This window comes from Hemicordylus capensis, chromosome 1, assembly GCF_027244095.1.
Source record: "Hemicordylus capensis ecotype Gifberg chromosome 1, rHemCap1.1.pri, whole genome shotgun sequence".
Lineage (NCBI taxonomy): Eukaryota > Metazoa > Chordata > Lepidosauria > Squamata > Cordylidae > Hemicordylus > Hemicordylus capensis.
The window spans coordinates 34,381,695-35,342,934 of record NC_069657.1 but is presented as its reverse complement, the minus strand read 5'-3'; the positions used below and the strand labels follow the sequence as shown (position 1 = coordinate 35,342,934).

General features: G+C 43.6%; 10 protein-coding genes and 4 long non-coding RNA genes across 70 annotated transcripts; 5 read left to right on the top strand and 9 right to left on the bottom strand.

Moving 5' to 3' along the window:
• Window positions 1-5,409: 5,409 nt before the first annotated feature.
• On the top strand, window positions 5,410-17,798 carry LOC128333735 (uncharacterized). The gene is made up of 5 exons (XR_008311062.1): window positions 5,410-5,602; window positions 10,230-10,400; window positions 15,562-15,678; window positions 16,504-16,641; window positions 17,479-17,798. It is a non-coding gene; the product is annotated as an uncharacterized LOC128333735 (long non-coding RNA).
• A 6,196-nt stretch (window positions 17,799-23,994) lies between these two features.
• Window positions 23,995-82,409, bottom strand: PPP4R3A (protein phosphatase 4 regulatory subunit 3A). Of its 9 annotated transcripts, none has more exons than XR_008311051.1 (17): window positions 81,049-82,409; window positions 74,017-74,072; window positions 63,661-63,759; window positions 61,440-62,057; window positions 50,828-50,905; window positions 50,602-50,718; window positions 50,183-50,299; window positions 48,725-48,856; window positions 48,507-48,609; window positions 43,984-44,142; window positions 41,946-42,115; window positions 32,107-32,249; window positions 30,839-31,029; window positions 29,812-30,038; window positions 27,303-27,381; window positions 25,368-25,433; window positions 25,042-25,104 (listed from the first exon to the last, which is right to left on the bottom strand). XR_008311051.1 is itself a non-coding variant. In XM_053269583.1 (16 exons), the coding sequence occupies exons 1-15, from the start codon at window positions 81,188-81,190 to the stop codon at window positions 25,413-25,415; spliced, it is 2,373 nt and encodes a 790-aa protein (XP_053125558.1). In that variant the 5' UTR covers window positions 81,191-82,409; the 3' UTR covers window positions 23,995-25,104; window positions 25,368-25,412. The 9 variants fall into 9 exon arrangements, 5 of the variants coding, with proteins under 5 accessions (XP_053125558.1, XP_053125588.1, XP_053125552.1 ...); XR_008311053.1 differs by having other exon boundaries at window positions 25,043-25,104; window positions 27,303-27,378; XR_008311050.1 differs by lacking the exon at window positions 25,368-25,433 and having other exon boundaries at window positions 23,995-25,104.
• Window positions 82,410-105,241: 22,832 nt separating this feature from the next.
• On the bottom strand, window positions 105,242-283,256 carry LOC128334054 (cation channel sperm-associated auxiliary subunit beta-like). 13 transcript variants are annotated; one of them, XM_053270302.1, is made up of 27 exons: window positions 282,985-283,256; window positions 277,167-277,251; window positions 264,911-265,005; window positions 263,117-263,269; window positions 261,941-262,001; window positions 252,775-252,870; window positions 248,363-248,509; window positions 226,870-226,962; window positions 218,817-218,935; window positions 199,374-199,406; window positions 198,071-198,137; window positions 195,494-195,540; window positions 191,186-191,338; window positions 185,457-185,609; window positions 183,948-184,092; window positions 172,882-173,033; window positions 170,987-171,138; window positions 166,719-166,915; window positions 154,538-154,864; window positions 152,114-152,253; window positions 143,642-143,851; window positions 126,837-126,947; window positions 112,249-112,359; window positions 111,654-111,792; window positions 107,659-107,759; window positions 106,900-106,974; window positions 105,242-105,822 (listed from the first exon to the last, which is right to left on the bottom strand). In XM_053270302.1, exons 2-27 carry the CDS (start codon window positions 277,249-277,251, stop codon window positions 105,589-105,591), a joined length of 3,396 nt encoding a protein of 1,131 aa, XP_053126277.1. In that variant the 5' UTR covers window positions 282,985-283,256; the 3' UTR covers window positions 105,242-105,588. The 13 variants fall into 13 exon arrangements, with proteins under 13 accessions (XP_053126277.1, XP_053126299.1, XP_053126318.1 ...); XM_053270324.1 differs by having other exon boundaries at window positions 152,192-152,253; XM_053270343.1 differs by having other exon boundaries at window positions 154,814-154,864.
• Window positions 268,421-317,271, top strand: LOC128334118 (uncharacterized). Its single transcript, XR_008311181.1, has 4 exons — window positions 268,421-268,543; window positions 271,295-271,527; window positions 313,683-313,891; window positions 314,877-317,271. It is a non-coding gene; the product is annotated as an uncharacterized LOC128334118 (long non-coding RNA).
• Window positions 308,327-524,402, bottom strand: LOC128334016 (cation channel sperm-associated auxiliary subunit beta-like). Of its 9 annotated transcripts, none has more exons than XM_053270222.1 (28): window positions 524,143-524,402; window positions 520,638-520,722; window positions 502,813-502,907; window positions 501,002-501,154; window positions 499,842-499,902; window positions 476,984-477,079; window positions 473,180-473,326; window positions 450,584-450,676; window positions 444,499-444,617; window positions 437,694-437,726; window positions 436,965-437,147; window positions 436,610-436,676; window positions 424,095-424,141; window positions 418,099-418,251; window positions 405,845-405,997; window positions 404,468-404,612; window positions 382,520-382,671; window positions 380,147-380,298; window positions 360,975-361,171; window positions 352,858-353,184; window positions 349,391-349,530; window positions 346,313-346,522; window positions 339,023-339,133; window positions 324,176-324,286; window positions 323,581-323,719; window positions 317,173-317,273; window positions 316,412-316,486; window positions 308,327-308,890 (listed from the first exon to the last, which is right to left on the bottom strand). In XM_053270222.1, exons 2-28 carry the CDS (start codon window positions 520,720-520,722, stop codon window positions 308,663-308,665), a joined length of 3,573 nt encoding a protein of 1,190 aa, XP_053126197.1. In that variant the 5' UTR covers window positions 524,143-524,402; the 3' UTR covers window positions 308,327-308,662. The 9 variants fall into 9 exon arrangements, with proteins under 9 accessions (XP_053126197.1, XP_053126204.1, XP_053126264.1 ...); XM_053270229.1 differs by lacking the exon at window positions 524,143-524,402 and adding an exon at window positions 523,811-524,136; XM_053270289.1 differs by lacking the exon at window positions 352,858-353,184.
• Window positions 524,403-524,470: 68 nt separating this feature from the next.
• Window positions 524,471-536,331, top strand: LOC128324045 (uncharacterized). 2 transcript variants are annotated; one of them, XR_008306601.1, is made up of 3 exons: window positions 524,471-524,687; window positions 528,085-528,145; window positions 535,957-536,331. It is a non-coding gene; the product is annotated as an uncharacterized LOC128324045 (long non-coding RNA). The 2 variants fall into 2 exon arrangements; XR_008306602.1 differs by having other exon boundaries at window positions 524,471-525,986.
• Window positions 531,344-533,837, bottom strand: LOC128324028 (fatty acid-binding protein 5-like). The gene has a single exon (XM_053248116.1). It carries the CDS (start codon window positions 532,025-532,027, stop codon window positions 531,509-531,511), a length of 519 nt encoding a protein of 172 aa, XP_053104091.1. The 5' UTR covers window positions 532,028-533,837; the 3' UTR covers window positions 531,344-531,508.
• Window positions 536,332-546,050: 9,719 nt separating the features above from the next.
• On the bottom strand, window positions 546,051-622,624 carry TC2N (tandem C2 domains, nuclear). 5 transcript variants are annotated; one of them, XM_053248045.1, is made up of 12 exons: window positions 622,556-622,624; window positions 575,555-575,680; window positions 572,449-572,679; window positions 568,392-568,571; window positions 566,515-566,606; window positions 564,271-564,361; window positions 560,871-560,971; window positions 558,648-558,764; window positions 556,653-556,844; window positions 553,455-553,569; window positions 551,100-551,299; window positions 546,051-548,217 (listed from the first exon to the last, which is right to left on the bottom strand). In XM_053248045.1, the coding sequence occupies exons 2-12, from the start codon at window positions 575,619-575,621 to the stop codon at window positions 548,107-548,109; spliced, it is 1,497 nt and encodes a 498-aa protein (XP_053104020.1). In that variant the 5' UTR covers window positions 575,622-575,680; window positions 622,556-622,624; the 3' UTR covers window positions 546,051-548,106. The 5 variants fall into 5 exon arrangements, with proteins under 5 accessions (XP_053104020.1, XP_053104035.1, XP_053104013.1 ...); XM_053248060.1 differs by lacking the exon at window positions 622,556-622,624 and adding an exon at window positions 621,578-621,975 and having other exon boundaries at window positions 564,289-564,361; XM_053248038.1 differs by lacking the exon at window positions 622,556-622,624 and adding an exon at window positions 621,578-621,974.
• Window positions 621,255-639,021, top strand: LOC128324033 (uncharacterized). 6 transcript variants are annotated; one of them, XR_008306588.1, is made up of 7 exons: window positions 621,255-622,402; window positions 623,939-624,041; window positions 626,214-626,304; window positions 627,255-627,445; window positions 628,536-628,651; window positions 633,397-633,480; window positions 638,518-639,021. It is a non-coding gene; the product is annotated as an uncharacterized LOC128324033 (long non-coding RNA). The 6 variants fall into 6 exon arrangements; XR_008306586.1 differs by lacking the exon at window positions 638,518-639,021 and adding an exon at window positions 634,647-635,328 and having other exon boundaries at window positions 621,439-622,402; window positions 627,222-627,445; XR_008306581.1 differs by having other exon boundaries at window positions 621,440-622,402; window positions 627,222-627,445.
• Window positions 637,308-736,437, bottom strand: FBLN5 (fibulin 5). Of its 4 annotated transcripts, none has more exons than XM_053248080.1 (12): window positions 736,316-736,437; window positions 728,223-728,247; window positions 724,490-724,544; window positions 719,988-720,039; window positions 715,412-715,651; window positions 670,682-670,804; window positions 658,942-659,058; window positions 655,093-655,212; window positions 649,390-649,512; window positions 646,729-646,855; window positions 644,833-645,025; window positions 637,308-642,097 (listed from the first exon to the last, which is right to left on the bottom strand). In XM_053248080.1, the coding sequence occupies exons 1-12, from the start codon at window positions 736,320-736,322 to the stop codon at window positions 641,936-641,938; spliced, it is 1,344 nt and encodes a 447-aa protein (XP_053104055.1). In that variant the 5' UTR covers window positions 736,323-736,437; the 3' UTR covers window positions 637,308-641,935. The 4 variants fall into 4 exon arrangements, with proteins under 4 accessions (XP_053104055.1, XP_053104075.1, XP_053104064.1 ...); XM_053248100.1 differs by lacking the exon at window positions 736,316-736,437 and adding an exon at window positions 729,068-729,175; XM_053248089.1 differs by lacking the exon at window positions 736,316-736,437 and adding an exon at window positions 728,513-728,605.
• Window positions 736,438-752,094: 15,657 nt separating this feature from the next.
• Window positions 752,095-838,254, bottom strand: TRIP11 (thyroid hormone receptor interactor 11). 5 transcript variants are annotated; one of them, XM_053252909.1, is made up of 20 exons: window positions 837,758-838,254; window positions 827,300-827,376; window positions 826,943-827,053; window positions 821,629-821,907; window positions 820,131-820,199; window positions 813,512-813,677; window positions 797,605-797,949; window positions 794,519-794,559; window positions 788,212-788,418; window positions 783,250-786,282; window positions 780,408-780,548; window positions 780,130-780,323; window positions 776,735-776,898; window positions 776,450-776,553; window positions 775,971-776,070; window positions 760,194-760,275; window positions 759,600-759,714; window positions 758,922-759,047; window positions 757,232-757,376; window positions 752,095-753,735 (listed from the first exon to the last, which is right to left on the bottom strand). In XM_053252909.1, the coding sequence occupies exons 1-20, from the start codon at window positions 837,897-837,899 to the stop codon at window positions 753,515-753,517; spliced, it is 5,862 nt and encodes a 1,953-aa protein (XP_053108884.1). In that variant the 5' UTR covers window positions 837,900-838,254; the 3' UTR covers window positions 752,095-753,514. The 5 variants fall into 5 exon arrangements, 4 of the variants coding, with proteins under 4 accessions (XP_053108884.1, XP_053108885.1, XP_053108896.1 ...); XM_053252910.1 differs by having other exon boundaries at window positions 752,095-753,726; XM_053252921.1 differs by having other exon boundaries at window positions 797,605-797,883.
• Window positions 838,255-840,634: 2,380 nt separating this feature from the next.
• On the bottom strand, window positions 840,635-876,440 carry ATXN3 (ataxin 3). Of its 10 annotated transcripts, none has more exons than XM_053252993.1 (11): window positions 875,784-876,440; window positions 863,767-863,931; window positions 862,824-862,934; window positions 861,131-861,216; window positions 860,563-860,629; window positions 858,481-858,568; window positions 857,958-858,090; window positions 849,667-849,842; window positions 848,696-848,819; window positions 846,571-846,656; window positions 840,635-845,255 (listed from the first exon to the last, which is right to left on the bottom strand). In XM_053252993.1, exons 3-11 carry the CDS (start codon window positions 862,851-862,853, stop codon window positions 845,161-845,163), a joined length of 885 nt encoding a protein of 294 aa, XP_053108968.1. In that variant the 5' UTR covers window positions 862,854-862,934; window positions 863,767-863,931; window positions 875,784-876,440; the 3' UTR covers window positions 840,635-845,160. The 10 variants fall into 10 exon arrangements, with proteins under 10 accessions (XP_053108968.1, XP_053108949.1, XP_053108940.1 ...); XM_053252974.1 differs by having other exon boundaries at window positions 862,824-862,868; XM_053252965.1 differs by lacking the exon at window positions 875,784-876,440 and adding an exon at window positions 871,704-871,860 and having other exon boundaries at window positions 862,824-862,865.
• A 151-nt stretch (window positions 876,441-876,591) lies between these two features.
• On the bottom strand, window positions 876,592-882,587 carry NDUFB1 (NADH:ubiquinone oxidoreductase subunit B1). Of its 3 annotated transcripts, XM_053253071.1 has the most exons (4): window positions 882,348-882,587; window positions 879,526-879,761; window positions 879,276-879,420; window positions 876,592-876,679 (listed from the first exon to the last, which is right to left on the bottom strand). In XM_053253071.1, exons 3-4 carry the CDS (start codon window positions 879,413-879,415, stop codon window positions 876,643-876,645), a joined length of 177 nt encoding a protein of 58 aa, XP_053109046.1. In that variant the 5' UTR covers window positions 879,416-879,420; window positions 879,526-879,761; window positions 882,348-882,587; the 3' UTR covers window positions 876,592-876,642. The 3 variants fall into 3 exon arrangements, with proteins under 3 accessions (XP_053109046.1, XP_053109037.1, XP_053109032.1); XM_053253062.1 differs by lacking the exon at window positions 879,526-879,761; XM_053253057.1 differs by lacking the exons at window positions 879,526-879,761; window positions 882,348-882,587 and adding an exon at window positions 882,215-882,322.
• Window positions 882,588-882,734: 147 nt separating this feature from the next.
• CPSF2 (cleavage and polyadenylation specific factor 2) lies at window positions 882,735-918,410 on the top strand. Its single transcript, XM_053252943.1, has 15 exons — window positions 882,735-882,866; window positions 891,273-891,458; window positions 892,429-892,588; window positions 892,700-892,805; window positions 894,983-895,112; window positions 902,537-902,652; window positions 904,895-905,082; window positions 905,407-905,697; window positions 906,611-906,711; window positions 907,736-907,936; window positions 909,034-909,186; window positions 909,691-909,916; window positions 914,808-915,110; window positions 916,343-916,477; window positions 916,585-918,410. The coding sequence occupies exons 2-15, from the start codon at window positions 891,310-891,312 to the stop codon at window positions 916,675-916,677; spliced, it is 2,352 nt and encodes a 783-aa protein (XP_053108918.1). The 5' UTR covers window positions 882,735-882,866; window positions 891,273-891,309; the 3' UTR covers window positions 916,678-918,410.
• The last annotated feature ends 42,830 nt before the right edge of the window (window positions 918,411-961,240 follow it).

Below are 961,240 nucleotides of genomic sequence, written 5' to 3'. Positions count from 1 at the left end.
CTCTGCACGCCTTTACATGGGAGTAACTCCCGTTGCAACCAGTGGGGCTTACCTCCGGCTAAATATGCATAGACTCGAGACGGGATCTTCTCTGAGGGAGATACCTGTCTCTGCTTAAAGACTGACTAGCGGCTGTAACCACTAGCCCCCGCCCCGTCCTCTGGACTCAAGGTCTGTCTGGAAGCATCTGGCCCCGCAGAAGGTGGGGTGGAGTGGAGGGCATTTGACCCATCCAAACGATCTGATGGGAATCAGGGTGGGGGCGTTGGGGAAAGAGGACTTGTATTACTAGCTGTCTGCTGAACTTGGCAACGTGGTGGGGAAGGACTCGGAACAAAACAATGTCATCCGATGAAGGCCCCCAGAAGAAGGGAGGACTCGGTTCCCCTCTTTTGAGCTACAGGATGTTTTTCTTCTGTGCTAATGGCTTTTGCTAGCATGTCTCCAGCATTAGGCTTGCCTATTGTGTTTAAACATGAACTCATGCCAAAAACTTCCGAAGCACAAAGGGAATTGGGCAAGTGACCATTTAGATATACACAGGATTTAACTCCAGAGTCCTGGGAATAAGAGGGGCAGATGACACAGATAAATGCAACTCCTACAGAAATTGCAATTTGTTATTTTGGACGAGCCTTCTTCTCTGGTTGTGCTCGTGGAGTTCAGGCTGTGGCTCTCATAGCACATCAGATCAATTGTGCTAAACGGTATTTAAAAATAAATGGTAAGTATGTATATGTCAGAGTCAAAAGGTTAGAAGGCCAAGTTATTCTCCACAACTAACAGCAGATGCTCTCAATTTTTTCAGTGAAAAGGTGTCTATATCACTTGGATTCAGCACTCAACCAATAATTTGAATGCAATGCACTGCTGTAGGGGTACCACTAGCCCCAGTGCAGCTTGACAGGACCTCTGAGTCTTATGTTTGACCCCCACACTACAGAGTGTTCAATGCACTTTACATACTTTCTTGCTTATTTGTTCAACAATCCCCTAGGAGCAAGAGTTCTCAAACATCGGTCCCCTGCAGTATTCCCCCCCCGCAAGGTGTGCACACTCACAAGTTTTTTGTATGTCCATTCAGTTCATTTTAGTTCCCACTCAAGATGAATCAGGAAGGCCCCATTCTGAATGCACATGTGCACTCCTCCCCTTAACTAAGCAGGGTCTGCCCTGGTTGCATATGAATGGGAGACTTGATGTGTGAGCACTGTAAGATATCCCCCTTAGGGGATGGAGCTGCTCTGGGAAGAGCAGAAAGTTCCAAGTTCCCTCCCTGTCATCTCCAAGATAGGACTGAGAGAGATTCCTGCCTGCAACCTTGGAGAAGCTGCTGCCAGTCTGTGTAGACAATACTGAGCTAGATAGACTAATGGTGTGACTCAGTATATGGCAGCTTCCTATGTTCCACACACTGCCTTGATATTTCCACTCAGAATGAAACTCATTCCACACACAGATGATGAAAAAGATTAGAGGGAACACTGGGCCCCAGCTGTAGTTGGACTACATCTCCCATCAGCATCAGCCCCAGCCACCAAGGGCTAGAGATGACTGGGAGCTGTAGTCCAACATCATCTGGGGACCCACATTTGAGAATCCATGCTCTAATCTGATTGAGATGGGACCCTTTGTGCAGGTGGGAGGAGGGGACTGATAAATTGTAGCTTCTCTAAGGCCACAATGAATTCACTGAGGCAAATAAGGCTTTGTTAGGACTAACCAAATTGACCCAGAGTTGTGCTGTAGCCAGTTGGTGGCATGGTGTGTACCTGACTTTTTCCACTGAACATTTTATGATTTCTGCAATTCCACCCCCCCCCCGCCAATTTTGAGGCTGGTTACAGGCCTGGTGCATAGCAACTTGCCAACAGCAGGCTTGGGGGCTCTGTCACTATGCCCAACCTTTTCCTCCCCCCTGCCCCCCACTTTATTTGCCTTACCATTCAGTTTGATGAGAAGAGAACTCAGAAATCTTGCTGTTTACATCTTGGCGTCATTTTGGTTGGTCCCAATAAACTATATTCCGCTTTTCAACAAAAGTTCTCAAAGCAGTTTACATAGAAAAATAAATAAAGATGGTTCCTTGGCCCCAAAAGGCTCACAATCTAAAAAGAAATATAAGATAGACACAGAAGTGCTCTTTCCCCTGGACTTCTGGGCCAAAGTCCTGGGCCTCCATACCCTTGGGGCCTCTATACCCTTGGGGCCCCCCACTTCCTCTGTAGTCTATCCCAGGGGGTGTGGTCACTGCGCTGGGCAGCTGAGCGTGACCTCTGCTTTAGAGGCGGGGGTGGGGAAAGAAATATGTGGGATGGGAATATGTTTGTTGCATGTTGAAATGTTTCTGCTAATGCATATTTGCATAAGTATACCTGTTTTATATTCTTACATTCTTGTGAATTCAGTTGCTGTCTGTGCCCTCAAGGACTCGTGTTAAAAATATTACATGTGTCACAGGGTGTGTGTGTATGTAGGGAGATGATGCTTAACCTGCAGCAAGGCTAGGGTGGATGGGCTCCAAAGGCCTTTAAGTCCAGGCTCCAAAAGGACCTAGGTGCACCTCTGGGTAGACACCAGCAGAAGCCACTAGAACAGGGCTGCTCAACTTCGGCCCTCCTGCAGATGTTGGCCTACAATCCCCATAATCCCTGGCTATTGGCCACTGTGGCTGGAGATTATGGGAATTGTAGATCATAAACAGCTGGGGGGGCTTAAGTTGAGCAGGCCTGCACCAGAATGATGCTGTGCTGGGGTTAGGAAGAGACTGTTGCTGCCTGCCCCCTCAATATATTAAGAAGGTACCTCCTTGCTCAGTTGGACGTCACAGCACACTGTGAGTGTTCCCCCAAGTACTGTTAATGAGCAGCAAGGACTTTCTGCCCATTCTCCTCCATAGTGGACATTCAACCTGTGTAGACATATCAAGAGCACATATAAATCTGGGGAAGTGCTACTAGATACAATATGTTTAAGACAGATGGGAGAGAATTTGCTTTGTTCGCTGCAATTTAAAAAATATATATTTCCCCCCATGTAGTTTATTTAATACTTTTATACAGCAATGCAAAAGAATTCAACATACGAATTGTAGTATAATAGACATGTAGAGCTGGCAGGGACCTCAGAGGTCTTCCAGCCCCCTGCTCATGGCAGGAAGCCACTTCTGCTTCTCTGATCGATGGCTGTCCAGTCTGCTTGAAAATCCCCAGCGAGAGAGAACCTGTCACTGCAGGAGACAGACGGATCTACTGCTGAACAACTCCTACACATAGGAGATTCTTCCCAGCTATCGAGCCTGAATCTGCTTCCTTGGAATCTCAACCCATTAGTTCTAGTCCTGCCCTCAGGAGTAAAAGAATAAAATCTGTTCCTTCTTTTAGGTGACAGTCCTTCAGATATTTGAAGACAGCCATCATATCTCACCTTATTTGTCTCTTCTCCAAACTAAACATACCCAGCTCGGTTTCCTCATGGGACTTGGGTTTGCTCCTTGATATCTTTGTTGCCGTCTTCTAAACCTATTCCAGTTTATCAATGTGCTTCTTAAAATACAGCGCCCCAAACTGGACATAATATTCCACATGAGGTTGGATCAGTGCAGAATACAGGGAAATGGATCACTTCTCATGATCTAGACACAGTGCTTCTCTTAATGGAGCTCAGTATTGTATGTGTTTTTTTAGCAGCTGCATCACACTGTTGGCTCATGTTTATCTTGTGGCCTACTAAGTGTCTGCTGTCTTATACAAGTGCATTTGATTTTTCTTACCCAGAAATACAGGACTTTCCTTTTGTCTCTGTTGAATTTTGTCATCAAGTTGGTTTTGGCTCAACATTAAAACCTGCCCAAATAATTTTGAATCTTGATTCTGTTTCTAGCTTTGACTTGCCTGCAAATCTGATAAGCATACCCTCTATTCCCACGATCAAGGCATTTATAAAAATGTTGAACAGCACAGGGCCTAGAACACAGTCCTATGGTACTTCACTCCCTCCAGGTTTGACATGGAACCATTAACTAACACATATTGGGTACGGTTGTTAAATCATTCATTCATTCATTTGATTTCTATACTGCCCTTCCAAAAATGGCTCAGGGCAGTTTACACAGTTAAATAAAAAAATAAATAAGATGGATCCCTGTCCCCAAAGGGCTCACAGTCTAAAAAGAAACATCAGATAGACACCAGCAACAGTCACTGGAGGTACTGTGCTGGGGGTGGATAGGGACAGTTACTCTCCCCCTGCTAAATAAAGAGAATCATCACGTTAAAAGGTGCCTCTTTACCAAGTTAGCAAGGGTATGAATCCACCTAACCGTAGCATAATCTAGCCCACGTTTTACCAATTTATCAACAAGGATATTGTTGATATGCTTTCCTGAAATAAAGATACATTATGTCCATGGCATTGCCATGATCTACACACTAGCAGTGCTATCAAACAGGAAATAAGATTAGTCAGGTGCAACTTGTTCTCAGTAAATCCATGCTGGATCCTAATAATCACCACATTCTTTTCTAAGTACTCAAAGGCTGAGAGGCTTCTAACTGGTAACAGGATCTTGCTAGGTATCAACATCAAGTCAAGCTGTCTGTAGTTTCCCAGAAGCCATTTTGTAGTTTTACTTCAAGTAACATGGGGTAGGGAGAGAGAGAATGAGAACACGAGAGAACAAAGGTACATTGCTTCCAATTAGAAAGACAATTGTGTGGGAAGGGAATTCTGTATAGCAACTAAACATTCAAATAAAATCTAAATCCAGAGTCAAACATTATGGTAGACAAAGATAAGTTCCGCAACAGACATTCAGGTGCCATCACCTGCTGGCATACATTTGAATTGTTTTCAGTGACAAATAATGGGGTGCAAAAGAATTACTGCTCCCGAAAGTTCTAAGTTCTGAGTTCTTAGTACATATTTTATCAATTAGCTTTTATCTAGCTCTGTCAGACTGCTGCTGAATAGTGGGTTGTTTTTTGCATAATAAAATGACAGCTAAAAGTCACAGTGTGACTAGTCACAGTGCAATGTGAAAAGCAAAAATAGCAGCCTGTATATCCATAACTTGTATGCAGTTATCCAGCCATGAAATTTTTTATATAAGCCAAAATAACATCTACTAAAGTATGACTGACATCTCCTTTCCTCAACTGCAGTACCTATTTATTTTAGTACAACAGTATTTATGCTAGTGGAACATAGGAAGCTGCCATATACTGAGTCAGACCATAGGTCCATCTAGCTTACTATTGTCTACACAGACTAGCAGTGGGTTCTCCAAAGTTGCAGGCAGGAATCTCTCTCAGCCCTACCTTTCAACATACTGTATGCTTTGCTAGTTTGTTGGTTCAATAAAAAATCTTGTCCTATAAAAAAAAAATCTTGTCCTACCTTTCAGCCAAGGAGGGAACTTGGAACTTCTGCCCTTCCCGGAGAGGTTCCATCTCTTAAGGAGAAATCTTAAGAGTGCTGCTCACACATCAAGTCTCCTATTCATATGCAACCAGGACAGACCCTGCTTAGCTACAGGGAGAAGTCACGCTTGCTACCACAAGACCAGCTCTCCTGCACAACTAGCTTGAAGGCTACCGCTCAGGTATGAGATTACTAAGTCCAGCAAGTCTTTAATGTATGCTGCTTTTGCATGGAGAAACATTTTGTTTCTCCATGCGTGGTGAAATGTGGCAATTCTCTTTACTGAGCAGGGGGAGAGTATCTGGCCCTCTCCACCCCCAGCACAATACCTCCAGTGACTGTTGCTGGTGTCTATCTTGTTTCTTTTTAGATTGTGAGCCCTTTGGGGACAGGGATCCATCTTATTTATTTACTATTTCTCTGTGTAAACTGCCCTGAGCCCTAATTAATTATTAATTATTATTAAAATACGTGAATACTAAGCTTCACTATAGTTTTAATGTTTTAAGTTTTAGAGTTTTTAATCTGTATTTATCCGTACTGTATTTTAAATTGCTTTAACTATGTTAATTTTTAAAAATTTTTAGATTGTGAATCACCCAGGGACTTACGTATGGAGTGGTATACAAGTGTGTTAGTTAAACAAACAAACAAACAAACAAACAAACAAACAAACAAACAAACAAACAAAACAAAACAAGCTTTTCTCTGACAAGACTTTTTTTCCTTAACACTAATGTGAAGACTGTATATGAGTAGGTGGGAGATTTATTACTGAGACAACAGGAGAGTATCATTTGTCAATCTCTTGAAGACTACATCAGCTAAGTGGGAAATCACCTCCTGTTTATATAGTCCTGGCTCTGTACACACTTCACTAAGTCAGCACTGCTGGAGATATGAATCTCTGCCATTTCCCATTGTTAATAACTTTACTGTTTTGTTCAACTCAAGATGAGCCAGACTTTTAGCATTTCCGACACACAGCCCTACTTTTAAATGCCTGAGGAAAACATTATACTCTGGAATTATTAAATGTACACAAACTTCAAAATTAAAGCGTACCTTAACCTCATATGGTTAGGTGTTTTTCTTCTTCAAGTAAATGACGATGAATATTTATATACCGCTTTTCAACTATAGTTCCCAAAGCAGTTTACATAGAGAAATAAATATAAAGAAAGATGGATCCCTATCTGCGAAAGGCTCACAATCTAAAAAGAAACATAAGATAGACACCAGCAACAGCCACTGGAGGGATGCTGTGCCTGGGATGGATAGGGCCACTTGCTCTCCCCCTGCTAAATAAAGATCATCATGACTTTAAAAGGGTGCCTCCTTGCTCAGTCGGCAGGGGGAGTAAATAGTTAATTGCTAGTACTCTCATTTCCAAAGTTCTGCACAATTTGATTGGATAAACTCTTTGAAAGCGATAGGGGAAAGCGATAATTCAATATATTTAATTAATCTTCTATAAATTTATGAGAAGCAGTCAAGAGGAGCGTTGGGAGTTTTTAACATGTTAAATGAATAGTTGCTTTACCTTTATTGAGCAGGGGGGAGAGCAGTTGGCTCTATCGATCCCCAGCACAGCATTCCTCCAGTGGCTGTTGCAGATGTCTAGGTTATGTTCCTTTTTTAGAATATGAACCCTTTGGGGACAGGGAGCCATTTTATACACACACACACACACACTTATATAAGTATACTTATAAATTAATACACACACACGCTTTGGGAACTTTTGTTGAAAAGCGGTATATAAGTATTTACCATACCCATATACTGTCACTTCCTGCTGACTATTGGTATTTCATATTCTTTAACACTTAAGAGTGTGCTACCTCTTCACAGCCCAGTCCATAAGCCGCTTATACCAAAGAACTTGGACTTAAGGTGATGCTGTTTCAATGGGACTAAGACAAATTTCATGCACACTTATCTGAGAGGAGTCCTGTTGAACTCAGTAAGAAAATGTCTGATACAATATGAATACAGCTTGTTTAAACTGCAGCCCACTACATATCATACTTGTGCAGCACTAGTTAGGAGATACACTACTCAGGATATTCTTAAAGTGTGCTGTCGGTGCTGACTCTTGGCAACCACAGAGCCCTGTGGTTGTCTTTGGTAGAATACAGGAGGGGTTTACCATTGCCATCTCCCGCACAGAATGAGTTGATGCCTTTCAGCATCTTCCTATATTGCTGCTGCCTGATGTGTGTTGCCCATAGTCTGGGAAACATACCAGCGGGGATTTGAACTGGCAACCTCTGGCTTGCTAGTCAAGTCATTTCCCACAGCACCATTAGGTGGCTAATTACTTGTATGTTATCAGCAAGTTCACAGCTGCTGCGGGGAGACGGCACAAGGCATGGCTTCAAAAATGGTTTCCCTTTCCCTGCATTCTTTGACTATGGGTGTTTTGCTTGTCTTACACCTACGTATAAGATGCTTTCTCACGATTGTAAACAGGATAGGATGAGGGCTTAGCTGGGGAAGGAGAGCTGGGCACACTCCTGATAAGTGGCCGTGTAAACCCAAACATCAGCCACCTAATGGCTCCGTGGGAAATGACTTGCCTAGCACGCATGAGGCTGCCAGTTTGAATCCCCACTGGTAGCAGCGATATAGGAACATGCTGACAGGCATCATATCATACTGTGTGGGAGGAGGCAATGGTAAATCCCCTCTGTATTCTACCAAAGACAACCACAGGGCTTTGTGGTCGCCAGGAGTCAACACCGACTTGATGGCACACTTTACCTTTAAACCCAAACATCAAGGCAGGAGAGGGGATCATGTGGGTGCCGAAAGCTGGGAAGGATGGTTTTCCATCCACCTTCCATAAAATGCTGGGACAGAATGTGGGTTGGGCATGCCTGTCCTACCCAGATCACTCTTTCCTCCTCCTCCCCTGATGTTTGGGTTTACATGTCCACCAGCCTTTCTACCCTGGCTGGACACCTCTACCCTGTTTAGGGTTATGAGAACCAGCCCATACTCCCATGGAAAAGTGTGCAATTATATAGCATGTTGACATTTCAGAAAAGACATGCACTAATGCAAAAAATTAACATACCACATGTTGCCATTGCTATTAACACACCACCAAATGCCACCATCACACTTAACAGGAATGCATATTCTTGTGCTTTCTCCTAGACAACATTGAGAGGAAAGGCAGAAGCAAGTATCTCAGCTCACACACAAACCATCATGATGGCCAAGTATGAAAACACGCAGCACAAACCTTTGCTCCTTTCCCCAGAGTACAGTTTGAGCCAGACAAACAACTTTGTATTAGTGGTGCCCTGTTCCAAATACTCCACCTTGCAATTTATTTCCTATTTTGATTTGGACTATCTGTGTCTTCTCAGTACATGTAATGGTACTGAATAGCTATGAGGAGTGCTGTAGTCTGTGTGTGTAGTTTATACAGAAAGGCTGGTAGTGTGAGACTGAATACTAATTCCTGACTCAAGGAAGATTACATGTGCGAGTCTGTCACCTTTAGGCGTGTATGACATTGCAGTTTCGGAATGTTTGCACCACCTAGTGGCTAAAAAACACCATGTAGGCAAAAAAGGCCAGTAACCACGATACATGGGAATTTTAACACAGCGACACAGACAGGTACCACAAGCAATGCTGAAACCACGGCAGTAGCAGCACTGAAGAACAGGCCCCTCTCTGAAATTACTCTCTCTGAAGAACAGGCCCCTCTCTAAAATGTAAATACATCTTATTCCATAGAAAGGCTGATAAACACCAAGTGTAAGACAAGAGTCTTATCTTCCCTTCAAAGAGAAAAGGGGCAGATACACAGCCGTTAAAGCTGCTGAGAAAAGTCTTAGCCAGCATCCTACTGAGAGACGATTTCTACAGTCTTCCTCATCTGCTATCTCCAGTACTGGATGCAGGCATTTAGGGGTGCTTATTGACTAATACTTTAGAGGAAAGAAGTAGGCTTGTTAATTTAAGAACAAGACCAGACAGAGTACATAGCAAGTTAACAATGCCAGAGAAGAAAACCCACTTCCATGTCAGAAGATATGTGGAGCAGTGTGTTTAAAGCAACGCAAGGCTTAATTCTGCTATTTTTACCTGTGGGAACATGGAATTATGTACTGCCTCTCTGTATTTACTTCTAATAACAATCACCCCATTACTATTACTCATATTTGTATAAATGTATTACTCATATACACATTTTTATCCTATCCATCCAAGATGCTCAGGAGAGCATACATGGTTCTCTTTCACCCATGCTTTGCAAGGTGGGAGGGAGGGGAGAGAGAGAAGGTGGGAGTTTGGCCTGAGATTACCGTGTGAGGTTTATGGCTGATGCAGATGAGGCTGTAGCTCAATGGTAGAGTATCTACTTTGCACGCATGAGGTCCCAGGTTCAGTCCCTGGCAGCATCTCCAGGTAGGGCTGGGACAGGCCTCGGAACCTCGGAAAGCTACTACCTCGGCAAACCTCGGAAAGCTACTACCAGGCAAACAATGTAACTAGACAGTGTTGAGCTGGGCCAATAGCCTGACTTGGTGTAAGGCAGCTTCCTATCTTAAGTTCCTAGTCCATCTAGTTCTGTGTGGCCAAGATAGCATTCTACATAAGCGTCCATTCAGTAGTGCAGTTTGGACAGTCTCCAAATTACACCTACACAGCTACCGTGCTCCTGCAGTGCAACAATGGATGCTGAACTGTGATGTCATGATTGGGTAGTCCAAATCCTAACAGAAGCCATCAGCTGAAGATGGATGCTTCCAATAGCCAGACTATGCTCTCTCCTCTTCCCTCAGGATGATGGGAATACTCCTGGGGCAGAACACCAGGATCTAAGAAGACTCTGCTCAATTAGATATAGCAGCGAAACATCATGCAGCATCCATCCACAAATAATAGAACTATACAACGGAGACCATGTGAGCCACTGACCGCAGATGCGGGTAACTCAGCTCCCCAGTATAAAGGTACCGACACAGATCAAGAGGACAAAACATTCCACTTTTGCTAGGGTATCTACCAGTGCTAGCTGGACCACAAAACTGGGCTAGGTTCAAGTCTGAGAGCCCCCTGGGTTGGCCTATATGGAACCTGATCTTTTGCAAATGTATGCAGAAATAAGTCCCATTTTGTTAAATGGAACTTACTTTCAAGTAAGCGTGCATAGAATTACAGTCTTAATTTTGTACATCTGTCTATTTTGATGAAAGCTGGCATCAAGAGGGGGGGAAAAATCAGCAGAGCTCTCTTATTTTTAAAAATCCTTAGATCTTTGTAAAAGGTGCAGGGAGGGGGTGGGTACTCTCTCATGTAAGATCCAGCAGAGCCGTTTTTAACTCAAAACAATAGATATGTTGATGCTGCTATTTTCTCAGGCATCTTGTTGCCGTTTTACAACAGCTCTTAAATAATACCAACTGGGGGAGGAAGGGGATTTCCTAAGTGAAGGCATTTTCAAATATACTTTACACCAACTGTAAACAGCATGATTCAGCTCCCTCCAACCATCTCCTAGCAACAGTTCAACAAAGCCTCTTCATTCAAGTATTTGCTCCTGAAGGATAGGAATAGCCTTTATATGATGACACGACAGAGAAGGTCGAAGGGACAGGACAAATATATCACATTTTGTCAGTGTTCAGAAGCATTATGAAAAATTGTGTTACTTGGCTATTTATAAGGAGGAACTATATGTTCAATTGATTTTAAAATTTATGACTGTCACTAGAGCAGCTCTGCAAAACAATTCATATCCTTGATTGTGCAGGCCAGAGTGCAATTTTACTATTTAAGTTAGAAGACTATTACAATTCAAGTATGAGTCTGTGTATTTAAACAATGGAGATTCTCCTAGTCCATGAGCCAGGCCCACAAAATTTCAGCCATCAGTATCATTTCAGGAGACAAATGCTCATAGTGATTTTATTTGATTTATATACCATCTTTCAAAAAATAATAATGGCTGAGTGGTTTCCATTTTGGCAATGTCTACCCCAGACCTGCTCAATGTAGCCCCCCCACCAGCTGTTTTTGAACTACAACTCCCATAATCCCCAGACATAGTGGCCAATAGCCAGGGATTATGGGAATTGAAGGCCAACATCTGCAGGAAGACCGAAGTTGAGCAGTCCTGATCTACTCCATCCCCTGCTAAAGACAGAAAATAAGTAGTGGCATTGTTGCCCTTACAGCTTTATGTGTATCATCACCCCTTCTTTTGCAGTCATCTTTGCACAAAGGAAAGCCTTAGAGTTAGGGTAACAACAAACACATTATTGTACAGTATTCTCTCCATGAAGCCATATTTGGAGGATGTGCCTGCCAATTTTCGTTTCCATTCCTCTGATGACATTGTTACAGTGTTATAATAGTTTTTGTGTTTTAAAAACTTTTAACACACCACTTGGCGATTGCAGGTCCAATAGTGAGGACAATAAAAGCATGACGACACATGGAAAATTGAAACTATTGCGGTGCTATGATCTATTTTCCATCTCTAGGGATGTAGCCCTGGTCAAAAATCACAAATGAGCATTCCCCCCGCCCATGGTACTCACCACCCCAGCTGGCTTCCTGGAATGTCAATTTTTAAGCAGCAGGTGGTTGGTCCATATGATGATTAAGCAATAACTTACCATGCATGGTGTACATGTAACTATTTCATATCTGGTTAGCAGTACTCTCCTGCCAAGAGGCCAGGAAAATCTGATCACACTTCTTGACTTTATAGAGATTGGGTGGTAACACACAGCCATTTTATCACTAATTTAACCTGACATCTGCACCTTCTGTGTGGCAAAATTTCCCCTCACAACTTGGTAAGATGATGCAGGTGACAAGCTAACCCCTAGGTGAGATAGCTCCACCTTGAGGTAGTTTGGTAAGATTCTACCATTTGGCAAGTTAGTACTGGCAATCAGTTTATTGAATGGCTACATGTACATAATTATTTCATAGAGGGGAAACTTGGTTAAATGCTTGCACGATGGATCCAAACCGCAGAAGAAAACTGATAAAGTTTTGCTTATTTCCCCCATCCTTCCATCAAACCAAAAGTCTATAAATAGGATAGCTCTGCAAGAAACATGCACTTGAGTTCTCATGCAAAACTTGTGCCATCGTTATACAAACTAGGTTAGGAACATAATTAGGTTGCTTCCCTAATATTGAGAATACTTTTGCAGTTGTTATATTTCAGCAGGATTCTCATTGGCATGAAACCATCCTTTGAAGCCAAGCTGCTTAGCTTTCTGTTTGGACAGATAAGAATCAGTGGCCGACATCTTACTGCAGTGCTTGTGCAAGAACAGTACACTAGCACAAGGCTGTTGCACCAAGTCTGGAGATGGCATTCCAGACTAGTGTTGTATTAGTGCAAACTTCTGCACTTGCACCACAAGGTGAACAACCCATGGCATGCCTCTTGTCTTGTAGATAACTTTTGCACAATAGCACAGTTACAAATATTCCCATGATTTCATGCAGCTACGTAATCTTGCACAAGCACAATTTTTTAAATTGTGCAACTTATTGATGCACATTCCCCTCAGCGATAGTAAGAGGCAAGATTACATAGCGGCATGAAATCATGGGAATACTTGTAACTGTGCTATTGTGCAAAAGTTCTCTACAGGACAAGAAAAATTCAGCTAAGAATCCCACAGTTATCACATGCTAGTCAATACATGTTACGAATACGAAGAATATATTTATATACTGCTTTTCAACCAAAGTTCCCAAAGCAGTTTACACAGAAATAAATAAAATGGCTCCCTGTCCCCGAAGGGCTCACAATCTAAAACAGAAAGGTAAGAAAGAGACCAGCAACAGCCACTGGAGGAATGCTGTGCTGGGGATTGATAGAGGCAGTTGCTCTCGCCCTGCTAAATAAAGAGAATCACCACTTTAAAAAGGTGCCTCTTTGCTCAGTTAGCAGGGTTCACTTTTATCCCAGGATGGACATAAACCCTTGAATGCTAGATAGTTTTTAAGTAAGATGGATTCCGTTCCAAAAAAATATTGTGCAACTTAGGAGCTGATAAAACACATATGACTTGGCCCCCCACAGCAGACATACTAACAGTTCACATCTCTCATGTGAAGTTTGACCTAAATCCTATTTATCATGGACTCCAAAGTAATCAACACCATCTATTCCCATCAGAGGCGTATCTAGGGAAAACAGCACCTAGGGCAAGCACTGAAATTGCTCCCCCTGTCCAAACATCTGACACCCATCTTTCAGATAACTTTACCATAATATCAGCTGAAAAATACAAGTCAAGCTCATTCATCTTTTAATATTTCAAAAACTATTTAGCAGTGGACATAGCCAGACCAAAAAATGCTGGAAAACTACAAGTTTCAGTATGCTGTGGCTCATAAAATACCCAAATACTATGGGGGGGGGGTATCTGCAAAGGTTCCCCCTGCCCCCGCTGGCCTCTTAATTCACTGCTGCAGCCCATCCCGGGCTGAGGGCCTCGCACCCATCATTTGAGCATGTGCAGTGTCCATTTTTTAAAAAATGTTTTTTTTAAATGGCTGCCTTAAACAAAATGGCCACCACACATGCTCAATTGGCCTCTGCGGGGCCTGGCATAGCCTAGGGCCTTGTAGAGGCCATTTGAGCATGCACAATGGCCATTTTGTTTTCGGTGGCCTTTAAAATTTTTGTTTCCATTTTAAAAAATGGCGCACCCCTTTCAAGTGGCGCCCGGGGCATGTGCCCTGCCTGCCCTACCCTAGATACGCCCCTGATTCCCATTATCTACCTTAATCCAGGTCACTCACTGTATACTCCACAGATGCCAGCCTCCCTCTATCTGAAAAGAAAAATTATTCAGTTACAACTCTTGGCAGTTGGCAGAATGATACCTCAGTTAGGAAGTTTTCCCGTCTACCCTTTTTACATTACCAAATCATTATATGCAATACTGGAACTTTTACTGGCACCAATTGGAGAAAGACATTACAAAAGTCTAGTGATGTGTCATCCAACAGAAAGTATGCACTTGAACCTTGAAAAGCTAGTTGGAAAGTGTTTTTCAGATATTAACTCACCGAGTGTACTACAGCCCAGTGACAGGCCGTTACATACAACAAGCCTATGCATTAGTTTTGAAACCTATAGATGTTGCAATTCCCTCCAAAACAGAGTTCCATGAAGTGCTATAAGCTATAATTAAACAGGATCAGACAGATGCTGTGTAGTAACAAATAAAAAATGTTTCTAGTGGCACAGAGAGCACAGTAGTAAACTTACAAACCCTTCTGTACAAATCGCAGCATAGACAGCCAATGCAATGCCAACTGCAGAAAGTTTGACATTATAATGAGTGTTTGTCTTGCAATACATTTATACATGTATAATTGAGAGGAAATGTTTTAATATACATTAAACACTGTAGAACAACTGGGGATCGTCAGGTTGCTTGCCTCTGGTTCTTCTAGTGGTCATCTATGCTCTTACATGTTTAGGCTTTGCGCCTGCACAGAAGCCATGTTGGGAACTTTCCATTTCCTCCTCAGCTTTTGGGTGAGAGCCTCAGCTTTTAGCTGATTGGAGAAATCATCTTCGATGTTATCATCCCAGTTGTCCTCCCACACATATGCATCTGCATCTAAACCAGTCCAGTATTCTGCCAGGAAGTCTTCAAACCCATTGTCGTCCAGAAGCTCCAAATTGATGGGCTTCTTCTCTGATATGGGTGAAAAACCACCTCCTTTGGGTAATATCAAATAGGTGGCATCTACTCTCAGGGCTGAGCTCACTAACTGTGGGCCAGAATGATGGGTATGAGGGAGACAAGGTAGGCAACATCAGATGTGAAAGTACTAGGGAAAGATCCCAGGCTGGTGCCATGATGGGGTTGTCTGGATGGAGATGCATTAGCCCTTTCATAAACTGTTTGACAATTGGGTGTTGAAACCAAGAAACATTGGGGGCATGAGCCACTATGGCAGCCAGATGCACTTCAAGCGAGGATGTCTTCAAACCTGATTCCTTAAGGTGCAGCAAATAGGCAAAGACCTCTTTAGGAGTCATTGTCATCAGATTGAAGTCTTTTGATTCTGTGAATACCAATAACTGTTTCCATTCATGACCATATGATTTCCACATTGCAGGTTTCCTGGCCGCTATGAGGACTTCCTGCAGTGCTGGTGGGGAGTCTGTATCCTCCATGCTGCAAGGCATAGGCTGTTCACATCCAGATGGAGGTCCTTTCCCAAAGCCCAAGAGAAGTTGAGTGTGTGACATTAAGTACAGTAAATGGCCGACATTCGACAAAGACGAGGAAATCATGGTCTTTGGGCCAACATGGTGTCACTATAATGTGATCAGCTCCATCTTGTTGTGTTTTGAAAATTCTGGGAATTGGGGATGAGTGGAAAGAAATAGTAGAATGGGATGAGTGGAAAGAAATAGTAGAATGTCTCTCCCCAATGTAGGGAGAATGTGTACTCAATGAGTTCCTTCCTGCTCCAGCCCTGGAACAGAATAGGTGGCATTGTCTGTTGTGAGGGGATGCAAAGAGGTCTGTTTTGGGGGTGCCCCATTTTCAGAAGATCAGTAGAAGGGCAGACCGGATCAGCTACCATTTGTGAGAGTCTGTCTGTGATCTGCTGAGGATGGCTGCCCTTGTGTTGGAGCAATCTTGGATATGGACCACAATGGGGGTGATGTGGTGGGCAATGCATCAATGTCAGATGTCCATTGAGAAATTTAAGAGGGTCCTGGAGCTGGTACCCCCCTTGCCTGTTTATATAGGCTTTGGTCGTTGTATTGTCTGTTTTAACAAGCACTACAGAGTTTTGCAGGGCAGGAAAATAGTTTAAGTGGTGGCAAGTCCAGCAACCTTTGAGATGTAGATTGCCCATACCACTTTCCAAAGCATCCATGGTTACAATGTGTTGGGCATTGAGGAATGGGTGTCCCATAGAAAGATGTTGAACATGTGTCCAACAGCAGATAATCTGACTTACCACTTCCAGGAGATGTAGATAGATGTTTTGGAGGTCCCTTTGTGGGTTGAACTTGCTAAGAAATCAACTCTGCATTGATCACAGCTGTAGGCTTGCGTGTGGTACGACATGAGTCATGGAGGCCATATAAACCGAGAAGCTGCTTGATTGTTTCGGCTGTGTGCTGTCTTCTCACTGCTACCTACCTGGCTAAGTAGGCGAGCGTCCCGATTCTTCTCTGAGGTAAATAAACCTTGGCATGAGTTGAATGAAACAAGAGGTCCATGAATTCTATGCATCTTGTGGGGTGGGGTGGGGGGTGAGGTCTGATTTCTTGTAGTTGATTTGGAGACCTAGATGTTCTAGCAAGCCTACTGTAGTTTGGATGGCATCTGTGGTGATGGCGGGGGTGGGGGGGAGCACGTGTCTTTCCAGCTATCAGCCAGTTGTCCAGTTATGGGAAGATTTGTACTCCTGTCTGCTGGAGAAAAGCCATGACTGGAGCCATGCATTTGGTGAAGACTCTGGGTGCAGAGGCAAGTGCGAATGGAAGGGATTTGAACTAATAAGTGTCTGTCCCTAATTTGAAGTGGAAGAATTTTCGGTTTAGGGGCCATATGGTGATGCAATAGTATGCATCTTTTAGGTCTAAGGCTGCAAACCACATTCCCCTCTGGAGTAGTAAGAGAATGACAGGGATTGTGATCATAGGAAAATGCCTGTAAGTGACACAACAATTTAATTCCCCAAGGTTCAGGATGGGCCAGAGGCCACCACTGTACTTGGGTATGGTGAAGTATGGGGAGTAGAAACCCTGTTGCTGATTTTGGAACCTTTTCTATGGCATCTTTGTCCAAAAGAGAGGCTACTTCTTCCCTCATGACTGGGGTGGATTTGGTGGTAAACATATGGGAGAGAGGGAGCCTGCAAGCAAACTCCAGGGCATAACCTATTCATATAATAATAAGAACCCAGAAGTCTGTGGTAATCAGTTTCCATGCTTCTAGAAATGGTGACAGGCAGGTTGTTGCATGAGCCATGACGTTGCAGTCATTGCTTTCTTCTTCTTCTTTTTTAAAGGATGAGATCTTACATGCAGAAGATTCCAAGTTCCCTCCCGGGCATTTCCAAGATAGGGCTAAGAGAGACTCCTTCCTGCAACCTTGGAAAAACTGCTTCCAGTCTGTGTAGACAATACTGAGCTAGATGGACCAATGGCCTGACTTGCTATATGGCAGTTGCCTATGTTCCTATGTTCCAAACTGCCTTTGCTTCGGAGCTGAAGGCTCTGAGAATGGTGTCTATCCCATTCTCAGTGGTGCTCATCATAAAGATCCACCCTGGAGTGGTGATATGTCAAATTAGAGTGTGGGTAATGAGCATCTCTTGGCTGGAAGTGAGATTCCTCGGGTTCAAAGTAGAGGGTGTCTTCAGTTTCAGAGTGAGTTTCCTTGGGTCTGAAGAGAGGTTCTTTTGGTTCTTACGGGTCCAATAAAGAGCATTTTGACAATGGCGAATGCAGTTCTAGGGGGCTATGTATCAGGGAGCCCACACCATCAGATTTCTCTAAACCTGGTAGATCCTCATGCTCTACTGAAGTTGATGCAATCTGGCTTGGGGTGGGTTATGATGGTGGAAGTGGTTGCTGTTTTCTGTGTCATCCTTTTCTTTTTTGGTTTAGGTGGGGCCATAGGGTCTACAGTCTGACTCCTTTTCTTGGGGTACCACAGTTGGTTTTGAGTGCCTCTTGGTGAATTTAAGACAGTGAGTCTCTCAGAGACAAAATAGGCAGTGGCTGTGCCAGTTGGTGGAGGGCAGATTGGTCCCACACCTTGTACACTTATTAAATGTGACCCTGCCGGGCATGTGCTAGTTGAAACTAGCTCTTCTGATTTCGTACTGGGAAGGGGAGGGGGTTGCGGGGAAAAGAAAAACACAAAATGCAAATAATGAGGTATGAGTGGGAAAAATAAAAGTAAAGTTAGCAAGAACAGAAACGTAGAGGGAATAAGACTTTTTTTTGGAGAAAACTCAGTGTTCTGCATGAAGCCAATCTGTTGGTGGACAAAGAAAGATTGAAAGAGGGAAGGTAGAGGAGCTAAACATCACCGGGGGGGGGGGCTACTGCCAAAAAGCTGAGAGGGAAATGGAAGCTTGGAAAGTTCCCAATGTGGCCTCTTTGCAGGCGCAAAGACCAATTGTGTAAAGCACAGAGACCACGTCAAAGAAATACAGGTTGCTTACCTGTAACTTATGATCTGGAGGTGATCCATTGTCAGTCATGAGAAATGAGTTACTGTGCCTGCGCAGGGACATCACGGAAGGATTAACTAGCCCCTCATTGGCACCCTTCCCAGCCGTGCACTTGCTCCGTGCCTTGCTTTTCTCGGCAGTTGGATGCCATTTTGTCTCAGTTTCTTGGAGATCCGTCTGATGATAGACATTCCATACAGTGTGGGATTCATTGATCAAAGGCAAGGCAGTCTTGAGCTGAAATGCTGCAGCAGGGAGGTATGGGTGGATCTCATGACAGACAACAGATCACCCCCAGATCATAAGTTACAGTTTAGCAACCTGTCTATCTGGAAGTGATCCGTTGTCATGAGAAATGGATGACTAGCTAGCTTTTCCCCCCGCAGTGGAGGGTGCAGCCATTTCACCCACTACTGAAGGATCCTTTTGAGTACTTCCAAAGTTGGCCTCCGCAGCCAATCTCGAGTCCACAGCATAATGTTGATGAAAGGTGGGTGCGAGGACCAGGTGGCCGCAGCATAGATATCCTTGAAGCAAAGGCTGGATAAATGTGCAGAAGCAGCATACGCCCTCATGGAATGTGCTTTGACAAGTCTGGAAGGTTGTTGATTTTGTAACTTGTATGTTAAGAAAATGAGCTCCATCAACCAGTGGGAAAGCCGCTGCCTAGAGATGGGGAGACCTTTATTCTTGCCTTTGAACAAGATGAAGAGCATCTTATCTGCTGTACGTTTCAGGTAATAGAGCAGACATCGTCTAACATCGAAGGAATGCAACGCTCTGTCCAATCGAGACTCAGGATTCTGAAAGGAGAGAAGAACAATGTTCTGTTCTAAGTGGAAGTCTGTGACAACTTTAGGGTCAGTATGCATTATGACTTTAGGATAGAATTGTGTGAATGATGCATCTGCGCGCAAGGCAGTCAATTTGCTTAAGTGCCTGGTGGTAGTAATTGCTATTAGAAAGGCAGTCTTAAGCATCAGGTAGTGCAGGCTGGGTTCATGAAGAGGTTCAAAAAGCACTTCCATCATGGAGGCCAGAACTAAGGAAAGGCTCCATTGCTCCGTTGGAGCACGGATCGGGGTGTGTGTGTGTAAAGATTATTAACACCCCTCAAAAACCTTTTGCACATTGGGTGCGATAAGACAGAATGGCCTTGCCAGCTGGCATAGAACGCTAAGCCTCCTATGGCGAATCTCAGGAATTTGAAATGATTGTCCTGGATCTCGATATGGAAATACACATCCTTGAGATCTAATGTGGCAAGCCACTCCTTGTTGGCCAGGAGCAGAAGGATACCCTGCAATGTTGTCATATAGAATTTCCATGTATCCACATAGCGGTTTAGGTCACAGAGATCCATAATTGCTCCGATTCCCCTGTCCTTCTTGGGGACGAGGAAATAGTAGCAATAAAACCCCCATAGGCAATCTGTCCACCGCACCGGGACTACTGCAACTTTCTGCAGCAGGGCATGTACCTCTTGCCAGAGGGCCAGAGTTGGAGGGGTGGACTTGATACCCTCGAAACTCAGCAAAGCTATGAACTTGATCGCATAGCCAGTGTTGATAATTCGTAGGACCCAGTGGTCTGATGTTATCTGGTGCCATACCGAAGCATGACTGGCTAGTCTGATGATGTTGGGTGGCAAATGAGTCGATATCAAGGGCATGCCACAAAGGGCCAGTGGAATGGTGTTTAAGGCATCAGCCGGCAATGATGGTGCAAGTGGTGGACAGTCTCCCAGATCGAAGAGACTGCTTGGAGCTGTCCTTGGTGACCTTGATTTTTGGAACATTGGCCATAACTTTTCTTATAGTAGGGCTTAAAGAGCATGCAATAGTCCTTTCTGTCTTGATATTTAAGCCCACATTGGTGATTATATAATCTCTAGCGGGTACAGCCCTATGAAGATGTGGCTGCAGCTGAGAAGCTTTTAGCAGTAAATTTGGAATTTTTTTTTTTTTTTTACAGTCTCCATAGTTGTGTCAGTAGACTCGCTGAAAAGACCCTTCGCATCCAAGGGAAGGTGTTCCATATGGTCTTTCATGTCTGAGTTAAGAGTAGTGGACCTTAGCCAAGTGTAGCGTTGAAGAGAAACTGCCGTCGTCATGGTCCTGTACTCAGTTTCAGCCAAGTGCTTATATGTGCTTAACTGCTGATGAGTGAGAGATGAGATGAGCACACTTCATGAGCATGTCATCAAATTTATTGATGAGGCCTTCCACATTAGAAGTGGTCAGTTCGTTACAGAACGAGTCCCAAAGAATGTAATTAGAGTGGGCCATGCAGGCTGCGTAGTTCGCTATGTGAATGGAGAGACTGGCAGTAGAATAAATACGCCATCCAAAAACATCAAGTTTCCTACCCTCCTTGACAGAGGGGGTAGTGTGGCGGTGGCCAGGTTTAGAAGAGGCACAATCAATTACTAAAGAATTGGGGCCGGGTGTTTAAGTAAGTAGAGGTTGTCCTCTTCTTGCACATGATAAAGTGTCTCCAAACGCTTCAGTGTAGGGATTGATGTTTGCAAGCAGTCCCAGGAAATTTTAGCCACCTTGGTTATAGCATAGGCAGTGCAATCAGTTCTGTGGATTGCATGGTCACCAACATTTTATAGACAGAGTCCTGTAGGTCAGCAGCATGACCTTTGATCTCGAGTTCAAGCATCTCTGCCATTTGCTGAATCATCTTAGTGTATGATTTCAGTTCCTCGCTGGGAGATGTGGAAAGCATCTCCGAATGGCACATCTGAAGGCAGATCAGAAGGATGTCTTGGTGTGGCACTGTCATGCTGTGTCAGTGTCAGAGGAATCATAGGAATCTTCCTCAGAAGATTCCATGGGCTCAACTCGGGCAGGTGACGCCTGAGGATGGGCAGGTGTGGGCAGATCTGGAACAGGCCCAACAGGGGCAACTGGCAGCTGAGGAGGTAGTTCTGTCTGCAACACGAGGTGTTAAGTGGCACTGGTGTTGTCTGAACATACTGGCTCATGAGTAAAGGTGGTACAGGTGGTTTAGAAAGCAGCGTTGCCAGAGGATGGACAAGTGGCACACGTTGAGGTGCAAGAAGCGTAGGTTGACGCAGCAGCATGCCCTGCAGCAACCACTGAGTCTTCCATAATTGGAACTCTGCCCAATCCAACTGTGTGGATGGAGAAATAGTGTGCCTAAACCCACAGGCATGAGTGGGGCTCTTTGGAGGCACTAAAGGAGGTGGCATAAAGGAAGGCATTGGTTTCAAGAGCGAAGCAGTGGCAAGTGGGATGACCATCAGCATCGAATAGGTGGAAGACCTGGCCCCAATCCGAAGGGGAGACATCAAAGGCATCTTCGGAATAGGTATATCCTCATCAACATTGACTTTCTTTGGTATCCAAATCAGGAGTGAAGAATCCCTGGAAAGTGTAACCCGAGGGGGTAGTCATGCCAGAGTCCAAAGCATTAGACAGGGACTTCACAGTGCCTTCATCTAATAAGGCATCATCTGTGGTATCGAAAAGCGTGAGGTGATTTCAAGGGTGTCCTCGCAGGCAAGAGAGGCAACGGTTTATGCTGCTGAGGAATAACAGCAGCTGTCAGAGAGGACAGATTAGCACGGCGCTGGATGCACGCATCGGTATTGACTGTCGACATCGAGGAAGTCGAAGGGAAGACCGAAGTAGTCAGAATCGGGAAGACCAGCGTTTACATCAATGTTGAGATGGCAGTTGTTGTCGAGATCGATGGGATGGTCAGAAGTACCGAACATGATGGCATCAAGTGGCACAAAAAGACCAGCCCCTGCATCACAGACTCGACAACGGTATCGGTGGTTGATATTGGACTGTTGATGGCGAGGGGGTCCTCGACCTCAAAGAGTGAGCCGACTTCAACTTATGCTTTTTTGGAGGCGGCGAGTCGCTATCAGAGGCCACATGACGTTATTTGCACTTCTTATGCCTATGGTCAGAAGACTTGGGCTTCTTGAAGACAATCTCCTCGAGATTATCCCGCAGGGTTTGAGACTGTGCGCACACAGACTCCAGGGAAGACATCGAAAAAGGGCCTGTCAACGTCAATGTCCAAAGGAAAGACAAAGAATAGTTGAGGTTACAGTCCGAGTTAGCACCAGAAATCTGTCCGAAGTAACACCTTTTCTAAAACTGAGGAGCAATGAACCGAAGGTCCAAACGCATCAGCAGTAGAAAAGAAACAGACAAAATGGCGTCTGACTGTCAAGAAAAGCAAGGCACGGAACACATGCACGGCAGGGAGGGGTGCCAATGAGGAGCTAGTTAATCCTTCTGTGAGGTCCCTGTGCAGGCACAGTAACCCATTTCTCATGATGACAATTGATCACTTCCAGATCTGCATGTTATAAGAGGCAAGGTAACATCCAGTGAAGTGAGCAATTAAGTCAGTTTTCAAAATTGACCTCTCTGGGTTTAAGTGATGCAAGCTGCCTTACAGAATTTAAGTGTCATAAAATGGATTGTTCTGTAGCATAAATAAGCAGAACTGAAGTAACTAAACTGCTACTAGACAAGTTGCTCTTAATAGTCAATTGCTGAATGGTAGGATTAATGAATTACACAGAAGATCTCATTTGTTGCTTCCCAAGGGAAAAGCTCAACGTCAAGAGCATTCTTCTCCCTCAACCTAAAGAGCAACTAGCAAGTAATCTAGGCTATAATGCACTACTTAAAGATAGCATTCTAAATACCTGATATTTCTTGCAAATGTTGGATGTTTTGTTTGGAAGATGAAAACATTCAAATACATGCATCACAAGCCTACTTCACTCATTATTTTCTCTCTGCACACCAATCTTGTACTGAGCTGAGGTTTCACCCTAGAAATTAATCGTGATGAGAACCTGGTCTATTTCTCCATATATTTCCCAGAAAATGTCAAGTAACTATTTCTGACAAATGGATACTACCAGTTCTTGTGCTTACAGAACTCAAATTAGTAATGTTTGCAGGGAGGATAGATACTCTGTTTCACAAAAACTAATTTCGCCCTTAAGAACTAGAATAGATTAACACAGCTCTCATAAATATTCCATAACCCCAAAATAATCTGACACAGTAAAACTGGTATTCCAAAGGGAATCAGAATTTTTTTTAAAAAAAAAAATACCACTAATGCAGTAATTCTTTTGTTTTAAATTATTCTTTTTTATTTTCAGAACTCAAATGTGTCAGTATATTTTTTCTATTAAATAACCACATTAAATTTGATTTAAACGTACCAGCATAGTTCCCAGTTAAGAAATTTCAAAATCTCTTTGGAATACTAATTTCATATTTATAGGTTTCTTCAAAGTACTTTTAAAAAAAAAATCCAACCTATTTCCCTGAATTGTTTCAAGACAGTTGATGATGTAAAGTTTAATATAAAATATTTAGTCACAAAATAGTATTGCTTTTGTATGCACATTGTGGCAAGGTTAATTTGCTCTTTTTTTTAAATAAAAACTATACCATCTCCCATAAAATCCTAAACAAATTAAGAATTGTGATGTAGAACAGAATTACACAGGTGAAACAGGTACCAGCACAACAGCAAGATTTATATTACATCAAAAAAATTTTAATGGTCCCAAATATATACTCAACAACTAAGTATACACTCAGGGGTGTGTGTGGGGCAAAATAAAAATAAAATTATGACACAAAGTGACCACATCTAGAATTCCATTCAATCTTTAATCAAGGGATAAACAAATCCCCCACCTCCAAACAAAATTCTGCAGTTTAAAGGGCAAAAGGGAACAGATTTTTTTTTTTTAAAAAAGAGGAAACTTATGTTCAACCCTCCCCCAAAGAGTTCTTTTTAAAACCTGTGGTGGCTTGACTAAAATGTTCAGAATGTATGGTTTCAAAAGGCAGGTCTCTTTATACAAAGAAACTGCTGGCATTCTCAGCTAGTGAAGAATTATGGCAGAAAAGCCTTTTTCTTCAAAGTTCCATATATGGTCAAGAAAGCATATTCTGATTGTAGCAACTGAACAGCCAATCCAGAGTTCCACTACCAAAACTCCTGCCCTGTTGGCTTTTTTATATATATATATATATATATATATATATATATATATATATATATATATATATATATATATTTCCATTTCCTTCCCTGAGAAAAGGGCAATATTATGTGGTCCAAGCTGGAGAGGTCAAAGGCATGTCTTTTCCATTAAACGTAGCATTTCCTCTTCTTCTGCTCCTTCAAATTGGCACTTGATTAGCAGAAATCCATGTTTTAAAGATGATCTGTGTTATACACAGTAGTTAGAGATTGCAGCGTTCAATTATGGACTTTTTTCTCCTCTAGAGGGCTAGTTTATACCCCAACTGATCTTCAGAGCTGTCATTATGATGACTCTAGCTTTGTTTTCTGTGACAAAGGTAGACTTTCTTCATCATCCTCGTCATCATCATCTGGATAATCTACAAGGCCCACCAGGCCTCCCTAAAGAAGTAAATAACATTGCAAACAATGTTAGTTTCTCCAAGGTCCAAAAGCAAAGCTACCACCAAATTACTATGCTCTAACAGACAGGCAATCTGAAGTTGTATTAAAAACTGCCATCTTCACATATGTGAAAATCTTTCAAGATTGCAAATACACATCTAAAACAGATTAAGTAATGCTACTACTGGGGATAGTTTGGGTTCAAATGAAAAGAGATGACAATGTTTGGCTATCTGTACAAACATGGAAATGTCTTTTACCTAGAAAAGCTGGCAGGACTGCAGCAATGAACGATCTGGCGTACTTCAGAGACAGTATGGAACATCCTTCAAATTGAATTATCAATTAGGATAATTTAATGATATGGTCTCTTTCATTTAAAACTATAGTAATCTGATATACATGCAAAACACCCATTTGAATGTATTGTTCACAAGTTATAAGACTTAAGAAAAATGACAAAAAACACACCCCATCATTAATGGCCATCTAGCAACATTAACTCCTGTACTGTGCAGAAGGCTGTCACCTAAATCTCTATTTCTAGCAGCCAAGGTGACTGTGTCTATAATTAAAGGGTGTTCTGTTCAGAGATGATGAGTTGCTACAACTATTCCATATTCCATCCCCTATGAATTTTCATCAAGAGCCAAGACGAGAGCTGTGCTTACTCAACACATATGAAGGAACATGCTGGCACAAGTGTTACCCGAGCAGAGAATGAATTAGTAATGTTGACAACCATAAATACAATGGTCTTTTTAAAATGCAAAAAAGAAAAAAAATCAATTGAATGTCATGCTGTATTCTACACACATGTATTCTACACACACACACACACACACACACACACACACACACACACACACACCATTTGGATAAAGCACAGTGAGATATTACTTCACATTTAATGGGCTGAAGTTATCACAAGATTTTCATAGATGATCATAAGTGATTATAATGATCTTTGAGGATGTGAAGCACAAAAGTAAATTTGCACAACTTGAGAGCAGTCACAGTGAAACACAAACATCTATTGGTTGAATGCTGAAAAACTAAGGCTGGTGCCATGATCTTACTACCTAATCAGTAATTATTGGTTCCCTTTCCAGAACATTTCTTCTATGAACACAGCCAATAGGCTCAAGAATGCTCATTTCTCCTATCACCTTTTATAATGCTTGAGGCAAATGCCCTGTTTTTTAAAAACAACTGATGTCCAATTTAAGTATGCTGCTAGAGAAGAGATAGGCATTATGTAGCTCAGAAGCCACTGGAAGCAACCAGGCTTATCTGAAGTAGCTTTCCAGGCATTTGGACTTGCTTCTCCCTCCCTTCTTGCTGACATTGCAAATCTGATTGGCTGGCTGACGGGGGTGGGTTTAGGGTCACACGATTTTAACTCTCTCCCTTTCTTTGAGTGCTCAGGTTTACTTTCACCTTCTTCCTAATAATTCCTCTCCAGTTTTAACCCCTACAAAGCAACGCCTCTTGCTCTCCTGTCCTGCAGTACAATTATTCTGAAATTCAACAGTTCTGATGTGGAACTCCCTTATTCTGTGGAAAATTTTTTTGTACAAGCTGCCATTTTGTGACTGGCTCTACCTCCCTTTAGCAAGCAAGCCAAAAAAAAAGGCAGCTCCCAGATGCCTTAAGTGTGCCCACCTCCGTGCTAGCTGCCAGAAAAACCAGCCCTTAGAAGGCTGCTTCTGTATCTCTCTGCACAGACATACACATGAGATTTGAGAGAACAGCTGCTGTTTTGTGGCTTTTGCATCCTCAAGCTGCTTTTAGCAATAGGTCTATTAAAGTGCAAAACTCTTTTCAACTATCATTCTGAGATAAAAAAAGGTTTTAGCCCTTAACTTCTTGCCTATGACTGTGGAAAATCAAAGTTAGATATAAAAAGAAGTCCAGGGGCCTTTCTTGTAAGAGAAGGAAGGCGCTGGTTTCATAAATGCAATGGCTCTGGAGAAAGTGCTGGCAGACTGGTGTCATCATGGGGAAGGGGAAATATGGTAACTGGCGAGAGAAAAGTGGTTTTAGAGGCTCTCCCTCTCTCAGGCCTCAGCTTCCAGGGAGTCAACTTCATTATGCACTGAACCACAGCTTGCCCTTTTTTCTTTTTCTTTTTAAAAGCTCCAGGATGTTTCTCAGAAAAATACATCTGTGATTTAATTTTGGAGAAGACTGACCTGTTATGTTTGACAGAGACCTGACTGGATATAGCTGGAGGACCTATGTAGGCCCAGCTGTTGTCAGTTAGGTACTCTGCTGAGGAAAAACACAGGGTAAGTAAGCAGGGAGGCTGTGTTTCTATAATCCATAAAGGATACCACCACTCTTACCAGACACTTTGACTGGGATATAACCCATATTCACAGGATGTGAACTTGGTTTTGGGCACACAGGATAGAATGGTGATTCTGCTAGCATACAAACCAGCCCACTAAGATTTGCTGAGCTGACCCAGGTGGTCACAGATTATGTCTCCCAGATTTAGCATGCTAGGGTATCACAGCTGCCTTGACAACCATGAGGTGATCCCAGTGTATTTGGATCCACCCACCCACACACTGCTGATTACATCCTAGATTTAGTCTTTTACAAGGAAGTTATGGGTGATCCATTGATAGGAGTGCCAGCATCATGGATGGATCAGTATTTGAGTAAGATTGAGTTTACAGACTGAATAGTTTCTTCAGGGGTAATGGGCCTATTAAGACGGTCTGAATCCAGAGGTTTACTGATCTAATTTGGTTGCCAGGCAGCCACTGGCAATTCTTTGGCAAGTTTGGCCAACTAATTTGTCAAAGCCCTAGTTAACTCCTACAATTAAGAGCTGACACAGGCTGTGGACACAACAGCTTCTGGTGTCTCCCTGATGGCATAACCTAGGCCTCTTCATGGTTCAATAGGTAGTTACTGACAATGTGGCTGCAGGGAAAAACTATAGCCAATCTGACAAAACATAGCTTAAAAACCAAGACCTACACTTATTTTTCTAACATCTTTTACAGTTTCCCCAACACAGCTTCTCCTCACCCACCTTGGCTCTTTTTCAGTCAAAGGTTTCGAACCCTCATTAGCCTCTGACAGTTCTGAAGAGTTCTCTTTCAAAAGCATTGCTCCACTTTTACTTGAGTCCATGGTGGAGGTATCCTTGTCAGTCTGAATGAATTTCAATTGCTGATGCCCAAAGATGTGAACAGGATCAGCAACTGCTGATGCCCAAGGACGGGACAGCATAGCTGCTGGACCCTTTCCCATCAGGGATAGTTTTGACAAGTAGGTAAGCCAGTGGCTTGTTTGTTAATTAAAACAAACATCCCACTGAAAAAGGACGTGGTTTCACTTAGTCTCAAAGAAACAGTCTCAAGGCTTTTAATCAAGCAGCCCTTCCTTAAGCCCCATGACCTAGGGAATTAGTAGCCACATAGTCTACCTACCCCCCCCCCCCCGCCCCCACAAGTTGTGGAATCCTGCAGGGCTTATATAAGTTTCTAGAAGAAACATTTGGAGTGGGTTGTCCATTAATACACTGATGCTCACCAGTGTTCCCTGTAACAGGGATTCCCAGATGTTAACCACAACTCTCATAATCCCCAGACAAAGGCCATTACAGCTGGCCACCCAACTTTTTTCTTTTCTATCTGAACAGGTGTGACAGTTTCATTCTTAAAATAACTACCTGACATTGGTACTGGGCTGTAGGGCTGTAATAAGTTGAAGCTTCATACAGAGAAGAGTGAGTTGCTCATGGTGTATGATACTAGTTCTGGGGAAATAGTGGAATCTCTGCCTTCGATGAGGTCACACACCCCTTAAGAGACCAAGTTCACAATCTAGGCATGCTCTGGGGTGGAAAAGTGCATTTTATCAGCTTTGGCTTACATCATTTATGCTCCTTCTGGAATCAGGGAGAACTCACTACTGTTGTGCAGGTTTTTGTAACCTTGATTGGACAACAACAGTTTGCTTCATGTAATTCTGCCTTTGGAGATAGTTCAGAAACTTCCACTGGTCTAGCATACATCAGTCAGTTTAACTGCTAGTGTAAACCAGAGGAAGCATGTAACTCAATACTACAGATGCTCCACTGGACCAATCTGTTTCTGGATTAAATTCAAAATGCCACTTCTTACCTTTAAAATTCTATATGGCCTAGGTCTGGCATAGTTGAGGAAGCACCTTCTCCCATATCTACAGCCCTTCAGGTATTTGAGGTACAATATCTACCACCTTTATCTGATATTAGCCCACAGGGACATGTTTTTGAGAGGCATGGAGGGCTGCAGAGGCATGGAGGGGGATCAGCAAAAAATGCCCTTCCCCTGTGGCGTGTGTGAAATGTTATTCCAAGTGTTTATTCCATTAGTCTGGATGGTGGCTACTGTGTGTCTAAGGGAGGATGTAATATGCCCAAACAGACCGAAATTAGAAGTGAATGGGGTAGAACTATAACAATAGCTTTATTAACTCTTTCAATTCTTTTCCTCATAATAACTAGACGAAATCTTCAACTGAATATGAACATAGCTCCTAAACTGGCATTATTTTAAGGTCTCTTCCCCAGTAGCAAGGACCAGTTTATAGAAGAAACACACTATGAACTTGAACTTTGACTCATATGAATGACAAACTTAGGGACTCGTACACAGTTGTGATATAACAAGCATGATTTGAACTGGGTGAAAACAGTACCTTGGTAGTTATAGCTGCCATCTGAGATGTGCTTTTAGAAACTGATCCAGGCGATCCCGGTGACCCAGGAGATCCCGGTGACCCTGGAGACCCAGGTAAATTACTGGCAGATGACTGGCTGGTGAGGTTAGCCTTTGTACCACTAGAGAAGGAAAGTTTAAAACTTGGGCTCTGACGACCTGAAAGATTCGTTTTCAGAAGGACCTCCTTTTCTTCACTTTCTTTAACTGGAATATAAAACAATACAATTGTAACAGACGTTCTACCACAAAATGCAATAGGTTTATGACACACAAAAACCAACTTTCACTCATACTGTCATATTCCTGTATATCCTAGTTACATGTTATCATTGCTTTCCAGTAAGTGTGAAAAAGTGGCTCTTGTGACTTGATTAGTTGTGGCATGCAACATGCCTGTCCAAATCTTTGAATACACTAAGAAAAAGAGAGACCAAATCTAAAAATAAAAAATGCCCATACAGAAACTCATGTGCAAGGCACATCCAGTTGCTGAACTGTTCTTGCACAACCTTCTGCTGTTCTTACAGTTTTCATAATGTAATTATAAACATAGCTATTTCTTGAAGGCTCAAAAAGAATGACAAGGATGTTCAATTACACCTTTAATTGTTTTAGTCTTGACAGGGTTTCTTCACATAACTGCTTTTTAAGGAAACTGACAAGTGTTCAAAAGAAACCATTCATCATTTTAATGGGTTTGCTGTTTAAAGAGGTTTTGTAAATAGCTTCAAACCCCGTTTGCAAAATCTGGTTAACAGCAAACCCGAGGTGCACATTAACTCTAAGTCCAGTGCCGATATAAGCTGTAACAAAGGTAATCGGCAGAAGGACAAGAAGGAATTTGTGCCGAAGAGGTGAGAACACTCCAGATCCCTGGGTCTACTCCTTTAACAATGGTAACAAATTGTGCTATGCTGAACAGGACTTTGGAGTAAAAACCAGTTTTTTCACTATAGGCTTCATATTATTTAAAGCAGAAATGTGTTGATCTTTCAACTGCTTACATTTTTTTCTTTCCATAAATTTACTTATAGGATCCATAATATCTTCATCATTTTTACTTTTGTCAGATGGTGGCACCACTGTCTCTCCATCTTCCATGTCATCTTCGTCAGTGTTGAACCACATTTCTTCCTCGTCCTCCAGGGTCCTTGCATCTCTCCGGTATCTATGGTTTCTCAAGATGGAACGCATGCTATGGGGGAAAAAGTTTTTTCCCCCAGAGTGAGGTATAAGTTTATGCAAACACACTAAAAGTATGAACTCAAAAATAAACTAAGCTTACTTGAATCCATGCAGTTCTCACACAATTCCCCAAGGAAATGTTTAGGAACATAGGAAGCTACCTTATACCGAATTAGACCATTGGTCCATGTAGCTTAGTACTGTCTACACTGACTGGCAGCAGCTACCCAAGGTTTCAGGCAGGGGTCTTTCCAAGCCCTACCTGGAGATACCAGGGAGTAAACCTGGGACCTTCTGCATGCAAACCAGATGCTCTAACACTGAGCGGTGGCCTGATCCCCTTAGGGGAATATCTTATAGCACTCACATGTAGTCACCCATCCAAATGCAAACCAGGGCAGACCCTGCTTAGCAAAGGGGACAATTCATGCTTGCTAACACAAGACCAGCTCTCCTCCCAGTATGTTTAGAATGAAACAAACTAATTATAATATAAGTGGATATGTTAATCATCAAGATGAAATTATCAATGATGTGCTTGTGTGACATTGCTTTCATGTCTTTTGTGTGTCTCATATATATATATATATATATATATATATATATATATATATATATATATATAAAATATATAATATAATATAATATAATATAATATAATATAATATAAATAAACTTTCCTGATATCACTGAACTGAATTACAATAGTAGGTTTCAGGGGTTCATGGCCTTTTTTGGTGTTGGGAAATATGCATTATAGATATTCATTAAGAGCTATTCTTTCCATCAACTGTATGGAAGTGTGCATTTTCATTATAATTCATCCATATTAAATGATATATACATATATAATTAAAAGTTTCCTCCCAACACAATTCAATTACTATTACAGCCTCATTTATGCTCTTCATTTTAAAATGAAATGTCAGCCAAATGGCCACTAAAAGCAGACACTTGAGCAACTTTGAATCAGTACTGAACTATTCTGCTCAAATGTTTTTGGGTGGTTTTTTTTAAAAACTCTTGTTTCTCCTCAACAGGAAGGTCTGTTATGAAGAATCTAATAAAGATTTCAGTGTACACTAACCTGTCAAGTTTGGGATTATCTTGTCTTTCCCTTTGTTGTTCATAACGCAATTTCAAACCTTTGAATGTCTGCACATAATCTACATCTTCTAGTGCTTTCCAGTAATTCTCAATTACATGAGCGGTTAAGGATTTTATGTCTTCCTAGAAAATAAAGTTTTTTTCCCCCAATTAAAAATGTTAAAAAAGTAAAATATAGAAAAGCCATGAAGATTACTCTCAAAATGCTGTGAGGGATTTATTCTAGTTTGTTCAGTTAGTCTTTCATCCATACAACAATTCAACAGCAGAAGTTAAATATGCCTGTCACCACAGAATATGTAGCAAAGGTTTGCAGCAAATCAAATTATAACCCTATAACAAAAGCAGCTCCAGAAAGAGGCATGTTTCTATCACTCTGTGATATACTGTTGGCAATAGAAAATTGTATCCATGAGTACAGAATAGTAAACAAATGGGGAGGGGGGGATTAATGGGAGTGCAATGGCACTCACAAAATCCATCTTCCTTGAACCACCTTCTCTAGGGCAGTTCCTTGAGTAGGCTGCTCCTGAAGGTCAATGGACCCTCTGAAACTGTTGTATGGAGCACAGTAGTGTGAAATCACCATAAACAGGGCACAAGCACCTTCCATAAGCGGAGTTCAACAGGTTGGAGGTACCTTTCCACAGTTTCCCTGTAGGCTAAACTGAGACTGAATTACAGATCATGCTTGAGGAAGTTTTGCAACTATTTCCCTGTATCTATACAGGGTGTCCAGATCTTGTAAGATTCGATGGAGCCAATCAAAACCAGTGTTAGAACAGAACACCATTCAGAAAAGTCTGCTGCTGACTCAGGCCGTCCCTTAGGGAGGAAGGGAAGGAGATTGAATGAACATGTAGAGGAAATTCTAGAAAAACAGGTTGCTTACCTGTAACTGATGATCTGGAGGTGATCCGTTGTATTCATAACATTGGGTTCTGTGCCTGAGCAGTGACCTCACGGACCGATTAGCTAGCTTCTCGTGCCGCCTCCAACTGCCATGCATGAGATTGTGCTCTCCTTATCCCTTGCAGTTGGGGCGTGTCTTACTCAGTTTCTGGCAGACCGTCAGTTGCCTTTTTTGACATTCTTAATACAATTTGTCCTGCTCTTACATTGTGGGGAGGTTCAAGTGAGTCTTATGAATACAACGGATCACCTCCAGACCATCAGTTACAGGTAAGCAACCTGTTTATCTGGATCGTGATCCATTGCATTCATAACACTGAGTGAGTAGTCAGCTGTTACCCTGGTGGTGGGTAGTAACTACTTGTTCATGGCAGCACCTGTTTTAGAACTCCATGCCCAAACTCTCCTTCTTTAATTTGTCACAAATCTATTGCATAATGCTATATGAAGGGTTGGCTTGAAGACCAGGTTGCTGTCTTACAGATATCAGTCATTGAAACTCCTGCCAAGTTCGCCGCCGAGAAAGCATAAGCCCTCATAGCATGTGCAGTAACGGTTCCTGGCGGGATTTTGCCCTGACCAGCATAGGCAAGCTTTATGGTCTGCACAATCCATTGTGCCAACCTCTGCCTTGAAACAGAGTGCCCCTTAGAGTTCCCTTTATACAGGACGAACAGTTAGTTTGTGCACCAAATACGTTTTGTAGCATCTAAGTAGTATAGAAGTGCCCTCCAAGTATGCATGGCCTTTTCTAGGCTCGACTCAGGGATTTGAAATAAAGTTGGCAGTATTATATCCGCATTGATGCGAAAATCAGTTGTCACCTTGGGGCGGAAACGCAGATCCAGGCGGAGGATAACTTTGTGCAGATAAATCTGTATGAAAGGGCGATCTGCCCTGAGGGCCGCCAGTTCACTTAGTCTCCTCGCCGTCGTGATTGCTATCAAGAAGGCAGTCTTCAAAGTCTTTAAGCATAAGGAAGCCCTAGCCATTGGTTCGAACGCTTGTTGCAGTAACGCCTGCAGCACTAATGACAAGTCCCATTGTTGCTGCGGCCGCCGTATTGGTGGAAAAAAATTATTCAGACCCTTGATGAACTTTTTGCAATCTGGATGGGAAAATCCAGGCCAATCTCCAATCTCCCTTGGTTGGGCAAGGTGATTGAGAGGGTGGTGGCCGACCAGCTCCAGGCAGTCTTGGAGAAAACTGATTATCTAGACCAGGGATTCTGAAACTTGGGTCCTCAGGTGTTATTGGACTTCAACTCCCATAATCCCCAGCCTCAGTGGCCTTTGGTTGGGGATTATGGGAGTTGAAGTCCAATAACACCTGAGGACCCAAGTTTGAGAATCACTGATCTAGACCCATTTCAAACTGGCTTTAGAGATGGCTATGGGGTTGAGACAGCCTTGGTCGGCCTTATAGATGACCTTTACCGGGGAATCGACAGAAGGAGTGTGACTCTGCTGGTTCTTCTGGATCTCTCGGCGGCATTCGATACCATCGACCATGGTATCCTTCTGGATCGCCTGGGGGAGTTGGGGATAGGGGGCACTGCTTTGCAGTGGTTCCGTTCCTATCTCTCGGGTAGATTCCAGATGGTGGAGCTTGGTGACAGTTGCTCCTCAAAACAGGAGCTGTTATATGGAGTCCCTCAGGGCTCCATTCTGTCACCAATGCTTTTTAACATCTACATGAAACCGCTGGGTGAGGTCATCAGGAGGTTTGGTGCTGGGTGTTATCAGTATGCTGATGACACCCAAATCTACTTCTCCTTTTCATCTTCAGGTAATGGCACTCATTCTCTAAACGCCTGCCTGAAGGCAGTAATGGGCTGGATGAGGCATAACAAATTGAAGCTGAATCCAAGCAAGACGGAGGTGCTCATTGTGGGGGCTCAGAATCTGAGGGGTGAGTTAGATCTTCCTGTGCTGGATGGGGTTACACTCCCCCAGAAGGAGCAGGTGCGCAGCTTGGGAGTACTCCTGGACCCAGGCCTCACCCTGGTATCTCAGGTGGAGGCCATGGCCAGGAGTGCTTTCTATCAGCTTCGGCTGATTCGACAGCTGCGCCCATTCCTTGAAGAGGATGACCTCAGAACAGTGGTGCATCAGCTGGTAACCTCCCGGCTTGACTATTGCAATGCGCTCTACGTGGGGCTGCCTTTCTACGTAGTCCGGAAACTTCAGTTAGTTCAGAATGCGGTAGCCAGGTTGCTCTGGGGCAACCCGGAGAGACCATACGATGCCTGTTTTGAAACAGCTACACTGGCTGCCGATATGTTTCCGGGCAAAATACAAAGTGCTGGTTATTACCTTTAAATCCCTGAACAGCTTGGGTCTGAGATATCTTAGAGAGCGCCTTCTTTTACATGATCCCCACTGCACGTTAAGGTCATCTGGGGAGGTCCGTCTCCAGTTACCACCGGTTCGTCTGGTGGCGACTCAGAGGCGGGCCTTCTCTGTGGCTGCTCCTGGACTGTGGAATGCACTCCTGGCAGAAATTCGTAATCTTAATTCTTTGCTGTCCTTCAAGAGAGCCCTTAAAACCTATCTGTTTGGCCTGGCCTTTCAGGGTTTTTAATTTAGTTTTAACTGTTTTAATCTTAACCTGGTTTTCAAGGTTTTAATTGTTTTGATAGTTTGTTTTTTAAGATGTTTTTAAATTTGATGTTTATATTTGTATTTCTATTTTAATTGTTTTTAATGATTTCTGTTTTTTAATTGTAAACCACCCTGAGCCAGCTTGGAAGGGCAGTATAAAAATCAATCAAACAAATAAATAAATAAATACTGTTGTATCTCCCCATCCCCCATGCTCTGAAGAGATTGCTGCCAAATGCACTCTCAAAGTTGTATTTGCTAGGCCCACCATTTTAAGGGTTGTCATATACAACAACGCTTGACCGTAGCCTTCTTAGGAAAGAATCTATGCTGTTTGGCATGCACTTTTAAACGCCTCTATTTGCTGTTATAATTTAGGCGTGTTGACCTTTTCCTATTATTTAACAGTATTTTATTTAATAAGCTATGCGCTATGCCGTCAGCCTCAGCGTTTCCAACTGGGGGTGGTGAATTGCGCCGTGGCTCTGCAACAACAAGTCCGGTTGGTTGGGAAATCTGTGGTAGACCCCACCTGACAGATGCAACACCGTCGAGAACCACTGTTGTCTGGGCCACCATGGTGTTATCAAGATGCCCCTTGTGGCGTCCCTAAGCAAATGCGAGACAACCCGTTATCAGTGGCTGTGGTGGGAACAGATAGAACAGTCTCTCGGTTCATCTGAATTGAAATGCATCTCCTAGTGATTCCTTGCCTATCCCTGCACGTGAGCAATAAGCTGGACATTTTGCGTTTGCAGCAGTCACAAACAGATCCACATACGACGAACCCCAGTCGCTGAACAGGGCTCTTAGATCGATCATGTTCAACTCCCATTCGTGGTGTTGGTTGCGTAGCAGTGATCGGCTGAGGTCATCCGCCTGAACATTGTCCACTCCTCTTATATGCAATGCCATCAGGGTTATGGTCTGAGCTATGCACCACTCCCAGATGTTTTGACTCAGTAGGCATAGTGACCGCGACACTGTCCCTCCCTGCATGTTTAGGTACGCCAGCGCCATGGTGTTGTCCAGGTGAACCTGCACAACCCTTCCCCGCAGTAGCGGCTGAAAAGCTCTCAGGGCTAGAAACACAGCAAGGAGTTCCAGATAATATATGTGCTTCTTTCTCTTATGACTGGACCATCGCCCCTGTATCTGATGGTTTAGGCAATGTGCGCCCCAGCCCTGTAGGGAAGCGTCCATTGTCAAACTGCATGTGGGGGTGAGCGGCTGGAAAGGCACGCCTGTCAGCAAATTGGAAGGAATCATCCACCAATCCAACGATTTCAATACTACTAGCGTTAGCGTAGGCCACTTCTGCTGATTGTCGTGATCTGGGCAGAAGTTCCTGAGATACCAAATCTGAAGTGTGCACATATGTAAGTGAGTGTTGCAAACTGTCACACTGCACGACGCGATAAGACCAAGGAGCCTCTGAACTGACACCGCCGGTTGCCTTGGCTGTCGTTGGAACAAGTGTATAAGCTCCTTGATCTGTACATACCTGGACTCTGGCAGGTAAGCCTTCTTCTCCTGCATGTCCAACTCCGTACCTATGTAACTTACTCTTCTCTGGTGTTCCAAGCTTGATTTTTTAAAGCTCACTTTGATTCCTAAATACTTCAGGAGACTGAGCACATACTGGACTTGCGAAAGCAACTCTTCTTTTTTGTCACTGACCAAAAGCCAGTCGTCTAAGTAAGGATAAATTACTATCCCCCTTGTTCTTAAGTATGCTACGACAGTTGCCATTGCTTTGGTGAATACTCGTGGCGCTGTGGATAGGCCGAATGGCAAAATCACATACTGGTACGCTGTATTTCCTACGGTGAAACGCAGGTACTTGTGATGGCTTTTGCGAATGCCTATATGAAAATAAGCATCCTTCAGGTCCATCCTTCACGGCCCACTCCTCCCAAACCAGAAGATGTAGAATACCCTGAAGCGTAATCATCCTGAATTTCCTCGTGTCTACATAAAAGTTTAAGTCTCTTAGGTCCATAATCACTCTTAATCCCCCATCCTTCTTGGAAAGTAATGGGAATAAAATCCCTCCATTCTGTCCATCCACTTCACTGGAACAACTGCTCATTTCTCCAACAACAACTGTACTTCGTCCATCAGCACTTGGGTCGGTCTGGTATACGTTATACCTTGGAAAGATGGCAAAGTTTTGAACTCTATCGCACAGCCAGACCTTATGATCTTCAAGACCCACTGATCTGATGTTATATTGTGCCATGCTTGGGCATGGCTTGCCAGCTTGATGGATGTGCTGACATGCACAAGACTGATGTTGCGGGCCTTGGGTATTGTTAGTTGAAGTGGATGGACCTTCCCATCAAAGAGACTGCTTTTGCTGGTCCTTGCTTTGTTTCTGACCCCTCTGACCTTGGGTATAGGGCTTGTTGCGTTGGAAAAGCTTATACCGCCTCCTATAATCCCTTTTTTCCTGTCTGTACGCTGAGCAACCTTGTTGCCTTCCGTACATCCGGTTCCGTGACGCCTGGCCTCCCGTGGTAGCCATGAACGTCTTTGCTGTGAATTTCGACTGCTTCCAGGACTGCATGGTTGAATCCGTAGTTTCAGCAAAGAGCCCTTTGCCATCAAAAAGTAAGTGTTCCACCTTATCTCGCATTTCTTGCTGAAAATTGGTTGAACACAACCATGCATGGCGTGGCAGGGTTATTGCAGCGGTCATTGCTCGAGACTGTCTCCGCTGCATGCTTAAATGTGCTTAGTAGATGGCTTGTCACAACCGTAGCCTTCTCATAAGTCTTTTTAAAGTTATCCTGAAATTCCTCTGGCAACGTTGTTGCAGAGTCCTGAAAAAGCACATCCCAAATGTGGTGTCCATATTGTGCCAAGCAGGCAGAATAGTTAGCTATTTTAATCGCCAAACTCGATGTGGCATAGACCTTCCGGCCCAACACATCTAGCTTTCTGCCCTCCTTGTCATTAGGCGTAGAGTGACGCTGACTGCCCTTCGTAGAGGCACTTTCTATAACTAAAGAGTTCGGTATTGGATGCTTCATGAGGTAACCGTTGTCCTCCTCCTGCACCTGATACAGCCCCTCCAGTTTACGTGAGGTAGCTGTAGATGTTTGCAAAACTTCCCAGGCAGCCTGCACAGCCTTTGTTATTGTAGGCAGCATGGGTAAAGACACTGGATGGGCAACTTTAGCCCGCGCCATCATATTGTAAACTGAGTCTTAAGTCCAGCTCTGGCTGTTTCATTTCAAGGCCCAGAGCCTCCGCCATCTCATGAATTTGGATGTGATAAGCCTTCAGCTCTTCAATCGGTGAAACTAAAGTATGTGGGGGCACATCAGCTGGGAGCTCTGGATCCAACGGCTCCTCAGGAATCATAGGGTCCTCCTCGTCAGTATCTGATGTATTAGAGGAATCAGCATCCCCTGAATCTGACACCTCAATAGGTGTAACTGGCACATCCTGTCCTCGCCTAACCGATGTTGTAGGTGCCTTGGACACTTTGGGCACAGTTATAGGTACAGTGGAATAGTGTTGGCTAGTCCTGTTTCCCCATGTCAGGGAATTGTGAAGTAGCCTGTTCTGGTATAGCTCTTGGCTGCAGCTGCAGAGACGGCTGCACAAGGCCAGCCTCCTGCTGCGCTTTCCAAATTTTATAGTCGGCATAATCCACCAGGTAAACCACAGGTGGGGCATGTGAGAAACCACACAAGTGCGTCATCTGAGATGAGGAAGGACAGGCAAAATAAGGCTAAGGTGGGCGCACAAATAATGGAGACGGTCCAGTCAGTGTCACCCTATCCGTCATTGGAGGTTTCTGGACCTGCACTAGGCTTGTGGCAGTCGAAATTAGTTGAATGGGTCTCGGTAAAGCAGGCAGATGCAGTTGCGACATCGATGGGGTCTTTGGTGCTGGCTGCACAGTTGGTGTCTTCAGTACCGACAAGTGCCTGGTACCATGTTCGACTTCGATACCAGAGAAGCCATGAAACGTTGACCCAGTTGGTGTGCTATCTGTAGAGTCCAGAAGAGCCATCAAGTCAGTTCTCGCCCTAGAATCCACCAATATTTCTTTCTCCACGGCATCCTCTCCAAAATCAAGGTAGTCCTCTATTCGATATTCCTGCCTTGGAATCACAGAAGGTGATACAAGCGGGGTGTTTGCAGGAGTAAGCTCCATCGCTCCACAACGCTGTAGAAGCACCTTTGATCCCAAAGTGTCAAACATTCCCGATGTTGAAGTGTCCTGTGCCCTCAACACCGAGCCTGGCATCGACATCAATTCTGAAGCAGTTTGCGCTACTACGCCCGATCCCGATGGAGTCATCATCGATCCCGATGGCGGTGGCAAGTTTGGGCTCCCCATCGAAACCGTGACTCACTGTGTCGAAGTGCCTGTCCCCGCGGAGTCCCGGTCCTCATAGTCTGATTGCAGCGCAGTAGGTGATGGGGTTTGGCTATGGACGCAAGTCTTTTTTGTCCTTTTCCGAGGCGGAGAACTCTCTGGCTCCTCTTCCATGGAAGATTTGTGTTTGTGACGCTTGTGCCGGTGGCGTTTTCCCTCCACCTCCTCGGGCCGTTTGAATTCCTGTGCCGCGGGGGCTTTAGACTGCTGCTTAACAGGGTCCACCACAGGAACATCAGGGCCCAGTATCGAGGCGTCGAGCCCTGATCTCGATGTTGAGGGCCTCCATGTCGGTGGGCGCAGCGCGTCATCATAAAGGGCCGCCCGTAATCTCAGTGCTCGGTTCTTCAGTGTTTGCTTTGAAATACACAAGCAGATCCTACAACTTGCTGGGTTATGCTGCTCTCCCAGACATAACAAACAGAAGTCATGCGTATTTCTTGATGGCAACTTTGCCCTGCATTCAGAGCAGCGCTTAAAAGTTGTTTTGGGCTTGTCCTTGGCAGACATAGCCTCAGACATTCCCTTTGACCAGCGAGAATGAATCGTTTCTAAACTTTCCAGTTATAAGGTTTTCCCAATAAGCAAGATCCGATAAATACAGTCCAATGTCCAAAATCCTTTCATTAGTTGTAATCCATTCCGAGTCTTTACCAAAAATATCCAAAATATCCGAGCTTAGCAATCTGAGGTGTTGACACAACGGCGGTCAAACAGAAACTGAGTAAGACATGCCTCAACTGCAAGGGATAAGGAGAGCATGATCTCGTGCATGGCAGTTGGAGGAAGCACGAGGAGCTAGCTAATCGGTCCGTGAGGTCACTGCGCAGGCGCAGAACCCAATGTTATGAATGCAACGAATCATGATCCAGATCTTATAGTTTGCAAAACAAACAGAGAGAGCCATCCTGTTCAGCATGTTCTCTAAATAACTAGAAGTCTTGTGAGTTCCTTTGTTTCAGTTGGTGCTTCTTTCCTACATACAGGGAGTGGGACTTAACATGATATGGACTGTAACTGGCAGCAGGAGAGAGGGACAAGCACCATAGCAGGGACACTGAGATCTCAAGAACTATGGGAGCCAGTGCTGCTGAAAGGGGATTTACAGGTCCCAGAACCAATATGCATAAATGAGTTAGGTCTCCAGTTTTCAGAGTGTACAGAAGAAATGACATTAAACCCAAGGAACAAAAGAACCGTCTAAAGGGTTCTAAACTATACATGCCATTCATGTACATATAGTTGTCCGACTAAAGGGCATTTGCCACACCCTGTATAGATACATACATGCCATACATCTGGCTATAAATACAGATCAGGAATCCAGAAAAGAAAGGAGCTAAAATGAAGCGACAAAGTAGCTAAAGGGCATCACTCAGTTTTCCTTTTACCCCCTTCCAAAACAGAGATGACCTTTCAGGATGGGGAGGGAGTCTATAGCCCTATTCAGGCATTCAAAAGAATGCCGCTCAGCAGGCCTACGAATGCCCCAGGCTGCCAATCACAGAAGTGCCTGCCATCACAGTTACAGCGCTTCCCTCTTCATACAAACATTGCTGTTTCCATGAGCAGCACCAGAAGGGAGATGAGTGGCATGCTGGGGCGATTTCAGCACTTGTAAGCATGTTGAGTGGCACTCTTGAATACCTGAACAGGGTTTGGGTTATAAGATTATACTGGGCCCAGAGAAATGATACTTGAGCACTGCCTCAAACCCAATGTGTCCAAGCACAGCCCAACTGCTGCTTCCCCTAATGTTGCTTCTTTTTTGCTCATTCTCTATTCTACTCAAGGGGATCCTTAGATATGAGAACACCTTTCATGTCCCCCTCACAGATTTAACACTTCAACATCTGCATCACAGTTAGCATCCAACTTTTCTCTCTCTCTCTCTAAAGAGGTACTCACCACTCTGATAAATTCAAACATCTCTATAATAGCAGAATTCATCAGATTATAGCGGGATCCATTGTTGAGAAATGCTTTGACCACTGGTTCAAACAAAAAACTTTTCATTATATAGCGATTGTAGAATTCATCCTTCAACCCAATTATTTTTCTTTTAAAACGAAGAGCACCTAACAAAAAGACAAGTTTTTAAAAAGTTATTTTTACATTTTTTGGGGGGAGGGGAACCCTCAAGGTTTCAACAGAGCAGCCCATAGATTAAGTAATCAGACATTATCTCTGAATATCCTTGCAACTCATTTCTGAGAGCAAGTAGTAAGTAAAGTGAAAACAACATAGCAAAGAAGAAATTAGCACTCTGAAGGGAAATCAATATATATTGTAGATTGATTTCCCGTGATTTTAGCCCAAGTTATTGCTCTGTGAATGGAAGTAGCTTACATACAGGGAAGGGCACAGAGGACACAACCCAAAGAATGATTATGGATGCAGTCATCAAAAGTGAAGTCACTGTGTTGCAAGACACATTACAAAGACGTAATCAGACATATGTGGTTGGTTCAGGTATGCCGCAACTGCTTGTGGGCTCAGTCACCAGGCCTATCTCATCTTATTTATTTGTTATTTTCTCTGTGTAAACCGCCCTGAGCCGTTTTTGGAAGGGCGGTATAGAAATCGAATGAATGAATGAATGTGGAGGTGGTGTGCGCAGGCACCAGAACCTCTGTGTCTATATGTGAATAATCAAATTCCTTCACACTTCTGGAAATGCTCACAGCATCCAATCTTCTATATCTGCAGTGGAATTTCTTGAAGGATGTCTTGCTTAAAGCAATATCAAGGCATGGTATAATCTGTCCCTTCAGGGATGTGAGGAAGGACAATGGCCTGAAAATAGTTAGAAGATCTAAGATGTTAATCCTTTCCTGAGAAGACCGTTGTTTTTGAGGGAACTGTTGCATGCTCCCCAGCCACATACGGCTACATCCAACATTACTGCTCTGCTTGGATCTTTGGGCTGAAAGGGAACCCCTTCATAGAGTCCTGGATGTGTATCACAGCAGATTTGACTGATTGATTGAGTAAGTGCCCTCAGATATTTAAATAAAATTACTGAACGTGTAGGAGTTTGGACTGATTTTATTTTAGAGTTCTGAAAGTTATTGGGAATCACATTTGAAGCGGGCATTTGCAGAAGTTACTGAACACTGCAAATACTGCGACTTTTGCTGCTGAGCCCAAGCCTCAGCTATAGATTGTACAGTGGACTTCAAAGATTTAGGGTACTACAATGTCTGGTTTCCCCCCTGTGCAAGTTCATTGGAACTAACAGTCCCATACCTGAAGCTTGCAAGTCTGTTTCCCTTTGAGACACTGCCCACTGTAACTGCTTCAAGTCTCAAGACATCTGTTCATTGTCACCAGAAGCCGAGAAGTGGAAATTGTATGAAGACTGGAATTAGTAGACACTTTTATGGAGAGGATGCTCTACAAGCCTTGAGAACTTCCAAGATCTGTTCTGCCCACACAGAACTGTACCACATACAACTGTGCAACCAAGAACTATAAAAGGCTCCAAGTTTTATGGTGTATTTGTTAGTATTTCAATCACTATTTTAATCTATTAGCTATCTTTCAATATTGCTCTGCTTTATTTTGGCAGAGCAATATTATTGAAAGGTAGCCGATACAAATTTATCTCAATTCTTGGGTATCATTTGCTGCATTGGTAGAGTGAGAGAGTGAGAATTAAAGTAAACAAAAGCCTTAAGTCAAAAGTGATTTAAGACTGTTTTTGGGCAGACTCTCTGTGTAACTTCCACTGGAAACATTCCACTTTGCAGAATGTCAGCCATACAACACAAATAGTGGGCTATTGCAGTGACTTTACTACATTTTGTATGGTAACATCAAAACATCATTTTATAGTCAGTAATCCAAGCTCTTCTAGGTCTTCTTTCATCTCATCATCATCATCATCAAGTAAATAATTAGGTCTAAAATAATTATCAAACATCTTGAGACTTTCACCACTTACATAGTGCCAAGAAAGCATGTTTTGAAGCCATCAGAACTAGCACTCTTCGGAGGATATCCTTGTTAATGATGTAGTTCTTTATATGGTATGTATGATGTTCTACACAGAAAGTTAACAATTCCAATATCAAGGCCAATAATTGGGCTATCTGGAAGTCATCTAAAACAAAGAACAAAAACACTAAACAACATATTTGCTACTGCAAAAAGGAAAAAAAATCTACGTATCTAATTCTCTAAAGGCATACCTGTGGCTAATCCCATGTGTGGCAGCTCTCAAGAGAGTTTGGAGAGCTGCTAGATAGCCACGGGACAGGTGGGAGGGAGGAAAATGATGGCTGCGGCTGGCAAAGAAAACTGGCCAGAAAGTGGGGTGGTGGTGAGAAACCATGGGCGGGGGGGGGGGGGGGAGCCAGCCTGCCTGGCAGAAAGCAGGGGGTGGGAGAAGAAGCCAGTACACAGCTGGCCAGAAAGAGGGGGCACGGCAGGAGGGAGAAGAAGCTGGCTCGCCCACATGTGGAGTGGGAGAAGAAGCTGGTTCCTGGCCAGAAAGTGGTGGGTGGGCCAGCGGGGGGGGGGGGGAAATGGCGGGAGGGACAAGAAGCCCGCCCACCCAAAAGTGGGGGAGGGGGGAGAGAAGAAGTCAGCCCCGGCCAGCCAGAAAGCAGGCCGGTGGGGGAAGGCGGCGGTGGAGATGCTCTGCACGCAGCCCAGTGAGTATACTTATATTACTTTTAATAAATATAAAAAAGACAAAATTTCTTTCCCCACCAATTTATTTCCTCCAGTGAAGCATCCACGAGAAGTTAAGCTTGTCTATGTTCTCCCTCTCATTTATTGAGCATGTAAAAGCAAACCTAACAACAGAATCTACCACCAAAGCAGACAGTTTGACAATTTCCCCCTACATCTTGTTTTTTAACTAATGGAGAAGGCTTTTCTTTGTAGTGTCTTAAAATACATGCAGATGGAAAACTCTAGCCCCATTTGCACAAATGGAGGACAAGCTACACAGTTGTGCCACAGGCCAGAGTGCAGCAAGATACACATCATCCAAATATCCCTGCTAACTTGGCAAAGAGGCACCTTTTAGTGTCGTGATTCTCTTTATTTAGCAGGGGGAGAGTAACTGGCCCTATCCACCCCCAGCACAGTACCTCCAGTGATTGTTGCTGGTGTCTATCTTATGTTTTGTTTTAGATTGTGAGCCCTTTGGGGACAGGGATCCATTTTGTTTATCTCATTTGTTATTTCTCTGTGTGAACTGCCCTCAGCAATTTTTGGAAGGGCGGTATAGAAATCGAATGAATGAATAAATAAATAGCTTCCCATTCAGGCATCCAGCACCTTTTACCAGTCCTTGTGTAAGCCACATTTGTAAACAGCACACAAAGGATCCAGGTGGCTGCAAAGGCTGGAACCATGTGCAGAGAAATGAGGATGATTCTCAAGCCCCCGTCCACATATCCAAGGCATATACAGTCTGTGTTCAGTCTATGCATGCACAGGTATTCACACATACAGTAGTACACTTATCTGTACTATATAGTACAGATATACATCTGAGGTACCTGTACCCCGTTCACTTAAAACAAACCCATGTATTCACACAAACACATGTACATGTGTACAGACACCTGAATACAACATAAAGTCTAACTAGGGTTTCAGTGGCTTGAGTAAGAGTTATGAGCAGGTTAATCCCCAATCCCTATTACACCCCTAAGTATAGTCATCCCTTGACAACTGTGGTTTTGAGTTTCCACGACCGGGAAATTGCTACCTGTCTTGTCAACCACAACCTGAGTATGCTGTTTTCCTTCGCTGCGAGGTGAAAAGTGAGAGAAAGGTGATGTGTTCTGCACAGCAGGCTCAAGGGTGTTTTCTTCTTTTTAGGGAGAGGGTTCAGAAAATGGGTTCAAAGCACGCAAGCAAGGGAAAAGAAGGTGCTGTGGCCAAGAGCCAAAAAAATCAAAGTCCTTGACTGCCTGAGAGGGCCAAAGCAAAAGTGTGGTTTGGAAGATTGTTCGGGGTAATCAAATGGACCATCCACATTAAGAAGAATGAGGCAATGTTGTCAGTGGGACCCAGTCCTCCCTTTAATGTCTCCTACATGCTGCCAGACCCCAACACTGAGAAGATGGAGAATGCCCTGAACATATGGATGGAGGACCAGACACAGAAAAAAGTTCCTCTCAACACCAGCACGATCTGCATCAAGGCGCAGAAAATCTACAGGCACCTGGTGAAGAGATCTGGAGAGGGAGACTGAGAAGTTTCAAGCCAGCAAGGGCTGGTTTGAGAATTTCAAGAAGTGCTTCAGCCTACACAATGTGAAGTTGTTGGGGAGATTGCCTCTGCAGACCAGGAGGCTGCAGCTGCTTTTCCCGCTAAGCTGATCAAGAAGAAGGGCTATGTGCCTGATCAGGTGTTCAACACAGATGATACTGGACTCTTCTGGAAGAGGATGCCTGATCACACCTTCATTGCCAAGGAGGAGAGAAGGGCTCCAAGATTCAAGGCTGCAAAGGACAGGCTGACTCTTCTGCTGTTCCAATGGCTCAGGGGCCTGATGGTGAAGCCCATGCTTGTCTACAGGTCCCTGAATCCAAGGGCACTGAAAGGAAAAAAACATGAACCACCTCTGGAAAAAATACACAAAGGCCTGAGTAATGCACACCATCTTCATGTCCTAGTTCAATGACTGCTTTGTCCATGAGGTAGAGTGCTACTTAAGAAAGAAGAACCAGATTTTCAAGGTGCTGCTGCTGTTGGACAATGCCCTGGGATATCCTCAGAACCCGATGCTTGCCCACCCCAATGTTGAAGCAGTGTTCATGCCTCCCAACACTACGTCACTCATCCAGCCTCTGGACCAAGGTATCATCCAGGCCCTCAAGAGCTATTGCACCAGGAGCAACTTTGAACACATTGCAACCCTGACCTAACTTTGAAGAAAACCTGGAAGGGCTACAACACTGCCCATGCCATGACCATCATCAAGGAGGCAACTGATGAGAAGAAGAGCAGCACCCTGAATGTCTGTTGGAGGAAGCTGTGGAAGGAGGTGTGAAAGACAAAACAGTTCTGAGCCAGGTGCAGAGAAAGAGGTTGGGAGGACAGTAGCTTCTGCCAGGCAATTGGCAGCGAGAGTTTTGATGACATTCAGCTGGCTGAAGTTGCTGAGCTCCTGGAATCACACACTGAAGAGCTCACCGAGCAAGACTTGGAGGCTCTGATCAAATCCTCCTGTGATCAGGAAGCTGGTGAAGAAGAGGAAGACTGCAGGGCCACAGCAAAGCTGACCCTGGAAAAGAGCAACAGGTTCCTCAACCATGCCTCAGAGCTGGCAGATGAAGCAGTGGACATAGACCCCTTCATGAAACACAGCCTGACATTCAGGTGAGGACTGAATGAACTGATTTGGCCCTACGCAGAGGTCCAAAAAAAAAGAAAGAAAGAAAAGGAAAAAACCCTGGAGGAAGAAGATGGCACAGCCAATCCTCTTGGACTTTTTCATGAGAGCACAGCCTGGCACTTTGGGGAGCAGCTGTTAACTGCCTGCAACAGAGGACACATCGTCATCACTGGAGAAGGGCGGCACTGGCACCCCCTCTTCCTCATAAAAATCCCCCAAGCCACCCCACCCACAGCTCCCTTCCCATCCCACCCACCGCATCCCTCCTACCCCTCCTCCTCAGCTTCATGACCATCTGCATGGCTGTCAGGCAGGAAAAGCTTCTCATTAAGATTTCTTGTGTTTTTGTGTGTACCGTATGTGGTTTTTAAAGCGCATTTAAGTGATTTTGAGGGGTTCAAACATTTTCCAGGGGCTCAATCTACTCATTCCTCTTGGTAGCTTTTGCTAATTCTTGGTGACTCCAGGTGATATTTAGTTAGTTTTGGTGATTTACAGCATTTTTTTTAGCATTTCCCCCTTGATTTGTAGATGTTTTTGTAGTCACGGTTCCCCTAACCCTGTGTCCCATTGGTTTCAATGCCTCATGAACCGCGAATTTGCCAACCATGGGGTTTTGCAAGAACATAAGCCTTGCGGTTAGTGAGGGATGACTGTACACCATTTTCCCCATGTGACATAGCCATTAGGCTGGTTCAAATGATATGTTTGTGGCCACACCATATCACATGGAAAGAAGTGTGGGTGTATACATCTTTCCCCATTGTGCTCCCTGCCACTGCATAATCTCATGGGGGTCAATTTGTCTGAACAGCCTATCAATACAAAAATTACATATTTATCTAAGGAAGTGAGAGAGAAGTGTGCACATTCATGCTTTTCACACATGTAATGTAAAGAGGTCAGTGGGTATACTGTTCAGACCATTCAACTGCCACTCACTAGGATGCTGCAATAGTGTTGTGGTAAAAGAAAAACCTACCATTCACCCCGACAGTGGATAGCCTAGATTTTACCAATAGGAGTTGGACAGGAAATTTACCCCACAGATATCCTTGTAATACACAAGCCCTCCTTGTGACAAAAAGGCATAACTCGAGACTCACCTTTGCTAGGTTTTTCCTCTGTGGTATTGGCCAATAAAGGTGCTGTGAGGACATGCATACAGTGTTTGTAAAAGAACCCCAAGAACTCTGTTTTTTCTGTTTTCTGTGAAATAAAGTGATAAATCAATTCACACATACTGCATATCAATAAGTAGGTTTTTAAGAACAGCAGAGAACATACATGATAGCTATGTGAAAACACCTAGATATTTGCTTACATTGGCAGTAGCTAGCATATTTTCTGGATCCACTAAGGTACGCAATAGACCCATCAGTTGGACTGCTCCTCCAAGTTCAGGATCTGTATCACAAATCATGTGTTCTATGATGAGGTTAATGAGTAAGATATCCTGGTTTAAAAAATAAAATTAAATACCAAAGAAGGTTAGTCACAACTAAGATGCAAAACAAGACAGTCAACAGGCAAATCCAGATAAAGGCCTGGATCCATGGACTTGTCTTTCTCATACAGCAGTTTATTATGCTGTATGGCAAACTGATTTTGAAACAGAGAAGTTTCAAAAATATGGAAAATCTACAGGACAATCTGATGTTTGAAGTGGAGGGAAAAACAATACTGCACAACCATACCACAAGCAGCTCTGGGGATGTTGCGCAGAAATTTTAAGATGGGGTCATAACTGATTTTGTGAAGTTTCATACTGGCAAGAATTTGACTTCTTTCATAATTACATCACTAGTTAAGGGACTGTCAAAATGTTACCTACTTTTGGAGAAAGATGACAGGGTGTGTGGGAGCTGTGCTAAGTACCAAGTTGCTCTATATTTTCTTCAAGAATCAAAGCCAGAAAAGGCAGAGATATTCTACACCAGTCTGTAACCAACAACTATAAAATAGCAAGATGCTCCCTCCCTCTTTACAACTTGTACAAGCACCACCAGCTCATCTTGAAGCTTCCTCATTTTCTTGCTTTCAGAGAGATAGCCCATAGTCCCTTATCTAACTGCAGAACTCAAGCCATGCATAGAAGCTTTTTCTAAACATACAAAACAGATGGAAATATCATGGGGAAAGCCTAGGAAAAAAACCCTGTGCCGAATTCACCTGGATTGGTATTGCATGATTTCTAGTTACAAATGCTGTGAACAAGGGCAGACATTAGCAGTTTCAGGACTGTTTCACTCTACCATTTTTGTCATATTTTCTCCACACAAATTGCTCCCAGAGTGTTTTTTGCAGTGATTTCTACAACTTCAGAGGCTTCCAAAGATTATTACATAAAGAAATATTGGTGGGAAATAAGCACTGAGAACCAGTCCTAAGATAATGACCTAACAAATTTAATACTGGTTTCCTTCAGCCTTCTCACTCCTTTGGTGCAATTCCTTTTCCCTTGCAGGCTTTAATCATGTTTTAGTGTTACATCTGTACTAATGCTAACCATGGTTAATGGCACGGAGAGTCTCCAACTTAACTAGGATTTAAAAGCAAGGGTGTCATCAAGAAACCTGGTTAGCATCAGTGCATGTATAACATTGAACATGGTTAAAGCTGGCAAGGGAAATGTATCACTTTATACACAACTATACAAACATCAGTAAAATAATATATGAACTTCTCTCTAAACTGTAAACACTAAAAACAGAATTTTGCCAAGTCATGCATTATCAATGGAAACATAGTGTTTAAAAACAATTAAGGGCCACCTACTTACATCATCATTTTGCTGAGCTTCTTGCATGACAAATTCTCGTACCATAGATGGGTTATATTCAACCAAATAGGAGAATATATCAGTAGCTGCGCTTCGCACCTGTGCATCATCCATTCCCTGATAGGTTAAACAAGAAAAGACTATGCAGTTATAACGGGAAGGCACAATCTAAAAAGTATATTTTGTTGCTTTATTTGGCTAATCATTGTCACACACACACACAGCCTTTAACTAGTTGGAGCATAGTAGGACAGAATATAAGTCAAAATAGTATGTTCTGCAGCAAAAATACTAACCAAATATGACTTTTAAAAGCTGCTTGGAAAGATTTAATCATCATGACAGTATACAGACACAGAGCACTTCCAGGTGGCTGAAAAATAAGGTACAATTTTTTGAAACAAACTTTGGAAACTTACTAGGATGACTTCTAGTGCTGGAAGAATGCCCATATTAGACAATGTTTTGAAAAAAGCATCTCTGTTTTGAGGTTGCAATGTTTGAGAAAATGCACAAAACTCTTTAAGAAAATTTACCTGAAACACAGAAAATAATGCCTTATGTATCAAACAAATGAAGTTATCATCATCATCAAGGAACAGAATGCAGTGACTGCCTTACCAAGGGCATTTTAAATGTTCTTACCAATTCTTGCCTTTTCTCCTCATCTGTAGCTTCATCTGTAAGTTGTGCAAACAGGTCTGTCAAAAATTTTTCATCTTCCTACAAAAATAATCAAGGTTATATTCAGTAACACAAATTAAAGCTAAACCTCTAATATATTCTCTACCCAACACAGATATGAGTAACAATGGTAGGAACAAACATGTACATTGTTATGCACTCCATTTAATAGTGAAATGAACCAGATCTTGTCCACTAATTTTAGGAGACCAGGGATATCATCTATAATCTAATTTCAATGGTAAAAAGTGAATGCTTGCAAACATGTATTCTTTCAGAAAACCCAAACATAACTTTAAAAAACTGCTTTGATGGTTCGAAGATCCACAGACCCCAAAGTTCAGCAGCAAATATGACATTTCCAAACTTCTCAGACTGTTTTTACCACCTAACACTACCATCTCCATTGTTTTTAGACCAGGTTATAGGTTCACTGAGTTCTATCTATATTGAATTAAAAGCAGAGAAAGCCAGAGAAAAATGGCTGCTTACATTTAATCTGCTCCTATTCTACATAGATTGGCTACCCTGTATAACAACTCTTATGGGCCTATACACATGTATCTAAATCTGCGTAGTATTCACATGCAACCGAGAAGGGGAATTACCTCCATTCCTCCTATGTCCTTACACTAGAATGAGGTGCATAGTATTGTAGACTATGCATATAGGCTTTCATATATGCTTAGATCCTATTTCAATTTAGGATACAACACACAGAGACCAAGCAAGCCAGAAAGCAAGGTCAGCAGTCCCAGCAATGTAAAATCCTGTATGCACCCCCCCCGCCCCCGCAAATATATGTGAATTACATTCATGCTGCTTCACGCATTACATCTTTCATACACAGAATGTGCACTGCCTGTTGAGATCACTCGGGGAACAGGCGCTAGTTAATCTGGCAGTGACTTGGGGCCAGACCTTCTCTGTAACCTCCCTGGGACTATGGAACATGCTCCCGATGGAGTAAAAGCCTTTCCATTTCTGTCAGCCCTTAAAAATGGATTTGAGAAGCATCTTTTTAATCAAGCTTTTAGTTGCTTCTTATACTGATTTTATATTTTGTATTGTTTCCAGAGGTTTATATTGTTTTAATTTTGTGCTTTTTAATTGTGTGAACTGTCTAGAGACTTTAATTTTTGGTGGTATATAAATGTGTAAAATGGACATTCAAAAATACAAATAAATGGGTGAAGAAGCCCCAAGATCTAGCATATTAGCACTGCTCTGTTGTCCATTAGGACAACATAAAAGTAATATTGGGCTCAACCATAATGGGAAGAGAGCGGGTCTTGTGGTAGCAAACATGACTTGTCCCCTTAAGTTAAGCAGGTTCCGCCCTGGTTGCATACCAAAGGGAGACTAGAAGTGTGAGTGCTGTAAGATATTCCCCTTAGGGAATGGAGCCACTCTGGGAAGAGCATCTAGGCTCCAAGTTCCTTCCCTGGCATCTCCAAGATAGGGCTGAGAGAGATTCCTGCCTGCAACCTTGGAGAAGCCGCTGCCAGTCTGTGTAGGCAATACTGAGCGAGATGGACCTATGGTCTGACTCAGTATATGGCAGCTTCCTATGTTCCTATGTAATAGTTTGCTGAGTGCATCTATCACTGTGAAAGTTTTAAGAGTCTATTGTATTCTTTATTTCAAGCACCCAAGCATTCAAGTAGTCTAGGTGACAAAGCCCTGTATAAACCACAGGAATTGTATCTGATTTCTCTTCCATTTTTACTGCAGTCATTTTATTGTTATTTTCTTCTTATTCATCTCTTTTAGATTTAGTATCCAGTACCTCAAGCTCTGTTATATGCACTATGTAGTTTCCATCCTCCGCCCGACTCACTGCAAATATTTAAGCATGTTTATTTTTTCCAGCTCCATCAACAGTCACTGGCAACTATGAAGTGCTCACCACTGTGGTGTTCACATCTAGACCACTAGCACTGTCCCTGTGGTTGAAAGCAAGCCTATTCAGAAGTGTATTCAAATCATACCAAAAACTGTTTGCTACGCAGATTAGCTTTGGCAAGCACCAAAATGGAAAAGGAACTGCCAGTATTACACATGCACTACCTCAGAAAGCAACTTTATAACATATGTTCAGGGATCTAGTAATCAGTTTATTCTCCAATTTTCTTCATATATATTCAAAATCTGTCAATACGTTTCCTTTGATCCTACTTCTGTAGTATAGTTACACTCAACTTTCAGCATATGACCTGCCTTTCAGATTTGTCTTCAGTAGGCCCCTTCTGCCTAGTTCTTGGGAATCATCCACACATGATCTGCACTATTCCAAATGCAGTCCTGTCAGTCCCATGTATCACAAGCCATGAGCATGATGTTCCTATTAATATGGCCTAAAATGGCTTTGCCTCTTTTATGCAATAGAAGCATATAGCTGACATTTAAAATATTTGTACCAGCTTTTCTTGAACACGCACACGCATTATACCAGCATATCGCTTTTCTTTCCCATTTAGAACAGGTGTGTCTTAAAGACCCTTGTTTCTCAAGCTTTTAATTAAAATTAATTTAAAACTGTTTAAATGTTTTTATCTTGTGAAATTATTTTGTTTCATTTTGTGAGTTGCTTTTATTCTGTGCAATTTTTTTTGTTTTTATAATGTAATTTGGATTGTATACACAACCTAGAGATGTATATTTTAGGCAGTATATAAATATGATAAAATAAAAATAATAATAAATTTAAAAAAACCTTTACACCAGACCTTTTAAAGTTGTACTTTATTTGATGAACTATCGAGCTCCAGGCCATTCTGACTATCTGATTCTTTGAAATGTTTGCTGTAACTTGTTTTTATATTATCAGTGGATATCTTTGCCTACAACATATTTTATTTATAATAGTTTATACTCCACTATTTTTTAAATTACAACCCACACGAATAATCGCTAACATATATTCCCATTGATAAAATATTTGAAGGAAAGGAAACACACACTTGTCCTCAAAGAAAATGGTTCTTTTGAAACTGGAGTGTGGGAATGGTGCTCAAGTCGTCTGTTAACATTTCAGTTATGGCCTGTTGCAACATTATAACATTTTACTCTGATGGGATGAAATTTAAAAACAAGTTTAGAAAAGGCAAAATACCTCTTAATAATACAAAATCTATATCCTTAATACATTTAGTACTCTAATAACTGAGCAAAGAGGCACCTTTTAAATGTGGTGATTCTCTTTATTTAGCAGGGGGAGAGCCCTATCCATCCCCAGCACAGCATTCTTCCAGTGGCTGTTGCTGGTGTCAATCGTATGTTTCTATTTTAGATTGTGAACCCTTTGGGGACAAGGAGCCATTCATATATATATATATATATATACATATATATACATACATACACACACACACACACCACTTTGGGAACTTTTGTTGAGAAGCAGTATTTAAATATATCCGTTGTATTCTTCAATCCCAAAATACAAAGGGGTTTTCAACAGTAATAATAATTTTCAATATATAGTGTGAGGTTATTTTCTGAGGCTTTCTAATATAACTACTTGTAGCTTACTTGCAACATGGCTATGCTCCACTTGCTGGGCAAACCTTCTGCAAGGTGAAATCCTAGTGACGTCCCCACATTGCTTCTGGGACTTCACCCCCAAGTTTGTGCTAAGCAGAGCTAACTTCATTCAGGCAGAAAAATGCAACTGGGGTGGGCAGGGAGGAAATCGCCTACATGGAGGACACCCAAAACCCCTGGTCTGCTCCCAGTCCCTTAACCCTAGTTAACAGCCAACATTACATTTGCACATGCTCAGTTGTAATTGTTATATTTTCAACTGCCAACAATGCAAAAACAAAAAACAACCCCACCCCCACATACGTGTTACCCAAGAGCAGGGCTGCACAACTTTGGTCTTCCAGCTGCTGGACTACAACTTCTATCATCCCCGACTATAGGCCACTGTTGCTTGTGATGATGGGAGCTGCAGTCCAACAACAGCTGGAGGGCTGAAGTTGCACAGCCTTAGAACTAAAAGATATTGTTTATTCTCTCTTCACTTCAGCCTCATATTTACAACCACTATCCCCTCCAAGACTGGCTAGTTTTTACTTATTGGGTTACTTCAAACCTAACTAGAAACCAGCTTTGCACTATATGACCAAGCCCTGAAGAGCCACAGGCTCTTCTCCCCTGCTTGCATGGCCAGGAATCCTGGTTTGCTTAATCACAGCTTGTGCAAAGCTGGGAACTGTGATTCAATTCTGGTCAGAATGTGAAACCAGACATTTGTTCCACATCACAACTTATTAACCAGGTCTCAGTTGAGTTCACAGCTTCACACAAGCCATGGTTTAAACAAGGCAGAATTCCCGGTGGCACAGGCAGAGGAGATAAGGGCTGGGAAACACATGAACCCCAGTGCTCGTTCACATAGCATGGAAACCACGATTTCCTGTTCCGTCTGAATCTGCCTGTAGGTTACAATCTGCTTATAAATACACTCGTAAGCGTGGAAGCACTTCTGCTTGCTCATGAGTTTTTGAGTGTGCCAATCATTCCCCACCAGCTGCAGTCCCTTCCCCACATTACATTCCACTCCAGAGGGCTCCATGAACTTCTGGAGCAGCTCTTCAGAGAGCATGAGACGCTAAAGTCAGGAAGAAACCTTGTGAGTTTCTTCATTCAATATAAGTTCGAGTGCAGTATGGACAATTTTTACACATATCCAAGATAAACTGAATGAAACTGACTCTTTAATAGGGAATATCTGAAAGGTTAAGGAGCCAGTTTGGATGAGACACCAGCTGCACACGTGAGGAAGATAGGGTCACACTCAGAGCATGCCCGCCCTGAGGACAATGTCCCAAATGTGCTCTCAGGGCATCCTTTAATAACATGAGGGGGTGTTCATCTGAATCAGCCCTTTCCACACAAATACTTGTTTAAATTGGTACTAATACCCAATGTTTTTTCTTTAATGTTTATCACTCCAGATGACCACAACAATTGGTTAAAAAGCTTGCATTATTTAAGCCCCTTGATGATTACACATGTGAAGGGCAGAATACAGAGGTCTTTGTGTATATAAATAGTCCAACATATAAACTGCTTACATCTGTATCCAGCTCCCAAGATCTACATGCATAAATAATATGTTGCACCACTGCCATCCCACCAATCTAGCTGCATCACACCACACCAGATCACGGGGAGAGAGAGAGAGAGAGAGAGAGAGAGGTTTTCCAATACCGTGTACATTTTTCTTCCTTTCTAAACTGGGAGAAATAATGTGGGAGCCTACTAAAGCAGAAAGTCACCTTAAGTGGCACAGTGGGAAAACAAGCAGAAGGTTGCTGGTTCAAGTCCCCACTGATACTATATCAGGCAGCAGTGATATAGGAAGATGCTGAAAGGCATCATCTCATACTACACAGGGGGAGGCAATGGTAAACCCTTCCTGTATTCTACCAAAGAAAACCACAGGGCTCTGTGGGTGCCAGGAGTCAAAATCGACTTGACGGCACACTTTACCTTTACTTTACTAAAGCAGAGCACTAGTGACCATTGGGCCCCCTACTGGCTTGATTCCAAGACTACCAATCTGACTGCCTCTATCCTAGTGATTACATGGAGTCCACAAGAAACTGCAGAGACCATCTACTATTGGGGTGCCCCTTAATAATCTCCCTGTGCATGGGCCAGTGCACAAGGGAGATGGATTTTGGCAACCACCTCCTCCTTACAAGTGCTCTGCGCAACACAAAAATATGTCCCCGAGGGTCGTGCAACCTCCTCAGGATACCAAAATCCCTGGCAAACTCTAGTGCTGTGCAAATAGAGAAGCCATTGGGAGTGCCACTGCTTCTGCTGTAGCACTGGCACTTCCTTAGTCTGGATGTCAATTACTAGAACAAACCAACAAATCTAAAACTAGACTCTACAGCAACTCTGAAAGTTGCCTTTCAGATTCTTGGGCCCAAGAGTCCTCACCTGTGTAGTGGATGACTCATTCATAATGACTGACATCCTGACTAACAAAGCACCAGTGCTTCTGAAGAGTTCCAGACCAACACTGCACTGAAATTTCAACAACCTCCCCTGGAAACGCTCGGTGTCACCTGAAGATATGTCCCAAGGGCTGCGCAATCCTCAGGGACAATTTTTCAGATGATACAGAGCACTTCCTTGAGATGGGATGGCCATCAAAATTTACCTGCACTGCTGGACCAGTAGCAGAGCTGAGTTAGTTCAACTTTTCAGAAGCACTAGTTCTTCTCCCTCTGCTCCAGTGTTTTATTGGTCAGGATATTAGCCAATGCTACTATTACTTTCCTTGTTACACTTTGGCAGGTTTGTGCTTGTTAACATACATATAATGTATGTTACATACATATAATGTTAACATACATATAATGGTAAACAATTAAGAACCATAGGTCTTTAAGACCTGTAACAAGTTAGCTTCATATCGGTGTGAGTCATGTATAGTGAGATCAGTTTTCCCAGATGAAAGCCATGAAGCCCACTCTACACAGCCACATGCCTAGGAACATGGGAAGGCATACAAGAGAATACAGCATAGTTTAGCTTTAATACATGGTGTTTAATGGATGGCTAATTTTAGCATGGCTAATGGTTAATTAGCAAAGCTATGCTAATAGTTGAGAGAGGAAAGTAAAGTATGCAGAGCCTTGGAAATATCATTTGTGGGGGTACTTGGAAACTCTTGTAACAAAGAAGATGCCACTGCGTGATACATTTGTAAGTTGTGTCATGCAAAAAAGTGGAGTTTAGAATAATGGTACTTAGGGAGCCAGAGTGGTGTAGTGGTTAGAGTGCTGGACTAGGACCAGGGAGACCCGAGTTCAAATCCCCATTCAGCCATGATACTAGCTGGGTGACTCTGGGCCAGTCACTTCTCTCTCAGCCTAACCTACTTCACAGGGTTGTTGTGAGGAGAAACTCAAGTACGTACGGTAGTACACCGCTCTGGGCTTCTTGGAGGAAGAGCAGGATATAAATGTAAAAAATAATAATTATTTATTTATTTATTTATTTATTTATTTATTTGATTTATATACCGCCCTTCCGAAATGGCTCAGGGCGGTTCACAATTAAAACAACTTATAAAACAGTAAAAAGCTAAAACAAATTAAAACAATAAAACAGCTAACAATTTAAAACATTTTAAACAAAAATAAAACATTATCCCCAGACCCCAGCTCAAGAAAACATAGACTCAGTATAGAGGAAAAGGGCCACAACTTTGTTAACTATTACACACAGCATGGCAGACTGGAACACCAGGTGATTAATCACCCTTAAAGAACAGTGCGGGCCAATAGAAGCAGGTCAGAACTCTGAAATCCTACCCAGCACCCTACTGGGGGGGAGACACCCTGGCTCGGGAATGGGCAGGTACATCCCACCCAATTCCTTCAAAGCCAACCCCCCCTTCTGTAAGAGAGGGTCTGGATACTTCTAGGCATTCGTCCACCCCGGACCGCACAGCCCAAAGGTTAGAGAAGTCCTGAAGCAGGGTTCATGGCAATCATTCTCCCCGTGCCGCACAGGCTACAAAGGAGCGATTAACCAAACACCCCTTTTACATATCCAAGGGTGCTCACCGATGTTCTAACCCTCAAATTGCCACCCCGCCCGCACTGTTCCTGCCATTGTGGTTGACCTAACTCTAAATACGCACCCAGGACACAGAACGGAGTAGGCGAAAAAACCCCCAACAGTGGCCAATGCGTTGGGAGCAAAAAATTCCTACTCGGCCCCGTCAGGCGGCCAGTCGCTAGACCCGCTCTGCACCGGGGAGGGAGGGAGGGGAAAGCCGCTTCTCCTGTGGTTGCCCGACCCCAACTGAAGAGAGAATGGAAAATGGAGGATGGGGCCGGGATCGGTCAATCCTGGCCGAAGCCCGGCCCTTGACCAAAGAGGTCAAACGGAACCCTTCCTGGGCTTCGCGCAGGACAGGCTGTGACAAACTCCCTCCCATCTGCACAAGGCGGGGGGGGGGGGTTATTAAGTCATTAAAAACACTAAATCAAGTTAAAAATTAAAAAATTAAAAGATTAAAATATATATATATACATACATATACATACATACACACAAACACACATACACATATATATACATATATATATATATACACACACACATATACATATATATATATACACATATACACATACACACATATATACATTTTAAAAGCCCTGAAAGGCCAGGCCAAACAAATATGTTTTAAGGGCCCTCCTGAAGGCCAACAGAGAACTCGAATTACGGATTTCCGCAGGGAGCGCATTCCACAGCTCCGGAGCAGCCACAGAGAAGGCCCGCCTCCGAGTCGCCACCAGACGAGCCGGTGGCAACTGGAGACGAACCTCCCCAGATGACCTTAATGTGCGGTGGGAATCGTGCAGAAGAAGGCGCTCTCCAAGGTAACTTGGACCTAAGCCGTTCAGAGCCTTAAAGGTAATCACCAGCACTTTGTACCTTGCCCGGAAACATATCGGCAGCCAGTGTAATTGTTTCAAAATAGGTGTAATATGGTCTCTCCGGGTTACCCCAGAGACCAATCTGGCTGCCGCATTCTGAACTAACTGAAGTTTCCGAACAACGTACAAAGGCAGCCCCACGTAGAGCGCATTGCAATAGTCAAGCCGGGAGGTTACCAGCTGGTGCACCACTGTTTTGAGGTCATCCTCCTCAAGGAATGGACGCAGCTGTCGAATCAGCCGAAGCTGATAGAAAGCACCCCTGGCCACGGCCTCCACCTGAGAGACCAGGGTGAGGCCTGGGTCCAGGAGTACTCCCAAGCTGCGCACCTGCTCCCTTCGGGGGAGTGTAACCCCATCCAGCACAGGGAGATCTAACTCACTCCTCAGATTCTGAGCCCCCACAATGAGCACCTCCGTCTTGCTTGGATTCAGCTTCAATTTGTTCTCCCTCATCCAGCCCATTACTGCCTGTAGGCAGGCATTTAAAGACTGAGTGCCATTTCCTGAAGATGAAAAGGAGAAGTAGATTTGGGTGTCATCAGCATACTGATAACACCCAGCACCAAATCCCCTGATGACTTCACCCAGCGGTTTCATGTAGATATTAAAAAGCATTGGTGACAGAATGGAGCCCTGAGGGACTCCATATAACAGCTCCTGCTTTGAGGAGCGACTGTCACCAAGCTCCACCATCTGGGATCTGCCCGAGAGATAGGAACGGAACCACCGCAAAGCGGTGCCCCCTATTCCCAACCCCTCCAGGCGACCCAGAAGGATACCATGGTCGATGGTATCGAACGCCGCCGAAAGATCCAGGAGGACCAACAGAGTCACACTCCCTCTGTCGATTCCCCGGTAAAGGTCATCCATCAGGCCGACCAAGGCTGACTCAACCCCATAGCCCGTTCTAAAGCCAGTTTGAAATGGGTCCAGATAATCAGATTCCTCCAAAACCGCCTGGAGCTGGTTAGCCACCACCCTCTCGATTACCTTGCCCAGCCAGGGGAGATTGGAGATTGGCCTATAACTATCCATCACTGAGGGATCCAGGGTAGGCTTCTTAAGAAGAGGTCTAACTATTGCCTCCTTCAAACAAGAAGGCACCCTCCCCTCCCCCAGAGATGCATTTATGATATTAACCAGGCCATCTCCAACAATCTCTCCGCTAGATCGAAGCAGCCAGGTCGGGCAAGGATCCAGAGAACAAGTGGTAGGCCGCACCGCTCCAAGCAGTCTGTCCACGTCATCAAGAGTCACAGATTGAAACTGATCCATCCTAACACTGCAAGAGGGATTGCTAGATACCTCCCTCCCGGACCCTGCAGAAATAGTGGAGTCCAAGTCGGCCCGAATACAGGATATTTTATTTGCAAAGAACCCACTAAAGGCGTCACAGCAGAGTGTCTCCGGGAACTGATTTGAGGCAGAAGGAGCAGAAATTATACTCCTCACCACCCGGGATAATTCTGCCGTACGTGAGCCCGCAGACGCAATTCGCGCCGACCAAAATTGTTTTTTTGCCACACGCACCGCCATTGCATAGGTCTTCAAATGGGTTCTATGCTGCATCCTGTCAGATTCGAGCCGAGTTCTCCTCCACCTGCGTTCCAGTCGCCTACCAAGCCGCTTCATCCCCCGCAACTCTTCTGTATACCAGGGGGCCATCTTAGAAGCAGGCCTGGAGGGACGCTTAGGAGCAATAATATCTACTGCCCTGGTGAGTTCTCTGTTCCATGTTCCCACCATGGCCTCGATAGAATCACCGGCCGCACCAACATCGAAACCCTCCAAGGCCTTTTGGAAACCTGCTGGGTCCAGGTTTCCAAAATAATAATAAAATAATAGTAGATGGAATGAGGCAGGGAAAACACAGAGCAAAATATCAAGTAGGCTGGTAAATGTCAGTCAGCCCCTGTAAAGAAATTTTTGGCAGAAATGTATAGAAAACCATAAGCTAGGTAACTGACCAGATAAACCTCTATTTGAAGCCACAATCACTTATGACCCAGTATCCCAAACTTCATACCTTTTCCAGACACATGAAACATTCAACGAGCATCCTGTATTATAGAAAGAAATCCCAGACTTACCTGTAGCATACCAACTATTTCTACTTTATTAAAAAAGATGAACGAGTGAAGCGTTGATAACATATTTTCCTCAAATACCGAAGGAGTAGGTAGAACCATGTCTTGAATATACTGTACTCTGTATGTCTGGTGTATTTTTTGTTTCAACTCTGGGTCAGATATTGGAATAACTTCTTTAAATTTTGCAGTTTTTGTCAGAAATTCCCTGTGTTTTCGTGACTGTGATAAAGAAGGATCATATTCTAGGCATCCAATTACATCCATTATACATTCCTCAGAAAACATGACTTCAAAAAGAGCAGTTCTGTTCAAAAGGAAGATTCCCTTAATAATTTCATACAAATGGTGTAGTCCTTCAATGTTCTCCAAGTCCTCACACACATGAAAAATTTCTAAGAGCTTCTTAATATAGCCTTCATTTTCCAGTGCTAAAGCAAGTTTTTCACGACGAAGTGGGGAAGGCAGTGAAGATGCCACAAGTTCCGCTATTTCTTCTAGTCGACTTAATTCACAAGATGGCAATTCTAGACCTGGTGATGACATATCATCAAAGCGTTCCTCTTCAGATTCATCCACCAGGTCTTGAGTAATGTCCACTGAAGGGTCTTTCCCTTGAACCTATTAAAAGCAAGAAAATGACTAGAAGCTAACTTTCCAATTGCCACATACCTTCTAATACACACAGAAGTGTGGCCATAAAGAAATCCAAGCATGTTTATTGTAAATTTATCTTAAATGCCATATGAAACAGGAATTGCATTAGTTCATGGGAAATAGGAAGGCTCAAATATTAAGTCTGCTAATAAATATATTAGCAGGTGTAGGATAATTTGCAAGAGTCGGTCTGGGTGGGGTGTTCAGCTACAGACCAACAATGGCAGCAAATACGTACAATGCAGGAAGTGCAAGGATTGTCTTCAAACATTATTAGCCCATACTAAATGAAACTCGCACTCCAAATACATGGTGCAGTCACTAACAAATACTATGGAAATCTGGTAAAGAAAACTTCCATACATTCACTGTATACTATTCCAATGTCCTACAAATTAGGGACTGGAAACATTTGCAGACATGTTGCCTCTGGTACCATCCCAGACAGTAGTTGTTGTCTAAGCTTTGATTAGGAGTTTCAATACAAATTGAACAGAGCCATCTTGCCAGTCCATCAATATGTTTAAATGGCTAAACAATCTAGTGATTCAAAACCAACCAGTGTACGCTTTAACTATTTTTAACTTGACAATGTGACCCCCTTAAGGACAGTGGACCATTTTTAGCCGACTTTCCTTAAGGAAAGTAAGCTTATGAGATCACCCAGGGTCAGGGGGAGGGGAGAGTCCCTATTTGGTACCAAAATTTGGTACAGTTGTAGGGACACAAAGGGACCAGGGATGTGCACGGAACCAGTTCAGAGGCCCTTTATGGGCCTCCGAACCAGTTCGACAGTGGGCAGTGTCTAACTTTAAGAGCAGGGGAGGGTGCACTTACCCCTCCTGCTGCCAGCAGCTGTTTCCCCCCAAGCCCATCAGAGCGGCAGCATACCTCCCTGCTGCCCTGTCGCCCAGATATGACCAGAAGTCTCCGATGTGCTGGTGCACGCAGGCGCGGAGACTTCCAGGCAATTGGGTGGCAGGGAGGTATGCTGCCACCCTGATGGGCTTGGGAAAAAAGGATGCCGGCAGGGGGAAAGTGGCAAATGAATCCTCCCCTACTCTTACATGAGCACACCCGCTGGCTACGAGCCTCCCCATCGTGGTTCTGTGCACATCCCTAAAAGGGAAACCTCTATGTTACAGTTTATGATGAAGTCATGCACCCTGACTCAAGATGGCAGACGTGTAAAGATCTGAGGCACAAGTGGACTAACTTGTGGACCGCCTAACCAAATTCGCTACAGCTGTAGGCTCTCAACGGTGGTGTTTGTGATAGTGAATGCTGATTCAAGGTATTGGATGTGTGAAAATTTAAGGCTGAAGTGGGCTAACTTGTGAGGATGGTAAATATCAATTAAGATTATAGTGAAAGATAATTCTTATCAGGAGTCCTGTTTTTATATTGCCTGCAAACAAGTGTTTTAGATGTTCTCTTCTCTTCTCAAAATCAGAGGATGCACTATGCAAAGTGTTTAAATAAGATTAAAGCCTCCAAGGAATGTGGCAATACTTTAGTGTTGTAACTGGCATGAATGATGTTTAAACATTCAAGAGAGAAAACTTACCTGACATATTTTTTCCCATATTTCATCACATCCAGCTTTTTCTTGAAAGCTAAGTGCCAGGTCATAATTCTCCGCTTCAGACCACACAATTAGTGTGTCCTTGAAAGATGAAAAAGCATGTTTAATTGAGCTATATTTAACTGTTTAGAATGTTTTCTAATAAAATTCTAAAATATCCAATTCAGGGCTATGGCCTGAAGGCATGCAAAGCAACAACCTTGCTGAAACTAAGCAGATCTGGGTCTGAACAGTGTCTGGTTAAAACACCTCCCGGGAAACCCATGTATGATGCCTCAAGTTTCAGCATGAAAAAAAGTGGAATAGAAATGTAAACATCATACCTGAGGTATGAAGGATAGAATATAACCTAAGAATTCTCATACTTGATAGCAAGCTAGGTGGCGCAGGAAGGTTTATATGGCACAATGGCAGCATGTATACAATGCTGGTCTTTAGCACCTGCAATACAGTTGCTATTGATCCATCTATGGCTTATGCATCCAAACTTTTTTTAAAAAGCCATTTTTACTAATGCTATCAAAAATCCTGCAAGCAAGTTGTTAAATTACGAAGGATAACTGTATAAGGTATGTGATGTGTGAAACTGTAGTACACTATGATTGTTATATCTGCCTCTCCATAACAAATTGATAATTGTTTTTAATCTTCATTTCAGAGTCTGTGGGTACTTCTGGACCCCAACCTCCCCCTGATTTCTCAGGCTGAAGAAATGGCCAGGAGTGCTTTCTATCAGGTTTGTACGATTTGCCAGCTATGTCCATTTCTGGAGATAAAAGATCTCCAAACAGTGGCGCACATGCTGGTAACATCCAGTCTTGACTATTGCAATGCGTTCTAAGTTTATTTTATATATTTAAAATATTTCTATATCACTCAAAACTTGTGTCGCTGGGTGGTTTACAATTAAAATCATTTAAAACATTAAATCAATTAACAAGTAAAATCATTTAAAAGATTATAAACATTTAAAACCCAGTATTAAAATTATTTAAAACTATAAATCTAATTAAAAGCCTGGGTGAATAAATGTGTCTTCAGTATCTTTTTAGAAGTTGCCAGAGATAAGGAGGCTCTTATTTCAACAGGGAGTGCATTCCAAAGTCCAGGGGCTACAACGGGTACTGTTTCCTGAGTAGCCGCCAAACAAGTAGGTGGCAGCCACAAGTGAACCTCTCCAGATGATCTTAGCAGGCAGTGGGGCTCATGGCGAAGAAGACATTCTCTTAAATACCCAAGGCCTAAGCTGTTTAGGGCTTTACAAGTAATGACCAGCACCTTGTATTTTGCCCGGAAATGTATTGGCAAGCAGTGCAATTTCTTCAACACATGAGTAATATGGTCTCTTCTAGATGACCCAGAGACCAACCTGGCTGCCGCATTCTGAACCAACTGCAGTTTCTGAACTACGTACAAAGGCAGCCCTACACAGAGCGCATTGCAGCAATCCAGCCTAGAGGTTACCAGCAGATGTACCATCATTTTGAGATCGTTCATCTCAAGAAATGGACACAGCTGGCGTATCAGCCAAAGCTGATAAAAAGCACCTCTGGCCGCTTCCTCAACCTGGGACACCAGAGAGTTCAGAATCCAGAAGCACCCCCCAGACTGTGTACCTGTTCCTTCTGGGGGAGCATGACCCCTTCTAGAACCAGCAGATCAAAATCATCTCCCGAGTTTCAACCCCACATAATAAGTACCTCCGTCTTATCTGGATTCAGCCTCAGTTTGTTACAGGTTGAGTATCCCTTATCTGGACTGCTTTGGACCAGAAGTGTTCCAGATTTTTCCAGATTTTGGAATATTTGCATAATGAGATATCTTAGGCATGGGATCCAGAGTGCCAAAACAGACGCCAACAGAGCAGGCTTCAAACTGGGCATGGAGTGGAGGAGGGGGGCTTTCCCTTTTCCCTCTAGCACCAAAGTGAGAACATCAAAAACATTTAAAAGCTTCACAATAAAAACAGAGCCGCAACTAGAGAGAATTACAGACAAAAACCCTGTCACTAACAGCCTTCTGAAATAAGTAAGTTTTGACTGCATGTTTAAAAGCAGCGAAATTGGGAATCTGTGAGCGAGTGAGCTGAGGCTTTTTTTGTTTTTTTATGACGCGGTGTCCGGATTTTTGAGCATCCTGGATGTCCAGATAAGGGATATTCAACCTGTATCCTTCATCCAGCCCATTACTGCCTCCAGGTAGGTATATAGGGAAGTTATGCCTTCTCCTGATGATGTTGACATGGAGAAATAGATTTGGGTGTCATCAGCATACTGATAGCACCCTGTACCAAATCTCCTCATGATCTCTCCCAGTGGTTTCATGTAGATATTAAACAACATCGGAGACAATACAGAGCCCTGAGGGACACCATACAAAAGTTCAGATTTTGAAGAACAACAGTCTCCAAGAGACACCATCTGGAATCTGCCCATAAGGTAGGAGCGGAACCACTGCAAAGCAGTGCCTCCCACCCCCAATCCTCTCAGATGTTCCAGAAGGATACTATGGTCAATAGTATCGAAAGCCACCGAGAGATCCAAAAGGACCAACAGAGTCACACTCCATTAATTTCCAATTGGAGATCATCCATCAGGCCGACCAAGGCAGTCTCCACCCCATAGCCCGCCCAAAAGCCATTCTGAAATGGGTCTAGATAATCAGTTTCCTCCATGACCATCTGGAGCTGGGAGGCCACCACTTTCTCAATCACCTTGCCCAACCATGGAAAGTTGGAGACAGGCCTGTATTTATTTAACTATGAGGGATCCAAGGCAGGCTTCTTCAAAAGCGTTCTAACGATTGCCTCCTTAAGAGCCAGCGTGGTGTAGTGGTTAGCGTGCTGGACTAGGACCGGGGAGACTCAAGTTCAAATCCCCATTCAGCCATGATACTTGTTGGGTGACTTCTCTCTCAGCCTAACCTACTTCACAGGGTTGTTGTGAGGAGAAACTTAAGTATATAGTACAACGCTCTTGGCTCTTTGGAGGAAGAGTGGATATAAAATGAAAGAATAAAAATAAAAACAAAAACATTAAAAAAAAAAATACAAGGAGGCATCCTGCCCTTCCTCAGTGAAGGATTTATAATCTCTACCAGGCCCTCTACAACAGCCTCCCTGCCAGATAGTATAAGCCATGTCAGGCAAGGATCAAGAAGCAGGTGGTAGGCCGCACCATTCCAAGCAACCCGTCCACATCCTCAGGAGTCACGAACTGAAACTGATCCAGGGTCATCACATAAGCGGAGCTGCTAGACACCTCGGCATCAGACTCTGTAACAATTGTGGAGTTTGAATCCAAGTTGGCACGAATAAGTGAGATTATGTCCACAAAGAACTCATTAAAAACCTCACAACAAGTAATTGTTGGTTCTGATTCAAGGGGGAAGGGGCACACATTAGCTCCTTCACGAACCTGAGTAACTCCACCAGACGTGAACTTGCGGTCACAATACGGGAGGAAAAGAATTTTTTCTTTGCCACACGTATCACCTAAGCATAGATCTTCAAATGCTCTCTATGTAATAATCTGTGGGATTAGAGTCGAGTCTCCGTCAGGCAGCAGGGTGATTGGTACACCAACAAAAGTCCCAGTCTATCTCTGGTTCCTAAACTTAGGTATACATATTCAATATGGTCAGACACTTTGACAGGGATCCTGGCAAGGGAGATGGTGTTCTTGTAGACCACAGCCACTCCACCTCCCTGCCCACTTCCCCTCCCCTGCTCCTCAATGGAGTACCCCGGAGGAAGAAGCCGGGACCAGACTGGGCCACGAGCCTCCACCAACAAAGTCGCCGTAATACATACCAGATCAGCCCCTTCATCCAGAATCAAATTATGGATGATTTCAGGTTTATTCTGGACTGACCTAGGATTACAAAGGAGCAAGACGAGGCTCTGTGGGTGGTTAGCATTGCTTTCCAACGTCAAAGAGCTGACAGGACAGACAGAAGGGGATACAGCAATTACATTTCTGATTCCCCTTCCCCAGCAATAGCCTGCTGACCTGTCAATGTTACTACTTCTGTTCTCCACCACCACTGGAAAAGCTGCCCCATAATCAGCAGACACACCCCGTCTCCCCATCTCCAGACACACCCAGACACATTAACTCAATTCACCCAGGATTTCAAAAAGAAGTCGAGTTCAAAATACGCACCCACCTCTACACACCCATGAGGGACCTTGGGCCAAACAGCCTGGACCTCGCCCTACCCTGGAGTGGGTCCCCAAAAGGGGTGACCCCCTTTGGTGCCCGCCACCACAGGCAGCACTCCTATAAAAGCCCAAAGCTGGGCAGGTGACCCCAGGAACTACTGAGTCACCCAGGAGCTGGTCCCAGTCCTGAACGCACTTTCTCCACAAATGTTACATAGAGGCAGCAGGCCACAACCCCACAGGGGAAGTAGGAGCCGGTAGATAACAGCAGAAGGAACCAACAGCACCCACCTGGCCTCTCACCCCAGGCAGCACTGAAGGGGGAAGCAGCTGGACGCTTTTTTACCTCTGCTAGGCTTCTAGCAAACTGAGGACACAGGTAGCACTCCTATAAAAGCCCAAAGCTGGGCAGGTGACCCCAGGAATTACTGAGTCACTCAGGAGCTGGTCCCGGTCCTGCACACACTCCCCAAAGATGTTACACAGAGGCAGCAGGCCACAGCCCCACAGGGGAAGCAGGAACAGGCAGGTAATCGTGGGTGGAAGGAACCAACCGCACCTACCTGGCCTCCCACCCAGGGACTCTACGTTGGGCTGCCTGTGTACCTAGTTCAGCAACTGCAGTTAGTACAGAATGCAGCAGCCAGGTTGGTCTCTGGGATGACCCGAAGAGATCATATTACACCCATTTTGAAAGAACAACACTGACTACCGATAAGTTTCCAGGCAACATACGAGGTGCTGGTTATTACTTATAAAGCCCTTAACGGCTTGGGTACAAAGTATTTAAGAGAATGATTTCTTCATCAACCCCACCACCTCTCAAGATCATCTGGGGAGGTCTGGTTGAGGATGCCACCAGCTCTGTTGGCGGTGACCCGAAATCAGGCCTTTTCTAGAGTTGCCCCAGGATTCTGGAACTCGCTTCCTAATGAAAAGGAACATTGGGTCTTACCCATGAAGGGTCCTTTTTCACCGTAATCAGAGCCCATCCTTTAGATAGGGTATTTCCTTCATGCTATCAGAATCGACAGGAAGTTATCACAGCAGAGTTTTCCTGGAGGGTAGGTTGATCGCTAATCCCCAGTTCTGACTGTCGTGCTGAAGGATGCTGTGAAAAACTAGTGGAGAGAGAGCTCTGTTTTGAGGTTAGCAATACGAATGATTTTTTCTAAGGTTGGGAATGGATTAGGTTTACCCCTGCCAACGGATAAGCCCATCCGTGTGACGTCGTCCTTTGGCTCTTAACCAACTCAGACCCCCCTTAATGACTATATTCTGGTTGTTCTTGAGCGTTGATATCTACTAATATCTACTAATTTTTACTAACCGTTGTAACCCCAACGCATCTATATAGTACACACATATACACACGAACTAACCCAGCTGATCATAGATTCAGTGTTGACCCCCAACTATGATTATTATTATTCAATATTAAATCTGCTTCCGCGGGCCAGGGTGGATGGGCTCCGATTACGGTGAAAAAGGACCCTTCACAGGTAAGACCCAATGTTCCTTTTCCCACCGTAATCGGATCCCATCCTTTAGATAGGGACATACCCAAGCCGGATGAACAGTAGCAATACCTGGGTGGGTTGCAGAAGTCGCGAAAGTGTGCTAGACAACTTGCTGGAGAACAGTTCGGCCAAAAGCCGTCTGCTCCTCATGGAAGGCTGAGATCTTGTAGTGTTTTATGAACGGAGTGACTGAGGCCCACGTTGCTGCCTAGCAGATAGTCTGAAGTGATGTTCTGGTTGAGAAGGCTGCTGAAGTGGAGTGTGTTGTAATGCCTCTTGGGACCAGAATCTCAAGAGTGTTGTAGGCCAGTATGATGGTCTCTCGTATCCATCTCGCCAAGGTGGCCTTTGACACCTTATTTCCCATAGTTGAGGGATTGTAAGAGACAAAAAGGGACTCCGTCCTGCAGAAGGTCCTTGTCCTCCTGATGTATGTGCGCAGAGCCCTCCTGACATCCAGGGAATGCCAGGATTTCTCCCTTGGGTGTGATGGTTTTGGGCAGATGTAGGGGAGTATTACTGGCTGTGACCTGTGAAAAATTTACTTTAATTTACTTTAAAGAAATTTACTTTAAAGCAACTTTACCCAAAGTTTACTTTGGGTAAGAAGGTAGGATCTAGGTATAGGGTCACTGCCTCCTCCTGAAAAGCGCACAGTTCCTTTCGAACTGATAGGGCACTAAGTTCGGACACCCTGCGCGCAGAAGTGATAGCCACCAGGAATAGCAGCTTGCCTGTGAGTATTCTGAGGGAAGACTCCTTTAGTGGTTCGAACGGAGATCTTGTAAGTGCGTTGAGGACTTTGTTCAGGTCCCACGACGGAAATCTTGGCCATGGCGGTGGAGCCAAGTTTGATGTGCCTCTCAGAAAATGCCTGATGTGGGGGTGAAGAAGTATTGAGCCTTTTGAATTTAGCTCGAGTATGGAGGCCAGAGCTGAAGTTTGCCTTCAGAGGGTGCTAGCCCGCAGTACCTGGTCCAGTCTGTCTTGTAAGAACAAGAGTACGTCCTGAACCTTTGCCGTAGTAGGTGAAATCTCCTTTCTTCCGCACCATAGCGAAAAAGCCCTCCAAGTGGTCTGGTAAATTCTGTTGGTGGATGCCCTCCTGGAAGCCAAGATTGTTGTCTGTACCGTGTTGTCGTATCCTAGGCCCGCTAATACTTCCCGCTCAACGTCCAGGCATAGAATTGGAGCCAATCTGGATCGGGGTGTAGGACAGGACCCTGGGATAGTAGGTCTGGTCGTTCTGGGAGGGGCCAGGGTGGTTGTACTGACCTGTACTGACCAGGTAGGTCGACGAACCACGGCCAGTGTGGCCACCGGGGAGTGATTAGGATGCTGTATCCTAATGCTCCTGCTGTATCTTCTGGATCACTCTGGTTATTATCGCCGTGGGGGGAAAGCATAGAGTAGGCTCTCCGGCCAGCTGGTAGTCAGGGCGTCCGTTCCTTCTGCCTGTGGGTGATAGAAACGTGTCATGAAGCGTGGTACCTTCCTGTTTTCTCTGTTGGCAAACAGAGCCACCTCTGGATGGCCTAAGATGCTGGTCATCCTCTCGAAGATCTCCTGGTTCAGTGACCATTCTGCCGCATCTACCTGTCTCCTGCTGAGCCAGTCCACCCTGTGGTTTGCAGCGCTGCTGAGGTGTTCGGCTGTTATGGACAGGTTGTTTCTCTCTGCCCATGCAAAGAGTCTGGCTGATTCCTGCATAAGTTGCCTGGATCTCACTCCACCCTGGTTGTTGACATGGGACTTTGCCGTGGTGTTGTCCGTGCGAATGTGAACATGCCGGTGTCTGGTATGCTGTCAAAAATGGAGTAGCACCAACCATATTGCTCTGAGTTCCAGCAGGTTGACTGATCTTTTGCTTTCCCATGCCACCTCCCCTGTACAAAGAGATGTCCCAGGTGTGCTCCCCACCCTTCCAGACTTGCATCTGTTGTTATAGTTATTCTGTTTGGGATGTTGAACGGGTGGCCCCTGGATAGTGCCCTGGATCTCCACCAATGTAGTGATACCTGTACTGTGAGTGGGATCCGGATAAGCATTTGAGAGCGCACTGCGATGTCGTCCTGGCGAGGAAGCAGTAACCACTGTAGACTGCGGGAGCGCCACCTGGCCCAAGGGGTGCACTCTATGTAGGCTATCATGGAGCCCAGTAGTGCTGCCAGTGTCCTGATCTGGCAGGCATCCGCTTCCAGTACTGAGGATATGAGCTGGCAGATCTTCTCCTTCCTTTCTGGGGCTAGGTCATGTCAAAGACTGCCCCCAGGAAAACTCTGCTGTGATAACTTCCTGTTGATTGATAGCATGAAGGAAATACCCTATCTAAAGGATGGGTTCCAATTACAGTGGGAAAAGAGAGTTTCCCCTTCTCTCAGTGTTTTTAAGGAACTAAAAACATACCTGTTTAGTCAGGTTTTTAGTTTATAGTTTTAAAGTTTTGGTTTTTAGTTTTTATTGTATTTTAAATTGTTTTAATTATGTTAATGTTTTAATGGTTTTTATATTGTGAACCACCCAGGGACTTTTTGTATAGAGCGGTATATAAATGCACTAAATAAAATAAATAATTTGCTGTTCCATGTCACTCATAACTTTAAAAAGCCCCTAAAGTTGTCTTTTTGTTTCAGCTTCTATTCATAAGATGACCCTTACCTGTGATTGTTTTATCTGCCTTTTCTAAATATTCTTCTGCAGTTCTACAATATGCTTTCATACAGGAACATAGATAGACCCATACATAATACTACAAATCTGGATTACAGAATTAGATAATGGCAGTATATACTTACTGCTACAATATGCCATTTTATTTTCAACCACTTCTTTGTAACTATGTTCAATTTTCCCCAGTTCTGTCACACATTAAAAATCTGAAACAAGAGTTGTTTGACTTTGCTCATTATCTATTTATACCCATTTCTCTGTCTCTTAATCAGTTTAAGGTAAAGTGTGCCATCAAGTGAATTTCGACTCCTGGCACCCACAGAGCCCTGTGGCTTTCTTTGGTAGAATACAGGAGGGGTTTACCATTGCCTCCTCCCACGCAGTATGAGATTATGCCTTTCAGCGTCTTCCTATATCGCTGCTGCCCGATATAGGGGTTCCCCAGAGTCTGGGAAACATACCAGGGGGGATTCAAAGAGGCAACCTTCTGCTTGTTAGTCAAGCATTTCCATGCTGCTCCACATCAGTTACCAACCCATAAATTAGCCTAGATTCTCTCTCAATTGCTATGTTTTATACTACAGACTAACCAAGAGACTGTCAAACTATTTTGAAAATTTAGGTATCCTCACAACCATACTGTGATTGGTTAGATAGAAAAGAGACTTCTAAAAGTCACCCAGTGGGCTTTGTAGCAGTATTAGGATTTGAACACAGGTCTCCTAAATCCTAGTTTGACACTCTAACCACTACACTACAGTTCCTTAAGAACCCATGGGAGATCAGAACTGAATCCGATTCTACAGACTTGTAACGATTTAGTTTATCTATCACTTCTAGAAGTTCTGTCACGTCTACTTGATGAAGAGTTTCCAATATATTACCGTGACAAAATCTGGCAAAGATATGGGGTTCTGTACAACACGTTTAAGACCAAAAGATGCAAAGCTAACCTAAGTTCTCTTTAATGCTGCGGGTTGTTGTTGTTTTTTAATACTAGAGCAGACAGTCAAAAATGCAGAACTTCTTGTAAAATACTGGATGGTTCCCAAAGTCACGACTGGATAACTGCACTGAAGGGTTTCTCTAAAGTTTTTCCTAGCACTAAGTGGTCACCTAATCCTACATCTAATGTAAGACTATCTAAACTAATCTGTCATCTAATGTAAGACTATCATAAAAGAGTAGACGCTGATAAGAAAAGCAACATTGCAAGCATTACCAATAGACTAATTAAAATAATTACAATATTTTAAAATATAATTTATTTGTTATGCTGTAAAAATTAACTAACAGTATTGTAGTTGTTTTATTTACATGGCAGTGCATCTAACTCAAAGAACTGAGGTGAGAGAATCCCTCAGAGATGAACAGGGACCAGATCAGGAGAACAGTATCTCTATCACTCTTCACATTAAGGTGTGCAAAGTTCACAAGCAAAGAATGGCCCAAGGCTTGAGTGTTCCTTTGGCAAAGATGACAATTTACCATGTGAGAGAGGATGAGGATGGAAATGTACCTGGTGTTTGAAAATTACTGAAAAAGTGTAATTATCTAATTTTTTCACCATCTTACATAAAAGACCTTCATATTACAGTATTATTAGAAAGCATTTTGAGATAATAAATGGTAGGTAGTGATACTATTTCAAAACCATGCATTGAAAATCATTTTACACATCATTCTAGAAGAGAAAATGTTTAATAAGGGCCTCCCCCCATGTTTCCAAAGTTTCCAGTTTTTCCATTTCTGGCCTTCCTGGGGCAGGGGCGGGGAGAAAGGGAGGGTTTTCTCCTTTAAGTTCTTTTGAGTTATTTTCAGGCCTTCACATCTTTACCCCTAGGTCATGGCAGAAGTCCACAACCCAGGTTGCAATACTAATAGCACTTGGAATTGCTGTATTCAATAGGAGGAAGGTCAGGAATTTTCAATATCCAGTCAAAATTATTTCTTATGCAAGAAAAAGATAACTGACTAGATTGTTACCTGTTGCTTCTGGTATGCAGTATTTGGATTGATTTTGGACTCCAGAAGAAGAGAACCTGAAAAGGGAGAAAACACTGCATTTTAGAGAGAAATAAAGTGATACTGTATGTACACTATAACAAGAAACCTTCGTGAGAGGTGCATGCATGTGCATGTGTATATACACACGAGGGGGGGAAATCATTACTGATAATATAAATATTTATTAAATGCTAGCTATTCTCAGATAATGAAATATTTAAATAAGTAATCAGTTAAATGCAAGACATCCATTAAAATCAAGAAGGTTCTATTTTTCTAAGAGCAGATTATATAAAAAAAACACTTTCCTAGGTTAATACTAGGCATGTGCAAACGTTTTGAGCTTGAAACAGGCCATTTCAAGCTCAAAACAAAACACGCTTAAAATAAAGGGCCTGTTTCGAGCTTGAAACAGAACGACCCCTTTTTGAACTGAAGCATTTTGAGTGCCATTTTGGAGGGCACACTTTCTGGGAAGAGGTGGTCTACCAATTGGGGTTAGTGGGTAGACCAGTCCTCTGCTCTGGACTTAAAAGCATCAGCCTCTGCCCCAAACTTAGTACGTTGGCTAAGCCTGGGGCAGATCCTTAGTCTACCTGCCGACTCCAACCAGTGGACCAGCTGTCCCTGGAAAAAATGGCACTTAAAACGTTTTGAGTTTGTTTCATTGAAACAGCCAGCTTGGCTGTTTTGACAAAATGTTTTGAGCATTTTGTGTTTTGTTTTGAGCTTTAAATGAAATGCAAAATCCATTTCATGCACACCCCTAGTTAATACCACGAATGTTTTGTTTTTTCAAAGGGTTTTCAAGGTATTAAAAGCTGTGAAATAAACATCCCAGATGGCAACACATCAACCATCTGTAAAGTCTCCAAGAGGGATCAGAAAGGAGTGAGAGAAGTAGGAACTATCCTCCGTTAGAGATAAGCCACTGCAACTTTCATAAAATGGGACCTTAGGACATCACACTACACTCTTTTTGTACTGGACACTAGGGCTGGCAAAGTATTTCTAGGAACCAGCACCTACCCTGCACTCCAAGCTGAGTTATTTTACATTTCTAGGTGCCATCTCAAAATTTCAATGCAACTTAACTGGCCAGGCACTGAAGTTTTGTCATCCCTTCAGAAGGCACTGAATTGGACTAATTTGGCCCATTTAGAAGTGAAACAGAGTACTTGTGTGAGAACGGAATCTAGCATAAAGAGATGCTCATGTCTTTAGATGATCATACCAGCAGGTCAAAAGTAATGAACCAGAGTGTTTGGAAATTAGGAAGAAGTGCTGTCTAGATCAAGTTGGGGAAACATACTTCCAAGGACAAGTGGGGGCGGGGGGGATGGTTTAAGATTAAACCATCTTCTTGAAACTCTCCTCCTCTATACCCAACTGGTTGGCCATGCTGAAACTCAGTGTATCCCTCCCATAAGCCTGACAAGCTTCAGAAAATTAGCACTGAGTACTTCTAAGAAAACTTGTCCCATTAATTTCAATAAGAATACTCATGAATAACTTAGTGTGGATGTAAGGCAGTGACTGGAGTAGCCCAACTAATAACTGTAATATTTAAATTTGTGTGTGTGTGTGTGTGTGTGTGTGTGTGTACGTACACACATGTACCAATGGAAATAATCTCTTTTTAAAGGAAACGTATTTTCTGCACTTATATACTTCATTGTGTAAAGGGTCAGAAAAAATGCCTTACGTTTAACAATAATTCCAAATAATGTAGGAATAACATTTTATACTCCCTTTGCAATATCTGGTTCTGGTCAATTTCAGTCATATATACAAAATACAGGCTATTGGGTTGATCTGATATGGCTAGTGACATACTATTTGTATGGTTAGTTTTAAAGTCCACCAAGCCTGTGGCTAACAGTTGAATGAAAAACCTTTCTTTTCCTTTCCATAACCTCACCTTGTACCTTACTCCATACTAGCAGTTAGGGAATCAATTCAACGCTGAGATTCCATGCTGATGGAAAGTGTCTGACATTCCAACCATATAGCTATATCCAGTGACGTGGGTCTCTCTGAACTGACTGGCACCATCTCTGAGAAGTGTCAAATGGGTGAATCAACCTATGGAATTAATTCTACCCACACAGCTGGAACATTCATACATACTCCTCAGAAGTGTGAGATTGCATTATGCTGAAGTGGCTTCCACACTACTGGGTATGGTTTTGCAGTTCCTTGACACCTCAAGATCCTTGCGGTTCCTGAAGCAGTTCCTTGACACCACAAGATCCTTGTCTCAAATGGCAAGACCATCTTAATGCTTTTTGCCCCCTAAATCGATGTCCTACTGAAAAACCTTCGAGCTTCAACCAGTGTTCCCTCTTAGAGGGATTCTCATATGTTATTGACTACAATTCCCAGAATCCCCAACTACAATGGCTTTTGCTTGCGGATTATGGGAGTTGTAGTCAACAACATCTGGGAATCCCTGTTAGAAGGAACACTGGCTTCAACATAAAATCCATAAGTTTCTTAGGCAGAACAGAATCACTGTTGCAAAAACAATTTGTTCCTGGATGCTAAATCTCAAGTGATAGTCCAAAGTAAAGGGATAAATATCACATGGGGATATGGATATGGATATGGATATGGATATATATATATATGTATGAAGTTTCTAAATACAGAAAAGTATGACAGTATATTTATTCAAACATTGAAAGCCAGCTAGTTGAACAACTAACATCACTTGAACAACTTATTTTGTGGTATACTGCTGTTTACCCCTTAAAAGAGGAGATGCTAGGACCAAAGACTCCAATATAATTATAAAACTTATTCATCACCTTCATGTCACTCAAGGAGACATAAAATAAGATAGGCTAAAAAAAATTAAAACAGCAACACAAAGTATAAAGCAAATCTGAATAAGAAATTCTAGGAAGAATCAGAAAATAAAATATCTCTATCTTGGAAAGCTCTCTCTACCTGATCTAGAGCAGACATCTTTGATGTGGCTATTCCAGAGCACCAACATCAAGGACAGTATTCATGACTTACGTGCACAACTTCTGACCTACCAAGTAAATTCAAGCTTCACCAGCTACACTGGTTGCCTATTCACTTACAGGCTCCATTTAAACTTCGAAGTGCTGATGTTGATCTTTAAAGCCCTAAACAGCATGCCTACTCTTGTTTGTTTATTATTTTTATTTATTAAACATATTTTTATACCGCCCAAAACTTACACGTCTCGGGGCAGTTTACAACCAGATAAAAACAAAGATAAAACATTAGTTAAAAACAAAACAAAATATAAAACACAGCAATTTTAAAACAATTTTTAAAAATGATATTCTAAAAACATTAAAACAATTAAAACAATATCAGTTAAAAGCCTGGTTGAACAGATGTGTCTTTAAAGACTTTTTAAAAATTGTCAGAGATGATGATGCTCCTATTTCATTCCAAAGCCTCAGGGCAGCAAAGGAGAAGGCCCGTGCCTGAGTAGCCGCCAGACAAGCCGGTAGCAAAAGCAAACAGACCTCTCCTGATGATCTCAATGGGCGGTGGGGTTCATGATGAAGAAGACGTTCTCTTAAATACCCAGGGCTCAAGCTGTTTAGGGCTTTATAGGTTATGACCAGCACCTTGTATTTTGCCCGGAAACATATCGGCAGCGAGTGTAACTCCTTCAATACGGGAGTAATATGGTCTCTCCTAGATGATGATGATGATTAATTTGATTTCTATACCACCCTTCCAAAAATGGCTCAGGGCGGTTTACACAGAGAAATAATAAATAAATAAGATGGATCCCTGTCCCCAAAGGGCTCACATTCTAAAAAGAAACACAAGATAAACACCAGCAACAGTCACTGGAGGTACTGTGCTGGGGGTGGATGACCCAGAGACGAGCCTTGCTGCCGCATTCTGGACCAACTGTAGTTTCTGGACTACATACAAGGGCAGCCCCACATAGAGCGCATTGCAGTAATCCAGTCTAGAAGTTACCAGCAAATGTACCACTGTTTTGAGGTCATCTATCTCAACTAACAGGTGCAGCTGGCGTATCAACTGAAGCTGACAGAAGGCACTTCTGGCCACAGCCTCAAGCTGGGATGCCAGAGAAAGACTTGGATCCAGAAGCACCCCTAGACTGTGTACCTGTTCCTTCTGGGGAAGTGTGACCCCATCCAGAACAGGCAGATCAAAATCTTATATGAACCTGCCTGAGCCTCAGATCAGCTTTAGAGGTCCTGCAATCTATTCTGCCTCTGTCTGATATATGGTGGGCACCACAAACAGCGTCTTTTGAGTGGCAGTGCTATATTAGTGGAATCCCCCCCCCCAAGGGAGATACGTCAGACATTATCTCCCTTGCTGCTTTCAAACAGCAGCTGAAAACTAATTTCTTGTCATGTCTTTGAATTATAATCGTATTAGACCACTGAAACTATTATTCTTTTTATGTTGCTGTTGCTTCATTGTTTTTGTAATTGTATTTTATTTTTAATTGTTCTTTGTAAGTTAACTAGTGCTTGCTTTAATGTGGAAAGGTGAAGTAGAAAATAAACCACCACCATGTATGGCATCCCACCAGGGTTGTGATAAAAGCCCTGATTCTGCTGCCTGCCTGGGATTATAAAAGGCGGGGGTGGGTGGGTTGTCAAGCACCTAACAGTCCAAAACAAAGGTGATGGATCTGTAGTGGGTCAAAAGACCTGATTTGTGTGTCATCAGTAAAACTGACAACACAGGATGTTTTGAATAAATATTTACATTTCATTGTCTACAGAAGTACAGCAACAAGTCTGAAGTGCTATAAGTAATTTGAAATAATATAATTGGAATTTTGCTACATTTTAAGAGTTTAGTACTCTTAAGTGGCACAGTGGCGAAATACTTTACCAACAAGCAGAAGATTGCCAGTTCAAATCCAACTGGAACTACATTGGGCAGCAGCGATATAAGAAGATGCTGAAAGGCATCATCTCATACTGCACGGGAGGAGGCAATGGTAAACCCCTCCTGCATTATACCAAAGAAAACCACAGGGCTCTGTGGGTGCCAGGAGTCGAAATTGAATTGGTGGCACACTTGACCTTTACGTGGTCTCACAAATGCAGAGAATTACAAGTATACTTTTGGTCATTTTTCTATTAAATATGTTTAGATACTCTCAGGTAACAGTCAAACATGCAGACTTAAGAAGGACTAACCACATGAGCCTACGCATGTTCACTTGGAAGTAAATAAAGGAGGTTTTGGTTACAGATTATGTTTGGGATGAGGCTGATAGACTGACATCTGATGTACAAATATTTAGAACCATCCCATTGGACTCAGTGGGATATACAGCTTGATCCTATGCTTATTTAGTTGAGAGCAACTAAATATGCATGGGATCAAACTGCAGATCAGCTCAACTGATTTGTTGTTTTAGTCTTGTGTCACCCAGCCCATTAACTTTTCTTTATATTTCATTTTAGAAAGGGGAAATGAGTCTTTAGAAAGCAACCTAAGTGGACCATTTTCAACACTTAAAAACAATACTGGCAATAGAAAGGAGAGGAGATAATAGAATAAGTAGTTATATGGTTAAACATCACAGAATAACCCTGACAAACAGACGTCACTAACTGTACAATTCAGAGAACCACATGGCAGCGTTCAAAGTTTAACTGCAGTAACCAAAGCAACTCACTGACTTCATATAGTAATATCTCACTGTAGCAAAACAATCAGGAGGGAACAAGTTTTACACCTGAACAAAACTAGGTGCTTGTATACTTGTAATTTTGGAAATCCATAGTTCATGTTTTTAAAAAGATACTATGGATTCCTTCAAGAATGAGGGAGAAGGGAGATGCAGAAACAAGTTAGAGAGGTGAATAAACAACCTCCACCATGCTCACCACCTGTTAAAATATGAGCATCACTGAGAAAATCCAAAGATTAATTTTACTGGATAACAAATATTCATTACAACTAGTAGGCCCGGGCACAGAGCATCTGCGCCTCTGCCATCTCACCCCAGGAGACCAGAGCCAGGCCGTCCTGCCACCGCCTCCCTGTCCTCCTGCTCGGGGTGGCGAGGCTTTGCCCACTGCCTGTCCTCCTTCTGCCGCCCATCTTCTTCTCATCTGCTGCCCCAACTGTCTCCTGGAGTGCGCTCCTCCCTCCTGCCCTTGCACGTGTTGCCCCCTCTGGGCCCGCGATTGGTTGTGGCAGCAGTGGGGGCAGAGTTTGCCACATCCCCACGCATCCCCTCTACAGGAATTAATTAGATATTAATAATTATATAGAAAGATAATGGAAGTTTTGCAATCATCTTCTGTGAGAACCACACACGCTTGCCTGGGACTAAGTTCTACTTAAATCAACAGACTTCCCTGAAGACATGCACAGGATGTCTTCAGTTTGTTCACATTTACAGGATGTCTTCCCTGAAGACATGCAAAGAACGTTTTCACGTTACTTAAAACAGTTTGTAGCAAGCTGGAAGTCCAACACACAAAGGAGTTGAAGAAATCCTGAGATATTTTCTTCATTTGGTTTTGTCACCTACATTTTAATGCTCAAAATTAAAATGTAACACCTAATGCTATACAACTAATTTGGTCAGTGAAGTCATCTGAATAACATTAGTAGGATAAGTCCTAAAAGCAAACAATTAAATAGATTTTAGGTACAAAAATGCTAAGAGAATACTGTTTCAGTTTGCATATTTATTCCAAAGAGTCTGTGATCAAAACAAAAAGCACCCTATGAATTAATATGTTACTTGAACAAGAGTAACAATATAATACCGATATTGTTGTTATTATGTACCTAAAGCAGAGTTTAACATCAACACATGGTGGGAATCTTCTGTCACTATACTCAACAGGTTAGAAGATAATCTTTACTCAGTATCATACTTTTGTATAAGTTATGTGAGATAGAAATTGAGTCCCAAAAAGTAGCTACCACCGCACATCCTGTAAGGCAAGTAAAAAGATTAATACCTTTGATGTACACTTGTTCAAGTAGTCAGACACTTACCATCACTCTCAGCCCTGACTAGCAGGGACATACCCTTCAGCCTTTCCACATAGCCAGAGGACACATGCCCAGTGCCACGATCATCCCACTGCCGGTCTTCATTCAGAGTATAAACCTTCACCCTCCTCCGGGTATCAGTCATCCTGCCTCTTGCCACACCACAAAGGCCTATTTTACTTGATCAGAATAAGGTGTGTGTGGGGGGCTTTGCCCCCCTCAGTAAAGGAGAGCAGGAAAAAGAAGAAGAGCCCAACACAATACTTCAAACAATTCTCGTTCTGACCGCTGCTAAAGTAGCTGCCTCATCATCCCCAAAAGGGGGCAAAGCAAAATGGGAGGCAACAGTACTATGGGAAGTGCAGGACTCCTTCCGTGAAGCTGTAGCAGTTTGCAGAATGTGAGAGAGAACAGGAAGTAGCTAGAGTTGAGAGGAAGCAGCAGAGAACAAGGAGGCTCTGAAAATAATTGTTTAAAAATAGGAAAGATGATCTAGAAAGGAGCCAACGTTACACAGGTGACAAAAAGCACTTTGAAAGGACGGCAGACATTGCCTAGGGGGAAAGATTGGCACTAGTTAAGGGAGCAGATCTGAGGTGGTCCAGTTGACAGAACGGAGGCAGCGGGGTCAGAATACTGAGGAGAGAGAAAGCAGCAGGTCACTGACGGGGAAGGTGAGTGGGAAAGATGAGCGAGCCACACCCCGCCCCCACCCCAAGAAGCAGCCAGGTGAATGGGGAGGAAGAAAACGTGGGATGATCAAGGGGCGCAATTGGGAGGAGAGGCGACAGGATGGGGTGACAGAAGCGAAAGGGGGGCGCGTAGAGGAAGGGGGGGTCAGCTCGCCCTCCAGCCGCCCCTATTGTGCAAGGCGCTCCCAGGCCCGAAGCCCCTTCTCTGGCTCTCCGTTGGTCAGCTCAGGGGACCGAGGCGGAGCCGCCCCTTCTTCGCAGAAAAGGCCGCGGCCTAAGGTGGGGGCGGGGGACGCTGCTTGCCTGCTTGGAGGAGGGCGGGGAGAGGAAGGAGGCCGTGTGGGCCGGGCGCGCGGGCGGGCTCAGCGTCCCGTCACCCGCAGGAGCTCCCCTCACGAGCAGCGACGGCTGCACTCCTAGCTCGACGCTGCCGCCGCCGCCGCCATGTTCTCCCTGCTCCCGCTGCTCTCGCTGCTGTTAAGGCCGAGGCCGAGCTCCCCCGCGCACTCCGCACAGCTCTTTCCTTTCCGGGCACCCAGCAAGGAAACGAGCCCCCTCGGCGAACGGGTTGAGTGGTTTGAGGCGCTGCCTGTTGGTGTCCTTCTGTCTCAGTCACTGCGCAGCCGCCATCTTGGTTTCACCTCTCACTGTATGTGCGGGGTTTCCTAGCCACAGGCTGCACGGGTCGGCCGCGAACATTTAAAGGGCCAGCAGCCTCGACGAGACTCGGTGGGATGACAGCCAACGTGGAGGCGCGCACCGAGAATAGGCTCTGCTTCTCCCCCCACCCCCGACCTCTCACAAGTTTCCTTCCAGAGAGAACGGACGGAAAGCGTTTCTGTTGGTAAAATAAATACTTCTCACTTGGGGGGGGGGGAGTGTCTGAAGAAGCCTACAGAGAACCTGAGTTCCATGAAGGGGACAGAGAACATCGCCTCAGCAAGCATTGATTTTCCACGCAGCTGTCAGGACCACTTCACACACATTTTTGGGTACATAGGAGCAGGTACACTGTCCTGTGGAAATCACAGGTGGGCCTATTTTATTGTATGCCCATGCATGATTCATGCACTGCAGTCTCTCCCTGCCAGTTACGCCTGCCCCCAAAAGCCTATTCACAGTGGTATATATGAAATTACATACGGTATCTATTGAATAATGCAAGCCCCATACCGACAACTAAGGTCTGCTTTAGTAAAGTAAAGGTAAAGAGTGCTGTCAAGTCAATTTCAACTCCTGGTGCCCACAGGGCCCTGTGGTTGTCTGGTAGAATACAGGAGGGGTTTACCATTGCCTCCTCCCGTGCAGTATGAGATGACTCCTTTCAGCATCTTCCTATATAGCTGCTGTCCGATATAGTAACTTTGGGGATTCAAACCGGCAACCTTCTGCTTGTTAAGCATTTCCCTGCTGCGCCCCTTAAGGTGACTTACTGATAACCAGGGGTGTAACTACCATTAGGCAAGGGGAGGCAGTTGACTGGGGCCCCCCACGCCTCGAGGGGGCCCCCAGAGGCAGGCCACATGTGAAGTGAGTGTGTGTGTATCAGCGAGGGCCCATTTTAAAATTTTGTCTCTGGGCCCACTCCAGCCTCGTTACGCCCCTGCTGATCACTATTTCCATATAAATTCACTGAGGTTGGTTTCCATCAACAGGTAGGCCTTTTTCAGCCTGTGCCAGTCCTGGCTGACTTTTAGCCCCAACATTGTTACAGGAGGATCAGGTCATGCGAAAACCCCAGCACAAGCTCACTTCAACACAGATTAGATATTGGCAATCAGTCACAACAACTCTAAAAACTGTCATTATCACCTTGCAACAGAGTGCCTGACAAAGCTCAGTGAGTTCAGTTCAGCAGGCCAGAATGGGTCTTTGCTTTCACATAATGAGCACACAACCTTCAGCACTTCAACTAAAGGTTATGCTCAGTTGAGTTAAAACTGTTACCTTAACCAGTGGTTAAAACAGTCATCTTAATCAAGCCCAGGTTCTGCACACAGTATGGCCTGGTTCACACAATCAGTTGAATCTAGGTTGAATGTGAGTTATTGACATTAGTGTGTTTGTGTGAATGCACACCAAGGCAGGAATTGCTGATTCATGTTAGCCTATAAACCACCTTGACATGGATTCGCATAACCACACTAATGTTGGTAACCCACATTAAACCTAGATTCAAATAATTGGGTAAACCAGGCTTAAACCTAAACTTTCCAAAGAGAAAAGTGCTTATGAGATCACCATCTTCATGTGTTTGCCCATCTTACAGAATCCAAATCAGAATTTTAGATTTGGAAGTGACCATGGAGGACTTCAGCCCCCAGCTCAGGGGAGGAAGTTGCTACAGTATCCCTGACAGATGGTTATTTATTTATTTATTTAAACATTTTTATACGCCAAAAACTCACGTCTCTGGGCGGTTCACAACAGAATAAAAACAAAGTAAAACATTCCTTAAGACAAAAATGGGGGGACGGGGACGACACACACACATTACAACAATTTTAAAATTTTAAAATAATATTTTAAAACAGCATTAAAACCATTAAATCAACATTAATTAAAAGCCTGGGTGAAGACATGTGTTTTTAAAGACTTTTAAAAAGCTGTCAGAGATGGGGAGGCTCTTATTTCACTAGGGAGCGTATTCCAAAGCCTCGGGGCAGCAGCGGAGAAGGCCCGTCCCTGAGTGGCCACCAGACGAGCTGGTGGCAGCTGCAGACAGACCTCTCCAGCAGATCTCAGTGGGAGGTGGAGTTCATGCCGAAGAAGGCGTTCCCTTAAATACCCAGGGCCCAAACTGTTTAGGGCATTATAGGTTATAACCAGCACCTTGTATTTTGCCCGGAACCATATCGGCAGCCAGTGTAGCTCCTTCAATACAGGAGTTATATGGTCTCTCCGAGATGACCCAGAGACCAGCCTGGCTGCCCCATTCTGGACCAGTTGTAGTTTCCGGACTACATACAAGGGAAGCCCCACATAGAGCGCATTACAGTAATCCAGTCTGGAGGTTACCAGCAGATGTACCACTGTTTTGAGGTCATTCACCTCAAGAAACGGACGCAGCTGGTGTTTCAGCTGAAGCTGATAGAAGGCACTTCTGGCCACCGCCTCAACCTGGGACACCAAGCAGAGGCTCAGATCCAGAAGTACCCCTAGACTGCGTACCTGTTCCTTCTGGGGAAGTGTGACCCCATCCAGAACAGGCAGATCAAAATCATCTCTCGAGTTCCGACCCCGCACAATGAGTACCTCCGTCTTATCAAGCCTCTGTTTGAAAAACTGCAGTGAAAGAGAGTCTACCCGCTCCTCCGTTGAAGAGCTCTTATGGTTAGGAAATTCCTCCAAACGTGTAGCCTAAATCTCCTTCCTTGGAATTTCAACCCATTGTCTCTGGTCCTGCCCTCAGGAGCAACAGAGAACAAGACTGCTCCTTCCATATGGCAGCCCTTCAGATGTTTGATGATGACTATCATATCTCCCCTTAGTCTTCCATTCTGCAGCTCCTTCTACCAACTCCTTCTACCATTCCTCAAAGGACTTACATTTCCAGGCCTATCAACATTTTTGTTGCTCTCCTCTAAGCTCATTCCAGTTTATCAACGTCCTTCTTAAAATATAGGGTTCAGAATTGGACACAAGGACCAATTACTTCTCATAATCTGGACTTTATGCCCCTGTAAACGAAGCCTGTGATGGCATTAGCTTTTTTAGCAGCGGCATCATACTACTGGCTTATGTTCAACTTGTTCACTAACATTGCTAGGTCCCTTTTACAGGCACCACTGCCAAGCCAGGTCCCCCCCATCCTTTAACTTTTATTTTATAGTGGCAAGATGGCAGCCACTCAAAGTATAAGCACCACTCCTGTAGACAGAGGTGCACCTAGGTAATTTTCGATCCTGGACCTAAAGGCCTTTGGAGGGCCCCCCTCCCCTACAAATTAAGTATCATCATGTTTGGCCAGGCAATCACACCACCCGGGACAGACTAAAGATGATTTGGGGGCCCCCAGGGGCTGTGGAGGCCCTGAACATCGGCGCGGAAGTCCAGGGGAAGGTCAGCTCTGCTTGTAGAACTCATTTTACAGCCAGATGCAAAGCAAACTTACAGTACAATGGAGTCCTAAGGTATCCTGATGGCAGTATTTTTATTGTGATCCAGCATCTTGAAACAAGATGAAATCCACTCAGCACAACCCTTTTAGAACTCACATGTTTGTACTCCAATACAAATCTGACTTTGATACTGAAAGAAGCGAAATCTAGGCTCCATTAGTTCTACTTAGAACCACTTCCTTTTCTTTATATCTGTGTGGAGGGCAGTCAGAGAATCACCTCAGGTGGCAAAAACTGTACTTATTACACTTAAACCAAGTCAGACGTTTGGTCCATCTAGCTCAGTATTGTCTACACTGACTGGCAACAGCTCTCCAGGGTTTCAGACAACCCTACCTGAAATCTAGATGCCATGGATTGAACCTAGGACCTTCTGCATGCAAAGCAGATGCTCTGCCACTAAGCTACGGCCCCAACCAACCAGAAATTCCAGAATAGTCACACGGAACATCATTGATTAGATTACGTCAAAGTAAGGAGTTTGTTCTGAAGCATCACACTCAGTCCTTTATCTTTGTCCTATCTCCACACTTCCTTTTCCATACTTCCATACAGTGGTACCAATTAAATCAAAGTGTCTGACACAATTCACTTTCTGCAAAGTGCGGTGCACGAAATTCTCCCCCCATCCCCCACCAGGCTGGCATTCTGTGTATAGGTAGTAGATGGCAACAAACCAAAGCAATCATCTGATCTCAGAAGCTAAGGAGGGTCAGACCTGATTATTACTTGGATGGGAAACTATCTCAGAACACCAGGTTCTGTAGGCTTGTAGATTCCCTCATTGGCTGGGGGTTAGACTAGATGATCTCCGTGATCCCTTCCAAACCATGAGATTCTGTTATTCTAGCTCTAAAGAGGAAATCTTCATATAGGTCCAACAAAACCAGACATCTAAAGAATGGGACCATAGCAGTGTTTGTAACTGTAAGAATAGTCATTTTCCATTTTTATATGCAGCAGGTTTTGCTTTCTGGATTAAGTCAGTGGCTGGCAACCAATCAGTTCAGCTGCAATTCTTGGAACTATTGGTTTTAAATGTCATCTCTGCACAGAGACTAGGTCAAAGAATCAGGGAGATTGGGGCTGGGTTGTACTTAAGGGGACAATGCTTAATTAATTCATTGTGCCTTAATTTACAAGTGCAACTTAAGGAAGGGGAAATTCCATTCATGTTCTCCAAATTTCAGTTTTGCATGGTGAAAATCTCAGGATCAATTTAAAAATTGCAATGTTGAAATGTATTCCAAATACCATTTCAGTTCTGTTAAACAGTGTATTTTGCAATATGATTTTTTTAAAAAAAGAGTTGGAGCATATGCTGTAGCACCAAACCCAACGTGAGTACCAGAGAATGGTTTGCAGTCCCTGTGTGATCTACCAGTTCATATTGGCACTGAATAACATAACTCAGGCCATTCAGAGGCCCATTGGGCATGCACAGCTGCCTCCAAAATGGCCGCTGTGACAGGGGTGAGGCCCAGAATGGGCCGAAGACTACCTGGACAGGGCGACTGGCAGCATAACTGAGACCGGAGGGGGGGGAACCTCCAGTGAGCCCCCCACGGCCTTGGAGAAGCTTCCCAGAGGGGATAAGTACTAATTTTTTTTTTAAAAAAAAAATAAAATAAAATAAAACCTTGTTCATGAACCACTACCCGCGGACCGGACCCGGGGGGGGTCAAGGGGGTGCTGGACCAAACTAGCCAGGTCCAGTTCGGGTCCAATTCAGACCCAAATTGAACCGGGCCAGCCAGTTTTGTGCACACCCCTAGCCTGAAAGGGGAAGGCAAATAAAAATTCAAAGTGCTCAGCCTCTGGACTTGGCTGATCAATGCCAGCTGCCCTCAGCCTCTTTTAGATTGCACAGCCCCTGGAGTCTCTGTCATAGCTGAGAAAGGTAACCACCCTAGAAGCCCTAAGAAGCACCTTTCCTTCTGCCAAACCACAGTGAAAGTGGGCAGGAATTGATATATACAGAGTACCAGGAAAAATATTTAAGAGTTCAAGGGAAAAAATCTACCGACACTCCTCATTGTGCTTAGAATACCAGTATAACTTCGGGAGAGTGCAAGAAAAATAATCAATTTTCAACACCATTGCCACACACACTCCATAATCTCAACCAAGGAGCAGTAGAGGCGGTTAGGAATAAGGTGTGCCAAAGATATAAACAGGAATCTGACAAATCATTTTTGAGAGCCCAAACAAAAAATACATCCAAATAATGAGTGACAGCTAATTTAGGCTTGAGCAGAGCTTGTGACTGACCAGTGCAATTTAAGAAGGAGCTTCTTTCCTTGCCTGCGAGTTTTTATACGTACCAGATTTTGCTTTCTGGATTACGTCAGTGGTTGGCAACCAATCAGCACAGTTACAGTTCTTGAAGATATTGATTATAGATGTCATCCCTGCACAGAGACTGTTTCTCATACAGTTTGTTCTGCATGTAGTTTGTTCTCTCAACACAGCGAAAGATGAAATGAATCTACTACAGATTGACATGTTGGGCATCAGTGAATTAAAATGGACTGGAAAGGGACACTTTCATTCAGAAAACCATACTGTTTACTACTCAGGACACGAAAACCAAAGAAGGAATGGTGTTGCTTCCATAGTCAGGAAGGATATAGCAGTGACAGTACTTGGGTACAATGCAGTCAGTGACCGACTAATATCAATTAGATTTCATGGACAACCCTTTAACATGACAGTTTTTCAAGTCTATGCCCCAACTGATGCAGAAGAAGAGGAAGCTGATGAGTTTTATGCTCAAGTCCAGTCTAAAATTGACAGAACATGCAAGCAAGATGTGATGCTGGTGGCTGGAGACTGGAATGTCAAAGTTGGAAAAGGTAAGGAGGAAAACACAGTCGGCCTATATGGCCAAGGAAACAGAAACGAAGCAAGAGAACGACTTATTAGTTTCTGCCAAGCCAATTATCTTTTCATTGCTAACACGTTCTTCAAACAACCAAAGCAGCGCCTATACACATGGGCATCACCAGATGGAGTACATAGAAATCAAATTGATTACATTATTGGTGCAAGGAGATGAAAGAGCTCAGTTATAACAGCAAAGACGTGGCCAGGGGCCGATTGTAGAACAGATCACAAACTGCTCATGTGCAAGTTCCAAGTCAAGCTAAAGTGGAAAAACAAAGCTATCCAGCTCCCATGATATGGTCTTGAAAATGTAGTCACCATTTTCAAGGAGAACATCAAGAACCGCTTTGAAGTTCTGAACTTCATTGTTAGGGAACCAGAGAGATTGTGGAATTAAATCAAAGAAGTTGTTATGGATAAATGCAGGGGTGTAACTATAATAGGCCAAGGGGAGATAGTTGTCTGGGGCCCACTGCCTTGGGGGGCCCCTCAGAGGCAAGTCACATGACTGACTCCCCCAGCTGCGCACCCGCCCGGGCTTCCTTCATTTGTATTCATCCTTTGAAATTGATGTGAGTGTTAAGACCTGGCGCTACCAGAACATCATGTCTTTCTCTAGTACCATTAAATGACTTGCACCATCCACAATTTACAAAACCTTTAAAAAAATAATTTAGGATGATGTTCTATTGTGGCACATAGGTTACACACACAGAGATATAGATATAGATATTGTTTACTATGCTTTTTGTTACCACTATTCAGCCTCATTTAAGATTTCTTTACTTCATGAGCTGAGCTTCAGTGGTGGGGGGGCCCATTTTAAAATCTTGTCTCTGGACCCACTCCAACCTTGCTATGCCCCTGGATGAATGTGAAAAGAGACTGCCAAAGACCAAGAAAAAGAAGAAAGCAAAATGGAAGTCAGAATAGGCGATGGAAATTGCCAAGAAGAGGAGAGAAGCCAAAGTCAAGAAAGATAAAGACCTCAGGAAGGAACTTAATAGGGAATTTAAGAAAGCTGTTAGAAGAGACAAGGCACATACAACCCTCTCTAACACCTTCGCTAAAAAAGGGAGGTTGGAGATCGGCCTATAGTTGTCAAGGACCTCAGGGTCCAGGGAGGGTTTCTTCAAGTGAGGGCGAACTATCGCCTCTTTAAGGGCTGCTGAGGTAAGAACGTTTCACAGATGTTCCAGTGTATCATCCCTGCTATCTTGTCATGCCTTTGTAGGCAGTCTGTGTGATCTTTTTACAACAGCTGACTAGGTGGTCCACTGTTTCATCTGTTTCTTTACAAAGGCTTGCTGTTTACAAAGGCTTACACTTGCTGTTTGTTGATTATTCCTCTACTTTTGCTCATTGCATTTGTTCTTAGTGCCTGTTCTTGTGCAGCCAGTATTAAACCCTCTGTTTCTTTCTTCAAGTTGCCATTCTTAAGCCACTGCCAGGTCTTGGTGATGTTTGATTTTCCGGTTATATTGTGCAAATATTGACCATGCAGTGGCTTATTTTTCCATTTTTCTGCTCGGTTCTTGACTTGTTCTTTCTTGTAGGCCTCTTTGTTTCATTGGTGTTGAATAGTTTCTCGTTATTGACCATTTGAAGTGCATCTTCTTCACTGTCCTTGATATATTCTTCAAGGCCTCTTTTCTCCTCCTCGACTGTTTGATGGACTTGCAGCATTCCTCTTCCACCTGAGCTGTGAGGGAGGTATAGCCTACTTGCATCACTGCAGGGGTGCAGAGCATGATTGATGGTCATTATTTTCCTGGTCTTACAATCTAGCGTCTCTAGCTCTGCCTGGGTCCAGTCTATTATTCCTGCAGTGTATCTGATAATAGGTATAGCCCAGGTATTTATGGCTTGTATGGTGTTCCCACCATTGAGTTTAGACTTTAGAATTTTTCTGTCTCTTCTGATGTATTCACTTCCAATTTTTCTTTTAACTTCAGTGTGTGCCATGTTATCAGCCTGGAGAATGCCCAAGTATTTGCAGTGTTCTTTCTCTTCCAGGTTCTTGATGTTGCTTCCATTGGGCAGTTCTATTCCTTCCGTTTTTGTTATTTTTCCTCTATTCCTTATTAATGCAGCACACTTGTCTAGTCCAAACTCCATTGCTATATCACTACTGAATATATGGACAGTGTTTAGCAGTGATTCGATTTCTGACTGGGACTTTCCATACAACTTCAGATCGTCCATGTACAGCAGATGGTTTATTTTGCTTGATGTTTTAGATGTTTGATATCTGAAGCCTGTTTTGTTTAGTATTTGTGAAAGTGGAGTCATGGCGATTACAAACAACAAAGGGGATAGAGAGTCCTCTTGGAAAATACCTCTTCTAATGCTAACCTGTCCAAGTGTCTCACCACTGGTTGTTAACTGTGTATTCCACATGCTCATTTCTTTAAATAAATAAATAAATAAATAAATATGAATGTTTTTGCTGACACCAGTTGTTTCTAAACATTTTAGTATCCATGTGTGAGGCAATGAATCGAAGGCTTTCTTGTAGTCAATCCATGCAACACTTAGATTTGTTTTTCTTCTCTTGCAGTTTTCTAAAATCATTTTGTCAATCAGCAGCTTGTCTTTTGTGCCTCTGGTGTTCAGGCAATTTCCTTTCTGTTCAGCTGGAAGCTGCTTATTCGTTAATAAGTGTTGCATCACTTCATCTGCTATTATTCCAGTTAATAATTTGAACATGGTTGGCAGGCAGGTTATCGGTCTATAATTACTTGGAACTGCACCTTTTGTTGGGTCTTTCATTATGAGATGGGTTTTCCCAGTTGTTAGCCATTGTTCAATATCACCTCCTTGCAAAATGTGATTGAACTGTTTTGATAGTTGTTTATGAAGGCTTGTTAGGTGTTTAAGCCAAAAGCCATGCAGTTCATCGTTGCCTGGTACAGTCCAATTTTTAATTTTCTTTGCTCTTTCACTTATTAATTCTGGTGTTATTATTAGATCTTGCATTTGCTGGTTACATTTTTCGACCTCTTTTACCCAGCCTGCTTTTTTATTATAATCTATTGGATTGTCTCATAATTCTTTCCAGAATCGCACTGTTTCTTCTTTATTTGGTGTTTCTAGGTTTCTTGCAGTTTCTCCTTCTATGCTTTGGTAGAAACATTTCTGATTCAACTGGAATTGGAGATTCTGCCTGTGTTGTGTAATTCTGGCTTCACAACTGCTAATATTCTTTGACATTGCTGTTATTTGCTGCTTTATTATTTCCAGGATTTCTCTAATTTTCCTTGAATCTAGATGGTATTTTTGGATCAGATACCGTTTGGTGTTTTCATTCTTCAGCTTCTTGTCTTTCATATCTTTCAATTTACTAGCATCTGATCTAAGCCTGGCGATTTTATTTTCTAATCTAATCTTCCGTTTAGGTGAAGTACTACTTTCTTTTTTAACAGGTCCACTGATCTTATATCCGAGCACTTGTGTTGTTATTATTGATGCACTGTACATTAGTTGGTTTGTTTCTTGCAAATTATTGGTTGTTATTTCTGCAAGTGCAGCATTTACATCTCTTAATGCCTGAGCAAGTTGTTTTTTGGCAACTGTTTTTAGAGCTATAAGTCGAACCCTGGTGTTTGTTTGGTACATGTGCTCAGTTATTTTTTGCTTTAGTTCTTGTTGTTTTTCTGTTAAATGGCATTCAGGTTTTTGAGATGAAGGCAAAGTGGAGGTTGCCTGGTTTTGAATTTGAAACAGTTCAGCAACAGTGGCATCCTCTATTGCCAACACCTCCCCACCTGCACCTGAACAACTTCTTCAGTTGTTGGTAATTATTCTTCCATATCTTGAGCTTGTGTTGCTCTTTGCAGTTCTTCCAGCTCAACTTCTGTGTATAGTTTATTTCTTATTATGAATCTTCTTTGGTCTGCTAGCCTTTGTTCTGTTATTTCTGTATCTGGATACTTCTCTTTCCAAATTTGGTACATTCTTTTAAAAAAAACACCTCTTCTAGTTGGACTAGACTTGTAATAGCAAACCATTATTTTGTTGGTGTTTTTTGTATATTTTTTCCGGTTAAGCAATGTTTCTTCCAGTAACCCTGCAGTTTCCAGTCCTGGTTGCTCAACTGAAGATCCTGAGTCCTGTAGCCCACTTTCCACCAGATGTCCAGGGACTCCAGCACCTGGTGTGGTCCTTGTTGAACCAGGCAATGACCGATCCGGTATAGATTTATTAAAGTTATATCTCACCATATTGTTTATGAGAGAGGCACTCTTCATTTGGCTCTTCTGATGAGACCTGTCCAGTATGGTTGAACCTCTGGCATAGCTCTCACATTCCTCAAAGCATGCAAGCCCCACAACCACGCCAAGGTAGTACCTAGCCGGGGGATTATTTATTTATTTATTCGATTTCTATACCACCCTTCCAAAAATGGCTCAGGGCAGTTTAAACAGAGAAATAATAAAAAAATAAGATGGATCCCTGTCCCCAAAGGGCTCACAATCTAAAAGAAACATCAGATAGACACCGGCAACAGTCACTGGAGGTACGGTGCTGGGGGTGGATAGGGCCAGTTACTCTCCCCGTGCTAAATAAAGAGAATCACCACATTAAAAGGTGCCTCTTTGTTTGCCAAGTTAGCATGGGTATATAAATTGTATGTATGTACGTACATATTTATAAATAAATAAATACATACATACATACATACATACATAAGCAGGCAGGCCCAGAGTTGGCTAGTCTGGGCAGGTGTTACTCAGGAACTGCTGATTCACCCTGGGCCCCAGTTCTGTACAAATTCCCCGCAGCAGCAACAGTCCCACAGGTGGTCACCCCCAAGACAGGTAGCAAGCAAGCAGTGGGCATCAGATGGGCAACACATAGGCAGGCAGGCAGGCAGCAGACAGACAGCAAGGCAGGCTCTCACCCTGGGCCATCTGGGAAGCAGATGTTCTCTTCCTCTCCTGCATAGCTTCTGGAGAAAGTTTTAAGACTGTTTTGTCACAAAATGAAATGTCTTCTCTGAGAAGCTCTTTTCTTTTGGCACTCATTTCAAAATAAAAATAGATATCAATGAGAAATTCATGTGGGTCAAATGAAAGATGCTTAGTCCATGTTTTGCTGCTAGATGTACTAAGTAGTATGGGCAGTCAACACCATAAATCTTTCCATCAGTTTGTTTCTTCTGTAGAAGCCTCAGGACGCCATTGTGCTTCCCAATCATTACAGAGGTATTGTCTGAAGCAAAAGCAGCACAGGTTTCTAAGCTGAGGCTGAAGCAAAGAGACATTTTTCAATGGTTACTGTAATCATTTTAGCACCTGCATGGTTTACTGTGCACATATCAAGAAAGTGAGTTTTAACTAAGCCCTTTGAATCCTCAAAGGTGATGAGTACTGGAAAGAACTTGTCATCCTTGTCAGAACTGCCAGGGGAAAGTATTTCTTTAATTTGTTAGTACTTGATTATCATTGCTTTTGGATGGCACCTATGCTCTCCTTTCCAATGCAGTGGATAAAAAGTTTTGACTGGCTTTTGTCCATCTGCTGCATATCTCTGGGCTATTTCACTATCTGGAAACATTCTGCATACCAGTTTACTGGGACTTTCTTTCACAGCAAACAGCAACTTATGTTGTAGTAAAAACCCCTGGAAAAGTAGTTCTGTCTTCACTGCCTCATCTTTCACTGGGTTGAGTGAATTGGGCCAAGTGCTTGGGAGAGCTTTATGCTCTTTTGACTTTCTACATTTGTCCTGTCCTTCACAGTTGCTATATGCTGTTTTACATTGTGAATCCCACCATGGGATACCGAGAAGTCACAGGCACATATTGAACAGAAAGCATAGGTCTTCTAGTTGTCTTTATGAATCCCCTGCCATTTGAAGAATATGAGGAACTGAATGTGGTTTCACGATGTTTTTGCTTTCATTTCTTCTTTGGCGTTTGGGGGACTTAAACATAAACTTGAAGAGTGGTTTTCAAAGCAATGAGGCTAAAGCTCCCTAGTAAAATACCTCCCCTATTGCAGGGATACAGGGAAAGTCAGTGCTCTTTTAAAACCTCCAGACTTGACTATTGCAATGTGCTCTACGTGGGGCTGCCTTTGTATGTAGTTCGGAAACTTCAGTTAATTCAAAATGTGGCAGCCAGATTGTTCTCTGGAGTAACCCGGAGAGACCATATTATGCCTGTTCTCAAACAGTTGCATTGGCTGCCAATATGTTTCTGGGCAAAGTACAAAGTGCTGGTTATCACCTTTAAAACCCTAAATGGCTTAGGTCTGGGTTACCTTCGAGAGGGCCTTTTTCTGTATGATCTCCATCACATGTTGAGGTCATTCAGAGCAGTCCATCTCCTGTTATCACCGGCACGTCTGGTGGTGACTCAGAACCGGGCCTTCTCTGGAGCTGCTTCTGGCCTGTGGAATGCGCTCCTGGCAGATATCCGTAGTTTGGGCTCATTGTTGGCCTTCAAGAGAGCCCTAAAAACATACTTGTTAGGCCTGTAAATTGTTTTAAAGTATTTTTAATTGGTTTTAAACCACTTTGAATGGTTTTAAATTTGTTTTTATATTGTTTTCACATGTTTGTTTTAAATGGCATTTGTTCTTGTATTTTACTTGTTGTGTGTCTTTGGATGGGGCGGTATAGAATTGTAATAAAAATAAATAAATAAATGAAATAGGATCCTATTATTTAGGGATCATAATAAGAACTGGGGAAACAGCCTTGAAAGGAAAAGCCCACAATCTGAAACCAGATCCTATTCTGTGAGTATATTGATGATATGAACTGGGGAAACAGCCCTGAAAGGCAAAGCCCACGCTCTGAAACCAGACCTTATTCTGTAGGGACTACAATATAAATTGAATAGTTCTGAAGCAAAGTCAATGCTCTCTCTTGTAAAATCAGACCCTGTAGGGATTATAGTATAAACTTGAGAATAGCTTTGAAAAGCAAATGCTCTCTCAAATGAAATCAGACCCTATTCTGCAGGGAATATAAACTGGAGAAATAGCTCTGAAAAGCAAAGTCTGTGAAATCAGACTCTATAGGGACTAAACTGGAGAAGAGACAGCTCTGAAAAATGTGCTGTCAAATAAAATCAGACCCTATTCTGCAGGCGATATAGGAGAAATAACCCTGAAAAGCAAGGTCAGCACTCTCTCAAAAGAAACCATGCCCAGAAAACAGAAGACATCAAGCAACAGCTTTCTCCCTCTGAGTCTTTGCATGCTCAAAGGCAGCATGCCTTGTCGGCAGGGGTTTTATAGGGCCAGATCTGACCACCTTTGGGAGGAGGCTCTGGGCTGCCTATTGCCAGAGCCGCCGCCTCCTCCTTCTCCAGCTCTGTCTGAGGCTGAGATCCTAGATCTCGGCAGAAGTCACACAAGAAGGGACTTTAGAGTCTCGTGAGGCTTCCAATGAGATCCGGGATCTTGTCGGCAGATGGAGCCATTGAGTGGGGGAGGAGGAGGCAGTGGCCTGGCTGGGGAGAAGTGGGGGGAGGAGGTAGTGGTGGGAGAATGGGATTTTTTGTGGGATTCCCTGTGAGGCCAGGAACCAAAACAAAAATGGATGTCCCAGGGGAAACAGGGAAGTTGGCAGATCTCTCCCTCCCCCCCCTCTCTCTTTCTCTCTTTCACACACACACACACACACACACACACACACACACACACACACACACACACACACTGCTGCTTGAGGCAGCTAAAAAAAAATAATTCTGAGAATATCACGTAGTAGATCTTTGAAGTAGTGGGTGTTTACAAAGATGAGCAAGAATGCAACTGGTGCTGAACATGTAAATATTAGCTCTCCTGTTTGATTGGGAACATTCTTTCTTAATGAAAAAAGCAGCTGTGGAAGCCTGTAATTGAATCAGGACCATAGAAAGATTGATCTTTTCTCCTGTTCCACACACAGACACACCCTTTTTTTGTTTTGTTAAGAAAGAAATGTGCATAATCATAAGCACTCTATTTTAAAGTACATTTAACGGGACATGTAGTTTTACCCTTAAGAAACAAACTCACGAATCTTTCCATAGCTTGCTTGGTGCCTGGTCATATTGTTAAATAGTGCTAACAGTTTGTGGAGAAATTGTTAGCCCTACGGATATGCTGAAATTTTAATAACTACAGTCAATGTTGGTCAGGAGGCCTACTAGGATGCATGTCATGATGGCTCTCAGCATCTACTAGACTTTAAAGTTGGCGTATTTCTGATGTAATGGTGCCCCTTAGAGGTCATAGATATGGAATCATAGCTGCTGTGTAACCCATGTCATGTTTAACATTTAGTTTTGGCATAAAAGAAGAAAAGATCTTATGTAGTGCTCTAAAACTCACAACTTCATGGTTTTATCTTCTTTTTAAATACTCTCATTCTTAGCCAAATAAGGTTGAGTGCACCCTGCTTATGCTTAGTGTGCCTGGAGTGTCAGCAATGTGTTTCTGATTTTACAGAGGAGTTCTGAAGCATGGGGAGTGCTCCAAACTCTAAGCCCTCTTCCTCTGCTTTGCATGTTGCGTCCCCAAAGGGGCTCAAAGGACACACACTTCATTAGTCAGGATTTCAGCCCGTATTCCAAATGTGGCTTTACCTTGAATTTACCATTTGTATAAAAATATTATAATATTAGCAGATTTATTTTCAATCCTCTTACTAATGATCCCCTAGTGTGAGTCCCATTTGCCCAGATTATTCCTGCAAATAAATCAAGAATTTAGGCTGCACATCGTTCTCTCCCTCTCCCCCTCTCTCTGTTTCTCCCCCTCTCACACACACACCCCTAACCATGACCATGTGAAGAAAGTGGATAGAGAGAAATTCTTCATAAAACGAGAACCAGGGGGTCATCCCATGAAATTGATTGCCAGGAAATTTAGGACCAACAAACAGAGGTACTTTTTCACACAACGCATAATACATTTGTGGAATTGTCTGCCACCAGATGTGGAGACAGCCAACAACCTGGGTGGCTTTAAGATAAGTTTGGATAACTTCATGGAGGAGAGGTCTGTCAACGGCTACTAGTTGGGGGCTGTGGGCCACCTCCAGCCTCAAAGGCAGGATGCCTCTGAGTACCAGTTGCAGGGGAGTAACAGCAGGAGAGAGGGCATGCCCCCAACTCTTGCCTGTAGGCTTCCAGCAGCATCTGGTGGGCCACCGTGTGAAACAAGATGCTGGACTAGATGGGCCTTGGGCCTGATCCAGCAGGGCTGTTCTTACGTTCTTTTGACCACTATAAAGGTTTCTGACCCTCGCCATGTATGGAGGAGAGGTCCCTCAATCTAAGCCCCCATCTGGCAGGATGAGGCTGGTTTTTTTCCAAAAACCATAGGAATACGAAGACAAAACCATACGAATAGCCACCTCAGGGAGTAGCAGTCATGAAGGATACAACAGAAAGCAAGTGATTGCAGGAGGATTTCCATCTGCAGAAGCCACTAGGACTCCCAGGCTGACAGCCCTACAGCAGAGGAAGCCTTCCAAGCATCAGAGGCTCTGGCCAGGGGGCATGATCCTTCTCTGCATCAGGACATTTTCCAGATTACACACTGTAGTAGTTTTTCAGATTACACACCGCAACATACTCACAATATATCTGCTAAGTGCCACTCCATATTGCCTGTGTCTCCACATCCTTGTCGCTGCATTGTCAGCAGGATGCCGTTCACATTTCCCATGCCTTGATTCGAATTTTAATGATGCATTATTGCCCTGCAACATTATAAATGTGCTGCAGGAAAGTGGCTGTATTTTTCTGTTGGAAGGCATCTCCCCACATTTTATGCATTGTATCATTAAGCAATATGGACAGTTCTTTGCCCCACCCCACTTGCTCCCTCTGCCATAGGGAGAGAAACAGGCGGGGAGAAAAACTGGATTTCCGCTCCTTTCCTCCCCACAGATTCCAAACCACATACCTCCTCCCTCCTCCTCCTCCTCCTCCTCCTCCTCCTCCTCTTCCGCTTGCTTCCAACATAACTTGAGCTTGTCAACACAGAAGGGGAGAGGAGAGCAGCTGAGCAGATTTATGAATCCACCCCTTTCTCATGCACTTTTTACTGAAGAGGAAGCCCATTTAACTAAATCATTTACTTCTATTCAATCCACTTGCTTAAGAGCCTCCCCATCTCTTACAACTTTTAAAAAGGCAGTCAAGACATATTTGTTCACCCAGGCTTTTAATTAGACACTATTTTAATTGTTTGATGATTTTTAATAGTTTTAACATTTTGAATTGTTGTAATGTTTTAACCTTTTTATTTGTTGTTTTTATTGTTTTGTTGTAAACTGCCCAGAGATTTGCGTTTTGGGTGGTATGCAAATATGCTAAATAAATAAATAATGAATATTACAAAGCAAAGGGCAGGGAGAGAGAACAGTCACTTACTTAAAGGAAGCCCATTGAACTGAATTATGATTCATTTACTTCTGTGCAATCCCACAGCACTCTCTGAAGGAGTGCTCTACTCCCCTCCACCTCTTCCCTCTTATCTATCTATCTATCTATCTATCTGGAGGTGCGTCGCTGCCATCCTCTCTCCTCAGGAGAAGGCCCAGCAGGAGGGAAGCAGCGAGGGCTATGGCGGAGAGGAGAAAGGTGGTTCACTCTTGTTGCAAGGCTCCCTGGCCCTAGCGAGGCTCTGCCTGGGGCACCACCAACTGAGGAAGAGTGGTGGAGGCTGCTGCTGCTGCTGCTGCTAGGGCTGCCCCCAGCTTAGCCTACTTTCCAGGGATCGCGCCTAATTCCCCCTCCCCTAAATGAGGTTAATGGAGTGAGCACTCCATTAGCCTCATTTGGTTGCTCGTGTCTCACCACGGCGGGGGGCCTGGGGGGCTGCTGGCCGACACTGCCATGGAAGAGAGCTCCCACCTGGGCACCCCAGTTCCTCTCTTTCCCCCTTCCAGGCTCGCCACAGGATTCCCTTTCACTCACGACTCCATTGGCCGAAATGCAGCAGGAGGAGGGGCAGACAAATGCGTTTCAATGAGAATATGGACACTCCTGCTTGAAAAATATGTTTCAGTGGACGGAAAATATGAATGGCCACCAGTTTACACGAAGCATTAAACTTTACCCTTTACTCTTGTTTTGAAACCATTGCACTATTCCATCACAGTTTGCAACGCATTAACCATTGCAAAACTCGTGGTCCGGAAAACGCCCTGGAGGAGGGAACCCAACCCCAGGAGCCAGGGGAAAACCTGCTCCGGAAGGGCATTGCCTCCCATTGCCTTAATATTCCCTCTACTCTGCACTCTCATGAGAGTCTGCTTAATCCCTGCTCTCATGAGATTTCTAATGTATCCCCCATTGCTATTCATCTGATTGCCCTGGCAACCTGTTTTGCACAGCCAGATGTGCACTGTTGCTTCTGGTTCTGTCGGCGCCTCACCAGCTATGAGACATGCAGGTTCCTTTGCTGCAGCTACTCTGGGCCCAACAGAGGATGAGGTTAGATAAAGATAAAATATAAGTAAGTAAAACTTTATTTCAGTCGTAGACCAGCAATACAACAATATTAAAATAATAATGATAATGATAATGATGATGATGATAATAATAATAATAATAATAATAATAATAATAATAATAATAATATGATAATATAAAATCAGACTACATTTATACGCATTTGGCATATTATATAACAATATTTGGCCACAATATGAATAACATCCGAATTAGGATTAGTGAGCAAATAGTTTAAATAAAAATCCTTACCTTGACTTTGGGAGAGGGGTGCCATCAGGGGTTGGGATCCACAACAGTAGGGGATCCACACTTAGGTTTGAGCCGATACTGAACTATGGACCTTGCAGTGAAAAATACTGTTCTATGCTATGGCCAAAGCAAAGCCTCTAAAGTTAGATGTAATCTGTGAGGGGGAACCAGCACCAAAAGGCTATGCAAACAGACAGCCATTATATTTCTACACGTTTGCTCAAGCTCTTTTGAAATAAGCTCTGTGTAATTTAAAAGTATAAAAACCTCATCTCTCCCCCCGTTTGGGTTCCTTCTTTAAATTTTTAATTTCAGAATTTTAAAAGAAATATGCATTTTCTAACATTTAAGGACAAGAGTGGGGTTTACCCCCACCTGCAAAATGGGGTTTTAAAAGTGCATGCATTTGGTAGATGGGCTACCAAGAGGTGGTTGTTCAGGGTTTTTCCTGTATGTGTGTGTTTTTTTGTGTGGGGAAGGGTAAGCTACGGTAGTAACATTTGTGAAAATCAGCAAAGCTGTAATATGACAGATTTCCAGTTCCAGTTCAATTCCATGTGCAATTAAAGCAGCTGGTTATCACCTCTAAAGCCCTAAACCAGGGATGACCGACCTGAGGCTCTACAGCTGTGGGAATACAACTTCCATCATCCACATCCACAATGGCCAACAGCCAGGCATGATGGGAACAACAGCTAATGGGCATCAGGTTCACCAACCCTGCCCTAAATGGCTTACTTAGCACCGCAAATATCAACTTTGCCCTTATTATTCACCTTACCTGCTAAGCTGATCTGGTCTAGTTCTTTTGCACATCCTACCATTTTATGAAGTACAATTGCCAGGATTGTATGAGAGGGATTTTTCTGTAGTGGCACCTAGAATGCGGATTTCTCTGCCCCAGGAAATTAGTTTGGCTCCATTTTTGCCAGCATTATGCAGATGACTGAAAATGGTATTGAGCAAACTTTTGATTTATCTGATGCTTAGTCATGTTGATCAATTTGTTTTTATTGAATTTTGAGTGTTTATATTGCATAATTTGGCCCCCGTTATGGAAGTTGCCTTGAGTGTTTTCCTTTTGGAATTGAAAACAGGAGCCAAAAATGTTCTAATAAATAAATAAGTTGTAGCAATTCAGTTCAAACACAGGCTTCTTGGAACCCTATTGGATCCAATAACCTTCCCAGGCGGACCATTCTAATGGGCCCCTTACCCCTGCGAAGGTGGATGTGACTGTGAGTCCAACCTTAACCAGATGGTGGTCCATCCATGATAATGGGGAAATCACAGGAGTGATTTCAGCTAATAGATTTCTGACTTCCCTTCCCCTGTAATGACATGCTGACCTACCAACTTTTCTTCCTCTATTCCCCACCACCACCGGAATAGCCACCCCCAGTCAGTGGACACCCCCACCATCTCCCCATCCCCTGACACATCTGAAACACCCAGGATCCAAAAACAACAGAAGCCAAAATATATCACCAGGACCTTGGCCTTGTTGCCCACCGAGGTGGCTCCCCCAAAGGGGCAATCTCCTTTGGTGTCGCCCCTTCGGTAGCAACCTCGGCAGTGGTAGGCCCACCACCACAGGCCAGAAGTCCTTTTATAAGCCCAGAAAGATGGCTAATCTGGGCAGCTGACCTTCAAGAACTGCTGACTCACCACCTCTGGTTCCGATCCCACACAGACTCACCTGCAGGGCAACATTCTCAGCCCCACACATTAGGGGGCACTCAGGCTGGCAAGCTGACAACAGCAGACAACAACTACACAGGCTTTCACCACTGGGAAGCCGCTGTCTCTTGGAAGCAGATGTTAAAGCCTTCTCCTCCCTACAAGGCTTCTGGCAACTGAGGCAAGACTCCTGTGATTTCCCCATTGTCATGGACAGACCACCATCTGGTTAAGGTTGGACTCACAGTCACACCCCACCTTCACAGGGGCAAGGGGCCTATTAGAATGGTCTGCCCAAGAAGGTTATTGGATCCAATAGGGTTCCAAGAAGCCTTGGAGGGATTTAGTGTTGGCTCTGCCGGTGATCCTGTTGATGCCTTGGTGGAGAACTGGAACAGTAAGCTCACCAGGGCAGTAGACATGATCGCACCTAAGCGTACTCTCTGACCTACTTCAAAATTGGCCCCTTGGTATACAGAAAAGCTACGGGGGCTGGAACGGCAGGGTAGATGACTGGAGCACAAGTAGAAGAAGACTCAACTTGAATCTGACAGATTATAACATAGAGCATATTTGAAGATCTATGCTCTGGCTGTACGGGTGGGAAAGAAACGATTCTTTTTGGCCCGTATTGCATCCGCAAGTTCACATCCGGTGGAGTTGTTCAGGGTTGTGAGAGGGCTAGTGGGTGCCTCTCCTCCCTTGAATCAGAATTTGGAACCATCTATTACCTGCTGTGACGTGTTTAATGATTTTTGTGTGGATAAAATCTCTCTTATTCGAGCGACTTGGATTTAGACCCCCAAATTACTGCAGTGTCTGAATCGGAGATGTTCAGTCACTCTTCCTATGTGGTTAGGCTGGATCAGTTTCAGTTTGTGGCTCGTGAGGATGTGGACAAGCTGCTTGGAGTGATGCGGTCTACCAACTGTTCTCTTGACCCTTGCCCGACGTGGCTAATACTATCTGGCAGGGAGGTTGTCGTAGAAGGCCTGGTAGAGATCATAAATGCTTCTCTGAGGGAGGGCAGGATGCCTCCTTGCCTTGAGGAGGCAATTATTAGACCACTTCTGAAGAAGCCTGCCTTGGATTCCTCAGAGTTGAGTAACTATAGGCCTGTCTCAAACCTTCCATGGCTGGGCAAGGTAATTGAGAGGGTAGTGGCCTCCCAACTCCAGGCAGTCTTGGATGAAACTGATTATCTAGACCCATTTTAGGCCGGCTTTCAGGTGGGCTATGGGGTGGAGACTGCCTTGGTCGGCCTGATGGATCTCCAATTGGCATTTGACAGAGGGAATGTGACTCTGTTGGTCCTTTTGGACCTCTCGGCGGCTTTCGATACTATAGACCGTAGTATCCTTCTGGAGCGTCTGAGGGGGTTGGGGGTGGGAGGCACTGCTTTGCAGTGGTTCCACCCTTAGCTTGAGCACATTCCAGATGGTGTCCCTTGGGGACTGTTTTTCTTCAAAAACTGAACTTCGGTATGGTTTCTCTCAGGGCTCCGTATTGTCTCCGATGTTGTTTAACATCTACATCAAACCGCTGGGAGAGAGCATCAGGAGATTTGGTGCAGGATGTTGTCAGTATGCTGATGATACCCAAATCTATTTCTCCATGTCATCATCATCAGGAGAAGGCATAACCACCCTAAATGCCTGCCTGGAGGGAGTGATGGGCTGGATGAGAGGTAACAAGCTGCGGTTGAATCCAGATAAGACGGTGGTACTTATTGTGTGGGGCGGGAACTTGGGAGGTCATTTTGATCTGCCTTTTCTGGATGGGGTCACACTTCCCCAGAAGGAACAGTTACGCTGTCTGGGGGTGCTTCTGGACACAAAACCTGGTGTGCCAGGTTGAGGCAGTGGACAGAAGTGCCTTTTATCAGCTTTGGCTGATACGCCAGCTGTGTCCATTTCTTGAGATAAATGACCTCAGAACAGTCACCTCTAGACTTGACTACCGCAATGCGCACTATGTGGAGCTGCCTTTGTATGTAGTCTGGAAACTGCAGCTAATCCAGAATGTGGTGGCCAGATTGGTCTCTGGGTCATCTCAGAGATATCATATCACTCCTATCTTAAAAGTTCTACACTGGCTGCCAGTAAGTTTCCGGGCAGAGTACAAGGTTTGGGATATAACCTATAAAGCCCTAAACAGCTTGGGCCCTGGGTATTTAAGAGAACGTCTTCTTCACTATGAACCACACCACCCATTGAGATCATCTGTAGAGGTTTGTCTGCAGTTGCCACTGGCCCGTCTGGTGGCTACTTAGGGATGGGCCTTCTCCATTGCTGCGCCAAGGCTTTGGAACACACTTCCTGCTGAAATAAGAGGCTCCCCATCTCTTACAACTTTAAAAAAGGCAGTCAAGACGCATTTGTTCACCCAGTCTTCCAATTAGACATTGTTTTAACTGTGTTTTAATAGTTTTATCATTTTAAATTTTAATGTGCTCATCTTTTTATTGGTTTCTATTGTCTTGTAAATCGCCCAGAGAACCCATGTTTTCAGCGGTATAAAATGTAATAAATAAATAAATACATACATACATACATAAATAAATAACTACAAAAATCTCACGATCTGTGCTCAGTTTTCAGCAATATTACTTTTAGAAGGGCATTCATTTTTGTTGGAAATTCTCTGTGGTGAGAGAATCGCTTTCTCATTATAGCAGAGTGCACAGAGGCACAACACAGCGGATTTAGTTAAGCATGCGTGTATGCTGAGAGTAAAGTAACTTGGAGCCAATTCATAGTTTCAAATCAATATAAAAGGCATTTATTAAGGAACTCCATTCTAAATAGGAAAGTGAGGAGTTAGGATATCTAATCTATCTATCCAGCTGTATGCAGATGGATTCTGCATCTTCTCTGCACATATGGTGCAGGGAGAGAGGCTTGCCATGTTGCAAGGTAGAAGGGCAGGTAGGAAGAGAGAGAGAGAGGAAGTAGGAAGTTAGTCCCTAAGAGTAGCAATCTACATATCAAAGGGATAGCATCAGAGCAGTGGAGAAGTGATGACCAATGTCTTGACCCTCTAGCCCTCTGACTTACTAGTCTGTCCTCCACTGTCTGAGACAAAGAGATAGCGCAAAGTCCTTTAACTTCCAACAATTTTTGCATTGTCTTTATTTATGACAAGTTGTTGCTATTGTTTTGCTGCATTTGCTACAGAACATTTAATCAAGAAGTAACTGGTACATAAAAAATATAGAGGTACAAATAGGTATATTTTCCATAATGCTTTAGGCCTCCCACTCCAATGAAATTCTACTTAACATAACTAAGAATGACTGAAATAATCTCATACTAAATTAATAAAAAACTCCCCCCAAATACTTGTTCTTACCAAAAATGCTGGAGCTCTTTAATGACCAAGCTAAGATTAAAGGATATATTTGTATATTAAATTATTGATAACTAAAAGTTTAGAACATGGGACATAGTTACTGCTGTGACTTTTTACTACTTTCTTCAGAAGCAGTTGAAGCACTAGAGAGAGTGGATTTTGATGATACTTTGTTTCTTCTTAGTAGTTTCCTCTGCAAAACATTTCCTAATTGAATTTCATACATTTGTATAACAAATCCCACAAAGATAGTAGCTCCTATTGAAATCATTGAAATTGAGATGACAAGATATTGTCCTGGGAAAGCCAATGGAGCATCATCAACATAAATCTGCAACAAAAATATTATTATATTTCCAAGAGTTGATGGCCTTCAAAGACAGAGTACTAACTTATGATTGTTAAATATTATTATCAGGATACTGGAAATGTTGTCAGTAATAACAGGAGGACGCAAATATAAGTGGTGGGGTATTTTCCAAACCCTGGAAGAGCCAATGTAGTGCAAAATCTGAGGCTGCAATCCCATAAACATTTACTTGGGAATATGCCTCATTGAATTTAATGGGACATTTATCTGAATAAATACACATAGGATTGAACTCTGAATTGCACATAGATCACAGTCTTCTCTTGTACTTGTAGTTTGTGGCAGACAATTACATTATTATGTAGCTCATTACATAAAATACTTTCTTCAGAGATAAACTCATTTTACTTGTGTACAACGTGTTTGGCAGATGCCTGCTGAACTTAATCAAGAGGGCTTTAAACTAATTCCTGGAGAAAAAGACAAGAATCTGAAGGTTTCTTCAGATAAGTACTAAATAGATAAGTACTAAAGTCAGTGACTTGTGTGCTATAGGAGCAATTTGAGGAGCTGAGGGTTTGCCTAGCAAATTCCATAATAAAACAACAGGAGATATATTGGAGTATAATATCCATGATGTTCAAACTTCAATGTTGATACATTTACAAACAGAATATAAGAAATAAACCTCTTAAGACAGGAAGGTTAACACGACCTGATAGTTAACAAAGACTTGGACGGATGAAACCCAGAACTGGATTGTCTTAAAAAATACATAGATGCAACAGAAAGGAAGGAAGAATAGCATTATATATCAAATGGAGAAATAAATAAAATGGGGCCAGAGTCTACTAAAATTGCCATACTAAGGAGATGATATGGATGATGTTTTCCTGAAATCTATTCGATAAGTTTCAAGAAAACAAGAATTAGTACTAACAGGGGACTTTAACTACCCTGATATGTGTTGAGAGACAAATCTTGCTAATCACAAAATCTCTGCAGATTCTCTACATGCCTTGATGAGACACCTTTTTTATGGTTGTTACATGGTGCTATGCTATGGCATTACTAAAATAAATTTTATATATATTATACCTGAAATTCATCAAATAAGTTACAAAAGGAGACTGCAGGAACAGTTGATACCCGGAAATGGAAAAGCTCAGATCCCTGTTGAAAAGGAAATAACTAATCATGTATAGTAACATTATTGTCATTCAAGAAATACAGTTTACATCCTTGGAAATTAATAGGATCTAGTAGCTTTTTCCTGTATGAATTGAATGGAAACTTAGGAATGGAAAGGTAATTGCGTAAAAGGCAATTTTGAGTTTGGCATAATACAGCCTAGATGCTGCAGCAGCAGCAGCATAATGCACTTAATATTTTAAAACTCCTGGATCTGATAACTTATCTGAAGGGAATCCATTTATGTCATGGATGTCAAAAAAGGAAATATCACCTCAGTGATGCCAGCCCTCAGCAGAATGACTCTCCTTGCTGTTTCCCTCAATCTGAAGTTACAATTTACATGAGGTTTGGGGGTGGGGGAAATGGCATAATTGAATGCTCTTTCATATAAAAATTTCCTGCACACAGAAAATTAAATGTCAAGGAGAGAAGATCTAGCCTCACCTGGGATGCTCGTTTTCCTATACATTTGATTTTTGTTTCACCCCAATGTATCTTATACATGTGTAACTACGGAATGGCCATGCCAAATATGAGATAATGGATTGTATATATTTGAACTGAATAATACTTAAAAAAAATGTTTACAGAGTATTAGTTCAGAGGAGTTTTGGTACGCATGTTTTGGTGTTGTCTAAAATATGTATTTTATATGAAACTTACATGTATACTTATAGTGAGACCATCTGGATTATACAACGTTGTGTTGAGTTTATGTGCCAAATATTCTCTCATTTTTATCACACTTGATGTTACATCGGAACCTGAAAAATAAGTAGCACAGTCCTTCAGTGGTACTTGCATATTTCTCCAATCTCAACATTTCAGTGAGGACTGAATCCTATAAAGTCCTCTTTATAGGAGTCTAGTGACCCCTGCTAACTGAGCAAAGAGATGCCTATTAAAGTGGTGATTCTCTTAATTTTAGCAGGAGGAGAGCACCCAGCCCTATCCAGCCCCAGCACAGCATCCCTCTAGTGGCTGATGCTGGTATCTGCCTTGTTTCTTTTTAGATTGTGAGCCCTTTGGGAACAGGGGACCATCTTATTTATGTATTATTTATTTTTCTGTGTAAACCGCTTTGAGAACTTTGGTCGAAGAAAGGTATATAAATATTCATAGTAGCAGTAGTAGTAAAGCAAGGATGGATCATCCAAGCAGATGTCACAATAGGGTATACTTTAGCTCAGATCTGAGATGGATCGCAGACATGTCATCATGAACTAGAGTTGCATAGGCTCAGTTCAGTTTATTTATAGTCATTGACCAGGGAAATATATACATAGAGCTCAAACAGTAACAATAGCAAATCCAGCTATTTGTAGACCTTATGGAGTCGAGCTATACAGATACACTCTTCAAATTCTAATGGCAATGAGACAGAACTTATCAACAGCATAAGTAATTTTGTCATCGCTATTAGATGAAAGATAGCTATCATAGTATTCATCCAGGCATCCAGGGTAATTTGCTAGGAGGGGCACTATTAGTTCATAGTGAGTGTCCCTATAGTAGCACATTTGGTAGTGTCTCAATAACACCTCTTGCAAGGACAAAACCGCTGCACGTAAGGGACTTGTTTTGATCCTGCCTTCAAACACAGCAGAAGGTAAAACATGCTAGTGTGAAGGTCCTGCAGTATTTTGCTACTGTAAGCTTATCTAAGTTTTTAGCAGGTTTCATATTCAATAGTTCGTTACCCACCATTAATCTCCTTGATATAAAACTTCTCTCGGATTGCCATGGTACGTCACAGATTCTTGCTTGATCAAGTGCTTGATCGAGATTCATAGCCAACAATGACTGTGGAGCAAACCCATAGTTTTTAATGGGTTTTATGGCCTTCTTTGTCATGGACCCTGCCACCTGTTACGATCTTCTGGAGAGGTCCGGTTATGGTTTCCTCCGGCTTGTCTGGTGGCGACCCTCGAACGGGCTTTCTCTGTGGCTGCCCCAGGGCTTTGGAATATGCTTCCCATTGAAAGAAGAGCATCTCCTTCTCTGTTTGTTTTCAGGAAGTCGCTCAAGACTCACCTGTTCTCACAGGCTTTTAATTAGAATTAATTTTAATAATTTGTTTAGTAACTGTCTTATTGTGTTTTGTAGATTTTAATCAGTGACTTTTACATTGTTTTAAACATTGTACACCACCTAGAGATGTACATATCAGGTGGCATTAAAATATGATAAATAAATAATAAATAGGAAAACAATTTCCTTTATAAGTTCCAATTTGGAAGTGAATTTATCTGCTAACATGATCAGTAACAATCCAGTAGGATTAAGATTGTGAATAAAAATTTAAATATTAAAAGCCAGATTTTAGACTCAACATTTATCAGACTTGCCTCCACTCTCAGAGCTGCATTAGAGATGCTTCGTGGTACTTGAAATAGCTTTCTAAGAAATTTAGATTGGACAGCTTCTGTGGCTTGGATGTTAGGATAAAGGCTGAGGTGTGCTACATAGAGCAAATAAGTTGTTGTTGTTGTTGTTATTATTATTATGTATTTTATTTCCATACCGCCCTTCCAAAAATGGCTCAGGGCGGTTTACACAGAGAAATAATAAATAAGATAAGATGGATCCCTGTCCCCAAAGGGCTCACAATCTAAAAGAAACATAAGATAGATACCAGCAACAGTCACTGGAGGTACAGTGCTGGGGGTGGATAGGGCTAGTTACTCTCCCCTTGCTAAAGAAAGAGAATCACCGCATTAAAAGGAGCCTCTTTGCCAAGTTAGCAAGGCTGAGCTGTGAACCATAGAGCAAATTAATTAACACCTGACCTCAAAGTCTTATGACTGCTGGGATAAAAAATCCTCTTCAAGAGTAGAAAAATGCCACTATTGCCAGTGATGACCTTTGAGTATTTTGTATTACATATTCCTGATGCATTCGATGACTAACGGGGAATGAAATACAATACCTAAGTACTTATAATAACTGACCTGCTAAGTACTTATAATAACTGACCTGCTTATAATAACTGACCTGCTTATGCCCTTCAATAGACCAACACAAGAATTTGGGGCACTTAGCAAACCTCATAATCTGTGTTTTAGAGTAATTAATCAGCACAGCCAAATCTTTACAGTAAGAAGTGAGGGAATTAAGCGCTCTTCTCAGGCCAGTAGGAGTCTGCGATAGTATTACAGTATCATCTATGTACAAAAGCATTTCTAAGGGTTTAGAAGCTAATATTGGAGAATGAAAGTCTGAATGAGTCAGAGAGGCAAACATAGATTTTATATAAAAATTAAATAACAGAGCCAGTATACATCCTTGCTTCACGCCTCTGTTTGATGGAATGTCTTTAGAGAGATAACCTGCTGCATTGCACCTAACTTTCAAATAGGTGTTCTGATGCTATTTATATACTAACAAAAGTAAGTGGCGATCAATAGTGGATGCTTGAAGTTTAGAACACAGCTTCTCCCTAGATACTGAATCAAATGCAGATTGAAGGTCAGTGTAAAGGGCCCTTTTTGGCTTATTTAGGATATTTTGCTATCAGATACTGTAGAATCAAGAGCTGAGACAGTGGTGAATAACCAGGCCTAAAACCAGCCTGTTCTGGTGCTAGAATATTTTCAGAGTCTATCCAATCTAGCAATCTTTCACATAAATGCCTAGGATAGATCTTACTTATTATGCTCAAAAGGCTTATCGGTCGATAAGTGGCAGGAACATCTCTTTCCCTTTTTTTTGTAAATGGTGACAATGATAGCAATACTCCAGTTGATGCTGACGGATCAATAAAAGTGAATAGTGATGCCAAAACAGGGACCCACCATTCAATATTATTTTTAATAAACTCTGAGAGAATACGATTATAGCCTGGGACCTTTCCCGGCTTCAGCTGTTTTACCAAATTTGAAATCTTGGCTGTTGTTACTGGAGGCCATTCTGAAAGCAAGTCAGCAGTTAGATCTAAACTAAAAAGGTGATTTCCCTCTCTTTGGGTGTCATCTTGGTGCCCTTGGTGCTGTTTCAAACAGAAATGTCAAATATATGGAAATAGTTTTTAAAGATTCAGGAAGCTGTGCAATCTTTGAGCCCCTCACCCCGCCACAGCTCAGGGAAGCTCCTTCGTCTTGTATTTATTAGTACATTAGGAACAAGGGAGCTATGTGATACCTGAGCCTGTCTGAAAAAGCTACGGCTAAGGCAGAGTGATTCCCTTTGTAAACCCCTTCCCACAGCCCATACAAGTATAGGCAGGGAAGTAGGGCATTGTTACTGATTATATATGCTGGGGAAAGGATTACAGAGAGCATGCAAAGGAATTTTGCCTGAACTTCATCAAACTCGGAGCAGAGTTCCCTTGCTCCTAAAACCTGAGAGCTTCCTGAGTGTGCCCTGTGAGCTAGCCTGTGAAGGTATTGGCACAGTTCTTTCTAGTGATCAGGACTTGGAAGAAAAATAAGCAAAATTTAAAGGGGAATTGAAACGTATGGGGGGATATGAAAGTGCTTTTCAACAATAATCCAAGTGAAAATGAAAGTCGTTGTTTCTCAGCTTTAAAATACCATCTTCCTTTTTAAGTGAATATAAGGCAAGGTGGTGGTGGGGGAATCCCCCCAAAATACAAATAAAATCCAAAATAATTCCTCAGGAGGAATACTTCTGAATCGCAACATTATTCTGGCCCCTACCTGAAATTTCCCAGTTTGTTCTATTGTTGACTTCTATGACTGTGATATAATAAGGAGTTGATAGGTTTGTAGATCCACTTTCATCTTGCACAGTGAAACTGAGGGGAAGTTTTGATACTGGAAATTTCATTCGTAGAACCTAAAGATAAAAGTTATATAGAGATGTTTCATATTACAATAATGATGCTCATTGCAGGTATAACTTCGATTCTGCAAGTTTTCAAATGGGACTACTTGTCTTTGCACCATCTGTGTTAGTCCACACTAAATGGGTTACACATCTGATCTGAGGCAACTTAGAGTAAAAAGTAGAAGTACTGACTGACAAGATTTTCAACCTACCACTTCCATAACTATCCACTACAGGGATCTTGTGGACTTCAAAGGAAGCTCCGACACTGCCCTGAACCAGCCAGCGTTTCAGTGAATACTTCTACTTTTTATCCAAAACAGATCTCCAATTTCATTGCCACTCTGCAGATGGCAAAAATAGTTTCGCCCCCCAACTCCCACCAAATTCAAAGCTACAGTTCTATACAGCTGAATTTTCAATTCACCATTAATTATGTATCATCTTGTGGCATGTGACCCTTACCTTTTCCTTACAATCTGAAAAAGCAACAGAAAATGACAGCTTCATATTGTCCGTACATCCACATTCGCTCCTATTTCTCTTGTTAGCACATTGTTTGTATCGTCCTGAAGTCTGCAGAAACAGAATAGTGAAGCTGAAAATAATTCTGGACTCTGGCCTAGGCAGCAGCTATTAAAACATCATTGTTACAACAGAGACTTATGGGTGGTGGGATGGGATGTTAAGAGTCCTCTGCATGCAAATTTGGTGGGGAAAGACAGTTTGAATAGACACTATATTTCTAAAAGTGAGGACAGGGTAAAATATGGAAGAGATTTGGCCTTTTGGCAAGGAGACAGCATGATATGGAGCTGGATGAGAGAAAGCATTCTCCTGAGTGAGCTACAAAGGAGTTGATGGGATATTGAGACTCCTGAGTGAAAGCGAAGATAGGAGCAAGGGATTTTGGCAACGGAGCTTTCTTCCTGTTTTGTGGTCTTTCCCTTTGCCCTCCTCCCATCATTTCTGTCTGTTTTATATTGTAGACTTCAAGACTATTTTTTAAAATATATTTGAAAAGTGGTGAAGTACAAATAATCAGCATTTTTTCTCATCAACCCCAAACACTACTTCTAAATGCTTTACTATCATTAGCAACTGCATGCTCCGAGTAAAAGATACCTAATTTAATTACACTTACAGTAAATATATACTGCTTTTCAACAAGAACAAAAATGTCAGAGCAGTTTACGTAGCAAAATAAAAATAAAATAAAAAGATGGCTTCCTGACTGCAAGGGGCTCACAATCTAAAATGAGACACAAGAGAGACACCAGAAACAGCCAAGGAGACAGGCTGTGCTGGGGTTGTATAGGGTCAGTTGCTCTTCCCATGCTAAATGTAAGGGAGCCACCACTTTAAAAAGGTGTTTCTTTGTCCAGCCAGCAAGAGATAACTTCTTGAGGCTATTGATGGCTTACCTTAGAGAGCGCCTTCTTTGGTATGATCCCAATCGCTCGTTGAGGTCATCTGGAGAGGTCCGTCTCCAGTTGCCACCGGTACATCTGGTGGTGACTCGTAATCGGGCCTTTTCTGCAGCTGCTCTGGCAGATATCTGCAGTTTAGGCTCGCTGTCGGCCTTTAAGAGAGTCCTAAAAACCTATTTATTTGGCCTGGCCTTCCAAGGCTTATAAAGTGTTGTTTTTTAAAGTATTTTAATTGGTTTTAAATAGTTTTAATAATTTTTGAAGTGTTTTAACATTGTTTTAATTGTGGCTTTTATGTCTTTTTAAAAGTTATTGTACACCGCCCAGAGCCTCTGGATGGGGCGGTTTATAAATGTAATAAATAAATTAATAAATAAATATTTTCATGATCGGCTAAAATCGAGCTAGGGGAGCCTAGCCTGATTTTAGCAGACCGTGAGAGCTGTTGCCTCAAAGCGGATCATCTGCTTCAGAAGCCCTCCCCTTAGCCCAGGTTAGCAGAGCGAGTGCTCCGCTAACCAGTGTTCTTTTGTTGTCTGTTGCCATGGTGTGGCTCTGTGCCGCGGCAACACATGAGTAGACCCCCGCTGGGAGGTTGCAAGCAGCCCCCGGGGCTCAGGGGTCGCTCCAGGATGCCGTGCACACTAGCGCGGGGCATCCTGGAACTTCTGGGGGCCACGGGGCCCCGATCCCCACAGCCCCTGCTGGCTCCATGATGGAGCCGGCAGTCGTGCGGGTGGTCGATCTGACCACCCAGGCCTGCCTGGGGATTGTCTGTGAGGAGAGCGGGCTAAGTCCTGCTCTCCTCGCTAACCCACTCCGGCGAGTCTCACCAATCGTGAGACTCGCCTCCTTATCTTTCCAAATGGATGCAAAAAGAGAATGTAAGCACTGGCTGATATGGTAAAGAAAATTACTCAAAGTAGTCCCGTTGAAATTAAAATGACAAGTTACTAATTTGAGTAATCTTCTTCATCAAGTTAGCTACTAACTACCATTAAATGACTGTATCCAAGTAATGTTCTGTGTCACCATAGGCACAACTATACCACTCAGGACTTTAAAATAACTAGTTTGGGGGTGGCAAGTAACATTATTAGGAGAGCAAAGATTTTGCTATACAGTACATTAAATACTTATAGAAAGAAGTAAAGTAATTTGTGTCATTAAATTTGTATACTGCCTAATAAGAGTCTCCCCATCTCTAACAACTTTGAAAAGGCAGTCAAGACGCATTTGTTCACCCAGGCTTTTAATTAGATATTGCTTTAATTGTGTTTTCAATAGTTTTAACATTTTAAATTGTTGTAATGTTTTAATCTTTTTATCTGTTGTTTTTATTGTTTTGTTGTAAACTGCCCAGAGACTTGCTTTTTGGGCGGTATACAAATGTGCTTGCTAAACAAATAAATAAATAATAATGGAAAAAAATTCAAATATCTCTAGCAAGTTGCGTTAATAGGTATTTAACTTATTGATGTGTTTGTTGTGCCCAGAAGCAAATTTATCTACAACTTTCTTCAGATTAAGCTACTTTTGACAACTCCCTCCCACCAATACTCATGATAACAAGTTCCTTAACCAGTCATTTGTCATGTGATTCTTCAAACAATTTTTTACTTGTCAAAGGTATGCAGACATTACTTCACATGTGTTAGAAGTGAAGGACTCTGCGCTGTCTCATGTCTCAATAACAGAGGGGGACAGATTAGTGAATCAGAGGGCTAGAGGAGTCAAGACATTAGTCATCCCTTCTCTACTGCTCTGACACTATCCCTTTGATATGTAGATTGCTACTCTCAGGGACTTCCATTCTTCCTGCTGCTTCCTCTTTCCCTTTCTTCTCCCTTGCAACACCCGCGTTCCTCTCTCCCTGCACCATGTGTGCAGAGATACAGAAACCATCCCTCTGCATCCAGATAGCTAGCTAGATTGGAGATCCTATCTCTCCACTTTACCATCTAGAATGGAGTTCACCAATAAAGACTCCTTATATTGATTTGAAACTATGAACTGGCTCCAAGTTTCTTTTACTCTCAACATACATGCATGCCTAGGCAGACTCCGCTGTGTTGTGCCTCAGTGCACTCTGCTGTAATAGAAGGGTATCTCTTACCAGAGAGAATTCCCAACAACATGCAACCCTTCATGTAAGAATACTCACACCAATCACATATAATTTGTGTAGTTATCCTGTCTAAGATCTTGTGGCAATAAAAACTGGGTGGGAAGAGATATCAGTACCAGGCCAGCTGCAAGGGAGATGACCCTACACACATAGTCTCACTCCTCCCAGTTCCTGGCAAGTCAGTCCTCCCAGTTCCTGGCAAGGTTACCAGCCTACCTGGCTGCTTCTGCTGCTTATTGTGGGGTATAGTTGTAAGTGAATGAGGTGTCTTTAAAAATGGAGGCCTTTTAAAATAATTAATTCAAGCTACAGAAAAACAGGTTGCTTACCTTTAACAGGTGATCTGGTAGTGATCCACTAACATTCATAAAAGTGGGTGCTGTGCCTTTTATGTGCGTAACACTTCGGGTAGAAGTTGTTTGCTGCTCACAGTGGCGATCAACCGCCTACTGTGTGCTTTGCGCCTGCTCATAGCGGCGGTTTGGCGCCTCGCAGTTCAGTTGCTTGTTGGCCGCTCCAGTGCAGCCATTAGCTGAATCTTATGCAGATAGACTAAATGTTTGCAGTAGCTGTTGCGGGGACAGATGGGAGGGTTTTATGAATTTTATTGGATCACTACCAAATCACCTGTTACAAGTAAGCAACCTGTTTATCTGGATCATGATCAGGTAACATCCATAAAAGTGGGTGACTCATGAGCTTCACTACTCCTGGAGGTGGGAGCAGCCAGTTATTGCAAAACGCGCTTTAGTACATCCCTCCCCAAATTTGCTGCCTCTGTAGAGTGGAGGTCCACCAAATATTGTTTCACAAACGTCTCTTCCAAGCCCATGTTGCAGCCACGCATATGTCCTTGAAATTTATTCCTGATAAATGTGCTGCTGAGGACACAGATGCCCTTGTAGAGTGCGCCTTCACAGCTTTAGGAGGATCCACCTTCTGCACCTTGTAAGCCAGGTAGATCATCTCATGGAGAGGAGAGCTGGTCTTGTGGTAGCAAGCATGACTTGTCCCCATAGCTAAGCAGGGTCTGCCCTGGTTACATCTGAATGGGAGACTAGAAGTGTGAGCATTGTAAGACATTCCCCTCAGGGGATGAAGCTGCTCTGGGAAGAGCAGAAGGTTTCAAGTTCCCTCCCTGGCTTCTCCAAGATAGGGCTGAGAGAGATTCCTGCCTGCAACCTTGGTGAAGCTGCTGCCAGTCTGTGAAGACAATACTGAGCTAGATAGACCAATGGTCTGATTCAGTATATGGCAGTTTCCTATGTTCCTATGTTCCTACTAGCCAATGAGAGTGTCTTTGTCTTGAAACAGGATGTTCCTCATCCTTTTGTTTATAAGTGACTAATAGTCATCTTGTCCTCCTTATCAATGCAGATGTTCTAATGCAGATGTTGAAATGCAGATGTTCAAACATAGCGAATGCAGATGTTCACTACGTGGGGCTGCTTTTGTACATAGTTTGGAAGCTTCAGTTAGTTCAAAATGCGGCAGCCAGATTGGTCTCTGGGGCAACTCGGAGAGACCATATTATGCCTGTTTTGAAACAGTTACATTGGCTGCCAATATGTTCCCAGGCAAAATACAAAGTGCTGGTTATTACCTCTAAAGCTCTGAATGGTTTAGGTCCAGGTTACCTTATAGAGCTCCCTCTTCTGCATGATCCCCGCCACATGTCATCTGAGGAGATCCATCTCCAGTTACCACTGGTACGTCTGGTGGTGACTTAGAGGTGGGGCTTCTCTGTATCTGCTCCTGGGCTGTGGAATGCACTCCCTAAAGAAATACATTATCTGAATTCATTATTGGCCTTCAGGAGAGTCCTCAAATCTGTTTGGCCTGGCCTTCCAGGGTTTTTTAATTGTTGTAAATGTTTTGAATCTGCTGTAACTTGGTTTTCCAGGGTTTTTAAACTGTGTTGAATGTTTTGTTAATTGTTTTATGGTGTTTTATAGTCTCTGTTTTTAACTGTTAATTGATTTTAATTGTTTTGTTTTAATCTAAACCACCCTGAGCCATTTTTGGAAGGGTGGTATAGAAATCAAATAACTAACTAACTAACTAACTAATTAACTAACTAAATAAATAAATAAAACAGAAGATCATTTTGCACATCCAGGCTCTGCATTGCCCACTCCAGAGGGGTTTCTGGATATTGGAAAAATTGTGGTTAACACAGTGAAGCTCTTCTCATGATCAGTGAGAAGAGCTTTGGGGCTAACTGCAGGGAGAGCAAGCTTAGCCCACTCTCCCAGCAGCCGAGCAGCCGCTCGTAGCTGGGCAGCCAGATTGGCTGCTCACAGAGCCGGCAGGGGCGGCAGGGACCGGCGGCCGCATGGCCCCCGGAAGTTCCAGGATGCCCTGCGTGAGTGTGTGGGGCATTCTGGAGAGACCCCCGGTTGGGTGGTCCACTCGTGTGTTGCCACATGCCACGGCAACACATGAGCAAAAAGCTGTGGTTAATGGAGCGCTTGCTCCATTAACCTCATCTTAGGGGAGGAGTAGTTAGGCGGGCTAGCCACCTTGGGAGCACCGGGCTTGCCTGTGAGCCAGGTGTTTCCCACGATCCCTGGAAAGTGGGCTATGCTCCCTTAGCCCTCTTTTCAGTGATCGTGAGAATAGCTTCAGTATCTTGGTTCATGTAAAAATCTGAGACAACCTTAGTCCTGAACTCTGGGTCTAACTGCATCACAACCTTGTCATCATGGATCTTAGTGTACGGTTAGTGTATCGCTAACATTTTGTTTCCAGTCAAGAACAAGCACATCTGCCATCTCAGCGATTTGGAGATGATTAGATTTCATTTCCTCCATCTAGGATATAGAAGCTTCTGCCGGAACATCATCTTTAGGGTCTGAGTTACAACACATTGATTCCATGACTGAGTCAGATTCGTAGTCGTCCTCTGAGGATACAGGATCTGCAGAATATGCACCAGGCTTTCCCAAAGATGATGAGCGGGAGCTGGAACCAACACCCTTACTGGGTCTCGAGCCCGTAGCAGCCTTGGATGTTGTTTAAGATTATGTTCATGTACTTCCAGTACAAACTGTTCTGTTTGTATCACATTCTGTACAAATCTGTGTTGACATTGAAGTCTTTTGCAGTAGCTTCAGAGTCAACAGCTGGACAGCTGTCTGCACACTTGTGTCCTGAATCAGATGGGACACTCTTATAGACTGTTGTTCAACAGGTCCTGGAATAGAAGTTTTCACTGCAGCATCCTGGTTCACAACCCTCAGGGGTGACATTTGAGTGGCAGTCTGTACTGTACTAGCTGATTCAGCAAATGGCAGAGACGTATCTAGGGAAAACACTGCCTAGGGCAAGCACTGAAATTGTGCCCCCTGTCCAAACATCTGACACCCATCTTTCAGATAACTTTACCATAATATCAGCTGAAAAATGCAAGTCAAGCTTGTTAATCTTTTAATATTTCAAAAACTATTTAGCCGTGGACGTAGCCAGAACAAAAATTCTGGAAAACTACAAATTTCAGTATGCTGGGGCTCATGAAATACCCAAAAACTCTGTGGAGGTGTACTTGGAAAACTAAACAGAAGTGCCTGTCTAATTCTCTGCTATGCATTGTAGCATCACTATTACATAAGTTTTAGAAATAAATGGCGAATTTGACTTTTCCCAGATACTCTGAAAATAATTAAAGGATATGCAGAATAAACTGTGTCACTGCTTGGAATATACTCTAGTATTTCAGAAAGACAGTTAAAATGAGAGAAAGAGAGCAAGAAACTCCCAGTGGGTCTTAATACTAAGGATTTCACACTGATTCAAAGACAAACTCACCATTCCCCCTCCCACCACGCCTCTTAATTCACCACCGCAGCCCATCCTGGGCTGATTTTTGGGCCTGTTTGGGCCTGCAAAGATCGGCGTGGTGGCCATTTTGGAGGCTGCAATGCATGCTCAAATGACCTCTGTGAGATCTGGCAAGGCCTAGAGCCTCGCAGGGACCATTTGAGCATGTGCTGTGGCCATTTTTAAAATAGATATATTCTTTTAAATGGCCACTAAAAACAAAATGGCCACCACACAAGCTCAAATGGTCTCTGCAAGGCCTGGCATGGCCTAAGGCCTCGCAGAGGCCATTTGAGCATGCGCAGTGGACATTTTGTTTTCGGTGGCCTTAAAAAAAAATATTAAGAAATGGCGGCCCCTTTCAAGTGGCGCCTGGGGCACGTGCCCTGCCTGCCCCACCCTAGATATGCCCCTGGCAAATGGCACCTTGAAGTAAAGCAGCTTTCACTGCTTCTCCTCCCACGGCTCTATTTTTGACCTTTAGACAGCAAGTCTAGGTCACAGAAGAGGGGTGCTGAGACGCCTAATTGCCGGGGCTGCTTTTTGAGGTACTTGGGATCTCTGAAGATTCTGGGGAGTCTCGGAGCAAACCCAGAAGAGGCAACTATGCTCCAAGCTCCCATGGGTGATCTGGAGCTGTGGAAGTGTTTACAGAGGCTGCCGCTGTAAGTTAAGAACTCTTTAAACTTAACTGCAATTAATTATTGGCTTCAGTTTTTTCTCTATTTCATCATTCAGGACTTAATTACCTGTAGAACATAGAGTTTAAAGCTCAAAGCCTTCTCTCTTTCTTTTTATTTTGGACTCACCCCATTTTAATCTTCACTTTCTTTTTAATAAAGAAACAAACATCATGTCCTTGAAAGTTTTGTTTTTGGACATTCCCTCTAAACAAAGATTATCAGAGCCTATTAGAAACTACTTGTGAGAGGCTATTTATGTGATTTATGGTTTTACTGCCTGGTTAAATTCCATACTCGGCTGCAACTCTGGGAAAGAGCACTCTTTCTCCCTTTTGCTTTCTGTACTTTGTGGAGTGATCATATCCAGTTTTTCTTTTCTTTTCTTTTTTTAACTTTGAAATTTGACGAGTAGATTACAAATGGGAGAATTTATGGACTAAATCTATGGATTAAAAAGAGTGGAATGCAGCCAGAAAAGCCTGGTTGAGTTGAAGGCTGAGGTGGATTATAAATTACTAAATGAAGTTCTTGGCTTTGAATGTTTGGCTTTCTGTGTTTGAGCTTTCAACCACTGGAACAATCTTAGTAAACAGTTTTGCCAGAGGGTGTAGGAATCTGCCTCTTCACTTAGTTTGACAGAAGTGTCGAATGTCAGTTTTTCACATCTGGAACTTCTTTGTTTTTGTTTTGTACACACATGGCTGGAGTATTTTTGTAATGAGTGGCTGCCACAAGAGGGAGTCTGGAGATCACTCTCTCTTTGAGGAATCTATATTCCTGAGTGCTTCCGAACATTGGCTGGAATATCCACGAGGGGGAGTTTCAAGATTTCCTTTGCGAGGACTGAAGATTTGAGATGAACATTGAAGCAAGGTTTTGGAATGAAGGTCATATCTTTAGTGCTTAGCCTCTGATTTTATTCCATCCCATTTTGTGTTTTATGTTCCATATAATTGATTGACATGTGGAATTATCTCCAGATAGCCCTTTTCTTTTGTTGTTTTTTCTTTCTTTAAGTGGACAGATAAATTTTTGAGAGAGAATTCTTATCCATCTGCATCAAAGCTTTCTGTGTAACCTGATGTTTTAAATTTGGGAAATTAGGAAAAATTATTAAATTAGGGAATTTAATGCAGAATTCTTGTACAAATATTTTTTTCTTTCTATATCTTTTTAGGATTAGCACTTGATTAACTTGGCTGTTCCTGATATTGGAATAGTGGCAACTTAATATAATATAGAGGTTAATTTTTTTTTAATGTTGTTCCTATAAATGCCTAGTGAAATTAGCTTTTACCACTGAGTTTTTCAGGTATTTTCTCTTTTAATGAGAAAATATTTGAGCAGAAGCGTACCTGTTCCATATACCAGGAAAATGGGTAAGAAAAAGACAGGGAAAAGAGATGACAAAGGAGATGATGATTCTGAAGGTGCCGAAGGTTAAAATCAACAAGAAGGCTTACAGGCTCCTTGAGATACGATTTCGCTTTCACAATTACGAGAAATCTTTGCCACGGAATTACACAGTGCAATTCAGAAGATTGAGAAAACTACCCAGCAAATTGAACGGAAATTAGATTCCTTTCAGTCAGAAGTTAAGTCTAGATTTGACATGGTAGAAAAGAAAATAGTCAATCATGATCAATGTTTAGACACGATGGCAGAGACTCAGAAGGAATTTGTAATCAAAACGACTGCACGAGAATTCGAATGTAAAAGACTTGATCATTGAGTTCAGATTTTAAAACTTCAATCTCATTCCTGTAATTTGAAATTCCATGGTGTGGGCAAAGAGCTGGGAAAGGAGAATCTAGAAAAAGAGATCCAAGTTCTTCTATTGCAATCTTTGGAACTTGATTCAGAAGACTCCCTTGATATCTGAGAGATTTATAGAGTGAATTCTAGATACACTCAAGAAAAGAATTTACCAAGAGACATAGTGATAAAATTTGCAAATAAAAGGACCAAGGAAACAATCTTTCATACGCATAGAGATTCCCTGTTGAAACTTGAAGGTAAACAGTTTGAAATTTTACCAGATGTTCCTGCTGATATTTTAAGAAAACTTCAGGAATTAAAATTTTTGACAGTTGTTTTCCAGGAACGAGGGATTAAATATAGATGGGCAGTACCTTTTTGTCTGGAGGTTTTTATGGATCAAGGGAAGGTGCAGATATATACGACAGAGGATGCTAAGTGTCTACTGGTTTCTCTGAATGTGACAAATACTTTGACTGTGCCAGCAAAAATCCAAAAGGGACCAATCCAACCAATCTGAAGACCTAAAATGGGATCAAGCCTCAGCTTTTTAGAAAGAAAGACAAAGAAAAAGTCAAAACTATAATAATTACTTAGAATGATGGGTGAATTAAAAATATTTAATGTAAATGTTAATGGCTTGAATAGCCAGTTTAAAAGGGGAAACAATCTTTTTGAAATAAATAAATAACAACAACAACAACATTTTATATCCCGCTCTTCCTCCAAGGAGCCCAGAGCGGTGCACTACATACTTAAGTTTCTCTTTCACAACAACGCTGTGAAGTAGGTTAGGCTGAGAGAGAAGTGACTGGCCCAGAGTCACCCAGCTAGTATAATGGCTGAATGGGGATTTGAACTCGGGTCTCACCGGTCCTATTCCAGCACTCTAGCCACTACACCACGCTGGCTCACAAACTGAAAATTGAAAAAAGAAAAAGCAGATATCATTTCCCTTCAAGAAACACACATTAAGACTAGTAATGCCAATTTACTGGACTGTAAATTTCTTGGTCAAAGTTATGTAGCCACCAGGGATAAGAAACAAAATGGAGTGGCAATTTATATTAAGAATTTGTCATGGCTCTTGGAAGAACAAATTCAAGATAAAGCTGGCAGATATATTATTCTGAAGTTCCAAACCCAACAACAAAAAACCCCCATGATTGCCTCAATTTATGAGCCAAATGACAATAAAATTGGATTTTTTGAGTAATTTTTTCAGTCACTGCTTGAGATAGCTGAAGGAAAAATCTTAGTGATGGGAGATTGGAATGCAGTTTTCTCACCAGCTCTTGACAAAACAGGAGGATACAAGAAGAATTCTGGCAAATTGCCAAAAAATGTGTTTGATTATATGGCACTCCTGTCTTTAGAAGATGTATGGTGATATAAACATCCCTTGGAGAAGGGCTATACATTTTCCCCTCAACTACATCAAACATATTTGAGAATCGATATGTGTTTGACTTCAAAATCTGCATTATCGAGACTGATTGAAGTGGAGGTCGCACGGTTAACATATGCAGATCACAATCCATTGATCATTATGTTTAATAAGGAACCTACCAGTCCAAGATGATGGAGACTGAATAATCTTCTGTTACTGCAGGAAGAGGTTACCCATCCCCATTTTCCCCCAACCAACAACTGCAGTAATCACTGCCACTTGATTTAATGTGAATGCCTGAGTGTACTCTCCCTTCTTCCTAATACCTTCCTCTCCTTTACAGCAGCAATAGCTGCTGTGTAACACACATACCCTTCTCTAGATCCTTGGTGCTGAGCTGATAATGCAGAGGAAGCAGAAGCAGAAATAAGGAAAAGGCATTTGAGTATTGTAAACATTCTATAGAGTTCCTACAGCACTCCGTGTTAAGAGCATAAAGTACTGTAGACACTCTATAGAACATCTACAGTATTCTGATGCACTTCCCTCATTTCTTCTTCAGTTCCTTATTATCATTATTACTGCTAGGGGAGGAGGCAGTAGCAACAGAAAGAAAAAGGAGGAGGTGGTAGTCTGGAGGGAGGGACCAAGTGGTTGCAAAAAATGGTTTGGATGGGGTAGTGGTGGCAGAGGACGTCAGATGAGCCAGTGGGGGGGGGCACCCCAATAATTCACCACTTGAAATGGCCATGAGAGAACTGGTTCCATTCGGCAAATAAAATATAGCATTTTAACTGTTGTATTAACACCGCAGCAATAACAAAGTCCTGATCACCCTGTAAAGCAGACAGGTATCTGCATTTGTATTTTATTTATTTTTATTTATTTTATTTAATATTTATTTAATACATTTCTATACTGCCAAAAACACAAGTTCTCTAGGCGGTTTACAAAACAGTAAAAACAGTCAATAAAATATTCAAATATTTCAACAATTAAAATTAAAAAGTTAAAACTATTAAAACACAATTAAAACAGTATCTAATTAAAGGCCTGGGTGAACAAATGCATCTTGACTGCCCTTTAAAAAGTTGTAAGAGATGGGGAGAACCTTATTTCAGCAGGAAGTGTGTTACAAAGCCTCAGGGCAGCAATGGAGAAGGCCCTTCCCCGGGTAGCCACCAGACGAGCTGGTGGCAATTGCAGACAAACCTCTCCAGTTGATCTCAATGGGTGGTGTGGTTCATAGCGAAGAAGACATTCTCTTAAATACCCAGGGCCCAAGCTGTTTAGGGCTATATAGGTTATAACCCAAACCTTGTACTCTGCCTGGAAACTTACCGGCAGCCAGTGTAGATGTTTTAAGATAGGAGTCATATGGTCTCTCCGAGATGACCCAGAGACAAATCTGGCCACTGCATTCTGGACGAACTGCAGTTTCTGGACTATGTACAAATGCAGCCCAACATAGAGCTCATTGCAGTAGTCAAGTCTGGAGGTGACCAGCTGATGTACTACTGTTCTGAGGTCATTTATCTCAAGAAATGGACACAGCTGGCGTATCAGCCGAAGCTGATAAAAGGCACCTCTGTCCACTGCCTCAACCTCGGAAACCAGGGAGAGTTTTGTGTCCAGAAGTATCCCTAGACTGTGTACCTGTTCCTTCTGGGGAAGTATGACCACATCCAGAAATGGCAGATCAAAATCACCTCCCAAGTTCCAACTCTGCACAATAAATACCTCTGTCTTATCTGGATTCAGTCTCAGCTTGTTACCTCTCATCCAGCCCATCACTCCCTCCAGGCAGGCATTTAGAGAGGTTATGCCTTCTCCTGATGATGCTGACATGGAGAAATAGATTTGGGTGTCATCAACTTACTGACAACACCCTGCACCAAATCTCCTGATGATCTCTCCCAGCGGTTTCTTGGAGATGTTAAACAACATTGGAGACAATATGGAGCCCTGAGGTACACCATATTGAAGTTCAGTTTTTGAAGAAAAACAGTCCCCAAGGGACACCATCTGGAATGTGCTCAAGATAAGGGTGGAACCACTGCAAAGCAGTGCCTCCCACCCCCAACCCCCTCAGACGCTCCAGAAGGATACTACGGTCTATAGTATCGAAAGCCACCGAGAGGTCCAAAAGGACCAACAGAGTCACATTCCCTCTGTCAAATGCCAATTGGAGATCCATCAGGCCGACCAAGGCAGTCTCCACCCCATAGCCCACCTGAAAGCCGGCCTAAAATGGGTCTAGATAATCAGTTTCATCCAAGACTGCCTGGAGTTGGGAGGCCACTACCCTCTCAATTACCTTGCCCAGCCATGGAAGGTTTGAGACAGGCCTATAGTTACTCAACTCTGAGGAATCCAAGGCAGGCTTCTTCAGAAGTGGTCTAATAATTGCCTCCTCAAGGCAAGGAGGCATCCTGCCCTCCCTCAGAGAAGCATTTATGATCTCTACCAGGCCTTCTACGACAACCTCCCTGCCAGATAGTATTAGCCACGTCGGGCAAGGGTCAAGAGAACAGGTGGTAGACCGCATCACTCCAAGCAGCTTGTCCACATCCTCACGAGCCACAAACTGAAACTGATCCAGCCTAACCACATAGGAAGAGTGACTGAACATCTCCGATTCACACTGCAGTAATTGTGGTGTCTAAATCTAAGTCGGCCAGAATACGAGAGATTTTATCCACAAAGAAATCATTAAACACATCACAGCAGGTAATAGATGGTTCCAAATTCTGATTCAAGGGAGGAGGGGCACTCACTAGCCCTCTCACAACCCTGGGCAACTCCACTGGACGTGAACTTGCAGATGCAATACGGGCCAAAAAGAATCGCTTCTTTGCTGCCTGTATTGCCAGAGCATAGATCTTCAAATGTGCTCTATGTTATAATCTGTCAGATTCGAGTCGAGTCTTCCTCCACTTGTGCTCTAGTCATCTACCTCGCTGCTTCAGCCCCCGTAGTTTTTCTGTATACCAAGGGGCCGATTTTGAAGCGGGTCGGAGAGGACGCTTAGGTGCGATCATATCTACTGCCCTGGTGAGCTTACTGTTCCAGTTCTCCACCAAGGCATCAACAGGATCACCGGCAGAGCCAACACTAAATCCCTCCAAGGCTTCTTGGAACCCTATTGGATCCAATAACCTTCTTGAGCGGACCATTCTAATAGGCCCCTTGCCCCTGTGAAGGTGGGGTGTGACTGTGAGTCCAACATTAACCAGATGGTGGTCCGTCCATGACAATGGAGTCCCCACCCATGGAACCCCACCCTGATCACAGTGAAATACCAGATCAAGCGTGCGACCTGCAATGTGTGTCAGTCCGAGACTCTTTGGGATAGGCTCATGGTTGTCATGGCCTCTATGAACTCCTGAGCCGCCCCAGACAAATTGGTCTCATAGTGGACATTGAAGTCCCCCAGCACCACAAGCCTGGGAGACTCCAACGCTAAACCCGAGACCAAGTCCGTCAGCTTTGTTAGGGACTCCATTGGTCAGTGGGGTGATCAGTACCAGAGAGAAGTCTCAGTCTACCCCTGGTCCCAGTCTATCCCTGGGACCAGGGATATGTATGAGGCTAACAAAGGCTGAGTCTTTAAAAAGGTGTGAGAAGAATGTCTGCACTCTGGACCCAATTGTGTTGAGGAGTGTACACACAAGCTTTGGGGCTAAAGAGAACATCAGATGTATAACAATACTATCTTCCTTATATAGCATTGTTTTTGTTTAAGATTAATGAGCATATTTGACTGCAAGGTACAGAAAAGTGATAGCAGTTTTTAAAAAGTGGATGTCCTCCAAAGTTCTATGGGATCAGCTATCAAGACTTACTTTTGATCTTCGAAAATAATCTCTCATTCTAGGTTTGCTAGGGTCAGCATTATAAAAGTTTTCTGTGAGTGGGACAGAAATTCCCAATGCAGATGGTGGCCTGTAGTTCACCTGTGCAAGAACAAACAAAGACAACAGGCAGCCACTCAATACCATCACCCTTTTGCTCATCACTAGTTCCACTGATTACATGCCCCACGATTGGACAGGCACATCAGGGAGATTCGCAGACTACTCCTATAAATATACTTGACCTACAGCCGGGCACCTAGGAAATTACTACCAGATCTCATTAGCAACCTATGTCCCTTACAAGAAAGCTCTTCCATTTGCTAGCATAAACCTTTCCCTAGACTCCTACTTTCAGGAAGATGTGGTACCTTTCTGACATTTTAACAGCTGTGGGCATTCTCTTGCCATTGCATTGAACAGCATCTTCATGCTGAAATCTAGATGTTTACACTTGGTTCTGTGAGTTCTAGCAGTTCTGAGCATCTACAGTTGGGTGGGTCTTCTGGGCTTCTCTGAGGTCCTAGAGCTTAATGCAGCATCTAGAAATATCTTGCTTCAACTTTTTTTTTAAAGGACCTATAAACAAGGAATTTTTTCTGTGTCTCTAACTCAGATACCTTCTGTGGCTGCCAGGATTCTAGGTCGTGTTCCCTAGGTCTAGCTTCTGCCTCCTTCCTCACCCAACCCCACTTCTTCAGATGTGTATGTCTGGGTCTATGCACATTTGTAGGTCCAGGAAAAATGACCAGATATTTGCCAAGGGAGTGAGTGTTGCTTCTACAAAGAGTGATGGGGCTCACTTGGTAGTGGTCCCATGAGGTTCAGGTCTTTATCCTCTCTGTACAACATGACTGGCCAGTGCAGTCTCTGTGGATTATCTTGGGCTCCGCTCCAAATGTGTCAGAGCCACATCATGCCTCAACCTATGCCGCTCTCCCCTATATGACAATCCACTGCTTGATACTTTTTATCCATCTACCTGCCTGCCTACCTACCTACCTACCTACGTTTATATACTGCCCAAAACTTACATCTCTGGATTGTTTTTGGAGGTTTAGAATATTTTTCTCAGAATAAAGTGTTATGCCAATGAGCATTGTTACCACTATTTTCAAAACTGCCTTTAAAGATAATGTGTATATAATCTGCATTTTCGTTTGCGACTTCATTGATCTATGATGCCCTAACTTTGTGTCTGCACAGGCCTTTACATTTTTTTATTAGAGTACTGATACTGACTTCATGCAATTTTATGCTTTAACCACTTACCTGTCCCAAGCCTTCTGAATCTTGCTCCTGCCCTACAGACATCTCCACACACCCCACTGAAACTTGATGCAGCACAGAGCAGAGGCAGCTAGCAAGTAAGGCATTGCTCTGCCTTAGTAGCCTCTCATAACCCTTTAGGGGCCCAAGATCCATAATTCCCAGTGAGCCAGGGCATAGAAGGAGCCCTGGTGGATCAGACTGAAGGATAAGAACATAAGAACAGCCCTACTGGATCAAGTGCAAGGCACATATAGTCCAGCATCCTGTTTCACACAGTGGCCCACCAGATGCCACTGGAAGCCTACAGACAGGAGTTGAGGGCATGCCCTCTCTCCTGCTGTTACTCCCCTGCAACTGGTACTCAGAGGCATCCTGCCTTTGAGGCTGGAGGTGGTCTATAGCCCTCCTGCTATTAGTCATTGATAGATCCTCTGGTTCAGTATCCTGCTTCCCACGGTGAGCAACCAGAGACCTCTGAGAAGTCCAGTGGCAAGGCATGAAGGCAATAGCACTTCTATGCTATTGTATTGTCCCCAAGCAACTGGTATTCAGTGGCATGTTGCCTGTGAACATGGAAGTTCCACTTAACTCTCTGGGCCCATTGCCACTGATAGATTCGTGCACTTATCTAACCATTTTTAAAGCCATCTAGCCTACTGGCCATCATCTAACCACATATGTGGCAGTCATTTCCATTGGATTATTATCCTGAATTTCTTGCCAATCCATTTTTATTGGACAAGCCCAAGTTCTAGCATTATGAGAGAGGGACCTTCCAGTTGTCCTCCATAAAGGAAGGGTGGCATCATGTCTTTGAACTCCAGGTGCTATGGAAAAAACCTGAAGATTTGCCCTTTCCCCACTTGCAGGCTTCTCAAATGCATCTCGTTGACTACTGCTTGAAAGAGGATGCTGGACTAAATGGATCTTTGGCCTGATCCAGCAGGGCTTTTATTATGTTCTTAGGGTAATTTGGTGGTATCTCTCCATCATGTGTGACTAGATCATTTAATTGGCCACTATAAAGAAATTAGTAAATTATTGTAGGAGGTTGCCCATTGTATCTCTGCGTGAGTCACTGTTCTTCTTTATTTCCAATCAGGATGCACACTCAGAGCAATGACTCGTGCAGTCACACAAGGGATGAGCTCATCTGATGTAGGGTAATGTTTTCTCTCACACTTTCTTTCTTGGAAGTTATGTGAAAAGTGTTTCCAGTTTTAAGTTAGGGGAAAACCACTTGCACCTTCACAATCAGAAGTTCAGAAAACACTGCCATAGAACATCCAATATGACTTACGACATAAAAGAAAAAAGGTAGGGGATCCTTGAAGCTGCTATCTTCTGAACAAATGATATGAAAATCTCTCCTGCCTTGAGAATCGCCTGTAAAATAAGACCCTTGAGGAACCCAAGCGGTGTCCAAGGGGTCAGGGAACAAGTTTGTTCCCTCGAGACCAAGGTGGCGGCTCTGGAGAAGCTCAGAGAGACAGAGAGGCATGCAGAAGAGACCTTCAGGGATGTGGTAGTGGCATCCCACTCCAGGGCTGATAGATCTGCTCTCAGGGATGATGAAGGTCTCGGGGAAGGAGTACATTGGTCTGAGGAAGAGCAAAATGCTTCTTTGGAAGGGACCCCTTCTGTGGATGATGAGCCCATATCCTCTTGCACAGGGGATACTCTTCCGGGGGGTGAGGGCGTCCTTGTAGTGGGTGATTCGATCATTAGAGGTATACAGAGATGCATCTGTGACTCACGTGTTGACTGCACGGTGACTTGCCTGCCTGGTGCGAAGGTTGCAGACATCATGCAGCATCTAGATAGGCTGTTAGGCAGTGCTGGGGAGGAAACAGCTGTTGTGGTGCATGTCGGCACCAACAATGTGGGGAAATGTAGTCCGGAGGTCCTGGAAGCCAAATTTAGGCTGATAGGTAGTGTATTGAAGTCCAGGACCCTCAAGGTAGCATTCTCGGAAATGCTATCTATTCCACTTGCAGGTACAGTGAGACAGGCAGAGCTGAGGTGTTTCAATGCGTGGATGAGATGTTGGTGCCTGGAGGAGAAGTTTAGATTTGTTAGGCACTGGGATACATTTTAGGGCCAGCAAAGCCTGTACAAAGAGGATGGGCTGCACTTGAACCAAGATGGAACCAGACTGCTGGTGCTTAAAATAAAAAAGGTTGCAGAGGACCTTTTAAGATGATGCCTAGGGAATAGTTGACAGGAGCTGGGCAGTATCCGGTTTGGCAAATGCCATCCTTTAAAGTGTGAGGGTGTAAAGGATTCAGATAAAACAGAAGGGGACAGAGCAGAACCACATGAAGAACAGACAGAAGGCTGTAGAAAGATAGCATACACCAGGTAAGAGATTCAGTGTATAGGTGCTTATATGACCGGTGCTTTTTAATTTCTTTATAAATGATCTAGAAGCAGGGGTAAGCAGCGATGTGGCCAAATTTGCAGATGATACCAAACTCTTCCAAGATGATCAGGGGCCTAGAGCACCTTTCTTATGAGGCAAGACTACAACACCTGGGGCTTTTTAGTTTAGAAAAAAGACGTCTGTGGGGAGACATGATAGAGGTCTATAAAATCATGCATGGCATGGAGAAAGTGGAGAGAGAGATATTCTTTTCCCTCTCACACAACACTAGAACCAGGGGTCACTCCATGAAATTGATTGCCAGGAGGTCTAGGACCAACAAACGGAAGTACTTTTTCACACAACACGTGATCCACTTGTGGAACTCTCTGCCACAGGATGTGGTGACAGCCAACAACCTGGATGGCTTTAAGAGGGGTTTGGATGACTTCATGGAGGAGAGGTCTATCAATGGCTACTAGTCAGAGGGCTGTGGGCCACCTCCAGCCTCAAAGGCAGGGTGCCTCTGAGTACCAGTTGCGGGGGAGTAATGGCAGGAGACAGGGCACACCCTCAACTGCTGTCTGTGGCCTCCAGCGGCATCTGGTGGGCCACTGTGTGAAACAGGATGCTGGACTAGATGGGCCTTGGGCCTGATCCAGCAGGGTTGTTCTTATGTTTTTATGTATATGCCATTGCCAGAAGCCTCTGAGGCACGATGGGTGAGCTGGAGTGCTTGGTTGCTAATTCAGAAATAGATATAGTGGGCATAACAGAAGCATGGTGAAACAGTGAGAACCAGTGAGACACTTTTATCCCTGTATATAAACTCTATAGAAAGGACAGGGAAGGGCACCTTGGAGTTGGAGTAGCACTGTATGTTAAAGAAGGGATAGAATCTAACAAGGTAGAAAACCTAGGTGGACCAGAGTCCTCCACAGAAACCCTGTGGATGAAAATACAAAGCTTGAAAGGAAATGTGCTACTGGGGATGTGCTATCGCCCTCCGGATCAAAACGCTGACAGCAACTGGGAGTTGCAGGAGGAAATCAGGGAGGCTTCAAGGAGAGGCAGGGCAGTAATAATGGGTGGCTTCAATTAACCACACATATACCAGTTAAATTCACAGGTAATGACAAAGAGGTCCAGTTTCTAGATACGCTGAATGACTGTGCCCTAGAAGATTTGGTCTTGGAACCAACCAGAGAGAAGGTGATCTTGGACTTAATCCTGAGTGGCACCCAGGACCTGGTGCATGATGTCAGTCATAAACCCTTTAGGGAACAGTGACCATAGTGTGATCAAATTCAGCATACATGTGGGGAGAGAATCACTGAAGAAGTCTAACACATACAATTTGAATTTCAGAAGAGGAAGCTTCTCCAAAATGAGGAGTATGGTGAAAAGAAAGCTGAAAGGGAAAATCAGAAGAGTCACTTCGCTCCAGAATGCATGGGGTTTACTCAAAACCACAATACTAGAAGTCCAGTTAGATTGTATATCCAAAAGGAGGAAAGGTACCACTAAGTCCAGGAGAATGACAGCATGGCTAACAGGTAAAGTCAAGGAAGCCATAAAAGGGAAGAAGACTTTCTTTGATTTTTAAAAACAAACATTTTTTTTGAACTTTATTGAAACATAAAGCAAGAAAAAAAGAAAAACAGTGTCATGATATTTCTTTAAGCAAGTACTAGAAAGAAAACATTCTGAATATATTAACAGTTCTATGAAAATTCAGCAGCAGTGATCAACATCTGGTCAACACTGGGTTGCATAAAGCGGGGTACATAAAACTTCACAAATCAAATCCGGACAATGGAAACAAATGATGTCCTTGTCGGATATTAAAGTTTATAAAGGGATCCCAAGTTGACATAAATGACTCATGTGAGACTTCATTCATATAAACTGAAACTTTAGAAATTGAGGCATAATCCCATAGTTTCAAAAACCAATCATTTAAAGAGGGGAATTCAGAAACACGCCAATTATGCGCATATAAAATCCTGGCTGCAGTAATCATGTATAAAGACAGCTCATTACATTTAGAAGGAATATAAGGATTTGTCATACTTAAAAGAAAGATTTCTGGTAAAAAAGGAAATTTAATCACTAAAATTTGTTCCAATTTCTCATGAATTTACTTCCAATACAATTGAGCCTTATTACAGGTCCACCACATATGGAAAAATGACCCTGATTGATAATTACATTTCCAACAGTTTTTTGAGAATGAATTATCTATCTTATTGATTATCAGGGGGGTCATGTACCATCTGAAAAACATCTTATACCAGTTCTCCCTTAGGTTATATTGCATTGTAAATTTCACGTTTCTTTTCCACCGGTATTCTCAGTCAGAAAAATCAATTGTCCTGTTGAAATTCTGCATCCACTTTATCATGCACTCTTTAACCTGCTCCGTCTCTGTCTCATATTTCAGCAACAGATTATATATTTTCCCCAACAAATGGTCCTTATTTTGACTAATTAAGTCTTCAAAGTCAGTCAATTCTCTCGGTTTTCCACCTTGTATTTGTAACTCGTCCCGTACTATCGAATTAATCTGGACCTGTTGAAACCAAGGTGGTTGTTGAGATTCAGAATCTGACTTGCTCTGCATTAAGTCTTGAGTTAAACTTTTTAAAGTATATGAATTGTCTTTCCAAAATGTGTACTTATAAGAAGATTCTTCTTCATAAAAGTAAACATTCAAAATTGACGCCAAAAGAGATAATCTTGGACTTATTCTTTTTTGGAATTTATCCCAAACACAAAAAAGACTTTGTCTGATAGCATGTTGTTGGATCTCCAGATCTATCTATCTATTCATTCATTCATTTGATTTCTATACCGCCCTTCCAAAAATGGCTCAGGGCGGTTTGCACAGAGATATAATAAATAAATAAGATGGGTCTCTGTCCCCAAAGGGCTCATAATCTACAAATAAACACAAGATAGACACCAGCAAAAGTCACTGAAGGTACTGTGCTGGGTGTGGATAGGGCCAGTTACTCTCCCCCTTTTCTCATACTGGTTACCCACAGAAAGTTATGCAGTCCTCTCAAAAGACCAGAGCTCTCTATACTGGCAAAATGACCATAAGGGGTTGAAATCCAATTGGAAATCCAGGTCAGGCAGCTGGCGTGATAATAAAGCCTCAAATTGGGAATGTCTACCCCTCCTCTCTCTTTTAGATCCTGCATAACTTTGAATCGAATTCTAGGTTTTTTGTAATTCCAAATAAATGAATTTAGCTGACTCTGCCACTTATTCAAAGTCTTGTCATCGATCTTTATAGGAATCATTTGGAAAAGAAAGTTTATTCTTGGTGATATATTCATTTTTATTGCAGAAATCCTACCAAGCCATGAAAGAGTTAGCTTTTTCCATCTATCCAAATCAGCAGTGATTAGTTTTCATATTTGTAAATAATTGTTTTCAAGCAAATCTTTATTATTCCTTGTTAATTTAATTCCCAAGTATTTAATTGGCTTTTTCGTTATTTGAAATCCTGAAACATTATGAAAATGTTCCATTTCCACCTTTGTAAGATACCAGGTCAAAATCTGTGTTTTGTCATTATTAATCTTGTAACCAGAGACAGAGCTGTACCTATGTATCTGTGTCATCAATGTGCCAAAAGAGTCTTTAACCTGAGTAATTGTAAGAAGGACATCATCTGTGTATAATTTTATTTTATGTTCTTGGTTCCCCATATTGATACCCCGGATTCGTTGCTCCTGTAGAATTTTAATTGCCAGGGGTTCTAGAGTGAGTATAAATAGCAGTGGGGAAAGCAGGCAACCTTGTCTTGTACCTGTACTTATAATGCAATTTTGAGAAAGAGACCAATTTATTATTATTTTGGCTTATTGTTGGTAATATATACTATGAATCCAAGAGAGAAAATTTGAACCACAATTCATTTTTTCCAAAACAGCAAACAAGAAAGACCAGTCCAAATTATCAAAAGCTTTTTCTGCATTGAGAAAAATCATTGCTGCTTTTGTGTCTGTAGTGGTTATTTTTTTGATTGCATTCAAAGCATATCTTATATTGTCTTTCATAAGTCGTTTGGGGACAAATCCAGTCTGGTCTGTATGGATTATCTCAGACAGAAATCCTCTCAGTCTCGCCACCAGAATTGAAGTAAATATTTTATAATCAACATTCAGCAGAGAAATAGGTCGATATGATTCATGATGAGTAGGACCTTTCCCTTTTTTATGAATTAAAGAAATAAATGCCTCTTGCCAAGAGACAGGTAAGGCATAATGGGATAATATCGCATTCATTACTTCTGTTAATGGGCCAATCAGCTTCTCTTGAAATTTTCTGTAGAACATCGACGATAGCTCATCAGGGTCTGGTGAATTATTCTTAAGATTCCTTATTGCAATTTCTGTTTCCTCCAAGGAAATAGGTTTATTCAGGCAGTTCTGTTCGTCTGAAGTCGTATGGGTCAAGGTGCAGAATTTCATGAATAATCTGTAGGAAAACTGCAGAACCTATATAACCACACTGCCTCTTTTTATTTACTATTTTAATTTACTATTTTAATAGTTTGTACATAAACCTGGCACTTTAATAAGTTTGGACCTCAGTTCCTAGAAAAGGCTGGTGATACATGTGAGTTTAGGATAAACTCTTTTTAGTCTGCGTTTAATCTGTTATGCTCTTACTTGCATGTAAACTACATATCTGAAGTGCTTAAAATGAAACCTTTAGACCTGTACAGTTTCTAGCAAAGTATCTTAATAGACTTCGTATGGAAGTAAAACTTGAATAAAGTTCCAGTTTTCAAAAGAGCTGCATCAAACTATTAAGAGTTGACTTTTCAGCTTACATCTTTTTAACAATTGAGTACATCAACGATAGCCCATCAGGGCCTGGTGAATTATTCTTAAGATTCCTTATTGCAATTTCTGTTTCCTCCAAGGAAATAGGTTTATTCAGGCAGTTCTTCTGTTCATCTGAAAATCACTTTATTTGTATCTCCTCTAAAAAGTGTCTAATTTTTTCAGGGTCTTTCTTTTCTTCTTTATAAAGCATAGAGTAGTATTCCACGAATTTAAATTATATAAATTACTTCCCTCAGGGGAATCATATAAAGTATTCAGCTCATTTTCAACTTCCTTTGACCACTTGATTTTACACTCCAACTTAGCTAGTCTTTGCTCAAACTTCCTTTGACCACTTGATTTTACACTCCAACTTAGCTAGTCTTTGCTCAAACAAACAAGGGAAAGGGGTGTCCCCCCTCACCCGAGGTAGATCCAAACAGGTGAGTATCGGGAGATGGTCACTAAAAGTTTGCTCGCCTGCCTCAAAGGATGTAACCTGAGGGAGCGGGAAACCATAACACAGTCAACTACACTACTCCCCCGCGAAGAAAGAAATGTATATTCGCCTGGAATATCTGGTGATATAGTACCATTTAATAATACCAGCTCAAATATTCTAGCTAAGCAGATCAGTTGGACTCCGGACTTATTGATAACTTTATCTTTTGATAGCTGATTCGGTACAGGAAATCCCTCAGTGCAATCCCCCCAGAATGATGAGAAGCCATTAAAGCGTTGTCACCTGTACCGCATCTAGAATTGAAATCACCCATAAGGAGAGCCAGCGTGGTGTAGTGGTTAGAGTGCTGGACTAGGACCGAGGAGACCAGAGTTCAAATCCCCATTCAGCCTTGAAACTAGCTGGGTGACTCTGGGCCAGTCACTTCTCTCTCAGCCTAACCTACTTCACAAGGTTGTTGTGAAAGAGAAACTCAAGTATGTAGTACACCGCTCTGGGCTCCTTGGAGGAAGAGCGGGATATAAATGTATCCCAGATTATGACCGGAGCATGTGGATACTTTAGTATTGCTTCCATTATATATAAATCTAATTGTTGCCAAATGTTAGTGGATAAACTGGAGATTGAACTGGGAGAGATATATACATTGAACAGGGGTATATCCCCACTTAAAGCTTTAAGCAGAATAGTCATAGCATATGGAGGTAGAGCAGGCAAATGAATAGATTCAACATTAAGGGCTAGTGATACACAACAAGCCAAGCCCGCCTTAGACCCACCCCTGTTGCTATCTGAATGGGCTTTCAATGTATGTACAATATAACCACTATATTCAGGTCTTCTTTGGACCAAGTCTCTTGAAACGTTAAAATGTCCCATTGTTGCAAGAATGTGATAAACTCTATATCAGACCTTTTCCCAGCCCACCCAGCTATGTTCCAACTAAGAATTTTCCAGTCAGATTGCCTACAATTTGCATTGCGTCCCTCCATTTCAGCGCAGGAATATAAATCAGGTGAAGCCTCTATAGGTAGAGATCTAGAGCTGCTTCCTAGCCTAGATGTAGCCAGTGGGGGATTCATTGCTGCAAGACTGGAAACTCCAACATCAAATGAGATAGAATCAAAATTTAGATTGTTAAATCCCCGGCTTAAGAGAACCTGACAGAAGATGTCACTTCTGCACAGGAGAATTTAAGAATAAATTGATTGATTGTATTCCACGAATCATTCAGTAATTTCATCATTAGTCAAAACAAATTCTTCGCCATTCCAGATTGAGGTTATAGTTCTTTTTTCTTGTTCTTTTCTTAATTGGTAAGCCAGTAACTTATCCGGTTTGTTGCCTTTCTCAAAATATCTTTGTTTCACATATGTCATTTTCCTATATGTCTTTTTTGATTCTATAACGTCCATTTGTTTTCGGAGTTCTCAGGTTTGTCTTATGGAGTGCCTCTAAACAGGTTAATTCATTAAGTATCCGATCCCTTTGCTTTTGTAAATCCTTCTTCCTCTTAGAAGATTAAAATTCCCCCCATAAAGGCCTTACTTGAATCCCAAACAGAGAAAGTAGAGACATCAGAGGTCTTGTTTCTTTGAAAAAGCAACAACAATTCTTCATTGCATTTTGAAACCACCTTTTCTTGTTGTAAAAGAAAGTTATTTAATCTCCATCTCTTCAAACCAATATTAAAGTTTTGGAACTTTACTATCAATGGATTATGATCAGCATAAGTAAGTGGTGCTATTTCCACGTCATATACTCTTGGTAACAGTCATTTTGAGACCATACACATATCGATTCTTGAATATGTTTGATGAGGTTGGGAGAAAAAAGTAAAGTCTCTTTCTAAAGGATGTTTCAGTCTCCATGCATCTTAAATTGTTAATATTTTCATATAACCAAATACATCTCTAGGCAGCTTCCCAGAGTTCTTTTTGTTTTGGACAGATTTATCCATCAATGGAGAAATAACAGCATTCCAATCCCCTACAATAAGCAGATCCTCTTCAGCAACATCTAACAATGACTGGAAAAAATCTTGAAAAAATTGAACTTTATTATCATTTGGAGCATAAATAGACACTATGGTAACTTTTGTTTGTTGAGGAGTACAAAATTTAAGTATAATAAATCACCCGAAATAATCCTGCAATTGTTCTTCCAAGGTCCAATTCAAGTTCTTAATGTAGATTACTACTCAATTTTTCTTCTTAGGACCAGAAGGAACATAACAGTGACCAAGTGCTTTACAAGTCAATAAATTGACATTAGTAGATTTAATGCTTGTTTCTTGGAGACAAATTATATCTGCTTTTTCTTTCTTCAATTTCAAAAAGGTTTTCCTGCACTTAAACAGATTGTTTAGGCCGTTAATGTTGATTGAAATTAATTTCTTCGGATAGGCCATTGTCTGTTATTAAACATTGAAGGCAGAAGCCTGGTCACCTTTTTGTTCCTCTGGCAAGTCTTCTCCAGTTGATTGGTTCAAAGCAGTAGTATCTGAAATATGTAAAGATTCTAAAAGATAAGCAGTGTCTGAAGGTGTAAATATCTGTGCTTTCCTGCTATCCAAGAAGACCTCCGGACAAAATGGTATACACCACCTATATCTTATTTCAATTCACACCACTTACATAGAATATTGAAAGGAACGTCAGGAAGAATTTGTAGACGATTATTATTATGCTCTACGGGAGTCCTTCTTTGGGTTTGGGGAATTTCATTCTTAATGTTTTTGCTTTGAAATTTAATCAAAATATCTCTTGGAACCTTTCTCTCCTGGGCATATCTGGAATTTACTCTATAGATCTCTTGAATATGCAAAGAGCTTTCTGAATCATGTCCTAAATATTCCAAAAGTAAAGCTTCAATGGCATTCCAAAGATTGTCCTTCCCAAATTGTTCTGTCAATCCATGAATTTTTAAGTTATGAGATTCGAAGATTTCAATTTGGTTTTCTAAACATTTTAAATCTGCTTTTCGAGATGATTTCTCCTCTGTCAGCTCCTCTTTAATCTGAAGTACTTGAGAGGAAAGTTGGTCACGTTGAGCCAGTTTTTGCGAAAAAGTGTCAAGTTTTGATGTAATCTCCATCCGGAAAGTATCAAACTTAATGTCTAAACCCTGGATTTGAGATGTAATTCCTTGAGAAAAGTCTCTTGAAATTTAGAAAAAGAAGCTAAGCCTTCTAAAGGCTCAGAGTTATCTGTTTCATCACCAGAATCTCTCTTAGCCCTAGTTGTTTTTTCTTTCTTGCTATGCATTGTTCTTAAGGATTTTGTGCTAAAGTATTTATTCATGAAGCAATATCAGAACAAGAAAATTGGCATCAGCTTCCATAATGAGGTTATGATCCTTAGCTATTAATCAAGGGAATAATATTCCATTCTTTTCCCCAAAAGATAAACGTATGTATATGAGTACTAATATATATCAAATAGATTTCCCTATTCCCAATTGGATCATATACAGCTTTTAAAAATACAGGGAATAAATGAGTTACACCTCTATTTAAACTGATCTAATATCAATAGTCTAATATCAGTAACCCAATAATCCAGTATGCAAGAGGAAAAATAGAAAAACCTTAGCAAGATAAAAAATATGTGTATATTCGTATATCTCTCAGAGTGTATAAATTTCCCTATTCCTATAGGGTTTATCAAGGCAATTGCAATAACAGGGAATAATATCAGAAAATAATACCTGTATCAATAAACCAATGCTAGTACACACAATAGATTGACACTATAATAACTATAGCTCCCTATTCCTATAGTATTTATCAAAGCAATTTCAATAACAGGGAATAATATCAGAAAATAATATCTGTATCAATAAACCAATGCTAGTACACACAATAGATTGACACTATAATAACTATAGCTCCCTATTCCTATAGTATTTATCAAAGCAATTTCAATAACAGGGAATAATATCAGAAAATAATATCTGTATCAATAAACCAATGCTAGTACACACAATAGATTGACACTATAGTAACAAAATAATTGAATTGAATTAGATTCAATAAATCTCCGTGGGACTAGCTAACTCTTCAGCCCATCAAATTAAAGTTTCAGATTCTCAGGGCTTAATGGTTTCTGGTTCAATCTTGTGGTGAACAGGCAACAGGCAAAGTTAAATAATAAATTAAATAATAAATTATTATGCCGTGGGAATTTGAAATCTTCCACCGCTTTCATTCTGTAGACTGAACAAAAGTTTCTTCTCAAAGTTCCTTCATCCAATCATCCCTCCAGAAGAAATAAAGTATAATAAATCCTAGGTTGTAAATAATCCAATTAATAACCCGATTACTCGTAGCAGAGCAGAGCAAAATTATATATTGCAGCCAGAGATAAGGAAACATCAGTCAGATCTCCATCAGCGTTAAAGTGAAACCAAAAAAGTAATCCCCTAAGTGAAAATTAATTTGCCTGAGGGTAAAGTCTCTAATGTATTAATCAAATATTTGTAATCCACATTGGTAATCCAGTCAGAAACAGGTAATCCAGTCAGGGAGTGAAACTTAAAATTGAAGCAAATAGAAGTTATTCAGTGCAGGAACAAGAAAACAACAACAACCAACGGAGACCAAATGAAGACCATAAACCAGTAATAAATCGCGCTGAGTTTTAAAACTGCCAGGAAAGAATTTCAGTAAGACAGGTGAGCGTAAAATGCCATAAATCAGTCCAATTAAGAAAAGAAAAAATAAATGTAATGTAATAAATGTAATTGGCAAGCTTAGATAAGCAGTCTTAACTCTGAGAGAAAAGAAAAAAGAGTTTACTTAAGGTTCTACAACAGCCAGAAATATATAATATAACTAGTTCACTTCTAAAAGAAAAACAATTAGAAAATAACTAAAATATGAGAGATAAAAATAAAAAAAAATGGGGGGGGGAGGGGGATGGCAAACCGTTATTTCGTTCCAAGAACATCGTCTTCCCTAGTTGAGCCTACAGGCGGATGAAAAGCCAAAGAAATGATTCCTAGGTGGCGTATGCTGCTCCAACCAGCCCCCTGGTAAGAGTGCAGGTAGTTGCAGAAGTTCCTCCACCTTCTGGAGAATCAAGCTTCTTGCTTCTGTTCCAGCTTCTCTGAGTTGGTTAATTAAAAAAGCCTGAGAGACGTGAGAGCAGATGAAATGCTCTGCACCGGAGCTATGATGACCCTCCTTTCCTCTTCCTTAGAAATTGGAAGGCCTGCTCAAATGAGGAGAACAGAAAGGAACACAAACTCTGGCAAAAGAAATGCAAGGTGACAATAAGTGAGGCAAAAAGAGAGTTTAAGGAACATTTAGCTAAAAGCGTCAAGGGGAATAACAAAAAACTTCTTTAAATACATCAGAAGCAGGAAACCTGCCAGGGAGGCATTTGGACCGTTGGATAATGAGGGAGTGAAAGGGATTATTAAGGAGGATATGGAGGTTGCAGATAAGCTAAATGAGTTATTTGCGTCTGTCTTTATGGCAGAGGATACTGAGCATATACCTGTTCCTGAAACAGGCTTTTCAGGGATGGAGGCTAAAGAACTCAGTCAAAACTGAAAACTAGCAAGTCGCCAGGGCCAGATGGCATCCATCCAAGAGTCCTCAAAGAACTCAAATATGAAATTGCCAACCTCCTTGCTAAAATATATAACTCATCCCTGCAATCAGGCTCTGTACCAGAGGACTGGAAAGTAGCCAATGTAACACCAATTTTCAAAAAGAGATCCAGGGGCGATCCGGGAAATTACAGGCCAGTTAGCTTAACATCCGTTCCAGGCAAATTGATGGAAAGCCTCTTCAAGGATAAAATTGTAAAGCACCTAGGACAACAGGCATTGCTGGGGGAGAAACAGCATGGCTTCTGCAAAGGTAAATCTTGCCTCACAAACCTTTTGGAGTTCTTTGAGAGTGTCAACAAGTGTGTGGATCAACATGATCCAGTTGACATAGTATATCTGGACTTCCAAAAAGCTTTCGACAAAATTACTCCTCAAAGACTCCTGAGAAAACTTGGGATAGGGGGACAAGTACATGTGTGGATTTCTAACTGGTTGAAGGACAGGAAACAGAGGGTAGGTATAAATGGAGAGTTTTCACAATGGAGGGAAGTTAGAAGTGGGGTCCCCCAGGGATCTGTACTGGGACTGGTGCTTTTTAATTTATTCAAAAATGATCTAGAAGTTAGGGTAAGCAACGAGGTGGCCAGATTTGCAGATGATACCAAACTCTTTCGGGTAGTGAAATCCAAAATGGATTGTGAGGAGCTCCAAAAGGATCTCTCCAAACTGGGGGAGTAGGCAACAAAATGGCAAATGTGGTTCAATGTTGGCAAGTGTAAAGTGATGCACATTGGGACGAAAAACCGCAACTTCAAGTATACGCTGATGGGATCTCAGCTGTTGGTGACTGACCAGGAGAGGGATCTTGGGGTCATGGTGGACAGCTCGTTGAAAGTATCAACTCAATGTGTGGCAGCTGTGAAAAAGGCCAATTCCATGCTAGGGATCATTAGGAAGGGGACTGAAAATAAAACTGCTCATATTATAATGCCCTTGTACAAAATGATGGTGCGGTCACACCTGGAGTACTGCATACAATTCTGGTCACCACATCTAAAAAAGGACATGGTAGAACTGGAAAAGGTGCAGAAGAGGGCAACCAAGATCATCAGGGGCCTGGAGCACCTTTCTTATGAGGCAAGGCTACAACACCTGGGGCCATTTAGTTTAGAAAAAAGACTGCGGGGAAGACTGCGGGGAGACATGATAGAGGTCTATAAAATCATGCATGGTGTGGAGAAAGTGGACTGAGAGAAATTCTTCTCCCTCTCAAATAACACTAGAACAGGCACTGCTGGGGGACAAACAGCATGGCTTCTGCAAAGGTAAATCTTGCCTCACAAACCTTCTGGAGTTCTTTAAGAGTGTCAACAAGTATGTGGATCAAGGTGATCCAGTTGACATAGTATATCTGGACTTCCAAAAGGATTTCGGCAATTTTATGGGATGACAATCCCAATTTTATGGGATGCTTTTTAATTTATTCATAAATGTTCTAGAAGTAGGGGTAAGCAGCAAGGTGGCCAATTTTGCAGATGATACCAAACTCTTTCGGGTAGTGAAATCCAAAACGGATTGTGATGAGCTCCAAAAGGATCCCTCCAAACTGGGGGAGTGGGCGACAACATGCATCCCATTTATGGGTCATCCTATGAAATTGATTGCCAGGAAATTTAGGACCAGCAAATGGAAGTATTTTTTCACACAACGCATAATCAACTTGTGGAATTCTCTGCCACAAGATGTGGTGACAGCCAACAACCTGGATGGCTTTAAGTGTATAAATCAAATAAAATAAATAAATAAATAAATAAATAAATAAATAAATAAGTGGGGTTTGGATAACTTCATGGAGGAGAGGTCTATCAACGGCTACTAGTTGGAGGGCTATAGGCCATCTCCAGCCTCTAAGACAGGATGCCTCTGAGTATCAGTTGCAGGGGAGTAACAGCAGGAGAGAGAGCATGCCCTCAACTCTTGCTGTAAGCTTCCAGTGGCATCTGGTGGGACACTGTGTGAAACAGGATGTTGGACTAGATGGGCCTTGGGCCTGATCCAGCAGGGCTGTTCTCATGTGCACTGATGCCCCCAGTACTTCTCTTTCTTTCACAGACCACACTTGAGTTAGCCTGACTCTCATGTACTGTCACTGGGCTCTGGAACCAAACATCCTGTAATTTTTATAAGAAGATAAACACATATCATTCTCTGTCTCTTTCTGGAGCTTTTAAGAGAAGGGCAGGAAACAAGTCTAAACAGAATAAATGAATAATCTTTCAGACCTTAGAATTCTTACCGGCAGGTTCTTTAAGAGGTGGGAAACAGCAGAGACATTATGCTTAGTCTGGTCTTCTCCAGAAAGCCAGTCTGAAGCAGAGACTGGAACATGTAGAACATAATGCATTGTTTTAAGGTAGGAGCAGGAATTCTTCAGTGTCAAGATAATGGTTGTGACATCACAAACGAGGGATGCTTGTGTTACTATAACAGCTAGAGAGGTTTTACCCTAGGGATATTGATAAAAAATGCAGTTTTAATATTTTTCTAAGATAAATGAATAATTAGCTTCCCATCATAGGGTCTTCTCCATGAAATATAGCCATTAAAATAACACATTCACATTTGTACTGCCTGCATAGTGCATACTGGGGGAAATTCCAGAAGCTGTCCTTAATCCAAGTGGTTCTAGAAAACCTATTTGACAACTACCTCTTCCATATGTGGTGTAGGACCGGGGTGATCAGAGCTCAAATTCCTGTTCAATCATGCAGCTCAGTGGGTGACTCTGGGACCGTCACCTATCTCTCAGCAAAACCTACTTCAGAGGGTTGTTGCTGCTGCTACACCCCTCCCTTTTACAAGGGGGCTGAAGAGCAGGAAGCCTGCTCTCACCTTAGCCAACAGAGGCTAACTCAATTCGATCCAGAGATCATGAGCGATCGGGAGAGAGGGGGAAAGGAAGGCACACCTAAACACAGACCACAGTTTAAAAGCTTTATTAACTATTATTACAACCAAGCAATTAGCATACAATCAGATCAATCAGATGTTTCCTAGCATAGGGTTCTCAGTGACAGTTAAAATCATTCAGCCTCAGTAGAGATAGCTAACAGCTAAAGGCAATTTCTTTCACTGAGTACAGTGGAAACACATTCCTATCTAGTCCAGCCTAGTGGCCAAAACTCAGTTTCTGTGTGTGAAGTGTGGCTTATCTCTCTGTCGCTTAGTAACAAACCAAAACAATCTCACAGCTCAGTTCCACCAGCAAAAGGCATTCCCTCCTAATTTTGCAGGCAGTATATTGAATACAAGCAGTTTTTAAGATCATCTTTCCCCCTCTTTAATGCAGCTAAATGAAGCCTAGCAATGTTAGTTATCTCCAGTTTGTTCCCAAATATCCCAAGGTTGCTTAGACAGAGAGCAGAAATCCATGCATAATCTGTGAGCCTTGAAGTCAAGTTCGAGAGGGGAGGGGGAAGCTAAGAGCCCATCACGGATGTTATGATTGTGTGCCAAAAGCAGAGAGAGAGAGGTGGAGGGATTGTGGTGGGGGGAGGAAAGATGGTGATGTAGAGTGCAGGTGGAGGCAAAATGCTGTTAGGCCAGCTAACGGGGTGAGAGCAGCCCTCCTGGGAGGCAGATAAGACAGAGATTGAAAGGAGAGGAGACAGGATGAGAAAGGTATGTTAGTTCTGAAAAGGGCTGGACTGAAGGCTTCTAGTAGATAAGCAATTTACTGCTCAGTTGGTTGTAGTCTCAGGAGGCCTTGAGGAAAACGCCGGGAGGTTGCAGGCTGTCCAAGCAGCTTAGGTGGAAGTCCAGGCATGGCTAAGAAGCACAGGCAGGCTTCCCATCTCAACCCAAGGGGCAGAGGATGTTTCTCCCTTGTTCAGGGCAGACCTCCAGCTCCCTGGAGTCTGACCTGCTTCCCTTCCCGTGCTAGTTCTACATTGCTCTGTTCTTTCTGCCAATGTTTCTCTCTCCTGTCCAATTCTATCTGTCTTGTGAAGGAGAGGCAGGTCAGTTTTATCTCCTGAGCCTCCTTGTCATAACTCAAATAAAAAACAGCCACATGATATCTCTCTAAGTCTCCATCCTTAATGTAAACAATCCCTGTCTCCCATCATTGGCATAGTGGGTCCCAGGCCTGACTTGTTTACTGAATTCCTATGGAGACAATCCTGTTTATGGATGGCTTGACTGGTCTGGGGTCAGTTCTCAAAGCCTAATTGGCGCCTTTTAGTCCCAGAAATTGTTATTCAAAGAGAAAAAAGTGTCACTCAAAGAGATAACATTCAAGAGTGTCAGCATTATGTTAATTTAATATGCTCCTCATAAACACATAGGCATTTCTTTATCTGAATATGCGGTTTCTAAATATAATTCTCAGCATTTAATATAAATATAACTCAGTAATATGATTCTCAGCATTTAAGGACGTAGCTCAAACTAAGCTTCTTTCTTGTCACTTGATGAACACAGTGAAAAAACAAGTTTTAGGACCTTGACTAAGAAAAACAATTGGCTATAGAGAAAACAATTCCATTCAGTTACTATAGTTCAACAGAATCAGAGTACACATTATAGTTTTCTCTTGCAAAAGCAGACTCCCAGACACAGGCCTCAATTGGCTTTTGGGTTCAGAGAGCAGACCCCAAAATTAAAGAGGGGTTTGCCAGCTTGTTCATATCATTTTGAGGATAACCATGGCCATGAATAGTAGGGTTGCATGTTTTGTATTTTTTCTGTTTCAATTTGTACCAAATCCGAATCAACCCCATTTTGTTTTTTGTCTGAAATTAAGTCTTCCGAATCACCCCCGTTTTGTTTTGTATCCGAATTAATCCGAATCTGAATCCGAATTAATTCAGATTTTAAAATGGGTCACATGGTCAAAAGAGTGGCTGCGGGTTATAGTGCCCAATGAGTGGAAGCTACCGCAGAAATTTCAAAGGAATTGGGCAAACTGCTGATTTTTGGTGAATTTTTGAAGTTTGTGCATCTTTCAGATTTCCCCCATAGGGTATGATGGAGGTTTCAGGAAAAGTATAGCTTCATGTGGGCGGGGGGTGAGAGGGGTGGCCCAGAGTGGAGTGTGGTTGGTGGTAGTGCCCAGTTGGTACAAGGAAGCTACCACAATTTTTTTCAGAGGAATTTGGCAAAGGGCTGATTTTTAAAGAATTAATGAAGTTACGTGTCTTTCAGATTTTCCTCGTAGGGTATAATGGAGGTTACTGCAGTCCCACAACTCCACTTGAGGGGTACTGGGGTGGCCCAGAGCAAGTGGCAGTGCAGTGCAAATAGGGTGCCACCCACCCACATGGGTTGCCAACCCATGAAGTACAGGGTTTTGTTGTTCTAGAGGTGTTCTGAGAGTAGATTTTCTAGTAGCATATGAGAGTGGATTCATGGTTTTTCATTAGAAATCTCATTTGCTACGAGAGAATCTAAACGCAACACCTCAGAAACAACAAAGCCCAGTACCGCAATGGGTTAGCAATCCAGGGGGGTGGTTGGCACCCTCTGTGCACTACACCACCACTCGCTTTGGGCCATCCCAGTGCCACCCATGTGGAGTTATGGGGCTGCTGAAACCTCCATTATTCCCTATGGGGGAAAAATCTTAAAGACGCGTAAACCTCAAAAATTCCTAAGAAATCAGCCCTTTGCCCTATTTGGAATCTGGGTGCACCACCCTTGGGGCACTGCCACCCAACCCACTGTTTTGCCCCTGAAGCCCCACATAAACAAGTTGAAAGAGTGAAGAGAATGTTGAACAACAATGACGCTTAATTTTTTGGCACAGTTATTTGAGAATTTTGCAGCAGGTGGGAGCCTGTCCCTTTGGCACTAGCACAGCAGCACAACCCATTTGTGGATTCAAGCAATCTTTCAATAAAAACACTCCCTCCCCATGGAACTGTGACCACAGGTCATTTGAGATAGCAAGATAGACCAATGAGCCAGTGAGGTGTAGTGGTTAGAGTGCTGGGCTAGGACTGGGGAGACCCGAGTTCAAATCCCCATTCAGCCATGATACTAGCTGGGTGATTCTGGGCCAGTCACTTCTCTCAGCCTAACCTACTTCACAGGGTTGTTGTGAGGAGAAACCTAAGTATGTAGTACACTGCTCTGGGCTCCTTAGAGGAGGAGCAGGATATAAAATGTAAAATAAAATGTAAAAAAATAAAATAAAAATAAAAAATAAAACTGCCTTGGTACTATGGAACAGCTTCAAATGTTCATTTAACTGAAGTGGAGTGAGCCATAGCCCAAACAAATCAGCCTACTGTTCAGAATTGTTGAGATTTATCATCACTGCATTTAAGAAAGTGCAAAACCATGGATCATGGTTACAAGAAAGAGAGAAGCAACTAAGATTCCTGGGGATGTCAATAAATTGACGGGGATATTCCCCACCCCCCTCCTTTTGTCTCCTGTAGTCCTATGTGGATGACCTGTCCCTGCAATGGCAAAAGTTGTGAACCACTGGCTTAGACATCATGTCCCACCAAATTACATTGTGGCCTAAATTACATTAGACTGCTCAACTTGGGCAACAAAACTTAGACACCACTATAACTATATATAAAACTTAAGACACCACTATAACACCACTATAAAATCAGAAGAAAAACAAAATAGCTCTTCAAAAGACCCCTGAACGAGTCAAGAGATTCTTTCTAAACCTTTGGAAAGAAACACCTGTGTAATTTCAGAACTTTCCTAACCAGCTTCTCGAAAAGCTTCTCCACACAATTTATACCATGGCTTTTAGCAAGAGCTTTGGATTTGCATTGAGCTCTCAAAGATTTGGGTATTTCTGTCTCAAAATGCTGTCTTCCAAATCCCTTTGCAAGTTCAGATTGCATTTCAATCACACTGAATACAACACATATTTAACTAAACCATTCAAGCTCAACAGCTTTTTGCATATCTTATCTTCTGCTAATCACTCAGTGCCTCAGCTGGAGTGGAGAGAGTCAGAGAAGTCAATTTGAATTGCAATGCTTTTCTGAAGAACAAAGCATTCTGTCTGAAACAGTCATTTCGATTTGGAAACAAAAATCTCTGTTTTTTAATTCTTGATTTTGTTTTGGTTACAAAACCTCTGAAATTGCTATTTTCGGGCACAAAATGTTTTGTACCTGAATCGAAATGCACAAGCCTAATGAATAGTGCCTTGGGCACCTTGGAAGAAGACTGGGATATAAATGTAAACAAACAAATATTCTTAATACTATTAATCTAAGGCAGGGGAAAACATGTGACAAACAAGACAGTGGCCCTGTCCAAGTTAGCCTTAACTTAATGTCCCATAGGGAACAATAGAACAACTTAGTCACAAATTGTTGGTATGTGTCTCATTGCTTTCATAATGTGCAATATTCACAGTTCAATGGGATTAACTCCCAACATCGTGTGCACAGGATTGCAGCTCAAGTCATAATTCACTTTAGCTGGATCAGGGCCTGCATGTCCACACATTTTTAAAGCTCACGAGATCACTGTGTTTCAAGCTTATCTGAGAGTTGTGTAAATAAACAATTGAAGACAACAAGAAAGATCTTTCTACACTGAAACATAAGCTAAGAAGAACTGTGGAGCATCTGTATACTTCAGTATAGGAATTGCATTGGCGTAATGTAGAGTTTTTTATACTTACTTTCCTGACAGCAGCAGGTGCCCATGATAGCATTCTGGCACACTTAATGTATCACATCCTTTCTTCTATGGTTCCCACAGAGACCAAAGTAGTCCACTGAGGCTCAGGTCTATCCCATTATTAAAAGGCTACATACAGTTCGCTACTGAGAAACACATCACTCTTATTCATGGCCAAGATCCATCCACTTCTTACTGCAGGCTGCACAATATGTGACCTACCAAGCTGAATGAATCCAACCAGCCACGTACTGTGGCCTGTTAGAGACTGCATATACCTTCTGACTTTGTTGCCTGCCCAGAACTTGAAAAACAGGGGAGTTGTCAGGCGGCCAAGAAGCCGCAGTCTATTTTCTGATGGACTGCCTTTGGCTTGGCAGGTCATACTTTGTGCAGATCTTACTTATTATTTCAACACATAGTCCCTGTAATTCTGTTATTGTGGATGTTAATTAATCAGTGAGTAAGTGCTTCAGCCACTTCCTCCTTTTCCATCAGTCCAAGAATGAATGGGAGAGAAGAGTTATGCTCCCTGGGATTGAAACACTGCACTGGCATGTCAATAGTTCCTGTGTTTGCCCCTGCATATGTGTAAGGAATAAAAAGATTTTGTCAGCTGGTGAGAGGCCTGATCAACAGCTGGTGAGAGGCCTGAGCTGAGCCTGTTGTGCAATAGCTGACTTTATAGTCCAGGGACATTATTTAATAGACAGAGTTGTATGTACTCTATGTCCTATGTATGTAACTCCATTTTAAGGCAAAGGGAGATCTGATTTTTGCACACCAGTAACCCAAATTTTGTACTATAAAAGATAAATTCTGTCATGTGACATTCAATTATGTACATCAGACTTCCCATTGGCTTGGTTGGAGGGGACATATAAAAAGATACCTTATCGTAGGCCTGCTCAACTTCGGTCCCCCAGCTGTTTTTTTATTACAACTCCCATAATCCCCAGCCACAGTGGACAATAGATGGGGATTTTTAGGCCAACATCTGTAGGAGGGCCGAAGTTGAGCAGACCTGCCCTATCACCTGCACAATCAAATGAAGGGTCAGATGAAGTTGAAAATTTGGCTCATATTCTACTCTATTGTAGATTTTATAGCATTCCACATAGCAAATTGATTTTACCTCTTTTAGAGAACTTACAGGGAAGATCAATGCATTTTAATGTAAGCTATCTTATTTCAGATAAGAGTATGTATGTTCCTCTTGTGTTGCCAAATGTTGTGCCATTTCACACAAGATTCATCAAGTAATGCTGAGGGCTCCCCCAATCAGTTAGTTAAGGATGTGTTCCTGGTCTGGGTAAACTTTTATCTAAATGTAACCATGACAACTGACAGACTGTACCAACTGCATTGAATGTAAATTTTTACTATAATGTTGAAAACTGGTCAAGTACCACAATGAAGATATTCATTTATTCACATCAAACTTTGCCACATATGTATGGTAGTTTTTGTCTGCATTTGCAAGTCATGTTGTATCTGTTGTACAATCTGTTGAATTGTTTTTATGGCTGTTTTTATATGTTTTTAGCTTGATGTTTTTTATTGCTTTTTTATTATATGTTTTAATTTTTGTAAACCGCCTTGGGGTTGTTTTTTAACGAAAGGCGGTATAGAAATGTATAAATAAATAAATAAATAAATAAATAAATGGGGCGATGTGCTCTTCAGGGTTCTAAAGCCTCATTTTCTGGTTATTGGAAGTCCTACTGACTGAGCTACCTTCAGAGATCTAATCAGGCTGTCCATCTTGAGGTTCATTGTTGCACTAAAGAAAACTAAATTGTTTTCTTGCACTTGCTAATAGGACAAGATGCAATTTAGAATTGCTTTCTTGGAGGTAAAGATTCTGAGAAGAAAAAGCATCTGATGTTTAGGACAACCAAATGAATATCAGAACAAATGGTGACATTTCACAGATATTTTGATATCCCCTGGATTTCTGAGATACATAAGTGAAAGAACAGAATTCTATTTGAAGGTAATACTAAATAAGGATATTTCAGTAGATAAGATGTCAGAACCCACTTAGACTCTGACCCTCTCAATGTAGGAGAATGAGCATGCCCCATCCAAGACCCCCAACCCTAACAAAAGCCCCCTACAGCCAACAGACCTGGAGCAGCCAGAGTGCATTGCCCCTCAAAGGATCTCTAGGGACCTGGTGCCCACCCCCCAGTGAGGCTCCTACCCCATCCTTAGAACCCCCTCTGTCATACCCAAGTCCCCAACAGTGGAGGCAGTGCTATGTCAGGGCTGATCTTCAGCTTCAAAGACAGAGTGCTTGCTTGACCATTCAGGATTTCTTCCAATGGGCCTAACTAGGAGATGGGCATTGGGTGGGGAGCTCAGGTGTCTCCTCTAGAGCAGGGCTGGTTTGAAGATCTTGGAAGAAGTGGGACTATTTCTAGTTCTATAACAGCTTCAGTTGGCACCAGCCTTGTGTGAGTTCAACAACCCCCTTTGTGAGTTTGTAGTGACACCTGTCTAGCTAGAACTGTGTGAGGTTATAAGGGCAAGAAGAATTATTGCAAAATATAAAACAATAAAGCCTCTGGTCCCTGGCAGAATTTGGGGGGATGCTATATATATTTTAGGGAAATCTTGCCACCCCCACCCCCATATGAACTCAATTTCAAATTCTGATAGGAATAAATTACCAGAATAAGGCACATACAATTCTTATACCAATATATACCTAGCCTCTCAGGAATAATACAGACCTATCTTTCTTTTGGGTGTCAACTATAAGATAATAGCACCCATATTGGTAAATCATTTCAAATATGGTTGTAGGTTATTCATGCAAGTATAAGAAAACAGTTATGCTAGCGAGAAGATTGAGAAGCAATGCAAGGAAACTAATTAACATGATACTACCTACAAAATGTAAGCATGATTAGCCTTTCTTGATACTTAGGAAGTATTTGATTGTTGGAATGATTGTATGGTTTAAAACACATATAAATTTATAGCGTGGTACAGATATATTTGAGAGAACAGCAATAGCATAACATTCTGAAGTCAGAATTATTAAACTTGTGTGTGCTTTATTAAGAAATCCTGAATAAATCTGGTATACTGTTACCTGTTCAAAAAATTTACTATGGACCATGATTTCCATTATATAACTATCAGTGTTGTCCCAGTGATTTTCTGTACTCACATCCAGTAGAGAGGGCCTCCCAACTGCTATCATCATTAGGGGCATATGAAATACTGGATAGGCTGTGAAATGAAACAGCAATGGAGATAATGCTTAATGTTGTGGGGGAACCTCACACAGGACAAGACAAAGCCCCTTACTGAGTCAGAACAACATTGATTGAGCATTTCGGCTACACCCAGTGTAATTTCTTTTTTATACACAGCCTGTGCAAGAATACACATAAAAATATGTTGGAATGAAAACACCACATTTATTTTTAGAAAAGATGCAACAATAAGGCGCCCACAGGATACCTTGTTCATTCTAAAATCTATGTGAATTGTTCATTCTGAATTAACCCTTCTTCCTTTATACTGGTATGGAAGAAAAATACCAGGTCAGCAAGTGTGGAGGGTCAGCAACTGCTGGAATTAGCTGGAGAGATCTCATCACCAACATTAGCATTATGTCTGGGACTTCATGAAGAACTGTTTGTCTCAGAAAGCTGGACCAGGGCACATATAGTACCTATAAGTACTTGTATATTTTCAAAATGGAAGGAAGATTCAGAAAAATCAAAGATCAGTTAGTTACCCTGATGTATAATTCATCGGGGAAAATCGTAACGCTAAACAAGGTATTAATTGGGGCTGTGCTAATCACTGGAAATAGTAGAGGCTAGTTTTATCTGTTTGTTATAGACTGTAGATACACACGAGGCCAAAGGCACTCAATTCATAAAATAGCTAATAGTGATTAATCTTTACGTATGGTGGGAGACTGGGATCATGCTGGCTCAGCTATCCCAGGTAACATAACCCACCACTGCCTGACATTTCTTAGACTTCACATGTGCATAAAGATTTATTTGCATAAGGACTTGTATGAATAGGTTATTGAATGTCATGCTATTTTGATAATTTTAATTTTGTAAACTGCTTTGGTTCTTTTCTTAGAGGTGAGGTAAAAGTATTCTTAAATATATGAAACAAGGCTTACATCTGCAGAGCCTACCATAAAAGGCCCAATCAGTGCACCAGAACATAGACGCATCCTCTGATGGCTGAGGGTACACACCATTGGGGCAGAGCAGGCCAAATCAACCCCAATCCCCACCATGACTATGGATTAAATGTATGCACGAGGCCTGTGTATATAAGGCCCAATTTATCTAAAGCTAGTAATCATTACATCTCATAGAAAGCAGTGGAACAAGCTAGTTGTGACTAATGTTCTATTGCTTTCAATGGGACTTAGGATGGACTTTAATTGAACGGCAACCATGGAATGCATAGTCCTTGCCTCATGCTGGCTTTAAAGTCTTGGAGTAAAGTAAAACCACTTTCAAAGCTCTAATGTGAATGTCCACTCCAAATGTGAAGTCTAGGACATTTGTTCAATTTCCCCTCCAAATTATTTCCTTCATTAACAGAATTGATATGCAATGCAAAAGCATGAAAGAAGTTAAAATGCACATTTAAGAGTACGTACAAAAATGCCCTACATCTGTGAGAGTTACGGCAGCATGGCTCTTAATCTTCTTAATCTTAATCTATGTTTCAACTTACTTTGCAACTATGTTTCAACTTACTTTGACTAAAGAATGGCTAATAATTATTCAAAGCAAACGTTGGGGGCGGGGCGGGGAGTCACTTTGAACAACTAGTAAAGAAGTGGTTAGATTTAGTATAGTACTATTAAGTTCTGTATCCCCTTTTCCAGTTAGGAAATGGCTCCCAAATTTCCATGGTCATAGGAAATGGACTACCCATGTAAAAGGTCAAGATTATGGCCTGGTACACAATTAACACATAAGATTGAGTCTACATATGAAGGCCAGATTTTGCTGAAAAATCTGTAAAAGTAAAATAGTTTCTCTACATGTCAAAGACTGTGGTAGACATCTTATAGAGCATTGTCAGAGTTTGTGCTGCATGGCCATCTCAGTGTTTTTTACCTTTGTCCTAGAGGACCTCAGTAGGGAGGGGAAGGGGTTACGTATCACCTCTTCCTCTGGAGGTGATTCTCCTGTCTCGCCTATGGCACTGTCCTGTCCAGTTTTAAAGAGTTCAACACAAGAGCAACAGCCTTATGAGAACTCCTGGTCTTTTCAAAATGTTGCCCAAGTCTCACAAGGTCTCCTCAGGCTGCTTTTGCAATGGCATTTATTGATCCCAACCAGCTTTTCCTACACTTCTGCCTGCTTCTGCTCCGCCCCTCAACCCGATCCAGTGGTGCCAGTTAAGAACTGGCCACTTGTGCTCCTTTCAGAGCCTGCCCACCATGCTGGTGTTACAAATCCTGACTATGGAGAGTGGGAAGCTATGTCTATGGCTTCAATATGCAGCAATCCAAAGGCCTCACCTATATTTACTGGAGTTACTCTGAACTTAAAATGCAGTTTTGATCCAAGATCCAAGTATCTAATGGCATTGAGTGTTAGTTCGTCAGGCTGTTGTATCGTATATCTACATCTGTCAACAAGAATGCTCCAATGTCTTTTATTCTGAGTGCCAAAGTCATACAAGAACCATGTCCCGCTTTCAAAGACTTTGTTTACAGGTACTATAATAGGCATAGTGGCATCTCCTAAAGCATTGAGATCATTCACAATCGCAACAATGAGGAAACTGCTAGCACCTGGAATCACCACAGTTTTCTCACGATCAGATGCTTTAAATATATTAGGCCCTGGGGAAAAAAAAATTCTTGTCAGCTAATACATGAGAATATAGAAGATGTTTACTGCTTACAGAGGACATCAGTTAAGACAGACAATTATAATTTCTATGCTTTTTAGGCACTTCAGTCCATTTGTAAGTGCTGAGTCTCCTAAGCAGAAGGTTTTTTAAATCCCAGAACTGGGTATCAATGAGTTGATTAGAGTATATCTGTGTGTATCCTCAGATCAACTTTTTGTGAACACAGTTCAAGTGATCCCACTAAGAAAGCAAAAATGTCTGTTTCTGACTATGTGAGCTGTACATTAAAGCTGTAATTTTTTTCAAATACAAAAATATGTTCATATACTTCTTTAATCACTTTTCACATTGTGAAAAAAATCTGCACAGGTCTCTGAATCAGGCAAAGCTGGTTTCAACTCACCACAGCTCTGAAATGAACTTAACTCCCCACCAGTTTTCTTAAGGTATTTTAAGGGTTTCCTCCTGTTCTGGATGGGGTTGCACCTCCTCTGAAAGAGCAGGTTCACAACTTGGGATCTAGCACTGCTCTTAGAGAATCAGGTGGAAGCAGAGCCAGAAGTGCCTTGGTACAACTCTGGCTGTTGTGCCAGCTATGCCCTTTCCTTTAGAAGGCTGGTCTAGCCTCTATCACCTATGCCTTAGTCCCATCACATTTAGATAATTGCAATGCACTCTATGGGAGGACTGCCCTTGAAAGGTATCCTGCACCATACAGATGGTGCACAATGCAGCAACCAGATGGCTAGCTGGAGCTGCCTCATAGTACATCTATCTTGAAGATACTGCACTGGCTGTCAATCAGTTTCTGGATACAATTCAAGTTGCTGGTTATCTATCTATATGATTCTCTAAGGCATACCTGTGGCTAATCCCATGCGTGGCAACTCTCACGAGAGTTCGCCAGCAGAAGCACCATGGTGATTGGGCAGTGGAGATTCCATATGCAGATAGGGAGGAGGAGCCTCTGATGTTGAAGGTCAGTTGGAATGCAACTGTTACTGGTCAGAAGATGTTCTTGATTGTAGAGGAGTAGATAGATAGATAGATAGATAGTAGGGGTCTGCGAAGACAGGAGTCATGAGGGAGAAAAGAGCCCCTTCAGGAGGAGGAGGCTGCCATTGTGTGAATTAGATGAGGAAACAAGATGAATAAGATCTGTTAACTCAGGAAGGGAGAAGGAGAGAGAGAAAGAGAGGAAGGGGGGAAAAAGAAGGAGGGGAAGAGAGAAAAAAGGAAGAGTGAGGAATGGACCCAAGCCTGTCAGTGGCCTGAGAGGTAAGAGCAGCCATGACAGTGCCTATTGGCAGCAAGGAAGGACCCAGTGCTTCTTCTGGGGACACTGCTGCTGTTTGGGGTTACTGAGGCCATTGGCGGAGGCAGGCAGGTAGGCAAGGGATAGGCCTAGGCCTGTCAGCAGCCTGACGGGAATGAACAACCATGGCTGTGGCAGCAGTGAGGAAGGGCCCAGTCAACCGGTGCTGCTGCTGCTGCTACTACTCCTATGGAGGAGGAAGAGCAGGAGTGCAGCTCAGGTGAGGGTGGAGAGATCTCTGAGGTAAAGGGGGCTGTGGCAGGGGGTGAGGGGAGCAATCAAGGACTAGCATACGGATGCTCTGTGCAGATTAAGCTAGTTACCTTTGAAGCACTAAATTACTTGGGCACTCAGTAATTACCTTAAGGACTGCCTTCTTCCAGCTGAATCAATCCACCTGACTAGCTTTGCCAAGAGGGTTCTGCTACATTTGCTAGCAATTCTAAAGATCTGTATGGCTCCCTCACACCCAATCTTTCAAAGGAAACTGAAGACTGCCCTTTTTATTCAGGCCTACTCACTGGCAAATGAGTAGTTGTTCTCCGATTCCCTTTTAGTTTGTTATAGCTGTGTTCGTTGATTTTTTTAATGCATTTAACAAAATTTTATCATCGTTTTATTAGTTTGTTGGTTTTAATTTGTTGTTCACTGCCTGGGTTCTCAGGGCATAATAATACATAATACAAATACTATATATGTACATACATACATACATGTTGATTGTCCATTAGCTAAGCAGCCATCCATTACTAAGCTATTGCAGAATCTAGTGAGAGTAACATCTCTCTATGTTGCATAATATAATATTTTGGCTTATAGTAATATAGCCCAGGAATTCTCAAGCTATGTTCTGCAAGAGAACCGCTAGTGTACTATGAGGAATAAAAGAGTATATAAAAGCCTCTTATGAGCCCAAAGTGCCCACTAGGGATTGCCTGCTGTGTCTCTGCATGATTCATTGCTTTGGTTTTGCCTCCTGCTGTATTGGATGGGATTGCGTGAGTCAATGAAAAGATGTAGAAGCATTAAGAACCTCAGAAGAAGCAATTTTTCGTATCTCTTCATGAATCGCTCTTTGGGGCTTGCCTCTTCAGTCAGAAAGCACATTCAGAAACACAGAGGGGCCAAGTTCAGATGTAACACCAAACCGGAGTTAAACAGGGCAGAGGTTGGAACTCCAGTATGTGCAAATGCATGAAACTGCTGTTTCAGGCCAAAAGCGACCTGAGGTTTGCCTCACCAAACTCCAATTTGAACCTTTGATTTGCACAAAGGCTTGCTGCCGAGACCTCTGGTTTGGCCGAAGGGTTATGTCTGAACCCAGGCGCTGCCATAACCATGGTTTTGTGCTGATTTTGAAACTGTGATAATAGAGGCAACGGTGCAGATGTGCCCGGAATCACACATGCTCCATGCCTGTGGTGCATCTCACTGGCTGCCTCTCCGAGCACCTGCCCTGCCCTTCCTATCACCTATCCTGCTATGGAGCTGCCAGGCAACAGGGGTGCTGCCATGTCCCATCACAGGCTTGTCAGCCTGTCAAGCCGCACAGCCGCACAGGGGCATTTCCTCTTCCCACTCTGTCCCTTGTTACCCCCATCTGGCAAGCAGGAGAGAAAGGGAGTGAGATGACAGGGTGGGCACTAAGTGCTTTGCTCCCCGAGAAGGAAGCAACAATGATGTATGTCCACAAGCACAAACACTCCACGTGGTTACATAAGCAGGGAACCTCCATCACAGCAGGGACATCTGGCAGGGTATGTGTGCCCAGGGTCAGGCTTAAAAGGCAGCCCCAGGCAGGGATTCTCTGGCAGCCAAGTTTTTTTTTTAAAGAAAGGTTGGCGAAGTGGGGGCAGCCCCTTCCCGGGGGTGCGGTTTAGGTTCACTCCCTAGACTCACTCATGAGCAGAGGCAATCACCTGGGTCAGCTGTGTTCCACTTGGAGTGCGGTATAAACAGCAGTGGGACCAAAGGAGCATGCTGACCCAAGCTCAAGAGAGTGCCAGGTCATGGGGACACTCCCTTACAACTCATGAGAAGGACCATCAGAGGGGAGGGGAGAGAACTGCTGAGAAAAATCTCTACTGATGCTAGATGGCAAAATATACCCTTCTCCCATGGACCACTCTCTCACAAGAGTGCCAGGTCATTGAGGCTCTATATCAAGCCAGGTTGCTCTATGGAGGAAAACCACAGGGACAGGTACCCCAATGAATACTCTCTTTGTCTTGATAACTGCTGCCAAGCTGCTGTCAAAGCATCCCCTCTGCCAGCCCATCTGCCCATGTGGTCATGTGCACCCTTGCTTAAGTCCCCAAACAGCTACCCTGCTCTCTATCAAGGTTGCTGGAAAATGGGGCTCCCCTCTCCTGTGAATCCCCACACTGGCAGATCTGCATATGGCGCAATGCAAGACCAGACTCAGGAGTTTTGAATGGGTTTAAAGATCTGTCCACACACACAGTCAGGCTCCAACACATAGAGCGTCAAAATCTCCTTTGGGTGTGTGCAAGGTTTCACATGGAAGCGGGAGGGGTTTGCAGTACCTCTATCTTTTACCACTGAGAGTTGGGGGCCCCACACAAGCAGGACCCATTTTTGAGGGAGTAGTTCCACTTGTGAGCATGTGGTCCAAAGGGAGACCTAAGGCTCACACACTTTTGGTCCTCCCCAGTAACCTGGCCCTCTCACGAGCAGCCCACCGGCAGCAAGCTGCCAGTGCAGCTGGAGTACGGTTTGGTCTGCATGGACTGCTTTGCCAGGGTGATCCCTTGACCCCACAGGATCCTTAGCCCTCCCTTGTCTACATATCACCTTCTAGGAAGTCATCATGTTTCCCTCTCTATTCCGAGTAACAGGGTAATCATGGCCCCTCACCCTGAAATCGCGCTTACACCGATGTATGTGGATACAGGGCTCTTTGGGGGGCAGCAGTGCCATCATTTTCAGAAAAGGCACTGGAATGGCATGGCATTGAAGAGATTTAAATGCCCTTTCCATGCCAAGGGTGGGCAGAGTGCTCAAAAATGCATGATTGCGCTCATCACGTCCCCTTCAAGATCATTGCCAATCCTGGCTGCTCTGCTGACATGGTGACTCTTTGCCCACAGTCTGGCCATGGAGCTTGCTGGGATAGGCCTCAGTGGCTGGGCAATCAGGAGGGGCTCCCCTCTCCTGGAACTGGAGGTTGGTGGGCTACAGTTTGACAAATGTCTGCAATGCGATTTACAGTTTAAAACTGAAGTCGCAAGTTCTCTAACCTCTGGTTTTGTGTTGCGTCTGAACTCGCCCAGAAAGTCTGTTACTTAGAAGCTGCTTCTTTGCCCAAAAGTGGTGTAGTAGCTCACATATTAACAAAACATTTGATGGGAGAAGCAGGGAGGGAGCGAGATTCAATAAAATGAATAGTAAAAGACAAAACCACAGCAGCAAGCAATAGAACAGCTGTAGGGGCAGCTTAATAACGAAATGTATCTCCCAATGCCTGCCTAAATAAAACATTCTGCCTGAAGGCAGGCAAGGAGATAGCAGGGTTTCAGAAATGTTTCTAAAGTGTGGAGAATTGAGGCAGTCAGGACATAATAATGAATGTTGTCCAACCTCTCATTAAGGAGCAGGCTAGCATTGAAGTTATGAGCAGAGGAAGGACATTCCTCTTGCCCTGCTGCTCCCTACCCACCTATTCCAGTGGTGACTAGACAGGCCCCTGCTACTCCTTTCACTTGCAATTGGAGGGAGAGCATGAGAGAGAGAAATACAAAACCTTATTGGATGCAGCAAGATATTGGAATATTAACAGAGAATCCAATTACTACCGTATTTTACGGACTATAAGACGCATTTTTTCACTCGAAAAATAGCCACCAAAATTCAGGTGCGTCTTTTACTCGCAAGCCTGCCCGAGGGGGGGGGAGTATCCCCCAGCAAACAATGCTAAACGATGCTATTAACTCTGTGCAGCCTGGGGACTGCTGCTCCAGCTCACCCTCCGCCGCTAGGCCTGTGGACTCCCCGATCGTGCAATTACATCACCACCAGCAACACCATTGTTTTCAGCTTTCTGTTTTACTTTCTGCAAGCATATTCAGCTGAAGAAAGTGTAAAGAATTAAGAAAGCCGAAGTGGTAGCCGCTCCCTCCTCTGGTATGTGCATACTGATGAGAACCGGAGCGCTGGAAAACGAAAGAGGGTGGTGTTTTTTTTTAAAATAGAGTCAGAAGCAGGTTGAAGAGAAAACAAGGAGTGGAGTACCAACAATTGAAAGAGGACTTATCTGAGGCGAGGAGAACAAACTGAAGCAAGGCTGAAAGTCCTTTCCTGGAGCTAGCAGGAGTGAAGAAAGTGAAAAGAATTAAGAAAGCAGAGCTCCCTCATCTGGTATGTGCATACTGGTGAGGAGCGGAGAGCTGGGAAACGAAAGAGGTGTTGTTGTTTTTTAATAGAGTCAGAAGCAGGTTGAAGAGAAAACAAGGAGTGGAGTAGCAGCAATTGAAAGAGGACTTATCTGAGGCAAGAAGAAAGGCTGAGAGTCCTTTCCTGGCGCTACCGGTAGCAGGACTTTTCGGTACAGTTGATAACAGTTTAATATGTTAAAACCCTGAAAAACTGGATTAAAATTAAGGTGCGTCCTATAGTCTGTAGCGTCTTATAGTCCGTAAAATACGGTAGATGTTTCGGTTTTAACATAATACTAATATTTTATGTTTTAGACACAAACATAACAATATTTATGTTTTAATATAATCCCTGCTAACCGAGCAAAGAGGCACCTTTTAAAGTGGTGATTCTCTTCTATTTAGCAGGGGGAGAGCAATTTGCCCTATCCAACCCAGCACAGCATCCCTCCAGTGGTTGTTTCTGCTGTCAACCTTATGTTTCATTCTAGATTATTTATTTATTTATTTATTTATTTATTTGCTTGCTTGCTTGCTTGCTTGCTTGTTTATTTAACATATTTTTATACTGCCCCAAACTTACGTCTCTGGCGTTGTGAGCCCTTTGGGGACAGGGGACCATCTTATTTATGTATTATTTATTTTTCTGTGTAACCCGCTTTGAGAACTTTGGCTGAAGAGCAGTATAGTAAAAATTCATAGCAGCAGTAGTAGTAATGAAAGTACGTATTTGAAAACTATCCTAGCTACATAAATAGGCTGTTCTCAAGTGCACCCTAACCTAGGCTAGGGAAGCCCAGCCTGGGTTAGGCTGTGCATGAGAACTGCCGGTAAAGGGCCCGATCCCAGTGGGGCAGTGCTGCTTAGCCCAGCTTTTCATCACAGCTCTTTGCCTTGGTTAAAAGCTTGAGTGAACCCTTAACCTGGGCTACAGGATTGAATTTGCTGGGGCTACATTCAGCCCCAGCAGGCACAGAGATGGGCTGCTAGAGCACCTGTCTTCTGGAAGAATCCCCCAATGCACTGTGAATGTTGTGTGGTGAATCATGGGATATCCGGAGGCCAGGACATGTTGTCCTAGCCTCCAGAGTGCCGTGCTGCTCCACACAGCGCAGGTCATCTGGGAGCGCATTCTGCGCACACAGCAACATTCAAGTGATCATCTGGGGGGAAGGTGAGTTGAACCAGCCTCGCTCCCTGCCCACTTGGTCATGTGAATGGCCCCCCAAAAATCTATCAATAAAATATATCAATGTATCACAACAAGGTTCATGAAAAATTAACAATAAGTCCTCATAATAGTAATCACTGAATGCCCAATTAAGAGAATTAGATCTGATTATTCATTTTCAAAGAATCAGATTGCCAATGGATGGGAGAAGTGTATACAAATATTCCAGTGTGACTGAGAGATGAAATATTCAGTCCGTCTTGTAATATTGCCGGACATTGAAGACTAACTTCAGTCTTCTTCAGTGGCAATCTTCCATATGTTAATTGGAAATATATTATTATTATTATTTACATTTATATCCTGCTCTTCCTCCAAGGAGCCGAGAGCGGTGTACTACATACTTGAGTTTCTCTTTCACAACAACCCTGTGAAGTAGGCTAGGCTGAGAGAGAAGTGACTGGCCCAGAGTCACCTAGCTAGTTTCATGGCTGAATGGGGATTTGAACTCGGGTCTCCCCGGTCCTAGTCCAGCACTCTAACCACTACACCACGCGTTGTATTATTTAGTATATTAGCTTCTATTAAGATACATAATCTTGTATAGTCTGTCTAATTTTATATTGGCTTTTAAAAACAAACAAACATACACAGGTTTGAGGAAATCCACTAGCCTACTAGTCTGTGACAAATGAAAAATGATGCATGATGAGTGAAAAATGTTCTGATGAGTAATGTACCAACATAGCTTAAGCAACCATCTGAGTAAAATATTGTGTCTGGCTAATAAACTGAGCCAACATTTCTTTATAATATGATATTCTCTCAAGTTTTTCACTGAAGAAGACTGAGGTTAGTCAAAACATGTTTGGCAATATTACAAGATGGACTGGATTTTTCATCTCTCAATCAATATGTGATACTGCAATCACAGGAATATTTGTCTATACTTCTCCCATCTATTGGCAGTAAGGTACTTTGGAAATGCATCATTTCTCTTAGTTGGACATATAGTGATCACTATTATCAATCAATCAATCAACTTTTATTACGGTCAGAGACCAGCATAAAATTATATAATTTAAAATTTGTCTGTTGAAAGTATGGGAGAATAAAGGTGACTTCAAATAAGATACATATAGAAGGGCTAAGATTAGACTAATTGTGATTTAAAAACAGATTAAGATAAAATGATTACTTACATACACATTAATAATAATAGAACTAAAACTACTAAGAATAAGAAAATAAAATGGTATATTTCTGTTATTAAAAAGTGCAAAAAAGATATAAATGATTAAAAGAGCATAATACTGTTTCTATTATAAGAAAGCATAAAATGGTAATAATAATAGCATAAGATGGTAATCATACTGGGCAAGACATTACAAGAAGCAATAATAGCAATAAAAGTTAAAATTATAAAAGACAGTAATAAAAAATGCAACAATAAAATTCAAAGTAAAAAGAGACGAGGGCAAATATGAAGTCTAGTCACCAGAAATCAAATTATGACTAAGGGGGCTTGCAGTCCGTCGGTTTCCGGTAGATGCTGATTGCCGCTGCACAAAACCTGGCAACACTGTTTAGAGTTAGAGAGTAGCAAAAAGGTATAAAATTGGCTTGGACGGCCTGGAAACTTGTTCAACAATGGGAGGATAAGCGAGGTCCGGGTGTCTTTATAGAATGAGCAGTATAAAAGGAAATGCTCAGTAGTTTCAATCTGTCCTGAGCCACAGGGGCATAATCTCTCTGAAAAAGGAATCTTTCTGTAGTGGCCTTCTAGCACTGCTGAGGGGAGGCCATGGTAGTGAGCCAAAGTAAATGCCCTTCTATGGTTTGGGGCCTCCAGTTGATTAAGATATGATGCAGGAGAAGCAGAATATCTGAGCCTGAGATCACTATTATAAGATCTTATTTTTCACGAACCTTGTGATATATTTTATTAACTTTGATTAACTATATGTTATGCAGCTAGGATAGTTTTCAAATATATAGTTTCATTACAGGTGAAACTCGGAAAATTAGAATATCGTGCAAAAGTCCATTAATTTCAGTAATGCAAATTAAAAGGTGAAACTGATATATGAGACAGATGCATTACATGCAAAGCGAGATAAGTCAAGCTTTAATTTGTTATAATTGTGATGATCATGGCGTACAGCTCATGAAAACCCCAAATCCACAATCTCAGAAAATTAGAATATTACATGGAACCAAGAAGACAAGGATTGTAGAATAGAACAATATCAGACCTCTGAAAAGTATACAGTGTACTGTGCTTGATTGGCCAGCAAACTCGCCTGACCTGACCCCATAGAGAATTGATGGGGCATTGCCAAGAGAAGGATGAGAGACATGAGACCAAACAATGCAGAATTGCTGAAGGCCGCTAATGAAGCATCCTGGTCTTCCATAATACCTCATCAGTGCCACAGGCTGATAGCATCCATGCCACACCGCATTGAGGCAGTAATTGCTGCAAAAGGGGCCCAAACCAAGTACTGAATACATATGCATGCTTATACTTTTCAGAGGTCCGATACTGTTCTATTCTTCAATCCTTGTCTTCTTGGTTCCATGTAATATTCTAATTTGATATTCTAATTTTTGATATTCTATTGATATTCTATGATATCAATTCTGAGATTGTGGATTTGGGGTTTTCATGAGCTGTACACTATGATCATCACAATTATAACAAATTAAGGCTTGACTTATCTCGCTTTGCATGTAATGCGTCTGTCTCATATATCAGTTTCACCTTTTAATTTGCATTACTGAAATTAATGGACTTTTGCACGATATTCTAATTTCCCGAGTTTCACCTGTATATTAAAACATTTAGTATTTGGATTCTCTGTTGATATTGTGAGGGAGGGCATGTCAGCCACTAAGGTCAGAAGATATGTTCCCTCCTCCAGCAAGTGAAGAAGTTGAGGCATAGGGCAACAGACTGAGGGGAGCAGGGCAAATCTACTGCCCTCAAATCTGCTACCCAAGATGACCAACTCAACTGGCTTCATGATAGGGCAGCCTTTGGGGACTGGGAAACAACAACAGAGGTGGAGGAGAAGGGGGAGCAGAGTGTATATCTGTTTCTCCCCCTCCCCTGAACTGTTGCCATTAAAGACACAGCTCAGTTTTTCTGAGGCATTTATTCATACTCTGAGGATGAAGGGAGGAGAACTGGTCTTGTGGTAGCAAGCCTGAATTGTCCCCTTTGCTAAGCAGGGTCCACCCTGGTTTGCATTTGAATACAACTGGAAGCTCACTTACCTCTCCTCTGAACCAAAATTCATTCATTCATTCATTCTCTCTCTCTCTCATATCTATATCTATATCTATATCTATATCAGCACAGCTGGGCTCTCTTTCCACACCTAAGCTAGAAAGAACAGACTGCACAACTACCTTATCAATTTGTCAATCCTTCTTAACTACACAATTTGAATGGATGTCTTTTTAAAAATTAATTGTCCCTGTGGGGGCTCAGCCCCCACTGGCCCATCTTTGGTTGGGCACTACCACCCCTCCCCCCATGTTTCAAGAGCCCCTGACTGAGAATCTGATGGATCTCACTAGAGAGGGAGTTCAACAGCAGTGGAGCCACCACTGAAAAGGCCCTTTGTCTAGCACTTGCCAAACATACAGCCAACACTGACAGGATTCTGCTTGAAAGCAGAATCTCTAAAGTCAACCAAAGGAATTGGGCAGGCTCATAAAGGTGAAGGCAGTCCTTAAGGAAATCTGATCCTAGACCATCAAGACCAGCACCTTAAATTGGGCCTGGAAATGAATGAGCAACCAGTGCTGTTGTGTCAAGGGTTCACCTGGAATGCCATTCAGGGAAAGAAGGGTATTCCATCCCAGCCTGAGTCCCCACCCCTGGTGAGAACTCTCTGGAACTATCAGAACCCGGAGCAACTGCAGCGGGACCTGTGCATCAGAAACATTGATTCCAACAAAAATGTACAATCCTCTCCCCAGTGTTGCACAGGGATGCTGGGAATGTGCATGAGGATTTCAGGAAGGTGCAAGGGGACATCTGGGAACAGTAGATCTTTCCAGTGCTTTCCTATGACACCCCTGCCTTCCCAGCGTCCCTACATGCCTCTGGCATGTAGGTAAAAAGCCCCCAGCAACTGAAAATGGCAGGTACTGTGCAGAGCTGGCCATGCTGGGAGCATCCATTTCCACACAGCATTAGGGGATGGCACATTTTTGTCAAAATGTGAAATTCCTAACCAGAAGCAGCCATGCCCTCAAATACATCCTGCAGCATGGAGGACCACTTGGTGCCCCCTGGTGCAGTTCTGGCTTCTGCCCCAGAGCCACCTCCATTGCCTCTTGAGTCCCCACAAGCAGAGGCAACACTGGGCCAGGACTGAATTCCAGCTCTTAAGGTGATGGGTCCCCTTGGGAGGAGGAGGAAACCAGCTTGGGTACCTCCTTAGGAGCAGAGATTCCTTAGGAGTCCAGGAAGGGGTGGGAGCCCCAGCAAGCCATAAACCTTCAGTTATCTCCAGTTTTTTGCTGGTTCAATAAGCTCCCTCTTAGAGATTATGCTTCCGGCCTAGCTTGCATGATCTGGATTCGGACATTGTGGCACAGAATCAAGGTAACTGATTCTGTTTGATAAGCACCAACCACCATTCCAGCCACTGCAATTTTGCAGGATTTGCAGGATCTAAGCCATCTTCAGACAGCCTCACATAGACAGCATTGAAATAGTCCAATCCAGATATAACTAAGGCACATGTGTAACTACATTACCTTTACACACTTTCCAAAAAGGCCATGTTGAATGTCAAGAGTAGCATGCCTCCAATTTTATGCCTTGCTATCCAGAGTTTGAAAAACAGTGAGATCTAACAAGGAAGGTTCAGTTATACACCAGAGTGACATGCATAAGCTTATGATTTCCATCCCCAAATGATCTTTTGCTAAATGATCTACATACCTGTAGTACTAAGCTGAAGCCTATATGCGTTAGTGCCTTGTGCACGTTCCAAAATTGTTAAAGTATTTAAGATGCAAGGGCTAATAGTGCTAGATTCAGTAGGATACCGCTCCAGAATATCTACAAGGACAGACGATAAAAATCCTGGAGGATTCCCATGTGTGAAAATTTTGGTGATCATACCTGATCCGCCTGGCCTAAATTAAAAGGAAGCATACATTTATTTAACTTCGTGACAATATCAAACTACACTTTAAATAAATTTAAGCATAGCATGGTCACATTTTACCACCTTTGTCAAACTTGACATTTACCAATCTAATATTGCACAAATTGTAAAGAATGTGATTGGTCATATATCTCATTGCACTTTCAATATATATTATTATTATTTATTTACACAGTCAGACAGGTGTTATTGACTGGTTTGTTTTATCCAGACATCGAGTCCTTCCCAAGGACCTGGGATGGCTGAATTTTATTATCAATGTTGTTGCTGTTGTTATAGATATCGCCGCAGAATATAGGCTGTTCCCAGTAAAGTTGATTTTTGTAATTGGCTGATGGTGATTTCTGTGGCCCCTGTGGTGTTGAGGTGCTCTTCCAGGTATTATTAATAATAATAATAATAATAATGATAATAATAATAATTATTATTAATTCAATTTCTATAACGCCCTTCCAAAAATGGCTCAGGGCGGTTTACACAGAGAAATAATAAATAAATAAAATGGATCCCTGTCCCCAAAGGGCTCACAATCTAAAAAGAAACATAAGTCACTGGAAGTACTGTGCTGGGGAGGGATAGGGCCAGTTACTCTCCCCCTGCTAAATAAAGAGATAAATATAGCCAGAGATACTGAATGTTTTAATTGAGTTTGCTGTTCCAAATCAACAAGCTTAACCCAAATTAATCTAGACAAGGAGAAGGAAACAAGACTACTGTGATTTTGCTGTGAACCAGGAACTAGGGGTGTGCACAGAACTGGCTGGTGCAGTTTGGTTTGAGTCCAAACTGGACCTGAACCAGACCAGGCCAATTTGGTCTGGCACCCCCTCATCCCCCCCCCCCGGTTTGGTCTGGTCCGGGGGGGTGGATTGCAAGCTTTTAAAATGTTTTTTTTATTTTTACACTTACTTCCTGGGGGGGGTCTCTGAGGTGGTTGTGGGGGGCTGCAGAGGTTCCCCCTCCTCCCACCGGCCTCCCATCCATCAAAAACCATCCCATTTGGCTGTTCTTTGGCCCGTTCATGCCTTTCTCCCGGGCGTGGTGGCCATTTTGGAGGCCGCTGCACCTGTGCTATGGGCCTCAGAGTGGCTTGGTAAGGACCTCCCCCACCGCCTTGGAGAATCCCCCCCTCCCGAGGGGGTAAGTCTTTTTAAAAAAAATTTAAAAACCTCATGAACCCCCCGGGATGGGTGGGTGGGTGGTTCAGTCCGGGGTTGGACCAAACAGCAAATAGCACCTTCAGGGAAAATTGGTATAAAATGTATTTTTGCTTGTATATTACTCCCATGATGATAGCAAAGCTGGATAGTAATTAATCTGGAGATTGTTGGAAGTGTAAGAGCCATGCAGGGACATTTTATCATATATGGTGGACATGTAGCAAAGCGCAACAATTCTGGGGAAAAATTCACCGTTAAGATGCAAGAAATTTTAAACATAAATTTCCCTTATTCTCCAGAGGGTTTTTGTTGTTGTTGTTAAATATGAATAAATCCTATATTCCTACCAAGTATACCAAGTTGTCTTTTTATATGATTACTGCAGCCAGGACCTTGTATGCTGCTAAATGGAGACAACAAATAATCCCGACTGTAGATGAGCGGTTATTAAAGCTATGGGAATATGCCTCTATGGGCTAAGGTTACTGCTTATTTATGGAATACTTCAGAGAAAACATTTATTTCTATTTAGAAACTTTTCATAATTTACAATTTAGCACAGGGTCAACACCGTCATCCACAATTTGGTTTTTATTTCTAGAATAGAAGGCCAATTAAAGTGTTATCTCTGTGTTTTTGGTTTTTTTCTTTACAATTTTTGGCAAGGATGTGTGTGTGTGTTTTTGGAAGGTGGAGAACAGAGGGCTGCTGAACCCCCGATTGATGTATGCAATTATGAGATGTCCAAGAGATGTTAACTGTAAAGTTACTTTTATTTTTCTTCTTTTTCTATGTTTCTTTCCTATTCCTGTTATCTTGTTAGAAAAATAATAATTTTTTTTTTTTAAAGAAAAGCATGGTTTTTGTTTGGACTGCATTTTTGTTTGCATTTTGGACTGTTTGTGTTTGAACCTTATGCCCAAATTGTCCAGAAGTGTTGGCATATATTGCAAGTCTTGTTGCAGCTGGATTGGTGAATGTGTTGTCAGCAACCAATTGTCCAGTTATGAGAAGAGGTGAATGCCCATAGGTAGACAACTATGACAGCCATACATTTGATGAACACCCTTGAGACGGTAGAAACGCCAAAGAGAATCACCTTGTGTTGGTATACACTGTTCTCCACAGTGAATGATAGCAATTGTCTATGAACTGGACGTACCCTTATGTGGAAGTATGCGTCTTTCAAGTCTATGGCTGCAAACCATCTGTTCCCTATCAAAAGGGTCAGTATGGCCTGTATTGATATTCTGAATTTGTCATTTGGATAAAGTCATTCAAAGCTCTTAGGTCCAGGATTGGCCGTATACGTCCATCTTTTTTTCAGTATCTCAAAGTATCTGGAATAGAATACCCCTATCTGTTGTAGCGGTGGAACTATTTCAATGGCATCCTTCTCTAAGAGTACCACTATTTCCTCTAATAAGGTTGGAATTAGTTCGGTATATTTGATACCCCGAAAAATTGGTCTTCTGTAGAATTCTCTTGCATAGCCATTCTTGACACTGGAAAGTACCCACTTGTCTGATGTTATCTGTCCCCAGATTGAATAATGTTCTGTTAGAAATGAAATCTGAGATAGGTGTATCTTCTGGAGATGAGCTGAGACATCAAAGGCTTTGTTTAGTGCTGTTGCTTTGTTTCTGGCAGAATATATTTTGCTTTGTTATGGGTACATATGTCCTATTCTGTGTTCTTTCTGATTTTCTTTACTCTCTTGTACTCTTGCCTGTATCTTCTATAGGGTTGGTTGGAAAAGTAGGGTTGTTAGTTTTATTTGAATAATTTTGATAGGTGGTTAGAACTGCAAAGGCTTTCATTGTTAGTTTTGATTTTTTTTTTTAAATCAAAAAATGTCTTATCCATTTCTTTACTAAACAGGCCCTTTCCCTCAAATGGAAGATCTATTTTAATCAATTCTTATATTGCAATGTGGAGGAGTGAAGCCAAACATGGCTGTGCAGTGCTAATGCTCCTGGCAGATTTTTGGACTTGCAGTCCATCAAATGTCTAACTCTGCTGACAAGTTGCTTTGTAATGTCTGCTGATTTGAGTTTTAACTCCTCCTTTTTATTATCACATCTAAGATAAACAGGTTGCTTATTGATAAGTAGTGATCCTTGAGTGATCTGGGGATATTCACACAACCCACCCATCCTCCCTACTACAGGTGGGACAAAAGATGGTTTACAATATAAAGCATACTTTAGTAATCTCTCAGTTACCTTTTAAAGTTTCATATAGGATGATTGCTTGACCTGCAGCAGTCATCCCAGAATAGAAATCAACAATGCCACCTCTAACAGAAGAGCATGAGTCCAGGGTGGAGCAAGAGTGTTGCACAAAACTTTGAAAGTCCTACTGATGGTGTCTCCTGCGCATGTGCATTACCCAGTTGTGTAAATACAACCAGAACAACATTATTGCATTGGAAATTTTCTCACAATTAGTTTTCATTACATTTACAGCTACCTGTAGTTATCATAAATTCAATGCTTATTTGTTTTTATACTTTAAATAAAACCTAAAAAAAAATACAGTGTACAGTAACCTTTTGTGTTTAGACTTGGATCCCATGCCCAAGATATCTCATTACAGTATGCAAATATTCCAAAATCCGGAAAAGTCCAAAATCCGGAGCACTTCTGGTCCCAAGCAGTTCGGATACAGAATACTCAACCTGTACTGGGCAGATTGTGTGCCTGGTCTGCAAACATTGGTCAGGTACTTCATGGGTGTTTCCCCTTAAAATGGAATTTTAAAACTGAAGTGACTGCTCATTCTTACCTATGAAGCAGACTTTTAAACTGAAGAACCCTTGAAACAACTGGATATTTTTTCAGATAGTTCTTAAAACTTTTAAAGTTATTGATATTTACCCATATACTAACGCTTTGTCTACATGAAGATTATAGAACCTTGACTTTGTGGCAGCTACCCCTGGATTCAATGGTTCATGACTATAGAAAACCATTTGTTGTTCAGTGATATACTGTGGAGACAAAACACCATCGAAACCCAAGTCATCTGCCTGGAACAAAGCAATCAATCAATCAATCAATCAATCATCTCATTTCTTCATCACGTCATCATCATAAATCCTGCTAAACTAGTTTAAGAAACAGTAGTAAGGCATAGCAATAAATCAGGGCCCACTGAAGAAGGCTTTTTAAAATGGTATTATTGCATGGTACGTAGAATTTTTAAACCCAATAAATAGTAATATTAATGTTCTTCAGCATCTCCTACCATTTTTATGCCTACAAGGCCCTGTTTTTCTGTATTTGCTCAAGGACTTCATATAGTGGGTATGAACCAGTCAAAGTGAAGTACCTTTTCCTGGTTTTGCTGGGAGAGTTTTGGCCATAGGATTCTGGCCAAAGAGATCTATGGCCATTTAAAATAAAGATGAATGTGTAGCAACAGGAGTTTTCATTTGCAAGACCCTTCATCTGATGTTATTACTTATAATGCTTCATGGTACAATAAATTAGTCAGGGTACAACAAAAGCATGTTTACTTGGCGATATATATCTCCAATTTAATTGGATATAACATATATACAGGAAATATGGTTAAGACAGGGATGTTTGTCTTTAAGGAATTACAGCGCTCTCTCTCTTCTTACTCTAAGTAATATGCTAGTCTTCTCAGAACTAGTTAGTATGCTAACAACACACACACACACACACACACACACACACACACACACACACACTCTTCCTAGAATTAAACCTACTGTGTTGGGATATATTGGCAGGTGTAAGAAGTCAAGAAGCAATAATCCTAGTACAAACTTCCTGCTTTGATGATCTGGAAGGGTGAATTCACCCTCATTTAACAATAATTAAAATTTCATAAACAAACTGCTCTAAAAAGATCGAGGATTGTATCTTATTTACAGTAGGTTTGTGCATTTTGATTCAGGTACAAAATGTTTTTGTAAAAATGGTGATTTCCTGAAAATGGCAATTTCTGAGGTTTTGTAACCAAAACAAAATCAAGAATTAAAAAACAGAGATTTTTGTTTCCAAATCGAAATGACTGTTTCAGACAGAATGCTTTGTTCTTCAGAAAAACATTGCAATTCAAATTAACTTCTCTGACTCTCTCCACTCCAGCTGAGGCACTGAGTGATTAGCAGAAGATAAGATATGCAAAAAGCTGTTGAGCATGGATGGTTTAGTTAAGTATGTGTTATATTCAGTGTGATAGAAATGCAAACTGACCTTGGCAAAGGGATTTGGAAGACAGCATTTTGAGACAGAAATATCCAGATATCTTTGGGAGCTCAATGCAATGCCAAAGCTCTTGCTAAAAGCCATGGTATAAATTGTGTGGAGAAGCTTTTCAAGAAGCTGGTTAGGAAAGTTCTGAAATTACATAGGTGTTTCTTTCCAAAGGTTTAGAAAGAATCTCTTGACTCGTTCAGGGGCCTTTTGAAGAGCTATTTTGTTTTTCTTCTGATTTTTATGAGTTATAGTGGTGTCTAAGTTTTGTTGCCCAAGTTGAGCAGTCTAATGTAATTTAGGCCACAATGTAATTTGGTGGGACATGATGTCTAAGCCAGTGGTTCACAACTTTTGCCATTGCAGGGACAGGTCATCCACATAGGACTACAGGAGACAAAAGGAGGGGAGTGGGGGAATATCCCTGTCAATCTATTGACATCCCCAGGAATCTTAGTTGCTTCTCTCTTTCTTGTAACCATGATCCATGGTTTTGCACTTTCTTAAATGCAGTGATGATAAATCTCAACAAAAGTATATTAAACCTGTAATAAAGTGTTCACATCCATTACAGGAACTGCCATTCTGTCAGCTGATGTTGCATTCATACTAAGCTGATATAAAATTCCCAGATGGTCAAAGTACATGCTGAAAAAATCTTGGTTCACAGTTGTAAGCCTGGCATATCTGAATAAACCTACAGGAAAGAACACAAGAAAACACACATGTGCCATATCTTGCTAGAATATGAAGTAAAACTATTGTAAAAAGGTGACATTCAAGTGGATTTTTAGTAAGGTTGTCATCTCTTCTGAACAACTTGTAGGGAACCTGTAGGGAATTAGATTGTTTGGAACAGGAGGAATGGTAGTTCATTATAGGAAATGATGAAGTCTCCCTTCCTTTCTCATTTCGTTTAATTCAGTAACCAGATTTTCCTCCAAAATTGGGAAGAAATCAGACAATTTTCAAAGCCAACAAGGCATGGAAAGGCAGGTTGCTTATCCGTAACTGCAGCTCTTATTCTGGTCTTCTGTGCTGATGGATTCACGCATGCACAGAGACCTCACATTGGAACCTTCTAGAGACAGAAACATTTTTGGCGGTAGCCCCATCCCCAGGTATTGCATGAACTGCATGTAATCTGCCTTTTTACATCAGTCTGAGCTGCTTCTGGAGTGATATTATGAGAAAGGAACAGTAACAGTGCTGAAGCAGGGAGGTGGGTGGGTTGTATGAATGCAGAGAAAACTACAAGTAGAACTAAAGTTACGGGTAAGCAACCTGCCTTTCTTCTGAGTGATCTCTGTGCATCATGTTGATGAGATGGTAGCAATCACTTACCTGGACGAGGGTGCACCGGAACTACTGGGTAATAGATATAGGACAATTCTCCCAAAATTAATCCTCTCTCCTAGCCCAGAGATCTAAGGCCTCTGATAGTGTCTGATGAATTTATTATTATTTCTTATTTACACAGTCAGACAGGTGTTATTGACTGGTTTGTTTGATCCAGACATTGAGTCCTTCCCAAGGACCTGAGATGGCTGAATTTTATTGTCAATGTTGTTGCTGTTGTTATAGATATCGTCGCAGAATATAGGCTGTTCCCAGTAAAGCTGCTTTTTGTAATTGGCTGATGGTGATTTCTGTGGCCCCTCTATGGTGTTGAGGTGCTCTTCAAGGTGTTTTGGAACTGCACCCAGGGCGCCAATTACCACTGGGATTATTTTGGTCTTTTTCTGCCACAGCCTTTCAATTTCAATTTGGAGAACTTTGTATTTTGTGATTTTTTTCTATTTCTTTTTCTTCTATTCTGCTATCCCCTGGTATTGCTACATCGATTATTTTAACTTGTTTTTCTTTCTTCTTGACTACAGTGATATCTTGTGTATTGTGTGGCAGATGTTTGTCTGTTTGTAGTTGGAAGTCCCATAATATTTTTACATCTTCACTTTCTTCAACTTTTTCAATTTTATGGTCCCACCAATTTTTGGCTACAGGTAGCTTGTATTTTTTGCAGATGTTCCAGTGTATCATCCCTGCTACCTTGTCATGCTTTTGTTTGTAGTCAGTCTGTGTGCTCTTTTTACAACAGCTGATTAGGTGGTCTACTGTTTCATCTGCTTTTTTACAAAGGCGGCACTTGCTGTTTGTTGTTGATTTTTCGACTTTTGCTCTTATTGCATTTGTTCTTAGTGCCTGTTCTTGTGCAGCCAGTATTAAACCCTCAGTTTCTTTCTTCAAGTTGCCATTCTTAAGCCATTGCCAGGTAAGAACATAAGGACAGCCCTGCTGGATCAGGCCCAAGGCCCATCTAGTCCAGCATCCTGTTTCGCACAGTGGCCCACCAGATGCCGCTGGAAGCCTTGGTGATGTCTGATTTTCCACTTATATTGTGCAAATATTGACCACGCAGGGGCTTCTTTTTCCATTTTTCTGCTCGGTTCTTGACTTGTTTTTTGTAGGCCTGCTTTGTTTCATTCAAGTTTAATAGTTTCTTGTTCTTGACCATTTGAAGTGCATCTTCTTCACTGTCCTTGATATATTCTTCAAGGCCTCTTTTCTCCTCCTCTACTGTTTGATGGACTTGCAGCATTCCTCTTCCACCTGAGCTGCGAAGGAGGTTTAGCCAAATACATCACTGCGGGGGTGCAGAGCATGATTGATGGTCATGATTTTCCTGGTCTTACGATCTAGTGTCTCTAGCTCTGCCTGGGTCCAGTCTATTATTCCTGCAGTGTATATGATAACAGGTATAGTCCAGGTGTTTATGGCTTGTATGGTGTTCCCGCCATTGAGTTTGGACTTGAGGATTTTTCTAACTCTGCTGATGTATTCACTTCCAATTTTTCTTTTAACTTCAGTGTGTGCAATGTTATCAGCCTGGAGAATGCCCAAGTCTTTGTAATGTTCTTTCTCTTCCAGGTTCTAGATCTTGCTTCCACTGGGCAGTTCTATTCCTTCTGTTTTTGTTATTTTCCCTCTGTTCATTATTAATGCAGCACACTTGTCTAGTCCAAACTCCATTGCTATATCGCTACTGAATATACGGACAGTGTTTAGCAGTGATTCGATTTCTGACTGGGACTTTCCATACAACTTCAGATTGTCCATGTACAGCAGATGTTTTATTTTACTTGATGTTTTAGATTTTCGATATCTGAGGCCTGTTTTGTTTAGTATTTGTGAAAGTGGGGTCATGGCGATTACAAACAACAGAGGGGATAGTGAGTCCCCTTGGAAAATGCTTCTTCTAATGCTAACCTGTCCAAGTGTCTCGCCATTGATTGTTAACTGTGTACTCCACATGCTCATTGCTTTTTAAATAAATATCTGAATGTTTTTGCTGACACCAGTTGTTTCTAAACATTTTAGTATCCATATGTGAGGCAATGAATCGAAGGCTTTCTTGTAGTCAATCCATGCAACACTTAGATTGGTTTTTCTTCTCTTGCAATTTTCTAAAATCATTTTGTCAATCAGCAGCTGGTCTTTTGTGCCTCTGGTGTTCGGGCAATTTCCTTTCTGTTCAACTGGAAGCTGTTTGTTAGTTAATAAGTGTTGCATCACTTCATCTGCTATTATTCCAGTTAATAATTTGAACATGGTTGGCAGGCAGGTTATCGGTCTATAATTACTTGGAACTGCACCTTTTGCTGGGTCTTTCATGATGAGATGAGTTTTCCCAGTTGTTAGCCATTGTTCAATATCACCTCCTTGCAAAATGTAATTGAACTGTTTTGATAGTTGTTTATGAAGGCTTGTTAGGTGTTTAAGCCAAAAGCCATGCAGTTCATCGTCGCCTGGTGCAGTCCAATTTATTTTTCTTTGCTCTTTCACTTATTAATTCTGGTGTTATTATTAGATCTTGCATTTGATGGTTACGTTTTTTGACCTCTTTCACCCAGCCTGCTTTCTTATTATAATCTATTGGATTGTCCCATAATTTCCCCCAGAATTGCATTGTTTCTTCTTTATTTGGTGTTTCTACGTTTCTTGCATTTTCTCCTTCTATGCTTTGGTAGAAACGTCTCTGATTCGACTGGAATTGGAGATTCTGCCTGTGTTGTGTAATTCTGGCTTCATATCTGCTAATCTTCTTTGACACTGCTGTTATTTGCTGCTTTATTATTTCCAGGACTTCTCTAATTTTCCTTGAATCTAGGCGGTATTTTTATTATTAATAATTCAATTTCTATACCGCCTTTCCAAAAATGGCTCAGGGCAGTTTACACAGAGAAATAATAAATAAATAAGATGGCTCCCTGTCCCCAAAGGGCTCACATTCTAAAAAGAAACACAAGATAGACACCAGCAACAGTCACTGGAGGTACTGTGCTGGGGGTGGATAGGGCCAGTTACTCTCCCCCTGCTAAATAAAGAGAAGCACCACGTTAAAAGGTGCCTCTTTGCCCAGTTAGCAGGGGTCTAGTGGATTGCCTCCAAATGGCAGCTTTCCAGATAGCATTTAGAGAGAGTCCTCCAAAGAAGGCTGTAGATGCGGCTACTGATTTTGTAGAGTGCACATTCATCTGAGGGCAGTGGAGGTTAGTGAGTGTGGCGCTGGTGAGAGATACCTTTAAAAAGTTATTTCCTGCAATACAGCCAGTTCCTTGACCTGATGCAAGCAGCTGTGGCTGCAGCAGCTCTGGCACTCACCTGGCTTCTCACTGCCCCCACAGCGCTGCCCTCACTGGCTGCCACTGTCTGAGTGGGTAACAATTTGCCTGCTAGGTCATAGGCTAACTTAATGGCAGAAGAAATCCAGGCACTGGGTCCTTTGTATGTAAAATGAAAGGGTTCTACAAAGGGCAATAGAATGCGAAATCCTCTCCTCTGGAGTTGAAGGACACGGGTAAAAATATGCAAAACAGGACTTCCGGTGGGCTCTTCCGGTCAACATGCTGGCATTTCTGCGCGCTCCGTGGGGCCCCCTGCCTGCATCCAACAAAATCCGGCCCCTAAAACCCCTCCTTAATAACCGGAGACCCTGCAAATGAGAGCTTGTAGTTGCAGCTCCCTGCTTAATCCTTCAAATTGCTGTGGGCGTGATGGCTCCTGAAATACCTCTCCTCGACGCTGAAGGACTGAGAGACTGAGCAGCTGTAGCCTCCTCACTTCCCCCTTCCTTTTCACCCCGTTGGAATGGAGACCAGAGTTTCTGAAGCTACTGGAGAAGATTGGTTAACTTTAATAACTGCCCGAGAGAGTGGGGGAGGAATAGGAGGGGGCAGAGCCACATAGCATAGGAGTTACAAGGAAAAGAAACAGCAACTGAGAGAAATCAAATAAACTCCCACAATTAGAACAAAACAGATTGCTGGTATCCCCCCTCTGAATTCAAGAAAATCCAGCCCTGCAAGTCCCTCCTTCACTGAAACTGAATACTGAAACTGAGCTACCTCCCAGTCACTTTTCTGCCCAGAAGATACTGCTGCTTGGGTGTGCTTCACTGGTCCCCTTGCCTCCCCTCCCTCATCTGGAGTTGAGTAGAGCAAAGCTTAATCCCAATCTAGCTACCTGAAGAGGAAGGGGAAGACAAGAAGGCAATGTGTACTTGGTAAAGTGTAAAGTGAGCAACACACATGGAGGAGGTGATGGCCAAAACCACAAATATAAACATAAGTAAAGTAGACTACAGTAAGGCAACAGCGACCCCCTCTGATTAACTCTAATAACAGCACAGGATAGGGAGGTGGAGAAGCTTGGATAGTAACCTGGCTATGAGGGGCAAACAGAGGAAAGCTTCTAAACGGGGAGCTGAGGCAGACCCCAAAATGCCAAGAATAGACAGCAAAACCGAAGATGGGGTAGATATCAAAGCCCTCCTCTCACTCCTTAGGGAAGTGGCGAGTGACACCAAAAGCCTGAAATTGGGACAAGAGATGATTAAGTCAGAGATAGGCAAAGTTCGGGCTTCCATGGAATAGCTCATATCCAGAGTACAAGAAGCGGAGGGGCGCATCTCGACACCAGAGAACAGGACTTCCAATACAGAAACTTATTTAGAACAGACCAATCATGAATTAGCAATCCTTAGGGATAAACTAACAGACCTGGAGGGCTGTAACTGGAGGAACAACTTGCGTTTAGTGGGGGTGAACGAAGGTACTACTGGAGAATGTGATATGATAAAATTAGTGTCCACCATACTGCAGTAGCCTTTGAGCCTCCCCGGGGACTATGACTTTGAAACTGAGAGGGCACACAGAGCCCTGGGATCATGCCCAGCAGTAGATACTCCTCCTTGGGCCATCGTTTTCAAGTTGTTGAGATTTACAACCAAGGAAGATCTCTTGGCGAGGGCCAGAGAGAAAGGCCGACTACGGTGGAGCCCACGTAACAGTCGGATCTTTCTGTTTCAAGATTTCCCAAAGGCAGTTGTAGATCAAAGAAAGAAATTTCAACTCTGCAGGACCATGGTAAGAGAAAAGAAAGTAACCTGCTTTTTCAAATATCCTGCTATTCTCTGCTGCATCCATGACGGCAGAATGCATCACTTTAGCAACCTGGTCCAGGCTGAATCTTTCCTGCAGCGATTGCAAGCAAATGGCTGATTTTTGTTTGTATAGAGCTGTTTTGGATTGATTTTCTCTTTATATAAGGCATGGGATGTACTACATTTCTCCTCTAGGTATTGGTGCGGGATTCTTTTCCTTTTAGGCTTAAAGTGTTAAAGTAGAAGCCTAGCCAGGTGCATGGTGGAAGCTCCAAGGGAGCATATGATATGAAATGTTAAGTAGGCCACAGACTGCTAACGATCCAGGAGCGGACAACTTATATAACGCTCTGGGCACAGTGCTCTTTCTAATTCGCTTCTCCGTCCCTGGGTGGGGTGAATTTGTTCTGAGTGGAGGTGTAGCCTGCTTTAGAAGACACCCCCTCTTGATAGCAGCAGAGAGCTGCAGTAAATTAGGGGTGTACAATTTGGATTTTCGGTGTTTTGATTCTGATCCGAATTGAAACACCCCCAATTTGTTTTTGGGTCTGAATCTGACCCATCCGAATCACCCCAGATTTGATTCGGATCAGAATTAATCCAAATCCAAATTGATTTGGATTAAAAAAACTGGGTCCCAGGGCCAAAAGGATGGGGTAGTACTGCCTAATGGGTGGAGGCAACCACCCAAATTGCAGAGGAATTGGGCAAAGGGCTGATTTTTAATGAGTTGTTGAAGTTTGTGTGTCTTTGGGGCAGATTTGGGGCATAAAGTGGGATCTGGGGCAGAAGATTGGGGTGGGGTGGTAGTGTCTAATGGGTGGAGGCTACCAACCATATTGCAGAGGGATTGGGCAAAGGGCTGATTTTTGGTGAATTGTTGAAGTTTACGTGTCTAAGGTTTTCCCCCATAAGGTATAATGGAAGTGTATTGCTTCACGTTGCGGGGAAGGGGGTGGCCTAGAGTGGTGTGGGGTTGGTGGTAGTGCCCAAGGGTGGCAAGGAAGCTACCAGAATTTTTCCAAAGGATTTTTTCAACCAGAGGGCTGATTTTTGATGATTTGTTGAAGTTTATGCGTCTTTAAGGGTTTCCCCCATAAGGTGTAATGGAGGTTTCAGAAGCCCCATAACTGTACTTGGAGGGCGCTGGGGTGGCCCAGAGCGAGTGGTGGTGTAGTGCACATAGAGTGCCAGCCACCCCCATGGGTTGCTAACCCATGGAGTACAGGGTTCTGTTGTTTCTGAGGTGTTCTGAGTGTAGATTCTCTGGTAGCAAATGAGATTTTCAGTACAAACCATGAATCCACTCTCATTTGCTACCAGAGAATCTATACTCAGAACACCTCAGAAACAACAGAACCTAGTACCCCATGAGTTAGCAACCCATGGGGTGGCTGGCATCCTATGTGCTCTACAACAGCATTCACTCCCGGACACCCCAGTGCCCCCCAGGTGGAGTTATGGGTCTGCTGAATCCTCCATTATTCCCTAGAGGGGAAAACCTTAAACTTCAACAATTCCTAAGAAATCAGTCCTTTGCCCTATTCCTTTGGAATCTGGATTGTGGCAGGCACCCCTTGGGGCACTGCCACCCAACCCACTGTTTTGCCCCTCAGGCCCCCTTTCTGTCCTGAATCTGCCCCAAATACATGTAAACTTCAGAAGTTCTTTAAAAATCATCTCCTTTCCCATTTCCTTTTGAATCTAGGTGGCAGCAGGCACCCATTGGGGAACTACCACTTGACCCACTCTTCTGCCCCCAAAGCCCCCTTTCTGCCCTGAATCCACCCCAAATTACATGAACATCACACATCAACAACAACAGCAGAACTTTGCAAATAACTAGGCAGATTTCCAAAGGTCATGCACATCCACATCCCCCCTCCCCCGAAATGAATTTGATCTACACACAACAGTGTGAAACAACAACAATGAAATGCACACTGCCCCACACAGTGTGCACACTGCCCCACTGGCCAATCAGGGTAAATTTTACCCTTAAATTTCCTTAAAAGGAATAAGGAGGCAATTGCCAGCAGATCAGCCCATGATTTCGCTGGCCAATCTGCAGGCTGGAAGGGCTGGAAATTCAAACAGATGTCAAAACTCAAAATGGAGATTGAAGAAGAAAGACTTTTTGTGATTGCAAAATGGAGTTCTGAAACAGCCGAAACAACAAAACATTTTGTATCCTAACAGGGGCGTGTTATTTCACCTACCAATTTTTCTGTTTTGAGCATTGGGTGTTTTGTTTCGGCTACAAAACAGCCGAAATGGCCTTCTGGGGGCAGAAAACCTTTTGTATCCGAAACGAAATGCACACCCTACTCCCGTTGGTTCCCCCCCCCCCTCTAAAGAAACCTTCAACTTACTGTGGAAGTTTATTTTCTTCCGGGGGTGGGGAAGGCTATCTAGGAGTGGGTTATTCTTCTCACTTGCTTCCGCTTTGAGTTTGATTCCAGTGGAAGGATCCCCAACTCCTGACTGTTTTTGTTTTGCTTTGCCTTGTGTTTCAGCCAGCACAACACTTTTGAAAAGCAAGGTCATCTACATTGATTCCATTGATCCCATATCAGAACTATTCTCACTTGTGTTTCCTTTTAGTTTGCTTTTTGTTGCCTCCAGTTGTGCCCAGTGTCAGGAATCTGTCAGCAATAGAACTGATGCTGACATAACCCAAGGCAAGTGACCACACTTCACAGACAGCATTACTACAACATTTTGTCTGTGAAGTGTGGTCACCTGCCCTGGGTTATGTTAGCATCAACTTTCCAACTTTCAGCTTCTAGCCTGGTTTTCCTAGTCCACCACTAGTGCCTTTGAGGGTCATTCATCCTCCACCTCTTTATTTGTTGCAGAGTTGGACTGCTGAGACAGATGGAATCACAGTGACAGGTTGGGGATATCTTGGATGGACAGTTCTGCAGCTGCATATATTTATCAGGTCTCCCAATAAGTTTAGAGCAGCTAAATGAAATAACTGGACCCTTGGTAGGACAGTTGAGCCAATGATTCTGAACCATCCTTAAAGGCAGCCCCATGTAGAACATCTATGGTTCAATTTGGATGTGAACAATGCATGTAACAATATAAGTGTAGTCAGTCTTCTCCAAGTAGAGTTGCAACTAGCTGAAGTTGAGGAAAAACACCCATAGCAATTAATAGTCTCTATTAGTACAGCCAATGGCCAGAATTACAAGAATAAAATCATTTAGAATTAACAACTTCATTCTGAATAACACCACAAATATAGCAAAATTTAGCAACATTGAATAAATTTTCCTCTTTACAATCCTTTAAAATTAAATTTAAATAGTCCATTTCAGTTAATCCTGGAAACAGGATAAGTTGAAGAGAAATATATTTCTTCCTAATGTCACTATAAAATTCACAATACAAAAGGACATGAGCCATTGTCTCAATTTCTCCCAATCCACACGGACAAACATGACAATGATAAAGAATATTTTGGAATCTCCCTTTGCAGCACAGCTGTATTCATGGCGTTACAACGGGCTAAAGGTAAAGCCCTATGAAATTTAGGTACAGTAAGAAGAGATAAATATCTAGCTGGAGAATAGCTTACAGTTTCAACATTCAGGAAAACACCCCTAGGAATTAGACTCCTGTCAATCTGAGATTCTCCATCCAGAATCCTTTCCTTAAGTCTGCCCCTAGCCGCCTCAAAAGGCAAACTAAGAATGGCATCAGGCGAAAATCTGTAATACTGCAATCTCCCTTCAATAGCTTCCAACCAAGCTGAACGATATGTAACTTGAAAAATCAATGAGACAATACCAATAGGCCTAAACATCAATTTGAGCCAATAACTCAAAAATGAAAAACCATGCCCAAACTTCAACCTTAATCAATCCTGCTTCAAGGCGTAGAACTACTCTCGGTACACAACCAGGTACTTGGAAGATGTTTTTCAGAAAGGTTGTATTGCCTCAACCTTCTCAAAATTGGAGTACAGCCCCAATTGAACACCATACAGTAGCTGAGCCCTTACCTTTGCATTAAATAATTTGATAACTGCTGGAACATACTGAGCACCTCTAGAGTGGAAGAAGGATCAGATCAAATTGGCACTTCTTCTTCTGCTCTGGAGAACATAATCTCTGTGCAATAGTCGTGATCCAGTAGCAGAAAAAACAATCCCGAGATATTTGAAATGTTTCACTTGTTCAAGTTGGACTCCATTAAGGAACCAGTGGTGTAAACTAGGGCGCCTCGCAAATAACACAATTTTGGTTTGGGAACAGTTAACTTCCAACAAATTCAGCTTACAATAATCATCAAGGGCACACATAGCTCTCTTTAAACCCACTTGAGTTCTAGATAGAATGACTGCATCATCAGCATAATGGCCCTGAGCCATTTTTGGAAGGGCAGTATAGAAATTGAATGAATGAATGAATGAAGCAAAACTTGATCCTAACTTCGGAGGGTGATGATGCAGTTGATTCAAGTGAGCGATCAAAGAATTAATATAAAGGTTAAACAGCAAGGGAGCCAGGATGCATCCCTGTCTAACTCCTCTGGATACCAATACTTCCTTAGTAAGATGCCCAGATCTAGAAAAACGAACTCTAATCCGAGAATTATCATGAAGCTTACGAATGAGGCATAAAAGGTGACGATCAATTGTGGATTCCCACAGCTTAGACATAATTTATCATGTGGGATCAAAACAAATGCAGCCTTAAAATCGATAGCAATTGACATTACCTAATCATCCAGAGATAGTTAGTGCTGGGTTCAGGAGCACTCCCAGACGGTGGAGCTGATCTTCCAGGGGGAATGCAACCCCATCCAATACAGGTTGAATACCACTATCCAGGTCAGTGGAATTTCCAGCCATCAGTACTGCTATGATATCTGGATGATGTTTCAGTGGAGTGTCTCCTTTAGACCAGAACAATCTCCAGACACTCCTTTAAATGTTCCAATACAACCCAGGATTCATTGATGGGAATGAAAGGTAGAGGTGGATATCATCAGAGTATTGATAACACCTCAGCACAAACTTCTAGATGGACTCTTCCAGCTATGTCATGTAACTATCAAAAAGCATGAAGGACAAGCTGGAACTGTGTGGCACCCCATACACCAATGGCTTCAGGCTACAGATGTCTGCAGAAGGTTCTAATTCTTTAATGTTCTTACCTGCTTTTGTGTAGAAAATGTTCCCCTTGTCAGTCACAAATACAATGGCCTGGTTGTAAACACATGCATCTGTTTCTGTAACAGTCTCATTGTCTAGTTTAATTAACAATATAAATGTGTTGCCTCCATCAGTAGAAAGCCACACCTAAGGGGAAAAGGCAAAACTGAATATGGTAGAGATAAGAATTTAAAATATAAGTGCGATTACAGTATATTGTACAAGCTGACCATATTTATGGCAAACAAACCAAGGTCAGTGATTACTCCTAATATAGTAGCAAAATTACTCTACAGTAATGGAGACTCAACTAGTAACAGGCAGTAAAGGTAAAGGTAAAGTGTGACGTCAAGTTGATTTTGACTCCTGGTGCCAAAAGAGCCCTGTGCTTTCCTTTGGTAGAATTCAGGAGGGGTTTACCATTGCCTCTTCCTGCGCAGTATGAGATGATGCTTTTCAGCATCTACCTACGTATATAGCTGCTGCCTGATATAGTAGCAGCAGGGATTCGAACTGGCAAACTTCTGCTTGTTAGTCAAGCATTTCCCCGCTAATAACTTGGTCCAGTACAGATGTGCTCTTAATTATGACTCTGATTATGACAGGGCTGTAGGATCACATGTTCCTTCCCATCACCTGCCTTCTAAGAGTAAACCCTTTCTAATGCCTTAATTTTGATTAAGTGGGTTAAAGCTAGCCAGGGTTCTTGAATATTCAGGATTTCAAATCAGTTTTAAGCCTGCATATCAAATCTTGGTCAAATGCAAATCTTAATTACAGCTATAGCTGTCCTGCCCACACATTCTTGCCATGGGTGGTCGTGGTGCTCTGTGGAGGCAAAAATCCTACAGAGGTGAGAAGAAGGAACTGAGGCAGCCATTAATAGTTTGCTTGTATTTTGCAGCTGCAATGGGAGATTGCTTGTATTGCAAAAGATTGTGTGTATGCACCCAAGTGCTGAAGTATGGCAGCACAGAACACACATTTTAATATTAAAAAGAAAAATACAGAAACCTGAAAACCTGGGTGATCTGGAGATACATATAGCAGCTTGCCATTAGGGTCAGACAATAGGCGCGTTCACAGACTGTTGAAAACAATCCATACTACTCACATACTGAAACAAAAGTGCAAGTTGGGGAAAATCCCCCCCCTCAAAAATCAATAGTATTGGTTTTTGTTTGGAAAATAGCAGTTTTGCACTGCATTTTAACATGCCAGGCTACTGTTCATTATTATGTACCATACTACTGCTGGTATATTCTGTTTTTAATTTTCTTTTAATTCTTGTATGTTTTCTGTATGGCCTATGGCCGCAATAAATTGATTAATACCCTTGTCTTGCAGCACTCATGGAGGCTGAAATTTCAAGTCTCCTCCTTTCAGCAAAAAGAAACTTGTTTTTCAAAAGTAGTTCAGTTCTTATTGAGTAGTAAGACCCTCAATAATTCATGTCATAATCATCATTACATTACATATCAGTTTTAATAGCCTTTTCCATTGACACACACCTGATTTCCATAAACATATAGAAAGTGACTGTTTGGGTGGAAAAACATTCCAAATGGCACAAAATCCCGTTCTGGAAACCGATATGCTGGAAATTTGTGTTGTGCATGGAGTCTGTGATCTGTTAACTTGTTTACCCATACTAGTACATCCTTCTAAAATAAAAAAAGGAAAGAAACATAAAACAGAATTAACTACTGTACAGAATGTGCTATGCTAACAGAGAGACTGCTCTAACAGAAAGTGTGTGTGTGTCAGACCAGGCCAGCAATCTACCTAAAAACCCTATTTACAGTATTTTTTATTTACTACATTGTTTATCCAGACTTTTTGGCCATATTTGATGCCCAAGATTGCTATGTCCACTGCCTCTTTCCCCACTCTTTGTGTTTCCTTTCCTTGGGCTTTGCATTTTCCTTAGAAACATCTCCCACTTAGAAATTGGGGCACTTCTGAGGCAATTAAATCCTTAATATCTGTGTTTGCTAGGCTCTTGACACACACTGTTAAATGAGAATACACCTGGTAATCCAACTTGTTCACATGACCTTCAGCTGCTGCTCCAAAGGGCTGTGGGGAACGCAGGAGCTTGCTTGCCTTCCCCGGCAGATGGGCAGTGGCCATCTGTTCCTCTGCTGTGCTGCACACCCACATGAGTGGTGGCATGACAAAGGCCAGTGATAGGAGTGGGAGGACTTGCCCTTGCTGCACCCCGGAGTGCCCTGCACCATGAGCACAGCTGCTGTTCTCATTAGAGCAGTTGCTGTATTTGGCCCGGCCACTCTTTTCCTCCGGCTCACTGCTGGAAATGGCCGTGGGCCTGGGGGGAAGCCTTTTAGCCCTGCAGCAATTTTTGTCATGATCGCCTGTTGAGGTTAAATGAACTTCTGGGTTAAAAAGTCGGGCCAGCGAGGGTGGAAACTCTGGGATCAGGAGTGATCCTGGCACTCCACCCTAGCAGCCTGACCTAGACTGGGCTGCCCTAGCCTGGGTTGGACTGCTTGTGCGAATAGCCTTGTGGTCTTTTTTGGGAATCAGGAGATCTTTCGGGTATGTGAAAATCCTGATGCGCTGGAGTCAGAGGTTTGCCACTAGGGCTGCCAGGACTTTGGCGAAGATCCTGGGGGCCAAAGAGAGGCCAAACCAAAGCACTGTGTATTGGTAGTGTTGGTTGTCATAGGTGAAGCAAAGGAGGTGCCGGGAGTCCTGGTGGATAGGGACATGGAACAGTGTTCCTTCTAACAGGGATTCTCAGATGTTGTTGACTACAACTCCCATAATCCCTAAGCAAAAGCCATTGCAGCAGGGGATTCTGTGAATTGTAGTCAACAACATCTGGGAATCCCTGTTAGAGGGAACACTTACGTGGAGGTATGCCTCGGTGAGGTCGATGGATGCCAGGTAATGTGTGTGGTGGAGTGCCTCTGCTATGGAGTGTAGGGCTTCCATGAGAAACATCCTGCACTTCACCCACTTGTTGAGATACTTTGGAACATAGGAAGCTGCTATATACTGAGTCAGACCCTTGGTCTATCTAGCTCAGTATTGTCTTCACAGACTGGCAGCAGCTTCTCCAAGGTTGCAGGCAGGAATCTCTCTCAGCCCTATCTTGGAGATGCTGCCAGGGAGGAAACTTGGAACCTAGATGCTTTTCCCAGAGCAGCTCCATCCCCTGAGGGGAATATCTTGCAGTGCTCACATTTCTAGTCTCCCATCCATATGCAACCAGGGCAGACCCTGCTTAGCTAAAGGGACAAGTCATGCTTGCTACCACCAGACCAGCTCTCCTCTCTACTTTAGGTCTAGGACTGTCCTGGATGATCCATCTTTTTTGGGAATGGTGAACAAGAGTGAGTAGATGCCCCGTCACTCTTGGTGTTTCTGAACAGGTTGTATGGCTGAGATGGCAAGTGGTTGATGTATTGCCTCCTTTAGTGCCATGTGCTTGTGAGGGGATTTTCCCCCCTTATCCTTTATTTGGAAGCAGTGAAAGTGACTGTTGAAAGATTTTGGCATGAAGTGGCATCTCTGTTTGGTCTACAGCTGCAATAAAAGAAAAGAAAAGAAAAGAAAAGAAAAGAAAAGAAATGGCATCTACTTGCCAGTGCTTCAGCCATAGCGTGCATCTGGCTACCATGTTGTTGACTGCAGCCGAAGCTCCGAAGCATAATGCATCCAATGTCTCAGTGTAACATCCATGATGAAAGCTTGGGCTTTTTGAATCTTCAGTAGGATCTGCCTCTGCCTGGGTGGATCTGGTGGCAGAGATTGAAGGAGCTCGTCTGTCCACAGGAGGGATACTCTGGAAATGATGGATGCGGCTATGGAGGCTCGGATGCATAGAGCGACTGAGTTATTATTCGTTCTGAGGTGAAATTCCAGTTTTTTCTCTGTAGGGTCCTTGAGAACCGATTCACCATCACAAGGTAGAATTGCTCCTGACATGAGTGCTGCCACTGGTGCATCAACAGGGGGCATCTGAAACAAGGCTGCTGCTGAGCAAACAAAACTATAATGTTTGTTAGCCAGCATAGGCAGCATTATTTTGCATTGACAGGGCTTCCCATTCTTGTCTCACTAGTTCCATGAAGATCTCAGGGAGAGGAAATAGGAGGTTTTGAGAAGAGGTTGTAGGGAGCACCAGAGACTCCACTGAAGGTGCTGAAGCTCCCTGTAGGTTCTCTATTTGGAGACCTAGGATATGCAATGCATTAACAAATAAGCTAGAGACGTCCTCAGATAGGAAAAGCTTTGTGAGTGGGCTGAGGGCTCAACCTGTTGGACCATTCTCTCTCCTCTTTAGGCTCAGGTTCGGGGTCTGGGTTGATTGAAGAGTTTTTGGGGGGCAATGGCAGGTTCCAGGGAGAGCAGGGGGTCTGCTGGTCTCTATGAGTGAGGGTCTGGAGAATCATAATCCAAAATGCTGGATGAATGAACAGAGGACTGCTTCCTATGCTTGTGTATAGATTTTTTTGATCTCTTAATCTTATGCTTGGATTTGTAGGTTGATTTATGCTTTTGGCTCTTTCCTCTCTTTTTAGGAGAGGAATCAGATTAGGAAGAAGAGGAGTCAGAGTCCTGGGAAGAAGAGAAGGACTGATCACAGGGTCGGTGGTGCCTTTTGGTGGATCTTTTGGAATTAAGTTGTTCAAGGCTCTGGTTCAGCACAGAGGAGAACCAGGTTCACAATGACTCAGGGGCCTCCCCAGGGAAGGGAGGAGGAGGAGGAGGCATCAATGGATTGGTGGGTTTCAGGGGCACCCTAGGAGTAGGGAGTACAATCGGGACCACGGGACCAGCAGTGTGAGGACTCACCGGAACTGGTGTAGATGGGGTGATCAGTGAGGAAGTACCTTTGGCGGGTCTTTCTCTTTGGGGGGCAGCATGTTGTCAGGTGCTGGAGCATTTGGATTCCCTCTATCTCCCAGAAGCCTCTGGGAGTTCACTACATCAGTCCCCAGCGGAATATCTGGTTCTATTGGGATGGGATGGCCTGCTGGAGCATTTTTCTTCTTATTTTTGTTCGGTACTTGTTCTTCTCCTGGCAATGGCATCGGAATCAGCTGGGGCATGTCCACAGGCCTGTGCCCCTTATTAGAGGGCTGCGCGGGAGGAACAGGGCGCTCAGAAATCTCTTCCATGAGAACGACGATACCGGGTCTTTCTGGGCATTGAGGGAAATGGAGCAATCATGCTTCCTAGTGCATTGGATGGCTGTGCGGGGGGCTCCTAAATGACCCTCAGTGGGGTTCTGTCCCTTCTCCCCCCCCCGCTCCTGAAAAGGATGCAGTCATCTGTGGTGGGGTGCTTACCAGGCTGAAAGGAGGCCAGTGAGTTCTTCCCCTTTGGCATTAGGACATTCAAGATGCCCGGCCTCTGAGGCTCCATTGGCAGGAGGGAGGAGGGGTAAAAGAAAAGGCAGTCAGAAGGCAAGGTGGGGAAGGAGAAAAGAGGTTTTTCAGGGTTGATTTTTTTTAAGTCAGAAGAAGCAAAGACTGTGGCGAGAGAAGGCAAAAGGCTTGGAGAATGAGATGAGAGTCAGAATAAGGGAGAATAAGCTAGATGCCAGACAAAGTTGACGGCTCTGGAGCTCCTGCAGGATAAACGAAACTGGGAAGGGCTATCCTCCAGGGCTTCTTAAAGGCTTTGCTAATTAGTTTTGTCCTGCCCTTTGGAGCATGCTGGGAGGATAACCCATGTGAGATGTCATCACCCAGAAGCCAAGAAAAATGCCACTCCTCTCCTTTTTTGGTGTGTTATGAAGCTCAAATACAGACACCCACATGACCCTACTGTCTATGAGCAGAATGAGCAAGCCAGGGAGAAGAAGATAATCCTCTCCCCTTCAGTGTCATATCAAGCTGTTGGACCCTTTTTGCAGTCCAAGGTACTTCCTAATAATAAATTTTTGAGCTGCTCCAAACTGGAGTAAAGTGTAAGAATGAAAGCAATAAAAGCTGGAATGCCACCTCTAAAAGTTTCCCTTTTCAAACAAAATGTATATAGCTCTGAGAGAAAAATATACATGTCAGAATGAAGCTGGAAGGGAACAGAAAGCTATCTAATCCTCAGTCCCTGCTACGAAGCCGTGCCATCCATGCATATTATGCAATATTATTGATATGATGCTATGATAAAACAGGAACAATGGATGCTTTGAAGAAAGATGTTCAAAAACCAAGTAGATCTACTAAAGTGCATTTTGACAACAACGCATAGGTGATTAAAGCAGCTATAGAAGTCCATGTTGACAATAGCTCAACTGGGAAAATGGGGGCGGGGGGGACAGGGAGAGTAGAGTGAAGAATCCAAGATTTCTTCAATCTATGGTTGTTTGGGCACTGTTAGAAAAAACCTGGCCAGGATATTGATTCCCCCATCACCTCCTTATGTGCTTCCAAACTTTCTTTTCTGGAGGAAGGTTGTTAATTGGTGGTTGTTCAACAGCTTGAAGTCCACCTGAATAGTGTCAGCTCTTCAGACCATGACCAGTCTTGTTTCAGTGTGGGCATTGCAATGAAGCTGCTCTTATGGCTTTGATTGCCCTCTGCAGACTGATTAGGGGCAACTGAACCACTCTGAGACATTTTTGGAAGGGCGGTATATAAATCTAATAAATAAATAAAATCTAATAAATCTAATAAAAATAAATAAACTGAACCCTACTGATTTTGTTTCGTCTTTTGTGGTCTTTGATACCACTGAGCATGAAGTGCTGACAATGTAACTATGGAATCATTCTGGGGTTACTAGGATTGCTCTTGGGCCAATTTGTTTCTAGCAGAGGAAACAAATGGTTTCCTCTGATGAGCATCTTGCTCAGTGTCTTCTCATGACTTTCCTTGTAATGATTAGAAGGATTCACATTGCCCCATTTCCTATACAACAGGTAGAGACACTGGATAAATTAATATGGAGTGAAGCTGATGACATAAACAATGCTATTCTTTCCCATCAGAACCAATTCCTGCACTCATAGTCCTTGCTTAGCGTCTGGCAATTGTGACAGGCTGTATGGGTCAAGCTGGGGTCTGGGGAGCTTGAATTGCAAAATGTAAGTAATGATGGTTAAAATGCCCTGCGACCTAAGTGAAGTTGAGACTCCCTTATACCAGATAATTTAGTGTTTGAACTTTTACAATGACATAACAAAGCAGATAATCCATTCTAAATAACAATCTAATGACATATAAGCAAATCAACTGCAGTGGTGTCCTTTTGCATACTGTACCTGTTGAGATAAAACAGCTATGCCAGTATTCTGTTGAGCATCAACAAGAAAAGAAACAACTCGTCGAGAAACCAGCTTTTCGCCTTTTGCTCTTTGAGGCAAGCAACTGTACCATTTTGTAAATGGATCATTGCTATAGAAACAGGTAGATTCCTATTAAAAAGATTTCTCAAATTAAAAAGAAGATAATAGACTGGTAGTATCAACAAATGTAGGGATACATAATAGTTTTGACTCTAAAAAGGATTGCCAAAGAATCTGGTCAGTATTATTAATGTATCAGAAAAACTTCAATTTAAGATGCAAGTTAATTAAGTTGCTTACAATTTTACTAGTGCTTTAAAAAGCATGGAAACTGCAAATAAAAGTGGTTACCTTAATTTCCATGCCATGTTATCAGTCAAGACATTGTACAGTCTGGTATATTATATTTGCCTAACAGATTAGGCTCCATGTGCCCACACTTTGTCTTGGTTTGGGGAGGGATGCCTCTAGGTAGATGTTCAACAGGTGCAGATTCCAAAATACCTTGCTAGAGGCACACCTGATGACTTTCTGCCTGATGCATTGCTACAAGACACAGTGCTTCCCCAAAATGTCCAGGCAGAAACTCAACAGGCCCACAGTCGATCCACAATCACATATTTTGCACATTTCACACATTTGCTGTAGCACTAGCTACAGATGCAGCTGAAGGATTTGTGCCAGATGTATTGTGACATCATCCACAGCATCCCACGAATGGCAAGTTCTGTGAAGAGAATTTGCCATCAGCACCATGCAGTACATCTGCATTCTTACAGCTGTAGTCCTCAAATAGTGTGCACTGGATTCAAGAGGTACTTTTTGCTTTGGAAAATCATTTAGTTTGACAATTGCTCACACAGCCAAAAGTGGCATCAGCAGTCGGATGAATTGTAGCAAGCTAGATCAACTCTTTAATTCCCCCTAAGCTTTTATGAGCAACGTCTTGCAAAACTAAAAAATCATAAATGATGTCTGCAAATAGAATAGATTCCATTATTATAACCATTTATACTCCCCCCCCCAAAAAAAGCTTTCACCTTTTTTGGAGTAAACTTCTCAAAAACAGGAGGACTGGTGTAAAAGAAACATAAAGGGGAAATCAAGAGGGCCATATCTCTCCAAATGTGTGGAGGTTATGTAAAACCATTAATTAATAATAACAATAATCAAACAACAAAACTGCTTCTCAATGAAAATGTTCTCAAAGTGGTTTACACAGAAAAAAGAATAGGATGGCTCCCTGTCCCAAAGGGCTCACAATCTAAAACAATCATAACAGAAGGGTAGAAAAGCTCATCATCAAGTTCAAGATGATGCAAATGGAAATTTATTTATTTATTAAAACTTTTATACCGCCCTTCCAAAAGGCTCAGGGCGGTTTACATTAAAACACCATTAAAATCAGCCCTATTATAGTTACGCCCCTGATGACAAAGGATGCTTACTTCGTATGCATCTGTTTTTACTACTGGTGATATAGGGCAGTTACCTATACTTTCTGAGTGGATGTTCTAGGAAAGGGCATGTAAAGAACAAAGTCCAGACAACATCTACCTGAGAGGTTTTAAGGGAATTCAAATGTGGAATCACTGGATTTCAAACAAAAAAAAATTGTAACTTGTTCCTAAAATTAGACTCTGTCCCAGAGGACTAGAAGGTAGCTCATATAATGCCTGCTTTTAAAGAAGAGATCCAGGGGGACTCAAGAAGTCACAGGCTGGTTACCTTAATATCTGTTCCAGATAAATTGCTGGAAAGCATACTAAAGTTAGTATATACTTAAATTATTGGGCTTATAGAATAATTGGTTAATGAAGTGAAAGTGGTGGTAACCCTGGGGGAAAGTGACCATTGTCACCTTGGAATTTATATCAAGGGGAGGGAACAGTGAAAGAATTCTTAAAGGTGAAAAAAGAGTCCGAGAGGGATGGAAGATTCTAAACGTAAAATACTGAAAGTACATTTGCAAAAAATTCCCATGAGAAGGTGTCAGAAACCCACCCTGATGCCTCCCAAGTCCAGGGATGTGCTTTGTTTTATGAAATTTTATATCAATTGTGTCAACACGTTCATGTAATTTCAAGGGTTATTACTTGCTTTTGCTGCCACCATATGATTATGTTTATCACCCTGCTCTCAGTAAATAACTTCTTGGTTATGTAGACTCGCGAGTGCAGGATAGGTATGTGTATTCAGTGCATATAGTGAGACAAAGAATAACAAGTTTATTATTATCACCCAGACTTTTAATTAGATTAATCGTTTTACATTTTTAATGTTGGTTTGGAATGATTTTAATGTTATTAATTTTAATGTTTACATGATTTTAAGTGTTGAGTTGATTTAGTTTTGATCTTAATTGTTAACTGATTTTAATTTGTTTTGATGTAAGCCATTTTTGGAAGGGTGGTATAGAAATCAAATAAATAAATAAATAATAATAATAATCATTATTATTTACTTAAGATGTAAATAAGTATCTCTGCATAGCAGGGCACATAGACTTCATTACAACGTTGCTAAATCAATCAGCTGTTAGACACCACACAGAAAGTTTGGATCTTCTTTCTGAGTGCAATTCTTTTGTATGTTGCATAACTTAAGACAGGTGTTTTCTACTGTATCTGTGATTCTTGGTGTAACAACCTAGACCTCTTGTCTGTTTAACCAGGAGTTTTGCCTCTGGGCACCTTTCTCTCTCACGATTCCCCCTCAGGCTTTTTACTCCAAACCCCAGAATATTGTTCCAGTGCTCTACTGACTTATTACAGTCTCTGAACATCAAATAACCAAAAATTCATACAATTTCCCTTGTTCAGTCACCCACACAGAAACTGAGCTCTGCTCTCCTGTCCTACGCAGTCAATAACTCCTAACCAACGCTACAACTGTCACCAACTGACTCCTAGTCAATCTTCCTCTCAACATTCCATGAAGCTCTTCCCACGACCAAGTGGGAAGGGCTACCCTGTTATGTGGGGAGGAAGCCCGAAAGTGTTTGCCTCCCCACAGACGATCACATGGAACTCCCTGGGTGGGCGGATTGCCTGACCAGACGAGCGGCTGCTTTGCTTGGGCGATCCTGCGCCTGGCCGCGGCTCATCCGGCAGCTCCAGGAGTCGGGTGAAGGGAAGTGCTGCTGTGCGCTGCCCAGCTCCCTGGAGCCTCAGTAATGCACCGTGCAAGTGTGGATTTCTGGGGTGGATTTCTGGGGGCTCCCTCCCCTCTCCCCTAGTGTGTCCGCCGTGGCTGCAATAGTTGTGGCAGACACACGACCGAAAAAACAGGGTCAATGGAGTGCTTGCTCCGTTAACCTTGTTTAAAGGGGAGGGCATTTAGGTGGGCTTGCCACCGGGAGTCGCACAATTCCCGTCACTGTACACGAGCAGCAGAAACCGGGCTGGGTTCCCTTAGCCTGGTTTCTGCTGCTTGTGTAAATCGTCTCCATGTGTGGTTGCTATGGCAACTCTCTCTCTCTCTTTCCAGCACTCTGCAGGTACATTTCTTCACAGAAGGAAATATGGGCAACTTCTGAAGAAACTAGTGTGGATGTGCAACTGTTGAGAAACTCTCTCAACAGCTAAGAAGCAAAGAGGGCAGGGTCCTAGAACCAAGGAAGGAACCTTTTTCCACAAAAGAGTGGTCTGAACCTGTAGAGATGGTGTCAGAAACACAAAAGCTCAGAATGAGCTGAAGCTTGTGTGTTGGTGGGGATATAAAAAAACAACCAAAAGTGCAGGTTTCTTACCTGTAACTGGATTTCTGCTGGTGATCCTCTGTGCATTCACACTTCTGGGTTTTAGCACCTGTGCAAGACCCAATTCAGAACCTTCTAGAGCTTTATATTAAGCTCTTTTTTTGGCTCAAGCCATGTCCCTTAAGCATCACTCATGCAATATAAGAGTGCCTCACACCCAGTTACAGGTACCCTTCTTCTTTGTAATCTCTGTGCAATCACACTGCTGGGAGAATAGGAAGTTTACTTACCAGGATGAAACTCTTTAGGCCCGTTCCGACAACACACAGAACCATGGTGAAAACCTGGCTCCGAACGATGTCCCAGGGTCTTGGAAACATGCATTGCCCCCTCCCCAGCCCACATCAGTATCTATTTCCAATTTAGGTTAGAATAAACCAAGATCACTCATGTCATCTTATGTTATGAACTGTTATGAAGTAGAGTTCTGTGTTACCTTTCAGATTCTGTGCTGAGCACATACACTGAATCCTCCCGACTCTACTCAGCTAAGCCTCATTAAGCCCTATCATTATTTATCTTACCTGGCTCAATGTTTTATCTTTGTTGAATGACAGACTAATATAGTCCACTGGAAGAGAAGGATAGAAGGATAATTCAGTGTCTGTATTCTTAGAACAGAGTTTACAATATGTATCCAACCATCTAGTTTGATTGTGGAGGCTTGCAAAAGAGATTAGGGCCAGATTTTATGCACTTCAAAATATATGGTCATATGCAAGATTGACTGTCATAGAATTTTGTTTGTAATTCTTTTCCACAAATTGATAGCCTCCTCAACAAATAAATCTATAAATTAACAGTTATTAGCCATGATAGCTAAATTGAACCTTTTACAGCAAGGGTGGGCAAACCTGGCCCTCCAGATATTGTCGAACTACAACTCCCAGCATCCCCAGCCACAATAGGTTCTGGATGGGGTGCTGGGAGTTGTAGTTAAACAACATCTGGAGGGCTAAATTTGCCCACCTCTGGTTTAGAGCAAGGATCTCCTCAGTGTTCAATGCTGGGGATAAACAACAGGGGAAGGTTGTTTCCTAAGTTCCTTGCTTGTACACTTCCTAGAAGCACCTGTTGTTGAAAACAGGATACTAGGCCAGATTAGGGATGTGCACGGAATGGGATTTGCATTCCGTTCCTAGCTCAGATCCCCAGAACATTCCATCAGAACAAGCAGTCCAGATCTTTCTTAAGAAGAAAGATCTTTCTTAATAAGCCTTATTCACATGTTATGTTCAATGCATGTACAATCTGTGAACTGTATGTGCATGTACAGATCTGTATGACTATGCACGTAAATTTGCACATACAAACTGTATGCTTGTACAATTACAAATTCTCTTCAGAGCACATACATCTGTACACTGGATTTGAAGGGGACTTTATCTAGGCTCACTTTTGAAATGAACACATGTACAGTCATTTACACAAAACATGCACATGTATAAAGGTAAAGTGTGCCATCGAGTAGGTGTCGACTCCTGGCGACCACAGAGCCCTGTAGTTGTCTTTGGTAGAATACAGGAGGGGCTTAACGTTGCCATCTCCTGCACAGTATAAGATGATGCCATTCAGTATCTTCCTGTATCACTGCTGCCCGATCTAGGTGTTTCCCATAGTCTGGGAAACATACCAGCGGGGATTCAAACCAGCAACTTCTGGCTTGCTAGTCAAGTCATTTCCCACTGCACCATTAGGTGGCTACAGACAGCTATATGTACACAATGTAATGTTTTAATAGGGGTTCCGGGTTTTAGCATTCTCTTGTTCACATGGAAGGGCCTCCCATTACATGCACAAGAAAGAGGCCTTGTGTGGAAATCACTTCCCACATAAAAGAGTACTTTTCTACATTGCTGATACCTCTCCAGATACAGGACTGCTATATGAATACAATTAACTGTTGGGTTGATGAAGCTGAAGCATAATGGGAATATTTATACCAAATTTCGTGTATCAAAAAAGCAATCCAGGCTTTAATTCTTACCTCCAAGATGCAACTCTGCACACATTTACTCCTGAATGAGTAATTGTTTTGTCATTAGTGAGATAACCTTATTTTTCTTTAGTTTTCTTCTTTAAAAAATGTTGGCCTGCGAGTGCAGAATGGAAAGGAAATAGCCTCTGGCCTCTGCTCTGGCCAAAGGAGTAAGGGCCACTGGATCACTGCAGACTCCGACTCCCAGGAAGATCACAGCAAGAGCAGAAGTGGCTTGCCTTAAGGAGCCGGGGGGGGGCACAGCTGGCTCTAGTTCCTGGCAGCTCCAGTTGTGCCTCTTTTGTTAATGGCTGCCTGCAGGCTGGCCATTTATCAGGTAGAGCTATGCAGGCTGGCTGATCATTGATCAGCCCTCACAGCACTACCTGATGACTGGCTAGCCTACCGGCAACGTGTCTTTTGTTAAAACTGGGGAGAGGCAGAATGGGAAAAAGAGCTGCAACTGGAGCTGCCAGGAACCAGAGGAACCTTCTGCACCTTATCTGGCACTCTCCCCCCTGCTCATTAGGGTGAGCCTAACTGAGCAAGAGAAGGACCAACCTGGGCTGATCCACTGGCTAGAAAAGGATGGCTAGAGCCAGCAAGGCATAGTGGTTTGACTAGGACCGGAAAGACCCAAGTTCAAATCCCCATTTGGTTATGAAACTCACTGGGTGACTCTGGGCCAGCCATGTATCTCTCAGCCTAACCTACCTCACAGGGTTGTTGTGAGGATAAACATAACCACGTACACCACTCTGGGCTCCTTGGAAGAGGAGTGGGATAGAAACTTAAAATAAAAATTTAAAAAGGAGTAGTTGGAGGGGGATTGCTTCTGCATTCTCTGCCCATAAAGAACTGTTGCAGTTGCCAGTTGCCTTGGGACTGGAGAACTGAAAGAAGCACATTGTGGCCTCTGCCATCAGCCAATGGACTAAGGGCTGCTGGGTTGTGTATGCATATATATGTGGGGATTATTGTTGTTGCTGCTTGCCGTAAATTGCCTTGAGGATAATGCAACTGAAACGTGGGGTAAATGTCTTCAAAATAAATACATAAATAAAATTTCAGTATCTCAGCTACCTAATTACATTGGTATTGCTTGGAAATTTGCTTTTCTAACCTTCATAGTCTTCTTTGTTAGCTAAACATTGAATGTTATACCATATTTTTGCTTTCAAGTAATCATCCTGTGAGAAACAGAAAGTGAAATCAGTCATTAATATACCAACTGGAAGGTTCTACTATACCACCACCCTTACTTTCTGATTTGTCAACCAGACTAAACTAGTTATCAGTAGTCTCACTGAAATTAATTGGACAAGCTAGTCATGACTGACGTGTCCAATTAATTTCAATAGAAGTATTCAAGAGTAATTTAGTCTGGATCTCAGCCACTGTCCTGAATCCTTTCTTGAGATGAGAGAGAGGATCAATAGGGTTGTCAAACATCAGAGAAAACAGGAGAGAGCACTTGCTTTTTTGGTTCTTGGTTTTGGGGGCACTAGCATTGAAATTAGGAGTGGTAACTAAGGAGTCTTTGCTGAGGGAGGCCATCAGCTTGACGGCATCATGCAGGACAAAGGAAGGAAGGAAGGAAGGACAGGAAGCTGCGACCTGAGTGAAGGAAAGAAGTTGAGAGAAGGAAGTAGTGGTTGGCAACCGAAAATAAATATGAAGAGCCCACTTCATAGGAAGAAGGTAACCTGGAGGACTTGGGTTAGAGTTATTAAACTTGGGTTAGATGTATTAAAAATTATTATAGATGTAAAGAACAAAGGCTATTTTTTTTATTGGTTTGCACAAACAGCACTTATTATTCTTTCACATTTTTCAAGACACATTCTGTGACTAGATCGCCACCTTGAAAGGCACACACAGAATGCTCGGAAGTGTTGAGCTCTTTGGGGAAAGTGCTGGGAAGAGCTACACTTCCAAGCGCTCCGTGCATGCCTTCCAAGATGGTGGTGGGGCTCAAGAGGGCTCAATTTTCCTTTAAAGAACTCCATCGGGGCTGAGCAAAATGGTAATGGTCACCACCATGCAGTGCCATGGGGGCAGTGCAGAGTCTTCAGCCTTGGCCAAAGCTTTGCACAGGCCTAACAAACAATTACTCAGGGAGCCCAGCTTAGGATCAGTGGGAGCTGCCTCTGGCTCCTAAGCCTTGCAATAACCAACACTGGACTAGATTTTCTAGTCACAAGTTTCACATTTTACAAGTCACATGCTTGTACGTTGAGTTAGACTATGTTTACTGTAAGCAATGATTGCAGGGATGCTTGTGTGTCAAGAAGGGCAATCAAATGAAATCCAGAAGAGAAGCCCTGGGGTTCTTAAGAGTTTGAGGTGATTCTAATTGTTCAGGTATTCTACATGAAGCAATATACAATTAGAAACAGCAAATGAAACACTTAGACATTTCTCACCATTTCAAAGCCACAGAAGTCTGATCTGGTAAACTAGAAGAAAATAAGATGATAAAATAAGATATTAAAATATGTGATAAAACATGGCATGAGTTGTTATTTTCTCCCACACAGTTCTCATAAAGCACTTTCACAAATACATTACTTTTCATCAGGGGTCAGCAATCTTCTTGTAGCAGCATGCCACCTCCTGAAGCTACGTCCGGAGGCTACCAGTCATGCCCTCTGACCGTCGGCCATACCCTTTATGCTGCCATCAGGGGTGGGGCAAGGCTGCCTCCTTCCCACATGCTTCCTCAGCTTCTCCCAGCTGGCTTGCAGCCGGTTCACTAGCTGGGAGTCTTGTTTTAATCCAGAAAGCCAGTCCCCCAGCTAGTGGATTGGCTGCAAGTCAGCAGAGGAAGGAAGTGTGCCGGAAGGAGGTGGACATGCCCCACTACTGATGTTGGCATGTGAGGGGCTGCTCCACCTCTTTCCCATGTGCTTCCTCCTCAGCATCTTTCCGCAGCAGCTAGTTGGAGTGCTATGGAGAATTGCTTTGCCTGTCACTCTTGGTATTGAGTGCCAGGGATTAGGAACATACATAAGAACATAAGAATAGCCCTGCTGGATCAGACCCAAGGCCCATCTAGTCCCGCATCCTGTTTCGCACAGCGGCCCACCAGATGCCGCTGGAAGCCACAGGCAGGAGATGAGGGCATGCCCTCTCTCCTGCTGTTACTCCCCTGCGTAGGGGACGTAGGAAGCTGCCTTATACTGGCAGTGAGTCTCCAAGGTTTCAGGCAGGAGGGCTCTCTCCCAGTCCTACCTAGAGACATCAGGGAGTGAAGCTGGGACCTTCAGCATCGATGTTCTACTACTGAACATCTGGTGTTCTAACAACAGGCAGCGCTTGCACGTAGTCACTCATCCAAATGCACACCAAGGTGGATTCTGCTTAACAAAGGGGATAATTCATGCTTCTTACTACAAGAGCAGTTTTTTTGGTCTCCCCCCACCCCTTTTAGAGCAGGCTTTCTGACTGACCCCTGCTTTACATGTTAACTTAATGCTTTTAAAGAGAGACCTGATTGGATAAGGTGGCGAGAGCAGTTGCTCACTCAGCTCCTTCTGCAAAGTTTCAGGATATTTCAGCAACCTTGCCTACAGAGCTGGGGAAGTGATGCTGCGGAGATCTATCATGGTATGATCCCTCTATAAGGTGCCTGTCTAATCCAGCTTCTGGGCTTTTAGGGTCTACTAGCTGACCGGGCGCATAGCATCTGCGCCCCTAGTTCTCCCTGGCTACTCCCCCTTCAGCCCCTTCTCCCTAACTCTTCCCCCAGGTGTCTCTAACCACCGCCCACCCTCTCGCTTCTCTCCCCGCTTGTGGTTTCTGACCGGATTGCTGGCCCGTTTGCTCCTGCTGCCGCTTCCTCACACTGGCAGCACGCAGTGCCCGCCACGGCTGATCCCGCCGCCGTCCGCCCACCCGTCCGCCATTTCCCTGGGCAGCAGCTCAACAGTCTCATGAATCCTGCCGCGCGTGAACTCCACCGCCCAGCCAATCCGGTGCCTTGGCTTCCCAGCCAATCCGCTGGGTTGCCGGAACGCATCCCCACAGAGGCACGTCTACGGGGATTAATAATATAGATTCCTGAAGTTGTGTGCTCAAGTTCTGTGATCATCTCATTAATAGATAGATATTCTGTTAATGTACTGTGCACGTCTGTTAATGTGCTGTGCACACTGCTGTCTCCTGGTCTCTGACCAAGGTGATCTGAGTATTGGTCACCAGGCTGATAATTCTGGGGGACATCCATGTCCACGGCAAGACCCTTGCCTTGGGAATGGCTCAGGACTTATTGAATGATCACCATGACAAACATGGGCTTGTCTCAAATAATATTGGTGCCCATACATACATACAGGAGGACATGTTCCAGACCTGGTTTTTGTTGTTAGAAAAGAAGCAAATGATCTGGTAGAGGAGGATATTAACACCAGCCCTTTGTCATGGTCAGATCATTACCTGGTAGTGTTTAGACTAATTTGGACTCCTAACCTTGCAAGAGTGGGCGACCTATTAGGATGGTCTATCCCAGAAGTTCATGGATCCGGCTGTATTCCTTACACTCTGTAAGATTTTCCAGTTAATATGGCTGGCAATTCTGCCAAGTCTGCAATGGACAAATGAGTATGTCCTGGGCCATCAACATGATTGCTTCTAACCATAGAGCCACTTCTAGTAGGCCTCTACTACCATCTAGTGGCAAAGTCAGGTAAGACACTGAATTCATTTTAACGTGCCACTTAAGCAGCGGTTCCCAATGTTTTAGGGGACAACTGTACTCCTTCTATCACAAACCTTTAGCTTAGGTACCTCAAAGAGATTTTATATAAACAGACACATGTAAATGCTACAGTTATGAGACAGGCTACTCCAGTCATCAGCTCACATTCAGACTAAGTTCCTCATGGGTACTCCCACTTAAATTAATGGTACAAGTAAACTTATATCCTATTAATTTCATTAAGGATGCTTTTGATTAACTTAATCATCTGGGTATAAGCCAGAGACTGGAGTAGCCCATCTATATCTCATAACTGTAACGTTTAAATGTGTATGTGTATGTATACCGATAAAAACACAAAGTTAAGTGTTACAGTCAGGGAGACAGGCACTGGCATGATGTCAATGGTTCACATCCACACTAAGTTAATCATAAGCATTCTTCCTGAAATTTATGGGACAAGTTCCCTTGCCACTTTAATTTCAATGGGAGTAAGGTAAAGGAAACTCATACTCTGTAAAGGTAAAAAGAACTTGTGCTGCCGAGTTGGTGTCGACTCCTGGTGACCACAGAGCCCTGTGGTTGTCTTTGGTAGAATACAGGAGGGGTTTACCATTGCCTCCTCCTGCGCAGGATGAGATGCCTTTCAGCATCTTCCTATATCGCTATATCGCTGCTGCCTGATATAGGTGTTTCAAATAGTCTGGGAAACATACCAGCGGGGAGTCGAACTGCCAACCTCTGGTTTGGTAGTCAAGCCATTTCCCCACTGCACCATTAGGTGGCTTCAATGGGAGTACTCAGTGCTAATTTTCTGAAGCCTGCCAGATTGAGATTCGTAAATCTCAAAGGGAAAGAAAGAGTCAAATCTCTCCAAAATGCTTGGAGGTTATTTGAAACCAGCCGCGGAGCCAGCCAAACGGTAGCCTGGGTCTGGCCCTGCTCAGCGGCCCCCTCCAAATACGCCTGTGCGCGTGATGTCGCATGCATGGGAGCGTGGCTCAGGCTCCAGAGGAGCCCAGAGCAAACTCCCACCTGGGCTACTGAGAGCCAGGGCGATCTCTCTTTCAGTTATTTCAGACAGTGCCGGCTGCCCAATAGGACGTTTTTCCAGAGAGGGAGAGAAAGGGGGAAATGTCCTATCAGGGCAGGGGCGAGTTGACTCTGGGCTCCTCTGGAGCCCGATTCACGGGGCTTCGGCGGCCCTTTTCATTGGCGGCCCAGGTTCTTTGAACCCATTGGCACAATGGTGGCTACATCCCTGTTTGAAACCACACCAACAGAAGCTCTGCTAGAAAGTATACCACAAATTAGGAAAGGTACAAACAAGTTCAAGAGGATGCCAGCATGGTTATTTAGCAGAGTCGAGGAAGCTATAAGAGGGCAAGAAGGCTTCCTTTGGAAAATGGAAGTCTTGTGCAAATGAGAAGAACAAAAAGAAGTTCAATCTCTGGCAAAGAAATTTAAGGTGACAATAAGGAATGTGCAAAAACAATTCCTGCAGCATATTGCAAAAAAAAAAAAAAAAAAAAATTAAGACGAAGAACAAATAGTTCACTAAATATACAGGAAGCAGGAAACTGACTAGGGATATGGCTGAACTGTTGGACAACATAGGAGTGAAAGATGTGCTAAAGGAGGGCAGAAAAATTGCGGAGAGGCTGAATAAATCATTTGTATCTGTTTTTACTGCAGAAGATGCAGGGCAGATAGATACTCATGCCTAATCTGCCTTTTTTAGGGAGGGAGTACATGAGCATAGTAAAACAGAGATGACGAGAACTGAAGTTCTCTAGGTAGCTGACAAACTAAAAATTAAGAAATTAGAGTCTAGATGCTATGTAGATGGCAAATCAACAGGCTGAGATGCCATGCATGCGCAGAGGCCATGTGCATGCTGCTGCCGCCATGCAAGGGCTGCTGGGGGTACACCACCGGTGTGTGCGCGTCGCTGCTGTGGTGGGGGAGGTGCCACCACAACTGGAAGCTGCATGGAGCGGAGATGGAGCAGGTAAGGACCTGCTGTCTTCACTTTTGAAGCTGCTTGCCCCCCGCCACTGCCACACTCCACCAGTTGAACTGGTTTGGCAAACCCATGAACCAGTTCAGCTTTGAATGAGTATACAAACTTCAGTTCGTGCACATCCCTACTAGATGGCATTCGCTCAAGAGTAGATATAGACAAATAGCACAGGAGGACCTAGCTATTTGCGGATCCCACACTCGTGGTTTTGTGTATCCTTGGTCGGGTAATTAGCACCCAACTTTGGTATATGCGGGGGGTAGATGGATGAAAAACAGGGTTAAACCCAGGAATCTGCAAGTCAGGGGTGGCTGGAAATGACCTTGGAGATATTGGGAGCCATTTTATGGCTCAAAATGGAGGCAAAAATGTGATTTTGGGTTGACATTTGACCCCGTGGGCAAGGATACAGCACAGTAGGGTATGGTAGAGCACCTTAAGGACCATTTGGGGATGATTGGGGGGAGAAACAGGGCAAAACCCACCATTTTTGGCTGATTTTCGGTGTCTGGAAACCTAATCCCCCGATTCCCAATGCCCTAATGCCCCGCTATTCATGGATCCACTATCTGCGGGGGTGGGGCAAAGAACAGAAGCCCCATGAATAATAGGCTATCCCTCAAACCAGCCTCTGTAAAAGAAGACTGGGAAGTAGTCAATGCAGTCAAAAGAATCTAGCAGGGATCCAGGAACATACAGGACAGTTAGCTTAATGTCTATTCCAGGTAAACTGGTGGAAAGCATTATTACAAATAAAATTATCAGGCAGATGGAAGAACAAGTGTTGCTTAAGGTGAATTAGCATGGTTTCTCCAGCAGTAAGTCTTGCTTCTCTATTGTTTTAGACTGTCAACAAGCATGTGGATTCAGGTAATCCAGTAGACACTGTATACTTGGATATGCAAATGGCTTTTGATAAAGCTTTTCACCAAAGTTTCTTGAGCAAAGTTAGCAGTCATGGGATAAGAAGGCAAGTATTTTTACAGATTGGTAACTAGTTAAACAACAGGAAGTAGAGATTAGGAATATTTATCTATATATTTAATTCTCTAAGACGTACCTGTGGCTAATCCCATGCGTGGCAACTCTTGCAAGGGTTCGGAGAGCTGCCAGATAGCCACGGGTATGGGCGGGAGGGAAGAAATTAGTGGATGTGGTATTGGTTGGTGGCCGGCCAGAAAGTAGCGGGTGGGGGGGAAGCGGGCCGGCCAACTGGCCAGCCAGCCTAAAAGCGGTGGTGGCGAAGAAGCAGGTGGAGAAGCAGAGAAGTTTGGAGAGGGAGAAGTGGGCCAGCCAGCTGGCCTGCCCGCCAGCCTAAAAGCCACACGGGGCGGGGGGGAGTAGGCCAGCCAGCCAAAAAGTGGCGGGGGTGGCCAGAAAGTGGCGGAGGGGGAGAAAAAGGTGGTGGTGGCAGCGGGTGGGCGGGCTGGAGGCACAGATGCTCTGTGCCCGGCCCAGCTAGTTTTTATTTATTTCTTTAGCATATTTGTATACCGCTCAAAACTCACATCTCTGGGTGGTTTACAATAAAGCAACAAAGATTAAACAAAATAAATGGACAAGAAGGAGGGTAATAATAAGTAGGACCCTCAAAGATCTGTATTTTCACCAGTGGTGTTTTTTTAAAAAAATTTAAATTTCTTCATAAATGATCAGGAATTAGGTATAATGAATGAAGTATCCCAGTTTATGGATGCACCAGATTATTCAGGATAAAGAAAAGCCAGACTGCAAAGAGCTCTAAAAAGGATATTTTCAAAATGATTGAATGGGCAACAAAATGGCAAATGTGGTTCAATGTAAGTGTAAAGTGAGGTGCACTGGAGCAAAAAATGCTAACTTTACATATGTACTGAAGGGATTTGAGCTCCTGGCAATTAACCAGGGAGGTATGAAAAGGGAGGATTCCATTTTGGAAAAGGACAGAAAATAAAGCTGCTAATATCATCATGCCTTTATGAAACCTATGGTGCAGCAATATTTGGAATATTATGCATAGTTCTGGTTGCCTTATATCAGAACTGATATTACAGAGGTGCAGAAGAGGGCAACCAAAATGATCAGGTGGCTGAAGCATCTTCCTATGAGCAAAAGAGTCAGACTATGTTTGGGACTTTTTAGATTTAAAAAAGAGCCTAAAGGAGGACATGACAGCCATTTATAAAATTGTACATGAGGAAGAGAAAGTGAATAGAGACACTGGTCTCCCCCCCGCCCCGCCCCCCCACTAGAAAATGAGATCATCTAATGCAGTTGACTGGCAGAGGATTCAGGATAGGAAAAAGGAGTACTTCTTCACACAGTGCATAATTAATTGAAAAAATTCATTGCCACAAGAGGTGATGATGGCCATTAACCTAGACAGTTCCAAAAGGGGATTAGATAAACTCATGGAAGACTATCCTATGTCTACTAATCATGACAGATACACGCTCACTCCAGACCCAAAGACAGTATGCTTCTGAAAGCCAGTTGTTGCAAAGCAACAGCAAGGAAATTCTGTCTGTCCACATTGTCAGCTTCTGGACTTCCCAGAGCATCTTGTTGACTCCTATGAGCCAACGAAAAAGGGAAAGAGACCAAATCTTAAGATGCTTGTAATCTTTAATAAGTCCAATGTGTTTTAGCCAACAGCCTTCCTCAGGGGCAAATGCATTGGGCTTATTAAAGATTATGGGCACTTGAGACTTGGTCTCTTTCTTGTTGGCACACAGTGGATGCTTCCTGGAGGCTTTACACACAGGGCTTCTGCTCCGAATCTCCTTCAGAAGAGAGTATGTGCATTCACACACCAGCCATACTTACCTCGAAGTCCCTTTGAGATTTTTGGACCCACTCCACACACAAATCGGGATTTGTGATGCAAATTCTAGCTTATCTCAACATATGTCTGGGTTTTATAAATGCTGGTTTTAAGCTACTGTTTCTGAAAATTGCACTGATGTAGAATCATTAGCATGATAAGAGGCATGTTCTCTTCAGAAATGCAGATCTATCTCTGAAGGGGCGCTCTCTCTCTCTCTCTCCCCTCCCCCACCCATTGGCTAGAAGGAAAACACAGAGCATGCCATGTGGACTTGTTTCAAAACAAAACTGAGAGCAGAGGGGAGGGGCTGCTTCCCTCAATACCACAAATGTATTCCGAAGTGGCTTCGCTCAACATTTACCCTGAAGCCAAGTGTGAATAACTCCCTTGGGGCAGGGGCAGGGGGTTCTGTTGTGTTTTTCTAGCCCCTATGGGAACCAGGATGCTGGGCTAGATTGACTTTGGGTCTGATCCAATAGGGCTCTTCTTATGTTTTTGTATAGCAGACTAGAGCCCTTCCCATTAATGGATTTCCCTGGAAAGAAGGGCAGTGGCCTGATGGCCACCCAATCAATTTGCAGCCCTTCTCAACCAGCAGATGTACTTACAAGGAGGAAAGTTCTAGTTATATGCTATGCTGCTTAGATAGCAGGCTGCAGTCCTCCAACTTGTGAGTAGGTGTGCTTGTGGTTAATATTCCTCAGGATGCTTATCCAAGACATTCTAAAGAACACCACAGGGTAAGTTAGTAATGGATTCTGGGAACAGTAGTCATTTCCCCCCGAAGGAACTTTTACTGAGAAAAACCTGAAAAGTAGAGCCTTAATAAGATTAAAGATTGGAGATTGAAGAGGGTGAAGAAAGGAGAGGGCTAGATTCTGTCAGCTCCCTGAGCTCTCCTGATGAACAACAGCCATCTCACCCTGCCTGCACATTCCTGTCTCAGCTGAGGAGGGTTTTTTTACAGCCCCAGATAGGGGCGTAACTACCATTAGGCAAGGGGAGGCGGCTGCCTGGGGGCCCCCACGCCTCGAGGGCCCCCCCTGAGGCAAGTCACTTGTGAAGTGAGTGTGTTTGTATCAGCGAGGGGCCCATTTTAAAATTTTGTCTCTGGGCCCACTCCAGCCTTGTTACGCCCCTGGCCCCAGACCTTCTGAAGGACCGGCTTGGGGCAGCTGATTGCTGCCCTATTCTGCCTGTGCCTTCTGTCTGAGTGCTTGACTTGCTCCACCTGTCCCCAAGGACCAGAGATCTCTCATGAGAGGAGAGATTCCTGGAGTCCTTGGCAGCATATATTGGAGGGAGGCATGCTGGAGGCCCGCCTGCAGGCAGCTGGCCTTTGGTGTCGGACTGGGGTTTGGTGCAGAGTTATAAGGTGGGGTTGGAGGTCTGGGTTGAATGTTGTTAGTCCTCCCTTTTATTGGGCTGTGCCAGGCCTTTTGTTGTCATGTGTTTGGGCTTTCTTGGGCAGAATGATGCTGGGTGTGTGTCTTTTGGTTCAATATCCATTGTGAGCCTGACTTTCTGGTGCAGCTCAGGAATTCATAGTGGCCATGACAACTATGGGCCTATCCCAATTAGTTTCAGGACCAACTCATGTTGCCGGCCACACACTTGATTTGGTCTTTTGTTCGGATCAGGGGGGTGTTCCGTGGTTGCAGGATCCTGTGGTTTCCCCATTGTCATGGATGGATCACTACCTGGTTAAGGTTGGTTTCACAGCCACAACCTAGCCCTGCAGAGGTGGAGGACCTATTAAGATGATCTGCCCGAGATGGCTGTTGGATCCAGTAGGATTCCAAAAAGCCTTGGAGGGTTTTGATGCTGGTCCTGCCAGTGATTCTGTCAATGCCCTAGTGGGAACCTGGAATAGGGAACTCACCAGGGCAGTAGACACGATCGCTCCTAAGTGTCCCTTCCGATCTGCTTTAAAAGTGGCTCCATGGTATACAGAGGAGTTACGGGATCTGAAGCAGCAAGGTAGGCAACTGGAGCGCAAGTGGAGGAGAACCCGGCTTGAATGTAATAGGACACAGCATAGAGCCCATTTGAAGGTTTATTCGGAGGTGGTGCGTGTGGCAAAAAAACAATTTCGGTCTGTGCGCATTGCTTCTGTGGGTTCGCATACAGCAGAGCTGTCCTAGGTTGAGAGAAGTTTGATTCAGGCTCCTTCCAATCCAGTCCAAACCCCGGGGACTTTATTCTGCTGTGATGCTTTTAATGGGTTCTTTGCGGACAAAATCTCCTGTGTACAGGCCGACTTGGAGTCCACCGTTTCTGCAGAGTCTATGAAGGTGGTGTCCAGCACTCCCTCTTGCAGTAGTAGATTGAATCAGTTTCAATCTGTGATGCCTGATGATGTAGACAAGCTGTTTGGAGCAGTGCAGCCTACCACTTGTTCTTTGGATCCTTGCCCAACTTGGCTGTTTTTCTCTAGTAGGGAGATTGTTGGTGATGGCTTAATTAATATCATTAACTCATCTCTGAGAGAGGGTAGGATACCTCCTTGTTTGAAGAAGGCAATGATTAGACCACTCCTTAAGAAGCCTTCCCTGGACCCCTTAGCGATGGATAGTTATAGGCCAGACTCCAATCTCCCATTGTTGGGCAAGGTGATTGAGAGAGTGGTGGCTAACCAGCTCCCGGCGGTTTTGGAGGAAACTGATTATCTAGACCCATTTCAAACTGGCTTTAGAGTGGGCTATGGGGTTGAGTCTGCCTTGGTCGGCCTGATGGATGACCTCTACCCAGGAATCGACAGAGGGAGTGTAACTCTGTTGGTTCTTTTGGATCTCTCAGCAGCGTTCAGTACCATCAACCATGGTATCCTTCTAGATCGCCTGGGGGAGTTGGGGATAAGAGGCACTGCTTTGCAATAATTCCGCTCCTATCTCTCAGGCAGATTCCAGATGGTGGAGCTTGGTGACAGTTCCTTTTAAAAACGGGAGCTATTATATGGAGTCCCTCAGGGCTCCATTCTGCCACCAATGCTTTTTAATATTTACATGAAACCGATGGGTGAGGTCATCAGGAGATTTGGTGCAGGATGTTATCAGTATGCTGATAACACCCAAATCTATTTCTCCTCTTCCTCCTCCTCTTCCTCCTCCTCCTCATCATCACCAGGAAATAGAACTCCCTAAATGCCTGCCTACAGGCAGTAATGGGCTGGATGAGGGATAAGAAATTGAAGCTGAATCCAAGCAAGATGAAGGGGGGGGATTGGAATTTAGGGGTTGAGTCAGATCTTCCTGTGCTGGATGGGGTCACACTCCCCCAGAAGGAACAGGTACGCAGCTTGGGAGTGCTCTTGGATCCAGGCCTCACCATGCTATCTCAGATGGAGGCTATGGCCAGGAGCGCTTTCTATCACCTTCAGCTAATTTGACAGCTGTGTCCATTCCTTGAAGAGAACGATCTCAAAGCAGTGGTGCATCAGCTGGTAACCTCCAGGTTTGACTACTGCAATGCACTCTATGTGGGGCTGCCTTTGTACATAGTTTGGAAATTTCAGTTAGTTCAAAATGCGGCACCCAGATTGGTCTCTGGGGTAGCCCAGAGAGACTATATTATGTCTGTCTTAAAACAGCTGCACTGGCTGCTGATATGTTTCCGGGCGAAATACAAAGTGCTAGTTATTACCTTTAAAGCTCTGAATGGCTTGGGTCCAGGTTACCTTAGTGAGCGCCTTCTTTGGTATGAATCCCATCGCTTGTTGAGGTCATCTGGAGAGGTCCGTCTCCAGTTACCACTCGTACGTCTGGTGGTAACTCGGAACCGGGCCTTTTCTGTAGCTGCTCCTGGTCTATGGAATGCACTCCCGGCAGATATGCGCAGTTTAGGCTCGTTGTCAGCCTTTAAGAGAGCCCTAAAAAATTATTTGTTTGTCCTGGCCTTCCAAGACTTGTAAAGGCATGGACAGGGGCTGCCAGTGTTCTTGCTATGCCACTGGGTCTGTTCTTTGTTTGATATGATGAAGATCAGTAGCTTACCGTAACATCTGATTAACATCTGAGCAACACAGAGGCTGGGTGGGTGTTGTGAATGATCCTGGATCACTTAAAGATCAGCTGTTACAGGTAAGCAACCCATTTATCTTCATGGTGATCCAGGATCCTCTTCACAACTTGGGTGATTAACAAGCTCACCATGAAGGTGGTAGGGTGTGTGGAAGTTATTAAAACACCTTTTTCAAAACTGCCCATCCCAAGTTAGCCTCTACTGCTGGGTGGATATCTATAGCATAATGATTAATAAAAGGTAAGTTGGAGGACCAAGTGGTCACTTTACAAAGGAGTCCCTCAGGGCTCCATTCTGTCACCAATGCTTTTTAACATCTACATGAAACCGCTGGGTGAGGTCATCAGGAGGTTTGGTGCTGGGTGTTATCAGTATGCTGATGACACCCAAATCTACTTCTCCTTTTCATCTTCAGGAAATGGCACTCATTCTCTAAATGCCTGACTACAGGCAGTAATGGGCTGGATGAGGCATAACAAACTGAAGCTAAATCCAAGCAAGATGGAGGTGCTCATTGTGGGGGCTCAGAATCTGAGGGGTGAGTTAGATCTTCCTGTGCTGGATGGGGTTACACTCCCCCAGAAGGAGCAGGTGCGCAGCTTGGGAGTACTCCTGGACTCAGGCCTCACGCTGGTATCTCAGGTGGAGGCCATGGCCAGGAGTACTTTCTATCAGCTCCGGCTGATTCGACAGCTGCGCCCATTCCCCGAAGAGGATGACCTCAAAACAGTGGTGCATCAGCTGGTAACCTCCTGGCTTGACTATTGCAATGCGCTCTATGTGGGGCTGCCTTTGTACGTAGTCCAGGAACTTCAGTTAGTTCAGAATGCGGCAGCCAGATTGGTCTCTGGGGCAACCCGGAGAGACCATATTATGCCTGTCTTGAAACAATTATACTGGCTGCCGATATGTTTCCAGGCAAAATACAAAGTGCTGGTTATTACCTTTAAATCCCTGAACTGCTTGGGTCCAAGATATCTTAGAGAGTGCCTTCTTTTACATGATCTCCACTGCACGTTAAGGTCATCTGAGGAAGTCCATCTCCAGTTACCACCGGTTCGTTTGGTGGCAACTCAAAGGCGGGCCTTCTCTGTGGCTGCTCCCAGGCTGTGGAATGCACTCCCAGCAGAAATTCGTAATCTTGATTCTTTACTGTCCTTCAAGACAGTGTTCCATAAGAATACCATTTCCCTTACCAGGGCCCCTGTGAGACATCTGACTTATATTGAGTGCATATTTTTGAGGCTGGGAACTAGGGATAGATTGGGGATTCTGTTGGTGTACCGTCCACCCCGCTGCCCAACTGACTCCCTAACTGAGCTGACGGAGCTGGTTGCGGAGTTGATGTTGGAGTCTCCTAGACTTTTGGTGCTGGGGGACTTCAATATCCACTTTGGGGCTGGCTTGTCTGGTGCGGCTTAGGAGTTCATAGCAGCCATGACAACTATGGGCCTATCTCAACTAGTTTCTGAACCGACTCACGTTGCTGGGCATGTACTCAATTTGGTCTTCTGTTCGGATCAGGGGGGTGTTCCGTGGGTGGGGAATCCAGTGGTTTCCCCATTGTCATGGACGGACCACTACCTGGTTAAGGTTGGTCTCACAGCCGCAATCCACCCCTGCAGGGGTGGTGGACCTATTAGGATGGTCTGTCCGAAAAGGCTGCTGGACCCAGGATTTCAAAAGGCCTTGGAGGATTTTGATGTTGGTGCGGCCGGTGATTCTGTCGATGCCCTGGTGGGAACCTGGAACAGGGAACTCAACAGGGCAGTAGACACAATTGCTCCTAAGCGTCCCTTCCGACCTGCTGCAAAAAGGGCCCCTTGGTATACTGAGGAGCTGTGGGGGCTGAAGTGGTTGGGTAGGCTACTAGAGCGCAAGTGGAGGAGAACTCGGTTCGAATCTGACAGGATTCAGCACGTGACCCATTTGAAGGCTTAGGCTGTGGCAGTGCGCGCAGCGAAAAAGAGATTCTGGTCTGCGCGTATTGCAGCTGCAGGTTCACGCTCGGCGGAGCTATCCCGGGTTGTGAGGAGTTTGGTTTCTCCTCCTTCTACTTCCAATCAGTCCCTGGGGTTGCTCTGCTGTGATGCCTTTAATGGGTTCTTTGCGAATAAGATCTCCTGTATTCGGGCTGACTTGGACTCCACTATTTCTGCAAGGTCTATGGAGGAGGTGTCCAGCAATCCTTCTTGCAGTATTAGATTGGATCAGTTTCAATCTGTGACTCCTGAGGATGTGGACAAGCTGCTTGGGGAGGTGCGGCCTACCACCTGTTCTCTGGATCCTTGCCCAACTTGGCTGCTTCTATCTAGCAGGGAGATTGTTGGAGATGGCCTAATTAATATCATAAATGCATTGCTGAGGGAGGGTAGGGTGCCCCCCTGCCTGAAGGAGGCAATGATTAGACCACTCTTAAAGAAGCCTTCCCTGGACCCCTTAGCGATGGACAGCTACAGGCCAATCTCCAATCTCCCTTGGTTGGGCAAGGTGATTGAGAGGGTGGTGGCTGACCAGCTCCAGGCAGTCTTGGAGGAAGCTGATTATCTAGACCCATTTCAAACTGGCTTTAGAACGGGCTATGGAGTTGAGACAAGCTTGGTCGGCCTGATGGATGACCTTTACCGGGGAATCGACAGAAGGCGTGTGACTCTGCTGGTTCTTCTGGATCTCTCGGCGGCATTCGATACCATCGACCATGGTATCCTTCTGGATCGCCTGGGGGAGTTGGGGATAGGGGGCACTGCTTTGCAGTGGTTCCGTTCCTATCTCTCGGGTAGATTCCAGATGGTGGAGCTTGGTGACAGTTGCTCCTCAAAACGGGAGCTGTTATATGGAGTCCCTCAGGGCTCCATTCTGCCACCAATGCTTTTTAACATCTACATGAAACCGCTGGGTGAGGTCATCAGGAGGTTTGGTGCTGGGTGTTATCAGTATGCTGATGACACCCAAATCTACTTCTCCTTTTCATCCTCAGGAAATGGCACTCATTCTCTAAATGCCTGCCTACAGGCAGTAATGGGCTGGATGAGGGAGAACAAATTGAGGCTGAATCCAAGCAAGACGGAGGTGCTCATTGTGGGGGCTCAGAATCTGAGGTGTGAGTTAGATCTTCCTGTGCTGGATGGGGTTACACTCCCCCAGAAGGAGCAGGTGCATAGTTTGGGAGTACTCCTGGACCCAGGCCTCACGCTGGTATCTCAGGTGGAGGCCATGGCCAGGAGTGCTTTCTATCAGCTCCGGCTGATTCGACAGCTGCGCCCATTCCTCGAAGAGGTTGACCTCAAAACAGTGGTGCATCAGCTGGTAACCTCCCGGCTTGACTATTGAAATGCGCTCTACGTGGGGCTGCCTTTGTACGTAGTCTGGAAACTTCAGTTAGTTCAGAATGCGGCAGCCAGATTGGTCTCTGGGGCAACCCGGAGAGACCATATGATGCCTGTTTTAAAACAGTTACACTGGCTGCCAATATGTTTCTGGGCAAAATACAAAGTGCTGGTTATTACCTTTAAAGCCCTGAACGGCTTGGGTCCAAGATATCTTAGAGAGCGCCTTCTTTTACATGATCCCCACCGCACGTTAAGGTCATCTGGGGAGGTCCGTCTCCAGTTGTCTCCGGTTCGTTTGGTGACGACTCAGAGGCGGGCCTTCTCTGTAGCTGCTCCTGGACTGTGGAATGCACTCCCAGCGGAAATTCGTAATCTTGATTCTTTGCTGTCCTTCAAGAGAGCCCTTAAAGCCTATCTGTTTGGCCTGGCCTTTCAGGGTTTTTAATTAGTTTTAATTGTTTTAATACCTGGTTTTCAGGGTTTTAATTGTTTTGATAGTTTGTTTTTAAAGTTGTTTTAAATTGGTATTTATATTTGTATCTCTGTTTTAATTGTTTTTAATGTTTTCTGTTTTAATTGTAAACCGCCCTGAGCCATTTCGGAAGGGCGGTATATAAATCAAATAAATAAATAAATAAATAAATAAATACATACATAAATGAGAGCCCTAAAAACCCATCTGTTTGGCCTGGCCTTTAGGAGTTTTATTTAGTTTTAATTGTTTTAATGCCAACCTGATTTTCAGGGTTTTAATTGTTATGCTAGTTTAATTGTTTTTTAAGATGTTTTTTAATTGGTATTAATATTTATATCTCTGTTTTAATTGTTATTGTTTTTAATGGTTTCTGTTTTTAATTGTAAACCACCCTGAGCCTTTTCGGAAGGGCAGTATAAAAATCGAATAAATAAATAAATAAACAAACTGCTTTATTTTAATTATTTTTCAGCCTTAAAAAAACCAAAAACTTAAGTAAGCTTATGAGATTGTGTGTGTGAGTGTGTCTGTCTGTCTGCCCACCCACCCCATTTCACAATGCCTGGACCAATATGAACGAAATCTGGTAGAGTTGTAGGGACACATAGGGAAATATCAAAGTCATAGTTTGTAGTGCTGTCATCCACCCTGATTCAAGATGGTGGACACATGGTGGACACATGGTATGAACATTTTGTTGAAGATGGAGTTCCAGTGCATTGACCTTTTGCACCAACTATCCTAATGACCACTGGGGCATTGGGAGTAGAGGTAGTTAGTGAAAGCCTCCTTACCTGTCCCTGCTTGCCTCTACTCTATGTCCCCTGCCTTGACACCTCAGGTACTTCCTGTAGTGAGTCAGTCCTCTTCCTTTCTTCCCATAGAGAAATGGAAAGATCTCCCTCTCTCTACCTATTCATTATGGAGCTGATAGATAGGATAGGTCTTTCCTGGCTGCTTCAACTGCTTGCCTCCAACTACAACATCCCCTCACGCACCACCTTCAGCAGGCGAGTGGTGTCCTCCCTGTACTGGACATGCAGAGCGGCCATGTCAGGGTTGCTGAGCACAGCCACACCTGACACCAGTGTGCACTTAACAGTTGATCTGTGGGACAATACCAGTGAGAGGTACTTGTATCGGTATCAATATCAGCATCAGGGTCGTAATCGAATAAAGTTCTGTAGTGATGATGGGCACCTCTGGGAAAGAGGAAGGAGATCTAGATACAGTAGGTGTTGAAAATTGAACCATGCAAGGAAAAGAGGTGTGATCTTGATCCCTTGGACCCTGAGCTCAATGTCAATGGTTGAATCAACATTGAAGATGGAGAAGCTAGCTGTGTGTCTCCAACGGTCACTGATGTTGAATGCTGGGCTGTCTCCAATTTTGAAGGAGACATTTGTGATATCAAAATAGAATAGGAGGTTTTGTGATGTTTGGAAGCTAAGCGAGACGGAGAATTTTCTTCTTGGTGTTTCCATTTAATTGATTAATTCAGCCATTTATTTAATTAATTTCTGTATGTAAACCACGTTGGGAACTTGGGCTGAAAAGTGGTATATAAATACTTGTATTCATATTCATTTCCGTTTTTATGTTGTTTGTGATGTTTTCTTTAGAGACATTGCGGGGCTTCTTAAAAACCTCTTTTGAGGGTTCCAAGTCAACATGTAAAGTATGGGAGGCTCTTTCAGATGAACACCTAGATGCCTTGACACCAACTTTGACTTCGAGCACTGATGGTCAGGCGAAATCAAGGTTGAGGATGTCGACAGTATCAGGTAGAGTTGTGCTTTTCCCCCCTTTCTGTTTTGCTTTTGGCCCGAATCCAAAACACCCCTATTTTGTTCTTTGTTCAAAATCAACCAATCTGAAACACTCCAATTTTGTTCTTTGTTTAAAATTGCAAAATCCAAATCTGAAATGTTTTAGCTTTTAAAAAATGGCCCTGGGGCAAAACTAGTGGGTGGGGGTGGTAGTGCCCAATGGGTGGAATTTCAGAGGAATTGGGCAAAGGGCTGATTTTTGGTGAATTTTTGAAGTTTAAGATTTTAAGAGAGGAGAGCTGGTCTTGTGGTAGCAAGCATGACTTGTCCCCATAGCTAAGCAGGGTCTGCCCTGGTTGCATATTAATGGGAGATGATGTGTGAGCACTGCAAGATATTCTCCTCAGGGGATGAAGCCGCTCTGGGAAGAGCAGAAGGTTTCAAGTTCCCTCCCTGGCATCTCCAAGATAGGGCTGAGATTCCTGCTTGCAACCTTGGAGAAGCCACTGCCAGTCTGTGAAGACAATACTGAGCTAGATAGACCAATAGTCTGACTCAGTATATGGCAGTTTCCTATGTCCCTATGTTCCCATAGGGAATAATGGAGGCTTCAGAAAAAGTATAGTTTCACGTCGGGGGGAAAGGGGTGGTTCAGAGCAGAGTAGAGTGGGTTGTAGTGCCCAGTGGGGGCAAAGAAGCTGCAGAATTATTTCAAAGGAATTGGGCAGAGGGCTGATTTTTAAAGATTTAATGGACTTTATGTGTCTTTAAAGTTCTTCCCCATAGAGAATGGAAGTTTCAGCAGCCCCATAACTGCACTTGGAGGGCACCGGGGTGGCCCAGAGCGAGTGGTGGTGTAGACCACATAGGGTGCCAACTACCCACATGGGTTGCTAACCCATGGGCTACTGGGTTCTGTTGTTTCTGAGATGTTTTGAGTGTAGATTCTCTGGTAGCATATGAGAGTGGATTCATGGTTTGTCGTTGAAAATCTCATATGCTACCAGAGAATCTACACTCAGAACATCTCAGAAACAACAGAACCCAGCACCCCATCGGTTAGCACCCTATGTGCTCTACACCACCACTTGTTCCCAGCCACCCCAGTGCCCCCCAGGTGGAGTTATGGGTCTGCTGAAACCTCCATTATTCCTGGGGGGGGGGGGAAGAACCTTAAAGACACGTAAACTTCAACAATTCCTAAGAAATCAGTCCTTTGCCCTATTCCTTTGGAATCTGGGTTGTGGCAGGCACCCCTTGAGGCACTGCCATCCAACCCACTGTTTTGCCCCTCAAGCCCCCTTTCTGCCTCAAATCTGGCCCAAAGACATGTAAACTTCAGAAGTTGTTTAAAATTCAGCCCTTTAACCAATTCCTTTGGAATCTAGGTGGCAGCAGGCACCCATTGGGGCACTACCACCTGACCCATTCTTCTGTCCCCAAAGCCCCCTTTCTGCTCCAAATCCACCCCAAATTACATCAACATCATACATCAACAACAACAGCAGAGTTTTGCAAAGAACCAGGCAGATTTCCAAAGGTCATGCACATCCACATCCCCCCCAGAAATGCAATTGATCTACACACAACAGTGTGAAACAACAATGAAATGCACACTGCCCCACGCAGTGTGCACACCGCCCCACTGGCCAAACAGGATAAATTTTACCCTTAAATTTCCTTAAAAGGAATAAGGAGGCAATTGCCAGCAGATCAGCCCAAACAGATGTCAAAACTCAAAATGGAGACTGAAGGAGAAAGACTTTTTGCGATTGCAAAATGGAGTTCTGAAACAGCTGAAACAACAAATCATTTTGTATCTGAAACAGGGATGTTTTGTTTCGGCTACCAAATTTTCTGTTTTGAGCACTGGGTGTTTTGTTCTGGCTACAAAACAGCCGAAATGGCCTGTTTGAGGCACAAAACGTTTTGTATCCAAAACGAAACGCACCCCCCTAGTAACAGGGACTGCAGCATTGGTGTCAAGGGTCATAATGCTTTTTTGTATAGAGCAGCCATGAGATGTAATTCTCTACTTTTGATTTGTTTTGAAAAGGAGAGACAGATCTTACAAGAATGAACTATGTGATCTCCTTCTAGGTACAGCAAACAACGATTGTGTTTGTCTGAAGAGGGGTGAGTACCATCAGAAGAAGAGCACTTCTTAAAGGTTTTGCGAACTTTTATTAGGTCAAAGTCCAAAATGACAGAAAAATGTGAACAATCCATGGTCAAAGCCAGTGTGGTGTAGTGGTTAGAGTGCTAAACTAGGATCGGGGAGACCCGAGTTCAAATCCCATTCAGCCATAATACTTGCTGGGTGATTCTGAACCAGTCATTTCTCTCTCAGCCTAACCTAGTTCACAGGGTTGTTTTGAGGAGAAACCTAAGTATGTAGTACACCGCTCTGGGCTCCTTGGTGGAAGAGCGGGATATAAAATGTTAAATAAATAAAATCCAAATGATTTTTTCCTAATTTTAACAGTAACTGATCCCAACTAAGGAGCGAATCATTGATGAGGTACATGCAACAGCATTAAAGACGGAACTGAGCAGCAGGTGCTCTGCTGCCAAAAGTACTGAGCATGCTTTGAGCATAGAAGTCGGAGCTACAAAGTGCCTCGAGGAGCTAAGAAATCCTTCCGCAGGGGATTCTGCGCAAGGACAGAACTCAAGTTGCGAAGGATCTCAGATCACCATAAAGATCAACAGATTAGTGTTTTTGTATTCAAAAGTATGCTTGCTTACTTTAATCTGTTCTGTAGCTGGATCACACAGATCTTGACTGATAAATAGTCCCAGTGAGGAAAGGATGATTAAATGAGTATTTGTTAAAATGACATTCATAAGTGAGAGATCAGCACAATCTGTGGAAGAGAAAAAGCATTCTATTACTTTCTATTGACATTGGAAATTACAAAATGGAGCTTCAGCTCCATTCTGTCACCAATGCTTTTAACAATATGAAACCATTTTTAACATCTACATGAAACCGCTGGGTGAGGTCATTAGGGGATTTGGGGCTGGGTGTTATCAATACACTGATGATACCAAAATCTTTCTCCCCATGTCATCATTATCAGGAAATTGAATTATCTCCCTTAATAAGAACATAAGATTAGCCTTGCTGGATCAGGCCCAAGATCCATCTAGTCCAGCATCCTGTTTCACACAGTGGCCCACCAGATGCCGCTGGAAGCCACAGGCAAGAGTTGAGGGCATGCCCTCTCTCCTGCTGTTACTCCTCTGCAACTGGTACTCAAAGGCATCCTGCCTTTGAGGCTGGAGGTGGCCTATAGCCCTCCAACTAGGAGCCAATGATAGACCTCTCCTCCAGGCCTGCTACAGGCAGTAATGGGTTGGATGATTCATAAAAATAGAAGCTGAATCCAAGCAAGACAGAGGTGATCATTGTGGGAGGCCATAATCTGGAGGACGAGATAGAATCTCCTGTTCCGGATGGGGTTACACACAGAGACACCCAGAAACATCAAGTAAGTGGTTTGGGGAGTGCTCTTGGATCCTGGTGTCTCAGGTTGAGGGTATGGCTAAGAATGCTTTTCACCAACTTTGGCTGATACGGCAGCTTCACCTGTTCCTTGAAGAGAATGACCTCAGAACTGTTTCACAAAACAGTAGTGAATATACTGGTAAGCTCCACACTTGAATCCTGCAATGCACTCTATGTGAGGCTGCCTTTGTGCATACTATATAAATTGCAACTGGTACAATACACGGAAGCCAGGTTGGTCTCTTGTTCATCTTGAAGAGACCACATCACTCCTATATTAAAGGAACAGTAACTTTTCCACATTACTCCTATATTAAAATATTGGCTACCAATATTTTTCTGGGCAAAATACAAAGTACAATATACCCCAGCTCATCTGGTAGCGACTCAGGGTCGAGCATTTTCTGTTCCTGCCCCGAGTCTTTGGAATGAATTCCCTAATGTTGTAAGAGCTTCCTGATCTCAAAAGTAAGATAAAGTGTGCCGTCGAATCGGTGTCAACTCCTGGTGAACATAGAGCCCTGTGCTTGTCTTTGGTAGAATACAGGAGGGGGGTTACCATTGCCATCTCCCACACAGTATGCGATGAAGCCTTTCAGCAGCTTCCTATATCACTACTGTCCAATACAGGTGTTTCCCATAGTCTGGGAAACATACCAGCAGGGATTCGAACTGGAAACCTCTGGCTTGCTAGTCAAGTCATTTCCCTCCTGCGCCATTAGGTGGCTTGCTCTCTCTAGCAGGTTTTAAAAAATGCTCAAGATGCATTTAATTAATCAAGCCTTTCATCAGCTGTAAGTTGGTTTTTATTGTTCTGCTGTTTTAAATTGATTTAAATTTGTAACTGTTTTAATGTTTGCTTTTAATTCTGGTTTTATCACTTATTTTGTAAACTGCCATGAGACAATGGTAGGAGGCAGCATAGAAATATAATAAATAAGTAAATAAGTAAATAAATAAAGATGTGCTGGTCATAACCTATAAATCCCTAAACAGCTTAGGCCCAGGATATTGAAGAGGACATCTTGTTTGTTATGAGCCCCGCCACCCATTGAGATGATCCAGAGAGGTCCATCTACAGTTGCCATCAGTTCCTCTGGTGGTTATTCGAGAACAGGCTTTCTCTGTTGCTGTCCTAGGCTTTGGAATGTGCTCCCTGCCAAAATAAAAGCCTCCCCATCTCTGACCGTTTTTTAAAAGACTCTTAAGATGCATTTATTCACTCAAGCTTTTAAAGTAGAATTGTGGTATTACATTGTTTTAATATCTATTTTAATTTGTTTTATGTTTGTTGTAAACTGCTCAGAGATGGGAATTTGAGGCGGTATACAAATATACTAAATAAATAAATAAAACAGTGGTGCATCAGCTAATAACCTCCAGGCTGGAGTACTGTAATGTAGGGTTGTGCGTTTTGGTTTTTTTCCTGTTTTGTTTTTGGCCTGAATCCGAAACACCCCCATTTTGTTCTTTGTTCGAAATTACAAAATCCGAAGCCAAAATGTTTTGGATTTTAAAAAATGGCCCTGGGGCAAGACCTACTGGGTGAGGGTTGTAGTGCCCAATGGGTGGAAGCTACCACCGAAATTTCAGAGGAACTGGGCAAAGGGCTGATATCCGGTGAATTTTTGAAGTTTAAGATTGAGGAATTGGCCAGAGGGCTGGTTTTTAAAGATTTAATGGAATTTATGTGTATTTAAGGTTCTTCCCCATAGGGAATGGAATGATGAGGTTTCAGCAGCCCCATAACTGCACTTGGGGGGCACCATGGTGGCCCAGAGCGAGTGGTGGTGTAGAGCACATACGGTGCCAACCACCCACATGGGTTGCTAACTCATGGGGTACTGGGTTCTGTTGTTTCTGAGATGTTTTGAGTGTAGATTCTCTGGTAGCATATGAGAGTGGATTCATGGTTGTTAAAAAATATCATATGCTACCAGAGAATCAACACCTCAGAAACAACAGAACCCAGCACCCCATGGGTTAGCAACCCATGGGGTGGTTAGCACCCTATGTGCACTACACCACCACTCGCTCTGGGCCACCCTGGTGCCCCCAAGTGGAGTTATGGGCTGCTGAAACCTCCATTATTTCCTATGGGGGAAAAAATCTTAAAGATGCATAAACTTCAACAAATCACAAATAATCAGCCCTTTGCCCAATTCCTTTGGAATCTAGGTTGTAGCAGCCTGGCAGGCACCCATTGGGGCACTACCACCCAACCCACTCTTCTGCCCCTGAATCCATTCCCAGGCGGGCATGCAGTAACCACAGCAGGCTAGCAGGCTCGGCTCAGGCTGGCAACAAAGCAGGCATAGGCAATGGCATGGCATCCTCGCAACTTGAGGCATGCAATGCTGCAAACTAGTTCTCTCTCTCTCTCTCTCTCTCTCTCTCTCTCTCTCTCTCTCCAATGAGGCAGAAAGGCAGAATGGCGACTACTAACTTGCTGAATGAATTGAAAACCTCTCCTTGAACTCACCCCACCCTTGCCCCTTCTTCGACCCTTTCCCTGGCCAATGTGGGGTCAGTAAAGAGTGGCAGGAGGCAAAAGAGCCAATGAGGAATAAGGAGGGAATTGTCAGCAGGTCAGCCCATGCTTTAGGTCACCGATCGTAAGGCTGGAAGGGTGGGAAATTCAAAGAGATGTCATACACAAAATGGAGACTGACTCAGGGATTGCCAGAAAATGGAGGTCCAAAACTTTTTTGTTTTGTAATGTTTTGTAGCCGAAACAGGGATGTTTTGTTTTGTAGACAAAACTTTGTATCTGGAAAATGGGTGTTAGTTTTGTCTACAAAACACCAAAAATGGGCTGTTATGGGAACAAAACGTTTTGTATCTGAAACGTTTTGCGCATCCCTGCTGTAATGCACTCTATGTAGGACCTTTGTATGTAGTTCAGAATCTTCAGTTAGTCCAAAATGTGGCAGCCAGATTGGTCTCCAGAGCAACTCGGAGAGACCACATTATGCCTGTTTTAAACAGTTGCACTGGCTGCTGGTATGTTTCTGCAAGAAATATAAAATGCTTATCACCTTTAAAGCCCTGAACAGCTTAGGCCCGGTTTACCCCAGAGAGCGCCTTTTCCTGCAAGATCTCCACTACTTATTAAGATAATCAGGAGAGGTCCATCTTGGAGTGCCACCAGTTCATTTGGCAACCCCATCTCTTGGGGTCGGACCTTCTCAGTTGTCACTCCTAGATTGTGGATTGTGCTCCCCATGGGCATAAAAGGTTTATCATCTTTGGAGACTTTCGAAAGAGTCATAAGACCCATTTTTTCAGCCTGGCTTTTAATAATATTTAACTGGTTTATGAGTTTTGTGTTAATACTGTAACTGCTTTTATTTTATGTTTTATGTTAAAATTTTAAACAGTTTGAATGTTTAATATAAACCTCCCTGAGCCGCTTTAAGGTGGGTGGTATATGAAAGAAAGAAAGAAAGAAAGAAAGAAAGAAAGAAAGAAAGAAAGAAAGAAAGAAAGAAAGATTTCAAATATTTCACTTAACATCTATCCTGTTCTTGGCCAAGCCAAGGTCTCTACTGAGAAAGGGATTTGAAAGGGACACAGATATCAGACAGCTTCAAGGGAAAGGGATCAGAACCTTGGTTAACTCCAGGCAGGAACACACAAGAGTTGGATAAGAGGGATACTGTTCCAGTGGCTTGGAGCAAACTGTTGATTTTTATAGCTGCTGTCCAGCTACAGTGATTTGGCCCGACCCCTTCCCTAGGGAAGGCTCTATTACTTAGAAGGGTCTTGCCTGATTTTCTAAGCTCTGGTCCAGTGGTGCTGGGTGATCTCTGCTAGGGCTGACAGGTCCTTCAGGGAACCCTTCCGAGTCCCCAATCATTAAAATGAATAAAACCACTAATCTGAACATCCCTGGTCTATCAACCTCCCACATAAACATACAGCCTTTCACAGCTAATCTATACCATTCTGTACACACAGGAGTTCTCAGATGTGGGTCCCCAGACCCACAATGCCATTTGGGAGATATATCTATATATCCACACAGTGCTTTACCAAGCGGAGGTAACAGAGCAGAAGCACTATGGTGATTGGGGGTGGAGAGAGAGAGAGAGAGAGAGAGAGAGAGAGAGAGAAAGAAAGAAAGAAGTGAGTAGAGGAGAGAGAAAAAGAAGAGAGGGAAAGAGAGAAAGAAGAAATGGCAAGGGACAGGCCTAGGCCTGTCAGCGGCCTGAGGGCAATGAGTGGCCATGGCGGCAGCAGTGGCAGTGAGGAAGGGCCCAGTCAACCGCCACTGCTGCTCAGGGCTACCAAGGCCATTGGCATCCTGAAGGTGTAAGATCTAGTTGAGGACATCTTTGTATTAGATAAGTATTAGATAAGTTAGCCATAATATGTTAGATAAATGCTTGACATGAGACCATTTGCTTGATACAGTTTAGGCCTTGGCCTTGGCATGAACTCATGGGCGAATGCTGTCATATAGGTGAATTTCCAAATCCCCCGCACTATGTTCAAATTAGATATCCTTTTACGATCGAACACACACTCCCACCTTGGGTGCATCCCAAATCTCTTACTTACGTCCAGATTAGATATCCTCCTTCCTGACTGACCATACAAAACTCATCATCCCCCGAGTGAGCAATTTTCCACCCATTGTTCGAGATAGCCCCCACCTAAGCTTTTGTCTAAATTTAGAGAATCAGCCTGTCAGCTCAGGTGAACTTCCCCATTTTCACTGTCTAAAAATGAGCGTACGTCAAGCTCAGTGTTCCACTTGAAGGGTCGCTCGCCCATGTTTTCACCCATATTCCACTTCCGCATACTTCTGTCATATTTTTCTGGCCAATGATATGTATGTATGTATGTATGTATGTATATATATATAATATATTTCTATACTGCCCCAAACCAAAGTCTCGGGGCGGTACACAATAATAAAACAATACAAAAACACAAAACATTAAAATCAATTAAAATGCCAAAAAGCAGCCTAAAGACAAAAACAATTTACAGTAGTTAAAATTACAAAAGTTAAAAGGTTAAAAGGCCTGGTTAAAAAGATGAGTCTTCAGAGCTCTTTTAAAAACCGCTAGGGATGGGGAGAGTCTTATGTCAGTGGGAAGCTCATTCCAAAGATATTAAATGTCAAAGGGAGCAGGTTTAACCGTAGGTCATTGATGGTCAAGACCCCTTCTTTATCCAATCGTTGTTAATGCGTAGGTGACCAGAAAAGGGTATAAAAACCCCAGTCTGGGGTTAGGTAAAAAGAGAGGAAGGGAATCGATCAATCAATTTGACAACGCCCAGCATCTAGCAAAAAGAGGAAACACAAGGTTCTTTTTGTATGTCCCAGGGGAATTGAGGAACCACAAGAGGGGAGAGGTTCTGACAATTTTTTTTAAAAAGGTGTTAGCTAAAACTGCTTGATTGCTTAGGAGAAAGAGAAGTATTTCTTGTTGCGTGTTGTATGCTGAGATTTGCCTAAGATCTGGTGAGAAATAAATCCTTTTGATCGTTTTACCCCTTTATTCTACTCGTGTTTTCTTGGATCCTGAGAGTCTTGACAGCCAAGACCACTGAAAAGAACTCACAGGTCTTGTTAATGTGAGGATTCTGGGATCCCCATTTATTCCTAACTATAAAGGGGTTTTGGGCATCTCAAATCTCTTACAAAGGGAACGAGTGGCCATGGCAGCAGCGGCAAGGAAGGGCCCATTCAAACACTGTTGCTGCTGTCGCTCCTGCTGGGAAGAGCAGGAGTGGGGTTGGGGAGGTCTCTGGGGTTAGGGGGCTGCGGCTTCTCCAATCAGCACCAGCAATGCCACAGCTCCGACCAAGAGGGATGAGGGGGATGGAGCAATGGGATGGAGGAGCAATCAAGAGGGGTGAGGGGGTGGAAGCAACGGGATGATGGAGGAGGAGGAGGAGGAGGAGGAGGAGGAGGAGGAGGAGGAGGAGGATGGCTCAGGTGAGGGTGGGGAGATCTCTGAAGTGAGGGAGCCGTGGCGGGGGCTGGGTAAGGGGAATAATCAAGTACTAGCATGCAGCTGCTCTACCTGGGTTAAGCTTTAATTTACTTATTTATCTATTTATCTATTTGGAAGAACTTCTGACAGTGCTAAGAAATTTAGAAAGGGGACATTAAAACATCCTTGTAGGAAAGAATTAGATGTTAGAGACAAGTAAAACATATCAAGAGATTAACTCTTGTGTGCACATGCACACATACACACTACACGGTCCCATGACACAGTTTATTATTTATTTTATTATTTATTTATTTATTCAATTTCGCCTTTCCAAAAATGGCTCAGGCAGTTTACACAGAGAAATAATAAACAAATAAGATGGCTCCCTGTCCCCAAAGGACTCACAATCTAAAACGAAACACAAGATAGACACCAGCAACAGTCACTGGAGGTACTGTGCTGGAGGTGGATAGGGCCATATACTGTCACCCTGCTAAATAAAGAGAATCACCATGTTAAAAGGTGCCTCTTTGCCAAGTTAGCAGTTCTTTCCTTTTTATTTATTTATTATTTTATTTATTTAACACATTTGTATATCGCCCAAAACGCAAGTCTCTGGGTGGTTTAGAACAAAACAATGAACACAATAGATAAAAAGATTAAAACATTACAACAATTTGAAATTTAAAACATCAAAACTATTAAAAACACAATTAAAACAATATCTAATTAAAAGCCTGGGTGAACAAATGTATCTTGACTGCCTTTTTAAAAGTTGTAAGAGATGGGGAGGCTCTTATTTCAGCAGGAAATGTGCTCCAAAGCCTCGGGGCAGCAATGGAGAAGGCCCATCCCTGAGTAGCAACCAGATGAGCTGGTGGCAACTGCAGACGAGGAGAGGTTCGTCTGCAGTTGCCGCCAGCTCATCTGGTTGCTACTCAGGGATGGGCCTTCTCCATCAAGACAAATATTCCAATTAACCTACCTCACAGGGTTGTTGTGAGGAGAAACATTATTTATTTATTTATTTATTTTTGAATGTATATACCACCTTTCATTAAAAACAATTCCAAGACGGTTTACAAAAATTAAAAAACATACAATAAAATGACAATAAAAATATTAAGCAAAAATATAAAACAAATCTAATTTAAAATACATGGGTATGTACCCCACTCTGGGCTCCTTAGAGGAAGAGTGGAATATATATAGAGGAAGAACGGAATCTCTCCTTAGAGAAACTATGTACCCCACTCTGGGCTCCTTAGAGGAAGAGCGGAATATAAATGTAAAAAAAATTAAATTAATTAAAGTGTTGAGAATAAGAAATCATTACCGTCATTCAGAGTAGCACAAATGTTGGCAGTCATGTTATACCACTTCGTATTCCGGCGCATAAACCCAAACTTAGTGACTCCCAGAAATATTCCTATAAGTTGAAAAGCAAAATATAAATAAAAGCAGAACAACAGAAAACCAGGTTCTAGCATTACACATAAAATCTATTTTGTAATTTGAAAAGGGAATGGGAAAAGAAAAGAAAAGAAAAGAAAAGAAAAGAAAGAGGAGATTACTGCAGTTTGGTTTCCTTCATCCAGGTAATGAAATTATTAATTTTTTCTCTCCTCTGAGAATACCCTTTTGCATTTCCAATGGACAATTACTGTTGATGGTACCTGCGTGGCATCCTGGGAAGACCCCTGAGACTGGGAGGCTTGTTTTAGCCTCCCTGCGGGCATCTCCTCACAAGTTGCTGCGGCATGGAGACTCATGATCACCCAAATGCAGTTAGTGGAGCGCTTGCTCTGCTAACCTCATTTAAGGGGCGGGATACTTTGATGGGCCAGCCGCCAGAGAACCACCCGGTGGTTCTCACAATGGGGGAAACCCAGGCTGGGCTCCTTTAGCCCGTTTTCCCCCCATAGTGAGAATAGCCTCACTATCTCTTCCAGTCCTCTCCTCACTGGGGCAACTTTGACAGAGATGTTAGCATCCCAGCAGGCCAGTCATACTGCCACTAAATGGCAGGCCAGTGAATAGCAAAACAAATACTATCTGAGATGGAATCCTGGGTGAGCCTGCTGATCAGGCATGTAAATGGAGACCTGACAGGACAAGGGAAAATGTGTAATCCTCTCTCAGCTCTGTCCTCCAGGTGCAGCACCAACCTTGATTTGATGGGCAAGGAGAAAGGTAGCTATAGTACATAAAGATTCCACTTCCCTGATCAGGCACCCCATCCACAATTCACCAGATTTCAAGTGTTGGGCTCATGAAGCAGAACTGAGATTCTACTGGTGTACCACCTATTCCACTGCCTAACAGTCTCCCTTGCCTCACCTGGGGACTCCAGGGTTATTAGATTTGAGGAAATGCAACATTCACATCAAGGCTGTCTTAAAAGAAATATCTCAGGACTGCATGAACACAATGTTCAGTGGCTGCTGTGCCTGTGCCAGTAGGTAGCAAAGGACACCTCTATGTGTATTCAGTCCCACACTTATGAAGCAAAATCTTATAGCCTATTTGGTCTCTCAGAATGATAAATTAGGAATATTCTATTTGATCAGCTGTTATCCAGAAGGTCACCAGGAGATTTGGACTTTGGTGTCACCAAATTGTTGATGATTCTCACAACAAATTCAGTATCAAAAATAGTTCAAAAATTTGAAACTTAATCCAGGCAAGACAGAAGTGCTCCTCGTCAGTAAGACTAAGCCAGCAGCAGGCATTCACCTTCTTTTGGACAGAATAGCGCTCTCCTTGAAAAATCAGGTGTGCAGCTTTGAAGTGCTCCTGGACCCAGCTTTGCTCCTGGATTGCAGGCTGTAAACAGTAAAGTGTTTGCCCAGCTGAGCCTGGTGTACCAGCTGCATCTGTTTCTGGAGAAGTCACACATGGCTATGCTGACAATGCCTTAGCTACTGTACATCTAGGTTGGATCACTGTAATGTACTCTACTTGAGGCTGTGTTTGAAGCCTATCCAGAAGTTTTGGTCATTCCAACTGGGCCTTTATATGCTACCTGAGGTCTGAATTTGAGTTCCCAGATACCAAAAATTTTATTCTGGTTTTGGATAATGTATTTTTATAGTATTGTGATCTGGGGGTTGTTATTGTACTGGCACAGTGTTTTCAACATTACGCCATTATAAGCCCTGAACACTGAATGAATGAATGAATGTTTATTACGGTCAATGACCCATAACAGAAACAACACAATACAGCTCATTTCACATATCCAAGAATATATATGTATATGTATGTATATATATATATATGTGTGTGTGTATGTGTATATATATATATATATATATATATATATATATATATATATATCCCATAAAATTGTGCACACATCAACTGGGGAACAAGAGATACCACTCCTCCGAATTTGATACAAATCTGTTGCAAAATGTCTGAGATACAGGAGTTTTTGTTTTTAACTCCTAAAAAGAGGTTTCAAAGTATTGGTGACCTTTTTTCACCACAGATAATGTATATTTTTAAATTGTTTGATGTCTTTTTAGTATTCCCTCAAAATTCAGGTCCATACTGGATGGGTGTATTTTGCTGGTTTGAAAAACATCAATCTAGTGGTTTTAGAGTAATTACTATTCAAAGTCCCCATAGTAACGGAAAATAATGAAGGAAAGTTAGTCAAGAGCATAACTGAGTCTGCCCATTGAGAATTCTGAAGCCAAAGTTGGGAGGGGCAAGTCCTGGCAATTTCTAGCGAGTGACTTCCTGGTTCTGAACATTGGTGCCTGATAAGGACAGTTTGTGAGCACTCTGGCACTTGTATAGTTAAACAACCATTCCTCACCCTCCCTTTCCTTAAAAAAAAAATAGATTTTTTTATTTTTAAAATAAAGAAAGAATAAAAGATGAATACATCATGAATTTCCAGAATACAAAGGATATATCACATTACTAATTATCAGCATGAAAAAAAAGGAGAACAACAAAAAGGGAACCTCTTCCCTTACCAACCCTCACAAGTAGTTAAGTAACAAAGAAAAAAGCATCAATACACCTCACGAATAGAAATGAGACTAAACACAAACAGTGTTTACACTATAAAAAATTGCCAAATTAACAGCAAAAAGGTAAAAGTAAGCCCTATATATCTATCCATAACTGTTCGTTAATTTTTTTTAAATTGCTGATATGACACCCATCTCAGAAAATATTTTAAAAACCCATCAGAACAGTTTCAAAGAGGAAAAAGCCAAACTAGTGAGTTATAAGTATGCAAAAAGTATAAAAGAAATATATATATGAATAATAAAAATATATAAGAATCATAAAAAATAGCTAGAAGCAGATCCTAAATTAACTGTAATCTCAGTGTATATCCAAGAATTAAAATATCCAAAACTGTCTCTACCATAGAGAAAAATTCATATTTTCTTAGTATTAATCAATCATATATATATATATATCAGCAACAAAACAAAAAGTTTTAAGTATGTTGTAATTGAAAGTTTCTTATCGCCATGGTAACTAAAAGTTAATCTGTACTTTTCTTGTGTAAATAATTGTAATTTATTTTGTTATCATCATTTTACGGCATATAAAATGTATATGTATACCTCCCTTTCCTTTAATGGGCATTTGTTTTCTCCCTTTGCCCGCTTTCTCTCACCCACACCTAAAAGGTAAGTCCATTGATTCAACTAGGGCTTACTTATGTGGAAACACACAGGAATCGGGACCAGCAGAGATCCTAGGCAAGAATGTGGGTTCCTTCCCCCCTTTCCTCCCAGCCCCTCAGCAAAGCATAGAAGAGGGGAACCTGGCTGAGGTTCCATTTATTTCTCTGGGCCTACTTCAGAGTAAAAATGTATAGAACCAAGCAGAGGCGTATCTAGGGGAAATAGCGCCTAGGGCAAGCACTGAAATTGCGCCCCTTGTCCAAACATCTGACACCCATCTTTCAGATAACTTTACTATAATATCAGGTGAAAAATATAAGTCAAGCTCATTAATCTTTTAAAATTTCAAAAACTATTTAGCAGTAGACGTAGCCAGACCAAAAAATGCTAGAAAACTACAAATTTCAGTATGCTGGGGCTCACGAAATACCCAAATACTATGTGGAGGTGTACTTGGAAAACTAAACAGAAGTGCCTGTCTAATTCTCTACTATGCATCTACTAGCATCACTATTACATACGTTTTAAAAATAAATGGAGAATTTGACTTTTCCCAGATACTCTGAAAATAATTAATGGATATGCAGAGTAAACTGTGTCACTGCTTGGAATATATTCTAGTATTTCAGAAAGACAGTTAAAATGAGAGAAAGAGAGCAAGAAACTCCCAGCGCGCCTTAATACTAAGGATTTCACACTGATTCAAAGACAAACTCACCATTAATAACCATATTTTTAAGATACCACATTTAACTCACTTATCATAAGAAGCAAAGTAAGAGCAAATGAATACAATCCTAGCTCATAAGCTTCAGCTCAGTAGTCACAAGCCCTGATTCTCTGTACATAGTGCCAAACTGAATATGTGTACAGTGACTTATATTATATTAAATTATTTTTTTTAACCTGTAGCCCCTTCGGGGTGCTTCCTATAGGCTGGGGGGGGGGTGTCTGCAAAGGTTACCCCTCCCACTGCTGGCCTCTAGGGCCTCGCAGAGACCATTTGAGCATGTGCAGTGGCCATTTTTAAAAATAATTGTGTTTTTTTTAATGGCCACTGAAAACAAAATGGCCACCATGCATGCTCAAATGGCCTCTGCGAGGCCTGGCATAGCCTAGGGCCTCACAGGGGCCATTTGAGCATGTGCAGTGGCCATTTTGTTTTTGGTGGCCATTTTTTTAAAAAAAAAACAATTGTAAGAATTTGCGCCCCCCTTCAAGTGGCGCCCAGGGCACGTGCCCTGCCTGCCCTACCCTAGATACGCCCCCGGAACCAAGGACCCCATGCTAGGAAGTTCCGAAGATGGAACCTCAAGGAAATCCTAAAAACCATTCCCACCCAGCAACAAGAAACCATCATTCTGGTGTATACTGCTCTTGAACATGGAGGTTCTGCATCAGAGCCAAACTGCCAGTGAATATGGAAGCTTCATATTCATAATATGGCCATACTTAAGAAATGAGGTTTCCATATTCACAGATGGTTTGGCTCTTGTGTAGAACCTCCATGTTCAAGGGCAGTCTACACCACAATAATAGCTTGCCTTGATCAGAGATGCATCAGGCAGAAATTCATCAGGGGAATCTCTAGGAAGTTATTAGTGAAGCTGCACTTGTTAAATGTCTGCCTGGATGTATCCCTTTCCAGCCCAATGTCCAAATGAAAGACCAAGGCAGTGTGGATGCATGGAGCCTCATTTCTAAAGCCATCATAGGGAGGAGAGCTGGTTTTGTGGGAGCAAGCATTACTTGTCTCCTTAGCTAAGCAGGGTCTGCCCTGGTTAAATATGAATGGGAGACTAGATGTGTGAGCACTGTAAGATATTTCCCTCAGGGGATGGGGCTGCTCTGGGAAGAGCATGTGTTTTAACTTTTGTAAACCACCTTGGGGTTGTTTTTAGCGAAAGGAGGTATAGAAATCTAACAATAAATAAATAAAATAAAATCTGCATGCAGAAGGTTCCAAGTTCCTTCCCTGGCATCTCCAAGATAGGGCTGAGAGAGATTCCTGCCTGCAACCCTGGAGAAGCCGCTGCCAGTCTGTGTAGACAATACTGAACTAGATGGACCAATGGTCTAACTCGGTATAAGGCAGCTTCCCATGTTCCTATGTACCAGACTGTACAAAGGCTTTATGGTGTGGAAGTTAAGATGGGCACCTTAACTTGCACCCACACTTCTTTTTTAGAGCACAAATGAAAATGTAAAGCATCTTACCTCTCCTCTTAAACTGAAGGCTTTTTCATTACTGAATTGTTTTAGTTATTTTGAGACCATTGTGGTTTATTGGGAACTACCTTACATTGGGGCAGCAAGGTGGGATAAAAGGTCTTGAAATAAATACATACAGTTATCAGTGTCTCTGCTTATTCTGTTAGTAATCCAAGCTTGGAACAGTCACCATAGTTGGGTACCTAGCAGGGCCCACATCCCAGAAGGGAAAACATCACTGATCACTGACTAACTCACCTGCCTCTGCAGTGAATTGGGCTGGAATAAAGGAACTGGGAAATACCTGTATCATCTCCCTAACCTACAGTTTCCCCAACCAACTCTTCCTTTCTCTACAGCAACACACACACACACACACACACACACACTGACAGAGGGTGCTAGATAGCCAGCAGAGGGTGGCAAGGAGGAGGAACTTCAGCTATCTCACAGTGTAGCCTGGGCACAGAGGAAGTGAGTGGTCTTGGCTACTGTTCCTTCTCCCCTTGGCCTATAAATGAAAAATTTCAAGAAATTTTAAAGCTATCGGGGGAGGGGGTATTTTTTTCTTAGGGGGAAATGGAAACCTTGGGGGAAATGGAAACATATGCAATATTTATTTTCTCACTAATTCTAAACTTCTTTTATTATTATAAGAGCATAGAGTACAATAGGCAGCATCCAGACTAGTTAGTCACAACTAAACACAGCTGAAATCAATTGGGAAGTTAATTGTGACTAACTTAATGTTTTAGTGGGACTTTGTCATAACTAACTTAATCTGGATGCTACCCAATATGTATATCATAACACAAGAAATGTACTGTTTGGTGCAGTTAGGAAACTGGAAAGTATAAATGCCTCAGCTTTATTCAAACAGCACAAATACCTCCAATATTAGAGATGGACCAGAAAACTGCTGCCGCTGAAGAAACCTAAACATTTTAATTTCTAACTGATTATCTAGACCCATTTCAAACTGACCTTTGGGTAGGCTATGGGGTCTATCTTTGGGAGTCCCCATGTGTGAAAGATGGGGGACAAGTAGGTCATGGATAGATTCCACTCATGAGCATCTGAGTGGTGCAATGTGCGACTCAGTGTGCTGGTTTCCACATTGTCCACCCCTTTGATGTGAATTGCTATGTAGTGGACATTGTGTTGAATGCACCAATCCCATAATTTCAATGCCAGGCTGCACAGGGGACGTGACACAGTACTGCTGTGGTTGTTCATATATGCCATAGCTGTCGTGTTGTCCATCACGAGCTGGACCACTTTCCTCTATAGCAAAGGCCTGAAGGCTTTCATTCCCAGAAAACACGCCAATAGTTCTAGCACATTTATGTGTAATTGTTTCTGAGTTTTTGTACAAGATCCATTGATGCGGTAAGTCAGGCAATGTGCTTCCCAGTCTTTGCTGGAAGTGTCCGAGGTCATGATCACCTGTGGGAAGCGTGGTTGAAATGAAATCCCGCGGGCCAGATGTGCTTGAAAAGACCATTGCAGGAGGGAATATCATATATTTTGTAGTAGATGCATAATCTGCATCGGTGAGCCGTGCAGGAGGTTGAAGTTCTTCAAGAACCAGAGTTGCAGATGATGCATGTGAAGTATCACAGGGGTGACTGAGCAAGTACAAGAGGCCATTAGACCTAAAATAACTTGTATCTGGTATGCTGTTCTCACTGGAGAAGTTATAGCTAAATTCACATGGTGGCTCAGTTTGAGGAAGCACTCCTCCAGGAGGAAAACTCTCTGGCAGTCTGCATCTAGTAAAGCCCCTATGAATAGGAGAGACTTCAAAGGAGTCATTTTGGATTTTTTTGTAGTTGACATGTATGCCTAAATCTTTGAGGGTGAGCATGAGTGTCTGCAAGTCCTGCTCCAGTTTGTCCTTTGATTGGGCTGTCAAAATCCAATCGTCCAAGTATGGGTATACTTCTATTCCAAGGCAATGGAGATGAGCTACTACTATAGCCATCACCTTCATAAATACCCTTGGGGCAGTGGAGATCCCAAAGGGTAGGACTTTGTACTGGTAAACTTGAGGGCCGACCATAAAACGAAGGTATTTCCTGTGTGCTGGACATATTCTGATATGAAAATAAGCATCTTTTAGGTTGGTGGCGACAAACCACCTGTCTCCTATCAAGAACTGAATTAGGGATGCAAATGAGATCATGCAGAATTTGGTTGTTTGTATAAATCTTTTAAGTGCCCTTAGGCCCAAAATGGGCCGGATCCCTCCCCCCCCCTTCGGCACTTGGAATGATCTGGAATAGAACCTGTCCAGGTGGTGAGATGGCAAGAAGGATTCTATCACATACTTTTGCAGAAGTAAAATGACCTCCTCCAAAAGGATGGGGGTTAGAGCACTGGACCTTATGCCCATAAACCAGGGAAGTGTATGGAATTGTATGGCATACCCTATTTGAACTATCAAGAAAACCCATCTGTCCATCTATTAACTTCCAATTTGCCAGGTGATCCACTATCTTGGAGATCAGGGGAGGATGGTCCAAGGCATCAAAGGTTCTGTTTTGAGTCCTCGCATTGCTTGAGGAGAACTCAATTGAATCAAATTGAGCTCACCTTCAATTTTTTTGTGACTGGTAGACGTCGAAGAAGGGAAAGTAAGTTGCTTCTTATCAGGCTTAGGCGTTCCCATTTTGGCCTCTTTCGAGGTCACGGTACTGGCCTTAGGAGTGGCATGTTTCTCCTTCAGTGTTGGTGTCGAAGAGAATTCAGCCTCGAGGCTCAGGGTTGCATGTCTAGATGCTGGAGTCATCTGAGCCCTGGAGTCCTTTGAAGGCTTAGCAGATGGGGCCAATTTGAATGCTGAAGGTTCAGTCAGCTTCAACACCAAGGTGGATTTTGAGCTCGACATTGAGAGTTGCAGTTTTAGCGCCAAATTGTAAAGTGCATCTTCCAACCCCCAAACCCTAATTTTCTTAGTCTGTTTAGAAAACTCCTGACACATCTTACAGATTTCTGTATTATGTTCTTCTCCTAGGCAGAGAAGGCACAATGAGTGTCTTTCAGAAAAAGAGAAGGCAGTCTTACAGCTTCTGCACCTCTTAAAAATATTTTTCTTTCTCTCAGTTATTAAAATTGTCCAGTTAACAAGAAAAATGTTTCCCTCACACTTATCTGTGTCCTGAGGCGACAAACCTCAGACCAAGCAGAAGAACCTTCTGAGACGTCCATATTCGTTGGCAGTTGGAAAGGAAAAACAGGTTGCTTACCTGTAACTTTTGATCTGGAGGTGATCCGTTGGCTTCATTAGAATAATGGGTTCCGTGCCTGTGCATGAACCTCTTGGGTTGACTAGATAGCTCCTCGCGCTCGCCCAACCATCCGCTTGTGCTGATTTTCTGTTTATTTGAGAAGGTTGGGCGCTCATTAGTCAGTTTCTTGCCGACCACCAGTTAGTGACGATCCAACGTTGAGTTTGTTTCTCTTTCTTTCTTTCTTTCATTTTAGTGCAGATGGCTAACGCTGTGGGGTTGGTTTGGGAGGGTCTAATTAATTCAACGGATCACCTCCAGATCAATAGTTACAGGTAAGCAAACTGTTTATCTGGATAGTGATCCTTTGGCTCATTAGAATAATGGGTGATTAGTTAGCTTTCCTCATGGTGGTGGGAGCAGCAGCCGTCCTGCTATGTTAATACCCTTTTAAAAACTGCCCGCCCGAACTCCGCTTCCCTGTTGTTGTTGGTTATGAGCCAATCGTTCAAGTAAGGGTATACCGACAGGCCTTGTGTCCTCAGATAAGACACCACTGCAGCCATCACCTTGGTGAAAATTTGTGGGGCAGTTGAAAGTCTGAAAGGCAGGACTGCATATTGGTATACTGCACTTCCCACTGTAAACTGGATATTTCCGGTAATTCTCCTGGATTCCTACATGAAAGCAGGCATCCTTTAAATCTAACGTTGCTGCCTACTCGTCCTGTGCTAGGAAGGGTAGGATTGCCTGCAGCGTTGTCATTCTGAATTTCCACGTCCAAATAAACTTGTTGAGGCCTTGAAGGTCCATGATGGCTCAGATCCCTCCGTCCCACTTCGGTATTTGCAAATAGCGGGAGTAGAACCCCATCAGTCTGCTTGTCCACCGCACTGGTACAATCACCTGGTTTTTTTTAATAGCACTTGCACCACCTCCAAGAGTATTGGAGTCGCCCTGGTAAACCTCAGTCCTGAGAATGGGGGTGTTGCATTGAATTCTATTGCATACCCTGTTTCCACAATCCTGAGTATCCAGCGATCTGATGTTATATTGTGCCATGCTTGAGCATGGCTTGCCAGCTTGATGGAGTTGCTGGCAACTACAAGGCCGATGTTGTGGGCCTTTGGAATTTGCAAGTTGATGGGGCTGCTGGCTATTACCGGACCGATGTTGTGGGTCTTGGGAAGTGTATCTATGTGCAGTGGATGGACCAAGCAGTCAAAAACCCTGCTTTGCGGAGTCCTTGTTGGCTCGGGTGTTTTGAGCCTTATTTCTTTGATTGTATCCCTTATTTTTCTGGAAAGATCTGAATGGGTGTTTGAATTCCTTCTTATATAGGTATTTGTTGTTGTAATGTTGTGGGACAAATCGGTTTCTTGTGTTTGCTATGTATGTAGAGGATGTTGTCATAAAAGTCTTTGCCGTATATTTTGATTTTTTGAGGGACTCCATTGTAGAGTCGGTGGTGTCATTAAATAGGCCCTTTCCGTCAAAAGGTAAGTTTTCTACTCTGTAACACATATCTTGTTGGAGTGTAGTAGATCTGAGTCAGGCATACCCACGCATTGCAACAGCCATTACCATGGCTCTTTATTCAGTTTCAGCTAGATGTTTAAAAGCAATAGGTTGTTGTCTGGTGATGCTGGTTGCTTTATTATATTCCTCAGTGAATTTGTCCTGTAATTCCTGTGGAGACAAAGAGGACGAGTCCTGGAAAAGATTTCCCCAAAGTACATGATTGTAGTGGGCCATGCAGGCTGCGTAGTTAGCAATTCTGATGGCAAGACTGGATATAGAGTAGACTCTGTGTCCAAGCACATCAATCTTCCTTCCTTTGCCGAGCAGGCACAGTCCACTACCAAGGAATTTGGAACAGGGTGGTTTATCAGGTAAGTATTATCTGCCTCCTGTACTTTATACAGGTTTTCAAGCCTCTTAGGAGTAGGAGTAGACACTGTTAATGTTTCCCAAGCAGTCTGTGCTGCCTTGGTAATAACTGGTATCATTGGTAGCGCAGCAGAATACGACGACCTAGCCCCTGCCATCATATTGTACACTGGGTCTGGCAGATCAGCCTCTGATTTTCTTAGGTCCATACCCAGAGATTCTGCCATTTCCCTAATGAGGGTATGATATGCCTTCAGTTCCTCAGTTGGGGTTACAGAGATCACTATAGAAGGTGGGTCAGAATGACAGCTGTCTACCTCTGAGTCAGTGTCCTCTGAATCCGTGGAACATTGTACTAATTCTGGTGAAGATGGTGGACTCTCACTCATTTCCTTTCCATGCCCTGCAGACTGCCTTGTCGCATTTGGCTTCTTGTAATTCTGTTTATTCTGTTCTTCAAGTGTAGGTGGGCGAGTTCCTGAGAGCTGCTGTATTTTCCACTGAAGGTATTCAACATAATCTGCAGGTAGATGCGCTGATTGTGCAGTAGGTGGAGCTATTGCTTCAGAAACTACTTGTCCAGGCAGTGCTTGAATAGGCATAGCTCGTCCTTGGAAAGGAGTGTGGTGTGGTGTATCCTTTGTCGGTGATATCGATGGAGTCTTAGGAGGTGGAATTACAAGTCCTTCTTCCCCTGGATCTTCTCCCTGGAAACCTTGAAAGGTAGAGTTGGTATGTGGGCTTGAGGAGTTTAAGAGTTCTAGCAGAGTATTTGTCTCATCTTCTCCCTTTATAGTAAAAAAATATAAAGCCTGGCACTTTATACAGTGCTTGAACGTTGTCTTTGTCTCCATTTCCGGAGCTGATAAGCTCACTTTGAGGCTCTGTTTATACAAACGCCTCTGTTGAGCGATATTTTATTGTCTCTGATAAGCATTATTTAGAAATCTTATTGCTTCGTACGAAAAGATACTCTGTTCCTCTTTATTTCTCTTGTAGAAAGATATGTTGTTGTTTTCTCTGACACGAGGAGCCTAACTGAGGTCTAAGCGCTGTGGTGGTCAAAAGGAAACTGACTAACGAGCACCCAACGGTTGCATATAGACAGAAAATCAGCACCAGCGGACAGTTGGGCTAGTGCGAGGAGCTATCTAGTTGACCCGAGAGGTTCATGAGCAGGCGCTGAACCCATTATTCTAATGAGCCAACGGATCACTATCCAGATCTGAGGATGGCAATGCTCTGGCTGCCCCTTCTGATGTGGGTGGAGCCAGGAGCATCACGCAAAGCTTTTAGAATCTTCCCGAACAGGCTCATGCGCAGGTGCGTATCCCAGTGATGTGAATACACGGGAATCACATCAAGGATCTATAACTGGTACAGAATGTGGCAGACAGACTGGTCTCTGGGATAACACAAAGGGATCATATAAGTCCTTTCATTTTAAAATTTTAAAACAATTTTAAAAGAATTGAACTGGCTGCCAATATGTTTTCGAGTGAAATATGAAGTGCTGGTTATTACCTATAAAGCCCTGAATGTCTTAGGCCCAGGGTACTTAAGAGACTGCCTCCTTTGTCATGAACCCTGCTGCCTATTAAGATCATTTAGGGAGGTTTGGTTACAGTTGCAGTCAGTGGTCAGTTCATTATATCAAAATTTCAAACTGCCCAGCAAAATAAAATTATCATTGCCTCTATTTATGTTCCAAATGATAATAAAGCCCAATTTTATCAATAATTCTTTCAGCTTTTGTTGGACACTGAGGAAGGTGAATTGTTAATCTCGGGTGATTGGAATGCTGTTCTTTCCCCATTAATGGACAATTCGGGTCAATATAAGAGGAACTCTGGAAAGCTGCCTAAGAATGTATTGGAATATATGAGAATTGTATTGATTGAAGATGCATGGAGAAATAAACACCCATTGGAGAGAGATTTTACTTTTCCCCCCTCAACCTCATCAAACACACTCTAGAACTGACATGTGTATGGTTTCAAAGTCATTGCTATCTAGAATATATGACGTTGAAATTGTACCTTCAACATATGCCAACCACAATCCACTGATAGTAAAATTCTAATACTTGGATACTGGACAGAAGAGATGGAGATTAAATAACTTTCTTTTACAACAAAAGAAAATTCTTTTGAAATACAATGATGAACTGTTACATTCCCCCCCCCCCCAAGAAATAAGACACCTGATGTTTCTATTTTTTCCCGTTTGGGACTCCAGCAAGGCTTTTATGAGAGGAATCTTTATTTCTGAATCTTCCAAAAGGAAGAAAGAATTACAAATACAAAAAGATCGGATATTTAATGGATTATCCTGTTTAGAAGCTCTTCACAAGATTAATCCTTCCCAAGATATTTGGCAAAATATTAGAGAACTTCATAAGCAAATGGATCTTATAGAATCCAAAGAGACATTTAGGAACATGACTTATGTGAAACAGAGATATTTTGAGAAAGGTAATAAGCCAGATAAGTTGTTAGCATATCAGTTAAGAAAAGAACAGGAAAAGAGAATTATAACATCGGTTTGGAATGGCAAGGAATTTGTTATGTCAAATCATGAAATGTCTGAACAATTCGTACATTATTATTCTAAACCATATAAAGAAGACAAGAAAGATCCTGAGAAAATCAAACAATCCTTAGAGGAAATACAATTGAAGTCATTCTCAGAAGAACAGAGGAGCTGTTTAAATAAACCTATTTCTAGGGATGAAACCAGGGGGCAATAAAAAATCTTAAAAATAATTTGCTGGGTTCAGATGGATTATCTTCATTGTATTCCAAAGCGTTTCAGGACAAATTAATTGGACCTTTAACAGAAGTAATGAATGCGATATAATCTCATTACACCTTACCAAGTGTAAGAAGCATTCATTTCACTAATTCATAAAGAAGGGAAAGACCCAACACGACCAAAATCATATAGACCGATATCCCTTTTAAATGTGGATTACAAAATTTTTACTTCAATCTTGGCGGCGAGATTAAGAAATTTCCTGTCTCAAATAGCCCATACTGACCAATCTGGTTTTATCCTGAAAAGACTCATGAAAGAGAATATAAGATATGTCTTGAATGCAATTGATAAAATAACCATGACACGTACAAAAGCAGCTGTGATATTTCTAGATGCCGAAAAAGCTTTTGACAATTTGGAATGGCCCTTCTTGTTCTCAGTGTTGAAGAAAATGAACTGTGGCCCTCATTTTTTATCCTGGATTCATAGTATATATCAACAGCAATCGGCAAAAATTATTGTCAGTGGATCCTTGTCTTCAAAATGTATCATCAATAAAGGTACTAGACAAGGATGTCCGCTCTCTCCGTTTCTGTTCATACTTCCTCTTGAACCTTTGGCAGCTAAAATTAGACAAAAGCAGCGGATTCAAGGTATCAAAATAGGTGATTGTGAACATAAAATAAAACGATATGCTGATGATGCATTGCTTACTGTCACGCAAGTCAAAGACTCCTTGGATACATTAATGACACAGATACATCAGAACGGTTCAGTTTCTGGCTATAAGATCAACAGAGATAAAACTCAGATCATACCACGGAATCTTTCAGAAGAAGAGATAGAATATTTCTCTAAAGTTTTAGGGTTACAAGTAACGAAGAAGCCAATAAAATATTTGGGGATTTACCTTACGAAGAGCAATAAAGATCCATTTAAAAATAATTACGCTCCAATTTAGAAATCAATTGTGGTTGATCTGGATAGCTGGAAGAGGCTGACTCTATCTTGATTTGGAAGAATCTCTGCAGTGAACATGAACTTATCACCTAAGATGAACTTTCTTTTTCAAATGATCCCTATAAAGATAGATGACAAGATATTGAATAAATGGCAGAGTCAGCTCAATTCATTCATTTGGAATTATAAAAAACCCAGGATTCGATTTAAGGTGATGCAAGATTCCAAAGAAAGAGGTGGTCTTGGAGTTCCTAACTTGAAACTTTACTATCATGCTAGTAGCTTGACTTGGATTTCAAATTGGATTTTATTCCCTTACAGAAGTTTTGCTCGAATGGAAGAACTTGGTCTTACTAAAGGATTGCATAATTACTTATGGATTTCTGGTTCGAGGAAAGATCCGGAGATACAACAACATACTATTCAATATAGTATTTTTTATGTCTGGGATAAATACCAGAAAAGAATAAGTCCTAGATTATCACTTTTGGCGTCAATACTGAATGTTTATTTTCATGAAGAAGAATTTTCTCCTAAGTATAATTTTTGGCGAGGCAGTCTATACTCCCTACAAAGTTTGGCCCAATATTTAGCTCTGGACAAATCAGTTTCTTCTGGGCAAACAACTCAACAAACATTCTGGCTCCAACAAGCTCAGATCAGCTCAATAGTTTGGAATGAGTTACAGTTACAGCGTGGGAAACTTAGAGATCTGACTGAATTTGAAGAATTAATCACCTGAAACACTGATAATTTATTAGGCAGAATTTATAAGCTATTACTGAAGTATGAAACAGAGACTGAGCAGATAAAAGAATGTATGATAAAATGGATGCAGAACTTTAATAGATAGATAGATCTCTCTGACTGGGAATACCAATGGGAAAAGAATGTGAAAATTACTTTGTGTACCAATCTAAGGGAAAATTGGTATAAGATGTTCTTCAGATGGTATATCACTCCTTTGACTATTAACAACAGAGATTATTCTTTCTCTAAGAAATGTTTGAAATATAATTCACATTCAGGTTCATTCTACCATATGTGGTGGAGTTGCAATAAAGCTCAGCAGTTTTGGAAACAAATTCATATGAAAATTGAACAAATCTTAGAAGTTAAGATTCCCTTTCTTCCAGAAATTTTTCTTTCAGGTATGATAAAACCTTATATTCCTGCCAAGTCAAACGAATTGTGATTATATATGATTACAGCGGCTAGGATTATATATGCATCTAATTGGCATAGTTTGGAAATCCCTTCCTTAAACGATTGGTTTTTGAAAGTGTGGGATTATGCTTCAATTTCGAAAGTCTCGGCTTATGTACATAGTATGTCTACCGAATCATTTATGTCTGTTTGGGAACCCTTTATAAATTATAATATCCGTTATGGTCAAACTTTGTTCCCATTTTCTGGATTTGACTGATAGTGTTTTTGATATGTAATTTACAAGAAGTTGATCAGATTAGATTTTACAATTTTAAGAGTCTGAATTTCTTTTGTTTTATCTTGTTCTAGATATTTTTCCCTTACTGATGTAATTAATTAGAAAAATGAGGTTTTTCATCATGAAAAATGATTGGTTTGAAATTGTTTTTATGATGATTTGTCTTTGATTCGATTTCTATACCGCCCTTCCAAAAATGGCTCAGGGAGGTTTACAAAGAGAAATAATACACCCATATAGATTGGTGCCAAAATTATTGGACCTGGGGCTTCCACCGTGCTTATGCAGGTGGATACTGAATTTTCTATCAGATCGTTCTCAACGGGTCAGGATGGGCTCTCATGTCTCGACGGATCTCAGTATAAATACAGGGATGCCGCAGGGGTGCGTGTTGAGTCCACTTTTGTACATGCTTTACACATACGATTGTGTTCCCAATTACCTCAGCAATAGGATTATTAAGTTTGCAGACGACACAACTGTGGTTGGTCTGATTACGGCTGGAGAAGGGGAGTCGGCCTATAGGAAGGAGGTGGAGAGGCTGACAGAGTGGTGTAGGGAGAATAAGTTATTCCTCAATTTAAAGAAAACAAAGGAGATCATTGTGGATTTCAGGAAATGCAAATTGGATTTCCAGCCACTCATTATTGAAGGGATTTGTGTGGAACGGGTTTCGGTGTTTAGATTTCTGGGAATAGAGCTGAGAGATGACCTGACACGGGGAGCAAACACCAAAGATCTGGTGAAGAGAGCACAGCAGAGATTATACTTCTTGAGAGTTCTCTGGAGGACTAATCTCTCAAGTAATCTATTGTTGGTGTTTTATCGCTGTGCTATAAAGAGTGTGTTGACTTATGGGATCTGTGTGTGGTTTGGGAGTTGTACAGCCAGAGAAAGAACACTGCTGTCCAAGGTTGTTAAGACTGCAGAGAAAATAATTGGGTGTACTCTTCCTACCTTAGATCAAATTTATGCCACTAGGTGTTATAATAAAGCTGTAGAGATAGCGCAGGATCCCACGCACACTGGAAATGATCTTTTTCAGCTTCTGCCTTCGAGAAGGAGGTATAGGGTCTTAAAGACCAGGACCAGCCGCTTGAGGAGTAGCTTCTACCCAAAAGCGGTCTCAGCTTTGAACGCAGCAAAACACAGCTTCTGAGGGGGTTTTTGTATTTAGTTTTAAGAGTTTTTTAGTGGGTTTTTAGTGGGTTGATGGGAGGGGGGCGTATGGGTATATGTTTAGATTATTCTTGTTAAGTCCTGTAGTAGTGGTTGTAGATTCTTTTCAATCATGTTGTTCTGCACAGGACAATGAGAATAAAGATCTATCTATCTATCTATCTATCTATCAAATAAATAAATAAATAAATAAATAAATAAATAAATTTCCCTGTCCCCAAAGGGCTCACAATCTAAAAATAAACAAAAGACAGACACCAGCAACAGTCACTGGAAGTACTGTGCTGGGGGTGGATAGGGCCATTTACTCTCCCACTGCTAAATAAAGAGAATCATCACGTTAAAAGGTGCCACTTTGCCACTTTAGCAGGGGACATGCTAACATGGCAAAGGGGACATGCTAACATGGCAAAGAAATATATAGTCAGTTGTAAAAATGGGGGGCAGGATTACAATCTAGAATAGAAACCATCCACCATGCAGTAAACAAAATGAAGTTTTCATTTATCAGGACACAGACAGTTTTGGCCTTATCCAACCCCAGAACAGCATCTCTCCCATGGCTGTTGCTGGTGTTTGCCTTGTGTTTCTTTTTAGATTGTAAGCCCTTTGGGGACAGGGGGCCATCTTATTTATGTATTTATTTTTCTATGTAAACCGCTTTGAAAATTTTGTTGAAGAGCGGTATATAAATATTCATAGCAGTAGTAGTAGTAGCAGCAATTTTCTCTCTGTGATAGATAATATTCATATTATCCAGAAACAGGAGAAAAAAACACTAAAACCTGCAATGAACTGTTTGCTTGAGAACAGTAGGATGAGGATACACAAGCAACAACCCTTCTTTTAACTTCTTACAGCAGCATGTGGGTGGGTGGGAAGAACCTAGCGTCTGCCTCCAATATAACAGACTACAGATAGATCTTAGTCCACTCCACAGTAAGGACTGTCATTAAATCTTGATATTTAAATTACTTTCTACCACCACTGAACATTTCAATAATACAGGACAAGTGGCTGACATTAAATCTTGATATTATCTGTCTTTATGTTTCAACAGTTTATTATTTTATTTGACCAAGTTTGCTTTCATGTAAAGCTTTTGTACTTTGTGTTTTGCCGGTCAAATGACCGTAACAATAAAGATTTGATTTTGATATTATCTATCAGTAAACCTTGATATTTAAATTACTTTCTACCATGACTGAACATTATCAGTAATACAGGACAAGTGGCTGACATACCACACAAGGGTACATCCACCCAGTAAAATTGCATGTATGCAAGCTGTGCAAATTGCACCAATGCAAAAGCGGCAAGTCTCACAAGAGTAAGACTATTGAAAATAATGGGCCTGCTCTTGTGCAACATCATATGCATAATCATTGCATCTGTGCAACTTGCGTGCATGTAATGTTACTGAGCTGATGTACCCGTGCGTGGTATGTCAACCAGTATCTCCTTGCATACAGAGCAATACAAACATGCTAAACACAGTATTACAAAATTAATCTGTGCAGAGCAGTAGTCTTCCCTGTAAGGTCCGGTGGCCAGTAGTGGCCCCCATCAACCCTAAGTGGATGGGGTTGCACTCCCCTTGAAGGAGCAAGTACACAGCTTAGGGGTACTACTGGACCTGGCTTTGCTTTTGGAAGCTCAGGTGGAGGTGGTGGCCAGGGGTGCCTTTGCATGGCTTCAGCTAGTGCGCCAGCTACGTCCCTTTCTTGAGAAGGCAGATCTGGCCACAGTTACCCATACCTTAGTCACGTCACGGCTGGATTACTGTAACATGCTCTACATCGGGCTGCCCTTGAAGAATATCCGGAAACTACAGCTAGTGCAAAACCGGGCAGCTAGGGTTTTATCTGGAGCTGCCCAGTGGGAGCACATCACACCCATTCTGAAAGAGTTGCAGTGGCTGAGAGTTCATTTCCAGGTCCAATTCAAGGTGCTGGTTTTGACCTTTAAAGCCCTTAATGGTTTGGGCCTGGGATACCTGAGGGACCGCCCAAGGGTTGCTGCCCGCTTGACGAGGTCATCTGAGGGGGCTCTGCTCCGGGTGCCAACAATGAGGGAGGCTAGGTTGTCGTGCACTTGGGACAGGGCCTTCTCTGTTGCTGCCCCCAGACTCTAGAATGCTCTCCCGGTGGGTATCCACTCCTCAGTCTCCATCACAGTTTTTAGAAAGCATGTCAAATCGTGGCTTTTTACCCAGGCTTTTATATGATTGTCTCCACTGCTGCTTCTTGTATTTTGTACTGTTTTTATGCTTGTATTTTCATTATTTTTTTTAAAAAAAAATCAGATTTGTTTTTATATTTTTTAGCTCAATATTTTAATGTGTCTTTTTTATAATCTTGTTTTTAAATTTTATTGTGAGCCGCCTTGGGATTTTCTTAATGAAAGGTGCGGTATAAATTTAACTATAGATAGATAGATAGACAGATAGATAGATAGATAGATAGATAGATAAATGCCCCCTGCCCCAACTAATTGTTTATTGGACTTGTGTGAATCTTTAGCAAAAGCTGAATATTCTGCAGAGACTTTTCTTGTTGGCACGATGCAAAGACAACTTTTCTCTCTATGCGGTGATGGTAGTTCCTTTAAAGGAAACTGGGCCTCTGAGCCCCTGCATCATTTTGGAAGGCGTGGGAGTGCTGGGAAGCTCAGGCTCTGGAAGAGCCCCAAGAGAACTCCCCATGCCCGCACTACGGACAGTCCTGAGCGAGCGCTCCTGTCCTTTTCAGATAGCATTTGCTCCAGCAAGGGAGCATTCTCTCCAACGAGGGAGAGGAAGGGAAACAGATGCTTTCAGGTAGCAAGCGCTGCCTGAAATGAAAAGGGAGAACTCGCCCAGGCTTTCCGGAACTCAAGGCCATGCCCCCTTTGCACGTGATGTCACAAAGGAATGCTGGAGGGAGAGAAAGGGAAATAGATGCTTTCAGGGAGCAAGTGCTGCCTGAAAAGGACAGGGGAGTGCTCATTCAAGGCCGAGGTATGGGCAGGGGGAGTTGCCTTGGGGCTCTTCCGCAGCCCAAGCCACACCCCACTGCAGGCTTCGGCAGCCCTTTCTATTGGTGGCCAGGGTTCTTTAAACCCATTCGCACAATGGTGGCTCCACCCCTGGCTCCGTTTCTCTTAAAGAACCTTCTCAGCACTGAGTAAAGCACAGTGCTGTGCAGAAGTCAGCACAGTGGGAGATGGCTCTCACATTGAAGGTTGTTGGTTTTTTGCCAAAGTCGCCCCTGCTTGAAAATAGAAAAGATCACTGGTGTAGAGGCACTTTTCTCCAAGAAGGATTTGAACCCTCCTATGGGAAAGCTTCTAGGTTCTCATGCAGATCTCCTACATAAAGCACCATGGCAGCTGAAACAGGGGGAGGTATTGTGGTCCCTTTTTGTTTGCCTAGATATGCATTGGGTGCAGAGCATGTTTGTGCACTAGGCTGGCAACGTCATGGGCTGCACAATTATTCTGTGCTTGAGTAAAGTGGACATATTGTTGGTGAGGAACACCGTCATTGATGGGTGGTGGTGAGGTCACCAGGGACACTTCAGGAGCTGCAGTTGATATTGCTATGGAAATTTTTATTTCTACAGCTATTGTTGTACTGTTGATTTGATATAGGAACATGACCAGATTACACTGGTATTAAGCCTGGCACAGCAGCTGCCCATTGTATTAGAACCATAGGCTCTCACTAGCTGAAACGGAAAGTACCAGCATTCCTCAACTTAACAGCATTCCGACTTCAGACAAACGATACTTAAGATGTTTGTAAATAGTCACCTTATTTCAACTTTACAACTCTGTTTCACTTTAAAACACTCACTGCTGGCGCATGAGTTAGAGGAGGAGGAGGAGGTAGGGGTGGCAATGGTGGCTAAGACTCGCACTGTTATTGAGACTGGCAGTCCTGGTGGCAGAGGCAACTGTGGCTGAGGAGGAATGGGTTGACTTACCTGTCCAAAATGTCATTCCTGTCCCCCTTCACCCCGTCCTGTTGCTTCAATTTCTCCTTCCCCAGGCTCTACTGCTGCAATGTGACGGCTAAAGGGAGAGAGCCTGGCCTGTTTCCTGCCCATGCCTCTTCCTTCCCTATCTAACCACCCTTTGTTAAGGAGATGGAGGCAAGCCACTTTTTCCTTCTATGGAAAAATGAGAAAGATCCAGAAAAGGACTCAGAAGGGAGTGAGTGGCAAGGGTGAGCAACTTCTGATTCTTCATCATCAACTTCTCCCAGCACATCTGCACATCACCACTGGCTCTGAGAGTAGCAGAAAAGAAACAGGATATTCAACCTTGATTCAGGAACCAAATCTCTATTTATAATAGTTTCCTATGGAAAAAAGGTTCCAAGTTAAGACATTTCAACTTAAGATTTAGATTTCAGGAACCAACTGTATTGTAAGTCTGAGGATTTCCTATATTCACTTTGGAGAGTACTGATCACACTCATCTATTGAAATACACTCATAAAGGTATTTCACTTACCATTTATTTTTCCATCAAGAATGAGACCTAAAATTGCCACATCACTTGCACAAGGGCTTTTTGTTCCCTTGGTATTTCTCACAAAAGGTATTAGATTGATAATGTCTATTTCATCACCAAAGTAGTCTTCCCACTGAAGTACAGGTTCTGTGGAACAGAAAATTTTCCCAAGGATTAATATTGAAGAAAGCAAGAGCATACTCTTCTTTTACATAAGTAATTAATAGATAATATAATTTAGTATTGAGTGATTGTAGTACTTGGCTCTTACCACTGAAATGTGTGAGGCTGGGTTATATCTGATAGCTATTTTTGAAAATCAGAAAATCAAGAGTGGAGTGGATGAAAAGTGGGTGGACTGGAAGTTCAAGGTAGCTTGATATGGTAGTCAATACACTACATATTCAACAGTACAGTTTATGGAAATTGAATGAATGTGTGGCTGAACACGTTGAGTCAACAGATCCTTTCATTTTGAAGCCAAAAAGCAGATTAGTGTTTGTTTGTTTTCAAGGTTCACTGTATCAAGCAGGCAGATGATGCCAACTTGAGTTTGCATTTTTAAACTGAAAGAAAGAAAAGGTGGCCTGCAAATAATGGATTTTTAAGAGTAAAGCTGAATCTCAGAGAGTTCCTACATGATGTAACTGTTCCGCTGAAGTTGTAGTCTGACAGCCAGTCAGGGGCGTAGCAAGGTTGGAGGGGGCCCAGAGACAAGATTTTAAAATGGGCCCCTCACTGATATACACATACAAACACATTTCACAATATATAGTGCACTCACACTCACATCCCCATTATGAATACGGTAAATATCTAGTTCACATTGAATCTAGTTTTTTTACTCTCTGCTCCTGCCGATCTCCAAGAGACTCAACATAATTCATAGGGGGTGCAACATGGGCGGGTGGGGAGTCATGTGATGTGCCTCTGGGAGGCCCCTCGAGGCAGTGGGGCCCCAAGACAACTGCCTCCCCTTGCCTAATGGTAGTTACGCCCCTGCAGCCAGTGATATAATTGGGTGGACAATCCAAATTCATAAACAAACATTTGCCAAAACAAAAAACAAAAAACCAACCATATTATCACCCCCCATTAACTTCATGGAACCTGGTGCCCCTCCTCAAAGTTGAAAGCTATGGAGACTATTTGAGACATACCACAACCAGGAAGAAGGAAAGTCAAAAATACAGATGCACTCTTCCAAATTACATAAGGGCATTTGAATAGGCTTACCTCTCACACAAATACCATAAGGATCTGTTCTGCCTAAGATCAGTACCACAAGAGTTCATGAGGCTCCACATGCTCATATTTCTCCAACAGATGTTGCATGTAAACAGTAATTCAAAAAACCCAAGCATGCTCTATTAACTCAGGTTTCAAAAAAATGGACATGAGTGTGTGGGTGGGTTTGTACAACTGCCTCTAAGTACTTAAAAAGTAGGTGTGGGAGGATGAGATGTCTGAACTCACCCACCTTCGGTTCCCAATCCCAGTTACCCACTTGCACCTTAGCTGTTACTGACTGTGTCAAGCCCACTTCAATGCCTGATTTCAAGGGGATGCAGAAAGTTGGTAAAATCTAAGGTGGAAGTCAGTGACTAAAAGTGGGTGGATTCAGACATCATGCCTGTTGGGAGCGTGATAAAGTAGTGAATCAAACTCTGTTCCATTCATACCTACTTTGTAAGTACTTACAGGTGGTCATGTGAATGCACCCTATAGTCTAATGCAAATGGAGCCAGTGGAGGGGCCTTGACTTGATTTTGCTGTCACCAAGGCACCAGGAGAAGTCTCATCCACCAGCTAGCTAAAACGTTCCTGAGAAGCCACCTGCATCAGTTATAGAACTGCCAGATCCTCCAACTGAGGCTTGAGGACCAATCAGAGGCTTGAGGACCAATCAGAGCACCAGAGAAGCTCAGCTGATTTTGAGGTACAAAATAATAAGGGGTGGTGGACTTGTCCACTGCTCCCACAATTTTTAATTTTGCAGTTTAAGGAAGCCTTCATTTTCTGGGTTATTCTTTCTCTGTTTTTCATATTTGCCTCCTCTTTCTTTTATAAGCTATATAGTATACCTTTTGTTTTCTTGACTCTCATATAGATTGTCTCACACAAGAAAAGAAATGTTCCTAATTTTCCTTCTGTCTAGTGGTAATCATTCTGGAATTTATGTATTTAGTCTCACTTTCAGCTTGGACTACTTTGTCAAGAAATTTTTCTTCCCCATATAAGGAATTTCTCTTATTTTCTTCTGATCATTTTATAAGTATCCAGACTGGCCTTGTGCTAGTGTTAATGCTGTGGTACCAGTGTAAGATGTAGTACATATTTGTTGCGTGAAAAAAATTCACCTCTCTTCCAGACTGGTTCTTGCACTAGTACAATATATTCCGCTATTTCCTGCACAATTTCTTGCACAAGCCCATCCATGTGAAAATAAGAAACTCCTTGCACAGTATACATTCGTGTGGTTCCTCTTCCACTATCAGTTCAACTTTGTGGAGCATCACAAAAAACGTCCTTTTGTGAGCATCACTGTGGATGCTATCCATAGTACATTGTGGTGAATTTATATTATATTTTATTATATTTTATTTTTTAATTATTATTACTGTCTTATTGCATTTTTAAAATCTATATTTTAGGGTTTGGGGGTATTTATGGGGTTCTTTGTTGACAAGGGACAGGCACACTTCCCAAATTCCAAATATTCTAGATGCCTTTAGAAATCTATCTGGATACTTAATACCCACAGAAAACAAGCACATGCTGTATATGACAGAACATGAACACATTCCCAACACCACTAATACACAACACTTCACAAACCTTTCTTCTCATATTGAACAGTTGCTAAATATTTTAGCAATAACTTACTCCAAATTGTTCAAAGTCCAATTTGACCTACTTTCTCTTATTCCCCTCAGCCAAATTACCTCAGGATCAGAATATCTATGTATTCTCTGGCCTATTCTAATGTGGCACTGTATCTGCATACCTCCTGTAACCATTTATCGTGTTTAGACTACATTCATCTCCCTCACTAATTCTCAAAGGATTACTTTCCTTCTTTTTGATAGGTGTGTGCAAAATGTAAAAGCAGTCCGAAACAGTGGCCAAAGACACTTGACTCCTGCATGGCTTGATCTTGATTCACTCACACTGATCCTTTTACACTCTCCACACCTGAAAGAACATTCGAAAAGATGTCTTGTCTACCAGAAAACATGTCATCCATTAATGGGTCTGCACATCTTTGACTTCCTTTGAGTAGAAGTCTCAGATGGCATCCAAGTGCAAAGACAATTATCAGCGTCGGCTTATATTCTACACAGTGAGCCGCCATTTCAGGGAAAAGGCGAGCTCGCTGCTTCCATGGCACTTTAAATCATCTTGGTGCTCTTTCCGTAGATGGGGAGGTTTCATGCTTACTAAGCAGTGTGTCACTTCACTTTCTATGATATTCCCACCACACCGCCTAGAGATGTTTAAATCAGGCAGTATAGAAATATGATAGATAAATAAATAAGTAAATAAATTCCTAATGGGAGTACCATTGGAAGCGTAATGACACACTCCTTAGTAAGCAAAAAGCCTCCCCATTTTAGGGAAAAAAAAAATCATCACTAGTTAAAGTGCCATGGAAGAAGCAAAATCGCTTCTTCCCTGGATTGGCAGCTCACTGCATAGAATTTAAGTCTTTAAGAAGGCTTTGCACTGAGTGTATATGCTGCAATTCATTCATTCATTCAATTTATATATTATGGCTCAGGAATATAAGGTGGCTCAGGGTGGTTTACATTAAAATCAAAAACACAGAATACAACAATTAAAATAAAAATCTCATCGAAATTAAGGTTAAAACTATCTATATGTTTATTTCTCTAAGACGTACCCGTGGCTACTCCCATGCATGGCAGCTCTCGCAAGAGTTCACGAACAGCTTCCACATAGCCACGGGTACGGAGAGAGAAAATGGTGGCCGCCACTGGGCTGGCTGGTGAGGGAAAGCGCCTGCCGCTTGGCCAGCTGGCGAGAGAAAGTGCCCACTGCTGGGCCGGCCGGCAGGGAGGGAGCGTGCCAGCCACCGGGCTGGCGGGTGGGGAAGGAGAGCCGGCCAGCGGGGAAGGAGACCACCCACCACTAGGCCAGCCAGTGAGGAAGAACAACAGGAAGAACTAGGGGCACAGATGCTCTGCGCCAGGTCAGCTATTATATATTAAAGGCCAGGCTGAAGAGATGGGTCTTTAAGGCTCTCCTGAAGGCCTCCAAGGAAGACAACCCTCTTATATCCATGGGGAGCGAGTTCCACAACCTAGGGGTGGAAACTGAGAAGGTCCAATCCCAGGTTGCCACCAGATTAACTTTTAAAAAACCCTCAGTCTATACAAGCTATGACTTACCTCGAATATGATCCAGTAATGTTCCATCACTAGTAAACATATCTAATCCATGATGCATAGTAAATTGTACAAACCATTGCTCTACTGGAGCAACATCTGTTTCAACCGAATGGGTGGGGGGAAGGAGAAAGAGAGAGAAGTCATATAAACAAGCAAGGATTAAGTCTACATGCTCTTTTCATATTTGATCCACTACGGTATGTAGTAGACTCTTCTGCAATGAATGCTCCTGCATATTTTTTTGATTAACAAGGAAGCAAACCTCCTTACTCTCCCCCCACCTCCGCTGAATTTAGTAGATATTTCTTCCTGGGCACCTCGGTGTGGACCAAAGATCTAAAAGTTTGTTGTTATCACCTAATAGTTACTGAAACAAGGTAATATTGTTACACAGGTTCATTTTTTGTCTTTCTGTAAACAGTAGCAAGAAGGGAGCGGAGAAAGTCATGTGTACAAGGAACTCAAGTACAGGTATTCCACCATTTTGGGGGTGTGCAGAAGAACCTCAGCACCCTAAAACTGACTTTCCATATAATTCCTTTGAGCCTTTTTGCCTACAGACCAGGTCCCCATTGCCCCTTGTCCTAGTGACGCATCTGGTTGCATTCTCTCCTGTATTCCTTCATTAAGCATTAAAGCCATCAAGTTATCTCCTCCGGAATCTCTTAATGCCAAGGGCTAACAGAGTGGCATCCCCACAAATAAGTTTTGCTTATTTCACTATCAAGATAAACTTATCTCCTCTCTGGCTCATGTAATTGGCATATCCCCCCACCCCCTTTGGTTAAACCTTTCGGCCCATTGTCCCAACTCGGACCTTATGATCTTCTTCAGAGGCCCTCCTCCGAATACTCCTGCCAAACAAGGTGAAGCAAGTGGCTACTAGGGAGAGGGCCTTTTCAGTGTTTGCACCCCTTTTATGGAAAAGCATTCCCAGTGAGCTTTGCCTGGTTTCACCACTTGTTCTTTTAGACGCCAAGTGAAGACCTTTTTGTTCACTCAGGCCTTTTAAATTTTATTCTGATTTTAACTGATTTTTTAAAAAATGTCTTTTTAATTGTTTTGTTTTGTATTGTATTGTATTTTGTATTTTCTCCCCCCACCCTTTGGGGGGGTGTCTGTTATGATTTAATATGTTGTGTGTTTTTATTTCATGTTTTAATATTGTGTTGCAAGCTGCACAGAGAACAATTTGTTATGGGGCAGCTAACAAATAAAGTTTATTATTTATTTGTTGTGAACCACCCAGAGACGTAAGTTTTGAGTGGTATAAACATATGTTAAATAAAATAAATACATTATTATTGTTCTACCACCAGGTGCTCTGTGAGTTACTTGAAACCCCAAGCACATGTTTTAAGCTTATAAAAAGGGGCTTCCTAGACCCCTCGCACTCCCTCGTACTGCCTGCAAAGCTCGCTTTTTCAGTCACAAACTATGCTCTCAATCACAATTGCATCCCACCTGAATATGGGAGGCACAACCCACTTACCTTCTGTTACCAGCCACACTTAGTCTACCCAGCTCTCAGAAGCCTCCCTGTTTGCAGTTGCATCTCCAGGCCTGGAGATTGCACTTTGTATATGCTCAGAAGCTACACCGCAATATGAGCTCTCCGTTTATGGTACTCATGGGGACAAGTCACTTGGTAGTGGGCTAGTCGCCCCTGGATTTAGTTGCAAACAAAGCAAATATTGGAATGGGGATAAGATGTACCCCCTCTCCTCAGGTGGGAGTTTCAGACTTGAACTCAAATAGACTTGAGAATTAACTATATCGAGGACACCCTGTTCTTAAAATGAACCACCTCACTCCCCTCCTTTCACAGGAGATAACACCCATTAATGAACCAATTGTGCTAGCAGGAAGAGAGGAGAAGATAAGGTGGTGAAATAACAATCTCCTCAATACAGAGGAGATGAGTCAGTGACGTTGGCTCAAAGGTGTACCCATTGAACTATTGATAGGATCATTGGAGAGCCTGTCCCGACACAGATATTCTTTCATGCACCTACATACTCTGATTTTCATCACAAACGGCCTGACTTGCAAAAGGCACACCCCCATTGTCACACCCAGGAAGAACCATCAGTAACAATGCATTCTGAACCATTCCGTCCAGGCTCCCTGATTTAGCAAAGTATGACAGTAGGAATGTGCCCCCAAGGCACGTTTTGGGATATAAATATCTCCAGCTCCATGACCCAGTGTGCTTGCTCACATATTACACTCGGGACTCGACTGCAACAGTGTTCTCCCTTGTGCCTCTCACTTGGGACTCCATCGGACACTCCAACAAACCATCTATAACAAACCACCCATGCTATACAATGGAGACTCCAAAGATCCCAGCAAACAATCTCCATGCTCCCTTGTGCTTCACACTTGGGACTCCATCGGATGCTCTCTACAGTCTTTGTGCTCCCCTGTGCCTCTCACCGGGGACTCCACTGCAACAAGCACTCCCTTGTGCTCCACTCGGGATTCCATCCAGCCCCCTTTGTGCTCCCTCCTGTGCTATACTTGGGACCCCACTGAGCATTCTATACGCTCTCTTGCAACCTACAAAGAGCTTGAAATCACTATTATTTGGATCGGTCCTTGTGCCAATCCACCCAGCTTACCTCCCACCTATAGGACGCTGGACCCATGGAGAAGCCATTCTTGTGGGCATCCCTCCTCATACTAATCCATGCAACCCTCCTGCGCTCCAACTTGCTGTCCCCGAAGGACATGAGTCTCCAGCTGCTCGAAGCCCCACTGCCTAGAGACAGGTGCAGTATGGCAGTTGTCCGGCTCTCAGGATCCCAATCTATAACTTCTTTCCAAACTTCCCTCTTCCCCCTCTCTTAGCTTCTTTCTCTTGTCCGTCTGGGAAACTGACACAATTAGACCTTAAGTTGGAACGCCTCATTGCAGTTGCTTTTTTGGAAACACACTTTATTGCTCTTTAAGTTAGAAATGCCTAATTGTAGCTAAATTGCTTAGTACATTTTTATTGCTCTAATCACACCATTCCTTTCTGGTATTCCTCCTTAATTTTAATAAATTCTTCTTTTGATTTTGAAACTATCGCAACCAGATTTAGCACATGCCAGAGATAGGTCTAATCTCCAAGCCTCCTTCTTAAGAGTGTCATGAGACAGCCGGTTTTAGACACAAGCAATAGGGTAAAGTGGTGCCAGCGTGGTGTAGTGGTTAGAGTGCTGGACTAGGACTGAGGAGACCCGAGTTCAAATCCCCATTCAGCCATGAAACTAGCTGGGTGACTCTGGGACAGTCACTTCTCTCTCAGCCTAACCTACTTCACAGGGTTGTTGTGAAAGAGAAACTCAAGTATGTCGTACACCACTCTGGGCTCCTTGGAGGAAGAGTGGGATATAAATGTAATAATAATAATACTAATAATAATAATAACAACAACAACAACAGGACTCGATGTCTGGATAAAACAAACCAGTCAATAACACCTGTCTGACTGTGTAAATAAATAATAATAAAAAGAAATAGAAAAAACAACAAAATACAAAGGTCTACAAATTGAAATTGAAAGGCTGTGGCAGAAAAAGACCAAAATAATCCCAGTGATAATTGGCGCCCTGGATGCAGTTCCAAAAGACCTTGAAGAGCATCTCAACACCATAGGGGCCACAGAAATCACCATCAGCCAATTACAAAAAGCAACTTTACTGGGAACAGCCTATATTGTGCGACGATAGCTGTAACAACAGCAACAACATTGACAATAAAATTCAGACATCCCAGGTCCTTGGGAAGGACTCGATGTCTGGATAAAACAAACCAGTCAATAACACCTGTCTGTGTAAACAAATAAATAATAAAAGTTAAAGTTGCCATCAGGTCAGTGTCGACTCCTGGCAACCACAGAGCCCTGTGCTTGTCTTTGGTAGAATACAGGAGGGTTTTACCATTACCATCTCCCATGCAATATGAGATGATGCCTTTCAGCATCTTCCTATATCACTGCTGCCTGATATAGCTGTTTCTCATAGTCTGGGAAACATACCACCAGGGATTCAATCCGGCAACCTCTGGCTTGCTAGTCATTTCCACACTGTGCCATGCCCTTATACAAATCTATGGTGATGCCACATCTGGAGTACAGATTTGGTCACCGTATCTAAAGAAGGATATTGTAGAACTGGAAAAGGTTGAAGGCAGAAGAGGGCAACCAAGATTGTCAGAGGTCCGGAGCACCTTCCTTATGAAATTAGGCTACATCATCTGGGACTCTTTACCTTGGAAAAGAGGCAACTAAAGGGAGACATGTTCGAGGTGTATAAAATTAAGCATGGAGTGGAGAGGGTGGACAGAGCGAAATTTTTCTCACGACACTAGAACCAAGTGTTATCCCATGAAACTGAAGGGTGGGACATGTAAGACTGACAAGACGAAGTACTTTTTCACACAATGCATAATTGATCTATGGAATTCTTTGCCATGGGATGTGGTGATGACCACCAGCTTGGATGGCTTTAAAAGGGGCTTAGACAAATTCATGGAGGACAGATCTATCAATGGCTACTCATCTGGTGGCTGTGGGCCACCTCCAGCCTTAGAGGCATGATGCCTCTCAATACCCATTGCAGGGGAGCAACAGCAAGAGAGGGCATGCACAAACCTCTTGCCTGTGGGCTCCCCAGAGGCATCTGGTGGGACACTGTGTGAATCGGGATGCTGGACTAAACGGGCCTTGTGCCTGATCCAGCAGGGCTGTTATGTTCTTATGCTCCTGATCCAGCAGGGCTGTTCTTCTATTCTTATGTACAGGTCTATCAATGGCTGCTAGTCTGGTAGCTATAGGCCACTTCCAGGCCAGCCTCAGAGGCAAGATGCCTCTAAAGCCCAGTTGCAGGGGAGCAACAGCAAGAGAGGGCATGCCCTCACCTCTTGCCTGTGGGCTTCTCAGAGGCATCTGTGGGCCACTGTGTGAAACAGGATGCTAGACCAGATAGGCCTTGAGCCTAATCCAGCAGAGCTGTTCTTATGAAGGCATACAAAACCAGGGACCATTGACAAATTGAACTATTTGACCCAGATTACATTCCCCAGATGGAACACATTGTGATAATCAAGACAACTGTCTTCCTGGTGGTGTTCAATCACAGCAACCCTCATTCCAAGGTGCATAGCATCATTATCTAATAAAGGTTATGGTCTTAATACAGACAAGTACTTTATGTCCAGATAGGTTCACTAGCAGATTTAATGTATTAATAGAATTTAATGTTGGCTGAATTGTACTCAATATTTTTAAAAAGCTATAAATATCCAATGAGTACAGAGGAGTTGAGAGATACCTGCTGTTCAGAAATGCAAAATATAGGATCACCATATGTTGGGAAGAGGGAACATCTTGGGCAAGGCAGTGACTGTGTTTGGGCTTCTGCCCCACCTTTTCTCCAGGTGTGTGCCATCTACCCTCAGCCTCTGCTGCTTTAAAGCTGGGGCTGGGTCAGGGACTGAGGAAGGGAAGAGGGAACATCTTGGGCAAGGCAGTGACTGTGTTTGGGCTTCTGCCCCACCTTTTCTCCAGGTGTGCGCCATCTACCCTCTTGGCGTGAGCCGAAGGGCGAGGGCACAAGGGCTCTCGTCCTTGTGGATCTCAGCCGTGGGGCGAGCTGCCTGGGGCCCTGAAGACCTTTTCCTCCTGCCTTGAAGATCCGTCTTCCTCCAAGCAAGAAGTCAACAGAGACTGTATAAGTCTGGTCTTGGTTTTAAATTAAGCCAAGAAGCTGTGGTCGGTTAGTCTGGGGGGATTTGTCTGGGAGAGCGAAAAAGTGGGTCTGGAGTGGGGGCAGCAATATCATGGGTAGCGGGCAGAGGGAGATATGGCGGTGGGAGTTGGGCAGGCCGTTACAGGGGAAATCGGTCCAGGCAATTGAGGACTGTTCCTTTTTCCGGCCCCTCTCCCAACCGTCTGACCCTAGGGAGCTCTGTGGACACTCCTTCGAGGATTAGGGTGCTGCTGCTGAATGCCAGGTCAGTTAACGCAAAAACATCTCTCATCCACGATTTGATTGTGGATGAGCGTGCTGACCTGGTATGCGTGACGGAGACCTGGTTGGATGCGCTGGGCGGGGTTGGTCTCTCTCAGCTTTGTCCTCCAGGTTTCCAGATCGTGCAGCAGCCCCGCCTCGAGGGTCGGGGAGGAGGCGTTGCGGTCATCTTTCGAGAGACCCTCCCCGTTTCCAGGTGCCCGGTCAGGCAATCTCAGAATTTCGAGTGTTTTTCCTTGAGGGTGGGCCTCCGAGATAGGCTGGGGATTCTGTTGGTGTACCAACCAACCCGCTGCACTTCAGTCTCCCTACCTGAGCTGGCGGGGGTGGTCTCAGAGGTGGCCTTGGGTTCCCCCAGGCTTATTGTCTTGGGGGATTTCAATGTCCACGCTGAGGCCCCCCTTGTGGGTGCAGCTCAGGATTTCATGGCCTCCATGGCAATCAAGGGCCTGTCTCAATTGGTATCGGGCCCTACCCACGTGGCGGGACACACTCTGGATCTGGTTTTTGCCGACCGGGAAATAAATGATCTGGAGGTGGGGGAATTTGAGACCACTCCCTTGTCATGGACAGATCATCACCTGGTGGGGTTTAGTTTGACTGCTCCGTCTGCCCTCTGCAGGGGTGGTGGGCCGATTAAGATGGTCCGCCCCCGGAGGCTTATGGATCCGCTTGGATTTCAGACGGCCCTCGGGGAGTTTCCAGTGTCCAGAGCTGGTGACCCTGTTGAGGCCTTGGTTGATCTCTGGAATGGAGAGATGGCCCGGGCTGTTGACACGGTTGCCCCCAAGCGTCCTCTCTAGCTTGGTGGAGCCCGTTCTGCTCCTTGGTTTTCCTCGGAGCTTAGGGCGATGAAGCAACTCGGACGACGGCTAGAACAACGCTGGAGGAAGAGTCGTTACGAATCCAACCGAACACGGGCTAGAGCCCATTTTAGGGACTACTCCGTGGCGGTGGGGGCGGCGAAGAAATGCTTTTTCTCCGCCTCCATTGCGTCTGCTCAGTGCAGACAAACAGAGCTGTTTCGTGTGGTGAAAACCTTGCTCCACACATCCCCCCAGACAATGGGGGAGGAGCCATCTACAGCTCTTTGTGATTGGTTTGCCTGTCGCTTTGCAGATAAAGTCACATGCATCTGTGCTGACCTGGACTCCAGAGTTTTGGCAGTTCCGGCAGACGTGCCTTTGGTACCATCTGGTCCCGTTGTGTTGGATTCTTTTCAGTTGGTGTGGCCTGAGGATGTGGACAAGATCCTGGGCAGTGTGCGGGCGACTTCGTGCGCTCTTGACCCTTGCCCTTCATGGCTAATAAAAGCTGCCAGGGAGGGGACAGGTAGATGGCTGGAGGTGATTGTTAATGCTTCTTTAAGGGAGGGCAGGATGCCATCGTGTCTTAAGGAGGCGGTGGTAAGACCTCTATTTAAAAAGCCCTCCCTTGATCCCTCCAACCTGGACAACTATAGACCTGTGTCTAACCTCCCCTTTTTAGGCAAGGTGATAGAGCGTGTGGTGGCGTCCCAGCTGCAGAGGGTCTTGGATGATTTGGATTATCTGGACCCTTTTCAATCTGGCTTCCCCCCCGGGGTATGGGACTGAGACTGCCTTGGTCGCTGTAGTGGATGACCTACGCCGGGAACTAGACAGGGGGCAGATGACCTACGCCGGGAACTAGACGCCGGGAACTAGACGCCGGGAACTAGACAGGGGGAGTGCGTCCCTGTTGGTTCTGCTGGACCTCTCGTTCGATACCATCGACCATGGTATCCTTCTGGGCCGCCTCTCGAGTATGGGAATCGGAGGCACTGCGTTGCAGTGGTTCCGGTCCTTTCTTGAGGGGAGGGTTCAGAAGGTGGTGCTGGGGGACTACTGCTCGGCCCCGTGGCCGTTGGCCTGTGGGGTCCCGCAGGGATCGGTCTTGTCCCCCATGCTGTTTAACATCTACATGAAGCCGCTGGGAGAGGTCATCCGGAGATTTGGACTGAGTTGTCAGCAATATGCGGATGACACTCAGCTCTATCTCTCCTTGTCATCTGATCCTAGGGAGGCGGTGGATGTCCTTAATTGGGGGCTGGAGGCCGTGATGGGTTCGATGTGGGCTAACAAACTGAAATTGAATCCGGATAAGACGGAGGTACTGTTGGTCAGTAGGAGAGCCAATCGGGATGAGGAGATATTACCGGTTCTGGATGGGGTTGCACTCCCCTTGAAGGAGCAAGTACGCAGCTTGGGGGTACTACTGGACCCGGCTCTGCTTTTGGAAGCTCAGGTGGAGGCAGTGGCCAGGGGTGCCTTTGCACGGCTTCGGCTGGTGCGCCAGCTGCGTCCCTTTCTCGAGAAGGCAGATCTGGCCACGGTTACCCACGCCTTAGTCACGTCATGGCTGGATTACTGTAACGCGCTCTACATGGGGCTGCCCTTGAAGAATATCCGGAAACTGCAGCTAGTGCAAAACGCGGCAGCGAGGGTTTTATCCGGAGCTGCCCGTTGGGAACATATCACCCCCATTTTGAAAGAGCTGCACTGGCTGCCGGTTCATTTCCGGGTCCAATTCAAGGTGCTGGTTTTGACCTTTAAAGCCCTAAACAGTTTGGGCCTGGGGTATTTGAGGGACCGCCTGCTCCCAAGGGTTGCTGCCCGCTTGACAAGGACATCTGAGGGGGCCCTGCTCCGGGTGCCGACATTGAGGGAGGCCCGGCTGTCGTGCACTAGGGACAGGGCCTTCTCTGTTGCTGCCCCCAGACTCTGGGATGCTCTCCCAGTGGCCATTCGTTCCTCGGACTCCATCACGGCTTTTAGAAAGCTTTTAAAGACTTGGCTTTTTACCCAGGCTTTTACATGATCGTTTTCTACTGCGGCTTCTCTGTGTTTTTATTTGTTGTATTTGTTGTATTGTTTTTATGCCTGTTTTTATATGTTTTTATACTTTTAACATGATGTTTTTATTGTCTTTTTATTCTATGTTTTTAACTTTTGTAAACCGCCTTGGGGTTATCTTTTGAATTAAAGGCGGTATATAAATGCAAAAATAAAATAAATAAATAAATAAATAAATAAATGTTAAAAATGATAACCACATTGTGGCGCTGTCATTAACCAAGGATACATCAGTATAGGTTGAAATATCTGACAATTATAACTTTCTCTCACCTGTATTAAATGTAATCATCTCTCGAGGGATATCAATTGACCACGTTTCCAAACCTTCTCCCTTTGGATTAAAACACAATATTGTCAGTCTTCAATTTTTTGAGTTGCATACATAGTAAACTACTATGAATTTGATTTTTTATATATATACTTTGTAAGAGCTAGTACTGGTACAGTTCAAAGAGACACCTCTGGAGGCGGGTCTCATTGATCATGCAACCCGCCTCACAGTCTAAATTCCCGCCACTTGCCAGATAAGTTATTAACAACATTACTTCACATTTATATATGTTTAAAGCACTTTATATGTATTATGTTCTTGTAATTTCTTCCTTACAACAACCCTGTAAGGCAGGTCAGTATTATTATATCCATACTTTAATGTCAGTTGAGGGTGACAGAACAATCATTTGCCTAAAGCTACCTAAATGAGTTTTTGTTAGAGATCTGTTTTGTAAAAAGCCACTGAAAATGGAGGATTTTTTAAAAGCTAGACATACTTTGGGCTAAGCCAGAATGTGCAGCCAAGTTTTTTGGGGAAACAGAGTCATATCTGCACTGGTCCCTGATAGACTGTAGCAACTTCGGGGTAAATGCAGCTAATATGTGGACTGGCAAACTCTGTTCTGGAGGAGATTCGAAGTAAAAGCTATGTGTGTAAAGCCTCTTGGAGGCATCCAGAACAGAAAATGCTACATGAAAGCTTTTTTAAAAAATGCCTTCCTTTTAGGCAGCAAATGACTTGCACTGGTGTGAATAGGCATGCAGGATAACATGTGGCCATATTCACAAGGCGGCTTGCAATCTGATGCCTGTCAGGAGTGGCTGATAAGCTGGATGTGAGCAAGGGCAGGGCAGCCTTGAGAGCTCAGCTTGTGCTTGAGCAACCAGCTAGGCCAGAATCAACAGCTTCAACTGTAATCCTGTTGGCCACCTCAATGACCTGAGCCCTGCGAAACTGAGAGCTCTAATACCCAACAGAGTCTATTCATTTGCTGTGATGCTTTTGAAAGGCAGGACAGAGCAGGCAGCAATTCCCTCCTCTATCAAGTTACAGCAGTGATGCTGGAGTAAGCTGTCCGGATTTTGCTCCTAAAGGAAATGCTTAGAGTGAGTCCCCCAACATTCTACAGTATTGTAGGGGGGAACTTGATATGTCATGCTGAAATGATTTACCAGGGTCATTTTGAAGTAGAAGACTTTTGAGAAGGTACTGTTGAAAATCATTATGCTGGGAGCAAGACCTGCTGAAGTATAGAGCAGAAGATTCTTCCTTCTGTTTTCCTTGTTGTCATCCTTACTAATGTCATACAAATGACAGTTGATATTCTTTGAAAATGGGAATAAAAGGTGCAAGCATTAGCAACTGAATTATAGATCCATGACATCTTGCACTATCAGCGTTAAATGACAATCTGGTACATTTGATGAATTATGCGATTCCCTAGTAGAACTCAAGCCACAATAAATGCCAAGTCGTTAAGGTGTCATAAATCTTATCACTGTTTTGGCTGCAATAGACTTACACAGGCTGCATTCCCATGACCAAGGCAAGCACGTTTAAAGAATTAACCACAATCTCTGAGTATTCCCTGTGTGTTCACTGCAGTTAAACCACATTTCATTGGGATAGCCAACTAGGATCTTAGTTATCTATCTCTATTAAATGTGGTTTAACCACAGCGGTTTGACCGGGATTGCACAAAATTATCACGTAGACTCTGTGTGAGCGTGCATAACTCAGAGCTCATGGTTAACCGTACTTGCTGTGGTCATGAGAACGTGGCCACAATTACTCTTCTAGGATTAAATACTAGTTTTCACAATTGGCTTTCTCCACTGCCAATGGTATTTTAGTTTAAGCAAAATTTTGTTAGAATGAGAGAAAGAGGGAATTTGCTATAACAAAAAGGAGAAAATCTCAGGAAAGCAAATGCAAGCAGATAGAAGCTTGTATTTATCTTTTTCAAGTTAACTGTAATTCCTATTTCTGTATTTATGTTGTAATGGCTACAAAATGAAGGCCAGACTAGAGGCAATAGTCCTCTGCAAGACGTGTAACTACTCCCTCCATCTTATCTCTAGCTGTGGCTGAGACTGACCGAGATTACACAGTAGAAGTTGATACAGAAATTGAAATTGAAATCAGTGTTTTCAGACGGCTTTTGTGCACTAGTTTGGCAACGGTAATGGGGAGCTCAGCATTGGGGTCAGAGGGTGAAAAGCCTGCTTGTACAACGCAGCCCTCAAATGACGTTCTCGGCTCCTTTTGGTTTGGCATGAGAAAGACACACAAATTTTACAAGTGCTTGTACTGCGGTCTTCTCCCAACCAAATCATACAAAAATCATGCTGATCAGTTATTGGCCATTTTGCCCCACACCTAATGCATTTTAAAACAATTTCTTAGTGTCCATAGGGAAAAGAAAAACTGAAAGGCAGTCCAAGCCTAAAAACCATAAACCTGAGTCTGATTAAACCTTTCGAAAAATGTTAAACTTAAGAATGTCCAAGTCCAGACCAAGTTGAAGAAGCAGAAATGACCAACAATTTGTTGGAGATGGAGTTTCTCTCACTTGTCTTACTAAGAAACTAAACCAAATTGAGAAACATAAGCCTGACGAGGACTATACCATGGTGGTCGGAAAGGATCTGAAGACTGGGCGCTCCAGTTACCAAAATAACTGCCGCACTGTACACATGCAGCAGAATGTGAGCACCTTGAAGAGCTAGAGAAGTCCTTCTGCAAGGTTACTGCACAGACACACAGCCCATTATTGTGATGGTACATTGGATCATGACAAAGATGCTGTATTTATAAAAGGGGGTCATCTTAAATGAAAAGTCTGCTTAAATCTTTAGCTATATACAAATAGTGTGCTATATGCAGCTGCATGCATTAACACACTGTGTGTTTCTCAATATGTTTAAATATAACTTGCGACTAGAAAATTATAATTAGAGACTTACCAAGCTGGTCCTATAAAGAAGCAATTTTATTGTGACTTCCTTGCTATCCTCATGGTAAAAACCAGAGCGGCAGGCGAAACTTGAATTAGCCACCGCTGAAAGAGGAAACAAATACTTTTAATTCAATCTGAAAATGTCAGCTTGTTTGAGAAACATGAATTATAATAAAATATAAAACACAAAAGCATACTTTGGAACAGAGAGTACAAAATCCAATCACTTATTTATACGGAAAAATATTGGCCCACATATTCCATAGTGTCATGCCATTGTTTCCAATAGGCCCACGATGCTACAGGTGATTAAGCAACTTTCAGTGGTCTTGTGCCAGAGTGCAAGTGCACAAATACTAAATTTTGCACCCAAATCTCAGGAGCGCAATTTACATTGGAAACAATGACCAGGGCTGGGGCTAGGGCTTTTGGTGACCTAGGTGAAGAATGAATTTAACACCCCACCCACTAAGACAGTGTATCAGCATGATTGCAAGATGAGAAACCATGCATGCAGGGTTGGCCCAAGCCACCTTGCTGCATAAGATGAAGTATAATTCCATGCCCTGTCCCAGTGTCATCTAAACTAATCAAGTTGCAAATTTTTTCCTAGTCTCCACCACCAAAATGCTTCCTCATCTAACAACACTGGGACTGGTTGCTGATTTGTGGGGAGTCTGTGCAGGACTGGTGCCCAGGGGTGACTCAGCAGCTCTTGAACTCCACCTGCTCGGAGTAGCCAACTCTGTGTCTTTTTAGGGATGCTGCCTGTGGCGGCGGGATTGCCATTGAAGGGGAGACACCAAAGGGGATTGCCCCTCAGGGGATCCACTTCAAGAGTTCACGATGGCTCGAACCAGTCCTGCACAGACTCTGTTTTTGGCTTCTGTTTTAAGTCCTGGGTGAGATTGGTTTCTATTTGTGTCTGGGTTTCTCTGGAGATGGGGAGACAGGGGTTGTATTCTCAGATTATGGGCAGCTATTCCAGTGGTGGTGGGGAATAGAAGTAGTAATGTTGGCAAGTCTACAGACCGTTACAGGAGAAGAGAAATCAGAAATTTAATAATTGTTGCCCCTTCTGGCTGAACTGCCAGCTCTTTGACCTCAGGGAGCAGTGCCACAGAGCTTCATCTTGCTCCTGTGTAATGCCAGGTTAGTCCAGAATAAATCAAAAATCACCCATGAACCAATTCTGAGTGAAGGGGCCAACCTGGTATGCATCACAGAAACTTGGTTGGGGAAGGCTGGTGGCCCAATCTGGTCCCAGCTTCTCCCTCCAGGGTACTCTATTGAGCAGGTGAGGGGATGTGGATGGGGAGGCTGAGTGGCTGTGGTCTATAAGGACATCATCTCCCTTGCCAGGATCCCTGTCAAAGTGTCCGACGATATCAAATGTGTGTACTTAAGTTTAGGAACAGGGATAGACTGGGACTTCTGTTCGTGTACCGATCAACCCACTGCCCAACAGAGTGCCTAACTGAGCTGATGGACTTGGGTTTGGCGTTGAAGTCCCCCAGGTTTGTGGGGGGGACGGGGACTTCAATGTTCACTTTGGTACCAATTTGTCCAGGGCGGCTCAGAGTTTATAGCGGCCATGACAACTATGGGCCTATCCCAAGTGGTCTCAGGACTGACATATGTTGCTGGTCACACACTTGATCTGGTCTTTTACTCTGATCAGGGTGGTGTTCTGTGGGTGGGGTCTCCTGTGATTTCCCCATTGTCATGAATGGAACAACATCTGGTTAAGGTGGCACTCACAATCTCGCCACTCCTCCACAGGGGTGAGGGGCCTATTAGAATGGTCTGCCCGAGAAGGTTATTGGATCCAATAGGATTCCAAGAAGCATTGGAAGGATTTAGTGTTGGCTCTGCCAGTGATCCTGTTGATGCCCTGGTGTAGATTTGGAACAGTAAATTCACCAGGGGAGTAGACATGATCGTTCCTAAGTGTCCTCTTCGACCTGTTTTGAAACTGGCCCCTTGGTGTATGGAAGATCTATGGGGGCTGAAGTGGCAAGGTAGATGACTGGAGTGCAAGTGGAGGAAGACTCGACTCAAATCCAGCAGATTACAACATTGAGTGCATTTGAACATCTAAGCTCAGGCAATACGTGCAGCAAAGAAGCTATTCTTTTCTGCCCGTATTTATTTATTTATTGTATTTCTTTACCACCTGATATAGAAATCTCCAGGCAGTGTACAAATTAAAACATAAAACAATAAAAAAACAGTTAAAATTCATAAAACATATATAATCTCAATAAATAAAAAGACATCAAAATTTAGATTTCAATTGCATTTGCAAGCTCACACCCAGTAGAGTTATTCGGGGTTGTAAGAGGACTAATGTGTGCCCCTCCTCCCCGAATCAGAACTTGGAATCATCAGTTACCCGCTGTGATGTTTTAAATGAGTTATTTGTGGATAAAATATGTTGTATTCAGGCCAACTTAGATCCAGATCCCACAATTACTGCAGTGTCTGATGCAGAAGTGTCTAGCCACTCCTCTTATGTGGTTAGGCTGGATTAGTTTCAGTTTGTGACTCCTGAAGATGTGGACAAGCTGACTGGAACAGTGCAGCCTACCACTTGTTCCTTGACCCTTGTCCAACTTGGCTTATACTATCAGCCAGGGGAGTTGTCGTAGAAGGCCTGGTAGAGAGTAAAACAGGTTGCTTACCTGTAACAGATGATCTGGTAGTGGTTCCATACATTCATAAGTAGTGGGTTCTGCACCTGCGCAGATCAGCTTCAGGAAGAATTTGTTAGCTCTTCACGACGCCGGCAACCTCCCGTTGCACGTGACTGCAATACCCTCTAGCGGCGGTTGGGCATCTCTGTATTCAGTTTCTTGATGGCCAACATGGCAGCAAGGCATTTTTATGTTGCTTTTTAGAATGTGAGCCCTTTGGGGACAGGGTTCCATCTTATTTGTTTGTTATTTCTCTGTGTAAACCGCCCTGAGCCATTTTTGGAAGGGCGGTATAGAATTCGAATTATTATTATTATTATTAGATGGTACAGTGGCCCTTGCATGGTGGTTCAGTGGCTTGCTATTCCAGCAGCAGGGATGGACGGGTGGGTGTTATGAATGTATGGAACCACTACCAGATCATCTGTTACAGGTAAGCGACCTGTTTATCTGGGTAGTGGTTCCATTATTCATAAGTAGTGGGTGAATTATGAGCTACCCAGTAGGAAGCGGGTATGCATTGCAAGTCACTGCAACACCCTCTTTAGGACTGACTGTCCAAACTCTGCAGCCTTAGCTATACGCAGATCTATGGTTTTATAAACTTCTGATAGAACGACCATGTAGCTGCAGTGCAGATATCTGCGAATCGTATACCTGCCAGATGCACTGCGGACGTGGCGTAAGCCCTAGTGGAGTGTGCCTTTATTGCGGCTGGTGGACTGACTCCTTGTTGGTCGTACGCCATCTTAATCAACTCTACTACCCAGAAAGACAGCTTTTGGCAAGTAGGTGACAACCCTTTGAACTTCCCTTGCAGGTCCAGAAACAACTGAGGTGTCCTACGAATACTTTTTGTGGCCTTCAAATAGAAGAGAAGGGCTCGTTGAATGTCTAGCGAATGCATTGTCCGTTCGAGAGCAGAGGAAGGCTCCCTGAAAATGGTAGGCAACACAATCTCAGTATTTAGGTGAAACTCTGTAACAATCTTAGTCCGGAAGTCGGGATTCAAGCGCATGACGACCTGTTCTGGATAAATCTTTGTGTATGGCTCATCTATACGGAGTGCACGTAGCTCACTTATAGGTCTGGCCGTGGTGATTGCTACCAGAAAAAGTGTCCTTAGAGTCAAGAGTTTCATTGACGTAGTTGCTAATGGTTCAAATGGCGGCTCTGTCAGCGACAAGAGCACCAAGGAGAGACTCCACTTTTCAGCTGGCAGCCTTACAGGTGGGTTATAGGTTATTGATGCCTCTCAAAAAGTCTTTACACCTTGGGTGGGTGAAGACCATTTTCCCATCCCACCCATCATGGTGTGCTGATATTGCTGCCATATGCACCTTAAATGATACATTTGCTGAGATGACTGAGATTGCATAACGACCTGGACACCGTTCCACCCTGCTTGTTTACATAAGCAATGGCCGTTGTATTGTCCATCTGTAGTTGCACAGTCTGTCCCACGAGTTGCTCTTGAAAGGCGACTATGGCCTTGAACACCGCCAGCAGTTCCAGAAAGTTGATATGTTGATTTCTTTCCTTGGCGTCCACTGCCCCTGCACCCTGTGCCATTGCAGGTGGGCTCCCCAGCCATGCATGGAAGCATCGGAGGTCACCGTTGTCGGTGGTATCAGTGTTCAGAACTGCATGCCATTGAGCATGTTCAATTCCTTCATCCACCAATTCAATGAATCCACTATTTTTCTTGGAAGCATCACTTGTTTTGATTGAGTCTCGACTCTTGGCTTGTAGGCTCTTAGAGTTGTAGCCTGCACATCCGTAATTTTGCATATAAGACTGTAGTGGTGCAGGATGCCATCAGGCCCAGTATCACCTGTATCGTCCTTGCTTTCTGCACGAGACTCCACTGACACAAGTGAACAAGTATCCACAGGCATAAAAATCGCTGCCTCAAGAGATAAGCTTTTTCGGCCGTCATATCTAATATCACGCCAATATATGGCAGGCGGTTTGCTGGTTGTAGGAAGGACTTCTCCCACTTGATCTTTATGCCCAGATTGTCCAACAGGGTTGTTACCATGTGTATGTGTTCCGGCAGTTGTTCCCGTGTTTTGGCCATCAAAAGCCAGTCGTCCAAATAAGCGTATATGGAGAGTCCTTTCATCCTGAGATAGGCGATTATCACTGCCACACACTTTGTGAATACCCTTGGGGTGGTGACTAGGTTGAAGGGTAACACATTGTATTGATAAATTTCGTTCCCCATGTTGAAGCAGAGATATTTGTGATGGTTCTCCTGAATACCTATATGGAAGTACGCATCCTTCAGATTGAGCGTAGCAATCCAATTCTCTCCATGGAGGAGTGGAAGGATGGCTTGCAATGTTGTCATCCTGAATTTTTGTACTTCGATGAACTGGTTTAGGCCATGAAGATCCATTATAGGCCTTATGCCCCCATCGCGTTTGGGGATTTGGAAATACCAGGAATAAAATCCCATCTGGCTGAGAGCCCACTGCACTGGTGATATCGCTTCCTTCATCAAAAGCTTCTGTACCTCCTCTCTCAGTACTGGTGTCTTGGGAGTGAACCTCACACCCTGGAATGGAGGGTATTCCTTGAACTCCAGCACATAGCCCGTCGATACTATACGCAAGACCCATTGTTCCGATGTTATATGGTGCCATGCTTGGGCATGGCTTGCCAGTTTGATGGTAATTTTGGCGGAGTTCAAGGAGAGGGTGTTCCTTGCTTTGATGTTGTTTAAGTTGTGTTGAAGAGGCATGTTGCATGTTGCTAGTGGGCTCTGACCCTGATCAAAGCTGCTGCTTTGCTTGTGGTGTTCTCTTATTTTGGCCAGACTGATTCGTCTTGTTCTTAGGATAGAAGGGGTGCCTGTTATTGCTGTAGCGCTGGTAGAGGCACCTGAAGTCTCTTTTATTGGATTGCTGATAAGAACCTTGATGTCTCTGGTATTGGTTGAACTGGTATTGGTTGAACTGGTTATACGGATGGTATCTGTTGGGATACCATTGATTAGTAAAAAGAACGTGCGGTAATCTGTGACTTTTTCCATTGTTCCATGCTTCCGTCGGTCTTGTCCGAGAACAGTCCCGCACCATTGAAGGGTAGAGTCTCAATACAGTCTTTCATATCCTGTTGCAGCCCTGTAGCCCACAACCAGCCATGTCTCCTCAAAATGATGGAGGTTGTTAATGCCCGGGATTTGCCAATTGCTGGCGGTTGGCTGCAGTAGTCTTTGCAAAAACAGTTTCAAATCGTTTTACGAACTCCCCTGGTTCCAGTATAGAACATTGATCGAATAACGTCTCCCAGAGCGCATGTGTGTATCTCGCCTGACATGCCACATAATTTGCAATTTTGATCGACAAACATGCTGTCAAGTAAGTGCATCTTCCTTGCACGTCCAATTTGCAGCCCTCCTTGTCTGCTGGTGTCATATGCCATTTGCCACCCTTAGATGTTGTTGCAAAATCTACCACCAATGAATTAGGAGCAGGGTGGTGTATAAGGTAAGTATTATATTCCTCTTGTATATGATATAAAGCTTCCAAACATTTGGAAGTGGGTGCTGAAGTCTGGAGCACCTCCCATGCTGATTTCGCCGCTCTGGAGATATGAGGCAGCATAGGTAAGTAAATGGGCTGTAAACCAGAAGCTGATCTCATCATATTATACACAGGGTCTTCTAAGTCTGTGGTTTTCTCTTTCAGGGGCAGACCTAAAACTTGAGCCATTTCCGCCACTTGCTGATGATAGCCCTTCATCTCCTCATTGGGCGAAGTAGAAGGAAAAACGGCCACATCCGAATCTGGATCCGGGAGAACAGGAGTCTCAAGGTCTTCTGAATCAGCTACAGTCAAGGCTGAGGTGCAGTCATCCTCTATATCATCATCATCATCATCATCATCATCATCATCATCATCATCTCCATCTGATGACACCGGTGAGTTGCCTATGGCTGTAGAAGCCATACGTACTGGTACGTGAGTATGGGTTGTTTGAGTTGCTGCCTGGTGTTGAGTGGACAGCATTGGCAGAGATGGCTTGTGTGGTATGTTTGCTTGAAGTGAGACAGAAAGTTGATGTGGTAAAGGCATTGAGGCTTGCACAGCCGTTTCCGTACATTGTATAGGAATTGCAGTAGTCTTCACGGCCATCTCTTTCTTCTGAAGATGCACTATGGGTGCTCGTTCTCTTAACCACTCAGTGAATAGGGAGTATTCATCTCTTGGAACCATAACAGAATCACCCCACCCTCCACTGGGTAGGAGAACCATGACTGGTGTCTCTCTAGCTGAAAGACAGGGTGTCTTGGGTATAGCCTCAGGCTGGTAGTCTGCATCCCGAAATCCTGCAAAGGTACCGGTTGAGGGTGTATTTTCTTCGGAATGTAGCATGCGGTCTAGATGCCTAGCAGCCTGGTCACACATCCCCCCAGGTGTCATTGGGGATGTTTGTGTATTAGTCTGTACTAGATGAACCCGAGTGCCGCCACCGCAGCCGGGCTGAGTGCCGCTGCCGCGGCCGGGCCCGCCACCACCACCACCGTGCTGCTGGGCCAGGCCGCCCCCGCCCCACCATCACCGCGCTGTCGGGCCGGGCCGGGCTGCCCCCGCCGCCTCACATCTGCGGCCGGGCTGGGGCCCGCCGCCGCCTGGCCCGCACCGCCACCTGGCCTCCGCAGCCGCCCAGCCAGGCCATGGCTGCCACTGTTCTCCTGGGTGCGCCTTACCCAATCAGGCGCCCCCGCAGCCCAGCCAATCAGCTGGGCTGCCGGGATGCACGTTCTAAAGGCACACCCAGGAGAATTATATATATAGATAGGAACCAGTTCTATTTCAGCGATAGGATCCATATAAGCTGTATCCTCCTCAATGTTGGCCTTGATGTCGGGTTCGGCGTCGAGCTCTGTATTTAATATAATGGCAACTGTCCAGGTCGATGCGTGAGAAACGGGTTTCTTCTCTGCTTCAAACGCCATCGTGTGATGCTGATGTCGAGCAGTTGAAGTCAATGGCACCAATGTGTGATCTCTAGGCTCCAATCTGGTCTTCTTCGATGTCGTCTGGTCTCGATGTTGAGAATGTCGATGTCGAGCAGTATCTGTCTAGGGCCCAGGAGTCAGCGGTGACTGATGTGGTGTTGGAGCCGGAGATAAGGAAGCCGCTCAGTGTTGAGGGATCACAAATTCTTGTAGCCCCAAAGGCGATGAGGTATGCCCCACACCTTGTTCACGGTGTTTAAGTTTCTTATGCGGTGGCTCCTGTGTCGAAGCCTTATCTTTGTATCTTTTGTGCTTTATCTTAGGGCTAGACCGTAGATCTTCAGGCTGTTTAAATGAGGCCGAGCCCGATGTCGTAGCGCTCGATGTCGTGGCCCTCGATGCCAAAGCAGACGTTGCAGACTGTGACGTCGAGGTATTCAAGGTCGAGGTTTTACTCAATCTCTCCAGGACTTTAGACTGCACTTTCAATGTAGGACCCGCTGTCGTAGCTTTCGAAGCAGTCTTAGGCAACACAGTCTCTTCTAGCAAGTACACTTTTAGATGTGCTGCACGATTCTTTAACGTCTGCTTATTGAAAGTAATGCAGACCGAGCAGGCTTTTGTATCATGCTTCTCCCCTAAGCAGAATAAACAGAGGGCATGGCCCTCTGTTGAGGGGATTTTACAGCGGCAATTGGTACATCTCTTGAAAGTAGTTTTGTCCTTACCATGCTTGCCGGAGTTGCTCACCTTAACAGGCTTGCCTGAGCCTGAGCCATCGTTGAGAGGATAAGAGTAGTTGTCCGTTAAGGTAAGAGTGGTCGTTCAGTCCGTAATCAAAGGGAGAGGCCGAGACCGAGTCAAATCCGTAGGAGTAAGAAAAGAGTCGTCAAGGTCCATGTCCAGAAGTTTCAAAACAGTTGCAAAACTGAGGGAATTCTGAAAAAATCGTCAGAGTCCGTTTCCAGAAGTCAAAAAACCTTTTATACAAATAACAAACTTCCTTCGAGGAGCAAACTATCTCCGAGGACTGATCACTATGGAGGTCAGAAAGAAACTGAATACAGAGATGCCCAACTGCCACTAAAGGGTACTGCAGTCACGTGCAACGGGCGGTTGCCAGCGTCGTGAGGAGCTAACGAATTCTTCCTGAAGCTGATCTGTGCAGGCGCAGAACCCACTACTTATGAATGATGGAACCACTACCCAGATTAAATGCTTCTCTGAGGGAGGGCAGGATGACTCCTTGTCTCAAGGAGAGGAGAGCTGGTCTTATGGTAGCAAGCATGACTTGTGTACTTAGCTAAGCAGCGTCTGCCCTGGTTGCATATCCCCCTTCAGGGGATGAAGCGCTCTGGGAAGAGCAGAAGGTTTCAGGTTCCCTCTCTGGCTTCTCCAAGATAGGGCTGAGAGAGATGCCTTCCTGCAACCTTGGAGAAGCCTCTGCTAGTCTGTGAAGACAATACTGAGCTAGATAGACCAACAGTCTGACTCAGTACATGACAACTTCCTATGTTCCTATATTCAAGGAGGCAATGATCTCTTCTGAAGAAGCCTGTGTTGGATCCTGCAGAGTTAAGCAACTATAGGCCTGTCTCCAGCCTTCCATGGCTAGGCAAGGTAATTGAGAGTGTGGTGGCTTCCCAGCTCCAGGAAAGTGATTATCTAGACTCATTTCAAACAGGCTTTTAGGCAGGCTATGGGTGGAGACTGCCTGGCCTGGCCTGATAGATGATCTCCAGTTGGGAATTGACAAGAGGAGGTAAAACACTGTGGGTCCTTTTGGATTTCTCGGTGGCTTTCAATACTATTAACCATAGTATCCTTATGGAACGTCAAAGGAGGTTGTGGGTGGGAGGCACTGCCTTGCATTGGTTCCGGTCCTATCTCTCAGGCACATTCCAGATGGTATCCCTTGGAGACTGTTGCTCTTCATAACCTGAACTTCCGTATGGTGTCTCCCAGGGCTCCATATTGTCTAACATCTACATGAAACCACTGGGAGAGATAATCAGGAGATTTGGTGCAGGGTGTTACCAGTATGCTGAATACACTCAAATCTATTTCTCCATATCAGCACCATCAGGAGAAGGCATAACCCCCCTAAATGCCTGCCTGGAGGAAATACCTGCCTAGAAGTTAAAACCACGCCTGGTGCAGCTACCAAGGGTTCAGCAGTATGCAAGATGTATTCTATTGGTGAATTTTGGCCACTACTCTGCCCAGCAGAGGATAAAAAGGAAATATGTAAAATAATCTGTTCCTTCAGCAATTCTGGAATGCATCCCCTTTTGATTGTTTTCCTTGACCTGCTCTGGAGTAATAGCTGGGGAACTTCTAATTCTGTTCTCTTGCAAACAGAGCCAATGTCTGTGTCCCACAACAGTTGGATATGCTGTTATGTACTTCTGCAGAATTTCCCATTCATTCAATTTATATACCACTCTTCCTAAAACGGTTCAGGGCAGTTCACATTAAAATCAAAAACACATAATGAAACCATCAAAACCAAACAACATTTAAACCAGATGAAAATTGAAACTAGATACTATTAAAAGGCAGACTAAAAATATGGGTCTTAAGGCTCTCCTGAAGACCACCAAGGAAGATAATTCTCTTATAGCCACAGAGAGCAGGTTCCACAACCCAGGGATGACAACGGAGAAGGCCCGATCCCAGGTCGTCACCAGATGAACTGGTGGCACACAAAGACGGCTTGTGGTAGCAAGCATGATTTGTCCCCTTTGCTAAGCAGGGTCTGCCAGTGATGGTTGCTGGTGTCTATCAGTATCTCCAGTGATGGTTGCTGGTGTCTATCTTATTTTTCTTTTTAGATTGTGAGCCATTTGGGGACAGGGATCTATCTTATTTATTTATTATTTCTCTGTGTAAACCACCCTGAGACATTTTTGGAAGGGTGGTATAGAAATCAAATAAATAAATAAAAATAAATAAATACATGTGAGCACTGTAAGATATTCACCTTAGGGGATGGAGCCGCTCTGGGAAGAGCATCTGAGGTTCCAAGTTCCCTCCCTGGCATCTCCAAGATAAGGCTGAGAGAAATTCCTGCCTGCAACCTTGGAGAAGCTGCTGCCAGTCTGTGTAGACAATACTGAGCTAGATGGACAAATGGTCTGACTCAGTAGAAGGCACCTTCTTATGTTCCTATCTTAATGAGCAGTGGGGAACTTGAAGAGAAAGGCACTCTCTCAGGTAACCCAAGCCATTTAGGAGGGCGCTTCACACAAGCAGTGTGAAGCGCCGGGAGGAGGTTTGCGGGGACAGCAGCTTTGATACTCTCGCCCCACAGACAATCACGTACCTGTCACTGGGCGGGCAGATCTCCCGCCCAGACTAGTGGTGGCTGGACTCTGGCACTCCTGCCTTGCTGTGCCTCACCCGGCAGCTCCGGGGGTTGGGTGAAGGAAAGCATCACCATGTGGCGCCCTGCACCCCTTAGCCCCAGTAATGCATCATGCGAGTGCACGCACGGTACATTCCTGGGGTCCCTGCTCCTCCCTCCCTCACGCCCTATATGTGTCCGCTGTGGCTGCAAGCAGTTGTGGCAGACACACAACCAAAAAAAACCAAGTTTAACGGAGCACTCACTCTGTTAGCCTTGCTTAAGAGGGTGTCTACACAAGCAGGCTTGCCACCGTGGAGCCACCAGATGCACCCTCAAGCCTGTTGGTTCTCACGAGCTGCAAAAATCAGACTGGGCTCCCTTAGCCCGGTTCCTGCTGGTCATGAGAATAGCTTCAGGGTATTAAAAAGTAATGACCAGATGGTTCTCTTCTATAGTTCAGGGAGAGATCAACTGTTCCTATCCAGTCCCAGTGCAGCATCTCTCCAGCAGCTATTGCCATTACAGGCTGATATAGACTATCAAAAGTGGTATATAAATATTAATAGTAATATGTAAGTTTACTCACAAGTAAATCCCAGAGAGTTCAATGGGACTTGCTCTTAAGTAAGAGATACATGGGTTGCAGCCTTAGAGGCATTTCAAGTATGCAGGAAAAGCACCTGTGTTTTATATTCTCTTGATTAATCTTCAACAAATAGCATAGAGCTTTGCGTTATCTTATAGTATTTCATAAGCAACTATATTAACCATAGCATATTTACTAATCCTTTAGTTTCCTACCAGTCTCTATCCCCGAGTCTCAGTCTGTGCTGCTACTTCCTATCTCTGATGCTACTTCCTGTCTCTGCTGCACAGACTGATGGGATCTGTAGTACTGCAGGAAACTATGTAAGCAGCTACACTACACTTAGTACAGTTCTTCCTGTAGAATATAATATGTTCCTTGGGGATTCCAAATCAAGCTAAGGAACACTGAAATACACATAGTCCTAAAAATTGAGTTTACCTGTCACACCCTCTACTGATGCATCACTTTTGACAAAATAAAATACTTCTACTGCATGGAATCAATTGCAAATTATAGCAAATGCAAAACGTATAGCCACAACTTCTATTTTGAGCAAAGAGCAATGCACTAATTAACCAGAAAGCAAAAAGCATCTAGAATTCAATACTCATCATCTGGGGAGTGGTTTAAGAAATGGATATAATGGAATTCCCAACTTGCCTTTTTCATTGTAGGTAATTCCTGAAGCACGTTTTGGTATTTTTAAAATGGCTCCAAGCACCACATAAAGCCACAGTGACGTCATCTGTATAATAACAAACACAAATGTACTCTTTAAACTATATGTAAAGCCTATTCTCAACATTCCATTCTGCTCTCCCAACGTTCAGTCACACTACAGAATGAGCAAGAAACAGGATACGAAGACTATGTAGGCTTGGTTCCCAAGGGCTCTCCCTAAATTCTATGGAGGCAGAGTTGCCATGCCCCACAGAATTCCAGGTTTTGCCTGGATTTCAAACATCTCACCCAGATTGCTTATGGATTTGCACCTGGATTTGCCCGGATTTCAGCTTTCATTAACAACAACAACAACAACAACAACAACAAGCTAAGCTCTAGCCATTGTAGAAGTGGAGTTATGGAGCAAACCGGGCAGTCACTATTCTGCTCAACTGCTGGACTTGGATTAAGAGAGGAAGAGCACAGGATGCTACGTGGGAAGGTTTCACGTTTACAACTACAGTAATCCCCTGAGGAATGTTACTTTGTTTGTTTGTTTGTTTGTTTGTTATCAGCAAGGATCTCTTTTGGGCAGTTGAGAGGATAGCTTGCTTTTGATGTGAATCACTACCTGCCTACCAGGCTGTGTATTGTAACATTTAAGGACTTGCTTGGCTTTATGTTCAGTGCATGCCTACTTAGAAGTAAGCACCATTGGTTTCAATCAAATCTTCTCTCAAATAAGTGCATACAGAATTGCAGCCTTAATTAAAAGGCTGTGCTTCTTTTGGGGGATGGGTTCTATTGATGCTGTTAATATGTCAAGGAAAATGGTCAGGCAAAGATACCTTCCCCAACTATTGTTGGTAGATATCCAGAGCAAATACAGATCAACGTGAAAGTGCAGCTGCTAATTTGCATATGCAAAATTATTCCCAAGCCAATTTACATAGTATGCTATACCTACTGAACACATGGAGTTGATCTTATATATGATTACTGCTGCCAGGATTCTCTGTGCTGCAGCACAGAGGTCACAGGCAAACCCGACCTTGGATGAATGGCTACTAAAGTTATGGGAATATGCCTTGATGGCTAAGATCACTGCTTATTTGCAGAATACCTCAGATGAAATATTTGCATTAACCTGGGAAACTTTCATAAATTACAATTTAGCACAGGGTCAACATCCACACCCAATATTTTTTTAAAAAAATATTGAGGGCTGATTATATTTATATTTATTTATTTATTTATTTGATTTCTCTACTGCCCTTCCAAAAATGGCTCGGGGCAGATTAACACATTACTTATATATTTCTGTAATATTTTATGTGAGGGGGAAGGTTGGCAAAGGGTGGAAGTGGGATATGACAATCCCAGATTGTCATATGTAACTGTTTGAAGTTCAAGAGATGATAATGTAATCATGTTATTTCTTTTTATTTTCTTATCTTATAAAATAAATAAAAAAATTTAAATTTTTTTTACATAATGTGCAAATTAGGCTCCCAGATTTGGAAAGCCAGAATATGGCAACCTTATACGGAGGCTGCAATTTGGGACATTTGAGCAGAAGCAAATCCTGCTCCATTGTAGCTCCTGGAATTATCTGGCATAGGCAGGACCAGCCCAAGGGATTTTGGCACCTTAGGTGAAGTATGACTTCCTCCACCCATTCAAAGAATTATGAATTTGCAATACCACGGCTCATGGTGGAGGATTCCCAGATTGTAGTGGAGGGTTAGTGTCCCTCACAGCCCTGCCCCAGATTATGAGCTGTGCTTGGGAGAGGAAGGAAGGAAGGAAGGAAGGAATACTGGAGCTGAGTGTGTTTTGAGGAAACAATGTAAAAGGCTAGGTTTCAAATATCGGGAATGTATGCACCTTTGCTGTTCTTCCTGAGGCAAATGTCTCAAAGAGGCAGCAGGCAGTTGGGGGAAAGGTTGCCAGAGGAGGGAAAGTATAGGACTGGGTTTGAGCTACGTCTAGAGCTCTCCTTCACGTAAATTGGTGACACTGAAGGCTGTCTTTAATTTAACTGGCTGCAAGGAAGAGCAGCTGGATATTAATTATCAGAAAACCAAAATCTTGGCCTTCTCCAAAAGGAAAATATATATGTAAATGGAGGACTGACAATCACGATATAGAGCAGGTTAAATGTTTTAAGTATTCGGTGGTCGTATTTCAGGAGTCTGGGACGAAGACCACTGAAATCAGTGATGCTGCTGCTCAGGCACAGAGAAGTACGTCAGCAACTCTCAGCTTTCACAGGCGGCAAGGAGGAATGTTCATTCTGGGTGCCATCAACTTATTCAAGGGAAAGTCGATGGCTCAGATGTTATATGGGGCACAGCTGGGACCCTATGCCTACTATTCTCTCCTGGAGCAGGTCCAAGCCAGGTTCTTAACATTATATCTGACACCCAAAAGTATTTCTAATGCCACTTTGAGATTGGAATCGGGTCTTATCTCGATAGAAGCCAGAGCTTGGTATCTAATACTAATAAACTGGGCGAGAATCAACTTATTGCCCTCTGGTCTCCTTCCCTTGTTATTATTGGACAGGCACTGCTCGAGGTGGTGGGAGAACCGTGTCAGGAAACTCTGTACCTATGGTCTTTCACCTGAGGCAATCCTCTCTGTGGGTTTGGTCAGGGCCAAAACCAAAGGATCTGGGATATTGAGTTTCAGAAAGACCTGTTGAGGACATCTAGGTCATTCCACCTGCTCAGTGGTGGGATGAGAACTTGCCCAGTGGATTATCTATTCCTCCTTACTTTCCCTAAACATAGATGGGCCTTCTCGAGGGCCCATATTAATGCCATCCCTTCAGAACTTTTGGCTGGTAGATATTGTAGAATTCAAATTGAGCAGAGATATTGCTCCTGTAACTCTGATGAGATTGAATCAGTTTCCTCCAAAGGTTTTAAAAACTTAAAACAACAACAACAGTTAACAACAGGCGGATTGATCTCCTTGAACATCTACACATTTAATGCTATCATCATGTAGGAACTCGATGTGAGATTTCAGGGCTTTCTGCCAGCCATTCGGGGGATATTAATATTATTAGTTTCCCATTGATCCCTATGGGGAATTTATGATTTAAACTAGAAATCCGCCCAGAGACGTAAGTTTTGGGTGGTATAAAAATATGTTAAGCAAGCAAGCAAGCAAGCAAACAAACAAATGTGGGTACTAGTCCCCCTAGTGGCAGTTTGTGTTCATTGCATGTTTCCTCAATCACATTTGCTCACCCCTGAATGTAACTCTGTTATATTTCCTCATAAATACTGTCTCAGATTTGACCTCAGAGCAAGAGCTGTTATTCCTATCTCTGAGGTTTATTTCACAGACTTATTTGTACTGTGCTCTGAGAGAACGCAAGGTTCAAAATCATTTATACATGCACAACTGTTTCTCTTTTTTCCTTGCCTGTCCTTATGCTATTATTTTCTATGAGCCAAACTGTCAGACATTGTGCCATATATTCAAAATCGAAGGCATTGTGCCATGTACACAGAATAGGACTGGAAATCTATTATTTCTTTACTAGTATGTTTAAGCCCGTTATAATAACGGGCGCTAGCTTTTACCCTCCCTTTATTTATTTTTCCTTTTTTTGGTTTAATCTTTCTGTCTGTTTCTTTATCTCTTTGTCTCTTACTCTCTTTACTGTTTTCCTGTATCCCCCCCCCCTTTTTTGTGTTTTGCTATTTCTTCTCCCTTGCGTTGTTCTAACATATTCATGAATTTTTATTTTTATTTTTGGTTTAAGTAATTTTGTGTATTTCTCCCCCCTCTGCCCTCATAGTATTTATTTATACACCACTGTGAGTGGAAAAGGAACTGTGAGTGGAAAGGAACTCTCTCTGCTTGTGAGGGCTCCCCTGTCGGCTGGTGTGCTGTCTCCCCTCAGGGAGTTGTGACTGCAGCCTGATATCATGGTTCTCGTTAGTAAATTTTGACAATGTGGTGACAGTCATCATCAACGTGCTGTGCTCTGTTAAGCTTGCTAAATAAAAGATCAAAGTTTGCTCCACTGTGAGTGGAGAAGCACTTTCTCTGGTTCTGAGGGCTTCCCTGCCGGTTGGTGTGCTGACTCCCTTCAGGGAGTTTAGACTCCTGGCAGTATTTGGTTGTAAATCACTAATAGAAAGCCACTCCTGGATGTTATGAGCTAATTTTGGCAATGAAGAGCCAGAAATAAGCGTCCTGTTTTGCTCTCGGAATAATCTCCTCTAACGGTGAAGTGGAGACCGTTAGTGAACTCGGCTGCTGCGTGCGGCCATTATTTCTGCAGGCTGTTTTCCCGCCCTTAGTTGGAAGGGGTGGGGGGGAATTTCGCAATATGTGATTGGTTGGCCGGGGAAAGGGTGACGAAATGGCGGCTGCACTCCACTCCATGAGCTGGGCTTACTGTGTACTTTTGTTTGTGCTTGTGCAACTGTGTGTTATGGCAGCCCGCCCTCCCAAGTCCTCCTTTCCACCACCCCCTGACACGGACGGCCATTTTCTTTTAAATATTATCAAGAATGACTAAAAGGGCTAAAATGCCCCATTAAAATGCCCCCGCGGCTGCCGCAGCCAACCAGCCACCCCCCCTCCAAGCAAAAACCCACACTCCCACGTTTTAGGGCCAAAACGGCCCATGAGCATTCCCCCGGGGCTCCCGCTGCCGAACTACCGCCAGCCCTCCCAGCTGCCCAGACCTCTCCTCCCCGGGAGCACGTCCTAAAATCGCTTGCATGACCAATGTAGAGAAGGAGAGAGGAGCGCTCGTGCAGAGCTCCTCACTCCTTAAAGCCTCTTCCTGCACTGCCGCTTTGGCCGAAAAGGATGCAATAGGCGTCCTTTTCGGCCAAAGCGGCAGTGCAGGAAGAGGCTTTAAGGAGGGAGCTGCTCTGCACGCGAGCTCCTCTCTCCTTCTCTACGTTGGTCATGCAAGCGATTTTAGGATGTGCTCCCGGGGAGGAGAGTTGTGTTGGTAAGCAGGTTTCGGCAGCTGGGAGGGTGGGCGGGCGGTTGGCGGCGATAGCCACGTGGGCATTCGGGGGCATTTTCAAGGGCCATTTTGGTCCTTAAACGTGGGGGTGGGGGTTTAAAGCTTGGAGAGGGGGGCGGACGGTTGGCGGCGACAGCCGCGGGGGTATTTTAATGGGGCATTTTAGGCCTTTTAGTCGTCCTTCGCAATATTTAAAAGAAGATGGCCGGCCGTGTCTGGGCGGCCGTGTCTTTTTGGGCCGTTCTGAGCATGCGCTCCGCGCATGCTCAGAACAGCCCAAAAAGACACGGGCAGCACGGCCGCACGCCCAAGCATTTTATGGTATAGGATTATACTTATGATCCTGGCATAGTATGCTGTTTTATAGTTTTTGTTTTAACTGTTAATTGATTTTAATGGTTTTATTTTAATTGTAAACGGCCCTGAGCCATTTTGGGAGGGCGGTATAACAATTGAATAAATAAATAAATATTACCTCAGAAATATGGCCTCAAGTTTTACTTGAACAGGTTGAACTTAAGGGTGTATTTATCTTAACTGGTTTTCTTATAGCAAGCAAATCACAGCCTCTTTGAGAGCGATCATTCCTGTCAGAATTATTTGTGGGCAAGAGTTGATTTGAACAGTGCTCTGGGAGAGAGAGCAGGATTGAAACAATTCTATACATTTGTATAGAAAATCTCTTGAAGGGTGTCCTCTTTTTTGTTCTTTGTCCTCAGATTGTTCTTTTACCATTTGCTGAAAGCAAGACTGTTGTAACTGTAGAAAGGATATATGTTCAGTTGTCTCTTAGCCAGCCCTTCTCACCTGGTTTTAACACCACACCTCTGGGGCAATTTCATCCACTTCCACCCGAGCCAGTCAACCGTTCTGTGTCTTGGGTTCCACAGATGGCAGTTAGGAGGTTTCAACGGTTTCCTCAGAGACAGGTCAACATCAGGTCCATTTCATAACCCTCATAATCCAGTCAAGTTTCGGGACTGCTTGTTGGCAAGTCCTAGTGATTTTCACAGGGTGGGAAATCATGGGGCAGACTACATGAGCCGTTCCCTTACCAGTGTCCCTCACCAGGGTTCCCTCTAAGAGGGATTCCCAAATGTTGTTGACTACAACTCCCAGAATCCCCAGCTGCAATAGCTTTTGCCTGGGGATTCTGGGAGTTGTAGTCAACATCATCTGGGAATCCCTCTTAGAGGGAACACTGTCCCTCACCTGTATGTACATGGGGCTAGTGAAACTGATGTAGGATGGACACAAGAAATCTGCCCTCTTGTGTCATTTCCCTCAATTCATATATTGCTGAAGCAACGTGAGATGCAGGCAAGAGAAGTGGTACCCCTTTTCATCACACACAGAACTGGGCTTCAGAACACACAGGTTTGTGATGCTAAAGTCAAAGTCAGAAGTGGTTAGTGCAATCCATACCAAAGTCAGTCCAATCCATACCTGAAAGACAGCTACCCTCTTTCTAAGGCAGAAAATACATTCCTTAATAATATAATCCTATGCATATTCCTATGCACAATCTATGTGGAACCGATCAGTTAGGGACTCAGTTGAGCAGTGAGATGATCGGTACACCAACTTAATTCCCAGTCTATCTCTGGTCCCCAGACCTAAGTGAAAACATTCAATATGGTCAGACACTTTGGCAGGGATCCTGCTAAGGGAGATGTTATTCTTATAGACCACAGCTCCTCCACCTCCCTGGGAAACAGCTAGTAGATTTCTGATTTCCCTTCCTCTGTGACAGTCTGCTGACTTGCCAATGTTACTTCTTCTATTCCTCACCTCCCAGAATCAGGGGCAGATTAATATTTTTGCTACCCATAGGCAGCCAAAGATTTGCCACCCCAGGGACAAGAGTAAGGGGGCTGGGGGGCATTGGGAGGGAAACTTAATTTAGGGATGTGCGGTTCGGTTCGGATCCGGACCGGTTCGTCCGAACCGGTCCGGATCCGGCGGCTCGATCCCGGACCGAATCGGGCCCTCCCGGGGACCGAGCCGGACCGAATTCGAGCCGGTTCGGTACCGAACCGGCTCGGGTTTCCCGAACCGGTTCGGGAATGAAATTGAGTCTCACTCAGTGTCTCTTTAAAGTGTGTCCTCCATTTTGTGTCTCCTTCCCGAAACTTTTGCTCCTCCTTGCATCCATTTTGTGATGCTATTTCCAGGCATTGTATTGGCTGCGCTATTGATCCTTGATTGGCCAGAATGAGTCCTTTGGTCTGGTAGGCTGCTTGGCTGTTGCACTGTTGAGAGCTGGCACCCTGTTGGCCGTGGGGGGAGTGCAAAGGTGGGGGCTCCCAAAGGAGGGAATTTCAAACCTATATAAACCCAAGCCTCTTCTCTGGAAACTTCTCTTGGCTGCAGTTGTGGGATCATCTCTGAGACCTGCTTGCCCTTTGCTGGCTGCTCTGGTGTCTCTGTGAGTCCTGACTGTGTCCTGTGTCTCTCTGTGTGTGCTCTGTCTAATCCTTTGTCCACCTGCCCTTTGTGACTCTCTGTGTGTCTCCTCTCTCTGTCTGTCTCTTGTCTGTATACTGTGTGTTACTTCACTTTACTTTCTTCTTAATTTCCCCCAATTTTCCCTGTTCCTTGTCTGTCTGCTTTTCTCCCCCCTCCCCCCCCTTTCCCTTCTCATCCTTTGGGCCTACCCTCCCCCTCCCCCACTCCCACCCACTGCATCCTCATTGCTTTAAATCTTCTTCCATTAATTATTGCTCTTTGTCCTGCCTTGTTGTTGTCCAACTTTTTGATTTTCACATTGCATTCCATTGGTTTCAGTTATATATTGCTTGCTGGTTTTGCTTAAATTGTACCATTTTGTTTGTTTCTGCTGACTGCTGCTGCCCTGCGAGTTGGTTCCCTGAATCCCTCCCCCCCACCCCCAGAGGATTCTGTTGTTGTTTCTTGTTGTCCCATATAATCAGTTTTGGTTCCCTGCTCCAAACTTGCCCCTCCAAGTCCAACCACACCCCACCCCAACCCCACCCCATCCAGCCTTCTCCCAAGTTTGCTGCTGCCAAACCGAGTCCAGTTTTCTTTGCTTGGTTCCACTTATTCATTTGCTATTATTAATTTGCAGCAATTGTGGTTTCATTGTCTCTGTTCACTTAGTGGCCCCCCTCAGAGTCTGTGTTTGGTTCCCCCTCCCCACACCCCCACCCCCAAGTTTTTTCTGCTGGTTATAGTCTTTCTTTTAATTTTTTTTTTAAACTTCTGGCTTGTGTTCTCTTGATATATATTGCTTTATATATTTTGCTACCCTCCTCCTCCTCCTCCCCCCCCTGCCTGCCCCCCCCACCCTCCCTCCTCCCAGACCCTACCCTAGCCCAGGCCCAGCTCCTCCCCCAACCACCCCATCCAGCCTAATCGCTGCTGCTGCCCGAGTTGTTCCAGTTTCTCCTTTGCTGTTTGTTGTTGCCCCCTCCCCTTCCCCCCAACACCCCTCTGCCACACACTAGCCCCCAACCACACACACCCTCTCTGCTCCCCCCACCCCACCTCTTTTTCTCCTTGCCCCTGACTCTCTCCACTCACCCCAGGCCCCCTGCCACACACTAGCCCCCAACCACACACACCCTCTCTGCTCCCCCCACCCCACCTCTTTTCCTCCTTGCCCCTGACTCTCTCCACTTACCCCAGGCCCCCTGCCACACACTAGCCCCAACCACACACACCCTCTCTGCTCCCCCCACCCCACCTCTTTTTCTCCTTGCCCCCGACTCTCTCCACTTACCCCAGGCCCCCTGCCACACACTAGCCCCCAACCACACACAGCCTCTCTGCTCCCCCCACCCCACCTCTTTTCCTCCTTGCCCCCGACTCTCTCCACTTACCCCAGGCCCCCTGCCACACACTAGCCCCAACCACACACACCCTCTCTGCTCCCCCCACCCCACCTCTTTTTCTCCTTGCCCCTGACTCTCTCCACTCACCCCAGGCCCCCTGCCACACACTAGCCCCCAACCACACACACCCTCTCTGCTCCCCCCACCCCACCTCTTTTCCTCCTTGCCCCTGACTCTCTCCACTTACCCCAGGCCCCCTGCCACACACTAGCCCCAACCACACACACCCTCTCTGCTCCCCCCACCCCACCTCTTTTTCTCCTTGCCCCCGACTCTCTCCACTTACCCCAGGCCCCCTGCCACACACTAGCCCCCAACCACACACAGCCTCTCTGCTCCCCCCACCCCACCTCTTTTCCTCCTTGCCCCCGACTCTCTCCACTTACCCCAGGCCCCCTGCCACACACTAGCCCCAACCACACACACCCTCTCTGCTCCCCCCACCCCACCTCTTTTTCTCCTTGCCCCCGACTCTCTCCACTTACCCCAGGCCCCCTGCCACACACTAGCCCCCAACCACACACACCCTCTCTGCTCCCCCCACCCCACCTCTTTTTCTCCTTGCCCCCGACTCTCTCCACTTACCCCAGGCCCCCTGCCACACACTAGCCCCCAACCACACACAGCCTCTCTGCTCCCCCCACCCCACATCTTTTCCTCCTTGCCCCCGACTCTCTCCACTTACCCCAGGCCCCCTGCCACACACTAGCCCCAACCACACACACCCTCTCTGCTCCCCCCACCCCACCTCTTTTTCTCCTTGCCCCCGACTCTCTCCACTTACCCCAGGCCCCCTGCCACACACTAGCCCCCAACCACACACACCCTCTCTGCTCCCCCCACCTCTTTGGACCGCTGCTACTGCTGTGTCCTCCCCCCACACCTGAATCCCCCCTCCCTGCTGCGCTGCGCTTCTCCTCTCTCCTCTTTCTCTCTATCATCTCTCTTTCTCCTCTCTCTCTCTTTCTTTTCTCTCTCTCTCCTCTCTTTCTCTTTGTCCCTGCCCCCCCCTCTTTTCTCTCTCTCTTAGTCTTTTCTCTCTCTGCTCCCCTTCACTTTCCACCTCCTCTCCCACAGCTGCAGCCGCACACAGTAGCCTACCCACCTGGCGGCTGCCATCGGTTTTTTTTTCTTTTTATAGTTTTTGGTTGATTTTGTCTCTGCTTGGGGGTGAGTTGAGCGACACAAATAGTGTTGTCTCCTCACTTCTGCCCCTCCATCGTTGTTGAACTACCCCGGTTGCCTGTGTGCCTCGTGCGGCCGCCCTGCTGTGTCTCAGCCCAGGGTGGCTGGCTGGCGGCGGCGAATCCGTGACCAGCAGTGAGTGGCAGGAGAAGGACCGGAAGAAGAGGGGTTAGTGCGTGTGCGATTGTGCACCTTTTGTTGCCCCTTTCTCTCCCTAGCTGGCGGTTTTAAATAGGGACACCCCTATTCTGAAATGCATTTGGGTGTGGGGAGGAGGGAGGGAACCTTGGAGAGGAGATGTACTGTTGTAAAACTTGTGTCTTCATGCCCATGCCCAGTAAAGAAATTGCTGCTGTGTGTTGCGTTGCATTGCATGCGTCTTGCAGGTGGTTTTTGAACAGGTGCCTTCCAGAGTGCTTCCTTGCCTCTGGGGCAGTCTGAGTGGGGTCCAGGGTTCTGATGCGATGCTGCCACTACATGCTGGGCCCATGCCATGCCAGAGTGCTTCCTTGCCTCTGGGGCAGTCTGAGTGGGGTCCTGGCTGGGCTCTGATGCTGCCACTACATGCTGGGCCCATGCCATGCCAGAGTGCTTCCTTGCCTCTGGGGCAGTCTGAGTGGGGTCCTGGCTGGGCTCTGATGCTGCCACTACATGCTGGGCCAATACACACGTATGATGATGATCATGATGTTCAATCCATGAGGCTGCCATCAAGTGTTTGCTGCTGCTTGCTTGCCATGGCATTGGGCAGGCAGAGTCACAGAGTGGGTGGGTTCAACCTCTGTGTTGGTGTGACTGGGTTCTGGTTTTGGTTGTGTGCAATTTAGAGTCACTAAATAGGCTGCATTGAGTTTGATGCTCCCCCCACAGGAGCATTACTTGAGAACCACCCCCCAGAACCCACACTTTGTGTTCCAGTTCACTAAATAAGGGTTTCCTCCTTTGATCTGCAGGTTCCCAAGCGTTGACTGCATCCCTCCCCCACCCCCGGTAGGTGCTGTGCCCTCCCCCCATCCACTCTCCCCCCCCCAAAAAGCTAAAAACTTGCCACCCACACCACAACTACTCCACCCAACTGCCCGTGCCACCCTCCCACACCGGGGTTCCACCCTTTAACCCCCTATTTTTCTAAAAAAAACCCTCCCAGGCCCATCTCCCCAATTGGCTTGGTGGTTGACTCCCAAATTCAAAAAGGACACCCTCCCCCTCACTTCGATTGGCTTCCCCCCCCATATCAAAAAGTCTTCCTTTCCCCCCAATTGGCTTCCTTTTTTGAAAACAAACTCCCCCCCCGCCGCCTCCAAATCAGCTGCCTTTTTTTTGGCCCCTAAGCCCCTCCAAATTATTTTTTTGACCCTGTCTGGCCTTCCTCCTAAAGTCTCCCTCCTTCTGACCTAGCAGCATGTCTGAGCGCCGTGTGGCGGGCAGGGCTCGCTCAAGGCTGGCAGGCAGAGGTGGGAGAGGCCAGGTGCGGGGTGCGCCTGCGGCACGGGGAGGGAGAGGACGCGGGGAGCCTGAGGACACCCCAGTTCTCCCCATTGGAGAATTCTTTGCTCCGGCCCCATCTTTGGTGCGCAGGATTCAGTTCCCCACGCCTGCTGCCGCCAATCGCGGCAGAGGCAGAGGCACTGTTAGGGCTGTGGCGGGTCCCTCCTCGCCGGCGGCACCAGGTGCTGCTGAGCTACCGCCAGTTGTTGAGGTGGAGGAGACTGTGGAGTTGGAAGAGCAGGTAGAGGGCGGTGAGGACCGTGCGGCTGGCAGTGATGCAGCCAGGTTCTCCCTCCCTCTGGGGCCCCTTCCCCCTATCCTTTCGCCGCTCAGTGGGCCCCCCCCCTCGTGAAGCCCGACACTCTGGTGGGGAGCGGTCTGGTGAGGTGGTGGAGGAGAGGCCTGCCTCTCCGATGCCAGTTGAGCCGGGCCCTTCCTCCGCTGTGGAGGGCGGAAGGGGCGGGTTGGGTGGCAGCAGTGGGCAGGCAGCGGCGGCCGCCCCCCCCAGGACTGCAGCCACCCTGCGAGAAACGGCCTAGGACGGCGCCCAGGGCGCAGGAGGCCAAGGGCAGTGGTGCATGGGTGCATTTTGAGGTCCCTCAAGATGCCCCATTCCACGCCCGCTGTGTCCACTGCAGGATGCTTGTCAGCCGTGGAAGGGACCCTGCGCACCTGGGTACGACGCCTATGTGGAGACACCTAGAGCGTCACCACCCAGGTCTCAGGGGACAGGCTGGCAGCGCTAGTGCGCCTTGTGCATCTGCCACTAGGGCGGGCAGCGGCAGTGTGCCAGCCAGCAGGCAGGCTACACTGCCCGTCCAGCGGTGGACGCAGTCCTCGGGCAGCCAGCGTATTGTTCGCGTGGACCATCATCACCTCACCCGCCTCATAGGGGAGATGATTTCCACCGATGACCAGCCGTTTCAGGTGGTCGAGAACAACGGCTTCCGCCGTATTCTCCAATACCTGGCTCCCGAATACGTCATCCCCTCAAGGACGACGTTCAGCCGGAACGTGGTCCCCTCCCTGTACCGCCGGTGCAGGGAGCTCGTGTTGGCCGAGCTGCGTGCAGCTCCGGCCGGGACAAGCGTGCATTTCACGACTGACCTCTGGACCAGTGTCAGTGGGATGCACGCTTCTTTCCTGGCCCTCACTGCCCACTGGTGGGGACCGGAGAGTGAGGGGACCTCCGCGGGCGATGCTTCCGGGTCCGGCGCGGCTCCCGATGCACTACGGCACAGGTGGGCCGTCCTGCACGTGGAGACGATGGACACGAGGCACACCGCGGAGGAGGTGGCGGCCGTACTCGACCGCCAGATAGAGGAGTGGATTGGCGGGTGTCCACACCTCTCCCGCGGCTTCATTGTCACCGACAATGGAGCCAACGTTACCGCCGCTGTCGAGACAGTCATGGACTGTGTGAACATACGGTGTATGGCACACACGCTCCATCTGACCGTCAGGGACGCCCTTGGCCTTAAGGAGCTGAGGGCGTCCCAGCTGGTCTTCCTTAAGGTGAACCTCCCCCTGTTGGGCTACCCCAAGCTGCAGTTTGAGACGGGCGAGTGATTACCGTGGGTTGCCCCATGGTTGGTCACCTGCCTGGCTCGAACTCTGTGCTTATCCCTACCCTCCCCCCTTCCACCTCTAGCTGAGCTGACGTGACAGATGCTGAGCCGTGCCAGCCAGTCGCAGCGTGTAGTGTGCCCACACAGAGATGCAGTTGTAGTAGTAGTTGTAGTGCTGCGACTGGCCAGATGTTTACAATGCCCACGCCCACCTAAAAAGAAACCCAATGCTGACCAGCACAGGCCCTTTATCTATCCACCTGTCAGCATTTGGGGACCTGGCGTGGGCACGGCACACCCCCCCAAAGTAGCACAGCCCACGGAGTACTAGACTTAGCGGCAGCGGCGGGTATACGTTCAAAAATGCAGTGTAGATATGTAAATACTGTATGTAAATAAACATGTAAATAATTTTTTCTTTAAAAACCCCATGTCAAAATCAAGCCTCAAAATTATGCAAAAGAAAGAAAAAAAGGTGACAAAGGGAGAACAAAATGATGAATGCCAAATGAATTGATTTTATTGAAAATGTCACCAGAAATCATGTGTGGGGGGCTTGGTTTACATGGAGAAGATGATTGGGTGATTTTTTGAAATGAAACGAATGAATTATTATCATCTTATGTTCATCTTGATTGTGGTCACTGTTGATGTTGGCTGATGGCAAAAAACCCAAAACCATCAGAATAGCAATGAACTGGCTGCCAACACAACATATTGATTGATAACTGTGCAGGGGGGGAATTGGGTCTGTGTGTGTGTGTGTGGTGCAGGCTCAGTCTGTCTCTTCCTGTTGTGTGTCTGTCTGTCTGTCTGTCTGTCTGTGTGAATGGATGCCTAGCACTGTCTCTGTGTGTGGATGCTTTCTGTGTGTAGTGTGGTGTGTGTCTGTCTACATGTTTTTTTTCCTCCCCCCCATGCCTCCCTCCATCCTTCCCCTCTCATCCTCTCCCCTTCCTCTTCACCACCTTCCATCCTCCCTCCCTTCCAGCCCACCACCGCCTCACCTGCCCCCAACCCTGGTCTGGCAGATGATGAGAGTCTGGTCTCTCCCACCGAAGCACACACGTGAGCACGTGTGTGCACAAATATGTGGCTGACCAACTCTGAGCCGGACCCTCCCCCCTTCAATCCCCTCTACATCCCTCTCCCCCTCCCCTTTCCTCCCCCCTGCCTCCCAGCCTCCCTCCCTGCCTCCCTCCCCCCTCCTAGCTAGCAGCGCACACATACACACACAAAACACCTGTGGTGGCAAACACCACCAGCACACATGCACTCACACTGGTGCCACCACCTCTGCCTTGGGCCTCTGTGTCCTTGAGCAGATATGTGGTGGTGGACCAGAGAAGCATTTCTTTCCAGCAAGGCAAAAGGCATGCACTCACTGCACACACACACACACACACACACACACACGAAGAGGTGAAGACGAGAAGAGGCAACTTCTAGAACCAGCAGCAGCAGGTGAGTGTCGTGTAATTGTGTTGCTTCCCAAGGCCACTGCCCATGCTCAATGCTCAGTCTGCTGAAACTAAAGAACTAGCTACAATCACCCTTCCTCACATGCAGCTCAGCTCAGCTCAGCTCAGCTGCACAGCACACTGACTAACTAGACACTACAGCTGGTGGTAGAAAAAACAGAAGTCTAGATTCTAGAAGATGTCCTGGTGGATTTTAAACTTTCAAATCTGTGCTAGGATTGCCTCGCCCGCCTCCTCCTCCTCCTCCTCCTCCTCCTGCCTGTAATTGTGCCCTCTCCCCTTGCAGTTGCGCCGTCGTGATGGGTTGGTGATGTGCGTGCGCCGTCTACTTGTTAGCTCTCTCCTCCTCATGTTGGCTGGGCTTGCCAGGCACTGGCTGGCAGCAGCTGTTGGCTGTGTGCTAGGCTCAGGCTGTGGCGCGCGTGACTGGACTGGGAATGTTATTGTAGCGGCAACACTGGTTGTGGTGGTAGCAGTAGTAGCTGTTGTTGTTGCTGGGCTGGTGGCTGCTGGCCTGTGCTGACTCTGCGCACTTGGTCTGGTCTGGTCTGAGGTGTTCTGAGTGAGTGTGGATTCTGTGATAGCAAATGAGAGTGGATTCATGGTGTCTCATTGGAAATCTCATAAGCTATCATAGAATCTACACTCAGAATACCTCAGAAAAACAACAGAACCATCACTCCTATCTCTACGGGGATTGCTGGGAGGGACTGAGGGCATTTTTGCCATGGCCCCGGACCCACTTTGGGGGTGCTGCCACCCCACAGAGGTGGGTCTGGGGCAGCCCCGAACCCCCATTCTAGCCAATGGGGAAAAAAATTTTCTTCAGAAATTCACCAATAATACTAGGAGCCACCAATTGCCTTGGGATTTTTGGGGTGGAGGACACCCATGGGTGGCTACCACCCACCCCAGCTTTTTTGCCCCTAAGGGCTCCACATTGTGAGTTATGGGCAAAAATTTATTTTTTGAAAAAAATTTGTAAAAAATCAGAGGAAGGTCCAATCGACTTGAAATTTGGGTGGCAGGTAGAACACAATGTCCCCTTCAAAACCAGCCACTTTTTGTGATCCGAACCGGTTCGGTTCGGATCCGAACCGGTTCGAAACCGAACCGGACCGGGGGGGTGGTCTGGCAAAACCAAAACCGAACCACCCCGGTCCGGTCCGGACCCGGTTCGGACCCGAACCGAACCGGGAGAACCGGTTTTATGCACATCCCTAACTTAATTCTTTTTTTTACCTTTAAAAATGTTGCTGTGTAGCAGCGGAGGCTCCGCCCACCTCCTAAACCATCACAGGAGGTGAGGTCGGGCACTGGAGGACAGCGGCAAAAGAGGTCCTCACTCAACCCGGGCTTACTCACAAATGACACGGAGCAGGCGATTTCGGGCCTCTGCGCGTGTGAAATTGCCTGCTCAGTGTCATTTGCAAGTAAGCTGGGCTTGAGTGGGGACCTCTTTTGCTGCCATCCTCCAGTGCCCAACCTCACCTCCTGTGATGGTTTAGGTCTTTAGGAGGTGGGCAGAGCCTTTGCCGCTACACAGCGGCATTTTTAAAGGTGTGCGGGCGGGGGGGGGGGATTAAGTCTTCTTCCAAGATGCCGCTCCCCAAGATTTGCCGCCATGGGCAGCTACCTACACTGCCTATGCGGCAATCCGTCATTGACAGGAATAGCTGTCCCATAATCAATGGATATGCCCCCTGTCTCCCCAATTCTAGACAAACCCCACACATTATAAACCAATCTTACCCAAGACTTAAAACAACATAAGCAAAAATATAAAATACCCATCAATACCATACATATGTGAGTTCCTGGGTCAGAAGGCCTGGCCCTCACCCTTGTCGTCCCCCAAAGGGGCTCACCCCTTTGGCGTCGCCCCTTAGGTGGTGACCCCACCACCACAGGCAGCATTCCTATAGTCCATTCTTGACTACTGCAATGAGCTCTATGTGGAGCTGCCTTTATACATAGTCCAGAAACTGCAGTTGGTCCAGAATGAGGCAGCCAGGTTGGTCTCTAGGTCATCTCGGACAAACCATATTACTCCTGTGCTGAAAGAGCTACACTGGTTGCCAATAGGTTTCCGGGTAAAATAAGGTTCTGGTTATAACCTATAAACCCCTAAATGGCTTAGGCCCTGGGTGTTTAAGAGAACATCTTCTTCACCATGACTCCCACTGCCCTTTGATATCATATGGAGAGGTTTGTCTGCAGTTGCCACTGGCTTGTCTGGTGCCTACTCAGGGATGAGCCTTCTCTGTTGATACCATGAGGCTTTGGAATGCGCTTCCTGTTGAAATAATAACTTGCCCATCTCTGACTACTTTTTAAAAGTCAGTTAGGACACATTTGTTTGCCCAGGCTTTTAATTAGATTTACAGTTTTAAAATAGTTTTGAACAGTTTTAACATTGTGTTAAATTGTAAATTGTTTTAATTTTTTAATTTGTACTGTTTTTATTGTAAACCGTCCAGAGACTTAAGTTTTGGGCAGTATATAAATTGTATGTATGTATGTATAAATAAATAAATAAGCAGGCAGGTCCAGAATTGGCTAGTCTGGGCAGGTGCTACTGGGGATGTGCGGTTTGGGGGTTTAAGTTAGAACCAAACACCCTCGATCTGGCCAGACCAAACCAAACCTCCCCTCCCGAATTCATGATTTTTTAAAAGTTTTTTTTAACCTGTAGCCCCTTTTGGGGTCTTTCCAAAGGCCGTGGGGGGGGGGTGTCTGCAAAGGTTCCCTCCCCCCCCCCCGGGCCTCTTAAGTCACCGCCACAGCCCGTCCTGGGCTGATTTTTGGCCAATTTGGGCCTGCAAAAATTGGCACAGTGGCCATTTTGGAGGCCACCCTGCATGCTCAAATGGCCTCTGCAAGGCCTGGCAAGGCCTAGGGCCTTACAGGGACCATTTGAGCATGCACAGTGGCCATTTAAAAAAATATTTTTTTTAATGGCCGCCCAAAACAAAATGGCTGCCACGCATGCTCAAATGGCCTCTGTGAGGCCCTAGCCCATGCCAGGCCTCACAGAGGCCATTTGAGCATGCTTTGTGGCCATTTTGTTTTTGGCAGCCATTAAAAAAAATATTTTAAAAAATGGCCACCGTGCATGCTCAAATGGTCCCTGTGAGGGCCTAGGCCTTGCCAGGCCTCACAGAAGCCATTTGAGCATGCGCAGCGGCCTCCAAAATGGCGACCGCCAAAAATCAGCCCAGGATGGGCTGTGGTGGAAACTTAAGAGGCCAGTGGGGGAGGTGGAACCTTTGAAGACGCCCCCCCTGATTGGCCTTTAGGAAGCCCCACAAAGGGGGCTAAAGGTTAAAAAAATTTTTTTTTTGTTAAAAAAGAATTTGCAACCCTCCCCCCCTGGACCGAACCAAACCAGGGCGGGTTCGGTGGTGTGTGTGCCAGAACGAACTAGGCCGGTCAGGTTCGGGTACAGTTCGTACCCAAACCAAGCCAGGCCAGCTGGTTCTGTGCACACCCCTAGGTGTTACTCAGGAACTGCTGACCCACCCTGGGCCCCAGTCCTGCACAAATGTCCTGCAGCAGCAGCAACAGTCCCACAGGTGGTCACCCCCAAGACAGGCAGCAAGCAAGCAGTGGGCATCAAATGGGTAACAAATAGGCAGGCAGGCAGCAGATAGACAGCAACGCAGGCTCTCACCCTGGGCCATCTGGGAAGCAGATGTTCTCTTCCTCTCCTGCATCACTTCTGGAAAAAGTTTTAAGACTCTTCTGACTGTTTTGTCACAAAATGAAATGTCTTCTCTGAGAAGCTCTTTTCTTTTAGCACTCATTTCAATATGAAAATAGATATCAATGAGAAATTCATGTAGGTCAAATGAAAGATGCTTAGTCCATGTTTTGCTGCTAGATGTGCTACATAGCATGGGCAGTCAACACCTGCTAACTTGGCAAAGAGGCACCTTTTAACATGGTGATCCTATTTTATTTAGGAGGGGGGAGAGTAACTGGCCCTATCCATCCCCAGCACAGTACCTCTAGTGACTGTTGCTGTATCTATCTTATGTTTCTTTTTAGTTTGTAAGCCCTTTGGGGACAGGGCTCCATCTTATTTATTTATTATTTCTCTGTGTAAACCGCTCTGAGCCATTTTTAGAAGAGCGTTATAGAAATTGAATAAATAATAAAAATAATAATATAACTCTTTCCATCAGTTTGTTTCTTCTGTAGAAGCCTCAGGACAACATTGTGCTTCCCAATCATTACAGAGACATTGGACCAGGTCTCACGATCTGTGAGACCCAGTTTGGGGCAGTAAGCAGGAAGAGCGGGCTAAGCCTGCTCTCCCCACTCACGAGTGGGGAGGGAGCCCTGGGCAGCCGGATTGGCTGCCCACATGATTGCCGGCTCCGAGACGGAGCCGGCAGGGGCTGGGGAGCTCGGGGGCCGCGTGGCCCCTGGAACCCCCAGTATGCCCTGTGAGAGCATGCAGGGCATACTGGGGAGTCCCCCAGAGCTGGGAGGCAGCTTTTCACCTCCCCTCCAGGAGTCTACTCATGAGTAAGCATGGCACGAAGCCGCGCCATGGCTACTCACAATTTAGAAAACCAGGTTTGTGGCGCGCTCGCTCTGCAAACCTGGTTTTGGGGCAGGGGTTCTTGAGCAGGTTACCTTGCTTGCAGCCGAGCCCGGTGGTTCTGACGATCGGGAAAAATCGGGCTAGGCTTTCCTATCCCAATTTTTCCCAATCGTGGGAATAGCCCCATTGTCTGAAGCAAAAGCAGCACAGGTTTCTAAGCTGAGGCTGAAGCAAAGGGACATTTTTCAATGGCTGTTGCAATCGCTTTAGCACCTGTATGGTTTACTGTGCACATATCAAGAAAGTGAGTTTTAACTAAGCCCTCTGAATCTTCAAAGGTGACAAATAGTGGAAAGAACTTGTCATCCTTGTCAGAACTGCCAAGGAAAGGTATTTCTTTAATTCATTAGTACTTGATGATCATTGCTTTTGGATGGCAGCTATGCTCTCCTTTCCAATGCAGTGGATAAAAAGTTTTGACTGGCTTTTGTCTGTCCACTGCATATCTCCGGGCTATTTCACTATCTGGAAACATTGTGCCTAACAGTTTACTGGGACTGTCTTTCACAGCAAATGGCAACTTTGTTGGAAGTGAAGGACTTTGCGCTGTCTCTTGTCTCAATGACATAGGAGGACAGACTAGTGAGTCAGAGGGCTAGAGGGTCAAGACACTGGTCATCCCTTCTCTATTGCTCTGACACTATCCCTTTGGAATGTAGTTTGCTACTCTCAGGGACACTTCCTTTCTTCCTGCCTTGTCACTTCCTCTCTCCCTTCTCTTCCCTTCCTTCTACCTTGCAACATGCAAGCTCCTCTCCCCTGCACCATGTGTGCAGAGATGCAGAATCCATCTGCATCCAGCTAGCTAGCTAGATTAGAGATTCTGCCTCCTCACTTTCCTATCTGGAATGGAGTTATCTAATAAATACCACTTATATTGATTTGAAACTATGAACTGGCTCCAAGTTACTTTACTCTCAGCATTCACGCATGCCTAACTAAATTCCGCTGTATTGTGCCTCTGTGAACTCTGCTATAATGAAAAAGGGTTTCTCTTACCAGAGAGAATTCCCAACAAACTTATGTTGCAGTAAAAAAAAACCCGGGAAAGTAGTTCCATCTTCACTGCCTTGTCTGTCACTGGATTGAGTGGATTGGGCCCAGAGGCGTATCTAGGGAAAATAGCGCCTAGGGCAAGCACTGAAATTGCGCCCCTTGGCCAAACATCTGACACCCATCTTTCAGATAACTTTACCTTAATAACAGCTGTAAAATACAAGCCAAGCTCGTTAATCTTTTAATATTTCAAAAACTATTTAGCAGTGGATGTAGCCAGACCAAAAAATGCTGGAAAACTACAAATTTCAGTATGCTGGGGCTCATGAAATACCCAAATACTATGTGGAGGTGTACTTGGAAAACTAAACAGAAGTGCCTGTCTAATTCTCTACTATGCATTGTAGCATCACTACAATGTTACTACAAGGAGAATTTGACTTTCCCCAGATACTCTGAAAATAATTAAAGGATGTGCAGAGTAAACTGTGTCACTGCTTGGAATATATTCTAGTATTTCATAAAGACAGTTAAAATGAGAGAAAGAGAGCAAGCAACTCCCAGTGGGCCTTAATACTAAGGATTTCACACTGATTCAAAGACAAACTCACCATTAATAGCCATATTATTAAGACATCACATTTAACTCACTTATCACAAGAAGCAAAGTAAGAGCAAATCCTAGGTCCTAGATACAATCCTAGCTCATATGTTTCAGCTCAGTATTCACAAGCCCTGATTCTCTGTACATAGTGCCAAACTAAATATGTGTACAGTGACTTATATTATATTAAATTATTATTTTTTACCTGTAGCCCCTTCAGGGGGTTTCCTAAAGGCCATGGGGGTGTCTGCAAAGGTCCCACCCCCCACTGGCCTCTAGGGCCTCACAGGGACCATTTGAGCATGTGCGGTGGCCAATTTTTAATTTTTTTTTAAAAAAAATGGCGACTGAAAACAAAATGGCCACCGTGCATGCTCAAATAGCCTCTGCGTGTCCTGGCATGGCCTGGGCAGGCCATTTGAGCATGTGCGGTGGCCATTTTGTTTTCAGCAGCCATTTAATTTTTTTTTTAATTTTAGAAAATGGCGCCCCCCCCCTTCAAGTGGCGCCCGGGGCACGTGCCCTGCCTACCCTACCCTAGATATGCCCCTGATTGGGCCAAGTGCTTGGGAGAGCTTTATGCTCTTTTGACTTTCTGCATTTGTCCTGTGCTTCACAATTGCTATATGCTGTTTTACATTGTGAATCCCACAATGGGATACTGAGAAGTCACAGGCACATATTGAACAGAAAGCATAGGTCTTCTCTTTCCTAGTTGCCTTTATGAATCCCCTGCTATTTGAAGAATATGAAGAACTAAATGTGGTTTCATGATGTTTTTGCTTTCATTTCTTCTTTGGCGTTTGGGGGACTTAAACATAAACTTGAAGAGTGGTTTTCAAAGCAATGGGGCTAAAGCTCCCTAGTAAAATACCTCCCCTATTGTAGGGATACAGGGAAAGTCAGTGCTCTTTCAAAACCTCCAGGCTTGACTATTGCAATGTGCTCTACATGGGGCTGCCTTTGTACGTAATTCGGAAACTTCAGTTAGTTCCAAATGTGGCAGCCAGACTGTTCTCTGAGTTAATCTGGAGAGACCGTATTATGCCTGTTCTCAAACAGTTGCATTAGCTGCCAATATGTTTCTGGGCAAAATACAAAGTGCTGGTTATCACCTTTAAAACCCTAAATGGCTTAGGTCTGGGTTACCTTCAAGAGGGCATTCTTCTGTATGATCTCCATCGCATGTTGAGGTCATCCAGAGTGGTCCATCTCCTGTTATCACCTGCATGTCTGGCGGTGACTCGGAACTGGGCCTTCTCTGCAGCTGCTTCTGGCCTGTGGAATGCGCTCCTGGCAGATATCTGTAGTTTGGGCTCATTGTTGGCCTTCAAGAGAGCCCTAAAGACTTACTTGTTTGGCCTGTAAATTGTTTGTACATTATTTTAAAGTATTTTTAATTGGTTTTAAACCACTTTGAACTGTTTTAAATTTGGTTTTTTATTGTTTTCACGTGTTTGTTTTAAATGGCATTTGTTCTTGTATTTTACTTGTTGTGTACTGCCCAGAGCCTTTGGATGGGGCAGTATAGAAATGTAATATAAATAGATAGATAGATAGATAGATAGATAGATAGATAGATAGATAGATAGATAGATAGATTAAAAAAAATGACCCTATTATGTAGGGATCATAATAAGAACTGGGGAAACAGCCTTGAAAGGAAAAGCCCACAATCTGAAACCAGACCCTATTCTGTGAGTATATTCATGATATGAACTGGGGAAACAGCCCTGAAAGGCAAAGCCCACGCTCTGAAACCAGACCCTATTCTGCAGGGTACAATATAAATTGAAGGAATAGTTCTAATCTGAAGCAAAGTCAGTGCTCTCTCTTGTGAAATCAGACCCTGTAGGGATTATAATATAAATCTGAGAATAGCTTTGAAAAGCAAATGCTCTCTCAAATGAAATCAGACCCTATTCTGCAGGGAATATAAACTGGAGAAATAGCTCTGAAAAGCAAAGTCTGTGAAATCAGACCCTATAGGGACTAAACTGGAGAAGAAACAGCTCTGAAAAACAACTGTGCTATCAAATGAAATCAGCCCCTATTCTGCAGGCAATATAGGAGAAATAACCCTGAAAAGCAAGGTCAGCACTCTCTCGAAAGAAACCAGGCCCAGAAAACTGAAGACATCAAGCAACAGCTTTCTCCCTCTCAGAGTCTTTGCATGCTCAAATGCAGCATGCCTTGTCGGCAGGGGTTTTATAGGGCCAGATCTGACTACCTTTGGGAGGAGGCTCTAGGCTGCGTATTGCCGGAGCTGCCTCCTCTTCCTCCCTCCAGCTCTCTCTGAGGCTGAGATCCCACATCTCAGAAGAAGTCACACAAGAGGGGACTTCAGAGTCTTGTGAGGCTTCCAATGAGATCCAGGATCTTGTCGGCAGATGGAGCCATCGGGGGAAGAAGGAGGAGGCAGTGGCCCAGCTGGGGGCGGGAGGCAGCAGCAGGGGGAGAATGGGATTTTTGTGGGCCTCCCTGTGAGGCCAGGGACCAAAACAAAAACGGCTAACCCAGGAGAAACGGGGAAGTTGGCAGATGTAGCTCTCTCTCTCTCTCTCTCTCTCTCATATATATACAATACTGCTTGGGGCAGATCGAAAAAATAATTTTGAGAATATCATATAATAGATCTTTGAAGTAGTGGGTATTTACAAAGATGATCAAGAATGCAACTTGTGCTGAACATGTAAATATTAGCTGAGTTGATCGCAATGAAGAGTTGATCCTTTCTCCTATACCACACACACACACACACACACACACACCCTTGTTTTTGTTAAGAAAGAAATGTATATGTATAATCATAAGCACTCTATTTAAAAGTGCATTTAACAGAACATGTCGTTTTACCCTTGAGAACCAAACTCACGAATCTTTCCATAGCTTGCTTGGTGCCTGGTCGTATTGTTAAATAGTGCTAACAGTTTGTGGAGAAATTGTTAGCCCTACGGATATGCTGAAATTTTAATAACTACAGTCAATGTTGGTCAGGAGGCCTACTAGGATGCATGTCATGATGGCTTTCAGCATCTACAAGTCTCTAAAGTTGGGGTAATTCTGATGTAATGGTGCCCCTTATTATTATTTTACACAGTCAGACAGGTGTTATTGACTGGTTTGTTTTATCCAGACATCGAGTCCTTCCCAAGGACCTGGGATGGCTGAATTTTATTGTCACTGTTGTTGCTGTTGTTATAGATATCGTCGCACAATATAGGCTGTTCCCAGTAAAGCTGCTTTTTGTAATTGGCTGATGGTGATTTCTGTGGCTCCTGTGGTGTTCAGGTGCTCTTCAAGGTGTTTTGGAACTGCACCCAGGGTGCCAATTACCACTGGGATTATTTTGGTCTTTTTCTGCCACAGCCTTTCAATTTCAATTTGGAGATCTTTGTATTTTGTGATTTTTTCTGTTTCTTTTTCTTCTATTCTGCTATCCCCTGTATTGCTATGTCGATTATTTTGACTTGTTTTTCTTTCTTCTCGACTACAGTTATATCTGGTGTATTGTGTGGCAGATGTTTGTCTGTTTGTAGTCGGAAGTCCCATAATATTTTTACATCTTCATTTTCTACAACTTTTTCAATTTTATGGTCCCACCAATTTTTGGCTACAGGTAGCTTGTATTTTTTGCAGATGTTCCAGTGTATCATCCCTGCTACTTTGTCATGCCTTTGTTTGTAGTCAGTCTGTGCGATCTTTTTACAACAGCTGATTAGGTGGTCCACGGTTTCATCTGCTTCTTTACAAAGGCGGCACTTGCTGTTTGTTGTGGATTTTTCTACTTTTGCTCTTATTTCATTTGTTCTTAGTGCCTGTTCCTGTGCAGCCAGTATTAAACCCTCTGTTTCTTTCTTCAAGTTGCCATTCTTAAGCCATTGCCAGGTCTTGGTGATGTCTGATTTTCCACTTATATTGTGCAAATATTGACCATGCAGTGGCTTATTTTTCTGCTCGGTTCTTTACTTGTTCTTTCTTGTAGGCCTGTTTTTTTTCATTGGTGTTGAATAGTTTCGCATTATTGACCATTTGAAGTGCATCTTCTTCACTGTCCTTGATATATTCTTCAAGGCCTCTTTTCTCCTCCTCGACTGTTTGATGGACTTGCAGCATATCTCTTCCACCTGAGCTGTGAGGGAGGTATACCCTATCGACATCACTGCGGGGGTGCAGAGCATGATTGATGGTCATGGTTTTCCTGGTCTTACGATCTAGCGTCTCTAGCTCTGCCTGGGTCCAGTCTATTATTCCTGCAGTGTATCTGATAACAGGTATAGCCCAGGTGTTTATGGCTTGTATGGTGTTCCCGCCATTGAGTTTGGACTTGAGGATTTTTCTAACTCTCCTGAAATATTCACTTCGAATTTTTCTTTTAACTTCAGTGTGTGCGATGTTATCAGCCTGGAGAATGCCCAAGTATTTGTAAGGTTCTTTCTCTTCCAGGTTCTTGATCTTGCTTCCATTGGCCAGTTCTATTCCTTCTGTTTTTCTTATTTTCCCTCTGTTCATTATTAATGCAGCACACTTGTCTAGTCCAAACTCCATTGCTATATCGCTACTGAATATACGGACAGTGTTTAGCTGTGATTCGATTTCCGACTGGGACTTTCCATACAACTTCAGATCAACCATGTACAGCAGATGGTTGATGTTTTAGATGTTTGGTATCCGAGGCCTGTTTTGTTTAGTATTTGTGAAAGTGGGGTCATGGCGATTACAAACAACAGAGGGGATAGTGAGTCCCCTTGGAAAATGCCTCTTCTAATGCTAACCTGTCCAAGTGCCTCGCCGTTGATTGTTAACTGTGTACTCCACATGCTCATTGCTTTTTAAAATAAATATCTGAATGTTTTTGGTGACACTGGTTGTTTCTAAACATTTTAGTATCCATGTGTGAGGCAATGAATCGAAGGCTTTCTTGTAGTCAATCCATGCAACCCTTAGATTGGTTTTTCTTCTCTTGCAATTTTCTAAAATCATTTTGTCAATCAGCAGCTGGTCTTTTGTGCCTCTGGTGTTCGGGCAATTTCCTTTCTGTTCAACTGGAAGCTGTTTGTTAGTTAATAAGTGTTGCATCACTTCATCTGCTATTATTCCAGTTAATAATTTGAACATGGTTGGCAGACAGTTTATCGGTCTATAATTACTTGGAACTGCACCTTTTGCTGGGTCTTTCATGATGAGATGAGTTTTCCCAGTTGTTAGCCATTGTTCAATATCACCTCCTTGTAAAATGTGATTGAACTGTTCTGATAGCTGTTTATGAAGGCTTGTTAGGTGTTTAAGCCAAAAGCCATGCAGTTCATTGTCGCCTGGAGCAGTCCAATTTTTAATTTTCTTTGCTCTTTCACTTATTAATTCTGGTGTTATTATTAGATCTTGCATTTGTTGGTTACATTTTTTGACTTCTTTCATCTAGCCTGCTTTTTTTATTATAATCTATTGGATTGTCCCATAATTTCCTCCAGAATTGCACTGTTTCTTCTTTATTTGGTGTTTCTAGGTTTCTTGCAGTTTCTCCTTCTATGCTTTGGTAGAAACATCTCTGATTCGACTGGAATTGGAGATTCTGCCTGTGTTGTGTAGTTCTGGCTTCATATCTGCTAATCTTTTTTGACACTGCTGTTATTTGCTGCTTTATTATTTCCAGGACTTCTCTAATTTTCTTTGAATCTAGATGGTATTTTTGGATCAGGTACTGTTTGGTGTTTTCATTCTTCAGCTTCTTGACTTTCATATCTTTCAATTTACTAGCATCTGATCTAAGCCTGGAGATTTTATTTTCTAATCGAATCTTCCATTTAGGTGATGTACTACTTTCTTTTTTTACAGATCCATTGATTTTATATCCGAGCTCTTGTGTTGTTATTGTTGCTGCACTGTACATTAGTTGGTTTGTTTCTTGCAAATTATTGGTTGTTATTTCTGTAAGTGCAGCATTGACATCGTTTAATACCTGAGCAAGTTGTTTTTTGGCAACTGTTTTTAGAGCTGGAAGTCGAACCCTGCTGGTTGTTTGGTTCATGTGCTGAGTTATTTTTTGCTTTAGTTCTTGTTGCTTTTCTGTTAAAAGGCAATTGGGTTTTTGAGGTGAAGGCAAAGGGGAGGTTGCCTGGTTCTGATTTTGTAACAGTTCAGCAACAGTGGCATCCTCTATTTCCAACACCTCCTCCACCTGCGCCTGAGCAACTTCTTCAGTTGGTGGTAATTCTTCTTCCATATCTTGAGCCTGTGTTGCTTTTTGCAGTTCTTCTAGCTCAACTCCTGTGAATACTTTATTTCTTATTATAAATCTTCTCTGGTCTGCTAGCCTTTGTTCTGTTATTTCTGTATCTGGATACTTCTCTTTCCAAATTTGGTACATTCTTTTTAAATAACCTCTTCTAGTTGGACTAGACTTGTAATAGCAGATCATTATTTCCTTGTTGGCATTTTTCGTATATTTTTTCCGGTTAAGCGACGTTTCTTCCAGTAACTTTGCTGTCTTCAGCCCTAGTTGCTCAACTGAAGATCCTGAGTCCTGTTGCCCACTTGCCACCAGATGTCCAGGGACTCCAGCAACTGGCGCGGTCCTTGTTGACCCAGGCGACGACCGATCCGGTATAGATTTATTAAAGTTACATCTCACCATATTATTGATGGGAGAGGCACTCTTTGTCTGGCTCCTCTGGTGAGACCTGTCCAGTATGGTTGGACCTCTGGCATAGCTCTCACCTTCCTCAGAGCACGCAAGCCCCACAACCACGCCAAGGTAGTACCTCACTGGGGGTTGTTGTTGTTGTTGTTATTATTATTATTACATTTATATCCCACTCTTCCTCCAAGGAGCCCAGAGCGGTGTACTACATACTTGAGTTTCTCTTTCACAACAACCCTGTGAAGTAGGTTAGGCTGAGAGAGAAGTGACTGGCCCAGATTCACCCATCTAGTTTCATGGCTGAATGGGGATTTGAACTCAGGTCTCCCCGGTCCTAGTCCAGCACTCTAACTACTATGGAATCACAGCTGCTGTGTAACCCATGTCATGTTTAACATTAAGTTTTGGCATAAAAGAAGAAAAAATCTTATGTAGTGCTCTAAAACTCAACTTCATGGTTTTATCTTCTTTTTAAATACTCTCATTCTGAGCTGAACAAGATTGAGTGCACCCTCCTTATGCTTAGTGTGCCTGGAGTGTCAGCAATGTGTTCCCGATTTTACAGAGGAGTTCTGAAGCATGGGGAGTGCTCCCGACTCTAAGCCCTCTTCCTCTGCTTTCCATGTTGCGTACCCACAGGGGCTCAAAGGACACACACTTCATTAGTCAGGATTTCAGCCCGTATTTCAAATGTGGCTTTACCTTGAATTTACCATTTGTATAAAAACATAATATTAGCAGATTTATTTTCAATCCTCTTACTAATGATCCCCTAGATTGAGTCCCATTTGCCCAGATTATTCCTACAAATAAATCAGGAATTTAGGCTGTACATAGTTCTTCCCCTCTCCCCCCCTCTCTCTGTCTCTTTTCCCCTCACACACACACCTAACCATGACCATGTGGAGAAAGTGGATAGACAGAAATTCTTCATAACACTAGAACCAGGGGTCATCCCATGAAATTGATTGCCAGGAAATTTAGGACCAACAAATGGAGGTACTTTTTCACACAACGCATAATCCACTTGTGGAATTCTCTGCCACAAAATGTGGTGACAGCCAACAACCTGGATGGCTTTAAGAGGGGTTTGGATAACTTCATGGAAGAAAGGTCTATCAATGGCTACTAGTCAGAGGGCTATAGGCCACCTCCAGCCTCAAAGGCAGGATGCCTCTGAGTACCAGTTGCAGAGGAGTAACAGCAGGAGAGAGGGCATGCCCTCAACTCTTGCCTGCAGGCTTCCAGCAGCATCTGGTGGGCCACTGTGTGAAACAAGATGCTGGACTAGATGGGCCTTGGGCCTGATCTAGCAGGGCTGTTCTTATGTTCTTTTGACCACTATAAAGTTTCTGACCTTCACCGTGTATCAAGGAGAGGTCTCTCAGTCTAAGCTCCCATCTGGCAGGATGGGACTGGTTTTTTCTGTTTGTTTTAAGACAAAAGCATATGAATAGCCACCTCAGGGAGTAGCAGTCATGAAGGAGATAATAGAAAGCAAGTGATTGCAGGAGGATTTCCATCTGCAGAAGCCACTAGGACTCCCAGGCTGACAGCCCTACAGCAGAGGAAGCCTTCCAAACAGCAGAGGCTCTGGCCAGGGGGCATAATCCTTCTCTGCATCAGGACATTTTCCAGATTACACACTGCAACATACTCACAATATATCTAAGTGCCACTCCATATTGCCTGTGTCTCCAAATCCTTGTCGCTGCGTTGTCAGCAGGATGCCGTTCACATTACCCATGCCTTGATTCAAATTTTAATGATGCATTCTTGCCCTGCAATGTTATAAATGCACTGCAGGAAAGTGGCTGTATTTTTCTGTTGTAGGGAGCATTTCCCTGCATTTTATGCATTGTATCATTAAGCAATATAGACAGTTCTTTGCCCCCCACCTGCTCCCTCCACCACGGGGAGAGAAACAGGCAGGGAGAAATTTCGGCTTTCCTCTCCTTTCCTCCCCACAGAGCCCAAACCACACACCTCCCTCCTCCTCTGCTTGTTTCCAACATAACTTGAGCTTGTTGCTCTGGTAGATGACCTTCTTCGGGACCTTGATGAGGGTAGTGTTCCTCTCTTGGGCCTTTCACATCTCTCTGTGGCTTTTGACACTATTGATCATGCTATCCTTCTTGACCGCCTGCATAGGTTGGGTATCGGGAGAACTGTTTTACAGTGGTTCCATTCTTACCTTAGCGGGTGTGTCCAGTCGGTATGCATTGAGGACAGATGCTCTGACCCATGGCCACTCCTTTATGGAGTTCCCCAGGGTTCAGTTCTTACCCCTGTCCTCTTTAACATCTATATGAAGACACTGGGTCAGGTCATTTCCCAGTTTGGGGTGAAATTTCATCAATACGCTGATGATACTCAGCTGTATATTGCCATCCCAGACCATTCTGGGGATGCTGTTTCTGTGCTTACTCGATGTCTGGAAGCTGTTAAGGTCTGGATGAATCAAAACAAGACTGAATCCCACTAAGACTGAACTACTTTTATTCAGCCCTCGTACTGGCCCACAACTGGATGTGAACCTTGTTTTCGATGGGGTGGCACTGCCCCCAAAGAAGCTTGTTCATGATTTGAGGGTCCTTTTAGACTCACACTTCCTGCTTGAACAACAGGTGGAGGCTGTGGCCAGAAGTGCTTTTACCCAGCTTCATTTGATTTACCAATTACACCCTTACCTTGACTGGCAGGCATTAATGACAGTGACCCACTGTCATTATCTTCATGTTATCTCCTGCTTAGATTATTGTAACATTCACTATCTAGGGTTACCTTTGAGGACGATTGGCAAGTTACAATGGGTCCAGAATGCAGCAGCTCTCCTACTCATGGATGCCAGAAAATATGACCTCTCCTGTAGTCATTGCACTGGTTGCCTATTCGCTGCTGAGTTCAATTTAATTTTTGACCTTCAAAGCCTTGCGGGGCTTGGCGCCTGTCTACCTACAGACCCGCCTCTCCCATCCAGTTACATCCCATCTGATTAGATCATCTCAGATGGCCCTTTTGTCGGCCCCTGATTTCCGAGAGGTTTGGGGTGCTAGGACCCCTGAAAGGGCCTTTTTGGTTGCTGCCCCACTTCTTTGGAACTCTCTTCCCCTTCAGATTCATTTAGCCCCTTCCTTACTAATTTTCAAATCTCTATTGAAGACTTTTCTTTTTCGCCAGGCTTTTGCCCTGTAATTTACCTATTTGGTTTTTTCTTCTTTTTTGTGAGTGACTTTAGCTTATAACCTATAAAGCCCTAAACAGCTTGGGCCCTGGGTATTTAAGAGAACATCTTCTTCGCTATGAACCACACCACCCATTGAGATCATCTGGAGAGGTTTGTCTGCAGTTGCCACCGGCCCGTCTGGTGGCTACTTAGGGATGGGCCTTCTCCATTGCTGCCCCAAGGCTTTGGAACACACTTCCTGCTGAAATAAGAGGCTCCCCATTTCTTACAACTTTTTAAAAGGCAGTCCAGACGCATTTGTTCACCCAGTCTTTTAATTAGACATTGTTTTGATTGTGTTTTAATTGTGTTTTAATAGTTTTATCATTTTAAATTTTAATGTGCTCATCTTTTTATTGGTTTTTATTGGAAATCGCCCAGAGAACTCGTGTTTTGGGTGGTATAAAAATGTAATACATGAATAAATAAATAAATAACTACAAAAAATCTCATGATCTGTGCTCAGTTTTCAGCAATATTACTTTTAGAAGGGCATTCATTTTTGCATTGTCTTTATTTATGACAAGTTGTTGCTATTGTTTTGCTGCATTTGCTACAGAACATTTAATCAAGAAGTAACTGGTACATTAAAAATACAGAGGTACAAATAGGTATATTTTCCATAATGCTTTAGCCCTCCCACTCCAATGAAATTCTACTTAACATAACTAAGAATGACTGAAATAATCTCATACTAAATTAATAAAAAACTCCCCCCAAATACTTGTTCTTACCAAAAATGCTGTAGCTCTTTCATGACCAAGCTAAAATCAAAGGATATATTTGTATATTAAATTATTGATAACTAAAAGTTTAGAACATGGGATATAGCTACTGCTGTGACTTTTTACTACTTTCTTCAGAAGAAGCACTAGAGAGTGTAGATTTTGATGATACTTTGTTTCTTCTTAGTAGTTTCCTCTGCAAAACATTCCCTAATTGAATTTCATACATTTGTATAACAAATCCCACAAAGATAATAGCTCCTATTGCAATCATTGAAATTCCGGTGAGAAGAGTTTGTCCTGGGAAAGCCAATGGAGCATCATCAACGTAAATCTGCAACAAAAATATTATAATATTTCCAAGAGTTGATAGCCTTCAAAGACAGAGTATTAACTTATGATTGTTAAATATTATCATCAGGATACTGGAAATGTTGTCAGTAATAACAGGAGGATGCAAATATAAGTGGTGGGGTATTTTCCAAACCCTGGAAAAGCCAATGTAGTGCAAAATCTGAGGCTGCAATCCCATAAACATTTACTTGGGAATATGCCCCATTGATTATAATGGGACATTTATCTGAATAACTATGCATAGGACTGAACTCTGAATTGCACATAGATCACAGTCTTCTCTTGTACTTGTAGTTTGTGGCAGACAATTACATTATTATGTAGCTCATTACATAAAATACTTTCTTCAGAGATAAACTCATTTTACTTGTGTACAACGTGTTTGGCAGATGCCTGCTGAACATGATCAAGAGGGCTTTAAACTAATTCCTGGAGAAAGAGACAAGAATCTGAAGGTTTCTTCAGATAAGTACTAAAAAACAGGTTGCTTACCCGTAACGGATGATCTGGTAGTGGTTCCATCATTCATAAATAGTGGGTTCTGCGCCTGTGCAGATCAGCTTCGGGTAGAATTCGTTAGCTCCTCACGAGGCTGGCAACCGCCTGTTGCATGTGACTGTAGTAGCCTCTAGTGGCGGTTGGGCATCTCTGCAATCAGTTTCTTGATTGCCGACATGGCAGTATGATGCTGTGGTGGTATAGCGGCCCGTGTATGCCATTATAGTGGCTTGCCAACTTAGATGTGGGGACGGCAGGGAGGGTGTTATGAATGATGGAACCACTACCAGATCATCCGTTACAGGTAAGCAACCTGTTTATCTGGATAGTGGTTCAATCATCCATAAATAGTGGGTGAATTGCGAGCTACCCAACTGGTGGTGGACATATCCTGCAAGTCACTGTACAGCCTCTTTAGGACCGCCCGTCCAAAGTCAGCAGCCTTTGCTGCCTGCACATCTATGGAGTAGTGCCTTACAAACGTTTGATGCGATGACCACGTAGCTGCCGAGCAGATATCAGTGAAACGTATGCCCGCCAAATGTGCCGCAGATGTGGCATAGGCTTTAGTCGAGTGCGCCTTAAATGCGGCTGGGGGACTGACCCCTTGCTGGTCATACACTAGTTTAATCAATTCCACCAACCAGAAGGAGAGTTTCTGGCAAGTTGGCAAACACCCCTTGAACTTCCCCTGTAAGTCTATAAATAACTGAGGTGTTTTACGAATACTGCTAGTGGCCTTCAAATAGAAGAGAAGTGCTCGTCAGTTGTCTAGTGAATGCATCGCTCGTTCGAGTGAAGACGTTGGTTCCCTGAAAAAGGTAGGTAGCACAATCTCGGCATTCAGGTGAAATTCAGTAACTACCTTAGGTCGGAAGTCAGGATCTAAGCGCATGACGACCCTTTCTGGATAAATCTTAGTATAGGGCTCAACAATACGAAGTGCACATAGCTCACTTACTTGCCTGGCGGAGGTTATTGCCACTAAAAAGAGAATCTTTAGGGTCAAGAGCTTCAGAGATGCCGTTGCTAATGGCTCAAATGGTGCCCCCGTCAGAGACGAAAGAACTAAGGAGAGACTCCACTTCTCGGCCGGCTGCCACACTGGTGGATATAGGTTGTTGATGCCTCTCAAAAAGTCTTTACAACACGGATGGGTGAAGACCATCTTGCCGTCCCACCCATTGTGGTGCGCAGATATTGCCGCCATATGAACCTTAATAGAGACATTCGCCAGGCCACTCTGCTTCAAAGTGGTCAGGTAGAGAAGGACGGCTTTCAGACTTGCCTCCCTTGGGTCATAGGCTCTGGAGGCAGCATGTGCAGAGAACCTACGCCATTTTGCCCGGTAGTTTCTCCTCGTGGACTGCTTATGGGTATTTAGAAGGATCTTCCTCAGAAGCCTATCCTCCACATGGTGAAAATCATTACAGACAGGTTGAGGTGAACCACCCTGCCTTGATCTTGAGTGACTAGATTTGTCCACTGAGGGAGCCTCCTGTATCTTCCTCTTGATGGTCTGAGTAGCTGCGTGTACCCTGGTTGCCTTGGCCACCAAGGCGCAATCACTATTGCCCTTGTCTGGTCGTGTAGGAATTTTCCTACCACCCTGGGCAGTAAGGGCGTGGGTGGATAGGCATAAAACAGCTCCTGGCTCCAGAGATACTGAAAGGCATTGCCCTTGCTCTGTGGGCCGACTCCCATCCGGGAGCAATACTGTTCTCACTTGCTGTTCTCGAAAGTCGCAAATAGGTCCACCTTTGGTCTGCCCCAAACCAGGAACAATTGTTCCAGTACTTCTGGATTCAATTCCCATTCGTGCTGCTCCAGCACTTAGTGAGTCTGCCAAATAGTTCATGCTGCCCTTGATATGAATGGCAAAGGGGTAAATCCCGTGTGGGATGCACCAGTTCCATAACTGTAGACTGAGATTGTATAAAGATCTGGACACCGTCCCGCCCTGCTTGTTTACATAAGCAATGGCTGTCGTATTGTCCATCTGTAATTGGACGGTTTTCCCTATAAACTGCTTCTGAAAGGCGACTAGGGCTTTGAACGCAGCCAGCAGCTCCAGGAAGTTGATATATAGCAGTCTTTCCTTTGGAGTCCACTGCCCCTGAACTCTGTGGTGTAACAAGTGGGGCCCCCAGCCATGCATGGAAGCATCAGAGGTCACCGTTGATGTCGGTTCCTGCATGTGGAACCGCATGCCATTGAGCATATTTGATTCTTTTGTCCACCAATCTGGCGAGTCCAAAACCTTCCCTGGAAGAACAACCCATTTGGACTGAGGCTCGGATCTTGGCTTGTAGGCCCTTAGAAACCAGAGCTGTAGCTTGCGCATCCGTAACCTCGCGTACAAGACTATGGTGGTTCAGGAAGCCATCAGGCCCAACATCACTTGTACTGTCTTCGCCTTCTGTATGGGATTTTCTTAACAACGGAAAACTAGGGCACATAGACGGGCAAACTGCTCCACTGGGAGGAATGCTTTCTGGGCTGTCATATCCAACTGTGCGCTGATGTACTGCAGACACTCTGCCGGTTGGAGAAAGGATTTCTCCCAATTGATCTGTAATCCCAAATTCTCCAACAGGTTCGTTACCATGTCTATGTGCTTCAGCAATTGTTCCTTTGTCTTGGCCGTCAGAAGCCAGTCGTCTAAATAAAGGTATATGGACACACCCGGTACCCTAAGATAGGCTATTATCACCGCTACGCATTTTGTGAACACTCTCGGGGCGGTGACAAGGCCAAAAGGCAGTACATTGTACTGATAAATCTCGTTCCCCATGGTGAAGCGGAGATATTTGCGATGATTCTCCTGAATGCCTATATGGAAGTACACATCTTTTAGGTCGAGCGTTGCAATCCAATTCTCCCCGTGGAGGAGTGGTAGGATGGCTTGCAACATTGTCATTCTGAATTTTTGTACTTCGATGTACTGATTTAGGCCTCGAAGATCCATTATCGGTCTTATGCCCCCATCACGTTTGGGGATTTGGAAATACCGGGAATAAAAACCCATCTGGCTGAGAGCCCACTGCACCGGCGATATCACTCCCTTCAATAAGAGCTTCTGCACCTCTTCTCTCAGTATTGGTGTCTCTGGAGTGTATTTCAGACCCAGGAACGGCGGGTACTCCTTGAACTCCAGCGCATATCCCGTTGATACTATGCGCAAGACCCACTGTTCCAATGTTATATGGTGCCATGCTTGGGCATGGCTTGCCAGTTTGATGGTAACTCTGGCTGTGTTCAAGGAGATGGTGTTCCTGGTACTTAAGTGCTTGATGTTGCATAGAAAAGGTATTCCGCTCGGTGTCGGTGGGCTCTGTGATTGATCAAAGCTGCTGCTTCGCTTGCGGCATTCTCTTATTTTGAGAAATCTGGTTCTCCCTATTCCTAGGATAAAACAGCCGCCTGTTGTTACTACTGTAGCATTGGTAAGGCCGTTTAAAATCCCTCTTGTCAGAACGGCGATAAGAGCTCTGGCGGTTCTGATATTGGTTATACTGATTATATGGTCTGTATCTGCTAGAATACTTTGGATTAGTGAAAGATCAAGCCATAATTTGGGATTTCTTCCACTGTTCCATGTTGTCATCTGTTTTGTCAGAAAAGAGACCAGCACCATCGAAGGGCAGAGTCTCAATCCTATCTTTCATGTCCTGTTGTAGTCCCGTTGCATGCAACCAGGCATGCCTTATTAAAATAATAGATGATGTCAATGTTCGAGACTCGGATTCTGCCAAATGCTTTGCATTCGCCAATTGTTGTCGGGTGGCTGTAGTTGACTTCACAAACACCGTCTCGAATCTTTTAACAAACTCCCCTGGTTCTAACGCAATGCTTTGATCATATAATGCCTCCCAGAGGGAATGTGTGTATCTTGCCTGGCATGCTACATAATTAGCTATTTTGATTGACAAGCATGCGGTAGAGTAAGTTCGCCTGCCAAGTACGTCCAGCTTGCGGCCTTCTTTATCTGATGGTGTTGTATGTCTTTTGCCACCCTTAGAAGTTGTCGCACAATCCATCACTAATGAATTAGGAGCAGGGTGGTGCATCAGGTAAGCATTTTATTCCTCCTGTATCCGATACAAGGCCTCCAGACGTTTGGAAGTAGGTGTAGACATCTGCAACACCTCCCATGCTGACTTAGCTGCTCTTGAAATATGGGGTAGCATAGGCAGGTAAACAGGTTGTAGGCCTGAGGCCGACTGCATCATATTGTATACTGGGTCCTCTAAGACAGTGGTTTTGTCTTTCAGGTGTAGACCCAGGACTCGTGCCATTTCCGCCACCTGCTGATGGTAACTTTTCATCTCCTCATTGGGCTAAATTGATGGAATTGCAGCAACATCCGAATCCGGATCCGGGAGAGCAGGTGCCTCTGGGTCTTCCAGATCTGCCTCCGTCGAGTCTGAGGTATAGTCATCCTCTATATCATCGTCGTCGTCATCACCCTTGGATAAAACAGGTGAGTTGCCTACAGCTGTAGAAGTCACTTTAACTGGTTCTTGAGTACGGGCCATCTGAATTGCTGCCTGGCAGCGGGTGGAGGGTATAGGCGGGGTTGTTTTGAGCGGTATGTTGGTCTGCAGTGAATGAATGTTGTGGTGGATGGAAGAGTTGACCAGTGTGGCAAGTATGTTTGAAGTGAGACTGTACGCTGCGGAGACACAGGTATAGCGGTTTGTACGGCCGTCTCTGCTCGCTGCACTGGAATCACGGTAGTCTGCATGGCCGTCTCCATTCATTGGATTCGTTCGGGGGGGTATGCTCCCGCTCCTCTAACCACCTTGTAAAAAGGGAGTATTCCTCCTGGGAGATCGTTACAGAATCTCCCCAACCACCTCTGGGTAGGAAACCCGTGACAGGTGTCTCCCTATCTGAGAGAGAGGGCATGTTGGGAATAGCCAGAGGCTGGTAGTCACCTTCCCTGAACCTTGTAAAGGTGTGGGTTGAAGGCGTACTCTCTTCTGAATTTAGCATGCATGCTAGACTGCATCCGGGAGAAAGCTCCCTCAGCCCCGGCGGGGTCAATGGAGATGCCCTAGATGTAGGCGAATGAACATTTACAGAATCTCCCTTGCCATCGGGCACGATGTCGGGGTCAATGTCGGGCACGATGTCGGTATTGATGTCGAGTTCTGTATCAAGTATAACTGCCACAGTCGACTCTAGAGCAGAGACATTTTCAGACGTCGGCATCGATGTCGAGTGGTGTCAATGCCGACTGGTCGACGTCGAAGGCACCGCTGGCTCTTCTCTAACGCCCCTCGATGCCAAGTGGTCTTGATGTTGAGTCTGTTGAGGCCATGAAGTCAGTGGAGATTGGTGTGGTGTCGGCACTGGAGATAAGGAAGCTGCTCGGCATCGAGGAATCACATAATCCTGAAGCCCTGAAGGCAAAGGAGTGTGCTCCACATTCTGTTCCAGTTGTCTGTGCTTGTGTTTCTTAGGTGGTGGCTCCTGCGTCGAAGGTTTATCCTTGTGCTTTCTCTTCTGGCTTGAATGGCGATCCTCCAGCCGCTTAAATGGGGCTAAGGTGCCCGATGTCGAAGTGGTCGATGCCGTAGCCTTTGAAGCCGATGCAGATGTCAAAGCGGTCGACGCCGTAGCCTTCGTAGCCAGTGCAGATGTCGAAGCAATTGACGCCGCAGCTTTCGCAGCCAATTTTGAGGAGCCCGCCTCCACCTGGACTTTAGACTGCACTTTCGAAGCAGGACCCAGCAATGCCCCCTCAGTAGCCATCTTAGGTGCTAGAGACTCCTCGAGCAAATACACTCTAAGGCGTGCTGCACGATTTTTCAAAGTCTGCTTGTTAAAGGTAACGCAGACTGAGCAGGCTTTTGTGTCGAGCTTCTCTCCCAAACAAAACGAACAGAGGGCATGGCCGTCTGTTGAGGGGATCTTTCCGCAGCAGTTGGTACACCGCTTAAAGGTTGTTTTGTCCTTGACAGACTTCCCTGAACCATCTGCCTTACCAGGTTTTTTGCTCATTTTAGAGAAGAGTAGTCGTCTGTTCTGTCGTCAGAGGGGGATATCAGAGATTGAAACCAAATCCGAAGGAGTGTCCGTATCCAAAGCCGAGTCCGTATTCAGAAGTTTCAAGCTGTTTAAGTCTCAAACAATGCCAAGTCTGAAGGAGTATCCAAAGAATAGTCAGAGTCCGTTTCCAATGTTCAGAGATCCAAAAATACGGGGGAAAAGGAGCAAACTGTCTCCGAGTACTGATCGCAATGGCGGTCAGAAAGAAACTGATTGCAGAGATGCCCAACCGCCACTAGAGGCTTCTACAGTCACGTGCAACAGGCGGTTGCCGGTGTCAAGAGGAGCTAACAAATTCTACCCGAAGCTGATCTGCGCAGGCGAGGAACCCACTATTTATGGATGATGGAACCACTATCCAGATTAGATAAGTACTACTAAAGTCAGTGACTTGTGTGCTATAGGAGCAATTTGAGGAGCTGAGGGTTTGCCTAGCAAATTCCATAATAAAACAACAGGAGATACATTGGAATATAATATCCATGATGTTCAATGTCGATACATTTACAAACAGAATAAAATAAACAAGATGACTTGAACCTCTTAAGACAGGAAGGTTAACATGACCTGATAGTTAACTAAGACTTGGAGGGATGAAACCCAGAACTGGATTGTCTTAAAAATATATATAAATGCAACGGAAAGAAGGAAGAATAGCATTATATATCAAATGGAGAAATAAATAAAATGGGGCCAGAGTCTACTAAAATTGCCATACTAAGGAGATGATATGGATGATGTTTTCCTGAAATATATTCCAGACGTTTCAAGGAAACAAGAATTAGTACTAACAGGGGACTTTACCCTGATATGTGTTGAGAGACAAATCTTGCTAATCACAAAATCTCTGCAGATTCTCTACATGCCTTGATGAGACACCTTTTTTATGGTTGTTACATGGTGCTATGCTATGGCATTACTAAAATAAATTTGATATATATTATACCTGAAATTCATCAAATAAGTTACAAAAGGAGACTGCAGGAACAGTTGATACCCGGAAATGGAAAAGCTCAGATCCCTGTTGAAAAGGAAATAACTAATCATCTATAGTAACATTACTGTCATTCAAGAAATACAATTTACATCCTTGGAAATTAATAGGATCTAGTAGCTTTTTCCTGTATGAACTGAATGGAAACTTAGGAATGGAAAGGTAATTGTTTAAAAGGCAATTTGGAGTTTGGCATAATACAGCCTAGATGCTGCAGCAGCAGCAGCAGCATAATGCACTTAATATTTTAAAACTCCTGGATCTGATAACTTATCTGAAGGGAATCCATTATGTCATGGATGTCAAAAAAGGAAATATCACCTCAGTGATGCTAGCCCTCAGCAGAATGACTCTCCTTGCTGTTTTCCTCAATCTGAAGTTACAATTTACATGAGGTTTGGGGGTGGGGGAAATGGCATAACTGAACGCTCATTCATATAAAAATTTCCTGCACACAGAAAATTAAATGTCAAGGAGAGAAGATCTAGCCTCATCTGGGATGCTAGTTTTCCTAAACACTTGATTTTTGTTTAACCCCAACGTATCTTATACATGTGTAACCACGGAACGGCCATGTCAAATATGAGATAATGGATTGTATATATCTGAACTGAATAATACTTTTTAAAAATGTATACAGAATATTAGTTCAGAGGAGTTTTGGTACTCATGTTTTGGTGTTGTCTAAAATATGTATTTTATATGAAACTTACATGTATACTTATAGTGAGACCATCTGGATTATACAACGTTGTGTTGAGTTTATGTGCTAAATATTCTCTCATTTTTATCACACTTGATGTTACATCGGAACCTGAAAAATAAGTAACACAGTCCTTCAGTGATACTTGCATATTTCTCCAATCTCAACATTTCAGTGAGGACTGAATCCTATAAAGTCCTCTTTATAGGAATCTAGTGACCCCTGCTAACTGAGCAAAGAGACGCCTTTTAAAGTGGTGATTCTCTTAATTTTAGCAGGGGGAGAGCACCCAGCCCTATCCAGCCCCAGCACAGCATCCCTCCAGTGGCTGATGCTGGTATCTGCCTTGTTTCTTTTTAGATTGTGAGCCCTTTGGGAACAGAGGACCATCTTATTTATGTATTATTTATTTTTCTGTGTAAGAAAAAGAAGTTCTGTGTGAGAACTTTGGTCGAAGAAAGGTATATAAATATTCATAGTAGCAGTAGTAGTAAAGCAAGGATGGATCATCCAAGCAGATGTCACAATAGGGTATACTTTAGCTCAGATCTGAGATGGGTCACAGACATGTCATCATGAACTAGAGTTGCATAGGCTCAGTTCAGTTTATTTATGGTTGCTGACCAGAGAAATATATACATAGAGCTCAAACAGTAACAATAGCAAATCCAGCTATTTGTAGACCTTATGGAGTCGAGCTATACAGATACACTGTTACTTCAAATTCTAATGGCAATGAGACAGAACTTATCAACTGCATAAGTAATTTTGTCATCACTATTAGATGAAAAATAGCTATCATAGTATTCATCCAGGCGGCCAGGGTAATTTGCTAGGAGGGGCACTATTAGTTCATAGTGAGTGTCCCTATAGTAGCACATTTGGTAGTGTCTCAATAGCACCTCTTGCAAGGACAAAACTGCTGCACGTAAGGGACTTTTTTGATCCTGTCTTCAAACACAGCAGAAGGTAAAACATGCTAGTGTGAAGGTCCTGCAGTATTTTGCTACTGTAAGCTTATCTAAGTTTTTAGCAGGTTTCATATTCAATAGTTCGTTACCCACCATTAATCTCCTTGATATAAAACTTCTCTCGGATTGCCATGGTACGTCACAAATTCTTGCTTGATCGAGTGCTTGATCGAGATTCATAGCCAACAATGACTGTGGAGCAAACCCATAGTTTTTAATGGGTTTTATGGCCTTCTTTGTCATGGACCCTGCCACTTGTTACGATCTTCTGGAGAGGTCCAGTTATGGTTTCCGCCAGCTTGTCTGGTGGCGACCCACGAACGGGCTTTCTCTGTGGCTGCCCCAGGGCTTTGGAATATGCTTTCCTTTGAAAGAAGAGCATCTCCTTCTCTGTTTGTTTTCAGGAAGTCCCTCAAGACTCACCTGTTCTCACAGGCTTTTAATTAGAATTAATTTTAATAATTTGTTTAGTAACTGTCTTATTGTGTTTCGTGGATTTTAATCAGTGACTTCTATATTGTTTTAAATATTGTACACCACCTAGAGATGTACATATCAGGTGGCATAAAAATATGATAAATAAATAATAATAAATAGGAAAACAATTTCCTTTATAAGTTCCAATCTGGAAGTGAATTTATCTGCTAACATGATCAGTAACACTCTAGTAGGATTAAGATTGTGAGCCAAAATTTAAATATTAAAAGCAAGATTTTAGACTCAACATTTATCAGACTTGCCTCCACTCTCAGAGCTGCATTAGAGATGCTTTGTGGTACTTGAAATAGCTTCCTAAGAAATTTAGATTGGACAGCTTCTGTGGCTTGGATGTTAGGATAAAAGCTGAGGTGTGCTCCGTAGTGCAAATAAGTTGTTGTTGTTGGTGTTATTATTATGTATTCGATTTTTATACCGCCATTCCAAAAATGGCTCAGGGCGGTTTACCCAGAGAAATAATAAATAAATAAGATAATATGGATCCCCGTCCCCAAAGGGCTCACATTCTAAAAGAAACATAAGATAGACACCAGCAACAGTCACTGGAGGTACAGTGCTGGGGGTGGATAGGGCCAGTTACTCTCCCCTTGCTAAATAAAGAGAATCATCACATTAAAAGGAGCCTCTTTGCCAAGTTAGCAAGGCTGAGCTGTGAACCACAGAGCAAATTAGTTAACACTTTGATGTCAAAAAGTCTTATGACTGCTGGGATAAAAAATCCTCTTCAAGAGTAGAAAAATGCCAATATTGCCAGTGATGATGACTTCCGGTTGTAATGCCGGGGCAGCTGGCTGCTCCTCTGCAAAGAGGAAACGAGAAGGAGAAATAAGGGGTTTTTTGAGTCTTCAAAACCCTCCCACGTCGTCCTGGATTAAAGGATTGACCCAAGATAAACCACGATTTCTCATATGCTGGTTATCTGATTCAGGGATTGGGCTGAAAAGCTCGGTTTTTTCTCAAGGTGATCGGCAGGGAAAAGGATTCCATCTTCGCTTGTCTCCTTCTCGGGAAATCTTCATGACTGAAGCTGCCCGGCAGACAATCTCTATGGCTTGGATATAATTAATGTTTGAAGTTCAGAAGCTCACCTCTTTAGTGAATGATGATGACAAATTGATGAAATTCCTCATGCGTTTCTGGGAAAGACGCTACAGATAAGGCTGTAAGTTTCTCTTTGGATTGAAGAAAGGAATTCTTTCTTTTTCTTTGTTTGCTAAATACTAAACTTTTAGACTTAAATTGTTGATTAAAAAATTTTAACATTCGGAAAGGATTTCATTAGTGGGGATTGCTATTCTTTAAGCTTAAAGAAGAGACTTTTTGGTGTTTCCTATTTGCTATGGACTCTGCCTATCATTCTTCTTAACCAATGAAAACAACAGATGTTCCACACCACCGTGAGAAAATTCTAAATGCCAGTGATTAGATAGAATCCACGCTGCAGAACTGTTTATACTTGAGAAATAAGCACAGGCTTTTACTTTCTGTTTTGAGATCAAGGACAAACACTGCTCTGCAAGTATTTTTCTTTTCTTAACCCCTTCATATCATTATGAGAGGCAAAGCTCATCAGAGTCAGACGCATATACAAGCCAGGAAACCTTCACTTCCAGATTCAGGTGTGGGGGAAACCACAACACCTGTAGCTATGGACCAAATGCTCTCTGAGATGAAGCAAATATTGCAATCAAATGCCACTGCCCTCAAACAAGTCATTTTGGATATGACCCAGATGAAACAGAATTTGAATGGATTAAATGATAAAATCTCAAAGATTGATGAAACTGTCATGAAATTAGCACAAGATAATAAAGAATTTAGATTAAGAGTGGAAGCTTTAGAGAAAGATTTGGGATCACTGAAAGATGACAGAGAAAGACTATTAGATCAAATGGCTTTGCTGGAATTAAGACAAAAAGAGAAATTTTTAAGGTTTAGGGGCATTCCAGAAATTCCCAACCAGAATATTAAGAAACTACTTGGAGAAGAACTTGCACTACTTTTGGGAATTACAGCAGGAGAGATAGAGGCCCAGATTGATATAGCTTTTTGTCAAAACTTGGATTTTGCCACAAGAAATAAACTAATCAAGGACTGTCTAGTACAGTTCACTACTAAATCAATAGCTGAACGAATCATCCAGGCTCATCTCACCACAGCCCTAACAATTCAAGCCCATCAGATAAAAATTTTGAAGGAAATTCCAGCTAGAATTCTAAGAAAACGTAAGGATTACAAATTTTTGACTGATGCATTAAATGCCAAGGGAATACGTTTTAGATGGGAATTGCCAGAGGGACTCTCTTTTTTCTACAAAAACAAGAGGAATAGACTTACTGAGCTCCTCAAAGCACAAGAATTTTGGCGGAAATATAATAAAGATTTATCTTCTGAGCATCCTGTTCCATAAATATATAATTTAAATCAGTCCATACGGATTACAAATATACACACAGAATTTTTTTCTTGGAATCTAAATTTTTAGAAAATCCAATGGACAAGATTGAAAGATTTTTGGATAAGATATAGCAATTTGGTCAAAGTTATGCTAAGATATGGAACTCAATGAAAAAGGATTTGCAAAGATGGTCTAAAATGAATTTATTTTTAATGAGAAGAATTTCAGTGGTGAAGAACAATGTTTTACTTAAAATGATATTTCTTTTTTTAGAATATTTCTATAATTAATAATATGACTTGTTTTAGGCAATGGCAGAAGGATATAATTAAGCTTATTTGGCAGGGGAAAAGATTAAGAATAAATTTTAAAGATGTGGTTTTACCTTGCCAGATTTAAGGTTGTATTTTGATGCTGTTTGTTAGATATGGTTAAAGGAATAGATAACACAGAAATTCCAGAGTTTTTGATCTGGAGGGTCTTGATAGAAGGTTTGGATGGCATGTTTACTTAGGGTACGAAAAAAGTAAAATATATAAAGATTTTTTGAATTATTATGTAAGAAGGGGCTTAATGAGGGTATGGTTAAAATATAAAAATTGGTTAGAATTGTTTGTATATTAGAACAAAAATTTTCGTTATGGTTACCTTTGATTGAAGCTTTATTGCGTAAAGAGTTAAATATGTATAGTAGATGTGTTGAGGTATTTACAGAGATTCGTAGTATTTTTATGGGAAGGATTGTAAGTTAAAAAGCTTAATTGAAATATAAAATTTGGTTAGAGACTGGTTTTAGTATAGATGTTGGACATAATTACAGAAAGGGCAGCCTGGGAAAAATTATGGAAGAGTCATTTAAAACGTATTGTTTGCTATGCTTTGAAGGAGAATTATTATAAAATGATTTATATGGTATCTGACATTAAAAAACTGGCATTAATGTATAAAAATGTTTTAAACAAATGTTGGAAGTGTGGGCATACGGAAGGTATTTGGACCTGTGGGAAGGCTAAGGCCTATTGGGACATGATATATAATGAATTAAAGAAAGTGATTTTTCCCAAGAAGCCAGAATCCTTCCTGCTGGGAATAACACAAGGAGTAATTTTTACAAATGGTTTGACTTTCTTCATGTATACATCGACGGTGGACAGAATGATATATGCATAGAAATGGAAGAGTGTTGTAGTTAAAGAATTATTTTCCTATTATTGATCTTACAGCAGGATTTGTTTTGAAACGCAGGTTGGGTAGAATAATGATTTTTTTTTCCTTTGAACTTTAAAGGTTTAAATTTATGTTTTTTATTACTATTATAATAAGGGTAAATTTTATAGTTGTAATTTCATGAAGAGAGGTGAGCGGGAAGTCCATTTTTGTTTATTATGATGGTTATTATTGTTGAAAATTAATAAAAATTGAATTTGGGGAAAAAAAATATTGCCAGTGATGACCTTTGAGTATTTTGAATTACATATTCTTGATGGATTCTACGAGTAACGGGGAATGAAATACAATACCTAAGTACTTATAATAACTGACCTGCTTGAGCTTATGCCCTTCAATAGACCAACACAAGAATTTGGGGTGCTTAGCAAAGCTCATAATCTGTGCTTTAGAGTAATTAATCAGCACAGCCAAATATTTACAGTAAGAAGTGAGGGAATTAAGCGCTCTTCTCAGGCCAGTAGGAGTCTGCAATAGTATTACAGTATCATCTATGTACAAAAGCATTTCTAAGGGTTTGGAAGCTAATATTGGAGAATGAAAGTCTGAATAAGTCAGAGAGGCAACCATAGATTTTATATAAGAATTAAATAATAACAGAGCCAGTATACATCCTTGCTTCATGCCTCTGTTTGACAGAATGTCTTTAGAGAGATAACCTGCCGCATTGCACCTAACTTTCATATATATGGAAATAGTTTTTAAAGATCCAGGAAGCTGTGCAATCTTTGAGCCCCTCACCCTGCCACAGCTCAGGGAAGCTCCTAGGTCTTGTATTATTATTACATTAGGAACAAGGGAGCTATGTGATACCTGAGCCTGTCTGAAAAAGCTACGGCTAAGGCAGAGTGATTCTCTTTGTAAACCCCTTCCCACAACTCATACAAGTATAGGTAGGGAAGGAGGACATTGCTACCGATTATATATGCTGGGGAAAGGATTACAGAGAGCATGCAAAGGAATTTTGCCTGAACTTCATCAAACTCAGAGCTCCTAAAACCTGAGAGCTTCCTGAATGTGCCCTGTGAGCTAGCCTGTGAAGGTATTGGTGCAGTTATTTCTAGTGATCAGGACTTGGAAGGAAAATAAGCAAAATTTAAAGGGGAATTGAAACGTATGGGGGGATATGAAAGTGCTTTTCAACAATAATCCAAGTGAAAATGAAAGTCATTGTTTCAGCTCAGCTTTAAAATACCATCTTCCTTTTTAAGTGAATATAAGGCAAGGCGGCAAGCAGGGGGGGAATCCCCCCCAAATACAAAAACAAACAAAATAATTCCTCAGGAGGAATACTTCTGAATCACAACATTATTCTGGCCCCTACCTGAAATTTCCCAGTTTGTTCTATTGTTGACTTCTATGACTGTGATATAATAAGGAGTTGATAGGTTTGTAGATCCACGTTCATCTTTCACAGTGAAACTGAGGGGAAGTTTTGATACTGGAAATTTCATTCGTAGAACCTAAAGATAAAAGTTATATAGAGATGTTTGATATTACAATAATGATGCTCATTGCAGGTATAACTTCCATTCTGCTAGTTTTCAAATGGGACTACTTGTCTTTGCGCCATCTGTGCTAGTCTACACTAAATGGGTTACACATCTGATCTGAGGCAACTTAGAGTAAAAAGTAGAAGTACTGATTGACAAGATTTTCAACCTACCACTTCCATAACGATCCACTACAGGGATCTTGTGGACTTCAAAGGATGCTCCGACACTGCCCTGAGCCAGCCATCATGTCAGTGAATACTTCTATTTTTTATCCAAAACAGATCTCCAATTTCACTGCCACTCTGCAGATGGCAAAAATAGTTTCGCCCCCCAACTCCCACCAAATTCAAAGCTACAGTTCTGTACAGCCGAATTTTCAACTCACCATTAATTATGTATCATCTTGTGGCATGTGACCCTTACCTTTTCCTTACAATCTGAAAAAGCAACAGAAAATGACAGCTTCATATTGTCCGTACATCCACATTCACTCCTATTTCTCTTGTTAGCACATTGTTTGTATCGTCCTGAAGTCTGCAGAAACAGAATAGTGAAGCTGAAAATAATTCTGGACTCTGGCCTAGGCAGCAGTTATTAAAACATTATTGTTACAATAGAGACTTATGGGAGGTGGGATGGGAAGTTAAGAGTCCTCTGCCTGCAAATTTGGTGCGGAAAGACAGTTTGAATAGACACTATATTTCTAAAAGTGAGGACAGGGTAAAATATGGAAGAGATTTGGCCTTTTGGCAAGGAGACAGCATGATATGGAGCTGGATGAGAGAGAAGCATTCTCCTGAGTGAGCTACAAAGGAGTTGATGGGATATTGAGACACCTGAGTGAAAGAGAAGATAGGAGTAAGGGATTTTGGCAACGGAGCTTTCTTCCGGTTTTGTGGTCTTTCCCTTTGCCCTCCTCAGGGGCGTAACGATAGGGAGGGCAGGCAGGGCACGTGCCCTGGGCGCCACCCCGGCGGGTCACATGGGGGGCGCCAAAAAGTGGCATTCCCCCGCCCCCCCCGTATCACCCGCCGAGTGTTCACAGAACACTTGGCGGGCGAACACTCGGCAGGCACGCCTGCGCAGTTGGGAAGTGATGCCGGGCCAGGCGGCAGGCCTCGGCGTCGCTCTGCCTGCACTCCTCAGTGGGCGATCTGCCGCCGCTCGGGCCGCTACACTACAGCCAATAGCCACCAGTCACAGCTGCACTTGGCGGGCGACCCGCCGCCTGCCACCGCCGAATCGCCGCCACCGCTGCCGCACTCGGCGGGTGACCCACCGCCGCCCGCCACCGCCGAATTGCCGCCACCGCTGGTGATCTGCCACCTGGGGCGCCGCCGCACCAGCGGCACAGGTATGTGGGGGGCGGGGGCGCCATTTCAGGGCCAGAGCTTGCCCTGGGCGCTGTTTCCCCCCGATATGCCACTGGCCCTCCTCCCATCATTTCTGTCTGTTTTATATTGTAGACTTGAAGAGGATTTTTTTAATATATTTGAAATATGGTGAAGTACAAATAATCAGCATTTTCCCAAACACTACTTCTAAGGGCTTTACTGTAATTAGCAACTGCATGCTCCAAGGAGTAAAAAATACCTAATTTAATTACACTTACAATAAATATATACTGCTTTTCAACAAGAACAAAAATTTCAGAGCAGTTTACATAGCAAAATAAAAATAAAATAAAAAGATGACTCCCTGTCCGCAAGGGGCTCACAATCTAAAATGAGACACAAGAGAGACACCAGAAACAGCCAAGGAGACAGGCTGTGCTGGGGTTGAATAGGGTCAGTTGCTCTTCTCATGCTAAATGTAAGGGAGCCACCACTTTAAAAAGGTGTTTCTTTGCCCAGTCTGCAAGGGATAACTTCTTATCTTTCCAAATGGATGCAAAAACAGAATGTAAGCACTGGCTGACATGATAAAGAAAATTACTCAATCAATCAATCATCTTTATTACAGTCAAAGACCAGCACAGGATATAGTATAGATACAATGAACTAAAACTCATTAAAATTATTATAAACCAGATAGATACACCTATAATACTGTGAATCCAAGGCTATAATTAGCCTATAAAATAATTATAATAATTATGATTATTTATTTATTATTTTTTACATTTTATATCCCGCTCTTCCTCTAAGGAGCCCAGAGCGGTGTACTACATACTTAGGTTTCTCCTCACAACAACCCTGTGAAGTAGGTTAGGCTGAGAGAGAAGTGACTGGCCCAGAGTCACCCAGCTAGTATCATGGCTGAATGGGGATCTGAACTCGGGACTCCCCGGTCCTGGTCCAACACTCTAACCACTTATGATTATAGTGAAATATAACTCTAAAATCTGTGGGGTAATTAATAAAATAAGATACTGCAGGTTAAGCCTAGAAGCTGTAGGGAGATTAATAGAGTATAGCTAAAACAGGAGTAAGTATACAACTATCTTTAAAAGTGGGGCGTCTAAAAATATAAAATGGTTAAGATAACATATAAAAACTACCATGTGAAGCAGAGGAGCAAATTAAAATTATGCAATCAAGTAAAATGATCAGTAGTTCAAGGGATATTAACTGGTGATCAGGACCCGGCGGATCTTGCATGCTGCCCCGCAGAAGCTAGCAGCATTGTACGTGAAAGTCCAATTGTCATCTGAAAGCAGCATCTTGGTGTAGACTTGACTAGAGCGACCAGGGTATTTGAGAAGCAGAGGAGATATGAGCTCGTCGCAGCTGTCTTTATAAAAGGGACATGAGAGGAGCACATGCTCTATGGTTTCCACCTCCCCAGAGTCTTCCCCCAGACAAAGCCTTTCTATGAGCGGAATCTTCTTGTATTTGCCTTGCAGAATGGCGGAGGGAAGGGCATAACACCAGGCAAGGGTGAACACCATTCTATGGCTGGATATTTCCAATTGTGTCAGATATGCAGGGGGTGGGGGGGAAGAAAATTACTCAAAGTAGTCCCGTTGAAATTAAAATGACAAGTTACTAGTTTGAGTAATCTTCTTCATCAAGTCAGCTACTAACTACCATCAAATGACTGTATCCAAGTAATTTTCTGTGTCACCATAAAGATGTTCAAAATAGGGTACAGGTGCAACTACACCACTCAGGACTCTAGAATAACTAGTTTAGGGGTGGCAAGTAACATTATTAGGAGAGCAAAGATTCTGCTATACAGTACATTAAATACTTATAGAAAGAAGTAAAGTAATCTGTGTCATTAAATTTGTATACTGCCTAATAAGAGCCTCCCCATCTCTTAAGGCTTTTAAAAGGCAGTTAAGAAGCATTTGTTCACCCAGGCTTTTAATTAGATATTGCTTTAATTGTGTTTTCAATAATTTTAATGTTTTAAATTTTAAATTGTTGTAGTGTTTTAATCTTTTTATCTGTTGTTTTTATTGTTTTGTTGTAAACCACCCAGAGACTTGTGGTTTGGGCAGTATACAAATGTGCAAAATAAAATAAAATAAAATAAAATAAAATAATAAATATGATTCAAATGACTCTATAAGGTTAGATTAATAAGTATTTACCTTATCAATGTGTTTCTTGTGCCCAGAAGCAAATTTATATACAACTTTCTTCAGATCAAGATACTTTCGACAACTCCCTGCCACCAGTACCCATGATACACAAGTCCCTTAACCAGTCATTTGTCATGTGATTCCTCAAACAATTTTTTACTTGTCAAAGGTATGTGAACATTACTTCACATGCAACCCTTGATGCAAGAATACTCACACCAGTCACATATAATTTGTGTAGTTGTAATTTGCAAAACAGACCCTTGCCATTAAATGGTCGGGCCTCAATCTGTTCTTTCATATCCATCTGCAAGTTGGTTGAATGCATGTCTTCATAGCAAAATTGTGAACACTAATGAGTGGGATTCTGTTTCCACTAAATGCTTAGCGTTACTCAACTGATGTCTTGTTGCTGACCTTGTTTTTGAAAACACTTCAGTAAATTTCTTTTGGAACTCCTCTGGTGACACATTATCTTTCTTCTGATGAAGAGAGTTCCACAAAGAATGTGTGTACTTAGATAAACACACCATATATTTTGCAGTCTTAATCTCCAGGCATGCCGTAGCATACATCTTGCATCCTAGAACATCCAGTTTCCTCCCTTCCTTGTCAGCTGTCATGGTATGATGCTGCAACCCCTTCGATGCACAGTCAATAACTAAGGAATTCTTTCCCCCTGTTTGTTATTTGCCCCCCAGGACTGCCTACTGTGATGAGGTGAGGCATTGCAGTATTGGGGCCTGGGGAGGAGGATGACTTGGCAGTTTCCTGGATTCCATCTGCCTAGAGCTCCCTGCTCAGGGCTATATAGGGAGCTGCCAGTGGCAGTAGGCCCGCCACCGGTGGGGTCGCCACCAAAGGGGCAACACCAAAGGGGCTCGCCCCTTGGAGGGAGCCACTTCAGCGGACAGTGAGGGCCAGGGCCAGGTTTTCTGGTTCAAGTATCCACATGTGGCAGGGCGGGATTTAAGTTTAGATTCTGTTTTTAGCTGAGACCTGGATGAGATTCTTTTATAATATGTCTAGGTTTGGCTGGAGATGGGGAAACAGGGGCCGTATCCACTGATTATGGGGCAGTAATTCTGGTGGTGGTGGGGAACAGAAGAAGTAATGCTGGCAGGTCAGTGGGCCGTTACAGGGGAAGGGGGATCAGAAATCTAATAGCTGTTCCGCCTTTTGGCTGCCCTGTCAGCTCTTTGACCTCGGGGAGCAGTGCCAACCACCCTCGGAACGTCACATTGCTCCTTTGTAATGCCAGGTCAGTCCAGAACAAATCAGAAACCATTCATGATTTAATTCTGGATTCAAGAGGTGACCTAGTTTGTATTACAGAGATCTGGTTGTGGGAGGCCAGTGGCCCGGTTTGGTCCCGGCTTCTACCTTCTGGATACTCTGTTGAGGAGTGGGTGGGGGACTGTGGGCAGGGAGGTGGAGTGGCTATGGTCTACAAAAACAACATTTCCCTTACCAGGATCCCTGTAGAGGTGTCAGACCATATTGAATGTGTATACCTAAGTTTGGGGACCAGGGAAAGACTGGGACCCCGCTGCTCAACAAAGTCCCTAAGCTGACAGACTTGGTCTTGGGTTTGGTGTTGGAGTCTCCCAGTCTTGTGGTGTTGGGGACTTCAATGTTCATTTCGGGACCAATTTGTCCGGGGCAGCTCAGGTGTTCATAGCAGCCATGATGACTATAGGCCTATCCCAAGTGGTCTCGGGACCGACTCATATTGCTGATCACACACTTCATCTGGTCTTTTGTTCTGATCAGGGTGGTGTTCCGTGGGTGGGGACTCTTGAGATTTCCCCATTGTCATTGACGGACCACCATCTGGTTAGGTTGGACTCACAATCATGTCCCACCTTCGCAGGGCTGAAGGGCCTATTAGGATGGTCCGGCCAGGAAGGTTATTAGATCCAATAGAATTCCAAGAAGCTTTGGAGGGATTTAGTGTTGGCTCTGCCAGTGATCCTGTTGATGCTCTGGTGGAGAACTGGAACAACAAACTCACTGGGGCAGTAGACATGATTGCTCCTAAGCGTCCCTTCTGATCCGCTGCAAAACTGGCACCTTGGTATTCAGAAGAACTACAGGGGCTGAAGCAGCAAGGTAGACGACTAGAGCGCAGGTGGAGGAAGACTCGACCCGAATCCAACAGATTGCTACACAGAGCTCATTTGAAGACCTATGCTTAGGCAATACATGTGGCAAAGAAGAGATTCTTTTCTGCCAGTATTGCATCCACAAGTTCATGTCCGGCGGAGTTGTTCAGAGTTGTGAGAGGGCTAGTACACGCCCCTCCTCCTTTGAATCAGAATCTGGAACCATTGATTACCTGCTGTGACGTGTTTAATAAATTCTTTGTGGGGGAAATCTCTCGTATTCGGGCCAACTTATATTCAGTCTCCACAATTACTTCAGTATCTGATGTGGAGGTATCCAGCAACTCCTCTTGTGTGGTTAGGTTGGATCAGTTCCAGTTTGTGACTCCTGGGGACATGGACGAGGTGCTTGGAGTGGCATGGCCTTGGATCCCTCAGAGTTGGGTAACTACAGGCCTGTCTCCAACCTTCCGTAGTTGGGCCATGTAATTGAGAGGGTTATGGCTTCCCAGCTCCAGTCAGTCTTGGAGGAAACCAATTATCTAGAGCTGTTTCAGACTGGCTTTTGGGCGGGCTATGAGGTGGAGACTGCCCTGGTCGGCCTGATTGATGATCTCCAATTGGGAATTGACAGAGGAAGTGTGACTCTGTTGATCCTTCTGGACCTCTTGGCAGCTTTCAATACTATCGGCCATAGTATCCTTATGGAGCGTCTGAGGGGGTTGGGAGTGGGGGGGGGGGGTACTGCTCTGCAGTGGTTCTGCTCCTACCTTTTGGGCAGATTCCAGATGGTGTCCCTTGGAGACTGTTGTTCTTCAAAATCTGAACTTTCATATGGTGTCCCTCAGTGCTCTGTATTGTCTCCGATGTTGTTTAATATCTACATGAAACCACTGGGAGAGATCATCAGGAGATTTGGTACAGGGTGCTATCAGTATGCTGATGACACCCAAATCTATTTCTCCATGTCAACTTCATCAGGAGAAAGCATAATCTCTCTAAATGCCTGCCTGGAGGCAGAGATGGGCTGGAAGAAGGATAACAAACTGAGACTGAATCCAGATAAGACAGAGGTACTTATTGTGCAGTGTCGAAACTTAGGAGATGAGTTTGATCTGCCTGATCTGGATGAGGTTACACTTCCCCAGAAGGAATCGTCTGGTGGGTGCTTCTGGATCCGGGCCTCTCCCTGGTTTCCCAGGTTGAGGGGGTGGCCAGACGTGCCTTTTATCAGCTTCAGCTGATACACCAGCTGCATCTGTTTCTTGAGATGACCTTAGGACAGTGGTACACATGCTGGTAACCTCTAGATTGGACTACTGCAATGCGTTCTATGTGGGACTGCCTTTGTATGTAGTCCGGAAACTGCAGCTGGTTCAGAATGTGGCAGCCAGGTTGGTCTCTGGGTCATCTCAGAGAGACCATATTACCCCTGTATTGAAAGAGCTACACTGACTGTCAATAAGTTTCCTGGCAAAATACAAGATGCTGGTTATAACCCATAAAGCCCTAAACAGCTTGGGCCCTAGGTATTTAAGAGAACGCCTTCTTCAGCATGAACCCCACTGCCTATTGAGATCATCGGGAGAGGTCTGTCTGCAGCTGTCCACGGCTCGTCTGGTTACTACTCGGGGTCGGGCCATCTCAGTTTCTGCCCTGATCCTTTGGAATGTGCTTCCAGCTGAAATAAGAGCTTCCACATCTCTGACAATTTAAAAAAAATCTTTAAAGACACATTTGTTCAACCAGGCTTTTAATTAAATACTGTTTTAATAGTTTTAACTTCATTTTAAAATATTGTTTTAAGGTTTTAAATTCTTATAATGTATGTATGTATGTATTCATCAAACTTATATACCGTCCAAACTTTTATCTCTGGGTGGTTAACATAAAACAATTAAAACACATATAAAAGTTAAAATAAATCAACACTTTAAAATCAACCATAAAATTAAAACAGACAATTTTAAAAAGCTGAGAAAGCTTGGGCGAAAAGATGGGTTTTCAAGTGTTTTTTAAGAATTGCCAGAGATAGGGAGGATCGTATCTCAGTAGGGAGCGCATTCCACAGTCTTGGGGCAGTGACCGAGAAGGCCTGTCTCTGTATAGCCACCAAATGTGTTGGCAGTAACTGCAGACAGACCTCCTCAAATGACTTCAATGGGTGGTGGGGCTAGTAGTGAAGAAGATGCTCTCTTAAATACCAAGGGCCTAAGCCATTTAGGGCTTTATAAGTTATAACTAGCACTTTGTATTTTTTCCAGAAGCCTATTGGCAGCCAGTGTAGCTCCATCAGCAAAGGAGTAATGGGGTCTCTCCGAGATGACTCAGAGACCAACCTGGCTGCCGCATTCTGAACCAACTGAAGTTGGTTCAGAAACCAGGGAGAGGTGTGAATCCAGAAGTACTCCCAGACTGCAAACCTGTTCCTTTTGGGGAAGTGTGACCCCATCTAGAACAGGGAATCAAAATCGTCTCTGGAGTTCTGACCCCGCACAATAAGTACCTCCATCTTATCTGGTTTCAGCTTCAGTTTATTCTCCCTCACCCAGTCCATTACTGCCTCCAGGCAGGCATTTAGGGAGGATATGCCAGCTCCTGAAGAAGTTGACATGGAGAAGTAGATCTGGATGTCATCAGCATACTGGTAACACCCAGCTCCAAATCCCCTGATGATCTCTCCCAGTGGTTTCATGTAGATGTTAAAAAGCATTGGAGAAAGTATGGAGCCCTGAGGGACATCATACTTAAGTTCAGATTTTGAAGAGCAACAATCTCCAGTCGACACCATCTGAAATCTGTCCAAGAGGTGGGAGTAGAACCACTGTAAAACAGTGCCTCCCACCCCCAAAACCCTCAGACGTTCCAGAAGGATACTATGGTCGATAGTATCAAAAGTCGCTGAGAGATCCAAAAGGACCAACAGAGTCACACTTCCTCTGTCAATTCCCAATTGGAGATCATCCATCAGGCTGACCAAGGCAGTCTCCACCCCATAGCCCGCCCCAAAACCAGTTTGAAATGGTCTAGATAATCAATTTCCTCCAAGACTGCCTGGAGCTGAGAGGCCTCCACCCTCTCAATTACTTTGCCCAGCCATGGGAGTTTGGAAACAGGACTATAATTGCTCAACTCTGAGGGATCAATGCAGGCTTCTTTAGAAGAGATCTAATGACTGCCTCCTTAAGACAAGGAGGCATCCTGCCCTCCCTCAGAGAACCATTTATGATTTCTACCAGGCCTCCTACAACAGCTTCCCTGCTAGATAGAACAAGCCATGTTGGACAAGGGTCAAGAGAACAAGTGGTAGGCCTCACCGCTCCAAGCAGCTTGTCCACATCCTCAGGAGTCAAAAACTGAAACCGATCCAGTCAAATCACATAAGAGGAGCTGTTGGGAACCTCCAGTTCAGACATCAAATTAATTGTGGAGTCCTCCATCTATGTCGGCCCGAATCAGAGAGATTTTATCTGTGAAAAACTCTAATTTAAACACATTGCAGCGGGTAACTGATGACTCCAAATTCTGGTTTAAGGGAAGGGGGGCAGATACTAGTTCCCTCACAACCCTGAACAACTCTGCTGGATGTGAACTCGCAGAGGCAATATGGGCAGAAAAGAACCGCCTCTTTGCTGCATGTATTGCCTGAGCATAGATCTTTAAATGTGCTCTATGTCACAATCTGTTGGATTTGAGTCAAGTCTTTCTCCACTTGTGCTCCAGTCACCTGCCTTGCTGTTTCAGGCCCCGTAGATCTTCCGTATACCAAGGGGTCAATTTTGAAGTGGGTCGGAAGGGACGCTTGAGAGCAATCGTGTCTACTGCCCTGGTGAGTAAGTTGTTTTAATTCTCAACCAGGGCATCAACAGGATCACCGGCAAAGCCAACATTAAATCCCTCTAAGGCTTCTTGGAATCCTACTGTATCCAATAACCTCTTTGGGCAGACCATTCTAATAGGCCCCTCGCCCCTGCGGAGGTGGGAAGTGTTTGTAAGTCCAACCTTAACCAGATGGTGGTCCGTCCATGACAATGGGGAAATCACAGGAGTCCCCACCCACAGAGCACCACCCTGATCAGAGTAAAAGACCAAATCTAGCATGTGACCTGCAATATGAGTCAGTCCAGAGACCACTTGGGATAGTCCCATAATTGTCATGGCCACTATGAACTCCTGAGCTGGCCTGGACAGATTGGTCCCAAAATGAACACTGAAGTCCCCCAGCACCAAGAGTCTGGGAGACTCCAATGCGAGTTCCGCGACCAAGTCTGTGAACTCAGCAAGGGATTCTGCTGGGCAGCGGGGCAATCAGTACATCAACAGAAGTCCCAATCTATCCCTGGTCCCCAAACTTAACTAAACACATTCAATATGGTCTGATATCCTAACTTTTTGTTGTCATTTATCTGAACCAATGTTTTAATTTATCATTTATTTGTTTTAACTTTTTGTTTTTGTTGTAAACCACCCAGAGATGTATGTTTGGGGCAGTATAAAATATGTTAAATAAATAAATAAATACATACATACATACATACATAATAGCCACTCTCTTCTTCCTGTATTCTGTACAGGGTCTCAAGTCTTAGAAGTTGGAGTGGATGTATGCAGTACCTGCCAAGCCATCCTAACCTTTGTTATTACAGGAAGCATCGGTAAGTACACTGGTTGAGCCACATTCATCTTCTTCATGAAATTGTAAACAGGACCATCCATATCGCTAACCTTTTCTTTCCAGTCAAGACCAAGCACATCTGCCATCTCAGCAATTTGGAGATGATAAGATTTCATTTCCTCCATCAGGGATATAGAAGCTTCTGTCAGAACATCATCTATAGGGTCTGAGTTACAACCCATTGATTCCATGTCTGAGTCAGATTTGTATCCATCCTCTGAGGATACAGGATCTGCAGAACATGCACTAGGCTTTCCCAAAGATGATGAGCGGGAGCCGGAACCAACACCCTTACTGAGTTGCAAACCCGCAGCAGCCTTGGATGTTGTTTGAGATGATGTTCATGTGCCTCCCATACACACTGTTCTGTTTGTATCACATTCTGTACAAGTCTGTGTTGACATTGAAGTCTTTTGCAGTGGCTTTGGAGTCAACAGCTGGACAGCTGTCTGCACACTTGTGTCCTAAATCAGATGGGACACTCTTATAGACTGTTGTTCAACAGATCCTGGAATAGAGGTTTGCACCGCAGCATCCTGATTCACAACCCTCAGGAGTGACATTTGAGTCACAGTCTGTACTGTATCCTGAATCACAACCCTAGGAGGCATCATTTGAGTTGCAGCTTGAACTTGAGTTTCAGTAACCCTTGGGGGTGTTATTTGCATCACAGCCTGTACTAGTTCCATTCGCATCTTATGAGCCTTCCACTTTTTAAACACTGCATAATCATCAGGATGAACTGGAGTAGAATTTGTAGACATGTCACCCCATCCTCCAATGGGTAGCAGGCCTGCCAACTACGCCCTTGACTGAAATGGGGTCACAGATGGAGTTTTTGGTACTTCCCTTAAATCTTCCTCCTTGACATAGAGATTTTGGCTCAAGAAACCTCGGAATGTCAATACCAAAACCTCAGAATGTCGACGCTCTCCCCGATGTATGTATGTATGTATGTATGTATGTATTTCACACATTTTAATACTCCCCAAAACGCAAGTTCTCTGGGCAGTTTACAACACAATAAAAACAGGCAATAAAAGATTAAAACATTTCAACAATTAAAATTAAAAAGTTAAAAAATACTATTAAAACACAATTAAAATGAAATTAAAACAGTATCTAATTAAAAGCCTGGATGAACAAATGCATCTTGACTGCCCTTTTAAACGTTGTAAGAGATGGAGAGGCTCTTATTTCAACAAGAAGTGTGTTCCAAAGCCTCGGGGCAGCAATGGAGAAGGCCCGTTCCCGAGTAGCCACCAGACGAGCTGGTGGCAACTGCAGACGAACCTCTCCAGATGATCTCAATGGGTGGTGTGGTTCATAGCAAAGAAGGCGTTCTCTTAAATACCCAGAGCCCAAGCTGTTTAGGACTTTATAGGTAATAACCAAAACCTTGTACTCTGCCCGGCATCAAATATATATAGATCAAATATATATATACATCAAATATATCCTTTTGATTCCAGCATCAAAAGGATATACTGGGCTGTTTCAGGATCGAAAACTGCCTCAGTGTCAACATCAGCATAGAACACTACAGGTGACTGATACTCCTGCCTCAACATCAACACAGACATTGGGGTCCTCGGCGTCGATTGGCATTGCCATGGTGAGGGTGCCAGTGACAGAGACACCGTTCGACATCGAGGAGCAGTGTCAGACAAAATAGGAGTCCTTCCCCACTCAGGCATAGGCTTTGATGGCAACGAGTTTGTCAGGCATTGTAATGGTGATGGGTTTGTCAGACATTGTAAGCCAGAAAGAGAAGGGATTATAGTGCTAGGCGGCAACAGATGCCCCTCTTTCCAATGAGTCTTCTCCCTATGTTTTTAATGGGGTGGAGAGCCCTACATATCCTCTTGCCTCCACTTCCCTCTTGGTGGCAAGATGAACAACTCTCAGGCACTTGCCGATTTAGTTACAATGGCCATCTATCCTGAAAACTTCGAAAGTTTCCCTGGAGCCAGAGCTTCCTCCAGCAAAGCTATTCTCAAATGCTCAGCTCTATTTTTCAAGGTTTGCCTAGAAAACAAGCTGCCAACGGAGCATGCAGTGACATTATGGCCTTCTCTCAGACACAGGAGACAAAGGTTGTGGCCGTCCGTTGAGGACAGTTTATCCCCACAACGTGTGCACCTTTTAAAGGTGGTCTTTTCTCTAGGTTTGGGGCTTGTAAAGGACATCCCAGGTATCACCAAGTCAAACAGTCCATGTTCATACACTTTCCAATCACTTAGCTGAGGTACAGTCATCAGATAAACAAAGAATAATCCAACCAGTCCGAGTCAACACAAATAAGCACTACTTTACTTTCCAAAGGGTAGTTCATAACAATGTCCAATCTAATCTGAGTCAAGCAAATATCTAGCAATAAAAGCTTTCTGAGGAGCCTAGACCACCAATGAACCAAGTGCATTGGTGGTCAGAAAGAAACGGAACTGTGAGGTGCCAAAATGCCACTATGAGTAGGCATGAAGCACACACAGTGGTGCCACATGGAGCTAACAATTTCTACCTGAAGTGTTCCACACAGGCATAGAATCCACTTTTATGGTTGTTACTGGATCACAATCCATATCCACAATATATTATGACGGCATTGTCTGACACTTTGCTATAAATCTCCAGTTTGGTAGATGGGAGAGTGACAGGAGGAATGCAAGGAGGAGTGTGAAATTTTTTTAGAAGAGCACAAGTTACCCCTTGATACACCTTGGAGTCATCCCTGACACCAGCACACCTTTATTTATTTATATATATATTTATTTATAGCAGTAGTAGTAGTAGTAGTAGTAGTAGTAGTAGTAGTAGTAGTAGTAATATCCCATCTTCCAAATACAATTTCACAAGTGGAAAATTCACAAAGGAGAATACAATATTAAAAGAATGGCTCATATACTAACACTGTATATGCGAAGAATATCCCACATACGCAAGGGCAATATCCACTGATCCCTCCTTATTGCCCCTGTTGACCTCTGAAAATACATCCCTGAAGAAACATGGGGGGCACTGACAGTAGCAAAAGGAAGGGGAGGGGTTTGGCAGAATTCATCCTCCCCCATTGCACACACATAAAAAAACTTGTGCATGCACAATGTTACTATGTCATCCAAAATACAATAGAGGTGGGCCTCGTTATCCGCAGATTCAGTATCCATGGATTCGCATATCCACGGCTGAATAAAAGACATCCAACCTCGGCATATGTGTGAAAAAAGAGAGGAAAAAAACATGTCCATCTCGCATATCCGTGGGTCAGGGGGTGGGTGGAAATGATTGTGGAGGTCATTTCCAGCCATTTTGTTCATTCGGAGCCACAAAATGGCTCCATTTAAGTTTTTAAAAGGAGAATAATTGGCAATTTGGGGGCATTCCGGGACACAGGATGACTCAGGGGAAGCAGCAAAGCAAGGTAAGAAGCTCCCCCTAGCATTTCCCCCCTAAAATAAGCCAATTTTTGGCCATTTTCAGCCAACTGAGAACGTAGCCCCCACGAATCCAATGCTTTCATGTCTCGCTATTTATGGTTTCCATATCTGTGGCTACAGCTGGGAACAGAACTCCCATGAATATCAAGGTCCACCTGTACAGTCAAAGTAAGCATAATAAGAAAACCAGGAGAGAGCCAAATCAATTATTAAAATATCTCCAGTATATTTTTTAAAAGTTCATTGGAAAACTGTGAAAATCGATCGCTTCTTTCCCATTTTTGGCTTTAGTTTGGTCAACAGCGGCAGCCCAAGATCTCTTCACACCGGAGGCAGGGTGTTAAATGCCATCCCTATTTTACCCCAACCAACAACTGCAGTAATCACTGCCGCTTGATTTAATGTGAATGCTTGAGTGTACTCTCCCCTCTCCCTAATACTTTCCTCTCCTTTGCAGCAGCAATAGCTGCTGTGTGACACACATACCCTCCTCTACTTCCTTGGTGCTGAGCTGATAATGTGGAGGAAGTGGAAGCAGAAATAAGGAAAAGGCATTTGAGTATTGTAAACATTCTATAGAGTGCTTACAGCACTCTGTGTTAAGAGCATAAAGTACTGTAGACACTTTATAGAATATCTACAGTATTCTAATGCACTTTCCTCATTTCTTATTCAGCTCCTTATTATCATTTTTACTGCTAGGGGAGGAGGCAGTAGCAACAGAAAGAAAAAGGAGGAACATAGGAACATAGGAAACTGCCATATACTGAGTCAGACCATTGGTCTATCTAGCTCAGTATTGTCTTCACAGACTGGCAGTGGCTTCTCCAAGGTTGCAGGCAGGAATCTTTCTCAGCCCTATCTTGGAGAAGCCAGGGAGGGAACTTGAAACCTTCTGCTCTTCCCAGAGCGGCTTCATCCCCTGAGGGGAATATCTTACAGTGCTCACACATCAAGTCTCCCATTCATATGCAACCAGGGCAGACCCTGCTTAGCTATAGGGACAAGTCATGCTTGCTACCACAAGACCAGCTCTCCTCTCTGAGAGGAGGAGGTGGTAGTCTGCAGGGAGGGACCAAGTGATGGCAAAGAGCTGTTTGGCTGGTAGGGGAGGGGGTGGCAGAGGAAGTCAGGTAAGCCAGTGGGGGGCACCCAAATAATTCACCACTTGAAATGGCCATGAGACCACCTTGCCTCATGTGAGAACTGGCTCCATTGGTCAAATAAAATATAGCATTTTAACTTTTGTATTAATACCACAGGAACAACAAAGTCCTGATCACCCTGTAAAGGAGACAGGTATCTGCATTCGTATTTTACATGTATGAGGCTAACAAAGGCTGAGTCTTTAAATAGGTGTGGGAAAGAGAACGTCAGATGAAGAACAACACTATCTTCCTTATATAGCATTGTTTTTGTTTAAGTTTAATGAGAATATTTGACTGCAAGGTACAGAAAAGTGATAGCAGTTTTTAAAAAGTGGATGTCCTCCAAAGTTCTATGGGATCAGCTATCAAGACTTACTTTTGATCTTCGAAAATAATCTCTCATTCTAGGTTTGCTAGGGTCAGCATTATAAAAGTTTTCTGTGAGTGGGACAGAAATTCCCAATGTAGATGGTGGCCTGTAGTTCACCTGTGCAAGAACAAACAAAGACAACAGGCAGCCACTCAATACCATCACCCATTTGCTCATCACTAGTTCCACTGATTACATGCCCCACGATTGGACAGGCACATCAGGGAGATTCACAGACTACGCCTATAAATACACTTGACCTACAGCCGGGCACCTAGGAAATTACTACCAGAGCTCAATTAACACCCTAAGTCCCTCAAAAGAAAGCTCTTCCACTTGCTAGCATAAACCTTTCCCTAGACTCTTACTTTCAGGAAGATGTGGTGCCTTTCTGACATTTTAACATTGTGGGCGTTCTCTTGCCATTGCATTGAACAAGTTTTACTGTGGCTCTGGCACAGCAGCACCTGTTACATCTTCATGCTGAAATCTAAATGTTTACACTTGGTTCTGTGAGTTCTAGCAGTTCGGAGCATCTACAGATGGGTGGGTCTTCTGGGCTTCTCTGAGGTCCTAGAGCTTAATGCAGCATCTAGAAATATCTTGCTTCAACTTTTTTTTTTAAAAGGACCTATAAACAAGGATTTTTTTCTGTGTCTGTAACTCAGATACCTTCTGCGGCTTTCAGGGTTCTAGGTCGTGTTCCCTAGATCTAGCTCCTGCCTCCTTCCTCACCCCACCCACCCCACTTCTTCGGATGTGTATGTCTGGGTCTATGCACATTTGTAGGTCCAGGAAAAATGACCAGATATTTGCCAAGGGAGTGGGTGTTGCTTCTACAAAGAGTGATGGGGCTCACTTGGTAGTGGTCCCATGAGGTTCAGGTCTTTATCCTCTCTGTACAACATGATTGGCCAGTGCAGTCTCTATGGTTTTTCTTGGTCTCCGCTCCAAATGTGTCAGAGCCACATCATGCCTCAACCTGTGCTGCTATCCCCTATATGACAATGCACTACTTGATACATTTAATCTATCTATCTATCTATCTATCTATCTATCTATCTATCTATCTATCTATCTATCTATCTATCTATCATGTTTATATACTGCCCAAAACTTACGTCTCTGGATTGTTTTTGGAGGTTTAGAATATTTTTCTCAGAATAAAGTGTTATGCCAATGAGCACTGTTACCACTATTTTCAAAACTGCCTTTAATGATAATGTGTATATAATCTGCATTTTCGTTTGCGACTTCATTGATCTACGATGCCCTAACTTTGTGTCTGCACAGGCCTTTACATTTTTTTATTAGAGTACTGATGCTGACTTCATGCAATTTTATGCTTTAACCACTTACCTGTCCCAAGCCTTCTGAATCTTGCTCCTGCCCTACAGACTTCTCCACACCCCACTGAAACTTGATGCAGCACAGAGCGGAGGCAGCTAGCAAGTAAGGCATTGCTCTGCCTTAGCAGCCTCTCATAACCCTTTAGGGGCCCAAGATCCATAATTCCCGATGAGCCAGGGCATAGAAGGAGCCCTGGTAGATCAGACTGAAGGATAAGAACATAAGAACAGCCCTGTTTCACACAGTGGCCCACCAGATGCCACTGGAAGCCTATAGACAGGAGTTGAGGGCATGCCCTCTCTCCTGCTGTTACTCCCTTGCAACTGGTACTCAGAGGCATCCTGCCATTGAGACTGGAGGTGGCCTATAGCCCTCCTGCTAGTAGCTGTTGATAGATCCTCTGGTCCAGTATCCTGCTTCCCACGATGAGCAACCAGAGACCTCTGAGAAGCCCAGTAGCAGGGCATGAAGGCAAAAGCCCTTCTATGCTATTGTATTGTCCCCAAGCAACTGGTATTTAGTGGCATGTTGCCTGTAAACATGGAAGTTCCACTTAACCCTCTGGGCCCATAGCCACAGATAGCTCCGTGCACTTATCTAACCGTTTTTAAAGCCATCTAGCCTAATGGCCATCATCTAACCACATATGTGGCAGTCAATTCCATTGGATTATTATCCTGAATTTCTTGCCAATCCATTTTTATTGGACAAGCCCAAGTTCTACCATTATGAGAGAGGGAGAAAAACTTCTGTAGCTTTAAAAAAAACACAATGCCTAATTTTATCATGTTAAAAATGATGCTCTTCCTTAGTCATCTCCCCCCCCCCCATTTTGGGAATGTGTCCTCCTAAGTGTGTCATAAAAAATAACATTAAAGGCTCCCATAAGCCCAAAGTGCCCAGTTAAAGAGCACCTTCCAGTTGTCCTCCATAAAGGAAGGGTGGCATCATATCTCTGAACTCCAGGTGCTATGGGGGGGGGGAAACCCTGAAGATTTGCCCTCTTTCCTCCGTTTGTAGGCTTCTCAAATGCATCTGGTTGACTACTGCTTGAAAGAGAATGCTGGACTAAATGGATCTTTGGCCTGATCCAGCAGGGCTTTTCTTATGTTTTAAGGGTAATTCGGTGGTATTTCTCCATCATTTGTGAGTAGATCATTTAATTGGCCACTATGAAGAAATTAGTAAATTATTGTAGGAGGTTGCCCATTGTATCTCTGTGTTAGTCACTGTTCTTCCTTATTTCCAATCAGGATGCACACTCAGACCAATGACTCGTGCAGTTACACAAGGGATGAGCTCATCTGAGGAAGGGTAATGTTTTCTCTCACACTTTCTTTCTGGGAAGATATACGTAAAGTGTTTCCAGTTTTAAGTTAGGGAAAAACTACTTGCACCTTCACAATCAGAAGTTCAGAAAACACTGCCATAGAACATCCAACATGACTTACTACTTAAAAGAAAAAAGGCAGGGGATCCTTGAAGCTGCTGTCTTCTGAACAAATGATATGAAAATCTCTCCTGCCTTGAGAGTCGCCTTTAAAATAAGACGCTTGAGGAACCCAAGGGCTGCCCAAGGGGTCAGGGAACAAGGGGTCAGGGAACAAGTTCGTTCCCTTGAGTCCAAGGTGGCGGCTCTGGAGAAGCTCAGAGAGACAGAGAGGCATGCGGATGAGACCTTCAGGGATGTGGTAGCGGCATCCCACTCTAGGGCTGACAGCTCCGCTGCTTTCAGGGAGAATGAAGGTCTCGGGGAAGGAGGACATTGGTCTGAGGAAGAGCAAAATGCTCCTTTGGAAGGGACTCCTTCCATGGATGATGAGCCCATATTCTCTCGCACAGGGGATACTCCTCCGGGGGGTGGGGGCCTCTTTGTAGCAGATGATTCAATCATTAGAGGTATAGAGAGATGTGTTTGTGACCCACATGTTGACCACACAGTGACTTGCCTGCCTGGTGCGAAGGTTGCGGACATCACGCAACATCTAGATAGGCAGTGCTGGGGAGGAGACAGCTATCGTGGTGCACGTCGGCACCAGCAATGTGGGGAAATGTAGTTGGGAGGTCCTGGAAGCCAAATTTAGGCTGATAGGTAGCATATTGAAGTCCAGGACCTCCAAGATAGCATTCTCAGAAATGCTACCTGTTCCATGCACAGGTACAATGAAACAGGCAGAGCTGAGGGGTTTCAATGCGTGGATGAGACGTTGGTGCCTGGAGGAGGGGTTTAGATTTGTTAGGCACTGGTATATATTTTGGGGCAAGCAAGGCCTGTACAAAAGGGATGGGCTGCACTTGAACCGAGATGGAACCAGATTGCTGGTGCTTAAAATAAAAAAGGTTGCAGAGCAGCTTTTAAAATGATGCCTGGGAAATAGCTGACAGGAGCTGGGCAATATCCGGTTTGGCAAATGCCATCCTTTAAAGTGTGAGAGTATAAAGGATTCAGATGAAACAGAAGGGTACAGAGCAGAATCATATAAAGAGCAGACAGAAGGCTGTGCCAGCTGGTCAAAGAGTCAAAAGAAAGATAGCAGACACCAGGGAAGAGATTCAGTGTATAGGTGCTTATATGCCAATGCCAGAAGCCTCCGAGACGAGATGGGTGAGCTGGATTGCTTGGTTGCTAACACAGAAATAGATATAGTGGGCATAACAGAAGCATGGTGAAACAGTGAGAACCCGTGGGACACTGTTATCCCTGGATATAAACTCTATAGCAGGGGTGTCAAACTGAGGCCCTCCAGATGTTGCTGGCCTACAACTCCCATCATCCCTGGCTACTGGCCATGGTGACTGGGGATGATGGGAGTTGTAGGCCAACAACAGCTGGTGGGCCACAGTTTGACACCCCTGCGCTATAGAAAGGACAGGGAAGGGTGCCTTGGAGATAGAGTAGCACCTTATGTTAAAGAAAGGATAGAATCTAATGAAGTAGAAAACCTAGGTGGACCAGAGTGCTCCACAGAAACCCTGTGGTTGACAATACAAGAAGGCCTGAAAGGAAATGTGCTACTGGGGACATGCTATCGCCCTTTGGATCAAAACGCTGACAGAGATTGGGATTTGCAGGAGGAAATCAGGGAGGCCTCAAGGAGAGGCAGGGCAGTAATAATGGGTGACTTCAATTACCCACACATAGACTGGATAAATTCACGGTTAGGTAATGACAGAGAGCTCAAATTTCTAGATATGCTGAATTACTGTGCCCTAGAACAGTTGGTCTTGGAACCAACCAGAGAGAAGGCGACCTTAGACTTAATCCTGAGTGGCACCCAGGACCTGGTGCGTGATGTCAGTGTCATCAACCCTTTAGGGAACAGTGACCACAGTGCGATCAAAATCAGCATACATGTGGGGAGAGAATCACCAAAGAAGTCTAACACAGACACTTTGAATTTCAGAAGAGGAAATTTCTCCAAAATGAGTATGGTGAAAAGAAAGCTGAAAGGGACAATCAGAAGAGCCATTTTGCTCCAGAATGCATGGAGTTTAGTCAAACCCACAAGACTAGAAGGCCAGTTACAGTAGACTGTATATCCAAAGGGAGAAAAGGTACCACTAAGTCCAGGAGGATGCCAGCATCGCTAACAGTGCCATTAAAGTCACGGAAGTCATAAAAGGGAAGAAGACTTCCTTCTGAAATTGGAAGGCCTACCCAAATGAGAAGAACAGAAAGGAACACAAACTCTTGCAAAAGAAATGCAAGGTGACAATAAGGAAGGCAAAAAGAGAGTTTGAGGAACATTTAGCCAAAAGTATCAAGGGGAATAACAAAAACTTCTTTAAGTACATCAGAAGCAGGAAACCTGCCAGGGAGGCAGTTGGACCGTTGGATAATGAGGGAGTGAAAGGGATTATTAAGGAGGATATGGTGGTTGCAGAGAAGCTAAATGAGTTCTTTGGATCTGTCTTCACGGCAGAGGATACGGAGCATATGCCTGTTCCTGAAACAGGCTTTTCGGGGATGGAGGCTAAAGAACTAAGTCAGATAGAAGTGACAAGAGATGATGTTCTAAACTGTCTGGAAAAACTGAAAACTAGCAAATCATCCAATAGTCCTCAAAGAACTCAAATGTGAAATTGCCAACCCCCTTACTAACATATATAACTTATCCCTTCAATCGGGCTCTGTACCAGAGGACTGGAGAGTAGCAAATGTAACACCGATTTTCAAAAAGGGACTCAGGGGCAATCCGGTAAATTACAGGCCGGTTAGCCTAACGTCCGTTCCAGGCAAATTGATGGAAAGCATCCTCAAGGATAAAATTGTAAAGCACCTAGAAGAACAGGCCCTGCTGGGAGTGAGCCAGCATGGCTTCCGCAAAGGTAAATCTTGCCTCACCAACCTTTTGGACTTCTTTGAGAGTGTCAACGAGTGTGTGGATCAAGGTGATCCAGTTGACATAGTATATCTGGACTTCCAAAAAGCTTTTGACAAAGTTACTCATCAAAGACTCTTGAGGAAACTTAGCAGTCATGGGATAAGAGGACAAATACATGTGTGTGTTGCTAACTGGTTGAAGGACAGGAAACAGAGGGTAGGAATAAATGGAGAGTTTTCACAATGGAGGGAAGTAAGAAGTGGGGTCCCCCAGGGATCTGTACTGAGGCCGGTGCTTTTTAATTTATTCATAAATGATCTAAAAGTAGGGGTAAGCAGTGAGGTGGCCAAATTTGCAGATGATACCAAACTCTTTCGGGTAGTGAAATCCAAAACGGATTGTGAGGAGCTCCAAAAGGATCTCTCTAAACTGGGTAAGTAGGCAACAAAATGGCGAATGCGGTTCATTGTAAGCAAGTGTTAAGTGATGCACATTGTGACAAAAAACCCCAACTTCAAGTAAACGCTGATGGTTTCTGAGCTGTCGGTGACTGACCAGGAGAGGGATCTTGGGGTCATGGTGGAAAGCTCATTGAAAGTTTTGACTCAATGTGCGGCAGTGTGGAAAAAGGCCAATTCCATGCTAGGGATCATTAGGAAGGGGACTGAAAATAAAACGGCTAATATTATAATGCCCTTATACAAAACTACGGTGCAGCCACAGCTGGAGTACTGCGTATAATTCTGGTCACCACATCTAAAAAAGGACATTTTAGAACTGGAAAAGGTGCAGAAGAGAGTAACCAAGATGATCAGGGGCCTAGAGCACCTTTCATATGAGGCAAGGCTACAACACCTGGGACTATTTCGTTTAGAAAAAAGACGACTGCAGGAAGACATGATAGAGAAGAATTTCTCTCTATCCACTTCCTTGACACCATGCATGGTTTTATAGACCTCTGTCACACATAACACCAGAGGTCATCCCATGAAATTGAACCAAGGGTCATCCCATGAAATTGATTGCCGGGAAATTTAGGACCAGCAAACAGAGGTATTTTATCACACAACACATAATCAACTTGTGGAATTCTCTGCCACAAGAAGTGATGACAGCCAGCAACCTGGATTGCTTTAAGAGGGGCTTGGATAACTTCATGGAGGAGAGGTCTATCAACGGCTACTAGTTGGAGGGCTATAGGCCACCTCCAGCCTCCAAGGCAGGATGCCTCTGAGTACCAGTTGCAGCGGAGTAACAGAAGGAGAGAGGACATGCCCTCAACTTCTGCCTGTAGGCTTCCAGCAGCATCTGGTGGGCCACTGTGTGAAACAGGATGTTGGACTAGATGGGCTTTGGGCCTGATCCAGCAGGGCTGTTCTTATGTTCTTATGTGCACTGATGCCCCCAGTGCTTCTCTTTCTTTCTCTTTCTTTCACAGACCACACTTGAGTTAGCCTGACTCTCATGTACTGTCACTGAACTCTGGAACCAAACATCCTGTAATTTTTAAAGAAGATAAACACATATCATTCCCTGTCTCTTTCTTGAGCTTTTAAGAGAAGGGCAGGAAACAAGTCTAAACAGAATAAATGAATAATCTGTCAGACCTTAGAATTCTTACCGGCAGGTTCTTTAAGAGGTGGGAAACAGCAGAGACATTATGCTTAGTCTGGTCTTCTCCAGAAAGCCAGTCTGAAGCAGCGATTGGAACATGTAGAACATAATGCATTGTTTTAAGGTAGGAGCAGGAATTCTTCAGTGTCAAGATAATGGTTGTGACATCACAAACGAGGGATGCTTGTGTTACTATGACAGCTAGAGAGGTTTTACCCTAGGGATATTGATAAAAATGCAGTTTAATCTTTTTCTAAGATAAATGAATAATTATATTCCAATCATAGGGTCTTCTCCATAAAATATAGCCATTAAAATAACACATACACATTTGTACTGCCTGCATAGTGCATACTGGGGAAAATTCCAGAAGCTGTCCTTAATCCAAGTGGTTCTAGAAAACCTATTTGACAACTACCTCTCCCATATGTGCTGTAGGACCGGGGTGACCAGAGTTCATATTCCTGTTCAATCATGAAACTCAGTAGATGACTCTGGGACAGTTACTTATCTCTCACACTTTGTGCAGATCTTACTTATTATTTCAACACATAGTCCCTGTAATTCTGTTCTTGTGGATGTTAATCAGTGAATAAGTGCTTCAGCCACTTCCTCCTTTTCCATCAGTCCAAGAATGAATGGGAGAGAAGAGTTATGCTCCCTGGGATTGAAATACTGCACTGCCATGTCAATAGTTTCTGTGTTTGCCCCTGCATATGTGTAAGGAATAAAAAGATTTTGTCAGCTGGCGAGAGGCCTGATCAACAGCTGGTGAGAGGCCTGAGCTGAGCCTGTTGTGCAATAGCTGACTTTATAGTCCAGGGACATTATTTAATAGACAGAGTTGTATGTACTCTATGTCCTATGTATGTAACTCCATTTTAAGGCAAAGGGAGATCTGATTTTTGCACACCAGTAACCCAAATTTTGTACTATAAAAGATAAATTCTGTCATGTGACATTCAATTATGTACATCAGACTTCCCATTGGCTTGGTTGGAGGGGACATATAAAATGATACCTTATTGTACGCCTGCTCAACTTCAGTCCCCCAGCTGTTTTTTTATTACAACTCCCATAATCCCCAGCCACAGTGGACAATAGATAGGGATTTTTAGGCCAACATCTGTAGGAGGGCCGAAGTTGAGCAGACCTGCCCTATCACCTGCACAATCAAATGAAGGGTCAGATGAAGTTGAAAATTTGGCTCATATTCTACTCTATTGTAGATTTTATAGCATTCCCCATAGCGAATTGATTTTACCTCTGCTAGAGAACTTACAGGAAAGATCAATGCATTTTAATGTAAGCTATCTTCTTTCAGATAAGAGTATATATGTTCCTGTTGTGTTGCCAAATGTTGTGCCATTTCACACAAGATTCATCAAGTAATGCTGAGGGCTCCCCCAATCAGTTAGTTAAGGATGTGTTCCTGGTCTGGGTGAACTTTTATCTAAATGTATCCATGACAACTGACAGACTGTACCAACTGCATTGAATGTAGATTTTTACTATAATGTTGAAATCTGGTCAAGTACCACAATGAAGATATTCATTTATTCACATCAAACTTCGCCACATATGTATGGTAGTTTTTGTCTGCATTTGCAAGTCATGGAAGGGGCGATGTGCTCTTCAGGGTTCTAAAGCCTCATTTTCTGGTTATTGGAAGTCCTACTGACTGAGCTACCTTCAGAGATCTAATCAGGCTGTCCATCTTGAGGTTCATTGTTGCACTAAAGAAAACTAAAATGTTTTCTTGCACTTGCTAATAGGACAAGATGCAATTTAGAATTGCTTTCTTGGAGGTAAAGATTCTGAGAAGAAAAAGCATCTGATGTTTAGGACAACCAAATGATATCAGAACAACTGGTGACATTTCACAGATATTTTGATATCCCCTGGATTTCTGAGATACATAAGTGAAAGAACAGAATTCTATTTGAAGGTAATACTAAATAAGGATATTTCAGTAGATAAGATGTCAGAACCCACTTAGACTCTGACCCAGAGGTGACCCTCTCAATGTAGGAGAATGAGCATGCCCCATCCAAGACCCCCAACCCTAACATAAGCCCCCTACAGCCAACAGACCTGGAGCAGCCAGAGTGCATTGCCCCTCATGCAGTTGCCTCTCAAAGAATCTCTAGGGACCTGGTACCCTGACCACCCCCAGTGAGGCTCCTGCCCCATCCTTAGAAACCCTTCTGTCATCCCCTAGTCCCCAACAGTGGAGGCAGTGCTATGTTAGGGCTGATCTTCAGCTTCAAAGGCAGAGTGCTCACCTGACCATTCAGGGTTTCTCTTCCAATGGGCCTAACTAGGAGGTGGGCACTGGGTGGGGAGCTCAGGTGTCTCCTCTAGAGCAGGGCTGGTTTGAAGATCCTGGAAGAAGTGGGACTATTTCTAGTTCTATAACAACTTCAGTTGGCACCAGCCTTGTGCGGGTTCAACAACCCCCTTTATGAGTTTGTAGTTCCACCTGTCTAGCTAGAACTGTGTGAGGTTATAAGGGCAAGAAGATTATTGCAAAATATAAAACAATAAAGCTTCTGGTCCCTGGCAGAATTTTGGGGGATGCTATATATATTTTAGGAAAATCTTACCACCACCACCCCCATCTGTACTCAAGTTCAAGATAGCAATAAACTACCAGAAAAAAGGCACATACAATTCTTATACCAATATATACCTAGCATCTCAGGAATGATACAGACCTATCTTTCTTTTGGGTGTCAACTATAAGATAATAGCACCCATATTGGTAAATCATTTCAAATATGGTTGTAGGTTATTCATGCAAGTATAAGAAAACAGTTATGCCAGGGAGAAGATTGAGAAGCAATGCAAGGAAACTAATTAACATGATACTACCTACAAAATGTAAGCATGATTAGCCTTTCTTGATACTTAGGAAGTATTTGATTGTTGGAATGAGGATTGTATGGTTTAAAACAAATATAAATTTATAGCGTGGTACAGATATATTTGAGAGAACAGCAATAGCATAACATTCTGAAGTCAGAATTATTAAACTTGTGTGTGCTTTATTAAGAAGTCCTGAATAAATCTGGTATACTGTTACCTGTTCAAAAAATTTACTATGGACCATGATTTCCATTATATAACTATCAGTGTTGTCCCAGTGATTTTCTGTACTCACATCCAGTAGAGAGGGCCTCCCAACTACTATCATCATTAGGGGCATATGAAATACTGGATAGGCTGTGAAATGAAACAGCAATGGAGATAATGCTTAATGTTGTGGGGAAACCTCATACAGGACAAGCCAAAGCCCCTTACTGAGTCAGAACAACATTGATTGAGCATTTCGGCTACACCCAGTGTAATTTCTTTTTTATACACAGCCTGTGCAAGAATACACATAAAAATATGTTGGAATGAAAACACCACATTTATTTTTAGAAAAGATGCAACAATAAGGCACCCACAGGATACCTTGTTCATTCTAAAATCTATGTGAATTGTTCATTCTGAATTAACCCTTCTTCCTTTATACTGGTATGGAGGAAAAATACCAGGTCAGCAAGTGTGGAGGGTCAGCAACTGCTGGAATTAGCTGGAGAGATCTCATCACCAACATTAGCATTATGTCTGGGACTTCATGAAGAACTGTTTGTCTCAGAAAGCTGGACCAGGGCACATATAGTACCTATAAGTACTTGTATATTTTCAAAATGGAAGGAAGATTCAGAAAAATCAAAGATCAGTTAGTTACCCTGATGTATGCAGGTGAAACTCGGAAAATTAGAATATCGTGCAAAAGTCCATTAATTTCAGTAATGCAAATTAAAAGGTGAAACTGATATATGAGACAGACGCATTACATGCAAAGCGAGATAAGTCAAGCCTTAATTTGTTATAATTGTGATGATCATGGCGTACAGCTCATGAAAACCCCAAATCCACAATCTCAGAAAATTAGAATATTACATGGAATCAAGAAGACAAGGATTGAAGAATAGAACAATATCGGACCTCCGAAAAGTATACAGTGTACTGTGCTTGATTGGCCAGCAAACTCGCCTGACCTGACCCCATAGAGAATCTATGGGGCATTGCCAAGAGAAGGATGAGAGACATGAGACCAAACAATGCAGAATTGCTGAAGGCCGCTAATGAAGCATCCTGGTCTTCCATAACACCTCATCAGTGCCACAGGCTGATAGCATCCATGCCACGCCGCATTGAGACAGTAATTGCTGCAAAAGGGGCCCAAACCAAGTACTGAATACATATGCATGCTTATACTTTTCAGAGGTCCAATATTGTTCTGTTCTTCAATCCTTGTCTTCTTGATTCCATGTAATATTCTAATTTTCTGAGATTGTGGATTTGGGGTTTTCATGAGCTGTACGCCATGATCATCACAATTATAACAAATTAAGGCTTGACTTATCTCGCTTTGCATGTAATGCGTCTGTCTCATATATCAGTTTCACCTTTTAATTTGCATTACTGAAATTAATGGACTTTTGCACAATATTCTAATTTTCCGAGTTTCACCTGTAATTCATCGGGGGAAATCGTAAAGCTAAACAAGGTATTAATTGGGGCTGTGCTAATCACTGAAAATAGTAGAGGCTAGGTTTATCTGTTTGTTATAGACTGTAGATACACACGAGGCCAAAGGCATTCAGTTCATAAAATAGCTAATAGTGATTAATCTATACGTATGGTGGGAGACTGGGATCATGCTGGCTCAGCTATCCCAGATAACATAACCCACCACTGCCTAACATTTCTTAGACTTCACATGTGCATAAGGATTTATTTGCATAAGGACTTGTATGAATAGGTTATTGAATGGCATGCTATTTTGATAATTTTAATTTTGTAAACTGCTTTGGTTCTTTTCTTAGAGGTGAGGTAAAAGTATTCTTAAATATATGAAACAAGGCTTACATCTGCAGAGCCTACCATAAAAGGCCCAATCAGTGCACCAGAACATAGACGCATCCTCTGATGGCTGAGGGTACACACCATTGGGGCAGAGCAGGCCAAATCAACCCCAATCCCCACCATGACTATGGATTAAATGTATGCACGAGGCCTGTGTATATAAGGCCCAATTTATCTAAAGCTAGTAATCATTACATCTCATAGAAAGCAGTGGAACAAGCTAGTTGTGACTAATGTTCTATTGCTTTCAATGGGACTTAGGATGGACTTTAATTGAACGGCAACCATGGAATGCATAGTCCTTGCCTCATGCTGGCTTTAAAGTCTTGGAGTAAAGTAAAACCACTTTCAAAGCTCTAATGTGAATGTCCACTCCAAATGTGAAGTCTAGGACATTTGTTCAATTTTCTCTCCAAATTATTTCCTTCATTAACAGAATTGATATGCAATGCAAAAGCATGAAAGAAGTTAAAATGCACATTTAAGAGTACGTACAAAAATGCCCTACATCTGTGAGAGTTAAGGCAGCATGGCTCTTAAACTTCTTAATCTTAATCTATGTTTCAACTTACTTTGCAACTATGTTTCAACTTACTTTGACTAAAGAATGGCTAATAATTATTCAAAGCAAACGTTGGGGGCGGGGGGGGGGAGTCACTTTGAACAACTAGTAAAGAAGTGGTTAGATGTACTATTAAGTTCTGTATCCCCTTTTCCAGTTAGGAAATGGCTCCCAAATTTCCATGGTCATAGGAAATGGACTACCCATGTAAAAGGTCAAGATTATGGCCTGGTACACAATTAACACATAAGATTGAGTCTACATATGAAGGCCAGATTTTGCTGAAAAATCTGTAAAAGTAAAATAGTTTATCTACACATCAAAGACTGTGGTAGACATCTTATAGAGCATTATCAGAGTTTGTGCTGCATGGCCATCTCAGTGTTTTTTACCTTTGTCCTAGAGGGCCTTTAGGGAGGGGAAGGGGTTACATATCACCCTTGGCCTCTTCCTCTGGGTCTTGTTCACCCAGCTGGACTCCTTTCTGCGAGCACCAGCCATTACTTCTCCTGTCTCGCCTATGGCACTGTCCTGTCCAGTTTTAAAGAGTTCAACACTCTGGTGGCGCAGTGGTAAAACTGCCGCCCTGTAACCAGAAGGTTGCAAGTTCGATCCTGACCAGGGGCTCAAGGTTGACTCAGCCTTCCATCCTTCCGAGGTCGGTAAAATGAGTACCCAGAATGTTGGGGGGCAATATGCTAAATCATTGTAAACCGCTTAGAGAGCTTCCAGCTATAGAGCGGTATATAAATGTAAGTGCTATTGCTATTGCTAACACAAGAGCAACACCCTTATGAGAACTCCTGGTCTTTTCAAAATGTTGCCCAAGTCTCACAAGGTCTCCCCAGGCTACTTTTGCAATGGCATTTATTGATCTCAACCAGCTTTTCCTACACTTCTGCCTGCCTCTGCTCCGCCCCTCAACCCGATCCAGTGGTGCCAGTAAAGAACTGGCCACTTATGCTCCTTTCAGAGCCTGGCCCACCATGCTGGTGTTACAAATCCTGACTATGGAAAGTGGGAAGCTATGTCTATGGCTTCAATATGCAGCAATCCAAAGGCCTCACCTATATTTACTGGAGTTACTCTGAACTTAAAATGCAGTTTTGATCCAAGATCCAAGTATCTAATGGCATTGAGTGTTAGTTCGTCAGGCTGTTGTATCGTATATCTACATCTGTCAACAAGAATGCTCCAATGTCTTTTATTCTGAGTGCCAAAGTCATACAAGAACCACGTCCCGCTTTCAAAGACTTTGTTTACAGGTACTATAATAGGCATAGTGGCATCTCCTAAAGCATTGAGATCATCCTGAATCGCAACAATGAGGAAACTGCTAGCACCTGGAATCACCACAGTTTTCTCACGATCAGATGCTTTAAATACATTAGGCCCTGGGGGGAAAAAAATTCTTGTCAGCTAATACATGAGAATATAGAAGATGTTTACTGCTTACAGGGGACATAAGTTAAGACAGACAATTATAATTTCTATGCTTTTTAGGCACTTCAGTCCATTTGTGAGTGCTGAGTCTCTTAAACAGAAGGTTTTTTAAATCCCAGAACTGGGTAACAATGAGTTGATTAGGGTATATCCGTGTGTATCCTCAGATCAACTTTTTGTGAACACAGTTCAAGTGATCATACTAAGAAAGCAAAAAATGTCTGCTTCTGACTACAAGTGAGCTGTACATTAAAGCTGTAATTTTTTCAAATACAAAAATATGTCCATATACTTCTTTAATCACTTTTCACGTTGTGAAAAAGAATCTGCACAGGTCTCTAAACCAGGCAAAGCTGGTTTCAGTTCACCACAGCTCTGAAATGCTTGACCCCCCACCAGTTTTCTTAAGGTATTTTAAGGGTTTCCTCCTGTTCTGTATGGGGTTGCACTCCCTCTGAAAGAGCAGGTTCGCAACTTGGGATCTAGCACTGCTCTTAGAGAATCAGGTGGAAGCAGAGCCAGAAGTGCCTTGGTACAACTCTGGCTGTTGTGCCAGCTATGCCCCTTCGTTTAGAAGGCCGATCTAGCCTCTATCACTTATGCCTTAGTCCCATCATGTTTAGTTTATTGCAATGCACTCTATGGGGGGGGGCTGCCCTTGAAAGGTATCCTGCACCATACAGATGGTGTAGAATGCAACAACCAGATGACTACCTGGAGATGCCTCATAGTACATCAATCTTGAAGATACTGCACTGGCTGTCAGTCAGTTTCTGGATACAATTCAAGGTGCTGGTTATCTGTCTATATAATTCTCTAAGGTGTACCCATGGCTAATCCTGTGTGTAGCAGCTCTCACGAGAGTTCACCAGCAGAAGCACCGTGGTGATTGGGCAGTGGAGATTCCATATGCAGATAGGGAGGAGGAGTCTGGGAGAACTGAAGCACCATGGTGATCGGGCAGTGGAGATTCCTTATGCAGATAGGGAGGAGGAGCCTGTGGCACCGTGATGATTGGGCAGTGGGGATTCCATATGCAAATAGAGAGCAGGAGCTTGTGATGGTTAAGGTCAGTTGGAATGCAATTGTTACTGGTTGGAAGATATTCTTGATTGTAGAGGAGAAGAAAATATATATCTATATATCTATAAGGATAGTGGGTAGCGGTCTGCGAAGAGAGGGGTCATGAGGGAGGAAAGAACCCCTTCAGGAGTAGGAAGCTGCTGTTGTGTGAATTAGATAAGGCACAAGATGAACAAGATCTTTTAACTCAGGAAGGGAGAGGGAGGGAGGGAGAGAGAGAGAGAGAAGGAAGGGAGAGGGATGGGCCCAAGCCTGTCAGTAGCCTGAGGGGAACAAGCAGCCATGGCGGCGCCTATTGACAGCAAGAAAGGACTCAGTCCTTCTTCTGGGGACACTGCTGTTGTTTGGGGTTACCGAGGCCATTGGTGGCAGCAGGCAGGTAGGCAAGGGATGGGCTCGGGCCTGTCAGCAGCCTGAGGGGAATGAGCGGCTATGGCTGTGGCGGCAGTGAGGAAGGGCCCGGTCAACCGCTACTGCTGCTACTCCTGTTGAGAGGAGCAGGAACGGGGTGAGGATGGGGAGGTCTCTGGGGATAGGGGGCTGCAGCTTGGCCAATAGGAGCTAGCAATGCTGCACCTGTGACCAAGAGGGGTGATGGGGGATGGAGTAAAGGGATGGAGGAGGAGGAGCAGGAGTGCGGCTCAGCTGAGGGTGGAGAGATCTCTGTGGAAAAGGGAGCTCTGGCAGGGGGTGAGGGGAGCAATCAAGTACTGGTGTGCAGATGCTCTGCGCGGGTTAAGCTAGTTACCTTTGAAGCACTAAATTACTTGGGTGCCCAGTAATTACCTTAAGGACTGCCTGTTTCCAGCTGAATCAATCCACTTGACAAGAGGGTTCTTCTCCATTTGCTAGCAATTTCTAAAGCTTGATTGTAGAGAACATAGGTCATGGCCTTCTGGGTGATTGACCCCAGACTGTGGAACCTGCTCTCAGGTGAGATCTGCATGGATCCCTTACATCCAGTCTTTCAAAGGAAACTGAAGAATACCCTTTTTATTCATTTGCAAATGAGTAGTTGTTCTCCAATTCCCTTTTAGTTGGTTATAGCTGTGTTTGTTGATTTTTTAAAAATGCATTTAACACAATTTTATTATAGTTTTATTAGTTTGTAGGTTTTAATTTGTTGTTCGCTGCCTGGGTTCTCAGGGTACAATAATACATAATACAAATACTACATACATACATACATACATACATACTAAATGCCCATTAGCTAAGCAGCCATCCACTACTAAGCTATTGCAGAATCTAGTGAAAGTAACATCTCTTTATGTTGTATAACATAATATTTTAGCTTTTAGTAATACAGCCCAGGAATTCTCAAGCTATGTTCTGCAAGAGAACTGCTAGTGTACTATGAGGAATAAAAGATTATATAAAAGCCTCTTGTGAGCCCAAAGTGCCCACTATGAAGTGCCTGCTGTGTCTCTGCATGATTCATTACTTTGGCTTTGCCTCCTGCTCTATTGGATGGGATTGCATGAGTCAATGAAAAGATGTAGAAGCATTAACAACCTCAGAAGAGACTATTTTTTGTATCTCTTCATGAATTGCTCTTTGGGGCTTGCCTCTTCAGTCAGAAAGCACATTCAGAAAAATAGAGGGGCCAAGTTCAGATGTAACACCAAACCGGAGTTAAACAGGGCAGAGGTTGGAACTCCAGTATGTGCAAATGCATGAAACTGCTGTTTCAGGCCAAAAGCGACCTGAGGTTTGCCTCACCAAACTCCAATTTGAACCTTTGATTTGCACAAAGGCTTGCTGCCGAGACCTCTGGTTTGGCCGAAGGGTTATGTCCGAACCCAGGCGCTGCCACAACCATGGGTTTGTGCTGATTTTGAAACTGTGATAATAGAGGCAACGGTGCAGATGTGCCCGGAATCACACATGCTCCATGCCTGTGGTGCATCTCACTGGCTGCCTCTCCGAGCACCTGCCCTGCCCTTCCTATCACCTATCCTGCTATGGAGCTGCCAGGCAACAGGGGCACTGCCACGTCCCATCACAGGCTTGTCAGCCTGTCAAGCCGCACAGGGACATTTCCTCTTCCCACTCTGTCCCTTGTTACCCCCATCTGGCAAGCAGGAGAGAAAGGGAGCGAGATGACAGGGTGTGTACTAAGTGCTTTGCTCCCCGAGAAGGAAACAACAATGATGTATGTCCACAAGCACAAACACTCCACGTGGTTACATAAGCAGGGAACCTCCATCACAGCAGGGACATCTGGCAGGGTATGTGTGCCCAGGGTCAGGCTTAAAAGGCAGCCCCAGGCAGGGATTCTCTGGCAGCCAAGTTTTTTAAAAAAAAGAAAGGTTGGCGAAGTGGGGGCAGCCCCTTCCCGGGGGGGGTAGGTTCACTCCCTCGACTCACTCATGAGCAGAGGCAATCACCAGGGTCAGCTGTGTTCCACTTGGAGTGTGGTATAAACAGCAGTGGGACCAAAGGAGCATGCTGACCCAAGCTCAAGAGAGTGCCAGGTCATGGGGACACTCCCTTACAACTCATGAGCAGGACCATCAGAGGGGAGTGGAGAGAATTGCCAAGAAAAATCTCTACTGATGTCAGATGGCAAAATATACCCTTCTCCCATGGACCACTCTCTCACAAGAGTGCCAGGTCACTGGGGCTCTAACTCAAGCCAGGTTGCTCTATGGAGGCAAACCACACGGACAGGTACCCCAATGAATACTCTCTTTTCTTGGTAACTGCTGCCAAAGAATCCCCTCTGCCAGCCCATCTACCCATGTGGTCATGTGCGCCCTTGCTTAAGTCCCAAAATGGCTACCCTGCTCCCTTGAGGTCACTGGAAAATGGGGCTCCCCTCTCCCGTGAATCCCCACACTGGCAGATCTGCATTTGGCACAATGCAAGACCAGACCCGGGAGTTTTGAATGGGTTTAAAGATCCATCCATGCACACAGCCTGGCTCAAACAGATGGAGCATCAAAATCTCCTTTGGGTGTGTGCAAGGTTTCACATGGAAGCGGGAGGGGTTTGCAGTACCTCTATCTTTTACCACTGAGAGTTGGGGGCCCCACACAAGCAGGACCCATTTTTGAGGGAGTAGCTCCACTTGTGAGCATGCAGTCCAAAGGGAGACCTAAGGCTCACACACTTTTGGTCCTCCCCAGTAACCTCTCATGAGCAGCCCACCAGCAGCAAGCTGCCAGGGCAGCTGGAGTTTGGTTTGGTCTGCATGGACTGCTTTGCCAGGGTGATCCCTTACAAGAACACCCTAGGTCATAGTGCGACAGAGCCCACAGGATCCTTAGCCCTCCCTTGTCTACATATCACCTTCTAGGAAGTTATCATGTTTTCTCCTCTATTCTGAGTAACAGGGAAATAGTGGCCCCTCACCCTGAAATCGCGCTTGCGCCAATCTATGTGGATACAGGGCTCTTTGGAGGGCAGCAGTGCCATCGTTGTCAGAAGAGGCACTGGCATGGCATGGCATTTAAGAGATTTAAATGCCCACCCATGCCAAGTGTGGGGAGAGTGCTCAAAAATGCATGACTACGCTCAAGTGAGCCCTTAACCCGGGCTATGGATTGAATTCATTGGGGTACGTTCAGCCTCAGCAGACACAGAGATGGGTGGCTAGAGCACTTGTCTCCTGGAGAAATCCTCCAATGCACTGCACATGTTGTGTGGTGCATCATGGGATATCTGGAGGCCAGGACACGTTGTCCTGGCCTCCAGAGCGCCGTGCTGCTCTACACAGTGCGGGTTGTCTGGGAGCATGGTCTGCGCACACAGCAATATTCAAGCGCTCATCTGGGGAGAAGGTGAGTTGAACCAGCCTTCCTCCCCACCCACCTGGTCATGTGAATGGCCTCCAAAAAATCTATCAATAAAATATATCAATGTATCACAACAAAGTTCATGAAAAATTAACAAGAAGACCTCATAATAGTAATCACTGAATGTCCAATTAAGAGAATTAGATCTGATTATTCATTTCCAAAGAATCAGACTGTCAATGGAAGGGAGAAGTACATACAAATATTTCAGTGTGACTGAGAGACGACTCAGTCCGTCTTCTAATATTGCCAAACGCTGAAGACTAACCTCAGTCTTCAGGGGCAATCTTCCAGATGTTAATTGGAAATATATACCAATTTTGTATTATTTGGGATATTAGCTTCTATTAAGATACATAATCTTGTATAGTCTGTCTAGTTTTATATTGGCTTTTTAAAACAAACAAACATACACAGGGATGAGGAAATCCACTAGCCTACTAGTCTGTGACAAATGAAAAATGATGCACGATGAGTGAAAAATGTTCTGATGAGTAATGTACCAACATAGCTTAAGGAACCATCTGAGTAAAATATTTTGTCCGGCTGATAACTAAGCCAACATTTCTTTATAATATGATATTTTCTCAAGTTTGTCACTGAAGAAGACTGAGGTTAGTCAAAACATGTTTGGCAATATTACAAGATGGACTAGATTTTTCATCTCTCAATCAATATGTGATACTGCAATCACGGGAATATTTGTCTATATACTTCTCCCATCTATTGGCAGTAAGGTACTTTGGAAATGCATAATTGGATTGAATTCTCTTAATTGGACATATAGTGATCACTATTATCAATCAATCAATCAACCTCCTCCTGCAAGTGAAGAAGTTGAGGCATAGGGCAACAGACTGGGGGGAGCAGGGCAAACTTACTGCCCTCAGATCTGCTCCCCAAGATGACCACCTCAACTGGCTTCATGATAGGGCAGCCTTTGGGGACTAGGAAACAACAACAAAGGTGGAGGAGAAGGAGGAGAAGAATGTATATCTGTTTCTCCCCCTCCCCCGAACTGTTGCCATTAAAGACACATCTCAGTTTTACTGAGGCATTTATTCATACTCTGAGGATGAAGGGAGGAGAACTGGTCTTGTGGTAGCAAGCCTGAATTGTCCCCTTTGCTAAGCAGGGTGCACCCTGGTTTACATTTGAATACAACTGGAAGCTTACTTGCCTCTCCCCTGAACCACCATTCATCCATTCTCTCTCTCTCTCCCTCTCTCCCCCCCCCTATATATATCAGCACAGCTGGGCTCTCCTTCCATACCTAAGCTAGGGAGAATAGACTGCACAACTACCTTATCAATTGGTCAATCCTTCTTAACTACACAATGGATGTCTTTTTAAAAATTAATTGTCCCTGTGGGGGCTCAGCCCACACTGGCCCATCTTTGGTGGGGCACTACCACTCCCCCCGCCCCCCATGTTTCCAGAGCCCCTGACTGAGAATCTGATGGATCTCACTAGAGAGGGAGTTCAACAGCAGTGGAGCCACCACTGAAAAGGCCCTTTGTCTAGCACTTGCCAAACATACAGCCAACACTGACAGGATTCTGCCTGAAAGCAGAATCTTTAAAGTCAACCAAAGGAATTGGGCAGGCTCATAAAGGTGAAGGCAGTCCTTAAGGAAATCTGATCCTAGACCATCAAGACCAGCACCTTAAATTGGGCCTGGAAATAAATGAGCAACCAGTGCTGTTGTGTCAAGGGTTCCCCTGGAATGCCATTCAGGGGAAGAAGGATATTCCATCCCAGCCTGAGTCCCCACCCCTGGTGAGAACTCTCTGGAACTATCAGAACTCAGAGCAACTGCAGCGGGACCTGTGCATCAGAAACATTGATTCCAACAAAAATGTACAATCCTCTCCCCAGTGCTGCACAGGGATGCTGGGAATGTGCATGAGGATTTCAGGAAGGTGCAAGGGGACATCTGGGAACAGTAGATCTTTCCAGTGCTTTCCTATGACACCCCTGCCTTCCAAGTGTCCCTACATGCCTCTGGCATGTAGGTAAAAAGCCCCCAGCAATTGAAAATGGCAGGTACTGTGCAGAGCTGGCCATGCTGGGAGCATCCATCTCCACACAGCATTAGGGGATGGCACATTTTTGTTAAAATGTGAAATTCCTAACCAGAAGCAGCCATGCCCTCAAATACATCCTGCAGCATGGAGGACCACTTGGTGCCCCCTGGTGCAGTTCTGGCTTCTGGCTTCTGCCCAAGAGCCACCTCCATTGCCTCTTGAGTCCCCACAAGCAGAGGCAACACTGGGCCAGGACTGAATTCCAGCTCTTAAGGTGATCGGTCCCCTTGGGAGGAGGAGGAAACCAGCTTGGGTACCTCCTCAGGAGGAGAGATTCCTTAGGAGTCCAGGAAGGGGTGGGAGCTCCAGCAAGCCATAAGCCTTCAATTATCTCCAGCTTTTTGCTGGTTCAATAAGCTCCCTCTTAGAGATTATGCTTCCGGCCTAGCTTGCATGATCTGGATTCGGACATTGTGGCACAGAATCAAGGTAACTGATTCTGTTTGATAAGCACCAACCACCATTCCAGCCACTGCAATTTTGCAGGATTTGCAGGATCTAAGCCATCTTCAGACAGCCTCACATAGACAGCATTGAAATAGTCCAATCCAGATATAACTAAGGCACATGTGTAACTACATTACCTTTACACACTTTCCAAAAAGGCCATGTTGAATGTCAAGAGTAGCATGCCTCCAATTTTATGTCTTGCTATCCAGAGTTTGAAAAACAGTGAGATCTAACAAGGAAGGTTCACTTATACACCAGAGTGACATGCATAAGCTTAAGATTTCCATCTCCAAACAATCTTTTGCTATCTGATCTACACACCTGAAGTACTAAGCTGAAGCGTATATGAGTTAATGCCTGGTGCACGTTCCAAAATTGTTAAAGTATTTAAGATGCAAGGGCTAATAGTGCTAGATTCAGTAGGATACTGCTCCAGAATATCTACAAGGGCAGATGATAAAAATCCTGTAGGATTCCCATGTGTGAAAACTTTGGAGATTAGACCTGATCCGCCTGGCCTAAATTAAAAAGAAGCATACATTTATTCAACTTGGTAACTATATCAATCTACACTTAAAATAAATTTAAACATAGCATGGTCACCTTTTACCACCTTTGTAAAACTTGACATTTACCAATCTAATATTACACAAAGCGTAAAGAATGTGAGTGGCCATATACCTCATTGCACTTTTAAAATACATAGCCAGAGATACTGAACGTTTTGAGTTTGCTATTCCAAATCAACAACCTTAACCCAAATTAATCTAGACAAGGAGAGGGAAACTTGAGACTACTGTGACTTTGCTGTGAACCAGGAACTAGGGGTGCACATGGAACTGGCTGGTCGTTTGGTTTGAGTCCAGTTTGGCTGGTCCAGTTTGGTTTGATCCCCCTCGAACACCCACCGGTTTGGTCTGGTCAGGAGAGGGGGTTCGCAAGCTTTTAAAAAAAATTTAAATTAAACTTACTCCCTCGGGGGGGTCTCTGAGGTCATAAGGGGGGCCGCAGAAGTCCCCCCACCAGCCTGCCATCCATCAAAAACCAGCCCATTTAGCCATTCTTTAGCCCATTCAGGCCTTTCTCCCCAGCGTGTTGGCCATTTTGGAGGCCACCACACCTGCTCAATGGGCCTCTGTGTGGCATGGGTAAGGACCCCTCCCCTGCCATCTTGGAGAAAACCCCCCCACACACACACAGGTAAATTTTTTTAAAAAATATTTTTTAAAAAAAGCTCGCGACCCCACCCCCCCAGATGGGCCATGTGGGTTCGGTTCAACCCCAAATTGTTGAGACGAACCAATTTGACATTGAACATGTTTGACATTGAACCTGTTTGCACATCCTATCAGGAACCCCACTAGACTGTGAGTGCAATGTATGTACCAGTTCCTTTTTAAAGGAAAGAGAGCAAATTAAAAGTGGATCTTAGGACTTTAGAAATGCCATCATGCTGGTGTATATATATGGCAGCATTTAGACACCGCAGTGAACATACACATTAGAATCAAAGCATCATGGCAGTTTTACTGATGGAGGCAATAGAGGGCCAAGTGCAGCTCTAACACACAACTGCCAGCATCTAAGCACAGTCATATATCGCATGCATGACCAAAAGAAATCAAGGTGACTCGACTATGCAGGCCAGTGAGACTATCTCTGTTTTCAGTTTTCACACAACTGAAAGTTACACTCAGCCTTTCCAATATCTTTCTTCTGTGCTTCCATATCTACCTCTTTCACCATACTAGATGAAGTTGCTTCTAGGCAAGTAATTCAAAAAACCCCTAGGCTCAGAAAATAATTAGTCCTGACAAAAAAGATCAAGAATCATTTGCACATACATATAAGATTCTTGGTTTATGGAGTAAACAACAATATAAAGAACTTTACACAATAACAAACTTGGACATTACATATAACAAATATTTACAATATATTCTCTCCAGAGTTGCAATATGGAATCTCTCAATTACATTCACTGCAAGACCATTCTGTTTGTAAAATATATTCCACAGCTTGTATCCACCAAACACATTTTGGCTATATGATCTTCATCAGTGGCATTTCTACTCCAATATATAGCAGATAAATTAGATCATACCCAGTATCTATTTCCCTCCTGTAACCAATAATTTTATTTCCTAAAGACTTGTAGTTACTACTTTTTCTCATATTTTCTTCAAGTGAAGTAAATATTGTGAACCACTGGAGCATAGTGGCCATAGTGTGATCCAATTCAGCATATATGCAAGCAGAAAATTGTCAAGGAATTCCAAAACAAATGCATTGGACTTCAGAAGAGGAAACTTCTGAGAAATGAAGGGACTGTTTAAAAAGAAGCTGAAAAGGAAAGTCAGGAGGGTCAAATCACTCCAGAAAGCATGAAACTTATTTAAAACTACAATACTAGAAGTTCAGTTGGAATGTGTACCAAGAAGGAGGAAAGGCACCACCAAATTCAGGAGCTGACTTACAAGTACAGTCAGTGAAGCTATAAAAGGGAAGAAGACTTCCTTCAGAAAATGGAAGTTGTACCCAAATGAAGAGAAAAACAGGTTGCTTAACCTGTAACAGGTGATCTGGTAGTGATTCCATGACATTCATAAAAGATGGGTTCTGCGCCTGCGCAGACCTGCTTTGGGTCGAATTCATTAGCTCCTCGAGATGCCTCTAACCGCCTCCTGCAAGTGCCCTGCAGTACCTTATTGCGGCGGTTAGGCGTTCCCTATCTCAGTTTCTTGATGTCCAACTGTTGAGCCATTAGCATGCAGCCTTATGCTGCTTTCCCTCAGATATTATAATCTTTTTTTAAAAAATGTTGTTGTTGTTGATGATGATGATGATGATGATGATGATGATGATGATGATGATGATGATGATGTTTTAGCTTGCACTCTGCAGTGGGGACAGCTAGGCAGGATTTATGAATGTCATGGAATCACTACCATATCACCTGTTATAGGTAAGCAACCTGTTTATCTGGATAGTGATTCCATCGACATTCATAAAAGATGGGTGAATCACGAGCTTCCCAAACGGTGATGGGAGGTCCAAGCTATTGTAATACTCTTTTCCATACCGCCCTGCCAAACTCAACCGCCGCTGCAGAGAGAAGGTCTATAGCATAGTGTCTTACAAAGGTTTGGTTTGAGGTCCAACACACAGCAGTATAGATGTCTCTAGATCTGATGAAGGACAAATGAGCTGCCAATGTGGCATATGCCCTGGTGGAATGAGCCTTTATGGAGCCGTGAAGGGTCACCTTCTGCAAATCGTATGCCATCTTTATAACCTCTATTAGCCAATATGACAATCTCTGTCGTGACAGCTGTTGGCCTTGTTGATGGCCGCTTACACAGACGAATAGCTGTTTTGTCTTTTTAACTGTCTGTGTTCTCTTTAGGTAGAACAAGATGGCCCTGAGGATGTCTAGAGAGTGCATTGTCTGCTCCAACAGCAAAATGGGATTTCTGAAAAAAGTAGGCAGCACTATATCTTTTTTTCATGTTTAAATTTTTATTGATTTTAACAATTAGGCAGCACTATATCAGTGTTTAGGTGAAAGTCCACGACGATCTTTGGTCAAAATTCCAGATCCAAGCACATCACCACCTTACCCGGGGAAAAAACTTTGTATAAGGCTCATCTATGTGCAGAGCTAGTAATTTGCTCACTCGCTTTGCAGATATAATGGCCACAAGGAATAATGTCTTTAATGTGACTAACTTCAGAGATGTGGTTGCCATTGGCTCAAACGGTTTTTCTGTTAAATAACTGATGCACCAATTCCACATCTGTAGGCTTAGGTGGCAAAGTGGCTTCCGCCTTCCACCCAAGCCATTCTGCCTTGGTTGTTCACATAAGCAATGGTGGTGGTATTGTCCATCTGTAGCAGGACTACTTGGTTTCCAGTGATCGAGAGGCAAGATGTCAAGTATGTCCTTCTACCCAGGACATCTAATTTGCCCCATTCTTTATCCACTGGGGTAGTATGATGCCTTCCTGACCTTGCTGAGGAGGCGCAGTCTATAACCAGTGAATTTGGCACTGGATGTTTCATCAGGTATTCATTTTCTTGCTCTTGGATCCTGTATAGAGTGTCCAGGCATTCTGAAGTCGGAGTGGATGTTTAAAGTACTTCCCATGCAGATTTAGCAGCCTTGGTGATCCCTGGAAGCATGGGCAAGTATTCCGGTTGTAAACTGGCCATTTTTTCCATGAAATTATATACTGGATCATCCAGGTCAGTGGTCTTCTGGTTCAGATCCAGGCCCAATACTTCCACCATTTCTGCAATTTGTTGTTGGTAAGTCTTCATTTCTTCAGTAGGTGAAACTGAAGGAGGTGCCAAAACATCCTGGCTGGGTTCAGGGAGGAGGTGTTCTTCTGAGCCTTCTCTGAAGGAGTCCGAGGGATAGTCCTCTTTGTCAGACATGTACGAAATGTTATCAGGTAAGTCAGAGGCTCGAGCACCATCTCCTGTTGATGCCAGTAGAGCAATACTATCTTTTCTTCTTCTGTCAGTATTTCTTACTGTCTGGGTCATTGAATGGTGTTGTTGCAAAGCAGATTGTGTGAGTACCCCTGGCAAGGGTGGGAAACTCGTTTGGATAGATACCATTCTAATTTTAGTGTTTTGTTGTGGGATGCTTATTTGCACTGATGCGCTCCTGACAGATGGTATCACAGGTGCTGTATGTGTCATGCCCGGTGCTGTCTGTGGTGGTACCTGAGGCAACTGACGTTTTTGCAGTTGCCACTCCTTAAATAAGGAGTATTCTTCTGGGGACAAAGCAATGGTAGTGTCCTCCCAGCCTCTAAGTGGAATAGTCCGAGAGTCTTGGGGCTTGTGTTCGATAATGAAGGTATATTTGGGATCGAGACAAGCTGGTCCGACTCTTCATCTTTGTCATCCAGATCATGGGACAGAAATTCTCGAAACGTCAATGTCGATGGTGTACTCTGTCCTGATTGTAGGAGTTGAACCAGTTGTGGATCTGGGGCGTGGTCGGCTTCAATGTCAGAATTGGCATCAGGCTCGGTGTCGATGGTCTGTTCGATGTTGATTTCTTGCTTGACGTCATGTTCAACTTCGAGGGAAACTGTTGTGTTCTCCATTGCTTTCGAAGCATGATCCCTTCTCCTTGTATCTCTCATGCCCCTGTCCTCAGACAGTGAAGGGGAAGAGCATGCTGTCAGTCCTCTGGCCAATGCAGGGATATCTGAAGGGCAGAGCCCAGCTGTGGGTCCACAAGAAACAGCTGAAGCAGGACCGGTTGCAGTTCCAGGACAAGCAGAGCAGTCAGAGGCAGAAGACACGGGGAGTGGAGAGCAGGACCATGAGTTAAATGGGGAGCCTCCTCTGACTCCACTACAAAGGAGAATTACAAGATGCCAACACCAGCTGGAGACTATCAGAAGGAGCAAACGTCTCCTTAATAGGGCTGATAGATCCTGAATCCATGGCAGCTGAGAGCCATCAAGCCTGGCTATAAATCAAGTCTGCAGCCTGCAGCCAGGTGCTGGAAAACAACACACGTCATTCGCGGAGCATCTACCAGCCCCCAGCCTGAGCCGAGGAGCTTCCCAGACATGTATCTTGGCCTCTGTAACCCAGACTGGCTTCCTGCCTTGAACCCTGTTTCCTGCCATGCCCTGCTCTATTCCCTGCTTTGCACGTTGACAGCTAGACTCCAATGCTGGATGGACCAGCTGCTGACAGTTTCCTCTGATGACCCGCAGGAGAGGCCTGTGTAGTGATGTTCTTGGCAGCGATGTCATCGATATCAACGCCGTCGATACCAATGCTGTCAATACTATTGTCCTTGGTTGTGAGATTGGTGCTGATTGAGAACGGTCACGGTGGCATGTTTGGTCACGGTGGTGAGATTAAGATCGTTCGCTGTGGTGAGACTTGTCGAGGTGGTGAGTTGTTCTCAACATCAAGTCCACCGGCAATGACCGTGGGTTGGAAGGCAACTGCTGAGGAGTCTGACCTGGTGAAAGTGAAACTGCTCAATGTCGAGGCTTCTCCACTTGCAAGCCTGTCAGAGAGGGAGTAGCCTCTAGTTCATGATGCTTATCCTTATGCTTGCGTTTCTTGGCAAGTGTAGTGTCTGTTGGGGGCTTGCCCTTACGTTTTGGAATAGGCTACATGGCATCTGGTTTTTTAAAGGAGGTCACATGCTTAGAGGTCGTTGTTGTATCCTTAGATACCAAGACCTTAGACATTGTAGCAGCCTGCTTCGACGCTGGGAGTTTCGACTGCATCTGTATATCAGTTCTGGTGCAATCTTCGAGGTCGTACTCGAAATGCTGGGGTGAAGAGCGTCCTCCATTAAAGCCATTTTGAGATGTGCAGCTCTGTTTTTAAGCATCTGCTTGGAGAAGCTGGAGCAGATCATGCAAGATGCTCCATTATGGGCCTTCCCTAGGCACAGAAAGCAGAGCTGGTGGCTGTCGGTCAAGGGGAATTTCCCCCTACAACCTTCACACTTTTTAAAGGTGGTCTTCTCCCTTGGCTTTTTACTCATGGGAGGTTTGTTAAATCAGGGGGTCTTTCCAAAGGGTTATCCAAAATGGTCCAGGGTCAAGCCAAGAAATATCACTGCCACCAAGTTAAAATAATTAAACTTGTCGTTTCTTGTAGTTGCGCTGAAGTCAAAGCCCATTTTTCCATTAACAACGTTTTTTTTAAAAGGGGGAAAGCAAAGAATAGTCAATCCATCCCAAAATCAAGCCGTTTAATGAGGTTTTTAAGATGTTTTGTTCTGATAGTTTGTTTCTGAGGATCTGCGAAGATCCGAAGGTCCGATTGCTAAGGCGGTCAGAAAGAAACTGAAATAGGGATGCCTAACCGCCGCAATAAGGCACTGCAGGGCACGTGAACGAGGTGGTTAGAGGCATCTCGAGGAGCTAACAAATTCTACCCGAAGCAGGTCTGTGTAGGCACAGAACCCATCTTTTATGAATGTTGATGGAATCACTATCCAGATCAGGAAGGAACATAAACTCCGGCAAAAGAAATGTAAATAAATAATAAGGGATGCCCCCCCCCAAAGGTTTGAGGAGCATATAGCTAGAAGTGTCAAGGGGAATAACAGAAACTTCCTTAAATATATCAGAAGTAGAAAACCTGCCAGGGAGGTGGTTGGCCTTGATGATGAGGGCTTGAAAGGTATTTTTAAGGAGGATACGGAGAATGCAGAGAAGCTGAATTAGTTTTTGGCATCTGTCTTCACGGCGGAGGATACTGACCATATACCTTTTCTGGAACTGAGCTTCTCAGGTTTAGAGGCTGAAGAACTGGGCTAGTTTGAAGTGACAAGGGAAGATGTGCTAAACTGTTTTGAAAAGCTAAAAATTAACAAAGCACCAGGGCCAGATGGCATCCACCCGAGAGTTCTGAAGGAACTCAAATGTGAAATTGCTGATCTCCTAGCAAAAATATGTAACGTCCCTACAATCAGGCTCTGTACCAGAGTACTGGTACAGTCCTAATGTAAGTAAAGTAGCTAATGTAACTCTGATTGTCAAAAAGGGATTCAGGGGGATCCGGGAAACTACAGGCCAGTCAGCTTAACTTCGGTGCTGGGTAAATTGATGGAAAGCATACTTATGGACAAAATTGTTAAACATAGAAGAAAAGGCCTTGCTGAAGGAGAACCAGCATGGCTTCTGTAAGGGCAAGTCTTGCTTCATTTACCTTTTGGAGTTTTTTTTAAAGTGTCAACAGGCATATGGATAAAGGTTGACATAGTATACTTGGACTTCCAAAAAGCTTTTGGCAAAGTTCCCCACCAAAGGCTCTTGAGTAAACTTTGTAGACATGGGGTAAGGGGGACAGGTTCATGTGTGGATCGGTAACTGGGTGAAGGACAGGAAACAGAGGGTAGGAATAAATGGACAGTTTTCACAATGGAGGGAAGTAGGAAGTGGAGTCTCCAAGGGATCGGTACTGGGACCAGTGTTCTTTAACTTGTTCATAAATGATCTAGAAGTTAGGGTAAGCAGCAAAGTGGCCAAATTTGCAGATGACACTAAACTATTTAGGGTAGCGAAATCCACAACAGATTGTGAGGAGCTCCAAAAAAAATCTTGAAACTGGGGGAATGGGCAACAAAATGGCAAATGCGGTTCAATGTAAGCAAGTTTTCTATTGATGCATATTGGGGCAAAAAACCCAAACAGCTTCACATATATGCTGATGGAATCTGAGATGTCAGTGACTGACCAGGAGAGAGATCTTGGGGTCGTGGTGGACACCTCATGGTCATGGTGGACACCTCATGTTGACTCGGTGCATGGCAACTGTGAAAAAGGCCAATTCCATGCTAGGGATCACTAGGAAGGGGATTGAAAATAAAAATGATAATATTATAATGCCCTTATATGAATCTATAGTGCAGCCACATCTGGAGTACTGTATACAGTTTTGATTACTGTATCTTAAGAAGGATATTGTAGATCTGGAAAAGGTGCAGAAGAGGGCAACCAAGATGATCAGGGGTCTGGAGCAATTTGCTTATAAGGCTAGGCTACAGCATCTGGGGCTCTTTACTCTGGAAAGAGCTACAGCATCTGGAGCTCTTTACTAAGGGGAGATGTGATCAAAGTTTATAAAATTATGCATGGAGTGGAGAGAGATAAATTTTTCTCCCTCTCTCACAACACTAGAACCAGGGGTCATCCCATGAAAATGACGTTCAGGATATTTAGGACCAACAAGAGGGAGTACTTCTTCACACAGCGCATAATTAATGGAATATGGAATTCTCTGCCACGGGATGTGGTGATGGCCACTAGCTTGGATGGCTTTAAAGGGGGCTTAGACAAATTCATGGAGGACAGGTCTATCAATGGCTACTAGTCTAGTGGCTGTGGGCCACCTCCAGCCTCAAAGCCACAATGCCTCTCAATACCAGTTGCTTCCTATGTTCCTATGAGAGAGGGCATGCCTTCAGCTCTTGCCTGTGGGCTTCCCAGAGGCACCTGGTGGGCCACTGTGTGAAACAGGATGCTGGACTAGATAGGCCTTTGGCCTGATCCAGCAGAGCTGTTCTTATGTTCTTAAGTGTACTTGATATGCAGTAACTACAAGTCCTCAGGAAATAAGAAAATTGTTGGTTCCAGAAGAGAAATGGATAATGAGTATTTTCTAACTTATCTGCAATAAGCTGGAATAGAACATCCACTGATGAAGATGGCATAGAGTCATTTTTGGAAGGGCAGTATACAAATCCAATCCAATCAATCAATATAGTCAAAACGCATTTGGTGGATACCAGCTATGGATTAGATTTTACAAACAGTTTTGCAGTGAATATAGTTGAGAGATTCCATATTGCAACTCTGGAGAAAATGTATTGTAAACATTTGTTATATATAAGAAATTTTTTGGTATTCAGATCAAGAATATACGCTTGCATTGTTGCTGTTCAGAAGAGAATTAGAACTTTTCTTCCAAAGATCTTCATGAGAGTATTTCTCAAGCTTGGTAAAAGGGGACACATACCTGATTGCCTGAGGAGTCTGGGCACTCAGACTCCACAGTCTGAGTGCCCTTTTGCAAACTGTCTCAGAAGTTCTGACTAAGCACATTGCCTCCTCTGGCTCATGCTACAAAAATAAGTCACTGCTATCAGTCTTCTCTAGATATTCTTCTCCTGCGAGATAGTTCCCTGTTAGGGGAGATAGCTCTGGAGGGTATACAATAAGGCAGGGCTGGGCAGACTTAAGGCTTCCACAAGCTACGGTTTTTTTTGGGGGGGGGGGTTTGGTCAGAGACTTGGGAGCTACCAATGCAAAATGGTGGCTTGGAGAGATGGAGCCAATCAGAAAATGATGGCCTGTTTTTTTAAAAAAACTACAGAATAAGTGATTTTAACATCAAATTCTGGGACATAGCAAGATTGGTGTGGGCCAAGGACAAGATGTGAAGATGGGCTCCTGCCAGGGGCATAGCTAGTGGTGAGAGGGCCTGTGTTCACCCCTCTCTCTGGTAGCCCCTCAGAGTGAGTGAAATAATGAAGAAATAGGGAGGGGTGGAGTTGGGGGTCCCTCAGGAGCTCGGGGGCCCGGGTTCTTTGAACCCATTCGCTAAATTATAGCTGCACCCTGCCTCCTGCCTCTCCTTCCTGGGGCTCCTGCCATATTACTATCATTATTATTATTTATTTGATTTCTATACCACCCTTCCAAAAATGGCTCAGGGAGGTTTACACAGAGAAATAACAAACAAATATTTGCCCTTCTCTCCTGCCCCCCACTATCTTCTTCTCCCCACCTTTGCTGCAGAAGAATGGTAAGGACATGATGAAAAACAAAACATTATTGGCATGCCCTTTCTCTCACTCCTATCCAAATATCATCACACACTCCTCATGCACTCAGACACTTTCACACACACATACACCTAAATAGCACTTACTTGAGGTCAGTTTTTAATTTAAAGATGATTAGGATACCGTAACTGTTGCTCAGTATGCCATGAGTTGGAAAAGGGGGAGGAGATGTCATGACCTTACAGACAGGACTCCCCAAATTGAGGAACAAAGCAGAAGACTAGTTGGGATGAGAAAGTGTGGGAAGTCACCATAACCCAGGTGCCAGGTAACTCTGCCACAAACCTTCTCACTATGCGAACAAGGGGAGTCAGATCCCGCACCCTTCCCGCACTACCTAAGGATACATAAATTCCCTTGCCTTCCAATCCAGAGCAGTTCATTGAGGACCTAACACTTGAGATGTCCTACAGCCTCTAGAGTCAGTGCCTATGAGATCAGGCAGGGGCCCCTTAAGTTGCAGAAACCCTTACTAGAGAAAGGGTGCGGTAGTCAGAAATTTACAAAAGCTAGCATTCAGCCCCAGACTTGGTTGTAAAAATATCTTTCATGTATAAAAAGATTTTTTTTAAAGTGGTGATTCTCTTTTTTTTAGAAGGGGGGTGGACACTTTATTCAAACAGTATTTAATCAGTGTTTCCCCTTCTGGCTGTCTTGCCAGCTCTTTGACCTTGGGGAGCAGTGCCACCCACCCACAGAGACTTACATTGCTCCTTTGCAATGCCAGATTGGTCACCCATGGCCTGATTCTGGATGAAGGGAATGACCTGATATGTATCTCAGAGACTTGGTGGGGGAGGCTGGTGGCCCAGTCTGGTCCCAGCTTCTCCTGCCAGGGTACTCTGTTGAGGAGCAGGTGAGGGGATGTGGGCAGGGTGGCAGAGTGGCTGTGGTCTATAAGAACATCTCCCTTGCCAGGATCCCTGTCGAAATGTCTGATTATACTGAATATGCATACTTAAATTTGGGGACCAGAGATATACTGGGACTTCTGTTGGTGTACCGATCACCCTGCTGCCCTACAGAATCCCTAACTGAGCTGGCAGACTTGGTCTCAGGCCTAGTGTTGGAGTCTCCCAGGCTTCTGGTGGTGGTGGATTTCAATGTTCACTTTGAGACCAATTTGTCCAGGGTGGCTCAGGAGTCCATAGCAACCATGATGACTAAGGACCTCTCCCAAGTGGTCTCGGGGCCGACACACATTGTTGGTCACATTCGTGATCTGGTCTTTTAATCTGATCAGGGTGGTGTTCCATGGGTGGGAACTCTTGTGACTTCCCCATTGTCATGGGGTTAACCATTGTCATGGTTAAGGTTGGACTCACGATCACATCTCATGTCCACAGGGGTGAGGCGACCATTAGGATGGTCCGCCTGAGAAGGTAATTAATCCAATAGCATTCTGAGAAGCCTTGGAGGGATTTAGTGCTGTCTCTGCCAGTGAACCTGTTGACGCCCTGGTGGAGAACTGGAACAGTCAACTCCCCAGGGCAGTGGACACAATCACTCCTAAGCGTCCTCTCTGATCTGCTTCAGAACTGGCCCCTTGGCATATGGAGGAACTACAAAGGCTGAACCGGTGAGGTAGACGACTAGAGCACAAATGGATAAAGACTTGACTTGGATTTGACAGATAAGGACATAAGAACATAAGAACAGCCTTGCTGGATCAGGTCCAAGGCCCATCTAGTCCAGCATCCTGTTTCACACAGTGGCCCACCAGATGCCACTGGAAGCTACAGGAAGGAGTTGAGGGCATGCCCTCTCTCCTGTTCTTACTCCCCTGCAACTAGTATTCAGAGGCATCCTGCATCTGAAGCTGGAGGTGGCCTATAGCCCTCCCAATAGTAGCCATTGATAATGTTATGTTCTTAAAAGCTTTTTGGAAGTCCAGGTATACTATCTCAACCGTATCACCTTTATCCACACACCTGTTGACACTCTCAAAGAACTCCAAAAGGTTTGTGAGACAAGATTTACCTTTGCAGAAGCCATGCTGGTTCTCCCCGAGCAGAGCCTGCTCTTCTATGTGCTTAACTATTTTATCCTTGAGAATGTTTACATAGAGCTCATTTGAAGACTTATGTTCAGGTGATACGTGCAGCAAAGAAGTGATTCTTTTCTGCGCATATCGCATCCGCAAGTTCATGTCCAGCAGAGTTGTTCAGGGTTGTGAGGGGGCTAGTGGGTGCCCCTTCCCTCTTGAATCAGTACTTGGAACCAACAATTTCTTGCTGCAACATTTTAAATGAGTATTTTGTGAGAAAATCTCTTATATTTGGGCCGATTTAGATTCAAACCCCACAATTGTTATAGTGTCTGATGCCAAGATGTCCAGCAGCTCCTCTTATGTGGTGAGCCTGGATTAGTTTGTTTGTGACTCCTGAGGACAAGTTGCTTGGAATGGTGTGGCCTACCTCCTGCCCTCCGGATCCTTGTCCAGCATGGCTTATACTATCAGGTAGGGAGGCTATTGTAGAGGGCCTGGTAGAGATTATAAATGCTTCTCTGAGGGAGAGCAGGATGCCTCCTTGTCTCAAGGAGGCAATCATTAGACCACTTCTGAAGAAGCCTGTCTTGGATCCCTTGGAATTAAGCAACTACAGGCCTGTCTCCAACCTTCCATGACTGGGCAAAGTGATTGAGAGGGTGGTGGCCTCCCAGCTCCAGACAGTCGTGGAGGAAACTGATTATCTAGACCCATTGGCTAGATGGCTTTTGGGTGGGCTATGGGGTGGAGAATGCCTTGGTCAGCCTGATGGATGATCTCCAATTGGGAAGTGACAGGAGTGTGACTCTGTTGGTCCTTTTGGATCTCTTAGTGGCCTTCTATATTATTGACCATAGTACCCTTCTGGAATGTCTGAGGGGATTGCGGGTGGGAGGCACTGCTCCTACCTCACAGGAAGATTCCAGATGGTTTCTCTTGGAGACTGTTGTTCTTCAAATCTGAACTTTCATATGGTGTCCCTCAGGGCTCCATATTGTCTCCAATGTTGTTTAACATCTACATGAAACTGCTGGGAGAGATCATCAGGAGATTTGGTACAGGGTGTTATCAGTATGCTGATGACACCCAGATCTATTTCTCCATGTCAACCTCATTGGGAGAAAGCATAAACTCCCTAAATGCCTGCCTGGAGGCAGTGATGGGCTGGATGAGGGATAGCAAAGTGAGGCTGAATCCAGATAAGACGGAGGTACTTATTGTGCAGGGTTGGAACTCGGGAGACGATTTTAATCTGTCAGTTCTGGATAGGATCACATTCCCCCGGAAGGAACAGGTATGCAATCTGGAGGTCCTTCTGGATCCGAACCTCTCCCTGGTGTCCCAGGTTAAGACGGTCACCAGAGTTGCTTTCCATCAGCTTCAGGTGATATGCCAGCTGCATCCATTTCTTAAGATGAACGACCTCAGAACAGTGGTACATATGCTGGTAACCCCCAGACTGGACTTCTGCAATGTGCTCTATGTGGGGTTGCCTTTGTATGTAGTCCAGAAACTGCAGTTGGTACAGAATGCGGTGGCCAGCTTGGTCTCTGAGTCATCTCTGAGAGACCATATCACTCCTGTGTTGAAAGAGCTACAATGGCTGCCAATAAGTTTCAGGGCAAAATACAAGGTGCTGGTTATTACCTATGAAGCCCTAAACAGCTCAGGCCCTGGGTTTTTTAAGAGTATGTCTTCTTCGCCATGAGCCCCATCGCCCATTGAGATCTTCTGGAGAGATAGGTCTATGGTTGCCACTGAGTCATCTGGTAGCTACTCGGGGATGGGCCTTCTTCATTGCTGCCCCCAGGCTTTGGAATGTGCTCCCTGTTGAGATAAGAGCCTCCCCATCTCTGGAAACATTTTAAAAGGCACTGAAGACACATTTGTTCACCCAGGGTTTTAATTAGATTTATAGGTTTAATACTTCTAATATTGAGTTTTACATTATGGCCTTCCGGTTTGGCTTCTGCCAAATCTTCCCATGAATGTTGATAGCATGACGTACACGCCATATAGTTCGCAATGCGCATAGGCAGAGTCAAGGTAGAATAAAGGCAGTGACCCAGAGAGTCTAACTTGCGCCCCTCCTTATCCACTGGTATGGCATTTCATCTGCCCGAGTGGGAGGAGGAGGTGTAGTCAACCACAAGTGAGTTAGGAGTTGGATGCTTGAAGAGATATTCACAACCATCTTCATGTACCTTGTACATATTTTTTAAGTGTTTGGATGTGGGGCCATGGAAGATGGCTTCTGCCATGCTTGCTTTGATGTTTGGAGCAATTCAGGCAGCATAGGTAAGGTGCAGGGTTGTGAGGCCTTCACTTTCTGTAAAATTATGAAAACAGGATCCTCAATTTCCTCTGAGACCTGTTTCAATTCCAAACCAAGTGCCTGCGCCATGTCCACGATCAGATTATGATAGTTCTTACATTCCTCCTTGGGCAAGTCAGAAGAAATTTTTGAGGATTTCATTGTCCAGTAAGGGTTCTGAGAGGTCTCAGTTGCATGCGACTCTACGTATGTGTTGTTTCCTTCAGAAGAATGGTTACTAGCAGTTGGAGACTTCTCTGGACTGCCGTCAAGTTCACAAGGAGTGCATGGGCCAGTTGCAATAGGTTGTGGGGATTACACAGGCAGAGAAAGAACAGGCATCTCTGGCATTATGGGTTTAGGAGGAGAGAATGGAGGATTTGTTTGGGTTGCTATGGTAGATTGGCTGGTTGACGTAGTGGCTGTCCCAGAAGTCACTATGTGTGTTACAATTCTAGGATGGCATACATCCTGAGGGCAGAGAAACACATTTTCCTCTCTGACTGATTCAGGAAAAAGCATGACACACATAGGTTGGAGGTAGCTGTAAAAGGTGGAGTGTGAGACAGGCGAATAGGTAGCATATACTCGACTGCAGAACCCAAAGTCTCCCCTGCCATGGGTGCACCATTGTGAAGAGGGTGGTTGCAGGGGGCTTTGGTGGAAGGCACATGAGCTCCATGGTTGTTCAGGCTTCCACTGGAGAAGTTTCTGATAGTCCTCATCCAGGTTCCTCTGCTGTGTCATAGGAGATAAGGATGGAGTCTTAGGGATTTCAATGACATCATTCACTTCCCAAAGGTCACCCTCTGGGGAAACAGTGAGAAAGCTGGGATATATACTTTGTACCATGGCAACACAAGCTTTTGAAGGTAACACCAGGATGTTGCATGGTGGCAATGCCAAGGTCACCGTCACTGACTGAGTAGCAGTGAGTGAGTCAAGCATCAGGATTTCTGCAGATGTTTGTAGTCTAGAGGCAGTGGACACAATATTCAATTTCTGGATAAGGATGGCAGTTGTCGATGCTGAGGTTGCTGATATTGAGAGTGTCAGTATTGGTACTGATGGCATTGCACACTTGACAGTTGGAATTTTCAATGTCAAAGTGTGTTTTGAATGGACTTTCACCAATGCCGAATCCTTCGATGTTGAGTCAACCTTCTTACACTTAGGGTCACTCGAGGCTGAGTCAGAATGATGCCTTTTCTTGTCCTGGTGAGACTTCCCTTGCATGGCCTCTTTCAAGGTTGACAGGATTGTCTTTGAGGACATATGTGGTGCTTCCGATGTCGAGGCTCTTGGTGAGATAGTATAGCTGCAGGGCTAGAGGTCTTAGGTGTCAAGACTTTACCGTCAGACTCCTTGTGCGGTTTCTTAGCTGGAGTAGATGAAGTCAGTGTCGATTTTGATGTCGAGGAAGGAGACAGGGTTAACATAGAGGGGCTGAGGTGCAAAGCTTAACTATACAAAGCATCTTTTAAATGGCAGTCTCTCTTTTCTTTCATTTGTTTAGAGAACCTTGGACAAATTCTACAAACTTCAGTACTGTGTTCGTCACCTAAGCAGAAGAGACACAATGAATGTCTGTCCGAGGAGGGGAACATGGATTGGCACTTCCCACACCTCTTAAAAGATTTCTGTTCTGTCATGAACAGAGTAAAAAGAGTTCCATACAGGAAAATAAAATCTTTTCCCCTCACTTTCTAGGGACTGGAGGTGGCAAACCTTCAATCCCAAGCAGAAGAACCTTCCGATGTGTCCTGCTTCAGTGGGGGTCAGAAAGAAATCGAGGATGACAATGCTCCAACTGCCCCTTTCGAACAGACGCACACACATGGTGGGTGAAGTTAGGAGTGTCGTGCGGAGCTTTAGAATCTTCATGATTGGTCTACTGCGGAGGTGCAGTTCCCAGTTGTGTGAATACAATGGGATCATGTCAGGGATCCCCATGATCCTCCATGCTGAAGATTTGCATGCAGTGGCAGTCAGATTCTGCCCTTGGAGATCCATAGAAGTGTTGGGTACCACACTTGTCTCTGCCAATTTGGTGTGATCAGGATGCTATTTGTTTGGTAGTACATTATCCTGTTCACCACTCTTGCGATGAGGGGAATTGGAGGATATATGTAGTAGAACACCTTGTCCATGTTACATAAACATATTCCCTAGGGATTCTCTTCCTACACCTCCCCATGTGCAGTATTGTTTGCACTTTTTGTTCTCTGGAGACATGAATACGTTTATCTCTGGAGTACCTCATGTGTTGCATATTTCCTGTAAGTATTTGGGATAGATATTCCCTTTGTGTGTGTTGGAATGGGCTGTATCTCTGCTCAAGAAATTGGCCTAACACATTCTCCATCCCCTTGATATGAAATGCAACGAGGTGAACATTGTAGTCTATGCACCAGTTCCAAAACTGGATTGTCAGACTGCACAATGGATGCAACACTGCACTCTTGGTTGTTTCCATAAACTATCATGGTGATGTTGTCCATCACTACCTGTACTGCTTTCCCCTGCACCAAAGGCCTGAATGCCTTGAGAGCCAGGAAAGAAGCTAGAAGTTCTAATATGTTCATATGTAGTCATTGTGGATTTCTTGTCCATTTGCCACTCACATGGTGGGTTTGGCAATGTGCACCCCAGCCCCTTTATACTGAACATCTGGGCTGAAATGGCATGCATGTGGTCAAATTCACATCTTTCTTCCACCACAGGAGGGAGTGTTTCACCTTCACCAGGATGGTCAAGATTTGTGATTGATCCCATTTGAAAACTGAATGTTCATAAGAAACAAAGCTGAAGGGGGCACATCCTTAACTTTGCATGTGGAATTACTGTTGTGCAGGAGGCCATCAATCCCAATAAAATCTGTATTTGCCTTGCAGTTCACTGGGGACACTGGAGGGCCCAGTCTACATGTTGTATTATCTTTGAGATTCTTTCCGCTGGTAGGAAAGCTCTCTGTTGATGCACCTTTTAAACTGACCTATGAAAAGTATGGTTTTTGTGGATTGCATCTTGGACTGTTTGTGTTTGATCCTTATGCCCAAATTGTCCAGAAGTGTTGGCATATATTGCAAGTCTTGTTGTACCTGGATTTGTGAATGTGTTGTCAGCAACCAATTGTCCAGTTATGGGAAGAGGTGCATGCCCATAAGTAGGCAACTATGACAGCCATACATTTGGTGAACACCCTTAAGACGGTAGAAATGCCGAAGAGTATCACCTTCTGTTGGTATACGCTGTTCTCCACAGTGAATGTTAGGTATTGTCTGTGATCTGGATGTGTCCTTATGTGGAAGTATGCATCTTTCAAGTTTATGGCTGCAAACCACCGATTCCCTATCAAAAGGGGCAGTATGGCCTGTACTGATATTCTAAATTTTGTCATTTGGATAAAGTCATTCAAAGCTCTTAGGTCCAGGATTGGCTGGATACCTCCATCTTTTTTCAGTATCTGAAAGTATCTGGAATAGAATCCCCCTGTCTGTTGTATCGAGGGAACTATTTCTATGGCATCCTTCTCTAAGAGTGCCACTATTTCCTCTAATAAGGTTGGAATTTGTTCAGTATATCTGATACCCCGATAAATTGGTCTTCTGTAGAATTCTCTTGCATAGCCATTCTTGACAATGGAAAGTACCCACTTGTCTGATTTTATCTGTCCCCAGATTGAATAATGTTCTGTTAGAAATGAAATCTGGGATAGGTGTATCTTCTGGAAATGAGCTGAGATAATTATATTGCAATGTGGAGGAGTGAAACCAAACATGGCTGTCCAATGCTATTGCTTCTGGCAGATTTTTGGACTTGATTCAACTCTAACTATGCTAATTGTTGCCTTGTAATGTCTGCTGATTTGAGTTTTAATTCCTTCTTTTTACTATCACATCCAGGATAAACAGGTTGCTTATCGATAACTAGTGATCCTTGAGTGATCTGGGGAAATTCACACCACCCACCCATCCTCCCCACTACAAAAGATGTTTTACAGTATAATGCATACTTTGGTAATCTCTCAGTTACCTTTTAAAGTTCCATATAGGATGATTGCTTGAGCTGCAGCAGTCATCCTGGAATTGAATCCAACAATGCCACCTCTAACGGAAGCGCATGAGTCCAGGGTGGAGCAAGAGTGTTGCACGAAGCTTTGAAAGTCCTACTGATGGTGTCTCCTGCACATGTGCATTGCCCAGTTGTGTAAATACGACCAGAATCACATCAAGGCTTTTATGTTCCCAACTGTTCATCATCAGGATAGCTTTTGTTTCAAATGGTCAAATTTCAGTGCCAAGAAATTCCATTTACTACAGGTTGAGTATCCCAAATCCGGACATCCAAAATTTGGAATGCTCCAAAATCCGGAAACATTATGCGTTGGAAATTTTCTTGCAACTAGTTTTCATTACATTTACAGCTACCTGTAGTTATCGTGAATTCAATGCTAATTTGTTTTTATACTTTAAATAAAACCTTAAAAGGAAAAAAATACAGTGTACAGTAACCTTTTGTGTTTAGACTTGGATCCCATGCTCAAGATATCTCATTATAGTAGGCAAATATGCCAAAATCCAGAAAAATCGAAAATCCAGAGCACTTCTAGTCCCAAGCCGTTTGGATAAGAGATACCCAACCTGTATTGGGCAGATTGTGTGCCTGGTCTGCAAACATTGGTCATTTACTTCATGGGTGTGTCCCCTTAAAATGGAATTTTAAAATTGAAGAGACTGCTCATTCTTACCTATGAAGCAGACTTTTAAACCGAAGAACCCTTGAAACAACTGGATATTTTTTTCAGATGGTTCTTAAAACTTTTAAAGTTATTGATATTTACCCATATACTAACGCTTTGTCTACATGAAGATTATAGAACCTTGACTTTGTGGCAGCTACCCCTGGATTCAATGGTTCATGACTATAGAAAACCATTTGTTTTTCAGTGATATACTGTGGAGACAAAACACCATCGAAACCCAAGTCATCTGCCTGGAACAAAGCAAGAAATAAATAAATAAAATCTCATTTTGTCATCACTTCATCATCATAAATCCTGCTAAACTAGTTTAAGAAACAGTAGTAAGGCATAGCAATAAATCAGGGCCCACTGAAGAAAGCTTTTAAAAATGCTATTACATGCTACATAGTATTTTAAAACCCAATAAATTAATATTAATGTTCTTCAGCATCGCCTACCATTTTTGTGCCTACAAGGCCCTGTTTTTCAGTATTTGCTCAAGGACTACATACAGTGGGTATGAACCAGTCAAAATGAAGTACCTTTTCCTGGTTTTGCTGGGAGAGTTTTGGCCATAGGATTCTGGCCAAAGAGATCTATGGCCATTTAAAATAAAAATGAATGTGTAGCAACAGGTTTTTTCATTTGCAAGACCCTTCATCTGATGTTATTACTTATAATGCTTCATGGTACAATAAATTAGTCAGGGTACAACAAAAGCATGTTTACTTGGAGATATATATCTCCAATTTAATTGGATATAACATATATACAGGAAATATGGTTAGGACTGGGCTGTAATTCTTTAAGGAATTACAGCTCTCTCTCTCTCTCTCTCTCTCTCCTTGCCAGGGGCGTATCTAGGGTAGGGCAGGCAGGGCACGTGCCCTGGGCACCACTTGAAGGGGGGCGCAATGTCTTAAAATTTAAAAAATTAAAAAATAGCTGCCAAAAACAAAATGGCCACCGTGCATGCTCAAGTGGCCTCTGTGAGGCCCTAGGCCATGCCAGGCCTCGCAGAGGCCATTTGAGCATTTGGTTTCAGCGGCCATTAAAAAAGATTTTTTTTAAAAAAAGGCCACTGCACATGCTCAAATGGTCCCTGTGAGGCCCCAGAGGCCTGCAGAGGGAGGGTAACCCCCACGGGCTATAGGAAGTGCCCCGAAGGGGCTGCAGGTAAAAAATATTCTTAAAATCTAATATAATATAAGTCACTGTACACATATTCAGTTTGGCACTATGTACAGAGAATCAGGGCTTGTGAATACTGAGCTGAGGCTTATGATCTAGGATTGTATTCATTTGTTCTTACTTTGCTTCTTGTGATAAGTGTGTATGTATGTATATATGTATTTGTTTATTTCAGCCCAAGGCCAGCATAAATACAAGAAAAAGAAGGGAAACAACAACAACAAAAACTTGTGATAAGTGAGTTAAATGTGATGTCTTAATCATATGGCTATTAATGGTGAGTTTGTCTTTGAATCAGTGTGAAATTCTTAGTATTAAGGCCCACTGGGAGTTTCTTGCTCTCTTTCTCTCATTTTAACTGTCTTTCTGAAATACTAGAATATATTCCAAGCAGTGATACAGTTTACTCTGAATATCCTTTAATTATTTTCAGAGTATCTGGGAAAAGCCAAATTCTCCATTTATTTTTAAAACTTATGTAATGGTGATGCTGCAGTGCATAGTAGAGAATTAGATAGGCACTTCTGTTTAGTTTTCCTAGTACACCTCCACATAGTATTTGGGTATTTCATGAGCCCCAGCATACTGAAATTTGTAGGTTTCCAGCATTTTTTGGTCTGGCTACATCCACTGCCAAATAATTTTTGAAATTTTAAAAGATTAGCAAGCTTGACTTGTATTTTTGAGCTGATATTATAGTAAAGCTATCTGAGATGGGTGTCAGATGTTTGGACAGGGGGCGCAATTTCAGTGCTTGCCCTAGGCACTATTTCCCCTAGATACGCCTCTGCTCCTTGCTCTAACCAACTAATATGCTAGTCTTCTCAGAGCTAGTCAGTATGCTAACAACATAAATACACATACATACACACAAACTCTTCCTAGAATTAAACCTACTGTTGGGATATATTGGCAGGTGTGAGGAGTCATGAAGCAATAATCCTAGTACAAGCTTCCTGCTTTGATGATCTGGAAGGGTGAATTCACCCTCCTTCAACAATAATTAAAATTGCATAAACATTCTGCTCTAAAAAGATCGAGGATTGGATCTTAATGACATTTTGCAGAAGGAAAAAGCACTTCTTTGTACAATGGGAGAAATTTTAGTCAGTCTCCCTCCCTCAGCAGTCCTCATGCCACAATCCCATCTTGCTCTGGAGGGTCACCTTAGGAGTGCATTTTAGTAAGGGGCTGCTGTGAAGAGGAGGGGACAAGCAAGTTCCTCTGCAGGAGCTTTCTTTGATACACAACTAACCCTACAACGCCAAAAGTATATTAAACCTGTAATAAAGTGTTCACATCCATTACAGGAACTGCCATTCTGTCAGGTGATGTTGCATTCATACTAAGCTGATATAAAATTCCCAGATGGTCAAAGTACATGCTGAAAAAATCTTGGTTCACAGTTGTAAGCCTGGCATATCTGAGTAAACCTACAGGGAAAGAACACAAGAAAACACACATGTACCATATCTTGCTAGCATATGAAGTATAACTATTGTAAAAAGGTGACATTCAAGTGGATTTTTAGTAAGGTTGTCATCTCTTCTGATCAACTTGTAGGGAACCTGTAGGGAATTAGATTGTTTGGAAGGGTAGTTCATTAAAGGAAATGATGAGGTCTCCCTTCCTTTCTCATTTTGTTTAATTCAGTAATCAGATTTTCCTCCAAAATTGGGAAGAAATCAGACAATCTTCATAGCCAACAAGGCTTGGAGAGGCAAGTTGCTTATCTGTAAGTGTAGTTCTTATTCTGGTCTTCTGTGCATTCACACTGATGGGTTCACACATGCACAGAGACCTCACATTGGAACCTTCTAGAGACAGAAACATTTTTGGCGGTAGCCCCATCCCCAGGTATTGCATGAACTGCATGTAATCCGCCTTTTTACATCAGTCTGAGCTGCTGCTGGAGTGATATTATGAGAAAGGAACAGTAACAGTGCTGAAGCAGGGAGGTGGGTGGGTTGTATGAATGCAGAGAAAACTACAAGAAGAACTAAGTTACAGGTAAGCAACCTGCCTTTCTTCTGAGTGATCTCTGTGCATCATGTTGATGAGATGATAGCGAGCTCTAACCTGCACGTGGATGCACCAGAGCTACTGGGTAATAGATATAGGACAATTCTCCCAAAATTGATCTTCTCTCCTAGCCCAAAGATAGGGCCTCTGATAGTGTCTGATTAATGTAGTTGATTGCCCCCAAATGGAAACTTTGCAGATAGCATCTAGAGAGAGTCCTCCAAAGAAGGCTGCAGATGCGGCCACTGATTTTGTAGAGTGAGCATTCATCTGAGGGCAGTGGAGGTCAGTGAGTGTGGCGCTGGTGAGAGATACCTTTAAAAAGTCATTTCCTGCAATACAGCCGGTTCCTTGACCTGATGCAAGCAGCTGTGGCTGCAGCAGCTCTGGCACTCACCTGGCTTCTCACTGCCCCCACAGCGCTGCCCTCACTGGCTGCCACTGTCTGAGTGGGTAACAATTTGCCTGCTAAGTCATAGGCTAACTTAATGGCAGAATAAATCCAGGCAGATAAGCACTGGACCATGACAAGTTGACCCTTGTTGAGACCAGAGTAGCATACAGACAGGGAGGGTGAAATCTTGAGTACAGTGTATGTAAAATGAAAGGGTTCTACAAAGGTTAAGAGAATGCCAAATCATCTCCTCTGGAGTTGAAGGACAAGGGTAAAAATATGCAAAACAAATTTCCTGGGATAGATGGAAAGATTAAACAACCTTACAGGATGTAATGTCAGATCTGAATGTTTATATTGTTTATTGTTATATTTATATACCGCCTTTCATTAAAAACAATCCCAAGGCGGTTTACAAAAGTTTAAAAACTTAATAAAAATGACAGTTAAAAGTATTAAGCTAAAAATATGATAACAAATCTGATTTAAAATATATAAAATACAAACATTAAAACCGTACACAAATAAAAACACACAGAAACAGTAATAAAACAATCATGTAAAGGCCTGGATAAAAAGCCAAGATTTAACAAGCTTTCTAAAAACTGTGATGGAGTCCAAGGAAAGAATGACCACTGGGAGAGCATTCCAAAGTCTGGGGGCAGCAACAGAGAGGGCCCTTTCCTGCGTGCACGACAACCAAGCCTCCCTCATTGTCGGCACCTGGAGCAGAGCCCCCTCAGATGACCTTGTCAAGCGGGCAGCCATCATTGGGTGCAGGTGGTCCCTCAAGTATCCCGGGCCCCAACCGTTAAGGGCTTTAAAGGTCAAAACCAGTGCCTTGAATTGGACCCGGAAACACACTGGTAACCAGTGCAGCTCTTTCAAAATTTGTGTGATATGATCACACCGGGCAGCTCCAGATAGAACCCTAGCTGCCACATTTTGTACAAGCTGCAGTTTCCAGATATTCTTCAAGGGCAGCCCCACGTAGAGCGTGTTACAGTAATCCAGCCGTGACGTGACTAAGGCATGGGTAACTGTGGCCAGATCTGCCTTCTCGAGAACAGGACGCAGCTGGTGCAGTAGCTGAAGCCGTGCAAAGGCACCCCTGGCCACTGCCTCTACCTGAGCTTCCAAAAACACAGCCAGGTCCAGTAATACTCCCAAGCTGCGTACTAGCTCCTTCAAGGTGAGTGCAACCCCATCTAGAACAGGTAGAATCACCGTATCCCGATTAACTCTCCTACTGACCAACATTACCTCTGTCTTGTCCGGATTCAGCCTCAGTTTATTAGCCCACATCCAACCCAGCACAGCCTCCAATCCCTGATTCAGGACATCCACTGCCTCCCTAGGATCAGGTGACAAGGAGAGATAGAGCTGAATGTCATCTGCATATTGCTGACAACTCAGTCCAAGTCTCCGGATGACCTCTCCCAGCGGCTTCATGTAGATGGAAAACAGCATTGGGGACAAAACCAAACCCTGAGGGACCCCACAGGCCAATGGCCACAGGTCTGAGCAGTAGTCCCCCAGCACCACCTTCTGGACCCTCCCCCCAAGAAAGGGAGGCACTCCAGCACAGTACCTTCAATTCCCATACTCAAGAGGCAGTCCAGAAGGATACTATGGTCGATGGTATTGAATGTCACTGAGAGGTCCAGCAGAACCAACAGGGACGCACTCCCCCTGTCTAGTTCCTGACGAAGGTCATCCACTAGAGCGACCAAGGAAGTTTCAGTCCCATATCCAGGGCCAGATATTCCATATCATCCAAGACCCTCTGCAGCTGGAATGCCACCACACGCTCTATCACCTTGCCCAAAAAGGGAAGGTTAGATACAGGTCTATAGTTGCTGGGGTTGGAGGGATCAAGGGAGGGCTTTTAAAATAATGGTCTTACCACCGCATCCTTGAGGCACGGTGGCATCCTGCTCTCCTTTATTGAAGCATTAATGATCACCTCCAACCATCTGTCTGTACCCTCCCCGGCAGCTTTTATTAGCCATGAAGGGCAAGGGTCAAGAGCACACGATGTCGCCCGCACACTGTACAGGATCTTGTCCACATCCTCAGGCTGCACCAACTGAAAAGAATACAACACAACAGGACCAGATGGTACCAAAGGCATGTCTGCCGGAACTGCCAAAATGCTGGAATCAAGGTCAGCACAGATGTGAGCAACTTTATCTGCAAAGTGGCAAGCAAACTGATCACAACGGGTTGTAGATAATTCCTCCCCCATTACCTGGGGGGATGTGTGGAGCAATGTTTTTGCCACACAAAACAGCTCCGTTGGTCTGCACTGAGCAGATGCAATGGAGGTGGAGAAAACACATTTCTTTGCCACCCCTACTGCCATGGAGTAGTCCCTAAAATGGGCTCTAGCCCGTGTTTGGTTGGATTCGGTATGACTCTTCCTCCAGCATCATTCCAGCCGTCGTCCAAATTGTTTCATTGCCCTAGGTTCCGAGGAAAACCAAGGAGCCAAACAGGCTCCACCAAGCCGGAGAGGGCGTTTAGGAGCAACCGTGTCAACAGCCCGGGTGGTCTCTCCATTCCAGGGATCAACCAGGGCCTTGACAGGGTCACCAGCTCTGGACACTGGAAACTCCCCGAGAGCCATCTGGAATCCAAGTGGATCCATAAGCCTCTGGGGGCGGAAAATTCTAATCGGTCCACCTCCCCTGCAGAGGGCAGACGGAGCAGTCAAACTAAACCGCACCAGATGATGATCTGTCCATGACAAGGGAGTTATCTCAAACTCCCCCACCTCCAGATAATTTATTCCCCGTTCAGCAAAAACCAGATCCAGAGTGTGTCCTGCCATGTGGGTAGGGCCCGGTACCAATTGAGACAGGCCCATGGTTGCCATGGAAGCCATGAAATCTTAAGCCGCACCTACTGGGGGGCCTCAGTGTGGACATTGAAATCTCCCATAACAATAAGTTTGGGGGGAACCAAGACAACCTCCCAGACCACCCCCGCCAGCTCAGGTAAGGAGACTGAAGTGCAGCGGGGTGGTCGGTACACCAGCAGAATCCCCAGCCTATCTCAGAGGCCCACCCTCAAGGACAACACTCAAAATTCTGAGATTGCCTGACCGGGCACCTGGAAATGGGGAGGGTCTCTCAACAGATGACTGCAATGCCCCCTCCCCTCCCCTCCAAGTGGGGCTGCTGCGAGATCAGGAAACCTGGAGGACAGAGCTGAGAGAGACCAACCCCACCCAGCTCATCCAACCAGGTCTCCGTCACACATACCAGGTCATACCATACCAGGTCAGCATGCTCATCCACAATCAGATCGTGGATGAGAGATGTTTTAGCATTAACCAACCTGGCATTCAGCAGCAGCACCCTAAACCTCGAGGGAGTGTTCTCAGAGCTCCCAGGGGTCTTAGGGTTGGGAGAAAAGCTGGAAAAAGGAATAGGCCTCAGTTGCCTGGACTGTTTCCCCCTGTAACGGCCAGCCCAATTCCCACCGCCATATCTCCCTCTTTCCGCTACCAGTGATATTGCTGCCCCCACACCAACCTCATTTTCCTGCTCTACCAGACACATCCCTCAGTCCAACCAACCACAGCTCCACTACTTAACAAAACCAGATCCAGGACTCAAGAGACTTATGCTGACTTCTTGATAGAAGAGATGTCAGAAGGATCTTCCAACCCCAGGCAGCTCGCCCCAAGGCTGAGAGCCACAAGGATGAGAGCCCCTGTGCTCTTGCCCTTCGGCTCGTGCCCCTGGCTCAGCCTGAGCTTTAAAGCAGCAGAAGCAGCCCCATAGATGATACACACCTGGGGAATGTGATCTTACCCTTGTGGAAAACAAGATATGGTATGTAAAACAAAGGGCTTAGAGTTCTCCAACTTGAGGGACCTGGGAGATGACTACCAAGAAAGCCACTTTGAATGAGAGCAGTCAAAGGTCCATCGTAGCAAGCGGTCCAAAGGGTTTGCGGGTAAGATGTGAGAGGACTAGAGGGAGATCCCATGAAGGTAAAATCTTAGAAAGTGGGAGATGAAGGCGGATGAACCCTTTGTAGAATCTCTTAATTGTAGGATTCTGGAAGAAGGAGAAACAGGTTGCTTACCTGTAACTGGGGTTCTTCTAATGGTCATCTGTTCATTCACACATTGGCATTCACGCTTGTGTTGTAGCCTGTTGCGGAACCTTCCAAGTTTCCCCCTCTGCTAGCTTTTTGTTGGTAGCACCTTCACCTTCTCCAGTGTTGGTCGCACTTTCCCCTCAGTTCAGGAGTCCGCCAACCTGAAAAGAGACTGCAGAGTGGAGGTAGGGTGTGTGTGTGAACAAACAGATATCCCCTAGAAGAATCCCAGTTACAGGTAAGCAACCTGTTGTTCTTCAATGTGGTCTCTGTTGTTCACACATTGGGCATATCGCAAGCTATCTTGCCTGGAGGCAGGAGGCAGTCACTGAAAGATAGATCTCAGCACCATTCTTCCAAATACCACATCATGCCTTGATCCGAAATCCAGGGCATAATGCAATATGAAGGGGTGCGGCATAGCCCAAGTTGCTGCCTGACAGATAGAGTCTAGAGGCAGGTTGCCATCAAAATCAGTCAAGGCTGTCATAGACCTTATGGAGTGCACCCTGACTGGAGCAGGAAATGGTCAATTAGCAAGTTGGTATGCCAGTTTAATAGACTCTACAATCCACCTGGATATGGACTGGGAGGTAGGTTGCAAACCCAATCTTCAAGTCCCATTAGAGACAAACAGGTATAGACCCTTTCTAATTTTAGCTGCCCTGTGTACATAGAAGGAAAGTGCCTTTTTGACATCTAGGGAGTGTCAAGCCCCCTCATGGGTGAGGTTGGGTTTGGAAAGAAGGCCAGCAAGGCAAAGGGTTGTGATCTGTGAAAGGCAGAGACCACCTTAGGCAGAAAAGTGATATCCGGGCATAGCAGAACCTTGTTTTTGTGGAAAACGAGGTACGGTTTATCCACTCTGAGGGGCCTAAGCTCACTGACCCTACGTGTTGATGTAATTGCCATGAGGAAGACTGTTTTCCAGGTAAGTAGGCATAAGTCGCAAGTTGCTAAGGGCTCAGTTTTCAAGAATGTCAAGAAAGGCTAAGTGGGAGATCCCATGGCAAAGACTTTGAATTTGAACCAGTTCAGGCCCAGTTCAGGGGTGCCAGGCACCATTACATTTTATTATTTAAAAGTTTGACTAACTGCTGCCAAGGGCTGTGTGTGTGTGTGGGGGGTGAATCCCCCTCCCCCTGTCAGCCTCCCCCCAAGTTTCTATGGGCTGGTTCAGCCCATTTTGGCATGAACAAACAGGGCCAAACCAGCCCATAGAGACTTGGGGGTAGGCTTGTGGGGGGAGGGGGAGCTGCCAAAGACCCATCGCAGCCGCAGGGGCACCCTAGCCTCCAAATCTCTCAGTGGTGGTAAGTCAAACTTTAAAAAAACAAAAATTAATGGCATCTCACACCCCTGAACCAGGCCCAAACCAGCCCAGGGGGTTCAGCTTGAGGTCAAGCCCTCAAACCAAACCGGCTTGAGCTGGAGCTGGTTTGCACATCCCTATTTAAAAGATTACTTTAGCAGCCATACAGGGTATCCACAGCAACAGATACCCATGAAGGGGCTGTAAAAACATAGGAGAAATGCAGGGGGGGTTGACTTTAAAAGTATCCTCTTTCCCCACAGGAGAAGAAAAGGGGGGGAGGGGGGAAGGAACACACAAATGGCGATAGATCGGAAAAAATAACAATAACAACAACAAAAATAACAACTAAAAGAATTAGAAAGAAAAAAAGCTATATAAAGAGAAAGCAGGGGGTTTTTATTTTATTTTATATAGAAAATGGAAGGTACCTGAAGGCAAGCTGTTAATCCTTAGGCAGATGATGAAGAACTGAGAGGAAAGTGGTACCAATCCTAGAGAAGGGACAGGAGCGACCACCAAAAAGCTGGTAGAGGAAGAAGCTTGTAAAGATCCAGAACAGACTACCATGCAGGCACGGATACCAATGTATCCATTGAGACAGAGACCACATCGAAGAACCGTGAGTGTGGTGAGCAGAAATAGCTATCAGGTGGACCTTCAGGGTGGAAAGGGACAACCTTTGTTTCTGAAAATACAACAGTTAAGTGAGAATGAAGGTGGTAGAAGCCTTAACTGTTGACAATTTTTAGTGGTTGTGGTGAATCTGTGCCACTTAGCTGCGTAAGAGCTGTGAACACTGCCAGCAATTCCAGAAAATTGATGTACAGATGACACTGCTGAAGTGACCACAGTCCCTGTGCCACAGGGGATTGAGGACTGAGGCGACCACAGAACCTGGTGACTCCCTGAGAGAGCTCCCCAACCTTGGAGAGAAGCATTGGTGGTGATCCAGGCTGTACAGGTGAAACTCGGAACATTAGAATATTGTGCAAAAGTCCATTAATTTCAGTAATGCAAATTAAAAGGTGAAACTGATATGAGACAGACGCATTACATGCAAAGCGAGATAAGTCAAGCCTTAATTTGTTATAATTGTGATATCATGGCGTACAGCTCATGAAAACCCCAAATCCACAATCACAGAAAATTAGAATATTACATGGAACCAAGAAGACAAGGATTGTAGAATAGAAGAATATCGGACCTCCGAAAAGTATACAGTGTACTGTGCTTGATTGGCCAGCAAACTCGCCTGACCTGAACCCCATAGAGAATCGATGGGGCATTGCCAAGAGAAGGATGAGAGACATGAGACCAAACAATGCAGAAGAGCTGAAGGCCGCTAATTAAGCATCCTGGTCTTCCATAACACCTCATCAGTGCCACAGGCTGATAGCATCCATGTCACGCCGCATTGAGGCAGTAATTGCTGCAAAAGGGGCCCAAACCAAGTACTGAATACATATGCATGCTTATATTTTTCAGAGGTCCAATATTGTTCTGTTCTACAATCCTTGTCTTCTTGGTTCCATGTAATATTCTAATTTTCTGGGATTGTGGATTTGGGGTTCTCATGAGCTGTACGCCATGATAATCACAATTATAACAAATTAAGGCTTGACTTATCTCGCTTTGCATGTAATGCGTCTGTCTCATATATCAGTTTCACCTTTTAATTTGCATTACTGAAATTAATGGACTTTTGCACGATATTCTAATTTTCCGAGTTTCACCTGTAGACTGGGTAAATTCACATTCAAGTCAGGACAAAGAGGTCAAATTTCTAGATGCGCTAAATGACTGTGCCCTAGAACAGTTGGTCATGGAACCAAACAGAGAGAAGGCAACCTTGGATCTAATTCTGAGTGACACCCAGGACCTGGTGCATGATGTCAGTGTCATCAACCCTTTAGGGAACAGTGACCACAGTGCCATCACATTCAGCATACATGCGGGGAGAGAATCACCAAGGATGTCTAACACAGACATTTTGAATTTCAGAAGAGGAAACTTCTCCAAAATGAGGAGTATGGTGAAAAGAAAGCTGAGGGGGGAAATCAGGAGAGTCACTTCACTCCAGAGTGCATGGAGTTTACTCAAAACCACAATACTAGAAGCCCAGTTAGACTGTATACCCAAAAGGAGGAAAGGTACCACTAAGTCCAGGAGGTGCCAGCATGGCTAACGGGTACCGTCAAGGAATCCATAAAAGGGAAGAAGACTTCCTTCCGAAATTGGAAGGCCTGTCCAAACGAAGAGAACAGAAAGGAACACAAACTCTGGCAAAAGAAATGCAAGTTGACAATAAGGAAGGCAAAAAGAGAGTTTGAGGAATATTAAGCCAAAAGTATCAAGGGGAATAACAAAAACTTCTTTAACTACATCAGAAGCAGGAAACCTGCCAGGGAGGCAGTTGGAACATTAGACAATGAGGGAGTGAAAGGGATTATTAAGGAGGATATGGAGGTTGCAGAGAAGCTGAATGAGTTCTTTGCATCTGTCTTCATGGCAGAGGATACTGAGCATATACCTGTTCCTGAACCAGGCTTTTTAGGGATGGAGGCTAGAGAGCTGAGTCAGATAGAAGTGACAAGGGATGATGTTCTAAACTGTCTGGAAAAACTGAAAGCTAACAAATCACCAGGGCCGGATGGCATCCATCCAAGAGTCCTCAAAGAACTCAAATGTGAAATTGCCGACCTCCTTGCTAAACTATTTAACTTATCCCTGAAACCGGGCTCTGTACCAGAGGACTGGAGAGTAGCAAATGTAACACCGATTTTCAAAAAGGGACCCAGGGGCGATCCGGTAAATTACAGGCCGGCTAGCCTAACGTCCGTTCCAGGCAAATTGATGGAAAGCTTCCTCAAGGATAAAATTGTAAAGCACCTAGAAGAACAGGCCCTGCTGGGAGTGAGCCAGCATGGCTTCCGCAAAGGTAAATCTTGCCTCACCAACCTTTTGGACTTCTTTGAGAGTGTCAACGAGTGTGTGGATCAAGGTGATCCAGTTGACATAGTCTACCTGGACTTCCAAAAAGCTTTTGACAAAGTTCCTCATCAAAGACTCCTGAGGAAACTTAGACATCATGGGATAAAGGGACAAGTACATGTGTGGATTGCTAACTGGTTGAAAGACAGGAAACAGAGGGTAGGTATAAATGGAGAGTTTTCACAATGGAGGGAAATAAGAAGTGGGGTCCCCCAGGGATCTGTACTGGGACCGGTGCTTTTTAATTTATTCATAAATGATCTAGAAGCAGGGGTAAGTAGTGATGTGGCCAAATTTGCAGATGATACCAAACTCTTCCGGGTAGTGAAATCCGAAACGGATTGTGAGCAGTTCCAAAAGGATCTCTCCAAACTGGGGGAGTGGGCGACAAAATGGCAAATGCGGTTCAATTTCAGCAAGTGTAAAGTGATGCACATTGGGACAAAAAACCCCAACTTCAAGTATATGCTGATGGTTTCTGAGCTGTCGGTGACGGACCAGGAGAGGGATCTTGGGGTCGTGGTGGACAGTTCGTTGTAAGTGTCGACTCAATGTGCGGCAGCTGTTAAAAAGGCCAATTCCATGCTAGGGATCATTAGGAAGGGGATTGAAAATAAAACGGCTAAAATTATAATGCCCTTATACAAAACTATGGTGTGACCACACTTGGAGTACTGCGTACAATTCTGGTCACCACATCTTAAAAAGGACATTGTTGAACTGGAGAAGGTACAGAAGAGGGCAACCAAGATGATCAGGGGCCTAGAGCACCTTTCTTATGAGGCAAGACTACAACACCTGGGGCTTTTTAGTTTAGAAAAAAGACAACTGTGGGGAGACCTGATAGAGATCTATAAAATCATGCATGGTGTGGAGAAAGTGAAGAGAGAGACATTCTTTTCCCTCTCACACAACACTAGTACTAGGGGTCACTCCATGAAATTGATTGCCAGGAGGTCTAGGACCAACAAATGGAAGTACTTTTTCCCACAACTTGTGATCCACTTGTGGAACTCTCTGTCACAGGATGTGGTGACAGCCAACAATCTGGATGGCTTTAAGAGGGGTTTGGATGACTTCATAGAGGAGAGGTCTAACAATGGCTACTAGTTGGAGGGCTGTGGGCTACCTCCGGCCTCAAAGGCAGACTGCCTCTGAGTACCAGTTGCAGGGGAGTAATGGCAGGTGAGAGGGCACACCCTCAACTCCTGTCTGTGGCTTCCAGCAGCATCTGGTGGGCCACTGTGCGAAACAGGATGCTGGACTAGATGGGCCTTGGGCCTGATCCAGCAGGGCTGTTCTTATGTTCTTATGTGCAGGCTTCTACAAGAGGGAGAGCTAATTAGATATATTCTAATTTTTCGAGTTTCACCTGTATATCGGGCAACAGCGATATAGGAAGGTACTGAAAAATAATCTCATACTGTGTGGGAGGAGGCAATGGCAAACCCCTCCTGTATTCTACCAAAGAAAAGCACAGGGCTCTGTGGGCACCAGGAGTCAAAATCAACTCGACAACACACTTTAATTACTTATATGAGGGAATTTCAGCAGCTAACTCACTCTCTTACAGCAGAAGTTAACAGAGTCTCAGGGGTAACAGCTTGTAAACGATAAGCATGGAGATTTATGTAAGCTTGAACTAATCTAATTTGTTCAGAAGTCCATGATGATAGGAAAAGACCTATATCTAACCACTGGCTACATGGTGGTCAGAGAGAGACCTATAGAAGCATGGTGCTCAGAGGGAGAGCTAGAAGCATTCTGGGTAGAAGAAGAAGGAGGTCACTCCCAGGAAGTTCCTGAGTACATTCTTTGAGTAGAGGGGTCATAGAGGCAGAGATAAACAGGAAAGAGAAGTCCCTAACTATTTATCTCTACTCCCAGTGCCCCTAGTGGTCATTAGGGTCACTGGTGCAGAAGGTCATCTCCAACACAATTGAATCTGATTCTGTACTAGTGGAATCAGAGTTATAGTCATAATCCAAAGAGACCACAACTTCTGAATGTGTAGTTGAGGGTGATAATGTTGATGCAGTAATCTGTACTGGTTGAACTATAGGAAGTGGTCCTGATAGCAACATAGATATATGCATATTCACAGCTGCACTATGTATAGGCTTAGGTTGTACAGGTAGAGGTTCAGTTACAGGAACGCACTCCTCAATTCTTGGAGGAGTCACTTGGGTTGCAGACAGCACCAAAATTTTAGATCTCTCTGATAGGCTTTCCATAGCTTATATTCATTGTAATTGTATGGGGTGGAAGTCTTGGGGACTCCGTCCCACAGTACTGACTGGCATCACCCCAACTACCTTCAGAGATTAGACATAGGAACATAGGAAACTGCCATATACTGAGTCAGACCATTGGTCTATCTAGCTCAGTATTGTCTTCACAGACTGGCAGCGGCTTCTCCAAGGTTGCAGGCAGGAATCTCTCTCAGCCCTATCTTGGAGAAGCCAGGGAGGGAACTTGGAACCTTCTGTTCTTTCCAGAGCAGCTTCATCCCCTGAGGGGAATATATTGCAGTGCTCACAAATCAAGTCTCCCATTCATATGGAACCAGGGCAGACCCTGCTTAGCTATGGGGACAGGTCATGCTTGCTACCACAAGACTAGCTCTCCTCTCCGTGTAATTGTAAACATGAAATTGTAAAATCTCATGGTGATCTCCACACAGGTTTTGAACATTTGCCCATGGAAGGCTGTGTGAAGACCAGGCGTATAGGAGATTGAAAAGCAGAAGCTGTCAGGATGGATGTTGAAGGTCACTGGAGACTGTGCAGTTGTCGATGCTGATTGCAATCCCGTTGGGGAAGGTGTCGATACCAAAATATGAACAGTCGAAGAAGACGGCACAACAGTCAATGTCTTGGAGACTTTGTCCTGATGTTTTTTCAGAGTTGACTCAGTCACCTCATCTTTCTTGTATGTATGTTGGTGAGTTTCCTTTGACATTGGCAGAGGCGCCTTAAATATCATCTCTTTGCTTGAGCTGGGAGTTGCAGACGTCAAGGGTTTAGACGCCATATGGGATGCAGCCCTTGACACCATGTTCAAAACTTTCGATGTCAGTAATAATGGCGATGTTGCTGGAGATTGCAGCATTGGAGTACCCAGTCTTAAAGCATCCTCCTACAATGCAGCCCTTAAATGTAAAGCCCAATTTTTACGGGTCTGGTATGAATAGGAAAAGCAAATCTTGCAGCTGCCAGTATTGTGGTGTTCCTCTAAGCAGAGCAGACAGAGATTGTGCCCGTCAGTTGAGGGGAGCTTCCCCTTGCACTTTTCACAACATTTAAAAGGTAGTTTGTGCTCCATAGGGGATAAATAAAGACTTATTTGTTTGGCATGGCCTTCCAAGGTTTTTAAATTTTTTAAAAGTATTTTAAATTGGTTTTAACTGGATCTGAGCTGTTATAGATTTGTTTTTATATTGTTTTAACATGTTTCTTATAAAATGCTGTTTGTTGGAGTATTTTACCTGTTGTGCTTTAGATGGGATGTTATAGAAATGTAATAAATAAATAGAAGTAAATAGAAGACGTTACCATGTGATCTTCAGAATAGTCATGCAGTCTTTCAAAGCCAGAAGTAACAACAGTATACAAATGCCAATGTCCACAGGCAAAGAGTAAACAGAAGCAGTCCTAAGTCACATTTAGCACATTTAATCCAAACAGTGATGACTTTTTCTTTCTATTTTAATTACAGTAATGAACCAATTCAAGGAGCCATGATACCGAGGTATCAACACTTTGGCAGTTGGAAAGGAACTGAGGGGAAATGACACTGAACCTCCAAAAATAACGGACATGCAGCATGTAGTGGGGCACAGTTCTTAGCCTCAACGGATCACGATCCAGATATTTAGGACCAACAAAAGGAAGCACTTTTTCATACAGCACATAATTATCCTATGGAATTATCTGCCACAATATATGGTGACAGCCACCAGCCTGGATGGCTTTAAGAAGGGCTTAGATAAATTCATGGAGGACGTCTATCAGTCACTACTAGTCCGAGGGCTGTAGGTCACCTCCAGCTTAAGAGGCAAGATGCCTCTAAATACCAGTTGCAGGGGAGCAACAACATATTGCAGGAACATAGGAAGCTGCCATATACTGAGTCAGACCACTGGTCTATCTAGCTCGGTATTGTCTACACAGACTGGCAGTGGTTTCTCCAAGGTTGCAGGCAGGAATCTCTCTCAGCCCTATCTTGGAGATGCCAGAAAGCAATAGCACTTAGCAATAGCACTTACATTTATATACCGCTCTATAGCCGGAGCTCTCTAAGCGGTTTACAATGATTTAGCATATTGCCCCCAACATTCTGGGTACTCATTTTACCGACCTCGGAAGGATGGAAGGCTGAGTCAACCTTGAGCCCCTGGTCAGGATTGAACTTGTAACCTTCTGGTTACAGGGCGGCAGTTTTACCACTGCGCCACCAGGGGCTCGTAAGAAAGGGAACTTAAAGCCCTCTGCTCTTCCCAGAGCAGCTCCATCCCCTGAGGGGAATATTTTACAGTGCTCACATGTGGTCTCCCATTCAAATGCAACCAAGGTAGACCCTGCTTAGCTAGGGGGACAAATCATGCTTGCTACCACAAGACCAGCTCTCCTCTTGCCTGTGGGCTTCCCAGAGGCATCTGTGGGCCATTGGATGAAACAGGATGCTGGACTAGATAAGGCTTGGGCCTGATCCAGCAGGACTGTTCTTATGTTGTTGTTGGGATCAATCCTAAAATCAGATTTTGGCATAACATCAGTCTCTGTAGCCTGAGGGGGTTGGGATTCCATGGGAGGGGCTGGTTTCAGCTTCTTCTTTTTCTTCTTCCATGGGGGTTGAGCATGGTCTCGGCTTTCTTCTTCTTCTTAGTCAGCTTCAGTTTAAGAGATTGTGATTGTTTAGGTGGCAGTGAGATAGATTCTTTAGATGTTGCTGGAGGTTATTTCAAGCCTGAGTTGGATTCAGGCTGAGAAGATTGTTTTGGAGCTGAGATTTGTTTAGAGCCTGAAGAGTGAGAACGCACTGTGATGTGTTTAGAAAACCAAAGAAACTCCATGTTTGCCCAGAATACCACATTCTAACTTAAAGTAACTCCAGCCCAGCTCAGGGACATCACTGCCTCTCATGAGCAATGTCATTATCTCTCTCCACTAAATTGTATCTATGAAACTTGGTTCTCACAAGGTTCTCACTGTTTTTCACTGAAAGTTAAAAAAACAGGATTTAACCAAATAAGGAGTAATCACCAGATGAACAATTAATCATTCGCATGCATACTAGATACTTAGACCACCATTTTATTGTCACGTATACTGTGTCTAGGGTGCCAGCATCATTCAGATTGTTTGTATAAATGTAAGATGCACCTATAACCAAACTGTAATCGGTCTGAGAGCGTAAGCCTATTGATTACCTATTGCTAAACTGCAGTAGCAATAAAGCCTCTAAATGATTCCCACTGAGTCTGTTTGATTGACTAAGAAGCGGACCCAGGGACGAACCATGTTCACATCAATTTGATGCCATGAGAGTCAGATGTGACTTCTGGGTGGACGGTCTGACCCATCACGGGACAATGAAATCCAGCGCGCCCCACAGCCTTTGTCTGTGAAGGATTCTCAAAAGCCCGAAACGTGCCAGTCATTACAAACACGCCACATCTGGGGATTGAGGGAAGAGTGAATGAACATGTGAGTGAGACGGAGAGAATGAAGACTCCTGGGTGGTTGCCCGACCCATAATGGAAAACCCCCGATACCCCAGCTGGCCCTCTGCTGATTTAGCGAGAGGGCTCTCAGGAAACCAGGATGCGCCGTTCACCACAACATGCCAGACAAGAGTGAATGAAAGTGTGAACGGAGAGAGTGAGTGAGACAGAGAGAGTGAAATCCAGAGACGTCTCTTGGTGAGTACCCAGTCCGCGCAGGAGCGAGGGGAAAAATAAAGTCCATGTAGGGACAGTCCGTGAAGTCCGTGCAGGGACGAAATAAAGTCCATGAAGGGACGCTGAGGGGGAAACAGGGAATAGATTAGAACAAGTGGAAAAATCCAAAAGGAATGCCTACTCACCTTTAGAGTAAAGCGCTTCTGTACATACTATGAAACTCGAGTCAGAGGCCTCCTGGCCCCGAAAATAACATCCTTTTGCAATTGCTTTTATTTTATACACATACCGGTAAATTTTAATAACACCAATATGCGCAGGCCCACCAAAGAAACCCCCACCATATATATTACCATCATGCTCCAAGCAGCTTCTCCTTTCCAACATGCTATGGAGAACAAGGGAACTCTCTTAGTCTGTGAAGAGGGGGAGGGGTCTGAAGAAAATATTAAAGAGGAAAGAATGAGTGCCTTTTGCTAAAATCATGCTGTCTGTGTTCTGTTTCCAAGCTCAAACAGTTGCTTGCTGCCCTTGTGTTGCAAACAGTCTAATTTCTTGCTGCTACTGTCCTGTTGTAACTGCTGTCACGAAGCCAAAAGATAACACTGTTCTTGCTGCAAAAAGTTTCTCTGAACAAAAGGCTACTTTTGTTCTCTTTTTCTTTTCCCCTCCTCTCTTCAACTGCTTGCAGTTGAAAAAGAGGAAAGAAAATGGAGTTTGGAGGAATGAAGGAAGAATTCCTTGAAGGAATTCTGTGCAGGGAATTGCAGAGAAAAGACTAGAAGGAGATGTGAAAGGATTTTGGTTGGAAGTTGTTTTTTAAAAAAAATTGATTGAAAAGCACCTGTAAGTTGTAAGTTATGATGTGGAAAGGTAATATGGAATTACAGATTGTTTTATGGATGACTGTGATAAGTTTGTTCTGTTTGAGCGACTTTCTTAACTGAGTTTTATGGCTAACATATTTTAAATGTTACAAAATCCTTTGTGACTCATATGAAGTTTTCTTTGTTTAGTCCTTTGTTCTGTGAAATACACAAGACAAGTGTGTGTGTGTGTGTGTGTGTGTGTGCGTGCGTGCGCGTGCGCGCGCGCACATGTTTCTGAGCGGGAGCCCAAAGCTCTGGTTCTGTGTAGGAATCCAACCCCCATCAATCTTATAACTCATTTCTGTGAAGATGAGGTTTCTGTTGTATTTGTGAATGTATTTATTCTAGTGACATGTCTTTTTCTGTAAACTGTTCCAGACCAAACTTGCTCTGACATTGAATTCCAAAATTAGCAGTTATTATATTAATTGAACATAAAATTGGTCATGGCCTGAGCAACAGGGGGGAACTATCAGCAGTCCCAGCTGGCCAACTGGGGTGTTGAAGTTTTCCTTCTTTGTGAGTCTTCCCACCTCTGCAAAAGGGAAGTGCTGCTTATGGCTGGCTAAATGCATTAGGCATAAGAGCAAGCTCTATTTCATTCATCCTTATATCAAGTTGATTGTGATATTTCTGCCACTACTGAGTGTCATAAGCCTTTATATGTTATGTTTACTAATTTCCTTGACATGGTCTATCTTACCTATTTTCTGTGAGCTCAAAACTTTTTTCTAAACCGGAAGTTTCCCTTTCAATTCTTTCTCACAACTGAAAGCTGATCTCTGATGAACAATGATAACTCTGCCCATTTCCAAATGGGAGGGGGAGGAGGTTCTCTGCAAAGCAGTTTGTGTTCCAGCCAGTTAATTGTGGGTGAGAAGGAAAATGGATTTTAAGATAAATTAGTCTAATTGTATTATTGTCTTATGTTTTTGTAAAATCTATGCAATATTTCTGCTAACTGATTTGATGTAAACTGAGAGCTAATAATCAAATGGTCTAAGGTTTAAATTTTAAATTTGTCTCATCCAGTAGCCCTGCTTTGCCTTCACAGTAGCTGAATCTTAAAATTCCAGATCCCAGACATGAGATTTGATGAAAGGAATTTTGTTTTGCCACTCCTGCAAGTGGAAGGGAGTTCCAAAGTACCGATTTGCATTTTACCTAGAAGACTTCCCAGTTTAAAAGGATCAAGCTTTGTGTGTTACTGTGAAACCCATACCCTGTTTTCACAGCTCCTGATGAGAGACTTGACTTTATTATCACAGGTTTCACCCCTCTGCAAGATTATGGACAATTTTTCTGATAACACCTTTTACTAAAGAGGCCTGTAAAAAGGGACACTTTGATTTGCTTCATGAGACATTAAGCCTCGTCCAGAAGTCTCAATCCTATTTCAACAAGGTATAGTATTTTGCCTGGGGGCATGGACTGTTTCTTTCTTATATAGGATTTTCCCCCAAGACGATATTGTTACCCTACAAAGATGTCAAACCCCAAACCCTTACTCATTGGTCACTTGCTAAGTTATGAGGCTAAAGATGGAGAGCTGGAACACCACAACTATCTACATGTGACCTAGATGAAGATCCCAAAGCCAGATGTTACAGACGAATCACCCCTTTATGGAGAATGAAGTCAGTTATACTGGATGGAGATTGATTGCCCTGATAAAGGCCTGTAAGTATAATTGTCAGCCAATGTGGTGCAGTGGTTAGAGTGCTGGACTAGGACCGGAGAAACCCGAGTCCAAACCCTCATTCTACCATGACACTTGCTGGGTGACACAGAGCCTGCCACTCAAATGATTTGGCCTGCCTCACAGGGTTGTTATAAGGAAGAACAGGATACAGAAGAGAATGTAAGATGCCACATGGAAACAAGACTTTGTTAGCAGTTACACCCAAAGGGCCTTGGTGAAATTCAAGCGCTGAAGTTTTATGTTGCAGCCTCTCGAGTGATAAGACTATGTTTGACCTGAAAGGCTTTAATGCCTCCTCAAAACCCCAAACTCACGAGGGGGGGTGAAAATGTGAATGCCCTTTTTCTTTTTGACTTTATTGCTTTGCTTTTGCCCAGGATTGCCATTTTGTTTTCGTGATCAGAGACCAGCCTACAACACAAGCCACCAAGCCATAAATGAGGACATCATCTCCTGTTCTGGACTTTGGGAGAAGAGGGGCCCAGGGCAAGCAGGAAAACAAAAACATAAATTGGAAAAAATGCCAAAAGACCAAATTGAAAATAGCCTCAGGTCTTATCCATCCATTGTATTATTTGCCTTGAAAACTTGACTTTTCCTTTTGTGCTGATGGTTGGCACCCAGAGACTTAGTCTCAGGACGCTGTCCCTACATGGGGGGAGGGAATTGGCAACTCACTTGCCTGTCTTTCTCTCAAGTAAACAGGTTTGCAACCAACAGTGCCTTGAATTGTCTTTCCAAGAAGGATTGGTCCTCCCCAGATTGAAGGAATACCTGGATCCATCGCCAGAACGTGGTCCCAAGGGAGTCTCCAGAGGACATCAACACTGACCCAGGAAAACTAACCAGCAGCAGCAGCAGCTACCCGAGGGCAGTCCCTATCTGCATTTCCAATCCAACCCAATGGTGACAGAACGTCCATCTGCTACCCTGTCCTGTGTTCGAAGAAGAGGACCTAATGCAAAGTTCATCTTCCTGCTCCTAAGTGCTATAGGAGAGGGATAGACAACAAATGCCTGAAGACTGCCTGATAACAAACAGGCAAGCCAATTTGTTCACTTCTCTGGAGTCATACATGCAACAGCATCTCCCCAAGCTGTAAAGCCCTGGAACCATCCTACCTGGGTAAGATACCTTGCCAAAGACACTATTTCAAATTCTGCCAAAGACACTATTTCAAATTGCCCACAAGGGTGGGAGTCAGGGATCCTAAACACATGAACATTTGAACTTGTCTATGGACACTAGCCAAACAAGCCAAAACAACACGGATCAGAGAACATCCAGGATAGCCAAAATCCTGCAACATTGTACAAGAGCATTTGGTTCTCAATTGAAGGACTAAAATATTTTTTCTTACCAAGGACTTTTAGATTTTGAATTCTAAAGCTCTCCATAGCTTCCTTTTTGGCCATGACAGACTCTAGAGGACACCAAGGGGGGTGGGAGTTGATGATTTACACCACTTTCTTATATTACTTTATTGTAGTGACTATGTGCTATCATTATGTTGAAAACCCTGCTATCTCCTGTGCTGTAAGGACATGGACCTCACATGCTTGCTCTCTGGTCATTTCCTTACTTGTTTCGCTGACATATTGTGCCAATCATCTCATTGTTTCACCCAGAGCATTTACCTGCAAGTCTGCACCTATCCCCAAGTTACTGGTCCCTTTGTGCTCCAAGACATTAAGATAGCCCAAGTATCAAGCTTTAGCTGCTAATTTTATAGACACCTGTATTTAATTAATGTGATTGTACATGACTTGTCATTGCTATCGCTTTCCACAAGCTGATAATCCATTAATCGCCAGAAGCATCTGGTTCCACAACGCAAGACTGTTATTGATACTTTATTTGGGATGAAGATGGGTTAAAACGATGTTGCTTGCTATAAGTTGTATGATCTTTATATGTACACCTCGCTGTTATGTGTAAAACTTTTTATCTATATCAAATCATGCCAGATATGTGTGGTTAAGGATGTGTGTGTTGTTTTATAGAATTATACTAATTATGTTTGTAGCTCTAGGATGTTGTATGCAATGTATCTAGTTTTACTGCCATATGTACAGCCCATTTAGCACCTACCATTTCTGTAAAATCTATGCTTAATGCATCACAAATGCTTAAGGCATCCCAAAACCACATATGTCCCAAATCCTTTAGCTACACAAAACACAGAACTATATTTCCAAAACTGGGAGTTTATGTGTTAGAAGAAGACAGAAGGAGAACAGCTTGGGTGGGGCACTGACTGACAGCTGTCTTTGCCCCTGCCCCACCTTTCCTCAGGTGTGTGTAACATCTCCTTGGGCTGCTGCTGGGGCAAAGTCAGAGAAGTTCTGAGTGCAACTACCATCCCCAGATGTCCGCACGTCCTCCCAGCAGCTGCATGGGCTTCCCAGGCTGCCGTGCATCACTCCCTACCTGCCTCCCCCAAGCTACCGAAAACCACTGTACCACCCAGTTGCCTACGCTGGTGCTGAATGGGCAGTTAAATGACCTCCCCCCATGCTACCTGGGGCAATTGCCCCACATTCTGGTGCCTCCTAGTGGTAGGTATGGGGATTTCCAGTATTAGAGATCCAAGTTTACTGAGGCACACAGTCCTACCTATGGACAACTGGAATTGAAGTCTGTACTACCAGGTGGCAACCATGCAATCACAATCTGAACAGCCACCACAAGTTCCAAAACATTACTTGATTGTGAAGTTACCACAATCAAGTAATAATGGTTTTGAACTGCCTTCAAAACCTTGCAACATAATTATCCTCTGTTGAGCCTTGCTCCATCAGCTCCAAAAAAATATCCTGATGCCACCTTTACTTCAGGTCCAGTTGATGTGAACATGGTTCGTCCCTGGGTCCGCCTCTTAGTCAATCAAACAGACTCAGTGGGAATCATTTAGAGGCTTTATTGCTACTGCAATTTAGCAATAGGTAATCAATAGGCTTACGCTCTCTGTCGGCAATAGAACTGATGCTGACATAGCCCAAGGCAGGTGACCACAGACAGCATTACTACAACATTTTGTCTGTGAAGTGTGGTCACCTGCCTTGGGTTATGTTAGCATCAACTTTCCAACTTCTAGCTTCTAGCCTGGTTTTCCCAGTCTCTCGCTAGTGCCTTTGAGGGTCATTCTTCCTCCACCTCTTTATTTTTTGCAGAGTTGGACTGCTGAGACAGATGGAATCACAATGACAGGTTGGGGATATCTTGGATGGACAGTTCTGCAGCTGCATATATTTATCAGGTCTCCCAATATGTTTAGAGCAGCTAAATGAAGTAACAGGGCCCTTGGTAGGACAGTTGAGCCAATGATTCTGAACCATCCTTAAAGGCAGCCCCATGTAGAACACCTATGGTTCATTTTGGATGTGAACAATGCATGTAACAATGTAAGTGTAGTCAGTCTTCTCCAGGTAGAGTTGCAACTGGACTAGCTGAAGTTGGGTGGAAACACCCATAGCAATTGACATCATCTAATCATCCAGAGATAGTGCTGGGTTCAGAAGCACTCCCAGACTGTGGCGCTGATCTTCCAGGCGGAATGCAACCCCATCTAATACAGGTTGAATACCACTATCCAGGTCAGTGGAATTTCCAGTCATCAGAACTACTATCATATCTTGATGATGTTTCAGTGGAGTGTCTCCTTTAGACCAGAACAATCTCCAGACACTCCTTTAAATGTTCTAATACGACCCAGGATTCGTTGATGGGAATGAAAGGGAGAGGTGGATATCATCCAAGTATTGATAACACCTCAGCACAAACTTCTAGATGATCTCTTCCAGCTATGTCATGTAACTATCAAAAGCATGAAGGACAAGCTGGAACCCTGTGGCACCCCATACACCAATGGCTTCAGACTACAGATGTCTGCAGATGGTTCTAATTCTTTAATGTTCTTACCTGCCTTTGTGTAGTAAATGCTTCCCTTGTCAGTCACAAATACAATGGCCTGGCTGTAAACACATGCATCTGTTTCTGTAACAGTCTCATTGTCTAGTTTAATTAACAATATAAAAGTGTTGCCACCATCAGAAGAAATCCACACCTAAGGGAAAAAGGCAAAACTGAATATGATAGAGATAAGAATTTAAAATATAAGTGCTATCACAGTGTATTGTACAAGCTGACCATATTTATGGCAAACAAACCAAGGACAGTGATTACTCCTAATATAGTAGCAAAATTACTTTACAGTAATGGAGACTCAACTAGTAACAGGCAGCAAAGGTAAAGTGTGCCATCAAGTCGATTTCAACTCCTGACGCCCACAGAGTCTTGTGCTTTTCTTTGGTAGAATACAGGAGGGGTTTACCATTGCCTCTTCCCACACAGTATGAGATGATGCCTTTCAGCATCTTCCTATATCACTGCTGCCCGATATAGTGGCAGCGGGGATTCGAACTGGCAACCTTCTGCTTGTTAGTCAAGCATTTCCCCGCTAATAACTTGGTCCAGTACAGATGTGCTCTCAATTATGACTCTGATCATGACAGGGCTGCAGGATCACATGTTCCTTCCCATCACCTGACTTCTCAGAGTAAACCCTTTCTAATGCCTTAATTTTGATTAAGTGGGTTAAAGCTAACCAGGCTTCTTGCATATTCAGGATTTCAAATCAGTTTTAAACCCGCATATCCAACCTTGGTCAAATGCAAATCTTAATTACAGCTATAGCTGTCCTGCCCACACATTCTTGCCACGGGTGGTCGTGGTGCTCTGTGGAGGCAAAAATCCTACAGAGGTGAGAAGAAGGAACTGAGGCAGCCATTAATAGTTTGCTTGCATTTTGCAGCTGCAATGGGAGATTGCTTGTGTTGCAAAAGATTGTGTGTATGCACCCAAGTGCTGAAGTATGGCAGCACAGAACACACATTTTAATATTACAAGAAAAATACAGAAAAAAAGAGAAAACCTGAAAACCTGGGTGATTTGGAGATACATATAGCAGCTTGCCATTAGGGTCAGACAATAGGCACGCTTCACAGACTGTTGAAAACAATCCATACTACTCACATTTTTATTTAAAAAATCAATAGTATTGGTTTTTGCTTGGAAAATGCCAGGTGTGCCTCCTGTAGCAAGATAATGGCAATTGCACTTGCCAAGTGCAAAAATACCCTTGTCTTGCAGCACTCATGGAGGTCGAAATTTCAAGACTTCTTTCAGCAAAAAGAAACTTGTTTTTCAAAAGTAGTTCAGTAAGCCCCTCAATAATTCATGTCACAATCATCATTACATTACTTATCAGTTTTAATAGGCTTCTCCATTGACACACACCTGATTTCCATAAACATATAGAAAGTGACTGTTTGGGTGGAAAAACATTCCAAATGGCACAAAATCCCGTTCTGGAAACCGATATGCTGGAAATTTGTGTTGTGCATGGAGTCTGTGATCTGTTAACTTGTTTACCCATACTAATACATCCTTCTAAAAAAAAGAAAGAAAGAAACATAAAACAGAATTAACTACTGTATGAATGTTAGAATGTTCTATACTACCAGAGAGACTGCTCTAACAGAAAGTGTGTGTGTGTCAGACCAGGCCAGCAATCTACCTAAAAACCCTATTTACAGTATTTATTATTGACTACATTGTTTATCCAGACTTTTTGGCCATAGCAGATGCCCAAGATTGCTATGCCCACTGCCACTTTCCCCACCCTTTGTGTTTCCTTTTCTTGGGTTTTGCATTTCCCTTAGAAACATTTTCCACTTAGAAATTTGGGGCACTTCTGAGGTACAGTAATTAAATCCTGAATGCCTGTGTTCACAAGGCTCTCGACATACACTGTTAAATGAGAATACACCTGGTAAACCCAATTTGTCAGATGATTAGGCAACATTCCCCTTAAAGCAGCTGTCAGCACTCACTGAGTCTTTGGGCCTAGAGGCACCAAGCATTCAGTGAGGATCTTGCTTCTCTCCTCAGACACCAAAATGGTGGCTGTCCTAAGGGTTGTGCTGTAATCACCACGGTTAAGGCCGAGTTCCATGCTTGATGAATAGGCCACTGTAGTCCTTAAACAACCCAGCCCAAAGGTGAGGAAGACAGAACAAATGTGACCTTATTGGAAGTAGTGGTCACAACTGCTCCCTTGGTTCTATGTAGCTACTTTGGCCCCACTGGGAGTGGAGGAAGCCAGGTGCAGGAAACTACATCAGGTGGAGAGTCTTGGCCCATCAACATGATAAATTTCCCTGGCTTGAAGTGGAGGATTTTCTTCCAGTTCAAATCCCTAGCTAAGATGTGGGGGTGGGGGTGGGGGTGGGGGTGGGGGAAAAGAAGTATTGGTCACTTACCGGGAAGTCTTCTTCTTGCTGCTGGAGTTGAGGACATCTCATGTGGGTTATCCTCCCAGCATGCTCCAGAGAGCAGAACAAAACTAATTAGTGAAGCTTTTAAGAGGTCCTAGGAGGATAGCCCCTCCCAGTTTACTTAGTTAAGACAAGCTTCAGGAAGGAAGACAAAAAAATAAATCAGTATAGAGAATAGCAGGCATGAAGTAAGAGGTGGGAGAGTAATACAACGAAACAAAAGGAAGCAGACCAGTAGCCGTAGATGCCCAGGGTGGGTTGAGATGTACTAAACTCTAGCAGCAAGAAGAAGCCTTCACGGTAAGTGACCAATGCTCCTCTCTCAGCTGCTGGGTGAGGTCATCTCATGTGGGACATGCCACAGCAGAAGACCCTGGGAGGGGGCTGTCCTTGGCTACTGGGGCAGAAAGACGTGCTGTAGCACATGCCTACCAAAGGCAGCCTGAGAGGAATGAGCAATGTTCAATGTATAGTGACATGTGAACATAGATGCAGAGGACCATGGCGCTGCTCTACAGATATCTTCTATTGGAGCATTTGTGGAGAATGCTGCCGAGGTGGCTGCCGAATGAATAGAATGTGTAGTAAGCTTCAAGGGTGTTGAATGGTCGTGGACCTCGTAGGCCAGTGAGATACACACCATGATCCAGAGTGCAAGTATAGAGGTGGAGACTTGCTGACTCATAATTACTGGCAGAAAGGAGACAAAGAGCACATCCGGGGAGTGGAAGGATGAGGTCCAGGACAGGTAAACCTTTATTATTATTATTTTACACAGTCAGACAGGTGTTATTGACTGGTTTGTTTTATCCAGACATCGAGTCCTTCCCAAGGACCTGGGATGCCAGAATTTTATTGTCAATGTTGTTGCTGTTGTTATAGATATTGTCGCAGAATATAGGCTGTTCCCAGTAAAGCTGCTTTTTGTAATTGGCTGATGGTGATTTCTGTTGCCCCTATGGTGTTGAGGTGCTCTTCAAGGCCTTTTGGAACTGCACCCAGGGCGCCAATTATCACTGAGATTATTTTGGTCTTTTTCTGCCACAGCCTTTCAATTTCAATTTGTAGATCTTTGTATTTGGTGATTTTTTCTATTTCTTTTTTCTTCTATTCTGCTATCTCCTGGTATTGCTATGTCGATTATTTTGACTTATTTTTCTTTCTTCTCAACTACAGTTATATCTGGTGTATTGTGTGGCAGATGTTGGTCTGTTTGTAGTCGGAAGTCCCATAATATTTTTACATATTCATTTTCTTCAACTTTTTCAATTTGATGGTCCCACCAATTTTTGGCTACAGGTAGCTTGTAATTTTTGCAGATGTCCCAGTGTATCATCCCTGCTACCTTGTCATGCCTTTGTTTGTAGTCAGTCTGTGCGATCTTTTTACAACAGCTGATTAGGTGGCCCACTGTTTCATCTCCTTCTTTACAAAGGCGGCACTTGCTGTTTGTTGTGGATTTTCTGACTTTTGCTCTTATTGCATTTGTTCTTAGTGCCTGTTATTGCATAGCCAATATTAAACCCTCTGTTTCTTTCTTCAAGTTGCCATTCTTAAGCCATTGTCAGGTCTTGGTGATGTCTGATTTTCCACTTATATTGTAGGGGTGTGCAATTTGGGTATTCGGTGATTCAGTTCGGGACCCGAACCGAATCACCCCTGTTCTGTTTTGTGCCCGAATATGGGCCACCCGAATCACCCTTGATTCGGTTCGGGTTCGGATTTAATCCGAATCCGAATCTGAAGCGATTTGGGGGGTAAAAAGGGGCCCAGGGGCAAAATTGGGGGGTGGGGTGGTAGTGCCGAATGGGTGGAGACTACCACCCCAATTTCAGGGGGATTGGGCAGAAGGCTGATTTTTTGGGAATATTTGAAGTTTTGGTGTCTTTGGGGCAGATTGGGGGCAGAAAGTGGATCTGCCCCAAAGGAGTGGGGTGGGCTGGTAGATAGTGCCTAATGGGTGGAGGCTACCACCCCACCCCACCCTTTTGGGTCAGATCCACTTTCTGCCCCCAAACTGCCCCAAAGTCACTAAAACTTCAAAAATTCTCAAAAAATCAGCCCTTTATCCAATCCCCCTGAAATTGGGGTGGTAGCCTCCACCCATTAGGCACTACCACCCCACTATTCTGCCCCAGGTCCCACTTTCTGCCCCAATCTGCCCCAAAGACATGAAAAATCCAGAAATTTCTCAAAAATCAGCCCTTTGCCCAATCCCCCTAAAATTGGGGTGGTAGCCTGCACCCATTAGGCACTACCACCGCACCACACTCTTTTTGCCGAGATCCCATGCTACGCCCCCGAACTGCCCCAAAGTCATTAAAACTTCAAAAAATCCCCCCAAATCAACCATGAACCGAATCACCCGAATTTTTCGGGCCTGAAATTCGGGTGATTCGGCTCAGGCCCGAAAAATATCGGGGGACTCGGGGGTGATTCAGTTCGGCCCCGAATCACCCAAAATTGCTCGTTTCGGGCACAGATCGTTCTGTGCCCGAAATTTTTTGCACATCCCTATTATATTGTGCAAATATTGACCATGCAGTGGCTTATTTTTCCATTTTTCTGCTCGGTTCTTGACTTGTTCGTTCTTGTAGGCCTGCTTTGTTTCATTGGTGTTGAATAGTTTCGCATTATTGACCATTTGAAGTGCATCTTCTTCACTGTCCTTGATATATTCTTCAAGGCCTCTTTTCTCCTCCTCTACTGTTTGATGGACTTGCAGCATTCCTCTTCCACCTGAGCTGCGAGGGAGGTATAGCCTATCTACATCACTGCGGGGGTGGTGAGCATGATTGATGGTCATTATTTTCCTGGTCTTACGATCCAGCGTCTCTAGCTCTGCTTGGGTCCAGTCTATTATTCCTGCAGTGTATCTGATAACAGGTATAGCCCAGGTGTTTATGGCTTGTATGGTATTCCCGCCATTGAGTTTGGACTTGAGGATTTTTCTAACTCTCCTGATGTATTCACTTCCAATTTTTCTTTTAACTTCAGTGTGTGCGATGTTATCAGCCTGGAGAATGCCCAAGTATTTGTAAGGTTCTTTCTCTTCCAGGTTCTTGATCTTGCTTCCATTGGGCAGTTCTATTCCTTCTGTTTTTCTTATTTTCCCTCTGTTCATTATTAATGCAGCACACTTGTCTAGTCCAAACTCCATTGCTATATCGCTACTGAATATACGGACAGTGTTTAGCAGTGATTCAATTTTTGACTGGGACTTTTCTGACTGTACAGCAGATGGTTGATTTTACTTGATGTTTTAGATGTTTGGTATCCGAGGCCTGTTTTGTTTAGTATTTGTGAAAGTGGGGTCATGGCGATTACAAACAACAGAGGGGATAGTGAGTCCCCTTGGAAAATGCCTCTTCTAATGCTAACCTGTCCAAGTGTCTCGCCATTGATTGTTAACTGTGTACTCCACATGCTCATTGCTTTTTAAAATAAATATCTGAATGTTTTTGCTGACACCAGTTGTTTCTAAACACTTTAGTATCCATGTGTGAGGCAATGAATCGAAGGCTTTCTTGTAGTCAATCCATGCAACACTTAGATTGGTTTTTCTTCTCTTGCAATTTTCTAAAATCATTTTGTCAATCAGCAGCTGGTCTTTTGTGCCTCTGGTGTTCGGGCAATTTCCTTTCTGTTCAACTGGAAGCTGTTTGTTAGTTAATAAGTGTTGCATCACTTCATCTGCTATTATTCCAGTTAATAATTTGAACATGGTTGGCAGGCAGGTTATCGGTCTATAATTACTTGGAACTGCACCGTTTGCTGGGTCTTTCATGATGAGATGAGTTTTCCCAGTTGTTATCCATTGTTCAATATCACCTCCTTGCAAAATGTGATTGAACTGTTTTGATAGTTGTTTATGAAGGCTTGTTAGGTGTTTAAGCCAAAAGCTATGCAGTTCATCGTTGCCTGGAGCAGTCCAATTTTTAATTTTCTTTGCTCTTTCACTTACTAATTCTGGTGTTATTATTAGATCTTGCATTTGTTGGTTACATTTTTGACCTCTTTCATCCAGCCTGCTTTTTTATTATAATCTATTGGATTGTCCCATAATTTCCCCCAGAATTGCACTGCTTCTTCTTTATTTGGTGTTTCTACGTTTCTTGCAGTTTCTCCTTCTATGCTTTGGTAGAAACGTCTCTGATTCAACTGGAATTGGAGATTCTGCCTGTGTTGTGTAATTCTGGCTTCATATCTGCTAATCTTTTTTGACACTGCTGTTATTTGCTGCTTTATTATTTCCAGGACTTCTCTAATTTTCCTTGAATCTAGGTGGTATTTTTGGATCAGATACTGTTTGGTGTTTTCATTCTTCAGCTTCTTGTCTTTCATATCTTTCAATTTACTAGCATCTGATCTAAGCCTGGAGATTTTATTTTCTAATCTAATCTTCCATTTAGGTGATGTACTGCTTTCTTTTTTTACAGGTCCATTGATCTTATATCTGAGCTCTTGTGTTGTTGCTGTTGCTGTGTTGTTGTTGTTGCTGCTTGTTGCTTATTGTTGCTGGTGTTGTGGTGTTGTGGTGTTGTGTTGTGGTGTTGCTCGTTATTGATGAGAATATTAATTATTATTATTATTATTATTATTATTATTATTATTATTATTATTTCAATTTCTATACCGCCCTTCCAAAAATGACTCAGGAAATAACAAACAAATAAGATGGACCCCTGTCCCCAAAGTGCTCACAATCTAAAAGAAACATAAGATAGACACCAGCAGCAGTCACTGGAGGTACTGTGCTGGGGGTGGATAGGGCCAGTAGCTCTCCCCCTGCTAAATAAAGAGAATCACCACGTTAAAAGGTGCCTCTTTGCCAAGTTAGCAGCACTGACGCACATCCAATTTGTGCCATTCCCTTAGGCACTGTCACCTGTCCCCTTGTGCCATTCCTTTTACTTGGGGTGAGAAGGTTTCAGGCAGAATGAAGGGAGCACAATGTCCTGTGACCTGTGGTAGACTGATGGCAAAAGGACGGGTCAGGTATCAATGTCACTGAGTATAGAGAGAAGATGCAGAATCTCGGATTGGTGGAGAGAGATCTGAGTTCTGAGATACATCTCACAGAAGTGATGACTACTAGAAACACTAGCTTTATAGAAAGGACATGGAGTGAGATGAAGCTCAAGGGTTCAAAGGGTGGTGCATGGAGGACTCTGAGAACCTTGTAGAGATCCCATGATGGGAATCTGTGGACGACCAGGGTGGGGGGAGGGGGGCTGAGAGGGCGGCCCCTCTTAGGAAGCGTTGAAGATGTAGATGAGAGCTGAGTGTTTTGCCCTTGAGAAGTGCTAGGAAACCTATCAAAGCCGCTGCATGGTATTTTATGGTGTTGGTACGAAGTCCCATATCCAAACCGTTCTGTAGAAACAGAAGTTCTGCTACTCTGCAGGTGTCTGGAGTGTGTTTGTGTTGTCTGAAACAATGTAGGAAAACATGCCAGGTAGATTGGTAGATGCTGTTGGTTGATGCTTTTGACACACCAGGATCGTAACAAGGATGCAAGGGTCATAACCGTGGCTCCTTAGGATATTGCGCTCAGTCACCGGTAGCAAGCCTGAACCATGCTGGCAAGCCTGAACCATGCTGGATCTTGATGTAGTACTGGACCTTGTGAAAGAAGTGTGTCTGTTATTGGTAGGAACTATAGATCTTCTACTGCTAGGTGAAGAATCTCTGCAAACCATGGGGGCACAGCCAGTAGGGGGCTCCTAGAATGACCTGCGCTTCCAATAGGCAGATGTGGCACAGGAGGTGGCTGAGGACTGGAGTTGGAGGAAAAGCATTAACGAGCTCCATGGGCCATGGGGCTGACAGGGAGTCTACTGCCTCCACTTGGTGACATGGGAAGCATAAGAAGAAGTGTGGGAGCTGGGTGTTGCAGTGGGATGCAAATAAGTCCACCTTTGGCTGACCCAGAGCCAGTATGAGTTGGGAGAATACTTTTAGGTCCAGTCTCCACTCCACCGGGTGCAACTCTTGTTGGCTCAACCAGTCCGCCTGTACATTGAGGGAGCTGCTGACATGGTGTACCAGGAGGGATGGTAGATGCAACTTGGCCCATTCCATGAGTAGGGATGCTTCCTGATGAAGTAACTGGGAGCGGGTCCTGCCCTGGCAATTTACGTGTGCCTTTGCTGTCGTATTGTCGGTGTTGCCAGCACAGCACATCTCTGTGATTCACTGTGTGTTGGAAGGTTATGAGGACCAGGCAAATCGCTTTCAGTTGATGCTGCAGTGTGATTCTTGCTGGGACCAGGAGACCTGAGGAATGTGCTCCCCAGCCCCAAAGGCTGGCATCGGTTGTGACTATTAACCAAGGAGGATCCAGGAACAGCTTGCCCCAGCAGGTGGGCTGACGCCACCAGAGGAGGGAAGACTTGACTGAGTGAGATAATGTGACCCTTTTGTGCTTCCACTGTGTGATCTCCATTTGATGGGGTAGGAGGAACCAATGTAGCTGGAGAATGTGGAGCCGTGCTCAGGGGACAGCCTCCATACTGGAGACCATTAGGCTCAGGAGTTGGGCCAGCTTGAAGACTGGGACCCTTTGGAGAGTGAGAATTTGTTGAATGAGCTACGTGATCTTCATTTGTGCTCCTCTGGAAGGAATAGTCTATCCTGGATGGTGTCTATGATCATTCCCAGGTGGTTGATCTGTTGTCATGGTTGAAGCTGACCTTGGGTAGAGTTGACTAAGAATTTGTGCGAATTGAGAACGTCGAGGGTGGAGGTGAGGAGAGCTGGTCTTGTGGTAGCAAGCATGACTCATCCCCATAGCTAAGCAGGGTCTGCCCTGGTTGCATATGAATGGGAGACTTGATGTGTGAGCACTGCAAGATATTCCCCTCAGGGGATGAAGCAGCTCTGGGAAGAGCAGAAGGTTTCAAGTTCCCTCCCTGGCTTCTCCAAGATAGGGCTGAGAGAGATTCCTGCCTGCAACCTTGGAGAAACTGCTGCCAGTCTGTGAAGACAATACTGAGCTAGATAGACCAATGGTCTGACTCAGTGTATGGCAGTTTCCTATGTTTGATAGCAGATTCCATTGACTGTGATTGGATCAGGAGATCGTCAGAATATGTGAAAATCCTGATGCACTGGAGTCGGAGGTGTGCCATTAGGGCTGCCAGGACTTTGGTGAACATCCGGGGGGCCTAAGAGAGGCCAAACTGAAGCATTGTGTATTGGTAGTGTTGGCTGTCATAGGTGAAGCAAAGGAGGTGCAGGGAGTTCTGGTGGATAGGAACATGGAACAGTTTTCTCTCTAACAGGGATTCTCAGATGTTGTTGACTGCAACTCCCATAATCTCTAAGCAAAAGCCATTGCAGCTGGGGATTCTGGGAATTGTAGTCAACAACATCTGGGAATCCTTGTTAGAGGGAACACTTACGTGGAGGTATGCCTCAGTGAGGTCGATGGATGCCAGGTAATATGTGTGGTGGAGTACCTCCCACTATGGAGTGTAGGGTTTCCATGAGAAACTTTCTGCATTTCACCCACTTGTTGAGATACTTTAGGTCTAGGACTGTCCTGGACGATCCATCTTTTTTGGGCATGGTGAACAAGATTGAGAAGATACCCCATCACTCTTGGTGTTTTGGAACTGGTTGTATGGCTGAGATGGTGAGTAGGTGATGTATTGCCTCCTTTAGTGACACATGCTTGTGAGGGGATTTGGAGCGAAGAGCCGGCAAGAACCAGTTGTTGGGACGGGCTGTCAACTTGATCTTGCAACCATGTGGTATTGGGTCCAGTACCCATCTGTCTGATATGGAGGCCTCTCAGGAGTAAAAATTTCTGGATAGGCGGCCTCCCACTCTGGGAGAGTCAGGAGGTTTGTTGGAATTTAGGTTGTTGGCCCAATTGCTGTCTTGGGACAGCGGTCCTGGTGTTGAATCTGGGCCTGTTCCAGGTGGGTCTCTGTGACCTATTGTCTCTGTCTCTGGGATGGAAATTGTTCCAAAAGGCACAAAAGGGTTGGTTGAATAGTCGTGTAGGACTCCTGTCATCTTTGCATATGGATGAAGGAAGCATTTTTTCCTTATCCTTTGTTTGGAAGCAGTGAAAGTGACTGCTGAAAGATTTTGGCATGAAATTGCATCTCTGTTTGGCCTACAGCTGCAATAGAAAGAAAGAAAGAAAGAAAGAAAGAAAGAAAGAAAGAAAGAAAGAGAAAGAAAGAAAGAAAGAAAGAAAAAGAAAGAAAGAAAGAAAAAGAAAGAAAGAAAGAAAAAGAAAGAAAGAAAGAAAAAGAAAGAAAGAAAGAAAAAGAAAGAAAGAAAGAGAAATGGCATCTACTTGCCAGTGCTTCAGCCATAGCATGCGTCTGGCTACCACATTGTTTACTGTAGCCCATACTCCGAAGCGTACTGTATGTAGTGTCCCAGTGACACATCTGTGATGAAAGCTTGGGCTTTTTGAATCTTCAGTAGAATCTGCCTCTGCCTGAGTGGATCGGGGGTTGGGGAGGTTGAAGGAGCTCATCTGTCCACAGGAGGGATGCTCTGGAAATGATGGAGCGGCTATGGAGGCTCAGATGGATAGAGAGATCGAGTGATTGTTCTTTCGGAGCTGAAATTCCAGTTTCTTCTCTGTAGGGTCCTTGAGAACTGATTCACCATCATGAGGTAGAATTGCTCCTGATGTGAGTGCTGCCACTGGTGTGTCAAAAGGGGGGCATCTAAAACAAGGCTGCTACTGTGGGAACAAAACTATAATGTTTGTTAGCCAGCATTCTTTTGCATCGATGGGGCTTGCCACTCTTGTCTCACTACTTCCATGAAGATCTCAGGGAGAGGAAATAGAAGGTCTTGAGAAGAGGTTGTAGGGAGCCCCAGAGACTCCGTTGAGGGTGCTGAAGTGCCCTGTAGGTTCTCTATTTGGAGACTTAGGATATGGAATGCTTTAACAAATAAGTTAGAGATGTCCTCAGATGGGAAAAGTCTATGTGAGTGGGCTGAGGGCTCAACCTGTTGGCTGTCAGACTATTCTCTTTAGGCTGAGGTTCGTGGCCTGGGTTATTGGAGAGCTTTGGGGGGGCAATGGCAGGTTCCAGGGGGAGCAGGGGGTCCACTGGTCCCCATGTGTGAGGGTCTGGAGAATCATAATCCAAAATGCTGGATGAATGAGCAGAAGACTGCTTCCTATGTGTGTGTATAGATTCTTTTGATCTCTATTTTTAAGCTTGGATTTGTAGGTTGATTTACGCTTTTGTCTCTTTTCTCTCTTTTTAGGAGAGGAATCAGATGAGGAAGAAGAGGAAGAGTCCTGAGAAGAAGAGGAGGACTGATCACAGGGTCTGTGGTGCCTTTTGGTGGATCTTCTTTTGGGATTATGTTGTTCAAGGGTTTGGTTCAGCACAGAGTAGAACCAGGTCCACCATGACTCAGGGACCTCCCCTGGGAAGGGGGAAGGAGGAGGCAGTAACAGGTTGGTGGTTTCCAGGGGCACCCTAGGAGTAGGGGGCACAATCGGGACCATGGGCCCAGCAGGGTGAGGACTCATCAGAACTGGTGTAGCTGGGGTGACCAGCAAGGAAGATGCCTTTCGCAGGTCTTTCTATTTGGTGGTCAGCATGTTGTCAGGCGCCAGAGTGCTCGGATTCCCTCCACCTCCCAGAAGCCTCTGAGAGTTCGCTATGTTGACCCCCAGCGGAATCTCCAGCTCTGCTGGGGTGGGATGGCCTGCCGCAGAGTTTTTCCTCTTGTTTTTGTTTGGTGCCAGTTCTTCACCTGGCAATAGCATTGGAATCGGCTGCGGCATGTCCACAGGCCTGTGCCCCTTGTTAGAGGACTGTGCGGGAGGAGCAGGATGCTCAGAAATCTTTTCCATAAGAACGACGATGCCAGGTCTTTCAGGGTGTCGGGGGGAAATGGAGCAGTAGCGCTTCCTAATGCATTAGATGGTTGTGCAGGGGGCTCCTGAATGACCCTCAGGGTGTTTCTGGCCCTTCTCCCCCCCCCACGCTCCCAAAGAGGATGCAGTGGTCTGTGATGGGGCGCTTACCAGGCTGAAAGGAGGCCATTGAGTTCTCCCCCTTTGGCATTAGGACATTCAAGATGCCCGACTACTGAGGCTCCATCGGCAGAAGGGAGAAGGGGTGAAAGAAAAGGCAGTCAGAAGGCAAGGTGGGGAAGGAGAAAGGAAGTTTTTCAGGGTTGATTTTTTTAAAGTCAAAAGAAGCAAAGACTGTGGTGAGAGAAGGCAAAAGGCTTGGAGAACGGGATGAGAGTCAGAATAAGGGAGAATAAGCTAGATGCCAGACAAAGTTGACGGCTCTGGAGCTGTTGCAGGACAAACTAAACTGGGAAGGGCTATCCTCCAGGGCCTCCTAAAGGCTTTGCTAATTAGTATTGCCCTGTCCTCTGGAGCATGCTGGGAGGATAACCCATGTGAGATGTCCTCACCCAGCAGCCGAGAAAAACGCCACTCCTCTCCTTTTTTGGTGTGTTATGAAGCTCAAATACAGACACCCACATGACCCTACTGTCTATGAGCAGAATGAGCAAGCCAGGGAGAAGAAGATAATCCTCTCCCCTTCAGTGTCATATCAAGCTGTTGGACCCTTTCTGCAGTCCAAGGTACTTCCTAATAATGAATTTTTGAGCTGCTCCGAACTGGAGTAAAGTGTAAGAATGAAAGCAATAAAAGCTGGAATGCCACCTCTAAAAGTTTCCCTTTTCAAACAAAATTTGTATAGCTCTGAGAAAAAAAGATATGTGTCAGAATGAAGCTGGAAGGGAACAGAAGGCTATCAAATCCTCAGTCCCTGCTATGAAGCAGTGCCATCCCCCCATCCTATGCAATATTATTGATATGATGCTATGATAAAATAGGAGCAATAGATGCTTTGAAGATGTTCAAAAACCAAGTAGGTAATATGGAGTGAAGTTGATGACATAAACAATGCTATTCTTTCCCATCAGAACCAATTCCTGCACTCATAGTCCTTGCCCAGTGTCTGGCAATTGTGACAGGCCATATGGATCAAGCTGGGGTCTGGGGAGCTTGAATTGCAAAATTTAAGTAATGATGGTTGAAATGCCCTTTGACCTAAGTGAGGTTGAGACTCTATTATACCAAATAATTTAGTGTTTGAACTTTTACAATGACATAACAAAGCAGATAATCCATTCTAAATAACAATCTAATAACATATAAGCAAATCAACTGCAGTGGTGTCCTTTTGCATACTGTACCTGTTGAGATAAAACAGCTATGCCAGTATTCTGCTGAGCATCAACAAGAAAAGAAACAACTCGTCGAGAAACCAGCTTTTCGCCTTTTGCTCTTTGAGGCAAACAACTGTACCATTTTGTAAATGGATCATTGCTATAGAAACAGGTAGATTCCTATTAAAAAGATTTCTCAAATTAAAAAGAAGATAATAGACTGGTAGTATCAACAGATGTAGGGATACATAATGGTTTTGGCTTTTAAAAGGATTGCTAATGAATCTGTTCAGTACTATTAATGTATCAGAAAAACTTCAGTTTAAGATGCAAGTTAAGTTGCTTACAATTTTACTAGTGCTTTAAAAAGCATGGAAACTGCAAGTAAAAGTGGTTACCTTAACTTCCATGCCATGTTATCAGTCAAGACATTGTACAGTCTGGTATATTATATTAGCCTGACAGATTAGGCTCCATGTGCCCACACTTTGTCTTGGTTTGAGGAGGGATGCCTCTAGGTAGACGTTCAACAGGTGCAGATTCCAAAATACCTTGCTAGAGGCGCACCTGATGACTTTCTGCCTGATGCATTGCTACAAGACACAGTGCTTCCCCAAAATGTCCAGGCAGAAACTCAACAGGCCCACAGTCAATCCACAATCACATATTTTGCACATTTCACACATTTGCTGTAGCACGTGCTACGATGCAGCTGATGGATTTGTGCCAGATGTATTGTGACATCATCCACAGCATCCCATGAATGGCAAGCACCATGCAGTACATCTGCATTCTTACAGCTGTAGTCCTCAAACAGTGTGCACTGGATTCAAGAGGTACTTTTGCTTTGGAAAATCATTTAGTTTGACAATTGCTCACACAGCCAAAAGTGGCATCAGCAGTCGGATGAATTGTAGCAAGCTAGATCAACTCTTTAATTCCCCCTAAGCTTTTATGAGCAACGTCTTGCAAAACTAAAAAATCATATAATCATGAGTACCCAGAATGTTGGGGGGCAATATGCTAAATCATTGTAAACCGCTTAGAGAGCTTCCAGCTATAGAGTGGTATATAAATGTAAGTGCTATTGTGATTGCTATATATGATGTCTGCAAATAGAAGAGATTCCATTATTATAACCATTTATACTTCCCCCCCCAAAAAAGCTTTCACCTTTTTTGGAGTAAACTTCTCAAAAACAGGAGGATGGGTGTAAATGAAACATAAAGGCAGGGGCATATCTAGGGTGGGGCAGGCAGGGCACGCGCCCTGGGTGCCACTTGAAAGGGGGCGCCGTTCTTAAAAAAAAAAATTTTTTTTTAAATGGCTGCTGAAAACAAAATGGCCACAATGCATGCTCAAATGGGCTCTGTGAGGCCCTAGGCCATGCCAGGCCTTGCAGAGGCCATTTGAGTATGCACAGTGACCATTTTGTTTTCAGTGGCCATTTAAAAAATTTTTTAAAAATGGCCACCGCACATAATCAAATGGTCCCTGCGAGGCCCTAGAGGCCAGCAGGGGGAGGGGGGGCCTTTGCAGACCCCCTACACATGGCCTTTAGGAAGACCCCCTGAAGGGGCTGCAGGTTATTTCTTTAAAAATATATAATATGTCACTGTACACATTTATTTTGGCACTAAGTACAGAGAATCAGGGCTTGTGAATACTGAGCTGAAGCTTATGAGCTAGGATTGTATTCATTTGCTCTTACTTTGCTTCTTGTGATAAGTGAGTTAAATGTGATGTCTTAATAATATGGCTATTAATGGTGAGTTTGTCTTTGAATCAGTGTGAACTCCTTAATATTAAGGTCCACTGGGAGTTTCTTGCTCTCTTTCTCTCATTTTAACTATCTTTCTGAAATACTTGAATATATTCCAAGCAGTGACACAGTTAACTTTAATTATTTTCAGAGTATCTGGGAAAAGTCAAATTCTCCATTTATTTTTAAAACTTATATAACAGTGATGCTACAATGCATGGCAGAGAATTAGACAGGCACTTCTGTTTAGTTTTCCAAATACACCTCCACAGAGTTTTTGGGTATTTCATGAGCCCCAGCATACTGAAATTTGTAGTTTCCCAGCATTTTTTGGTCTGGCTACATCCACTGCTAAATAGTTTTTGAAATATTAAAAGATTAACAAGCTTGACTTGTGTTTTTCAGCTGATATTATGGTAAAGTTATCTGAAAGATGGGTGTCAGATGTTTGGACAGGGGGTGCAATTTCAGTGCTTGCCCTAGGCGCTATTTCCCCTAGATACGCCTCTGCATAAAGGGGAAATCAAGAGGGCCAAATCTCTCCAAATGTGTGGAGGTTATGTAAAACCATTAATTATTATTAATAATAATAGTTAAACAACATATACTGCTTCTCAACAAAAATGTTCTCAAAGTGGTTTACATAGAAAAAAGAATAGGATGGTTCCTGGTCTCAAAGGGCTCACAATCTAAAACAATCATAATAATAGAAGGGTAGAAAAGCTCATCATCAAGTTCAAGATGATGCCAATGGAAATTCTGCCCAAATGAGAAGAATAAAAAGGAACACAGACTCTGGCAAAAGAAATGTAGGGCGACTATAAGGGATGGGGGGGGGGGTAATTTGAGGAGTGTATGGCTAAAAACATCCAGTAAACAATAAAAATGTCATTAACACATCAGAAATAGGAAAACATTCAAGGATGTGATTGCGCTGTTAGATGACAAAGGATGCTTAAGGAGAATGGAGATTGCAAAGAAGCTGAATGAATACTTTGCATGCATCTGTTTTTACTACTGGTGATATAGGGCAGTTACCTATAGTTTCTGAGTGGATGTTCTAGGATAGGGCACGTAAAGAACTGCGTCAAATACAGGTGACGTTAAATGATGTTATAGGACATATCAAAAGATTAAAAAGTAATACATAACAAAGTCCAGACAACATCCACCTGAGAGGTTTTAAGGGAATTCAAATGTGGAATCACTGGATTTCAAATGGGGGGGGGATGTCGCTTGTTCCTAAAATTAGACTCTGTCCCAGAGGACTAGAACGTAGCTCATATAATGCCTGTTTTTAAAGAAGAGATCCAGGAGGACTCAAGAAGTCACAGGCTGGTTACCTTAATATCTGTTCCAGATAAATTCCTGGAAAGCATACTAAAGTTATTATATACTTAAATTATTGGGCTTATAGAATAATTGGTTAATGAAGTGAAAGTGGTGGTAACCCTGTGGGAAAGTGACCATTGTCACCTTGGAATTTATATCAAGGGGAGGGAACAGTGAATGAAAGAATTCTTAAAGGTGAAAAGAGTCCAAGAGGGATGGAAGATTCTAAAAGTGAAATACTGAAGGTACATTTGCAAACAATTCCCATGAGAAGGTGTCAGAACACCTCTCCCCCGGTGCCTCCCAAGTCCAGGGATGTGCTTTGTTTTATGAAATTTTATATCAATTGTGTCAACACGTTCATGGAATTTCATGGGTTATTACTTGCTTTTGCTGCCACCATATGATTATGTTTATCACCCTGCTCTCAGTAAATAACTTCTTGGTTATGTAGACTTGCGAGTGCAGGATAGGTATGTGTATTCAGTGCATATAGTGAGACAAAGAATAACAAGTTTATTATTATCACCCAGGCTTTTAATTAGATTAATGGTTTTACATTTTTAATGTTGGTTTGAAATGATTTTAATGGTAATAATTTTAATGTTTAAATGATTTTAATTGTTGATTTAGTTTTGATCTTAATTGTTAACTGATTCTAATTTGTTTTGATGTAAGCCATTTTTGGAAGGGTGGTGTAGAAATCAAATAAATTATTAATATTATTATTATTATTATTATTATTATTATTATTATTCACTTAAGATGTAAATAAGGATCTCTGCATAGCAGGGCACATAGACTTCATTACAATGTTGCTAAATCAATCAGCTGTTAGACACCACACAGAAAGTTTGGATCTTCTTTCTGGGTGCAATACTTTTGTATGTTGCATAACTTAAGACAGGTGTTTTCTACTGTATCTGTGATTCTTGGTGTAACAACCTAGACCTCTTTTCTGTTTAACCAGGAGTTTTGCCTCTGGGCACCTTTCTCTCTCACGATTCCCCCTCAGGCTTTTTACTCCAAACCCCAGAATATTGTTCCAGTGCTCTACTGACTTCTTACAGTCTCTGAACATCAAATAACCAAAAATTCATACAATTTCCCTTGTTCAGTCACCCACACAGAAACTGAGCTCTGCTCTCCTGTCCTACGCAGTCAATAACTCCTAACCAATGCTACAACTGTCACCAACTGACTCCTAGTCAATCTTCCTCTCAACATTCCATGAAGCTCTTCCCACGACCAAGTGGGAAGGGCTACCCTGTTATGTGGGGAGGAAGCCCGAAAGTGTTTGCCTCCCCACAGACGATCACATGGAACTCCCTGGGTGGGCGGATTGCCTGACCAGACGAGCGGCTGCTTTGCTTGGGCGATCCTGCGCCTGGCCGCGGCTCATCCGGCAGCTCCAGGGGTCGGGCGAAGGGAAGTGCTGCTGTGCGCTGCCCAGCTCCCTGGAGCCTCAGTAATGCACCATGCAAGTGTGGATTTCTGGGGGCTCCCTCCCCTCTCCCCTAGTGTGTCCGCCGTGGCTGCAATAGTTGTGGCAGACACACGACCGAAAAAACAGGGTCAATGGAGTGCTTGCTCCGTTAACCTTGTTTAAAGGGGAGGGCATTTAGGTGGGCTTGCCACCGGGAGTCGCACAATTCCCGTCACTGTACACGAGCAGCAGAAACCGGGCTGGGTTCCCTTAGCCTGGTTTCTGCTGCTTGTGTAAATCGTCTCCATGTGTGGTTGCTATGGCAACTCTCTCTCTCTCTTTCCAGCACTCTGCAGGTACATTTCTTCACAGAAGGAAATATGGGCAACATCTGAAGAAACTAGTGTGGATGTGCAACTGTTGAGAAACTCTCTCAACAGCTAAGAAGCAAAGAGGGCAGGGTCCTAGAACCAAGGAAGGAACCTTTTTCCACAAAAGAGTGGTCTGAACCTGTAGAGATGGTGTCAGAAACACAAAAGCTCAGAATGAACTGAAGCTTGTGTGTTGGTGGGGATATTAAAAAAACAACAAAAAGGGCAAGTTTCTTACCTGTAACTGGATTTCTGCTGGTGATCCTCTGTACATTCACACTTCTGGGTTTTAGCACCTGTGCAAGACCCAATTCAGAATCTTCTAGAGCTTTATATCAAGCTCTTTTTTTGACTCCAGCCATGTCCCTTAAGCATCACTCATGCAATATAAGAGTGCCCACACCCAATCTCTCTCAGTTTGATTGACTATCACAATAGATAAATTGTGCTAATTTGGCAAAGAGGCACCTTTTAACATGGTGATTCTCTTTATTTAGCAGGGGGAGAGTAAATGGCCCTATCCACCCCCAGCACAGTACTTCTAGTGACTGTTGCTGGTGTCTATCTTGTTTCTTTTTAGATTGTGAGCCCTTTGGGGGCAGGGAGCCATCTTATTTATTTATTTATTATTTCTCTGTGTAAACCACCCTGAACCATTTCTGGAAGGGTAGTATAGAAATCGAATGAATGAATAAAATATAGTTTAAAAGCTCCAACGGGGGGAGTGATTGTTATGTAAATGCATAGAAGACCATTTGAAGGACTCCAGTTACAGGTACCCTTCTTCTTTGTGATCTCTGTGCAATCACACTGCTGGGAGAATAGGAAGTTTACTTACCAGGATGAAACTCTTTAGGCCCGTTCCGACAACACACAGAACCATGGTGAAAACCTGGCTCCACACAATGTCCCGGGGTCTTGAAAACATGCATTGCCCCCTCCCCAGCCCACATCAGTATCTATTTGCAATTTAGGTTAGAATAAACCAAGATCACTCATGTCATCTTATGTTATGAACTGTTATGAAGTACAGTTCTGTGTTACCTTTCAGATTCTGTGCTGAGCACATACACTGAATCCTCCCGACTCTACTCAGCTAAGCCTCATTAAGCCTTATCATTATTTGTCTTACCTGGCTCAATGTTTTATCTTTGTTGAATGACAGACTAATATAGTCCACTGGAAGAGAAGGATAGAAGGATAATTCAGTGTCTGTATTCTTAGAATAGAGTTTACAATATGTATCCAGCCATCTAGTTTGATTGTGGAGGCTTGCAAAAGATTAGGGCCAGATTTTATGCACTTCAAAATATATGGTCATATGCAAGATTGACTGTCATAGAATTTTTTTTGTAATTCTTGTCCACAAATAGATAGCACCCTCAAAAACCAAATCTATAAATTAACAGTTATTAGCCATGATAGCGAAATTCAGGGGCGTAACTATAATAGGGCAAGGGGAGACAGTTGTCTGTGGGCCCACTGCCTTGGGGGGGAGCCCAGAGGCAAGTCACATGACTGACTCCCCCAGCCACGCACCCGCCCGGGCTTCCTTCAGTTGTATTCATCCTCCAAAATCGATGTGAGTGTTAAGACCTGGAGCTACCAGAACAGCATGTCTTTCTTTAGTACCATTAAATGACTTGCATCCTCTCTCTCTCTCTCTCTCTCTCTCTCTCACTATGCTTTTTGTTACCACTATTCAGCCTCATTTAAGATTTCTTTACTTCATGAGCTGAGCTTCAGTGAGGGGAGGCATTTAAAAATCTTGTCTCTGGGCCCACTCCAACCTTGCTACACCCCTGGTGAAATTGAACCTTTTACAGCAAGGGTGGGCAAACCTGGCCCTCCAGATATTGTCGAACTACAACTCCCAGCATCTCCAGCCACAATAGGTTCTGGATGGGGTGCTGCGAGTTGTAGTTAAACAACATCTGGAGGGCTAAGTTTGCCCACCTCTGGTTTAGAGCAAGTATCTCCTCAGTGTTCAGTGCTGAGGATAAACAACAGGGGAAGGTTGTTTCCTAAATTCCTTGCTTGTACACTTCCTAGAAGCACCTGTTGTTGAAAACAAGATACTAGGCCGGATTAGGGATGTACACGGAATGGGATTTGCATTCCATTCCTAGCTCAGAGCAGAACACAGATCCCCAGAACATTCCATAAGAACAAGCAGTCAAGATCTTTCTTAAGCCTTTTTCACATGTTATGTTCAATGCACGTACAATCTATGAACTGTATGTGCATGTACAGATCTGTATGACTATGCACGTAAATTTGCACGTACAAACTGTATGCATGTACAGTTACAAATTCTCTTCAGAGCACATACATCTGTACACTGGATTTGAAGGGGACTTCATCTAGGCTCACTTTTGAAATGAACACATGTATGGTCATTTACACAAAACATGTACATGTATAAGGGTCTCGGGACCGACGCACATTGCAGGTCACACGCTTGATCTGGTCTTTCACTCTGATCAGGATGGTGCTCTGTGGGTGGGGACTCCTGTGATTTCCCCATTGTCATGGTCAGACCACCATCTGGTTAAGGTTGGACTCATAGTCACACCCCACCTTCACAGGGGCGAGGGGCCCATTAGAATGGTCTGCCCAAGAAGGTTATTGGATCCAATAAGGTTCCAAGAACCCCTGCTAACTTGGCAAAGAGGCATCTTTTAATGTGGTGATTCTATTTATTTAGCAGGGGGAGAGTAACTGGCCTTATCCACCCCCAGCACAGTACCTCCAGTGACTGTTGCTGGTGTCTATCTTATGTTTCTTTCTAGATTGTGAGCCCTTTTGGGACAGGGATCCATCTTATTCGCTTGTTGTTTCGCTGTGTAAACCACCCTGAGCCATTTTTGGAAGGGCGGTATAGAAATCGAATGAATGAATGAATGAATAAGAAAGAAGCCTTGGAGGGATTTAGTGTTGGCTCTGCCGCTGATCCTGTTGATGTCCTGTTAGAGGACTGGAACAGCAAGCTCACCAGGGCAGTAGACATGATCGCACCTAAGTGTCCCCTCCGACCCGCTTCAAAATTGGCCCCTTGGTATAAGGAAGAACTATGGGGGCTGAAGCAGTGAGGTAGACGACTGGAGCGCAAGTGGAGGAAGACTCGATTCAAAACTGACAGATTACAACATAGCCCAGAGCACAGAATAATGAAGATGGTGAAAATACCAATCTTGCAAAATCAGTATGGAGGACTATGATGTAACAACAGAACACCAAAACAATTTAACTATTTCCCAAAGTAGTGGATAAAGAGAAATACGCTGTAATGATTGTCCGTTCTGCTATCTGAGACTTGTGAAGATGATAATTCTTTCATTTGTAAGTCCTTGACATAAAGAGATGTATTGTAATAACAGTCCGTTCTGTTATCTGGAGCTTGTAATAATAATTCTTTCACTGGGAGGTATCCTGCCGCCACAAAAGCTTTTCAAAACGAACGCACCGGCGGGGGGAAAGCAGCGGGGGTGTGTGTAAGTACACCCTCCCCTACCCTTAAAGAGCCACCCACACCAGTGCCGGACCGCCGGACCGCCCTCATGTCCGGACTGGTCCGGAGGCCTTCAGAATGGCCTCTGGAATGGTCCGGGCTCATCCCTACAAAGTAGTGATTCTTTTTGGCCCATATTGCATCCGCAAGTTCACGTCCAGCGGAGTTGTCCAGGGTTGTGAGAGGGGTAGTGAGTGCCCCTCCTCCCTTGAATCAGAATTTGGAACCATCTATAACCCGCTGTGATGTGTTTAATGATTTCTTTGTGGATAAAATCTCATATCCGGGCCTGTATTTGGATTCAAAGTCCACAATTATTGCAGTGTCTGAATCGGAGGTGTCCAGTGACTCCTCTTATGTGGTTAGGTTGGATGAGTTTCAGTTTGTGATTCGTGAGGATGTGGACAAGCTGCTTGGAGCAATGCAGTCTACCACCTGTTCTCATGACCCTTGCCCGAAGTGGCTAATACTATCTGGCAGGGAGGTTGTTGTAGAAGGCCTGGTAGAGATCATAAATGCTTCTCTGAGGGAGAGCAGGATGCCTCCTTGTCTTAAGGAGGCAATTATTAGACCACTTCTGAAGAAGCCTGCCCTGGATTCCTCAGAGTTGAGCAACTATAGGCCTGTCTCCAAACTTCTGTGGCTGGGCAAGGTAATTGAGAGGGTGGTGGCCTCCCAACTCCAGGCAGTCTTGGATGAAACTGATTATCTAGACTCATTTCAGATCAGCTTTCAGGTGGGCTATGGGGTGGAGACTGCCTTGGTCGGCCTGATGGATGATCTCCAATTGGGAATTGACAGAGGAAGTGTGACTCTGTTGGTCCTTTTGTACCTTTCGGAGGCTTTCAATACTATTGACCATAGTATCCTTCTGGAGCGTCTGAGGGGGTTGGGCTGGGGGGCACTGCTTTGCGATGGTTCCACTCCTATCTCTCAGGTGGATTCCAGATGGTGTGTCTCAGGGATTGTTCTTCAAAAATTGAACTTTGGTATGGTGTCCCTCAGGGCTCCATATTGTCTCCAATGATGTTTAACATCTACATGAAGCCACTGGGAGAGATCATCAGGAGATTTGGTGCAGGGTGTTATCAGTATACTGATGACACCCACATCTATTTCTCCATGTCAACATCATCAGGAGAAGGCATAACCTCCCTAAATGCCTGCGCCTGGAGGCAGCAGTGGGCTGGATGAGAGGTAACAGGCTGAGACTGAATCCAGATAAGACGGAGGTACTTATTGTGCAGGCTCAGAACTCGAGTGATGATTTTGATCTGCCTGTTCTGGATGGGGTCAAACTTCCCCAGAAGGAACAGGTATGCAGTCTGGGGGTGCTTCTGGATACAAAACTCTCCCTGGTGTCCCAGGGCGAGGCAGTGGTCAGAGGTGCCTTTTATCAGCTTCAACTGATATGCCAGCTGCGTCAATTTCTTGAAATAAATGACCTCAGAACACTAGTACATCTGCTGGTCACCTCCAGACTTGACTTCTGCAATGTGCTCTATGTGGGGCTGCCTTTTACATAGTCTGGAAACTGCAGTTAGTCCAGAATGTGGCGGCCAGATTGGTCTCTGGGTCACCTCTGAGACACCATATCACTCCTATCTTAAAAGATCTACACTGGCTGCCAGTAAGTTTCCGGGCAGAGTACAAGGTTTGGGTTATAACCTATAAAGCCCTAAACAGCTTGGGCCCTGGGTATTTAAGAGAATGTCTTCTTCGCTATGAACCACACTGCCCATTGAGATCATCTGGAGAGGTTCGTCTGCAGTTGCCACCAGCTCATCTGGTGGCTACTTGGGGACGGGCCTTCTCCATTGCTGCCCTGAAGCTTTGGAACACACTTCCTGCTGAAATAAGAGCCTCCCCATCTCTTACAACTTTTAATGGGCTGTCAATATGCATTTGTTCACCCAGGCTTTTAATTAGATACTGTTTTAATTGTGTTTTAATAGTTTTAACTTTTTAATTTTAATTGTTGAAATGTTTTAATCTTTTATTGGCTGTTTATTGTTTTGTAAACCGCCCAGAGAACTTGTGTTTTGGGCGGTATAGAAATGTATTAAATAAATAAATAAATAAAGCTAAAGTGTGCCGTTGAGTCGGTGTCGACTCCTGGCAACCACAGAGCCCTGTGGTTGTCTTTGGTAGAATACAGGAGGGGCTTAACGTTGCCATCTCCTGCACAGTATAAGATGATGCCATTCAGTATCTTCCTGTATCACTGCTGCCCGATCTAGGTGTTTCCCATAGTCTGGGAAACATACCAGCGGGGATTCAAACCAGCAACCTCTGGCTTGCTAGTCAAGTCATTTCCCACTGCACCATTAGGTGGCTACAGACAGCTATATGTACACAATGTAATGTTTTAATAGGGGTTCCGGGTTTTAGCATTCTCTTGTTCACATGGAAGGGCCTCCCATTACATGCACAAGAAAGAGGCCTTGTGTGGAAATCACTTCCCACATAAAAGAGTACTTTTCTACATTGCTGATACCTCTCCAGATATAGGACTGCTATATGAATACAATTAACTGTTGGGTTGATGAAGCTGAAGCATAATGAGAATATTTATACCAAATTTCGTGTATCAAAAAAGCAATCCAGGCTTTAATTCTTATCTCCAGGATGCAACTCTGCACACATTTACTCCTGAATGAGTAATTGTTTTGTCATTAGTGAGATAACCTTATTTTTCTTTAGTTTTCTTCTTTAAAAAATGTTGGCCTGCGAGTGCAGAATGGAAAGGAAATAGCCTCTGGCCTCTGCTCTGGCCAAAGGAGTAAGGGCCACTGGATCACTGCAGACTCCGACTCCCAGGAAGATCACAGCAAGAGCAGAAGTGGCTTGCCTTAAGGACCCGGGAGGGGGCACAGCTGGCTCTAGTTCCTGGCAGCTCCAGTTGTGCCTCTTTTGTTAATGGCTGCCTGCAGGCTGGCCATTTATCAGGTAGAGCTGTGCAGGCTGGCTGATCATTGATCAGCCCTCACAGCACTACCTGATGACTGGCTAGCCTACCGGCAACGTGTCTTTTGTTAAAACTAGGGAGAGGCAGAATGGGAAAAAGAGCTGCAACTGGAGCTGCCAGGAAAAACAGGTTGCTTACCTGTAACTTATGATCTGGATGGGATCTGTTTTAGTGCAGGGACCACGCAGGCTGATTAATTAGCTCCTCTTGACGCCCCGCCCAACTGCATGTGCCGTGCTGTTGATATTGGCGGTTGGGGTGTCTCTCACTCAGTTTCTTGCAGACCGCACTAAGACGATCCACAAAATACATGCATCTCTCCTCCAACAGGACTGCAGCGGGGGTGGTTCGGGAGGGACTTATGGCTACAATGGATCCCATCCAGATCATAAGTTACAGGTAAGCAACCTGTTTATCTGGAATGAGATCCGTTGTACCCATAAGGAATGGGTGATTAGCAAGCTACCCCTCAAGGAGGCGGGTGCAGTCGACCCAAAGCTTAAGCTAAAATCCTCTTTAGCACAGATCTCCCAAAATCTGCTTCCCTTGCCATCCGCAAATCAAGTGCATAATGTTTGATGAATGGCTGTTGAGAAGACCAAGTGGCAGCCATGCATATATCTGACATTCTGATGCCTGACAAATGGGCTGCCGATGCCGCATAAGCTCTTGTTGAGTGTGCCCGCACTATTCTGGGTGGCACCAACCCTTGACATTTATATGCCTGAAAAATAAGCTCCACTACCCAGTGGGCTAGGCATTGTCGTGATATAGCCTGTCCTTTACATTTGCCTCTGTAAGATACAAATAGCTTCTTGCTCTTTCTGAAGCTGCAGGTCCTGTCAAGGTAATGCAACAGGGCCCTTCGAACATCTAATGAATGTAGAGCTCTTTCCAAATCTGTAGTCGCATTCTGGAAGAAAGCAGGTAGAAATCTCCTGATTTAAATGAAACTCCGACACCACTTTTGTGCGAAAACGAGGATCCAGTCTCATCACCACCTTGTGAGGATAGAACTGTCCATAAGGTTTGTCCACGCAAAGTGCAGTCAGCTCACTTACACACTTTGCTGATGTGATCGCCACCAGGAAAACCATCTTGAGTGTGAGAACATGCAGGGGCACAACAGCTAGAGGCTCAAATGGTTGCTCTGTAATTGCCGACAACACCAAACACAGGCTCCACTGTTCCATTGGCTTTCGGACAGGTGGGTACAAATTGTTGATGCCTTTCATGAAGCGTTTAGATTCTGGATGAGAAAACACTGTTTTCCCATCCCAGCCCTTATGCCACGCTGAAATAGCAGCTAAATGCAATTTGATAGATACATTGGCGAGTCTCGCCATCTTCAATGTAGTAAGGTACAGCAAAACCTCCTTTGGAGTGGCCCATAAAGGCCTGATCCCTTTCTTTATCATATAAGCTCTATAACGTCTCCACTTGCAAGCGTAATTACGGCGTGTGGTCGCTCGTCTACTATTTAGTAGCATATCATTTAGAACCTGATCCTCCATGCCATCATTTCCAGGGCATGTACCTCGGGATGTAAGACCCATCCCTGATCTCTCTGTAAGAGGTCTGGCATCCCTGGAAACCTGTGGTAAGTGCCTTGTGTCAACTGCAGTAGAGGCGCGAACCATGGCCGGCGCGGCCACCATGGGGTCAGCAGAATGCAGTTCGCTCTGTCCCGTATAATCTGTGCCAATGCTAGGCCTACTAGGGGCAATGGAGGAAAGAGATAAAGCAGTCCCACACTCCAACTGTGCTGGAACGCATCCCCCAGGGACCCCTCTCCTATGCCCGCACGTGAGCAGTAACTGGCAGACTTTGTGTTGGCATAGGTCACAAACAAGTCTACTGAGGGGACCCCCCATTTCTCAAACACCTTCCTGAGGTACTTGGGGTTCATCTCCCACTTGTGTCTCTGCTCGAAATTGGCGACTCTGCTGAGGCTGTCCGCCAAGCAATTGTCTACCCCCCTTATGTGAAGTGCTATCAGATAGACAGAATGTCGTACACACCAATTCCACACTCTCTGGGCGAGGAGACACAGAGACTGTGAGACTGTTCCTCCTTGGTGGTTGATATAAGCAATCGCTGTTGTATTGTCCAATTGCACCTGAACATTTGTCCCCCTGAGTAATGGTGCGAACGACCTCAGGGCCAGGAACACCGCCATCAGCTCTAAGTAGTTGATATGTTGTCGAGTCTGAGGCTGTGTCCAAGCTCCCTGGATGCGGTGGTCCATGCAATGCGCCCCCCATCCTATTAACGACGCATCCATCGTCACCCAGCGGGTGATGCTTAGTGGCGCGAACTGGACACCCTGTGTCAGATTGCTCTCCTCCATCCACCTTTTCAAACTGCTTATAACTGACTGTGGTATGGTCAACTGCATCCTTTCACTGTCCACATTGGGGCGGAAGTTGCAGAGGTACCACCGTTGCAAGGTCCGCATGTTCAGTCTTGTATAATGTACAGTGGTGGTGCAGGAGGCCATCAAGCCTAGCAGCTTCTCACTGCTGGTTGACGCGTAGAGTCCACAAACTGCTGAATAAGCGACCTTATTTGATGAATGCGTTCCGGTGGCAGATATGCACGTTTCTCCGTGAAGTCTAACACAGCCCCAATGAAACTTATTCGCTGCACTGGGGCAAGATTTGATTTCTTCCAGTTGATGTTGATACCCAGGTCCTCCAATAGGTGGATGACATGCCTGTGGATTAAGAGCTCTTTGATGTGGCTGACCAGGAGCCAGTCGTCCAAGTATGGATATAGCATCATCCCCCGTGTTCTCAGGTAGGCCACCACCACTGCCATCACTTTGGTGAAGACTCTCGGCGCCGTTGACAGACTAAACAGGAGAACCATATACTGGTATATCTGATTCCCCACCGTGAATCTGAGGTATTTGCGGTGGTTGTCTTGAATGCTTACATGAAAGTAGGCATCCTTCAGGTCCAGTGTTGCAGCCCACGCCCCTTGGACCAAGAACGGTAGAATAAATTGAAGAGTCATCATTCTGAACTTTCAGGACACTATATAACAATTTAGACCCCGGAGGTCCATAACTGCTCAGATCCCACCGTCCTTTTTTCGGAATTTGAAAGTATCGGGAATAATAACCGGAAAGTCTGTCCTCCCACTGCACTGGTGCAATTGCTTGCTTTCCTAGTAACACCCTGACCTCCTCCTGTAATATTTTCGTGGCAGGTGTGAATTTCAGACCTGAAAATGGAGGCTTGGTCTCGAACTCCAATGCATATCCTGTTTGTATTATTCTCAAGACCCATCGGTCTGATGTTATATTGTGCCATGCTTGGGCATGGCTTGCCAGTTTGATGGTATTTCTGGCAACTACAGGACCGGTGGTAGTGATCCCGGATAAGTTGGCTCTCCAAGGTGTCAACAGGCCAACAGTTTCGGTGTTCGGATGTACTAGTGTACACAGTGGGTGAACATTCTCGTCAAAAGCCTTGTTTGGGAGTGTCCTTCGCTTGTCTAGTCGCATTTCCCTTCATTTTCTGATTATATCTCTTTGACCGTTGGTAGGGTTGGTAGTGTTTTTTGAAGTCCTTTCTATCCTGGTACTTATTGCCTCGTTGACGATAGTAAGGGCGGCTCCTTGATGCAGTACCAGTTGTGCCTGTGGATGACATGAAGGTGTGGGCCATAAATTTAGATTTTTTCAAGGTCTCCATAGAAGTATCAGTTCCTTCATGGAAAAGTCCTTTCCCATCAAATGCCAGTGATTCCACTCTGTCTCTCATGTCCTGTTGGAGTGAGGTGGAACGAAGCCAAGCATGCCTACGCATGGTTACTGCCGTCACCATCGTGCGGGATTCAATTTCTGCCAAGTGCTTAAAGGCGCTCAATTGCTGTCTTGTGACAGCAGTTGTCCTCTTATAGGTTTCCTGAAACTTCCACTGAAATTCCTCTGGTGTCATTGTAGTAGAGTCCTGCAACAGTGCATCCCACAACAAGTGGCTATATCTGGCCATGCAGGCAGCATAGTTAGCTATACAAATTGAGAGACTAGCAGTGCTGTAAACCTTCCTTCCCAATATACCTTCCGGCCTTCCTTATCTGCAGGTGTCGTGTGGCGGCAACCACCCTTGGACATAGAGGCGCAGTCAACAACTAACGAATTAGGCCCAGGATGACGGAGAAAGTACTCATTGTCCTTCTCTGTGATCCTATACAAATTCTCCAGGCGTTTTGATGTCGGCGTTGTTACATTCATGGTCTCCCAAGCCGTCTTTGCCGTCTTACTGATAGCAGGAATCATCGTCAGCGCGACCGGATGAGAAGCTTTTGACTGTTTCATCATGTTATATACTGGATCTATCTCCTCTGCGTCTGGGGATTTCAACTCCATTCCCAGAGCCTCCGCTATATCCCATATAAGGGTGTGATACGCCTTCAATTCTTCAGTTGAAGAGGTGGAAAGCCTAGGAGGCACATCAGACCGCGGATCTGACCTCTGACTCATATCATCATCCTCTGTCCCAGAACTCACATCAGAATCTTCTCCCGTACCATATCCCCCTGGTGAGGAGGGTGGTTCTGAAGGTGGCGGTGTCAATTTCCGCTTTCTCTTGCCACTCGGTTTTTCCAGTGGACGTTGGGCTTCAGGGGGACGTTGAAGGTTTGGTTGTATGAAAGGTGCCTGCTGAACATCAGGCGGCTGTTGAAGATGTGGTTGCATGACTTCCGGTTGATACTGTGGTAGTATAACCACTGGTGGAGGCTGAGTCAGTAATTGCAGTTGTACAATCAGTTCTTGTGGCTGCACTACAATAGGGTGTGACCGTGACTGAAGATCTATAGCCTCAGGTGGATGTGGTTCCGGCTGCACAATCAGAAGTTGCGGCTGCAGCTGTGGCTGCGGTTGTGGTTGCAAATTAGTAGGGGGCGGCTGTAAGAGAGGTACATTTTGTGACTGTGCAGAAGGCACCTGTAGAGATCTCCAACGCAGGTATTCTGCATAGTCATCCGGTAAAGTGTGGCGAAATCCACAAGTGTGTGTAGGTTGCACTGAAGGTTGAAGTGCCTCCTGCTGTGGAAGCGCAAGCTGGTGGTTTAGAGGCTGCCCTGAAGATGGAACAGGCATATGCAACTGTGCTGCTTGGTGACGGGCAGGTGAATAAGAGGGGGTCTTGGGCAGTCGGACAGGCTCTTCTTTTTCATGGTCCACATCAAGACCAGTGCTCAAGAACCCACGAAAAGTAGATCCGGAAGGAGTACTCGAAGCAGAGTCCAACAAGTCCTGCAACTGCATATAATGCGCTCCATCCCCTGTGTCCAAAGCTGGAGTTCTTGGGGTTGAGGGGGATTGAACCAGAGTTGCAGCTGGCGACAGCAGATGTACGACCCGTCCTGCCGCCGCCAATACAAGCTGCACTGTCTCAGTCAATGTCGATGGGCGTTATGTAGCTGCCCATTCCGAAGTCAATGTTGACGGGATCTGCGCCGTTGATGCCACAGTCAACGCTACATTCGATGCTGAGAGCATGTTTGATGTCGAGCCTTGTCTCGATGTCGAGGCTGTGGTTGTCATCGATGTTGGTGCCGACATCATGTTCGATGTCGAGCCGGGTCTCGATATCAGGGCTGTGGCTGCCGCTGATGTCGGTGCCGAGCTTGAAGCTGAAACAGCGATGTGAGAGTAGCTGCGCTGTCTCGGTACATTCGAGGTAGACTCGTCTGAGTCACCTTCAAAGGCTTGTGCTGAAGTCGGCAAAGGGGTCCGCTGTGACTCAGACTCTGTAAGAGTCAAACTCTTGTCAGATCCTATTGCCTGGTGTGCACGATGCTTGCGTTTCTTTTTTGATACATCCTTAGGTCTCTTAAAAACTTCCTCCAGGCGTTTCGTGCTGCTAGTCAACACGGTTTTAGACTGCTGCCGTGCAGTTCCGCGGGCGCTCGATGTTGTGGGTTCTGGAGACCAAAGCCGCCCGAAGGCGTAACGCCCTATTTTGTCGCGTCTGCTTAGAGAAAGCGCAACAAATCTTACAAGCTGAGGTATTGTGCTCCTCACCAAGGCACATTAAACAAGCTTCATGGTGATCCGTACGCGGAAGCTTAGCCCTGCATTTCACGCATCTTTTAAAGGTTGTTTTAGGCTCCATTGCCTGGTCACACCACAAACTTGTCAATTCAATAGTCCGTAAAACGTCAGCAATCCAAAGTCCGTTCCAAGTCTAGCCGTAAAGTCAAACTATCTTTCACCAAAACAGTCCAGAAAGCAGAAAACAATATCCAAAACCAGTCCTTGTTCAAAACGAAGTATTCCAGTCCAAAGTATTCTAATCTGAGGAGCTACAGCTACGAGGTACAATCGCTAAGGCGGTCGAAAAGTAACTGAGTGAGAGACGCCCCAACTGCCAATATCAATAGCACGGCACGTGCATGCGGGCGGGGCGTCAAGAGGAGCTAATTAATCAGCCCGCGAGGTCCCTGTGCAGGCGCAGAACCCATTCCTTATGGGTACAATGGATCTCATTCCAGATCCAGAGGAACCTTCTGCACCTTATCTCGCACTCCCTCCCCTGCTCGTTAGGGTGAGCCTAACTGAGCAAGAGAAGGACCAACCTGGGCTGATCCACTGGCTAGAAAAGGATGGTTAGAGCCAGCAAGGCATAGTGGTTTGACTAGGACCGGAAAGACCCAAGTTCAAATCCCCATTTGGTTATGAAACTCACTGGGTGACTCTGGGCCAGCCATGTATCTCTCAGCCTAACCTACCTCACAGGGTTGTTGTGAGGATAAACATAACCATGTACACCACTCTGGGTTCCTTGAAAGATGAGCGGGATAGAAACTTAAAATAAAAATTTAAAAAGGAGTAGTTGGAGGGGGATTGCTTCTGCATTCTCTGCCCATAAAGAACTGTTGCAGTTGCCAGTTGCCTTGGGACTGGAGAACTGAAAGAAGCACATTGTGGCCTCTGCCATCAGCCAATGGACTAAGGGCTGCTGGGTTGTGTATGCATATATATGTGGGGATTATTGTTGTTGCTGCTTGCCATAAATTGCCTTGAGGATAATGCAACTGAAAGGTGGGGTAAACATCTTCAAAATAAATACATAAATAAAATTTCAGTATCTCAGCTACCTAATTACATTGGAAATTACATTTCCATTGCTTGGAAATTTGCTTTTCTCACCTTCATAGTCTTCTTTGTTAGCTAAACATTGAATGTTATACCATATTTTTGCTTTCAAGTAATCATCCTGTGAGAAACAGAAAGTGAAATCAGTCATTAATATACCAACTGGAAGGTTCTACTATACCACCACCCTTACTTTCTGATTTGTCAACCAGACTAAACTAGTTATCAGTAGTCTCACTGAAATTAATTGGACAAGCTAGTCATGACTGACGTGTCCTATTAATTTCAATAGAAGTATTCAAGAGTAATTTAGTCTGGATCTCAGCCACTGTCCTGAATCCTTTCTCGAGATGAGAGAGAGGATCAATAGGGTTGTCAAAAATCAGAGAAAACAGGAGAGAGCACTTGCTTTTTTGGTTCTTGGTTTGGGGGCACTAGCATTGAAATTAGGAGTGGTGACTAAGGAGTCTTTGCCGAGGGAGGCCATCAGCTTGACGGCATCATGCAGGACGAAAGAAGGAAGGAAGGAAGTACAGGAAGCTGTGACCTGGGTGAAGGAATGAAGTTGAGAGAAGGAAGCAGTGGTTGGCAACTGAAAAGAAAAGAAAGAAAAGAAAAGAAATATGAAGACCTCACTTGATAGGAAGAAGGTAACCTGGAGGACTTGGGTTAGTTATTAAACTTGGGTTAGATTTATTAAAAATTATTATAGATGTAAAGAACAAAGGCTAATTTTTTTTATTGGTTTGCACAAACAGCACTTATTATTCTTTCACAGAGTCTTCAGCCTTGGCCAAAGTTTCGCACAGGCCTAACAAACAATTACTCAGGAAACCCAGCTTAGGATCAGTGGGAGCTGCCTCTGGCTCCTAAGCCTTGCAATAACCAACACTGGACTAGATTTTCTAGTCACAAGTTTCACATTTTACAAGTCACATGCTTGTACGTTGAGTTAGACTATGTTTACTGTAAGCAATGATTGCAGGGATGCTTGTGTGTCAAGAAGGGCAATCAAATGAAATCCAGAAGAGAAGCCCTGGGGTTCTTAAGAGTATGAGGTGATTCTAATTGTTCAGGTATTCTACATGAAGCAATATACAATTAGAAACAGCAAATGAAACACTTAGACATTTCTCACCATTTCAAAGCCACAGAAGTCTGATCTGGTAAACTAGAAGAAAATAAGATGATAAAATAAGATATTAAAATATGTGATAAAACATGGCATGGGTTGTTGTTTTCTCCCACTCAGTTCTCATAAAGCACTTTCACAAATACATTATTTTTCATCAGGGGTCAGCAATCTTCTTGTAGCAGCATGCCACCTCCTGAAGCTACGTCCGGAGGCCACCAGTCATGCCCTCTGACTGTCAGCCATACCCTTTATGCTGCCATCAGGGGTGGGGCAAGGCTGCCTCCTTCCCACATGCTTCCTCAGCTTCTCCCAGCTGGCTTGCAGCCGGTTCACTAGCTGGGAGTCTTGTTTTAATCTAGAAAGCCAGTCCCCCAGCTAGTGGATTGGCTGCAAGTCAGCAGAGGAAGGAAATGTGCCGGAAGGAGGTGGACATGCCCCACTACTGATGTTGGCATGTGAGGGGCTGCTCCACCTCTTTCCCATGTGCTTCCTCCTCAGCATCTCTCCGCAGCAGCTAGTTGGAGTGCTATGGAGAATTGCTTTGCCTGTCACTCTTGGTATTGAGTGCCAGAGATTAGGAACGTACATAAGAACATAAGAATAGCCCTGCTGGATCAGACCCAAGGCCCATCTAGTCCAGCATCCTGTTTCGCACAGCGGCCCACCAAATGCTGCTGGAAGCCACAGGCAGGAGATGAGGGCATGCCCTCTCTCCTGCTGTTACTCCCCTGCGTAGGGGACGTAGGAAGCTGCCTTATGCTGGCAGTGACTCTCCAAGGTTTCAGGCAGGAGGAGTCTCTCCCAGTCCTACCTAGAGACATCAGGGAGTGAAGCTGGGACCTTCAGCATTGATGTTCTACTACTGAACATCTGGTGTTCTAACAACAGGCAGCGCTTGCACGTAGTCACTCATCCAAATGAACACCAAGGTGGATTCTGCTTAACAAAGGGGATAATTCATGCTTCTTACTACAAGCGCAGTTTTTTTTGTGTTCCCCCTTTTAGAGCAGGTTTTCTGACTGACCCCTGCTTTACGTGTTAACTTAATGCTTTTAAAGAGAGACCTGATTGGATAAGGTGGGGAGAGCAGTTGCTTACTCTTAGCTCCTTCTGCAAAGTTTCAGGATATTTCAGCAACCTTGCCTACAGAGCTGGGGAAGTGATTCTGCGGAGATCTATCATGGTTTGATCCCTCTGTAACAGGGATTCTCAACCTTGGGTCCCCAGATGTTTTTGGACTTCAACTCCCATAATCCCCAGCCCCAGTTGCCTTTGGTTGGGGATTATGGGAGTTGAAGTCCAATAACATCTGGGGACCCAAGGTTGAGAATCCCTGCTCTATAAGGTCTCTGTCTAATCCAGCTTCTGAGCTTTTAGGGTCTGTTCCTGAAGTTGTGTGCTCAAGTTCTGTGATCATCCCATTAATAAATAGAGATTCTGTTAATGTACTGTGCACGTCTTTTAATGTGCTGTGCACACTGCTGTCTCCTTGCCTGAACTGACCAAGGTGTTCTGAGTATTGGTCACCAGTGGATAATTCTGGGCCAGAAACAAAGTGATCTAACATTTATGAGGTAGAATTCCCTGCCACCTCACTGCAGCATATATTAAAGTTCATAAAGGCCAAAAAAAGTCCAACAGTCACATTTGACATTTTAAAAATTAGGGATTCGGAAATCTCAAAGGGAAAGAAAGTCAAATCTCTCCAAAATGCTTGGAGGTTATTTGAAAGCAGCTGTGGAGCCAGCCAAACGGCGGCCTAGGTCCGGCCCTGCTCGGTGGTCCCCTCCAAATACGCCTGTGCGCATGATGTCATGTGCATGGGGGCATGGCTCAGGCTCTGGAGGAACCCAGAGCAAACTCCCCCCTCCCACCTGGGCTACCAAGAGCCAGGGCAAACTCTCTTTCAGTTATTTCAGACAGCGCCAGCTGCCCAATAGGGAGTTTTTCCAGAGAGGGAGAGAAAGGGGGAAACGTCCTATCAGGACAGGGGTGAGTTCACTCTGGGCTCCTCTGGAGCCCGAACCACGGGGCTTCGGTGGCCCTTTTCATTGGTGGCCTGGGTTCTTTGAACCCATTGGCTCAATGGTGGCTACGTCCCTGTTTGAAACCACACTAACAGAAGCTCTGCTAGAAAGTATACCACAAATTAGGAAAGGTACAACCAAGTTCAAGAGGATGCCAGTATGAATATTTAGCAGAGTCGAGGAAGCTATAAGAGAGCAAGAAGGCTTCCTTTGGGAAATGGTGTGTGTGTGCGTGCGCTGCAGTCCCCCCCTCCCATTAATTTAAAATAGTAGCAGCTCAATGGCTTAACTGGGTGCTATTTGGATTTTATTTCCTTGTGTAGATTCTTTTCTCTCTCTCTGCTTGTAGCCAGCCCCCTTTAATAACTGGAATGCTGTTATTTTTAACCCAATTTCCTTAAGGAAAGTAAGCTTATGAAATTTCCCAGCATTCGGTGTGTGTGTCTGTGTGTCCACCCCATCAACTGTGTGTCCACCCATCAAGGAGAGCTGGTCTTGTGGTAGCAAGCATGACTTGTCCCCATAGCTAAGCAGGGTCTGCCCTGGTTGCATATGAATGGGAGACTTGATGTGTGAGCACTGCAAGATATTCCCCTCAGGGGATGGGGCTGCTCTGGGAAGAGCAGAAGGTTTCAAGTACCCTCCCTGGCTTCTCCAAGATAGGGCTGAGAGAGATTCCCGCCTGCAACCTTGGAGAAGCTGCTGCCAGTCTGTGAAGACAATACTGAGCTAGATAGACCAATGGTCTGACTCAGTATATGGCAGTTTCCTATGTTCCTATGTTTCCTAATGCCTGTACCAATATAAACCAAATTTGCTACAGCTGTAGGGACACATAGGAACACCTCAATGGCATAGTTTTTAATGATGTCATCCACCCCAATTTTAGATGCGTTTGAGGCGCAATGGCTAACTTGTGGACCATCCAACCGATCTGAACCAAATTTGCTGTAGTTGTAGGTACACACAGGGACACCTAAATGGTATAGTTTGTGATGATGTCATCCACCCCAAATCAATGTGGCGGACACAAACATTTCAAGAAAAAGTGGGCTAACTTATGGAGCAGCTAACCAATTTGAACCAAATTTGTACAGTTGTAGTGATTGTCACAGAGGGACACCTCAATAGCATATTTTGTAATGATGTCATCCAATTCAAGATGGCAGACATGATGCCATCGCAATTCAAGAGATTGGGAATTCAAGGGCAGACATGTGAACATTTGAGGCACAAGTGGACTATGTTATGGACCATAGCAAGAATGAATTGTCCCCTTTGCTAAGCAGGATCTGCCATGGTTTGCATTTGAATTGGAGACCACATCTGAGCACTGTACAATATTCCCCTTAGGGGACGGGCTGCTCTAGGAAGAGCATATGCATGCTTGCATGCAGAAGGTTACAAGTTCCCTCCCTGGCATCTCCAAGACAGGGTTGAGAAAGACTCCTGCCTGCATCCTTGGAGAAGCTGCTGCCAGTCTGTGTAAACAATACTGAGCTAGATGGACCTGACTCGATTTATACCGTCTGACTAAATTGGTATAAACCAATTTCCTATGTTCCTAGGATAACCAATTTGAACCAAATTTGGTACAGTTGTAGGGTGTGACACATAGGGATACATCAGCGGTATAGTTTGTGATGATGTAATACACCCTAATTCAAGATGGCGGACACACAAAGATTTGAGGCACAAGAGGGCTAAGTGGTAAACTGTATAACTGATTTGAACCAAATTTGGAACAGTTGTAGGGCCACATAGGGATATCTCAATGGCATAGGTCGTGATGATGCCATCCATCCCATTCAAGATGGCAGACATGTGACCGTTTGAGGCCTAACATATGAACCACCTAACCAATTTGATCCAAATTAGCTGCAGGTGTAGCAACACATAGGGACAGCTCAAGGGTATAATTTGTAATGATGTCATCCACTCTGATTCAAGATGGCAGATGTGCGAACAGTTGAGTTACAAGTGGGCTTTGTGGACTACCTAACCAATTTGAACCAAATTTTACAGTTGTAGTCAGTGACAAATAGGTACATCTTAACAGCATAGTCTGTGATGGTGTCATCCCCTCCAATTCAAGATGGTGGACATGTGAACATTTAAGGTTGAAGTGGGCTAACTTGTGAATATGGTAATTATCAATTAAGATTATAGTGAAAGGAAAGTAGGCAGATTAGTTCTTACCAGAAAAAATTGTTTTTCTAATTGTATTTAAATTGTATAAGCAGCACCCAGGCTTTGAGTACTGTTTATAATTTTATTCCAGTTTGTTTATTCTCAATAACTGGGGTGTGCTGTGGTTTTTTGTTTTGTTTTTTGCAGCCCTGCTGCCACCATTGTTGCTGCTGTCTGTGTGCTGACTGTACCTGGTAGATTAATTTTTGGGTTTTGTAGGCCGGTGTGTGGTGCCCACTCTGCCAGGCTCCTTCTGTTTAGATTTTTTTCAGTGGCTTGTCTGCTTTTTTAATTGTTTGGGTGGGTGGGTGCCTGATAGGTGCCCACCTGCCCTCCCCACAGCAGTCAAGTCTCAGTGTCTGCTAGGTCAAAGAGTGCATTCGAGAGAGACACTTGGCAGACTCCAGGTGAAGACACCACTGGAAGCTCCCAAACAAAGATGCCAGATAGGTGATGCCCCCCACCACAGACCTTGGTCAGGTTTTTTGGGGAAGGGAGGGATTATGTGGCAAGGCTGTAGGAAAGGATGAGTGGGTCAGAGAGAGGCCACAATAATCTGCTGCCCTTCTTTACCTTCCCTTCCCTTGAACTTTTCCCCTTGTTGCTCATTCCCCTCTAAAAACAGCCCCCCCCATAAATCCTACTGCTTTATTTGTGGAGATTTAATTTTTTAACCTTTTCTGTGTGCACCACAGTGCTATTGATAGCACTGTGTGTGGCATACAGACCACCTCTGACCCCACACCCCCTTAAAGGTGCTTATTCACACACACACACACACACACACACACACACACACACACACTTTCAGGGTTAGGGCTTAAATTTTGTTTAAACCCTAAGATGTCTGGGAGGGTGTGTACCAGAGCCAGGAGCAGAATGGCAGGCAGAGGGAGGGGTGATGCTGCTGGTCATTGTGGGCGATGGAGAGAGGGGCCTACTACCCGAGTCCATAGGCCTGGCATGTCCTCGAGTAGCGGCAAGGCATAAGCCTGGTGTATCCTCAAGTAGCGGACTTGCTCCTGCTCTCAAGCAAGGGAAGTAGCCTGCATGGTGGGTGCAGTTGGTGGGCAAGTGGTCTGGCTGGCCACTCAGAGCTTCATTTCATCACCCAGGCCATTGTGGGAGATGACTGCTTTGGACAACCAGCCATTCCAGGTGGTGAAGAAAGCCGGCTTCTGCTGGCTGCTTCGACTGCTTGCCTCAAATTACAACATCCCCTTCAGCAGGCGAGTGGTGTCCTCCCTGTACTGGGCATGCAGAGACGCCATGTCAGGGTTGCTGAGCACAGCCACATTTGACACCACTGTGCACTTAACTGTTGGTCTGTGGGACAGTGTGGGATAATACCAGTGAGAGGTACTGGTGTCGGTATCGATATCAGCATCAGGGTTGGAATTGAAGAAAGTTCTGTAGTGACAACAGGCACCTCTGGTAAAGAGGAAGAAGATTTAGATGCGGTAGGTGTTGCAAACTGAATCATGCAAGGAAAAGGGGTACAATCTTGATCCCTTGGTCCCTAAGCTTAATGTCAGTGGTTGAATCGACAGCAAAAATGGCAAAGCTAGGTGTGTGTCTCCAACAGTCATTGATGTTGAATGCTGGACTGTCTCCCATGCTGAAGAAGACATTTGTGATATCAACATTGATGAGGAGGTTTTGCGATGTTTGGAAGCCAAGTGAGACGGAGAATTTTCTTCTTGGTGTTTCCATTTAATTAATTAATTCAGCCATTAAATTAATTAATTTCTGTATGTAAACCACTTTGGGGACTTGAGCTGAAATGCGATATATAAATACTTGTTGTATTGGTATTCGTTTCCATTTTTATATTGTCTATTATGTTTTCTTTAGAGACATTGCAGGTCTTCTTAAAGACCTCCTTAGAAGGTTCTAAGTCAACATGTAAAGTATGGGAGGCTCTTTCAGGTGAATGCCTCGATGCCTTGACACCAACTTTGACTTAGAGCACTGATGGTCAGGCGAAATCAAGGTTGACGATGTCGACAGTAACAAGGACTGCAGCATTGGTGTCAAGGGGCATAATGCTTTTTCGTACAGAGCAGTCATGAGAAGTAATTCTCTACTTTTTCTGATTTGTTTTGAAAAGTAGAGACTGATCTTACAAGAATGAACTATGTGATCTTCTAGGCACAGCAAACACTGATCGTGTTTGTCTGAAGAGGGGAGAGTATTATCAGAAGAAGAGCACTTCTTACAAGTTTTTTTGAACTTTCATTATGTCAAAGTCCAAAATGATAGAAAAATGTGAACAATCCATGGTCAAAGCCTAAAATCCAAACAATTTTTTCCTAATTTTAACAGTAACTGAGCCCGACTAAGAAGCGAATCATTGATCAGGTACATGCAACAGCATTTGAGAAGGAACTGAGTGAGCAGCAGGTGCTCTGCTGCCAAAAATACTGAGCGTGCTTTGAGATAGAAGGCGGAGCTACAAAGTGCCTCGAGGAGCTAAGAAATCCTTCTGCGGGGCCTTCTGCACAAGCACAGAACCAAAGTTGTGAAGGATCTCAGATAACCATAAAGATCAACAGATTAGTGTTGTTGTATTCAAAATCATACTTGCTTACTTTAATCTGTTCTGTAGCTGGATCACACAGATCTTGACTGATAAATAGTCCCAGTGAGGAAAGGATGATTAAACGAGTATTTGTTAAAATGACATTCACAAGTGAGAGATCAGCACAATCTGTGGAAGAGAAAAAACATTCTATTACTTTCTATTGTCACCAGAAATTACAAAATGGAGCTTCAGGCTCCATTCTGTCACCAATGCTTTTAACAATATGAAACCATTTTTAACATCTACATGAAACTGCTGGGTGAAGTCATCAGGGTATTTGGTGCTGGGTGTTATCAATATACTGATGATACCAAAATCTATCTCTCCATGTCATCATTATCAGGAAATGGAATTATCTCCATAAATAAGAACATAAGAATAGCCTTGCTGGATCAAGTCCATCTAGTCCAGCATCCTGTTTCACACAGTGGCCCACCAGATGCCACTGGAAGCCACAGGTAGGAGTTGAGGACATGCCCTCTCTCCTGCTGTTACTCCCCTGCAACTGGTAGTCAGAGGCATCCTGCCTTTGAGACTGGAGGTGGCCTATAGCCCTCCAACTAGAGGCCAATGATAGACCTCTCCTCCAGGCCTGCTACAGGCAGTAATGGGTTGGATGATTCATAAAAATAGAAGCTGAATCCAAGCAAGACAGAGGTGATCATTGTGGGAGGCCATAATCTGGAGGATGAGATAGAATCTCCTGTTCGGGATGGGGTTACACACAGAGACACCCAGAAAGAACAGGTCAGTGGTTTGGGGAGTGCTCTTGGATCCTGGTGTCTCAGGTTGAGGCTATGGCTAAGAATGCTTTTCACCAACTTTGGCTGATATGGCAGCTTCACCTGTTCCTTGAAGAGAATGACCTCAAAACTGTTTCGCAAAACAGTAGTGAATATACTGGTAACCACCACACTTGATTACTGCAATGCACTCTATGTGGGGCTGCCTTTGTATGTAATATGTAAACTGCAACTGGTGCAAAACACGGCAGCCAGGTTGGTCTCTTGTTCATCTTGAAGAGACCACATCACTTCTATATTAAAGGAACAGTAACTTTTCCACATTACTCCTATATTAAAATATTGGCTACCAATACTTTTATGGGCAAAATACGAAGTACAATATACCCTAGCTCGTCTGGAGGCGACTCAGGGTCGAGCCTTTTCTGTTCCTGCCCCGAGGCTCTGGAATGAATTCCCTAATGTTGTAAGAGCTTCCTGATCTCAAAAGTAAGGTAAAGTGTGCCGTCGAATCGGTGTCAACTCCTGGTGAACACAGAGCCCCTGTGCTTGTCTTTGGTAGAATACAGGAGGGGGGTTACCATTGCCATCTCCCACACAGTATGCGATGACGCCTTTCAGCATCTTCCTATATCACTACTGTCCAATAAAGGTGTTTCCCATAGTCTGGGAAACATACCAGCGGGGATTCGAACCAGCATCCTCTGGCTTGCTAGTCAAGTCATTTCCCACTGCACCATTAGGTGGCTACAGACAGCTATATGTACACAATGTAATGTTTTAATAGGGGTTCCGGGTTTTAGCATTCTCTTGTTCACATGGAAGGGCCTCCCATTACATGCACAAGAAAGAGGCCTTGTGTGGAAATCATTTCCCACATAAAAGAGTACTTTTCTACATTCTACATTCTTTTCTACATTCTAACCAACAACCTCTGGCTTACTAATCAAGTCATTTCCCCACTGCGCCATTAGGTGGCTTGCTCTCTCTAGCAGGTTTTTAAAAATGCTCAAGATGCATTTAATTAATCAAGCCTTTCATCAGCTGTAAGTTGGTTTTTATTGTTCTGCTGTTTTAAATTGATTTAAATTTGTAATGGTTTTAATGTTTGCTTTTAATTCTGGTTTCATCACTTATCTTGTAAACTGCCATGAGACAATGGCAGCATAGAAACGAAATGAATGAATGAATGAATGATGTGCTGGTCATAACCTATAAATCCCTAAACAGCTTAGGCCCAGGGTATTGAAGAGGACATCTTGTTTGTTATGAGCCCTGCCACCCATTGAGATGATCCAGAGAGGTCCATCTACAGTTGCCATCAGTTCCTCTGGTGGTTATTCGAGAACGGGCTTTCTCTGTTGCTGCCTGAGGCTTTGGAATGTGCTCCCTGCAAAAAATAGAAGCCTCCCCATCTCTGACCATTTTTTAAAAGACTCTTAAGACGCATTTATTCACTCAAGTTCTTAAAGTAGAATTCTGGTATTACATTGTTTTAATATCTATTTTAATTTGTTTTATGTTTGTTGTAAACTGCTCAGAGATGGGCGTTTGAGGCGCTATACAAATATACTAAATAAATAAATAAAACAGTGGTGCATCAGCTGATAACCTCCAGACTGGACTACTGTAATGCACTCTATGTAGGACCTTTGTATGTAGTTCAGAATCTTCAGTTAGTCCAAAATGTGGCAGCCAGATTGGTCTCGAGCGCAATTTGGAGTGACCACATTATGCCTGTTTTTAAACAGTTGCATTGGCTGCTGGTATGTTTCTGCAAGAAATATAAAATGCTTATCACCTTTAAAGCCCTGAACAGCTTAGGCCCGGTTTACCCCAGAGAGCGCCTTTCCCTGCAAGATCTCCTCTCCACTACTTATTAAGATAATCAGGAGAGGTCCATCTTGGAGTGCCACCAGTTCATTTGGCAACCCCATCTCTTGGGGTCGGACCTTCTCAGTTGTCGCTCCTAGATTGTGAAATGTGCTCCCCATGGGCACAAAAGGTTTATCGTCTTTGGAGACTTTCAAACGAGTCATAAGACCCATTTTTTCAGCCTGGTTTTTAATAATATTTAACTGGTTTATGATTTTTATGTTAATACTGTAACTGCTTTTATTTTATATTTTATGTTAAAATTTTAAACAGTTTGAATGTTTAATGTAAACCTCCCTGAGCCGCTTTAAGGTGGGTGGTATATAAAAGAAGGAGGGAGAAAGAAAGAAAGAAAGAAAGAAAGAAAGAAAGAAAGAAAGAAAGAAAAAGATTTCAAACATTTCACTTAACATGGCCAGGGTGGTTGTACTGACCTGTACTGACCAGGTAGGGCCAAGCCAGGGTCTCTGCTGAAAAAGGGATTTGAAAGGGACACAGATATCAGACAGCTTCAAGGGAAAGGGATCAGAACCTTGGTTAATTCCAGGCAGGAACACACAAGAGTTGGATAAGAGGGATACTGTTCCAGTGGCTTGGAGCAAACTGTTGATTTTTATAGCTGCTGTCCAGCTACAGTGATTTGGCCCGACCCCTTCCCTAGGGAAGGCTCTATTACTTAGAAGGGTCTTGCCTGATTTTCTAAGCTCTGGTCCAGTGGTGCTGGGTGATCTCTGCTAGGGCTGACAGGTCCTTCAGGGAACCCTTCCGAGTCCCCAATCATTAAAATGAATAAAACCACTAATTTGAACATCCCTGGTCTATCAACCTCCCACATAAACATACAGCCTTTCACAGCTAATCTATACCATTCTGTACACACAGGAGTTCTCAGATGTGGGTCCCCAGACCCACAATGCCATTTGGGAGATATATCTATATATCCACACAGTGCTTTACCAAGCGGAGGTAACAGAGCAGAAGCACTATGGTGATTGGACAATGGGGATTCCATATGCTGATAGGGAGCAACTGTTACTTGTCAGAAGATGTGATTGATTGTAGAGGATAGAAGGATCTATATATATAAAAGCAGGGGTCTGAGAAGAGAGGGGTTGTGAGGTAGGAAAGAGCCCCTTCAGGAGAAAGAGGCTGCCACTGTGCGAATTCAATGAGGAAACAAGATGAACAACATCTGTTAACTCGGGGGGGGGGGTGGAGAGAGGAGTGAGTGGAGGAGAGAGAAAAAGAAGAGAGGGAAAGAGAGAAAGAAGAAAGGGCAAGGGACGGACCCAGGCCTGTCAGTGACCTGAGGGGAATGAATGGCCATGGCGGCAGCAGTGGCAGTGAGGAAGGGCCCAGTCAACCGCCACTGTTGCTCAGGGCTACCAAGGCCATTGGCCGAGGGAGGCAGACAGGTGAGCGACGGGCCTAGGCCTGTCAGCATCCTGAAGGGAACAAGTGGCCATGGCAGGAGCAGGGAGGAAGGGCCTATTCTAACACTGTTGCTGCTGCTGCTGCTGCTGCTGCTGGTAGGAACAGGAGTGAGGCTCAAGTGAGGGTGGGGTGGTCTCTGGGGTCAACGCCAGCAATGCCACAGCTGCGACCAAGAAGGGTGAGGGGGATGGAGCAATGGGATGGAGGAGGAGGAGGAGCATGGCTCAGGTGAGGGGGGAGAGATCTCTGAGGTGAGGGAGGCAGGGGGTTAGGGGAACAATCAAGTACCAGCATGCAGCTGTTCTGCCTGGATTAAGCATTTATTTATTTATTTATTTAGAAGAACTTCTGACAGAGCTAAGAAATTTAGAAAGGGGACATTAAAACATCTTTGTAGGAAACAATTAGATGTTAGAGACAGATAAAACATATCAAGAGATTAACTCTCGTGCACACACACACACACATACACTACACATTCCCATGACACAGTTTATTCTTTATTTTATTATTTATGTATTCATTTATTCAATTTTGCGCTTCCAAAAATGGCTCAGGGCGGTTTACACAGAGAAATAATAAATAAATAAGATGGAACCCTGTCCCCAAAGGGCTCACAATCTAAAATGAAACACAAGATAGACACCAGCAACAGTCACTGGAGGTACTGTGCTGGAGGTGGATAGGGCTATTTACTCTCCCCCTACTAAATAAAGAGAATCACCGCATTAAAAGGTGCCTCTTTGCCAAGTTAGCAGTTCTTTCCTTTTTATTTATTTATTATTTTATTTATTTAACACATTTGTGTATCGCCCGAAACGCAAGTCTCTGGGCGGCTTAGAACAAAATGAACACAATAGATAGAAAGACTAAAACATTACGACAATTTAAAATTCAAAACGTCAAAACTATTAAAAACACAATTAAAACAATATCTAATTAAAAGCCTGGGTGAACAAATCCATCTTGATTGCCTTTTTAAAAGTTGTAGGAGATGGGGAGGCTCTTATTTCAGCAGGAAAAGTTGTAGGAGATGGGGAGGCTCTTATTTAAGTAGCCATCAGATGAGCTGGTGGCAACTGCGGACAAACCTCTCCAGATGATGTCAATGGGTGGTGTGGTTCATAGCCAAGAAGGCATTATCTTAAATACCCAGGGCCCAAGCTGCTTATGGCTTTATAGGTTATAACCAAAACCTTGTATTTTGCCCGGAAACCTATCAGCAACCAGTGTAGATCTTTTAACCTGGCTGCCTCATTCTGGACCAACTACAGTTTCCAGACTACATACAAAGGCAGCCCCACAGAGAGCACATTGCAGTAATCAAGTCTGGAGGTGACCAGCAGATGTACTACTGTTCTGAGGTCTGTTCTTGCGGGGGAGTAACAGGCATGCCCTCAACTCCTGCCTGTGGCTTCCAGCAGCATCTGGTGGGCCACTGTGCGAAACGGGATGCTGGACTACATGGGCCTTGGGCCTGATCCAGCAGGGCTGTACTTATGTTCTTATTTATCTCAAAATTATCTCAAGAAGCGTACCCAGCTGTTGTATCAGCCAAAGCTGATAAAAGGCACCTCTGGCCATTGCCTCGGTCTGGGACACCAGGGAGAGGTTTGTGTCCAGAAGCACCCCCAGACTGTGTACCTGTTCCTTCTGGGGAAATCTGACCCCATCCAGAACTGGCAGATCAAAATCATCTTCCAAGTTCCAACCCCACACAATATTTACTTTTATTTCCTCTCCATTTTCTTCTTGCCTAATTCAGACTAGGAATCTTTAGGCCAAGAAAAAAAGAGAGAGAGAGAATGAGAATGTGTGTGTGTCCATCTCAAAACCCTTTGGCATAGAATAGGCTCCAAATAAAATGAAATCAAGACAAATATTCCAATTAACCTACCTCACAGGGTTGTTGTGAGGCAAAACATAACTATGTACCCCACTCTGGGCTCCTTAGAGGAAGAGCGGAATATAAATGTAAAAATAAGTAAATAAATAAGTAAATAAATAAATAAATAAGTGTTGAGAATAAGAAATCATTACCGTCATTCAGAGTAGCACAAATGTTGGCAGTCATGTTATGCCACTTTGTATCTCGGTGCATAAAGCCAAGCTCAGTAATTCCCAGAAATACTCCTATAAGTTCAAAAGCAAAGTATAAATAAAAGCAGAACAACAACAAAAAACAGGTTCTAGCATTACACATAAAATCTATTTTGTAATTCGAAAAAGGAAAGAGAAAAAAGAAAAAGAAAAAGGAGATTACTGGAGCTTGGTTTCCTTCATCCAGGTAATGAAATTATTATTTTTTGCTCTCCTCTGAGAATACCCTTTTGCATTTCCAACAGACTATTACTGTTGATGGTACCTAGCTAATGAAGTCTAGTGGTGGAATGGGCAGAACTATCCTAGAATCTAAAATTTAAAAAATTGCTAAATGCAAATTTCATCCAAAATCTGGTTAAACAAGACTGAGGCAACAACATATGTACTGAGGATTGGCTTGGCTAGGAAAGGGATTTTAGACACTTAAGAGCTATTGAGGCTCTCCACATGAGCAGTGTGGAGAGCCTGCAGGGCTTGTGCAGGGACGATCAAACACCTAGCCCTGGGTGACTGGATTGGCCGCCCACACGACTACCAGCAATGTCATGGAGCTGGTAGAGGCTGTGGGGACCAGGGGCCGCCCAGCCCCCAGAAGTCCCTGGATACCACGCACAAGTGCACATGCACTTGTTTTAGCCTCCCTGCGGGGGTCTCCTCACAAGTCGCTGTGGCGTGGAGCTATGGCATGGAGACTGTTAGATTGGCATGGATATGGCATGGAGACTGGAGATTGTTAATCACCCAAATGCGGTTAGTGGAGCATTTGCTCTGCTAACTTCATTTAAGGGGAAGGATACTTTGATGGGCTAGCCGCCAGAGAACCACCCAGTGGTTCTCACAATGGAGGAAACCCAGGCTGGGCTCCTTTAGCCCGTCCCCCCCACCCCCATAGTGAGAATAGCCTCACTATCTCTTCCAGTCCTCTCCTCACTGGGGAAACTTTGACAGAGATGTTAGCATCCCAGCAGGCCAGTCATACTGCCACTAAATGGCAGGCCAGTGAATAGCAAAACAAATACTATCTGGGATGGAATCCTGGGTGAGCCTGCTGATCAGGCATGTATAATGGAGACCTGACTGGACAAGGGGAAAGGGGAAAGTGAAAAGGTATAATCCTCTCCCAGCTCTGTCCTCCAGGCTTTCAGGTGCAGCACCAAGCTTGATTTGATGGGCAAAGAGAAGAGGTAGCTATAGTCCATAAAGATTCCACTTCCCTGATCATGCACCCCATCCACAATTCACCAGATTTCAAGTGTTGGGCTCATGAAGCAGAACTGAGATTCTGCTGGTGTACCACCTATTCCACTGCCTAACAGTCTCCCTTGCCTCACCTGGGGACTCCAAGGCTATTAGACTTGAGGAAATGCAGCATTCACATCAAGGCTGTCTTAAAAGAAATATCTCAGGACTGCATGAACACAATATTCAGTGGATACTGTGCCTGTGCCAGTTGGTAGCAAAGGACACCTGTATGTGTATGCAGTCCTACACTTATGAAGCAAAATCTTATAGCCTATTTGGTCTCTAAGAATGATAAATTAGGAATATTCTGTAAGATCAGCTTTTATCCAGAAGAATATTTAATTAATTCCCTTTTTATGGCTCTGGGCCTATATGGCACTGCGATGTAGTATGGTATTCACTGATGTGAACCAGCCCCTGACTCCATAGGAGGTGTCATTTATTCATTCAAAATACTCATAGCATGCCACTTCCTTCTATTAAGGAAGCCCACAATTGTAAAACTAAGCAAAATCTAAACAATTAAATAATAATCTAAAGAATTAAGTAGTGAATTAATTAGTGAATTAAGTAGTGAATAAAGGTAAAGTGTGCTACCACAAAAAATGCTAAAAAGCAAACCATCATCAAACCAGTTCCAGATGCTTTCAGAATGGACCGTGGTGGTATTCAAATTGATCATAGATAACCTGACAGGGATGGGATAAAGATACCATGTGACAACGATTCTGGTTCTTCCTGGAAGAACAGATCTAAAAGGTGATGTAGGTGGACATCTGCTCATTGCCTTGATCTGTGGTCTATCTATGGCATCCCACATGGTTCTGTTCTGACCCCCATACTGCTGAAAAAGGGCTCCAGGAGATTTGGACTTTGGTTTCACAAAAACTGTTGATGATTCTCACAACAAATTCAGTATCAAAAATAGTTCAAAAATTTGAAACTTAATCCAGGCAAGACAGAGGTGCTCCTCGTCAGTAAGACTAAGCCAGCAGCAGGCATTCACCTTCTTTTGGACAGAATAGCACTCTCCTTGAAAAATCAGGTGTGCAGCTTTGAAGTGCTCCTGGACCCAGCTTTACTCCTGGATTGCAGGCTGTAAACAGTAATGTGTTTGCCCAGCTGAGCCTGGTGTACCAGCTACATCTGTTTCTGGAGAAGTCACACATAGCCATGCTGACAATACCTTAGCTACTGTACATCTAGGTTGGATCACTGTAATGTACTCGAGGCTGTGTTTGAAGCCTATCCAGAAGTTTTGGTCATTCCAACTAGGCCTTTATCTGCTGCCTGAGTGTCTGAATTTGAGTTCCCAGATACAAAAATTTTTATTCTGGTTTTGGATGATGTATTTTTATAGTATTGTGATTTGCGGGTTGTTATTATACTGGCACAGTGTTTTCAACATTATGCCATTATAAGCCCTGAACACTGAATGAATGAATGAATGAAGAATGAATGTTTATTACAGTCAATGACCCATAACAGAAACAACACAATACAGCTCATTTCACATATCCAAGAATAGATAGATAGATAGATAGATAGATAGATAGATAGATAGATAGATAGATAGATATAGATATAGATATAGATATAGATCTCCCATAAAATTGTGCACACATCAACTGGGGGACAAGAGATACCACTCCTCCAAATTTGATGCAAATCTGTTGCAAAATGTCTGAGATATAGGAGTTTTTGTTTTTAACTCCTAAAAAGAGGTTTCAAAGTATTGGTGACCTTTTTTCACCACAGATAATGTATATTTTTAAATTGTTTGATGTCTTTTTAGTATTCCCTCAAAATTCAGGTCCATACTGGATGGGTGCATTTTGCTGGTTTGAAAAACATCAATCTAGTGGTTTTAGAGTAATTACTATTCAAAATCCCCATAGTAACGAAAAATGACAAAGGGAAAGTTAGCCAAGAGCATAACTGAGTCTGCCCATTGAGAATTCTGAAGTCAAAGTTGGGAGGGGCAAGTCCTGGCAATTTTTAGCGAGTGACTTCCTGGTTCTGAACATTGGTGCCTGATAAGGACAGTCTGTGAGCACTCTGGCACTTGTATAGTTAAACAACCATTCCTCACCCTCCCTTTCCTAAAAAAAAAAAAATTGAATTTTTTATTTTTAAAATAAAGAAAGAATAAAAGATGAATACATCATGAATTTCCAGAATGCAAAGGATATATCACATTACTAATTATCAGCATGAAAAAAAAAGGAGAACAACAAAAAGGGAACCTCTTCCCTTACCAACGCTCACAAGTAGTTAAGTGTCAAAGAAAAAAGTATCAATACACCTCACGAATAGAAATGAGACTAAACACAAACAGTGTTTACACTATAAAAAATTGCCAAATTAACAGCAAAAAGGTAAAAGTAAGCCCTATATATCTATCCATAACTGTTCGTTAATTTTTTAAAAATTGCTGATATGACACCCATCTCAGAAAATATTTTTAAAAACCCATCAGAACAGTTTCAAAGAGGAAAAAGCCAAACTAGTGAGTTATAAGTATGCAAAAAGCATAAAAGAAATATATATGAATAATAATATATATATAAAAGAATCATAAAAAATAGCTAGAAGCAGATCCTAAATTAACTGTAATCTCAGTGTATATCCAAGAATTAAAATATCCAAAACTGTCTCTACCATAGATAAGAATTCATATTTTCTTAGTATTAATTAATCATATATATATATATATATATATATATATATATATATATATATAAAAAAATAACAGCAACAAAACAAAAAGTTCTAAGTATGTTGTAACTGAAAGTTTCTTATCGCTATGGTAACTAAAAGTTAATCTGTACTTTTATTGTGTAAATAATTGTAATTTATTTTGTTATTATCATTTTACGGCATATAAAATGTATATGTATACCTCCCTTTCCTTTAACGGGCATTTGTTTTCTCCCTCTGCCCCCTTTCTCTCACCCGCACCTAAAAAGTAAGTCCATTGATTCAACTAGGGCTTACTTCTGTGGAAACACACAGGAATCGGGACCAGCAGAGATCCTAGGCAAGCATGTGGGTTCTTGTTTTTCCTCTTCCTCCCAGCCCCTCAGCAAAGCATAGAAGAGGGGAACCTGGCTGAGGTTCCATTTATTTCTCTGGGCCTACTTCAGAGTAAAAATGTATAGAACCAAGGACCCCATGCTAGGACGTTCCGAAGACGGAACCTCAAGGAAATCCTAAAAACCATTCCCACCCAGCAACAAGAAACCATCATTCTCGTGTAGACTGCTCTTGAACATGGAGGTTCTGCATCAGAGCCAAACTGCCAGTGACTATGGAAGCTTCACATGGCCATACTTAAGAAATGAGGTTTCCATATTCACAGATGGTTTGGCTCTTGTGTAGAACCTCCATGTTCAAGGACATTCTACACCACAATAATAGTTTGCCTTGATTAGAGATGCATCAGGCAGAAATTCATCAGGGGCATCTCTAGGAAGATATTAGGGAAGCTGCACCTGTTAAATGTCTGCCTGGATGTATCCCTCTCCAGCCCAATGTCCAACTGAAAGACCAAGGCAGTGTGGATGCATGGAGTCTCATTTCTAAATCCATCATAGGGAGGAGAGCTGGTTTTGTGGGAGCAAGCATTACTTGTCTCCTTAGCTAAGCAGGGTCTGCCCTGGTTGCTTATGAATGTGAGACTAGATGTGTGAGCACTGTAAAATATTCACCTTAGGGGATGGGGACACTCTGGGAAGAGCATCTGCATGCAGAAAATTCCAAGTTCCCTCCTTGGCATCTCCAAGATAGGGCTGAGAGAGATTCCTGCCTGCAACCCTGGAGAAGCCGCTGCCAATCTGTGTAGACAATACTGAGCTAGATGGACCTATAGTCTGACTCAGTATATGGCAGCTTCCTATGTTCCTATGTACCAGACTGTACAAAGTTTTTTATGGTGTGGAAGTTAAGATGGGCACCTTAACTTGCACCCACACTTCTTTTTTAGAGCACAAATGAAAATGTAAAGCATCTTACCTCTCCTCTTAAACTGAAGGCTTTTGTATTACTGAATTGTTTTAGTTATTTTGAGACCATTGTGGTTTATTGGGAACTAGCTTACATTGGGGCAGCAAGGTGGGATAAAAGGTCTTGAAATAAATGCATACAGTTATCAGTGTCTCTGCTTATTCTGTTGTTAATCCAAGCTTGGAACAGTCACCATAGTTGGGTACCTAGCAGGGCCCACAACCCAGAAGGGAAAGCATCACTGATCACTGACTAACTCACCTGCCTCTGCAGTGAATTGAGCTGGAACAAAGGAACTGGGAAATATTGCAGTTTCCCCCACCAACTCTTCCTTTCTCTACAGCAACACACACACACACACACTGACAGAGGCTGCTAGATAGCCAGCAGAGGGTGGCAAGGAGGAGGAACTTCAGCTATCTCACAGTGTAGCCTGGGCACAGAGGAAGTGAGTGGTCTTGGCTACTGTTCCTTCTCCCCTCGGCCTATAAATGAAAAATTTCAAGAAACTAGCTGACCCATGCGGCCGCCGCCTCGCCTCCGCGGCCGGGCCCGGCCAGTCCCGCCGCCTCGCCTCCGCGGCCCGGCCAGTCCCGCCGCCTCGCTTCCGCGGCCGGGCCCGGCCAGGCCAGGCTACCTCTCTCTCTCCTCCCGCCCTCCGTCTCCGGCGGGGCAGAGTGCGGCCACTGCCAGCAGAACTGGCCGGCCCCAGAGTGCCGCCGCCGATGCCGCAGCCGGCCCCAGAGTGCCGCCATCAGGCCTGCCGCCTCGCCTCCATGGCCCGGCCAGTCCCGCCGCCTCGCTTCCGCGGCCGGGCCCGGCACCGCCGCCTCGCTGGGCCCCACCGCCTTGCCCCGCCTCGCTGGGCCCCGCCACCACGGCCTGGCCCGCCGCCGCCTAGCTGGGCTCCGCCGCCGCAGCCCTGGGCCCGCCGCCTTGCCTCCGCAGCTGCCCAGCAAGTGAATTCTCCTGGGTGTGCTGCCAGCCAATCAGGCGCCCCCTGCAGCCCAGCCAATCAGCTGGGCTGCTGGGACGCATTTCTCCTGGGCACACCCAGGAGAATTATATATATAGATTTTAAAGCTATTGGGGGGTGGTATTTTTTTCTGGGGGGAAATGGAAACCTTGGGGGAAATGGAAACATATGCAATATTTATTTTCTCACTAATTCTAAACTTCCTTTATTATTATAACAGCATAGAGTACAACAGGCAGCATCCAAACTAGTTAGTCACAACTAAACCCCACTGAAGGGAAGTTAGTTGTGACTAACTTAATGTTTTAGTGGGACTTTGTCATAACTAACGCAATCTGGATGCTACCCAATATGTATATCATAGCACAAGAAATGTACCGTTGGGTGCAATTAGGAAACTGAAAAATATAAATGCCTCAGCTTTATTCAAACATTACAAATACCTCCAGTATTAGAGATGGACCAGAAAACTGCTGCAGGTGAAGATACCTAAACTTTCTAATTTCTAACTGATTATCTAGACCCATTTCAAATGGGCCTTTGGGTGGGCTATGGGGTTGAGACTGCCTTGGTCGCAGGGGCGTACCAAGGTTGGAGTGGGCCCGGAGACGAGATTTTAAAATGGGCCCCTTGCTGCCTTCCTCTCCTTCTCCTGGCACCATGTCTCTGCTGCAGAAGAACATTAAGGGCACGTATAATATATAGTGGTGTGCCCGGACTGGTCCAGAGCCATGGAAAAGGCCTCTGGACCGGTCCGGAATTTGGCCAGTCCAGCGGTCCAGCAGCGGGGGGGAGTGTCACTTTAAGGGCGGGGGGGTAGTACTTACCCCTCCCGCCGCTCTTCCCCCTCCGGCGCTCGTCTTTAAACAAACATTCTTGGGGCGGCAGGGTTCCTCCCTGCCACCCCTGCCCCCATCACTGGCTGCAAAGTTCTAAAGGAGGTATAAACTGGTGCTATGCATGCGCCTGGCGCGGCGCGCACAGACCCATTTTCGCCATCAGCGCACACATGTGACGTATGCGGCGCACATGCGCCAGCAGTGACAATGGGTGTGTGCGCGCCGCATGGGGCACATGCGTAGCGCCAGCTTATACTTACTTTAGAACTTTGCAGTCAACGATGGAGGCAGGGGCGGCAGGGAGGAACCCTGCCGCCCCAAAAATGTTTGTTTAAAGATGAGCGCCGGAGGAGGAAGAGCAGCGGGAGGGGTAAGTACTACCCCCCCGCCCTTAAAGTGACACTCCCCCCAGTGCCGGACCACGCCTCCGTGGTTCCGTGCACATCCCAAGTAATATAGTGTAGCAGATTAACAGAGGACAGGAGACTACAGTTACAAGGTGTAAACAACAGCAGAACAAAATAATACAACCGTATCTGAACCAATTTCCTTAATAAATATTTCTTAAAATAGCCTCCCAGTCATACATTTGCAGTATAGTGTAAAAATAACATTGGATTTAAACTATTAGATACTTTCACAGAACTACATCTGAAATGAAAAATGCTGTTCACACTTTATTCTATAGGAATGTAATGATTTTAGTATATATATATATATATATATATATACACACACACACACACACACACACATACACTATATCATAAAAGGCTAAAGTGTGTGGCTGTGCTGCCCGTGTCTTTTTGGGCCGTTCTGGGCATGCGCAGAGCGCATGCCCAGATCGGCCCAAAAAGATACGGCCGCCCAGACACGGGCGGCCATGTTGGAGCAGGAGAAGCGGAGAAGAGTGCTGGCGAGGCGGTGGCGGAGCTGCAGCCTCGGCCAGAGGTGGTGGTGGCTGCGGCGGGGTGACTGGCCCCGATGGCGGCGGCGGCCGCCACGGCAAAAGGGCTGGGAGGAGGAGAAGCGGCGGGCGGAGAAGCGGCCGCCGCCAACGCAAGAGGAGAGTGCGGGCCGAGGTGGCGGTGGCCGCAGCAGGGCGACTGGCCCTGATGGCGGCCGCAGCGGCAGCGGCGACAGTGCAGGTGAGGCAGCGGCGGGCAACATCTATACCCACGGTGAGCTGCGGCAGCCTCCCCTTCTCCACTCTCCCCGTCGGGACTTGGGCTCCAAGAGCAGCACCCCCCCACTAGAGCCCGTTATTAAAACGGGCTTACAAATACTAGTGTGTGTGTGTGTGTGTACACACACACACACACACACACACACACACACACACTTCATTATTATTGCATGTATAATGGTAGGGTATCAACATTACCTTGGCACACTGGGCATCCTAGTAACAAACAAATTTTATTTATTTATTTATTAGAGACATTTGATATACCGCCCACTCCGAAGACTCTGGGCAGTGTACAAAAACATGCAAAGCAAGACAGCATTAAAATTATATTCTAAATAAAACTAAAGTAACTAACAAAAAATGAGGGTGGGGGGGGAATAGGTAAACTACAGGGTAAAAGCCTGGCAAAAAAGAAGTCTTCAAAAGAGATTTAAAAATCAACAAGGAAGGAGCTAAACGAATCTGCAAGGGAAGGGAATTCCAGAGAAGTGGGGCAGCAACCGAGAAGGCCCCTTCACGGGTCCTAGCAATCCGAACCTCTTGGAAATCAGGGACCGACAAAAGAGCCATCTGAGCAGATCTGACTGGATAGGATGTAACTGGATGGGAGAGGCGGGTCTGTAGGTAGACAGGTGCCAAACCACTCAAGGCTTTGAAGGTCAAAACTAACCAGGACCTTAAATTGAACTCGGTAGCGAATAGGCAACCAGTGCAATGACTGCAGGAGAGGTGTTACCCTGTCATATTTTCTGGCACCCACATAATTAAAATTCCAAGAGGATATTTGATTTAATACAGAGTTAAAGGGAATTTAAAGAGATCACTGGTGAGAGGCTATGCATTCATGGAAGTAATGAACACAAACTGGGAATAAAAGCAGGGATGTATCATGCTGCTGTCTGGGAACCTAAACTCTTTGGTAACAGAAGCACAGTGCAAACAACAGTATTTGGCAATCATTGCAGCACCAAAAATACGAAACTATACAAGACTGGGTGAGAAATTAATGGCTATCACACAATATATGAAGGAAGAGGGAGCAAAGGAGGCAAAAGAGAGATGGGGAAAGGAGGGAGAGAGAACAAGAGCACACAGTTGGAAGGAAAGAGAAGTTGCTGTGCCAGTCTGGTCGAGAGTAACTGGAAACACTGGGATAAAGTTCTCTGTCTTGACTGAGCCCCCACTCCTTGCTCCACCTCTACAGCTATTGCTCCCCCACCCTGCCACTGCCTTTCCCTGTTGCCTGTAATATTCCCACGCTCTACCTTCGCTGCTTCGCTCTCCCCTCTCTCCACCTTCGCTCCGAAGTCCACTAAAAAACCCCAACATTCAACAGGTGCAGCTTTCTCAGCATGAACATGCAGTTAGGAGAGGCAGAAACGCTTCACTTGCTAAATATTTTCTCTTTGGCAGGGAGCCGTTGAAAAGAGAGGAGTCTTATGGTAGAGGGAAACTGTCCCGATATCCCGAATCTCAAGTGTCCCCTCACATGCATGAACATTATTTGCCCTTGTTGCATGGCTTGCTATGGACACCTTGCCAAAATTAAGTGCCTTGAAGCGAAATGGAAATGCTGCAGTCGTCCAGCCCATGAAACAGGAACTGGACGCCACGCCTCCCCTCCCAGGCAACGGCTCTTACCAGCAGTCTCACATTCTGAGAGGCAAAGCAACTCCTTCCACTTTCCCTTCACTCACCCAGCCACCGCGAGCACAGCGGGTCTTTCATTAATGCAAAGCAAGACCGAGAAACAAACTATTCGCAACACGGCGGCCACAACCCTTCTCTATCCCGCCTCTGCTAGAGACGTGCTGCGATTGATCAGGGCCACTGAAGTTCACCCAGTTACAGGAAGGGGGTCATCTCTTACCCCCCGCCCCGGGTTTTCCTGCCCACACCACGGCCCAGGAAAAATGAGGAGAGGAAAAACGACAAGAGCACTGTGGAGTCTAAAAGATCAGTGGCGCTTGCTTTGCTGCCAGCGGGCAGGCACCTTCCTCAGAATGGCTGCCCTAAACTACCCCAGGCTGGAGAGGAGCTCCGGAAGAGGGAGCCGCCCTTGGGTGGGAACAGGGGAGGAGGAGCCACTCCTGGCTTCGCACTTGCCCCGGAGAAGCTTCTTCTTCTGGGAGTCATATGAGCAGCTGCAGAGCAAGCAGCATGGATTAGGGGGCTCAAGGTGGGAGCAGCAGCCATAGTGGCAGCAAGAGGGCAAGTGAGCGGCTCTTAGAGATCACTGCATTGCGGGGTTGAAGGCTCTGCACGTGCAGTCACGTGGCTTAGAGGGGAAGGTGGCAAAGACTGGTCTTGGGGACCCCTTGGGGGTCCCTCGGAGGCTGTGGGCCAGGAGACATTTGTCTCCCTTTGTCTAATTAATAGTACGCCCCTGCTTGGTTGGCCTGATGGATGATCTCCAATTAGGTTTTGACAGAGGCTTTAGACAGACAGACTCTGCTGATCCTTTTGGATCTCTTGGTGGCTTTCGATACCATCAGCGATAGTATCCTTCTGGGCCACCTGAGGGAGGTGGATTGGGCAGCACTGTTTTACTGTGATTCTGTTCCTACCACTCTGGTAGGTTACAGAGGGTATCACTTGGAAACTATTGCTCTGCAAAGCAAGAGTTACTGTATGGAGGTCCACAAGTCTCCAATGCTCTTTAACAACTAGATGAAACCACTGGGAGAGATCATCATGAGATTTGGTGCAGGTTTGAGATTTGGTGTTATCAATATGCCGATGACACCCAGATCTATTTCTCCATATCAGCTTCATTAGGCAGTGGTATAACTTCCCTATAATGGGCTGGATGAGGGATAAGAAACTGAGGGTGAGTCCAAATAAGATAGCGGTACTGATTGTGGGGGGGTCAAAATTGGAGTGATGGTTTAGATCTGCCTGTTCTGGGTGGGATTACACTCCATCCCACCCCTCAAACAACAAGTACTGTATGTAGCTTGGGAGTGCGCCTGGATCCAAAACACTTTCTAGTTTTTCAGGCTGAGGCAGCAGCGAGAAGTGCTTTTTATCAGCATCGGCTGAAACGTCAGCTATGCCCCTTTCTTGAGGTAAATGATCTTAAAACTGTGGTACATATGCTAGTAACCTCCAGGCTTGATTACTGTAATGCATTCTAAGTGGGGCTGCCTTTGTACATAGTCCGGAAAAAAATAGGTTGCTTAACTGTAACAGATTATCCTTGAGTGGTCCTAGATATTCTCATGCCTGCACAGGAGTCCATTTGGGAAGATTCTAAAAGCTTCATGTGATGTTCCTGGCTCTGCCCACGATGCGCATGCATCCGTCAGAAGGGGTGACCGGAGAGTTGCCATTCTCGATTCCTGGGCGACCGCTGGACTTCAGCAACCATCATAAGAGGAACCGGACAAGGTAAGTGAGAGAGAAGGTAAGTAACATATTGACGTTGCCCAGAGCACGACCTCCAAGGAAGAGATAGGGTGGGATGTGTGAATACCTAGGATCACTCAAGGATCATCTGTTACAGGTAAGCAACCTGCTTGTCTTTTATGTGATCCCAGTGTATTCATACCATTGGCTGATTAGTAAGCTCCTACAGTAGTTGAGTGTAGGGTTGCCAACATTTCATTGCCAGAATGAGGGACACAAGTTTGTGGGGGCTGGCTGGGGGGGGGGAGCTGGGAAGTGTATGCAGTGGTAATCAAGAGCCTGAGCATCATTGACATATATGTAATTGAATTATACGATACTGAATAAATGAGGGACAAATGCTGTCCCTATAGGGACCAACATTTCATCTCTGAAATGAGGGACATCTTGTGTAATGAGGGACAGTTGGCAACCCTAGTTGGGTGTCTTGGACTTACTTTGTGCTCAGCTAGGAGAGAACTTGCTTTAGAACAAAATGTGCGTCTTTGGAAGACCAGAGGTCCAGCACATAGTGTTTAATGAAGGGGTGATCCAAATTCCATGTGGCAGCTCTCCAGATTTCATCCATGGAGACACCTGATAGATTAGCGGCTGAGGAAGCAACCACTCATGTAGAGTGGGCCTTGATGCCCTTGGGTGGAGTTTTGCCCTGACACTTGTAAGCCTCTATAATGGCTTGCACAATCCAGCGGGATAAACAATGGTGAGTGATCCTTATGCCCTTCTTATCCTTGCTATAGGACACAAAAAGTCTAGGATCCTTGTGAAAATGCCAGGTTCTGTCAAGGTAGAAAGCCAATGCCCTGAGAACGTCCAAAATGTGGAGGGAGAGCTCCAAATTGGATAATGGGCCACGAAAGAATGCCAGAAAAATAATGTCCTGATTGATGTGGAAAGTAGAATTTATTTTTGGAATGAAGGACAAGTCAATACACATGACTACTTTGTCTTTGTGAAACCTTACGTGCGGGGGGGGGGGTGGTTCGGATCTAAGAGCACACAATTTCCCCACTCATTAGGCAGAAGTAATGGCTATGAAAAAAGCTGTTTTAATGGACAAATATTGAAGGGGTATGGAAACCATGGGTTCAAAGGGGCTACTCATGAGGCTAGTCAGAACCAGAGAGAGCAACCAGGGTGTTGTCAGGGCAAGTACGTTCGGGTAAAGGCTCTCCAGACTCTTGAGAACATTTTTGGAAAGTGGGTGAGTAAAAAAGGTAGAGTCGTCTATACTTGCATGACAGCTAGATATGGCTGCTAGATAGAGCCTAAGGGAGGTATTAGAGAGTTCAGCTAATTTCAGGCTAGATAGATAAGTTAACACTTGCAAAATGTTAGCTTTAGCAGGCGAGAAAAAATGTGCCTCTGCATATAGTGTGAAGTCCTTCCATTCTGCTGCACAAGTCTTCCTGGTAGAGGGTTTTTTTCTTGTTGAAGAGGATTTGTTCTAAAAAGATTCACTGGGTTCAGTGTCATGATTCTCCACACAGTGAGTTTTAGCATTTTGACCTTGGGGTACAAACTTGATTGTGGTGCATGGAGAGTAGATCTGGGGCCATCGGTAGAGGCTGTTTCCTGCCTTTGGAAAGCCGCAATATGGTAGGACACCACACTTGTCGTAGCCAGTCCAGAATGATCAGGATGCAATCGGTCCTTTAGTGGAGGATCCTGTTTAGCACTCGTGAGATCAGAGGTAAAGGGTGGAACAGGTAATTAAGTCTCATCCCACGGGAGGAAGAAAGCATCTCCCAGCAAGTTGATGCCCACACTCGCTCTTGAACAGAATAGATTGCATTTTGCATTTTCCTCTGATGCAAACAAGTCTATCTTCGGGAGTTCCCATGCGTGAAAGATGGGGGACAGCTAGGTCATGGATAGGCTCCATTCATGAGCATCTGAGTGGTGCAATGTGCAACTCAGTGTGTTGGCTTCCACATTGTCCACCCCTTTGATGTGAATTGCTATGGGATGATCATTGTGTTGAATGCACCAATCCCATAATTTCAATGCCAGGCTGCACAGGGGACGTGACACAGTACTGCCGTGGTTGTTCACATATGCGGCAGCTGTCGTGTTATCCATCACGAGCTGGACCAATTTTCCCTGTAGCAAAGGCCTGAAGGCTTTCATTCCCAGAAAACACACCAATAGTTCTAGCACATTTATATGTAATTGTTTCTGAGTTCTTGTACAAGATCCATTGACGCGGTAAGTCAGGCAATGTGCTTTCCAGTCTTTGCTGGAAGCGTCCGAGGTCACAATCGCCTGTGGGAAACGTGGCTGAAATGAAATCCTGTGGGCCAGATGTGCTTGAAGAGACCATCACAGGAGGGAATATCATCTATTTTGAAGTAGATGCACAATCTGCAACGGTGAGCCACATAGGAGGTTGAAGTTCTTCAAGAACCAGAGTTGCAGATGATGCATGCGAAGTTTTGCAGAGGTGACTGAGCAAGTACAAGAGGCCATTAGACCTAAAAGAACTTGTATCTGGTATGCTGTTCTCACTGGAGACATGATAGCTAAATTCACATGGTGGCTCAGTTTGAGGAAGTGCTCCTCCAGGAGGAAAAACTCTCTGGCTGTCAGCATCTAGCAAAGCCCCTATGAATAGGATAGACTTCAAACGAGTCATTTTGGATTTTTGGTAGTTGACATGTATGCCCAAATCTTTGAGGGTGAGCATGAGTGTTTGCTCCAGTTTGTCTTTTGATTGGGCTGTCAAAATCCAATCATCCAAGTACGGGTATACTTCTATCCCAAGGCAACAGAGATGAGCTACTACTACAGCCATCACCTTATTAAATACCCTTGGGGAAGTGGAGATCCCAAAAGGTAAGACTTTGTATTGGTAAACTTGAGGGCCGACCATAAAACGAAGGTATTTCCTGTGTGCTGGACATATTCTGATATGAAAATAAGCATCTTTTAGGTTGATGGCGACAAACCACCTGTCTCCTATCAAGAACTTAATTAGGGATGTAATTGAGATCATGCAGAATTTGGTTGTTGGTATAAATTTGTTGAGTGTCTTTAGGTCCAAAATGGGCCGGATCCCCACCCCCCCTTCTTCGGCACTTGGAATTATCTGGAATAGAACCTGTCTAGGTGGTGAGATGGCGAGACAGGTTCTATCACATCCTTTTGCAGAAGTGAAATGACCTCCTCCAAAAGGATAGGGGTTAGAGCAGTGGACCTTATGCCCATAAACCAGGGAAGAGTATGGAATTATATGGCATACCCTATTTGAACTATCGAGAGAAACCATCTGTCAATCTATTAACTTCCAATTTGCCAGGTGATCTACTATCTTGGGGACCAGGGGAGGATGGTCCAAGGCATCAAAGGTTCTCCCTGCTTGGCGAGAACACAATTGAATTGAATTAAGCCCACCTTCAATTTTTTGTGACTGGTACATGTCGAAGAAGGCAAAGAAAGTTGCTTCTTATCAGGCTTAGGCTTTCTCCTTTTGGCCTCTTTCGAGGTCAAGGTACTGGCCTTAGGAGCAGCATGTTTCTCCTTCAGTGCCAATGTCAAAGAGGGTTCAGCCTCAAGGCTCAGGGTCGCATGTCTAGATCTTGGAGTTATCAGAGCCCTGGAGTCCTTTGAAGGCTTAGCAGATGGGGCCGATTTCGATGCTGAAGGTTCAGTCAGCTTCGACACCAAGGTGGATTTCAAGCTTGACATCGAGGGTTGCAGTTTTAGCGCCAAATTGTAAAGTGTGTTTCTGTATTATGTTCGTTTCCTAGGCAGAGAAGGCACAAGGAGTGTCTTCCAGAAGAGGGGAAGCTGGTCTTGCAGCTTCTGCACCTCTTAAAAGTATTTTTCTTTCTCTCAGTCATTAAAATTAACAAGAAAAATGTTTCTCTCTCACTTATCTGTGTCCTGAGGTAGCAAACGTCAGACCGAGCAGAAGAACCTTCCAAGGCGTCCGTACTCGTCGGCGGTCGGAAAGTAACTGAGGATGGCAATGCTCCAGCCGCCCATTCTGATGTGGGTGGAGCCAGGAGCATCACGCAAAGCTTTTAGAATCTTCCCGAACGGGCTCCTGCGCATGTATGTATCCCAGTGATGTAAATACACTGGAATCACATCAAGGATCTATAACTGGTACAGAATGCGGTAGGCAGACTGGTCTCTGGGATAACACGAAGGGATCATACAAGTCCTTTCATTTTAAAATTTTAAAACAATTTTAAAAGAATTGAACTGGCTGCCGATATGTTTTCGAGTGAAATATAAAGTGCTGGTTATCCTCTATAATAAAAGCCTTGCCTGTCAGTCCATGTCGCCCAGGCGTGTGTCCGTGTCTCCCTCGGCCGTTCTGGGCATGCGCAGAGCGCATGCCCAGTACGGCCGAGGCAAAAACGGACACAGGCACCAGGCAGCCATGTTGGTTGCTTGCCCGGCCGCGGAGATGACAAAGGCGGCCACGGGGAGGGCAGAGGCGGCAGTTCCTTGCCCGGCCGTGGAGATGACAAAGGCGGTCACGGGGAGGGCAGAAGCGGCTGCGGCGGCCACGGCTCCAGGCCAGCCGTGGAGATCGGAGAGGCGGCACAGGGTCTGGCTCACCCGCCAAAAAGAGCAGAGACGGCAGCAAAGGGTCCGGAGCAGCCGCAAGGAGAGCAGAGGCAGCAGCAAAGGGTCCGGACGGACCGCAAGGAAGGGAGAGTCGGCGGGGGCGGGCGGCACTATGGGTGGCGGGGGCGGCACTCAGACCAGCCGTGGGGAGAGGAGAAACAGTGGGGAGAGTCGGCGGGGGCGGGCGGCACTATGGGCGGCGGGGGCGGCACTCAGACCGGCCGCGGGGAGAGGAGAAACAGCGGCGGCGGCCCCGAAACAATAGATGAAAGAAAAGAGAGAGAGGGGAAAGGAGAGCAAGAAAAGGAAGGAAAGGAAAGAAAGGAAGAGAGACAGAAATAAAAAAGAAACCAAAAAAAGGCAAGAGAAAGGAAGAAGGATAAAAGGGGGGGGACCTAGCACCCGTTATTATAACGGGCTTAAAAATACTAATTACCTATAAAGCCCTGAATGTCTTAGGCCCAGGGTACTTAAGAGACTGCCTCCTTTATCATGAACCCTGCCACCTATTAAGATCATTTAAGGAGATTTGGTTACAGTTGCAGTCAGCTCATTTGGTGGCAACTTGGGGGCAGGCTGGCCTTCTCTGTGGCTGCCCTGGGGCTTTGGGATGGGGTTGTGCGTTTTGTATTTTTTATGTTTTGATTTGTACCAAATCCGAATCAACCCCATTTTGTATTTTTTCCAAAATTAAGCCTTCTGAATCACCCCAGTTTTGTTTTGTATCCAAATTAATCCGAATCTGAATCAGAATTAATTCAGATTTTTAAATGGGTCATGTGGTCAAAAGATTGGGTGGGGGTTATAGTGCCCAATGAGTGGAAGCTACCACAAAAATGTCAAAGGAATTGGGCAAACTGCTGATTTTTGGTTAATTTTTGAAGTTTGTGCGTCTTTCAGATTTTCTCCATAGGGTATGATGGAGGTTTCAGGAAAAGTATAGCTTCACGCGGGGTGGGGGGAAAGGGTGGCCCAGAGTGGAATGTGGTTGCTGGTAGTGCCCAGTTGGTGCAAGGAAGCTACCACATTTTTTCAGAGGAATTTGGCAAAGGGCTGATTTTTAAAGAATTAATGCAGTTACGTGTCTTTTAATTTTTCCTTGTAGGGTATAATGGAGGTTTCTGCAGTCCCATAACTCCACATGAGGGGCACTGGGGTGGCCCAGAGCAAGTGGCGGTGTAGTGCACATAGGGTGCCAACCACCCACATGGGTTGCCAACCCAAGTACAGGGTTTTGTTGTTCAAGAGGTGTTCTGAGAGTAGATTCTCTAGTAGCATATGAAAATGGATTCATGGTTTTTCATTAAAAATCTCATTTGCTACCAGAGAATCTATACTCAACACTTCAGAAACAACAAAGTCCAGTACCGCAATGGGTTAGCAATCCAGGAGCTTGGTTGGCACCCTCTGTGCACTACACCACCACTCGCTTCAGGCCATCCCAGCGCCCCCCAGATGGAGTTATGGGGTTGCTGAAACCTCCATTATTCCCTATGGGGGAAAATCTTAAAGATGCGTAAACCTCAAAAATTCCAAAGAAATCAGCCCTTTGCCCTGTTTGTATTCTAGGTGCACTACCCTTGGGGCACTGCCACCCAAGCCACTGTTTTGCCCCTGAAGCCCCACATAAACAAGTTGAAAGAGTGAAGAGAATGTTGAACAACTACAACACTTAATTTTTTGGCACAGTTATTTGAGAATTTTGCAGCGGATGGGAGCCTGTCCCTGTGGCACTAGCACAGCAGCACAACCCATTTTTGGATTCAAGTAATCTTTCAATAAAAACACTCCCTCCCCATGGAACAGTGACCACAGGTCATTTGAGATAGCAAAATAGACCAATGAGCCAGCATGGTGTAGTGGTTAGAGTGCTGGACTAGGACCGGGGAGACCTGAGTTCAAATCCCCATTCAGCCATGATACTAGCTGGGTGACTCTGGGCCATTCACTTCTCTCAGCCTAACCTACTTCACAGGGTTGTTGTGAGGAGAAACCTAAGTATGTAGTACACTGCTCTGGGCTCCTTGGAGGAAGAGCGGGATATAAAATATTAAAAAATAAAATAAAATAAACCCTGCCTTGGTACTATGGAACAGCTTCAAATGTGCATTTAACTGAAGTGGAGTGAGCCGTAGCCCAAACAAATCAGCCTCCTGTTCAGAATTGTTGAGATTTATCATCACTGCATTTCAGAAAGTGCAAAACCATGGATCATGGTTACAAGAAATAGAGAAGCAACTAAGATTCCTGGGGATGTCAATAAATTGACAGGGATATTCCCCACCCCCCTCCTTTTGTCTCCTGTAGTCCCATGTGGATGACCTGTCCCTGCAATGGCAAAAGTTGTGAACCACTGGCTTAGACATCATGTCCCACCAAATTACATTGTGGCCTAAATTACATTAGACTGCTCAACTTGGGCAACAAAACTTAGGCACCACTATAACTCATAAAAATAAGAGAAAAACAAAATAGCTCTTCAAAAGAGCCCTGAACAAGTCAAGAGATTCTTTCTAAACCTTTGGAAAGAAACACCTGTGTAATTTCAGAACTTTCCTAACCAGCTTCTCAAAAACCTTCTCCACACAATTTATACCATGGCTTTTAGCAAGAGCTTTGGAACTGTATTGAGCTCCGAAAGATATTTGGGTATTTCTGTCTCAAAATGCTGTCTTCTAGATCCCTTTGCAAGGTCAGTTTGCATTTCAATCACACTGAATACAACACTTAACTATTCATGCTCAACAGTTTTTGCATATCTTATCTTCTGCTAATCACTCAGCTGGAGTGGAGAGAGTCAGAGAAGTCAATTTGAACTGCAATGTTTTTCCGAAGAACATAGCATTCTGCCCGAAACACAGTCATTTCGATTTGGAAACAAAAATTTCTGGTTTTTAATTCTTGATTTTGTTTTAGTTACAAAACCTCTGAAATTGCCATTTTTGGGCACAAAACATTTTGTACCCGAATCAAAATGCACAAGCCTACTTTGGAATGCAAAATAAGAGCTTCTCCTTCTCTGGTTGATCTTTAAAAGACCCTTAAAACACATCTGTTTTCTCAGGCTTTTAATTAAAACTATTTTAAAACTGTTTAATTGTTTTACTCTGTGAAATTATTTAAATTGTTTTATTCTGTGAATTGTTTTTAATTGTTTTTATTCTGTGAAAGTGTTTTAATTGATTTTATTTTATATTTATATTGTAATTTGGATTATTTACACTGCCTAGAGAGAGAGATATGCAAGGCAGTACGTAAATATGATTAAATAAATAAATAGTCAGTCGTAAAAATGGGGGGCGGGATTACAATCTAGAATAGAAACCATCAACCATGCAGAAAACAAAATGAAGTTTTCATTTATCTGGACACAGACAGTTTTGGCCCTATCCAGCCCCAGCACAGCATCCCTTCCGTGGCTGTTGCTGGTGTTTGCCTTATGTTTCTTTTTAGATTCTGAGCCCTTTGGGGACAGGGGGCCATCTTATTTTTGTATTTATTTTTCTATGTAAACTGCTTTGAGAATTTTGTTGAAGAGCCATATATAAATATTTGTTGTTGTAGTAGTAGCAGTAGTAGTAGTTGTTTTCTCTCTGTGATAGATAATATTCATATTATCCAGAAACAGAAAAAAACAATACTAAAACCTGCAATGAACTGTTTCCTTGAGAACAGTAGGATGAGGATACACAAGCAACAACCCCTCTTTTAACTTCTTACAGCAGCATGTGGGTGGGTGGGAAGAACCTAGTGTCTGCCTCCAATATAACAGACTACAGATAGATCTTAGTCCACTCCACAGTAAGGACTGTCAGTAAATCTTGATATTTAAATTTCTTTCTACCACCACTGAACATTTCAATAATACAGGACAAGTGGCTGACATTAAATCTTGATATTATCTGTCAGTAAATCTTGATATTTAAATTACTTTCTGCCACCACTGAACATTTCAGTAATACAGGACAAGTGGCTGACATACCACACAAGAGTACATCCACCCAGTAAAATTGAATGTATGCAAGCTGTGCAAATTGCACCAATGCAAAAGCGGCAAGTCTCACAAGAGAAAGATTATTGGAAATAATGGGCCTGCTCTTGTGCAACATCATATGCACAATTATTGCATCTATGCAACTTGCATGCATGTAATGTTACTGAACTGATGTACCCTTGTGTGGTATGTCAACCACTATCTTCTTGCATACAGAGCAATACAAACATGCTAAACACAGTGTTACAAAATTAATCTGTGTAGAGCAGTAGTCTTCCCTGTAAGGTCCAGGGGCCAGTAGTGGCCCCCATCAGCCCTAAGTGCCCCCCCCAACTAATTGTTTATTAGGCCTGTGTGAATCTTTAGCAAAAGCTGAATATTCTGCAGACTTTTCTTGTTGGCACCACGCAGAGACAACTTTTCTCTCTGTACAGTGGGTGATGGTAGTTCCTTTAAAGGAAACTGGGCCTCTTTGAGCCCCTGCATCATCTTGGAAGGCGTGCATGAGTGCTGGGAAGCATAGCCCTTCCCAGTGCTTTCCCCACTAAGCTCTTAAGATAGGGCTCTGTTCAGGTGCGGAGCCAGCTGAATGGCGGCTTGGGTCCGCCCCCCCCCCCCGGCAGCCCCTCTAACTATGTCATCATGCACACAGGGTGTGTCTCAGGCTCCGGAAGAGCCCCGAGAGAACTCCCCATGCCCGGACTACAGAGAGCCCTGAGTGAGCACTCCTGTCCTTTTCAGGCAGCATTTGCTCCAGTGAGGGAGCATTCTCTCCAGCGAGGGGAGTGCTCATTCAGGGCCCAGGTATGGGCAGGGGGAGTTTGCTCAGGGCTCTTCCACAGCCCGAGCCACACACCCCTGTAGGCTTCAGCAGCCCTTTCTATTGGCGGCCGCAGTTCATTGAACCCATTCACACAAGAGCTCCACCCCTGGCTCCATTTTTTCTTAAAGAACCTTCTCAGCACTGAGTAAAGCACAGTGCTGTGCAGAAGTCAGCACAGTGGGAAATGGCTCTCACATTGAAGGTTGTTGGTTTTTTGCCAAAGTCGCCCCTGCTTGAAAATAGAAAAGATCACTGGTGTAGAGGCACTTTTCTCCAAGAAGGATTTGAACCCTCCTATGGGAAAGCTTCTAGGTTCTCATGCAGATCTCCTACATAAAGCACCATGGCAGCTGAAACAGGGGGAGGTATTGTGGTCCCTTTTTGTTTGCCTAGATATGCATTGTGTGCAGAGCATGTTTGTGCACTAGGCTGGCAACGTCATGGGCTGCACAATTATTCTGTGCTTGAGTAAAGTGGACATATTGTTGGTGAGGAACACCGTCATTGATGGGTGGTGGTGAGGTCACCAGGGACACTTCAGGAACTGCTGTTGATATTGCTATGGAAGATTTTATTTCTACAGCTATTGTTGTACTGTTGATTTGATATAGGAACATGACCAGATTACACTGGTATTAAGCCTGGCACAGCAGCTGCCCATTGTATTAGAACCATAGGATCTCACTAGCTGAAACGGAAGGTACCAGCATTCCTCAACTTACGGCATTCCAACTTAAGACAAATGATACTTAAGATGTTTGTAAATAGTCACCTATTTCAACTTTACAACTCTGTTTCACTTTAAAACACTCACTGCTGGCACATGAGTTAGAGGAGGAGGAGGAGGTAGGTGTGGCAATGGTGGCTAAGACTCGCACTGTTATTGAGACTGGCAGTCCTGGTGGCAGAGGCAACCGTGGCTGAGGAGGAATGGGTTGACTTACCTGGACAAAATGTCGTTCCTGTCCCCCACACCCCATCCTGCTGCTTCAATTTCTCCTCCCCCAGGCTCTACTGCTGCGCTATGATGGCTAAATGGAGAGAGCCTGGCCTGTTTCCTGCCCATGCCACTTCCTTCCCTATCTAACCACCCTTTGTTAAGGAGATGGAGGCAAGCCACTTTTTCCTTCTATGGAAAAATGAGAAAGATCCAGGAAAGGACTCAGAAGGGAGTGAGTGGCAAGGGTGAGCAACTTCTGATTCTTCATCATCAACTTCTCCGCAACACATCTGCACATCACCACTGGCTATGACAGTAGCAGAAAAGAAACAGGATATCCAACCTTGATTCAGGAACCAAATCTCTATTTATAATAGTTTCCTATGGAAAAAAGGTTCCAAGTTAAGACATTTCAACTTAAGACTTAGATTTCAGGAACCAACTGTATTGTAAGTCTGAGGATTTCCTATATTCACTTTGGAGAGTACTGATCACACTCATCTATTGAAGTACACTCATAAAGGTATTTCACTTACCATTTATTTTTCCATCAAGAATGAGACCTAAAATTGCCACATCACTTGCACAAGGGCTTTTTGTTCCCTTGGTATTTCTCACAAAAGGTACTAGATTGATAATGTCTATTTCATCACCAAAGTAGTCTTCCCACTGAAGTACAGGTTCTGTGGAACAGAAAAATGTCCCAAGGATTAATATTGAAGAAAGCAAGAGCATACTCTTCTTTTACATAATTAATTAATAGATAATACGATTGAGTATTGAGTGATTGTAGTACTTGGCTCTTACCACTGAAATGTGTGAGGCTGGGTTATATCTGATAGCTATTTTTGAAAATCAGAAAATCAAGAGTGGAGTGAATGAAAAGTGGGTGGACTGGAAGTTCAAGGTAGCTTGATCTGGTAGTCAATATACTACATATTCAACAGTACAGTTTATGGAAATTGAATGAATGTGTGGCTGAACACATTGAGTCAACAGATCCTTTCTATTTTGAAGCCAAAAAGCAGATGAGTGTTTGTTTTTAAGGTTCACTATATCAAGCAGGCAGATTATGCCAACTTGATTATGCATTTTTAACCTGAAAGAAAGAAAAGGTGGCCTGCAAATAATGGATTTTTAAGAGTAAAGCTGAATCTCAGAGAGTTCCTACATGATGTAACTGTTCAGCTGAAGTTGTAGTCTGACAGCCAGTGATATAATTGGGTGGACAATCCAAATTCATAAACAAACATTTGCCAAAACAAAAAACAAAAAAACAACCATATTATCACCCCCCATTAACTTCATGGAACCTGGTGCCCCTCCTCAAAGTTGAAAGCTATGGAGACTATTTGAGACATACCACAACCAGGAAGAAGGAAAGTCAAAAATACAGATGCACACTTCCAAATTACATAAGGGCATTTGAATAGTCTTACCTCTCACACAAATACCGTAAGGATCTGTTCTGCCTAAGATCAGTACCACAAGAGTTCATGAGGCTCCACATGCTCATATTTCTCCAACAGATGTTGCATGTAATCAGTAATTCAAAAAACCCAAGCATGCTCTATTAACTCAGGTTTCAAAAAAATGGACATGAGTGTGTGGGTGGGTTTGTTCAACTGCCTCTAAGTACTTAAAAAGTAGGTGTGGGAGGATGAGATGTCTGAACTCACCCACCTTTGGTTCCCAATCCCAGTTACCCACTTGCACCTTAGCTGTTACTGACTGTGTCAAGCCCACTTCAACGCTTGATTTCAAGGGGATGCAGGAAGTTGGTAAAATCTAAGGTGGAAGTCAGTGACTAAAAGTGGGTGGATTCAGACATCACACCTGCTGGGAGCATGATAAAGCAGTGAATCAAACTCTGTTTCGTTCATACCTACTTTGTAAGTACTTACAGGTGGTCATGTGAACGCACTCTATGGTCTAATGCAAATGGAGCCAGTGGAGGGGCTTTGACTTGATTTTGCTGTCACCAAGGCACCAGGAGAAGTCTCATCCACCAGCTAGCTAAAACCTTCCTGAGAAGCCACCTGCATCAGTTATAGAACTGCCAGATCCTCCAACTGAGGCTTAAGGACAAAGAGATGAGGATATGAAAGGTCTTGATTTACCATTAAACAAAACAGACCTTTTAAAAAATACTATCGAAATTACTGTTTTAACAAGTGAGAAATGACCAATCAAAGCACCAGAGAAGCTCAGTTGATTTTGCAGTACAAAATAATAAGGGGTGGTGGACTTGTCCACTCCTCCCACAATTTTTAATTTTGCAGTTTAAGGAAACCTTCATTTTCTGGGTTGTTCTTTCTCTGTTTTTCATATTTGCCTCCTCTTTCTTTTATAAGCTATATAGTATACCTTTTGTTTTCTTGACTCTCATATAGATTGTCTCACACAAGAAAAGAAATGTTCCTAATTTTCCTTCTGTCTAGTGGTAATCATTCTGGAATTTATGTATTTAGTCTCACTTTCAGCTTGGACTACTTTGTTAAGAAATTTTTCTTCTGTTCCATATAAGGAATTTCTCTTATTTTCTTCTGATCATTTTTAAGCATCCAGACTGGCCTTGTGCTAGTGCTAATGCTGTGGCACCAGCGTAAGATGTAGTACATATGTGTTGCATGAAAAAAATTCACCTCTCTTCTAGACTAGTTCTTGCACTAGTACAATATATTGCGCTATTTCCTGCGCTATTTCTTGCACAAGCCCATCTACGTGAAAATAAGGAACTCCTTGCACAGTATAAATTCATGTGATTCCTCTTCCGCTATCAGTAGTTCAACTTTGTGGAGCATCACAAAAAATGACCTTTTGTGAGCATCACTGTGGATGCTATCCATAGTACATTGTGGTGTTTTTTTTCATATTTTATTATTATTATTACTGTCTTATTGCATTTTTTTTAATCTATATTTTAGGGTTTGGGGGTATTTAGGGGTTCTTTGTTGACAAAGACTGACCTTTTATTAAATGAATATTTTATATAAGGACAGGCACACTTCCCAAATTCCAAATATTCTAGATGCTTTTAGAAATCTATCTGATCTATCTAATCTATCTTAGGCACTTGTGGTTTACCCAATGGATTATGCTGGTATATGCTGACTATAAAATTTGGAAAGCGCAGCAGGAGGCCGGCCTCGTGCAGCCGTCTCTGCAGCAGCAGCCGAGAGCTATACTAAGACAGGCTACTTCACAATTCCCTGACATGGGAAACAGGGCTAGCCAACGCTGTTCAACTGTACCTATAACTGTGCCCACGGTGCCTAAGGCACCTGCAACATTGGTTAGGCGAGGACAGGATGTGCCAGTTATGCCTATTGAGGTGCCAGATTCAGGGGATGCTGATTCCTCTAATACATCAGATACTGACGAGGAGGACCCTACGATTCCAGAAGAGCCGTTGGATCCAGAGCTCCCAGCTGATGTGCCCCCATATACTTCAGTTTCACTGACTGAAGAGCTGAAGGCTTATCACATCCAGATTCGTGACATGGCGGAGGCTCTGGGCCTTGAATTGAAACAGCCGGAGCTGGACTTAAAATACCTGGTTTACAATATGATGGCACGGGCTAAAGTTGCCCATCCAGTGTCTTTACCCATGCTGTCTGCAATAACAAAGGCTATTTCTTGTATTTTGAACATTTTTGAGGTATTTTTCCTTTATCCACTCCTTAATATTAAAAAATTAAAAAATTCTATTTTTTAAAAAAATCAAAAACACAGAATACAACAATTGAAATAAAAATCTCATTGAAATTAAGGTTAAAACTATCTATATATTTATTTCTCTAAGACGTATCTGTGGCTAATCCCATGCATGGCAGCTCTCGTGAGAGTTCACAAGCAGCTTCCAAATAGCCATGGGTACAGAGAGAGAAAATGGTGGCTGCCACTGGGCCGGCTGGCGAGGGAAAGTGCCTGCTGCTGGGCCGGCCGGCAGGGAGGGAGCATGCCTGCCACCGGGCTGGCGGGTGAGGAAGGAGAGCTGGCCAGCGGGGAAGGAGACCACCTGCCACTGGGCCAGCCAGTGGGGAAGAACAACAGGAAGAACTAGGGGCACAGATGCTCTGCGCCAGGTCAGCTATTATATATTAAAGGCCAGGCTGAAGAGATGGGTCTTTAAGGCTCTCCTGAAGGCCTCCGAGGAAGACAACCCTCTTATATCCATGGGGAGCGCGTTCTACAACCTAGGGGTGGAAACTGAGAAGATCCAATCCTAGGTTGCCACCAGATGAACTGGTGGCACCCAAAGACGGATCCATGAATTAATTTCACTGTGATCATAATTACCTTTTTAAAACCCTCAGTCTCTACAAGCTATGACTTACCTCGAATATGATCCAGTAATGTTCCATCAGTAGTAAACATATCTAATCCATGATGCATAGTAAATTGTACAAACCATTGCTCTACTGGAGCAACATCTGTTTCAACCGAACGGGTGGGGGTGAGGGGAGGGAGAAAGAGAGAGAAAGAGAGAGAAGTCATATAAACAAGCAAGGATTAAGTCTACATGCTTTCATATTTGATCCACTATGGTATGCAGTGGACTCTTCTGTAATGAATGTTCCTGCATATTTTTTTTAATTAATAAGGAAGCAAACCTCCTTACTCTCTCCCCACCTCCGCTGAATTTAGTGGATATTTCTTCCTGGGCACCTCGGTGTGGACCAAAGATTTAAAAGTTTGTTGTTGTTAATAAAATAATAATAATAATAATAATAATATCACCTAATATTTGCTGAAACAAGGTAATATTGTTACACAAGTTCATTTTTTGTCTTTCTGTAAACAGTAGCAAGAATGGAGCGGAGAAAGTCATGTGTACAAGGAACCCAAGTACGGGTATTCCACCTTTTGGGGTATGTGCAGAAGTACCTCAGCATCCTAAAACTGACTTTCCATATAATTCCTTTGAGCCTTTTTGCCTATAGACCAGGTCCCCATTGCCCCTTGTCCTAGTGACACGTCCGGTTGCATTCTCTCCTGTATTCCTTCATTAAGCATTAAAGCCATCAAGTTATCTCCTCCGGAATCTCTTAATGCCAAGGGCTAACAGAGTGGCATCCCCACAAATAAGTTTTGCTTATTTCACTATCAAGATAAACTTATCTCCTCTCTGGCTCATGTAATTGGTATATCCCCCCACCCCCTTTGGTTAAACCTTTCGGCCCATTGTCCCAACTCGGACCTTAAGAGCTTCTTCAGAGGCCCTCCTCCGAATACTCCTGCCAAACAGGGTGAAGCAAGTGGCTACTAGGGAGAGGGCCTTTTCAGTGTTTGCACCCCTTTTATGGAATAGCCTCCCCAGTGAGCTTTGCCTGGTTTCACCACTTGTTCTTTTAGACGCCAAGTGAAGACCTTTTTGTTCACACAGGCCTTTTAAATTTTATTCTGATTTTAACTGATTTTTTAAAAATGTTTTTTTAATTGTTTTGTATTGTAGTGTATTTTGTATTTTCTCCCCCCCCTTTTTGGGGGGGTCTGTTATGATTTAATATGTTGTGTGTTTTTATTTCATGTTTTAATATTGTGTTGCAAGCTGCACAGAGAACAAATTGTTATGGGGCAGCTAACAAATAAACTTTATTATTTATTTGTTGTGAACCACCCAGAGACGTAAGTTTTGGGTGGTATAAACATATGTTAAATAAAATAAATACATTATTATTGTTCTACCACCAGGTGCTCTGTGAGTTACTTGAAACCCCAAGCACATGTTTTAAGCTTATAAAAAGGGGCTTCCTAGACCCCTCGCACTCCCTCGTACTGCCTGCAAAGCTCGCTTTTTCAGTCACAAACTATGCTCTCAATCACAATTGCATCCCACCTGAATATGGGAGGCACAACCCACTTACCTTCTGTTACCAGCCACGCTTAGTCTACCCGGCTCTCAGGAGCCTCCCTGTTTGCAGTTGCATCTCCAGGCCTGGAGATTGCACTTTGTATATGCTCAGAAGCTACACCGCAATATGAGCTCTCCGTTTATGGTACTCATGGGGACAAGTCACTTGGTAGTGGGCTAGTCGCCCCTGGATTTAGTTGCAAACAAAGCAAATATTGGAATGGGGATAAGATGCACCCCCTCTCCTCAGATGGGAGTTTCAGCGTTGAACTCAAGTAGACTTGAGAATTAACTATATCAAGGACACCTTTCAAGGACACCCTGTTCTTAGAGTAAACCACCTCACTCCCCTCCTTTCACAGGAGATAACACCCATTAATGAACCAATTGTGCTAGCAGGAAGAGAGGAGAAGATAAGGTGGTGAAATAAAAATCTCCCCATTACAGAGGAGATGGGTCAGTGACGTTGGCTCAAAGGTGTACCCATTGAAACTATTGATAGGATCATTGGAGAGCCTGTCCCGACACAGATATTCTTTCACGCACCTACATACTCTGATTTTCATCACAAACTGCCTTACTTGCAAAAGGCACACCCCCATTGTCACACCCAGGAAGAACCATCAGTAACAATGCATTCTGAACCATTCCGTCCAGGCTCCCTGATTTAGCAAAGTATGACAGTAGGAATGTGCCCCCAAGGCACATTTTGGGATATAAGTATCTCCAGCTCCATGACCCAGTGTGCTTCCTCGCGTATTACACTTGGGACTCCACTGCAACAGTGTGCTCCCTTGTGCCTCTCACTTGGGACTCCATCGGACACTCCAACAAACCATCTATAACAAACCACCCATGCTATACACTGGAAACTCCAAAGATCCAGCAAACAATCTCCATGCTCCCTTGTGCTTCACACTTGGGACTCCATCGGATGCTCTCTACAGTCTTTGTGCTCCCCTGTGCCTCTCACCGGGGACTCCACTGCAACAAGCACTCCCTTGCGCTCCACTCGGGATTCCATCCAGCCACCTTTGTGCTCCCTCCTGTGCTATAATTGGGAACCCACTGAGCATTCCATACTCTCTCTTGCAACCTACAAAGAGCTTGAAATCACTATTATTTGGATCGGTCCTTGTGCCAATCCACCCAGCTTGCCTCGTACCTATAGGAAGCTGGACCCATGGAGAAGCCATTCTTGTGGGCATCCCTCCTCATACTAATCCTTGCAACCCTCCTGCGTTCCACCTTGCTGTCCCCGAAGGACATGAGTCTCCAGCTGCTCGAAGCCCCGCTGCCTCGAGACAGGTGCAGTATGGCGGTTGTCCGGCTCTCAGGACCCCAATCTATAACGTCTTTTCAAACCTCCCTCTTCCCCCTCTCTTAGCTTCTTCCTCTTGTCCGTCTGGGAAACTGACACAATTAGACCTTAAGTTAGAACGCCTCATTGCAGTTGCTTTTTACATTAGAAACGCCTCATTTTAGTTAAATTGCTTAGTACATTTTTATTGCTCTAATCACAGCATTCCTTTCCTGTATCCCGCCCCCTTAATTCTTCTTTTGATTTTGAAACTATATCCTTGTCTCAAATCCAGTCATTTCATGAGTCCAAATGTTTGCACAAATTAAAACTGGTGGAGCTGACCCCTTTAACAGTTAATTCCCCACACAAGCCCAAACATTGGAGGTGCCAACCAATCATCCCTGGATCAGTTTCATTAACACTTCCCATGCAATTGGGTGTTGTGGAAGGGGGCCCCAGGCCCTTTTCCCCATGGGGAGGATATTTATTTCCTCCTCAGAATGAAAAGGGGCACCCCACCGTAGGGGTCCCAATCCAGATGGGTCCATTTCAAAAACTGAAATTCATGATGCTGAGCAACAGATAAAGTGTGCCTTTCAAGAAAGCAGTGACAGCTGGCAGAAGTGAAGAGGCTTTCCTCTGACAGACGGCTCTCTCATGAGAGCAAGGACAAAGAGGCCAGGTGTCTCTAGGCTTTTACTGCCATTCTCGAGACTGAATTCCCTAGGCTTAGGTCGCCCGGGTCTCTCTTTGGAATGCCCTGTTTGAAGGCGGTGAAGGATACACTATTTTGAGCAGCCTTGTTGTTGTTGTTGTTAATTCGATTTCTATACCGCCCTTCCAAAAATGGCTCTCGGCAGTTTACACAGAGAAATAATAAATAAATAAGATGGATCCCTGTCCCCAAAGGGCTCACATTGATGTATGGCAAAATAGATATAGAAGTGCACAGCTTGACATAAGCAACGCCATTATGTTTAACTAAGCTCTTTGTCCCCTGAAAAAGAAGAGCCTTGTCAGTAGTTCTTGAACTGTAAACTGTTTACTGGTACTTTTCCTTCCCTTAAAGTCAAAGTAACAAAGTGATGATAAGGCTGGGGAGACTGGCTGTCTGCCCGCATAGCTTGTATGTTGTTCCCCAACCTTGGCCCGTTATCCTGACCACAACGTTCTGTTTCTCTGTGTAGCTGACTTTTGGAAAGCATTTTTAGAGTATAAAGGTATTGCCTTCTGAATGATTTTTTGTCCTGCTCTTTGACATTAGTCGAGCAGTACCTATGCTACTTAAGAGCATAATAAAGCTTTGATCATAAATCCTCTCATCTGGGCTGATTATTGACTCCATCTGCCAAGGAACGAACCTCCCCTATTGCAGTCAAGGCTACCCCGATACATCAAGTGGTGCCGTGGCTCGGATATGGGGTGCAATTAGGGACCCCACTGGGTGGTGCGGCCCCTCCGGGGCTCTTGCTGGGTGAAAAGGCATGCCGGCTACCAGGAAGTTTCCCAGGTCCTTTTTCACAGGCAGAGCAGCCCCCGAGTGGCCACCACAAGTGTGAGGAGTCCAGAGAGGCGGATCACTGGGTGCAGTCCGGCCGGCGGGATGGAAAGAAGCGCGCAAGGGTTAGAGTCCCAGGTTGCAAGGATTAAGGTTGCAAGGAGCGGGTGAGTGTTGTGCAAGCCTAGACACTATAGTCCAGGTGCACAGGGTGGGCTAGAATCCCACTTGGTTTGAGTCCCACTCATTGGGTTAGTCCCACCCACTGGGTTAAAAGTCCCAAGCCCCACATAGTGATGGGGAAGGCTCAGAGCAAATTGAGAGGGGAGTCATGTACCCCGTTGGAATGTGTTTAAAAGAACTGGCAGGTTCTTATGGGCGGCGACCTGTTGAGGAAGAAGAAAATGATTAATTTTTGTCGAAACTCCTGGCCATATTAGAAAATGGGGCCAAATGGGATCCAGAAGGATCCATGGACTACCAAAATATTTTGCAGCTGCTTTTGTTTTGTACCCAGACAGGTAGATATGAGGGGCATCAATATGCTCGGGGTTTTGTGGAGTTATGGCCTTGAGACCAGCTGATGAAGGGTTGTGGGTTCTGGAAGACCACATTGGTCGCCGTCGGCAAGGTGCCTGCCGGCCCACTAAAAAGACCCCCCACCTTACGTATACTACTAGAAGATCATTCAGTTCTACCTGGGAAGTTTGTTTAATATTATATGTTCAAAGATTTATGCAATGGAATTGAAAGAGGAAGGGATGGTTGTAATTTGCTAAAATCATGGTGTCTGCATTCTGTTTCCTCAAACAGCTGCTTGTTGCTTCAGCTGAGAGAAGGGGGGGGAGCAAGGGTGGAAGTGCACGCCGCTCCTCTCGGATTTTTTTTGTATGTTGTTGTTGTTTGATTAGCTGTTTGGAATACTATGCAAACTTAGCTTATTCTGCTGTGATTGTTATCAAGCACTGCTTAGGGAAGAGAAAGGTTTGTAAGTGAGAAAAGGAATTTTGAATGGAATGTATTGCTAGGTGGTTTGCAGTTTGAAGGACAAAAAGGAAGTTTTTATTTGAATGGAATGAAATGTGTGTAGTGTGGGTTGTGAGGTGGAAGGAATGCGATCTGAGATAGGTTGGGAGAAGAATGTTGGTTTATAGACTATTTTGCTAATGACTGTGTTTACTGGCGATTCTTTTTGTGTTCCACTTAACTGTTTAACTTGCTCATGGGTAAACATGCTTAAATGTAATACCACAGTTTTATTTTGTTTAAATGCAGTTTGAAATATGTAACTGTTCATTTTATTATGTTTTCTAAATGGTATTTGATTGTATCTACTAACATGTGAACTTATCTGCCTCCCTTCAAGGACTTTGTTTGAATGTTAACTGCGTCTTATGTTAATTCCAGGGAAGCTGTGGGTGTGCATATATGTGTGTATATGTTTCTATGGGAGCCCAGATATGCTTCTGTGAAGATTCCGTTCCTGAGAACTTTATTTTTGTTAAGTTCTGTGTGGGATTCCACATTTTGTTAAAACGCAGAGAGTATTCTGCCATTCATCTGATGGGACTTTTGTTATATATGTGAAAATGTTTTAGTGATTTGCTATATATTCTGTAAGTTGTTACAGAGGAAACTTGCCCTGAGACTGAATTTAATTGAGATTGAAGGTATAGTTAGTAGCCGTGGTCTTAGCAACAGAATGAACTATCGCAGCACCTCAGTCTTGAAACGGGTTCTGAATGGCAGTATTCCTTCCTTGTGGGTCTTCCTCCTTTTGCAAAAAGGGGGGAATGCTGCTAAATGGCTGGGATACAAATGTATATGCGGAAGAAAGGGCGAGTTCTGTCTACTCCATTCTCCCCATGTCAGACTGCGTGTGTCCTCCTTGTCACTCAGAATGCAATGGTTTTTGTCAAATGTAATCTTATACTGTGGTATTAACTTTTAGTAATTTCTTTATACAAACCTGTAATGCTTTCTTGAGCTAAAGGGAGATTTGGGGAAAACTTTGTATGGATATATACTTTTGATTTCCTTTATGTTTTCTGTATGGCCTATGGTTGTAATGATATTGCTTGATGGTAATTGCTTGAAAATGCTTGAGTGTATGTGTATACACTCAAACATACACATGCTGGGGAAGGAGGGGGCTCTTAGGTTCCTCTGACTTTGTTTAAGTTTTTCTTTTTGTATAGACTGTGCACGGAAAAGTGTTTCCTATGTGGAGTCGGGCTCAAGGTAGACTATGACCGGAGTCTGGTCTCACTCCAAATACTGAGTGAGAAGGAAGGTCTCTGGACAGCCACTTGTTGTTGTGGGTGAGAAGGAAAAGGATTTTAAGTCAAATAGTTAAATAGAGTTATTGTTTTATATCTTCGCGATATGTATGAAATGTTTCTGCTAATTGTTTTTGATGTAAACTGAGAGTATTGTCAATGGGTCTGAGGCTTCAAATTTATGAATTTGTCCTACCGCCAGCCCTGCTTTGTCTTCACAGTAGCTGGATCTTGAAATTCCAGGTCCCAGACATGAGATCTGGTGAAAGGAATTTTGTTTTGCCACTCCTGCAAGTGGAAGGGAGTTCCAAAGGACTGGTTTGCATCTTACCTGGAAAACCTCCCAGTTTAAAAGGGATCAAGTTTTTGTGTGTTATCGTAAAACCCATACTCTGTTTTCACAGCTCCTAATTAGAGATTAGATGATAACTTGTGTTTATCACAGGCATCACTCCTCTGCCAGACTATGGACATTTTTCTTGATAATATCTTTTGATAAGGAAGCCTGTTTGTTTCATGAGACTTTACACCTCGCATAAGGGGTTTTTTATCCTATTTCAACAAGGTATAGTATTTTTGCTTGGACTGTTTGGACTGGGCAAGGATTGTTTCTTTTATGTAGGTTTTTATGAGGATATTGTTGCCATACCAAGCTTGCTAGAAATGAGGTTGAAGACGGAGAGCTAGAACACTATCTACGCATGGCTTAGATGTGGACAGTGAGAATCCATTAAGCCAGATGTCACTGACGAATCACCCCTTTATGGAGGATGGAGTCAGATACACTGGATGGGGATTGTTGTGTATTGCCCTGACAGAAGTCTGTAAGTATAATTGTCAGCCAACGTGGTGCAGTGGTCAGAGTGCTGGATTGGGACCGGGAAGCCTGAGTCCAAACCCTCATTCTGCTATGACACTTGCTGGGTGACACAGAGCCTGCCACTCAAATGATTTGGCCTGCCTCACAGGGTTGTTGTAAGGAGGAAGAACAGGATACAGGCTACCCCGATACATCAACATTCTAAAAAAAACACAAGCTAGACACCAGCAACAGTCACTGGAGGTACTGTGCTGGGGGTAGATAGGGCCAGTTACTCTCCCCCTGCTAAATAAAGAGAATAACCATGGTAAAAAGTGCGTCTTTGCCCACTTAGCAGGGGATATTAAGAGTCTTTAGGTTAATGTGCATCAAACAGCCCTCCATTCCAGAGGCAATGCTCACCTGGCCAGCCAGGAACCTGTAGGTCAAAAGCTCCAGAATGCTTCATTCTGAAGCTCAGTTGCATAAGCTGCACCTAGGCCCAGTCAGGCCTATCCACCTAAGTAGGTGGATTCCATCCCAAATCTTTCCTGAGAACCCAACCCGAAGCTGTTCAGGCACTTAAACCCACTTGGACCCTTTGGAAGTCCAAGAGGTTGTGGGGACTTAGAAAGAAGTGGGGATAAGATGTTTGTTTGTTTATTTATTTGATTTCTACTGTATACTGCCCTTCCAAAAATGGCTTAGGGTGGTTTACACAGAGAAAAAACAAATAAATAAGTTGGATCCCTGTCCCCAAAGGGCTCAAAATCTAAAAAGAAACAAGACAGACACCAGCAACAGTAACTTCAGGAACTGTGCTGGGGGTGGATAGGGCCAGTTACTCTCCCTCTGCTAAATAAAGAGAATCACCACGTTAAAAGGTGCCTCTTTGTCAAGTTAGCAGGGGTACTTTCTTTAACAGAAAGTAGGGGTACCAGTTCACATGGGTATTCAAAAGCTGATGGGAGGGATGATCAGTCTCCAATTCACTCTGTGGCTGAGTCGTGGGTAGGAGAGACTCCGAAAGTGGACCACCCTCTCATGAGAGTATGCTCACAGACTTTTACCACTTGGCCCAAGCAAAGGAAGTTGAAAGGACTTGATTTCCAAGCCCGTCTGTCTAATCAATTCCATTCTCAGTTACAGTGGCTCTGATTGCTTCCTTTCTGGAATCCTTTGTACTCTTCATTTACATAAACCCAGAATCTTACACCATTTTAAGTTTGCATAGCTCCACCTCAGAGAGGCTGAACCTCGGCACTTCCACTGAACAGAATGAAGCCACACCTCCCCGATCTTTCCCAATGCGTGTGTCCATGTCTATTTGGATGTCTATGTCTCCTCCTTCCTTGTCCCCATTCTGGAAATGGGCAGAAGTCATTTTATCTTTAAACTGTTTGGGGTTTTGTGTTAGAATGAATTTCGAAACCTTTAAAATGACACCTGGGAGATAACTGACAGGAGTTGAGCAGTATCCGGTTTGGCAAATGCCGTCCCTTAAGGTGCAAGGGTGAAAATGCTTCAGATAAACCAGAAGGGGACAGAGTAGAACTAGGTAAAGAGCAGGCAGAAGGATGTGCTAGCTGGTCAAAGAGATCAAATGCCCATAAGAAAGACAGCACACACCAGGTAAGAGTTTCAGCATATAGGTGCTTCTATGCCAATGTCAGTAGCCTCTGAGCCAAGAGGTGTTTGGTTGCTAATGAAACCATAGAAATAATGGGTGTAATGGAAATATGGTGGACAGTGAGAACCAGTAGGACACTGTTATTCCTGGATATAAAATCTACAGAAAGGACAGGAAGGGGTGAATTGGGGGTGGAGTAGCACTGTGTTTTAAAGAAAGGATAGAATCTAACAAGTTAAACAACCTAGGAATTCCCGCCCCACCTCCCCCAAACTCTGTGTGTGACAATACACGGCCTAAAAGGTAATCGCTACTAGGAATGTGCTATCATCCTCCTGATCAAAACACTGACAATGACTGGGAATTGCAGAAGGAAACCAGGGAGGTGTCAAAGAGAGAGAGAGAGAGAGAGAGAGAGAGAGAGAGAGAGAGAGAGAGAGAGAGAGAGAGCCTCTCTCTCAATGAAGGATGACTTCAATTATCTACACATAGACTGGGGAAATTCACATTCAAGTAATGACAAAGAGGTCAAATTTCTAGATACACTGAATAATTGCTGCCCTAGAACAGTCGGTCATGGAACCAAACAGAGAGAAGATGGCCTTGGACTTAATCCTGAGTGATGCACAGGACCTGGTTCGACATGTTAGTGTCTTGGAACCTTTAGAAAACAATGAGCCTAGTGTGATCAAATTCAGCATACATGCAAGGAGAGAATCACCAAATCTAAGACAGACACTTTGAACTTCAGAAGAGGAAACTTCTCTAAAATGAGGAGTTTGGTGAAAAGAAAGCGGAAAGGGGAAATCAACAGTCACTTTGCTCTAGAATGCATGGAGTTTATTTAAAACCACAATAATAGAAGCCAAATTAGAATCGAAACCAAAAAGGAGGAAAGGAACCACCAAGTCCAAGAGGATGCCAGCATGGCTAACAAGTAAAGTTGAGAAAGCTATAAAGGGGAAGAATTCCTTCAGAAATTGGAAGGCCTGCCCCCACAAAAGGAACACAAACTCTTGCAAAAGAAATGCAAGGAGACAATAAGGGAGGCAAAAAGAGAGTTGGAGGAACATTTAGCTAAAAACATCAAGGGCAATAGCAAAAACTTATTTAAATACATCAGAAGCAGGAAACCTGTCAGGGAAGCAGTTGGTCCATTAGATGATGAGGGAGTGAAAGGGATTATTAAGGAGGATATGGAGATTGCAGAGTTCTTTGCATCTGTCTTAATGGCAAAGGATACTGAGCATATACCTGTGCCTGAACTGAAATTCTCAGAGACAGAGACTAAAGAACTGAGTTAGCTAGAGGTGACAAGAGATGAAGTTCTAAACTCTCTGGAAAAATTAATCGCCAGGGCCAGATGGCTTCCACCTGAGAGTTCTTAACAAACTCAAATGTGAAATTGCCAACCTCCTTGCAAAAATCAGGCTACAATCCCTACAATCAGGCTCTTTTTCCAAAGGACTGGAAAGTAGCCAAGGTAACACCAATTTTCAAAAAGTGATCGAGCGGGGGATCTGGGAAATTACAGGCAGGTAAGATTAATGTCTATGCCAGGAAAATTGATGGAAACATTCTCAAAGATAAAATTGTTAAGCATATAGAAGGACAGGCCCTGCTGAAGGAGAATCAGCATAGCTTCTGCAAAGGTAAATCTTGCCTCACCAACCTTTACATAGGAAGCTGCCATATACTGAGTCAGACCATTGGTCTATCTAGCTCAGTGCTGTCTACACAGACTGGCAGCAGCTTCTCCAAGGTTGCAGGCAGGAATCTTTCTCAGCCCTATCTTGCATTTGGGTGTCCGCCAAGGATGCCCACTGAGCCCATTACTTTATGTTTTTGCCCTGGATCCGATCCTGATCAGGATTCAGAGAGAGCCCCATCTGAGAGGACTCTCGGTCTCTATCCCTCTGCCCTGCGAGATCTTCCCAGGAGAGAGGAGGAAGGAGAGTGATGGGATAGCCGAACCACCTGTCCACTCAGAACCGCATTCTGAGTTTAGGCTAAAATTTGTAGCTCATGCCGATGATGTTACATTACTGTTATCAGATGAAAATGAAATCTCTGTAATACTAGACCTCTTCTGGGAATATGGCAAGATCTCGGGCTCAGAATTAAATGCTGACAAAAGTGTATTTGTTAAAATGGACCCCGGACGACAGCAACTCTCGTGTCTACCCATCTCTGAATGTAAAAGCGAAGGGGCCCCAGAGTCCAAACTGAAGTGGGTAGATACAGTAAATATTTTGGGGATTGAATATGGGATTAAGGAAAAAGTCTGGGGGGGGGGGGGCGGAATTGGACAGATTGGAAGAAAAAGTAATGCTTAAAATCACCATGTGGAAAAAATGGAGCCTTGCCATGTAGCAGAAAGCAGTTTACATCTGGACTTACCTGATACCCCCGGTGCATAACCTGGCGGTAGTCTACCCCCCTCCGCTCAATCTCCTTTGGAGAGTTGAAAGCCAGATCTTCCGTCTAGTATGGCACACAGTGTCCTTCCCTTTGGCCCGTGCGGTAGCATTTAAGGAGGTTGAGTGGGGAGGCCTAGCCCTACCTGCCCTGCGACCCTATTTTGTAACTGAATTCATGCCCTACAATTTTGGAAACTGGATTTTCGTGAATGTCCATAATATGTCCAACCTTCTGCAAAAAAAACCCTGGGTTTTGCTTTTCGCTCTGCGTTGGCAAAAGTCAGCATGGGGCATAGCATGGTGGGGGAAAAGATCTTTCAATGGTAATATCACACAAGTATTAAAAAGAGAACACCCGGACTACTTGAGAGATTTGTTATTCACACTTTAAAAATGGAAGGTTGAACCGGATCTATTTAAAGGATCCTCCTCAGTTAAGCAGCTAAGGAAAACAATTTATGGAGAGATTCTAGAAGTGGGTTTTTTAAAACCTGATTTAGAACGTAAATGCTACAAACACCACACTTCACAGTACTTGTTGCAACCCAATCACTCTATTGCTCTCTTTAAGGAGAAAAAGGTCCCTTTCCATTTATGGGAAATGAGGTGGCGTTTATACCACCAAGTACTACAGCTTAACGAGGGTAAGCCATGGCTCCCAGAGGACCAGCAAGAGTGTACTAAAATCACCTGCAAACAGAAAGCTAGTGAGCTAGGCAAAACATTCAGGGATACCCACTCACATTTCTTAAAAGAGTGTGTGGTAGCCAAAAGAGTGTGGCAGGGAGTAAGCAAGTTGTTAGAGTGGCCTGATTTGGAAAAACAGACTTGGGAAGAACTAACCTCAGGTTTGAGCAATAGAACCTCTTTTCAAGGTCCCAGAAAGAAACCTTCAAGGAAACGGGATGGAACAGGTGCCCTCATACTAGGGAATTGGAACATTCTCCTTCTCGTAATCAGGTTAGTAAACCTATATGTCATTTGTGCAATGCTCCTGCATAGGAATAGGGAGGGAAGACGCGACCAAGAGGTTCACATGGATGAGACAGTAAATCTCTTCTGTAAAAGTTTGTATGGTTATGTGCAAAAAGACAAGTGTATCTCTTCTAAACAGCAATGGGACAAATTATGGAAATGAACGTTGGACGTAAACACCACCACCACCCCCGATTACCTGATGTGCCTTGTAATCCCCCATCCCCGAGTTACAGTACTGCCTGCATATACTTTACAACCCTGTGGGTTATCAAATCCTTGTGCGTAAATCTTTGTAGATATATGATGTACAAACAACCACTTTGAATATAATTGTGCTTTGGTAGCGTACTGTATGCTTTGGTAGTTTGTTGGTTCAATAAAAAAATCTTGTCCTATTAAAAAAAATCTTGTCCTATCTTGGAGATGCCAGGGAGGGAACTTGGAACCTAGATGATCTTCCCAGAGTGGCTTCATCCCCTGAGGGGAATATCTTACAGTGCTCACACATCAAGTCTCCCTTTCATATGCAACCAGGGAAGACCCTGCTTAGGTAAGGGGACAAGTCATGCTTGCTCCCACAAGACCAGCTCTCCCCTCCGCTTTGAGAGTGTCATCAGGTGTGTGGATAAAGGTGACCCAGTTGACATAGCTTTCCTGGACTTTCAAAAAGCTTTCAGCAAAGTTCCTCATCAAAGATACCTGGAAGAACTTCGCAGTCATGGGATAAAGGCATAGGTTCATAAGTGGATTGGTAACTGGTTGAAGAGGAGGAGGTATAACAGAGGAGGGGTATAAATGGACAGTTCCCTAGATGGACAGAAGTAAGAAGTAGGTCCCGCAGATATCTGTACTGGGACCAGTGCTTTTTAATTTATTCATAAATGATCCGGATGTTGCGGTAAGAATCAAGGTGGCCAGATTTGCAGATGACACCAAACTATTTAGGGTATGTTGTGGCTCAGATAAGCCCATTTGGGTCAGAACCCACAGCCCAGAAGGCCAGAGTCGGGCCTGTTCCAACTTTTAGCAATTCAATAAAAGATTATTTAATTCAGGGTCTCACTGAACTGTGAGTGAACATGGCCCGTGTCTTGTGAGGCACAAATTGCCTAGAGAAAGATAGGGGCTATTCTTACCTCTGTCTTAACACTTGTAATGATAACGTAACTTGCTGGTATGCTATGTTACCACCGACTCCTATATGTTCAATGGTTATCATGTCTTGGAGTCATGCACACTAGATATAATTCACAAGATGCCTGAATGTTATTATTTAATTAGTCCACCCTATTATTCCCCTTTCTCCTTATACCCTTGGTCTTTTAACACCTCTTGGGCAAAATGTCTGGAAAATGATGAATCGACACTCTGCAAACTCAAAAAAGCAGATTGTTTTTAAGAATCGTGAGAAGACAGTTTTCTTCTCAGCAGTCAGATTTAGCACATGCTGGAGATGCCAGCCGATCGCAGCCGCTCTAGGCTGCGCGGCTTGTTTGCCCTCAGCCCCACCCCCTGGAGCACGTGGCACTGGGAGCTAGCTCCCATTGGCCCGGCTCCGTCTCGGAGGCGGGGCTAGCAGCAGTGAACCGGCAGCAGGCCTGTGCCGGCTCAGTCCTTCCCTGACCGAGCACCCTCCCTCCCTCCCTCTGGCATAGGTTGGGCTTTGCTGGTCGCCGTTTGGGGCCGGGCAGGAATTTTTTGGGTATACGCTTGATTGGCCTTAGCGTGCACCTTTTTTCGCCTGCCTCAACCTATACCAGTTAGTAGCAAGGTTGCTTAGCGGGATTGATTAGTTAGCCAGGGAATAGCTTGTGGTCACTTTTACCACGGGGTTGGCGGGCACAGTGCAGAGGTGAGCGGCTGATGCGGTGCGGCACCTTAGGTAAGCTTTAGCTGTAAGGTGGAGGGGCAGATCCCTTGAGGCTTTACAGATCAGGGATGCTGCCTTGCTCCCACCTCCCTGCAACCGACACCCTACCGTATGGCTTTACAGCGTCGGACAGGTGATGTAAATTGCAGGGTCCTGACCTTAGGTCGGCAACGAAGGGCGCCCCCTTCTGGAAGGTGGGCCGCCTGGAGCCGAGGTGTCTGTGCCATGAGATTCTAGGGCGGGGGTGGCCACGTGGTGCCCCCCCCATCCGAGCCCGCACTGTTGCTGCTCTGAATGCCAACCCCAGCTGCCGTGCCTGTGCAGGCACTGTCTTAAAACCTTGTACCCCTAATAAAGTGACCAGTTCCTCCATAATACTTCTGTGTCCGTGTCTCCTTGGGTCTGGGTGCAAAGGTCTAATCTCCAAGCCTCCTTCTTAAGAGTGTCATGAGACAGCTGGTTTTAGACACAAGCATTTGACACCTTGAAGATTCATGACATATGGAATCTGGGAAGAATTTTTTTGTTCAGATAAGAAGATTGAATATGTGCATAAAAACCCAGACCTTCAGAGACGGCTTCAGCAATCATTTGCTCAACAAGCAAAATCATTAGCCTAACAAGCAAATCTTTGATTGATTAAGTGCCATCAAATTGGTGTCAACTCAGTGACCAGATAGATACATTCTCTCCAGGATGATCTGTCTTCAACTTGGCCTTTAAGGTCCCTCAGAGGTGCATTCATTGCTGTCGTAATAGAGTCCATCCACCTTGCTGATGGTCGTCCTCTTCTTCTCTTTCCTTCAACATTTTCCAGCATTATGGACTTCTCAAGGGAGCTGGGTTTCGCATAATATGTCCAAAGTATGATAGTTTGAGCCTGGTCATTTGTGCCTCAAGTGAAAATACTGGATTGATTTGTTCTATGATCCATTTGTTTGCTTTTTCTATCTTGCTTCTTCAAAGTCCAGCTTGTGCATCCATAGGAAAAACCATTGTCCAAATGATTCTAATCTTTGTGGGTATAGACATGTCACAGCATCTAAATATCCTTTCCAAGGCCTTCATTGCAACCCTACCAAGTGCTAGTCTGCAGTGTATATCTTGACTGCTGGATCCTTTACTGTTGATGGTTGATCCTAAAAGGGTAGAAGCTATCCACCACTTCAATGTCTTCATTATCAATTCTGAGGCTTGTTGCTGTACCCATTGTCATTAGTTTAGTCTTCTTTACATTTAGTCGTAGTCCCATTTCTTCACTGGGCTCCTTGACTTTCATTACTAGAGCTTGCAGATCATCTGCATTCTCAGCTATCAGAGTGGTGTCATCAGCGTAGAACAGATGATTGATATTTCTTCCTCCAACTTTAAAAACACACTAATCTTCTTCCAATCCAGCTTCTCTCAGTATATGCTCAGCATATAAATTGAATAAATACGGAGAAAGTATACAGCCGTGTCTTACTCCTTTGCTGAACTGGAACCAGTCTGTTTCACCATGTTCCATCTGGACTGTGGCTTCCTGTCCTGTGTATAGGTTTCTCATGAGAACAATGAGACGCTCTGGGACACCCATTTTCCTAAGGATATTCTTTGCTCACCCTAAAAAGAGCATGGTGCCTTGCTGCGGAGCAAGCAAAAGGCTCTCCATCACAAACCGGAGATTGTCAGTTACTCTCACCGCGTGACTGAGGATCAGGGCATTGCCTGCGTCTCTAGCCTGATCATGGTCCAGGTTTAGTCTGAGATCCAACAACTCTGCTCAAGTCTGTCTGTGTGCTGTCTGCAACGCTCTCTAGCAACGAACACTAGTTTCGCTCACATCCATTTAGCCTCAACTAGATCTGGTAAAATGCCTTCCTGGAACATCCAGCCTTTGCCTCTTTACCCTCTCCCTATTAACTGTGGCACTCTGCCACCCCACTCCTAAGCAAGCCCTCCCTCTCCTCTTCTTTCTCTTTCTCTGTCTCTTGTTAGGATTTGTTAAGCTAGCTTAATACTGAGACCACATGCAACCAAAATGTTTGTTAGCTAGGAATACTGCACTACACTACGCCTGGGAATACGATTGACCTGATTGATTTACATTATTGCCATGAAGACCAATTTGCCTTAATAAACCCCATTGAACGTTATGAGAGCATCTGTCTTTCTTTCTACTTGCACATCCAGATCATACATGGCTACCAAGACAAGAACCCGTTGCAGCTGTCAGTGACTGGCCAGGGGAGAGATCGTGGGATCGTGATGAATAGCTTGTTGAAAGTATCAACACAATGTGCAGCAGCTGTAAAAAAGGCGAATAACATGCTTGGAATCATTAGGAAGGGGATCGAAAATAAAACTACCAATATCTCTTGTGTATCCACATTTGGAGTACTGTATACAGTTCTGGTCACCATAGCAAAAATACAACTTATAGAACTGGAGAAGGTGCAGAAGAGGGCAACCAAGATGATCAGAAGCCTAGAGCACCTTCCTTATGAGGCAAGGCTACAACAACTGTGGCTTTTTAGTTTAGAAAAAAAGACAACTGAGGGGTGACATGCTAGAGGTCTATAAAATTATGCGTGGTGTGGAGAGAGAAATTTTTCTCCCTCTCTCACAACACTAAAACCAGAGGTCATCCCATGAAACTGATTGCCAAGAAATTTAGGACCAACAGAAGGAAGTACTTTTTCACACAACACATAATTAACCTATGGAATTCTTTGCCACAAGATGTGGTGACAGCCTCCAGCTGGGATGGCTTTAAGAAGGGCTTAGATAGGTTTCAAAAAATATATAAAATCACCGGCTTGGCCATTTTGTTTGTGGGATATGTGGGATGTAGCACCCATCACACTGTACCACCCAATCCACTTTGGTGTCCTACCTATGGGGTGATTCGAGTTCCCCATTGTTCCCTATGGGCGAAACAAGCAGAATGCACACATTTGGTAACCCTACCTTGAAAAACAACACTGCAGAACAGAAGCACACAGTCCCTCCCAACACAGAACAACACATTTTGCCAAACACACAGTCCAAAGAAGACCAAAAGAGAATCACTGACCAAAAATGCACTGCCAGCCACAGTGCCTGTGCTGCACTAACGTCATTGGCAAAAGTTGCTCTCTCACACATAAATTATGACTCCATCCTTACTTGCTACAGCTGCCACAGCAGCACTCTTAGAAGTCAGCAAGCCATAAGCTGAACTGGAACATCTTCAGCCACATTTTGACTGAATATACCTTGCTATGTAGAATAGAGATTGCAGAGCAGACCAGAGCAGTGAGGGATGCACAAGTTAGTCTCAAGGCTGGACATGGAGCTCATCACAGCAATCACCAAGAAATATTACACAGAGCTGCCACTGTCCAGTTCTTGCCACATCATCATCTCACAAACAGACCAAACCACAACTCAAGTAAGGCAGACAGACATCCAAGATCTGCCTTTGTTCATCAGATCCAGCAAAACCAGATGTTCAACAGTAAGCAAGAGCACACTAAGCACAGCAAGCATATTACACTTAGTTACTCAGTGCTGAGAAAACCAGAAAATCAAAACTTCCTTCCTCCCATCCTGCCTCCCACAGAGGGATGGGAGGACAGAGCAGCAGTCATGGCCTCATGGACCAATGGTCTGACAGGAAAAAAGGCCTCTAGCCTCTTACCATGAGAACAAATCTTTCTTCTCCAGCCAACGACAGGGCAATGCCCTCATGAGAACAATACTTAGAAAGCGGGGATGTGCAAATCAATTTTAATTCGAATCAATTTGACCAGAATCTGGTCCAGTGATTCGAGCTCAAAACAAATCTGTCCAGACATTCTTGCTCAAATCCGAGCTCAAATTGAATCGCGCCTGATTCTATTTGAATCAATTCGAGATTCAGGTTCCTCCTATCAATTCTTTCAGATTCCCAGCATTCTTTTTTAAAAAAGCTAATCTCTAGCCCTTGTAGAAGTGGAGTTATGGTGGAGCAAAATGTGTGGTCACTATTTTTCATGTTTTTGGATTCTTTGGTGTATAATAACTTTTCCTCAATGAATCCCTAGGAGGATTCATTGCACACCTTCATTTCTTCTGTTCATTTTGACTGTCTTTGGACAGTGCCAACTATCAACTGCCATGTACCAATGACACCTCCCCTCCCACCCACAAGGCAGTGGGGTACTACTCAGTTTATGTTCTAGGGATTTTTTCAAGTGTTTAGACTCTTTGGTGTCTAATAACCTTAACTTCATTATACATCTGCATTTCTTCTGTGCATTTTGACTGTCATCAGAGAGTGCCAACTGTAAACTGTCACGTACCAATGACACCCCACTCTCACCCACAAGGCAGTGGGGTACTACTCAGTTTATGTTCTAGTGATTTTTTCAAGTGTTTAGACTCTTTGGTGTCTAATAACCTTTCTCATAATAAATCCCTATGAGGATTCATTACATACAAAAGCATCTAAACAACTCAAAAATTCCTAAAATTCCTGAGCCATTTTGGAAGGGTGGTATATAAATCCAATAAATAAATAAATAAATAAATAAATAAATAAATAAATAAATAAATAAATAAATAAATACTCTGTACCCCAGTGGCTTGCGGGTTCAGGGGTAGTTGGCACATGGGATGCCACTAATTTCCCACCCCCCACCCTCAAAGCAGTGGGGTCAAAATGAACATAAGAAATGAAGGTGTGTGATGAAGACACCAAAGAATTTACACACATCAAAAATTCCTTAAAAAATAAACTGAGTACCCCAATGTATGTGTGTGTGTATGTGCATGGGGTAGTTGACACATGGCACTTGGCACTGTCCAATGACAGTCAAAATGAACAGAAGGAATGAAGGCATATAATGAATCCTCATAGGGATTCATTATAAGGAAACTTGAAAAATAGTGACCACACATTTTGCTCCATAACTCCACTTCTACAAGGGCTAGAGCTTAGCTTTTTCTTTTTTTAAATTAAAGCTAGGGAGCCATGTTAGGGTTAGGGATAGGGCAACTTCGAGTCCCCATTGTTTCCTATGGTGGAAATATACAGTACAAAATCAGTAAAAACTAAAAAAAGAAAAACCGAAAAAGATGATATAAGGGCGTTGAAATACGCATTTCCACACTGCAAAGCTTTTTCAATGACCTTCTTTAATGTGCAATAAAAGTTAAAAGTTTAAAAACATTCAAAAGTTTAAAACTTAAAAACTAAACCACAGATGTAACAACATAGCAAATGTTTCAATGTAACACATAATCCTCAATGCTTTACAAAGATGGCTGAGTTTTGTTCTTAAATACAACTCCACATGTACATCTGTGATTTAGTTTTTAAGTTTTAAACTTTTGAATGTTTTTAAACTTTTAAACTTTTAACATTAATTGCACATTAAAGAAGGTCATTGAAAAAAACTTTTTAAAAAATTTAAAAACCAACCAAGTGCCCCACTGCCTTCAAATTTGGGTGGTAGGTGGCATCCTGGGGACCAACCCACCACCCAAATTTGGTGCCCGTAGGACCTTTAGAAGTGGGCCGAAATGATCTGAATCCAAATTGAATCCAACTTGAATTGAATCTGATCAGATTTGAGTTTGGAGATTCGAGTTCAAATGGAATCTGGCTGATTCGATTCGACCTCAAATCAATTAGCAAAAAATTGATTTGTACACATTCATATTGGAAAGTCACTGAAGAAGACTACGAGTTGAAACACTTCTGACTTTATAAAGATCTATAATGTCTCCAAATCACTAGGAATCACAAGACTACATAATCTAGACAACATATGTCTGAGGACTTTTACAATATTTGAATTAATTACCTAATTAGCATATGCATGAGGATATTTGTTTGTTTGTTTATTGAATTTCTCTACCGCCTATTATAGAAATCTCTAGGCAGTGAACAGATTAAAATGTATTATGACTTTTTAAAAGAATCCTTATTAAGTTTTCAACAATTTTATGCAGCATTATTGACTTTTATTATTAAAATACCCATTTATATTCTTTTCTTTTGTAGTTATATATTATTAACCTAGGACCATCTTGCAGTTTTTCCTGATCTTTTGTATTGCTTTGGTTTACCTTTTGGATCAAGTTCATACCCTGTGTATGTTTTGTGTATCACGTTGTACTTTAAACCTGCAGTTTCACTATTTGTGGTGCAGTCACCTGGAAGTGAGTGGGTGGGTAGGTTTTGCTGCCCATATTCCAGTCACATGCCCACATGATGCTGAAGGCAATGCTGGTGTTCCCAATCAGCCAGTGCTGCTGTACATGTGGAAGCCAGCCCCAGCAGTGTTGTGCAAGGGTGCAGTTGTGCATGTGTGCCTGAACACGCACAGAGGAACTTACCTTGTTTCCAATGTAATCAGTGCTGTGCAAGTGCAGGCATGCACTACTTAAACTACTTTTAAATAATTGTGCAACTGCGCTCTTGCATAATATTGCTGAGACTGGCTTCTACATATGCAGGTGCAGTGGCACCAGTGGCCGATTGGGAACACTGATGTTGCCTTGCACATCACATCGGCCACCATAGCCCAACATGGAAAGAGTTCCAAAAATATTCTTGCTTGTGACAATGTACTCTAGTCTTGATCCTAGATGTAATGAAAATGACAGGAACACTCTTCAAAGGTGGACAGGGAAACTAAAAGAGTGGTCAAGAACAGTGATCGAGAGGCCCTTTATGTCATGGTCTGCAACTGGAGGTCCCATAGGGTAAAGGTAAAGTTGCTGTCGAGTCGGTGTCAACTCCTGGCAACCACAGAGCCCTGTGCTTGTCTTTGGTAGAATACAGGAGGGTTTTACCATTACCATCTCCCGTGCAGTATGAGATGATGCCTTTCAGCATCTTCCAATATCGCTGCTGCCTGATATAGCTGTTTCTCATAGTCTGGGAAACATACCAGCAGGGATTCAATCCAGCAACCTCTGGCTTGCTAGTCAAGTCATTTCCCCAATGCACCATGCCTTTATACAAATCTATGGTGCGGCCACATCTGGAGTACAGCTTTGGTCACTGTATCTTAAGAAGGATATTGTAGAACTGGAAAAGGTGCAGAAGGGGGCAACCAAGATGATCAGGGGCCCGGAGCACCTTCCTTATGAAGCTAGGCTGCAGCATCTGGGGCTCTTTACCTTGGAAAAGAGACAACTAAAGGGAGACATGATCGAGGGGTGGAGAGGGTGGACAGAGCAAAATTTTTTTCACGACACTAGAACCAAGTGTTATCCCATGAAACTGAAGGGCGGGACATTTAAGAGCGAAAAGAGGAAGTACTTTTTCACACAATGCATAATTGATCTATGGAATTCTTTGCCATGGGATGTGGTGATGACCACCAGCTTGGATGGCTTTAAAAGGGGCTTAGACAAAATCATGGAGAACAGATCTATCAACCCTGCTAACTTGGCAAAGAGGCACCTTTTAATGTGGTGATTCTCTTTATTTAGCAGGGGGAGTGTAACTGGCCCTGTCCACCCCCAGCACAGTACCTCCAGTGACTGTTGCTGGTGACTACTTATGTTTCTTTTTAGATTGTGAGCCCTTTGGGGACAGGGTTCCATCTTATTTGTTTGTTATTTCTTTGTGTAAACCGCCCTGAGCCATTTTTTGAAGGGCGGTATAGAAATCGAATGAATGAATGAATGAATGGCTACTCGTCTGGTGGCTGTGGGCCACCTCCAGCCCCAGAGATATGATGCCTCTCAATACCTGTTGCAGGGGAGCAATAGCAGGAAAGAGGGCATGCACATACCTCTTGCCTGTGAGCTCCCCAGAGGCATCTGGTGGACCACTGTGTGAAACAGGATGCTGGACTAGACAGGCCTTGTGCATCATCCAGCAGGGCTGTTCTTACGTTCTTATGCTCCTGATCCAGCAGGGCTGTTCTTCTATTCTTATGTACAGGTTTATCAATGGCTGCTAGTCTGGTGGCTACAGGCCACTTCCAGGCCAGCCTCAGAGGCAAGATGCCTCTAAAGCCCAGTTGCAGGGGAGCAACAGCAAGAGAGGGCATGCCCTCACCTCTTGCCTGTGGGCTTCTCAGAGGCATCTGTGGGCCACTGTGTGAAACAGGATGCTAGACCAGATAGGCCTTGAGCCTAATCCAGCAGAGCTGTTCTTATGAAGGCATACAAAACCAGGGACCATTGACAAATTGAACTATTTGACCCAGATTACATTCCCCAGATGGAACACATTGTGATAATCAAGACAAGTGTCTTCCTGGTGGTGTTCAATCACAGCAACCCTCATTCCAAGGTGCATAGCATCATTATCTAATAAAGGTTATGGTCTTAGTACAGACAAGTACTTTATGTCCAGATAGGTTCACTAGCAGATTTAATGTATTAATGGAATTTAATGTTGGCTGAATTGTACACAATATTTTTAAAAAGCTATAAATATCCAATGAGTACAGAGGAGTTGAGAGATACCTGCTGTTCAGAAATGCAAAATATAGGATCACCATATGTTAAAAATGATAACCATATTGTGGTGCTGTCATTAACCAAGGAAACATCAGTATAGGCTGAAATATCTGACAATTATAACTTTCTCTCACCTGTATTAAATGTAATCATCTCTCGAGGGATATCAATTGACCACGTTTCCAAACCTTCTCCCTTTGGATTAAGAAAACACAATATTGTCAGTCTTCAATTTTCTGAGTTGAGTTGAGTAGTTCAACTACTATGAATTTGATGCATAGGTATCCTGCCGCCCCAATTACTTGTGAGTTTACGGCGCCAGAGCAGGAAAGCGGCGGGAGGGGTTTACACTGTAAGATATTCCCCTTAGAGGATGGAGGTGCTCTCGAAAGAGCAGAAAGTTCCTAGTTCCCTCCCTGCCTTCTACAAGATAGGGCTGAGAGAGATTCCTGCCTGCATCCTTGGAGAAGCCTCTGCTAGTCTGTGAAGACAATACTGAGCTAGATAGACCAATGGTCTGACTCAGTATATGGCAGCTTCCTATGTTCCTAAGCTTCAGGTTTTTTGTAGAGCCGCTGAAAATTGAGGATTTTTTAAAAGCTAGACATACTTTGGGCTAAGCCAGATTCGGGGGGGGGGGGCAAGCGGGCGGGGACAGAGTCATGTCTGCACTGTTCCCTGATAGCCTATAGCAACTTCGGGGTAAATGCAGCTAATATGTGGACTGGAAAACTCCATTCTGGAGGAGATTCAAAGTAAAAGCTATGTGTGTAAAGCCTCTTGGAGGCATCCAGAACAGAAAATGCTACATGAAAGCTTTTTTAAAACATGCCTTCCTTTTAGGCAGCAAATGACTTGCAGTGGTGTGTATAGGCATTCAGGATAACATGTGGCCATATTCACACGGCTGCTTGAAATCTGATGCCTGTCAGGAGTGGCTGATAAGCTGGATGTGAGCGGGGGGGGGGGGGGGCAGCCTTGAGAGCTCAGCTTGTGCTTGAGCAACCAGCCAGGCCAGAATCAACAGCTTCAACTGTAATCCTGTTGGCCACCTCAATGACCTGAGCCCTGCGAAACTGAGAGCTCTAATACCCAACAGAGTCTATTCATTTGCTGTGATGCTTTTGAAAGGCAGGACAGAGCAGGCAGCAATTCCCTCCTCTATCAAGTTACAGCAGTGATGCTGGAGTAAGCTGTCCGGATTTTGCTCCTAAAGGAAATGCTTAGAGTGAGTCCCCCAACATTCTACAGTATTGTAGGGGGGAACTTGATATGTCATGCTGAAATGATTTACCAGGGTCATTTTGAAGTAGAAGACTTTTGAGAAGGTACTGTTGAAAATCATTATGCTGGGAGCAAGACCTGCTGAAGTATAGAGCAGAAGATTCTTCCTTCTGTTTTCTTTGCTGTCATCTTTACTAATGTCATACAAATGACAGTTGATATTCTTTGAAAATGGGAATAAAAGGTGCAAGCATTAGCAACTGAATTATAGATCCATGACATCTCGCACTATCAGCGTTAAATGACAATCTGGTACATTTGATGAATTATGCGATTCCCTAGTAGAACTCAAGCCACAATAAATGCCAAGTCGTTAAGGTGTCATAAATCTTATCACTGTTTTGGCTGCAACAGACTTACACAGGCTGCATTCCCATGACCAAGGCAAGCACAATCAACCACAATTGATTGTTAACCACAATCTATGAGCATTCCCTATGTGTTCCCTGAAGTTAAACCACATTTCATTGGGATAGCCAACTAGGATCTTAGTTATCTATCTCTATTAAATGTGGTTTAACCACAGCAGTTTGACCGGGATTGCACAAAATTATCACATAGACTCTGTGTGAGCGTGCATAACTCAGAGCTCATGGTCAGCTCTTTAACTGTACTTGCTGTGGTCATGAGAACGTGGCCACAATTACTCTTCTAGGATTAAATACTAGTTTTCACAATTGGCTTTCTCCACTGCCAGTGGTATTTTAGTTTAAGCAAATTTTTGTTAGAATGGGAGAAAGAGGGAATTTGCTATAGCAAAAAGGAGAAAATCTCAGGAAAGCAAATGCAAGCAGATAGAAGCTTGTATTTATCTTTTTCAAGTTAACCGTAATTCCCATTTCTGTATTTATGTTGTAATGGCTACAAAATGAAGGCCAGACTAGAGGCAATAGTCCTCTGCAAGACGTGTAACTACTCCCTCCATCTTATCTCTAGCTGTGGCTGAGACTGACTGAGATTGCACAGTAGAAGTTGATACAGAAATTGAAATTGAAATCAGTGTTTTCAGACGGCTTTTGTGCACTAGTTTGGCAACAGTAATGGGGAGCTCAGCATTGGGGTCAGAGGGTGCAAAGCCTGCTTGTACAATGCAGCCCTCAAATGACGTTCTCAGCAACTTTTGGTTTGGCATGAGAAAGAGACACAAATTTTACAAGTGCTTCTACTGCAGTCTTCTCCCAACCAAATTATACAATAATCATGCTGATCAGTTATTGGCCATTTTGCCCCACACCTAGTGCATTTTAAAACAATTTCTTAGTGTCCATAGGGAAAAGAAAAACTGAAAGGCAGTCCAAGCCTAAAAACCATAAATCTGAGTCTGATTAAACCTTTCAAAAAATGTTAAACTTAAGAATGTCCAAGTCCAGACCAAGTTGAAGAAGCAGAAATGACCAACAATTTGTTGGAGATGGAGTTTCTCTCACTTGTCTTACTAAGAAACTAAACCAAACTGAGAAACATAAGCCTGACGAGGACTACACCATGGCGGTCGGAAAGGATCTGAAGACTGGACGCTCCAGTTACCAAAATAACTGCCGCACTGTACACATGCTGCAGAATGTGAGCACCTCGAAGAGCTAGAGAAGTCCTTCTGCAAGGTTACTGCACAGACACACAACCCATTATTGTGATGGTACATTGGATCATGACAAAGATGCTGTATTTATAAAAGGGGGTCATCTTAAATGAAAAGTCTGCTTAAATCTTTAGCTATATGCAAATAGTGTGCTATATGCAGCTGCATGCATTAACACACTGTGTGTTTCTCAATATGTTTAAATATAAATTGCGACTAGAAAATTATAATTAGAGATTTACCAAGCTGATCCTATAAAGAAACAATTTTATTGTGACTTCCATTCCATTCTCATGGTGAAAACTAGAGTGGCAGGCGAAACTTGAATTAGACAACGCTGAAAGAGGAAACAAATACTCTTAATTCAATCTGAAAATGTCAGTTTGTACTATATATATATACTTGTTTGAGAAACATGAATTATAATAAAATATAAAACACAAAAGCATACTTTGGAACAGAGAGTACAAAATCCAATCACTTATTTATATGGAAAAATATTGGCCCACATATTCCATAGTGTCATGCCATTGTTTCCAATAGGCCCACAATGCTACAGGTGATTAAGCAACTTTCGGTGGTCCTGTGCCAGAGCACAAGTGCACAAATACTAAATTTTGCACCCCAATCTCAGGAGCGCAATTTACATTGGAAACAGTGACCAGGGTTGGGGCTTGGGCTTTTGGTGTCCTAGGTGAAGTATGAATTTAACACCCCATCCACCAAGACAGTGTATCAGCATGATTGCAAGAGGAGAAACCATGCATGCAGGGCTGGCCCAAGCCACCTTGCTGCCAAAGATGAAGTACAATTCCATGCCCTCTCCCAGTGTCATCTAAACTAATCAAGTTGCAAATGTTTTCCTAGTCTCCCCCACCAAAATGCTTCCCCATCAAACAACATTGGGACTGGCTGCTGATCTGTGGGGAGTCTGTCTCTTGAACTCCACCTGCTCGGAGTAGCCAACTCTGGGGCTCTTCTCACAGTTAGCAAAAATCAGGCTAGGAGAGTCTAGCCCAATTTTTGCTGATCGTGTAAACCATTGGGCTGGCAGGCGAAACCGGTGGCTTACAAGCGGCTAACCCACTTTTGTAGCCCTCCCCAAAGCCCGGGTTTGCGGAGTGAGCACTCCGCAAACCTGGGCTTCTTGATCCTGAGTAGCCGCGGTGCGGCTCCACACCACGGCTACTCATGAGTAGACCCCTGGGGGGAGGCGAAAAGCTGCCTCCAGGCTCCGGGGGTCTCCCCAGTATGCCCTGTAGGCTTGCGCAGGGCATACTGGAGCTTCTGGGGGCCGCGTAGCCCCCAAGCCTCCACCGGCTCCATCATGAAGCCCGCAATCATGTCACAGAGCCGGCAATCGTGTCATGGGGCCATCACGGAGCTGGCAATCACGGAGCCAGCAATCGCTCCCTCCCTGCTCGTGTGCTTGGAGAGTGGGCTTAGCCTGCTCTCCCCACGCACTCTCAAGAACCGGATCTCACTGATCGTGAGACCCGGCTCTCTGTGTCTTTTAGGGATGCTGCCTGTGGCAGTGGGATTGCCATTGAAGGGGTGACACCAAAGGGGATTGCCCCTCGGGGAATCCACTTCAAGCTTTCACACTGGCCTGAACCAGGCCTCCTGGCCCTGGAACCTATGTGTGTGTGGTAGTGGTGAGTGGGTGGGCATTTTGTATTTTGGCTTCTACTTTAAGTCCTGGGTGAGATTGGTTTCTATTTGTGTCTGGGTTTCTCTGGAGATGGGGAGACAGAGGTTGTATTCTCAGATTATGGGCAGCTATTCCAGTGGTGGTGGAAATAGAAATAGTAATGTTGGCAAATCAGCGGACCATTACAGGAGAAGGGAAATCAGAAATCTAATAATTGTTGCCCTTCCGGCTGAACTGCCAGCTCTTTGACCACGGGGAGCAGTGCCAACCATCCACAGAGCTTCACCTTGCTCCTGTGTAATGCCAGGTCAGTCCAGAATAAATCAAAAATCACCCATGAGCACACTTCCAGTTGGATTGCTAACGTGGCTGCATGCTTCCTGACAGGGGAGACCAAGGAGGAGTACTTTAAGGGGGTTTTGAGCTTTCATAACACCCCCCCACACACACACACACCACCCTGGATTAAAGGGTTTAGATCAAGATTGACCACAGTATCCCCCCGGAGCCTGCTCCTTATCTCAGGGCTGTGCTGGAGAGTGCAGCTTTGATTTGAGTTGAGCGGTGGGGACTGGGACTCATCAAGCTACACTCCTCCATTGGAAATCCATTGGACTGAAGCCAGTCTGGCGTCTAACTTCTGCTGGTTTGGAATATAATTAATGCTTAAAGTTCAAGAAGCTCACCTCTCAGCGTGATTAGTGATAAATTGCTGGAATTCCACCTGCTTTTGCTGTAAGGATTGGACAGACTTCAAGCCGATGTTGTGAAGATGCCGTAAGTTTGCTAATTATAAACCACGGCTGAAAACTTAATCTGCTTTACTCTGAACTGATGACCAAAAGCTTTAAAACTTTAAAAAAAGCAATCTAGTGGGAATTACTATTATTCTCTTTCAGTACTTTTTGAGAGAGTTTAATTTATGGGATAAGTGATTTGCTGTTTGCTGCTGAATATGTCTATCACGAAGTCCACCAATTAGAGGAAGAAGGCGGTTTATTGCACCGTGGGAAAATCTAATTGGCAGTGATAAGATACAAGAGTTGTGGTGTGGAGCTGAGCGTATTTGGAAAATAATTCCAGGCTTCTTTCTTTCTTTCTTTCTTTCTTTCTTTCTTTTTGAAGAGCAAGGACGTTGAACCCTGCTTTGAGGCTGCTGGAAAAAAATGCAAAAGCTAAAGCAGCAGAGTCAAACACAGACCCACTCACAAGCTAGGAGACTTTCTGCTCCAAACTCAGGCTTGGGTGAAGGGAAAATGTCTTCAGAGTTAAATGAGACACTACTTGCTATGAAACAGTTACTAGGAGCTAATACGGGCACTCTTCAACAAGTTAGTCAAGATATACAAACACTTAATGACAGAACATCAAACATCGAGGAGACAGTCAAAAAATTGGCACAAGATAACAAAGAATTCAAAACAAGGGTGGATAGCTTGGAGCAAGACGTGGGATCACTAAGAGATGACAGAGAAAAACTATTAGATCAAATGGCATTGTTAGAATTGAGGCAAAAAGAGCATTTCCTAAGGTTTAGAGGAATCCCAGAAAAAACTGGTCAAGATATTTTTAAAAGTGCTTGGGAAGGAGCTTGCATCACTTTTGGGAATTTCAGGTGAAGAGATGGATTTACAGATTGATGCAGCTTTTCGCTTGAATTCTGAGTTTGCCACAAGAAATAAATTACCTAGGGATTGCCTGGTTCAATTCAATTCCAAATTAATTACAGAGCAGATACTCCAAGCACATTTTGTCAAAGCCCTTACTATTGAAACCCAACAGGTAAAAGTTCTGAAAGAAATACCAACCAGGATTTTAAGAAAACGTACGGATTACAAATTTTTGACAGATGCTTTGAATGCTAATGGAATACGTTTTAGATGGGAAGTACCTGAAGGGGTCTCCTTTTTTTTACAAGGGAAAGAGGAATAGATTTACAGAGCTCCTCAAAGCGCAAGAATTCTGGCGGAAATACAAAAAAACTTTAACTTATGGCAACCCAGGGCCTTCAACACAGAACTCTAATTAGTCAAAATGGATTACAGGATAGCTTCTTGGAACGTTAATAGGTTAAATACCAAAAAAAAAAAAAAAGGACAAATGTTTTTCATTTTCTTAAGAAACAACATTTGAATATTATATGCTTGCAAGAGATACATATTAGAAAACAAGATAGAAAATATTTGGTTAATAAGGCCCTAGGAAAAGAATTTGTTTCTTCTGATAAGGGGGGGGAGAGGGGTAGTGTTCTATGTCAAACAACAATTTGAACCCAAGTTGATTTTTAAAGATGAAGAAGGCAGGTTGCTAGCTTTGGAAATTTTAGTTTCTGGAATCAAAACGGTGATAATTGGAATTTATGCACCCAATGAAAAGAAAGTAGAATTCTATAATTATTTAGAACAAAAGATGGCTAGGTTATCGAATGTTAACTTGATTTTACTGGGAGATTTTAATTGAGTTGTTTCTACATCTTTGGATAGAAAATCTGATATACCTGAAAGGAACCTACAAGGCAAGCTTCCTAAAGCTTTTTTTGATTTCGCTGATCATATGGATCTTTATGACTTGTAGAGAATCAAAAATTCAAATGCAAAGCAATATACTTACTTCTCTGAAAGATATAAATCTCACTCAAGGATAGATATGGTCTGGACATCTAAATCTATTACGCCATGTATAAAAAGAATGGACATCTTGCCCAGAACCTTCTCAGATCATAATGCAATTTGTTTTACATGGAAGAAGAAAGGAACGGTTTCCTTTCGTTGGAGACTCAATGAATACTTGCTAAAAAAACCAGAGGTTGTGGAGAAAGCTAAAAGGAAGTTAAAGGACTATTTTGAATTGAATTTAAACCAAGGAATGGATAACAAAATAGTTTGGGACGCAGAAAAAGCAGTTATGAGAGGTTTCTTTATACAACAAAATGCATATTTTAAAAAACAAAGAGGATTGAAAAAAGAGGCATTATTGATGGAGATTTCCAAAAAAGAACTACTATGGGCCAAGGATAAGAAGATTACTCAAGCCATTAAAATGCTTCAGCAACAGCTTTCTGTTAATATTAAATGAAGTTGAACGGAACTTAAAATATGCAAAGCAAAAGTCATTTGAATTTGCAAATAAACCAGGCAAGTTGTTGGCTTGGAAAATTAGAACTGAGAAAAAGAATAAGTATATATCCAAGATACTAACAACAACAAAAGAAGAAGAAATAAATAAAAAGAGAATTCTTTAGATACTATTCTGAATTATACAAAGGAAATAAAGTAGAAGATATAAAAATTGACCAATTTCTTAAGACACAAAATATTCCAAAACTTTCTAAAGAACACATAGAAACTATGAATGCACTGATATCAATAATGGAAATAACGGAAGTAATAAATCAAAGTAAGGCTAATAAGGCACCAGGACCTGATGGCCTATCAGCTTCATATTACAAATCATTTAAGGATCAAATACTACAGCCTTTGCAATGGACGATGAATGATATTTTGCAAAGAGGGATTATGCCGGAGTCTTGGAAGTATGCCAATATTGCAGTAATTCCAAAACCTGATCAAGATTTAACGCAAGTCAAGAATTATAGGCCAATCTCACTCTTAAACAATGACTATAAACTTTTTGCCGCCATTTTGGCAAGAGAATGAAGGCTATATTAAGACTTTTTATTCATGAAGATCAAGCAGGCTTTTTGCCAAAACAGCAATTAAGAGATAATGTGAGAACAGTTTTGAACGTATTGGAGTACTACGAAAAACACAATGATAAACAGATAGCCATGATTTTTCTGGATGCAGAGAAAGCTTTTGACAATGTCTCCTGGCAGTTCATGTGGAGATTATTTGATGCAATGGGAGTTGGTAATAATTTCATTAGGGCTATTAAGACCTATTATTCGGAGCAATATTCTAAAATTATTGTAAATGGGGAATTATCAGACAATTGCAAAATACATAAAGGAACTAGACAAGGATGTCCACTTTCCCCATTACTTTTTATATTAGTATTGGAAGTGCTCTGTAGACATATTAGAGAAGATGTTCTCTAGGGCCCAAAAATTGGGAAACAAGAGTTTCCCAAAAACAAGGCCCAAAAATTGGGAAACAAGAGTACAAACTAAGAGCCTTTGCAGATGATGTAGTGGTTTTTTTAGAAAATCCATTAGAGAAGATCAGAAGACTCTTGGAAAAAATACAACAATTTGGGCAACTAGCTGGGTTTTATATAAATAAGATTAAAACAAAGGTGTTGACAAAAAATATGGATCAGAGATCTAAGGACAAACTTTTTGAAATAAGTGAACTGAAAGTGGAGGAAAAAATCAAATATTTGGGCGTCTGGTTGACAAATAATAACTCTTTGTTATTTTCAAACAATTATATTAAAATATGGTATACAGTAAAAATCAACTTGCAAAGATATTGCAAAGTTCTAGAATGAACTTATCTTTAATGGGAAGAATTTCAGTTGTGAAAATGAATGTTTTACCTAAAATGCTGTTTCTTTTTCAGACTATTCCTATAATTAATACTTTAACTTGTTTTAAGCAATGGCAAAAGGACATAACTAAATTTGTTTGGCAGGGTAAAAGACCAGGAATTAACTTCAAAAATTTAACAGATGCTAAAGAAAGAGGTAGTCTTACCCTGCCAGACTTAAGGTTGTATTTTGATGCTGTCTGTTTGACGTGGTTAAAAGAATGGATAACATTAAGAAATCCTAGAATACTTGATTTGGAAGGATTTGATAGAAGGTTCGGATGGCATTCATATTTGTGGTATGACAAAAGTACAATACATAAAGATTTTCTGAATCACTATGTAAGAAGGAGTATAATGAGAGTGTGGGTAAAATATAAAAAATGGCTGGAACCTAAAACTCTGTTATGGTTATCCCCGATTGAAGCTTTAGTACGTAAAGAGATAAATATGCAACCGCAATGGGGTACCTATAGGGATCTGTTGTGTTTTCAAGAAAAGGGCTGTAAGTTTAAAAATTTAATTGAAGTACAAAATCTGGTTAGTAATTGGTTTCAATACCATCAGTTAAATGAAGTTTTTAAGAAGGATTTCAAACTTGGATTTGAGGATCAAATGTCGAGATTTGAGAAGGAGCTATGTGAAAATGATGAAAAATTAGTGTCTAAGACGTATAGGCTGTTACTTTTGGAAGAGACAAGAGATGAAGTGGTTAAAACGACTATGATAAAATGGGCTCAAGATGTGGGTCATAATATAGATAAGGCAGCTTGGGAAAAATTATGGAAAACTGATTTAAAGTTCACTGCATGTTACACTTTAAAAGAAAATTATTATAAGATGATGTACAGGTGGTATTTGATGCCTAAAAAATTGGTGATAAATGTATAAAAATGTTTCAAACAAATGTTGGAAATGTGGACATTGTGAAGGAACTTTTTTTTTCATATAAGGTGGTCTTGTAGGAAGGCAAAGGCCTTTTGGGACATGATATATAATGAGTTAAAAAAAAAATTAAAAATGACATTTCCTAAGAGCCCAGAATCCTTCCTGTTGGGAATAACGCAAGGAGAGTTTTCCACAAGCAATTTAACATTCTTCATGTATACAACCACGGCGGCCAGAATAGTATATGCACAGAAATGGAAGGACAATGAGCTGCCCTCAAAAGAAGATTGGCTGATAAAAATTTTGGAATATGCGGAGATGGCAAAACTTACAGTACTGATAAGAGATCAAAATTTGGAAGGTTTTAAGGAAGATTGGAAATCATTCTTACTGTACCTAAAGAACTATTTTCCTAATATTGATTTTTCAACAGGGTTTGAAATTTAGTAATATTAGCAGGTTGAGTAGACTAAAATCGAGTTTGGTAAGATATAGGATATATGTTTTGAATTATTATAGCAAGGGTTAATTGTATAGTTAGTGATTTGTGCTGATTGGTGAGCTGGAAGTCAATTTTTGTTTAATTGGATGTAATGAGATGTTCAAGATATTGTTAAAATCAATAAAAATTTAAAGCAAAAAAAAAAAAATCACCCATGAGCCGATTCTGAGTGAAGGGGCCAAACTGGTATGCATCACAGAGACCTGGTTGGGGGAGGCTGGTGGCCCAATCTGATCCCAGCTTCTCCCTCCAGGGTACTCTGTTGAGCAGGTGAGGGGATATGGATGGGGAGGTTGAGTGGCTGTGGTCTATAAGGACACCATCTCTCTTGCCAGGATCCCTGTCAAAGTGTCTGACAGTATCAAATGTGTGTACTTAAGTTTAGGGACAGGGATAGACTGGGACTTCTGTTCGTGTACTGATCAACCCACTGCCCAACAGAGTGCCTAACTGAGCTGACGGACTTGGTCTTGGGTTTGGCGTTGAAATCCCCCAGGTTTGTGTTGGTGGTGGATTTCAATGTTCACTTTGGTATCAATTTGTCCAGGGCGGCTCAGAAGTTCATAGCAGCCATGACAACTATGGGCCTATCCTAAGTGGTCTCAGGACTGACATACGTTGCTGGTCATACACTTGATCTGGTCTTTTACTCTGATCAGGGTGGTGTTCTGTGGGTGGGGACTCCTGTGATTTCCCCATTGTCATGAATGGAACAACATCTGGTTAAGGTGGCACTCACAATCATGCCCCTCCTCCACAGGACCCCTGCTAATTTGGCAAAGAGGCACCTTTTAACATGGTGATTATCTTTATTTAGCAGGGGGAGAATAACTGGCCCTATTCACCCACAGCACAGTACTTCCAGTGACTGTTGCTGGTGTCTGTCTTATGTGTTTTTTTTAAACTGTGAGCCCTTTGGGGACAGGGATCCATCTTATTTATTTGTTGTTTCTCTGTGTAAACCGCCCTGAGCCATTTTTGGAAGGGCGGTATAGAAATCGAATGAATGAATGAATGGGTGAGGGGCCTATTAGAATGGTCTGCCCGAGAAGGTTATTGGATCCAATAGGATTCCAAGAAGCCTTGGAAGGATTTAGTGCTGGCTCTGCCAGTGATCTTGTTGATGACCTGGTGGAGAATTGGAACAGTAAACTCACCAGGAGAGTAGACATGATCGCTTCTAAGTGTCCACTTCGACCTGCTTTGAAACTGGCCCCTTGGTGTATGGAATATCTATGGGGGCTGAAGTGGCAAGGTAGATGACTGGAGAGCAAGTGGAGGAAGACTCGACTCAAATCCAGCAGGTTACAACATTGAGTGCATTTGAACATCTATGCTCAGGCAATACATGCAGCAAAGAAGCTATTCTTTTTTGCATGTATTTATTTATTTATTGTATTTCTTTACCACCTGATATAGAAATCTCCAGGCAGTGTACAAATTAAAACATAAAACAATATAAAACAGTTAAAATTCATAAAACATAAAATCTCAATAAATAAAAAGACATTAAAATTTAGATTTCAATTGCATTTGCAAGCTCACACCCAATGGAGTTATTCAGGGTTGTACTGTAAGAGGGCTAGTGTGTGCCCCTCCTCCCCGAATCAGAACTTGGAACCATCAAGTACCCCAATTGTGATGTTTTAAATGAGTTCTTTGTGGATAAAATATGTTGTATTCAGGCCAACTTAGATCCAGATCCCACAGTGCAGTATCCGATGCAGAGGTGTCTAGCAACTCCTCTTATGTGGTTAAGCTGGATTAGTTTCAGTTTGTGACTCCTGAAGATGTGGACAAGCTGACTGGAACAGTGCAGCCTACCACTTGTTCCTTGACCCTTGTCCGACTTGGCTTATACTATCAGTCAGAGGGGTTGTCATAGAAGGCCTGGTAGAGAGTATAAATGCTTCTCTGAGGGAGAGCAAGATGACTCCTTGTCTCAAGGAGTTAAGCAACAATAGGCCTGTCTCCAGCCTTCCATGGCTAGGCAAGGTAATTGAGAGTGTGGTGGCTTCCCAGCTCCAGGAAAGTGATTATCTAGACCCATTTCAAACAGGCTTTTAGGCGGGCTATGGGGTGGAGACTGCCTTGGCTGACTTGACAGATGATCTCCAGTTGGGAATTGACAAGAGGAGGTAAAACTCTGTTGGTCCTTTTGGATTCCTCAGCAACGTTCAATACTATTAACCATAGTGTCCTTATGGAATGTCTGAGGAGGTTGTGGGCGGGAGGCACTGCCTTGCAGTGGTTCCTCTCCTACCTCTCAGGCACATTCCAGATGGTGTTCCTTGGAGACTGTGGCTCTTCATAATCTGAACTTCCATATGGTGTCTCCCAGGGCTCCATATTGTCTAACATCTACATGAAACCACCGGGAGAGATAATCAGGTGATTTGGTGCAGGGTGTTACCAGTATGCTGAATACACTCAAATCTATTTCTCCATGTCAGCATCATCAGGAGAAGGCATAACCCCCCTAAATGCCTGCCTGGAGGAAAATCCTGCCTAGAAGTTAAAACCACACCTGGTGCAGCTACCAAGGGTTCAGCAGTATGCAAGATGTATTCTACTGGAGAATTTTAGCCACTACTCTGCCCAGCAGAGGATAAAAAGGAAACATATAAAGTAATCTGTTCCTTCAGCAGTTCTGGAATGCAACCCCATTTGATTGTTTTCCGTGACCTGCTCTGCAGCAATAACTGGGGAACTTCTAATTCTGTTCTGTTGCAAACAGATCCAATGTCTGTGTCCCACGACAGTTGGATATTTTGTTATGTACTTCCACAGAATTTCCCATTCATTCTATTTATATACCACCCTTCCTAAAACGGTTCAGGGCAGTTTACATTAAAATCAAAAACACATAATAAAACCATTAAAACCAAACAACATTTAAACCAGATTAAAATTGAAACTAGATACCATTAAAAGGCAGACTAAAAATATGGGTCTTAAGGCTCTCCTGAAGACCACCAAGGAAGATAATTCACACAGAGAGCAGGTTCCACAACCCAGGGATGACAACTGAGAAGGCCCGATCCCAGGTCGTCACCAGATGAACTGGTGGCACCCATAGACGGCTTGTGGTAGCAAGCATGAATTGTCCCCTTTGCTAAGCAGGGTCTGCCCAGCTTGCATTTGAATGGGAGACTACATGTGAGCACTGTAAGATATTCACCTTAGGGGATGGGGCCACTCTAGGAAGAGCATCTGAGGTTCCAAGTTCCCTCCCTGGCATCTCCAAGATAAGGCTGAGAGAAATTCCTGACTGCAACCTTGGAGAAGCCGATGCCAGTCTGTGTGTAGACAATACTGAGCTATATGGACGAATGGTCTGATTCAGTAGAAGGCAGCTTCTTATGTTCCTATCTTAATGAGCAGTGGGAAACTTGAAGAGAAAGGCACTCTCTCAGTTAACCCATGTCTAAGCCATTCTGGGAGGTGCTTCACAGAAGCAGTGTGAAGCGCCGGGAGGAGGTTTGCGGGGGGAGTGGCTTTGATGCTCTCTCCCCACAGACAATCACGTACCTGTCGCTGGGTGGGCAGACTGCCCACCCAGACTAGTGGTGGCTAGACACTGGCACTCTGCGCCTTGCCTTTTGGCAGCCCCCATAATGCGTTCCCCATTCTGTGAGGGAAGCATCGGGTGTAACCTTCCCTTTTTGGGCAAGGTGATAGAGTGTGTGGTGGCGTCCCAGCTGCAGAGGGTTTTGGATGATACAGATTATCTGGACCTTTTTCGATCTGGCTTCCGCCCTGGATATGGGACTGAAACTGCCTTTGTCGCTCTAGTGGATGACCTATGCCAGGAACTAGACAGGGGGAGTACATCCCTGTTGGTTCTGCTGGACCTCTCAGCAGTGTTCGATACCATCGACCATGGTATCCTTCTGGACCGCTTCTCGAGTATGGGAATTGGAGGTACTGCTTTGGAGTGGCTCCGATACTTTATTGGGGAGAGCGTTCAGAAGATGGTGCCAAGGGACTATTGCTCGGCTCCGTGGCCATTGGTCTGTGGGGTCCCGCAGTGTTTGGTTTTGTCCCCCATGCTGTTTATCATCTACATGAAGGCCAGGGTGAGTGTTTGGCACAGGAGGGGCCAGCAGGGCCGGGTGAGCTTTGGAGAGAAGGGTCAGGATCTGAGCCAGAGTCTGAACAGCCACTATCTCCTTGAGGGCGGAGACGGGGGAAATGTCAGCAACAGGTGAGGGAATTACGGAGGAGTAATTGGCTCACAGGGAGGCAGCAGGAGCCGGATTGAATCTATGGCAGCTGGCAGTGGGGGGAGTGTTAAGTGCACGTGGCTGCTGACTATAACTCTGACAGCCTGTGCCTTGAACAACTGCTGGAAACAACACGTCAAATCGGATTGAGCCTCTGTTGGAGAGATTGTGACCTTGGAATTTGGGCTTCTCACGCCTCACTTCTGTATCCCTGGTGAGAAACCTATCCATTTAGCAATAAAACTGAAACCTGAGCTACTGGCTATTGTATCATATATCTCTGGCCAGCATCTTCTGTCGAGTGAGCTCGTGACAGCTATCCTGAATCGGAGGCTGGAGGCTATGATGGGTTGGATGTGGGCTAATAAACTGAGATGGAATCCCGAAAAGGTAATATTGGTCAGTAGGAGAGCCAATCGGGATGAGGAGATTTTATCAGTTCTGGATGGGTTGCACTCCCCTTGAAGAAGCAAATACTCAGCTTGCGGGTATTACTGGACCCGGCTCTGCTTTCAGAAGCTCAGGTGGAGGCAGTGGCCACCTGCCTTTGCACGGCATCAGCTAGTTAGCCTTTCTTGAGAAGGCAGATCTAACCATAGTTACCCATGCCTTAGCCACATCATGGCTGGATTACTGTAATGTGTTCTATGTGGGGCTGCCCTTGAAGAATATTTGGAAACTGCAGCTAGTGCAAAATGTAGCAGCTAGGATTTTAACTTGAGCTGCCTGTTGGGATCACATCACAACCATTCTGAAAGAGCTGCACTGGCTACCAGTTTGTTTTCAGGTCCAATTCAAGGTACTGGTTTTGACCTTTAAAGCCCTTAGCTGTTGGGCCCGGGATACTTGAGGGACTGCCTGCCCCCAAGGTTTGCTGCCCGCTTGACAAGGTCATCTGAGGGGTTTCTGCTCCAGGTGCTGCCAATGAGGGATGCTCAGCTGTCGTGCATACTGGACAGGGCCATCTATGTTGCTGCCCTCAGACTCTGGAATGCTCTCCTGGTGGATCTTCACTCCTTGGCTTCCATCACAGTTTTTAGAAAGCATGTTAAATCTTGGCTTTATACCCAGGCTTTTATATTATTGTCTCTACTGCTGCTTCTTTGTATTTTGTACAATTCCTATGCTTGTATTTTAAATCTTTTTAGTCAGATTTGTTTTATATTTTAGCTTAACATTTTTATTGTGTCATTTTTATAATCTTGTTTTTAATTGTTGTGTGAACCACCTTGAGATTGTTTTAATGAAAGGTGTATACAAATTTAAATAACCCTGACAGCAGGAGTTGGAACCTCAAAAGGTACCACACTCAGCAAGTTTCTGTCCAAGTCCACCACTACAGTGAGTGCAGAACAGACACCGGGATATGCAGGTTCATCTGCTGTCTGTCTACATTGGTCCTGAATTCAGAGAGGAACCATAACTGTAGAGAATGCATCTTTAGTTAGGCATAGTGAACTGTGGCATTGCATGGGGCCTTGAGCTCCTGAGCCCCAGAAGCCTTTGAATTTGATGTACCTGCTTTACTGGACTCTCCCAGAAACCCTTAATCATGTTCTTTATCATTAGGTACCTTTTGTTTGGTAAGTATGCCCTTTTTGTCCTTACATCTAAGACGGACCCAATGTATTGGATTCTCTTCACAGGGTCAGATGGGATTTTTTCCAGTTTAACTGGATTCCCAGGCTTTCTAAAAGTTGAAGTACATACTTTATTAGAGAATGTAACTTGTTTTCCTTTTCTGAAGTCAGCAGCCAATCATCAAGAGACAGAAAAAGTCAGATGTACTATAATTGTGCTCATGAATTTTGTAGAAAGGCTTGGTGCAGTTGACAATCTGAATGGAAGCTCACTGTATTGGTACATTGCACTTCCCACTGTGAATCTGGTTGTTTTGTATGCCTGTGTGGAAGTAGGTGTCCTTCAGAGTCAATGTTGCAAACCATTCCTCCTTGTAAAGGAGTGGTAGGATACCTTGCAGCATTATCAGATGGAACTTTCTTGCATTGACCTATCTGTTCAACCCCTCAAATCCATTATGGGCCAGATATCTCTATCCCCTTTGGGGATTTGAAAGTAATGAGTGTGGGATCTTTCTCTTTGACATATCCATCGTACAGGCACAACTGTATCCTTTCCCAACAAAACCTTCACTTCCTCTATTAGTGTAGGGGTTGCAGGAGTGTATTTTATAAGTGTTTTGAATTCTATGGCATAGCCAGTAGCCACAATGCACAGCACCCAAGCATCTAATGTCATGTTCTGCCATGCAGGTGCATAGCATGCTAAGCTTTACCGAGGTGGAGGTTTTTATCGAATCCAGTGGGATGCTCAAGGCATCAAAGATGCTGCTTATTTGACTCCTGCTGGTTACTGAGAGAGCCCTGTTGTTTCCCCTTAGACCCATAGGATTTTGCTAATACTGACAGTAGGGTCTTCAGTAATCTCTTCTGTCAGATGGTTTAAGAGACTGACCTGATGACTGAAGGACTTGCTGTGATACGAATACGGCGAATATTTATATGTCACTTAGAAAGTTCCCAAAGTGGTTTACATAGAGAAATAAATAAATAAATAAGATGGATCCCTGTTCCCAAATGGCTCATAGTCTAAAAAGGAAACAGAAAACAGACCCCAGCAACAGCCACTGGAGGGATGCAGTGTTGGGGCTGGATAGGGTTAGTTGCTCTCCCCCTGCTCAATAAAGAGAATTGCCATTTTTAAAAGGCACCTCTTCACTGTGATAAGGTGTATATGACTGAACACCAGAAGATGTAATGTCTTCGCAGTGTATTTTGATTAATTTTAAAAGCACATAGAATAGAGGAGAGCTATTGTCAGCCAGTGTGAACAAGGCTGAGCTAGAAGGACCAATGGTTTGACTCAGGATAAGGCAGCTTCTTATGTTTCATACCCTCCAACATTTCCATTGATGACAACAGTGACATGCAGGCAATCTAAAACAATCATATGTATCTTAAGGTACATATGTACCTTTTTGCATGTAATAGTTGCAACATGACAGAACAGCCTTAAAGTGCAAGACAGAATGGAACAAAGAGAGAAAAAAGCTATTAAAATTCTGCCTGGATAAGGTACAAAAGAAAAACAGCAATCCTACACTGTACCTGGAGCCTGCAAACTTCGGTGCTGCCATTCAGTCTTTTATCTGGCTTAACACTGAAGGCATTTTGCACCTTGAAAGAGGAAAAAACCTCCACTTCTGACTGAAGCAAAGCAAAATTACTGTTATCTCTGGCTGTATCTTAGATAACAATCTCCTGAGTCCGCAGTGCAAAGTGACCAACATGTTGGTCTTTTTAACCCTTTAGCCTGCATTTTTATTTCTCTATATAAACCGCTTTGGGAACTTTTTTTGAAAAGTGGCATATAAATATTTGTTGTAGTAGTAGTAGTAGTAGAAAAACAGGATAAACCTCTTATTCAGTTAGGTCGGTGGCGATGGGAAAAATAGCTCAAATATTGAAGAGGTTTTCTCCTCCTTCTCCCCCACCCCTCTTCCCAGTGTAAAGTGACCAAAATATTGGTCTTTAACCCTCCCTTTGTAGATGTCAGAACATGAGAGGAGTTTTCTACACAAGAGTTTTGTGCTGATCCCCTAATGGAGGAACTGTGTGAAGTGGCCATCCCCAATTCAAAAGGGTCAGCGAGTCAGCAGTAGGTCCTGAAATAAGCTGCCTACTTTTCAGAGTTTTAGGTTTGTCCTGCACAGAATTCACAACTTCAGAGCCCCTTCCCACTGTAGCTTCCTCTATCCAGAGAGGCTTTGATTAGCCAGACAAAGAAGCCCTGTCCTGCTGCAGATTTAAAAAACAAAGCCCCTTCAGAAGCAAGCCATAGATGATGGGGCTTCTCTGCCTGGATGATTGTTGAACTCCGTAGCTTTAAAAGCAAAGGCTCTCAGGGCCAAGCTACAGCAGGACAGGGCTGTTGCTGTTTAAAGCAACAGTACTCTCAGCAAGCATCCAAGATAGGGAAGATGCTCCATGGTAGCTTGCTTCCATGCCTGGATGATCAGGCACCATATTAATGGAGGACATGCACCCAGGCAGAAGGATCTTATACTGTGTCTGCACGTCCTACAAGCAAGTGGTGCAGGAGGAGAGTGTATGTGCAGAGCAGAATGGCAGCAGGCACACGCCTGCGCCACAATGGACAACGATACTTCATGTGCCAGGGCAGTGGCACATGACCCAGGCCTTTGGCATCCCACCCTGCTTGGTGTCCTAGGTGGCCACCTAGTGGACAGGCTGGCCCTGACAATGACAGTTATTAAAACATTAAATTATAACATGTTTATTGTGCATCTCTTTTAGTTTTGAAGAACTAGATGTGTGTGCAAGATGGCAGATGAAAAATAGGATAAAAGCTCGGCGGGGGGGGGGGGGCATGTTGTGCAAACCTGTATCTTTCACAGTCTTCTAAGTTTTCATCAGGGGATGATGTCTCACTCAGTCTCACCTGCTCAGTCCCATAAGCTTCAGAAATCCTCAGGAGAACTGCTGCCTGGCAACTGGCAACCTTCAGTAAGGGGAAATCTGTTTCCATTACAGGCTGAATTAATTCCACCTCCTCAATCCCACTTCCTTGTCTCAGAGGTCCTAAGAAGAATCCCTCTGCCAGCAAGGGAAGAACTACCTCGATCATGGGCTGAGAAAATTCCATCTCCTCAGCCCAACACTCCTGCCTCACAGGGCCTCAGTGAGAGCTGTTGCCTAATAAAGTAAAGTGTGCCGCTGAGTCAGTGTTGACTCCTGGCAACCACAGAGCCCTGTGGTTGTCTTTGGTAGAATACAGGAGGGGTTTACCATTGCCTCCTCCCACGCAGTATAAGATGATGCCTTTCTGCATCTTCCTATATCACTGCTGCCCAATATAGGTATTTCCCATAGTCTGGGAAACATACCAGCAGGGATTCGAACTGGTAACCTCTAGCTTGCTAATCAAGTCATTTCCCTGCTGCACCTCCTGTTAACTGAGCAAAGAGGCACCTTTTCAAAGTGGTGATACTCTTCTATTTATCAGGGACAAGCAACTGGCCCTATCCAACCCCAGCACAGCATCCCTCCAGTGGCTGTTGCTGGTGGCTATCTTATGTTTATTTGTAGACTGTTACCCCTTTGGTGACAGGGATCAATCTTATTACTTTATTATTGTTTTCTCTGGGAACTTTGGGAACTTTAGTTGAAAGTTGGGAACTTTGGGAACTTTAGTTGAAAAGCGGTATATAAATATTCATTGTTTGTTTTTGCCATTTTTAAGTAGCTGCGCCATTTTTAAGTAGCTGTTGTCTAACAGGCAGCGCCAAAGGTAAGAGCCAGAAAAGATAAAGGACAAGAAGCCACATTAATAATCCTGGCACCAAATGGACACACACTATGCTGTGCACCTGACTTATTTATTGGGGGCGGGGTGGGGGGGGAATAAGTTGCTTTGAGAACTTCTTGGAGTTAGAAAGCAGGATACTTCAAAGATCTTTGCTAACTGAGAGAAGAGACATTTTAAAGCAATGGTTCTCTTCTATAGTTCAAAGAGAGATCAACTGTTCCTATTCAGTCCCAGTGCAGCATCTCTCCAGCAGCTATTGTCATTACAGGCTGATATAGACTATCAAAAGTGGTATAAAAATATTAATAATAATATGTAAGTTTACTCACAAGTAAATCCCAGAGAGTTCAATGGGACTTGCTCTTAAGTAAGAGGTACATGGGTTGCAGCCTTAGAGGCATTTCGTGAAGGGAAAGCACATGTGTTTTATATTCTCTTGATTAATCTTCAACAAATAGCACAGAGCTGTGTGTTATCTTATAGTCTTTTATAAGCAACTACATTAAACATAGCATATTTACTAATCCTTTAGTTTCCTACCAGTCTCTATCCCTGAGTCTCAGTCTGTGCCACTACTTCCTATCTCTGATGCTACTTCCTGTCTCTGCTGCACAGACTGATGGGATCTGTAGTATTGCAGGAAACTATGTAAGCAGCTACACTATACTTAGTACAGTTCTTCCTGTAGAATATAATATGTTCCTTGGGGATTCCAAATCAAGCTAAGGAACACTGAAATACACATAGTCCTACAAACTGAGTTTACCTGTCACACCCTCTATTGATACATCACTTTTGACAAAATAAAATACTTCTACTGCATGGAACCCATTGCAAATTAAATGCAAAACGTGGAGCAAAATGCAATGCACTAATTAAACAGAAAGCAAAAAGCATCTAGAATTCAATACTCATCATCTGGGGAGTGGTTTAAGAAATGGATATAATGGAATCCCCAACTTGCCTTTTTCATTGTAGGTAATTCCTGAAGCATGTTTTGGTATTTTTAAAATGGCTGTAAGCACCACATAAAGCCACAGTGACGTCATCTGCATAAGAACAAACACAAATGTACTCTTTAAACTATATGTAAAGCCTGTTCTCAAATTTCAGTTCTGCTCTCCCAACGTTCAGTCACACTACAGAATGACCAAGAAACAGAACTTAAGATAGGAGGACTGTGTAGCAGAGCAGCAGGCTTGATTCCCAAGGGCTCTCCCCAAGTTCTATAGAGTTGCCATGCCCCCCAGAATTCCAGCTTTCACCCGGATTTCAAGCATCTCACCCAGATTGCTTAGCCCACCTGGATTCGCCTAGATTTCAGCTTTCATTTTAAAAAACAAAACAAAACCTAAGCTCTAGCCCTTGTAGAAGTGGAGTTCTGGAGCAAACCATGTAGTCACTGTTCTGCTCAACCAATGGACTTGGATTAAGAGAGGAAGAGCACAGGATGCTAGCTGGGAGGATTTCACTTTTACAAGTACAGTAATCCCCCGAGGAATGTTATCTTGTTTGCTTGTTTGTTATCAGCAGGAATCTCTGTTGGGCAGTTGAGAGGATAGCTTGCTTCTGATGTGAATCACTACCTGCCAGGCTGTGTATTGTAACATTTAAGGACTTTCTTGGCTTTATGTTCAATGCATGCCTACTTAGAAGTAAGCACCATTGGTTTTAATCAGATCTGCCTAAAGAATCGCAGCCTTAATTAAAAGGCTATACATTTTTTATTTTTGTTCTATTGCTGCTGTTAATATGTCAAGGAAAATAGTCAGGCAAAGATATCTTCCCCAACTATTGTTGGTAGATATCCAGAGCAAATTCAGATCAACATGAAAGTGCAGCTGCTGATTTGCATATGCAAAATTATTTCCAAGCCAATTTACATAATATGCAAATTAAGATCACGGATTTGGAAAGTCATACTATGGCAACCCTATACGGAGGCTGCAATCTGGGACATTTGAGCAGAAGCAAATCCTGCTCCATTGTAGCTCCTGGAATTATCTGGCATAGGCAGGGCCAGCCCAAGGGATATTGGCACCTTAGGTGAAGTATGACTTCCTCCACCCATTCAAAGAATTATGAATTTGCAATACCACGGCTCATGGTGGAGGATTCTCGGATTGTGGTGGAGGGTTAGTGTCCCTCACAGCCCTGCCCCAGATTATGAGCTGTGCTTGGGAGAGGAAGGAAGGAAGGAAGGAAGGAATACTGGAGCTGAGTGTGTTTTGAGGAAACAATGTAAAAGGCTAGGTTTCAAATATCTGGAATATATGCACCTTTGCTGTTCTTCCTGAGGCAAATGTCTCAAAGAGGCAGTAGGCAGGTGGGGGAAAGGTTGCCAGAGGAGGGAAAGTATAGGACTGGGTTTGAGCTACGTCTAGAGCTCTCCTTCACGTAAATTGGTGACACTGAAGACTGTCTTTAATTTAACTGGCTGCAAAGCAGAGCAACTGGATATTAATTATCAGATAACCAAAATCTTGGCCTTCTCCAAAAGGAAAAAATATATATAAATGGAGGACTGACAATCACGATATAGAGCAAGTTAAATGTTTTAAGTATTCGGTGGTCGTATTTCAGGAGTCTGGGATGAAGACCACCCAAATCAGTTATGTTGCTGCTCGGGCACAGAGAAGTGTGTCAGCAACTCTCAGCTTCCACAGGCAGCAAGGAGGGATGTTTGTTCCGGCTGCCATCAACTTATTCAAGGGAAAGTCGATGGCTCAAATGTTATATGGGGCACAGCATGGACCCTATGCCTACTATTCTCTCCCGGAGCGGGTCCAAGCCAGGTTCTTAACATTATATATGACCCCCAAATGTATTTCTAATGCAACTTTGAGACTGGAATTGGGTCTTATCTCAATAGAAGCCGTAGCTTGGTATCTAATACTAATAAACTGGGCGAGAATCAACTTATTGCCCTCTGGTCTCCTTCCCTTGTTATTATTGGACAGGCACTGCTCGAGGTGGTGGGAGAACCGTGTCAGGAAACTCTGTACCTATGGTCTTTCACCTGAGGCAATCCTCTCTGTGGGTTTGGTCAGGGCCAAAACCGAAGGATCTGGGATACTGAGTTTCAGAAAGACCTGTCGACGACATCTAGGTCATTCCACCTGCTCCGTGGTGGGAAGAGAACTTGCCCAGTGGATTATCTATTCCTCCTAACTTTCCCTAAACATAGATGGGCCTTCTCGAGGACCCATATTAATGTCATCCCTTCAGAACTTTTGGCTAGTAGATATTGTAGAATTCAAATTGAGCAGAGCTATTGCCCCTGTAACTCTGATGAGATTGAATCAGTTTCCTCCAAAAGTTTTAAAAACTTAAAACAAAACAACAATAATTTATTGCAAACCAACAGGTGGACTGATCTCATAGAACACCCATATATTTAATGCTATCATCATGTAGGAACTCGATGTGAGATTTCAGGGCTTTCTGCCCAGCCATTCGGGGGATATTAATATTATTAGTTTCCCATTGATCCCTATGGGGAATTTATGATTTAAACTAGAAATCCGCCCAGAGACGTAAGTTTTGGGCAGTATAAAAATATGTTAAACAAACAAACAAACAAACATGGGTGCTAGTCCCCCTAGTGGCAGTTTGTGTTCATTGCATGTTTACTCAATCACATTTGCTCACCCCTGAATGTAACTCTGTTATATTTCCTCATAAATACTGTCTCAGATTTGACCTCAGAGCAAGAGCTGTTATTCCTATCTCTGAGGTTTATTTCACAGACCTATTTGTACTGTGCTCTGAGAGAACACAAGATTCAAAATCATTTATACATGCACAACTGTTTCTCTTTTTTCCTTGCCTGTCCTTATGCTATTATTTTCTATGAGCCAAACTGTCAGACATTGTGCCATATATTCAGAATCGAAGGCATTGTGCCATGTACACAGAATAGGACTGGAAATCTATTATTTCTTTATTATACTTATGATCCTGGCATAGTATGCTGTTTTATAGTTTTTGTTTTGACTTTTAATTGATTTTAATGGTTTTGTTTTAATTGTAAACGGCCCTGAGCCATTTTGGGAGGGCGGTATAACAATTAGATAGATAGATAGATAGATAGATAGATAGATAGATAGATAGATAGATAGATAGATAGATAATTACCTCAGAAATATGGCCTCAAGTTTTACTTGGACAGGTTGAACTTAAGGGTGTATTTATTTTAGCTGGTTTTCTTATAGTAAGCAAATCACAGCGTCTTTGAGAGTGATCGTTCCTGTCAGAATTATTTGTGGGCAAGAGTTGATTTGAACAGTGCTCTGGGAGAGAGAGCAGGATAGAAACTATTCTATACATTTGTACAGAAAATCTCTTGAAGGGTGTCCTCTTTTTTGTTCTTTGTCCTCAGATTGTTCTTTTACCATTTGCTGAAAGCAAGACTGTTGTAACTGTAGAAAGGATATATGTTCAGTTGTCTCTTAGCCAGCCCTTCTCACCTGGTTTTAACACCACACCTCTGGGGCAATTTCATCCACTTCCACCCGAGCCAGTCAACCGTTCTGTGTCTTGGGTTCCACAGATGGCAGTTAGGAGGTTTCAACGGTTTCCTCAGAGACAGGTCAACATCAGGTCCATTTCATAACCCTCATAATCCAGTCAAGTTTCGGATTTTCACAGGGTGGGAAATCATGGGGCAGACTACATGAGCCGTTCCCTTACCAGTGTCCCTCATCAGGGTTCCCTCTGAGAGGGATTCCCAAATGTTGTGGACTACAACTCCCAGAATCCCCAGCTGCAATAGCTTTTGCCTGGGGATTCTGGGAGTTGTAGTCAACATCATGAGGGAATCTCTCTTAGAGGGAACACTGTCCCTCACCTGTATGTACATGGGGCTAGTGAAACTGATGTGAGATGTACACAAGAAATCTGCCCTCTTGTGTCATTTCCCTCAATTCATATATTGCTGAAGTGAGATGAGATGCAGGCAAGGGAACTGGTACCCCTTTTCATCACACACAGAACTGGGCTTCAGAACACACAGGTTTGTGATGCTAAAGTCAAAGTCAGAAGTGGTACCACAATAATTTGGGGGGGAGGCGAGCAAAATATATACAAGTATGCAGCATAACAAAAATATGTAAACTGATCCCCCCCATGGATAACCTTGGTGTGTGTGTGTGGGGGGGGTGTCTCTGAATATTTTAATCTTAATAATCCGAGCATATTATTCCTATCTGTGCTGATCTTTGATTTTGATAAACTGAATTGAATATTATTCCTATCAGTTGTTTATTAAAACATCGTTTCAGTTATTTAATTTTATTTAATTTATTTAATTTCATTTATTTAATATTTAATTGCTCGCCTCTGTGTGTGCTTCAGCTTGCTTGCAACAGTACAGCAACAGTATAAGATAATAGGTAATTTCATCATATACATAATTTTTATGGTCATAACGTTCTTATCCAATGAGAAAAGGTAATCAGGTATAGTTAACTCCCACATTCCAGTGTCAAGGCAAGGCTTAAAATCTTCTTAGGTAAAAAGAGCCTTCATCTACCCTAATTATTCCTACTTTTTAGCTTTGAAAGTAGGGCATTCGTAGGCCAAAGTCAAAAGTCTTTTTAAACTTACTTTCCAGTAGGCATTATGAGATCACCCAGCTCTGTGTGTGTGTGTGTGTGTGTGCGTGTGTGTGTCCCCACTTTGCAATGCCTGGACAAATATGCACCAAACTGGGTACAGTTGTAGGGACATATCTATGGCATAGTTTGTAATGTCGTAATCCACCCCAATTCAAGAAGGTGGAAAAGTAAACGTTTGAGGCAAACTTTAGCAATTGGGCTAACTTGTGAACTGTCCAACTTATTTGAACCAAGTTTGCTACAGCTGTATGGACATATAGGGACACCTCAATGGCGTAGTTTCTAATGATGTCATCCACCCCAATTTAAGATGGCAGACACATGAATGTTTGAGGCACAAGTGGGCTAACCTGTGAACTGCCTAACTGATTTAGACCAAATTTAGTCCAGTTGTAGGGATAGTGAAAGGAAAGTAGGCAAATTAATTCACAATAGAACAACTTGTTCTTTTTTTTTTTTACCAGAGACACTCCTAAGGATTCTGACCCTCACAATTAATGGAAGAGGGGTCCTTCAAGCCCTCCCCCCTTATGAACATATGAAGCTGCCATAATACTAAGTCACCGAAGGCTGCCTTTCACTTAACTGCCTCAAGATTTAGCTCTAGGCTGAACTAGTAGATATACATCATCCACTTATTTCTCTAGCGCATGCACAAGAATCTGTGACGAGCTGAGAAGAGGGTGCCATGGGAGGTTGGTCTCATTCAAGTCTTGTCTTTGGTGTCTTCATATAAAATGTATGCCTCTTCAGGGACCTGCTCAGGATCTTAGAACGTATAATGGCTTATAGATTCAAGCAGGACCCCTTTTTAAAAAAACCTTTTATATGAGAGCCATTTCCCACTGTGCTGACCTCTGCACAGCACTGTGCTTTTCTCAGTGATGGGAGGGCCCTTTAACAGAGACAGAGGCCTCTCTTAAGGGCTCTAGGAGGAAAGCACCCTGAATGGCTACACCTCCTAGTACTCCATGCACTTCTTCCAAGATGGTGCAGGGGCTCAGGAGGGCTACATTTCCCTTAAAGGAGTCCCCCTAATGCTGAGCAAAGCATAGCAATGTTCAGTGGGAACAATTGCCTCCACCTGGTGCCAGGGGACTGTGCAGAATATTCGGCTTTGGCTGAAGCTTCACTCAGGCCCAATACATAATTAGGCAGCTACACTTGGGATTGATGCAAGCCACTGCTAGCTCCCAAGCCTTATAACGAAGAACAGTGGCCAGGGGTGGAGCCACCATTGCATGAACGGGTTCAAAAAACCCAGGCCACCACCCCTCAGGGGCCACATCTCTGTTCTTTTAGAAGAGGAATAGGCAAACCTGGAGCTCCAGCTGTAAATGAACTACAACTCCCATAAATTATGGCCAGGGATGATGGGAGTTGTAGTTCAGCAACAGCTGGAGAGCCAAGGTTGCCTAACTCTGTCTTAGAGCAGAGAAATGTAAGTGGAGAAATACAAATTTGACATATATTTATATACATTAAAAATGGAAGATGCTAAATGGCAATGCGGTTTTCCTCTATGGCCTGTATGTTGTGTGACCACAAACATCAGTTGCAGTAGTGCAGGCAAAGTTTTAATTAGGGGAGTTTGGAACAGGATCCCTCCCCAGTTCAAAATGTCTTTCTCAAAAAAAGATAATCCTCTTAATAGACCCTGAGTCTATATACACGACCAGGCGGTTGCGGGGAGAAGGCAGGGTTTCATTAACTTTCCCCCCAGATGACCGTTGACTTTCTCTTTAGTGCACCGCCATGCGCCCACATGATCCATGCTGCACAGAGCAGTGTGGCTCTCTGGAGGCCAGGCCTCAACAAGTGCACTGCATTGGGAGATTCCCCCAGGAGTCGGGTGGCTCTAGGGGCACGGCTCTATGTATGCTTGGGCTGCGTGCAGCCCAAGCATACACACGACACTGTACCTGTAGTAAAGGGCATGCTTGTGCCCTTTAACCCAGGTAAAAGCCCAGATACAAAACCTGGACTTGTGGGGGAGGCAGGATCAGGATCAGCCTTGATTCCGGCAGTGCACACAAGCAGCCCTAACCTGAGTAGGGATGCTCGTGTGCATAGCCTTCCTGTTATGTTACCAGTACCTATGTGAAGTGTGAATTCAGTAGCCAATAGAACATACAGGCAGGACACATGGCTTTAATTGGAGGAGTATGAAATATGATCCCTCCCCAGTTCAAAATGCCTCTTTCTAAAGAGGATAAGACACAAGGCTTTTTACACTGTACTAATGAAAGTGGACAAGAGTCTCTACCTCCTGCCCCCCTCAAGAAGCCCTGGTTCAGTGATGAGCTTTTGCTTCATAGATTTCAGCAGCTGATAATCATTTGTGTAGTCTAGAAAGTACTGGAGTTTTATCTCTGGGAAAGTGTTCTACAACTTGAAATGAAGTGCTGATGTTGGACCAGTTTCACTGGCATCATGGGGTTGTGCTAACTAGTGTTAACTTTTTAAGTGTCCTCTAAATGCTACCTACAAATACAAAAAGGGTTTAATTGTACTGATAATCAGCTATACAACAGGGCATAATTAGAATTTGTGACTGCTTCAATTAGGCAATCTGAAAGGGAAGCCAATCTAATATTAGATGCAGCTAACATGACTACTGTAGTGAACTGGAAAAGCACAATCTTTGAAATGTCTGTAGCACAGGTTCAAAATGCTTCATTCAGTGCATGGATGATCCTAGCTGGATCAGGGTATGTCAGTTTAATCAACACTGCAGTTCTGTATTGCACACACTTTGTGGCAGCAAAGCATAGCAATTCTTTTTTCTACAAGGATTTCTGCACTTTCTGAAGAAGAGAGTCCTGCATGTGAACAGCTCAGCAGAACAACAGAGGTACAGTACTTCATTCTTTCTAATGCTACAATTACATTCAGTGGCAATGAAAAGCCAGCCAAAGCGGGTGGAGCTGTAGCTCAGTGGAACAGAATCTGCTTTGCATGCAGAGGGCACCAGGTTCCATCCTTATTCATCTCCAGGAGGTTTTACAGATAGGGCTCCCCACCCCCTGCTGCCGCCGAATCCAATCCTGATTGGAGTGTGCCAGTCCACATATTCGCTGGATTTAACCTGACCTCCTTGTAGGCTATCAGGGACCAGGACAGACAGGGCTTTGTTTTTCTCCAAAGGGAGATTGTGAATTCTGGCTTAGCCCGAGTTATGGCTGGGGTAGAAAAATCCTCTATTTCCAGCAGTTTTTGCAAAAAACTCCAGGGCTTCTGCTTTCTACTAAGGTGTTAATGGAGGCACTGATGGCTATGCGAAGGGTCTATCTAATCCCTCAAATTAAAATGTCAGATTCACTCTTCACATACCCCGAGGCATAAAGCCATGCGTGAAAAACCTCCAGGTAGGGCTGGGAAAGACTCTTGCCTAAATCCTTGGAGAGCTGCTGCCAGTCAATGCACAGATATTGTGCTAGAAAGACCAATGGTCTGACTTAAGGCAGTTTCCTGTGTTTCTATGAAGTACATACCATATTGTAATTTATTTATTTATCATATTTATATACTGCCTGATGTGTGTATGCCTAGGCATTGTACATAGTTTAAAATACAAGTATAAAACAGGATAAAGTAATTAAAGCAATTTTACAAAATAAAACAAGCAGTTTTAAAATTAATTAATTAACCAAAAGCTTGAGAAAATAGGTGTATCTAAAGTGTTTTTAAAAAACCAACAACAGCTAGAGAAGTTGACAGGGAGTGCATTCCAGAGTCCTGAGGCAGTGACAGAGAAGGCCCAGTAATACACGTATTTTTTCCATAGTTATGGAAACTAGGTCTGGACATGCAGATAGCCCATACACATGCACAGTGGCCTTCAAAATAGCTACCGTGAGCAGGCCAGAAAGGCCCAAAAATGGGATGAACCAGCACCGTAAAGACTGGGGAGAGGCGGGGGGGGGAGCTTCAGAGACACCCTGTTGTGGCAGCACCTGCTGGAGGAAGCAAAGTTACCCCAGCCCAGTGGTGAGTGTAATTTAAAAAATAAAATAAAATTCCACACCGACTGGCTCCGAGCCAGCCCAGGAGATTCGGCTCAAGGTTGAGCCAAACCGGGTCCGGTCCAGCTCAAGGTTAAACCCTTGAGCCAAACCGGTTCACACATCCCTTCTCTTGCACATACACCTTTTGCTCATCCATGAGGGAAGTCCATGCTCTGTTGGAACTATGTTAGGACTCCCTGAAAGTCTGATAAAAATAAGCAACTCTCAAACATTTTTTTAAATTAATGTTTAAGAATGCACAGCACTGTTCACGATCTAGTAGCGTGTGTATGGGCAACTCCCTCTATGTCTAAATATGGCTCATGTGACTAAATATGGGCAAATACAGATTTCCCCTGCTGTAATTTGAGCCTTTAGCCATACCTATTAGGTAAAAGTATTTAGAAGGGAAATGCTTCTACATTTCTGCAGGTTAAGGAAAGGTGCAGGCAATACAAGATTATGAACACTTCTGTCACAATAGCTTTCTAGAGGCACAGAGTTACTGATGTGGGGTGCATTCAATTATCTAGTCCTCCACCTTTATTTTTAAGATGGACAGTCTATACAACAAGGTGATTATACAACTATGTTATAAATGCATAAGTTGACTTTTCATGCTATATAGGGAACCTGAGGCAATAAATGTACATGCTGGTTTTATATTCATGCATGCTGATAAGGAGATTTCAAGCATACTGTAAATCTGCGTAACGATCCAGGATTATTCATGAGACAGGTGTATAAAGGACGTCACTGTTAACATTTGACATCGTCAGTTCGTTGGTCAATTCCTTTCACACCCTTTTCAAACAAAGCACTGGCACTGGGCCCAGTGTGTTGTATAACAAGTTGAGATTCTGGATTGCTCAGAAAAACCTCAAGTTGTCAGCAGGAAGCTCAGAGGAGGAAAAAGCTTTCCCTTGTCTCGGCTACAGTCAATAAAAGGATAATCCCAATTGAGTCAACACGCATAAATACTGATTCCTGGGACTAATCCTGTAAACTGGGAAAGCAGCATCAGCAGCTGAGATTCAATTAAAAGTTTTCTTACAGGAGCAGTACCAGTTCACGCCAAGTGTGGAAGACAGAAACAGGTGCTCATGCATGTGGAACATGTACTTTGCATACCTTTTAAACTTTGTTTTATAATCAAGAGCTGATACAGTCACTTCTCTACTACTATTAATGTTATTGAACAACACATCCAGATTCTACCCTACACATCCTTATGTTTGGGGTAGCTCACCCTGAGATTACTATTGAACCCCTCATAAAATTTATCCAAGTATGCAGCACATACACCACAAATTAGAGCAGAGATCAACAACCTATGGCACACGTGCCAAAAGTGGCATGCAGAATTATTCTGAATGGCACTCACACTGCAGCCTCCTATCAGGCGTTAGCTGTGTACAGCAGGGCGAAAGGGGAGGAAGTTACACAGATTGATGCAGCAGAGATGGAACTTCTTCCCATTTGCCCTGCTATACACGGCTACAGCAGGGCTTTTGGATAATGTCTGAATCAGGCTTGCTAATCCTATTAACAGCACTTGGCTTCAAGGATGGTTTTCAGAGGCCGCATGCTGGAATTTGAGGGCAGGGGGAAAGAGCAACCACCACCCCCTCCAGAGTTTCTGACCCTGAAAACCACCCCTGGAGCCGCCTGAGATAATCTCTGACTCAGCCCTGGGGGGTGGTTTTCAGGGGTTGCATGGTGGATATTGGGTGCAGGGGAACAAGGGCAGCCCCTTGTGGATGGATGAAGGTGGGTGTTAGAATCTAAACATTATCTATTACTGGCACACAAAACTTTAAATTCAATACATTATGAATAAACTAAGACTTGGCACATCATTTCCAAAAAGTTGCCAACTCCATTTTAGGAGAGGAGAAGAAACAGGAAGTAGACATGGGGAGTGAAATATAAGAACATTCAAAGCAGCAAGAGAAGGCCTTGCTAGCCAATACTTACTTTTCCAAAGGAACGACAACCAAATTTTATTACTTAGGTCTCTTCCTTCTTTCTTTTTTCCTTGAAAATTTACATTTAATACTTCAATAGTTACATCAAGGCATTGAAATTTAAATGTGTACAGTACTGACTCATCCAAGATACTTAAGAAAAGGAAGGTGGAGAAGAGAAGAGAAGAGAAATATAGAGCATAACTAGCTTTATTCTTGGAACCACACAGCATCTCACTGCACTCAGCATTGACCCAAAATGGAAGCCAGTGTCTTCATGCTTTCTGATAGATTCACAGTACATTTAACAGCATTCATCACACATTCCATAACCATTTGCCCATCTATTAGTTTTCTGGTTATTGTGGTCTCTTTGCCGTCCCACTCTTGGTTTTGGGTCAATGTATTATGGTCATCTAAGGTGATAAGGGTCTGAGTTTTTTGACCATCGATGGTATTTTCTTCAAACTTCTCACCCAATTTGAAGCTGAATTCGTGTGTTTTAAAAGTGCTTTCTGTTTTCACTCTAATTGTATCTCCCTCCTTGCTGATGATAATATCTGGCTTGGCCATGCTTCCCATCTTTCTCATAGCCATATTCACACCCAATTCTTTAATGTATTCATCAAAGCCTTCACATGGCTTGGCCATGCTTCCCATCTTTCTCATAGCCATATTCACACCCAATTCTTTAATGTACTCATCAAAGCCTTCACTGGAGATAAGGCGCCATCTGGCCAAAAAGTCTTCTGCGCTGGACATTGCGCGGCGTTTACGAGGAGCTGTCCTGCTCACCGAAGTATACAATAATAAAAAGGAGGGAGTGGTAAAGAGACACTAAAATGAACTACAGAGGGAAGAGGCCGGGCAGGTTTTTATCAGGTCTCTTATTTCTTGTGCTGAAAACCCTGATCTCTCACTGCCAATTGCACCGGGCCCTCCAGGCATTGTTGCATTGCAAGTGGATTAAAGTGTTTCCAGTGACTGAGAATCATTGTCCTGGTGGCCAAGTTTTTTAGGCCTAACACAGGCTACATTTACACCTCAGGGTATTCACATTTGTTCACATAACATTTATAATGCCCTGCGTGTGCCCCCTCATCTTTTCATGCTTAGTAAAATGGAGAGAGTTTCCATTTACTAAAGGTGTTTCACTGTGCTGCTGCTGCTCAAATCTGGGTTGAGGGGTGGTCCCACCCTCTTTGCAGCTCTTCAAAAGGACTGGCTGTGCCACAATGAAAAGGGTTTTCTTTGTTGCTGTTTACCAGGCAAACTGGAGAAAGTTTCACTTTGCTCATGCTGATACCTGGGGTTGAAGACTGGCCTGGCCTTCGTTCTAGTTTGTTTTGAAGCATTGCTGGAGAATTTTTTATTTATTTATTTTATTTTATTGATATACTGCCTGACTCCAAGGCTTCAGGCGGTTCACAAAAGTAAATACAATTTAACACACACACAGACACACACCAAAATAATGATTTAAAACATTGCTCCTGAGTCACTGCCAGACAAGCTGGCAGCATTTGTCTTGAAGCATTATGGAAATACTTTTCATAGGTATTTCTTCTCTCTCCTGAATTTGTCATCAGATGGTGATGTTACTTTTAACTCTGGGCCTCTTTCATATATCTCTCAGTGTTCTTATTTAATTTATATTCCTTGCTATGCAAGGGCATAACAAAGTTGGAGTAGGCCCTGGGACAAAAAGTGAAGGTAGGTCCTTATCCAACCCCAAGCCCATCTTCTTTGGAGAGATGGGAGAGGAACTTCAAAGAGCAAGCTGTCACACTCTGCTGGTGGACCTCTCTCCCTCAGGGGCCTAGGGACATGTGTTCCCCTGCTTTGTTCAGTTATAGCTACACCACTGTCGTCATGTTTCTGTCCCTTGTTCTTCTAAATTATCCTCCTCCAGTTAATGTCCATCATTTTTAGCCTACTTCCTTAAATAAGCTTATGAGATCATCCAGCAGAGAGTGAGAGGGTGCATGTCCCCCACTATCAACTTCACAATGCCTGGAGCAATATGAACCAAATTTGTAGGGACACTTTAATGACATGTTATATGATGATGTCATCCATCCTGATTCAAGATGGCAGACGCATATACGTTTGAAGCACATTTGGCCTAACTTGTGGACCATCAAATCGATTTGAACCAATTTTGGAACAGTTGTAGAGACACCTTAATGTCATAATTTGTGATGATGTCGTGCACTCAATTCAAGATGGTGGACACATGAATGTTTGAGATGTAACTGGGCTAACTTATGAGCCACCTAACCAAAGTTGCTACAGCTGTAGAGACAGCTCAAGGCCAGTGTTTGTAATGATGTCATCCACCTTGATTCAAGATGGCAGATATGTGAACATTTGATGCACGAGTGGGCTAACTTGTGGACTGCCTAACCATGCCTGAAGTGACAAGAGTCACTTCCTGAAGTACAAGTTGATGTTCTAAATTGACTGGAAAAAATGAAAACTAGCAAATCGCCAGGGCCAGACAGCATCCATCCAAGAATCCTTAAAGAACTCAAATGTGAAATTGCCAACCTCCTTATGTTGTGGCCCAGGTCACTCATATTGGACCAGAACTCATAGCCTAGCAGAGCTATGTTATAGCTGCCAGTGATTCCATTGAGAGATGTCCTGTTGCAAGGAATCACTGAACTCTGAGTGAAATGATTAACTCCTAGGAGACAAGGAACATAGGAAGCTGCCAGATACTGAGTCAGACCATTGGTCTATCTAGCTCAGTACTGTCTTCACAGACTGGCAGCGGCTTTTCCAAGGTTGCAGGCAGGAAACTCTCCCAGCCCTATCTTGGAGAAGCCAGGGAGGGAATTTGGAACCTTCTGCTCTTCCCAGAGCGGCTCCATCCCCTAAGGGGAAGATCTCATAGTGCTCACATGGAAGCTAGTCCTATACTTCCTTTGACAGAATGTTTACCAGGTTGATGTCACCTGTGTTGCCTTAGTCAAATGCACTAATTAATTAGTCTCAAACATATGTTCTCTTGCTGTTACTTTGGAATTTTTTTTAGAATTACACACTAGGTGGATGTACATAAGAAGTCATTTAATTGCTGTCTCACATATATAGCTCAGCTTCTTCCTTCTTAAACAACCCCTTTGACTTTTTAACACTCTTTGGAGCAAGAGGTGCCTGGAGCCTGTCTCTTAGGCAAAGACAGACCAATGGCTTAAGAAATGCAGCTGTTTTGAGAACAAACAGAAGAACAAATTGCTTCCTGACATCAAAAAGACAGTATGCAGAGGATGTTGCTCTGAACTGAAGTCTAACAAAAAACAGTTTTGTCATGAGAAGGAAGCTTTATGATAAGAGTGACTGACACTTTTGAGATCCATGATGGAAATTGCTATCTTGAAATAACTCCTAGTGCAGATCTATAGGATCCAGCTGCTATAAAAAGGGGTCTCTCCGATATGTCACGTCAGCAAGCTTTACCTAACCAGCAGACCTTTGCTCAAGAACGATCTCCAGAATTAGCTGCTCTAGCCGCATGGCCAGAGGCGTATCTAGGGAAAATAGCACCTAGGGCAAACACTGAAATTGCGCCCCTTGTCCAGGCATCTGACACCCATCTTTCAGATAACCTTACCATAATATCAGTTCAAAAATACAAGTCAGGCTCGTTAATCTTTTAATATTTCAAAAACTATTTTAGCAGTGGACTTAGCCAGATCAAAAAATGCTGGAAAACTACAAATTTCAGTATGCTGAGGCTCATGAAATACCTAAATACTATGTGGAGGCGTACTTGGAAAACTAAACAGAAGTGCCTGTCTAATTCTCTACTATGTATTTTAGCATCACCATTACATAAGTTTTAAAAATAAATGGAGAATTTGACTTTTCCCAGGTATTCTGTAAATAATTAAAGGATATGCAGAGTAAACTGTCACTGCTTGGAATATATTCTAGTATTTCAGAAAGACAGTTAAAATGAGAGAAAGAGAGCAAGGAACTCCCAGTGGGCCTTAATACGAAGGATTTCACACTGATTCAAAGACAAACTCACCATTAATAGCCATATTATTAAGATATCACATTTAACTCACTTATCACAAGAAGCAAAGTAAGAGCAAATGAATACAATCCAAGCTCATAAGCTTCAGCTCAGTATTCACAAGCCCTGATTCTCTGTACATAGTGCCAATCTGAATATGTGTACAGTGACATATTATATATTATTATTTTTTATCTGTAGCCCCTTCGGGGGGCTTCCTAAAGGCTGGGGGGTTTGCAAAGGTTCCTCCACCCCCCACTGGCCTCTAGGGCCTCGCAGGGACCATTTGAACATGTGCAGTGGCCATTTTTAAAAATCTTTTTTTAAAAATGGCCACAGAAAACAAAATGGCCACCGCGCATGCTCAAATGGCCTCTGCAAGGCCTGGCATGACCTAGGGCCTCACAGAGGCCATTTGAGCATGCACGGTGGCCATTTTGTTTTTGGCAGCCATTTTTTTTATAAAAAAATTAATTTTACAAAATGGCGCCCCTCTTCAAGTGGCACCCAGGGCACGTGCCCTGCCTGCCCTGCCCCTAGATACGCCCCTGCGCGTGGCTGAAGCAGGAATCTACACATGGATAGGGACTGTGTGACACTTCTGCTGCGTAGTGAGAAGTCAAGACTACCCAGCCATGGTGTTCTCTCTTGCTCTCTCTTTCAGCCTTGCTCTGAGCATCTACCACTAGCCTGCATCATTTCCAAGCCTCGTGCCCTACCGGTGAACAAATCCTTTGAAGCCTTCTTTGTGAAACTGGCGAGAAGCCTATTCAACGAACAGCTCAGCCTGCTCCCCCTTCCCTCCTCCCTCCTAATCACTGCCACCCCATTCCTAAGCCCTCCCTTCTTTCTTCTCTCTCTGTTTCTCTCTAAATGTTTTATTAGGATTTGTTAGACAGCTGTAATTACTGATTGCAAACACATTTGATAACTAGGCACACTGCACTACACTTTGAATCGGAAACATGTTTAATTTGGATGACCTGTTTGAATTTTATCCTGATGAACAACTTTCTATAATAAAGCCCATTGAACTTTCTGAGTTAGTCTTCCTCCATTTCTGTTTGCGTGCCCAGATCCTACATGCTCACCATCTCCAAGAACTAATTCAGCATGTGTATGATGTGACTTTGCCTCTTTCCCTCTGAGCATATACAGAGTGTGAAACCAGTTAAAGCTCACAACACTTGCAAAAAAATATAACTTATCCCTACAAGCAGGCTCTGTAGCAGAGGACTGGAAAGTAAAAAATTGAGCACTGATTTTCAAAAAGGGATCCAGGGACGATCCAGGAAATTACAGGCTGGTTAGCTTAACATCTGTTCCAGGCAAATTGATGGAAAGCATTCTCAAGGATAAAATTGTAAAGCACAAAGAAGAATAGGCCCTACTTGGGGAGAACCAGCATGGCTTCTGCAAAGGTAAATTTTGCCCACAAACTTTTTGGAGTTCTTTGAGAGTGCCAACAAGTGCGTGGATAACAGTGATCCCATTAACATACTATACCTGGACTTCCAAAAGCTCCTCACCAAAGGCTCTTGAGAAAACTTAGCAGACATGGGATAAGGGGACAAGTACATGGGTGGATTGCTAACTGGTTGAAGGACAGGAAACAAAGGGTAGGTATAAGAGGAAAATTTTCACAATGGAGGGAAGAAAGAAGTGGGGTCCCCCAGGGAGCTGTTCTGGCACCCGTGCTTTTTAATATATTCATAAATGATCTAGAAGCAGGGGTAAGCAGCAAGGTGGCCAAATTTGCAGATGATACCAAACTATTTAGGGCAGTGAAATCCAAACCAGATTATGATGAGCTCCAAAAGGATCTCTCCAAAATGGGTGAGTGGGCAACAAAATGGCAAATGCGGTTCAGTGTTGGCAAGTGTAAACTGATGCACATTGGGATAAAAAACCCCAACTTCAAGTATACACTGATGGGATCTGAGCTGTTGGTGACTGACCAGGAGAGGGATCTTGGGGTTGTGGTGATCAGCTTGTCGACTCAATGTGTGGCAGCTGTGAAAAAGATCAATTCCATGCTAGGGATAATTAGGAAGGGGGTTGGAAATAAAACTGCTAATATTATAATGCCCTTATACAAAACTATGATGCAGCCACATCAAGAGTACTGAGTACAATTCTGGTCACCACAGCTAAAGGAGGACATTGTAGAACTGGAAAAAGTGCAGAAGAGGGCAACCAAGACGATCAGAGACCTAGAACACCTCCCTTAGGAGACAAGGCTGCAACACACCTGGGGCTTTTTAGTTTACAAAAAAAGACGGACTGCGGAGAGACATGATAGAGGTCTATAAAATCATGCATGGTGTGGAGAAAATGGATAGAGAAATTTTTCTCCCTCTCACATAACACTAGAACCAAGGGTCATCCCATGAAATTGGTTGCCAGGAAATTTAGGACCAAAAAACATAAGTACTTTTTCACACAACACATAATCAACTTGTATAATTCTCTGCCACAAGATATGGTGACAGCCAACAACCTGGATGGCTTTAAGTGTGGTTTTGATAACTTCATGGAGAAGAGGCCTATCATGGCTACTAGTCAGAAGGCTATCGGTCACTTCTGGACACCAGTTGCAGGGGAGTAACAGGTTCCAATGGGCATGTGGTGGACCACTGTGTGAAACAGGCTGCTGGACTAGAATGGGCCTTGGGCCTGATCTGGCAGGGCTGTTCTTATGTAAAACAGCTCTCAGACAAACGCTATTAAGACAAGCCATACTTCTGCATATCACTAAAGGGAAAATACTCTGTCACATACAAGTCCCCTGATGATAATATGTTGGCATTACCTGATGGATCCTACAGAACAGAAAAACAGGTTGCTTACCTGTAACTTATGATCTGGATGTGATCTGTTGCAGCCATAAGGAATGGGTTCTGTGCCTGCGCAGGGACCTCGCGGACTGATTGATTAGCTCCTCTTGACGCCCACCCACCCCGCCTGCACGTGCCGTGCTGTGTCCGTTAAGAGTGGTGGTTGGGCCATCTCCTCCTCAGTTTCTCACAGACTGCCCATCAGGACCATCCACAAGATGGACAGTCTCCCTCCTCCAACTAGCACTGCAGCGGGGATGGTCCGGGAGGGACCTATGGCTACAACGGATCACATCCAGATCATAAGTTACAGGTAAGCAACCTGTTTATCTGGATTGTGATCCGTTGTAACCATAAGGAATGGGTGATTAGCAAGCTTACCCCTTAATGGAGGCGGGTGCAGTCGACCCTAAACTTAAGCCAACATCCTTTTTAGAAGCGTTCTTCTGAAATTTGCCTCCCTCGCCATCCTCAAATCTATAGCGTAATGCTTGATGAATGGCTGTTGAGAGGACCACGTGGCTGCCATGCAGATATCTGACATCTTGATGCCTGACAAATGGGCTGCTGACACTGCATAAGCCCGAGTTGAGTGTGCACGCACTGTCCTGGGCAGCATGACCACTTGACATTTATATGCCTGGAAGACAAGTTCCACTATCCAATGAGCAAGGCGCTGTTGAGAAACCGGGTGCCCTTTACACTTACCTTTGTATGACAGAAAGAGTTTTCTACTCTTGCGGAAACCGTGGGTGCAATCTAGGTAATACAGCAGGGCTCTCCGCACATCCAGAGAGTGGAGCGCCCTTTCCAAATCTGTTTCCACGTTCTGGAAGAAGGTAGGTAGGACTATCTCTTGATTTAAATGGAAATCAGTCATTATCTTCGTATGGAAACGTGGATCTAGCCGCATAACTAACTTGTGTGGGTAGAATTGAGTGTAAGGCTTATCCATACGAAGTGCTGTCAACTCGCTCACACGTTTTGCCGATGTGATCGCTACCAGGAAAGCAGTCTTCAGTGACAGAAGTCTAACAGGTACAGTAGCCAGTGGTTCAAATGGATGTTCCGTAAGTGCTGACAACACCAGGTGGATACAAATTGTTGAGGCTCTTCAAGAAATGCTTACATTCTGGATGGGAAAACACAGTTGACCCATCCCAACCCTTATGTCTTGCTGAAATAGCAGCCAAATGTAATTTTATAGAAACGTTGCCCTTTGCAACAGGTCTGGTCTTTGTGGGAACCTGTGGAAATTGCCCCGTGACAATTGAAAGTGGTGCAAACCACAGTTGGCGTGGCCACCACGGGGTCAATAGAATGCAGTTTGTTCGATCCCGAATAATCCGTGCTACAGCATGCCCTATCAGTGGCAACGGAGGAAACAGATACAGCAGACCCACATTCCAGGTGTGCTGAAACGCATCCTCCAAGGACCCCCGACCTATGCCCGCACGAGAGCAATAGTTGGTACACCTTTTGTTGGCAAGTCTTGCAAACAAGTCTATTGAAGGGACTCCCCATCTCTTGAATACTTCCTGGAGATACCCGGCCTTTATCTCCCACTCGTGCCTCTGGTTGTAGTCGGTAACTCTGCTGAGGCTGTCAGCCAAGCAATTGTCGACCCCCTTTATGTGGATTGCTTTTGGGTAGACAGAGTGCTGTATGCACCAATCCCATAGTCTCTGGGCGAATAGACAGTGTTAGAGAGACCGTTCCCCGCTGGTGATTGACGTAGGCAATCGCTGTCATATTGTCCAGGTGCACTTGCACAGTTTCCCCCCGGTCAGCGGCTCAAATGCCTTCAGGGCTAGAAACACCGCCATCAACTCCAAGTAGTTGATATGTTGTTGAGTCTGGGGTTGCATCCAAGTGCCCTGGATGCAATTGACCATGCAATGTGCCTCCCATCCTGTCAAGGACGCATCTGTCATTATCCAATGGGTGGGGGTCAACAGCACGAACCTCACACCTTGCGACAGATTGTTTCCCACTACCCACCAGCGCAAGCTCTTTAACACTATATGTGGTATGGTCAGGCACATGTTCTGACTGTCCACATTGGGGCGGAAGTTGCGGAGGTACCATTGTTGCAGTGTGCGCATGTGCAGATGTGTATACAGTACAGTCGTGGTGCAGGAGGCCATCAGGCCCAGCAACTTCTGAATCTGCACAGCAGGCTGCCACACCGTGTCCATAAATTGTTGGATGAGAGAATGTATCTGATGAACGTGTTCTAGAGGCAAAAATGCCAGTTTCTTCTCTAAATCCAGCACTGCACAAATGAAACTTAAACGCTTCATAGGAGTGAGTTTTGACTTCTTCCAGTTGATGTTGATTCCAAGTTCGTCCAATAGATGCACAACCTGCTGTATTTGTTGGATCAAGAGTTCCTTGCTGCGGCTGACCAGGAGCCAGTCGTCTAAGTACGGATAGATCATCAACCCCTGTGTCCTCAGGTAGGCTATTACCACTGCCATAACCTTGGTAAAGACCTGTGGTGCCGTTGACAGGCTGAATGGGAGAACCAGGTACTGGTATATTTGACTCCTCACCGTGAACCTGAGATACTTGCGGTGGTTCTCCTGGATGCCTACATGGAAGTAGGCATCCTTCAGATCTAATGTTGCCGCCCATGTCCCATGGACCAATAAGGGCAGGATAGACTGTAGTGTTATCATTCTGAATTTCTTGGTCATGATGTAACTGTTGAGACCTCTGAGGTCCATTATAGCCTGGATCCCGCCATCTTTCTTAGGGTATTACTCCCGGTATTTCCAGATCCCAGTCAGTCTGTTTGCCCACTGCACCGGAGCTATCGCTTGCTTTTCTAGCAACACCTTGACCTCCTCTTGTAGTATTTCTGTGGCTGGTGTGTATGTCAACCCCGAAAAAGGAGGCTTGGTCTCGAATTCCAATGCATCTCCAGTTTGTACTATACGAAAGAATAAGGGCGGCAAAGAGAGAGTTTGAGGAACATTTAGCCAAAAGTATCAAGGGGAATAACAAAAACTTCTTTAAGTACATCAGAAGCAGGAAACCTGCCAGGGAGGCAGTTGGACCATTAGACAATGAGGGAGTGAAAGGGATTATTAAGGAGAATATGGAGGTTGCAGAGAAACTGAATGAGTTCTTTGTGTCTGTCTTCACGGCAGAGGATACTGAGTATATACCTGTTCCTGAACCAGGCTTTTTAGGGATGGAGGCTAGAGAGCTGAGTCAGATAGAAGTGACAAGGGATGATATTCTAAACTGTCTGGAAAAACTGAAAGCTAACAAATCACCGGGCCGGATGGCATCCATCCAAGAGTCCTCAAAGAACTCAAATGTGAAATTGCCGACCTCCTTGCTAAAATATTTAACTTATCCCTGAAATTGGGCTCTGTACCAGAAGACTGGAGAGTAGCAAATGTAACACTGATTTTCAAAAAGGGATCCAGGGGCGATCCGCGAAATTACAGGCTGGTTAGCCTAATGTCCGTTCTGGGCAAATTGATGGAAAGCATCCTCAGGGATAAAATTGTAAAGCACCTAGAAGAACAGGCCCTGCTGGGAGTGAGCCAGCATGGCTTCTGCAAAGGTAAATCTTGCCTCACCAACCTTTTGGACTTCATTGAGAGTGTCAACGAGTGTGTGGATCAAGGTGATCCAGTTGACATAGTCTACCTGGACTTCCAAAAAGCTTTTGACAAAGCTCCTCATCAAAGACTCCTGAGGAAACTTAGCGGTCATGGAATAAGGGGACAAGTACATGTGTGGATTGCTAACTGGTTGAAAGACAGGAAACAGAGGGTAGGTGTAAATGGAGAGTTTTCACAATGGAGGGTAGTAAGAGGTGGGGTCCCCCAGGGATCTGTACTGGGACCGGTGCTTTTTAACTTATTCATAAATGACCTAGAAGCAGGGGTAAGCAGCAAGGTGGCCAAATTTGCAGAGGAAACCAAACTCTTCCGGGTAGTGAAATGCGAAACGGATTGTGAGCAGCTCCAAAAGGATCTCTCCAAAATGGGGGAGTGGGCAACAAAATGGCAAATGCGGTTCAATGTTAGCAAGTGTAAAGTGATGCACATTGGGACAAAAAACCCCAACTTCAAGTATACGCTGATGGGATCCGAGCTGTCGGTGACGAACCAGGAGAGGGATCTTGGGGTTGTGGTTGACAGCTCGTTTAAAGTGTCGACTCAATGTGTGGCAGCTGTTAAAAAGGCCAATTCCATGCTAGGGATCATTAGAAAGGGGATTGAAAATAAAACGGCTAACATTATAATGCCCTTATACAAAACTATGGTGCGACCACACTTGGAGTACTGTGTACAATTCTGGTCACCACATCTTTAAAAGGACATTGTTGAACTGGAGAAGGTACAGAAGAGGGCAACCAATTATGATCAGGGGCCTAGAGCACCTTTCTTATGAGGCAAGACTACAACAACTGGGGCTTTTTAGTTTAGAAAAAAGATGTCTGCGGGGAGACATGATAGAGGTCTATAAAATCATGCATGGCATGGAGAAAGTGGAGAGAGAAAGATTCTTTTCCCTCTCACACAACAGTAGAACCAGGGGTCACTCCATGAAATTGATTGCCAGGAGGTCTAGGACCAACAAACGGAAGTACTTTTTCCCACAACTTGTGATCCACTTGTGGAACTCTCTGCCACAGGATGTGGTGACAGCCAACAACCTGGATGGCTTTAAGAGGGGTTTGGATGACTTCATGGAGGAGAGGTCTATCAATGGCTACTAGTCAGAGGGCTGTGGGCCACCTCCAGCCTCAAGGGCAGTGTGCCTCTGAGTATCAGTTGCAGGAGAGTAATGGCAAGAGAGAGGGCACGCCCTCAACTCCTGTCTGTGGCTTCCAGCGGCATCTGGCGGGCCACTGTGTGAAATAGGATGCTGGACTAGATGGGCCGTGGGCCTTATCCAGCAGGGCTGTTCTCATGTTCTTATGACCCACCGATCTGATGTTATGTTGTGCCATGCTTGAGCATGGCTTGTCAGTTTGATGGTATTTCTGGGAACCACAGGACCAATGGTGGGGATCCTGGATAGATTGGCCGTCATAGGTTGGTATTAGGCCAATGCTGTGGGTGTGCGGATGTACAAGCGTGTGCAGTGGACAAACTGTCCCATCAAAAACTTTGTTTAGGAGTGTCCTTATTTTGACGTGCTGTATTCCCCTTTGTCTTTTGGCTAAACCCTCTAGAACGTTGATGGGGTGGTATTGCCTCTTGAAATCTTTCCTATCATGGAACCTATTGGGCATACAATGAGAGTAAGAGCAGCCCTTCGATGCTGATCCAGCTACACCCACGGATGTCATAAAGGTACAAGCTGTAAACTTGGATTTTTTTCATCGTCTCCATAGACGTGTCCGTGCCCTTATTGAAAAGTCCTTTGCCATCAAATGACAGAGATTCCACCCTGTCCTTCGTATCTTGCTAGAGGGAGGTGGAACGAAGCAAGGCATGTCTGTGCATGCTTATTGCCGTAACCACTGTGCAGGACTCTGTCTCTGCCATATGCTTGAAGGTGCTCAATTGCTGCCTCGTAACTGCTGTAGTCTTCTCATAGGTTTCGTTAAACTTCCACTGGAAATCCTCTGGGATCACAGATGTTGAGTCTTGCAAAAGGGCATCCCATAACAGGTGGTTATAATGGGCCATACAGGCTGTATAGTTGGCAATCCAAATTGCCAGGCTAGCAGTGCTATAAATCTTTCTCCCCATGACATCTATCTTCCTCCCCTCCTTATCTGTAGGTGTGGTATGCCGACGACCACCCTTGGATGTCAAGGCAGTCTACAACCAATGAGTTGGGCACTGGGTGGTGCAACAGGTAGGTGTTGTCTTCCTCACTGATTCTATACAGATTTTCCAAACGTTTAGAGGTTGGAGATGTAACATGTAAGACCTCCCACGCTGTCTTAGCAGCCTTACTGATTGCCGGAATCACAGTGAGAGCCACTGGATGAGAAGCCCTAGACTTCCCCATCATATTGTACACAGAGTCCACTACATCAGCATCAGGAGATTTAAGATCCATTCCCAGTGCTTCTGCAATATCTCTAATCAGAGTGTGATACGCCTTCAACTCTTCCGTTGGTGAAGTAGAGAGTCTAGGTGGGACATTTGAGGGGGGATCTGACCTCCGACTAACATCGTCTGATTCCAAGATGGCCTCAGAGTCCCCCTCCATGCTATCCTCATCCAGGGAGGAAGGCAGTTCTGAGGGCGGAGGGGTGGACTTCCTCTTGCCACTTGGTTTTTCTAATGGTCACTTGGTCGGGGGTTGGTTGTGGTGGCTGAGCGCTTGGTGGTGGTAGCTGCATGGCCGGTGGTTGAAGCTTCACAGCTTGTGGTTGTAGTCACGGTTGCAGAACCAGTTGTTGACACTGAGGTGACGCCCCTGGCTGCACTCAAATAATAGGCACTTGAGTAACAGGCACCTGTGATTGTACTGGTTGCATTGCCAGCTGTGGCACAGAGGATGCCTGCAGGGATTTCCAACGCAGGTAATCCGCATAGTCTTCTGGCAAAGTGTGACGGAAGCCACAGCTGTGGGTTGGTTGCACCGAAGGCACACTCTGATGTCTCAAGTGATCCATTGATGCCAAGGGTTTGCCTGCAGAATGATCCAGGGATGACACAGGCACCTGTAGCACTGACGTCTGGAGTCTTAAAGGTGAGTAAGAAGGAGTCTTGGGCAGCCTACTGGATTCTTCCTCATTATCAAGGCCTGTGCTCAGGAACCCCTGGAAGGTAGACCCCAACGGAGTACTTGGAGTCTAGCAGGTCACGTAGTTCCGTACTACGCCCTCCCTCCTGTACACCAAATCCTGGTGTTCTAGGTGTCGAAGGGGACTGATATGGGGTCTGTGATGGAGAGAGTAGATGAGGGACCCTTCCTATGACTGCAGCCGCAATTCGTGCCGATGCCGATATTGACATCGTTGCAGAGAACGCCAGAGGTGTCGTCGACGTCGATGCCATGATTGTCTGTGCTACTGACAATGTCAAGAACGCAAGCGGTTCCGTCAATGTAGAGAATGCAAGCGGCTCCGATGTAGAGAATGCAAGCGGCTCCGTCGATGTCGATGGTGCCGACCATGTCGACGTCGAAAGTTCAAGCGGAGTCTCTGTAGTCGACGTCAATGTCGATGTTGAGAGAGGTAGCTGAGCCATCGATGTTGACGCCGATCTTGGAATCAGAGCTGTCGATGTCTTAGTCAAAACGGAAGCCAAGGCAGACTCATCCGAGTCGCCTTCAAAGGCCTGTGCTGATACAGGGGAAGGGGTACAGTGCACCTTTAAGTTTGGCGCCTCCAAGCCCTTAGAATTTCTCTTTGGCTGGAGTTCCCGATCTCTGTGTTTTCCCTTTTTTGAAACGTCCTTGGGCTTTTTGAAAACTACCTCTGTAGTCTCTGCAGCACTTGGTAACGCGGTTTTAGACTGCTGTCTTACAGTTCTGCGGTTACTTGACTCTGAGGAGCCCAAAACGCTTGATGCCGGTCAGGCACCCGACATTGAAGGGGAGCCGAGGCATAGGCGGGCGGAGCACCTTATCATATAGAGCCGCCCGGAGGCGTAACGCTCTATTCTGCCTTGTTTGTTTAGAGAAGGAGCAACAGACCTTACAAATCGCTGTATTGTGCTCTTCTCCCATGCACATCAAACAAGCTTAGTGGTAGTCCGTAGAAAGTAGTTTGACTCGGCATTTTACACATCTTTTAAAGGTTTTTTTTCACTTCCATTGTCCGACTGCCAGCCAACGAAGGCAGCAATCCTTCACCAAATCAGATAGTCCAGTATGTAAACACAGTCCAATATCAGTTCCAAAGTCAAATTGTAAAAGCAAACAATCTTTCATTCAAACTTGTCCGCTTAGAGAAAAAACGTAATCTAGTCCAAATCCAAAGTCAAAACCAAGAGTTCAAAGTAGTATTTATTTATTTATTTATTTTTGCATTTTTATACCGCCTTTCGTTAAAATATAGCCCCAAGGCGGTTTACAAAAGTTAAAAACATACAATAAAAACACAATAAAAACAACATGCTAAGAGTATAAAAACATATAAAAACAGGCATAAAACAATACAAGAAATAAAAACACCCAGAAGCAGCAGTAAAAACCATTATGTAAAAGCCTGGGTAAAAAGCCAAGTCTTTACAAGCTTTCTAAAAGCCATGATGGAGTCCGAGGAGCGAATGACCACTGGGAGAGCATTCCAGAGTCTGGGGGCAGCAACAGAGAAGGCCCTGTCCCGAGTGCACGACAGCCGGGCCTCTCTCATTGTCGGCACCCGGAGCAGGGCCCCCTCAGATGTCCTCGTCAAGCGGGCAGCAACCCTTGGGAGCAGGCGGTCCCTCAAATAGTATCCGAGGAGCAACAGCAACGAGGTGTGATCACTAAGGCGGTCAAAGAGAAACTGAGGAGGAGATGCCCCAACCGCCAGTCTTAACGGACACAGCACAGCACGTGCAGGCAGGAGGGCGTCAAGAGGGGCTAATCAATCAGCTCACGAGGTCCCTGCGCAGGCGCAGAACCCATTCCTTATGGTTACAACGGATCACAATCCAGATCATCACATTTACACTGTACCAGATGTCCTGACTACACCATGAAAACACACTTTGTTTTATTATAAAGCCAAAAAGCACAGAACTCCCACCTACAGCAACAAAATATCATCTTAAATTTTTTTGTCACCATCCACCTGTAGCACAGTAAGCAAAAATAAGTTTCAAATGAGTAGGTACACTGTCCTTTGAAAAACTATAGATAGCCAGAGCATTTGCAATTGATTTTTAAAAGTACTACAGCAAGGACAAAAAACAGCAGAAAGAGGGAACATCAAATAGAAGCAGATAAAGCATGAAGACTATGAAGCAGAAAAAAGTGAGTGTTTCTCTTCCAAATTATAGGAACTCTGAATAGATATTACCCAAATGAGATGACAGAATTTTAAATAGCCCAGTGTAATGCTATCATGATTTGGTGTGATGGAAACAAGCCACTGAAAGCCACAGGCTCCACTGCTTCCTCTCTTCCTCCCCTCGTGTTCCTGCACAAGAGAGGAGAGTGAAATCTCATGCTTTTACTTTGGAACAAAACCACAGTTCCACATTATGTACAAACTCAGGGAACTGTGTTTGTTCTAACACTGTTTGGTTAAAAGAAACCAGGATCAAACTAACAGTGTTTCTTAAGTGCACAGTGCTGAGTACATACTCTCTCCTCTTGGGTTTCTCTGAAGTTCTTTTCCTGTTTCATCCAAGCAAAAGTTTAGTTTGCTGTTTGTCCACTGATTTGCTCACCATAGTGAGGTGAGTCTTAGGCACAAAGCAAGTGTACATAAAACACAACTTAGGAGTTTGACTTTGAAGATTGTTATACTTTGAGTGTAGCAAGAGTCCTCTTTTGACACGCTTCAGCCCTCCCTCACAAAGTCCAACATTCATGATGACAAGCAAGCATTCTTCAAACTTCTTTCAAAAAGTTTATTTTAGCCAAGATATTTTTAACAGTAAACACTAAATCCTACTCTCATCCTGCCTTATGCCTCTTGTTTAACTCTATAACAATGTCCATGGAATAGTCTGAGCAACAAGATGGTTGTCAAGACAAAGCTTTCAACTGATAAGAGGGAGAAATCTTCCTGAAGGAAAGTCTTCCAAATCATTTTGTAGACCTTTGAGAGAACACTGCCTTAGTTTTTCTTCTAAGAGGAGCATAAATATACAACAGTTTTCTATGTAATCCTTATGAAAGAAAAAACCCAAAGTATTTAGCTGGCTTCCATGGACAATGCTACCATTCCCTACCTTTTATTTTCTTCCCCAGATGCAGCACTATACGCAGTTCATGCAGGCATTTGTTTTCCTTGTGTTTTATTTGGTGGCTCTTCATTTTAAATAAGTGTAGAAGTTTTTTTGCTCAAGTCCACATCAGTACTATCAAAAGCACTGTCCATAGTATTATCATGCTGCAGTGATGTCATGCCACTTAATGACAACTTTCTCTGGATTAACAATAGTGTCTTTCCACTGATCGGCAGCCTCACTGCTGTTGCTGTCACTGCTTAGCCAGACCTGCAGCAGAAGAAAAATGCAGGGAAGCATTACCAAGATCACACTGAAAGCTATCTCCAACATTTTTAACCAAGTTACCCAAATTTACCTAACATTTACCTTGATCACTTGTATAAACAGATGTGTACATCAATGCAGAGTACGATAAGGAACAGAAAGAATGCTAAAAGGATTCTTAGGCAGTCTAAACTTGGTGTTCTTTTAAACTCAATCTTGCTGCTGGTGATTTTTCATGTCTGTTTGATTTTTAAATAGATATATTGTCTGGTTTTATATTTTTATTTTTAATATTTCTAAGTAAGATTTATATGCCAACATCCTGACTCATGAAGTACTGTTTCATCAGTGTTGCGCTCCAGAATAAGGCTGTGCCAGCACATGAGGAGCAAACACAATTTCCTCCTCCTTCCACAGCTACCCACACCACCCAAAAACATGTCCCTTAGGCTAACAAAGGAGCTATAATTTCTTATTGATTCTGCCATCTGGCTTGAAAATCAGACCAACCAGTGTTTTACTAATGTGTGTGTAAAGGACCAAATCCGCCCTTCTTACAAGGAATATTTTTTCTCACTCCAGGAGTCTTACCCTACAATCAGGAAGCAATACTTTAAAATACAATTTTGACCTACATAATTGGAGAAAAAATAGCAAAGTAAGCCCTGAGATTACACAACTTCAATGTTGTGCATTGCAGTTGTCCACAACTGCAATGACCACACCATAAATAGAGAGCCTTTATATAAGAATATGGGGCATATTTTAAAAAGGCATAGAACAGAAGACTCCATCAGAGAGTGCATGTGCGAAGACTTGCTTCTTTGTTTAGAAATCTTAAATTGGCAGAATCTTGTCAGGTCCTTCTGGTCAAGCATTTTAGGCCAAGAATAATAATCTAGGTCTGAGGGCCTTATCAGATCCTTTTGGGATTCTCAGTGCAGACACAGCACCACTGCTACATTCCACACAAATGAGTGGACCATATTGAAGGCTAGAAAACTGCTGCCTTAGCAGAGCAGAGGAGTTCATTTACTAATGGCTGCTTGCCACAGCACTAGGCATTCTTCTTCCACCCTTCCCTCCAGTCCAAGTAGCGACACAAGAGTCAAGGAGTGCAGTGAATATAAGAGAGTGGAGGGAAAGGCAGTGCAAAAACTCAGGTTTGCCAGCATTTATATCCAGAGTAGATTGGGGATGGAATATGGAGCACAGAAAGCCAGTGGGGAAATAAACTTGGATGACATGAATGTTTGAGCTGGAAAGGCTGGGTGCAGGGAAGTTGTTTTGATGAATAGGAGGATTGGGGGTGACAAGTAGAAATATGTAGGAATGGGGCTTAGATAGAGAAGAGCAATGAGATGCCCAGGACCCAGGCAGAGAGGTCAGCAATGGTGCTGGTGAAGGGGTTTTATTTATTGTTAAATTTGTATACCAATTGATCAGTTTATTATGATCATAAATCAACACACAGTTCAAATCCAGATAAAAGATTCCCCAGAAGTGAACACTGATATCAGTGCATGAATATATAAATACATACACATAAGATATACAATTAAGAACTATTACATAAAATATAAAATGCAATAAGATAAAACAAAACAAATTAAGAGCTTGTATTAACCATCTCTGACACACCATGTGCGCGTCTTAATCACAGCTGTACAGAATTTGGCCACCAGATGAGAGACATTGGTATATGTATCAGAAAGAAATAAGCGCGTTTAAATTCATCAGAATTATTTAAATATCTAAAAACAAGAGGAGCAATAAATCTAAGATACAGAACATGATAAAATAAGCAATACAAAAGCACATGGCCTACTGTTTCAACATCGCCATTCCCAAAAGGACATAATCTCTCCAAAAAAGGAATCCTCCTAAATCTACCCTCTAATACTACAGAGGGCAACACATCCACCCGGGCTAGTGTCAGGGCTCTTCTGTAGGTTGGATGTGTCAGATTGTACAGATAGTCAGCTGGCTTTTGCAAGGGCTTAACTGCTCCAAACCACCTGTAGCTTGATGCCTGACCTAAATCTATTTGGTGTCCCATATCGATAACATGCTGCTTAAGGATCACTCTGGCATTATCATAGCCCAGGGAATTTGTATACCGCCTTTCATTAAAACAATCTCAAGGCAGTTTTGGCAAGCACTGGAGTTTTGGCAGGAGAGATATGGGAGAGTAGCACAATGGATGTTTAAACTAACTGGAGACTTTCTGTGGAAATATTATGGGTGTGTACTCAGCATACTTACTAATTGGCAAACTGATTTCCAGGAAATTTAGGACCAACAAAAGGAAGTACTTTTTCACACAACGCATAAGCAACTTTTGGAATCCTCTGCCACAAGATGTGGTGACAGCCAACAACCTGGATGGCTTTAAGACACGTTTGGATAAATTCGTGGAGGAGAAGTCTATCAACGGCTACTAATCTGAGGGCTGTAGGCCACCTCCAGCCTCAGAGGCAGGGTGTCTCTAAATACCAGTTGCAGGGGAGTATCAGCAGGCATGCCCTCAGCTCTTGCCTGTGGACTTCCCAGCGGCATCCAACATGCAGGATGCTGGACTAGATGGGCCTTGGGCCTGATCCAGCAGGGCTATTCTTATTTAGCCCTCCATTCTATTGGAGTCAGATATCCCAAGCTAGGTTCAATTAGTGTAAACAAGCATCTTCCAGGGATGCAGTATTGTTTACTTGCTCAAAAGATGCATATTGAAGCTGAAGTTCAATGAATTTTTAGAAATCACATGCTTTCACTAAAACAGAAGGCATCCTTTTTATTTAAAAAACCATAACCAAAGTTGACCTGACTTTTTAATCTCAAGATTAAGGTTAGAGCTTTCAGTTTGAGGGGTAGAGAGAAGAACTAACCTGTCCCAGAAAGTGTTTCCTTCTCACTGAGCTCCTGCTGTAGAGTTTAATGAGAAAGTTAATCCCATGCTCATTCTGGCTCACTGGAAAAATCATAGTTTCTCCCCATTTCACTTGACCATTCGTGGGCTTTAGTAGCCGTGTCTTCTTCTTATCAACCAACCCTTCAGTGCTAAACATTGCAGCCTTCACAAAAAAATCTAGCAAAGAAAAATGACAAATGGTAAATGCAGGAAAAATTGTATATTTAAAACACTGACACATGTAGTTTAAATGTGCAAGAAAATATGCTAATGTTCATTAAAACTAGCAACATGTCTTTCATTGTGATGGGCAGAAATTATTGTAGGGATGCAGGGTGGTAAAAAAACAATTTATGTACACAAAGATATATTACACCCACTGGGTTCATCACAGTGGAGTCAGACCCCATCCCAGTATCAGGTTGGGAAGGGGTCTAATTTCATTACATAGGTACACAAGGAAGTGCAGCATTTTATTATTGTTTCCCTTTGAAATGAATGGGATTCACTTTTAAGGAAAAAAGTTAAGACAGACACTTAGGAATCTCATCAGAATAGCGGCTAAACCTTTTCCAGAAGCCACAGTTTTCTGGGGAAATATGATTTCTTTCCTGCTCAAGAATTCAGCTTCCCCCTCTATTGAGTGGTTTCATCATTCTACCAGATCTAAGCCCTACAAATTTCACTGTCATAAAATCAAAAATGTCAGTCAGATCTTCCTGTTTGCAGACATTAACTAGGTGACCAGAATTACCACCCTTCAAATATATGTATGCTTATTTGAGAGAGTAAGAGAGAGGCTGCAAAAATAGAACACTTGTTTTCCTTATTATTTACACTTAAGGGCTATTCTCATGATCGATAGAGACCAGTCTAAGGGAGCCCAGCCTGGTTTCCATTGATCATGAGAACCACCAGGCTCATGGGCAAGCCTGGTGGTTCAACGGTGGCTACGCCACCTAAATACCCCTCCCCCTAAATGAGGTTAATGGAGCAAGCACTCCATTAACTAGTAGTGTGCACGGATCGGTTCGGAGGCCATTCTACTGGCCTCCGAACCGGTCCGGACAAGGGGTGGTTTTAGTTCGGGAGGGTTAGGGTGGGGGGGTCCATTAAGGGCGGGGGGGGGCTTTACTCACCCCTCCCGCGCTTTGCTGCTTCGGCGCCATAATTACTTTAAAAAATGCGCCGCAGTATCATTTGCCGCTCCGGGGCTCCTTCTTGACTGCAAAATCGGGCGGCAGGATACTTCCCTGCCGCCCCCAAAGCCCCCTCAAGCCATTTGAGCGCTTTAAATCTCGCCCCGGACCGAGTGCTAAAGCGCTCGGGCGGGCGGCGGGGAGATGTCCGTCCGGCCGCCCGCCCCCTTCCCTGCCTTCTGCGAAGTGCAGGGAGCCTTCTGCGCGCGCGCACGCAGTGCTTCTGCGCACGCGCGCGCAGAAGGCTCCCTGCACTTCGCAGAAGGCAGGGAAGGGGGCGGGCGGCCGGACGGACATCTCCCCGCCGCCCGCCCGAGCGCTTTAGCACTCGGTCCGGGGCGAGATTTAAAGCGCTCAAATGGCTTGAGGGGGCTTTGGGGGCGGCAGGGAAGTATCCTGCCGCCCGATTTTGCAGTCAAGAAGGAGCCCCGGAGCGGCAAATGATACTGCGGCGCATTTTTTAAAGTAATTATGGCGCCGAAGCAGCAAAGCGCGGGAGGGGTGAGTAAAGCCCCCCCCCGCCCTTAATGGACCCCCCCACCCCAGTGCCGAGCCGCAGGTCCGCGGTCCGGTGCACACCCCTACCATTAACCTTGTTTTTGTAATAGTGTGTCAGGCACACTCAGGGTGGGAGGACCCCAGGATTGCACTGTGCACTCACGTGGTGCATTCCTGGGGCACTACATGGCAGCGTTCCCCTTTCCCCAACCCTTGGAGTTTGGCCACCCAGCAGTGAGCTACTGCTCATCTGTGGGGAGAGTGGGTTAAGCCCGCTCTCCCTGCAGAAACCCTTAAGGCTCTAAAAACTGATCGTGTGTGGAGCCCCTTAATGTTCCAAAAGCACAAGCAGATCAATGCTTATTCAGTTACAGTATAGTGTAAATAATATTTTGACATGTTAGTATAATGATACAGTGACTAAGACATTTTTAAAAAGCATTTGCCTTCACGCCAAATAAAAAACTTAATCCAGAAGGACATCTACTGGAACAAACTTTGGCAACAAAAATAACCCTTAAACTAGCATTCCATAGTACAAGTTATGTGGAATGCTGAGAATGGCCAAACTGAATATCTACTCTACCAACCAAACTATACCAGAAAAGGAAATCCAAGAGGACTGCAACACCTACTTGAAGACAGAGGTCTGGATGAACGTGGGAGGTTCTGGGCTTCAAGAATTTGCAGCTGGATCCGGCTGTTTACTGCTTGAAAACAGGTTCCTATTTTCAGTTCTGTGGGGCACACCTAAACAGAGAATGAGAGAGCAAGACATGTTGCTTTTGCATCTGAGCCAGGTTTCACAAATCAGAAACAAAAAGGGTTTATATACTAGTGCTAAGAGAACAGATATGATTTTATCAGTTACTTTCTATTTTGACATGCAAAGAATGCCAGCTTAGTCACAAAAATAACATAGTAAGCAAGGTCACATAGGGCTTCCTTATGAGAAAGCATACATTGGCAAGGCTCCATAATTAAAATCCATCAACCATCTGGTGAATCAAACACATCTCTACACCCATTCCCCAGGCATGTCTATTCAATAAGCCACTACATGCAATACATCCTTATTTTTAGTTGTCAAGCAAGGGGCTTCTGTATCGAGTTCAAATTCAAAAGCACAGCTTTTAAGTTAGGGTTTGTTTGGGTTTTTGCCCTTCGTCAATTGCTGCTGTATCAGTTTCAGATCTAGTGTTGGCCATAAGTTAGTAAACTTCATAGTGTTTTCCTATAATGCTTAGCAACCAGCTGGTGTTGACTACAATTACTCAAGATTGCTCCCTCAAGTTTTGCTTCAGAGCACAACATTTTAAGGAATTTTAAAAAAGGATACAAGACAAGAATTTAGAGAGACTACTGGGAATCTATAATCCATTAGGAATTATTTCCTGTTGAAAAAAAGGATCTCAGAATAATTTATTGCAATCCAACAGCTATATTTCAGGATCGTGGTATTTATTGACATTTTCTGAAATTTGAGCAGAGCATTTATTATATTTTAATGTTTTTAAGGTTTTAGATGCAACTTTTATGGAATTTTATTGTATTTTAACTTTTGTAAACTGCCTTGATATGCATTATGGTTTTGGAATAAGCTTCCTGCTGAAATAAGAGCATCTCCTTCTCTGTTTATTTTCAGGAATAACCTCAAGACCCTTAAAAGCCTTCTCGCAGGCTTTGTTAGAATTTTAATAATTTTAGAAACTTGTTTTAATAATTTTATTATATTGTTTTTATTGTCATGTGTTTTAATGTGTGACTTTAAATATTTAAAATTTTGTATACTGCCTACAGATATGCATATCAGACAGTATAAAAATATGATAAATAAATTATGGAAGACAGTATAAAAAATGAGCAATAAAAAAACAAATGTATATACCACCTTTCATCCAAAAAAACAGAACTCAGGGTGGTATACAGTAAAAAATAGTTTTAAGTTGCTATTTACTATATAACAACCATAACCAGCCACTTAAAACCCATCACAACCGAAAATATATATAACAGACCAGAAAAAACAAAACAAAAAAAATGTATATACCGCTTTTCAACACAAGTTTCCAAAGCAGTTTACATATAGAAATAATAAATAAATGAGATGGATCCCTGTCCCCAAAGGGCTCACAATCTAAAAAGAAACATAAGATAGACACCAGCAACAATCACTGGAGATACTGTGCTGGGGGTGGATAGGGCCAGTTACTCTCCCCCTGTTAAAGATAATCATCACATGAAAAAAAGTGCCTCTTTGCCCAGTTAGCAGGGGTCCAAGACTACACATATTTCAAATTAAAAATGCTAGATCGACAGCCCAGCAGAGTCTTGCCTGCAGAAGACAACAAACTGGAGGCCTACCAAACCACAAGGGGCAGGGAATTGCAAGGTATAGGCGCTTCCACTGAAAAGGCCCCATCACTGATCTTTTTCAACAAAAGTAGTTCTCAAAGAGGCTTACATAGCAAAAGGAATGAGGTAATGGCTCCCTGTTACAAAAGGGCTCACAATCTAAAAAGAAACACAAAGGAACACCAGCAAAGGCTCTGAAAGTAACACTATGGGGGTGAAAAAGGTCAATTTCTCTCCCTCTGATAAATATAAAGGAGCCACCACTTTAAAAGGTGCCTCTTTGCCCACTTAGCAGGGGTGATTAGCAATTAGCAGGGCAATTGGGTATACAGTATTATGTCAAATTCAAAAAGGGAGCCAGCATAGCATAGTGGTTAAGAGACTAGGACTGGGAAGACCCAAGTCTGAATCCCCATTCAACCATGAAACTCAATGGGTGACTCTGGGCCAGTCATGTATCTCTCAGCTTAATCTACCTCACAAGGATGTTGGGAGGATAAAAATAAGCATGTACACTGCTCTGAGCTCTTTGGAGGAAGAGCGAGATATAAATGTAAAAAATAAAACTAGCAGACCTGGTGCAGAGCATCTGCATCCCTAGTTCTCCATCTCTCCACCCCTCTTCATTTCATTCTCTCCCCCCTTCAGCCCAATTCTGTTCTCCCCCACCCGCCAGCGGCCGGCTGGCCTGGCTGCCACTTCTCCTCTCTGCCTGGCGGTTGGCTGGCCTGGCCGCCACTTCTTCTCCTTGCCCAGCAGCCGGCCAGGAGGCTGCCACTTCTCTCTGCCCAGTGGCCACCCACCCTGACCAATGCTTCTCCTCCCTGAAGGCTCAGCCATTCTCCTGGCCAGTAGTTTATTTCCACCCGACCCCGTTGCTAGTCGGCAACTGCTCACGAACTCTTGCAAGAGCTGCCACATATGAGATTAGTGACGGGTATGCCATAGAGAAATATATATAAAGAAGATAATAAAATAGATAGATAGATAGATAGATAGATAGATAGATAGATAGATAGATAGATAGATAGATAGATAGATAGATGGCTTCATACTGCCGGAAACAAACATTTCCCTAGAATTAACCACCCTCTTACATTTTAACTCACCTAGGATTACACACACTACAAGATCAATGAAGGAGGGTCAAAACATGCTCTGTGGTACAGCCTCAGAATGTAACGTCTACTATTACAGCACAGGCATACAGCCAGTGGGTTTAAAGTTTAGGCTATCAAGTGTTTAGCATTACTTCCTCTGGAGGTTATCGGGAAATAGGCAGCAGGCACTACAGCATAATGCGATTCTTTTGTGGTGTTTTTAGGATTCTGGCAGTTGTTTATGTAGTATTTATAAAGGATTCATTCCAGAATTCTAATCAGTACTCAGAAGTAAAGGTAAAGTGTGCCGTTGAGTCAAACCCCAAGTAATATTAGTTCCAGACCACTTCCATGGTTTTCTAATACACTTCAACTTACTGAAGTTTTGGAAGGAGGTGCTATCATCAACCAATAGTCAGTCTCTTGTGAGCTAAGCTCTCTCAGAGGCAGGGCACATTCTCCTATTGTTTTCTTCCTGGGAATTTGAGTTTGTACTTTGAACACTAGTCTTGCAGTCTGTAGGAGTTGCAGTTTGATAGCAAAAACAAAGGTTTCCATGAATTCAGTGTCCTATAAAGAAAAGGTAATAATTACAGAACAGATCAATCAAAAAGTTAAATCTAATCCTAACACACACATCTGCAACACTAACAACATTAAGGCCAATGCCACTTTAAACATAAACAAAGCCTTTCCAGTTAATTCCCTCAGAGGTTATCCTTCAGGCCATTCTTCCACTACAACTGGTTCAAAAGCAGATGGGAGACACCTCGCACAAATGTAAAGGTGGCAGCCTTTTGCAGGAAATAACCTTGCTGCTAGTGTTCACTAGGGATGTGCACAGTACTGCTTTTTGTGGTTCAGTTTGAACCAAATTTGAACTGAACCACGAGTCCTCAAGACAGATCAGTTGAACTGGCTGGTGGTCCATTTGGTTGAACCAGGTTGAACCAGATCTAGGGAATTGGCTTGTAAAGGAGAATCTGGTGAGGATTCACCTTTACAAGCAAAGGGGCATCCTTCCGCTAAAGGGGTTCTAAGGGCAGCAAGAAGGCACCTTACCAGCGCCGGTGGCTCCTCTAAACCCTACTGGTGCTCCTCTGTAGCAGTGTGGAGTGGTGGTAGCCCAGTTCCACTCAGAGGCCAGAACTGGGCTGCCTCTGGCCTGCGTCACGGGGGGGGGGGGGCCCACTGGCAGAGCTGAGAAGATCCACCACTGCTGCAGCCAGTAAGGTGCCCTCTCGCCACCCCCCTGGTTGCCCCTTTAGAGGAAGTATTCCCCTTTGCTTGTACAGGGGAATCCTTATGGTTTCCCTCTTACAAGCAAAGCCTCTTGAATGGGTCCGTATCGGACCAGGCCCAGTCTGGTTCAAACCTGGACTGGCCGCCTCCCCCCCCCCCGTCCAGTTCACATTTAAACTGGACAAACTGGCTCAGATCAGGTCGAACCTGGTTCTGCATACCCCACTTGTTCACAACCTAGTCCTCCTTTAAAGCCTTCTGCCTCCCACTCCCTTTTGCTCTGGAGGTAGAAGCAACATCCTATTTGTAAGAGGCAGTACATTATCACTACCTGAATGGCCCAGACTCGTACCTCTGTTCTTATATGTTGATAAAATGAAACAGGTTCAGAGGAGAGCAACAAAATGGAGAGGGTCTGGAAACCTAGTCCTATAATGAGCAGCTGATGGAGCTGGGTATGTTTAGCCTAGAGCAGAGATGACAAAGGGAGGATAGGATAGTCTTCTTCAAATATGTGAAGGGCTGTCACATAGAAGGGGCAGACTTGCTCTCTGTTACTCCCCAGGGCAAGACTAGAAGTAATGGGTGGAAATTACAAGAAAACAGGCTAGATATTAGGAAGAAGCAGCTCCTAACTGTAAGAGCTGTTCAGCAATTGTTCTGCCTCATTCAGTGCTGGGCTCTCCTTTGCTGGAGATTTTCAGATAAAGGCTCGAGAGCCATTTGTCAGAGATGCTGTAGCAGTTTCCTGCACTGATCAAGGGTCTGCACAAGAAGTCCTCTAAAGTCCCACCCACTTCTAATATGCTATTATTCGATATAGCTGCTCCACAGATCCCTAGCACTAAGAAATGCCAGAAACAATGAGGCAGGCAGTCTCCTACTGCACCAATAGGACAAGTTGTCACTCAGCCTCCTGACCCAAACAAGACTTACAGGTGAGATGACTAAGGCTGCATCTCCCCTGATAATTGGAAGACTCACTTTGTTCTCTGAAAAAGAGACTTCTTCCTGTACGGTCTGGAACAGAACCTTCCTTACTTATTGTTTCTCCTGTGTTCCTGCGTTACAAAAATAAATCAAGCTAATTCACAAATGGAAAAATATTTTAGCATTTTTGGTGTCACTTACACTGGAAGCTTCTTTGGCCAAACATCTGAATTGCACTGGCTTGGGCAATGTAAGGATTCCCTTGATAGAAATGTGAGGGTTTTCTCCACAGCTAGAAGACCAGCTCAGATCTTTACACTGTAAAGTTGAAAACAGAGAATGAATTTATCTTATTGGCACCCAAACCTTTTGCTTGCTTGGCCCTCTTGTTCAATTTCATACTCCATTAATAATTACTTTTATTACAACCCCCTTGTTTAGGAACATAGGAAGCTGCCATATACTGAGTCAGACCATTGGTCTATCTAGCTCAGTATTGTCTTCAAAGACTTAGAGAATGTTACTCTCTGACCTCGTAAAAGCTCATGTAAACTTGAAAGTCAATGTTGCCATCACCTTCTGTGAAGAAAGGGTGTTGCTCCATTCCCTTTTCCAACTCAGGCCCCAGTTATTGACAGCTGAGGTCAGCCTCAGAATAGTCCAGGGGAGGGGGTTGTTCAATCACCCTAGTCCTCCTCCTGGCTTGCTGCTGCTGGCCAGGTCCCTCTCCAGGAGAACTCTGGCCCCTTTTCCCAAGAGCAGCCCTCATCACTAGCTGCCTCAGCTTGAAATGATTCGGTGCAGAGCTGACAGGGCTCACATCCCACTCTTAGCCCCGCTCCCTCCCAGGTCTCCTTTCTGGCTTCCTGGTTCCCCTGACCATGTGGTCCCAGTGTGGTTGCATTGGGCAGCTCTCGCTGCCACACTTGCCCAGCTACATTTGGCCCTGAAAGACCCAGATCTGCCCTGCAAGCACCCTCGCTGGGGGAAGGAGAAAGCCCCAAAAGATGAACGTAGCACTCCCCATGGGATCCCATGGGGTTGAGAAGGAGACCAGGTAACACCGCATCCTGACAGTTGCCAACTAGGATCATCAGCTGGGAGCAGGGACAATGGTTGCTGGCTACGTTAATAGTATCTCCAAGTTGCTGGTACAGGAAAGCATCATCTACGCTCCACCAAGTGAGACCACAAAAGGGACTTAACTAATCAACAATAAATTCATGTATCACAACAATATATGAAACTGTTACAGAATATTTGTTAGCATAATTCAATAAGAAAAAAGCCAAGTTATTACCTCCCCCAATAGGGCATATACTATTAGAGCCAGCGTGATGTAGTGGTTAGAGTGCTGGACTAGGACCGGGGAGACCCGAGTTCAAATCCCCATTCAGCCATGAGACTTGCTGGGTGACTCTGGGCCAATCACTTCTCTCTCAGCCTAACCTACTTCACAGGGTTGTTGTGAGGAGAAATTTAAGTATGTAGTACACTGCTCTGGGCTCCTTGGAGGAAGAGCAGAATACAAATGTAAACAAACAAACAAACACAGAAGCCATAAGTCAATGGTAGAGCACCTGCGAGACTCTAGGTTCAATCCTTGACATTTCCAGATAAAAATGGAAATGCACCTTGGGTATCAAGGCTGGGAAAGACCATTGCCTGTGACCCTGGAGAGCCACTACCAATCGGAGTCAACATTAGTAGGCTAGATGGATCAATTCTCTGACTCAGTACAAGGTAACTTCAAAAATTATAGTCCCCGCACCCTAAAGCCTAACTAGATTAAAGAACAATTTTGGTGTTGAGTTCAGTTTTGTTTTAATATAACACACCAATTATGCAGAATGCAAAGTGTGTTACAAACTGAAGTGTAAGAACAAAAAGTGTGCCACAAAATAGAATTAGATATTGAAAATAATATTATTATGGCATGGGAGTGTCACTATAGTTGGGATGAGGAGGGGTGGGGGGAAATACACTTAAACAGTTAAAGCAACCGAGTCCCTTTATAGCAAATGAAGGATCTATTGTATGTACTTTACTAGTCTTTTCCACTGTGTGTGTTGTAGGGAGAGGAATGGGAATCAGATGCACCACTCCTAGGTCAGATCTGCTACTGTGCATTTGAGGACATGGTGAAGTACAGACAGAGGAAGAAGATGTTGGTGGCTTGTATTCAGCAATAGCTGGTCTCCCAGTTGTTCAGATCAGTGAACAAGCCTAACTTGGAAGCTTCTATAGGAGTCAGAGTGTGCCATCTGACCCATTCCAGCTTTGGAGAGAAAGGAAACTTCCCTGGTTAGTCCTACAGTTTCAGCCTCTGGGCAGAGTTTAGGGTGGTACATTAGATTAACCTGGGCCTGATATCCCACACATCACCAGTTCAAGATTCAATTCCTCAGATCTTGTTAGACTTACTTCCAAGACTGTAATCCAGATCTGTTCTACAGAAGGTGCATACCAAAGCCTCACATGCAGCCTGCCAAATTCCCGTTCATCACCTGATAATGTAATTGTATCTGGGGATAAAGCCAACACTCATTTAGAGCTTGTTCTTTAAAAAAATGGTTGTAACACATAGTTTAATTCAGTGAACCAAATTTTGTCTCATTACTTAACGAATATTACATAACAAATTTGCTATTGTCAGGACCCATTTACGTATTTATTTCCTATAAGGAAATAAACTATTTGGGTCCAAAAATGCTACAAATGATGTTGTCAGCATGTCAATTATGCTGAATTAATCCAAGTATATATGCATCGTGGGAGGCTTCTCAAACTGGTGTTGAGATAAGATTCCCAGCATTTTTCCAGGTAGGGCAAACTCGCCTTAACACATGCACAACTAGAACAAGTTAACTTTTTCAAGCACTGTTGCATCTTCATGCCAGGAAAAGATTGACACAGGATTTCTGTCAGAACGGGTGGCAATTTTAACAGGGTAATATCCTCTCTTTTGAGCCTGAAGGCATTTTCATGTTTTCCAGCCACAGAGTAGACTCCTTTATATACAGGGAGGGTGGACTGATTTAAAATCAAGGAAGTTTAAATCATGACAAAGGAAAAAAGCTTATTTAAATCAAACATTTCACTGTCTTTTTAAATACTTCCTAATTAAAAAGGAGCTAGTATATTGCTACAACTATAGAACATACTGATTTGAAAATTGAAGAGAGCCTTTATACAATCTCAGGGGGTACACTTTGTCTCACAGCTGCCTTTCCCTATCCCCACCACTCAAAAAGTAATCCCATCCAGATATAAGGGCTGGTAGTAGTAACTGGACAGACTGGTGTTCTCAGTGAGACAAAGTAAATGGGGGAGGGGGACATAGCTCTGTGGTAGAGCATCTGCTCTCCATGAAGAAGGTTCAACCCCTGGAATCCAAGACGGGAAAGACTGCCTGAAACCTTGGAGAACTACTGCCAGTCAGTGTAGATAATACTGAGCAATGTTGGCCAGTGGTCTGACTCAGTAGAAGGTAGCTTCTGTGTTCATAAACTTCCATTTGGCAGTTGGCACCCAGCCTTGGCCCACTACTGCCTACAGATGATATACAACAGTCAAAATAGCATATCCTACAGTCTTTCCTGGTTTGTATACTTGATATAGCAGGCTATGTATAAATGTGGCACAGGAGAGCCCCTTAGTTAAGGTGAGTAGCAAAACAAAAAACAAAAACAGTTCTGCCATTAACCTCAGGAGTCTATTACTTATAAATATGACAACTGTTGAGCTAATAACTTGAAACTTGGTGTATGTGGTCTACTTGGAGGTATACAAAATGTGCCTAATTTCAAGGAGAGCTGATTAAAAACTGCCATAGCTACAGCAGGTTAAGAAGTGCTGAAAACTAAAAGTTAAGTCTCTTTTTGTCCAAATTTTATCTAGGCATATCCTATATTTCTTTTTCAAATTTTGAGGAAAATGTCTGATGTTATCTGTTTTGGCTTGTCTAGGAAGGCAATCCTTTGTTGGTTTAGTTGGTCATTTAGTTTTGACCAGCAGTTCAAAAGTTATGGTTTTTCTGCCCCCATTAAAGCCTATGGGCAACAAGTGCTGGCAAAGTTATGCAGAGCACAACTGTTTTGACAATGAAGTCTGAACACTAATATGTTTTGCCAGTCCTCTGACATCAGCAGGGGGAACAAACTAGTGGATTCTATTGCAAGTCCAATGCCTATTCCTTTAGTAATGGAAGGTGAACTCTCAAGGAGGAGTGGGAGAGGAGGTACGGAATGGACGGTTGGAGAAAGCCAGCTACAGCAATGTGGGAGAGAAGCAGTATGGGGGCTTACTTCTGAGTAAGTCTGCCCAGGATTGCTGCATCCTTTTCTTCCCCATCATTTCCTATCTTTCAGGCCAGGATTGACTCCGTCACACTTCTTCAAAATTACTTCAGTTCACACTGTCATTGCTGCCCAAAATGCTGACAGGAAAACTGCACTTGACTTCTGCAATAAGAAGCTCCTATTGATTTCAATGGAGTGGGCACTTTAAGTACACCTATTTCATTTAAAAGAAAACTCTGAGGTAATAGTGAAATGTAGCCTACTTACTGCCTATTTACAAAGCTCATCTTGTCCCACAGTTCCCATATTGCTAGTGTTGTGTATGCTGCTGTCAAGCCTTTAGGGAGCTTGGGTGGTGGTTCTGCCTGTAGTCTCTGGCAAGCTGTCTGAAGTGTCCTGTCTGCACAATAAAGGAGCTATTTAGGGGTGTGCACAGAACCAGCTCCCCTACCTTACCAGCCTGTGCGGTGGCTCCTCTAAGCCCCACTGGTAATCCACCAATCCCCAAAATGCAGGCTGAAGGCGGGCAGGTTCCAGGAGACCAGAACTGTGCTGCTGCTTGGCCATACTGCTGGGGGGCGGGGGGCAGGGCTTAGAGTCGCCGCCACCACACCTGCTGGTAAGGTGCCCTCCCTACACCCCCATACCAGCCACACTTAGAACATTTTAAAAGGATTTCCCCATCCCTTTGCTTGTAAAGGGGAATCCTCACTTTCATAGCCCTCTAACCGGTCCATACCGGTTAGAGGGCCAGTTTGAACTTGGGCCAGCTGCCTTTTTTGTTGGCCAGTCCAGTTCAGGTTTGAATCAGTCCGATTTTAATTCAAACCAGTTCAGCACACTCCTAGAGCTGTTACAGTGGATTCATGGCTTTGTGGAGCTTTGAGCCAAAATGAGATAGCCTTAACACTGGTCTTAAACCAGCAGGTTTTTGTTTTTTTTAAACACTATTATGAATTTTCCTCCATATAAAGAACTCCCTGCAAATGGTCCTTTAGAATCCCCCTCTCAAGAGATTATATATAGCATAAAAGCTTTTTTTTTAAAATCCGACTTTCCCCCCTCTAGTTCCACAGCATTCTCCTCTGGAGATGCATGCCTCACATCACAGAGTAAGTCACATGTTCTGGTGTACTGAAACCATTGTGACTATGCTAGGGTACTGAACATCAGTAAAAGTAGCATGACTCAAGCAATATTGCAAATTTCAATAGGGGTAGTCTGAACAGCACACCACAGTTTCTGAAAGATCTGGAAAAAGCCATGATGATGCAAGAACTAACACAGCACAGATCTCATCTTTGACACACTTGTGCATGGAAATACTAAGTATATGATATGCTGACCTTACATTTTTATGGCTCTTCAGTCAGAGCTGTGCCACTCAGGCTTGCATTTATAAGCAGCCCTCAGTACACACAAGCAGCATTTGCAGTAGTAAATTGTACATATTCGTGATATAATGTGTAAACATCCAATTTACTGTAAGTTTTGAAACAAGACAAGCAAACAGAGTTTATTACCTAGACTCCTGTTACTACCTTGCGAGTCTTTCCTGGACGAGGTGCTGCTTGGAACACTGGAGACTGAATCATACCTCTGCAAAGGAAGTGCCTGCTCAGTCAGCCACCAAAAAGAAGCATGAAGAGCAAATTACCTATGCAAACTCACACAGCTTGTCAAATCATCACACTAATAGCAAGGAAGTAAGTGTGTGTAAAGAACTATTGGGGAAAAGATATACTGATTGTTGTTTTGTCTTAATGCTGTGGAAGTATGTGAAAAACTGCTCAGCAAAGCAATTTGGCCAGAAACCTGCACATGGTTAGGCTGCTTACATCCTGTGGAAGGTTGTGAGCCCCTTTTTCCTGAAAATGCCACCCTTTGTTTACACACTGAACAGAGAATACAGCTCTGTTATACACTGGTGAATATACACCATTGGATTCCAGCATTTTCTGTGTCACCATCTTGTGGCTTTTCAGACTTTATTTGCAGTGACTCCACCCAACCCCCCAAATAAAACACAACTGCAGCCTCAACTTGCCCAGCTTGGACAGGCTAAGCTCTACTGAGGCTTTTCAGAGTCCCTTTGCCTTTTAATTAGATGTTTTCTGTTTGCCCTGCCCACTGTATTGCTTCCCACTGAACAGGGATGGCGAATTAGTGAGGAATAGCCCCTTAGTTGCCCCTGGATTAGTTTCTGTTTGTGCCAGGGAACAATGAGTCTTTAATTACCAATTTCTTCCTTTTCCATCCCCCCCTCCAAAAAAAACCACAGCAAAATAGCACTATTTTTAAAAAAGAAAAAAGAGGAAGTAACTAACTAAAGCCTCCTCTTCAGAAACTGATGTTGCAGCAATTAAGAGAGATTATTCAAGATGAATAGTCTATTCATCACTAACCCCAACTGGAAGCAATAAACTAGGGCTAGACCTGCAAATGAAACACTTTCTATTACCATTGGAAAGTAGGAGTGTGCTCAGACCGGTCCGGAGCCATGCAAAAGGCCTCCGGACTGGTCCCGGCCCCACATCCCTATTGGAAAGGACCTTTGCTCAACAGGACTTACTTCTATGTCAACTTTGAAGAAAGATCTTGGTCATGAGGAAAAGCATTGTTCAATAATATAGTGCTATATGGAAACTCCATTTTAATCCCCCTTCCACATGATTAAAGAGCTCTAATGGAGAAGCAATATACAAGTATCCCCACTTAAACAATGATGAGAATGAAAAGGATCTTCTCCTCCCCACTGCAGCTTCCTAAGCCCGCCACCCCAAACTGCTCCTAAGAGTTGGGGAAACATCAGAAACATGGGATAAGGTGCAGGAGGAGAAGGAATCCCCCAGAACTGGGAGGAGGCACCTTCTGTGAGCAGAGGGGCCAAAGAAGGCCTCTTGCAAAAATGTAAGTTAGGATATACCCTACAAAAATAAAGCAGCATAACTAAGTGTAGGATTTCAATCTTAAAAACATAAATCATAGAGTAGCATCGAATTTCACAACTTGAAGCTGGACTTCCCAACAATATCCTGAGAGCACTTCCTTGAACAGAAAGCACATTACATGAGCAGGAAACAAACCCAGAGAAATCAGATCTTGTATGCCTCTATGAATGCTTTCAGGCATTCAACAAATTAGCTATGAATCGGCCTTTGCTATGAATTGCAATAGTTCAGAATGCATGTTTATTTATTTGTTTGTCAAATTTGTACACCGCCCCAAACTCTCATCTCTGGGCATATGAACAGTACCCACTGAGCAAGATGATAGCCTAGTTGCTAAATTAAATTATTTAAATTAATAATTAATAATAATTAATAATTTAAATTAAATTAAATCTTGATTATTCCATATGCATATTTTAGCTATCTGCTTACCACCCAGAAGGTGCCTTGGTCCCTGTGTACTGGCATTTCAGAATTGCTCTTGGAACACCAAGATTATGCTGACAGGGCACCTATAAATGTATACTGTCTTTTTCCTTTCACATGACAATTATTTTCACCCTATAGCAGGTACCAAAATCCCATTCAAAATATTGCATCAGTCACTTGTTACTTTTGCCAACACAACCACTAATTTTTGCATGTGCATTTGGAAACAGTGTAGTAGGACACTGAAAGAGACAGCATAATTTCTCAAGTAATTCATCAGCCACACAAACTTGTTGATATTGTTTGGTATCTTAAGCATGTAACTATGCACAGTTGCACACACAAAGACGTTCTGTCTGCTGTCTTGAAGTTATGAAAAGAATGTACCTGCATGAATCGGTGAGGTGGACTTGTAAGATCAAACATTGAGTGACTTAGATGGGATGAGCCAGGCAACGTGCCACTCCTTAAATCACAAACTGAAAAGAGAAAAAAAAGAGTCCTCTTGCTTAAATCTCAAGACCAAAAGCAGCTGCAGCAGAATGGGGCAGAGATCAGACTGTCAAAACAATTACACACTTAGATAGCAAATTCAAAAGCAAGTAAGAAATTAGTGTCACACCTAAGGATAGGCAGATATCTCACAGAGGCTCATTCCAACGGTTCTGGGTCAATTACAGCTCAGAATGGCTCGGTTTTACAAGGCACAATAAGGTTTTTAAGCCTGGGAAAATGGCATTTCATCTCTTAAGCTTTCACATTTTAGCACAAACTTGTTTTGTCTCCACTGCAGACCAAAAGGCAGAATTTTGGCCTTTTCCTATCACAAATGGTTAACAGTTTTGCCCAATAGGACATAACTGCCTATATTAAGTACACACACACACGCCTATTTGTAACTTTTGCAGATTGCCTGATATAGCACTTACATTTATATACCGCTTTTTATAGCCGGAGCTCTCTAAGCGGTTTACAATGATTTAGCATATTGCCCCCAACATTCTGGGTACTCATTTTACCGACCTCGGAAGGATGGAAGGCTGAGTCAACCTTGAGCCCCTGGTCAGGATCGAACTTGTAACCTTCTGGTTACAGGGCGGCAGTTTTACCACTGCGCCACCAGGGGCAGTGATATATGTATCTCTAGGCAGTGTACCTAAATAAAGATACAGAAACAGGATAAAAACAATTAAAACCATTACAAAAGTATTTTTAACTAAAAGCCTGAGGTGCTTTTTAACCACTATACTCTACAGTATAGTATAGTGGTTAGTGTGCTGGACTAGGACCAGGGAAAAGGACTTAGTTCAAATCCCCATTCAGCCATGGAACAGTGACTCTGGGCCAGCCACTTAACTCTCAGCCTAGCCTATCTCACAGGGTTGTTGTGAGGATAAAAATAACCATGTACTCTGGGCTCCTTGGAGGAAGAGTGGAATATAAATCTCTCTCCCTCTCTCTCATCTTTTTAAAGGCCATCAGAGATGGAGAAGATGCAGAGAGGGATGCAAAGATGGAGAAAGCCCTGGGTCAGCCACAGAGAAGACTCAGTCTTCAGTTGCCAAATGAACTTTTGGCAAGTAGCAACTGTAACTGGACCTCCCAAGATGATCTCAATAGGCAGCAGGGTTCATGATAGAGAAGATGCTCTCTTAAGTACCCTGGGCCCAAGTCATTAAGTGCTTTATAGGTAATAACCAGCACTTTGTATTTTGCTCTGAAATGTATCGGCAGCCATTGCAGTTCTTTTTAGATCAGTGATATATGGTCTCTTTGGATTGTTTCAGAGACCAGTCTGGCTGCTGCATACTACACCAATTGTAGTTTCTGGACCATGTACAAAGACAGTCCCATGTAGAAAGTATTACAGTAGTCACATACACATATGATCGCTCCACTTGCCTATTAAAGAAAACTGTGGGACTAAAAGCCTAAGCAACAGATCTAGATCCTAATCCTAAACATTTACAGTAGTATTTTTAATGAGCAGTGTGTTTCATCATATGTTTCATTATGTGAAACTTTCAAAGTCCATCCTCACAACCACTTTGTTTTAGTGAAGGCAAGGAAGTATAATGTTCTTCAGAAGGCTACTGAGTTTTGTGGCTTAACAGGGACTTTGGATTTGGACCCAAAAAGTCCGGCTCCAGGACACTACCCTCTGGGACACACCAGCACTCTTGCAGCATGTTTATTCCATCTGCAGATGGTAAAAGTGTGATAGAAGATGGTTAGTGTAGCACTGCAACTACTTTACTTTTTACCTGACCCATATAGCCTCCTATTGTCTGATTTTTCTAGATGGTGACGAGTCAGATCTGGAGAGAGAGGGGGCTGTTGCTGATGCATGTAGAATGGATTATACACCATATCAATGAGAGGTCCTTGATGACATGCACCAGAGAGCTCTGCTTTCCGATCACCAAAAGATGTTACAGCAGAACCTGTGAAGCATAGTATGTTTAATACAACTCAGCATTTTACTAAAATCTTGTAAACAGTATGGATTGTCAACATATGAAGTCAAAATATACATCTTCCTCTTCCTAGATGGTCTGTGTGTGCTCAAAGGCAGCTCAAATAGTCTTGTAAAGATATAGGTTTGTCTTGACTCAATACTTTCACCAAATATTACTATCAATCTGCAATTCTCTGCCACAGGATGTGATGATGGCAACCAGCTTGGATGGTTTTGAAAGGAGAATAGAAAAATTCATGGAAAGGTCAACAGCTACTAGTGGAGGGTGACGCCTCTGAATACCAATGACAGGGGAGCAACAGCAGAAGAGGGAGTATGCCTCAATTTGCTGAGCTTGTGAACTTTCTAGAGTCATCTGGTGGGTCACTGTGAGAAAAAAAAATGGTACTGCAATAGATAGGCCTTGGTCCTGATCCAGCAATGCTCTTCTTAGGTTACCAAGGATTACTATATTCTTAAAAGGGGGGGATTAAATTGTCTATCAAAATGTTTCTTAAAATTTTCCATTCTGTCTGAAAAATGCGAGCACACACACAACCTGGAATGAGTATCCTAGCACTTGCTGACAGTGATGCTTAATGTTTTGTAGAACACAGTAGTGAGCTGGTTCATGTTCTAGAAAACAGTGCTGTCACATGAAAAGCATTTACCCAAGTACATATATCATACAGTTGGTGTCACATGTAAGGAGAGAGTACCATGCACACCAACAAGGCATCCACCTGAGCCACAATTGCTGACCATGTTGCATTCACGTGGGCTGATACATACAGCAAGAGCCCTTCAAATTATACAGCTATACAGAATATTTGAGCACTTTTCACACAGTATTAGCATTATAAGGTAAACACTGGTTTGGGAAAGCTGAGCAACATCCAAGCTAGTTAGTTATGACTAAGTACCACTGAAATCAATGACAAGTTAGTCATGACAAATGAGTCCCATTAATTGCAATGGGATTTAGTCATGACTAACTTAGTCTGGATGTTGGCAAGGGTTTGCCTTTAAAATTTGTAGTTCCAGTTTGACCCTCACAGGACTCAGACTGAGGGCCCAAATAGCATGATGGTACAAGTCTATCATTTTCCTACACAACAGAAACATGCAACATTCCTCAGAATGGCTGAGCACTCTTCACTAGATCCTATCATTTAGTTTTCTCCTAGATACCTTTACTTCTGGTGATGGTACCTAGGAGAATTAATAGAATCTCATATTAAAAATCCAAAATGAGTGAACAAGATGGAATGTGACTGCAATGTCTCGGGGCACTGAACAAGAAAGGTAATAATTTGCCTGAAATTGTCATGAGAATAGGGGAGAAAGGAAAGGAAACCACAAAGCAAAAGAATAAAGCATAGAAAGCAGAGGCGATCTAGGGAAAATAGCATCTAGGGCAAGCACTGAAATTGTGCCCTGTCCAAACATCTGACACCCACCTTTCAGATAACTTTACCATAATATCAGTCAAGCTTGTTAATCTTTTAATATTTCAAAAACTATTTAGCAGTGGATGTAGCCAGACCAAAAAATGCTGAAAAACTACACATTTCAGTAAGCTGGGGCTCTTGAAAGACCCAAATACTATGTGGAGGCGTACTTGGAAACTAAACAGAAGTGCCTGTCTAATTCTCTACTATGCATTGTAGCATCACTATTGCATAAGTTTTAAAAAGAAATGGAGAATTTGGCTGTTCCCAGATACTCAGAAAATAATTAAAGGATATGCAGAGTAAACTGTGTCACTGCTTGGAATATATTCTAGTATTTCAGAAAGACAATTAAAATGAGAGAAAGAGAGCAAGAAACTCCCAGTGGGCCTTAATACTAAGGATTTCACACTGATTCAAAGACAAACTCACCATTAATAGCCATATTATTAAGACATCACATTTAACTCACTTATCACAAGAAGCAAAGTAAGAGCAAATGAATACAATCCTAGCTCATAAGCTTCAGCTCAGTATTCACAAGCCCTGATTCTCTGTACATAGTGCCAAACTAGTGACTTATATTTTAAAAAATATTTTAAACTTTAGTCCCTTCAGGCGGCTTCCTAAAAGCTGTGGGGGTGGGGTCTTCAAAGGTTCCCCCTCCCCCCAGTGGCCTCTAGGGCCTCGCAGGGACCATCTGACTATGTGCGGTGGCCATTTTTAAAAATAATTTTTTTAAAAAAAATGGCTGCTGAAAACAAAATGGCTGCCGCGCATGCTCAAATGGCCTCTGCGAGACCTGACATGGCCTAGGGCCTCACAGAGGCCATTTAAGCATGCACGCTGGCCATTTTGTTTTCAGCAGCCATTTAAAAAAATTTTTTAATTTTAAAAAATGGCACCCCCCCTTCAAGTGGCGCCCGAGGCATGTGGCCTGCCTGCCCCACCCTAGATACACCCCTGATAGAAAGTATTATTGTGCAGCATTAACGGATTTTAATGGGGTGTTGAGTGAAATGGACAAAAGCATTACAGTACTTATTACTTACACAATCTATAATTCACCATGGAAGAAAAATTTTACATTAATGCTTAGCTGATCAATCTTACTATAGTCTGCTCAGTTTTGCCCTACCATAGTCTAAAAGGTATGGCTATTTTTTTGGCAGTGAAAACTCCTAAGAGTTGTGCTTTTGTATAATACAATTCATCAAAATGGTTAGCAACTTGAGAGCTGTTCCTGAAAAGTATTACAGAAGAAAAGAGGGGGGAAACCAGACATAAGAACATAAGATTAGCCCTGCTGGATCAGGCCCAAGGCCCATCTAGTACAGCATCCTGTTTCACACAGTGGCCCACCAGATGCCGCTAGAAACCTACAGGCAGGAGTTGAGGGCATGCCCTCTCTCCTGCTGTTACTCCCCTGCAACTGGTATTCAGAGGCATTCTGCTAGGCTATAAATCAGCAGAAGCAGAATACCTTTATAAAAGTTTAGTCTTAATTCTGCAGGGCTTAGGTTTTTTTATTTTAGAATTACCACCACTTAAATTGTTAAGATTTGAACTTTCTCCAACACCTAAGGGTTGATATTTCCAGCACCACAAAATATTTGGGATATTTTCCAGATCCCAAGGTCAGGAATGCATTTCATAGGAAGCCACCTGCTTTGAAGAATGTTCCCTGGCTTAAGTATCTTTGAGATGCATAAGTTTCACAATAAAGTACTGTTTGCTCTCTCAAAGAATTCAAAGGTGGGGGGAAGAGTCTAGATCTGGCAGCTTAAAAAAAAAGACACACAAAAGAGCATATTGTCATGGAAACCATATCTTCATGAAACAGGATCTTGGCTCTACCTTCCAACCCAGATTAGGCAGTGGAAACAAAAACAATCTGAATATAAACCATGGGTCTCTAAACAGGTCTAATTATCTGAAAGGGCTGTTTATCAAATAACCACCTTAACTAACTTCAAACTCCAATTGGCTTGCATGATCAATGGGGGGCAGGGAGGAATGAATCAGAAGCCAAAGAGACTATAATTAACCTTGGTAAATCAGTCAGAAGCTTTTGTACTGGGATAAGTGATTATACAAACAGCAGCAGGGCTGTTGCCTTTTATCTTAAAGGCTGTGTATAATGTGGAATTCTCTGAAGGCACACAGTGACTACAAGTTTACAGATTATACAGAATCCTAAACTGTGGATTCTGTATATGATGTTTGTATGGCTGAAACAACTAGATTACCTGTCTGACAGAACCAAAATTGCTTGTACAGGATAGTCAGCTTACTCTAACCACCCAAGGTATTCCACAATAATATACTGTAAACAAGGCTTCACAAACATATCTGAAAACAGCCAACCACAAGGCACTTTTATTTCCATACCATTGTCCTCTAGCTCTTTACCTTGAATTCCTCCATGATGTGATGGATTACCAAGGTTCTTGGGTTGAATGTAGGCAAGCTTGAATTGAGGAACCACAAAGGGTACTTCCTTGCCACCTGTCGGGAGCTTGGAAAGAAGATAATCTTCTGAGCAGCCAACCTGCCGTTTCACTGACACAGAAGACAAGGGAGGTTTCTCCACAGTATTTGATCTATATTTGGCTGAAACTTCAGATTCCTTCTGCAAAGAGGCTGTTATTTAAAAATAAAAAGCATGACAAACACATTCAGTATGGAATGAGCAGTCTGAAATGATGTTTTGTGTTTTAACAGGATCAGAGAAAAATAGGCTTTTGCATCCTGTTGGCTGCATCCAGAGAGAGAAAGCATAGCTAATCTATCCGTCTTGAGAACATTTGCACTGGTGCTAGGACTCAATCTGTTTTCTCATTGCTACAGCGGATTTAGAGAAGATATTAAAAAGTTGTCAATGAACTCAGTTATGAATACAAAATGTAATAAGAAGTTTTGCAGTATACAGAATTTCTCACAAGAGAAGTGTCACCTGGTTTTAACTACTAACGCTATAACAAACATTTGCCAGGGTAACATGTCATCAGTTGTAAAGTGTGCTGTCAAGTCGATTTCGACTCCAGGCACCCACAGAGCTCTGTGGTTTTCTTTTGGTACAATATGAGAGGGGTTTACCATTGCCTCTCCCACGCAGTATAATATGATGCCTTTCAGCATCTTCCTATATTGCTGCTGCCCGATATAGATACCAGTGGGGGATTTGAACCGGCAACCTTCTGCTTGTTAGTCAAGCATTTCCCCGCTGCATCATTAGGTGGCATCATCAGTTCTACTGTACCAATAAAGTTCTCAGTCTTCGAGGATCAGATTTTGCTAGTTCACAGATGGATGTTAACATGTATTGCTGCTTTTATATTACAAAATACAACAGACAAACACAGGGGCGGAGCCACCATTGGGCCAACGGGTTCAAAGAGAGCGGCCCCAACACGCCCCCCGCATCTGATGTCAGACACGGGGGCGGTAGTTTAGCTCCCGAGTGGGGGCCGCATGGCCCCTTCGGGAGCTAAACTAAGGCTGGCGCTGCATTTGCAGCGCCAGCCAGGAGTGGCTCTTCCCTGCAAAGGCAGGAAGAGTCGCTCCTGGCTGCGCACTGCGAATGCAGCGCCAGCCTGACTAGCTCCTGAAGGGGCCATGCGGCCCCTTCAGGAGCTAAGACTGGTGCTGCCTTCGCAATGCAGCACCGGAGCGGCTCTTCCCTGCAGGGAAGAGCCGCTTCTGGGCTGTGCTGAGAAGGCAGCACCAGCCTTCATTTAACTGCTGAAGGGGCCACGCGGCCCCTTCAGCAGTTAAACTGCAAGCAACTCCCAAACGGAGCCTCAAGGCTCCGTTCAGGAGCCAGAACACGCCCCCCCATCTGACGTCAGACGCGGGGGTGTGGCTATCCCCTGCATCTGATGTCAGACGTGGAGGGTGAGGCTATTGTGGCGCCCGCCGCAGCTGCACACGGGCCGCCGGCGGGTTGGCCATGCCCCTGGACAAACATACACATAGTATATATAGGAAAGCACACAGTAAACAAGTAATATGACCTGACAAAAAACAAGTTATACATAAATTTCAGCAAGGTCATATGAATACAATGAATATTTATAAACTACTTTTCAACTTGTCTATTACAAGTAAATTGCTATTTTACCAATGAGAAAGTTATATTTCTCAATACCCATTTGGTATTTGGAGCTCATATATCCTGTAAATTGAGCCCAAATCTACACCAGCGTGGTGTAGTGGTTAGAGTGCTGGACTAGGACTGTGGAGATCCGAGTTCAAATCCCCATTCAGCCATGATACTTGCTGGGTGACTCTGGGCTGTCACTTCTCTCTCACTCTAACCTGCTTCACAGGGTTGTTGTGAGGAGAAACTTAAGTATGTAGTACACCGCTCTGGGTTCCTTGGAGGAAGAGTGGGATATAAAATTAAAAATAATAAGTAAATGAATGAATGAATGAATGAATGAATAATAAAGGCTTTAAGTTAACAATACCCTAGGAATATGCAGTTAAGTTTCAGTGGCCGACACCCAAAACTAGTGCTCCATTGTAGTTAGGAGAGACGGTTGATCTCCCCTTCTCTTTGAAGCCCACTGAGCCCCTGAAAATATGTCCCCGATGATTGCCCTTCTCCTGTAGCACCAGAAAAGCATTAATTAATTAATTAATTAATTACATTTATATCCTGCTCTTCCTACGAGGAGCTCAGAGTGGTGTGCATGCTTATTTTTATCCTCACAACAACCCTGTGAGGTAGGTTAGGCTGAGAGATACATGACTGGCCCAGAGTCACCCCGTGAGCTTCATGGGTGAATGAGAATCTGAACTCAGATTTGAGGATTTGAACTCTTCCCGGTCCTAGTCCAACACTCTAACCACTACGCTATGCTGGCTCTCTGGATGTCATCCAGTTTTGCCACCATGCTAATACACCATGATTCAGAAAGCTATTGCTTAGTTGATATAAGGGATGGGTTGCACCATTTTAAGGCAATAACCATCTCTGCAGCACTTAGCAAGTGGCCCACATTACTCCTGTGTTCAAAATGAACTGAATTCTTTAGGAAGCTTAACAAAATGGGTATTACCTCCAGCAAATAGTCAACTACTATTACATTACTACCCTCCACCAAAAATTGTTTAAGTTGTATCACATTTCTACCAGCAAAAAAACCCCAGTGTTAGATTTCAAACACTTTCAATATGTATCCTAAATTTTTAAATACTGTATCTAAGAAGACAAAATGATGTTAAAAACCACTGGTGAAGACTTTTATAATGGTTTTGTTTAAGTTTCAGGCAAGAAAAGACTGAAGGACTTTTAAATAAATAAATCTCACCAAATCTATACACATCTTTCACATACATTTCATTCCTTTAACACCACCATACAAGAAGAAGAGCATGTTAAGATGTTTTTATGCTCCAATACAAATTCTCTGGCAGTGAAAACGATGCTTTGGCATTATAGTTATATAAACATAGCTGCCAAAATACCCATTTGAGAATTACTAATTGCATAGTTTTCAATGGAACTCACCATCATGCTTCACCTTCTCGACATAAAAGCAACTTCTGCAGCAGTTCTTAAAGAATTCTGCTGCCATTACTGCTTCTAATGAAAGCTTGAATACACACAGCCAAGGACCCAAGGCAGAAATCAACCCTGAAAGTTAACCATCACATTAGATTAGAAATATGGTAATTTAGATGCATTTTTCATTTGGTTTTTAAAACATCTGCCCACTTTGTGCTCTATCCAGTGTAGTGCTTACAAACATCATGTCCCAATAGAAACAAAATTAGTGTCCCTTGTTTCCTTGTGGGTAGTGTTAGGCCCATTCTGGTCCTCTTTGTTAAACTAGTTGTTCTTAAAATATTTATGCCCCACCTCTTCCTATGCTGAAGGCAATTTATTACAACCATAATTTAAGAACACACACTATTTTTAAAAAGTTACAAAACATGTTATTACAAACATCCCAAATATCCTCAACCATCAAATGCCTTTCTGAATAAGGTCTTGCAAGTCCTTCCGAAAGCCATCAGGGGCATGCTTTAGTAAACCTCCTTAAGAAACCATTCCACAGCCCTGGAGCCACTACCAAAAAGACTATGCTCCTTGCTGAGGTCACCACCTCATGTAGCAAGGTATCCTACACAGAAGTTAATTGGCAGGAGAACGCCACATTGGGAGAGGGGTTCCCATAACCAAGCAGGTCCCAGGCAATGCAAGACTTTAAATGTAATTTAAAACCAATATCTTTCATCAGGTCAGGAAGCAAACAGGTAACCAGCACAATGCTACAAAACTGGTTGTATATGCTCTCATGTCCTCACATATTCACGATATCAGATTTGGAGCAAACCTTTAAAGTAGTTATGCATCTTGAAGTCTGGGAAAGTCAAATAATAATTCCAACACTGCCCTCTTTCCAAGGCTTTGAGACCATTTTGTCACACCAGTTGGGTGATTCTAATAACTGACTAAGTGATAGCTCACCACATCTACCTTCCTGGAATAAGTTTTTATTCCAGATTTGAAAACCATGATTAATCACTGCATATCACAAATGCTCCCAGAGTTTACAGGTTATACATCATGAAAAAATAGGAGTTAAAGCAGTGTTTGCATTTGGACACATTAAATTTCATGTCAAGGAAAGCATAGGGAACACTTATTTAAAACTGCCTTCCCGTGGTGGTATCATCCAAACTACCACATGAAAGGCAGTTTCTTCTTTACAACCTAGATCAGGCTCGGACTGGCCCACAGGGCAACAGGGCATATTCCTGGTGTGCCCTCCCCACAAAGTGCCCCTGCGCCCCAACTCCCACCATTAATTACCTATTCTGCTTAAAACTCGGCGCCCTCCCCACACACATTCCACCGCCCTCTTGGTGCCCCCAGTCCGGCCCTGACCTAGATGCATTGATAAATGTCCCTTGGGACCAGATAATTCAATGTTATTAGTATCAGCTTTGCTTGTTGTCTGGTCCTGCATGTTGGCTGCAAGATGCCATATCTTTCTAGCCAGGTTTCTCATGCATCCACGTCTCTCCTCTAGCCCTTTCATCTATTGTGTCCTATTCTCAGTAGGAAAGCCTTTCATATTAATCTGGGTTATCCACTCACATATGCAAGATTCCTGACATCTATTTTTATTTTTATTTTTTGCAGGAAGCACTGCACAGAGGACACAGTTGGAGAACACTAAGAGTACTTTATGACAATACCGCCTGTCCAAAATCCTAGCACCAAATTTATTTACACATGCTACAAACACATGTAGCATATTTTACAAAGGCTATGGAAGCTTGCCATTGTGTTCAACTAGAGAATTGTGGCAGTATACCCAGGGACAGAAAGAGCTCTTTTTTGTTTAGTTTTGTTCATGAAGAATGCAAGTGTAGTGAATATTTGGCACTGTTAAATCATGGGAAATGGATGCTCTGTTTCTCCAGACTGTACCTCAAGCCCTATACAGACTGAAATGCTTGACCATGGTTTGCTTTCCTTAATCATGGTCACACCTTACATGAGAATAACTAAAGCACAGTTAAAAATTAAGTGCAAACAGCATTGCCAAACACTCCCCAATCCCCATGCTGAAATTTAGCCTCCATCTTAAGCAAGACTGCTGCTGAAAGTCTCAAGGTATTTCCAGATGTAGGGCTGCCTGCAGTTCACTCTGCACAAGCCAGTCCTGGAACACCCTCATTTCTAGAGACTGAATCATTGAAACAAGAACACATCCAGACATGGGGCCTCTGGAGGAACCTCCTCATAAGAAGAGCCCTGCTGGATCAGGCCCAAGGCCCATCTAGTCCAGCATCCCGTTTCGCACAGTGGCCCACCAGATGCTGCTGGAAACCACAGGCAGGAGTTGAGGGCATGCCCGCTCTCTTGCTGTTACTCCCCCGCAACTGGTACCGAGAGGCACCCCGCCCGCGAGGCTGGAGATGGCCTACAGCCCTCCAACTAGTAGCCGTCAATAGACCTCTCCTCCATGAAGTTATCCAAACACCTCATAAAGCCATCCAGGTTGTTGGCTGTCACCACATCCCGTGGCAGAGAATTCCACAAGTTGATTATGTGTTGTGTGAAAAAGTACTTCCGTTTGCTGTTCCTAAATTTCCCGGCAATCAGGTTCATGGGATGACGCCTGGTTCTAGTGTTATGTGAGTGGGAGAACAATTTCTCTCTATCCACTTTCTCCACACCACACATGATTTTATAGACCTCTATCATGTCTCCCCGCAGTCGTCTTTCTAAACTAAATAGCCCCAGGTGTTGTAGCCTAGCCTCATAAGAAAGGTGCTCTAGGCCAGGCCTGCTCAACTTCGGCCCTCCTGCAGATGTTGGCCTACAACTCCCATAATCCCTGGCTATTGGCTACAGTGGCTGGGAATTATGGGAGTTGTAGTCCAAAAATAGCTGGGGGGCCTAAGTTGAGCAGGCCTGCTCTAGGCCCTTGATCACCTTGGTTGCCCTCTTCTGCACCTTTTCCAGTTCTATAATATCCTTTTTTAGATGTGGTGACCAGAATTGTACACAGTACTCCAGGTGTGGCCGCACCATAGTTTTGTATAAGGGCATTATAATATTAGCAGTTTTATTTCCAATCCCCTTCCTAATGATCCCTAGCATGGAATCGGCCTTTTTAACAGCTGCCGCACATTGAGTCGACACTTTCAACGAGCTGTCCACCACAACCCCAAGATCCCTCTCCTGGTCCGTCACTGACAGCTCAGATCCCATCAGCATATACTTGAAGTTGGGGTTCTTCGTCCCAATGTGCATCACTTTACACTTGCTAACATTGAACCTCATTTGCCACTTTGTCGCCCACTCACCCAGTTTGGAGAGATCCTTTTGGAGCTCTTCACGATCAGTTATGGATTTCACTACCCAAATGAGTTTGGTATCATCTGCAAATTTGGCCACATCGCTGCTTACCCCTGCTTCTAGATCATTTATGAATAAATTTAAAAGCACCGGTCCCAGTACAGATCCCTGGGGGACCCCACTTCTTACTTCCCTCCATTGTGAGAACTCTCCATTTATACCTACCCTCTGTTTCTTGTCGTTCAACCAGTTAGCAATCCACACATGTACTTGTCCCCTTATCCCATGACTGCTAAGTTTCCTCAGGAGTCATTGATGAGGAACTTTGTCAAAAGCTTTTTGGAAGTCCAGGTAGACTATGTCAACTGGATCACCTTGATCCACACACTTGTTGACACTCTCAAAGAACTCCAAAAGGTTGGTCAGGCAAGATTGCGGAACCCATGCTGGTTCACTCCCAGCAGGGCCTGTTCTTCTATGTGCTTTACAATTTTATCCTTGAGAATGCTTTCCATCAATTTGCCTGGAACGGATGTTAAGCTAAGCGGCCTGTAATTTCCTGGATCACCCCTAGATCCCTTCTTGAAAATCGGTGTTACATTTGCTACTCTCCAGTCCTCTGGTACAGAACCTGATTGCAGGGATAAGTTATATATTTTAGCAAGGAGGTCAACAATTTCACATTTGAGTTCTTTAAGGACTCTTGGATGGATGCCATCCAGCCCTGGTGATTTTTTAGTTTTCAGTTTTTCCAGACAGTTTAGAACATCATCTCTCGCCACTTCTATCTGGCTCAGTTCTTTAGCCGCCATCCCCAAAAAGCCTGGTTCAGGAACAGGTATATGCTCAGTATCTTCTGCTGTGAAGACGGACGCAAAGAACTCATTTAGCTTCTCTGAAACCTCCATATCCTCCTTAATAATCCCTTTCACTCCCTCATTGTCTAATGGTCCAACTGCCTCCCTGGCCGGTTTCCTGCTTCTGATGTATTTAAAGAAGTTTTTGTTATTCCCCTTGATGCTTTTAGCTAAATGTTCCTCAAACTCTCTTTTCGCATCCCTTATTGTTGGCTTGCATTTCTTTTGCCAGAGTTTGCGTTCCTTTCTGTTCTCCTTGCCTTTGGATCTTGCTGTTGGCACATGCTGTGTTTCAGTACCAATCGTAACCCAGCGCTAGTCAGGCAGTCGGATGCTTTGGACTCTCAAGCTAAGATGCCAGTCTAGAAGTCTCCTTGCCCCTGCAGAGAGGGCAGAGGCGCTCTTCCCTTCTGGACTTCCAGGCAGGAGTCCAGAGTCTCCATACCCCCGGGGGTCCCCATATCCTCTTTAGTCTGTCCCAGGAGATGTGGTTGCCACTCTACCAGCCTGCACTGTGCTGGGCGGCCAAGCATGACTGTGACCTGCACTGAACGGCCAAGTGTGACCTTGGCTTTAGATACAGAGCAGGGAGTGGGGAAAGAAGTATGTGGGATGGGAATATATGTAAAGTTGTGCATTGAGATGTTTCTCCTAATGCATATTTGCATAAATATATATTTTATATTCTTACATTCTTGTGAGTTCAGTTGCTGTTTGTGCCCTCAAGAACCCATGTGTTAAAAAGTGTGTGTGTGCGTGTGTGTGTGATGAAGTTTAGCTTGCAACGTGGGTGGGGGGGGGGGATTCCAAGGCCCTTTAGGTCCAGGCTCCAAAATTACATAGGTGCACCTCAGAGAGGGGCATTACTGTAATGTGGAACCCTTGTAGTGCGAGTCTCCTTACCAGAGATCAATCCCCTTTCTTCTCTCAAAGCAGCAGACTGAGAAGAGATATAGAACAACTCTCTGCCTTTCTCCCTCTCCTGCCCACCAATAGCCTGACTACATCAGCTCTTGTTCCCCTATTTTCTATTAGAACAGGCTTCAAATCCTGCGAACACAATCAAAATTCATGCTTGGCTACCAAGTTAAACTTTCTCTTTTGAAACGTCCTTGTCTTAGTTTGTCCTTCTGGCAAACGTTAAGGTAACATTCCACTGTCTAGATCAGATTAAAAAAAAATTACTCATGCTTGCTGCTAGTCAGTCTGGGCTCTCTGTCAGACTGACAGCAGCCTGTTTACCTAGCTAGTAGAGTTGGCAAGAGAAAAGAAAGGGGTCCCCTAGCATTCAAGCAATTTCCCTAGCTTCAAAGGGAAATAATTCCCCCAGAAAAATTGTGGTGTTGTGCCAGCCAAGGACACACAATTGATGCACAGGTGTTTAAGGCACATGCGCCCGAGCAGAAGAAGCAATAACAGATGTGACACCATTGTCTGAAGTAGGTTTGCATGAATTGCAGTGTGGTATAAACATTATATCTGCACTGGTTAAGGTATTTCCCTCTGCTCTTCAGTCTCGGGGAGATATTTTCAGGAGGCACAAGAAGCTGTAGAGAGAAGAGGAGATTGCCAAAAATCACCCCTTCCCCCTTGTACAACATAAAAAAACTGGCATGTCAACAAAGTGTTAGTCCAGAAGTCAGCCAGTATGTCCAAAATTAGAGTGCTTCTATTCCCCCTCAATTAATTGTCCATATCCATTGTGACCGCCATCACCATGCTGCTGGTCAGGCAAAAACAATTGACTTTATCTTTGAATATGGGGAGCAGAGGAAAAGGAAAAATCAATCTGTCACTAAGTCATATTGATTTTTCATACCCAACACTGCAAAAATCTGCACCTTCCTCTTAAGTCTCCTCAACTAAAACTTTGACTCATGATCTAAACAAATAAATAAGAACAAGTGGAATAGAACATGTATCCCTGCTCTTGAGAGTTTACAAAAGTATCTAAGGGCTGCTTTGCTGCACTGGTATTTCCAGTGCATTTATATACCACCCTATATAAAATTTCAGGGTGGTTTACAATCAAAACCGTAGCTATTCAGTGTGCAGTAGGTATAGACAATCAGGGCTCCCGAGTACATTTCAGGGTGGTTTACAATCAAAACCGTAGCTATTCAGTGTGCAGTAGGTATAGACAATCAGGGCTCCCGAGTACATTTCAGGGTGGTTTACAATCAAAACCGTAGCTATTCAGTGTGCAGTAGGTATAGACAATCAGGGCTCCCGAGTACATTCTTGCCGCATGTCATCCCTAGTGTGTCGGCCTTTTACATTTTCACAGAATTTCCACAGTTCATACAGCAAACATCAGTGCCCTCACAGAAAACACATCGCTCCACAAATTGGAAAAGAGTTCTAAGGGTGAGTACACAATAACTGTTTTGGGACACTGCACATGTGTGTTTTACATAGAGCCTATGTGGGTCTTCAACCATCTGCAGGACAAATGGAAGTTATCAGACTGCTGATACAGATTCAAAAACTGATATAAGCATAGTCACAGGACAGCATCACTCCAGTATTTCTGCTTCTATTGCAAGGCAAGCAGGAGCAGCAACAGCAGCTAGGAAATCACTTGTGCAGACACAACTTGAGTCTGACTGACAATTTGCTCATGCATATACCCTGAGAATGACTTGTGTCAAATACTGTTAGCTCATGTTACTCAGCCTGAGCCATTAAAAAGCTTCAAATATCTTAAGAAGGTCCCTATTTAGTTGCACATTTATCTCAAGAAACATCCAAATTAATTATATGCATGGCAGCTACAGCACATGACTTTTCTGTTCCTATGCATGAACAATTTAGAGCCATTCTTGTGCAAGAGTCACACTGACAACCTACAGCTCTACCTGTTACCAAGCCTGATTTCTCTCCCAAGAGGAAATACTTTTAAATAAATGGTGCTACTACAAGGAAATAAGCTTGCCTTTTATAACTAAAAGTCCCCTCTAAAAAAGGTCATGTTCCTATAAACACCTACTGAGATAATTAAGAAAACAGGTAAACGACAGAACAAGATGCTCCAGGTGCCTTTTTATAGCAGGTATGGGAAATGAAGATCTATCTACTGTACAGAAATAAGCACATTACACCTTTAACAACATGGTAATATCAATGGCAAGCAATGATTTTCAGAACTAGATGTCTTCTTCCATGAATAAAATGTGCCATTCTTTTAACAAGCAGAGCAAGAGTGCTTTCTGACGCAACGCAGAACCTCATTTGAATAAGAGAATCCCGACTGTGCTTTCCCATCAGAACATGCCTCTCACATTCACCCAAGGTTCAATTTTGCCAAACAAGCCAACATTTGTACCCAAGGTTTGTAGTTGGCTTGTTTGTTTCAAGCTCGGTTGCTGCATCTGAACTGGCCCCCGTGGCTTTATTCTGGGCTTAGCAAGAGAGACAGGCACAGAGCAGCCGAGAAACAGCCATGGATTGGGCAAATGGCAGAGGGAGGGGCTACCCAGCACCAAGACATACCATGCTGCTGCTGTCCGTAGTCTGCAGAACGAGTTCTCTGCTTGTTTTTGGAAGCTTAGTTAGAAGCTTCCGTGCCTTTGTGTTGTGTCTGACAGGGCCCAGAAAGAAAAGGGTGGCTGACATCCAAAGCAGTCTACTGATAGGGTAGCTAAATGCTATGCCTGTGTGATGGAGAGCTTCCCCACTACTGTTACAGCCACAAAGCCTCAGACATGCAGCGGGGAGAGAGGAAGCCAATTTTTATGAACATATGTTAAAAAAACAAAAGAACTAGAAATGCCCTGTGTCACTCAAAACTGTCTCTGAGCGGTGTTCAACCTCCAGGGACTTATTTTTGGGTGACACAGGGCATTTCCAGAGCTATAGCAAACAGACAAAATTATCTTGCTCTCCGACTGCATGCATGGTCCCAATGCAGCTGGGAAAGCTCTACATCACACAGGTGCAGCTTCCTCCATACTAACAGTAGGTGGCTCTGGAAAGACAACTTCCATTGCTAAGTAAAGTTGTGAACATAAGAACATAAGAACAGCCCTGCTGGATCAGGCCCAAGGCCCATCTAGTCCAGCATCCTGTTTCTCACAGTGGCCCACCAGATGCCGCTGGAAGCCACAGACAGGAGTTGAGGGCGTGCCCTCTCTCCTGCCATTACTCCCCTGCAACTGGTACTCAGAGGCACCCTGCCCTTGATGCTGGAAGTGGCCCACAGCCCTCCGACTAGTAGCCACTGATAGACCTCTCCTCCATGAAGTCATCCAAACCCCTCCTAAAGCCATCCAGGTTGCTGGCTGTCACCACATCCTGTGGCAGAGAGTTCCACAAGTGGATCACGCGTTGTGTGAAAAAGTACTTCCGTTTGTTGGTCCTAGACCTCCTGGAAATCAATTTCATGGAATGACCCCTGGTTCTAGTGTTGTGTGAGAGGGAAAAGAATTTCTCTCTCTCCACACCATGCATGATTTTATAGACCTCTATCATGTCTCCCCGCAGTCGTCTTTTTCTAAACTAAAAAGCCCCAGTTGTTGTAGTCTTGCCTCATAAGAAAGGTGCTCTAGGCCCCTGATCATCTTGGTTGCCCTCTTCTGTACCTTCTCCAGTTCAACAATGTCCTTTTTAAGATGTGGTGACCAGAATTGTACGCAGTACTCCAAGTGTGGTCGCAACATAGTTTTGTCTAAGGGCATTATAATGTTAGCCGTTTTATTTTCAATCCCCTTTCTAATGATCCCTAGCATGGAATTGGCCTTTTTCACAGCTGCCGCACATTGAGTTGACACTTTCAACGAGCTGTCCACCACAACCCCAAGATCCCTCTCCTGGTCCGTCACCGACAGCTCGGATCCCATCAGCATATACTTGAAGTTGGGGTTTTTCGTCCCAATGTGCATCACTTTACACTTGCCAACATTGAACCTCATTTGCCATTTTGTCGCCCACTCCCCCAGTTTGGAGAGATCCTTTTGGAGCTGCTCACAATCCGTTTGGGATTTCACTACCCGGAAGAGTTTGGTATCATCTGCAAATCTGGCCACCTTGCTGCTTACCCCTGCTTCTGGATCATTTATGAATAAATTAAAAAGCACCGGTCCCAGTACAGATTCCTGGGGCACCCCACTTCTTACTTCCCTCCATTGTGAAAACTCTCCATTTACACCTACCCTCTGTTTCCTGTCTTTCAACCAGTTAGCAATCCACACATGTACTTGTCCCCTTATCCCATGACGGCGAAGTTTCCTCAGGAGTCTTTGATGAGGAACTTTGTCAAAAGCTTTTTGGAAGTCCAGGTAGACTATGTCAACTGGATCACCTTGATCCACACACTCATTGACACTCTCAAAGAAGTCCAAAAGGTTGGTGAGGCAAGATTTACCTTTGCGGAAGCCATGCTGGCTCACTCCCAGCAGGTCCTGTTCTTCTAGGTGCTTTACAATTTTATCCTTGAGGATGCTTTCCATCAATTTGCCTGGAATGGACATTAGGCTAACTGGCCTGTAATTTCCCGGATCGCCCCTGGATCCCTTTTTGAAAATCGGTGTTACATTTGCTACTCTCCAGTCCTCTGGTACAGAGCCCAATTTCAGGGATAAGTTAAATATTTTGGCAAGGAGCTCAGCAATTTCACGTTTGAGTTCTTTGAGGACTCTTGGATGGATGCCATCCGGCCCTGGTGATTTGTTAGCTTTCAGTTTTTCCAGACAGTTTAGAACATCATCCCTTGTCACTTCTATCTGACTCAGCTCTCTAGCCTCCATCCCTAAAAAGCCTGGTTCAGGAGCAGGTATATGCTCAGTATCCCCTGCCGTGAAGACAGATGCAAAGAACTTACTCAGCTTCTCTGCAACCTCCATATCCTCCTTAATAATCCCTTTCACTCCCTCATTGTCTAATGATCCAACTGCCTCCCTGGCAGGTTTCCTGCTTCTGATGTACTTAAAGAAGTTTTTGTTATTCCCCTTGATACTTTTGGCTAAATGTTCCTCAAACTCTCTTTTTGCCTCCCTTATTGTCACCGTGCATTTCTTTTGCCAGAGTTTGTGTTCCTTTCTGTTCTCTTCGTTTGGACAGGCCTTCCAATTTCAGAAGGAAGTCTTCTTCCCTTTTATGGCTGCCTTGACGGTACCCGTTAGCCATGCTGGCATCCTCCTGGACTTAGTGGTACCTTTTCTCCTTTTGGGTATACAATCTAACTGGGCTTCTAGTATTGTGGTTTTGAGTAAACTCCATGCACTCCGGAGCGAAGTGACTCTCCTGATTTTCCCCCTCAGCTTTCTTTTCACCATACTCCTCATTTTGGAGAAGTTTCCTCTTCTGAAATTCAAAATGTCTGTGTTAGACATCCTTGGTGATTCTCTCCCTGCACGTATTCTGAAATTGATGGCACTGTGGTCACTGTTCCCTAAAGGGTCGATGACACTGACATCATGCACCAGGTCCTGGGTGTCACTCAGAATTAGATCCAAGGTCGCCTTCTCTCTGGTCAGTTCCATGACCAATTGTTCTAGGGCACAGTCATTTAGCGCATCTAGAAATCTGACCTCTTTGTCCTGACTTGAATGTGAATTTACCCAGTCTATGTGTAGGTAGTTGAAATCACCCATAATTACAGCCCTGCCTCTCCTTGACGCCTCCCTGATTTCCTCTTGCAACTCCCAGTTACTGTCGGCATTTTGATCCGGAGGGCGATAGCACGTCCCCAATAGCACGTTTCCTTTCCGGCCTTGTATAGTCACCCCCAGGGTTTCTGTGGAGGACTCCAGTCCACTTAGGTTTTCTAGCTTGTTAGATTCTATCCCTTCTTTAACATACAGTGCTACCCATCCTCCAAGGCGCCCCTCCCTGTCCTTTCTATAGAGTTTATACCCAGGGATAACAGTGTCCCACCGGTTCTCACTGTCCCACCATGTTTCTGTTATGCCCACTATGTCTACTTCTGCGTTAGCAACCAAGCACTCCAGCTCACCCATCTTGGCTCGGAGGCTTCTGGCATTGGCATACAAGCACCTATACACTGAATCTCTCCCCTGATGTATGCTATTCTTTTGACTTTTTGACCTGCTGGCACAGGCTCCCGTCTGCTCTTTATGCAGTTCTGCTCTGTCCCCTTCTGTTTTATTTGAATTCTTTGCAGCCTCACACTTTAAAGGATAGCTTTTGCCAAACAGCTCCCATCGGCTGTTCCCCAGGTGTCATTTTAAAAGCTGCTCTGCAACCTTTTTGATTTTAAGCGCCAGCAGTCTGGTTCCATCTTGGTTCAAGTGCAGCCCGTCCCTTTTGTACAGGCCTTGCTTGCCCCAAAATGTGTCCCAGTGCCTAACAAATCTAATCCCCTCCTCCCAGCACCAATGCCTCATCCACGCATTGAAACCCCTCAGCTCTGCCTGTCTCACTGTACTTGCGCGTAGAACAGGTAGCATTTCTGAGAATGCTACCTTGGGGGTCCTGGACTTCAAAATGCTACCTATCAGCCTAAATTTGGCTTCCAGGACCTCCCGACTGCATTTCCCCACATCGTTGGTGCCGGCGTGCACCACAACAGCTGTCTCCTCCCCAGCACTGCCTAGGAGCCTGTCTAGACGCTGCGTAATGTCTGCAACCTTCGCACCAGGCAGGCAAGTCACCGTGCGGTCAACACGCGAGTCACAATCCCATCTCTCTATCCCTCTAATGATTGAATCACCAACTACAAGGAGGCCCCCACCCCCCAGAGGAGTATCCCCTGTGCGAGAGGGTATGGGCTCATCATCCACGGAAGGGGTCCCTTCTAAAGGATCATTTCCCTCTTCCTCAGACCGATGTCCTCCTTGCCCAAGACCTTCATTTTCCCTGACAGCAGAGGAGCTACCAGCCCTGGAGTGGGATGCCTCTATCACATCCCTGAAGGTCTTGTCCACATGCCTCTCTGTCTCTCTGAGCTTCTCCAGATCCGCCACCTTGGTCTCGAGGGAACGGATTTGTTCCCTGAGAGCCAGGAGCTCCTTGCACCGAGCACACACCCATGACTTCTGCCCATGGGGCAAATAGTCGTACATGTGGCACTCTGTGCAATACACTGGGAAGTGCCCCTTCCCCTGCTGACCTTCTATCTTCATACTGTTTTAGTTGGCTCTTTACAGTATTTAGGGAGCTTATTGTCTGTTTATTAGAATAGGTCTCAGCTGTAATGGTCAACTATTTAACTGTCCAAACAGTCTTTCCCAAGAATATGAGGGATACGAGGGAGGTATATATACTTACGTTCTCTTCTCCACCAGGCTCCTTGTGATCACAGGGGCTTGTTCCAGGCTCTCGCACGCACTTCCCGCTAAACTCCTGCAAAACTCCTACGTCCTGTTTGCTATCCCTGTTTGCTATGCTCTCGGGCCTTCACCTCATATGTAGAGTAGCCTTCCAACTGTGCCCTCCAGTTGGTGTCCCAGGGCAATGTGGTTTTCCTTGGTAGAAAACAGGAGGCCTCCTTACCATTGCCACCTCCTGCGCAGTGTGATAAGATGCCTTTCAGCACCTTCCTATATTGCTGCTGCCTGATATAGGTGTTTCCCATATTCTGGGATTTTAGCTGGCAACCTCATGGTCACTAGGCAAGTCATTTCCCCGCTGTGCCATTAGATTTACGTAAAGGTTTCCCTCAATAAAGGAAATATTGGTCTGGGAGCATTCATGTCAAAAGGCAGGATAAAAATTGTATAAATATAAATACATCAGGACCAGAAACCTTTGTTTCCACAATTCCCAGCACAACACAATTTTTTCACCCACTGTTATGGTATATCTCGATATCAAATCTTTCTCTACAGCAGACCCCTTTTCACTCTCTGTTCAGGGTTTTAACAGCTATCCTGTTTATCTGGCTTCTAGATCAAATAGTCTAGAAAACTAGTTCACAAACTTCACTTTTTCACTATGTACATCCAGACTAAAATGCAATGCAACTCAAAAAAATAAAACTAAAAAATAAATAAATGAAAAATTGTATTATGACTGAGATACATGAAATGTAAGATCAAAGACAGACTTTTTAATAAAGCTTGCCAGACACACTCCTAAAAATTTCATCATTACTCCTTCAATGTAGTTAGATAAGAGAACATAATTATCTTAATGATTTCCAGATTTGCCTGGCCACATTGTACAACAAGTTAATCAGATAAAACATATCAAAGACTTTACTCCTAGACACAAATATCTGAAGATGGAAGCAAAGACTTTCAGCACTAATTAAGAAAAAAAAAATGGACATAATAGGAAGGGACTGTAAAGGCCATAAAGTAAAATAAAAAATCAAGAGCTGAATATGACTGTGGAAGAAAACAGGTCTGCCATTGTGGATGCTATAAATAAGTCCATGCCTATGAGGCGATAGATGAATGGCATGTTGGCTCTATAAGCATACCTTAAATCAGCAACCTGGATTAAATATATATATCAGTGCTTGTAAATTATGCAAACCCTCCCACACAAAACTGAGAGATAAATGGGACTGCCGTTCCATTAAGGAGATCTTAGCTGATAAATAAATGGTTGAAACACATTTGATAAAGGAAATTTCAAACCCACCCTTTCCCAGGGTAGTGTAAAACAATAATAAGATATAATGAAGCAATAAAATTCAGCAGACCTAAAACCATATTGAACTGGTTAAAATAATAAAAACAGTAGCCCAGACAAATAAAAATATTTCTGCTTGGCACCAAGCAGGTGTTAAGGTTGGTGCCGGGCAAGTTTCTGATAGGTGGGGGGCAGCAGGAAACTGAGTTGAAAGGCCATGACTGAGAAGGCTTCTCACCAGTCACCAACCTCTAAACTTCAGGTGAAGGAGGAACTTGGAGTAGAACCTTCTTAGCAGATCTAAGCATCTGGACAGGCTCATGAAATAGTAGGCACTCCTTCAGATGCATAGGTGCCAAAATATTGAGAGCTTTAAAGGAAAGCACCAGAACTTGAATTCTATTCGAAAGTGGATCAGCAGCTAATCGTTTCCATACTGGCAAGCTACTGTCAAAATAGTGTCCGAGTTAGCAGTTGTGCTGCAGCGTTCTGTATTAACTGAAGTATCCGAGAAGCCTTCAAAGGCAGTCTTACAAAGTGCACTACAGTAGTCTTATCTTGAGGTTACCAGCACATGAATTACAGTGACCAGGTTATTTCTGTCCAGAAGGGGCTAACTGGCATATCAGCCATTGCGGGTGAAAGGCACTATGGACCACATAAGCCTCTTTGGCTTTTAGTGACAAAGCTTAATCTAGCACCCCTAAGCTATGAACTTGATCCTTCACAAGGATTTTGACCTAATCAAGAACTGCTTGAACACCACTCCCTGGTCAGATGATCTATACACCCAGAGCACTTCTATCTTATCTGAACTGACCTTCAGTTTATTGACATACTTCTAGACAATTACTAACTCCACCAGTTCAGTGCTTCCACCACTCCACCTGAAGTGGACAAAAAGGAAAAACAGACCTGGGCATTGTCAAAATACTGATGATGACATTGTACTCCAAATGACTTCACTTAGGGGCTTCACATAGGTATTAGAACACAATTAGCCCCTCACATAAATTTGTATAAGTTTGCATATGGGTAGTTCTCAAGCAAGAAAAACATCCTAGTTTTAGACTGTGCATTCATGTATTGTTTGCTTGTTTGTTTTCTATATCGCCCTTCCAAAAATGGCTATCAGGAATATCAGATCAGGAATGCTGGAGCTTGACTTGCTAACCTCCTAATTGTTTTAATATTATTTATTAGCCATTTTTGGAAGGGCGGTATAGAAATTGAATTAATAATAATAATTCAGTTTCTATACCGCCCTTCCAAAAATGGCTCAGGGTGGTTTACACAGATAAATAATAATAAATAAGATAAGATGGATCCCTGTCCCCAAAGGGCTCACAATCTAAATAAAAAATAATAATGGATAGACACACAACAGTCACTGGAGGTACTGTGCCGGGGGTGGATAGGGCCATAGGGTATTGTAGTAGATATAACCTTAAAGACAATTCGTCCTGTGTAAGAGACAGATAAAAGAATATCTCTTATGACAGTTCTTGGCATCCACAAGTTATTGAAATAAGTATCGCTATTGAGAATAATAATTTTTAAAGAACTTCAGTCCAATTAATCCTTTTGGTATTTACCCTGTTAAATATCAGCCCTGTGGGTCCAACTACATTAATACAAGCCTGCTCTCAGCAAGCTGAAGTGAGGAAAAGGTTACATCCTCAGACTTCCCCTCAAGCTTCCTGTTCCCTTTCCCAACTACTTCCCCCTCTGGATCCTGAGTATCCTCACTTAGTTCTACTGATTGTGATAACACATGGCCCAAGTAGTACTTGCCCAGGCATTTGTAAGTTATTACACATGGAGTGCTCAGAGCTACCCCAAACATACAGCTGTATACAAGCTGAGCAGACTCATCCACAGATACAGCTATTTCTCAGCAGCAATGTGTACAAGTGTGAGTGTACACTTTTCCCTCCCAGAAGTTGTGCTTATACCAATTACTGCCAGAAAATGAAAGCCGTATCTATAGATTTGTAGGATCAGATGTTTATGTACACTTAGAGCAATTTACAAGTGTCTGAACCATTCCATAGATAACCAAAGACAATTACACTTGAAGAGTTTCACATTTTGTCTCCTATATGAGAAAAATCTTCATAGGAGAACTACAGCAAAACCCCCAGGCTGAATAAATGAATGTATTTTTTTAAATTTTAAATTTTTATTACTTTTCTACTAAAACATACCCAAGCAATATATAGCGTAACATACAGATGACCAACAACATAATACACACATTATTACAAATGGATTTATTGTGACAAAAGAACACCAGTTACGGATTTCACTGATGTTTTGTCATGGGATAACAAGAAGTAATTCTTCCCTGCTAACTTGGCAAAGAGGTGCCTTTTAACGTGGTGATTCTCTTTTATTTAGTAGAGGGAGAATAACTGGCCCTATCCACCCCCAGCACAGTATCTCCAGTGACTGTTGCTGGTGTCTATCCTGTGTTTCATTTTAGATTGTGAGCCCTTTGGGGACAGGGTTCCATCTTATTTATTTATTATTATTTATCTGTGTAAACCACCCTGAGCCATTTTTGGAAGGGCGGTATAGAAACTGAATTATTATTAATAATAATAATAATAATTCAATTTCTATACTGCCCTTCCAAAAATGGCTAATAAATAATATTAAAACAATTAGGAGGTTAGCAAGTCAAGCTCCAGCATTCCTGATCTCCTTCAACACTCTCATAACATAGGGATGGAGGCATGACACAGAGGTGCAGGCAGTAAATAAAGTTACTGCCAAACTGCTTGTGCTACAGTAAGGCGTCAGTAAGCACAAGGGTCACAGAGACACAAGACAAATGCCTGTGAAGCGGAAAGATATTTGAATATCTGCATAAGTATCACAGAGCTGGTGAGAAAATGTGACTGAGGGAGCAGAAGTATGTATTCACAGAAAAACAAAGAAATCCCATAAAGCAGACACTTTGGGATTTTTTTGTTTTTTCTGAGAACACAAACCTAATAGCAGGAATAGGGAGGTTGTCTCAAAGGCATCTACTTCCTGGAACTCTGCAGGAGAAGCAAAGGAGAAGCATGATTTTCCCACATGTTCTTGGCATCCTCATGCCAAAGGAAGAAAATACAGGTAGACAACGGGGGGATGGGGGGACGGGGGAGAGAAAGAGAGAGGGGGATCTCTTTTTAATTTACTTGCTATGTCTGATTATTAGTACTTGACAAAAGGAGCAGCCAGTTGTAGAGACTGCAAAAATCTCTAGCTGGGTTGAATTTGGTCCTACCTCATTATTCCGTTTCTTCAAAAGGATGGTTTTTCAAATTGATGGCATCTTAGGGTTTTCAAGGTGCATATCCACATCATGCTTCTCTTGCATATTCCCTTCTTCCAGACAAAATACTAAACATACACATTAAACAACATGTACCACCAAAGTGGCATTATCTCCCTTCTATTTGGAAGCCAATAGGCCACTTGGATTCCTATTAGTACTTTATTTGCCTAACTCCAAGACCAAGGTTGATAAAAATAAATTTTTAAAAATTGTTTAAAAAATAATAATAATCATAAAGAATGTAGTTCAAAGATATCATTAATATTAATCGTAACCAGTGTTCCTCTAATTTTTATAATCAGTGGGTGGGAAGAGTTTTGTCCTGAGCAGCAGCATCAAATCTGTGTGCGCATATCTCTCTCTCTCTCACACACACACACGTTATTCACTATGCACACAATTTTTTTAACCTTTTCCTACCTAAAAAAGCCACCCTACTAACAATTGTTCTCTATTAAAACAATCTTCCAAGTGCTACAGTGAGCGCCTCCTGATGAAGGTGCTTACTGAAAGTTCTAACAACATTTCCATTAAAATGTCCTTGTTAATCTCCAACAACCTTGATGTGTGAGCACTGTAAGATATTCCCCTTAGGGGATGGAGCTGCTATGGGAAGAACATCAGAAGGTTCCAAGTTCCCTCCATGGCATCACCAAGATAGGGCTGAGAGGGCCTGCAGCCCTGGAGAAGCCGCTGCCAGTCTGGGTAGACAATACTGAACTAGATGGACCTATGGTCTGACTCGGTATGTGGCAGCTTCCTATGTTCCTAACCAACAAATATAAGTATATTGATTTTACCATTTTTGAATTGTGGTCTATATAGGCATGGTCTGGGGAATTTCACATTCTCCAAAATCAGACAGGTGCCAGTAGATGGACAGGGAATTGGCACAGAGAACTGGCTTCTTGAGCATGAGGAATGCAAACAAACCCCACCTAAAACTGGTGCCAGTTCCACCAGTTACAATGAATGCCTTCAGCTGAATAACCCTTAAATGGCCTGAATGGAGAGGCAGATGGTCTATTTATAGCCAAGAAAAACAAGCCTCTCCTACCACATCAGAACAGTGAAAGGACTCACACATTTAATTAATACCCAATCCATCAATCTTAAATTTCAAAGTTCTAATCTTGTTAAACTGTGAGTAATCTTATGTCCCATTGAAACAAAAATGAACAAGTTGGTTCTGACTAACAAGTCCCGTTGCTTTTGATAGAATTTAAATAAGATTAACTTGAACAGGATGAAGGTCCAAATCTATAAAACAGACCTTGGTGATTTTAAAAAAAAAAAATCTAGGAGCCAGCTTGCAACCACCACCATCCCCCACAAAACAAAACAAAAAAACACATCATGTGCTTTGTTATACTGAACCAAATCCAAAGCTTTATGTTGAAAGATTTTTTTCAGTCGGAATAACTCAAGAAGTTTATAAAATCTCAGGCACACTTTCTAGATGTAACCATCTGAAAAATAATAATTACAACTTTTAAATTACTGGACTGTCCTGAAATTGATGAACTGGCATGAAACAATGTGGGGCATCATGCCTAGCAGTGTGCGTGTGCAGCAGTGAGAGATTCAGACTATGGCTACACTGTCACTTGAGCAGGGGAAGAAGCAATTTTGGCCAGTCTTCCTTCTCCCTGAAATCACTGTGTGCCACCAAAATAATCTGTGGTGGTCACATGACACTCAGGGTCATTTTCTTGGTCATGCACAGATGGCTTGAGAAAGAAGGGAACACTACCGAAGACCGTTTCTTCCCCTGCTCATTCAACAGTGCGCAGCAGTAGTCTGGTAATATTTATTTATTTAACACATTTCTATACTGCCCAAAACTCGCTTCTCTGGGTGGTTTACAACTAAAATCATTTAAACATTAAAATCAATTATACAATTAAAATCGTTTAAACATTAAAATAATTAACATTAAAATCAAATTTGCAGATGATACCAAACTCTTTCGGGTAGTGAAATCCAAAACGGATTGTAAGGAGTTCCAAAAGGATCTCTCCAAACTGGGTGAGTGGGCGACATAGTGGCAAATGCGGTTCAATGTTGGCAAGTGTAAAGTGATGCACATTGGGACGAAAACCCCAAACTTCAAGTATACGCTGACGGGATCTCAGCTGTCGGTGACTGACCAGAAGAGGGATCTTGGGATTGTGGTGCACAGCTCATTGAAAGTGACGACTCAAGGTGCTGCAGCTGTGGAAAAGGCCAATTCCATGCTAGGGATCATTAAGAAGGGGATTGAAAATAAAACGGCTAATATTATAATGCCCTTATACAAAACTATGGTGCGGCCACACCTGGAGTACTGTGTACAATTCTGATCACCACAACTAAAAAAGGACATTGTAGAACTGGGAAAGGTGCAGAAGAGGGCAACTAAGATGATCAGGGGCCTAGAGCACCTTTCTTATGAGGCAAGGCTACAACACCTGGGGCTGTTTAGTTTAGAAAAAAGACGACTGCGGGGAGACATGATAGAGGTCATGCATGGTGTGGAGAAAGTGGATAGAGAGAAAGGAACATTGGTCTTACCGTGAAGGGTTCTTTTTCCCTGTAGTAGGAGATCCTCAGGATGGGTAGTGAACTGAGCATGCTCGAGACAGAACTGGACCACGTGACTTGTTTGTGGGCGTAGCCTCCTCCGTCCTAACCCCAGTTCCAGGGCTGTTGAGCGAGGTGGTATGTCGAGTGGAGAGAGCTCTGTGTAAGTACTCTGTAAGCTGTAGGTAAAGAAAAAAGTGGGAAGAACTCGGACAAGAGGTTAGAGAATAAGACAGACAAGTGCAAAAAACAGCCTAGGAGTCTACTCCTGAGGGACTGCCTCCGTCCCCAATCAGGCCCATCCTTCAGTTGGCCCCGTTAACCATCTGTGCATCTCTACCTCCCGAAAATACATCCGGGTGGGGCTGAGGATCTCCTACTACAGGGAAAAAGAACCCTTCACGGTAAGACCAATGTTCCTTTTTCCCCTGAGTAGGAGATCCTCAGGATGGGACGTGCCCAAGCTGAAGACACTAATCCCTGGGATGGGAAGGATGTATTCAAACCCCTTGTCAAAGCACTATGCGCCCCAAGGCTGCCTGTGCCGCTGAGTGGTCAGAACCTTATAGTGCCTAGGGGAACGGAGCAGCGGAAGGCCAAGTGCTGCTGCCCTGCAGATCCCCGATAGTGGGACGGGCTGAAAAAAGGCCACAAAGGTAGCTGTGCCTCTGGTCGATCGCGCCATCAACCGAATGTTGAGATCCGAGTAGGCCAGGCGAATGCATGATCCGATCCTGCCAGTCGAGGTGCCCTTAGAAACTCTGTTCCCCAAAGAGGAGAGACGGAAAAAGACAAGGAGGGTGTGGGACTTGTGAATGTGTCTGGTGCGATGAACGCCAAGCCCTGGGCCCATCAGGCTTGTGCTACAATCATTCCCCTGGCTGGACAGGGGAAAGGCAGAATGAAGGAAGAATGTCAACTCTGGATCTATGAAAGTGAGAATTGACATTTTGGGAGGGAGGTGGTGTTCAGGCCATGGTGCACTGCATCTAGCTGGAAGGTGCAATATACCTTCTGTGCCAAGAGGGTACCTACCTCAGAAACCCTTGAGCCAAGGTAATAGCTACCAGGAAGAGGGCCTTATAAGACAAGAGCTTCAGTGGACTGGTAGCAATGGGCTCGAAGGAGTCCTTCGTGAGAGCGTTTAGGAACTCAGTTGAAGTTCCAGGCAAAGAACGCCTGACTAGAGAGGAGATAGGTGTGTCGCTCCCCCAGGAATTTGTATGAGAGTGGGCGCAGGTTCGGTTGGCCCAAGTCAGTGGAAGAAAAAATGGCAAAACCAAGGCTAGTGAGGAGGCTTGGTGCCTCAGGGTGCTTGGTTGCAGAGGAAGGTCTAGGCGGGCCTGGAGAAAGGTGAGGACCTTAGGCACCCCTGTGGGGAGTGGATCTCTCTTTGTGAGATCAACCCTCTGCGGAAGACGAGCCAGGAGGCTTGATATATTCAGTTGGTTGATTGGTGTCTGAAGCCAGAATGGTGTCTTAGACATGTAGTATCTTTCTTTCTTTCTTTCAGACAATACATATCCATAATAGTAAGACCGATACATAAAAACATCCATTAACCATCCTTCCAGATATGTAAGTAATTAGATGGAGGAGAATAATTACAATTATCTTGATTTGTGGACAGAATAAAACTGACCAGATCCTAAAGAAAAATCAGGAGAATTAGCTTGATCTGTTTGAAGATGAATAATATGAGTCAATTTTCCCCAGATATGGTAATGTGCCACAAAGACTGGTGCCAAGAAGTCAATGACATAGTTTTATGCTTCCAACGTAGTGCAACGGAAAATCCAGCCTCAGTTAACATAAAAACTATAAGCTCCTTAGATGATAATGTCAAACTAACTTCCGAAAATATATGTAATAGAGGCAACTCTGCCCAAAAGCAGAACAAGACCAGCATAAACGGAGTATGTACCCCTATCACAACAGCCATTCCAACATCATGGGGACCGACTCTGATTGATGTGGGCTGCTCTAGAAGGGGTCAAATACCCCCTGAGAGAGAGCTTAACAAAATACTCTCTAATTCAGGAAGAGGTAGAAAACACCAGCTTCCATTTTGGTATTCCTTTCCACAGTAAGTCGCTAATAGTTTGCTGTAGGTCATTTTCCCAAGCCAACTTAAGGCCGGTTAATGGATCAGATGATTGGCTTATTAAAATCTCCTATAATATAGAAATCAGGCCCTTAAGAGTCTTCTGAAGCCTTTAATATTAATTCTACAAACATAGTCAAACTCCTTTTAGCTTGCTTAACTATATCAGGATGTAAAATAGAGGAGTGAAACTGAAGAAAATTGAACCAAGAGCAATGCTTATTCATAAACTTCTCCCAAAATGGTTCTAATCAATTGGCGTATTGAAATAATAAAAATCCTTTAATCTATTGTGTGACACCTCCCAGACATCAAGTAATCGGGAGGGAAAGTCAAAAGTTGGAAATCTGGGATGACTACAAATGGTTAAAAAGTGGAAATATGGGAGGGCAAAAATTTAATGCCAAATCCCCCAGATCTTAAAGGTGGTACTTAAGGTGGATTTGTAACAGATTTAGAACTCTTAATAAATTCAAATATCAATAACTGGTTGTTGAAATTACTAAGAAGTTCCTCGGGAACCTTCATCTTCACCCAGAACTTTTCCAGGTCTACTATTAACCACAAAATATCCCTAAGATGCGAGGCTTCATAGTAGGCCATTAAGTTTAGAACTCCGATACCATCCTGTTATACTTTCCTATATAATACACTATTACGAAATCTGAACCTTCTGACAGAAAAGCATCTTTGTGGCCCTTGTCCACTAAGTCCGCGCACTCAGCCTCCCGGCAGAGAGCTGTACCAATGGAATCGGTGTGAAGTAGTGTTGCCTGTAAGGGTGATAGGGAACCGGACCAACTATGGGGGACCCATTGGGTTCTCTGTGTGGAGAAGACATAGCCTACTCTTATCCCATGTTTTGACCAAAAACTGGGTCTAAGTGGGACCAAAAGGGGTAGCTCCCACAAATGGAGCAGTAATCAAAGGAAACATAGAATAATCGTCAGCATTTCAGGTCTTAAGCCAAGATTACCTGTATACAGCCACGCCCACTGCTATGGCTCGACTGTGTACAATCTAAGCTATACTTGGCTCTAAGCGCAGCAGTCTTGTTCATTTAGTTAATGCCCTGGTGAAACCTTAGGCCGGTCGGGAGGGACCATCTTGAACAGTGCCTTGGTCCAGAGTTGAACGCTTGAGCAAGATGGGGTTGGTGGTGCATAACTTGAGGGACGTGGCTGAAGGCGTCTCGGACCTTCAAGAGAAGGGGGTGTCAGTGCCTGTCATCCTGGGGCTAGAGAGGTCCCTGTCCTATGAGTGTAGGAGACCAATTGAGCCCCCGGAAGAGACAACCTTAGGCATGGCCAAAGGTTTTGAGGGGTCCCCTGGGACTGGAAATGTTGCTTGGGGAGGTCAACCATCAGTTTGGCTGAGGCAGAGCGCTGCCACTCCGCACACATCACCCCGCGAAATAGAGGGGGGAACGTAACTGTGGATGTTACCGGATCAGCTGCAGGGAAAACTTGTTAGTCCAGGGGAGAAGACGGCTCTGCAGTTTCCGACGGGGAGACCACACTGATTGTGCGCTGCGCCCTAGACAGGAAAACCTTCCGAGTTCTGTAGGGAAAACTTGTTAGTCCAGGGGCGAAGAAGGCTCTGCAGTTTCCGACGGGGAGACAGCACTGATTGTGCGCTGCGCCCTAGACAGGAAAACCTTCCAAGTTCTGCTAAGGGAAAAAGTCTGGCAGAGTTAGAAATGGGCAGCATCACATCCCCCCCGATAATTCCCCTTCCTCCTTGTCTGGCTCCAATGGCCCAGTAGGGTCCAGAGGCAGAGATTGCAAGGAGCCCCTTTTTCTGACTGATGGCCAGGTGGTAACTGGGCTGTAGGCCTCCCTGATCTTTGGGGAAGGAGAGGGTACGAGGTGATGCCTTTGAGGCTCTTCGTAAATCACTGGTAACTGTATAGCTACCCGCGGGGATTTGCGCTGGCACCCTTCTGCTTGTTAATCAAACATTTCCCTGCTGCACCACTTGAGGTGACTGGGGGGAAGGGAAAAGAGGAATGGTGCAAGTTGATCCGGTGTGAGACCGGAAGGCCACCTTATTATTATTACATTTATATCTCACTCTTCTTCCAAGGAGCCCAAAGCGGTGTACTACATACTTAAATTTCTCTCTCACAACATCCCTGTGAGGTAGGCCAGGCTGAGCAAGAAGTGACTGGCCCAGAGTCACCCAGCTAGAATCATGGCTGAATGGGGAATTTGAATTCGGGTCTGCCCGGTCCTAGTCCAGCACTCTAACCACTAAACCATACTGGCTCCACTAGGAAGCATGGGGTGTTAACAACTTCTGTTCCACCAGCGGGGGTGGGAGGAAGAGGGGAAAGAATCCCTGCGCCTTCTCTTGGTTTTGCATGACAAAAAATCTGGGCATACACCAACCACGCTCATACAGAGGAAAAAACCCCTGAGCCATGGGCTGGGTTCAAGCGAGGGTGGAAACAACTTGGGAGTCACGCGTGTCCCTGCGTGTAAGGGGTGAGGCCCCCGCAGAACTGGTAAGGGCCATGCTAGGAGAGTAGCAAGCGAGGCTGTAGGTGGCTCAATGGAAAACTTTTATATCTTACAGCACTTAGTCTCCCATTCAAATGCAAACCATGGTGGACCCTGCTTAGCAAAGGGGGGAAATTCATGACTGCTGCCACAAGACCACTTTCCTCCCACTGCTCCGAAAAAACTCACACAGCCATTGAGAATCCTGGGTGAGAAAAGGTCTATACTTACAGCGGTGACTGCTGAGGCTGTGCGGGGAGCGTGTGAGCGATCCATCATGCAGCGTGGAGGGAATGCGCGGACCAGCCGGTTCCCCCTCAAACGCTGAGGCCCCAATGGCCGGAGGATGAGATGCCAGGATAGTGCCCACCGGGCTCTGGTCATCTCCCTCAAAGCGAAGGCGCTTGTTTGATCCAGCCTTCCACTTGGCGCCATTTGGTTGCTTTCGCTTTTGATTTCCAGCTGGCCACCTGAATCAACAGGCGCTCCCTTAAAAGTACGTTGGAAGGACTCACTCAGGCTGGCGCCTCTATTTCTTGGCGTCCACTGCGCCAGGACCTCTTGGGGGTTTTGGCTAAGTGCCCCCCCCAAGGCCCCTGTCCCCATTGTCTGAGCCAGAGGCTGCAGGGGGAATCTGAAGCAGTCATGCTGGACTAAGGCGTGGCAACAACAAGAGCTGAGAAAACACGTGCAGCTGAGAAGCCTGAGCCCCGAAGAGTTCTTCTGACCAGGACCCCTCCAAACAAATGCAAATACTTTAGTAAGTAGCCAATCAAGCCAAATGCAAGCTAAAAGGATTAACTTGAGTAGGAAATCTTATCTGATTGATTGTTTGTTTGTTTCTGGCTCCAAATAGAGGCTGCTCCCTTCCCCACCCTTGCAGAGCCAAAAGGAGAGGAAGGGGGGGAGGGGGAGGGGGAGGGAAAACACCAGGCAGGCACAGACCGAAGAGTTGTGACTCCTGTTTCCCTCAATAGCCAGAGGGTGGTCATTAAGCAGAATAAATAAAAACAAACTGAAGCAAAGGCTTAACTGCATGCGCTCTCTCCTAACACATCCTATCCCGAGCAAGACAGAACTGGAACTGAGGTTAGGACGGAGGAGGCTACGCCCACAAACAAGTCACGTGGTCCAGTTCTGTCTCGAGCATGCTCAGTTCACTACCCATCCTGAGGATCTCCTACTCAGGGGAAAAATTCTTCTCTCTCTCTTCCATAACACTAGAACCAGGAGTCATCTTGTGAAATTGATTGCCAGGAAATCAAGGACCAACAAATGGAAGTACTTTTTCACACAACACGTAATCCACTTGTGGAATTCTCTTCCACGAGATATGGTGACAGCCAACAACCTGGATGGCTTTAAGAGGGTTTTGGATAACTTCATGGAGGAGAGATCTATCATCAGCTACTAATCAGAGAGCTATAGGCCACTTCCAGCCTCAAAGGCAGGATGCCTCTGAGTATCAGTTGCAAGGGAGTAATGGCAAGAGAGGGGGCATGCCCTCAACCTGCCTGTGGCTTCCAGTGGCATCTGGTGGGCCACTGTGTGAAACAGGATGCTGGACTAGATGGGCCTTGGGCCTGATCCAGCAGGGATGTTCTTATGTTCAGTTAAAACCCAACATTAAAAGTATTAAAACAATATATCTAATTAAAAGCCTGGGTGAATAAATATGTCTTCAGCAGTGTTCTCTCTAATTTTTTTCATCAGTGGGCAGAAAGAGTTTTGTTCTGGGCTGCAGTATCAAGGCAGTATGTGAGCACTTGCATTCAGAGTGCATTCCTTATTCAGCCTGAGTGGGATGTAAAACTGACCCAACGGACATAAAAAAAAACTTGTGAGCTCACACACATGCAAACTTCTTAGAGGGAACAGTGGTCTTCAGTTCCTTTTTAAAAGTTGCCTGAGATGGGGATCAGTGTTCCCTATAAGGCTTGTTTGTGCATGCTCACACGTTTTTAATATCTGCTCAGTTAATTTTAGATCCAGCTCAGGTTTAATTAGGAAGGCTCCATTCTGAATATACATTCACACACACTGCCTTGCTACTGCCACCCAGAACAAAATTCATTCCGCACATAGATGAAAAATGTTAGAGTGAACAGTGATGGAGAGGCTCTTGTTTCAACAGGGAGTGCATTCCAAACCCCAGGGGCCGTGACGGAGAAGGCCCATCCCCGAGTAGCCACCAGACAGGCTGGAGAAAACCACAGATGAACCTTTCCCCATCATCTATATGGGCAATGGGGCTCATGGTGAAGAATACATTATCTTAAATACCCAGGGCCTAAGATGTTTAGGGCTTTATAGGTAATAACCAGCATCTTGTATTTTGCGCGGAAACATATCGGCAGCCAGCATAGCTCTTTCAACACAGGAGTAATATGGTCTCTCCTAGATGACCCAAAGACCAACCTGGCTACCACATTCTGTACCAACTGTAGTTTCTGGACTACGTACAAAGGCAGCCCCACAAAATGCATTCCAGTTGTCCAGTCTGGAGGTTACCAGCATATATCCTTTCTGGAAGGGCGGTATGTTGGAAGGGCAGTATAGCCTTTCTGGAAGGGCAGTATAAAAATTGAATAAATAAATACACTGTTCTGAGGTAGTTCATCTCAAGAAATGGACACAGCTGGCGTATCAGCCGAAGCTGATAGAAAGCACCTCTGGCCACCGCCTCAACCTGGGACACCAGGGAGAAGTTCGGATCCAGAAGCACTCCCAGACTGCATACCTTTTCCTTCTGGGGGAGCGTGACTCCATCCAGAACCGGCATGTTACTAGCAATGCTTTTCTGCCAGTTCCCAGGAGCCCCCTCTCTTGTGTTTAAGTCTCCAGGCTTGAAGATCTCACTCTTGATATGCTCAGGAGCCTCACAGCAGCATGAGCTCTCTGCTTGTGGCACATGGGTAGAGGTCACTTAGTTGACAGTGCGCCAGTTGCCCCTAGATTGAATTACTAAAAAGCAAATTGGAAAGGGGAGCAGATACAGGCCTTCCCAATCTGGGATACCTTAAGTAGACCCCAGAAGTTAGCTAAGTCAGGTTAACTTCCAGCCAAGGTCACTCCACACTAAGAGTGAACTGCCTCAGCCCCTCCCCTCCTTTCACAAAGGATAGCAGCAAGCGAATTCAGCAATTAACTCAGTAGGAAGAACGTGGATAAGGCTCATAGAGGTAACTCTCCCCCCCCCACAAAAGTAGCAGAGTCAGCGATAAAGACCTAGAGATGCACCCAGTATAAGTACTGATTGCATTATTGGACTCTCCGTCCATGCAGGTTTCCTCTTCTCACATGTATGCACTCTATTTTCATGACAATCAACCTTGGCTTGTCTCAGCAATTCCTACACTGTTACACCCAAGAAGAGGGATCAGCAACAATGGAATCCTTGCTGGTTCCACCGAACACACCTATTCAACAAAAAAAGTCTAACTTGGCAAAGAGGCACCTTTTAATGTGGTGATTCTCTTTATTTAGCAGGGGGAGAGTAACTGGCCCTATCCACCCCCAGCACAGAACCTCCAGTAACTGTTGCTGGTGTCTATCTTATGTTTCTTTATTATTTATTTATTTATTTACACAGTCAGACAGGTGTTATTGACTGGTTTGTTTTATCCAGACATTGAGTCCTTCCCAAGGACCTGGGATGGCTGAATTTTATTGTCAGTGTTGTTGCTGTTATTATTATAGATATCGTTGCAGAATATAGACTGTTCCCAGTAAAGTTGCTTTTTGTAATTGGCTGATGGTGATTTCTGTGACCCCTATGGTGTTGAGGTGCTCTTCAAGGTGTTTTGGAAGCAATTGCACCTAGAGTGCCAATTACTACTGGGATTATAAGAACAGCCCTGCTGGATCAGGCCCAAGGCCCATCTAGTCCAGCATCCTGTTTCTCACAGTGGCCCACCAGATGCTGCTGGAAGCCACAGGCAGGAGTTGAGGGCGTGCCCTCTCTCCTGCCATTACTCCCCTGCAACTGGTTCTCAGAGCCATCCTGCCTTTTGAGACTGGAGGTGTCTTTTGGTCTTTTTCTGCCACAGTCTTTCAATTGCAATTTGTAGATCTTTGTATTTTGTGATTTTTTCTATTTCTTTTTCTTCTATTCTGCTTCGATTATTTTGACTTGTTTTTCTTTCTTCTCGACTACAGTTATATCTGGTGTATTGTGTGGCAGATGTTTGTCTGTTTGTAGTTGGAAGTCCCATAATATTTTTACATCTTCATTTTCTACAAAGTTTTCTTCATTTTCTACAAGTTTTTCAGTTTTATGGTCCCACCAGTTTTTGGCTACAAGTAGCTTGTATTTTTTGCAGATGTTCCAGTGTATCATCCCTGCTACCTTGTCATGCCTTTGTTTGGTCAGTCTGTGCGATCTTTTTACAACAGCTGATTAAGCCGTCCACTGTTTCATCTGCTTCTTTACAAAGGTGGCACTTGCTGTTTGTTGTTGACTTTTCTACTTTTGCTCTTACTGCATTTGTTCTTAGTGCCTGTTCTTGTGCAGCCAGTATTAAACCCTCTGTTTCTTTCTTCAAGTTGCCATTCTTAAGCCATTGCCAGGTCTTGCTGATGTCTGATTTTCCACTTATATTGTGCAAATATTGACCATGCAGTGGCTTCTTTTTCCATTTTTCTGCTTGGTTCTTGACATTATTAATTACTACTACTACTACTACTACTACTACTACTACATTTATATCCCACTCTTCCTCCAAGGAGCCCAGAGTGGTGTACTACATACTTGGGTTTCTCTTTCACAACAACCCTGTGAAGTAGGTTAGGCTGAGAGAGAAGTGACTGGCCCAGAGTCACCCAGCAAGTATCATGGCTGAATGGGGATTTGAACTCTGGTCTCCCCGGTCCTAGTCCAGCACTCTAACCACTACACCATGCTGGCTCTGTGAGCCCTTTGGGGACAGGGAACCATCTTATTATACTTGGTTCTCTTAGCCAGCCACCAGTCATGCATGGGGATGTAGTGCAAGGCTATGAGTGCCAGCAAGGGAGGTGCCTGATTGGCTGGGTGCTGGTTGGCTTCTGTGAAGCTAATGGCAGTGAGGAGTGGCGGGCGCGGCGGGCTGAGGAAGGCCAGGCCAGAAACCGCAGTGGGGGTGAGGGGGGAGGGCCGGGGGTGAGGGGGGAGGGCCAAGTGGGCATCAGAGACATCTGGGGGAAGAGGACGCAGACGCTCTGCTTGTTTATTCATTATTTCTCTGTGTAAACTGAGAAAAATGGCCCTGAGGCATTTTTGGAAAGGCGGTATAGAAACCGAATTAATAACTAACAACATCCCCCCCGCCCCGCCCAGGACATGATTTCGATTATATCAGATCCCATTTACATGATCCAGGGTGCTCTTTGCATACCATTTACCTTGGAGTCACCAGTTGCTTGGGTGATTTACTGTTCACAGGCCAGCACACCAGGATGCATTCAGTTCTTCATGCGCTCCAGATCAGCTTTCTTACCTAGCCTCATTCTTCTTTGCCAACATAGGAAGCTGGTTCCAGAGAGGAAGCACTTTCATGGATTCACCTCTAGCAACTAAACCCGCCAACCTTCTTGCCGCTGCCTCTGACTGAGCTGTTCCTCAGAAACAAGTTCCTTCGGTTGTTCCAGGAGCCCTGAGGTTTCTTCGTCCAGATCAGATGATATGAATGTTTGCCCCTAGCTGGACCCAACTCTATCCCTATTCCATTTTTCTAAATCCAGCATCTCTCTTGCCCACCTGGGAATTTATACAATTAGGACTTTAAGCTAAAATGTCTCTTTGCAGATGAACATATTTTTTAATAGTAATATTGCTCTAACCACACATTTCTTTCTGCCGTGCTCCTCCCTACAATAAAGATTTTATTTTGATTTTGAAGCTTAAACCTTCTCTCAGTCCAGTCATTTCCTGGGTCCACAACTTTGTGCAAATTTAATCTGATGTGGAGCTGTCCTTTCTGAGCTAATTTCCCCACCCAAGTCCAAATGCAAATTTAGGGGTTTTCACCAATCACCCTGGGACAGTTTTATTAATGGTACTTGCACAGCTGCATGTGTACAATGCTAGTCCAGATGTCAGCCAATGAAACTTTAGAAGTGGAAAAGTTTCCACAGGAAAATAAAGTATGGGAAATTTTTCCAGGAAAATTTCCATCCCAAATCTCTGCTTTATCCCCTTTACAAGTAACGTATTTAAAACACAAACAGCGCCACCTGGGACAAATAAATATATCTATCTCTGAAAATCCTAGTCTAAGTGCTACGACTAAGTTTCTAGATACCATGGCTCCCTGGTGCCTGGGATTTGTCAAGACCTGGTACAGAAAGGGATTGAAGTATTATATCACCCCTCCACATGCAAAACAAAATTAGGGATAGGAAGACTTTTTATTCCCCTCTTTTGTACCTTGCCAAAAAAATGCTGCTTATTTAACAGAAAAATATTTTAGCACATCACAGCTAGAGACAATAGTTCTAGCAGTTTTATTGGAAGAAAGCACCTGCAAACCATAAATTAAGAGAAAGTAGTTACATGGAAATAAAATAATAAAAGCCAATCCCAAATAGTTTTTTTCGGTCAACTACTTCATAATATACAAGCCATATGAAGGAATGCAATGAAATTAAATAGCTTTGCATGAAAATAATTTCTTCATAAAACCGCTTATAATTGAACTTGCTACTACAAAGCCATTTTGGAGCAATGAGAAACTACAGGATTTTTTCTCTTGTCCATTACAAAAACACATATGGAGCCATACAACTGTTATGTTGGTCTGGATTAAAATTAACCAGGTATCTCAATCTTTATGCTTGGTTACGTAAGCAAGCCGCTAACTGCCTTTGGCTGAGAATGAACTTCCTCTTTGGACTGTTTACTGCATAAGTACATACCTGTTACGTTATTCTATATCTTCCCACTCACATTCCTTAAAATGTTTTTGCTAAGAAAAGAAAATATTAGGAGAGGGCTCTTCAGTTACTACCAACACCACAACTTCTGCAATTACCTTCCTCCTTCAGTGTTAGAGGATTTGAAGTACTGCTATCTGAAAGATTATTCTTCAGATTCTGACAGTTTTCCCACATCACAGTGCAGGCCTGCAACTTTCTAAATCAAATATAGCTCACTGGTTCAATAAGCTTCTGCTTGTGCTGCCTGCCTGAGATTGCAAGCAGAAGATGAGGCTCTCAAGCACTTTGCAAGTCATGCTTTGCATGGAAAGTCACAAATTGTGCCGGCCTACCACCACAGTTCTATTTTAATAACTTTCCCAACCAGTGACAGAGTCTGGTCTCAAGCCAGTTTTTTGTTTTTGTTTTTAAATAAGTGCCCTTGTTAATTAATGATCACAGTCCTCACAATTTGTGGAGACAGTGGCAGGGTATTCACACGGCAGGCAAATGTGGAACACAACATATTCTCTGATCCATACAAATATTTTCTAAGAAATGGTGCAAGATCTTTCTTAGGTCTTACCTTATGTGCATACGTGATGTTTTCTCTTATACCAGGGTTTCTTAACCTTGTGTCCCCACATGTTGCTGGACTACAACTCCCATCATCCCCAGCCATGGCCCTTGTGACAGAAGATGATGAGAGTTGTAGTCCAACATCTGGGGACCCAAGGTTAAGAAACCCTGTCCTGCATTATCTGGAGCACTAATAGTGTTTCAAGCACCTCTGAACCACAGCATGAAATCTGGTACAATCCCCTGCTCTAGGTTCAGGTGAAAGGGAAGTATATGCTGTGATTTGGAAGCACTCAGGATTCCTCCACAGAGCAGTACAAGGCACAATATTATCTCTCACCCTCTTCCTAAACTTCAAGTGCAAGAGGAGGCAGGTTCTCGTCATGCCTTCAGAGAGAAGGGATGCATCTCTCTCCAATTATGAGGGTGGCAAATGGATTTGTGGATTCCTGCTAGGGGTGTGCACGGAACCGCAGAGCTGCGGTCCGGCACTGTGGGGTGGGTTTCTTTAAGGGCGGGGAGGGTTTACTTACTCCTCCCGCCGCTTTCCCCCCTCCAGGGCTTGTATATATTGTAATAATTGGGGCGGCAGGATAATTGGGGCGGCAGGATACGCGCCGACGCGCCCAGCCCACCCTCACTTCCGGCTCCCAGGCGCGTCCTCCCTGGCGGAGCTCCTCACAGTGGCTGCTGGCGGCGGCTCAGGATGGGGGAGCCGCCGAGCGGAGAGGCGCCGGAGGCCGGCTCAGTGCTGTGCTGGCTTCTCGTTGGGGTTTACCATTGCCATCAGTAGTTAACTTTTAAAACGCGAGTCCTCAGGATCTTTCCTTCGCAGAGCCGTGCGCGCACCCACCCCGTCCTGGAGGCAGCATTCAGAGGGACAAGGGGCGGCAGGGAGGTATCCTGCCGCCCCAATTATTACAATATATACGGGCCCTGGAGGGGGAAAAGCAGCGGGAGGGGTAAGTAAACCCCCTCCACCCGAACCGGCCAGGTCCGGACCGGTCCAGAGGCCTTTACAATGGCCTCCGGACCGGTCTGGACCCATCCCTAATTCCTACTTAACAGTCAACCAGAAATGCCGCCTGGAGGCTTTTCACACAGGGCTTTTTATTGCAAATCCACTCCTGGATTTATCCCGACCTCCCTGCGGGCTATCAGACACCAGGACAGACAGGACTTTGATTTTCCCTGAATGCTGCGAATTCTGGCTTAGCCTGAAGTATGTCTGATTCAAAAAAATCTTGTTTCAGAGGCTTTTGAAAAATAACCTGGAGCTTATTATATGCCCCACAGTTTTCTCTGTTATGTTTGGGGTGGTCATGTCAGTAACTTGGGGTTTTTATCAAACTCAATGAAGGGGAGTTTGACAGCTGTTTGGGTATGGTCTGCTCTAAGTTATTTGCAATTGCAAAAGCTGGAGGGCGGGGTGGTGTTGTGGATTGGTGATACTCTGTTGAAGGAAGGGGAGGGAGAAATTCCTGAGTTAAACACAAGCACAGACTGCAAAATGTGCATCTTGCTATGTGTTACGTAGGCTTTAGATATGCAGAATGGATGTAACCTGAGCCCTTTGTTGTCTAGGCTGATTCCATTAGGTGTGGGGTGGGGCAGTAAACATTATGTGATGAAGGCAGTCACTCACAAAGGGGTTAAGCATCCTTCCATTTGACAACTCATTCTTGCTCTTAACTATTTAAAAAAGAAGCTCTCTCACCAATTCCTCTGTGTTCGAAGAAAAACCCGGACCAGATAGATGCAAACACATAGGGAAAAGATCTGCCAGGGGAGTACCTAGAGGGGCCGACAGCTGTGTGAACTGTCCAACAAATCGCCCGAAGTAAACATCTTGTGAATTTGCTGCGAAGCAGATTGGCTCTTCAGATACCCCAAGGCATAAAGCCACGTGTGAAAAACCTCCTGGTAGGGACATAAAGACCTTTGAAGCCTGTCTTAGAGCACATATCCCTGTTCAAAGCCAGGCTTCAAAGCAGCCACACCTGATGTGTTGAGTAAAAATAATATCGGGGGAAGGGAACATCAACTGGATGAGCATATGAATCCTCCCCACTCCAGGCTATGCTTAAAATAGATACGTGTGAGAAAGTGTAGCAGTAAATGTTGCAGAGTGATCCCTTGATTTATAAGGAATTAAACAAGAGACTTAACTTTAGTTGCAGAAACAACATCTTAATTATTCCTTAACACTAGCTAACTAACTAACTTTGTAAGGGGTGGGGGGGGGAGCAAAACCAACTGAACTGTTAAGACAATTAAGCAACAAAAGTAAATACTGAATCCACCCCAAGGACTTAACATAGTAACATATATATAAAAATAAAAAAATATGTATGCATGCCAGCATGCCTTGAACAAGAAGGGAGTCAATGCTGAGTTACACAGTAAATTCCAACAATAAAAATCTGTGGGCTCTGCCTGGAGCAAACCATTTTAGTTTTTGCAGTTGCAGCATAGAGAGGCGTTTTTCATTGACTTCCTCATGGGAGCTGTTAATGTATAAACTAGCTCTAAATATATCAGCAGCAGAGAAATAATGATGGTACAAGTTTAGTTTCCTGGACTGACTTTTATCCTCTTTTTGTCTGAGTTAAGAAAAAAATGTCTCAAACTAAACTACTTGCATCAGGCACAACTAATATGGTGATTGTCACATAATTTTGGTGCTACACAATAAATTACACTTTCCTAAATTTATATATATTGCTCCAAAAAACAGATAGGATGTGCAGAATGTTTCGAACTCAAGACGTTCTAACTCAAAATGCGCCATTTCAAGTGTTTTTGAGCTTGAAACAGAATGCCCTTCAAATGAAGGACCTGTTTCAAGCTCGGAATGGAACAACCCCACTCCAAGTCGGAATGTTTTGAGTGTTCTGGGCGCCATTTTGGAGGTCTGTTTTTCCCTTACTGACTGGTTTTGGCACTGGCTTCCGATCTCCTTGCTTCTTGTTTGGCTTGTGATCAACTTGATTTGTATAACAAGTCTGGCTGGCAGAAGCAGCAAGGAGATCAGAAGCCAGTGCCAAAACCAGTCAGCAAGGGCAAAATAGATCTCCTAAATGGTGCTCAGAATACTCAAAACTTCCAAGCTTGTTCTGTTGGAACAACCAGTTCACATGAGGTTGTTCCGATGGAATGTTCCAGGCATTTGCATTTCAAACTCTGAATGGAATGCAAATCCCATTCTGTGCACATTCCTAAAAGGGATTGATTATAATCCCATCTTGATTTTAAAAACCAATACTTCACAGCATGAGGTATATCACATGCCATGAAAGTCATATGCAGCTATTATCTTTGTTACTGATCACCAGCCTTAAGTAACTTAATTTCTCTTTTTTGTGCACACCTAAGCGGCTAGATACCTTCAAGATTAACAGCAAATTCACACTCAGACTTGCAAGAAACCTGGATGATGGAGGATATTGTCTCCCATGGGTTTAATAGGTTTACAGTAAATGCTATACCAAGTCAAAGTAGGAGGGGGGGCGGGCTGGGTATAATGGTATCTACATCTCTACATGCTGTAGTACAGACTCTTCTAGCATGTGATCAAATGGTAATGGCTGTTCTTATTCACTTTGGTACTAGCAGTTTACTGGTTATTAATGTCTACTTGCCCCTTCAGTGTTTAAAAGCTCAATGTAAGAGTAACTGGTACAACTTTAACAAATATATTGGTAGTATGCTGGCTACATTTCCTACAGTATATGTGGTAATTTAATGCCAGAATAGGGTCTGATGATATGGTTTTATATACATGATACCCACCGTTGTTCTGACCTATGTGAAATGAACATCCAACCAAAATGTCAATTTAAGGATAATGTTTCAAGTTTTGCTGGATTTCACCTGGCTCAGTTGGACAATTGTCTAAACTTGAACATTCTTAATGGGGCAATAGATGTTGCTATCCCTGCACAATATACTTACTGGGGGGCTTGGCTGAGCACGATTTTTATATGATCACCTCACATAATGCAATTAATTTACTGACCTCTTTCCAGGTGATAATGGGCCGCCCAGAGAGTGACCATCTCCCAATAACTTTAAGCTTAAAGCTGTCTGAAGTTCATGTACATCTTGATCATTACCATTCACACTCATAGCTATTTCAATATTTTTGTAGGCCCCTTCAAATAAATAATATTTCCATTATCCTCATGGGGATATGGTAGGCCCTTTCAAAACTAAAATATTAATGTATTAACATGCTGTGTGTTTGCAATGCATGCAATTGCCATAACTGATCAGCTGACTACAGGTAGAACTACATGGTACAAGAAACACACTGCTGCCACTGAAAACAGTAGCCCTGTGTCTAGTTCTCTACACGTTAAAACTTACTCAGTGTCTTCATGTTTTGTATTCTTTTGTCCCTAGCAACAGCTAACAAGGATGTGGAATGGGGTAGGGATATGTACAATGCAAGGATATCAGGATACAGGACAAGTTACATGCCACAGTGAGGGGCCATTTTGGGGGACAGCCCATGTTCCTTATAATACGCTATTGACTTCTAGAAAGATAGCCACCCACTTTGTAAGGCAGAAAATACATTCCTTAATAATATAATCCTATGCGTATTCCTATGCATAATCCTAAGTGGAAGCGATCACAAACTGCTCATGTGCAAGTTCCAAGTCAAGCTAAAGTGGAAGAACAAAGCTATCCAGCTTCCACAGTATGATCTTGAGAATGTTCCCACCATTTTCAAGGAGAACATCAGGAACTGCTTTGAAGTTCTGAACCTCATTGATAGGGAACCAGAGGAACTGTGGAATGAAATGTTAAGGATGAATGTGAAAAGAGACTACCAAAGACCAAGAAACAGAAGAAAGCAAAATGGATGCCAGATGGTGGAAATTGCCAAGAAGAGAGAGAGAAGCCAAAGTCAAGAAAGATAAAGACCTCAGGAATAGGAAATTTCAGAAAGCTGTTAGAAGAGACAAAGAGCAATACTACAATGACATCTGTAAAGACCTGGAAGATGGAAATGAACACGGAAAAACAAGGTGAGTTTTCCAAAAGATCTCTGAACTCAGAAGGAGGTTCCAACCTCAAATTGGTATGTTAAGGGATGCCAAAGGGCAGATAGTAACTGATTCAGAGAAGATCAAATAGAGATGGAAGGAGTATACTGAAAATCTGTACAGCAGATCTGTACACATCAAAGATACTCTAGAAGATATTCCCTACTTGCAAGAACCTCTAGTAGGGGAAGATGAAGTTAGATCAGCATTAGGTCATTACTAAGTCAGAAGGCTACAGGAATTGATGGAATAGCTACAGAAATATGACAGGCAACAGAAGAAGAATCAGTCAAGGCTCTAATCAACCAATGCCAGCAAATTTGGAGAACGACATAGTGGTCAACAGATTGGAAGAGGTCAGTCTACATACCCATACCAAAGAAAGGAGACTTAACAGATTGCACAAACCATCGCACAATATCCTTAATTTCACATGCTAGCAAAATAATGCTCAGGATCATCCAATGCAGATTAGAGCCCTACCTAGAAAGGGAAATGCCGGATGTTCAAGCTGGCTTCAGAAAAGGCCGAGGAACAAGAGACATCATTGCTGATGCACACTGGATAATTGAGAAAGCCAAAGAATACCAGAAAGAAGTCAATATGTGCTTTATTGACTACAGAAAAGCTTTTGATTGTGTTGACCATGTCAAATTGTAGAATATCCTTAGGAAAATGGGTGCCCTAGAACATCTTATTGTTCTCATGAGAAACCTATACACAGAACAGGAAGCCACAGTCCAGAGAGAACATGGTGAAACAGACTGGTTCCAGATTGGCAAAGGAGTAAGGCAAGGCTGTATACTTTCTTCTTTATTCCATTTATATGCTGAACATATACTGAGAGAATCTGGAAGAAGATGAGCGTGGTTTTAAAGTTGGAGGAAGAAACATCAATCATCTGCGCTACGCTGATGACATCACTGTGATAGCTGAGAATGCGGATGATCTGCAAGCTCTAGTAATGAAAGTCAAGAAGCATAGTGAAAAAAATGGGACTATGACTAAACATCAAGAAGACTAAACTAATGACAACAAACGGGTACAGCAACCAGCCTCAGAATTGATAATGAAGACATTGAAGTGGTAGATAGCTTCTGCCTTTTAGGATTGACTGTCAACAGTAAAGGATCCAGCAGTCAAGAAATATGCCACAGACTAGCACTTGGTAGGGTTGCAATGAAGGCCTTGGAACGGATATTTACATGCCGTGACGCATCTACACTACACCTACAAAGATTAAAATCCTTTGGATAATGGTTTTCCCTGTGACACTCTATGGATGCGAAAGCTGGACTTTGAAGAAGCAAGATAGAAAAAGCATTGATGCTTTTGAACTTTGGTGCTGGAGAAGACTTTTGAGGATAACACGGACAGCCAGGAAAACAAACAAATGGATCATAGAACAAATCAATCCAGTATTTTCACTCGAGGCACGAATGACCAGGCTCAAGCTATCATACTTTGGACACATTATGCGAAAACCCAGGTCCCTTAAAAAGTTCATAAAGCTGGGAAAGCTGAAGGAAAGAGAAGAAGAGAACAACCAGCAGCAAGGTGGATGGACTTGATTACAACAGCAATGAACTGAATGCACCACTGAGAGACCTTAAAGGCCAAGTTGAAGACAGATCATCCTGGAGAGAATCTATGTGGTCGCTAAGAGTCGACACTGACTTGACGGCACTTAATCAATCAATCAATCAGATGCATATTAACAATAATGTAGTCACAAATTTAGAAGTACAGGCACTCTCCATGACAGTCCCCATAGCCACATCCATCCTGCCAGCCACACCCCATGGTCCTGCCCATCCCAATGACGACACCTCTCACTCAAACAGATGCAATAATTTGTGAGGTTCCTGTTATAAGAAGTCAAGGATCATGTAGACTCTAGGGAATGCCCACTGAAATGCACTGGTTCCTTCCAAATGGCCATTCAGAAATTCAATGCATTCTATGGCCATTTGCAAGGAACCAGTGCATTTCAGTGGGCATTTCCTGTCATTCATTTTAGGATGTCCTGACACTAGTCCACCATAGGACTTGCATTCTGACGGTCCCAGGTTGAATCCCTGGCAGCATCTCCAGGAAGGGCTTCCTATGTTCCTAAGTCAGAAAGAATGATAATAAACATTGGGAATAGCAAGCGCAGCATATTATTTCCATGTAGAAAGCCAAAGGCTTTGCGTCCCTGCTGAAACCCTAGAGGGGGGAAAGTACCACGACTGTGTCTCTCTCTGTCCCTGCAGCATTACACCACTGCGTATTAATTCAGCAGTAGATTTCACTGCATTCAGTGGCCTTACTCACAGTTAAGTATGCATGCATAGGATTGCAGCCTAAAAGGAAAAGTAGTACTTAACTGGAAGACAGTTTCCTTTTTAGAATGTGTTCTGTTTTAATATTGTAACTAGCAATAGATTTTTGCACACCGTAAGTGTACAGAAATGCAACCAGTGAAAAACTCAGGGGGGGAATCTACATTAATGAGTAATGTTGTGTTCTCCAATGCATATATTTGATATAGAAAGGTTTGCAGTATTTGCATTAAAGAACAGATGCAGAATTAGAACAGTAATACGTTACTGACTGAATTTCAGTTGATAGATTATGTAAGATTTTCAAGTTAACACAACTCTTCCGTAAGACAGCTTTCACCTTTATTTCTTATCTGTTTAAACAGTCATAGCTTGTGATTAATGTAAATAATATATTTCTGATCTCTAAAGAGCACTGCAGAAGCTTACAAATTATTTATACGGTACATGAGTGTATTTGCACAACTGCTTGAATTCTCAAATAATGTAATTTGTACAAGTAGTTATTCTGTTTCTAGAAAGCAAGAACAACAATTTCCTATCCAGGATAGAGCTTGGGGGAAATCAGTTCAACTACTTTGTAGGAAAACCTTTCTGTGCACAGCACTTATTGGCTTGTACATACATTGTCACAAACCACCTCCTTTCCTCCCTGCAGTAGTTTTTTTTTTTTAATTTTACTTCTTAATAGTAATAAAAAGCAACAAATTTTACAGATTGCTAATAAGTGTACCTGTCAAATGCATTGTGAACACAGTGGGAGAATTCTCTGGGAGAAAAAAAACAACACATGGCAACTCTTCTTTAAAGCTACATTGGAATGTACCATAGGAGAGAATCATATGCTATGTGGTCCAGAAATATAAGCAGAACAAAGGGGCTTCCAAGAAGAGCAAGTTGTGGCATAGTATGAAAGGAGGACTATCTTGATTTTAAAAAACCACATTGTAGTTCTGCCGCCTTCTTTGATAGAAGGCAAAATTACAATAACTAGCTTATTGCATGGCTGGCACCCAGTCACAACTAGCTCTCCAAGCAAAAGTCTTCTTAATCACTAGGTAAGTGGTCATCTTTCAGAAGTCCACAATGTGTTTTTACAGTCATATCTAGCATTGCTAACCCCTCCTGATTTCTAGTTGCACTGCATTAGCATTTAGTCTCTGCATTTTGTTTTTTGTTTTTTTGAATGTAAGAGAGATAACCAAAGATAATCTCTATGTGGGACATCTTGACCTAGCATAAGAAATGAGACTAGATGATCTTTCAAACCCAGCCCTAGTCCACATTTTTAATTAACACCACTAGAAAACATGGTTACCCGATTGATAACCATGTTCTTGCCAACTTCATCCATGGCTTAAATCCTACTTCTAAAAGTCAAAACAGAAATATTACAGTAATATTGAGATGTTAGCCCTGTTCAAGAGCTATGAGAACCGAGGTTGCTATACAGTTGTCCCTCGCCAACTGCGGGATTCCCAATCATGGATTTGAGTATCCACAACTGGGAAATTGTGGTAGGTCTCGTTAACCAAGACCCGAATATCCTGAGTGAGGTTTGGCAAGATTTTTTTGAAATGGGGGGGGGGATTTGGTGGCAGTTTTTTTCTATTTTTAACTGTTTTCCCCCTACCACAATTCCCCTAACCCCGTTTCCAATGTTTTCCAATTGCTTCCCAACTGCGAATTCACCAACCATGAGGAACGGAGCCCTTGCGGTTGGCGAGGGATGACTGTGTTTGCATACAACATCCCCGAGAAGCACACACCTGAAAGCCCACCCTCACTGTCATAGGGATGTGCACGGAACCAGTTCAGCAATCCTTTTCTGGATCACCAAGCCGGTTCAAAGGTCCTGCATTCGAGCCAGTTCGAGGAGGGGGGTCACTTTAAGGGGCAGGAAAGGTGGTTCCTACCTGCCCATCCCTGCCAGCGCTCTTCTAAACAGTGTGGGCACGTACGCATCGGCTATGAGCATGGCAATACTGAATGGGGCTGCAAGCATAAACATTGAAGTCCTGTGCCCATGCTGTTTAGGCAAACGCCGGCTGGGGAAAATGTGGCAGGGCAGGGAAGGGCAGGTAGGACGCACCTTCCCTGTCTCTTAAAGTGATCCCCCCACCCTCCCAGGAGTACACAGACAGGTTCCGTGTACATCACCTACACTGTGACACATGCCCCCCCCCCCAAAGGCCCACCCTTCTGTTCGCCACACTTTACAGCATTTGTTAGCAGAGACAAATGTTGTACTTATGGAGAGATCCTCCCCATGATCAGAGTGCTGGGGCATCCCAGTGTTCCACATCCCAGGGAGGTCCTCTTCATGACAAATGCTGTAAGTGTGGAGAGCAGGGGACAGGGTTTTCACATGCATCAGGGCAACGGAGAGACTTTCAAGCATGTTCAGTACTTGTTCACAGCATCCCCAGTTTGCAAAACACCTGAACAGCACTTGTGTGTAGGAACACTTTCCCCCAAGCCTTTGGAATGGGGAAGAGTATAGAAAGATTGCCTCATAACACAGAAAAGTCAATGCTGTTTACGAAGCAGTGAATTCTTGAAGAACAATAAACCAACTCCTTTCATATTTATGATGGTTCAAAAATAAAAATTCCATTCAAAATCCCAGAATGAAGACGCTGAAAGTAATAGTTAAAGAGGGTCAAACATACATAACCTCAAGACATGTTATATTGTGTTGGGTAAATATTGCAATGAAGAAAATACCACCAAAATAACCTGAATATACTGAACAAACAAACCCTGGTTCTGTCCAGTAACAACTAGTATAGGTATTGTGTACAAATTTCTAATACTTTGCTAGGCAAGCACACAGTTCATACACTACAATTATTCTGTTGATAATATTGTTTCTATGACCTGTAAATATGTCCATGCAGGAAGCATGCAGAGGAAGTGGCAGATGGAAGTGAATTAATCTATTATGCTTCATGACATGGGATTCAGGTGAAGGTCAGAAGAAAAGCAGTTTGCACGCATAAGTTTCTTTCAAACGTTTTTTCAATACTGGAGTAAATAATATTCTAAATATGGATGGATTGAGATGACAACATTAAATTTACAGTCCAATACATGTTTGCTCAGAAGCAAGTTGCAATATGTTCAATAAGATTTACTCCCATGTAAGTGTGCACAGATTGTAGACTAGGACACTAATTATTGTACAGTCATCCCTCGCTAACCACGAGGGTTCCGTTCCGGGGAAATCTTGTGGTTGGCGGATTTGTGGTTGGCGAGCAACTGAACAGCATTGAAAACTGGGTTAGGGGAATCACGGTCGCGAAAAGACCAAAAAATACAGGGAAAAAGAGCAAAAAAAATCACCAATAGTCACCCAAAGACCCTTTAAATCACCAATAATCAGCAAGAGGAATAAAGGAGGGACCCCCAGAAATCACCCCCAAAACTCGTGGAACACACACACACACCCCCGCCCATTACAAAAAAAGCTCGCCAAACTGAGGATACTCAGGTCGTGGTTGGCGAGAACTGTCACAATTTCCCTGTCACAGATACTCAAAACAGCGATTGGGGAAACCACAGCTGGTGAGGGATGACTGTACTGAGATATTAAAAATAGTTTTGTTTTCATTGTTTTGTTGCAAATCATATTGAGATTCAATGAGTGGTGGTATACAAATGTAATAACTATTTATATATCAGAGAGAGAGAGAGAGAAAGTGGTTTACATGATACCAAAAGGAATGAAAAAATGGTTCCTCATCCCAAAGGCTCTCTCAGTCCAAGAAGAAACACAAGAAACATACCATCAGCAGTCACTGGGGAAACATTATGGTGGGTTGAATAGGGACAGTTGCTCTCCCCCTGCATAATATGAGAGCCATTACTTTAAAGGTATCTCTTTGCCCAGTTAGCAGTCAGAATATGCATTACTGTGCATACCATATATGCTATATGTATGCAATATATTGATTGGCTTCTGTCCAAAGAACTGTCAATGCAACAGAAGCTCACAGAAGACATTTTCCCTCCTTGCCAGATCAGCCCCACAAAGAGCATCTCTGGAAGTGGGTGGGATGTGGCATGTGGGGACTGTATGGAGAGGGAGTTTCTAAAAATTGGGCCTTTCATGAGCAGAGCTTTTACATAACTTTTCCAAAATCAACATACAAATTCCTCTGCACTCAAAGAATCCAACTCCCAGACACCCAAGCTAATGTGATCAAAGGAGCCAGGACTTGACTAATAAAATGCGTTTGAACTGAACCAGTCTGATTTCAGTGAGCTACAACAAATGCCTAGACACACTTGAACAAACCCAACCAGCCAGGTGCTTAGAGTTTAAGCACACATGAGTATGTTCTGGCACTGGAACAGAATGTTCTCATAATGCAACTCCGCACAAATGGAATTCCATCCATAGACAACAAAAATTTAAATACATTTTACTCATTTCAATCAGATATGGAGAGTTTTGAAGATTCTACTTTTATCTAAAACAAAACAAACATTGATGATTGAATAGATGTCAAATATAATATACACACACATATTTATTTATTAAAGTTTATTAATAGATGTTTATTAATTGGAGTTTTTACTACACACACACACAAGTTATAATTCAGGGCGAAATTATGCCAATAGAGGTATGATGCAGAAATGGGCTGCCCAGTTCTCAGTGGCTTCTACTGACTTAGAAGCACGTAGGGGAAAAGAGAAGTGAGCTTAATGTCTTATTTTTCTCTGTAAACTACTTTGAGAACTTTTGCTGAAAAGCAGTATATAAATATTAATAACAGAAATAATTTTATACAGGATAACAAGAAGCTGGTCAAGCCATTCATATATATACCACGTTAGACGTAAGAAGATATATCAGAGGAAAGGGGAAAGAGCAAGCCAGGGTCATATGGGTCCACATACAGAATGTAAAGGTCCCTGAAAGCTTTATAAGGTAAGGCAGGGCTTAAGCAGTTGCCTATGCAACATTGACTGGACAGGAATATAAGCACTTGGACCTGCCCTCTGTGCAACATTCCAAACACACCCTTTCCCCTTACAGCAAAAAGCAGCATATCCTGAATACGATTATGAGTTGATTTAACGTTTTTTAGTCCTTGATTTATCTGTCTTATTTAAATATATTTACATAGCATAGACCCTTACTGAAAATGCCTTTTTGAAGAAAGCTTTGGGGGTGCAATAATTCACATTATCATGTATTGTTAGAAGTTAAAACACACTTCAACAGTTTTATTTTGCATCAGATTTGGGAACATAGTATGCACTGTGGTTCATTTAAAGGTAAAGTGTGCCGTCAAGTTGATTTTGACTCCTAGCACCCATAAAGCTCTGTGGTTGTCTTTGTAGAATACAGGAGGGGTTTACCATTGCCTCCTCCCATGCAGTATGAGATGATGCCTCTCAACATCTTCCTATATCACTGCTGCCTGATATAGTAGCAGCAAGGATTCAAACCAGCAACCTTCTGCTTGTTAGTCAAGCATTTCCCCGCTGCACCACTTAAGATAACTGTGATTCATTTACAGGAAGGTAAATGAACCAAAATGTGTTTCAAAACAAACAAAACAAGTTCAAGACCCATGAGTGTTGGGGATATCCAGAGGTATATTGACACCTACTTAAACTAAGTGTTGTTGGCCTTAGTTATCTATGGTTCTTATCAGAAGGGCAAAACCTTAGACTTTTCACTTTGAAGGATAAGGTATATAGGAAATTTGGATACATTCAGACATTACCTTTGGCATAGGACCTGGAGTGCTTGTATAGTGGCCTGCACTGCAGCATGTCCTTCCAGAATTTTGAATATTTTCCCATCAACCATAGAGTTTCAATCTCTCTCTTATACGCATACACACACTCACTCATGAGGAATGGGTTAGTCAGCAATTAAGGCTTTACTATATATCAGTTATTAGAGCTCTAGGCCCTGTAAATCCCATTTAAATCAATAGTAAATTGTCATGACTACATTCTGCACCATGGATTTCAATGGGATTTAAGCACAACTAAAAAAAATCAGACAGATATCCTATGTTTAAAGAAACAGATTACTAGTTCAATAGTACAGATTTATACAAAGAGATATTCATTCACGATTTCTGTACTAAAGAGCCCAGTTAACATTCTATTTGTTCTAATATATAAGTATATGCCAAGAGCTCAACATGAAGAGGGACAGAATACATCAACACTGACTCTAGGCATTTTAGGAGGAATTAATTATTACTTCTGGCTACTTTATGGAATTGAGCTTTAAGCTATTTTGTTTTAACACATACAAAGTTCAAACAACACATGACCTTAAAGGCCAAGTTGGAGACCGATCATCCTGGAGAGAATCTATGTGGTCGCTAAGTGCCGACACCGACTTGAGGGCACTTAATCAACTACAGTGGTATAGTTGCATTAAAAGTGAATGACAGCAATCAATGTAAGCATTAAATCAATGCCTTATCCCAGGTTTCAGAAGGAGAAGAAACTTGCAACAGATTTGTTTTAAAACTAGTTCCAGGAAAATACCAAAACTACGTTTCTGTCAGAAAAACAGTTGCTTATCTTTTTTCCTAACACGTCTCCTTTAATACTAGCAATCCTAGTCTCCTTTGAGTCCAGCAGGTGCAACTTTCCCATCACTGCCGGTTTATGCTTGATGGGGGAAGTGCTGCCCTGTTTTATAGCTACTTCCCTCACAAGTACAAAGTAATCTTATATAGATTTTAACAAAGAGTCCGTTCAGAAACAAATCAAATTTCTCCTTCCCTTCCCGTCTCTACAGGCTCCCCACTGGGACAAACTTCAAGTTTAGATTGTTTAGAAGTTTGAAACTTCTAAACAATCTAAACAACAAAACGTAAAAGGCACTGACTGGATAGAATACAACATGCCCCTCTTGAATTCCTGAACTAAAGGCAAAGGCTCAACAGATCTGCCAGATTTGGTTTGGTTTGTAAAAGCGGCAACCTTACCGAGTCCCACTCCCCTCTTGCTGTTATTACTACTTTGTACAGCCGGAGAAAAGCTCAGCAGCGAGACCTCGTCGACCAGTGCATCCTCCAATGTCTCTCCCGTATTCTCGGCGAATGTCCAGCTGCAGCCAAGAGGCGGCACAGAGCAACTAACAGCAGGGTAGCCCTCAAGGCAAAAGCACCTGGCTCCTCCTCCCCAGGGCGGGCGCGGCTCTAATAGCACCGTAGCCAACCTTCGCTTTCACAGCTCCCTGGGGAAATTTGTCCCTCTTCGCACGAGGTGCTCCAAACGCAAACTTCCCTGCTGAAGGAGGAGTGCTGCGTCCGCGCGCCTGTTGCTTCAGAGAGGTATTGCTGCTGCAGCTGCCACAAGCCTCCTGTTTCCTTCTCACCTGTTTCCTTTCCCGCTCACAATATATAGGGGGCTTTTCCCGCCAGCGGCGCGGGCAGAAGCGGTTTCTCTTCCTGACATGCACCAACCACTTTCTTACACGAGACATTTCCCATACAACCAGTTTTCTAGCCGTGGCTAGTCCTTGCACACTTAAGGGTCGGTTGCAGTTACCGAAGCTCTCAATGCCAAGAGCACCAAACAACAACCCTATACGCGCTTTGGCAAAGGCAGGTTTGCTCGGAATAGCCTGTTGGTTCTCATTGCCCGCTTTCTAGTCCTCTATTCTTATTACAGTTTCTTCAATATCCTGTCTGACTACAGCTTCTTCATAAAGTCTTCTTGTCTTTCATCTGGTCCTCTTCTCTCCAGCCTGCACCAGCTACCTCCAGAGCTTTTTCTCTCACCCCTTACTTGCAACTAAAGGCCCACTGGTAAGTAACAGAGCAGGTTTTCTGGATTGCTGTTAGACGCACAAAAACATTTGCACAGAAACTGGCCTGCCTGACGTCCTCCCTACCAAGGTTACAAACAACTCTGCTGTTCCCCTCCTTAATTCCTGGAGGCATGAAACTTAACTCCCTTACCTGCTTGGGCTTTTCCTTTCCTTTCCTTTTTGTTTTTTGTTTTAAACCAGATGCAACAGCCTTTCCTATGGGTCCTAAAGGTACACTGTTTTCATTGTGCAAATAAAGGAAGTTCCCAGTTTGCATTACTTTGGTGAGACAGATCCTCAGGGTTGCTTTTTGATCATCACAATCATGGCCAGAGCAGACGGGGGTTTCCTGTTTAACCCAAATCTTCCAGCTTGACTTTAAAGGATTCTCAGGCTCTGTACATTCATACATGCATACATTGTTTTAATCAGTGCTGGATTATGACATGCTGAAGCCCTAAACTTTAAAGGCCCCATAGCGTTACAAAACAGATCAGAAGTTGTACTCTGGCACATCACTCTCCATCATCACTCTGCTCATGGTTATAGCAGCATTTGTCTGAAATGGTGAATGTGTTGGTCTAAACTGGGTGTGAGTCTAATAAATTTTGATATAACTTGCAGCTGTTTCTGCACAGATTTATCAACTCAATATGATAAATAATTGTGTAATATAAATATACTTTTGTCTTAGCAGAATGATGGTGTCTGTTTTAGAGTCTTTTTCCCCTTTCCCCTTTATTTTTCAACTAATTCCAATTACATAAAACAAGAATTTAGTGGGTTTTGGTTTTCAGAGGCCCCTCAACATATGAGGCCCTTAGCTTCCTAAATCCAGCGCTGGCTTTAGTACATCTGGTGTTCCTCCCCTTATTTATTACATATATAATTTTTATTTGGTTTTTCTCTCCTAGATATCCAGCACCCTGAGTCCCCTTGTATTTAATTGGTATTTAACCCTGATCAGTATTTAAATCTCTTCAGTGGTGTCAAATTTGCAGTGTGACATTCAGAGTTCTACAACCAAGGCACAATTGCACAGATGACAGCCATTTCCAGCAGAGGTGCTATTTAGGGAAAGTATGGGACAGTCCCATTTCCCTTTTATACCACAAATGAGAATTACTCAGTTGTATCTATATTCTGGCCAGCTCATTGATTCAACACACAATTAAACACCTAGGTACTAGGTATATATGCCATTGGCGTAAATCCCTTTTCTTTTTTTAAGGAAGAAATTTATCATGCATTGGTTACACTGTTATCTATCTATCTATCAGATTTGTACACTGCCCCAAACTTTCGTCTCTGGGTGGTTAACAATAGCACATATTTCTTGTGTGGTATAAAATAGTACATAATAAGAAATGCTCTTAAAATACACTGCATTTTAACAATATGAATGATTTTGAACATATCCAGGAACAGGTTTTTGGTGATTCTATGGCCTCATCCTACTAAAATCTGAAATGGCAACCTTGGTTTCCTCTCAATTTCTCAACGTCTTATCAGATTTCTTACCTGTGATTTTCAGCTCCCAGGCTCAGTTACGTGGCAATGGACAGTCTTGACAAATGCAAAGAAAAGCCCAAAATACGGAAGGAAGGTGACAAAAATAGTACTGACAAACAAGGAAGGTATGTTACAAAAATAGCTAGAAAGTACCCCTTTCTCATTTAGTCAACTTTCATTAGAGACAGTCGTGCTTCGCAGAATGCATCTCTAGGTATTTGTACGTAATGCTCATCACCACTGTTTTCTGTATTATTTCTAGGGCATTCCAAGAATCAAATTTGAATAGATGTAATAAATGAATATTACACTCAATGTATATGACAGAGAGATGCATTTAGATGCATCCATCTAAAAGAAAACTCTTATTGTAAGACAATGCTTTTCAAATTTCCCACCCACTGGGAATACTGACATATTAACATTCGTCAAGAATTCCTATACATGCAATAAATTATGTGTGTGTACACATAACAGTGCATAGACCCTGTTGTTTGGCCGATCCTGATCCTGACCACCCTTTCATCATTCTAATGATTTAGAGAGTGGTCAAGATCAAATTTAACCGATAATAATTACTGACTTGATGCATCAGGACAGGGAATGGAAGAGTGCTTACTTTTCCTGAAGACCTATATTCTTTGAAGAAACTGATCAATTCCTTCAAATAAGCTGGCTCTTTAATGAAGGTAAATCATACCCCCACCCTCTGATTCTATTCTATACTATACTGATATGATTCAATATGATATCGAAATGGTCCAATATCAGAGGAATTGTGTTCTGGAACTGATGAAAAGCACAGCCCTACTGTACATCAAAGAAAATCTTCCTCAAACCACTTTCAACTCTCTTAGAAACTGGAAAGTGCCTTAACATCATGGTTATGCAGTAGAACTCTACCTTGCAAAGAAGTGAAATAAAATCATTACACCTAAAACCTTGATGTTAAGGACACACTGGAACTTTCAAAAATTATTTGACCGAAGCAACTAAATAACTGTTGGAGATTTAATGAGACCCAAGCAAAATTAGCCCAAAAGTTAACCCTGGAAATCTTATTGAAAGATGGTATAATTGATGCATCTCCATATTCTGGGATGAAGTATCACAATGTATCAATCTAACTCTACTATCATATTATTTAATGTAGTTAATTTAATTATTAGTTACTTGTCTACCATATGGTTGTGATCTCAGAAACAAAAGGACTAGATAGGTATACCAACATTCGTTACAAAATGAATCAACTTCATTCCTTGCAAGGAGGTTTCAGTTGTCAGCTTGGGTTGAAAACATGCTGTACCTTGCAGATAATGAGCTGCTAAGCTCCAGGGCTGATCAGCTGGTCAATCTGGATGTGAGGGTGTTTCTCTCACAAAAACCAAAATATCAGCAGTGTAGAAAAAAGACACAGGTTCACATGAAATTGTTTCTTAGCTTTTCTAATTTTTTATTTTCTTAGTTTCTGCCCTCAGTGATGTGTTTCCACTGTGACAGAGGGCTTGGGGAGCACGGGAAAACACTCAGGAAGAAGTGTCTGCTCTCATTGTTCCATTTTGGAACATTTTTGGAGCCATGAGCGGGTAATGGGAGCAGTGAGAGCTTTTCCACTGCACCCCGTAGCTGTTGTTTATGTGTTCATTTCATTAGACAGGATGTCAGCTATTGTATCCTTATTCCCAGATACTATACTCAAATGGTTGCCCAAGTAAAAACATAATAAGTAGTCTCTGGAAAATGTCCTTTTTGTGGTCCATTTGCTCATTTTATTACAGCTTTGTTTAAAGGCTCAGTGCAAGAAACACTTGAAAATAGATGGGAAATGTAGAATAAAATTTATAAAGTAATTCAAAAACAAAACATCTGAACAATAAATTTAATTGTGTTACTCAGGGCTGGACAAAACGTATTGGTAACTAATTTACTAAGAAAAATAACTTGTACCTCACTTTGTTATATATTTGTGAGTGATGCTTATAGTGCTCCAGCAATCTATATGTGTTAGAGCAATCCATATGTTATGAATGGAACCTTATTGTTCAGAGCTAGTATACCTTTGCTTACCAGATGTTTGGAACAAACCACAAGGAATGGCTGACAGACAGAATACTGGAGTGTTCAGGATGATGTTATATTTTTAAAAATATAACATCATTTTGAACCCTCCAGTATTCTGTCTGAAACAGCCATTTTCATATTTTCAACATTGTATTCATTTATTTTATAAATCACCCCAAACTGTGGGTGTGGCAGGATGGATTGATCTAATAATGCAAAGGAATCTATATTTTCAGAAGTATGCTGCCAAAGACAAAATTACATAGCCCATGATGTTCTCACATGATCCTGAATGGCTCACATCTATTCCCCTAAACACTCAAAGAAGTAAGTATATTTGTTTCTAGGAGAATCCATATGTTATTTCAGTACAATCAATCAACTTTAATATAGGTATTGGGCCCTACACTTGTTCACAAGGATTATATCTGTTTGGATCTATAATTTTCCTCTGACCAATAGCACAAAGTCTATGCGTACACAATGATAATATGCAAACCTTTGCATATCACTCCCTTGGCAGGTGCTCCATTCTGAGTGTAGCTGTATTATCTTGTAAACATCGGCTGCAGCTCCTGATTTATCTCTCACATGTTCGCATAAGGACTGGGCTGCAAATTGCATTGCATTGTACAGTTATTCTCCAAATGACTGGATTATTTGAAATTATTCTTGAATATCCAAAAATCTCCATTTATAACTAGATGATACTGAGTTGCCAAATATAATAATTAGGGATGCTATTTATTTGTTTGTGCACCGATAGCTGGGAAACTCTTTTTGTCATGAATGCTGGCCCTTTTTAAATGAACAAGTACTGTACCCAGCTGCCTAAAGGTATATCCCTCTATGCTCAATTGTCAGAATTGTTTTAATGCCTGATCTCAAAGGCCATGTCTGAACTCATCAGTGGGGAGGAAGTACTATATTTACTTGAATCTAAGACTAGATGTTTTCCAAGTTCTTCCATATTAGAAATCATGGGCTCATCTTAAATTCAGAGTCTACATACTTTTGGATATATAAGTGTATAACCTGTATTTAACCTCTATTTTTAAGGGGCTCATCTCAAATTCAGAGTCGTCTTGTATTCGAGTTAATACAGTATTCATTTCACTATAGTTTAGAGAACAGCTTGATTTTCAATACCTGCTTATCTCGTGACATAATACAAAATGTAACTTGGTGTTGCAATATTCACTCTATCAGCTTCAGAAAATAATTTGTTGCTCACTCCCTTTCAGGAAAAGACGTAAACTTTCCTACTTGTTTCTCAGCTTATGCAGTTTGTTCCTTCACCAATGCTTTCACCTCATCTGGCAGCACTCATAACTGTGTGCATAGATGTCTATGGATCATTAGCAGTAGCATATTCAGTAGCAATGTGCAAAGCGTGTTCCAAAATCTTTTCATTTGAACTGAGAAGGAACTTAACAGTCACCTATAAGAGAGGGAATACAACTGATAGGTAAACTATTTTTCCTCTTTTGTATGACTCAGCAGAATGTGTTTGCATGCTTAACTGATCACCATTTTAGGAAACAGAAAGAAAATGAATTCCAAGGCTGATCAGCTGGTGAATTTGGGTGTGTGAGTGTTTGTCTCACAACAGCCAAGATAGCAGCAGTGTATAAAAAAGATACAAGTTCAAATGATCTTATTTTTCTTAGTTTCAGACAGAGGTGCACCTAGGTAATTTTGGAGCTTGAACCTAAAGGTCTGTGGAGGCCCCCCTCCCCTGTCAATTAAGCATCAACATACTCTGCCAGGTGACCACACCACCCAGGACAGACTAAAGAGAATTTGTGGGGCCCCAGGGGCTGTGGAGGCCCTGGACTTCGATCCCAAAGTCCAGGGGTAAGAGCTTTCAGATGTGCTAACTTTGATGTCTTGAGAAAGAGTTAGTTAACACTGAAATGCCCAGGGCATGGTCTGAAAGCAGATGATACAGCTATCTTGCTTAAATTAAGGTCTGTGTCTGGCTAGTGTCTGGGTGGGCTGACCAAGTAGGATATACATTTAATAAAATAAATAAATGCATCAGGAATAACAGACATTGGCCCTGGAAAAGCTGTGAGCAGGCCTATGTCTCGTTAGTGCTTTGGTGAGTGATTGACCACATAGGTATACTATAGATAAATAAATGCATCAGGAATAAAACACATTTACCCTAATCCAGCTGTAGTTGCAGGCAACTTGTTGCACATACTGTAACTAATGGTGAATCCCCTAGATGAGAATGCATATTGAATGTAGTATCCATCCAGTTCAACATATTCTAGATGAGCATTGTGTGATAGCTGCACACCTGTATCAAAAGGAATTTGCACCTGTGTGCAGATCTTCTTTGCTCGTTCAAGGCAATAATGATCCCTTCCCCGCCACCCCACGTGGCTGTTCTCTAGGGATTTTTTTCCTTTCCTTTATTTAGTTATTTGATTCCTCTTGTTGTCTTGGGATATTTGTCTTCTCTTGTAATGTGTGGCATAGATAATTTGCTATCTGGGTGTGCTTTACTAAACATGATCTACCTTTTTTTAAAAAATATACAAAACCAGAAACTGACCCAGAGGGAGGGGAATGCTGAGCCGTTCCATCATCTGTATTGCCATATCAACGCTGAATTTCTTCAGGCCAGTTCAAAGCAACAATTTTCTTTCATGGGAGTGTATCTGTAAGTCTCTGTGTTGATGAAAATTGTGATAGCCAACAAATTATAACTTTCTGTTGTGCCCTATAACTTCTGGAAGTTTTGCACTTATTTTTAATTTTCTATACTGAACAATGCTCAACATCCAGAGGGACAAACCGCATGCAAGAGGATGCTGTGCTAGTACAATGCTGTTGTTACGCTACATCTGGAGCTTGCATTCTACACTAGTGTTGTGCAGCAGAAGAATTGTGTAAAGTGAGCAAATGTATACTTTCTCCACGTTAGTGCTTTATGGCAGAATGCATCATGCCAGCACAACTGAATTCAAGCAGTTTTACAGCACTTGAATTCAATTAATATGCACACTGCTTTGAGGCAGTAGCTATTGTTGCATTATCTCAAGGACTCAGGGATGAACTAAGCTGAAAGAGAAGCTGAATATTTGCTTATTTTACATTTCAACAGTCTAAGGTATGGCTCTGGATCTACCAGATATTGGAGTGGAGTGGGGGATACAAATATATAGTTCATAAGCACTGCAGCGTCTCAGATGGTATCTGCTGTTATCACAACACAATAATATACATATTAGCATAATTTATACATATTGCAGTATCCAGGTTTTTCTTGGCATAAAATTTCTGGCAAACTTTTTATTGGTTTAGCACAGCCAGTAAAACTGCTGACCATAAGTATATACTGCAGTGGAGAGAGATGGTTTTTGTTTGTCAGATAATACATAAAATAATAATAGCTTAACATTTATATTGTATTTTAGCATGTTCAGAGTGTTTCACGTACTGTACATTATCTCAGTAATCCTTACAAGAGCCCTGTATTATTTATTTTTATTAATTATTAATCATCATCATCATAATCTCAATATAGTAAATGGTGGAGAGTAGAGCTGTCTCTAGCTTGTGCAGGGCCCAGGGCAAAAATAATTTGTGCCCCCATCTCCACATGCAATCAATATTTCTGCTGGAACTAGAATAGTATCTGTTCCTGTGCTACAGTGTGGGACGCTGGCCACCCCCCTTCAGATAGCCTTGGTGGAGAGGGCTCAGGTAGAAAGACGTCACACATCTTGCCTTAGGCCAGCTCATGAGTTCAAGGCAGAGGTGAAATGTAAAAAGGGGGCTTTGTGGTTCACAACCCATAGGAACATAGGAAGCTGCCATATACTGAGTCGGTCCATTGGTCCATCTAACTCAGTATTGTCTACACATACTAGCAGCAGCTTCTCCAAGGATGCAAGCAGAAGTCTCTCTCAGCCCTATCTTAGAGATCTCATGGAGGGGACTTGGCACCTTCTGCATTCAAGCATGCAGATGTTCTTCCCAGAGCTGCCACATCCCCTAAAGGGAATATCTTCGAGTGCTCACATGTGATCTCCCATTCAAATGCAAACCAAGGTAGACCTTGCTTAGTAAAGGGGACATAAGAACAGCCCTGCTGGATCAGGCCCAAGGCCCATCTAGTCCAGCATCCTGTTTCACACAGTGGCCCACCAGATGCCGCTGGAAGCCACAGGCAGGAGTTGAGGGCATGCCCTCTCTCCTGCTGTTACTCCCCTGCAACTGGTACTCAGAGGCATCCTGCCTTTGAGGCTGGAGGTGGCCCACAGCCCTCCGACTAGTAGCCATTGATAGACCTCTCCTCCATGAAGTTATCCAAACCTTTCTTAAAGCCATCCAGATTGTTGGCTGTCACCACATCTTGTGGCAGAGAATTCCACAAGTTGATTAAGCGTTGTGTGAAAGGGACAATTTATGCTTTCTACCACAAGATCAGCTCTAGCTGTAAATTAATTAATTACACTGAAACGAAAGCCTTTAATAAGTAACCATTCCTATTTATGGAGCTGAAACTGACTTTTCAAGTCTATCTTTAGCAGTGTTTAATGTTCAACCTTTTTGCCAAGAGATATAAATTAGCAATGATACATAGTGGGGGATGTAAATTGGAACACTTGGTTCTGCATCTCCTTGTTTGAAAAGCAATCTTTAAGCGAGTGCATGTTTCAGAGTTAATCTGTTTGCTGTGCAGTACCAGGCAGGCCACTGAAAATGGGTGGTACTTGAAGCCAGCAACAGAGATGTTCATTTGTCTCTGAAACCACTAAAGATCCTTATCAGCACCTTGAATAGCTTGTAAATCTAACATATTCCCATGAACGTCAGGTTTGCAGTATATGTGTTGCATAGTCACACGTATGAGTTAACCTGACTATATAAGCCAGTTTAAGTTAGTGCCTAAACAAAAGGAGAAAGGTTAAAATCTCTACTGCATTCCAGATTTACCCTAATAAACCCTCACAGGGGAGCATTCCATTGGAAAAGAATCCAGTAGTGAATCTGGTTGTCATGTAGATAAACTGGAAATGTTTCCCAGTGTTAGCAGCATGAACCAGGTACTAACTGTTGATTATTGAATGAGATTTGAGAAAGTCAGTTATCTCAGGCTATGAATGGTCTATTCTAGACCATATAAAGTTATTCAAAGTTGCCTCACCCTTGGATGATCCAAGGGTCATAAGTCCTAATGCAGCTCCTGTCAGTCATGAATAAGTCCTATTGGAAACAGTAGAACTAACTTGCCTGTCCCTAACTATGTTTATCCAGTAGGTCCCACTAATTTCAATGGGCTTGTTCCCAAGTAAGTGTGTATATGATTGCAGCCTTAGGGAGGTTTATACATAATGGTGGCTAGTTTGTATAGAAGAAATGCCGGTTCCTAGCGAGTGGATGTTCCCACTACAGCCACCACATCCATGTTGTGCAAACTCAGAAGTGGTGCATGGAGAATTTTGGATACCCACCTCTGCCTAACATTCACCTGACATATCTAAACAATATTTGAAATGGGATGAAAAATGTCTGGCAGAGGTAGATATCCAACATTCTCCATGCACCATTTCTGAGTTCCAGCCACATGGAAGTGGTAACAGTAGTGGGAGTACCTGCCCACTAGGAACTGGTAGTAGAGATGTGCATGGAACCGGCGGCTCAAGGGTGGAGGGGGGGATACCTTTAAGGGTGGAGGAGGGTTCTCTTACCCCTCCAGTCGCATTTCCCCTGCCGGTGCTGCACTTTAAAAGGGTCAGGTGTGGTGGCAGCATACCTCCCTGCCACCCCATTGCCGTGTTGGACCAGAAGTGGCCCAAAGTACCTGCCATGCATGCAAGTGAGCGCATGCATTTGATGTGCACATGTGCGCCAGGTACTGCCAGTCTAACAAGGCAATGGGGTGACAGGGAGGTAAGCTGCCACCAGCACTGGGCCCTCTTAAAGTGCAGCGCCGACATGGGAAATGCTGTAGGAGGCGTAAGAGTACCCTCCCCCGCCCTTAAAGGTATCCCTCCGCCTTCGAACCTGCCAAACCACCGATCTTTCGAACCTATTCGGAGGCCTGTAAAAGGGCCTCCGAACAGGTTCGCACACATCGCTAACTGGTGGTTCTTCCATACTTGCCACCATTATGTGTGAACCTACCCTTAGTCAGAGCTGCTTGTAGTTCAGGGGTTCTTAATCCTTTTGCACCTATTGACACCCATGGATCCCCCATCCAATTAATTTACACAAGATTCTAGTAAGAAAAAAAATAGTGAAAAAAGTACTTAGGATAGTTATTTTTAAGCAATTGCCAGGAAGCAAAATAAATTCAGTGCACAAAGGTTTTCCAAAGATCATCTGGACCTTTCTCTTGGACCAGGGGGATCCATGGACTCCAGGCTAAGAAGTCCTGTTATAGCTGATTTAGAGTCATACTAGCTGACCGGACGCATAGCATCTGTGCCCCTAGTTCTCCCTGACTATTCCTCCCCTCTTCAGACCCTTCTCCCTAACTCTTCCCCTGGGTGTCTCTGACGCCCGGCTGGCCCACTTCTCCCCCCCCCACACACACACTCATGGTTTCTGGCCAGCTTGCCGGCGCATTCTCTCCTGCCGCCACCTCCTCCTCTTCCTGGCAGCCTAGCCGCCTCCTGGCCCCAGCAGCCGTGCACCTCCCACCACCACCTCCTCCTCCTTTCTATGGCTGGTTCTGCCGCCCGCCACCATTTCCCCCAGCAGCAGCTCAACGGCCTTGTGAGTCCTGCTGCGTGCGAGCCTCCACCGCCCAGCCAATCCACTGAGTGCCAGGACACATCCCCACACATCCAGGACAGGCACGTCTATGAGAATTAATAATAATGATGATACTACAATCCATTTTAGGACTTGTGTATGCCCAGTAAGGCTTCATTCCTTACATTCTGAGAAGCAGACCTTCCTTATAACAATAATGAATAATGATGCACAAATTATTAATAGGGTGGCCATGTGTATTCTTTTCCCTGACATCCCTCTTTTTTGAGGTGCTTCCAGGATTTGACTGGTTTTCTGTTTTGTCCAGGACTGAGGCAGTTGGCTGTTTTTCTTTAAATGGGGTTGGGGGCCCTCTTGCATGGCATGCTTGGTGCTTCAAAAGCAGCTTCCTGGATATGTAGCATCCTGTGGAAGCTAGAGTGGAGGTTCCACAACACGGGAATGAGCGGCACCAGTGTGAAATGTCACATGATCCGCTGGCTGTTGTGTTTCCTGGCTTCAGTGTTAGAGGTCTGAGAGAACGCAGGCTGGGCACGGATGTAGGCAGCAGCCAACAGCAGAGAAGGCACACTGAAATTCCTCAGAGAGAGCATGTGAGTCTGAGCAAAGTGAGCAGAGAGGATGACGAAAGTGGCGGCAGCCACTTTTCTTTTTCTTTTCTTTTTCTTGTTCCACAAGGCAACCCTAGCCTTGAGAATTTAGCAACTACAGAGCAGACTGAGCAGACACACAGGTCACCTGGTCATAGACTTCCCCATTGTGGTGAGTTGTATTTATATTCAAATCATTCATTTCTAGATTTGCAAATATACATATACGTTAACACATGCAAATGTGTGTCCCATTTTGTCCTTACATTTGGTGATAAACGTCTTCTATGGTCTTTGGCAAAGTGTAGCTGGCCACTGAAATTATTAATGCTATATCTCCTAAATTTCAGAAGTAGCTAGGAATGTGTGTGGGTGGGTGGACAGTTGTTGATTGAAAATGAACATTCAGGTCTACAATTCTATTATTTTGTCTGAAGGGTAAAGTTAGGAATCAGTTGCCTTTTCAGAAAAGTGGGTATCTTTTGCCAAGATATGTAGCTACTTGTCATCTGTGTACATGCTATTAACTATATATAGTAGATGTGTTGCATGTTTGATGTTGGACTAATGGCTGTCAGCATTCAGCTCCAACTCAGTTTCTGGAGCTAGGGAAGGAACTGAGTGCTTACTCAGAATTCTGGAGATCTGTACACCGTAGGCAGGGGATTGGCTCTATTGACCAAGCAAGGGAAGACCAGACTTCTAGTCACTTATATTAGGCTTGGCCACTCAGAAGGTGTCACAGTGCCTGCCATTCACAGGGGTCCCTGTTACACATCTGGATCCAATCTGATACTGTATCTGATCCAAAAAGGGCTCTCGGACACACACAGGTAGTTCAGTGGGCTAGTTCCAGCCTTACATCAGAGCATTGGATCAGGAGGTTCCTTATTCAAACCCAGGATCTCTGACAGTAACTTTGCTTAATAACTTCATGTAAATATGAAGTTCTCCCTCACTAAAGGTTTTCAAACAAAGGTGGGAAAACTATCTGTCGGGGGTACATTAGCACAGCAGTTCCCAACCTTGGGTTCACCACGGTTATTAAACTGCAACTTCCATCATTCATAGCCATGAAGCCATTGTGGCTCTGGACGATGGGAGTTGTTGTCTAACATCACCTAGGGACCCAGAGATGGGAACCCCTCCTGTAGCAGATTTGTGCACTGAGCAAGGGGTTTGGATTAGAAGTCCTCTAAGGCAGGGGTTCCCAACCTGTGGTCTGCTGACCACTGGTGGTCCATGGCAGGGGAGGGAAAGATAGTGTACTAAGAATATAACCCCATGTACCAGAGATTGCCTGTTCGAATCCCCACTGGTATGTTTCCCAAACTATAGGAAACACCTGTATCAGTCAGCAGCGATATAGGAAGATGCTGAAAGGCAAACCTCTCCTGTATTCTTCCAAAGACAACCACAGGGCTCAGTGGTCGGTCGCCAGGAGTCACCACCGACTCGACAGCACTTTACCTTTACCTCTTTTGTATCATATACAGTGTTACATTATTATTCACAATATAATTCGCTTCACAAATATTATTGTGCAATAAACACAATAAATAATTAGAAATAGCTATTTTTAATGCCCCTTGGTATATGTTTGACTCCTGTCAGCCCAGGGGAGTATTTATAATTGGGTAAGGGGAGACAGGTGTGTCGAGGCCTGCTGCCTCCAGCCCCCCACCGGGACATGTCACATGATTCCCCATTGCCTGTCTGCCCACCCAGCCCCAAGGAGTGTCAGCCAGTCCCCCTTGCCCTGTTTGTCCCCTCTCCTGCTTTTCTTGGCTGGCAATCTAAGCAGCCTGCAAGCTGCTAGAGCTCCTTCTCTCTCTGCCTCTCAGCTGATCAGTGGGTGGGCGGGGCTTCCAGAAAGGCCTATGCATAGGCCTCGCTGAAGCCTGAAGCTCTCCAGGCAGCAAGCAAGGAAGGAAGGAGGCAGGCAGAGTGGCCAGCACTGGCTGCCCTTACCCACCACAGTTCTCTGCAGACCCTCTGCCCAGCCCAGCCTTTGCCAGTAATGGAGGTAGAATGTGAATTCCTTTTTGTGGTTACCCCGCCCCAAATATATAGGGATCTGCTTGCCGTAGGGCTTTGATATGGATCCAGGGAGACTGAGAAGTCTCAGAATATTTAATTGGAAACAGATTGGAAAATTTGCTGCCTTTTTAAAAAAAACTATCTTACAAGTCCTATAAGTGGCTTGTTTCATGGCAGAAAATTACAAAAACTTATGGAACAAACAATATTATAGTTTTATTTATTTATTTATTTATTCATTCATTCATTCATTCATTCATAAATGCACTTATGCTCAAGTTATTTTGCAACTCAGAAGGTCTGAGTGAGAACTGTGAAGCATGTGTTGTGCTTTTATTTTATTTATTTTTCTTTAGGAATGTCAAGCTGATTGGACATGTCCAAAAACCTCACTCACACTATTTACACTTTATGTCGTCAGTCAGTATGATTCTGTAATGATATGAAATGTTATGCACATGCTGATTTTCCCCCAAGCCCCGCACCCACTAGGGACAATCCTGCTTCTGAGCACCTGCAGAGAGTGGTTTTTATCTCAGTACAGTGAGAGACCACAACCAGCCCTACTTCCACATTGGGGAGCAGGGAGAATGACTTTTAGGACAGACTATGGTGTAACTTCAGGAGCAACTTGAGCCCTAGCACATCTCATCTATCTTAAAATTTTACCAAGAGGCAGATTCCTCATTCTCCCGCCCCCCCCCCCCTTTTTCTCCTGAGGAATGGTGTTAATTCTTGCTCTTTTCTTTATTTCTCCCACCGATCTTCCTTGTTTCAGTGGCACTTACTGGTCTCCTATAGGGAGCAAAATATGCTGGGAGCACACATTAGTTTGGTTTGGTTTACATCCCTGAGCATGTGCAATCCTATATGCACTTACCAAGGAAGGATCTCAGACAGTTGAATGCAGTAGAGTTTATTTTTAAGTAGACATGCTTTCCTTGCTAGTAAGTCCTTTAGGTTTCAGTGAAATGTACTTCCAGCTAAATGTGGTTAGATTTGCTGCCTGAGGCTGCAATTCTCCACACACTTACCTGGGACATTTACACACAGCAGGCTTTACTGCAAGTTTACTGGGAGGCTTTACTGTGAAATTGAAGTTGTCCCAAAGAACCAACGCAAAATAGTGGATATTTTTTACTCAGGATATAAATCAGGCTACACTCTAACGAGCAGTGAAAAACCTGAATTGTGTGTGAACTGCTCCCCAATAACTCGCAGGGACTTTAGGGTAAATCTGTCCAACATGTGAATGCAGCTCCTCCATTCCAGAGCAGATGTGTGTTAAAAGGCTTTAAAAGCCCCGTGTGAAAAAACCTCCTGGAACCACACTTTACTGAATTTGTACAGAATTTGGAGAAAACATACATAGGCTCACACTGCATGGTTGAAAGTCTCCTTTGCTAATCTGCAGCGAGGGGTCTATTTTAATAATTAGTGCTTCTAGTGTATTCTAGGAATGAAAAGGAGCATAAATATATAGTATTCAATGTATGTCACTATATATTGTGAAGTAAGTGTGTGTGTGTGTGTGTGTGTGTGTGTGTGTGTGTGTGTGTGTGTTCAGTGAAATGTATTTCCCGGCAGCATACTTATTTTGAAATATCAGACTTAAATCCTTGGGGGCCTGGGATGTGCGGAGGCCCTGGACTATGGGGGGGGGGCATTTTAAAATCCCATCTCTGAGTCCACTCCAACCTTGCTACGCCCCTGTGTCAGCCCATAGACTATGTTTAAATTGTTTGAAATGGCTTGCTTACATGGTGGTCCACAAAAACATTTGATGACAATGTAGTGGTCCACATCAGGGAAAAGATCGGAAACCACTGTCTTAAGGTACCTTCCACCCCTATGATTCAATCATAGTAGTCAAGCTAGTGTCAAGCAGTTAATACTGTAAAATACTTGAGTAATATGAACATATTCTACAACTTTATCTTCTTCACACTGAAAACAACGTTCACAACAAAAAACAATTTAACTTTATTGCAAATGAAATGTTCTTTATTTTCTTTACAAAAGCTTTTTTTTAAAGTCCCACATTGTCCTAGACAATGGTGAGTTCCTCACAATAAAAATACAATCATTTTAAAATATTTTGTTTCAGATACAAATTAAGGATTTCAGCATGAAAGAATCAGAAACAACTAAGTCTCTGATTAACTGCAGCTTAAATTACAGTATCTCCTTTTGTGAGGCAAATTAGTTTCAGAATATATCAGATGCTTGGCAGGCTGGAATGTGGATGTGAGGGTAGCTATATGACCTTCAGTGAAGCCTCTGCTGATGTGGATAATGAAGTCTGAATCTAGAAGCTTTGATATAAATTATGTGGTACTATCATGTGTGAGGTGTTTTACATGTTCTGGTTACTCTACATCAGGGCTGCATAACTTTGGCCCTCCTGCAGTTGTTGAACTACAACTCCCACCATCTCTGACAATTGACTCCTCTGGTTTGGGATGATGGGAGTTGTAGTTCAACAACAGCTGGAGGGCTGAAGTTGTACAGCATGGCTCTACAAACATACAATTTCCCATTCAATATAGTATAGCTATATATAGTCAGTTCTCACGTTTCTGTCACACTCTTGTTTGACTGAGAAACAGGATCCAGGTTGGGGCTATGCAAATGTAGGGCCAGGGCTATGTGGATAAAAACATGCTTGAGTCTCGGTGACTGAGGTCACTTGGAAGGAAACAGATCTAGTTCCTGTGTCAAGTAGTGCCTCTGAGTGGCATAGTAATTATTCACGGGGGGGGGGGGGGATAAAGTGCTACACTTGGCACCCTTGCAGTGAGGTTCCATAAACCGTGACTGGCGTGGCTCAGCCCTCACTGACAGATCTGCAGAGCAAGGAATGTTAAGACCCTCGTTAACGATGGGCATTTTGCTGGTATTTATTGATGACCTAGCATATGCAGGGTATACTGAAATAGGAAAAAGGAGATTTATTTTCTTCACAGAAGCACTTGCAGATGTAAGCTGTGAAACCAAGCTTGTGTTACTGACTTCATTCGGCTGCCTGTGAAAATGTAATCTCAGGACCTCTGCCAAAATTGCAAAAGCAAAAAATGGATTCCATCTCCAGGCAGCTTGCAAGAATGACTTGTAACACCAGAGGGCATTCATTGACATTTGTCTGGTTGCTTTGGTATCTGTTTTCCAGAAACAAGTCTACAATACCCATGTATCCAGGAAGTAATGATCGCACAACTTCTAAAAAGACACATTTATGCTCCAGTATTACCCCACTGACAGAAGCTGGAACTATCTCCTTTCTTTACAATCAAAGGAAGAAATACATACTCAGTCACTAATCCATTTTTCCTTTTCTCATCTTTTTGGTTTTAACTTTGATGATAAGCAGTTACCTCATTGGTAAAGGTAGCCAGGAAAAATAATGGCAAGATTTTCACTTTTGTGTCTCCTAACTTTCTGATATAAAATGGCAGCCTACATATTTGGGCTGCCTTTTTAAATGGACCAGTACTATTTGCTAACTCCAGAATTCTAAAACAAAAATTTACAACACAGTTTTAATTAAATCCAGTCTATTGCGGCCATAATTGCCATGCTCAATAAAGTCTTGTTTCTCCCTCCTCCCTCTATGTGCATACATAGGCACATGTGTACAGCACAAAAGGCAATAAAGAGAAAATTGAAGGTTTTAGTTTGCTTTCTTTGATCGCAGATTTTTGATTGCATTATTTTGCCAATATGAAATAAGTAACAAGATTCTATTGTTCAATTTACATGTTTTGTTATTTCAAGGTTCCAGAGTTCCTTCAAATCATGATATTTTTATGGATTGAGAATATGCAAATATTGCTGATAAGCAGGGTAAATAAATTAAAATTTATAGCACTATGCTAGTGAAAATCAGAGATGTTGTATTGTCAGTCACTATGCAAAGATTAAGGCTTAAGGCCTTTCTGAGGATGCAGTAAAAAAACTACAAAGTAAGTATTGGCTGACATCCTGACTAATACAGCGCTTGCACTGTATGAAGAGTTCTGGTGCTGCTGAAGAGTTCCCAACTTACACAGCAATGGCAATCTCGTGGTGGGGGCGGGGGCAGGGCGGCAGAATTTAACTGATCTCCTCTTCCCCCAGAAATCCTCTGTATCACTTAAAAATATATCACTGAGGGCTGCATGACCCTCAGGGACATATTCAGGTGACAGAGGACTTCTGGGAGAAGAGAAGATCAGTTAAATTTGTCCCCCTTTCAGCATCATTGCAGCTGCTGCGTTAGTCTATCATGTCCACAGAGCTGGTGCATCTCACATAGTGCCCTTTCCCTGGTAGCTTCAAGGGAAGGTTTTTCAGAGTCCACACCTGGATATATAATCTTATTTTCCTTTGATCTGCACATCTTTGTGTCTAGAAAGATTATGTTGATATTCAAACAGTAGAAGTTGATCCCATAAAAATTAACATGTTAAAACATTCTATAAGTTAAGCATAGCTGGACCAGGAATTCAAACTTTTATATGATCAGTGTATTGGGGGGACTAACCAGCATATAATCCCACTGTGAACTACTTGTATAATTACTATTTGCTCCTGAACAACCAATTTTTCCTCTCAGAAAACTCTGTGCATGCAATTAAGCAAGAAACATTTCCAATTCTTCACACTCAAATAAGCAATCTACTTACTGCCTACTTACTTCAATGTACTGAAATTATATTAAAGCACATGTGTTTTTATACTATTAATGCTGGAAATAAACTCATTAAAAAATCTGGGAGGAAGTATTGCTTATAAAACAGAAACTATATTCACAGTTGTACTTCCAGTATGAGTTCATTCAATTATTGCTCCCACAAATATATGCTCTCCAAATATGTGTATCATCACAATTATTTTCTACTAAAATCACAGGGGAAGTACAGTCAAGTTCTTTGCTTCTTAATTGATCATTTTGCAGCCCCAGGCTTGTTGACTACTGCACTAGTATTCAAATTCAAACAAAGGAAACTATTTTGCATTTGCATTAAGAGAGAGACTGGAATTAGATTCTGCTTAGCTTATTCATGTTAGCTAAATCCTGTGTTTGCTCAACCACAGCTGCGAGCTAATAGAAACAGAAAATAGACAGTGAAATATTTCACATCTTGGGATATTTTAGATTTCAGAGATAGAAGCTTCCCAAATCAGACACGTTGTATAAATCCATAAGTGAATAAAGAATATGGGGCATGAGTCACTTTGTACTACCTACAGAACTTTGGGTAGTGTTTTTTTGCAGAGAAATGATCCACGTTTATACAAGGAAGCTAATTTGTGCTGATTCCAACCTTTGGTTTACCTAACCCAATAGTGTCTACTCCTGCTGGTAGCAGCTCTGTCTCCAGTATCTCAGGCAGAAATTTTTCTCAGCCTGCTGCCTGTGCTTTTGTTAAGCCGAGATGGTGGAGACTGAACATAGAACTTTATGCATTCTAAGCATGTGTTGTACCACATGGCAAGGCCCCTCCACTTTATTTTTTGCACACACAAAGCTTTCTCTGATCACAGATGAGAATGGAGGAGCTTTCTATGTGTGCTGAATGCATGACATATATCAGAGCTTCTGTAATGTGACTTAAGTGTGTTTAACTTTTCATGCTCTATAATAACCATTGACCAATTGACCAGCTGGTGATATAAGCATGAAATATAAAATTAAATGGAGAATCAGGCCCTACATATTTTTACAAATAAATACTTTAAAATATACCATGCAGGTTTCTTCTTCAAAAATCAATTACTCATAATAGCTTTGATCTAAGGAGCTACTTTATGCATGCCCATGGGCTTGGGAATGTCCAGTGGGATTTTTGAGTTTTTTCTTCTTTGAACAGCTAACCATATGCCATATCACAAACTGTTTTTGAAGGTGGAGCGGAGGGACCCTGTTTAAGAGCATAAGCCCATAGTCATCTTGGGCATGTGGAACTAGTTACGTGGTTTTTTGGATCCTGGTTAGCATTTTTATGCAGTAAGGAACTGGGACTGATGGGAAGGAACATCTTTCATCCAGAGAAAAAGAAAGCAAGATCAATAAGGGACTGTTTCTATTGAGAAGCATGCAAGGATCAGAACTGATCATTCCACAGACAGCTTTTGCGATAGTGGCTACTGCTTCCCAGATTCTATAGGTGTCATTTTGTTGTTAGTTTTTTGTCTTTTTAAAAAATGAAAGGGAAAGCGAGCAGAACAGCAGTTTCCCTGGTGCTTTTGCCAAGCAGTGTTACCATTATAAAAGGTGGAGAACTTCACAGTATCTTAAGCTTATAATCACACCCTATAAAAGTTTGGAAAGCAAGACAAAATATTCTTAACAGCACAGTGATCAGTGAAAACAAAAACCACCTAAGGAATCCATTGACAATGCAAAGCTCAGGTGGCTTCCAACCATGAGGAAGTCTGGCCCATCACTATGATGTAAGCCACTGTGACAACCTTTAATACTGATTTCATGTTGAATTACTAGATGCACTGACTCCTGAGGAGAAAGTTCAGGCAGAAAAGGGATAATGTCCTTTTCAGCTCTATTTTATTTTATTTTTTTTAAAGAAAGCAGTGAAACTCTGGGTTTAGAAGGGATACTGCGACACGTATATCCTCAGCCGAATGACAGAGCTTCCTCTGAAGTTGATGACGGTATTAACAGTAATCATCTCCAGGTCCAATTGAATGTCACGTGGCCCCTTCAGAGGACGGGTCATCACTAGAGTAGCACTGATAGGTCCAGTTTGCTGTGTGCAAAACACAAAGGGAAGAGAGTGAGGGCCTCCAATAAGACAGGCAGCCTTAGGCTAATTCTTTTGATATTTTCATGGGAAAGTCAGGACTTTGATACTGAAGACAGCCAGGAATTTTATTATTGTTGGTGACTCTGAATCAGGGCCATTATAACCAAACATGATTTTTATGGTTGGCCAAGGGTGACCATTTCTTTCTTTCAAGGCCAGAGCTTCTCGTTTGAAGGTTTATCAAAGCCTGAACAAGAACGTTTCCTGAGCATGATTTCAAATCTCTTGATTTAGGCTCATGTTTGGAATCAGGCCATATAAGGATTATTTCCCCCCTATATTAAATGTTACATAGGAACACAGGGAGCTGCCTTATTCCAAGTCAGGCCATTGGTCCATCTAGCTCAGTACTGGCTAGCCAGCTCTCCAAGGTTTCCAGCAGTAGTTGCTTGAGGCCTCCTGGAGATGCTGGGGCTTGAACCTAGGACCTTCTGCATGCAAAGCAGATGCTCTACCACTGAGCTATTAAAATCTATGAGAATAGCTATTTCTACCAGTGTCTGTAATGATTATGTGAGCTTCCAAATGCCCCAAGTGATTCCTCCTGTTTTTGAAGCATTAATCACTTGCCCTTCTGTTACTGCCAAAATAATTATTGATCCTATTGCCATGTATGGAAATGTTTTCAGGGAAAGCACTGAATAGTAAATAGGCTAAATCTTCAGCATACAAACTACCTAGGCAAACCAAAAAAAAAATGCAAGCAGGTGTATTGGTCCATTAGGAAAAATTTAGGACAGTGTCATGATAGGGTACTTAAGAGAGGACAAATAGGGATAGGACAGTGTCATAATAAGGTACTTAAAGAGTGTCACAATTTATTAAGAGAATCAGGAGAGGTCTGCTTACAATGATGACTGATTTGGTTAGCGGTGATTCAGGGTTGAGCATTTTTAGTAGCTACTCCCCATCCAAGATGCAAAGTCTGACTGCCTTGTCAGTTTTTAAGAGAGCCTTAACACGCTTTTATTCAGACATTTGATGTCTGAATTGAATTGTTCTGTTAGTAACTGTTTAAATTTGTATTTGTTGTTTTAACTATTGTTAACTACCTAGGGACTCATTTTTGGGTAGTATAGAAATTTAATACCTACCTACCTTTATCAGGATCACCTAAAAATCACAAAGGAGTGAGCTTTTGAGTTTGACAGGACGCTCCCTCAGATTCAGTGTTAAACAAAGAGTTTTGCAAGGGAGGAAAGAGAAAAGAGATATTGCTGGTGAAAGTCCTTTTACCAAGCCATTTACCAGCGATATGTTTTTTCCACTTCTATTCCTTTTTAATTGTTTAAATCTGAGCCTAAGAAAGGCTAAGTGATCTTTAATTGGTCCTCGTAATAAGCTAACTAGGGCAGTCCCATCAAAATGCTAACAATATCCATGTGTTCTCTAGTCAACTCTAAAGCAAAGTATTAATCAAAACTATTCAGACCTCTACATGGGCCAGTGGACCAAATGGACACTAGAGGAAGAAGAGCTTTTCCTATCGCAAGACCTTGTGTGAGGGGTTTATTTGTCTCCAACCAAACTGAACATTCACTTCTTTTATAGATGTTTTCCTCATGTTGAAGTGCTAAGCATGAACACTGTCCCAGTTTCCGAACTAATGCTATGACATAAGAATGTTCATGCTCAATCAAACTAAAGATCTGTTTGGCCAAACATTTGTTCTCCATCTGTTGTTTGGTGGAGCATCTGGTAACTGGAGGTCTGCTGCCTCTGAACATGAAGTCTCCATTGCATTTTATCCCAGCTAACATACTCTGATCGATTTCCATGGAGTTACTGAATGCTTTAAAAAAATGATCATGTTCTAGGATCATTCTAGTATTATCATGTTCACAGTATCGGCTAGAAAAGAAATGGGGGAAGAAGCATTTATTCTTCTCTTTCCTGAAACTATGGCTATCTGAATATGTCACATCACTCAGAGTATGATGTATTTGAGTACAGGATAGAGGAGAACCACTCATTTGGTCATCTATGGTGAGTAGAAATTAGTCCCAAGTGACTACACAGATAATCCTGTGCCTTAGAGTGTTCTTCCCCCATCACACATACACACTTTTGAGACCGTCACTTTATCACACGTGACCAACATAATGATCTTGCCTGTTTGACAAGATAAATGGAGGGGGCTCTGCTCTGTGTGCCAATGGTAAAAGAAGCTCAGTTGTTGAGCACAGGGCCTTCTCAGTCATTGCCCCCAGGCTTTGGAATGCTCTCTCCTGGCTGGCATATGCTCCTCAGCTTCCACCACAGTTTTTAGAGAACAAGTAAAGATGTGGCTCTTCAACCCAGGATTTTAAATAAGATTAGTTTTTACTGCTGCTGCTCTGTGTTGTATATATTATTGTTTTTATATAGGTTATTACATTTTTAAATACTTATTTTTAATATTTATAGTAATAGCTGTACTTTTTGTATTTTAATTGTGTATTTTTTAATTATATTGTAAACTGCATTGAGATTATTTTAATGAAAAGTGGTATAAAAATTAAACAATAAATAAATGAGGGTTATTATTGTTAATGTTTGTAAATGAGTTTGTAAAGCTGTACATGTGTCATTCAAATTACAGTTTGTGGCTATGGAGGTGGTGAGAATGAAAGCACCATCTAAGCAGAGCCAGGTTTTAATTTTTATACGATATTAAAAAAACAACAAAAAGTTCTAACCCGCATGTAGAATTCTCTGCCTTCATTTCCTGATTTGATCTGGAAGATGTAATAAGCACCAGGGTAGCGGGAAGTTGCTTGCATTTGAAATATATCAGCTGGCACTGTGCGACCTGAGACATCCATGTCTCTGTACAGAATGGTGAATGGCTGGTCTCTACACGCAGGATTTTCAGCTGGACATATACAGTGACTGGAAGAATGAATTAGTAGTAGTAGTATTTATTAAGCAAGTGTTAAAAGACTTAATTATTTTCATGTTGCTTGGCAGCAAGTAAGAAAGAGGATATCAAGAGAAGGGATTTCTTACTTTTATCCATATCTTCCATTACATTACAACATAGATTATCAACAAATCAATCACCAGTTATTCAGTTTATAATAAATATTACTGCATGTGGTTTGTGTGTACTAATTTGGGTTGAATAACATGTGGAATAGCCCCTGATATGAGAGACAGGAATATTTATTGTAAACTCTGGATTCTTAAAACTGAATAAATTGCTCAAATGAAGAAATGGACATGGTGTACCATCAACCTCTCTATATGGAACAGTTAAGTAAAAGTTCAACTTTGAGGACATTTGAATGAATTAATCAAGTGAAATATTAGCCGGTACTCTTGAACATTTTTTCCTTATAACTGTAAATACACCTGAGTTTCCTGCCACCTGGTGATCTGGCAAGGAACTTTCTCTATTTCTCTCTCTGTTACTCAGCTTGTTTGTGTTGAATTAAACTGAGTTATTTTAACATCCATTTATTCACATCCATTGTATATTACATAAGAACAGCCCCGCTGGATCAGGCCCGAGCCTATCTAGTCCAGCATCCTGTTTCACACAGTGGCCCACCAGATGCCTCTGAGAAGCCCACAGGCAAGAGCTGATGGTATGCCTCCTCTCTTGCTGTTGCTCCCCTGCAGCTGGTATTTAGAGGCATCTTGCCTAAGAGGTGAGAGGTAGCCTCTAGCCCTCAGACCAGTAGCCACTGATAACCTATCCTCGATGAATTTGTCTAAGGCCCTCTTAAAGCCATCTAGGCTGGTGGCTGTCACCACATCTTGTGGAAGAGAATTCCATAGGTTAATTATGCGTTGTGTGAAAAAGTACTTCCTTTTGTCAGTCCTAAATTTCCTGGCCATCAATTTCATGGGATGACCCTTGGTTCTAGTGTTGTAAGAGAGGGAGAAAATTTTATCTGTCCACTCCCTCTACTCCATGCATACTTTTATACACCTCTACCATGCCTCCCCATAGGCACCTCTTTTCCCAGATTCTGTAGCCTTGACTCATAAGGAAGGAAGGTGCTCCAGGCCCGACCATCTTGATTGCCCTTTTCTGCACCTTTTCCAGTTCTGTCTACATCCTTCTTAAGATACGGTGACCAGAACTGAACACAGTATTCCAAATGTGGCCACACATAGATGGTCCATCTCGTTGCAGTATTATAACCACAAAAACACTTAACATCTGAACTGTCTTAAAGTAAGCATAGCAAAATCTAAAAGTCTAGGAGCCATTTTATTATCATGGTATCCTACATTTAAAATATACCATAATAGGAAGGCATGTCATAAAAATTATATCTTTTTTTTTTTAAGTGAAGGATTGTTTCATACATTACACACAGGCAAGCCTCAGTGAGTGGGTTTGCATTCACTGAGTATATACTCAGCAAGGAGTCACAGCCAATGCCAATTTTCTGATGAGTATAGCTATGCAATATTCATATTTTCCATCATGTTATTCGCATTCACATTTTAGGTAAAAGTAATGTGTGAAGAAGCCTTACATGTGTTCAACAGAAAATAGCTTTTAAAAGTTGGTTAATGTCCAAAAAATATATGCTTCGTGGAGACAATTTTCCTTCTACTTTTACAGAAATGTTACTTACTTTTCATTGATCTGGATATAAGGTTCCACACATCTTACTGGGTCTAGGCATTTGAATCCACCTTGAACATTGAAGCATGTTTGCTGCAAGGTACAAGTGTGGTTCCCAAGCTCACATTCATTAATATCTAAAATCCAAAGAGAGTAAAAAAAATAAGCATTGGTGTATGTAATATATTTCAGCACAATGTTTTCAGATAAGTGGCACAGAAAATAATTAAACTAAACCACATCTGAGGACCTTCCATTGTGTAAAATAACCTATTAAAATTAGTTATGGATAACTGGTTATGGACAGCTATGCTGTCTACTCTCTACCCCAACCAATCTCTCCTTGCTGTCACTTCTGGTAGTATTCTAGATAGTATATACAAAAATCAAATAGTAGGTTCTTTCTCCAAGAACTGACAGATTGGAAAGGCAGGTGGGATGGTTTTATTGTTCTTAAGTGAGTATTGTTTGTATACTTGATTACTTGATGGTCAGTGATATGTTCAATGGGTACTAATGGCAGGAAGATGACCCACAACAATTGGTGGCTGCCACTAGCTATGACACACCGGCCAGTGTTCTACATTATATGCAAGTGCCAGAGAGAAAACATTTTGTAGAGATGCAAAGTAGCTAGAAAGAGCAACCTTGCAGCTAGTTCAAAGAAGGAGCCCCAACATGTCCAAGCGCATGTGGCTTGCTTTGGGATGATTAATACTGCTGATGGTTCTCTGTCTGGGTGCTTGCCTGCTGCCCCATTGGACAGCATGTTTTTTTGTGGATGAGCAAAAAAGAATGCCGTAAGTTTCCAGTGCTCTCTTATCCATGAGGAAACTGAACCTTGTAGGGGTTGTCCCTTGAAAAACAATACATAGTTTCAGGATGGCAGCATATGGCAACACTGAAGCAAAGACCAGGTTGTACCATAGCTAATTCACAGGAACACAGGACTCTGCCTTATACAGAGGCAGACCTTTAGTGGTCCATCTAGCTCAGTATTGTCTGAACTGACGGGTAGTGGCTCTCCAAGGCTTCAGGCAGGGGCCTTTCCCAGCCCTACCTGGAGATGCCAGGGTTTGAACCCTGGGACCTTCTGCATGCAAAGCAGATGCTCTATCAGTGAGCTATGACCCCATCCCTCCAATTCAATTTGAAGTATATCCATTAGGCATGAAAGAGTATATGAAGATGACAGTTAGAGGGGGGGGGGCGGTTTGCACAATTTTTGCCCTGCAAAAATATCTAAAGCAATCACACTCTCTATCCACCATCTAGTCCAGGGTTTCTTAACCTTGGGTCCCCAGATGTTGTTAGACTACAACTCCCATCATCCTCAGCCACAAAGGCCATGTCTGGGGATGATGGGAGTTGTAGTCCAACATCTGGGGGCCCGAGGTTAAGAAACCCTGATCTTAGGAGGCCTTATGTCATGTGAAACAGTTCAGCTACAACATATCTTGACTGATTAAGTGCAGTCAAGTCAGCGTTGACTCTTAGCGCATAGATAGATTTTCTCCAGGAGGATCTCTCTTCAACTTGGCCTTTAAGGTCTCTCAGTGGTGCATTCATTGCTGTTACAATCGAGTCCATCCACCTTGATGCTGGCCATCCTCTTCTTCTCTTCAACTTTTCCCAACCTTATGGAATTCTCAAGGGAGCTGGATCTTTGCACAATGTGTCTGAAGTATGATAACCACATATCTACACAGACTGTATTTCTGCTCTGATGAGGAGGGAGAGGAAAATTTGCTAGGCATGGCCTCTGCTAACTTAGGTCTCAGAAACAGAACATTTAGGACCTTCTGGTATATATAGAGTGCCAACGTGGTATAGTGGTTAGAGTGCTGGACCAGGATCAGGGAGACCCGAGTTCAAATCCCATTCAGCCATAATACTTGCTGGGTGATTCTGAACCAGTCACTTCTCTCTCAGCCTAACCTACTTCACAGGGTTGTTGTGAGGAGAAACTTAAGTATGTACTACACCACTCTGGGCTCCTTGGAGGAAGAGTGGGATATAAAATGTAAATAATAATAATAATAAATATAGACATTTGTAGTTGAGCAGACTGACCTTATATCAACATCCAGTTTGAACCCTTCTTAAAACAAAAGAAAAGAATTGGGCGGGGAGTGGGGGAAGCTGCAAATGCAACAGCTTAATTCTGCCAGCCATGTCAGGCAACACTTTGTTCCAATTATGCTCGACAGAGGCGTAAATGCAATCAAATTCTCTTCTAGCCTTGAAACACAGTTATTTGGGAAAGTATTTTAATGAGTTCACTGCTGTCCACAGCTCTGTAGTAAACAAGAAACCATGATGCAGCACAGAGCCAACTTTCTCTATTAAGGTCATTGGGAGATTTGCCACTTTCTTCACAGTGGGAGCAGAAAAGGAAAATAGCATGGGACCTGTTGTGTAACCTCTAAGTGCACCGGAGAATGGTTGCTTACGCCAAGAATCCTGTTAACTTTAACGAGACCACTCACAAAGTTATTTGATCAGCAATGTTGCACAATAGCTCCCAGTATGCATTTCTCACAATACAAATTATTTCATTGCTTAGATTTTATGTTGCCAAGTTTAATAATCTTCATGATTTTTTAAAAAATTCAAGAAAAATGGCTCATTAGTCTTTTCTTTAAAATCCCAGCTTGTAAAATAGTCTTACCCTGGCAGCTTCGGGTATCATCAAGAAGAACATAGCCAGAAGGACAGAAGCAGTAGTAACTGCCTGGCTGATTGACACACTCATGTTGACAAAGAAATTCTGAAAAGCTGCATTCATCCATATCTGCAAGGGACAGATATAATTAAGGATTAGGATGGATTAACAGTTAATTCATGATATATTCTGAATTAGTCAAGAGATGCGTGAGGAATCCAACTTATATTTCACAACTCTCATTTTCCTGCACGACTAGTATGATGATGCTTCCTGCCTATCTGGAGTTTATTTGCTCACACAAACAGCAGTCCATTTCATCAACACTATGCAGCCCTTATACACTGTTAGACTTCCTATACCATTTTCGGGACTGTTGTATGGCTCACCCTTCACATCACTGCTAGATTATGTAAACTATTGCCATAAACAAATGCAAAGTTACTACAGGTCAGTACAGTGCTAGGCCAACAAAGGATTTCACAATCTTGATGCAAACCAGATTTAGTGCATTTTGTTTGATATGTCTGAGGAGAAGATGTGCACAAGCCTTAGATTCCAAAGAAGCCCACAGGATCAATATCGCTCTAGTACAGAGCCAAACTAAGGAAATGCCAAGCTGCTTTATTCTGAGATATACTGATTTGATATTAAAAAGAGGCAATGAGAGTCAACCACCTTCTCCTTTTCCCCTCAGTCTCCTGGAGTTAACCCTGATTGACAGTAGTTTATTTTCAGATTATTAAACAAACAGAAAGCCACTTTTTCTAGATAAGTTCATATTTACTGAATGACGACACCATGCCAAAGGCATTGCAGACAAGAATGTCACTTTTAAGTATCTCCTTCTACTTCATTTAGTGGGGAAAGAGAAGGCTGCATCAAGAAATACATGTAAGTATTTGGGCTTGACAACCATGGGCCCGGAACATTGGGGACAGATGGGGCTTGATCTGCCTCCCAAGACTAGTTAAATTGGATGTTGGACAAAAAACAACAACAAGGGGTGGCGGGGGGGGGGTCCATGCTAGGGATCATTAGGAAGGGGACTGAAAATAACACTGCTAATATTATGATGCCCTTATACAAAACTATGGTGCAGCCACACCTGGAGTACTGCATACAATGCTGGTTGCCACAATTAAAAAAGGACATTGTAGAACTGGGAAAGGTGCAGAAGTGGGCAACCAAGATGTTCAGGGGCCTAGAGCACCTTCCTTATGAGGCAAGGCTACAACACCTGGGGCTTCTTAGTTTAGAAAAAAGGCGACTGTGGGGAGATATAGAAGTCTATAAAACCATGCATGGTGTGGAGAAAGTGGATAGAGAGAGATTCTTCTCTCTCACACACAACACTAGAACCAGGGATCATCCCATGAAATTGATTGCCAGGAAATTTAGGATCAGCAAACCGAAGTACCTTTTCACACAATGCCTAATTAACTTGTGGAATTCTCTGCCACAAGATGTGGTGACAGCCAACAACCTGAATGGCTTTAAGTGGGGTTTAGATAACTTCATGGAGGAGAGGTCTATCATCGCTACTAGCTGGAGGGCTACAGGTCACCTCCAGCCTCAAAGGCAGGATGCCTCTGAGTACTAGTTGCAGGGGAGTAACTGCAGGAGAGAGGGCATGCCCTCAACTCCTGCCTGTAAGCTTCCAGCAGCATCTGGTGGGCCACTGTGTGCAACAAGATGCTGGACTAGATGGGCCTTGGGCATGATCCAGCAGGGCTGTTCTCATGTTCTTATGGGAGGGGAGAAGGCTGCTGTTGTAGTCAAGCTGATTGATAAAGGACCCAGCAACTTAGAGACGTAGCCACCACTGAGTGACCGGGTTCAAACAACCCAGGCTGCTGCCTTTCAGGAGCTATGCCTCGTGGCCCCGACACACACACCGTGTTTGACGTCAGACGTGGGGGGTGCTGGTTTAACTCCGGAGCGGGGCCACGTGGCCCTGTTTAGGAGTTAAATGGCCAGCGCTGTGTTTGCAGCGTGACCAGAAGCAGCTCTCCATGCCTTTAAGGCAGGGAAGAGCTGCTCCTGGCTGCGCTGTGAACACAGTGCTGGCCTGGTTCTAACTTCCAAACAGGGCCACATGGAGCCCCGTTCAGGAGCCAGACCACGCCCCCGTATCTGACATCAGACGTGGGGGCATGGCTAACCCCGCATCTGACACAGGGAGCGAGGTGGGCAGGGCCGCGGCAGCCAGACATGGGCCAACCCTGGTCTGGCTCCGCTAGTGCAGTAACTGACGGTAGAACCTTGCTTGCCATTCTTTGGGAGTAGAGCATAACCACAGAGGTTGGAGCTGAGCAAGACCAGAGCTTATGTGCGGAGAGAGAGAGAAAGAGAGAATGATGAGGGTGACAGATCAAGTCCTGATCTGTGAGCTAGTTCTTCTACCATTCTATAATATTCATAAAGTAAAAGTTGCATCGTCAAGTCGGTGTCCGCTCCTGGTGACCACAGAGCCATGTGGTTTTCTTTGAGAGAATACAGGAAGGGTTTACCATTGCCATCTCCCACACAGTATGAGATGATGCCTTTCAGCATCTTCCTATATCTGCCTGATATTGGTGTTTGGGAACATACCAGCGGGGATTTGAACTGCCAATCTCTTGCTCTCTAGGCAAGTTACTTCCCTGCTGCACCATTAGCTGGCTTATAATATTCATGAACAATATCTTTTCAGTACAGCTGGGATCCTATTTGAATTTATTTTTTAATTTAACATTACACCCAATGTATAGCCTGTCCTCACCTTCTGAAATAGAAAGAGGCTTATAATCTAACTGCCTGTTCCTGTGCATGTTTACTAAGAAGTACATCCTGCTGCTCACTGGAATTTCTTCCAGGGTTTTACTCCTAGTAAATGGCTACTGAGACTCAGTCACTGCTGGGTAAATTGTGCTGCCTGCAGACTAGGGAAGCAAGGTAGGCCTCAGTGTATGTGTGTGCATGCATGTGTGCGTGTGAGAAAGCAAGTGTGTGTGTTTGTGTGCGTGCGCGTGAACCTACACACTTTTTTCAAAATGGGGGGGGAGCCTATATCAGTCAGAAGCCTAATGTTACAAGAGACCTATCTCTAAAGGCCAAGAAAGTGTGTGTGTGTTTTTGGAGAGGAGAAGTCTGCTCATCTTCCCTGAGCACCTCAAGCCTCCTGCCACTTTAAGAGCACTGCTAGGGCCTTGCTGGCAACCCAGGCATTCTAATCCCAACATGGACATATTGATATTGACTCCTTAGGGAAATTAATTACTACTTCTTGCAGTCCCTGCAAATACAGTATCAAGTACAGTCAGACTCTGAAAAAAGGAACCTGTCATCATCATCATCATCATCATCATTTAAAAATGACAGTTACTTAGATGTCATTTCAGTGTATTTAAATTAAATACTAGTGGTTTGATTCTGGAGAAGTGCCACTGAAGGGAGATGAAGATTGTAGGGAAGAATTTGAATCACCCTCTTATTTAGCAGAGAAACCCAGTTTGATGAGAATAGAGCCCAGAGACAGGCGTGGCTTGTGAACGCGCCTCTGGGGGGGCAGCGGGCAGCTTCTTTAAGGTAAACGGAGCTGGTGCTCCATGCCGCCCAGCAGCCCCCGCCAGCGGCCAGGTGAGTGGTGGAGGCGATTCCCTGCCGCATGGGCTGCTGGGCGGCATGGAGCACTTTTTTACCTTAAAAAAGCTGCCCGCTGCCCCCCCAGAGGAGAGTTCATGAGCCGCGCCTGCCCAGAGAGGAGATCTGGAGACAATTATTTAAGGTCTAAAACAAGTAAAGGTCTATTTTAAGAAGCACCAAACTTAGACAGAAAAGCCTGCACCCTGTACTAGCTACCTCATGGTGGAAGGAAGAAGAAAGAGTACAAAGAAGAAGCGAATGTCCTAAAAGTATCAGTCTACCAATCACCGAATAGTTAGGGCAGAGCTACAGAAATGAAGAGAGAACAAGGAGGCAGTCCTACACGCCTAACATCCCTCATGGCCAATAGGAGATATGGGTGTTAAGAGTCAATGCCTATGGAGTCACATCTCCAACAAAGAGTTGGAGATGAGAAGGCAGAAGGCCTGGGACTGTGGTTTAGTTTCTCTTGTAAGAATAAAGCCTGTCCAGATGAATGGCCTGAAAAGTGCTAATCTGACACTTCCTTCCTTCCCCATCCTGCTCCCCTGTTCTGCACACCACGAGTACTTTTTAATGTCAGCCAAGACAATGTTGCATCTGCTTACAGTAAATCGGGGCAGGGGGAAAACCAAAATGTTTTCCAGAGAATTCTATTTCCCAGATCATGAGCTGGACCATCTTGTTTAATGAGGCACTGGGGATCCTTTCATTACACAAATAGGCTTAACTAATCATTTGGCAAACTAAACCAAATGCATTTAGTGCTAAAACTAAAATAAGCATGAAAGCTCTGGAAACAATAGCATAATCCTCACAGTCATACCTTAAATTTGTTGAATGCAACTGATTAATGTCACCACCAGCAGGTTTGTAGCAAGAACGTTTCTTTAATCAGCTTTAGAAAACCAAGCAAGGTGTATTCTAGGCTATAATTCTGTACTTAAATTGGAGTGACTCAACAAAAGTCAGGGTTTAGCCTGACTTATAACTTGTTTACTTAATTTACTTAATTTTATTACTTTTATTTTACATTGTATCTATTTTATTGGTGTGAGCTGCCCTGAGCAGTAGTGAGCGGGTATCGAAATATTTTAAATAAATAAATAAAATACAGTATTAATTAAGTAATAAAATAAACAACCAGACTAAGTTAGTCATTACTGAAATTAACGGAACTTCAGTTAGTTATGACTAACTTGTCTCATTGATTTCAATTATGATTACTAATGACTGGATGCTGCCCAGTGTGTGTAAGTTCTGTGATCAGGTTGCCACTGATAGCAAATGTTGAGTCCCCCTGTCTTGGCCATTCCCTTAATTGTTAAACCATTAATGATACCATGTTATCCCAAATCTTGTGGGATTAGATGTTTCAATTAATTTTTCAGTTTCAGGGGCAGAGCCACCATTGGGCAAACGAGTCCAAAGAACCCAGGCTGCCACCAATCAGGGGCTGCGAGTGCGGCCCCAGACACGCCCCCCACATCTGACTTCAGACACGGGGGCATTATTTCAGTCCCAAATGAGGCCACGCAGCCCTTTCAGTTTGGAGCTGAAATTGGCCTGTGCTATGTGGCCGGAGTGATTCTCCCTGCCTTAAAGGTAGGGAGATCCACTCCTGGTCTCGCTGCCAATGCAGCAGGGCCTATCAATCTCTCTCCCAAATGGGGCCTCGCAGCCCTGTTTAGGAGAGAGATCGGCCTGCGCTTCATTGGCATCATGGCCAGAACGGCTCTCCCTGCCTTTAAGGCAGGGCAAGTCACTCCAGCCCACACTCCCCAATGTAGCATGGGCCGATCTCCCAAACGGGGCTGCACGGCCCCGTTTGAGAGGGAGCCCTTGTCTCCCATGTCTGATGTCAGATGCAGGGGCATGGCTAGCTGGGCCCCTGCGTCTGATGTCAGATGCGGGGGCGGGACCAGGGGGCCACAGCCACACATGGGCCGCTGCCAGCGTCCCTACGCTCCTGTTCAGTTTAATAACTCTCAGTTTCTGTGTAATGACAATGAAGGGAAAAGTTAAGTACTTACGGAGTACTTACCCAAAGAGAAAGTTATCAAGACCATACTTTCCACTCACCAGTACAGCTGATACCATCAGCCTCCAATTCATAGCCAGGGTCACAGCGACAAAGGAATGAGCCATAGGTGTTGACACAGTTTTGCACGCAAGGATTTTCAGTTGTACATTCATTCACATCTGCAGGAAACTGGAGTGTCAGTGACTTTTCTCTAGGCTTTGCCTTAATTAATACATATAACAGCAAAAGATTGTTTAAAAAAAAAAATTAAGCCAGCAATCAAAACTGTATTTTAGAGTTTGGAAAGGATTTTGTTTACAAAAAAAGAGAAGGAGCTATAATGGGAATATCCCCCCCGAACTTGATGACTATATCTAGACAACAAGCTACTTAAAGAGATTAAAATATAAAATATTTAAAATTAAACATACAATAGTCTAATACCAGACACGCTTATTGGGACAGCAAATTTTATATCCAGAAAATGTTCAGATTAGGGCTTTGAGAGGAGTTCTATATTAGTGAAGCAGTAACAGAAAACACTGGCTGACAACTAACAAAGCGCACACCTAAGAAGGGACTGCAGGTACACAATGGCGGCCCACATAAAACTCCCCCCATCCCTCTAAGCACGTGCTCTTGTGCAAGCAGGCAAAACGTTCCCAGCTCTGCCCTCACTCTGGAAGCTGAGTGGCATATTTCCTCTCTTACAGATCGCTTCTGCAGTACGGGAAGAGCTAGGAAGTTTCACCCGCTTGTGCAACAATGCACACGTAAAAAGACTGGGATAGTTGTGTGCCTGTGCCCATCACATCCCCCCAGTCCTTCCTTATTTGTGTACTTCATTAGTTAGGATGTCAGCCACTATAATTACATTTCTCATTCCACCTCTACATCTCTCTCATTCAACTGGACTGTGCCCCTTTTTCTTTTTCTCATCTTATTGTGCATATGTTTTAAACAGGGCACTTGAAAGAACACAGTCTGGCATAAGAGAAAGGGAGAATTTCTCAAGTGTACCGGGCAAAAAATAACAAAATTTAATCATCACCAGAAGACCACTGGATCTACAGATCTTAGAGGATGCCTCAGTGGCACTGCATGGGTACTGCTCCAGTTTCAATGGATCACTCATATATACAATTTTATTATATACGGTGTCAGGACTCAAGCTCAAAGCAGATTTTGTACTAGCAGTCTGAGGGATATCAGGCAGGTCTTCAGACAATGTGCCTGTAGGAGAAGAAAGGCAGTTCCACTCCCATTAGCAGAGCAAAGCCAGTTTGGGGAGAATTCAGCCAAGCAAGAGAACTAAAGACAGTTCTTTAAGTTTGAAGAATAAGGATTTATTTGAAGGTTACAAAGAAATAAGAAAGCTGAGCTTAAGGCTGAAAGGGGAGAGAGACCAAAAACAAGCAGCGATCTCTGGAGAGACAAAATGGAGACTAACACTGGAATAACAAAGAGGGGAGGAGTCCAGCACTTTTATCCATGACCCTACCCGCCCGCCCCCCAGTGGTCACTATGAGACACTGCAGCTGAGACCTAATGCTGCCAGGGTCCTAGCTCCACTAGTGAACAAGAAAAAAACTGGGGGAACATGGGTAATAGAGGCAAAAACTATATCACAAAACCCATGAATAAGGACAAAGGCAATGATAACAGAGGCACAACGCAGGTAGTGACCAAATTAAACATGTAATAACAAATACCCACAGGCACCCATATTATGACAATAAATGAATACAGTGATAAGGGATAAACAAGCCCCACATGATAAAGAATGTTGAACTAGCAACAGTCACTGGAATGCTGGTCATAAACGATGATATAAATGGTGCTGCTGTGCCGAAAGACAGTCCTCAAAAATGCAAAGTGCTGCACTCTGCACAAAAACCTTCACCTGAAAGGCTAGGCACAGAAATCTTGAAAGTAGAACTGGAATCTTGACAGACTTCCTAGGTTGTGGTCTGTTTTGTAAATATCTTCATCAGAAGTATGGTAATCTTAAATCACTGGGGGTTGTTGTTGTTGTAATCCCCAGTGATTTAAGATTACCATACTTCTGATGAAGATATTTACGAAACAGACCACAACCTAGGAAGTCTGTCAAGATTCCAGTTCTACCGGCACAGCAGCACCATATATATCATCGTTTATGACCAGCATTCCAGTGACTGTTAATAGTTCAACATTCTTTATCGTGTGGGGCTTGTTTATCCCTTATCACTGTATTCATTTATTGTCATAATGTGGGTGCCTGTGGGTATTTGTTATTACATGTTTAATTTGGTCACTACCTGCGTTGTGCCTCTGTTATCATTGCCTTTGTCCTTGTTCATGGGTTTTGTGATATAGGGTCCTAGCTCCAACAGTGCCAGTTTCCAGCTCTGCTCCAGGGAAGGAACTGCAGGAACACAAGCTACACTAGTTACAAAACCAGGTGATACACCTGTCCTCTACATAAGCTTTCAGGTCAAATTTGGTCACTCCTCTGAATTGCAAGACCTGGTCCTGCTGGCCACAGACCACCTTTGTCTGACATAGAGATACGGGATACAAAACACACCACCACATAGGTGATCTTCTGCCCACAAGTCACCACTTCTGAGAGGAACATGGAAAGAAAATGTATGAATTACTTGTGCCTTCTGGTCTGGCACTATTGGGCAATCTCCAAAGTTACCCACAAACAAGCAAGCATTATTCCAGCTCTGTTGTACCCTATATTAGTATACGAAGTCAAAGTTAACTGTGAGAAAGCTGCTTGGTGGTGGTGGTGGAGGAACATACCAAAATAATCAAGGGATAGCATACCCAAGGCTCTAAGATACACTGGAAATTTTTAATGTACTACTGTGACATCTTGAAAAGATCCTTCATTAGTGTTTGCAATCAGACGTCAATACAGCCAACGAAACTGAAGCATATCCTGCAGGTGTTTCCTTATTTGTCTACTAATTTTAAGAGTCCAACTGTTTTAATCATAACAAAACCTGGCCAAAAGCAGCAGGGTGAAATGAGGGGGGGAAGGGAACTGTATGAAAGTCCATGGCTGCGACAAGCTGTGGACTTAACCCTTAAGAACACTTTCCATGGGCAATGCTGCAGGATTCTTTTTCACCCAGAGGATCAGACAGCTTTGATGATTTTATGGCTGAAGATCAAGAAATTTCATCAAGACATTCCACCAACATTTATGCAGCAAAACACATAAGAAGAGATACATGCATTTAGGGCTGTGTGTATATTCTGTGATCATAATGTATGCAGGATACATTGGTACTGGGTACAAAATTTTGCATCCAGAGAATTCTGGTAAGCTTCCAGCCATTAAGTCTCAAAAACGTGTGGACAATGTCTAGAACATTTTCAAAGGTCAGGGTGTGTGTGTGTGTGTGTGTGTGTGTCTGAGTGGCTGGAGAAAAGTGTTCCACATAGCTCTTTGTCCTCTAATTTGCATATTAGTGATGCTGCCAAAGTTCATCATTACCTAGTTAGAAATATGCATTTGCCTAGCTTGTGATTCTCAAATACATTACAAACCAAATGTCATTTCCTTTAGAAAGTCCTTTGCACTTCAAAATGTAAAACTAGATTTTGCACATGAGCATTTCCCTATGGTACTCATAATTACTGACCTAACTTTGGTGAGATGAGTTCACCCAACACTAATATGTATGTAGAATCCAGCTCTTCCTGGTACAGAATGTTGATTAAATAAATAAACCAACATTCTGAAGCAAGATAATGCATAGAACCAAGCTATGTTTACAGTAGCCATAGTGAAGTTGGTAGAAGGATAGGCATTCCTAGTAGTACATAAATATTGCTGGGGGGCATTATTGGTTTGAGGGGGAATGCTCTGTCACTTTTTACACACATGCGTGCATGCACACTCGCTCTACCTTGGCATGATCTTCCATCATCATTCAGGACAAATCCTGGATTACATGTACAGGAGTAGGAGCCAGGTACATTGGCACACAACTGCTGACAATAACCATAGCGACATTCATCTATGTCTGGGGAAAAAGTGTGAATTACTAATAGTTGCACCTGTAAACTAAAATCTATAACCATATACCCCAGACACCTTTTTCATCCAATATTTGCTAACGATATTTGGTAATAAATGTAAACCAATTACTGTATAATGTAAGAAAAACAATAGTTATGTTTTTAATAAATTATTGCAAAATCACACTCCTTCAGTGTTAATTTGTAGTTCTCATGTTATATAAGCTCATACAGTTCCAGTTTGGTATTAGAAGGAAGCAGAGCAGAAAATATACTGTGAGCATGTCTGCAAAAATTACAGTGTAATAGAGGTAGCCTTACAACTCTCTAAGACAAACAGTGAGTTGCTCCCAACTCTTTGTTTTTTATTTAAAGGCAGGAAAACTACACCTGCATTGCTATCAAGACCATTTGCAGGTGCTGGCAGGTTCTACTGCAACTGAACCTCTGTTGCCCATCATATAAATGTGGAGTCGGACATTTGCAAATAACTACATATGAAGTGCTTACACAACCCAAAGGACACACTTGTTTGGGAGAAGTCTGCTGACAGGATCTTCCAGGTCCAATACACATTCAGCACCCCTTTCTGCAGAGTGTAATGATAATGTGACAGCTCCTCTGAAATCTAGGTTGTGAATCCAGCCCCACAATAGGATCACTTGTATCTGCCTGTTTGCAGCCCTATGCACAGATACATTTGCTTCGCAGTAGTGATTTGGATGAGCACAGCACCATATTTTTCAGCCATTGTACTCACATACATTTTTACAGGTAAGTGGTGGTTGTACCCCAGAGGTGTTGGGTAAGACAGCACTTTCTCCACCTGGCTCCATCCCTGAAACCACTCCATATAAAGCAATTTACTAATCTCTAATCTGGGCCATATGTTTATGAAATCCAGTGAGCATGTGCCCAAGAAGAATGTCTAGGGGCTTGGAACGCTTTTTTTAAAAAAAGTAATACTGTAGTAACTTAGAGACTAAGCAGAATCCTATCCAGATTTATTTGGAGGTTAGTCTCACTGTTCAATGGGGCCCATTCCTAGATATGCATTCATAGGACTGCAACCTGATTATTATGGCTTGAGAGTCGGCAGTGTATTTATTGTCCTTTTGGTTCCACTAAATGTGGCAATGCTTCTGGAATATAAACTGACAGATTAAAAAGTCACCCACCTGTAAAGTGGGAGCGGCTCAGATAAGCCCCTGAAGCCCAATCCAACTTAATTCTCAAACAATGTTAGGAAGAGAGTGAGTGGGTGTACTTGGCAATTCAGAAAGCATAAATAGTGTTTTGCTAGCAAAGGAAGTCATATTTGGTGGCAGCTAGTCCAAAGGAATGCCTCCAGTGTGGTGCAGTGGGCAGAATATGAGATTTGAACATAAGAACATCCCTGCTGGATCAGATACAAGGCCCATCTAGTCCAGCATCCTGTTTCACACAATGGCCCACCAGATGCCACTGGGAGCCTACAGGCAGGAGTTGAGGGCATGCCCTCTCTCCTGCTGTTACTCCTCTGTAACTGGTATTCAAGTTGCAGTTGTATTCAGTTGTATTTGGACTGGGAAGACCAAGATTCCAGGCCCAGGAAATGAAAATGGCAAAATGAAATCAGGTTTGTCACAGTATCTGCCTACTGGTGGAAGCACTTCTAAATTCTTTAAAATATAAAACTCTCTGTTTACTCCACTGAAGGTGGGCCCCATCACTCACAGTTCCATTTTGGAAAATTTGTGACCTGGAGCACAAATTCATAGGAGTTAATCACATTCATTTTACATTTGGTTCACTTATTAAATATGCCACACTGGAGCTTGAAGAATATCCAAATGACTACTTACAGGCTAGAGATGTGCACAAATCGGTTCAGTGCCTTTGGAAAGCACTGAACCAAAGGCACCAGCAGCCAAACTGGTTCGACGTGGCAGGGAGTAGTTCCCTTAAAAAGCAGATAAGCAGGTCCTTACCTGCTCTGCTGCCACTGGCGTGCCACTTTCCCGGCTGTGGCGCTCACTCTATCAAAGGCCACACACAGCTGCGACACTGTTTCCTGCAGGCTGCGCAGGGCATCGGCATGCACATGGCCAACGCCAAGCATAGGCTTCAAGGAACAGTACCACAGCCACGCACGGCCCTTGGCAGAGTGAGTGCCATGCCCGGAAAAGTGGCGAGGTGTCAGCGGAGCAAGTAAGGACCCTGCTTCTTAAGGGAACCGCTCCACTCCACTCCCCAACTACGCATGCACGAGCTGTTTGTGCACATCCCTATCAGGCTTCCTAAGCACCTGTTAGATAGTCTTCTATGGGGCCAGGTAATGACAGGAGAAACCACCTCAACCCCATTTTGAAGAACAGTTTGGTAGTAGCCCTTCCATTCTTTATGGTTCTGCCTTTAATTGCCTCTTACTCTATTGATTTTCATATTACATTTTGATTTGGGTGCACATACCCAAAAGCAAGATACATGCAAACTGTATCATACATAAAGTGCACATATGCATTTTTCAGCATTTACCCCTTTAAAACAGATGCAGGAGGTGTTGTATGCATCACACACTTCCCTGAATTGTGAGACATAACAGGGGTAGTGTTATTTAGGTGGTTTCTTTTGGAGGGTAGGGCAATGGAGACCTCCCACATTTAATATTTGGTTTATTTACAAATTTACAAATAAAACCTAAGTAAGGCAGGCTGCAAGTGCCCTCCTATAAGACCTGCTATCCATAACAGCTCCCTCGGGGCGTAAATATAATAGAGCAAGGGGAGACAGTTATCTGGGGGGCCCCCACAGAGGCAAGTCACATGACTGACGCCCCCAGCCGCGCACCTGCCAGTTTGTATTTATCCTCCAAAATTCAGTTGTATTCATCCTCCAAAATTGATGTGAGTTTTAAGACCTGGAGCTACCAGAACAGCATATCTTTTTCTAGTACCATTAAATGACTTGCATCGTCCACAATTTACAAAACCTTTAAAACACACACACACACACACACACACACACACACACACTGCTTTTTGTTACCACTATTCAGCCTCATTTAAGATTTCTTTCTTTACTTTATGAGCTGAGCTTCAGTGAGCGGGGGGATTTTAAAATCTTGTCTCTGGGCCCACTCCAACCTTGCTACGCCCCTGCGATCCCTAATGACAGACCCTGCACCCAGAAGGTGTTTCCAGCCTTCTGTGACTTTACTGCTCTCTCTCAGCACCTAAACTGCCCAAATGCACTCTCTCTCACACACAGACACACACACAGACAGACAGACAGACACACACACACACACAATATCATCCCACTCCCCTTAGCAGGGGAATATGGGGTACATTACCTCCCAAGCTCGGATGCCTTTCCCATTCAAAACATTCACAGAGATTGCCAACTATCTCCCAAACATCTCCTCAGCAATCAGCTCCTATCAAGAAGCATGAACTGAGCCTTCCAGGACTATCAATAAACAATCTCTCTCACAAAGAAATGGCAGGCCAGTAGCCATAAGACAGGGAAGGATCAGGCCTCTACTCACACGTATTTTAAAGGATACAAGCAAGGAAAGCATGACCAGTTACTATTCCAAGATCTAAGGTGACTGCTATTATTCCACAATAGCTTTCTACTGAGATATTTTCATTTGTATTTTGAGAGAACTTCAAAATCTATGCAAAAGTCACTGTGGCTTGAATAATATCCTTGGATGAACTGCAGCAAGGATGACTGAGATATGAACTTGCAATAAGTAAACAGTAAAGATGTACAATATGACCAAAAGACAAATTCATTGCCCAATTACAATTGAAGCTAATGATTCTTAAATTTTTGATTTTTATTAATAATTCTTATTTTTTAAACAGGTAAAAGAAAACATCAAGAACCAGAGGTCCCAGAATGCTACAATATCACAAGAAGGTAAGTATATATTGACGTTTCCTAAATAAAAGGTATTGCATTAAAATTAGACTTCATGCTGTCATGAAGAGAATACATTTCACCAGAATGCTGTATGTATGTATATTCAACATTTCAAATATGTTGAATGTCACATCGCTTGTTTGTGTATAAAATGAGTGGATACCAATTTTTTGATAAAACAGTTGGAATGGGACACTTCCTGGGAAACATGGAAGTTTATCCATTAAAGCTAAACTCCACAATAGTTTTTGCCATTGAGTTATGGTTGGCAGTGATGGAAGCCAATAATCTTGATGCTGAGCTGGAGACAATTTAATCTCTTTCATCACCAAAAAAAGATCAATCCTATCACCTAATAATTTTCTCTCTCTTATTTGGCTGCTTTTTATGTGGGACTGGCTGCATTCCAGACCTCACTTCACCTTCTTCTTAAGATGATTTTCTATGTTTATTTTGCTGTTCCACCACTACGCCTTATGGATGATTCCAATAAGTTCTCATAGCAAATTCCACATTTATACTCACAGTTCATCTCTCCCAATATCCCTGTCATTTTGGCAAACAGCAAACAGGGAAGATGGTATTGGAAGATATTCCTAAGTACTTCCAAGGTCATCATGAATGAATAGCTTTTTGGAATAGCAAGGATCTCCTTTTCTTTCCTAAAGTGGAATGCACTACTGTATTTGGATCAAGTATAAGATCAGAATGAGAGATTCAGCAAGATCCGGGTCTGCGAATCAGGGTCTCCACTCAACAGCAGCAAAGCAGTGTTGTGAGGCGTAATTAAAGCAGAGAAGCACTTAATCCTTCTACTATCTGCTGCTCCCCACCCCACCCCTACCAGCCCCTTCCTCAGCCACTTGAACATAAGTTTATCACATGAGGGCAAGGAGCAATTGGGGAGGAGATTGCTTAACCCTTCCCACCACAGGGATTAAGCATGCCCTCCCACGCATTGCTTCTCTGCTGCAAATTACCCCCTCACCCTGCTGCTTTGCGGCTATTACACTGGGATCCAGGCTCTTCTCATACAAATTGTTATGGCCTAATTGTACTAGGGTAAAGTTGGAAAAATACATCTGTTTAATCACCCACTGATAGACCTTCATTTTAGATTTAGCTTATGCTAACATGCTAACATTATTTGTTATTATTATTGCTGCTACTACTGTATTTTTAAATAGCACTGTAGAAAAAGTAGAATAAATGGGTCCCTGCCATAAAAGCTTACAATTTAACAGATACAAAAGAAAATGGGAGGAGGAAGGAACAGGAAAATAAGCAAATTCAGGTACCCACTCTTTCATAACGTTACATAAATTGCTGTATAATGGCTGCATGGAACGGCCACAAGTTCTGGGAGAAGAGCCAAATGGCAGTTTGTTCTAGTCAGGCCGATGGAAAATGACTTGCTGCCTCACTTCTCCCTCTGGTGAAAGCAGGTGAAACTCATGCAGAGTGGGAAGGGTTTTTTAAATAGTTGTTTTAAATATATTGTTGTCAGAATTTAAGAGCAAGCAGAAATCTCTGCAGGTCCAGCAATGGCACAAAGGAGAAAGGCAGACAGGGCCACGAAAACAGGTAAGGGAATGGCAGACAGAAGACTGTGCTGTTGAAGAGATACACAAGGGCCGCATTTGCACGTATCACGAAACTGGAGGTTGACAAACCCACAGTTTTAATTTGAAACCGTAAATCACATTGCAGACGTTCGTCCAACCATGGTTCAGCAGCTTCCGGTTTCAGGGCAGGGTGGCCCTTCCCAGCTCCCTGGCCGCCAAGGCCACATCCCAGGCAGCCGCATGCCGCTCACATTGCAAGTCTGAGGGCAGAGCATCAGCATGTCATCCAGGTAGCCGCCATTGGCCACAATCACCAAGGAGGCATGTCAGTCATGCTCGGCTCGCTCCGGCTTTGCCAGTCAGCTTGGTCGGACCGATGACAGTTTAATTCCTTCCTCACTGTACTCCCAGTTTATATCATCTCAATAAAACTGTACCAGAACATGGAATCGTGCACTAGTTTCTTGATGGCTGGACTGCCGAGGGGCACATACACATGTGAGGGACTTGGCAGGACATTCATCAAGGCAGGGGCACTTTATTCTTTAAACTCCTAGGCATTTGACTGGATGCAGGCAGCGTTGGGGTGGAAGGCCTGGGGAGGCTCGCTTGCCATCCCCTTCTCCATGGCTGCCAGATAACTAAGCTTTTCCTCCCTCCTTACCCTCCACTCTCTGAACCTTGGGACCCATGGATTGACATACCTCCAAGTGGAATAAAAGCAAGCCCTCCATGCACCATGTACCCACAGTGTGGTCCATTCTGTACACAGCAAGTTGTGGGGTGTGTGATCCCATGTCCTCCCCTGCCCCATCCAACCACCCAAACCGCTCATCATCTTCCTCTCAATTGGCCAGATGTTGGGGAAAACTTTGCACTTGCACTTTGAAAGAAACACATGGGTCTATTTAAGACTTATTTCACTTTGACTGCAATACACTAGCAGCCTTTTCATTAGTACAGCGGGGACAAGTGCTTCCAATCTCTGTTCCTGCTGCTGTCGCAGATGCGGGCAATGACCCCGTGCTACTATTACTGGTTTAAAGGGTGGCATGCCCTTCCAACACCACACACCTGCCTGCCTGACAGGAATCCTCAGAACTGGGACTGTGGGGGCCACCAGCACAGCATCCCCATTTCTACCAGTCACCCCACCGCCACCGCTCTCGCCCTCTGGATGTTCAGGAGGGTCCATGGACTCCTCCAGCAGGATTTCTCTCCTGGACTCGCATATGTTGTGCAGGATGCAGCAGACCTTCAGCACTAGCTCCTCCTCCAGCAAGGAGTAGAGGGCGCACCACTTGGCCTTCAGCCTCACAAATGCCTGCTCAACTTTGACCCAGACACTGCTGTGCCTGAAGTTGCAGTTCCTCTGGGTGCGTGATAGGGGGTTACCATCCATTCCAGCAGGCTGTGTCCCTGGTTCCTGAATATCACTGGCTTCACTCATCGCCCACCCACCTCAATGGGTGTAACATTCACCCAAGTACCAGAGTGAAGTTTTGAGGAGAGTGGGGAAGTCAGAAAATGGCTATGTCGTGTCTGCTGCCTGACACCCCGGGATAGAAGTCCATGAACTGCACCGTCGAGTCCATCACACCTTGCAGGGTCATGGTGTAGTAGCGCTTCCACCCATAGAACTCATCGTGGCATGGGGGTGGTGGGTGCTAGAATTTCCATATGTGTGCTGTCTATACAGCCAATGATGCCCAGGAACCCACTGTGCCCAATGATGTCCACGTGGATCACATCCTCCAGCAACATTTCCAGCAGCAAGTCCTTCACTTCCTTGACTATCTCACAGACGGTGGAGGTGCCAACTGCAAAGAGGTTGTTCAGGGCCAAGTAGTTGATGTTGGAGGCCAGCTTGTAAATCGTTATGGCAAGTTGCTTGCGCACTGGCACTGCATGGCACATCACAGTGTCCTGCTGGCACAGCATGGGCTCCATCTCACTTGCCAGAAAGTCAAAGACATCCTGAAGCTGCCCCGGAAAACGCTCATTGTCCCACTCATCAGCATCCTCCATAGACCTCCAGAGGCTGTCATACCTTGGCAGCACCCACCTTCTTTCCACTGTTCAGTCTTCCTGCAGGACGTAGGAAGCAGAGGAGAGGGCTGCCGCATGTCTCTGGGCTGTTTCAATGGCTGCCCTGAAGTGTGCGATCAGCCCGTCGACTCTCCTACAGGGAGGGGGATGGAGAGGGAAAACAGCATTATGATGTAGCTTGAAGAAATCCTTTGGCATTACCTGCCTTGATGTGTGAGCATGTCAGGGAGTTGTTGCCCCTCCTCCCTTGGGACGGGCCTCATTGCCACAGGACTCTCCCTTCCCCCATGGACTGCATGTATGCTAGATGTTAAGATTGGAGTGGGCATGCTTATGTACAGGTCAGCGTTGACAGATGGCCATGGTGCCCCCAATGATCAAGCATTGCTAGCAGCATGCGTCCCAGGCCCACCACTGTGATCCATCCCAGATTGGAATGTGCTTTGGTGGAGGGCAGAAAATGCACCCCACACATGCTGCCCTGGTCCGGATCTATGCTGCAACCCCTCACAATCCCCAGAACTATAGAACTAGCATAGTCACCCTGCTACCATCCACGGGAACCACAGCACCCCATCCCAATCCCCCCACCGCCAGACTTTGATCACCACATCCAACCTGCCACCATACATAGGAACCACCCCATCCCCACCCCCAAACACCACACAACTCTTTGCAGGAGACATGTTCACTCACCTGGACGATCTGACAATGAGGGTATGTTGCTCTCTGAGGAGTGCTGGCAGGAACCCACATCTTCAGCTGCCACCTCACGGCCCCAAAGCTGGACATCACATCAGGTGGTGTGTGGGCGAACAGCTCCTCAGAAAGGTCTGTTCCTAGGCCATGGTCCTGGGGGCTGCCAATTCCAAGTCCTGCCCCCTGCAGGATCTCATACTCCAGCAGGGAGGCCTGGCTGTCCTCGTCGAAAAAGTGGGATGGGGTCAGTGGGTGCAGGTCTGGGGTCTAGGTCTTGTCATTGTCATCAGCAGAGTCTATGGCATAGAGGCCAGATTGCAAGGGATGTCCAGCGGGATCCATGAACTACACCATCACATGTCCCCTGTATCCCCTGACATCCCTTGAGGTTTCCCCAGGCCTTGGCACACCTGTCTGCTGTTGTGCAGCAGCTAGTGCACATGAGGGTCCAGGGAAGATGGAGCTTGCAGCCACTTCAAGAGCCCTGGAGAATGTGGCGTGCATGGGGGGCTGGCAGGGCATTGCAGTTGTTGGCAACAGACCACCAGGCTTAGCAGAGGAGGATGCTGTCCCAAAAGAAGGGGCTGCATGCTGTCGCCCTGAGACTCAGGTGCAGCTAGGTACCTCTGACGCAAGAGGAGGAAAATTGGCTATGGCCAGATGGGGCACGATGGAAGCTGCCTCTGTTCCCACAGGGACAGGGGTGGTGGAGGCAGTGGCCATAGCGGCAGATTGTTGAGTGGGCCTACTTACCCCCTACATAGTAGAAAGAGCAGACATCTGGCTAGCCCTCAGTAGGTGTGCACGGACTGATTCTAGCAGTTTGGTTTGAGTCCAAGCCAAACTAATACCAGCTCGCCAGCCAGTTCAAGTTGAACTGGCCTCGGTTTGGCCCAAGTGTCAAACCACCGGTTTGGTGGTTTGAGGGGGCATGCCTGTAAAGGGGAATCTGGCAAGGATTCCCTCCACCACCACTGTGGGGGGGCTCCTCCCCCATCATGGTCTTAACACCCACACCTAGATACACTCTAATGTAGAATGGACCCGCGCGGTGGGGTGGGAAAAGAGGGTTTAAAGTATACTGTGCACCCCCTGGTGGCAGCTAACAGGAATTCTGCCATCTCACATTAGCCAGGAGGCAGTTTGACAACAGAAAACTAATTTTAAGATGCTGCAGGGAGAGAGCACAGCAATGGCTACCTGTGCCCCCAGATTTTAAGAGCAGCAAAGTCTTTTGTTCAGAAGAGTGCCCTTGCTGTGGGTGCATTGGCACCACATGCCCGCCACCTTCTATATGCTTGGGACCCCGACAGTGGGAGCTGATGTTGGTACACACCTGTTGTGCAGATAACACCTTTCTTACGCCATGCCACCCATGTTGGGGGTGCATGGAACAACAGCACAGGCTGACTGGGGCATTGTAGTGTTAGGGGCACACCAGAATAGTGGGGGCCATGGCAATCCAAAATAGGGTATCTTTTCAGGGTGCAGTGGTGCTGTGTTGTGTACACCAGTGTTTCTGCACAGAGATCTGCCAGTATGGGTTAAACGGCGTGACATGTGCAGTGGCGGCTGGGACTACCTCCCCACTTTTCACCACCCCAGTCTCTCTCTCCCATGTTTGGGGGGGGCACCCAGTTCCCCTTAAAAGTAGCAGAAAGCCAGCAAAACCTGAAATGGTTGTCTCTTTAAATTCTCCAGATGCGTCAATGTTGCCAAGCAGAATGGGGAAGATAAAGGAGGATGGTGTGTGTGTGTGTGTGGCACTTTAGCAAATAGGTGGCCATCAAGAGCTGTATCGTGCATAGACCCACCATGTCCCAGAGCCGCCCTCTCTATTATAACGGTTTCAAAACCAACATGAAACCACAGTTATGGCGGCGTCCGTGTCTGGGCATAATGATGTGGCAGCCAAACCTCAGATTGCAGAGGCAAACCTTACTACAAACCGAATGTTCAACCAGGAGTTTGGCGAGCCAAACGTCAGGTTGCTTCCAGCTTGAAACCACAGCTGCACTCATTCAGACGTCATGGAGTTCCAACCTCTGCCCCGTTTAACTCTGCTTTCACATTATGTCCAAATGTGGCCACGGTTGAAGCCACTTGGCCACATTTGGGAGCAAGCAGCTTAGACAAAACCTGGAGAGGCACAGAAGCTGGGAGGTAGTAAGCGGCAGTGTTAGTGTCTTTGAGTCACCTGACTCCTTCCACTGTGGTTGGAGCAGACTGGTTATAGTTCCATTCACTATTAAGTCTCAGATGAGGGAATATAAAGACAACTGTTCAGACTCTAAAGACTATATAGATTCTGTTCTTTTGAAATGGGCAGAATCTTTCCAAATGAGAGAATAAGACAAATGTTAACATGTTCTGATGACATGAAACAGAACACTAAGAGGGAATAAATATTGAAAGGTGAATTAAAAATGAGTGTGCTTACACAAATACACCCACAGAAATACAGATAATCAATGAAGTATAGTGGTAAGACATCTGAACTTGGACCAGAGAAAGAAGGACTCAAGTCTTCATTCAGTCAGGAAGCTCACTTGGTGGCTTTAAGTAAGTCATCATCTTGCTCGTCAATATCTCTCAGTCTATCCTATTTGACAGGGTTGTTTTGAGTAAGGCTGATCTGAATGTTCACAAATAAACATGCTTGACACAAAACAGAGGGCTTTGGGGAGCCCTAAAATGTTCTCCAGAAGCTCCCATGCTCCTTTTTCACATCTGTTCATTGCCTGTTCATCTCCAGTCAGGGTCATGTTTCTTTTAAACCAGCATCTGTGTTGGCTGAGAAGCACATAATGAATGTGATGATGCCTTGACATGATGCAGCCAAACAGATTTAGCTATGTGATGACAGAGCAGGGGCAATGTTTCTTGCCCTCACTCTGAATGGGCAAACATGCTTTCTCTTGTTTGGAGCCCTTTGAATAACTGCTGAAAGGAGATGCTTTTTGTGGGCTGTAGAATTTTTTTAGTGAAAAGCATTCTCATCTCACCCCACCCCACCCCACCCCAGTTTTGGCTCAGTCCTAGTTATAAGGAGAAAATGGGATGGCCCCATGTACATCACAGATTTGTGGTTTTTTTTATTAATGTAGATCTGTCCTCAATAATAACCAGTGAATTAAAAGATGACAAGGAAAACAAAACATCTAGAAAAACTCAGAACAATGTTTCTCTCAAACAAGGATCAAAAGTGACCATGGACAGAATTCCATTTTGTTTAGGTACATTTCTCAGAGTCTCTCACAACCAGAAGTTCTCCTACTCCATGCCATTGAGCAATACTACCCCCATTCAGCTTCAACCCAAGCTTGGTGGTCCATCCACCACCTACCATGCATGAATCATCACTTCAAAAAAATAATGCACCTCACCCGACAATGTAACTTACCTAAACACTGTCCTTCTAAGAGCCAATATCCTTCTGTGCAGGAGCAAGTGTATCCTCCTTCAGTATTGATACAGATTTGGGTGGGGTTGCACTGATGTGATTCGGATGCACATTCATCAACATCTGCAATACAGGGACATGCCATAAAAGTGTCACATGATTGTTCAGACACAAAGCAGCAGTTGTTTTAACTGCAGATTCCCATTCCTATGATCAAGAAGAAGAAGAAAAAAAGATATATCCGAGAAAGGAGTAACTAGGAATGCCAAAGTACATTTGGAGCTGCTTTGACCACAATGCCTCTGAGGCCCTGAGGAAAATTCACTATTGTATTCCCTATGCCAAGGTACTGAGTGCATCATAATCACTGGCAGTTCAAAAGAAATATGTCCACCCAACAGATGCTCTGTCTCTTATAGGTTATTTCCAGATTCTTTGATATCATGTTACATTTACTAGTTGCTTTCCTGGTAAATAAAATTTCTGAACTCATACCAACTGGGAGTTTATAACTAAATGTAATGAAAATACCTTCTTTTGTTTGACTTTTAGGACACTAGGGCTGCAATCCTAAGGAAACTTACAGCATACTACTAAATATGTTTACTCAGAAGTAAGTCCCCTGCATTCCTTGGTTCCAATTCTCTGGTAAGTATATTTAGGATTGTAGCCATAGGCTACAATTCTACACACACTTCCTTGGGAGAAAATCCCATTGAACTCAAGGAAATTTACCTCTCAGTAATGACAAAAAGATCGTGTTGTTAGGCTGCAGCCCTGTGTAGTCCCACTGAACTCAGTGGGACATATTTCCAAGTTAAATGTGTACAATATAATATCAGACCGCTACTAGGAAGTCCACTGAATATAGCTGAACTCATTTTTGGTTGTATGTCACCTTGAGTGAAAAGGTGACTGATAAATACAATATACAAACATAAAACCATGTTGAAAACTCAATCAGTATTGATTCTGGGCCATATATAATGGGCAGCATCCAGAGCATCATTGACACAAGGTGCACTAGTGCAAAACACCCTCCCCACCTACTAAAGGTAAAGTGTGCCATTGAGTCACTGTTGACTCTTGGTGACCACAGAGCCCTGTAGTTGTCTTTGGTAGAATACAGGAGGAGTTTACCATTGCCTCCCCCCACGCAGTATGAGATTATGTCTTTCAGCATCTTCCTATATCTCTACTGTCCATACAGATGTTTCCCATATTCTGGGGATTCGAACCAGCAACCTCTTGCTCTCTAGGCAAGTTACTTCCCCGCTGTGCCATTAGGTGGCTCCACCACCCACTACTCCCTCCTAAAGCTTCCTGAGCTCCCCACAAAGCCAAAAAGGTGCCTCTGCGAGCAGTTCCCCTCATGACATCTTAATATTTTCCTTCCTTTCTGCAGCCACCTTGCCACATCCCAAGACATTGCTAGATCCCCTGAACTTTGGCAACAACTTTTGGGAGGGCTCCGGAACCTTCTGGAGAAAGTGCCTTGCACTGGCACAACTTCCACCAGTGGTACTGGTCTGGATACCACCCATGTCCTTTAAAAAAACACTATTTTATTTTATTTATTGTTAAATTTTTATACTACATCTATATTATTAATTCTCCAAGATGGGCATGCATGGGGACGTGGCGATTGGCTGACAGAGGGGGAGGAGATGATTGGCTGACAGAGGGAGAGGGAACTTTGCAGGGCAGCTGGAAAGCAATTTGACAGTTGGCTGGGGCGTGCCCATGAAGCGGCAGGGAGCTCGGAGGCTGGGGGCAGCTTCGGGAGCTGGACAGTTGGTTCTGGGGGCTGCGGGCGGCAGACGGTTGGCTAACCTGCACTATGAAGTGGCAGGGAGCAGGGAGCTCGGAGGCTGTCAGGCAAGCGGGCAATAGTCCCTGGCAGTGGCGGGGGAAGCAAGGACTTCGAGACAGAGATAGAAAGACAAAGGACGGAGAGAGAGAATTGCGGGGGGGAGAGAGAGCAGGAGAGTTGTGGGGGAGAGAGCGAGCAAGAGCGTTCCAGCGGGGAGAGGGCAAGTGAGAGCCTTGTGGTGGCGGGGAGGGTGAGCGAGAGCCTTGCAGGGGTGGGGAGGGCAAGCAAGAGCCTTGCAGCGGCGGGGAGGGCGGGCAAGAGCCTTGCGGGGCGGGGAGGGCGAGCAAGAGCCTTGCGGGGGCGGGGAGGGCGAGCAAGAGCCTTGCGGGGGCGGGGAGGGCGAGCAAGAGCCTTGCAGGGGAGGAAGAGCAAGAGCCTTGAGTGGGGCAGGGAGAGCAAGCGAGAGCCTTGCAGGGGGTGGGGAGGGCGAGCGAGAGCCTTGTGTGGGAGGAAGAGCGAGAGCCTTGCAGTGGGGGGGGGAGGGCGAGCGAGAGCCTTGCGGGGGCGGGGAGGGTGAGCAAGAGCCTTGCAGGGGCGGTGAGGGTGAGCGAGAGCCTTGCAGGGGCAGGGAGGGTGAGCGAGAGCCTTGCAGGGGCAGGGAGGGTGAGCGAGAGCCTTGCGGGGGCAGGGAGAGTGAGCGAGAGCCTTGCGGGGGCAGGGAGGGCGAGCGAGAGCCTTGCGGGGGCGGGGAGGGCGAGTTAGAGCCTTGCAGTGGGGCAGAGCGTTGTGGTGGTGGCAAGAGTTGTGGAGGTGGCAAGAGTTGTGGGGGCGGCAAGAGCGAGCAAGAGAGTTGTGGGGGGAGATGCCACAGACTCAGTGCACGACTGCACAGATGCTCTGTGCAGGGTCAGCTAGTTTCATTAAAATAATCTCAAGGCTGTTTACAAAACATTCAACAATGTAAAACCATAAAAACAACACAATAAGAATTAAAATGGAATATAAAAATATAAATCTAATTAAAAGTTTAAAAAACATGTACAATATAACCATAAGATACAAAGCAATAGCAAACAGGATGCTCATTTAAAGGCCTGGGTAAAAAGCCAAGATTTTACATGCTTTTTAAAAACAATGATGGAGACTGGGGAGTGGAGGCCCACCGGGAGAACATTCCAAAGTCTGGGGACAATGACCGAGAAGGTCCTGATCCATGTACATGACAGGCGATCCTTCCTCATTGTCGGCACATAGAGCAGGGCCTCCTCTGATGACCTCGTAGAGTGGACAGAAAGCCTTGAGAGTAGGTGGTCCCTCAGGTATCCAGGGCCCAAACCGTTTAGGGCTTTAAAGGTCAAGACCAGCACCTTGAATTGGACCCAGAAACAGATTGGCAGCCAATGTAGCTCTTTCAAATTGGGGGTAGTATGGTCTCAGTGGGCAGCTCCGGATAACATCCTAGTTGTCATATTTTGCACTAGCTGCAGTTTCTAAATATTCTTCAAGGGCAGCCCCACATAAAGCATGTTACAGCAGTCTAGCCATGATGTGACGAAAGCATGGATAACAGTGGCCAGATCTGCCTTCTCAAGAAAGCGAAGCAGCTGGCGCACTAGCCAGAGCCGTGCAAAGGCACCCCTGGACACCATCTCCACCTGAGCTTCCAAAAGCAGAGCCAGGTCCCGCAGTATCCCCAAGCTGCACACTTGTTCTTTCAAGGGTAGTGCAACCCCATCCAGAACCGCATCCCAACTGGCTCTCCTACTGACCAACAGTACCTCCATCTTGCTCAGATTCAGTCCCAGTTTGTTAGTCTACATCCAACCAATCATTGCCTCCAGCCCCCAATTCAGGACGTCCACTGCCTACCTAGCATCAGGTGACAAGGACAGATAGAGCTGAGTTCATCTGCATAGACAACTCAGTCCAAGTCCCCAGATGACCTCTCCCAGTGGTTTCATGTAAATGATAAACAGCATGGGGGACAAAACTGAGCCCTGTAGAACCCCACAGGCCAAAGGCCACGGAGCCTAGTCGTAGTCTCCCAGCACCACCTTGTGGACCCTTCCCCCCAAAAAAGGACCACAGCCACTCCAAAGCAGTGCCTTTAATCCCTATACTCGAGAGGTGGTCCAGAAGGATACCATGGCTGATGGTACTGAATGCCGCTGAGAGGTCCAGCAGAACCAACAGGGATGTGCACCGTTCTCCCTATCAAGCTAGTTCATCCACTAGAGCAACGAAGGCAGTTTCAGTCCCATATCCTGGACAGAAGTCAAATTGAAAAGGATCTAGATAATCCGTATCATACATCCTCTAAAAATCTCCATGGGATACCTGATCTGAAGGTTTGCAACAGATGAGGTACACTTGTTAAAAAAGGCTGCGAACTCCTGTTCTAGTCTATGAGGCGAGTCTCACGATAAGTGAGACTCGCCGTAAGGAGGTTTGTGGGGAGAGTGGGCTTAGCCCGTTCTCCCTGCAGATGATCAAGGCAGCAGCCTTGGGTGGCTGGATCATTCATTCACACGACTGCTGGCTCCGTCACATAGCTGCTCTGCTACTGAACTAGAGCCCCATTATAGCCATAGCCAGTGTGTATGGTGTTAGTACAGCAATCTTCTGTATACTTTTACCACATATTGTGTGAATTTTCCCCAAGTAACTTCCCATCTTCTATATGTGATGAAGATTAAAATATTTGTGAGAAACAGGCCTGATGGGGGAGGGGGGACCTTTAAAATAGTTTTGATTTTCCCCCTCAAATATGATAAATCACAAGCAAAGGGTGTGTATTTGAACTCTGTTCATTCTAAAATCTGGTTATTTCTAAAATAATGTGCAATCTAGTTTTTGATATAAAGTTTTGTACTAAACTGTTTTACCATCTTTTTTACACTGACAAAATAACACCCTTTCTAGTAAATTCTTCTGCAGTGAAATCACATAGTTTCTCTCCTTTTCCGCTCAAGAGAACTGCAATTCATAAGAAAGAATGCACAAGTATGCTCCTTTTCTAAAATAAAGACTGAAGTAAAATACAAACTACTACTATGCTATGTTGGACCAGTGATATTTCTCCAAGGATAATCAACTAGTCTGGAAATCATCCAAGAGCAACTAGTTCAGCTTAGGGATGTGCACAAAACAGATTTGTTCGTTTTGTTCTCAGAGAAAGAGGCTAAAGAACTGAGTCAGATAGAGGTGAGAGACAACGTACTAAATTGTCTGGAAAAGTTAAAAATTAACAAATTGCAAGGGCCAGATGGCATCCACCCAAGAGTCCTTAATTAATTCAAATGTGGGATTGCCATCCTCCTCGGGGAAAATATGTAACTTATCCCTACAATCAGGCTCTGACCGGAGGACTGGAAGTGGCCAATGTAGCACCGATTTTCCAAAAGGGATCCAGGGGGGATCCAGGAAATTACAGGTCAGTTAGCTTAATGTCTGTTGTGAGAAATTTGATGGAAAGCATTCTCAAGGATAAAATTGTTAAGCATATAGAAGAACAGGCCCTGCTGAAGGAGAACCAGCATGGCTTCTGCAAGGGCAAATCTTGCCTCACTGCCCTTTTGGAGTTCTTTGAGAGTGTCAACAGGTGTGTGGATAAGGTGATCCAGTTGACATAGACGCAATAGATCCAGACACACAAGTTTTGGATGGTATAGAAATATTTTAAATAAACAAAATAAAATAATATATCTGGACTTTCCAAAAGCTTTCAACGAAGTTCCTCATCAAAGACTCTTGAGAAAACTTAGAAGTCATGGGATAAGGGGACAGGTTCATGTGTGGATTGGTAACTGATTGAAGGACTGGAAATAGAGGGTACAAATAAATGGACAGTTCTCTAAGTGGAGGGAAGTAAGAAGTGGTGTCCCCCGGGACTGGTACTGGGACCGGAGCTCTTTAATTTGTTCATAAATGATCTAGAAGTTGGGGTAAGCAGTGAGGTGGCCAAATTTGCAGATGATATCAAATTATTTAGGGTAGTGAAATCCAAGAAAGATTGCGAGGAGCTCCAAAAGGATCTATCCAAACTGGGTGAGTGGGCAAATAGATAGCAAATGTGGTTCAATGTTAACAAGTGTAAGGTGATGCATATTGGGGCAAAAAACCCCTACTCACATATATGCTTCCTTACAAGGCAAGGCTAAAACACCTGGTGCTTTTTACTTTAGAAAAAAGACAACTGAGAGGAGACACAATAGAAGTCTATAAAATTACGCATGATGTGGAGAAAGTTGATAGAGAGGAATTTTTCTCCCTCTTTCATAACACTAGAACCAGGGGTCATCCTATGAAACTGATTGCCAAGAAATTTAGGACTGACAAAAGGAAATACTTTTTCACACAACGTAAAATAAATCTATGAATTCTCTGCCACGAGATGTAGTGACAACCAACAGCCTGAATGGCTTTAAGAGGGGTTTAGATAGATTCATGGAGGATGGGTCTATCAATGGCTACTAGTCTGAGGGCTATAGGCCACCTCCAGCCTCAGAGGCAAGATGCCTCTAATTACAGGCTAGTTGCAGGGGAGAAGCAGTAGGAGAGCTGGTCTTGCAGGTCTTGCAAGCATGATGTGTCCCCTTAGCTAAGCAGGGTCCACCCTGGTTGCATAGGAATAGGGATGGAGCTGCTCTGGGAAGAGCAGAAGGTTCCAAGTTCCTCCTTGGTTTCTCCAAGATAGGGCTGAGAGAGATTCCTGCCTGCACCCTTGGAGAAGCCACTGCCAGTCTGTGAAGACAATATTGAGCTAGATAGACCAGTGGTCTGACTCAGTATATAGCAGCTTTCTATGTTCCTATGAGAGAGGGCATACCCTCAGCGCTTGCCTGTGGGCTTCCCAGAGGCATCTGGTGGGCCACTGTGTGAAACAGGATGCTGGACTAGATAGCAGAGTTGCCAGAACCTAAGGGGTATACTAGTGGGTCAAATGGGCCATAAGCCAGAATTTGGCTTTTTAAAAGCCAAATCTGGCCACCTAGCTAGATAGGCCTTGGGCCTGATCTAGCAGGGCTTTTCTTATGTTATCATAATTCAAACTCAAAATGAAACGCAAATCCCTGAAATGTTTTGTCAGAACAACCAGTTGAGCCAGCTGTTCCAATGGAATGAGCTCAGAATGTTTCAAGCATTCTGAATGCCATTTTGGAGGGCTGTTTTTCCAGGGAGAGCTGGTCTACCAACTGGAGTTGGCAGGTAGACCAGTCCTCTGCCCTGGACTTCATGCGTTGACCCCACCTTGGATGCAGGTGCGGAGCCACCATTGGATGAACGGGTTCAAATAGCTGACCCTGTGTCTGACATCAGATGTGGGGGGGCGGGGAGGCCAGAGGCCGCGGTGGTGGCCACACACAGGCTGCCGCCAGCCTCCCTATACTTCCGCTTGGAGGGCTGGTTAGTACTAATTAGTCCATACACCTGTAGTCTCCTTACCTTATATAATATGAGGATTTCTTTTATACTGAATAGCTAAGCTGTTTACAAGTTGAATAAGTTCTGCTTTGTAGTTCTTGCATTTTAATTTTAATTTCTCTATACATAACCACATTTGAGTCAAAGTTTTATTTTTCTTTCATCTGTATGTGGGCTAGTTACCCCATTTGTTGCATTCACCATGTCTTAGCTAATTTGAGTATCTTTGTTACATTGTTTAAACTTGCCAGTTTCTTTGTAAGAAGCCATTTACTAATATCTGTGGTTGTCTTAATAGCTTTGTTTGAATCTGTTAGTTTGTTTATAAAAAGCTGTTTATCATAATCTTGCTTTTGTTAGTTTATATATCTTTGCTATACTGTTTTAATCTGCAGGTCTGTTTGTGAGAAATTATTTATTATAACCTCATCCTTGTACCTGAGATTTATCTTATTTCCTTTTTTAATAAGGTAATAATTATGGATTGCTTCTATTTTATTTTATTTTTAATTGTATGTAGTTTCATATAGTTCCTTTTATAACTATTTCTTATTATCCTAATTGGTATATTTTATATGTTGCTCCCTGAAGAAGAGTTTTTATTCTAAACGCATCAGGACGTACCCTTTAATAAACTTCTACTTTTACTGCACTGTTCCCGTTCCCTTCCCAAATCCCAACAGTAATTTCTTCCAACATTCCACTCTCCAAGCATTCTCCCCCTTCCATCTTACTTCAATATTTCATGTTCCAAACAATCTTCCCCTCCAAGACAAGCCTCAGAGCAAAGGTCACTACAGAGCATTTTGATGAGTATTTATCCTTGAAACAGAAAGGTCATCAAAGGCCATTTTTGAGATAAATTGCTAATCCAGGATGTGTTTGCCATCCATTAGTCACTAAGGACACCAGAAAAGATATGAATGAACTTTTCCTGAGGGCAGAGGTGAGATAGCTTTGCATCCGGAAAACAGGTTATTTTACAGACATTTTGCAAAAGCTGAATATCGGTGGCCATTTGTTTCCAAGCACAACAGAACTAGTGTGAAGAATCTCTGAATGTACCTTGACTCATAGGTCACCTCAGCAAAATATGGCCAGACATGTCCAGGAAAAGCAAGTCATATAAGGGGAACTTACACTGGAATAATGGTTTTGGGAAAGCACATCCATATGGGAATATGCATTCACTTCTGGGGTACAAACTCACCCCAGGAAATTTTTCATCCACAGACACCAGTTCATGCATTGTGACTGCCTGTTCTTTGCTGGTTGTATTTACTGGAGTGCTGGTAACAATGTCCTAAAAAGGCAACATTATAGATACAGGGAAACCTCATTATCCGTGAATTTGAGTATCTGTGGTCACGTAAAAGACACCCAACCTTGGCATATGCATGGGGGTGGGGTGGGGACACATCGACCTTATGTATCCATGGGCTGAAGGTGGCTGGGAATGACTGCGGAGGTCATTTCAAGATGCGATTTTGTTTCTTGGAGTCACAAAATGGCTCCCATTTTAAACAACAACAAAAGGTGATTTTGGGGCCGATTTCCAAGCATTCCACGGGCACAGCATGATGCAGGGGAGAGCAGCAAAGCATGGTAAGGCGTTTCCCCCATCCTCCCCCATCCATTTTGGCGAAAAATCGACATTTTTTAGAATTTCCCCAGCAACCAGGAACCTAACCCCCAATTCCCCATTGCCCTAATACCTTAATATTTGCATTTTCCATATCCGTGGTACAACCACGGAACAGAATCCCCGTGAATATCAGGGGATTGTGTACAAGTCCTCTTGTACACAAAACAACCATCTGCATCTTGTAGGTCCCTTGAGGGTAAGAAATCACCCAGGCATGTTGCATCTAACTGAGGGTTTTAAAGAGAAAACAACTGGGGAAACCCTTTGGTGCCCAGGAAAATGTTCAAATCTGCAGTCCTGGTGGCTTATCACAAAGCGAGCCACCCCCAGGGCAAGCTGGTGTATGAAGAAATAAACACCTTTTGTTTTTGTCTGACCTGAATCTATGGCCCACCATTTTCATGGGATGACCCTGAGTCATCATATAAGAGATTATAATAAGAGAAGTTGGGGGGGGGCAGGGAAATGCTTTCTATTCACGGTGTCCACACCACACATCATTTTATCAACTTCTGTCATGCCCCTGCTTCGTAGACTTTTTAAAACAAGCAAACCCTTAAAATCCCCAAATAGCAGCCTTTCCTCATAAGGGATGCACTCCAGCCCCATGATAATTTTGGTTGCCCTCAAAAAGCTAGCTCTTTTTGAGTCAGAGCAATCATACACATATGCAGTATTCCACAGTGTTGATTTGCCTGGGCTCCTCACTCTGAGCAACCCATCAGGAAAAGACTGAGATTACTTTAGACTGTCCATCTCTGCCTGTGTGATCTACATGCCCCCAACTCACAAGCTAAGTATTGCAGCACTTGAGGTGAAGTGCTAAATGCTGCCTTGCACCATACCCTTGGTGGGCGGCTAAACCCCTTTTAAAACTGAACCTTGCAAGCTTTGAAAGAGGTGAGGTGAGAAGGAGGAAAGGTAGCCAGCAGCCTCCTCTTCCCTCTTGGTGCTTCTTGCAAGCTTTGAAGGGGTGTAGAAGATGCTCCTTGCAAAGGCTGCAAGGGTCATATTGATTTCAAAGAGCTGCTTTGATGGGCTGGGGGAAAGTATCTTGCTGTTGCTGGCACCCCCAAAATCTGTTGCCTGAAGTGACCGCCTCACCTGACCTCATGAACGCTCCTGACTCAGGTTGTAAGCTTTTGGATCACAGGCCATATTTTGTGTGTCCTGAAAGCACCTAACACACGCTTGCCACTCAGTGCTAAATTGGCCTTAGCAAATGGCCCAAGACAGCAGAGATCACATTTCAGTGGCAACACATCATCCTCAGACATTGCCAGTAATTCTCGCCTGTTCCAAAGGCAATAGGAGTTTTGAAGAATTTAATAGAAAAGGGTTAATTTCTCATTGACATCTGTGATCCGCTACCTTTGCCAGCTGCCTCAGGGGAAGTTATGATGGGCTCTGACAAAAGAAGGGTGTCTGTTCTTCCTTAGCCAAGATATTGTGATCTTTGGCCTTGTGGAAGCCAGATGGCTTACCTAGGAGAAAAGAAATTGCTTTTCAAATTTCATTCAATTTTTGGATATATCTTCCTCAGCCAGATGTGCTCCTAATAAAATCCCCATAAAGTTAAAGTAATTCTTCTCCAAGCAATATGGCTTTTGAGTTCTTTTATATGCAAAGAAGTTGCAGTGGATGAAAGCCAGTAGTAGAGAAAAATCCTTGAGAATTATTGGCTTGAAGGATGCAACAGCTGTGTCCTCATTACCATTAACGGGCCAAAGCTATGCAATTTTCATTCCTAATTTCACAAAGCACTCTCTCTTCCCTGCCCCCACATTTTGCTTTTCCAAGTGGTATGGTCAAACTGGAAATGCCTCTAATCCTAGCTCAAATAAAAGTAATTTAAGCTCTGATAAAAATTGTGATCCATTTTGGCTTGAAACTCTTTATCATGACGTACCAAGCAGCAGGATTTGTAAAGGCTCAATTACATGTCTTTTTTCCTCAACTCTTTTTGTCTGGCAAAATGCAGCTATGCAGGCTGCGAACAAAATTGGAAAATCAGCATAGGATGGAGGGTTTTTTTTAACCTTTTCCAGAAGAGTAGCCATGTTAGCCTGGAACTATAAGAGCACAAAATTGTTTGCAGCACCTTATAAAACAATTGCTTTACTTTGCATAAGCATCTGTAGCCTAGCTCATCAGTACGTTAAATATGCCTACTGTCACCTTCTCAGCTTATGTGCAAGTACATTTAGGAACATTAAAGGATAAACAGTGATACAAAGAAGGGGATTAAAAGTATCAAAAGAAAAAAAGTGGCCAAGATCCAGACTAAAGAAGTGTTTATGTGCAGTGACACTGTATGTGCACTACAAGGAACAAACAACTTTTCTTGATCTCCCCATCCCTCTGTAGCTGCCAGCCACTCCCAAAAATACATCCCTGAGAGTTGTGCAGTACTCAGGGACATATTTTCAGGTACCACAGTCAGATACAAAGGGAAGGGGGGGATTGGTGTAAATTGCCCCTCCCCATTGCATGTGCTATGCAGTCATTGCACTCACACTTTGTTAGTATAATAATAATAAATAATATAATTCAATTTCTATACCACCCTTCCAAAAATGGCTCAGGGCAGTTTACACAGAGAAATAACAACAAAACAAAACAAAACAAAACAAAAAAAGATGGAACCCTGTCCCCAAAGGGCTCACATTCTAAAAAGAAACATAAGATAGACCCCAGCTACAGTCACTGGAAGTACAGTGCTGGGGGTGGATAGGGCCAGTTACTCTCCCCCGCTAAATAAAGAGAATCACCATGGTAAAAGGTGCCTCTTTGCCCAGTTAACAGGGGTATTGGATGGATGATGGCCAAGGTACTCAGCCCTTCAGTTCTGGTTTGGTACTACCATTACTCCTGGACGAAACATCTTAGAATGTAGTTCTGCAGTCGGTTACACCACTGAAAGATCAGGGCCAAATGTGCAGAATGATATCAAGAAAAGGAGGCAGTGTCCAGGCATGTGGCCACCACTGAGCACAGGGGGATGAACATCCCCCAGCTGCCACGGCCCCAAACACTTCTGGGGAACACCAGATGCTTCAGCATGAGCCTTGATTCAGCATCCCCCCCACCGAGGCGGATTAATCTTATTGCCACCTGTAAACAAAAAAGATTTGCCAACACAGTTTGAGGGCTTGGTGGGATGGGGGGGGGGAGTTAAATATTTTTTAAAAAACTTTTTTCAACTGCTACTACATGGCAGGGATGGTAGCGGAGATGGGGGGTGGTCGGCAGGGTGAGGGGAGGGGAGACCAAGGTGGGGGAGGCGGCAGCAAAAGCTCCTTCCCTGAACCCACCCCGATGCCCAAATGACAGGTTGCACGTGCATGTGCAGAGGCCCAAAATGGGCCGAAAACAGCCCAACCTGTCATTTAGGTTGCAGGTGGGCTCAGGGAAGGAGCTGTTGCTGCCACCTCCCCCGCCTTGGTCTCCCCTCACCTCATCCTGCCGGCCATCCCCCCACCTCAGTATCTCCTCACCTCCACATGGGCCTGCACCCCGCCAGCCAATTCCATCACTGTTATCGTTCATCCTCGCTGTGGCTGAATTTTTTTAAAAAAAGATTTAGCTTGCCCCCAACCCTCGAATTTGCTGCCTCTCGTAATTGGCCGCCATAGGCAAGTGACTATCTTGCCTATGCGTTAATCCGCCCCTGATCCCGCCCCCATAACTGAGAGATAAAGTGAACAAGTTTGGGGAATGAGGCAAGGTGGGAAGACTGTGACCCACATCCTGTGCAAACGTGCACTTCTAAGGCCTCCCATTTTGGAAGAACCAGGAGGACCCAATCCAACATCTCCACCACAACTTGAGGATTGTCCTGTCCTCATAGCCAGCATAGCATAGTGGTTAGAGTGTTGTACTAGGACCGGGTTGACCCGAGTTCAAATCCCCATTCAACTATGAAACTCACTAGGTGACTATGGGCCAGTCATATATCTCTCAGCCTTACCTACCTCTCAGGGTTGTTGTGAGCATAAAAATAAGCATGTACACTGTTCTGAGCTCCTCAGAGGAAGAGCGGGATATGAATGTGATAGACAGATAGACAGACAAACAGATAGATCCTTGGATTCTGAGCTCCCATAAGGACTTGCCAGCCCTAGTAGATATCCCACAGAGCCAATGCATAAAAAATAAGGCAAAGGTGCTTTAAGCAACAGAACCTTCCTCAAGGAAGGGATGCAGTCAATTCACTCTACTTGAGCTGCCTCCATAAAAACCGACAGTCTGCTCCAAGCAGCTGTTGGAGCAACATCCCTCTTAGGCTGCTATACCCAGTTTCAAGCTAGCTAACATCCTGACCCCTTTCCTCTTGGAGCTGTCTGGGGTTGTCTGTGTCTCTTCTGGATCCCTGCCTTTGCTGAGACTGTGGCTCAGCCTCGAACAGTATAGGCAAGCTGTAAATTAAAGTTCTTCACACATGGATTTTCCTCAAGTCCTTGTAACTACAAGCCACATGACCTCCACAGGGAGGCCTGACCAACCAGTTTCCCAGACAGATATATGAAACAGAATGCTATGCATGGACTGCAGTCACAGTCTACATATGGGAAGACTCAGTGCTGGAACAAGAAACATTGTTCCACATATCATATTTCCACCCCCCCTCGGCACTGTTTTCCAGTTGTGCGCTAAATCATAAATTGGAAGCACAGAAGCTTCTGATGCAGTTTATCCTCAACTGAATCTAAGCCTAAGCATGAGCACATGTTCTTCTCCTTGTCCACATCTCCCCGCCCCCTCGCGACCTTCCCTATGGCAAATTTTAGAGGGAACATAAAATATTGAACCCTACTTCTATCAGTTGCTTTCCTGTGCTAACTTTCCTGCTCACATGCTTTTATCTGGACCTGGGACTATTTCACAATCATGGATTAGGAGCCTTTTGAGGGGGGCACTTCCAGAGGAAATGTGGCCAGCAGGGGAAGAATTAAGCATATCCACCTATCCTTTCCCTGTGGCCAAGTGTCCCCTCCCAAAGGGGCCACTGGGCTGTCTTTACCCATGGCTGCAGTGCAACTTGTAGTTTGTCCCTTAGTGTTAGGTGGTCTCTGTGAACAAAAATGAAACAGTGAAATCCGTCTGCCTTAGCAGAAATGTTAGCAACTCTTTCAGATTAAGCATGAGGCTTTCCTGGAATACATTCATGCTATAGTGTGAATGATAAAATCCTTGAGGTTCTCATGCGTCAATCATACAGAATGTTCCGAAACAACTGGGAAAATGCAATTAGGCTCTGGGCCACAGCTAATCCACATAATGATGGGAAATGTGGACAAGGAAAAATGCCAAGCTGCTTTAGAGTGAGTCAGAACACTGCTTTTTGCAGAAACAATTTCAACACTTATATGATCCCATCAACAAATACTTCAGAGTCAATAAAGCATCAAATACTTCACTGTACAACACTGGGGAGGGGAGGGGTTTAGATCTGCCCTACATGCATGTGCCAGTTATAAATGATCACGTAACAACTGGGAGAAATTACTATAGATGACTTATTAAGCTCTTTAGGTCTGCCTCCCATTCTGAGAACCATCATCTCTGTCATTTCCCTGTGGATTCAGCTCATATGGAAAACACATGCCAATCCATTATTATCACAGAAGCTTTCAGTAAATTATAAAACAATTATCTTGGATATTAGCTATATATTCATCTGTTTATTTATTAAATATGAACCCCACCTTCAGTAAACATACTCTCAGGACAGCATCACTACCACTAAAACCAAATAAAGCGATAAAACAAGATGACGACAAAATCACAAGGTTAAAACAGCAGAAACAGAATAAAACACAATAGCAAGTGCAGGGAAAGAACAACCCAGCTGATATTTTAAGAAGCCTGCAGAGAGAGAGAGAGAGAGAGAGAGAGAGCGAGAGAGAGAGAGAGAGAGCGAGAGCGAGAGCACCAAGCACCAAAGAGACATAAGCACATAAAGAGTCATCATGTTGGATCAGGGCACATAAAGAAGAATCATTCTGGATCAGTCTGAGCCATCTACCTAGTCCAGCACCTTGTTTTCCACAGTAGCCCACCAGATGCTTCTGGGAAGCCCACAACCAAGAGATGAAAGCATGCCCGCTCTCTTGCAGCTGGTATTCAGAGGAATCCTGCCTCTGAATTTGGAGGTAGCCTATAGCCATCAAGACTGATAGCCACTGATAAGACTTCTCTTGCATAAATTTGTCCTTTTAAAGTTATCTAAGCTCCTCTAAATCTTCATCACATCTTATGACAGCAGATTCCACAAATTTATTATGGACTGTGTGAAGAAGTACTTCATTTGTGTCCCCCCTAAACTTCTCACTTATCAGTGTCATTGGATTACTTCAGGTTCTAGTGTTGGAGACAGGGAGACATGAAAGTAGGCACCAGGAGAGTCTGTGTGTGCTGGGGAGAGCATGCCACAAGCCACAAGCCACAGCTAACCCTGGTGTTTATAAATGCATGGATAGAGGTTACCAAATCCTCTCAAGACAGACAGTAACTCCCCCACTCCAACAATGGCAGCACTCGCCCATCCACAAGCTGATCAGGATCCTAGATCACATCCAAATTATGCGCCTAATTTCTCAACTACAGGCAAACGCCCTCTATGTTCAACTGGATACTCACCTCCGATGGCAAACAGATTGCTAACCACCTCTCTTCCATCTTGTTTGAATTCAGTTTGTTCAACCTCATCCATTCTAGCTGGCAAAAAGAGACTGTTGCTCCTGGATCAGATATAAAAGGATCTGATCCAGGGTCTAAAAGGATCTTTTTGCACTGGCAAAAAGAAAAGACTGTCCCTCCTGGATCACAAGTAAAAGGATTAGAGCTAGGGGTCATCAGCATATTGATGACATCAAACTTTATACAATTTCTCCCAGCAGTTTGAAATTAATATTGAATGGTGGAGGAAAAAGACTGAAGTTTTTGCACCAAACTGGATAAATCTGTAGGGGCTGTTAGGGGTACAGATCCCCCTTAAGCATTTGAGAAGTTTCCCCCTCATTTAACTCAACTGCCCCCCGCCAAACCTAATACCCCATATCTCCCTCCCCACAAAGTGTCTTTCCATCAATAGTTGCTCCTCAAGCCTTCCCTCTGTCTGCAGAAGCGCACTAACCCCTGGACCTTAGGGACGTGGTCCGGTCCTCCAAGGTCGGGGGGGGGGCTCCAAATGGCCAGGGGGCCTTGGCACCCACTGCGCCAAACCTCCGCTTTTGTTTTTGTTTTAAACTTCTTACTGTGGCCGAGGGGTGGCTGTGCGGAGTGGGGGGAGGAGCAGAGCAGCCATCTGGGTCAGCATCTTTAACAAAGTGTGAGGCGCGCCTGCGCAGGTTAGAGATCGTCGCAAGCCCAAGCTGGGGGGTCCGGGCGCCTAACTGACCATCTAGGAGGTTCTTGGACAGAAAGGAGTGTTAAGTAGTCAATGCTTATCCCACCTCTCCTATCATCTCCGGAAATCACCCTGACAAGATATCATGATTTACTGTAGCAAAAGCCACTGAGATGTCCAAATCAATCAACAAGGAAATATTTCTCTATCAACCTCCAGAGGCAGATCAGCCATTAAAAGCAGACTCTCAGCGTATAAACACATTGTTAGGTTAGCACATGTTGAAGTGTTTCATTCTGTAACGCCTGCTGGTTTTCTCTGACATGACAGAGCTTTTCAACAGCCGCTCTTATATTCATGGTTGCAATGCCACACCCCACAATGTGAAGTGTTAGCTGGAGTGTTAGAGTAAAAAAAACCCAAACCCAAACATTTATATCCCGCTCTTCTTCTGAGGAGCTCAGAGCGGTGTACATAGTTATTTTTTATCCTCACAACAACCCTGTGAGGAAGGTTAGGCTGAGAGATACATGATTGGCCCAGGGTCACCCAGTGAGTTTCATGGTTGAATAGGGATTTGAACTCGGGTCTTCCCGGTCCTAGTCCAACACTCTAACCCCTACGCTATGCTTTCAAATGGCCATTGTGAATGAGAAATTCAGGCTGTCTGTGTAGCAGTCAGTACACACTCAATTTTCTACAGGTTGCCTGCTCTTACACCATTAAGGGGAAGGGTCATAGTTCAGTGGCAGAGCACCTGCTTTGCTTGCAGAAAGTCTCAGATTCAGTCCTCAATATCTTCAATTAAAAGGATCCCAGATAGCAGGTGATGGGAAAGATTTGTTCCCAATATCCTGGAGAACTACTGCCAGTGAGAGAAAACAATACAGGCTAGATCAGGGCTGCTCAACTTTGGGTGTCCTGGAGACGTTGGCCTATAATTCCCATAATCCCTGGCTATTGGCCACTGTGGCTGGGGAGTATGGGAGTGGTAGTCCAAAAACAGCTGTGGGCGGGGCTAAGTTGAGCAGGCCTGGACTAGATGGACCAATGGTTTGACTCAGTATAAAGCAGCTTTGGGTGTTTATAATGCATCATCTTATGTTACCACATTGCCTGCCCCTCAATAAACTCAGAGGTTGTTCTCATGACTGTGCAGGAGAGGCGGCGGAGAAGGCTGCTTAAACTTACCTTCCCCGCAGATGATTGCAGAGTCCTTGCAGGGCGTGTTGATCAGGCACCCAGATGGTCACCAGCTGCCCCAGGAAGCACAGAGGTTTGGGGGCCGGGACATATTGTTTCTGCCCCTGGAAATCCCACAATGCACTGCGCGAGTGCCTGTCAGTGTTACAGCACTGGTTAAAAGCAGCTAGTGTTGCACACGGTCAGGGCAATGTGGTTAAGGGAACACTGGTGGATTCCCTAGCTGGGTTTGCCACAGAGGCACCGGTGGGAGCCAGTTGGTTCTCGCAGGTTCCAACTAGTAGTAAAGCCCGGGCTTAGCTACCCTAGCCTGGTCTTGGTTGCTCGTGAGAACAGCCTCGCACTTTTTGTCTAATCAGTAATACGTACGAAACTGCAATTACACAACTAGCAGTGTTCACAGTATACTGATTAACATGGCCTCATGTGGCCCTATATTTGCACTCAGTCTTGTGATCAAACTAAAAACTCAACTGGAATTCATCAGAAAATTGTGCATCATCCTCATCCAGGAATGCCTGAAGTTGTCAAGCTGCCATCATCCGTTCTCATCACTCTGCCCAAGAATGGTTAACAGGACATTAACCAATAACTGGGAAAGTTCTTTCTGTCCCATGATTGCCTCCCTTAACTGGACAGAGACTTGGCACTCCCCAGTGTTTAGTTTAGCTTCCCCCCTACTGTACAAGCAGCTGCCAGCACACCACCCACCCCCTGCACATTTTGTAACCAAAAGATGGAACAGGAAAGAAGGAAGGGGAAATGGTAAATTATCCTTTTATCTGTTTGCTTTGTCTGGCTATGTAACCATTGTCTACATATGCTGTTTAAGTAGAGATCAACACAAGTTAATAAATACCTTTGAATAGGCAAGTAATTGGTCCTATTATATACTATAAGGTTATGAATATATAATTATAAGGTTATAATTATGCTTACAATTATAACTAAATATACATATAAGGTTATGAAGATGGAAAGGGAAACTGAATTCATTTTCATTTTCTGTTTTTTAAAATCTTTTTCCTTTTCCTCATCTTTTTCTTTTAAATAAACAACCTAACTCCTATTTAACTACATATGCCCAACTGTCACAAAAACCTATTTCACACTGCACAAAATGTGCCTAGCTGCACATTGGAATAAACTATGACCCTCCCATAGGAAAGCCTTTATCATCCTTTCCAGCCACAAAATCATTCTGTCCCTACTGGCCTTTACCAGCCAGCTACGACAAGAATGAAGAGTGCAAGAGATGGCACGCATTTCCTCTAGCACTAACAGAAGCAGAAGCCAACTATTGACAGTTCCAGGATAGTATCTGTATTAACGACGGCACCCAAGTCACGGCAGAGCTTAGTGACTTCATCGTCAAATGTCTACCAAAATTGTCACAGTGGACTTGAGTTGTTTGAACAATGAAGATTACAGGAAGCCAAAGTCCAGACAGAGCATGGAGAAACAGACTGGTTCCAGATCGGCAAAGGAGCAAGACAAGGCTGTATACTTTCTCCTTATTTATTCAACTTATATGCTGAACAGTAGTATTTGTAAGCCCATTTTAATAACAGGCTCTAGTGGGGGGGGTGCTGCTCTCGCCTCCAGTCGCCCCCACCGTGGCCCCCTCCACCTGATTTAGGGCCATATTGGCCCAAACAATTGCCCCTGCAGCCGCCCGCCCGCCCAGCGCCCCGATTCCTCCTGCCCCGCTCCCCCCCACATGATTAAAGTCCAAAATGGCCCAAACAATTGCCGCCGCCACCGCTGCCGCCAACCGTCCACCCGACCTCCCAGCTGCCCGATTCCTCCTCCTTACCCAGTTAGCAGTCCTCTGCCCTGGCCCGCGTCAGTTGGGCGCTCTGTAACAAAATTCTGAATAGGAGAGAGGAGCTCGCAAGCAGAGTTCCTCTCTCTGCAAAGCCTCTCTCCGAACTGGTGTTTTGGGCCATAGCGGCAGTTCAAGCTGAGGATTTACACAGAGAGGAGCTATTTTTGCGAGCTCCTCTCTCCTATTCAAAATATCGTTTCAGAGCGCCCGACTGACGCGGGCCAGGACAGAGGACTGCTAACCGGGTAAGGCGGGGGCTTTTGGGGGGGCCATTTAGGCCCTTAATTATGTGGGGAGGAGCGGGGAAGGAGGTATTGGGCAGCTGGGAGGGCAGGTTGGCGGCGTCGGCATCAATTTTTTGGGCCATTTAGGCCCTCTATCAAGTTGGGGGGGAGCAGGGAAGGAGGTCTCGGGCAGCTGGGTGGGCGGTTGGCGGTGATGGCCGCGGAGGCAATATTTTGGGCCATTTTGGCCTTTATTCATGTGGGGGGGGGGAGCAGGGAAGGCAGGATCGGCCACCTGGGAGGGCGGGTGGACGGTTGGCGGCGGCGGCCGCGGAGGCAATATTGGGCCATTTAGGCCTTTATTCGTGGGGGGGGGGAGCGGGGAAGGCGGATTTGGCCACCTGGGAGGGCGGGAGGGCGGTTGGCGGCGGCTGTCGCAGCAGGAAACATTTGGGGCACTTTTGTTCATTTGGCCAACATGGCCGCCCGTCTCTGGGTGGCCATGTCTTTTTGGGCCAATCTGGGCATGCGCTCCGCGCATGCCCAGAACGGCCCAAAAAGACACGAGCAGCACGGGCAGCACGGGCGCACGCTTAAGGCTTTTATGGTATAGGATATACTGACAGAAGCTGGATTGGAAGAAGTTTTAAAGTTGGAGGAGGAAACATCAATAACTTAAGCTATGCTGATGACACCACTCTGATAGCTAAGAATCAGAGTGGTGCCAAGCAGCATTTCTTTGGGCCCAGTACAAACTTGTAAGGTGGATCCCAACCCACAAACACAGCATCCCACACACATAAAATCTCATCAATAATGAAATAAATGTTTCTGTTTTTATGGTGAAATTACATTCTGCATTGCTGCCAATTTTGTAACTTTTTAGCCATTGGTCCGAATAATGGCATTATCTAGATAGTGTTTTGATTATAGCCCCGTTGGTCATTAGAATAAACAAAAACATTTTTATAAGTAGACCAATACACTGTAAAGCTTTACTTTCTGACCTTGATGTAACTTTAACTTGTAAGAAATTATTATTTGCTTGGGACATTCACTATCCTCTACTAGGGCATGGGCATTATCCTCAGCAGAAGAGCAGTGAACGAATAACTAGGCCTCCAGAACTACAGAAAAATGTCCAGACACCATTATTCAGTTAATGATATAAAAATACTTTATTATGCTCACCACCAGTGAAGATTAATACAATCATTTTCAGCTAACTGAGGTGACCAGAATGAGAAAGTTAGCACGGAGGTCTCTCAGCAGAACTGACAACAACCCCCAATCTTGCTCTGGTATTCTTATACCCAATTTCCCACAACAAAACCCTTTTAGGAACCCTCAGAACACATTACTCTTGACCTTTACTTGTTTGTTGGAATACTGATTGGCTACCTTATTCCTTGACCTTTCATATCACCTGATACATAGCAATAGCAATAGCAATAGCACTTACATTTATATACCGCTCTATAGCTGGAAGCTCTCTAAGCGGTTTACAATGATTTAGCATATTGCCCCCCAACATTCTGGGTACTCATTTTACCGACCTTGGAAGGATGGAAGGCTGAGTCAACCTTGAGCCCTTGGTCAGGATCGAACTTGTAACCTTCTGGTTACAGGGCAGCAGTTTTACCACTGCGCCACCAGGGGCTCATCAATGCACATGCACATCAATGGTTGGTTTTCACTTTCTATACCCATGCAGAGGACATCTTCTGGTCTAGTTGAGCATAGTTTCTGTGGTGAGATAAATGTTTCCTAAACACACCAATATTCTATTTCCATCAATGGGGCAACTTGATCCGAAAGCTGTACACTTGGGCCTCTTGCTAAAACTTGAGCTTAAGCAGAATAATGAAACTTGACTTTATATAGAGAATAGGACTCTGACCTTTTGCAGACAGTGGAACCAACTAACCTTTCACTGAAAGTTACCTTATAGTTCAGAGGTTATATTTCTTCAAGCCTGATTATTTTGCTTAATCCAAGCCAAACCAATATCTTACTTATATTATATTAATCCTTTCTATTAACATGAATACTCTTTTCTATTAATATTAAAATTTACCTCTGCTAATAAATTCCTACAAGTTTCTCTTTGTTCCCTTCATTTGATCTCCTTATGTTTCTGGCTACCTGATTTGTATTTAAAGTCACTGCCAGATATGGGGTAAGAGTGTGTGCTGAGATGTCATTTCCAGGCACTATCCCTATTTGTTTTACTTCTCCACTATGCAACGTATAGACCAGCAAGCCTAACTCACAGCTCACTATGGGGCCTATAAATCCTACCAGCAACACTGTGGCTTCTACTGTCCCTGGATCATTGTGGTCTTAATAACATAAACATAGCCCTGCTGGATCAGGCCCAAGGCCTATCTAGTCCAGCATCCTGTTTCACACAGTGGCCCACCAGATGCCTCCGAGAAGCCCACAGGCAGGGATTCCGAGAAGCCCACAGGCAGGGTTATATGATGCTTTATCCCTCTCCTGCACATGGGACTCTAGGACCTCTTGGGCATGTGCTCACAATGATGTGGGCTGGCTGGAAAGCAAAATCCTAGATCCAAGCGGCATGCAGAGTCCTGATTGTATGTTGTGAGAACCTGGAAATGTAGGGCTTGCTTTTATGCACAACCCACATTGATCTCAGATCAGTGATCTAGGATTTGATCAGGAGTGGCTCCTCCGAACTCTATGTGGGTTGGGCATGACTGCAAGCCCTATATTTCTAGGTTCTCGTGACACAAAATAGGGAGTGTATGCACCACTTTGATCTGCTTTCCCAGCAGTCTGGATCATTGTGAGAATGCACCCATAGTTCTTGAAAGTGCATCTCACACAGAGAAGTATAAATCTCTTTGTCTCTCAAACGACAAGTACTAGAATTAATTGCACAGGCACACACTGGCCACATTCAGACATAACTGCTAACCGTAGTTAAACCTGGCTTTAAAGGCAGGGAGAATCGCTCTGGCCCACGCTGCCCAATGCAGCATGGGCCGATTTTGTTCCCAAACGGGGCTGTGCGGCCCTGTTTGGGAGTGAAATAATGCCCCCTGACTTCAGATGTGTGGGCAAGGCCAGGGGTTGCAGTGGCCAAACACGGGCCGCTGCCAGCCTCGCTCCGCAGCTGGCGCCACTGCCTGTAGCCCCAAAGGGCAAGCCCACTGTCCCTGACCAGCCGGAAACCAGGGCTCTCCTCTCCCGGGAATGCACGCGCCGGGAGATATGCGTACACGCCACATCAGACCAAGCCCGGTAGCTTTGAACGGACTTAAATGTCTGCGCCCGAGCCCTGTGCCCACACCATCCATGCAAGTGGGTATGTCCTGCCAAATGGCCCCCTCATGGCAGGGATGGCCAGCATGCGCATGGCATCCCCTCCCTGCCAGGGAGTAAATATTTCAGGGGTGCGCTCCTGTCTGCCATTGATGGGCTGCCACAAGCAGGGATTTAGGAGCAGCAAAGCTCTACATTTTTCACATAGAGGTTGGGGAAGGGGAGCCCAGCCCCTTCCCCTTTGCAGGGTGGGTTTGTGCCCCCAGGCTTACTCATGAGCAGGGCCGGGTGGCTGGACTGGCAATGAACCTCCATCAGAGCCTGGGCCAAAAACTACGAGTCAAGAGAGTGCCAGGCTGCGGGGACACCCCAAAACAACTCATGAGAAGGACCATCAGAGGGGAGGGAAGAAAAATACCCAGCAAAAACTCTGCAGATGCATGATGGCAAAACACCCCTACTCCCATGGACATCCCTCTCACAAGAGTGTCAAGGCCATTGGGGCTCTAAATAGAGCAAAGTTGCTTTTGGGATGGTGTCAGTCGGGAGTGGTGCCCCGGAGAGAGCTTTCCACATCTTGTGTTCCACAGCCAAACTGCTGCAAAAATGTGCTCCCTGCCAGCCAGCCAGCCAGCCAGCCAGCCAGCCCAGGTGGAGACGAGCACCCCTGCCTGCACCCCCACCCCCCATGAGTGACACAGCCATCCTGGGGAAGCTGGAAACCAGGGCTCTCTACTCCTGGGAATCCCCATGCCTGGAGATCTGCATTCAGTGCCATGCCAGGCCGGACCCAGGAATTTTGAATTAATCCCCTTGTCTGTGCACTGCCCATTCAAATACTTTGGGTGGGGATGCTATTGGCAGGCTTTGAAAGGCAGACCCTTGGCAGGGATTCCCTCGGAGCCAAGGCCTATCTTTTTCACTGAGAGCTTGGGGAAGGGGCTGCCAGCCCCTTTCTCTTTTGCAGGGTTTGTGGCCCCACCCCAGGCTTACTCATGATCCAGGCTGGTCACCAGGGTCAGTCTTGTGTCAACTGAAATCCTTCTTCAAGGATCCAACCACAGGACCCGGAGCTCACGAGCACAGCAGAAGAGGGAAAGGCCATGGGGACATCCCCAGACAACTCATGAGAAGGAAGACTGCAGAGGAGATGGGAGAAATGCCCAGAAAAATCATAACTGATTCAAGAGGGCAATACATTCCCTTTTCCAAACAACACCTCCCTCACAAGAGTGTCAGGCCATGGGGACTCTGGACAGAGCCAAATTGCTGTGTGCAAGCAAGCCACGGGCTACCCCAGAGACAGCTTTCCTTCTCTCGAGGACTGCAAGCAAGCTGCTGCAAAGCTGTGCCCCCGCCAGGCCACCCGCCCATGTGTACACGTGCACCCCTGCCAGCACCCTGGAATGGTCACCCTGCTGTCCCCTGGTGGCTGGGGAACGGGGGCTCTCCTCTCCTGGGAATCCCTGCACTGGGAGATCTGCATATGGCACGACGACGGTCCAGGACCCCGGAATTTTGAATGGGTTTAAAGGTGCATCCCGGTGTCAACCCCTCACTCCCCTCCACACACATGCCCAAACAAAGACAAAGAGAGCATCTAGATGGCCTTTGGGTGCACAGTGGAAGAGGGTGGGGACGTTTAAGGAGGATTTTTTCCATGTTTTTAAAAGGAAGGGTAGGGAAATGGGACCCTGCCACTTCCGGGGGTGGAGGGGCTTACAACCCAGGCTTACTCATAAGCAGGGCCAACAGGATAAGCACTGTTCCAGTTTTTGGAGCGATTCTTCCTATGTGATAGCCCATGCGCACTACGCCTGCTCACGAGAGTATCAGGCCATGGGTGCTCTAAGTAGAGTGTGCTGTGCTGTTGTGTGTTGGAAAGTGGTGGGCAAGGGTATCCCAGAGACTGCTTTCCTGATCCCAGGGATGGTGGCAAAGGTGCCACGGAAACCAGCCCCCTGCCTGGCCATCCACATCTGTGCACAAGTGCACCCTCACCTGTGGCCCCTGTAGTCAACCCACTACCCCAGGGCTGGGGGAGAAGAGGAAAGTGTCTTCTCCCGTGATTCCCCGTGCCCGCTTATCTGCATATGGCACACAGATGGACCAGACCTGGGTTTTTAAAAATGTGTTCAAATGCACGGTCCCATTGGTGCACTCCAAAGCCATACACATTGCCAGGCAATGGCACATGGGGTATCAGTATCTCCCCTGCAACACATGCAAGGCTTCATAGGGATTCAGGGAGAGGGAGGTAGTGGAGAATCATTCCCATTTTTTAAACAAAGGAAAGTTGGGGGCCCTGCTACAGTGTGCCCCCCTTATCTTCCCTGGTGGTTAAGTGAGCTGGCTGTACTTGTGAGCTCGCAATCTGTGGGTGGGGATTTGCCTTTTTACAGGCAATGCCAGTCTACATCCCCAGTAGCCGGGCCCTCTCATGAGACTGCCAGCCCACCTGGCAATAAGCTGCCAGACAGAAGGATTTTGCTTGGGTCTGCCTGGACTGCTTTGACGGGCTCACCCCCATGACATCTTCCCAGGTTATGGTGGGACAGACCCTGCAGCATCCTTTGCTTGCCACCACCTTCATATCCCATTCTAGCGAATGTGGACTTCCCCCTCCCGTCCCAAAATGAAAGCTGAATTCCACCACTCCCCACCCCAAAACCATCAGGGAATTTGTACTTGTGTAGTGTATTTCTGGGGTGTGGTGCTACCTGGGGTGTGGGGGGGTGCCAGGCTGCTGATGCAGTGACACTTTGCCCACAGTTGGGCTGTGGAACTGGCTGGGATCAGCCTTGGAGGCCAAGCAGCAGGGAGTTGCTACCGGCGTTTGGCTGGCCGCAGATTGGTGAACATTTGCAGAATGATCTGGAGTTTCTAACTGAAACCCCAAACACCTTTAACTGAGGTCAGCCGTTACATCTGAATAAGGCTACTCTCTCTCTCTCTGTTTTGCAAAAGGGCCCTGGACTGGCCAACAACTCACTGCTCAGAATGCTTCTTCTTCTCACAGTGGAGAGCCCCATAGGTCATAAATAGCTTTTCATAAATATCCTGAACCATCACCTATTATTAGTTTGTTTTTCTCAAGGTAGTAGTGTTGCACACTACCTACCCCACTCCCACATCTCTGGCCCCCAATAAAGTGTCCCCTCCCTCCCATGCTTGGGCCTTGGCCACTATCATGGCATGATCCTTAAAATATGTTCTGAACCATGTTGGGCTAGGCCTATCTTATCTAAAAGAAACCATTACAATTTCACTAAATGACAAACAGTGTATACATGGTAAACATATAAAGTACTAGTCTTTGATTGGGCATAATCATTTTGCGTAGATTAAACTTCTTGGAAAGCTCAAGAAATTAAATATTTTTAGAAACAGAGTTTTAAAAATCAATTTTTTAAAAGTTAATATGCTTGCAAAAGGAAACTAAAAGAACAGTTTGAAATTTGTAGGATTTTTGAAATTTGAAGTCTGTAGGATTTCAACTTCAAATATTATTCATTTTATTTAATTACCACCATATATGGTGGATTTGAAAGAAACAGTAAATTTGAATCTGAGAAGGATCTGCTTCTCTTGAGCATGATGTCATTTTGGAAGTATTGATCTGATTATTCAATATTAAATATATGTTGAAACAATAACAAAATATTATGCTTATATTCAGAATTTCTTGTAAAAAATACAAAACAAAACATTAAAACCATTCCCCAAGCATATTCCAGTGTAAAAAGTAGTGCATTTAGCTAATTTCAGTGGCAAGATAATTTCAATTTGGTATCTGCAAGTCATTGGGTTTAGTGCTTTATTTCATATCAACCAACCAACCCAACAAATTCTTCAAAACATAATAATTATTAATCTTAATTAACATAATTAAGATTAATTTAGTCCTTAGTCTCCCCCTGTATTTTGTACTGTGGAAAACCTAGTAATGAATCCTTCAAATTACAAGAATGACAGAATATTTTGTCTGGAAACTGGTAAGCAGAATATATCTGGAGCTGCATGTCTGATAACTGACCAACCAACTAGTGGTTCTGCAAATGCTATTTGGCTCTTTCCCAGGGAGGGTGTGTGTGTGTGTGTGTGAGAGAGAGAGAGAGAGAGAGAGGAAGAAAACCAATCCTCTTGACATCTAATCCAGGGAGAGGACCAGTCTGGACCAAACCGTGTTACCTCATATATGGAAAAATTCCCAGAACAGGGAAAATAGGGGCCATTTCAGAATAATTCATTATGAACATATATACTTAAAGAATTAAAACTGGAGTGAAATGCAAAACATAAAACCCAGTCTTCTTACTTAGCCAAGCCACCAAGTCAGCCCTAATAAAAATAGCTTAGAGCAGGGGTTCTCCAATCTTTTTCATCGCAAGGAACACTTCCATTAAAAACAAGAAAAGTGGCCCATAGTTCCTCCAAAACAGACATACTTTTTTGTGGCAGCAAAGATCCACTGGGCAATTTTTTAAATATGTTTGCTTGCTTTCACTAGTAGCCCTTGTGTCTCTCCTTCCCAGTGCATTATGAGGCATCCCATCCTTTCTGGTGCATTATGAGGTGATATCTTATTTATGCTCATAATTGTCCCTTGTGTCCCTCCTTCCTGGTAAATGAGGTAAATCAGCTCCAAAAGTAAGGAGTTTAAACTCCCCACTTTGGGAGCTGATTCAGAGTGAATGCTCAGCACACTGCCTGGGAAATGCTGACATTAGACAAGCAGCTCCATAAGCAACTCAGGCTGTGAGGAGTCTCTTGAATTATAAGACAGTGGCAATACACATTTCTACTCATATGCCTCTCCTATTAAGCATTCCTATATAACTGTCTTCTCACATGACAATCTTCAGGCAAAAGGGGCCATTTCAAACATTACACAGGAACCGCTTGCCACTAAATGCACACTCAACAAGGAGCCGGCTACAAATCCTGATCCTCTAATGTGTATGCTGCTATGAAAAACATTCCCCCTCTCTCAAATAATTCCTTGTTGCATTCACATTTTACATTTCTAGACTACCTAAAAAAAAAAAAATGTTACGTGTAAGAGGACCCAGTGTGGGAATATAATTAATTGGCAGAGAAGTGTCAGCAATATTAGAACTCCACACAACATACGGCATCTTTAATGCTTCTGAAAGACAGACGTAGCAGTTCACCTCTTCTAGAGACAAGACACTAAGGACATCAGCACTCTCAAACTTGTCTACGTCTAAACAGCCTGGCAACATACTCAGATTATCTGGCCAGTCTGCAAATGTTGATGAGCCAATTCCTATTTCTATATATGTTGGCCAAACATCTTGACTATGGCATAGATCTGTGGCCAATTTCAGTGCTGGAACCAAAATGAAGAGAAACAAACAAAGTTGAACCAAGAAACATAAAGGCAGGAGCCAAGAATAACAATCAATGTTGTGTGTCAGTGTGAGCACTGACGTCTTTAGACACTATAGAGACTACAGAAGACCATTTCCCAAAAGGCTGAGGGCTGGTTTAACATTATAGCAGCCACAGAGGCTAGCTGAAATAATGGTGGTGGCTGTGAAGTATCTTGCCACAGTGATTCCCTGCATTGCATAGAGCAGAGCTGCACAACTTTGGCCAATGACCCTAGTGGTCATTAGGATAGTTGGTGCAAAAAGTCAATGCACTGGAACTCCATCTCCAACACTCTATGCCAACCCTGCACAACTTTGGCCTTCCAGTCTTGGGACTACAGTTTTGGGACTACAGCTCCCATTATCCTTGCCTACTGGGTACTGGGATAATGGGAGTTGTAGTCCCAAATCCACTGGAAGGCCCAGATTGTGCAGCGTTGGCATAGAGTGTTGGAGATGGAGTTCTAGTGCATCGACCTTTTGCATCAACTATGCTAATGACCACTAGGGGCATTGGGAGTAGAGATAGTGAGTAAGGGTCTTCTTGGTGTTCTACCTGTCTCTATTCTATGACTCCTGATGTGACTCTTCAGGTATTTCCTGTTGAGAATCAGAATCCCTTCTTTTCCTCTTAGAAAGCAGGTGGAAACATCTCTATCTCTCTACTTACCTATTCATTATATAGTTCTATAGATTAGGATTAGGTCTTTCCTAGCCAAAGTATAAAAAGTGTACTTCACCAATAAATACTTAGTATTTACTACTACTACTACTACTACTACTACTACTACTACTACTACTACAATATTTATATACCGCTCGTCAACCAAAGTTCTCAAAGCAGTTTACATAGAAAAATAAATAATACAGTAAGAAGGTGGTTCCCTGTCCCCAAAGGGCTCACAATCTAAAAAGAAACATAAAGCAGATACCAGCATCAGCCACTGGAGGTATGCTGTGCTGGGGTTGGTTAGGGCCAGTTGCTCTCCCCCTGCTAAATATAAGAGAATCACCACTTTGAAAGACACCTCTTTGCTTAGTTAGCAGGAGTGACTGATTTAGTTCTAAAAATATCTCCATGTGTCTTCTCTAAGCAGCTGCAACAACTGAACTCTGCATTCTACTCTGTAACTGGAGTGGGTAGCTTCTTTAATGCTCTGCTAATTAATCTGGGGGTAAAAATTACAATCCCCAACATAGAGAGTGTCCATGCCATCACTATAAGCTGCTAGAAGCATCACTTCATTCCTGAAACTTGGAACCACCACCACACGGAAGCTATTTTCTCCATGCATCCTTTGAAACATGTTTGCCAATATTGTCTGAAAGTATGGAAGGTTTTCAGGGGTTATCCTCTAGAGATTAAGGGTGTGGCTAGGGAATTGTCCACTTAACATGAAATGCTCATGTATTCAGTGGCATGTTCATATGAGCGTCACAGAAGTAGGGCTGCTTCTCCTCCTCCACATGCTCTTCCGCCCACTAGTATGTGTGGGTCTTTGCACCGGAGGAAGCAGAATCAAGATGAACTCAGATATCCTGCTATCACTGAAAGTGATGCAAGTGGGCAGGAAACAGCATTGGGCCTACTAATCTTCAAATGCATGAAAAATAAAGACACACAACACCCTTTCAAATAGCTTTTACTACTACTACTACTACTAATAATAATAATAATAATAATAATAATAATGAAGTTAATGAAGAAAATGAAGATGTAAAAATATTATGGGACTTCCAACTACAAACAGACAAACATCTGCCACACAATACACCAGATATCACTGTAGTCGAGAAGAAAGAAAAACAAGTGAAAATAATCGACATAGCAATACCAGGGGATAGCAGAATAGAAGAAAAAGAAATAGAAAAAAATCACCAAATACAAAGATCTACAAATTGAAATTGAAAGGCTGTGGCAGAAAAAGACCCAAATAATCCCAGTGGTAATTGGCGCCCTGGGTGCAGTTCCAAAAGACCTTGAAGAGCACCTCAACACCATAGGGGCCACAGAAATCACCATCAGCCAATTACAAAAAGCAGCTTTACTGGGAACAGCCTATATTTTGCGAAGATATCTATAACAACTGACAATAAAATTCAGCCATCCCAGGTCCTTGGGAAGGACTCGATGTCTGGATAAAACAAACCAGTCAATAACACCTGTCTGACTGTGTAAACAAGAAATAATAATACCACAGAATCACCATCAGCCAATTACAAAAAGCAGCTTTACTGGGAACAGCCTATATTCTGCGACGATATCTATAACAACTGACAATAAAGCCATCCCAGGTCCTTGGGAAGGACTCGATGTCTGGATAAAACAAACCAGTCAATAACACCTGTCTGACTGTGTAAACAAGAAATAATAATTCGATTTCTATACCGCCCTTCCAAAAATGGCTCAGGGCGGTTTACAAAGAGAAATAACAATATACAGTCATTCCTCACCAAACGTGGTTTTAAGAATATGTGACTAAAATATTGTGACCAGTCTTGCCAACTGCAACCCACGTATCTGCGATTGTAGAGATATTTTTGTGTTTTTGTGTTTTTTTAGTGATTTTGTGTGGTTCAGACGTTCAATCCACTCATTCCTCTTGGTGTGACCATGGGTGACCCTTGCCGATTTAAAGTACTTTTGAGTGATGGTGGGGTTTCCCCCACCCATAAAACTTCCAGAGGTTCAATCTGCTTATTCCTCTTGGTGGCTCTTGGCAATATTAAGCATTTTTTGCTAATTTATCCTTTATTTTTTGGTGTTTTTTGGTCAAGGTTCCCCTAACCCCCTATCTCCCATAGACTTTAATGCCTCACCAACCGCAAATTTGCCAACTGCGAAGTTTTGCCAGAAAGGAACCCTTGCAGTTGGCGAGGGATCACTGTACTTACACAAGCTGCTTATGTTATGACCATGCAGATACACTGTAGGAGATTGTAAGGATTTATTAGAAAATACTGCAGTCCCTGAGCAGTTAAGACAGGGGTTTCCACCTTGGATCCCCAGATGTAGTTCTATGTCACCGAGGATGATGGAAGTTGTCCAACATCATCTTGGAACTCCCAAGTTGGGAACCGCTGGTGTAAAATGTAGAAATATGGCAGTCACCCTCAGGTACTGTTTACCATAAGGGCATAAACCAACCTACAGAAGCCCTCAATGCGATACGGAGATAATTCAGAATAATTTAGTGACTTGTAAAGAAAAATTACTAATGGGCCAAGATAATTTGTTCATTCCTTTCATTCTCTTGCTCAGCATGTAAAATGGTTCCCATGCTAAGTTAAATTACTATTGGAGCATACTGAACTAACAGACACATTTGTAATGGATTTGGCAATCTGATGGTGAGAGAGAAAAGCCATATCAAAGCAAAGTCAGGACTCTGACTGCAGAGGATAAGCAACAATTAAGAGAGCCAGTGTGGATAGAGAGGGAGGACAAAAGGGTTCAAATCCCTGTTCAGTCACAAAACTCACTGGGTGGCCTTGGGCAGGTGTCTCAGCTTAATGTAACTCATGGAGGCTCTTCACACGATTAGTGTGAAGAGCCATAAGGGGGTTTGCGGGGAGAGCGGGCATAGCCCTCTCATCCCCACAAATAATCAGAAGGCAGCCCTGGGCGACCGGAGCGGCCACCCACACAACTGCTGGCTCCATCACAGAGCTTGCGGGGGCTGCGGGGAATGGGGGCTGTGCGGCCCCCAGAAGTTCCAGGATTCCCCATGTGAGTGTGTGGCGCATCCTGGAGAGACCCCCGAGCCTGGGAGGCTGCTTGCAGCTGCCCGGTCAGGGGTCTATTTGTGTGTCGCCACACACCACGGCAGCACACGATCAAAAAGATGAGATTAATGGAGCACTCGCTCCATTAACCTTGTCTAAGTGGAGGGTTTTTAGTAAGGTTTGCTTCCGGGAGCAGCGCTACTCCCGTTGCAGCACACGAACACCCAAAAGCGGGCTAGGCTCCCTTAGACCACTTTTGGGAGATCGTGAGAATAGCAACATGGTGTTTTTGTGAGGATAATACAGGAAGATTAAGGCATAATCTCATACTGTGCAGGAGATGGCAATGGTAATCCCCTCTTGTATTCTACCAAAGACAACCACAGGGCTCTGTGGTCGCCAGGAGTCAACACTGACTCGACGGCACTCTTTACCTTTAATACAGGGGAAAGAGACACTGACCATGGTCTTATGATCAATAAAATTAGTTATTCCAAGAAGTTATTCCAAAGTTATTCCAAGAAGTGGCTAGGTATGATTCAAAGTCATACGCATTCCTGAATACCGTTCATGTCCTGGTAGAAATCCCAGTCAGAGGACCTGGAAGTGATTGTGTGCAAAGCACAATCATAGATTGGGTGCCACACTGCTGATATAGGCAATCTCAAATCTGAAGAATGTTGGTTCGGCACAACTATGGTCATGCTTTACAAATTATCATTTCCCGGTCCTCCAACCGAGGTTTCCACTGCCACATGCACAGTTTTCGGGAGCACACACAGCTTTGAATCCTGTGCTAGGGGAGAAGGGAACATTCTATTTTCTCTGCTACTGGATGCTTTCCAGATTAAAGACTACAATGGTGTCACTACAGATCTGCTAATCGTGCTTCCATACTTCCTGTGTTGTGACACTGCAATCCCTGCCCTGAGTGCAAGGTGCCATTTACATTTCCAATGCCTTCTTTTGGGTTTTATCTTTGTGTTATAGCACTACAGCGTTGCATGTGTGTCACAAAAAAAGTAGCTGTATTTTCCTGTTGTAGGAGTTTGAGATTCTGGGGATCATTTTCAATACAATTCCGCCAAGCCGAAGCATTTTCCTGCTGTAAAAATATGTAATCTGGAAAGTGCCCTGGAGAGGGGAACGTTTTATTTTGGGCACCATGGAGTTTGCATGTTCCTTTGCTCATAGTCAGGTGAAGCTTTCTACATCTTGGCTCACGTTGACTTCTAACTGAATGCTGCCTGGCTGGAGGCCTACAGTTAAATATCTCCATGCCCACAGAAATATAGGGACTGGCATCCCCTTCCTTGTATTATTTATTACAGAGATGACCAAATGGTTGTCCACAAACCAAATTTTGCCTGCAAAACCATTTTATCCAATCCTCAGCATCCTTACCAAATTTTAATCATGCTGTAGTAAAACTGTAACCCAGAGTTCCACTGGTAAGGAAAGTAAGTGATGGAAAAGTTGAGAGAGTGAGAACAAGATACTCCATACTTTTAGGGTATGTCCATGTTTTGGTTTTTTAAATCATGCATGGCAAGCAATAAGACACAATGGCCAACATCCAGACTAATGACGAACTGGTGCAGCGGATGTGCAGCATGAGCTATGGGGGAGGGGCAGTTTTGATCTCTCTGTTCTTCCTTCTGAAGCATTCCGGGATTCTTGAAAATATGACCCTGAGGGCTGCATGACCCTCAGTGACATATAACTGTAGGGGGTCACAATGGACCAGTGCTTCATTAGTTAAGAAGTTGGCCTATGTATTCCACATACATTTTATTGTGTTGCTCTGTCAGGTATGTCCCAGAAAGGCAAACAATCCCTTGAAGGGATTGAAGTACATTTGTTCCTCAGCTTCCCTACCCCCATATTAATGACCTTGTGCTATCCAAGCACATATGCACCATAAAATCCTTACTGCTAGGAGGCACATTATCAAGCCCAACCACATAGATGTATGATCACCATCGCACATTGAGGTCATCTGGAGAGGTCCTTCTCCAGTTACCACCAGTACATCTGGTGGAGACTCGGAACCGGACCTTCTCTGCAGCTGCTCCTGGCCTATGGAATGATATCCGCCATTTAGGCTCGCTGTTGGCCTTTAGGAGAGCCCTGAAAACATATTTGTTTGGCCTGGCCTTTCAAGGGTTTTAAATTGTTTCTGGGTATTTTAATTGGTTTTTTAAATGGTTTTGAATTGTTTAAAAATGTTTTTATATTGTTTTAAGTAGTGTGTTTTAGACAGTTTTTGTTTTATGACTTCTTAAATTTGTTGTGCACCACCCAGAGCCTTTGGATGGGGTGGTCTTTTAATTAATTAATTTAATTAATTAAATTTAATTAATTTATTAAATATTATATTTGCCCCCAAGAACACAGAGATTCACCATCTCTTGTCTATCACATTACTGAGAGATTACGCTCTTCTCTGTATCAGCGGAAAGCATCCTTGACTGATTCTCAATGGTATCCTCAGCACAGAATAGAAGCTCTGTTGCCAGACGTAGGGATGCCATAACCTTACCACGAATCCATTTGGTAAGACAGGTCTACATAGGGGCATCACAAAGAGAATAAAAATAAAAGCAAGAAAAGCAAAAGAATGAGACCTCTTTTATATGTAATTCAATAGCAGGCAGGGGATGAGGAAAGCCAGAAAGTCTGCAAAGGAGCCTGAGATGAGTAGTCAGCCTTAAGACGGCACCATGTCTCCACTATGCCGTGCTAACGGCCACGGCTCCTTTCTCCTTAAGCAGCAGCAGTAGGGAACTGCCATTGAGGCTGTGACGTGCCAAGGGATAGGAAGCATTCTTCTTCCACCCAGCACCCCTCCATCTGTTCTTTTGTCGATGGTGGCTGGGACAATCCCCCCACCATGGGTTGCATGCCATCTAAGTTTCTCTTGCACAAACTGAAGGCAGTTCTATAAATACAAGAGTGGGGTGGGTGGGTCGATTTTTGCTGACCTCCCTTTCCCCCTGCAACCCCCTGTTCTGGAGGGTCACCCAACTCTCAGGGGTGGAATCGCAGGGGACATGGGAGCTACTGTGCTAAAGAAGGGTCCTGGCAGCTTATTGTGCTCATGCGCCTTACTTAGGATGCAATCGAATGCTGCGCCTCTGTACTCTGTTCATATTAGTCCTTACTGTATATATACACCCCCTAGAGGACAAGAGGGCACACTGCCCTGGAAGGGCAACATTGATACAAACCAGGGAGTGGGATTGATTGGTCCTCTGCTTTTTAAGACCTTCTGATGTTACAGAATATAATCAAGTCAGAGAACATCTGAGTCTTCAGTGTTAAGTTTTATAAATGTACTATGAAATAGAGCTGCAGCCACAGAAAAAAGCTATTCTTTTAAATGGTCATGTGGTTTTAGAATTGAAAAATACCTTTACAGTGCTTCTTGTGCTGAAAAGGACTATAAAGAAGTGATCAAAAATAACAGATGCCATTTCTCTCACTCCACTTTCCCCCTGTTTTTATTTGCTGACTTCATTCCCAGATGGACAATTAAGAAGGAAAAACAAATGGACAAACATAAGATACAGAGGACAGAGTGTTACGCTTGGAACCTAGATACCTAGTTCAAATTCCAGCTCATCTATGGACTCATTGGGTGGCCCTGGGAAAAACCACTACAGCTTCAATTCCCCATCTGTAAAAATACAAATTGGAATGGCCTTCTTCAAAGGCCGATTGAGAGGAAGGATCAGAAAAGAACCATAAAGCACTTTCTACTCTGTAGACGGCAAACTAAAAAATACAGAGATTAAAATAAAAATTTGGATCAGAGGTTCAAATTGTGATTGCCAGGAGACGGCACTGACTTGATGGCACAACTTTACTTTTACACCTCCTAAACTACTGTTAGAACTCTATTATCCTGAACTATTCCGGATTGTGTGAATCAGCTTAAAGGACTTTTCTTTCACCAGGACATTAACAAGCCATGTGAGGAGAGTGTATCTAGCATGGGATGCTGAATGCTGATAAGGAATAAATTTGGCATGCTATCCCTATACTTTCCCACCTCTGTATATTCATTTCTAAAGCTGCACCACTGCTCCCCTTTTTTCTTCATTTCTAATTTTCAGCTACTCTGTCCTCGGAGTCTCTGAAAGGAAATATACACAGCAACTAGAAAGATGAAGCATATAACTGCTTTTTTTTTTTCTTGGCAGAATTCTTGCATCTGGAATGGATGCATGATAAGCAGCTGTTAAGCAGGTGAAGCATTTTGCAAAACTATATCCTCATGTCGAGTTGCATTTCTGTTGCATTTCCTGCCTAGCACAGAATTGTTAAAAGTCCTTTCCCTCCAAAAGGAGGCAACCTGAGATGCAATTATTTCAATTCTCCTCTTTCTGAATCAGCCAATTTCACAGGAGGAGAGCTGGTCTTGTGGTAGCAAACATGACTTGTCCCCATAGCTAAGCAGGGTCTGCCCTGGTTGCATATGAATGGGAGACTTGATGTGTGAGCACTGCAAGATATTCGATGGAGCTGCTCTGGGAAGAGCAGAAGGTTTCAAGTTCCCTCCCTGGCTTCTCCAAGATAGGGCTGAGAGAGATTCCTGCCTGCAACCTTGGAGAAGCCGCTGCCAGTCTGTGAAGACAATACTGAGCTAGATAGACCAATGGTCTGACTCAGTATATGACAGTTTCCTATGTTCCTATGCCCCTGCTGTGCAACATAAAATGTACAGAAGTTCATTTTTAGATGGCACAGCAGGCATAATCATCTAGTCTTGCCAGGCTGCACTGAAGAGAGCTGCACTGAGTCTTGAAATTCCCTGAGGTCATGGGAGACAAGGCAGCCACACTATCCCAATGTCTACTAACTAAAAGAAAAAAGGCTTTGCAGATCAGTGGCAAGAAAGGGCCTAGTGGGGCTTCGGGGGTACATGGTTGCTTTGTGGAATTAATGCTGCTTCAAAGAGTTGTCGACCTCAGCTTTCCTGCCCATCTTGCATATTTGTATGATATTTTACAAAAGCACCATAAGTCTTTGGTAGCCTCTCCTCATGAAGAAACAAGCCTTGCAAAAGGCTGTTGCCTGAAACCTCCTACCGATTAAGTGAGTGAGGAGTGTGGGACAGCCTCTCTCTTATTTTCTTTATTTATCATATTTGTACACCGCCCCAAACTTCCATCTCTGGGTGGTTTGCAACCATATAAAACAAGTTAAGACACCGAAAATAAAAATAAAAAACCTTAAAGCAATCTAAAACTACAGTCAAATTAAAAAGCTTGGGTCAAGAGGTAAGTCTTTAAGTACTTTTTAAAAGTTGTCAGAGATGGTGATGATTTCAGCAGAAAGAATATTCCAGAGAAGGCCCGTCCCTGTGTGGCCACCAGGGAGTTATTTGCATATGTTGAGCAAAGCCACTTTGAAGTACATTGAGGGAAGCAGCCCCTCCCCTCTGCTCTTGGATTTTGTTTTGAAACAAGTTCACATGCCATGCTCCGTGTTTTCCTTCTAGCCAATGGGGGCGGTAGGAAAGAGAGCTTCCTAAAGAACAATATCTGCATTTATAAATAAAACATCCCTCTTATCATGCAAATGATTCTACATCAGTGCCTCTCCCTATTTGCTCTGGTGTTTTCTGAAAAACCAGCATTTAAAAAAAACAGCATTTTAAAAAAATCTGGAAATACCTCGAGATAAGCTAGAATTCGCACCACAAAGCCCAATTTGTGTGTGGAGTGGGTCCAAGAATCTTGAAGGGACTTCAGAGTAAGTTTGGCTGGTGTGTGAACGCACACACTCACACTCTCCTCTGAAGTAGATTCGGGGTAGAAGCCCTGTGTGTAAAACCTCCAGACGAGCTCATGGCAACTACAGACGAGCATCTTGGGATGATCTCAATGGGCAGGGGCGTATCTAGGGGTAGGGCAGGCAGGGCACGTGCCCCGGGCGCCACTTGAAGGGGGGCGCCATTTTTCTAAAAATTTTTTAAAAATTAAAATGGCTGCTGAAAACAAAATGGCCACCGTGCATGCTCAAATGGCCTCTGTGAGGCCCTAGGCCAGGGGTGGGGAACCTTGGCACTCCAGCTGTTGTTGAACTACAACTCCCATCATCCCCAGCCACAATTATTGTGGCTGGGGATGGTGGGAGTTGTAGTTCAAAAACAGCTGGAGTACCAAGGTTCCCCACCCCTGTCCTACGCCATGCCAGGACTCGAAGAGGCCATTTGAGCATGCGCAGTCGCCATTTTGTTTTCAGTGGCCATTTAAAAAATATATATATATTTTAAAAATGGCCACCGCACATGCTGAAATGGTCCCTGTGAGGCCCTAGAGGCCAGAGAGGGGAGGGGAAACCTTTGCAGACCCCCCCCCCAGCCTTTAGGAAGCCCCCCGAAGGGGCTACAGGTAATATAATATAATTCACTGTACACATATTCAGTTTGGCACTATGTACAGATAATCAGATGGGTGTCAGATGTTTGGACAGGGGGCGCAATTTCAGTGCTTGCCCTAGGCACTATTTTCCCTAGATACGCCTCTGTCAATGGGCAGTGAGGCTCACGGCAAAGACGATGTTCTCTTAAACACCCTGGGCCTAAGAAGTCTCCTTTCCTTTTCCTTTATCCTTGTTCCTATTTTCTCTTCTGCTTTTCTTGTTACAGTTTTCCTTTCCTTTCTGTGTTTTCATGTCTTGTCTTTTCAGCCAGCCATCGTATTGAACATTTTAGCAGGAAAGAAAATGAAAAACAAAAAGTCCTCCCATTGCATTTCTTTCCACAATACCCAACAAGAATTGCGAAAATCATTGTAAAGCAGGAAATGGTGGGGTGGGGTGAAGGGAAATTGGAAGTAACTTTCAGTTTATGAATGTGTAATGAAAGAACGTGAGGCTTTGCTTCAGTCAAGATGTGCCAAGGGTTACTGGGCTGAGTTCTTTGAACAAAAGGGTCATTATTATGGCTACGCATTCGACAGCTTGAAAGGAACACAGTCAGAAATGGAATGAGTTAAAACGGATCATAGCCAGATCAGAAATGTTGGCCAGATTCAGAACTTTGTGCTTTGCTTCAGGAATGCAATTTACTCCCACCTGGTTTCAAGCAGACTTGTAGCAGTCATGCTTGCTAGAGGGACACTGTTCTTTCCCCCAGCAAACATAAGATGCATGAACAACCCAAGTCCTCAAATATCTATTAAGATATGCTTGGGAGATCTGACTGAGCTGCAGCTCCCCAACCCATATAAAGTGCACACTTTTTGTGATTGCTGCAGGAAAACTTAGTGTACACAAATACAACTGCTGTGCAAACTGTGGAGCTGCTGAGCAACATGATTTACACCAGTTCTGTACAACTTACAATTTGTGTCCACAGGTGGCTGCCTTTTACTATGTCAGACCCTTGGTTAATCCAGCACAATATTGTCTGTATTGACTAGCAGGAGCTATCCAGTGTTACAGGCAGGAGTCTTTCCCCAACCTTAGCAGATGTTCTTTCACTGAGCTATGGTTGTTCCCTATGTACTGCAGCAAATATCAACATTTTAATACAGAACGTTGGCCAGTTAGAAGACTCTGCCCAACACTGAGTTTGGGAATAGTGAACAAGTATGCATTATTGCACCTCCTGCTCTGCTCATCCATCTATCTGTTTAATAAGCAAGCCTTGAGTTCGGGGGATTGCTAACCTTGGGTCCCCAGATATTGTTGGACTGCAACTCCATCATGCTCAGCTACAAAGCTGGCCACTGTGGCAGGGGATGGTCCACCAACATGGCACCCAAGGTTAAGAACTCCTGCTCTAGTACAGTAAATGAGATTAGCTTCCTAAGGTCGTGATTTCAAAGACAACATAGTCATCCACTTCTAATGCTTTCCAGACAGAACATCCATGCTGGGTTTTTTAGTGTGGAAGCATCCTGGGGTATTTTCAGATATTGTTAAATATTCCAGGATTACAGAGGTTCTCATCGGGTCCGCAGATGTTGTTGGACTACAGCTCCCATCATCCCCTGATGCAATGGGGGATGATGGAAGCTGTAATCTGGCAAACAACTGGGGATGTCCTCCAATATTGGTTTAGAGTGACTACAAGCATTTAAAAATTTAAGAATTGTCTTGCTGGAGCCTGGATCCGACCAAGAGCCTATTCAGCCCACCTTCGGCCTTCATCAGTGGTCAACTGAAAGCTCACAGGCAGGAGATGATGCAATAATTATTCACATGATGGAATGTGACACACTGCACACTGTCATGGAATAGGAGTATTGTCCATTCTAGAAAAAATTCAACGTATCCAAGAATACATCCTTTGTTAACATTGCCTTAGAAATCTAATTTTTTCTGTAGTGCCTTAAAGAAAAGTATATTTGCAGACACATTTATAAACTCAAAACAATCAAATTTAGCTAGTGAACACATCTGAAGTGCAGGTGCAAGGTATGCTATTGTGGATATTCACCATATGAAGGACACTAAACAGAATGCCTTCCAATATTCTATGTGTATTGTGGAATGGGCATTAAACAGAATTAACATTTTTTAAAATTCCAGAATACAGTTTACATCTATTTTATAAGAATAAATCAGACCACCTTCTGGCGGCTCGTTGCTCCTTCCCTGGAGAGAGCCCCCTCTCCTCCATCTTTCATTATATCTGCAGCGGGTTGGGAGCACCATTTCCTTACTTTGTATAAGAGAGCTGATGCTGTGGAGGTTAACCATGATTTGAACATCAGTGAACTACCTAGCTGGAATCCTGTCTCTTGCTCAGAAGTTGAAGATCTAATTAAGCAATTTAAGAAGGGTAAAGCTTCCAGAAACGACTTTATTACTATTGAGGTTTTATGGGCTAACATGGATTGGTGGGTTCCAGTGTTAGCTTCCCTTTTTACTTATATTGATAACACAGCAAAAGTACCCAAGGACTGGGGTGTCACAATCATAATACCTATCTACAAAAAAGGCAGAAGAGAGGATCCAGCAAATTATCACCCCATTAACCTTCTAAATATAATTAGTAAAATCTGTGCCAAACATCTACTTGCCAAATTGATAGACTGGATAGATATGAACAATACCTTGGCCCCTCAACAGGCAGGCTTCCAGGCAGGGCGTTCCACCATAGAACATGCGTTTACTCTACAGTTCTTAGTTGAAAAATATTTGCACAATCCAGGTTCGGCCCTACATGTAGCTTTCACAGACCTAAAGTCAGCATTTTATTTTACTTCTAGAGAAAGGCTTTGGCAAAAATTGAAAGATCTCTCAACTGATAAGCAGCTACTGGACATTGTAGAACTGGAAAAGGTAAAGAAGAGGGCAACCAAGATGATCAGGGGCCTAGAGCACCTTTCTTATGAGGCAAGGCTACAACATCTGGGGCTTTTTAGTTTAGAAAAAAGACGACTGTGGGGAGACATGATAGAGGTCTATAAAATCATGCATGGTGTGGAGAAAGTGGAGAGAGAGAGATTCTTCTCCCTCTCACATAACACTAGAACAAGGGGTCATCCCATGAAATTGATTGCCAGGAAATCTAGGACCAACAAGCGGAAGTACTTTTTCACACAATGCATAATCAACTTGTGGAATTCTCTGCCACAAGATGTGGTGACAGCCAACAACCTGGATGGCTTTAAGAGGGGTTTGGATAACTTCATGGAGGAGAGGTCTATCATCAGCTTCTAGTTGGTGGGCTAAAGGCCACCTCCAGCCTCCAAGGCAGGATGCCTCTGACTACCAGTTACAGGGGAGTAGCAGCAGGAGAGAGGGCATGCCCTCAACTCCTGCCTGTGGCTTCCAGCAGCATCTGGTGGGCCACTGTGCGAAACAGGATGCTGGACTAGATGGGCCTTGGGCCTGATCCAGCAGGGCTGTTCTTATGTACTGCTCCTAATTTCCAACTTGCATGATAATACCTGCTTGAAGGTTTGCTGCAACCCAAACAGTTACCTGTTGTCAGAGATTCCAACTTTTAGAGGAGTGAGACAGGGCTGTATTTTAGCTCCTATCTTGTTTAATATATATATATTAATTCTGTGGCGTCCCAATTAACTGTCTCCTCCATACATTCTCCAAAATTAGCACACAGGCATGTTTCCATTTTGCTTTATGCTGACGACATGGCTATCATGTATCAGACTCCCATTGGCTTAAAACGAGCACTTGGTCTTCTCAGTGCCTTTTGCGCAGATGAGTTTATTGAAGTTAATTATCATAGAACGAATGTTGTGGTATTCACTAAACACCCAAAGCATTATAATTGGGTAATGAATGGACATAAAATCGAACAAGTTAATTTATTTAAATACTCAGGCGTAGTTTTCCATTCATCGGGTACCCGCAATGCTCATCTAAATTCTATAATGCAGAATGCCCAACTATCAATTAATTTAATTAATCATATCATTTTACGCAGGGTGCTTCTTTTATCTCTGCTGCAATTAAACTCTTGTTGCAAAAGTATACCCACAACTTTTATATGGAGCACAATTGGGGCCTATAAGTAACTTTTCTTCGCTGGAAGCTGCCCAAACTAAATTCATTAGAATTGTGCTGCAGGTGCCTTATTGTGTGCCCAATGTTCTTATCAGATGCAAGGTAGGATTTATTAGGTTGGAGACATGCTGTTGGAGATGCATCATTCTGTTCTGGTTAAAATCAGTCTTTGCCCAAGTGGGCCTAGCTTCTCTAATAATGATTGACAGCTTTAACTTCAAATGGAAGTCCCTGGTTAAAAATAAACTTTCCCAGTTCGACCTTTCTCAAGCTGAACTTACTAGGCTAGGGATAGATCAGGCTACAAGGGCCATTAAGCAGCACATCTTAGATATGGAGATACAGGTGGAAGTGGTCAGCCTCAAGAAAGGCACATATATAGGGAACCAACTTATTAATTATTATTTTTTAAACATTTATATACCGCTCTATAGCCAGAGCTCTCTAAGCGGTTTACAATGATTTAGCATATTGCCCCCAACATTCTGGGTACTCATTTTACCGACCTCGGAAGGATGGAAGGCTGAGTCAACCTTGAGCCCCTGGTCAGGATCGAACTTGTAACCTTCTGGTTACAGGGCGGCAGTTTTACCACTGCACCACCAGGGGCTCTTTTAAACTGGCAGAGTACTTAAGTAACATACTAATTCCTAAATAGGCGTGCCTTAATGCTTGCCTATGTTAACACTCTGCCTTCTGCTGTTTTGGAAGGAAGATTTAAAGGGATACCATGTTCATCTCGACTCTGCCCATGTGGCTCTGGCGCTGTGGAAACTACCTCTCACGTTATCCTATATTGTGATTTCTACAGGGACATTCGGCTAAGATTAATTTTCCCGCTTCTGGAAAATTTCCCTGGCCATTCTGATGATTTTTATCTTAATCTTTTATTGTCTAAATTTGATAAAGGGATTTCTACCAGAATGGCAAGATTCTGTTATATGGTTTGTAAAACTTGTTCTGGTTTTTTGTAATGGTTTTGTTTTTCTCTGGTCTATGACCAAAATAAAGTGCTGTCTGTCTGTCTGAGAAGATGATCAGAAGACAAAAGCCTTATGCACACATTATGTTTAATGTTATGTAACTACAATCTGGGTACAGTGAACTCTCATGTAGATCTGCATGTATGTACAGATATACATTATGTTCAGCCCATGTATGGTACTACACTTCCAATCTGCTGCATTTGAGGACACCTGTACCTGGGTTCAAGTTTAAAATGAACGCATATGCAGTCATTCACACAAAAACATATACATGTGCACAGTCTTCTGTACGTGCATACAACATAATAGGGCTGAATGGGCGAAATTCGTGCAACAAATTATTTTGCAATCAATAAAAGTAAATGAACCAAATAATAACTGCATGCACTGTGTTTCATCTGGGGATTTAAAGCAAGAGTCTTTAGTGCCATGTTACATACAGGACAAGAATTATGCACTGCATTATTGATAGTATCTGGGATTGGACAGTACCTCAGTCTCCAAAAGGAGGCCCAGTCAAGCTTTTATTCAGTTTGTTTCCCTTCTCTTCTCCTTCTATTCATTTTACAGTTTTAAATTCTATGCATGCAAATGAAATTACTCCAAAGTGACTTCCTCATCCATACTTAATTAACCTTACCATGAACAATTTTAGCTGGACGTCTAGGGTTTGTTGCACTGCTAAAATAAAACAATTGATTATGTATCAAAGGCTATTGTGCCAGTATAATATTACGACCTTGGATAGCATCATCAGAGGATGAAGATAATCATCCCAGTAGAATTACATTAGTTGTTTTTCCTACCCTGGAAACATCTGTTATTGCTAACATAATGGTGTGTAATAGGGACAATGACTATCACCATAGATTTTTCAAGAACCATAGAACCAGCAGTATCAGCACAAATCTGAAAACCTAATATTTGGGGTACTTGTAAAAAAAAAAAGTAGCTTCATCTTGATCAATTTGAGCTTACTATGGTTTTATCCATCTTGCATTGGCAAGACAAAGAATTCAAGTATGTTGCAAAAGCCATTGTGCCAAGTAGAACAGCCAGTGAAATACAATACAGCAGGACAGTGCACGTTGCAAATCTCCCCTACCACATATAAATTTGGGCCACTTAAGGGGAAAAAATGGACAAATCACATGCTATCTTCTGGCCTAATGTTTACCATTCAAATCAGTGGTCATCATTGTACCAGTACATCTCAGTTACGTGAACACAGAAGAGTAAAAAGAGTATTAGCAGAAATAATAAGGAAGTAATTGATACGTTAATAAATGACAGGTAATCATAATAGTCCTGAGGCTGTAGAGGGATCCTACAAGTATTTTGCTACTTACCCACGCATTGGTTTTCACTCATTTGGTAACCAAATCGGCAAATGACAGGTCTGGTAGCAGTAGGATAATTGGGAGCAGGAGCTGGTGCTGGAGGTGGTGGATATATGTTAGAGTAAGGACTGAGATACGGTGATCGATAAACTGGATTTGTTTGAGGAATGCATAAATAGCCACCATTCTGGTTAACACACACCATATCTCCTCTACAGGCCTGAGGAATAGTCCGACATTCATCAACATCTGAAAGAGAGCAGATTAAACTTTTCAACTGATTAACCCTCTACCATTTAAGTCAATAATTAATATATTTAGATTTAGTCAATCATAAGTGAATTCCCTAAATTTACATCCATTTTCACATTAACAAAATGTCAGTATAAATGCGTGGATGCTGAAGATGTGAGATATTTAAAAACCACCATCCTACTATTCCCAGCCATCCTTAGCATTTTCTTTTTATTCCTTGTTACAACTCAGATGAAATGAAAGAGTTTTTTTAAAAAATAAATCAGAAAATGGTCCTAATCTCAGGTTCACCAATTATAATTGGTCCTAAACTCTGGTTTATCTACCAATTAAACCAATGGTTATAATTTTGTGCCAGTTTACTTGGGAACATGCATGGCTGAAATCAGCAGAACTTACTTCTGAATATATGTGCAAAGGATCAGGATCAGTACTCAAATTACAGGGCAGGGTGGCTCAGTCCCCATTCTTTTTATGGTGACCCCTTAGCTGCTGTTTTAGAAGATGATAGTGGGGGCATGGTAGGGCCAAATTTCAAGAGTCAGAGGGTAGGGCTTTCTGGATGCATTTCATTGAGCTGCACCCCATAGTTCAAGCAATGAATCAGACTGCACACCTTTTAGACCTACAACTCACATTTTAATGACATACTCAAAGAACAAGAACATCTCTGAAGAAAGTGACATAGCTAAAAACAGTCTGAAGAACAATAGTTCTTCCAGTCACAGAATACATGAACTTAAAAAAAAAAACTGATTTAAAAAAGAAATCCTAATTGCTCATTGACTTGACCCTGGTTTTGTGTTATCACATGGGCTTATTGTACTATATAGAATTCATGTCGTTCACGCACACAGTGAGGCAATACTAGTCCTGATGGTTAAAGGCTACCCTTAGGCTCAGAGGCAGGCTGTCTCCACCAGTTGCTGGAGAGCGAGAGAAGGAGAGCAGGCCTTCATCTCTTGCTTGTGAGCTTCCCAGAGGCATCTGATGGGTCCCTCTGGGAAACAGGATCCTGAACTAGATAGACTTTGGGCCTGATCCAGCAGGGCTTATGTCCTGCTCCCCATCTTTTTTTAAAATTATGCCACGCCATGGCTAACAACTGTCCTGAAGTAAAATAAATCATCTGACTGCCTGACCCTTCCACCCCACTGCACCCCAACATTTAGTGAGGACTCGTCTACCCTAGACCAAGGATTCTCAACGTGGGTCTTCCAATGTTTTTGAACTTCAACTCCCATAATCCCCAACCAAAGGCCACTGGGACTGGGGATTATGAGAGTTGAAGTCCAAAAACATCTGGGGACCCAACGTTGAGAATCCCTGCCCTCGACTATTCAAAAAGTACCACCTGACCTAACCCCCATGATTTTATTGTATTTTGAAATTAGCTCACACTCTACAGGGCACACACTGTACATGCCATCCACTGGACAGGTGTCCAACTTTTTACTCTTTGTTTACAGTGAAAATATGAGACTCCGTTTTTATTTCCTTCTAAACCGCAGTTTCACTGGCAATTACAAATTTCTAGGGCCTCCTCCTGCTAGCTCATCCATCCAAGCCACAGCAGTGCAATACAAATGTCAGGGTTCCTCCCCGTGCTTGATGGTTTGATTTGGCAGCTGTGAAACTTGGCTCTAGATCTGGGACTCCAAGTCTCTTTTACACTGTTGCTTGAGTAAACATAGACATAGGATGTTAAATCTGAGGAGTTGTCTCAGGTCTCCTCTTAGGTCTTACCAACATTAGTCTCTCTCATGCTATATAGAAAAGACAGTCAGAAACTGACTAAGTAAGATCTGAGAGTGGTCATGACTTGGGACAAGCAAGGTTGCTCATATTTTGCACTACACAGTCATTTTGTTATTCAAACAAAATGCACGTGTATGCCTAGATTGTGGGAAGCTACTACAGGCTCATGTTTTAGGACAATAAAATGTGAGTCACCATCATGACCTCTTAATTAATTGTTTAGAACCTCTGTCTTAATGTTTGGTGGATACATTTCCATTATTAAAGTATACTAGAGACATATGGGAGATGTTTATGAGGGAAATATTTTTGGTTGGAAGTTCAGACCAGCTTTATCCCTGCCTCTAACCTGTAATATAAATAATAATACTACATTGCAAAGTTGTCACAAGTAGTCTCTCTCAGCCACAGCCCCCACCATTCTGCAATATGGGCCTAATGGGCTATATTGGCATAGCAATTTTTAAACGGTTTAAAACTAAAAAGAGAAAACAAAATGATATAAGCACCAAATTGGAAACAGCATTAACTCCTGCCTTTGTTGCTATGCTTCTTGGAGAGAAGGGGATAGTCAAGCAATACTAAAATCATGGATTTCTCTGTTTTCTATGGTCAGCTCCCACGTGCACTCCAAAAGGGAAAAATAATTACTTTTAAAAGGGACCATTAAGTTTCATCTCCAGACATTTGAATTGTGACTAACATTTTCCTATCTAGCATGTTATCATTTTTCTTATATTCTCAAACTCAGCTCTGCTTTTCTTTCATTGGCTAGAAGAGTGAAAGGTAGGAATATTTACCACTGAAACAACTGGACAGAATACTGCCTGCACGTTTTATCTTGTATCTTGGAGTCCAGTACAACTAGCAACATACTTTTTTCTTTAAATGAAAGCTGGCAGTCCAAGCCAGCTGACTGATCATCAAATGGGTCCCAGCTAGCATGACCAGAATCCAAGAAAAAACCTGGCCTCCTGATAATACAGCAGCCTTATATATCACCATTTCACTCTAGCCTTCTGAAAGTAGCATTTTCCTTTTGCTGAATTTCAGACCATCCAGATTTTTGTTGTGCATACCAGCTAATATAACTGTCATGCTCAGGGGCGTATCTAGGGTAGGGCAGGCATGGCACGTGCCCCGGGCGCCACTCGAAGGGGGGCACCATTCTCTAAAATAAAAAAAATTAAAAATTAAAAATTCACCGAAAACAAAATGGCCACTGCACATGCTCAAATGGCCTCTGTATTTAGCAGCCATTAAAAAAAAATATTTTAAACAATGGCCACGGCACATGCTCAAATGGTCCCTGCAAGGCCCTAGAGGCCAGCGTGGGGAGGGGGAATCTTTGCAGACCCCCCCCCCAGCCTTTAGGAAGCACCCCGAAGGGGCTACAGGTAAAAATAAAAATAATATAATATAAGTCACTGTACACACATTTAGTTTGTTACTATGTACAGAGAATCAGGGCTTGTGAATACTGAGCTGAAGCTTATGAGCTAGGATTGTATTCATTTGCTCTTACTTTGCTTCTTGTGATAAGTGAGTTAAATGTGATGTCTTAATAATATGGCTATTAATGGTGAATTTGTCTTTGAATCAGTGTGAAATCCTTAGTATTAAGGCCCACAGGGAGTTCCTTGCTCTCTTTCTCCCATTTTAACTGTCTTTCTGAAATACTAGAATATATTCCAAGCAGTGACACAGTTTACTCTGCATATCCTTTAATTATTTTCAGAGTAGCTGGGAAAAGCCAAATTTTCCATTTATTTTTAAAACTTACGTAATAGTGATGCTTCAATGCATAGTAGAGAATTAGACAGGTACTTCTGTTTAGTTTTCCAAGTACACCTCCACATAGTATTTGGGTATTTCATGAGGCCCAGCATACTGAAATTTGTAGTTTTCCAGCATTTTTTGGTCTGGCTACGTCCATTACTAGTTTTTGAAATATGAAAAGATTAACGAGCTTGACTTGTATTTTTGAGCTGATATTATGGTAAAGTTATCTGAAAGATGGGTGTCAGATGTTTGGACAGGGGCCGCAATTTCAGTGCTTGCCCTAGGCGCTATTTTCCCTAGATACGCCTCCGGTCATGCTCAGCTGCCAACTCTGCTGCTTCCCCAGAACCTCATTATGCCAAAATACAGGAGTCACTGGCCAATTTGACTGATTCAGTTTCAGCTGGATAAATTGGATTTGCCAGGGGCCTCTTCCTCATTCTATTCTGTTTGTTTCAGTTAGAAATCTCTGTTTTGAAAAATGAATGTTTCAGTGGCCTTACTAAAGGCCATCAAATGAGTCAATGGAGTCAATTGGTGAATATGAGTTTGAACCAGGTTTCTAGATTCCAGATTCAGTAATCTGGCTGTTACCATCACATATTTATGGCCTCTTCTGATCAAATTAGTTAAATTCAGCCACAGTCATTTGAAAGAAGCGGAGTCAAATCATTCCCTCAGCCAACCATTTCTATATTGAAGCATAACCAATATGCTTTCACCAGAAAGACACTGCATATAACAAGTTACTGAATCCTAGTTCAAAGAATTGGCACAGTTAAAATCCTACCTAAGCACTGGCCCGACGGCTGGTCCATCAGAAACCCAGTTGAGCATTGTTGCTAAGAAGAGAAGAGAAGGTACTTAGTCATTGCAAAAGGGAAACACAAGGACTATAAATCAGATGGAATATGGTTTTCTGCCTTGCACTTCTTTGCTGAGTCCAGATATCCATAGCACATATAAATACAGTGCTGCCCTAAAAGCCTCATGAAACTACAGTACTCCTGAAAACCATGTTGCAACTTATGGGACCTGAATGCAAAGCATTCTGTGCCATACGATACACTTCTATCACTGGAGCTAAAAACACAATTCCATTCAACTAGGCCCAGGCTTACTCTGCCATGAAACGTGCATCTATTAAGCTAAAGCAGAACCACTGCAAAATTATTTCACAGAGTTTGACTCTTTCCCCAGTTGCCACAAAAGTACTGGGTGGTGGTTGTTGTTTTGAAAGCAGTAGCTGGCCAGCAGATGGCACTGCAGGAATCATGTGAGGTCCCTCCTCAGCACATGGCCAGAGAGTAAGATTGTGCTAGAAAGCAGCATGAAAGAGTACCCAGAATGTTGGGGGCAATATGCTAAATAATTGTAAACCGCTTAGAGAGCTTCGGCTATAGAGCGGTATATAAATGTAAGTGCTATTGCTATTGCTATTGCTAAGTCTACATCAGGGTTTCTCAACGTGTGGGTCCCCAGATGTTATTGGACTTCAACTCCCATAATCCCCAGCCCCAGTAGCCTTTGGTTGGGAATTATGGGAGTTGAAGTTCAATTATATCTGGGGACCCACACGTTGAGAATCCCTGGTCTACATGGACATGTGGAATGCAAGAATGGAAGCTTTCGAAATCCTGCACCTTATTGTCTTCTGGAAAGAGAGAGAGAGCCCACCCATTTTCAGTTCATCTTGAAAAACTGGCTTACTTGAAAATGAGTTTGCTAAAAACTTGTGTAGTTCAGAAGATCAGGTGCCTCAACTGAGTCCTTGACTTCAGTTCCTCCAAATTCCATTGTGCATCTTCCGGCAGAATATTAGAGGAGCTTGGTGAGTAAACATGGAGTCCTATCCCTTCCAGCTTATCTTCCATTTCTTTCCTATATTACTACAGCATTGGCAGCATTCCATCCTCCAAAACAGAAAACTCCTTCATTTGAGATGCAAGCTTCTACAACCCAGGTGACCATCATAACTTTATTGTTTGGACATATGGATGCATTCATTTTATAGGAGGAGTTGCAGAGATACACCAATATTTCTCTCTTAATGAGAGTCCTTTTAGACCTGATGAGTATGGAACTTTCTCTCTCACGAAAGCACCCCAGGTTATCCAAAACTACTGGGTATATTTATATTAACTGCATTTATATTTACTATATGTCCCCCTTATAATTAAGCCAGGGGTGCAAATTTATTTGACATATTTGTATACCGCCCAAAACTTATGTCTCTGGGCGGTTTACAATAAAACAATATAAACAAAATAAAATAAAAAGGTCCACACATTACAATTTTTTAAAATTTAAAACAATTTTATAAACTATTAAAACAGTATCTAATTAAAAGCCTGGGTGAACAAGTGTGTAACTGCCTTCTTAAAAATGGAATGTGCTCCCTTCTCAGCAGGGAGTGCATTCCAAAGCCTTGGGGCAGCAATGGAGAAGGCCCATCCCTGAGTAGCCACCAGATGAGCCAGTGGCAACTGCAGATAAACCTCTCCCGATGATCTCAATGGGTGGTGGGGTTCATGGCGAAGAAGACACTCTCTTAAATATCCAGGGCCTAATAATCTCATACTGTGAAGGAGAAGGCAACTGTAAGCCCCTCCAGAGCTCTGTGGTCACCAGGAGTCGACACCGACTAGATGGCACACTTTAAGCTGTTAAAGGTTTTATAGGTTACAGCCTAAACTTTGTATTTTGCCCAGAAACCTATCGACAGCCATTGTAGTTCTCTCAGTACTGGAGTAATATGCCCCCTCCAAGATGACCCAGAGACGAACCTGGGTGCTGTATTCTGTACCAACTGCAGTTTCCGGACTACATAAAAAGGCAGCCCCACATAGAGCGCATTGCAGTAATCAAATCTAGAGGTTACCAGCATATGTGCCACTGTTCTGAGGTCACTTATCTCAAGAAATGGACACAGCTGGCGTATCAGCCAAAACTGATAGAAAGCACCTCTGTCCAGTGCCTCAGCCTGGGACACCAGGGAGGGATTTGGATCCAGAAGCACCCCCAGATGGCGTACCTGCTCCTTCTGGGAAAGTTTGAACCCATCCAAAACAGACAGATCAAAATATTCTCCCATGTTCCTACCTCACACACAGTAGCAGAGCCAGCCAAACAGCAGCCTGTGTTCCGCCCTGTCTGGTGGCCCCACTAGTGATGTCACATGCACGGGGGTGTGGCTCAGGCTCTAGAGAGTCCCAAGCAAGCTATCCCCCTCTCATTTCAGGCAGCACTTGCTGTCTGATAGCATTTATTTCCTTTCCTCTCCCTCGCTGGAGGAAGAGGAAGGAAAATAAACACTGTCAGGCAGCAAGTGCTGCCTGGAAATGAGAGGAGGAAGACTGGAGTGGGACTTTTGGCAGTTGTACCATGCCCTGTTTATGCATGATGTCACGTGCAATGGGGGCTCCAGCTGCCCTTTTCATTGGCAGCCCGGGTTCTTTGAACCTGTTCACTCAATGGGGGTTTTGCCCCTGCCCACGCAATAAGTCCTTCCATCTTATCTGGATTCAGTCTCAGTTTGTTATCCCTCATCCAGCCCATTACTGCCTCCAGGCAGGCATTTAGGGAGGTTATGTCTTCTCCTGATGATGCTGACATGGAAAAATAAGGGGGAGAGGGAGTCTCCACGGACACCCAACCCCACTGCCTCGGATAAAGCCCCCTGGAGGAAATAAGTTAAAACATAATAATTTCGTGAACTGCCCCACCAAACTGAACTGGGGAGTTCGAGGGGGGTGCCAGACTGAACTGGCCCTATCCGGTTCCAGTTAAGACTCAAACCAAACCAGACCAGTCAGTTCCATGCACACCCCTACCCCAGATGTCCAGATGAGTGTTTGTCCTAGCATTTGGAATTCTGCAGACAGAAAAGCTCCCCAAGGACTGCTTTTCATTAAATAAATAAATAAAAACCAAACCAAACAAATCAGGGATTCATTGCACACATTTGCATTTTAACATGTAGTTTCCTTCTTAGAATTTAGGTGCAGAGTGAAAACCTTATTGTTCTCATTGGTGCTTTAATGCTGGTGGTATTTTAGTTTCTGGTATTGGTTTTTAGTTGCACTTTGGATGCCTTTTAGGTGGAAAGGAAATTAAGAGAAATATTATATCAAAATAGTTTCTCTGTCCATATATATCTTTTGTTACAGTACATGTGGGGAGACACTCTGTTTTGCAATTACTTCTATAATAGAGATTTGGCATCACCCTGTTTTAACCATACGAAATCATTAGGCCATTGCATAACATCCAGACTAAGTTACTCAATAGCACCACTCAGGAGTTACTCTAACGGACTACTTAATTTAATGGGACTTCTGATTCGGTAATTTGTTCTGGATTTCAGCCCCTTCTTTAGGAGAGGTGTTGTCTTTTAATTGAAGACTGGCTTTTGATTAAGCCACACAAGGTCAACTTCCATCCCTCAAGACCTCAAGGAGGAGCTGTTGTTCGTAACTGGGGTTGTGAGACAGGCACCAATCCTTTAACCATCAGACCCAATTCAGACAAAAAGCAAAACCGTGGGTAACCTTACCTGAAGTTAACCTCAAAAGCCAAGAATCATGCCACACACCCCGTTTCATTGCCTCCACCAGCAATCTCCCTCCCAATTCCTCTTCTGCCAAGTGCATTACCTGACCAGCAACCATTGGTTGCGAAATGAAGTGGGGTGTGTGTGTGTGTGTGTGTGCGCGCGCGCACGCTCATGAGATAAGCTTCAGCACAAACCCCAGGTTGCTGCATCCGGATGACATGACGGGGTCAGTGAAGTTCCAGTTCCACCAACTTGACCAACTTCAAGCTGATGGTTCAATCTTCGGTTTGGAGGCAACAGCGGAACTATGGTTGCGGGATTTTCCCGCATTCAGACAATGAGAATTGCTGACCTCAAGTAAGTGTAACTGAGGATTGGCATGTTGTCTGAATGAGGCCTCAGATTCTTGAAACCAATGCTACACTCCTATTACTTATGTAGCACAATTTTGCTCAGTCATTTTACTCAGACTTCTACATTCAGATGCAACTTCTGGGGGTTTTTTTGTATGTGTATGTTTGGGTATTTTGTTTTTGGTGATGGCCATATATCTTCATTATTTTTCTGCCAAGCTGACAGATAATAAATCTTCAGCAGATATTAAACTCCAATTATGTCTGGCTCCAATCCATCAGCATCATCTGAATCTAATTGCATGGTTTCCTGGGTCACCTCTATGCCATCCCACAATACTTAAATCAGCTGGTATAAAAAATATTTCTACACTTATATCTCACCTGTGCCTTCCCATGACTTATAAGGCAGCCAATCACCATGAAAATGGTCAATATCCTGCAACAGAAACAGAAATATGCCATAAACATTGTCATATGTATTTTCATGATGTGGGGATGAGATGTGTGCAAGCCCAGCTTTGAGATTACCCAATTCCATCCAGAGACATCCCAAAGAAACATTTAGCTACAGGCAACTATCATTGTCATTGTGCAAGGCGGAGACCAGGGGCCAGCATTATTGGGTGGCTGGAAAAAGACCAGGGCCCTTAGGAGGACCCACTACTGATCCCTGAGACAACAGTCCCATATTCCCTGCGCCCAAAGCCTTTGTGTGGTGGTGGTGGACCACTGTCTTGGGGAGCGTCCCAGTAGGAGGAAAGATGATGGAGGGCAATTTGCCAAGGCCCCCCAAAACCTGGAGCGAGCCCTCTGTGGCTGCATGTAACATGTAGCTTGGCCCTGAGGCATACTTTCCCCCCTCCCAAATTCAATTGAAGCAGGTGCATAGCTAGGGAAGAGTGGGCTCATATTCGCTCCTCTCCCTAGTGGCCCCTTGGGTGTGGTGTCACATGCAGGGGGTGTGGCCAGCAGCCAAAAGGGCCCACGTGGCCGCCTGGAGCTCATTTCCAAGCAGACGTTGTTGTCAGCTGGGGGAGAGAATGAAGAAAATATCCAGCCGGCAACTAAGCCAGCTGGGAATGAGGTTAGCTGGAGCTCAGGGGAAGGGTCGAGAGGTTAACCAGGTGGCTTCCAAGAGCTCAGTGACTTGCCCCTGAACTGGAGCCACACTTCACTCTTATAAAGGATTGCTTTTAGAGTATGTAAAAATAAGGACTACTGATATTTAGGGAAGCCCTCCCCTACATTCCTGGAATGAGTCACTCTTCTGGGTGTACCTCCTCTGAGGGCCAGTCCTGCTGCTGCATCTCTTCAATGGTGGTGACTAAATGATGCAGAGGCATGAGAGAATCACTCACCCCTATAGGAGGAGGGAAGACCAGGGCAATATCGTATTCAGTGAGTTACCGGTGGTACTTTGGAGTCTCAGGAAACCTGTTAATCATTTAATCAAGCCTGGTTTTGATGTTCCCTCATGGCACACAGTTTGGGAATTACTGAGTTAATCTCTGTCCTGTATTATATACTGGACACTAGCGAATCAACGGAAAGACTCATTACAAGCAGCCATTAGTTCTTTTAGATGAAAGATCATGCATTAAACTTCTAAAATCTTGGCAGGCATCCCTCTAGCTTCGCCCTTAGAAAGCCAAAATTAAGTCACTCCAGAGGTAGCAATGGTGTGGGGGAGGAAATTAATCTCTCTCTCTCTCTCTCACACACACACACACACAGAGACAGACACACACACACAGACACACACACACCCCTGAATATATTTAAAAACTGAGCATTACATTCCTGTACATTTGATGAAATATAATATTTCTCCTAAAACATCTCATTTCACAAGAGCATAGCTGTGTGATTCACTGCCCATATGATCAACCTGTGTAGTGCACATCAGAGGACAAAACCCACCAGGATGTTTTTCTATACAAGCACTGCTGAAATGAGTTGCACGGTAGTTCCATGGGACATATGCAACAATAACTTAATATAGCTACAGCCTGGCATCCAGACTAAGTTACTCATGAGTAGTCCCATTTAAAGCAATAAGTTAATTTCAGTGGGACCACTCGTGTGTAACTTAGTTTGGATAGCAATCACTCAAACTATCAAATAGCTACATTGATTGAATAAGGGCACTATAAAAATGCTCATTGCATATTAGAGAGAAAGCAAGCAAAGCTGGTCACAATTCTGACAGCAATTTCCCAAACTTTCCAATATAAGGCTCAGAAAAAAAGCACAGAAAACTAAGCAATTCCCCAGCTGGTAACCCTATGCAGGCAGATGTGGCTTCCTTGGCAGGATTTTCAGTAACAGAAAAGTAGACTTGTTCTCCAGAGATATACTCAGAATTTTATCCAATATATTTTGAAGTGCTATGCCATCCATCATTTTATGCCGCACTTCATCTTCTGGACATTTTCCAGAGATTTCATAACTGACAGGAAGTTATGCTCAAATATAGATTTGTTCCCTAGAGCCAGTCAGTGGCAAAGATGCTGCTGCACACATTACATGAGAGCAAACTTAGGTTTGCCACAAGTGTACAATTGACAGGGAGTTACAGCCAATCCTGGCTCCCTGACTACCTGAATGGCACATGTGTTGAGGAGAGCTGGTCTTGCAGTGGTGAGCATGAATTGTCCCCTTTGCTGAGCTTGGTCTGCCCTGGTTTGCATTTGGATGGATGGCTACATGTGAGTGCTGTCTGTTGTAAGATATTCCCCTTAGGGGAAGGGGCTATAGGTCAGTGGTAGAGCATCTGCTTGCATGCAGAAGGTCCTAGATTCAAGGAGAGCTGCTAGAGACTCCTGTCTGAAACCCTGGAGAGCCACTATCCGTCAGTTTAGACAATACTGAGCTAGATGAGCCAGTGGTCCGACTTTGATCTAAGGTAGCTTCTGATGTTCCTATGTAAATCCACATTGGTTATATTCATTCACACATTACATCATCTTTGGAGTACATCTAAAATATAAGAAGAGCCCTGCTGGATCAGACCAAAGATTCATCTAATCCAGCATCCTGCTTCTCTTAGTGGCCAACCAGATGTCTCCAGGAAGCTGGCAAGCAAGGCATGAAGTCAATAGCCCTCCGCAGCTGTTACCCATCCCCCAGCAGGTGGATCACAGGCTCACTGCTTCTGAACATGAAGACTCCCTTTAGCCATTATAACAAATAGCCATTAATAGACTTATCCTCCAAGAGTGGATCTGAAGCACTACATTTCAAGCACTGCTAGATGACACTGGTCTGAGGGGCTTCTCAGAAGCAAACAACAGGAGTCAGAACTAATGAGAATTAGACATTCGCAGCTGCAAATTTAAGTATTTGGCTTAACATATTAGCTTTCATCCTCCACCAAGACTGAGGCTAAGTTCATGTAACCAAACTTGTACATATTCTTCCACTTTTGCCTCTTCCTGCCCTCCATCTGTTGTTGTTTCCAGTTTTGAAATTTAGAGCATAAGTTTCTTGGCGCAAAGCCCTGTCCTTTTTGTTTATGTTACTCTGCAAAGCTCCATTGAGAGGATGGTGCAAGAAAGGATAAATATACAGATTCAAGCTTCCTGTAATTTCTGTATGTCCTTTCAGTGTCAAAGAGTGTTGTTTGAAAACAAACAAAGCTATCCTTTATGGTCTGCAAAATGACCGAGAGTCCTTTTTATGAGAATTCTGATTGCAACTACCTCTTCAAAGCACCTATTCTCAAATAAGAGATTAATAAGTGCTGACTATGCACTATCAGTACACTTTCCAGTTGAGGAGGTTGGCTTAGCCAACAGGCATAGAAGTGCAATTTTAAAAATACTGCAGTTAACTGACATTGTTTACACAACTGCAGCGAAACCCCTCCTGAAGAGTCATACTTTCTATAAGCAGCTGGAATTCTAAAGGGCAGGATATCGTGCAAAAAAATATTACTAGATATTGTATATACACATAACTTTAAAAACAGGGGTCTTCCCTCTGCACCCACCTATGCCCCTGCTTCTTTACAGATAACTTTTACAAGTGTTATGAGATAAACACTCATATCATTGACTGAAGTTAGTATTCAGCAAATAGTTAAAAAACAAACAATTTAGTGCATATGACCTACCTTTTTAATTCTGCCATGTCCAAATCTGGAGGAGAAAAAAGAAGTGGGGGGAAATAAGTGCCTGAATAGCTACAAATTAGTTTGGTGCATTAAAAGCTTTTGCTAGAACGTCAGTCGTACTATCATTTATATTCCAGAGAATGAAATACCAAATCATAGAGAAACAGAGGGAGGGAGAGTGAGAAAGAGAGAGGGAAGGAAGGAGGAGGGAGGGAAGGAGGGGAGTAGAGGGAAGGGAGAAGGAGAGGTCTGCTCCTCCTCAGACACTGGAGAGAATACAGCAAAAGCACCTGGTTTTGCTTAGTTCTCTTCTGTAATTCAGCATTAAACCAATTGGAGGAGGAATGTTAAAAATGAACACTTCATTTTCTAAGTATGTTAAACAATGCAAATGGGAGGCCTCAGTCTGGGGACAGCTGGTTTAGATTAGAGAGCTCACCAACTGGCTAGACTCCTCACAACACTCCTGAGAAGCCTGCCAGGATTTAAAAAAAAAACCCTCTCACAGTTTGAAGGGAAGCATCTCCTCCTACGAACAGGGGAGCATGAGGTGGCACAGAGAGGGGGCAGAAAACCTATCAAGAGGCTGCGGGGGGTTGTCAAGAAATACACACACAACAAAGTCCTTCCACAAAGAATTATCTTGCTTATGTCTCTTCTTCCTTATCACTGCTGAACTATTTTCTTGCCAGTGGCATATGCAGAGGAGAGCTCCGGTCAGCTGGTAGATAAGGCATTTTAGTGCATTGCAATTGCCTGCTACATTATATAATTTTCAATGATTTCAGACAAAAGAGCCAAGTTAATATGTTTAAGAGGAGCAAATATGGCACCTGAAAATTTACCAAGGTGAAGATTGTATTTTGCCAAGATGGGAGATAACTGGTCTTTTGGCTGTCATTGCAGTTTGTGTTAAGAGTTCCTCTTCTATGACTGATGGTCATTCCTCTGATCCAGTGATTCCATACTGGAAGGTCTCAACTAATAGCAGGTTACAGAAGCCTTGTGACTGGATTTAACAGGCTGCTAAGAGTAAGGAACAGGGAAAATACATCATAAACAACTAAAGTGGGTGTGACCTTTAAGCAGAGCAAGAATGGAGGTGCAGATCCACCATGCAATATTGTATGATAAAGTCAACAGTAGCTGACATTTTCAGTTAGTCTGGATGTATTGAAATGGTCATATTAATGTTCGGATGCACATGTCCTGGTTCAGCTTGTTTTTCTGAAGATCTTTGTTTTTATTCATTCATATACGTTCATTCATTCATTCTATTTCTATACCACCCTTCCAAAAAGGGCTCAGGGCAGTTTACACAGAGAAATAAATAAGATGGCTCCCTGTCCCCAAAGGGCTCACAATCTATAAAGAAACATAAGTTAGCCACCAGCAACAGTCACTGGAGGTACGGTGCTGGGGCTGGATAGGGCCAGTTACTCTCCCCCTGCTAAATAAAGAGAATCACCACATTAAAAGGTGCCTCTTTGCCAAGTTAGCAGCGGCTTTTTCCTCTGGTAAACTCAGGGAGGCCCTGCTCCCTGAGTTTAGCCACTGGGAGCCATTTCCTTTGCATAATGCGTAGCCTGAATTCATTTTTGGCCTTCAAGAGAGCCCTTAAAACCTATCTATTTGGCCTGGCCTTCCAGGGTTTTAAAATTGTTTTTAATGTTTTAATTGTTAATAGTTATAAACTGTTTTTCAAATCCTTTTGCACTTATTGTTTTTTAAATGTCCGACGTGGATTTTGTTTTTGCTGCTGGGCACCGCCCAGAGCCGTTTGGATGGGACAGTGTATAAATGTAATAACTAAATAAGATAAATCTTACTGTGCTGCATATGAAACACTGTGCTCAAAGGCTGACCTCCAAGAGGAGTTCAGAGGTAGTGAGTTCTTTGTGGATCGGGCCTGATCACATTTGAGTCCGAAGACTAAATTATATGCAACATTAAACCTGTTTTTGATAGACGGGTTTAACCATGAAGTGAACAGGAAGTGGTTCATTTCTTTAATAAAATGAGCCCAGGGGCATAACTATAATAGGGCAAGGGGAGACAGTTGTCTGGGGCCCACTGCCTTGGGGGGCCCCCCAGAGGCAAGTCACATGACTGACTCCCCCAGCTGCGCACCTGCCCGGGCTTCCTTCAGTTGTATTCATCCTCCAAAACTGATGTGAGTGTTAAGACCTGGAGCTACCAGAACAGCATGTCTTTCTCTAGTATCATTAAATGACTTGCATCGTCCACAATTTACAAAACCTTTAAAAAAAAATTTAGGATGATGTTCTATTGTTCTGATGTTCTATCTCTACTTCATGAGCTGAGCTTCAGTGTGGGGGGGTCCATTTTAAAATCGTCCCTGGGCCCACTCCAACCTTGCTACACCCCTGAATGAGCCACAGAGGGATGAAGAACAGTGTGGCCTGGGATTGTAGTGTGTGGTGAGGCAGAGCATAAACACCTTCCCCTCCACTGTTTTTACACGGAAAATCAACCCCCAAGAAGCTGTTTGTTGCAAGTAGTTGCTGTGCCCCCCTCCTTTTAGCACAAAATCAGCGGAGGGAAAAAAGCTTTAACCTCCTCCCCACAGTCTCAGGACAGATGAGATCTTCCACAGATGGATGGATGGATAGAGCTTCATCTTATGTATTTAAAATGGGCTTAATGTCACAATTTGGCCCTGAGTATGAACACAGAATGATAGTACTCACCAACACTCAAATTCCAATTCCATTCCAATACTGGGGTTGGTTAATCATATTGATAGATGGATGAATGGATGTAGGCACTTTTTCTTTCTTTCTACACTTGTCATTTCAGTTGGCATACCTTTCATGCATCTCCCATCGTGAGCAAAATCCCACTTTTGAAATCAGCTCTTCAAGGCTAGGTCCCAAACACAGTTAAATGCATGGATTTAAAAAGTTTGAGAGGTATAATATAAGCCCACAGGGACTGGAAAAACCAGACTGGAAGATGGAACCATTTAAAAAAAACCTCAAATGGAATGTACCTATTAGAATGATGGACAGCTGACATTAAAAATTCTCTCACAAGCATGAGCTTACTTCAGAATCTATAAAATAGATGCTATTTAAAAAGCACTAGTATACAGCAGAAATGTGAAACCAAATCTGGTTTCAAATATTCTGGAAGATCAAGTAGCACTTTCCATTTTCTTTAGCAGTAAATATTCTGTGGCAAGTCTGTCTCAGGTGCCTTGGTTATTTCTTGTTTGGGGTAGGGGGCAGCAGGGTGGAGGTGGGGGGGATAGCTATTATGCATATTTAAAAAACACAGTTTTGATAGTTTGGCAAAGAAGTTTCCACCAAAGGTATAATTCATTACTTTCTCCCTGGAATCCTATTGAAAATGCATTATATTACAGTAAAGTATATTTCCTTACCATATTCATAAAGAAAGGTTTATAGCCAAAAAAACAAAACAAAAAAACCAAAAACCATGGCCCTCTGGCTGTGTAATAAAATTTGGTGAAAGAGGATATCATTTTCCTAGGAAACTATCCATCTTTTACAGCTCTTTGTTGTATCCTATCCAGTTATCTTTTGCAATCTATTTGTTTGGATATTTGTCCCAAGGGAAATTCTGTGGAGTGTGAGGGAGGAGTCAGAAAGGAAAAGGGAGGGAAAGGAGGAGAAAATTGAGTTGCTGCTGAATAAATAAACCTTTAGTTAAAGCCACATAATATTTCCTTGTGTGTATGAGGGAAGCAGCTATAAAACAGCATTTTTGCAAGAGAAGCCTGAAATCATTAACTGAATAGAGCAAATGTTATCACATATATTTAAAGTATCTCTTTAAAAGCTTTGTTTTCCCTGCTCTGTCACTGTTAAGTGCACATGCACTTGCTAAGGAAATGTAGTTTTTCCTTCAGTCAGGCTAGATTAGTTTAGTCTATACAAGAATTGCAGTATCCTTAAGAGGAGTAATTTACAAAAACAGACAGTGAAGAACAGAAATTTCTCCTCGTTCCTATTGAACAAAATTCTCAGAACTCCAAAACTGCTGCTGTTGCCAGTTTGCAACTCGTACTCATATTTTCTCCATTTCATTTTTTAAATAGCTATAAAAGCAAATGCGAGAAAACATGTCAACCCCAATATGAAGAAAATTGGTACCTAACCAAAGATGTGCAGCAGGACTCCTCAAAGCAGCAGTGGTTTGTCAGATCCGTTTCAGCAATTAGATAACTTTCGCCACATAATCCAGTTCTACCCCACCCTTCTCTTCTCTAACAACTACTCGAAAATGTGCTTTTGCCACAACTCTCTGCACCAGAGGCGTAACTAGGGAAAACGGCGCCCGGGGCAAGCACTGAAATGGCGCGCCCCCACCGCCCCCCCCAACATACTACATTATACTTAGGTTTTTCCTCACAAGCGCCCGCTGCCGCCGCCAAGCCAGGCCACTGACTGGCCGCCAGGCGCCAGCAAAGCAATGGGGAGGGGCACAGGCGGTGCAGAATGGACCGCTCGTGGGGAAGGGGGTACCGACGCGCTCCCTTGACTGCTGCAGCGCTGCTGCACTGAGCAGGAAACATTTGTATTAACAAAAAAATTTAAAAATTTTTTAAAATTTTTGGTCATGGCGGCGCCCCCCACGTGACCAGAAAAGATGGCGCCCGGGGCACGTGCCCCCCCTGCCCCCCCTATAGTTACGCCTCTGCTCTGCACCTTCTAGCAAGTTCTCTATCATATGCTTTCACCCAGGACTACATTGTGCCAGAGCTCCGACTATGAATGTATTCGTAACACCTCCCGCCACAAAAATAAAATGCAAACAAAATATCTACTTTCAATTTTTTTCACTAACCTCCATTCTTCCTAGCTCTCATGCCCATTCTCAGCTGGAAGCTGCTTCTGGTTAGGCTTCACCACCAAAAGTGCATTATAATATGAGATTTGGTTGTGTTGCGGGAAAATCCTCTGGAACCTTGCCCTCCTGTTTAATTCAGTCCCTTGCTTTCATCCTTCCATCAGATTTGATAGAGAATGGGGCATCTTACTGAACTAAAGAGGAATTGACATGGTTCCCACAATAGAACTCTGTTCTGTTCTGTTGCCTGACAGAATTGAGTCACATTCAAGCTTTTATTCATGATCATGAAGGCACAGTACAAGTCAAAAATAGTCTGACAATCACTGCACCCCAAAGGTACGCAGTTGCCAGTTTATCTAGATTTTTAAAAGCAAGCAAGTCAGTAAATCCTACAATACATGTCTTTGTAATTAAACAGATGTTTTCATGTGGTGCTAATTAGCCTTGGACATGAGCTACTGTTTGGCCTATCCAGCCTCCCTACTCCTTATTGGTATCTTCTGGTGCCAGCTATGTTTCTTTTTCTGCTGTGTGGGGAATTTGTCTCAGGACCTTGGCTACTTACAGAATCTCTTGTCAGGCTCTGATATTTGCTATCTCTTGGCCCAGGAGCCTCACATTCTTAATCTTGTTCAGGCCTACTGGCCCTACGTCCTGTTAGGAGCCTGAACCAAACTTTTATACACTTATTTGTAGGCCTGGAATAAACAGTTCATTATCAGTTGTAGTTCTGGTTGTGAGAAAAGCATGGTTGACAATTCCATGACTTTACTCTTACAAAATGCATCTTTGAAATGGCTTTCATGTAACATCTTCCTAATTACAACTGCACAGTATATTGCAATGTTTAATGTTAATATAATAAAATTGAGCTTGGTCATTTTGAAAGGTACATTTCTGAAGATAATCATTTACTAATGAGGTTTTTAAATGCTGTATTCTAAATGGCACCATTTGTGGGAGAAGGCTACCTATGAAACTAGATTTATCAGCAATATCAGGCAGGCAGGAAGGAGACAGTGGTCCACTGGCAGATTACTTGCCAGTTTTGGGCCTAGCACCCTGCTGATTGGTGGATTAGATGAGCTTTTATCTGATCCATCATAGTGGTACTTTGTTTTAAAAGAAAGCATATTCATAATCAGTTAATTATGCTAACTTGGCAAAGCGGCACCTTTTAATGTGGTGATTCTCTTTATTTAGCAGGGGAAGAGTAACTGGCCCTATCCACCCTCAGCACAGTACTTCCAGTGACCATTGCTGGTGTCTATCTTATGTTTCTTTTTAGATTGTGAGCCCTTTGGGGACAGGGAGCCATCTTATTTATTTATTATTACTCTGTGTAAACCGCCCTGAGCCATTTTTGGAAGGGCGGTATAGAAATTGAATAAATAAATAACAAACAAATAAATAAAACAGATTAGTTGTGCCTTAACTGTTAAGAGATTCTGAACATGCATTCTTTATACATGTAAAATGTACCAGTGGACCTTGGGGATGTTAGTTAAAGGGGGGAAAGTAGCACTTGCAATGCCGAAGTTGGCCCTGATATAATTCCTCGGGAATGAAATGACACACGGTCACAGGATGTTAATTATTTAAAAATATTCTGATCTGTTGCAAATCTGTGTTATTCTTTTAGAGATATATATTTTGATACCTGTGTGGTTTCTTTTGTGATTGGCCTTTTCCTGTAAACAATAAAGTTGGCATATATGAAAAAACCTCTCACTCGCCATATATATATATATATATATATATATATATATATATATATATATATATATTGCAGTCAATATTCAGCTGTTTAGCAATGGCCACTTGCTGAAATAATTACAGTTCTGCTAATAACTGCAGTGTACCAGAGGGCTCATTCCCATATTTTTTATCTCCCTCCCTACTTCCTACCGTCATTAACATGCAACTCTGCAGCATGTTCCAGTTATCTTTGACAGTCAATTGCTGTGAATATCATGCATTACAGATTTTTCAGCTTTAAATGAAGAAAGAAGTCTGCTTATGTGTAACCCCATAGCAATTTTGTTGTAGTAATTCATCCAAGATGTGACGTTTTTGGCAGCTGAAAGGAACCTAGTCAAGTCATAATTATTTCCTTTTAAAAGCCAACAGCTATTTGCTTTAGTTCATCATAACAATGTACATGACAACCTTTAAAGTATAATATTCCATAGGACATCCAGAAGTAAATGCAAATTGTGTCATTTTAGATGTGAAACTGTGCTGCCAAAATGGCAAGCAACGTATTCAAAGGCCTATTTACTTAAATAGGCTGATGTTTGATTGATCTGAAGGACTTTTATTCAATAATGTTTTTACCCTCTCTCATCTAGAAGGCATATAGGTAATAGGTTAAACACTTAAGCATACAATAGCCGGTCAAAATAAACTTAAGTAAAACTGATCAAGAACTAAGCCACAATTATCACACCAGCTGAACTATGGCTAAAATGCAGTACAAAATCTAAGATATCTTGCAATGTTTTTGGAAGGTATTCAGAATTCTCCCCACTCCTTTGCTTCTCCAAATTTGACACCAAATTTGAATTTTTAGGAATGCTTAGGGTATATGAAGATTGGCATTTTGTCATGCAATCTGCTACTGGTTGTTGCAGGGGGAAGAGCAAGATGGTGAACAGCCCAACTCCTAAGCTCCCGCTTTTTCCTGGACTTTTCCCCTCCAGGCGATTGACCCCTCTCCCCCAGGGGGAGAAAAAAATTGCAGAAAAGTCTTAACAGCAAGAGCCCTCCTGAGGATGGGGGGCAGGGAGAACAAGGAAGAAGAAACAGCTGAGGATCAAAAGCTTCCTCCCCACCCCACAGAGGCAATGACGGGAGATTCATTTACGGTGAGGACCAAGAACAGTTTCACAGTCCTGGCTATGGAAGCTCCCTCCCGCATAACCAATGGGGGTGCTTCACACAAGCTGGCTCCTCAGAAGACAAATACAAAACAAACTACTACAAAACAAACTACCTCAAAACTGTCTCACCAGAGAGCTGAGCAGGGAAACTCCCTGAAACAGGGGGACTGGTTTTTTTAATAGCTCCTGACCAGGCACCTTACTTCCTATCTGACCTTGTCACCCAGCAGCTAAGTGACGCCTGTCTAATATCTGCCGAATCTCTGATAATTATTTTGGGAAGACTGAACAAAACCGAAGGGAAATTAGAGAGTTTAACACATGACTTTGCCCATTTCACTGCTATCACCCAACAAGGGGTTAAAAACTCACCCAACATCAACAGCTTCCAGCCAGCTCCTCCCTCTGCGTCCGATTCACCACACTGAAATATCTGGAAATAACAAGGATATGAAGCTGCAAAGAAATTTGCAGACTCACCAAATTCTTATTCATTTCCCTTGGAAGAACTATCATTTATGATCAAGTAAACAAATATATACTGTCTCTCGGAACTCTTCAAGCAACAAATCAGATCGATAGAACTGGATAACTTTACTTCATGCCAACTCAGTCAGATCATAAAAGGCTATTTATAACCTTTAAATCACCCTACATGCCTTTGCAGCTCCTGCACTCAGCCCAGCATCTAAGGTAATTTAATTTAAGTCCTCATCACATCTTTAAGGACTTTGGCACTAGATCATTAATCATGAGCTTGCTAACTACCAGCAGCAATAAACTATACTAATAAATTAGCCCTCTCCAGCCATATCAGTTCCTCACAAGCTGAGCCACTGAAGGCTAAAACCAAGGCCAGAAGTACATAATAATCTTTCCAGCCAAGATAAGCCACAAACAACTCTCTCTACAGAGATAGCCAATACCCAGCCCCACAGACAAGTTGATCTCGTACACTTAAAAATAAGCTGACTGCGCTCATGCAGAGACTGAGTCCACAGAGGAAGATACAAAGGGATGTGTGTATAGACTCAGGCTCTGAAAGTGTACTAGAGTAGGAAATGGAAGTTCAACCATTGTGTTCCCCCCAAAAATGACTCTTAAAAGTTCATCCTTCGGATTTTGAAATTGAATCTGGAACAGAATCTGAATCAGAAAGTGAATGTGAAAGTGACTGTGTTCGATTCCCCAGGCTTTCCCCTGCTTCCACTGGATGACTTAGGACAATCAGAACAAAGGCTACAGTTATGGTTGACATGCACCCGGGAGTAATTCTCACCTCAGATACACACTTGGATAGTGTTACTACTCTTCTCACCCCAGACAGGCTGTCTGCATCACGGACTCCCCAGGCCATTCCTGCAATGCCCTCTCTTGTGTCTGTAGGGACAGCCCCTACGGTGGAAGTCCCAACTCACAAAAACATCTTGGCAACCAATGAGAGTGAAGGACAGAACCCCCCAGCATCTCCCCTTCTTACAGAATCCATATACTATCCCTCTACTAATTCAAGGGTTGCACCATCCGTTCTGCAAGAGGTGGGAACTGAGGTATCCATGTCCAGTGAAGCTCAACCTGAGACTGTGGGTGAACTGAACAACCAAGACAGCCCACCAGGGCTAGCGTGCACTCAGGTCCCTCCCACTGTTCTCCCTGGTATGGGTACCCAGGCCCTTTCTGTAGCCACAGAGGATGTCAATACTCAAGATATAGGTCCAGGAACCACGCCTGACAATGTTGAACTGAGTACCCAAGATAGTTTACCAAACTATGAGCACTCAGGATTCTTCTACTGACCTTCCTGGACTGGATCCAGGCCAGTTGGCCTATGGGACGGAAGTGAGGGACCAACTGAAGGCAACACCAGGGGCCCTGGGGATGGATGCACAAATCCTGGAAGATACCTCCTCCCTCACAGAGCCTCTCTGCTCTGACACCAGGTCGCTCTACCCTTGATCACTGCATGATCTTGTACCATCTAGCAAAGAAATACTCTAGCGGCCCCAATTGCAAAATTTTTGTGGCCTTTATTGACTTAAAATCTGTATTTGATTCTATCTCCAGATATTTGTTGAGGTCCAAACTTGCAAAAACAACAATAGATAAGAGATTGCTATTTTTGATGATGCAGCCTTATTCTAATTCTTCGTTGCAGGTCAGATATGCTACCAATGGGGCCCTAACTGATCCAATTTCCTCTACTCGAGGGGTCAGACGGGGCTGCGTCTTGGCCCCAACTCTGTTTAATCTCTTTATTAATGATTTGGCACCATTTCTGGAGAGGGTGGATTCCCATGCTCTGAAGCTGGCTAATATACGAGTGCCTGTTTTACTCTATGTTGATGACACAGCTGTGCTATCTCAGTCCAGATTAGGTCTGCAAAGACTGTTGCACACTTTTGCTGGCTACTGTAATGATAACAAACTAACAGTTAATTATAAAAAAACAAAGGTCCTGGTTTTTTCAAAATCCAAGAAATTATACAAATGGATAATAAATCAGAATCGCATTGAGCAGGTTTACAGCTATAAATATCTAGGTATAATATTTCAATATAATCTTAACTGGAACGCCCATAGGCTGTCTTCAATTCATATAGCCCATAATACTCTCAGTGCTTTTTTGCGTTTTTATTACTCTAAAGGAGCTCAGTTTGTTCCCATGGCTCTTCAGGTATTCCGTGCTAAGATTGTGGCACAATTACTTTTTGGAGTCCCGCTGTGGATCCATGGAGTGTCAGCTGAACTGGAGAGAGTACAGTTTATTTTTTAAAGAGCAATCCTTGCAGTGCCTAGGTGTGTGTCATACTCTGTTCTATGCTTGGAATCTGGGTCTTTCTCCATAGCTTGTAAAGCCTGGGAGCTTACCTTTGCCAAATGGTGTAAACTCTGCTCAGAGATTCAGGGATTCTATTTTTTTCAGCTCTTATGGGTGGATTCTTATCCCAACCCTTGGCTAACATATGTAAATAACAAAATAATGCAACTGGGCCTTTCTCCTTTTGAACTTCTCACTCGGGAATGCAATAAGGTGAAGGAAATACTATTTCTCCTGTTGCATGACACTGAATATCAGGAACTAATGTCTTTGGCCAGCAAGACTTGTTCCCCTCTGCATTTTGGGATTTTGCCACCTGGGAGAGATAGAGGTGCCAATTACTTAACAATGTTTCACTTTTCTAAATTTCGGGTCTCAGTTGCTCGGGCTCGGTTCAACGTGTTGCCCTCTTCTCTTTTGGAACGGAGGTTTGCTAAAAACCAATCTGCTATGGTTTTTTGCCCTTGTGGTGCTGGCCTCCTGAAAACTGTCACCCATGTTCTGCTATATTGTTCTTTGTATCAGGATGCTAGAGAAGAACTTATTTCCCCTTTGTTACTCAAATTTCCTGGGAGGTGCAAGCGTTTTTATACATATTACTGTCTCGAGGATGTAAGCTCTGAGATTACAAAAATTGTAGCAAATTTTTTTTGTATTGCCATTAGGTTAAGGTCTCAATTAAGTTCTTAACTGTGGGATCTATTTATGCTTTTTAAACTAATTTTTAATGAATGACTGTATTTTGTTTTATTGTGCTTTAGTATTGTTGTATTGGATATGTTTGTTATTTCTATTTCTGCTGGCCAATGGCTGTAATAAAATTGATGATGAATCCATATACTATCCCTCTACTAATTCAAGGAATGCACCATCCATTCTGCAAGAGGTGGGAACTGAGGTATCCATGTCCAGTGAAACTCAACCTGAGACTGTGGGTGAACTGAACAACCAAGACAGCCCACCAGGGCTAGCGTGCACCCAGGTCCCTCCCACTGTTCTCCCTGGTATGGGTACCCAGGCCCTTTCTGTAGCCACAGTGGAAATCAATACTCAAGATATAGGTCCAGGAACCACGCCCCTGACTGTTGAATCGAGTACCTAAGATAGTTTACCAGACTGTGAGCACTCAGGATTCTTCTACTGACCTTCCTGGACTGGATCCAGGCCAGTTGGCCTATGGGACGGAAGTGAGGGACCAACTGAAGGCAACACCAGGGGCCCTGGGGATGGATGCACAAATCCTGGAAGATACCCCCTCCCTCACAGAGCCTCTCTGCTCTGACACCAATCCACAGTCCAACCATGACATCCAGAAAACCCGCATAAAGGTAGCCCTCCTCTCCTGGAATGTGGCTGGATTGGCCACATCTGTAAGGGATGCCCAGTTCACTGATTACCTGGCCCGCCATGACATCATTCTAATACAGGAATCTTGGATGAAGGAGGAAATATTACTTAATGGATTCCTTTCATTCTCAGTTAGGGCTGGGCAAGGGATGGGCTGTGGAAGCTCAAAGGTGGCTTGGGGGTACTAGTTTCCACTGCTCTTTGTGCATCATCACGATCTCTCCCACCACTCAAGCACTATGCTATGGCAGTGTTAATTCAATTCAGTTGCTGCTCCTTGCTGATAATTAATACTTATGCCTCTCCACAATAGCGGAAATCCCAGCTTAGAATCATCTAGCCTGAATTGGACACCTATGCTGCCAACCTCAGCCTCTCTCACCTCAATGCACTGGTGGTCCTGGGTAGTGACTTCAGCGCTAGGTTGGGTCCTGATGACCACACCCTGTATATGAAAAATCAATGCCCCCACCCCCAACCTCAAGGACTGATGGACTCCTTCCCAATCCAATTGCAAAGGACCAGAGGTCAAACTTTGCAGGACTGTTTGGCACAAACAGCAACTAAACTTAAGCTTTTCATCCTAAATGGTGCTGTCAATGGCGATCAGCCAGGAGAATATACCTATCTCTCAGGCTCAAGAATGAGCACTATTGATTACATAATCATCTCCAGGGATCTGCTTCCATGGAATTCTTCTCCCTAGATTCTTCCACGGAAGGTGGATACCTGGGGCAAGCTATAGAGGACACAACTGTGCAGACACCAGTGACATCATCGGAGATCAAGCGCCTTGTCACCCAACTGAGAACCAGGAAGGTGGGAAGGAGAACCTGATTACACCTGAGGCTATTAAAAACAATCTGGATTGGTGGGCCCCCATTTTGGCCTCACTATTTACCTTAATTGATACACATGGCTGTATCTCCAGGGACTGGGGGACAGCAATTATTGTTCCCATTTTAAAAGAGGGCAGAAAGAATGACCCGGCCAATTACAGACCCATTAGACTGCTCAACACAATTAGCAAGATCTGTATGAGACTTCTTCACTGGAAATTACGAGACTGGCTGGAGCAGGAAAATCTGCTGATGGAGGAACAGGCTGGCTTCAGCGAAGGCTGATCTACAATTGACCAGTGCCTAGTACTCTAACACCTTATTGAAAAATACTCTTCCTGCAACACAACCTCCCTTTATGTAGCCTTCATTGACTTTAAAGTGGCTTTTGACTCCATTCTGCAAGTTAAATTATGGGAGAAGCTGGAGGCCTCCTCAATTGACTACCAACTGTTATACTTAACATATATGCTTCACACTGACACATCGCTCAAGGTAAAGTGCAATCCCAGGGACATCTCACAAGTGTCCTTGATGCCCAAAAGAGTGTAAAGCAAGGCTGCATACTGGCCCCACTATTATTTAACTTTTACACTAACACCATGATGGGTCAACTTAACAACCTAGATTTCCACCTCCCTAAACTTGCAGGAGCCCATATCTCCACTCTACTATATGCAGATGATGCAGCAATACTCTCAAGGACTCCCATCAGCCTTAAACGTGCATTGAGAGCACAGTATTGCAAGGAAGCTGCTGAAACTCAACTGTCATAAAACCAAAATTATGGCCTTTGCTAAAAGGCCCAAGATCTTCATTTGGTCTATAGAAGGACACAAGGTTGAACAGGTGCCTTGTTTTAAAAACCTGGGGATAGTCCTGCACTCCACTAGCACTAGGAAGACACATGGGGACTATGCAACGTTAAATGCACAGAGTACCACCTCGGCTATCCTTAAGTTTCTCCAGACATGAGGTGGCTATTACATACCTGCTGCGCTTAAATTGTATGAAGTCAAGCCACTAGCACAGCTCCTATGCGATGCCCAGCCCCTTCCTCAACTTCGCCCCATTGGAGTGTGTGCAATCAAAGTTCCTAAGAGCAGCTCTTCAAATTCTGAGATGCGTCTCTAATACCACTTTGCATAACTGGAGACAGGCCTGATGAAAGTGGAGGCAAGGGTATGGATGACCATACTTAACTACTGGCTTAGACTTTCTCTCTGTCCCTTAGGCCTCACCCCCCTAACCCTGAGCGATGGCTTTTAATCCAGCTGGAAACAGTCAATTATGAATAAAATATTGTCCCTTGGCCTATCCCCACCTATCTTAGTTAACATGGGCTACAGTCCAGCCAAGGCACTTATCAAACAGCATATTACAGACATAGAGCGACAATCTGATATAGGCAAGGCCCTGAACTTCCTCATCAGTGAAGGACTCAGATATACTACCTCTCCTGTGGCATACCTAACGCAACTGGAAGTCCCAAAGCACAGGAAGGCCTTCATGCTGGTGCGTTGCCATGTTCTTCCCTCAGCTGTGCTTCAGGGACGATATAGGGAGATCCCACTCTTGGAACGTCAATGCCGATGTAACTGGGACTGTGCACGATACCACTTCCCTTGTGCTTGATGGCCGCTGCAGTGCGCCCCCAACCCGAGGAGGGATGCGTCGGATGTCAGCCACACTGCAGGAGATGGAGTCTCAAACGGGACACCGCCCAGGAGGTTTTGCGGAGTCAACCACCAGGTAAGAGACCTTAGAATTTGTGGTGGCAGCTCCAGGTATTTCCCTTGGCTGTCCCTGTTGGGATGGAAGACTGACGGAAATCATAGCTGAAGTTTCCGCATCTTTAATCGAGCGTAAGGTACCACTGCAGTGCAGGAGGCCATCAGACTGAGAAGACATTGTATGAGGCATGCTGGTTTTCTGGGATGTTGTCGGAAGAGGTGGACCAGATCCCGGATACAGTTGTATCTGTCTTCCGGTAAGTATGCTCTTTGTGTTATTGTGTCCAAGACAGCACCTATGTAGGTGGTCTTCTGAAGTGGTTTGAGTCGTGACTTTTTCTAATTCACTTGGATCCCGAGTTCTCTGAGAAGCGATAATACATACTGAATTTGTGAAAGTAAAGTAGAAACAACAGGGCACATCCTCCTTCAGTGTTTGTATTACAGGGACATTCATGCCACCTTCATTCTACCGATATTACATAACTATCCTGATCATACGGACCAATTTTACACCTCTTTGCTACTTTCTGATAGCAATCCTGCCACCACTTGTTGCTAGGTTCTGCACGGCAGCGATCAAAATTCAGCGGATGATGACCACTTGTTGCTAGGTTCTGCACAGCAGCGATCAAAATTCGGCGGATGATGACCTCCTGTTCGTGCTCAACAGCGAGCTCCCAACTGTATGAACTAACCTGAGCAAACCTTTGCATGCTGCCTCAGAGTGCTCCATGACAGCACAAAGTTCCTACAGTTCTATAGACCCACAGCTTCTTGCTTTTTTACCTTGCCCTAAATTGATAAGACTCTTACTAATTGATTTTAATGGTGTTTTAATGTAAACTGCCCTGAGCCTTTTGGAAGGGTGGTATAAAAGTTTTAATAATAAATAAATAAAATAATAAATATAGTTGCCCTTGTATGATTTTATATGTCTCCACATTTTATATATAGCTTTTAAATGTATTCTTGCTTCTCTCTTTTATGCCTTTTTAATGGTGTTTTATTATGCCTTTTATAAATATTTGTACCTATCTTTTTATGATTCTATATTCCTCCATGTTTTACAAATATTTGTACCCATTTTTACTGTTACTACATTTTTACTGTTAAGAGTCAATTCATTTGTGGTCTTGTTCTGTCTTCGACAGCCATAGTTTTATTTTAAATTTTACTTTTACTCTTGATTTTTATAGTCTTTTCTCATGGTCTATCATTATATGTTGGTATTGTGCACTTTTTGGCTCTTAATATCTACTTTTACTTTTAATATATTAAAATACTTTTAATATATAACCACCCCTTTTACTTTATGCTGATCTATGACCGTAATAAAGATTGATTGATACTGGTTGATGCACAAGGAGATAATGTAGTCCAGTGTTCTAATTTTTTCCCATCTGTGTGCGAAATGAGTTTTGTTCTGGGTGGCAGTATCAAGGCAGTGTGTGCATACATGTATTCAGAGTGGGACTTCTTGATTAAACCTGAGCAGGATCTAAAATTAACTGAGCGGACATCAAAAAATGCGTGAGCATGCACATGCGCACTCCTTATAGGGAACACTGATGTAGTCCCATATACTCCAGAGTGTCTTGATTTTCTGCTCTCTCTCTTTGCTTTCTGAGGTTCTGAAGATTCCTTCTTAATTTGTTATTATAAGCTGACAGAGTTCCAGTTCTTTAGGTTTTAGCAGCAAGGAAATTATAAGCCAACACAATTAAGTTTGTATCAGCACATAATTCATTAGCTGAAAACACAGCTTATTCATTCCAGTTCCTAAGGTTGCAATAGGAATGCATAGCCCTCTGCACTTCATGCATTTGACTAAAGCATCTTTTTTGCTCTTGTGAGTAAACTCCCAAACATTTAAAAGGCTTGATTTACTAAATTAATCAAGCCAATTTCAAAATTGTTTGCCTGCTTTAAGTTATAATACATATTCACCTGTATTATATAATATAATACATATATTATATTGTTTATACATATTCATATTTAGAATTCACCTGTTCTTTGAATACTACTCAAGCTGATTTATCCCCAGACATGACTGTCTTATATTGCTTACTCCATATGAGCAATTTAATTTAAAATTCTAATGTTTTTGTAGTCCTCTTTCACCTAAAAAAGGAGGCAAGTTTGTCTCCCCAGTGACTATAGATTTTAAGCACAATACACACATTTTCAACATCACTGCTAACAATTAGTACAATGTTGATTGGAATGGATCCTAAAGACAGATCAGAACAATATGGTTTAGCCATGCAAGCTGATCCAGCTCTCGTTGCATATGGCCATATATGATCACTAGCACCATCCAGTTTATAGTAGTGTGGTGGCTTGGTGACAGACAACAGCAAATTCATCCATATGAACATCAGATGTACAGCTGTGTGCACATATTCAAATGCCAAAGTCATCTATCTGCACTACAATACATTCAGTTGGGTACACATCTTATTAGCATTCTGATGTGACTAGTCACTTAAGACTAGAGCTGGACTAGGGCAGAAATATGTTATTAGGCTGCCTGCTCGTGCCAAGGCAAGTGGCAAGTTTTCAAGATGGAATGTTTTCTTCAGACATGAGTAACTGAATAAGCGTTCTCTAACAAGCAGAAGTTTGCAGGTTCGAATCCCCACTGGTACTATATTAGGCAGCAGCGGTATAGGAAGATGCTGAAAGGCATTATCTCATACCGCGCAGGAGATGGCAGTGCTAAACCTCTCCTGTATTCTACCAAAGAAAACCACATGGCTCTGTGGTTACCAGGAGTAGACACCAACTCAGTGGCTCAACTTTACTTTACCTTACCTTACCTTAAATACAAAGACCACCACTCTGCTAGTGTGAGATCCTTGTATAGTGTTCCTAATCAAAACAGTCAAATGTTTGCAAGCTAATGTGCAATAAACAGGGCTGTGTGCCATTTCCCCTGTAAGGGATTCTCAGATGTTGATAACAACTTCCATCATCCCCAGCCAAAGGCCATTGCAGCAGAGTATGATGGGAATTGTAGTTAACGTCTGAGAATCCTTTCCATAGGGAACACTGCTGTATACACCCTGAGCTAAGGGGAGAATAATTTATTAAGTTCTGTGCTAAGAAAAGGTACAAGTATTCATTTTCCATTCACCTGTATGTGATTTATTATACTTTTGCTAATCTTAGGGTGAAAAGTCATACATTATCAGAGAAACTCTGTGCACTCATAACTCAAAATCCTGCTTGGATCTCATTTTGGCTTCTAGGCTATTACCTGTAAACCCCTATCCCTCTCTTGGCAGATATCTATCCATCTTTAAGCTGACATTCTCAAAATGCTCAATTCAGTGCACGGCATGAACACAGAATCATGGAATACACAGGTCTGACAGCAAGAACCGACATACAAATGCACAATCCATCCCAATGTGGGGCTCACACCATTCAGGAAGCAATTCCAAGCATGGTTGCTTATATTGCTGTGTTAGCATCATAACCAGTGAGCAACCTGAGCAGTTTCATGAGCAGTTTCAGGCTCATCCTAATGTGAAAATGTATGCAATAGAATTCAGATATATCACATTCTCTTTATATACTGGAAATTTTTATAGCCATTCCACTGAGATTTTTTTCAAGGAAGTAAACATTTCAAAAGCCGTATAAACTCAGAATTAAAATGTGTAAGATAAACTATTTTGAAGTTCAGGTTAAGCTCTTGCACATCACTAAATGATTAACTGATTGATTGATTAAGTGCTGTCAAGTGGGTGTCAACTCTTAGCAACCACATAGATTCTCTCCAGGATGATCTGTCTTCAACTTGGCCTTTAAGGTCTCTCAGTGGTGCATTCATTGCTGTCGTAACCAAGTCCATCCACCTTGCTGCTGGTTATCCTCTTCAACTTTCCCAGCATTATGGACTTCTCAAGGGAGCTGGGTCTTCGCATAATAAATCCAAAAGTATGATAGTTTGAGCCTGGTCATTTGTGCCTTGAGTGAAAATTCTGGATTGATTTGTTCCATGATCCATTTGTTTGTTTTCCTGGCTGTCCATGGTATCCTCAAAAGTCTTCTCCAGCACCAAAGCTCAAAAGCATCAATACTTTTTCTATCTTGCTTCTTCAAAGTCCAGTTTTCGCATCATCACGGCATCTAAATATCCATTTCCAAGGCCTTCATTGCAACCCTACCGAGTGCTAGTCTGCGGCCAGAGGCGTAACTAGGGAAAACGGCGTATATAAATTTAACAATAAATGTTTAGAAGTATATACTTTCACCCCCTGCCCAACCTACAATTAATTCCAGCTTATTTTCAAAGGGCTTCTAGTTTTATTTACAAATTGCTTGGCAGCACCAATGTTTAAGTAATCGCTAATTGCTCCTAATGATAGTTTTACTTATTGTTAAATTTATATACCACCTTTCATTAAAACATTCTCTGTTCATCTGATTTTCAGTCTGGTTAATTAAATTGGTGGAGGTTTAGACTTTCCTGATGGGCTGAAACAGCTAATCCATTTTGATGATGACATATAATTAAATTAGCTTGCATTACATAGTGAAAAAGTCCAGGAAGGGAGAGATGGGGGGATGTGGAACCCAAGGTTCCACTTCCCCCCATCTCCCCCTCCCTGAACCTTTTCAGTTAAAACGTGGTTAGATTATAGGGGAGGAAGGACTTGAATGAGCAAAAAGGGGAACTAGTTCGGGCGTTCAGGAAGTTGTTCAGAAGAGGAAGTTGTTCAGGAAGTTTGCTCTGGTGCGTGTCCTCCTCTCGACGCATGCGCGACTGGTGGCGGGGCGGCGGGGCGCGACAGTCAGAGACTTGGACTACGAAGATGCCGTGGCGCCCAGAGCTGGATGAGCAATGCCAAGGGGGGGGGGGGGGGCGTGCTGGGACCCGGGGGAGGGGGACTGCTCTGCAAAAAATATATATATATATATATCAAATATAAATATAAAAATTTTTTTCCCGGCAAATCGGCGGGGGCACTTTTTGGTGCCCCCTGCCAAGTGGCGCCTGGGGCATGTGCCCCCCTGCCCCCCTATAGTTACGCCTATGTCTGCGGCATATTTCTTGACTGCTGGATCCTTTACGGTTGATGGTCGATCCTAAAAGGCAGAAGCTATCCGCCAGTTCAATGTCTTCATTATTAATTCTGAGGCTGGTTGCTGTACCCATTGTCATTAGTCTTCTTGACATTTAGTCATAGTCCCATTTTTTCACTGTGCTCCTTGACTTTCATTACTAGCAGATAATCTGCATTCTCAGCTATCAGAGTGGTGTCATCAGCATAGCACAGGTTATTGATGTTTCTTCCTCCAACTTAAAAACCATCACTCATACTACAGTATATAAAAATGTGTACACTGAGTTTCCAGAAACTAGGGATAACATCCAGAGTGGTGATAGCACAAGATGTTTTCCCCACCACTTTCCAAGCGCCCCTTCAGCAATGGCATGGGATGTAGCACAGATGGCTGCAGCAAAGCTCCGGGGGAGAGGGGAATCCCTGGAAATTAGGCAGAGGGACCTTTCGTATTTATCAATCAAATTTGTATTCCGCCCCCAAATTTTGGTCTCTGAAGTGAGAAAGATGTGTCTGCTCAGTTTATTTTATCAAATTTGTAGACTACTCCAAACTTCTGTGTCTGTGTGGTTTACAAAAACATAAAACAAATCAAGACAAAAATTTAAAAAACGTAAAGACCAAAATCCAGTTAAAAATCTTGGGTGAAAAAATAAGTCTTTAAGGACTTTTTAAAAGTTGTCAGATATGGGGGAGGCTCTTATCTGAGCAGGGAGCTTATTCCAGTCTCAAGGCGGCAACAGATAAGACCCCTCCCTGTGTAGCCACCAGATGAGCTGGTGACAAACTTCTCCGGATGATCTCAATGGGTGATGGGCCTCATGGCAAAGATGACGTTCTCTTAAATACTCAGGGCCTAAGCTGTTTAGGGCTTTAAAGGTTATAACCAGAAGCTTGTATTTTGCCCAAAAACCTACTGGCAGCCAGTAGAGTTCTTTTAGTATAGGAGTAATATGGTCTCTCTGAGATGATCCAGACCAATCTGAGCACTACAATATGTACCAACTGTAGTTTCTGTACTATTTACAAAGGCAGTCCCACATAGAGCACACTGCAGTAGTCAAGTCTGGAGATTACTTGCATATGTACCACTGTTCTGAGGTCATTTATCTCAAGAAATGGATGCAGCTGGCATATCAGCCAAAGCTGAAAGAAAGCACCTCTAGCCTCCATCTCAACCAGGGACACCAAGAGCTTTGGTTCCAGAAGCACCCCCAGACCATGTGCCTTTTCCTTCTGAGGAAGTGTGACCCCCATCCAGAACCAGCAGATCAAAATTTTCTCCTGAGTTCCAACCCCACACAGTAAGTACCTCCATCTTATTTGGATTCAGTCTCAGTTTATTATCCCTCATCCAGCCCATCTCTGCTTCCAGGCAGATGTTTAGGGAGGTTATGCCTTCTCTTGATGATGTTGACATGGAAAAATAGATTTGGGTGTCATCAGCATATTGTTAACACCCTGCACTAGATCTCCTGATGATCTCTCCCAGCAGTTTCATATAGATATAAAAAAGCATTGGAAACAGTATGAAGCCCTAAAGGATACCATATAAAAGTTCACATTTTGAAGAGCAACAGTCTCCAAGAGACACCATCTGGAATCTGAAAGGTAGGAGCAGAACCACCGTAAAGCAGTGCCTCCCGCCCCCAACTCCCTCAGATGCTCCTGAAGGGTACTATGTATTAGTATTGAAAGTCGCCGAGAGATCCAAAAGGACCAACAGAGTCACACTCCCTCTGTCAGTTCCCTGTTGGATATAATCCATCAGGCCTACCAAGGCAGTCTCCACCCCATAGTCCGCCCGAAAACCAGTCTGAAATGGGTCTAGATAATTGGTTTCCTCCAAGACTGTCTGAAGCTGGGAGGCCACCACCTCTCAGTTACCTTGCCCAGCATCAGAAGATTGGAGACAGGCCTACAGTTGCTTAACTCTGAGTGATCCAATGCAGAATTCTTCAGAAGAGGTATAAAAAATTGCCTCCTTCAAACAGGGAGGCATCCTGCCCTCCTTCAGAGAAGCATTTATAATACCTACCAGGCTTTCTACAACAACACCCTTGCTAGATAGTATAAGCCATGTCGGACAAGGGTCAAGAGAACAAGTGGTAGGCCGCACCATTCGAATCAGCTTGTCTACATCAGTTTGTCCACAAACTGAAGCTGATCCAACCTAACCACATGAGTTGCTGGACACCTCCACATCAGACCACTGCAATAATTGAGGGGTCTGAGTCTAAATTGGCCCGATTATGTGGTATTTTATCCACAGAAGATTCATTAAAAACATTGCAGCAGGTAACTGATGGTTCCAAATTCTGATTCAAGGGAGGAGTGGCATGGACTAGCCCTCTCACAAAAATGATCAACTCTGTTGGGTGTGAGATTGCAGATGCAATATGGGCAAAAAAGAATTGCTTCTTTGCCACATGTATTGACTGAATATAGATCCTTAAATAAAATTGTAATCTGTTGTGTGAGAGTAGAGTCTTTTTCCATTTGTGCTCCAGTCATCTACCTTGCCGCTTCAGCTTCCATAGTTCTTCTGTAACCATGGGGACAGTTTTGAAGTGGGTTGGAGGGGACACTTAGGAGTGGATCATGCCTACTGTCTTGCTGAGTTTGCTATCCCAATTGTCCACCGGGGCATTAACAGGATCACCAGCAGAGCTAACACTAAATCCTTCCAAGGCTTCTTGGAATCCTATGGGATCCAATAACCTTCTCGGATGGACCATCCTAATAGGCCCCTCACCCCTGAAAAAGTGGGTGTTGTGCCAGGGGCATGGTTCCTTCCTGACGCCAAGATGGAGAAACACACAGATGGAAGATGAAATAGTTGGTATTTTAATCAACTAAAGACAGAGATATAAGGCTTCTTACATCCCCTAAACCAAAGCTATTGGGGATCCCATTGTGATAGGGGGCATGCTCCGGCGGGGGTCCATGGCACCTGCACCCTGGTTCATGGTGAGATCTAGCTAGCATTCTAAGAAAGCTGTCTCTTTATAGATGGCTTTAAACACAGTAAGTTACACAATACAGTTTTCTTGGTTCACATGTCTATTATGAGCAAAGAGCAGGTGCTTAATGAGTTAGGAACATAGGAAGCTGCCATATACTGAGTCAGACCATTGGTCTATCTAGCTCAGTATGGTCTTCACAGACTGGCAGCAGCTTCTCCAAAGTTGCAGACAGGAGTCGTTCTCAGCCCTATCTTGGAGAAGCCAGGGAGGGAACTTGGAACCTTCTGCTCCAAGTTACCAGAACGGCTCCATCCTCTAAGGGGAATATCTTACAGTGCTCACGCTTCTAGTCTCCCATTCACATACAACCAGGGTGGACCATGCTTAGCTAAGGGGACAAGTCATGCTTGATACCACAAGACCAGCTCTCCGCTCAATGAGTTGAATTCATTGCTTTAAGTTTTTCATGGCAACTCTGATAAGAAGCAAAGCTTGTTAAAATTGACCCAAGAATGAACTTCTGAGACAGACACTAGAACATCCCACTCCTGGCAATACAGTGGTCTTCTGGTGGGTAAGACTGTCCCCTGTCAGTACAATGGGGTGTGATTGTGACCAGATGGCGGTCCGTCCATGACAATGGAGCAATCATAGGAGTCCTCACCCACAGAACACCACCCTGATCAGAGTAAAAGACCAGATCAAGTATGTGACCAGCAACATGTGTCAGTCCCGAGACTACTTGGGATAGGCCCATAGTTGTCATGGCCGCTATTAACTCCTGAACCGCCCTGGATAAATTGATCCCCAAGTGAAGATTGAAGTTCCCCACCACCACAAGCCTGGGAGACTCCAAAGCCAAGCCCAAGACTAAGTCCGCCAGCTAAGTTAGGGATTCTTTTGGGCAGCAGGGTGATCGATATACCAACAGAAGTCCCAGTCTATCCTTGGCCCCCAAACTTAAGTACACACATTCAATATGGTCACACACTTCAACAGGGATCCTGGTGAGTTTACAGGATTCCCTCCTTCCCATGCAGCCACTGTGTATGGCTGCACCAATGATGCTCCAGATGCTAACCCAAGACTTCATTCTTTTTTAAAGAAATAATGAATTTGCCAATAATTCTTACTGGAAACTAACATTTTATATGCAGGTACTAAGTCTTTCAAACTATAAGCAAACCTGGCTTTTGGGGGGAAATTGTTCCCTTCTAATCTACAAGACCACTGATTCAGTGAAGAAGGGAATTAAGAGTATGAAAAGTGAAAGTATAATACTTCATTGTGAACAGAAACTCTTGAAACCTTTTTGGAGATTCATTTAAAGATTTATCAATGAATAAATACAAACAAGGCCCTTCAAATTCATTCATTTGGCAGCTTCTAGGCAACTACCTTTTCATGATTTATTTTATATTTAAATATAATGCAATTCAAATTGCAGGAACATTACTAAGATACATAGGAGAAAAGGCTGCAAGTTCTAATATAGAACTAGCGCAATATTACCATTTAATATTAATTACATGGCATAAAACTTCAGACTGTTAAGGGCGGTGGGGGTGGGGGAAGGCCACTTTAAAGAGATGCTGTGTGTTGAAGTATTTTTTTCAGGGTGACAAGTATGACCTTTCTGTTTGTGGCAATACTTTGAGACACTTGGTATAAAATTGTACACGTCTGTGCAGCAAAATTTACAGAATTCTACTTGTTCTTATGTAGACCTATTTACATATTTGGAATAAGCATCTTCTTTTTAGGTTCTATACAAAATGCTCATATTGAAATTTCCATTTAAATCTAATTCAGCAAGTACCTCTTAAATATACATCTTGAACTATTCTAGTAATGCATACTTCATACTTAACACTGTGAATATACATACAGGAAATCTGATTTCCTAGTAGTGGTCAATCACTAAATGCAGCTACGCAGAAAACTGAAAAATGTCCTTGAGCAACTTAGTGCTAGTAGGTTTTGAATTTTTATTGTCCCAAGTAACACTGGAGCTGAAAAAGTCCAAATGTCACGCCAGAAAGCTGTGGTTATTTATATTCTTGCCCTCAAAAGAAAAAAAAAATGCAGCTAACTTTTCTCATGGGACTCCAACAAAAGCATCTTCTTCTGCAGACAAAATGTATAACATGGTATCAAAGGGATCCATGTGCGCATGCATTTCTCAGTGCATCCTTCCATTTAAGTATGTTGGCTTTGGCTGATGCAGAATAATTCTTGATCACCCAGAGGCAACATCACTATGATCTTGATGCCACCAGCATACCTAGAAAATAGATTTGGTCAGCGAACGCCATTCACTCCAAAGCCCTTGTCATTTTCATATAAAGATATCATAAAATAAAACTCTAATGATATTTTGAGTAGCAGTTCATCAGATGTCTTTTGCTGAAGAAAGCAACTGCAAGTGTGATCAAATCATTACACATGTGTGCATATGGATGCTTCAGGGCTGGAACACCTTTAGTAGATCTGTTAAAGCTCTAGTGTGATTTTTGTTTGTTTTACATAGAGGTCAGCTTTTCCCGTTAAAGTTAAATCAAAGTATAATAAGGAGGGCTATTTTTCCTGTGATGTCTACAATACCCCAGTAGTACTAGATTAGCTGAAAATGGAAGTTGTAAAGAAGGAGAGAGACAAGCTTAAGAGTAAATGACAAGAAAATGCACAACATTTTACAAAAGGCCTCTTAGCGGTGTATTATATAAATGCAGTGTTCATTTTTCTTTTCTTAAAGTGCTGCCATCAGCATCATCGACTCAAAATTGTCTATTGCTTTAATAGGTCTTTTAGTACTGCACCAGCACTAGCATCAGGTGCTACTGGCAATGGTGTGAATGTGGGCAAGGCATCTGAAATGGGTTTCATCAGAAGGTGTCCAGATCCGCCGGTTCCAAGACTAGTTGGGGTGATGAGAGGGACTGCTGCTGATCGAGGTGCAAGGAAGGGATTTGCATCTGGTCTTCTACTGGTTCCCAAGCCTGTTGGATCTGACAGAAAATGCAGGGGTGCAATTAAATATTTGGCAACCATTCATTTTCTTATTATTATTATTACTACATTTATTACTCTTATTATTACTCTTCCTCCAAGGAGCCCAGAGTGGTGTACTACATACTTAAGTTCCTCTTTCACAACAACCCTGTGAAGTAGGCTAGGCTGAGAGAGAAGTGACTGGCCCAGAGTCACCCAGCTAGTATTATGGCTGAATGGGGATTTGAACTCAGGTCTCCCCGGTCCTAGTCCAGCACTCTAACCACTACACCATGCTGGATCTTAAGCAAATCTCTTCCAGAGAAGAAATTTCAGGAATTTTGTTTCCCTCTTTACATGATCTTTAAACTACTCTTCTCTCTGACCAATGTCAACATCCAGACTCAATCCTCTCTAAGAAGCAGTAACTGTCCACGTGACTATTTGTAACAAGCATTTTCTGGACAGTAAGGGTGATTGTGTGTGTGTGTGTGTGTGTGTGTGTGTGTGCGCGCGCGTGTGTGCACACACACACACAGAGGCATATGGCATAGTAATAAGATGAAGTTTCCCCACAATTATTTCATTGTTGTACTATTGTTAGAAATACACCACCACATGGTGAGGAAGAACTGCAAGAAAATGTTGCAGTAGACACAATAGCAATGGGGAAAAGGGGACTATCACTCTGTGTTAACATTTCACTATAAAATCTGATTGTACAATCACACTGAGTTTAGTAAAGCACTGAGACATAGTGAAAATTATCAGTTCTCTTAAAGTCTAGAGGAAGATTATTAAAACACCCTTTTATATACTACAATGCTCATGGAAAATTCAGTTTATAATGAAGAAGACAGCCAACACATGCCTTATTCTTCTTCACTATCTTAAAGACAAAGAGATGCCATACAGTTGAAATTTGAACCCTTAACTTAATCACTTTTCTCTTACAAGAGAAGCTAGTAATGGATGCTTCTCATGATTTACATTATCTTCTCACTGCACACTGCCACGGAGACATCCAGCATAATCAACAGGATCACACTCTTCTTATTCATCTCCTTGTGCACATCATCCACCCACAGGGCTCCAAATCAGGTAAGAAAAACCCTGAGAAAGACTTTCTCTCCCCCAGAAGCGGTCTCACAATAGCCTCTTTCAAGGCCACAGGAACCACCTCCTGCCTCAAGGGAACATGGATTTATGTATGTATGTATGTATGTATGTATGTATGTATGTATGTATGTTTACAAAAGTTGAATATCCCACACCTTAACAAAAAAATCCCAAGGCGGCTTACAAAAGGAACAGTTTATGGAAGTTAACAATTAAAACATTCCTATCTAGAACCCTGCCTATATAAAACTATCTTCCTCAGTCATCTAAACCAGGAGAGAGGGAGCCAATCAAGCCTCCCTTGCAAAAGTATCCCAGAGAGAGGATCCACAGCAGAGAAAGCCCCACCCCATGTGTCCCCCATGCAAACCTTCACTGGAGATAGTACACACAAAACCCTCTCTGTCAGGGTAGGTAGGTTCATGTGGGAGAAGAAAATCCTTCCAATATCCTCAGCTGAAACTGTGAAGGGCTTTAAGGGTAATCATGAGCACTTGAATTGTGCCTGGAAACAAACTGGAACCAATGCAGCTTCCACAAAATCACTGTAGGGTATGCACAGAACCAGTTCCATTCACACCCAGGAGGCTTGAGGTGGTGGCTTTAAGGCGTGGGGTGGGTGCTCTTACCTCCCCCGCCATGTTTCCCCTTCCGGTGCTGCTTTAAAAAATGCTGGCATGGGGTGTATACCCTCTTGCCGCCCTGGTCAGTGTAAAGCTGGAAGTGATGGGTGCGCATGCACCCGCCACATATATGCGTGTGCACCATGAACACACACGTGTGTGGTGGGCGCATGTGCGCCTGCTACTTCTGGTTTCACACGGACTGGGGCGGCAAGAGGGTATACAGCTGCCCTGTGCCAGCATTTTTTAAAGCAGCATCAGAGGGGGGAGCACAGTGAAGGAGGTAAGAGCACCCTCCCCTCGCCTTAAAGCCAACCCCGCATTCGAACTGGTTCGAATGCAGGGGTTCCGAACCTGTTCGGCGTTCCTTGAATGGAACATCAAACAGATTTGTGCACATCCATAGATCACTGTTATATGGTCCATGAATCCTGACCTTGTCTTGACACCCTGAGCAACAGCAGACACTTGGATGGTGTAACGCTGGGTCAAGGAGGACTCCTAAGCTGCAAACTTGCTCCTTCAAGAGGAGTTCTACCCCATCAAAAACAGTTTTATACATTAGCTTTGGAGCAGCCGTTCTCCTCCTGACCAACAGAGCCTCTGACTTAACTGGACTTAATTTCAGCTTGTTATCATTCAACAGGCATTAGCTTTAAATCAGATGCTATTTTTCTTTTGCACTTTGAGCACTGCAGACAATACATGCCAAATTCACACCAACAGCAGAGTGACAGTCACCTGAAATTTCTGCAGTGGTATGATGAACAGCCCCCAGATTCACCTTGTGATTCTACACACAAACAGCTTGCAACACAGGTGCATTGTACCTACCACCACTGCATGCATATGTGGTCTTTTAAAATATGTTTTAACAGAACAGAAAAACTCTTCTTTGGGTTTATCAATCACCATAGTAATAGATAAATCTTTCATTCACTGAGGGTGACCTCTGAACTATGTATTTATGTCTGTTAACCTATTCTTAATATCCAAAAACTTAAATACTCAAACAATGATGGGATACAGAATGGGTGTCTGGTTCTATGAAGCAAGAATCCAGTTCCTGAACGGGGAAAGTACTTCAGGGTTTTTTTTGTCCAGACAAGAAAGATGGACGGCTGCCAAACAAAACAGGGCACCTACACTATTATACCACAACTGACAAGAGGACAAAGCATATGAAACAAATTTATTGAAAAAATATAAATGTTTTCAGATAAGCTTTCAGACTGGAAATCTTCCAACTTTTCTACAGCACGGAACTGTAAATTTAAACCTAAAGCCAAACATTCACAACTGTTCAACTTCAGATGTTCTGTGACAGGCAACATTCTGCACGTAGAGGCAAACTTTCAAAGTTTTATTAAATTATTTAGGTCCTATTTAACCCATTAGCATCATATATTTTCTTGCTACCATGAAATAACTTCCCTGGAAACGGAGGTCAAAATCCATGGGCTTACTGCAAAAGTCATAAAGCTCTAGTGGTTTTAGATTACATTAGATGCCATTGACTTGCTGTTACTAGATTATCATAGGAAAGGTTCTGTGATAACAGATTAATGCAATGTAAAAATGTATAACTGGGCACACAATTTTGCTAAGTTAAACCTTTACATTTCACATTTTTATTTCTCACTCTTCCTGCACTGTGCAAATATCTAAATAAATACAGCTTTGGAAATCAAACATTCAACTAGCAAGTCACCATTACACAGAAGTTCAATAGAAATTTTTCTGTCTTATATAAAAAAATAAGATACATCACCTGTGACGTTCATGGAAGGACTAAGGTTGGGTTTGCCAATTCCTGTTGCTCCTAAAGGTTTCATATCATGAACCGAGAGTTTTGGTAGGGGAAGAGTTGGACGCGATTCTGTTTCAAGGAACTTCACAAATAATTCTGAAAAAGACTGCAAAGGTGCAGAAAATTAAACAAATGCAGACAATGTTTTTGGAACATATGTATGTGCGTATTTGGAGGGGTAGCTGTACCAGTTTTTAAGAAGCAACTAGACTGTTTTGCTGCAAAAGACTAACCAACTGATTGTAATATAAGCTTTCACAGACTATCACTATACACTATTATTTATATTCCACTTTTCAACAAAAAGGTTTTCAAGTGGTTTACTTAGAAAGAATAATCAGGACAAGATGGTTCCCTGTCCTTAAAGGGCTCACAGTCTAAAAATAAACACAAGGCATTTATTTAATAAACCTGATGTTTCTTGTACATGTGTCACATTTCCAGAATGCAATAAATTTGCTGTTAACTTAAAGGTTGCCTTTGTCATAGCAAGCCTCTCCAGACAGTTTTGTTTTCCCAGATATTGCTAGTGGTGTTTTGGTTACAAATTTAGCCAGGTATAGGTGTCATGGTTTCCTTCTTTGAAGAACATGCCAATACACCAACAGCAGCCACTGGAGGGATGCTGTGCTGGGGTTAAAACAGGGACAGTTGCCCTCCCCCACTTAATATAAAGAGAATCACTACTTTGAAAGGTTCATCTTGTCCAGTTAATAGGGATGAAGAGCCTACTTCATCAAATGCACAAAAAGCTTATGATACAATAAATTTTGGTTAGTCTTTAAGGGGCCACATGACTCTTGTTTATATATATATTTGACCCATCAATGATAGTTCAAAGTGGTGCAGAACATGTTTAGTAGTAAGGGGCCTTGGGCCTGATCCAGCAGGGCTGTTCTTATGTTCTTAATGTTTTACATACTGCCTTATACCGAGTCAGACCATTGGTCCATCCAGCTCAGTATAGTCTACACTTGATGGCAGCAACTCTCCAAGATTTCAGGTGGAAGTCCCTCCCAACCCTACCTGGAGATGCTGTGCCAGGAACTGAACTTGGGACCTTCTACATGCAAAGCAGATGCTCTACCATTGAGCTACAGCTTCAAGATGATTTTGAAGAAGTACAGCTCCTAGTGACTTAAGGACAAGATTTAACAAAGGCCTTTAGGGTTTCAGGTTATCAGATAGTGTAATGAATTGTCTTAGAAGCATGGTACTGAAAATCTATGAGCTGAGATTTATGGTAGTATGGGTAGTTAGGTTAACAGAGGATTGCCTTCATTGCCAACTTATATCTTGGTTTTTTAAAAGGGGGGAAATGAGTTCCTGGGTAAAACTCTCAATGAGCCATTCACATTGTTAGCTGCTGTTAGACATTTTCACTTAATAGAGCTGGGTATACATTTTAAATAAAATTGGAAAGGAATCAAGGCAACCCGAGTCTGCAATTACAAAAGGAATACATGTATGGGAAGCATTGTGAGACTCTTTGGAAAACAAGGGACAGAGTAAATGAAATTAAAAGCCATGAATGACGCAAAAAGCAAAAGCAAAAGCATGCTTCTGCAAGAATAATAACCTACGCTATCAGGACTTATAATATGGAAACCATGCATTTTATACAAAAATGTGGCAAACATAAAATACATACACTGTTGAAAATTGATTGATGTGTTGGTCTCAGAGGCGTGTTTGGGACACTCTTTGATCCAGGGCTTCCTCCACCAAACCATCCAGTCACCCATCGGGTAACACCTTTTTGATCTTCTGACAATAACTAGAGAGCAAGGGTGGCGGGTGGGGGAGGATATATTATAATCAAATATTTTAAATATTTTTTTAAAATGCTACCTCTAACACTGTGCATCAAATTGAGTATTTACATTAATTTTACTAACAACAAACTTATTAAAGTTTCTTTATAAAAACTGCTGTGTAAAAAATCCAGCTAAGTTCAAACTAAAAACTGTGTGCACTAATAAAGGTAATTTCAAATAGGCCACACTGATGATCAGCAGTAACCAAGACAGTTTCTTCTTCCTCAGAAGGTGATCATTCAAATGGTTTACATCATGGAAATCACCTAGAGCCATTTGGATTAGAAGGTACAGAAACAAAATAAACAAACTGAAAACAACAACAACAACAAGGCATGGATTGTGTATTATAAAATTAAGGGAAAGCATAAGGAGATGTTCAAAAAAATAAACAGCTTGTTCTACCTCAAAATGATCAAGTGCCAAAAAACAGTCCATTGTATCTAACAAAACTATGCTAATCTATGGACATTGTATAGACAATGACGATCTACATGAGCAATCAAAATTACCTGTTCTAGTTCATCCTTGTTTATTCCCAAAATACTTCCCATTAGCCTTAGCACTTCATGGCGCTTATTCTTTGGAGTATGGAAATGCCCAATGAAGAGATTTCTCATCAATACCCTATCAAATCAGAGACAAAAAGTAGTCCATCACCACCCAACATTGCCAAATTTGCAGAATTGCACTTTACAACCTGGATAGCAGGGCCCAGTATCATGTACTGCCTGGATGGTGGGGCAGGCCAGTTGTACTTTTTCCTTCTCAAAACAACCATTCCAAGAAATGAGGCAAGAACTAGTATTGCTGCTAGCACAGAAGTAAGCTCTGGGCCTCCGCCTCCTTCTTGTCCTGCTGCCCAGAAAGGGGAAGGAGAAGCACCAATTTGGGGGGGAAATGAGGTGGAAATATATCTTCTAGAACAATACCTGATTTAAAACAAAACATTGATTAGGACTTTAGACTTTAAGTCTAGGAAGATTTTAACTGATGAATCTGTTCAGTTAAATTTCGCAGTTGTAATAGACTGCAATGATGTTTAACTGTTTTGTTTTTTCTCAAAATAAAGCATTTACCAGTTTTTTAAAAAAGTAACCACTCACTTGTCTACTTTTCCTTCTGTACTGTTAATAAGGTTCATTAACTTGTTCTGTGCATCTTCTAACATTTCCTGTTTGATTTCACCTACAGAAATAAATTACAATGCACTGTAATAACTCACATAGACAATATTCAAAGAAATGGATACTCATATAGTGTGTGTCCTGTCACTATGTGCTGTCACACAAGGATTCAACTTAACTTTTCTTCATTCTTGTGGATTAACATGACATGACTCAATATTGACCATATTTTTCCATGCTCAAATCAGGACCAAACATGAGATTTTAGACTGGCTAAGGTTTCTTGAGTTTTTGCTGATGCAATACAGGCGAGGCAAGAGTTAAATTGAGTTACTCATTTTCTTACATAGAGTCTGAAGCAATTTGTCCAGATTTTCCATCCAATGAAAGGATTACTTTGGCACAAAACAATATTGCATCAGAGTTGTTTCAGAGGGGGATGATATATGTGGGAAAAGTATCATTACGGTTAATACCTTTCAATTTCTGTTAAAATAACTGTCATATTGCCCTGACAAGTGGAAAGGTAGTGAAAGCAAAGGCTGCAGGAAATAAAACCCACCACTCAAGGCTTGGGTGGCTGTTCAGCTGTAGCAAAATTACATAAAGCTGGCAAAAGAAGTTATCCTACAATGATTCATGAGCAATTTGGGTGGATAAAGGCTTCCTGTAACATTCAACAAAAATAATAAGCTCAGCTTTATTCCACTTGACAGGAACTGCTCAATTGTTTGCTGAGAAACAGTAGTCTACTTCACACACAATTTTTTCAGTGCATGCCTAAGATTTTTTGTAGGTATGCCTAAAATGTATTGTTGAATGAGACAAACGTTTTTCAAAATGTACATGCACGTATCATACAGATACACTAATCTACAGTTCCCTGCTGAGTGTGCCCTTGGTGGCAAAATGGAGTTTACTACCAAGTAATGTACAGAAAGGCTCCGTTATTTACAAAGGACATGAGCGTTTGCTAGGATAATGCCATCTGCACAGATCCATAACCACACATTCATTCCATCCAGGAGTCAGTGGCTGACATCCTAATGAAGCACCAGTATTTCTGAAAGGTTCAACTACCTCAGCTCCACTCAGTGGTGGGGCAAATTTTGACAACCTACCCTTCCCCCAAGAAGGACCCTGTGTCACCCCAAAAAATGTCCCTATGGGCCATGCAGCCCTCAGGGAATATTTGCAGGTGACACAGAGAGCTTCTGGGGTAAGGGAAGTCATTGAAATTCCCTCCTACAGCACTAGCTCTGGTGCAGCATTAGTCTGGAACTCTTCAGAAGCACTGATGCTACACTGGTGCGTCTCCCATTGTTCCAGTTCTTTGTTACACAAGATTGTTACTCAAGACCCACAGTCTATAAAGGTTTGTAGCCAGCTGTCACAATCTAATACCCAAGACAACACTCTAATTCTTGTTTAGGTAATCAGAATCGATACTCCTTTCCCTACTGACATTATTAGGTCTGGAGCTATGGAAAACTAACACTTTACAGAAGGTATTACTTGAATGCATACTTTTATACTTCATATGAATTACACAATATGCACTGAATCCAAATTTACACTAAGTAAATTACAGGCTGGTTAACACACAGGCCTGTTGTGTGGACTGTACATGCCAAAGGGCAGAGAGAAAGCCTCATGAGATATTAGCCCTACATACCATCTGGAAGCAACAGCCGATCTCTCTCTCATCTCCCTCACCCGCCTTTGCTTTCTCTTTCTCCTGGTCCCCGGCCTCCTCCCTGCTCATTTCTCTTTTTACTTGGCTTTGTTTGTTCTTGTTCTGTTTTATTTTTGGTAGTTGCTGCTGCTGCTACTACTACTACTACTTCTGGTGCTACTGTTAGCTCTGTTTTTCCTTCTTTGACTTTCTCTGCCCTTTGTCCCTTATGGGACTCCTCTGGAGTCAGAGTTTGGGGTGCAGTCACTGGTTTAGCTTTACTGCTATAGCAGTCTCTCTTGTTTGTCCTGAGTTTTCCTTATTTCCCCATTGTCCCTTATGGGACTCCTCTGAAGTTAGAGTTTGAGGCGTCATTTTTGGCTGCTGTTTTGCGTCCTGGAACCCTAACCGCCCCTTGCCCTTCTCCTGTGTGTCCCATTGCTACATTCACAGCACTCTCCTCTTTGGGCTCCCCTCCATTCTTTGCAGTGTATATGCTCCTTTTTCCAACTTTGCTTCTGCCTTGTTTTAGATTCTGCTTAGTTTTTATTATACTTAAATATGAAGTGTAAGAAAGTAAAAATCCAATTTTATAAAGAGAATAGAATTGTAAAATACACTTCTTTCCTTTCATGTTTATGGAGTGTGTGTGTGTTGTACAACACATGTGTTGTATCTATAGTGGTACATAATAATGCCCAGGTCTGCACACTGCCTTGATACTGCCACCAGAAGAAAGCTGATTCCATTCACTGATTAAAAAAATTAGAGGGAACACTGGAGGTGTCCTATCTGAGATCTGTGCATCTCTTTGTAGAGACTTAAACTCTATTTTGAGAGCCAGTAATGCAGAGAAGGCTAGTCCTGAAATAGTCTGAAAGAATACAATTTTAATTCTAAAAATGAGAATGTGTCTCATTTTGTTTAACAGAAACATTTTGTTTAAATACGTCTGGTAGACTATGCCCTATTTTAAAAGTAAGATGTCAAGAAAGTTGTGTTTGCAATCATCATGTATGAGTTCATATCATCATTTGGGAGAATAAAAATCTTTAAAGATCTGCAGCAATTTGGCAGTATTGAATATGCCCTTTGTCCTGCTTATATCTTGCTTGCCCAAGATATAAAAAATGTGAAGCTTTAAAATGAACAGGACATTTGGACTGATTTTAAACAATTATAAGGAAGCCAGACCATATTTTTTCTCTCTACGATAAAATGTAAAGGAAAAATAATCAATCTCTTAAATAAAATATGTTTTGATAATACAGTATATTCACAGATTACAATTAATTATACTAAATGTCTATTTAGTTGTGATATTAATAAGCACTCTTTCAAAACTGGAAATAAAAATCATTTCTTCATATAATTTGCTTTTGAAATGAATCTAATAGTTCACTTAATGGGCATAAAGAAGGCAGAGCCAGAATTCAGCATGTCCTGTTAGACCAGGCCTTTATCATATTTTCTTGCAATTTGTTAACCATTTATGGAAATTAAAAAACGTGCATCTGGTATGTCTTATGTTTTTCCATTAATATCACTTCTCTTGCCAAAAAAAATCCATTTAAAAATCCTTCAACAGTTTGGGCCAACAAATCTGTGTCTGGGAATGTATTTGGCCCTCTTTCAACAGGACATTTTATGTTTTCTTGTGTAACCTCTTTTGAATACAGACTCCTTTATTTACTTATTTTGTTAAAATAAAATCTAGCTAAAGTCTTGGCAAGTCCAATGGGTAGTGGGAGGGGAAGGTAACTCCAGTGCTACTGATCCGACCTCCTAGAGCAACTTTCTCTCATATGCTGGACAACTTGTGACACACTTGCCAGAGCATTGGCCAGAACTGCTGAACTTCCTCCCAGGGACGTAGTTCTTTCTCCGACTCTATGCATTAGAACTCTCCCCTCCATAAATGGTGAAGCAGGTCTCATCCTGAAACTCAGTCTGCCAATCACAGTAGCAACAGGCACAGTGAAGAAGGGGAGGATTCAAAGCTGCTCTATCCTCAGTCCTCCCATCCATCACTGAAACAACAGCCAGGGTGTTAAGGCTGCTTTTCCAAACCCATTCCTATTCCCTGTTTAACCTAGCCATGGATTTCAGGCCCCAAGGAGAAAAGCATCAGGAGCATAATGCACCTTTCCCCATGGCAACCCTTGGAGCTGCCCACAGGTAAATCAGGAGAAGCACTGCTCCTTTCCCCACAGTCATGTTGGCTCATCTACATAGTGCTGAGGTGATGAGCATTTTCCACCACAGCTGTACTGTTCTCAAGTACAGGAGAACCTCGTTATATGGAGATTCTATATCCACAGGGGTGTCTAATTGATTCTCATTTTTATTATCTGCAGATACAAAAGCGTTAAAACCCACGTATTTGTGGTTCCTAGAGGGCTGGAAGTGACCGCAGAGGTCATTTCTGCCCACCATTTTGTAAATAAATAAAGGGATGGGGATCTGTGATTTTGGGGGGCATTGCTGAATGCCAGGAGAACAGCAGAGCACGGCAGGGCACTTTATTTGGCCCATTTTTGTGGGAGGGAGGTTGTGGGTTTTGTGTTGCTGTTTTAATTCTGGGAACCTAACCCCTGCGTTCCCATAGACTCAATGGTTCCCCCGCAGTTTCATTATCCATGGTAATATGCAGGAACGGAACCCCCGCAGATAATGAGGTCCACTTGTATAATGCTTTGGGGGGCGGGGTTGCCATAGGAACAAATGACCGTCATTTCCTAAGTGGAAGAAAGTCAAAGCACACACACAGGGATACTATTGGGATGGGAGCTAAACCTGACCTCTGCTCCAGAAATCCCAGTTTCTTGAATGAGAAGCCCCCTCTTGATAATATTCCAGACTGTCCTCCAACAAGTCAGAACTGAGTCAGCCCTCTATCTGCATAGTCTTGCTAATATTTCATCATTCCTTCTAATAGCAAACTCAGATGGTTGAATGCCTATCAGTTTGGACATTGCCCAAAATAAGGTAGCTGTTTCTACATAAGGAGACTTCCTAGAGCCTTCAGAGCCAAGTGGTATATAAATCTAAATAAATAAATAAATAAATAGACGTGCAAAAGTAGGCAAGTTTATAAACTGAAAGAAAAATATTTTTGGGAAAAGCAACAACATGGCTCTGTGAATTTCTAGGTATTTGAGGTTTAAGGACTACAGAACATTCAGAGTTCTCGAGCCATAGTGTCAGTTTGGCAGCTGAAGGCAAGAGAGAATTAAGACCCTAAACTGCTGACATTCACCAGCAGTAGCTCTCTTACCCCTGGACTTTGGGGCCAAGGTCCAAGGCCTCCATACCCCTTGGGGGGCCCCAAATCCTCTTTAGCCTCTCCTGGGTGGTGTGGTCGCTACTGGCCTGCACTGTGCCAGGAGGCCGAGTGTGATTATGACCTGAGCCGGGTGCTTTACAAACAGATGGGGGAGTGGGTAAAGAAGTATGTGAGATGGGAATATGTTAAGTTGCGTGTTGAAATGTTTCTGCTAATGCATATTTGCATAAATATACCTGTTTTATATTCTTACTTTCTTGTGAATTCATTTGCTGTTTGTGCTTAACTTGCAGCACGGAGGGTGTGCCTTCAAAGACCTTTAGGTCCAAGCTCCCAAATTACCTACGTGCATCAGTAAGGGATGACTGAATAATTACCCTGACACTGATATTAGGATGCAGAGCACAAATGTGCTTGTGGGATATTATCTGTTTTGGCAATGAAAATCTAGAGTGCAAACACAAAGCAGGAATTTGGGGTAATGTTTATATAAAGCAAGCAAGTAAAACATCACCACTTCTCAATGCAATGGCTGCTGATTTACTAATGTCCAATATCTTTGCACTTGCAACCCTGCACTAACAGCAAATCCAGTTATTCCATCTGACGACCAATGAGTTACAGAAGCCACCACTAGGAGAGCAAGTGAAGAACTTTATGTATAGCAGTAGCACCTCCACTTGCTGAAGATAATCACATAGCCAGGGATTCTCAATGTTCAGTCCTCAAGTGTTATTGGACTACAGTTCCCATAATCCCCAGCCCCAGTGGCCTTTGGTTGGGGATTATGGGAGTTGAAGCCCAGTAACATCTGGGGACCCAATGCTGAGAATCCATGACATAGGGACTATTTCATGCATGAACCTGCCTCCAGTCATGTACTTGGATACAGTCATGTATCCAAGTGGTATTACCATTAGATTGCTACTTGCCACCAGGAATATTTAAACAAGTAGGCACAAATAATTCCTACCAAGAAGAGCCTGGCAGAACTAATGACTGTTTTGGCACAGCCAATGTCTTGACTATCTCAGTCCAAAGGAATAACTGGCAAGAGAGCATCAAAATACAGAGACGCAGCTACAGATCTGCATGATGAGGGTTCCACAAGGTTTGCCGTGGCTCTGCTAATGCTACTGATTCTTCACTCAAGAAACATCAGTATCATTACTCAATGGCCACTGTAAGAAGGTGCCATTAAGGCACATCTGCATTATAAATAATCATCCCACAATAGAAGCATTAATTACGTTTCACTAAGGTAGAAAGTCCTACTAATACACTTAGGTTGCTCTGTCAAGGATCATTAATTTCAACTGCGGGTATGAAAAGTAAAAAGATCTACATAGCTTTTCCTTCTATATTCCATTTCAACTTCTGTCAGACAGCAAAAATGATTACCTTTTTAAATGTTTCTCCTGGCAAATATTCCTACTGTCTGGCCAAGTTGTGTGTTAAATAAAATACATTACAACAGCATTTGTCAACACTTTGGAGTGTTTAATCTTCTAAAAAAAGTTTTTTTAAAAAGGAGCAAAGCTTCCCACCTCCCATTAAATGCCCCCCCGCCCCCCAAATTTCAGTAAATACCAAAATACATAGATAATTGAGCTATATCACTTCATTAAAATAGGTGGTATACTATTTTGGCTTATTAGTTAATTCTTAAGGGAGAATTTAACATATTTGTTTGCATGAGGAGAAATGCCAGTGGTTTTAAGAAAACGGCCAGCAAACTACTCATGAAAAAGCCATGGTTCAAAGCTGACCACCCCCTCCAATCACGGACCTGATTTACTCCCTTTCAGAGAAAAGTAACAGTTTTTGCAACTGCAAACTAGCTTCAGACTTGCTTTCCTGATCCAACCTGATTTTCAATCTGGACTCATGAAAATGAGACCACATTATCTTGCAGATAAACTCCAGGTCTTTCAATACTACTATTGACCAAATATCATTATTTATGGGATCTAGTGGGGGTGGATGAAGCAGCTGGCCAATTCCTTTTTTTAAAAAAATTAAGCATTGTCAGAGGTTAGTGGTAGGCTCATTTGCTCCCTGGAGTTTTTCCTGTGAAATGCCATATGGTGGCAGGTTACCCTCACTACTGTTTAACTTCTCCATAAAGGTGCTGGGAGACGTTATCCAGGGATGTGGCATAGGGTATCATCAACAGCCTGATAGCACCTGGCTGTGTCCACTCCTTCCCCCCCACACCCCAGCAACCAGGAGCAATGGCCTTGGTCCAATATCAATGCTTAGAAGTTGCAGTAGGCTCCACAAAGGTCAGCAACCTGAAACTGAATCTAGAAGAGTCAGAAAAGCAGATTGTGGGATTGGGCGTCTGATTCCAAAAACGGGAGGAAATCTAATTCACACAGATGGTTCATGCCCTTTAGCTTTAGTATGGCTTACTTGGCAAAGAGGCACGTTTTAATGTGGTGATTCTCTTTTAGCAGGGGGGGGAGTAACTGGCCCTATTCACCCCCAGCACAGTACTTTCAGTGACTGTTGCTGGTTTCTATCTTATGTGGGGGTTTTTTTAGATTGTGAGCCCTTTGGGGACAGGGATCCATCTTTTTTATTTATTATTTCAATGTGTAAACCGCCCTGAGCCATTTTTGGAAGGGCGGTATAGAAATAGAATAAATAAATAAATAATATCTGGGAAGCAGCCATGGGCAAAATATTTTATCCTCTGAACCTTGTGGGTAGACCACAGCCTTTTCTGAACAGGAACCTGGCAACTATCATCTATCCAATCTCAGCACAGCATCCCTCCAGAGGCTGTTGCTGGTGTCTGCTTTATGTTTCTTTTTAGACTGTGAGCCCTTTGGGGCTCTTATTTGTGTAGTATTTATTTTTCTATGTAAACTGCTTTGAGAACTTTGGTTGAAGAGCAGTATATAAATATCCATCATTGTTGTTTTTGTAATCTTTAGGAGCAATCATTGCAAAGTGCTCTGTCAGGGATAGTACTTGAATAGTGTACAGATGCTTCAACTGGAATTAAAGGTAAAGTGTGCCGTCAAGTTGATTTCAACTCCTGGCACCCACAGAGCCGTGTGGTTTTCTTTTCATAGAATACAGGAGGGGTTTACCATTGCCTCCTCCCACGCAGTATGAGATGATGCCTTTCAGCATCTTCCAATATGGCTGTTGCCAGATATAGGTTTCCCATAGTCTGGCAAACATACCAGCGGGGATTCGAACCGGCAACCTTCTGCTTGTTAGTCAAGCATTTCCCTGCTACACCATTTAAGGTTAGATTCAACTGAAATTAGGCGGATTCTAACACTAAATAGTACCCAACATTTATATGTGAGGTTTTTTATCTATTAGCACAACAAAACAGGTAAAATAATATTTACTGTGCTATAAAATACCGTGTTTTTAATTGTTCACTCGTTACTTGGCCTTTGGGTACTGCTTAGGGTGAGATCAGGCATGCTTGTGCACCCTTTCCCTCTGCTCTCTTTCTTTACTTCCAGTGGTGCCATTAAGGCTGGACTTTCGGGCACAAGTCCAGAGCACCCCATAGCCCTCCATCCCATCCCTAGTGCATAGGGGAGCCCCCATCTTGTTTGTGGAGGAGCCTGGAGAGCACCTGAAAACATTCTCACCCTGAGCCACGAAGCCAACTTCTTCTTTCTTCCCCTCCCCCTTCGTGCCAGAGAATATGTTCAGGCTGAAAGGCAGCAGCAAGCAGGGGTTTGCCAGGTGAGCCACAGAGAGCGGCTTGGCCAAGTTCTTGCCCTGAAACCAGTCTGAACAACAACTCCTAGGCTCCCTTTTGGGCTCCTGAAAGGCTGCTTCAGAACTGTCTTATATCTGTGGCTGCAACCTGCAAAATACAGGTTTGGCATGCATACAGGGCAGGGTGGCTGTCGTTGAAAATGATGGCAGATTCATGCCAAGCCACAACCTTGAGTTTAGCTGACCAGACAACCCCCTCTTCAATCTCATCTTATTTTTCTATTATTTAGAGGATTCTGAATTTAAGATGACCCCCTTAAAAGTCAAGATTAAATCAAGATTATATCTGTATTTACCCAAAAGAAAGAGGACTCCTTTTGATCCTGAGTTCAAAATAGTATATGATTTCCTAGTTCAGTTGTCAGTTTCACCATGCATTGAAAAAAATGTTGGGGACGGGAGATAGAGAATGTAAGCCTGAGGCCCATTTCTGATCTCAAAACAGGTTGCTTACCTGTAACTTATGATCTGGAGATGATTCATTGTTAGTCATGAGAAATGGGTTACTGCGCCTTCACAGGGACCTTCCATATGGATTCATTAGCTCCTCTCTGGCACCCCTCCCTGCCATGCATGTGCTCAGTGCTTTCTTTTTGTCAGCAGTCGGGCTCCACTTTGATTCAGTTTCTTGCAGATCTGCCTGATGTTCAGATGATCCTCAACTTGTCCAATCAAGTGACCAAACAGGTAAGTCAGTCTTGTCCTTTAAAATGCTGCAGCAGGGAGGTACGGGTGGGTCTCATGACTGACAATGGATTACCTCCAGATCATAAATTACAGGTAAGCAAACTGATTATCTGGAAGTGATCCGTTTTCATCATGAGAAATGGGTGACTAACCAGCTTTTTCCTCCATGGCGAAGGGTGCAGCCATTTCACCCACTACTCTACAACTCTTCTGAGTACCTCTCTTCCAAATCTGGCTTCTACAGCCATATGCAAGTCTATGGCATAGTGCGTTAAAAAAGATAAATTTGTAGACCATGTAGCAGCCGCACACAAGTCCTTGAAGCGAAGACCAGATAAGTATGCAGCAGAAGTAGCATATGCTCTCATAGAGTGTGCTTTTATCAACTTTGGAGACTGTTAGTTTTGTAATTTGTATGTTAAGAAAATGAGTTCCACCAACCAATGCAATAGTCTTTGTCTTGACACAGACATGCCCTTATTTTTCCCCTTAAACAATACAAAAAGCATTTTAGTATGTCTAATATGTTCTGTTTCTCTTAGATAATACAGAAGGCATCTTCTGACACCTAAAGGTGCAGTGCTTGTTCTAGTCGTGTTTGGGGCTCCTGAAAGAAGGACAGAAGTACAATGTTTTGATTCAAGTGGAAATCAGTTACTGCCTTAGGTAAGATTGCTGGATCCATACACATGACTACTTTATTAAGAAAAATTTTTATATATAGTGAATCTGCTCATAATGCAGCTAGTTCACTCACATGAAAGGCAGTAGTTATAGCAATCAGAAAAGCAGTCCTGAGTGTCAAATACCGCAAGCTCGCTCCAAGAAGTGGTTCAAAGGGAGCTTCCATTAGTGAGGTCAACACCAGAGAGAGACCCCATTGTTCAGTGTCATAAATCTGTTAGCTCAGCTAACCCAACAGGATTTACAACCCTCTTCAGCACTCCCCCTGTGAGTTAACAGAAAGTAGCAGCGAAGCTGCATGAAGGAAAACAAAAAGGCTCACAAAGAATATAGTAAATGAATCAAGTCCCCTGAACTGAACTAGGTACCCCCCTCTAACAATAACTGAGTAATAACTGAAAAGAAAACAACAGAGCAAGGAATGAAAGAGAACAAAGGACACCAGGGCAAGGAATTAACGGAACAAGAACACAGAGCAGGAAAGAACAGAACAAGGGCAAACTGGAACTCGGAAAAGTTGAGAATTCAAAATAGAACATGGTCCACGGTCAGCGAAAATTGCTAACAGCTCGGTGGAAATCACAGACTGCTTGATATATGGCTCAAGAGAACCAGCAGCCAATCAGGCTTCCCTGAGTCAGCACTTCTGCTTCCTCTCTTGTTATCTCCTGTGCCTGTGCGTCTCCCACTGAGCTTTCCTCTTGAGACATCTTCTCAAGACAGGTGAAATCCCAGCCTCCTCCTGATCAGCCTGCTCCTGATCAGGATTCATGACTGGCAACTGTTCCGATTCCTCAGCTCCAGAGTCTGGTCTCCCTGTCAAAATCCTTTTGCTGTGCCTCTGAGCCCTCACTAGCAGGTGAATCCTCCCATTCCTCCTCTGACTCTTCTAAGTCAGAAGTCTGAGCCATGACACCCAGCCAGTGTCGTCTTGGAGGGTAAAGATTATTGATGCCCCGCAAAATCTTCTTGCACAGCGGATGTGAGAAGGCAGAATTTCCTTGCCACCCTTATGTTTTGCTGAAATAGTGGCAAGGTGCATTCGCGATGACACATTTGCCAGATCTGTTTCTTTCAGGCTGGTTAAGTACAACAGCATCTGATTTGTAGAGGCCTTGAGTGGAGTGAATCCATGCTGCAATGTTGTCATATGGAATTTACACGTATTGACGAACTGATTTAAGCTTTGGAGATCCATAATCGCCCTGATTTCCCCTTCCCTCTTTGGAATAAGGAAATAGTACAAATAGAATCCTTTCAGCTGGTCGCTAACAAAGCCTGTATCTCTTGCCACAACATCAGAGTCGGGGGAGTGATCTTCATACCCTCGAAGCTTGGCAAAGTTATGAACACGACTGCGTAACCAGTGTTGATAATTCTCAATCCACTGGTCTGATGTTATCTGGTGCCATGCGGAAGCATGACTGGCCAATATGACGACAATGGGGGGCAAAGGAGTTGTTATTGTAGGCATACCACTGATGGCCAGTACACTGGTGTTCTAAGGTTTCGGCTGGCGATTATGGAACAAGCGGTGGACATTCTCGGAAATCAAAGGGACTGCTTGGTATTGTCCTTTCCAGTAGGGGGGCCTTGGTTCTTATTCCTCTGGCTGTCGTTCTTTTTCTGACAAGGTTTATATTGACTCTTATACTCCTTATGGTCCTGATATCTGAAACCAGCATGTTGACGATTATAGTTATGGTATTGGGAGGAGCCCTGAGTCAAATAAGCAGCAGGTGAAAAACTTTTTGCCTGTAAATTTTTGATTTTTAAAAAATGTTTCCAACATTGTATCCATGGATTCGCTAAAGAGACCTTTTCTGTCGAACGATAAATGTTCAGTCGGGTCTCTCATGTCATTTTGTAGTGTGGTAGAGTGCAACCAGGCATGACGCCTGAGAGACACAGCCGTTGTCATTGTCCTGGACTCAGTTTCCGCTAGGTGCTTGAAAGTGCTTAGCTGCTGCCTTGTAAGTTCCACAGTCTTATTCCACAGACTTATTAAGCACTTCCTCATATTTTTTCATAAACTCTTCCAGTTTCAGCATAGCAGCTTCCTTTTGCAAGGAATCCCAAATACAATAACTGTATTGGGCCATGCAAGCTGCATAATTCACAATGTGAATGGATAGGCTTGCAGTGGAACAGACACGACGCCCAAGGACGTCAGGTTTTCTGCATTTTTTGTCAGAAGGGGTAGTAAGCTGGTGCCCTGATTTAGAAGAGGATGCACAGTATATAACTAATAAGTTTGGGACAGGATGTTTTAATTGGTAGGAATTATCCTCATCCTGTAACTGATATAAAATCTCCAAATGCTTCAACGTCAGTGTAGAGGTTTGTAACACCTCCCATGCAGTTTTAGCCGCTTTTGTAATAACTGGCAACATGGGCAAAGCAATAGGCTGCGTGGATTGCACAGTTGACATCATCTTGTAGACAGGGTCTTCAAGATCATCAGCAGGTAGTTTTATCTCTAGACCCAGCATCTCCACCATCTGTTGTATCATTCTAGTATAAGACTTTAATTCCTCATTAGGAAAGGTTTTGGAGGTATGTCTGAAGGTGGATCTGATGGATTTTCCCCCTGCGCCAGCACCCCTATCCATGTCAGTATTCGAGGATTCATAAGAGTCATAAGAGTCGTCAGACATTTCTGGCAGGTCCTTGGGGACCAGCACGTCCGATGGTCCACCATGAAGGTGGAAGTGGTTCTGAAGTTCCTCTGGCAGGTGTGGCTGGAAGTTGAGACAGTTCAGGCGCCACAGGCGCTAGCAGTATCTCAATTGGAATTGGTGCCATCTGAACACCTTGGTTAATCACCACTGGAGCCCCAGTGGTGGGTAGGAGGTAATGGCACAGGGGGTTGTGCTGGAAGCATCCACTGTTGAGCAGCCCCCAACGGTTGTCATGGCACATGTCCCTGCAGCATACATTGTGTCTTCCACAATTGGAATTCTGCCCAATCTAGTTATGTGGATGGCGACAGATTGTGCCTAAAACCACATACATGTAGAGGATCTTTTTGTGATAAATATTGTTGGGGAGTACAAATGTAGACATTGGTCTCCACATTGAAGTACTGGCGGCTGATGGTACTATGCTCGTCGTCCACACTGGTTGGAAAGATGAAAATCTAGTTGTAGCAGTTCCGAAAAGGGATATCGACAGGGTTCTCAGGGGCAAGTCCTCCTCTGCATCAGCCTCTACATCTAAGCCTCCACTAAGAAAACCCTGAAACATGGATCCAGACAGAGTGCTCGTGGAGGAATCCAAGATGTTTCCAAGAGATTTTGCAGTCCCCTGATCCAGAAGGCCGTCATCAGTGGTATTGAACAGTAGCAGTGGAGGCCTTACAGGCGTTCTTGCTGGAGACAAAGTTAATGGCTTGTATGCTAGTGGAGCTACAGTCACCTTGTGGTGGTGCTTGTGGAGTTACAGGCACTCGATGTTGAACCGATGTTGAACCGATGGCAAAAGAGTCCTTGACCTCAATGGGCACGGTGTCTTCAATTTGTGCTTTTGAGAGGTGGCGATTCATTGTTAGAAGAAGCACAATGTTGCTTACGCGTCTTATGCCCAGTATCGGCAGTCTTTGGCTTCCTGAAGACAATCTCAAGATTATCGCTCAGGGTTTGAGACTGTGCACGCACAGACCCGATTCCAACATCAAAGTTGTCGACATCAACATCGGCTGTGTAGAGACTTAAATCGGCATCCACTCCGGTCTCAGCATCGGTGGATGCAGTGTGTTGCCATATTGCAGGGACATGTTGTTCACCCAGACATAGCAAACACAGATCATGCTCATCAGTTGAAGGCAATTTGGTTCTACACTCAGGGCAGTGTTTACAAGTAGTTTTCTTTCTCTCAGGCATCTCCCTTCTAAATGGCAAAGCTGTAGAATATCAAATAACCAATCCCATGTCCAGAACACAAAGAACAGTCAACTCACAACACAAAGTCCGAAATCACTTAAAAATCTGTCCTAAATAACACTTTCTTTTCTACAAACTGAGGAGCAATAACCCACAGGTCTCAACGCATCAGCGGTCGAAAAGAAACTGAATCAAAATGGCGCTCAACTGCCAAGAAAAGGAAGGCACTGAGCACATGCATGGCAGGGAGGGGTGCCAGAGAGGAGCTAATGAATCCATCTGGAAGGTCCCTGTGCAGGCACAGAAACCCATTTCTCATGATGACAAGAGATCACTTCCAGATCCTTGGGTACTAGGGGCCAAGTCATGAGTGGAGACCCTATGCCTCTACTCCTTAACAAAACATCCCTCATACTGGTCAAGCACTAAATTTCCTGTTTATGTTTACCTCTCACTCACCTTTGAGTGAGATAAACCTTTTTCTACAGCTCTAGCAATTTTTAGCAGAGAGATTCAAACAAAGATTATGAGCTGCAGGCAACCAGTGAATCGTCTGTTGCATGAGCCTTTATTAGAAATCCAGCTTTCCCAGAACAAGTAATTTTGTAGACCTCAATAAAGAAACATAACTTTATAAGAACAAGGAGGCATTTAATAAAGGCATTTGAAAACCAGAAGCCCAATAAAAAATAAGATCTTCACAATTACTTAGACATTTCTAAGTTATACAATAAAACTCTCCATTATCTCTTATTTTGCTGTGGGGACTGTAATACTTTTGATAGTGATTGAGATCATGTAATAAATTAAAGATAGTAGCCGATATGCTCTGCAGTGTAACATGGGTGGTTCTGAGCCACCCGTGCTGCTGTGGGCTCCCAAGGAAGAGCCGGCAGTCTTGCACAAGAGCACAAATATTTATAGCCGTGCATCCACACTGTGAGACTACTGATTAAATTGGAAATAATGTAAGTAGTGCCCCCCAACTGCAAGTGCACTGCTTTAAATAAATATTTATGTTTTTGCTTAAGACTGCTGGCACTTCCTTAGGAACCTGCAGGAGCGCAGGCAGCTCAGACTGCCTACAAACATGGGGGCCACCATCATTTTAAAAACAGGCTCATAGCGGCATAGCAGAATTATAAGGACAACCATGACTGAGGCCGTTTAGGGATGTTTTGAAAATCTGGGGGTGGGGTGGGGAGATAAAGGACATTTCATTTTAAAAAATCTGTGGTCAATGGAACTTACTCCCAGTTAACTGTGTTTAGGACTGCAGTCTTATGCTGATCCCAAATGTTGCCTCATCAAAAAAAAGAATGTGGGCATATCAATAGCAGTGGCGCACAACTAGAAACCAGGATTCTATAACATGGAAGATTGAAATTTCAGTGCAAACATATCGGACTGCAGATCTAATGGCTTTCTCACCATTTAATGCATAATCTTAGAGAATAAAACATCTTTTAAGATGAAGATTCAATCACTACTTTAAAGGAGTTTTGATCATTAGTAAAACTGGAAGTAGCACAAAGATGGTGTTTCATGAGCAAAAAGTCCTTCTGCTTATACAAGGGAGAGTCCCCTGTTTTGCCAATTCCCCCACCCGTGAAGCCCTTGAAAAAGCTGCTGCCAATGGCCAGGCAGGTGGGGGTAGGTGGGGGCCTACAACAGGCTGGCAGAATTGACAAAAACTGGGAACCCCAACTAGCAAGAGCATTCATGCAAGGCACATCTGGACCCAAGCCATTGTCTACTCTTTGCAAGATTTTAGGACATTTTGTTACCTTGTCTCTTAAGGTCCTCAATTTGCTCCTCTTTGAGATCCAGCTGTTCTGTTAATCTTGATGCAGAATCTAGGGCTTCATTTGCTTCCTCTAAGCTTTCCTGTAAGATGAAGTAGATCACTATAGCAACAGTTTGCTATGATAATTTAACTATCAAGATAGCATGACTGTTTAAAATATCTTCTTTTCAGCCAACTGGACAACAGCAAAAAACACAAATCTGTAATAGTTACATCAATCTGTCTAGAGATAGCTCTGTGAGCTAAGGAGGAAAATATTCCCTGACATTATTGGTCATATTCTAGCCCTCTTCTAGATTATCTCCCTCACTTTTTACTCTTGTACTTCTCTACGAACCACCCAGCCTCTTGTTCCCCATCTCAGTTTTTACTTCCGCTCATCTTTCTGCCACCACTCTGGTTGTTTGCCACACTTATTTTAAAAAACCAAGCAGCTTATATAGAATCATCTCAGCCTACCTGCAGAGAAATCACTTGACCTTCTAGCTGCTCTGTTTTCTTCTTCCATTCTGCAGTCTGCCTTTGGTGTTTCTGTAGCTCAGCTGAATACATGGCTTTCTCCTCTGAAGATAAATTATATACACTTAGCTCATGCTTACTAATATTTTTTTAAATGAACCTTTAGTTATTAAAATCAGATACTTGAAACAGCTCATGTAATTATCCCCAAAAGAACACTTATTTTAAGACAAACAGAACATATTTACTGCAATCTTCACATTCTGTCTGGTAGAGTTAACGTACCCTGTTGAAACTGCTCTAGCACCATCTGCAGGTTGGCCAGGGACACAGCATACTGTTTCACTTGGTCTTGTGAAATTGTAAGTTGAAGAATTGTTTCATCTCTGTGCCTGGTAACAAGGTTCAACTGTTCTTGCAACGATTCCACCTGCATACTAGCCTGATGGCTTAAAATAAAATGTATTAAATGAGTCACGCAGGTTGTAAAGAATCCTCACTTTTGCAGTTCCTTCAGGCCCTAGATATTTGGCAGTTGTCACCTCAGTTTCAAAATATAAACATTAAGGCAGCTGATGCAGATATTCTTCCAGGAAGTATAGCTGATTTATTTATTTTTTAAAAGTTTTAGAAGTCTAATCAACTCCCTGGCACAGAAAAAAAAAAGGCCACAGTTAGAAAAACAAATCATTCTGTTCTGGAAGCAATTCTGGTTATATAAACACGCATTTGCCTATTGTCTTGAGACTTACATAAATACATGGGGGAAAGAGGAAAGTGATTTTGCTCAACAGAAATGCCAGTTCAGAAGACAGGTTATGGTCAGAAATGAAAAATATTAGAGACTAAGTTGGGATCTAAAGACATCTTTGTGAGAATATACATGCTTCAACTGATGTGTGTGTGTGTGCGCGCAAATAAACCAGTTTCCCCTTCGGGGGAGGCCTGTGCATTTCATGGAATGTCACTCTGGAGGGTGTCCCAACCTTCAGGAGCAAGGTTTTTTTTGGGAAGGGTCAGTGTGAGCCTGCCTGAGGCAGGGTTAGGAGAGTGTAACCCTGAGGCAAGGTTAGGAGAGTATTTCTCCCAGTATGAAAGAGAAATCAAGAGTGCTAAGCTGCCATCTCAGCTCAGCTGGGGGTAATATCAATGAGTGGGCAGCATGCAAAGATACTGAGCCGAACTGAGCCGCTGAATCACTGGTGCTCCTGCACCTGGGGCTGGTGGGTGCGGCCTGGACTAGGACCCTCCCCTCCACCTCTTAAAATGATAAGCAGAGCAGGGCTGGGTGAGGGTGAAGACAACAACCTAGGATATATCCTCCAGCAAGAAACAGCCTAGCAGTGGAGGGGAGGAGGCAAATTGAGGCCAATCAATTTTATTACATGACCCCAAGTTTTAGTGTAATGGGACAGGAAGAAAAATCTACCTATCCACACTGCCCCCTGCTACTAACCATTTTCCTAGACTACAAAGCCCCAAATACTTTAGCCTTTCCTTATGCTTCCCCACAGGCATGCACGGTAGTTCATACACAGCTCCTTGGATTCAAATGCTTCTGTCTGCCATCTTACTAGTGCTAACTGGGAAAAGACATTTTTTGAATTTATGGCTCTCTTACATGAAGCAGTGGGCAAGCAACTGTCCCTATTCAACCGCACGCCATCGCTCCAGTGGCTGTTGCTGATGTCTACCTTGCTTTTCTTTTTAGATTGTGTGCTCCTTTCAGACAGGGGATAACTTGCTCATTCATTTTGCTATGTAAACCACTTTGAGAACTTTTTTTTTTGCTGAAAAGCTGTTTATAAATATTTCTAACAACAATAACAGGTACAGATTATATACATATCAATTGATGCACTAGCTAACTTACAATTTCAAGAATTTCCCTCACATTCAACTCTGGCTCAGTCTCCCTCTCCCATTTCTTTTTTCCTGCTATCCATCCATCCATCCATCTATTGTTAAATTTATATACCGCTTTTTATTAAAACAATCCCAAGGCGGTTTACAGCAAAAATTTAAACACAAGATGGTAAAAAGGACACAATTAAAATATTAAGTGAAAAATATTAAACAAATCTGATTAAAAATTTAAAACAAAAGCATAAAAGCAATACAGAGTATAAAGAGCAGCAGATTTTAGCCATGTCTTCATTGTACCGAGTTCCAGGTAATTTTGGATTTTACCTTTTATTACATTTTTCTTCAATTGGTTTGCTATGACCTGATCTAAAATAGGTTGTGCCAGTAACATCAATGCAATTTTCTGTGAGCCCCATGTGGAGGTTAAAAGTCTAAAAAGGTGAAAGACTACAGAGATTGAGGCTAAAGGTCTGATGATGATTATTCGCTGACAAGTTAATTACTTTCTGAAAAGGGAGCAGAGGACAAGTCACCTGTAGCACCAAGACCAGTTGGCAAGACAGCAAAGGTGACAAAGCAAAGGTTGTTTAACATCTACATGAAACCGCTGGGAGAAATCATCAGGAGATTTGGTGCAGGGTGCTATCAGTATGCTGATGACACCCAAATCTATTTCTCCATGTCAGCATCATCGGGAGAGGGCATAACCTCCCGAAATGCCTGCCTGGAGTCGGTAATGGGCTGGATGAGGGATAACAAACTGAGACTGAATCCAGATAAGACAGAGGTACCCATTGTGCGGGGTTGGAACTCGAGAGACGAGTTTGATCTGCCTGTTCTGGATAGGGTCACACTTCCCCGGAAGGAACAGCTAATCTTTTGGGGGGTGCTTCTGGATCCAAGCCTCTCCCTGGCGTCCCAGGTTGAGGTGGTGGCCAGAAGTGCCTTCTATCAGCTTCGGCTGATACGCCAGCTGCGTCCGTTTCTTGAGTTAGACGCCCTCAAAACAGTGGTACATCTGCTGGTAACCTCCAGACTGGATTACTGCAATGCACTCTATGTGAGGCTGCCCTTGTACGTAGTCCGGAAACTACAGTTGGTCCAGAATGCGGGAGCCAGGCTGGTCTCTGGGTCATCTAGGAGAGACCATATTACTCCCGTATTGAAGGAGTTACACTGGCTGCCAATATGTTTCCGGGCAAAATACAAGGTGTTGGTCATAACCTATAAAGCCCTAAACAGCTTGGGCCCTGGGTTTTTAAGAGAACAGCTTCTTCATAATGAACCGCGCCGCACATTGAGATAATCAGGAGAGGACCATCTGCATTTGCCACCGGCTCATCTGGTGGCTACTCAGGGATGGGCCTTCTCCGTTGCTGCCTCGAGGCTTTGGAATGCGCTCCCTAGGGTAATAAGAGCCTCCCCATCTCTGACATCCTTTAAAAAGTCCTTAAAGATGCATTTCTTCACCCAGGCTTTTAACTGATATTGTTTTGATTGTTTTGAATGTTGTTTTTAGAATATTGTTTTAAAAATTTTAAATTGTGTTTTACATTTCTTGCTTTTAAATTTTTGTTTTGTTTTGTTTGTTTTTAATTAATGTTTTACTTTTTAATCTTGTTGTAAACCACCCAGAGACGTAAGTTTTGGGCGGTGTAAAAATATGATAAACAAACAAACAAACAAACAAACAAACAAACGGCCTCATCCATTACGGGCTGGCCACACTACCCTCTTAAAAGTGATCTTCCAAAAAAACTAGTTGCTAACTAGGTTTTAGGCCACTGTCAGGGATACAGAAAAAAGAACATTACCTGGCATTTTCCACTGCAGTTGATGAAGACAGAAGCTTCTCCTCCAAAATCTGGACTTTCTTTTTGAGCTTAGATTCTCGGTCCTCAGCTGCTAAAGCTTCACGCGTGGAAGTGTCTTCCCTTTCTAAAAGGTGATTGCGTAGTCTCTCCAATTCTTGGTTTAGACGCTGCTCCTTTTCACGCAAATGCTGCACCTAAGGGCAATTGAGGGCACATTTCTTGAGCTCTTCTGACTTTACCTACCCACGATCGTTCATGTACCCATTTTCATCCCATACCTCATTCTGTAGGGCACTTGTCTCCATTTGTTTCTGTTTCAGCGCAAACATGACCCGATCCCTTTCTTGTTGAAAAGTAACAGCTTTTTCTTGCATTGACTTGGCTTCATTTAACAGCTGGTTCAGCTCCCCTGCCTTTCCCTTTCGAAAAGGGAAAGAAAAAGAAGGTTTTCTTTTACTTTAAAAAATGGTTCTTGATTGCTTACATTAAGGTAAGGCACTGGGGGTCCAGTAGTTGCTTCGTGTTTCTGGCCAAACAAATGGCACTACATTTTTCTGAACGTTTATTATCTAGTGCAGTGTTCTTTATTGTGTGGCCCGTGGATTACTGGTGGCCCTGACTTGCTTCTATCCCTGCTGATGGCACACGTGCCCTCCCCACTGACAGGATGCACTCTCCCCACATTTCTGCCACATCTGAGTGGCAGCAGCCCACAGGAACAGTGGAGGCAGTGATGGAAGACAAAAAGGTGGGGTACCTATAGGGATTTGTTATGTTTTCAAGAGAAGGGCTATAAATTAAAAAACTTAAACGAAGTACAAAATCTGGTTAGTAACTGGTTTCAGTACCATCAACTAAATGAAATTTATAAGAAGGATCTTAAAGTTGGATTTGAGGATCAAATGTCGAGATTCGAGAAGGAGTTGTGTGAAAATGATGAAAGATTAGTCTCTAAGACATATAAGTTGTTGCTTTTGGAGGACACAAGAGACGAAGTGGTTAAAACGACTATGATAAAATGGGTTCAAGATGTTGGTCATAATATAGATATGGCTGCTTGGGGAAAAATTATGGAAAACTGATTTAAAGTTTACCGCATGTTATACTTTAAAGGAAAATGATTATAAGATGATGTATAGGTGTTATTTGACACTGAAAAAATTAGCATTAATGTTTAAAAATGTTTCAAACAAATGTTGGAAATGTGGACAATGTGAAGAAACTTTTTTTCATATGTGGTGGTCATGTGGGAAGGCAAAGGCTTTTTGGGATATCATATATAATGAGCTGAAGAAAAATTTTAAAATGACATTTCCTAAGAGGCCAGACTCCTTCCTGCTGGGAATAACTCAAGGAGAGTTCTCCAGAAGAAATTTAACATTTTTTATGTATGCAACCATGGCGGCTGCAATAGTATATGCGCAGAAATGGGAAGACAATAAAATGCCCTCAAAAGAAGACTAGTTGATAAAATTTTTAGAATATGCTGAGATGGCAAAACCTACAGCACTTATAAGGGATGAAAATTTAGAATGTTTCAAAGATTGGGAACCATTTTTTACTTTACTTAAAGAACTATTTTTCTAATATGGACCTTTCAGCAGGGTTTGAAATATAGTAATAACAGCAGATTCGGTTGGGTAAAATCGAGTAGCAATGTGGAGTATGTATGTTTTTAATTATTATAGCAATGGTTTATATGTATAGTTAACGTGAACCGTGCAGACAGGTAAGTGGGAAGTCAATATTTACTTAAATAAATGAATGCAGTTGGATTGTTAAGCTATTGTAAAAGCCAATAAAATTTTTAAATGCAAAAAGAAGACAAAAAGGTGCTTGGCTAACACCTTCAACATGCGCCCTCCCCCCTTGCTGCTGGAGCATGCACTGCTGGGGGGTGGGGCTGGGCCAAGCACAGAAGGTGCATGCCTCAGCAGCGGGGAGGGGGTATGCTGACCTATTGAATATGGATTGAGCAGAAGATGACACATAACAGGGTAACAAATACAGAATAAATACAGATGAGATCACAGACAAGTATCTTGGACAATTAACTCAGTGTCACTTCCACCTTTCAGTGAGATACATGCTTATATTGCCATGTGCGAACAATCACTAACAGGTTGCACCTTATTTCTTTCACAGTTATCTATTCAAGGAAAGGTAGTTGGAAAGGACTAGTAGTAAGTATTACTGAAGGCCTGAAGTAGTGAAGCTGGAATAGAGGCAAGAAAGGAAGAAAATTCAGATTGGCTTACAAAAACCAGCAGCCAGAATAAGCATGTTTAGAGCTACGCTTGTGCAGTGGCACAAGTAAATATTATTCTTGAATTAACACTATATAATTGCTATATGCTTTCTGGAGGTTCCTCACACAAATTCCCAGATCATATAAACTCACTTGGAAACAAGATCCATTGAATTCAATAGGACTTAGTTTCATATTCGTATGTTTTGAATTAAGAGTGTGTGAGTGATAGTGGTGGGAATATTCATTAACCAGACTTGGACTGCCAAGACCTCTGTTCAAATCTCTGCTCCATCATGAAACTCAGGGGTGACCTTGCACCAGGCATTATCTCTCAGCGTAATGTATCTTAGTATCTTCATCTATACAACTTAAAACTTCACAGAGAAAAGGGAGATACAAATGTAACAAATAAACCAAGGTTCAGATAGTCATCCATTTTTATCCACCCTGTTTTTCAATAAGGTCTAGGAACTTATTTTGACAAAAGGTCCCTCCATGGGCCTGAGAAGGACCAACTGTCATCTGGCTCCTCTAAACGCCCCCTCCACAGCCATTACCATCAGGCTAAAGCAGAGGGTGTGGCAAGAAGCAAGGCCCTTCCATTGGCCCAAGAAGTACCAAGTGTCTTCTGGACTCTCCTTCTTTATTTATTTATTTACTTACTTATTTATGATTCTGAGTCCCTTTGGGGAGGGATTATTTATTTTTAAAAATGCTGTAAGCTGCTCTGAGCCAGTTGGAAACAGCAGGATATAAATCTAAGAAATCAAATGAAAGCCAACACTCTCAACATTCTGGATATGCCATTATTGTCATACTCTTCTCCCCCTCTGACATTTAAGAAAAAACAAATTCAGCTCATCACATACCTGCTCTCTCTCTTTCAATAGTTTTTCAAAAGTAAGAGCCTTCTCCTTCATTGAATTAGATTCAAATTCCTTCTCCCTCAGCATCATTGAAAACTGCATGTTAGTCTCTTGTAGTGCTCGGAACTCTGTTTCTTTCTCCTGGCATTTTGCTATTACTCTGTCATTTTCTTCTTTCAACTTACGAATGTCCATTTCTAAGATCAAAGTTCTCTCCTTTAGGTTAGTTACACCTTGCTTCAGCAGCTCATTCTCATTCTCTTTATTAGTAAGATTTTCACTTAGAGAAACTAACTGATCACTCTTCGATTTTATTAACAAGTCTTTTTCCCTGAGTGACTTCTGCAAGACATCACACTTCTCCCTTAAGTGCTTCATCTCCAGATCAGACTCCCCTTGGCCCTTCCTTTCCATCTCTGATGATGTAGCCATGGAATCAGACAGTCTCTGATTATTTTCCTGCAGAGTTCGGATAATTGCATCTTTTTCCTGCAAGGTCTTCTTTATGTGTTCCAATTCTTCATTTACTGGTTTGGACTCACTGGTAAGCATCTGAGGAACAGCATTACTTGGAATGTCTACTGGCTGTCCATTAGTGGACGAGCTTACTGGCAGAGATGGTGTCACCACATCAAGCTTGCCCAGAATAAAATCCTTGGTATTGTTGAGTTCCCCTATGCTGTGCTGAACCTGTGCTAATTCGTGACTAAACGTTTTCAGCTTTTTCTCATTTTGTTCATAGCCCTGGATCAAACCATTATACTCAATCTGCAATTGAGAATTGTTCTCACTATCGGCCAAAATCTGTGCCTGAAGCCTTTGCAGCTCCTCTTGGAGATGAGCAGACTCACGTTGCATATTCTGAACAGTAGTCATTACTTGCTGCTTCCACTCTTCCATCTTCTTCACCTGCTGTTTCAGCTTATCACGTTCCTGTAAGAGTTCCTCAAACTGGTTGCTGTTAATTCCTCCTAATTCGCTCCCTGAATCCATGTTGGTTGTCTGGAGGACTGTCAATAAAGTCTGGCACTTTTGACTTAATGCATCAATCTCAATATCTTTCTCTCGAATGATACGCGACAAGTTCTTGATAGTTTCTCTGGACATGTCCTGACTACTATTCTCAAATTCATTGGCTAGCTTTTGATTTTCTTCCTGCAGCTTCTTCAGAGCTGCTTCTTTAGCAGCTACAATATCCATCATCTTGTGATAGTCTGTTTTTAATTGACTATTCTCCCTAGTCTTTTCACTAAGAACTGCCAGCACTTGCTCTCGTTCCATGGCATAGGCTTGTAATTGCTGCTGAAGGTAAAGGACATCCTGCCTATAAGGTGGAGAGGAAACACTTGCATGGAGGGCTTGTATCTCTAAGTTCTTCTCCTGGATGATCTGGGTGAGTTTGCCAACATCATATTTGGATAACTGATCAATTTGTCTACTTAGTGAGATGTTCTTTTCATTCAGAAGTTTGATCTCCATTTCCCTCTCCTTTATGCCCTTTACCAGCCTTTCAATTTCAACTTTAGATAAGTCGTGTTTCTCATTTCCATTTTCACCATTAAGTGTCTGGACTTTGGTTTCTTGGAAGAGATCAGAGGGGTCTGGCTGAATGACTTGCCTCTGATTGTGCAACTGGGTTTTAATTTGTTCTATTGTTCTCTGCAAATTTTTAATTTCCTCATCCTTCTCTAAGCACACCTGTTTGTATGTGGTGTTCGTTTGTTCATGCTGAAATTTGGACTCCTCTATCTCCTTTTTGTACTCCTGCAGGGATTGCTGAAGTTGGGCTGTTTTCTTACTCTGATCCTCAAGTGTCCCTTTGTTATGTTTCACCTCTTCTTCAAGATTATTTTTAAGTACAGTTAACTGTGTTATTTCTGCTTCCAGTTCAGTGATGATATCTAGAGTTTTGGGCTCAGCTAAAGGAGGCGATCGGCTCTGCTGGTCTTTCAGACGTTCAATTTCTTCTTTCAAGTGATTATTTTCTTCTTTCATAGCTGAAAGGCTTCTCTCTTTTTCTTCTAAATTTTGTTTTAAGAATTCAGTCTTTTTGAAATCTTTCATGTAACTTTCATGTTGCTGCTCGAGTTCAGAAATCCTAGTTTTAAATTTTTCAACAAACACTTCTTTTTCTTTTATGAGTTCCGTCAGCTGTTTTTGCCCTGCTAAGCTAGTAGTCAACATCTCTTTAGTTTCCTCGTGGTCAGTTTCCATCTGTTCAATGGTCCTCTTAAGTTCTGCTATCTCAAAGTCTCTTTCTTGACTGAGTTTAACTAAGCGTTCATGTTCAAACTGCAATGCAGTGGTATTCATGTTGCGTGCATTTGACAGTTCTTCAATCGTTTGCTCATATTTATGAGCCTGTTCCAATAATCGGCTTTCAGTCTGGCTTAGTTCACTTTCCAACCATACTTTTTCGGTTTTCAAAGCTTCCAGCATGGTATCTTTTTCAAAAGCTATCTTATTCTTCTCACTGTTAGCTTCTTGCAATTGCTGTTTAAGTTCTTCACATGCTATATGAAGTTTTTCTTTTTGTAGTTGAAGATCCAAAATAGATTTTTCCAAGTCTGTATTTTTAAGTTTATTTTCTGAAATCTGCTCATTCAGCCTTAACATTTCCACTTCTCTTTCCTTGGATGAAACATTTTGATGGCTACTGTTAGATTCTTGATTTATCTTAGTTAATTCATTTTGGAGTGCAGAAAATTCTTCTTCTCTCTCCATTAGCTGTTTCTTTAATTCTACTAATTCCCATTTATTTTTAGAGTTACAATCCTGGGATGTTTTTAGCTGTTCTTTTAACTCTTTTATTTTATTCTCTAGGTGTTGCTTAGTCATGTGCAAATCATTAAGTGCAAATGTACACTGGTTTAGTTTCTCTCGTTGGACTTCTAACTCCTTGCTCATTTCTAGCTTCACAGTCTCAAGCTCCGATGTTTTTCTTTTTTCAGAATCTCTGTCAAGTTTTAGTTGGTTGATAGCATTAGCAGCTTCCACATTCTGCTTTGCTAGCTGTTCTTTTAGAATAATCATGTGCTAAAATAAAAACACAGAGGTGTTAAAGTAAACACACATTCATGACAGAAAAATAAAGCACTTTTCAGACTGAAAATATATAATTTTAGAATAAGCATTTTGTAATAGTTTTTATAAATTATTGTGTCGTATATGTACACTTTCTAGATTGACTACATAATGTTATCAATGTCAACCCTACATGAAACCACTGGGAGAGATCATCAGGAGGGTTGATGCTGGGTGTTATCAATATGCTCATGACACCCAGATTTACTTCTCCATGCTGACCTCATCAGGAAAAATCTTCCCTAAATGCCTGCTTGGAGGTGGTAATGGACTGGATAAAAGTTAACAAACTGAAGCTGAATCCAAACAAGATGGAGATACTGACTGGGGTGGGTGGGGGGGTCGGGACCCGAGAGATGGTTTCGATCTGCCTGTTCTAGATGGGGGTTACACTACCCCTGAAAGATCAGGTATGTACCTTGGGAGTGCTTCTGGACTCAAAGCTCTCCCTAGTTTCTCAGGTTGAGGCAGTTGGCAGGAGCGCTTTTTATCAACTTTGGCTGATACGTCAGCTATCTCCATTTCTAGAAGTGAATGACCTTAAAACAGTGGTACCTCTGTTAACCTGATAACCTCCAGACTCAACTTCTGTAATGTGCTCTACGTGGAACTGCCTTTCTACGTAGTCCGGAAACTACAATTGGTACAGAATGCGGCAGCCAGACTGGTCTCTGGGACAACACAAAGGGACCATATAATACTGGTTTTGAAAGAACTGCACTGGCTGCCAATATGTTTCCGGGTGAAATACAAAGTGCTGGTTATTACCTATAAAGCCCTCAACGGTTTGGGTCCAGGCTATTTAAGAGAGCACCTCCTTTGTCATGAACCCTGCTGCCTTTTGCGATCTTCTGTAAAGGTCCAGTCATGGTTGCCACCAGCTCATTTTTCTCTGTGGCTCTCCCAGGGCTTTGGAATATGCTCCCTGCTGAAATTAGAGCGTCTCCTTCTCTGTTGGTTTTCAAGAAAGCCCGCAAGACACTCCTGTTCTCACAAGCTTTTAATTAGAATTAATTTTAATAGTTTTAATAATTTGTTTTATATTTTATTGAGTTATGTATTAATCTGTGATTTTTAATATTAAAATGTGTACACCGCCTAGAGATGTACATATCAGGCGGTATAAAAACACGATAAATGAATGAATGACTAATATTTATTTTGCAGCATTGGGTGGGCAGAAGGGTGGTGGGAATGCTTTTTGCTTCTCTCCTTCCTACAAAAGGCCTTTCTCTGTTGAAGAACATGCCCATGAAGGTTCTGTGACCCTCGCGGACATATTCCTAGACTTTAAAAGGGCTTTTGTAGGACAGAAAGTGAGGTGAAAATCCCCTGCCCAGTGCTGCAAAGCAAACATTGCATGCTGTTAAGCTGCTTCATGAGAGAGCAAGGCTCTTGCTCTGCCCTCTTCTGGCTGGGCAGTATGTCAACCATTATTTTCAAGACTGCTTTTCAGGACAATTGAATCTAGCACAGAGCAAATACATATTAGCTTGTGCTCTACATTGTTCTGAGCCAGTGGGTTGTTAAATCAAGTCATGAAGTGCTATTGGTCAGACACAGTATTATGTGAATCTAACTAGAAATACTGTGTCACCCAAAAGGAATGCTTGAAACAAATGAAGATTTCTGAAACGCTCTAGCTTTCAGAGAAATAAATGAATGTTAACACTTAAAAAGAAAATCAACCTTAAACATTGCCTGAAGAATTATATCATTTCTCTTTAGAATGAAAACATCTAATTGATAAGCAAATTTTAAAAGCAGAATAGCTGACAATTTTAAATATAGCTAATGAATACCCATCCATCCATCTACTCACCCACCCACACTTTAGGATTACATACAATTTCTTCTGTTTAGTTAGTTCACAAATGTTACCTGTGTAGCTTCTTGATTCTGCTTGTCTAGTTCTTCCAGTTCTATTATTAGCATGTCTTTTTCAGCAACACTTTCATTAAATTCCTGTTGTTTCTTTTCCAAGTTTTGTCTCAACTGATTTACTTCCATGTTCTGTCCTTCAGTGGATATATGAGTAGAATTGTCACACTGTGGTTGTAACCTTGCTGTTTCTTTCTGGAATCTTTCCTTAATTTAGACAGAAAAAAGACCCTGAATTTAATAGGATAAAGCTGATCTGAGTATATTCATAAATATCAATACGTTATTTTAAAAAGCCAGCTTTACAAATCATTTGCAACATTGACAGGCTTTCTGAGAACTAGAAATCACTCTTAACTACTACCAAAAATTGCTCAGTTAGCCCAACAGGCAGTCATAAAAATAACCATGTACACCACTCTGAGCTCCTGAGAGGAAAAACGGAATATAAATGTAAATAACAATCAAACAAACTATAAATCCGGCATTGGCATATTAGTCCTCCTTGTTCAAATTGTAACTGAACCCTAAGTGTCTGGGCAAACACTTTTATAAGTGTTAAGTATACTGGCAAATAATTCCCAACTTTATATAATTAAAAAAAAGTTATCCAAGTCTAGAGAACAGAATTATTGCCTTAGAGACAGTGTTATGAAGGCTCAAGGTGCCTTTTCTTAAGGAAATACGAACACTTGTTAGAGGGAGAACACAGCAAGCTGCCTTATCCCAAGTCAGGTCATTGGTCTATCTGGCATAGTATTATCTACTACACCCACTGGCAGCAGCTCCAAGGTTTCAGGCAGGAGTCTTTCCCAGCACTACCCAGAGACGCTGGGGATTGAACCCAGAACTTTCTGGACACCAGCAGATGCTTTACCACTGAACTATAGCCTCATCCCATGAGGCAGTAAACTCTTGTGTGTACATTAATCTGCCTTGTTCCAATATTTTACAGCACAGTTTATGACCTGAAAAATACTGTGCTGCTTTCTCTCTTCATCAGTGAGCCACAGAGATTATGCATTGCTTCTACTTACTAATGATGATGGGAGAAAATGTAGTAAGCATTTTCATAAAAAGAATATGTAGCAACAAGTTCAGAGTAGGGATGTGCAAAACGTTTTGACTCGAAACGAGCCATTTCTGTTTCAATCCTGTATCAATTAGAGACCTTTTCAGTGCCATTTTGGAAGACTGCTTTCCCCTTGGCAATTGGTTTTGCACTGGCTTCGAATTGGCTTGCGATCTCCTTGGTTCTTGGTTGGCTTGTTATCATACAAACAATAACCAATTCTTTTGTGAGTTGGGTGGTAAGTAGCACCCATCATGCCCAGCCCATTCAACCCACTTTCGTATCCCTAGGAGCAACCCATGGGGAACAATGGGGTGTTTCAAATTCCCCAAATGTTCCCTCTGGCCAAAACACTCAAAACATTTCAAGGTTTGTTCCATCGAAACAACCAGGCCAACCGCTGTTTCAACAAAACATTTTGGCCATCTGTATTTTGTTTCGAGCTCGAAAAAGGTAAAGTTGTGCCCTCGAGTCAGTGTTGACTCCGGGCGACCACAGAGCCATGTGGTTTTCTTTGGTAGAATACTGTCATGGCATAGACTTCTGACTCAGAAGAGTCAGAGGAGGAACTGGAGGATTCACCTGCTAGTGAGGGCTCAGAGGCACAGCAACAGGATTTGGCAGAGAGACCAGACTCTGGAGCTGAGGAAAGGGAACAGCCGCCAGACATGAATCCTGATCAGGAGGAGGCTGGGATTTCACCTGTCTTGAGAAGACGTCTCAAAAGGAAAGCTCAGTGGGACACACGCAGGCGCAGGAGATCACAAGAGAGGAAGCAGAAGTGCTGACTCAGGGAAGCCTGATTGGCTGCTGGTTCTCTTGAGCCATATATCAAGCAGTCTGTGATTTCCACCGATGCTGTTAGCAACTTTCACTGACCGTGGACCGTGTTCTATTTTGAATTCTCAACTTTTCCGAGTTCCAGTTTGCCCTTGTTCTGTTCTTTCCTGCTCTGTGTTCTTGTTCCATTAATTCCTTGCCCTGGTGTCCTTTGTTCTCTTTCATTCCTTGCTCTGTTGTTTTCTTTTCAGTTATTACTCAGTTATTGTTAGAGGGGGGTACCTAGTTCAGTTCAGGGGACTTGATTCATTTACTATATTCTTTGTGAGTCTTTTTGTTTTCCTTCGTGCAGCTTCGCTGCTACTTTCTGTTAACTCACAGGGGGAGTGCTGAAGGGGGTTGTAAATCCTGTTGGGTTAGTCGAGCTAACAGATTTATGACAAATACAGGATGGGTTTACCAATGCCTCCTCCTGTGCAGTGCAAGATGATGCCTTTCAGCACCTTCCTATATCGCTGTTGCCCGATATAGGTGTTTTCCATATTCTGGGAATATGTTCCCATATTCTGGGAAACATACCAGCAGGGATTCAAACCAGCAATCTCTTGCTCACTAGCTGAGTCATTTCTCCGCTCCGCCAATAGGTGGCTTTCAAGCTCGAAACAACATGCAAAATCCATTTCGTGCACATCCCGAGTTCACAAAACCTTGGGTTGGTAGGTGTCTTTTCCTCAATGGCTTTAAAGCTGTGGTGGGTAATAGGTGGCATCTTAAACCCTTTTGTGCAATGCAAACGTTCTTGCCCAAGAAATACAGGTTGCTTACCTGTAACTTAAGATCTGGAAGTGATCTGTTGTAGTCATAAGGAATAGGTTCTGCGGCTGCGCAGTGACCTCGCGGGCTGATTGATTAGCTCCTTGCGACGCCCCGTCCCACCTGCACATGCTGTGCTGAGTTGTTGAAAGAGGCGGTTGGAGTGTCCATTTTCCAATTTCTCGTAGACCGCCTAAGGTGACGATCCACAAGTTGAACTGTAATGTACTCTCCGCCATTTTCTATAGTTGGTACTGCAGCAGGGATGGCTGGGAGGGGCTTATGACTACAACGGATAACTGCAAGATCTTGTTACAGGTAAGCAACCTGTATATCTGGAATGTAATCCGTTGTGGTCATAAGGAATGGGTGATTAGCTAGCTTTTCCTCTAGGAGGTGGGTGCAGTAACCCATGCTCATGCTAACACCCTTTTAAAGGACATTCCTCCCAAAATCTGCCTCTTTAGCCATCCGCAAATCTAATGCATAATGCTTGATGAACGGCAGCTGTGAAGACCATGTGGCCGCCACGCAGATATTCGACAGCCTGATGCCAGACAAGTGGGCTGCGGAGGTCGTGTATGCCCGAGTTGAGTGAGCATGTACAGTCTTTGGTGGGGCAACACCTTGACACTTTATACGCCAGGCAAATAGTTTCCAACAACCAATGAGCCAGGTGTTGGCGTGAAATTGGGCAACCTTTACATTTCCCTTTGAATCCAATAAAGAGAGTCTTTCTGTAACTCTGTGTCCTTTGCAAATAAAACAAGAGGGCTCTTCGCATGTCCAAGGAATGGAGCCAACTCTAAGGGCGTCTCAGCATTTTGAAAGGTAGGCAGGCAATATGACTTCTTGGTTAATATGGAAGTCTGTAACAATCTCTGTGCGAAAGCATGGGTCTAATCTCATGACCACTTTATGAGGATAGAATTGAGTGTATGGTTTATCTGCCCAAAGGGCCGTCAACTCACTCACCCGCTTCGCAGACGTGATTGCTACTAAAAAGGTGGTCTTTAACGTAAGTAGCCTGAGGGGTGTAGTTGCCAAAGGGTCAAACAGCCCTTCTGTTAATGCAGACAATACTAAAGATAAACTCCATTGTTCCATCGGCCGCCCGTATAGGTGGATATAAATTATTCAATCCTTTCATGAAGTGTTTGCATTCCGGGTGAGAGAACACAGTCATCCCAACCCAACCCCTATGTTTAGCTGAAATGGTGGCCAAATGTATCTTGAGGGACACATTAGCTAAGCCTTTAAGCTTCAAGGAAGTCAGATAACACAATATGTCTCGAGAAGTGGCATGAAAGGGCTTCACTCCCCTATCCTTCATATTGGTTCTGAAACGTTTCCACTTGCTAGCGTAATTCTTTCGTGTGGACTGTCTCCTACTGTTGAGTAGAATGTCCCTCATAGACCGATCCTCCAGGCTGTCATCTTCAAGGTGTGAACCTCAGGGTGCCAGATCTTTCCTTGCTCTCTTTGCAGTAGATCTGGAACTTGAGGGAACCTGTGACAGGTCCCTTGAGATAACTGCAGAAGTGGCGCAAACCACGGTTGGTGCGGCTACCACAGTGTCAGCAGAATGCAGTTCGCCCTGTCCCGAATAATCTGCGTCAACACCCGTCCTATTATTGGCAGTGGTGGGAACAGATAAAGAAGTCCCACACTCCATGTGTGTTGGAATGCATCCCCCAGGGATCCCTCTCCAATGCCTGCATCTGTCAATACAAAGCCAAATCCGTAGTCCAAATACAAGTCAGAAATCCATTTTATCAAATTACGAGGAGCTTCAGCAATGAGGTTCGAACGCTAAGGCGGTCAAAGAGAAACTGGAAAATTGATGCCCCAACCGCCTCTTTTAACAGCACAGTATGTGCCGGTGGGACGGGGCGTCACAAGGAGCTAATCAATCAGCCCACGAGGTCACTGCGCAGGCACAGAACCCATTCCTTATTACCACAATGGATCACGATCCAGATCCTCAGCTTTCTGCTGTTTAAAGGTCACAAAAAGGAGGAGGAAAATGTGATGTCAAACATTTCAGAAGCAGTTTTACAAGGCTGCCCAACTTAATGAATGCCTGTGTCTTTCAGCTTAGTTATCCTTGGCCATTCTCTAGTCAAATTTCCTCACTTATTTGGCTACATTTGTTACAACTGTGTTCTTTTTTCTCTTCTCAACAAAATATTGAAGCAGCCAAAAGACAACTTGCTAAATTTGAAAAATTAATATTAGATATCAATACATCAACTAAACTTTATGCTATTCTGCTTGAGTATGAGATCTCACCATTAATTGGATTAAAATCAGTTTAGGGAAATGATTTATGAATGGTAATTGATGAAGGGGACTGGAAGGGTGCGCCTTGATTGCATTTGAATGGGAGACTAAAAGTGTGAGCACTGTAAGATATTCCCCTCAGGAGATGAAGCCACTCTGGGAAGAGCAGAAGATTTTAAGTTCCCTCCCTGGCTTCTCCAGGATAGGGCTGAGAGAGAGTCCAGCCTGCAACCTTGGAGAAGCTGCTGCCAGTCTGTGAAGACGATACTGAGCTAGATAGACCAATGGTCTAATTCAGTATATGGCAGCTTCCTATGTTCCTATGAAACAGGGTTTGGCTTTCTAAATTTATATTTTCATCCTAGGCTCAAATTGGAGAAAATTATCTTAAAATAATTTATAGATGGTACATGAGTCCAGTAAAATTGGATATATTACTAAAAAAACAAATCTATGCTCTTGGAATAACTGCAATGAGAAGTACACATATTTTTATTTATGGTGGATATGCCCAAGGATTAGAACCTTTTGGGACTTGGCATTTTCAGAAATTGGTAAAAATCATTAATCAGGACATTAAAATAGATCCTCAACTTAGCATTGTTAGGAATATTTATTTAAGAGAATAAAGTAATAAAATCTAAAGAGTTGGTGAATTATATGATAGTGTCCAGAATTGTGATAACTATAAATTGGAATCATGGAATATTATCTTTAGGTGAATGGTACAATAAGCTTTGGTTTGTAGCTATGGCAGAGAAATTAACCCATTTGTTGCATTCTTTGAACAGGTCAATCAAAATCATATTCTTTCTTTGAATTTTGGCACAATTTAATTTTGTTATCAGTCAAAGAAATTATGATAAAATATTGCCTACTTATTATGATAAAATATTGCCTACTTATTATATTCAGATATGAAAGATGTGTTTTATTCATAAAATGCTCAGATTTGTTTGGGTTAACATTTTGGATTTATAACCTCTATTATAATAATAGAGACCTGATCTCTAAGAAGCTAAAGTGTATGAGTTATTATGCATTCTGTGATATTATATTCTGCCTTTAATATATATATTTTTAAAGACCATCTTTAGAGCCTCTTCCTTAAATATGAATTCTAGTATTTATAAGCAATGTCATGTCTTGCAATTTAATGTCTACATTAAGTAATCTCTAAGCAAATAATGTATGAACTTTTCAAAGTGGAGCTAACCAAGATTCCCAAGATCAACAGTTAAATTTCATGCAATAACAAAAACGTTAAAGTAGACCACAGAATTTTGAAAATATGCACATCTTTTTCCAGGTTTTTACTTTATTAGGTCTGATGTAAATGGTATTTAGTAATTCACTTACCTGATCTGATGTTTTAAGCCTTTTAATTTCATTTTCTGCATCTGTAAACACAATGGAAAAATATGGTAATTCTCCAAGGGAAGAATGAACCAGCTGATGTAATAGATTTTAAAGGCAAGAACACAAGGACAGCATTTAAAGCTGCAATCTTAAACAAACATACTTTGAATTAACACATTCCAAATAAACACAGCTAACACTACAGCTATAACATTAACCCATTGTTGTCACTTGAACATTTTTGTTCCTAGCATGATTTGCCACTACAGAAATGATATTGGGATACATTTAAAGTAATACACTGTTTAAAAGTAATAACTACTTTTAGGCTACGATTTATACTGTTTTCACTATCTCCAAAGTTAATTCATGCTGATAATGTTGTTGCTTCGAAGAGGTTAATGCAGGGATTCTCAAATTGTGAGTCGGGACCCCCAGGGGATTGGAAGCAACTTCAAAGGGGGCAAGGAATCAGGAGGGCAGCAGGGGCCTCAGCCATGTCTCTGAGTTCCAGAATTAGCCAGGAGCAAAGAGTTTGTCCCAGAGAAAGAATTCTCCTCCAGTATGCTGACCAAAGCAGCACCACTGCTGTGCCAGCTCTTGGCTTTAGGAGCAGTGGGGGAGCAGGTAGCTTTCAGCTCCCATCTTCCTGTCCACTTCCTGCCACTCCTGACTATCCCCTTGCCTCTGAGACATCAGGTAAGACCCCTACTTCTGACAGCTCCATTCTGATGTCCTTTAAAACTCTTTGCAACCTCCCCAGGGGTTCTGACCCACAGTTCAAGTGCCACTGATTTGATACCCTGTAGTGATGTGCATGCCTCCGAACCGGTCCGGATTGGCACGGGGTGGGGGGTTTGCAGCTTTAAGGGCGGGGGGGGGGAGTACTCCCCCCCGCCGCTCTTCCCCCTCCGGTGCTGTGGTTTGTGCAAAAGTTTCTGGGGCGGCAGCATTCCTCTCTGCCGCCCCTGGCCCCGTCATCAGCCTGCTAGAGCTGAAATATGCTACACGCATGCGCCCGTTCTGGCGCGCGTGCGCACTTGCCACCGCCGCGCGCGCTCCGAACACATCACACGTCAACGTGTGACGTCTGCGGAGCGCGCGCGCGGCGGCGACAAGTGCACACGCGCGCCAGAACGGGCGCATGCGTGTAGCGTATGTCAGCTCTAGCAGGCTGATGACGGGGCCAGGGGCGGCAGGGAGGAACGCTGCCGCCCCAGAAACTTTTGCACAAACCACAGCGCCGGAGGGGGAAGAGCGGCGGGGGGGGGGGGAGAATAAGTACTACCCCCCGCCCTTAAAGCTACAACCCCCCTCCGTGCTGAGCCGCCGGACCGGCTCGGAACCGGACCAGTTCGGAGGCCTCCAGAATGGCCTCCGAACCGGTTCGGGCATACCCCTAATACCCTGCGGGTCACGGTATCAAAAGGTTTGAGAACCCCTGGGTTAATGAAACATTTCTCTCTCTCTCTCTCTCTCTCTCTCACACACACACACACGAAACATTCCTGGCTATTTTGTGAGGTCCTCTATCACACTGCTTTTAAGTTTGTGAGTCCATCTATTTTACACCTTAAAGTCAAGATAAAACAGACACAATTTAGCCCCCTCTATCATACAAAGAATTGTAACTTCAAATCTATCTATCTATCTAGTCACTAATCCCATGTGTGGCAGCTCTCGTGAGATTTCATGAGTGAGGAGAGGGGGAGAGGAAGATGAGCGGCCAGGGAGAGAAAATGGAGGCCAAGCTGGCTGGGCGGCAAGAAGAAGCAGCGGCCAGGCCGGCCGTGGACAACAAACTGGGGCTGAAGGGATGGGGTGGGGAGACAGGGAGAACTAGGGGTGCAGATGCTCTGTGACAGGTCAGCTAGTATATAACTATTTCTTAATTTTAAAAATCCCTCAAACAAACCAAAAACAGAATAGTGAAATCCTTCACAATGATGGCAAATATTTAAATCTTTCAAAGTGCAACAGATAACTGAACTTTCTGAAACTATGGATAAGAAGATACGACAAGCTGTTCCTCAAAAGACTATTCTAGCCACAAGACTTTCTAGCTTGGTGGAATACCTTGCCCATTTAAACCATTCACCATAGATTAGCCAATATAGATACCCAACCATGTGTGAAAGCCACCAAATCTTTACCATACATTAGAAAACATAGCAGGGGGGTGGAATTTAATATCATGTCCATTAATACAGACAGCCAAATAGCAGAAAACCTTACCATGTGGAACGTTGGTCACCTGGACTGGGTCTATTTTTCACTTATATAACAAAAAGAGCACAAAGGTGGGTCTCTAAGCATTTTTTCTATATTCAGGATAACAACCAGTACTTTTCTAGTGTAGGTGTTCTTAGACATACCATATTTTCATACTACTAGGCTGGGATCCAAAGAGCTGCACATAGCATGGGGATTCTTCTACCTCCCCCTTTAGGTGGCAGCACCCCCACTCAATGATAAGGGAAATTTTGGAGTAGCACTGCATCCAAAGGGAATGCTACTGGAATTGAAAACTGCCAAGTCTCCCTCTCCTCGCCCCATATGTAAACACTTTGCATATAAAGGTCCTCTTTGTAGTCTAGTCTCAATGCACAGCATCCTTACTAAGATAGTTATGAGTAACTCTCGTGAAATGGATGACTTAATTTATTAATTATTAAGTCATTAATTACATTAATTAAATGAATGACAAGTTATTATTTATATACCACTTTTCAACAAAAAAGTTATCAAAACAGCTTACATAGAAAAAGGATTGTCGCCAAAGGGCTCACAATCTAAAAAAGACACCCCACCCCACAAAATAGACACCAGCCACTGGAGGGACGTGGTGCTGGGGTTCAATTGGGTCAGTTGCTCTTCCTCTGCTAAATATAAATAAATTCACCACTTTGGAAGGTGTCTCTTTGCCCAGTTAGCAGAGAAACTTGTCATAACTAACTTGTTCTGCTGATTTCAGTGGTTCTTAGTCATGCTTAACTAGTCTGGGTGCTGCTCAATGTTTTCCTAAACCTATCTTTACCTGCTAAAAACAGAAACAATATAACCCTTAATTCCCAGTAGCTTCATACCAAGCAGAGCTTGCTGTAGCCGGAGGACTTCTGCCTGCTGTGATTCTGCAGCATCTTTGGGGACTTCCACCTGTGTTTTCAAGTCAGCCTGTTCTTCAGGAAGAGAAGATTGGAGTATACTGAATTCAGACTTCAGCCGTTCATATTCCTGCATCACTTGACTTTTTTCTGTTTTTACCAATTCAAGTTCTTTCGAAATAGTATTTCTCTCTTCTTCTGCTGAAGACAATTTCTGATTTAAACTTCTCACTTTATCTTCCAGTTCCTTCAAGGATGGTGCTGTGGAGTCAGATGTATGGCTTTGTAAACTATCTTTGGAAGAAATATTAGCACCTGCACCACCAACTATAAAGTAGAAAAAGATTGCACTATATTAATACCCAGAAATATGGTGTTTCCCCAATTTTGTCTATGTGCAAGAGAAATTGAATTAATTTGGGAAAATGGGTAATTAATATTTACAAGTTTGCAGAACAAAATGAGGTATTTACAAGAAATGTAGAAAAAGGACTTTTGAAACAAACTGTAAAATAAAAGATTACAATTAAGGCAATTCTGCAAGCACAGCTTGATAATGGATAAATTATTCTGGATCCTCTTTAAGAGCATGAGTGGAAATTTTTAATTCCACAAAAGTCAACAGATAACTTGTTCTTTTTAACTGTCACAGTGCCAAATTTCACCTATAACATTTGAGCCAGTTCTTTACTGTCCATTCTGTCCAGATCAGATCTGTTTCTTTTCAATGATGTTATTTTTCTGCCTTTGACAGTATCAGTAAGCATAAGAGAACTTGACATCTCATATGCTTGAAGAGCAGAGTTAAATCTTCCAGATTAAAAGAGCAATTCTCATAAATTTATCTCTTTGAAACGTTTTGCAGAGAAAAACGATCTGTCAACAAATTTGTCTGCATAGAGAAAAACGTAATCCAGTCCAAATCCAAGGTCAAAACCAAGAGTTCAAAGTAGTTTCTCGTATCCGAGGAGCAACAGCAATTAGGTGTGAACACTAAGGCAGTCAAAGAGAAACTGAGGAGGAGACGCCCCAACCACCACTCTTAATGGACACGGCACGTGCAGGCGGGAGGGGCGTCATGAAGAGCTAATCTATCAGCCCACAAGGTCCCTGTGCAGGCGCAGAACCCCATTCCTTTTGGTTACAACAGATCACAATCCAGATATACAAGAGTGAGAGCCAGCGTGGTATAGAGGTTAGAGTGCTGGACTAGGACCGGGGAGACCCGAGTTCAAATCCCCATTCAGCCATGATACTAGCTGGGTGACTCTGGGCCAGTCACTTCTCTCTCAGCCTAGCCTACTTCACAGGGTTGTTGTGGAAGAGAAACTCAAGTATGTAGTACACTGCTCTGGACTCCTTGGAGGAAGAGCGGGATATAAATGTAATAATAATAATAATAATAATAATAATAATAATAATAATAATAATAATAATAATGGGAAGGACTCGATGTCTGGATAAAACAAACCAGTCAATAATACCTGTCTGACTGTGTAAACAAGAAATAATACAGATATAACTGTAGTGGAGAAGAAAGAAAAAGAAGTCAAAATAATCGACATAGCAATACCAGGGGATAGCAGAATAGAAGAAAAAGAAATAGAAAAAATCACCAAATACAAAGATCTACAAATTGAAATTGAAAGGCTGTGGCAGAAAAAGACCAAAATCATCCCAGTGGTAATTGGCGCCCTGGGTGCAGTTCCAAAAGACCTCGAAGAGCACCTCAACACCATAGGGGCCACAGAAATCACCATCAGCCAATTACAAAAAGCAGCTTTACTGGGAACAGCCTATATTCTGCGACGATATCTATAACAATTGACAATAAAATTCAGCCATCCCAGGTCCTTGGGAAGGACTCGATGTCTGGATAAAACAAACCAGTCAATAACACCTGTCTGACTGTGTAAACAAGAAATAATATACCAGTACTATGAATGAAAGGATTTGGCATTATCAAACAAAAATGCCCATAAAGTTATTGAATTATTAAATTTGATAATCATCTACATGAATCTGAAGAGGAGGAGCTGCCAATAATAAAGCAATGCATGCCATAATAAAGCAATTAGCTTCAATGCCATGGCTAACGACTCATTTTACCACTAGGATACTCTGAATAGGATGGAAAAACAGGTTGCTCACCTGTAACTGATGATCTGGAAGAGATCCGTTGTATTCATAACAATGGGTTCTGCGCCTGCGCAGTGACCTCACGGACCGATTAGCTAGCTCCTCGCTCCGCCCCTAACTGCCCTGCACGAGACCGTGCTCTTCTCATCCCTGGCAGTTGGGGCGTGTCTCTTTCAGTTTCTGGTGGACCGACAGTCGTTTTTCTCTATTTCTCTGAAACCCAACCTGGTCCTGCTCGAAAACCGTGGGGAGGTCTGGGCAGGTCTTATGAATACAACGGATCTCTTCCAGATCATCAGTTACAGGTGAGCAACCTGTTTATCTGGATAGTGATCCGTTGCATTCATAACAATGGGTGATTAGCCAGCTGCTGCCTTGGTGGTGGGCAGTATCTACGGCAGGACCCTCTTCAGTACACTCCGCCCAAACTCTCCTTCCTTTGATTGTCGCAGGTCCACTGCATAATGCCGAATGAAGGGTTGGTTTGACGTCCATGTTGCTGCTTTGCATATATCCTTCATCGACACACCGACCAAATCCGCTGCAGAGGAGGCATAGGCTCTCGTAGTGTGAGCTGTGATAGTCCCTGGTGGCACCTTGCCTTGCGCAGTATAAGCTAGCTTTACTGCCTTCACAATCCACTGAGCCAACCTCTGTCGTGAGACCGGCTTTCCCTTAACCGAGCCCGTGTACAAGACAAACAGTTTCCTAGTCCGTCGAATAGACTTAGTGGCGTCCAAGTAGTATAGGAGCGCTCTACGGACATCCAGAGTATGCATCTCCTTTTCTAGCCGTGATTCCGGGCTCTGGAAAAATGTTGGAAGAATTATATCCGCATTAATGTGGAAATCAGACGTTACCTTGGGGCGGAACTTCGGATCCAGCCGAAGAGAGACCTTATGCAGAAAAACTTGCATATATGGTTTGTCCATTCTGAGAGCAGCTAGCTCACCTACCCTCCGTGCCGTCGTTATCGCTATTAAGAAGGCTGTCTTAATGGTAAGAAAACGTAAGGAGGCCGTTGCCATAGGTTCAAACGGCGGCTGAGTCAGCGCCTGTAGCACCAAAGTCAAATCCCACTGCTGATGTGGGCGCCGAATTGGTGGGTACAGATTATTTAACCCCTTCAGAAATTTCTTGCATTCCGGATGGGAAAACACTGTAGACTTGTCCCATCCCCCATGCTCTGAAGAGATTGCTGAGAGGTGTACCTTCAAAGAGGCATTCGCCAAGCCCATCATTTTGAGGGTTGTGATATACAGCAACACTTGAGTTACCGATGCTTGCCTTGGTAAGAAACCACGCTCCCTAGCGTAGAGTTAAAAACGTCTCCACTTACTGTCGTAATTGCGGCGAGTCGACCTCTTTCTAGTGTTTAATAGAATCTTTTTTAATAACCTATGCGCCACGCTGTGAGCCGAAGCATCTCTACTTGGGGATGATTTATCGCCCCTGAATCTTGAGACAACAAGTCCGGCTGATTGGGAAACTTGTGGTATACTCCCCTTGACATACGTAGCACTGTTGAAAACCATTGTTGTCTGGGCCGCCATGGCATTATCAAAATGGCCTTCGTGCTGTCCCTGAGCAATTGCGCCACCACCCTTGATATTAGTGGTTGCGGTGGAAACAGGTAAAAAAGACTTTTCGTCCATCTGTACTGGAAAGCGTCCCCTTTGGATCCCGTGCCTACTCCCGCACGAGAGCAATATGTCGGACACTTTGTGTTTACAGCCGTCGCAAACAGATCCACAGTCGGCCATCCCCATTTGTTGAATAGTGCCGACAGATAGTCCATATTCATCTCCCACTCGTGTTGCTGGTTGTATACCAGGGCTCTGCTCAGTCCATCTGCCTGAACGTTGTCCACCCCTTTTATGTGTATTGCTATCAGAATTATGTCCCGAGCAATACACCAATTCCAGATGTTTTGACTCAGCACACACAGCACCCGAGAGACCGTACCCCCCTGCTTGTTTAGGTACGCCATTGCGGTGGTATTGTCCAGGTGGATCTGCACCACCTTCCCGTGCAGTAGGGATTGAAATGCCCTTAGGGCCAAGAACACTGCAAGAAGTTCCAGGTAGTTTATGTGTTTTTTCGCCTGCAGACTTGTCCACCGCCCCTGAATCTGATGTTGTAGGCAATGTGCTCCCCATCCCTGTAGGGAGTCATCCGTTGTTACACTGCACGCCGGCGTGAGCAGTTGGTATGGCACGCCTGAAAGCAAGTTGCTCGCAAGTGTACACCATTTCAAGGACCTTAGTACCGCACATGGGAATGTTAGCCATTTGTGCTGGCTGTCGCGATTTGGTCGAAAGTTCATCAGAAACCAAGTCTGTAGAGGTCGCATATGCAACCTTGTATTGCAAACAGTCGTATTGCATGACGCCATGAGCCCTAGGAGCCTCTGAATCGACACAGCCCTTTGCTTGGGTTGCTGTTGGAAAAGATGTATAAGCTCCTTGATCTGGGCATACCTGGACTCCGGCAGATAAGCCCTTTTCTCTTGCATGTCTAAAATCGCACCAATGTAGTCGACCCGCCTCTGGGGGTGCAACCTTGACTTCTTCTGGTTCACCGTGATTCCTAGGTCTCTCAGAAGAGTGAGTACATACTGGACTTGGGAAAGTAATCTCTCTCTTTCGTCACTGACCAGGAGCCAATCGTCCAAGTATGGATACACCACTATCCCTTGGGTCCTTAAGAAAGCAACTACAGTCGCCATGACTTTGGTAAACACTCTTGGCGCTGTGGACAGGCCGAATGGCAAAACCTGATACTGGTACGCTGTATTTCCTACGGTGAACCGCAGGTACTTGCGATGTCCTTCGCGAATACCTATATGAAAATAGGCATCCTTCAAGTCCAAAGTGACAGCCCACTCTTCTTGCACAAGAAGATGTAAAATGCCTTGTAGTGTTATCATCCTGAATTTTCTCGTGTCTACATACCAATTCAGTTGCCTTAAGTCCATTATTGCCCTTATGCCCCCGTCCTTCTTGGGGACTTGGAAATAACAGGAATAGAATCCTTGCATTCTGTCCACCCACCTCACTGGCACAATTGCCTGCTTTTCCAACAACACTTGTACTTCCTCCATCAGTACCTGGGTTGACCTGGTATAGGTTATTCCTTGAAAAGGTGGCAAAGCTTTGAACTCTATCGCGTAGCCACACTTTATGATTTTCAATACCCATTGATCTGATGTTATGTTGTGCCATGCTTGCGCGTGACTGGCCAGTTTGATGGTAATGCTGACCTGCACAAGACCGTTGTTGTGGGCCTTGGGTTCCCGAGCTTCTAGTGTTGTCGGTAGCATAGGAGGTGGATGGACCATCCCATCAAAGAGACTGCTTATGTTGGTCCTTGCCAGGCTTCTGTCCTTTCTGGCGCTGGACATAGGGCTTATTGCGTTGATAAGGCTTATACTGCCGTTTATAGTCCCTTCTGTCCTGTCTGTATCTGGAGCGGCCTTGCTGACGTCCATAAGCAAAGTTTTTTGATGTCTGACTACTCACTGCTGCCATGAACGTCTTGGCAGTGAACTTTGATTGTTTCCACGACTGCATCATGGAATCTGTCATCTCGGCAAAGAGCCCTTTGCCATCAAATGGTAAGTGTTCTATTTTATCGCGCATGTCCTGCTGCAAAGTTGTTGATTGTAGCCACGCATGGCGTCTCAAGGTAATCGCAGTGGTCATTGCACGTGACTCAGTCTCTGCAGCATGTTTAAATGTACTCAGTAAATGCCGCGTAATGACCGTCGCTTTCTCATATGTCCTTTTAAAATTCTCCTGAAATTCCTCAGATGACATCGTTGCTGAATCTTGGAACAGTGTGTCCCAAATGTGGTGACCATATCTCGTCAAACAAGCCGAGTAATTAGCAATCTTGATTGCCAAACTTGACGTAGCATAGACCTTCCGTCCCAGAACATCAAGTTTTCTGCCCTCCTTATCACCGGGCGTCGAATGCCGCGCTCCCCCTTTCGAAGAGGCGCACTCTATAACCAAAGAATTTGGTTCCGGGTGCTTCATAAGGTAGCCACAGTCAGTCTCTTGCACCCGATATAGGCCCTCAAGTTTACGTGAGGTAGCTGTCGATGTTTGTAGGACCTCCCATGCAGTCTGTGCCGCTTTCGTTATCGCTGGTATCATGGGCAAAGCAACTGGGTGAGACACTTTAGCACGTGCCATCATATTATATACAGGATCCTTAAGGTCCATCTCAGGCTGCCTCAATTCAAGGCCCAATGCCTCCGCCATCTCACGTATCTGAATGTGATACGCCTTCAGCTCCTCCGATGGCGAAACCAAAGTGTGCGGGGCTACATCGGATGGCAGTTCAGGTTCCATAGGCTCTTCTGGAATGGAAGGATCGTCCTCATCAGTCCCCGTAGAATCCGAAGAATCCGCATCTCCGGAATCCGACATCTCCAATGGTGCAACAGGCACTTTTGTTTGTTGTGTTGCTGGAGGAGCAGATGTCGCTACTGGAATGCTGGCGGATAAAGTTTCCACAGCAGACACTACCGCAGGTTGAGTTGCCACCGCCCGCAACTGTTGCTGCGCCTTCCATATCTTGTAATCCGCGTAGTCCGCTGGATAAATCACCGGTGGGGTATGCGTGAAACCGCATGAGTGATCAGATTGTGCAACAGTCCGCTGGGTAAAACACGTAGCTGGTGGGCGTACAAACATCGGAGACGGTCCCGTCACTGTCGCCCTGTCCACCATAGGTGGCCTTTGCGTAAGCATTGGGCTAGTTGCTGCTGAAACACGTTGCACTGGCCTCAACACAGCCGGCAAATGTAGTGGTACATGCTGTGGGGATCCCGACGGAGTCCTCGGTACCGGCAGTAGTGATGGAGTACTCGGTACCGACAGAACTCTCACTCCCCGATCCGGGAAACCAAGGAAAGTAGGCTCAGTCGGCGTCGTATCTGTCGACTCCAAAAGGGCTAGTAAGTCCCTTCTCGCTCCAGATCCTGCCGCTATCTCCCTCTCTGTTGCATCTTCCCCAAAATCAGAAAGTCCTCCAACCTGTACCCCTGTCCCGGAGTTATGGCTGGAGAGATCAATGGGGTTCTAGCTGGTGTAAGTTCCATCGCACCCCGTCGATGTTGAAAAGGTCTTGCGGCTGCCTGCTCTATATTTTCTGGAATCAAAGCATCCCTCGACGTCGAAGCCGATACCGAATCGGCAGTCGATACCGTGCATGGTAAGGTAAGCGTCCTGTCCTGCATTTGCGACACCGACCTTGTCAGTGTAGAGGACGCTGGCATCGATGGGGAATTTGCAGTCGACACCACGTTATGTGTCGATACCGAGGACATTGGCGCATTCAGCTGCGGTTGTGTGACTGTCGACATCGATACAGACATCGACTCCATCGGTGCCTGTAAACCTTGACACTCTCTCGATACCGATTTCCACGGTGTCAAAGCCGTCGACTCAGCAGAGTCCCAATCATCGCAATCTGATTGGAGCGGCAATGGAGACGGAGTTCGACTATGGACCCGAGTTTTCTTAGTCCTTTTTCGAGGGGGCGAAGATCCCTGATCCTCCTCTGTAGACGATTTTTGCTTGTGTCGCTTATGCCGGTGACGTTTCTTCTTTGCATCAGCCGGCTGCTTAAACTCAGCAGACACAGTGGCTTTCGACTGCCTACCGGCAGAGTCCACCGTAGGAGTGCTCGCTTTCGATATCGAAGGATGGTTTGTCTTCGACATCGTGGTCGACATCGAAGTGGTCCCCGACATCGATGTCGACGGTCTAGGGGTCGGCGGGCGCAGCGCATCATCATATAGCGCCGCCCGAAGCCTTAGCGCTAGATTCTTCAAGGTTTGCTTCGAAAATGACGAGCAAATTCTACAACCTGCGGGGTTGTGCTGCTCTCCCAGGCACAACAAACAGGCATCATGTGTATCAGTTGAAGGCAGTTTCGCATTGCACTCCGTGCAGCGTTTGAAAGTCGTTTTGGGTCTGTCCTTAGTCGACATGACCTCAGCCATCCCACTATCGTAACGTTTGTTTTTATGCTTACTACGTCCTTGCGGGTGATCCAAATCCAAGTCCAATTACAGTCCAAATTTCCTAAAACCAATTCGTCGTCCTAATCCATTCCTAGTCTTTTACCAATAAATCAATTTACTAACTAGCCGAGGATCTAACAGTCCGAGGTGTTGACGCAATGGCGGTCAAACAGAAACTGAAAGAGACACGCCCCAACTGCCAGGGATGAGAAGAGCACGGTCTCGTGCAGGGCAGTTAGGGGCGGAGCGAGGAGCTAGCTAATCGGTCCGTGAGGTCACTGCGCAGGCGCAGAACCCATTGTTATGAATGCAAGGGATCACTATCCAGATAGTGAGCTTCCAGCACCTCCCACACTACATAAAGTATCTGGGAGACCCAATCTTATATCCCACCCAGCCATGAAACTCACTTTATCCTGGACTAGTTACTATATATCAACCCAACTTCTTTCAGAGATTATTGTGAGGGGTCATTAAAACGTATAAACTCTCTATATATGCTACTCTGAGCTCCTTGGAGGCTGGGGACTAATTTCATATTAAAACTGAGACAGAAACATTGGTAGACTTACCGTGAATTGTTCTTTTTCGAGGTATGAGGAGGGCATCCTAACTGGACGGGTTGTCAGCCTTCTCATGCTTCAAGACAGGGCCAATCAGATTTCAGATCTGTATATACTATGCTGCTCCAGCCACACCCAACCCAGTTCTGGTACTGTGAGCGAAAAACCTGAAGCCCCACACTGGAGAAAAAACTCTGGCTTTCAACCACCAGAGAAACAGAATGAACAAGAACAGAAGAAAGGTCAACCAGGGAAAATCCAGAGATCTCCAAAGGAAGAGAAAGAACAGGGATAGCACAATCTTGAACCCTGGGAGTTGCCCCGCCACCCAAAGAATATCATTCCTTTCCCAGCATCCGCGGGAGGGCCAGATGCCCTCCCCATACCTCGAAAAAGAACTATTCATGGTAAGTCTACCAATGTTTCTTTTTCCGAGGAATGGGGAGGGCATCCTAACTTGACGGGATGTACCCAGCTGAATGAAGTCAAGGGCGGGGAGCGGATGCCTAGACCACCCGCTGAAGAATTGTCCTTCCAACCACCGCCTGGGGATCAAAGAAGGAAGAAATCTTATAGTGTCTCACAAAAGGAGAAATAGAACTCCATGTGACCGCTTTACAAATCTCCTCCAGGGGAGCTCTTGCTGAGAAAGCTGCCGATGCAGCCACACTTCTCATCGAATGCACCATGATACCTCTGGGCACAGGTAGGTTCAGTGTCTCATAAGACAAGGCTATCGAAGCCCTAAGCCACCAGGCCAAAAACAATTTAGAAGCTTTGGTCCCGAGGGAGCCTGATTGAAAAGAAACAAAGGAAGAGTCCGTCTTCCTAAAAGACTGAGTTTGGTGGGTATAATTTCTTAAAGCCCGTCACACATCCAACTTATGCCACACACGTTCCTTAGGATGCGTGGGCTTGGAACAGAACGAAGGTAACACCACTTCCTGGCTTCTGTGGAAAATAGAATTGACCTTCGTCAAGAAGGTAGGATCCAACTTTAAAACAACTGACTCTTTTTTGAAAAATACACAACTCATCTCTCACTGAAAGGGCAGCCAACTCCGAGACCCTCCTAGAAGAGGTTATTTTATTTATTTATTTATTCATTCATTCATTCTATTTCTATACCGCCCTTCCAAAAATGGCTCAAGGCAGTAAAGGTTATCGCCACTAAGAACAAAACCCTGGACAAATACCTCAAAGCAATAGAACTGAGAGGTTCAAATGGAGCCTTGGTCAAGGTATTTAAAACCTTATTTAAATCCCAAGTGGGAAACCTGTGGATAGGAGGAGGAGCCAAATTACTCACTCCCTTCAGAAACTGACTAATATGGGGATGCAAAGATGAAGAACCAGAATCCCTGATGTCCAAAACAGACAATAGAGCAGAGAACTGCTGCCTTATGGTGTACGGACAAAGACCACTCTCTAAACCAGACTGCAGAAACCCCCAAACTTCTAACACTCTAGCAGAAGTTGGAAGGACGTCGTGCTTTGCTGTCCAAGAACAGAAGGCAGGCCAGGTAAGTTGATATATGCAAGAGGTGGACGCCCTCCTGGACGCCAGGATGGTATCTTGAACCCGAGAGGAATACCTTTTATCCACTAAGAGCTTGCGCTCAAACTCCAGGCCTGAAGTCTCAGCCAGCCGAGATCTGAGTGCAGAAGAGGACTCTGGGAAAGCAGGCCTTTTCTGAGAGGAAGTGGCCACAGAAGTTGAACCGACATGGACACCAGCTCCGAGAACCAAGGTCTGCGTGGCCAATATGGAACAATGAGAACGACTTCCGCCCTTTCCGCTACAATCTTCCGCAGCCCCAGACCTAGTATTGGCATCGGAGGAAAGGTGTATACAGCAACCCTGAAGGCCAGGGAGACACTAGAGCATCCATCTCTTCTGCCTGTCTGCAGTGATGCCTGGCAAAGAACCTTGGGAGCTTGGTATTGTGCATGGTTGCAAAAAGTTCCAGTGGATGAGGACCGTACCTGTGTACAATCTGATCGAACACCGCCGGAAGCAGCGACCACTCCAAAGGGTCTATCCACTGGTGACTTAGCCAGTCTGCCTGGGGAATATCCTCCCCGCTCAGGTGTTCAGCCGCTATGGACTTCAGGTTCAGCTTTGCCCAGGCCAGAAAGCGATCCGCCTCCTGCATAAGCACTCGCGACCTCGTGCCGCCTTGATGGTGTACATGGGCCTTGGCCGTCACATTGTCTGTTCTTACCAAGGCATGACGGGTCTGAATTAGCCCCTGGAACTGTAACAGAGCCATGTGTATGGCCTTCAATTCTAGCCAATTGATACTGAACTGGAATTCCTCTTCCAGCCATATTCCTTGAGCATGGTGATCAAGACAGTGTGCCCCCCCAGCCAGATAGCCTCGCATCTGTTGTACCCCTCTCCAGTGCCAGAGAAAGCCACCATCAAAAGGATTCCCTGACCTTGGAAGGAAGAGTAATCTTCAAATGCTGCTTTTCCATGATCACTAATTAATAAGGAAGAAGAAACCATTGGAGAGGTGTTGGATGCAATCTGGCCCAGGGAGTACAGTCCAGGCAGGCAATCAAGTGTCCCAAAATTTGAAACACGAGGTCCTCTTTCTTCTTCAGCATTCAAGAAGCGATAGTCTCTCTGAGCTTGTTCTGACACTCTACTGGTAGAGATACTAATGCCAACTCCATATTGAAAAGGACTCCCAGATGTAGCAGAATGTGAGACGGTTGAAGATGAGCAACACATTGTCCAAATATGGATAGGCCTGAATTCCCATGCGTGCACGATGACAGCTACCATAAATTTTGTAAATACTCGGGGCACAAATGACAGGCCAAAAGGCAATGCTCTGTATTGGAACTGCTGTTGATTGTAAGCAAACCTCAGGAAACGACGATACCTCAGGTGAATTGGGACGTGCAGATAAGCCTCTGACAAGTCTATAGATGAAAGCCAATTCCCCGGGTGGACCGATCTCTTGATGGACTTTAACAACTCCATTCTGAAGGTCTGCTTCCTCACAAAGCAGTTTAGACGTTTCAGGTCGAGAATCTCACGCCAGGTGTCATCCTTCTTTGGAACCAAGAGGAGCAAAGAAAACACGCCTTGCCATGATTCCATCATAGGAACCGGCTCTACGGCCCGAATCTGTACTAGACGAAGAATAACCTGCTCCATCAGAAGCCTTTTGGAACGCTGTCTGGAGACAGGAGTTACAAAAAGAAAATCGTGGGGAACAGATACGAAATCTATTGAATAACCCCAGGTAACCATACTAATAACCCACTGATCGGTGGTGATCAGCACCTAGGTCCTGGCAAAGTCCAGGAGACGGTCCCAACTGGTCCCAACATCATTGCTTACTATTCCTGGAATCTGCACTGTTGGCGAAGGAGTCCAATCAATTCTTATTCTGTCCCCTGTTCCTGTCGGACCAGGATGGTTTCCAGGACCCTCTGAATGCCAAGCCTCGGTTGTCTTTGTCTCTGTCAGTGCCCCTGAAGCCAGCATAACCTGCACAGGGGGAATTTCTGTAGGGACGAAAGGAACTCTGAAATGAGGAATTAAACCCCCTACGAGCTTCCCCTCGCCCCATAGGCATGGCCCTTTTTTTTTTTGGTCACGGGTTTCAACTAAAACCGGATCTAAAGACTCTCCAAATGACTTCCATCCTAAAAAGGGAGTAGCAGTCAAGGCAACTTTGACTTCGTGTCTATTTTCCAATGTCTCAGCCTTAAGCCTCTCCTGACCACCACCCCTGCTGCCATGGCACGGGAGGCATGTTGCAGACAATCAAGGCTCAAGTCAGCCATAAGAGCAGACACCCTGACCAATTTATAAAGACACTGCTGAAGTTCAACATTTTCTGGAGGCACCACTCTTATCAGTTCTTTCACCTAAAGAACGGACGCCCTAGCAAAGATTGAATTGGTAGTCACTGCTCTAATGACAGTGGCCAAGGCCTCATGACCTTTTCGTAGAAGATGATCCGCCGCCTTCTCCTCAGATGACTTTAAAAAACTCATCGCCTTCCTTATTCAGCTACGCACATGACACTAATTGCAACACAGGAGCATCTACAATGAGAGTAGCTAACAAAGACATAATGTCAGGCGGCAGAGTATATAATTTCTTAGGAAAAGTCAAAACAGGTTTAGTGGTAACAGGCACCCCCCTTTTTTCTGCTAACATTACATCCTTGAAGAGAGTGGGAAAAGGAATCGTGGCTGTTGAAGCCGAGGTAGAGGGAAAAACCTCTTGATCTAAACCTGAATTGTAAGGAACCCCTGATTCTGGGGACACATCCTTAATAACTCTTTTCACTTTGGCCAACAAAACCTCGAACTCTGACAAGGAAAACAAACAAGAGCTGGGTTTCTCTTGAGGAGGGTTCTGTTTATCAGACAATTCCCCTTCTTCCTTTTCTGACTCAGAGGACTCTCTGTCAGAAGAAACAGCAGCAGAGCGATGAGGTGGAGGCACAGCAGTAACAACAGAAGACGCTGCTGCTGGCAGAGGAGCCACTAGGGGGCGTTTAGGTGCCCTAATGCCCTCATCTGACAGTGGCACTCTTTCTCTTTTATGGAGTCTCCTTTTAGAGGGGAGGGAAAACTGAAACTGCTTGCTCTGCGGAATAGCCCTTCTGAGGGCTTGAATCGGGGGAAGAAGAAAAGGAAGGGCACCTAGGGGGCTTAGCCAGGGCTTCAGATGCCACTCCCCCGCCCCCCGCAAGGCAGCCCCCTCACACTCGGGGGTGGGGGAGCGATGGCAGCTACCTGCCCTGAAGAACCCAACTGTTCCAACAAAGGAGACACCAGGGACAAACATTGTTTTTTTTTTTAACGAAGTCCCCCAACCACTGCAACTCACTGGCTGACAAAGCCTCATTGTTAGGGCTGGTAATAGTCTCAGGCGTTTCTGAGCGCACCCCCTGTAGGAGTGCAGAAGCAGCGAGCGGCAAGACCGAAGGCAAAGCCTTATAAACAGGCACGGGCTGAGGAGAGACATAATGGCTGCTATGGTTTTGGCGGGAATCTCAGAGACTTTCGTTGGTGAGAGCCGCGCCTGTACTGCCTGTAGCTGAAGCCTCTCACAAAGTGGAGCCCCGCCGGAGGCCAGCTTGCATTCCTTTTTCTTTTCAGTCACGACTGCACCCTTTAAGTGTTTGGTCTTCTTTGCCACTTTTTGGGGCAGAACGAGCTCTAGGCACGGAGCCATCTCAGAGCTTTTAGCAATCGTTCCCTCAGAAAGCCCAGCAGTGCACACGGCAGCGGTCCCAGACACCGCATAGGCGGGTGCCAACATAGCCTCTAAGAGGGGGCCCTCCGAAAGTGTGCCCTTCAGCATGTCACTGCAATGTGAAAGCTCCATGAGTGGAACAAGTGCAGAGACACAAACCAAAAAGGTAGAGGATAACCAAGGAAAAACAAGCCTAAGGCAGCTAGAAGTAGAGGAGACTGGGCAGCTTGTGGACTGTCTTGAAGCGAGACAGGACCGGAATTGGGTTGGGTGTGGCTGGAGCAGCATAGTATATACAGATGTGAAATCTGATTGGCCCTGTCTTGAAGCATGAGAAGGCTGACAACCCGTCAAGTTAGGATGCCCTCCCCATTCCTCGGAAAAATGGGTTGATGCCTATGTTGAGAGATGGATCCTGAATTGTGGCCAACATATACTTTTTAAAATAACTATTTTAAATAAATACATAATATTTTAGTTTTACAGGAATCACAGCATATAGCAAAATACAGTGTTCAAACAAGAACAAAATAAAACAAGCTCCCAATGCAAGCTGGAAAATTATTTGACGGAGTCCCATATTAAATTAAAAAGGAATCACCAAAGTTGACAAGTCTGAGCACTACAACTCAAACAAAGAGAGAGCACTGGGAGATTTTCTGGCTTTTTATATACATTTTTGTTCCTATGTAATTCAAAAGGAAACCCATTGATCGAACAATCAACATATTATAACCCTTTGGAAAACATTTAGGAGCCTAGGTGTTGTAAGTAAACAAGTATCTTGTCAGATCATGTCTCTACCAACTGCTAAACAGGAATTTCCAGGGTCTACTTTCAGCATTGTTTTACAGGTGGAAAGGGTGTGCCCCAAGATGAGCAGTATTCTAGTCATATGAATCATGCCATGAATTCCAACACTTGAGAAAGGATAGAACTGTAATCACTTGGGAAGTAGAACGTTGCTAGATATTACAATGCTGTTAACAAAATTCACAGCTGAGATGCTATTGTGGTTCTTTTTCGGAGGCACTGCCTAATAACCTGCCTTGCCATATTCTTACAGAATGGAGGGATGAACATCTTTCCCCAAATAGTACACTATTGTAACCACTCTTCAGGGATATAGAGCAAGCTATAGATCGGTGTATTTATTTGTTAAAGCTGGTAACTTGTAAAGAGAGACATTTTTACTCAAATGCTGTAAGCTAGTAATTTAAAAAACAAAATTTATTTAGTTGTACAGATCCTGAATTTCTACAATCCAGTCGTGTATATATTAGTATACAGCTATCCTTGAATTCAATGTCTAACTCCAATCCTATGTACACTTATACAGCAGTAATCCCAATGAACTTCATAGGTCTTACTTCCAAGTAAATATCCATCAAATTAAGCTGCACATCTTTTCAACTGTATCAGCCTCAAACCAACTACTGACGGTCCCAGAACTATTTTCAGTGTTTTCTTTAGAAACTCTTTCCACACTGTAGTGGATGGGTGGGTAAGTTCCATGTAGAGGAAACATGACAAGAATGGCTCAACAATATCTGGAGTTCAAAGTCTCACTGTATGATTTTCCAGAACAAGGTACAAAAAAATTTCTGTCTTCCGGCAAAACCTGTCACTATACCTTTGCAGATTTGATATGGTATAGAAACAGAAAAATCCTAGTATTTAACACACAAGAAACCATTACTGTCATTTCTTTTGAAGTCTACAATGAGGAGCTTTCAATTAGTTGTTACAACCTACTTAAATGTATTAATGTCAATAACTGTGCAAATCGACATGGGCCTACAGCACTGATGGATATACTTGAAACACAGTACCTGTTTGAATGTGGGTGTCAAGGCTATCAATGATAAGAGGACATCAAAAATCTTTTAAGGCTCCCAACAAAACAATGAGCAATACCTTTTTGTAACTGATCTTCAAGTTCTTCTATTCGTTCCTCATATTCACTCAGTTCTTCTCTATGTCGCCGGCTAATCTCTGCTAATTTCCGTTGATGTGCATCCTGTAGTACTGAAAGCTCATGCTGATGCTCGTCTATTTCTTGACTTAAGTTCTGCTTTAGCTCCTAAAATGTTTAATTAATAAAATGTTATAGCACATCTAAGGTTCAGGCTGACTATGAGAAAAATTATTCGAAGTAATTTCGATGGAACTATGCTGAATATTTTCCTCATCATGTTAGCATTAAACAATAAAAGTAATATCTATATATATAATTATCTAAGGCATACCCGTGGCTAATCCCGTGTGTGGCAACAGTTACTGGTCAGAAGATGTTCTTGATTGTAAAGGAGAGGATATATATATAGACAGTGGGCAGGGGTCTGTGAAGAGACGGGTTGTGAAGGAGGAAAGAGCTCCTTCAGGAGAAGGAGGCTGCCATTGTGTGAATTAGATGAGGAAATAAGATGAACAAGATCTGATAACTCAGGAAGGGGGAGAGAGAGAGAGAGAAGGGAAAAAAGAAGGGAGGGGAAGAAAGACGAGTGGAAGAGAGAGAAAGAGAGAAAAAGAAGGGAGGGGAAGAGAGAAAGAAGGAAGGCTGTGGGACAGGCCCAGGCCTGTCAGTGGCCTGAGGGAAACGAGCAGCCATGGTGATGGAGGCAGTGAGGAAGGGCCCATTCAACCGCTGCTGCTCCTGTGGGGAGGAGCAGGAGCGGGGCTCGGGTGAGGAGATCTCTGGGGATAGAAGGCTGCAGCTTGGCCAATAGGCGCCAGCAATGCTGCAGCTGTGCCCAAGGTGTGGGTGGGTGGGTGAGGGGAATGGAAGCAACCGGATGGAGGAGAAGAAGCAGGAGTGCGGCTCAGGTGAGGGTGGAGAGATCTCTGAGGTGAGGGGGGCTGTCGCAGGGGGTGAGGGGAGCAATCAAGTACTAGCACACAGATGCTCTGCACGGGTTAAGCTAGTTAGATTTAAACCAGTTTAAAAAAAAAACACCAAACAAACCACAGTGCGGAATAAAACCAGTTACAACAGACCCAATTAAAAACTAAAAACTCATCAAACTTTAGTAAAAATATTTAAAAGCCTCTCTAAACACATAAGTTTTAAGATTATTTTTTTTAAACCCAAGGGAGGGAAAATGTGAAGCTCTTCTGGGAGGGCACTCTAGAACCAAGGGGGGGTCACAACTGAGAAGTCCCTGTCTCTTGTCCCCACCAACTGAATCTCAGTCAATGGCAGGACTGCAAACAGGACTTGGGATGATGAGCCAAGGGACCTGACAGATTCATATGGGTGAATGTGGTTCGACAGATACCCCAGCCCCAAATCATCTAAGGCTTTAAAGGTTAAAACCAGCATTTTGAATCTGACTTGGAAGCAAACTGGCAGCCAGTAAAGCTGCCATAGAATGGGTGCAATACTCAAGAAGTGACCAGCACCCATGAGCATCCTTTCAGATGAATTCTGAACCAGCTGAAGCTTCCGATCCATCTTCAAGGGCAGCCTCATGTAGAGCACATTACAGTAATCCAATCTGGATGTCACCAGTGCATAAGTGACTGAGATCAGGTATGACTTCTCCAAGTAGGACTGAATCTGGCATAGCAGCTGTAAAAGGCGCTTCTGCCCACTGCCACCACCTGCGCCTCCAAGGACATTACTGGGTGCAGAAGCACCCCCAAACTGCGAACTTGGTCTTTCATAGGGAGTGTGACCACATTCCAAGATCAGATTTACATCACCCCTGCTAACTGGGCAAAGAGGCACCTTTTACCGTGGTGATTCTCTTTATTTAGCAGGGGGAGAGTAACTGGCCCTATCCACCCCCAGCACAGTACTTCCAGTAACTGTTGCTGGTGTGTGTCTTATGTTTCTTTTTAGAATGTGAGCCCTTTGGGAACAGGGAGCCATCTTATTTGTTTGTTATCTCTCTTTGTAAACCGCCCTGAGCCATTTTTGGAAGGGCAGTATAGAAATCGAATTAATCATCATCATCACCACCACCACCACCACCTGGATAATCAGTTTTACTGACCCAGAACACTTCCATCTTATTAAGTTTCAGTTTGTTTGCCCCTACCCAATCTAGAACAGCCTGCAGACAGTGGTTTAGGACATCCATTGCCTCCTTAGGCAAAGTCATTTAAGCCAACTTAAATGATAGGAAGAGCTGGATATCATCAGCATACTGATGACACCACAGCCCATAAACATGGATAACTTCTCCAAGTGGTTTCGTGTAGATGTTAAAGAGCATGGGACTCAGTACAGAACCCTGAGGCACTCCATAGGCCAATGGCCAAGGGACAGAACAGGCATCCCCAGCACCACTTTCTGGGTACAACCTCTAAGGTAGAACTGAAGCCACCATATCACAGTGCCCCCAAATCTCAACCCAGAGAGATGGCCCAGAAGGATATCATAATCAATAGTACTGAAAGCTTCTGAGAGATGGGGATGAGGCTTAAGATAATCAAAAGGGTCACACTCCCTCATCTATCTCCTGGCTCAGGTCATCATCCACCAGGATAAGCAAGGAGGTTTTCATCCCATATCCAGGCCAGAAGTCAGACTGGAAAGGATCAAAGTACTCAGTTTCATCCAGGACCATCTGAAGCTAAGACACTACCACGCACTCTAATACTCTGCCCAGAAACTCTAGCAGAGAACACAACATAATTCATCGGCTATGTTGAAAGAAAGAGAACTTCTAACAGAAATGACCAGAAAGGTTAAATACTAATGGTGGTGAAAAGCTGACCAAATGCCAGATTCTGTAATCACTTTCAGTGATTGCATTATTTTAACCATATTTTCTAGTACGCTACATTGAAATTGATTCAGAATTGTATGTATGTATGTATGTATGTATGTATGTATGTATGTATGTATTATTTATTTATTCAATTTCTATGCCACGCTTCCAAAATGGCTCAGGGCGGTTTACAGATAAAACAAAAACAAGTAAAAGCAATCAACAATTAAAACAAAGATTTTAAAATACCAATACCATAAAACAACAGTTAAACAATAAAAACAGTTTTAAAACCCTGAAAAACCGGGTACATTAAAACCCTTTACAACAATTCAAAAACCCTAGAAGGCCAGGCCAAACAGACAGGTTTTAAGGGCTCTCCTAAAAGCCAATAAAGAGTTCAAATTACGGATTTCTGCCGGGAGTGCATTCCACAGCCCAGGAGCAGCTACAGAGAAGGCCCACCTCTGAATCACCACAAGACGAACCAGTAGTAACTGGAGACAGACCTCTTCCGATGACCGTAACGTGCGGTGGGGATCTCCCCTGCTAACTGGGCAAAGAGGCACCTTTTACCGTGGTGATTCTCTTTATTTAGCAGGGGGAGAGTAACTGACCCTATCCACCCCCAGCACAGTATCTCCAGTGACTGTTGCTGGTGTGTGTCTTATGTTTCTTTTTAGAATGTGAGCCCTTTGGGGACAGGGAGCCATCTTATTTGTTTGTTATTTCTCTTTGTAAATCGCCCTGAGCCATTTTTGGAAGGGCGGTATAGAAATCAAATCAATAATAATAATAATAAGCCTATATTCTGCGACGATATCTATAACAACTGACAATAAAATTCAGCCATCCCAGGTCCTTGGGAAGGACTCGATGTCTGGATAAAACAAACCAGTCAATAACACCTGTCTGACTGTGTAAACAAGAAATAATAATAATAATAATAATAATAATAATACAGAAGAGGGTGCTCTCTAAGGTAACCTGGACCTAAGTCGTTCAGGGCTTTAAATGTAATAACCAGCACTTTGTATTTTGCCCAGAAACATATCTGCAGCCAGTATAACTGTTTCAAAACAGGCATAATATGGTCTCTTCAGGTTGTCACAGAGACCAGTCTGGCTGCCACATTCTGAATTAACTGAAGTTTCTGGACTACGTACAAAGGCAGCCCCACGCAGAGCGCATTGCAATATTCAAGCCGAGAGGTTACCAGCTGATGCACCACTGTTTTGAGGTCATCCTCTTCAAGGAATGGGCACAGCTGTCGAATCAGCCGAAGCTGACAGAAAGCACTCCTGGCCATGGCCTCCACCTGAAATACCAGTGTGAGGCCCGGGTCCAGGAGTACTCCCAAGCTGCGCACCTGCTTCTTCCAGGGCAGGGTAACCCCATCCAGCACAGGAAGATCTAACACACCCTTCAGATTCTGAGCCCCCACAATGTGCACTTCCAACTTGCTTGGATTCAGCTTCAATTTGTTATCCCTCATTCAGCTTATTACTGCCGGTAGGCAGGCATTTAGAGAATGAGTGCTATATCCTGAAGATGAAAAGGAGAAATTGATTTGGGTGTCATCAGCATACTGATAACATCCAGGACTGAAAGCCCCTGATGACCTCACCCAGTAGTTTCATGTAGATATTGAAAAGCATTGGTGACAGAATGGAGCCCTGAGGGACTCCATATAACTGCTCCCATTTTGAGGAGCAACTGTCACCAAGCTCTACCATCTGGCATCTACCCGACAGATCGGAGCCGAACCACTGCAAGGCAGTGCCCCCTATCCCCAACTCCCCCAGGCAATCGAGAAGGATACTATGATCGATGGTATCGAATGCCGCCGAGAGATCCAGAAGAACCAGCAGTCATACTCCCTCTGTCAATTCTCCAGTAAAGGTCACCCATCAGTCCGACCAAGGCTGTCTCAACCCCATAGCCATCTCTAAAGCCAGTTTGAAATGGGTCTAGATAATCAGTTTCCTCCAAGACTGCCTGGAGCTGGTCGGCCACCACCCTCTCAATCACCTTGCCCAACCAAGGGAGATTGGAGATTGGCCTGTAACTCTCCATCGCTAAGGGGTCCAGGGAAGGCTTCTTTAAGAGTGGTCTAACCATTGCCTCCTTCAGACAAGGAGGCACCCTACCCTCCCTCAGCGATGCACTTATAATATTAACTAGGCCACTTCCAACAATCTCCCTGCTAGATCGAAGTATACAAGTCGGGCAAGGATCCAGAGAACAGGTGGTAGGCCGCACCGACCCAAGCAGTTTGTCTACATCCTCAGGAGTCACAGATTGAAACTGATCCAATCTAATACTGCAAGAGGGATTACTGGACACCTCCATAGACTTTGCAGAAATGGTGGAGTCCAAGTCGGCCTGAATACAGGAGATCTTATTCACAAAGAACCCATTAAAGGCATCACAGCAGAGCAATTCTGGAGACTGATTGGAAGTAGAAGGAGCAGAAACTAAACTCCTCACAACCTGGGATAGCTCCGCCGAACCTGCAGCCACAATGCGCGCAGACCAGAATATCTTTTTTGCTCTGTGCACTACCAATGCATAAGTCCTCAAATCGGTCACATGCTACATCCTGTCAGATTCAAACCGAGTTCTCCTCCACTTGCGCTCTAGTCGCCTACCCAACCGCTTCAGCCCCCGCAACTCCTCAGTATACCAAGGGGCCATTTTTGCAGCAGGTCAGAAGGGATGCTTAGGAGCAATCATGTCTAATGCCCTGATGAGTTCCCTGTTCCAGGTTCCCACCAGGCCATCGAGAGAATCACAGGCCGCACCAACGTCAAAATCCTCCAAGGCCTTTTGAAATCCTACTGGGTCCAGCAGCCTTTTTGGATGGACCATCCCAATAGGTCCACCACTCCTAAAGAGGTGGATTGCGGCTGTAAGACCAACCTTAATCAGGTAGTGGTCCGTCCATGACAATGGGGAAACCACTGGATTCCCCACCTACGGAAGACCTCCCTGATCCGAAAAAAAGACCAAATCGAGTGCATGGCCGGCAACATGAGTTGGTTCAGAAACTAATTGGGATAGGCCCACAGTTGTCTTTGCCGCTATGAACTCCTGAGCCGCACCAGACAAGTCAGCCCCAAAGTCCCCCAGCACCAGAAGCCTGGGCGACTCCAACACCAACTCTGCAACCAGCTCCATCAGCTCCGTTAGGGAGTCAGTTGGGCAGCAAGGTGAATGGTACACCAACAGAATCCCCAATCTATCCCTAGTTCCCAGCCTCAAAAATATACAATCAATATAATTCAACTGTCTCACAGGAGCCCTGGTAAGGGAGATGGTATTCTTATGGACCACAGCCACTCCACCACCCCACCCACGTCCCCTAACCTGTTCCACAACAGAATAACCTGGAGGGAGAAGCTGAGCCCACACTGGACCGCTCGCCTCCCTCAACCAGGTCTCAGTTATACATGCCAGGTCAGCTCCCTCATCCATGATCAAGTCATGGACAATTTCAGTCTTATTCTAAACTGACCAATTTAAGTTGTCTCACGTATCTGGTTAAAAGGCTAAATAGACATTTCAAAATAAATACCGTTATTTAAAAAGAAAAATCAATAGTGTACTACTGACAAAATACCCCAAAAGGTATAATTATATCTCATCTGTTTAATTCATTTATTCATATCCTAACAGTATTTATATTCACGCTCACCTTTAGTCATTTTTTAATCAGAGTTAAAAGACCTGCACGCACAAATGCTCACAGATTTGAGGATTAAGAGAACATTATAACAACTGCAAAGAGAAAGCTGGTTTATCAAGACTTTCCTTACCCTTATAATATTTTGCAACGTGTAGATTTCATTCTGATCTGTATTACTGGCTCCTTGTGGTTTGGAAAACTAAATAAAAAGAAAATAACTTTTGGTTTGGAAATGCTAAAAGATCTCCAGTCTTTGACATATGGCATGCATCTAAGAGCAATTGTACGTCTATAAAATATTAGAAATGTACAGTTGAACAATATGTAAGAAAGCCAATAGGCAGTATATGGTTAACTGAATGGTCCTACAAAATCAGTGTGATCCAGTGAATAGAATGCCAGAAAAAACAGAGGTTCAAATCATAGCTAAGAGATGAATTCATCAAGTGTCCTAAGGCAAGTCAAGATCACTTAATAATCCATTTACATTTTTAAAGAAGAGATAAATGGGAAGAACTTTGCATACTAGATGATACTCAATATAAAGGAACTATATTTTTAAAAATAAATATTTATATTTATGTCAAAAAAATTAAGTCACTGATGAAAATATAATCATTTTTTTGGATTCCTTTTGTCAAAAACAAAGATCCATAATTAGTATTCAATGTTTATATTCAGCATTCTCTGTTTCTGTCATTCTACAAATATTAATCCACCCATTTAGGAACATAGGAAGCTGCCATATACTGAGTCAGAACATTGGTCCATCTAGCTCAGTATTGTTTTCACAGACTGGCAGCGGCTTCTCCAAGGTTGCAGGCAGGAATATTTCTCAGCCCTATCTTGGAGAAGCCAGGGAGGAAACTTGGAACCTTCTGCTCTTACCAGAGCAGCTCCATCCCTTGAGGGTAATATCTTACAGTGCTCAGACTTCTAGTCTCCCATTCATATGCAACCAGGGCGGACCCTGCTTAGCTAAGAGGACAAGTCATGCTTGCGACCACAAGACCAGCTCGCCTTCCTGCTTTTCTAAGACTCTTTTCCAGCATTTCTAAGAGTGAAGAAAGGCTATAACTTTCAGAGGCTTTAAAATCTGGATGATAAAGCTAAGACTCCTCCTAAGCCCTCCACAGAGGGCGACTTCACACAACCTCTGGCAAGTCTACATGGGGAAAATGTAGGGAATATGTTGGGAACATTTAGTGTGTGCTCTCAGCAGACATCTCATCCAAACCAACCCAAGCATGGTTCCGGAGATTCTCCTCCCAACAGTCTCCCAAGTTCCATAACCAAGATTTGAAGCTGAACAGAGAATGTTGAGAGAATGTTGGGTGCAAAGCAAGGGAACTGGACTTGGACAGGTTTGGACAACACCCCCCCAAGAAGCATGCACTCTTGGTTCCCAACAGATTCCTGCCATTTCCCACACATATAGAATTACCCAGTTTTAGAAATGAGAAATGTGAAAATTAACATCTCTCTATACTGCGAGACACAATAGAAGAAAAAACAAAGAATAAAGCTCCCAAGTTACAAGTGCCAGCTTTTAGCACAGACTGTAGCATGGCTATCATTCAATTCAAAAAGTGTGTTTTAAAATCAATGCATTGGTTAAACAGACTCACCTGTGCACTCTTCTTCCAGTGGTCAACTTCAGATTCAAGCCTAGAAACTTCATTGGACAATCTGTTTATTTCTTGCTGGGACCAGATTATATCTCCAAAGTCCATATCATCTCCTTGAAAATTGGAAGAACCATGTCTGACCACAGGGACAAAGGAAGCTGATGTAGTGGTTGATGGCAAGACAGCAGCTCCTAACTGTGCTGACTGAGCAGCTGACTGCACCTTCTGCAGCTGCTCCTGCAGTGCATTCTGTCTAGCTTTAAGATGGCTGATCTCCACCTAAATATACGGAATACAGCATAAAATTTTAGTTTGGAGGAACACGTAATCTCAGAAGACGATAAGATTTTACTTAGTGCCTTACAAATATGATATATTTACATAACTACTAAAAGTGTTCTTATTGGATATACAAAAGCCAAAAAAACTTTGGTGATTGTATTAATAATGTTTAAAGGTTTTATGTTTAACTCAATGGCAGGGCTGCTCAACTTAGGTCCCCCAGCTGCTTTTGAAGTACAACTCCCATAATCCCCAGTGGCCAACAGCCAGGGATTATGGTAATTGTAGGCCAACATCTGCAAGAGGGCCGCCACAGCCCTGCTCAGTGGCAACCAGAGGTATAATTTGGGCTTATACAAATGATTTTTTTAACCAGAAGCTTTGCAATAACTCATTCAACAAGTCAATTATTTATTAGTGTTATGACCTACAGCAGCAGCCTGATTTCATGAGCCTCCCAAAGCAACTCACCAGCTTTGTGGTTGGTGGGTGTGGGAGACAGTTACTTTTCTTTTCATTTGTCACAGCTGTGTCTTTAACAGCATTCCAAGCAGCAGCTGCTCCTGCTCACCATCTCTTTGCCTCAAGGATGCAGCAGGAAATGGCCCTGCATTCCACTTTAGAGCAATTTTAGGCTAGAAGCCCAGCAGAGGAGAGAGAGAGCCCATCCACCTCCAACCCAGTGCTGCCTGGGGTGAGAGACCAGGTGGGTGCTGTGGGATCCTTCTGCTGTTGGCTGCCTGCTCCTGCTTCCCCTGTGGGGAGTGTGTGTAGGACTGGGACCAGCTCCTGGGTGACTCAGCAGTTCCTCGGGTCACCTGCTCAGCTTTGGGCTCTATAGGAACGCTGCCTGTGGCAGCGGGGGCAACACCAAAGGGGGTCGCCACTTCAGGGGATAACAAGGGTGAGGGCCAGGCTGTTTGGCTCAAGATGCCTCGTGGGTGTGTAAAGGGTTAGGGGCTGGACCTTTGAGGGTGGGGCTGAGGGCTGGGTTGTGCCAAGCCTTTTGCAGGTATGTGTTTGGGCTCTCTTGAGTGGGATGGTGCTGTAGGTGCGCCCAGTAGTTCTGGGGTGGCTATTACTGTAGTGGTGGGGAATAGAAGAATTGGCACTGGCAGAGCAGCTGGTCATTACAGGGGAAGGGAAATCAGTAATTTAGTAATTGTTTCCACTTCCAACTGCTTTGTCAACTCTCAGGCCTCGGGGAGCAGCTCCAATGACCCACAGAGGCTGGCCATGCTCATCAGCAATGCCAGGTTGGTTCAGAATAAAACCGAAATTGTCCACGATTTGATCGTGGATGAGAGAGCCGATCTGGCATGTATAACTGAGACCTGGTTGGAGGAGGAGAGTGGTCCAGTGTGGGCTCAGCTTCTCCCACCAGGTTACTCAGTTATGGAGCAGGCTAGGGGAAGTAGGTGGGGGTTGTGGAGTGGGGGTGGTGGAGTGGGGGTGGTCCATAAGAATACCATTTCCCTTACCAATGGTTAGGCAATGGTTAGACCATTCTTAAAGAAGCCTTCCCTGGACCCCTTAGCGATGGAGAGTTAAAGGCCAATCTCCAATCTCCCTTGGTTGGGCAAGGTGATTGAGAAGGTGGTGGCCGACCAGCTCAGGCAGTCTTGGAGGAAACTGATTATCTAGACCCATTTCAAACTGGCTTTAGCAATAGCAATAGCAATAGCACTTACATTTATATACCGCTTTATAGCCGGAGCTCTCTAAGCGGTTTACAATGATTTAGCATATTGCCCCCAACATTCTGGGTACTCATTTTACCGACCTCGGAAGGATGGAAGGCTGAGTCAACCTTGAGCCCCTGGTCAGGATCGAACTTATAACCTTCTGGTTACAGGGCAGCAGTTTTACCACTGCGCCACCAGGGGCTCTTTAGAGATGGCTATGGGGTTGAGACAGCCTTGGTTGGCCTAATGGATTACCTTTACCGGGGAACTGACAGAGGGAGTATGACTCTGCTGGTTCTTCTGGATCTCTTGGCAGAGTTCGATACCATCGACCATGGTATACTTCTGGATCACCTGGGGGAGTTGGGGATAGGGGGCACTACTTTGCAGTGGTTCGGCTCCGATCTCTCGGGTAGATGCCAGATGGTGGAGCTTGGTGACAGTTGCTCCTCAAAATGGGAGCAGTTATATGGAGTCCCTCAGGGCTCCATTCTGTCACCAATGCTTTTCAATATCTACATGAAACCTCTGGGTGCGATCATCAGGAGATTTGGTGCTGGGTGTTAACAGTATGCTGATGATACCCAAATCTATTTCTCCTTTTCATCTTCAAGAAACTGCACTCATTCTCTAAATGCCTGCCTACCGGCAGTAATGGGCTAAATGAGGGATAACAAATTCAAGCTAAATCCAAGCAAGATGGAGGTGCTCATTGCGGGGGCTCAGAATCTGAGGGGTGAGTTAGATCTTCTGGTGCTGGATGGGGTTACCCTGCCCCGGAAGGAGCAGGTGCGCAGCTTGGGAATACCCTTAGACCCAGGTCTCACCCTGCTATCTCAGGTGGAGGCCATGGCCAGGAGTGCTTTCTATCAGCTTTAGCTGATTCCACAGCTGTGCCCATTCCTTGAAGAGGATGACCTCAAAACAGTGGTGCATCAGCTGGTGACCTCCCGACTTGACTAGTGCAATGCGCTTTACGTTCATGCTGCCTTTGTACGTAGTTCTGAAATTTTAATTAGTTCAAAATGCAGCAGCCAGACTGGTCTCTGGGACAACCTGGAAAGACCATATTATGCCTGTCCTGAAACAGTTACACTGGCTCTCAATATATTTCCGGGCAAAATACAAAGTACTGGTTATTACCTTTAAAACCCTGAATGGATTAGATCAGAGTTATCTTAGAGAGCCCCTTCTTCTGCATGATCCCCACCGTACTTTAGGGTCATCTGAGGAGGTCCGTCTCCAGTTACCACCGATTCTTCTGGTGGCGACTCAGAGGCGGGCCTTCTCTGTCGCTGCTCCTGGGCTGTGGAATGTACTCCTGGCAGAAATTCGTAATTTGAGTTCATTACTGTCTTTCAGAAGACAGTCTGTTTGGCCTTGACTTCCAGGGTTTTTAAACTACTGTAGACTGTTTTAAATGGTTGCCCTGGTTTTCCAGGGTTTTTAGCTGTTTGCATGTTTAATTGGTTTTATTCTGTTTTTATAGTTCTGATTTTCATTGTTAACTGGTTTTAATTATTTTTATCCAGTTGTAAACCGCCCTGAGCCATTTTGGAAGGGCGGTATATAAATCGAATAAATAAATAAATAAATTTCTTGTCTCATTCTCGACTTAAAGATGGGGCTTATCAGTTGTCATTTTTTAATTGCCTAGAATGGGGCAGGACATGACCCTACAGCATGATGCAAGGCAATTTCCTGCCTCATTCTTGGCGCAAAGAGATGATGAGTGGCAGCAACCAGCCCCTGGTATGTTCTCAGTGCTATTTAAACCACCCCGATTAAAGATCCCCCTCATTAATTCATACACATACCTCACTCTTCCAAGTAAAGTTCCAGGTCGCCAATGGCAACAGGGTGAACTACAGGCACTGTACTGACACATTTTTCACACAGGCCCAGTTCAGACCTTTGCCTGGCCTGTAGATCTTATTCCTGTGGTGGTGAAGATGGCACATGCATCCCTGTTCAACATGTTTATAATATAATGTGCTCCATGTCAATGCCCACTTGCACAGTGAACTGAACAGTGCAATTAACCCCGCCACCGGCCATACCTCAAAAGGAAAGGGAATAAAATTGATTGCCTTCTATGTGCAACTTGCTATGTTTATTATTTTCACCGGGTTGTATCCAAAGGTTTCTTTCTTGTGTGAGCAGAAGGATCTCTTCCCCTCAAGGCAGCCCCCACAATTTCCATCAATTTTCCCTCCTACTGCAAGTCCCCTTACATTGTTCTGGAGCAGTGATTCTCAAACTTGGGTCCTCAGGTGTTATTGGACTTCAACTCCCATAATCCCCAACCAAAGGCCACTGAGGCTGGGGATTATGGGAGTTGAAGTCCAATAACACCTGAGGACCCAAGTTTGAGAATCCCTGTTCTGGAGTGTCTTTAACCCTCAAGAGTGGATTTTGTGAGATCATAGAGGACTGCAATGGTGAGGAAGGGATGGGAAGGCCATACTGTGAGAGACTTTGGATATAACAGGTTTTTTTTCATCGTTTAAGATTTTACTTTGTAGCCACTCTGAAGTGGTTTTTTTCCACTGAAGGTTAGGACAGAAACTGGTAAAATAAATAATTAAATGTCATGATGATGGAGTGTGTGCCTATCCACATGGGAACAGGTCATTTGGTTTGGGTAAACATTTGTACAAGGCCCTGATCTACAGGAGCAGATAATAATTAGGACAAACCTAAAACAATGTTCACATTATATTTTTATGCTTCAATCCCCTAGTATAATGCCAGCAATTTTACCGAAGCAATCTCAAGAGAACTGGGGGGGGAATTGTTCCTGTTCTGAATACCTCCATATTACCATGTTCCATAGGCTACCTTGTATTTCAGCAGAAATGTAAATAGAACACTCCTAAGCTATAACTTGTATATAGATCCTAAGCAACTTGTAGGAAAATTACAAATAGACTTGAAGTTACAGTATATAGATCCCATGAATAAATACTGATCCTACATTTCAATTAAAAAAATGGGGAGGGGGCTTCTGGTGGAGAGCCCCTGGTGGCGCAGTGGTAAAACTGCCGCCCTGTAACCAGAAGGTTACAAGTTCGATCCTGACCAGGGGCTCAAGGTTGACTCAGCCTTCCATCCTTCCGAGGTCGGTAAAATGAGTACCCAGAATGTTGGGGGGCAATATGCTAAATCATTGTAAACTGCTTAGAGAGCTCCGGCTATAGAGCGGTATATAAATGTAAGTGCTATTGCTATTGCTACTATTGCTATTCTGACAGTTTTAGGCTTTAGTTTTCCTGACACATTACAGATACAATAAATAAATCCAGTATACATCTACATTGTTCAACATTCTCTGTATCACTTTTTACCTCTTTCTGCTGCAGCTGATTCCGATATTCTGCAGACTGTTGCTTTATTTGAAGCTCTGCTGCTTCATGCTTTTCTTCCAAATCATTACAAACTTTCCTCAGCCTCTCATTCTAGGGAAGAAGTAAAGTGAATCTTTAAATAAAGAACTCTAAATCCAGTTTAATTTATTTATTTAAAATATTTATATCCCACCCCTCCAGTAAACTAATGCTCAGGGCAGCTCACAACATTAAACGATTAATCCAATTGTATACTGAAAATATTCCAAGTAGTCCAAACTATGAAAGAGCAGAAAAGTACAGTTTTTCAATATGCCCCATCCCCACCGCCCCAGACTAAATTTTGTAACCTCTTACCTCTGATCTCAGTGTTGCATGAATATTTTCTACGTCTCTCAGATTAGAGTTAGATACTGAGAAATCTGTTGCAGCACCTAAAAAAGATGGAGAGGTGGACATCAATTAAACAAACACACATTCTCACAACAGTGTTCTATACATACATATGCAGGAAACTACTTTACACCAAGTCAGACCACCGCTCCATCTAGCTCAGTATTGGCTACACTGACTGGCTCTCCAGTACCATACCACTGAGCTACAGTCCCTCTGCATGATACAGACAGGACACAGTCTGTTTCTGAATGAGTTTTGTGGCAACTTATGAAGAAATGGCAACCCAAGATAAATTTTAAAATATGCTCAGGTTGATTTAATACTACAGTATTAGCATTATGTGCAAATACTTTTAAAAGTACATTTACAAACGTCAATTTGAGAATTCATATTTTGTGTCTTCAAAATGAAAATTTCTAATGATCCGTATTCTGCAGATTTATCTGAACATGACGTGCTACCAGAGGGCCTTTTTTAGGGCAAGACATGACATGCTAGCTTTAGCAGTGCTCTTGGGGAGGTTTCTGGGGATCCCCAGGGAGGATAGATTATGCCCATGTGGTATGGGGGAAGTCGAATCCATCCAACGCTGTCCATTATATAGAGATTTAAGATGCTCCTTATTAACTCCTCTTCTGATACCCTTCCCAGGCTGTTCAGGAGACTTTTATGTTTCTTCTCGCAGATAGAATTTTAGATGTCACCTTTAAGGTGGACAAATTTTGTTCTATTGCAGTATTGTTACGGCAGCGAGTTTTTCTTGATTAATTTTATAAATTTTATTGATTATTTATCTGCGGATACTTATGCACACTACATATTTCCTTCTTCCAACTGTATTTTCCTATGCTATGAGATGTTCTATTTATGTCATGTTATGCTGACCTTGGGTCGTAAATAAAGAATTCTATTCAGTGTCTCCAAAAACAATTAGGAAGGCTGACCCAGCTAAAATTGGTTTTCCTCTACAAAAGACTGGCAGGCTATCTTGTTTCACAACCTTTCTGAATAGGATAAAACACTGCACATTTTTAAATAGTAAATAGCAGTACAGACACATACACCTTTTTGCTCCTAACGCACACAAACTTGTTTGTTTGTGATGGTTAATCCCCCACATGATTATTTATTTATGTGCCTTTATTTATAACCCACCCCTCCAGTACACTACTGCTCGGGCTGGCTCACAACATTAATAAAAAGATACAATGTAAATAAAACTAAAAGTTAAACAAGTTAAGTTAAAATACCAGCCTAGAACCACATTTAAAATTGCATTTTTTAAAAATTCAAATTAAAAGTTATTTAAAAAGCGAAAAACTGAGAACTAAAGAACCTACCAGATATAAGCAGCAGATAAAACATTTTAAAGCGTCTTTTAAAAGTTTGGTGTTTAATTGTTGTTGTTTTTAAAAGACACTGAGGGAGGGAGCATGGCAGAGCTTTTCAGGGGGGTGTTCCAAAGCCGAGGGGCCACAGCCCAAAAGGCCTTGTCTCTGGTCCCCGCCAACCGGATCTTTGTTAGTGATGGGGCCAAGAGTAGAGCCTGAAATGCTGAGCAGAAGGCCCTGGAAGTTTCATATGGGCCTGGGCCCTATCCATCCCCAGCACAGCATCCCTCCGGTGGCTGTTGCTGGTGTCTATCTTATATTTCTTTTTTTAGATTCTGAGCCCCTTGGAGGACAAGGAGCCATTTTAAATACTTGTTTATATCTATGAAAACCACTTAGGGGACTTCTGTTGAAAAGCGGCATACAAATATTCATCGTATTCGTAAATAGGTTATTTGTTAAAGGGATAAAGGGAAGCCCGTTTACATCCCCTCCCCGTCCCCCACAATGTCCATCAAGTCCTGTAATTTTGTCAAGTGTCCATTATAAGGCTCCTACATTTTTGGCTCCTAGAGTCAAAGCAGGTCTTGGCAAGTTTTCTTTAACAATGGTCATTCTTATAGAAGTTTAAATTTGAAAATATTAGATTCAGTAAAGTCACCACATATTTTAAATTCAAACCTGGGTACTAAAAACTACTGTACATTCCTAAAGAGAGAATGTCCTAAGAGGTCATGTAGCAAAGCAGCTGAATGTATCTGTTGCAATGTTCTATTGGAAGAACAGATAATCCCTAGAATCCTACTAGTGCTGCACTTAATTGACCAGTGACCACAGTAAACCTGAACTCGACAATTGCACTTTGCCTTCTGAGTGTACACTATGAAAAAATGTAATCTTGAATGAGGTAACATGTCTTGTGGTAGCAAACAGGAGAGCTGGTCTTGTGGTAGCAAGCATGACTTGTCCCCTTAGCTAAGCAGGGTCAACCCTAGTTGCATATGAATGGGAGACTAGAAGTGTGAGAACTGTGAGATATTCCCCTCAGGGGATGGAACCACTCTGGGAAGAGCAAAAGGTTTCAAGTTCCCTTCCTGGCTTCTCCAAGATAGGACTGAGAGAGATTCCTGCCTGCAACCTTGGAGAAGCCGCTGCCAGTCTGTGAAGACAATACTGAGCTAGACAGACCAATGGTCTGACTCAGTATATGGCAGCTTCCTATGTTCCTATGTTGTTGTTTTAACATGTCTGTTTCAAACTCATAATTCTGATACTAAGGCAATAGCCAGTGAGCCAGGTCTCATGATAGGCGAGACCCGGTTTGGGGCGGTAAGGGAGTTATGGGCGGCTGAATCGGCCGCCCACATGATTGCCGGTTCTGTGACGGAACTGGTGGAGGCTGGGGGGAGCGGGGGCCAATTGGCCCCCACAAGCTCCAGCATGCCCTATGCAATTGCGCTGAAAAGTATAAGCATGCATATGTATTCAGTACTTGGTTTGGGCCCCTTTTGCAGCAATTACTGCCTCAATGCGGCGTGACATGGATGCTATCAGCCTGTGGCACTGATGAGGTATTATGGAAGACCAGGATGCTTCATTAGCGGCCTTCAGCAATTCTGCATTGTTTGGTCTCATGTCTCTCATCCTTCTCTTGGCAATGCCCCATAGATTCTCTATGGGGTCAGGTCAGGAGAATTTGCTGGCCAATCAAGCACAGTACACTGTATACTTTTCAGAGGTCCGATATTGTTCTATTCTTCAATTCTTGTCTTCTTGGTTCCATGTAATATTCTAATTTTCTGAGATTGTGGATTTGGGGTTTTCATGAGCTGTACGCCATGATCATCACAATTATAACAAATTAAGGCTTGACTTATCTCGCTTTGCATGTAATGCGTCTGTCTCATATATCAGTTTCACCTTTTAATTTGCATTACTGAAATTAATGGACTTTTGCACGATATTCTAATTTTCCCAGTTTCACCTGTACACTGAAAAGCACACACATGATTCTGCAAGGAAGAAGTTCAGTACAAACTTTTTACATGGCTTTCTGTCAACACCCAGATGACTTTGATTTGGCATGCCACTCAGCTGACTGGTCAAATATTCCATGAAGTCAAGAATGCCACTAAGTAGGTGGCGGCTTATCTTTTTAATTTCAACATGGTATAATTTGTTATCAAGTACAGGAGTTATGGCTACTTGTACCCTAACCCTGCAGGGGTTGGGGCAAACCTAGTACCAAAGCATAGCTTCTCCTACTGGCCACCTGTGTAACTGCAAGCATCTCCAAACAGGAACATAGCCAGTCATCAGTGGCAGAGGACACTGCCTAGTATCACCCATGACTCCATCCTGTTTGCTGCAAGAACTAGGTAAACAATACTGGTGATGCTTGAATAACTGGGCTGCTGCCTACCTAGTACGATTGCCGATAGAATTTGATTTTTATTTTATTTATTTAACCTATTTTTATACTGCCCAAAACTTATATCTCTGGGTGGTTTACAAGAAGAAACAACAGAAAAGTTAAAACCTCAGTTAAAACAAATAAATAACAAAAATTAAAAACACTGGTTAAAATAAATGACAGCAAAAAGTCAATATATTACAACAATTTAAAATTTTAAAACAATGTTAACATTGTGAAAACTATTGAAACAGTTTTTAATTAAAAGCCTGGGTGAACAGATGTGTCTTTAAAGATGGGGAGGCTCTTATTTCAGCAGGGAGCGCGTTTCAAAGCTTTGGGGCAGCAGCGGAGATGGCCCATCCCCAAGCAGCCACAAGACGAGCTGGTGGCAAATGCAGACGGACATTTCCTGATGATCTCAATGGGTGGTGGAATTCATGACGAAAAAGATGTTCTCTTAAATACCCAGGGCCCAAGCCGTTTAGGGCTTTATAGGTTATAATCAGCACCTTGTATTTTGCCCAGAAACTTATCAGCAGCCAGTGTAGATCTTTCAGTACGGGAGTAATATGGTCTCTCCGAGATGACCCGGAGACCAAGCTGGTTGCTGCATTCTGAACCACCTGTAGTTTCCGAACTACATACAAAGGCAACCCCACATAGAGCACATTGCAGTAATCCAGTTTGGAGGTTACCAGCATACGTACCACTATTCTGAGGCTCAAGAAACGGACGCAGCTGGCGTATCAGCCAAAGCTGATAGAAGGCACTTCTGGCCACCACCTCAACCTGGGACGCCAGGGAGAGGCTTGGATCCAGAAGCACCCCCCAAAAGATTAGCTGTTCCTTCCGGGGAAGTGTGACCCCATCCAGAACAGGCAGATCAAAACTCATCTCCCAAGTTTCGACCCGCATAATGAGTACCTCTGACTTATCTGCATTCAGCCTCAGTTTGTTATCCCTCATCCAGACCATCACTGTCTCCAGGCAGGCATTTAGGGAGTTTATGCCTTCTCCTGATGATGTTGACATGGAGAAACAGATTTGGGTGTCATCAGCATACTGATAGCAGCCTACACCAAATTACCTGATGATCTCTCCTAGAGGTTTCATGTAGATGTTAAACAACATCAGAGACAATACGGAGCCCTAAGGCACACCATAAAAAAGTTCAGATTTTGAAGAACAGCAGTCTCCGACACTAAGTGGAACCTGCCCGAAAGGTAGGAGTGGAACCACTAAAAAGCAGTGCCCCCCACCACACTCCCAACCCCCTCAGACACTCCTAAAGGATACTATGGTAGATAGTATCGAAGGCAGCTGAGAGGTCCAAAAGGACCAACAGAGTAACACTTCCTCTGTCAATTCCCAATTGGAGATCATCCATCAGGCTGACCAAGGCAGTCTCCACCCCACAGCCCGCCTGAAAACCAGTTTGAAATGGGTCTAGATAATCTGTTTCCTCCAAGACTGTATGGGGCTGGGAGGCCACCACCCTCTCAATTACCTCGCCCAGCTGCAGAAGGTTGGAGACAGGCCTGTCGTTAACTCAGTTCGGAGGGATCCAAGGTAGGCTTCCTCAGAAGTAGTCTAATAATTGCCTCCTTAAGACATAGAGGCATCCTGCCATCCCTCAGAGAAGCATTTATGATCTCTACCAGGCCTTCTACAACAACTCCCGACAGATAGTATAAGCCATGTTGTGCAAGGGTCAAGAGAACAGGTGGTAGGCCGCACTGCTCCAAGCAGCCCGTCCATGTCCTCAGGAGTTACAAACTGGGACTGATCCAACCTAACCACACAAGAGGAGTCACTGGACACCTCCCCATCAGACACTGAAGTAATTGTGGAGACTGAGTCTAAGTCGGCCCAAATACAAGAGATTCCCCTCACAAAGAATTCATTAAACATGTCACAGTGGGTAATCAATGGTTCCAGATTCTGATTCAAAGGAGGAGGGGCACATACTGGCCCTCTCACAACCCTGAACAACTCCGCCAGCAGTGAACTTACAGATGTAATACAGGCAGAAAAGAATCGCTTCTTTGCCTCATGTATTGCCTGAGCATAGATCTTCAAATGTACTCTATGTTGCAATCTGTCAGATTCGTCGAGTCTTTCTCCACTTGTGCTCTAGTCGTCTACCTCACCACTTCAGCCCCCATATACCAAGGGGCCAATTCTGAAGCGAGTTGGCAAGGATGCTTAGTAGCAATCATGTCTACTACGCATACTACATGGTGAGTTTGCTGTTCTAGTTCTCTGCAAGAGCATCAACAGGATCTCCAGCAGAGCCAACACTAAATCCCTCCAAAGCTTCTTGGAATCCGATTGTATCCAATAGCCTTCTTGGGCGGACCATCCTAATAGGCCCTTCAGCCCTGCAAAGGTGGGAAGTGATTGTGAGTCCAACCTTAACCAGATGGTTGTCTGTCCATGACAATGGGGAAATCTCAGGAGTCCCCACCCATGGAACACCACCCTGATCATAGTGAAAGACCAAATCAAGCGTGTGACCAGCAATGTGCGTCGATCCCAAGACCACTTGGGATAGGCCCACAGTTGTCATGACCGCTACGAACTCCTGAGTGGCCCTGGACAGACTGGTCCCGAAATAAACATTGGAGTCCCCCAGCACCACAAGCCTGGAGACTCCAACATCAAGTACGTGACCAAGTCCGTCAGCTCAGTTAGGGACTCTGTTGAGCAGCGGGGCAATCGGTACACCAACAAAAATCCCAATCTATCCCTGGTCCCCAAACTTAAGTAAACACATTCAATATGGTCTGACACTTCAACAGGGATCCTGGTAAGGGAGATGTTATTCTTCCTTAATAACACAGCCACTCCACCTCCTGCCCACGGTCCCTCACCCACTCCTCAACAGAGTACCCTGGAGGAAGAAGCTGAGACCAGACTGGGCAACAAGCCTCCCCCAACCAGGTCTCCGTAATACATACCAGGTCGGCTCCTTCATCCAGAATCAGATCATGGATGGTTTCTAATTTGTTCCGGACCGACCTGGCATTACAAAGGAACAAGGTGAGGTTCCAAGGGTGGGTGGCACTGCTCCCCAAGGTCAAAGATCTGGAAGGACAGCTGGAAGGGGAAACTATTAGATTTCTGATTTCCCTTCTCCTGTAATGACCCACTGACCTGCCAACATTACTTCTTCCATTACCCACCACCAGTGGAATTCCACCCCCCCCCATAATCAGTGGATATGCCCCATCTCCAGATTAGCCCAGACACATAATAATGCAATCTCACCCAAGACTAATTAAACAGAAGCCACACTATTAAATTCCCACCCACATGCAAATCCTTGGGCCAGAAAACTTGCCCCTTGTCCTTGCTGTCCTCCAAAGTGGCTCCCCCAAAGGGGCGACCCCCTTTGTGGTGGGCTTGCCGACACTGGCAGTGACCTATATAGCCCAGAGAAGGCTGTTCTGGGTAGATGGATTCCAGTTTCAAGGTATGTTTGGGAATTTAACCAGGCTTAAGGCAATAGACCATAGATAATTCTAACTATGATTATGTCTGCATCCAGCTATCGTGAAAGCTGTATGTTCCTATTACTGTAAATAGCTATAATAAATATTTCCTTGTTTATAACACCTTTCTTCTTCATTTCAAAAGTGGGTGTCAATCCATGTATTCTTTTGCATATAAAGATTGGGTCCCACATTTAAAATGATTGACACTCATGTACACAAAAGATTTAGGCCAAGCCTGCTCAACTTTGCCCCCAAGTTGTTTCTGGACTACAACTCCCATAATCCCCAGCCATAGTGGCCAACAGCCAGGGATTGTCAGAGTTGTAGGCCAACATTTGCAGGAGAGCCAAAGTTGAGCAGCACTTGAGTGTACACTGATCTCTAAATGAAGGTTTTTGGAGAATAAATAAAGCACAATTGGCAAGACATATAAGGCCTACATGCAACTGTTTTAGACTAATCCTATGTTTCGTCAGAAGTCCCACCATGTTCAGAGGGGCTTACTCACAGCTAAGTGTGCATTGAATTGCAGCCTATGTTATGGATGTTCTCTCACTAGAAATTAAGATTTTCTAAAACCTGTATAATTCTAAATGAAACAAAACTTTTCAAAGGGAGATTAAATGAATTAACAGAGCAACTACAAAGTAGTTGCTCTGTTAATTCAACACAATACTGCCAACACAATATTACAAACAGGCATAAACCTCTCATGAAAGGCGAGGTTTTTCATGAATATTTATGATGAAATATATGCGTTGTAAACAAGAGTACAGTGGTCCCTCGACTTACAAACTACTCGACATAAGTATTTTTCGAGTTACAAACGGCAGTTTTAGATCCGGTTTTAGATGCGGTTTTTTCGACTTACAAATTTTTAGATGGGGTTTCCTCGACTTACAAATTTTACATGCAGTTTCCTTGACTTGCCTGCCTGTTTACTGCCTGTTTATTCTTGAAAAGAAATGTTCCTGTGCAGTTTGCAAGCCTTACTAGGGGTCTGGGTCTTTTTTCTAGGCTCCGGAACGCATTAATCCATTCCCAATGCATTCCAATGGGAAACCGCTTTTCGACTTACGAATTTTTCGACTTACAAATGTGCATTCGGAACGGATTAATTTCGTAAGTAGAGGGACCACTGTATAGAGAATTCATATCTTTCTGTTTGCCCAGGTTCAGCAATACATACCAAACAACCAACTAAAAACCAAACTCTGAAATGCATGCAGCACTTCAGTGGTCCCTCTAGTTTTTTTCATGTCTGTGCGGAATGAGTTTTGTTCTGGATGGCAGTATCAAGGCAGTATTTACACACATGCATTCAGAGTGGGGCCCTCCTTATACACAACCTGAGTGGGATCTAAAAAATTAACCAAGTGGGCTTCAAAAGCTTTTGAACATGCACACATGCAAACACCTTAGTGGGAACACTGCAGCCCTTCCAAAAATGCACATCTTGGAATGCTGGTCACTGGCTGACATACATACTAATGATGTGCATGCCAAATAACATTCTGCACACACAGCAGGGGGGGGCAATTTTTGCCAATCCCCTCATTTCTCTGCAGCCCTAGGTGCCTCCTAAAAATATGCCTCTAAAGGTCATTTTTTTAGGGGGCACAGAGGGCTGCTGAAGGAAGGGGAAGTTGGTGAAAATTGCCCCTCTGTTGATGTAAAGAATTTTAAAATTTATTTTTTAAAAAAGTTTTTAAATTCTTTTGTATTGTATTTTGTATGTGTATTGTGAGGTTATGTGTTTTTACTTGATGTTTTAATGCTGTGCCGTAAGCCGACCAGAAAACAAGTTCTTATGGGGCAGCTAAGAAAGTTTTTTATTTTTATTAATTTTATTATTATTAATCATCTCCTGAATTCTAGAGTATTTCAATATGAAGTAGAAATTCTTTCATACTTTATCTATGTTGCTTCAAGGCAGCACTGAAAAAAAGCACTGCTTTCAGTCTAATAAAGCTGATGAGTAACCATTATTAGTTATGCATACATCATCATTTTTATAAGCTACCTACAGATATATATACTAAGGTGTGTCCAGAATCTACTCAACAAAGAATATAAAAGCAAGAAATCATTTGCCAGGGTTCATTTCTAATAACCAGACATGGAGCTACTCTGTACACAACATGATTCTTCCATGGACACTACCTCCATGTAGCAAAGAGCACATGTGCACACTATGTTATATGAAGTACACTCATGTTCACTCTGCTGTGGGAAGTTGCAGCCAATGGGACCTGTCTTTGCATGTGCAAAACAGGCACAGATACATTGTTCACCATATCCAACTACAATCAATACTTTTTTCCTACATGGAAGCAGTGTTCCTTCTAACAGGGATTCCCAGACGTTGTTGACTACAACTCCCATAATCCCCAAGCAAAGGCTATTGCAGCTGGGGATGCTGGGAATTGTAGTCAACAACATCTGGGAATCCCTGTTAGAGGGAACACTGCATGGAAGTGTGTCTTCCTACCTGTAGGGGAAAGGCCCTGCATAAAACAGTGCAGTGATGAAGGGACATAACAAAAAAGAACCAGTGCTGCCTGCCCTGGATCTTTATTGTATACAACCACCAACCAAAGCATCTACAGGTAATCCATCCATCACAGGCTGTTTAAAACGCTGGTATGACCAGCACAGCATCAAGGCCAGCATCCTGCACACTCCCTCAGATTTGTTTTCAAACAGTTGTCCCCCAAGCTGCCGCCTCCTGTCCTGCACGCTCCGCAGAGGCCTCCTCCTCTCCCCCTTTATTCAATTGCTGGTTTGAAGGCAGTTCCTCCTCCGTCTTGTTTTGGCTGTGGCAACTTTTGCTACCCCGACCTCCCTCGCGTGCGACGCTCTTCAGGCAAAGAGACTGTCCCTCAAGCAATACCCCTGATCTCAAAATATCCTCCGCTCCCTTTCGGGGGCAGTTTGGTTCAGGGACCACTGCCTTGGCTCCCCCACACGAGACAGCGTATACCACCCCTCTTCCCGTGCCTCAAGACGGGCAGTTACCTCGGCAGCCTTCTAGGAGGAGGCCCTAGCTAGTTCCAAAGCCATTCCGCGTTAGAGACTTCTGAACGGCGACCGGCTTCTTCCCTGGGGTCTCCTTCACCTACCCGGCCAGCCTTCACCCACTACTGCTGCTGCTGCTGCCGCCTCCTCCTCTTACCTCCTGCCTCCTCCGTGCCCTCCAACAGCATATCCTTGGTGAAGCTGGAGATCTGCCCGGTGAGGGTCGACAGGCTGCCTCCCACCTGGCCCACCAGGGACTGGCCCAGCCCAGCGCCCAGGCCCCCCAGCCACGACGCCATCCTCCTTATTGGTGCGACCCGGGCTCAGCGGGGCCCACCTGCCCCAGGAAGGGTGGAAAGGAAGCAGCACAGCCGCCGCCGCCGCCAGATGCCCCGAGCGCCCCCTTTCCACCCTAGCCGGTTCGTCCTCTGGCTGCGCGGCCTAGAGACGGAGCCCTGCCATAGAGCCCCGCGGTCCGCCCAGGCTCCTCAGTCGGCCGTGGGGGCTCCAGGTTCAGCTGCCACCTCAACGGCCGCCATGACACCTCCGGTATCACCATAGAGCGCGAGCGGCTGGAGTGCCGCCGCCGCCGGCTCCCACGGACGTGTACAAGAGAGCAAGGCACGTCGGGATATACAGCCTGTGAAGGTAGGCATGCGAGGCGGCCTTGGCGGCGCTTCTCCCAGAGATTCCAGCCCTTCCCCACGAGGGAAGTGGAGGGATACGCGCTGCTCGCCCAGTTCCTCTACGCTTGTTGACTTGGAAGGAAGTCCGGGTGCGTTCCACAGAGCATGCTACCTCCCAGGTAAGCGGCAAGCGCGCACAGGGATCGCAGCCTGATCCTACGCGTGTCTGTCTGGAAGTTCCCCGGAGAGCCCCATAGGGCTTACTCCCAAGCGAATGTGAAAGGGATTTGCAGCTTTTTCGTGAAATTCAGGCTGTTCAGAAGGTCAGCCATGTATCTAATAAAATAATCGTTCTCCCATCACGACAGTGGCTAGCACTCTCCTAGAGATTGGATGTATCCATGCAGGCCAGGCTGGCATCCTTGTGGAGAGCGTCCACTACCAATGCCAGGAGCTATCTGGCCCTGCTGCTGGTTCGCCTATTCTCTAGGCATTATTATTATTTATTTTTACATTTATATCCCGCTCTTCCTCCAAGGAGCCCAGAGTGGTGTACTGCATACTTGAGTTTGTCTTTCACAACAACCCTGTGAAGAAGGTTAGGCTGAGAGAGAAGTGACTGGCCCAGAGTCACCCAGCTAGTTTCATGGCTGAATGGGGATTTGAACCCCGGTTTCCCCGGTCCTAGTCCAGCACTCTAGCCACTACGCCACGCTGGCTTTTCTTCTTCAGTGGCAAGGAGCATCAGGCAATTTTCTTTGCTTGCTCTGTCCTCCTACAGCAGGGTTGCTCAATTCAGGCAGTTTTGGGACTACAACTCCCATAATCCCCAGCCACAGTGGCCAGGGATTATGGGAATTGTAGGCCAACATCTACAGGAGGGCCAAAGTTGAGCAGCCTTGCTCTAGAGATCTTATTCAAGGCGCCCACCCCACCCCGCCTCCTACCAACAGGGTGTGTTTCACTCGCCATGCATCATCACTAGTCCCATCAGTTGAGTCCCCCATATTTGAAGGTCATGTAGTTTAGCGTGGCACCCACATTATTCAAGCTGTAGCGTCAGTCCAAGATGCTGCCATGCACTATAGAACCTATAGAACTTCTAGGAAGTTCTCCTAAATTTCCATTTAAAGTAATTGATAAAATGCCAAAGTGGGAACATGAGAATTCACTTCTAGTGAATCTACACTGTTTTACTGCTTTCACACAAATTAAATGTTAAAACCTAATCTTTACATACAAGGTTCTCCTCTTTCTGTCAGAGAGTTAACCTCCTTTCTTCGCTTTTTCCTCTATGTAAGCTTATAAAACACCTATTCTGCTGCTTCTTTGAGGAATCATTTCTATACTGCAAAGTTCTCACTGCTCTTAAATCTCTCTCAACATTTCTGGACTTCCCAGCTTGTTTATAAACTTAATTCCTACTACAGCTGCCTTCTCTTATTAGTATCAGTTCATTATATTTTATACAATTCATTCTAGGTAATGAGCCCTGTTAATTAAGCAAAGAGGCAGTATTCATTAAGCAGGGAGGGAGCAACTGTCCCTATCCAACCCCAGCACAGCATCTCTCCAATGGCTGTTGCTGGTGTGTACCTTGTTTTTCATTTTAGATTGTGAGCCATTATAGAACTGGAAACTATTTATGTGAAAACTGCTTTGATGTTTTAAGAAAAGCCATCCTTGATCAGGCCCAAGGCCTATCTAGTCCAGAATCCTGTTTCACAGAGTGTCCACAGGCAAGAGTTAAGGGCATGCCCATTCCTCCTGCTGTTACTCCCCTGCAACTGGTATTTAGAGGCATCTTGCCTCTGAGTCTGGAGGTGGCCTACAGCCCTCAGACTAGTAGCCATTGATAGACCTGTCTTCCATGAATTTATCTAAACCCACTTGTTGAAAAATGATATATCCATATTCATAATGCTTTTGTTACTACTACTACTAAAGTGCTGAAAGACTACTGAGTTAAACAGTTGAGAGAGGCTGAGTAATTAAGTTACAACTGAAAAGTTCAACACTGAGAATTTTTAGTCAAGATAGATCTCGCTTATCCCATATCAAAATGAATGTCTATATCCTTGTTAGTAGTAGTTTTTTTTTTAATGTTCTAACATCTTTAAAGCAGAAATCTAAATTGGAAGTTTAATCCTTGTTCCTTAAGACAGAAAAATTAGCCACATTGGACAATCATTTCCATTATGGTAAAGGCCTAGAGCATTTAACTCATTCTCCCAGGGAAAGAAATATTTACAAAGCATGATAAAATGTGTGTTCTAGAAATTATCTTTAAAAAAAAAAAATCAAGCCAAACAAAGAAGCCAGGGGTGTGCTTCACTCCCATATTGTCAGTACTGTATCTTAGGACCAAGTTCTTAACCTTTGGAAGAAGATGTCTGCTGTAAGCAATATGATTTAAAATAGTTAAACTTTATTTACATAACAGATTCATAATGTACAGATGTTACTATGTTTTGGTTATGAAGGCATGCATACCTAGATAGTGGTACTCACTTAAGATTGCTCATTTCTAGGTAGATACACATTGTAAACTTTGGATCTAAACTGCAAAGTGTGTATTTGCTGTGTATATTTCCCCCCATTCCAGTTTCATTGACGACAAACAGTTTGACTGGATCTCTTAAGAGATTCACAGAAGAAGCTTATTTCACTCCATTGTGCTACACAGGAAGCTGCCATATACTGAGTCAGACCATTGGTCTATCTAGCTCAGTATTGTCTTCACAGACTGGCAGCGGCTTCTCCAAGGTTGCAGGCAGGAATCTCTCTCAGTCCTATCTTGGAGAAGCCAGGAAGGGAACTTGAAACCTTTTGCTCTTCCCAGAGTGGTTCCATCCCCTGAGGGGAATATCTGGCAGTGCTCACACTTCTAGTCTCCCTTTCATATGCAACTAGGGTTGACCCTGCTTAGCTAAGGGGACAAGTCATGCTTGCTACCACAAAACCAGCTCTCCTCCATTTCACTCATCTCACTCTTCACTCACTCCATCCATTTACTCATCCACTCACTCATCCTATTCAAGCCACATACACACACACACACCCCTAGGCTCAGCAATTTTTTCCAAACAGGACCACCATTTTTAATTCACTTTTAACACTCTGTCTTTGAGATAGCCACCCTGCAACCACATGCACATCTAGTATCATTGAGCAGAGGGTAAACTGAGTTCCCCAAGTGATAGCTTCTCCTTACCACCCTAGCACCTCTCACACACTGCTGACATAATTTTAGATATTTAATTTAAGAGTTAATGGATTTATGGCTACAGCACAGCTCCTTGGAGCAATTCAACTGGACTTGGTGAGAAGATGGATTAAAGCAAGAGGTTTAGCGTCAAAGAAGTTCTGCTGTTACCCAAGAGCCTGGCTAGGATATGAAGGGTAGGGATGTGCATGAACTTGTTTAGAGGCCCTTTTATGGGCCTCCGAACAGGTTTGAACACTAGCTGGCTTGAAGGTTCAACGGTGGGTGGGTGTGTCTGCCTTTAAGGGTGGGGGAGGATGTACACACATACTGCATTTCCCCCGCCAGTGCTTGGTTTCCTAAAAGTTTGTTGGGGTGGCAGTGTACCTCCCTGCCACCCTGTTGCCCCCTTTACCGGATGTAACTGGAAGTACTTGACGTGCCTGTGTGCGTTGGGCATGCGAGTTGCGCGCACCCAACGTGCATCATTTCCCGTTACATCCGGTAAAGGGGGCAACGTGGCAAGGAGGTACACTGCCACCCCGACAAACTTTTAGGAAATTGAGCAGGGGGAGTGCATCCTCCCCCGCCCATAAAGGTATCCCCCCCCTCCCGCTGTCAAACTGGCCCCTGCCAGTTCTGTGTACATCCTTAGTGAAGGGGGCAACTATAAACATACCTTTAAAAATAACACATTTTGTTTTACCCCAATTAGCCACATTTAAAAATTTGCCCCATTTCAATTCTTCTGCCAGAACATAGTCCCACATCCTCTGAGCACTGCAATTAGCCTATGCCGTGAAGATAAATATAGCACATACCATGCTTCAGGTAGTTTAACAAGAAAACACTGACATTATTGGATAACAGGTTTAATTCATAAACTAGAAGTACAAAGTTGTGGAAAAAGACTTATGTAAAATTCTTAAAATCCAAGATGGATATTACTCAGGGTGTTCCATCACCCCAACCCAGCCTAAATGGGGCGGGCGGGGGAGGGATGTTAATGGAGTACTGCCAAACCAGGCTAAAGCCTGCAATTACATGCTTTTAAAAAATTGCATCTCCATATATTAAGAGTTATGTTATTTCAATATAACTAAAGGCTGCAAGAATACATATATTGTGACCTATAGTGTGACAGGTTTCAAACATAGCTTTACCCTTTAAAGTACACAAAATCCCTATCAGTTCCCACTTTGGTATATTTTAAAAAGAAGAAGAAAGTAATTTCTGAAACCTGTTGCACCCTTCATAACCAATATGGTACATGCATGTTTTGCACTTTGGTATCTACACCCAGATACTAAATATCTTTTTAAAAAGTGTCCCTAAATTCATCCAGATTCAGCTTGTCTTGTTCAAAAGAACATTTATTGGAAAAGTACAAAGAAAACATAAAATTGTGATTTCATTTCATGCATTATATGAATCCCTTCACATAATTATTTTCAAGTAATAGTGTGAAAGCAAAAAAAATCAGTGCAGATAGCTTTATGTAACTTAATGCTGCAGATTTTTAAAAAAGCAATGTCTGTGCACTAGGTTTAGCAAGACAGTTTCCTGCTGTCAATAAATCAAGTAAATTGTGAAAGGCCCAACAGTGCTGCTTTAAGTATATGAAAATGGTAAAGCTAGGTGCATTTTTAAAAGCAGTGTTAATTTTAGAACCAAATCCCATTACTCACACTTACGCAATGTTTTCAACAACAAAAATCAACCATGCAAGTAGAGTAAGTGAGATTTGTCTCCTTTATCTATTTTGTTCTAGTAACAAAGCAATCTCAACCACATTATTGTAAACAAGTTGTATCAAAATCTGAGTGTTCTTTTGTAATGCATTATTTCTTAAAGTACCATATATTTGCATACAGTTACTTATCATTCAGCAGCTAAAAGTGACACATCAACATGGTGCAATAGTATAATTTTGAAGCATGTTAGCAACACAAATTAATGGGTGGACTTGGGAAGATGCTTGGCAAATGCCTATGGTTTAAGAAGAATACAGTTTGAACACTGTAAACATCTAACACCATAGTCATAAGATTGTGTATGTAAACAGAACGCATGCTTAAAAGCAACATATACACAGAAAAGACATGTTAAAACTATTCTTGCAAAGTAAAATGCCAAATTTGGTCATCCTGTCATAACAATTTTGCGTATCAATGTATAATTCAAACAGAATAAAACTAGCTTGCAACGTTTGCTTCCCAATTTTCCTCAGTAACAGAAACAATGATAGAAAAACCTGTAAGGTGCATGAACGAAGGCCATTTATGAAAAGTTGCAAAATTCTAATAGGTAGAAGACATTCATCAACATCTGATACAATACACAGCCTCACACATTCATTTATGAATATCCATTCTTAACACACAGGTAACCATGCAGGATTCATTTCAGATAGCAGGGATGCATATTTTTTTTAAAAATGTGGCACTGAACTCATGGCATCAACATGTTTCTTCATCTTCCTCACTTCTAAGACGGCCTGGAAGGCCGAGAGGGGCTGTAGCTCAGCGCGAGAGCACACGTGCTTTGCATGCAGAGGGTCCCAGGTTCAATCACCGGCATATCATTTAAAAGGAACTCAAGGCTGGGAAGGTCCCCTGCCTGAGCTGAGACCTTGAAAAACTGCTGCCAGTTGGAGGCCATTCTGGACAGACTAATGGTCTGCCTCAGTACAAGGCAGATAGATATGCTCATCTAGTGACTTTTAATACTTGTAAAAATAGAGGAACAAAGATAAAATAAATTCCTATACAACACAAGTTAGGAACTGTTTATCACAAATACCCCACCACTTCCAGTTAAACTGACATGCAAGTTAACACTTGTGCTCGAACCGTGCACTGGGGCCAGGATTGCCCAGAATTTAGTTGGAAGGAGTATACCAATGGAAGTCCCCCTTATTTTCTCCCCTTCTGCAAACAGAAGAGGAAAACTCTATCATTATCTTTATGGTTCAAAAAGTAGTATTTAAATAAGATACAAGAAGGGCTTGTTGGTTTTGATATCTCCTGCAGTCCTTAAGACTTCCAAAATGTGCTCAATCAGTCTCAGAACTAAAAACAGACCTTTTTGTGTGTGCCCCTGCCCCCCCCTCCCCGTCCCCCTATACTGGAAAAATAATAAGTATGCATGTTACAAACTATGCTAGAGAAGGCTGAAAGTACTTGTTGACATTCAATTAATTTTGAAGTTGCTATGCAACGTAGGGGGACAGAAGAGGTGCTTGGAATGCCTTTAATGCCTCTACACAATCCATCTTGGCCAGCACTGTCTCAAGACAAGGGCCTCAGGGTGATTTGTGAGAGGGGCTGTCGAGTATGGGTGGTTGATCTTGGTCTGCAGAAAAAACCCACAAAATAGTCACACCTGACTATATGGGGCAGCTGCCCCATACAAGTATACACAGGTATAACAAACTGGCCCTAAGCATCTATGGGTCAAGAAGGTGTTGCGTGAGGTATTTGACATTTTGATATCCCTTTGCTCTTTACAAACTCAGTAAAGTTGTATGAGCAAAGCTGAAAGCCTTTAAGCAATACAGTTTCTTTGTTATACACAAATTGCCATTTAATTCTGCTCCTCAGCCCCATACATTTTAGGGCTATATCCTGCTTTAGCACATCAATGAAATGAACCCTACCTTTATACCACCCGCACACAATTAATACAGGATTTAGTGTTTAAATATAATTTAAAAAATAAGTATTTTTGTCATTTCTTTTCATCTGCATTCAAGTTGTTTCTAACAGTTTCCAAAGACATATTCATGGCTGCTTGAAGCATATCTTCTTCACTCATATCACCCCCTGGCAGAAAACATGGAGGGAGGAAAATGCATTAGGCTCTGGAATTCTACTATAGAAGGAGAAAAATGTTGTTGTGTCTCACTTTTTAAAAGTTTTACTATGTTCTTTATAACTTTCATATATCCAAATGAACATTTGTTCAAATCTTTAGTTGGGAGATCCATTTTTCAGCACACATCCTACTGCTCAATAAGGGAAAGGTGGACAGCGTTGCTACTACAATAAGTATCCTGAGCAGCACATCAAATTCAGTTCATAGGGCTCCAAGATAGGGAGATGATTACATTAGTGCTCTAGATCATGGTTTCTTCCATGAGAACACCAAAGCATGGAGGCAGGATTGGGGATGGTATGGGAAAGTAATATGCAGGAATTAACAAGGTGGCAGGAATGATGGAAGATAGCTGCAGGGGAAGAACAACGGAGAAACAATACCATAACCATGACATACCGATAATGCTTTGGACTTCCTCAGCATAATTGTCCTGAGGAGAACAGGGCAGGGCCAGCTCATTGGTTTCCATGACCAGAGACCTCTCTAACCCCACTCCCACCAGTCAATGCAATGGCAGATGTGGAGAAAGAAGGAAGTCTGCAATCATGAGCTGTTGGAGATGAGGGGGATACATGCCGTAAACTATCATACACTTTTATGGTTTCACCTAAAGGCCTCAGCTAAAAATTCAGAACCACTGTTCTAGATTGTCTCTTGAATGATTCAAAGAATCATTAAGATTTTCTGAAGAGGTCCGTCTCCAGTTGCCACCAGTTTGTCTGGTGGCGATGCAGAGGCAGGCCTTCTCTGTGGCTGCTCCTGGGCTATGGAATGCACTCCCGCAGAAATTTGTAATTTGAGATCATTGCTGTCTTTCAGGAGAGCCCTTAAAACGTACTTCTTTGGCCTGGCCTTCCAGAGTTTTAAATGATTAATTGTTTTAAACTGTTGCCCTGATTTTCAGGGCTTTTAGCTGTTTTATTGGTTTTATTGTGTTTTAATAGTTTGATTTTAATTGTTAATTTGTTTTAATTGTTTTTATCATGTTGTGAACCACCCTGAGGCATTTTGGAAGGGCGGTATATAAATAGATAGATAGAATAAAGAAGGGCTTGCAGCAAATACCAGTAGCCTAGAAGATACATTGTATCATCCTGTCAACTGCCACACTAATCAAGACAGACGGACTTCTTAAACACCCACTGAAATAATCATTTAAAATTTAAGGAGACCCTTCTTTCATTAGAAGTGGAGAATCAATTATGTGGGCAAAATAGCAAGGCAATGTATGTATTGTAAGATACTGGATACAAGCAGTACCTGGATCAGTTCCTAATGCATTTGAACTTGTAGCTGGTGCATCACGGAATTCTGGGTTCTGAACTTGCTGATGCAACGGCTGCTGTCTGGAAGAATCAACCAGCCAATATTAATTTAAGAAGAATAATCAACTATGATTATAACAACAAATTCCTCTATTCCCTTCTGAAGATGTAGCACCTTTGCTGGAATGTATAATTAATAATAATAATAATAATAATAATAATAATAATTCAATTTCTATACCGCCCTTCCAAAAATGGCCCAGGGCGGTTTACATAGAGAAATAATAAATAAATAAGATGGCTCCTGTCCCCAAAGGGCTCGCAATCTAAAAGAAACATAAGATAGACACCAGCAACAGTCACTGGAAGTACTGTGCTGGGGGTGGACAGGGCCAGTTACTCTCCCCCTGCTAAATAAAGAGAATCACCACAGTAAAAGGTGCCTCTTTGCCAAGTTAGCAGGTTAGTATGTTAGCAGGTTAGCAAGTTAGTATGCAAGTTTAAAAATAATTAGTTTTAAAAGCCCTAGAATTTATGGTAATGACAGGTCAGAAGGTGGTGCTCCAGCCCCAACAGTTGTTCCTAGAGAATGATAGTACAGACATAGTGATAAGTTCTCTGCCAACATCTAGGCTTGATTACTGTAATGCAAACAGGTTACCTTGAAAACTATTGGGAAATTTCAGCTGCTTAAGAATATGGCTGAAGGACCATTAATAAGGAAGTTAGTCTGAGCATCTCTCATCAGTATCAATGAAAGTTTAAGAATCTCTCATCATTAGAAGACTTAACAGATTACTAATTCATTTCCTGGCCTAGTTCTAAGTGCTGGTCAATTCTGAAACTTAAGACACTTTTATCATATTTAGAAAACATTATGAGCTAAGTTTTGCCACAAAAATTGAATGTACAGATTTAACACATTTATATTCGATGGAAATAATATATTTTATTTATAGCCCATCTTCCCTCCAAGGAGCTCAGGTTCCCCCGCCCCCATTTCACCCTGTAAAGTAGGTTAGGCTGAGTGTATGTGACTGTTCTGGCTCCAGATCTGGAGTTCCCCTAGTTGAGGGATAAGGACAGTTCAGGGGATGAGACAATGTGGGAACACTCCAATCCAAACCCAGAGTGACTCTCCCCACCACCACCAGGAGAGCCAGTACCATTACATCTGCTACAATGCAAAGACATGGCCCTGTGTTCATTCTCTGGCTCTGAAAAATCCCTTGAGGACCTGCCAGTCCATAGAGGTCCCCCAAACTACCAGAGCCAGCTCTTAGAAAAATTGGCCCTTTAAACAGGGAAAGAGCAAGCCAATTCACTCTGAGCAGCAGCTATAAAAACTGACAGTCAGCCGCAAACATCCACTGGATCAACATCCATCTTATACTGTTGAACTCCGCTCTCTTGCTTAGAACTATCTGAAGTCCTAGCCCATTTCCCTTGGAGTTGTTCATGGTCTGTGTCCCTCCTTAATCCCTGTCTTGGTGGAGTCCCTGGCTGAAACAAGACAACAACTGGCCCAAATCCACCCAGTGAGTTTTAGGGCTGACTGGGGATTTGAACCTAATCCATCCGCTACTATATTATATTTATGAAAAGAATCAATGATGAGCTTTATTTAGCACTGAATGTAGAAAAATTAATAGACCACAGAGATTGTACTGGATCTCTTCACAACTCCCATGTGTTACACTACTACTTGCTAAGTGTGCTCCTGTGCATTCCATGGCACCTTGCTAAGAAAGAACAACCACTTGAGCAAGGTGATAAATGAAAGCACAGCTAAAACTTTAAAATTAGGATTCTACTCATTGTTATCAAGACCTAGCAACAGTCTGAAAGAGGCCATCATACATTCAGGCCATATTGTAACCAGTGTTCCCTCTAAGGCGTGCATGTGTGCTTGTTGCTCACACATTTTAAAATATCAGCTCAGTTGATTTTGGATCCCGCTCAGGTTTAATCAGGAAGGTCCCACTCGGAATTTACATGCATACACGCTGCCTTGATACTGCCACCCAGAAGAAAACTCGTTCCGCACACAGTTGAAAAAAATGAGAGAACGCTGATTGTTACTGATATGCACAAATTCCACTTAATATAATCTTCATTACTTTTCAAAATAGGCCTGTCTTCTCCTTCGCAGTTCTTCTGATGTAAGAGATTCAGACTGGCTTGTTGTAGACGATCGTGGAACATTCTGTGCACTAGAGTCCGAGAAGCCACTTTGCTGGCTTCCTAAAATTCAATTAACATGAAAACCATTACCGAGACTGGTTGAGTAAAACAAAGCAAGAGAGATTCATTTAAAGTTTGAATCAACATATTCTAGATCAGTTGTGATCCACTTTAGACTAACTGAGGGAGCAAGCTCATAATACTGTTCAGATTAAGCAGCAAATTTTCTCTGTCTCTCTCATGCACACATATACACAGGACATGTCCATAAGGTGATTATTCTGAAAGATATTTTAAATCGAAAGCTCCTTGGGGTAGAGACCTGTACTCTTATACTCTGTAAAGCACCATACACAGATGGCCTCTTAATAAATAAAAACAGAAATTGCTATTCCAACATATTCAACATCCAAAGCACACATACAGAGTCACACTGTTCCCCTGCCAGTCCACATGAGAAATGTAGATCAAACATGGACTATGCATCTTGGATAGGTGGTTTCTCCCTGCAAGCATGAGGACAACCAGCGGGAGATGTGTGTCCTTTTTCTGGACAATTCAACAGCTAATTATGTATGCAAAGGGGAACATGAAAAGAGACTAAATTGCACACCTCATGCTACTAAATCTCTTTGTGGCATCATATGAACACAGTCCCTTAGTCTAGGGTTATCTTTATTTCAGGCACCAACAGTAATGAAAGGCCACCAAGGAGGTTCTTTCAGAAGAATAAAGACTTAAAATGAAACCAAGTTCATCAGATTCTAATAGACATCTTAAGTCAGATAAACTGTCAGTCACCCAGAAATACAAAGTAACTATTTCAATGCCCACCCCATCAAAACTATGGATAATGCAAGGCATAACAATATGGCTTAATTACATATAGTTTAAAAGAGCATTTTACCTTGCATACTAAGTTGGATAGCCCTACGGAGATCAGCTTCTTCATCCTCCATATCAATTTCCTGTCTGCTGAGAGCAAGTGCTTTTTGGAAATTTTCTTCATCTTCATCTAACATAGCTGTACCATCAAAAGGATGGTTGACATCTAGTGCTTGTTCCAAGTCAGGTTTTTGTACTCTGGAGGGATTACAGAGATGGTATATTTTCATTCTAATAGAAACTTGTAAAAGCTTTGTCAAATCTTCAACATATTTGAAAAATAATATACTTTGAGCTAGCTTATCAATGCAGTTTCTATGAAAAGAATGCTACGCATCCATAGGAATCAAATTACTTTCCTAGCTCTATCCAGGAACAACACAACAACAAAAACAGGAAATGGGTTTCGATTAACTCATGAACTTTGGAAGAGCAAGAAGCTGTCTCCCCCAAATTAGGTAGCCAACCTCCAAGCCACAAAAGTTCCCTTTCCCTTGGTTTGAGTTGGGCAATTTCCATCATGTTGACAGCATAAATTCTCTTACAAATCAGTGGGCAGAATTTACTCTGCCAGATGCAAGCAGAGCATTATTGGTTGGGAAGCCTGCTACACAGATCTGAGATCCAAATATTGTGCTGACTTGAGATGCAGATAGGTGCAATTCTCTAGATATAAGGATGCCGTTTAAACAAAGCCACAGATGGGTAAGGATGTCAAAAGAAGCCATCAGTTGCCCATGGACTGGTTCTCTGGCTCAACACTCTTTACTTGATAGGATGAAGGGAGTAGAGAGCACGCTATCTAGGCAAGTAACTGGATACCTATTAAAAAACAGGTTGCTCACCTGTAACTTGATCTTTTGGTATTATTCTGCTAGAGCCTTCTTAGTCAGGCAGTATATAAATAAAATTCATAACATGGGCTCTGCTCCCAGTTGCTCCCATGGAATGATTCACTAGCTCCTTGAAGTGCTCTGTGGCCATGCCCTTTGCATGCAGAGTGTGTTCGGTATCCTTGGTGCCAGAGCACTGTTTCCCTCAGTTCCTGGATGGCAGTCATTAATTAAAGCTTCATCAAAGAGACAGGTGATGAGAGAAGGTAAGAGTATCCAAGAGCAGGGAGGCTGGGTGGGTGTTGTAAATGATACCTGAACACCAAAAGTTCAAAGGTTACAAGTGAGCTACCCATTTATCTTTGTGGTGTTCCGGTATCATTCCCAACATGGGTGATTAGCTAGCTTCCAAAAAAAAGGAGATGGGATTTGAAGAACCTTCTTAAGAACAGCACGCCTGAAACCAGGCTCAGCTGCAGAATGGATGTCAAGGGCATAATGTTTAATAAAGTGCTGGTCAAAAGGTGGCAGCCTTGCTGATTTCAGCAAAGCTAACTCCAGAGAGGTGAGCAGCCAAAGTGACTATTGCCTTTGTGGAATGTGGACTATTGCCTTTGGGGAGCCAGCATGGTGTAGTGGTTAGAGTGCTGGACTAGGACCGGGGAGACTAGAGTTCAAATCCCCATTCAGCCATGAAACTAGCTGGGTGACTCTGGGCCAGTCACTTCTCTCTCAGCCTAACCTACTTCACAGGGTAGTTGTGAAAGAGAAATTCAAGTATGTAGTACTGGGCTCCTTGGAGGAAGAGCGGGATATAAATGTAATAATAATAATAATATTTTAAAAAATGTGTTTTCATAACAGAAGGCGGAGCGAGACCTTGATTCTCATAACAGCAGGATAGCTTGAACCAACCATTTGAACAATCTTTGTCTGGAGACAGGTTGGCCTTTAGTCGGACCCTTGAAAATCAAAGATTATGTTATAATGCCTAAAGACTTTAGTGCAGGCTATGTAAAACAAAAGGGCTCTCCAAACGTCCAAGGAATGCAAGGAACATTTAAGGGGTGACACTGGGTTAGTGAGAAAGGTGGGCAAGACAATGTCTTGATTAATATGGAAGTCTAGCACTATCTTAGTTAAGAGTGCAGGGTCAATGCACATCACCACCTTATTAGAAGGTGGTAAAAGGGACATCAACCCTCAAGGTGGGGAGTTCACTAACCCTCCTGGCAGTTGTGATGGCAATGAGGAATGCAGTTTTGAAGGTGAGCAATTTGAGGGGTGCCAAAGATGAGGTTTGAAAGGGTCCCTGTGAGTGAAGAAAGCACCAAAGAGAGACTTCAGGGTTCAATAGGTTGCCCAACTGGAGGACAACGATCATCCAGGCCTTTCAGAAAACATCTGCAATTCAGGTGGGCGGGGGGGGGGAAGAAATATGGAACCCCTACCAGGGTGCATAGCAGACAGGGCAGACATATAGCAATAGCACTTACATTTATATACTGCTCTATAGCCGGAGCTCTCTAAGCGGTTTACAATGATTTAGCATATTGCCCCCAACATTCTGGGTACTCATTTTACCGACCTCGGAAGGATGGAAGGCTGAGTCAACCTTGAGCCCCTGGTCAGGATCGAACTTGTAACCTTCTGGTTACAGGGCGGCAGTTTTACCACTGCACCACCAGGGGCTCATATGAACTTTTACAGAGGAATTAGACAGTTTGATAGAAGTGAGGTAAAAAAAGAGTACTTGGCAGACAGAGGCTAAGGAGGGATTAAAGCCTTTGGACAGTGAAGAAATAGAAAATATCTTTCATTTACAACTGTAATTGCACCTGGTGGAGGCCTTCCTTCCGTGAAGAAGGATATTATCTAAAAGTTCAGCCTCCACATAGTCCTATTCAGGGTCCTGAGGCTGTGATGAAGGACCTGACCTTCGTTCTGATGGAGCAAGTCCAGATGGTGTTGGAGAGGGTGGTGGAACCCCTGAGACAGACCGAAGAGGAAATGAAACTAGGTCTGCCACAGGGTGAATAAAATGCATTTTGTCCTCTGGAGCAATATTTTGCTCAAGATCCTAGATATAAGTGGGAAGAGGTAAAAAGGTCTGCTTATCCAAGGAACCTTGAACACATCTCCCAGAGACCCCATCCCCACTGCTGCTCTTGAACAATAAAGCAGACATTTTTGGTTATCTTCAGTGGCAGAGATCCACTGGGGAGTTCCCCACTGCCAGAAAAGAAAAGTGAGGATGTCGCCATGAACTTCCCACTCGTGCTGGCAAACAATGTTGGTTTCTCTGCAGAGGCTGTCGAAGATGTTGTCAGTACCCTTGGAGACCTGGGGGTAGATTTGGTGGTGAATGCACCAATCCCAAATTTGAATGGCTAGGTTGCATAGGGACTTAAGAGACTGTGCCCCCTTGATGGTTTATGTAAGCTATGGCCACATTATTGCCCAGCATCACCTGGCCAGTTTTGCCCAACAAGAGAGGAAGGAACGACTAGAGCCAGAAGGACTGCTACAATTCCTGGAAGCTGATATGCAGAGACGCCTGTTGATGATTCCAAAGGCCCTGAGTGTGAAGGCCCGCACAGTGAACGCCCCAGCCCGTCAAAAACTGTCCGTTGTGATGGAAATTGAAGACGTAGGTGGATGCAAGGGTAGACCTGCGCTGAAGTTCTCTGGCAGAGCCCACCTGTGACGAGAGTCCAAGATAGGTCTGGGAATCAGCAGTTGTAGACGCTGGTCGTTTAAGTTCGGTTTGAACCCAAATAGCAGCCATAGCTGTAGGCAATGCATATGCAGTCTGACATAGTTCATCATCAATGTGCAAGAAGCCATTAGGCACAAGAGGCGCTTCATGGATTGGACTGCACAGTCTGGGTTGGGTTGGAGAGGAAGGAGTGAATAATCTGAAAGGCTAGCTGACACTCCTGAGGACACACACGTTTTAAGGTTTGCATTGAGTACAGCTCCAGTGTAAGAAAGGGAGTGTTGAGGGGACACACTGGACTTCTTATATTTGACCTGCATGCCCAATGTGTCAGAGAGAGAGAACACGAACTAACACCTCGGCTGTATGATCCAACAGGAGATCTCTGTAGTACGAGGTGAGTAGCCAATCGTCTAAAAAAGGGAAGATGGATATCCCTAGGGTTCACAGGTGAATAATGATCACACTCAAACATTTCATGAATACGAGGAGCTGTTGTCAAGCCCAAAAGTGTACTGAAAAAATCTGGTCCCCCATGGTAAGTTGTAGATATTTCCTGTGACGCGGGTGGATGGCAATGTAAAAGTAGGCATCTTTCAGATCCAGAATTGCAAACCATTCCTCTCTGGACTGGGAATCGCAAACAATTCCTCTCTGGGGAAGGAGTTGCTGCAATATCATCATCCAAAACTTCCTGGTGTGTACAACATCATTCAGGGGGCGTAGGACCCAAAAGTATTGGGTAGTAGTAGGAGTTTCAAATAGAGGAAGGAGTGGGACCGATGGGCAAGGCTATGGAGGTGGCAAAAGTTCTGTTTAGAGGCATCTGGGCTTGGGAGTTTGTTTTGCACATTGAAAGTCTTGGCAGTAAATCTGTTTTGGCATTGAAAAGACCTTTGCCATAAAAGGCTAAGTCCTCAATTTTGTCCCATATGTCCTGTTGAAGGGAGGACAAACAGAGCCCAGTGTGTCTGCACAGCTCAGTTTTGGTGAGGTGTTTAACTGTACTGAGCGACTGGTGGGTAATATCAGCAGACTTGGAAAGAAGCCCCTTCAAATGTGATTGCAGGGGTGCAGGAGAATTCTGCATATCAGTTTTGAAGCTCTACCAGACAGAATAATGGAATTCGGCCATACAGGCCATGTAGTTTGAGATCTTCATGAAGAGCGAGCTAGAGGAACAGATTTTGCATCCCACAGAATCCAACTTCTTGCCCTCCTTATCAACAGGAGCCTAATGTTTCCTTCCAGATCTAGAAGAGTGCACAATCCACCAAAGAGTTGGGTGGGGGTGTTTGAATAAAAAATTATAATCCTCCTCTTGCACCCTATAAAAATTTCCTAATCTTCGGGAAGTATATGCTGAAGAGGAAGGGGTCTCCCAGGCAGATTTTTCTGAATTAGCCAGGACCAGTAGCCTAGGTAAAGCTGCAGGAGTTGAATAGGTAGAAGACATTAAATCACATACTGGATCACTGACAATCTTAGTAGGCGACTTCAGTTCCAGCCCACCTGGATCCTGTAGGATTTTGTCTTAGTAGAGGAGTCTGAAAAGGTTGTTAAGAACATTGTCATCAGGTTAAGTGCCTGAGGGAGTTTCTTTGACTACTGAGTTGTCATCAGACTCCGAGGTTGAAACATAATCTTCATCCGAGAGAAGTTTCTCAGGAAAAGAGGGGGCATCCTCAGGGGATGATGGAACAGCAGGGAGCTCAGGTGGAAGAGGAGTATGGGTTGGAGTTGCAGGTGGAGGGAGTGGAGTTGCAGGCTGAGATAGTGGAGGTTGAGGAGCTGAAGGAGGATCCATGGGGTGCTTGAAAGGAGATAAGCCAGAGGGGGGCTGATCTTGAGATGCAATAGAGGACCTCAATTTCAACTTCCAGAGACGAAGTGCTTCGTAATCATAGGGAAGAAAGGGCAAGGGAGGTAACAAAATCTTCCCAGCCTACGGATATACCCTGAGTCAAGAGTGCCAGGAGAGCTCCAATAATCTAATCCTGCAGTAAGGAGAATAAGTTGGCAATGAAAAACTATGGTACTCCTTCCATTGAGATGGGGGATGAGAAGGAGAACAAGCAGATGGTGTGTTTTAATTACTTTAGGTATTCTGTCAGACTCATCCTTGATATCAAGACCGTGAAGTGAAAAACCTTTGAAGATGGATCCAGATAGTGTAGGTAGAGGAGAATTCTGGATGGAGACAAAGTTGAGCACTGGTGGGAAGTCCCTCAACATTGTCAACAGAAAGCTGGTTCCGAAGGCTGGTGATGTCAAAGACAAAGTAGAAGGCCAAGGGGTCTATTGACAATGAATGATGGAGGCTGCAGAGTTGGACATGGAGACGGATGAACGGTGGAAACCAACGTTGAGGTTGGAGCAGTGAACGATGTTGATGCCAATGTCAGAAAGAAACTCAGTGTTGATGGTGGGAGTGGATGAAGATCATTTGCTAGCCCCAGGTGAGGATGAGTGAGATCGAATGTGGAAGGCTGTGGAAGGCGTCAACAGTAAGATCATAAAAACAGCCCTGCTGGATCAGGCCCAAGGCCCATCTAGTCCAGAATCCTGTTTCACACAGTGGTCCACCAGATGCCGCTGGAAGTCTACAGGCAGGAGTTGAGGGCATGGCTTCTCTCCTGCTGTTACTCCCCTGCATCTGATACTCAGAAGCATCCTGCCTTTGAGGCTGGAGGTGGCCTACAGCCATTGATAAACCTCTCCTCCATGAAGTTTTCCAAACCCCTCTTAAAGCTATCCAGGTTGTTGGCTGTCACCACATCTTGTGGCAGAGAATTCCACCTTTCTTCCTTTTGGGTATACAGTCTAACTGGGCTTATAATATTGTGGTTTTGAGTAAACTCCATGCATTCTGGAGCAAAGTGACTCTCCTGATTTTCCCTTTCAGCTTTCTTTTTCACAATACTCATTTTGGAGAAGTTTCCTCTTCTGAAATTCAAAGTGTCTGTGTTAGACCTCCTTGGTGATTCTTTCCCCACATGTATGCTGAATTTGATCACACTATGGTCACTGTTCCCTAACAGTACCAACTATGGCAGCAGATGCAGTGATGTAGAGGACTTCATGGATTAGGAGAGTGGCTCAACAGCTGAAGTTGAGACAGGAGTCAAAAGAAGCAAGGTTGAAGACTGAGCTGGTCTCAGCAATGTTGAAATCAGTGCTGGAGATGATTTTGGGAGTGGACCAATGCTGCTCTAGTTGTGCTTCCTCTTGTGGTGCTTATGGTGGGACTCTTTAGGGAGATGCTGCAATTTCTTAAAAGCACCAGAAGACGACTTGTGTGGAGTTCTGAGAGAGAAACTCTTCCTCAATAGCATCGATGCCGATGATGTTGACAGCATCAAGGTTGGTAGCTGCACAGCGGTTTCGTATAGGGTGGCTGCTCAAGAGCAGCTCCCAACTTCTCCAGGTCTGTTTCAAAAAGGACAGACAAATCTTACAAGAATGCATAATATGGTTCTTACCCAGGCAAAGGCGGCACAAGTCGTGCCGATTGGATGAGGGTAGAGTGCCATCACACGTGGAACACCATTTGAATGGGGTTTGAGTCCATTAGACTGGAGGCAAACAAATCCAAAGCGTAGGACAAAAGCAAAGTCAGAGAAACAGTCCAAAAAAGCCAAGTAATCAAGAATAAGATCGGTTTTTGTTTTATAGAAACCGAGGTCAAAGCGCACACTATGGCGGATGGAAAGGAACTGAGGGAAACAGTGCTCTAGCACCAAGGATACCGAGCACTCTCCACACTAAGGGCGTAGCCATAGAGTGCTTCCAGGAGCTAGTGAATGCAGCAAGTCCCAGGTTCTAGTGCTTGCATGCAAGTTCCAGGTTCCCTCCCTGGCATCTCCAAAATAGGGCTGAAAGAGACTCCTGCCTGTGATCTTGGAGAAACCACTGCCAGTCTGTGTAGACCAGGCCTGCTCAACTTTGGCCCCCCAGCTGTTTTTGGACTACAACTCCCATTATTTCCAGCCTCAGTAGCCAATAGCAAGCGATTATGGGAGTTCCAGGCCAACATCTGCAGGAGGATGGAAGTTGAGCAGCCCTGGTGCTGTCCTAGATAGCCCAATGGTCTGACTCAGTATATAAAAGCTTCCTATGAATCTTTCCACGGGAGAACTCTGCAGGCACAGAGCCCATGTTGGGAATGATACTGGACCACCACAAAGATCTGTATATTACTGTTTATTGTAATCTTGTAAGCTGCCTTGGGAGGTCTATTGTGCCTAAAATGTAGGATATTAAATCTTGTCAATAAATAAATGCTTTATTTAATGTTAAGAGCTGTAACCACATGGTAACTATAAACCTAGTCAAGCAACCACTTTAGGGTCTCTATACAAAGAGTCCCTCTTGAATCCATCGTACAGACATAGCACAGAAATTATTCCAAATTGGATATACTTTCCACTGTGGTCATTCAACCCTCTCACAGGCAAACATGTTCTTGACTGTCCCACATGGCAATATGTTTACTTAACTTTTTCCTTCTGTACTCTGTGTGGAGGACATGGAGACTATCAGGAACTGGGAAGCAGACGTGGGAGTGGTGGTCAGGAGTAAGGAAGTTAAGAAGTATCTCCATTTATTCTATTTAGTATATTGTAAAGCAATAGTCAAATTGCCTCTCATTATTCTCTACACACAAAAAAGGTTTCTACCTCTTTGTTGACGTTCAGAATTTAAAGTTACTCACAATCAATTCTCAATTATTATTAGAAGAGAAGTTTTTATTTACCTTACCTCTGATCTTTTGATTGCAGCGTCTCTTCCCCAATCAATTTTGGCCGCTGCATCTGCTGTACTCTAATCATTTGCAGTAGCTGATCAGCCTCACAATCTGGTAGGTCACCCTTTACAACAAATATAGAATAGCCTGAGGAAAACAAAGCGTATATCCAGAGTATGAGAATATAACTTATCAATAAATATGACAAAGAAATGAGAGGATGGGATGCAGAATAATGTGGAAGAGAAAAACCCTGTACATGTATTATAAACTGCCATTCACCAGGATTGTGCAATTCAGTCATTATGGGGAGTATACCTGCTGTACAATCAGATTCATGTTTACTCAGAAGTAGGTCTTGCTCTATGAATGGGACTTATTCCCAGGCAAGAGTGCACAAGACTAACTTTACAGTGTTTTCATTTTTGTGTATACACATGAGGGAGATAGGCTTCTTGCATGAACGTAATGGTTGGCCTTTGAATTTTACTCTCTTGCTTTCAAGTAGGAGGTTCAATATTTGAAAGTTAGCATTACCTTCCTGTTGTAACTGGGCCAGGAAAAGTGCAAGATAAGTATCAGATATTAGTTCTGGACCCGTCAAGAGAGAGTTCAAGTTGAACCACTGTAATTTTAAAAACAGATTTCAAATAAAGGTAGTTAACATATGATTTAGTCAATAGACCATTTTTTGTACATGGCAACACACCTAGCTGCTGTCTAAGCTACTGCAATGTGAGGTATGCCCCCATTTCAAGTACAAATCCCTTTCAAGTACAAATTGAACACCGCTTACTGTCTAACACTCAAATGTCTGGAACAGAAGGACTACCACTTGTCCCAAGGAGATAAGATATGATCACTTGTTTGCCAGTGAACCTAAGAACACATAAGAACATAAGAACAGCCCTGCTGGATCAGGCCCAAGGCCTATTTAATCCAACACCCTTTTTCACACAGTGGCCCACCAGTGGCTAATCAATTGATTAAAGCCACTGATCTCTTTAACCACCTCCAGTGGCAAATGGTGGCAGGATCTTTAGTACTTCATGTCAGATGGAGATCAGGGAAAGTGTTATGTGTACATGGGAAATAACTCTGCATGTTCCGCATTTGTGATGCAGAACTTCCTACTGCCAAAGGGAAACTGCTTAAAAAACCGATCACTTCTTTAGATCAGGGCCCTATTATGCCGACTACAATTTAGTATTACTGAGGTTTCACCTTTGAGGAGATTTGCTGGGGCAGTCAATGACAAATCATGGTGTGGCATTTGAGAATGAGTCTCAGGTGCACACGTTCCCTCCTGCCCTCACATCTCAAGATCAGAAACTTTGATCCCATTTTGTGGAAAACAAAAGGTGTGTGTGTTGGGGGGGGGGTTACTCAAATCAAGCAAACCACTCAGGAAAAAATGGCAAACTGTGGTTTCTAATCTTGAAACATGAGTGGAAGAGGGAGTGCATGATGACTGCACTGTCCCATGAAGTTGTAGCCCTGGTGACTACACATCTTATTTACATTTTCTGTCTCAGAGGATTGCAAGGAGATTTATTTATTATTATTATTTATAAAGTAGCTAACAATGCACAGAACATTATATATGATTTAGTGATTTATACTGTTAAAAGCAAAATTAAACTTGCCATGGGCCACAAATTAGCAATCACTATCAATAATGTTTGCTTTTAGGTTTCTCTTTAAAGTTGCAGGCTTTGGACAGTTACAACCAAATCGAGAGGAAACAGCAGCAGTTAATTTGACATTTCATTGCCAGAACTACCTTCCAGTCTGGAATGTCCCTTTTTTTCCACCCATCAAGTCCACCCCAGTGTACACCCCTGAAATTAAGGGAGAAGTTTAGAGAACTTGCGTGCCCCAGTCTAGACAAGACGAGAAGTTAGTCCCACAACTAGATTGGGAGAAGGTGAGAGATGTGTGGAAGAGCTTCAGGGAGCCTTTCTAGACCAGACCATCGGTTTCTGGCATAATAAATGTGCAGGTTTTGTCCTTTTGTTGAAGGCAGTCCAGACATTCCCTCTCAAGTCATCTTATACCTCCATGGTGGGACAACTGCATCTTCTGAGCACTCAAGCTAAAATAATTTGTATCTGAGGAAAATGCAGTTTCTCCCTAGATATAAGCATCCATTGCTATTGCAACTGCCTTGTAGAATGTGGTTGTGCAAATGTCACAGACATTTCCTTACTATAGGTAACCTTCAGCTTTTACTTTTTTGTATCTAATTTCTTTTAATTATTTGTATGCTGTGCATTGCCGCTCTCAAGCATTTGAGTGCACATCTTCTCTTTTTAAAAAATCAATCGTATGAATATTTCCTTCCATTGTGTGTAGGCCATCATACACATCATGCTCAAAGGCAAGAATGCTGTCAGGATGCACATTTTCGGGTTGCCAGAATAAGCACATAGGTGGCATTATGCCCTCCCCAGGCACATGGATATCAAACTAAATGGTTAATTTGTGACACAAGTAAGTAGCTATCAAGGTTATTCAATTACAATACTAGGAATTCAAATATATGATCACATCTGGTCCCAAAGGCAATATTCTTCTCATTCCATTTTTTTTTAACACAACAAGAAGAGGCAAGGTCACCTGTTTTCCTAGCTTTCGAACTGTAAACCAGTGTTCCTTATAGTTACAAATAAAAGATCTTTCATTTCTGAAAGAAGAAAAACACAAAGTATACACAGAATTAAATATTTAAGTACTTTACTTTTTTTTGCTATCACTAGTGTCACCACTTTTGTATTTAAAAACATTTTAATTAATAGAGCTAGAATTGAACACAAATATTTGATCATTTAATCAGTTTTGATGGTTCAGTGTATTCCAATAGCATTCTTTTGATAATACTGTATATTGATATATGCTTTATATATACAGACACACACAGTGATGTCATAAAGCAGATATGATGCCACGTACCATTCAAAGTCAGCATTCTGTGATGCCACAGATACTGAGATGTCATGAAGGCTCAGAGGACAAATGGACATGTAAGGCCTCAATAATATGAAAAAGAAAACGCTGAGGGGATAAAACCAGAACTTGAGATAGTAATTTTCAAAAGGAACTCTCTGAGGAAAATGACAGGGTTTCTGTTTCTTGCATTAATTTTGTTTTGTATAATGGAAGCAGGGAGCTAAAAAGAAAGTCTTACATAGGGTCGATCCCGAGCCTCTGATACTCTGGGCTGTTGAAGAGGATTAGTTCTAAACCCCAAACTTTCAAGGCATTGCTTATAACCTGTCAAAAAACAGCACTTTTCATGAGACAAACCAGTCAGTTACAAATTTAAGCAATGCAACCATTTTAGCCACTATAAAAACAAATATATTGTTTTCACAAAGCTGGGACTGGAAAAAAAAATTATAAGTTTCATTAAAAGGAAACCACTGGGGTGAGAAAGTTCAAAAGTCAACCTTCATGAATCTACATTCAGCAGACCACATATAAAACACATTTAAAGGTGAACAACAAATACACAATTTGACTAAGAGGTTTTCAAAGGGTACATGCAACTCCTGAATTGGTACTGTAAGCAGCTGTACAATGATCATTTTCTTTTGTCTTCAAAGCATCAGTTGTATGCAAAATGTCTGAATTGTACAACAATGAGAAATTGAGAGGCTACTTGCCTAATTAATGTAGATACATGACTAGAACAGGTTTTACCATAAGGTGGCAATAATCATGTTTCCACCAAAAAAATTATTCTAAAATGCAAGAAGTATACTATACATAATACTGAAGCCTAGCAAAAATTCTAAACTCCTAAGTACTTTCCGCACATCTTTTGACAACATCACATACATTAGTTTGAAATCAATTTTGGGGGGGATATAGGGTAGCTGTACACAACAAAACATGTTTATATTAGTGTTAGTGTTTCCTGCAGAATATACATAAAGCGTGGATGACACACATGTGTATGGGGACCTTGGCCACATCTGTCAGTGTGGCAGACCCACAAGGCAACTTTCAATAAAGACAAGATGCAATAAAATATTTTATTTCCTCATTGTATTCATATGTATGTGTCATCCACACTCTTGTGTCTCTGGTTCAGGGAACACCAACATAACACCAGTGTACATTAAACAAATAGGTATTTCTTTGATTTATATACCACCCTTCCTGAACTGGCTCTGGGCGGTTTACATTAAAATAAAAAACCATTTACAAACAGATTAAAATTAAAACTCTATTATTAAAAACCAGACTAAAAAGATGGGTCTTTAAGGCTCGCCTTTATGTATGTCACATAGTGCAGGCCAGCCCATAGCTATTGCCACTTCCTGACTCCACTATACAAGATACATTAATCAGATTTCCATTAACTGCAAAGCTTTAAATGCATAGGCTAGTCTATTCACTGGACACCAACTAACAGGAATTTTCCATGTGCATCAGAACAAAATGGGAGCTCCACAAAAGGATATTTAATTGTGAAATAAAGGAAGCATTCATTGTATCAAAACTTTTGTCACTTGGAAACACCATTACATGAAAACTCTAATATCGAAGTACATTGCACAAAAGGCTTTCCACATCAATGAAACCTTTATACAATCTATCAGGCTGTTTAAATCCGATCAAAGTCAATGAATTCTAAGCATCTAAACTATGAGCAGGATTACAACTGCAGGGCTGCAATCTAAAGATATATCTTTGCTCCACTGATTTATAATCCAAGGATGTGTAAAGATGTCCCCTTTCCCCATATTTCTCCTCAGGAGCTCTAAAATTTGAACCTGGATTGTATCAATGCTTACTAAATTTCACCTCATTTTAAAGTTTTACACTTCACAAATAATGTTCCAAAGCAATTGAGATTACAAAAGAATGCTTACTTGAATAGAGAAAAAGCCACTGTCATCCATGTTTCCAGAAGGCTGCTGTTCAATGTAGAATTTAAAAAAAGCAAAAAAGGTGCTATTAATCCATCCATAGTCCTAAAAAGACTTAAGAGCAAACAGACAGACATTGAGGCATGTCCATTCTTAACACATTACCAACTCTAAAACACACATTTAATGAAACAACTCAAGCCTCAACATTAGAAATGGTACAGGAGACTTTCTGGATTTCCCACCAACCTCTTGCTGTCTTTGGGAAAACCTCAGAATTTGAATTCTAAGGTCTTCGCATGAATAAGCTGTTCATGCCAAACGAAGTTTTGAAATGACACTTTGTGGGTACAAAATCGGTAGAGTGATTCCATAGCCTTTTAATAAATCCTAATGAACAACAGACAATTCTTTTAGAATACAGAGGAGAGTAATCCATGACTTGTTCAGACCTCCATAGGCATGCCAGAGCTCCCTCCGGCTCTTTCTATACCCTATGTGCTTGCTGAAGGTACGGAATCAGGTGGAATACAATTCAGGAATGACAGCTGTAGCGCTCTGTACCACCTGATGTTATATCATGGGGTTTCCTAAAAGTATGCTTGAGGGTAAATATATACAGTTGGGGGTTGGCAACTAGCACTCCAGGGCTAAACTGGGTTCCCATGGGATGCTGCCCTATCAACTCAAGGATAAAAAATCTCATTCTCCCTGTTCCCTCTGTATTGCCTGACCATTATTTCTAGCCACCAGTTATAAGAAGTGGAGGCAAATAATCTTCCCTTTCCACCATTCTTCAGGCTATCATAGCAAGGAATTAATTTGTATTGATGCTAACAGTAAAGTATTTTGAAACTGAGCTTTTCTAACTAGAGGGTGCTAATAGTGCGATACAAGTTGCCAAATAACATCAGGCGATATGAAGAGCTTTAATAAAAGCTGTTACCTGTAAAAATGTTCTATATTCTTCACTAGAAAGGCCTCCCTCTGCCATCCTCATTCGCTCTTCTTCATCCAGCTGTTGTGCAATAGAAGATAACTCTACCGGACTAAAATACTCCCCTTGAAGTAAGTTATTCAAACAGTGTTGAGCACATAGAGAGCCTTCTTGCTAAAGAACACAGGTTCAAAAACAAAACAAAACACAATAAGCATTATGTCTTCTCCTGATTTCATTGCTCAAATGCCATGTTTTTGAAACCAAATATGCACTTCTGTTTTTTTCCCCAAGTGTGTCACTTCTGCTTTTTGCTACAGAAAAATCTTCTGACAGTGAGACAGACAAGACCCACCTTCCCAAGAACTTCAAGAACTTTCAAGCCTCATCCCCTTTTTAAATTAAAATATTTAACATTATCCAGCAACTGAAGCCCCACATACACATCACACACCAAATCCAGCAAATTCTGGAAGCCAGAGCAGAAAGCCATTCCCAGGTTCTGCTAGCTGTGCTTCTCTGAATCACCTCTTTAACTCCATCTTAGGAACACAGGAAACTGCCATATACTGAGTCAGATCATTGGTCTATCTAGCTCAGTATTGTCTTCACTGACTGGCAGCAGCTTCTCCAAGGTTGCAGGCAGGAATCTCTCTCAGCCCCATCCTGGAGATGCCAGGGAGGGAACTTGGAGCCTAGATGCTCTTCCCAGAGCAGCTCCATCCCCCAAGGGGAATATCTTACAGCGCTCACACATCAAGTCTCCCATTCATATGCAACCAGGGCAGACCCTGCTTAGCTAAGGGGACAAGTCATGCTTGCTACCACAAGACCAGCTCTCAGTGTGCCGTCAAATCGATGTCGACTCCAAGCAACCACAGACCCCTGTGGTCATCTTTGGTAGAATACAGGAGGGATTTACCATTGCCATCTCCTGCACAGTATGAGATGATTTCAGTATCTTCCTATATCACTGCTGCCCGATATTGGTGTTTCCCATACCAGCGGGGACACTAGTGGAGCCAGACCAGGGGCGGTCTGTGTCTGGTGGTGGCCTCGCTCACCCCGCCCCTATGTCTGATGAGGGGGTTAGCCCTGCCCCCACGTTTGACGTCAGATGCGGAGGCGTGGTCTGGCTCTTGAACACGGCCACATGGCCCCGTTCGGGAGTTAGATCCAGGCCAGCACTGCATTCACCTCACAGCCCCGTTTGGGAGCTAGATCGGGGCCGGCGCTGTGTTTGCAGCATGGCCAGAAGTGGCTCTCCCTTTAAGGCAGGGAAGCTTAATAGCCGGCACACTGCAAATGCAGTGCCGGCCATTTCCGAATGGGGCCCCACGGCCCCACTCGGGAGCTAAACCAGCACCCCCTGCATCAGATGTCAGATGCAGGGGAGGAGAGTATTGGGGCCATGACCCAGATTCTTTGAACCCGGTCACCCAATAGTGGCTACGCCCCAGAGCAGGGATTTGAACTGGCAAACTCTGGCACTCCTAGCAAATTAAGCCATGCATAATACTGATGCACATATTAAATACCAAGATAAAATACGCAAAACCAAATTACAATAGCAGCAATGCTGCAATTATTTATTAGAAATATTTATACCTCACCCCTCCAGTGCACTACTGCTCAGGACGGCTCACAACAATAAGATAGACACAGATACAATAAAAGTAATAAAATTAACTCTTTTTTAAAAAAGTCAGATTAAAAACTACAATTATTAGGTTCAAATTAAAACTGAAAATTATAAAAAACTAAAGAACCTACCAGATATAACAAAATAATAATGGAGCATTAAAAAGCCTCCTTAAAAAGGTGTGTTTTAAGATGTTTTTTAAAAACACTGAGGGAGGGAGCATGATGAAGCTCTTCAGGGAGGGCGTTCCAAAGGCGAGGGGCCACAACCGAAAAGGTTGTGACTCTAGTCCCCGCCAACCGGATCTCTGTTAGTGGCGGGGTCATGAGCAGGGCTTGAGATGATGAGCGGAGGGCCCTGGCAGATTCATATGGGCGAATGCGATCCGATGGGTACCCCAGCCCCAAGGGCTTTAAAGGTCAATACCAGCACCTTGAATCTAGCCCAGAAGCGGGCTGGTAGCCAATGAAGCTGACGCAGGATGGGTGTAATACTCGTGAAGCGACTTGCACCCACGAGCATCCTTGCGGCAGCAAGAATTAAGCAAGTATTAGAAAGAAATATGTGCATGAATGGCATGTCATATTATTTTTCTTATTCAGTGAGGCACGTCACATGTTCTTATTGGGTTTAAAAGAGAATTAGACAAATTCATGGAGGATAGGATTATCAGTGGCTACTAGGCTGGATAGCTGTATATTTCTATCAGGATCAGAGGTGGCATGCCCCTGAAGACTGGGTGCTAGTGAACACCAGCGGGAAGGTGTTTTGCCCTCTTTCCCCAACTTGCGGACTTCCCAGATGCAACTGGTTGGCCACTGTGTGAAGCAAGATGTTGGACTGATTGAATGTTTGGCCTGCTCCAGCAAGGCCTTTTCTTATGTTCTAAGTATACCACTGTAATTTTGTAGTAACATTGTCTTAAAAGCCAATACAACAAGTCCCCTGCTAACTTGGCAAAGAGGCACCTTTTAACATGGTGATTCTCTTTATTTAACAGGGGGAGAGTAACTGGCCCTATCCACCCCCAGCAAAGTACCTCCAGCGACTGTTGCTGGTGTCTATCTTATGTTTCTTTTAGATTGTGATCCCTTTGGGGACAGGGAGCCATCCATCTTATTTATTTATTATTTCTCTGTGTAAACCACCCTGAGCCATTTTTGGAAGGGCAGTATAGAAATAGAATTAAATAAATAAATAAATAGACAGGCTTCCAGGTACTTTCTCCTACTAAGCAGTAGGAGGAAACAATCCCATCAAGGAAACATACTGCCTAAAGTTAGCAGCACATAAGATATTTTTCTACCGGACACAATATTTTTATTTTTATTTTTATTTTTATTTTTATTTATATATATATATATATATATATATATATATATATATATATATATATATATATACACACACACACATATACATACATATATACACACACAAACACACACACACACACACACACAAACACAGTATCTGAATTTTGACTGAAATCAAGTCAATATGAAAATGGACCTTTCGGTGGTACTCTTGCTCAAGTTCAGCTGAATTTCCCACTGACAGCTATATTGATATGTAGGCATCATCACCGTTGCTGACCATTCAACTCAAACTTTGACCCCATTAAAACTAGTGGCTGACCAATGTATTTTGCATTCTGTGACTATACATAGTCACAGAATACAACAATCTGCAAGTCCCTGGTCAGCAACTGGTTTCTAATGGGGTCATAGTTTGAACTGAAGATACACAACCAGTGTTCTCTCTAAATTTTTCCATCTGTGTGCAGAATGAATTTTGTTCTGACCGGCAGTATCAAGACAGTATGTGTGCACATGCATTCAGAATGGGACCTTCTGAGTGGGATCTAAAATTAAATGAGCAGACATCAAAAAACTTGTGAGTGTGCACACGTGTGCACACCATAGAGGGAACACTGCACACAACTGCCCACACAAGAGAAGACACAGGCAAGGCCATCAGCCAGCCTGCAAGTCCATGGGTAGCAACTGCTGCAGGAAAGAGCGTACAACCTGGACTGCCAGGACCAGAAGCCGCCACACGCACACACAGTCTTCCTTCTAAGGCGTGTGCATGTGCTCACATGTTTTTTGATGTCCGTTTTTAATTTTAGATCCCGCTCAGGTTGAATCAGGAAGGCCCCACTCTGAATGCATGTGTGCACACACTGCTTTGATACTGCCACCCAGAAAAAACTCATTCTGCATACAGATGAAAAAAATTAGGGAGAACACTGCACACACTCCATGCATCCTACAATATTTTATCTTTGTGAAGGATCTTAATTGTTGTAAGCTACGTTTGGAACCAATCTTAGCTGAAGAGCAGAGGATGAACAAACCCTTTAACACCTCTATATCAGGATCTGCAACAGAGGCTTTAACAGAACCATTGCCGCCTTATGCACCCTTTGCTGCTCACTCCAAACATGGGGAAAGTTTTATATTATCCCCCACCCCAGAAGAACTGTTAAGAGTTTGCCCCATCTCCACCTCAGCAGCTTTCTCCCCTTTCTACAGGCAAATTGAGAAAGCAGCTGAGGTTTATAATGAGAACCCACCACGTGGATTAAAGAGTCATTTTTCCTATTCCTTATCTTATGTGGGAGAAAGTGGCAGAGGTGCATATTGTGAGGATTATTGGCTTGAATCTTTGAGGCACCATTTATTTATTAACATTTATATCCCACTTTTCCACTAAAGAGCTCAGAGCAGCGCACATTGTTATTTTTATTCTCACAACCACCCTGTGGAGTGTTATGCTGAGAGATAAGTAACTGACTTAAAGTAACCCAACGAGCTTCATGGCTGAATGAGAATTAGAACTGTTCACTCAGTATGAAATCGCTGAGCTTTTTATAATCATTCATGACAAGACATTCTCCCACAATCTATGCAGAGCAACTCTGCAGCTAACTATAATGATGTTTTAAGAAAGATGTCACGTTTTCTACTGTGCCATTATGTGTTTATGTTGTAAGTTTTAGGTGTGGGGAAAATGTGTGTGTAGGAAGATGCATCTTTAAGATGTATAATTATATTGGTGCCATTATGCAATCATAGTTGGTTCTGTTAAAAGGCTTTTTATATCCTGCGTTTTCTTACTGTACGGAAGACAACATGAGCTCTGTACTTTCAAATGAAACTCTCTCTCATCTCATAACATTAGAATTTTTAAAATAGTTTTACAACATTAAAGTGATTGTTTTTTAAAAAAAATAAAAAAATCCAAAAGCCAGCAGTTTTAAACTACTATCTCTTGTTGTTCATTAAACGTTCCTTCCTCCAAGGAGCTCAACACAACATACAAATTTCCCAGGCACTTTTATATCCAAACCCAGAGATACATATTTATTGTTAGTATTGAATTTATTAAGATAGGACCAACAAGCCAGTTTCTAGACACTAATGTTTTGAGAGTTTTATTTATAAGAGAGTCATCGTAGGGTGTCCTTCTCAGAGCAATGTTTTAAGGCACCAAGTACAGATTTATGCCTGTTTATACAAGAAACTGCCTTGGATTGAAAAATCCCCTTGCACAAGAACAAGACATTTTTGTCCATACTGCAGTGGGGTGATGCCAATATCTTCCCTCATGTCAACCAGGTGCATTGCACATAATGCCAGAGTACTGATGAAACCCTTTGAACTGCTTTTTAGGAGACATGAACTGAACAGCCAAGTTGGGCAAGGGGTCTGGTAATCTAACTGTGCACACATAAAAGCACTTTCCACTTATGGCCAGAAATCTCTGAACATACATCAAGCCTGGCAAATTTTACAAGTAACATAGAAAAGAATGGGATGTCTTAGACAAATATTTTATTTTTAAACCAATATCACAGTCTAAGCACCAAGGTTAAATTTTCTAGGTGCTACGGCTCCCTGGCACCTAGGATTTGAATACATAATGTTCACACACACACCCCTCTACCTTATACTGAATTAAATCATTGGCCCACCTTTTCTATGCCAACTGACACCAACTCTCTAGGACTCAGACAGGATTTCCCCCCAGCCCTTCTTGCATTGAATCTAGGGATTGAATTCAAGACCTTCTGAATGCAAAGTTATGCCCCTTCTTTGGATGTGAGCCATTGTTTACTATAATTAAACTGTATCTCTCTTAAAACCTAGGAGGGGATATCATTTACAAGAATATTCATAGAACTGCAAGACAGGAATGGATATCCAGAGTAATTCAGACTGGTCTCTTCTTGGACACTACTCAAACCATAGCAGTGTGACATCATGCCCAGAACACTCAACTGGAGAGTTCTTGATTAAAAATCCCTCCACAACCATGAAGTTCACTGGCTGGCCTTGGACAAGTCAGACAAATCTCTCTCATTCATTCATTCAATTTCTATACCACCCTTCCAAAAATGGCTCAGGGCGGTTTACAAAGAGAAACAACAAACAAATAAGATGGCTCCCTGTCCCCAAAGGGTTCACATTCTAAAAAGAAACATAAGATACACACCAGCAACAGCCACTGGGAGTACTGTGATTGGGGTGGACAGGGCCAGTTACTCTACCCCTGCTAAATAAAGAGAATCACCAGGGTAAAAAGTGCCTCTTTGCCCAATTAGCAGGGGTTATAAGATTGTTTTAAGGAAGGACAGGATGCAAGAGTGTGTGTGATGAAAACACAAGCCATATCTGAGTGAACACAAGAAACAGAATATATCCATGAAACTCATCAGAACTACACTACGCCAAATGAGAAGTGAAAGCATAACCAGCATATATCAAGGCTGAAGAAGTGTCTAGAAATGTAGTGCTTGCACCTAGGAATGAAAACACACATCTGCTTTTACAGATCCAGCAAATATTGTGTTATAAACACCAGATGAACAGGCACATAAGATAGGGCAGGAAAGTCAATTTAGTGCATGTCAATTATTAAGGGGCAATTAAGATCTGGGAAGAGGATACAGCTTAGGCAAGGGCCAAAGCACCTGCTCTGATCTCAGAAGGTCCCAGGTTCAACCTCTGGTATCTCCAGGTAAAGTAAAGTAGTGCCCTTGAGTCGGTTTCGACTCCTGGTGACCACAGAGCCATGTGGTTTTCTTTGGAAGAATACAGGAGGGGTTTACCATTGCCTTCTCCCACACAGTGTGAGATGATGCCTTTCAGCATCTTCCTATATTGCTGCTGCCCGATATAGGTGTTTCCCACAGTCTAGGGAACATACCAGCAGGGATTTGAACTGGCAACCTCTTGCTCGCTAGGCAAGTTACTTCCCTGCTGTGCCAGAAATCCTGAGCAGCCACCACCAGTCAGGGTAGACAATACCAACCCAGATGGGCTAATCCTGTATGGATTAATCCTCTACTTCTCTTCTTTCATATGATTAGTATTTATTTATTTATTTGATTTCTATACTACCCTTCCAAAAAAAGAAACACAAGATAGACACCAGCAACAGTCACTGGAGGTACTGTGCTGGGGTTGGATAGGGCCAGTTACTCTCCCCCTGCTAAATAAAGAGAATCACCACATTAAAAGGTGCCTCTTTGCCAAATTAGCAGGGATGATATCTTATACAGACTTGAATAGATTATCTAAAATGAGGGACCCCTCAGGGGGCTGTGATGAAACATGTGGTAACTCAAGGCCACACCCCACTCATTCCACAAGATCACACACTATTATCCTCCACGTTCAGCGACCACTTCCTCGTTTTGTACTCACTTTCATGGTTAGAACGGAAGTTGAGACGTCTCTCCAAACACCCCCCCAAAGTATGCATTACAAAAAACAAGCAGCAGACTGCATTCACAACAGCATACTCTGGTTGGGGGTAAAGTAAGACAAAGATCACAGAGTCCCTGTTACATGTTCCTGGGCACACTGTCACTGACAGACGACAAAGGGATTGTCTTTTAGAGTCATTAGGACCATTTAGGCTTCCTTGCCCATTAAGTACCCCGGAAGACTGTCCCAACCCAACGCTTCCTGCCTCCCATTCCTTGCCTCCCCGCTATATATACGTAAAAGCAATTACACAAGTGCATATGCTTGAGTTGAGAAGGAGGAGGAGAAAGCTTCCCAGTAGGTCTCCCACAGGAGCTGAAGGGGAGGGAGGGAGGCATGGCTAGACAGAGCAAAGCTATAGGCTTCCCACCCTTCTTTTTAAGCCTCCCCCGCTTCACAGACAGGCAATTCGTGCACCAGCGGGTCCCCTTCCCCGGGGCAGCCTCTCCCTTCACCCCTTTTAAGATTACATTTGCTCTGGGGAGACCTTCGGCTGAGCGGTAGCAAGGACCATGAAGCTCGCTTACCCTCTCGTGAAAGATGGCCTCCATGTTTATTTGTCTCCCACCACTACTAGCAGCCTCCGCGCCACATGACCGCGACCCGGCCAATTAAATAGCGCTCCGCTCCGTGACCCGCCGCAGCCAATCACCGTGGCTACCACTTCGTTCTGTGACGCTCCGCTTCGCTCCCACCCCCCGTCCATCTCAATGAGCGCAGCAAGTGGCCCTAGAGGGAAGTCTTCACAAAAGCAAGGGTCGCTTCCGGTTCCGATAACAGCCCGCCATATGCGGGGCGTTAGTGAAAGGGGTGCATAGGAATCATTGTAAAAAGGAAGTTGAAGTTTCTTTTCCCTGGGCTTTGAAATAATCCACCTCCCGTCCCTGCCCAAAAGTTGTTTCACTCACTTTTTCCTCTTTTGCCGTTAGAACGGCAAAGGGGGGTTGAAAAGAAAAAGGTAGCTCTAGTTTTGATGAATTTGAGAGGGCCACGAAGCATTTATTGGGATAGGCTTTGAGCGTACAGATAGGAACACAGGAAAGTGCCTTATGCCAAGTTAGACCATTGGTTGGTCTAGCTCATTATTGTCTACACACTGACTGGCAGCAACTCTCCAGGGTTTCAGGCATTAGTCTTTTCTAGCCCTACCTGAAGATGCCAGAGATTGAACTGGGGACGTTCTGCATGTAAGGCAGACGCTCTGTCATGAAGCTGGCCCCATCCCCCTGATACAGTATTAGGCTTCAACAGAAGAAATTGCCTTTGCCTTGGAAAAGACTTAATAGGCACAAATTCAACCGGTGCATACTTTTTCATTACTGTCTGCATGATAGATAGGGAAAGGGTCTAGCTGTTGAATGTATGCCTGTCATGTATCTTGTAAAGATACAGGAGTTGCACCCACTTTCCATTTTTAAATTCTCCATCATTTGTTGACAGAAGACTAGATGCTTTAATACATTGCAGTAAAAGGAAGCCTGTTAAGTTGCACTCCCACCAGTTTCTCATGTCAAAGCCCTAGTAAATGAAAGGTGAAATCATGCTGCAATTCTATGCACTTTGCATCAAGTTTAGAATAAGCTCCACTGAACCCAAGAGGACTTAGAATTAGACGGCACACTGTTTCAACATTTTGTTTTTGTTGTTAATTAAATGCTAGTATATATCAGCATAAAAGCAAAAAGACCACAATTCAAAGCAGAGTTACATACACAAGTTCCATTATAATCAATGGGATTTAATTATGCAGAACTGTGACAGTGATTCTTATGACATTGTGGAAAATCGTGCATATAGAGCAGCTTTATAAACACTGTCAACGTTATATACTGAACCAATTATAAACAGTGAATTTCACTGCCATGTTTTAAAAAAAGACATAGGAAGATACCATGTGTAGTGAGAAAATGAAGAATCAAGAGAGAAAAGTATACTTAACTAATGTCAGTGGTGTCCTAGAGCAGCAATTCTAGAGATACAATTCTAGAGACACATCCATTCAGCATATCCCACCCTCTGGTGTACCAGTGCAGAAGCTCCTTTCATCAACAGAAGAAAGCTATGCTCATGTGACCGATTGTGCAAACAGAAGGAATCCTTGCAGGAAAGCAACTCTGCTTTTGCAAGCTTCCAACAACTGTTCTACCAAGGGTTTGGATGCCATTCAGTAGGACTTCTCATGAGTAAGCATGAATAGGACTATGTACTGTAAGTATCGTAAGCCATTTCTAAACAATGCAACACATATTTCAAAGGGAAAGACTTGAATCATAAGAAGCTGCCTTCTACCAAATTAAGCCATCGGTCCATCCAGCTCAATATTGTCTTCACAGACTGGCAGCAGCTTCTCCAAGGTTGCAAGGAGGAGTCTCTCTCAGGCCTATCTTGGAGATGCCAGTGAGGGAACTTGGAACCTTCTGCTCTTCCCAGAGCAGCCCCATCCCCTAAGGGGAATATTCAAATGCAAACCAGGGCAGAGTCTGCTTAGCAAAGGGGATAATAGCAAAGGAGATAATTCAACTTAACACCCACTTCTTACCTAAAGAGTTTTATCAACGTAATCCCCAAAGATGCTATCCAAGTATTTGGACTTGCCACTTGTGTAGCTTCAAAGCCTTCACCAGTTTGTTAGACTACTACTACTACAAATATTTATATACCGCTTTTTAACAAAAGTGTCCAAAGCGGTTTACACAGATAAATAATAAATATAAGATGGATCCCTGTCCCCCTTATGGGTCTCCCACCCACCTTATGGGTCTCCCTAAGCCAGTGACATTTCTTTATAAATGATTTATTTTGAATGTCAATTAGCATTTTAGGACAGGTTAGAATGGTGAGCTCAGATGTCAGGTGCAGCCTAAACAATGGGAGATGGCACTTGCCTCCACAAAAACATTCTCATTGGGTCTGAGAATGAGACTGATATAGTAGAAGCTTATTACTTAAGAGTTCACTAGACTTCTCGAAGGCTCTGCAGCAAACACTGGCTCCTATTCCTCCAACTGGTGGATAGCTATGGTTTCAACTGGTACTCTTGCACACACAAGATAGAGTTGTTTCATTGTTTCTGAGACAAGGCTCTGTGACCATTAACCTGGTATTGGAAATATCACTGACTTTCAGATAGGCACACGAATTGCAGGGACATATGCTTTGTCTGAAATGTTCCTGTGGACCATTCGGAACTGTGTGTAAGGGGTTGTTGTTGTTTTTAAAGTATTTTTACATTGGACGGAAAACATCTGCCAATAACCCAGCTTGGAGCAACTGCACTTACACATTCATCTCTTTATGAAACGGTCAGGGGTGCACAACTTCAGCTCTCCAGCTGCTGTTGGACTACAACTCCCATCATCCCCAGCCAGTGGCCAGTAGTCAGGGATGATGGAAGCTGTAGTCCAACACTTGCAGATAGCCCATAGTTCTGCAGCCCAGAACTGGCAGCTCATGGAATAGATCAGACATATTTAGACTAGGGCTATGCATGAACCTGTTCAGAGGCCCCTTTATGGGCTGCCAAACAGGTTCGGAAACTGGAAAGTTCAAAGGAGGGTGTGTCGGACTTTAAGGGCAGGGGAGGGTGCCCTTACTCCCCGACCTCCGCTTTCCCCCCCACCAGCGCTCCGTTATGCAAGGCTCCTTTGGGGCGGGAGCATACCTCCCTGCTGCCTCGTCCCCTTTGGCCAAAAGTACCTGGCGCACCTGGGCGCCAGGTACTTCTGGCCAAAGAGTGGACAGGGCGGCAAGGTGGTATGCTGCCACCCTGAAGGAGCCTTGTATAATGGAGCTCCAGCAGGGGAAAAGCACCCCCGCACCCTGTTCCATAAAGGGAAAGGGAAAGGGAAAGTGTGCCATCAAGTCGATTTCAACTCCTGGCACCCACAGAGCCCTGTGGTTTTCTTTTGGTATAATATAGGAGGGCTTTACCATTGCCTCCTCCTGCGCAGTATGAGATGATGCCTTTCAGCATCTTCCTATATCGTTGCTGCCCGATATAGTACCTGCGGGGATTCAATCCGGCAACCTTCTGCTTGTTAGTCGAGCATTTCCCTGCTGCGCCATTAGGGTGGCTCCATGCACATCCCTAATTTAGACAGCCTTTAACGATACATGCACTTCGTAATATTTCATTGGAATGGATTGAATAGGCGTCTCTGGAGGGAAAGTTGACCTCTTTTCAAAAGTACCTGGTTGGTCACTATGTGAAGCAGGATACTGGACTAGATGGGCCCTTGGCCTAATCCTGCCAGGCTATTCTTATATTCTTTTCTCCTGGATTAAACTGAGGCATCCCTGTCCCATGTGTTATCTCTGGATTTGTATTTTTTTAAGTCCAATATAAAAAAAGAAATCATAAAACTGAAAAATAAAAGTAATCCTAAAATATCTGCTGACTGGAAAAAATACAGTTACAGTATAAAGTGTCTGGGGTGGGTGGGGAAGAGTCTGCTTAAGGCTTTGGCAAGAACATCTCTCTCAGGCAGTCAAGTGAAAATATTCCTTGAAAAATATATTATTGAAATGCATTGGAATAAATACTTTTTAATCAGCTGCTCTTGTGTTAGAGAAGTGACATACCATTCCAAAACAATCCGTGTGCATACCTGAAGTAATATGAAAAGCAGATCTCCTTCAGCAATCTAATCAGTTATGGGCAGAAATGAGTTGTTTTCCTCTGTCAGAGGCATGATTCACTGTAAATGTTCAGTCCTTTTTAGTTAGAATTGTATCTTTGCAGTCCTCTCACAAGATCAGGTAGACTATTGCACAGAAAATACATAGAATGTTTTAGAATTTTAACCCAGATCAGGGGGAAATTCAAAGCTTTACTTTTACAAATTTTATATATATATAAAAATTTTAAATCCTGGTTTCAATGGAAAATTTGTGTGTGTATATACACACACATATACGTGTGTGTGTGTGTGTATACAGACACACACACACACACACAAAAATAATGTAGATCAACTAATCTTTAAAATTTGGGTTTATTTTATCATACAACAGATGGATCTTAGAATGAACATTTAAAATCTTTTCTTCCCAGGCTTATAAATGGCCTTTGTGCCCAGATTCTTTATGGTATATATATTTAAAGCCTATTAGCAAGGTTCAGCTAACAGATATGAGAGCAGCAACCCAGCAGATGTAAGCCACAATCCAGCCCATGTTGAGCATTTTTAAATCCTGGTTTCAAGGGAAAAATTAAGTATGTGCTTAAAAATTTCCCCGCCCCTGAAATAATGCCACTAACTTTGTCAGTAGCCTACAAGAACAAAAAAAAAAAGTGGTTCTTGTTTCAGTTGATGAAAAAATTTGTATATTGTATTACATTTTGGGGGACTTAATATAACGTGGGGTATAATATAAATAGATAAATCACTACTACATACAAAATGACACCACACACTTTATACAGACAAATTTAATTGTATGGGAGCATTTCTCAATTGGCACTCATCATTTCCATGTAACTTCTTCCCCAGGCTTCAATTCTCTGTGAAAAGAAGAGAAAGGTCCACAAAGTCAGGAATTATTTCTGTCAGATTATAGCCTATAATACTAAATATGCTCTGTTAAGCAATTTACTCTTTTATAACTTAGCAAGACAAAACCTTGTATGTATAAACTTCTATACTGCTTTCTATGACTGTGCACTTCCGTAAGAGTTGAAGTTTCATTTCAGAATTGCCAGCCCCTACCACAACACTCGAAAGGCAACTGTCCCAGGTAGGAGGGTGGTGTTGGCTCTTTAAAATCCGCCCAGCACGGGTGCAAGGAAAGCTGGGCAGCTGCAGTGCTCCTTGGGACTGGGGGAGGGAGAAGAAACTCATCACTCACATAGGGTAGCCGGGAACTGCAGGGATGCCTGAGAGATGAAGTCCCCCCCCACACACACACACGCCCAATACTCCCAAGGAGCGCTGCAAGTATCCAGCTTTCCCTGTGCCAGTGCCGGGCGGCTTTTAAAGAGCCCACCACCATCACCCTCCTACCTGGGGCAGTAGCCCTGTTAGTGGCTGCCTCCTTGTGGTGGGGGCTGGGATTCCAAAATGGAATTCCAATGTTTACCGAAGTGCACAGTCCTACTGCTTTCTCCAACAATACTCAAAGCAGTTCACAAAATTATTAATGAAAATAGCGACATTCAGAAAATGGCCTTAAAATCAAGTTCTTGTAAGCAAAATGTGTGCTTTTTGTTTAGTCAAAAGCAGGGCTGTACCACTTTGGCCCTCCAGCTGTTTCTGGACTTCAGTCCGCATTATCTCCAGCCACAGTAGCCAATAGTCAAATATGATGGGAGTTGTAGTTAAACATCTGTAAGAGGGCCAAAGTTGTACAGCCCTGGTCAAATGGCATTTTAGATAGATGCCGTTACTCCACAAACCTCATCTAAGCGTGTGCACAACCCATTCTCTAAACTCTGTTCTCAAGAAGTTGAGGCAATCAACCCTCTCTCTGGTTATAACCTGCAAAAAAAATTTGTGCAACTGGAGTATTGCTAGTCAGAAGAGGAAGCCAGACAGAGTATCAACAATGCAAGGAAAAAAGCTAAACAGTGGCCTCCATCACTATATTTACAACTGAAGCCATTCTTGGGAGCTCTAGTCTAGCAAACTGATGTTGACTGGCTCCCTGCATGAAGTCGACATACAGACTGAAGAAAAAAACCTACAGTGAAACACTGGTGCTGCCAAGTGCTAGGGTAATTATGTCCGTAATGTAGCAATTCAGTGGTGGTGTAGACAAATCACATCTCTCTCACACACACAAAAAGAAAGTTTTAAAAATCTAAAGTTCCAGCTTTAGATTATCTAAATATATCCTTTGGATCCATTTATCACTTATCAAGTGTCTAGCTCAGTGTGTATGCACACACACACGACAATATTATTTATGACAGTGACACCCAGTGCTCCTTGGACGATGGGTGGGATACACACACAGGCTTCCCCATTTTATCCTCACAAAAGCCGCATCAGCTTCACAGCTAAATGGAGATTTTAATCAAAGTAATAATACTTTATTATTTCTCATCTAAAAAGACACTGTAAAGCATTAACCCCCACCAAAGAATATAGAATAAAACCCAAAACTTTGCCTGCAGGCTTAAAACTTAATTTTTTAAAAAAGTCTTCCCAGTTCAAGCCAGACCCTTTACACCTCACTAGTTCTCAAATAATTCATCTGTACTGCTACAACTCTTAACTCCATCACAACTCTAGTCATAGTATAGTTAAGCTTACTGTACATTAAAAAAAGTGATGGCCAATTATTAGTCAAGTAGTAACGTTGCTCAGGGGTGGACAGCTTTTGCCTGTAATTCTATACACGTGCATTTGCAATTAAGACCTGTTATATTTAAAATTCAAACTCCAATTGCCTTTGAACACTATAATGCTCTTTTTCTAGGCATATCAATAACTATTTCTAAAGCTAACATCTGACAACTCCTAATTTCATTTAAAAATTGTTCATTAAAAGCAGTCATGCATGTGAGCAAATATCACTTGCAGGAGCTATAAAAGTAAGACCTGCATCTTTTGGCATTTACTTAGAAAACCCAATCCAACTTTGGAATGTACAACCCGAAATATATTTTAAAATGAAACCTCAAATAATGGCAAAAATGGTTTGTACAGAAAGAAGCATGCACTCAAACACAGAGGCAGCTTCCCTGTCCTTTCCTCCCCAGCGCACACACCCCCCACCAGAGGGGGGGATGCTCCTGAGGGTTGGAAGACATTGCTGAAAATCTGGCACAAGCAAGAAAAACAAAAGGGAACTTTGCTCACAGAAAAGGCTTGCTCCTAGTTTGAGTGAATTTCCCCATTCCCTGCAGCCCCATCCCACTCCCTTCCAGAAGATCCCTCAACCCACAAAAAAGAGGCATTTCAGAGGACGTAGAGGGCTGTTCTAAGGAGATGGTGTCAGGGAAGTTAGCTTCTATGAGTTTGTGTACACGCTTCTTTCATTAAAAGCCAATGTTTCCTCAATCATATTATACTCTTCAGAAATAACTGGTTTTATCACTTTAAAAGAAATAGTTTCTATCATGTGGTTTGGATAAGATGCTATCTTCAATAACTAACCTTTGAAATAACTTGCTCTTGTTTCTGAAGAGTATGAACTTCTCATCATTCTTCCTGTCTAAGTAGCATCCCACCACAAATCCTATTGGAACGAGTGTTAAAGGCCAATAATCTCGTACAAACTGGAGAACGTTCACCATAATTACTAGCAAGAAAAAAGGATAAGATGATATTGCATCCAACAAAATATGTATGCGCAAAACATGTAATCACTTGTAAACAGAGTTGATGAAATCCTAGGTGCACTTACCCACTTTGTTTTTGGGATTTAATTTTCAAGTAAACACGCATAGGATCAGGAGGCAGATGTCCTACATATGTGGACATCCAGGCACAAGAAAAGCTTGATCAAGATCTATGGTCTGGTTCAGATACAACTGTAAGCCATGGTTTAGTGCTACGAGAGTAAGCCTCAGGCTCATGCACTTTCTCCTCCTACTCCATACACTTCCACTTTTGAACAAATTCTGGGGACCATTGTTTCTTCTGTGATCAGGGAAGAAGAACAGATCAGGATCAAACTCCTTTGCCACCAATTTGCTTGTGAAGGAGCAAATCAGTATGTTCAGCTAGTGTTGTTGGATCTTCAGTCCTCTCTCAGCTAAATATGCCCTAATGTCAAAATAGTTGCTGATCAGCAATGTACACACTAATATTAGTACAGTCTTCGTATTTGTATACATTTATTCATTTTGTTTCTGTACTGCCTAGTATAGAAATCTCTAGGCAGCGTACAAATTTAAAAAATATAAAAACATTTAAAGTTCATAAAAACCACACTAAATAAAAACACACATTAAAATTTAAATTTAAAACTTTAAAGCTGCAATCTTAAATACACTTATCTAGAAGAGAGTTCTATTGAATTCATTGGACTTACTTCTAAGGAAACTTATTTAGGGCCACTTCACCCAACAAAATCGCTGCACAGAAGCCACATCTATGTGGAAAACGTTTATGTAACCTATATGTACAGCCTTCCAATCAGGGTGGATTTGATTTAAGTCAAACTGATTTAAATCACGATTTAAATCATGATTTAAATCACTAGCAGGGTGGATAAAAATAAAAAAAAATCTGATTTAAATCGGATTTTTTTATTTAAATCGGATTTTTTTTATTTAAATCGGATTTTTTTTATTTAAATCGGATTTTTTTTATTTAAATCGGATTTTTTTTATTTTTATCCACCTTGCTAGTGATTTAAATCGTGATTTAAATCAGTTTGATTTAAATCAAATCCACCCTGCTTCCAATCACAGAAACCACCACCATCACACCTACGATGTTGCCTCTTCAAACAAACACCATAAGCGTGGGGAGCATGGGGTCCCTTGCTTCTCAACAGAGTACCCTGGAGAAAGAAGCCAGGACCAGACTGGGCCACCAGCCTCCCCCAACCAAGTCTCTGTAATACATACCAGGTCTGTCTCTTCATCCAGAACCAAATCATAGATGATTTCAGGTTTATTCTGGACTGACCTGGCATTACAAAGGAACAAGACGAGGCTCTGTGGGTGGTTAGCATTGCTTTCCAAGGTCAAAGAGCCGACAGGACAGCCAGAAAGGGAGGCAGCAATTAAATTTCTGATTTCCCTTCCCCTGCAATGGCCTGCTGACCTGTCAACGTTATTTCTATTCCCCACCACCACTGGAATATTTATTTTTTATTTTATTTTTACATTTATATCCCACTCTTCCTCCAAGGAGCCCAGAGCGGTGTACTACATACATGAGTTTCTCCTCACAACAACCCTGCAAAGTAGGTTAGGCTGAGAGAGAAGTGGCTGGCCCAGAGTCACCCATTATGGGGAATAGCTGCCCCATAATCAGTGGACACACCCCCTGTCTCCCCATCTCCAGACCTAGAATCAACTCACCCAGGATTTCAAAAAGAAGCCAAGTTAAAATACCCACCCACCTCTACAAACCTATGAGGGAACTTGGGCCAAACAGCCTGGCCCTCACCCTCATTGTCCCCCAAAGTGACTCCCCCAAAGGGGAGGCCTCCCTTGGTGCCATCCACCATAGGCCACACTCCTACAAAGGCCCAGAACTGGGCAGGTGACCCCAGGAACTGCTGAGTCATTCAGGAGCTGGTCCCAGTCCTGCATACACGCCCCACAGATGTTACACAGGGGAAGCAGGAGCAGGCAGGTTACAGCAGAAGGAACCAACAGCACCCACCTGGCCTCTCACCCCAGACAGCACTTTTAATTGTGTATTTTTTATAGTCTTTTTTTAATTTTTGTGTAAACCGCCTTGGGATTATTTTAATGAAAGGCGGTATAAAAATTTAACAACAAAATAAAATTTAACAATAAAATAAATAAATCCCCAGCAACAATTTATTGTGGCTGGAGATACTGGGAGTTGTAGTTCAGCAGCATCGGCGCGGGGGGGGGGGGGGGAGGGGAGACGGGGACCCTAGTTGAGAACCGCTGGGTTAAAGGGAGGTGATAAAGGCAGCCACCAGGAAGACGCAGGTGGCAGTGCAAAGGCTGCAGGTAAAAAGAGACTTTCTGAAGCACACTACAACCCTATATGCACTTACCTAGGAGTAAGCCCCACCAAATATAGCGGCCTGAATTTGCCTGCACAGGATGGAGCGACAAGTTGACCTACCCCAAATGGGCAGCTACATAACAGAACCAAGGGATTAGTTCATACGAATCAACTAGCTTAGAGTGCATTCTGTGTCCCTAATGGCGCAGTGGGGAAATGACTAGCAAGTCAGAGGTTGCTGGCTCGAATCCCTCCTGGTCTGTTTCCCAGAAACACCTATATCGGGCAGCAGCGCTATAGGAAGATGCTGAAAGGCATCATCTCATACTGCGTGGCAGATGGCAATGGTAAACCCCTCCTGGATTCTACCAAAAGAAAACCGCAGGGCTCTGTGGGCGCCAGGAGTCGACACCAACTGGACAGCACAACTTTACCTTTGATATTAGAAACTGATGTGATGACTGCCTCCCGCTTCCTTATACGGCTTCCTTTCATCAGACCCCCCATTTTCCACTTGGGGAATTGCTCCTAATTTTCCACACACACGCCTCAGCAGCACACACTTACCTTCCCCGCTTCTGAAGGCCTAGCCCCGTCACCTCGACCCGAGGAAGCGCCACCACCGCCAACACCTCCTCCAACCAAGGGCACTAATATCGGGCTACGGAGGAACCTTCTCAGCCAAGCTGGGAGGAACCACTCGCCAAGGCGAGCGAGGGGGGAGTGAGCCGAGGAAAGAGAAGCCTTCCTTCTGCCTCTTCAGAGTTTAAGCCCTTCACGCTGTACGGCGCCGAAACACTAAACCTTTTAGCGAGGAGGGAGGACCCAGTTAGGGCGGGTCTCTCCATGACTGAGGTTTTCCTCCCGTGGCTGAGACTCCGCTCCCCTGCCGGGCTCCGTGAATGGCGCAGTCCGCCGTGCGACCCTGCTTGCCTCGGCGCGCGACTGCCGGCGCGGCTTTCCTCCTGCTAAAATGGCGGCTGCTGTGGGAAGAGGGGCGTGTGGCTGAGGAGGCTCGCGCTCCCTTTCCCGTGGCTGGCTCTGCGGGGCTGGGGGTTAGGGGTTAACGAGGGGGCTGCGACACAGGTAAGGGCTTAAGTGAACACGGGGCGACTTCCCGCCCCCTTCCCCGGCTGTCTCTCTCTCATGCACACGCTCCGCTAAAGAAACATAACGCGCCGATTCCCGCCTTCTTGGGATGGAGTATTTGGGAGGAAGGGGCGAGGAAGGTATGACAGGAGCCACCCAAGGGCGCAGCGGGGACACGACTTGACTAGCAAGCCAAAGGTTGCCAGTGCCGATTGGAATCACCGCTGGTACACCTCTGTCGGGCAGCAGCGATCTGGGGAGATGCAGAAAGGCATAATGTCATACTGCGTGGGGGAAGGCAATGGTAAACCACCCTTGTATTCTACCAAAGAAAACCACAGGGCTCTGTGGACGCCATGAGTCGACACCGATTCGATGGTGCACTTTACTTTACACTTTACTATAGTTTAGGTATGACAGGAATGACTTTTCTATCTAGCCCAGGCAAAGACACTTTGGGCTGCTTCCCTGTTTCCACGTTACCGGTTTCTTTGGGGTCACCTAAGCCCCCTTGATCTCACTGGATCGGATAAGGTTGTAGTAGCCCTATACTTATGTACTAAGGAGTAGATCCCATTGAATTTGGGCCTCACTTTTGAGTAATTATGCTTTGGATAGGGCTGTAAAGCAGGGCTTCCTAACCTTGGGCCCCCAATGAACATGGCTGGGGATGATGGGAGTTGTAGTGCATCAACCTCTGGGGACCCAAGGTTGAGAAGCACTGCTTAAAGTGTGACCCAACTAATAGAAAACAGAACATCAGAAGTCATAAACGTACCTGACAGCCCAATTCTATACATAGGTCAGTGGAGTAATTCTTGAGACCAAGCTGGATAGAATGTACCTCTGCCCAACCCAGGTTGCACTGAATGCCTATAAAGTGGGGGTTGGAGTGATGATCAAAAACTCAGTAAGAGCCACTGGGAGGGGAGTGCTGAAGTGGGTTGCTGCCCACCCCTGCCTGCTTTCCCCCTTTAAATTGCTTTCCCCCAGATTTATTTCTTCTGACTATGGTTGCTTTTGATCTTGGAGCCTCACTGGGAGCAGAACTGGAGTGAGGTACTGCAGATTGGGAATGTCTGCTGAACCTTTCCCCAGAGTGCTTTAAATTACCTCATTCCCTCGTTGTAGGGATTCAGCAATAACTTGGTTCAGATTTGGCTGGCTGCTGTTGAATCTGTACCATGTTCAGCTGTCTGATAAGGATGCACAGGAGTTACAACCTAACACACATTTGCCTACTTTGCATTAAAGTGTTAAGATAAATAATCTTGTAATAGCTGAATCTCTACAATACATAATTTGGAGTTGTTATTTATTTAGACTTCTGTACTTATATTACCTTATAAATAATTCTCAAAAGCTGTATACATTGCAGAGGGAGTGATAAGATCATTCCCTGTTCCAAAGGGGCTCACAATCTAAAAAGAGAATGGCCACTGGAAGGGACTCTGTTGCTATCCCCCTGTTAAAAATAAGAGCCCCCACTTTAAAAGGTGCTTCTTCACCAACTTGTCAGGCATTCCCTTCAGCTTTTTAATGTAGATTAGGTACCCTGTATATAATGAATTTTATATGTTGTGATTAACTTCTCAGGAGTTTGAAGGAACATTGAACTAGTGGCTTGTTGTGCTAATGCTAGCCACTCTGTTGAGCACTGATATGTCACAGACTTGTGGCAGGGGTGCAGGTGGCTGCTTGTGAAATCTGTTTTAGCTTGGAGTGGTGAACTGTGATCTTGTTATATATCTGTGATGGGTCAAAATGTTTATGTGACTGGCTATCCTGCCCAAAAAAACTGCTCACTATGATGGCATCTCTATATTAGCTAGTATTATCATATTAGCTATGCAAACTGTTTTAATAACTTTTGAAAAGCAGTATATAATATTAATAATAATACATCTACCTACTGAGAAACCCAAGAACTGAGGCCTTGGTGAGAAGGTCAATTTTCCTGTTGCACACAAGGATAAACTTAGTGAGACTGACAAGGGTAAAGGACCCGCTGGATTGAGAACGTCCTAACGAAAAACGTTGGAGAAAATTATGTCAGGTTCACCAAATGTAACCAGTTGCATTGGATAGATGCTCCTCTGTGTTACCTCCATTCTCGGCTGGTGTAGGAGGTCACCCAAGCTTGGGATTACATCCCCCACATGCTCCAAAAGGCAGGAAGTAGTCATACTTGAAGATCCTTAACCCAGTGCATGTGGGTGGATCTCCCCAGTTCTACTTCCTGCCTTTGCTCCAGAAGGCTCACATTACAGCTCGCTGGCTCTGGCCTTGTTTACTAGGCCTCTTCTTTTCTTCTGCTTATATTCCTATTATTTTTTACTATTTCCAATCTATTCTTCACCTGGTATTCTACTACTATTAGTTTTCTCTAGTTACTAAAGAAAAAGAAAAAAATTAAAAAGAAAAAAAATTAAAATTAAAAAAAAATTTCATATCTGTTCTTCCTACTGTCCATTCTGTTATTCGTTACCTCTCCTCACCTCTTGCCGACCCTTTGGCCGATGTCCGCTAAGAAGACCTTTGGACTTCTGGCCGTTAGGGAGAGATCTGCCCGTCAGCACCTGTTCCCGCCAAAAACTCAGGACTGCGCAAATCCTGTAAGGAAAATGGCGGATGTATCAGATGACCTTGCTGGCGCCAGTAGGCCACAGCGGTCCTCTCTGTCGCCAGATACCGGTGAGGAGACTAGGCGCAATTCATGCCACCAGCCATCCACCGTAGCAGGACACAAGTGGCGGCACAAGAAGCGGAGGCGTCCCGACAAGGAGGCCCCGTTGGTGGGAGAGCTTTCACCTGGCAGCGCAGGCAAGGTAAGCCCGCAAGATTTGGCCTCGCCCCCCGCCCCAACTCCTTTCCCCAGCAGTTGGGCATGCAGGAGGAAGACTGCCTCAGCAAGCGCTGGGGCCGCACCGAAAGTAACGTCGTGGCCACCCCAGAGCCTGTTGGAATCAGACAGGGAGGACGTGGCAGGCGGTGCTGGGCCTGTGGACGAGGCGTTGGAGCACCCAGAAGGCCATGAACAGCTTCCCCCGGTGAGATCGGGACTTGCTCAGGGGGGTGAGGAGGTGGTCGCAGATGCCCCCTATGTGGCCCCTCCCTTAGGGCCTACTCCTATGGGGAATGTGGGGGTTCCCCCCGATGCTGCCACTGTAAAGGGCTGGATTCAGGAGGCCATTCAAGTCTCACTGGCAGCGGTGCTTAAAGCGTGAAAGCCTGCAAGGCAGGCTGTGACCCATGTGTCATCCTCAGACTCTCAGGAGGAGACGGTGCCTGCTAAGCAGCCCAGGGTGGCTATACACCAGGACTCTGTGCCCAGAGGTAGGGGGAGGTCTTCAGACGAGTCAGTAGAGGACTCCCCAGATTTATTGTGACCTGGGGGTAGTGGGTCGGAGATATTGCTGGGCAACCCAGACAAGGGGCCCTCCTCCTCGGAAGAGGGGGAGATTATTGAGGCCTCTGCAGCAAACTTACACAGTCAGAGGATCTCTCTTATGGAGGATTTTTAGCCACTAATTAACCAGCCTATTGCTGCGCTTGATCTGAAGCCAGTTACAGAGGAACAGATCTCTCCTGTGTCCAAGGGCTCCTTGGTGCTGCCTAAGGCTAAGGTACTGCAGATTAAATCAGTGATGCCTGAGGGCTTTACTAATACCATCAAGGAGGAATGGGCGGCTATTGCAACTCCCAGATGTACATTGGCATTGGTTAGCAAATTATACAACTTTGAGGAGGAGACTCTGGACTTGCTGAAGGTGCCACTTACGGATGCTCCTTTTGGGGCCCTACTTAGTAGCGTAGTGGTACCCAAGGATGAGGACTCCTCTTTTAAGGAGCCACGAGACAGAAAAGCAGAATCTGCACTGCGCAGGGCCCACGAGGCTTCAGCAATGGCCATCAGAGCTGACACCACTGCGTCCTTGGTGTCTAGAGCATTGATCTTGTGGAGCAATGAGTTACCCAATGACCCTCCCACTGATAAGTCTAAGATGCAGCGTAAGCTACTTCGTATGCAGAGGGCGGCTGCCTTTTCAGCGGATGCTATTCTGGACACTGTTCGATTCTCGGCACGTGTGGTCAGTGCAGGTGTCCTGGCAAGATGCAACATATGGCTGAAATATTGGAAAGTTGATAATACGTCTAGGGCTAATTTAGCTGCTGTTCCCTATGCTGAGGGGAAGCTAATTGGGGGTGAGGCCCTGAAAGAGGTCCTCATTGAAACTAAGGATAAGCGCAGGGCTCTGCCATCAGCACCTAGGAAGGAGGACAAGAGTTTTAATCGTAGACCGATGCAAACTTTCAGGGCATTTAGACCTCAGTTTTGTCAGAGGGAGCCTTTTAGGCCTTTTCGATCGCAGTGGAACAGATCCAGAGGCCAAGGCAGGCAAGGGTTCAATCAGCAGAACTGTCAGTCTTTCGGAAACCAGCAGCGGGGCCCCAAGCAGCAGTCCTGACTCCCACTCAGGCAAAGTGGGGGCCCACCTTTTGGAAAGAATCCATCAATGACAGGTGGGTTCTTTCCATTATCCTACATGGGTACAAAGTGGAGCTGGCCAGCCCCCCAGGAAACAGATTCCTCCTTACTCCAAGATCCAGGAAACCGGAAAAGCACAAGGGGTTGTCCATGGCCATTCAGCATCTGGTGGCTATAGGGGCCATAGAGGAGGTCCCACCTCTTCAGAGAGGCAAAGGCATCTATTCTGTGATTTTTACGGTGCCAAAAAAGGACAGGGCAGTTCTCAACCTACGCCCAGTCAACTGCTTTGTGATAAAGAGGAGGTTCAGGATGGAAACCCTTTGTACCATCTCAGAGGCATTGCAGATGGGGGACTACATGGCTTCAATAGATCTCCAGGAGGCCTATTTGCGCATCCCCATTCATCCACTCAGTCGACATATACTCCGCTTCTGCTACATGGGGAGGCATTATCAGTACAGAGCCCTTCCTTTCGGGCTCTCATCAGCCCCCCAAGTTTTTACTAAGGTTCTAGTCCGCTAGTGGCCACTCTGCGCACTGAGGGGGTCCACCTGTATTGTTACCTCAACAACTTGCTCATCTGTGCGAGTTCGGAAGCAGCAGTTTGGTCGGCTCTGACCAGAACAATGTCTGTGTTACGTGCCCATCGGTTTTTGATAAATGTGGGCAAGAGACGCCTGACGCCCAAACAGCGCCTTCGTCATCTGGGCATGGTAATAGACACCTCAGTATGCAAACTGTTTCTGCCACAGGATCAGATGGAGGTCTTATTGTCACTGGCTCGTGTGATTGCTTCGAGACTGTGGGCCAGACTTCTCAGTCTAACAAAGTTGTTGGGTCTCATGGTGCCTCGGGCGAGTTTGCCTTGGACTCGGTGCCTTGGGTGAGTTTTCATCTAAGCCAGTTACAGTGGGCTCTCCTCCCTTACCAGCACAGGATTGCTCTCAAGCGCGACAAGAACATTCCTCTCTCAGTGTCTCTTCGCGAGTCAATTCGTTGGACGGCCCGGGGAACCTAGACAAGGGCGAGCTGTTCATAGAACCCGAGAGAGTGATGGTCACGATGGATGCCAGCCTATCGGGCTGGGAGGCTCACTGTCAGAACAGGTCTGCCCAGGGGCTTTGGTCGGTGGAGGAGTGGCTCCATAGCATAAACTGGCTCGAGCTGCGGGCTGTCTTTCTGGCCCTAAAAGCCTTCACGCCCTTGGTGAAGAGAAGGAACTTCTTAGTGTGTAGAGACAACATCTCAACCTAGGCACACATAAACAGGCAAGTGGGGACAAGGTCAAGATCTCTTTTCCTTCAGTCTGTGGAGTTGTTGGATTGGGCAGAGAACAACTTAATATCCATTCTGGGCCATCACGTAAACGGAATTTCCAATGTTTGGGCAGATTGACTAAGTCGGCAGGAGATCCAGCCGGCAGAATAGGGCCGACACCCTCTAGTATTTTGGTGGCTGACAGAGCAGCTGGGGTGTCCCCAGATAGACTTGTTCGCATATCCTCAGAACACCAAGATTCAGAGGTTTTACTCATGTTTTCTGACGTTGGGCGCTATCAGTGCCATGGCCTCCGTGTCTGCTGTATGCATTTCCTCCAGTGCCGCTGCTCTCCCGTTGCCTCAGGAAGCTGCGGGGGTCACGGGAATCCCTGATATTGATTGCGCCTTTTTGGCCCAGAGGGCCTTGGTTTTCCGAGATCGTCGACTTGACCGTAGGTCATCCACTCAGATTGCCAGACCATCCAGATCTGCTGTGTCAAGGTCCGATTTACCATCCTTGCGTCTAGAAAGTGTTCAGCCAACAAGATTTACCAATCGACTTGGCGTAGTTTTCTGCGTTGGACAGCAAAGCGCTTCCTGTAGCTGGACAAGTGCAGGTTGAGGGAATTGCTGGATATTCTTCAGGATGGCCTTGCGCTTGGTCTGAAACCCAACACGCTTAAACGCCAGGCGGCGTGCTTGATCCAGATGTTTTTTCCTCATCAACGTTCATTTCAGGCACGGCATCCTCTTCTACACAAGTTCTTGAGGGGGGCAGCTTTGTTGTTTCCACTGGTCTGTCATCGTTTTCTGCCATGGGATTTGCATATTGTTTTGCGGGGTCTGCAGTTTCCACCATTTGAACTACTTTGATCTGTGTCATTGCAGTTTTTGTCCTGGAAGGTGGACTTTTTAATAGCTGTAACATCGGCCAGGAGGGTTTCTGAATTGCAGGCTCTGTCAGTTAAGAGTAATTTGTGTATTTTCTCTAAGGTCTCTGTGAGACTTATCCTGGATCCTTCGTTTATCTCTAAGGTAAAGTCTGTTTCATCATGAGGCGGACATTTACTTACCTTCTTTTTGTCCGGATGCTCGTCACCCTGCAGAGAAGGAGTGGCACCGTCTGGATGTCAGGCGGGCGTTGAAGATATATATTGACAGGACGCAGGCCTTTCGTAAGTCAGAAGTTCTTTTCGTAGCCTTTAAGGCTTCTAAGATGGGATGCAAGGTCTCTACAGCCATTATCGCTTGATGGGTCCATTCATGCATTACGGTGTTGTATGAAACCCAGAAACTTCTGGTGCCTGGTCGGATTACGGCACACTCAACTACATCTGCAGCCACTTCTGCTGTGTTATCTTCACCGGCGTCCCTTGAAGAGATTTGCAAGGCATCTACTTGGTTGTCGCCTTTTACATTTTCAAGGCATTACAAGTTGGATGAACGTGAAGCTGCCAGAGCAGCATTTGGTTGGAGGATCCTACATTGGGTCCTTCCGGGTCAGTAGCTCCAGCTTGGGTATTTTCCCTCCCGTGGTCGGTGCTGTGGTATGTCCCAAGCTTGGGTGACCTCCTACACCAGCCGAGAAAAGTACATTGGTACTCACCGTGAAGGTGTCTTCTGGCTGGTGTAGAAGAGGTCACCCAAGGCCCACCCAGGTTGTGTTAGGCTGGAGCTGATGATCTGGTTGTAGGGGGACAGTTTTTCTGTCTTTCTCTGCATTATTGTTGTATTTTCTCTGTTATGTTCTGTGGTTTTCATTCTGTAGCTTGAGCTCTTTTAAGCACTGAGGAGATCCGCCCACATGCACTGGGTTAAGGATCTTCAAGTATGACTACTTCCTGCCTTTTGGAGCATGTGGGGGGATGTAATCCCAAGCTTGGGTGACCTCTTCTACACCAGCCAGAAGACACCTTCACGGTGAGTACCAATGTGCCTTTCTTGATTTTTAGCTTTGCTTGTTATAGAAGCTACCGTCTATCTTCTTCAGGAAATATTCCAAGTGAAGACATCTTGATTTTTGTTGAATTAAAGACTGCTCTGAAATGTCAGATACACACTTTTAAGTATGACTTTAGATGTGTATGTAATGGCTTTTTATTTTCTAATACTTAAAAGTGCAACTGATAGTTAGCAAAATGCCTGCAATAATGGTAAATGGGAGCGGGGGATAGGAAGGACAAACTCATATATTATGAGGATCCATAGAGAGTGTGCTGGTGTTTATCTGTGTTCTCTGCATATAGAAATACATTGCACCACCATCTGGAGATCCCTGCTTTGGGTCCTTACCACTGAATATTGGAAGCATGTCTTGCCTTTGCTACACGTGTTTCTAACTTTAATGCTTTCTTTCCCCATAGAAATGAAAAGCAACTGTTGATTTGCATAGGGGAAAGCAAAGAGGTGCCAACTAAACCCAGTCTTTGCCCTCAGGAATCCAAGCCAATCAGAATCAAGCTTATTCCTGTCTTCATAGAGAGACCCGTTTTGGTGTCTGTCTTGGTCATGCTAGAGTGTGATGGGATGTTGGAGGCTGGTGTTTAGCTATGAATCCTCATTTGTATTTCCAATCTTCCTGATTCTGGGGCTTGCAGCATAAATCTGAATCATTTTATTGGATTTTTAAAACTAACTTTATTCTCTTTACAGTCACTATTGCTGGTTAGCACTTCCAAGAAGAAGAAAAATGACATCAATTATCAAGCTAACCACCCTCTCGGGGGTGCAGGAAGAATCTGCTCTCTGCTATTTACTTCAAGTAGATGAGTTTCGTTTTCTTTTGGATTGTGGCTGGGATGAGAATTTTTCTATGGACATTATTGATTCCCTAAGAAAGTAAGTAGAACCTGACTTGTAATCAAGGTGATGTTCCTTTGCAAATAACTCAAAAAATATGTTCTAAACATGCATGTCTTTATCTTGTTATAAAGGGATATCAGTGGAGTTACCTGATTGCATGTTTTAGGGGAATCAAGGCCCAGTACTTCACTTGATATTCACTTTTACTTTTTGAGTACTTTGTTCTTACCATATATAAAGTTAGCCTTTTGAAAGTTTTGTGAATACTGTTTCATGTTTACTTCTGAATTGTTTCAGTGACATTAGTAATGTATTTAAACTCTATACAAGTCCAACAGCATTAAAAACATCAGCAGGCTATACAGATTAAAGAGAAGAAAGTCGGGTTGCATTGGCTGATGTGTCACAATTAGACATATTTGGCTTGATTCATTAATATTTCTTACAGTAGTGGCATGAGTGTGGAACTGCTGTTTCATACACCCAATCTACTATAACATTCCTTAATAGAAATAAGAGCAAGTTCTCTTCATAGAGTTCCAAATATGGAAATTTCACATGCGGCGTTCAGTGCATAGGATAAGGGCCAATGTGCAGCACTTGTGTGCATGGCTAAGGAATTCTGTGTGGATTGATAGAGTGGATCTGCAGTGTAGATTTTGATTAGTTATGACCTTCTCAATTTACATTACAGTATAGTACATATAATGTCTATATCTGTTTGTGTTATTCTTGCTTTGAGTACTAGAAGCATCAGTACCACTGTAGAAATATTGTATACTACATTATGTCCTGTATCTGTTTATCCATTGGGCCAAACCTAAATCCCAGTTTTTCCTGAAATCAGCATGATCTCTTGGTTTTGTCATGCAGCTATCCTTCTGTATGGAATAAAAACTCGGGGATGTATCGTTCTTAAATGAAGTGCTTTTATATAGTCAGTAAAACTGCAATTTCTGCCAGGGTGGAATATTATGCCATTTTTTTCCTGTTGACTTTCTTTTAGACATGTTCACCAGGTTGATGCAGTTCTTCTTTCACATCCTGATCCTTTACACTTGGGTGCACTTCCATATGCAGTAGGAAAGATGGGATTAAATTGTGCTATTTATGCAACCATTCCTGTATACAAAATGGGCCAGATGTTCATGTATGATCTCTACCAGGTATAGTTCCATTGACACTTGCTGCTGCTTCTTCTTTTTTTGGCAAGCATACTTTAAATTACATCAAAATCTGATCATTGTATTTAAGAATATTGACTCTTTGTTTTGTAGTCTCGCCATAATACAGAAGACTTCACTTTGTTTACCCTTGATGATGTTGATGCAGCTTTTGATAAAATACAACAACTAAAATTTTCTCAGATTGTCAATCTGAAAGGTGAGAGAGAACTTTTTTAGAGCTATTATTTTATTGAGTGGGGTTTGCTGTGCACTTTGCTCAAATGTAGATCTTTCTGTCTTAGAGGGTTTTGTTTAGTAAGAAAAGGAAGGAAAGAAATAAGTCATAACTCTCTGAAAAATGATCCTACACTACTATGGATGTTTAACAAAAGTTGTATCCACTTCAGCAGTTTAAGTGAGAGAGTAGCCTGGTTCAGATGTAACGTCTAGTATGACCAAAGTAAAGAGATTGGAACTGCGCCATGGAATTGCACTCTCCATCCTTCTCTGCTGGAGCTAAATTTGTGTGCACCGACCTTAATGCTATTCAGCATTAGAACCAGGTTTATGAAGGCTTCATTCAGACATGTCAACAACCGTGGTTCGTTCTTATGACAACAAGAGAGCACTTCTGTATATTACTGCTTGTTAAGATCATTTGGAGAGGTCCATTTACAGCTGCCCCCAGCTCGATTGGCTGCTATTCAGAACCAGGCCTTCTTGATAGCCATTCCTGAGCTATGGAACACATTCCCCAGTGAAATATGGAGTCTTAACTACTTTGTCAGTCGTTAAGAGAGCCTTAAGAATTCATTTATTTACCCAGGCATTTGGAGGTGTATGTTTTAATCTGTTTTTAAAATAATGCTTAAATTTCTGTATGAATGTAGGAAGTAGGAAATGTTCTGGGAGAAACCACAGTCCCCAGGAATCCACACGCTTTCCCCCAGCCTCCTCATGCTTTTTCTTAGCTTTCCCCCACACCTGCGTGTCTCCCCACTCTCCCAGCATTCCTTCCACCTGCTCAACCGCTTGTGTGCCATTGCTTGTTCAGGACCCCTCCCCCCGCATTCCCTCCAACCACTGTATTTACCTGGGGTAATTTCCTGGGGATCGGCTGCCTCCACATGGTGGTGAATGGCCCTCTTGGGCCTTCCAGAATATCCAAAAGCCCTGTTATCTAAACATATTTAGAAATCCAGTTATCATAAACAATCTGTTGGACATTTTCATGGTGAGTGGTGGTGTTATTGCAGTCTAGCTAATGCGCAGTCTATACAGTGGTCCCTCGACTTACGATGTTAATCCGTTCCGAACGCACGTTCGTAAGTCGAAATTTTCGTAAGTCGAAGAGCGCATCCACGGAGGTCTGAAAACATTCGTAAGTCGAGGAAGCCGCATCTAAAAATTCGTAGGTCGAGTAAGCCGCATCTAAAACGGCAACGACTTCCGGTCTTTTTTGTCATTCGTACCTCGAAAACAGCGTAAGTCGAGTAGTTCGTAGGTTGAGGGACCACTGTACTATGTAGCATATAAATCATTTGAACACTTGGAATATACTAGAAGCACTGCATTCTTCTGCAAGAATTAAATATTTCCTGATCTGGATGCATTTTGGTTTGTGCAAATATAGCTTCTATTACGTAGATTCCTAAAAATGGATATATACATGTGTGCTGTGTAAGTTTCCTGGATTCCAAGTTTCCAGTGTGGGAAAGGTTATTTCCCCTTAACTCTATGTCCCAGTGTCAATTGTTAATGTCTGTGGTCATCCTTTCAGTAAGAGAGAAACATTTGCTTAAAGGAGGCACTTCATAAGAATTTTTTGGCTTTGTATCCAGCAGCCTCCCGAGACTGTATTCAGTACTGAGCGAATATGGACCAACCTTGCACCCTGCCCAGACACACCTGTATTCTTGCCGTATGCGTTTCAGCTCTGTCGAGTCTTCTTCATTGGCAGTTTTCCGGAAAATCTCTTTCTGCTCGTGGTCTCTACCCACCACGAGGATTGAGCTGTTTGCTTCTCCTTTCATTGAAGCGCATTTGACAAAAATACAGGAATCCTCAGAAATCACTACATGAGAGTTAAACTTAGGAATATCCACTTGTACCTCTCCTGCTTTACCAGCAATATATCTTCAGTATGAACTATTGGATCCAGTCTTTGAAGTTGGATATAGAGTCTATTTTAATGATCATTTTGTATAAATTTTATTGAAACATACAGATCTATTTTTATTCCAGCATTATTATAACACATGCAATTGCAGTCTTTTAAAGAATGAGTGGCTTGTGGAATGCAATATTAATGTGTGCCTGCTTTGGCAATCTCCAATGTTAACTGCCTTGTACTACATAAGCCTGGTTTCTGAAATACTGCTATTATTCTTTTAGGGAAAGGGCATGGCTTGTCCATTACACCACTGCCAGCAGGCCATATGATAGGAGGCACAATTTGGAAGATAGTTAAAGACGGAGAAGAAGAAATTGTTTATGCTGTTGACTTCAACCACAAGAGGGAGATGTATGTACACAAGAGTCTTTCATTTCTGTTTTCTTGCTGACATTACCATGGCTTCATTGCTTAGTATTGCTGACTTCAAAATACACCTCACCTTGCAATTATTATAACTCAGTGAATAAGTTTTTTTTAAAAATAGCCTGCATACCCACTCATACTTGTGTTAGTTATAAGATAAGCATCAGTGGCATGGAAAAAGAAGAGAAAAACCATCTCATGTCCATTTTACAAAAACGTCTTGTGATTTTGTGGAGGCCATACTTTCCACATGTGACAAGTTGCTATTTACAAACCTGAATTAAAAGCTAGGATTTAGTGAGTGAATATGTGAACATAAGAACAGCCCTGCTGGATCAGGCCCAAGGCCTATCTAGCCCAGTATCCTGTTTCACACAGTGGCCCACCAGATGCCTCTGAGAAGCCCAGAGGTTAGAAGTGAGGGCATGCCCTCTCTTGTTTCTGCTCCCCTGCAATTGGTATTTAGAAGCATCTTGCCTCTGAGGCTGGAGATGACCTATAACCACCAGAGTAGTGGCCATTGATAGACCTGTCTTCCATGAATTTGTCTAAGCTATTTTAAAGCCACCCAGGCTAGTAGCCACCACATACTCTGGTAGAGAATTCCATAGCTTAATTATGCTCTGTGTGAAAAAATATTTTCTTTGGTCGGTCCTAAATTTCCCAACCTTCAGTTTCATGGGATGACCCCGGCTCAGTGTTGTGAGAGGGGGAGAAACATTTCTCTCTGTCCCCTCTCTCTGTTCTGTGCATAATTTTATACACCTCTGTCATGTCTCCCAGTAGTTGCCCCTTTTCCAAACTAAAAAGCCCCAGATGCTGTAGCCTTGGTTGCCCTCTTCTGCACCTTTCTGTTGTTCTTTGTGATGTCTGAACCTACACCAAGATTTGCACGTGGAGATTGCTTCTACACACCTGGAAAGGCAGGGTGATTTGGGCAGTTTCCCTGCCTTCCGCTCTGCAGCCACCTGTGCCTCTTGAAAATATGTATCTGCCCTTAGGGAGGCACAGATAGCTGCAGAGGGAAAGGGAGATCCTTGAAAATTGCCCCTCCCTTCCATCCATGTATAAAAGCCATCACCACATACAAGTGTTAGTGTGGATGTTGCTGCTATTTGTTTTCTAATTAAAGCAGTAGATATCTAAGTTCCCCTGTGGAAGTTAGCATGATTTGTGTGGAGAGTGGTAGGCAGAGTCTTAATTATAAGAAGATGTGTTTTAAATTCAGGATTTTGTTACAGGGCTGTTTTTCAGCTTGAGTATGCTCACAGCTGATCTTACAAGACACAATCCAGGAATAAGACAAGTGGAGCAGAGTTATTAGTTAAATAATAAGGAAAATGTAAACTACTGTGTGTCCTATAAACTGAGAAATAAGTGCATTGAGGTGTTGAGATCCTCAAGCATGTACAGATGTAAATCCCTCAATAGTAATATTTTAATACTCTGGAACTTAGCATGTGGCCCAATTCATGATGGTTTGTTGGATTGTCTGAACCTGGTTTGTGACTTCAGTCAAATTTATCTGAATATTTATTTATTTATCTTATGTTTATACTGCCTGATATATACATCTCTAGGCGGTGTACAAAATTTAAAACAATATTTAAAAATCAGCACAGATTAAAATACATGAAACAATTAAAACAGTAGCATAAAACAGAAATAAAAACAGTAGCATAAAACAATTATTAAAACTAATTATTAAAACTAATTCTAATTAAAAGCCTGTGAGAACAGGTGAGTCTTGAGGATCGTCCTGAAAACAAACAGAGAAGGAGATGCTTTTATTTCAGCAGGGAGCATATTCCAAAGCCCTGGGGCAGCCACAGAGAAAGTCTGGTCCTGGGTCTCCGCCAAATGAATAGCGACAGTAAGAACAAGAAAGCGAGTGCGGGAGTGAAGTGTTTGCGGAGTTCAGAACATTGTCCTACCCTAGATCTGTAGTTTGGTAACTGTTCATTTCTCGGCTGGTGTAGGAGGTCACCCAAGCTTGGGATTACATCCCCCCCACATGCTCCAAAAGGCAGGAAGTAGTCATACTTGAAGATCCTTAACCCAGTGCATGTGGGCGGATCTCCCCAGTTCTACTTCCTGCCTTTGCTCCAGAAGGCTCGCATTACAGCTCGCAGGCTTTGGCCTAGTTAACTAGGCCTCTTCTTTTCTTCTGCTTATATTCCTATTGTTTTTGTCTATTTCCAATCTATTCTTCACCTGGTATTCTACTACTATTAGTCTCTCTAGTATTAGTTACTAAAGAAAAAAGAAAATAATAATAATTTTAAATTTAAAAAAAAAAAAAAAATCATATCTGTTCTTGTACTGTCCTTTCTGTTATTCGTTACCTCTCCTCACCTCTTGCCGACCTTTTGGCCGATGTCCGCTAAAAAGACCTTTGGACTCCTGGCTATTAGGGAGAGATCCGCCCATCAGCGCCTGTTCCCGCCAAAAACTCGGGACTGCGCAAATCCTGTAAGGAAAATGGCAGATGTATCAGATGACCTTGCTGGCGCCTGTAGGCCACAGCGGTCCTCTCTGTTGCCAGATACCGGTGAGAAGACTGGGCGCAATCCATGCCACCAGCAATCCACCGAAGCAGGACGCAGGTGGCGGCACCAGAATCGGAGGCTTCCCTACAAGGAGGCCCCGTTGGTGGCCAGATACCGGTGAGGAGACTGGGCGCAATCCATGCCACCAGCAATCCACCGAAGCAGGACGCAGGTGGCGGCACCAGAATCGGAGGCTTCCTGACAAGGAGGCCCCGTTGGTGGCCAGATACCGGTGAGGAGACTGGGCGCAATCCATGCCACCAGCAATCCACCGTAGCAGGACGCAGGTGGCGGCACCAGAATCGGAGGCTTCCCTACAAGGAGGCCCCGTTGGTGAGAGAGCTTTCGCCTGGCAGCGCGAGCAAGGTAAGCCTGTGATGTTTGGCCTCGCCCCCCCCCCAACTCCTTTCCCTAGCAGTTGGGCGTGCAGGAGGAGGACTGCCTCAGCGAGTATTGGGGCCGCGCCGAAAGGAACATCAGCAGGAGTGGCCGCCCCAGAGCCTGTCGGAATCAGATGGGGAAGACGTGCAGGATGATGAGGCAGGCAGTGCTGAGCCCGTGGACGGGGCGTCGGAGCACCCAGAAGGCCATGAACAGCTCCCCCCGGTAAGATCGGGACTTGCTCGGGGGGGAGGAGGTGAGTGCAGATGCCCCCTATGTGGCCCCTCCCTCAGGGCCTACTCCTACAGGGAATGTGGGGGTTCCCCCTGATGCTGCCACTGTAAAGGGCTGGATTCAGGAGGCCGTTCAGGTCTCACTGGCAGCGGCGCTTAAAGTGCGGAAGCCTGCAAGGCAGGCTGTGATCCATGTGTCGTCCTCAGACTCTCAGCAGGAGACGGTGCCCGCTAAGCAGCCCAGGGCGGCTATATGCCAGGACTCTGTGCCCTTGTGTAGGGGGAGGTCGTCAGATGAGTCAGGAGAGGACTCCCCAGATCTATTGCGACCCAGGGTCAGTGGGTCGGAGACATTGCTGGGCAACCCAGACAAGGGGCCCTCCTCCCAGACAAGCATTCTCCTCGGAAGAGGGGGAGACTCTGCAGCAAACCTACACAGTCAGAGGCTCTCTCTTATGGTGGATTTTCAGCCACTAATTAACCAGCCTATTGCTGCGCTTGATCTGTAGCCAGTTACAGAGGAACAGATCTCTCCTGTGTCAAAGGGCTCCTTGGTGCTGCCTAAGGCTAAGGTACCACAGATTAAATCAATGATACCTGAGGGCCTTACTAATACCATCAAGGAGGAATGGGCGGCTATTGCAACTCCCAAAGCGTATGTTGGCATTGGCTTGCAAATTGTACAACTTTGAGGAGGAGACTCTGGACTTGCTGAAGGTGCCACTTAGGGATGCTCCCTTCGGGGCCCTACTTGGCATAGGGTACCCAAGGATGGGGACTCCTCTGTTAAGGAGCCAGGAAACAGAAAAGCAGAATCTGCACTGCGCAGGGCCCACGAAGCTTGAGCAGTGGCCATCAGAGCTGACACCACTGCGTCCTTGGTGTCTAGAGCATCAGTCTTGTGGATTGGCGAGTTACCCAATGACCCTCCCACTAATCAATCTAAGATGTGGGGTAAGCTACTTCGTCTGCAGAGGGCGGCTGCCTTTTCAGCGGATGCTACTCTGGACAGTGTTCAGTTCTCGGCACGTGCGGTCAGTGCAGGTGTCCTGGCAGTGGGGGTCTGCCATTTGGCCTGTTTGGAAAGAATCCATCGACAGGTGGGTTCTTTCCATTAGCCTACACGGGTACGAAGTGAAGCTGGCCAGCCCCCCAGGAAACAGATTCCTCCTTACCCCTAGATCTGGGAAACCGGAAAAGCACAAGGGGTTGTCCATGGCCATTCAGTATCTGGTGGCTATAGGGGCCATAGAGGAGGTCCCACCTCTTCATAGAGGCAAGGGCATCTATTCTGTGATTTTTACGGTGCCAAAAAAGGACAGATCGGCCAGGACAGTTCTCAACCTACTCCCAGTCAACCGTTTTGTGATAAAGAGGAGGTTCAGGATGGAAACCCTTTGTACCATCTCAGAGGCATTGCAGATGGGGGACTACATGGCTTCAATAGATCTCCAGGAGGCCTATTTACACATCCCCATTCATCCACGCAGTCGACATATACTCCACTTCTGCTACATGGGGAGGCATTATCAGTACAGAGCCCTTCCTTTTGGTCTCTCATCAGCCACCCGAGTTTTTATGAAGGTTCTAGTCTGCTAGTGGCCACTTTATGCACTGAGGGGGTCCACCTGTATTGTTACCTCGACAACTTGCTCAAGAAGGGGCAGTTCAGTCGGCTCTGTCCAGAACAATGTCTGTGTTACGTGCGCATGGGTTTCTGATAAATGTGGGCAACAGTCACCTGATGCCCACACAGAGCCTTCGTCATTTGGGCATGGTAATGGACACCTCAGTAGGCAAACTGTTTCTGCCACAGGATCGGATGGAAGTCTTATCGTCACTGGCTCGTGTGATTGCTTCGAGACTGTGGGCCAGCCTTCTCAATCTAGCAAGTTTGTTGGGTCTCATGGTGGCGGCTATGGACTCGCGCCTTGGGCGAGGTTTTCATCTAAGCCAGTTACAGTGGGGTTTCCTCCCTTACCAGCACAGGATTGCCCTCAAACGTGACAAGAACATTCCTCTCTAGGTGTCTCTTCGCGAGTCGATTCGTTGGACGGCCCGGGGAACCTAGACAAGGGCAAGCTGTTCATAGAACCCGAGAGAGTGATGGTCACGACGGACACCAGTCTATCGGGCTGGGGGGCTCACTGTTGGAACAGTTCTGCCCAGGGGCTTTGGTCGGTGGAAGAGTTGCTCCATAGCATAAACTGGCTCGAGCTGTGGGCTGTCTTTCTGGCCCTAAGAGCCTTCACGCCCTTGGTGAAGGGAAGGAATATCTTAATGTGTACAGAACAACTTAAAATCCATTCTGGACCATCATGTAAATGGAATTTCCAAGGTTCGGACAGATTGGCTAAGACGGTAGGAGATCCAGCCGGCAGAATGGGGCCTGCACCCTCGAGTATTTAGGTGGCTGACAGAGCAGCTGGGGTGTCCCCAGATAGACTTGTTTGCATATCCTCAGAATGCCAAGATTCAGAGGTTTTACTCACGTTTCCCGATGTTGGGGGCAGAAGAGACGGATACGCTATCGGTGCCATGGCCTCCGTGTCTGCTGAATGCATTTTCTCCAGTGCCGCTGCTCTCCCGTTGCCTCAGGAAGCTGCGGGGTTTCCGGGCATCCCTGATAATGATTGCGTTTTTCTGGCCCAGAGGGCCTTGGTTTTCCGAGATCGTCGACTTGACCGTAGGTCATCCACTCAGTTTGCCAGACCATCCAGTTCTGCTGTGTCAAGGTCCGATTTACCATCCTTGCATCTAGAAAGTGTTCAGCCAACAAGATTTACCAATCGACTTGGCGTAGTTTTCTGCGCTGGACAGCAAAGCTCTCCCTGCAGCTGGACAAGTGCAGGTCGAGGGGATTACTAGGTTTTCTTCAGGATGGCCTTGAGCTTGGTCTGAAACCAAACACGCTTAAACACCAGGCAGCATGCTTGATCCAGATGTTTCCTCATCAGCGTTTGTTCAGGCGTGGCACCCTCTTCTACGCAAGTTCTTGAGGGGGGCAGCTTTGTTGTCTCCTCTGGTCTGCCATCGTTTTCCGTCATGGGATTTGCATATTGTGTTGTGGGGTCTGCAGTTTCCGCCATTTGAACCACTTTGATCTGTATCATTGCAGATGCTGTCCTGGAAGGTGGCCTTTTTAGTAGCTGTAACATCAGCCAGGAGGGTTTCTGAATCGCAGGCTCTGTCAGTTCAGAGTAATTTGTGTAATTTCTCTAAGGACTCTGTGAGACTTATCCCGGATCTTTCGTTTATCCCTAAGGTAAAGTCTCAGTTTAATCGTGAGGCGGTCATTTAATTACCTTCTTTTTGTCCGGATGCTCGTCACCCTGCAGAGAAGGAGTGCAACCGGACGCAGGCTTTTCGTAAGTCGGATGCTCTTTTTGTGGCCTTTAAGGCTTCTAAGATGGGATGCAAGGTCTCTTCAGCCATTATTGCTCGATGGGTTCATTCATGCATTACGATGTTGTATGAAGCCCAGAAACTTTCGGTGCCTGGTCAGATTACGGCGCACTCAACTACATCGGCAGCCACTTCCTCTGTGTTATCTTCACCGGTGTCCCATGAAGAGATTTGCAAGGCGGCTACTTGGTCGTCGCCTTTTACATTTTCAAGGCATTACAAGTTGGATGAACATGAAGCTGCCAGAGCAGCATTTAGTCGGAGGGTCCTGCAACAGGTCCTTCCGGGTCAGTAGCTCCAGCTTGGGTATTTTCCCTCCCGTGGTTGGTGCTGTGGTATGTCCCAAGCTTGGGTGACCTCCTACACCAGCTGAGAAAGGTACATTGGTACTCACCGTGAAGGTGTCTTCTGGCTGGTGTAGAAGAGGTCACCCAAGGCCCGCCCGGGTTGTGTTAGGCTGGAGCTGATGATCTGGTTGTAGGGGGACAGTTTTTTCTGTCTTTCTCTGCATTATTGTTTGTATATTGTTGTATATTCTCTGTTGTGTTCTGTGGTTTTCATTCCGTAGCTTGAGCTGTTTTAAGCACTGAGGAGATCTGCCCACATGCACTGGGTTAAGGATCTTCAAGTATGACTACTTCCTGCCTTTTGGAGCATGTGGGGGGGATGTAATCCCAAGCTTGGGTGACCTCTTCTACACCAGCCAGAAGACACCTTCACGGTGAGTACCAATGTACCTTTTTAAGCAAATATTTATATTTTGAGATGTGAACCAGTGTTGTTTTTTCTTGGTTTAAATTAACTAGAGCATTGAACCAGTCTGATTTAACTTCTTTTTCAGCCATTTGAATGGATGTTCCCTGGAAATGTTAAGCAGACCTTCATTGCTTATCACAGATTCCTTTAACGCTACATATGTACAGCCAAGACGGAAACAAAGAGATGAACAACTGCTAAGTATGTATTTTACCATAACAGCTAAAGTACCAATAATTGATAAGTCTTAATGGAATTTTTGAATTCTAGCTTCTTTGTAATGAACATGAATATTACAAGAAAATGGGAAATAGTCTTGCTTTCTTGGTAGAATTATGAGGTTGTCTTTTTTAATCAGAAGATGAGAGAGAGAGAGAGAGAGAGATAACCATGATTCATTTTTCTTTCACAAAATCAATAAAAAAGTAAATGTACTGCTGTTAATTGCTCAGAAAAAGACTTTCAAAGTTGCTTTTGTGGCTGTTTTCTGAAAGAATACCTTTTCACATATGAATACCACATTAATATCAACTGCTTAAAGTTCTCTCTCTTCACGAGAGAAGTTTAATATGGAGTATTACTATTATGCTAGGATCTTTTTCATTGTGGCCTCCATTCTTGGCCCCACTTTGTTGTATATAGGGAAGCCTGAGACCTTCCCTGCAGGGCTTTCAGAAGGTTGAAACACCCTTTATTTGTAGACTGGCATTCCAGTGGAAATGACTTGAGAGAGAGAGAAACACAGCTTTATCCTAGTTGAATGTAATATGTGAATCTGTATGGCTTGTTAGCTATTTTGGATGGTAGAGAAGGGCAAATTTAATTAACTACAAGCTGACTTGGAGACTGTGTTACCTTGCCCACCTGTTCCCATTGCACCCCAGTGCACCCTTAGATTGAATCTTGGTTGTATCACTGTTTTTAGTAATGAAGACGCCTCTGCCTGAATTCATTCTTCTGATTCGAGCAGGCTTATCTTAAATGCCCTTGGGTCATTAGTTTGATCATAAAGGACTAGGGAATGCTGCTCTGATAGCCACTGCTCTGAGCATGCACAGAAGGTGCCAGAAGAGACCAAGCATCAAAGTACTGAGATTGGAATGCAGTTTCTCCCTCTTAACAAGAAAACACCCAGATAATCCAAGGAACCAAAGACAGATTCCCTCTTACAGATACAACTCTCCAATCAGCTGAGTCATGCTGAAAATCAGTGCCCTCTTCCCCATAAAATTGTCTCCCTTGGAAGAGCACACCTCTTTTATTTTAAGAGAAATGTCTGAGCATGTACATTGCCTGACCATCATCAACACCTTTTGTCTAAGTATCCCCCTGTTCACAGAACAATGGACTTAACCAGTGTCATGATGTCAGACTATTTTGAAGTTATAAAAGACCCCCTCTTGCCACCCCATTTTGGAGGTGACAGTAAAGCCAATGATGGAGGTGATGAATGCTATACTGAAAGTTTTGTGGAACAGCGCGCTGCTTGCTTTGCTGTTCCCACTGCCTCAAAGGTATCTCATCTTTTCCCAGTGCAAATAGAGAGATTTGTCTCTTGCACGTCTTTTGCTTTTTCTTTTATTTTCCTTTCCTGGGAGATCTTTTGGAACTCCCCTGGATGGTCAGAGCTTGGTCCTTGCTAGGCACGCTGCCTGGCTTTGTGATCCAGAGTTTCTCCCACTCAGCCCCAGTAACAAAATGCCTCAACCTACTTCAATCTCCTTCCATGAAGGAAGCCTGCAATTGCAGCCCTTGGAATCCACATCTCTGGCCCAGGATAGGTAACTATAGATCAGTGTCTCTCCCCCTATCTCTTTCTCCACCTTTCCTACCAACTCTATCCCCTGTCCCTCAGTGCTAACCTGTAAATATGTATTGGAGACCATTCAGTGCCATTCTCAGAGCATCAAGATCATTACCAGCAACCTTGCTGAGGCGCTTTACTGTAAATCTTTGCTCTTCAATGAAACCTAATCTTGCTTTCAAGAAACATGTCTGTACTTTATGGTGCCCCAAGGGCTCTAACACAGGAGTATCCTATCCATGGTCAGCTTTCCTGGTACCTCAAAGTATAAGTTGGCTGTATACAGGTTTGCACTAAATTGAATTAAATTCCCCTTGTTAAGCCAAAGCATAGTCATGAAAGTTGGTAACTACCACGCTTCAGAGCAAACCTAATAACAGATTAATTGGTGGAGGTGTGTGCAGCCATAAAACTGGTAACAGTAATGGGCAGGCAGTCTCAAATCTGTTAACAACAGATCTCTAATGCATTAAATTGCTGCAAGCCACATAGGGATGAGAACCTTACTCTTGAGCTAATAGGACTGCTCCTCTAACAATGAGAACTGTTTTGATAAGCTTTGAATTATGATTGAAGTGCTACTTTTTAACTAATAAATGTTTAACTAATAAATGTCTGCGTCCTTTTTTCTCTCTCTAGCAAATGTCTTGGAAACTCTGAGAGGTGATGGAAATGTCCTAATAGCTGTGGACACTGCAGGCAGAGTTTTGGAGCTTGCCCAATTGCTTGATCAAATATGGAGGACAAAAGATGCAGGTTTAGGTGTCTACTCATTAGCACTTTTAAATAATGTCAGCTACAATGTTGTGGAGTTCTCAAAATCTCAGGTTTGTTTTGCTACTAGAATGTTCAGTTTGTTTGAGTAACTACTGTAAGCAGTAGCCCATATCCAGTTATAATAATGTACAAGAAGGGTAACAGTATTATGCTTCTAATCACCTGAATCCTCACTATTGTGGAACAGATTTATTTTATTAATACCATACATTGGGTAACATAAAATCCCAGACAAGTTGCAGTGATTGTTCATGTGCATTATGTATGCATTTCACCCAGATCAATATTTACTTTCCTTGGAAGTTGTTACATTATAATCCAGTACTAATAAAGTGGTTGGGTTACCTGCCGCATTTTTATCTCCCTGCATACAGGTAGAATGGATGAGTGACAAGTTGATGAGATGCTTTGAAGATAAGAGGAACAATCCTTTCCAGTTCCGTCATCTCTCTCTGTGCCATGGACTTTCAGATTTGGCTCGAGTTCCTAGTCCCAAAGTTGTCCTTGCTAGCCAACCAGATCTGGAGTGTGGATTTTCAAGAGATCTATTTATACAATGGTGTCAGGATCCCAAAAACTCTATCATTTTGACATATAGGACCACTCCTGGAACACTAACACGATTCCTAATAGATAATCCCTCTGAAAAAGTTATAGACATAGAGGTAAGAAAATAATACCTCTGATTAGGCTGCGGTCCAAAGGACAACCATAAACATCAATTGGACTTTAGAATTGGAATGTTTAAGACTCTCATTAACCACATGGCTGATTAAAATGTAAGAAAAAGACATTACAGCTGGAATCACATCTTTATTCTATCAATATGTAGCATATACGCTTTCCCTCTTGGCTTCTTTGTAGGACAAATATTTAATAGCATTGTGATAAGACTCTGTTGAAGTTGTGCTAATTGATCTAACAGTTAGAAAGACTGACATTACCCTTAGTATTTGGAAGAGGATGATTGAGTTTTAAATAGCTTTGAGAAAAGTTGCAAAATCAAGTTGATTATTTTAGACAATAACCCACTGATTGTGTGTACTAGTATATTTCTTGCTGAAAAAGTGTAAATGTACTTCCAACCTGTATTCTGCTTTGAACACTAGGTTTCCTCCAAGAAATAGCTGCGTCACAAATTATGTTGCAGTAAATGTTATGGAGCTGTGGACAGTAATACATGTGCCTGTATACCATATTTTCAAAAACATGTTTGAAACATGCATACGCTATGTTTTTACACATACACAAACTATTCATATGAACATGAAGCACCCCTTGCTTGCATCAGGAGAACAACTCATTTTCATTTTATGTTAGGATAATTATTTTATTGCATAGTATGGATATAGAAGATTCATTTTATATACCAGCTATAACATTCCATTGCAAATTAATTTTTATCATATCTGAAACAATCTGGATCTTAATGCTTTTGACATTTGGATATTTATACCTGAGCATATAATGCTCATCGCCCTTTGGACAATGTATTGAAAATAGTTGTTAAAATTAGCATTTGGATTATTTTTGCCTTCATTCGTACCCTTATTTTTGTATGTATATATTTTATTATAGCTGAGGAAAAGGGTCAAACTGGAAGGAAAGGAACTTGAGGAATACTTGGAGAAGGAAAAGCTAAAGAAAGAGGCAGCTAAAAAACTAGAGCAGTCCAAAGAGTGAGTATCTCTGTTTATAAACTATGATGATTCCTTTGGAAATGGTTCAAAAGTGTAGCTTTGTTTGTATTTGTATAGCTAGCCCTTTTGGAGTGTGCAAAGTGCTTCACATGTACTGTATTATCTTGATATAATCCTTACAACAACTCTGTACATTAAGTAAGTGGTACCTCATATTAGAGGTGGGTTGCTGAAGCTGAGAGGAGATTATCACCTAATGTACTCATGGTAGAGGTAAGATTCGAATTGGGAAAGTCCTGATTAGCTGCTCAGTTCCTTAGCCAATGTGATATACCAGTTGTAGTCATTAACAATCATTTAGGTCTTACTGCTGCAACCACCTCAGCTTTTTATAATGTTAGTTAAAATTTAAATACTGCAGGAACTTATTTCCAAATAGTTTTATGATTACATCCCAGGTTGTCTGGTCAATAAATAATCCCAAAATATATTCAATTGCATTTAGCAATATCCTAGGAAAGCAGCTGCAGTGTTGATGTGTGTCACTGTTTTGCTGTTACTCTTCAAAATACCCTCCAATGTATGGTGTTGGCCTTTTTGTGCTCAGTAAATTATCTGGGAGCTACAAAGTGCTGTAGGGTTACTGAAGTTAAGTGGTTATGGATTTGATTGATGACTAAATGAGAGCACTTTGGCAGCAACTCTGAGCAACTCTGAGCTGCCCCTGCTAACTAGGCAAAGAGGCACCTTTTACCGTGGTGATTCTCTTTATTTAGCAGGGGGAGAGTAACTGGCCCTATCCACCCCCAGCACAGTACTTCCAGTGACTGTTGCTGGTGTGTGTCTTATGTTTCTTTTTAGAATGTGAGCCCTTTGGGGACAGGGAGCCATCTTATTTGTTATTTCTCTTTGTAAACCTCCCTGAGCCATTTTTGGAAGGGCGGTATAGAAATCGAGTTGTTGTTGTTGTTGTTGTTGTTGTTGTGACTAAAGAAAGAAATATAATACCTGTTTATACACAAATGAAAGAAACAAAATAATATATTTTGGGCTCCTGTTTTAGGGCAGATATTGATTCCAGTGATGAGAGTGATGTCGAAGAGGACATTGATCAACCATCTGTTCATAAAACTAAACATGACCTGATGATGAAAGGTGAAGGTAACCGGAAAGGAAGCTTCTTCAAACAGGCCAAAAAGTCATACCCCATGTTTCCAGCTCCAGAAGAGAGAATTAAATGGGATGAATATGGAGAGATTATCAAGTATGTGGGGGAAAAGAAAAGGGATAGGTTTTTAGATTGTTATAAATCTGCAAAAAGGCTATGTAGTAGGTGCCCATTTTCAATCATGGCAACTTAATTAATAGGTAATTCATGAAGGCATTCCAAGAAGCATGAGGATTAGAAGCAGAATTGAAATGCAGAAGTTATTGGCTAAATTCATATAATTTAGCATTGTCTGCAGTGTTCCCTCTAAGGCGTGCGCATGTGCGCACACTCACATGTTTTTTGATGTTCACTCAGTTAATTTTAGATTCCGCTCAGATTGAATCAGGAAGGCCCCACTCTGAATAGATGTGTGCGCACACTGCCTTGATACTGCCCCCAGAACAAAACTCATTTCGCACTCAGATGAAAAAAATTGGAGAGAATACTGATTGTCTGGACACATTAGGGTTTTCTGTTTTTAGGTTGCATTCCAGTGCAGCTATACATATTTGAGGAACATCTACTCTAAAACCATTTAAACCCATAAAACATTTTGGCTATTGTGCTCTACTCTCACCAGCTATTGTGGGGTACTTCTGTGCCCCTAGAGCAGAGCAGCTCAACTTCGGCCCTCCTGCAGATGTTGGCCTATCACCCCCATAATCCCTGGCTATTGGCCTCTGTGGCTGACAGCTGGGGGACCTAAGTTGGGCAGGCCTGCCCTAGAGGCTCAAAGCATTGATTAATTAAACATTGATTTATTTTGTTGTGATCTGGAGAACATGAATATGAAGTTAAGTAACTATGCAGTCTCCTGTTGCCGCTGCCGAGAAAAATCTTTCTTAAGGTTAAACATCACTGTAATTCTTTAAGTTCATATCTGTTCTATCTAAAAGGAGAACATAACTTCTTGTCTGTCTTCATGAAAAACTTCACTTTTTAGTTTCAAATTCAGGAAAAACTTTTCTTTAGAAGACATAGCCAGTATTTGTGAAGCTCATATATAGATTTCTAGAACTGGATCGATGTAACTATCAGAAGCTTCTGCAAATCAAAGGAAGTACTTTATTGAAGTGTATTTCTTAAACCATAGTCCCATGCTTTTTCTTGACATTCCTCTAATTCAGCATTAATAATTTTCCATTGCTTAGACCAGAGGACTTCCTTGTTCCAGAGCTTCAAGCAACAGAAGAAGAAAAGAGCAAACTGGAATCTGGGCTCACAAATGGAGATGAACCTATGGACCAGGATTTAGCAGATGTTCCTACCAAATGTGTTTCAGCAACAGAATCCATGGAAATAAAGTGAGTGCAATAAATTTAGTTGCAGCTGGAGGGCACTATTGACAGTCAAAACTGGTGACCGACAAGCCAGCTAGCCCATTGCAATCTATCCATTTTTCTCAAACTAAGACTCCTTGATAACTCTTGGGACTACATTGAAATCACAGTAGTTCTGTTCATATGTTGCACAGAACCAGGACTGAATTCTTGTATTGCTTTCATCTGGAGCCTTTAGAAAGGAATGCTTACCAAAAGTGTTTTGAAAGTTCAAGTATATGATGTCTGTCAGGTCACCTTCGAAGATTTCTGAAAGGTTAATGAAGCAAGACTTTGCTTTGCAAAAAGCCATGCTGAGTGTGTGTTCCTTCTATATATTTAACACCACATAAGATGAGTATCTTTACGTCATTCTAATATTAATGTTCTTTAAACTGAAGCAGAGTTTAGGTCTCTTCCTTGTAGTCAAATAGTAATGAATTAAATAGATTAATGTCTGGATTTTTTTTTTCTTGAATCAATTTCTAGAGCTCGTGTTACATACATAGATTATGAAGGGCGCTCAGATGGGGACTCCATTAAAAAAATCATTAATCAGATGAAGCCGCGGCAGTTGGTCATTGTTCATGGTCCGCCCGATGCCAGTCAGGATCTTGCAGAGTCCTGCAGAGCTTTTGGTGGAAAGGACATTAAAGTTTACATGCCCAAATTGCATGAAACTGTGGATGCAACCAGTGAGACCCATATATACCAGGTAAGATATTAAAACTAGGTAAGAGAGATTAGACAGCTGTTCTAAAAACGTTGGCTAACATGATGCACAGCATTATTGAGCTGTAACACTGCACCCTGGGGCTGCTACAAAGGCAGCTGTCCTCAAAGGCAGCCCTGATGCTTTTCTGAAGTAGTATTTCTGCAGGCCTCCCCATTTGTGACAACGAGGAAACCTGCAGAAATGCTGCTTCTGCATCTGCTGCTTCAGAGAAGCATCGGGGCTGCTTTTCGAAGTCGACAGCAGCCCTGGACTACAGTATTAGGGCTCTCTAATACTGTGCATCATGTTAGCAAGTTTGTTTTTATTTTTTCAAATGTGTACTTAGCTACTTTCCCCATATTTTATTTTTTATTTACGTTTATATACAGCCCTTGGTCCTAAGATCCCAGCAGGGTTAACCACAAGATCAAAACGATTGAATAAAAACAAAACAAATACTGCTAAATGTTTAAAAAGAGCAAAAGACAAGTGGGAAAGTGGTTAACTGTTCCTTCCTGGCAAGTTGCTTGTTAGATTCACTATTCAAGCTGCCCTGATGCTGGAAAGTTGATTAACACTTCATGGACTAAGAAATGTGTTTTGATCTATTTGAAATTCTGCTGTACAGTGTTCCCTGTAACAGGGATTCTAAATTCCATTAAAAAAATTGTTAGAGGGAACACTGTACAGAAGTCTTTCAGATAGATGAAAATACATTTCTTAGTCCACAAAGATGTCATTCACACAGTCAAAAACTATGTTCTACCCGGGTTTGGGAGCTGTGTGTGCTCCCAATTTTCAGTTGTCTGGAAGCAAGGTAAGAGGGAAACCTGGGTAGAAGTGATTGTGTGGAAGCAAGGTAGGAGGAAACGCTACCCAGGTTTTCCTCCTGCCTTGCTTCCACACAATCACTTCACCCAGGTTTTCCTCTTACCTTGCTTCCAGACAACCAAAAATTGGGAGCACACACAGTTCTCAAACTCGGGTAGAACACAGCTTTTGATTGTGTGAATGACTTCAAAATGTTAATCATCTTCCCAGCATCAGGGCAGCTTGAATAGTGAACCTAACAAACATCTCCAATAGGTCTTGGAGGAAACTGATTATCTAGACCCATTTCAGACTGGCTGTAGGACGGGCTATGGGGTAGGGATGTGCTGAAACATGACTCAGATGCCTGAATCGCAGGCACCTCCCTTTAAAATTGAGGAATTACCCAGTCCCTTTAAAGCAAGCAGAGGTGATCAGGTGCTTGCTGCCATCCTGGAAGCTCACCCCAGCTATGCCCGTGTGTCAGTGGGGCATCTCCCTATGCTGGCCATGCAAATGCTTATCATGCATGCTCAGAGGCCATGTGTGTGCTGGTGCCATGCAGGAGCAGATGGGAGACGCCCCACCGGCATGTGGGCATAGCTAGGGGGAGCAGGTACAGACCTGTTCTCCGCTTTAAAGGGACTCTGTAAGCATTCGAATTTTAAAGGGAGTTGCCCGTGATTGGAACAGCCAATCACGTTTCGGCATATCCCGAATGCGGTTGAGACGGCCTTGGCCCGATAGATGACCCTCACCAGGGAATTGACAGAGGAAGTGTGACGCTGTTAGTTATTTTAGATCTCAGTGGCTTTCGATACCATCAGCCATGGTATCTTTTTGGATCACCTGAGGGATTTAGGGATAGGAGGCACTGTTTTACAGTGGTTCTTCTCCTATGTCTTGGGTAGATTCCAGATGGTGGCACTTGGTGACAGTTGCTCTTCTAAACGGGAGCTACTATACTCTATTCTTCAGGGCTCCATTCTGTCATCAATGCTTCTTAACATCTACCTGGAACTGCTGGGTGAGATCATTGGGGGATTTGGTGCTGGGTGTTATCAAATATGCTGATAACACCCAAATCTACTTCTCCTTGTCATTGATATCAGAAAATGGCATTAGCCCCTTAAATGCCTGGCTATAGGCAGTAATGGGCTGGATGAGGGATAATAAACTGAAAATGAATCCAAGGAAGACAGAGGTGTGCATTTTGTGGGGTTGTAATCTGCAAGATGGGATAGAACTTCCTGTTCTGGATAGCAATAGCACTTAGCAATAGCACTTACATTTATATACCGCTTTATAGCCGAAGCTCTCTAAGCGGTTTACAATGATTTAGCATATTGCCCCCAACATTCTGGGTACTCATTTTACCGACCTCGGAAGGATGGAAGGCTGAGTCAACCTTGAGCCCCTGGTCAGGATCGAACTTGTAACCTTCTGGTTACAGGGCGGCAGTTTTACCACTGTGCCACCAGGGGCTCTGGATGAGGTTACACCCCCCCAGAAAGAACAGGTTCGTAGCTTGAGAGTGCTCTTGAATCAGGGTCTCACCCAGGTGCCTCAGATTGATGCTGTGGCCAGGAGTGCTTTTTACCAGTTGCGTTTGATTCAGCCTTTTACCAGTTGCATTTGATTTCTTGAGGAGAATGATCTGGAAACAGTGGTACACCAGCTGGTAACCTCCAGGTTGGACTACTGCAATGCGTTGTATCTAGGGCTGCTTTTGTACATAGTTCAGAAACTTCAGTTAGTTCAAAATGCAGCAGCCAGATTGGTCTCTGGGGTATCCTGGAGGGACCACGTTATGCCTGTTCTCAAACAGTTGCACTGGGTGCTGCTATGTTTCTGAGCAAGGTACAAAGTGCTGGTTATTACCTTTAAAGCCCTGAATGTCTTAGGTCCAGGTTACCTCAGAGAGTGCCTTTCTTTACAAGATCCTCACCACTCATTAAGATAATCAGGAGGGGTCCGTCTTTGGATGCCACCAGTTCATACCTGGATCAGGCCTTCTCAGTTGTCACCCCTGGTTTGTGGAACGTGCTCCACATGGATATAAGAGGATTATCTTCCTTGGAGGCCTTCAAGGGAGTCTTTAAGATCCATCGTTTTAGCCTGGCTGTTAATGGTATCTAGTTTTAATTTTAATCTGGTTTAAATGTTCTTATTTTATTTTAATTGTTTTGTTATGTGTGTTTGATTTTAATGTACACCAACCTGAGCCACTTTAGAAAGGGTGGTATATAAATCGAACAAAGGGATTAATGAATGCATGAATGAATGTGAATAAGATTTTGTTGGCTACAACTCTCATAATCCACTGCAGCTGGGGATGATGGGAGTAGTAGTCAACAGCATCTGGGGATCCCTGTAACAGGGAACATAGCTGCTATACAGTACTCTATTCAAAGAAGGAGGAAGTATTAGCCACATCTATGTATTAGCCACATCTCCCACCTTGAGTGCTTCTGCTATTCACCCTAAGCAGCCACTTCCTTCTCTTAGCTTCCCAGTATGGTATTTCCTTTGGGGACGTCCTCTCACTTAGTAGTCAGCTGCTATTGCCACATAGTTGTCTGACTCACTCCCTTATGCAGTGGTTTTTGCTTTGTTGAGAGTGCAGTGGAAATGATAACATCTTGGAAAAGGTGATACAATCTTATAACAAGAGAAGCAACTCATAAATTGTAAGAGAACCTGATGGTATTGGTAATGATTCCTCATTCATATCCTCAAAACCAGGAGTGATAACTTCCTTTTTGGTGATCTGACTTTCTGGTAGGCTACTACTCGCCCCAGTTCTTCAAGCTGGGTGTGGCATATGGGTTCAGGCCTATCCAAAGTATCTGTCATAGCAAAAATATACAAAAACAAATTTCAGATCCATGTCTACACCTTCTCCTTAATCCAAGTAGGACAATCGGCCAGGCTTGAGCCCGAAACATGTCGGAGTCCATTATAGAGGCCTTCGAAATGTTTCAGTGTTCCGGAGGCAGTGGGGATGTTCCCTTAAGGGTGGGGGAGGGTGCACTTACTAGGGATGTGCACGGAGGCACGGTCCGGCACTGGGGCGTATGTAACTTTTAAGGGCGGGGGGGGTAGTATTTACCCCTCCGGCCGCTTTCCCCCCTCCGGCGCTCAACTTTTAAGCAAAGTTTTTGGGGCGTCAGCATTCCTCCCTGCCGCCCCTGCCCCCATCGTTGCCCGGCAAAAGGAGAAGTTTAGTGCACGCCTGTGCCCATTGCGGCACGCGCCCATCGCCACTGTGTGCCTCACACGTCATGTGTGCACACAACATATGATGTGTGCGGTGCGTGCATGGTGGTGATGGGTGTTCGTGCGCCGCAACAGGCGCATGCGTGCACTAAACTTCTCCTTTTGCCGGGCAACGGTGGGGGCGGGGGCGGCAGGGAGGAACGCTGCCGCCCCAAAAACTTTGCTTAAAAGTCGAGCGCCGGAGAGGGAAAAGCGGCCGGAGGGGTAAGTACTACCCACCCCGCCCTTAAAAGCTACATACCAGCCCCCCCCCCTCCGGACTGGCCCCAATCCGGACCGGTTCGGAGGCCTCTGACATGGTCCCGGACCGGTCCAGTGCACATCCCTAGCACTTACCCCTCCCACCGCATTTCCCCCGCCAGCGCTCTGTTGTAGCGAAGCCCCTCAGGGCAGCTGCTGCCCCGTTGTCCTCATTGGCTGGAAGTACTGGGCGCACATGTGCCCGTCACGTGTGCCCAGCAGATGGGCGCGTGCACGCACGTGATGGGCACACGTCTGGTACTTCTGGCTGATGAGGGCAAAGGGGCAGCAGGGAGGTAAGCTGCCACCCCAAGGGGCCTTGCTACAACACAACGTTGGCGGGGGAAATGCAGCAGGAGGGGTAAGTGCACCCTCCCCCGCCCTTAAAGGAACACCCCCGCCACCTCTGGCATGGTTCCAGGCACATCCCTACAATTGGCAGCATTCTGCAGAAATCACACTTCTCAGAGGCTCCCCTGTCTTCATTTAGTTCAAGTACTGATAAACATGTAAAATGGACTGCTGTGTTTGTTTCAGTAAGTATTCTTTAATTTCTGATTAGGTGAGGTTAAAAGACTCTCTGGTCAGCTCCCTTCAGTTTTGTAAAGCAAAAGATGCTGAATTGGCATGGATAGATGGAGTCCTGGACATGCGGGTATCAAAAGTGGACACGGGGGTGATTTTGGAAGAAGGGGAACTGAGAGATGATGGAGAAGACCTGGAAATGCAAGTGGATGTGCCATCTTCAGATTCTAGCGTTGTTGCACAGCAAAAGGCCATGAAGAGCCTCTTTGGAGAAGATGACAAAGAAATTTGTGAGGAAAGTGAGATCATTCCTACCTTGGAACCCTTGCCACCAAATGAGGTATGAAAACCTTCTTCTTTCAGACACCTAAACCAGGGCTAGCCAGGTTCTCCCTCACAATTGGAAACTGGATAAAAATGTTATTTCATCTTGATTAACATTTGCCAGGACTGTCATAAATCAGATAAAATAGCTTTGCAGATTGGATGTGACACATCAGTCATGAGTTAACCATCCCTGCATACTTCTTTGTTAAAGGCTGTCAAGGCTGTACTATTCTTGCATAAAGTTATACGTCTGAAAACAGAACAGAGGTGTTAGGAACATAGGAAGCTGCCTTATACTGAGTCAGACCATTGGTCCATCTAGCTCAGTATTGTCTACCCAGATTGGCAGTTACTGGCAGGAGTCTTTCTCAGCCTTTACTTGGAGATGCCAGGGAAGGAACTTGGAACCTTCTGCATGCAAGCTTGCAGGTGCTCTTCCCAGAGTGGCCCTATTCCCTGAGGGGAATATCTTGCAGTGCTCACATATGCTTCCATTCAAATGCAAACCAGGGTGGGTCCTGCTTAACAAAGGGGACAATTCATGCTTGCTACCACAAGACCACCTCTTCTGTTCTAGTTGCCCTTAAATAAAGTGTCTAAAGTCCTGTGAGCACAAGCCTTTCTTTCTTTCTTTCTTTCTTTATTTATTTAACAAACATATTTTTAGGTAAAGTGTGCCCTCAAGTCGATATCAACTCCTGGCAACCACAGAGCCCTGTGGTTGTCTTTGGTAGGATAGAGGAGGGGTTTACCATTGCCATCTCCATGCAGTATGAGTTGATGCCATTCAGTATCTTCCTGTATCACTGCTGCCCGATCTAGGTGTTTCCCATAGTCTGGGAAACCTACCAGCGGGGATTCGAACTGGCAACTACTGGCTTGCTAGTCAAGTCATTTACCGCTGCACCCAAAACTTGCATCTCTGGATGGTTTACAACAAAACAAAATGACAACAGAAAAGTTAAAGCATTAGTTAAAATAAATGACAGCATTTAGCCACTTTTTACTTGAAATAAATGTTACTTGAAAGTCTTATGCATTGTAGAGGGGTTTAGGAAGGGCAGGTTCTCAGTGGATTTTACCTCATGAAGCCAGTGCAGGACAGAATGGAATGGTTTTGGCATAATCCCATCAATTTGAGAATGAATCCAGCCACTTATTAAGTTATTTTAACGTCTTAAGATTATTTCTTAACTGTTTCCCCAAATCTTCCAATGAACCTTTGATTTGTGCTTTCACAAAAAGGTTCTTGGACACCAGTCTGTCTTCATGAATGAGCCAAGACTGTCTGACTTTAAGCAGGTTCTGTTGCGAGAAGGAATTCAGGCTGAATTTGTAGGAGGAGTCCTTGTATGCAACAACTTGGTGGCTGTTCGCAGGGTAAGTGGTCTCTCTGTGTGTTTTTATTTATATGTGTTGCACATTAGGACATAGCAGATCTCTCCTGTAGACAGTAAGTAGATTGACTGTGATGTGTTTTGTTACAGACAGAAACTGGCCGTATTGGATTGGAAGGCTGCCTCTGTGAAGATTTCTATAAAATTAGAGACCTTTTATATGAGCAGTATGCTATTGTCTAAAGGAGAACTGTAAATATGATACATATGGACTTGATTTATTTTTGTGAGATCCTTTGGTAGCACATATGATAGGGCAATTACTAGCTGTTTACAAGGCTTCCAGCAGAAGAACCCAGCATCTGGACCTAATTGGATAAATTTCAGATTAAGAAAACTGCATACAAATATCCCATACATTCCCCAATTTTACTCTCAGATTAATGCAATATATTTTTTGTTACATGTTAAAAGATTTTTGGACAGCATTTCATTTCAGATAGTGTTATGGAAGCTGTTATTTAAAATATTAAGGTTATGTATAAGAATGCATAATGTGTATATGTAAAGGTAGGTTTTCCTATTTTGCAATTAAAATAATTTCCTTCCATCCTTGATTTTGTGGGAAATTGAAAATCCACTGTTGCTTTGGTAAAACCAGACTCAATAGACCATGGAAACATTGGTCTCTTCACCCCACCCCACCCCAAATTGAAGTAATTTTCGGGGGAAACAGACATCTTAATATTCCAATTATTTAGCGGATGGGTGGATGAAGTAAATTATTAGTAAATTAAAAGTACTTTTTAGCGATGGGTTTTGGATAATAAATTCAGTCACTTAGTTATTTCTACTAAACACACCATACAGTTACCCAGAACTAGAGATGTGCACGGGACGCCTCCCTCTGTTGCAATGAATGGTGGGAATGGGGAGAGCACTGGAGTTCTTGGCTCAAGTTGGAGCTGGGCCACAGAACAGCTTGTGGGTTGGGCTTAAGAGAGAGGCTCTTAAGCCTCTCTTAATGTATAGCTCTTAAAAGTTATTGCTGCTGACAAAGGCAAAATTATTTCATGAATTTTAGTGTATCCAGCGTAGATCCAAATATTATTAATGCTGGGTATATTTCCAATGAAATTATTGCATTAAGGTTTTTACTTGTGAATTATTTGTTAACCATATGTCTGCTTTTTAAGTAAACTAAAGGAAGCAAATAATGCATGTAAGTAGCCCTGTGGGCTGTGGATGGTATGATAAAGTGTGCATAACTAGATGATTTTGTTACTTGTTTAATTGGAATAATAATTTTAAAGGACAGCCATCACTGTTTTGAAAATGTATGATAGATTTAAAAATACGTAGTGAATTCTACAGTTATGTTCGTTAAGAAGAAAATTCACTCCTGTTTCACTTTTGTCACTTTCCATAGAGGGTTGCCAGATTAATATAGGACAGAACTGCTGAGTTCTTAATAGTTTGATAGATAAGGAAAATTTGGCAGTGAATTGTCGCTCCATTGCGGCACTTCTCATTTCTGTTCAGACAGAAGTCTTTTCCCATACTGAACTTCTACCCTTGAATAATATAGTGGTTTCATTTCTGCCATACTGATTTGTTACATGTTATTTCAGTAATTTGATTTTAATCACATACAGCCTAAATAGTATACAGATACGAAAATATCTGGTTTTGCTGTCACATTTTTCTTTAGCTGTCAAATCTGTAAACTAACCATGGAATATAAGTTGTGGTAGGACCTGGGGGAAATGGTGTCTTCTTGGTGATTATATTGGCTCAATGTACATTTTCATATCTCTCTCAGATTTTTCTACTCCATGAACATTTCTTTTAAAAGTATGTAACACTTCAAGTCAGCCACTAAATTATGAAATACAACATATTGACATCTTTGAAACATAACCTCTCATTGCTAGGATAAAAAACCCAACAGGATAATAAAATCCATTCCACATGAATAGGTGCTTTGTATGTATCTTGTTGCGCATGCAATGGCAATACCGAGTAGAGTTTGCCCTGCTGCCCTTTCACCCACTCATCTATGTGTAAGAAACTCTTGGATAGGGCCAATTCTGTGGTTTGAAGTCGAATTTTATTTCTCAGCTTTGCAGATTGTACATAAAACATCCAGTATGAACATCCAGCATTCGTCCTGCGGTCCATTTTATCTGGTGTTTGACTGAAATAAGAGATTGATTTGCACTGAAACATTAGGTTTCAAAGATCTGTCAGAAGCAGATAAACTAGTTTCAAAAATAAGCACTTATTGAGGGGAAAAAAGAGATGCTTCTACACTGGAGACATCTTTTGCAAGTGGGAACACAGGATGTCTGCTACTTTTGTAGGGAATTTAATTGCTTTTAGACACTTACTGGTTCATTCTTGAAAAACCAAGCAAAGATAAAACCCCATTGGGCCCTAGAATAATTGTCACAAGAAATTCACAAGAAATTCTTTACTGTCACATTAGTTATGTCTGTAGTTCATGTCACTCTCAGACATGGCCTTACATAGAAGGTGTCTTAATTATCCAGTTAACAAAAGGAGATAGTTTTCCTTGGGAGAATATTCTGAAGGTCAAACTATTGGGGTTTTTTTGCCACTATTATTTTAAAATAAGCATTTAGAAATTCAGCCAGTTAAAATTAATTGTTTGCTTCCTATATAAAGAGCTTTAGAAGAACACACAAAGCCTTTCAGATGTACGAGTGTGTGGAAAGTGGAACTTCTAGCCAGCAAAAGAAGTCTTTAATTCACAAAGATCACTGTAATATCTTATACTCCTTTCTAGTCTCTCACTGTTAGCTTTCTGAGACCTAGGAGTCCAGTCCTGCTCTCGTCTTCAGTAGTTCCCGTAGGATAGCATCCGGACTTGTGGCATGCCTTTGGTGAAAGCTCCTTCTGTGAGCTGAAGGAAAGTTGCACTCATGCAAGAGGTCTTTGTGCAAGCAGAACTCTCCTTTCATTCATGAAAGGAACTTCTGCCATCAATGTGCTGCTGTACCAAAGGTTTGGATGTCACCCATTGAGTTTATGGCTCCAATCCTTACTATGCACACATACTTGGAAGTAAACCTGATGGAGTTCAGAGGACCCTATTTAAGTAGACAAGACAGGGCTGTACAATTGTGTCAATGAGAAAGTGTGATTAAATTATAAAATGTATTTATCTTTACATTTATATTCTGCTCTTCCAAAGAGCCCAGAGTGGTATACATGGTTATATTTGTCCTCATAGCAACCCTGTGAGTTAGGTTAGGCTGACTGGCCCAGAGTCAACGAGCCAATTTCATGGCTGAATATGGATTTGAACTCGGGAATTTTGATGGGATTAACAATGATATCTAGGCGACAGGGATCAAATATCCTACTTATTTCAAAATGGGAAATATTTCACTAAAAAAAAAGGGGGGGTTTGATTAAAACAACAACACCTGATCTCATAAATGTCATGCCTTTAAGTACTACATAATTCTCAAATGTGTCTGTATAAACATAATCTTTTGCATAAAACATTTCACTAGGAAGTCTGTTAGCAGAACTATTTCCTCAGGCTATGTGTGTGAATGGAGAAACCCGTGCTGCCAGATACTTTATTAAATTTACAGTCATGGACCAAGACATACAGCATAAAATCTAATAAACAATAAAACATACAATTTAAAAACACATAGATTTTCTACAACTGTTAATGATATAACAGAATTTAGCTGTAACATAAGATACTGCATCATCCAGATCTGACAAAAGAAAATTTACAAGAGCCTCATCAGATGACCCTCCCAGTCTGTGTATCAATGGGGAGATCAGTCGTTGTCTAACCTCATGATAGAGCTTGCAGTGGAGCAAAATATGCACTCTAGTTTCTATGTCACCGCAGGAACATTTTCTGTCTTGTAAAGGAAGGTGCTAATATTGCCCTTCTACAAGAGCTGAAGGAATCGCATTAAAGCGAGCTCTCGAAAAAGCCCACGTATATTTATTAACAGATATAGAGTAAAAATAACAAGCTGGGGCAAACCCGTCTCTCGTTTTTAACGGTGAATAATAGGCAAAAGAGCCTTTTCAGATTGCAGTTCAATATCTTCAAATCTCCGTACTGCCGCCTTTGCTCCAATTAATCCTAAATCTAGTAGAGCAGGAGGATTTAAACCCATGGAGGTAAGTTTCTCCAAAATGGTAAGAGTCCATCTGAGGGGTGGATCAATCGACAGGTACTTAATTATAAGTCCCAATGGATTGAGGTGAATTTTTAGCCAATAATTAATAGCTTGTCAGACCCTTGCTTCAATTTTAATTAGGCCTGCTTCCTGACGAATCACTGAGTTGGGTGTACTTCTAGATACACCAAATAAAGATCTTAAAAATGACGTTTGAATCCTTTCAAGACGCATACAATCTTTAAATGGGCCTAGCTGAGCCCCGTACAGCATTTGAGCAATTGGTTGCACTACAAATAATTTAATGGCATGCTGCCAGATCGATGACTGGAATTCATTGTGTACTGTAGTGCATGATACATCAAGGCTGAAATCCAAATTCCAGAAATGAGCATATACTGTCAGGCGCTTAGGAGGTCAGTTAAGATCATATCATTTTGGGGAGATCTAGGTTTTATAACAATCTGCTGCTGTTTGGGGTTTACAATAGTTATTAATTAACTATTATGTGGAATTATTACTAATTATGCAGAAGCGGTGTGTTCAACAAAAAACAGTTTTGGTCTGCATGCACTGTTTCTGCAGGTTCGCATTCAGCAGAGCTGCGCTGGGTTGTGAGGAGTCTGATTCAGGTTCCTTCCATTTTGAATCAGTCCCTGGAGACCATGTTCTGCTGTAATGCATTTAATGGGTTCTTTGCGGACAAAATGTCTTGTATTTTGGCCCACTTGGACTCCACTGTTTTTGCAGAATCTATTAAGGTGGTGTCTAGCAATCCCTCCTTCAGTAGTAGATTGGATCAGTTTCAGTCTATGATGCCTGAGGACATGGACAAGCTGCTTGGGACAGTGCAACCTACCACTTGTTCTCTGGATCCTTGCCCAATTTGGCTGCTTCTAAGAGCAGGGAAATTGTTGGAGATGTCCTAGTTTAATATCATTAACTCATCAGTGAGGGAGGGGTAGGATGCCTCCTTGTTTGAAGGAGGAAATGATTAGACCACTTCTTAAGAAGCCTCCCTAGATCCCTCAGTGATGGATAGTTATAGGCCAGTCTCCCATTCCTGGTTATTGGCAACTGTGGCTGGGGATTATGGGAGTTGTAGTCCAAAAACAGCTGGGGGGGGCCTAAGTTGAGCAGGCCTGGTCTAGGGCCAAGATTCAACTCTTCATGTGGGTACACTAGTTGACCTTGGTCCACTAACCATCTTCCATCCTAGTTGTGGGGATAAAATGCTGCATGAGAGTTCCTTGGGGGAAAAAGAGATATAAAATATCAGATGGATCACATGGCTGCTTGGAAAGATTTCTGAATTCTGTCTTGCCTAACTTTCCCTTTCTAAAACTAGTTGATACCAAAATATAAAGATTGCTTATTCTGAAAACTAATTGTTCCCAGATATCCAGACCGCTCCATACTAATATAAATTTGCCTCATAGGAGCTCTTCGTTTTCTGAGCAAGTCTTTATGAAAGCTTCCAATCACTTCTGCATTCTCTTGATGTCACTAGGAGGAAGAGAAACTCTGAAGGAGGAAAGAAAAGTACAGCTACCGCTGTTCAAGTGAACAACCATTTCTCCCTTTTTAATTTAACTATTTGTGTACATTTCAAGCCCTATCCAATTCCAAAAGGCCTACTGTAGGTTACAATCAATTCAAAACTACAGGCACACAGTGTCAAGTTTGAATCCATTTAATATAAACAGATTAAAAATGAAAAATCCCATCTCCATATCATAATCTTGGCTCCTAAAAACCAATCTGTTTTAAAACCTCAATGAGCAATGAACTGGGGTGTGTGTGTGTGTGTGTGAGAGAGAGAGAATGAAATTTCCCCTTGATCTTGGGAATGCAAAACTGGCAAGGGAGCAATCACTTAGACATATTGGATCATATAGAGCTTCACAGGTTAAAATTAGCCCTTGAAAAAGCAATAAGGAGTCCACACAGGCTCTGAAGCACTGATGTAATAAGTGAATATTAAAACACTTAACGTAATGTATTGGTTTTACCTTCAGTATGACTCAGGAAGGCAGCATTATTTGTGCAGATGTAGCTCCCAGCTGCTGTGTGTCATGAGAATTAGCTAGAAAATGTAGCTCAAGAGCTTTCAGATAGATAGATACAGGGGCGTAACTATAATAGGGCAAGGAGAGACAGTTGTCTGGGGGCCCACTGCCTTGGGGGGGGGCCAGAGGCAAGTCACATGACTGACTCCCCCAGCCACGCACCCACTCGGGCTTCCTTCAGTTGTATTCATCCTCCGAAAGTGATGTGAGTGTTAAGACCTGGAGCTACCAGAACCACATGTCTTTCTCTAGTACCATTAAATGACTTGCATCATCCACAATTTACAAAACCTGATTTCTTTACTTCATGTGCTGAACTTCAGTGAGCAGGGCAGCATTTTAAAATATTGTCTCTGGGCCCACTCCAACCTTGCTACGCGGATGGATGGATGGATGGATAGACAGATAGATAATATGATGCAAATCCCCCCCCCGCCATAAAACCACTGATGCAAGGTCAAGCTCTCCTTCTGTTCCAAAAATTGCATAATGTTGCAACTAGCAATTAAATGCATGGTCATTAACATTTGGGATGTATTTCTATATCATTCAGCTGTCCTTAAAATGATAATTTGACTGCTGGGAATCGGGAAGGAGACCTAGAGCCATGAGACTAGGCAGCTTTGTATATCAATAATGAAGCCTGACATCTTTCTTGAAAGAAATTGAAGTGTGCAACCTGATCTTAAGCATGTTGACTTGGAAGTAGGTCCCACTAAGTTCAATAGAGCTCACTTCCAAATCAAATTTGCCTAGAATCTACAGCTTTAATCGGTCTGGTATTCCGATATCTTTGTGCAACTGAGTGGCCAACAGCTCTTTGGGCTGATTTCCAAGATACTCAGCTGCCTTGTATTACCTTCTGGAATCAGCAGCTGTGTTTTATAGGATGTTTAACGGGGGATGGTCTGCTGACTTCTCCCTGGGCACTTTGCTGGGTCAAATAAGTTAACATTGCATAAAAACTGCTGCAATCTGTTTTCCTGACACACCGGATAATCCTGTTGCATTAGCCAGACAGTCGGTCTTCCAGTCTCCACTACTTTCCACCCATATAGGAGGGCCAGATTCTGCTGACATATTACTCCCAAGGGAAATTCCCACGGTCTGGAGCAAGAGATGGATTTTGCCCATTCCATATAGATCTACAGCTCTGATTGTTTTATATAATTTTGTTTCTTATGCTTCAGAGGGGTTTTTCACTCCGTAATCCCTGCGATTTGACTAATGCACAATATTGCAAATGCAAATGCATCACTACCCGGGCCAACAGACTTTAAATCACTTGTGGATCTCTAAACCTCTTATGCTGATTAAAAGTGTTAAGGTTATTATTTTTTATGTAACTAGAGCTAAATTTAATTTATGTTGCCGTCAAAGGAATACTCTAATATCAGAAAACATGTTCCTGATTATGATTCCATTGAAGTCAATAGCAAATTCTCAGCTCCAGTTTGATTAGGCTGTATCCATGATCCCAGGGTGGGGTTAAGCAGCAGAATGTAGTTCTCAAAAGCTCAGGAAGGTGGTGTGCTCTCTTTCAAGTTTTTTTCTTTTTTTCATCTATAGGGTTTGTTCTGTGTAGACTAATGGGAGTCACGCTGGGAAATAGCTTCTGAGCTTTTTCCCCAGAACAATGCTCATTGCAGTTAACATTTTTTCCGTTTATCTACCAATGCTTGCTTAAAAGATCTAACAAGCCTTATGCTGAGTCATCTTTTAGGTCTCCTTTTTATTTTTCTGGATATTCTAAGCTGCTTTCAGCATTCTTTCTGGGTGAAAGGTGGGATATAAGTTATCTATTATTATTTATAATAATTTCTATTTTAAAAATTTCAAATTAAACTTATTAAAAATTAAAGTTTTAAAAACATTCTTAAAATAGTTTCCATTGCAAAAAAGAAGAAGAAGTGATGGTCCCCGGTCCCCAAAGGATTCACAATCTAAAAAGAATCACAGCAACAGGAACCACTGAGAGAGATATTATGCTGTGCTGAAGAGGGACCTGCTGCAAACACAGCGCTGGCCAATTCCAAACGGGGCCACACGCCCCCATTTTCAAGCGAAATCGGCCAGTGCTCCATTCGCAGCGCAGCTGGAGTGACTCTCCCTGCAGGGAGAGCAGCTCCGGCCGCACTGTGAATGCTGCACTGGCCAATCTAACTCCCAAAAGGGGCCGCATGGCCCCATTTGGGAGTGGAATTGGCCAGCGCTGTGTTTGCAGCATGGACAGGAGCAGCTCTCCCTGCCTTTAAAGGCCAGGGAGAGTTGCTTCGGCTGCTCTGCAAATGCAGCACTGGCCAATTTCGCTTGCAAATCACACCCCCACATCTGATGTGTGAAATTGGGGGCATGTCTGGGGCCATGAGGTGCGAACCCTGATTGGTGGCAGCCCGGGTTATTTGAACCCGTTCGCCCAAGGGGACAAGTACATGTGTGGATTGGTAACTGGTTGAAAAACAGGAAACAGCGTAGGTATAAATTGAGAGTGTTCACAGTGGAGGGAAGTAAGAAGTGGAGTCCCCCAGGGATCTGTACTGGGACTGGTGCTTTTTAATTTATTCATAAATTATCTAGACATTAGGCTAAGTAGCAAGGTGGCCAAATTTGTAGATGACATCAAACTATTTAGGGTAGTGAAATCCAAAACAGATTGTGAGGAGCTCCAAAAGGATCTCTCCCTGCTAAAACCCCTGCTAACTTGGCAAAGAGGCACCTTTTAACGTGGTGCTTCTCTTTATTTAGCAGGGGGAGAGTAACTGGCCCTATCCACACCCAGCACAGGACCTCCAGTGACTGTTGCTGGTGTCTATCTTATGTTTCTTCCAGATTGTGAGCCCTTTGGGGACAGGGATCCATCTTATTTATTTATTTTTCTGTGTAAACCACCCTGAGCCATTTTTGGAAGGGCGGTATAGAAATTGAATTATTATTATTATTATTATTATTATTATTATTATTATTATTATTATTATTATTATTTATAGCAGAGTAGAATATAGCAGGATAGCAGAATAGAAGAAAAAGAAATAGAAAAAATAACAAAATACAAAGATCTACAAATTGAAATTGAAAGGCTGTGGCAGAAGAAGACAAAAATAATCCCAGTGGTAATTGGCACCCTGGTTGCAGTTCCAAAAGACCTTGAAGAGCACCTCAACACCATAGGGGCCACAGAAATCACCATCAGCCAATTACAAAAAGCAACTTTACTGGGAACAGCCTATATTCTGCGACGATATCTATAACAGCAGCAACAACATTGACAATAAAATTCAGCCATCCCAGGTCCTTGGGAAGGACTCGATGTCTGGATAAAACAAACCAGTCAGTAACACCTGTCTGACTGTGTAAATAAATAAATAATAATTAATAAACTGGGTGAGTGGGCAACAAAATGGCAATTGTGGTTCAATGTTGGCAAGTGTAAAGTTATACATTCTGGGGTGAAAAATCCCAACTTCTATAGGCTGATGGGATCTGAGCGGTCAGTGACTGACCAGCAGAGGGATGTTGGGGTCATGGTGGAAAGCTCATTGAAAATGTCAACTCAATGTGCGGCAGCTGTGAAAAAGGCCAATTCCATGCTAGGGATCATCAGGAAGGGGACTGAAAATAAAACGGCTAATATTATAATGCCCTTATACAAAACGATGGTGCGGCCACACTTCGGGGAGTACTGCATACAATTCTGGTCACCACACCTAAAGCAGGACATTTTAAAACTGGAGAAGGTGCAGAAGAGGGCAACCAAGATGATCAGGGGCCAAGAGCACCTTCCTTATGAGGCAAGACTGCAATACCTGGGGCTTTTTAGTTTAGAAAAAAGACGAGTGCGGGGAGGCATGATAGAGGTTTGTACAATCATGCACGGTGTGTAGAAAGTGGATAAAGATAAATTTTTCTCCCTCTCGCATAACACTAGGACCAGAGGTCAACCCATGAAATTGATTGCCACAGAATTTAGGACCAACAAAGCGAAGTACATTTTCACACATTGCATAATTGATTTGTGGAATTATCTGCCACAAGATGTAGTGACAGCCAGCAAGCTGGATGGCTTTAAGATGGGTTTGGATAAATTCATGGAGGAGAAGTCTATCAATGGCTACTAGTTGGAGGCTGTAGGCCACCTCCTGCCTCAGAGGCAGGGTGCCTCTGAATACCAGTTGCAAGGAAGTAACAGCAGGAGAGAGGACATGCCCTCAGCTCCTGCCTGTGGGCTTCCAAGCAGCATCTGGTGGGCCACTGTGTGAAACAGGATGCTGGACTAGGTGGACCTTTGGCCTGATCGAGCAGGGCTTTTCTTATTTTATTATGTAACCTAGCCACCATTGCAAACTAAATTTGGCCCCTTCTACGGCCATTAAATCCAACCATCCCAAGAGCGAAATAAAGGCTACACTTGCAAAAAAGAAGTGCCCCATCTTAACCACTGCAGGCCCCTAGAGCCACCAGAACTCAATCCCAACCTTGATGAGGAGGAATACCCACTTTCACCAAGGGGCCATGATTCACCCCCTGATGAGAGTGGGAATCGCTGGCAAAGGGACCTTTACTCCATGCCCATGCCATGCAGATTATTCCCATCCCTCTGATTTGTGCAAATACCAATCGCATCACCAAGACTGCGGGTCCCATGACTATCCCAGACAACCTTATGGGCAGAGAGAATACACCAGATGTTAGGACTGGGCAGACCTCGAGTACAGCTCCTGTCATTGCTGTTCACCACAGTTTCAGCACCGTCCTCGGTCCTGGAGCAGATAATTGTCTCAGCGCTTCCCTCAGTCCAAAAGCAGATTCCCAGCTTGCTGCTACAGGGACCATAACCCCTCCTATGCTCAGGGAGACCGCCACCATCAAACTTACCCAGATAAGGCTATACGTGCCCCACCGATACCATCAAAGGAGCTGCAACCTCACCCTCCTAAAATATTGGATCCCAAAACCACACCATCATATCCATCAGACCCATCACAACCACATGGCACCAGATGCAAAATCAGACCCTCCATCAGAGGAGTTATACGTCTGTTCTGAACAAATAGAAAGGATGGTGAAAGCCCTTGGTGTGGAAGCCCACCAAAACACCACTGTGGCACCTGATTCCATCTTCAACCTTATTGAATCTGACACTAAAACTCCTCTTGCTTCCTCTTATTCCTACAATACTGGAAGTAGTCAAATGCACATGGGACAAACCAGCTACGTCGGTTCCAACAACTAGGCATTTGGATCACAGGTCTCATACACACAGACTGATTCTGCCTTTTTATTTAAACACCCAGTCCCCAACTCTGTGGTAGTAGAAATGTCCCAGTCTCATACACAACAGAAAACCCTGTCAATGCCGGCAGACAAGAATGGACAAAAATTAGAAGCCATTGGCAAAAGAAACTACTCCACAGCAGTTTTACAGTTATTCATTGCTAATTACCAGACTTGTATGGCACAGTATGTTCAGTGTTTCGAAAAGCTGTTCCCATTCTTGGATCAGGTTGACCAACCTGGCCAAAGATTCGTTGTATTCATCGAACACAGCTACCTAATAGAATTCACTGAGTCCCCGCCAAGGTTAGGCCCTCGCACAACACCGCTAACACCTGCCCTTCTGGAAGAAGTACAAAAACTGTTTCAGAAGCAAGCCATACAAGTCATCACACAACAATTCCATTAGGACTTCTACTTCAGGTACTTTACAATCCCAAAGCAAGACAGTGGCTTGAGACCCACTCTAGACCTCAGGGGATTCAATCATTCTGTCCACTACTGGCGCTTCTGCATGGTTACCATCCAAGGGATCCTTTTGCTTTTTCCGGGGGTGGGGGTGGTTTGCATCCCTTTATCTCCAAGATGCATATTTTCACATATCCATCCACTCACTCTATCACAAATATCTCTGCTTCAGAGTGGGACATCATGTCTACCAGTACACTGTGCTTCCCTACAGACTAGCCTCCGCACCTCATATCTTCACCAAAACTATGGCATTGTGGCATCCTTCCTTCAGCGTCAAAGCATTCAACTCTTCTCTTATATTGACAATTGACTACTCATAGCCCATTCAGAGAACCCACTCATACATCATATACATGTTACTTTGGACTAGGTTCAAAAGCTAGGTCTTCAAGTCAACCACAAGAAGTCACAGCTCCTCCCCTCAAGACAAACAGATTTCATAGGCATTCACCTTGCCTTTCTTTCTGCTGCCTATCTGCCACCCAACTATATTGCTGATGTCATGTCTGCTGCTTTTAACCTCTCCTCAGATCACTGCATGATGGTATCTCATGGCTTCTACCACCTCCATCCTTCCATATGCCAGACTGTACATGTGGGTTATCCAGGCTTGGTTCCTAAATGTCTTCTCCCCCTTAACCAATGGCCAGTTGAAGATACTGCTAATCTCAACCACAGTCTCAGAAGCAGCCCTGTGGTGGATGAACGTGCATGACCTGCTGACTGGCTGTCTTATCACAGCTCCCCCACCACATGCAACCCTTACCACAGATGTGTTGTGTACTGGCCGTGAGACTCACTGCGGAGGTCACGTTGCTTCAGGAATCTGGTCAGACTCAGACAAGGTCCACCACACAAATTATCTGGACTTATTGGCTGTGCTTTCAAAAAATTCCGACGCATGCTGAAGGACAAGTTTGTCATGATCTTCATGGACAATACCACCACGGCTGCTCACATCAACCGACAGAAGGCACAAAGTCCAGAACGCTCCTCCAACTAACTCTGGACCTCTGGGGCTGGTGCATAGCCAATGGCATCTCTGTGAAAGTGACCCACATACCAGGGAAGGAGAATTGCCTGGCCGACTCCCTCAGCAGACAGGAGTATCCTTCTCACAAATAGAGGTTACACCCAGATGTTGTCCTCAACCTTTTCTGACGACGAGGCACACCAATCATCAATGCTTTTGTGGACATTCACAATCATCACTGCCAATGCTTCATCAGTCATGCCGCTGTAGGTCCAGGCTACAAAGGAGATGCTCTTCTGTTGAACTTGTCAGGGGAATACATTTATGCCTTACCCCTGATCCCTCAAGTCTTTCAGAAAATCTGGACTAACCATCCACATTGCATCCTGATCATGCCATGGTGTGTTACCAATTGGCTAAGAAGCTCCTATGTGCTTCAGAGTACACTCATTCCACATGGTCTGTGGTGACATCCACTGCTTTCCTCGCCAGAATCCCTCTGGACACAATCTGTAAAGCAGCCACCTTGTCCCAGAGCACCACCTTCATCTGGCATTACTCCTTGGACTGGAGGGCAAGAAATGATGCCTCATTTGGTACCTTGATTCTTCGTACTGCAATTACAGCTACATAAGGCTGGCCACCTCCACATCTCCAGGTAAGACTCTTGCTATCTCCCATACGTGTGATGCACAGAGACCACAAAGAAGAAGAGCAGGTTGCTTACCTGTTTCTTTGAGTGGTCTTCCGTGCATTCATACAACCCACCCATCCTCCTCGCTGCAGCCTGTTTCTTCTCCTCCAGATACTGCAGCAGTGGCTCAAACTAAGGAGATAGAGCGGGGCAGCCACAGAGTAGATTCAAAAGGGTGTGGAGATATAACCAAAAATCTCTATCCTGAATTTCTAGAAGGTTCCAAGGTGGCCTCTGCACACGCGCAAATCCCATACGTGTGAATGCACAGAAGACCACTCAAAGAAACATCGTTATAGGCAAGCAAGTTGTTCTTCTCTCTCCTGCCACCAGAACATAAGCCTTGTTACCTGTTGCTTATAATGGCAGGGATTCAGAGAAACAAAGCATTTTACTATGTACATAAGGGGTGTTTGCTGATTTCCCATACTCACAGAAGCCCTTCCTGCCTCACGCGGTGCTCTCTTTGAGGCATTGAACTAAAATTCCCTTTCTTCGTGGCATTCATCAGTGAACTCTTTGTCTTCGAAATTGTGCGTGTGTTTAGCACACTGTGTTCATTAATGGCCGTAAACTGCAGTCTCTTGCAAAGCTTTGCTTCTAACACCTAATCTTAAAAGGGTAATTGGGTTTCCTTTATTTCTTTTCAAAATCTCACCTTCCTACAGACCTTTACAAAAACTGTATATGTGTACATGTAAACACACACACATGTCCTTGAGAAGAGCTGAAGTTCCCAGCTTGCTTTTACTTCAAATGTTGATTTTCTTTCTCAACTGATAACTTGGGGTGTGTGTTTTCACAACAGTGCAGGTAATGGAGGCCACAGTTCTGTTCTGAGGCCACCAGATATTAAAGAAACAGTGTGGTGGTAACCTAAGGGTTAATCTCCTCTGCAGGAAATGTGAGTAAGCTACTTGGAGTGAAGTGCTTTGTTATTAAAAGTGTGTTCCTGCTCCTGCTAGAACTGTGCTAGATTTGCATTATGCATCTTTTGTTGTAATCTTGGACCACTTTACATTAGGAAGTCTGTGGAGTTAAAAAGAAATGGGGGCGGCAGTTCTCACTGGCAGGAAAGTTCAATTGAAACTGATGGTTAGGTTTGGGTTACCTAACCTAATACCAATAGGTTTTCATTTCATTTCATTTATACATACATACATACATACATACATACATACATACATATACTGATCTCGCTCCGAGGAGCCTGGCAAGCTGTACATGGTTATGTTTATCCTTACAACACCCCTGTGAGGTAGGTTAGGCTGAGAGAGAAGTGATTAGTCCAGAGTCCTCCAGTGTGTTTCATGGCTGAGCGGGCATTTGAACGCAGGCCTTCTCGATCATAGTCCAACTATCTAACCTTGACCAAATATAACTCTGATGATGGGTTAATATTGCTATGCAGCACTGGAGACTTAGGTTGTCTTGATCATTGCTTTATTTACAAAGACACACCCCTATGAGGCAGAACTACCCAAGATAACTTGTTCAGCTCCCTAGGTGGCACCTCCAATTTGTAGTTAATTCCAGCTCAAACTCCTCAACTTTCCCTTTGCCTCTTCCAAAACTGTCCCCTGCTGCTTCTGTGCCTCCTCCCCTCAGGTGAAAGGATATCACCTTCTCTAAGACCTGATGGACATCTCATTTGCAAATACAGGCAGATTCCCAGCTCACAGGAGGCCACGTTCTACACCAGTGGTTTTAAAACTTAGGTCCTCAGTTGAACTTCGACTCCCATTACCCCCAGCCACAGTCTGTAAAGCCCCGGCATCCCACTGCAGTCTTGGGGATGCAAGCTTGAGAACCTGTCCTAAGCATTAACTTCCCTTGATGAAAAATCAGTGGACCATGCTGGACAACCTGCCACTATTCATTGGCCTGACAAACAAATTATCAGCCAGCACCATAATAACCATATATACAGTATATCCCACCTTTTACCTCAGAAAGAGTGGTGAAGGTGGCTTATAAAATCTCCCAAAGCAATGAAAATACAAATACATAAAATTATGTATTTTATGACATGATAAATGAAAAAGAACGTTTAAATTTTTTTAACAAGGAGACTAATCCATAAAATGACGTTTAAAATAATATAACCATAAAACAACCATAAACAACCAGAGCAGTAGCCGAAGGAACAGGAGAAGAAATGGTGCGAATGTTTTTCTGTAAGTCTGGGTCGACGTGACAAACTTGGGCTTCTCCTGGTTTATAGACCTCCTCGTTGTCTATCTGTTGCTCTTTCCGAGCTCCTTGATTTGGTGTCAGGCCTGGTGATTACGACCCCTAGACTTATGGTTCTGGGGGATTTCAATCTTCTGGGTCCTGATGGGGGTTCGATGGTCCGGGAGTTCATAAGCTCTATGGCTATGGGCTTATCTCAGATCATTTCGGGCCTGAACTCATGTGGGTGGACATACCTTGGACTTGGTTTATCTCTCGGGATAATGGCAGGTGGATCTGGCCATGAGAGACATTGTCATCTCTCCCCTGCTATGGTCCGATCATTTTCTGGTTAATATGCAGATTGTAGCTGCCCCGTCTCCACTGGGACAGCATTACAACACGGATAGTCTGTCCCAGGCACCTTATGGATCCTGGTGGATTCCAGGAGGCTCTTGAGGACATTCCTTGCAATCTGGTGGGTGTTTCTCCAACGCAGCTCATGGAATCTTGGAACATTGAGGCCACGAAAGCGTTAGATGAAATCGCTCCCAAGTGTCCTCTTAAGGTTTGTGGATCCCTGCTCCCTTGGTTCTCTGCGGTGCTTAGGAAGATGAAGCAGATCAAAAGATGCTTGGAATGTTGTTGGAAGAAAACTGGTGCCAAAGATGACCAAATGCAATCACTTGCTTATATTCGGGAATATTCTAGGATGATAAGAGCAGCAAAATCTCACTATTTATCCACTATTATTGCATCAGCTGACTTTCGTCCAGTGGCCTTATTCCAGATTACCCGCTCCCTTCTTAGGAGAGTGGATCCGGTAGATGTTCAGTCTGGCTGCTGTGATCAATTTGTTCGATTCTTTGCTGATAAAGTCACCTGCGGCTAGAGTTGGACTCTACTTCTATAGGATCCGATCAGATAGAGGAGATTCTGCCCTGTGACGTTACATGGGGCACCTTTGAGTTGGTCGAGGATATGGACACAATTCTTTTTGGTATGGGTGCGACAACATGTTGCTTGGACCCTTGCCCCTCCTGGCTGGTTAGAACAGCTGGTGGGAATGTTAATTCTTGGCTACGGGAGTTGGTTAACTCCTTGTTACATGAGGGTTTAATGACAACAGCCCCCAAAGAGGCGATAGTTCGCCCTCACTGGAAGAAACCCTCCCTGGACCCTGAGGTCCTTGACAACTATAGGCCGGTCTCCAACCTCCCTTTTTTAGCAATGGTGTTAGAGAGGGTTGTAAGTGACCCTCTCAACAGGGTCTTGGAAGAAACTAGTTATCTTAATTCTTATCAGTTGGGCTTCAGGCCTCGGCATAGTACAGAGACAGCACTGGTCGCTCTGGTAGATTACCTTCTTCAGGAACTTGAAGAGGGTAGTGTCCCTCTCTTGGTCCTTTTAGATCTCTCAGCGGCTTTCAACACTATTGATCATGCTATCCTCCTCGACCACCTGCATGGGTTGGGTATCGGGGGCACTGTCTTAGAGTGGTTCCGTTCTTACCTTAGCGGGTGTGTCCAGTTGCTATGCATTGAGGACAGGTGCTCTGACCCATGGCCACTCCTTTATGAAGTTCTGAAGGGTTCAGTTCTTGCCCCTGTCCTTTTTAACATCTATATGAAGCCGCTGGGTCAGGTCATTTCCCAGTTTGGGGTGAGATTTCATCAATACACTGATGATACTCAGCTGTATATTGCTATCCCAGAACAATCTGGGGATGCTGTTTCTTTGCTTATTCAATGCATGGAAGCTGTTAAGGTCTGGCATTAATGACAGTGACCCATGTCACTTGATCGGCAGGCATTAATGACAGTTACCCATGTTATCTCCCTCTTAGATTATTGTAACACTCTCTATCTAGGGTTACCTTTGAGAACGATCAGGAAGCTGCAGCGGGTCCAGAATGCAGCGGCTCGCCTACTCATGGGTGCCAGAAAATATGACCTCTCCTGCAGTCATTGCACTGGTTGCCTATTCGCTGCTGAGTTCAATTTAAGGTCCTGGCAGGGGCATAACCAGGGGGGGCAGGCAGGGCACGTGCCCTGGGCGCCACTCGGTAGGGGGCGCCAAAAAGTGCCATGACCCCCCCGCCGATCCCCTCCCTTACAAAAAAAAATTTTTTATTAAAAAGTTCTTTAATGGCAGCGCAGCAGCAGTCAAAGGAGCGCGTGGCACCCCCTCCCCCACGAGCGGTCCAGGCGGCCCCCCCCCATTGCTTGGCTCGGCTGGCTGGGCGCCGCGGGCGCCTAGTTTGCTGCAATGCTGCTTGGCGCTTGCCTTCGTCGCTTGGCTTCGTTCTAAATGCTCTCCAGAAAATGCGAGTAAAGCACCTATGCACACTTACTAAGTAAGCCCAATTAAACACAGCGAGACTTTCTTCCGAGTAAACATGCATTGGATCGGGCCCCTTTGGATTTAAATAGGGGGATAGGGGCAGCAGCTTTGTATTTTAGTGCAGCATCCTCATTTTGTTCTGTAGCTAATCAAAAGATTTCGGAGTCGACACCGACTCAACGGCACACTTTACCTTTAAGTGGGCGGGAGTCCTCTCGGAAGCCAGACGGTAATCTTTCGCATATTCGAGAGTAAGCCACTTTGCATATGCTCTGAGGACTTACACTCAGGAGGACTGAGTTTGTCGTGCGTGGAATGGGGAGTGGGGAGAAGGCAATCAGGGGTGCAGACAGAGGAAAATTTTAAAGAGCAACCCCTCTCTTACATTTCTTGGGTGGGAGAAAAGACACCTTTGCAGAGGGAGATGTGAGTTGTTAGGTTTGGTAGGAGGGAGAGTTGAGTAAAATAGAGGGGGACGTCTCACATGTTTAGGGGGGAACTGCACCCGGAAGGGAAACAGCGCTATTATGCTTAACTGGTTTATGCACGGAAACCTAGATGAGCTGCAGAGTGATCCAGCAGCAATTGTCAACGTGCAGTGCTGTCGGGTTCTGAGCCCAGACTGCCCTCCCAGTAACAACAACTAGGCGACTGGGACTTGTCCAGAAGCCTCGCGGCCGAAAGGAACCTTCAGGAGCGGAACCTTCTTTTCCTGCCAAAAGAGGCCGTGAGGAGTTTGCTTTTTTGTTTGCGTTGCTGCTGCTGGCTGGGCGCAGGCACAGGAGGACAACAAGAGAAGGATTCGGACAAGAAAAGGTGTGTGTGTTCTCTCTTGCCTTAAATTAAACTTTAAGCCGCGGCGTGCCTGTGCTTGGGCACCTCAAAGCGGGTAGTTTCCCCCCGCGCCATGGGACTGAGAGCAGGGAGGGAACTGAACCCAGCGGGGGGAGCGGCTTCATTCAGGCTGTGCTGCTTTGCTTCCTCTCTCTAGTTGATATCTCTGTGCGCGGCTGGCTGGCTTGTCCTTTTTAAGGCTGTGCTTGTGGTCACCATAGGCTCGTGCAATGCAAGTCCTCCACGTCCTCCTTTTAGCTCTTCTCCTCCGCTTCGCATAGCAGGCTTCACCCCCACCCCTAAACTGGCGCTCTCCTGGCTTGCATTGCGTGAGTTTCCTTTTGCAATCCCACCTCGGAGCCACTCGAGGTGGGATTGCAAAAGGAAACTCACGCAATGCAAGCCAGGAGAGCGCCACAATTGACTAACTGAGGGGAAGTCTTTGCAGCAGCTTAGAATTCATGCTTCTACTGTACAGAATACTAACTCTATATGGACTTGTGTTGCTAGCACCATGCATTCCACAAGTGTCCTTTTTAGCAGCCTGTGCCCCCATTTGGTTTGTTGCAAAAGCAAGTTCCAAATTTATTTTTAATTAAATAAAATTAAAGTAGAGATTTTGCCCATTGACAGTCTCCCTAAAATGTTATACACCAACTAGGTTATACTTGAATATGCTTTTAAAGAACTAATTGCCATGGCAACCATTTCCTAGTGCACATGTTGTTGTGAGACAATATGGACAACTCTTTTGAAGAATATGGTATTTGGCAAACAGTACAGTTACAATATGCCTGCGCTCACCTTAAGAGATAACTGTGCATTTATAACTGTAAAGTATTTGAATTCTTTCCCTTAGCCTACAGATAGATCCATTCTTCTTCTTCGATGTATGTGGGGGGGGGCGCAATTTCAGTGCTTGCCCTAGGCGCCGTTTTCCCTAGTTACGCCTCTGGGTCCTGGTTCTAACCTTCAAAGCCTTGTGGGGCCTGGCACCTCTCTACCTACAGACCCACCTCTCCCATCCAGTTACATCCCGTCCAGTTAGATCATCTCAGATGGGTCTTTTGTCAGTCCCTGGTTTCCAAGAGGTTCGGGGCTCTAGGACCCGTGAAAGTGCCTTTTTGGTTGCTGCCCCACTTCTTTGGAACTCTCTTCCCCTTCAGATCCATCTAGCCCCTTCCTTACTGACCTTCAAATATCTACTTAAAAGACTTTTCTTTTTCGCCAGGCTTTTGCCCTGTAGTTTACTTATTTGTTTTTTGCTAGTTACTTTAGTTTTTAATTTAGAAAGTAATTTTTAATGTTGCCTTGTTCGCATGTTTTTGTTCATTGCCTGGTCTTCGGAGTGGGCGGTATATTAAATGTTTCTAATAAATACATAAATAAACAAACAAACAACGTTTAGTGCTCTAGACAAAGCACCTGAAATGCACTTGAATAAATGCTAAGTGTTGTCATTCCTTGCAGAATGTTCTGAGCTGCAAAGGGAGGCTTAAGTATAAGTAGCCATCTGGCGGCAACTCAGGGATGGGCCTTCTCTGTTGCAGCCCCTGGACTTTGGAATGCGCTCCCTCTTGAAATAAGAGCCTCCCCATCTCTGGCAACTGTTTAAAAGGCACTGAAGAAACATCTATTCACCCAGGCTTTTAATTAGATGTATAGTTTCGGAAATTTTAATACTGGGTTTTAAATGTTTTTAATTTTTTTTTAATGATATGAATCGTTAATTGATTTGATGTTTGAAATGATCTTAATTGTAAACTGCCCAGAGATGCAAGTTTTGGGCGGTATAGAAATACTTTAAAATAAATAAATAAAGATCCCACTCTGATTGTCTGAAAACTATGTTCAATCCATATTTTCTTTGAGGAACCCCTCTAAGATTGAGAGGAATCCCAGGGTTCCCTTTAATTCATTTACATTTTAACAACCACTGTGTGGAATACACAAATATGAGGCTACAAATTTACAGAGATTCAGATATGGAGTTAACAGCTAAAGAGTGGGCCTATGTGATGACTGCCTGTTTAGAAAATATAGCGTTATTTGAAGAGGAATTTTACCACTTCCCACTACATGCCACATACTGACAGTGTATCAGCAATTATTAATTGGCCATTGTTCTTGTCACAGGCAGTATTTATTATGTAATGTTGGTTGGAAAAGGAGCTACAGCATGTGCGTTCCCCACCTTAGCCTTGTAATTTATATGGGGTGTGAAATTTCTTGGAACACATTCATTTCTGGTTTAATCATGTAACTCAATGCATGATTAAGCAAGCATAAGACAGCCATCATCCAAAAGAGCTCATAATTAGCTCCTCTTGGGTTAGCAATTTATTTTCTTCATGACTGCATCAACACCATAGGAAACCTGAAACTGCCATTCTGTAAGCCAGAGGTTCATTTCAAACTGGCTTTAGAGCTGGCTGTGGGGTTGAGACAGCCTTGATTGGCCTGATGGATTACCTTTACCAGGGAATTGACAGAGGGAGTGTGACTCTGCTGGTTCTTCTGGATCTCTCAGCGGCATTCGATACCATCTACCATGTTATCCTTCTGGATCGCCTGGGGGAGTTGGGGATAGGGGGCACTGCTTTGCAGGGGGCACTTCTCCCAGGGCACTGCTTTGCCGCTCCTATATCTTGGGTAGATTCCAGATGGTGGAGCTTGGTGACAGCTGCTCCTCAAAACAAGAGCTGTTATATGGAGTCCTTCAGGGCTCCATTCTCTCATCAATGCTTTTTAATATCTGCATGAAACTGCTGGGTGAGGTCATCAGGAGTTTTGGTGCTGCGTGTTATCAGTATGCTGATGACACCTACATCTACTTCTCCTTTTCATCTTCATCATCAGAAAATGGCATTAATTCCCTACATGCCTGCCTACAGGCAGTAATGGGCTGGATGAGGGATAACAAATTGAAACTGAACCCAAGCAAGATGGAGGTGCTCATTGTGGGGGCTCAGAATTTGAGGGATGAGTTAGAGCTTCATGTGCTAGATGGGGTTACACTCCCACAGAAGGAGCAGGTACGCAGTTTGGAAGTACTCCTGGACCCAAGCCTCACCCTGGAGGTGGAGGCTATGGCCAGGAATGCTTTCTATCAGCTTTGGCTGAGTCGACAACTGTGTTGATTCCTTGAAGAGGACAACCTCCGAACAATGGTGCATCAGCTGGTAACCTCCAGGCTTGACTATTGCAATGCGCTCTACGTGGGGCTGCCTTTGTACGTAGTTCAGAAACTTCAGTTAATTCAAAATGAGGCAGCCGGGTTGGTCTCTGGGGCAACCCGGAGAGACCATATGATGCCTGTCTTAAAACAGTTGCACTGGCTGCCAATATGTTTCCGGGCAAAATACAAAGTGCTGGTTATTACTTTTTAAATTATTACTATTATTATTATTATTACATTTATATCCCGCTCTTCCTCCAAGGAGCCCAGAGCGGTGTACTACATACTTGAGTTTCTCCTTCACAACAGCCCTGTGAAGTGGGTTAGGCTGAGAGAGAAGTGACCGGCCCAGAGTCACCCAGCTAGTTTTATGGCTGAATGGGGATTTAAACTCGGGTCTCCCCGGTCCGAGTCCAGCACTCTAACCACTACACCACGCTGGACGCTTAGGTCTGGGTTACCTTAGAAAATGCCTTCTTCTACATGATTCCCACCACATATTAAGGTCATCTGAGGAGGTCCGTCTCCAGTTACCACCAGTACGTCTGGTGGCGACTCAAAGGTGGGCCTTCTCTATAGCTGCTCCTGGGTTGTGGAATGCACTCCTGGCAGAAATCCATTATCTGAATTCTTATTGGCCTTTAGGAGAGCCCTTAAAACCTATCTGTTTGGCCTGGCCCCTCCAGGGTTTATTCTGAGCTTTTTGAAAGTTACAAAATAAAAGAAAGGAATGCTTTTAAACTGTAAGTGTTTGGCCTGGTTTTCCAGGGTTCTAAAACTGTTTAAAATGTTTTAATTGTTAATTGGTTTTATATTGGTTTTTATAGTTTTTGATTTTAACTGTAAATTGATTTTAATTTTTTTGTTTTGTTTTAATGTAAACCACCCTGAGCCATTTATTTTGAAGGGCGGTCTAGAAAATCATAATGAATGAATGAATGAATGAATGAATGCCATTATTGCTGGAGATGATGGGAGCCTTAGTTTGAGATTCTCCGCCGCCCACCGCCTCCCATGCCCATTTCCTTACATTGTACAGCAGATAAAGGCCTTGGGGATTCTCATCTCCTTTGAGTGCAACTCAATGGCAAGGCCCCTTCTGAGCTATTACTTTATCTCAATGGCCACTGCTGGTGTTTAACAGAAGGAAGAGATGAGTTTATGCATTGCATCCAATCAAGAGACTTCATCACATGGTAGTCTCTTGGTCAAGACACTGGTAGATTCAACTGCAAGATGATCATGGTGGTGCACAGGGGTCATAGCTCAGTGGAAGAGCACGTGTTGTACATGTATGAGGTCCCAGACTGTAAAACAGGATTGGCACTCCAAGGCTTGTCGTAAAAAACTACTGAAATGGAATGCAACTTGTACCAGCTAAGCTGTCTGAGGATCACACACATGATCTGTGTCCGTTTGTCTGGAGGTGATTCACTTTTCATTCATTCATTCATTCATTCATTCTAGCTTGTGATTCCTCTGTGCACTGCTTACATTTTACAATTATTGGAGTTACACTCCTGAAATTCAGGCCATTTTATAGGGCCTTTTAAATAGGGGTGTGCAAGTTCTGGAGTCTCCCCCGGTCCGGCACGGGGGGACTGTTACTTTAAGCGGGGTGGGGTGGTACTTAAACCCCCCCCCGCCACTCTTCCCCCTCCAGCGCTGGTCCTTTGAAAAATCTTCTTGGGGTGGCAGAGTTCCTCCCTGCCGCCCCTGGCCCCATTGTTGTTTCTAAAGGGTTAAAGAGACGAGCGCTAGTGGTGTGCATGCGCCCAGCGCGGCACGCGCGCTCGTCTCTGACACTGCCGCGCACGCTGCATATGTCACGTGTGATGTATGCGGCACGTGCGCAGCAGCGTCAGAGACAAGCGCGCGCGCCGCGCAGGGTGCATGCACGCCGCTAGCACTCGTCTCTTTAATCCTTTAGAAACAACGACAGGGCCAGGGGCGGCAGGGAGGAACTCTGCCGCCCCAAGAAGTTTTTTCAAAGGACCAGCGCCGGAGGGGGAAAAGTGGTGGTGGGGGGGAAGTACCACCCCCCCCCACTTAAAGTAACAGTCCCCCCACCCTCCCGAACCTCCAGACCGCCGGACCTCCGAACCGGTCCAGTGGTCTTTGGAATTATGCCCGGACCAAACCGTGCACCCTCCTACTTTTAAATGTTAAACCTGTGTGCTTGTAAGACCCATTTCAAGGATTTTCATGCATTACTTGTTGATGCCAGCAATTCACCCTATTTTCAGTTCCCTGTCTTAGATAGCATGCATTCCAGCATTCATGCTTGCTTAGACATTTCTAATAGAAAAAGAGAGCTTTTGTAGCATAGTGATTAAGAGACTGAGCTGTGAATCAGGAACTTCCTTTAAATTTGAACACTGGGTGGCTTTAGGCAAGTCAGGCCCCCTGAGCCTCAGCACCCTGCTCTGCCCCCTCTGCAATATAGTGGTTATAATGCTCACTCATCTTACAGGGTCATTTTTACAACAAGAACAACCTTCAACAAAGTGCAGGCAAAGTGCTTTGAACAATAAGAAGTTCTAAACAAAGGCTAAATAGTATTCTTAAAAGCCCCACACACCCAACTCACTATGACTCAAATGTCTCTTTTCTGGCCAGGTAAGCACTAAGCAGATCATCAAATTAGTCCATAAGGCAGGCCCACAAATGTTGGCCATCAATACCATCTCAGGGGACGAATGCTCATATTATTTTTGGCAACATCTACCCTCTTGGAGATGGAAAATAGGTGATAGCATTGTTGTCTTACAGCTTTCTCTGCCTCATCACCCCTTATTTCCCCCTACCCCTAAACCTTTAAGGTGAAATTGAACTTATTTTTGCACAGAGGAAAGGGTTAGGGCCAGGGTTAGGGCAAGAATGCATAAATCATTGTACTCTCTCAATGGAGTAATCTTTGGAGGACATTCCTGCCAGTGTCCATTTCCATTCCTTTTGTAGCAGAATTCCCCGGGTTCTGTGACGGAGACTTGACACCAACAGTGAGAGAAAGCAGATTTATTGCCGGCAATTGGTCCCAGCGGAATAAATTCCAAAGGCTGAGACCCAGATTACACTGTGGCTTCGCCTTTTATACACATAACAATTTACATATAGTGGATACAATTCTCATTAGTAAGCATCAGCATCTTAACAATTACTACCAATCAGACAATTTCCCATACTAAGCTATAACTAAGCATTTCCCCCCCTCCTTCTCTCTGCATCTTGCTAAACTATTTTCACTCCCTAAAACTGTGGCCTTGAGAGAGTGCTGGCCAGCAGGTTGTTATCTACAGATAGCAAAAGGGGCCCCTGTCTTACATACCAACAGGAATTTATTGTGCTGTTAGCAAGTTGTAATTAGAGCAGCTTGGTTTTATGCAGACCCTTTTAACCATTTCTTGACCATAAAACTGAGTCTGCCTCACTTAGACAACATCAATTAAATTTTATAGGGTTTTTTTAAATTTTAAAAGCATTTGAAACACCATTTGGCCACTGCTAGCCCAATGGTCAGGACAATAAAAACATGGTATCAGACTGAAAGCTGAAAGCATGGCAATGTTATCACCTGTTTTCCATCTCTAGGGGTTGGACCCAGTGTTCTTTCTAAGTTATGCACAGTGTGCGCGCGCTCACAAGTTTTTTGATGTCTGCTCAGTTAATTTTAGATCCCACTCAGGTTGAATCAGGATGACCCCACCCTGAATGCATGTGTGCACACACTGCCTTGAGACTGCCGCCCAGAACAAATCTGATTCCACAAACAGATGAAAAGAATTAGAGAGCACACTGGGTGGACCTTTGTCAAAAATCACAATGAGTGTTTGTCCTCCTAGGTGACAACCCCAGCTGCTGATGTACTAAGCAAATTAGTACAAGGAAATCTTACGTAGATTAAACGAAGGGTTTATTCAGCAAGAACTCCATTTTCTCCTTCTCCTTTCCCTCCCTTTTTCCTGTCTGATGCCTCCTCCACATTCTCTACAGGATCCCCACTGAGACAAATGTCCGAACAAACAAACTGCAAAAGATTACTGGATAGAATACACCAGTCTCATTCCTGACTCTTTCTCTCCTGGGTTCTTCACAGCATTTATATGTGGGTTGACTGAGATGTGGCACTCTTGGCTTTAAGTGTGTTTGTTCATCGGGGGTTAGGATGAACTGAACAATTTTTACAATGACCTTGCTTTTCTTGTCTGGAACTTCAGGGGATTATCCAACTAATGTTGTTGTGTTAGAAAGACTGATAGAAACATTCTTAAACAAAATATATTGGAAAGTGCTTGCAAAAAGAAAGCCAAGAACTAGCAGGTGTTCAGCAACACACTTCTTTCTCTGGCATTCATTCAGGCATTCATTCAGGTTGAATCACCTGAATCGATTTGGGTGATTTGTTGAGACAGCCAGCCAAGCTGGCTGTCCTTGAAAAATAAATTCAATGGTTCTGCAATTTGATTTGACCTTGAATCGAATTGCAGAATTTGATTCATGCACACCTCTACCAGCTCTCTCCCCACAAGCATGAACCAGAGAAAGGTCATCTGAGGAGGTCCGTCTCCAGTTACCACCGGTTAGTCTGTTGGCGACTCAGAGGCGAGCCTTCACTGTAGCTGCTCCTGGGCTGTGGAATGTACTCCTGGCAGAAATCCACAATTTGAACTATTTACTGGCCTTCAGGAGAGCCCTTAAAACCTATCTGTTTGGCCTGGCCTTCCAGGGTTTTTAAATAGTTGTAATTGGTTTTAATGTTGTAACCTGTTTTTCAAGGTTTTTTAATTGTTGTGATTGTTTAATTACTGTTCTAGAAGGTTTTAATTGTTAATTGTTTTAAACTGTTTTATAATGTTTGTTTTTATTGTTAACTTATTTTAATGGTTTTGTTTTAATTGTAAACTGCCCTGAGCCATTTCGGAGGGGCAGTATCAAAATCCAATAAATAAATAACTAAATGGATAATAACAACATTATTACAATATTGAAGATATGGGTATCCCACACTTCCAGCACAATGCTGCTTAGCGACCAGTGGGGTGAGGACAGGACGGGGTTGCAGGTGGCCTGCCTGGACATCAGAGGGCCTTGTGTAGCGACACTACTTGCCCATATTGTAGCTACGGGCCTGCTCCCAGAAGTGTGTTCAGTGGATGTGATCAGGGGACAAGCCCTCTCTCGCTTCATGTGTTCACTGAATATAAAGTGAGAGGGGTTGTCTGCATACGATTTACGTTCCTATAAACTCAGAAACAGCCAAGTTGTTGATGTTTATACGAACTAATTTATTCAGATAAAAAGGGGATTGAGTCAGAACCCCTGATCTTGACAGAAGTTGTTGACTTCTTTTTCATCCCACTTCATCTTCTGATTCATCTGCTGAATGTGAACAGAATTCAGAGAGATGGTAGTGTAGCTGAACTGAGATGGGGTGTTTACACTAAAATTTAAAAAACGGCAAAAAGCACAACATTACATCTCAGGTCTCCCATTATTATTATTTTAAAAACATATTTGAAATAACAGTTGTAAGTGATTCGATACTGCCATGAAATGTTAATAAAACAAAGGTTACATAATTTACTCTCCAGCAAGCTCTAAGCAGGATAAAGTCAGCTCCTAATGATTATTTGTTTAGGATTAACAGCAGCAGAAGAGCTGGATTAGCGAGAGGTTTGTAAGGATCTGGGCTTCTGCTCACTCATCAAAGGCTTCAAATGGCAAGAGGCAAGCCACACCTTCAGATCAAAAGGCAGGCTGTAACCCACCTCTCTGAACCCTCTCGCCACCCTGCTTCTCTCTTCACTCTACTGGCCTGGTCTACTAAAAGATAGCACAGGTATAACTCCAGGAGATACATGCAGCATACAAGTGTTTTTCTGCCCAGAGGGATTGCTGGGTTACTCTGTTGCAGCCCAAACAACAGAGGTCAATAGACAAACACTGCACTTGTGCAAGGCTGTTGTGCTAACTAATTGCACTAAGACTGGAGCCTGCATTCCAGATTAGTGTTGCACCAGTGCAAACCTGTTGGCACTTGCACAGCAAGGTGTACAACCTGTGGTACTCTCTGTATGTTTTGCAGGGAACTTGTGCACAACAGCGCTATAGCACAATCCTGAAATTCCCCCGAATGTAGCACAGCTACACAATCTTCTTGCACTCGTGCAACTTTGTTCATTGCATGGGTCAGGATGTCAGCCAGAGTCTTGAGGTACCTTAAAGAGTAAGACATTTATTTTAGCACTAGTGTTTATGAATTGTATCTCACTTCATCAGTTGCATGAAATGTTAAGGATCTGTGAAATAGGTTCCTGTCCATGAAAGTTAATGCTAAAATAAATGTGGTAGACTTAAGGTGCTGTAAGACTCTTTGTGGGGGGTTTGGGGGGTGGGGGCTTGCTGATCACAGGTGAATCTTTATCAATTTCCACATGCTATAAAATGGGATCTTGCTTTACATTAGATTCTTATAGAATGTTTTATTTGAAAGGATCTCTCTCTCTCTCTCTCTCTCTCTCTCTCCACCCCCCCTCTCTCTCTCTCTCAAAAGAAGCAGAAATTCTTCATCTGGAAAGGATCTGTCTCAAAGAATGAAAGAAAGAAAGTGATCATTTCAGAGAAAGGTTCCTAGAATAATTGTATTTGAAAGAAAACAACACCAGACCCTTTTGCATGGAGGAAGGAGCAGGATCATGCCCACTGGCTTCACCCCCAACGTCTGGACATATATTTGCTAAGCTGTTTTGGACTATGCATCCTACCACCTGTTCTCTTGACCAACTTGGCTTATTTTATCTAACAATCAGATTGTCAGAGAGGGTCTCATAAACATCATAACATAAATGCTTCTCTGAGGCAGGGTAGGATGCCTCCTTGTCTTAAGGAGGCTATCATTAGAACATATTTGGGGAAAAACCCTACACTGGACCCCTCTGAGTTCGGCAACTATAGGCAGGGGCGCACCAAGATGATTTGGGCACCTGGACCACCCAGATCCCCCAGTCGTGAGGCACACACACACACACACACACACACACACACACACACACACGGCCCCTAAAACCTCCTTTGTGGGGCTCGCCCAGCCAAACCTCCAGGTTTTTTAAAAAAGCTTTTTCCTTCCTTAATGTGGCCGAGGGGAGCCTGCAGAGGGCGGGGAGCAGATCAGTTCTTCTTCCTTCTCCCCCCTACCCTGGCGGCAGAGAGACCGGAGGGACGCTGGCAGCATCCGTTCAGGCCAGTGTCTTTAACAAAGTGCGAGGCATGCCTGCACAGTTTAGAGATGTTCTCTAAACTGCACCGGCATGCCTTGCACTTTGTTAAAGATACTGGCCCATACAGATGCGGCCAGTGACCCTCCAGTCTCCCCGCCACTGGTGGGGGGGAGAGAAGGGAGAGGGACTGCTCCGCCCCGCCCCCCCCAGCACACCTTGGCCGTGGTAAGGAAGGGAAAAAAGTTTAAAAAACAGGGGTAGGCGCGGGCTGGGTCCTGAGACCCCCTGGCCATTTGGAGACTCCCCCCACCGACTTTGGAGGACCGGATCAGGTCCTCAAGGTCCGGGGGTTAGTTCCCCTCTTGACTATATGCCCATCTCTAAACTCCCATGGTTGGGCAAGGTGACTAAGAGAGTAATGGCATCTCAGCTCCAGACAGTCCTGGAGGAAACTAATTTTCTAGACCCATTTCAAACTGGGCTATGGGGTTGAGACTGCCTTGGTTGGCTTGATGGATGATCTCCAATTGGCTATCGAATGAGGGAATGTGTGGGAAGGCTTCTCACTCTACAGTCTAAAAGGAGCAAATAAGGACTGATGGTGACATGTGAGAGTCACAATCTTAAGAGGATTTACAACACTCTATGGATTTTTAGATACATATTTTTATGTTTCTAATTATTCAGGTGTAGCCACCTAATGGCACAGCGGGGAAGTAACTTGCCTAGGAAGCAAGAGGTTGCTGATTTGAATCCCCACTGGTATGTTTGCCAGACAATGGGAAACACCTATAGGGCAGCAGCAATATAGGAAGATGCTGAAAGGCATCATCTCATACTGCGTGGGAGATGGCAATGGTAAACCCCTCTTGTATTCTACCAAAGACAACCACATGGCTCAGTGGTTGCCAGGAGTCGACACCAACTCAACGGCACAACTTTAATGATCCAGGGCCTTATTCAATTTCTGTCCTAAACTGAGGGGCTCCATTCTAGAATATTTATTTATTTCTACATTTCTATCTCACTCTTCCTCCAGGGAGCCCAGAGTGGTGTACATGGTTATGTTGAGCCCCACAACAACCCTGGGTGTAGGTTAGGCTGAGAAGTAAGTGCCTGGCTTAGAGTCACCCAGTGAGTTTCATGGCTGAGTGGGGTTTTGAACTCTGGCCTCCCTGATCCTCGCCCAATGCTATAACCACTACATCACACTGGCTCCTGTACGTTGATTATAAATGTGTATTTATCTCCCTCTCTCTCTTGGTTCAGTTTGTTGTTATTATTTAAAATATGTATATTCCACTTTTAAACAAAAAAGTTCTCACAGTGGTTTCCATAGCAAAAGGTATAAGATGGATCCCTACCCTTAAAGGAATCACAATCTAAGAAGAAAAACACAAGGTGGACCCTAGCAAGAACCATTGGAGGGGTGCTGTGCTGGGGTTGCACAAGGACAGTTGCTCTCCCCCTGCTAAACATAGGAGAGTCACCACAGGAAAAGGTGCCTTTTTGCTCAGTTCTCAGGGCTAGCTCATACAGTTGTACAAGTCATCATTGTCCCACACGGTAATCTTGTGTCTGGCCTCAGATTCAGGTTGAGCAGCAGGTCTAATAACGAAGGAAATTAAGACTCACATGCAGCAGCCTTGGACAGATTGCACCACATGCTGTTAAAAAGGCAGCAGTGAGCAGGAAATGCACACGAGGGAGCAGCCGAACCTGTGGTCCAAGTTAAGGAAGATGTGCCTAGGCACATTAAATCCACCCCTCGTAATCTCCCACCAGTGAGGACAGGAGATTTACATTCCCAAACAAGCTGCGTCTGAAATAGCCAACAGAGCTCCTAGCAGGGATTTACAGTGGCTTTGGCATGGAGCCCACTGAAGGCTTTTCACCAGCAGAGTGCTCCCAGTAAGGATCATCGCTGTTATTTGAAGGGAGTGCTAAGAAATGAAAGCCTCTATCTTACCATTGGGATTCCCCTCTACTCACACACTTGGCGGCGGCAAAGGCAGTTTTTTGGCTGGCTTCTTAGCTGCTGATCTAGCCAGAAGATTGCAAAAGCTGTAGCGGAGGCACCATTTAGTGCAGGGGATCATAGAACGCGCCTCCCCCACCAGGTCCTCAAGTATTACCCATGGATCCCTGCCCCATTTATATAATATATTTTCAGAAAGCTCCAGTAAAATTAGAAGGGGACAGGGTTTCTTGTAACAGGGATTCCAAGATATTGTTGGCTATAACTCCCATAATCCCCAGCCAAAGGCCATTGCAGCTAAGGATGATGGGAGTTGTAGTTCCCTATGACAGGGAACACCGGAGGGGAAAAACAAGTACTCGGGATAGCTAATTCCACAGTGGTGTCTCTTGCCAACAGTGAAGGGGAAATTAAAATTTGAGGAAAATAAAGGATCCACTTCCTTGATTATAAGTAATGTTTTTGGGGAGCTACCTTTAATATATATTGACTTCCCCACAGATCACCTGGACCTAGTCCAGGAGGTCCATGGGCCTCAGGTGAAGAACACCTGGTTTAGTGGTTCCTATGATGGAAGCTTTAGTAGGGAGCCCTTTGGCTCTCTTTGCCTGCAAAATCTATACCCATCCTTCAACATTCCACAGATCGAAATTGGGACATTCTTGGGTACTAGCAGGAGCATTCAGAGGTTGGTGCCAGCCCTGCAAGAGGCTGTTCCCTGCCTTTACAGCACCACCACACCCGCCACATGCTCGCACCAACCGCACCCCCCTGCCCCCAGCCCGTACCAGTCATGCCCCTTATGCTAGCACCAGAAGCATGCTGATGCAGGGGGCATGGCCAAGCACTTTGTTGGGTGGCTGGGTGCTTCTTTCCACTCCCTCGCAAGAGAGAGAAAGGAAGCACCTAGTTGATTAACAAAGCACTGTCCAGCTGGGAGAGGGCAGCATGTCTGTGTATTTACTAGCCAGTAAGCACTTCATTTGCTGGCTGAGTTAGGGCAAAGGGGCACTCTGGCGCCCCTGGATGTTGGCGGCCCAGGGACATTTGTCCCCCTTGTCCAATAGTGGCTACACTACTGGATGCTAGAATACCCTTGTTCTCATGCCAAGGGCCACTGCTTCAGCAGCATCTCCTTTGCACATTTCTGGACTCTACGGTAAATCTGCAGTCACCCCTTCCTTCAGTGCATTGCGATTGGAGGCCCAGCTCCATGGCCCTCTACCAGCTAAAATATAGTGGGTGGCTATTGTGTCACCAGTGTTGTACAACAGCACTCACAGGGAGGCACTCTGGCCACAATGGCTTATAGAAAATCAGAATAAAATAAAAGTATTAATACTTTCATAAAAGTATTGATGTGAAAAAAAAATTCAAAACAAACAGGCAGTAGCCCCAATCCAACAGAGACAGATTAATGTGAATAAGCAGCTTTTGTGGCATGTTGTAATAGGAATATGATGAATATATACTGCTTTTCATCAAAAGTTCCCCAAGTGGTAAATAAGTAAGTAAGTAAGATGGCTTCCTGTCCCCAAAGGGCTCACAATCTAAAAGGAAACTTAAGACAGACACCAGAACAGCCGCTGGAGGGATGCTTGCTGTGCTGGGGATGGATAGGGCCAGTTGCTCTCCACCTGCTAAATAAAGAGAATCATCACTTTTAAAAGGTGCCTCTTTGCAGCTAATGCAGATGTGCATAATGCAAATACGCATCCTCATACTCATTGCGATGCTTATCCATGCTGTATTAAACTAGGTAGATGTGTCTTTTGATTAGACCAGGGACGTGTCTGTGCATCTAGAACCACCAGCTGTTACATTTGACTACCTCCTTGCAACTGGCTCGGGACCAAGCTATCTACATAGTAAAAATAGGATACATAAATTGGAGAATAACATATAATGGAATAAAGATACACCGGCCTGGGCCCTGGGTATTTAAGAGAACGTCTGCTTTGTCATGAACCCCACTGCCCATTGAGATCATCAGGAGAGGCCCGTCTGCAGTAGGGGTGTGCACGGAATCGCACACCTGCGGTCCGGCACTGTGGAGGGGGTCCCTTTAAGGGCGGGGAGGGTTTACTTACTTCTCCCGCCGCTTTGCCCCCTCCAGCGCTCGTAGTTATTGTAGAAATTGGGGCGGCGGGATACCTCCCCGCCGCCCCTTCTTGCTCCGCAATTCAAAAGGCTGTAACGAGCCTTCTGCGCACGTGCACGTGGTGCAGAGCGCAAGCTTCACGTCGACCCAACGAGGCTGGGTAGACCGGGCCTCCGGCGGTCGGAGGCCCAGTCTACCCGGCCTCGTTGGGTCGACGTGAAGCTCGCGCGCTGCGCACGCGTGCGCAGAAGGCTTGTTACAGCCTTTTGAATTGCGGAACAAGAAGGGGCGGTGGGGAGGTATCCCGCCACCCCAATTTCTACAATAACTACGGGCGCTGGAGGGGGCAAAGCGGCGGGAGGGGTAAGTAAACCCTCCCCGCCCTTAAAGGGTCCCCCTCCACCCGGACCGGACCGGCCAGGTCTGAACCGGTCCGGATGGTCCGGAGGCCTTTACAATGGCCTCCGGACCAGTCCGAACCCACCCCTAGTCTGCAGTTGCCACCGGCTCATCTGGTGGCTACTTGGGGACGGGTCTTCTCCGCTACTGCCCCAAAGTTTTCGAATGCACTCCCTGCTGAAATAAGAGCCTCACCATCTCTGACAATTCTTTTAAAAAGTCTTTAAAGATGCATCTATTCACCAAGCTTTTAATTAAATACTATTTTAATTGTTTTAACATTGTTTTAAAATATTGTTTTAAAATTTTAAATTGTTGTAATGTGTTAACTTTTTCTGCTGTCATTTATTTTTAGCTAATATTTTAATTTCTTTTATTGTCACTTATTTTGTTTTAACTAATGTTTTAGCTTTTCTGTTGTCATTTATTTTGTTTTGTTGTAAACTGCCGAGAGACATATGTTTTGGGCAGTATAAAAATATGTTAAACAAACAAACAAACAAACAAACAGTGGAAATTAAAAGGAAATAAAGGGAGAAATCACAATAAATGATGTAAATTATGTTTGCGTTCACATGGTTGCCACACCTGACTGCAGTTAAGCCTCTGTATGTGTCAATTAAATACTAATATATTTGTACCCTATTTACTTTGCCTCTGCATCCCCTTCCCCACCTCTGTGTTTCCCTTCTGTCTTCTTCTTCCCTTCTGTTTCTAGGCTGTTGGACCCTAGGAAGCAGAAAAGGAAACGAGAAAAGAACAGTAGAGTACTGGGCCTCACCAAGGAGCTGCTTTTGTAGCTGGGCTTGATGCCAATTACAAAGATGCCATAACTGCTGTGCTAACTCAGCTTGCTGAAGGCATTCCATTTGCTTCAGGCACAAAATGCACACCCAGAACATCTCCCATGATTCCCCTCAAAGCAGCCTGCTTGCACAGATCGAAAAGGACTCGGCACTCAAAAGCCAAGTCCAGAGTTTGAAAAATGGCTCAGATTTCACACTGGCAGCAACATAAGGAATATGCTAAGACAGCCACCCAGTTGAATTCATGGAGTAGATTGCTGGAAGCACACAAGCTACTCCAGGTGTGGTGTATTCAGCCAATCCTTCATAAGTGCTGAAATCTTGTGCGAATCTGATTCCTATGCAGACATTATGAGATAAGAGTCCTATCTGGACATTATTTTGTTACCCATGCCTTAATCACATCATGGCTGGATTACTGTAACACACTCTCCATGGGGCTGCCCTTGAAGAATATCCGGAAACTTCAGCTAGTGCAAAATGTGGCAGCTAGGGTTTTATCTGGAGCTGCCCTTTGGGATCACATCACAACCATTTTGAAAGAGCTGCACTGGCTACCAGTTTGTTTCTGGGTCCAATTAAAGGTGCTGGTTTTCGACCTTTAAAGCCCTCAACAGTTTGGGCGCTGGAGATCTGAAGGACCGCCTGCTCCCAAGGGTTTCTGCCCACTCAACAAGACCATCAGAGGGGCGTCTGCTCCGGGTGCTGACAATGAGGGAGTCTCGGTTGTTGTGCACGCAGGACAGGGCCTTCTTTGTTGCTCTCTCCAGACTCTGGAATACTCTCCCAGTGGCTATTCACTCCTCAGTCTCCATCACAGTTTTTGGAAAGCGTGTTAAATCTTGGCTTTTAACCCAGGCTTTTATATTATTGTCTCTACTGCTGCTTCTTTGTATTTTGTACAGTTGTGGGGTTTTTTTAAAAATTTAATTTTTATTAATTTTTAACAATAATCATAACATCCATAATAAACACAATTGGACTTCCCACGCACCTCTTTTCATGAAATAAAAACTATAAAGTTTACCTTATTATAATATTAATTTTAAAAACCACAAATTTAAAGCTTAAAGAAAAAGGAAAAAAACATTAGTCTACCCAACCTGCATTTCAAACTTCAAATCCAGCTGTAAGATCCATATTAGGAAAATAATTCTTTAAGTACAACAAAAAAGGTTTCCAATCTTCCCTGAAACGTTCTAAGCTTTGATCTTTTATCAGTGTTGTAAGTTTTGCCATCTCTGCATATTCCAAAGTTTTTATCAGCCAATCTTCTTTTGAAGGCAATTCATTAGTCTTCCATTTCTGTGCATATGTTATTCTAGCCGCCGTAGAAGCATAGAGGAAAAAAGTTAAGTTATTTGTAGAAATTTCTCCTTGTGTTATTCCTAGCAGGAAGGATTCTGGCTTCTTAGGAAATGTCACTTTAAATATTTTCTTTAATTCATTATATATCATGTCCCAATAGGCCTTAGCCTTCCCACAGGTCCACCACATATGGAAAAAAGTACCTTCAGTGTGCCCACACTTTCTCAGGACTCTCTCTCATAGGGCTGCCATATCCAGGCTTCCTAAATATGGGTGATCTAATTTGCATAGAATGCAAATTATGTGGCAACTAATTTGAATTTTATTATTATCATTATTATATTTTGTATAGATTTTATGCTTGTATTTTAAATCTTTTTAGTCAGATTTGTTTTATACTTTAGCGTAATATTTTAATTGTGTCATTTTTATAGTCTTGTTTTTCATGTTTGTGTAAACCGCCTTGATATTGTTTTAATGAAAGGCAGTATAGATATTTAACAATAAATAAATCGCAGGGTAGCCAGATTGCAGTCTCACACGATCCCCAATGAAGGATGACGGAAGAACCTCAGGGCAGGATATTCGCACAACACACCACTCCTTCTCAATGCAATCCAAAGTACTCTAGTGAGTCTGGCTTTTCTTCTTCTGGCAACAATGAAATGGGGATTGTGTAAAAACCCCTCCTGGTGTGCCATTCTACTTCTCATAAGCTCCTGGGAGCCAGCTCACCCAGTCACCCCCTCTCCCATGCAATTTAAATAGCACATTAGTGTCGTGTTTAAATCACACATGGGGGCAGTTTGAATGGGCATTTCCCCAAATGAAAACATGTGGCAGAAGTGGCAGCAGGATAAATTAAAACATGTCTCTAATTGCATGGAAGGTGGGACTGGTTCAGGGTTAGCCTTCTGGGTGGGTGAACCAGGCAGTTGCCCAGACCAACTACCTGAAAGGGGTGCTAAGCTGAGCTTGCACAAGTCACACAATTTAGCAACGCTGATAAACTAACAATGCGGGAGACGGCACTGAAGGCACTCCTTCTCCAGGGCACCACTATTGATCCTAGGGCTGGTCCTGGATTAACTGGACACACAATCTAAACAGGCGTCCTGTGAGGTCGGTGAGGTTGTGAGAGGCATGGCCTAAAAACCAGCTCTGGGTTGTTGTGAGCATCTGCTTTGCACGCAGAAAGTCCCAGGTTCAATCCCTGGGCTAGGAAAGACTCTTGCCTGAAAGCCAGTCAGTGTAGGCAATGCTGAAATGCACGGACCAATGGTTTGGCTTGGTATAAGGCAGCTTCCTATGTTCCTAAAATGGGGGTGGAAAGAGCCATGTGCACTGCCCTGAATTCCTTGGAGGAACGGTGGAATATAAATCTAATAATTAGAACTAGCTGAACTGGGCACAGAGCAGCTGTGCCTCTAGTTTGCCACTACAGCCATCCCCTGCCGTGTCCCCCTGCCGCCGCTGCCACTGTCATCTTCTGCCTCCGCTCCCCCTTGCCCACCTGCCAGCCAGCCAGCCTCCGCTGCCGTTTCCCTCCCCCCGGGGCTTCCCCTGCTGACCCACCTGCTGGCCGCTACTTCCCCTGCCCGCCTGCCACCACCGTTTTCTTCCCGTCCGGCCATCCAGTTGACCTCTACTCCTGCCCACCTGCTGGCCCGCCAGCCACCACCGTTTTGTTCCCCCGCCAGCCAGCTGCCACCACCATTTTCTTCCCTCCCGCCCATCCCCATTGCAATCTGGCAGCTGCTTAAACTCTCACGAGAGCTGCCACACGTGGGATCAGTGACGGGTATGCCTAAAAGAAATATATATATAATGAAGATATCCCTGTGCCTACCATCCTGCTCAGATTTCAGATTTTTTTTCAAGAGTTGGCAATCTAATTTACAAGCCAGTTCATCAGTTTCTACTCCTTCAACACATGCTGGGAAGTCAGGACTTTCCCGAATGAGTGATTCTAATTTTTATACAAATCTATCCAGGTGGGATAATGAAGCTCAGGTGTTGGTGGTGAGAGAAGCGAGCAGGACTTTACTTTGCCCGCAGCTTTCCTGTGCAGCTTAATAAGCCTATAATTCAGAACTCCCCCTTCCCTACATTGGCAAGCCAAGGCATCCCCTCAAGCATTTTCTTATATTTTGTAATTATCCTAAATCAAATCTCTGCAACATGTGAACTCCCATGGTCCAGCAGAAATATTGTTTAGTTCCAGGAAAATCTCTCTTCTGGCACGGGAGGGAATGTTAAAGCAAAAACTGAAATTCTTGCTCTACCATCTGTGCCCTCCATGATGTTGCTGGAAGCTTCTGCATGGCTGATGTCGGGGCCAGGACCAGAGAGATGGTTTAGATTCGCCTATTCTAGTTGGGGTTACATTCCCCCGGAAAGATCAGGTATGTAGCTTGGGAGTGCTCCTGGACCCAAAGCTCTCCCTGGTTTCTCAGGTGGAGGCGGTGGCCAGGAGCGCTTTTTATCAGCTTTGGTTGATTTCTAGAGATGAATGACCTTAAAACAGTGGTACATATGCTGGTAACCTCCAGGCTTGACTACTGTAATGCGCTCAACATGGGGCTGCCTTTGTACGTAGTCCGGAAACTACAATTGGTACAGAATGCAGCAGCCAGATTGGTCTCTGGGACAACACAAATGGACCACATAACACCGATTCTAAAACAACTGCACTGGCTGCCAATATGTTTCTGGGTGAAATACAAAGTGCTGATTATTTCCTATAAAGCCCTTAATGGTTTGGGTCCAGGCTATTTTAGAAAGTGTCTCTTTTGTCATTATCCCTGCTGCCTGTTATGATCTTCTAGAGAGGTCTGGTTACGGTTGCCACTGGTTTGTTTGGTGGCGACCCAGAACTGGGCTTTCTCTGTGGCTGCCCCAGGGTTTATTCATAATGCCGAAACATTATGCCAAACTACTGTAAGCACTGTTGAGTCTTATTTGTACATATGTTTTGATTTCTGGTCTTTGACAGCAAATAAACCTGACTTGACTTATTGAGTTTCCCTATAGGCATAACAACCGTAGTCTTGTTCACCTTGTTCTCATCCAGGGCTTTGGTATTTTTAAGAGTTGCACCAAAGAGATACTTTGGTAGGTGCACCTTTTCCCACCTCTATAGGGTTGTGACGTGACAAGATACACCTGCCAGTATTCCCTCTCTAACTTAGTTAGGAAAGGTACAGAAGCCCTGCCCTCTACAGCCTCTGGTGACCCTGCTTCCACTATGGATATACACGGAACCAGCAACTGTCGGTTCAAAGGTGGGGGGGATAGCGTTAAGGACTGGGGAGGGTGCTCCCACCAGATGCTGCTGGGAACCTCACAGGCAAGAGCTGAGGGCATGTCCTCTCTCCTGCTATTAATCCCCTGCAACTGGTAATTTAGAGGCGTCTCCTCTGAAGCTGGAGGTGGTCTATAGCCAACACACTAGTAGCCATTGATAGACCTGTCCTCCATGAATTTGTCTAAGCCCCCTTTAAAGCCATCCAAGCTAGTGGCCATCACTACATAAGAACATAAGAACAGCCCAGCTGGATCAGGCCCAAGGCCCATCTAGTCCAGCATCCTGTTTCACACAGTGGCCCACCTGCTGCTTCAGAGGAGTGGTTCATAAAATCAGACTGTGAGTCTGATACAAAAGCTAGGTGACAGAATTGATGACCTTCTTCAGAAAATAGCCCTGCCGGATCAGGCCCAAGGATCAGGCCCCCTGCAACTGGTATTTAGAGGCATCTCGCCTGCAAGGCTAGAGGTGACCTATACCCAGGGCCGTCTCTAGAGGGGTGTGGAGCTGGGGGTGAATCAGCACGTGTGGGGTCTCCTTAACATTTCATATCATTACAGAATCATACTGATTGAGACATACAGTGTAAATAGTGTGAGTGATGTTTTTGGACAAGTCCAACCAGCTTGGACATATAATGCATTTCTAAAGAAATACAAATAAAAAGCACAACACATGCTTCATAATTCTCAGACCTTCTGGGTTGCAAAACAACATGCATTCATAAACAAACCAACAAACTATATTGTTGGTTCCAGAAGTTTTTGTAATTTTCTGCCCTGAAACAAGCCACTTATAGGACTTCCTAAGTCCGTTTCAGACTGGCTTTCGGGTAGGCTATGGGGTGGAGACTGCCTTGGTTGGCCTGATGGATGATCTCCATCAGGCGCTGCGCAAACCCAGTTTTTGCAATCGTTCTGCAATTGCTGAAAAGCAGCCTCCCGGCTCGGGGGTCTCTCCAGCACGCCCTGCACGCTCGCGCAGGGCATGCTGGAGCTTCTGGGGGCTGCGTGGCCCTCAAACTCCCCAGCTCCTGCCAGCTCTGTGACGGAGCCGGCAGTTGTGTGGGCAGCCACCCGGAGCAGACTAACTGCTCGTCTGCGGGGAGATCAGGCTAAGCCCACTCTCCCCACAAACCCTCCCCAGGTGGCTCCCACTGATTGTGGGAACTGCCTCAAAGTCTTCTTCGCATTAACCCCACTGCCTATTGAGATCATCAGGAGAGGTCCATCTGCAGCTGCCACCGATGTTTTGGAACACACTCCCTGCTGAAATAAGAGCTTCCCCATCTCTGACCATTTTTAAAAAACCGTTAAAGACACATTTGTTCACCCAGGCTTTTAATTAAATACCATTTTAATAGTTTTAACTTAATTGTAAAATATTGTTTTAAGGTTTTAAGTTCTTATAATGTTTTAACTTTTTGTTGTCATATATCTTAACCAATGTTTTAATTTGTCATTTATTTGTTTTAACTAATGTTTTAACTTTTTGGTTTTGTTGTAAGCCGCCCAGAGACGTAAGTTTTGGGTGTTAAATAAACAAACAAACAAACAAACAAAATAAAATATCCCTAGCATGGAATTTGCCATTTTCACAGCTGCTGCACATTTAGTTGACACTTTCACCGAGCTGTTCTCAGATGACTGCATCAGTCAGGGCAAGCATCAGCAGTGGGCCTCTTAGGCTGCTGGGCCTCAGCAGTTGCTCAAGGAAGCCTTATGCTCATGCCAGGCCTGCAAGAATCATATGCTGGTGTCATTTCATTAACTGCACTTCATCTATATGACCGTTAAGGTTCTGTGAACAGGAGAACTTCTTTCCCTGATGAAGAGTTATGCATGTAGCAGAATGTTTTCTTTAACAATGCTCTTGTAACAATGCTCTTTTAGCCTCAGAAGATGAACTGGTGTCACAGTGACGATAAATCTACATTGTATTCACAGAGTGTTACCTAGTGCTCAGTTCATGCCCATTGGAGCTGCTTCACCTGGAGTAAGATCCATCCATCAAGAACAGCTGATTTTGCTCACCAAAAGCCAACTGTTTGCTAGTTTCTGTTGTGTGGGTAGCATAGGAACAGGTTGCTGTCCAAGCTGTTCGTTGCCCAAGGCTGCCTGCCTGCTTGTAGCACCACCCTCATAAACTTTTGCAGAAGACCAAGGTCTGGAGGATGCATACAAAGCCTTTCCAACCCATTATCTGTCAACACTACCCACACGTTTCTCCCAAGTCAGAAACCAACACATCTGTTCACCCTCTTTGTTATGTAATTTTTTTTTTTATTTTTTTTTTGGTGTTTTACAGTTCCCATAGGATAACCAGGGAGGAAAAAAAACCCTGCACTACACTGGTGCTACTATTCAGCCAACAAAAAACAAGAGTAATGAGGAACCTATTGCTGTTCCTTTGGAACTTGATTTTCAAGCTCACCTTGAATTTCTGTATGAGAAGAGCCTTATAATTCATACTACAAAGGAGGTTCAGTGTGTACAGGTGTCAGAGTCTGATAGTTACCAGCCCTGTGAATCAGGGCAAGGAAACCAACCTTCTGCTTTTTGGACTTTACCACTGCAATCAAGTGGAAGTCTTCATTCCCTGGCTGCCTTCACCAAACAGCCCACACTATCTCTTAAGTCTCCAACAACTCAGGTAGAGCAGAATGGCAAGTATGCATGGGGTGGGGAACAAAGCTCAGAGACCACAAAAGATCTGAACAAAGTTATGTCTTTATTTTAAAAGATAAACAAAACAATGTAATTCATATTCTTAAACAAAGTCAAATAATTCAATCCAGCTTTCCTGTCTAAAACTGTCTCTCTAATGCAGCCAGTCTCACCAGCTCCTCAGGCTTTCTGGCTCAAAGCAGTTTACATAGAGCAATCAATAATAAATAAGATGGTTCTCCATAGGGCACACAGTCTAAAAGGAAATATAAGATAGATGCCAGCAACAGTCACTAGAGAGATGTTGTGCTGGGGTTGGACAGGGCCAGTTGCTCTCCCACGACTAAATATAAGTGAATCATCACTTTAAAAGGTGCTTCTTGACGCAGTTACTCAACTTACTCAATTTACTCAACTTGACCTTAAAGGCCAAGTTGAAGACAGATCATCCTGGAGAGAATCCATCTATGTGGTCACTAAGAGTTGGCACCAACTTGACAGCACTTAATCAATCAATCAATCAATCAATCAATCAATCAATCTTTACTAAATTACCAGGGGTTTTCTACTTCTGGATTTTGGCAGGCTCTCACAACTCTAAAACACCTTTCCAAACTCTATCTTTAATATTCTAAAACTACTCCCCCACTCCCCTAAAGCAGCCAATCAGGAGAGCAGATTCGGCATTCTCAGTTTCTATTTCCTGGGCTGACCTTTGGCTATAACTGATTTCTTGGACTAACCTTTCACCACAGGCTGTAAAAGATTTCCTGGGCTGACCTTTTGACTTTAGGCTGCCATTTTAAAACATGCAACATAGCCATAATGTCACCTTGCACCTGTACAGAGGATGTTTAAAAAAAGTATTCAAAAGTACTTTTTATTTGGGGAGCAAACCTCCAGTTATATTTTGGAATACTGTGACACTTGCATTCAATTCTTAGGTTCTGTACACTCCATAACCTCTTATATAGATGATTATCACAAACTAGAGGGGATTGCCTCTCATTCAGCACAATGATATTACTTATACTGTCATCTTTACATGTACAACTTGAATTAGCATCAGGACTTGGCTCAAGATTTCTCTTTACCAATGGTACAGACAAGGCCATATTTTCAAATAATCTAGAAACCAATAACCCTATATGCATAAGCTTGTTCCTTTTATAGTAAATCTTCCTAGCAGTTTGCATATTTTAAAAAGAAGCAATACAAGCATTTTGATTATTTTAAAAATTATTCTACATGCACAGTATCAGCAATAGTAAACATCCCAGGAATGATTGGTTCCAAAACAGATATCAGATGCTGCTTATGCTCCAACCATGAGATCATACCCCCAGAGCTTTGGGTAACTAATAAAAACGAATTCATCGTGTATCAAAACTAAATTCCATTTTCCCCCATGCCTGGATTTTGCCAAATTGGGTAAGAGATCAAGTACTTCTAAAGACTGTTTTTGCCTAAAAACATAAAGCCAAGGCTCCTGAAGATTTACAGATTTGTGTTTATCTAAAGAGGAGGAGCTGATAAGACTTTCAATTAAAGGCTTCATAGGGTTTTCTATTGATGATTTATTGTCATCTATCTGTATTTCCTTTTCTCTAAACTGCAGTGTTTTTTAAAACTCACTCTGGTTTATAATTTAATAGATTAAACAATTCCTGAAAATTCATTTTCTTATGTAACTGCTGAGATCTTTGGCCCTTCCTTATTGCTCTTCTTGGACTTATTGATACTTTTCTGATGAGACTTCGGAAATATAAGAACCTCTTTTTCCAAAGGATGAGAATCACTACATTATTGATTCTTCAGCCTTGTCTTTATGACAGAGTGTCCACATCTAAGCCCCTGCTTCTTTAAAAACTCTACAACTGTTGTCAAAGTCCATAACACTCAGAGAGGAATGCCTTAACTGAGTCCAATTCCTTGATCATGATATTCACACTCTGTTTTGTTAACCCTTCCTTCCTCCAATATCTCCTGAGCCCTGGTGGCCTCATAATTAACTGTAGTAGCACGATGAGCAAATTGACTAACCTCTTTACCCATTAATTCCTCCAACATTTTTTTATTATCCCAATAGCTCAACCAACACATACTTTCAGCAAAAGTAATTTCCATTGCCAAATCAATAGCTCCTTTCTTGATTTGCAGTTCAGTTATAGCTAGTCTATGGCCCAAAGACCAAACCCGGAAGAGGTCTTGGTGGTGTCTGCTTCCTGTGCTCCCTTTAACTGAGACAAGAAAAAAGGATAGAATTTTAGTCTGTCTTTTCCTTCTCAGGAGAACATCACTTTCCAAGGGAGGGGAAAAACCCAGATCCTTATAACTTTGTCTAGTAAGGACCTAGACAAGGTTCTTTTGATTATTTGAACAATCAAAAAACAATAGGCAAATAAAAAAGGGCATTTCCCCAGCCTATTGACATTGTTGTGCGTTTTGGGTTTTTTCTGTTTTGTTTTTGGCCCAAATCCGAAACACCTCCATTTTGTTCTTTGTTCAAAAACCAGCCAATCCGAAACACCCCAATTTTGTTCTTTGTTCAAAATTGCAAAATCCAAATCCGAAACGTTTTGGGTTTTTTAAAAATGGCCCCAGGGAAAAACTAGTGGGTGGGGGTGGTAGTGCCCAATGGGTGGAAACTACCACCCACATTTCAGAGGAATTGGGCAAAGGGCTGGGTTTTGGTGAATTTTTGAAGTATAGGATTTTTCCCATAGAGAAGAATTGAGGTTTTGGCAAAAGTACAGCTTCATGTTGGGGAGAAAGGGGTGGCCCAGAGCAGAGTAGGGTGGGTGGTAGTGCCCAGTGGGGGCAAGGAGGCTGCCAGAATTA

What these genes read in the sequence shown, in the direction of transcription:
- LOC128334016 (XM_053270222.1), bottom strand. Translation starts at nt 520,722, where the DNA reads ATGACGTCACTGTGGCTTTATGTGGTGCTTACAGCCATTTTAAAAATA. An exon ending in ATGTGAACACTTTATTACAG is followed by an intron (nt 380,299 to 382,519) that starts GTTTAATATACT and finishes GCTTTGTTCCAG; the next exon opens with GCAGATGACTTGGGTTTCGA. An exon ending in GACAAAGCGTTAGTATATGG is followed by an intron (nt 361,172 to 380,146) that starts GTAAATATCAAT and finishes TTTTTAATTTAG; the next exon opens with GCCAGGCGGATCAGGTCTAA.
- TRIP11 (XM_053252909.1), bottom strand. Translation starts at nt 837,899, where the DNA reads ATGGCGTCGTGGCTGGGGGGCCTGGGCGCTGGGCTGGGCCAGTCCCTG. An exon ending in CGTTGCAAAATATTATAAGG is followed by an intron (nt 813,678 to 820,130) that starts GTAAGGAAAGTC and finishes TAAACATTTTAG; the next exon opens with GAGCTAAAGCAGAACTTAAG. An exon ending in TCCTTCCATGAACGTCACAG is followed by an intron (nt 753,736 to 757,231) that starts GTGATGTATCTT and finishes ATTTTCTGTCAG; the next exon opens with ATCCAACAGGCTTGGGAACC.
- FBLN5 (XM_053248080.1), bottom strand. An exon ending in GACATGGCAGAATTAAAAAG is followed by an intron (nt 724,545 to 728,222) that starts GTAGGTCATATG and finishes TTTCTGTTGCAG; the next exon opens with GATATTGACCATTTTCATGG. An exon ending in TGATGGTATCAGCTGTACTG is followed by an intron (nt 649,513 to 655,092) that starts GTGAGTGGAAAG and finishes TGTCCCTTGCAG; the next exon opens with ATATGGATGAATGCAGCTTT.
- NDUFB1 (XM_053253057.1), bottom strand. Translation starts at nt 882,287, where the DNA reads ATGGGGGGTCTGATGAAAGGAAGCCGTATAAGGAAGCGGGAGGCAGTC. An exon ending in ATCAGTTTCTAATATCAAAG is followed by an intron (nt 879,421 to 882,214) that starts GTAAAGTTGTGC and finishes TTTTCTTGCTAG; the next exon opens with TAATTATGGTGAACGTTCTC. An exon ending in AAGAGCAAGTTATTTCAAAG is followed by an intron (nt 876,680 to 879,275) that starts GTTAGTTATTGA and finishes TTCTTTTCACAG; the next exon opens with AGAATTGAAGCCTGGGGAAG.
- ATXN3 (XM_053252955.1), bottom strand. Translation starts at nt 871,727, where the DNA reads ATGGAGGCCATCTTTCACGAGAGG. An exon ending in AATATAGAACATTTTTACAG is followed by an intron (nt 862,869 to 863,766) that starts GTAACAGCTTTT and finishes TACATTGAACAG; the next exon opens with CAGCCTTCTGGAAACATGGA. An exon ending in GGCCCAGTTACAACAGGAAG is followed by an intron (nt 858,091 to 858,480) that starts GTAATGCTAACT and finishes TGTTTTCCTCAG; the next exon opens with GCTATTCTATATTTGTTGTA.
- LOC128334054 (XM_053270302.1), bottom strand. Translation starts at nt 277,251, where the DNA reads ATGACGTCACTGTGGCTTTATGTGGTGCTTGGAGCCATTTTAAAAATA. An exon ending in ATTACTGGATCATATTCGAG is followed by an intron (nt 248,510 to 252,774) that starts GTAAGTCATAGC and finishes TCTGTTCCACAG; the next exon opens with AACCTGTACTTCAGTGGGAA. An exon ending in TCTTGATGGAAAAATAAATG is followed by an intron (nt 226,963 to 248,362) that starts GTAAGTGAAATA and finishes TTCAACTTATAG; the next exon opens with GAATATTTCTGGGAGTCACT.
- TC2N (XM_053248045.1), bottom strand. Translation starts at nt 575,621, where the DNA reads ATGGCAGCAGAATTCTTTAAGAACTGCTGCAGAAGTTGCTTTTATGTC. An exon ending in TAGGAGGCTATATGGGTCAG is followed by an intron (nt 566,607 to 568,391) that starts GTAAAAAGTAAA and finishes TTCTCTTTTCAG; the next exon opens with TTTGTGATTTAAGGAGTGGC. An exon ending in CACCTCACCGATTCATGCAG is followed by an intron (nt 564,362 to 566,514) that starts GTACATTCTTTT and finishes CTGACTGAGCAG; the next exon opens with GCACTTCCTTTGCAGAGGTA.
- LOC128324028 (XM_053248116.1), bottom strand. Translation starts at nt 532,027, where the DNA reads ATGTCCAGCGCAGAAGACTTTTTGGCCAGATGGCGCCTTATCTCCAGT.
- PPP4R3A (XM_053269577.1), bottom strand. Translation starts at nt 81,190, where the DNA reads ATGACTGATACCCGGAGGAGGGTGAAGGTTTATACTCTGAATGAAGAC. An exon ending in TGTTTGAATTTATCAGAGTG is followed by an intron (nt 32,250 to 41,945) that starts GTGAGTACCTCT and finishes TTTATTTTCTAG; the next exon opens with GAAGACATAAAATCCTTAAC. An exon ending in TGGCAGCTATAACTACCAAG is followed by an intron (nt 25,105 to 29,811) that starts GTACTGTTTTCA and finishes TTACTTCTTTAG; the next exon opens with GGAGGCCTGGTGGGCCTTGT.
- CPSF2 (XM_053252943.1), top strand. Translation starts at nt 891,310, where the DNA reads ATGACATCAATTATCAAGCTAACCACCCTCTCGGGGGTGCAGGAAGAA. An exon ending in TCAGATTGTCAATCTGAAAG is followed by an intron (nt 892,806 to 894,982) that starts GTGAGAGAGAAC and finishes TTATTCTTTTAG; the next exon opens with GGAAAGGGCATGGCTTGTCC. An exon ending in TTCAACCACAAGAGGGAGAT is followed by an intron (nt 895,113 to 902,536) that starts GTATGTACACAA and finishes CTTCTTTTTCAG; the next exon opens with CCATTTGAATGGATGTTCCC.